This window comes from Marmota flaviventris, chromosome 3 (genome assembly GCF_047511675.1).
Source record: "Marmota flaviventris isolate mMarFla1 chromosome 3, mMarFla1.hap1, whole genome shotgun sequence".
Lineage (NCBI taxonomy): Eukaryota > Metazoa > Chordata > Mammalia > Rodentia > Sciuridae > Marmota > Marmota flaviventris.
Window position 1 is genome coordinate 178,038,599 of NC_092500.1, and position 1,153,433 is coordinate 179,192,031.

The following is a 1,153,433-nucleotide window of genomic DNA, read 5'->3' on the forward strand; positions in this document are numbered from 1 at the left end:
GGCGCCGCAGACCCCCACGCCCGCCGCCGCCCGCAGGGACACCGGCCGCCGCCCCCGCCCGCCCGCCCACCCGCTCTGCGCCCCAGCCCCTCCCGGGCTTTGCGCCGTCCTCGCCCGCGGGCGGCCGCAGCCCCGCCGGCCCTACCTCGCCGCTCCGCGCTCTCCCTCCACCCCGACGCCCACCCGAGCCGGGGGTCTGCACGCGCATGCGCACAGGCCTCTTCCCGCGCACCTGTGCGAGCGCGGCGGAGGCGGGGGTGGAGGGCCCTCGGGCACCTGTGCGAGCGCCGCGGTCCGCGAGTCCTTCCTGCCGCCTGAAGCGCGGCTCCCGGGCTCTGCCAGGCCGGCCTCCCGGGCCGGGCAGCGGGCCGCGCACCCCGCGTGCGCCGGGCGCTCGGAGAACCGCGCCGGGGAGCTGGGGCGGGGGCGGCAAGCGCGCGTGCGCCTCGGGCCGGGGTCCGCGGAGGCGCCCGGGCTGCGAGCCGCCTCCCGAGGGCCGCGCGCCGCGCCGGGGCCTCGCGGTTAACCCTTCCCGGGCTCGGCACCTGACAGCCCCGGCTCCCGCGGGGCCGCCCCGCCACCCCCGCGGGTCCCCAGCAGGTCTGCCCGCCACCCGGTCACCGCCACCGCGAGGCAGGGGTCGAGTGTGCCTTTCCAACACGGGCAGCGTGCGTCGCTGACGCGGTTGGAGGACGGCAGCCCACTGCCGACGACCCCGTGGGTTCCGGACTTTTGAGAAAGTTGGGAACATGGAGCAGGACGACTTTTTCTCGTGTCCCAAACCCGTCTTGGCCACCCAGGTCCCGGAGTCCCTGCTGCGCGCTGACACTGCCCAGGCCTCCAGACCTAGCCGGGCCTCGAGTTCCACCACGGCGGTCGGGTGGAATGCTGGTTCTGATGGTTTGTGCAATGATTGCACTCCCGTGAGCAGAGAGCGCGGGAGCCTTGATTTTCGCTGCTTCCTTTCTTTGGCTTTTGGCAGTCTCCGCCAGATGAATATGGATGACCTACCCTGCAGCTGCCAGCACCCAAGCGCACTCGGAGAATATCCTTAACCTTCCGTTCCGTTGCCACACAAAACCCCACCTTGCCTCAAGAGCTGGATTACACGAGGCAGAAACTGGCAAAGTGTTGGGGTTAAAATATTTTGTCAGTTAACTCCTGTTTGGGACATGTTGCCCAAATAAAATAAAAAGTGTTTCCATTCTCTCTCTCTCTCTCTCTCTCTCTCTCTCTCTCTCTATATATATATATATATATATATATATATATATATATTCAGTTAACTATAGCAGCAACAGTCCTTTGGGCTGGAAGAATTCCCAAAATCATGCTCCATTATTAGTTTTTTCAATTTACTCCAAAACACTTGAGTCTCCTGGTGTCTTTAGGTGCTTCTCTGCTTACCTTCTGGTGGAGAATACATTTAACTTCACACCCACTCTTCAAGAGAAGCTTGAGAAGGCTGACCTGACCTGGGGATGAGCCCCGTGCCCACCCGCCGGCCCACCCGCCGGCCCACCGTGGTGCTGACTTGTGCCGTCTTCTGCAGGCATGCAGAGCAGGGACCATGTGGGGCCTCCCTCAGGCCCACTGGGTTTACAATGCTTGGCCTACACGGGACTCTCCATGGATTCTTATTGAATGAAAAATAAAACATCAATTCAATCCCTGTACCCCCACACCCGTTTTCATACATTAAATGTTTTATTTAGAAAATGGGCTATAGCCCCAATGAAGTCAGGGAAGATTGCAGAGGAATGTTCGCTGCATTACCGGGAGTTTTGTGTCCACAGGGGTCTCTCTAGGGTCCTAAAACGGAACCTGGGGTATGATGACAGGAAGAAGGGGTGCATCTTAAATGATGAAGCTCTTTCAAGGGTCACGATATGTCATTACAGTCTTTATGGCTCAGGAAGGACCGAGAGTGGGCAGACTTAAGGAAGCATGCACCCTGATGCAGGGTCCCCAAACTCTCCAGGTGCAGCGCGGTTCATGGCCTCTGGATGCTGGCCCCAATCACATGTGAAGCTGCTCTGGCAGTGCAGAGAGCCAGCACCGGAATATGACAAGTGACAGCAGACACACTCGCCCCTCACAGGCCTCCTCATCTGGGCAAGGTTCTTGACCTCCCTCTGCTTGGGTTTCCTCCTCTGTAAAGGAGGAGTGAATGACCCTACCTGAGGATTAACACTGGGTGGGTGTGCTTCCCAGGGAGCAAACTCACTTAACCTTTCTTTTCTTTTTGTTGTCCTGGGGATTGAATCCAGGACCACTCTGCCACTGGTCCACACCCCAGCCCTTTTTACTTTAGACAGGATCTCACTGGGTTGCCCATGCTCACCCTGAACTTGCAATCCTTCTGCCTCAGCCACCCAAGTCACTGGGATTACAGGTGTGGCCACTGTGCCTGGCTCACACTTGTCACTTCTGATTCCACCATGACTCCGGGGTGATTCTCAGCAAATGGATTGAACCTCTTGGTTCTCATGTCCCCTGTGTAGATGTCCTCACATACACAGCACTGGTGATGCACAAGAGGCAGCTGGTCTGTGGGTCCCCTTGCTTATTCTGGGCTTCCTCACCCCCTTAGGAGGCTTGGATCCTGCTGGGACACAGTGTTGTTTTCCTACACGTACAGGGACCTCACCACAGACAACTTCCCCAGGGCTTTTAGCAGCTCTAAGACTCCATGCACTTCTCTTTCCCCACCCCCAAAGCAATTAAGTTCCAATAACTGTCAGGAATAGAGCCAATTGCTATAAGTGCTTCCAGCTTTTGGCACTAAAGAATAATTTGAAAATGTGTGTTGGTTTGAAACAGTGTTCATTGGTTTGTTTAAAATTGCATCCACATTGTGTAAAAGTCAAGCCATCTCCGTGGACTCCCCTATGTCAACCTCACCATGACCAGACCACTCCCTGCAGCTCTGACCAATTCTGCATCTACATCCTTGAGAAGCTGCTGAATGTTGTGACCTCTCTCTTCCTTGGGCCCTGGTTCCTCCGGCATGCCACAGCAAGCGCCTGAAGGCCTTGTTTGCAGGGAGCAATATGCTAAGCACCCAAGACACTGAAGACCACTGTGGCCGACACTCGAATGCTGGCACACTGGTTTGTCATTCCAGGGATTCAGCTCCAGAGAGCTCTGTTCTGAGATGAAGCTTCTGAGGTAATCGGAGAGTCTGTGTTTAGCTTTGCACCCCAGGGCCCAGCACTGTGCAGTCATGCTTGGTCGATGCTGGATAAAGGAAGAGGGATGCCATTATATGAATGTCTGACACTCTCTGTCCTTGCTCTTCTACTGTGATGGGTCACTGGCTTTGCTTCAGCACCGTGCAGGCTCCGCAGAGGCAATGAATCCTTGTTGAGCGAGTTTCACAATCACTAACTTAACCATTAAGGTGCTCGTGTTGATCTTGTTAAACCTTTTTTGGAAAATAAATTTAAAAGGAAATAAAATGTTAGTAGTTATTATCAAGTATTTTTAGGTGACATTAGAGCAAGTTATCTGAGCTGAACATGATTTCATGTAAATCTACGAGGCATATTTCTATATAGTATCTCTGCAGTTCTGCAAGATAACAGGAAGTGGGAATCATTTTGGTTTTGGAGTGGAGTTTGGAGAGTTTAATGTAAATCATCAAGGTCACATGCTTTACATGGGTAAGGCAGTGATTCTTATCCTGCAGAGCCCAAAGCCCTTGTTGACATTTATGATGTAAAGCTGCCTTTCCAAATGAACGAGTCGACTCACGACACGCACATGTCCTGACATCATGTACGGGAATCAGTGTGCTAACAATCAATTGGCATCTCTGGTACATCTCCCAGCTTAATTTCACCGATTGATTTCTTCCCAAACATGAAAAATATTTTGTTCTATGAGTTAATAATTAACTGTGGAGCTTAAATGTGGCAGTGAGCCATGTCTCTTCAGGCTGTTTGAGTTGCTGAAGATGGCAGGACCCCCTGAGTATGCGGTCCGAGGCTGGGGTGAGCTCCAGATGGACAGCCCAGAGTCCAGAAAAGGCACTCACCGACCACCATGCCAGCCCCTTGGCAGCCAAGATGCACAAATCTGTTCACGTAAATCTGTTCTAAATTTCATTGCTGTCACCAGAAGAGAAGAGCAGTAAAGGCTTTGATGCCATACAAAGTGTAGCAGGACAAAGATCCAGATAAAACTAAGCGACTGATCTCACTGGTGATGATAAAATGATGGCAAAACATCTAATTTTTCAAGTCATCTTTAATTAGTGTGTGGACTGAAGTAGTGAACCCTGACAAACAAACCCTTTGTCTGATAACATATTCCTGTGAACAACCCCAACTCAAAGATGGCGATGGGTTGAACTGTGTCCTATAAAACAGACGAGCCGAAGCCCCGAACCCTGTATCTCAAAACACAAGTGTATTTGGAAAAAGGGATTTTACGGAGGCGGTCAGGTTAAAGTGAGACCCTTAGGTAGGCCCTAGCCCAGCCCGACTGGCGTCCACACAGGAAGAGGAGACGCAGGCCCAGGCATAGTCCAGAGGACCCCAGGTGCACGGGGAGAAGGCAGCATGGAGGGAGGCAGAGCCAGGCTGGTGGGGTGCAGGCTGCTGGCGACACTGGCAGCTGGGCAAGGGAGGAAGGCTCCTCCCTGGGACCCCAGAGGGCAGCAGGGAGCTCCAGGCTGAAAGGGGAAGGACTGGCTCCAGAGAGGGGCAGAGTTTCCAGAAGCCTGGGCCTGTCTCCTGTGCAGCCCGGGTGCTCCAGCCTGGGTCTGTCTTCCTGGAGAGTGCCTGCCCTGGTCACCCTCACTCACGGGGCCTTTCTAGCTGGCCCCCACCCTGCTCAGGAAGCTGGTCAAGCGTTGGTGCAGAGGGCCTGGGTGGGCAGTGGCCAGCCCTGAGCTGTGCATCTGCTCTGCCCTCCTTGGTAGGTCAGGTGGGCATCCCTGTGCCTCCACCCCAAGAACACCTCCACCCGTCTTTGATCTTTCTCTACCTCTGCTGCAGTCCCCTCCCCCCACCCAGAGTCCTTAGTCCTCTGAAACGACAGATGAGACCCATTCCCAAGTGCCAACGGAGCTTTATGCCCCAGGAGGGTAGCTTGAACAGCTTTTGGTCAGCAACTCTGACACCCAGATGAGTGGAGTGACTTTCCCCGGGGGAAAATGAGGTGGTCCAAACATGGCGGCAGCAGATCCTGCTGGGAGTGAGTGGCCCCAACGAGCAGCCTGGACCGAGGGGCCTAGGTGGTCTGGGCCAGCAGCCTCAAGCTGTTGTTTGAAGGGCCCCACCACCACTGAAGTCCAAGTTTAACCCCTGTGAGACGTAGAGGGTGGAAGGTAATCCTAAGTAGTATTAGGAAGTAGGACAGTGGTCAGCACTGAGGGTAAATGAGGCCACAGTGTGGGGCCTGGTCTGAGGGACTGGCCCCAGAGGAGGAGGAGGTGCTCAGCCCCTCTCACCACATGATCCCCTGTACCTCCAGGACTCTGCAGAGCACCCAGCAAGAAGGCCCCAACTGATGTGGCTGCCTGATCTCAGAACCAAGAACCAAAGACACTTTCCCTATGAGCCTCTCAGTCCACGGTATTCAGCTGTAGTAACAGGAGCAGACTCCTTATCTAGAGAGACCTGACCTTCAGTAAGGAGCTCCTCTGCAATCCCCCGTGAAACTGACGAACCAACTTCAGATCACCATTTGTGTACATCTGAACGTGCCTACGTTGAATTTGCTTTAAATAAGGTATGCTAAATGTCTCCCGCAACTAGGAATCATGCTTCCTTTCTCTGCTGAATATGAATCCAAGTCCCCTTTATTCTGAGTATACCATAAAACCTTGCTTAGTGATAAGTGAGGGTATTCAAGGTGGGGGGACATACCACGTAGGTTTCAGCAATGTGCACATACACTGACATTGATATTTTATCTAAATTTTACAAAAATACAAAGACAATTTTACCTTTGATTTTACATTTGATGTTTTAGTAGATTAAGAAGTTATCTCCTTTATCTTTTTCTACCTTTTGTGGTATAACAGTCAATCAAAAAATACATAGTATATTCTTGACCCAATGGCATAACTTTTCTTTTGAAAAAAATTCTAAGAATATGATGAGTCTTCATTCAAATTCTGCCAGAAATTACAAGAGATTTTAAAATTCAAACTAGAGCACAGTGCTGCCTGAGGTAGGCACAGCAAGCCCTGAGGACGGGGAGAAGGAGCTGGTGTCCCCTGTGCTCACAACAAAAGCAAACCAAGGGGCTGGGATTGTGGCTCAGGGGTAGAGCACTTGCCTAGCCCAGGCGGGGCCAGGGTTCGATCCTCAGCACCACATAAAATAAAAATAGAGGTATTGTGTCCATCTACACCTAAAAATAAATACTAAAAAAAAAGCCAACCAAGGCTCACTGTGACAGGGCAGTGACAGGAGGGTGAACAGAGGGGACCCGCCTCAGCCTGTAGGCACTGTGGGCTACCGGGATGTCCCGGAAGTGCCTCCCTGCACTCACTGTCCTGACACCCGAAGGTGTCCCGAGGGCCTCCCGCACTGCCGCTTGTCCCCTGTGTTGGTGACTCGCGCCTGAGAGACCCACAGAACTAGACATAGAACAGGAATCCCCTATGATGATCCTGGAGGAGACAAAAGCAATCATTCTCTTCATAAATGGAAGAAAATAAAACAAACCCCCCTTATTACCTAAAGAGAAAAATACCCCTCATCCTCTGCTTCCCTTCCTGGGTCACCAGGGGTTCTCCTGGGCCAGCCTGTGAGGTCCCCTGCCCTGGCCAGGAAGAGCCCTTTCCAGGTGGCTCCTGAGGGTCTCCTCCATCCCCTCCCAGCCCTCCCGGTGCTGGGTCCACAGCCCGACTCTGGAGGCCTAAGGCAGGGCGGGCCGGGCCAATCCTGGCCACCCTGCATCCCACCGCCCCGGCCCCTGGTGGTCCTGGGGAAAGCCCCGCCCACACCCCACCCCCCCACACACCCCACCCCACCCCACCCCACCCCCCGCCTTGGCTTTGCCCAGGACCACCGGCGGGGTGCCACGCCCGCCGCTCTGCATTCCTTCTGGTCCGCTGAGGCAGTGGCTCTGTTAGCCCTGCAGAGCCCACTCGGCGGCAGAGTGGACACCCAGGGAGCCCCAGCTCTCAGTTCCACAAACACCGCTACAAAACTGGCAGAGGGGCATTCCAGAGCTGGAAGTCACCATCGGGAGCGTATGAAACCTGTCATTAGTGACAGTGATGATATCAATGAGCATCGCCACAACCGTTTCCTTATCACTTTTTTCAAACAGTAGAACTCTAAGAATATAAATAGTGGTCTCAAAGTGACCGTAAGGCGTGGATTTGTCGCTCTTGCTCAGCTGGAATTTCTAAACAGGACAGTGGGACAGGAGGTGTTAGATCACCAGGTTCCACCACGGCCTGGGCTTCCCTCTCACTGGCCACATGCCTAGGTGGCCTGAAGTCCTGATTTCTGTGGGCAGTTCCCTTTGGGGTTTGCTTCACTCCTGTAGTTTGCTTTGTTCCCTGGCTGGACACCAACCCGAGCAGGTGGACTTTAAGGGCCCAGCCCGAGCTTTGTCTGTGTCCTGACTCCCCTGATCCCTGTGACTCTGACCCTTCCCTCGTGACCACCTGAGTGCTGGTAAGAGAGCAGTGACCCGGTCCCTCTGCAGGCAATCTCAAGACCATCTCGGCACCCAGCGGCTGAGCTGGGCAGTGTCCAGTCCTGAGCCAGCAGAGGACACGGGAGAGCCAGGCGGGGAAACAGCTTCTCTGCTCCCTGGAGAGTTGTCTTTGGCAAGACCCCAAGCTCGCCGAGCCACGTGCTCCATCTACAGAACAGGAGGGCTCCAGGCTGTCACCTGCTCACGCTTGGAACCGGGCTGACAGGACCGGCCAGAGCTCCGGGTGGACAGAGCACCCTCGTGAGCCCTTCGAGTGCAACCCAATTCTCTGGTGGCTGGAATTCCCACCCTGTTTAGAGCTGAGGAAACTGAGGTGGCTGAGTTTCCAGTCCCCCGGGGCCAGGCTTGCTTCTCCCCGGGACCCAGGCCTTGGCGAATTCCTACCGGAAACTCGCAGAAGTGCCACCTGGCGCGGGCCCAGCAGAAGGACGTGCTGAGTATCTGGGGAGGACCCAGGGACCCTGAACTCCCAGGCGTCGTGCTGACAGAAGTCCTGGGGTGCCAAGCGGCGCTGACCTGCTTGTCGGGGGTTGACTCTCAGAGCCACAGGGGCCAGGGTAGCCGCCAGCTGTCTCCTTTCTGTTTCCACCAGAATAAACACTGTCCAAGCTGCTCCTCATCCCGTGGGGCTCGTCCTGTGGTCTCCCCACAGGCAGCACGGGCGCTGGCCCATCAGGACGCGACAGGAGGCGGCCAGGAGCTGGGGACAGACATCCACGAGGCAGTCACGAGGAGGCACCGTGTGGCTTCAGGGACCCCTTCCTCACCCGCTGGTCACCCCACATACACACACAGACACACAGAGACACACACACACTGCATTCCCCCATCTCGTGAGAGCGCTCAGGAACCAGGGGCTGCCCCTCAAGGCCTTGCCGACCTCAATAGCACTCAGTAACCTCAGAGTGTCCAACCGGTGCACTGCCCATCTCCTGACACTCCCAACTGGCCTGCCACCTCCCATGGCCTGTGCCCAAGCCAGTCCCCGTCCCTGAGGACCCTTCTCAGGAGCCGGCCTCACTCAACTCCAGGCTTCAGATGAACCTCACGCCCCCGCAGGCCTTGACATCCTGTGGCTCAGGGGTGTGGCCCTGCCGGCAGGCCTGGGGAAAGCCGGCAGCACTGGACGCAGGGCCCATCCTCTGTGGTGGCAGGTGATGGAGCAAAGTGGGGACAGGGAGGAGGGAGCAGGCGTCCTCATGGGCATACATCTGCAGCTGGACTGGACAGCCTGTCCTGTAGACCGGGCTGTGGAGGGAGGAACTGCCCGTGTCTGCCCCCTCCTCTACTCTGTCACTCCTGGTCAAGTCCCCTTGACCATCAGCTGCCCTGGGCCCTAAGTTGGGTCCCTCCTGGGTCACTCAGTGGGGTCGGACCTGCTCCTTACCCAGGAGAGGGCTGAGGCCTTGGGGCTCCCTGGAGCAGATGCTAAAAGCCTGAGGTGGGGGCAGGCAAGTCCGGAGTGGCATGTGCCCAGCTCTCAACAGCACACCACTGGGACACCGAGTACCGGTCCCCTCCAGCAGCTGACTCTCAGCATACACACTCCCTGATTCCAGGAAACCAGTCCTGCAGCTGCCCGCTCCCAGGCACTGGGGCAACACCTGCCGTGGGATGCTGGCTGTGCGCGTTTCTGGGACGGTCCTCAGCCCCCTGGGGTCGCTGCAGCCTCCTACAGCCTGTAGGGAGGGCGAGGCTGTCAGGCCAGACCCCGGCCTGCCCGAGTTCCTCACCCCATCGCAGCAGCCCCTCGGCCAGCACGTTGGCTGCATGAGAGGCCGTACACTCGAGGAGGCTGAGGCCTGAGGCTGAGGTGGCTGCGGCACATCATTGGCGTTTACTGATGACCATGGAGTCCCAGGACACGGTCCAGCAAGCCCTCTTGTTTCCTCCTGCCCCTTCCTGTAGGAGGGTCCTGGCCTCCCAAGGGGACCAGTGTCCATCACCCAGCAATTCAGGAACTCTCTCCTTTGCTGCCCACCACCAAAAGGTCAAAGGGCCCACTACTCTTGGTGGGACTCTTACTCTGTCCCCGGGGGACATTTCTGTCTTTGGAAATCCCAGCAGGACCTGAGGGTGCAGTCATGATAAGTTTGTTGGGGGAGAGACAGGGAGGGTGGGCGGGCCGTGCCTGCACTCGCCCCTCGGTCCCCAGGCCCGGGGTTCGCCAGGCTTTACGTCACCCACTGATAGCGCATCAGGTGCAGCGTCCAATCCTGAGACACGCGCCCCAGCTGCTGCAGTTCCTGGCCTCCAGCAGGTGCCCGGCTGGCTCCCTGGGCCGGCTGCCTGGGGGACCCAGCTCCCGGCCACGGGGTCTTGCTAGCTTCTTCCTGAGGAGGTGCCGGGCTGAGCGTGGACTGTGGGCTCCCCAGGAGGACTCCCTTTGGGGCTTCCTCAGGGCCTCCTTGCAGTGGACAGTGAATTGTCAGTCCTGTGGTCCCGTCCATTCCCAGCTGGCCCCCTGGGCCTGGGCTGTCTGGGGCCTGCACACAGACCAGTTCTGGAGGACAGTGGCAGTGAGATGGGTGTGTGGGGATCGGCTCTTGCACCTGCTCTGCTCCTGGGTCTGCTCTTGGGCTGCGGCTCGGGCTAGTGCCCTCTGGCAGTGGGTTGCTCACTGCCCACCTCGCCACAGCTCCCCGGGTATGAGGTCACTCACAACAGGCAGCTTAATTCACAGAGGACAGTGTCTGCTAGAGATGGCAGGTTGGCGTCTCCCCCAGATTTGTATGGCAAAGCCCTGACCCCACATGGCATCATTTGGAGTGGGACCTCTGGGAGGTAACTGGTGACGAGGGGGGGGTCCTTGAAAGGACACTGGCACCTTGATGAGGGGAGACACCGGACAGTGTGCTTCCTCTGCTCCATGGCAGGGCAGTGAGAAGCCAGGCCCCTGCCAGCCAGAACACGTCATGCTGGGACCCTCACCTTGGACCAGTGGCCTCCAGAGCTCTGAGAGGTGAGTTGCGGGTTCCTGGGTGATGTTTCAGCAGCCTGAGCCGGGACACTGTTCGGTGGCCAGGAGTCCAAGTGCTGCTGTTCCAACAGGTAATAACTCCTGCTGCAGAACTCAGTCATGCTCATAGCTCTAGTGGTCAGGGCTTGATAGGGCCCCCCGGCAGCCAGAGTTTTCTCTCTCCACCGAATCTGCCACAGATGGCCCAGTGCTGTCTGCTCTGCCCTGTCCCGAGGCCCTAGGGGAGGCACTTGCCCCACAGAACTCTGCAGATACCTCAAGAGGCTCCCCAGTGGGCTGGGGCAGTACCCGACGTGCAGTTGTGCTCCATCTGAAATCCAAAGAGGCCTGTAGTCATGTACCCATGGTGGGACAAGCCCTGTGACACAACCTAGCCTTATGAGTGCATCCAGAAGGCCTTGGGGACCAGGGCTCCACGGGGAAGGGCCTGCATCCCACCTCTATCCCGTGTGCACCTTCCTAGGGGACCTGGTTGGCAGGTCTCCGGGCAGCAGGACGCCATCGACACAGTGGCCAGTGGGCCTCTGAAGGCTGCCACCGTGGGCAGTGTCGCTGTGGACTATACTAGGGAGCAGGCTTCACAGCTGAGGCGAGACAACACGGAGTTTGGGGTGTAAAGGCAGACTCCCCTCACCTGCAGGTGGTGCTGAGGCACAGCCACACGCCCTGCCCCCCCAGACACTGGGCTTGATGATGTGGCTGTGACAGGGTCCTACCCACACCTCCCACAGTGCCTGGGCTTGCTGTGTCAGCCCCATGAATTGCACAGGGATGCGTGGGGACAAGGGCTGGCCATCCTGTCTTCCACGGGGGCTCTGATCTCTGCCAGCTGTCCAGGAGGGCAGGGTGGATGTGCCACTGTGGGAGGGGCAGTGCTCAGGGACTTCCCCCCAACTGGCTCTCCGACACGGCTACACAGGCCAGGGGGCAGAATGAGGTTTCTGCTAGCTGCCGAGTCCCACTGACACATTAGAAGGACCTGGGGACTCTGATGCACCCTCCCCAGCTCAGGGTGCGGCTCTGCTCACCTGCTCCGCCAGCCCGAGCTGTAGCCTGCCACGCTGCGGTCTCCTCCCCACTGCAGCCTGCCCAGCTCCGAGGACTAGGGACTGCAGCCACACACACCGGCTGTCCCATACGGTCCTCGCTCAAGCGGAACTCATGTCGCCTTCAGGTAAAGAGCTCCAGGTGGTGATAGTCAGGGGCGGGGCCTGGGAGGGGCTGGAGCTGGCCGTCTTCCAGGGTGGCTACAACAAAGTGCCACAGTGTGGGCGGCTCAGGAACAGAGATTCATTTCCTCAGCTCTGGAGGCTGAAAGTCCAAGGTCAAGGGGCAGCAGGGTGGGTCCAGGGAAGGCCTCTTCCTAGGGGCAGCTGACTGCCAGCAGAGTCCCCGTAGAAAAAGGGTGAGGGAGTTCTCTGAGGCTCCTTCCTTGCTCATGCGGGGATGGCCCTTCTGGCTCTGCCCTCACAACCTAATTGTGCCCACAGGCCTCACCTCTGGTGCTGTACTGGGGAATAGGATTTCAACCTCTGAATTATCAGCGGGGCACGGACACTCAGTGGTACTTCTGCTGGCCAATCCTTGCTTCTTCAAATGGAGAAGTTATTTGGTTGCCCATCTGATTCAACTCCAGGAAAATGAAGACCAGACTTCTCCACTGAATGCGTGGTGGTCTCCCTGCCATCTCTGGCGCCCACTGTGTGCAAGCCACCTGGGCTCAACTCTGTGGAGCTGAGAACCACCATGGAGTATCATCAAGGTCTTCTGAGCCCCCTCAGGAGCACGGTCACTAGATGAGTTCTGTCCTGCTTGGCAAGTTCAGTCTAACACTCCCAATTGCCCTCTCCTTTAGTAAGATGTGGAAGGGCTCTGGCTCTTAGTCGCACACTCAGGCCACCCTGCTATGCAGGACCCAGAAGCCGTCCCAGGAAACCACACAGCCACACGCGTCCTTAAGAACCTTGCCATCACCCTCTCCCTCCTGGTCCGTCTCAGGGAGTCCCCTGCCATCCCTCCTGGTCTGCCTCAGAACCCAGTGCCATCCACCCTCTCCCCTGGTTCCTAGGGGTTGCAGAGAGGTGAGCTGCTGCGCAGCCTCATTCTGGGCCCAGACCGCACCACGGGGTCCTCCCTGGCCTTGCAACCCATTCACATGGTGGACACCCGTACCAGGAGAGTGGTGAGGGCCTGAGTCTCTTGCAGGGTCCCCTGCGGTCCAGGGCAGTTTCTCCCACACTCGGTAAGTGTCTGGGGTTTACACAAAGTCTCCCGGCTGGCCAGTGGTGATGTCCGTGCTAAAGGACTGGCCAGACCACACCTCCCTTCCTGGGTGTAGTTACCCTTGTGTGTTTATGCGGGGGATCACCCTTCTGGCTCTGCCCTTACAACCTAATTGTGACATCATGCACCATCAGAGTAGTGAGGGCTGAGTCTCTTGCAGGGGGAGAAAGGCAACTTGTAATGCTGAATTTCTTTTTTAATAAGAAGACTTTATTTATGAAAGGAGATAGCAGCTAACAGTTTAAGAAAGCTTGGAAGTGTATATGCAACTCAGAAAATATTTGGCTAAGTCACAAAATTAGCATTTTTAGTCATCTGTAAAGTGCCAAGAAATGTTCCTGGGGAATGCCTGCAATAGGCTTTTTTCTTACTCTTTTGACCCAACTTCACCAGGTACTAGCACATGGTACAGAAACACAGGAGGAACAAACAGAGCTCAGTAGTGGCCGTGCACCCAACAGGCAGCGCGGGCTTGCAGCTGCAGAGGCAGACCCAGGGCAGAGTGGGGCTCTCCTCTGGGCTGCTCCCAGGCCAGCAGCAGTGTCCTGCAGGGACATTTCCATGGCAGAGTGGGGGCATTCCTCCTGGTGCTTCCAGGCCAGCAGCACACCTGTGCTGATGAACACCGTGAGTCCTCAGGATGAGATTGCAGACGTGCACAGCACTCCAGGTCTATGGGGCAAGAAATGTCTGGGACCAGAAACTCAGAGCTCTCTCCTGTACTCAGTACAGTACTGAAACCCACACATGTCTGATGAGGATGTCCAGAAGTATTTGATATGACAAGGGAAGAATGATTTGGTATTGATGCCTGAGTCTAAACGTTGACAGGTAATGAACATTTTGGTTCAAAGCAGATTATTTGTCAAACACCATAGATAATACATTGGCTTTAACTGTTAATTTTTAATAGAAAATGCAATATAAAAAATAATGCTTTGTTAAAATATATGGTACAAGCATCAGACCCCTTAGGAAAGCCCAGGTCCCTTCCAAAGGTAAACCATTCTGACTGGTCTAGTGTGTGTTGCCTGGCTTTTAAAAACTGTTGTAAATTCTACCCTGGAACTTGCAAATATAGAATATATAAATAAGGGTAGGGAATCTGAGCCAAGCAGAGTTAGGGCCGAGAGCTATTATTAGTAAGTCCCACATTACTGAACAGCTACGTGTCCCCAGGAATTCACTACAGGAGAAGGTGCAGGGGCACGTAGGACACAGACGGCCAGCCTGGGAGGACCAGGCTCTGTCCCCTGCACATGGAGGGGACAGGCGGGAGCCACTGGTGCACTGCACGTTCTTTTCCAACACACTTCAGTCGGCTCTGCCGGTATGAAGGTGGCCTCAGCCACAGGGGCCTGCAGCTGTTGAGAGGTGGCCCCAAGGCCACTCCCTTCCAGGAGGCTCTGTCCACCTATGCGCTCAGCAGTGGGATCTGCCAGACCATCACAGAGGACACGACCTCCTCCGGGGGCTGCTGCCGGGCTTTCCGGCACACCCGCCGGTGGCCCTGGCCCCCACACACCACCAGCACCGAGCTGGCCTTGGCCTTCCTGGGCCGACATGCCCTGCTTCTCGGGGGGGCAGTGGGGTCCTTCAAGAGGTCACAGGTGCTGCTGTCCTCAGACCTGTGCTCTAGTGAGCTGGAGCCCTGGGACAAGCTCAGAGACCCAGATGAAGAGGACAGGTCACTCTTGTGGCTCACTGGTCCCAAGGAGTCTGCCAACCAGATGGCTGTGTCCAGGTCACCTTGGCTTGGACTGGCACCAGTGCCCTCAGTGGGGAGCACGTCCCTCTGGTCTTCATCCTGGGGCTCGAGGCCAGGAGGTGGGCTGTCCCTGGCTTTGTCCTGGTCCTTCCTGTGTAAGGCTGTGGCCGTGATGATGAACTTGACAGGACCGTTGTGAGCATGGTAGGAGACCATGCCTCTTCCTGAAAAGGGAGCAGGTCAACGGCTGTCCATCAGTCAGAGAGCAGACAGCAGGGGGGACCGGGCCCCGCCCACCCCGGGCCTCTCTCCACCCAGCCGCAGCCTCCCAGCGCTGACCTGGGCGAGGGCTGCAAGGAGGACCCGTGCAGGTCCATCCAAGAGAACGCAGGACCAGGCTTTTACCTAAACAGTCTGTTTCCCGTTTTCCCTATTAAATACCTTCTCATTTGTTCTAACTTTCCTAAATCCTGACTTTTTTTTAAGGTCTTTGGATTTATTTTCCATATCCTTCAAATTTACATCAAAGGCAAACACCAGCCCTGAATGTTGACTTTTTAAGTTCAAGACTAAACTGTGTCAGTTTTAGAAACTAAGTGACTATATTCTCAGCAGCTTCTGTCAATGTTGTTTGTTTTTTTAATAATCTAACCTTTTTTTTTTTTATTTATTTGGGTTTGAGTGGTGCTGAGGATGGACCCAGGCCCACCCTGCCAGGCAAGCGCTCTACACTGAGCCACACCAGCCCCACTCTGTCCTGTTTCATTGCAGAAAGTTTCTGGGTCTTAGGAAAAATCAGTTAAAATCAGGACTTCTCAGTTTCCAGGAGCGAGGTTCAGATTTTAAAGCATCATGCTATCAGGGACCCCTGGGGCCTCCTGAGCACTGACCCCCCCCAGGCGGGCCGGGCTGCAGACTGGGCCTTCCTCACCAAGCGCGTTCAGGCGGACAGGCCCCGGCTTCACCGGGTTCCTACTCTGGCCAAAGCGGGCGGAGTGGTAAAACCCGCCACCACCACCACCGCGAGACCCCGGCACTCGGCAAGCGGAGTGGCAGAGTGAAGTCTGCCGTGGCCGGCGGGGGCTGGTCTGCAGCGGGCAGCAGGGCTCACCCACGGGGAGGGCCCAGAGCCACCGCTGTGGTGCCACCACTGTGGCAAAGTGGTGCCTGGGGGAGCAGGACAGGAGGGCAGAGGCCCCCTGCTAGACCAGGCCTGGGCGGGGGCCGTGGCCAAGGGCCTCAGGAGGGAAAGGCAGGGAAGCCACCGCTGAGCGTCCTGCAGATCCTCACCCGTTAACCAGCCCCCAGGCTGACCGCAGGACGCATGGACGTGAGGACGCTCACCGTTTCCCAGCCTCCCCTGCCAGCTCAGCCACTTTCTGAGCACTGTCCTGCCCTGCCCTGTGTCCTGCTACTGAGAACGAGATGCTGGGCGAGGGTCTCTGCCCACGCCTTGCTCCTGGCTGGGCGCTTCCCAAGACGGCCTCCTGGACTGGAAGCTGGTTCTGGACTCGGGTGTTTTAGGTCCCAAGAGCCACAGTGCCGAGCTGCTTCCCTGGAGGGCCGCACTGAAGGGAGGCCAGCCGAGGAGCAGAGAAGCCCAGCGAGCTCCTCCAGGGCCACCGCGCCCAACCGACAGAGCTTCCAGGGGGAGGTTCTCACGGGGCCCGCGACACAGGCAGCCAGACCTACCAGGCACCGCCAGCTGCCACAGCAGAGCTCACACCTGTGCGCCCCCACCCAGGTGAGAAGGCCCACGGGAGGCTCCTGGACCTGAGCTGGAACAAGGGCACCTGTTTCACTACACCCAGGAAGTAAAGCCAGACCAACGGGCACTGCAACCCGGAGTCTCTCCTGGGAGGGGCAGAGGGGTGGAGGCGTCCACTCACCGGTCACCTTGGGGATCCCCTGCAGCCGAGGGACCGGCAGGGCCACAACCACACCCAGGCTGGTGCCGACCATCAGCAAGCCGTGGCAGACGAGGAGGCTGGTCACAGAGAGCCGCTGGTGCCCTGGGCAACAGAGAGGGAAGTGGCTTTTGTGTCCTGCAGTTGGCTCACGCAGCGATGCCGGAGTAGGGCAGCGGGGAGCTGTGTGCTGCCTGGAAACACCCTGGACCGGGGGCCAGTCTCCCAAGCCGACACCAAGCCTGGTGGCAGGATGAGCCACAGCAGAGCTCACACCTGTGTGTGCCCCCGCCCAGGTGAGAAGGCACACGGGGAGGCTCCTGGACCTGCTGCAGCTGGAACAAGGGCACTGAGGCACCGGCACCTCCCCGCTGCACCTGGCCGGCTCCTCCGGAGGGAGCCAAGCCCCTGGGCGTCCGCTGAAACCATCTGCTTCAAGGAAGTGCAGCCACACGTGTCCATGACACACACGTGAAGAGCCGTCCGCTAACCACAAGGGCACACTCTGGCACACCACAGACAAGACGCTGCCTGAGAGAACCCAGAGTTTCCGTCCAGAGAACCTCACAGACATGGTGTCAGGACAGAGGCAGGCCGGGGAGTCACAGAGGCCCCTGAAGCCCCTTGTTCTGCGCAGCCAGGGCTCTGACCAGGCCAGACAGGGCAGTGCAGGGAGGGCCTCCCACGCACCTCTCCTCTCAAGGGCAATGCCAGAGCTGCCCCAACCCTGCCCGCTCTGCCACCACTGGGAGGGAGGCAGGTCCCACGCCCCCAGGCCAAGCCAGCGTCCAGAGGAGGGACCCGTCTTCTGTAGACCTGAGCTGTTTTCAGTGGCTCTGCCCTGACCCGTCCCAGCTCCAGGACCGAGGCAGACAGGCAGAAGTCACTCCATGAAATGTTTAGGCAACAGGAAAAATAAAGAAACAGACTCAAAACCAACGCACTTGGTTTTATCTGAAACAGACTCATGTTTGTTAAAAAGCTAGAGCACTCACGATCCCAGGAGGCCTGGAGTTGTGGCTGGGGGCTGGGGGCCGGGGACACAGCGCAGCTGTGGCTGACCTGGATTCGCCCTACGTGAGCAAGGTGGTTTTCTTCTCAAAGCTCCCGAGAAGATTCCTCAGAAGACTTGGAATGAACCACCACTGGACCCAGTTATCCACTCCGTGGTATACAGACAAAGGATTTAATACCAGCACCCTACAGGGACCCAGCCACATCAACGTTTACAGCAGCTCAACTCAGAATAGCTAAGCTGTGGAACCAACCTAGGTGTCCTTCAACAGATGAGTGGATAAAGAAAATGCGGCATCTATACAAAATGGAATATCATTAAGCCATAAAGAAGAATGAAATTATGGCATTTGCCAGCAAATGGATATAACTGGAGACTGTCATGCTAAGTGAAATAAGCCAATTCCAAAAAAAACCAAAGGCTGAATGTTCTCTGATTATGGATGCTAACCCAAAATAAGGGGGGAGAGGGGATAGAAGTTCATTGGATTAGACAAAGGGGAACGAAGGAAGGGAGGGGGTGGGAGCAGGAAAGACAGCAGAATGAACCAGACGTAACCCTCTCCTTCACATATGAAACATGACCAGGAAACTCCACACCACGTGCCCACAGAATGGGATCCTACTTGGGAGTACGTCTTATGCCATGTACGTGCAATATGTCAAAATGCACGGCAGCGTCAAGGGCATCTGAAAGGAGGAAAACAGACTCCAACAAAACACAATGAAGCTCCTGAGACAGGCGCTGAGGCGGCTGGGGTGGACGCTCGGCAGAGGCCACACCCCTGCTGCCCCACCGTCCTCAAGCCAGGCTCCGCGGGAGCGTGGAGGAACAGGAAGGTCTTCCTGGAGGCTCAGCCTGAGCTGTGGTGAGTGTTCTAAGCATTCAGTGCCATCATCTGAGGAGACAGGGACAGAGGGGCACAGGAGTCCAGTGAGACTCGGAGGCCACTCCCTCCGACCCCGGGACAGCGAGGAGGAAGAGTCCGGGCTGGTGGCAGAGGTGGCACTTGGGACTGATTCGCTGCCCTGTACTTCTGTTTGGGTTTCACAAACAGCGTTCTCCACAACCTGAGTGCAGGACGGAGAAGCTGCTCTCCACGGAGCCCCCAAGTTCACTGACCCGTCTCACCACCCGAGGGAACGGCTGCCCCAGGGGGGTGAGGCTGCACTCCCCGCGGCCTTCTGAGGCTGTGCCTCCTCAGCCAGGACGAGGAGGAGGGTGTGCTCAGGAAGGGTTTACTCCATTCCCGCGGTGCCCCACCTGCCTGTCCCAGGGGCCTGGACTTTGAGAGGGCCCAGACCCAATTAAAAACTATGCAAATGAATATAATAACTGTTTTACGGTCGTTTTAATCTGACATTCAAAAATATTTTGGTTTGAGAAACAACCTTTTAATTTTTTACAGAGGAATGTCTGAATTGAATTTTCCTCCACAGTGAATTATAAATTTGAAGTGTTGGCTTAGGGCTTTTTTTTAATATTTATTTTTTTTAGTTGTAGATGGACACAATTCCTTTACTTTACTTATTTTTTTTGTGGTGCTGGGCGAGCGCTCTGCCCTGAGCCCCAGCCCCTGGCTTAGGGCTCTGGAGAAACATCTGACATGTCTTTACAAACAACTTCAGAGACAACTAATGGGCTTTCAAAAGTCCCCTCTGAGAGTAACTAAGAACAGAGTAGGGACGAAGAGCATGAGAAGAAGATTAACATTAAACAGGGATGAGAGGTGGGAGGGAAAGGGAGAGAGAAGGGAAATTGCATGGAAATGGACGGAGACCCTCAGGGTTATACAAAAGTACATACAAGAGGAAGTGAGGGGAAAGGGAAAAATAATACAAGGGGGACAAATGAATGACAGTAGAGGGGGTAGAGAGAGAAGAGGGGAGGGGAGGGGAGGGGAGGGGGGATAGTAGAGGATAGGAAAGGCAGCAGAACACAACAGACACTAGTATGGCAATATGTAAATCAATGGATGTGTAACTGATGTGATGCTGCAATCTGTATATGGGGTAAAAATGGGAGTTCATAACCCACTTGAATCAAAGTGTGAAATATGATATATCAAGAACTATGTAATGTTTTGAACAACCAACAATAAAACAATTATAAAAAAAAAAAGTCAGATTTCCAACAAGTGCTTGTAACGTTGACAAAAAGCACATCAACCAGGAGGAGGAGCCTCCCTGCTCCTGCTGGCCGCGTGTCCTCCGGCTCCGCCCCTCTGTCGGGAGCAGCACGTTCAGGACGACTGTTTCCTGAGTCCTCAGCTTTGGCACGGGTCACGGTGGGAGCTCTCCTGGCCTCTGCCAAGGAGCCCTTTATTCAGAAGTGTCTCCTGAATAAACACACAGGCCCACGCAGCCTCTAGGGTGGAGGCCGGGTGGAGGAGGGCGGGAGGTGACCAGCAGCCGTGGGCCCCAGAGGCTCCGCAGAGCGCGGCTGGAGCTCGGGTTAGTGACCAGGTGGAAGCAGGTAGAACCTGGGTTCTCTTTCCTAACTGGTTTGAAAGCACTGAGGAACCAGGTCAGAGACCAGTCCCCGGGAACGGCTGCTGATTCGCTTTCCAAGGGGCCCAGGGCCAGGCATGACAGCACTGCTGCCCGTGTCCGGGGATGCCAGGCCCCGGGCACTGCCAAGTCGCTAGGAGGAAACCCAGCTGCTCTGCGTGTCCCTGGCACACCAATCACCTGGCACCCAGTTTAAGCTGCTCAATGTCCTTCAACATGCTCTGGGGTTTACTTTAAATGGAAATTTTGGTGCTTTTATTAGGTCACATCACTTCTGCGGGCTACATCTGCTCGGCAGGGACACGGAAGGGCTACATGTGACCCACACGTCCTGCTTTGTGTAGACTGGACAATGCAGGAAACATCTATGCCTGCTGCAAAGGACCCTGGCTGGCTAAGGCCTGGAGCAGGCACAGTGCCCTCAAGTCCACAGCTGTCCATTCTTCACCCTGTGCTGGACATCCTGTGACCAGCCCAACAAATGCACATCTCAGTCCTAAACTGTGTCCTCTCGCCTGTTGGACGGCACCACGTGGTGTGTGTGTGGTGGGGGTGCCACCGAAGCAGCCTGGCTAACTGGTTCCACAACTGATCCACACAGAAGCTCACGGGGCTGTATCCCCATGCTCCGCAGTCGGAGCCTGCTGTGATCTCAAGGAAGGACAGACTGGGCTGGGGTGTGGCTGTTTCTCTTTTTCTTCAGATTCTGTTCTTTGTTGGCCTGTCTTCATCTGCATGCCATCTTCAATTTTATATCCCTAGGACGCACAGAAAGGCACTTTCGCCTCACCCTCAGGTGTGTGTCGTGATTCCTCCTGGAGTCCAGACACCAAGCACTTAAGTGTAAACACAGTCATGCTCACAGTCAGACCCGGCAGAGCGGACCCTCTGCCTTTGTGTTCTCTGAACTGTTGAGGGCCACAGCCGAGTTGGGATGACGCATGGCATTATTGCCAGAAAGGCCCCTGAGATGATGGTGGTTATGTTAAGCTGTGTATTCAACTGTGTATCAGAGCCCTGCTGTCCGCCTGGCCCGCTACTTTTGGGGATTCCTGGGGAGTTCGTGTTGGTTGGGGATTTCCGGAGGAGGGATTTCCGGCTGGTGTGTGGCGGGAGTGCGGAGAATAAAGGAGTTCCTGTTTTGAACCCACAAGGCTGTGTGGCGGCTCGGTTATTTTGTGCCCAGCCAGGGTGCGGCACTGAACCACAAGACGGGAGGGGACAAGCTCACGCTGCACCCTGAGGACACCACCTGAGCCGGCTGCAGAGGCACAGCAGAGCACTGTGCATTTGCGGTGCTGCCGGCCTGCCCTCGACTGCCACCTTCCCAGCGGACAGGCAGCAGGGGAGCCCAGAGCTGGAAGGCAACCTGCCCCTCGCGACAGCAACCCAGAGCCCACAAGGCCTCGTGGGCACCTTGGCTGGGGTGGGGCAGGCCGGGACGGGGGAGGGCTAGAGGAGAGGGCAGCCTGGGCGGGCCTGCCTTGATTCTGGGACGCCACGCACACAGACGCTTCATACAGGTGGACTCCGCCCACACCGGCCGGGGCCTTCCTTTCCTCGGTTTCTTTCTGACTGTCTCAGCAGAGAGATGGACAGACACCAAGGCAGAGCAGGCCCAGCCTTTAGAGCAGGCCCTTTATCACCACGCCCCATCGCCAGGCGCCCTGGGCACGGCAGCCAGAGGAGTGGGTGTGTGGGCAATGGTAGATCCAACTCGTCTCCTCCCAACAGTAACAGGCCCACCAGCCAACACCTGTCCCCCGGCCTGTGCTTGAGAGAACGATCTTCAAGTCCCCACCGCGTCCACATGCCTCTGGCCAGGGCTGAGCCACTCCTCTAAACATGCACGTTACGTTACACAGGTCTTTGCTTTTCTCACTAAAAGTATCCTCTACACGTCCTGAAGACGATTTGCACAGCTGGCCCCAAGGAGAGAAGCGTCACCACGGCACCCCAGGCCGTCACCCCCACAGTCCCCAGGCCTCCACTGCCCCACTCCCTGCCCTGTCCCCATCCCTCCTGTGGAGCGAGACCCTGTGTGCCTTGAATCTCAATTACTGATCTCTTACATCATAAATGGCCACTGCTGCGGTCATGACGTGTGCACTGCCCAGCGCCTACGATGAGGGGACGCCTCAGGAGGTGAGGCCAGGAGGGGATGGGGCCTGGGGCACCAGTGGGGGTCCTGTGTGGGGTCAGACTCTACAGCCCACTTCCCTCCTGCCTGTGTGCACACATCCAGGAGCGAGGACTGGGCTCTCCCCAGGGCCTGACACGCACGCACTGTGACCAGACCTTCAGAGCCACAGCCCTGTCCTCATTAGCCGCCTGGGGTCGTCTGCATTTCCATCACAGCAGCTGGCAGCAGCGAAGAAGCTCCCCAGGCCCCTCCCTGCCCCCCGGAGCACTCCAGCCCAGGAACGCCCCACAACATGCCCAGCCCTCCCTCCCACCAGGCCCACCGAGCCTCCGCCCCACCCCACGCACACGCCCAGAGCACACTGCCAGTCATCTGGCCCAAGAGGGTCTGACCGCTTCGACTTGCCCTCCGTGGGCGAGGAACCAGGCCGACGTCCCGGAGCACACAGGAACGCCACCGAGCACAGGAGGCCGGTCGCCAGCCGCTGACGGAGGGGGTGCTCGTCCTCAGCAGCAGCTGTGCTTTTCCAAGGTGGAACCGACTCCAGTACCCACTGCCCAGTTCCGTCCCGCCACCCCCCACTCCCATTCTTGCTCCCGTCCTCCCTCACACTGTCCAGGGCAGGCAGCCTGGAAGGAGACGCCCTCCGTTCCTCCCGCTGCCTTTCTACACGCCTGCAGACAGTCTCCAAATCCCTCTGCAAGGGCTGCCTCCCATCCCGAGCCCTCAGTGACCCAGGTCAACAACATGGCCACTCACGGCCATGACAGCCCACGGTCCTGTTCTGGGGGCGCTGCAGTCCTTTCACGCTTACCCGCCCACACAGGCTGCACAGGCTACAGACGGGCCCCTCGCCCACACCAGCTTCACACTCGCTCACAACTGCTGCACACTCATACCACAGGGCACATGCTCACGTGTGCTAGTCACATGCTCACGCACAGAAACCTCATGCACACAGGCCACAAGCTCACACACACGGGTCCACACTCGCACAGCACGTGTGCTCACAACAGTAGCTACATGCCTGTGCACAGGAAGAACATGCACACCCAGGGGCTGTGAGCCTACACAGAGAGAACAATCCTCAAGTCCCCAGCAGCATCCACGGGCCTCTGGCCAGGGGCTAAAGAGTTCCACTTCACGCCCTCCCTGCCCTCTGCGACCCCTCTGCTCCATGCTCGACTCTCATGGGCACCTCTGCACCTTGGGCTTCCTTCCTTCCTGTGTTCCTGACCTCAGGGCCTTGCTCCCCAGGGTCTGCTGACATGCTGGGAAATCCCACAGCCGCCCACGCCACCCACTCTGCCCAGGGGTCTGACTGGCTCTGCTCGGGGCCATCGGTCAGGGTAGGCTGCCCCCTGCTGGCCCCGCCCGTACCTGGCAGCACGCTGTGCACAGGGGCAGTGATGTTGACGTCCTGCAGGTGCTTCAGGGTTTCTGTGTGGAAGAGACGAAGGGTGGACCCCGAGGTAAAGGCGATCCAGATCCCCACGCCGGCCACGGCCATGTGGGAGATGACCATTCCTTCCTCTTGGTGGGCCTCCAGCTGACTCTGCAGGGGGTGGTCAAAAGAAGGCCACGCGGAGGAGTCAGGTGGCTGGAGCCGAAGCTCCATGCAGTCTCCAAGGCCACCCCAGGAGACCAAGCTGATTCCTGTGGCTGCAGGGTCCAGCTGGAGCCCCTCAGCGACCTGGGACAAGGAGACCATGCTCTGGAACCACGGGTCTTCCTGCAGTGGGACACCACAGGTAAACTGCTCTTGACCCTCGGCAAAGTGCCCAAAGAACTCCCTGTGACACTCCGCTACCCTGGCCTCGTCAGGGGCTGGAAGAGCCCTAACTTGAAACAGAGCAGCCACAGAGCCCTGCCGGGCCTGGCCAGCACTGAGTGGCTGGCTTGGTTCAGCTGGATCTCATTGCCACAGGCGTTTCACTGGGAAACCTGCACAGCAGCAGAGCCCCAGGACCAGGGCAGTGTGGGGCGGCCTCCAGGCTGGGCACCCAGGGCTGGGATCACAAGCCTGGAGGTGTGCACTTCAGGGGGCTGGCCCCCATAGGGAGCAAACCGGGTCCTGCCAGTGTGCCCTGGACAGACTGCACATGTGTCCACCCCACAGCAGCCAACCACTGCCCACTGGGGTCCCCGGGCAGGGCAGGGGCGACTGTGATTAGGCCCTCTGCTCTGTCGTGGGAATGGAATGAGGGCGGTGGCCTCTGTGTGGCTCTCTTCCTGGACATGTCCTCAAGGCCCATCCGTGCTGCGCGGCAGGACCTCACCCTTCCTTGGGCAGAACACCTCCCGTCACTTTCAGAGACCAGGTGGTCTGTCCTTCATCTTGGATGGATCTGTGCTGTACTCACACCACCAATAAACACCGCGCTTGCTCACCGTGTACAGGGCTTCGAGGATGTGAATACGAAGTTCTCTTGGGGATGCACCGGCGACAGGAAATGCTGAGCAGGGGGCACCTGTGTCCCTTCCTCAGGAAGGAACCTGCTCCGGGGAGAGCATGACCCTGTGCCTTCTCCACATGCCCAGGGCCTGCAGCACTGGCTGGTTCCACTGGCCTTTCTCCAAGGACTTCTACCTGGGCAGCTTCTCTGCAGAGCTGTCTGTCCAGTTCCTTTGCCCACTGTTGGTTTGCTATGTGAACTGGACATCTGATCATATCACATGAGCTGTATTCATTTTATCTCATTCTTTCTACTTTCTTGTGTATCCTGAAGCCCAGTTTTAATTTGAGTGAAATCCAATTTATCTCTTTTCCCACTGACACAGTTGCTTGTGATTTAGGCGTCATATATATATATTTTTTTTTTCTGGTGGCTCTAGGGATTGAACCCCAGGGTGCTTTACCACTGAGCTATATCCCCAGCCCTACTGACCTTCCTTCCCTCCCCTCCCCATCCCTCCCTCCCTTTCGCCCACCCCTTCCTTTCTCCCAACCGTCTTTCTTCCTTTCTTTTCTTTCGGGTACTGGGGTTTGAACCCCGGGATGCTCTATCACTGAGGTACATCTGCATGGCTTTTCACTTTTTAGTCTGAGACAGGGTCTCACTAAGTTGCTGAGGCTGGCTTTGAACTCGCAATCCTCCTGCCTCAGCCTCCCCACCTGCTGGAATCATAGGCCGGGCCACGGCACCTGGCCAGGAGTCCTACCTAGAAGCTGTGGCTTGGTCCGAGGTCACCAGACTGGCCCTTCGGCTTCCTTTGAGAGTGCTCATGGTTGGAGCTCTTCTGCTGGGTCTGACCCACCCACATCAGCGTTTGCATGTGGCGTGGGCCCAGGGCGACAGCTGCAGACAGTCCCCGCCACTGGGTTGTTCACAGTCGGAACATGCTCTTGCTCCTGCACTGGCGCTCTGCTTCCCTGGTCTACACGCTGTCCTTGAGCCAGTGCCACACTGCCCTGGTCATGGTGGCTGTTCAGGGAGAGGCTGAGTTGGGCAGTGTGAGTCCTCCAATTCTGTTGCCTTCCCACATTACTCTGGCCATGCCGGACCCCTTCATTTCCCACTGAGTGCTAGGATCTGCTTGCCCAATCTGCAGGTGCTGCGGCCACCTGGGGACCCTCCCTTCCAATCTACACGGGGTCTCCCGCTAGTTTCCAGGGCACATGGCTGTACTCTTTGTCAGGTTTGTATCTAAGTACTCTCTCTTGGTGATGGCTGTTCTCAGCACTGCCAGTTATCTGCTGGACTCCTGGGCACTGGCCTTGGAACCTGTGGCCTTGCTGGCTTGTTCACTCTGTTCCAGGGTGGTAGTAATCTTCTGTGGACTTCTTAGGGTCTCCTGCTCCTCCTCCATTCAACCTCGACCCTCGGGCCATCCCTTTCCTCCTGCCCAGCTGCCTGGTCAGAGCCTCCAGCTGTGTGCTCTCCAGAGTGGTGCAGGCGGACATCGTGTCTGCTCCAGAGCCTGGCCATTCACCCTTCCCTCTGCCCTGAGGGGCCAGTGCCTCGTCCTCAGCCTCCTCTGCAAGCTCATCCCAAGAGCAGCTCACCCCTAGCACAGCTCCCAAGCTGCCTCCAGCACTGCTGTCCACTCTGGTGGACCGTCCTCCTGAAATCCCATACCCAGAGTGCCTGCTGGGAGCCCTGCTGCACACTCAGTGGCATCTCCTCCCTGGCTTATGTCAGCCAGAGGTCCCACCTCCTGTCCAGGCACAGGACGACATAGGCAGACCTGTCATGGACAGCAGGCTGTGGCCTGCGTCCCTCCACGGTGAGGAGCAGTGGTCTCCAGGCTGTGCCTGTCCCTGAGTCCCCTATTCTACACTGCAGCGGCTTGTCAGGAGCTGCTCTGCTTGGGCCCAAGCGCCATGGTAGGAAGAGCCAAGCACAAGTCCGCAGCCCTTCCTTCCTTGGCACACCCTGGCACATAACCTTCTCCTGCCCAACTGTCAATGGAATCAGGAGCACCTGGACCTGGAGGCATCCCAGATCATACCAGGAACACGACACAGGAGCTTAACAACCCCCCGAGGACCTGGTTATAAGAGGAGGAGCCCGAGGCGGGACACGGGGCACACTGGCCCTGCCACCAGGTCATATCACAGGCCTTGCCCAGGGAAATCCACACAACAATGAACCCAGATTCTGCACCCCTGGGCCTCAGCCTGGTGCAGTTCCTCTTGCACTCGATGACAACGCCCCGGGATGACGTGTCAGGCTGACACTCTGAATCTGCCAGAGCCTTGCCCTGAAGACGCTGCAGAGCCGTGTGCTAACTGGCATCCAGTCTGCTCTCGGGCTGTGCTCTGGGCGCTGCGTCCTTTAACCGCGCTGCCTTCCTTTGGCCTCTGACATCCCCGTAGGAAGGCCGCGTGGGGCTGGACTACAAGACTCTTGGGATGACACAGCTCAGGGGTTCCTGGTGGCCACGCTTCCCTGACTGGTCTTGGTACACTGAACAAGCCACAGCACCAAAAATACCAAGCAGAAAAACACAGGAAGGCTAGTGGTGGCCCAAGGGAAGAAATCAGGCCTGAGTCTGTCCAGGACCCCGACCAGGAACCTCGTGGCTCTAACCAGGCCCTGATCCCCTGCAGCGCTGGAGACGGCATCCACACCTGTTCTCAAGAACTTGACTATGCCAGCAACTCTCCAGCTTTGCATCACAACTCAGAGGATGCTCCGGGCTGGCGGTGTAGCTCGGCGACAGAGCACAGCTTAGCATGCACAAGGCCCTGGGTTTCATCACCAGCACACACACACAAAAAGAAGTTCTCCTTATTGGGAGCCGAAGTTCCACTTCCCTCTGTACTTAGAGAACATGCCACAAGAGCTCATCCTGAAATACCGGAGAGTGGCCTGGTCCCCACCCGGGGAGCTGATTCACCCCCTAGGAAACCTCTGGACAACATCCTGAGAGGTCGATAATGACCCAGATTTGTTTCTAAACTTGCAGCTATTTACACAGTCAATGGACCATGTCCTCAGACAGGTGCTGGACCCTCACCTATCTGGACAGATTTTCTATGACCTTGTATGTGAGCATTAAAGGAAGGTGTAATCATGACGAGATTCATTTTAATGGCTGAAAAAAACACCCGTGTGCCCTGTGTTTGCTTAGAGAAAGACGGGGTGAGAGATGGTCGTGGGTAAACAGGACAGCTGGGCACAGGCCTTGACAGTAAAGCCATGTAAGAGTGGAACTTTTTGGAGGGCCAGGCCACGAGGTGCCAGCTGCTGCTGTGCCCAGGGAACCACCACAGAGCGCTCGGTCACCGGCCCCGTCAGGCACTCCCCTCCTCTGGCACGCAGCCCCCAGGCTCTGCACAGCACACGGTGTCCCACCAGGAACCCTGCTCTGAAATGCCTTCCCCACGCCACGCAGCCACCTGAAAGGACTCACCTCCACAGCATGAGTCTCTGTGCTGATGAGGAACACCTGACCGCCAGATGCTGCCCACAAGGTGTCTTCCATCAGCAGGAGGCTTCTAACTGGCAGGACGCCCAGTTTGATCACTTTTTGAGGTTCTGAATTCCAGGATCCATCTTAAAAGAAAACACTTCTTTTAATTTCATTTGAGTTCAGGTAACCATGCACAGGGGCAAATAAACAGGATCATAGATCACTTTAAATAACAGACAACCAAAATATCCACAGCAATTTTGATGCTTATGCTTAATTCTGAGTGTGCCCATGGCCTCAAGAATCAATGCCATCAGGGAGTCTGTGTGAGGAAGACAGGCAAGGGCCCAGAGGGGGGTGTGGCAAACAAATGGCTCATTTGCCCTGAACCTCAGATGGCTTATCTGTAGAGTGGGGACGATGCCTCGAAGACTGGAGAATCATAAGCAAGATAAAGCATGTAAAAAGCTTAGCACAGCACCCAGGGGGCAAGAGGGGCAAGCAACATGATCGTGGCTGGAAGGAGCTGCATTCAAAATAACTGAGCAAACGTTTAGAGCTTCCCATCATCTGCTAGATATGCACGGCATCTGGAGGAGAAACTGCACCTTCAATGAACTTGAAAAACAATCCAAACGGAAATGAATGGCTTTCCTGTCTTCTTACACTGCTCCCTGTCCTGACACTCAGGGAATATGTTTTGGTTTGAAAATACTTTCAAAGATCTACAATGAGGTCTATCACACTTCACATGAAGTATGAGTCAGAAACTTATCAATAGAAATTACTTCAAGCAAGACTTACTACAGATTTTAAAGTGACTGATGTAATTACCCTGTAAATGATGAAAACTAATTCTTTGATTTTCGGTCTAGCCACTAATTAAGCCACCATGCTCAAAAACGTAACTGAAGTGTCACTGCCTCCCTGCCTTCGGCCTCACATCAATCAAGGCAGCACACGTCGTTCAGAGAACCAGGTCTTGGTTCTACCCTGTGCTCTGGTGCTGAGCACTGACGGCCTGCTCCACAGCTTACTGTGGGCACCTGTCTGAAGCTGAGCTGTGCAGTCTCTGCCAGCAAGCTGTGGCTCTGACTGCCGTGGGGACTCCACGCAGTGACGCAGCTGAATGTGTTCAGGGCACCCACAGCCTCCGAGGACACTGGCCTGCCTTTCACTCTGCACCTGCACCAGGTCCAGTGCAATTAGGCATCTGAACACAAACCCAGGCACACACACACACGTGCACACCCACTAACACACATGTATACACATTCCTTCTCATTCACACGTGCACACGTGCACTTGCACACACAGGAACAAGTACACACACGTATGCACACACACCAACACAACGCACACACCCTCCCACTCACATATACACACATGGAAGCACACATGCACACCCACAGTGCACATGGCTGCACACGCACATGCCCTTACACATGCATGCACAGGCCTTCCCATCCTGGAAAGCAATGCAGCCTCTCCTTATGATGGGACACGGAAGTTCAGATGGACAGGTTTTCTCTGACTTTCACATGCTCCTGAGGGCAAAGTGGCTTCTGCCCACTAGCCGTCCAGGATGGTACTGCACTGACCCACTGAGAGCAAGCCACCTTTGAAACAAGACCCCAAAGGTCAGAGGTGGGATACTCCAGACGTTTACCTTGGTTGAGGATCAGCTCCCACAATTGAACTCTGATTTCTGAGCCTCTTAGCTACTCTTTCTAGATACTGTAGGCTTGTCTCCATGGGGGGCCACGTGCAACGTGAATCTGGGCCGACAGGACCGCCTCTGGCAACAGCTCCCCCTGCATTTGTGCCTCAGGCCAGGCCTCTCAGTCCACCCACACCAGTCACAGTCCATGCACAAACTACTGACACTTTGAACCTGTGGCATCACTCCACCTGCTGCACCTAGGGTGGCATGAGGGGGCTCCACCCTCCAGGGAATTCCCACTGTGGGGGAAGGGCCCGATGCAGCCCCTGGTCATGGAAACGACTCAGGAAGGTCAGAGGCCAAGTGCAAGGTAGTCCTGTGCCTGGGCTCAGGCTGGTGCAGACCTCCAGGAGGGACAGACTCTGAGCAGGACCAGGGCTAACAAAGGGGGGTTTGCAGGGGAGCGGGGCTCACGGGCCAGGGCAGGAACCGGGACTGCATTCCCAGCACACGGGGAATCCCTGACTGCTTTATGCAGGAGAGGGCCAAGGTCTAATTGGCAGTTTTAAAAGCTCACTAGCGAACGCGGGGAGGGCAGACCGTAGGAGTGCAAGACGAAGACAGAGGTGACACAGGAACCCACGTGGGCGCAAGGCCTCCTGGAGCAGGTGGTGATGGTGGGGGCTGGCTGCAAGTCCAGGAGCAGGGACAAGAGGTGCTGGAGGGTGGGCCACAGGACAGGAGGGAAATCCCAAGGGGCACGGAGCCTGGCTGCAGGACGGTGCCCCTCCTGGTGGGAGCAGCCTTTGCTGGAGGAAAGCCCTCTGCTGCACTGAAATCCCTCAGGGCAGGGGAAGCACCAAAGGGCGCTGGGCACGTGAGCCCGGGTACAAGGCCAGCCCGTGGGCAGTGGTGTGGGTCTGGGGTGGCAGTGCAGTGGCGGGGCAGAGAAGGGTGGGCTCCTGGCTGCAGCACAGCAGGTCTGCACTTATCCCTGCATGAGAGGAGCCAGGGGGGGCCTGGCCAGCAGCCGTGCACAGGGCCGGGAAGCCCAGGAACAGGGTTCCCAGAGAAGGGACAGTGGAGGTCGTGAGAGAAGGGCTTAGGACAGTGGTGCTGTGCTGACGCTACAGGCTCTAGAAGGCCAACGGACAGGGAGAGCAGCTGGACTGCACACGCACCCCCACCAGCTCCCGCTGCTAGCAGGACAAGACGGGAGACAGGGAGCCCAGGCTGGGCAATGCGCAAGGCTGCGAGGGCCCCGAGGCCAGGCAGCGCTCCTCTCTGCTGCCCCAGAGCCACAGAACTGCCAGTTAAAGGTGGACAGGTGGCAAAGAGGGCTGGAGGTTGAGGGGCCCGGAGGAGGACCAAGAACCTCAGAGGCAGGAAGGACCCGGCTGGGGCAGGAGGAGGCTGGAAGCACCACATGGAGCTGCCAGGGGAGGCAGAGAGGCTGGGGCCTCGGTGCGGTGGGCAGGGTGGGCGGAGTGGACGGAGCCCTGGGTGGGCTCCAGGAGAGCACACTGCGCAGCATGGAGCCCACGTGTCCCACGGACGCCTTTTGAGAAGGAACACGTCACAGAAGCCTGGGACCAGAGGTGACAGGCGCCAAGGGAAGGTGGGATGGAAACGACCCCAGGAGTGGTCTGGAGGGAGCGCGGTACCTGCAGCCTTGGTGTAGCTGGCCACCGAGCCGTTGACCAGGCCAGCATACAAGCCCTGCGGCGAGCAGGCCAGGCTCAGGACCGTGGACTTCTCGGGAGTGAAAAAGTGCTGAAGCCTCACTTTCTTGGAGCCTTGGTTGCTTTTGTAAATGGAAATGCTTTAAAAGGAAAACACGAGTTAGTCTGCACACTGCCCCTCCACCCCCCCACCCCCACCACCCCCCCACCCCACCCCCGCCCAGAAGGCCCCGCGCCCTCGACAGCAGGGTGCCCATCTCCTTGTCCTGCTCCCTGTTGAGCCCACCTCCTGCTCCGAGACACACTGGCTGCATTTCCAACAGGTCTGCAGCACTCTGATTTCTTTTTTATATTAAAAATAGAAATTCTAGGTCTTAAAAATAATTAGATCTTCCTATGGCTTAGAACTTCACATCAGGAAAATCATTTTAACTTTCCACTAAAGGATGTCAACGTTCAAGGCGATCATAACACCGAAAAATAGCTGTTTTATTCCAAAATGCAGGAGTGGTGTGCTTTTAAAGCATAAGAATGAGTACCTTAGGGACCAACAGCAGGTGTGAAACTTCCATTGTTCTTTGGGGTCTCCTAGAATAATTCCCAGGGCCCAATCACTGGTGACTTCAGAGCGCAGAGACCTATCCCTCTCCCCAGATCTTGTCATTCCCGCCTGCTGCCCGACGCCCACGCCAACGCCTATTCCCAGGATGGGCCCTAGGTGTCTGGGCACAGCTGAGGCGACCTTGCCACACCCCACGTGACCTCTACCTTCCCTCCTCCGTGCCCACACAGATGGTGGGCACTTCAGATGCTCTGGTGGCCTGGGCCTCAGGGTCCACGATGCTGCTGGACTCCCGCTGCTGCTCCTCGGCAGGAATGTACCCCATACACAGGATGCGGGATTCCACGTTGAAGCACTCGATGACTTTGGGGGTGGAGTTGTGAAAGGAGACAATGGCAATCTGACCCATCTGGTCACTACAGCTTCCAATCTGATCAGGGAGTTAAGAAAAAGAGAGTGAGGGTGCATGGGAACCCCGGGACTCCCAGAAGAAAGGCAGCCTCCTGTGAGGATCGACCCCTCACAAAGCAGTCTGCCTCTGAACCAGCTGCTCCCAGGCCCCTGGCCCTTCAACAAAGTTGGGTCTTTAAATATGCAATAACAGGGGATAAGTTTGTTTTTAAAAAGACATGCATTAAAAACCACACACCCAGGGCTGCTGTGGCAGCTCAGTGGTAGAGTGCTGCTCAGCACTGGGTTCGATCCTCAGCTCCACATAAAAGTAAATAAAGGTATTGTGTTCACACACCCACTCGTCACTACACAAGGGCAAAGACCTATTCACACAGACCTGAAGGGCAAATCATATCCATCTTAAGTAAGTCAACGTTGGAGTTTCACAGCCCTCAGCTAAGAAAACAAGACTCAAAAATAAAAAAGAATATGTCCCAGGGTGGGCCATCCCTTCTCATGTCCCCCATGCGTGCAGCCCTCTGAAGACCTGCACCAGAAGGGCATCCGTGCACCTGCTACAGTGAGTCCCTGAGAATATGTGGCAGACTCGGTCTTCCAACTGCAGCTCCAGTCCAGCTTGTGTATGGGGCAAGGACGGGTCCCTACTAAGGGCCAATCCAAGAGAGCCAGGCTGACCTTGATGACGGACCCTTTCTTCCCCACCGATTTGAGCATGTTCTTAGACCTCCTATTCCACATTACAACGAAACCCTCCTTTGCCCTGTCGGGGAGGGAAGACCAACTGCAGCGTCCCTGTGCCAGCCCTGGGGAGTGGGGTGTCGCCAGAAGAGGAGAAAACCCCCAGCTAGCCCAGATCCCTGTGGGCGGGAAACCTGCATGCCCAAGGCGATGACGCCTCTGCTCTCCTTCACAGATGCTGTGAGATGCCAGCCAGCCCGGCCGCTGCGCTGACAGCACGGCTAGGAACACCACTCGGGCAGGAGCTCTGCCTGCAGCGAGCAAGGCCTTACCCTGGACCACAGTCCAGCTGGGAAGAGCCGGCTTCGGGCTGAGGGTGGACCTGAGACCCTGCGCCTGAGGACTGTCCTCCATTTGCACAAACTAGGAAGGGCCACTGCAAATGCAGGGTAATGTTAGACGCTGTGCTTCACTTGGAACAAATTAATTCCAAGGGCCAAGTCTCCAGGGTAAAAAGGCACCAATGTCTGGAAACAAGGAAAGTCCTTCTAACCCAACCACCAACAGGCAAGAAATAGTAAAATGGCTCTTACACGAGTCTGGATGAAATTAGATCTTGTAACAGTTCTACATGGAAAAGGGCAGAAATACACATTTTAATTCCTAGAACTTCGTATCTTTCCCCAGAGTCATCGGCTCCCATCAGAGAAAGGCTCTGTGTCTGTGGCCATCACCTGGGCATGCTGGGACTGACACCCTTCTGAGCTGCTCAAATCTGAACTTCACACGACTGTGGGCGCCGATTCTAGGTGAACTTGCAGTACAAATAAAGAACCTTACCCACAGGAAGCCACGCGCCGCGGGGGATGGACCGGGTTGACCTTCGTGATTGAGGTCAGGCTCGGGATTATAGGCAGCACACTCGATCTAAAAACACCAAATCACAGCAAGCACTCGTCAGGGGGACTCCAGCTGGTGATTACATTTTAACACCACCACAGACTCAGGGTCCTGCCTCTCAGAGTAGAACAGCAGGGCCAGGCGACTGAGGCCCAGCCCTCCCTCCTCACCCAGGGAGACTGGGTGCTCCAGCCTCTCCCCTGCAGACAGCCCAGCGCAGCCTCCACGCTTGACATCTGCTCAGGCACTTGTGATACTGACGCAACGTCACCACCACACGTCCTGGTCGACACATGAAGTGTCCCCCAAGGCTCACGTGAGACAGTGCAGGAACGTTCACAAGTGAAGGAGGGAAGCCTGACCCTACTGGGCACTAATCCCCTGACAGGGGACAGCTGGGTGGCAGCTGCAGGCAGGTGGGCAGTAGCAGGTGGGTCCTTGGGGACAGAGCTCTCTGCTCCCTGCGGCCGTGTCCGGAGCTGCTTTCGTTGGACACACCCTCCTGCCATGCGCTCTGCCTCAGCTGACCACAGCCTGGACCCATGAGACCTCCTCTAGGCCTCTGGGCATGGCGGTCAGGGGCTGACAGCACACCGCATGATGCTTTTTCTGTTCTACTCTTCAGGGAACAAAGACAAGGAGATAGATCTGTCCACAGGGTGCAGATGCAGCTTTGTTCCGAAACATATTCCAGGCTGGTCAGCAGGACCCCTGCTGAGGGAGCCCAGCAGACCCAGGCCACTGTCAGCCCTGTGCTCACATTTTAGAAGTGAACCCCTGAGCGCTCAGGCCAAGGGTGGCCGGGGACCAGCCAGGGGAAAGGGAACGGCAGGTCAGGAGTCCCCAGCGCTCAGGAACACGGCCTGCCCGAGCCAAGGAAGTGGAACCTGACGAGTGCTCGCGGGCTTCACTGGGCACCAGGCCGGCCTGGCACCAGCAGTGTGCAGTCCTGTGCCGTCCTGTGCCGTCCAGAGGCCCTCCCACTCCAGGGACCTGCAGGGCCACACTGGGGACAAGAGCCAAGACTCGACCTCGGCCTCAGGCCTGTGGTCTCAGACGTCTCTGACTCACCCTCGGGAGAAGCAGCAGCGGTGGCTGGCCCAGAGGACGGCCCCACCACACCCTCCCAGCCATCCCAGGTACGCCTGCAGGAGAGGCAGCCAACCCAGCGCGTGTACCTTGAACTCTGGCTGCCTGGCCACCGTCACTGGCATGTGTCCCACGAGGAGAGGGTGCGTCTCCTTCTTGGTGTGACTGCCCTCGTCGTCCATGCAGAACCAGCCCAGGTGGTTCTCCTCCTCTGCGTTACATTCAGAGAGTGGCGCTCAGTCCCAGGAGCTGCCACGCGACACCCCCGTTCTGCTGCTCAGGAGCCTGAGCCACCAGCATTGCTCGGGGTGGCAGCACCTCCTCTTCCTAAAGCGGGCACAGCACTCGGGGTCCCAGAGAGCGAGAGCCCTGGCCCCGCCTGCTGAATGCCCACGCTCTCTCCCTCAGGCTGCCTCCTTCACCCTTCATGTTCAAAGTCCCCTGGAGGGCCGCCGTCACACACCAGGGACGTGGTGGGGCTGACACTGCGGGTGAAGGAGGACGGTACCAGGAAGACACGTTTGCAGCTAAGGTCCGTCCTGGCTTTGAAGAACCATCTCAAAGATCTTCACGTCCACTCCCCCCCTCAGAGTGGCCGTCTCCCATGTGTGGTCACTCTGAGCCCAACCTGGCACACCGCCACCTCAGGAGAAAGGGAGCAGTGGGCCGTCTGCCCTGGGTACAGCCCCACCACAGCAGGAAGCCCCTGCCTCCTGCCCCCCAACTCCCCAGGGGATGAGTGTCCACCTGCAGACCCCAGGTGTCCCTTCTGTTTGGTTCCGTGGTGTCTCTGACAGTCTGATCTGGAGGAGCGTCTCACACACATCTACACCCCAGTGTCTGCACAGCAGGTCTGTGTGGTGAGCCACATGAGTGGCCAAGGGACAGAGGAACCAGAAAATAGTCATCAAGCCACGCAGATCCACGGCAGGCCCTCAGGATTCGTGTGTCGCCACAGGGGACAGCAGGCAGGCAGAAAGAAGAGCCCGGGCGGCGCCTGCTCCTGGGAGATGCCCACACCAGGCCGGCGCTCTGACCATGGCCTCAGACACTGGGCCACCTCATGCTCAAAAGCCGAGCGCCAGGAGTCCGGTTCCAAGGGCGGCCGAGCCTCCTTCCTGCAACCCCTAAATTACCACACACACTTCTTAAAGATCACACGTCTGAAAACACTCCTCCAGGCCAATGGGGGACTATCACCAAGTCTCTCTGTCTTTCTGATTTTACCCTCTGAGACTGGGAGTTCGGCAGAGAAAGGCCCACAGCGGACAACCAGCGGGGTGCGTGGCTTTCTCAGCACACCCAGGTCAGCTTCGGCGAGCCCCATCTTACCGAGGGCGAGCTTGGCCATCTGCAAGTTGTTGACCCAGGACTCTTTGATGGCAGGTGTGAATGTGTTGAACACAGCCGTGAAGAAAGTGGGCCGCCCAGACCTGCCAGGAGCAACAGACGCACACTCTACAGAAGGCACGCCACACGCCCGTCTCCACCAGGCACCAGCCAAGAGCACCCACCCGGGGACAGAGACCCACCCCGCCCAGGAGGGCTCTCTGACGTCACTGACTTGTCCTGCTTCCCCGGGAGCTGTAGCTGAATTCTGCAGCGGTCAGCAGCTCTGATTTCTTCTTCTTTCTTCAGAATCAGTCTTTGTAAACCTGATGTCCAATCATGGGCTACGGACTGGTTTAAGTTCTACAGAGGGAACATTTATTTTAAAAGAGTTTAAAAAACATGGAGGAGGCGGAGGAAAAGCCAAGTTGCAACACAGAACATTCGGGGAAGCCCAAAGCGCCCCACCTGAGCAGGACATTCAGAGTGGACCAGCGTGCACGGCGAGGCATCTCCAGCAGACCTGACCTTGGCGCACTGCTAGATGCACACGAGCTACAGCGGAGCCCGGCCACCCAACCAAGGGAAAGGCACAACAGGCCACGCGGTGAGTCAAGCGCGCAGTCGCCGTGGCAGACCTGCAGACACCCACACCCCCGACAGAGCTCCAGTGCGCCCCACCTACCTGATAGCTCCCTTTAAGGTTTCCTATCAGCTGAGCAATCTGGCCCACGACATTCAGGTCGTGCAGCAGGTGTTCCAGATCTTGACACAGCTGTCCTGGCCCCATGTAAACTTTGTCTACAAAGCAAGCAAGAAAAAGAGGGTCGGTCCCACAGCCCGTTACTGCAGTGCTGGAAAGAAACACGGGTAGATTCTATTTATTATTTTAAGTTGGAGGTTAACCTTGAATTTTTTAAAAGTGGGCATCGTCAAGAGTTTAGTATTTTTTAAATCTCTTTTAAATTCTTACTTTGAAATATTTTAGACTTATAGAAGAGAATGGCACGATGAGTCCCCCCAAGTGCCCCTCGCCCACCTTCCCTGGGGTGGAAACTAGGCACACACACCACTGCCAACGGATCCCCCTGTTCAAATGTCACTGGTTTCCCAAGAGCACCATCCCCTGCCTGGGAGCCACCTCAGGCTCCTGCACCACGAGGTTGTCACGATCAAGGAGCGTGACCTGCCGCTGTGGAGGACACTGTGGGTTATTTTACAGGATGTCTCACGCTTTGGTTCGACTGGTGTTTTGTCACTTCCAATATTTTAAATCTGAACCAAATTTCTAGTCTCTGGGGCCAACCCACCCCAGAGAATCCCCTGTGATCCTCCCTGAAGTGAGGGGGAGGAGGAAACAGAACATTCAGGGAGGCCGTGGGTCTTCTGCGCTGACTGGCAGTGGGCTGTGCGTGTCCACTCGGCCGTCCCACCACTTACTGAGGCTGGGTGGGCTGCAGTGCTACCCCGACTCTGTGGCACTGAGTCCCACAGCAGCCTGTGGGCAGAGCAGGCCCCGTTCCCCAGGCCAGCTGAAACTGCCCAAGGCCACAAATGTACAACAGGAAGGACTGGAACTCAGAACGACACTCAAGGCCCATGCGTAGACCAAGGGGTGGTGACATGAGTCTTCTCTACGTCCACGTAAATCGACTGTGTTAGCTCACACTGCTACCCAGGGAAGGAGCCAGACTCAAATCCAGGCAGAAGGGATTCGTGTGGCTGAGAGGGGAGCGGTGCCTTGGTGCCTGGGTCCCCAGGGTGCTGCCTGGACATAGTCCTATGCAAAAGGACACAGCTGGGTTGGAAGCTTTACCATGGACGCCTTGACATTTGTAATGGTTTCCAAAAAGGGTCCCGATGTGCAACCAGCCTGGGCGCCTGCACATGCTCCCCGTCCTACAGCACGTCAGATGCACAGTGTACGTGAGGGCCACGAGATCTACGGACGTCCACCATAAACATTCCGTAGGCCCCTGGACATGGCTCCCCGTCCTACAGCACGTCAATGCACACAGTGTGTACGTGAGGGCCAACGAGATGGGTTCATGTCCACCATACACACGTCATAGTCCCCTGTATCTAAGTGCATCACTGCTTACACGGGAGGAGGCTGCAGTCCTCACTTTGTGGGCACTTAGGTTAAGGGTGTGACTACAGGGGTTTATCCATAGGGCAGGCCTGGTTTTCAAGATGAAATCTCACGTTAGTTGCCTCTAAAGTATCATGAAGCTTCATAAAAAAGGGGACAAATGTATCCCTGTGACTTTATACAAGTACTGACTTTTTAACAATCTTCCCTTACAGAATGCTTATAAATATTTTATATTATCGCATATATTTCCTTTCATTTATGAACTTTTGATAAACTCTATAAACATATCAACATAAAGCTACATGAAGTTAATAAAGCTACATTAACTTTATTAACTTCCCAACATCTACTTTATGTTACCTTTACAATCATCGTTCAATAAAACTGACCTTTTACATGTGGTGTCCAGCTCTAGGAGCGTTAGCACATGTGCGGCTGTGTGTGGCACCCTGGGTCAGCCCAGGGAACAGCTCCACCAGGAGCCGCCGCCCACGGGCCCGTTCCAAGGCCACGTGTTGTTTGCCGTGTCCCCCCTCGTCTTCTGCCCCACCCAGTGCACTTACATTGGCACAGTATCTAGTTGGTGCGCCCTGGGTTCTGGAGGACAGCGTCTCCCACCCCCTGGGCAGGAAGGCACAGGCAGACCTCACCCTGCGCCCATCTGCACAGGGCTCCGTGCTGCATGGCTACCTGCTCTCACCCCTCCTGCTCCGCCTCCGAGCGTGAGGTCAGCTAGAAGGGAAGCGTCTTCTTGGCAACTGTGTCTGGGGGGCGGTCAGGAGTCCAGCATTTGTGCTTGATTTGCAGACGTTTCCTTCTCCCTCCAAACGTCTCTGTGAGAAGCCACATGTTGGAAGGGAACACATGTCGGAACCAGACTCGCTCAGCGCAGGCCAGGGGCCGGCCACTCTCTCCACAGCGAGGCTCAGGCATCCATGCTCAGAACTTGCTGGAACCAACCCTCTGGCCCTGGTCTGTTTCCTCTCTGTAAAGAGGGACGAAACCACTTTTCCTGTCTGCTTCCTAGCACTGCTCTGAGGATCAAATGGACAGTGACTGTGAATCATTGTTTAACTAACACATACATCATGAATATCGTGCAAACGAGTGCCACCATGGCAGCAGGTGGGCACCCTCCCAGCAGGGGCAGGACGGCAGGGCGGGACACGGTGCAGAGGCTGTCCAAATGTTACTTCAGTCCAGGAGAGAGCTGTTCTATTTTATGGTCAAAATTTACTGACCAATAAAAACCTGAAACTCAAGATTTTGTCAGAGCCGAAGTCCAGTACCTAGTAGTGGATTTCAAGTACTTTAAATTCTGTGAGGAGGTCTCTGGGCTTCCCTTTTCTCACGGGCACTGCCTGTTTCCATGGAAACCCCTGCAACAGCTGGGAAATTCTGGATGTGGGCTGAATGGACCCCTGTGTGAAAGGAAGCAGGGGCTGCCGGGCCGTGGCAGCGCCAACACCCGCGGGACCCTCTGCAGGCGGCTTCCTCGGCCTCCTGGAGGCTCGCCAGCCTGGGACCACAGGGCCCGCGGCCAGGCTGGAGCCAGTCCACTCCCATCGGAGGCAGAGTGCAGGACCAGGTGCACAGGGGAGCCGCTGCTGCAGCCACCCCTTCCAGGCACTGCCCAGCAGGACAGGCACTGCTTCCCAGACCCCCCAAGTACGTTGCCCCTTCCAGGACTTGGCCCCTCCTGAGTTCCACAGTCACCGTCCCTGGCACCACCAGCGTCCCCTCCCCAGCGCCCGCCCCTCCTGCCTGCTCCCAGGATGGCTTCCTCAGAGAGCAAGGACACGGTGCTCACCAAGGAAACACTGGCCAGGACCTGCCCTGTGGGAAGGAGCACCGCGAGGTACAAAGTGCACACCTGCTGGTGCCAGGTGTGGCTGTGAGACGCAGGGAGGGGCTGGCAGAACAGCACCGAGGGAGGAGACGGTGCTGTGAGGCCTGTCCTGTCCAGCCTCTCCTCCCAATGCCCTGGAGCAGGACAGGCAGGAGGCAGAACGGCGACTCCCAGCGGGGAACAGTCCCTGGAGACATCCTGTCTGGAAGCCACCCCTGCTCCCACAGGCAGGGCAGGAGAAGCGGTCCCAGAAGCCTGAGAGCAAAGCCAGGGGACATTCCGAGATGACTTTCCCACAGTGGCCGAGGCTCAGTCTTCTAACGTGAACATCCACTTTCTAGGTCATCCAGGCCAGCCAGATGCCTGCTGACAGGAGGACGTGCTTCCAGGGCCCAGGACCACCAGGAGTCCCTGCTGGGGCAGAGGTGCCCTGTGTGAGCAGGGGTGGAGCATAAGGGCCACCCAGGGAACTGCCCAAGTCACAGGAGCGTCATGGAGGTCACTCACACCATGGGACCTCCCTGAGGCTGTCATGGTTTGGATGTGAGGTGCCCCAAAAGCTCACAGGTGAGGCAATGCAAGACGGTTCACAGGAGAAAGCCCCGGGCTGTGAGAGCCCCACCCAGTCAGGGATTTGGTCCCTGGTGGGACTAGCTGGTGACGGAGGAGGTGTGGTGTGGCTGTGGGTGGAGAGTTCGTGCCCGTGAGTGGAGTCTGCTTCCTGACCATCATGGGAGCTGCCCTCCACCACACTCTTCCTCCACAGCCTTCAGCCTCTTTTGAGCCCCGTGGAATGGAGTCTGCTGTCTACGGATTGACACCTCTGAAACCGTGAATCCCTCAATAAACTTTTCCTCCCCTAAAACTGTTACGGCCGATCTTTTAGGCACACAGCGAAACAGCTGACTAAAACAGGGGAATGGTCGACAGTGAGGGATCCTCCCTCCAGCCACACACCCCGCTACGGAGGACGACCGCCCGCTGACACCGGCTTCCTGACCACACCCGCGTGAGGTCCAGTTGTTCACGGGACATGGAAAGCCCCCACTGAGGCTGGCCCCTCCTCACCGACGTCAGAGGTCAGGTCCCCTCCCTAAGACTCCCTCAAAGCACACGGCTCCTGGGAAGAGGAGCCGGGCTCAGGCCCCGTCTCTCCTCACAGGTGCAGCCCGCAGGGTGACTGGGCTGGGCGACTGCACGCCCCCGACACAGGGCCCGCAAGGCCTGCAGCGGCCTGCCCAGCTTTCCATCAAGTCCAGCCTCAGCCACCCGTCCCTGGTGAGGACAGTCACAGGTCTTTAGTGGCAGCAGAGCAAGGTACATTGCTGTGCGGGGCAGGGGCCGGGGTCAGACGCTGGAGTCTCTGCAGTCAGGCAAGGGGGGAAACCAAGGCCCCCCAGCCCTGGGCGGTCTAGGGAGAACGGCCAGGGCCGAGTTTCGTGATGAAGCCCCCCCAGCTGCGCCCTGCCTCCGCCCTGCTGGCGCATGTCCTGTCCAGGGCGTGTGCTCCTCTGGTGGGCTCTCGGGTTTATCCCCTCCACGCGCTGCGCCCCGACAGGTTTCCGTATCTCCTGGAAGTTTTCAGGGTCTCTCCGGTGGCACCTCCCAAGGCAGCACAAGTCCACCTCTTCCAGCCTGGGGTTAGTGACCCCAATCTCCCGGTCCCCCACAGATCCCATCACACTGCAGAAGTGTCCTGCACTTTAGAAGACTGGGAGTGAGGGTGGGCACTAGAGCTGACCCCTCTGCAAAGGGGGGCAGATGCTTCCTGGAACGCCATGCCTCTTCAGGCCCACGGCCAGGGAGCAAGACCCCTGGATGTGCTGCCCGCCGGGTCCTGCAGCTCTCAGGTCCGCACTACGGCCACAGCGGGAACAGTGCCCGGCCCAGGTGCACGTGCCCCCGTGCCGTCCTCACGTATGGCCACCTTTCCTCGGGCCCGTGCCTCTCTTTTCCTTCATACCCTTTACTGGAGCTTTATAACTGTACATGACGGTGTCATTTGTTGTCACATGTTGTGACAGTGTGATTTGGGCAATGCCATTCCCCAGTATTTCCCCCTCCCTCCCCATCTGCCATCCCCTACTGTTCTCCTTTGGTTTTCATGAGACCCCCACGCCCCCTGTTCCCTTTTTCCTCTCTAGCTTCTACATGTGACAGAAAACATAGGACCCTTGACCTGAGGTTGGGTGTTTCACTTAACGTAATGGTCTCAAGTTCCATCCATTTTCCTGCAAATGGTATAACTTCATTCTTCTTTATGGATACATAAAACTCCGTTGTGTATATATACACCACGTTTTCTTTAACCATCCATCCATCGACAGACACCTATGTTGACAGTCCCACAGTGTGGCCATTGTCAACTGGGCTGCCATAAACATGGACATGCCTGTATCACTGTAGTCAGATGGCTTTAATTCTTCAGGATAAATACCGAGAAGAGGTAGAGCTGGGTCACATGGTGGTTCCACGCCTAGTCTTTTAAGAAACCTCCATACGGATTTCCATACAATCTCAGCTGCTGAGAGCCATAGCCAAGTAGGAATGATGCATGGCATTTTGGTTTGAAAGGTGACCCTGCTCAGGGATTAGGGCGGCTCCAGGATTAGGGCGTATCCTGCGTCCCTCCTTTGGAGTTCCCGTGGAGTTCTCCCGGGGTTTTGAGGTGGAGGGAGTGGATTTTCCCCAGAACGTGCGTGTAGAGTGCCGGTGAGAGTTCGGGAATAAAGAGTTGCTGTTTGAATCTACAAGTTTTTGTGCCCAGCCAGACTGCGGCACTCAGCAATAGTGCAAAAGTGTTCCTTTTCATCCACGTCCTCTCCAGCCTTACTACTGTCTGTATCTAGATAACTCCGTTCTGACTGTGAGGGAGGAAATCTCTGGGTGGCTCTGATTTGCATTTCCCTAATTCCTAATGATGCTGAACATTTTTTCATGTATTTGTTGGCCTTTTGTATTTCTTCTTTTAAGAAGTGTCTGTTTAGTTCATTTGCCTGTTTACTAATTGAGTTATTTGGGTTTTCTGATGTTAGATTTTTGAGTTCTTTATATATTCTGGCTATTAATCTTCTGTTGGAAAAGTAGGTAGCAGAAATTCTCCCCCATTCTGTGGTTCTCTCTTCACATTCCTAATTGTTTCCTTGCTCTTCAGAAGCATTTTAATTTGATGGTTAGTTTAATTATTAACTCTTGGTATCATTACCTGAGCTTAGGGTCCTATTTGGAAAGTCAGTGCATTGTCCTCTAGGAGTCACACAGTTTCTGGTCTAATTCTGAGGTCTTTGGTCCGCTGTGACTGTGGTACAGGGTGAGAGGGACCTACTCCCTCTCCTACACATGGACGACAGTTGTCCCAGCACCGTTTGTTAGAGAGGCGTCTTTTCTCCAGGGTGTGTGTTTGGCTGCTTTGTCAAGGACCAGATGTGTGGGTCTGTCTGTCTTCTATTTTGTGCTGTTGGTCCAGGGGTCTGTTTTTACACCTTACCATGCAGTTTTGTGACTATGATTTTGTACTATAATCTAAGGTCAGAAACTGTGAGCCCTCCAGCATTCTTTTTTGGCTTAGAATTGCTTTGGCTATTCTGGGTCTTTTATTCCTCTAAATGAACTTGAGAGCTGTTTTTCCTAGTTCTGTGGAGAACTAGAAAATGTCACTGGTATGTGCATGGGTTTGCACTGAGTCTGCCTATGACTTGGTGGGAGGCCATTTTAACAATATTGACCCTGCCTGTCCAGGAACACGAATCCACTCTAGCCGTCTTGTGGTGGAGCTTTGGGATCTCTTAAGTGTATGACCTTATCTTCTCAAACAGTGATACGTCGCCTTCCTCCTCTCCCACTTTTTATCCCTTTTCCTCTCTTGCCTCCTCTCTGGTGGAATTTCTAGCACTGCACTAAACAGCCGTGGTGAGAGTGGACACCCTCGTCTTGTTCCAGGCTACAAAGGAAGTGCTCTCCGTTTTCCCATTCACTACGAGGCTGGCTTTGGGTCTTCACACATCACCTTCATGATGTTGAGGCAGGTTCCTCTGTCCTAGTCTCTTCAGTGTTGTTTGTTTTTTTTAATCGTGAATGTGTGCTGAATTTTGACAAAGGCCACATATATTGAAATGACTAAGTAATCTTCGCCCTTAATTCTATTATGCTGCACTCTCATTTTTAAGGCTTATATAACTAACCACAGAATGATAGGAAAGTTACAAAACAAAATGATCAATATTTGCACAGGCAAATGAGTGTTCCCTTTAAAATATGCTTAAAGTGCACTATTCTTCTTCTTCTTCTTCCACCATTTCAGGGCCATCTGGCTCGGAAGGTTTAAAGACTGGTGGACGGTCTCCACAGCCGTGCTCCAGGAACCTGGCTTGGTGGAGAGGCCCCAGAGGAGCAAGGTTAGCATTCCTCTTCCCGCACAGGACTCCCACTTAGCACCTGGTAAGCTGGGAGTGTTCTGTCACCTATTTATTGAAAATGAACCGGGCAGTGAAGATCCGCCTGAAGAGAACCCACCAGAGTCACGTTGCTCCTGGCAACAGGGAAAGCATCTCCTCAGAGCTCCGCCTCCCACATGGGAAGTGATGGGCACCTCCGTGGAACTGCACCCTGGTTGGCTCAGAGTCTTTCTCTCCCCCATCACAGCCGCAATCCAGGAAGCCAGTGAGACCTCGTGAATCACCCAGAAAAAAATGCACCACAGTTTACAAAATAACTTCTGGAATTCAGGAAACTTGAACCAATCCATGGGTTTCTGGAGGATCAGGGTGAGCAGCTTCAAGCCCGGGGCTAGGAGCAGAGTCCAAGGACTCGGGAGACCAGCCCTGCATGACAGAGGCCCACCCGAGGCAGTCTTCCTGGGGCTGGAGGGCTGGAGCAGCTCCCGGCTGGTTCTGGACTCCCACGGTCCTGCCCCCAGCACGGTTGCTAGGCAGGGAGACCTACGCTCTGTCTGCAACACCAAACAACCAAGGCCTTCCCAAGCAGAATGTCCCAGAACAGAGGCATTCAAACAGGAGGACTGTCACGTGAACGTGCAGTGAGAACAAGAACTCCTCACTGGCCTCTCTAGATGATTCAGAACGAGACAGTAAGGGACCAGAAGGGAGAACAGAGCGTGGACTGGAACTGCCACCCCCGAAGGAGCAAGACCCAGGAAAGGGCTGAAGTCCTTGTGCAGACAGAGGGGGCCGAGTCCAGGGCTGCAGCTGGGCACGATGCGTCCATGTTACAGCTCTGACACCCAGGACCCCTCGCCTCCTGACCAGCCGCACTCCCCCCCCATTCTGTGTGAATCTGGAGAGACCAGGATCCCAGCACCCGCTCTGCCGGCAAACGTGCTGGCCCCCGACCGCATCCCCAGACGTAGGGCGGCAGGACACTCTGAGGTCTGAAGAAGCCCACAGGGTCGTGAGCTGAGTCCCACCTCACAGGCCACACAGAAGCAACAAATCTCAACTGATTTGTTAAGACTTTTAAAATTTGGCCAAAAGGGACATGAAGAGTTCCTAACATCATTCCCACAGGGAAACTGGTTGCTAAGCAGTGGGACCTACGCAAGACCAAGACCACAGAGGCACGCACGCACCGTCAGGGTGCTGCCAGCAGGTGGGCAGGAAAGGCGGCCTGCGCCCCGCTGGAGGGAAGGTGGAGCCAGGGTCCCCCGCCAGACACACACCTGAGGAGAAGGAACGGCATCTTGAGGAGACGCCCAACTCCCGTGTCCACGGCACAGCATCACGACAGCCAGGACGTGGACGACCCAGGAGTCCACTGACAGGATAACAGGCAAAGGAAAAGTGCCATTTATGCGGCATGCTGCCAAGTCCCAAAGAAGAAGGGACATGCTGCCCATGAGGACATGGAGGGACTCGGAGGGACCCGTGTAAGTGAAGCACCACACGCAGCAAGAGGAACCCGGCCCTCTCCCACGTGAACGTCGGGAATCATCCAGCTCAGCCTCACCAGGAGGGCTTCCAGGGCTGAGGGACCTGGGAGGGACTTCTTCATGACGACATGGAGGGCTCCCGATGGCTCACGCCACATCCAGGGGGCACATTGAGGGCTCTACCATGTCCCGGGGGGACAGCGAGGGCTCCGCCACATCTCAGGGGGACAGCGAGGGCTCCGCCACGTCCCGGGGGGACAGGAGGGCTCCACCACATCCCAGGGGGACAGGAGGGCTCCACCACATCTCAGGGGGACAGCGAGGGCTCCACCACGTCCTGGGGGACAGGAGGGCTCCACCACATCCCAGGGGGACAGCGAGGGCTACCCCACACTCTACTCACACTGTGCGTGGTGGAAGGAAGGAAGACTCACAGCGACTCTGGGAATCAAATGCAAGACGGACACTTCCCAGGCCCTTCCTCCCCAGGGTTTAGAAAGACTGACTGACCAGCTGCTTTGTGCCCTTAACCCTGGTGACCTCCCCTGTTCCGAGGTCAGCTCAAGTCATAACACAAAGGTGAGGAAGGAAACGGAAGGTGGGGCCGGACTGCGCTGTCTCGGATCACAGGCAGCTTGAGCTATTCAAACACAATGAGGCAAGCTCAGTTACAAACACGGGTTTTTGTCGTTTATTTTTTGGTAACCAGGACTAAACCCAAGGGCACTTAACCACCGAGCCATATCCCCTGCCCTTTTCATTTTTATTTTGAGATAGGGTCTCACAAAGTTGCTTAGGGCCTCGCTTAGTTGCTGAAGCTGGCCTTGAACCTGTGATCCTCCTGCCTCAGCCTCCCAAGTCACTGGGATAACAGGCATGTGCCACTGTGCCAGGCACAAACGCATTCTAAAATGTTCACAAAACAGACATGAATAACTTCGATATTTCTAAATAATTTTAAATGATTTTAAAGACTGTTTTATGATATTTAATTTGCCCTTGAATAAATGTTAATGAGTCATGCCAATCTGAAAAAGGATCTCCCCCCCACTCTCTTCCTCCCTGGTCTTCCTTCCTCTGCTCACCACCCCTCTGTGTGCATGTCACCTGAGAGCCAGCACCTCAGGGGACTTGCAACTCTAGTAACACTCCCAGAGCAGCCTACTAGGCAGATGACCGGCAGACGACACGAGGGGACAGCCAACCAGGCCTGGAGCCATCACTCCCACTCCCATCAACGTGCGGCCTCTCAGTGGCTCTCGGGCTCTGGAACCTGTGCACAGGGACTGACCCTGAGAGGTTAAGGCTCAGCTGACATCTAAGGGGTCTTCGCAAAGTTCTCATGCTCGGTGTTCTAATGGTTCCTCAGTCCGGGGGCAGAGGCCAACAAGTGAATAAACCTAGCCTTGCTTTAACTTTTAAAAGGAGGAGGAGGAAAGAATGACTTTGGAACTCGGGTCAAAATCCACAGCATGAACGACGTTTAGTAAGAACAACCCGACTAGGCATGATGCCGGACGTTTCCACAGCCTCTAGTCATGGCGCCATAGTTCACCTGGACAAGTTCACAGACAAGCACTAACGTCACAGGGAAACCCAGGCAGAAGAATTAAGATGCTGGCCACAGCCGGAGTGTGCACAGCGGCCACAGGAGCAGGTCTGACCTGAGACTTCCTGCTGCCTGCAATTCGTGCCCATCAGGAGATGAAGCCCCCGTGCTCACGTGCTTCATGGAAGGGCGGCCTGAGTCCCAGCTGGGGTGGCCAAGTGCACCTCCAGGTGGCCATGGCCTGCACTGCAGGAGGCTGGACTACAGGTGAGACAAGCTCAGGGGCACGGCAGAAGCCTTCTGGACAGCTGTCCCACCAGACCCACCACTGAACCCTCCGGTGAGGCACGGCGGACCCCAACCTGCAAGAACAGCAATGGTGTCACTCACGTGGCTTCGCATTAGGGACCACGGCCAGGCTCTCGGGCGCGTGTGTGGTGGGGCACCTGCCTTGGTGCCCTGTGCTGGGGCCATACTCGATCACATCTGTGTGCCCTAGAGGCACACTCCACTTCAGCAGGTACCTCTGGCTGGCTGTGGGGCGGCTCTCATGGGAGGTGCTGGAAGACAAGAAGGCTTGTCTCAGGAGTGCTGTGCCCGGGGTTATCCTCAGACCTTTCACACCCGGGCCCAGAAAAGCAGAAAACCCCAGCACCCGCTTCCCAGGAAGCCTAAGGGGCAGAGCAGGAGGCCTGGAGATGAGGCGCTCAAGACCTCTAGAGAGAGATCCCTGGGAGAACAGTCAACCAGACCCGGCTCCTAGAGGTTCACAGTAACCACGTCCCTGCACTCCCCGACTCCAGCGGTTAGGCGCACAGGGAAACTTAGGGAGCAGGAGCAAGGGTGATGGTGGGGACCTAGGGAGCAGGAGTAAGGGTGATGGTGGGGAGCAGGAGTAAGGGTGACGGTGGGGACCCGGGGAGCAGGAGTAAGGGTGACGGTGGGGACCCGGGGAGCAGGAGTAAGGGTGACGGTGAGGACCCGGGGAGCAGGAGCAAGGGTGACGGTGGGGACCCGGGGAGCAGGAGCCAGGGTGACGGTGGGAGCAGGAGTAAGGGTGACGGTGAGGACCCGGGGAGCAGGAGCCAGGGTGACGGTGGGGACCCGGGGAGCAGGAGCCAGGGTGACGGTGGGGACCCGGGGAGCAGGAGCCAGGGTGACGGTGGGGACCCGGGGAGCAGGAGCCAGGGTGACGGTGGGGACCCGGGGAGCAGGAGCCAGGGTGACGGTGGGGACCCGGGGAGCAGGAGCCAGGGTGACGGTGGGGACCCGGGGAGCAGGAGCCAGGGTGACGGTGGGGACCCGGGGAGCAGGAGCCAGGGTGACGGTGGGGACCCGGGGAGCAGGAGCCAGGGTGACGGTGGGGACCCGGGGAGCAGGAGCCAGGGTGACGGTGGGGACCCTGGGGAGCAGGAGCCAGGGTGACGGTGGGGACCCGGGGAGCAGGAGCCAGGGTGACGGTGGGGACCCGGGGAGCAGGAGCCAGGGTGACGGTGGGGACCCGGGGAGCAGCATCAAGGACGGCAGTTCCTGGACACATAGGCACCAGCCACTTTTCCAGCCAGCTCACAGGCCTCCTGACCTTGCTCCCACAGACCCTGCCAGGCGTCCGTCCATGCCCTCATCCCCCTATGCTGACAAGGAGTCTGCGGCTTCTTAGAGAGGGTGCTTTTCAAAGTCCTTAGAAGGTCACTGGGTTGGTGTACTGAGGGCCTCCCTGACCTGTGAGGTCCTTGTGTCCACCAGGGGTCCCTGCTCTTCTGGTCATGCAGCAGAGAGGGGCGTCTGTGGGAGTGCTGGGGAGTGTCTCGCGAGGCTCTGGGAGGAGGGGTCCTGCACGTTGTGCTACCCGACTTCCATGGTGCCAGTGCCCCAGTGGGGCCTGTCGGGCTAGAGGTACAGCACTGGCCTCCCAAATGCTGCAAGTCTAACGCCAGCTCTGGCAAGCCGAAGAAGCTGGCTCCACTCTGCCACGTCTTGTTCTGGAAAGCCCCAGGGAGGTCTAGTTACTCTCAAACCAGGGCCTCCTGCTCTGCCTGTGTGCATCTTCTTGGATTTCCTCAACTTCTACGACAGGCCACACTGCTGAAGTGGAAGAGCCTGCCAGGCCCAGTGGTGCACACCTGTAACCCCAGCGACCCAGGAGGCTGAGGCAGGAGGATCGCGAGGTCAAAGTGAGCCTCAGCAACTTAGCGAGGCCCTAAGCAATTTAGTGAAATATAAAAAGGGCTGAGGACGTGGCTCCGTAGTTAAGCGCCCCTGAGTTCAATCCCTGGTCCAAAATAAAGAAATAAATAAAAATAAAGCGGAGAACTACCAAAGCACCCCTCCATTTCTTACACTCAGCCTGATGTGCCCAAATTGAAGGAGTCGGCCAAAATGTATTCACAGAGAAGCAGCAGAGAAAAGAAGCATCTGAGCAACAACAGAGAACTCCGAGTACAGTGGCGGCTCCGAGGGCCTGGGTCCAGGGCCTGCTCCCCAGCACTGTCTGAAGAGCGGTTCCCAGGGTGTCACCCTCGGCCAGCAGGGCCCCTGGACTTGCTCCTGGCCCCCTCCCTCACAGCTTAGCCTGGGCGGGCAGTGACCCCAGGGAGCAAAGCACCTGGTGTCAGGCAGGCGCGGCCCAGCGTGGTGGCCAGCAGCAGGCCTGTTCTTACCGGGGGCTGGCCGTGGCACACATCAGCACGTCGTTGAGCATGAACAGCCGGCGCTCCTTGGTCTTGACGACTTCACCCCTGTCGTTGTAAACCGTCTCGATCACATCGTCGGACCGGATGAGGTACCGACTTCCACTGCTGAGGAGCTGTATGTTGAAATGACACCGGTTACCACTGAGTCCACCCAGAAAATGAAAGAGGATGAGGAAAGGTCTTCCAAGGAGGGGGCTGCAGCATCAGTTCCACAGACTGCTGAGGAGCCCACGTGCTCCTGCTCACCCAGGTGTGGGGTGCGGGGCTCGAGGTGCGCCTCTCACAGACATCAGCTTCGCAGCTGCCCTCTATGGTGGGCCAAGGACGCAACCTCCCTTTACCTGTCACCGGACACGACCCCCTGAACCTGCTGCGCCCCTCACCCTCCACTCCGGAGCCTACACCCCTTGCTTGCAGCACCAACAACCTGCAGGAGCTCTTCAGCCGACTACTCTCCTGAGCGCCAGGGAGCACGCTGGTGAGCCTCTGAGCTCTCACAGGAGGCCATGTTCTAGTCCCCTGGGCCAGCCGATGAGTGACAGGCCCCAGGGAAGTCCACTTCCAATAGTTAGTCGACAGGGGCTCGGGTCCTCGGCCCAGGGGGTCTACCGCCCTCTTGAGCCTGAACCTAGGCCACTGCCTGGCTATACACAGGCGGCGCAGATGCCCGCCCCCCAGCTGGCCTCTCCTGAGAGCCCAGGAAGAGCCAGGCAGGTCTCACTGACGGGCCACTCCACGGTGCAGCGCCCATGTGCCTGGCTCACTCTGCCCACATGTGTTCACATGTGTGAGAGCTGCAGGGAAGTGTGACGTCAGCTGACCACGTCAAGAACACGGCTGGCGCCTTCTCTCCTTCCTTATGAATATCCCAACGTGAGGCGCTCGGAGAACTGAGGAAACTGCCGCTCAGACTGCATCCCTGCGAAGTTCTCAGGGTCGGACCACTGACTGTCCTCACCAAGCAGGAAGCCCCTCCCACTGAGGCAAAGTGGGCATCCTAGCAACCCTGACCACGACGTGTGATCACACAGCTCCCACCACACACCTCCCGGGGCCGGGGGCCAGGGCGGCTTAACAAAATAGGGGGAGGCACACTGCTGCAGGAAACCTGCTTGGCAGACATGAACCTGCATCTGCACAGGTCCTCACCACAGCCAGCTCGGACCTGCAGCGGGCACGAAGGCATCGCTGCCCAGAACAGAACTCAGTGAAGCCAGAGAGCTGCTCCGGCCTTCCCGGGCGCGGGCCCAGCGGGGGAGCTCCCGAGTCTAGGAACCCTTTCCCAAGAAGACTCGGAGACGGACAGACCACCAAGGTCTGCGTGAGGCCTCACCTCCGTCCCACCCAGAGACCTGAGCCCAGGGACGGACCCCCGCCCCGTGGTGGGAGGGCTGAGGTGAGGGCCCGTGGTGTGGAGCAGGAGCAGGCGCAGCGCAGGAGGAGCGAACGTCTCTACCTTGTCCAGGTACCTTTCGTTCACGGCTTTGGCTATCTGTCTGATCTCACAGCGCTGGTCCGCGTCCCTCTTTCTTTCGTTCAACTTCTCTGCTAAGGTTTCGAGCTCTGTCAGCGCCATCTGCAGGGGCAGCCTGTCAGGGTGTCCTTTGGGCGTGTTCTTCAGCATGTCCTGGGAGCAAGAGGTAAAAGGCAGGCGGTCAGCACACACATGCTTCCAGCTGCTGTGCTCGAAGGCACCACTCAGCGGGATGCGGGGCGACAGTGTGGCCTCGGCTGGGAGAGGGCTGCAAGCAGAGGGAGCCTCTGGGCAGCTCCTTTCACAACAGCAAATGGTGTGACCAGTGCAAAACACAGCGCTCTGCCGTCATCCCAGGGGCGTGGGAGACTGAGGCAGGAGGATCGCAAGTTTGAGGCCAGCATCAGCAACTCAGCAAGGCCCTAAGCAACTCAGCAAGGCCCTGTCTCTAAGTAAAATATAAAAAGGTTGTCTGAGAAACGGTCTCTAGAATGTGACCAAGCGGTTGGTGCCTTTCTCATCTAGAGCCTGGCACACACACCCATGCACAGATGCGTCCTCGACAACCCTTTCCCCTGGGTTTCCCAGCAGTGGTGAGTGTGCAGCGGTGCCGTGCGGTGCCCAGCAGGGCCAAGTGCCCAGCGCCTCCCAAACCTGCTCCGGGCAGCAGAGCTCTCCGGGCACGCACAGGCAGACCTGGCAGGCCTGCTGTGCCTCTCCCCCAACAGCACCACCTGCTCCCACCCGTGCCCCACCCTGGTCACTCCCACAATATCTCAAGTTCGCACTGCGGTCCCATCTGTCTGGGGTCAGTGATTTCAATGTCACTATTGTCATTGTTCTGGGGCGCCACGTACTGTGTCCACAGAAAATGGTGATCTAACAGCATCCATTCTGAGGGCTCCCAGCTCTCCCCGCTGTGTGGCCTCCCCACCTCCTGGCACAGACTCAATGAGACCCACAATGACCCTGCGGGGGCCAAGTGTTCGAGGGAAAGGAAGCACCCGCATCTCCCCTGTGACCAAAGGCACGACTGAGCCTAGAGAGGAAGGCAGGCGGAGCAGACGGCTGGTCTAAACCTCCTGCAGCACAGCCACACTGAGGACGTGACGGGGGTTCCCGCAGGGCGCAGAGGCGCGGCTCCCGTGAACACAGGGCGGTGAGGGGGCTGTCACCCTTGGGGCTACAGGTGACTGTGTCCTGCCATTCCCCATGAAAAGTGCCTGAGAGCACCATCAGGAGACACTTAGCCACCCTCCAGGTGAGGCCCATCCGCTGGCAGGTGCCAAGGCCCGGCGACTGCCTGCAGAGCACAGCAAGTCTCTTGCAGGGATCCCACCTGCCCTGCCCAACCTGCCACCAAATGGCACACAGAGGCTGCTTCAGTGCACGATGTGAGAGTGGGCTGGCCGGAGCCACAGGACGGAGGCCGTCTCCTTACCTGGAGCAGGAGGATGAACTGCGGGAACCTCTGGATGGGCTTCATCATCAGGCTGTAGAGTGTGACCCTGTCTGGACTGCTCTCCTGGCTCTGCTGTGGGGAGAGCACGGCTCACTCACTGAGGCCAGTCACCTGCTGGGCTGTGTGCCCATCACACAGACGGGGTGCCCTGACAGGTATCCAGACCTGCAGGTGGCCCTTACTCCAGGAGGAAAAACATCCATCAATCTGTGGGAAACACTCCATGCCCTCTTCTGGGGAGAGCCTGGGGCCACTGCTTTCCCAGAAGGGCCGTGTTTACCATCTTAGATGCCCTGGGTGCAGTCCTGGCCAGTCTGGCCCCAGGAGAGGACGGCCGCCTCTTCTGCTGCTTGGAGCAGAAGAAGGTCCTGGTGCCCAAGGGTCACCTTGGCCCACTTCTCTGTGCCTCGCAGGAGACATCAACTGGGTTGGACCACTGACCAGCTGAGGCTGTGGGCAGTCCTGACTTGGGGCTGCACCTGGTGTCGTCAGCTCTCCCAGCATGGGCAGCCACACACTGCCCTAGAGCACTGTTAGCTGTGCCACCCCAAGATGCAGGACAGCCAGCACACCCATCAGTGGTGCTGCGTGGCCTCCACACCACAGCCGACACCTCAGAGGCTGCAGCAACGTCCTCAGAGGAAGTGAGATGGCTACTCGTCACGCTTCTTTCCCCCAAGAGAAAGACACGGACAGCCTCAGGACTCGGCACTGCAGCCCGCCGCCTGGGCAACTGCGACAGGCCAGCAGCCGCAGGGTCCACTCTGGCGATAAGACAGGCAGGGACACTCGGCTTAGAGGTCAGTGCTGTGCACACACCCTGGCCGTAGCCTCCTGCGTGGCTACCTGACCTCACTCCAGTGCCTGCTGGGGAGCCACTGTCCACCATGCAAATCCAGAGTCAGCAGGGCCCTGCGCTTGCTCCAGCAGGCGCCAGGAGGCACAGGACCCCCACCCCGCCACGTGGGGTCTGCCTTCCCAGGGCTCTGCTTGCCACCCTGACTCAGAGGGGCATCTCCAACCCAGAATCTTGCCTAGGCTTCCGTCACCCCAGGAAGGTGGCCAAGGCAGCTGTGGGAGCTGACCTTCATTGTCTGTCCACCCGTATGCTTTCAAGGATGGACAGGAGTTACTTTCAAAAGCTACCTTTGAGGCCCAAAACCACACCTAAGGTTCTGTGGGTACAGCCACTTCTGTTACAACTCCAGGCCGCGAGGCGGGGTCTGCAAAGGGCACCGTGAGTGCTTCCATGTGAACTCGCCTTCCAAGGGCACCCAAACCCCGGGGCCACGTGCTCACCTTCAGGAATTCCAGGAAAGCAGGCTTCGCGGCACAGGTCTTCTTCAGCATGGCCATGGCTGTGCTGAAGTTGTTCACATACTCGCTGTAGGCATCCAGCACCATGGACTTGGAGAACTGCGGCAAGGGGGAGGGCGACACATGGCGTCCAAGCACTGCCCGCCAGCCCACAGTGGCCCTCCAGGCGTGCCAGGGTCCTGCGGCCTTCCCTCTGCCCACTGTGGAGCTCCCTGTGGCTGGCTGGCCTCACCTCCCCCACCCAAGGCCTCTCAGTGTCCTTATTCTAAACTGTGTTGATCTGGGTTTCAACTGTGACATCCCTCCCGCCCACAGACGGCCCTCTCTGCTTCCTGCCTAGCTGCCCTTGCTGGACTCAACCTGCACTAGAGAGCAAGGATCACTAGGTGGTGGTCCCAGCTCTCTGAGACACAGGTGTCCACCTTCCCCAGGAACACAGGGCAGGACAACAACGCTTCTCCAGCTCGGGTCCCTACCCTGTGCGTTCATTTTCCTAAAGACACACAGGTTTCAAGAAGCAGGTACAGTTGCCCCTGGCATCAATTCCAGAGACTTGAAAATCATTCCATGTTCTTCCCTGAGGATCTGTGTGTCCTCAGAAAGTCAGCACCCCAACCCCGGTAGGGACCAGGGTGACTGCTACTGAGAGAGGCAGGCTTCCACCTAAATGGCAGCTTACAAAAGGCCCCCACCTTAAAACAGGTTTCCAGGGTAAATCTGAAATAAATACAGAACCCAGGCAGAAAACGTAAAGTAAGCATCCAGTATTCTTCTGTCTGCCATAGGATCTGTGAAGGGCATTGCACGGATCTTTTGGTAAGAACTTGGTTTCCACATTATCTTCAAAACATCCTACCAAGAAAACCTGCCTTTCGCCATGAGAATAACATTCATTTAATAAGCACTTGAAAGCTCCAAGCTTACACCCACTGGTAGCATCATTTTCTTAAAGGATTACAGAAACCCCTTTGTTCTCTCCACAGCTTCTAGGGAGAGGCAGGAATCCAGCCGGCACGTGACAGGGAAGACCCCCCAGGGCCGGGATAAAATGGCCCAAGGCTGCCCAGGCAGGAACTCAGTGCAGGGGTTTCTGGCAGCTGCTTCTCCTGCCAGGAAACGGCATGAAGCTGTTGCAACATGACTTCCCTGGCTGTGCTGCGGGGCCCAGACCTGGACCTACACACATTGAGGACAACATCACGTGTCTTCCTACCACACGAATTCTACCTTCCCAGAAAGTGAGACGGAGGCAGGAGGGCCCAGCGAGAGGGCGCTTCCTGACCCTCTGCAATGCCACCAACAAGTGGGTCCTCCTTCCGCAACTCACCAGCAGAGCCAGCGATGCTGGTGCGTCCAAGACCGACACGGCACGACCTCAAGCAGGTCCAGGCACACCCTTTGCCTGACCCTCTCTGGCTCCCCCGGCCTCCCTGGAAGGCCCCTGGTTGTTCCCTTGCATGACTGGGTCAGGGCACTGCCACCTCTGAACCGGGTCCTGTGGCTCTCCAGTGCTCTGGGGGCGCAGCCCTGATCCTACATGACGATGCCATGCATCCGTGGCCAAACAGCCCGCGAGGGGAAGGGGACACGCACAAGCCCCGGGGCTTTGGGTAGAGGCTGGATTACCGAGGCCACAAAGACGTCGCCAATGGTCTCCACGGCATCCCACTCAGACACACGGCTGGCCAGTGCGATCTGGAACATGGAGTGGCACTGCAGGATCTCCCTGACCCGGTAGAACACCACCTTCCGCTTCCTGTCACTCAGGAGCCGCGGTTCTGTCTCCGACAGTGGCTTCTGGTATTGCTGAAGCCACAGCCAATGCAGCGCAGAGGGTCGAGGGAGGGAAAGAACACCTGAGAATAGCTCAGCCAGTGACCCTGACTTCAAGACAAACGGCAGGACACTGGACGCCAAAACATAGACAACACTTCCAGAGTTTTCAAACTTGAGTACTATGTGTTCATAAATATATAAAACTTACAGGCGCATGTAAAACATGTGTGATTAAAAGTACCTAAGTAAACAAGGATGATAAAAAACAAGCGGTACCTCCAGAATCCTCTTAAGAGCGTCAACATAGTTCTTTTCACTTTCAACAATGGAACCCAGAATATATCTTCTCACAACCTATTAGAAATTTGGAAACAGAATGGGAGAAAATTGCTTCAAATACATACAAATAAACTTTAATAGTAAGTTGAGGTTTGTTGCTGAAAGTAAGTTTTTTTTTGGTACCAGGGACTGAACTCAGGGGCACTTGACCACTGAGCCACATCCCCAGCCCTATTTTGTATTTTATTTAGAGGCAGGGTCTCACTGAGTTGCTTGGAGGCTTCACTACTGCTGAGGCTGGCTTTGAACTCGAGATCCTCCTGCCTCAGCTTCCTGAGCCGCTGGGGTTATAGGTGTGTGCTATCATGCCTGGTTCCTAAGTTTTGTTTTTTAAACAGTAGGTACAGAAAACCTCCAAAATCCTCTTAAATATTTTAAATGTTTTGTTCAGTAGCATTACAGGTATAAAACACTTCCTCTATTAATATAATTATATGACCTTTTAAATCTCAAATTATAAACCATAACTACAGCAGGAAAAATGAAACCATAGTTCTAAAAACAAATAAAGTCACTAATGTAACAATAGTAAGCTGAATTAAAAATTGTACTTCATGTGCTCAACACCGTTAGATGATATTTCATGTTTAATTAATTATAAAAAACCAGTTGCAGTTTTGATCAAAGAATGCTATTAGCAACACTCATTGAAATCGTTATTCCAAAGTCATGGGAACACAGAGAGCTTGTTGAATGTGGAGGAACTGGTTCTGTGGTTTTCTCTCTGCAAAGACCCTGTGACCATGCAAAGGTCCCCCTGTGAGGCCAGGTGTGCAGGGGAGGAGTCACTCCGGTCACAGAGGGTGCTTGCCTTCCCAAGGCTCACACATCTCCCTGCACTGCCTCTCGGCACTGAAGCCCAGGGAGTGCAAACCTGGGGCTTGAGGTGCCTGCAAGAGGCTGACGCCAACACCCAACACCTGGCATGTCACCTGAGCACTGTAGCAGGAGTCAGCCAATGTGTGGAAAACCAGGCAGGGTGTCACAGCAGAGCTGCACCAGGGCCTGCGTGTGCATGCACACATACACACATGCCACACCTCACACAATGCACATGTTGCACCCTACATGCATACATACATCACACTTCACAGTGTGCATGCCATCCCACATATGTGCACACGCTACACCTCACACACGCACATGCCACACATGTACAGCCACACCGTACGTGTGTACACACTTCATACATGCACACATGTGCATACATGTCATGCCACACGTCAAACGTGTATACATGCCACACCTCACATGTGTGTACACACCTCACACGTGCACACTCATGCAGACATCACGCCACACATGTAGATAGACACCACAGGCGGATACATGCTACACCTCACACACTAGCCAAGGTCCTACTGAGTGATAGTGGCTGAGGGTGCTGCAGTGCCACCTGGTGGACAAAGAGCATTTTCCACAGAGGAAACGCCTGCTGTTAAGATTGCAGAATAACCAAGATTCACGGAATCATCATTCTCTTTACAAAACAGACTACAGATTTAATTCATAAAAATAACAAAAACAAATCCTTCCAGAACACCTACGGAAACATATATGTTTCTTAAAATACAGGTGTGGCTGGGGTTGGAGACAAACAGGACTGAGCAACCTAGTAGCCACAGCATGACCTTGACCTTGGCTGGCTCACAGGCACGGGCTGAGCAGACTCTGCATTCTAAAATGATCCTCACATCTTCAAATCTCCCCCATTCTTCCTTCCAAAACTCAGACCCCACACACCATCTCAAGGGTCAGGCCCCCTGCATGCGTGTGCACGTGCATCCTGAGATGCTAGAAACACGTGAGGGCAAGGTGCTGAACTGGTATGAGATATTAAAATGCAAAACCAAAAGCAATCTCCCAGATTCCATGCCACTGCAGGTAACGTCCACCTTCGTGGGCAGCTAGAATTGACATATCAAGTAACATGCCCAGATTGGGTGGGGGGACAGGAGAGGGTCCAGTGTCTTCCCAACAATGAGCAATCCAAGGTCAAGATCAAGGTCGAGGAAGAGAATGTGCAAAACAGAAGGAACAAACAAGGGGAAGTGGACCACCAAGGAGGGCAACTGACTTGAAGGACACAGGTCTGGTGGAGGAGCCAGACCAGGGAGGTTCTGGACCAGTCCACAGCCACCCTGCTGGGCACAACATGCATGGGTCCAGGAGGGTGACAGGCAGGACGCGGTGTCCTCAGAAACCAGCGGTCTTTTTCAGGAAATGAACAAGGGCTTCCTCCATCCCCGGAAGCAAGGCACGTAAAGTATGCTCAGCACACAGCCTTCCCAGCTAGTCATGTTACCTTTTTCCCATTTTTCAAAGGCGAAAAGAAGGGGAATTCAAAAGCACCACCTCCAGTTTAACCTTTAAAGACAAAACTCCCACGGAGAATGCAGCTAACAATAGCAAAATCGAACCACGGGAAGGGAACCTGACTGTAAGAAGCAAGCTGAATGGAAAACACCGAGACCCAGCTCTGGCCTTTAGAGCTGCCGTGCTGTGAGGGAGCACCCGAAGCCCTTCCTCTGCATTATCTCTGTTGGGTGTGTGGGAGATTCCCCTTCTGAGAACATCATGGAATCCTTTACCCTTGCACCTCCTCTCCAGAGGGCACCAAGCCAAGAGCACCCAATTCAGGTTTCCTTGACCCATCCCCAGAGGACCCAGTGTCTGCTCACTGAGTCACCTGCCAATCAGCACCAGCCACATCCCCTATGCCACCCTTCTTAAGCCAAAGCTTGTGTAGACACAAGCTCTCTCCTCTGTCCCTTCTTTCTCTCCTCTCTACCCTTTCTCTCTCTCTCTCTCTCTTCCTGTGCTCTCTTTCTCTCTACCTCTCCCTTTCTTCCCCTTTGGGTTGAATTTCCGGCTCGCCTTCCAATCTCCCTAGTTCTTCCTGCATGGCCAGGAAGACCTCATTAGCTGTTAGCACTGCCACTTCACACAGAGCAGAGAATGGGCTCAAAGGCAGCATGAGGTCCTTGCTTAACATCTGGATGGCCATCTTTTTTAAAAAAATAATTATTTTTTAGTTGTAGTTGGACACAATACCTTTATTTCATTCATATATTTCTATGTGGTGCTGAGGATCGAACCCAGGGTCTCGCATGTGCAAGGCGAGTGCTCTATCGCTGAGCCACAACCCCAGCCCCTGGATGGTCATCTTTTTTTTTTTTTTTTTTAATATTTATTTAGTTAGTTAGTTTTTGGCGGACACAACATCTTTGTTGGTATGCGGTGCTGAGGATCGAACCCGGGCCGCACGCTTGCCAGGTGAGCGGGCTACCGCTTGAGCCACACCCCGAGCCCTGGATGGTCATCTTAAGGAAAAAGTTTCACTTTCCTGCCCAAGGGCGTTTCTGAGAAAGGCTCACCACTCCCTCATACCAACCCCATCCTTGACCTTCTCCACTGTTCCTCTCCGCTCCCCCGGGCTCCCCCGGGCTCCCCCGCCCCTCTCTGCTCCCCCCGGCCTCCCCTGTCCCTCTCCACCCTGCGCCCCCCCCCCCCCGGCCTCCCCCGGCCTCCCCATCCCTCTCCACTCCCCCGGCCACCCCGTTCCTCTCTGCTCCCCGGGCCTCCCCCTCAGTACTAGGGAAACGTCAACCTGCCTTTTGGGCAGAAAATTGACAGCTCCTAGGTATCCCTTTTAACTTAGCATCTTTATGTTGCCTTCCTTGCCTGTCACCGACACATCACCTGTCCATGTTGTTTAGTCACTCTCTCCGTCTATACACTGGCCCATCTCTCACTCACCCCTGATCCTAACTGTCCGTCTGTCATCCATCCATCTGTCCTTCACCTATCCAGCCATCATCCCTGGTTCTTGTATCCATCACCCACCCATCAACCATCTATCTGTCCATTCATCTCTCCATCTGTCCATGGTCTGCACCATGCTACGACGTAGCACAGAAAAGAACTCAAAAGAACTTGGAAAAGAACTCAAACCCCATCCAAAACTTCATGCCCTGCCTGTAAGTCCCCTCAAACTCTGTGGCATTATTCTTGCTTTTTAAGTTTTCTTTTCCCTTCACCCTAAGATGACCAGATAGAAACCACTAATTTTTTCTCCCTTTGCCATCTATGATCAATTTTAAGACATGAGGATTATTCCATTAGCTCCTGAAAACTGTTTTCATCTTAATTGGGGCCCCTGAGAACATACACTGACTTTACCACATCACACACTGGCTCTTTGTAAAAGTACCACAACAACACAAACTTGTAAGAATTGTTGCTACAAAGACTGCAATCACTACACATTCCTCAAAATTCCACAAGAGATGGCATTCAGAATACTTCAGGACAAAGTGACCTGACGGAGACTGCGGTAAGACCTGGGTCCCCCCGGGAGGGCCCTCCTGGGTGCAGCTGGGACCAAAGGCAGGCAGTGGTGACTGAGAGGACGGAGGGCAGGGTGCCAGGACAGCAGGCACCGACCGACCAGCGCGTGAACACTCGAGTGTCTTCCCACTGGCCCAGGGCGCCTGGGCCTTGCCAGCCCGACCCACCTGCTGCTGTGATAAACCCTCGGGCATCGGTGTCAGGACGGCCTCTGGGTGCTTGCAGTCCACGTCAATGAACAAACTCTGCTCCTCATCAAGACCAGACCTGTGATCTTGAGAAAAGGTGAAGATCCATGAATCTCACATTCAGATCATGCACTTAGACGCAGCTCAGAAAAGTCAGCTGGTGCATGAACCTCTCACACAGACATTTCCATCTCTACGTCTACTTTCCTCCCAGCTATTGTTGACTTGCAATTTTAACAACCCAAACAAAATACCCATGAGGAAACTACAGTGTCAATATTTGAAACTGAGCTCCACAAGGCAGAGGTGTCACTTGGATGGCTGGGAAGGTAGCGTGACGACAACTGTTCTGGTTTCTCAGCCTACCCTCGTGGTCTGAGACCAGGAAGCCAGCAGGTGCCGAGACAGCTCGGAACAAAGCATTTAGGTCAGTGGACACTCAGGTGGGACTTCCAGTGTTCCTGACTCTGTCTTCTCCTCAGACGAAAGTCTAGAAAAGGACAGTTTCCCCAAAACCAAGAAGTTCAAACTGAAACTACAATGATTTTTAAATGCCAGTCTCTACCAGATGGCTAGAAGACAGAGCGCAGGAATCTCTAAGTGAGAGCAGCCTGAGCTCTCCGACTCCGAGACCCCAAACCCTGGCTGCACAGAGACTAGCTGCGGGGCTTCCCACAGACCCCTGCCCAGACTCCTCCCTGGGAGGCTGCAGGGCCGGGGTGGGGGCTGGGCACGCGGCCTCTCTAAGCACTTTTGAAGTGATTCTGTATAAACCCCGAACTAAGTTCGCACTAGTTTAGTGAGCTGCTCAGGGAATGGAGCCAGAGGGCTCGGGCACCTGTCTGTTGAGTGCTGCAGCTCCCCGGCCGACCCCCAAGACCACCTGCTAAGCCAGAGGTGCACCACAGCTCCTCCCATGGCCTGCACCCGTCCCTCGGGGTACCCGGGACGTGGATCCTGCTGGGGCCTGGGTGGGGCCAGGCTGGACATTTCTGACCCACTCCGTCATCTAGGACCCAGACGGACAGAGGTTCTCCTGCGGGCGGCAGTCTCTGGGAGGCAGAGACCCACAGAATGTGTGCAGGTCCCAGCTGCTCCACCTGAGGACCCTGCAGGTGCTGCTGGAGACCAGGCAGAGGCCACCTCCATGGCAGCGCCCTCGCCTGGTGCCGGGATGCTGCTGGCGCTCTCCTGGAGAGCAGGATTTGCAGCACATTTCCTTAGAATGCTCGAGTCTACCTCCTTCACTGGTGAGGCCACAGGGGTCCTGACGGCCCTCTGTCTGGCTAACTCCAATTCCACACAGGGCTCCTCAGCTGTTCCCTGCAGAGACACCTGCTGCCGAGTGCTTGCTGAGCAGGTGCGTGGGGAGTGCCACGCACGCCAGCGCCCGCTGTGTGGATACAGCCATCCAGGAAACAGGTGTTCCAGACCCGTCAGAGCCACGGCGCTCGACGGCCCTCCCACAGCCCAACCTGGTGTCCGTGCAGGGAGGACTCCCTCGGACGTCAGTGACCCGGCCTGCAGCTCACTGCCAGCACGCAGTACTTGTGTCCAGGGCCCCAAGGCAAGACCTAGGAAAACGTGAAATCTGACCCAGTGAAGAGGTCCCAGAATCCCGCCGAAACGGCTGCCTCCTTGGCTTGGGACTGTCCCCACAGGACAATCGCCAGGAGCCTGTCCACACGCAACCACTGTGCAGGCTCAGGAAACTCACCGGGGCCCCTGGCGCTATCCTGTGTAGGAGAGGGCATGAGATGGGGGGGAGCACGGAGTCGGCTGCCCCGAGCCTTCCTGTACTGTTCTCTGCTTACTGTGCGTGCCCCTCTGGGGACTCTCAGCCTAGCAGTGAGGGACCCCTCCACTTGAGGGGGCAGGTTGGGGTAGCTGGGCTGACCCAAACCTTCTCCAGCAAGAAGGGCCAGCTCCAGGGCCACGGAGGCCGAGGAACCTGGGTCACGTGGCACGAGTTCGGGGCCCTGACCTTGAGATATGAGGGACTTGGTCCTGATGAAGGAGCGGCCCCTCTTCACCGCGGCTCTCGTCTTCTCCAGCCCGTCCTTGGTGCCCTCCCTGGCCGCCTTCATGAGCTTCTGCATCTGCAGGGAGAGCGAGGGGGTGAGGCGGCGCCCAGGACTTGGGCCGCTGGGCTGGGTGTTTTAAAAGAGTACTGTCAAGTAGGCTGGCTTGAGGCGGTGCCCGAGTCTGGGTTCCCTACACGGGGGCACTTCCCTGGTCGTTGTCAGTGTGTGTATGGCTCTGTGGCTTTTTCTCTCATTTATCTGTAAGAATGAAAGGTAAACAGGGACTTGGGACAGCGCCCGCCCTGCCGCGGCCTCTGAACGCCAGACCTCGCTCTACCACTCTCTCAGACAGAGCTCGGCAGAGCCCCTGGCACTGAAGCCACAGAGGCCAAGCTGGCCAAGGCACACCCGGCACCACGCGGCGGGACGGCCCACTGCACTCTCGCGGCTCCAACTGCCTGCGTTCTCCGCAGGACCCTTCCTAGATGCCCATGAGCAGGCATGGTCAGCTGCTTAGCGGTGCCTCTCTAATGGTCACCAGACCCCACCAGAGCATGGAGCCCCAAGGCAAGGCGGTCAGGCGGTGGTAGACACGTGGGGAAGAAGTGAGGGACAAGTAGACGCTCGACATCCCCTAAGGCAACTGCCACCAGCACTCAGGAGCTCTGGGCTCGTGCTGGGACTAACTTCCACCCTTAAGACCTGACACTTGAGGGACTGGCCAGTGCCTGCTCAACGTCCTTTCCGAGTACACCCAAGTGACCCTACAGGAGACCAGACAGCACCCTGCCCCACTGGCCCCATGCAGCCCACGGCCCCACCTCTGCCCCCTTCATGTGGCAGGGCATTGCGATGAGCTGGCCGCCCTGAAGGTTTCTCCCCAAGGCCCTGGGCTCCTTCCTATGGGCACCTCTGGCTGCCATTCAACATGTTCACCCCAGTCTGTGAGACGCCCCCACAGGCACCCCAACTCCAGCTTCCACCCTGAACTGGGCCATTCTCTCCAACTACCAAAACACGGAAGCCACTCTCGCCCGCTGCACGCCTGCACAACAGTGGACCATCCACGGCTGGCCAGCCTACGTGGCTTGGTGGCTTCTCGCACAGGCCTCTGCCCTTCACCCTGGGGGGCCTCACATCCCTGCACTGCAGTCCCTCTAGGTCCTGCTCCTTCCTCACCCCAGAGCTGGGCGGCTCCCTGCACCTGGTGCCCGGCCTGACCATGTGGGAAGCAGAGGACGGCTGCCGGACAGGACAGCCCCATGCTGGGTGGCAAAGCAGCTTGGCCTGGGGCTCATCCCTGGCCACATCCCTGCCCGGGCCTCCTGGCTCGGCAGGATTTTCTTCTTCCTGAATGAAAGGTGTCCACCGGGTCTTGTTTCACATGTCTTCTGATCCAAGCTCGGCTAAGTGGGCTGCACTGCACCGCACCCCTTCCACAGGGCCTGAGGTCCCTGGAGGCAACCCACCACCCTAGACCTGCCACCCTGGCTCTGCTCGGTCCTGTGGAGTCAACCAGAAGGGCCTCTTGCAGCTAGGGCTATTCAGGGTATGACACGTCACGCACAGCGCAGGGTCAAGATGCGGTTGAGGGGAATTACTTGACAGTGCTCTTTTAAAACACATCCAAAGAACTGACCTTTGCAATGTCCACACCCAGCAGTTCTGAAACGTCTTGGCCTGGGAGCTATTCTTTACTCCCTTAAAAACTGTCGTTACGAGTATTTTTTGTGGTGCTGCGGCCTCGTGGGTGCTAAGCATGTGCCCTACCACTGAACTACACCCCAGCCTTTCCAAGCTAAAGGAGACTCCCAGGGGCATGAGTTTATCTGGATTTTATTAACAGAAAGTGACAGCAGCAGAAATTAAAACTGAGAATCTTTGACTACTTTTATTAATTTTTATTTAAAAAGTAAACCCACGACACATCATCTTCAATGTCGTATTTATGGGAAACTCCTAAATTTTCCAAACCACACAGCAAGGGCCTGTCTTGCCCTTGGGGAGATCTGTGCCTCTGACCCGCTGCCCTGCACACAGGCTCAACACCACCCTCGCAGACCTCCTGCGGCTCCTGTTGCTTGCGAGGCAAGGAGTGTAGAAGGCACACAAAGGCCAGCATCGAAAGCCAGAGGTGCCGGGTGCACCCGAACACTGCTCCAGCCCAGTGGTACAGAGGCCGGGTGCCCGGCGGTCTGCGGGCAGCATCTCTGGCCATGGTTGGGAAGAGCCACACTACCTTGCGCTGGCGCCTGCGCTGCAGCTGCCGCCCCTCCACGGTGCCCACCGTGCTCGCCACCAAGCCTCTCACCTTCTCCTCACAGTGCGCCTTTAAACGGGTGAGGTCATGGGAAAGCTGTGGCATAAAGAGACACAGCTTCAAAACAGGCCCTGCCGGCACAGGGCACCTCAGGGCAAAGGACACTGGCCCCTCTCCTGGGCCCAGGAGTTGTGGCTGTGCGGGACCCACGGCAGCCCTGCTGATGGAGAGGTGAAGGTCTGTGGGCCGGAGACTCCACCAGAGGACACTGCCCTGGCCACCAAGGTGGCAAGTGCACCACACACCCATCAGCACCCGACGTCACTCAGGAGCACCTGGGAGGACAGCCGTGGCCTGGGCAGCACCACGCCTCTGCATCAGTACCCACATGGGAACGCTGCCTGTAGGACTGCCTCCACGCCGCTCCGGCCTCTCACTGACCGGCTGGGCTGGGCTCTTCTGCACTGAGCAGCATCTCAAATGCACACCCCCAAGCCCTCTGCTCCTCTGGGGGCGCTTCTCATGTCCACCAGAGAAACTGTTACCGTGTTTAAACTGAGATGTCCCCTGACTCCCCACAACTCATCGCTGTACTCTGGCACTTTTAAAAGATAAACTCTTAGGCGGGAAACCTGACCTTCCTGTGCACACCCCACCTGGTGCTCCTGGCAGGAAACCCAGTTTGGCTGCCTCGCAGGGCTCCACGTCCACAGGCCAGGCCCGTGCGGCCCTGCGGGCTCCTCCACGCAGGGAAGGGCTGCCCAGTCACTGCACCCTCTCCGACATCCTTGCTGGTGTGCTGGGGGCTCGAGTGGGAACACAGTCCCCTGGGAGGGCAGAGCAGTGGTGCGCTGCCCAACAGGCCCAGCTGCCACGTAAGCCACAGGACAGAACCACATGTTTCCCCCGTGTGCTCCAGGCCACCCTTGAATGCTACACCCGAGAACTGCTCTTGAAACCTCAGCTGCCATCAGGAAGGTCTGACCCAGCCCCGTGTTGCCCCAGTGTCCAGAAGGGGCCTGGTGACAAACCTGAGCAGCTGAGCTGACCACGCTCACCACTGGGTTCAGAGAGCACAACGGCTCCCAGCGACCCTGCAACCTGCCAGCCACAGAGACGGGAACCGCACCCGGAACGCGGCCTCTGGTTGTGGGGTCACTGGCCACGGCCACTAGTCACAGTACAAAGGTGTCCAGCCTCAGAGAAGGGCCGCATCTGGCCTGCCTGGTGACCACACCCTGGTATGTGGGACTGGACACGCCGGTACCCAGAGACCCTCCCACAACTGGCCAGAAGGCCCCCACCAACAAAAACTGGGCCCCCACCAATGGTAAAGGCTCACTGCAGAGGAGCCTCGGGGAGGAGGCTGCAGCCACGCACAGCCCCACCAGCTCTGGAGTTCACTCCTGGAGGGTTCCACGTTCCTCCCTGGACCCCACCTGTAGGATTTCCACAAAAACATTTAAAGTTCTCCCTAGGAAAAGGTCATCTCAGGCCGCCTGGGACTCCGGACTCATCCCTCCACACGTCCTGAGTCCTTCCGCCTGTGGGGAGACCCGGGCTCTCAGGACTCCACTGAGGAAGCAGAGTGGCACCCGTCAGGCCACCGGCTGCGGGCCTGGCACACACCGCAAGCAGGAGCCACAGGGCACCACCAGGACCCACACCACGCCTGGACAGTGAGCCTGCCTGGGGTCCTTTCAGCGATGGAGCCTATGAAGGTGTAACGTCCCAATTACCTATGATCATTCACCCCACGCAAAGATACCTCGTGTTCTCCCAAACTGGATGTCGAGGTCTTAAAAACAGTCCCATAAGTGCCCTGTGAGTAAAATCCACATCTCACAGCCCGTGCATGTGCCGAGGGGGGGGACAGCCACCCAAGCCTAGACCCACACCTACCTGCTTCTTGTGGCTGCTGCGCAGGAAGGGCCTGGGGACTCCATTCCTGCATTCTGAGTCACTCTGCTCTTCGTAGCTTTCAAATTCACTCGAACTCCACCCATACTCCAGAGAACTGTTTCCACCTTCATCTCCGTTCTCCACGTCGTCATAAATCATTTCATCTGAGTGCACAAACACCAAGACAACATTAAAATGGAGAGGCAGCACACCAGCCTGGCCGTGACTTTACCTCGCCATCTAGCCCGGGGGGGGACACATCCCAGTGCCTGACACGCTTCTTGGAAAGGCGCCACTTGGTGGCTCCTCCACTGGGCAGCTCCTCGGTGGTTCTCATAGGTCCCCAACCCCATCTGCTTCCCAGGGATGTTGCTCTGTGGGAGCCCCCCACAATGACACCAAGTAACTTGTGAGCAACAGCAAACTTTCCATGAAGGAAAGTCACAGGGAAGTGCAGACAGCATAGAAAGATGACAGCTCGATGATGGGCAGATGGCAGGTGGGCAGAGAGACGGCAGATGCTGGCTGGGTGGCTAGGAGGAGGGGTGACAAACAGCTGCTGACTTCCTCTACGCAGATGAAATACTGAAGCACCGACACAGTGCACTTGCTCCAAGCAACTGTACAGCTGGCTTTTATGCTAAAAATGGTGATAAAACTTATAATCTGCTAGTGTATTTAAATGCCTTTTTCACACAGGTCATTTCAGAACGAATGAAGACATGTCATGATTATGTCACCAAGTACGATGACAAGGAGCTCTCTGTTAAAACCCCGAGGGCCACCCGCGGCATGTGTCCTGTGGATGAAGCTGAGCGGTGCCTCCTACAGTGGGCCAAGGCCTGATGCCCACGAGAGCGAGCCTCCTCCCAGCGGGGGGCCAGGACGCCACGATTCCCACTAACAGGCGGCATCAGAACAGTGAGGGGCTCCCCCGCAGTGGTGGCCGCTGGCTCCAGGGCTCCTGGAGGACAGAGGACGTTCTCAGACCCCGAACACATGCCTTCCTGACCCCAACTGTGCGTCTCAGGGGCACACATGGCTCTGCATGAGGCTGAAGTTTACCGAGGACAAAGGACGGAAGGCAGCCTTCTGCTTAGAGGGTCACCTAAGGGCAGTCTACCTGGAAGATGGCATTTCCTGCATCAAGATAAATCCGTATCTCTACGACCTCTACCGCGCAACCTCAGTCCTTCACTGCGGTAAAACCTGGACTAAGAACCCTGAGCAGCGAGGAACACACTCCTCAGGGGGAAGGCGGCGTCTGCCTCTGCTGGAAATGGCCACATTAAATCCCTGGAAGTTCCAGATCCTCCCCCAGGGCTCCTTCGCCTCCCACAGGTCAGGGCTTGCTCCGCTGGATGGGCGGATGACGACGTAAACATCTACCCTCTGCAATTCCTGGGTTCAGACTCACGGTTTCCAAAACTGAGGACTGAATCCAGCCCCCACAGCGCCCGCCCGTCCCTCCAGCCGCAGCCCAGGGCCTGCTGGGCCACAAGTCCAGGAGGGATCTAGGTATACCCAGCAGCTGCACAGCTTGAGGAGCCGGCAGGGGGTGGCCTCTGTGGCTCCAAGATTCTGCTGAGCCCCTCAGTGCCCTCCCACATGCTGGCCAGGCCAACGCCACCAGGTAGACTCTAGGAGGAGCCTGGGCGCAAGGGCAGCTGTCCCAGAGCCATGAGGCGCCTGGCCCCTGGGACTCGGAGTCCAAGGAGGGAGTCTCCGAGCTCACTGCATCCGCTTCATTCAGAGACACGGGAGCGTGGAACTCTGAACGGGTGAAAAGGCACAGGGTGGCGGGCACACCTGCTGCCTACCCAGACACCTGCCCGGAGGCCTCACTGGTCTCACTAGAGACAGAAGTGACTGCTGCCCGTCTAGCTGACCAGCCTCGGTCCTCCAGGTCAGCACAGGTCACTCCTGCTGGTGCTGTCCCGAAGGACACGTGCACCACCAGCGCTGACCCGTGCCCGTGGCTGGACACTGCCGAGTCCACACTCAGCCTGTCTGGGCTCATCTGCTCTGTGCTTCCTGAGCTTCCCCACCTCTTGCCCTTTACCAGTCATGCTGGGCCCTGGGCCATGAGTTTCTGGAGGTCCACCTGCGGGGGCCACAGGTTCTCAAGCATGGCCTGACTGTTCATGCCAAGCCTCACGTGTGGGCACCGCATCCCCACTGCCATGGCGTCAGCAGGTGGTCCTGAGGGCAGAGTTCTCAGCGTGTGATCAGGGCCCTTCGTAGGGAGACCCAGGGAGCAGCCTGCCTCCTCCGCTGAGGACGCAGGGAGAAGGCAGAGTACAACCAGGGGGGGGCCCTGACACCAACCTGCACACAACCGTTGCCTCCTGTCTCTAAGACACCCAGGCTACTGCATTCTGTCACAGTGGCCCAAAGGGCTGAAACAGACGTGAGCCACTACCCAGGAAATACCGACGTGTTCTTCAAAACCTCGGGGCCAGCAAGACACTCGAGGCAAAGAGCATCAGCTCCAGTGGGCAGCACGATCCCGGCCAGGGAAGTGTCGTGCTGACCTCAGAGGACCATCTGGAACAAGATACTTTCAGACCTTGAAAAAGACACGAAGACACTTGGCTCCCACAGCCACAAGGTTTTGGGAATGTTTGTGAGCAGAATTTCCTTGCAAGGAGAACCAGGGGAGTTGGTCCCTGAGCATCAACTCTCTGCAGTGCTGTCCTCACAAAGGGGGCACAGGCCAACCAGGACCACAGCCATCCCTGGCAGCCACCTCCTGGCAGACCCAAGGCATATTAGCTCGAGTCCTGTGTAAGCACAGGCTACCTGGCAGGGCCAGTGACCCTACCAGGTAGATGAGCTGGCCTGTAGGCAGTGAGCTGGGGCCCCCCTTATTTGCACTTACATAAATCACCTGCTCCAGGCAATGGCCCTTATCAAGAGGCCCAGGTGGGACTGTTGGCCTGCAGGGGAATCCTGAGAGGGGCACAGCTCCTCCTGGGGTGGACAGGCCCCAGGCTCTCCAGAAATGGATGAACTAATGAGTATCCGACACTCCACCTCTGGAAGTCTGACGGATTTCAGGAACACATTCCTGGTCAGGCTGGGAAAGGCCCCTTCTCCTGTCGTCTTCCCAACGGCCACTGAAGTGCGTTTGCCCTCACCCTGTAGAAAGGACCCGACTCCCAGGACACACCCACCGGGCTAAGTGGGACTCTGCTTGTTTTCTGGGACACCACTGGACTCATCTCCGGTCTCATCTGGGGCACCCAGATTTCGAGGGAGGGGTTTGCCAGTTTACACTACGTCTTGAGTTTAGAGCCTCGCCCGTCTGCCATCACAGGAACAGGGTGCACTGGAGGGTCACTCGTTCCTGCAGTTCATGGGCCAGCCCTGTGCCTGGGGACTGTTCTGCACATGAGCCAAGCCAAGGATTCAGCATCCTCGATTATCGCAGATTAATGCTTTCAATTTCAGATACAGCTGACTCTACAGAAAAACGTAACTTAAGGGTTTTAATTTATCGAGGAAAAGCTATGGCTTCTTCAAATACGGGCTGCACCTACACTCTGGGTCTTCTACAGTCTTCCCCCTGCTCCCCTTCTCCCCCTGATGGCACCACCGGGGCGTGCCTGTCTCTACTTTTCCAAGGACTGCCTGGGCTCTGCTGAAACCCTGCTGCTGTGTCATTCTGTTTTATCACTTTCCGGTATCTTCTTTCCTCCCTCCCACCGTCCTTAGTGTACTCTGCTGTCTGTTCTCGTGACTGGACTGTACCCAGGCTCAGGACTTTGCGATCCATTTTTAACATATGCTATTATGTAGATAGCTTTATTATCTTAAATCTACCCTACACATTTCTAGATTATTCAAGTCAAATTACTTCTGATTTTCATTGTTTTCAAGCTGACCACAAGTAGCATAGCAGTGATTGATAATTCCCAAAATGTCTGTGGTTTTTACCGATCTTATTGGACTGTTACCTAGGGAGGAGACCTAAACAGCAATCCTCTGACACTCTTCTTCTTTGTGGCACATTGGGAACTCTCTCCATGGCTCCGTGTGTCCTTTCTGTCCCGCAGACTCACCTCCTACGCTCACTGGCCCTGCATCCCGGGTCCTTCCACAGGGGAGGGCTGCCCCTCCTACAGTGACGGAACCAGGTCAGAGTGGGCTCTAGGTATCCTGGGGCTATGCCGTCAGGAAACCCGGGCTCAGCACTGCAGACCCGCGACGATGCTCCACAGCGGCCCCAGTGGCCGCCTCACAGAGCCCGGGCGTTTCTTTTCCTACCAGTGACTTTCAGATCTTCTGCATCCCTCTCTCTCTCACGAGAGACACAGTTGCTCTCCACTTTATCCCTCTGAGGACTTCTCCCACTGGCGACTGGATCCGACTCCCGTTTTCCGTGAGAACCAACGTTTGGACTTCTGCAGACTTTCTCAGACCACTGCTACTCTTTCTTAACTTACATTTCTACCTTTAGCCAGATGGGTCTGCTCTACAGACGGTTTGTCATCTAACACTGCACTTCACTCTCTTAGCAGTCACCCATGAAAACTGGACCCTCACAGGCCACAAAGCGAAAGGAGGCAACACAGGAGCCCGGCCAGCTGCAAAGGTGTCCTCAGGGCTTGGTGGAGCAGCGCCCTCCCAGGCACAGGGCCACCCAGGGCTGAGCCCCACGGAGCTGCCACTGTTACGGGTGGCCCTGGGCTTGCAAGGCTACACATGCGCCTCGACCTCTGTTCACTCCTCTCTTCCTCCCTCACTTTCCTCTAGGCTCAGCACTGCGTCCTCAGAAGCCTGACATTAAGTATGTCCTCAGCATCCTCAAGGGAGCAAGCTCCCCAGTCTGTGGCCGGCAGATCTTCCTTCTTGAAGGAACCTGCAAGTCCAGGTTCAGAGAGAGGCTACTCCCTCACTCCCTGGTGCTGTCTCCCAGATGGAGAGGGCTGCCCCCCTAGTTCCTAACTACAGATCCGCCGTGGGCTGCCGGTCCCAGCCACCCTCCACGTTCCCACTGGATTTGGGACTCCGCTCTGCGGCATTAGCCTAATATAGACTGGTGTTTAACTAATCCTGGGTTGAGTCAGTATTTCTGAGAATTTATGTCTTTCTGTCATCCTAGAAAATTCTTAGCAATGCCCCCCAATCCTGATTCTCCACATTTTCCCACTGATGTCATCTTCAGACACAGGCTGGGGCTTCTTGGCCACCAAGGGTCTGATGTCTTTGTTCCTATCGTCCACATCTTTCACTCCTGCTTCACGTGCTGTCCACACATATGTGCATGCACACCAGTGTTCTACCACACCACAGCAGCGAGCCACGGACCACATGTGGAATGTGAACACAGAACACACATGCACCTGGCCCCGGGGTTGTGTGCACGCTCAGGAGCCCCTCCGCACCCAGAGGGAAAGACTGCTAAGCTCAGGTCCAGAAAGAGCAAACCTGGTTCCGAGTCTGAATTCTCCCTTGGCACATCATCGTAAATGGCTTCCTCTGGATCTGCAACAAAGGGAAGAAGCTGTAAAGGCCACCCTGAAGGAACCACAGGCACTTGGAGCTCCAAGGGCCACCGTCCCCTGAGAAGCCACACTGGCTTAAAAAGCCACTTTAGTGGGCTTCTTTGGCCCACCATGGGACAAGCACTGCTGTTGGGGAGGACTCTTTTGTTCGGAATGAGAGATGCCACTCTGTGGACAAGCTGTGGAAGGCCACAACAGGTGACCTGTCCTATGACCTGTGTTCAATTACTCATCTCTGCATGGCTCTCCTACACAAGACTGTGGCCGTAAAGCCTTCTGATGTACAAGTACAAAGGTGACCTCCAGAGTTTTAGAAATAAAGAGGGAACCACTTGTGCCATGTAAAACAGGAAAGCATTGACATGACCGACGGCCCCATGGTGCTTGCAAGGTACACGTGGGGGACGAATGTCTCAGCTGGCACCTCGTGCACCACTCCTGCTCCGTGAAGGTGAGTTTCCTCAGGAGCGGGCGGCACAGGCCACATGGCACATGCTGTATAAGACGGCAGTGACCGTGGCATTGACTGAAACGTGTCTGTTTCACAGAAGGACCTTGCTAGTCACTTTTCTTTTTAAGTGGGTGATGGCAGGCTGCAGGGTGGGTACCAGGGATTGAACTCAGGGGCACTCGACTACTGAGCCACATCCCCAGCCCTATTTTGTATTTTCTTTAGAGACAGGGTTCCACTGAGGTACTTAGTACCTCGCTTTTGCTGAGGCTGGCTTTGAACTTGTGATCTCCTGTTTCAGTCTCCTGAGCTGCTGGGATTACGGGCGTGTGCCACTGCACCCAGCCTGGGTCACTGTTCTAAAACACTCACTCACTCATCAGTGTTCCATGCTCTATAAAGAAGCACTCCAACTGCCAGGTCTTCCCATAGGGAAACCCAGGGTGAGGCTCCCTGTACAGGGCATGAGCTCCTCCTGCACCTGGCCACCGCTGCCAGAGCTGGGAACATGGCAGCTGCTGTCACTGACGAGCTCAGGGTCACGCGGGCATTACAACTGCAGCCCCAGCAAACACTGCCCCTGTCTGAGACGGGGTGAAGGACACTTGTTCACAGCACTACCTTTCAAGTACAACTCTTCTAATTAACTGGACTGTATAAGTGAGTAACAGGAGGAACTGGGGAAGGTTTTGCATTGGAAATAAAACCACTAGCAAAGAGCCAGATGATGATTTAATTCTGCGATGATCTTGATTCAGCAGCTCCTGGCAGAACCAGCTGGTTAAGCCAGGATCTGTGTTCTGCGAAGGTCAGGAGCAGAGCCAGTGTGAGGATTTGCAGGAGGCAATCCAATGCTCAGCAGCAGCTGCTGAGGTCTCCCCCAAGTCGACGTGCAAGCGTCAGAGGACCGGTGGGTCATAAAAGGCATACTCAAAAAGCAATCTTTACTTTTCATTAAAAATTAAAGAAATGAATCTAGCTAAAACGTGTGCTAGACGTGGCATGCTGGCAGGCATGCTGAACGCAGGGAAGGGCCTCATCCTGGGACATCAAACCACATGTGGAATTGCAATCTGTCCATGGCTGGCTGAACCACTGCCACCTCTAGTCAAAACCATCCAGGACAAAGTGGCTCCTAGGAATTGCAAGCAAGAATGCCTTGCCATCCCAGCAGAGTGGCCAACATGGGCTGCAAGTCAACATGTTAGTTTCCCAACCAAAGTCCGTACCAAGAGGTGCGACGGAGAGGTGGCAAGTGCCAGATGCGATCACCTGTAGAAACGACGGCCCGTCAGGGAACCTAGGGACATTCCCACCCATTCAGCCTCTGTGGCGCTTTAAATAAGTGAGAGATGTTAAAGCTTCTGATCTCACCAAAGAGAGGGCTCAGGATACTCACTCTCCATCCATGCTGTGTTGGCAGGGTCTGCTGCCCATTGGGCAAGGGCGCTGCCACCTCGGCTGTCTTGATCACCACTGAAAGAAAGCACCATGAAATCAGAACCCGCAGAAGCACCCCACCTCGGAGGAGTGGGCACCCGCCATGTGCCTGCGTGTGCACGGCTGGGCCTACTAACTGTGGTTTCCCTGGTATGACTCTACAGAAATCCCATGCCCAAATTCATCCCGACTTGTCAGCAAGTGCTCTCGACCACCTCTGCAAGCAGCAACGGGACTAGCACCACAGGACACAAGACAAATGCAGTCCCTGCCAGAAGGCCTGACTCGCCTCCAGGTCTGCACCATGCTGCACACGACACTGGGCGTTCAAGGCCTGAACCTTCACCCCAACTACAGGTCAGGGTCAGAGAGACACAAGGCCACCCTAGCCCATGGGTGAGTCACAGGGCCTGACAGGCACTTGTATCCTGTCCTGGGCCACGGGAAGCCACTGCAACAGTCCGATCAGACCCACTGGAGAACCTAAGGGGACAGCTTCAAGGGCACCGCTGCTGACAAAAGGAACACCAGGGTGCCAGGCCCAGGACACTTGCATTCTGCTGGCACTTCTAAGGGGAAACTGCAGAAGCCTAACAGGCCCAGAGGAAAGAGGGGACTGGGACAGGGCCAGCATCCAGACACAGAGGAGCAGAGCGCCAGGATCCAGGCCATGGAGAGGCGAGGTGCCTTGCCAGAGAGTGACACGGGCGGGGCCACAGCAGACACTGTTTTACTGAAAGCTCTAATGATAGCTGCAAGACTCTGAGGACAAGACTGAAGGTCTCCGTCACAACACCATACAGCTGTCAGCCACACGCCCCAGGACATCTCCAGGGCCCCAGTGGCCGCCTGACGCTGCAGGGGCCTGGGATCTTTGCACACAGCTTCTCCTGCGTGACTGCCGGCATGCTGAAGGAAGGGACCTCAATCATCTACTCGGAAGCGTGCCGTGTGACACGTACGACTGGCTCATTTCTAAGTTGTTCGCTTAGTACTTTAGCACTGTGTGTGGCTGAGGAGACCTGGAACTGCAGAAGGGAGACCGCGGGGGCTGCAGAGTCCCAGGGTGCTCTGCACAGCCCGCCTCAGGGCGGCGCAGGGACGCGAGCCAGGTCCTGGTGCTCCGGCGCAGCCCACACCGAGAAAGGAGGGTCACTGCACCTTTCAAGTGTGAGAATACACCTTTAAAAGGGTCCATTTAAAAAGTAAGCAAAATCCTGAAGGAAACAGGAAAGGTATTTTAAATCATTCTGAGCGTTTCTGCGTTTAAAGTCTTGTGCTCTGGAAACCCTCCCTTCTGTGGGCTCCGTTCTGGCTCCTCCCCTTCAGGAAGACCCCGCCTCCTGGCTCCTCCCCTTCGGGAAGACCCCGCCTCCTGGCTCCTCCCCTTCGGGAAGACCCCGCCTCCTGGCTCCTCCCCTTCGGGAAGACCCCGCCTCCTGGCTCCTCCCCTTCGGGAAGACCCCGCCTCCTGGCGAGCCGCAGGCTGCTGGGGCTGCGAGCCCCGCCCTCTCGCAGTGACTCATGGGTCACGGGTTCCAGGCAGGCTTCCTGAACCAGCCTGCACTGGCAGTGGGTGTGGGTCTTGACAGTGAGTCTTTCTCCCCAGAAGCCTGTCTGTGGGAGGCTCCAGGTCTGAGGTCCTTCAACCCTGAACCCTGAAAGGGAGAACAAGCCATGCTGAAGACAGCACAGCCCTGCCCAGGCCCACAGCCCATCGCCCTGGGGCAGCTGGGTGGCCCCACGTGGGTAAGGCACCTGGTGAGCACGCACTGGTCTGAGGGAGGCCTGCAGCACTTGGAGGGGCCTGAGGCAGGAAGGGGGCCGGGCCGTGGGCAGCAGGAGGCTGAGGGAAGGGCGGGCACCAGGCACGTGGGGTCAGTGCACGCGGCCCACCTGAGCAGGCAGGGCCTCAGGATAAAACAGCGACCTACCTGAGTGGAGGGTCTGCAGAACTTAGAGAAGCAGGCTGGTGGTCCTCAGCAACCTCCAGAGTTCCTGCTGGGAAAGAAGAACCCATGCTTTACATCCCAGAGTGTGTGAGCGGTCATCGCTCTCCTCTCATGATGAGTCCACAGCTCCCTTCTCACCACAGGCTTATGTCACCATAAAGATGACTGGAAGGCTTAAAAACCTCCAGTTCCTAGGCAAAATGTGCTCAGCATGGGGTCATGACACAATGTGAAACCCCAAGATCCACTGAACAAACAAAGCACACGGAGGTGCAGACAGATCAGGCTGCAGGTGGAAGCACACGGCCCTCTAGCTCCAGTGTCCGTGGGAATTTACAATCTGATTTATTTGCAGGGGCATCTATGGACCAATGCAGATGGCCCTCAGGGGAGAAAGCGTGACGTGGGTCCAACCTTTTGCACACACACTCACACTCTCACTCTCTGCACAGGGCCGACTCAGGCGCCTGGGCTCCAACAGGCATCCTCCTCTCAGCCCTGTGTGGGTGTTGAGAGCGGAAATCATGGCAAAGGCCATCCTAATGAGAAGACGGCTGACGAACAGCCAATCAGGTGCCAGCAAGAGAAATGAGTCTCCACTGTCCACACAGAGCCCTCAAAAGGGACTCATTGATGGGTAAGCCACCATTCCCAGTCAGCTGCTGGACGGCTGGCTCAAAGGCCAAGAGAGCTCAGCCGGCTTGGCGACTCCACGGATGAAGGCAGAGTCACACGGCACAGGCACAGGTGCAGGGCGAGGAAGTGCACACAGCAGGCGGGACTTCCAGGCCACAGAAGCAGGTCTCTGTGCCCAGTGCTGCGGGAGCTCAGGCGGGCCTCCCAGCCTGCTCCCACCCAGCTTCTTCTCACTGCAGGGGCTTCCACATGTCCCACCCCCAGAAGGTTGCAGTTCCTGGCTCGGATCCCCCCTTCAAGAAGGAAAGTGCAAGTTGGGTGTCCTCCAGAACACGAGAGCTCTGATGTGGGGCAGGGGCCAGGGGAGCATGCTCACCACACAGGGCACTGCGAGCGCTCTGCTGGCAGAAGACAACCAGGCAACCAAAGCAGCACCTGTCTCAGAGGCCTTCGGGACGGCCTTGGGCAGCAGGCCAGGGCTCGGTGTGGGAAGGGGCCAGGCTAGCACAGTGTCCCAAGATAATCCTAAGGGTCACAGCAGTCCCCATCTCCAGGGCAGAATCCTGGCACCAGAAGCTGAAAGGCAAGCAGGCTTTGGACCTGCCCGAGACCAACCCTCCTTGGAAAGAGGTCAGAGTGTTCATCTCTCTTCAAAAGGTAAACACAAACGGCCTTGTTCCTTGGCTCCAGGACTCACGGCAGAATTGACCACACCATGACTTTATTACAGGCTCTTGGTTGACAGTAAACATAATCAGCAGTTGTTTTAAGATTATGCTGAGTGATTTTTAAGCTACTTTAAATGATGCTCAATACTAAATAACCAAACAACTTAAAAACAGGCAGAGCACTTTAAAAGGAGCACATTCTCCTCAAGTGAAGGCCTCCACGACACACTCCCTGGTCTGCAGACGGGCCAGCTTCATGGTTACAGACCAAGGACAGACCATGGCTCGTGGCCCACTGCAGAACAAAGACAGGCGGAAGACACCTCTCCTACAAGCCCTCTGTGATTTCCAGAATCAAGAGCTTTCTTTAAGGAAGGTGTTTCTCTTAAATTGCTGCTAACTAGAAAGAAAAGGATCTCTGCTGAACTTCCCACAAGAGCACAACTGCGACTCACACCTGGGCCACTCTCATTCTGAGAGTGCCGCTCACGTTCTGAGAAGGCCATCTCTAGCTAACTCAGCCCAGCCACTCGAGACCCTCGCAGCTTCTGCGCTCTGGATAGAGACTGACTGCCCCCACCCCAGAACTGAGGACACAGGCTGGAGAGATGGGTGAACACCTGTCATCCCCAGTGCCTTGCTGCACACCCTGGCATGGCTGTGGGGTCTAGGCCTCTCCCCAGCCTCTCCCCAAGGTCTCTTCTTGCACCTCACTGGTGTGGCCAGCTCTGGAGCATCTCCGGGCCTCCACTGCAGGCCTGCTGCCGGGCAGAGGAGACACCTCCCAGGCAGAGTGTGCCCTTGTCTCTCCTTCCCTCCTCACCCCTCCTCACTGAAAATGAAACAGCTGGACAACAACTCAGAGGACGGGCTGGTTTGTGGGTCGACAGGTCTATCAGGACACACTGTTCCAGCCAGCAGCGGAACAGTGACGGTGAATGCCAGAGGAGGTGTGGGGCGTGGTGGCACTGCCAGAGGTCACCTATGGCTCCCTGGTCTTCAGAGGCCAGACTCGCAGGCTCAGCCTCGATTTCAAAGCCCTCCTTATCTGTGCCTTGTGGAAGAGAGCACTGATCCAACCCTATGAGCAGGAGGGTGACTAAGGTGGGGAAGGGAAGACTGAGCACGCCCTGCAGAGCCAGCGTGTCCCTGGCTGTGCCAGGGAGCAGGCGCAGTACCTTCCTCCTCTGCAGACTCCGTGCGGATGATGGCAGGGCTGCAGTAGGCTGGCTGCAGCAGGGGGAGGCTGCAGGGGACAGCGTAGCCGCAGGGCACAGGCACTGAGTACCCGCTGGGCACCTGCAGACCCACAGCTTCCTCCTCGGCGCTCAGGTCGGAGGGCGGCGGCTGGTCCTCCTGGAATGGTGTGATGTCGATGACGGAATAGGGGTTCACTCTGGCTGGGACCGCAAGGGGGGCAGGTTCTGCCACTGCCTCGGCGTCTGTGCTGGTCCCGTTTTCGCCTCCTGGAGGGCGGAAGGTCACCTGTCAGAGCACTCAAGGGCAGGCAGGTGCCCTCCGTGTGCGGGCCAGGAAGGCTGGACGCGCAACATATGCCTGGCGTGTCCCGATGGATATAGGAGACCACAGTCCATGCAGCACACGGCAGAACTGGGGTCCACACCCCTCTGGGACAGGTGAGATGGACACTGCCTGGTGGCTGACCCTGGACCACAGCTCGGGCTCAGCAGCCCCTGGTCCGTGAGCCAGCCCAGGCCTGGAGTCTGAACACGGAAAACCTGGGTGACTCCACAGGCTCCGGGAAGCCCCTCCCCGCAGGGCCACGCTGTGAAGAGAGGCACGGGGGACTCACCAGCAGGGGAGGAGGCTTCACCTGCCTCCCGGCCCTGGGGCCCAGCGTCTGCCGGGGCTTGTCGGTCTGCTTCCGGAACTTCATCTCCACTGTCAAAATCGAACTGCTCCCCCTCCTCCTCCTCGTTGTTATTAGCATCATATTTCACTTCGTTTTCTAAAATGTAACAAGTGTGGATTGCCAGGTTAACCGTTACTCCTGGCACAAGGCTTGCACCTTCCTGAACAAGGACAGAGACCACGGGGCGCTTCCCTCCTGGGAAGCAGGAGCAAGGCCAGCAGCCAGAGCATTCCCAAGAGGCAGACGGGCCACTCCATGCCCAGGAGGGCCTGGGCCCCAGCAAAGAGAGAAGGACAGAAGGGAAGCCCAGGCCGACCCTGCACTACTCAGGCGCTTCTGGAAGTAAAACGTAGAAAGGACCGTGGAGTACTCAATGGCCGAGGGAGGCTAGAGGAAGGGAGGGGAGGGTGGGGGAGGGGGAGGGGGAGGGGGAGGGAGGGGGGAAGGAGGGGAGGAAGAGAGCAAGGAGAGGGAGAGGAGGAAGGGGGAGGAGGGGAAAGAGGAGGGAGGAGGGAGGAGGGGAGGGGAGGAGGAGAGGAAGGAGAGAGGGAGAGGAGGAAGGGGGAGGAGGGGAAAGAGGAGGGAGGAGGAGAGGGGAGAGGAGGGAGGAGGGAGGAGGGGAGGGGAGGGGAAGAGGGGAGGAAGGAAGGGGAGGAGGAGAGGAAGGAGAGGGAGAGGAGGAAGGGGGAGGAGGGGAAAGAGGAGGGAGGAGGGGAGGGGAGGAGGAGAGGAAGGAGAGAGGGAGAGGAGGAAGGGGGAGGAGGGGAAAGAGGAGGGAGGAGGAGAGGGGAGAGGAGGGAGGAGGGAGGAGGGGAGGGGAGGGGAAGAGGGGAGGAAGGAAGGGGAGGAGGAGAGGAAGGAGAGGGAGAGGAGGAAGGGGGAGGAGGGGAAAGAGGAGGGAGGAGGGGAGGGGAAGAGGAGAGGAAGGAGAGAGGGAGAGGAGGAAGGGAGGGGAGGAGGAAGGGAGGGGAGGAGGAGAGGGGAGAGGAGGGAGGAGGGGAGGGGAGAGGAGGGAGGAGGGGAGGGGAGGGGAGAGGAAGAAGGAAGGAGGGGAGAAGAAGGGAGGAGAGGAAGGGAGGAAGGGAGGATGGAAGAGGGAGAGAAGGGAGGGGTAAGGAGGGAAGAGAGGAAGAGGAGGGGAGGGAGAAGGGAGAAAGGAAGGGGGAGACCAGAGGGAGAGGAGGAGGAAGGGAAGGGAGAGAGGAAGGAATAGAAGGAGGGAAGGGAATAGGGAGAGGGGGAGAGGGAGGGGGAGGGGAGGGAAGAAGGGAAAAAAGAAAAGCAACAATCTAAAGGCAGGGACCCCATGCTGAAGTCGCCGCACCCCAACTGGACACTGATAGGTGCTGCTCGGCCGGGTCTGGCCCCATTTGGCCCATGCTCTCCCTGCACTGGCTGAGGCCTCAGCCTTGTCCCAGCCAAGGCCTTCTGCTTGTCCCCAAGGACCCTGAGAGCAGCCCCAGTGCCCAGCGCTGTGGGCCATACCTGTCTCCGCGTAGCTCCAGCTCTCTCTGCCCCCCACCCGAGGCTGCTCGTACCCAAACTCAGGCAGGCTGGGCCTCACGGTAGTGTGCACAAGACTGGGTCTGCCATGCCCAGGGCATCCGAGGGAGCTCCTGGCCTGGGGCCCAGGGCTGGGTGACCAGGGCGAGAGCGCGGCAGCTGCTCTCGGGAGAGCTGAGCCCTCCCCTGGGCTTGCCACATCAAGAGGCATTCAGTCCCTGGCTCTTCACGAACTGAGGTTGATACAGCGATAGTATGATTTCTTTTTCTGAAACATAATCTGTGGCAGGATTTTAGTATTAATTAGGACAGCTCTTGCTGGTAGTGTGACTTTAAAATCAGGAACTGAGTTTTGCTTTCTGAAATACCCCAAAGCATCTTGCGAGACGATTTCTTTACGCGTCTCAGGTGGCTGTCTGAGCTGCTTGTGGGCCGCTGCCAGCCTGGACGCTGGGAACGCTGCCGACACTGCCTCCTTGCTCAGCCCTGTGGCAAGGCTGGAAGAGGTGCTGCTCCGTCTGTCCTTCCTGAAGCTGTCTTGTGTTTATAGTCTCCCCCAAAACTGTAAGTGTCTCCTTCATATCTCATACCAAAAGTACAAGCCTGGGCATCATGGCTGAAAGGCCAGGGCTCCCACAGCTGAGGCCCACACAGGTGAGACCCGCCCAGAGGCCAGCGCAGCCGCAGAACCGGCCTCTCGGCACCCATTCACACATCCCATGCCTCCTGGGTCCTCCAGCTCCAGATGACCCTCAGAGGTCAGTCCCCCACTCAGCAGGAGCTCCTGCAAACAGTGGCACCTGACAGTTCTCTGGGGGCCTCTCGTCCCACTGGACACTCTGGGCAGTTCACCACGCCACAGTTGGCTCTGGTGTCTCTGGGGCCCTGCTCACTTGGGGGCAGCTCTGCCTACAGAGCTTCTGGATGAGCATCACCAGGGCCAGAGGTCGGTGTGGCGGGCAGCGCAGGGTGGAAGAACCGAGTGCAAGGCCAGTCTCCTCCTGCCCACATGTGCTGGGTCCCAGAGGAGCTCCCAGACCTGTGCAGCCAGCTGCCCGCACAGCTTTGCCCCACCTGCCCCACCAGCCCAGGTTTCGCAAGAACAGGAAGTCCTGGGGATGCCTGCTACAGAAATGTTAGGGTCCACCATGGGCTGGGGCCAGCCTTCCCTGCCATGGGCATCTGGGCAGACTGAGCTCTGGCGAGGTGATAAGAAGGCTGTACCTGGTGTGGATGGACAGAAGAGATCCATGCTTGGCCCTGAGTTGCCCCAGAGAAAGGAAGCAGGAGAGGACTCCCTGGACCCCGTTCCAAGTGCCTGGAGAGGCTGTGTTCTAGTGGTGGAACGTTAGCCCTGGCCACTGGGCCTGCACGTGGACGTGGCCTCTGAACAGGAAGCCCTTTCCCTTCCACATCAGTCAGCCTGGGTGGGTGACGGAACACCTTGCAGGAAGCTGAGATGCCCAGGACAGGCAAGCCTGGTGCAAGAGGCTCACTGGTGCACCCCAAGTGCACTGGCCTAAGAGCTGGGACCCTCAGAGTTCATATCCCCTCTGAGCCCCAGCAAGCACCTCATCATTCTCCCTGAGACACTCTCACCCTCGTCTCCCCCACCACTCGCCCCCGTCAGGAGCAGCCTCGTAATTCCAGAAGCTCGGAGTGTTCAGGAAGAGCCCCTAGTGCCCCCGGGCTCCTGGACACCCCTGTGGGGGCCACGCACCTGTGGGAGCAGGAGGAGGGCCCTCTTGCTGGTCCATGCTCTGTGGCTTGGTCAGGGAACGGAAGCGGAGACACGGCCCGTCACATGCTGGCTAGGCAAACGTCACTTTCTCACCACGTGCAGGGCTTGTAGTGATGGCCTGATGGCCCTGTAAGGAGGAAACACAGCTGTCACTTGCAGCTGGGGTTAAAGAACTCATCCCCTACTGGCTGCAAACCAAACCAAAGAGAGAGTTCTCAGCCAGCGCGACTTCTCCTTGGGTCACCCGGAATCGCAGCCAGCAGGTAGCTCACAGCTGGACCACTGGGCAGGTCCCTGCCAGCCAACACCTCCGCAAGTCTTTGCTTAAGTTCATCCAGGGTTCTGAAGGGAAAAATCAGCACATAAGCCAAATGTGTCTTCCTCTTCCTTCAACTAACACCTTAGCAGTTCTGAGTAAAGAACTATCAGGATCAAGGTGCAGCTGACAGTTTTCTAAGCTTCCTCTGAGGGAACAAGTAACCAGTCTCTTGGCTAGGACAATCCCACATGCCTGGATCTAAAAAAGGGTGACACCCAGAGCTCATGAGAAGGCTGGCTCCTAGCTCCAGAGGAGGATATCCTGTCCACTGACTCACAGGAGACCTCCCCGCACCCACCTGGCTTCAGACGGGGACAGAGGGTTGGAGGAAAAGCCAACTGCTTCCGTTCCCACGTCAGGAACAACGCATGCGACGGACGGCGGCGCCTGCCCCCAGCGCCTCCTCCACTGCCAGCTGCCTACCCAAGGCCATCACTGGCTTCACATGCTCCTCACAGAAAACAGGCCTGGAAAAGCCCTGGGGTGCCAGCGGGCACGGCCTTGGACTTCGTCTGCAACCACCTAAGCCCAGCCAATTATTTTAGCCAAATTAATTAACAAAATGCGGTACTTTCCAGAGAAAGCCACTGTGTTCTCAAACTAAGATGAGCTGGCAGTGCCATGAAGGCTCTCATCCACTGAGACGCGGAGGGCGCCAGGGGCACCCATCAGGAACAGCCACCCCTCTGCCCCATGCTCCCCTTACCCAACTTTTCCCTGACATCCTCACGGGCATTTAGAAGCTGCCAGGACCTTGCCCAGAGCTGCACACCCTGTGTGAGCAGCTGGCCCTCCTCACTGGCATCCGGAGTCTCAGTTCCAAAGTCCCTACTTCAGCAACACTCGCAGCTCCACAGGTACCGGGAAGCTGCTGGGAGCAGTGGCCTCCCTTGGGAGGATCACAGTCACAGCATCGCCCCAACAAGGGGGTTCTGCCTCAAATGAAGACGCAACAGCTCAGAAAGTTCAAAGGACCTACCCAGGCCATACACGGGCAGGTGTACGACGGGGAGCCTCAGAGCCCAGAGGCTGGGGCAGAATCTGCCTGTCCACATGCCAGGTGAGACCTGGCAAGTTCTGAGATTGTGCAGCCAACTGCTACACCTGGAACTGGTGGGCGGCAACAGTGTCCACCTCCCAGCACGCTGCAGGTGAAACACGGCGCGGGGGATGAGAATAGGAGTCTCATCAGTGCTGGGCGCGCACGTGCCAGCTGTCACTGCTGCTCACAGTGGGGGACAGGAGTGGTCACTGCTGCAGTTCCTGCTACTCTGCTCCAGGCCCTCCAGCCACACCTGGAATCTACATGCTGGACACTGAGGACATCAACAGAAGTGGCAAAGGAGCTCATCCCCATGGTGGGAAATGGACTTGGTTTCCAATCTAAGGCAGGCGTGCTTAGGCTAAAGGCTGGGTCACAGTTGGGAGTGCCACAGAAGGAAGGGTCCTCAGAGAGAAGCTGAGCAACGCGGACACTGCCTGCCGCTGGACAGGGATGTAAGTGAGGGCAGGCAAAGGGCTGCTGTAGTGCCAGTCCAGCCAAGGACACACCTGCTGTGCTGCAGAAACCCGCGGTTCTGAGACAGAATCGACTCGCCCTGCACACACACATGCAGGTGCACACGAGAGCCCCCAACCACTCACAGCAGCGCACTGCATTCTGGGCAGACATGGCCACAGACTTCCTCCAGCTTCTCCCAGGGAGGGCGCAGGGCAGGGAAGCAGGGTGGACAGGACTGGACCATGGGAGGCAGTCCTGGTGACCCCGCGCCTCTGAGGCTGAGGGCAGTCTGCACAGCCAGGAGAAGGAGCAGGTGCTGGAAGGCCAGCTTGAGTCCCGCGTTTCATGGAACACCGCATCGGGCTGCTCGCATGACGCCCGTGCAGCTGCAGAACAGTCAGGGTGCGTAAGGAACGGAGCACGGAACGGCACGTGGCTCCCGCTGGGCCCAGGCCCCGTGCCCATCCTCCAGAGTGCCAAGGTCTCAGGAACAGGACAGAGAGGGCCATCAGTGAATGTCCCTGAACTCTAGTCCAGAGAAACGGGGAAAGAAAGACACAGGCATCTCCAGACACCTGCCACAGGAGAGGCGGCTGCCCCGCAGCCCTGCCCAGTGATGGCTGAGGCTGAATCACCCGCCTAGAGGGCATGGGACAGAGACCAGCTCAGCCTGCAGTGACCCGAGCTCTGCTGTGCGACTCTGTGGCAAGGGCCAGGGCTCGCCTCAGCAGACTGAGCACTGAGGTCCGCAGAGTCGCACAGCATGGGTTTGCTCTTCTCTAGAGGCCTTCCTGTCAGCAGAGAAAGCAAGCACACTCCACCTGCATCTGCTCAAGGTGGAACGCAGGCACGATGGCCCACTGTTGGCAGCCACGAGGCTCTCTGAGTCTCACAGGGGCCCAGTGTGCCCTCTCTTTGGCTAAACATTTCCTGACCATGCTGCGTGGGTCTGGCCTCACTGATGCTCTGTTTTTCTGCCCAGAACACCTGGAAAAAGGGTCAAGCCAACCCATCTCACCAGTGTGACCGGTATGAGCAGGATGAAAAAAGAATAAACACCTGAGTTTTGCAGCAACACCTGATCTCTGAAGTCACACTGGCTGGCACTCACACAGCACTTACACGTGTCAGCTGAACTGGGGCTTCACACATACCAGGCCACTTAACCACACAACTCTCTGCCATTCCCCTGAGGCCAGAGGGCCCGCAGCAGGCCTGTGGCTCCCTGGCTGTCAGCGGCTATCAGGACTGCTACCCAGTCCCTGCATCCCAGACAGTGTGTCAAACAGATGAGCCAGGGCTCCAGACCTTCTCCTGCATGTGAGTGCCCCTGGACACTGCACCCCGGAGCAGGGGGCTTCTGGGGCTGACCCCCAGGTGGAAGTGGTTCTCACTGGAGCACTGGGGCAGGAGCTGTGCCTGCTGCGGGCAGGCGAGACCGACTGATGCGAGGCAGAGCCGAGGGTCTGCTTTCAAAGCACCCTTGTCTGACCTGCGTGCAGCGTGAGCAATACCAGCCTCGGCTGCCCAGCTTTGTTTTCATTACTGCTGTCATCGTCCAATTTAAGCATCTTAATGAAAGATCTCATTGTGCATTTGGATTGTGGTTTTAAACAAAAGTAGAAACGGTCAGTTAAAGAGCCCAGACACTAACAGACTGCCCCAGCCTTTTGTGTTCAAATATTGTGCTCCCTTTCATACAACTGCGCCTGGCCAGTGTGGCCACGCACCCCAGAGTCACACGACTGTGCCTGGCCAGCATGGCCACCCACCCGAGTTGGTGAAGGCCCCTGATCACCACCCCAGTGGTGGTACTGGGCAAAAGCTGCTGAATTCAGGCAAACAGGAAAGACCGCAGCCAGAGACCTCAGGAAACTGGGCATGAGCCCATGTGCACAGCCCTGCTGGAATCCCCTGGCCGAGGCCCTCAGTGAGCAGAGGGCAAAGCGGCTGGAGGCTCTGTCTGGTCACTGTTCCTGGTCAGACAAGGATCTGACCCACCCAGCCTGTGTCCTCTGCTGCAGCTGGGCTGCTGACGTGGCCATCCCACTCTGGCAGGCTGGCAGGAGCACCGTATCTGGTAGCACAGGTGTCGTGCCTGCTTCAAAATGCTCTGCCAGGTTCATGCGACAAACACAGGACCTGCGTACCCTGGGCCTCCTGGCCCCTCAGACCTTCAAAGGTGAGAGCTCATGGAGCCGTCCTGAGTCGACACCACACGTCACACTGCAGTCCCACCAGAGGCAGCCCCTGGGCAGAGGGAGGCTCAGGTAAGGCGCAGGACCGGCCCTCTCCAGGTTTAAGAGGAGGCAGCTAGGGAGCAGAGAGCCCGGGAGCGGGTCAAGAGCAGCTGCAACACCCATGGGTTCTCGGTGGCTGAGCAAGACCTGGCTGCCTGCTGGGAAGGCTCTGTACCCATAAAGAATCCCTGAGGGGGTGCAGACGTGAGTACAGGGTGCTCAGCCCACCCCACTGCAGAGAGAGACAGTGGACATTCCTCTCACTGTCCCCGGGCACAAGCAGACAGGATGCTTACAAAACCTGAGAATCCAGACATGCTTTCCACAGTCACTCTTCCCCAGGACTAGGGAAGCCTAGCGCGTCAGAGCTACTGTGTGGCTGTGTAGACAGGTCACTTAGGGACTCCAGGTGGAGTCTGCATCAGAGCCTGCGCCCACTCCAGGAGGGCAGCAAGCAGCCACATCCCTCAAGGTGCAGCTTCAAAGGCTAGCCATGTGCTGGGGCAGCTGTCTTCCCAAGGGCTACCAGAGCCCAGGATCAGACCCCCTACAAACACTCCTGCAGGACCAGACCCCCTACAACCACTCCTGCAGGACCAGACCCTACAACCACTCCTGCAGGACCAGACCCTATAACCACTCCTACATGACCAGACCCTACAACCACTCCTGCAGGACCAGACCCCCTACAACCACTCCTGCAGGACCAGACCCTATAACCACTCCTACATGACCAGACCCTACAACCACTCCGGTAGGATCAGACCCCCTACAACCAGTCCTGCAGGACCAGACCCCCTACAACCACTCCTGCAGGACCAGACCCTATAACCACTCCTACATGACCAGACCCTACAACCACTCCGGTAGGATCAGACCCCCTACAACCAGTCCTGCAGGACCAGACCCCCTACAAACACTCCTGCAGGACCAGACCCCTACAACCACTCCTGCAGGACCAGACCCTATAACCACTCCTACATGACCAGACCCTACAACCACTCCTGCAGGACCAGACCCCCTACAACCACTCCTGCAGGACCAGACCCCCTACAACCACTCCTGCAGGACCAGACCCCCTACAACCACTCCTGCAGGACCAGACCCCCTACAACCACTCCTGCAGGACCAGACCCCCTACAACCACTCCTGCAGGACCAGACCCCCTACAACCACTCCTGCAGGACCAGACCCCCTACAACCACTCCTGCAGGACCAGACCCCCTACAACCACTCCTGCAGGACCAGACCCCCTACAACCACTCCTACATGACCAGACCCTACAACCACTCCTGCAGGACCAGACCCCCTACAACCACTCCTGCAGGACCAGACCCCCTACAACCACTCCTGCAGGACCAGACCCCCTACAACCACTCCTGCAGGACCAGACCCCCTACAACCACTCCTGCATGACCAGACCCTACAACCACTCCTGCAGGACCAGACCCCCTACAACCACTCCTGCAGGACCAGACCCCCTACAACCACTCCTGCAGGACCAGACCCCCTACAACCACTCCTGCAGGACCAGACCCTACAACCACTCCTACAGGACCAGACCCTACAACCACTCCGGTAGGATCAGACCCCCTACAACCAGTCCTGCAGGACCAAACCTCTACAACCACTCCTGCAGGATCAGACCCCCTACAACCACTCCTACATGACCAGACCCTACAACCAGTCCTGCAGGACCAAACCTCTACAACCACTCCTACAAGACCAGATGCCCCTACAACCACTCCTGCAGGACCAGACCCCCTACAATCACTCCTGCAGGACCAGACCCTACAACCACTCCTGCAGGACCAAACCCCCTACAATCACTCCTGCAGGACCAGACCCTATAACCACTCCTGCAGGACCAGACCCCCTACAACCACTCCTGCAGGACCAGACCGCCTACAGCTACTCCTGCAGGATCAGACCCTACAACCACTCCTACAGGACCAGACCCTACAACCACTCCTGCAGGACCAGACCCCCTACAGCTACTCCTGAAGGACCAGACCCTACAACCACTCCTGAAGGACCAGACCCTATAACCACTCCTGCAGGACCAGACCCTACAACTACTCCTGCAGGACCAGACCCTACAACCACTCCTACAGGACCAGACCCTACAACCACTCCTACAGGACCAGACCCCCTATAACCACTCCTACAGGACCAGACCCCCTACAACCAGTCAGGCAGGACCAGACCGCCTACAGCTACTCCTGCATGACCAGACCCCTACAACCACTCCTGCAGGACCAGACCCCCTACAACCACTCCTGCATGACCAGACCCTACAACCACTCCTGCAGGACCAGACCCTACAACCGCCCCTGAAGGGCCAGACCCTACAACCACTCCTACAGGACCAGACCCCCTACAACCACTCCTGCAGGACCAAAACCCTACAACCGCCCCTGAAGGGCCAGACCCTACAACCACTCCTACAGGACCAGACCCCCTACAACCACTCCTGCAGGACCAAAACCCTACAACCGCCCCTTAAGGGCCAGACCCTACAATCACTCCTGCATGACCAGACCCCCTACAACCACTCCTGCAGGACCAGACCCTACAATCGCCCCTGAAGGGCCAGACCCTACAACCACTACTCCTGCAGGCCAGACCCCCTACAACCGCCCCTGAAGGGCCAGACCCCTTAGAATTGCTCTGGCCGGGATGGGCAGCCGCCACCTGCATGGGCACTGTGGAACCTGGCCAGCAGTACCTGGGCTCTGCCCCCAGTGCCCGCTGTGCCTGTGTGTCTGCTGTGTGCTTCAGCACTGCCACCACATCCTCAGGAAGGCCCCCCCTGCGCATGCTGAGACATCTCAAGTGACCTCTGAGGATGAGCTCTCATTCGTGGACAGAAGAGAAAGAATCCAGGACTCTCCAGAGGACACAGGGATGAGGACGGGTGAAAGGCAGCGTGAGCAGCAGGGGCTGCCCGGGCTGGAGGAGCAGAGCTCTGGCTGGGGGTGCACCTGAGGGCATGGAGGGGCACCGCCCATCAGGACTTGCCCTGGCCTGGCTCCCACTGCCTGCCACAGGCACCAAGCTCCATGTCCCCGGTCTTCCACTCCCTGCTGTCCTCCCACACCCTGGCCCAGCCGCCAGGGTGGCCCCTGTGGACTTGGCCACGTCACCTCACCTGTGTGTGCCCTTCAAGCCCCCTAGGCCAGCAGAGATGGAGCCACTAGTACTGTCTCCATGTTCCCTGTTGTCCCCCACTAGAAGCCAGACTCCACCAGGAGACAAACAAGGGGGAGAACGACAGGACCCTGCGCACGCCCTCCCTGGCAGTAGGCGGATCAGCGTGCGGGCACTCACCTGCAGCCCCAGCACGCCAGACAGCAGCACGTCTGCAGGGGTAAGAGTGGGGAGAGCAGAGATGGGCTATGCGCTGGGCACCCAGCAGCACGCCCGCAGTGGTCAGCTCTCAAAACCAGGTGTGGAGGAAGAAGGCAGGCAGGAGCGCCGGGAGGGCATCCCCGGACGCACAACTGAGCTAGACCCCTGGCCAGTCTGCACTGGCCCTCAGCAAATCCAGCACCCGAGCTCCCTCACGCAGACCCCAGCAGCCAGCGGCTGAACTGGTGGGAGGCGGGTCTAATCCACTGCTTTCCTCCCCTCCTGCCCCCAGGCAGTTGTCCCACTGCACCTGAGATCATGGCACCCAGACAAGGGTGGCCACCGCATCACAGCCCTCCCAGGAGCCTCCGCGGGCAGACACACACCAGGTGTCACCACGCCAGCCCAGCAGGAGCGTCCTCTCTGGGAAAAGCCAGCCAGAAAGAACACCATCGCTCCCACTGCCAGCTGTCCCAGCACCTGAGTGGATGCCACCTTTACCTGGGGCGGCACGTCTTTGCAGCTCTTTCTCATGACATGAGAGGTATATTCACAAAACAGAGCAGAAAGCTCCCCGCCAGAGAGTCATCAGACCTGCCTTTGCTTGCCCACACTCGCTTGTGTTTCCAGGGCCAGTCCATCAAGAAGGAACAGAATGGAACAGAAAGTTTCTGACTAGACCAGAAGAGCAAACAGAGCTACGAGTCAAACCAACTGTTCTCAAAGGTCAGAAGGAAGAGTGGGGTAAAGAGAAGAGCACCTACCCTAGTCCCAACATTGTACCCAGGGATTTCATGCACACAAGTTCAAACTTCAAAGTCACTTTTATTTGGTACTGGGGATTGAACCCAGGGGCACTTAACCACTGAGTGACATCCCAGGTCCTTTTTATTTGTTAAGACAGGGTCTTGCTAAGTTGCCGAGGGTCTCATTAAATTGCTGAGGCTGGCCTCAAACTTATGATCCTCCTGCCTCAGCCTCCCCAGGTCACTGGGATTACTGGTATTTACCCACATGCGGGGTGAAAAGTCACTTTTATAATAAGATATTAAGGCTATGGGAGTTTAAGTAACTTGTGAAAATCCCCCCAGGGCTATAGTCCCTTCCTGCACTTAGATGCCTGCTGCTGAGAGTTCACATCCCAGTAGGGGGGCTGGAGGAGGAGTGGGATGCCACAGTTGTCACACTCCTAGCTGTGGGAGCCGAGACATGCAAGTCCAGCTAAAATCCCTACAAGGAAGGAAAAGAGTGGGGACAGGTCAGACATTCTGCCCAAGCCAGGAGGCAAGGATCTTCCTGGAAAGGCCCAGAGTCCGGCTCACAGAAAGGGAGTGCCGGGCTGGAAAGGGCCAGGAGAAATGCAGGGGCTGCCGTCTGGAACTTGGGAGAGGGGTGGCCTGGTCACTCGTGTCCATGGCATGGGCAGGCCTGAGAACAAAGGAAAGCCACACATGCAGTGTTGAACAGGGGCTGACTGGGGGAAGGGAGGCCAGGGCACGGTGGGTGTCTGCAGGAAGGCTCTGTGGTTGGGGACAGGATGAGCAGCAGAAGGTGTGGGGGCCAAGGCTGTAGCTGTCGGCCCTGGGCTGGACTTCTTCAGGGCAGTAGGTGACCCTCAGCATGTCCTGTGCAGCAGTGCTGCCCCCTCTCCCACCCACCTGCAGACTTAGTCCCACGGAGCCCTGGGGAAGATGTCCTAGGTGGCCACTTTGGTTCAAGGCCAGGGGCCAGCGGGATCCCTGCGCGAGGATGATTAAGACCGTCCTCAAACATCAGGGGGAAGCCCCAATCCAGCAGGCTCCAGGCACACACGTGCCCCTCGCCCCTGTGGCGTCCATCCCTCTGGTGGCCCTTTCCCAGATCCTGGACCCCTGTCCACGTGCAGGCACCACTGAGCCACGAGCTGGGGATGGTCCTGGCTCTACTCCTGCCCTGGCTGGAGGGGCGGCCTGGGTGATGAGCCTCAGTCCTGAGCACCAGATCCAAGGGCCAGGAGGCAGCAGCCACTCCACGGCAGTGAGGCTCACCCTGCGGCAGTGCTCCCAGAGCAGCACCTGGGGAGCAGCCTTCTGAGGCCTCAGGGTGGCTTGGCAGGAAAGGTGCCACCAGGCCATACCTGTGGTGGGTTCTGGGCAGAGCCCAGACTCGATTTCTCTCCACTCTGAACCGGCTGCTGGTCACCCCACCATCCCTGCACCCTCAGCAGCCTGCTCTTGTCCATGTCCAGTACTGGGCTCAACATATCAACAGGAACTGATATCCCGTTCTGCCAGCACCCCTCTGCTGGGCCCCAGGATGCCACGCTCTGCATTCCTCTCTCCACCAGTCCTGCTCTCTGCTCCCATGCGGGCCTGCCCCTTCCTTGGTGACCTCAGTCAGCCTGCAGCTTCACTGCCACCTGGACAGGGTGACCTCACCAGCACGGTGCTCCTCAATGCAGCTGCCTGTAGCACGTCCCCAGGGGGACCTGGAAAGTTCCCACCATGTGACCAAGGCCCAGCTCCGCCACCCACTGCCCACCAAACCAAGCAAGCCTGGGAGCCGTCCCCCATCCTTCCTTACTGTCAAGCCCAGGACCAAACCAGGAGCAGATACAGTCAGCAGCCTTCAACTCTGTCCATACACCACTGACCCCGGCTGCCTCCCAGTGTGCACCACCGCACCTGTGCCCAGAGCCACGTGAAGTCTCAGGTACACCTCCAGGCCTCCGTCTGGGCCTCTGCAGGGTCACTTCTCAGTAACCCAGAGGACAGTCCTACAAAACGTGAGCTGACTGGCTCGACACCCTCCAGGCATTCTGTCACAAATCCTCCGCTGCTCTGTTGCTCTGACCTTCCGTGGCTTCCGGTCACACTCTGAACCTTCACGGGCCTTCTTCATCTCTACTGCCCAGCTGGCCGCAAGCCCAGGCACGCTGCCCCGGATACCCTTCACTGGCCTTCCTGTTGACTTTGGGCCTGCCTGCACCCCCTCCCCTGGCCCTATACTCCTTCTGCAAGGAATGCCCTTGCCAGGGGTACCAGATGGACCTGGCCACTTCCCTCAGTGTTTCCACTGCCCCCACAGTTCTAGGTGGCCAACGTGTGGGACAGCAGGCATGCTTGGGAAAGGATGTCCACCTAGGTCCACCTAAACCCCCAAGGGAAATGAGCCATGTGCAGAAGCACTTGGCTATGAAACTAGCAATCTCCAGACAAGTGCACACGACTTCTGTCCCCCCCAAGTCCACAAGGTCACCAGGGCCCCCATCTTCTGCGTGCCTGCTCCTGTAGACACACCGGGGTTTGGAAGCAGCTCCTTACCACAGGAGCACAGGCCAACCCAGCTCTCCCTCGGCTGGCTGGACTACTGCACCTGCTCATGCTGGAAAACCTAGTCTCCACCAGCTTCCCAGGGACTCTGCTGTCGGCAGGCCGCACCTTCCATTCCCTCCTGTTAAGTCAGAGTGAGACGCAGGTCTCAGCTGTCCTCCAGGGGCAGAGGGCCCCCCTCCTCCCAGCAGGGCCCCCAGGCTGCACTGCACAGTCCCCGACTTCAGACCCTGGGGCCTGGGCCAGAAGCCGAGAACCGTGCCACTCTGGGTCCTCCCAACCCCACAGAAGAGCTGAGACTTGAGCTCCACTAAGAGCGGTCACACGGCGAGAGCTCCCAGAGCCAGCAATTCTCCTTGACTGCACTCTGCAGCGCCCCTGCTGGCTGAATTCAGAGCCCACACGTGACATTCGCGAAGCTCCTCTGAGGATCAGCGGCATGCTGGGCAGGGATCAACACTGCTGCTGGGTGTGGGCTGCTTCCTACTGGCCTGCTGAGCCCAGGGCTGGAGAACAGTCACGAATGGGCTTCCTCATCACCTCTTCAGCAAGAGGGCCGCCCTGCAGTGGGAAGGAAGCAAGCTGGCCTGGCCAGAGCAGAGGCCACCACACGGCCCTGGCAACATCCTGCCCACCTTGCCCCCTACAGGGCCAGGCTCAGGCTGCCCACACTGTGAGGAACAGACCTGCGACATCCCCATGCAGAAAGCCTGGACCTGAGGGCCATCATCACCAGCTCTGGGTCCCCTGGGTGGGCTGGGCTCGCCCAACAGGCTTCCCACCACCCTCCTGCACACGCCCTGCCTTCCCCAGCCACTTGGAGCCACCTCTACAGGGAAGAGGAGCACCGCCCAATTAGGTGGGACCAGACCACGGCCCAGATGTGCTGGAAAGCCAGTGGCCCAGCCTATCCAGAAACCAGAGCCTTCAGCCCCAGCTTGCAGCTTCTGCTCAAGTGGGCACGGGACACCACCCAGCGTACCAGTGCCCTGTCAGTTCACCTCCTCATGTTCCTAAAGGGAGCCAGAGAACAAACTGAAATCATCGCTGTTTTCCTTTCATAAAAAATTAAAACGTAAGACATAAGTGTGCACAGAACATTTTTATCAAAATATAATTCCAGGGTCATGGGAGTAGCTCAGTGGTAGAGAGTACTTGCCTATCACACACAAGGCCCTGGGTCAAATCACCAGCACCATACATGCAGAAGAAGCCTATTTAAGTGTGTCTGCATATACACACATACACGTACATACATACACACAGGTGTGTATATATATAATACGTATACACACACATAAGCATATGCAATCCTAAGGCCTTTCTTATATAGTTAGCTTTTAATTTCCACATTAGACAACACAGGTCAAAAACCAGCTATAAAGGTGATTCTTAAGTTTTCCTTTCAGTATTATATCTCAAAGGGAACATCTATAATCTTTCTTTAAAAATATTAAGCATACTTTTTTTTATACAAGCATGAAGGCCTGTTGACCAACCAGACAGTATGCCCCCGTCAGGACACAGCTGGTGCCTTCCTTGGGGACCTGGCCCCTTGCACTGACAGCTCTCAGCTGCTCCTTGTTTCCTTCATCCCATCTCCAGCTCCTCGAGACCCCGAGACAAGCACGAGCAGAAGAGGACCTTGCACCTGGGCTGCGCGCTGAGCCAGCAGGCCCAGGTCTGCACAGCAGTGCCACGAGGCTCCAAACAGCTAGTAGGTACCCTTCCCCACCACACAACGGTCTGATATTTCTCATATCAGAAGGTGATAGAAAACAAAAACCCTAACCTACGATTTTTAAAAAATATTTTGCATGTTTTCCCACTTTTAATAGAATATCAACAACCACTGAGAATATTTTCTATTAGCAGGTGTCAGTTCATAATGCAAAGAAAATCAAGAAACGCCAAAATGGAAAGAAAGAATGACACACAAAATGACTGCTCCAGGGCTAGGGTGGTGGCTCCCGGCAGAGCGCTTGCCTCACACCTGCGCGGCCCTGGGTTCTATCCTTGGCACCACGTAAGAAACATGAATAAATAAAAATAGATACTGTGTCCATCTGCAACTAAAAATATTTTTTTAAAATGACTGCTCCATTTTGTAGTCAAGATTTTTAAATTTTACACGAAGGAAGGAAGGAAGGGAGGGAGGGGGAAGGGAGGGAAGACAGGGAGGAGGGAGGAGAGAGGAGGGAGGAGGAAGGAAGGGAGGGAGGGAAGACAGAGAGGAGGGAGGGAGGAAGGGAGGGAGGGAAGACAGAGAGGAGGGAGGGAGGAAGGAAGGAAGGGAGGAAGGGAGGACAGGGAGGAGGGAAGAAGGGAAGAAGGGAGGAAGGAAGGGAAGACAGGGAAGAGGGAGGGAGGAAGGGAGGAGGGAGGAAGGGAGGAAGGGAAGACAGGAAGGAGGGAGGAAGGGAGGAAGGGAGAAGGGAAGACAGGGAGGAGGGAGTAGAGAGGAGGGAGGAGGAAGGAAGGGAGGGAGGAAGGGAAGACAGGGAGGAAAGGAGGAAGCAAGCAGGGAGGGAGAGGAGGAGGGAGGGGGAGCAAAGGGAACCTCCAGGCTGGGCAGCTCTGGAAGCGGCCAGGAGAGAGTGCAGGGGCTGGCCACAGGCCTCCCAGGTGCAAGGTGCCCTCGCAGGGGTGCTGGTCTCTTTGTGGGGCGCAGGCAGGACCTATCAAGGCCAGCACTTCAGGGTCACACTGGCCATGGCTTGCTGCCGGGCCTCGCCCTCCGTACAAGCACTCATGGCCCACCTGCCTTCCACTCTGGACTCACCTTAAACCAAGCCAAGCAGGTTTGGACCCGGAACACCTCTTCCCTGGGCAGAGTCTCCCATCCTTCCAACACTGCACCTCTGGAGGCTTAGTTAATGAGAGCTGAGATTCTATCAGTGACGAGAGCTCCGTTCCCCTCTGACTTCACACACTCACTATCTACCTGGGCGATCCACACACGGGTGTGAATGAACACTAACATGCTCTCAGTACCCAGACCCACACCTCTTGCTGCATCCTTTTTATCATATGTTGTGCAATGAAAGATGATGTACAGCCAGGCACAGTGGCACATGCCTGTGACCAGCAGCCTGGGAAGCTACGGCAGGAGGGCTGCAAGTTTGAGGCCAGCCTGGGTAACCAAGACCCTGCCTCAAAACTGAAAAATAAATAAATAAATAAATAAGTAAGTAAATAGATAGGGCGCAGGATGTAGTTCAGCAGTACAGCATCTCTGGGTTCAATACCCAGTACTGCACAAACACAGAAAGAAAAGAAAGAAAGAAAAAAAAGGAAAGGAAGGAAGGAGGGAAGGAGGGAGGGAGGGAGGGAGGGAGGGAGGGAGGGGAAGGAGGGGAAGGAAGGAGGGAAGGAAGGAGGGAAGGAGGGAGGGAGGGAGGGGAAGGAAGGAAGGAGGGAGGGAGGGAGGGAGGGAGGGAGGGAGGGGAAGGAGGGAGGGAGGGAGGGAAGGAGGGAGGGGAAGGAAGGAGGGAGGGAGGGAGGGAGGGGAAGGAAGGAGGGAGGGAGGGAGGGAGGGAGGGAGGGAGGGGAAGGAGGGAGGGAGGGAAGGAGGGAGGAGGGGAAGGAGGGAGGGAGGGAAGGAGGGGAAGGAGGGAGGGGAAGGAGGGAGGGGAAGGAGGGAGGGAAGGAGGGAGGGGAAGGAGGGAGGGAGGGAGGGAGGGAGGGAGGGAGGGAGGGAGGGAGGGGAAGGAGGGAGGGAGGGAGGGAGGGAGGGGAAGGAAGGAAGAAAGAAACAAAGGGAAAGACTGCTCTATCAGGCAAACATGGGTTCTCCTTTTTATGATGCTTCCCCCCTTTACCTATAGGCTAATGCGGTCGCAGGTGCCGTTCCCACTGCAGTAGCACCTGCAGAAAGTCTCCAGTTTAACTCCCAGCAATGTCCCAGGGTCCGCCCCTACCTCACCACAGAACGGCACAGGAGAGGCAGCAAAGTACCACGACAAACCGGAGGTCTAGAAAGTACACCTTCTGAACAATAAAAAGCTCTTTTGAGCTGGGGGTGTGGTCGGCAGTGCAGCCTTGGCAAGCGGAGGCCTTGGGTTCCAACCCAGCACTGGAAAAAAAAGTTCATGTTGAATAACTGAATCTTGCCTCATCCCTCACTGTCCGCAGCTCCTCTCACAACTGGTGTGTACAGAGAGACAGCGACTGTGAACAGCACCTCACACAGGGTCAGGAAGTCCTGCATGGCTGTGAACAGTGGCAGCACGCAATGTAACTGCAGACGCTGGCACCAAGGCCTATCAGATAAGCACTGGTAGTGCGCAGGGACAGGGCATCTTCTTCTTCTTTTTTTTTTTTTTTAAAGAGAGTGATAGAGGGAGAGAGAGAGAAAGAAAGAATTTTAATATTTATTTTTTAGTTATCGGCAGACACAACATCTTTGTATGTGGTGCTGAGGATGGAACCCGGGCCGCACGCATGCCAGGCGAGCTCGCTACTGCTTGAGCCACATCCTAGCCCTAGGGCATCTTCTTAAAACATATACAAAGTGTGAATCTCAGTTATCTTCTCTTCTAGTAGAAGGAACTTTCTAAAAAATGGGTTTCAAGATACAAAAAATGTTATCCCTCAGGGAAACTAAGGAACCCCTGTACCCAACGCAGCTTTAGGTGCCACCCAACCACAGGGCCCTCTGTTTGGAGTCAATGAGAACTTCCACCTCCAGCCAAAGCAAGGAAAGGAACACTGGGGTGGGTGGCACCAGGCACCTGTGTTGCTTTCAGGGAACCTGACATCCCATTAAAAGCCCAAACAGCTGGGCTAGGTGGCCCACACTTGTAGGAGGACTGCAAGTTCAAGGCCAGCCTCAGGCCAGCCTCAGAAAAGTAGGAAAACCCTGAAACCCTGACTCAAAAGAGGCTGGGTCTATCTCAGTGGATCCCTGGGTTCAATCCCCAGTACCCTACACCCACACATTCACCCACACTTTTACACTTTCACAGTCAAAACTTAAGGGCCCCACAGAGGGGAGAGTGGAACCAGGTGGAGTAACAAGGTACCTGCTGACCAAGCAAATCCACTTAAACCCTGCCTGCATTCTTGGGCAATGGGGGCTGTGGAATGCAGGAGAGAGACCTGCAGGCCCTCATTCCGCACCAATCATTATCCCCACACAAATACCTGCCTTTCCTCACATTCCGCCCCACTGCGTCCCGTGGGACGTGGGTTCACCCCAAGTCTCTGTGGGTGCCCTGGCACACTGGCCCCAGGACAGCTGTCCTGAAGGGACTGGACACTGCTGGAGTTGAGGGGCTGCCGTCTCTGGCTCCTGGGATACCTTCTGGAGTTGGGGGGGCTTCCCTGTCTGTGCCCAGGAACAGCCTCTGGAGTTAGGGATCCCCGTGTCTGGGGACACTAGCTGGAGTTGGAGGGTCACTGTCTGTGCCCAGGGACAGTCACTGGGGTTGGAGACTGCCCTGTGTGACCCCAGGGGAGCCATGGAGTTGGGGGGCTGCCAGCCGCACTCCGCGCATCCCGCAAACCTCGGGTGGGATTTAGCTACTTAGAGGAGCTGGAGAGACGCGCAACTTTGAAAGCAAACAAGAAAGCCCGCGAGAGGCCCAGGCCGGGCGCGCCCAGGACCCCCGCCCGCCGCGGGGGCCGCACTCACCGTGGGGCCGGAATAAGTCCGCCGCGTCCGCATCCGCGTCCGCCGATAGTCCCGCGCCCCCCCACCCCCGCTGTCCCCCTCCCGCCGTGCGCCCAGGCCCCGCCCACGCCGGAGGGAGGCCCCGCCCACCGCGATGGAATTGGCGCATCCCAACCGTTCCGAGCGCCCACTGGCCGGAGCTTCTGCCCATTTCCCGGCCGGGCCCCGCCCTCGCGCCCGCGCATTCCTGCGAGGCCACGTGGCCATCGCACCCCCACCCGCGACGTCCCAACGCCCCGCCCGGGCTGCGCACGTGTGGGAGGGGGCGCGGTGGGGCTGCGCGTCACACTAGGTGAAGGCAGGGCGCCGGCGAGCACACGCAGCCTGCGGGAGCGCCCCCAGCGCGCTCGCGTGGGACCTACACCCCTCCAGTGACATGCCAGCCTCACCTCCTTCCCGCGCCCACTTAGGTGGGGAGCAGGGCAGACTCTCCCCTCTCACCCCACCATTCGCCCTTCGCTGAGGACCATTCCCAGGGCACTCAGCCCCAGCAGTGATCCCCTCGCATTCCCTATCCAAGCTGTGCTCACTAGGGCAGGGATACCAGGAGGACACCATTCCACGTGCATCATCACCCTCCCTGGAGGGGGGGTGCACTCGATGTGTGCAGGGTTCCCTAGTCTTAAGACCCCGAACCCGCCCCTGTCCATCAGGAGAACCTTCCCTTCCTCGCTCCTGGTCCCCAGCTGTTATCACTGGGCTAGGGGCTTTTGTGTATTCCCACGGCCTCCCCCGACATTCACCTCTCCCTGTGGATCACTCCCCCAGCTGCCCTCAGGGGTACAGGGCTGTGTCCCAAGTCCCAAGCCACCGCAGCTTGCGCCCCTCCCCGCAGGGCCCTGCCCTCTGGCATCAGTGCAGGGCGTTTGGAGTAGCAGTTCAGGACTTCACCCACCTCTAGGGCGGCTTTTACAGGTCCCCGCCTGTCACTAGAAGCCCTCCTCTGACCTAGCCTGTCAGCCCTAGAACTGCAGCAACTACGTGCCAGAAAGTCCTGCTGCAGAGGGCTGCTTCCAGTCTTGCTGACCCTTTGAGGAGATGGTGCCTCTGAGCTGGGAAACACCACAAATTATTACCACATTAGTACTAAAGGAGGAAACTGAGACAACCCTTTTAACCCAATCGACTGAAAAATATTACCTACTGTCTGGTCAGTGCCTTCAGCAAATGTGTTCCATTGCCAGGTCCCCATGTTTCCTCCCAACCAAATCTCTCAAAGCATGGGAGTAAATTAAAACCAGAATTTTAGAACTGCCAAAATTCTTAGAGATCTCTAGTCCATTCGTTTGTTTATAAGAAATACAAAAAGTTATTTGGCATGCTAAAAGTCATAATATTAAACATTAAGAGCTTGTGTGCTCTGTAATAATTTATATCCCTGAAATTTCTATTGTAAAAACTCATAGCTGACAAATATAGGCTGGAGGTGGTTGGGAATCCGGAGGTACAGATAGGGTGATGCTTTAGCACTTACTGCTTTTGTAGGAGTGCTCTGAGTTACTCCTGAAGACTGTCAGACCTCCGACAGCACATTCCTCTCAGTGACCTTGAGATTATAACTCTTGTACAGCCTGGGTTCCTGGGGTTCTTCTGAGAACCTTCCTGGAGCGTCTCCTACACAAGTATTAAACACTCCTGGTCAACAGAGGTAAGAAGGTCAACTGCACTAGTGCTTGTTCACTAGTTGGCATTGATTTCTGCTCAAATAGACCAGAGACGGAAGACAGTACTGGGTGGAAGGAGCCACATGTGCCCCAGGCTGTGAGGGGCCCTAAACATAGCCAGGAGAAGCCACTGTGAAGGACCTGGGAAGGGCCTGGGAGAGGGGGCTGGGCAGGAAGGACTCTTTGATTTGGAACTTGAATCCAGTGTAGTCTGTCCTGGTTTTCTCTGGACACAGGACCCTCTCACTTACAAGTCCTGAGGTGGAAAAGTTGGGATTTTCCACTGTGATTCCCCCTTTGGCCCTCACTGATAGAATATTTAGAAATTTAGGATATATGTGTTATTGGGGATCAAACCCAGGGCCTCAGTGTTCTATACTGGACCCCTCTCCCAGCACTGTGGCTTTGGGGATGCAGTTTTCAACACATGAGCTTTGGGAGACACAAACCATAGCACTTGTAAATAAAGAACGCTTATAAATTAACAATACAGATGGTCCAAATAAAAATGGGCAAATACGTAAATGCTTCTTAAAAGATTTACTGATGGCCAATAAGAACAGGAAATGGTGCGCAGTGTTGTTATTTTCAGGAAAACCCAGATTAAACCCAATAGACGCCAGTGTACCCAGATGAGAATAGCGGACACTGAGGATTGAAGCAGCATGGGTTGGTGAAGAGCAGACCCCGCGAGCTGCTGTGTGTGGCAGGAGGGTGGTGCCCCCTTGGAGTGGTTGGCTGGCAGGTGCTTACCTAAGGCAAAGGAAAACTTAAGCCACCAAGAGACTTCTACAAGCATTCTTAACTCATCACAGTTCAAACTGGTTACAACAGTTCAAAATTAGAAGCCTGATAAAGGCATGAACTCGTGTGGTGACAGACACTGCCCCTGACAACCAGGCAGAGTGACAGTGCATTCAGCAGCAGATGTATCTCAAGAACATCACACTGCCTAAAAAGTCAGAGGAGAGGGCACGTGTGGCAGATGAAATGAACTAAATGTGTATGGGAGACCAGGAGGTCCTGCCTCTGGGGGAGAGGACATGAAAGAATTCCGGGCGGGGGGGCGGGGGGCGATGAAAGTGTTCTGAGATGCAGACACTTTGATGTCTTCACTTTGTGAAGTCTTAGCAAGCTGAGTGCAAGAGTAAGGGACTTCATGAGGTACATCCTGTTGCTGTGGTCTGAATTCGCCCCCCTCCGCCCCCCACCACAGTCCACATGCTGAAACTCAACCACCATTGTGATAGTTAGGAAGAGGAGAGGTCTTGGGGAGGTGATTACATCATGAGGGCTCCCTCCCCATGGACAGGATTAGCATCCTCCCCCCATTTGCCCTTCCCTCCCTCCCTCCCACCATCCCAGGACCATCATGGAAGTAAAGAGGGACCCTTACCAGCCCCTGTCCCTGCAGGCACTTCAGTCCTCCCTAACTGTGAGAAATGAACTACCCAGTGTAAGTCGTGGTAGCAGCAGGAATAGACTAAGACTGTTACCTATCACTAAAAAGAGATTTTAAAAGCTGGACTGACACTTTTTTAAATTAATGATTCTCTTTATCAATCAAACACAGATGTCCCTTTATTAAACCAACATGTAAGATCCACACAGTCAGGGGGCAACTCACACCTGCATCAGGAGGTGCAGAAAGCAAAGAAATGGCAGATGGCTCACTGGCTCTGGGTCTCCTTTCCTGCACAGTCGTCCTCATGCCCACACAGGGCCACAAGGTCATCTGTGGCCAGGTCAAGGCTTGGCTCTGTTATCAAATAGACCTGAAGTTACTTCTGCCTCTTCTGCCACTCACTGGGTGAACTTGGACTGTTATTTAATGTCCCATGCTCCAGTTTCCTCCTGAAAACAGAGTAATTGCTGTCTACAGAGGCAGTTTTGAAGACCAGGTGCACAGATCCTCAGGACCTTCAGAAGATGCCTAAAGTGCTATCAAGGTCAGAATCCTGTGTCCACACCTGCAGCCTCTTCCCAGGTCGGACCCTAGGCGCCTCCCTACCAGCTGCACCACCTACATGGCAGTGCCTGGGTTCCTCCTATGAAGAGATGGAAGACAGCAGTGTTTGCTGTGGTGGTCCAGCCCCTCTGTGTCCAAGGTCCCTCGTCAGGGGCCTTCCACTAAGGAGCTGATTCTGAACAGTCCAGGTGGCTTGACTCAGGCGTTAGACACAGCCCAGGCCCCAGCCCAGTTCATCCTCTGTTGCTGCAGCTCTTTGTGCCTGTCTCCTGCTGGTGGCTCTCCCGCTGACGCTGAAGGACCTGCATGAAGAACTTTGTCACTGCAGTGTTCCATGGTGCCTGAACTCAGCAGGTGTCCGCAGCAGGGTTCTTACAGCACTGGGCTCAGAAGACGTGGCTGGCACTGCCCAGAGCGCACCAAGCAAGCGGAGGACCTGGAGTCAGTGGCCAGCGGACTGCTCACGGTGAGTCCGGGGAGAATGGTCAACAAGGCTGATGGTCAAGGCACCCAGGTAAAGACTGGGGTGGACAGACCTCCCTCAGATACCCCAGAGCAGTATCACAGCTTCCATTGGTCTCACAAGCCCTTTGCAAGCCCAAATGATATGTCCATCCTGTGCCGCTCTGAATTGCCCTTAGAGGCCCCTGTGCCCAGGGGAATCTGCAGGACTGCCCTGCACACACCTCCGCTGGCCCTCAGGCCTCTCAGACCCTGCACACACCTCCGCTGGCCCTCAGGCCTCTCTGCTTGGCACAAGCTATTTAGGCACCAAACATAGCTGGGCAGGTGGGTCGCACTGGACAGGAAACCCCTCCTCACTGGGGCATGCACTGCTCACTGACCCTGAGGCCCAGTGTCCTCCTGCCCTCCACAGGTCCCTTCAGCAGTGCTTTCCCATGAGCCCTTGGCTGGACGTGCTCTCACCTCAGGCGCGTGCCTGCCCACACTCACCAAGCTGTCTCCTCACTGTGGCCGTCCAGCCCCTGTTTGATCCTGGCACCAGTGGGCCAGGCTTGCAGAGAGCAGGACCACCCAGTGAGACGTCGTGGGGAAACAGGAAGGCTGCACTGGACTGCGGTAGCCATGACTAGGAAAGCAGCCCTGAGCTGAGCACAGGGGGCCAGGACACCAGCTGGGCCCACTGCAGCTGCGGCACGGTCAGCCTGCATCACTCAGGGTGTGACCTTCTGGGCCACCGATCAGTGTTCCTCCATACAAAGTTCTAAAAACAATTGGCTACTTGGAACAAGAGGCCACTGCGGTGGCAGGTGTGTCCACACTCAGAGTCCCTGTGAGCACATCGACATCCTGGTGGGCACTTTACCTTTGTGTGGTTCATCCAACACCCATTACACTAAGGCAGTTGTTAAAAATACAGAAACAAAGATGATGAGGCCATGATACTGCAATTTTTTTCTGAAAAGGCCAGTGAACCGACCTCTCTGAGGTCCAGCAGGACCAAAAAATTATCTCGTGGATCCACTGTTGTGGTGTTTGTCACTGGGGTAAGAGGGAATTAGGTTGTGGAGTCAGATAGTGGCCAGTAGGCGACATCATGGGATACTAGCAAGCAGTGCAGATATGGGCAGTGCTGGATCCCTGGACCGCAGGACGTGAATGTCCCAGGCCTCTGCCTGCCAAGTGCCCCCAGCTCCATTTCTCTCCAAGCTGGGCATCGCTGTGGAGGAGACCCCTCTCCTTTGTTCACCAGGCTGCTCCCTGGGCTTGGCTGCTTTCCAGCTCTCTCTCAGAACATGGAACATGTGGGGAAGTTCAGTGGGAGAAAGCAGCAGGTGGATATTACAAGGAAGCAGGCTGCAAAGATGGGAAAGGGAGAGGCAGGTAGAGCAGGAACATCCAGCTGCCCAGCGGAGCACTCTGCTCACGTGTCTGAGCTGAGGGAGCAAGGGCCAGGCATGTGTTCAGCCCACCCTCCACAGAGCGCCAGCCCTTGCCTTGCAAGGAGGGCAGGTCTGAAGCAGCTTGCTTGTCCTCCTCTACAGAGCGTCTCTGTCTCTGGAGGTGTCTCTGGGTGTGTCCCTCAGCCCACGACTCCTGACAGTACACATGGCTGAGCTTGGAGAACGGCTGGAACACCCCCATGCCTGAGCTCAAACTGCAGATCTCCGGGACATACTCTTGAGATTGCTGGCCTTAGTCTCTCTAGTTCCCACCCGACCCCTACCGACTCCCTTTGATGGACAGGTCAAAGGGAAAGGGGGTGCATGTGTTTAAAAAAGAAAGAGAGGAGGCTTTGGGACCCAGCAAAGACAAGGCAGGACTCTCACTGATGGTCTGTCAAAGGGCCCCTGTAATCTGGTGGGAGAAGGATTCATTGTTCCAGAGGGCACAGTGGCTTTTTGTTTTCAGAGCTCTTGCAACAACTAAGCCTATTTTCTGGCTTTGCCCAATCTGAAATAGGAGGTGGGGGAGGCGGAGGTCAGAGAAGTCTGAGAAAGCAGCTCTCCCAGTGACCAGAGGTACACCTGTTGGGGGCAGGGAGGGATGGGCAAAGCTCTGATTTAAACAGCCCCCACCCATGGGTGGGCTTCCCTGGCCCCAGTGACCAGGAGACACTGCCTCCTGACACAGGAGTGCTGCACAAAGCCCCCCATCCCTCCACCCCTCCCCGCCTCCCTCTCCTGGGCTAGGCAGCGCCTCTGGGAACACACCAGGACTGGGCAGCTGGGGCAGAGAGGAATATGGCAAAGGACAGGGCCCCGCATTCGCATTCGCTGCCAGAGCAAGCTGGAGTGTGCAGGCTGCAGCGGGCAGAGGCAGAGCACAGCAGGCAGGCGGCCTGCACGGGCCGTGGCTCAAGGCACACCCAGGGAGCACGCCCTCACCCCAACCTGCGTGTGCAGAGGTGTCGCTGTTGCTCACAGTGGCGGCAATTAAAGCCCATGACATGGTAGGCATGTTTTGTGGAGTCACACAATTCTGGCCGGTTTACCTAAGAAGAATGGCCTTCAGCCATTACCTGATTCACGTTAGTCACGCAGAGCCTTCCGGGACAGCCAGAGCACAGGCAGGTTTCAGATGGGAAGGACGGGTCCAAATGGGGCTCCAGAAAGAAGGTAGGACGTGGCAGGTAGAGAAGGAGCCACGAGGACAGGCCCTGTGTTCTGACTTCCACTTCATCCAGAAGGGGGCCAGGGCCTTGCTCGTCTGCAGACCACGCTCGCCCAGGAGCAGCTTGGCCTGGCTCACAGCTACCCATCCTCACGGCACCCAGAGTGCAGCTGAACACCATCACAACTTCACTACACCAAAATGCACCGAGCCTCAGCGACTCACTCAGAACCCACGCTCCAGCTCCAGAAAGTGAGTCAGTCACTGCTGGTGACCCTCCATGATGTCACAGCATGCTCCACAAGTCTGTGCTTCCTCCTGCACCCGGGGCCTTCACGAGTCTAAGTTGTTGCTTATCAGGGGAGTCTACAGTAGCTAGCTGAGCACTTCTACTCCTTCCATGATCCAGCATGAGTTATCATGGAAGAAAACATAGTCACAATAAAAAAAACAACAACAATTTTCAGCCAGGCATGGTGGCACACACCTATAAACCAAGTGACTTGGGAGGCTGAAGCAGAAGGACAACTTACTGAGACCTTGTCCAAAATAAAATAAAAAGCTCTAGGGGTGTAGTCAGAGATAGAGCACTTGCCTATCACATGTGAAGTCCTGGTTTGATCCACAGCACCACAAAACAACAAAAATCAAACAATTTTTACTATTCTATTTAAAGAACTATCAAAGAATTTTCTTAAGAAAATTATATTGTATTTTTCTTAACTTTGCTTAGTTGTTTAAAAAACTTTACATTTTACTATGAAAAGAAGCACACAAAGAAATTCATAAACCATACATCTAATGAAGTATTATAAAGCCAGCAGTGTGTGGTCAGGTCACAGAGCACCAGGCCAATGCCCAGCGCCTGCTGGGCCTCTCCACCCACAGCCTGCCCCAGGGGGACTTGAGTTCTTTTTGCACTTTCACCTGCAACCTCACCTCGTGTTCCCAGAAAGCCCCAGAGCAAGAAGACACCAACCTGTCCCACCATGTAGGCAGCATTGTTTCAGGACACATCCAAACTTCCCCTGTCCAGGGGCCACCTGTAACTGACCCCAGCTACTTTTGGCCTCAGACAGGCAGGGACTCCTCATAAGCCTGCCCATCAGCTCCCAAGAAATTAGAGATTGGGGTCAAGCCAGTTAGGTAATTCATCAACCAACCAAGCCCAGTGATTCTCTGTGACAAGGACACAAGATGCTGGAGGTGAATGTCACTTTTATGAATAAAACAAAACAGAACCCTAGCAAGGGAGCAAAGACTCTGGTTAAGCAGGGCACAGCAGGCACCAGTTTCCTTCCTCCTGAAACCTGGCCTAATCACTTATGTTTCTAAAGTAGAGAGAGAGAGAAGGTCCTCAAGAACCAAGAGGGCAGGCCCAGTCAAGTCCAGGGCAGGAGGCTCCTGCACTATGGGGAGGTAGGAGGTGAAGCCCACTCAGGGCTTACTAGGGCCAGAGGAGCACTCGGTGCCTCTGTAGGGGCTGCAGGAGGGGCTGAGAACAAGTGGGCTACTGAAGAGTGTGCGGGATACTCCATGCCCAGGGCCTCTTCCACCCTAGGGAGGCCACTGAAGAAGGGAAGGCCTGGCCATCTGGACACAGACTTTGAGATGGAGCAGGTGCAGTGCGTGGACAGTGAGCCCTCGGCCACAGGGTCTGTGGCACTCCTTGCTGGGAGCACACAAACAAGCGGGAACCGCTGGCGTGCTGGAGTCAGCTGTGAGAAAGAGCTGGGAGCAAATCCAGAGGGCTGGCTCTCACACTTGTGCCCTGTGCCAACCAGCCTCTGCAACACAGAGGACTGAGCTCCGTTTGCATCCTGAGGGGTTTGATTTCATGATTACAACTGAGACACCTGCTTTCCTTTCTCCAGAAGCACAGGTGTACAGATGCCCCTGATTTAGTATTAAAATACACATACCCACAGTTGTCATCTATTTTCTGAGCTCTTGAGAAAAGGGACAGCCCCAACACTATGACAGACTTTGGGCGACCTGGAGAGGACTAAGTTCTCTGAAGACTTGCAGCACAAGGCCACAGGACGAGGACCCAGCAGAATGCAGTTAATGGAGCATAAGGCAGGTCAGAGACACAGGGGACCATGCTTGGGCTAGGCCAGGACTCATACCTTTGTCATGGCCAACGATGCACTGTACTCTGTGAAGGGAGAGAGAAAACGCTGCATGTGGCCCGAGTGGCCACCACACACCTAAGTCTTCAGAGTTCCCTTGGACAGGAGGCCCTCCAGGCCTCTGAGGGCCGGATGGCTTGGTGGGCCCTGAGCAGCAGCCTCGGGGGATTCAGCTCAGTGTGCCTATGAAGCAGAGAGGACACTCTGGCACTGACATCCCAGGTCTTAAAGGTGTGGCTGCCATAACATTTCCAGAACTCCAGTGTGCAGGAAGTCAGGCCTTTGAACCTGGAACAGGGGAAGTGTGGGAGGGACAGGTCAACCAGTCTTTGCTTAGACAGCTGCCTTGAGAGCTGAGCCAGAGGCGAGACCCCATGCAAGGTGGCCCAGGTCACCAGCAACCAGCTTGCACCTGGCTTTGCTTCAGGACAGAGAGGGGCTCACACAGCCTGAAACCTGCAAGTTGGCTGCATGCTGGGCAGGGAGAGGCAGGACTTACCTCACAAATCAGGCCAGTTAAGACTGAGCTTCTTTCAAAGAAAGCTGCTTCCTATCCAAAATCAAGCAGAAGGCAGGCTATGCCATGAACCCACAACCCCTCCCTGCATACTCTGCACCCATCAGGAGAAGAGCTGGGCTGGGGACCCACCTGACTAAACGCTGGCTGATCCACTGAGAGGATTAGGGGCTGAGGCCAAGTAGGACGACAGGGGGCTGTAGCTCTGGACAGTCAGTGCATCACAAATCAAAACCAAAACTCTTAAAAGCATTAGCTTGTTTAACAATAGTGATAGGGCTGGGGATGTGGCTCAAGCAGTAGCACGCTCCCCTGGCATGCGCGGGGCACTGGGTTCGATCCTCAGCACCACATAAAAATAAAATAAAGACATTGTGTCCACCGAAAACTAAAAAATAAATATTAAAAAAAATTCTCTCTCTTTAAAAAAAAATAGTGATAAACCTAGTACATGTTAACTTGTTTCCCAAAACAAATCAGTCTGGCAAGAAAGCAAACTGCATGTTTTTCATCTTCTTTGTCTTCTGCAGCTGAGCAGAAGGTGGGAGGTGCTGCAGTGGGAGGGGTGCCTTGTGGTGGCCCAGGCTCCAGGCTTGTGTGAGACATGCTGGACAAGACGTGTGGGTCTGTCACCGACACGTATGAAGGCCTGAACAAAATCCCCAGTGCTGAAAGAGAGGGAAAAGAAAAGAGATGCTCAGTTCTGAACGGAGCCAAGCTCCACAGCAGGGATCTGATGTGTGGCCACGGAACAGAGTGCTAGATGGGAAGATGTTAAAAGACAAAGGGACCCAGGAGGGGGATTGGGAGGGCCACAGCCCTCTGCAGGATTCCAGGAAAGACCATCCATGTAATATCCATGTAATATCAGTGCCATGCCAGGATGGGGTGGGCAGGTGAGGAAGCAGGGGCTGGACTAAGTACAGCCATCAATGCTCACATCTCGCCCTTCTACCTAGGTTTCCAAATGCTATTCCTCACCAGAGAAGCTTCCAGAGGGCAGAGGAAGGCTTCCTACTGTGTTAGAAAAGGAAAAAAGAGGGCCCTGAAGCGACTTGAGCAGGCCCCACTGCACATGTGGGCATTTGCACAGACAATAATGAACCTAATCTTGGACAAGATGAACCAAGTCAGGGTAGAGGAGGCGCAGAGAGTGGAGCTCTCCTTAGGCTAGAGAGCTGGCCATGGTGAGCACAGCGCAGGGGTGACAGGTGAGTGCCATCTTACTGAGCTCAGTGGAGACCAATCCAGGGCACCAGGGGTCTCCAGGAAACAAAACACGCAAAGCAGTCTCAGCAAGTTATCTGATACTGTGGGAAATAGTGACTGACCAGTGGGGGAGCCAGACAACATCCTAAGTGGGTGAGCAGCAGGGGGTAAGCAGACAAGTGCCCTGGGCATGATACCCCAGGGAGGACCATATTTACATAGTGCCCTAGACAAACGTATGTAACTTAAATCCATCCCGTCAAAAGGGATATTCTGTGACGTAACAGCTAGTATTCTTCAAAATACCAATGTCACTGAAGACAGGCTGTTCCTGGCCCTTAAGTCGGTCCCCGTGGCAATAAGAGCTGGTGCCTTTGCAGGCATGTGACTTCCTTTTAGCCAAAAGGAGGCTGGAGAGCAGGAAAGGCGGCTCGCGCTCAAGGCTCTTGGCATTGGCCAAGGAAACACAGCCTTCCAAGAACACCCCCATGCTCACTGGCCAGCCTAGGACATGAGGATAACCAGGGTGGCTAGGGAGACAGGAAGCCCCTGGGAAGGGGAAACTGAGCAGGTTTCACCATGACTAAGCCAAACTACTAGCTACAAATTAGAATGTAAAAGTCACTTTTGGCGAGTGAGCTTTTCCCTGAGCTGCACTTTTTCCACGACCACATACTTTGCATCTGAGACAGCTGTGAGCTAAGAGAACATGCACAGTGGAGTACTGCCAGGGCAGTCTTGCCCCACCCAAGCTTCAGCTCTCTGTACAAAACTTTGTGGGGCCTGAGGTCCTGTCCTCCCTGTGTGTGCAACAAACTCTCTGGGGTGGGCCAAGTTTGCTGAGAAATTCCTTATGACAAAAGAAATTGTAGCCGAGAAGGGCCAAGTTCCAGTTGGAATTTTATATGTCATGTATTATTTTTTATAAACAGCACAGTAAGTATTACAAAAATTACAAAAAGGATTAAAAGTTTTTTGTGCAAACTTTCATCGGGTACTTTTCAGACTAAAAGACCTGACATTTAATACCTTTCTGTAATAACTGAGGATTTTAACTAGGGGTGAATTTTTGGAGTCTTTGGGCTGGTCTGGGGTGGTGGTGTAAACAGTGAAGTAAGGTGAGTGGGGCTTCAGGCAGATTAGAGAGTAGCCGTGAGAGTGCCAAGTACAATCAGAAGGCCAATACATGCCTGAGGAAGGCGTCCACGTGGGGGGTCCAGAGGTGAGGTCAGGGCCCCCTAACCACCTGGGGAGTGCAGAAGGAAGGCCGTGGTCCTGCTTGTGGTACTGGCTTGTTCAGCACTGCAGGGAAGGAGACTGACTCATTAAAAAAAAGAAAATGGAGATTTCTGAATTTTTCACATATGGCACTAAAATATGACTAGGTAAGCATGTTTTTGCTATCAAAACAGTAATATGCAGAGTATGTATTAATTACTGAAAGAGGAAAGTTTACTTCAGAAGGAATGGTGACTGAATAAGCTCTCCTAACAAAGCAGACAGTGACTTAGAGACAGAGGCGACTCGAAAGCATTGGCGAGCATCAGCCAAAGCCAGGTTGTTTCTGTTGGTGTGCTCTTAGGTGGAGCCATGCACAGCCGGGCTGCTGGCTCCCTCTTCCTGCAGTACTGGGCCCCCAGGCAGGCCCATGAGGGCCTCAGGCTGTGCGCAGCCTCACAGGAAGGCCAGCGCACTGCACTCCCCATGCAGAGTGGGGTCTGAGGCAGACACGGGCGGCCTCATTTTGAGGGAACCCGAAGAAAAGTCAGCAGCCCAGTGCTCCCCTGTACTCTGACCCCAGAGGGGCAGCTTCTTCCCATCTAGCCTGTCCCAGGTGCCTCTGTCCAGCCCCCTGCTGCTGATCTCCTGGCACCTAAGGCACAGCAGGCAGCGCCAGGGAGACCCGGGCAAGCGGGAGCTGGACTCTGCCGTCCTCTGTGCCTGGGCACCACTCCCAACTCATATGGTGTATGTCCAGTCTGAGGCCAAGCAGAGAAAGGCATCCTATGCAGCAGGGCACTTCTGACTGGTACTTCTCCAAGCTCGTGCCACTGTTGCTGGGTGGGGCCCACGAAGGCAGCCCACAGCACTCCTGAGGCATGGTGGCGGCCCATGAGCCTGAGGTCCTGCTGTCAGCGTTACTAGGCAGCCCCAGTGTCTCTCCACTTCTTCAATCTGCACGACAGCATCGTGGTGGAGTAAACGCACCGTCTTCAGTAAAACACCTAGGACCTGTCTCACAGAAGAAAGGGTTAGCATGCCGTCAACTTATGGGCTCCCAGTGGGAGAGGCCAACCCCAGCAGACCTCACCCAACCTTGTGCCTGCCGCCGTTTCTCCCCAGTTCCCCCTGGCTGGGCCAGTCCTCAGTGACTACAGTTCTCTGCAGAGAATGTCACCTACAGCCACAGGCCATGGTGGGACACTGCGCGAGGTGAAGCTGGCCACCCTACCTTGGTCGATGTGCCCTTGCCAGATGTTCTGTTGCCCTCTGGGGTTTGCATCTGTTTTCTGACAGGTGCCTGCTGGGCAGACACGTGACAGTCGTTCCCTGCTCAGACACCCACCCAGTCACTGGGTGTCCTCCCAAGCTAGGCATGGCAGCTACTGGAGACGTGCCAGGAGGTCAGGCAGGCACCACCCTGTGAGCCTAGAGCCAGTGACATCTCCTGCGGCAGGGGCATGAGGGTGGCTCTGTTAATAGTACCTGCCACTGTGGGTGCCGAGTGTCAGGCTCTTGCCCTCACCAGAGAATCAGTGCCTGAGAAGGGCTGTGGACCAGCGCAGGCCCTCTGCTATCCTTCCATCCCTTCTGCCACCTGAGGATCTGGCCTGTTCCCTCCGGGGACGTAGCCACAGTGCGAAAGGAGGCTGGGTCCCTTTCTGACACTGAACCACAGCTTCTTGACCTTGGACTGCCAGCCTCCAGAACCAGGGCAATCAGTCTGGGATTGTGCTGTCACAGCAGCACAAGGACTGAGACCCACAGGAAGTGCCCACCAGGCTGGGCACCATACCCGAGTCGGCTGGTGCTGACGCACCCAGGAGCAGGCATGGCACGCAGGGGCCGTGTCACCATGCGTAACCACAGCGGCTCCCAGCCTGGAGCTCCGCGGCTGTGCAGTGGAGGCAACGGTACTTCCTGCAGGGCTGCCAGTCAGAGAAAGGGGGACATCACGAGACCCTTGGGTTGAGCTGAAGCATTGCCACCATGAGCAGAGCTACACCAGCTGGGCCACACTTTGGGGAGTGGTGGGACGCTGAGAGGAGCAGGCTTGGTGCTAGATGAGAAGGGGTGGTGGACAGGACAGTCCCCTCCCTCCTTGTCCCACGTTCTGAGTCATTCAGGCTTCCTGGCCCATTTGGTGATCCAACTTTGGAAAAAAAAAAACCAAAACATGGACACCAAGAAATATTTCCTACCCACCGAGAAAGCACAGTGCCAAGGTGCGGCACCATGGCTAGCCAAAGAGCCAGGCCGGCCCACGGAGTGCTTTCCTCCCACCGTCACCAGGGGAGATTGAAGGCCAACACTGCCCCATCGTGCAGTCTTTCAAGTGACTGCAGAACCCCTGACTGTTACCTGAAGCCTCCCAGGAAACGCCTGTTCCAACTCCACCAGAGGAAGCCTGAGGCATGAGGCATGGGTCTTGATGGTAGCCAGCGCAGCCACTGAGTGGGCTGGCAGGCTCACACCAGCAGGCTGCTCGCCAGCACTGCCAGTACCATGCCATGTGTCAGGTCCGCTCGTACGCTGGTGGGGGACAGGCACCGTGCGACCTGGAGGGTGCTACCATCCACGGGGCAACAAAGGCTACTGGGTCCCAACATTCCAAAGCCTTGTGCTCCTCACTGACAAGCCCCTACTCAGAAAGGAGCCACGCGTGCAGGACACCCCCTGAGTGGGTAGGCTGGCGGTCCCATCCACCAAGAAAGAGGGCGTCAAGTGTGGACCCCTGAGGAGGACAGACTCCCAGTGAAGTACAGACACCAGTTCAGCCCAGTGCTTGAAAGTGCTTCTCGAGCACATGAGGTTTGACCGTCACATTTGTTTCCAAGACAACATATCACCAGGTGTGCAAATACTACCTGGGTACAGCGTGGTAAAAGCCAGGTGCATTGGAGACCCCTTCTCAAGAGCTGGTTGCAGGTCCTGGTCAGTGAGGGAAGTTCACTTTAAGAGATGGGAACTGACATTCATTCGGGTTCTGTAAACATCAGTCACTTTATTAAACTTCTGCCCAGTGGAAAACCACCAGCTTATGCTGGTTCCATGGGACAGGGCAGAACGGAGCAGCCATCAGGAGCAACAGGGTTTTTAGTTAAGGATCTTAGCAGGGACATAGCTTAAATACTTTTAGGATGAGATAAATAGGCATATATCTTGATCTAAACACAATCAATAAAGTTAAAGCACCAGTCATCAAAATACACTATCCCAAGAGTTCCATGGTGCAAACAAGCAGGGTCACATGATTTTAAGAGCAATAAAAACATATTTTCTGCAAGCACTTATTCAAAGGTGCTTTGATAAAAATATACTTTCACTTTTAATTATGTACTTATGGGGAATAAAATGTTTGTAGGTCTGTCAACACTGCTAAGTTGGTGTGCAGATTCTACCTGGGTACAGCGTGGTAAAAGCCAGGTGCATTGGGGACCCCTTCTCAAGAGCTGGTTGCAGGTCTGCCCAGGGCCACTAGGGTCAACCACACATCTCAGGGAAGAAGTCCTCAATAACTTGCCTTAAAGTCCACAAATATCAATCAAGGATTCAGGGTCTGGCCTGGGTACCTACAGGCCACCATCAAGTAAAAACGGCTCTGAAATCCAGACACATCTGTTTGCTGAACACTTACCTTATTCTGTCAATTGGGAAATACAATGTCAATAAAAATCATTTAAAAATCTTTCTTGATTAAAAAAAAAAAGTGGAAGTTTTTATAACTTGCACTCCCGTCAGGGCAGGTGGCATCCTGGGTGGCAGTCTCCTACCCAGGGCCACCGCAACGGCTCCACTGCCACTAGGTGGTACCATTACACACCAGCTTTAAAAGGCCATACACTGGGACTTCCTTAGGCCAATCCTTTCCAACTAAAGGAAAATGTCTTTGGAATAATACACACAGAATGTGAGCCTGCGGCTAAGAGGAGTCAACGCAGCCCAGAGCACACCTGCTAGGAGCACTGCAACGAGCACTCCCCAGCCGGCAGTGTGCCTGCCACCAGGGCTCCTCCTCCGAGCTAACTGCCTGCAGGAACAAGCCAGAGGAGTCCAGGAAGTCACAGTGGCAAAGATCTGCTCCGGAAGGTGAAGGAGGCCTCGTAATACTCTGTGGCTACTTCAGAATTAATACTAGTGACTAGAAAGCCAGGGTTCCACTTAGCGCTACACAGATAGTCAAGACCTTATTTGTTACAAAAGTCACTGTTCTCGGAGCTGTGGAACCCATGTGCTGCATCCACAGACACAGTGGCCCACCTGGTCCCGACTACGGCCACTATGGCTTCTTCTTCTGCAGCACCTGACCATTGGTCCTCTCTGGCCGGCTGCTCTTGGTCTCAGGCTGTGCAAAGTTCCAATCCACTGGATTGAGAAGCTGCTGGGTCTTCTTGTGGGTCCAATATGGATTAATGATGAGTGTGAGCAGGGCCAGCCCAACAAGGAACAGTGCGAAATGAGGCAGGTACAGGCTGCTGACGAGGCGTCCCCAGTGCCAGAAGCACACCCACCACATGTGGTAGGTGAGGACCATGCGACAGTGAAACATGTGGATCATCAGCCACTGGTTGAGCTTCCAGAACAGCGTCTCGGACCAGCCGGCCTGCGGACCAACAAACGAGTGTCAGCATGCAGCCAGCCAGCCTGCTCACACCTAAGGAGGCCTCGTCCTCTGCCAGCAGCGGGCTTTCTGGCCAGGGCTCCGTGCTCCCTGCGTTTCACTCTCAGAGCACCTAGCTCTGAACCCGAGCGCCTGAGCCCTGGTGAGCCCTGCTGGCACCTCACCTGCCAGCCTTGTCACTCTTGATTTCTGCTCCCTGAAGCTTTGCTTTACCTTGAACTTGCACACATTGGGAAAATCAGCTCTGCTTATGTAGCAACAGCAGAAGATAGATGCCATCAAGCCCTGCACCTTGACTCAGGAAAAGAACCTTCTAGAACAGAGAAGCTCAGGGTAAAATGCAGGTCCTGGTTCACTTTTCTTTGTTTGTTTGTTTGGTACTGGGGATTGAACCCGGGGGGTAACTACTGAGCCACACCCCCAATCCCCAGCCATTTTTATATTTTATTTAGAGACAGGGTCTTGTTTAGTTGCTTAGGGCCTTGCTAAGTTGCTGAGGTTGGCTTTGAACTTGTGATCCTCCTGCCTCAGCCTCCTGAGATGCTGGGATTACAGGCATGCACCTCCGCACCTGGCTCTGGTTCAATTCTTAATATTTCAACGTCATGAGTCCTTGGACACAGGCCAAAATGGACTTGCCTTAACTATGCTGAGTGACCACTGAAGCTAGTTCCAGCGTAACTACTGGGCCTGACCCATGAGACCAGGAACACAAGGGGCAGGGCCCTGCCTGATGCAGACCAAGGTACTTCCTGGCACCAGCTCCTTCCCAGGACTGGGATACTGTCCTGCACTTGCAAAAGGACATCAGCAGCAGGAGCAGCCACACTGGATGCAGGGCAAGCGAGAGAGACAGGCAGGGCCAACCTCTGAGACACGTCACTTCAACCTCCGCAGTCACTGAATCAACAAGACAGGTATGCTGCTCTCACGCTGGCCTGAAAGTGTGCACACCACACTGGCAAAAACCAGGGGACGGGATCAAGACACAAGGAATTATCTTGGTGATACACAGGAAAAATAGACAAAGAACTTATGTTTTATTCCAAACATTGTGAATGTGCCCCTGAAATAACCTCCTGAGACGGCAGCAGATCAGACACACCTGCTCTTCCTCACACTAGACAATGCACAGGGAACCTGCATGTGGAGCAGCCTGGGCTTACATACCAGTGTGTGCACGTGGCCATAATCCTAGAGGTTCAGAGGCTGAGGCAGGGAGATCATGAGTTCAAAGCCACCCCTGGCAACATAGTGAGTACCTGTCTCAAAATAAAAAACTGAAAAAGGGCTGTGGCTCAGTGATTGGTTAAGTTTCTTGGGTTCAATTCACTTCTTTGGCATCTTGGGCTGTGGTGTGGAAGTTCGTGTCCCAAAGACCGAGTCCTGAGGCTCATTCATTACGGATTCTAACCACATCTAGACCCAGCCCTAGGCATGAGCCACCCTGTGAGCCTGGCAAGGCCACCTAAGTCAGGCTGGCCTCTTGTTTTGATTTATATCCTTTAGCCCTGTCAAGTCAGACTCAAAGATGGGAAATTCCAGGATCCGGACACCCCACTCTGCAACAATCCACGAGCTTTATTAGGAGCTCAAAAGAAGTTGGATGTTTTAAACACAGCCTTCATTTATAACACTTAGTATCTGAAACAGGACAGTAAAAAAGCAGAGCCCCGGGTCATACCGACCCTCAGCTGCATTAACTCAGGAGGCGCACTTCTGGGGTGGGTCTGCTGGCCATGTGCAGTCAACTGGAGGAGGGTAAGAAGTAAATGCTCGTCTCCGTCCTGCACAAACTGCACCCTCAACACCAACCCCAACAGTCTCTCACTAGTGGTCACTCCACCTGTGACAGTGTCCCCGAGGTGCTGAGGGCTCCCGGGCTGGCCCCACCACACCTGAGGAGCAAGCACCTGCAGAAGCCCCTCGCTGGGAGGCAGGCCCTCCAGGAGGTGCAGGCCACTCCCGTCTCGGCTGGAGGGACAGGATGTGGGGAGCCCAGCCAGCCCCAGCCCTGACTTCCTGAGGAATGCAGACAGGAAGACCTCCATGTCTGTCTGCCTTCCTCTCCTTTCCTTGCCATCCCCTTCCTTTCTCCTGTTTTTCCTCCCACATTTTTTTGGTGTGTTATTGTGAGATCTGCTGTGACACATCCGTCCATGCACACAACGTGACAATATAGTTGGCCAATATTACTCTCCAGCACGTCTCCTTCCCTCCTTGCCTCCCACTCCTTGCCCCTTTTCCTCTATGGACCTCTCTTTGACCTTTAGGGGACACTCCCACCTTTGTTTTCTCCATGTGTAAGAGGAAACACATGACCCTTCACCTTGAGTTTGACTTATTTCACTTAACGTGATGGTCTTTAGTTCCACATTTTTCCTGAAAATGCCATAATTTCATTTTTCCCATGGCTGAATAAAACACAGTTGTGTATATACACCATATTTTCTTTTTCCATTCTTCCCTTGATGGCCACCTGGGCTGGTTCCATAGTTTGGCTATTGTGAATTGTGCTGCTATAAACATGGGTATGCCTGTGTCACTAGAGTACAATGACTTTAATTCTTCAGGATAAATACCAAGAAGTAGGATAGCTGGATCATATGGTGGTTCCATGCCTACAGTTTTGAGAGGCCTCCATACCGATTTCCATATTGGTCATATTGATTTGCACTTCCCTAATTGCTAATGATGTTCAACATTTTTTCACGTATTTGTTGTTCTTTGTATTTCTTCTTTTGAGAAGTATCTATTTAGTTCATTTGCCCATTTATTACTTGAGTTATTTGATATGTTGGGTGTAAAGTTTTTTGAGCACTTTAGATATTCTAGATATTAATCCTCTCCCAGATGAGTAGGTAGCAAAAATTTTCTCCTATTCTGTGGGTTCTCTCTTCACATTCTTAATTGCTTCCTTTGTTATACAGAAGTTTTTTAATTGATGCTGTCCTATTTATTAACTCTGGGCATTATTTCCTGAGCTTAAGAGGTTTCTCTCTCTTTTTAAAAATTTTTCAATAAAAAAAAATTTAAAATGTAAGACATTTGTAAACTCGTTTTCAAAACACATGCATTATCACAAGCCCAGCATCGTGACCTTAGTTCAGTGACACTGTACATCTGTGAGCGAGCATTCCCAATTACACCATGCTCTGCATGGCAGGGCTGCTTTTGAGACCCTGCTTTTCAGTGCAAGAGGAATAGGCGGGCAGAGAGCTGGCCAAGGCCCCTCTTGCACATATTCCTTCATCCTCAGGATGCCTATGCTGGTACCCATGCCAAGTCAGGGGCAGGGAATTCACAGAGAAAACTAAATCTCCACATAACATGGGCAGGTGCTGATAGAGCCCCAGGTCCCAGAATTTCACCTAAGATGGTCCCACACTTACCAGCTGCTACATATCCACTCTCGAGGCTGGCACAGCACCCAGGGGTGGGTGGATGTGTAGTGACTTTTAGTGTGATCATGGCTCCCACCTTCCTCTCTGGTGAAGCCCACCCAATCGCTCTTGCCACAGACAAGCATGCAACCTCAAACCTTGCCCCTCAGGGATCCCTGCAGCTCCTCATTAGCCTTCTAATGGTGGGAACTGTTTGTCTCCAGTGGCTGCAGGGGACACTCGGTACTGTGGTCTGTGGTACCCACCTCATGCATCTTCACTGCACATGCCTCAGAAGGGGCCGTGACCCTGAACACTCCTGTCACCTAAAGACATAACCAGCTATCGCCCAAATGGGGTCATGGCAAATGCAGGTCCTAGCACAAGGCTGGGCACACAGCTGGGTCTCCAAAAGTGCGTGTTGTGCTGCTGGCTCTCCTATGACACAACAGGCCTACATCCAGTAGATCCTGAAGTACACAGCTAGTGCTGCACAAACGCTTGTCACACCAACTAGGTGACACACCATGCCATCACCCACTGGCTCTGAAGGCTGGAACAACATTTTTATACTCATTCATTTCCCTTCACAAAGCTTACCTACCACAGTGTTCTGATTGAGAAATGCTCCAAAATATGACCTATATGTCTGAATTATTAAACACTAGTGGTATTTCAAGTTCTGTATAAAATACTCTGTGAACAAGGTAATATATCATAAAAGATTGCAAGATTCTTACCAAAAAAATTGTCAAAAAGGATTTAACATGAAGATAATTTTGACACCAAAATGAGAATCCTCACCATGTACAGAAGACACACATTAAAAATATGCGTCTTCTAAACAAAAGGGAAAACCTGGGCAAGTCTCCACACTAGGGGCCAAGTCTGGCCACTTGTGAACACCCTGTGGGCACCACGTGGCCTGGGGTCAGCATGGCCATCTGAGCCAGGGCGAGTGAGAACTAAAAAGCAATAAGGATATATGTGTACACATAGGTATTACTTCAAAATTTTTTTTAAGCATTGAAAGAAAAAAAAGCATGTTTTCAAAAAGAAAGCAAAGTATCTTAAGGAGCAATAAGTATGAAAAGCTTAAAATCAAGAAATCAATAATAAAATTGAAGCTAATAAAATTCGACTACATGAGCTTCTTCCTGCATGGGTGGGCTGTGGTCCTGCTGCCGATGGGTCCACAGTGCTCAGCCAGAGGTTAAATGTTCAAGGCACCTTGTCCAGCATCCTCTGCAGTAACCACCTCCCATAGATATGCTTACCTTTAAGAGCATCCAGGAAATGCAGGTAAAGGGGGTGCTCATCTCCAGCAGCAATGTGGTCATCGCTAGGTAGTGGCCAGCTCTGAGATTGATCGCTGAGCCTAGAAATCCAAGAAAGGCAAAGAGGTGGTGCACAACCAGGAACAAGTCAAAGGTACGGAAGAACATGTTGGACAGGTGAACGGCCACATTTTCAAAGAAGAAGAACCCTGTGGCTGTGGTGATGTGGAACCAGCACCAGTTTTGCTGGCCAAGCGCTTTGTCAGCTTGAAGCACAGGGTCCCACAGCAGAGCCCACAGGCCCGCAGCTGAGCTCTGGACGCCAAAGACAGCCCGCGTGGCTGCCAGGTCCCAGAAGACCTTCTCTCTGGCCCCTAGAGAACGGTAAGTGGCGTTGAGGGAGGACGACAGCTGGTGGCAGGCCACAAAGACACCCAGGTAGAAGACAAAGCCTGCGACCACCAGTGTGGAGCGGATCTCCCAGGAAGCATAGTCCAGGTCAAAAACGCTGTTGGATGTGCCCCCTTCGCTCACAGGAGTCATTGTCCCAAACCGTACACCAGAGTAGTCCTGGGGCCAAGGACGTCTGGGGGCTGCTGGGCCCTGTGCTGTGACTTGTGGAAGGAGACAGTGCAGCTCGCGCTGGGATCTTCATGTATCCGCCTTTGATCTGAAGAAGAGAATGCACCGTATGTTGACTTTACCGAAGGATGCATCATTGCCCCAGCAACACACACTCAGAAATACTTCTTTAATTCTGTCTCCTACTCCTATGCACTTACAAAGACCACAACACTGCACGATCACTCCCATGGGCAGTACAGGAGAGTGAGCAAAAATGAACTCTGGATGGAGCGGCACACCCGTAAACGTGAACGGGCAGGAACACTGGAACCCAATCGCACTGGACTGCACACTTCCTGCGGATTCCACAGGCAAATAAAGGCAGCCTGTCCATCAGGTAGATGAGTCACAGTCCACAGGAAGAACATCTAGGTTACCCTGTAATAGTTTTAAAGACTTTACTTCCAGAACCTGAGAGAACATTGTCTTGGTGCTCCAGTTTGTTTTGTGAAGCTGTGTATGAAGCTACACATGTCCTATTTCAAAAATTCACTTTCTCCTATTAACAGTGGCTCAAGGCAGGAGATACTCTGAACCATATCAATGTATTTATCTACTCAAAAAACACATTCATCTGGGTATGGTGGTACATACCACTGATAACAACTACGGGGGTGGGGGGTGGGGGTGGGGCCAGAGGCAGGAGGACTGCAAGTTTGAAGCCAGTCTGGGCAATTTAGTGAAACCTTTTCTCCAAAGAAAATAAAAAGGGATGGTGTGTTGCTCAGCAGAGAGCACTTGCCAAGCATGTGAGGCCCTGGGTTCAACTCCCAGTACTGCAAACAAAAAACAAGTTAAAATAAAGCAATAACTGTCCTCTGCAGCAACGTAAAAGTATAAGTTCATTCGTTCCCTGTACTTTCTATATTTCTGCTTTTTTACTACCATTTCCTATTCTAACTTAAGTCTGATAAACTTGGACATCACACAGTACAGGCCCCACATTCCACTTCCAACAGACCCAAGAACTCCCTGCCTCCATGCTGGGAGGTAGCCATCTCATTTGTCCCACTGTCAACAGCAAGAGCTTGTTCTAGGAACCTGTGTTCCCATTCCTCATGTTATTTCCTTGGTTAAGGCACTGGTGGGGCTTCCCAAAGCCAGTGGGGTATGTCTGCCCAGGACCTACAGGAGTCTTCAGGAATAACCCACCTACCCCTCTGGACTCCATTCCCAACATCCCCTCATCTCACCCCATGCTAGAACCTTCCAGTTCTCCGAAACATCACATTCTCCTTGACTGGGCCTCTGAAGTGCTGAGACCCCCTGCTGCCTGCACTAAAGGCATTTGTTCCAGACATCTTCCAGGCTAGAGGAAGTGCCTCCACTGTAAGCTCCTGAAGCACCTTGTATTTTCTCCACTCCTACACCCCAAATGCACTCTAATGGCTCAATCCAACCTCCACCAGACAGGCTCTTTGAGGGCACAGCCCATACCTGCCTGTCCATTGTTTTATATTCTGCTGGCTGATGCAATGTCTGATACACAGCAGGTATTCCTGAAATATCTGCTGACTACACAGATTGTAAATTGTGCTCAAGTGGTCAAATTTACCTAAGATTGGACCTATTTTATGAAACTGGAAAAACCAGTCTCGGGTTTCTCAGAAGTGAAGAAACCACTCTGCTTCCTGACCATGATGTCCTGAGCTGCTTTCCTCTGCCATAATATTCAACCTCACCTTGGACCCAAATCTATGGAGTCAGCTGTCTGTGGACTGAAACCTCTGAAACTGTGTGAAATAATTTTTTTCTTTCTCTAAAAGTGTTCTTGTCAGGGCTTTTGGTCACAGCAATGAAAAAGCTGACTGAAACAGAAATCGGTACATAGAGTGGGGTCCCTGTTGGGACCAACCTGACCATCTGGTTCAGAAGAATTTGGAGCTGATTTGTGGGGGGAAAATTTTTGAAAAGTTCAGCAGTGAAAACTGGAGAAGCTTTAGAATGTTGTAACTGGAGCTTAATGAGCCACTCATGGGAGGTCAAAAAACCAGAATGCAAACAGGACTATGGACAGTAAAGACTAGGCTCATGAGGGTTCATAAGAGGACTCTATTGGAAATTGGACTAGCAGGCATTTGTGTTATGTTCTGGCTTGGAAGTCATTTACATTTTGCCCATGTCCTGAGATTTTCTGTGAGCCTAAATTTAAAGGTGATGGACTTCTTAATGGGACACAGGAAATTTTGAGGCAGCACAGCAGTCAGGTAGTGGCATGGAGAGTGCTGGTAGCTTTTAACCAAGTTTACTGTGATGACCAGGAGCAGAACAGAAAAATTTCAAAAACTTGAAGTTTGGCCAGAAAACTGCAAGTAAAACTGTGTCCAAGGAAGGTATGGTTGGTAAAGTGATTAGGGCTACTAAAGAAATGCTAAATGCTTTACCCAGAACCATAGGAAAGATGGCTTGATGGCATCTCGGGAGTTGGCAAGACCATACCTATCTCAGGCTCAAGAATGTAACAGAATTCCATTGAGAGGAGACCATGGGGGCACTCTGCTTGCACAGAGGAGCCTAACAAGTTGTTTCACCAAGTACAGCTGCCCAGGCATTTAGAGGTTGGTGCAACTGTGGTCCCAGGAGGCTTGGCTACTGCTTGAGATGGTGTCAGACCTTGGCATAAATCACACGGTACTGGTTCTACAGGAATGCAGGATGGGTTAGGGGGTCATGAAGGCTTCCACTGAGAGGCCAGGAAAAGTATAGTAGAGTTGGAGTCCCTGTGGGTTGCCCCTGAGAGAGCAATACATGGAGATGTGAAAAGGAAGCCAAAGCTGCAGTAGAGACACCTCCACCCCAAGAGAGGCCAGTAATGTGAGACATAAGCCAACAAAAGTTGTAGGAATTAAAAAGAAAGAAGCCAACAGAGAAACCACAACCAGCAAGGTCATAAGGTAGAGCTACACCAGCCCTTTAGAGAGAACATCATGAGGCCATGTGCCCCAGATGCGAGACATGGAGCTAGACTTGTTTGCCCAATTGGATTTCAGTCTTGCTTTGGTCCCATTTCTTCTTTCTAAACCCCTATTTCTCCCTTGTGGAATGGAAATGTTACTCTGTGCCATTATATATCCGATATAACAGGACTTTAACTTGGACTTTTGGGTAATGCTGGAACCAGGACGGAATGTCGGATTTACACTGGGTGTCCCCCAATGCTTGTGTGTAAGTCCATGCACACAAGAAAGCTTAGAGGCAAAATGATTGAATTATGAGAGTTTTTAACCGAATCAGTGCATTAACTGGGGTGACTGTAGGCAGGTGGGGAGAGGCTGGAGGTGGGTCACTAGGGTGTGTCTTTGTGGTTTATATTTTTCCCCTGGTGAGTGAAGTTCTGTCTGCTGTTTGCCATGTCTTGAGTGGCTTTCCTCTGCCATGATATTCACTTGAGGCCCAGAGCTATGGAGTTGGCAGTCTATGGACTGAGACCTCTGAAACCATGAAGACCAAATAAACTTTTTCTTCTCTTAACAAGGAAAAACAAAACAAAACTGAAGGACCTGTGAAGCTACCTACTCCAGCCCTTTGTTTATAAAACAGGCACATGAAATCGGCCACCCACAGGAGCCTCTGCAGCAAGGATGCAGTCTGACCTGGCACTTCCTCAGGGTCAGGAGTGAAGAGTAGGATCCCCCCCTGGGGCTGTTCCCCAGTGCTCTGGGAGGGCCTCCAGATGACAACCATGAGTAGGCAGGCTGGCGCCACCAGGAGCACTACACTAGCCGTCTACGGCAATTCCTGGAAAAACATCCTAGGCCACACCCCTGATGACACCAAAAGCCCCAGCTCACATGAGCCCATGCCCACTGCGAGTTCTGGGGTTTATTACAAATGCCAGAAGAAACCCCTGGAACTATTAACTCCTGGATTTGAAGGTGGTCATATAGTCAGAGGCAAGACCCCAGAGACGTGTGTTCTTTCAACTTTAATACAGGTCATGTTGTGTGAACAAAACTCTTTGAGTTGGAGGAGAAAAGACCACTAGCACTCACATCTCTTCTGGAATTCAGATGGCTCCATGTTGTTCCACCCCTAGTACCTTCTTGGGGTATGTGGACTCTGATGGATGATGGCCAGAAGGCTATTCTGTCCCAAACCAACACTTCATGGCTCATGCCTCTGATTGTGTTATGGTAAGAATCCAGTGGACTTACACATCTCCAAATTTAACAATGAACCAAGAGACTGACCAGAGACCTTGGCCCTGGTGTGGTCTGTACTTTCTGACCCATTGACATTACAGGTGCAGACCTGCTTCAAGCCAAATCCAGAGCTGTGGGAGGAGACAAACCTTAATCAGACCCTTAATCTCAACACGGAACTGCAGCCCACTAAGAGTTATACTGCACAAAACTGCTGAAACATACTTATCCTAAAATGACTGCTTGTGCTTTTCCCCGAGTCAGTCATGAGATCGGGGCTACAGTTCCCATTCTGCCATGATTGCATCAACATGCTCTGGGCCAATCTACCCAGCTTCATGGGGCCTCTGCTTGGCATGGGTGGGTCCCCAATCCAAAAAGTTCTGCCTGCATCCACCTTGTGATGTGATGGGTACCAGTGCTGTTTCAGGAAGGTTCTGAGTAGGTCAGATTGGAAGGGACCCCAGGACACCAGCACTAGATCAAGAACAGCCCAGTCTAGTGGGTTCTCATCTTGGTTTTGCTAACCAAAAGCTAAAAAATAAGCTGGGCTACGCACAAGCCATAATCCCAGCTGCTCAGAAAGCTAAGGCAGGAAGATATCAAGTTCAAAGCCAGCCTGGCAATTTAATGAGACTCTGTCTCAAGATTAAAAGTAGAGACAGAATGCTTGCCTAGCATACAGAAGGTCCTGAATTTGATCCCCAATATCACATACACACACAAAAAAAGAAGCTAATAAAATAAATTTCTCTCTTAACCACATTAAGCCCAAGTGTCTAAATATGAGAGGAAGAAATATACAGAAGTACAGAATAGAAAAGGGCTGAAGCATCTACCATGTGCCAGGCACATTTGGCTGGTTCATTTAATTTTTAATTGCAGAGACAAAATGGTTCCCAGGTATTCTGGGCACCTTTTTGGAAACAGGACCATATCTAAAGGAAGAACTGCATACAGATCAAGCAGGCAGGCCAGAGTTGAGACCCAGCAGGCCCTGAGGGAAGGCCCAGGCAAGGTGCCAGTTACATACGGAAACAGCAGATCATAAACACCAGAGCATCGCCAATTCCCTCACCTGATTCAGTGCTCAGACCTCCTCGTTATGCATGCCCCCACAGCAGTGTGCAGAGAGCCCCTGGGCAAGCCTGTGCATTGGTCTCCCAGTGCCATTCAGCATCCTCCAGCTGAGAAGGCAGAAACTGCCTGAGTTGTACTCAACTGCCTGAGCTGAGGGTAGAAGGCCAATGCCCCACCACCTCCGCCCCTGCACTGCAGGGTCCCAGGATTAGCTGGTCAGCCTTCCCAAGAGTCCTGCAGAGCCCTGAAAGCTGCTGTGAGGCATCTCAGCAGGACAGCTGCAACTCATCCTGAGTCACCAGGTGGGAGCCCAGAGAGGTTCTGTTGGGCCTTTGTCTGGTGGGCAGCACAGAGGGCTAGGTGACAAGCTCTAGTTCTCCTTCTGCATATATTTCTACTCCCTGGCCTGACCACTTCCCTCTCACCTGAGGCAAAAAAGGCTGCGGGGTCACCACTGTTCCCCCTGCACTCCTGCCTCCCATCAGCCCCGAGTGAGGCCTAAAGTGTGCTGCACAGCTGGCGTCACTGTGGCCTCTAGGGCTGCAACCAAGTCCTCCCGTTCTCTACTCAGCCCTTTGGCCTCACTGGTGGAGGCAGAGCTGAGAGAGAAGGGAGCCTGAAAGTGCTGCCACATCAGGACCAGCCTAAAGCCCCCTCTCTGAAGATCTCTGCTTTCTTTGGGAAAACGTTTCTCCAACCCTGTTCTTATTCTTTCTCTGATAAGGTTCAGTTGTTCTACTTCAGTGAATGTTGCATTTAAAAAAGTTTGAATACAAATTAATAAGAGTGCCAGTCCTAGGGGCTGGGGATGTGGCTCAAGCGGTAGTGCTCGCCTGGCATGTGTGCGGCCCGGGTTCGATCCTCAGCACCATGTACGAACAAAGATATTGTGTCTGCCGAAAACTAAAAAATAAATATTAAAAAAAAATTCTCTCTCACTCTCTCTTAAAAAAAAAAAGAGAGTGCCAGTCCTGTGCTGCCATGTAACCAGGTAGCCTTGTCACCAGGAGCTGGGATACAGCAGTCACAGGACCTTTCATCTCTGCCTGCCCCTAATCTGAAGACAGCTCCTGCTCCTGGAGGATGCCAGCATTTTGTGTTTAAGGTAGTTCATCCAAGCCAGTCGCAGTGGTGCACGCCTGTAATCCCAGCAGCTCGGGAGGCTGAGGCAGGAGGATAGTGAGTTCAAAGCCAGCCTCAGCAACCGTGAGGCACTAAGCAACTCAGCGAGACCCTGTCTCTAAATAAAAAACAAAATAGGACTGGGGATGTACCCCTGAGTTCAATCCCCAGTAACCGTCCCCACCCCCTGCCAAAAAAAGTCGTTTATCCAAAACTTGGAAATGAAGTCAAAGAGGGAAAACTTTTTTGCCAAGCCAAATCACGGTTTCAGAAAACCTTCAGGATCTCTTGACTTTTAGGAAAACTAAACACACTTATCAATCACTGATCATGACCAGACAGTCACAATCTGCAACATCGGGGTTAACCTACAGAACACTGATAAGGTTAGTTAAGTTTCCTTTCCACCCAGGATGAAGAATAATCCCAAAGGCTGGGTTTCATTATACAGTGATACCAATTCTGTAACCAACCCAGCAACCATTTTTTGGTATTCCTTTTATTCACTCACTACAAAAATCCTACTTCTGCATATTATCTGTGAACTAGCATCGTCATCCTTGTAGGTCCTTTATTAATGAGCTAAATAACAATGGCATGAGCTGTTTGCATGAGAATTATACTTCTAATATTTTGAGAATCACACATGGGCAGTGGATAAAATATTTTTCCCAAAATCAAAAGAAATACATGCTATTTTAAAAATATAAACAAGCATGAAAACACAGAAATAAAACCTTGTAATCCTCCTACTTGGCTCTAAGCACTATTGCAAGTTTTTGCTACCTGTTGGGTCAATCTTTTTTCTAGATACACATCCCCCCCCCCCACACCGGCTTTTCTTAAAAAAGGATAAAAGTATATAAGCTACCTGTTTCTTTTCTTTAGTGATGTGTTATCACATTTACCCTGCTAATCCTCTTCCAGGTACTTGTGTGTGGCTGCAGAGACCTATCTTAGGGATGTGCTCCCAATGCCCCAAGGTTTTACCAGTTTCTACCATAAAACATTCCCTAGTGAACCTCTCGGAGGCCACCCAGAGAACCTGCTGTTTTAGCTCTTTTCAAGGAGACTGAATGCTCAGGGAGCTCTTCATAACAGAAAGGGCTTAGAAGAAAAGAGTCAGTTCATCACTGTTTCCATAGCAACTAGGGTCTGGGGGCCAGGGACAGCAGGCTAGTGCTGTTCCTGGAAGGTTCAAACTTTTCACAATTCCTGAAAAGTTTAAGTAAAATACAAAATATGGAAAGGAGATAAGCAGTAAATGGATGGTGGCAGATCACACAGAAGGTGAAGTCAAACTGCTTCAGCAACTGCCACCTCTCCCCAGTCACTGGAGAGTCTACAAGGGCTCAGGTGGTCACCCCGAGGTGACTCAGCCAAGTCCCAACTCTGTCTCCTCCTCTCCTACTGGGACCTACCAGAGCCCTCCCACACGGTGGCGACCCAGCCCTCGGCGCCCCTCGCTGTCCCTTCGCACCCCGTGAAAACTGGCCCACAGCTCCCCTAGCTGTACCTCCTCGAATCCCATGAGGACACAGCCCACGGCGCCCCTCGCTGTCCCTCCCACCCCACGGCGACCCGGCCCTCGGCGCCCCTCGCTGCCCCCTCGCACCCCGTGAGGACACGGCCCACGGCGCCCCTCGCTGTCCCTCCCACCCCGTGAGGACACGGCCCTCGGCGCCCCTCGCTGCCCCCTCGCACCCCGTGAGGACACAGCCCACGGCGCCCCTAGCTGTCCCTCCCACCCCGTGAGGACACGGCCCTCGGCGCCCCTCGCTGCCCCCTCGCACCCCGTGAGGACACAGCCCACGGCGCCCCTCGCTGTCCCTCCCACCCCGTGAGGACACGGCCCTCGGCGCCCCTCGCTGCCCCCTCGCACCCCGTGAGGACACAGCCCACGGCGCCCCTCGCTGTCCCTCGCACCCCGTGAGGACACGGCCCTCGGCGCCCCTCGCTGCCCCCTCCCACCCCGTGAGGACACGGCCCTCGGCGCCCCTCGCTGTCCCTCCCACCCCGTGAGGACACGGCCCACGGCGCCCCTCGCTGTCCCTCCCACCCCGTGAGGACACGGCCCTCGGCGCCCCTCGCTGTCCCTCCCACCCCGTGAGGACACGGCCCACGGCGCCCCTCGCTGTCCCTCGCACCCCGTGAGGACACGGGCCTCGGCGCCCCTCGCTGTCCCTCCCACCCCACGGCGACCCGGCCCTCGGCGCCCCTCGCTGTCCCTCCCACCCCGTGGCCACCTGGTCCAGCGCGCCCCTCGCTGTCCCTCCCGCCGCGCCGACGCCGCCCGCCGACCCGGCCCAGGTCCCAGCCCCGCCGCGGCGCAGGCCCGTCCGCGCCCCTCCGCGCTGGGCAGCGGGTCGACCACGCAGCGGCGGCCTTCCCGAGCCCCGACGCCCCGCACGACGGGCAGCTCCCCGCGCGGCGGCACCCGACCCAGCCGGCGCTCACCTGGCCACGGCCCCTCCGGCGCGCCCCCCGCGCCCGCGCCACCGACGCCGCCGTCGCGCGCTCACGCCCGCTGCCGCAACGGCGCACGCGCACGCGCACCGCGAGGGGGCGTGGCGACGGCGGGCCCCGCCCCGGGCGTTCCGCGGTTCCCGCCCGCCGCCGCCTTTCGCGTCCTGGGCGGGTAGCCGGAGCCCGGGCGGCTCGCTGGAGGGGGTGGGTGGGGGAAGGTGTCCAGGGCGAGGTCTGCCTGTCTCCGTGCAGGGGCGTCTCCGGGGGCCGCGGGACCCACCCCCCACGGGACCCCCGGGGACCCCCTCACCCCGACCCACAAGATCCCGCCACGCAGACCCCTGCGGGGCCCTTGCCCACCCGGAAGCCCACGAGACCCCTTCACGGAGAGCCCACGCACGCAGACCCCGCGAGGCCCTGCCCCGGGGAGCGCCTGGCCTCCGAGGGTCCTGGAGGCTGACGGGCTTGTGCAGAGGTGTAGGGGGTGGAGGCACACCCACACGACATGTCCGACATGTCCGCTGGGAGAGAATAGCGTCCAGCCTGTCCCAGAAACTACCCAGAGTCAAGGACGTCCTGGGGCGACAGGTGACACCTGGGCCTGTGCAGCGTTTCCCTTAAGAAAAGGTGACATGAGAAGTGCGGAGCTGTTCTGTTAGTCCCAGTGAGGCTGGCCCTTGTGGCAGAAGTTCCTTAGAGGTGGCCAGGGCCTCTGCCTGCTGGCGTTCTGAAAAGAAGTGTGCCTGCACCACCCTCCTGTCCAGAGACTGGGCCTGGAGGCTGGCCTTGGGTGTCCTCCAATGGGGCCCTGTAGAGCAAAGACTGGCAGACTCTGGAGAACCCAGCCTACCACAGAGAAGGTGGCTCTGGAGTCAGACCTGCGGCAGCACAGCCTGCGGTGTGCACCTGCTTGCTTCTGCAGTGTGGATGCAAGACCGGCCAGGTGCTTTGGGATTTCTGGACCTATCCAGGGAGGGCAGGTGACCAGGAGCAGAGCCTTCCCTAAGGCCTTTTGTAGCTAGATGACTCTGTCACCGTCAGACACACTACAGTTCTGCTTGTCTTATTTATAAATAAAAATGCTGTGTGGTTGTTTTATTTATGTGTTATTTCAGTTATTTGATTTTCCTGTTTCTTCCTGCTAAAATGTGAAGCCTGAGAGTGGGACCCCAATTTTGCTCCCTCTGTCCCCAGGTCTAGAATACTACCTGGCACTTAACAGATGATCAATAAGTGTTGAAAGAACAAATGAAATTAGGTGCTTTTCTATAACAAGAAATCTCCACCCACCCTGCCTGCCCCCACCCAAAGCCTGTTAGACGAGAATCCTTCAAAAATGTCTCCTGAGGCGAATTAAAAACAGGATGGACGCTGAGACTTGCTTTGCCCCCTTTCCTGCAACATGTCAGACACCTGCCTTATCACCCTCAGGACTGTTCTGGGCATGAAATAAGTTTAAATCATGAGTGCAGCGTGAGCACGTCTCCAGCACCTGCTGAGAAAAGTTGGCATTCTCTTTCACCTCTGGTGGTTGCTCTGATATTTCTTCTAGGTTTACTGCTACCCTGCGTCTGTAGGTTTGTATGAAGACATAGTTGAGTGTGTGGGTGCTTGCTGCAGGCCTTCCCTACTCCTCGGTCCATCCTCAGGGCGCTCTAAGGAGTGATGTTGGGACTGCCCTGCACCAGACCTGTGGCTTAGAAAGATGAGCCCTGACCTGCAGGTTAGGTCCTCAGCCTGCAGTTAACGATTGTAGGTAAAACCCAGGACACTCCAGTCGGACTTGAGGACTTTGGATGAAGTCCAGTCTATTCCTTCTCTCATCACCTGAGAAGCCTATGTTTACCACCTGGTCACTGGCCTCCACCCACCCATCTTGGTCACCTGTCCCTCTGCTGCTCCCTCCTACACATGGAACAACAGTAAGGACATTCCTGATGAGCTTACTATGCAAGACATGTAAACACTGGCCTTGCTTTGTTTGGTCAGGTATCACGGGGTCTGCGCAGGCACCCCCAGTGTCCGCTGAGGTCCAGGTGAGTGCAGCTGAACTTGAGAGACACCCACAAGTGGCATGTGACCAGTCTGGACCTTGAGATACTATTGCACTGGTAGTGTGGAAACAATTCACATGACTTTTTAAAGGAGGTGGCAATGAATACTTCATCGTTCCTTTCCTGATCACATAGGCAAAACATGCTCATTGCAACGTTTGGTTGTTTCCTTAAGAAAGACAGACTTTTAAAAGACATTCGCAGACTGGTGGTGCGATTTCTCCTCTCCTGCCTATTTCTTTCTGCTGAACTCAGCAAATGAGTTTTCAGAGGAAGTACCTCAGGGTGAGAGAGGGAGAAGAGAATTCCCATGATTTTAGATCCAAGAGCAGGAGTTCATTCAGTGGGCCCCAGAGATGGTCCTGTTGCCCATCACAGGACTTCACACCAGTAGAACCCAGGCCAGCAGCAAGCCAGAGGCTGTGCAAAGCCAGTCCAACAGGTCAGCTTTCCACCTGCCTGTGGCAAAGACTCACCCTGGACTGACTCCAGGTGGGATTCCAGAGGCCCTCAAGGATACAGCTGTGGGCCAGTTTCAGCAGGAATCCTGCAGGATCCACTTAGTGAAAATCCGCCCCCCTTGATATCTGATTAAATTCCTCACCCGCCCTCAGTATCTTCATCACTTAAGCTTCCTCAGCAGGAATCCTGTTGAGTCCACCCTGCAGGGGTTAACCCCTAAACTGGATGTTCCCTGCTCCTTGGCTGACTCCACCTACCCTGCATTCCAGTTGAGCCCACTGTCTCCCCTATGGCAAGACCCCACTGCAGTTGCCCATCACCATCCTCCCTCAGTCTGAATAAGGATCTTGAGTAATTTCTCTTTAACTGTAGAAAATTAAAGATTCCTACAAAGTAAAATCTCATCAGAGAAATCTGTGTCTTCCTGAAATCATATCTACACATGCAAGCACACTTGTGTCCATTTTTTTTTCCTAAAAGCACATCTTTCTAAAAATGTTTGAGCCACCAAAAAAAAAAAAAAACAGTGCCTAGGGCTTGGATCCAAGAATACAGTAAAGGGCTCTGAGCTTTTTGACCTTGGAGGGTCTGCTTGGCCTTCCCGAGCTGCCCCTGTAACCAGAGTGGGCAGGTCTCTGGTGACATGATGGATGCTCTGTGATCCAAGTCTCTGCTGTTGGGGTGTCCACCACACCACTGTGGGCATGGCTGTTGCTGTGGAACATGATGTCCCTGAAGCTAAAGGTGGCACATGATAACCCTTCCACTTGGTGGGCCAGACTCGGCCATAACAGCCCGCTCTACAAAATGCCCTGAGAAGCCTGTGCTGACCCAGGGCCACAAAGTCAGGCTGTGCTATATGGCCACCTCCTCCAGTCAGTACCTGGGGTTTGTCCTTGCCTGGAGATGGTTTTGGCTTTCACAATTGGGGGGAGAGCTGGGGAAGTGGTCCTTTTCTCCAGAGGGGAGACAGCATCAGATCAGCTCATGGCAGGAAAGCTCCATCCCAGAATGTCAGCAGTGCCCAGGTTGGGAAGCCCTCCTCTGGGAAGAGGAAATGCCTCCAAGTCACTCCACTCCCCTCAGAGAGGGACACAAATGTTCTGGGTGGGACCCCGGTTCGAGGCAGGAACTCTAGGAGTGGGCACAGTGCTCCAGGTGGGAACCCCAGGACAGGGCACTGTGTGCTGGGTGGAGTAAACATCATCCGAGAAATCCTGACAATTACAACCCTTTGCATGATCCCAAGTGGGACTCGGGTGACCTAGAGGGTTTTACGAAAACTTTTTCTTGTTGCCTCTGTTTTGGGATAAAACCCAGTACCTCCCACAAGTACTCCTCTGCCGAGCCACATCCCCAACTATAAACAAAGTTCTTTTTTTCCCCCCAAAGTGGGGTCTTCCTATATTGCCCAGGCTAGCCTCAAACTCCTGGGCTCAAGTGATCCTCTTGCCTCAGCCTCCTGAGATCTTACTTAGGGCAACTTTAAGAAATGCTTATCTTCTTTCCTTAGATATAGATAACCACTTTGACATATTTTCCAACACAGTGACTAGTTTAGGAACAGATCTATAGGCTCAAAGACAGCTTGCCTTCCCCATCAACACAAAGGATAATGTGATGTGAATGGAATATACAGGCATATAAAAGAAATCTAGTGTTCAGAATGTCAGGGGAAGAGCTATAAAGTGGACAAATCCAGCAAATAACACACTGAATCAGTATATTTGTTAATTGACCAACAATGAAAACTTACCTAAGAGTTTTCTTTCCAGATTTTCCTCCTGGAGAATATTTGTAGACAATTACACTTGAAATGAAATGAAAAAGAAATTTGTAGACAAGGATGTGAAACTTGGGAACAGCTGCACAGGAACCACCAACAGGAAACAGGAAACACAACTGCCCAGATCTCATGAAGAGCGAGCCTCCAGATGTCCTCCCTGCCATCACATGGCCTGTCTTCTCACGGGGACCCAGGCAGGAGAGGTGGAGCAAACTGTGACCTAAATAATGACCCGGCAAGCACAGAGTTCATGAGCCATGAGGCTTGAGTCACTTGACATGAAGAGAGGAAGCAGTCCTCCCAAGAAGGAATGGGGTCACGATGCGTCCCACACGCTGGGCCACCTCTGGCTCCAGCCTCCAGCCTGTTGTTAGGCCTGTTACTGTGTGACTGGGTCCAGGTGAAGAGATGGACGGGGTGCACAGTGTGCAGAGGGCCCTGCCGTGGGCACGCAGCCCTCCCGGGGGTGTGACCCAGACGGAAGAGAGCCCAAGGCCATGTTCGACGGAGAGCTTCAGGTCCCCAGGAGAGTGCAGTGGGATGGCTTCATCCCAGCACAGAGGAGGCCTCTGGGCTTCATGCCTTTTATGCTGTCAGAGGACACAGTCACGGCTTTGTTTGCTATTCTAGACGTGGGCAACTCTTCATCCCATAAAACAGAAGGAGTGTTCCAGTGAGCGGGACTGGAAGTTCCCCTGGTGGACAGGGAAGAGCGGAAGGAAGCAGAAGGAGAGACGCAGGGAGGTTGATGATTTCAAAGTTCTTTCCTTGTCGTTAGGGAGGGGAGACAGCAATGGAAAACACCCACGTGGGGCCGGGGCGCGGCTCAGAGGCCGGGTGCCGGCCTGGCAAGCCGAGGCCCAGCAGAAAGAAAAGGGAAAAGGGCAGGAGCTGCCTGGGGCTCCGGGTGGCCTCCCCTGGTGAGGGGGAAGCAGAGGGGGCTTCACTGTCCAGCTCCCCCATCACACTCTGATCTGACAGGCCTGTGTGGAAACTGGCTGTGATCTCTCTTTGTCGCCATTTCTCTGAACACCGGATGACAGCCAGTTTACGGTGAGGGACTGGGACTTCAGCCCGAGGGACTGCTCACTGCTGGGGCCAGTGCAGGAGCCTAGTAGAAAGCAGCAGCTGGCCTCCTCTCGTTTTATTCAACCATCTTTTCCACCGATGAGTGTCAACCCTGGAAATCAATCAGCTGCTGACTTCTAGGAAAAGAGGAGCAAGATTCTTGTCCACACCCAGTTTATTTTTCTTTTCTTTTTTTTCCCAGAAATTTGTGCTGTGTTAAAATAACACCAAGAAACAGATACGGAATTTGCAGTAGTTAGTGTTTCACAGAAGACACCTAGGCGTGCTCATCATTGTTAGTTTTAGTGCATGTCTCATAGGAACAGCTCCCTTCACCTTTGCGCAGGCCACGCAGAGCCGGGGCCTTGTGACGGAGTTCTGCACTGGGAAGCCACTCTCGGTTGGAAGTGCTATGCTCTTTGTGCAGGACTGTGCTCTTCCTTGGTGCCCAGGCTGCTTCAGCATCAGGAGCCTGGCTACCCTCCCAGGGGGTGGCAAACTCCAGACATGGCAAGTGCACCCTGCCCTACCCAGAGCCCGGCTCGCCCTGACTAATCTGGTTCTTCCGGCTGTGAGATGGAGCTCCCACCTCCTGGGCCTGCTGCTGAAACTCACCAGTCCAGACCTGGTCAGCTGGTTTGCCTCGCCCACTTCTTCCCTCGGAAACCACAATAAAGCTCTCCTGGCTCCTGCCCCCAGGCTGACGGGGCCTTGCCTGTGTCCTGCGTGGCTTGATGTGCTTCCCCCGGGTCTGGCCATGCCTGCTCAAGTCAAACTCTGGGTGCACTGTTAAACAATCTGCTAAAACTTACAGACATTTTCAGAAGAACGAACAGTTCCATCAACCCTGTTAAAGATCAATGAAAAATAAAACAAAGACCAAAGAAACGTCCTGAAACAAAATCACCAACGCCTTCAACAACAGCAAGGGCTTGGCATGTACGAGGTGCTGGGTGACACTGTATGCACGTGGGAAACATCAGGAATGATATTTGTAGCCCCGCGCAGTGGCACATGCCTGTAATTCAAGCAGCTCAGGAGGCTGAGGCAGGAAGATGAGGAGTTCAAAGCCAGCCTCAGCAACTTAGCAAGGCTGTAAGCAACTCAGGAAGACCCTATCTCTAAACAAAAAATATAAAAAGGGCTGGGGATGTGGCCCAGTGGTTAAGTGCCTCTGGGTTCAGTCCCCAGTGAAAAGAAAAAAAGAAAGAATGACATTTGTGCTATTTGAAAAGTGTTAAGACTCATACCTCATTTTATGTGCATCCTATTCTAAGCCAAATCCCAAACCTGAGAACAGACATTTCCCCCCAAGAGTTCATCTCGTGGCAGCAGGACCATCAGCCACTTCTTCTGTGATGGCCCTGCGTGCTGGAGGAAGACTGGGGAGGAGGCCTGGGGCCTTGATGCCATCTGTCCCTGGTGAGGTGGTGAAATTGAGGAAGCCACCCACAAAGACAGCACCTGCAGCAAGGGGCAGCGGGCTCTGTTTCCCCCGAGCTGTCACCACCAAAGCAGACTGCACGAGGGGTTCTGAGGACCCACAGAGGTGGCCCCTAAGTGCACAGTGGGGCCTACTTCTATTCAAGATTCCTGAAATAGGGGACCCTCAGCAGCAGCCTGTGTCCCCAGATGCGAGGGGCATTGGTGGGCTTTGCCTGTGAAGAGGGTGATAACTGTATGAACCACACTGCTGCATGTCAAGGGGTGGCAGGGCCCCAGAGAGACCTGGCTCTCCATGTGAAGACTCCTGGAAATCCAGGCTGCTGTACCAAGACACAGAGGGTAGATTATAAGCACCAGACAGGCCCCGAAAGGAAGTCCTAGATCAAGGAGCAGCAGCCTTGGAGTCTGTGAAGGTCTGCTTCCTGGTGCACAGGCAGTGCCTTCTGGCTGCGTTCTCTCACGGTGGGTGGGCAGCTCCCTCCCGAGGCCTCTTTATAAGACCATTAATCCCACCACAAGGCTGCACCCTCAAGACCTCAGCACTCCCAGAGCCCCTACCTCCTGATGCCATCCCCAAGAGGATTTCAGTACGTGAGGTTTGGGGGACACGGTCAGTCGTGCTGTAGCCTGGACTTACAACTCATCTAAGGTGCACTCCAGGTCTAACTGTGTGGGTCACTGCACATGGGTGGGCCCTGCTGCTCCCCCTCTAAGTGTTCATGCCTGTGCCCCTTCCTACCCCGGCTAGACGCTGGCTTTGGCAAGCGGGACCTTATCAGGTGTGATGCAGGAGGGGTGTGGCAAAGGCTTGCACACTGGGGTGCCTCCCCACGGGACCCAGCAGCTATGCGGTGGGAGTCCAGGTGTCCTGTGAGATAACCTGGCTGTTCCAGCCCCCCAGTGGAGGCACCCATGTGCGGGTGAAGCCCACCTGCGGTGCCAGGCCCTGGAGCAGGGGCTGCAGAGCAGCCAGCCAGAAAGATGCTGAATCCTGAGCCAACGAGGATGGTGGCTTTAGGACGCTCTGCTAGGGTGTTGCCCTTGTGTCTAAGCAGATAACCGAAGCTGGCATGCGGCGTCTCCCCTGCCCCCTTTCCTTCCAGAGCTCACTGGACGGGGACCGCCAAAGTGGACCTGGACCCCATGGGCTTAGTAAGAAGGCCAGAGGCCCCCCCAACCGACAGTCACTGGCCTGTGGAGCCTGTGGCGACGGTTCTAGCTTTGCCCTCTTTGTCTCACACCTCCCGGGACTTCCAGGTAGTGTAGTCAACCGTGAAGCGCCCAGACCCCGGCCCACCCCCGTCAGCTCTCCTTGAGTGTGGCTGCCGCTAGCCAGTCCCTCCATTTTTGTAGAAGACTTGGACTCAGTCTTTGTGTGCTTTATGCTAAAAGGGTGCATAGGAGGTTGATAGGGATGTGATTAAGTTTTTAACTGAAATGCGTAATTAAAAATAATTGAAAAGAAGAACAGATGAGGTCTGTAAGAGCTCCGTGCCTTTCTGCCTCCTGCTGAGCTATTCCTTGTAAGTCCATGTCCAGCCACTTGAAAGCTCTGCTGTGGACCAAACCCTGTATGCAAGTGATTCAGAGGTTAATCAAGTGACTGGAACCGGGGCCACCGGCACTGTCACTTACCATTCCAAGTCCAGGCTTTTTATTTAGCTTCTCCACAAAAACTTTGGTGAGAGACTGGAATCATCATGGGCAAAATGCAGAAAACCGATAGAAGGTGGACGACTGGAATTGAGGCTGCCCTGGGAGAGGGGGGTTGGCTAGGCTGATTCACGCAGGTCAGGGCCACACGGGCTGGGGGGAACCAGAGAGGGCGTGGACTCACCACCAAGGCTGACCAGTCGGTCCCCAGTCAGCAAGTGCTGAATGTTAGGCCTTAAAGACAGCCTTCTGTAGATGGGCCAGCGCTGAGGGCAGAGAACCCCAGGGAGGGGGACGTCCCGAAAGCCACCACCATCTGGCTGTTCATCCCCAGGGGGCCCGTGGGGTGAGCTGCAGCAGGGGTCTCCTCTGCAGGTTGGAGCAGCACTGCGGGCCAGCTGTGCCAAGGCCCAGGGCCTCCCGAGTGCCTGGCAAGCACCCACTGATCAATCCTGAGCTGGAGTCCAGGCAGTGCCCTCACCACCCTCCAAGAGTTCCCAGAGAGAAACGAGGAAGCTCTTCAGCTGCGTGGCCCCAGGTGAGTGTGCCAGTGTCTGAATCTGTGTCTGTGTCTATGATTTGTGTATATCCATGGCCCTCTTCTGTGTCTGAGCTATGAACATGCCTGCATCTGCACTGTATGTTTGTGTGGATACACTTATATACACATGTATGCACACAATTATATACATGCTACATTTATATATTGATCTGTATTTGGGGAGGACAGGGAGATGGTTCTCACAGGCTCTTCTCAAACTCCTGGGCTCAGATGATTCTCCTGCCTCAAGTAGCTGACTGCAGGTGTGTGCTACCAAGCCCCGTGATATGCACATGAGTTGATTTTTCACTGCTGAGGATGGAACTTGGGGCCCAGAGCATACAAGGCGAGTGCTCTTCCACGGAGCCACACCCGGCCATACACATTTTTTTTTTAAAGAGAGAGAGAGAGAATTTTTTAATATTTATTTTTTACTTTTCTGTGGACACAACATCTTTATTTTATTTTTATGTGGTGCTGAGGATCGAACCCAGCGCTCCGCACATGCCAGGCGAGCACACTACCGCTTGAGCCACATCCCCAGCCCCCATATACATTTTTAAAATAAGGAAATATCCTCAAAGAAATGGCATGTCTGAGCTGCATGTCAGTCAGAACTGGCATGAGAACCTGGCTTCTCTGCTGAGGCCAGAGTCCTGTCCACCCCCACAACAGGCCTCTATAGGTAAGGAAGTACCCCGCGGCAGGTAGCTGGTGACAACCAAGTTCCTCTCCAGTTCTGGGGGCCACAAGTCCACCACCAAGCTATGGGCAGGCCACGCTTCCTCTGGAGGCTCTAGGGGTGGCTCACGTGGCGCTCTAGCTCTGCAAGCCTGTACCCAAACCCTCTGGAGAACCGTCACTGACCTTTTCTGGTGGAGGGGGTTACTGGGAACTGAACCAGGGGTTGCTCTACCACTGAGCCAGACCCCACCCTTTTTATTTTGTATTTTGTGTCAGGTCTAAGTTGCCCAGGCTGGCCTTGAACATTCGATCCTCCTGCCTCAGAGGCCTCAGCAGCTGGGATTGCAGGCACGGGCCACTGAGCCAGGCTTATTGACCTCATTTTAACTTGACCTCTCTGAGGGCCCTATTTGTAAATAAAGCACATTCTGAGGCACAGGAGTGGGGACTCTGAGTATCTTTCTTATGGAGGACATAATTCAACCTATAACAGGGAAATGCAGGCCTGAAATGCTAATAAGAACTTAAGTTACCCAGAAGGGAGAGAGACTTTCTGACCCTTTTATTACAGACCAGATCTCAGAACCCAAGGAGATAAGGATAATTCCTCCTAACCATAAAATCTGTAAGAATTAGAACTGGTCAGCATGGGCCACAGTGACTTAGAGTTGTCATGGCCATGGGGACTCTAAAGTCTGATCTCATCCTGCTGTCAATCAAAAGTCCAGAGGTGGACCTGGGCAGGACTCCCTGGAAACTTCCCTGGGACCCCCAATAATCACGGAGTTCAGGGATGGGGCTGGGGCTCAGAGGCAGAGCACTTGCCTGGCATGTGTGAGGCACTGGGTTCAATTCTCAGCACCACGTATCAATAAATAAAATAAAGGTCCACTGACAACTAAAAAAACATTTTTAAAAAAATGGAGTGCAGGAGGGGCATGCTACCCTCTCCTTCCTGAGAGGACCCACTCTCTCCCTTGATGGAGCCCCTTTCCCTTTTCCTTTCCTTCTAATAAACTCACGCCTGTTACTTTGAGTGACATGCCTGACATCTTTCAGGAATGACGGCCAGTGTCGGGTGGTGAGGGTCTCCACCTGCCTCGGGTCATCTGCTGACACCTCGTGAAACGATGCAGGCCGGGAGCCTTGCGCGAGGTGATGGCTGTTCATAGTGAGCTCAAGTTCAGAAGCGCCATTGTGTGTTTGAGCTAAAGATCGCACCTCCAGGTGTCTTAACCATGATTCGTGTCCTTGGAGTGCATATATTTTATAAACAGGAGCAACGGTCGTTGTGTGCATGGGGACCTACAATAAAGCAGTACTTGGTGGTCACGCAGCCCATCAGGGTCTCTGGGTGCTCCTTCACATGAGGACAGCAGCTCTGCCCACCTAGGGGCCAGGTCTGGGTGGGTGGGTCCCGGAGAGCCCCCAGGGCACCTCAGGCCCTCTTGACGCTGCCCCTGGGATTCGTGGCATGTGGGTTAACCGGTGGGTGGGAGACAGCTGGTTCCAGCAGAAGGAAGGCGCTTGGTCAGTGGTTCTGCTGAGGCCACAGGGGTGACGTGTCTCCACCTGGGGATGCAGTGCCGTCTGTACTGCGTCCTGTCTTCTGCTCGGCTCCAGCAGCCTTGTTTTCCTGGTTTCTCCTCATTTGGGATGGGAAAGGGCGAAGGTTGGGGTGGGTGGAAGCAAAACAGGAAGAGAAGGGGACAGGGTGGCCTGTCAGCCAGCAGCCAGGGTCCCACGCTTGGCGCAGGCCTGGGACCTGCTTTGGTGGGGCCACCTTCGAGAGCCTCCTGTCCTGCCTGCAGCGGTGATGCCTGTGGTGCCACAGGGAAGTGCGGACACAGGAGCAGAGGTCTCGCTGTCAAGTTCATGGCCTGAGGTGTGGGCCTGCTCCGGCCCAGCCTCCAGACTCTGGGCCCCTGGGTGGTGGCAAATCATGCACAGGCAGGAGGTCTTCTGCCAAGGCACCAAGCCCGAGCCAGCCTGAGGTGAGTGCATCAGGGGCTGGCTGGGGACGGCCATGGGCTCTGAGGACAGCTGGCACTCTGAGAGTCTTCACCGCAGAACAGGCCTGGTGAATTCCCTCGCCCACGCTGGGCCATTTGCCCCCGGCTTGCTCAGGGCTCACTGCCGGGCAGGCCAGAGGGAGCCGCTGGCTTTCCTTGAGGTTGTTTTTCCAGGTCAAGATGCACATCCTGGGAAGACGGTCCTCCGGCCACCCTTGCGCTCTGCCCATCTGTGCCAGGCCCTCCTAATGCCCAGCACCTCAGCGCGCCACTTGTCACTCGATGCTGTCTCAGTGCCTCCTGCCCACCTGCAGGACCCTGCAGCACGCCCAGGGCCCGACCTTCACCTTCTCCCCAGGAGGCTGCCCTTTGCAAACCTGTTCCCAGTCCTCACGCTTGACCTTCACCCTGGTGACTTTTGCCCAGACTGCTTTTCTGTGTAAAGTGAAAGTTTGGGGGGCTGTTGTGTTGGCCTCTGGGTCCCCACCAGCCAGGCTGAACCCCAACGGCATCACCCGTGTAGAAGTGCCTTCTCACCAAGCTGAAAGGTTTGCCTGATCTCCCAAGCGGAGCAGCGTCGACTGGCGAAGTGATAGAAAAGTCACCTTTTATGTCACTGTGATGGCTCAAGGGGGTCACACCCGGGTCTTCCTCCCTGTGATTTTTCCCTCCATGGTGACTTCTGTGATGACTTAGCTAATCTGAAATCTCCTGTCCCCAAGCTCCTCCCCAGATGGCTTCTGCTTTCTGTTGGAGGTAAAGAAACTCACAAGCTCTGGAAGGCAGAAGTGAAAGAGCAGCTGTTCTCTGCGGTCACGCTGGAACCACAGACCCCACACCCCACCAGGAGAGGCTCTCTGTGCCGGCCACCATGTGTGGGGCCTCACACATGAAAACTGGAAGAGCCCAAGAGGCCGGCAGCTGCCCCTGCATGCCCGAGGCTTCCGTTTCCCCGGATTTCAGAGGTCGGAGGACCTGGCCTCTGCCTGATGGCACCTGTGCCCGAGCTGCTCCAGGTGACCAGTGCCCTGGCTTCAGAGGCACTGTGGGTTTGAGAAACAGTCACACGCAGGCGGGCATGGTGGGGACCTTCAGCTCTGCATCCCCACCTCCACCTGGCAGCCGCCTCCCGGCCTGGACCACGAGTTGCCCCCACCAGAGGGAAGGGCCGAGCGTGGGGAGGGCGTGTCAGCTTGGCAGGCATCTTCTGGCCCGTGCTCCCGGTCAGGGCTTGTCCCACCCGCCTGCTCCCTCTGGCCCAGTGTTTCTGCTGCCTAAGCGCATTCTCCGCATTCTCGAATTCTCCCTGGCTGCCCTGAGATCTTTCTCTCTGTCCAGGTGTGAGCTCTGGACACTCCCCCATCTGAGTGTTCTCAGGCCTCCTGAAAGCCTGGCTTGACGTCTGCCATCAGCCTCTGGGAGGCCCTCGGTCTTGTCTTCTCCATGACCCCCCCTCCTCCTCTGGGCCCTGTTATGGTCGAATTCGGGACCCCCAAAAGACCACCAGAGACCAAGATCGATGTAAGCAGCAAAGAGGTGTTTATTGCGAGCTAGCTCAGTCCTCCACACGCACACACAGCAACTGGTGACGCTGAGAGGCCCCGAGCCCAGGGTTTGCAGCAGTTTTATACACTCTTTGGAGAAGGCAGGGACCCCCACATACATCATAGCATCTCTTAGCAAATCATCACACACTGCGGGAAAATCAAATAACAACTCTAAAACATGATTAGCACATTCCCTGGCAGGAACAAGTTGGGGAGGGGTGATTGGTTACTACAAGAGGGGGATTCGTCTGAACTGATTGGTTTAAGCCAAAAGAGGTGTACGTGCTGAACTACATGGTTTCCCAACACGTTATCAACCACCATAAACTACTGGGAGGGTCATCTGGCATCCCAGGTATTTCCCTGTCTCATGCTGATTGGTGGCTGCTAGGGGGTCACCTAGCCTGACTGAGTCAGGGACACCTGGCGCAGCAGATCTCTCCTGTTACTTGTAGATAAACAACTTAGCAGGTGGGAATGTGCCTAGGAGTGCTCTGTGGGTCTTTCCAAGGACAAAGGTGATGTCCCTTCCTTGGACAGGCTTTGCTCTGAGGTAGAGGCTGGTTTTTCAGCCCTAGAGCCACCCAGGCTGCACCTGCCCACCTGGCCCAGTGCCCCCTGCCCTGGTGCACCTGCCCACCTGGCCCAGGTGCCCTGTGCCCTGCTGTACTGCTGCTGTGCTCCACATGTCTCGGCTGAGTGCTCTTCTCATCTCCTGGCCCTTCCTCACCTTCTCTGTTGTGCTGAGTAGAGTTCTGTCTTCCACCCCTCCTTTTTCACTTCTAGATCTCATACTCGGTCCTCTTACTATCATTCTCTGTACAATTTGCCATCTGTTCACTGGGTACTTGAATGTAGTCCCACACCTTCTTAAAGAACTACCCCCCTGGCTTCCACCCCTGGAATTCCCGGGGTCTGTTTTTTTTTTTTTTTGGGGGGGGTACTGGGGATTGAACTCAGGGGCACTCGACCACTGATCCCTGTCCCCAGCCCTAATTTGCATTTTATTTAGAGACAGGGTCTCACTGAGTTGCTTAGCACCTCACAGTTGCTGAGGCTGGCTTTGAACTTGCCATCCTCCTGCCTCAGCCTCCTGAGCCACTGGGATTACAAGTGTGTGCCACCGTGCCCAGCCCCATCTTTGAAAAATGCCCAGGTGAAGAAAGAACTCTAGAGTGTCTCATGCATTGCAGAGGAGAAGGTGAGAAAGGGTCAGGGGATGAGAAGATCATACAGCTGGGACATCCAGAGAAAACCAGTGGTGAGGCAGGGCAGAGGGCACCTGGGCCAGGTGGGCAGGGGCAGCCTGGGGGAACTAGGGCCCACCCGGTCTTTTTCTAATGCAGGTGTTTTTCTCTTGGATTTGGTAAATTTTTCCTTTTAAAAATTTTTTTTCCAGATAATTTTCAATTGGATGTTAATGATTACATATGAAAAATCACAGTGAGGATCAAGGGCCTGGCTGTGCTACTCCAGCTACCCTCCTGGCAGGCGCGTGGGTGGAGCCAACACGGGAGCCCAGCTGGGGGAAACTGGGTAGGGGCTGTTTTTGTTTTGTTTTGTTTTAAACCTGCTACTAAATCGGGTAGTGAATGTGTTGGGTGCTTAGGATCATAAATTAGAGGCCACTCTGAATTGCTTAGCTCAACTGGATAGAGCACTGTAAGCCCAGACCTTAATGTTCTCCAACTGTGGAAACAGACAAGTCACCGAGACATCAGCCCTGCCTGGGGACAGGGGGTCCGGGTCCCGGGTGGAGAGTGGGGTGGAGAGTCGGCAGGCCTGCTTTCCACGGAAAGAGGTTTTGTAGGGGGTGTGGGAGCTTCAGGAGGAGCCAGCTGCCTTGAGGGAGGGGCAGGATGTGCTCTGAGCCAGATTTATTTTAGCCCCACACCATTGAGTCCCGCCCCAATTAAACCAGTCAAAAGCTGGGAACGTTCTTGCCTACTCTGACCTTGAGGCCAAGCATTGGCTAGAGTCGAAGGGAAAGCAGTGCCCTTCCCACGTTTTCTGATCTAGACGATGTGTCTCCTCCCTCCTCTGTGCCTTTGTCTGTCAATATGCAAATGGATCAAATAATCCAATTACCTGACGACTGAGCTCCAGAACTAGGCCTGTGTGGGGCAGAGCACTGGAGTGTCTGTGGACACCCTGCCAGGCCCTGGCAGCAGGCCACTGGTCCCCTCTGGTCCCCACACTCACCACATGGCCCTGCAGGAGGGACTTCTTGATGGGTGGTGGCAGAGGCCCAGAACCACAGGGAGCAGATGTCCCGGCACAGGGTGCTCCCCCTGGGAGGCTGACGCTCGCTCGGGGTTCAGTCATTTCCTCCTCTGAGCACCAGGCTGGCTCCCATTAATCCCCCTGGAGTTTGCTTTCCCGTCAAAGCCCCGCAGTTCAGAGGAGAATGCTCATTACAGGAAACAAGAGACTCCTCACATTCCACAGGACAGCTGAACTGGTGGCTTGTATCAAAATGCTCACATCCAGAAACAGCGTGTTGTTCTGCCAATCTCTGTTTAGTCAACATTCTTGAACAAGATCAAAGCATGGAAAAGATAATGGCTTGTCATTGTGATTGTTATCCTGGGAGCTGGTGCTGAGTCACGGCACTTCACAGCTCTGGCTTCCTGGGAGCAGAGAGGTGGGTCAGCACAGCGCCCTCTGCCGGGGAACTCAGGCTGCAGAGCTGTCAGGGTGCTCATCCAGGAGCCCCACTTTCTTCTGCCTGAGGCTGAAAATGCCTTTCTGCAGCTATGATCAGCTACACTCAACTTCGGAAGCAAGCTTGTTTCTGCAGTCTGTTAGCACAGATCCACACACAGATCTGCAGGTGCCACTACTTAATTCAAATGAAGAATCCCTGTACGACTTTTTCACAGTTATCACCGGGAGGCAGCCTAGCCCTTTAGAGTTAAGTATGTGTAGGGAATTAAATGCAAAAAGCCGACCCCTATCTCACCTCTGGAAGCTTCAATTAGTCATGCTTCAGAGAGAGATGGCAGGAGGATATCTCTCAGGGCCATGGCTAGATTGGATTAGGCTAGGTGGATGAGGGATGCAGAAGCCTCCAGAATGTGGGCTTATTGGAATAGCCTATGAAATCTGGTTCTTCTCTGATACAGTTAAAATAAGCTGTTATTATAGTTAAGCCTTTATGATCTATTTATTGTTTTATTTATTTATTTTTGCAAAAGTCCAGGTTAACAGTCCTTAGTGAGCACAGGCAGTCCCCCGAGGAAGCTGGAGAGAAGCCTCAAGACTCCTTGGGAGCTGGTGCTAGGTGCTAACGAGGGGCCTTGCCTGAAAACAGCTTGCTGGGTGAGGTGCCCTTTTCTCCCGGGTGGGGCGCTCAGGGTCTGACCAGCTGGCCTAGGCAGAGGTCTTGCCCTCCTGCTCTGTGGCCCTGACCAGCCTGCAGCTGCTGCTTCAAGCCTGCAGAGGGGCAGGGTGGTTTGCCTCAGGGGTGGAGTGGTTTGAGCCAGGACAAGGCCACATAGAGGGTAAGGAAATGTCACCAGTCTGTGGTCCCTCTCAGTGGGTCAGGGCACTGCCTGTCTCTGTTCAGAATGAAGGTTAGGGGCTGCAGTCCGTTTTCCTCCCTGTCTCAGGTGTACCAAGAATGCAGTGTCAGCCTGCTCTTCCCGGGATCATACCCCAGGTTGTGCATAGAGTGAGGTGGCCTTGAGGGACCAGGCCACGCTCCCTCTAGACAAGGTGCAGAACTCCTCACTGTAGAACAGTGGGTCCCCAGGCTCAGTGTCCCTTGGCTGTGACTCGTGCCTAGCACGTGTCCTGTGGTGTCTTGGCTACATCCCTGCCCTGGCTCTGGGGGGCAAAGGGGACCATGTGACCTGCTGATGAGTTCTGTTTCCTGGGCTGAGAGCAACAAATCTTTGTCTGCAGCCCCCTAAGCCTCCCACCTCCACCAGCGTGAACAGACAATGAGGGCTCACTCCGGAGCCCGTAAGTGGAGTAAAGGACGTCTGCATGCTCCACTACAGTGTCCATCTTCTACCGGGTACTGGGGATTGAACCCAGAAATGCTTAACCAGTCCTTACATCTCAGTCCTTTTCATTTTAATTTTGATATAGGGTCTAAGTTGCCCAGGCTGGCCTTGAACTTGAGATCCTCCTGTCTCAGCCTTCCAAGTTGCTGGGATCACAAGCATGCACTGCCATACCAAGTGGGTTCATGATTTAAAAAACAAAAACAAAACAAAGCAACTACAATATCTTGAGCATAGTGCCCAATACACAAACCTTGTCAAACAAATATTGATTGAATCCACAATAGATACACAGAAGGCATGGGTCTATGTCCATCCCATCTTTGTTCCAAAGGGTACAATGAGAATATCGCATGAATTCAGCAATACTCTGACTCTGTTGGAGTCAGAGATACAAAGAGGTATTAAATAATCTTGCCCTTAAAAGGTTCTCGACTGGATCATAAGCCAGTTAACAAAGGTCTGCTCAGTGTGAGTTTTTAGTAGTTTAAGGTTGCCATGTAGGAGAGGTTAGAAGCCGGTGTGGGCTGGCCTTGGGAAGGACAGAGACCCTCAGAGCAGGCAGCCAGGGAGCTGGAGGGACTGCAGCCGGCTGAGTCCCTGGGGAGGCAGGGCAAGGGCCTTTCCCTTGGAAGAACTGCAAGTGGCAGGGCAGGGCCCAAGACAGGATGAAGCACTTGGGGACTGCAGGAGTGCACCACAGCCGGATGCCAGGCGCCCAGGAGACCGTGGGGAGGAGAGTGGCCTGGGCGGGAGGTGGGCTCAGGTCAGGATGGGTCCTGTGAGCCTGGTGGGGGGGGCACTGAGATGTCTTCTCTGGGAGCAGCCATCGGGTGCTGGGGTTTCAGCAGTGCATTGGCGGCGATCTGGACGAACCTTGAAAGCTGGTGTCCGGCCCGGGGAGAGGAGCCTGGACCACAGGACTGACTATGGCCAGGAAGGCAAGCGCGGGAGCGGAGGATGATGCCTGGGCCACGTGCCCTCCAACAGCCCCATCGCCAGGGACCTGTGTGGGATGGGTGGGGCTGGTGACAGGGGCACGGTGGGAGCCCAGGGGACCCAGAGGGAGAGGCTCACTGGCTGCGCGGCCTCCTTCAAGGCTCTTTCCTGCTGGGAGCCTCTGTCCACGCAGAGGCTGGGAAATGAGGGGGAGCAGGAGCCGGGCTGACATCAGGAGGATGTGGGGGTCCGTGCTGCAGAGGAGTGTGCGTGCTGACCGGGGTGCGCATCTCTCCCGGATCCTGCCCACACAGAGTGTGTCCTTGGTGTGGGATCGGATTTCTCATACTCTGAGTTGTTAAAGACCGTAGCAGTGTAATGAGATGATTTGGAAGTGGATCTCCATCTGCACTGGACTGTAATTGTTCAGGCAAGATCCATTTAGTCAATTTAAAACTAGGGTAGAACCCAGGAGGAGTCCCCTACCACCTCAGGTGGCTACCCTGCCGGACAGCCAGGCTCTGCAGCCTTCCTCCCCCTCCTCATCTGTGCAGTGCTCCTCACCGACTAAGGAGCAGGTCAGCGTCTCAGAGCCCAGTGAGTGATGCCAACCTAAGGCTCACGAGGTGGAAACAACCAGTGACAAGGGGCCGGAACTTTGACTGAGGATTGAACTCAGGGGCACTGGACCCCCGAGCCACATCCCCAGCCCTATGTTGTAGAGTCAGGGTCTCACTGAGTTGCTGAGTGCCTCACTTTTGCTGAGGCTGGCTTTGAACTCACGATCCTCCTGCCCCAGCCTCCTGAGCCTGTGTTGATGCTCTGACTTTGAAAGGCGCCCATTTAAAGTCTCAGTAAACCAGCAAGATGACAGCTTCTAACTGTGCATGTGATGTTTCCCAAGCTCTGCCTCCTGTTTTGCTGCCTCTTTTAAGTAGTAGTTTTTTTCTTTTTTCTTTTTTGAGCAGTTTGAATTTATAAGATACATTGAGCAGAAAGTACAGTGTTCTCAAGACCCTTTGGCCCAGTGTCCGAGTGGTCAACCTCCTGCATTGGGGTGGTGTCACTCACAGTTGGTGGCCCCACAGAGGCTATATCATTGACCAAGGTTTGCATTTGCACGTGGGTGGGTCATTTTCTGAGCTGTACACAGTTTAGGTTTGATAGATGCCAGTGACCACGTACCCATCATATAGCATCACTGCCCGAAGTCCCTCATGCTGCACCTGTGAGTCCTCCCTCCCGCTGCCCACATGCCTTCTGACCACGGGGATTGTCACGGGCTCCTGGTTTGGCCTTTGGCAGACTGTCAAGAGGTTGGAATCAGAGGAGAGGCCTTCTCAGAGTGGCTCCTGTCCTTGGAGACGGGCTCTGCAGCTCCTTCCTTTCTAGCATGACACGTGCCACTCATTCACCGGCTTCGCCCACTTCGTTCCCCTCGGAACTCGGTCAGTTATGAAGAAAGCCGCCACGAACACCTGTGTGCACCCATTTACAGCCCATCTGGGGGACCCCAAGGAGCACCACTACTGGATCCAGGGGTCAGTGTGACTAGAGGGTTCTGGGCACTGGTGTGTGAGTGTGAGAGCTGCTCAGTTTCAAAGCCCGGGCAGGGTGTGCGGGCCTGATGCTGGGAGGGCCCATAGATGGAGTGCATCTTTGGACCAAGTGATCATGAACTGCTGCCTCCGTGGGTAAGACCACCCAGGCCGACTCCCAGTAGCCGAGGTCTGCTGCAGGAGTTCTGTAGGAGTCAAAGCTAGGCCCACCATCTGTGGATCATGACTTCGACGCCTTGCCTCTGCCTGTCAGCAGCCAGCCCACTCCCGAAGGCCCTGTCCCTCCACACTCCCGGCCGTGCGTGAGGGCTCAGGTGGCCCCCGGCCTGGCCAGCGGGTTGTTTCGGCACTAGCCCTTCCCATGCACAACCCTGGCACCACGCCGATCCATCCGCCTGCGCTCCCCGTGGCGCGTGGGACACATGCTTGTTTTCCACCCACGGAGTTTCCGTGGTGAGGGGTCTCTTCAGGTCTTTGCCACTTTCTTTTTAACTGCATTGTTTTCTTACTGTTAAGAGTTCTTTGCATTTTTTGGATAATAGTTTTATCAGGTAAGAGTTTTGTGAGGGTTTTGTCTGTAGCTTGTCATTTCATCCTGCACAGAGAAGGGTTTCAATTTTAATGAAATTAGACTTCTGTTTCTCATTTCCCTTTCCTGCCCTGCCGTGGCGGTGAGGGCACAGTGTGGGGATGAGCAGGGGGAACCTGGCCTGGCCCTGGCCTCTGTGGGAGCCCGGGTTCCTTGTCATCTGGTGTCAGCCTGGGCTTCTCCTAGATGCTCTTCCTCCGGTCCAGGGAGTCCCTCCTGGTTCCAGCTTGCTGTTTTCACGTGAATGTGTTGGATTCTGACAGATGCTTCTTCTGCTCTGTGGATACCGCCATGTGCTCTGTCTTCCTGGGCTGTTGAGATGGCGCAGGAACTGGTTTCCGAATGTCGAACCAGCCTTGCACACCTGGGTGAGCCACTGGCTCAGGGTGTCGATCACTCTTACACATTGCAGGGTGCGATGTGCTCAGACTTGGTGTGAAAAACCAGCCTCTACCTCAGAGCAAAGCCTGTCCAAGGAAGGGACATGGCCTTTGTCCTTGGAAAGACCCACAGAGCACTCCTAGGCACATTCCCACCTGCTAAGTTGTTTATCTACAAATGAGATCTGCTGCGCCAGGTGTCCCTGACTCAGTCAGGCTAGGTGGGGACCCATAGCAACCCCCTAGCAGCCACCCATCAGCATGAGACAGGGAAATACCTGGGATGCCAGATGACCCTCCCAGTAGTTTATGGTGGTTGATAACGTGTTGGGAAACCATGTAGTTCAGCAGGAACACCCCTTTTGGCTTAAACCAATCGGTTCAAATGAATACCCCTTTTGTACTGACCAATCACCCCTACCCAACTTGTTCCCACCAGGGAATGTGCTAATCATGTTTTAGAGTTGTTATTTGATTTTCCCGCGGTGTGTGATGATTTGCTAAGAGATGCTATGATGTATGTGGGGGTCCCTGCCTTCTCCAAAGAGTGTATAAAACTGCTGCAAACCCTGGGCTCGGGGCCTCTCAGCGTCACCAGTTGCTGTGTGTGCGTGTGGAGGACTGAGCTAGCTCACAATAAACACCTCTTTGCTGCTTACATCGATCTTGGTCTCTGGTGGTCTTTTGGGGGTCCCGAATTCGAGCATAACAGGTGAGGAGACACGGCCTTGTGGCTTCCTGTCCTGCAGTGCGGCTGGCCTTGGCAGAAGGGGAGCAGGCCCCACAGATGAGCTGGGCAGTGCCCTCTGCTTCCAGGTTTTGAAGGGGACTACAGAGAAACGACAGGACATCCTTGTATCCTGAAGCTTTCTGCTTTGGAAGTTCGTCGGGTGTTGGATCGATTTCTTTAGTAGGTCTAGGCCTATTTAGACGCCTGTTTCTCCTCTTGTGAGTTTTGCTGGCCCTTTTCATGGTGGCAGTCTGACTGTGGGCATCGGGTAGTGGTCAGTGATCCTGGAGCACCTTCAAGGTTTTCTTCTCCAGTTCTGATATTGGTCATTTCTCTCTCTCTCTGTCTCTGGGGATGGCGCCCAGGCGTGGTGCAGACCAGGAGAACCCTCAGCTGGGGCCACCCAGCCCCAGGCTTGTGCTTGGCAGAGTGCGTGGCAACATCGAAGTGCCACCATGCCTTGTGAGAAAGCGCAGGTTCCCACACACTGTCTGTGGCTTTCACTCAGAAGGCTTGATCAGTTCAAAGCTGTTTTGTGGTGACTTCCAATGAGTACCACATGAGTTTCTGAGCACTTTTACCGGCTTCCAGAAAATACTGTTAACCACGCGTGGCTGAGCAGTTCCAGATGACATTCAACTCACCCAGCCTTCCCAGATGGGCTGTGGAGTTAGAAATGTGAAGCATGCAAGCCGTGTTTGGTTTTTACACTCCCTAGCTGTACGTGTGTTACAGAAAGAAATGCCACCCGTGAGACTGGAGCACCGTAAGTGTCTTCTCAGTTTATTAGCTTTCTTGACTGAAATGTTTGTGAATTGTGAAGGTGACCCTGGGAGTAGGGCTGAAGGACTGCCTGGGGTTTGTTTTCCCCAGGTCCTGGTGTACCAGAATGCACGGTCCAACGTCTCCATTCTCTCCACCTCCTCCCTCTCATCCCCCTGGAACTTCATCCAGGCCAGACCTGGGCAGGGGAGAAGCAGCGGAACCAGTGGAGCCCTGCCCCAACTCCCTGGGGCCAGGAAGGCTTGGGTGGGAGTGGCCTGCTGCAGCCCTGGGGCTGGAAGGGTTCTGGGGGAGGGAGCCTCCTGCAGTGACAGCCTACTAAGAGGCAGAGGGGGGCGGGCCTGGAGAAAGCAGTTTCCTCAGGGTGGTGAGACAGCTGGCAGCGGGCAGAAGGAAGGAAAGCACGGTTCTGAGCCGCTGCAAGGCAGGGAGCCTGGCTAGCGAGGTCCCCCTGGAGGACATGGTTCACTCCTCACTGGGCGGCGCAGGGTGTCACCTGTCCCACTCAGCATCCACACTGGTGCTGTGAACTCGAGGGAGCATGAGCCTCTGTTAACTAAATCCTGCAGCATTTGTTAGTTTTGAATCCATTCTCATCTGTGTCCGTGTTTACCCCCACATTGAATGTAAGCCTTAAGAAGGTCCCCTTCTAGCAAATAGAGAAATTGAGGGTATTCCAACAACGGAACATACAATGGAAGAAGGTTTTTTTTTTTTTTTTTTTCTCCTTTATCAATCTCTTTGGTCAATATAATGTTTCTGAGTTTAAAATAACACGAGAATTTACTCCAATAAAAAGTGAACATGACTTTTCTCAAAAAATTTAATTGCAGAACTATTTACAGGAGATGAACATCAGCAATTCAGAAATCAAATGAAAGAGGCATTATCATGGCGGGATTTTGAAGCAAATGGTGAGCATGTGTTTCTTACAATTGGCTGAGAGTGAAAAAAGTCATGGGAAAAAAAACTAAAAAAAAAAAAAATCCTTAAATGCCTCAAACCCATGACCAACATCTGATAAGAAGGAAGAAGGTGTCTTGGCGAGGAAGGGCATCCAGCACGTCCGGGGGGGCGTCCTACATGCTGCTATAGAGAGTTTATCAAAAGAATCGTGAAAGCGTGAGAAGGAGTTCCATAAAAGAGGGTATCCAGAGGTGGGGGACCTGGCACTCTGTCCCCAGGCTTGGTGGTCTCATCTGTAAATTTATTTATTTATATATAAACATATATATGTACAAGCCTTTGTTTTAAGCTCTGCCTAAACAGCTAGCCCTGTGCTAGCTTTCCTTGGACTTCCACGGGAGGCGTTGGCTCCCCAGTCCACACTGGGTGTGCTAGCCTGCAGAGGGAGGGTGGGTGGCTGGCCCCACCGAGGCCCTGCGACTGCTCAGAAATAAGAGATCAAAGTAGCCCAGTCTGACGACCTGTTGGGGAAACCTTTTTGAATTTAGCAAACCAGCTAGAGAGAGGAGTGAGGGAGACACTCACGCTGAGCCCTTTGAAAGTGATGTGACCCAGTCATTAAAATGGTGGGGGCCGGGCCATGGTGGTGAAGTAGGGGTGGTCAGAGAACGGGGAGCGGGGTAAGTCACACAGCCAGCCTCAGAGCTTCCGTGGCTGTGCCCACAGATGCCAGCTGGCTCGCGCCCCGAGGAGGCCACGGCTGCCGCCCGGGATCAGCCCCTGCAGCAGCCGGGCACACGGCTCCCGCTCAGCCCTCCTGGCAGGTTTGGCCGCCAGGTCTCGGGGCTGGGAGCAGCACCAGTGATGAAGAGCCACCCGAGTCTGTGGAGGGGGAGGTGGGCCTGCCACCTTGGTTCACGTGAATACAAAATCCGCTAAAAGGGAGTTTTACAGCTGTAACCAACATCTCCTTGCAACAAAGTCACCGGCCGAGTTCAGATCGAAACTAGACCTGATTTCTTTTAATGCTGGGTGAAAACCCCAGGCCTAGGCCTCTTTCCAAGTGGCAAGGAGGGAAAAGCTTATTTCTGAGCATCCACAGGCCATGCCACGCCTCCGAGGTGCACAGAGAACAAGGATGAGAAGCTGGGTTCTCTTTCTGCTTCCAAGCAGGGTGCGCCTCTTCACCTGGAAGCCTGGTCCTCGTCATGCATGTCGCGAGGCAGCTGGGCTGTGTGGTGGTGAAGCGCTGCCCCGGGTGGGCTGGACACCAAAGCCAGCAGGAAAGCAGTCTGTCCTCCCCTCAGGCCACCACCTCCAGACCTCAGGAAGCCCCTCCCACCTCCTTCCACTCCCTCCTGTGGCCTGGTTGTCCCCTGGTTGTGCCCACGTTGACGTGTGCTGGCGCCTGACCCAGCGCTCTGGACCACATCGGGAGTGGTGCTGAGGGCGCATGACCCCAAGAACACCCTACCCTGCCCGGAGCTCAGGGGCTTCAGAGCCAGCGTGCCACCAACCCTCACGCTGTCTGCAGAGGAAAACACGGAGACTCAACCTGACCAGAGGCGGAGGGGAGGGCAGGAATAAAGCCAGGCAGCTTGACTGACTGCCTGCAGACTCCAAAACATTCTGCAGCCACCCTGAGCGAGGGGCATCTAGCCTGAAGTGTAAAAGGTGCCCTTCCCAGAGCACCTCATGGGCTGCCCACACCAGCTGCAGCTCTGCCCTGCAGGGCAGCGGGCAGGCCTTACGGTGAAGGCACAGGGATCTGCTATGAGCCGTTAATTAGGACAGACCGTGCAGGGGTGCAAGATGCGGCAGATACCATTGCTCCACCCTGTAGCTGAAGACACGTCTACCCAGACACTGGCCGCATTTCCGACTTCATAGGTTGGTGTGTGTCGATGTTATTTTCAAGGTTGGGAACCTATGTTTGACCCAAACCTACCAGGAGTGGGGAATACGTGTTCAGACAAGAACAGGAGAACCCTGGGAAGTTCAAGGGAAGTGGGGTCTGGAAACCATAACACTAGACCAGGGAGGCGGTGGATCTTAAGCGACCTTATTAGTATGCTAAATCTGCAGTTAAAAGAAAATACCAAGGCCAAAAAGCTTGTCAGAGGGCAGCTGGGAAATGAGCACACACAGGGGAGCAGACGTGGCCGTGGGCCGGGGAGAGTGTATCTCTGTGCTCTGGGGGCTCACGCAGGGGCCAGGTGCCTCCCACTCCCACTGTTCCTGTCTCTCCCTCCAAAATGCAGGGACCAGGGTCGTCTCTGTCCTGTCACTGACTGAGGTCAGCCTGAGCGCGGCAGATGTGCGTGAGTCGGCTTCTGTCCCTCTGGCTAACCTGGGGCACTGTCAGGGCTCCGTCAGGCCTGAGCGCCATTCCCCAAGGAAAGTGACCCCCACCCCCAGGTCTCCTTCAGGTCCAGGAGGGCAGCTGGAGTCTGAGGGCACCACTGCGCACAGATTCTCTCCGGCTCCCTGCTCACCATCAAAGTTTGGCCCCAACCAGCCAGCTGCTCCTGCGGAGAGCACACTGGAGTCACTGCGGAGGACAGGGCCTCTGCAATAGCTGGGGCTTAGCAGCGGCCTTCCATCCTGGGCTGGGGCGGGAGCCCGGCAAGTCCCAGGCTGCAGAGAGGGCGACGTCCTGTAGCAGCATCTGAGAGCTGAAGTGGGGCCTGCAGAAGGCAGAGACCAAGACGGACCCGGGAGCCCAGACCCCAGGAGCACACCCAGCCGCGTGTGCTCCACAAGTGTCACCTACCCCAGACATGGCCACTTCCCATGGGCCAGCCGGGAAAGACCCCTCTACTGTGAAGGCCACGGATCTTGTTTACATTTGTTTTAGTGTGAAAAAGAGGCCACCTGGCTGCGACTCACATTTTTCTGGAAGTATGCCTTCCTTTAATGTGTGAAATCTTCAGGACTGGATTGGAGTTGGGAACGTGGACCACACGTGCGGCCAGGTGCATCACCCACGTTCTTGGGACGGTGATCTAAGGAAGACTGGTTGGCCACTGTGCCGACGACGCCCGGGCCACACGGGGACTCACGGGCACTTACCCTCTGCTTGCTGGTCCTACTCCACCTGCGGAGTCTTGCCTCTGGGAGTTTCCGGCAGTCCCCGAGGCTCAGCGCAGCGCCACCAGCCTTGCTGTGGGCTCCTCGCCCTGCCTCCCAGCGGCTGCTGCCCTCCAGGAGCGAGGCGTGTGGCCCCTGAGAGCGTGAGCTTCCTGGAATGTGGCCCGGGCTGTCCTCAGCAGTGCTCTCCGTCCACCTTCAGTCTTTCCTTAGTATTGTCTTAAACGCGGAGGGAAGACACCATGGGACCCCTACGCTGTGAGCCTTCTGTTCCCGGGACACCAGCAGTCTCACTTCTTCATGTGGACAACACACAAATACAGCTTCTCTTCTGGGTCCATGATGGAAAGTCACCTGCATGAGTCCTGCACTCACCAGGGACTGTGAGCAGGCGACCCCGGGTCAGGCCCAGCGGTAGGTGTGTGCGCCGGGGCCTCATCTGTCTTTGGGGCCTCGTAGACCACACAGGGGCACCTTCTCCTCTTCCAGCCCCTGACCACTGTGGCAGCCCAACTGGCCCATGGGGGATGTTAGGCCAAGGCTTCTGGAGACTATCCAGTAGCAAGGAGTCGAGGGAACATGATATCAACCCAAGTCCAGGGCACACTTCACTCAGGCAGGAGTCATAGCAGCAGGGATCTCAGCCAGACCGTCACCCGCTAGTGCGAGGACCCACTTCTGTGTGTTTTGAGTGATAGAAGGCTGGTGGCCTCCAGGAGATGCTGGTGGGCGGGGCCTGCAGGTGGCATTCAGTGTCCTTCATCTGGAGTGCACATCGATTCTGCTTGTCTGTGGTTACTTCTAAATGGCACTTTCTCTGAGATGGCACATGGTTTTTAAAGTCTAAAAGGCTAATACTTACAAAGACACTTGCTTTTAACAGAGTTAGTGAATATAGGAAGAAGCATCATTATTGTACACTGTTCAGGATTTAGGTATTTATTTAGGTAGAAAACGCTTTGAACACTGGGGAAATAGGATTCAGTTATAGAAGAATATTTCAGGGAATTTTTTTTTTTTTGCATTTTTCAAGGATATACATTCGTACTGATTTTTGCTTCCAAATATATTTTAAGGCTGTTTGGTAAAATATATACCAGATCTGAGGCTCACCTTACAGGGTTTTGTTCTTACAGGGAATTCTTAACTACTCAGCTTTAAAAAAGCAAAACTCTGCAGCTCAACATGCTTTGATATCAGCTGCGCCCAGGGAACCCCATGCGTAGTGGAATGTGGACTACCAGGAAGAGGAAAGTGCAGTCTTCCAGAAGCCCCGCCCGTGTGGCCGCCTCACGCAGCGACACCAGGGTCAGGCTCTAAAGTGCGAGTCAGGGGAAAACAAAGTGCTAGGGGGCCTCCACAGCGCTCCCTCTATGGCTGAGCACGGTGCCCCCCACAGCAGCGAGCAGGAGACCGGGCGCTCGGGTGGAGACGTCTTAGGTGGCCATCCTGCCTGCAGCCCCGAGGAGTGCGAGAGCTCTGAGGTCGGGGTCCAGTGGGGACTCTGATGGGTCTTCACTTACAGCGCCCGAGTGGATTCAGAAGGCCATTAGCGACAGCGGCCACCACTGTATCTGCATTTAGCTGCACACGGAGGCCCACTGACCAGAGTTGCTGCTACACTCTGGTGCCCATCAGAGTCCTGCCAGCTAATTCCATCTCTTAAATTCCACAGCGGGACATCACCACACATGACCCTTTCCCTCTTCATGTCTACCACAGGCAAGAAGTATACTGCATAGGACAAGAGAGTTCTGGAAGGATACAAGTGTCAACTACATTTCTTCTTTACCAGTTAAACTGCGATATACTTACCACCCACATTCATACCCCTAGACTTTCCACAACATCACAACTGTCATTTTAAACAAGCAAACTTTGTTTTTGTTTTAAGGACACCCTGGAAAAGTCAACTGAGAGAGCAATCTGAGAATGATCTACACAGGTAAAAGAAATCACTTGTGGTGTCAGTGGTGACGTGAAGAGGGTGCTCTGAGTTTTGCGATACAAAGGAATGAAGATGCCATGACGTCTCCGGAAGCGGGCGCTTCTTCTTGCCTCCCTCGGGCCTTCTCTGAGCTCCGTCCCTGCCTGTACCTCACAGCCTCGGGGAGGGATGTTGGGCTTAGTTTTTAATGTGTAGGTGCTGAGCCGGGTGTTTCTAGAGTTCAGACTCGGAACCTCCTGGGCTTTGGAGAACACAGGATGGGGAGCTTGGGGGCTGGAGGGACCCCTGCCCATCACCAAGGACCCACACGGGGAACCTATGCTTCTGCCCGTGGCAGCAGGACGGGGTGGCAGTGAGGGCGAGGTCAGCTGGGCTCGGGGGAGTGACCTGAGGTCGGCGAGGGAAATGGGTCTCTTTCCTGCGCTTGGTGTTGTAGCACCTTCCACGGGTGTCTACAGCCTCTCGTGAGTGGTGAGATACCCATTTGTAGTCATTGTTGTCCTTACCTAGTCATCACACGATTTATAAAAATATAAGTAACAAAGTGTAAGCTGGGTTCCGTCTCGAGAGGCGTGTCCTCTGAGGGCCAGAGGGAGCCAGGCCTCGCCAGGCCGAGCATCAGAGCTGGGAGCCAGCCCATCAGGTGCCAAGGTCATTCTTGCCAGAGCTCAGCAAACCGAGGACAGGGGAAGCGTTCACCGTGTCTGTGGTACCAAGGACACAACAGCAAGGGGGTACTCGGTGGAGGGATGAGACAACTACCCGGTCGGTCGGCAGAGACTGTACAAGCATTTTGTCCAGGGGAGCAGCCGAGGGGGCTGCCCCTCCTCAGAGCCGGGTCTGGGCCTCGGGGATGTAGATCTCGATGCTGTCGGCGCGCTCCGTGGCGGAGTTCTGTCGGAAGGAGGCCGCTCTCTTGGCCGCCAGGAGCCGCCTCCGGGCTTCCTGGCGTTGTCTGTCGGGCAGGTCCAGGGACTTTTCTCTCGTGATGGGGAATTTCCCTTTGGGGGGCTTCTTTGGTATTGGAGGGGGGACTTTTCTTTCCTCCTGAAAAGCATCAAAAGTCAAAGCTGAGGTCAGAACCGAGCACTGCTGTCCGGGCCCCGGGTCACCGGCTCCTCTGGGGCCTGATTCACTTCCTCCTGAGTGTGCCCTGCTCCTGCCTCCTGGGTCCTGCCTCCTGGGTCTCCTTCCAGGAAGAGCACAGACAAGAGGGGCCCCAGCCCTCGGCTCCGCCTCACAGTCGCCCTGACGCTGGGGAGCACTGTGTCTTGCTCCTCTGGCCACGTCGGTGGACACGGGGAAAGGGTGGCACGGTTGTGCGCCTGACCCTCGGGGTGTGGTGGGAGAGAGCTGTTGTGCTGTCTGACTTGGTTCCTGTGTGTGCTACCTCATTAAGACCCTTCAGCTGTTTAAAACGTACCTCCTGCACCAGGACAGGACCCCACTCCTCCCTCTTCTCTGGGCAGCCTCTGAATGGCCCCGTGAGGAGCGCATTGCCTGTGTGGTCCCCCTTTCCAAGGCCTGCTATGGTGAGGAGGGGATCAGGAGGCCTTGCAGAGCCAGGCCCCGTTGCAAGAAGACTCAGAGGGGCAGGGCTTCTCTTTGGGGGGTACCTGCAGCTTACGTCTGCACAGGGGCGCTGTGTCCTCAGCAGGAGCTGGTTCTTACTGGGGAGCTGTTCTCTGAATACCCTGGAAAATGGGCTCATGCTAGCTCTCGATTACAGAGGAGTAAATACAAGAAAGGTTCTGTTTGGTCTCCATTAGAACAACCTCCCACCGGGGCTCAGCCCTTGGTACCTCCTTTACCTCAGCCCCAGGCCACGGCTCACTGGACTTGCTTACCCCACTGAGGCTTCCGAGACCCATGCCACCCCTGACCCTCTGTAATCTGACAAGAGAGCTCTGGTCTGTTGTCCTTGGTGGCATCTATGTCTGGCATCTGGCCTGGAACCCCACTACCTGGCCCTGGCACCTTTGGGGGGATTTAGATGGCAGTGAGGACCCCAATGCATTTGCTCTAATTGTTCAGCTGACTGTCCTCATCTGTGTGTTCCACCCCTCCCCAAGGCATGCTGCATTGGCTTTCTGGGTGGCTTTGTTTTAATTGACAACATCTATCTGGAAACAGCGACCTGAACCCTGCCTGAAGTGTGCCGGGACGTCTGTGTACGCGTCACCAGCTGATCGTCCCCGGGCTCTGCTGGAGCTGCTCCATCCTGAAGAAGTAGGCCCAGGTTCAAGTAACTTGAGTCACATCGCCAGCCCATCTGAAGGACTAAGGCTGACACAGCCATGGAGAATGCACCCTCCATCTGTCTGGTGAGGCCCAAGGTGCTGTCTTGCCTCCAACTAGACACACAGCCAAAGGCCTCACTGCAGAGGAGCCCACAGAGCCGGGCCTGCAGCCTCCCCTGCAGGGATCGTCACAGTACCACTGTCTAAGCAAGAAAAGCTTGGAGGATTAATCCCTGGAAGGAGTGAGACTGCTGACTTGCACGGGATCCGGCCGGGGCCTTGGAGCCGTCCACGTGCCAGGAGGAGCACCCTGTGACCTACATGCCTGAGCCACCAGTCCCACCCATGCACGCGTGTGCACATAGACCTATGGGACTGATTCCACCCTGTGCTGCTGCTAACCTAGACCTGGCTCCACACGGTGGTGGGAGTGGACGCTTCTATACTGGACTAGATGCCAGGAAGCCACCCTACAGCCTGCAGGGACAGCGCAGCACACGAACCTTTCTCTCTGGCGACTCTGCCACCTTCCAGTCGTTGAGCTTCAGCTGCTGGAGCTCATCGAACTTCATGCTGACGTCCTCGATGGACAGCTGCAGCATGTCCCAGTAGCCGGCCAGGTCCTGGGAGGTGGGCCTCGGCATGGCACTGGGGTCCTGTGGACACATGGGGAGTTTAGAGCCCGGGACGTGCTGGGCTGCTCCTCCCCTGTGCAACTCAAGGACTCAGCTAGGCGAGGCCCAGCTCTGGGGGTGCAGGTGTTGAGGAGGCTCCCCGCCTTTGGTGGAAGCCCCCTTAGCACCTGGGTGGGGTGGAGGTCCAGACACAGGTAGCTGATCCCTTCCCTGTTACACTTGGAAAACGCTGGGGCAGAGGCAGAGAGGAAACCTTTCGAATCCTCTGCAGCTCACACACAACAGGGCCCAAGTTCTGGTCTCCAGTGGACTACCAGAAGGGACGATGGGCTGGCTCATCTGCTGGGCTAGAGGTGGAGATGGTAGGTGGGAGGTGGGTGGCTGGAGCCAGGTCTGCTGGTGTTTGTTATGAAGGATCTTAGCTCAGATTCTGAGGGTCCGTGACATCTTACAGATGAAACATGTGTTTGACTTACTCCTAAGTAGAGGGAGCACAGGTGAGGAAGGCTCCTGAAGGGACAGGGGGACTCACTGGCACGGTCCCTCATCTGGAAGGCCAGGCCTGGGTGGTCCTGGGCTGTGTCCCTCTGCCCAGTGCCCCGTGGTGTCTGCCCGGGAAGCAGAGCAACTGTTCTGCATGGGCTCACCTGGTTTGGTGGGAGGCCAGCTCAGATTGGCGCCTTAAGCAACCAGACATTCATCTGAATTTGCTTAAAGGGTGCAGTTTTCAGCTTGCTCTTGGTAGTCTGCACTGATCACGACATACTCAGTTTGCAGTTCCTCTAAACTGGCTTGACGTCGTGTCAAAATGACCGTTTGAAGCACCATCCCTCCTGTCATGTGCAAGCAGATGGCAGCCTGTGCTACCAGCGAGGGGCAGAGGGTCAGAAGAGCTGCCCACTTCCCCTGGGATTTTCCCACCCGAGCAAGATCCAGAGCTGCTTTCTGCTGTGTGAGTGTTCTTCCTTTGAACCACTAGAGGGCGGCCACGGACCATGCCCCGCGCGCCTCTGTTCCTTACTGCGTGGCAGGCAGCTCAGCCTCGGGTCATCTACGCAGCCTCGCTGGAGGCGTGCCTGCTTTGTGGGGCCCCTCCTAAGGGTCTGGGAGGGTCCTGGCGTTCTCTGGGGTCCTGACTTCGGCGACCTGCCCAAAGCTGCCTGCCACGAGCACTGCTCCTGTAACCTGGGCCATGTGCTCCGATGGCACCTGCTTCTGCTCTCAGCGGGTCTCTCCTGCCAGGCCGCAAGAGGGCTCAGAGCTCTTTTGTGCTAATCCTGGATAGAAGCCCAAAGAGAAGGAGGGACTCAACCCGACATTTCTAATCTCAAAAGGCAGCAAAGATATTAGGGTGAATGGTTTTAAGGCTGGCATAAGCTGCTCTGGGGGAGAGGACTGTGCCCTTGACAGGCTGAGGGGATGCTGACCTACATGGGGTGGGTGAACCACGTGCTCCTGGGGGCTCTTGGGGCCTCCCCAACTCTGCACAGCACACAAAGTTCCTGGGTGGCTGAGCCACTGCCTTTAAAGATAGTGGGGAGTGGGGGGCCAAAGGGCAGGGGTGATGGACACACCTGGAGGCCAGCGTTTACCCAGCAGCCTGTATCTTTGAGGACTCTAAACCTCCCACTCTGCTTTTTAAGTGTCCACTAAACTTAATGCCACAGGTGACATGTTGGGAACTCTACATCTCATGATGAACTTTAATGGGCAACTCGGAGAACGTAGAGAAAACACACTGAAGGGTCCTGATTAAAAGATGGGGTGGGCAGCTTGGAGGTGCACTGCCTCTGACTGGTGGGAATGTCCTACTCAGTGTCTCCAGGCGAGCCGGCAATCAAGGCCCCGCAAGAGGAACACCGTGCCCTGCCAGGACCAGCTCACCTCCTGGAAGTCAGTGGGCAGAGCGCAAAGCTGCCTAGGAAGTCAGGGACACCATACAATAGGAGAACACTTCATTTAGTTAGAACTAAGTATGTAGGTGTGTGTGCAAACAGGAAGAGTACGTGAATATATTAGCATCTATGGATTGGCGTGCGTGGGTACATTGATAGCTGGGCACACTGGTAGCTCTGGAGAAGCGTGCACAGATGTGTATGTGTGTATGGAGCAGGTATCAATCTGTGCGTGTGCACTGTGTCACACGCGTGTGGCTTTTCCTTCCCTTGGTTGCCAAGAGAACCGGGTTTGGTGCTGCTGCAGGCACACATCTAGTTCCTGCAGACTGCTAGTGACTGCACAAGTGGGGGCTGACTTGTTCCTGCCACCTCGTCCTGATCTCTTCCAACACGGTGGGGCAGGCCTCTCCACTCCAGCCTCAGATTCGTCCTCCTTACTGAGGCCTTGGCCACAGAGGAGTTCACCTCTCCTCTCCTCCTCTAAGGGCTTCTGGGAGACACCCCAGGGGCAGAGGCACAGCCTCACACATACTCCCAAGACTCCAGCTTCCTGTCACATGCCCCTCAGGCCTCGACCCTGGCTGCCTGCTGACACCAGGGCAGAGGGGTGAGCCCTCGGGCTGAGTGTGTGAGCACCAGGAAGGGGTGTGAGTCCCTAGGAAGGAGTGTGAGTCCCCAGAGATGGGATGTGAGTCCTCAAAGAAGGAGTGTGAGTCCCAGAAATGGAGCCTGTGTCCCAGGGATGGAGTGTGACTCCCCAGGGATAGGGTGTGAGTCCCAGGGATAGGGTGTAAGTCTCTAGGGAGAGGGTATGAGTCCCAAGGATAGGGTGTGAGTCCCCAGGGATGGAGTGTGAGTCCCAGGGATAGGATGTGAGTCCCAGGGATGGGGTGTGTGTCCCAGGGATGGGGTGTGAGTCTCCAGGGATAGGGTATGAGTCCCAGGGATAGGGTGTGAGTCCCCAGGGATGGAGTGTGAGTCCCAGGGATAGGGTATGAGTCCCAAGGATAGGGTGTGAGTCCCCAGGGATGGAGTGTGAGTCCCAGGGATAGGATGTGAGTCCCAGGGATGGGGTGTGTGTCCCAGGGATGGGGTGTGAGTTCCCAGGGATGGGGTGTGAATCTCCAGGGATGGGGTGTGAGTCCTAGGGATAGGGTGTGTGTCCCAGGGATAGGGTGTGAGTTCCCAGGGATGGGGTGTGAGTTCCCAGGGATGGGGTGTGAGTCCCAGGGATGGGGTGTGAGTTCCCACTGATAGGGTGTGAGTCCCAGGGATGGGGTGTGAGTCCCAGGGATGGGGTGTGTGTCCCAGGGATGGGGTGTGAGTCCCAGGGATGAGGTGTGAGTCCCAGGGATGAGGTATGAGTCCCAGAGATGGAATGTGAGTCTCCAGGGATGAGGTGTGAGTCCCAGGGATGGAATGTGAGTCCCAGGAATGGAGTGTGAGTCCCAGGGATGGAGTGTGAGTCCAAGTGATGAGGTGTGAGTCCCAGGGATGAGGTGTGAGTCCCAGGAATTGAGTGTGAGTCCCAGGGATGGAATGTGAGTCCCAGGGATGAGGTGTGAGTCCCAGGGATGGAATGTGAGTCCCAGGAATGGAGTGTGAGTCCCAGGGATGGAGTGTGAGTCCAAGTGATGAGGTGTGAGTCCCAGTGATGAGGTGTGAGTCCCCAGGGATGAGGTGAGAGTCCCATGGATAGGGTGTGAGTCCCAGGGATGAGGTGTGAGTCCCAGGGGTGGAATGTGAGTCCCAGGGATGGAATGTGAGTCCCCAGGGATGAGGTGAGAGTCCCAGGGATAGGGTGTGAGTCCCAGGGATGAGGTGTGAGTCCCAGGGGTGGAATGTGAGTCCCAGGGATGGAATGTGAGTCCCCAGGGATGAGGTGAGAGTCCCAGGGATAGGGTGTGAGTCCCAGGGATGAGGTGTGAGTCCCAGGGGTGGAATGTGAGTCCCAGGGATGGAGTGTGATTCCCAGGGATGAGGTGTGAGTCCCAGGGATGGAATGTGAGTCCCAGGGGTGGAATGTGAGTCCCAGGGATGGGGTGTGAGTCCCAGGGATGGGGTGTGAGTCCCAGGGATGAGGTGTGAGTCCCAGGGGTGGAATGTGAGTCCCAGGGGTGGAATGTGAGTCCCAGGGATGGGGTGTGAGTCCCAGGGATGGGGTGTGAGTCCCAGGGATGGAGTGTGAGTCCCAGGGATGAGGTGTGTGTCTCAGGGATGGGGTGTGAATCCCAGGGATGGAGTGTGAGTCCCCAGGGATAGGGTTGTGTCCCAGGAGTGGAGTGTAGGTCACCAGGGCCAGCCAGCCCCATCTTCATGAACTCACCCAGTGTCCCCCTGCACACAGATGCTTTAGCAGATGAGGAGACCGTGAGTGTGTGTAGATGGACATGCGTCAGCTGTTAGGTGGACGGGCCACCTGAGGTCCACTCACCATGTTCTGCTGGCAGAGCCAATAGAACTGCTGGAACTTCTGCGACATGAGCAGCTGGGCACTCCCCACGGCACTCCTGATCTTCCCGAGAGCTGTGAGAGACAGGGCAGGTCAGGCCGGTCAGCCAGGGCACAGCCCTCGCGCCTGCCTGTGGGAGCTCCTGCCCCTGAGGAGACAGACTGACGGCCGGCTCCCTTCCAGCACAAGAGAAAGCTGGAGGACAGGCAGGGGCCAGCTCTGGAGCCTCTGCTCCTGGGCACTGGGGAAACGGAGTTCAGTAAGGGGGGCTGCCTGTGGGGACCCTGCTGTGGGCAGGAGAGTGTTCTAGTGCAGGTGCTGAGGTGAGCCGGAGAAGAGCGCGGGGCAGAACGCACTGTCAGCACTTCCTAGGTCATCTGGGCTCCAGGAGGTCCTGTGACCTCGAGGAGATGCCACTCCCTGGGCTTTGAGAAAAGTGCATGGAGACCTGTCATCTCACTGGCCTTGGTGCCCCGTTGGTCTTCTCTTTTGCCTGTCCTCTGATTCTCTGCCCAGCATGATGACGACCCTGCACCAAGTACCTGGAGAGGCTGTGGGAGAGGCATGTGGGGAGAGCAGCAGAGCAAGGCGGCTGGGGGTGGCGCCTGCAAGGGGAGGGCCTGTTGTTCTTCCTTGGCACCCTGGTATAGAACCGAGCTAGCCCTGGCGGCCTGACCTGGCTGGCGCCCAGCGGGGGCCATCGCTGCTCTTGAGAGGCTCAGCTTCTGGTTTGTAATTGGCGAAGGTTTAAGGGGCTTGCTGTAGTCAAGTTGTCCTGCCGAGTGTAGAAGCAGGGCATAGGGCACTTGTTTGACTGACCCTGCTTCTTCAGCCTGTAATTAAACAGTCAGTTGGGTTGATAAAATTCGAAGCATGACTTCCTCGTGTTCACATTTCTCTTACAGTGGAATTCTGCTGGAGCACTGATAGAAAGCACTTCAATTTATAGTCTTTAGCACAATGTGAATAGACGGCGATGTCTTGGCACTGATTTAACGTAGTGGAGAGGTGTTATAGAGGTATTAACTGGATGTGGCCAGGGGAGAGCAGGAGTGCTGGACAGAGCGGCTGACGGCCTGATCACTTGCGGCAGAACGCCACGGCTTGGGGTTCGGGAAGGACTCTGTTACCCATAGTGTAGACGGCTTCCTACTGCGGCAGGGAGTTTGAAGTGAAAATCCAACTTTTCCTTTTCCCCTGTCCTTCCCTAATTTTGCCACCAAGTAGCCATGGTTCCTCTCTGGAGCTGTGGGTAAGGACAAGTGCTCCCCGGAATAGAGATCTACAGAGACAGAGACAGCCCTGCCTTGGATCACGGAGACTTGATTGACGTACTGGCTCTTTTAGTTGATTTTTCTTCCAGTTGTGTTACTTTGCTATGAAGCACCAGGACAATATTTATACTACTCTCATGTTCCAAAGTTTGAAGTGGACTTTTATAGGATCTGCAGAGTTTGAAGTGGCCATTTGTGTTCACAAACTCTCTGCTCCCAGAAGCCCCTGCCCCTCAGGCCTCCCCATCTCCTGGTTTCCGGGCGGGCGTCTTCCCAGGGCTGCTTGGTCGTGGGGTGTCAGGGGGCATCTTCAGAGCTTGCTGTGTCACGGGATGGGCTTCGACAGCTGGATCCACAAGGTAGACGCAGGCTGCGCTCCGTGCCCCCTGGGAATCTGGAAGCACACTGTGCGCTTGGCCATCTTGGCTGTGCGCGTGGCCGTGTGTTCTGCTGGGGAGGACCGTCTGTGTGGGCCTGGAGCTGAGACGGCCTGGCTCCTCTTCAGTGCACCTGGCTAACCCTGCATTGAGTGCGTGCTTCCTCCCCTCTCAGGTCTGCCCTGTGTGCATGTCCACTACAGCTGGGCACTCCCTTCCAGAGACGGCTGCGCTTCACCACGTAAGATGGCCTGGAGACCCAGTGCCCTGTGTCTGACCCCCTCTGGTGTTGGGGTGGCTTGAGTTCCCGAGGCACCTGGTAGTCTCAGGAGCCTTGGGTAATGAGTGCCAGGGTCCTCTCAGCTCGTTCTTGGCTCTGGACATTCGGCTGGGCGGACATGTCGGGTATTAGCCCTCGCGGGAGCTGCTCAGGACGGGAGGCTCGGCAACACTGTTCAGAGGGCTGCGCTGCACCCTCCTGCGGACCCCTGCCAGTGGGGGATCCCAGCGCACGGGGCGAATGTGGACCTGGTGGCAACCCACCAGAGGGCACCTGGTCTCCACGTGCCCGTCTCCTCAGTACTTCTTGCCCTGGGTACTGACAACGAGGCCTGAGTCCAGGACTTGATGTAAACCCGTTTGCATTTGGTGTTTTATTAGGCACAGAGGATTAGACAAATCTAGATTCCTTCAATCAGTTCAGTGAACTGTGATCATAAAATTATAGTTGGGTGAGAATTATATCATGCAATGGAAATTTCAATATTCAGTGCTCAGACTTTTGGTTTAATAAGCCATTTAATTTAATCTTTATTTTTAAAAGTGCTGAGACCAATGACTCTATCTATTGCTAAAATTGGGACTAGAATTGGAGGTTGTCTTACCTTCTAAAAATTATTAGGGAGATATCTGAACTTGATTAATATTGTGCCAGCCTCACGTGCTAAGTATGCCGATGAGAGATGTGACGCGCTCCTGTCACCTCTGCCGGCCTGAAGTGGAAGACTGCAGACATGGAGGAGGTCCCAGAGTACCCAATCTCCCAGGCTCACAGCAGTGCAGTCATACTCCGCAGTTGGATAGCAGTGGCACAGAACCACAGAATCGAGGTCACTTACCTGACATCTGTAGAATGAGGTTGCACAGACACTGCAGCCCCATGCCCAAGGACAAGGGGTGACTCCTTGGGATCTGGGAAGATGTGGTTCCACCAGGTGTGACGAGTGTGTCTGTCTTGCTGGCCTGGACTGCTCCTGACCAGCAGGGTGCTGTGTGCCAGGCCACTGGAGTGACCATGCACCCCCCACTATCAGTGCCTTTCAGGGGCCAATGTCGCCCATCACAGAGGCCTGTCCAGTCCTTTGGGACTCCCTGGTCCAGGCGAATGGAGCCACATGGACTCTGAGGAGGCACCTAGCCAGCCTCTCTGTCGGTTGGTGGTGAAGGGCGATATTTGAAGAGCAGGTGACAGGTCCCAGCCCCAGGTCTGTGCCTCTGCCTGTCCCTGAATCTCTCTTTCTGTCCTGCCTTGCCCTGCTTGACCAGACCTTGCTGTCCTTCAGAGCCCTTCACAGAGCCACCTGCTCCAGGAAACCATGTGGACATTTCCCCCACCTAAGAACACCTCAGATCTCTGAGGCTTAGGCACCGGGTCTGCACTTCCTGATGACGCTGGTATCTTGCACTCCTGCGAACAGTTTCTCCTGGTCTCCTTTCTCCCGGGTTGAGGTTCTGGGCGGGGCCTTCCTCCAGGTCAGGTTCTGTGCTGCGTCCTGCTCGCTGCAGAGTGGCTTCCCACAAGGAGTCTTCCTTCAACACTTGTTGAGTGTGCACCTCCCCGAGAGCCCAGAAGACGTTAGCCCGTTAAAACCCGCCTGGGGAAACAAGTGCAGGCAGGGGCTCAGTCAGAGCCCGTCAGGCACCCGGTGAGCACCCGGGGAGCTTGCACACTTCCTCCGGGGATGATGGCTCCACTGCTGACCTGGGTCTGGTGGAGGCCAAGCTGGCCCAGCAGATGGAGCGGTCCTGGCATCACCCAGAGCCCCTCTTGCCGCCCCGTGCTGCAGTACTGAGGAAGCCTCCTGCAGTCCTTGGTCCTTACTGCGAGAAAGAACTGCTGTCCGACTTTCGCCTCCACATTTCCCATGGCCCAGGCTGAGGGACCCAAGTCTGTGGGACTTTCTGGAGCAGATGGGTGGATCACAGGAAGCTGTGGTTAGGGAGGGGGTCCTTGTCTTCTGAAGAAGAAGAGGAAGGTGCACCGAGAACCCTGGGAGGGAGGAGGCATCACAGGGGGAGGGGGAGGGGGAGGGGGGGAGGGGGAGTCTCGGCAACGGAGCATTTTGACTCAGTAGCTTTGAGGGCCAAGCAGCATGGCCCTGAGCCAGACGGCACCACTCAAGACTGAGCTCCGGCTCCAAGAATAGTGGTGCATTTGGGGCATGGCTTCAAGTGCCTGCCTTGCTGTGTTGGCAGTGACATCTGTCCGCCTCAGGGGCAGGAGCACCTGAGCGCCTGGGTGAGCACTCGCACACACCTGGTGTGCAGCAGTCTTCAGTAAGTTCTGCCGTAGTGGTGTCCTTTTTATAAAAGGATCTTTTAAAACAACCGTAATCCATGGCAAGGGATCAAAATTAGAGGATTCAGGAGGTGTGGGGAAGAATGGCCCAGCCAGTGCCTCTCTGTTGTCTTACGGATATAGCAATGGCCATGTTCAAAGCCTGGTATTTGCACATTCAAAGCCAGAGCAGAATGTATTGAACATTTCCCGAAAGGCGTAAGTTCCAATGATGTCAGAATAAAGCTTCATTGACATTTACGGGGCTATGGATGGGGCGGAGGCCTGGCGACCACTGTCTCCTTCTGAATGGGCCAGCCCACTCTCCTCCCCCTCCTGCCTCCTCTTGCTCCCAGCCACTCTCCGACCCTGCAGGTGGGGGGTGGGATGGTTTCTTTGACGGAGGCGAGGTGGCTGGGGCATGAGTTGAGAGTCAGGTGCTGTCTCTTTCCAAGGAAGCAGAGGCCTGGGTGAGCACAGGGTATTGGGGACAGGTCTGCACTGGAGACCCGTGGCTGGGGACATCAGAGTTCCAGCAACCCAATGGCAAGAGCCCCTCCTTGGAGCTGAGAGTTGACCCTTTGCCCCCCACTGCTTCCTTCGATGCGCAATGCCCAGGCAGGCTTTTATCAACGGGGTCAAGTCACAGCATTCTCCAAGTTCAACAGAATCGGTAAGCAGCAGGGAGAGAACCATCCTTCCAGAGAAGCACCGGCACCGACCATCTCAGGTTCAAGCTTCCAGCCCAACAGAGCAGCCCTGGCACACGCATGCGCACGTGCACACACACACACACACACACACACACACACGCGGCCCCTGCTGGGCCACTGCTTTCCCCGCCCCCCCCTTCCTGCTCCTCGGCCGGCGGCACTTACTGTCCTCGCTGAGGTCGTTCTCCTCCGCGTCCCCCTCCATCTCCTGGCACCAACCTTCCATCCTCTTTGTCTCCGTGTGCAGCAGTTTCAAAAACCAGGAGCCGTCCCTGCGGCACGGGGACACCCTTCCAGTGTCCGTGGCCTCTAGGGAGGGCTCCAGCCACGGGTCAGGCGGGGGCAGGCTGGAGGTGTCCACCTGGGTCCTGTGGTCCTCCCTGTAGCTGAAGAGGCCCTGCGTCCGCACAGTCCGCACCGCCCCGTACTGCGTCGGGGTGCTGGGCTCCGAGTGCCGCTGGAAGGACGAGCCGAACTGGAGGCCCTTGTCCTCCATGGTGATGTGTCCCGGGAAGCCCTCCAGCTCCAAGTCGGCCTGGACAGCAGCCGTGACGCTGTTAGAGCGCTTGAAGCGCCCGTGCCTGGAGGGGAGAAGGGGACAGATGGCAGCCTTCCCCGAGACAGCAGAGGACACACCCAGCCCAGCAGGGCCCCGGGGCACACATGGCGCCCGACTGTCCAACGCACTTCTGTCTCCCCTCTGCAGAGCCCCGAGAGCTGCAGGTGGCCGGCTCTAGCACCCCTCACCCCACCACGCCCAAGGAGTGCCCATGGAGATTTAAGGGTGTTGGGTGATAGAATGAGGGTCACACGTTCCATATCTGCCCTTGCTCCAGAAATAGGCCTGAGCCTGCTGGCTTCCACCTGCACCTCCACGCAGGAGGAGGCCCCAGGGCCTCCTGTGTGCCTCATTCTGCAGCATGCCTAGTGTCCATGACTTCCAGATCCCACTCCACGGCTTGAGTGGCCCCGCTGTTGGGACACCTCGATCTTGTCCCCATCAGCTCTCACATGCAAGATCACAAACCTAAGCCTTACTGACAGGTGTTTCAGGAGCACGTTCACTGTATCCCTGTGACACGGATCTCTACCTGGCCAGTTGTAGAAATGACTGGCAGGAGCCAGCGCATAATGAGAGACTAGATATGGCTGGGTGAGAACTATGTGTGTGTGTGAGTGTCTCTTTGTGGAGTGTGTGGTGTGCGTGGCAGGTGTGGTGCATGTGTATGTCTCTTCAGTGAGTATGGGATGTGAGATGTGTGTCTCTAGTATGTGTGGTGTGTGTGCTTATCTCTGTGGTGTGTGCATGTGACTCTGTGCTTTGTAGGTGTGTGTGTGTGTGTGTGTGTGTGTGTGTGTGTTATGTGACCATGTGGCTGTGTGCCTGTGACCCTGGTGACTACAGCTACTGGACTAGGGCTAGTGAAGGTGCCACTTAATTCATTGCCTGAGGCACAGGGAACAGGGAATGTTTGCAGATGCTCTTTGAGGTCTACCTAGAAACTGGGAGGTGCTAGCTTTGGTTCTGAAATTCCTGACCCAGGACCTACTAGGTGGAGGGCCACAGCACAGCACCCTGCCCACGAGCCCTGAAGTGTGAGTGTGGCTCTATCAACCTGTTCCTGTAGCTGACACAGCCCAGCACTGTGCCCACAGGCCCTGAAGTGTGAGTGTGAGCTCTATCAACCTGTTCCTGTAGCTGACACAGCCCAGCACTGTGCCCACAGGCCCTGAAGTGTGAGTGTGAGCTCTATCAACCTGTTCCTGTAGCTGACACAGCCCAGCACTGTGCCCACAGGCCCTGAAGTGTGAGTGTGGCTCTATCAACCTGTTCCTGTAGGTGACACAGCCCAGCACTGTGCCCACAGGCCCTGAAGTGTGAGTGTGGCTCTATCAACCTGTTCCTGTAGCTGACACAGCCCAGCACTGTGCCCACAGGCCCTGAAGTGTGAGTGTGGCTCTATCAACCTGTTCCTGTAGCTGACACAGCCCAGCACTGTGCCCACAGGCCCTGAAGTGTGAGTGTGAGCTCTATCAACCTGTTCCTGTAGGTGACACAGCCCAGCACTGTGCCCACAGGCCCTGAAGTGTGAGTGTGAGCTCTATCAACCTGTTCCTGTAGCTGACACAGCCCAGCACTGTGCCCACAGGCCCTGAAGTGTGAGTGTGAGCTCTATCAACCTGTTCCTGTAGCTGACACAGCCCAGCACTGTGCCCACAGGCCCTGAAGTGTGAGTGTGAGCTCTATCAACCTGTTCCTGTAGCTGACACAGCCCAGCACTGTGCCCACAGGCCCTGAAGTGTGAGTGTGAGCTCTATCAACCTGTTCCTGTAGCTGACACAGCCCAGCACTGTGCCCACAGGCCCTGAAGTGTGAGTGTGAGCTCTATCAACCTGTTCCTGTAGCTGACACAGCCCAGCACTGTGCCCACAGGCCCTGAAGTGTGAGTGTGAGCTCTATCAACCTGTTCCTGTAGGTGACACAGCCCAGCACTGTGCCCACAGGCCCTGAAGTGTGAGTGTGGCTCTATCAACCTGTTCCTGTAGCTGACACAGCCCAGCTCTGTGCCCACAGGCCCTGAAGTGTGAGTGTGGCTCTATCAACCTGTTCCTGTAGCTGACACAGCCCAGCACTGTGTCCACAGGCCCTGAAGTGTGAGTGTGGCTCTATCAACCTGTTCCTGTAGCTGACACAGCCCAGCTCTGTGCCCACAGGCCCTGAAGTGTGAGTGTGGCTCTATCAACCTGTTCCTGTATCTGACACAGCCCAGCACTGTGCCCACAGGCCCTGAAGTGTGAGTGTGAGTTCCTGTAGCTGACACAGCCCAGCACTGTGTCCACAGGCCCTGAAGTGTGAGTGTGGCTCTATCAACCTGTTCCTGTAGCTGACACAGCCCAGCACTGTGCCCACAGGCCCTGAAGTGTGAGTGTGAGTTCCTGTAGCTGACACAGCCCAGCACTGTGTCCACAGGCCCTGAAGTGTGAGTGTGGCTCTATCAACCTGTTCCTGTAGCTGACACAGCCCAGCACTGTGCCCACAGGCCCTGAAGTGTGAGTGTGGCTCTATCAACCTGTTCCTGTAGCTGACACAGCCCAGCACTGTGTCCACAGGCCCTGAAGTGTGAGTGTGGCTCTATCAACCTGTTCCTGTAGCTGACACAGCCCAGCACTGTGTCCACAGGCCCTGAAGTGTGAGTGTGGCTCTATCAACCTGTTCCTGTAGCTGACACAGCCCAGCACTGTGCCCACAGGCCCTGAAGTGTGAGTGTGACTCTATCAACCTGTTCCTGTAGGTGACACAGCCCAGCACTGTGCCCACAGGCCCTGAAGTGTGAGTGTGGCTCTATCAACCTGTTCCTGTAGCTGACACAGCCCAGCACTGTGCCCACAGGCCCTGAAGTGTGAGTGTGAGCTCTATCAACCTGTTCCTGTAGCTGACACAGCCCAGCACTGTGCCCACAGGCCCTGAAGTGTGAGTGTGGCTCTATCAACCTGTTCCTGTAGCTGACACAGCCCAGCACTGTGCCCACAGGCCCTGAAGTGTGAATGTGAGCTCTATCAACCTGTTCCTGTAGCTGACACAGCCCAGCACTGTGTCCACAGGCCCTGAAGTGTGAGTGTGGCTCTATCAACCTGTTCCTGTAGCTGACACAGCCCAGCACTGTGTCCACAGGCCCTGAAGTGTGAGTGTGGCTCTATCAACCTGTTCCTGTAGCTGACACAGCCCAGCACTGTGCCCACAGGCCCTGAAGTGTGAGATCTGGCTCTATCAACCTGTTCCTGTAGGTGACACAGCCCAGCACTGTGCCCACAGGCCCTGAAGTGTGAGTGTGGCTCTATCAACCTGTTCCTGTAGCTGACACAGCCCAGCTCTGTGCCCACAGGCCCTGAAGTGTGAGATCTGGCTCTATCAACCTGTTCCTGTAGGTGACACAGCCCAGCACTGTGTCCACAGGCCCTGAAGTGTGAGATCTGGCTCTATCAACCTGTTCCTGTAGGTGACACAGCCCAGCACTGTGTCCACAGGCCCTGAAGTGTGAGATCTGGCTCTATCAACCTGTTCCTGTAGGTGACACAGCCCAGCACTGTGCCCACAGGCCCTGAAGTGTGAGTGTGGCTCTATCAACCTGTTCCTGTAGCTGACACAGCCCAGCACTGTGCCCACAGGCCCTGAAGTGTGAGTGTGGCTCTATCAACCTGTTCCTGTAGCTGACACAGCCCAGCACTGTGTCCACAGGCCCTGAAGTGTGAGTGTGGCTCTATCAACCTGTTCCTGTAGCTGACACAGCCCAGCACTGTGCCCACAGGCCCTGAAGTGTGAGTGTGGCTCTATCAACCTGTTCCTGTAGGTGACACAGCCCAGCACTGTGCCCACAGGCCCTGAAGTGTGAGTGTGGCTCTATCAACCTGTTCCTGTAGGTGACACAGCCCAGCACTGTGCCCACAGGCCCTGAAGTGTGAGTGTGAGCTCTATCAACCTGTTCCTGTAGCTGACACAGCCCAGCACTGTGCCCACAGGCCCTGAAGTGTGAGTGTGGCTCTATCAACCTGTTCCTGTAGCTGACACAGCCCAGCACTGTGCCCACAGGCCCTGAAGTGTGAGTGTGGCTCTATCAACCTGTTCCTGTAGCTGACACAGCCCAGCACTGTGCCCACAGGCCCTGAAGTGTGAGTGTGAGCTCTATCAACCTGTTCCTGTAGCTGACACAGCCCAGCACTGTGTCCACAGGCCCTGAAGTGTGAGATCTGGCTCTATCAACCTGTTCCTGTAGGTGACACAGCCCAGCACTGTGTCCACAGGCCCTGAAGTGTGAGATCTGGCTCTATCAACCTGTTCCTGTAGCTGACACAGCCCAGCACTGTGCCCACAGGCCCTGAAGTGTGAGTGTGAGCTCTATCAACCTGTTCCCTTTGCTGACAGCGTTCACTCTTCTAGACATGTGCTAACACGGATGCTGGTTGCACAATGGCAGTAACTTCTTGGTGACAGACCACACAGCCTTCTGGGGTCTTCAGTGCCTGCTCTCACTCCGTGTGAAGAGGTGAGAAGCAGGTGCTGCACTCTCAGCCCCTTCTCTTCCTTCTAAAGGACTTTGCCCTTTTTTTGTGGCCAATCCCTGCCCCCGAGGAACAAGACACAGGGGCAGGACAACTCAGTGTTCAGCGAGGTAAAAGGCAAAGGGCTGCCGCAGGGCCCTGTCTCCAGAGCGGCAGGGGCTGCAGAGGGCAGTGGGCTGGGGCGGGCGGCCAGGCCCACGTGCAGTGCTTGGGGCACCCTCATCCTGAAGGGCCGAGTTACCGTTTTTCGTCTTCTACTTGCACTCCAACAGAGTGGTACTCCCGCAGGCCTCGGCTCTCTGTGTCCGAATCCGTAGCCGTTTCCACCTGATTCAACACAGAGCATCCGTGTTAGAGCTGAAACACGGGAACTGAGCCAGGGGGAATGTGTGCTGTTCTTTTCTGTAATTAATTGTGCACTGGTTTAATTAATGCAGAGATGCACTAGACCCAGTGAGACCCCGGAGGGGAAGTGCATTCACATTGGTGTGATCATGTTGCTACTGTGTCCCACCGACTTTTACGGAACTATTGAACTCAGGTCTTCTGTTCGATGTATGCCAACAAAATTGCTCCACTCAGCTTAGGAAGAAAACAGACTTTGTCGACTGCATGGTTACAGACTTGACGCTCTTCTCACCCCCTACACTGCAGGCAGTCAGTACAGCACGAGCCAGGCAGGGCTAACGACAACAGTAAGCATTTAATAGGATCATACTGATGGCTGCATCCACATACAGAGACACAGAGACCGAAGCGTCTGTCAGCAACACGAGGCGCGCTGTCACCGGCTCCTGCACACGGCTGTCATTCCTGCCTGCTAGGACCGCCAGAGCGACTCAGCTGAGGAAGCTTCTCCTGAGAGCCCTAGCCGTGGCCCTGCCCCAAGGACCCCCAACCCGCATGGACTTCAGTGACCTTCAGTCACGTCAAGGTTCCACAGGAGGATATCCTAGCAGACATTTTCCTAAAAAACGGCCACAGAATCTCGGTATGTGAAGTGCGTGAAGCCAAGACTGGCCGAGCCACAGGGCTCCTCCAGGCACCGAGGAGCAGCCTCACCTTCCTGTCCTCACACAGACACTCCCCAAGGACTTCTGACCCCGATCTGAAGTGGCCACAACTAAGTTTAAAAAGCATGTTTAAAACAACTGTACTCGTCGCTACGAGGAGAAGGTGGAAAGCGTCAGGCAAAGCTGACAGTAGCCGGCAGAGGAGAGCTGCTCTCTGAAATCCTGCCGTCACCGGGACTGTCCTCGGCTGAACCTGTGCCAACAGACTGAGGCTCTGTGGCAGGAGGCGGAGGGGGGTTCCACATTCGTGGGACACGCCTGTGCCCCAGGTGTGGCCCAGGGTCCTAAGCACTGCGGCAAGTCATCCACACAATGACCCTGGCGTTCCCGGGTGGGCCGGTTGGGGAACCCAGAAGGAAGGTGAGTGACTTGCTTGGGGTGCTCCTGGGGCTCTGCCCTGGGAACCCTGCTCTGAACCCACAGCTGCTGGTTCTCCTGAGCAGAGGGAACAGCAGGGACTCCTGCCTCTTACTGGCATATTTCCAGAATATATGCAGAAACTATACCTGATTTATGTGCTGACCACTGGAAGAGGAATTGCTTACTATCGGAAGAAAATTCTAGAAGAAAAATTCCAACCTTCCTGTTAGGACATGCCCTTCTCCTTCCGGTCCTACGTGGGTCATAGTTTCATTACGTCCTTTCTTTCTGGACATGGAGATTCTTGAGGCTTTGCACAATAAGATCGTGATAGAATTATTGTTTCAAGTTCCATGTCAGGATGTGGTATGGCTTTGAGCTCTAATTGCTCATTATTCCACCTTAGAAATGTAACCTGATTTATTTGATTAGTCTTCAGTGAAAGGCACTTGGCTATTTCTGGTGTTTTGTCACATTGATGCTGCTGTAAAGACTCGTTAGTGCTGGGGACACGGGCAAACCTTGGGGACATGGGAAGTGACCCAGGCTGTGGGGTCAGAGGAGATTGCCTTTAGTAGTTTTAGCAGATATTGCCAAATTTGACAGAGGAATGATGTGGTGAAATGAAGGCACAGATATGTACTTTTAGAGAGATTTTGGAATAAAAAGAGCCCATAATTGCATCATGAAAAGAGTTGAGGGTTTTTGCCTACATGAATCTACTCCTAGGGTTGTAGCCTAAGGAAATTGGTCTTGAATTCTGACCTAAGTGTGAGGTCTTCACCATGGGGTCATTTTAAGGGGCAATACCGGGAACACGGGCTGGGGCAGGAGCAAGGTACGGTGGGTCATGGCATGGAGCGCTCACGCCAGGCGCGGGCAGCACAGCCTAGTGGTGCCATGAGCAGCAGTGTCAGGACACATGGGGGCACACAGCACCACACCCACAGACACCACATCACACACTCGTGACTTCCCCCTTTCTTTGGGCTTTGAATTTCGTGGTTTATGGTGAGCTAGAGACAGGCAGCTCTTGGAACCGGCCAGGCTCTGCAGATGATGGCTGTGCCGGGGCAGGAAAGGCTCTTGAGTTTGCGTCTTTGCTTCTTGTCTGAAAACAAGGCAGATCCTGCACCTCATGGGACAGATGTGAAACACAGGGCGAAGCCCAGTCAGGGAGGTTTGCTGCACCCTGGTGTCCCTCGTCCTTTCACCTTGACTTTTAGGACTGTCAGGAGAGTCACGCGGACATTCAGTGACAGCCATGCACAGTTGACAGCTCAGAACCTTAAGATCTGGGAAGTCAAGGGCCGGGATGAGCAGGATGAAATCACGTGTGGCAGGAGCCGGACCCCTGTCAACCTCAGAGACCCCTGGAGAAAGGGGTCGTCCTGCCAGTAGAAAGCAAGTGCCGGAAGGGCAGAGAGGAAGAAAGCCTGTCTGCACGGTGCAAAGGGAGCCCCAGGTCTTCCCCAGGAAATGTGGCTGGACGAGTGGGTGGGTTCCGAGTCCTGGAAGACTCGTGGGTCTTCATCTCTACAAGACCCACCACTAGGAGAGCTGTTTAGGAAAGGTGGATCAGCAACACCACTCTTCCAGTGGACTCCATTGGAGAGAAGGCTCCCTGACTGGGAGGACGCAAGACAGGCTAACAAGCAATCGCTCAGTGCCTGGCAGGCGCCTTCACAAAGGGACCCCAGGACGGCCACCACAGCTCTCCCTTGGCTGAGCTGGAGCCACGAGGAGGGGCGGCAGGAGGGCGCTGGCACACGCCATCTGTGTAAGAACGAGGGGTTTGGTGGGGCTGCCACGTGCACATGAGCCCCTGCATGAGTGTGTGCATGTGTACGTTCTTCCACGCATACATGGGACATATGAGTAGACCAACACGTGTGCACATGAACTGTGTGTCCACATGGATGTGTGTGTGTGTGCATCTGTACATGTGCAGGTGTGCACCTATCCTTGGGTGCATCTATGTAAGTGCACAAGTGTGTATGTCAACAAGTGTGTACATGCATGGTGTGTCCACGAGGATGTGTGTGTGCATCTGTACATGGGTGCACCTATCCTCGGCTGCATCTGTGTAAGTGCACATGTATGTGTGTGAACAGGTGTGCACGTGCACTGTGTGTCCACATGGATGTGTGTGTGCATCTGTACATGTGCAGGTATGCACCTACCTTGAGTGCATCTGTGTAAGTGCACACATGTGTATGTGAACATGTGTGCACATGCATGGTGTGTCCATGTGGATGTGTGTGTCCATCCGTAAATGTGCATGCGTGCATCTATCCCTGGCTGCATCCCTGTGTAAGAGCACATGTGTATATGTGAATAGGTGTGCACATGCACTGTGTGTTTACGTGGATGTATGTGCATATTTACATGTGCACGTGTGCACCTATCCTTGAGTGCATCTGTGTAAGTGCACTCATGTGTATGTGAACACGTGTGCACATGTACTTGTGTGTGTGTGGATGTGTGTGCTGTGTACCTGTGTGCACACACATGGAGTGATTTTGATGGGGGACAAGCTGCCCTGTCACCTCTTGCATGTGGACCAGGCTTGCAGCCAAGTCACGGCTGGTCAGCTCAGTCGGATCCCCAGCTTTCTGCAGGGACCTGGGAGAGCAGACCTGGGTGGCGGCTGGAGCCATTCACCAGATCTGAGATCTGGAGTCGCTCCCCAACCAGCCCGTCCAGCTCCACCCTTGAAGTCTTCCACTCTGCCCGGCAGGTGTGTGGCTTTGATATGAACTCATGCCATCCCCTGTGAAGACTGATGAAGTCCAACGTTTAGTGTGGTTCTCCAGCTCTCTGCCCCAGGTGCCTGGGCACCGCACAAGTAGCTACTGATCAGGCTGCAGGATGGGGACATGGGACGCAGGGAGGACAGGGTGGTGGGGACCAGGGTCCTCCATCTCGTGGGACACTCAACCTGGCTGGTCACGTGGCTTCAGGGTGGCTCCTTCACTCTCACAGCCTGTGGGTGCGTGTGATGCCTTGCTGACATAGATTCACTTGGGCTTGTGTGACCCCAGGTTTCCTGTGCCTTAAACCAGTCTGCTTCTACCAGCTGGAAGTCTGGGCACAGCTTCACACACACCTCCACACACAGAAGTGCAAACCTCTGTCACAGACACACCTGGACTGACGAACAAGGCAGGGCAAAGGAAGGAAAGCAGGGCCACCCGAGTCTGGGTTCCAGGACTGACCAGGGCTCAATGTTCCTCACGGGGACTGATCTGTGCGCGGCAGAGCTCAGCTGACTTTTCCCAGGGGCGTCTGGCCTAACGGCCTTCGCACGTCCCTGGGGTGGACTTGTGCCTGGCGTCGGCTACCTGAGTGATGGGGGCTTTCAGCTCACGTCTGGTCTGAGCTGGGCAGGGAGGGGGACAGCGTGACAGGGGGTGGGCTGAGTGGGACCCAGCTGGACTTCACGCTGGTGGAGCCCAGAGGCACAGCTGAAGTCCTGAATTCATCAGCGCTGCTGAGTGTCATGTGGTGCCCTGAACCTGGGAAGCTGTCACTTTAGAGCCAGTGCCAGGCTGAGGGCACGAGCACTCAGTACCGTAGCATCTGAGGGATGCAGGTCGTGCGGCCAGTCCAGTTATGGGCCGGACAGAGTGCCAGCCCCCTTCTCTATAGGCTCAGGGTTCCAGAGCAGGGCGGGTGGCTTTGGGACCAAGGTGTGGGAGTGGCCCAGGGACATTGTGCAATCCGTGTCTCTGTGGGAAGCAGAGTGGCCACTTCCTGGGGGGGCACCTCAGCTAGTCACTCACCCTCCTGACCCTCGGTTTCCCCACCCTGGAACACAGGGTCACTGTGAGGATGGAGGAGCATGTGCCAGGGAGTGGGGATGCTCTGGGCCGTACCCACACTGTCTGTAGTCCCTCTGGTGCCCATCAGTCTCCGCGGATGACCCTTAGCCTGCTGATCGTGCCCGCGCTCCACGTCTGCACCCCTGACCCTGAGCGCTCCCTGGTCCTGCTTCTCTAACTCTCAGCTATTTTCTGTGTCCTGATGCTCCATGTCTCTGGCTACGCTTTCCTTTAACTTTCCATGGACTTCATTTTGGCAGTTGCCGGGTTAGGAGCTCACAGCTGTGGCTGTCTCACCACCACAGACAGTGGGGGGATTGGCCGTCCAGCATGTCCTTGCATTCACACCTCTCTCCGCACTTGCTGTCCAGCACTCGCCGTCCACACACCTGTCCAGCACTCGCTGTCCACACGCCCCTCCACTCACCTGTCCAGCATTCACTAAGAGGTCACTATGTGCCAGGCACTGTGCTGGGTGCGGGGGGTGGGCAAGAGGAGGAGCACGGGCCCAGCCTTCGTGGACCCTGGTCTGGGAGGGCCATGGTGAGAGGCTGCGGGCGGGGGCTGAGCTGTGGGAGGCGGAGCAGCTGCTGAGCTGGAGTGGCCATGGGCCCAGCTGACCCAGGAGGAGGCAGGCTGGTGTCAGGGCCACCTAACTTGATGGGCCCGTGAGGTCATGTCCTCATTTCCTGATGGGGCTGTTGAGCTGCATGTCAGGAGTGGGAACTAGCCCCTGGCCAGGGTGGTGGGTGCACTGGAGGACACTGTGTGAGAGAACCAGGGAGTGCCCGCAGGGCAGCATGCCGTCCCCTGGCTGATCTGGGGACCTCAAGTCCCTCTGATGAGGTGCCCAGAGCTGGGGAGGTGGGGAATGTGCATTGCTTCCACCCTCCTGGGCCAGCGCCAGGCCCGGGGCTCGGCCGAGCGCCTGCTCCTTCCCTTTACGTGGGCCGGCTCGTGTCCTTGAGGATCCATGTGGAGCACCCAGCGGAGAGCCTGGCACATAGGGCCAGGACGGAGTGACAAGAGCAGTCGTATGAAGACCCAGAGAGGGAGGTGAGAGAAGTCATGCGTGCCGGGCGTTGGAGATGTTTGGTACTTACATCTGACCTTGGGTATGGATGATGCTCTGGGAATTCAGAATCCTAAACAAAACAACGAAGCCACAGTGTGGAGACCCGGCTGGGGACCAAGGCCAGTGGGCCAGTGGCCCCTGCGCTCTGCCTGTCCCCACCAGGCCTCGCACACAGGCACCGTGCGGGGTGGGGCCTCACTCCCGGCTCCACACACCTCCTCCCCGGGAAAGGGCGCAGGGCCGTGCGCTCCTGGTCTCAAAGCCCCCGGGACACAGGCTGAACAGAGGAGCAGAAGGTGGCCTGGGCCACAGAGGACGTGGCCAGCCACCCTGCTTGACCATGTCCACGGGGCCCTGAGGGATGTCAGCAGGACAGTGAGAAGTCCATGTCCCCAACTCCTGGGACCAAGTGCCAGCACTGAGATGACCTAGACTTGCTGACTGGGCAAGGCCAGCAGTCCAGCTCGCTGGACTCAGGGGACACACATGGTGGGTTGGGATCTTGGGTAGGACCCCGGGGCCCAGATGCAGGTGAGTCGCCCGGGAGCGGGTGCATGGGCGCAGCGTCTGTGACCACAGCCAGAGGAGTGGCCGCCGGTGGGAGCACCCTGGTCACACCTGCCCTGCGTGGCACCCAGCACTGCGCCTGGGTGGCTCCCCACTGCCTCTTTCCAGCACCCTTTGGGAGATGCACAGCTTTTGAAAAACTGGACCTAAGCAGGAAACCCCCCTGGTTACGCACCACGATGGCCTCCTCTGCACACTGTCCACCCGTTCAGTGACCTCGCAATCGCACCCCTCGGGGCCCCGGGAGGGCGCAGTGTGGAGCCCGTCTCCTGGGTGGCCCTGGGGCTGGCTCTGCTGCCAGGCCGCCCATCCTCCACTCGCAGGCTCGCAGCCGGAGTGCAGCTGGGCCCTCCGTCCGCTGCCAGCTGCGGGTGGCGTGAGCGCGAGGACGCGCAGCAGCTCGCTCCTTCACCTGTTCTAGGCAAGGCGCCTGGGCTGGCAGGGAGCCTACCTGGACCCCGATGGAGGAGCAGCGGCTCTTGAGCAGCTCCTCAGCCTTGGACACCAGGATGGCCTTGTCGCTGGTCCGCACAGAGCTGCCCTGGCCGTCGGCCTGGCGCTGGGCCGCGGCCGTTTCTAGGGCTAGACTCATGGCCTTGTTGCTGTCCAAACTGTCCGTGGAGTTGTAGAGGCTGGGGCCATCCTGGGGCCACGGAGACATCCTCTGGGCACGGCTGTCCTGGTAGGCGTCTTGGGTGGACTCAGTGCTGCTCTGGGCTGTCACCGAGATCAGGGGCTTGGAGGTGGTCCGAGGAGGCACCGGAGGGGGTGTCTTCTTGTAATTTGTGTAGGAGACCGCTGTAAGAGAAAGAACCCCGGTCAGGGCACACACGGCCCGTCGGCATCTGCGGTGCACCTTCAACATGCGTCAGCCACAACCGAGCCAGCCTGTCTGGACCCCTGGCCTAAGGAAGCAAAGCATTCGGCTTCCACATTTACGGGCACAGCCCTCGATGCTGCAGAGAGTCTGCACCATGTATTTGTAAAGAGGAAAACTGCAGAAACACCTCGAGTCTAGCAGCAGAGACGGCACTAAGGTCAGAGTGCATGAGGAAAGGCCGGCACGGGTGGGATGTTGGGCGTGGCCGTTGTTCAGTGAGGTCCTGGTCCTGTCCTCTCTTCCGCTTGTCTTTCCTAAGAACCTCTGCATGAGCAGCTGCTGCTTTCGTAATGGAGAAAGCACTCAGAGCGGGCAGACCACTGACGTCCCCGCACACGCCCGTTCCTGGGCACGAGCTGTGAGGGCCACTGACAGGGCCCTGGGTGGACCCTGGGTGGAGGCCAGCCCCCAGGCCTCCTCGCCTCCTCAAGGCCTCACGTGCCACAGCCACGCTGCTGCCTACACAGCCTGCCAGGGGAAGAGACACGCCAGCCTCTGGAGATGGAAACCGCCTCAGGCCTCGGCTCCAGCCGCTCTCCAGGGCCGGGCGTGGCTGCATCCTCAAGCCAGCCACCAAATGGGCTCCTGAAGGCCAGGGCTCCTGGGAAGGGGCCCCTGGGACCACGGTGGCCTGCACACTGGTGACCATCTGGGTTCTGACTGGACTCGAGTTGGTGCCCGGGAGGGTGGCAGTGTTCTCCCTGTGCTCTGTGCCAGGGAGGCCTCCATGAGCTCACGAGGGTGTCCCTGAGCTGGCGAGAGAGGCCAGGCCAGGGAGGCGAGGCCAAGCTGACAACTATCCAGAGCTACAGGCACACATGAGTGCACTCAACACGTGCGTTAACCACAGCAGTTCTCAGGCTTCCATCCGTCTCTCTCCCGGGAACCCGAGTGGGTTTCAGGGGTAGCAGAGAGGTGCAGGAGGCTGGGCCGCAGCCCAGCACCTAGCTCGTCATGCATGCAGTGAGCCGCACCTCTTGCACCTGAGGAGCGGCAGGCGAGTTAGGGTCCTCTGCTCCGACACTTCTGCCGTGAGAACCAGTGCTGCTCAGCCGGGCCTTGTCCTCCTCCCCCAGGGGACACCTGGTAATGTCTGGAGAGGAGGCCAGGGCTGCTGCAGTCATAGGCCAGCCCTACCATGAGGACCAAGCTGCCCCAAACCTCAACAGGGCTGAGGCCGTGGAACAGGCAGGTCATGTCATTCAGGGTGCCACGGGGCTTCTGAGCAGGGGAAGGAGCACGGTGCTCAGCGGCTCTGCTCCTGTGACTCTCCTTCTGGAGACTCCTGCCCTCCTAATCGGGCCTCTTGGTGAGCACGCTTAACTCTCCCCACAAGGTGGGCCATTTAAACGCTGCCTTTTATTAAGTTTGTTTGTTTGTTCTGTGGTACTAGGTATTTAACCCAGGTGCTCTACCCCTGAGCCACATCCCCGGCCCTTTCTGTTTTTTATTTTGAGACAGGGTTTTGCTAAGTTGGTTAGGGCCTTGCTAAGTTGCTGAGGCTGGCCTTGAACTTGTGATCCTCCTGCCTCAGCCTTGAGCACTGCTGGATTATAGTGGTGTGTCCCTGCACCCAGCCTACGTTTTTCTGCACAGTGTTGCATAGTGTAGGTCCAGCAGGGCACCCAGAGCTGTGAGGACATGTGCAGAGGAGAGGTGAGCAGTGTGGACAGCTCCTGGACAGGGCCTCCCGCGCCAGCACTGGCAGCCGGGGCCGTTTCTCGCAGCGCCTCTGTCCTGGCTGTGGGTGGGAGGGAGTCTGCAGCCTCCCTCCACCCAACTGGCTTCACTGATCCACAGGACGTGCGCAGGACTGTGGGCAGTGCTCTCGGCCACACTCGGATCCCACCGTCCATATCCCTGATGCTCTCAAGCAGGAAAAGGGACTCAGAGAAGTCTCACATTCCCGCAGCAGCGACGGTGGCAGGGGACCGAGCCAGTTTGAGGAGCACAGTCCGTTGCAGCGTGGCTGTCTGTCTTCACAGGGCTGAGCTGCAGAAGGTGTGGCAGACATCAGGACCCAGGGCTCCCTTGGAGGGTGCCAAGGACCCCACGCTGCCAGGCGAGTCAGAGGAGGGGAAGGTCCTCGGCCAGGCCTTCCCGAGACATGGGCTTTGTCCTAGCTGTCCTCCGTGGCTCCCACGACACGTCTGGTCACGGGTGCGGTTGAGTTCCAGTAAAACAGGAAGAGCCTAAAACTGGAAAGACCACTCCAGCTTCCCTCCTGCGTGGAATAGTTGTGCACTGATGAAGGGTTCCCGGGTGTCCTGCGGAGCTCTGAGCTCCCAGGAAAGCCACACACGTGCCCGTGAGGTGCCACAAGTCACCACATTCACACCCACACGGGGAGGGAAGGTGCACGCCTTTCCATTGTGAGGAGAAAAACTGTCCTGAGCACATTCCTGAGTCGGCAGAAGATGGAGGCCGAGCTGCGAGGGAGGAGAGCAGGCCTGTGTGTGGAGAGACGGGCTGAGCCCCAGACCCGCCCGAGAGTGACGGCTGAGGACAGGCGCTCTCTGCAAAGTGCCTTTCCTCTTGGGCACCCTGAGGCCAGCGCGGTAGCTCTGTGTCATCCAGGAGAGGGTGACGGTGGGTGGAAGGAACCCTGCAGGAGATGTGGGTGGACAGGTTTCTGTGAAGTTCCATAAAAAGAGAAGCGTCCACACTGAGAGGAGGCCAGGTGGGCGAGCCCCCCCCTCAGCTGAGCAGGGCAGGCGGGAAAAGGTGTGGGAAAGCCGCGCCCTCCCCATGTGTCTGGGTCAAGTTGCTTTTTGGAAACTTTCTGAATAACTTGCGCCAAGCCCTGGAGCACTTGGATGTGAGGAGGAGCCTCAGCGGCCAGCAGGGTCTGCAGAGGACAGGGACGCACACATGGGTGCCGCCATTCCAGCTGAAAGGCTACGCCATGGACGGCTCTGTCCCACAGCCCAGTCCCTAGTGACACTGGAACCAGCTACGCGTCTCAAGCAGCTGAACGTCTGTGCACGACTGGTGTGGGGTGCCTCTGCCAGGCCGGCCGGGTGTCTCTGCTCAGGAGCCAGGTGGAGTGGAGGCTCTGGCTCCGGGAGCGTGGCTGCAGGCTGGTCACGGCAGGGCCACCCTGGACAGTCCTGACCGGCAGCAAGCTTGGCTGTGAAACGGCCACATGAGTACAGATCCAGCGGCTCGCTCTCGGCATGACGCACGGCAAGCAGAAGGGACTGTAGGACTCCTTTGGGTCTTCAGAGGGTGGGGTCAGCAAAGGCACTGAGGGAGAGGAGGGAGCAGCGTCTGGTGTGGGAGGAAGTGAATAGGAACAAAACATCACAGATGGCCCCCACCCAGGCTTTCACGTGACCTCGCATGCGCCCAAGTGTCGAGCACCACCGCTCTGGACATGTGCTGGCCCATCTGCACCTGGAGTCCCGGACACCGTGTCCGTATCCAATCCTTGAAAGTCATTTGCAAGCCAACAAGGAAACTTGAAAATCAGCATTCTGTGGTTCAAAGCACAGATACATCATCAAGAGAGAATGTGCTCCGAGTGGCCAGCCTCGCTCTTCTGTTGAATGAGAGAGCCACACTTGGGTGCACTGCACCCTCTTGATGAGCACCTCAAGGAGGGCAGTGTAAAAGTCATCAAGTCATCAAGTCGTGAATGTCTGATGAGAGAACCAGTCTGGAGAAACGACTCAACTAAAGAGTTTAAAGATGATTTGACGCTTTGATTAATGTTAGTCTCAAAACACAGTGTGAATCAAACGGGACTCAATGCACAGACACACTGCTCCCTAAAGTTACAAGCGATGACGCGGCCACGCTGGGGGCTGGCCACCGAGGTGTTTGTGGGAGCAGGTGAATCAGTGAGACCGTACAGGCTAACCGGCACTTGGCTTCTCCTGGACAGGGAGGTCCAGCCGTGAAAGTGTCCGATCCTTCCAGACACTCCTGTTTTCATTTCAAATATTCAAAAGTCACATAACACAGCCAGAACCTTGCTCACGTTTTTCTGAAGAAAAACTGGAAATAAACCAGCCTCTAACGTGACTTTGCCAGCTCTCCAGGCTCTGAAGTTCTGAGGGCCACATGGCCCAGGAGGGGCCCTTCCCAGTGACAGCACACACAGAACAAAGTCATGGCAGTGACGATGCAGAGACCAAGGCCCACGCCTTGGGGCACAGGGGCTCCCTCCCAGGCGCATTCAGGGACACGCTGCGCCTTGTGTCCTGGTCCTGGAGAGCGTGGAGTTGCACATTTGGATGAGAACTCCTTGATGAGAGTGGTCCCCGTGGGGACTGGGGGACCCGCAGCTGTGGCCCCGGGGTGTTGGTGGGTGGCATCGACCCCTCTGACCTGATAGGAGCTGTGACTGCCCCGTGGTGGCAGCCGCCGGTCTGCAGTCATGTGTTGCTGGGGTCTGCTTGGGACATGGGCTGCTAGTGACGTCTGCCTGAAGCTGACCTGCAGCTTTCCCCAGGGTGCCTGGGAAGCAGGGTGACTCGACACATCCTCTGCTCGAGGACAAGGCCTGACTTCCCTGGCAAATGACGCTAAGATCTCTAGACACTGCTGTCTCTTTATTTAAGGAAAAGAAGACCCCGTCAGTAGAAGTTCACAGACCATAGGTCGAGGCTTCTTCAGGCTGCAAGAGCAGTGCTCCGGCCCACTGAGGCTCAGAGTCAAGGTGACACGTGCTGAGCACTCTCCATTCTCCCCGTGGAGGCAGGCGGTCAGGTGAAGGGCTGGGCCCACAGTGTGGGCTGCACGGTCACAACCTCCAGGGCACGAGGATGGAGAGGCCCCCCTCACCCCTGACTGCAGGCTGCGAGGCTGGACTGCCTGTGCGCCTGCCCGTGGAGCTGGGCCCACAAGCCGGGCACCTGGAGCAGGCTCCTCTGGGCCAACGTCCAGAGCCCACGAGAAGCAGCAAACGCCACCCAGTGGCCAGAAGCCCGCAGCTGTGTGAGAAGGCCGTGCCTGGCCGAGGGGCTCTCCTCCAACCTCAGGGGCCATGGCTCTCTGCAGAAGGGGAGTGGGCTCTGGCTCCCTCGCCACACCCCGCACTCAGTGCCAACCACAGACGAGGTGCCAGCCTGAGGCGTCACGGACTGGTGTTCTCTGGTCATGCCTGCTGTGCCCCAGTAAGTGAAGCAGATGTTTCCGGTCCCATTTGTCACAGCCCCTGAACACAGTGCTCCTGACGGAACACAAAAGGCTTGCCACAGCACCCTGTGGCCTCTAGAAAATCGTGTCCCTCGCTGGCCACGGCGAAGGTCACCTGGACAGAAGAGGGCAGCATGGGAATTGCACAGTGACTCATCCCCAGCATCCCAGAGATGAGGACGAGGGACAGAGGGTGACAGGTCAAAGCAGTGATCTGCGGAGCCGCTGAGCAGCATGCCTGAGTAGCGTGCCAGCTGGTGCCAGGGCTGCCTCCCCCCACAGGTCATTCTGACAGGAAGACTCCGTGCCAGGCCTCAGGACCGGGGAGACGTGATGCAAGTGCTGGAGCAGCACTGAGGTCCCACTTCAGCCCCCCAAGGGGGGACCACTGGCTTGCCAGTCCCAGTGGACACGATGCCTGCCCCACACTGGCGTCACTGACCCGAGGGCAGTTGTTCTGTGACTCTCCGCCTGACCTCTACACTCAGAAAGCACCCGCAGAGCCAGCTGGTGACAGTGCCCGGCCTCGGGAGTCCACAGAGAGGCTGGGCGGCCCTTGGCATCCCTTCCTCCATCTTGCCTTGCGCATTGCGCTTTCTAAAGGAACCGGCGAAAGCTTCGGCCCGTCTTCGGTCTCCCACCAGGTTCCAGACACCACGGACTGGGCAGTGAGGGATCCTGCTCCAAGGTGCTCACGTTCCAGTGGGGGAGACTCACGAGGTCAGGCACTTACCTGCCCGTCCTGAGACACCTGGGAAGCCCTCCACGCTGTGTTAGCTTCAGGCCCGTGCAGTCTCTGCTCTGGAGCTCACCTGCATGCAGGTGAGGTGTGACCAGGAGAGGTCCCTGCTCTGGGGCTCACCTGCATGCAGGTGAGGTGTGACCAGGAGAGGTCCCTGCTCTGGGACTCACCTGCATGCAGGTGAGGTAGACCAGGAGAGGTTCCTGCTCTGGGGCTCACCTGCATGCAGGTGAGGTGTGACCAGGAGAGGTCCCTGCTCTGGGGCTCACCTGCATGCAGGTGAGGTGTGACCAGGAGAGGTCCCTGCTCTGGGGCTCACCTGCATGCAGGTGAGGTGTGACCAGGAGAGGTCCCTGCTCTGGGGCTCACCTGCATACAGGTGAGGTGTGACCAGGAGAGGTCCCTGCTCTGGGGCTCACCTGCATGCAGGTGAGGTGTGACCAGGAGAGGTCCCTGCTCTGGGGCTCACCTGCATGCAGGTGAGGTGTGACCAGGAGAGGTCCCTGCTCTGGGGCTCAGCTGCATACAGGTGAGGTGTGACCAGGAGAGGTCTCTGCTCTGGGGCTCACCTGCATGCAGGTGAGGTGTGACCAGGAGAGGTCTCTGCTCTGGGGCTCAGCTGCATGCAGGTGAGGTGTGACCAGGAGAGGTCCCTGCTCTGGGGCTCACCTGCATGCAGGTGAGGTGTGACCAGGAGAGGTCTCTGCTCTGGGGCTCAGCTGCATGCAGGTGAGGTGTGACCAGGAGAGGTCCCTGCTCTGGGGCTCACCTGCATGCAGGTGAGGTGTGACCAGGAGAGGTCCCTGCTCTGGGGCTCACCTGCATGCAGGTGAGGTGTGACCAGGAGAGGCCCCTGATGCTCGCGGGGAGGAAGAGGGCTGACGTGTTGCACTGAGCAGATGGCTGTGGGTCCCACTGGTGCTTCCTGGACGTGTCAAATGGTTCCGCTGCCCCCTGTCCCGTGGTGCCTGGCCTTGTTAGGCGAGATGGCGTGATATCCTTTCTTTCTTTTTAACTTACCAGTTTGCTTCTGATGGGCAGCCCTCTGGATGGAGAAGGAACACAGCCCTTCCTGTGGCCTGCGTACTCTGCACACCAGACCTCTTCCGCCTTATCTAACAACTGTGGCTGGTTCCCTGGATGGCTCTGTAGGTATGTCGTGGAGAAAGGACAGAGTGCAGTGTTCACACAGAAACCTGCCCCCGCGGGCATGGGCACAGCCCTGGCAGGCCGCTCTCCTGGAGGAGCAGCATCCCTGCCATCGGTGCGGTGACTGCCACCTCCACCATGGGCAGCAGCTCAGCTGGTGCCTCCTGGGTGCACTGTGTGCCAGGCACGTCAGTCCCTCGGAGGACGGCCACGGTCTGACTGATGGGTGCTGAGCAGGAGCACAGGCACTAAGAATGGCTCCAGGGACTCCAAGCACACAGGAATGTCACCGCAAATGTAAGAAGAGAAAGGCAGTTTGACCCATTTATGAACCACAGGGTAGTTTGTAACGATCCAAGAGCAATCAGGAGCAAGAGTTAAATATCAACTAGAGATTCTGCTTTCCTTTGTTTTACAAGACATCTCTCGGGTATCACTCCAGTATCACATAGACATCAGGTGCTAAACAAATGTTTGGGAATTTGATTCAATTGACTGTGTGATTGATCAAAACGGTCGAGAAGTCTATTGCCACCAATCCATAGACTGAAGAAGAAAATGTCAGTTTCCATTAGGAAAGAGACAAAGGCACACACTCACAGTCTGAAGAACTTGGAAAATACAGGTGCCCTTGTTCACAGCATGCGATGCTCCCCAGGAATCCAGGGATCTGCGGTGACCCTGTGGTGGCTGTGCTGGTGGACTTTCACTTCCTCTGTCTTAAACGGACTCATGGTAACGTTTGATATGATCAATCATTTTATTCCTCCTGGGTCTCCAAAATAAGTACATAGATAATCAGAGGTATAAAGATTCCCCAGGGTGGATCCATCCAGATTTCCAAAGCTCTCCCAGGTCTGGTCTAAATCGCACAGCATGGTCCCACACCTTAATGACTGTTAGCCTGAGACAAATTCAGTGCAATTAAACAGTCTAAGAAGGGAGACTACACATGCACACATCCTCTTTAAGCAACTGTTTTCTTACCATGTTTTATATAACCTGCATCATTTGAAAATACCAACAATGATGCAAAATTCACAACCAGGTCCCCAGAGCCCACACCGCACTCGCGGTGTACGTGCTCAGCATCTCACACTGCTGGTGTTTGAAAGGGCTTGAAAGACTAATTTCAGAGCAATCAGTCCCATTCAGTCTCTGGTGTCAATCTTGGGGACATTAAATTGGCTCCGCCGACTCTGCCTTGGCTGGTCCCCCTGCTGAAAACCAATCATAGATAGCGTGTGCTCCCTCGGCACGGTCTCAGCAGCTCTGGGGCTCTGAGGGGAGAGCGACATTAGATTTTCCTCACTTAAAAACATATTTTTCAGACGTATGCTGACATTGGGACATCTGAGGTTTAGAGAAGGGCAGTGGTTCAAGTCTGTTTATACTCCTAAGTCGCCTGTGCTTTCCAGAGCATTCGAGCCAGGCCTGGCAGGGTCAATGGGCTGGGATTTCCACCTGTGACCTCTGTGGAGCTGGTGTCAGCAGCTGCCCCCTGAGCAGGGTCAGCTGGACAGTCACTGCCGTTCTGGGAAGCTCGCCCTCGACCTCAGGCCCGTTGATTCTCTGAGTGTCATCTGTGTTTCCCCAAGGCTTGCTTCCATCTTCCAGGGGCTCAGGGGTCCTTCTTGGCGGAGGTTTTGCTGGGGAAAGTCAAGCCCAGGACAGCCTCTCTCTTGGCAAAGTTGCCTTGACTCCTGGGAGAGCCAGCTCAGCAGGGAGATTGATGGTGCTGGGCAGACAGAGAGAAGGAAGTCCGTGGGGCAGCGGCAGCAGGGCCCAGGGGTCTGTGGGGTGGGGCCTGGGACACCTGCCCCTCGGCAGACCCAGGAGGGGTCCCACACAGGGACATGGAGAGCCTAGGGCAGCCAGTTGGACAGTGCTGTATGGCCAGGGGCTTCCTGGGGCTCCTGGTGTGGGCCTGGCCCTGGGCATGTCCCAAGTGATGGAGGTTGAATTTCCTAGTACATTGGGCAGGAGGGGTTGGGACTTAGACTTGGAGTTAAGTTGGCTTAAAGGAAATAAGTACATGTATTATCTTGCACATCTCAGTCACAGGTGATCAGAGCTGGCCCACAGACCCCTGGGTATTCTGAGTCCGCCTGCACTCTCCTCCTCAAAACCGCACTTTAAATAGGAAAATGAAATGCACAGGATGGAAAAGCCAGTTGTGTGATACTCGCACCTGTCAACGTGGAAAACTCAGCAGGTAGCTACGTCTGAGCGTCTGGTCCCCCCCAAGGGCATGGGCTGGGGTCCTCACTCAGTGGGGGCTCTGGGCCTGCTGAGACCATGGGGTGCAGCCTCTTGGTGGCATCAGTGACTCCTGGAGAAGCCCTGGGAGCTGCCACCCGTCACCATGTGAGGAGACAGTACGAAGGTGGGGCTTGGTTCTTGCTGGTGACAGCTGAACATCCCTGAGCGTCCCTACTCTGATGGCCCACCCTCCGGGCGGGGAAGCCAGCACCCTCTCCCCACCGTGCAGGCCTCTCCCAGGTCCTCTGGTGGTGGGGCTTGTCCTTTGCTCCTCACGCTGCCTCTACTGTGCCTGTGGGCTCGCTCCATGGTGACAGTCCTGGTCATGGACAGCCCTGCAGCCAGGACTCTAGGCTGGGGTCTTGGGGACACATCTCAGCTGGCTTTATTTCAGGACCAAGCTCTGTTGGAAGCTCCTTGGGGTTCCTGGAACCTCAAGCAGGCCTGGCTTGAGAAGAGCTAGCAGTCGCCCCGGCGACCACTGTAGACTGACTCCACATGGAGCAGTGCTTGTAGTTTCTTTGAGTCACACACGGGTTTCTGGTGTGGCGCTGGCAGGAGACGTGGCTTGGCACTAGGTCTGGTAGTGGGATGGCAAAGAGAGCAGGTGGCATGGGCTGTGGCCTCTCCCGGCGACTGGCAGCCAGGACTGGGCGGTTCCACAGCCCCAGAGTGGACTTGGATCAGCTTGATTTGCCAAGAAGAAAATGGGTGTCCGTGGTTCCGTGTCTGAATGTTCACGCTTGGCCAGCGTCAGCGGAGACTCTCATTCACTTACGAGCGCCCACCCCATACACACCAGATGTGCGTTGTGTAGACAAAGTGAGGCCTGCACCCTGCATGTCGCTCTCTGCCCTCGCGGCCCGAGGTTATGACTTTAGATCACCTTCACTCCAGTAACCAAGACACTTTATGAACAGCCCATTTGATGTCCACATCTGGGTTTTTAATTTGTACTCTCTACTTTTTCAAATCCCAGTTTCAAAAACTGTCTGCTATCTTTGTGGGTAAACATGCACATTGGTTGCAGGGCAATCTGGCCAAACCGGCCAGGTCACTGAAGGAGCTTGGGTTCAGCTCCTGACGGACTCTCCCACCTCGGAAATGAGGCCTTGTGTGAGACCAACAAGGCCCCAGGGGGGGCTAGACGCAGCCACTTGTTCAAATGGAGAAGCAAAACTCAAAGACAGAAACAAACCCACGGTATTGAAATGTGCTCATCTCAAGGCACCCAACGACAGAGCAGCTTTCTCCTGTGCTAGCAAAAACCCACCTTGGAAACAGCCATTACAGACCCCAGAATCATTACGGGCTCCCCGCCACCTTTGCCCAGCTCCCCTCTGCCGTGATGCTGTCTAGAGGCAGCTGTGACTTATGTCGAGACGGTCTGAGGCCCAGAGAAAAGACCCTGTGATCTAATTTCAGGCCATTTTCCTGCACAGCATCAATAATATTCCTTCCCTAGGAAAATCAGGTGAGATGCAAAGTCAGACCAGAAAACCTGCCGGATAAATCATTTCGCAGATGAAAAAGAAACCAGGTGTGAAATGAGGGCCAGATGCTCTCGGATCTGCCCAGCAGAGGACACTCGCTCACACACAGGCGTTTCCTACGAGGGGCAGTGGGTGGGGTGTCCAGCACACGCTGCATCTCCACCAGCCTGGGTGCCCTTCGGCCGGGCCAAGCTCCTCCAAGGCCGGGAGCCGTCGGGCAGCACTGGAAGGACACGCCCGACACACCCTCCAGTCCCCGTGTTTCCATGGCGAGAACACCCTGATGTCTAGGTACTACAGGGGCCTTAAAACCACATCACCTGTTCACAAGGCGGGGCAAGCCAATAATCACGTATTATGTTTCAACCTGCATAAAGAATTTTGCCTAAATGAATCTTATTCCTCAAAACAATCCCTTTGGGGGCTGGGGATGTGGCTCAGCGGTAGAGCGCTCACCTAGCACGTGTGAGGCTCTGGGTTCAATCCTCAACACCACATAAACATAAAGAAAATAAAAGTATTGTGTCCAACTACAACTAAAAAACAAACAAACAAAAACCGATCACTTTGGGATGCTTCTGAAAATAACCCTTTTGGATTTGCTTTCAAGAGCAGGTTTTAGAACCATAAAAGAAAATCAATTTGCCAAAACAGTCTCTTTCTACACACCCACATACCCCAACAAAGGACAGCTATTAAGTGTCAGTGTTAGTGTAAATACTTACAAAAGTAAGAAGTATTTAAGTACAAAATAACGAAAACCCTCTTGCCCCCTGACAGGAAGCTCTGGATCAAATTGGAAGTTCAACTATCAGTAATCGCTTAGGCATTCGCATCCTGAGTGTTTTGATGATTTTCTCTACCCTTTTGTTTTTCCAGATGGGGCTTTTTGTTTCTTTGGGCTCTTGTGACCGTATTAAACGGATCGGGCTCACGAGGTCTGACTTGTATTTGGAGAGGCAGATGGCTAGCCGGAGGCAGGCAGGGCTGCTGGAGGCTGCTGCCCCACGGCGCCTCGATTCTGCCCGGCTTCTGTCTGCTCTGCTTGGTCAGCTCCAGGCCGTGCCCCAACTCTGACGCTCCGCCGCCGTCTAGAGGGGATTTGACTCGGAGCTAGGCCAAGATCTGGACAGAAGGATTTTAAAAATGTATTTGGTTTGTAGAGTTTTTAGAATATGTAATGTGTGTGGTAAAGACGAAATAGAGTGTATGTAAATCAGAATTCCAGCCTGAGTCGGGCGCTGTTCCTGGGTCACTCTGTGAAATCTGTCTTGTGGCTCTCTCTCCACAATGACGGCCCCCAGGAGTGAAGCCATTTTCTCCAGATCAGTGTTGTTCCCGGCACCTCTAGGCCACGGCCGTGCTGGGCGGTTGGGAAGGGTCAGGACCCAGGGCCGGGCAGGGCCATGGGAGGTGAGGTCTGTCCATCCACAGGCTCCACCCAAACCCCTCTCCAAGGTGAGGAAGGCCTGAGCGCTCAGCTTGGGTTTCTGCAGCTGCTGTCCCCAGGTCCCCGCTCGCCTGGCAGTGACGCAGCCCAGCTGCCATGAGTGTCATGACTCACCCTTCTCAGCCCCTGTTCCTCCCCCACTCCCATTTTTTCTCACTTTATTGTGACAGAATCTGTTCTCTCTCCTTGGAACTGTACTTCAAACCCCTCTGGTACGGCGGTGGCGTTCCAACCCCCCAACAGCAGGGGAGCTCGCTGGGGGCACCGCGGTGTTTGGTGCTCCTCCTCTCTGCCTTCTCAGGCAGAGCAGCCAGCTGCCGCCGCGGGCTGTGTTTTATGGCCTCCCCAGGCCATGCATATTCATCGTTACATAAATAATAATGGTGCAGTGAAACATCAGGCAGTGATACTTGGTTTTAGGTGGTAAATCTTCAAAGGGGTAGATATGGTTTTCCATTAGCACTGAAGGAAATCGTGACATTGAATCCTTCACGTCCTAAGACAATTAGGGAATTTACATTAACGATTGATTGGCTTTACAGCAATGAATCATGTTGATGGATCTGCTGCCCCGAGTGGCAGAGATTGAGTTGGACACTGCACCGCAGGGGCCCCGAGGCCTTGCATGTCTGCTGAATCTCACTGCAGTCTATTTAGCTTCTATATTTAAAATGCAACCACCTTCCAAATGTCAGCACTTAACCTCTTTCCCTTGTACAAAACTTTACAAAAATTATACTTAATTATTTTAAAGAACTTGCTCATTTATAGATTTCATTCTGAGAAAAAATAAAGGCTATCCATGAAAAAAATGCTTCAAAACTATTATTGCAAATGTGACTTTGTAACACATGCAATTTGGAAAAGTACCAAACGCCTGAAGAGTGAAGGGCGCCTGTGGGCAGATGCACCACTCCTGGGGACAGGCTGGGCACACCTGCAGGCTTCCTGCTGGGGAGTCAGGAAGGGTGCTCTTTACCTGTTGTTGACCTGATGGTGGATGTCATGTTGGAGGGCGTTGTCCCGGGGACACATTCATCATCCTGGGAGTAACCAGCTTGGATGGCTCGAAGGTAACTGTGACTCCTTGTTCGGAAACATCCGGGCAGGTCGAGGGCATCCATGGCCTGAGATTCAACTTCACTAAAGACGGATTCACACACCGACTCGAATTGCCCATTGATCTCTGCTTCACTCATCTAGAACAATCAACAGCACATTTGATACCTGAATCCAGCAGGGTTATCCCAACCACATTACACAAGAATCAGGAAGACAAGGATTCATCCCACGACATTCACCTACGGTCTTATATTTTCAGCACAGCTAATTTGAAATCAGCATTGGAAATCTGTTAAGCTTGGGAAACAATTTATTGAGTTATTTCTTACAAAAACATGAAGATGCATAGCCAGTTCCAGAAGATGATGAGATTCTGTGGACCCACAGTCAGGCTGGGCTGTGGGCTGTGGATTAGCAGGAAGACCCAGAGCAGGGCACCTGCAAATCTCACACGGTGCCTGGCACAAAGCTGGCATTCAAACTGCTCACCCCTCCTCGTTTCCAACAACCCGTCGCCCTTCCGAGCCACTCTGCCCAGGCAGCTCTGGGTCGGGGCTGTGCAGCCAGACCACACCCCAGTACAAGCTGCCTTAGTGCTTTCTCAGGGTAGAGGTTGCTCTCGTTGTCAGGGAAACGCGTCACCAGGGGCACAGCCCCTCCACCCGCCTCGTCGCCACTGTGTGAGCCAGTGCAGGTGAGCGGGACGCATCCTCCGGGGGTCTGCATGGAACAGGTCATCTCAACCGCACCCCCAGGCTTCCCCCCTTAGCTTGAGGTGCTACATGTTGACTTCCTTTGATGGTTTAAAGATAAGCGATAATTTTGCAGACTGCGATCTCTTTCTCTCTCTCTGATGCTAAGGATCAAACCCAGAGCCCTGAGCATGCCAGGCAAGTGCTCCATCCTGAGCCATGCTCCCTGTCCACATCAGTCTTCCCACTGTGCTCAGAGAAGCACTGTGCTGGCCCGAGAAGCTGGGGTGTGGGTTTGGGGGTTCATGGGCTGCACCCTCAGCTCAGTCCCGGGGCTCTGCTTTGGAGACAGCTGGGGAAGACACGCTCCTTCCGAGGTACCCTGATGGATGCTTGTCCATGTCCCTGGGTCAGATCTGGACGGTTAAGTGGAAGTCCAAAGCGCTGAGGGGATGGGGAGGTGCAGCGGGACTTTGAGGCCTGAGGAGCTGGAATGGGGCTGGGAGCTCAGGCCAGTGCTCTGCTAGGGCAAGGGGCTGATATCAGCATGAACAGGTCAGCTCTTCCACAGGGGCATCTCTCCACGGGATGGACCGCGACTTTGATAAATGGCCTGTCACCTCCACGTACTCATACACCCACTAACATGCGTGTGCACTTGGGGGTGCTTGCCAATGACACTGATGGGTGGGGCTGAGTCTCCCTGCGACACAGCAAGAAGACAGAGTCAGAGCTGGGAGGGGGGCAGCGCCCATGGGCACCTGCCAGCTGCTCTGGCCACCCCTCCTGCCCGTCTTCCTGCCCGCCTGTGCCACGGCATGTGGAGCAGAGCTCTGGGGCTCAGGCCCCTTGCTCTCAGCCACAGGCCTCCAGCTGCCCAGGACCCGTCTCAGTGCCGTGCCCAGGACTGTCATTGCACTCACAACTCCCCCAGGCCCGCATCAGAGCTGAGCGCAGATTCCTCCACCCTGCAGGGTGCCCAGTGGCCTCCTGCCCCCGCCACCGCTCCCAGCTCCCCCTGGCCTATCCCCTCACTCCCCTCCTTCTTGACCCACCAACTGATGCCTACATTGTCACCCCTCAAACCCGTCTACCCCTCTTGCTTCTCTGTCCCTCTGCCCTCGCTCCTGTATCTGTGCCTCAGTTTCTGTTCATCTGCTCCCCTCCTGCCTCTGTCCCCCGATCCCCTCCTGCTTCTGTCCCCCGATCCCCCTCCTGTCTCTGTCCCCTGCTCCTCCTCCTGCCTCTGTCCCCTGCTCCCCTCCTGCTTCTGTCCCCCGATCCCCCTCCTGTCTCTGTCCCCTGCTCCTCCTCCTGCCTCTGTCCCCTGCTCCCCTCCTGCTTCTGTCCCCTGCTCCCCTCCTGCTTCTGTCCCCTGCTCCCCTCCTGCCTCTGTCCCCTGCTCCCCTCCTGCCTCTGTCCCCTGCTCCCCTCCTGCCTCTGTCCCCTGCTCCCCTCCTGCCTCTGTCCCCTGCTCCCCTCCTGCCTCTGTCCCCTGCTCCCCTCCTGCCTCTGTCCCCTGCTCCCCTCCTGCCTCTGTCCCCTGCTCCCCTCCTGCCTCTGTCCCCTGCTCCCCTCCTGCCTCTGTCCCCTGCTCCCCTCCTGCCTCTGTCCCCTGCTCCCCTCCTGTCTCTGTCCCCTGCTCCCCTCCTGCCTCTGTCCCCTGCTCCTCCTCCTGTCTCTGTCCCTTCTTCTGTCTCTGCTGCCCAACACACACACACAGCTGAGGGGGGACATGGGCCTCTCCCTTGGTGGCCTCCTGCTGCACTGCTGTGGGGGCTGTGGGGGGTCCTGTTCACCCCAGCTTCTGGGACTGTTGGACTGTGCTGGCAGCTAGGTCAACGAAGCTCTTCAAACAGCATGTCAGTTCATGTCCCTAGGTGTCCACAGAGGAATGCCAGGGCCGAGGAGTCAGAGTCTACCTCTAAGACAGAAAGCGCGAGTGTTGCTGCTCTGTGCCCCTGTGTCACACTCCTCTGGCTTCACCCTGAGCTCACTGACAGGCCGCTGGACTCATGGAGGGTGCTGGGAGGGCGGGCTGGGGCCTGAGGCCAGGAAGGACAGTCTTGGGCCTGGGCTGGGGAGCCTGGGTTTGCCCGAAGGCCAGGGAGGGAGACCCAGCTGAGGGCAGACAAGCCTGGACATGCCAGCCAGACAGCCAGGCGCCCAGGTGGGTGTTCAGAAATGCTCCACTGTCTTAAAACTGTCTGGACCAAGGCTTCTCGCCAGTGCCTGTCACTCTGGAGCCCTGGCAGGGTCTGACACTGCATCTCCACTGCGGATGCACAGTTCAGCCCACACCTACCACGGCTCCTTCTGGCTGCACTGTACCTGGGTCCCCTGGAGCAGGGAGCCAGCGGGGAGGGAGGGGGCCCAGCGCAGAGTGGAGACTCCTGTCCCTGTGGCAGGTCCCAAAGCCATCAAGACGACCTCTGCCCTCCGCCCTGCCCTCTGCCAGGGTGTCTTCTTTCCTGCCCCATGAAGGACCTGGGTCCCCTTGAGAGGGCATGAGTCACAGCAATAGCAGCTGCAGAGTTGCGAGTGTTGCTGGGCCCTCTCCTGACCAGTCTGTCTCTCCGGCCAGCAGGGGCTTGTCCTCTCTCTCCTCTTATGAGCAAGGCAGTGCTGTGCCCCACACCTAGTTTTGCTCCATCTTGAAATGCCACCTAGCTTCCTGCAGCCTGAGGACGAGAGGTCCCCGAGGGTGAGGACCGCGGGATGAGCCCACGGGGTGCCATCTTTCTGATACACCTTGGCCTGCTCCCTATTGGAATGCCTTTCGCATCACCTCTGCAAATACAGGTGATCATTCTGTTCTGTCCTGCACCTGAGTCTCAGGTTCCTGTGACCTAGGGCACCTGCCTTGTCAGTTGAGGGGTGGGTTCTGTGATCCATGCTACCGTATTGAGCTTCAGAGTGGGTCACTTTAACTAGCTGTTTGACCAGGTGGGATGGGGTAGCTATGACCATCCACCCAGTGAAGGGCAGAATCATTCCATAGGCCGAGCACAACGTGCTGGCTCTGTCCCCTATGGGTGTCAGCCTCTGGGTGGCCTCGTCCACCTCTCCTGTGGCTCTGCCCAGCCAGTCTTCCTGAGAGCAGGGTCTTCATGCCTCCCAGATGACCCCCACAGGGGCAAACCTGCCCATTTCTTGGGGTTTCCAAGAAAGCATTATTGTTGTTTGTGTATACAGATTTCACAAAGTAGAACATTCTTTCTTGTCACTGGGGATTGTCACCTCAGGCCGCACTCGGGAATTCAGAATTCCATGAAAACCTGACAGAGGCTCCCCTGAATGTTCCTCATTGGCATGACACTGTGACGTTGCCTGGCCACTCAAAACAGCCGCACACACTCTCCCAGGTGCGCGGCTACCAGGGACCACTGAGTCCACACGCAGGAGTGGCGGAGGGACCAGCAACTGTCAGAAGGCACAGTTAGGATTCTAGTTCTTTCACAGCTAGGAGAACAGTGGGCATTGAGGAGACAGTGTCACTGGCTTCCCTTGCCTGCCCTCTCTGGAACGCTGTTGTCACCGGACCCAGGAGTGTCCTCCATCCCTTCTCACTAACCTCCCACCTTCCTGACAGCACCACTTCAGAAACAATCAACTTGGGCTGAACGTGAAGTCACGTCGTGGACCTTGACACGGAAAGACATGGTCTAAACCAGCGGGGGCCCAGGTGGCTGCTCCCCGTTTCCCACTGCGAGGCGTCTTGCTGGATGGAGAAGGGCTGAGTAGATGCTTGCTGCTGACTCAGGTCTGCAGGTCCCATCCTGGGTTCACCAAGAACAAGATATGGAGCCGCTAGTGCGTGCTGAGTTTTCTCAAAACAGAGCGGGTGGAGCACTGGTGCTACTGGGGTTGGTGGCAGCCTGTGCCGAGTGACAGGCACTTAATTGGAACCTGCTTGCTGAAGGCAAGTCAAGCCAGGGGGGAGGAGGAGGTGGCTGCCACCTGCCAAGAGCCACTCTGCCGTCTGCGTGTGCCGTTTTGGGTCTCCACAGATTTACAAGCTGAGTTTTGGTGAACTAGCTACTAACTGAAGGGAAGCCGTCAGCGTTAAGAGCAGGCAGCCTGGTTGGCCACCCTCCTCTCAGGCCGAGAGGAAGCTGCCATGCACCCTGGACTCCAGCCCGTGCAGGCTTCAGGACCTCCTGGACCCCTCTAGGCTGCAGAGAGTGTCCCCAGCTCACAGGGATCACAGTGGGCGGGGCCTATTTCCCTTACCGCTCAGGAGTGTGGGGGTTGCTGCATGTAGCAGCAGGTGACCTGACTGAAGAGTCCTGGCACCTGGGACCATGAGAGCCAGGTCGGAGAGTCCTAGTCAGCAGTTAGCAATGGGTCTTTCCTGTCATCAGGAGAAAGAGCCAGGAAATTCTCTCTGCCACAGATGGAAGCGTCACCTACTTCTAAGAGAAAACCTGGCATCTAGGGTAAGCTAAAGAGGTTGACAGTCCTTAAGTTATGGACCAGAGACCGCCAAGAGAGTGTGGAGAGGAAGCTCCAAGTGCAACTTTCTTTCCTTTTAAATATATTTTTAAGTTGCAGATGGACACAATACCTTTACTTTATTTATTTTTATGTGGTGCTGAGGCTTGAACCCAGTGCTCATACGTGTGAGGCAAGTGCTCTACCGCTGAGCCACAGCCCCAGATCCCAGAGTGCAACTTCCCTCTCCCTGAGAAAGAATTGTGAATACAAAGACCATCTTAGAAGGAATCAAAAGTCTGTGTCAAAGACTCTCTTAACCCTGGCCAGCTGCCCACAGTCCTGGCACAGAACCCAGAGGCCCTCTGCTCTGAGATACACACCGCTGCTACTGTTCACTATTGGCATTGCAGTAAAAGCAAAGGCTGTCATTATTGAGTGCTTGCTGTAAGCTGGGCTACTGCCTAAAAGCACCCAACACCCATCACACATGGCCTTTGTTGCCCTGCTAATCACACTGCAGGAGGCAACCCAGCCCAGGATCTGTCATTCCTGCAGAGGAAAAGAGCATGTGGGGAGCGCATGTGAACACCAGCTCTGTTTTAATGGAAGTTAAAATTAGAAAGCCACATGTTTAATAAATACCCAGGCATTCAATTCCGGTTGGATGCTTACCACAGGGCAAGTGGCATTAACAGTGCCCACTTGCTTTTTTTGGAGGTTTGGCCAGCTCACTGCAGGGTGGAAGCCCCAGAACTCCTCACTCTTAAACATGTGAGACCCTAATCAAACATCACAGTTCTTTTAGCAAAGCTGAATGCTGCTCAGGAACCCTCTACCAGGTAGAAATGGACACTGGGAGTGGGCCTGGATGCTGCTCTGGGACCGGAGTCCTAGGTAGAGATGGACCTTAAAGTGGCCTCGATGCTGCTCAGGGACCTGGGGCTTAGGTAGAGATGGACCCTGGGAGCTGGGCTGTCTCTGGTCTGGGAGCAGGTGTCTAGGTAGAGATGGACCCTGGGAGCTGGTGTGGCTGCTGGTCTGGGAACAGGTGTCTAGGTAGAGATGGACCCTGGGAGCTGGTGTGGCTGCTGGTCTGGGAACAGGTGTCTAGGTAGAGATGGACCCTGGGAGCTGGGCTGTCTCTGGTCTGGGAGCAGGTGTCTAGGTAGAGATGGACCCTGGGAGCTGGTGTGGCTGCTGGTCTGGGAACAGGTGTCTAGGTAGAGATGGACCCTGGGAGCTGGTGTGGCTGCTGGTCTGGGAACAGGTGTCTAGGTAGAGATGGACCCTGGGAGCTGGGCTGTCTCTGGTCTGGGAACAGGTGTCTAGGTAGAGATGGACCCTGGGAGCTGGGCTGTCTCTGGTCTGAGAACAGGTGTCTAGGTAGAGATGGACCCTGGGAGCTGGGCTGTCTCTGGTCTGGGAACAGGTGTCTAGGTAGAGATGGACCCTGGGAGCTGGTGTGGCTGCTGGTCTGGGAACAGGTGTCTAGGTAGAGATGGACCCTGGGAGCTGGTGTGGCTGCTGGTCTGGGAACAGGTGTCTAGGTAGAGATGGACCCTGGGAGCTGGTGTGGCTGCTGGTCTGGGAGCAGGTGTCTAGGTAGAGATGGACCCTGGGAGCTGGTGTGGCTGCTGGTCTGGGAACAGGTGTCTAGGTAGAGATGGACCCTGGGAGCTGGGCTGTCTCTGGTCTGGGAACAGGTGTCTAGGTAGAGATGGACCCTGGGAGCTGGGCTGTCTCTGGTCTGGGAGCAGGTGTCTAGGTAGAGATGGACCCTGGGAGCTGGGCTGTCTCTGGTCTGAGAACAGGTGTCTAGGTAGAGATGGACCCTGGGAGCTGGGCTGTCTCTGGTCTGGGAGCAGGTGTCTAGGTAGAGATGGACCCTGGGAGCTGGTGTGGCTGCTGGTCTGGGAACAGGTGTCTAGGTAGAGATGGACCCTGGGAGCTGGGCTGTCTCTGGTCTGGGAACAGGTGTCTAGGTAGAGATGGACCCTGGGAGCTGGGCTGTCTCTGGTCTGGGAGCAGGTGTCTAGGTAGAGATGGACCCTGGGAGCTGGGCTGTCTCTGGTCTGAGAACAGGTGTCTAGGTAGAGATGGACCCTGGGAGCTGGGCTGTCTCTGGTCTGGGAGCAGGTGTCTAGGTAGAGATGGACCCTGGGAGCTGGTGTGGCTGCTGGTCTGGGAACAGGTGTCTAGGTAGAGATGGACCCTGGGAGCTGGGCTGTCTCTGGTCTGGGAGCAGGTGTCTAGGTAGAGATGGACCCTGGGAGCTGGTGTGGCTGCTGGTCTGGGAACAGGTGTCTAGGTAGAGATGGACCCTGGGAGCTGGGCTGTCTCTGGTCTGGGAGCAGGTGTCTAGGAGAGATTCCTGCCTGGGTGTGGGCCTGACAGGGATCTCTGATGGCACCAAGCACCCCTCTGTGTTCCCTCCTCTTTTTCTTATGGTGTGTTCTCTTTCTGGTGTGGGAGGTGCTTTGCCTCTGGGAAGGCAGGCACTCTCCTGTGTGCCCATTCCTCATGCCTGTGGCTCTTCTTACTGTATCTCCCGGGTTCAACTTGAAGGAAGCCTATGGCAGAGCCAGTCTCTGTTCCCGTTTTTTTTTTTTTTTGGGAAGGGAAGACTTAGGCATTCGGTCATCAGGAGACCAGGGGTTGTCTACTGGTCATTGCTTATTCAGAGCTAATCAATGTAAAGGGGACAGAGTCCTAAATGTCAGAAAGATTGATCTTAAAGTTCATTCATTCAGTCAAAGCTAGTGCCAGGCAGCACCTACACAGTGTGCACGTGAGACGCTGACCAGGGGTGCCGGCCATCACCTCCGCGGCAGGAGGCAGGGACGCAGCAGGACACACAGAGTTCCCACCTGGCTCACGCAGCTGGCCTGGCTCAGGGTGCTCACGGCCCGCATGTAGCTCTGGTTCCTTGAGCGGAATTTCGGGGAGTTGTAGTTGGCAGAGGGGTCCAGGCTGTGACCGCCAGGCACCTCACTTGCAGCTTGCAGGTAGCTCTGGCTATAAGAAAAGAGAAAGGAGAGAGGGTGAGCAGTGAGGTGCAGGGAGGGCGGGCAGGGAGGGCGGGAGCTGTGTGCGTTCCCACCAGGGTGTTCGTCTTTTGATGGATACCATTGCCGCATGCAGGTATTCTGAGATCCACACCCAGAAACGCGAATCTCCTCAAAAGTGATAGGGGAGGCTATTCACGAAATTGCTTTGAAACCTGACTTTTTATGGCCAGGTGGTGAAATTAGGATCATTTTACATTAAAATAAAAAAAGTGATGAAGCACTTATTATTCGTGTAGCAAAACAGCAAACTCAGCTCCTGAAGTTAAGCCAAGAGTGCTGAGAGCCTCATAAAAATCACGTGGCGTTAGCTTTTTGGCAACTTTACATCACTTGAAAAAATAAAAAAATAATAACTTCGGTTAACACTTCAGTTTTAAGTTATGCTAAAGGTCAGCATATCATGCAATGTGTGCCAAAAGAGTAGACCGAAGAATCCATCCATTGTATTACCACAATGACCACTGCCTTCCAAGTTCCCTTAAACATAAATACATTCTGGTTGGGCACGGAGGTTCACACCTATAATCCCAGTGGCTCAGGAGGCTGAGGCAGGAGGATGGCAAGTTCAAAGCCAGCTTCAGCAACTTAGTGAGGTGCTAAGCAACTCTGTGAGCCCGTCTCTAAATAAAATACACAAAAGGGCTGGGGATGCGACTCAGTGGTTAAGTGCCCCTGAGTTCAATCCCCCATACTATAAATAAATAAATAAATAAATAAATAAATAAATAAATAAATACCCTTTGGTCCTCCTTCTGGACATTTTGTAAAACGTTAAAAGTGTGGGAAGATCTTGAGGACCTTTGGCAGATAGAAAGCCAAACCTCGTTCAAATTTTTGTCCAATTTGATCTCTTTCCTTTCAGGTTTTACCTACAATTTTTCCATAGTGCATACACTTCATTTTATTTTGTGAAACAGTGGAGGACTGTGGACAGAAATCTGTAATCATCCTCTAATCATCCCTGTTTGGGATCATGATGGAATATGCAGTGGCCTGTATATAAAAATGCACATAAATTCTAGGTGAGTGACTCTGACTTCATCAATGGGTGCTAAAGTGTGTCCTTCTCCCCCCCCCCCAAATTAAGTCTTAGTGTAATTTGTGTTCTCTTTAGTTTTTGGAACTGAGGATTCTAACCCAGGTGCTTTATTACTGAACCACATCCTTCTTATTTTTATTTTGAGACAGGGCCTTGCTATGTTGCTGAGTTTGTTCTTGAACTTGCAACCCTCCTGTCTCAGCCTCCCAAGTCACTGGATTACAGGCATGAGCCACTGTGCCCAGCTCTTTAATTTACTTTAAAAATAGGATATCAGAGAAAAAAAATCGAACTCTATAAATTCAAATTAAGTGAAGCCTATTAGTTATAAATTCATTCTTCCTAACAAAAATAATTTTTTGCTTTAAAATAATGTACATAGCATGCTCCACCTTCTACCCCCTGCCCCCGAGAACAGAGTGGGGAGCGTGTGCGGGAGGGCTGTGCAGGGGAGAGGCGAGCTGTGCGCTGCCTGGCCCTGGGCGTGGGAGCAGGTGCGGACTTCAGGGCGTCCCGCTGACACAGGCCCAGCACTGTGGGGACCGTGGCTCCACAGCAGGCCCGGGTGTCACCAGCAGGGCTGCCCCTGCCCTCCTCCTTGGATCCCCCAGGCCACCTGAGGACAGGTGAGCAGGGCTGGCCTCCACCATCAGGGTTCCCTGGAGCAGAGGAATGTCAGGGGCTCTGACGTGGACAGGCAGACTCCCGGTGGCCCTGCCCATGACCAGGCCTGCTTTCTTTGCACGTGTGCTCCCTGAACACGTGTCGGCAGGGCACCGCTTGAAGAGACTGCCTGAGCGGTGGGGCAGGGCTGCATGGACGCAGGAGAGCCGCAGGGCAGGGTGGTGTGGGTCAGGGGTGGCCTTGAGCCACGAAGGCTCCCCACCTGCTCGCTCTGTCTTTGCAGGCGTGCGAACCTGCCCCGGCGTTCCCTCGAGGTCTCTGATCCCATGCTTTCGTCTCTACTGGTGGCACAGGTTCCTTATTTTCTCCAGGTTGACCTCCCCTGCCCATTGGGCCACCACCTCACCACTCCAACGTTCTCAGTGCAGAGGACGTGTGTCACCTGCCACCGCCTCCAGCAGGCGGGATGGAGGAAACCCTGGACTCACATCCTGCTGGTCCCGATGTACTATTTTCAACTGGTGTCTGGCGCTGGAATTGGTGGCCTCAGCTCCGATGGCCACCCTGTTGGTGGCCAGTGGGTGGCATCAAGGGAGGATCCACATATCTTGTGATTCTGTGTTTCAAATACGAGTTCTAATGTTCAGTGATTCTGTTTCAAAGTTGGGTGTGCCCCTCAAAGGGTGCCATTGTAGGGACCTGATACCAGTTTCCTGTTAAACACGACTCACGTGGTCAACTTCTGCTGATACTGCAGTGAGCCATTTACCCCTCGGACCAACCCACCAAAGTGGGTCTACAGCCCTCGCGGTGAGGAGGCAGAACCCGAGGGCCACGGATGCAGCGCCCCATGCTCCAGAACTCCCGCCCTTCCCTCCAAGTCCACAGTTGCCAAGGCGTGACCAGGGAGCCCAGGCCTCTGGCCTCTGTTACCCAGCCCAGTCATCCCTGGTGCCGGACCCCAGGGTCCTGCAACCATGGTGTGTTCCTGCGGGGAAGCCAGGCACACCCTCCATGCTCTTTGTCACCTCTAGATCACGGACAGTCCCCAACATGACACTGCTGTCGTCGGAGGCGAGGCCCGCTCATGCTGCGGGAGTGGCAGAGGACATGTGTTACCTGCCACCGCATGTGCCTGGATCGAGCAGAGTGCTCAGTGTGAGGCCACTTCAAGGTTTGGTTTTTGAACTTTCTGGAATTTTCTTTTTGAATATTTTCTACCTGTGGTTTGTTGAATCTGTGGACATAGAACCCAGGTATATGGAGGGCTGGTGAATGTTTAAAATAGTTTTAAAACCTGCTTTAGTTTCATGAGGCTTAACAGGTTTTTATTAAAATCATTAGTGTTTTATAATGTGGTGTCGTAGAGGATCAGTACCCTGTCCATCACAGAGCTGGTGACTGGCCATCAGGAGCCAAGGTTGGAAGCCAGCCAAGGTCACAGCGGCCAAGTCAGGTTCCCTCGCCCCTCAGGAGTCCCGCACATCGGGAAGTTGCCTTCCAGCCACCGAGTGATTCCCTCAAGGTGGACCTCTTACTTTGCCATAGCAGTCGTCGGAGAGTAAAATAGCCTCCCACATAGATCTGTTGGTAGCTCAAGAAACTTTACAAGGAGACCAGAAAGCATTTCTAGAAAAACATGAAAACACTTTTTTTTTTTCCTAATCTTTGCCTTAGAAATGCTGCCTGTATTCGATGGTCGTCTGTACGTGAGACTGGAAGCTCATTTTGGAGAGCTCTGAGTGAAAAGGTGGAAAGAGAGCGGAGGTCTCCCAGCGTCCTGCTGTCCTCCACTTGCAGACTGCCCAGAGCTGTTTGCTGAGTCCTGGGCTCACAGATCTCACCTGTGACTTCAGAGCACCGTCAAGATGGACCCACCCCCAGTGCATGCCCAGGCACGTCTCCTGGGCAGGGGTTTAAATGACTTCGAGCACAGACACAGGCCCCCTCTGTGGTTCTGTGCAGGTCACCCAAGGAGAAAGTGACCTCAAGTTCTCCACACCAGTGTGCTCTTCCCGAACACAGAGGCCATTTCATCTTGTAGCCTGCACCCACATGGAAAGTCCAGCTTCCTCCAGGGCCTCAGGTGGAGAAGGGAACCCTCGAGGGCCCTCAGATGTGTGCCGTGCCTGCTCCGCCATAGAGAGGTCCTGCTGGGTCTTTCAAGTTCCCACTTTGGAGGGTGTGGTTCTTCTGCATGGCTTCTGTGTCCAGTCCAGCTGCCCTTTGGCCTCTAGGAGCCAAGGGTAGATTTTCCCCTATCGATCCCCCCCACCTGACTGTTAGTGCTCTGCAGCCCCCTCCCCACCAGGCCTCCCCCCAGGCTCAGGAAAGCCACACTGCACTGGCCCCTCTCCAGGTGACCTGCCATGTCCCTGTGGGCCTGCTTGGAGTTTCTGAGCAGCAGCCTCCCTTCCGGAAAGACCCCTGCTCCCATGACGACTGCCTTCTTTGAGGTCATGGTATTTGGTTGCATCCTGGGGTGAGGGTCTCAGCATTGGAATCTGCGGGTTCCACCTACCAGCCTTGACACGTATGTGCACATTTCCACCGCGTCCTCTGCTGCGCCCTGTGCAGCTGCACCTGGCTCCTGGGCCCGGGAGCTCAGGCCACCCACGTCTGAGAACACTGTCACAGGTCCCAAGCTTTCTCCGTGGTGTGAGGCCAGGTCCTGAAGGTCCCAGGAGGATGTGGCACAGCAGTGCTGAGGGATGACCCGCCGGCTGGGTGCTGGGTCTGCTCACCATCTCTGCAGACTTTGCAGGAGAAGCTCAGAACCGAGGAGAGATCTCGGAGAATCACCTCACTTCCTGCCTTTCAGATGAACCCCCAGAGGGGCCAGGCATATGAGCTGCCTGGGGACCAGCACCTGGGTCTCCGGCTCAGCTGCCCGGCCCCTCCTGCTCCCTGTCTGCTCCTTGGCACCTCCTCTGCTGCTCCAGGGCTTACTGGTTGGCTCTCAGCGACTCCTCCAGAGGAAGGCAAGAGCCCCGAGTCGCGCTGGGGCCAGGAGGCACATGGTGTGCAGAGAGGCAGGTGAAGGAGCACACCAGGCCGACGTGGACTTCAGACCAGGGGCAGCGTTTCTAGTATCAGCGATTCCCTGAGGAGGGGGAGGGGTGGGCAAAGCCCCAGACTGTCCAAGACACTGTGCAGAATGCGGGGAGCCTCTGGGGTCATCAGGCATTTCTGAGGGGACAGCAGCAGAAGCACAAGGACAGTTCTGGACAATGTGTCCACTCTCAGGAGACAGATGGGCCCTGAGAGCTGTGAGTGTCTGGGGACAAGTGGCAGTGGCAGCATGTGTCTGTAGAGAGTGGGGGCAGGGCAATGCCATTGGAAAGACACTCAGGAGGGGCGTGGTCTGTCCCTGGTGCCACGCATGGAGAGCAGGGTGTCAGCAGGAAACACGGTGGGACGGTGGCAGAGCATGGGTCTGAGGCTGGCGCCCCTGTTCCAGTTCTGGCCTAACTGCTCACAATGGTGTCACTCTGGACAAACCACCCCATTTCTCTGAGCGTCTACAAATGAGGATGGCAGTAATAGTTCCACAGGAGGTCTGTGGATGCCTGATGAGTGTCACCTGTGACACTGGCAGAGCGTGTATGTCCCAGTGGGTGTGCTGTGAACAGTGGCCAGCATCGTGCTTAGCTTGACCTTGGAGGCCCAGGGCTCTGGACGTGGGAGTCTGGTGGTTCTGTCCTGGGATACTCAGGGTAGTCCAGAGGACGAGGCCCACAGATGGACTATCTGTTTTTTCTGGGTCCAGCTCTTCACTTTTTTTGTAAAAGACCAAACCTGGGTGAAATCAGCAAGAAGAAAATAACTTTTTCTTTCTTGGAAGTCCAGGGACTCTGCTGGGTGTTCACCTGTCACCTCCGTCCCCAGGATCAATGCAGGATCTGTGGGCTCTGTGAGGTGACCATCTGTGTCCTTCATCCCAGGCTCAATGCAGGATCTGTGGGCTCTGGGAGGTGATCACCTGTGTCCTCCATCCCCAGGCTCAATACAGGATCTGTGGGCTCTGGGAGGTGATCACCTGTGTCCTCCATCCCAGGCTGAATGCAGGACTGTGGGCTCTGGGAGGTGACCATCTGTGTCCTCCATCCCAGGCTGAATGCAGGACTGTGGGCTCTGGGAGGTGATCACCTGTGTCCTCCATCCCCAGGCTCAATACAGGATCTGTGGGCTCTGGGAGGTGATCACCTGTGTCCTCCATCCCCAGGCTCAATACAGGATCTGTGGGCTCTGGGAGGTGATCACCTGTCCCCTCCATCCCAGGCTGAATGCAGGATCTGTGGGCTCTGGGAGGTGATCACTTGTCACCGCCTTCCTCAGGCTCAATGCAGGACTGTGGACTCTGGGAGGTGACCACCTGTGTCCTCCATCCCCAGGCTCATGTCAGGATCCATAGGCTCTCCTGGGTGCTCACCTCTCACCCTGTGGTCCAGTCTGCCTTTTGTGCTCCCTTCCTGATGTAGGCCTGCTTATGGAAGCCAGGTAGTGCCTGAGTTTGATCTTCACCTCCTGGTGGCTGAGGATGTACCTGTTGACCCTCTGCATGTCTGTAGTGAAGTGACATCTCTACTTTCATTGCTGTCTTGTGAGTTTCCCCTTCTCTTTGCTCTTTGTTGTAGGAACTCTCTCGTGTTTGTATCAAAATGCCATCTGATTAGCATTGGAACCTCCTCTCTGTGAGGCTGCCTTTCCCCTCCTGAGGAGCAGAAGCTAGATTTCCAAGGTCAGAGCCTCTGCTGATCCACGGGAGTGGTTCTTGACCAGGGCACTGTGCCCCCGAGAGACATGGGGCAATGTCTGGGACCTTGGGGCTGTCCCTGATGGGGGAGGGGACCGAGGAAAAGATGCTGCCGGGAAGCTCTGCAGTCACAAGGGACCCCAGAGAAGGACACAGCTGCCCAGATAGCAGTGCTGTGGGGAAGCCGGGCTGTCCTCATGGGTACTGCCCTGTGGCTGGTTCACAAGAGGCCCTGGAGTCCACGGGGTGCACCCTCAGCTCTGCTGGCCTTTGTCCACTGTGCTCTATCTCTTGTGGTCCTCTGCTCTGGCCCATATTTTGTTAGGACCTTCCTGACGGGATCTCTGGAAGCCGAGGTGGCTTTGAGTTGCCTTGGCACCTGATGCGAGGGAGGAGAATGGCCTGTGTTTCCCTGGCTGCCCCAGAACCGCCCCGCCCACTAGGGCACACAGCGGCCGCCCCGCGTGGATATGCAACTTTAAATTAAAAGTGAATTCTTGGTTTTTGTTTATTAGAGAAACTCTGTATTTTGCCCTTGTGTTTCTGCGAGGTGTTTGTGCCAAGCACAGCACTCTGCCCTTCCTGTGCTGGAGGACGTGCGCCACTGTGTCCTGGCCCGTGTGCCCTGCTCCTGCCCAGCTGCCATCTAGATGACCTCTGGGCTTCTAGAAGCTTGTCACGTGCACCTGGGTGTGCCACTTTCTGTCTGCTTCGAGTTCCCTGCGTGACTTTGGCCCACAGGTGTTTTAACATTTGGAGACATTTGCTCCTTGAAGAGCACCCGTTGTCCTCTGGCTTCCTGCAGCCCAAGTGTCCACCGCTGCACCTGTCAGAGGCTCCGTTCTGCTTCCCTCAACACTTGACCCGGCTGTTTTCAGACCTGGTGACACCTTTTGACCTGTTTTCAGATCACCAACCTTCTTTCTGTGACCTGGCTCTGTTCTGCAACCCACACAGTGATTTGTATTTTGGATATTGTATTTTTCTGCTCTTGAAAATGCAGTTGGTTCTTTATTTAGATTTCATTTCTCTGTTAAGTTTCCATGCAGAAGGTTGAAACTTGATCCCCGTTTCTCACCCAGTTCAAAAATCAATTCAAAATGGATCCAGAGCCTTAATGTGAGACCTGAAACTACAAAACTACCATAAGAAAACCAGGGGACTCGCTTCGCAGTACTGGTACAGGCAATGGCTTCTGAACATGGCCCCAAAGCACAGGAAACAAAAGCAAAATAGACAATGGATTGCGTCAAGCTCAGAGGCTCCAAGCAAAGAAGCCTCCAACAGCCCCGGGAGAGCCTACAGAGCGGGCGTCTGCCAACTCTCCACCCCCAAAGGACGGGGGCCCAGAGGGCACAGGGAACTCAAGGACCTGACAGTTAAAAACGAGGGATCCAATCAGTAATGGGAAAATGATCTAAACACACTCCTCCAGAGAACCGATCAAGCTGCCAGCAGATGTATGAAAAGACGCTCGGCCTAGCCACCAGGAGATGCCAATCAAGCTACGCAACTGACTCCAGTTAAAATGTCTATTTAAAAGCCAGAGTTGGCAAGGATGTGGAGCAAGAGGAGTCTCATCCACCCTTAATGGGAGTGTAAACTAGTGTCCACTGTGGAGGTCCCTCAAAAAAACAAAAATGGAAGCACCATCTGATAGTGTCCCACTCCTGGGAATGTTTCCTAAGGAAATGAAGTCAGCATACCCAAGAGACACCTGCAAGCCACGTTGCTGAACTCTTCCCAAGAGCCAAGATCAGGAGTCAGCCCAGGCACCCATCAGCAGATGGATGAATGAAGAAAACATGGCACATGTGCACAATGAAGTATTACTCAGCCAGGAAGAATGAAACCCTGTCATTCTCAACAACCTGGTGGAACTGGGGGTGCCCTGTGAAATGGAATGAGCCAGGCACAGAAGACAAACACATGCTCTCTCCTCTGCAGGAGCCAAATGCAGCTGACCTGAGCCTGCTCAGAGATTCATCAGAGGCCAGGGAGGACAGGGTGTGGTGGGTGGGGAGCTCCGACCTGATCAGCATGTGCTGAAAGGTCTCATCAAACCCCTGATACATACAGTTAACACACGTCAATCAAAATCACATAACCCACTTGAATCAAAGTGTGGAATATGATATGTCAAGAAATTTGTAATGTTTTGAACAACCCACAATAAAAAATTTAAAAAAATAAATAAATAAATAAATTTAAAAAAAAACAAAAAAACAAAATCACATGATTAAAGGACTGTTTTCCTTCAAGAGTTAGAACCTTACAAGCTGTTTTATACAATGAGCTAGGCTAGGAACCGCTCCGTTAGAGTGATCTTCAGCTAATTCTCACGTCCGGGTCGTCTCAGGCTGTTCTGATACAGGCTGGCTTCCTCCCTCCCCCTCCCTGCTTTTTGGTGTAAAGGACATGGTTAGAGGCCCTGGATTCTGCTGTTCCTCCCAGGAGAGCTCCTCTTGGTCTGGCCAACATCCTGAGCTCTCGGATGCCAGGGCTCATGCACTGTTAGGTGTTGGTGGGGGGTTCCCAGCACCGTCTGCTTAACTTGGTGGGTCTCAGCTGCCCAGTGCCACCTGCTTAACTTGGTGGGTCTCAGCTGTCCAGCGCCACCTGCTTAACTTGGTGGGTCTCAGCTGCCCAGTGCCACCAGCTTAACTTGGTGGGTCTCAGCTGCCCAGTGCCACCTGCTTAACATGGTGGGTCTCAGCTGTCCAGCGCCACCTGCTTAACTTGGTGGGTCTCAGCTGTCCAGCGCCACCTGCTTAACTTGGTGGGTCTCAGCTGTCCAGCGCCACCAGCTTAACTTGGTGGGTTTCAGCTGTCCAGCGCCACCTGCTTAACTTGGTGGGTCTCAGCTGTCCAGCACTGTCTGCTTAACTTGGTGGGTCTCAGCTGCCCAGTGCCACCTGCTTAATGGGTCTCAGCTGCCCAACGACACCTGCTTAACTTGGTGGGTCTCAGCTGCCCAGCGCCACCTGTTTAACTTGGTGGGTCTCAGCTGCCCAATGACACCTGCCTAACATGGTGGGTCTCAGCTGCCCAGCGCCACCTGCTTAACTTGGTGGGTTTCAGCTGCCCAGCGCCACCAGCTTAACTTGGTGGGTCTCAGCTGTCCAGCGCCACCTGCTTAACTTGGTGGGTCTCAGCTGCCCAATGACACCTGCTTAACATGGTGGGTCACAGCTGTCCAGCGCCACCTGCTTAACTTTGTGGGTCTCAGCTGTCCAGCGCCACCTGCTTAACTTGGTGGGTCTCAGCTGCCCAATGACACCTGCTTAACATGGTGGGTCACAGCTGTCCAGCGCCACCTGCTTAACTTGGTGGGTCTCAGCTGTCCAGTGCCACCTGCTTAACTTGGTGGGTCTCAGCTGCCCAGCGCCACCTGCTTAACTTGGTGGGTCTCAGCTGCCCAGTGCCACCTGCTTAACTTGGTGGGTCTCAGCTGCCCAGCGCCACCTGCTTAACTTGGCCACGTGCTTAACATGGTGGGTCTCAGCTGCCCAGCGCCACCTGCTTAACTTGGTGGGTCACAGCTGTCCAGTGCCACCTGCTTAACTTGGTGGGTCTCAGCTGCCAAAACGTTTCCATTTTCAGTGGGCAGCAGCTGAAAACGAAGCAGCTCGGGGCCCACCGTTTCTTACCTGGACTCTGCCTCTCTCCTCGGGCACCACCTCTGTTGCTCACCTCTGTCACCGTGGCAGCTCTGAATCCCGTCCTTTCACACAGGGACCCAGAGAACTCGGCTCTGCTAGAGTTCTTCTTTCCCATGCTGTGAGGGATGAAGAGCGTGCGCAGGGACTCCCAGCCGCGGGTGTCGCGGGCTCAGGGTGGGGCCTGCCTTAGACACCCTCCATTTTCTGCCTGCTTCTGTGGGAGCAGGTGTGTGCACACGCGTGTGCTGGAGCTTGGGCTGCCTTCGCTCTCACCTGGAGCCACCGTCCACTCCCCGTGGCCAGGGTGCTGTGCTGTGGTGGGCGCCTGCCGTGTGCCGGGGTGGCCGTGCGGCGAGCCTTGGTTTGGGAGACTGGCGCTGAGGGGCACAGGCCCTCCTGCTGCGGGCGTGTGCGGCACACCTCCTGGCTCCCCAGGTGCAGACAGGGGGTGCGGCCCAGGTGCCCCCCCTCAGGCGTGCTTTCCTGGATTAGGTGCAGGCTGGCGCTCAGGGCAGAAGCCGCATGGTCGCCGGCCACTGCTCGCAGGCTGCTTGGCCACTCAGACCACACGTCCAGCAGCACGGTGAAGCCTGGTGTGCTGGGGGTGGCTCCCGGGCGGGTGTAGGGCCTTGCACAGTGACAGAGTGGAGGCTCAGGCCTACGGCGCTCAGGGTGCTGTGGCCTCCCTTCTGTGGCTTCCTGTAGTCCCACCTGCAAAGTGCAGGTCCCCGGGGGACGGGAGGGGCATTGGCTTCCTGCGCTGCACCTGCTCAGACACGGCTAGCAGCTGTGCGAAGGCCTCCCTCAGGCCCTCCTGTGAAGCACCGATCACCGGCCACCAAACCCCACAGCACAGACTGGCCTTGCTTCACGCCCAGCTGGAGACTGGAGGACGGCGGGAAGAGGAGGCGGCGTTCAGTCCTGTGATGGTCACCGTTTCTGAGCTGTGTTTTTTGAAATACGACATCTTTCCCTATCATTTATTTTCCCAGAAAGACACAAAATAGAGACGGCCAGCATTAGCAAACTGTCAACAAAGTCGTCACCATCAGGGGAAGTCAGGAAAACAAGGACCAACATCAGAAAGGACCTAAGCAAACAGAACATTCTAAAGAAATGCAGAGACTGAGTCACCCGCCCAGCAAACGCCCACTGGGCGCCTCGGCACCACCTTGTGCTCAGATGGAAGTACTTGCTCAGTCGTGCCCAGTGGCTGACGGCACGGCACCGCAGACTGGGCACGCTATGAAGAACACAGGCTTGTTTTCTCTGGCCCAGGGTGGGTGGCCTCACCTGGTGGTGGCCTCTTGCTGGCAGAGTCCTGGGTGACGCAGGGCATCACAAAGCAAGAGTCGGGGACTATGTGAGGCCAGTCAAGGGGGCCTCTACGGCAGACCTCTGCTGTGACCCCCATCAACAGCCACAGTGGACGGCCCAGGGAGTGGAGCGCTGGAGTCCCCCTCAGGTAACGGACATGCCCCGCTCGGCCCCAGCAGCAGACACTTCCGTGCTGTCCTGTCACTTGGCTGAAGGGCGGGCTCCCTGTTGGCCACCAAGACTCTGCCTGAAACTCTGCGCAGAGCGGGAGCGCCAGACCTGCCTCAGCAGCCCTGGGCCACGGCTGCTGAGCAACAGCCACCAAGCCTGTCACCAGGAGCCCATTCGACCCTGTCATGTACGTCTCAGCCTCCTGTGGGCCGGGATTCTTTACCCCAGCGAATCCCACTCTCCATGAACTTTTCTGACAGTTTTCGGTGGTGTTTAAAGGCGTGTTTCAGAAACTAGAAAACATCCTTCTGATGGTTTTCAAATTCTAACTTGTACCCAAAGCTCCTGGGCCCACACTTCCAAGTAATGAGATCTCTGCATCCTGTCTCCAGAGACGGGATCTGGAGGGGGAGGTCAGCCCCAGCCCTTGTTTTGCATGAACATTTCAGGTGGTCTGCAGACCTGGCCGCACCACGAGGAGCCTGGGCCTACTTGGAGGGAGGGATGGTGCCCCAGGCACCGAGTGGAGGTCTTGGCCATCTATGACGTAGCCACAGCAGCGATGGCGCACCAGCCAGGCACCTCTGGTGTTGGGAGGTGGCTTACACCTGCCTTTTCAGAAAGCTGTGATGAACTTCAGCATGTTGCCCCTGACTCCAGAGCCACATTTCCTGGGAAGTGGTCAGTCTGAATCCATGCAGACCTGGCCAGCTGTGCAGCCTGCAGCGTCCGCACTGTCAAGAACAGCCCTCTTCTTGGCGCTGTTCACAGATGCTTCGGCGCACACTGACTCTGGACCCGTGTGGTCCAGGCACCAGTCATAGGAGTGTGGTGCTGGCAGGAGGAGGCAGGGACAGAGGTGGCCTCCTCCCTGACTCTAGTGATCACACAGACCTCATCCCATGTTAGATGGGCAGATATTGAACATCAGCCTCCTTGCCAGGGGGGCACTCAGGGAACAGGTGGTCTGGTCTAGAAGCATTGAACACTGCAGGCCTTTCCCTGGCATGGATATCTGTGGTACGGGGGGTGTTTCCTGTTCCTCGGGAGGATGGGTGTCCCCGCCCCACTGTTCCTGGAGGCAGTGTGGAGGGAGACCCAGGAGCAGCACACGGGGGACAGATGACGAAGGCATGCAAAGCTCCCGCACTGATGTCAGGGACTCACCACGGTGCTCGAGAACCTGCGTCCACAGACCCGCAGGGGAGTGGCACCCAGGGGCTCCGAAAGGGCCCAGCACTCCAGGGACCAGCCACTGTGTCCCACAGACTCACACACACACTGGCCAGCTGGCCAGCACCAAGCTCACTGTGGCTAGAGCTGGCCTGTGCTAGTCCGAGCCGGCTGCTGCTTCACGCTTCCTCTGCACCTTGATCTCCAAACCGAGCCACAGGGCGAGGGCCAGCTGTCACCCCACTTCCTGTCTCCACTCAATCTAATGCCAAACTCCATCCACAGGCTGATGAGCGGGAGCTATCTACCTGATCCCCACCTCTGTGAACCACAGACTCAGACCAACCACGGTAAAGACCTCGGAGGGGCTGGGACCCTCCTCCCACCCCACTGACCCTCCCCCAGGCTGGGCCCCTCCTCCCACCCCACTGACCCTCCCCCAGGCTGGGACCCTCCTCCCACCCCACTGACCCTCCCCCAGGCTGGGCCCCTCCTCCCACCCCACTGACCCTCCCCCAGGCTGGGACCCTCCTCCCACCCCACTGACCCTCCCCCAGGCTGGGACCCTCCTCCCACCCCACTGACCCTCCCCCAGGCTGGGACCCTCCTCCCACCCCACTGACCCTCCCCCAGGCTGGGACCCTCCTCCCACCCCACTGACTCCCTCCCCCAGGCTGGGACCCTCCTCCCACCCCACTGACCCTCCCCCAGGCTGGGACCCTCCTCCCACCCCACTGACCCTCCCCCAGGCTGGGCCCCTCCTCCCACCCCACTGACTCCCTCCCTGAGGCTGGGACCCTCCTCCCACCCCACTGACCCTCCCCCAGGCTGGGCCCCTCCTCCCACCCCACTGACCCTCCCCCAGGCTGGGACCCTCCTCCCACCCCACTGACCCTCCCCCAGGCTGGGACCCTCCTCCCACCCCACTGACCCTCCCCCAGGCTGGGACCCTCCTCCCACCCCACTGGGCCCCCCAGGCTGGGCCCCTCCTCCAACCCCACTGACCCTCCCCCAGGCTGGGACCCTCCTCCCACCCCACTGACCCTCCCCCAGGCTGGGCCCCTCCTCCCACCCCACTGACTCCCTCCCCCAGGCTGGGCCCCTCCCCCCCCCACTGGGCCCCCGGGTTAGGGGTTAGGGTTAGGGTTAGGGTTAGGGTTAGGGTTAGGGTTAGGAGCACACCGGGCGGCTGACTTTTAAAGAAAGTTCCCGTTCCAGTGGCATTTATCAACCACGGCATGTCATTGACTAGAAATCACAAGAGGTCTGACCCTTTCTAATAAAACTATGATCTGCTCCTGTGTCATGGTGACATAACACTGACGGAGCGCCTCTGCAAGGCACGCGGTGCACGCGCTTTCCCTCACACTAGCTTCTTCTACACAGGCTTTCTGTCAGCTTCAAGGTGGCCGCCCGGCTCCAGGGTTGTAGCCATCATGACTGACAGGGCTGGGGAGGGACAGAGGGGCCATCACCAAGACAGCAGCACGGGGTGATTGTTAGCAAGCAAGCAAACAGCGACCAACACAGAGCGCACCCTGGCCACCCTGCCCTCTCTGACTTCGGCTGGCAGGGAAGCCCTTCACTTTCCGCCCACGTGAGGGTCTCAGGCCCACCGTGTCCTCAGGCCCACCGTGTCCGAGTTTCTTGCTGACGGTGCGCGGTTGGACTTGCTCGGTATTTTTCTCCTTTTCAGGTGCTTTGTCCTTCAATGGGGAGTTTGATCGTCTGCATTCAGAGGACCCGGGGAGGGGCCTGCTGCCGCGTCCTGCTGCCGCGTCCTGCTGCCGCGTCCTGCTGCCGCGTCCTGCTGCCTTCTTAGCCCACAGTGCTCCTGTACCTTCCTGCTTGGGTCTCCCCTTGTGCTTCGCGGGCTTTCAGATGGGTTATGCTTTGATTCCATCCTCTTTCTCCCGTGTGCCTCATACAGGTATTTTGTTTGTGTGGATGCCGGGGGATCAGTTAATTATGTTATGGGCTGGGATGTAGCTTGGTGGTAGAGTGCTTGCCTCGCATGTGCAGGCCCCGGGTTCAGGGCTTGTGGTTCAGTCACCACAAAAAACAAACAAACAACAACAAAACAACCTCAAAGTTATTCAAGTGGAAAGCAACTTAATTCAAATGTGTACAAAACTCTGCCACCTGTCTCCCCCTCCCTTTGTTATCCTTGTCACAACCTACAAGTACCCACACTGTGCATTTCATTTTATAACACTGATTTATTTAATTTATTTTTATGGTGCTGGGAATCAAACCCAGGGCCTCAGGCATGCTAGGCATGTGCTTTACCACTGAGCCACATCCCCAGCCCTGCGTATTTTCATTAGTTTGGTTATACTTAATTTCAAGACTTATGTTTCCTAACTTTGATACTGGAGTTAAAAGTGATCTGCACACCGTGGTGCAGTACTGTGCTCTGTGCATGTTTGCACACTTACTTTTAGCTGCACACTACAGGCACTTAGGTCCTCTGTGCCTCTGCAGTCCTCATGGGCTGGGTCTGGGGGTGATGGGCTGCCCCCTGTGTTTGTCCACCTGGGAAAGTCTGACTCTCTCACATTTTTGAAGCATAGTTTTGCTGTGTATAGTATCTTTGTTGGTATTTTTCTTTCAGCACTTTGCAATATTATAATATTCCCTCTTGACCTGCAAGATTTCTGTCCAAAAACCCCACTTAGAATCTTACTAGGGTGAGAGGTTCCCTGGCACAAGACAGGTCCAGAAGGCTCTTCCTTGCAGCTGCCGGGATCCTCTTTGCTGCCGACAGTTCACCAGTTGTCTTGGTGCGTCCCTTGGGGTTTTGTCTTACTTGGCGTCCCTGAGCCTCTCTGCCTTGAAGGCTGTGGGAGTCTGCGGCATCGTCTCCTGAAGGTGCCTTCCAGTCCTTCCCTCTCCCCTGGGACCCGGTCACGCGCGGCTTGCTCGGCTGGAGCCTCAGAAGCGCTCAGGCTCTTCCCTAGTCTTCTTGGTTGGTTTTCTCCTCCTCTGGTTGAGTTATTCCCCGTGGACGCCCCTCCTGCCTGGCCTGGTCTGCTGCGGGCTCCTACTGTCTCTCAGTCCGCTCACCGGTGCTTTCCTATATGTTATATCGCTTTGCTGAGGTTCTTGGGTTGTTCACGCATGGCTCTCTTGACCCTGCTGAGCGCTAGTCTGGTTCTCTGTACCTCCTTTCATTGGAGCTGGCTTCTGGAGACTCGTCTTGTTTCTTGTCTGCAGCGTCTTTCTGGCTTCCCATCTCCTTGACCTGCTGGGAGACACCTCTCCCAGGTTCACAGCTGCCTCACGTGTGACATGACCCCCCCCCCCCCCAGCATCCTGCCAGGTATTCTGAGGGCCTCACCCATCCTGCCTTCTGAGAGAGAAGCAGCAGCCCTGGTCCGCTGGCTCTCCCTGAGCCCGGGGAGCCAAGGCATTTATCAGTCCAAACTATCACCTCTGTCCCCAGGTGGCCAGATGTGCTGGACCATCAGAGACCCACGGCTGGCAGACAGACCCGGTTCCTGGGCATTCCTGGAGGAGCCGGGGCACTGGGCAGGGATCACACCTTCCTTCCCCAGGGGAAATGAGAGTGGGGGTTCCTGCCTGCCTCCCTGCATCAGATTCCTATTGTCGTGTGTGATTGTTTTATGTGTTGGTGTGACTGGGACGTGACTTGGTCAAGCCCCAGGTGGACGTTGCCATGAAAGCATTTTTTAGAAGAGACTGAGATGTAAAAGGGTAGACTTTCATAGGGCGGATGGCCCTCTGCAGTGGGAGTGGGCCTTGTTGAAACAGTTGATGGCCTCAAGAGGAGAAGGCTGGGTGCCCGAGGAGGAGGGGACTGCTGAGTGTCAGCTCTTGGGGGTCTCCCCCTGCCCCCTGCCCCTCAGTGCCTGCACACACACCCCCTGTTCACCTGTGACCAGGAGAGCCCTGGGCAGCAGCACAGTTCTGTGGGTCCTGTCTGCCAGGGAGCACGGGGCCACCACCGTCTCACAGGTTGACCAAGGTGTCGGCACGCTGAGCTCCCCTCTGCACACCAGGGAAGGATCCGTGCAGGCTGGTCCAGGCCCCGGCTGGATGTCAGCCCTAGAGGCCCCGCTGCACACCACTGGGACCCTCTGTCTCAGGGCCAGTGGCCTGCCAGTCCTTGTCCTGTGTGGACTCGGGGTCCCCTCAGCCGTCAGCAGGGGCGCCCTCTGCTCTGACCTGGCTCTGGGACAGGGGTCGGCTCCCCAGGACAGTGCCCGAGGGCCACAGCACAGCGTATGGAGGTTTGTGTCTCCACCACATTCAGGAAGGCAGAGCCGCGGGTCCCTCTCTGCATCTCACCCGCAGCTTCCCCCTTGTGTTATGGATGCCCCGTGAGGGTGAGGCCTCGGTACAGAGACAGTTCTAAACACCACGGTCTTGTTGGAACACTGACGTCAGGCGCAGCATTTCCGACACTATGAGCATTTAGCCTCTCTGACCCTTTACTACAAAAGGTAGGGACTGAAATTCCCCTAGCACTTCCTGCTTGGCTCGAACGATTCATTCAGAACTCACCGTTCCCTCAGAACCTACAGGTAGGACGTGTTCTTAACATGTGTTGCCCAATTGCTCAATGAACAGAAATTTAAAAACACTTTCATTCAAATCAAATGGTTATTTTTTAAAAAGCAGATTGGTCATTAGAATCTTTCCAGTTTTAAAGCTGGGTGAGATGTCTTTTATAATTCAAATTAACTGTATTTAGGTTTAGGTTCCTAGCTGATATCCTGACAATCTGTACAGTTCTTTATGAGTTCATTTACATGATAATTTATATACTCAGTCTTCAATACATTCTTCTTTAGTGGATAAATTGAAAAATGAACTCATATAATTAGGCACAGTGCATTGAAGAGGAAAACGAATTCAGTGGAAGATGCTGTTTTTGCCATTTGAGAGAATGACATAGGACATGACCAATTTAGAAAAACTCACGGCTTCTTCCTCTGTTGGGTTTAATTTTACTTACTTGTGCCCTGCACATTACAGATTTCTCTCCTCTGAGCTATTCTTTTTACTCAGAGCTTTCTCTGAAGGTCAGTCTTCAACAGCTGTTAATGAGTCATTAGCAGAAAGCCTCGCATGGCTTTTTACAGAAGTATTTAACTGGTAAATCTTTCTGCTGCTATTATTGTATTTTATTTTTGTACCAGGATTGAACCCAGGGGTGCTTTACCACTAAGCTACATCCTCAGCCCTTTTTATTTATACTTTGAGATGGGGTCTTGCTAGGTTGCTGAGGCTGACCTTGAATTCACAATCCTCCTGCCTCAACCTCCCAGGGTGCTGACATCACAGGCCTGTGTAACAGCATTGGCTGCTGCTAAATATATTGAAGTCCATAAAATTAAAGAGTGACTACTGTTTAAGGAACAGTTGCTCGGAATGCTCTTCACTGTATACTATGATATCAGAGCCTTGTCAGGAGTCATAGGATGAGCAGACACAGGCCCCTGGTTCCTGCATAGTTAGGTGGGCTGCAGCAGCAGCCAACACAGCAGGCCCCCTGGTGGACAGGGTTGGTAGATGCATTTTGTAGGTAGGAGTGTCCTCATGAATGAAAAACTGAAACACTGGAAAATCAAGAGCTCACAGAATCAGAAATTAGAAAAAAAAAAAACTGAAAAAATGATATCTTACTTTTGACTCTAAACAAATTTTCTACCAAAATTAAGGCCTAAAAAGAAAAAGTGACCAATATTTAGAAGTTTTAAACATAAAAATTCATGAAAGTATTTAAAGAAAAATAAAACAATTAACAGCAACTATATTTTTCCTAGGAAACCTACCTCTTCCTCCTTTAATTCATTCAGGCCTTGAGTCAGAGTGGAAATCAAAATCAAAATTGCAGAATATCTGGAAAATGATTACAAAATCACACACCAATATGTGTGTGATGTAGCCAAAGATACACTCTTAGGAACATTCATAGTCTTAAACATTTTGATTACTAAGAAGGCTGAAGAATGAAGCAAAAAACAGATCTAAGGAACTCAAAAGCAGAAATGGGTAATCAGAAAACAGGAAAACAAGAGAAGGTTGTTAAGTCAACCCCAGCTGATTCTGCAGTGTGGTCCTCCTCATCCTCTATCCTCTCCCTTGACTGACATTTTCCTTCTCAAGACAATGCCCAAGATTGACAGACCACTGCAAAGTCATCTTCCCCGAGAGGCAGATCAGTAAGGACATTCCCAGGACACACTCCCATAGCAGATGTTCTACAGATGCATGACTTGGCCCTGCGTTTCTGCGAAGGGACCTTGATTCAGAACAAGGCTGAACTGTCTAGAACTGGGGGACCTGCAAGCTGTTCTTAAGGCACGGTTTTCTAAGAGAGTGTCCTGTTGGGTTTTCAGAGACAAGCAATGACCAGCCTCAGAGCAGTCCTCTCCTCTCCCTCAGGATAGGGAGGTCAACTATGCATGGATTAAGGGCCCTAATGAACTTAATTCAATTTAAATTAAACCTAGTTTCAAATTAAAACATTGGAAGTCACTCCCATTCTGGTCGGTTTTTCCTCACTGTGTTGAACATAGCAGATTCTGAGGCAGCCATGCCTTAGGAGAATTCTCCTACATGTTGCCAAAAGAGGAAACATTCTAGCAGAAAGCAGGTCCCTCTCTGCACATTCACAAAGAAATGCCTTCCTGCAACACCTGTCTGATAATGAAAACACAGATTGACAGATCATTGGTGACATCTCCCCGCTTACTGACACGGGTCAGGAGGGGCCAGGGAGGTCACCGTGATGGTTGTGCAAGGTGTGGCCCCTGACCTTTGAGCCCTGGTGTTTGCAATATCTAGGGTTACGTGGCAAGAGCCAATGAACTTTGCTGATGGAACTGGGGGTGATCATGGGCAGACCCTGAGGAAGAAGGAGCAGCCAGGGTGCCTACTGTGGGTGCAGTTGCCCCAGAAGCAGAAGAGGAAGGCGCGAGAGCCAGAGAAGCAGCACAAGATGACCAGCAGAGGTCTGCAGAGACAGAGGGACACGAGCCTCTCTAGCTGGCCTCCAAGATGAAATCAGGGACCATCAGCCAAGAGTGGCTTCTAGGAACCGAGAGCTGACCTCAGCTGACCATCTGCAAGGACACGAGGACCTTGATCCTACAACTGCTACAGACCAATTCCCTACCCAGAGCCCAGAAGTCACGTAGCCATGGACACCTGGATGTCAGCAAGACCCTGCCAGACTCAGCACCAGGACTTCCCGAGGAAAAGCCTTTTTCTCAGCTGCTGAGCGTGGGCTTTGTCAGAACAGTACGGGACAGTGGGGAGAAAGACAAACCGAGCGGCATGCACAGCCTGGTCCCGTCTTGCTGGAAATGCGTGTTTCCACGTGCATGGGAACATGCCAGGGCAGTGTGGGCCGTCGCTGTGGGTGCTCCTGGACAGGGGAGGCAAGAGGCAGGTGACGTTCTACTTCATGCCGTCACCTTGGTGTAAGGTTTACTATGAGGGTGACCAATCTCACCATTTAAATGACAAGTCTAATGACGCATCGGCTTCCTTGGCTGGTGGTCTGTGAAGCTGGCTACGCACTGCAGAGGCACCCCGGCTGGAGAGGGAACTGGGGTGCCAGGTTCCCAGGCACACATGGGGGGGATCTCACCATGGAGGAGCTCCCCAAGAGGCACCGCTAGTTGGCTCCTGCTTGGTTAAAACAAAGATGACCTGTTTTGCAGATCATGGGTCTTTGGTGTGCAGTTACATACAAGGGTTGGGCAGTCAGTGGTGGTACCTGCTGCTGTCCAGCTGTGGCCCTCACATTGTTCACTGGCCAGCAAAGACCCGGCTCTAGGAGCCTCCTATCACTGTGGTGCTCTGGAGAGAACCAGGGCTTCACATCCTCACAGTGCTGCACCACTGAGCCACACTGCCAGTCTCTACTTGTTTTCTGCTTCATTTTTGATTAGACCATAAGAAAGTCAAAACGAGAGGACAGCTACTAGAGTGGACTAGAGTTGGTGTGCATAGAAACAAACTAGGGAATCGGGAGAAACGCTGAGCTCCCTGGAGAAGCCACCAGAGTCCAGGCAGAGGGTGGGCCAGAGGCTTGGAGCACCGGAGACAGGAGCGCAGACAGGTCCTGTGGTGTGGCCTGTGGAGACGGCCTCCCGTGCAGGCCAGGCGCCGGCGGAGAGGCTGGGCCAGGCTGCAGCAGCCTCCCACAGAGCCTGGCACTGACAATCGCCCTGGTTTCCTCCGACTGGAACCACAGACTGGGAAGCCGTCCACCCACAGGGGGCCGGGAACCCAAAGAGGAAGCCTCCCCCGGGGAGCATATGGCTCCCCCTGAGCTGAAGCTGCACACGCAGGGGTGCCATGCTCCACAGGCCGACCCCTGCCTGGCTGGACCCCCCCCAGGCGGAGGGCGCTGTCCTCTGCTCTCCCCGACCTCTCTGGCTCAGAGTGATCCTTTCTGGGTGTCCTCAGGTTGATTGACAATGCCCCCCGATGCAGAGTCACCAGATGTGGGTCTCATTCATTACTCAGCGTGTGTGGAGCTCACGCGGGACGTGGTGCAGAGGGTACAGTGTGGGCACACAGAAGGGGAGCCGACCCCTGGGGCAGCAGAGCCTATGGCGGGGCAAGCAGGGAAACAGGGGACCCAGATCAGGGGAGGCTGGGGAGGGAGGTGGTGATCCCGGGCTGTCGCTGGGGGAAGAGCGAGGCCCACAGAGGCTGCATTCGGGTGCTGCGAGATGTTGGGGGAGGCTGGAGTGCAGGCTGGAGGCTGGGGGACATGAGGGACGAAATGCCCAGTTGTCAGAAGTCACACAGTGAAGAGCCTGCCTGGGCAGCAGGGCCCTCAGGCTGTGGCGGGGAGAGAGAGGGTGGAGGTGGAGACGTCCATGTTTGGAGGCAGGTGGCTGCAGGTGGCTGCAGGTGGCTGCAGGTGCGTGGCGAGGGGCTCAGTGGTCGGCAGGAAGCCTGCAGAGCCTGGGTGGAGATGGAGACCATGTCAGGAGAGGCGAGGGGCCTTCAGCTCCTCCTCAGGGCTGCCTTGGAGGCCCTCATGTGATGTCCACGTCGGCCACTCCCCAGGTCTCCAGGGCTCCCCTGCTGCAGGTGGCCTGGACCCTCTGGCAGGGCCCAGGACCAGCACTGGCAGCAGGCACCCAGTTCACGAAGACCTTCTGTCCTGCCTCTGGGGAAAGCCCTCCCGGTGCAGGGAATGGCGGGCGCACATGGGAAGGTCTGAGCTCCCGGTGCAGGGAATGGCGGGCGCACATGGGAAGGTCTGAGCTCCCGGTGCAGGGAATGGCGGGCGCACATGGGAAGGTCTGAGCTCCCGGTGCAGGGAATGGCGGGCGCACATGGGAAGGTCTGAGCTCCCGGTGCAGGGAATGGCGGGCGCACATGGGAAGGTCTGAGCTCCCGGTGCAGGGAATGGCGGGCGCACATGGGAAGGTCTGAGCTCCCAGGGGTGCTCACAGCAGCGTCACTTCTTACAGGCTGTGTCACCTCACCTGGCCCAAGGCCCAGGCAGGAGCAGCACTGGGAGTACCCGTGCCTTCCTGTGGCTCCTCCAACTGAGGGAGGAGTCCGAGGCTGGAGGCTCCCCATCCCTGGAGGGCGCCTGCCCAGGACTCCGATTACCCTGCTCTCTGTGCGGGTTGCCAGCTCTGTGCAGTTCCCAGCCCTGCCATCTCGCTTTCTGCAGAGCCCTGGGAATTCTGGGGAGTGGGAAAGGTCGAGTAGTTCCCAGCAAACCCAGGGCGGGTGCGCTTCCTTCCTGTGGGTCCAGGGCCTGCTGTGCTCCTCAGGCCCCTGCTCAGAGGGCTGCGGTGCTCCTCTGTCCCCTGCTCAGAGGGCTGCGGTGCTCCTCTGTCCCCTTCCCAGAGGGCTGCGGTGCTCCTCTGTCCCCTGCCCAGAGGGCTGCGGTGCTCCTCTGTCCCCTGCCCAGAGGGCTGCTGTGCTCCTCAGGCCCCTGCTCAGAGGGCTGCGGTGCTCCTCTGTCCCCTTCCCAGAGGGCTGCGGTGCTCCTCTGTCCCCTGCTCAGAGGGCTGCGGTGCTCCTCTGTCCCCTGCTCAGAGGGCTGCGGTGCTCCTCAGGCCCCTGCTCAGAGGGCTGCGGTGCTCCTCTGTCCCCTGCTCAGAGGGCTGCTGGAGCATTTCTGCAGCACAGCAGGAAATCTAGCTTCCTTCCTTCCTTCCTTCCTTCCTTCCTTCCTTCCTTCCTTCCTTCCTTCCATGTCTTACTCACATTCATTAATGAAGACACCTTCTCGAGGTCCACAATCTGACAATGTGTTTCTCTGATCCGCGTCCTGCCGTCTGGCTGGGGTGGTCTGTCCTGAAGAGCTGTCCAATTTTAGGTGCAACCCAATGTGTCTGCTATTCCCTTGAAGGTTTGCTCTGCCCTTCATTTCCGGTAGTTTGAACGTGATGTGTGTAAATGTGGGGTTTTAAATTCTGTGTTTTGCTCCTTGCATTCGTCTTTCTTGAGATTGTTTGTGATTGTAAGTTTTGTTGTTTCTGAAAATCGTGGCTGCCAGGTTTGGGGTATCTGTCTGTCCTCTCCTCTCTCTTCCCTGCTGGGACTCCAGTCGTATGAGTTGGACACTTGGTGCTCCCCACAGCTCTTGGGTCAGTATTTCTGCTTCTTGCCTCCCCATGGTTTCTCTTTGAGCCAGTTTGGTGATCCATGCACCCACCCTCAGGTGTGCCGACTCCTTCCTGGACCGCTGGGTGGCAAGGGCTGGTAGACCCAGCACAGCTTCGTTCCGACCTGTGGCTTCTCTTGTTTCTCTTCTCTTCCAGCTTTCGTCTCTGCCGTTCCCATCACTGTGCACTGTTTGAGAGCACCGCGAGGCAGACGAGGAGGTGTCTGTGTGGACCACAGGGGTGCGGGTCACAGCAGCAGGTGAGTCTGGTTCTGCACAGCCGAGGGTGGGCAGTTCTCAGTGGTCACTTGGCACAGTGCCCGGAGGCCAGCCTCTGAGAGTGGATCAGCCACAGAGGTGCCCCATGACGTGGTTCAGAGCTGGAAGGCAGCTAAAGGCCCAGGCTTCCCCATCCCTGCAACCTGGTGCCAGGGACAGAGCAGTGTGTGGACCATCCGAGGCCCCTCAAGCGAGAGGCGACCGGACAAGATGTGAGCTGGTCTCTCAGGGCAGCAAGGCGCCCTCCTGACCTCCAGCTGGCCTCTCCTCTGCCTCTGAACTGTGGCAGGTGCTGGGAATCACCTGGGCCACCAGAGGGGAACAAGGCCTCTTGGGGACAAGCGGACTCTCACTCCCGCTGTCACCATGGGGACGGCTCCGCCTGGGCAGACTGTGTGGATCGAGTCCTGCAGGGAAGTCCTCTGGCGTAGAAGCAGGGACAGCAATCAAGGTCTTGTTGGGCCCAGTTATTTCTAACTATATCTAAAATACGAGTTGAGAATTACCAATTTTGCTTCAAACAGTGTTTGACTATAAAATAAATTCTAGAATAAAGATGGCTTATGTAGTTTACAGGAGAGTGTAAGTGTAATCTGGTGATGGCTACACCTGGCCTTGCTGTGGGTGTGAGCACTCTTGTTTGCACTAATGGCTCCTCACAGGCCCTGTGCAGAGGCCCATGGGGACAGTGTGCCTGGGATCTGTCCTCCAAGACATGGGGATGCTCCTGTGGGAGTACCTGGGCTGCAGGGTATCTGCAGAAGAGGTTCAGAGACCCACCAAGAACTCATTTTTCGTTCTGCAAACTAACGTTCATGGGTTATTGGATTTACTGGAGCAAATCATTGCTGTGAGCTCCAGGCATGGAGTCAGGAGGAGGGGACATGCAGGGACACCTTAGTCTGGAATTCCCTGCCTCACTTGGAGGATTCTGTAAGCAACACTGTGAAGCCCTGACAAGGGGCTGTACCTGTTGCTTTCCAGTCATGTGGGAGAGGGGCAGCTGTGGAGGGGAGTCTGGAGACACCACCAGTCCTGAGTGCCTGCCTGTGAGCTGGGAGGTAGGCTGGGTGCCCTCAACATGGCCCACCCTCCTGGGAGTGACCGTCGTCTTTCACACTCCGTGTGAATGGAGGATTGCCCGAATAGCTGAATCTGTCAACCATGCATCTTTGGGCAGATGCACAAAGCACATGGCACTACGTGTTTAAAGTTAGGTCACCTCCTCTCTCCTAGGAACAATGCCACCCGGAAGTGCACTCTGAAGTCGCAGTGAGCACAGGCCTTCCTTCTGGGACCCGTCACAGCTCCACACACCACCCCAGACACACCATCCCTCCCCAGGGGATCAGCTGAAGGATCCGAAAGACACCCATGCATCCACTAGCTTTAAAGATCAGACACAGAAATCGCCCGAGCACGTTCCCCTGGTAACTGCATAACAAGCGATCACAGACCGGTCACTTCTAAACAGAGGACTGGGACACCAAAGGCTTGGCTGGAACATGTTCAACTCAAGTTTCAGCTGATGACGGCTAGCCCACACCTAAGGAGCTTTGAAGAGGAGCTCAGACACAGCGCACGTTCGGAGGAGGCATGGCCTTTCTTACGTTTGGTGGTCTCCAAGCGGTCTCTGTCCGAGGGACTTCAGCAGGGGCTCTGGTCGCAGGGCCACTGTCGGGGACGTTTTGGGGCTGGAGTCCGACTCTCCGCTGTCCTCATCTCCCATGGCTTTGATGTAGCTGCCGCTCCTCATCCTGCGGCAGGGGATCTCCTCCTCCTTGCCGCTGGACGGGTAGCCTCCCCACTCGTCCCGAGGCACCTAGGAGGAAGCAGAGGCGCGCACGTCAGGCGTGGCGTGTGCAGCGAGCTCGGCGCGGGGGCAGCACCTTCGCCGCAGCTCTGGCGGCCAGTTACCACGGGCGGGCGGGTAGAAGCTGCTCGGCACCGTCGCCCAGCCCCGGGAGGATATTAATAGGAAAGGACTGGTTTTCTTCCCATTATAAAACAGAGATAAACACGATGGGGAAAGCGAGAAAATGTTAGGAAAGCAGAAGCCACAAAAAAACCATGGCTAACATTTAGATCTATTTCCTTCTGCTGCCAAAGGAAATTGAAACTTGAGAAAACTGAAAATAGAAGAAGTGAAAGAGTGAAAGGAGGAGGAGAAAATCCTGTATTGTTGTCAATTTCCCCTTAGATGCAGCTACAGGGGGGAGGCTCAGCCAGGAGTCAAGTGACATCATCTATGCAAAATCCTCGCACCCACACACCCTCCCACTCACCTCCTCCAGCGGGGGCTCCGGGGCCGCACCATGGGCACAGCGGGCCCTTGGAGAAGCCCCAGCCAGGCCTCCCACTGCCTCTCTGGCTTGAGAGCAGGCCAGGGAGTGGCATCCACCCTCCGCACCGGGGACTTGGAAGAGGGTCTCCACGTAGACGGAAGGTCCTGGGTGAGCGGCTACTTCCAGTGTGACAGCCAGGTCCCAGCAGCTCAGGCCTGGCTCTGTCCAGGGGCTCAGGGGTTTGATGAGGACGCTGCAGCCAGGTCCACACTGACAGCCAAGACACAGATGCTGCAGCAGCTCTGCCTCCAGGGCCTGCCCAGCGCGTCCTCGGCTGGGGGAGAGCAGGAGGCCCCAGCCTGGACTTCAGAGCTGGGGGTTCTCCCTGTGAACGTGCGGATTCTGAGGTCCTGACCAGGGTCCTGGGCCTCGCAGCCCGCTGCAGCCCAGGTGCCGCTGGTCTGGTGCCCCCAGGAGGCGCGGTGGGGTGGCAGCCGAGGTAGTCCTCTCGGCCGGAGGTGCCTGGTGTTTGTCCCCTAGATAACATGCTGTGTGCTTCCAGCAGATGGTGTCCACCGGGGCATAGCTGGGAGAGGAGCCCAGGGACAGAGGGAAGAGGGCCCCTTGCCTTCCAATGCCTTCTGCACCTGCAGCCCCGCTGGGCGGGTACTCTGTTTGCCACTTGCTGTGGAAGGGCACAGCACAATGCCCCTCTGAAGAGTGGCACAGGTGGGTGGCTCCCATCTGTGGCTTTTGTTTCTCCAAACAGCATTCCCGAGTGGGCCCCGGGACACTGGGGCTCACAGCGACTCTGGAACCGCGTGTGGCACTGGCTGACCCCTACACAGCGCTGAGGAGGGGGCTAGGCAGAGTGGACACATGCAAACTCCTGCTCTGCCCCGACTGGCACAGGGCAAGCCACGATGGGCAGCTGGCTCAGTCCCCACCCAGCTGACCACTCTTCCTGACCTGGGCTTCCACAGAGGGGTGACGGGAACACAGACCACGCTGGAAGGGCATTGTGAAATGAGTGACCTGGCCTCAAAACAAATGGTGAGCAGGTCACACTGCAGAGCCACTGATGTCACAGGCAGAGTAACACCACAGCCTGTGACACCCAGGGCATCTGTCCAGCAAGAAGTCAGCAATGGAGAAAACGTGTGTCCATGTGCCCTGCAGAGCCCTGGTCTCCCGAGATGCTGCCTCTCGACAGCTGCGTGCCCTGCACTGGAAGAAGGATGAGTGGTGAGTGACCATTCGCCCGTCATGTCACTCCTGGGCATGGACGCTTACCAAAGTCAGCCTTCAGTCGTCACAGACGCAGAGCCAGTGGGGAGATGGAGGCAGGGGAACAGCCAGTCCGTACCTTCTCATGCCAGGGAGGGGACAGGGCAGTGCGAATTTTGTGGCATTTATCAGAGGACGCGACTGCTCACGGGGCACCCCAGGACAGGAAGGTTCAGGCAGCATCAGTCAGTCACTAGTTGGGGTAAAGGAGAAACAGTGGCAACACCGTGTTCTAGGGGATGGCCAGCAATATTTATTATAACCATTCAATGGAGACTATTCGATGTCCAGATGATATTACAGAAGAGTATTTGCTGTGGAAAGGTGCTTGTGATGAGGTGTCTTGGTCCAAGTGGCAGAGGCTACAGAGGCGAGGTAGTTTATAAAGAATAGAAGGCACTTGGTTCTTGGTTCTGGAGGCTGGCAAGAGCCCAGGGCCACCTCCGGATACCATCATGTGGCTCTGGGAGTCCATCTCCAGCACAGGGACTTCTGGGGACACATTTGGACCCTGGAAGGGATGCTCGGTGTTTAGAGTTCTCAAAGCAGACGGCCTGCGTGTGCTGGGCAGACAGGGGAGGGAGCAGGCAGGAGGTCTCTGGGGGAGGGGCTGGCACGTTTCAGTTACTTTTCTTTCTACTTATATTTTCTAAATTTTTAAATGAGTCATATATTACTATTGTGATTAAAAAAAAAAAAAAGAACAACCCTTATTCTCAATTTAAGAAAAGTCATGGTCCTCAGAGACGTCACATCTCGGTGGAGGAGATGCTCATAAAATAAGGGCGTCAGGTGTGCCGAGGGCCCAGGGGCCCGTGGGGGCACCAGGTCAGGGGGCCACTGTCAGGGGTGGCCGGGGAGGCCATGCCCTGCAGACCCCACACGAATGTCCGAGGAGACCGTGGCAGGAAGGGGACAGGCGGGAGACAGCAAGGAAGAGGTTCACTCGCAGGTTCATGGGGTTTCTTATGAATCAAGAATGTTCCATAAGCTTCCTCAGAAAACTGGGGATGGAACCCCCATTTGACCCAGCTGTCCCACTCCTTGGTCTATACCCACAGGAGTTAAAATCAGCCTACTACAGGGACGCGGCCCCATCAGTGTTTATAGCAGCCCAACTCACAATAGCTAAACTGTGGAGCCAACCTAGGTGCCCTTCAGCAGATGAGTGGATAAAGAAAATGTGGCATTTATACACAATGGAGTATTACTCAGCAATAAAAGAGGACAAAATTATGGCATTTGCAGGTAAATACATGGAATTAGAGAATATCATTCTAAGTGAACTTAGCCAATTCCCCAAAACAAAGGCCAAATATTTTCTCTGATAAGTGGATGCTGACCTACAATTTGGGGGGTGTGGGTGTGGGAAGAATGGAGGAACTCTGGATTGGGCAAAGGGGAGGGTGAGGAGGAGAGGGGATATGGGGGCAGGAAAGATGGTGGAATGAGATGGACATCATGGCCCAAGGGACATGTATGATTGCACAAATGGTGGGATGCTACATCGTGTACGACCAGAGAATTGAAACGTTGTGCTCTATTTGTGTATGATGAATTGAAATGCATCCTGCTGTCATGTATAACTATGTAGAACAAATAAAAAAAGGTTTCCATAAAAAACAAGGTAAAGATTCTCCAGCAGCCTGCAAATTAACTAACAAAATGAGGCCAGCTTGTGTGTCTCTGTGTCTGATTTAAGACGCCGACTTCACAGCCTTTGACAAAAAAACTTCAATACAGAAAAGTAACCAGAGTCAGTTTCTGGGTACAAATTCAAGAACAAAATACCAACCCCAAGGCACACGTCTCAGACTGTCAGAAGCCAGGAGACGGATCCGGAAAGCCACTGTGCTCAGTGAACGCCCTTCCCTGGAAATCGCCGGGTGAGAGCCTGCAGCCCGACGCATGGAGCGCCAGGGCTCTCCCAGCTCCCGTGAGCAAGGGGACGCTTCCTCCCCAGGCCCCTTCCAGCTCTGCAGGCCCAGCTGCGGACACTGGGTGCCACTCCCCAGGCACCCGAAGGGGGCATTTCTGAGGATCAACATCATGCACGTAGAGGGGTGTTTGTGCTTCTTCCTTTCGAGAGGCAAGGCCCAGGCCTATGGGCCGGATCTACGATGGCGTTCTGTTGCAGGAGTGAGACCAAGGAAGCTGCGTCCCCCTCCGGAGATGTCCTCAGTCCCCGACAGTTCATGTGTGTGTGTGTGTGTGTGTGTGTATGCACACGTGCACATGTCACAGCATTTCAAGGGCATCAGCCACTGGGACCTGACTGAGAGCCACGCAGCTGGGTTCCCACTCTCCAGATTTTCACAGCAAACGGCAACAGCCTGAGTCGCGCCCTCCGGAGCAGGCGTCCACTCCAGGGTCCATCGGGGTGGCTTCGTCCCCACAGTACTTGGGGAGATTTCTGGTCTGCAGGCGTCCAGCCGGGCTGGTTTTCGGGAAGCCTGGAAGTGTTTAGTGAGGGCGATCAGACGCACGTCCAGAGACTTCGGGTTAGTTTCCCATCTGCCGTTCCCTGAGCCTCAAGCCTGTTTTGTGTGAAAACTAAGGCTCTTTGTTTTGTGTTTTGCAGCCTAAATAAAAAATGATTTTTTTTTTCAGGAACATAACCACCATGTAAATCAAGAGAAGAGAGAACATGGCTTCGCTGGCGTTTCACCAGGAACCGTTCACTCTTTCCACAAACCCCACTGGCTTGGCAGGCCTCTGGTGTTTGGGTTGCCCTCACGATGCCCCTAGGTCTGATCTGCAGCTCTGCGGCTACGGAGGTTCCTCGCCCAGCAGCGGGCACCTGAACCCTGCATCTGTGCAGACTACATGGCCCTCTGACATTGTTATATGAAGATGGGTTTAGTTAGGAGTTACTTTCTGACCTGGGGATGTCCTTCCATGGCAGAGCACCTGCCTAATGTGCTTAAGGCCCCAGGTTCAATGCCCAGCATCAAAAATTAAATTACATGAAATTAAAAAGTTTCATTCCTCTATTTTTACATCACGTTGGAGCTCAGACCATATCCGTGCTTTTCCTAAACAGTGCGCGTGCCGGTTGGCTCCACGCGGCTGCAGTTCAGGACGGTCGGGGACGTGGTGCCTGTTTACTGTGAAGGCACGTCAGGCTGACAAGCGAGAGAGCCATTGTCAGTAGGGAAGCTGCGTGACCAGGACACGAGCCCTCACGGAGGCAGAGCCTGAGGAGCTGCAGCCAGGGACCCCGCTGGGCTGGAGGACCCCAGTGCTGGCCGTGGGAAGGTCTCCCAGCTAGGCCGGGCAGGCTCAGAGAAGGGGGGGCAGCTGCAGGCAGTGGGCAGAGTGCGGCTGGGCATCAGGAAAGCAGGGAGGGCCCCCTGAGGCGCCCAAAGAGCTGGAGGCCATCTCTGGGGCAGTCCCAGACTCGTCCCATTCACCTCCACCTGCAGTGCCCGAGCTCCGCCTGAGCTTCCTCAGGTACCTTGGGCCCAGGGGCGCCGAGTGTCCTGGGAGACGGCCACGGCGTCCTGCTAGGCACGGCCTGGGCTTCCGGACTCGTTCAGCTTCTCTTGGCTGAGTCCTGCCCTGGCTGCCCGGGCTCTGTCTCTCCTCTCCCTCTCCTGGGTCTCCTTCGCCCTCACGGTCTGACTCTACGTCTCTCTCAGTTCCTGCTTTTTATTTTTTGAGTCCCTCCTGGGGCACCACGGTGCTGACGTGAGCCGGCTGTCCCCAGAGCAGGGATTCAGAATGCTCTTCTGACTCGGAGGGGGAAACGCAGCTGAGCGCAGGGCCAGCGGCTCCAGGGAGAGGAAGACCTTTCAGTTCCTGGGGTCAGCCTGGTGCGAGGCAGAGCAGAGGGACTCTGTGGGAGGCCGAGGAGAGAGGGACGGCCGGGCTTCAGGCTGCTCTCCACCGAGCGGAGGGCTGGGACGCCCTGCCTGCCGGGGGACGCAGCGCCAAGGCTCTGTGTGCGTCCAGCTGGTTGCCAGGCTCACTGTGTGTTTGCTCTGAGTTCAGCCGACACGTCCACTGGAGAGCCCAGCTGCTTGCAGGGTACAGTGCTGTGTGCAGCCTGTCCTCCTCTGGGAGCCCCATGGGCCCTGTGTGCTAACCATGCTGGCCCTGGAAGGATGGCCCCTCGCAGGGCTGGTCAGTTCCCAGGCAAAGTGCACAACAGGGCTGCAATCTTGCCATCCACAGACACCCCCAACCACAGCAGGGTGACAGCCACCACCTCCCCGTGGGGTCCACACGGGATCCCTGACAGCAGCCCCAGTGGCCCAGGGACAGTGCCTGCGACCCAGAGCCTGCTGTTATTCAGGCAGCCAACCTGAGTCGGCCGGCCTCAACCTCCTTGCTGTGGAAACCGCAGTAAGGGCTCCTGCCCAGTACCCCTTGCTCCTCTCCTCCTGTGGCCCTGGTGCTACCCCGAGGGGCCCTTCATGGTGCCTCCTCTTACTGGGAGGCATCTCTGGGCCTGTTGGCCTCCACCCTGGAATCCCGTGGACCAGCCTTTCAGGACACCTGGGTTCCCAAGTGCCCTGCTCTCACGGTCCTTTCTGCTCACCTCACCCTGACGCTGTGCTAGGAAAGGGCTCCCTGCAGCTGGTAAATGAGGAGTGACCACACCTAAGTTCTGGGACAACCAACGGCCAGAGTTGTGGCCGGAGGCTCAGGAAGCAGAACCCTGCCCTCCCCAGTGCGGCACAGTGGGAGTGCACAGGCAGGCGGGAGGCTTTACACCCAGCGAAGCAGACGCACCCCCAAGGCCAGGACCATGACCGAAGGCTCATGCTTCTCACTCTTCTGCCTCCAAAAGCCCAGGGAGTGTTCGGATCTCTGGAGTCGAAAGTGGCTTACAGGCTGGCTCCGATCTTCCTGAACACGTGGCATCCTGGGGGGCCAGGGCCAGGCCTGCTCACCCTCCCCTGGTGCATGCAGAGGATCTTTATTGAGTCTGTTGGACCCTTGCCAGATGGAGAGGTGGACACAGTGACAAGGGTGTGATTTGTGCTTTCTATAAGCCATATCTGGTTTACTGAGCTAATCAACAAAGACCAAATCAGACATGCTCCCTGGAGTGACCCCACGCCCACTCAGCCCTATCCCCACTGCGGCATGAACATGCCGTTCACTGCCCCCCACGTGACCACGCGGCCCACAGGAATGGATTCCCCTCCCATCACCACAGGCCAGCGCCATTCGAGGCTGAGGAAGCTCTGCAGAGACCATCCTACTGTGTCCATTGGAGCAAAGCCCACGAGCACACTGGATTGACACCCTAGGACACATTCCAGGAGACACTACCTTCTGTGAAAGCCAACCTACGAAATAGCAGAGAACAGATCTGCCAGACAGCAAATACCAAGAAAGGGACCCGCGAGCATGGAAAAGTCAGGTAAGATGATGGCTCCAAAGGCCCACAGTGACCGTCCAAAGAGGACCACAGTGACCGTCCAAAGAGGACCACAGTGACCGTCCAAAAGAGGACTTAGGGAATGGAACAAATGGATTGCCTGAAAAAAAATTTTAAAAAATGATTCTAAGGAAATGCAGCAACATACAAAGGAATACAGACAGATAATTCAAAGAAGTTAAAGAACGATTCATGATCTAAATGAAGTATTATGCAAAGATTCATTGATAATTTTAAAAGAACCAAACAGGAATCTTGGAGCTAACAAACTCAATAAATGAAATACAAATGCAGTTGAGAGCCTTAACAACAGACCATATGAAGCAGAAATAAGAATTTCCGAAGAAGAAGAAAGGTGTTTTGAAATAATCCAGGCAGACAGAATAACTAACTAGATAAATAAATAAATAAACAGCTAAATAAATATAAATAAATAAATAAATAAAATAAAGAGAGTCCACAAGACGTTGAAATGTCATGAAGTAAATGAACATTTAAATTATAGGAGGAGATGAGGAAAAAGGCATTAAATACATATTTAGCAAGATAATAGCTAAAAATCTCCCAAATTTGGGACAAGACACGGACATTCAGATCCAGATGTCTGAAAGCACACAAGGAAATTTTGACCACTCCAACCTCCAAAAAAGTTTCTGATGAGTTGCAGAAAAAACTGCAAAATAAAAAGACAAAGAGACAGTTCTAAGAACACAAAGAAAAAAAACACCAAGTCTTTTGGTTAAGAAAACCATCATGACAAAACAAGAGATTTCTTCACAGGAACTTTAAAAAATAGGAGAGGATGGGGTGAAATATTAAACATACCGGAAAGAAAATAAATGCCAACCACAAACACTGCATTCAGCAGAGAGGGTCTTCACAAGTGAAAAAGAAAAAAGTCTTTCCAACTAAGGAAAACTGGGAAATCAACCCCTTATGGAAAATGCACAAAAGGACCCACTTCTACAAGTGCAAGGACAAGAAGGATCATCCTCACAGTGTGAAAGTGGAAATCCACTGAAAGAGCAGAAAAACAGAGGAGCAAAATCAACCACATCAAAAGAGAAACCACCAACCACATATGTACAAGAGCAAAGGGCAGGAACAAAGGATGGAGAAAACAGCAGGAGAGAAGAGGGTCTCACACACCAACCAGGAGACAGTAGGAAGGACCCACACTCCAATCAGGAGACAGGAGGAAGGCCTCCCACACCAACCAGGGGACAGGAGGAAGGCCCCACACTCCAACCAGGAGACAGGAGGAAGTCCACACACTCCAACCAAGAGACAGGAGGAAGGCCTCACACACCACCAAGAGACAGGAGGAAGGCCTCACACTCCAACCATGAAGAAAGGAAGAAGACTCTACACACCAACCAGGAGACAGGAGGAAGGCTTCACATACCAACCAGGAGACAGGAGGAAGGACTCAGACACCAACCAGGAGACAGGAGGAAGGCCCCACACACCAACCAGGAGACAGGAGGAAGGACTCAGACACCAACCAGGAGACAGGAGGAAGGCCCCACACACCAACCAGGAGACAGGAAGAAGGCCTCACACTCCAACCAGGAGACAGGAGGAAGGCCTCACACTCCAACCAGGAGACAGGAGGAAGGCCTCACACTCCAACCAGGAGACAGGAGGAAGGCCTCACACACCAACCAGGAGACAGGAGGAAGGCCTCACACTCCAACCAGGAGACAGGAGGAAGGCCTCACACACCAACCAGGAGACAGGAGAAAGACATCACACACCAACCAGGAGACAGGAGGAAGGCCTCACACACCAACCAGGAGACAGGAGGAAGGCACCACACACCAACCAGGAGACAGGAGGAAGGCCTCACACACCAACCAGGAGACAGGAGGAAGGTCCCACACACCAACCAGGAGACAGGAGGAAGGTCCCACACACCAACCAGGAGACAGGAAGAAGGCCCCACACTCCAACCAAGCAGACAGGAGGAAGGCCTCACACACCAACCAGGAGACAGGAGGAAGGCACCACACACCAACCAGGAGACAGGAGGAAGGTCCCACACACCAACCAGGAGACAGGAGGAAGGCCCCACACTCCCAACCAGGAGACAGGAGGAAGGCCCCACACTCCAACCAGGAGACAGGAAGAAGGCCTCACACACCAACCAGGAGACAGGAGGAAGGCCCCACACACCAACCAGGAGACAGGAAGAAGGCCCCACACTCCCAACCAGGAGACAGGAGGAAGGCCCCACACTCCAACCAGGAGACAGGAAGAAGGCCTCACACACCAACCAGGAGACAGGAGGAAGGCCCCACACACCAACCAGGAGACAGGAAGAAGGCCTCACACACCAACCAGGAGACAGGAAGAAGGCCCCACACTCCCAACCAGGAGACAGGAGGAAGGCCCCACACTCCAACCAGGAGACAGGAAGAAGGCCTCACACACCAACCAGGAGACAGGAGGAAGACCCCACAGACCAACCAGGAGACAGGAAGAAGGCCTCACACACCAACCAGGAGACAGGAGGAAGGCCTCACACACCAACCAGGAGACAGGAGGAAGGCCCCACACACCAACCAGGAGACAGGAGGAAGACCCCACAGACCAACCAGGAGACAGGAAGAAGGCCTCACACACCAACCAGGAGACAGGAGGAAGGCCTCAGACACCAACCAGGAGACAGGAGGAAGGCCTCACACACCAACCAGGAGACAGGAGGAAGGCCTCACACACCAACCAGGAGACAGGAGGAAGGCACCACACACCAACCAGGAGATAGGAGGTAGGACGCACACTCCAACCAGGAGACAGGAGGAAGGTCTCACACACCAACCAGGAGACAGGAAGAAGGCCCCACACTCCCAACCAGGAGACAGGAGGAAGGCCCCACACTCCAACCAGGAGACAGGAAGAAGGCCTCACACACCAACCAGGAGACAGGAGGAAGGCCCCACACACCAACCAGGAGACAGGAAGAAGGCCTCACACACCAACCAGGAGACAGGAGGAAGATCTCACACACCAACCAGGAGATAGGAAGAAGGCCTCACACACCAACCAGGAGATAGGAAGAAGGCCTCACACTCCAACCAGGAGACAGGAAGAAGGCCTCACACTCCAACCAGGAGACAGGAGGAAGGCCTCACACTCCAACCAGGAGACAGGAGGAAGGAACCACACTCTAACCAGGATATAGGAGGAAGGCCTCACACACCAACCAAGAGACAGGAGGAAGGCCTCAGACACCAACCAGGAGACAGGAGGAAGGCCCCACACACCAACCAGGAGATAGGAAGAAGGCCTCACACACCAACCAGGAGATAGGAAGAAGGCCTCACACACCAACCAGGAGATAGGAGGAAGGAACCACACTCCAACCAGGAGATAGGAGGAAGGCCTCACACACCAACCAAGAGACAGGAGGAAGGCCTCAGACACCAACCAGGAGACAGGAGGAAGGCCCCACACACCAACCAGGAGACAGGAAGAAGGCCCCACACACCAACCAGGAGACAGGAGGAAGGCCCCACACACCAACCAGGAGACAGGAGGAAGGCCTCACACACCAACCAGGAGAGAGGAGGAAGGTCCCACACACCAACCAGGAGACAGGAGGAAGGTCTCACACACCAACCAGGAGATAGGAGGAAGGAACCACACTCCAACCAGGAGACAGGAGGAAGGCCCCACACACCAACCAGGAGACAGGAGGAAGGCCTCATACACCAACCAAGAGACAGGAGGAAGGCCTCACACACCAACCAGGAGACAGGAGGAAGGCCCCACACACCAACCAGGAGACAGGAGGAAGGCCTCATACACCAACCAAGAGACAGGAGGAAGGCCTCACACACCAACCAGGAGACAGGAGGAAGGCCTCACACACCAACCAGGAGAGAGGAGGAAGGTCCCACACACCAACCAGGAGACAGGAGGAAGGTCTCACACACCAACCAGGAGACAGGAGGAAGGTCCCACACACCAACGATGGGGACAGGAGGAAGGCCCCACACATCAACCAGGAGACAGGAGGAAGGCCTCACACACCAACCAGGAAACACGAGGAAGACTCCACTCTCCAACCAGGAGACAGGAGGAAGACTCCACAAACACACAATGGAAACTCTAAATGCCCCAATTTAAGGGTTCTGACTGGTGAGATGGACAAAATCAAAACCCATGAATCAATGGTCCACTGCCTCCATAACCACTGTGGTGAAGCAGCACAGAGCCTGACACTGAAGGGAACAGAAACCAGCTGTGAGTGGGGCAGCCCTACACGTGCCCCATCAAGTCAGGTTGAAAGTGATTAAAGGAGATGAAGTCAGAGTGTCACAATCCAGGAGTCCACCAACAGGACACAGGCTGGTTCTTGATAGACCCGTGCCAATGCCAGAGCACCCACCTTCATAAAACCAATGTGGCCATTTCTAAAGGGAGAGCTGGTCTCCAGTGTGGGGTAGCTGAGGACCCAGAACCCCTCACACAGCCACGGAGAGACCATGCAGACAGAAAGTCACAGGGCACGTGGGGTTCCACCCCACTGTGCCCCAGGGTCCCGACAGACATTTGCACGACCTTTCAGCCAACAACTGTGGCAGGTACACTGCTCATCTCCCTGTGGCACGTCCCCTAGAGCAGAGCACATGCGAGGCCCCAAGTCTCCGCAAATACAAACAAGTCAGAGCCGTTCCCTTCCCTGACCACAGCAGAGTAAAAGCACAGACCAACAATTAAAAAGTGGGAAGACGTCAAGTGTAGAGCCTGATAACGCAGGCCCCCAGGAAAGCAAGGCTCCCCAATCTGCAGTGGTAGAGGAACAGAAATAAGGAAGAGCAGAGCTGAAATGAAGACCTGGAATACACAAAACGTTGATGACAGGAATACTGGTTTTTCCAAAAAAAATGAACAAAAAATAACAAATGCCTTTATTAGGCTGTTTTTTTTTTTTTTTTTTTTTTTTTTGAGAGAGAGAGAGAGAGAGAGAATTTCAATATTTATTTTTCAGTTTTTGACGGATACAACATCTTTGTATGTGGTGCAGAGGATTGAACCCGGGCCGCACGCATGCCAGGCGAGCACGCTACTGCTTGAGCCACATCCCCAGCCCCTAACTGGTTTTAATAAACGAAATACGAGGTGAAAAAGGAATCATCACAGCTGGTACCATGGAACACAAGAAAGAACTGGGGACACATCACAGCTGGTACCATGGAACACAAGGGGGCACTGGGGACACAAAACAGCTGGTAACACAGAACACAAGGGAGCACTGGGGACACATCATAGCTGGTACCAGAGAACACAAGGGAGAATGGGGGACACATCACAGCTGGTACCACAAAACAGAAGGGAACACGGGGAACACATCACAGCTGGTACCACAGAACACAGCGGAGCACAGGGGACAAATCACAGCTGGTACCAGAGAACACAAGGGAGCACTGTGGACACATCATAGCTGGTACCACGGAACACAAGGGAACACGGGGGACACATCACAGCTGGTACCACAAAACACAAGGGAGCACTGTGGACACATCACAGCTCTTACCAGAGAACACAAGGGAGCACTGTGGACACATCACAGCTGGTACCACAGAACACAAGGGAGCACAGGGGACACATCACAGCTGGTACCACAGAACACAAGGGAGCACGGGGGACACATCACATCTGGTACCACAGAACACAAGGGAGCACGGGGGACACATCACATCTGGTACCATGGAACACAAGGGAGCACGGGGGACACATCACAGCTGGTACCACAGAACACAAGGGAGAACCGGGGACAAATCACAGCTGGTACCACAGAACACAAGGGAGCACTGTGGACACATCACAGCTGGTACCAAGGAACACAAGGGATCATGGGGGACACATCACAGCTGGTACCACGGAACACAAGTGAGCATGTGGGACAGATGACAGCTGGTACCACGGAACACAAGGGAGCAGTGGGGACACATCACAGCTGGTACCACAGAACACAAGGGAGCATGGGGGACACATCACAGCTGGTACCACAGAACACAAGGGAGCACGGGGGACACATCACAGTTGGTACCACAGAACACTAGGGAGCACTGTGGACACATCACAGCTGGTACCACAGAACACAAGGGAGCACGGGGGACACATCACAGCTGGTACCACGGAACACAAGGGAGCACTGGGGACACATCACAGCTGGTACCACGGAACACAAGGGAACACAGTGGACACATCACAGCTGGTACCACGGAACACAAGGGAGCACTGGGGACGCATCACAGCTGGTACCACGGAACACAAGGGAGCACTGGGGACACATCACAGCTGGTACCACGGAACACAAGGGAGCACTGGGGACGCATCACAGCTGGTACCACGGAACACAAGGGAACACAGTGGACAAATCACAGCTGGTACCAGGGAACACAGTGGACAAATCACAGCTGGTACCAAGGAACACAAGGGATCACGGGGGACACATCACAGCTGGTACCACAGAACACAAGTGAGCATGTGGGACAGATCACAGCTGGTACCACGGAACACAAGGGAGCACTGGGGACACATCACAGCTGGTACCACGGAACACAAGGGAGGACTGTGGAGACATCCCAACTGGTACCACGGAACACAAGGGGGCACGGGGGACACATCCCAACTGTTACCACGGAACACAAGGGAGCACGGGGGACACATCACAGCTGGTACCACAGAACACAAGGGAGCACGGTGGACACATCACATCTGGTACCACAGAACACAAGGGAGCACTGTGGACACATCACAGCTGGTACCACGGAACACAAGGGAGCACTGTGGACACATCACAGCTGGTACCACGGAACACAAGGGAGCACGGGGGACACATCACACCTGGTACCACGGAACACAAAGGAGCACGGGGGACACATCACAGCTGGTACCACAGAACACAAGGGAACACTGGGGACACATCACAGCTGGTACCACAGAACACAAGGGAGCACGGGGGACACATCACAGTTGGTACCAGAGAACACAAGGGAGCACAGGGGACACATCACATATGGTACCACGGAACACAAGGGAACACGGGGGACACATCACAGCTGGTACCACAGAACACAAGGGAGCACGGGGGACACATCACAGCTGGTACCACAGAACACAAGGGAACACGGGGGACACATCACAGCTGGTACCACAGAACACAAGGGAGCACAGGGGACACATCACCTCTGGTACCATAGAACACAGCGGAGCACAGGGTACACATCACAGCTGGTACCACGGAACACAAGGGAGCATTTGGGACAGATAACAGCTGGTACGACAGAACACAAGGAGGCACTGGGGACACATCACATCTGGTACCACGGAACACAAGGGAGCACTGTGGACACATCACAGCTGGTACCACGGAACACAAGGGAGCATTTGGGACAGATAACAGCTGGTACGACAGAACACAAGGAGGCACTGGGGACACATCACATCTGGTACCACGGAACACAAGGGAGCACTGTGGACACATCACAGCTGGTACCACGGAACACAAGGGAGCATTTGGGACAGATAACAGCTGGTACCACGGAACACAAGGAGGCACTGGAGACACATCACAGCTGGTACCACGGAACACAAAGGAGCACAGGGTACACATCACAGCTGGTACCACGGAACACAAGGGAGCATTTGGGATAGATAACAGCTGGTACCACGGAACACAAGGGAGCAGTGGGGACACATCACAGCTGGTACCACGGAACACAAGGAGGCACTGGGGAGGTGGCAGGTGAGGAAGAAGGCCATCAGCCCCTCCCCACCACAGCTGCCTGTCCTGTGGGTCCCTGGCACTCTAGGGCCTGGGCACCAAGGCTCAGGACGGGGCCCATCCTGCCCCGTTCACATCACAGCTGGTACCAACTCAGAGGAGCACCAGGGACTTCTGTGAACAACTCTGTGCCAACAAATTGCAAAACCTGGAGGAAGTGGATGGGTCTGGCCACAAGATGAAATTCAGGAGAGAAAACCTGAATTAGTCCAGCGACAGGTGATACGGTTGAACCAGTCGTGACGTGTCCCAGCAGAGACCTTCACTCCTAAATTCCACCAAACTTTTAAAGAGCGAACGCCCAGACCCTTCCAAACAACTGAACCAAGGCATTTAATGAGGCCAGCGTGACCCTGAGGCCAGCACCAGACGGGGCATAGCCACAGAGAGAACTACACGCCAACAGGGAGGACCCAGCGTGGCCGCAGCCACCCCACAGCTACAGAAGAGCCACTGGGGGAGGGGGAGACAAAGGCATTCAGCCAGGGAAGGGCGCCAGACGATCCCTGCTTGCAGCTGACCGGGTCCTCAGCAGAGGGAGACCTGACCACCAAGAAGTGGTGGGGGCTGGTAAGTGAGCTCAGCAAGGTTGCATGCAAACCCACCAACATGGTCTTCACCAGGAGGAGCTCGCTGAGAGGGAAGTCACAGTGCTCAGGAACACGGGCCTCCACCAGCAAGATGATAAGACCCGCAGGAAGAAGCTGGAGAGGACACAGAAGTGGACCGCACTCCCGTGTTGAGGGCAGGAAACTGGTCATGAGCATCCTACCCAGAGCAACCTACTGACTAAACGTCATCGCCATCAACAACCGTGGCATTCTTCCAGGAAATGGGGGAATCACCAGACCCCCCAACAGTCAAAGTCCTTGAGATCAAACACCCAGGCCCCCGACCTCCAGGCACACCTACTGCAGGACTGGGGTAACCAAGACTGCAGGCGGCAGCCACAAACGCCTACAGACCAGTGGACAGAACCAGGGCCTGAGCATAACCCGGGATCTCTGGCAAACGTGCCAAAGGCAGACCCTGTGGGAAGACTGGCCTCCAGAGCAGGAGGACGGAAAGACCTTGTCTCTCCCCTGCACAGAAATCAGCTCCGAGTGAACCAAAGCCTGAATGTAAGACCCGGAACGCCAGGACGACTCAACAGGGACGGCACTTCCAAAATGGGTATAGCAACGGTTTTTCCTCTTTTAAAAGACCCCAATAGCACAGGTAACCAAAGCACTAACAGACAAACAGAAGCGAGGCGCTTCTGCTGACTAGGAGACACGCTAAGGAATGGGAGGGAATCTTTCCGGCTCACCGTCTGATGAGGGGTGAACAGCAGAACAAGTGAGGAACTGAGAAAAGTGATCCCGTGGAGGGAAGGCGTCCCTCAGGAAGACAGACAAGTGCCTGACAAAGTGCCCAGCACCGTCAGTCATCACGGACATGCCCATCAAAACCACCGAGAGACGTCGCTGCTGTCAAAACAGTGCAACCGCAGACGCCGGAGGCAGCAGAGCGGCTCTGCACCCGTGTGGGACCTGGACCAGGTGCACTGGACACCAGCCTGGAGGCCCCTCGGAGGCCCAGGAGTGCAGCCTCTTGGGTCCACTGTCCCACTCCTGGCAGTGGCCAGCAAGGGCAGGCACAGACCACAGCGGGGGGCGGTCAGGGGGCCACACTGCAGCGGACGTGGAGGCCAACTGGGGAGAAGAGAGGACAGGTGGGCCAGGGAACACGTCTCCCCGGCCATGGACCTCTCTCCACTGAAGCGGACGGAAGACGCAGGCTCAGGAGCACTGTGAAGGGGCAGCCAGGGCGACCCTTGCCCGTGGCCCTCTGCTCACCTGTTTGGTCCCATTGAGGTCAGGACTCTTCCTGGGGTGCAGCTGTGAGCGCTACACACCAAGGCAGGAGGCACGCGGGGCGTCTGCCAGCCCGAGCCTCAGCTTTCCTCGAGGCCCCAGCGGTGCTCACCACACCCGCGCACTAACACCCACTTCTCCCTTCTCCTCCCTCTGGCCCCACTCCCACAGGAGCCCCCGCAGGCCAGTCCCTCCAGCTCCCTGGTGTCCTGCGCGAGCCCAGAACCCTCTGTCTTCCACCAGGAAGCTGCCTGCAATCAGCAGGGACCAACGCCGGACGGGCGTCCTTGACAATCAGTTCCGCCGAGTGCTCGGACAAACACAGCCCGAGGAGACGGAGCGTGATCTGTGCTGCGCCCTCATCAGTGTTGCCCAGCGAGCCTGCGTGACCTCCAGAGGACAATGAGAAGGGACAGTCACTGGGCCGTCTCCAGAATGTGCCTGTTTTCCTTGAGAGGCGGAGAGGGGACAAGTCTGCTGCCGAGGGAGGCGGCAGAGCCGTCCTGGAAGCCGCGTGGCCTCCTGGGGTGCCCCCACCCTCCTTGCTGCTGCAATGTCCCCCTGGCTGTGGCCCGTGTCCTCCCAGCGGGGGTGGGAGGGAGGCACCAGAGTCTTCAGGAGAGGAGGGGGCGGGGGCCGTCCTCCCTGTCCTGTGCAGGGCCACTTGACACCAGGGGTCTGCCACAGAGGCGTGCGGGCTCCCCCGCGTGGTCTCTTCCCAGGGCCAGAGCAGTTTCCTGTTCTATAAAAGACATGATGTTTGAAGCCTGGAAAACGCATTTGTCTAAGACCACGGCTCCACCTGCGTGCCCTCCACCACAGGGGCTCACAGCCAGCTGCTCTCAGGTGCCAGGGGGCAGTGGAGAGACCCAGAAGGTGGGGGGAAGATCGACACTGTTCCTCCCCTTGAAGCTCGTAGAAGACAGCTGAAAAACATGACTGACCCCTGTGAGAGAGGGAGGGAGCATGGCAGAGGGAGCAGGAGGCCCACAGGCAGGCGGCCCAGCCAGGCCAGTGCAGAAATGCAGGGACTGCAGGCTCTGGGCAGGTTTCCACCAACCTACGAAACTGCACCTTGGACACCATGAACAGAGCCCAAGCAGCAGGGCCTAGGGGCCATGCTGCCTATGAAGTTTAAAAACCAAAAGCCCTCCAGGGTTGGGAAGAGAGAAAGAGAGGAGAAACCTGTGGACCGAGAGGTTCAAGAGGCCCCTCATCACGTCCCGCTCAAACAAACTGGGAAGGAGAGGCTGGAGCCTGGGGAAGGCGAACGTGACCTAATGCTGGGAGCCCTGCAGAACTACTGCTTTCAGTGTCTGCTCCTGGGTCATGGCTGCGATTCACAATCTGACCTTGTCGTTCAGCGTGGACCTTTCAGGGACAAACATGGGAACGTCTGCTGCGGCAGTCGTGTGAGATGTGGGGTCTGCTTCAACTGATGGTGGCCATAGGGCCTGGGACCTTATGCTACCTGTGCCCTGGACGTGTGTGTGGCACTTTCCTCAGCCACAGGATCACAAGGGCTGCCGGAGGGTGGAGGACAGTGTGGGCCATGGGGGCAGCCGCAGGTAGACTTGAGGGCACAGGACGCTGCCGAGCAGGTATGGCAGGGACGTGGACCCAGTGCAACGTCACTGTTGTGCCACCGACCTTTAGTGTCCAAGGAGCACCAATCTACAGGTGTCTCAGGTTCAAGTGGAAAAAAAATAAAACAAGAGCTTTGCTTCTGGACCCCATTCTAGTCACCACGGTCCTTTAGATAAGCAGACGAGTCTCTACCCTTGGATACTATCGAGGCTGGCCAAGTAAAATCAAAGCATAAGTCTCTCCCACTGCTATAAATAATGTTTTATGCAACAACCAATCTGTCTCTTTGCATAAATCTGCCATGCAAACAACTGGGTACCTCCCCTCTCAGAACAGAGCCCCTGAGCCTGGCATGGGGAGGGCTTGCCAACTCGGCACTCCTGGACAGAGGCAGGGCTGTCTTTCTGTCCCATTAGGTGGCTGCCTGGTGACTTCACTGCAGTGAGCAGGGTGACTCCGTGCTAGGAGCATTTCCCTGAAGCAGCGTTTGGCCGCTGCACCTGCTCTCAGGCAATAGAGGGGATCTGTGGTGACATGTATCAGCTTGATGCCAAGCCCGCAGCCTCTGAACCCTGCATCCTCAGTGGAGCAGGCACCTCCAGGGCGGATCTGGCTTTCTTGGTGACAGCAGGGTTAGGAGAGGGAGGCGTCACTGACGCACAGAGGTCTGCAGTGTGCAGCTCTCGCCAGCCGCTGTCTGCAGTTTGCTCTGCCTTTGTGAATTCATCTCATCAGCATCACAGAGACAGATTCCTTCCCACAGTCCGACCTCCTGCCTTGTGGCTCAGGGATGCCACTCCCAGGAGCAGGAGGTGGGCGTGGAGGTCAGGCTTCTGCCAGGGGCGGCTCCCGAACCCACAGCTCCTGTGAAGGCAGGTGTGCTTTTGCCGCTGTGTCCTAGGCCTCCAGCCCTGGGGGTCCCAAGGGAATGGCGATGGTGTTGAGTGGCTCCAGGGAGCAGCCGGGGGCCTCAGAGACCCCCAGAATGGCCTGAGGTCACCTCTCTGCCACCTGTCGAAACTGACGCCATCCCGGCAGCACCGTAACAGCAGCCAGGATGGCGAGGAGCAGAGTCCAGGGCTGGGTGGGCAGAGAAGGCGTGGTCCTATCGACACAGGGAAGAGCCTCAGCCCCAGCAGAGAGGCCCATCCTGCCGCCTGCAGCAATGGTGAACCAGGAGGGCACCAGCTAAGTGAAAAGGGCGAGGCCCAGGGCAAGACTTCCTGGTCTCACCATGCCGGCGCCGAGAGCCATGAAGGTTGGCTATCAGCAGTGGGGCTGGGCATGGGACCCAAGACTCCAGGTGGACAGGGGTTCAAGAGTGCTCTCATGGAGCACAGGTGCAGTGTGTGCTCAGCAGGTGACGGTCATCACCATAATCTACACTCTGCACAGGTAGGAAAGAGGAGCTGGCGGGTTCCCACAGAAACGGTGGATGTGGAGACACGGAGGAGCTTGCCCCCCATCTGATCATTACCTGTTGTGGACCCGCATGGAGCTGCCCACGGCCTCCCACATAGCACAAATAATGTGTCAAAATAAAAACAGGCCAAGAGTAGGACCCAAGCTCCTGGCTCAGCCCACAGCGTGTGGGTCCCGACAGTCTAACCGCACCTTCATGGACTCTGCCCACTGAGAGCCACCCGCGCCGCCCTGGGCCAGGCGCTGGCGCGGCCCTTACCTGGAGGTAGTGGCACTGCCGCGGGGGCGGCTTGATGTCCTGGTGCACCAGCGGCTTGTCCAGGTTCAGGGAGCTCTTGCGGTAGGCCTCCTTGGCCTGGCTCACGGTGAGCGTGGACCAGGAGCTCCGCTTCATGTACTTGGCGTCCGGCGTCAGGGCCAAGCCCTCGCAGGCCGAGCACTTGACGTCGTTGTTGCTCTTGGACGTCTTCAGCGAGAGGTCCCCGAAGGGGCTCTGCAGGGCCTCGGGGTAGCAGTGGGGGAAGGGGTCCAGGTGGTGCCTGCTCACCACGCTCGGCGCCCGGTGCGTGCTGTCGCTGTCCAGGTTGTCGTCCGAGCTCCACCAGCTGCTGGAGCCCGACTTGTGCTTGGCCTCGGGCTTCCGCTCCCTGCTGCGGCTCCGCTTGCCGTGCCTGGCGTGGTGGCCGTGGTGGTGCTCGTCCGCCCGGCCGTCGCCCTTGGTGCCGTCCGCGTTGTTCTTGGAGGAGCCCTCCAGGGAGTGCGACTTGGTGAAGAGCTTCTGCACCGAGTGCACCAGGTGCCGGATCCGGCCCGGGCTCTCGCTGCGCTGCTCCGCGGCCGTCGAGGCCCTCTGGTACTGCAGCGTGTGGAACCCGTCCCTGTGCAGGGGCAGCTGCTTCTCGAACTGGTCCAGGAGGTTGGCGGGGATGCGGTTGATCTTGGCGCCCATGTGGGGCATGGCGCAGTCGTCCCTGGTGTCGTAGTGGGAGCTGTAGTGCATCCTGGGGAAGGTGCTGCTGGACACGTGGTCGCCCAGCACCACGGGCATCATCATGCACTCGGAGTGCACGGAGCTCCGCGGAGAGCAGCGGTGGTGGTCCATGGGGCAGCTCTCCGCCGGGCTGAGCAGGTAGGGCTGCCGCGTGTCCGGCCCGTGGCGCAGGTGGTCCAGCGGGTGCTCGCAGTCGGCGGGGGGCGCCACGCCACAGGTGTGGCCTGCACATAGCGGCCGCGGGTTCCGGCTTCCAGACAACCCTTTCATGTTCCTGGGAGCCGGGGAGTACCGTTCCTCATTGAAGTGCTGCGTCGGGGACCATGAGTACTGCTGGTCTGTGGGCACAAGAGAGACGTCATTTAATGCTCGAAGGGAACCCCACAAGTCCCCTGGAGAAGCCCCCGCTCCCAGCACATGCCACTCTTCCCAACAGTCAGTGTCCTCCGAGCCCCAGCATTCCAGTGGACCAGCACCAGTTCCCACTGACCACTGCAAAGTGAGGGATACCGAAAGGGACCTTGCTGTTCCCGAGTGGTGGTCTGCAGTGACATGTTTAAGGTCTAGCAGGTTCACTGGTCTCTCAAACCACAGGTTTTGAGTTAATAAATAATAACAATGTGGGGAGAAGCTGTATTTCCATTTTGCATTGGGGGGTTTTCGTTCAGCTTGGAAAATAACACCTGGTGTAATTAGTAAGTGAATGTGTCACACACTGGTGTCTATTGTGAGGTTGTGGGCTCAGTGCCACGTGCCCACTGGGCAGGTAGCAGTGCAGGGGCTCTCTCAACCCCTCTGCTGTGTGGGGACTGGGTTGTGGAGAGAGACGGCCTGGCTGGGGACCAGCGTGCCTCCACCTGGACATCCGGCTCTCGTGGGAGACTGGTGGGGGATGCTGCTGCACCCCTTCAGGCCTGTCCTGGAGAGCAGCCGCCACCTGTCCTCCCGTTGGACAAGCGTCCTGGGTCCTCCTGGGTGGTTGACTGCCTGTGGAGGGAGGGAGGGGGCTCACCAGGGGTTTTTCTATTTCAGATGTGTTCTGAACTGAGAAGAACCCTCCGTGAAGTAAAGAGTGGTTTGATCCTGGGGCACCACCAATCCAGTGTGGGAGCCTCCTGGACAGTCCCTGGACAGCTCTGGCCATCCAGCCCACTTCCAAGGGTGAAGGGCCAGAGCCAGAGGGGCCTCTGTGATGGACTGCTCTCCAGTTGCAGGGTAGGACTGAGCCCCCGGATGGGGAGCTGCGTCCTGGGCATGGCCACAGTGCCCATCTGCCATTGCATATGATGGTAATCCTTGTTAATGTCACCCGCTGGACCCGTTGGAAAAGTTCAGGGTCTGTGACCCTAATGGGCCTGGATTCTGGACTCCTGCAGAAGGCTGACTCCCTCTGCCCTGCTGTCCACTGTCTCCTCTCAGTCCCAGGGTGGACCTTGCCTCCCTCTGGCAGCCAGTGGAAATACAGGAAGTGCAGGCTCCAAGCTCATTGCTGGGGGAGAACAGTGGAAAGAAGGCCCAGGGGCAGGTGCTAGCATGTGGCCCGGGGGATGAAGCCTGGGCAGGGTCCGCTGACCCCAACCCATCACCCATAAGAATGGGGTCTGTCCTTGGGGAGAGTGGAGGCAAGGTGGTACCCCTGACCCAGTGCCTTGTCTCTCTCCAGGACTCTGTGCCACCCTCCTGAGGGCAGAGGTGTGCCCCTTGTGCCCAGGCTCCCCAGCAGAGCCAGGTTCTCTGGCTGCTTCCCTGGCCTCTCAGTCCTCCTCCTACCCCACCCGGTTCTCACCTACCTGCCCACCTCCCTCATTAGGGGCCTTGTCCCAGGACCACTGTGCCTGCCTCCTGATGGCTCTTGCTGGACACGCTTCCCCGTCTGTCCTCAGACTCCAACCAGCACTCTGCTCTAGCAGCCCAGCTTTCCAGGGGGTCCTGCCCCCCGTCCCAGCTCAGGGGCTCTGGAAAGCCAGCTCCGCACAGGCCCAGCCCGTGGGCCACAACCAAGGGTGCCCAATGGCTGCCTGGCCTCTTCTGCTCCCACCCAGACCCCTGCAAGGCTGTGCCCCAGGCATGGAGCTGCTTGCCACTCCTCAAAGTCACTCTGTGAGTTCTTTCTCCTCTGTCCGCAGGCTGGAAGCTCTCTCTGTTAGTTCTCAAAGAAGGCTGAAGACAACCTTGCTGCATGCTGCCCTTGAGGCTGAGGCCCAGGCAGGGACGAGAAAGGGTCTTTGTCACATGAGAGACAGAAACTCCAGGGGTCCTCCTTCAGACCTGGGCTCCATCACCTAACTCACATCCCCTCACCTGCTCCTCTGCAAGGGCTCCATCCCGCCTGGGATAATCCCGCTGTCAGTCACACTAGAGCTGATGCCGTGCCAGCCCCACACACATGGACACGGGTTCTCCCTGATGCTCCGGGCAGCCTGTGCAGGGAAGCATCCTCACCTGAGAGAAACCTGTGCTGGGTGACCAGTCCCAGACCTGGCCTAAACATGTCCCTGCCTCAAGTCCCAGGACTGCACGTGTCCAGCCAGCTCAGAGCCGTAATGTGTGACAAGGAAGAGGATTGTGTCCCAGGCACAGGACGACCCAGCAGAGAAGCACCCAGCACTTCTGCAGGAATGCCGAGGGCCCTGCGCGCGTGTCAGCTGCCGCTCGTGTCCGCCCTTGGAGGCTGCACCTGTCACAGTAAATTCCCCGGGCTGGGGGGGCCTCACCTGTGACTCCAAAGGCTGCCTGTAATGTGGCTGAGGCGCCCTCTGGCTTCAGCGGTCAGCCTAACCACAGCACTTCTTCACATTACGAGGAATACTTAGGATGTATTATACTTAACATAATTAAGGGCAAGATCCAAAGGAAACTCAACATTCAACCAATAAATAGCAAAACTGTGTTCTGTGATCCAGACTTAACAGCAGCCCCAATTGTCTTCCTATTATGTTTTGCTTTATTTTTCCATTAACATGCAATTTAATACGATTCTAATCTTCCTTTGTATTAAAAAGCAAGCTCATTATGGCTGCACACACATATCCTGCCTCTGCCTAATGTTTAGCCTCGAAGCTATAATATGCATGTGGCTACGGAAAAGAAGAGTATGAAAGATAAGAATTTAACTGAAATGAATTAAATTGATTATGCAACATGTTGATAACCGTCTCATTTTTTCTATATAAAATTGAATTTCCTGATATATGTGTGGAAACTTCTATATTATCTGTCAAAAAAATCACAGTAACACAAACAAGATAATTAGGCACTGTAAATAACGGCAATACCAAAAAGTATAATGAGGATTTGTGCTGTAGGACATTTTATAAGTCTACACAACACATAATAAATACTTAGGGGCTAATAATTTCTCTTTTTTTGAAAACAAGGTAACATACAAAACGTGGAAAGTGTCTTAGTTCCCTAATTCCTAGCTATCCACACCATTTTTGTTATTAAGAGAAAACAGCAATTATAGTTGTTACTTATTAACACACAACTGTCTCCCCGAGTTCAAAATAGAAAATAAATACCCGCACTATGGCCGACCCATCCTAAAGAGCGTGCTGCTAGCGTGGGAGTGAGCCTCTAAACCAAGGCTAACGGCGTGGTGCCCACTGTGAGTGGGTGTGTGCCGCAGCCTTGCTGGCCGTGTGGACTGTCTACACGGCCCTCAAGTGCACACCCCCAACACACAGCAGCTGGGGAGCTGAGGCTGAAGGGGCAGTGGGGCGATCCCCCCCATCCCCCCATCCCTCCTCATCCCCCCATCCCCCCCCGCACCACGCTGGCTAAACTTACCACCAGGCCTTCACCTGGACTGTGGAGACTTATGAGGTGGCCCCGCTGGCACTGGAAACACACCGACCCTCTGTTTCTCTGCCATCCTGGTCCCCGCCCGTGCTGTTGTCCCCCAGATGACACCTGCTCAGTGGACTTCTCTTAGGACTCCTGGGGTGCTGCAGCCCCCGCCCCCGTGAGGCCAGGAAAGGTGGTGGCCACAGCTGCGCTGTACTGGCTTGCGTTTACCTGTGCAGGTGACCAATGCCACTCCACATGCCAGAACCCACCTGAAGCCCTGCTAATGAAGCTGCTTCCCAGAGGCTCTGGAGGCTGAGGAAGGAGGAACACAAGTTCAAAGCCAGCCTCAGCAACTTAGCCAGGCCCTAAGCAACTTAGTGAGTCCCCGTCTCTAAATAAACAAACATGAAAAGGGCTGAGGATGTGGCTCAGTGGTTAAGTGGCTCTGGGTTCAATCCCCAAGACCAAAACAAAACAAAAACTTCTGTAAATATTTAACACAAAAGTACAAAATCTGATTTCTGGTATAAACATTGCTGGAAGAAATTTGTAAGTCTAGATAAATGGGAGATACTGCAAATTCAAGGATGCCAGATTTCATGTTTAAGATGAGAAATTTCCCAGATTGATTCAGATTCTACACAGTCACTATCAAATCCCATCTGACTACTTTGTAGAAATTAAAAAGCTAATGTTAAAGTTCATAAGGGTAGAAAAAGAAAACCAAGCCTGAAGCTAGCAGAAGGAAAGAAATCATGAAGATCAGCAATTAAGGAACAGTGGAGGGAAACGGCAAAATGCAAACTAGATTCTCCAAAACAATCAACAGGACAGAAAGACCTTCAGCTTGACTAAAAAGACCCGAATTCTCAAAATCAGAAAGAAAAAAAACTTAATGACTTCAAACTAACAAAAGGAATTATAAGAGAATACTATGCACTGGTGTATGGCAACAAATCAGATAAACTAGGTAGAATGGACAAATTCACACAAACACACAGATTACTTCAAGTACAAATAGAAAATCTCAACAGAGCAAAAATCAAAGAAACTGAATCAACAATAAAGGTCACTCAGCAAAGAAAAGTCCAGGACGAGGTGGCCTTGTGGGTGAATTCTACCCACATCTATAGAGGATTAATATCAATCCTCACACCCTTCCAAAAACAGAAGAGGAGGGACCCTTTCAATCCTAATCCAAAGCAACCTACAGAATATTCAGTGCCATTCCTATAATTGTATCAGGGTCAAAATTAACTCTGATATCAAAGCCAGAGCACAAGCAAAGAGAACTACACACTCCTCCTTTATGAGCCTAGATGTAAAAATCCTCAAGGAAACACTAGCAAACCCAGTTGAGCGTCATATTAAAGTAATTATATGCTGTGGCTAATTGCAGGAGTGCACAGGTGGTTTAAAATAGGAAGATCAATCAATGCAATACATCCTACTAACAGAACATGTCACCATTTCAATTGGCACAGAAAAAGACATTTGACAAAATATGTCATCTTTGTGTGATAAAAACGGTGAAAACCAGGAACAGCAGGGTGCTTCCTCAGCACAGTAATGGGTATTTATGAAAACCTACAGCTAACACCATTCTCAATAGTGAAGGGCTGAAAACTCTCCCCTGAGAATGGGGGAGGTCAGGACATTGACTCTTACCCCTTCCACTCAACATGGTAGTAGAGTGTTTCTAGCCAGAGCAATTAGATAAGAAAAGAAAGCAACCTGTTAGGGAAAAGAAGAGCTGTCTCTGTTCACAGAAGATCTTATGTATAGAAATTCCCAAATAATCCCCAAGAAAGCTACCACTATATCTGATAAAAAAAATTCAGCAAAGTTCATGGTACAAGATCAAAAAATAAATATCAATTGTGCTTCTATACATTAGCAATGAATAATCCAAAAAGGAAATTAAGACAACAATTCTACTTATAATAACATCTAAATAAATAAGACACCTAGGATCACATTTACCCAAGGAGGTGGTATATTGCAAACTAAAAACATTATTGAAAGAAATTAATACCCCCCCCAAAAGGAAAGATGTCCCACGCACATGGATTGAAAGACTTAATAATGTCAAGATGAGAGCATTTTCCAAAGCAACCTACAGAATATTCAGTGCCATTCCTATAAAAATTCCATCTGGATTTTTCGTAGAAGTGGAAAAGCCAATCCTCAGTTCCTATGGAAATACAAGGGGCCCCAAGAAGGAGAGTTGAGGGCTCACTTCTGGATCCCCAGCTTACTGCACAGGTCACCGAGTGGGGCTCTGGCCGCAGGGTACACACCAGAGCGGAGGGAGGGCCCAGGGGCCGTCTGCAGTGAGGCGCCACAGAGAGAATGGTGTCCTTCTACTGATTCTGTCGGGAGCGCAGGATCTGCACGTGTGAAGGAACACATTTAAATGCCCTGTCTCTTGCTATCTGCAGGAATCAACTCAGAATGGACCCAGGACCCAGAGAGTAAGGGCTAAAAGTACAAAGCTGTTTGAATAAAGCACAGGGGTATTTCTTTCTGTTGACTAGGCAACGTCCGAGCCACGGGGCAGACCCCTGCTGGTCACTTCAGCTGCTGAGCACCAGGAAGAGCTCTGCTTGGATCCAGGCAGTGGTGGTCACAGCACCAGCTGTGCCCAGCTGAGGGACGGCGGTGAGTGGTCAGACCCTAGGGTGTCCAGCACATCCATACAGAATGTTCTCTGGGTTACACTGGACACTCTGTGACTGGACACTCAAGACACTCCTTTTGGGGACATCCTCCCTGTGACATTCCCCAAATAAGTAAATGAGCTCAGAGGTGAAGGACATGGCCAAGGTCAGCAGTCCCCAGCAACAGAGCAGGGCACCAGGACTGATCACAGGACCACTGTCCTCTCCACATGGGGGTCTCTGACAGTAACTTGAGCCTCTGTCACTCAGCTCTGTTGATGGGCCCATCAATCCCAAGTCCAGCTGTAGCAGGCGTGACGGCAGGAGTGACCGCAGGCTTCAGCACCCCCGCGTGCTCCTCCCAGTGCACTCCTGACGCGGTGCGGACATCCTCCTCAGCAGGTCCCTCCCAGGGTCTCTTCAGAGGAAAGCGGAGGCGCCCAGGAGGGAGGGGCCACATGGGAGGACCTCAGTGTCCAGTCCTGTCACGGGCATGCGTGTCCGTCCACCCTGTGTGAGGCGAGGCGAGGCTCTGTGTTCCAGCATAGTTGTTCATCCACCGCACCCTTCAGGGGAGCACCCGTGTCTCAGAGTGGGGGAAACCTGCCCCTGGGGAAGGGATGGCCTCCGCAGACACGCATGCGCGCACACACACACACACACAGACAGAGACACAGACACACAACCCTCATTCTAGCCGTTTATCTTGGTTCCTTGACCAGCAGGTTCAATACCATGACCAATAATTTGCAATATACACAAATTGCTTTTTTAAAAGAAATTCTGCACTGATTGCATGTACACCCAAACTGTAATTTAAAAGGAAAGTCGCACACAGACGCCTTTCAGCAGTACAGTAAAAATAGGACGTGCAGTGCGAGATTCTGAACTCAGGTGTTCGACTCTTCTGCTGTCTCAGAATTTTATTTTATTTTCAGTTAAGCAGTACTGTGAGTGCATTTGCAAATTAATTGCACTTAATTAACAAATGACATCTATTTATGGGCTCAATAAATAGCTTTTATGCGGATCTTTATTGCAACATTCACAAACAATGGCTTTGAAAGCACATGAAAATTGCTATTGGTTGTAAACCTAATCCCATTATTCTGAGGCCAAAAGGTCTTAACTTACCCTTTGCACTAGAAAATTGACTTTGTGAAATGCAACTTTGGCTTCACAAAAGTAATTATAATTGCTTTCCAAATACTTTTCTACTTGAATTCCCTTTGTTACAAATGGAGTCTCCTTAATTTAAACTAATCTCTCTTTATGTAGTTTGTGCCTTGACAAAAGTGCCGGCCATGATTCCCAGTGTGTTCACCAGAATCCAGCCAAGCGGGGACGCTGGCTGGAGGGAGTCCACTTTTGAGAATGGTTTCATAAGCAAATATGACTTGGAAATGGAACTCACAGGGGTGTTTAAGGAGGCGTTGATGGCTTTCTTTTTTCTTTGTGAACTTGAAAGCTCTAAGCAAGCTGAGCTGACTTTAGACACTCTCCTGCCGTCCCCTGAAAGCAGCCAGACAGTGTCCCTGACTGTCCACAGGTGCACAGTGCAACTCCAGCAGCAGTGGCTTCCCTCGCCAAAGCCAGAGACAAACCAGGCCCCGGTGTGGACTTGTGCACAGAGTTCAACTCTCTTCACCAGTGACTAGCAGAATGTTTTAACAGGGGACACGTCTTTCAGGGGAACATCTCACTGGGGAGCTGTAGGTCAGAATGACCTTCCTGGAGGTGACTGGGGTGGAGGGTGTGGAGAGGGCACCCGTCATGTGCCCTGGGCCATGTGAAGGCGCAGGGCTCCACCATAGAGGGCGGCCCCCCACGGTGCCCTGAGCCTCGCCCGTGATCGCTGTCCCCACTGGAGAGACCTACTTGGGAGTCAGACTCCTCGGACGTGTTCTAAGACATTCGAATGTGACTGCGCCTCCTCCACACCACCCAGTGGAGTCTGAGCCCAGGTATTTTCATCAACCAGCCATCTTTTCCACCCACCTAACCCAGGGTAAAAAATACCTCACACGTTTCTCTGAATCAACAGACATATTAAAAATTAGGCTGTGCCACAGGGTCATGCAGTAAATCACAAATCTCCTGTTACTTGAGGGTTTTGATAAACTAGGGGACCTTCTGGGAAATAGGTCAGGCAAAACCTCAGAAGTGGTAATAAGGTTTGCAGCTTTTGGCCGGGTCCAGCACCACAGAGGAGCTCTGGAGCAAGGGCTGCTCCAGGTGGGACTGGAGACTGATCTGAGGTTGCTGTGTGTCTCCACTGACATGCTCAGAAAGGGCTTCCTCAGGACTGCAAACCAGAACGCAGGGTACACTGTTCAAGATCATTTACGTGTTTCATAGAGCAAGAGAAAGAGGGTGGGCGTGCGTGGGGCAAGGCCCTGGAGGCTCAGTCCCTGCAGCCAGCGCAGCAGGGAAACATGAAGTCCAGGTAGCTGCCCAGCCAGGCTCAAGAGCTGGCCAGCATACTTTATGTATAAACCGAGAGAGGAAAAATTGTGGTATCTATGTGTTATAAGAATTGTAAGGCAAAAAAAAAAAAACGAAGTACATGTATAAAGGCATGAATTGGTGTGAGCATACTCTATATACAAAGATATGAAAAATTGTACTCTATATGTGTAATAAGAATTGTGATGCATTCCGCTGTCCTGTATTTAAAAAAGAATAAAATCAGTAAAACTAAAAAAAAAAAAAAAAAAGCTGGCCATAAAGTGCAACTTCACAGTCAAAGAGTGGTCTTCCTCTGAGAGGGTATCACACACAGAAAGGGAAAGGTGCACCCAGAGCAGGAAGGTCTTAGACACAAAGATTCATGGAAATGAGAAACTCAACTCCTTTGAAAAAACTGGCAGGTAGAACAGAAGTGATTTCTTGGACATAAAATAAAAATAGCAAATATGTGAAAAAACTTACCCTGTTAAACCATAAAAGCTACAGGAATAAGAGGAGTCATATCTTACAGAAGTCTAGATACGTCTACCAAAGCATTTCACCTGGAAATTTATCCTAGAAAATAATACAAGAAAAGCGCACGGTCTGTGGCTGTGGAACCCGCCCGCGGGAGCCTGAGCCCCCAGAGACAGTCACGCTTGGCCAGGGGCCCGTGTTTGGGGGATGGCGGACGTGGGTGTGTCAGCATCACAGGTGAGCAAGACCTAGACTTTAGCACACCAAGGGAAGAGGATAGAATGACCTGAGGGCTTTGTGGGTTTTCAACATTTATTAAACACAGAAATTTGGAATAAATGTTCTAGGTGAGCGTGCTAAGAATGGAGTTTTTAATCTGATGACGTACTTCATACAACTAGAAAGAGCAATCATGAAATTCATTTGGAAAAATAAGAGGCCAGAATGTCCAAAGCAATCCTCAGTGAGAAAAGGGAAGCAGGAGGCATCACAGTACCAGGTCTTAACCGTACTACAGAGCCATAGGGATAAAAATGGCGTGGTATAGGCACCAAAAGAGACATGAAAGGCAGTGTTACAGAGTAGAAGACACAGAGCAGGCCCACATAAACACAGTTAGCTCATACTAGAGAAAAGACAGCCTCTCCACAAATGGTGCTGGGAGAACTGGAAATCCACATGCAGCAGAATGAAACTAAACCCCTGTCTCTCACCCTGCACAAAACTCAACTCAAAGTGGATCAAGGACCCAGGAATTAGACCAGAGACCCTCCGCCTAACAGAAGAAACTATAGGCCCAATTCTTAGTCAAGTCAGTTTAGAACTAACTTCCTTAACAAGATCCCCTAAAGCACAAGAAGTAAAATCAAGAATCAATCAATGGGATGGAATCAAACTGAAAAGCTTCTTCTCAGCCCAGGAAACAAAGAACATGGAGAGAGAGCCCACAGAATGGGAGGAAATCCTTGTCAACTGCCCACCAGAGCACTAATCTCCAGGATATATCAAGAACTCAGAAAAACTTAACACACACAGAGAAACTTAATCACAAATAACCCAATCAACAATGGGCAAAGGAAAGGAACTGAACAGGTACTTCACAGAAGAAGAAATATGAATGATCAAAAAATATATGAAAAAATGTCAATCATCTCTAGCAATTAGAGAAATGCAAATTAAAACTACACTGAGATTTCATCTCACTCCAGTCAGAATAGCAATGATCGAGAATGCAAGTAACAATAAATATTGGTGAGGATGCGGGGGGGAAGCGTACATTCACATTGCTGGTGGGACTGCAAATTTGTACCACCACTCTGGAAAGCAGTATGGAGATTCCTCAGAAAACGTGGAATGGAACCACCATTTGACCCAGTTATTTCATTCCTTGGTTTATACCCAAAGGACTTAAAATCAGCACACTATAGTGACACAGCCATATCCATGTTTATAGCAGCTCAATTCACTATAGCTAAGCTTTGGAACCAACCTAGGTAACCTTAAACAGATAAACGAATAAAGAAAATGTGATACACACACACATACACACACACATACACACACTCACACACATGCAATGGAGTATTACTCAGCCATAAAGAAGAATGAAATTTTGGCATTTCTCTGGTAAATGGATGGAACTGGAGAACATCATACTAAGTGAAATAAGCCAGTCCCCCCAAATCAAAAGTCAAATGTTCTCTCTGATATGTGGATGCTGACTCACAATAAGTGGGGTGCAGGAGGGAAGAGTAGAAGTTCATTGGATTAGACAAGGGAAATGAAGGGAAGGGAGTGGACAGGAGTAGGAAAGACAGTGGAGTGAGTTGAATGTAGCTTCCTGTGCTCATCTGTGAATGAGCAGTGTAACTCCCCATCACGTCCAACCACAGGAATGGGATGCTAGTTGGAATAAGTCATACCCCACGTATGCATAATATGTCGAGATACGCTCTACTGTCACATCTAGAAAGAACTAATAGAAAGGAAAAAAGTTAAAATAAAACATTTAGGAAAAACAGAGTAGAGAGTTTTGCATCCGACGAATCCTGCCTGGAAACGGAACGCCCTGACCCTGCGACTTGGCCTGCTGGGCTCCTGAGCCCACTGTGCTGCTGCTGCTCTGGCCCCTGTCCCCTGTCCCCTCCTTGGCCCTGTCCCTCACACTGAGGCCCTCTGCCACCAGGCCCCCGGAGGATGCCCCTGTGCACCCTGATGGCGGAGTTGTCACAACCCTCCTGAGGGTCTTCGCTGAGCAGCGGGCATGGGAAGTTCACAGTGTCTGCTCAAGAGCAGATATTTGCCGGACGTTTCCCGTTGGACCAGCTCAACCGCTGCTATTTTTAATGCTTGCCACACGGGCACTGGCCAGAAGCATGAGCCCTCACGCCCCAGCTTGGATTCCGGAACCTTCCTGCAGTGGGACCATGTCACGCCAAACCCACCTCCCCCCGCGCCTGTGCCCCTGCCTCCCCCCACGCTCCACACTCTGGCGCTCTCCCCTGCCTCCTCACCCTGAGGGCGCAGAGCCCCATTACGCAGAGAGCATACAACCAATACGTGCTCCCCAGCTCTGTGCCTGGGAGGAGAACCTGGTGACAGCAGAGCTCCACAGGGCCCAGGGCAGGGCAGGGCAGGTGGCCAAGCCCCTGCTGCGGCTGGGGGCCCAGGGTCCAGAGAGTCAGCACCACCCTCATTCCCAGCTCAGAGCCCTGGCTGCAGGTGTGGGCGGGGCCCGGGCTCTGCCTCCCCCAGGGGCCTGCCTCTGGGTAGAACTGCGCTGGGGAGCCCTGGGCTGGGAGTCTAGCCAAGTGCTTCCACAGCCACCGTACGGTGTTAGCTTCACAGGGGTGGGGGGCGCCCTCCCTCCTGCCTGCTCCCGGCTTGGCACCCCACATGTGACTCCCAGGAGGAGCAGGTCTCCAGGTGGAAGAAGGTGCATGGACCCAGAGGTGGGGGGCTGCAGGTTTGAGAGGGCTGAGGGCTGCGGGGCCCCAGGGCCCAGGAGGCTGCACTCTGCAGACCAGAGGCCTTTTCTGTCAGCAGGAGGTGGCGGCTGGGAGGGGAGCGGACCTTCAGAGGGCAAGGCCCGTGCAGGAGGGTCCTTCCCCTCAGAGCGAGGCTGTGCCAGGCAGGGGCTCCCTGCTGGTGTGAGGCTCACACTGCCGACCTCCGAGGCTGCGCAGACGGCTCGGCAGGATGCTCCGAGCAGGGCTTCGCACTCCCCCTGCTCCAGGGTGTCGGGGCTAGGGTTTGAACTCCAGCACCAGGCCTGCTTGTGGATTCCCATTCTTTCCTCTCTCAGGAAATGTGAACGGCCCCGGTCAGTGCATCCTGTGGAGGTCCCTGGCACACAGCAGCCACCGGCCACAGCCCTGCTCCAGCCTGGACGAGGGGCAGGTGGCCTTCTGCAGGCACAGCTCCCTTGGCCCTGTCCCCTCCTTCCAGGCCCCGTCAAGCCTAGGCAGTGCTCTGAGGCTCCTAAGAGCAGGCAGGCTGGGCGGTGAGGCCAGGCGGGGTGGGTGCTGGAGAGACTGGGTAGCGCTGGTGAAGGAAGGAAAGGACACGTTGTGAAACTGCCCAGACCCTGACGCACTAGCAGGAGCCTCTCAGAGACGAAGAGAATGTGGCCCAAGAGCTCTGTGCCCGGCCTGGGGTCTCGGGGGCTCATGCGACTGTCTGAACAGACACTGGCTCAGTGGGATCTGAGTCCGGGAGCCCGGGGTCTTTCAGAGGCCACTTCTGCTCACCTGCAGCAGGTCCCCTCCTGGGGGCCGGGGGCTTTGGGCCCACCTGCCTGCCTGCCCTGTCAGCAGTGGGTTGCAGGACGCGCTGATTACTGACAACAGCTGCCGGTCCTGTTTGGAAACAGCGTGGAACGGCCTGAAGCTGCCCAGCCAGCAGCTGTTCACCTCAGCCATTCTGAAAGGTCCAACTGCAATCAAAAGCCGCCCACTGCAACCGACATCAAATAACAGCCCAGCGACCCGCCAGGACCCGGGTCTGGATTCCAGGCTCCCACCTTAGCTTTCGTTTGCTTTCACAGTCACAGAGCTGTGGCATGAAGGGGGCCGTCGAGCGCTGGAAGCAGAGGCGATCCCTCAGAACTGCGGGGGCTGCCCCAACAGGCTGTCCACCTCGTCACTGTGACAGCCTCTCTGCATGGAGGGGGAAGAGCGAGAGTGCTAGCCGAGCCACTCGCCGGGAGGCTCACCCCTGCTCACCCCAAGGAGAGAGCAGCCAGGACGGGAAGTGGCAAGGGGCCTGAAGGCTGGGTCCCTGGCAGGCCACGTTGGAACGTGGACGGAGACTTCTCAGAACACACGAGACATGGTCCAGCAGTCTGTCTGGTTCACCCCAGGGTGGAGCAGAGCTCGGGGCCCCCGCTGCCTGCACACAGCGATGGGTCAGGCACCCTCGGCAGAACGGCCTGGCAGGGCCTCGCCTGCTGCCTGGGTTTAGGTAACAGCCTCCGTGCAGAGTCTTGGGCCTGCCGGGCTGCTGCAAGCTGGGTGTCAGCTGCGCCGTGCAGCTGCAGGGCTCCCTGCATGCTCCCTGCGGGGCTCCCGGGCGGGGAGCACGGGGCCCAGGGAGTGGACCTGGCACTCCTGCTGCACCTCCGCCCCTCATCCTCGGTCACTGAGCCACAGTTCACCCAAACTTTGGTATTCACTGCTTATGAAATTGTGCTAAATAAACAGCTCCGGTTGAGTGTCAAGGGAGGTGTGACAAGTCCTCGGATTCTAGGTTCCAAGGACGTGCTCCTCCTGGAGATGAGCTGGAGAAGCCCCGATCTTCTGCTACTGGTTTGCTCGGAGCACCGTTTCCTACAGCTGCAGCAACTGTGTGGATCGGGGTCCGAGGGGACCTCAGCCTCTGCCTGTCCCTGGGGGCTGACACTAAGCCAGTCCAAGGGCACTGGCCCCTGGGGGATTCTGTAGACTGTTAAATACTTAACTCACTCTGATTATAGCCAGTGTTTGTCTTATCAAGTTTAGGATTTGGCAGAGTTAAAGTTTATATAAAATAGGAACGCTCTAGTCATGCTTTGATAAAACTTGGAACATATGTTTCTTCTCTCAACTCCTAAACAGATTTGGGGTTTGTCTTCCCTCATGTGACATGCTGACTGTCATGGACCACAGGCCCACATTCCCAGGAGGGCCAGCCACAGAGGAAAGTCCCATTTCAGCCTAGCTTCTGAGAAGTGGGTGTCTGTATTGATGGATGGTTGGGGAGATCAGCGCTGGCTGAGAACACGCGACATCCCATAGTCTCACGGAGAAGGCTGACTCCGCTCACCAGGGGAGCCCAATCGACCCAGCCAGTGAAGCAGGCATGTCTTCTGTGTTCCAAACTCAGCTCCTTGTCGTTGTACAACACCTAGCTGACATCAGATGTCACTGTGACATCTGCACAGTCTACAAGGCAGACGTGTCAGACCCAGAGAGGGAAGACTTGAGTTTCCTTGAGGGAGCAGAGCGTATGAAAGACCCTGCAAAGCCTGGCTTACCTCAGACCCGGAATGGCCTCTCCTATGTTAGTGACCTTGGGCAGATCCCTGAATCTCTCACTTAGTCCCTGGCCTCATGGCCTGAGGATGGAGACTTCTGTCCCACAGGCCTGTGGACGAAATGCAAGGATTCAAAGTGCTCAGAGGGGCCAGGACCCTGCTCTGCAGACACTGCCCACTACATCAGCCAGGACCCTCCACTAGAGGGACACCTACCAGTCTATCAATCAACCAGGACCTGTTCTCCAGGACACCTCCAGTCTATCAGCCAGGACCTGCCTCCCAGGACATCAGTCGGGACCTGCCCTCCTAGGACACCTCCCAGGACATCAGCCAGGACCCTCCACTAGAGGGACACCTACCAGTCTATCAACCAGGACCTGTTCTCCAGGACACCTCCAGTCTATCAGCCAGGACCTGCCTTCCAGTGCTACCTCCCAGGACATCAGCCAGGACCCTCCTCACCAGGGACACCACACCAGGCCCAGCACTCATCCTCGTACATTTCCAGGGACACAACACGTACTTTTCCAACTGGCCTGGTCGACATCTGAATCACACAGCTCGGCACACGAGTTCACATTCATTTTTGAACACCCATTTGCACAGAAGCCTGCTAATGACATGTGGTTGATGAAGCAAATCCCATCACAGAAAATCTTCAGAATCTAAAACTAATTTTGAGTTGGGCTGCCAGTCTTTGTAGTTTGAAGTGGACTCTGTCACCATGGAGACCATGCTTTGAGGTGGCAGTAAGTGACAATGTCCGTGGGGGCCTGCAGCCACCCTCCCTCGGCTGTGTTCTGTATCCTCCTGCACCTCTGAGAGGCACTTTTCATCGCACTGGACAGACCAGGTGGCTTGGCCAGAGCACAGTAGAAATGACAGGGTCAGCACTCAGCAGGCTCCTGTGAGCTATGTCTTGTCCTAATCTCGGGGACTCAGACTCATCACCTTCACCCTGAGACAGGAAGTGGTCTGCCTCTCCACAGCCTCCAGCTTTCTGAACAAAGACTGTGAGGAGCAGGGCGGGCAGGGGATCGAGTCCTGGCCCAGGGCAGTGCTCCTGCCCGGCTGCCTGCAGACGACTTCCCCAGGGCCTGGCTCTGCCTGTGGCTTGCAGACATTTAGATCTCGTCCTGCTCACCTCAGATCCCGGCACAGGACGCCCAGCAGCAGACGTCTCACTGGACACCCACTCTGGGGGTTTTCTGTACCTCGTTACTGCTGTTTCCGTTGTTGAAGTTGCTGGTAGTGACCCTGTAACTTGGACTCATTGTCCATTAATGAGTTTCAGCCCATGGTTCAAAAATGAGCATTCTAGGTCACATAGAAAAAAAATCTGAAAAAAGTGAAATTAAATAAAGGCCCCGAGTTAGGGAAGGCGAATGAATCAGCTGTGCCTCTTTACTGAAGGGAACTCTGTCACCTCCCTCTCTTCCTTCATCATTTCTGCCCTCGATCACGCGCCCAGTGCAGAAACCATTTACTGCAGAAGCTGTCGGTGTGAGTTGTGATTGCAGTAAAGGGTCATTTCAGGAGGGTCAGTTTGGAAATGTGAAGCCGCCTTTAACGCGGCATGTGACAAACCTGTGTGGCTCTCTTGCTCCTTCTGAGACGGACGCCTCTTCTGTGGCAGCAGATGTTGGGCATAGGGAGGGACTTGGACTCCTCAGCTCTGGGAGCTGAGTTGGCCCAAGGACACACTGCAGATGTCTGTGCCCCTTTCTGTCACCTGGCCAGGTGGGCCGCAGACGGTTGCAGACATGTGTGAGAGGTGGGGTGGTGCAGGCAGGACCTGGCTCTGCCTGGGGGTGCCCAGCATAGGCCCCTGGAGGGGCTCTGCTGGCCACAGGGACGCTGCTCACAGTGTCCGTGTCTTCTGCCCACTGGCAAGCGACACATCTGCTGACCTGGGTGCTGCCCAGCAAGGTGGCCCATCCCAACTGCACGTGGTGTCCCCCGTGTCCCCAGTCCAGCATGCCCTGAGCTCACAGGACGAGCTGGGCCCCCAACCATCCTGTTCCTGCTCCTTCCCCACAGCTACCTTTGGGGCAGCACTTTGATGATTTGTTTTTAGTATTTTTCCCAAATATCACAGTCGACGTGGACAGCTGTTTGACGTGGACAGCTGTTGGATGTGGACAGCTGTTGGATGTGCACAGCTGTTGGATGTGGACAGCTGTTGGATGTGGACTGCTGTTGGACGTGGACAGCTGTTTGATGTGTCCAGCTGTTGGACGTGGACTGCTGTTGGACATGGACAGCTGTTAGATGTGGACAGCTGTTGGACGTGGACTGCTGTTGGACGTGGACAGCTGTTAGATGTGGACAGCTGTTGGACGTGGACTGCTGTTGGACGTGGACAGCTGTTGGACGTGGACAGCTGTTGGATGTGGACAGCTATTGGATGTGGACAGCTGTTGGACGTGGACTGCTGTTTGATGTGGACAGCTGTTGGACGTGGACAGCTGTTGGATGTGGACAGCTGTTAGATGTGGACAGCTATTGGATGTGCAGAGCTGTTGGATGTGCAGAGCTGTTGGACGTGGACAGCTGTTGGACGTGGACTGCTGTTTGACGTGGACAGCTGTTGGACGTGGACTGCTGTTGGACGTGGACAGCTGTTTGACGTGGACTGCTGTTTGACGAGGACTGCTATTGGACGTGGACAGCTGTTTGACGTGGACAGCTGTTTGACGTGGACTGCTGTTTGACGTGGACAGCTGTTGGACGTGGACTGCTGTTGGATGTGGACAGCTGTTTGACGTGGACAGCTGTTTGACGAGGACTGCTGTTGGACGTGGACAGCTGTTTGACGTGGACAGCTGTTTGACGTGGACTGCTGTTTGACGTGGACAGCTGTTGGACGTGGACAGCTGTTGGACGTGGACTGCTGTTTGACGTGGACAGCTGTTGGACGTGGACTGCTGTTGGATGTGGACAGCTGTTTGACGTGGACTGCTGTTTGACGAGGACTGCTATTGGACGTGGACAGCTGTTTGACGTGGACAGCTGTTTGACGTGGACTGCTGTTTGACGTGGACAGCTGTTGGACGTGGACTGCTGTTGGATGTGGACAGCTGTTTGACGTGGACAGCTGTTTGACGAGGACTGCTGTTGGACGTGGACAGCTGTTTGACGTGGACAGCTGTTTGACGTGGACTGCTGTTTGACGTGGACAGCTGTTTGACGTGGACAGCTGTTTGACGTGGACTGCTGTTTGATGTGGACAGCTCTTGGATGTGGACTGCTGTTTGACGTGGACAGCTGTTTGATGTGGACAGCTGTTGGATGTGGACAGCTGTTTGACGTGGACAGCTGTTTGATGTGGACTGCTGTTTGATGTGGACAGCTGTTGGATGTGGACTGCTGTTTGACGTGGACAGCTGTTTGATGTGGACAGCTGTTTGACGTGGACAGCTTTTGGACATGGACAGCTGTTGGACATGGACAGCTATTGGACGTGGACAGCTGTTGGATGTGCAGAGCTGTTGGACGTGGACTGCTGTTGGATGTGGACAGCTGTTGGACGTGGACTGCTGTGAGTTGGCTCAGGCTCTTCTGCTGCCTTTCACAGCCAGGATTTTAGAGCAGTTCTGGGGCAGGAGAAGGGACGAGGACCCTCACCACCAGAGGGCAGTCTCAGCCCCCGAGGATGCTGGCCGTGTTTGGAGACATTTCTGGTCGTCACCACCTGTGTTGGGGAGGCTCTGTGTCCACCGTGTGGAGGCCGGTGCTGCTGGACACACAGAGCCTCCAAGTGCGGAGAGCCGGTTCCCAAGCTGAGCTGAGGTTGGAGGCTGATCCTGCCCAGGAAGCATCCTCCTCCTGCCCTTCCAGGTCCGGCCTCAACTCAGACAGCTGCAGGAATGCCCGATTCCCATGTCATGAGGTCCCTGTCCCACTGGGAGCTCTCTGCTCTCCTGTCCGGCAGCTTTTCCCAGTGGCTGAGGGATTCTGCTGTTTGCAGAGCCCCAGCGGGGAGCGGCGTCGGGCTGCGCTCCTGCAGGTGAAGCACAGCACCTGCCCGCAGGCAGTCTAAGGGCAAGAGGAGAGCTCAGGCGCCCTGCTCCTGGCCAAGTGCTATGCCACTGGGAGTGCCCCATGGCAGCTCATCATTTCTCTCCTTCGAGGGCTGCTGAGTGGACCAGTTTGGGGCTCCTAAACAGGCCTGTGTTTTCTCAAGTTCCCTCTTCGCTGTCCGAGGGCAACAGGGAGATCTTGTCCACACCACCCACTGCGACCTCGGCCTGCACTGGGTTGATCTCTGGCTATGATTTGAGAGACTGTGGTAGGCACCTCCAATTGCTCGTTTCCCTGTGGACTACACAGCTACGCATCTCTTTTCCCTCTAACCCCCAAGCCCCGCCTCTTGGGCCCACTAAGGCCAGGGGCTGCAGGCTGAGGGGAGAGCCCTCCACACCTGAGCCCTGAATCACCATGGGGAAGCCGTCCACGAAGGTACCAAGAGTCACTGGGCACAACTAGTCTTGGAGGTTGTGGAAGGTGAAAAGAAATATTTAGGAGCAACGTTACAGAATGCATTCCAGAAATCCACATGAAAAACTCTAATACCCTAATTTTCTCAAGTATCACCTATGCATAACTTTAAAACTGATTTTAATTTGTTTGCACAGAAATAAATTTTTATATCACTTTCATTGTATTAGGTTTATAAGTTACCTAGGGATGATTTAGGACAGACATAGGTCGTATGTGAATACTGTGCCCTTTTATATAAGGGACCTGAGCTTCCAAGGATTTGGGCATTGCAGGGACTCCTGGAGCCGGTCTCCCATGACATGGAGAGGTCACTGTAACTCAGAGTTGACCACAACAGCTGCTACAGAGCGTCTGTACCCTTGTTCTGGTAGAACCAGCCAGCTTTCACTTACAAACGGTTCCGGTGTTCCTAGCACCACGCTCAGGGACATGATTTGCATAGAAATAAGGTTTTGAAGTGGCATTGTTAAGTTCCCTTGGTCCCCAGGCATGGAGCATCTGTCCCTGCTCCTCAGTGCCTCGTCCTCTTCCACAGCATGGAATTGCGACGTGTTTCACATCATGCCAGGAGCAGGGGCCCCGCTGGCGGTGCAGGGAGGGCACCGGGCGAAGAAGCGGTTTTGAGGAAGGGAGGGTGAGGGGAGGAGGAGGACATGCAGAGTGCACAGTGGAGGAGCGCGGAGAGGTCAGCAGAAATTTGTCTTGAGGTAAGTCTGGATGCCCAGAAGTCACTAAGTCAATGTAAGTAAGCATAATGGCCAGGGCCATTTGCCAAAGACCATTGAATATCTAAAGGGGAATTCTTGCTAAATAAAGTAGGAGCCCCCATTGCTGTGGGCCTCTTCCCACTTGAAGGCCTCCGAGGAGTCTCAGGGTGCCCTCCAGAGACACTTCTGCAGCGTGTGCCACCTGGAGGAGGTGCTGGGGCTGCAGGTGCTGTGCCAACACTCTCCTGTTTTAAAATGACAGATCTCCTCTACCTGTCCATTTTCTTGGTGTTGGGTCTCACATCTAACATGGTTTAATATGCTTTGATTATTTAACCTGACAATTTTCTCCCATTTTACTTTGCAATTAACTTACCAATGTAAAATTTGGGTCAATATAAATGTTTTTATAAATGCAAATAAGCCACCGGCCCCTTGGAGCTGGAATCAACACTCTGGGGATGGGTTCCAGGACCCTGGGAATACAGAAACCCGCGACGCTCAGTCCCTGAGAGAAAGCACACAGCGTTTTCACATAGCGGTACCGTGCACTCCTGCACACTCCAGCAGTCTAGCTGGCCCAGACGCCTGCTACCACACGCTGGTACCAGTGGTTCCCCTGCTGTTTAGGGGTGACGAGGAGAAGCTTGGTACATGCTCAGCATAGTCAGGGCTTTTCTTTAGGTGTTTTCTGAGGTTGGCTGAATACCCAGATACCCAGGGCCAGCTGCAGGATGGTCTCCAGTGAGCCAGTCTAGCAGAGATCACTCACAGAGCAATGCCGTCTCAGCACATCTGAGGGTCTCCCCTGGAAGTGGCTTTTCTGGGTAGAGTTGGGTTTTCTACTCCATTGTGGTCTTTTTGAATGGTGTAGCATTAGTTTCTTTTATCCCTGACTTTAGATTAATTTTATAGAAAGCTTCTGTATTTCCCTAAATTTCAGGGCCATTTTCCTAATGATAAAATTATGTTCCTGCTCTACATTTCATGAGCTTCAGAGAATGCATGTGCTCTTAAAATGAAGTGATAGCAATATGGCGGGGGCGAGAGTCCTGCTTTCTGAAAAGATGGCTTTGCTAACGCAGCTGCCCTGGAGAGAACCCTGGGGCCTGCAGTCGCTGCCCCTCATCTGGCCCTGGAGCCTGCAAGGACCGTTGAGAGAAGGCCTGGTGCTTGTCATGGGCCCCCAAACAAGTGCCACCTATTGCTTTATGGCCCCAGCTTGGACGACGCTGACAGCGCCCTGCAGTGTTTTGGGAATGATGATCATTTGCTCTCACAGCACCAAGACCATATCTTTAATTTGGCCTAGTAGAATTATAGCCCCATGAGCATGAGACTTGGTTAACCCTCCCAACTTAGAGATGTGAAAAGTGGAAAATACCATTTGGAAAAAAACAGAATCATGCTTTTTACTCCTGATTAGTTACAACATCAGAAATAGGACTCTGACTTCTCTCTCTCCTCCCCTCTTCCTCCATCCTTCCCCTTTTTCATTCTTTCTTTTAAATTAATTTCCCTGTTGTACTTTGCAGATCAGGTTTCCACCCCTGGTGCCCATCAGAACCACAGAGTGGTGACCCAGCTGCCCCACGGCTGTGTTTGTGCTCAAAGGAAAGGAGACCAGGGTGTGAAGTAGGTGCTGCAGGCTCACAGAGCAGGGCTCAGCCAGAGGAGTGCACAAGGGACCCTGGGCGCACACAAGATGGAGCATTATTCAGCCACAATAAATGAAATCCTGGCATTTGTGGCAAGACCAGTAAACCTGGAGGGCATCGTACCAACGAGATAACCCAGGCGTGGAGAGAATTGTCCCTCCCAGGGGCTTACTTACATGTGAAACCTAAGAACATTGACCTCAGAAATTGAGAGCAGAAGGGTGGGGACAGGGCCAGGGATGCAGTGGGCAGATGTGGGTCAAAGTGTGGGTCACAACCTCGGTTGGAAGGGGAACGTTGAAGCCACCTCCTGTGAATTGGTGATTGCAGCTGATAACAATGCACTGTTCGCTGGAAAGCTGCTGGGAGCTGACCTTCAACTCTCACCCCAGAAAGGAAAACAAGCTCGTGAGCCGAGGGGTTCACGGGCTTGCCTGGACCACCCTGCCACGTGGACAGATATAAAAGCTTCTCCTTGTGCGCTGCAAGTGTGCACGACTTTTACTTATCAGCTGTGACTTACTAAAGCCAGAAAAACCACGAGCGAATGAAAAGCATTTCCCCACTAAAACAGGGGAGAAGAGTCAGGTAGGCAAGGTACAGAGGTGGCAAGGCCCCAGTGCCACCCACAGGTGCACAGCGGGGGTGTGGGTCTTGGTACTGCTGGCGCTCCCACGTGAGACCCGCTGAAGCAGGACAGGCTGGGTCTGACACTTAGTGAGCGGCCTCAAAGGCAGCTCCTGTCCGTGCCGGGCTCGCACCCCTCCTGTCCCCAGAGCGGACCCCTGGCCTTCTCCCTGGCCAGCCAGGATCCCCGCCTTCATTCCTGCTTCACCCAGGAAAACCAGGGTGGCTGGAGGCTCCTGAGGCCAGTGGTCACCAAACCCTCAGATCTCTTCCAGAGCTTCTGGAATCTGGCTGCTCCTTCTGCCACACCTGCAGCCAGACGCTGGGGACAGATGGCTGAATACCTTCTGTTCTGGTTTGGATGTGAGGTGTCCCCCAGAAGCTCACATGTGAGACAATGAAGAATGTCTGGAGGAGAAACGATTGGGTTACAGCCTTAACATAGTCATGAACCAGTCCTTCATGGGGATTAACTGGGTGGTAACTGGAGGCAGGAGGGTGTGGCTGGAGGAGGGGGCTCATTGGGGGTGGGGCTATGGGACGTATATTTGCATCGGGAAGTGGAGCCTCTCTCTGCTTCCTGATCCTCATGTGAGCTGCCTCCCTCTGCCACACTCTTCCACCATGATGTCCTGCCTCGCCCAGAGCCCCGAGGAAGGACCTGGCTGTCTACGGACCGAGACCTCTGACATTGTGAGCCTCTAAATGAACCTTTCCCCTAACATTGTTCAGATCTTTTAGTCATAGCAGCGAAAAAGCTGACTCAAACACCTTTGTTGCTCAACAGTGTGGATGTCCTCCAACAAGTGAGCACAGGTGTGCCATCAGTGCAGAATTCCACTCTGAATACACACCCACAGACAGCACGCAGACAGCGGAGAGGGCGGGCCAGGCGCACGGCAACTCTCCAAGAGGAGCTAATTTGTGGGAGCAATCTGAGCACCATGATGGACCTGGGGACGAGCGGAGTGTGGCCCATCCACACAACAGAGTGTACTACAGCCTGAAAGGAAGGGGGTTCCAACACACGCTACCACCTGAGGTAAACTTGGGGTACTGTGCTGAGTGATACAAGCCCGTCACCAAAGACGAGCTGTGACTCCACTCATATGAGGTTCCTGGAGTCCCCAAATGCAAAGCACAGAAGGTGGGATGGGGTGCTAGGGGCCGGGGACGAAGTGGTGTTCAGGGGGACATCTCAGTTCATAAAGGAGTTCTGAGGGTTGATGGGAATGACCACCGCACAGCGTGTGAGTGTCCTCAGTGCCACTGAACAGCATGCATAAACAGGTAGAAAAGCAAATTTCATGTTTCATACCTGGCCACTGTAACAAGCAGCTTTGCTCCTTACCTCTGGCCTGCACAACAAGCAGTGTGACATTCTGACTCCTTCAGCCTGGCCTCATCCCTCACTGTCACTTCATGTGACCACAGACACACTGAAGGATTCATCCAGGCCCCAGGTACGAGCTCAGCAAACCCCCTCTCCTGGGAGATCTACCAACTCATATGCACCTTCTATGCAAGACTTGGTCCTCCACACCCTCCCACTGCCCTTCCGCCAGAGCACAGCACGTGGCCTGAGAGGCCATTGCACCAAAAACAAACCTGCGGACCACCCTCTTCCCCAGGACGTGATCACCAAGCCTCCAAGTGGACTGGAGAATTAGAATCTAGGTGCACCCTGCCCACCACTCTCCATGCCCTCTGCTCTCCATGCCCCTCCTACCCTGCATGTCCCCTCCTGCACTCCATGCCCCTCCTACCCTGTATGTCCCCTCCTGCTCTCCATGTCCCCTCCTCCTCTCCATGTCCCCTCCTCCTCTGCATGTCCCCTCCTGCTCTGCATGTCCTCTCCTGCTCTCCATGTCCTCTCCTCCTCTGCATGTCCCCTCCTACCCTGCATGTCCCCTCCTGCTCTGCATGTCCCCTCCTGCCCTGCATGTCCCCTCCTGCTCTGCATGTCCCCTCCTGCTCTCTATGTCCCCTCCTGCTCTCCATGTCCCCTCCTCCTCTGCATGTCCCCTCCTGCTCTCCATGTCCCCTCCTGCTCTCCATGTCCCCTCCTCCTCTGCATGTCCCCTCCTGCTCTCTATGTCCCCTCCTCCTCTGCATGTCCCCTCCTGCTCTCTATGTCCCCTCCTCCTCTGCATGTCCCCTCCTGCTCTGCATGTCCCCTCCTACCCTGCATGTCCCCTCCTGCTCTGCATGTCCCCTCCTACCCTGCATGTCCCCTCCTACCCTGCATGTCCCCTCCTGCTCTGCATGCTCCTCTCCTACCCTGCATGTCCCCTCCTGCTCTGCATGTCCCCTCCTACCCTGCATGTCCCCTCCTGCTCTGCATGCTCCTCTCCTACCCTGCATGTCCCCTCCTGCTCTGCATGTCCCCTCCTACCCTGCATGTCCCCTCCTACCCTGCATGTCCCCTCCTGCTCTCCATGTCCCCTCCTGCTCTCCATGTCCCCTCCTCCTCTGCATGTCCCCTCCTGCTCTCCATGTCCCCTCCTCCTCTGCATGTCCCCTCCTGCTCTGCATGTCCCCTCCTACCCTGCATGTCCCCTCCTACCCTGCATGTCCCCTCCTGCTCTGCATGTCCCCTCCTACCCTGCATGTCCCCTCCTGCCCTGCATGTCCGCTCCTGCTCTGCATGTCCCCTCCTGCCCTGCATGTCCCCTCCTGCTCTGCATGTCCCCTCCTCCTCTGCATGTCCCCTCCTGCTCTCCATGTCCCCTCCTGCTCTGCATGCTCCTCTCCTGCTCTGCATGTCCCCTCCTGCTCTGCATGCTCCCCTCCTACCCTGCATGTCCCCTCCTGCTCTCCATGTCCCCTCCTACCCTGCATGTCCCCTCCTGCTCTGCATGTCCCCTCCTCCTCTGCATGTCCCCTCCTGCTCTCCATGTCCCCTCCTCCTCTGCATGCTCCCCTCCTGCTCTGCATGTCCCCTCCTCCTCTGCATGCTCCAGGGCTGCTCTGCATGTCCCCTCCTACCCTGCATGTCCCCTCCTACCCTGCATGTCCCCTCCTGCTCTGCATGCTCCCCTCCTCCTCTGCATGTCCCCTCCTGCTCTCCATGTCCCCTCCTCCTCTGCATGCTCCCCTCCTCCTCTGCATGTCCCCTCCTGCTCTGCATGTCCCCTCCTGCTCTGCAGCTCCCTCATCTAAACAGACACAGAGATGAGCAGCATCACCGCCTCTCCTGCACATAACTCTTTCCATCACCAAACACAATGACATAAGTGTACCCACACCTCAGTTAACAAAAGTCAAAGTGTCTCCATGCTCTCTTGGGAGTCTGAGGCCTGCCTGGAGCCACAGTCACTGTGGAGAGTAATGCTGAGGGACATAAAGAGGTACATGACCACTCAAATACAATGGCTGTCACTCTCTCTAACAGGAGGCCAAAGTACTTCTAGTTTTCCCAAGAGAAGAAAGCGCATGTCTACTGTAGCTCCCTCCATAGCAGCTGGTAAGTGGTGCAGCCCAAGTGTCCTGCAGGGGTGAGAGGTGGACAGCATGGTCCTTCAGCTCAATGGATGTAACTCAGCTCAGAAGGAAGGGAGACTCTGACACATTCATATTTCCAGGGAGAAAGGCCTGCTTGGGGTGTCAGGCCAGATATTTCATACTGGTTCTCCGGGGGAAGGTGCTGCTGTGTTTTCCAACACCACCTGTCCTCATACTTTAAATCGAGAAGAAAACGTTTTGGGGCTGTGGTTTTCTTTACAAAGCACCCTGGCTTTACAGAAAGAGAGCCTTCGGTTCTCACTGCAACTCGGCACCACTCAAACCAGCAGCAGATCCAGTGACTGGAGGTCTGAAACAAACCAGGAAGAGCTCAGATTCAAAGTTGAACTGAGCACCCCTGACCTGGCCCTTGGGCAGCAACAGCCTTGGCTATCAGGGGCCAGGAAAGGACACAGCGGACCTGCAGGCTTCTGAGCAGCTGCACTATGGAGGTCAAGAACCCAGAGCCACCATAGGGTTTCCTTTCTGGGTTGATCCACATTCCACGCCTCTAGCATAAGCCTTTGCCCCTTTTCACCTGTGCACAACTCCAAGTCAGGAGACTGATGGTCACCCGGCACCAGCCCCTGTGTGTCTGGGGCCCCAGAAGGGAATGCATGACCAGCCCTGGTGAAGCCTTCCTAGCCTCCTCTGGAGGCAGCCTGCAGACCAGTGTGTGTGTGGAGGCGAGGACAGGACTGCTGCCCCCAATAACAGAGCTGGGTGGGACAGTGCCGTGCTAGGGCCCTCTGACAGCAGGTGCCCATCACAGGAGGGGAGGAGAGCTGCTCCTGCGTGGAGGGCCACACTTCTCCTCCCACGACAGCTCCCTCTGCCTCCAGGGCCTGGGACGACCTTCTCTCTCCAAGAACTCCTGCAAGGTGTTCGAACAACTATTTTTGAAATAAAAAAAAACTTGGCACCATTAATTTAGCTCCTACTAGGACCATCTCTAAGGCAAACTCGCATAACACTTTCGGGGGGAAGGTCCCACTGACGGGTGTGCTGCAGCGTGCAGGCGCTGTGTGGTCCCAGTGTGAACAGCGCCGGCGTCTGTACTCTACCTAGGTCTTCCTCCGCTGGCCCTGGGAAGCTGAGGCCCGGCTGGACCAGGTCTCCTCCTTCTTCCTCTGCAAAGAGAGAAACAAAGTCACACTTTACTATGGCTCTGATGTGGCTTCATTGTGCACGCGCAGCTGCAAAGCTCTTCACCACCCACGTGGCTCACCCAAATGAGACACTTGTTTTCCTCCAGGGCCACTGTTCAGAGCCCAGCATCTTGTGCCAATAACCTTGGGACCCACCACCACTTTTTGTAAAAACCTGCTGATAAAGGACATGGCCCGCCCCCACAGGCAGGAGCTCAGGCGGCTGGTGAAGTGGCCCTCGGCTTCCCTGTGGCTGAGCCCTGGGCTCCGGGGCCTCATCAGCATCGGGACGGCTGCAGGGACTTGGCCCTGTCCCACCCTCCTGGCTCCTTCCAGCCAGGTGGGTCTGGTGGGAAATACCCCCACCGTCCACAAAGCTCTGTCTGCCTCCTGGTCCTCCACGGGCAGAGCCGAAGTCACTGCTGCGCGGCCTCACACTGGGCCACCCTGGTCAATGTGCCCAAAGCTGCACCTTCACTTTCCACTGGGAGCCCCTCGGGTCGTGCGCTTTCATTGTTCACAGCTTTGCCGTCCTGTGCCTGGGACAGCCTGGGCCACATGGCACTGTCCCCTGCACAGCTGGGGCTGCAGAGATGCAGGGAGCCGAGTGGCGCTTTATCCCGCTAGCCCCTGGGAAGCCGGGCTCAGGGTCAGCTGTGGCCTTGCCCTGGGCTCTGCCTGGATAACCAGGCACTGTCCTCCCAGGGCCATGGGCCATCTGGGCGGGGTGACACCGGGGCTTCCTGCCATGACAACAGTCAGGCACACAGTGCTCATCGGGAGCAGGGTTCTAGGAAGGGTGCCTTCCAGCAACATGACACACGTGACACTTGTATAAATGCACATGGGATGTGTCCAGATGAAAGCCTCTGCGCACACACAAGTACCTGTGCACACACACGTGCGCCCAGGTGTGGCCATCCTGTGGGCCTCCAGCTCTCACTGGTGGCTCTGAGGTGCCCCACACCTGTGGGCCTCAGGGTCAGAGTGTTGGCCACACACAGGTCTGTGCAGGACCATGGCAGTACACGGTGGCAAAGCCTGGTCAGTCTGCTGTCACCCTCTGAACCAGCCTGTCAGAATTTGCTGTCAGGAGGGGGGTATGTGGCGGACTGGCTGCAGAGGCACTGAGGAAGGTGCCCGGGCTCCCGGGGACATGGTGGGCTCCTGACCTCCCAGGCACTGACTTAAAGAGCTCAGGTCTGAGTTGTCACGGATCTTAGGACAGCCTGTTCTGCTTGTCTAGCCCACGGCTGGCCCACTCCAGCAGGGTCACAGCACTTGCTCGGTCTGCGTTTCCTGCTGATGAGCTGGCCGCTGCAAAGCTGTCATCCCAGTGACCACACCAAGCATATTAACCCAGCAGTGGCCTGTCTTCACTTGTTTCAAAACGCAACAGGCCTGTGGACTTCAGTAGTTCATGGAACCTAGTCACTGTGTCACCCTAGAAACAGGTGCAGGCTGACGGGTTAGGATAGGATTCAGGGGTGACCCAAGAAACAAGTCCCTAGCCTCAGTCTCTCTCACTCCCTGGAACACACTTAGACAAACAAGTGTGGGCTTGGACTCACAGGGTTTGAACCATGAGAACACGACCCATTGTTCAACCATGAGAGCACTCGACATGCAGAAGCTGGGCAGACGGTGGGCACAGCCAAGGCATGGGCCACAGGCCCACAGAGCTCGGTGTACAGGAGGAGCACACCAACATCCGGGAGCAGCACCCAGGGCTGACGGTGGGAGGGTATGGAAGTCACCCCTAAGTCTTTCTGGAAGAAAGCTGGCTGCACGGTTCACCTCGCTGCTCGTCAGATCGGGAACACAAGGCGAGGCGCAGCCTCACTCACACAGGACCTTCCAACTGTGGAGCTGTACCAGGCTCAGGTCTGGGCATCGATGGCGCCGGCCTTTGGTGCTGCTCGGGGTGCGCGTTGGTACCTTCCTGTCCAACAAGTCCTGTACTCCAGCCTGATTCTGTATGTGCACCACCCACCCACCCCTGCCCAGAATCGTGCCAGGCAGGCCCTGCTCAGCGGGCCCCCGCTATCCGGGTGCTCCTCGCACCTCGGCTTCCACTGCTGGGGATTCACCATGCGCCTGAGGAATGCGCTGAGCGGGCCACACCAAGGGACACGTGAGGCTCGCAGATTCCACGTCCTCTCTGCTGACGCCGGGGGCCCCAGTCGGCCCCCTGAGGTCAGAAGACATGAGGGCACTCGCTCATAGGGCACATCTCTCTTCTGCTGCCTGCTATCCCGGGAACCACTGGCTGATCATGTCACAAAAGAGAGTGCCATCTACATGAGACTGCTGTGTACAGGGACACAGGGTGCTCCTCACCCTCCTCCTCACCCCTCCTCCTCACCCTCCTCCTCACCCTCCTCCTCACCCTGCTCCTCACCCTCCTCCTCACCCTCCTCCTCACCCTGCTCCTCACCCTCCTCCTCCCCCTCCTCCTCCCCCTCCTCCTCACCCTGTTGCTCACCCTCCTCCTCACCGTCCTCCTCACCCCTCCTCCTCACCCTCCTCCTCACCCTCCTCCTCACCCTCCTCACCCTCCTCCTCACCCTGCTCCTCACCCTCCTCCTCACCCTGCTCCTCACCCTCCTCCTCCCCCTCCTCCTCCCCCTCCTCCCCCTCCTCCTCACCCTCCTCCTCACCCTCCTCCTCACACTCCTCACCCTCCTCCTCACCCTCCTCCTCACCCTCCTCCTCAGCCCTCCTCCTCACCCTCCTCACCCTCCTCCTCACCCTCCTCCTCACCCTGCTCCTCACCCTCCTCCTCACCCTGCTCCTCACCCTCCTCCTCACCCTCCTCCTCACCCTCCTCCTCACCCTCCTCCTCACCCTGTTCCTCACCCTCCTCCTCACCCCTCCTCCTCACCCGTCCTCCTCACCCTCCTCCTCACCCCTCCTCCTCACCCCTCCTCCTCACCCTGTTCCTCATCCTGTTCCTCACCCTCCTCCTCACCCTCCTCCTCACCCTGTTCCTCACCCTGTTCCTTACCCTCCTCCTCACCCTCCTCCTCACCCTCCTCCTCACCCCTCCTCCTCACCCTCCTCCTCACCCTCCTCCTCACCCTCCTCCTCACCCTCCTCCTCACCCTGCTCCTCACCCTCCTCCTCACCCTCCTCCTCACCCCTCCTCCTCACCCGTCCTCCTCACCCTCCTCCTCACCCTCCTCACCCTCCTCCTCACCCTCCTCCTCACCCCTCCTCCTCACCCTCCTCCTCACCCTCCTCCTCACCCTGCTCCTCACCCTCCTCCTCACCCTCCTCCTCACCCCTCCTCCTCACCCGTCCTCCTCACCCTCCTCCTCACCCTCCTCCTCACCCTCCTCACCCTCCTCCTCACCCTCCTCCTCACCCTCCTCCTCACCCTGCTCCTCACCCTCCTCCTCACCCTCCTCCTCACCCTCCTCACCCCAGCTCCTCACCCTCCTCCTCACCCTCCTCCTCACCCTCCTCCTCACCCTCCTCCTCACCCTCCTCCTCACCCTGCTCCTCACCCTCCTCCTCACCCTCCTCCTCACCCTCCTCACCCCAGCTCCTCACCCTCCTCCTCACCCTCCTCCTCACCCTCCTCCTCACCCCTCCTCCTCACCCTCCTCCTCACCCTGCTCCTCACCCTCCTCCTCACCCTCCTCCTCACCCTCCTCACCCCAGCTCCTCACCCTCCTCCTCACCTCTCCTCCTCACCCTCCTCCTCACCCTCCTCCTCACCCTCCTCCTCACCCTGCTCCTCACCCTCCTCCTCACCCTGCCCTCACCCTCCTCCTCACCCTCTTCCTCACCCTCCTCCTCACCCTCCTCCTCACCCCTCCTCCTCACCCTCCTCCTCACCCCTCCTCCTCACCCTCCTCCTCACCCTGCTCCTCACCCTCCTCCTCACCCTGCCCTCACCCTCCTCCTCACCCTCCTCCTCACCCTCTTCCTCACCCTCCTCCTCACCCTCCTCCTCACCCCTCCTCCTCACCCTCCTCACCCCTCCTCCTCACCCTCCTCCTCACCCTCCTCCTCACCCTGCTCCTCACCCTCCTCCTCACCCTGCTCCTCACCCTCCTCCTCACCCCTGCTCTCGATGCCCTCCCAGGCTGTCGCTGTGAGCCTGAGCCCAGCTCCTTTTCCCACCGTCCCACTGAGCGGCTCAGCCAGGAGGTGCTGGCGATGGCGACTGGGACATGAATCAGCTGCGGCATTAATGGGCCTCCAGGCAACACCCTGCTCAGACTCCCGTCACACTTGCTTAACAGAAATAGAAAAGTGCCTCAGACTGAACAGTCCTGGAAATGGTCCCTTACTCTTCCGAGCGCCTCTAAGGAGCTCCGGCTGCAGTGCAGAAGCCGTCTTTTACCGCCTCGGCTCCTGCCGGAGTCCTCTTCCTGACTCGCTCTCTCAGTGCTTTCTGGCTGAGTCCACTCCATGACGTATCTTCTTATATACAGAATTTGATGCTGTGCTCCCTCAAGCTCCACCCTGGGAGCCTGCTATGCACTTGTGGGTGGGCTGGAAGGAGGCCTCCTCCCACAGTCAGCACCCACCCTCCAGGTGCAGTGCCCTCACTGACACGGTGCCTGGGTGACTTGCGAGGAGGGGTGTTCAGTGTGGGACCTGCCCCCCAGGCAAGCCATCGCACCTGACCCCGGCCCGGGCTGCACTTCAGTTTCTCTGGAGTCCGCTGCCTGCCTCAGGTCAATGGCTCCCTGCTGGCCCGGACCCTGGGTTGCCAAGGCCGAGCTGACTGCTCTGCAGCTCTGAGCCCTGGGCAGGCACCATCTTGGCCCACAGGACTGCTTGTCCACAGGTCATGGGATGAGTTACTTCAGACTTAAAGCTACTCACTGCCCTGAAGGGGGAGAGCCTGTGCGTCCCAGAGGAGGAAGCATGGCACTTCCTCAAACCCACCTCCCAACCAGGGACCAGGTGGTGTTTCACCAACTATTGACAGTGAGGACCAGAGAAGCGGAGCTGTCCATCTGAGGGCACCCAGCCTCGGCTTCCCCGGCTGGCCCAGACCCCATGCTCTCCTCTGCTGTGTGAGCCAGTCCTGCAGTGCAGCCCAGCACTGGCCTTCCCCGATAGGCCTCTGGGCACTGATGGAGGTCAGAGAGAAAATCTCCCATAGAGAGGCAGAAGAGAGTGACAGCAGAGTGGCCAGTGGGCCACTTCCAGGAGAGTGAGACTTTCACGGAAGCCGGAGTTGCCTTGCCCTCTGTGGACAGAGCAGTGCCGTCTCCTGGGCTGCTCTGGGGGCAGGTGGGGGTCCTGAGCCACTGCCTAGGAGACTGTGGGCCGGGCAGCCCCCTCATTCTCTGCATCTCTGGAGGGCATCGGAGTGGATGGGGGTGCTCAGGGCTGTGGCTCCTCCTGGCCCCCACAGTCTGCTGCCCTTTCTCTCTGTCACTTTTTAAATCTGTGTCACTCGGGCTTGCTCGCATCTCCCTGTGGGAATGGTGGGGAAGGCACTGTGCCCTGGAAGAACAGGACACAGAGGTGTCAGGCACACAGGGCTGAGGGACCTGTCCCCCCAGGAGTGCACTCATGGAGCAGACAGCTTGGCTCCGGACACCACTGCAGGCGTGCCCCCGAACCCCGAGGTGAAGCTGGGTGGGATGCACACCCTGACTGGACAGGTGGACACGAGACCTGCTGTTTTTAACGTCCCTGGCCCATGCTCTTCCGGCCACCAACTCCCTCTACCCTTATCACTAACCCCTAGACAACAGCCCTTGGGACCCTCTTGCCGTGGGGGCTCCGCTTCTGTCTATCACTTTAATAAACCGGCTACTCGGCTGTGGCCCTTGGTGTCCGTGGATCTCAGTCTCTGAACGTGTGAGACCCAGCACCCACAGACCCTCGCATCTCACTGGGTAGCAGGCCCTCGGGGGACAGGACTTGCCCACAGTCCCACAGAGTGGTGCTTCCTGGCTGCGTCTCCTGTAGCACCTCCCTTTCCTCCAAGGACTTCTGAACAGAACCCTAAGCTGCTGGACAGAGACTAGAGGCTGCTCTGGAGGAGATGAGCAGAGCCCTCTGGGCTTCTCTGCAGAACCCCAGGAGGGGCCTGTCCCCAGCCTGGCCCTGGGTTCTGCAGCTGGCCACCTGCTCTCACTGCTGCAGGTGTTCTCTGGTGCCATGTCTGCGCCTCCCACTGGACAGGAGCCTGAGACTTTGCTCCAGAAAGAGGTGACAGACTCTGACCATCACCAAAGGCCATGGCCTCCCACCCGCCTTCCATTTCAGCCTCCAGGGGGATCTGGCCTGGCCCTCAGAGGCATCTCGCAAGGCCAGAGGGGAGGAGAGGCCGCCGTGACCTCCGGTGTGGCCTTGGCTCCAGCTTGGGCCTCTGACCTCTGGCTCCACGGCACCCCCTCCTGGTGCCCCTGCCTGCTCAGCTTTCCTGCCCTCTGTGGGCCCTGGTGGAGCCCACACAGCCCTCCTGGCTCCTGGCACGTCCCTGCAGGGCACGACAGTGCTCCAGTCCGTCCTGAGAGCCGCACCTTCCGCCCTCTCGGCTGAGGCTCAGCCAAGGCCTCCGTCCTACCTGCGAGTGTGCCTGAGCTCACCTTTGAGTCCTTCCTGCCTCGCTCCGACGCCTGCCACTGCCCCTGGCTATCTCAGGTGTTCTTCTCCTTGTCTATCTCCTGTGTGCTGCACCTGGGCTCATAGACAGTGACCCTGAGGGTGGGGAGAGCAGGTGGGCAGTGGACAGGCATCCCCGCCGCTCTGTCTACAGCCTAGGCTGCAGCCAGTGAGGTCCTTGCTGCAGCCCCTGGGGTGGGGCTGGCCCAGGACAGGCCCATGGGCCATGCTCCGGGGCACCCAGCCCAGGACCCTTGGGGGCTCCGTGTGCTGAGTCATCCGCCAGGTCCGGGAGGCCGTGTCCCAGGGCCTGGTTCTCTGCATTCTCGAGGGCACATGGCTGCTGCTCTGATGACAGGACTGAAGGTTCCTAGATTGAGGGCTCATCTGTGCTTGGCAAGACAATGGCACTGATGAGCCTCCAGCCTGGCTCCTCTCCCGTTCCGCCCAGCTGCACCGCCCCGCTGCCGGCTCTTCTAGGGAAATGCAGAGAGGCTCCTGATTCTAGTTGGGATGGAGCAGCGAATCTCAGCAGATGTGTCCCTGAAGTCCGCAAGACTCCCACAAATAGTTCAATGTCACACAGATCAGGCTAAGAGAGAGCTCAAAGTCCCCCATGCAGGGCCCCCACTCTGCCAAGGGTGACAGCAAACAGCTCCAGCAGCACCTGGCGCTGAAGTGGGTGTCTGCTTCCCAAGCCGGGAAGGAGGGCAGCACAGAGCTGGGCTGGCCCCCACCGCGCGTTTGAACGCTGGACACATCTCCCAAACGAATCCAGTGTGACCAAGAGCAGCACACCCTTAATTTTATTCAATAAAAAGAAAAAGATTAAAAAGTGCTGAACTACAAAGGCAGTTCATTATTTAAATACGTGAAACTTCACACTGAATGTATCTGTCTGCGGTTGAACTTGAACATTGACACTCATTATATTTTATATAATATGCTTTAAGTCCAAATTCCAAACGCAGGTGGGATTCAATTCTTTGAACTAGGAACAAGTACTTAGTAAGGTTTCAGACCACAGATTCCTTAAAGATGTGTCCACCTGGAAAACACCACTTTAAAGACAGAATAAGGAGCATTTCACGAAGCTTGGAAAATGTGGCCTTCCAAACCAAGTGACTGCTGCTCATATCACACCATCCAAGTCTCAGAGATGGCAGTGGCTGGTGTTTGTTGGGTCGGTTTGAGGTGACTAAGGGAACAAAGCACCAGGCAACCGTGAAAGAACAACCATCAGGCACCAACAGACAAGCAGTGATAACCACCTGTCAATCCGCAGGGTCTCCTGACCAGTCCTGGAAGGACATGGGTCTCAGCAAGATCCTCCCCAACCAACCCCAGGAGGACAAGGGACTCTAAAAACCTCCCTTTCCTGTCCCAAGCCCTCCCTTCCTGCCCTAAACCCAATAAAGTTCCAATCCAGCTGAGCCAGGGTGCGACTGCCCCGGACCCTCTGTGGGACTGGAGGGTCTCGTCCGGGAGTGAATCTCAATAAAGCCTGTTCAGCTGCTTTTAATCGGCCTCTTTTTGCTCACAGGTGCCTGCCCTTACAGTGTTGAAACTGAGCTGACTCCTGCTCTGAGGAACAGCTAGTGCTCATTTTAGTAGAAGGTCTGGGGAGGGCTCCGGAGGACCCGCCAGGCCTCCAGTTATATCACATTTCCGAAGAGCCATGAAGAATTATTAGGGTAAGTACGTCCCATGTAACATCAGTTGTTTCTGAAATTCAAGTGTAACCTTATTTCTGTTTGTTCGATCTTGCCTTGCCACCCCTGGGGAAGTTTTGGAAGATTCGGGTGCTCCTGCCTGCCCCCCAAGAGGCTGTGACTCAGGCTCTGGGGGGGGGGGCAGAGAGTCCAGTTAATGTGCCCACAGGTGAACCTAGTGTGCGGCCAGGCCTTGGCTCACCAGCTCTGAAAGAGCAAGGCAATTTATGAAAGCCTGCCCTTGGCCTCCCAGATACGCTCACCCCTGCCCAGGCTGTGGCCAGTGTCCTTGAGGGTACAGGGAAGCCAAGGGTGACCCCTTGTGCTGGCCTTGCTGGGATCTGACCTCACCTGGGGGACAGAATCTGTCAACAGTCTGTCTCATTTTGTTACACAACATGCTTTCCGGCCAGGAATTTTTCAGGCAATTTAATGTGCATTAGGTTTAAACACTCCTGAATTCTTTATTTGACATATTGTCTTAATCTTCTACTTGATGAACTTCTCACGTCTGGCTTTGCCTCTCCATGTCCACAGGGCTGACCAGACCCCCAGGCGAGGTCCTCGGATATGGCAGGAGTCAGGAAACCTCCAAGTACATTGCACCTTTTCCTGGATTGTGTGCAAATAGCTTTAGGGTAAGGCATCATGCTCCAGTTTTTCCTTAAATAAAATGACAAGCCTTGATTTTCAAGGGTCCAATTAAAGCAGAATGGTTAAATAAGTTCAGAACAGTTATGGAGAGCGATGGAGAGCCTGCAAGTGCTCGGAAAGTCCGAGCAGGGGGCCGAGTGAGAAGGCTCATGCTCCCCCTGTGCATGTCACCACTAGAAGAAGCCTGGCGCCGTCTACCAAGGCCCTCGGGCCTCTGTCTCTGATTGGAGGGATTTCAGCTGCATTTGATTCTCCCCTTTCCATTTTTTTGTGCTTTGCCAATGTTCTCGACCAGCTGCAAGCCTTTTGTAAGTGCACAGTCCTAAAATGCTTGGCCTTCAATGGTCTGCGGCAAAGCCACATCTGGACGTCCTTCTTCTCTGGAATTGGACGGCCTCGAATGAAAACGGATAGCGGTAAAATGGGGGGGGGGGGGTTCATCTCCCTGATAAGCATCTGTTTCTCTCTTTTCTCACCAGAACAGCCCTGAGGGGCCTCCCGCCCAACCTCCTTGAACTCCAGGCAGAGACTACAGAGGCTGGGGACCAATTCTGCCTGCCCAGTCCCACCAAGCCACCTCCTGAGCACGGTTCAGAAGGAAGGTGGGACATGGCAGCCATGACAACCATGCACCTTGCTCACCTTCCCCCCAACACCAGGACCTTGATGACCCCTCGGGTCGTGTGTTCGGGTTGACCTGTTGCTGGCATTTCCTGATTGCAACCACCTGACCTCAGAGCTGGAAATCACTTAATCTGAGTATTAAATGTCATGGTCTCCACCTGCAAATTAGAGGAGAGTGAGGGGTGGTCAGTGATTGACCCCAAGTCCTGTGGCTGCTCAGCAGAGGTCAGATTAGAACATGGGTCCTACACTGCCCTCGAGCTCCAAGGTCCACACTTTGCCCTGTGCTGCTCCTGGCTGTGCCAACCTGTGGGCCTGGGGGCTGCGGGACTGTGTGCACCAGGGTCTGCCCTGCCTGGCCTTCCCCTCTCCCACAGGTGTTCTGTTGGCCCTGCTCTTCCTCTCTAAACCACTCTTCTTCTGCACTGACACCTGGGCTCGGAGATGCCAAATTCACGGAGATGAATGGGAAAATGGATGCCAAAGAGCCTTCACAGAGCTTGTACGCTGTGCCTAGTTCTGTCTCCACTCTGCAGACTCCAGGCCCCTGCTACGCTCTGCGAGGGGATGCTCTGTGCAGCTGCTGGGATGTGTGGGGAAGGGGAGGGTCCTCCAGTTCCCCCTGTGGGCCTCCCCATGGCTCTGCTCCCAGTGGGTTTGTTGGGAACCCTGAAGAACGTCCCAAAGCCTGGAACTGTGGGAGGAACTGAGCCCCTTTGACCTTGTCATGGAACATTCTTAGCCGTTCCCAAAATTCCTTTGTCTAAATATCATGCAAATGGCAATATTTCCCCTGTGCTACTTCACCAAATCTAGGGTGTCCTGGGAAAGACTAGCAGCTCCCAGCATGCTCAGTGACCACTGACCTGGTCTTGCCCTGATGTGACTGGGTATACCTTCAGACAGCCTCTGCACAGAGCTTTGCTCTCCTGGCATCCACCCCATTGGGCTTGCCACCTGGGTGGGCAATGCCTCCTTGGGCAAGGCCTGTTTTCAGCATCACCTTTCAACTCCAGCAACACTGTTTAAAATGCGTGTTCTGTTGTTCTACAGAACTGAACAAACTCAATCTGTTGCATGCAGAATTGTATAAATCTCTATATCAAAATATTTCCTGGCTACAGTATTGCTGTCTGCTCAATTTCTAAAAGAAAGCAACTTCAGAGACATGATTTGTGGCTGGTTGTTTTGTGCCCTGAGTCTTTGTAAATGCCCAGTTTTGATACTACTTAGCCTTAAAACTGAATTTTGATCTATATCCCCAGGCCTGGCCATTATTCATCAATTTCATGTTGGATATTAATAAAAGTGAATAATATTTGTTAAAAATGACAGACGAAACTGGTTACCTATTAGTCATTGACAAATTGCACCCAAGGCTTCATTCTTCCTTTTTAAACACACTGCACAGCAAATTCCCTTGCAGGGACCCAACAAGGACAGGGTTTCACAGCAGCACCGAGACAGCAATTCATTTTCAAAGCCCTTGGATTCTGAATCGATGGGGGTTTAACAAGTTTTATAGTTCTCGCCCTGAAATTCATCCAAAATCACTAAGTAATGCTGTGGCCGCTAGGCCAGCCCAGTGTACCAGGCCCTTGTAGGCTCCCTGCGTGGACTGTGCTGTGACCCTGGGATGCAGATGGACACTGCACTGTGGGCTGCAGGCTTCCCATCTGCAGAATGTTGAGTCACAGCTGCAGGACGTGTGCATTTCAACACCACGGAAAGACACAGACACTGCCACTACAGAGACATCTCCTGCCATGCACACCACCCAGCAACTCCATTTCTGCAGGGAAAACCTGGGTGAGTTCAGGAGGAAACCGAGTGCCAGCGACTCCTCATCTTGAACATGCCAAGCAGACAAGATTCTGGGTCTCTCTCCGCCCAGTGAAGGCGGACGCTGTTCAGAACCATGTGGAACCAACAGGCTTCAAGCACAAAGCATGCAGCATCCAGAGGTGGAGCGTGGCTGCAGGAGGGGGCTGAGATTCTGTGTGTTCCACCGGCGACTCCTGGCTCCATGGCCTTTGCGGCCTCTCACAAACGCTGCCCCAGCACATGGCTGGCACAGCTTCCCTGCAGGCTAGCTAGCTCACGTCTAGGCTGAGGCCGGTTCCAGCTCGTCTGATCTGGGGCTAGTGACTCAAGCCTTGGTTGCCTGATCTGTAGAATGGAACAATGCCGTTCAGGTCAAAGGCCTGGATGAAGCGCGAGAACCCCAGGGACCTCGGCAGTCTGGGGCCTGTGACCCACACTTGGTTTCTGCCTCCCTCCTCGTCGTCCACACTTCCCTGAATTCAGACGGCCCCTGGAAGGTGCTACGCACCCATCGTATCCTGTCAGGGGGAGCTGGGCAGGACAGGAAGGCCTGGCCAGCGGTACGTGAGAAGCACGGAGGTCCTGACACCATGTACTGCTGACCCACTGACTTCTGTAGCCCAGAGCCCTCCACGGCCCCCTGCGCCTCCCACCCATGAAGAGGGCCCGTGCTTCAGACCCTCTGGTGTTCCCAGTCCAGTGTTCTGGAGAAGGAAGGTGCGGTGCCCACGACACGGAGCTGTCTCAGTGTCGCACCACGGGGCCACGGCCACATGCGCAGTGACGTCCTGACCACAGGGATTTCTCTTCATGGAATATGTTACTTAAATCTGTGCCCTCCCCACACAGAGTGCCCTGGCCGTTGTGGCTCTAGACTGGCCTTTCACCAGCATTGGACATGCATGACTGCTCCGAAAAACATTTCCTGCATTTGAATAACAGATCAGTCCTGCCTGTCCTCCAGGGTGGAAAGATGACAAGAAATCTGCAATTCATCACCTGCGTTTATGGCAGAGAGCAGGTCTGGCTGATCCACCTCATCTAAATTAGGCTAAAGAGCTTATCCTAGTTGTCTGGCAAGATGGGAGAAAGGAAGGCAAGAAGAATTATGGGAAAATGACAGGGCAGAGTGTTAGAGTCACACAGATTTCCAAGCTCACTTCTGTGACTTCCTTCAAGGCTGGTCATGAGCGTCCACCCTGTTCTCCACAGCTCTGCAGAGAAGATGGCGGCACCTGATGCTGAAGCGTAGCTCCCACCCAGGTGTCCACTCTCCCGAGAACTAGAGATCACATCTGCTCATCAGCATTGCAGCCCACAGCCCAGTGGGTCAGCCAGCACGGGGCCCGGCAGGGGGAGGGCAGAGCCACTTCTGTTCCAGGAGAGACCGACCTGGCCGGTGACTCTGTGGGAGGGTGCATGCGGGATCACAGAGACCCAGGGCAACCTGTTTCCACCCTCCTCGAACTCCCCGGGCAGTTAGGGATGGCCTGAGTTTTCACAGATCCTCCGTGAGAGTTTACAAATTAAAAAAAAAAAAAAAACATGAACATTTGTATACAGGCCACTCTGACCAGGAGTCCCCGTCCAGCTCCTACCTCAGGGTCTATCGGTCAGAGGCCCCAGACCCCTCTGAACACGCTTCAAGTTTCTATTCCCATTCTTAATGATTTTTTTTAAAAAAAGAAATACTCTAATTCCCAACAAATACTAGTCTGTCCTTCAAACAGCACAAAGGTATCCAGAAACCGAGCACACGAGATGGACAGCAAGGGTGCTGCTGGACAGCCTCCTCGCGGCTAGCGTGGCCTCGCCTGGCCTGCTCCCGGGGCTGGATGGCAGCCAGCCCTCCTGAAGTGCGCACAGCGACACTGCTCTGGATTCTAAGCCACCCGAAACACGTGGCCTCATGCACTTCCTCCCATGCTGTCCTGCAACCAGAGCCACAGAAGCCACTCGGCCCCTGGGATGTTTCTGGTGGCTGTGAGTGTGGCCAGTTGACCCCCTCCATGGGGTGTGGCCAGCTTCCTCCTGGGGGACATTGGCAGGGGCTGTAGGCGCAGGAGACGGTGGTGAGCCTTCTCCAGGTGCCCCTGATCCTGAGTCAAAGGAGTCAGCCTGACCGGACCACCATCGTCAGAGGTTTGGGTGTGACTCCTGAGGCCAGTGCCTTAGAAAACCACATCCAGTGAAATATCACCTCACTGGACTTTTCTTCCTAAGACTTCCAGAAAAGCCCTTGCGGTGGGAAAGGAAGAGCGACTCTCGCCAGCCGAGCCACTGTGCTGGTCGGTGGTCAGACCCCCATCTGTTTAAGGTCACTGCACATCGGCCACGTGGGCTGAATGAGGAGCCTTCACCCCTGGGCCTGCTGTTACCTTGGGCATCTCTTTGTTCTGTCAGCACGGGCTCTGTGTCTGGCAAGTCATTTACAAGTGACTTAACAGGGACAGAGGATCGCCGTCCCGTGTGCTTGCTCCAGTGGCATTCTTCTTGCTTGATTTAAGTAGTTTCTGAGCAGAGTGTGTGTGTGTGTGTGCAGGCTCCCTCCCTCCTCTGCACGCTCCTGAGCATCAAGCGTGCAGAGGGGCCAGCCTCCGTGTTTCCCATCCTGTTCTCTCCAACTTCCAAGGGAAAGCAGAGGCTCTGGGGAGACCGAAAATCAGGGCCCAGCCTCGGAGGCCCCAAAGCTCCTCTGGCCCTTCAGTCCTGGGCAGGAGGAGAGAGCCAGCTCAGTTGGATATGGTTGAAGCTTGGTCTGTAGCAGACCACAGGAACCAAATCTGCACACCTTCCTCTGTCCTTGGGGGGAATGGCCGTCCTCTCCCGACACCTGAGCGTCTTCCCTGTTTCTCAGGAGAACCACCAGTCACACCCACAGCCCAATTTAGATTTGCAACTGAGATGCTTTCACAATAAGCCCTACCAGGGTGAATGAGGACAGCGTCCACGTTCTCCACCCCAGTGATGGTTCCCATGTGCTATTCATCGCACCTTACTGCGAAGCCCCGTGGATTCCAGACACCACAAGATTAACCGCCAGCTGGGCCACAGGGGCTTCTGATGAGGTCCACAGAAGGATGACCTGGCAATCAGCTGTGTCCCCCAAACTGAGGATGGTCAGGCCCTCAGCATACCAGGAGGGGCAGGGGAGATGGAAGTCAATGACGGCAGGAATGAGCCAGCCGCGCCACTCACCCTCCTAGAGGGTCAGTGGGCCAAAGGAACTGCGATGGCCACCTACAGCTGGTCGACTCAGTCCTCCATCAGGCACAACACACTGCTGCCCACCCCTTTAGGGATGAGCCCGACTTTCATGTACCTGTTTACAATTACTCGGGGCCCAGTGTACTGTGTTCTCACTCCTTATAGGAAACCGACCTGGTTCTCATGACCAAGCTTCCCCAGGAGGATCACTGGGAGGTCACCCCCCAGGAACCCGGGGACAAGGGGACACATGCTCTGAGCAGAGGCCTGTCCTCACCCTGCTGGGCGCTTGACACTGCCTGCCCTTCCAGCTCCTCTCTGCTGGCCTGGTGACCAAGCACCGCGCAGCAAGCCTCTTCTCGTGTTGGGAATGGACGTCATCGTAACTGGGTGGTCTGTGAGACCTGTGGATCCTCTCCCTCCGTGACACTGGAGAGTGCCTGCCACCTGTGTGGCCCAGGGCTGGCCTCCACCTGGCTGTGCCCACCTCTATCCATCCTGCCCAGGTCCTCTGTGTCTGTAGCTCAGGCTGCGGGTTCTGAGAGCTGCCCTTCTGCTTGCTCCAGTGCTGCTGCAGAGCTGAGGACGTGCTCTGCCCTCTGGGCCTCTCAGACTCACATCTGGTGTCACGCTGGCCCCTCCTTCTCTTACACAGCCTGCTGGCTGTCACCCAGGAGGACGCTGGAGTAACAGCCCCCGCAATGAGAAGCGCCACTGGATTGCAACATGACGTGGCTCCCACGAAGAGCCGACTCACGCAGACACAGAGCAACGGAGAGAGAGACACAGGAGGGGCAGCCCTGAGCCCAGGAGAGGTCGAGAGCAGTGGGCGGCCAGTGATCAGGACGTAAGCAGTGGCCCTAATGTACCTGGGAGCTGACAGGCATTGGAGGGGACCCGGGGTGCACAGGCCACGTCTGCACCCCACCCTCATCATGTCATGTGAGCTGGGAGGTTCTGGGCCCCCTGAGGCCCGTGTGTGTTGTCCTGGGCAGGTTCTGGAGGACAGGGCTGGTGGCATGTGGATGGCTCCCAGTGGTCAGCCTGAAGGGGGAGACGACCAAGGTGGCCTGGCTCTTAGGGACAAATGCAAGAAGATGAATAGCTGAGTTCAACTGAGGAAGATGAGCAGAGGAGAGCCGCGGAGGACTGCCCCACCATGCAGAGGAGAGCCGCGGGGGACCGCCCCACCATGCAGAGGAGAGCCGCGGAGGCAGCTCCTGCATGCACGGACCCGCTTCGCTGCCCACCTCAGGCAGTCCGCCATGGTCACTGGGATCCTCAGGGGCTGTCTTCCCCAAGCCCATCCCCAACTGTGCCTATCCAACTGCCCTGGGGCGTAGTCTCATTTGGCATTGTATCTCCTGGGCCCCCTTCTGAATCATTCTGGGCCACATAATCTAATTTTCCGTGGGCTGCGAGTCTGCAAACCCATAATAATCCATATGTTTAAACATGGGAAATAAATGTCAGAAGAAAACCCACTGGCCACCTGGGAGCCACACTGCTCTGGGCAGACAGGCCCAGGAAGGCCGCTTATCATCGCCACAGACAGGCATGGAGCAGGGAGGTCTGCATCAGACCCTCGGCCAGCAGCTGCTGTGCCTCACGGACACACTGCCCAGCAGGACGCCTCAGGTGGACCCACAGAGGACTCCTGAGCTGGCTGTGAGGGGTGGGCAGGGAGAGGGCCGTGGAGATGGCCAGCAGCATGGGAATGTGGGCAGGGCACTCCCGCACACATCGCTAGCCGTGTCCTCTGTGTCCATCCTGGCACCACGGGATGGCCTGTCCCCTTCAGAGACCTGAACTCGGAACACAGGGGCTTCCTTCCCTGTGTCGGCCAGTCCAGCCTCCCACACGTCATCCCACCATGCTCACCCTGGGAAGAGCAAACCCTCTTGCAACCAAAGGTCCTGTCTAGAGAGAAGGAGAAGTGACCTGCGGTGGCAGAGGCCGTGTGCCCAGTCCCCGCAGGCTAAGCCTGTCTGCACACCCAGACCCCTGGAGGGCTGCACAGGGCCCGCAGACGACAGGGTCACGAGGTCAGCAAGTCCAGTGAGAACACTCAGTCGTCACCAGCAGGTCCAGGAAGCCACCAAGCCAGTGGGACTGACCCCTGGGGCTGACACGCGGGACAACCATCCTGAAGTTCCTGAATTTGCAACGGGGGAGGAACCCAGAGGAAGCACCGGGTGAAAATGCCCAGGAAACGGCTCGACTCAGCGGGACACGCACCGCTGCTCGTTAGTCCCAGTGTCACTGTAAGGACAGCAGCCTCCCAGCCCAGAGCCAGGTCGGCCCAGGTGAACAGACCTGTGTCCTAATGTGGCTTAAAACGAGAGCGCCGGGGCAACAAGAGGATGCGCTGCTTCTCTCAGACATCTGGGCGTGAGGACTTAGGGAGGATTCCAAAAGAGCTTTGAATTTCTCTTCAAAAAGTCTAAGACTGAAGCTGAGAGACAAGGGCCAGGCCACTCCCACAGCCCGTCTCCACCCTCGGGCGCGGGGTCCTTCCTCTGCCCTTTCCCAGAGGGAGGCCTGTGGCCTGGTGTGGTTCTTCAGTCACTCCCACCGCACCCGACAGAACAGGCCCTGCCTACATCCTCCTCCAAAGGAATGCTGGCCAGCTCTACCACTGCCAGATCAAACCCGGAGAGTGATCATACAGGATATTTCTCTTTTTAATAAAGAAAAGGCAGCTCTAAGGTCTCATAGAGGAAAACAAAACAAATCACCTGCAGAAACATCGAACCTGTCCTCTTGGCTGGAAGGAGAGTCCTGTACGTTGTACTCTCAAAAGAGCACAGAAGAGTGGACACTCATGCTGCCTGACCAGCCTTCCCTGGTCATCCAGAGCCATGGTGCCATTCCTGCCCTGCAGAGACCCGGGAGGGCTCTGGACAGGGCTCCTAGAGGACACGCGGCCCTGCAGGATGGGTGAGGAACAGACCGCACGGAAGCTGGTCAGTCCCAGCGTCGTCACTGATGCTCAGGATTGATGGGAGAAAGAGATGTCAGGCTTCTCCGTGGGCCTTCTTGACCAAGGCCGTTAGGGCCCCAGCAGCACCCGTCCTGGTTGAAGCCACTCAGCACCAGCCAGCAGCATGGCTCATGCTAAAGAGCAATCACGGGCCATGAGTCAGCCAGCCTCTACGTGACTGCAGGGTTCCGTGGAGGAGAAGGAAGGAGTCCCTGCAGCAATGGCTGATGCTCTGAGGGCCTTACAGAACACACCAGGAAGCAAGAGTCCCCTGGACGGTAGGTGGTCAGCATGGTAAGCCCACAGCACCAAGCCAACATCACTGACCTCTGTTAGGCCTTTGTGCACCTACTCTTAGACCCCAGCCGCTTTCGGCTTCTGGCAGCCGGCTCACACGAGGCCAGCCTCGGGCTCCGGGCCCAGCTCAGAGCTCGCTGACCTCCCCTTCCTGCAGTTGCACGGCCAGCTGTGAGCTCCATGCAGCAGAGCTCCTCTTTTAGCTGCAGGGCCCTTGGATCATGGGGATGCACGTGGGGTGTCAGCCCATGACATTGTCAGCATGCCGTCACCCGAGTCCCTGAAAGCCTCTGTGGTGCCCTCCAGCCCTGGGAACCCAAGGTGCCTCTGCTCCTTTGCCTCTGCCTTCCAGGGACGCAGGGCAGAGGACACTGCACGTCCGTCCGTCTGCTTCCCTGAGCACACCGCTGCCCTCAGGCTTCCCACCTGCCCAGCGCTGCGACCCCTGCCGTGGCCAGTGCCCCCTTGGCCTGCCACCTGGAGTGCTCCCTGGATGGATGCACTGTGTGGTCACCCGGGACACGCAGGGTCCACGCTGGTGGTCGGGAGGACTCAGGGCGCGCCTTTCCGTTCATCCTAGTGGGCTGAACGATGCTCCTGGAGCCACAGGCGGCCTCCTAAAGCCATGCTCACTGGCTGCAGGTTGCTGTGGTGCTGGGTGTGTCTGCTCTTCCCATTTCAGTCACCACAGGTCCGACTTCCTGCAGAGACCGCCGAGGCCGGCCTCCCCAGAGCAGCCCGTTGAGCCTCGGTTCTGGAACCTCAGGGGCTGCGCTGTCCAGGGCGCCGCCTGTCCGCCCGCACCTCTCTTGCTGGTGCTCTGGGTGTGGGCAGGGCAAAGGTGGGGAGAACAGTTCCTTCTTATTCCCCCTTGTCCGGCCTGGTGCCAGGGCCCCTGCTCCTGCCCTTATCCCTGTGAACTTTATTCTAAAATAACATGGGAGCCATTCTGGTAAACCACTCAGGCCAAGCCATTTGTCCTAAAATAAGACAAAATGCCACCAAATCCAGCTGACCTGCAGCCAGCACCCCTGCTCAGAATGACCTCCTGTGGGGTGACCGCTGCCGGCAGCCCTCACCCATGAAACCCTCTTCTAGTTGGGCTCCTCTGCCTGGGATGTACTTCCAAGGTCTCCAGGTGCACTGTCACGTTCTCTGCAGGCTCTGGCCACCTGGGGTCTTGTCCTTTCCTGCTCTGGCAGGCCACAGAAGCCTGAGGCGGCTCCCAGGGCCCGTGGTCTGACTGTCACATGCAGTGGCTGCTATGAGAATAGGCCTCTGTGCTGCACCCACCGCTCACCTTGAAGCCGCACCTAGCCTGGGCTCATGCCAGGACCCATGGGAGACCTGTGATGCTCCGCTGGACTCTAGGAGCCGTGGAGATGGAGACAGGGGTCATGTGTGCACGGCAGGGGTGTGGAACCTGTCCAACTGTCATGCAGAGCTCCATCTGAGTCCAGGGGCACACTGGAACGCAGGGACCCGAGGCTCACAGGGTCCCTGAAGCCCTTCCTGTCTTGATGAAGAGCCATTTCTCGGGGGACTCGAGCAGACGAATGGGAGGGTGGTGAGGACGGGGCAGGAGCCAGCCTGGGAGCTCACCCCACACTGCTGAGTGACAGGTGCCAGCGTGGCTTGAGCACGGCCAGCTCAGAGGCCAGTGGGATCCTTGATTGCACGTTGAGCTGGTGACAGGTGCAGGTGGCAAGGGCCAGGCTGAGCAGTCCCGGGAGGGGAAGTGGCTGTCAGGATGTGGCACCTTTATCAGATCCTCAGCTCCGGGGGAAGCCCGTGAGGTGGCTGCACGGGGCTGACCACTAGTCACTCCCACTTGCACTGTGCTGAAGAGTTCACCCAGTCACTTGGGGACTTAGCCCGCCTCGGGTACTTAAGAGAAAGCAACGTGGACCCAGTTCACGCTCCTGCTGTAGCCAGGCCACGGTTCAGCCATGTCTGAGCTCATTGGTAATCAGGAAGGGAGTAAATGGCAAAATCCTACATTTGCAGAGAAGATATTAAAAATATTTATCAACCCTATGTCACAGAAGCAGCCGGAACGAGTTCCCACACTGCTGGAGGGGCTGCTGGTCATGGGACCGCAGAGGCCCTCTCTGGACAGTGGCAGGGGACTTGCCATGTGGCCCAAGCAGCTACCTGCAGAGGCAGCAGGGCCCAGGGGCCAACCTTGGCGGGAATGTGACTCACGCTTTAGTTAAATTGAGTTCCAGGGACGCCGTCTCTGGGCGGCCCTAGAGAAGCGCCCTGGGGACATGCTGAGGAGGCCAGCAGAGCGTCTGCCCACAGTAGATGCCCTCAGACAGGAGGAGCTCCTGGGAGGCCTGTGGCCGGCTGACTCTCCTGGGGCCCAGCAGCAGCTTGGCAGGAGGACCCTGGCACTGCAGAGGAGGTGCTTCTGGCCCTGGGGTGACCCGGGGTGATGGCAGGGTGCCAGCACTGGAGAACCCTCAGCAAAGACAGGTTGCCACCTTCCGAGGAAGGCAGGTTCTGACAACACGGAGCAGGTGACGCCCCGCCATGCATTTGTCTCCACCTGCCTCCAGCAGCTTCCGGAGAACCCTCCCGAGTGGGCCAACAGGAAGACAGCCTCCTGTGCCAGGGGGCCAAGATCACACCCCCAGGAAAGCCGGGACGCACTGCAATCCCGTCTGCAGGGGCTGGAATGGCACTGCGTTCCTGGACTGCGTTCTCTCTGCGCCGGGCAGCTTGGACGCCAGCCCTGTGCATTCACAGGAGCCGGCAGTGGGCTCTTTGCGGGCAGCTGCCCACGGCTGTGATCCCGGAGCACCTGCCTGCACCTTGCTCCTGGCTGATGTGACCTGAGACCTCAGGCAGTGGGATGAGGAACAACATCTGAGTCATTTGCTGGGAGCCTGAACCAGTCCCTGTCAGAGAAATGGATCCCAGCATCACACATGGCCGCTGCGCAGTGGGACAGGGCTGGCGTGTTCTGCAGAGATAACGCCTCTTCAGGAAGTGGCCAGCACCAGACACCGTGCTGCACAGACAGCCCTTTCCTCCAAGGAACCTGTTGCCAAGCAACCCACGCTGTGTGGCCACGTCCCGCAGCCTAGGGACCACAGACCGACTGCACTGGAGGGGGATGGGTGGGCGGCCTCCGTGCCTCCCTGCCGCGGGCCTGTGACAGACCGTTTCCAGCCCCTGCTCAGCAGCGGTGCCAGTGCTGCATGGGGCCCTCTGCGACACTTGTTTTGGTTTGTGAGACGGGAAGCCAGACTCACTCTCCAGACTCAACGCCTTCCGCAGGTCCCCTGCTCTTTGTGTTCCACGGAGCGTGTGATGCTGCATCCCCTCCGACCCGAAGGCTTTGTGTGCGGACACTGGCCTGGAGACCACGCTGGCCACACAGCTCAGCAGGCCGGGCTCCGTGAGGACGGTGCAGGCTTCCCCCTCACAATGAAGTAAAAACCATCCTCTACACCCAGCCCCAGTTCTCCAAAGAGCCTGTGCACAGGTGGATGTGAGATTTCCCCTCCTGAAAGCCGAGGACATGGTGCCTGCTCTCATACGTGAGAATGCACAGGAAATGGTGTGCAGAGTCCATCTGCAGGAAGGACTCGGGCTTGGCAGTCCTGGAAATCAACCCCACGTGGAAGCCACCCGGATGGCTCCCAGGCACAGTGGCTTGGAGGGTCACGCTGTGACAGGGGAGTTGGTTAGTCCTGTCCTGACCCCAGTGTGCAGCCTTAGCATGATGCCCGTCCCCACTGTTTCCATCAGTGTGGCCATCGTGTCACCAAATGGTTCCTGCGAGGACCCGTGCAGTGAGGGTAAACCCAGCCAGCGTTTGACTCTGCCATGCTCCACGGGTATTCGTGAGAAGACTCGGAGTCAGGCTCATGGTTTCTCCCCAGGGAATCAAGACAATCCACAACAAGACCCCAGTGGACAGCAAGTGGGTGGACATGGGGAGGGGCCATGGGGGGTTGGGGCAGGCGGTCTTGAGTGGCCATGGGGGGTTGGGCAGGTGGTCATGAGTGGCCATGGGGGTTGGGGCAAGTGGTCTTCAATGCAGCACAATTCTGAAAAGGCAGATGCTGCTCTCTAGCCTGTAGCTCCCTGCTCAAAGGAGACACAGGGGACAGGACGGGGGCTCCGGAACCTCTCACTGGCATGAAGGGCATTCTTCTATGGCCATGCCTCTCCACCCCAGGTGGGTAGTCATCCTGCCTACACCATGAAACGAGCATTTGCTGACTTTATTCCACTAAATATGGACAGGTCTCAGGGTAGACGACCTGTCAGCCCTTCTGCTTCCCATTAAGGAGACAACAGAATCATAAAGTGCCGAGAGAGAGGCCCTAAGTAAAACTGGCAGGTCTTCTTGGTGCCATGGCCAGCTCATATTTCATGTGTACACACCATTAATCAGTTTTACCGGTGATGCGTGCTTGGTGTTGCAGACAATTTGAGGAAGAAATGACTCTGAGCCCCTTAACATGATCACCACGGTGACCAACCAGTGTGTGAGCAACAGCCCCTCCCTCAGCTGCACCACTGATGGAGGGTTAAGGGCGTCGTGACTTCCAACAGGGGCAAGACGCATTTGACAGACAACCATCTCTTAACCCAGTCCCTGCATCGAGATGTCTGGGACAAGGCAGCGACGCTGGGGCACACGTCTCTAAACTCTCAGCCACTTCTGCAGCCCAGGGTGCACCTTGGTCTGAGAAACCGAGGCCAAGGACGTGGGTGCCGGCCACTGTCAGGGGACATGCAGAGCACGGCCCTCCTGCCGGCCCGGGCTGCACCTCTGCACACTGAGAAGTCTCTGTGTTCTCTTGCTGACCTGAAGCATCACAGCTTGTCATGGTTGCCCACCGTGAATGTGAGGGCGGATTATGAGCGTTATTGGAAACCACCCCTCAGACTTAGGTCTTCTTTAAAAATGCAAATACACAAAACAAAATGAGGGGAAAGAATTCACCCCCAAATTCCCAATTTAACCTATTGGTTTAATCTACTCAGAAAAATGTTACCTTTAAAAATCTTGCAACTCTGATGAAACAGAAGTCTTGCATCAGCCTCAGGGACACTCAGAGGGCAGAGAGGACCTGCTGATATGCAGCCCTGGCCTGCCGTCCTGAGAAGGCTGAACACTCTGTGGAGGCCACCACAGGCCATATCCCAGTGCCCGTCCTGCTGACCCAGAAGCCTGGCTCCTTGGCACCACACAGGGCTCTTTTCAAAAGCTTCAGTGACACACAGACACAGGAGTCACCTGTGGAGACGCTCGATACGTGGCTTTTAGCAAGCAATGAGCACCCTGGACAATTCACCAGCATCTGTCTCACTTCTGCTTTTAATGGATGCCATTTATGTTTCTTTGGTGGCACTTTTTGTTTTATTGATTAAAAAGCTTAATTTGGCACAAAAAAGATCTGATAGCGATTTCTAAAGAACAGCTTCTACAGCAATTCTACAGCAATTTCTGAGGTCACCAATCTCAAGAGTCCTCCAGGTGCAAGTATCAAAAGACACACAGTCATCTGTGAATAGTCCTGTGATGGCCTGGAACCCACGTGGTGCCGCCACTTCGTGAGACCGACGGACTTCCGTCCTGTTTAAAGGGACGATGTGGTCTTGCGCCAGGGGAAGCTTGCACTGCAGGGCTTTAACCAGCCTGCAGTGTCCCTGGAGATTCAAAGACACATCTTTCAGGGACAGCAGAGCTCTGGGCACTTGGGTTCAGAGACTAGAAAGCTTCCTATTTGCAAAGCCCTGTAGTGTCCAGCTCTGGTAGGAAAGAGGTTATTCAAAAAGCCAGCAAGAAGGTCATCTCCAGAGTCAATACTAAGTGGTAGCAGAAATCTGTTCATCAAAAACCACTGGAGAGGGCTGGGGTTGTAGGTCAGTGGTGAAGCACTTGCTAAGCTTGTGTGCAGCCTGGGTGCGATCCTCACATCCCATATAAATAAATAAAATAAAGGTCCATTGATACTAAAATTTATATATCAAAACAAACGGCTGGAGAAAGCCTACACGGCAATCAACAGCAGATCCCTCACAATGACACTGACGAGTCCTCCCTGGCTCAGTGTTTGACACAGGAGTGGCTCTTCCTGGGAGTGGCATGACCTGCGCCAGGTCGGAACGTGGTCTGGAAGCCCCTGGCAGCACCTCGCAATCCCACGTGCTGCCCTGAGGCTGAGCTGAGGCTCTGGCTGTGAGGAGCAGGTGCACCCGCCTTCGCAGAGCTCCGGCTCCAACTGGGACGCCCACCTGAGGCGGAGGGTGGGTTTCTCTAAGGGGGATGTGAGTCTGGCCTGGGCTGGCGTCGGGAGTGGCCTCGCCAGGGACCTGCCATTGGATCCTGAGGGGATGTTCCTCCCGCCCTGGGGGAGCCCCGAGGAGGGGTGAAGGCTGAGCAGCTCCGTGTCTGTCAGGAAGGGCTCCAGCACCCAGCTCCCCTGCTCACTGCTGGGTCAGGCTCGAGCAGGCTGGACAGAAGCCGTCGGGGCTCCCTCTGCCCACGTGGCCCCAAGCCTGGCTCCTGACCTGGCCTCTTCCTGCTCTCCTCTTGCTGACCAAGGAGGCTGCTCGCCACTGCACCAGGAGGAAGGGAGAGTGCATCTGCGGTCTGACCGCCTGAGGGAAAGTGAGGGCGACGCTGCGCGTGGCGTCTTCGGAGATGTTCATCGATTTCCGTTTTAGCCCAGGAATGGAGCTCAGAAATGTGTAGGCATTTCATTTGAGACGAGTCTGTTTTCCTTGAAATAAATGCTCCCTTTGGTGAACGAACCCACCCACTAGCAGGCAATGCTCCAAGGCTGCTTCTGATGGGGGCTGGCTGCTGCATGCCCCAAGCCAGGCCCTGGGACTGCGAGACCCTCTTCCCACTTGTCCCTAGCCAGCACTGTCCTTCTTCAATCAGATCAGGGCATGACTTTTTAGAAGGCAAAAAACCCCTTTACTTTCAAGCACATTTAAGAAAATGAATAAAACCTGTGTAGAGCATTCGAAGCTCACTCAAGTCCAGCCCCAGCAGGTAGAGGGCGGGCCTCCCGCAGGCACCCCTGACCACAGCTGCCCCAAACATCCGCCTGAGCACCCGCCACCGCGCGGGTCACAGGGATGCACCCACACAAGCACCACCTGCAGTCAGTTCTCAGGAGGGTCCCAGGGTTTTGTCAACTTTCCAATCTGCCCCTGGACAGTGGACCTCTAGCTCCACTGGTGGGCTGGTTTCTCTGCCCAGCACTGGCTTCTCTGAGGCCTCGTGTGCCACATGCCGCATCTGGCGTTCTGTCTATGCATGTGCCCAAATTCCAAGACCGGCAAAAATTCCAGACAAAAATATCCCGCAGCATCTGAACATCCTGTTTCTATGGAGACTGGAATCAAGCAAACTGGCTGATGAGAGGCGTCCTTGCTTCCTCCACTTCCTGCCTGAAGCCTCACCACTGTGGAGCAGGAATGCCTGCTGCTTATCATTCCAGACACATTTTTCTAATGTGCAACTGCAAGTTCTAACGAGAGCACTTGATGAGCTCTGCTTTCCCTGCTATGCCCTCCGTGGCCCTCACAAACGCTCTGATCACACGGTAAGCCAGTGGCACTGGACCTTCTGTGACCCTGAGGAGGCCCCCTCCCCGGGCCTGGGTGGATCTTGGACGGCAGTGCCTGGGGCACGGATTGAACCTGGCCCTTCAGAGGGCCCCAGAGATGCTCTGTGAGGCATCACCACATTCAGTTAGCGAGTGACTACACTCAGGGTCATCTACTTGGTCTCCGGGCGCTTCATTCAGGGGCTCGATGACGTTCTCTGAACATCACCACACACCCACACACTGCATGGGCCCCACTGAGCCCCCGTGTGCAGGACTGGGACAGGCCTTGCCATCACCCTGTTAGAAGGTGGACTTCATTAGGGTCGGCGATGCTTTTGGAGACGTCTGGGGAGACGGACGCACAGGAAGACTGAGCCTCGCACTCTGGGATGACCGGCGGGTGTTCCTCTCCCCAGCTGGCGCTCACCTGTTCTCCCCATGGCTTCTCCTCGCCTCTGCAGCCTGGGTACCTGAGAGACCCTTCCCGTCACAGGGCTCCACCCTGCAGCCCTACATGACTGCCCTGAGGGCACCAGCTGGCCCAGCCCTACCCCACAAGGTTCTCACTCAAACCCCAGAGTCGCCTGCTGCGGGGAGACCTCCCTCCCAGCATTTGGCCCTGTGGTGCCCGGGCACTTCCCCTCCTCATTCACCACTGGAAGCATCTCTCTTCCTGAGTCGTGAATCTCCTGAGCTTTGTTCACATTTGGCACAAGTGTGCTGGCAGGACCCTGACAGACAGGGGCCCTGAGTGGGTGGCCTGGGCGGAGGCCTGCAGTGACAGACCCGCCACTCTTGCCCAGACAGAGGCTGGCACGTCAACGGCCCTCCCGTGGAGGCCCCGGGCAGTGTGTGGAGGTGCTGGCCAAGGCCTCTCTTAGAGGACCTGGGGCCAGCCTGCCTGGCCGGCTGCTGTCGGCCTCTGGGCCTGTTTTCCTCTCCCTTCTTGTCCCTGTTTCCTGCTCCATCTTTGGGGACTTGAGGCCTGCAGTCTGTCCTCCACCATCAGGGTCCACATCACCTGCTCCTCGGGCAGGGCTGTGGCATGGCCCTGGAAGCCAGGCCGTCCTTGGTGCCACATCCTACGCACAGCTTGCTCTCGAGGGTCAGGGAATCTAGGCTCTGGGCCTCTGCCGGGTGCCCACGCCCGTCCTGTGTCCGCTAGTGCCTCTGTTGGTGGAGGCACCTGCGTGGAGGACAGGTGGCGTCTCACATGCAGCCCTGGTGCCCAGGAGGCGCAGCGGGGGAGAAGGCTCCTGACGGACCGAGGGACGCGGTCCTGAGGTGCACATCTGCTACAGCGCGCCCAGCGGCAGACACAGCGAAGGGAGAGCCGGAAGCAGGGCTGGGAGTGGCTGAGGGCCCTTGTCGGGGGAGGTCTGCACTTCAGCAGGTGGGGCTCCAGGCCCTCATGTAGGTCAAGAGGGTGCAGGCCCAGGGGCTGTGGCCGCAGCCTGTGAGGCTGCTGCCAGGAGGATGGGGAGGAGCCTGGGCCACGGCACTGAGCTTCCCGGAGGGCTGGGCTGCCCAGGAAGAGCGGCACGGCTGGGACCACGCGCTGTGATGCCGTGGTGTGTCGGAGAGGGCCCTAAGGGTGGGGAGCCAAGGGTGAGGCCTTGTATTTTCAGGACAGAGTCCCCCACAGGTTTGTAAGTGATGTGAGGCATGACTCAGGGTCGCAGCTGTCACACAGGCCCTGAGCATTCTGCATTCATGCCCTGGGGGCAGGTGGCCGCACCCCACTGGAGAAGCGTCACCAAGGTGGGAGGTGGCAGGACACACCCTGCCAGGCAGCTGCAGGTCCTCTGTGCTGCTGTGGCTGTGCTGTGCTTCTGCCAGGCCCCTCCACTTAACAATCAAAGACACAGAGAGCAGGGGACAGGGTGGAGCCCAGCAGCAGGGCCCTTTCATGTTCCGTGTGACTGTGGTCCAGGCACAGGGACGGGGAGCTGCCCAAAGCCGTGGACCCTCCTGAGGGTCTGCTGTGTGCCAGATGGGATTCTAAATCTTGGCTCTGCATTGAAACAAAGAGATAAAAGCTGGACAGAACCTGCGACTCAGTTTCTCTGAAGTCTGAACTAGACTTTTGGATCCACTCTGAGGTGCAGAGGGCAGGCGTCTGGAGCCTGTTGGTGGCGCCCGCGCTGATTCTGGTGCCGGGAGAGGGGCTTGGTGGAGATCACGGGGCCTGAGGGTTCTGGGCCCAGCCACCTGGTGTGCTGGGAGGAAGCCCCTGGGGGCGAGAGGAAGCTGGAGAGGACGGTGAAGGCCGTGGATCCCAAGAGCCAGGACAGGGGATGAGGGGCTGCCGCCCTCCTGGGGGATGAGAGGGACGGAGTGGGTGAGGCTAGAAGGACGGGCGGGAGCAGAGTGGGGAGACGGCCTCACAGAAGTGGACGCAAAGCTTCAGGTCTGAGGTGGCACTCCACACACGTGGGCATGGACGCTGACATTGCTCAGGACATCAGCGTCCTCCTCGGGGTCTGGCACGTTGCACGGCGAGGCCGCAAGGCTCAGCAGAGGCTGCACAGCAAGCAAGCAAAGACCGTAAAAGAGGTTCTGCCCTGGAGCCTCCCACCCCAGCGCGGTGGCTTTAGGTCTGGGGGACAGACCCAGTCTCAAAAGCTGGTCTGTGGCCAGGGCCGTGGACCTGGGCTCTAGTGTGTTAGACGTGCACCACTGTGGCTGAGAGCCAGGATCCAGGTGCGGCAGGTTCCCTGGTGACTCACAGGCTCCTAGAGGCTGAGAGGCAGGAGCTGGGGCCAGGTGCAAAGGCCCACTCCTGGGCAGCAGGAGTCCCTGAGCGCATGCGTGTGCCCCAGTCTCCCCCGTGTGTGCCGTTGGGCTGCATCCCACACGCTGCCCGGCTGAGTCATGATGGTTCACAGAAATCAGGACTCCTGCTCGAGGAGGGCTCGCTCAGAGACACCCGGCCACCTCCTCTCCCCTGTCCACACAGAAAGCCTCTCTGGCCCACAGGGAAACCGGGGTGCGTCGGCCTGGAGCGTGCCGGGGAGGGGCCCAGGCTGAACACACTTGCCCCCCAGCTCACTCTTGCTGTCTGCGCGGGAGCCTGCTGGTGCTCCCGGCCGCGTGGAGGCTGCTGCAGCCGGCATGGGCATCCTCAAGGTCCTGGGGTCCAGGTGACAGGCATGGGGCCCCCTGGCTGCTCTAACTTTGGGAGGTAGACAGCTGGGTATGCAACTGGGTGTGCCGAGTGTGGAGTCCAGACCCGTCCAGCACCAGCACAGCGCGGAGATGGCAGCTGCCTGTCCTGCACGCGCCACCCAGGGAACAAGAAGGCCCAGGGGGGCCCGTGATGAGAGGGGTGTCCCACGCCTGCAAGGGGCTGAGAAGGCAGAGCACGTGCCACACGGGGTGGCTGAAGGGCCATTGCAGAGAGGCCTGGGTGTCTTAGTGATGGCCAGGAGTCCCTGGGGGCCAGTCCTGGGCAGGGCACACCCAAAGGCGGGTGCACTTCTAGCTAGTGCTGCAGTCTCGGTCTCCCCTAGTTGGACTGAGGAAGTTCTGACACCACTAACCCATGGTCTTGTCCACGGGCTCCGCTCCTACCAAGCTGGCTCTCCGCACCCTGGGCGCAGACGGCAAGATCTCACATGGAGTTGAGGACTCTCTGCTGAGCCCACTGTCTGCAGAAGCACCCACCGTTCATCTCATTTAACCCTCCAGGTAATTCTTCCTTTGAAGAAGGGGGTGGACGTCAGGAAGTCCCAGGTGGTCTCGGGAAGAGTGGACACGAGGAAACGCATTCTCACTTGGTCAGGTCATTCTCCAGTGGCCCTGAAGGCCTGGCTGTGTGTGCACTCTGCACAGCCTTCTTGATCCACCAGGCTGTGCTAACCTGCCTGCCCCGGCACTGCTCGCCCCCACACACTGTCACACTGCACCCCTGGTCGGGACCATCAAGGTGGGGGGTGAGGCTCTGCGTCAACTGAGGACTGCTCTAGGGGCAGAGAACTGTGTGAGCCACTGTCCCTACAGGGGACATCAAGAGGGAGGAGAGCCCGGGACTCAGGCACACCAGAACGGCCTTGGAAAGCCGGGACACGTTCCCTCACTGTGCTGAGACGCGAGGAGCTGTCTGCGGTCTGGGCTCTGCCTTCGTTCCAAACCCAGCTCTGACCTGTTCCCTGCACACCCACACCACCCATGTGCCATGTTTGGTGGACACTGGGGGGACATCGGGAAGCGCTGCAGTAGAGCAGGGGAGGTGGGGCTCGGCCTCCTGCTCCTAAGCTCTCTCCAGGGCCACCAGGCTGTGTGTGACACACCAGCACATGGAGGAGCAGAGCTGCTGGGCGACAGCTCGAGCCTCCACATGCACAAGATGGGCAGTCACGGCAGGCCCGGCCTACGGTCCTCAGCTCTGTCCCCGGAGCGTCCCGCTACCCAGGCACTCTCTTGGGCTGTGGGGGGTGAGTGCCAAGTGCCAACTGGCTGGGGGTGACTGAATCACAGTGCTCTGTGGTGGGGGTGCACTGGGAACCTGGTCAAGGTCAGGGACCACTAGACAAAAGCGGGGAGACCCTGTGGAGATGTGAGGGCGAGGGGCAGGGGCTCCCCTGAGTGGTGTTTCCCAGGCCCTCCCTGAGATGGCGTTCTCTTCCCAAGAGACACAGGAACTGCCACACGGGTGATACCACAGAGAGTCCCCAGGGAAGGCCTGAGGCGTGGAGACTGACCTTGAAAAGAGCCTCGGTTTCCCTTTCAAATAAGGTTGAGCATTCAGTTGTTGGCACTGGGGTTGAGCCTGGGAGGGTTTAGCCCTGAGCACACCCCCAGCTCTTTCTATCTCTGAGACAGGGTCTTGCTAAGTCGCTTAGGCCTTTGCTAAGTTGCTAAGGCTGGCCTTGAACTGGCATCCTCCTGCCTCAGCGCCCCGTCTCTGGGACCTCAGGTGTGTGCCACCACACCTGGAAATAGCTGGGAACTTCAATGCCAGGCTTTGGCCGCTTGTGTGGCCATTTGTTAATGGACCGTGTCTGTCACCCCGTGGAGACGCAGGGTGCAGAAATGGCACTGGGGCTCAGGGCAGAGGCAGGCGAGGAGACGGGCTTTCCTCTCAGACCGCAGATTCGGCGTGGGCAGGATGATCCCAACCCTGGCAGAGTGAGAAGAGTCACAGAGCACAATCGGGAGGCTGTCGTCCAGCCCCTGTGTTTTGTTCTGGAACTAAAACTGAGATTGATAAGAACCAAAACAAAAAAAACCCAAGTGCTTTTTATGGCTCATGTCCAAGTAACGTGACCCTGAGACACAGCAGTAAGAGGGTAGCCGGAGGAGAAGGAGGACGCAGCTGCAGCCTGCTGTCAGCACAGGAGGGAGGGGAGGGAGGGAGGGCGCACCCAGGTCCCCTTCCTCCACCGCCTTGCCTCCGGGGACGGACGGGTTCCATCCCAGAGCCTTTCTGTGATCATCAGCTTATCTACAGTTTTCTCAGCTTCTCTGCGACGATGACAGTTAGCTCCTGCAACAGGAAAACCCGAGTGAGCCACGCATCTGCAGCCCAAGCAGGGTGACATAACCAGGGCGTCTAGCAGTGTGCAGTGGAGGTCAAGTGCACGGTGAGGCAGTGACCTCCACTTCACAGCCATGGGAACCTCCTCCGGAAACCAGCAAGCGAACTCTGGCCCTCGCTCATGGGAAAGGACCCGAGCACACCCCGCGAGGCCCACAGCTCGGTGCAGGATCACCGCTGGACCAAGCCATCTCCGTCTTCCCTGAGGCTGGTCCCATGTCACCTCTTGCTCAGAGATTAAGAGTGGGCCAGATGCAAAATGGCCCCAATTTGGAAAACAAATCAAAACAGTGACCCTGAATTTGAGTTTTACTCTAACAGGGGCCTTAAGTTAACAAACCTCTGGAAGAGTGAACGTTTAACAGAAGTGGGGACCCAAAGACATTTCTGTTACTTAACAAGCACAGGCATAACTAATACAGTTTTATGCAAATTTTGAATACAATGATAAATAGTGCATACATAATTAAATCTTCCAGAATTTATGAGAACTCAGAATGCATTTTAATGAAGAGATTAACACTGAATAAACAGTGCGCATCGATTTTATTAACACATCTCTCAATGGTGTCCTCAGAGCCACATTTGTTCGAGCTTGCGTTTCCCCATTTCTAGCACAGACCTTCCTCGCAGTGGCTCTTACGTCTTTAAACCCCAACCCTGAACTTACTTCATCTAAGTAAGTCCCAGCTGGTGGCTGGAAGGACACGGTGCCAGCAGAGGCCAAGGCACATGTAGGTGTTCCACAAAACACAGTTCAGAAGGCAGCCCTCCCATGGGCACCAAAGTCATAGTTAAAAGTGAGAAAATGACTGACTATCAAAAAATCTCTGCCATACAATAGCCTCCAACAAACCCCTCAGTCATACAGTCATGAAGCAAGCATTTCCCAGCAGAGACTGATAGATTCCTAGTCCTGGTCCACTGCGCTGCCCATTGGCCACTGCACTGCCTGCCCCGAGGGTCAGTCCCTGCTCGCCTGCAGAGGTGGAGACAGGAGGAGCCTGCTGGCTTGGACATGGACTGTCCATGGAGGCCAAGTGCCATGAGCTTAGTCCCCAGCTTGGTGCTAGGAGGAGGCGGAGGTGTTTGAGAAGAGGCATCCCCCACGAAGCTCACGTCAAACCCCACAGGAGTGCTCCAGGGGCGATGGTCGGAGGGTGAGAGCTGGGATCTCATCAGAGGATTGATCCATTTGATGGGTTAATAATTGAATGAATTGCTGGGTGGCAGCTATAGCGGGGGATGTGGCTGGGGAAGGAGGGTCACTGGGCGCGTGTCCTCGGATGCATCTTGTCCCCGGCTAGCATGCACCCTCTCTCTCTGCTTCCCAGCTTCCGTGAGCTGAGAAGCTATCCTCCACCTTCCTGTCGGCCATGATTTTCTGCTTCCCTTGGGTCCAGAGCAATGAAATCTGCTGACCAAGGACCTAAATTCTGAGATCGTAAGCCCCAAATCAACTTTCCCTCCTCTGAGCTGGCCTTGCTGGGTATGTTGGTCACAGCATTGCAGAGCTGACTGACACAGATGTCTCGGGTCACTGGGGGAGTGTCCTCGAAGGAGCCTGTGGAACTCCAGCTTCGTCCTCACACTTCATGTCCCAGCGTGAGGGGCAGAGTCTTGCCTGCCTGTGCTCCCACCCCATGGCCCCGGAGCAGTGGGACCAACTGGCCAAGTCCTGACACCTCCCAAGCTGGGGGCGGGAAGGGCCTAAGCTGACTGTGCCAGACTAGCTGATGGACATGGCCTGGCAGCGATGAGGGCTGCCCCCCGCTGAGGAGCAGGAGGACGGGCAGCACGGCTAGGCTGGTCACTGGCTTCTTTCCAGGCTGGCCCACACATCTCTCCTCGTCCCTCCCTTCCCCTTGGGCTTAGCTGCCTCTCCCAACAAAGCTCATCGTGTGGCCTCCTGCAGCTAACAGGCTTCCTCAGAGCCTGACCCTCCCTGCTGCCGATGGTGGGCTCCTGAGTCCTCCACACTGGGCAGCTGGGCAGGCCTGCCCCTAGCTGTGAACCCCTGTGGGCTGGGCAGGCCCTTCCCTGCGCAGGTGCCTGTGAGCTGGCTTGGTGGGCTGTACATATATGTTGTATTTATTTTTGAAAAATTGGCTCTAGAGCAAAGTTCAATGTATAAAAAATGAAGTCCATTTCTCATGTCGGTCCATTTTAAAGTTACGTTTGACAAACCTTAAAACTCAGGTTTGAGGGTACAGTAGGCACCTAACTCAGGTCAGGCTTGGACCGGGCGTGCATGAAGTCCGGTGGGAGTGTGCCAGTCCCCCTGTGCTCTGTAACGAGAAATGGCATCCTGCACTCCTCCTCCTGCCGCAGCAGGGCTGGGGTCTTGGCTCAGAGGAGAACAGAGTGGTCAAGTCACATTGTTCCCTACGTCCCCCCTCGGTCACGGGTGGGTGTGTGGCTTTCCTGACATTCCCGTTCCTCATGCCTGAGTTTCCCCATCTGAATCAAGAGCTGCTCAGGAGGGTTTGCAGATGTGAATGTGTTACCATCTTCCAAGAACTTAGTGACTTGCACATTGACCTGTTTAAATTCCAGAATATTCCATCACCTGATAAAACCTGGATTCGAATTCATGGTCTGCTGATGGTAACAGGCACATGGCCTCAGATCTGGGCCCGTCTCCATCACAGCCTGGGGTCTCCTGAGGGTGCCAGCCGCTGCCTTTCGATAGCCTCGGCCTGCTGTGAGCCCACCCACTGAGCCCGCCGTCCTCCCGAGGTGGCCGCTGCTTCATGCCCTGCTCCTGCCTCCCGTGCTCCAGCCTCCGGCCTGCCCCATTCTTCATCTGTCAGGTAAAAGAGTCATGAAGTGGATTTCAAAGCCGGTTGGCTTTGGGCTTGAATGGCCTGCAGGGAATCCCGGCTCAGCCACATAACAATTGTGCAACTCTGAGAAGGCGGCTGCCTCGGTGAGGTGAGGTGCTGTGCCACCAGCCACCACCAGGGGTAAGCAGCAGGGACACAGGGCCACACACTGCACCGTCGGGTCCTCTGGAGCTCACCTGGGCAGCTCTGCGTGCCCTGCCCCCCCACGCATCACCAACAGTGGCTGGCGCAGGCAGCTGTGCGGCTGGGGTGCAGACGGGGCTGCTCTCCAGGGGGGCCTATGCCGGGGACAGGGTTCCCGTATTCCATGACATCCCATAATAGACCCTCGGCACCTGAGCACACTCCACCGGGGTCAGTAGATCATGAGGAGAGACGAGCTGCCGACTCAGGACGACGGCCTGACTCCCATTGCTCCAGGTGGTACTTGATGGCTCTAAACGGAGGCTGCGTTTCTTCATAAACAAAAGCTATCTTTAAATGGCCTGCGTATTTTAACAAACACTCCTATTTTCAGGCTCACGTTTGACAATTGTGGAAACGATGCTCTTCCTGCGAGAGGCCGCGGGTGTCAGCATGTCTATGGTGGCCCCATCCCCATCCCAGTGGTGTCTGAGCATGCAGCACCAGTGAGCGGGTTCCCATGGCAACCCGCACCTGTCCCTGGAGAAGCCTGCGCTCCCGTGCCAAGAGCCCACCGTGGTGGTCCGCAGAGCTGTTCTCTGAGGAAGCTCCCATTGGGGGGATCAAGGGCCCCCTGGAAAAGCACCCAGGACAGGACCACCCTAGTTTTGCTCCCTGTAGAAAGACCCCTCACTTCCTGCTTCATGGCAAGCTTCCCCAAACATTCTAGCCGTAACTGATTCTTTCAGAGATTCTAGCCAAAAGCTGGGGTGAGCCGCCGCAGGGCACGCACGAGGGTCCGTTAACCGCCCACAGCTCTTCGGGCCTTGCTGCTGCGAGCTAGACTGCTGACTGCACTGTGTGGGAGCTACTCAGCCACCCAGGAACCGGCCTCCTGATCTCAGCAGTGGATCAGTAAGACGAGAAAAAACGCAGCCCAGTGGGTCTCAGGGTCTCAGGGCCAGGGAAGGAGAGCCCAGGCCCCTTCCAGGCGGCCACGGAGGGGTGGGCCTAGGGGAGCAGATGAGGAGTCTAAACTTGTTACTGCTGCGTGCCTGATCCACGGGAGCCAGCCCTGGTGCTGGTCACTCTCAGAGGGCGCCCCTTCCTGACCCGCTCCGACCTGCTAGGTGGACACGGCCCCTGACTGGACAGTGCTCTGCTGGGCCAAGGGTGCTCCTTAGGTCTCCCGCAGCCCTCCAACAGTCCTGACCTTGATCTGTGGACTAGTGTGGCTCACCAAGTCGACAGGGGTGCAGTGAGCTCCTCAGGGTCAGGAGCTGCCCCAGGAGCCGAGCGCTGGGACCTGGGCCTGTGTGCGGGCCCTGTGCCCCCAGGGATTGGGGGAGGTTAGGTCTCTTCTAGAATCTGCTTGGGAATTGGGTGATGGTGCTTCCCTTACAACTGTTGTCCCGTGCTACGGAACAGTGGGGACTCCACCTCTCGCCGTTAGGAGCAGTGTCCTCAGAGCCCGTTTCAGAGGTACCTGCCGACTCCTGCCTCACCTAATCCACACACCACAGAGCAAGGGCCTCCTCACACGGCCCAGACCCACGCACCCTGCTTCAGCCACACAGCTCGTGTGCAGAGTGCACGCCTAGATATTCTGGCCCTGAGTGTTTCCTGTTCACAGCCTGCGAGAAGGCAGAAGCCCCCAGGCTTGCAGGGCCGGTGCTCCTCATCAGAAGCTCCCACAGCAGGCAGACGGGGGGCAACGTGGCCGCCCAAACGTTGGCCAGCCACAGCCTCAGAAGGAAGCAGGAGGATGGTTGTGTGTGGACATGTGGACACATCCAGAACCAGGTCAGGTGTCCCCGGGCTGCACGTTCCAGTGTAGGACTCCGTTCAGCCACGGCCGATGGCGTGGAGGAGGGGAGGGGAGGGAGGAGGGTGGATCGGAGGGGAGGGGAGGAGGGGAGGGAGGGGAGGAGTGGGAAGGAGGTAGAGGGAAGAGGGGGCAGGGGACAGACCCTGCAGACCCTGCCAGATGCCTCCCTCTCCCAGGCAGCTCCCCGAGGCCCCAGAGCAGAGACAGCTGGGCAGGGCTGGAGGTGTGAGGGTGAGTCTGTCCCTGCGGGTCTGCAGGGTTGGCCTGGGGTCATGTCACCCACTTTCCCTCAAGGACCTCGTCTCCACAGACCTGGATGACTGCTGGGGAGCCACCCAGATGTCCTCAGGGTCAGTCCAGCACTTCCAGCCTACCAAGGGGGACGCACCGGAGAGGAGAACACAGCCCAGCTGTCCCACCCTCCCCTGCTGAACCCCCTCCTGCGGGGCCCTGGCTTTGCCCAGGAACACTGGAGGAGGGGCAGGGCTTGGCCACGCTCCCACTTCCCTATTTGCAGGAAAGATCTTGCCCTGTGCTTTTCAGGGGCTGGAAACAAGACTGCAGTACGCTCGTGTGGTGGAGAAACGCAGCAAACAGGCTCCCGTAGGCTGCGACAGAAACCGGCTCGGGGAAGCTGGGCGGGCTCTGCTCACCACGCGAGCACACCATCCGGGCCCCGGCACAAGGGCCAGGTTCTCCTCCCCTGGGTGCCTCTTCAGTCCCCCACCTGACTGCGTCTGCTGGGTGCGTGCTGGTGGGCACGGGAAGAGCCCCAAATCACCTGGTCCACACCTCTGCCTTGTTGAGCAGGACGGAGCCTCAAGCGTGTGGTCCCACTGGAGACCCCAGGGGCAACTCCCGAGGCGGCCAGTCTCATCCGAAGCAGCCTTGTGAGTGGGTTAAGGAGCCCTCCGGCCAAGCTGCTGCTTATTTATTTATGTATCACTCAGTTATCTGTGGTGCTGGGGATCGGACCCAGGACCTGGCATGTGCAAGGCGAGCCTTCTACTGAACCTCGCCCCTGGCCCCCGCAAAGCAACTGCTAAGGACTGTTGTCCAGGCGCTGGGCCCTGGCCCTCAGTCCAGTGGATGCCGGGCTGACCAGGGCTTCACCCACTCTTGCTCCTCAGGGCCACGTGCCGCAGCGGTGGCTGGACGATCACTGGGTCCTCTCAGAACACTAGAAGGGGACCCCTTCCCGTGGCCCACCAGGCAGGACATGGGCTAAGGGGTTCGTCATCCGGACAGGCTTCCTGGAGGCCTGGGGACCTCTGGAGGGACGAAAGCCTGACATGCCACGTGGGCACCTGTGGGCGGTCCACCTCCCAGGACCCAGGGTCTGCCAGGTGGCTTTGCACATGTGCTCATCATTTGGCGCTCCTCGGTGGTCTTCCTGAAGACCCCCAGGCCCTGGATGGTCCAGGACCAGCCCTGGACTGGGCCAGCCTGCTCCTCTGAACCCAGTGTTTTCACTATCAGCAGGAAAATGGCCTTGAACTTCCAAAGTGAAGATACAGAATCGATTTCATGAGTTCAACACCCTTTGCTCCGTCCCATGGCCTCCAATCTGCCTCCCTGATCAGCAATCTCGGGGGCCGTTTGGGGAGCATGTACCGGCCTCCTGTGGACCCAGGAGCAGGTGCTCACAGGCCTCTGAGGGTCACTGGAGGCTCTGGCCTCTGAACCGAGCGGCTGCTTAGCCTCACTGCTTCCTCTGAAACCGCGCGGCAGCTCGTGAGTGTAAAGGTCGTGGCTCAGACTGAATTTGGCAGCTGCTTTTGTAGAGAAAGCAAAACAAATCAGTGGAGGGTTCTGAAGTGCTGCTGACCTCATCGCTCCACGGCCTCGCTGACTGTCCACGCCAGACGAGGCACTGCCTGCCAGAGCGCGTGCAGCTGGACCAGCCCCGGAAGAGCGCCTGGTTCAGCCTGACCATGGCTGTGGGTGACTGCCTGGCCACCACTGGAGGGCCTTTTGATCCACGATGCCTGTGGGCATCAGGACAGCCCGTGAGCTGGACGCTTGTGTTCCTCTGTGGGGGACACCAAGGCCAGGAAGGCTATGTAAGCCAGCCGGTGTCCTGGCCAGCGTCCCAGGGAGTGGCCGGGGGTGGAGGCTCCCTTGGCCACCCGACAGAGTCCACAGCACAACCTCCCTGACCTCCATGAGCAGGGGAACAGGGACAAGCGGGGGTCACTCAGAGCCTGTGCAGGAAGGGCCGGCGTGTTCACCGGACAGCAAGCGGCTCTTCCTTCCTGGTACTGCCAGGGTGGCTCTAGGCCTGAGCTGGCACAACTCACACCACAGGTAGTAGGCGTCCAGGGGCACGTGATCGCTGAACAGAAAGGGAAGAGAAACAGAACTCACTGCCACCAAAAAGTCACTTTGGTCTTTTTAAAAATTTCCTAAAATTTGAATCAGGGTTTAAACACAATGATTCTAGTGTGTTGGGCTCAAGAAGTGAGTTCTACAGACGGCCCAGGACAGGAAGGCGGTTCAGTTCTGAGGTTCACCTGGGGAACCCGCGGCCGCGGGTGGGAGAGCCAGGTGCCGGCCACAGCCTACAAGTGAACGGCCTGGGGAGGCAGAAGTGAGAGTCCCCAGCCCAGAGACCGTCCCTGTGCAGCTGGGAACTTGGTCCTGCCCACTCAGTCTCCGTTCCTCATGGATGAATCCTGGTCTGGTGTGTCCATCTTGCCTTTTAGTGTAGAGATGCCAAGGTCCTTCTACTAACCACCCCCCGCCCCGCCCAACCTCTCCTACAGTTGAGGGTGCTTCTGCACAGGAGCAAACGGACGTGGAAAACACTCCTGACCATGGACGTCATGTTTCCTTGGTAAAGTGAGGAGGCGGTCACGCCTCCCTTGATCCTGTAGAACAGGGACCCCCCACTGGCCTGTGCCTCGTCTTCACTGTCATCAGAGACGCTGGGCCCAAGCCCAGGGGCCTGCTAGAGGCTCTATGGCCCCACTGCTGGGCAGGTTCTCCCACGTCAGTCAGTCCCGCCTCCTTCCAGGGACGCCTGCCCACCTCTCATGGCCCCTGGCCTCATTCAGCTTCCTTCTGCTGTATTTAAGGCAGCACACACATGAGCAGGGCCAGGTAGTGCCTCTATTAGAGTAATGAGCCTCTTCATATTTAATCTGAGTGATTATTTTTTTCCCACTTTTAGCAAGGATGATTTCCAAAGCTGATTTAGCATCTAAATTAAAATCTACCAAAGGGATGGCAGAACACTGATGACACGCGGATTACGATCTGGCAGGAATGTGAGCGCTACCCAGAGTACTGATGCCCATCCAGGAGCCATGTTATCCTCTGCCGGGGTTATTCAGCTAGGCTGCCTGACTGTCTCACTAGACGTGCGCGGCACTGTGTGCCTGTGCACAGACCCCCTGTTTCCGTCCTGCAGCACCATGTGATCTGGGGTTCGTGAGAGCTAAGAAGGCCAGACAGGTCAGGTCCAAAGTGTGTTCAGAGCATGTGCTCTGACCCCATGGTGGGCCTCAGCACCCTGAGCAAAGCAGGGCAGGTCGGCCCTTGTTTCCTACTGACACACCACCATGCCTTTCTGCCTCAGGGAAGAGGGTGGGGGAGCCCAGCTGACCGCCCAGGTGTGGGTGAGGCACCAGCAGATGGGAACCCTGGAGCCTGCTCCAGGAAGGAGGTCCTCTGGACAGTGGCCACGTGTGCAGGAAGGAGGTCCTCTGGACAGTGGCCACCTGTGCAGGAAGGAGGTCCTCTGGACACAGGCCACCTGCTCCAGGAAGGAAGTACTCTGGACACTGGCCACCTGTCCAGGAAGGAGGTCCTCTGAATACTGGCCACCTGTTCAGGAAGGAAGCACTCTGGACACTGGCCACCTGTCCAGGAAGAAGGTTCTCTGGACACAGGCCACCTGCTCCAGGAAGGAAGTCCTCTGGACACTGGCCACCTGTGCAGGAAGGAGGTCCTCTGGACAGTGGCCACCTATCCAGGAAGGAAGTCCGCTGGACACAGACCACCTGCTCCAGGAAGGAAGTACTCTGGACACTGGCCACCTCTCCAGGAATGAAGTCCTCTGGATACTGGCCATCTGACCAGGAAGGAGGTCCTCCGGACACAGACCACCTGCTCCAGGAAGGAAGTCCTCTGGACACCAGCCACCTGTCCAGGAAGGAGGTCCTCTGGACAGTGGCCACCTGTCCAGGAAGGAGGTCCTCTGGACAGTGGCCACCTGTGCAGGAAGGAGGTCCTCTGGACAGTGGCCACCTGTGCAGGAAGGAGGTCCTCTGGACAGTGGCCACCTGTGCAGGAAGGAGGTCCTCTGGACAGTGGCCACCTGTGCAGGAAGGAGGTCCCTTGGGCACTGGTCAGTTCACATGCTCCAGGCTCCTCACTCAGTGCCTTCCTGTCCTGACACTTGGGCTGGCAGGGCAATCACAACTGCTGGTGTGACAGCCTGGGGCCATGATCTCTCAGTGGGTGACAGACCACATGGTGTGACAGATTCATGGAGACACCCCTGGCCTGGGTCAGCTCCAGGTCCTCTGAGTACACAAACCCATGTGAATAGTAAAAATGAACCTGTGCTGTGCCAACCCAAGCCCACCACCCGACCTCCCTGGGCCTCCCTCTCTACCCCGCCATGTTCTCCCCCTCTTGTCCGTGGGTTCCTGGGGGAAGAAGGCTGGTACTTTTTGGTGTGTGCTCACCGCAGCCCACCCGTCCCCAAGTCGTCCAACCAGCTGTAAGCTCACTGCTTCTACTTGTTCTGTGGGAGCTGCTGGTCTGAGAAACCCCGTCAAAATCCACAGCGGAACCCAAGCTCACTTCTTCTTCGTCAGGACTCGGCACTGGCAGTGGGAGGTGTGTTGGCTCGGGCCGAGGCACGCTCCTGGCTGGCGGGCTGCGTCCTGGGCTCCCGTCCCTCCCCACTGCAGGGAGAGGCTCCCCCAGCCTTGACCCCCTGCAGCCGTCGCATCTGGCTCTGAAAGCAACCTCCAGTTCTCAGCAGCTAGACTCAGAAGACGTGGCAATCTCTGCCCGCGGGTGGCCGTGTCCTGCTTCATTTGAACCAGCAGTCCTCCGAGGCTGTGGGAAGGTGGCCTGAGCAGGGCTGGTGTGGCTTCCTGCGGTAGCTGGTCTTCACTCGGGAGAGGTCACTGGGAGCCCGAGTTTCCCCAGGGCTTGGGAGTTGCGGTGGGTTCCTCCCCTGTGCCGTGGCTGAGGAGGAAGCTGGGGCCCTCTCCGGCCCCTGTCCCCCTGCCTCCCTACTCCAGGCCTGGGCGCGTCGGAGTTAGAATCATCTTCTGCTGAACTCTGCCTGTGGGTCACTCCTTCCAGGCAGGTCCTGTCCTCCCTGAGTAGCTTGGAGCTCTGTCCTGCTGCCTGCAGGGACACCCATGCTGCACTCAGGTTGGAGGCTGGCTTTCCCGCCAGTGGGCTGCTGTTGGCAGGTCCCCGGACATCCTTCCTCAGGCCCGGCTGCTTTGGCTCCTCCCTGGTCCTAGCTCAGGTGCTGAAGGTCCCTGCCTGCTTCTGGGCATGGGCCTGGCCCCCCATGGCCTCATCCCGCGGCTCTCACAGCGGCTCTGTGCTTGTCTGGATTCTCTGGCCCCTGAGGACCACACTCTGACACAGAGCAGCATCCCGGCTTGCTGGTTAGGCAGGTCAGGTGCTCAGGGACAGCTAGCTCTGGTGTCGGGAGGTATCTACATGGGCAGGGGCAAGACTGCTCCCCAGGAGGGCCGACATTTCCCTGTGCAGATCCAGAGGGCAGCTGCGGCCTCTGCAGTGGGCACCTGTGACCAGTCTGCTCTTAAGGAGACCCAAGCAGGCGTCCCCATCATACCCCTCTCTCAGTCCTGACAGAATTCCTCAATGGGATGCAGATACCCCTGACAATGCTGTCCAGCTGCCCAGCTAGTGTCCCTTCCTGTCCAGGGAAGAAGGTGGGAGTCAGTAAGGGGCAGGTCTCGTGGGCCTTCTGTTCTGGGCCAGGTGGTCCTTCCTAGCACACGCAGCGGGGGCTGGGTCAGTGCAGAGGCTGGACTCACTGTGTGAGCATGGCTGGGCGAGGGGTCGGTGTCATCTGTGAATTTAGAAAAGCTTATACCTTGTCTTGCCTCAAGTCACTTGTGGTGTGCTAGGAATGTCCCCTAACGACACCCACAGGTGACCGCTGGGACCCTGCCAGGCTTGGGAGCAAGGGGTGGCAGTGATTGGGGCCAGGAGGAAGGCTGAGCCCACTGTGCGACACCAGAAGGCCCTGCTCTGCTGGTGTCCTGGGCTTTCTCTCGGTGAGAGTGTGCTGGTTGGGTAGATGGTCCTGTCACCTGGGTCTCCTTTAGCCACACACTCCACCTGACAATAAGCCCTCTGCTCCTTGTAGCAAATCTGTGACATTCAGCTGATGCCATCAGGTGAGGCGTTCCTCAGAAGAGGCCTTGCCAATGCCAGAAGAGCAGAGACTTCAGATCAAGGCCTGGGAAATCAGGGTTCAAAGTCTTTGAGTCCATAAGCCCACGTGCTTCCTGAAGGCATTTCCCTGGTCTGTCTGCACTCTGGGAAGAGTGGTGGGAAAAGACTCATCGCCCAGAGACGCATGCCCTTCCACACACGGGATTGTGTTGGGAAGTCACATCCAGAGGCCATTATCCTCAGAAAGAGCAGCGGGCACCAAGGCTGTACCCTCTCCTGGCTCAACTCAATGCAAGGCTAAAGTGCTCAGGTGCTGACCGGGGCCTGCTGCTCTCCAGAGAGCAGGAAGCTGACAGTCCATTAGCAGCCCCGCGACTCCCGGCGGGTTCCCACACCGTGTAAGGTCACAGCCTGAGCAGAGCCAGCCTATTTGGGGCCATTCCAGACAGGTCTACCAGCTCTCAGCCGTCACATCCTCATATGGGGGACAAAGCACGGCTGGTGACAACACTGGAAAGCAGGACCAGCAGGTGCTGCAATCAGGGGCCTGGGCACGTCCTCCTGGGAGCACAGGTCAGGACGACCCCAGCCTGAGTCAGGAGGCTCCCTAGCCTCTGGCACTCAGTGTCCTGCTCTGGAGAAGGAGACAGATAAGGTGACTGACCGGCTCTTGGTCCCGAGGTCTGAAGGGTGTCAGTGCTGCAGTGCTGGTCAGCCCTTCTTCTCACAATACCCACATTCCTGTGACCCCTGCGCACCCTCCAAGGTGGGTGGCTGGCCAGGAGCGAGGGCCCAGCACACAGGCCTGCTGACCTGCAGGACAGCCTCCGTACCCCTAAGCGGCTGCTTCCAGAAGAGTGGGCTCCAGACAGAGGGTCTCATCCAGGACTAGGGAAAGACTGCTGGACGTGGCTCCTTAAATCCTGGCTTGAATACTCGGGGACGACGTCGGTGAGGGTGGGGAGGAAGGACGCCTGCACACTGGGCGGGGAGGGGCTGCTCTGGCCCTCTGAGAACAGAGACGCTAACAGGCCCCAGCTCCCTCACGCCCAGCGCCCGCCCTAGTGCTCACAGAAGCTGAGGTAAGGACCCCCAGACGCCCACCAGGGGACGAGGGGAGGGAAGGTAGCACGGCACACAAGGGAATGCTGCCCGGCCTTTAGAAAGGGAGAAGGCCTGCCCTTGGCCAGCACAGGGCGGACTGAGGCCACTGCCCGGAGTGAAGTAAGAGGCAGGAAGGGGGGCCCTGCCTGGCCTCCTGGATGCCCTGACACTCAGGGGTGACAACCAGGTGCAGGCGGGGGTCAGAGGACACATCGCGGCAGCTCCGCGGGGTGAGCAGGCCACGGCTGACTGCAGCGCCAGGTCAGTCTGTGGAGGAGCGCAGAAGGGCTCGCTAACCAGCAGGTTTAGCTGCTCCGCGAGACCCCAGATCTGTGAGCCTGCTTCTCCTTGGCGGCCACCTGGCTCTACCTGGGGTGAGTCGCACACCTCATGCTCACAATGAGTTTATTTTAATATGAGAGTAAAACCAAGCATGGAAGACATATCCCAGACCTCCCGTGAATTCCAGAATCTCCCCCAGCAGCTCCCCACCCCCCCCTTGGACTCCTGGGCAGGACCAGCTCTGCATGGTGCTCAGAGTGGACGGTGTGTGAGGCCCAGCCTCCACAGGCAGAGGCCATTCTGGGTCGGGTCAGCTGCCTCCCCACAGCCCACACACTGGCTCCATTCCTACTGGTCCCACAACAGCTTTCCCCTTAAGCCCAGCGCTCCGCCAGAGCCCTGCAAGCTCCATCCTGTGGAAGGTCTGCCTGCTGACCCTGTCCTGAGACATCTTGGACCAAGCCCATCTGGACATGCTCCCTGGCACAGGCCAGAAGTCTGCGGCCCTTGCTGTTGGTGAGCTAGTGAGAGTCCCCTGGCCTGTCTCAGGAGCTGGGCGAGCGGCCCCTTGGCAGTGCCAGCTCTCCTGGCTCTGAGCTCGGCCTGCTGTGCTCTGGGGCAGCTCTGCTCTTGCCCTCACGGGCACTGAACCCGGACCTTTGCCTGAGCTGCGGCTGCTGGTTCCCTTGCTGCCTGCTGTCATCAAGGAAAGATAAAGATGAAGACTGTCTTGGGGACAAGTAGTCCTGCCTTCAGAGCACCACGCTGCACACCTGAGGTTGGGATTAGTCATGCAGGGTGGACAACAAAGCCACAGACTGCACACGTGGTGCTGCCTCACCCTGTGCCCACACCCAGCACTGCTGCCCGTCCTCCATGTGTCCCTGCCACGCGCCCCTCCTCGGCTACTGGTGGTAGCTCCAAATGCTGGCCTTCTTCTTTGGACGTGCCTCTCTGTGGGGTCCATCTGAGTCCCCAAGACTTTGCAGCAACCCTCTCCCCCCCGTTGCCTCGCAAACCCACATGTTGCCTCTTCCTTCTCAGGGAGCCTGTAGCTCAGCATTACCTTTCCTCCCTCTCCGGTGGGCAAGCACCCCAGCCCTCTGCAGGCTTGACCTCGGATGCTGCAACAGGCCCCATATCTGTGTGCCTACCTGCAGTCTGGCTGTGCCGAGCTCGAGACCCCACGTGTGAACCACGCACAGAGCACCTTGGCTTGTCTGTGCTGTGGAGTCCCCCTGTCCTTCCACTGGAACTTCCCCACCACTCTGTTCCTCCTCCTGTCCCCACAGTAGAGGGAGCCAGCCCTCCACCCTGTTGCTGAAGAGAAACCCCAGCGAGGTGCTGACTGCACCCTCTCTGGACTCCCTGGCCACCGCCATCAGCCCCCAGCACTCACTGAATCCAGGAGCCCAGCTCCAGGGCCAGCTCAGCTCACCTTCATCCTCACTCTCAGGGCAACCAGGCACCCAACCGTGTGGGGCAGAGTGCACAGAGTCAGCATTTGGCCATTCTTAAGTGGACCATTCATGGCATGAGGGTCATTCAGTCTTGCAACCGTCACTGCCCACCATCTCCAGACATTCTGTTCTTCCCAAGCTGAGTCTCCCCCCCAGGAGCCTGACCTTCAGTCTATAATGTGCACCTTGCAGGTATTTCAACGCCACCCCTCTTGCTCTGTCCCCGCCTCTGCCCAAGCACACTGTGTCCACTCTTCAAACTCATTTCACCGTCTTTTCTGATTGACAGTTTCTTTATCCTGTGCACACGTACGCTTTCACAAAAATCCAGTGATACTGAGTAAATCGGCAACACCACCAGCGTGGGTCCCCACAACACTGCTTTGACCCCTTCCCCACGCTTCCTCGGCGGTCCTGGTACTCACCACGGTTGCAAGGGGACCACAATGCCCTTACAAGATCTCCCTCTTCTCCTTCCTACCACGCTGCAGCTCGTGTTGACACAGAGCGGGAACAGCACCCCAGGAAACGCCACTCACTGCAGACCTGCACAGAGAGCTCCCTGGAGCACCCTTCGTTGTCAGCGTGCACAATCTCTGGGTCCCCACTGCTGACACAGGCCGGCATTCGCAACAGTCACCCGTCCTTTCCCCTCAAGAAGGTCAGGTGCACCTGGGGGGTCACACACACTGTGTGGCCTCCCCTCGCCTCTGCCAAGCTCCTCATTTTCCAGAGTCCACAACTTTCTCTCTGTTCTCCTCGCTTAGCTCTGGACTAGCATACCCCGGGCGCCTGCTGAGAAAGTGTTTTGGAAAAGTGCCCAGCTGGCCCCTGGGTGGGTGGTCTGACTGTGCCCCAGTATGATTGTGCCCTCCAAGGGGCGCAGGGCTGTGCACCTTCCTCCTGCTGTGGCGGTGCTGTGGTAGAGCCCAGCGCCCGGTTTCTCCATCGGTGTCGTCTCTGAGAGCTCGGCGGCCATGCTGTCCACGCCCAGTGCTGTGGCCCATGTCCTACAGTGTGCCTTGTAATCCTGAGCTCCCCATCTCAGGATTGCGCTTTTTCTAGAATGTTTCGTGCTCTTTGACACTGAGGAAGATCCAGAATAATGAGGAAGTCAGGGCTGGCCCCGATGGTCTGAGCACTAAGAGGGACTTCCCTGCTGATGAAGGTGCTCATGGACATGAGGGGGGGACCCCATAATAGGACTAAGATAGGCAGGTGGACATGGAGGGGTGCCAACGAGTGATAATGAGGGAGCGTGGGGAGGGGAAGAGACCCAAAGTCCACAAAAAATAAGTCGGTGCTTCCCTGCTGGGCTTCTGCTCTCGTAACAAAACTGTCAGCTGCTCTCTCTGTGACCTGTTCCAAAATTCTTTGTTGAGCAGAGGCAACGAACCCGAGACTCCCAGACAACACTCCTTAGGCCCATTCCAGAGTTTCTGGAGAGTCGCTGTAAGCAAGCATCTTTTCACCTCATTTACCCTTACTTTCTTTGTATCCTACTTTCCATGACTTTTCCCCCCAACTTTGTCTTGCACATCTAAGTAGAATAGACCATGTTCACAATCACGTATCTAACATGTCCCACAAGTCCCTCCTGGAATTGTTCAAATTTTCCAGTCTCATGGGTCCAGTGTGAGAACCTCAGATAGCGCTGATGGCTCTTGCTGGCTCTGGAGGGCTCAGGAGCCTGTGCTCACGAGGGCCTCATGGGGTGGCCAGGGTGGGCAAGGTGGGCTCTGCCATTCCCTTTATGCAGCAAAGACAAAAGTAGCCTAGAGAAAGACGCCCAAGGCCACATCAGCTCCAGGCTTGGACGAGTCCTCTACTCACGGTGTCCACTGCTGGGCCTGCAGACTTGGAACCAAGATAGTGAATTCTGCTTTAGAGATGTGTTTTATTATTGGATATTGTATTAATTGATGCTTAATAAGAGTGTATTCTTGCCCCAAATGAGCTACTGCACAATGAAAGTCCCTCTGGACAGGCGGCCTGTAGTTTATCACTAAGCCCAGGCACAGAACCCACTGCACTGGAGATGCAGAAACAAAGGGCCTCTGTCCTGCAGGGGCTCCTGCCCAGGGCGTCTGCTCAGGGACTCCGCTGCGTAAAGAATACACAGATTGATTAGTTCACTCAGCTGGGAAATGCCTGCAGAGATCGGCCAGTGGTCATCTGACCAGGAATGTAACTTGGCCCTGTCCCTGTGAAGCTGATGGGGCCCCCATGTGCCTGGAACACCAGGACGTTTCTCCTGGCCTGAGCCACTGGGCGGAGCTGGCCCCTTCATGTCGCCTGGCCTCCCATGTGCAGGAGCCAGGCCACAGAACTGGTGTGGTGGCACTGGGTCCCTCTACGGAGCCTGAGGCTCTGTCCCTTGTCCTTGGTGCTGCGAGTCTCTCTGAGACTCAGCCTCTAGCAGGAGCAGGTGGGCACATTTACCTCTCCAAGGGTTTCCAGTACTTTATCCCCTAGGCCTCAGGACAGCTCAGAGAGCACTGCATTTATTTTCAAAACAAATTCATCTTCTTTTTTATTGTTTGAGAGTGAGTGACTATGCATCATAGGCTGGTGCTACCTGCTACACACGTGCAGGGGTTGCCCCGCCAGCTCCTAGCCCAGACAGGACAGGACTTGCCCTTGGTGAGGGCACTCAGTTCCTCTTTACACAACATGATGAAGCGTATTTGTCACCTTACATAGCAGGCCTCTGCCCCGCTGACGGGGCCTCTCTGCCCAGCCCACAGTACACATGCCCGGGGTTTTAGTGGTTAAGTTGATCTAACCATTCCTCTTCCATGGCATGTTCAGTATGGCTTCTAACTTCTTTGTGCTGTGAAGACAAGTCACACCTATGCTGCACACATATCTATGTATATTTGCTTGATTTCCCCTCAAACCCAATAAATGTGTAAAAAAATTCCTGTGTTCTAGGTGCTGGGCTCGGGGGCAAGCAGAAATTCATATCCCATGTCTCCTTAAGTCTGCAGCAGTGGGATTCCTCTGAACAGTTGTGCTCTTTTGGAAACATGGTGTTTCGACAGGCGTACCGCTCAGTCACTGAAGAAGGGAATCCTGCCACGTGTGGCTTCGTGGGTGGGCCTGGAGGACATTTGCTAGGCAGATCAGCCACACACAGGACAGTGCTACACATCTCACCCAAATGTGGGGTCTCAGCATGCCAAGTGTGCAGACGCAGAGCACCGAGGTCGCACCAGGGCCGGGGAGGGAGGTGTGGAGCCAGTTCCGTGCTCAGCTGGGTGGAGACGAAGGCGTTGAGCAGTTGGAGTGTGCTGGTCATCACCCAGGTGTCAGTCTGCCCAGTCATCTGCATTTTGAAAAGAGCCATGCTCACTTTAAATTGTCAGACGGAGCTGGAGACGAGTTCAGCACGTGAGCGTTCCAGGCGAGAGGCCTGTTTCCTGGGCTGCCTGGTGTTGGCTATGGGAGCTGGCCACTCTGACAGAACAGGGGAAGCTCGTTTGGATGTGTCCAGTCGCTGGGGCTGGAGCTGCACATCTGTCTGAAGCCTGGACTGCGTCCATTCTCTGTGGATCCTGCCAAGCCCCCGTTTTCTCCTCTTGTCCATCTTTATTCGGTGTCTGTTAAAGCTTTAGAACAGATTAACCTTTTTACAGATTGGGAAAGAGGATTAACTCTGCTTCAATACACTGGTGTCTCTATTTGAGATTTCTTCTGAGTCTGATTTTGGTGAAAAAGGATTTCCTTAGTGTTTTATCTCTCCTTGTCTTTGGATCATCTCTGGATGTCCCCAGGAGCAGAGAGGACACAGGTGCACAGCCTGTTCTGGGCTGCTATGGCTTTCCCTCCCTGACTGTAACCTTTGGTCCCCTGGGATTAAAGTTCAGGTGCTACACAGGAATCCAAGGTCACTTTTTCCTAGACAGCTGTGCCTGGTCCCATTTAATAGCCAGCCGCCACCCACTCAGAGGGACGGGCAGGGAGAATTTCTGGAGGGGCTCAGGAGCCGCCCCTGGCCCACAGACAGGCAGCAGGTGGTCGTCCTGGAGGCCGTGTGTTCAGGCTGGTCCTCCCCAGGCGCTTCCCTTGCCCTGGCTGGGCACCGGGCAGCCGGGCAGGGCTGGAGGCTGCCCGGCGGATTGTCACGGCTGTGTCTTTTGTCCAGGTTGTCCTTTACATCTGCAGGGCGAGTTTCTGCCCAAGTCGTGCTCTTCCAACAGCGAGGGCTCGGTTCAACTCAGTTACAGTCACTGAAATGTCTCTGCGGCACTTGAATTTTGTTTTGTGATTTCTGGGGAGGTGGCTGCTGCGGCTAACAGGTGCAGCTCACCTGCAGGGAAGCAGGCAGCGAGGCCAGGGGACAGGCGTGGCCAGGAGCCGTATTCGCAGTGCACACTGCACGTGGGTCTGCAGCACCCATGCTGACCCTCATTGGTGCCCAGTTGGCGCATATTCACTTGAAAGGATTTATTGAGATGCTCCTAGAACCCGCTGCTTGGCCAGGCCAGGGACATAAAGAAGAATGACAGAAAAAAGAGAAGGTTGCTTCTGCCTGCGGACCCCTGGCAGGTGGGTGAGAAGCTCTGCATTGTTGGTCATGAAGACAGGGAAACCAGAGGTCAGGGGTCATGCCTCGAGGCAGCATGGCAGGGTCACTTCAGGCAGCTGAGGCCGCGTCCCCCACACAGTGGCCAAGGCTCTTCTGACCCCACTCTCCAGCCAGGGCCCTCTCCAACTAAAAAGCAAACAGTTCCTGGACTGTTCCCGTCTCTACAGCACCAGGACCTGCAGGGACCTGGTCAGTGAAGGGCGTGTGGGCCTTAAGGAGAGGGTGGGGGCCAAGCCCACAGGAGAGGCTGGCTGGCTGAGGGCCGGGAGGCGTGAGCCGCAGGGGAGCGTCGTAGGAGGTGGGGGCCCACTGACAGCCTTGCTCTGAGTCCTGGCAGTGCTCAGCTCTCTGCGTCTCCATCTTTCAAATAAGGGATGATGGATGTGACTGCCCAGCCGGGTGGTTGTGCTGGGAGCAGCCGACGAAGACGAAGCTCTGGCTGGCGCCGGGCACAGCGTCCATGTCAGAATGCCAGCAAAGGCCACAGGAAGGAAGGCCCCAACTCGGGAGTCGGTGACTAGACCTGAGTCACCGGAGTTGGTGACTCGTGTCCTGAGGCTGGGGCAGCCCTGCTGGCAGGGGGCTGGGCGTGTGCCAGGCGGGGAGGCTGCCCGGGGCTTGCTCTTCTCTAGAGGAGCTGCGGTGCAAGAGAGCTGTCTGTGGAGTGGGAAGCAGCAGCACTGGGCCCTTGTACCCTGGGGGCAGAGCTGCTGGGTCTGCCAGGCCGGGGCCTCCAGCACCCTCTCAGGGCTCACGTGGGGCCCAGACTCCTCTTCTGTGATCCATGTCACCTGAGGAACACTGACCCTCAGCTGAGGAGGTCTGGGCTCAACCTGAGGAGCTTGGCTCATTTTCAGGAGGAAGGGCAGCCCTGAGGCCCTCCTTCCCGGTGCCCACTCACTGCGCAGAGACAGGTCTCGGGGCAGTGCACACGGGCAGCCAGGCCACACTGCAGGCAGGTGCCACACTGGCTCAGTGACCTCACCATCCACTATGGCATTCACGCTGGGTCTTGATAACACAAAGCAAAACTAACCAGCCTCGAAAAGACAAGTAACGGCAGGATTATAAAAGCCAGAGGTGAGTGTGGAGTTCAAACCTCTGACTCTTAATTGATGCCAATATCCTCTGTGCCGCATGGTTGTATCACAGAGAACTGCTGAGCTACAGCCAGCACAGCAACAGCAAATCCCTCCCAGATGCCCTCCGATCAGCAGAGGGCAGCCCGCAGAAGCACTTAGCATTACCACCCATCAGAACGACTCCAGGAGGCTTTCGACCTGCCCTTCCTAAGAAGTGGGCAGAACTGGCCTCCCAGAGGAAGGCGGCAGCACTGCCCTGTCATGGAACACCTGGACGCGAGGCGTGGTAGGGTCTGCAGGAAGGCAGGGCTCCGAGAAGGGTTGCACCCCACGTCGCATCCCAGGGCCCCTGTGACCCACTGGGCCGTAGTGCAGAGGAGTTGCTGATCTCCAGTCTGATGACTTCCCGGGAAGGGACGGCCCTTGGCACTTAGCCATGCGCACCCCCTTCACCCACTGGCTGAACATCCTCCAGCAGCTTTGGCACCCCGCAAGCACCGTGGGGGTTGGCGCCTGGCAAGTGACCTTCCTGCCAGGGCTTCTGGCTGTGTAGACCTGGCAAGCACGCGGGCAGGTGACAGGTGGCAGATGCTAGCGGCTGCACTGAGTTCCTAACCAGTGGATGCCCTGGCTGCGGAGGGCTTTCTGAACCACAGGCTGCAGCTCCACCCGCCAGAGGGGGCAGGATTGGGAGAAGACAGAGGGAAGGCCCGGCCTGGTGAAATGAGACACTAAATGCTGACCAAACCGGCCTCTCAGCTGAGGGAATGGCCTCTGCAACAGCCCTTGCTGCACTCAGCCTGGGTCTCTGCCTGCCTCCTCCTGGCCCTGGGCAGTGGTGCCCCTGTGTGCCCAGCAGGATCCCAGAGGCAGCTGGAGCTGAGGCGTGCGGAGGCCGCAGCGCTCTCCAGAGGAGCAAGAGCCAGGGAACTCCTCTGCGGCCTCATGCCTGCTGGGCACTCTGGGCGGCACGTGCCTGTCCCCGAGAGCCAAGGCTTCTCCTCAGCTCCAGTCCTGCTGCAGGCCGAAGCAAACACCCACCGAGCCCAGCCAAATGTGCCCCTAGGCCGGCCCTGCTCCCACTGCAGCCTGCCCCCAGGCCAACACCAGCCCGGTCCACACCCAGGTCCCGTCCCAGACCCCAGAAGGAACAGCAGGACCCATTGTTTGGTCTTGAGGTTCAACTGGATTAGAACTGAACTCAGTTTGCACCCATGCCACCTGAGTTAATGAACGACCTACGGTTCTCCAACCGAGATCCTCCCAGTACTTGGGGTGTCTTGCGTGGAGGTTTAAACTGAACACCTGTGGCTTCACACTAAAGCACAAAGCACGATTTAAGGCATTCTTGCACGATAAATCCTGACTCGGTTGCACTTAACGCTGTTTCACTCAGAGAAATGTGCCCCCTCGCTGCAGTACAGCAGGTAAGGATGCAGTGACAAAACATGAGAAATACAGCCTTACATCTCCCCCCTGCTCTGCCTCCAGCACACACCACCCTCTCACTCTCAGTTAAGTCTGGCCCACCACCAGCTGCCCACCGTCAGCCACAGTGCTCTGCGGGGTGGCTTGCATTCTCCGTCTTGTTTCACAACCCGCCTTGGCACCGGCAGGAGGGCCAGGCTTGCTCCTAAATGTCCCAGGACGCGCAGGACAGCACCCACAGAGTCACACACCTAATGTGCCCACAGGGCCTTGCCTGGAACCTCCTGTGGAGTGGGGCTCCTGGAGTCTCTTCCCCAGCACCAGGAGAGGCGGGGCCTGGGGACTGCTTCCACCCTGCTCACCTGGAGCAGGCAGGTGGTGAGCACCAGGAGAGGGAGGAGGCCTGTACCCAGAGCTTCCCCAGAGCTTCCACCCGCATCTCCAGAACAGGCTGTCCCCCCAGACGCAGAGCTGACCTGTCACGACGCTGCCCGGCACACAGGTGGGGGTGCTGGTCCCAAAGCGTGGGCCCTGGACCCACGGCATCAGGGTCCAGAGAGAGCCCTGGCCGGCCTGGTGGGCCCGGAGTCAGGGCTGAGAGGCCCAGGGGAGACGCAGTGCACAGAGGTCTGAGAACCACGTGTCCGTGACCTTACCGTGGGGTCATGGACACGTGGTTTCCCAGCAGAGTTAGAAAGACAGAGATGTAGACAGACACTAGACATGACAGACTCACAGAAGGACACCAGATATACACGTCCTTCCTGAGTCTTGTTCTCCAGGAAGGAATCAGAGAAGGCAGAGAAGGGGTGAGGAAGATTTCAATAAATGTCAGGTTTAATGGTGTGGCTTTTCCTGTTGAGAAACACATGTTCATTTGTATATATTTTGAACAAAAATTGCAAAACTGCTATTCATTTCAAGTATCTAGGAACTGGACAACAGACCAGGTCAGTGTGCTGGGTCCTGGTCAGCCAGGTTGACCTTGTGGCAGGCTGGGCCAGGGCCTCGCTGACCAGGAGTCCCTTCAGCTGAACTTGGGTCCTCTCCTACGTGCTCTGAAGGGAAGGTCTTCTGCTGGGGGGTGACTGGAGTCAAAGTTAGAGGTGAATAGTCACAACTGACATAAAGTCCTGGGCTCTGACCCCAAGAGGCCAGTCCTTCCTGGACAGGGACAGGGTGCATAGCTCTGTCACTGTCACTGCGAGGGGAGGTGGACACTGTGCATCTCCTGCCCAAGTGTCTGGGACCATCAGGAGGCCCACAAGAGCCTCATATCCTAATGGAAATAGCCTGAGAGCTATATCACAGCACAGAGTGGACATGCCTTCCAGTGCACACGCTGGAACCCTGGTCCAGGACTTCAGAGCATTTGGGGACAAGGTCTTCACAGAGGTAACTGAAGGTCCTTGGGTGTCCTGTATTCCAGTCTGACGGCAGTCCCTATAGAAGACGGGTCAGGACACACACACAGAGGATGACCACACAAGCACACAGGGAGAGAGGCCTCGGGGAAGCCACCCTGTCCACTCGTTGATCTTGGACACGCAGCCTGCAGGACTATGAGGAAATGGGCTTCAGGGTTTTGAGCTCCACAGTCCGAGGAACTCCACCAGGGCAGCCTGGTCTGGCCAACACAGCCTCCTGGAAACTGACCAAAAGCCACTGCGGTGGTTCCCACTGGACTGTGGAATTCTGAGGTTGCCGACTCACCTTCTGGGCTCCCTGGGCACTATGGCCTTGGGTGGGGCCTACGCAAAGAACCTGTGTCAGCCCTGTGCACCCAGAAGGCACTGGGCTTCCTGCTCAGGGTGACTGGAAGGAGGACTGCGGTTCGGCACCTGGTGGAAGAAGCATCTGTGCACACCATAAAGGAAGAGGCCTCGCGGGAGAGGCAGGTCAGACTTCACCACCCAGGCACAGGGACAGCTGTCCCAGGTAAAAGGTATCTAGAGGCTGAGAGAAGTGCCCCGGAACAGGGACAGATCTGCCCTAGGACTCACATACCTGCCCCTGCTCCAAGGTTGCAGACAGGTCCTACTCGAGTTTGTATGACTCACAGCTGGACATAAATGAGTAACCCACTGCTTCTGAATTCTGATACTCTGTGAGCTCTTGTACAACCAGTGATCTTCTAATCACAGAAAAGAATGTAGGTAGAGAATAGCAAACTCTGCTTTAAAAAGCTGTGTTTAGTGAGACGCGCACTGAATTCTTAGTTCCAGGAACAAGACAGCATTGCTTCCAAGCCCAGCGACTGAAATCACCTCCTAAGCTGTTTCTGCTTCACCAGATGACCTACGCCTGCATGAGGATTTGGAATAGTGGAAACAGTTTGCTCTGGAGGGTGACTTGAGCCCCATCCTGCATGGACCACTCCCCCCCACCCGGGGACACCTGCAGCCTGAGGATGCAGCCTCTCAAGCATGCTCTCCGCTTTGGGACTATGAGCGTATGCTAACTTGTGTGTCTGTGTTGGTCTGTAATTTTCCAGGAGCATGGTAAAACATGTTCCCCGGCTTCCTAAAGAACTCTGAGATCCAAAGGAGAACCCAGAAGAATAGGCTCTGGACTTAATTCCTAGAGAGGAATTCTCAAGTTACCACCCTGCTGTTGTGTTACCCGGTGTCCCCTGAATGGCTGCAGGGGCCACAGGCAAAATGCTCCTCCTTGTTCCAACAGCCATGCCCACTCCCCAGGGAAACGTGTCCTCAAACTGTTACTGGTGGTCAGTGAGCCCAGAGTGCTGGGGCTCCGAGGTCGACGCTCGCCTAGCTAAGGACTCCACATCCTCTGTCTCTCCATAACGCCCTTCACACTCCATCATGACTTTCTTTTTCCAGTCCATGTGCTGTGCAATCGAGGAAAGGTGGACCTGGAGCATGAGCCCTTCCTCCGCGTTCTGAAGGAAGGTGAGGCCTCACGGGCCTGCTCTTTCCTGGCGATCCCTGTCCTCCACACTCCAGCTGGGTCCAGTGAACACTAGCAACCCATGTACCACCCAGGCTTGAGCCCTGCGGCATCGCCTCCCCCGAGGGCCTCCGTCCTGCCCTCACCCCCCTCCCTCTGGTCACCACGTCCTCCCAGGAGAGCCTCTGTCTGGCATGGCCCCACTGGAACGGGACACCCTGGAGTCCGGGAAGTGTGCTTTCTCCCTCTGTCCCCAGCACTGGCCCTTGGAGTAATGGGTAACCGATGTCCTCCTCCTGAAGGAATAGACACACAGGTGTTGACAATTTAGGAAGCCGCACATTAGAATTCACTGGATGGGGGGAGGTGCAGAGGAACACAGGAAGTGCCTGTCCTGTGAGAACTCCCTGTGCCCCCAGCATGGAGTCTGACCCTCAGGACACAGTGATGTCAGTCATGCTGACCCCTGGAGGCCTCACTTGGTGGGCAGCTCCTCCGTGGCAGAGGCCGAGCTAGATGCATTGTGGGGCAGGGTCATGAGTCCACCCCGGCGGACCAGCTCTGTGAGGTGGGGGCAGCTGGAAGCCAGCTGCCCCTGGTTTCCCCCCTGGGAGGTGACGTGTGCACTGTGTCTGTGCCGTGCCCACTCCCACTCCTGGCTGCTGCTGAGCTGCTCCTGCCCTGGGTGCCTTTTCCTGGGTGTCTTCTTCCCACTCCTGGGAGCTCCTGGGGAAATTCAGCAGCATTTGCTGTGTGACTGTGTCTGCTGGGACCTGAGACTGATTTTGCTTGTCTCTGCACGCTTGGATGCTTGGTTTTGGGGACAGGTCAATGCCATGAATAGCCAGAGGACACCAGGTAAGAGCTCTTGGTTTAGCAAGCACTGTTTACCGCCCAGCAACATGCGGAAGCTATCCTTGCCCACATCCCAGGCACCAGCCCACCCACCGCCCCTAGCACCTACCAGTGCATCTTCTCCTCTTGGAGTCACAGGAGCTGCACTCGGCCCGACTGGCCCAGGGTGCAGGGAGAAGCTCTGCAGAGACGCAGGAGATCAGAGTCCATCTCCGCACCCTGCAAAGCTGCCTGCTTCCCAGCATCGGCCCCACGGCCCACACCCAGCCTCACACACCTGGTGTCCCATCAGCACAGCGCAGCCAGCGCCTGGACCACGTGTCCAGGGCTCCGTGCTCGAGCAAAAAGGGCCTGACATGGAGTGCCTGCGCAGCAATGGGCCGGTGGCCCCACTCGCGTCACTCCAGTGTTGCACGTCCCAGGAGTCTCTGGGGGACCAGGAGCCACCCTCTGGAGTCCAGCCTTGAGGGAGCTGGCACCTGCCTGGTCCCACGTGAAGCAGGGGTCACGTCCTTGCTCCCAGTGGTAAGACCGTCTCCTGTCGACACCCTGGGTCCCTGGGTCAGGCCGGCTCAGGCGGGACCTGCTCCCCACCTCTACCGTGGGCGGAGCTCACACTGAGCCTGGTCTCTCCTATCATCCATCATTCCAGCATCTGGAAAGGTCTCCTGGCCCCGCACCTCTGTCCAGTGGCACTCTCACTGACACCTGGGTACCTGTGAAAACCTGGGGTCTACTATGCCCTCGGGAAGGTGAGGAGCTCTGGTGCCTCCCACTCTCCGACCCTGGGTAGCCCCTTACTTCTTGCCCTCTCTAGGGTCACCGGCTGGTGCCTCTGACCACCAGATGGGGCAGGGCCCCCAGGCCTTGCTGTAGAGGCCTCTCCAGGCTCGGCTTGTTCAGCCCTTGGACACCTGGGGTGTTCAGAGTCAGTTCCACTAGGCGTCCCTGTCCTGGCCCCATTCCCAGGAGAGGCCCAGGACAGCCTGTGGTGCTGCCCTTCCTTCCAGCCGCCCCTGCAGAGCTGACCGCTGCAGCCTCTTCTCCCTGCAGGTGGGTCGCCTTCGCCCAAGTGGTATCTCCTAAAAATTACTTCCTAAAATCTGAAAATGAGATTTTGGACAGAAACCAGATTCTTGGCGTCCTTGAAAGCTCAGAGGGTCAGGTGACAGGGACAAGCCACGACAGGGCAGAGGCTGCAGATGGCAGCTTCCCTGTACCACTGGCCTGCCTGCAGGCCCGCAGCTCTGGAGGTGACCATCCAGACACAAGGGAAGGAGGCAGGAGCAGCTAGCCAGGCACCCCAAACGCACACCCGAGTAAGAGCAGCCCCCAGAAAGGAGAAGCTCTGCCCAAACCGAGGCTTGGCTCCTGGATGAAAACGCGCACCGTGTGAGCAGGTTCGACTCAGGGCTCAGCTCTGCCACAGTGAGACACTGTCCACAGAAGTCTGGCCGAGCTCGCACTAGGGGAGACCCCTCAGGCAGGTTTCCCAGGGCAACGCAGCCTGAGCAGATCTGGGACTGTCACCGTGTGGAGGACTTGGCTCTGGGGGTCATTCAGAAAGGTGGGGGACAAAGAGGTTGGCGTGCTCTGGGCAGCAACCTGGGCAGCCCCCTGCTTTTCCCAGAACCCTGGCCCCTGACGCTGGGAGGTGAGGCAGTGGGGCACAGAGAGTGGCACGATGCCCCAAGGTCACGAAACAGTGGTTCACGCTGGCTGCTCTGCTGTGACTTAAAACAGACTTCCTCTTCCTCTGCCTCTCTCCCTGCTCCTCCCTGATCTCTCCCCCTCCCCAATCTCAGGGGAAACAGGATCACCTTTCTCCCCATCCTAGGCAGAGTTATCTGTCCTGGGCACACACCCACCACAGGAGCCACGTAATCAGACTTTGGGGATGGCACCAGAAGACCTCAGAAACGACCATCTCCCAAGTAAACAGTGGATCACAACTCAACGGAGCCCACGTGGAATGTAGGCTTTGAGTCACCTCTTGAAAGCCCCCTGTTCCTGCCGATGGCAGAATCACAGCCTCTGGGCCTGGAGACCCCGTGTTTCTCCTTTGCTAGAAAAGCAATGGGCCTTCCTTTCCCTTTTCTCAGAACTGGTCCTCATTCCTGGATTGGCATTGGGACGAGGACCAAGCTTCAGCAGGAGTCTCAGGGTGACAGTGCAGGGTCACATCCTGAGGATCCAGGACTTGTTCTATCTGCCCTGGCCCAGAGCAGACCCCTGCAAGGCGGGCTCTTCCTCACGTTCTGCCCCAGTCCCCGACACCCTCAGACTGCTGCACACGGCAGAGAAGGTCCCGACGCCAAGTGGCTGCAGGTGGGGTTTAACGCCCGCATCTTGCCACTCCTTCCTCCAGGACGTCTTCGTCCTCCCAAACTCCAACCCTGGGTCACTTTAAGTGTCCATTTGGGCAGGGGTCCACCTGGGAGCAGAGGAAGGAGACATCTGTGGGAACCCAGGTGGATGCCTGGCTGCGAGTCCTGCTGCAGGAGACCCCTGAGAAGATGCGTGTTTCTCCCGCGGGGCTCCTTAGGAGCCACGTCTGAGCATGCTCGGTTTCCGGAGCAATGTGGCTGTCCTCTGGCTCCCAGCCTCGGTTTCCACCTGAGGCCTGGAGGAGAAGCTAAGCCCCAGCTCACAGCTCACAGGGGGCATGACCCTGCAGGGGTGTGACACAGGGGCTTCTTGACCCAGTTCTGCTTCCACCTGAACTATGCAGCCAGTTGGGAGCATATCACCCAAGTGGCAGAGTCCACTTAATGCCCTTTACCCCAAACAGATGTGACCAAGAGGACACTGGAGAAGATCTGCACGTCTTGCAGCGCCAAGAGTTGTCCACAGAGCCGGTGCTAAGGTGAATTCTGAGACGACGAAGGGGAGGAAACACAGATGCAGACAAGTGTGTAAAGGAAATGTGCAGATTTCCATTTGTCCTCGTTTAAAAAAAAATGCTAAGAAAGATAAAACCACATCTTATAAAAACCATCTGCAGTAGAGACCGCAGATGAATCGCTGCCAGGCTGCAATACTCTGAAGTCTGCAGGGAGAATCCGACCCATGAAATGTCAACTGAGAGAATGGGGCCATGGCCGTCCCTGAGAGCCACCTGGCTTCTGAGAATGCAGTCGGGCACTTACAAGAACCCTGTCGTTTCTTGGTTTGTGGCCCCCAGGCACAGGGTCAGCAGCAGTGGTCTCCTCCCCAGCTCTCCCCAGCCACAGAGCTTCCTGCTGCTCTGGGAACCTTCCTGAGACCTTTCCAGAAGCAGAACGATGTCCAGCAGAGAGCTGCTCGCACTGTCTGCCCTCATGCAGGCAGCCAGGACCTCAGCAGGACCAGAAGGGCCAGGCCAGTAGGGATAGAGGGGGAGCATTCAGGTTCTCGTCTCCCCCTCGGTCCTTCTGATGGCCAGTGGGCACGTAGCAGCTGCGGACAGCCCAGTCTCATCCTTCCCTTCTCATGCATCAAGTGACGGGTCTGCTCTCAGCTCCCTGAGCCAGGCTGGATGCAGCCATGGGCAGAGGCCCCTGTGAGGGCCACTGGCTTGAGGAGGGGAGCCTGAACCTGAGGTCAGCAGAGTGCCTCGTGGAGCTGGTTGGAGCAGCGTCATGGTACCAGCACCTGCAGGAGCAGAGACCCTTAGCTAGTGGCCTGAACCCAACACCACGTCCTCAGGTCGCCCAAGATGAAGCTGTTCAGCAGCCCTCTCTCCAAAGGATGAAGCCGCAAAGGGTTGGTGGGCTCCTGCCCCAGGCTGGCACCAGGACAGAGGGTGGCTTCCCAGGGAAGAAGCTTGGAACTCTGGAGGACGCCTTCCCACGCCCTGGACGTTCCCACAGTGGTCGCTGTCCAAAGACCAGTGCGGGGGCCAAGTATGGTGCACACCTCGGGTGGGTGTCACTCCTCGGTGGGAGAGAAACGTGCTGGACGAGACCAGCTTCCACATTCCTGGACCAAAGCCCCTCCGAACTCCCCAATCTTAAATAAGGGTGACAGGAGAGGTCCCAGGTCTTACTCCTGTGCAGCCCAGTCTTAAGTAAGTGGTGACAGTAGTGGTCCCAGCTCTTACTCCATGTGCAGCACAGTCTTCAGTAAGGGGTGAAAGGCAGGTCCCAGCTCTTACTCCATGTGCAGCACAGTCTTAAGTAAGGGGTGACAGGGCAGGTCCCAGCTCTTACTCCATGTGCAGCACAGTCTTAAGTAAGGGGTGACAGGGCAGGTCCCAGCTCTACTCCATGTGCACCACAGTCTTAAGTAAGGGGTGACAGGCAGGTCCCAGCTCTTACTCCATGTGCAGCACAGTCTTAAGTAAGGGGTGACAGGGCAGGTCCCAGCTCTTACTCCATGTGCAGCACAGTCTTAAGTAAGGGGTGACAGGGCAGGTCCCAGCTCTACTCCATGTGCAGCACAGTCTTAAGTAAGGGGTGAAGGGCAGGTCCCAGCTCTTACTCCATGTGCACCACAGTCTTCAGTAAGGGGTGACAGGGCAGGTGCCAGCTCTTACTCCATGTGCAGCACAGTCTTAAGTAAGAGGTGACAGGCAGGTCCCAGCTCTTACTCCATGTGCAGCACCGTCTTAAGTAAGGGGTGACAGGCAGGTCCCAGCTCTTACTCCGTGTGCAGCACAGTCTTAAGTAAGGGGTGACAGGCAGGTCCCAGCTCTACTCCATGTGCAGCACAGTCTTAAGTAAGGGGTGACAGGCAGGTCCCAGCTCTTACTCCGTGTGCACCACAGTCTTAAGTAAGGGGTGACAGGGCAAGTCCCAGCTCTTACTCCATGTGCAGCACAGTCTTAAGTAAGGGGTGACAGGGCAAGTCCCAGCTCTTACTCCATGTGCAGCACAGTCTTAAGTAAGGGGTGACAGGGCAGGTCCTAGCTCTTACTCCATGTGCAGCACAGTCTTAAGTAAGGGGTGACAGGGCAGGTGCCAGCTCTTACTCCTTGTGCACCACAGTCTTATGTAAGAGGTGACAGGGCAGGTCCCAGCTGTTACTCCATGTGCAGCACAGTCTTAAGTAAGGGTTGAAATGCAGGCCCAGCTCTTACTCCATGTGCAGCACAGTGAGGTACAGACACATCATGCTCGGGGTGCGTCTAGAATCACAGCAGGGAACCTCTGTGAACTCGGGGGTCTCACCTCACAGCACCTGCATTGCACTCACCACCGGCCCCTCCTGAGCCACAGGCAGGACAGACTTGTGGCCACCTCCGGTGTCTCCGTGTGGAGCAGGGAACCCATGGCTGTGAGCATCAGGCTCACAGGGAGCGAGCGCCTCGGCTGGGAGTGGGCTACTGTGTGTGCTGACCTGTCACCTCCCACGGTCACTTGCTGACCCTCTGCCCCCAGCACCTGCTTTTGGACAAAGGAGCCTACAGAGGTAAAGTGAAGCCCTGAGGACTCCCAGACCACAGACTGGTGTCATTAGGAGGACGGGGATGTGGACAGGGAAAGCCACGCGAGGGCACAGGGAGTAGGGGCACGCAGGCTGTGGCAGAAGGCCCGAGGGCCAGCCGGCTGCATCTGTCACACATGGCCTGCTCCAGAGCAAGGCAGTCCAGGCTGTGGGCCTCTGCCGCCTGGTCCTGGGTAGCCATGCCTCGGGCAGCCCCACAGGAGAGAGCAAGTGCTGTCTCGCCAACTCTGCACCGTTCTCCTGCAGCACGAAGGCCTGCATACCCTGCACTCAGCCCTGCACTGCCACTTCCCTGCCACTGGAGAGGGACCCTGCTTCCTTGGGCACGCTCCCACACACCTGGGAGACATCTAAACACGGCATGTTCCCCGGCCCGTTGCCAGGCAGGAGCCCAGCATGCCTCACCTGAGAGGGAACTGGTATGGGGACATGCAGGTGAGGGCATGGGATGAGCAGCCCCTCTGTGCTGGACCTGGACTCAGCGCCTGTCCCTGCTGGTGGGGGATGGAGTCCGGCAGTGTGCATGAAACAGAGAACTCCTGGCGCCCAGCTCCCTTGCTCAGCATGGTGCCTGGCAACCTTCCATGTGCAAATGGATCCAAAAATAGGTTGTGCTGAAACTGTCTCCTAATTTTCATCAAAGAAAAAGAACACTGGCACTGCATGGTGTGCAGGAAGTGCTAACTCAGCTGTCTGGATGTGCCAACCCTACACAATACAGTCAAAGAAAGGCCTGGCCGGGGCTCCCAGGGCCTCCTGAGAAGTCTGTTTCCCGAGGCCTGGGCCTGCCGGGTGGCTGGAGTGGGTTTGTAGTGAACATCTTTGCTTTCCTGGGGCCTGGAGCCTCGTATTGTCAGAGTGGCCTTGGCTGGAGGCCAGATATCAAGGCTGGGCCCTGAGGGAGAGCACCTCGTGCCTGTGCAGGGTACCCAGGCTCCACAAGCTGCGGTGGGGAGCACTCATGTCTTGTCCACACTGCTGCCAGGACCAAGCTGTCCGCCACCCCACAGGACAGAGGCTTGGTCTCCTGGACCCCGCCGGTCACTGTGACAAACTGTCACGTGAGCAGACTGCGCTGAGGCCCAGCACGTCCTGTGGAGCCTTGCAGGCAGGTGGTCTTGGGCACCCGGTAAGAACTGGCCCGTGTGGGCCTCAGGTCACGGAGGTGGTGGGAACACACATTCTCAAAGATGTGCAAGTCCCTGCTCACGACGGTGAGAAGGACGCAGCTGCAGGGCCCGGCTCCCGTCCTGCCCTTTGTGTTTCACAGACGAGGAGTCGGAAAGCACTTGAGGCTGAACATAAAGGGTCTTGAACGCACCGAGGCCCCAGTGAGAACTAGGGTGCACCCCTCAGTCGAGGAGAAGCGTCGCGCACAGCCCAGGCCACCCCGCATCCTGCAAACACGCCGCACGTCGCGCGCTCATTAATTTTCACTGTGAAGTTCTGTTTAGTCACTTTCAATTACGTTAAGGAGGGACATAAAGCTAGATGAGAATTCTCATCAGAAACCGGCATTCCTAAGTGACGGGGCTCTGGCTGGAGTCCAGCGCGGCCTGTAAGCCCAGCTCTTGGGCTTGTCAGGGGTTGCAACGCGGCGCTCACGCCCCAAACAGGCCAGGCCCGTCCCCAAACCAGGAGCGCCAAGCCAGGCCGTAGGCTGCAGGACCTGGTGCCCCCTGGCTCCTCCATACAGGTGCCCTGGCGCTCCGTCGCCCGCCACTCAACCAGCATGAGAGAGTCGGGGGCAAGCTGCCCTCGAGGGCCACACCTGAAGTCCTAGTGACCACTGGCAGCGCTATGCAGGCGGCCACGGGGGGGGATGGGTGAGAGCCTCCATGGCAGCCTCCACCACGCCTGGCCTCGATCCTGCCTCTCCTGCCATCCACTCCTGCTCCTCCGTGCACGCCAACCAGGCCTGTCACCTCCACTCCTGTCCCCCACTCCTGTCCCCACACCTGTCCTTCCATACCTGTCCCTCCTCAGCTGTCCCTCCACTTCTAGGCCTCTATTCTGTCTCCCACACCTGTCCCCCATACCTGTCCCTCACACCTGTCCTTCCACATCTAGGCCTCTATTCTGTCCTCCACACCTGTCCCCCACACCTGTCCCCCACAGCTGTCCCTCTATACCTGTCACCTCCACTCCTGTCCCCCACACCTGTCCTTCCATACCTGTCCCTCCTCAGCTGTCCCTCCACTTCTAGGCCTCTATTCTGTCCCCCACACCTGTGCCCCACACCTGTCCCCCACACCTGTCCCTCCACATCTAGGCCTCTATTCTGTCCCCCACACCTGTCCCCACACCTGTCCCCCACACCTGTCCCTCCACATCTGTCCCCCCACCTGTTCCCCCACCTGTCCCCCCACCTGCTCTCCCACACCTCCTCCCCACACCTGTCCCCCCACCTGCTCCTCTACAGTGTCCCCCCCACCTGCTTCTCCATCCCCCACTGTTGACTGAGCAGGGTCTCAGTCACCTGCCCCCACCCCCTGCAGCTAGCCCATCTCCGTCCCCTGGCTTGCCATTGCTCATTCTTCAGTGTCCCTGGCCTGCAGGGCAGCCCTCAGGTCTGACCTCAGCACTGCCCTTCGCAGGGTCCTTGCAGGTCTCCGTGGCTCCCCTGGGCACCCTCTTCTTATCAGGGAATTCTCCTCATGCGGCGAGTCAGTTGGTGCAGGGGGAACTCTGCCGCCAGCCCAGGGCAGGAGCTCCTGGCCCTGGGAGCAGAAAGGTGCTGCTAATGAAGAGCAGCAGGCTCATTCAGGCTCTCCTTCCTCCAGGGGAAGCCTTTGATGGAGCACATTTACATTTTAGAAAGATCATGCTCATTAACGAAGAGGAGTTTGCAAGAATACTTAAGGGGAAGAAATGCACCCTGGACTTCAGAGTCTGAGGAAACACGGGAGGCGGGCTGGCGAGTGGATGGGGACCTAACTGGAGAGACGCTGACAGCCACCCAGCAGAGGGAACCAGAGCGCATGGTCAGGCATTTTTAAGGAGCAGAGATGGTGGGTCCTTGCTGGGGAGGAGGAGCTCACTGGGTGCAGGTGGGGCTGCTGTGAAAGGGCAGCATCTCCATACGTGGGTCGGCCAGGTAGACCCTCAAACAGCGGCTGGACTTGCTGGCCCTCCCACATGAGGACGAGTTGAGCCTCGGTGCAGAGGGCTTGTAGCTCATGCAGTAGATACCCCTGGGCACTGCCATCTGCCAGGAACTGGCCAGGCCTCAGGCTGCAAGAAGAACATGCACCTCTTGGTGTCTGCCTCCGTCAGTGGTAGAAGCTGGGTGCTGATGGGAGCCAGGCTTAGGAGGGGCTAACTGGGAAGGCAGCATGCTGGGAAGGGGTGCCCGTGTGCATGGGGGCCTCCCACTGGGCCGACCGGCTCTCTCTGGTGCCACAGCAACCACCAATGAAGCCAGACTCTGCGGCCAGAGGCAAGGCTTGTCCCGCCCAGGCCCAGCTTCCAGCCTGGGTGGGCAGTGAGACCCAGTGTCTCTTTGCTGGATGCTGCTACTTGCTCTTCCTCGCTCTTCCATGTTTCACGGTCTCTATTACTGACCATCCACTGTCATTCTGTTCCTATGCCATCAGACTCACTCCCCCCAGAGTTCAGGGGGTAGAAGAGTGCTTGGTGCTCAGTGTCTTCAGAGCACATTACAGTCAACTTGTAAGCCCAACCCAAATCACTCAATAAATGTGACTGCCATTGCTGCTGCCACCATCATTATCACCATCTCACCACCACCATCATCACCATCACCACCATCATCACCATCACCATCACCACTATCATCATTAACACCACCATCATCATCACCATCACCACCATCATCACTTCACCACCACCACCACCATCACCATCACACCATCACCATCATCACCATCACTTCACCACCACCACCATCATCACCATCACTTCACCACCATCATCACCATCACCATCACCACCATCATCATCATCACTTCACCACCATCATCATCACCATCACCACTATCATCATTAACACCACCATCATCATCACCATCACCACCATCATCACTTCACCACCACCACCATCATCACCATCACACCATCATCACTTCACCACCATCACCATCATCACCACCATCACCATCACCATCACCACCACCACCATCACCATCACCATCACCACCATCATCACTTCACCACCATCACCATCATCACCACCACCATCATCACCATCACTTCACCAACATCATCATCATCACTTCACCAACATCATCATCATCACTTCACCACCATCATCATCATCACTTCACCACCATCATTATCACCATCACCACCATCATCACTTCACCACCACCACCATCATCACCATCACACCACCACCATCATCACCATCACTACCATCACCATCTCACCACCACCACCATCACCATCATCACCACCACCACCATCATTATCACCATCACCATCACCACTATCACCATTAACACCACCATCATCATCACCATCACCACCATCATCACTTCACCACCATCACCATCATCACCATCATCACCATCACCACCATCATCACTTCACCACCATCATCATCATCACTTCACCACCATCACCATCATCACCATCACCACAATCATCACCATCACCACCATCATCACCATCACCACCATCATCACTTCACCACCATCATCACCATCACTTCACCACCATCAGCATCATCACCATCACCACAATCATCACCATCACCACCATCATCACCATCACCACCATCATCACTTCACCACCATCATCACCATCACTTCACCACCATCATTATCATCACCACCACCACCGCCACCACCACCATCATCAGCACTTCACCATCACCTTCACCACCACCGTCACCACCTTCACCATCTTCACCGTCTTCACCATCATCACTTGTCATTACCATGTTCACCACCTTCACCACCTTCACCACCATCACCATTACCACCATCAATACCGTCACCATCGTCATCATCATTCTCACCATATCACTACAACCATCATCACAGTAACGCTTTGTGCGCCTTGACCTGATTTTTTTCTAATTTATTTGAAATCTGCTTCATTGAACCATAATAAATCCTTTCAGGATCAAAGGAGGACACAAATAAACATAGCAAGGACATAAATAAATCACCCTCAGGGCTTCCCGACATCCTGAGTGTCCTTTACAGAGGATAAGTCTCCTTCCCGCATTGCTCGCATGCTTTGTTCAGCTGTCGACATCCTACTCATCCAAGACCAGGACACGAGTTCCCTGCTCTGTGAAGCTGTTTCCCTCCAAGGATCAGCATGCTCCTGCTCTGGACCTTGCAGCCCTCGGCCTGACTCTGGGTGACCTCGTAGCTACGTGGCTCTGTGGTTACTGAGCACCATCTCCCCCTCCAGACAAGACACAGCGTCATGGATCTCCAGAACCCAGCAAGGACCCTGGGCCTGGGAAGGCCACACAGGCTGAGCACTGCACAGAGTCCAAGAGTGCAAGTGTGATCCTAACTTTGCTTCATTTCCTAAGCTCCTCATACAGCCGAGGTAGCCACAGGGCGCTTCTTCAGCAGGGTCTTCAGGTGGGCAGCCTCCCGGATTCCCAGTTCCTGGGCTCTGCCTCTTTGGTGCCTGTAAATGCCGCACATGTCTGGTCAAAGCTGGAACCAGGGCCATGCTACGTGGCCTTTTCATTCCTATGAAGTTCAGAACCCTCTGAGCAGCTGCTCAGCACCTCAGATGAGCCCCCTCTGCAGACACCACACCAAGGTCCCCAGAGTCAGCTGCTCCTGCAGATTTGCCCCGGGTTTGCAGGCTGCTTAGCACTGTCGCAGGTTTACTGGGACACTTGTCAAATGTCTGCCTTTTCATGAGAGGTTGGGGTCCTGGAGGCCTATCTGATGGGGAGGCAGACCAGCCCTGCACCTCAGGGTGGGGGTGGCAGGGGGAGCAGGGACTTCAAGCCCAAGGGGAACCAGCCCGTAGCGGGGTGGCTCAGAAGGCCTGTGCCGCCCTCCTTCACGCCGTGTAGCAGGCTTGCTGCTGTGTGCTTCTGCTCCTGGAGAGGAGGGAGGCAGCAGTGTGTGGCTGTGAGGTGAGGGCAGGGCTGCGAGACCCTCCCCCGGCCCCTCCACCAGGAGTGCAGCCTGCTCCTCCTTGCACTGGGAACCAGGCAGGATGTGTGCCTGCCTCACACGCAGCGTCTGCATGCTCTCAGTCCCTTCCTGGTGGGCTGCTCTGTGACTCACCCTGGAACTTAACGAGGATGTGCCGGAACAAGGTCGTAACGGAGTTTTATAGGGAGCTCCACGGCCTGCGTTCAGGGGTGCTCCCAGCCCTTCTGCATCCATTGGGCTGTGTGCCTGTGTGCGGTGTCAACTTTGAGAAGGTAGCAGGTGAAGGGCCACTCCAGGAAAGCCGGTGGCGCCCTGGCCCTAGGGAGCACCCGAGCTCCTGACCCACAGAGGCCGTGGACTCTCATCATGCTCAGACTCTTCCAGCCAGGTCAGAGCTTCCAGTGCCCATTGGCTGCCGTCACTTACGGGGCACAGCTGCATTGGGTCCTGTGCAGGTGTCTCAGGGGCATGTCAGAGGTCTGTGTCTTCTTCACACAGGGGGCTCCCTCTGCTGCTGCACCCACAGCTAGCAGAGCACGGCAGTTCCCAGACTCCCCTCATGGGTAAGTCCGCAGCCCAAGAGCCACACTCAGAGATGGAGGCGAGGATGTCCCTGCAGTGTGCGTTTCTGCTCTGCCTGTGCTGCTGGGGAGCCTAGGCGTGGTGAGCCTTGGCCTCCATGGCTCTGGGAGAGGATCCCCACTTAGAAGTGGCTGCTACTGGTGGGAACCACTGGAGGTGAGTCTGGACCGTGTTCCATGTGTGTAGCTGGTGCTGGACGGAGACCCAGGGCTAAAGGACCTCTGGCTGCCCAATGCCTGCAGATCACAACCCGTGACAGGGACTCCACAGCAGCTCAGGCAGGGCAGGCGTTTGGGCAGGGAAACCTGTACACAGGGCAGAGGCCACAGTGCTCAGAAAAGCTGAGTCTCCCTGGAACCCCTGAAACAGAGCGACCCAGACCTTCACTGAGCCTTCGCTGAATTCAGTTTCCCAAGTGCTCAAACGAGAATGTTCTCATTCTCTAACACACACACACACACACACACACACACACACCTTTAGGAAGAAGTGATGGAAATATGAAACTTGGTTTTGTGAGAGAGGTCAGAGGCACCCGATGGTGAGTCCTTCTCCCCCCGTGAGCCTCTTTCTGCCTTTTCTTTTGCTTGTTTGCTTTATAAAGTCAGAGCCTTTCTCATTCTCTATTGGATGGAGGTGGCCCAGCAACCTGCCAGCGTTTGCTCAACTGGGCCCCAGGGTCACAGGGAGCATCACATCTATTGGGAGAAGAAGGAAAACTTCCCCAGGCGATGTATCCATGCAGTATGTTCATTCCGGGATTCTTAAAAAGGCCTTGGGCCCTATGATGCTCCATAACTGAGACTGGGTCTGGTGAACGGGGTGGACACCTGTGGACACCTGTGGACACCTGCTGTCCTTCAGCAGCTCTTGGGGAAGATGAGCTGCTTGTCAGCACCGCCCACACAGGACACACACATGGAGCAATACAGGAGGGCCCCTCTGGCTCCCTAAGGTCCTGTCCGCTGCCCTCCCCCGCAGGCCACTCTTGCTGCCAGGTTTCTGGCCTGAGTTTCCATTTTCAGAGACATTCTGTCTCTGTACGCTGTGAATACAAATATCCCCCATGGAAATTTCCAGATACTTGTCCCCGTGAGCTCCCGTCAGGAAGCAGGTGGCCACAGGAGCTGCAGGACACGCGCTCCGTCCTGACCTCTGCCTGGTCTTGCCCACAGCGGCACAAGACTCTTGTGTGGCTCAGGAAGCAGAAGTTGGAAATCAGTCCATGGTGCGGCAGGCTTGGCCTCCTCTTCCTGTGAGCACCGCACAGCGCTCTGGACGATGCGCACAGCAGATGTTCTCTTACGGGTGGACGTTGACATTCATTTCCCGTTTTCTTCCTACAAAGTCTATGTAAGAAGGAGCTCTGCTCTGCACTTGTGAGTGAGCCTGTGTTTCTATGAAATAAATTCCAAGTTGATTAACCAGGTCAAAGGCATGTGAATTTTATCATTTTTGGTCAATATTTTTCACTGTGGTAAATAGAAATGACATAAAATGTGCCATTCCACCCAGTTAAGTGTGATCTGGTGGCCTAAATGCATGTATGTGTGTGGCACCTGGGTACTGTCAGTGCCCAGAACCGACCCTCTGCACCCTGAGCAGTAACGCCCCTCCCAGCCCCAGGGCCCTTCCTCTGCCTGTCTCGGCTCAGGTTCTCACTGTGGGTGTTAAGAGGCCTTTGCACCCACAGACACCTGTGCTGCACTTGTGACTTGTGGGATTCTGTGGAGCTGGTGGCTGTCATCTCAGCCTCTCAGCAGGGCCTTCTGCCAAGAGGGTGCTGGTTCTAATGAAGCCCTTGGTCAGCCTCCTGTCCCCCAGGCTGTCCTTGGGGCCCGGCACCTCCCCTGCACGGTGTGTCTGCGAGCTACTTGGATGGTTCTGGGCCGTGACCCAGTCTGATCCCAACTTCCGTGGCCTCCACAGCCCAGCTCTTCTGTAGTCACACGGTGCCTCTGTACACGCAGATGCCCCGAGACACGGGTTGGCGGTGGAACTTCACGCCTCTGTAGCAATGCAGGGGAGCGCCACCCCCACAGTCGGCAGCCTTGGCTTCCCCGCCACAGCCGCCTGCGGGGGACCCACAGGACCTGGAGTCATGAGGCCCCCGTGCTCTGCTTTCTGTCCCCTGCGTGTGCTGCTCTCTCCTCACTCTGAAGGGCAGTGGCCCCGGACGCAGGCCCTGCTCTCAGCCTGCAGCAGGTGAGCACTGGAGAGCCTTCCTCTGCGGCACGTGGAGGCCCTGCCCTGCTGCTCCCAGGTCCCCGCCTGTCAGCAGTTGGGTGACCATGTGTCCTTCTGTGACCCTCTCCTGGTCATGCCACCTGGATCCCAGTCAGCCTGTCAGATCTGCAGATCGACATGTTTCCTCGACTTCTGGTCGTCTGTGGCTTCCACTTCTCTGAATGTCCTCTCCGTCCCTGTCTTGGCCTTTCTCCTTCGGGACTCCTCCATCTGCCCTGGTGTCCAGGGCCAGGGCTCTGCTCAGGCCTCTCCATTCTCGGGTCTCGGCAGGCTCTGTACTTCCGGCTGCCCCATATTTAAGTTGGGGGACTGTCCCCTGCCTGCTGGAACCTGCGGTTGAGTCTCGGTGGCTTCTTCATTCAGAATCTCTGCTGTTTGGGTCTGTGACCTCACTGTTCATTTTGATCTCATGGCTGCACTGTCCTCTCCAATCTCTCTCAGACGGGGCCTGAGGTACTCAACCTCTGCTTCTCTCCCTGGGCGTGTGACCAGCGGAGGAACTGCCGGCACCCGCGGGCTCCCCCTGCACCCAGAGCGTTTACCTTCTGGCTCCTCATGCCACGCCCACGCTGGTGTTGGCTTCTGTTTTGCTTTTGCAAACCCCATCTGCTGGGCGAGAAGCGCTCTCTGGTGGTGCTCTTGGCCCTGATCTCAGTGGGGCTGAGCGCTCCACACGCCTGCTGGCCACCTACAGGTCTCCTCTGAGGGTCACACATGTCATGTAGATAGCAGGGGAGAGCGGGAATCCGCTTCACCAGAGTGCCATGGCCAGTGGCCAGCAGGGTCCTAGAGTGGTGGCCACATTTGGGGTGTATGCGGAAGGGAGCCGTTTAGACTGCTTTCCTCAAGCGCTTCCTGCTTGTTCGCCATCCCCCATATCCGCTGACCTCCCCCTCCAGAACCTTTCAAGGTGCGTCCACTCCCTGTGGGCAGAGGACTCTCCTCCTGCTCCAGACAGCACGCTGACGCCAGTTGCCACGCCAGGCGAGGGAGGGTCCCGTTCCACGGCATTTCCCTGGGTAAGGAGAGGGCAGGTGGGAGTCTCCTGGCCAGCAGGGAGGCCCACCTTCAGAACAGTGACCATGCCTGGTGGAAAACTGGACTCTGCCACTCAACTGCCAATGTCCACTGATGTCCCTGATGCCTCCTGCGAAGGCAAAGTACCTTGGTGTGTGCACACTGCTGCTGGCCTCCGGGCTAGGAGTCTGGATAAGAGCTTTGAAAACGCAGTTGTCTTGGAGAGTAGGTTGTGACCCTTTGCAAGGCAAGGTGTGAGGTCACTGATGTCCCAGTAAAGCAGCAGCTCTGACTCTACAACATGACTCTTGAGCTGGGAAGAAGACTGGATGCAGGTTTGATTTACTAACCGGTGGATAATGACCCAGCAAAGGCCTTCAGAACCCAGACCTTCTTAGTGAACCATGCTCCTACCTTGGTCAGGACCTGGGAAGAGCGCCAAGGAGGAACCTATGCCCTTCTAGGAGACAAAGCCCCCTGGAGGCGAGATGTGATGGGTGCCCACTGCCGGTGAGGCCTTGCCAGACTGCATGCCGGCCCCTCCAAAGCCCTGTGCTGCCCATTTTCTGAAGGTACGATTGAGGCTTGGAGAAGTCAGGTGCCCACAGACTAGTCCAGGACTGAGCCAGAGCTTCAGCCAGTTCTTCCCAAGGCCAAAGGTCAGTGTTTTAAATGGATTCCACAGCTAACAGACTCACACTGCCCAGAAATCAGGATTAACTTCTGAGCCAAAGGAGGAGCAAGGGCAAGTTTACCTAAAACCAAGAGCAGCTCTGAAGACCCTGGCTGGTGGCCCTGTGGCTATTGTGCCTCGAGACCCCGAGGACCAGGTGTGTAGCTGCTCCCGAGTCCACAGGTCCCAGAGCTACTGTCTTCATGCTCTCAAGGGGACTCACCTCAGAGGTTGGGGACACGGGGTGGAAGGATGCAAGTCCAGACCATTCTGAGGCTGCTGGCACGGAGGCTCCCTCCAGGTGAGGCACCTGCCTGGCTGAGGAGGTGGCACACGGTGTCTCCACAGACATGTGGGAGTGCTGTGCCAGGGTGAATGGGGACTGTCCCAGGGGCTTCAGGGCGCGGCTGCCGTCTCAGCTGTGCCAAGGGCGAGGGCCGGGTGACGGGACATGCGGTGTGCTGCAGGGCTGCCACGCTGTGCACGCGTGTCCGCAGTAGAAATGGTTCCACTGTCTTTCAGAACTCCCTCACTCACACAGTCAGCCCCCAGCAGCGCTCAGCCATCCCGGCCTGAACCTGAGCTCCGCACACAGCACACAGGTGTTTACCCAGGTGTTTTCTTGAATATTAAATATGTACACAGTCTAACATCCCAGGCAACAGGAGACTAAAGCTTGGCTCCCGTCCCAGGCTGTCTCCTCCACGTGGGCCGCCTAGAGAGGCTGCAGCCCAGAGGCCTGGCTCTCCCTCAGGGCTGAAGGGATCACCGGGCTTGCCACTGGACAGGGAGGGATCTGAGACAGGACCGGGCCCTCAAATCCACTGCTTCCCAGTCCTGGGCTCACTGGACACCTCCACCCTTCCTGCCCACATCTTCTCAACCCAGAACCCTCATTTCATCTCAGAGAGACTCACTGATGGTCAGGAGTATTGGGTCAGACAGAGCCACTTAAAAACCACCCACGTGTCTCAGGAGCGTCCCTCCATTCCATTAGCTGCTGCAGTCCCGCTCTGGGAGCACAAGTGGGTGCTCTTCCACCCACTCTGTGCCCGTGGAGCCGCCCTAACAGAGCAGCAGCAGCCTGCATGTCCCACGAGGCCTTGCCCACTGGGTCCCCCCGCCCTGTGCTCAGGTGGGTGCTTCTGCAGGGCCTCTGGGTGGTGGGGACCTGAGGTCCATCTCAAAGGAGCAGCACAGTGTGTTGGTGTGGGTCTGGACAGAGTGCAGGTGGGCAGGCTCCCCTAGGGCACTACAGTGACACCCCTCCTCCACACGGTCTTAACTGGGCTTCTCCAGAAATCCTCTCATGGCTGATGTTAGGACTGTCAGCAAAAGAGTCTCTGCAAAAGAGCTCAACGTAGGTAAACTTCCTGTTTTCACGTAGCCCTGATTTACTTGGCCACTGGCCGGGAAGAAGTCAGCGCTCTTGGTGCTGGACACCCCCTCACTAGTTTTTCACAAACATGTCCACTATAGTAGTTTGTACAAATGTGTAAACCAGGCCTCTGGCCCTGAGCTGGGCTTCACAGAGGTGTCTGCATTTCTGAGATCCTCTGACCCAGGGATGCCCGCAGTTTTCTGGGTGCTCAGCTTCATGTTGCACCGTGTGTGGTTTCTAGAAAGGAAGCCTGCCGCCCCCAGATCTACTAGAAGGTTTGGGAACACCTCACACAACGGGAGGGTTGCCATGTCGGGGAAGGAGAGGAAAAGAAGAGGTCTTCCTGCACGAACGGAGGGGAGCGTGAAGAACAGAGTCCTTGCCACGGAGGGCTGCAGCGGCCACGTTGGCCACTGCTGATGGCCCTTCCTGCTGCACCCCTGTCTCCCTCCCAGCGCTGGTGGACTAGCGAGGTGGTGACCTGATCACTCTCACATCTCCATTACGCTGAAAGGATCATTTCAACAGGTCCCTTGGAAGCGACTTAGAAAGTGTCCCCTGAAATATAAGCCTGCAGCGGCCTTGAGTGACCGCAGGCCCCAGGGAGCCCTGGGTCCTGAAACCAGGTTCTCAGCCACACAAGTGAGAGCCAGGGCTGGGAAGGCCCCTCGGGTCACTCCCCTGGTAGTCCACGGGCCGGCAATGGCAACCGTCCACACCTTTCCTGTGACCAGAAGTGTGTGTGCCTGTTGCAGAGGGTTAGGATCCACGAGAAGGAAAACCCGAAACCTCCAGGTTCCCAAAGACCTGGCCCCCCCAGATCACACCCACCCAGAGCGAGTCAGCGCTGCTTCCAAGCCGAGGTGTGTGGCCTGCCCCAGGCTCAGCACCACAGGCACCACCTGAAGACCACGCGTGCTCCCGGTCACGGGTCCACCCTCAGCAGCCACGGACGGCCCATCCGAGGGCTGCTGCCAGCAGCTGGCTTTTGCTGGCCGCGCTGGGATGCACGTGCTGGAACTGGAGGCTCTTCCTCAACGGGCACCTCTTTTCATGAACAGTGTCCCGAGATCAGCCCAGGGTATGAAGACCTCCAAAGCTCTCATGAGGTGACAGGGCTTTGATGAAGGGTGTGGGAGGTTCGGTGGCCGCTCGGCCCACACAGCACCACTATTGAAAATGCATGAAGCAGGAAGCTGGGAGTGAGACCCGCCTGAGCCTCAGCCCCCGCAGTGTCCCCTGCAGTGACGCGAAGGGGGTTCCTATGATTGTGAGACAGCTCAGGCCTGGCCAAGGACTGAAGGGCTGGGACCACAGGAATTTGACCTTTAGAGACGATTGACCTCAGGCCAAGAGGGAAGCCCACCAAGTCACAGTGACAGGACGAGCCACACCACAAGGGCCTTCACCCAACAACAGGGACAGAGGCCTCGGCCGCCACCTCCGTCACTCCCACAGCTAAAGAGGAGGCACTTAACAGGTACGTGCTGCCTGAGGTGGCAGGCCCCGACTAAGCCCACTGAACACTCCCGCGTGCCAGGCACTGTGTGCAGCACCCCCACCACTGTCTCACCAAGCCAGCCCTGACATCCCCTGAGCCAGCTGCTGCTGTCCCAGCTCTACAGAGAGGGCCTGCAAGGTCCCAGGCTCACCTTAGGACCCAGTCCAGGCCAGCTGGCTCCAAACCTGAGCTCCCCTGCCTCTGATGTGAGAGCGAAGCTCCTGTCCTGCAGGAGCCTGCCCGTGAACTTCCCCGGTCGCTCTAGGGCAGGCTTGAAACTGCCGGAGCCCCTCAAGGATCTGTGCACCACTGTGCCACCCACCAACCTGAGCCGTGCAGGGCGACCCGGCCCTGGGCTCCCTCCTGGCCTCAGGACACACACCCCTCTGCCCCTGCAGGACAGCACCAAATCCTCGTCCTCCCGACATGCACACCTCACCTGCTCAGGGCAGGCTCCCCATTCTCCAGGGACAGAATCCTCCTCCCTGTGATGGTCACAGCTTTTCATTGCTGTGACCAAAACCCCTGACGAGAGCAACTTAGAGGAGGAAAGATGTCCTTGGCCCTTGGTTTGCAGAGGTCTCAGCTGCGGTCACCTGCCTTCAGCTGAGGAGAGGCAGAGCATCACAGTGGACAGGTTCAGGGGAGGAGAGCTGTTCAGCCGTGGCAGCTCGCAGGCGGCAGAGGAAGAGAGGGGAAGGGTCTCCAGGGCCCATCCCAGCGACTTCCCTCCTCCCTGGGCCAGCTCCCCGCAGTCCAGCCAGCCCCTGATGAGGTCAGAGCCCCATCCACCCTCACTGCCCAAAGCAGCACCCCTGAACCTGGCCACACTGGGGACTCTGCCGTCAACACCAGCCCCTGGGGACACTGCAGAGCTACCCACCAGCCCTCAACACACGTCAACGGTCACTGCTAAGAATTCCCCTTTCAGCTGTGAGTCACAGGAATCCCCTCCCCGAGGTGCTACCTGTCCTGATTCCCTCTGTCAGTTCTTTCCTGGAGTGGCACTTGCTCTTCTCACACAGGGGAAATCAGCAGATGCTTACAACCAAACGGAGGTAGATGAATGCAGCGGCACAAGGGGCTTTGATCTTCCTCAGCCAACACTCCTGGGAACTCAGTCTGGGGGAAATAGGAAGGCGCTGGGCGTGTGCCAGCTGGCGGGCACCAGCAGCAGCTGCGCTGAGGTGCAGCAGTACACGCAGAGGACCCTGACCAAGCCATCGTGCGGCCACCACCCACTGCACCAGAGTGAGGAGGCCACAGGGGTCCCCAGCAGGAGAGCGCAGACCTGCCCGCCAGAGGTCACCACTGAACTCTGCGTCCTTGGAGTCCTGGGCTCCTGTCCATGCTGCTCCACCCCCAGGCAGGGTCGGGTGGGGGGCCCCGGGGCCTTGTTCCCCTGGGCTCCAGCAGGTGTGGAACCGCAGGACCTGCACTTGCTTCTGACCAGCAGATGGCTAGGTGAAGGGGCCCCTGGGTGAGGTGCTTATCCACGGGGGCTCACTCTGGGTTCTCCACCTCCGAGGCTCACACTGAAGAGGCAAGAGGCTGGCCCCCTACAGCCAGGAGGAATGAATCCTACCACCAGGGGCCTGGCTCTCACAGCCCCACCAGTCTGTGGTCAGCCTGGCCACACAGCAGCAGAGCCAGCAGGCTCCCAACAACAGAACTGTGGGGTAACGAATGTGTGTCGGTTTGACTGCCAAGTTCAGGGTGATCTGTTAGCAGCAATAGAAAGCCAACATGGCTGGACCTCGCTTCCTTGAAAGCACGCTGTTGGGCCACCTGGATGCTCAGTTCTGCCGTGAAGTGTGCTCTGGACACGCCTCACTCGCATCCTCTGGATACCACCAGGCAGGACAGGCTGCGTGTTTATGTCTCCTGTTAGCGTGGAGCACCCTGCACAGCGGGGAGCTGTCCAGCCCCGAGGAAGTGACAGTGAGGTGGAGAATGCTCCCGAGTGAGCTGACAAGCCTCGTGTGGGTACCAAGGGGCTAAGCTGTGCATATGAGGGCTGTGGGGGTGGCGAACTCCCAGCTGCGAGGTAACACTGGACCAAGGTCCACAGAGATCCACCATCTGCAATCTTGCCAAGTCTCAGACAAATGCTGTTTTGGTTTTGTTTTGCAAATGTTTGCAACTGAAATGGATTTCATGGGGTGGATACAGCTCATGTCTCTGGCTGTAAATTTTCTGTTTTTTCCTGGCCTGCACTGAAGAAGTCGTGGGAAGGCACTTGTGCACAGCCCTCTCCGGGTGTCAGACCTTGCCGGCTCCGCCATCCTCCCCTGGGGAGCCGGTGCTCCTGTCTCCATCGAGGGCCGTGGGGTGAGGACTCCCCAGGGTCTCCTCCTCCCACCCAGGGAGCTCACCAGTGTGCAGTGCACGAAGCCTCGAGACGGGCCTACCCTGACCCCGCCCGGTGCTGGGACCCCTGCTCTTCAACTAGTCCTAATATGTCACTTTTATTAAAACCTAAATTTTATTAAACATGAATCTTAAAGATTCATCGAGTCACTGACAAGGCCAGGAAGCAAGTTAAGCAGAATTGAGTTTTTGAGTTCAGCATAAGAATCTAGTAGTCTTGGAGTTCCTCTTTTCTTCCTGGGACTCACTGCTTCACCAATGGCAAGAAAATTAATTGAGTATTGACCTCAGTCAAGATTTGCTACTGACCGGACGCTGCAGCCTGAAGAGACAGCTCTGGGTTCAGTGCCAGGCCAGGTTCTGCTCTTAGTCAGAGGGGACCCAGACAGGAGGCAGACTCCCTCCTGGACACCCACATGTGGACAGGCTGAGAACGCAGAGGGGCCCTCTGACTCAGGCGTGGCAGAGGAAGAGCAGGTCAGAGCCCCACTCCACGTGTGCACGGCGGCTCCACGTGATCTGGTTCAGGCGTCTCTCTGCAAGAACCGAAAGCCCAAGGCCTCGTCTCCCAGGCGTTGGAAGAGACCACTGAGAAATTATTAGTGACAGAGGAAATGAAAATAGTCTGTTCCTCAAGAATTTCCACGAGCTGCCCTCCCGCCACCCCTTCCCACCACTCTGTCCTGCTTCCATCCAGAATGATGGTGCACGGCCTCAACTTCCTCATTCACACAACGGGGACTCAGCTGTCCTCATGGGTATTGGCCCAGCACCCCGGGGCTGGGGCCACGTTAAGTTGATTTGGGAGGAAGATGGGTTTGGGAGCAGACCCCTCGCCACAGATCTGCCTGTCTGGGAATGGGGCATGCTGCTTCCTGACCCCAGCTCCACGCAGGCACACCCAGCTGGAGCCCACCATGCGATGTGCCCGCCCGTGCACTGTGGGCACCAGGTGTGGTTCCAGAATCAGCCCTTGTATATTCATTCTTCTACTCCACTGCCTCCTGGCAAAACTGGTCATTCCCTTCTGACCCTACAAATCTGTCACAGCTCAGGCGTCCCTTGAATATCTGCAAATCTGTATCTATACATGTATGTCTATTTTGCTGGATTTACCAATTTCGGCTACCCTAGACAGTGTTCTGAACACTTGGAGTAACCACACACAGAGAGACCTGACCTTCTCTTCGGGACAGGTACAGGTACAAAGCAAAGTTACAGAGAACTCAGGTGTGCCGGAACTTCCCTAGTAGAGTAACGTGCCTTGAATCAACAGCTGCTTTTCTGAGCTCTCCAGAACTCAGCCCCAGGAAACAATCATGAATGAACAAGCAGATAAAACTATGAATATATTCATGAAGGTAAAACTTATAATGGTAAAAAGATTAGACAAGCTCATGGTTCCATAGAAGGGGACTCATCCAGTGAACCCCAGTAGACCAGGCAGTGGAATAACACAGCTCTGAAAACCATCTTCAGAAGCACATTCAGAGCTGCAGAGCAGAGTTCACATTCCAAGCCGCGCCATCAGCTTGGACAATCTGCAGCTGCCTCACGCGAAGCCATGCTGACCACACCACCCTCACCTACGACCTTCCTGGAAACTGCCTTGCCGGGAAAAGCCATGAAATGGAAACCTGACTACTTTTAATTTTCATCCTTTTTAATGTAAGAATAGATGATTCTCCTTCCAACTCCAGAGACAGTTGTCACCAGTAGGCAACTGTCGACTCAGCAGCCGACGAGCGATGTTTGTCACAAAGGCTCCATTGGAATCAAACCAGTGCTACTGCCTGTCACCCGCGCCAGCCTAGATGGGCGTGGAGGGGCGTGTGGCCGTTTGTCCCTGGGAGGTGGGTCCAAGCGCAGCCATCACTCATCCCCAAGGGGTTCCTCGTCTGGACCACAGCAGGGAAACACCTTGGGACAAGGAGTCCTCAGGCACTGGAGAGGGGCCAGCGAGGGACGGGCAGCCCTCCTGGGAGGGGCACCACCCAGCCCGCAGCCCCATGGACGCCAGGTGCTGGCCCCACTGCCCCCTGGCAGGTCTTGCCTTGCTCCACAGGAGCTCACGTGACCACCTGAAACTGACATTGACACACCACTGCCCATGGCGTCGTGGGTGACAGCAGTCTCCATGATGGCACCCTTTTACACAGAGATACGATATCTAGGAACCGCCGAGGCACCGTGCCCGGCAGGTGGCGGGGCAGCTCCTGTCTCTGTCTCACGTTATGGATCTGCTCCTGGTTAATGAGGTTGAGGAAAACTATGAGAAAGATTAAAAGTAGCACTTACGTGGGACATATGTCAATGAATTAATGTCTCCAAAAATGGAATATTGATTTTTACAAGAAGCTTATTTTACTTTAGTCCTTATAGAATTCTCCTAAATTCCTTATTTTGTGTGAGATGTTATATACTGTTTAATTTTGGGGTTGGGAGAAAAGTGTCAGAAGCCCTAAATTCACAAATATTGACTTTAATCCGTTCTCTATAAACAACTTAAAAGTAGAAGTCCTGCTTTATCTCTTTGCCTTTGTTTTACCTAGAGGTCTGGGAAGGAAAGTAATCTGGCTGTCCTGCCGTCACGGTGCAGATCTGAGGTGTTTCCCAAAGCTCAGTGTGAGGCGCTGTGAGGACGTGGGAGGTGAGGGACTAGGTGAGGAGGTGCACCTAATCACTGGTGCAGTAACTGGGTGGCAGCTGCAGGCAGGAGGGTACGACTGGAGGGGGCCGTCCCTGGGGCGAGCCTCTGGGGACTGTGTTCCATCTCTGGTGAGCAGAGCTCTCTCTGTGCCTCTTGTCCTGTCCTGAGCTCTGTCCTCCTCCAACCTTCCTCAGCGTGGGCCCAGAACCGTGCAGTCGGCTGACCACGGACTTCCAAGGTCTGATAAATGATCCCCAAGTAAGTGTTCCCTCCCGGATGCTCTTCTTGTCAGGTCTTTAGGTCACAGTGACACAGAGATGCCCACACACTTGGAACTGATGCGCCTGCTGTGACCACACTGAAGAGACAGCCCACAGCCTCACAGAGGCCTGGCTGGCATGTCCTGCCGCTCAGCCGGAGGCACAGCACGCCCCGTGGTGTTCCTGGTTCCACCTTCTCGGCCACAGCTGGGGCTGAGTGTTCTCCCTGAACTCGAGCCAGTGTGGCATCTGGGGAGCCATGCTGCCTTCCTGCCTCCTCGTACGTGGAGTGGGGGGATGTGCACAGCATCCGCACTGCCGTGTCCCCAGGGCACGCTGGGCCACGCGGCGAGTGAAGATAGAAATGAGACAACTTCCTTCCCGCTGCACGGTCAGGTTGGCGAAAGAGCTGGCCTGTTTTTATGCCCGTGTGTGTCTGTGTGTGCATCTGAGTGTGCGAGTACTTGTCTATGAGTGTGTGAGCAATTTCAGACACTCACACTGGGAACACAGGGGGTCACTATTTTAAATGATTTTATCTCCAAGTAAATTTAAGGTGTTTTAAGATAAAAGTAAATATAGAATTACACTAAATATAAATTTAAATTAAAATTTAATTAAATTTCTGGGTTTTTTGCATAAAATAAAAATACTGACTATTGTCAAATAAGCATGAGAGAGCTCGTCCACCCAGATGAGTTGGCATCATAAGCAATTTTACCACAAGGCTGTTATTTAAATCACTGAGATTTTCATATATAAAAAATGGGCATTGAGTGACTCAGGTCATTGATGGATATCAAAGGCACAAAAAGTATATTCCTGGTGGTGTCCAAGGCCGAAGGAACAGATTCCTGGTGGTGTCCAAGGCAGGAGGGTCAGAGGAGGAGCAGATTCCTGGTGGTGTCTAACCCAGGAGGGTCAGAAGAACTCACTTCAAGACCCATCTGGAGTGTCCCTCGAGGCCAGGACAGTCCCACTCTGAATTCCGCCTTCTTCTCTGGGGATTCTCCAGCCAGCTCATCTTAATGCAGCGAGAGTGCACAGTTGCAGCAGGCACACCAGGTGGAGAATGTGAATCAAATTCAAATCGATCCAACATGTGTCTGCAGTGAACGTCAAGAGGCTCTAATGCATCCGCAGTCTGCCTGTCAGAATGCTCTCGTGCTTCTCCCCACGGAGCCAGAGCACCCTTCCCTGTGCACACCACACTCACAGCTGGACACTGCTCACCACCTTCTGCACCTGGCCTCAGTCCAGAGACACCGACTGCTGCACGGGCACAGCACGGACCAGCAGGAGCCCTGTTGGCCCTGGCCACACATCATTGCAGCTGCTGGAGGGTAAGGTAGGGCTGACCTGTGCTCCCTGCTATGACTAATACATCAGGTGTCCACCAAAAGCTCATGTGTGAGCCACCAAGAACATTCAGAGGTGAGATGATTAGACTATGACAGCCTGAACCCAATCAGTGCAGGAAGTCCCCTTATAGAGCTCCACTGGGTGGTAACTGCAGAGAGGTGGGGAGTGGCTGGAGTGGGTGGGTCCCTGGGGTGTGCCTTGGGATTTCTATTTTGCCTCTGGTGAGAGGAGCTCTCTCGGCTTCCTGATCGCCATCTCCAGAGCTGCTTCCCTCTGCTGCGTACTTTGCCATGATGCTCTGCCTCACCTTGGGCTCAGAGCTATGGATTCAGCTGTCTATGGACTGAGACCCCTGAAACCAGGAGCCAAAATAAACTCTTCCTCCTCTAAGTTGTGCCACAGGTGGGTCTTCTGGTCACAGTGAGCAAGCAGGCTCAAATGCACACGCACACCAAGGCTTTGCGGCTGGAGTTGCCTGTGGGCCGTGGGCACTGCTGGGTGGGTGGAGGTGAGGGCTCCCTGGCTGCCTGCAGCTCCACATCACCCCAGGCCATCTGCAGTGGGTGAGGCCCGCCCTGAAAGCAACCGCAAAGCAACTCACAGGGAAGGCAGGGACTGGCCTTGGGCAGGAACTCAGGACCCTGGGTCAGTGGTGGCACTGAAGAATCAGAAACAGAACACTTGCTCCAGGTCCCCTGGTCTTCCTTTCATGGCCACAGATCTCCCTGAGTGTCTGATGACATCCCCATCTTTGTGTCCCCAGAGTCACGCAGGCCTGTGGAAGAGCTCCGGGTGTGGCTTAGGGAATCCACGTGAACTTCCTGCGGGAGCCCACGGAGGCCTCACGGCGACGCGAGACCCAGTCACACAGTGGATCACTCTGAGGGTTCCTCCTAAGCTACATCCCAGAGAATCCCGACTGATTGTTCCAGAGACCCAGGAAGAAGCTGGGTTCCCTCAGGGGTTAGCAGTGTGTGCTCCAGGGCCTCCTTTTCCTCCCCCGTCCTACCGACACCTCCCCAGCCCAAGTGTGGATAATGGCAAGACCTGGGGGAACAGCCACCATCCTGGTGACAAGGTGTGGGGGGATGGCCATGGCCCTGGTGACAAGGTCTGGGGAACAGCCATCATCCTGGTGGCAGGGTCTGGAGGACAGCCACGGCCCTGGTGGCCGGGGATGGCCACGGTCCTTCAGGGTCTTTGGCCACGTCCATGCCCAGAGGCTCAGCTCTGCTCCACCTCCCCTGAGCAGGTCTGCTGGGCCTGGCAGTCGGCTGCTGGACAGTGAGGCTGCTGGGGGGCTGCAAATGTCTGCTGTCTCCCACTGAGCCCAGTCCAACCGAGGCACAGCACGGGGCACTGTGTCCCTCACTGGGGTGCCTTCTGAGGTGTGACCATCAATGGAGACACTCAGGGGGGTAATATGACCTTCCACACACCTCTACTTTGTGAGTGACCACAACTCATTAGTGGCCTATGCATCACCTTGTCCAGGTCCCTCAGGTGTGAGGGGACACAGAAGGGCCACCCTTGCTGTCCATCAAGACCCTAGGGCTGACATGAGATGAGCATGAACCTCACACCAGCTTCCCCCAACCCTGGTGGCCTCCAGCCTCAGCTTCCATGAGGCCAGTGCTTTGGCCTGATGGGCGGGACACCGGGCTGCGCTTTGCAGGCCTGACTCCTGCACCCAGCTCCGGCTGCTGCTGCCATGGGGGATTCCAGCCTTCCCTGAGCTCCAGTGCAGGAGCGCATGCGAGGAGCAGCTCTCTTACCTGTGCCGAGGAAGGCGCTGCACTGGGACTCGGGGAAAGTCCCCCACTGCTTCCTGCAGGAGAACTGGAATGCGAGGGAGAGTGGCAAGAACCCAGCTCATTCTCCCAGCCCTGAGCGCTGCTCCCGGAACCCATTCAGACACCACAGTCCCTGTATTTGGAAACCATTTGTCTTAAAAACCCAGATGAATAATGACCACCATCACGGTACCGCCACTAGATTGTCTACCACCTGTTCAGCAACAGCTGGCCTGACTGTCTTCAAAGGAACTTCCTGAGCATCTCTGGGCTTCCCCAACACCTGGGACAAGTCCTGGCCAACAGACTTGGAATAAATCAGAGAGAGAATCCACAAATGGACAAGGAACTTCAGGCAAAGCAAGACACAGAACTCACTGATCCAGCAGTCTTGAGCACTTCGCTAAACACTGCAACGTTCAGCGTCCCTGGAACGCAGTGCCACCTTCCCGACTGATTCAGGACGGAGCAGAGTCTGCGCAAGGTCTGGAGGTCCTGGGGGGAAGCTGGCCTGGCCCCAGAGCTGCTTAGTTCACACCCTATAGTCCTCATCCACCCCCACATTTTCTCTTCTGCAGAGCATGATTTAGCTTATTTAATCAACAGCTTGTCATCCGGCTTGGTAATGGTTAACCTTACAAGATCTGCTACTGTCAATCTCACGGGGATGTGGCAGGTTCCATGAATCTAAACAACAAGGAACGGTCATCCCTCATGACAATTCTGGCATTTTGAATAATGACCTCCTGTTGGCCAGCGCTGCAACACGTCCAGTAACAGGGGTCAGTTTCTTGACAGAAAGTCGATGGTGCAGAGTCAGAGCCAGGACCTAGGCCAACGCACACGCCAGGGGCAGCACCGGCCTTGAGCAGGCCCCGGTGAGCACAGGAGCACGCCCCAAGGCCCAGACCCTGAGGACGAGCACGAGGCCCAGCAGGCAGCCTCAAGTTGGCTCCAGGCCGCTGGTCCAGCCCTTCCCCCTGGGCCAGAGCCTGCCACGTCCCAGGAAAGGAGATGACCCTGACGCAGGGCAGGGTCACAGGAGAAGACACACATTTGGAAACTGCTTTCAGAGCAACAGCAGGGTGCAGAGTCCTGCCCGTGAGCCAGGATGGGTGTGGCCACACCAGGGCCTCCCCAGGATGGCAGTGGTCATACCAGGGCCCTCCCCAGGACAGGTGTGGTCACACCAGGGCCTCCCTAGGATGGGCAGTGGTCACACCAGGGCCTCCCTAGGACAGGCAGTGGTCACACCAGGGCCCTCCCCAGGATGAGCAGTGGTCATACCAGGTCTCCCCAGGATGGCAGTGGTCACACCAGGGCCTCCCTAGGACAGGCAGTGGTCACACCAGGGCCCTCCCCAGGATGGGCAGTGGTCATACCAGGTCTCCCCAGGATGGCAGTGGTCACACCAGGGCCTCCCCAGGACAGGCAGTGGTCACACCAGGGTCCTCCCTAGGATGGGCAGTGGTCACACCAGGGCCTCCCCAGGACAGGCAGTGGTCACACCAGGGTCCTCCCTAGGATGGGCAGTGGTCACACCAGGTCTCCCCAGGATGGCAGTGGTCATACCAGGGCCTCTCCAGGACAGGCAGTGGCCACACCAGGGCCTCCCCAGGACAGGCAGTGGTCACACCAGGGTCCTCCCTAGGATGGGCAGTGGTTACACCAGGGCCTCCCCAGGACGGGCAGTGATCACATCAGGCTCTCCCCAGGATGGCAGTGGTCATACCAGGTCTCCCCAGGATGGCAGTGGTCACACCAGGTCTCCCCAGGACGGGCAGTGATCACATCAGGCTCTCCCCAGGATGGGCAGTGGTCACACCAGGTCTCCCCAGGACGGGCAGTGGTCACACCAGGTCTCCCTAGGATGGCAGTGGTCATACCAGGTCTCCCCAGGATGGGCAGTGGTCACACCAGGTCTCCCCAGGATGGCAGTGGTCACACCAGGGCCTTTCTTGCCCAGGTCCGGTGAGTCCTTACCCCTGTTTCTAAAGGCTGCCAGAAAAGCTTGCTCCTGCACAATGAGCCTGTTCTGCAGGGCCCTTAGGTCCCCAATCCCCTGGCTCAGGGCCCTGCACATGGAATCCCCTTTGCTGGGTGAGACACCCACTACCTTCAAATCTCACAACCATGGTCAGCAGGGACAGCTTTGGTCACGGCCAGGCTCTGAGAGGGAGGCAGGTGCACAGTGAGATGGGAAGAGCATGGTGCAGGGGAAGGAGAACCGGGAGGCACTCCCAGCAGCCGCAGCCAGAGCCCAAGGCCTTGGCCACCCGCCCCACCAGGAAGGGGGGGCTCTGAGATTCCCAGTCCCTCCATAGCAAACCGTGCCGCCTCTGCGCCTCTCAGAAACCAGGAGGAGCAAATGTCCAGCCTGTGCCTCCAGAGGGTGGCTCCTCCCTCCAGTGACTTCCTGTGACTGCCAGCCTGCTGGTCAATCCTGGCCCCCGCTTGGCTCTGCCCCAGGCCCACGGCTCGAGTTCTGGTCATTACCTCACAAGATTGGTTGGGAGGAAACAGTATTCTGTGTTGGCATTTCCTTCCAAGGTCATTCTGCAGAGAGGCGTGGCGTGAAGCCTCGGCCATTCATTACTCATAAGGCTGCTAATGAGAGGGAACCGCAGAGCTAGGAAGGCACATCCATGACAACAGGGGCTTGGGGGCTGCCCGGCAGTCACACAGAGAGGCACACAGAGAAAGGAAGGTCCCAGCCTCAGCAGGGTTCCACGTGGGCCAGCTTTCCCCAGGCGCCCTGTGCACCCTGCCTTTTGGGACACCCTCCCAAGTTTCTTCCCAGACCCCGTGGTGTCCTGGGACGGTGCACCTGGGATGCTGGTGGGAAAATCAAAAGGGCCAGGGGCCAGCAGCTAGCCAGGAGGAGGACAAGCACCAGTGGGCAGGAAGGCGCCCAGGAGCCTCAGGATAGTCTGTCAGCACCCCCTCAGTGCAGAGAAGGCTTCTCACTGGGCACTGCGGCACACACCTGTGATCACAGTGGCTCAGGAGGCTGAGGCAGGAGGACCGTGAGCACAAAGCCAGCCCCAACCACCTAGCCAGGCCCTCAGCAACTCAGCAACCCTGTCTCTAAATAAATGTAAAAAAGGGCAGGGGTTGGCTCAGTGGGTAGAAGCTCCAGTCTCCCTGCCGATGGTCTCAGACCCATGGCTGACGCAGCTGCTCTGCAGGCCCTGTGAAGGCAGCCTCGATGCGCAGCCTGGCACCCGAGGGGGTAGGCGGGCAGCTGTGAGCCCCAGGGCCATGCTGCACACAAGCCTCCTGTCTTCAGCAGTGTCTTGGCCCCTGCCCAGTGGGAGGGAGACCCCAAAATGGTTCCGACAACACTGGCCAGTGGAGAGCTGCAGGGGCCCGCTAGGGAAACCAGGGGGTGAGTGGAGATGAACTAACTTCTGCAGAGGTACTTCATTCTCAGGAAATGCGTGTGCGTGCGCGCACACAGACACACACACACACACACACTCCACACACAGCACTTCTCCTTCCCTGGTCCTCCCGGCCCTCAGAGCTGACCAAACCCAGGAGCCGCAGGTCACTGCCGGTGACCGATATATAGGGCACGTGCTTTGTGCAGCTCCTTGGTTGGAGGAGGTTGACGGGGAGGGTGGCCACCTGGCCAGAGCATAGACTTTGAAGGTGGAACTCGTCCTGTGGACAATGAGGAACCTGACAAAATTTGAGGAAGGAAATGGTAGAATCTGACCCATCCTTCGGAGGTAGGGGCACATCTGGCCATAGCATCAGGGTGACCAGGAACAATTTTCAGGGCTTCTGAGGACCCCAGGGAGGAGAAAGCAGAGGTGCTGCCTCCTGCTCCACCCTGCCCCACCCAGAGAATGTCAGCCAGGTGTACCCGAGTCCATCCGGAAACCAAGAGGGGCCTGAGTTTCTGCAGGTGTTTTCACTCAAAAGCAGGGCTGCTGGAGTGAGGACGTGCTGAACTTCCGCACGCCACAGGAGTAGCTGGCCCCAGGCCCAGCACCACCCTGAACTCGCACTCCTGGCGGGCGGACAGCGACCCACGGCGGTACCAGGCGAGAGCTCGTCTGCTCTGGCTGGTGTGACCAGCAGCCCCTGTGCCCATGGGCAAGGCACGTGTGTCACAGGGTTGGGTGTGGCTTCCTCCCTCTGGCCCTTCGTTTCCAGTGCAGACATGGAGCTGCAGCCCCGTGGAGCACTAGTGACCCGGCTCTGCCTCTCAGGACACTCGAGTCCTGCCACGGTGCATTCTGTGCTCTGCTTCCTGCCCCTGCCCGCTCCTGGCTGCACTGAGAGCCACACTGAACTGGGGCACCTTACTCCCCTGACCGCCTCGGCAACCTTGGACATCACCCCAGTGTCACCTGCATCCATCCTGGTGACGGGGACCCCCTGAAAGTCACCACACTGCAGGCAGTCTGTCCACGTGCTTTCTCTGGCTACATGCAACATTATCTGCATCATGTTATGAAGTTTTACTTTGTGAAACGTGAGTGTATTTTATGTGCTTTTGGTCTTGGGGGTCTTTAGAGAGGAAGGCCAGGTTAACACCCCCTTCTCTCCACTCTGACTTTGCGTCCGTGCTTCCAGGCCCACCTTTGAGGACCTCGGCTCTTCTTTCCTATTATCTTTATGTCTCTCATGCAAGGCTCTAGGTGATGTCCTCAAGCCTATTTTCTAGTTTGCTCCTTCTCTCTCCAGCTCCGTCTAGCCCACTTTACAGAGACCACAAGGAAGCCAATTCTAATCACCACATGGTTCTAGCTCTTCACTTTGATTTTAACCTCTTTTTCATACCAGCTTACGTTTGGAGTTCCTTTCCTTTTAAAAGGAAGTTCATTCAATAATCTTCAGCATGCCCCATGCCCATGCAGCCTGCTGTTCCCAGTGTGTGGCTAGCTCGTTCTTGAGTTGCCCTACCTTCTCGCCCCCTGAGGTTTTTACTTGGGCTGTGACCCTATATTCTAAGCTTATCTAGAGTAGGGTGCTCATCCATGGAGGAGATGGCCCCTGCCCTGGGCATCAGAGGCTCTGTCCCCCAGAGCCTTGGTTGCTGATGGGGTCCTGTTCACAGACCTTACCCCGCAGTTGCTCCCCAGTGCCCAGGTGGTGGGCACGCAGAGCTGGCCCCTGCACCTGTGGTGAGCGTTTCTGTGGGAGAGTCATGCTCCACCCATAGCTCAGGGCCAGGGATGAACTGCTGCTACACTTTCCTGGCCAGTGGTTTTCTTTTGTCTCCTCACACACGGGGAGGTTCGCTGACCACATCTAACTACGGGGCTCAGGCCGGGTGCCTCCCTCCACCGCCTGGGCTCACTGGGCCACCACATCCCTGGGGCTGCAGCGTGCTGCACCAGCCTGGTTCTTTCTGGACTGGGTTTCTCAGCCTGGCTCAGGTCCCTTCCTGGGGCTGGTTTCTTTCCTTCTCTCATTCAAGCTGAGCGATGCAGTGAGGTGAATGTCACTGTGCCACACTGCAGCACGTTCACGTGTGTTTAGTGGGAAGGACAGTTCCTGCATCCACTCATTCTTCCACCTCTCCACGGCCCGTCACCCTGGACTTTCAGGACACTAAAACAGGGACAATTCTGGGGCCCTGGGAGACCAGCTGCATGGCTTTGCAGCTCCCACGTGACACTGGTTTTTCTGGAAGGCCTGGCCATGCCGAGAACTTTGTGGTGAGGGTCAGCTTCCCCTCCCTGTTTAAGAGTGGCCTTCAAGAAGGCCATCCCTGTCCGAAGCACACGACTCAAAGGCACACATGTCTCATGTGGGGAGTGTGCAGCAGAGAGGGGGGAAGAGGGACGCTGTGGGGGCAGAAGGGCAGCCACGTCCACTGTTCCAAAGCAGCCTCGACACCGAATCTGGACGTGACTTATCAAGATGACTCTTACACAGGCACAAAAACAAAGAGGAGTCTCCCATTGTCCAGAGTCACTGTGGGGAGAACCTCCGGTTTCTCATGTTAAAAAGTCAAAAATGAGATTCTGCTTAGGGGGCTGGCGATGTGGCTCAAGTGGTAACGCACTCGTCTGGCATGTGCGGAGCGCTGGGTTTGATCCTCAGCACCACATAAAATAAAATAAAGATGTTGTGTGTCCCGAAAACTGAAAACTAAATATCAAAATCTCTCTCTCTTTCTGAAAAAAAAAAAAAGATTCTACTTAGCACAGAAACCCCCTGCTACTTCCTAACCATGCACAGTGAAGGGGAAAGAGGTACTTCTGTTTCTTTCTTTCCATGCTAAATATAAGATTTCGTCAAAAATTCCCAGAGCAGCATGTGATTTGTGTGTTTCTAGAGGATTGAAATAAATACAAAACAAAATAAAAATAGATTTAGATGGGTAGAGTTTACCTTAAGCTTTTAAAGATCGTTTTTAAAACCTGCATTTTGCTTTCCCGTGTGTGTGGATGCCACCACAAGTAGCCCACTCCTCCCTGGAGTCACAATCTCAGGCATCTACTTCTGAGGACCTGTAAGCTGAAATGCACCCCAGTGATCTTGCCACTACTCCTGCATGCCAAGTGGGCGTCCTAACAGCTCGTCTCTTAGTTTCACTTCGGCTAAGCAGCATGGGTCTGAGCCGCTGTCTGCACACTGGAGAGGACTGTGGTAAGTGCTAGCCTCCATCATCAATACCCATCTTCCACATTACAACATCTATTTGCTGGGAGGGAAAATTAACCATAAAACGTAGGCAAAGACAAGTCCACGAGCCGGCATCTGCGGCCCTGCCAAATACCTGTATTTTTGTCCCGTAGTCTTACTAATACGCAAATGGTAGCTATCATGCACCTGTCAATGAAGTTTGAAAATTATTTACACTCTTAAATAATTTCTCTGCATCAAATTGACAGATGGTACAGGAATTTTTGCTGTGTTGAGATAAACTAACAGTAGTTCTCTTGTTGTATGGCCAGTAAATTCACTGTTTAAAATGAACAGGAAATGCAAGGAAAATGATACGAATTGAGGCAGTCTCAGAATTAAACTGGCAAGTTATTACAACAACTGAAATTGTTCTTAGTAATCTTATGGCTATTTATCTGTTTTAAGATGGGTCTCTGCAGCAGTGGTGGGTCTGCACACAACTAAAAGACCCCCGCATTTCAGGTGGACCCACACCTCCAGGACTCACAGCTGGGTGACCTCTGTATTTTGAATCAAAAGAAAGACGCCCGTAAATAGCAGCAGATCCCAAAGCATCACCCCTCATAGAAACAGTCCTCCAGGTCTCAGGAGCTTGCAGTACAGACAGGCAATGGCTTGTTTGTGGAAGTTCCTGTCTACATTTTATAACACTTATAACTTGGGGTACCCTGAAAACCAGGACCTGCCACTCTAGGGGCTACAGCTGTAGAATTCTGAGGCCTCTGGGGTCCTATAAATGGCCCTGCTTGACTCATTTGCTCCACAGGTATTATTCTCTGAGACTGCCAATCATCGAATCTTCACCAAAGAACACTCTCTCCAACAGATGGTGTTCCACCCACCCTGGAAGAAAGGCACAGGGCTGCTAACAGCTTCAAACATGGGGGAGAAACGCTGGTGCTCAACTCGGGACCTCAGGAGAGGTGCGGCCAGCTCGGAGCTGCTCAGTGTCCAGGCCTGGCCCTGACCTCTCCTGCACAGAGCGTTTGTGAGCTAGCTAATAGGTGCTGCCGAAGCAATGACTGAACCAAAGCGGATTCCAGATTCCATCCCTGCACCCAGCCAGCTCTCAGACTGATTCCTTAAATGATTTAAAACGTATGAATATTCATCTGACAGTGCGTCTCAAAAGATAGGGCAGAGCCGAGGCAGCCCTTCCTGGCTATCTCTGATCTAGAGCAATCCTGCCCGCATATCTGAGCCCCAGGAGGCCCCAGGGCACCGTGTCACATCAGGGAGCAGGGGAGGCAGGGGCAGCCAGCCTCACTGCCCTCATCCCATGCCCCCCAGACCCCAACCTCAGCCGGACGGTCCTCCTTGCCCCACGGTCTCCTCTGGCCAGACAGCTGGGATCCTTCTCCGGGGAGTTGATCCATCCTCTAGGGCAGTGATGGACACACTGGGTCCCTCTCCTGTGATGCACAGCTCAACTGGCGCTGCTGAGGTTGGCGATGTGCAGATTAAACCAGGGAAGGAGACAGGCACCCCAGGCGACCAGGTGGGCATGCTGCTGGGATGACTCAGGTGTGGGGCTGGGAACCTGGAGCAGAGCGACCCACTTCTCTGAGTACAAGTACACTGCAGCATCTCAGGTCAGCCCAGGAGACCGGTGGACTTTGGCTCCACATGACTGCCCAGAACATTCACAGAAATGGCCCGACACCCACCGTGGTGAGTGCCCTGCGGCCTGAATCTGAATCAGCATGATTCACCACACCTCCCTGCCACCCAACAGCACTGAGCCACGTGCAGTGGGGGGACAATCCACGCAGCACACAGCCCTGGGCAGGACACAGGCGTGCGTTATCAGGAGCAGCAGATGGGAGCAGCCTGAGGACACATCTCAACTTCTCCAGCACAGGAGCACCCAGAGCCTCCCACAAGGGCACGGACAGCCAGACACGGACAGCCGGCACACGCTCCTGGGTGGGAAAGACAGGAGCAGCCATAGAGGCAGACACCGAAGGACACAGACAGGTGGGGGACCTCACAGCTCACATCTGCCTTGGCATCCCCAGGACCCATGTCCCCACCCACGGTCCCCATTCTGAGAAGCCCTGAGTCCAGCCACAGAGGCTTTGTGCAAAAGAGAAGCTCGCGACATTGAGATGTGGGCTACTGACTTCACCTTTGATGCTTCTAGGCAGGCACAAGCACTCAGCGGCACCAGGAACAGCAGAAGCCCTGGTCCAGTGCCCCAGTTACCTCCCAGTTGAGGAAACCACGTGTGGTAGAATTTCCAAGTTAGTGTGCCTTCTCTTGTTTTTCATTTTCGGGTAAGATCTAGGTGGGTCCAAGCTGCAGCACTGAGCAAACAGGTCTCCGGAGCATTCTGCGGGAGCTCTGGCACCCGCAGGCAGGCCGGGCCAGGCTGTCTCCCCAGGCCCTGGGACTGCCTGTTTCCAAACCCGTTGGCATCTTTCTGCTGAGAGCAGACTACAGAACAGAACCCAGCTTAACTGGAGTCCCCGCCCTGGGGGCGAGAGTCTGCATGCTCCTTCATGCCCCAATCCTGCATTGAAAACCCTGCACAGTCCGGCTTTTGCTATCTTGCAACATAGCTAGCAAATGGTCAGTTCAGAAGACCCACTTTCAAGTGTGCCCTAGACATCGAGACTCCGGGTGGAGTTCAAACTCCGCAGACTGTCAACGGCCAGTGACGGCCAGCAATGGCCCACATGCCACTCGGTTCCAAACACTCATCGTCCCTGGCACCTTCAGTAATATATTTAAAGCCAAAAATATGTTTTGATATCTATTATTTGGAGAAACATGGCTAAAATTTGCAAATCAAAAACAGAGAAAGAAAGAAAAGAAAGGACTGCAGTTGGCTGTGGCACTGGTGCTTCCCCCGCCCAGCGCTCAGGTGCCTTACCTGACTTTACTCAGTTTCCATCAACACCACAAAGAACACACTTCCAACGCCGCCTTCTCTAAGGAGCCCCAGCTTCCGTCAACACCAATGCAGCCTCACCCCCAGGCGTCCCCACCTGAGCAGGTGAACAGGGCAGGAGTACTCACCTTCCGGCTCCCCGCAGAGGGTGCACTGCGACTCTGCAACAGAACAGAGAGAAGGGTTACTCCCAGAGCGCAGCCCGCAGGGCCCATCACACGCACAGCCACACGCCGCAGCTCCACGGACGGGGAGCAGCTGGGCCACGCCACAATCTGGAGACCTCGGCAGACGCAGCCATCCGGACCTCGCACTTCAGCAGGCTTTCCCCAAAACCACCCCTGACAGATGTCTTCTGTGTTACATTGCATTAAAATAATGACCTCACTCTACCACAGGCACAGGCACCGTCAGATACTCTGTCGTCCCTGCGCCCGGCTCAGCACACTCAAGCTACTTAGACAGAAAAAGAATGGTCTATTTTGCCATTTAATTTCAATATTTAAATTTTACTTTGCCTAAAACTCTGTTGTATCTCCTTTCAGACACATGAATCATGAGCAAAGGTAAAACATATTTTGGTAGAAACACTAAAATCTACAAATATGGGTGGAACCCTGCACAAAGGCCCATGACTTCACATTCGGCTCCGTAGAACCAAGGAAGGTGCCGGCATCGTGACCTTGATCCCCAGGCTGTGAGACACAAGTGCACAGAGGTGCGAGGGGAGGCAGGATTTGGCCACCATCACTCTCCTGTAGGACTTTGGGGCAGGGGACCCCGCAGCCCTGACACAGGCACAGTGATGTCCACCGCAGGGCTGGGAGGAATCAAGGAGCCGGTGTGTCCACTGTGACAGCAGCTGGGTTTGGTCCTGGCCCTGCTGGCTGCTGGGCCCACACCACCAGGCAAGCACATACTCCCGTCCCACTGACAGCCCAGGGCCACAGGGGAGGCATGGCCACGGGGGTGAAACTGGGGACAAGCTGTAGACAGGAGAAGGGAACAGCCACACCCAGGAGGCCTGGGGAGGGTGGCCAAGCAGGGCTGCAGACTCGTCTGCAGGAGCCTCCTGACAGGGTTCGTGGCAGGGGCTGGGGACATCTGGAGGGCACTGGGGAGCTGCACATTGGGGTCTCTTCTGGATGAGAAGCAGGAGGGAGCCTCTTATTCACTGTCCATGTGCTGGCCTCTGTGGGCAGTGGGAGGGAAGGGGGCCCCTGGTGGAGGGGCTGGGAGACCATGTCCTGGGCCCACAGTGGGCAGTGGGAAGGGAGAGGGCCCCAGGCAGGGGGGCTGGGAGACCACAACCTGGGCCCACAGTGGACAGTGGGAAGGGAGAGGGCCCCAGGCAGGGGGGCTGGGAGACCACAACCTGGGCCCACAGTGGACAGTGGGAGGGAAGGGGGCCCAGGTAGCAGGGTTGGGAGACCACAGCCTGTGTCCTTGTGGGCAGTGGGAAGGGAGGGGGCCCCTGGTGGAGGGGATGGGAGACCATGTCCTGGGCCCACAGTGGGCAGTGGGAAGGGAGAGGGCCCCAGGCAGGGGGGCTGGGAGACCACAACCTGGGCCCACAGTGGACAGTGGGAGGGAAGGGGGCCCCAGGTAGCAGGGTTGTGAGACCACAGCCTGTGTCCTTGTGGGCAGTGGGAAGGGAGGGGGCCCCTGGTGGAGGGGATGGGAGACCATGTCCTGGGCCCACAGTGGGCAGTGGGAAGGGAGGGGACCCCTGGTGGAGGGGCTGGGAGACCACAGCCTGGGCCCACAGTGGACAGTGGGAGGGAAAGGGGCCCCTAGGGACTGGACATCCACAGTGTGCTGTGTTCCTGGAACGTGCTTCCAACCTGATTCTGGACCACACTCTGCCATTAAGGACGCAGCCCAGGGTTGGCCTCACACGCAGCCCAGGCCACATCTTCAGGAACTGTGACCTTCATGTGCTGAGCCTAGCCATGGGCTGGCCCAACCATGAGGGGGTACACCTCCCCGCCTCCTCTACAGAGGCCGACTGAGCCTCCCAGGGCAGCCCTGGGTTATCAGGCGAGGTGGCGAGGTCTGTGCTCTTTCCAGTGGATGCATTTGGGGAAGCGAATCTGCGTTGAAGCAGTTGACTCCAGAGAGCACCAAGGCTCAGTGTGCTGGGATCTGGGACAAATGCCAGCACACAGGAGCCACCAGCCTGCCACTGGTAGGCCCGTGGGGCATCCCGCTCCCCGTTCTACAGGTCAGTCTCCAGAAGCAGAACCACCTGCCGTGGGCTGGCTGACCTCACCAAGCACACTCCTGACGGTAATGACCCCACGCCACACTGAAGACCCCTGCTCCCCCGGGCAGCTCCTACCCTCATCAGGGTCCTGGAGAGCAGGGTCAGGCAGCCCAAAGGGTCAGCAGGGCACAGCAGTGAAACTCAGGAGGCACGGCACGCGCTGCAGTCACACCCTCCCTGCAGAGCTCACCTGGGAGCTGCCGGTTCGGCCAGTGACCTGGGGTTTCCCAGAGGTGGGAGAACGCACCAGGGGAAGGAGCCTGGGGCAGCTCACTATGCAGACCACCCCCAGCCGGGGGCGAGTCCTGCAGGGGCCTCAGGGCATGCACATCCTTTGCACAGAGGAACGCGGACCCTCCACACTCAGCCTGGCTGCACATTGGTTCACGTCCTTCCGTCGATCAGAGAATGTGAACGGCAGAGGGTCCTCGTAGAGAGCCAGGTCATGCCAATGGAAATACAGCATGTGTGCCTTCCCTGGCATTGAGACCCTTCAGTGAGGAGGAACGTGTGAGCCAGCCGGCGTAGACAACCCACCATGAGCCAGCCGGCGCAGACCTAGAATGAGGACCAAGTAGCCTGTGTTCTAGCAGGTGGAGACCTTCAGTGCTGTGAGCCAGTGGGAGGAGGCCCACCGAGAGGACCAGGGGGCCCGTCTGTAGCAGGTGCTGCAGGCTTGGTGTCCCGCTTGTGCTCCTGTAGCAGGCCGCGTGGCACCTGGGGGAGGTGTTCACTGGGGCAAGCCCTCCAGGAGTTCCTGGGCTCAGTCACTTCCTGTCTGCCTCCCAGCCACCCCGAGGTGACAGTCTCCTCTGTCACATCCTTCCCCCACGGGGCTGTGCCTCAGCACAGCACAAAACCACAGGCCACCCAACCCTGCCCTGAAACCTCTGAAACTGTCAGCCAGAATCAACCTCCCCTCCTTAGAAGCGATTATCTCAGCGTCTCAGTGACAGGCCAGCACGGCAGTCAGGTCCTCGCTGTAGGCGTAGGGAGGAGCGGGTCTCCTCAGAGGCGGGACCTGTGCGGGCGGCTCGGTACACGGGGTGAAGGCAGGGGTGGCTTGGGGTCCTTCTCTAGAAGTCACTTGGGGTCCTCACATGCTACAGCAGGGGGCTGCGTTCCTCACTGGCTGCCTGGGGAGCCTGCCTGGGCAGGAGGCGCCAGCCAGGCCGAGCAGCAGGCAGGTCAAACTGCAGGACGTCTGGACCCCAGGGTCGTCCTGCAGAAGGGGCGGGAGGGGACGGAGAGGCGGCGGTGTCCTGGGGAGGCACCGTCCAACAGGGATGGCAGCACCAGGGACAACGGCAGGCATTGCTGAGGCCACGTCTGTACCTCAAGGCCTACGCCGGGTCCTTTGTCATCTCCTTCTGTGACTCTGAGAATGAGTGGGGACACAGGGTACCTGACAGGGCCACAGTTTAATCACGACTCACCATAAAATACTGTTCCACACAGGAATGTGCGGCTCATCCCCACAGAGCACAGGACAGGAGGCCGGGCATCGAGGGCTCGGACCCAGCGTGCCGGTGATCGGGGGAGGCCTGGCTCTAGGCCACATGTCGGCCTCCGAGCCTTGACTTACCCTCTCACCCGCTTCCGAGGGTGGGCGGAGCCACTGCTGGCAGCAAAGGGAACAAGTTCCGCAGGACACGGGCCCAGTGGCAGGCGCCCTGCTGGGGCTAGTGCAGGCCAGGCCCTGCCTGCATCCCCTGCCTCGCGCGCTCCCCTGGGCACTCCCTGCCTTGGTGCTTGCTGTCCCCAGTCCCCAGGATCCAGCCCAGTGGAAGGCAATCTCCCCATGGAGTTCCAGGGCAGGACCTAGGTGTCACTTCCCTCCCCAGGGAGCACCCACTGACAGCACACCCGAGGCAGATGGCACTGGAGGGACAGACGCACCGCGGACGCCTGAGCACTGGTGCAGACCTGGGATCAGGAGAGCAGGGCCCAGTCATGCTGGTCACCACGGACGGGAGTCGGCCTGACCCAGCCTGTGATCTCCCCGTGCAGGGTCAGCCCTGGGAGAAGGGGCTCAGGCCCAAAGCTCCACAGCATGCACCCCAAGAGCACAGCCCACACTTTCTTGGCGTGGGTATGTCCTGTTTTGGATAGTCCTGTATACTTCTGGCAGTGCTAGAGATTGTGCCCAGGGCCTTGCGTGTGAGGGCTAGTGCTCTGCCCCTGAGTACACCCATCCTGTGTGCACCTTATTTGATTTCCCAGGAAAGGGCAGGGCGGGCCTCTGTGTAAGTTCCTAAAGCACCTGCCTGCGGAGGGAACTCAGTGCACACACATGCTTGAAAGGAGCAGCAGCTCTGAACATGGAGTAGCGTCCACACGGGCTCTCTTCCTGCCTCACAGTGGACAGCCGGCCCCCCTCCCCAGCTCCAGGGGCCGCAGGGGTCAGGGTGCAGGTGATGGGACACAACCTCCTGCATCCTGGTGCTCGGGTGCCCAGCAGGCAGTGGCCACAGCAGGGCTGAGCAGGTAAGGCCACTTGGCCAAGACTCCAGGCTAGGGGAGTCACAAGGTCACAGCAGGGGCACCAGTCTCCTGAAGCTTCTCCAAATCCAGCCACAAATGCCAAAGTATTGTGCAGAGTAGGCCTCCTGCCACCTGAGCAGAAGGCCCCAGGGCTCAGCCCCAAGAGGGGGACTGGCTGACAAGGGATACCAGAGAAGGCTTGGGGCCAGGAGGCCGTGGGCACTGGGCCAGGAGGGCCTGACAGCAGCTCCCTACAGCCTCCTGGCCGCCTCTAGCTGGGGCCAAGACTCAGAGGAGCAGACACCACTGCTACCTTCCTGTCCTCGGCCTCAGGGCACAGGTCTCATGGCTCCACCCTGCTCCACATGTCCTCTGGACAGAGCTGGAGAGGCCTGGCCACCTCAGAGTAGCCCCTGGGACTGTCAGTACCTCTGGAGCCACAGAGCCTTGACCCCCGTCAGGCAAACAGGCACTCACCTGTCCTAGCATAAGCCACAGGACACCACAATCACGTGGCCACACCACAGCCTGCCTGTTTGGCAATGTGGCCACATATGTGCAAGATACAGCATGACCACACAGGGCGCCTTGGGATGACAGGACAAGCTGACAAGGTGACTGCATGACGTGTGTCATGACTACAACACTGTCACATGACGGGACGTCACTGCCAAGAACCTGACTCCTGGTCACCCGAGACACACTTACGTTGATTGTGATCTGTGTGACGTGGGGTGTGGTGCTCACATGGTACAGTACCCCACATAGGACCCAGAGGAAAGCTGCCTGCACCTCACTTTGACATGGTCCTGTGTCTACGGCTCACTAGGTGTTTAGGGAGGACCTCTCGTGGGCCAGCGTGGAGCAGGGGCCACACATCATGGTGACCGGCAGTGTGTTTAGCAGCGGGTAGAGGCCCAGCAGGACGAGAGCAGGCTCACAGGATGGGAAGGTCCTGAGGTGCCCGCACTGGGCCGCGCTGTACACACCACCAGGACCGCTCCCTTGTGGGGGATCACCCCCATTGACACTATGATGACTACGATGACCGCTGCCCCGGAGGCGCCTGTCCCCTCAGGGACACCTCCACGCACTCATCCACTCAGCCCATCCTGGAGTGTCTGCCGTCGGGGGTGCTGCTGGGGACAAGCGGAAGACCCCTCTGCTCTTCAGCCCTCCTGCCGAGGCCAGGCAGTGCTAGGCGCACGCGCAGAGCTGCAGCCCCTCCCGAGCCACAGTGCTCTCCAGAGCCAGATCCTGAAGGTCATGCTTGCCTTTGGGACAAATTTGGGGGGCAGAACTGACCTTCAGAATCAGCTCAACCTAGAAGAGTTGAATGATTGATTGGAATCTCTGAGGAAAACAGCATCCTGTTATTACTCAACCCAAATATATTCTCTGGGCCCACAGAGTAAAAACAACCCAAAGGTGAAGGGCCGGCTCTCCCACAGACCACACTGACTATCCATTTGCATCTGTGACCATGGACACTGCTCATGACACTAATCTCGTCCCCCCACGACAGCTCTGTGAATAGCCAGCATTCTCACTCCCTCCTTCAGTTAGAGAGAGAGATGCCCATGAGAAGTGTGACCTGCCTGTGGCCAGTCACGGGCCACGGAGTAGGACAAGCAAGGTTCTGGCAACGTCCAACCTGTTCTGCCAGCAGACCATTCTGTACCCACTCCCACACGTCAGAAATGACCAAGGGCCACAGAGCAGGGTTCCAGGGCAGCCTCTGCAATGGCCCAGGCCCATGGGACTCACCCGAACGAGTGGTGCGCGCCCACAGACCCAGGGCAAGATGTACACTTGGGCACAGGCAAGGTGCCCGGGCAGGGCCAGCCACCCAGCTCCACGGCGGCCGGTCTGCTCTGAAGTGCATGCTCAACGCTAAGAACCCTCCCGTCCCCAGATCCACAAGGACAGGACTGTCCTTTCCCATCAACTCAGCCGCTCCCAGGCAGGGCAGCAGGGGACCATGTGCTAATGTGACTCCTGGTTTCTGAGTCTGTCCCAGTTCAGTCTCTTTGATGTCATAAGCCACCACAACAGCCCCTCTCCCAGGACCCCGAGGTGCCCTGGGGCCATGCTGGTGCCGCTGCTCATCTGTCTTCATGGCTGCGCGTGTCGGCCATCTGCCTTCATGCCTCTAACTACCACTCGTCTGTGCCCAGGAGGCCCCGAGCTTCGGGTTCCAAGGCCCGCCTGCTGCCAACGCTGTGCTCCTGGGCTGAAGCCCGGCATGCCGTCCTCTGAGACACCGGCTCCCAGGCCAGACCCGAAACCTCTTTTTTCTACAAGAAGCCAGCCCACCCAGCCTCACCCGGAGGCCTCCAGGTGCCTCTGCCCAGGTCCCCGAGGCCCAGGCACCACTGTTTCTGCCAGTCTCTGAGTCAGCACCCTGCATTGTCGCCAACGTGAGCCATCAAGAGCACAGAGCATTCTAGAACGAGCTTCAGGACACGCGAGTGGTTTCCCGCACCTAGCTCTGCCCACTCACTGCCCAGCTGGTCCAGCCCGAACCCTCTGTGGGTCCAACCTAAATCAGGGCATGTGAGGGCAGGTGCCCTGATTCCTGGTTGGTCTGGGCACTGGGGCCACTGTCTCGAGCCCTCACCCAGCAGCAGCCCTGTGCACACAGCGGATCAGGGCGGAAGCACCAAGACTGATTCTTCTCTGACACCTCTTAACCCCTAACTCCAGAATTTGCAGCACCTCTGCTTGCCAGCACCCACTGCAGCTGCCCAGCACCCCCTGCCCTGTGCCAGAGCCTCCAGCACCCACTGGGTGACTTGAAAGCACACACCTGGCCATGCCTGGCCCTCTTCTAGGCCCCCTGTGTTCCACCTCATGTTCAAAGAGAAGCTGCTGTCCCTCGGCACCTGCAAAGCCCCACGCTTCAGAGCTGCTCCCTGGCCAGAGTATGGGCCCCATGCAGAGCTGGGGCTCCATCCCAAGTGGGAGAGTGGCTGACCCACCTTTTCCCTCTGGAACGTCCTGAATCTCAACACCAGTGTCTCTCTATCCAGTGAAGACCGTGCTGCACAAACCCCTCATCTGGGGGTGTCCCTGCACCCTCTGGGAGCATTTTGCATTTTCTCACAGGTCCTGCTCACCTCCACCTCCTACGCAGTTGGCTGCAGGCACCCCAAAGCCGGAACCTGCTCTGATGAGGGGACGCATCAGACCCGAGACCCTCCAGAACAGGTTAACTAAGTGTGGAAGCTCGACTCCCACCATGAGGACATGAAGCCGCGGGATCACAAGCACCAGGACTTCACCCATGGCTCCGCCAGGCAGGGGCGGGTGGCTAGGACATTGGCTGAGATGGACTTAGAGACGGACAGGAGTAGCCTGGGCAGTGGAGTAGCCACCAGGTGCCTGCCTGCCCTGCATCGAATCAAGCAGACCAACACCCTTCCTCCCTGCAGGTCCTGAGGTCCTCTGAGTTGTGGTTGTGGCTCTGGGAGGTCTCCACCCTTCATTCAGGAGCCCTGAGGACATCGTGCCCAGCTGGCCATGCACTGGGGCATCACTGAACTTCCTGCTGCTGAGAAAGAGGATGTTTCCAAGAGTCATACCTCACGTTATTGGTTCCTGTCCATCAGTCTAAGAATGTCGACCTCCTGTTGCATTTGTGCTACCAACGACGCCCACCCTGAGCCATCCACCCACTACTCCCACAGGCTTCTGACTGTAGGCATACATGGAGTGCACATGTACACACACATGTATGTGCAGCTATGCACACAAATACACGTGCTCTGGGTCACCTATTACTACAGAACTGTGTGTATCTGCAACATGAATACATGCAGATACATCCTATGTACATGTAAATCATACATATGCGTCTCCTGCGTATACGCCTCACATGAGCAGACTGGCAGGTGTGGAGATGGGGTCATGGGGATGAGATGTGTGTGCTGTGAGTGTCCTAACAGAGGGGGGTCCTCCCCTGGCTCACGAATGCCTGTCAATGTTTCCTAGAGTAGGCGTTTTCTATTCCCTACACACTCTGACTGCCACACCCAGAACACAAACGGTGGCCTCAGGAGACCTGACCTACTTCTCCTGTTGCTGTCAGAATGAAGGACATGTACTGAGAGGCCCAGGTTGGTGTAGCCCAGGTAGGCTGGCCCAGGGCACGTGCCCTGTGGGGGCAGAGACAGGAGAAGGCCTGTCGGAGGCTGCTCCAGGGCTCTCCTGTTCCCTGAGCCTGAACACTTGCACTAGCACATGGGCATCAAATGCCCTTCCCTGACTTGGGGGTCCTTTCTTTGATCCAAGTGTCAGCAAAATGCCTCTCATTCCTGAGCCTGTCTTCTGCTCTTGGCTGGGACTCAGTGATGGTGGGAAGGCTCAGGGCTCGAGCCCTGGTGTGACTTAGCACCTGCAAGGAGGCCGTCATCCACAGTCAGGTTTGGGTCCACTGTTTGCTGCGCAGAGAAAGAACCCCACGCAGAAGTCCTGGCAACAGGCCCTAGGCATGGCTGTCATAGGCTGTTTTACTTGAATTTCTGTTTTCCGTTTTTTGACCTATCACAGAGACCTATTTTTCCCATTTTTCTCACTAGTAGGCAGAGCACAAGGTTGAAAGGCCGTTAAACCTTCTTGGAAATGTAAGGTCTTTAGGAACAATTTTTAATTTATCTTTCAATTTTCAAAGAGAATAAGTCTGCAATAGCTTTAGACTCTACAAAATATTCTAAATTAGCTAGAAACAGAGTAATGTTGGAAGCTTTGTCTCCAGTTCTGAAAAGGCTGGAATTAATTCAAAATGTGGGCTCCCAAGACCACACTGACCATGCAGCCTCTGGGGAGCAGGAAGGAGCCCCAGTTCAGGGCCCTGCCTGTTTCCCTGGTGGGCAGAGGGGAGGAGACAGGGGGAGCCTGCTGCACCCGGGCAGCCACCAGCAGCGCTACCAGCAGAAGGGCAGAGGGTGCCATGGTGGGCTTTGGAGCGGTCAGTGCACTCAAAGGCATGGTCACTTCCAATACATGCAGATACAACCTATGTACATGTACGTTGTGGACAGAACTGAATGTAGTGGAAGTATCTCTACACTTCCAGATCTGACTGTCTCCAGAACTCCACAACCATGGTTGGGGGCCGCTCCTGAATTGCTCAGTTTTATTTGAGCCAATTACCCACATCCTGAGCATTGAATTGATGAGAAGTTAGGGGATTTCAAAGCAAGAAGCAGATGCCTGCAGGATCCTCTCTGTGACACATTTAAGATACTTAGTAGCCAAGTACACTCACTGGAGTTGAAAGTTAGTTACTGATTGCTGGTAAAGTAACAGGAACAATTTTAACAGAAATTTTAACAGGCCTGTTTCCTGAGTGGATCTTATTAGGGACAAGGCCTGGTCCCCTCCTCCAAGTGAGGCACCTGGCCCCGCTGTGTCTGTGTGCACTAAGATCTGCGTGTCTTTTTGCCCGGTTCTGCCTGGGAGGCGACTAATGATTTTTTAAAAAAAAAAACAGCTTTTTTCAGATGTCACTCACTCACCATATAATTTCCTCATTAAAATGGGAGCTCCTAAGTCCCATGTTCGACAATATGCTGCAAAACAGCGCAACCACTGCCACATCAATTTAGAACACTTCCACCACCCCAACAACAAGCCTGTGCCTGGTGGGGTCAGGCACATCCCTCCTGCCTGGGACCCTGCAAGCCACTGCTTTCTGAGTAGGTTTCCTTGTGCTGAGCGTTTCCCAGGGTGGGTCCTGCAGCGGCTTCTGTGACTGGCTCCTGTTGCATGGCCGAGGGTCTCCAAGGCTCGACAAGTTTGTTGCACACACCAGGCTGCACCTCTTCTCGTGGCGAGGCTGCCCCGTCCAGGTGGGCAGAGCGAGAGAGCTCGTCATCCCCGAGGCGGTAGACACTACACCACTTCCACTCCTTGAAGAACGATGCCCGACCAACTTTCCTGCACAAGGTCCTGGGTGGTATGCTCCCTTCTGTTGGGGACACACCATGACATGGAGTTCCTGGTGACATGGTGACTCAGTATTTGACCCCAAAGGCTGCACCATTTCCAGTCCCAACAGTAGCACAGGAGGCTTCCAGCTTCTGCACTTTGGCCAGCACCTGCTGCTGCTGGTCTCTGGTTCCTGCCGTGAGAAGGGTGTGAAGTGGCGCCATGGTGCTTTCCGCTGCACCTCCTGCAGGCTGACCACCGCGAGCCGCCCTTCTCTCGAGAAATGCCTTTGGAAGCCCTTCGCCTGCCTCGCTTGCCTGTCTTCTGGAGACCGACAGTTACGGAGTCCTGGTGAGTTCTAGACACAGGCCTGTTTAGATGACGATTTACAAGGGTGTTCCCCGTAGTGGGGGTGTGCTTCACTGTATGACGCTGACCTCCCAGCTCCTTCGGGTGGAGCTCAGCCACTGCACCCTCCCTCACCCTGCTTTTGGTGTCACAGCTAAGAAAGTGTGACACCTCGAGGTCATGCAGACGTGGTGCCCGGGCTGCTTTAGGACACGCCCTCTTACACTCAGCTCTCGGTTTACTTTAGTGGATTGCACCTGTTTTCTGAAGTCCTACTCACTCTGATTTACTCTGAACGTGGGCCCTCCTGGGTATCAGCCCTAAGTGCGCCAGGACGGCTCCCCGCCCCTCCGGCACGTTTCCACCGCACCTTTCATAACACTTTACTCTCATTGTATCCTGATTTTCTTCTTCCTGCCTCAGGAGACTGTATCTCTGCATCCTTAAAGCTTTTAAGTCACATGCCCAGTCAATATTATCCAACTTGATTGAAAATGGCCTCTAGTGTACCATTCACTCCACAGTGATTCATGAAGCACCCCTACCGAGCGCTGTGTGCCGTGGCAGGCATCCGAGTGTAGACAAGTATGCAAGAGGGATGGGTGCACTCTGCAGCCATCGTGGGAACTCCAGCACTCCTGTGCACACCTGGAGCTCAGGTTCTTGTGGGACAGTGGGGCTGGTGCAAGGAAGGCCAGGTCCCGTGCAGGGATGTGACCTGTGTGCTTAGAAAAGAGCTCGTGTCCAGATGCGCAGCTCACTCCTGCAGGCTGGGAGCTGCTGGCGAGCTGCATAGTCAGCAGGGGTAAGGGAGACTTTGGTGGCAGGTGGGTGATGTGAGAGCAGGAATGGGAGAGGGGACGTGACGTCAGGTGCAGCAGGACCAGGGTGACCTGAGTGGTCAGGCTCCACGCCAGCAGCTGTGAGAAGTGGGAGGGGGCCTGGGTTGGCTTAGAACTTCTGTCTGGGGAAGTAGAGAGGCCACACAGGGGAGCCCAGTAGCTATTTAATTATTGAGCTTTTCAAAATAATAAGAGGAAAATAGAAAACACATGATTTCACAGTTTATCATGAGAGAAAAATAAAAGGAAGTGGGGGTGCTTTACCCAAATAACAACACGACAATTGCTAAGAAAAGATTAGAACTGCAGGCTAAATGCATAAACCCCACAACATCGAAGCTCAACACAGCTTCTCAGAGCAAACCAATGTCCAAATACCAAGGTCTGCAGGGAGCTGATCCTCCTTGGGAGAAGCCCAGAAGCCGCCCCGGGCCCTGTCCCCAGGTCCTGCCTGCCCTCCAGACAGAGCCAACTGGCTGTCATTGCTCTCTGAAGGAGGAAAACTCGAGGTACTTTCTCAAAGCCACGTGGCCAGCAAGTGTCACTGTCCGGGAACCGCAGTGTGCCTTGTCGAGAACTGGCTCAGGGCAACTTGGCAAGAGCAACGGCTCAGGGCCACCACTCCCACGGCTGCAGCTGCCCCTTCCCAGGATGAAGCATGGGGCAGTGAGACCCAGGAAATGACCAGGGCTACAGGGTGTGAGCCCGCGCAGACACCACAGTGGCAGCAGCACACACAGATGCCAGGTGCCTGGGGAAGAGCACGCAGCGGGCACCCACGGGAGCTGAGGGCTCAGGCTCCCACCCGGAGAGGCCGAACAGAGCAGAGGTGTTTGCCGCGAAGTGCTCTCCTCCTCCCCGCTCCCTGGAGATTGACTCCGCAGGAACGCTGGAGCAGCACCACCTCGCCCCACGCAGAGTGCTCAGAGCACCTCTCCATGGAGCCAACCAGTAAGCAACTTGGACACAGCAGGGCGAAACAGGAAGCAGCAGCCCTGGTTGCCTGGGCCCAGGATGGCTCCCCAGAGGAGCGTACTCAGGTGACGGTGGAGGCAGGGGAAGGGTGGCTCCCCGAGGGCCCCTTCTACCCACAGGTCAGACGGCTGTACGGCAATCCAGGGATCAATGACAATCTCACCCTGCAGCTGCAGACTGCCCCGTGGCAGAGCACAGACAACCAGGAGGAGGGCTGAGCTGGGGCCAGGACTGCATCCTCGCAGGGCTGGGCACAAGGGGCAGTGTCCAGAGAGGATGTTTCATAAGCACGTGGTGTCTACGTAAGACAGAGCGAACCCAGCCACATCCGTATTTCCCCACAACAGAAATGTGCCAGGGCAGCAAGGTCACTGGCCAGGGGACTGACAGGCGGGCCCCAAGCCCCGAGTCTGCCTGGCAGGCACTGTCTGTGGGCCCCTGCAGCCCCCCCACTCAGGTCTGCAGCTCCACCTCCCTCCACACAGTCGGCAGCTCCGCAAATTGGATAAACGAATTAGCACTTCCACATTAATTAATTTCCTGTTGCTTATATAAGCTGTGAGATTTCTGTTCTTGTGATGGTCCCTTTAGGTAAGTTTATCTACTAACAAATTAAATCCCATTACACCAAATTACACTGGAAGTCAACCTGGAGAGCTAGTCAAAGGCTTGCCTCCACCCTGGCCCTGGATAATCTCCTGCCATGAAGAAGCAGGGGAGGGAAGGCTGGTGACTGAGGTGCCCCATCACACTAAACTTCAAAGAGGGTGGACAAGAAGCCGCTCTGAGAGCCTGGCCCACAACCTCTTCTCCACGTCTCTCAGCTGTGGGGAAGCCCATCAGACAAATGAGCCGGAACAGCCGGGCTCCTCCCCCAACACAGGCAACACCAGGGTCACCTCTTGCTCTGAGACGTGACATCACACAGGTGGTCTGCGTCACCTCCTTTGGCACCGTGGGGCAACAGAGAAGAGCAAAGCCCACACAGCACGGAGAAGAGCCCGCCGTTGAGGGGTCCAGGGCAACTCTGCCCACCCCGCAGGGTGTAAAGCAAGTGGTTGCCATGAGCCACTCCATTTTGAGTCCATGTGCCAACGTGCAACGACTCCACATCTTGTTTAAACAAGTAAACAGCCACCACCTGCCCAGCACAACCGTAAGACACAGAGATGTGCCAACTCATCCAACTAAATCAGGCGCATCTGGACACACCATATCAGAAACATCAGATCATCCACCCCCAGGACAAGCATACGGAGGTGCCCCCAAGTTTGGACACCGTGAAACCTATCCCTGTCAACTGTTTACCTGTCAGGAGCCTCACCCAGGAAAGCTGCCACAGCAGGGAACCAGCAGACCAGGGTTTCTCCCGCCTGTGACAACCACCATGGCCCACTCCACGCTGACACCCAGCTGATGCTCTGAGACCGGAACTGCTCACATCCAGGTCCTCGGCCTCGACCCCTCTGGGAACCGTTCCTTGTCTGCCCACCCAGGCACTCCTCCACCCTGCCCTCCTGCCTCTGCCTGTGCCTGGCTCAGCATCCTGCAACCCTGCCGTGGCTGAGCCCTTCCTGAGTCTTTCTGTGACCTGTTTTCTATCACTGTATGAAGCAGGTGTGGCTTGTGTGTTTCAGAGTCTAGATAGTAAGGTTGGAACACAAGAACCTGCGACGGCCCAGCTTGGGACTGCCAGGTGACCCTCGCGTGCCCAGAGAACTGCCACGGATGAGAGTGGGGACCCACAGTTGAGTCTGTTCACGGCACAGCCTGCTCCTGAATGCCAAAGCCAGGAGACGGGCAGGGCCAGGCGCAGCCGTGGGACTCCGCGAGTCAGAGCTGCACCCCAGCATGGAGATGGCCCGTCTGTCCTGGCCCTCAGCACACACCTAGGGGTGCAGCAGCCCTGCCACTCACGTCTGCCACCCTGACCAGGACCCACAACAGCGCCTGGGGAGGAGTTTCCATGGCGACGGGGACAGCCTGCTCTCCTGACACTTCAGAGGAGCCTAGGGGCTGCCCTCACAGTCCCGCCAGATGGACAAAGGCACTGGATCAAAGGCACCTGGTTGCCAGCCCCAGCTGCGGCCTGTCCTAGTACGCCAAGGGCCTCCTCATGGTCACCATGTGCCACCCAGAACAGTGTCCCGTGCAGGGGATGGAGAGGTGCCTGTGGGTTCAACGTCACTTCCAAGTGTCCCAGGTCAGGGTGGCTTGTTCTTCCCGGGAGCACCCTGTGTGTTTGTTTCCTAGGGTGGCCCAGGCGGCTGCTCCATAGGCACTCCGTGGCCTCTTGTTGACCCAAACCATGCCTCTGTGCATGGTGCACAGGCAGAGCTGGTGGCCTCGGAGTTCTGGGGTCCAGGGTGGCTTCAGGGTCTTGGGAGCCTCTCCTAACCTTGCGGCCAGTTGTGCCTAAGACACTCCGCCAGCCATTACTCTGCTACCCACCCCGGGTCCCCAAGCAGCATGACGTGTGCGTGAGTCAGCACACAGCTCACACGTGTGTCCACGTGTCCTGTGGTGGCCCGTCAGCACTCAACCCAGCTGTGGCTGAGTAGTGTCCACGTGTGCTCTGGCGCTGTGTGTGTGGACAGGATCACCCTGCCCTGGGCCACCGTGAGGAGAGCTGCGGGAGCACGTGTCATGGGGCTGGCTTGGGCTCTGGCTTGTGCCCTTTCGTGCTGACACCTGGGAGCGACTGCCCTACAGCAGGGCCAGGCTATTTAAGTCTCTGCGGACGGCCAAAACCCGAGCGGCTTTCCACAGTGCAGACAGGTCCAGGTCCCACCAGCAGCCCATACGGGCTCAAGTTCCCCGTGCCCACACGCCTGCTGTCCTGGGAGGTGGAGGGGCATCTCACGGTGGCCTACACTGCTTTCTCCACGGCCCAGCCGCCTGGACCACCTTGCCCCACACTCGGTGGCCAGGCGTCAGTCCTTTTGGGGGAAATGTCAAGCAGGTCCTTTGCTCCATTTCAAACAGGGCAGTCCTGGGGTGCTCGGAGGCGAGGGTTCCGGGGGACGCTGCCTCGGGGCTCTCCCGCCCTCGTGAGGCGGTGGCCACGGCTCTGCTTTCCTAGAGGCTCCAGTAGGAAGTCTGACGGCTGTGGTCATCTTCTGAGAGAGCCACGCCTGCCTCCGCTGACCCTCTGGCTGCCCTTGCCTGTGTGTTGCTGACCTCTGCCCCACTCCTCCACAGGGTCCTTTGCAGAGGGAATGAAACCTGGGCGTAGCGCCCTGGGGAGTGAGCAGGTGGTAGAGGCTGTCGAATCAGCAACAGAAAGGTGCCGCAGCTGTCCCTCCTGCCATCCTCAGCTGGCCACAGGCCCGCGGTGAGGCTGAAGGGGTGAGGTGTCCACCATCCCCCATTTCCCTGTGGCTCTGTGAGGGCACAGACCCTTGTTCCCCTACAGTCCACTCTGCCACCAGATGCCTAGAGCACACGCGGCTCCCAGAGATGGTCATGGCCTCATTGAATCTGCCTCCTACTGGTATCAGGGAGCCAACCTGGAAAGGACATCCCGGTCACGAGAAGACCCCACTCCTGATCCCTCATACCCCCACAGGGCTGGTGAGGCTCAGCAGGGATATGCAAGACGCCAACACAGTACATTCACGTTGCAAATCCTGCCTCCTGTTCAACTAATCTTTCCCTAAATGACCACAGGCTAACCACCCTAGTGCACTCGGAAATGTGGGCTGTCTCATAAGACCCTCCCTCGTGGCCACAAGGGGTGATTTATAGTTGGGACTCAAGTGCAAACAACTTTTGTTCTTCCTTTTCAAAATTATTGGGTGAATCCAAATAAACCAGTGCTCCATTGTTGGTGCTTAAGCCACATATAATTTTTGATAAATCATGTTTTTTTTAAAAAATTTTGTTTTGGTACCAGGGATTGAAACCAGGGGCACTTAACCACTGAGCCGCACCCCCAGGCATTTGTTGTATTCCATTTAGAGGCAGGGTCTTGCTGAGTTGCTTAGGGCCTTGCTAAGTTGTCCAGGCTGGGTTTGAATTTGCCATCCTCCTGCCTCAGCCTCTCGAGCTGCTGGGATAACCGGTGCGCACCACTCTGCCCGGAATAAATCATGTTTTAAAAGCCCTTCTCCGCACGGACCCTTTCTTCGGCTTTGACCGTCTTCTGGTTCAGGAAGGAGAAGTGTCACCCACCCACTGACTGCTCCGGGTCTTCTCTTCTGGACCCTGAGTGGGGCTCTGGCTAGACCAGCGGAGCTGCGGTTTCCCCGCCACCCTGGGAAAGGCCACAGGCGTCCTCGTGCTTGGCCGAAGCCTGCCCTTTTCTCTCTCTCTTTCTCTCTTTCTTTCTTTTTTTACTACCCTCTATCAATTAGGACAGAATAGAATTTTCTCGGATGGTGCTGTTATTTCTCTTGCCAAGCTCAGGGAAGGCGAGCTCTGGTGGGGAGGGCCTGGCCATGCCCCGCAGTGAGGATGGATGGCTTGGCCACGTGGGATCATCCAGTGCAATTCGGGGAAAATCAAAGTAAAAATCAGAAGTTACAAGCCTATTTAGGCCAAGCCCAGAGCACGGGGTCGCAGCAGGCAGTGCGGGTGGCCAGCTCCTGTCGAGCCGGGAGGCAGTTTGTGGGGAACACTGTTCTGCAAGGTCACTGGACTTTCTCCCTGATGCTGGCCACCTGCTCACATGGCCAGGTGCAGTGCTGCCCCTGCAGACAGGCTGAATACCGGGGTGGAGGCTCTGCTTCCAGGCCAGACTCCTTCCACAGTGGTGGGAAACAGCACCTGCAGTGACCCCGGGCCCCTCAGGCCCACCCAGGCCTGGCCTGCAGGAGCCGCAGCCAAGCACACTGCCACTCACCTGCCTTTCCTCTCCTGTGGGCCACTCCTCCCTGTCCCCATTCGACTCTGTGGCTGGGGTCTGCAGCAGGGGTGCCCACACTGCTGCCTCACAGCACGCCTCTTAGTGCCAGGGCCACCCCAGGCCTTCGCACTGGCCTCCTGTACCCTCCACCCTGACCCCACGTCTCCCATTTCAGGAGAGACCTAGGAGGAAGTGGGCAGTGGGGTGGGGGCACCTGCCGAGGGGAAGGGGCCCACTCTGTGTCCTGCCGCTGTGCTGGGGGAGGCATACGCCCCTCGTCAGACTAAGGTCCTGGGTGTGACAGGCCAGCAGCCTGGTGGCCTTCAGTTCCCCAAGAATATGAGGTGCAGCTGGAGGCCAGCAGGCAACACCAGGTGGTGTAAGAATGGCCTTCGACACCTCCTGCATGGATGCGGAGCCACACAGAGAGCTGGGGAGACAGCCCTGAGCAGGGACCTTGCCCAACTGGACACACGGAGGGGACACAGGGAAATAGACAGCAATCCCCAGGAGAAACCAAAGCAAGGAAGACATTTTCTAGCACTGAGCTTCAAGGCCAAGTCTGGCCCTGCCACTGTGGACGGCCTCAGGTCCTTCCTGGTGCAGAAGGGACCCCGTGGGGTCTGACTGGTGATGGAGGTAGCCGCAGGGCCCTGTTTGCTGCTGAAAGCCCCAATAGCATGTTGCCCTTGTGTGACGACCAGCGTGCCTGTCCCTCCCAGGAGCACCTGGGGCAGGGAAGCAGGACACGCAGCCTCATCCCGTGGGACAGGTGCGCACCGAGTACAGGGGTCCCTTCGCTTCACCCAGGTGTGGTGGCCACGGTCCACTGCACCAACCTCCCACCAGGTCAGAAAGGGCCAGTCTCAGGCCGAAGTATCTAGGGTCAGACTGAGGAGTGGTAGGGGCTGGGCAGCCCCTGGGGAAGGCTCGGAAAGGAATGCAGTGGGCAGGGGGAGATCCAGTTCCAAGAAAGCCAAGGAGGTCGGGTAAAGGGCCCGAGGGATGCCTTGGTGCGGGGGAACCTAGCATTGCCAGCCACCTGCCTGAGGTGGGCGCTATCCAGGACCAGGGGCTATGACTCTTCTGGGGCCCCATCCAGGCCGGACCAAAATAGAGAGGGAAAAATCTCCCTATTAGTTCATGAACCAACTGATCCTGCTATTAAAAACTGAGAGGTGTTATGAAAAAATACATATCAAGGTTACCACTGAGATGAAGTAATGATTCAGCAACTTAACATCCATGATGCAAACACCACCGAGAGGCCATCTGGAGATGAGGGAGCTGGGGCATCTGGAGATGAGGGTGGTGGGGCATCTGGAGATGGAGGGAGCTGGGCATCTGCAGATGGAGGGAGCTGGGCATCTGGAGATGGAGGGAGCTGGGGCATCTGGAGATGGAGGGAGCTGGGGCATCTGGAGATGGAGGGAGCTGGGCATCTGGAGATGGAGGGAGCTGGGGCATCTGGAGATGGAGGGAGCTGCAGGTTTCTAGGACATCCGGAGATGGAAGGTGATAGGACATCTGGAGATGGAGAGTGCTGGGGCAGCCTGGAGATTGATGGTGCTGTGGCATCAGAAGACAGTTGCTGTCTTCACAAGGCAACAGGATCTACTGGATCTCAAAAATACACAGTGAGGAGGCCTTTGACAAAAGTCCACCTCAAACCTTTGGTGTTAGTGGACTGATTCAGGCTGCTGGCTCCTGTGAGTAGTCCACTGCAGCCATGTGGACACCCGGTGGGCCCCATGAGACAGCTAGTCAGCAGTCTTCCAGAATCAAAAGGAAGCCACTCCTTTACTTGCAGGTGTTGTGATTTTCCTTCTAGGAAAACCCAGAGACCTTTAGAAATAAACACACAGAATGTGAAGGTGCTGGACCCTCATTCACATTGTGGAACAAGAGAGCTCCATGAATACATCCCTCTCCCCAAAGCCACAATGGCTTCTAGTGGAGCTACCTTGCAAGAGGGACCCCTGAGCTCCCAGAGGAACGTGAGTCTCCCAGGGCATACACATGAAGGGCTGCATGGCGGAGAGAAGGTGTTCTTCCCAGGGAGGCCTCAGTGTGTGGCCGATTTCATCAAGCCACCTGAGTGCATGAACAATGGCCCAATCCAAGTGCTGATCAGGGAGGCAGCACAGTCCTGCCCTGTCCTCACTGTGCCCAGATCTCAGCGTGTCCACAGGCAGCCTCCCCAGTACCCCTCTTCCTTGGCTCCAGCCTGTCCATCTCCCAGCTGCACAGAGGCATGCGAGTGCAGAGTGGGGACTGGGGCACTCATCTGCTGGACAAGGGAGCTGGTAGGGGTGGCTAGAAAAGAGGGTCACCCAACACCTGGAGTCTGCCAGTGCTAGCAGGTCCCTCTCCAGAGGACAGGAGGGTGCCTCTCTGCCCACAGAGCAGCAGAGCTCCACACTGTCCTCCTCCTGTACTGCACCCTACAAGGTGGAGTCGTGCAGTACCTGCAGGCCGGGGCCCCAGGTCAGGCCTGGGCTCTCCCTGTTGCTTCTCACCTTCTCTCCAAAGCTGCCAGTCACTGTACACCCCGGGAGCCAATGCACTGTCACTCAGAGAGCACCTGCACGCCAGCTCTGGTGCTGCAGAGCTGCACCCAGGGCAGAACCAGAGTGGCATTCTCAAGAGCATTCAGCCTGTGCCAGGCAATGGGGCATCAAGAGGAAGAGGCTTAGCACCAAAAGTCACCCAAACCTATTGTCAATGAGCCCATGGGAGCAGACAGCAGCAGCCACATCACGTCGTCTTTGCATGTGATTAATTTAGTTCATGGTGAATACTCATCCTTAATGGATGTTGGATTTGATCGAAACCCAGCAGGTCCAGGCTATGAAGCAACGACTTTCTTTGTTAAACCCAAAGACACTCTGGTGCTGGTTTTTTGTTTTAGTCGGCTTTTCTGCTGCTGTGACCAAAAGACAAGTGCAGTTTTAGAGGGGGAAAAGTTTATTTGGGGTTCACAGTTTCAGAGGTCACATCCATGGTCAGCAGATGCCACTACTCTGGGCCTGAGGATGCAGAGCATCATGGCAGAGTGCGCGGTGGAGAGAAGCAGCTCAGGACGGGGCAACAAGGAAGCAGAGAGCTCTGCTCACCTGGGACAAGACGTGCATCCCAGAGGCATGCCCCCCAGGACCCACCTCTCCACCCTCCCCCACCTGCCTGCAGCTACCACCCAGGTGATCCCTTCCAGCAGGTGAACATGCTGATCAGGTCAAGGCGCTCACGGCCCAGCCATCTCCCCTCCTTACATTGTCTCTCACAGAAGCTTTGGGGACACCTCACCTCTAAACCATACATTTTCTGTGCATGTGTTTTATGCAGAAACAGGACAGTGCTGGGCACATAGTCATCCCAGGGACCCCCCCCCCACACACACTGATCAGCTCTTGCGCTTAACACCATATGGCACCTCTCCCCCACTCTGCCTCTCAGACCCTCCTGTGACTGGTGGCAGTTCCCCCTTGAACACCAGCCCATCTTCACCTGGGCCTCCATCCTGTCCCCAGCCTCGTCAGCAAACCCAGGCATACCACCTCCTGGGCTCTGGGCCTTCCTCTGGGGAAGGGGCCATGAGAGACCCTGGCCCAGGCACTAAGGATCGGGACTGCAGGAGGGGTCAAGAGGGTCTGGCTCAGCCCCTGCCTCATGTGGGATCAGGACCCCAGGGGGCACTGACTCACAGGAAGAGGAAGGTGCTGGCCACAGGGAACCCTGGGCATCACAAGGGGGGCTGAGGCTACTGGCAAGGAGGGTGGTGCTGGCCTCTAGCTGTCAAGCAGCTGGAAGTTCCTGGCAGAAACCGTCCAAGCAGCTGTCCAAGGTGCCCACCCAGACTTCATGGTGAAGAGGGACCCTGAGGGGCCATTATCTGGAAAAGAAACTGACCACTCCAGGGAGAGTCCTCTCAGGAGTTCTGTGACAACCTAGGACACAGGAAAGCAGACACTGCCAAAGCCGTGCAAAATGTCCACTTGATGGCTGTTCCTGGGAAAGTGTCTGCAAAAGGTTTATCCTTGATCATAAAATAATTGAGTGTAAAGATCCAGACTTTGCTGTAATGTCCAGCACGGGTCGCTCCGTCACCCCCACTGAGGTGGATTAGCAGGCCTGGGTCCCACCCTCCTGGAGCACGAAGAGTCCCCACTGGACACAGTCTGACCCAAGCCGCTCAGGTGAGAGGGTGTTTTTCTGTCTCAAAGGCCTGGTGAAGAGCCGCCCCTTCCCCCCACTCTGCCCAGCAACACACTCTGCTAACCCTGCCCTGGAGCGGGCAGCAAGATGGGTGGGTCCACGCCTCGGTGAGCAGCCTGGGGCCTCACAGGACCGTGGGCATAGGCTGGTCCTGGGAATAAAACTTGCCCTCCGTCGGGCCCCACTGGGCCCCTCAGGAGCCAGCCACACTGACCATTCCACCATGCTCAGTGAGCACCGCGGCCCATTGCAGAGTGACCCCACCTGCAGACAGGGAGGTAGCCCGTGCCCTGCGGCATGCCTCTGCTAAACTGTGACGTGTGGGGCGATTGGCTATCCAGAGAACACCGGAGAAGTTTCCAGCAATGAAAAGTCAGAGGGCCCAACAGAGTAGTGTGGAAACAATGTGGGGCACGCTGGGGTGAGGGGTGCTGGGGCGCAGCAGCCGAGACGGGAAGGGCCCAGGACAAAGGCGTTTGTGTGGTCTTGGCTCACCATGGTACCGGCCCTTCTCTGATGTCAGTGTGACTCTGCTCATGGGCAGGGGGTACTTTCAAACGAGGAAATGGGGGTTAAAGGAAGAGCGGGGAGGCCTCGGATGAAAGGGTCCCTTCAGCCTGCACAGCAGGGACGGTCTGGAGCAGGACCCCCGCGGGACACATAAAACACTCAAGGACTTTCCAAAAGCTTGAATCCTCAGGATTATGAATCTCGCGGGTCAGCACTGAGGTGCGGATGGGGGAATGCTGTAAGACACAAGGTGGAAGGCAGGCCCAGCCTCGGGACAGCGCCACCTCCCCCAGACAGCCATAGCACCCACACCCCCCTTGTCACTGCTGACCTGAACAGCCGGACAGCGGCAGGGGGTGCCAGGGAGCCTGCGTCCCCACCAGTTGTAGTCAGCCAGCTTGGTGGTGCGCCTGCCTCCCAGGGAGCTAGAGATGGGCCAGGGGCAGTGAAGAGGGCCGGGGCAGACCCAGACAGGAAGAGCCAGAGAGGGCCCCGCCACGTCAGCTTCCCAGCTGGGCAGGGCCAACCGGCAGGCTAAAGCAGACTGTGGACCAGGGTACCAGTGAGGAGGATGAGCAGACAGCTAGAGGAGGCACGCCCCACACTGTGAAAGAACCAGCAGCACTTTCCTACGGGCTCCGCCGGGGCTCTGCCCCTGCTCCTCAGACCAGTCTGCTCGGCTCTCGCTGTAAGGCCGCAGCTTGCCCCCGCCTTGCCCTGTTCTCCAATTCCTGGCTGAGCCGAGACCAGGAACCTGAGACCCCTGGGGGGTCACACGGGCTCCAGACACAGCGCCTGCCGTGGGGACCAGAGTGTGAGGGCAGAGAGCCCCGCCTGTGAGCTGCCCAGCCGCTCGGATGAGAGTCTGGGCCATGAGTCTGTGTGCTGTTCCTCATTTTGCCTCCAGTGGCAGAGGACACGGCCTCTGATGCTCGGCTCTGAGTTTTACACCAATGGGACCCGGTTCCACCTTTGCCAGAGTCCACACAGAGAATGAGCGCTGGAGGTGTGGGGGACAGTCTGTAGAGGGCCTCTGGGTTACAGATGTGGGGGCTCCTGGCTTGGGCGCCAGGCTCCCTGGGCACTAGGTGGGGTGGACTGCTGCCTTGCCCCAGGCTCCAGGTGGCCTACCCGGGAGGGGCCACAGGCTGCCCCTGGTGCGCCTGCTGGGACAGGGTCACCAATGTCTGTGGACAGAGTAAGAGACCTCAAACAAACAGGAAAATAGTGAGGCCCAGTGCACAAGCCCGTGGCCACTGTGGGAGTGGGCAAGGAGATCCAGAAGGGTCGGGGCTGAGCTGCTGGAGTCAAGGTAAAGCAAGACACAGTGAGCTTTCCAGAGTGCAGAGGCCAGAGTTCTGGGAAAGCACAGCACTTTGCGGAAGGGTAGCCATCTGTGGACAGCGCTAACAGTTCAGGCAGGTACGACTGCTTTCTCCTAAGATGGCGACGGGTCAGGCACATGCAGGGATCGGGTGATTCCTATTTGGGTGGAAATGGGTGGTGCCTGGGTCTCCCGGGGCTCACAGCTCCGAGCCCTGCTGCTGTCAGTCCTGGGGCGCAGCTGTGTGGTGCTCTCCATGAGACTGGCACAGGCCCTGGTGGCACGCTCCAGAGGCACGGTGTCCCGGCGTGCAAAGGCCTCCGGGTGTCCATCTCCCAGGGAACTTGGTTCAGTCAGTGGAGCACTTGGAGAAATTGTCCTAAAGCAGATCTGGATGTCTGACGTCCCCTTCTTCCTCTGACACAATGTAATGACTCCTGTTATCAAAAAAGCCCAGACCCAAGCATCAGCTCCAGTGTGGCCCCAGGGTCCCCACTCCAGGCCTCCGATGACAGTGCTGCCTACCCAGGGGCCCCAGCCTGCCCTCCTATCTCTCCCTGGCACCTGTCTGGAGCTGCTGGTCCTTCGTCAGGGACAGGTGGCAAGCCCCAGTGGCCTGGGGGAGCATCCCGCCTGCCCACCTTCCCCTGGGTGTCCCTAGGCCAGCTCTGAGGCAGGTGCTCTCAGAGCCAGGGCATCCCTCCCCGCAGCCTGCCCCCTGCTGCAGGGGCAGCTGAGCAGCAGCTCCTGTTCTCGGGGTCTGGGCCTTAGGACGTGGGGCCCAGGCTTCATTCTGCCTGACAGGTGGCACCCCATCCCTGGGCAGACCCTCGCGCTGATCCACTGGGGTCACCTGGCTCAGCTCCCTGCAAGAGTCATTCCTTCCCCCTGTCTGCTCCATCCCCTACGTGGCCTCAGGATTCTCCAGCTGCAGGCAGACTCCACTGGGCCCAGCGAGTCCCAGGAGCTGAGGCTGGCCACGGAGCAGGGTCAGCATAGAGAGCGGCAGGTGGTGGGGGCGGGCTGCAGGGAGGCTGCCTCTCCCTGGGCTAGGGACAGAGTCCTGTCCTGCCAGGGACCCAGCAGGTGCAGGACTCAAAGGAGGAAGCACAGACAAAGTCAGAGGACACTGGGCCTGGCTGGACAGTCAGAGACCACAGGGAAGAGTCCTGACTAGGGAACGGCCACCGCACAGTGGCCAGGGTGCGCAGCCCACTGATGCACCAGTGTGCTCTCTGCCATCTTGCCCCTCCTACCTGGCCAGCTGGAGCTGCAGAGCTACACTGCAGAGACCTAGGAGGCTCTCACACAGCTGGGCCTGGGTCTTCATGGGAGGACCCGCTCTAGACAGCAGATCTGGGGCCAGATCCATGTCCCAAAGGTGGGCCAGCTCAGCCTGCCTTCCCGCCACCATGTGGGGTCTGCGCTCAGCCTGCCTTCCCGCCGTGTGCCCTGTGGAGTCTGCACTCGGGCCGCCCTCTCATGTCCCACTCCCTTGCAGGTTCTGTATTAACAATTCACTACTTGCTAAAATTCATTTGTAACCCGAACCCACATCTGGGCATGTGTCGGCCACCATGACCTGCACAGGACAGTGACAGCCTGAGGAGCCCTGTGGATGTCCCATGCCCTGAGCAGTGGGTGCTCCCAGCGCTCCCATCCCACAGTGCAGGCGCCTCTTCTCCATGAGCCACAAGCACCCCGCATTTCCGGTTCTGTGCTCCATCTTGGAGACCAAGCACAAGAAGGCCCCAGGTGCCTCTGGAGAAGGTGTGTCCAGGAGCCTGGTTCAGCTGGGTTATTGGGCTGAGTTCAGGACTCACCAGTCTGCAGGACGTGTGAGATAAGAAGTCCTCGAACAGACCCACGTGAACCAGGTCACTGCTGACTACCAGTGGCCCATGGCAGAGCCTTGGGAACAACCCTGTGATCCCCACACTGGTGCCGTGTGGCTGACACATGGCGGCCTCATGGGGCAGCTTCATGGGGCCTGTGCACGGGAAAACAAGTGGCTACCCTTGGGCGCCCACCCTTCACCTCCCAGACCTCTCCCTCCTCTTACCCACACCCTGTCCACTCAGGCTCCCTTTCCAGCTGACAGTCCCGTGGGCTTGGCCACTCAGCAGCATCCCCAGGAGATGGGGGGCTGTGGGGCTGTGCTCAATGACAAAAGGACAGAGAATGCTGCAGGGAGAGGCCACGGGCAGAAGAAAGACCACAGTATACAGAGAGAAGGTGAAGCAAGGTGCTGTTGCAGAACTGATTAAACAGTCTCCCTGGGCAGCTGGAGGACCTCACAGTGGCACCACACACTGCCCACCTCCTGACTGCACCCTCCTATGGAGGTCTGAGTTTGCTTAACCACAATATTCTCTGCAGGGGTCATCTCTAACTTCTCCATACACTCCATGATGCAGAGCTAGTGCCTCCGGGGTGGTCTTTCAGACCATGTAGCTATCTATCATAAAGGACAGGATCTAGGGTCTGTTGGTGACCAGTCTGCTGGCTGGGTGGGTTGGAGCTGAGTACTCAGGTATCTCTAAGACTCATTTCTTTTCTTCATTCCTTTTAAAATGATAGTTTACAGTCCACTCATACATACTCTACTCATGCACAGAGTTCTGGTACCAAAGTGCCCCAAATAAAAGCCCTTCGGATGAGTAGGTCCATCACACACACAAGGGTAAGGCTCTCCACCAGAGTCCAGCCCTTAGCATAAGTAAGTCCATCAAACACACATAGGATGAGGTACTCCACCAAAGTACAGCCCTTAGCATGAGTAGGTCTATCACACACACAAACAGTGAGGTTCTCCACCAGAGTCCAGCCCTTAGGATGAGTAAGTCCATCATGCACACGCAGGAAGAGGTTCTCCATCAGAGTCCAGCCCTTAGTATGAGTAGGTCCATCACATGCACACATGGTGAGGTTCTCCACCAGAGACCAGCCCTTAGCATGAGTAGGTCCACCACACACACACAGGGTGAGGTTCTTCAACAGACTCCAGCCCTTAGCATGAGTAGGTCCATCACATGCACACAGGGTGAGGTTCTCCACCAGAGTCCAGCCCTTAGCATGAGTAGGTCCATCAGGTACACACATGGTGAGGTTCTTAACCAGAGTCCAGCTCTTAGCATGAGTAGGTCCATCACACACAAAGGGTGAAGTTCTCCACCAGAGTCCAGCCCTTAGCATTAGTAGGTCCATTAGGTGCACACAGGGAGAGGTTCTTCACCACAGTTCAGCCCCTACCATGAGTAGGTCCATCACAAACACAAAGGGTGAGGTTCTCCACTAGAGTCCAACTCTTAGCATGAATAGGTCCATCACACACACACAGGGTTAGGTTCTCCACTAGAGTCCCACTTAGCATGAGTAGGTCCATCAGGTGCACATAGGGTGAGATTCTCCACCAGAGTCCAGCCTTTAGCATGAGTAGGTCCATCACATGCACACATGGTGAGATTCTCCACCAGAGTCCAGCCCTTAGCATGAGAAGGTCCATCACGTGCACACATGGTGAGATTTTCCACCAGAGTCCAGCCCTTAGCATGACTAGATCCATCAGGCGCACACAGGGTGAGGTTCTCCACCAGAGTCCAGCCCTTAGCATGAGTAGGTTCATCAGGTGCACATAGGGTGAGGTTCTCCACCAGAGTCCAGCCCTTAGCATGAGTAGGTCCATCAGGTACACACATAGTGAGGTTCTCTACTAGAGTCCAGCCCTTAGCATGAGTAGGTCCATCAGGCATACACAGGGTGAGGTTCTCCACCAGAGTCCAGCCCTTAGCATGAGTAGGTCCATCACATGCACACATGGTGAGGTTCTATACCAGAGTCCAGCCCTTAGCATGAGTAGGTCAATCAGGCGCACACAGGGTGAGGTTCTCCACCAGAGTCCAGCCCTTAGCATGAGTAGGTCCATCAGGTACACACATAGTGAGGTTCTCTACTAGAGTCCAGCCCTTAGCATGAGTAGGTCCATCAGGCATACACAGGGTGAGGTTCTCCACCAGAGTCCAGCCCTTAGCATGAGTAGGTCCATCACATGCACACATGGTGAGGTTCTATACCAGAGTCCAGCCCTTAGCATGAGTAGGTCAATCAGGCGCACACAGGGTGAGGTTCTCCACCAGAGTCCAGCCCTTAGTATGAGTAGGTTCATCAGGTGCACACAGGGAAAGGTTCTCCACCAGAGTCCAGCCTTTAGCATGAGTAGGTCCATCCCGTGCACACATGGTGAGGTTCTCCACCAGAGTCCAGCCCTTAGTATGAGTAGGTCCATCCCGTGCACACATGGTGAGGTTCTCCACCAGAGTCCAGCCCTTAGTATGAGTAGGTTCATCAGGTGCACACAGGGTGAGGTTCTCCACCAGAGTCCAGCCCTTAGTATGAGTAGGTTCATCAGGTGCACACAGGGTGAGGTTCTCCACCAGAGACACTTTTACACACAATTATGGAAGTTCCCTTCTGGCATTGATTTCACAGTCATGAGTTTGAGCCATGAAGAGCATTATTCTAAGGTCTCAATGCTTTCCTGGAGTCCACCATCTGCCCACTGACCTCACTAGATCTAGCTACCCATCTAAGGACGGATCATCTCACAAGGTTCTGCCATGTGTATCTCTGCTGTGTTTTCTTTATTTTCATTCAAAAATTTGACGCACCTAGTAATTTGTAAAGTGTTCTCATGTCTTCAATCCTAGATGTTACTTTTGTACTAAATTGGTAAAAAGGAAATTGCTACATAAGTTGATTGCCAAAATATATAACAAGGGCAAAGCTCAACCTGCTGATGTATTGCAATATACTTACTTATTCATTAACAGGAGCTCATGAATGACAGCTCTTCTGTAGTGCTTTCAATTACTCCCACTTAAGATGAGGATATTATAACCTCGTTTCTATAAAATTATTCAATATGCCAGAATTATTCTCAGTGCTCTCTCTCTCTCTCTCTCTCTCTCTCTCTCTCTCTCTCTCTCTCTGAGTGTGTGTGTGTATGTGTGTGTATGTGTGTGTATGTGTGTGAATGCACACATGTGCACATATGCTTTCAAACTCTGAAATTATTTCAGGGAAAAGACTGACTACTTTAAATGATTTATAGCCTTTCTGAATTGACCCATCTGAAAATCTGGACCATCATCTTTGGTTTTTATGTGAGCTGTTGAAAGTTTCAAAGAGTGAACTTGAGAATAAGTCGAGAATCAGTACACACAGGGACTCACTTTTCATCAGATGGAGGGACAGAAGCTTTTGCACCCTCAATGGGCTAGCATCCCCACGAGCTCAAGAGTGGAATATTGCAAGTCGAGGATGCATTTGCCCTGCCTACTGAGTGCATTTACCTGCTAACTTCAGGCCTACTGAACACATTTGCCCTGCCTACTGCTGCCTACTGGACACATTTCCCCACTGTCTACTGCATGCATTTACCCTGCCTAGTGAACACATTTACCTGTCTACTGCATGCATTTGCGCTGCCTACTGCACACATCTACCCTGCCTACTGCATGCGTTTACCCTGCTGACTGCACACCACAACACAGCATCAATACCTTTGAGATTGTGTGGCTGACGGGGAGGAGGGGCCCGCTGTGTCTGCCCACATCACAGAGAGTCTTGCCCTGCATATTAGTCAGAGGGATTGAAACTCAAAATTCAACTGAATACCATCTGGTTTTGATCATTGCAAAACTGAAAAAGCCTAAGTCAAGCCACACTAGGCAGATAGCTGTTGAGAGTCAGTCTCCCTCTTCCTGCAGCCCGAGCTGCTGAGAACCACAACCTTCTGCTTCCCCTTCCAGGGGAGGTGGAGTGCATGCTCACGGGAAGCTCAGTCAACGACTGCTAGGCAACCCGCAGGTAAGGAGGAGGACCAGCGTCGCGGGTAGGTAAGGGCCACCCTCACTGAGTCAAGCACAGACCCACTCTGCTCCGTGCTGGCGAGGATGGACACCCGGGCGCCTGCTGTGACAGAGGCCTGGCTGAAGGCTGTGGAGAGGAAACCCCACACCACAGCCGTCTGGAGGTGGCCACACCTGCTCAGGGGCAGAGGCCCCGGTGCTGCTGTCCCCACTTCACTCCTGGGTGCACAGGGAGGTGCAGCCGCACACGTGACCTGCCCTGACCAGGCTGCTGGCTCCTGTCAATGCAGAGCTGTGTGGAAGTCCAGTGAGGCCACAGGGACCCCAGAGTAACTTTCCTGTAAAGTCTAATTGGTTTGTTGACATTAATCGATTGACTTCACCAGTTGGAGAAGGCAGGCCTCTAATTGAATTATTTTTGCCAAATTCCATAGTAAATAGGCTGAACTTTATGTCTGTGAAAATATTTCAGTTGGACTTGACTAAAAAGATGCTGCTCATAAATGTGGCTCATCTGAGGCTTCCCGGTGGGATCCAGGCAGCTGGGGGTCAGTGTGAGCGCTGAAGCTCTGCTGGTGGGGCACCAGATGACAAGGCTTCTGCCCCTCAGTGTGCCTGTCCCCTGTGCTGTTCTCAGGAAATGACCACCTGGCCGCTCCCAGGTAGGGCAGGGCCTGGCCCACCGTGAGGGGTCTGTGTAAGCTCCCCTCTTCCTCCCTGCACAGGCTCTGACCAAGGACAGAGCAGGTCTTCTGGGGGGGTGTCCTCTCTGAGCCTCCTGGGGCTCCTCTCCTGACCTGGACATGCTCCTGCCTGAAACCTCCTCCCGGTTCCCCTCCAAGCAGAAGAGCGCTGCAGCTCCTCACTGGGGTCCTCTCTCCGGGAGCGGCAAGCAGGCCCCCTGGAGGGGACATCACCAGGGCTCTGTCCACTCCTTTCTATGCTTGGATGACACAGCCCAGAGGACTGGCATGCCATTGTGTGAGGGGCCCCCGTGCCACCCTGGCTGCCCTACCATCCATCCTTCCCCAAGGGACATAGTGGCACCTCGCCTGCCTGGCCTAGGGTGTGCCTTCTGCTTATGCTCCCTCTGCCTCTCCCTGCAGGCCCTGTGCTCTCTGGGGTGGGGCGTGTCTGACCCAGGGCTGGGCATGTGTGGTGCAGCCCCTTTTCCCTGCCCTTTGGGGCTGGCTCTGTGCAGAGCACACTGGCACCCACAGGCCGGGGGCTCTGGGTTGATCTCCTTGCACACCTTCCTTGGAGCTGAGGGAGGAGGGAGCAGGGCCAGGCTTGGGGTGGGCAGCCACGGGGACAGGCCCAGGAAGCTCCACTCTGAGTGTGACAGGCCTGAGGGTTCCCCTTTGGGGTTTCAGAAACAGGAACTATGCCTGGGCTGATTTCTGGTCATCAAGAGAAACTGAGAGAAGGTCCTTTTCCTCCCCAGAGCTGCCTGAGCAGGGTACCACGAAGTCCCCTCGGGCTGCACCTTGCACACACCCACTCCCCCACTGCAGCATGTGCGTCTGCGTGTGTGCATACACACCTGTGTATCACATCAGTGTGCGTGCACGTCACATGGGGCCAACATGGGACAGCTCACCAAAACATCCATCCCTCTGGGGCTGGGCGCCTCCTGCCCCTGTAGCCCGCCTGGGTGGCTGGTGAGCTGCCTGGGCTTTTCCTGCCGGCAGCCAGGCCCAGGCCCATCATAGTCCAGCCCACCTCACAGAAGCAGAGGGGGGGGGCGGTGCACGGACTCCCTGGCCAGGACCCTCCTGACCACCCACCTCCTGCAGAAGGTGGTCTTCCTGCCCGCATGCCCAGGGCAGATGGGGACACGCAGGCAGCGCCACACAGGCAGACCACGGTGTTGTGCGGTGGGGGCCAGGGTGGCAAGAGGGGCCCAGCTGGGTACATACAGCCCTCTTCTGTGGGCTCCACTCAGAGCCAGTGCAGCACCCGGCAGGGACCCTGAAAGGAGATGTGGGGTGGGCAGCAAGGCTGGGCTGACTGGGGAGCAGGCAGGAGGGTGCCCAGCACAGTATGCGGGTGTCTGTGGGGTTTTCCCAGAGGCCAGCCTCTGAAGTGGGGCTGAGGGGAGGTGAGCAGCAGCAGCATCGTCCAGTCCCCAGGGCCCACAGAGCCAAGGGACCGAGGGAGGAGAGAGCAATCCCTTGCAGAGCCTGCACATCTGCCCTCTCCGACCGTGGCCTCAGCCCGGGTTACAGGGCTGCAGGTCAGCTCTCCTGGCCGCCAGCCTGCAGGCAGCCAGCTCCACAATAAGTCTCCTCTGTGGGCCTCCACAAGTGACCTGGCTGTGCTGCTGCTCTGGAGAACCCTGACTCATACAGGGGGAGGGAGTGTCAGGCACATAAAGGATGACCCCAGGTGCACCCCTGAGCTGGTGACATGTGCACGTCACTGCTGTGGCTGACCTGAGGTGGCTGGGTGGGCAGCACGGGCTCCGGCAACATCCACTGGAGCCCCACCAACAATGTCCGACCACTTGTGGAACAATGGGAAGACAGCACTGCGTTTTCCAAACACACTTCCTGAAACATGCCTTCGTCTCAGTTACTCCTCAAGATCCCCAAAGGGCTGTCGGGGATCGGCTACCGTCCCTGTCCTCACGACCCTCTCAGGTTATCCGCTGCCCACGTGTGACCCTCACTGAGAAGCTCCACTGCCCTCTGTTCTCATTTGTTTCTGAGATGCCGAAAGCCCTCACTGGGGGCATGGAACGGTCATCCTCAGGCCCCCTTCACTGCTCGCTCCCCGGGACTCAGCCATCAAACTCCCAGCACTTCCACGTCTCCACTGCATGGTCCTCGGTGCTGAGCACAGCGGGCAGAGGAGAGGACGTGCCTGGCCTGCCCTCGGGGTCTGCAGTGGAGGCCAGGGCTCAGGTGGGTGCTGCAGAAGGCAGCTCTCCATCAGCAGGGCAGGGTCCCAGCAGTTTTTTTTTTTTTTTTTTTTTTTAAGAGAGAATTTTTTTTGAGAGAGAAATTTTTTTAATATTTATTTTTTTAGTTTTCGGCGGACACAACATCTTTGTTTGTACATGGTGCTGAGGATGGAACCCGGGCCGCACGCAGGCCAGCCCCCCAGCAGATTTTGAGCTACCGGCCTTTGTGTTTTGCACCATTGGTCTACTGCACCACCAGCAGCCTGTCTAGAATTCTGGTAGCTGCTGTTTCCCCATCAGCTCCTCTCAGACTCCAGAGCAGGATCACCTGCAGGCTGAGCAGGCTGGGGGGGTGGCTCTTGAGTTTCTGCTTTGAAAAGCACTCAGGGGGCACGGCCGCAGCTGGCCTAGGAACCCCAGCCTAAGGTACCAGGCAGGACATTTCCTAAGAGCCAAAGAAAGTCGGAGGGGCCTCTGGGGCTGGGAGGGAGAGGAATTGCAGGGCCTCTGCAGACCCCCAGGGCACTCCCTGACTCGGCAGGAGGCGGCAGGGAAAGTGAGGAAGCCCATCCCGGCATTTCCCCTCAAGCTCCTCTCCTGAGCAGATCAGAGGATCCGCGGAGAGGAGCTCCTGCAGCAGCACACAGGACCCGCCAGTGTGACTCCCCGCCATGTGCAAACACCTGGAAGGGCCTGCTCAGACAGGCCGCGGCACAGTGAGGCTCCGCCCAGAAGCTCAGCGGACTCCAGACTGAAGGGCTAGCGGATCCAGAAGGGTTGCTTTCTGTTTCTTTTAAAATTCTCTGTGACTCAGTCAGTCCGCTGAGCCCTGCAAAGTCCCAGGGTGCCTCCCCAGTGGGATGTGGCAAGCCCAGCCACTGCTCCGTTCTGCACGGAGGATCCGCTGCCAGGCCCCCTAGAGGGGACTGTGCTCCCTCCTCAGAGGGTGCCAATGCCCAAAGACCCCTGGAACATGAGCCTTCTATCTGCACAGGCACACAGCCAAGAGAGCTTCCTAACGAAAGCAGAGAAAATGCAGATGGGAGGACAAAAGACAGAGGTGGCTGCCTCCCCTTGGCTCTGTCCCTCACAGGAGGTGACAGGAGGCCCCTCACACCCACTAGCTAGCCCTGTGGCATCATTCTGTGACCTTGGCCCAAGGGAGTCCCCAGGGAGACCTCTGCCTGCCTCCCGTCCCCTGCCCTGGACTGCACCCAGCTGCGGCAGTGACCATGGTCAGTGCCGCCTGCTCCCTCCTGGCTCCCCAGGTCACAGTGCCCATTCATTAGCCCCTCCAGGGACTCTCCAACGCAGTGGGGCGGTGGACTCACTGTGCTGGATGGATTTTACCCTGTTCCCCGTTCAGACATGAGGTCTCCATCTGAGTGAACTCTCAACACTGCTCTGGGGCTCAGGTGACCAGGACAATCTGGGCTCTGAGGATGAAGGGGCTTTCTGCTTCTTGCTGTGACCCACAAGGTATCGTGAGGCTGTCTCTGCCAAGCAAGCCACCCCCCTGCAAGGTGAGACTGCCCTGGAGGGTGACAGGCTGCTCCACATCCCTCACTACTGTGGGCAGAGGGCATCCCTGAGCTGGAGACTGAACAGGTCGCATCCTGGCCAGCGGGGTCCCAGACCTGGGGGAAAGATGGACTACAAGCTAGACCCAGGCTGGGCCGCGAACCTGGAACCTCAAGGTGCAGCTCCCAGGAGTCCACGGAAGCCCTAAGGCCAGCTCTCAGGACGTGACTGCAGGGAGGGGTGGCTATGACGACGGCTCTGAGCGGCACTACTCCAGTCTGGGTTCCTCGTAAGAGAGAGACAAGCACAGGCAGGCACATGGGGTTGACCACATGGGGACACGAAGATGGCATCTCCAGCCAAGAAGGGAGGCTCAGAGCACCTGCCCAGCACACCTGGACACAGGCTCAGCCTGAGGTGGAGCACACCCCATAGGGGGTCGACTCCAGCTGTGGTCCTCCCTTTGGACCTGTGGTGGGTGGTACCCAGGGCCACTCTACCACTGAGCTACATCCCAGTCCTTCCCTCCCTCCCTCCCTCCCTCCCTCCCTCCCTTCCTTCCTTCCTTCCTTCCTTCCTTCCTTCCTTCCTTCCTTCCTTCCTTCCTTCCATAAGGCTAGCCTTAAACCTGTGATCCTCCTACCTCAGCCTCTCCAGGGCCGGGACCGCGGGGGTACTTCCTTCTTCTTAGGGGCAGAATGGCTTTCCCTGTGTGCACAGACCACATTTCCTTCATCTGTTCGTCCACCGATGGACACCAGGGATCCACACCTTGGTACTCACTCCCACCTCCTCTATGTCAGCACCGTCCACCTCACTACAGCCGGAAGTGGCCTGCTGAGGTGGACCCAAGGTGCCTCCTCCAGAGCCCTCACAGTGCCCTGCTGTGGAGCCCGCTGGCCAGGAGGAGCCTCTGGACCTCAGCAGACTGCTGGAGCCTGGGGCCTCCTAACCCTGGAGAATCCCTCCATGCACCACTGTGGACAGAGGCGCGTCCATATAGACTGTGACTTCAAGGTAATGTGGCCAATGTGCCTGAAGATGCCCTGGGGGCCATGCAGGCCTCTGAAGCCACAGGAGGCAGACACAAGTGAATGAAACCCAACTGCTGCTGGGGGGCAGAGAGGGGACCTTTGTTCCTGCAAGCCCCGGGGGCACCTCCATCAGGGACTCTGGGTTAGACAGCAAGGCAGGACTGCCATGGCTAGAGAGCGCACCCACAGCGACGCTGCAGGAGCACAGGCTGGGGCTACAGGTCAGGAGGACGGGGTGAGAGGAGCTACGGACCAGGCCATCTTCCTAGACCTCCTGGAAATGCCGGAGCATGGCTCTCAGCTGGATCAGGAGACCCAGGGGTCAGAGCAGTGCCCAGCAGGGTGGAGGGAGGAGGACACAGGGGTCAGAGCAGTGCCCAGCAGGGTGCAGGGAGGAGGACCCAGGGGTCAGAGCAGTGCCCAGCAGGGTGCAGGGAGGAGGACCCAGGGGTCAGAGCAGTGCCCAGCAGGGTGCAGGGAGGAGGACCCAGGGGTCAGAGCAGTGCCCAGCAGGGTGCAGGGAGGAGGACCCAGGGGTCAGAGCAGTGCCCAGCAGGGTGCAGGGAGGAGACCCAGGGGTCAGAGCAGTGCCCAGCAGGGTGCAGAGAGGAGACCCAGGGGGTCAGAGCACTACACAGCAGGGTGCAGAGAGGAGACCCAGGGGGTCAGAGCACTACACAGCAGGGTGCAGAGAGGAGACCCAGGGGGTCAGAGCAGTGCCCAGCAGGGTGCAGAGAGGAGACCCAGGGGGTCAGAGCACTACACAGCAGGGTGCAGGGAGGAGACCCAGGGGGTCAGAGCAGTGCCCAGCAGGGTGCAGGGAGGAGACCCAGGGGTCAGAGCACTACATAGCAGGGTGCAGAGAGGAGACCCAGGGGGTCAGAGCAGTGCCCAGCAGGGTGCAGAGAGGAGACCCAGGGGGTCAGAGCAGTGCCCAGCAGGGTGCAGGGAGGAGGACCCAGGGGTCAGAGCAGTGCCCAGCAGGGTGCAGAGAGGAGACCCAGGGGGTCAGAGCACTACACAGCAGGGTGCAGAGAGGAGACCCAGGGGGTCAGAGCAGTGCCCAGCAGGGTGCAGGGAGGAGACCCAGGGGTCAGAGCAGTGCCCAGCAGGGTGCAGAGAGGAGACCCAGGGGGTCAGAGCACTACACAGCAGGGTGCAGAGAGGAGACCCAGGGGGTCAGAGCAGTGCCCAGCAGGGTGCAGGGAGGAGACCCAGGGGTCAGAGCACTACATAGCAGGGTGCAGAGAGGAGACCCAGGGGGTCAGAGCAGTGCCCAGCAGGGTGCAGAGAGGAGACCCAGGGGGTCAGAGCAGTGCCCAGCAGGGTGCAGGGAGGAGGACCCAGGGGTCAGAGCAGTGCCCAGCAGGGTGCAGAGAGGAGACCCAGGGGGTCAGAGCACTACACAGCAGGGTGCAGAGAGGAGACCCAGGGGGTCAGAGCAGTGCCCAGCAGGGTGCAGAGAGGAGACCCAGGGGGTCAGAGCAGTGCCCAGCAGGGTGCAGAGAGGAGACCCAGGGGGTCAGAGCAGTGCCCAGCAGGGTGCAGGGAGGAGGACCCAGGGGTCAGAGCAGTGCCCAGCAGGGTGCATGGAGGAGACCCAGGGGGTCAGATGTGTCAGAGCAGTGTCCTGCAGGGTGCCAGCAGGAAGACCCATGGGGAACAGAGAAAATCAAAGGAGAAGCAGAGGATGCTTTTGAGAATGCCCCTGGTCAGAGGAGTTCTTAGGACCTTGGGGACTGAGGCCGTGCTGGTTCATTCTAGAGGGCCTCCTTGCCCCACCTGTGCCTGGAGGTCCGCCCCTCAGGTGGCCCTTGCCTTCCCACCATCTGCTTCCAACAAGAGCTGAAGGGAGCTCCTGCCAGGCTTGATCCCCACGAAAGGTCACTCCCCAGGGTGGGAAACCTTCTAGAAACAGGAAGAAGGCCAGCCGATGACTAAGAGTGTGCTGCCATCTATATCTGGAGTTGTTTTTAACATTATGGAGTGGCAAGTTAGTGGGTCCTAAGAAAGCCACACCCAGGGGACGTGGCAGGCACCCACCCTGGAAGCACTTCTCCAGAGTGGCGGGAGACGGCTCCAGTTGCCTCTCAGAGGCTGTGCCCACAATTATGGCCCAAACAGCTGCCAGAGGGGAAGCGGCCTGTGCATGGGTCCCTGGAGAGGGCGCGCAGGTGAGTCGCCGTGTCGTGGGGCTGCTCTGAAGTCCCATGAGGAAGAGCCCGCGCTGTCCTGGCGCTGTTGTCACTGCACCCGTTTTCCTGTTACGGGCAGCACAGCTGGGGCTCTTCTGGCACACAGGGCCATCTGTGGAGGCGAGGGGAGCCCTCCCCACTGCTACCAGGAGCTTGGCACCAGCCCCTCCTGGAATTCCAGGCTCATGCCCTGGGAGCAGCCGCTGGGGTCCTGGCTCACCCTGGCTTGGGGGTCTCTGCCGCGGTGGGAAGGAGCCCGCTCCTGGTCTCTCCTCCGTTTCCCACACGCAGCAAATCCTGAAATCCAGGGCGAATCCTGGAAGTGCCTCCAGACCCAGGTGGTTTCTGCAGCGAGTTCATGGTTCTCTTCCACGAGCCTTGGGTTGGGCTGAGCCGGGTGCCATGCAGGGCCGCGCAGGGGGCGTGGGAGGAGGGGTGGAGACGGGTGAGGAGGAGGAGGAGGAGAGGCCGGCACAGCTGCGGAGACCCTGTGGAAGCCAGCTCTCTGGGGGTCAGGGCAAGGGGCCACGTGACACATCCCTCAGAATTTCACAAGCCACTTCCCGGGGGATTCAGAGGACCGTCCTTCCCCACTAGGAAAAAAGGAACGATAATTCCTCCCACTCGGGCAGCCTGAGGCCCAGGTGTGTGGCTCTGTGCACAGCTGGACCATCTGGCCATGTGTAGAGGGGAGACCTAGGGACTGTGCTCCCCACATCTCTATCCTGCCAAGGTTTTAGAAGGTTCTATAGGGCCTCATAATAAGAAGGAAACAAACCCAGAACTCACCTGTGTGGTGTGCACACTGGTTCTGCACCCCCTAAACACTAGTCCCCCATGTCTGTGCAGGAGCCTGCTGGACAACATGCTTCAGGTGCACACTGGTCCTGACACCAGGCTCAGGATCCTGCTGGGCAGATGGAGATGCAGAGGGCGTCAAGTGACCTTGCTAGGGTCACGGTTGGGAAGTGGCCCTGACAGTATTCAGGTTGGGAAGCCATCTCTAGAGCCCCAAGCAGGAGCCAGGTGCCTCCTGCCAGATTTGAGGCCGCTTACAAGACAGGAATGAGAGGCCATGGGCTCTGATTAATGCTGCTCTTGGAAGGAGACTAGGGGCTGGGTCTGGAGGAGGCCTCCACCCGGCCGTGGCCACCTAAGAGCACGAGACACGGCTCCCAGGTGGTTTCTACAGCCAGTTCATGATTCTCTTCCACGAGCCTTGGGTTCGGCTGAGCCGGGTGCTGTTCTCAGTCTTACATGTGCTCTAGCGGAGTGGAGTGGTCTGTGGCTCTGGACACTGGGTGCTTCCTGCAACCTGGTTCTTAGAAGGAGATCCTATCAGAAGCTTCCTGTGTATCTGGGCCCTTTGTGGAGCCCACCAGAGTCTTCCCAGCTGCTGAAGCCTGTTGTGGGTTCGACATGAGGTGTCCCCCAAAACCTCATGTGTGAGACAATGCAACAAAGTCCAGAGATGACAGGAGAGGGGTTATGAGAGCCGTAGCGTAATCCTGCATTGATCCCCTGCTGAGGGTTAACTAACTGGGAAGCAGCTGCAGGTGGGCAGGGTGTGGCTGGAGGAGGTGGGTCTTTGGGGCCTAACATTGGGGAGGGCATTTGGTCCCTGGGAAGTAGAGCTCTTTCTCTGCTTCCTGGTGGCCATGTCCTGAGCTGTGCTCCTCCTCCACACTCTTTCGCCTTGATGTTTTGACTCACCTCTGCCCAGAGCCATGGAGTCAGCAGACCATGGACTGAGACCTCTGAAACATGAGCCGCAGATAAACTTCTCCTCCTCTAAAGTCATTCTTGTCATGTTTTTGGTCACAGTGGTGAAAAGCTGACCAAAACAGGAGTCGGTATGGGGAAGCAGGGTCACCACCGTGACCACCTGACCATGTGCTTCAGAAGGGCTTACAGCTGATTGGTGGGGAAGGAGTCTTGAAAAGTTCAGGAGGCAAGCTGGAAACCACTGTAGAGTGTGGTTAGCAGAGATCAGTGGGCGATTCAGACGGAGCTCAGAGCCCCAGAACTCCAGCAGGAGGGAAGGAGCTCAGATTTCAGAGGGAAAGCACGACACTGGAGATTGGAATAAAGGCCATCAGTGTTACATTCTGGCGAAGAAGTCCTCTACATCTTGACTGTGCCTGAGGATTTCTGGGGCTGGATTTAAAGGCGATAGCTTTCTTAATCTGGCAGAAGAAATTCCGAGGCAGCACAGCGCTCAGATGGCGTCACGGATACTGCTGGCAGCTTTTAGCCAAGTTTAGTCTGATAATCAGGAGTAGAAAGCAAAGCAGAAAGGTTTGAAAAAATGGAGTTGGGCCAGAAAAGTGTGAGTAAAAGTGAGCTAAGGAAGGTGTGCTTGTTGAAGATTTCACAGTCAGGAAAGAGATGCTACATACTTATGTGGTAGTAGGAGCAAATGTGGCTCCATTTTGTTTTGTGACTCCATCCTGTAAAACAACCAGGCCAAGTAGAAGGGTCATGACTGGGGCAAGATGTTCTTCTCCTTTTGCTACAGAAACCTTTAAGAACACGGAACCACCTCATGGGGCATTGTTTCTGTAACGGGGCTCTGTTTCTGTAACTGGGGTGACTGGGCTAACTGGGATTGGTTAGGCTTCCCTCTGCTTGACTGCACTGTCCTGCTTCTGTAACCTGCTGGCTTGTTGGCTGGACCCCGGAACATCCCTTTTGCGGTTTTCAGGCTCATAAGGAGTGCCCTTGCAATTGTTCAGGGCTGATCAGGGGAACAGCTTTATGTTCTGGTCAGCCGCCACCAGTGTGCTCCAATAAAGGCGTGATTTGATGACACGTGAGTGGTCTGGAAGTCAGTTTATGAAACCCTGGGATGAAGCTTCAACTATCACTTTACCCAAAAGTTGTAGGAAAAATGACTTGAGGGCATCTTGGGAATTGGCAAGACCACACCCATCTCAGACTCGAGGCTGTAAAAGTTAAAAATTCCCTTGAATCTTCTTGCACAGGAGGGCCTTGGAGTGGTTTCACCAGGCTCAGCTACTCTGGCACTTAGAGGCTGTTGCACCGGGGTCCCAGGAGGCTGGGCTACTGCTCAAGACGGGGGCAGACCTTGGTGTCGACCACATGGTGCAGGTTCTCCAGGAGGCTGGAGTCAGGGGTCATGGAGGCTTCCACAAGATTTCAAAGGGAGGCCTAGGAGGCCAGGCAAGGGGCAGCAGAGTCAGAGTCCCTGCAGGCTGCCCCTGACACACACGTAGGCACAGACACGAGGAGGAAGCCGACGCTGCAGTGGAGACCCCCGAGATCAGGAGAGGCTTGTGATGTGGGGTATCTGCCGAGGAGAGCTGCAGGGACGAGCACCATCAAGCCAAGGGAGGCCGTGCGCGGGGCGGGGCTGCATCAGCTCCTGGAGAGGGCACCACACTGTGCGTGCCCAGAAGCTGGACGGAGAGCGTCAGGACTATGTGCACAGCTGGTCCATCCCTTCTTTCTGTGCTGCCATTCCTCCCTCATGGAGTGGAAGTGCTCACTTTGGGCCTTTACATACTGGATGTGTGTGATTTGCTTTTCATTTTTGCAGGGGCTCACACGGAGAGTTGGTCCTGGGTCTCAGAGGACAGGAGCCCACCAGCACTCCCTAACAATGACGGTGCCAGCACTGCAGGCCCTGCCAGGCCTCCCTTCCCACCCGCTCTGACCTGCAGTGGTGGCAGGGAACACGCCACCCAGGTCACTGCACACTCACGTTCTGTGACCTGAAAGACAGGTGCTCAGCCAGCCTGGGTCTGCTGAAGACCCGGTGTCTCCAAGGGTCTGGTCAGCCACCTGCTCTGTCAAACCCTGTCCAGCATCCAGGGGAACAGCGTGGGTCCCTGTGGCCCAGGTCCCCAGGAGCACGCCCTGGCCGGCTCACCCAGGGCCTCCCCATTGCACTTCTCCTCAGGACAGCACGCAGCGTCACCCGACACCTCCAGCACTTCCTGGCCTGGTCTGTCACACCCCCCTGCCCATTCTGTGGCTGTGCCTGTTTCAACCCGTTCTGCAACTTGCCATAGTCAGCCACAGCGGCTTCAGGCCCCCACGTGCATTTTACCTGTCGCACACCTTAAGTTTTAAAATCCCGAGCAGCAAGCTGTGGTGTGTCTTTAGGATGGGGAGCAGTGGACATCTCCTCAGGTAGGCCTACAAATGGCCAGGAGACACGGAGTGGATGGAGATGAACTGTGAAGGGGCTGGCTCCCAGAGGTCTGCCCTCCCAAGGGCCAGGGCCTGGCAGAAACTTCATGTTGAGGCAGTAAAGCTCCAGGGATCTTTCCACCGGTTCCCAGATACATCCTCTCAGTGAATCCAAAATGATGACAGTATCACTCCAATTCCATGAATAAATGGGGGGTGGGACCGCAGCAAAATCACACGGCAGCATGCGGGGTGCCCCGAGGGCAAGGCAGGACTGCTCAGGTCCACATCGCCTGGGCTAGGTTGCCGCTGGACAGAGCAGAGCTTCCCCCGCAGAGGTGGAGCAGCAAGTGTGACTGTGAGGACAACCACGGGTGGGGATTTGTACTGTGCAGTGTCCCGGGAGTCCCCAGGCCGCACTGCAAGCCTCCTGCTCTGGAAACACACTTCTCATGGCCTGTGGCCTCAGTTTCGCACCCAGTGTGGGGTCGGAGGTGTAGCCTCTGTCTCTAAGGTTGCTCTCCAGGCACGAGGAGCCACGGGGGAGATGGACAGGGCGGCCGGTGCAGGTGGTGTGCACACCAGGCACCACCCCTGTCACCTACTCTGCAAGTCTCAGTGACTCTGGAGCCCTCCTGACCCTCCGTGTCCTGCACACTCCTCACACATGGCGTCTCTGCCCCTCCATGCCCACCACCGCCCACCACAGGGTCTGGCTCAGCTACAGCACCCAGGGCCTCTCCTTGCGTTCCTGCAGACGCCCCGCACTCTCAGAGAACCAGACAGCTTTGGTAGCCTCAGCACTGATCAGGCGTGCTCCAGGGTGGTCCTATTTGATCAAACCTGTGCTCCCCGCATGGATCCACATACGGCCTGCACCAACCCCAACGTGCGCTAAGTTCAACAGCCACAGATAAATCCCATGGCACCCCTGAGTGGCCTGTCCTCGGCCACACCTGGACTTCCCCTGCTGCTCCCCCCAGGGCCTGTGAGGCTGAACCTGCCCAGGCCCCTGAAGCCCTCCTGCTCCCGACACCCTGCAGCTCCAGCCTGCTGTCTGAGGTCACCCACTGCCACTGCACCTGGCTCCTGACATCATTTGCTTTATGGTTCCCAAGTGTTTCAGGGTCCTTGAAGACAAGAGCTTTGCCACTTAAAATCTCTTAACTTTCTCGGAGAGGAGAGACCAACGCGTATTTATACACCAAGTGCCTCAGTTGTGTTTGGTTTCCCAGAACAGGGGGTACAGACAGCTCCCTGGGACTCTGTGCGGGATACACAGGGGTCCACTTCTGCCTGTGTATCCCACAGCTCTGTTCAGCACCCTGCAGAGAACGCTGTCCTGCAGACCCCTCTCCTACCCTGGCAGAAGGTGGACTCAGGGACACTCACAGAGGGCGGCCATCCCCCAGGGCTGTGGTGGGACCACGAACCCCTCCCAGGCCTCCTCCTGGTCACTGAATTCCATGCCTCGACCCCGCTGGGCCCCAGTGCTCATACTGTGGCCGCTGTGTTCTAGGTGTGTCCCTGGGGATGTTTCTGAAACCAGCATCAAATCATGGGCTGGACAAAGAAGACACACCTGGCCTGAGGAGGCCCCGCAGGGGACAGAGGGCGCACCACTCCTCTGCCTCAGGCCAGATGCTCCTGGCCTTCCCAATCCAATCTCTGGCCCTCCTGGGCCTCTGGCCTCCGAATACAGGGTGGGGGACTTCTCAGCTCCACGGTCACTGGCCAGTCCCAAGACAATCCCCTCACATCTGCAGGGACGGCTCGACTGGGAATCCTCCCGAACATCTGTGAGACCAGGAAGCACAGCATGGTTCTCCAAGTGAATGAGCACCCGCAGACTCCATGAGAGACTCCTTCCTGCATAGGAGCTCTAGGACCCACCCTCGAGCCCAGTGCTGCTCCCCTGGACCCTCACAGCAGTGTCCAGCACAGAGCCCAGCTCACAGCCCTGCACTGCTCCCCTGGGCCCTCACAGCAGTGTCCAGCACAGAGCCCAGCTCACAGCCCTGCACTGCTCCCCTGGGCCTACACCACAGTGTCCAGCACAGAGCCCAGCTCACGGCCCTGCACTGCTCCCCTGGGCCCTCACAGCAGTGTCCAGCGCAGAGCCCAGCTCATGGCTCTGCACTGCTCCTCCTGGGCCCTCACAGCAGTGTCCAGCACAGAGCCCAGCTCACAGCCCTGCACTGCTCCCCTGGGACCACACCACAGTGTCCAGCACAGAGCCCAGCTCACGGCCCTGCACTGCTCCCCTGGACCCTCACAGCAGTGTCCAGCGCAGAGCCCAGCTCACGGCTCTGCACTGCTCCTCCTGGGCCTACACCACAGTGTCCAGCACAGAGCCCAGCTCACGGCCCTGCACTGCTCCCCTGGACCCTCACAGCAGTGTCCAGCACAGAGCCCAGCTCACAGCCCTGCACTGCTCCCCTGGGCCCTCACAGCAGTGTCCAGCGCAGAGCCCAGCTCATGGCTCTGCACTGCTCCTCCTGGGCCCTCACAGCAGTGTCCAGCACAGAGCCCAGCTCACAGCCCTGCACTGCTCCCCTGGGACCACACCACAGTGTCCAGCACAGAGCCCAGCTCACAGCCCTGCACTGCTCCCCTGGGCGCTCACAGCTCTGTCCAGCACAGAGCCCAGCTCACAGCCCTGCACTGCTCCCCTGGGACCACACCACAGTGTCCAGCACAGAGCCCAGCTCACAGCCCTGCACTGCTCCTCCTGGGCCTACACCACAGTGTCCAGCACAGAGCCCAGCTCACAGCCCTGCACTGCTCCTCCTGGGTGCTCACAGCAGTGTCCAGCACAGAGCCCAGCTCACAGCCCTGCACTGCTCCTCCTGGGCCCTCACAGCAGTGTCCAGCGCAGAGCCCAGCTCACAGCCCTGCACTGCTCCCCTGGGCCCTCACAGCAGTGTCCAGCACAGAGCCCAGCTTTGTCTGAACTGTGCCCCGAGGTATGCTAGCACTTGGGAACTTGGCTGACGTACTCAGAACAAGGGCCAGGTGGCTCCGCAGAGCCACAGAGCACAGGTGACATGGATGTGGCTCTGGTGACCCGCTGCCACCTCCCTTCTCCTCCCTGGGGGGATGTGGGGCTTGCTCTGAGACGCAGGGCACATACCACAGCAGTGACCCCACAGGGGCCTGCCCTCAAGGTGGGAGAGGTGATGGAGCACACGGGAGTCTCACTGACCTCACGTCCCCACCTCCCTCTGGCCCCAGCAGCTCAGTGGCCCCACGCTGGCTTTGGCCACCTCCCCGTGGAGAGCCTGTTGGCCCTAAGGCCTCTGTGAGGCGGAGGCTGACTCCTCGCTGCCTCCTGTGCCTGAAACCCCAGGGCACCGTGCCTCCCACGTTCTGAAGTGGCACAGAACCACCAAGACCCCTACTTCCTCCAGAGCTGGGAGAGGAAGGACTTGGAGTCTACACAACCCTCTGGGCTCCTGGGTGTCCCCCGAGGCTGGAGAGCCCCCTTCTGCGTGTCTCCCAGCCGAGCCACCTCGTGGCAGCACTGCGTACAGCCCAGCTCCTGACACCATCCTCCTCCTGGGTGGTCGCTGGCCTCTGCCCCCACCAGTGTCCCACAAATGCAGCCGACACCCATGGTGTCACCCCAGCCCAGGGAGGGGCTCTCACCACCCCATCAGCTCCACCTGGCGGCCCTCATGGGGAGGGCCTGGCACGGACTCTGGGCTCGCCTGGGGTTGAATCGTGGGGCTGTGCGGAGACACAAGGCGGCAGTGGCTCGGAGGAACCCTGCAGGCTGCCCAGCTGGCCCAGTGTCATTCACACAGGACTGCAGGGAGGAGGTGGAGGAGGGCCTCCTGTGAGCAGGGGAGGACGTGGAGGCCCTCAGGGGCCTGGCCAGCTGCCATGGCCCCAGCGCTTCAGCAAGCCCAGTGCACTGACTCGGGCGCTCTGGTCCTGGGAGCCACCGGCAGAGCAGCAGCACACGTGCCGGCGGCCAGCCTCCCTTGGGAGCTCCCTCCAGGGACAGCCGGACTCTGGGGTGCTCAGTGAGAAGGTGGCCAGGGCAGCTCTGCACCCAGGCAGCTGTGCCTCTCCCCCTGGTTTCGCAGGATGCACCTTCCTGGGCAGCAGCCTTCCTGACCGCCGCCCCCGGGGTCCTGGGCTGCCTGAGCTCAGCTTTGTGATCGCAGTCTCTGCTCACAGGGCTCTGCCCCTGACGCACTCGTCCCCACAGCCCTGTGTCTGGAGTCTCGGTGAACTATGATCTCACTGGCATTCAACTCTGGCACTCACTGCTGGTCCACAGCCCAGCTCTGCCAGCATGGCTGGCCCGTGGCAGAGGTGGGAGGAACCCAATGCCTTGTAGGCTGGCTGGCATCTCCCCGGCCCACCCAGGACCAGAAGGCAGCATCAAATCCTGTGCTCTGAGTCACCCCCACATCCACTCATCACTGAACTGCAGTCTGCCCCTAAGGCCTGGTATGAGAAGCACACACACAGATCGGGGCAGACTCTCCAAGCCCTGCCAGGGACCTGAGTGTGCGCCCCCCTGGGACAACTCACAGAACGCCATTCGTGTCACTAGGCCATCTACAGCTCGTACTCTGACAGTTTTAAAACCCTCTTTTCTGTATTTGTGGCCTCTACTCCTAAGGATACACTTGGGTAAACTGCATACTATATGCCCTTAAACAAAAGGAAACAGAGTGTTATAATTGATTTGCTTTTTCTGTATTGAAAACCAAGTTTCCCCCTGTGTTTAAGTTCCTCTACCATCAGCGTGTGCTGTACCTCAGCCACTGCTCAATTTGAAACTGCTAGAAATGAACGTCTGGCGGATTCAGACTCACCTACGCAGGCACTGTACGCAGCAAACGCTGCACACATATTGCTGAAGGCGTTAATGAATTATGGGGCTCTTCATTCAAAATGGAAAGCACCACCTCCCCCTCATCTCGTGCCTTGGGCTGGAAATCCTCCCCCTCTCCTCCTGTGGAAATCCCTCCTCCCGTCTGAGACTGCCAGTGGACGGGAACCAGCCACGGTGTACTTCACACCCAGGCCCCTGGGCTTCTGCACAGGCTGCAGTCTCGTGGCCTGGGGAAGAGCAGGAACCTGCGCTCTGAAGTGCACCCCGAGGGTTGTGAGGCCCATTGGGTTGGATGCTGAAGCCCATCAGATGCTGGCTGATGTGCCCTGCCACACCCAGTGGAGCCTTCTGCAAACTCCAGACATCCCTTAAGAACCCAGGCGGCCTCTCCTATCCACTGTGGCCCCTCCTACCCACCGTGGCCTCCGTCGGGAGCCACTGACTGAGACTGAAGGCTGTCACCTGTGCAGACTGCTCCATCAAGTGGATTGTGTGTGCCCCAAAGCAGAGCGGGGATTCTCCCTGTGGCCCCCGGAGAGCGTCACATCCCATGCCCCAGAGTGCTGCCACGCTTGCCACGTGGCGTGGACTGTGCTCACAGAAGTGGGCAGATGCACCCAGTGCAGGTGGCTGGCAGCTTCCACGTGGGCTTTGCACTAGTGTGTCTACCTCCCACATGTCCCTCACCCTTAGGCCATTTGCAGGAGTGCGGCTGGGTGTGCAGGCCTGGGTTTCCCCATCTCCCCACCAGACAGAATCCTGGTCAGCAGGTTGGCAAGCCCAGTAAGATCTTATGGTTTGAATGCTAAAATGCCCCCCTCCTTCTACCTCCCGCCATACTTAGCCAATGCTGCTGGGGTCCAGGGGGAGTCCAGCCCCAGGCTAGTGACAATCAGTTCACACTCTTATAAAGCAGGCGATGGCTCTACCCCCAGAAGTTTTCCGCATGGTGAGGAATATAGACATATTCACAAACTGCCAAAACCCAAAATATTAATGAATGTAACACCTTTTTAGATATATCACCACTGATAATTAAGTAACAATGATCATAAAACTGAAATTACTATGATAGGTCAAGCATAACATCCTATCACTTTTTAAATAACTTTACAGGCAAATTAGATACAAATAAATGCATTTAAATACTATACAATCACACAGAATACATTCACCAAGGGGCTTGCCTGGCGATTTTTGCTATAGCTCTTGGGGAAAAAATAATTCATAAATGAAAAAACATTGCACCCCAAGGCAATGCCCATTTTCAGTTGTTTTACTTTCAGAGCGAGGTGGGAGTGGCAAGGCTAGTGCCTGTCCCTGGCTAAACTGCCCATCCTGGGCTGACGGGGCTGCAGCGCAGCACCAGGCGGGCTGAGCTGGTTCACAGAAATCAATCAGCATGCACAGGGCACATCTGCCTGGGCTCCTTCAACCAGAATTTCCTCACCAGAAAGGAAATGGAAATTCTTCACCAGAATTTCCATTTGTGGCCAGACTTGGGACACAAACCCCATGTGGGTGTGGACGACGTACAGAAGTGTCTGCCGGAGGACAGAGACTGGTCACTGCCTTCCGCTCAGATTTATCCAGGCTGCCAGGTTGTACTGCTGCAGCACACCCCACCAAAGCCTCTTGCAACCAACGCACGCATCTCACCTAGGCCAGGCTCTGATGCCTGCCGGTGACCTGCTGGTGGGCAGGCAGTCCAGCTGTGCTTCTGAGCCCAGAGCGGACCATCAGGCAGCAATCTCCTAGAAACCACGCTCGTCCCTCTCGGGACCTCTCCACATGGTGCTCAATTACCATTGAACAGTTTCTTTGAAGGATTAGGGACAGGAGTCGCCTGAGATATATAAAGTGGTAATCTGACTTCACAGATAGAATAAGAACCAAGAGTGCCCAGATTTACAATCGCATCAACTAAGTTTAGGTCCTCAAACTCTTCTTCTGTACATATTTATATTGGAGATCTTTTAGATCCTATGAATCCCTGATGGGTGTCGGCGGCAGGGCTGCTTTCTCCCCTTGCAGAGGTCAAAATGCCATTGCCTCTGAGGAAGAGATCGGTGTATCACATCAGCGTGTGTGTCTTCAGCTTCCCACAAACAAAGGAAGGTGGATCCTGTAGACTGGAGCCTTTGAACAGGGCCAGTCCTGCAGGCTTCCTCTGATATCAGCCAGTATGCGCTGCACAGGTCAGTCCAACCCCCCAAGTGGGGACGTAGGGATCCCGCAAAAGTGCTCCCTAAAGTGACTGAATCACAAGAAAATAGACTGTACAGATGTTGAGGTGGATGGATCTCGAACAGAGATGGTAACGGCTGCTAGGCTGAGCCTGGCAGGGGCTACGTGGCTGCTCACAGTGGCCAGGAAGGTAGAGAGAGCAGGTGGACGGTCTGCAGCTGTGAATGACTTGGAGGGAACAGGGAAGCCTGTGCACAAAGCCAACTCACCACTGCTCCTGTCCAGTCACCAAAGATTTCTATGTAGAAACGTCACTTTCAGAAAGTTGGCCCAGAAATGCATAATGCATTAAATTAACTATCCCAAATTAATCAAGATAGAGTGTTACCAATTGCAAGTCAGGTACGAAGTAGAGGTTAGCATGTGCAAATATAAGTAAATGAATCATCTGAACACCCACTGTATGTCGAGCAGAATGACAGGCTGCATGTGTGCCTACATAGAGATGAATGATAGGCTGCACATATGCACACAGAGATGCACCGTGGACTACCTGTGTGTGTACACACATGCACATGTGCACATGGAGATGCACAGTAGACTACCTGAGTGTGTGCACACATGCACACAAGCACACGGAGATGCAGAGTAGACTACACATGTAGACATATGCACATGTGTAGACATATGCACATGTGCAAACAGAGATGTGTGGTAGACTACACATGTGTGTACATGCATGCAGACATGCACACAGAGATGTGCAGCAGACTACACATGTACACATACATGCACACAGAGATGCATGAAATGAGGACAAGTCTGCTTGAAACAGCAAGATGGTGTCAATTTTTTTACACTCCTTCTTTTCTTTAATTCAAAAATCTGGCATTAGCCGCAAAATAATGACAGTTTATTTCAGCTGTGACTTGGACCAACTGGACATGGTGTAGTTGCATAAACAGCTGTAAAGGTGCAGCTGCACAGCCTACCAGGAAAGGGAAGAGCAGAATCGTGTGTCTTCCAGCTCTGTGCTGCAAGCTGGGCCGGGAATCTCATCTCTTTGGTACCTGAGGTCTTCATGTACAAAATAGATCTGCCCCTTACAACCCTTCAAACATCCTTGAAGCGGGTATCAACTTCTGCTGTGAGGGGGGCCCAGATGCCAAGCGAGATGCAGCACAGCCAGGACACAGCCTGCTCCATCATGGGTACCTCATCCTTCCTCTGACCAAGGTGATGGCAAAATGGAGAGCCGAACTGTGAGGTTCAGCCACAGGCCAGCGGCAACCCTGCTGTGCACCTTGCGTGTTCTTCAAGAAATCATTCTTACTTTTAGACATTTTTTATCATTCTTCTTCAGCGCATTTGCCAAGAAGGAAGAGCCCCTGGGAAGAGCGCAGCCATCTGCAGCCAGCAGGAGCACCCGGTGGGGCAACTCCGGAAGGGCCCAGGGAAGCCAAGCCACCCCAGTAGGCCCTGGGCAATGGTGGGATTGGAAACTTCAGATTGAAAGGGGGTCTGAGAGTGAGGTGGGGACTTAGTCCTGCCACTGCTGGAGGGGGCCCTGATAGGGGCGTCCAGTCTTCCCAGAGGAACCCGACCTCCTTGGGGGGAGCCCTGGGCCACTCCTCGAGAGCAGTGCTGCAGCCACAAAAAAGCACCACAGTGGCCAAACGCACCCCCAGCCTCCCCAGGTCTGTGAGACGGCTCCTCCCACTCACCTGCTGTGAGTGCTCCCCATGCAGCGCGACACAGTGCACTTGGGAACACGGCCCAGGCCATTCCCAAGGACACAGGACTCCTTCCTGCTGCAGCCTACGAATCCGAAGTCCCAGGAAGACCAAAGCACAGCAAACCCACCTGACGACCGCACACCCCCCACACCTGGAGGAACACTTACCGAGCACACCACAGAGACACACACTTCCTGCCACACTCGCAAGTGGCGGGGCTGACAGGTGGGAATGGGAGGTGCGGCCAGACCTCGGTCTGCCTGGTCTGGCCTCCCTGAGAGCCAGCCCTCCAGGCACCAAGTGAATGGGACACTTCTTCCTAAGGGCAGATGGAAGGGCATGCTGGGGACAGCCAGTGGAAGGGACACTGGTCAGTACTCATGAAGACCACTAGGTAGAACATGAGGACCCAAGATGTGGGGAAGTGGATGAAACTTTCCACTGAGATTCTATTAGAAGGTCTCAAATTCCACTCTGTTTTTCAAAGCTGCTTTGGAACGTGGTAGGCGTGTTTTCAACATGCCTCTCTCTGCCAGGTAGCTGCACAGGCCTGGGCCAGGTGCCTTGTGGAGCTCTGGTTCCATCACTCACAAACAAAGAGGACGTTGCCACCACAGCACTGAGCCAATCTGAAGATCAACGGGAGGTCAAAGTTCAAAACGCTGAGCAGGTCCCTGGCACAGGGTGAGGATTCAGGAGGAAGACTACGACCTGTGCCCCGGCCCTACCCACCCGGGCTGCTGCAGCACCTTCCGAAGAGCAGCCTGGCCCTCTCCTGGGCAAGGACGGCCAGGGCCGGTCAACCCACATTCCTCCAGGCTCTGGAGAAGCCGGGTTGGGGTCGCAGGCACAGGGGGCTGTGAAGGGAGGCAGGCGGCACCACCGCCAACAGGGCACGGGCCGTTCCCAAGGGCCCAGGCTGCCCATCCGCACAGCCATCTCCCTGGGGGCCCTGGGCTGGAGGAGGGCTGTGCTCTCTGGCGGAAGGCGCAGTGACTCAGGGTGCAGCCGAGAGGAGGCTTCCCAGGCACATGTGCTCCTGACCCTGAACCCAGGCTGCGCAGAGAAAGCTCTCCTGATGTCTCTCCGATCCAGACGTGGCCAAGGGGCATGGCGTAGCTCCAGGCCACGAGGTTGCTGTACCCGGGGGCCTGTCCCTGTCCCTCCTGCCCCTGCCTCCCCGCCCCTCTGCAGGGCCACAGCTGCCCCTCCTCCTCCCCATGCGTTCTGTCCATCTGCTCCTTGGGCCACTGCTGCATGAGCTCATCCAGCACACAGAGCACCTGGCACACAGAGCTGCGAGCCAGCCACAAGTCTGACATACAGCACCCTGAGACAGCAATGCAGCAGGTCTAGGCATCTGGGGGAGGGGCTGCGGCGGTGCTGGATCCTGCAGGTTTTCCAGACAGCGGGCAAGAGGCAGAGGCAGTGAGGAAGGGTGTTCAAGAGCACCCAGGAGAAAAGCCTGGGCAGAAGCCATGGCACACATCCTGGGCTGAGGAGGGAATCGAGAACCCAGAGAGGGAGCCTGGAAGCCCAGTAAGGAACCTGGGCTGGCAGCTGGGTCTGCACCTACCACTACTCATGGTGCACCACAGCTGTGGCTGTCCTCGGAAATCAGCGGAGGCACCGAACCATGGCCATGGGGGAGCTGCACACATGCAGAGATAAAGAACCCAGGACCGCTGGACAGGCAGCAGAGAGGAAAAAAAGAAAAAGCGGGAGAGTGGGGGACCACAAGGGAAATGCCAGAGAGTCTGTGAAAAGGAGTACGGGAAAAGGTGGGCAGACAAGCAGAGAGCCACAGCTCAACAGGAGATGGAGAAGGAGTGGAGGGGAGAAGGTAGGAGGCCCAGCAGAGAACCACAGCTCAACAGGAGATGGAGAAGCAGTGGAGGGGAGAAGGTAGGAGGCCCAGCAGAGAGCCACAGCTCAACAGGAGATGGAGAAGGAGTGGAGGGGAGAAGGTAGGAGGCCCAGCAGAGAACCACAGCTCAACAGGAGATGGAGAAGGAGTGGAGGGGAGAAGGTAGGAGGCCCAGCAGAGAGAGCCACAGCTCAACAGGAGATGGAAAAGGAGTGGCGGGGAGAAGGTAGGAGGCCCAGCAGAGAACCACAGCTCAACAGGAGATGGAGAAGGAGTGGAGGGGAGAAGGTAGGAGGCCCAGCAGAGAGCCACAGCTCAACAGGAGATGGAGAAGGAGTGGAGGGGAGAAGGTAGGAGGCCCAGCAGAGAGAGAACCACAGCTCAACAGGAGATGGAGAAGGAGTGGAGGGGAGAAGCAGGAGGCCCAGCAGAGAACCACAGCTCAACAGGAGATGGAGAAGGAGTGGAGGGGAGAAGGTAGGAGGCCCAGCAGAGAGAACCACAGCTCAACAGGAGATGGAGAAGGAGTGGAGGGGAGAAGGTAGGAGGCCCAGCAGAGAGAACCACAGCTCAACAGGAGATGGAGAAGGAGTGGAGGGGGAGAAGGTAGGAGGCCCAGCAGAGAGCCACAGCTCAACAGGAGATGGAGAAGGAGTGGAGGGGAGAAGCAGGAGGCCCAGCAGAGAACCACAGCTCAACAGGAGATGGAGAAGGAGTGGAGGGGAGAAGCAGGAGGCCCAGCAGAGAGAACCACAGCTCAACAGGAGATGGAGAAGGAGTGGAGGGGAGAAGGTAGGAGGCCCAGCAGAGAGAGAACCACAGCTCAACAGGAGATGGAGAAGGAGTGGAGGGGAGAAGGTAGGAGGCCCAGCAGAGAGAACCACAGCTCAACAGGAGATGGAGAAGGAGTGGAGGGGAGAAGCAGGAGGCCCAGCAGAGATAATGTACACCTTAACAGGCAGGAGCTGCTTTGGGTGGAGGCCCAGAATGTGGGGACATGTGGGCTAGAGCCGCAGAGAGACAGGAGGTCCCAGGAGGGCTGGAGAGGGAGCCAGCATGTGGCGGGAAGCGCTGTCCTGTCTCGGGAGCCCCTGTCCACACCTTTGCAGCTGCACATCTCTTCTCGTGGTGCACGAGCTCCTGCACTGTGTCCCCATGCCTGGTCTGCTGAGACCCCTTCCTCCCCAGGGCACCTCACTGAGTTCACCTGCCTGCACACCTGGCATGGACACACCGGCACCAGCCTTCTGCCCTGGGATGCAGAGACCCTGGGCTCAGTTTTGCCTCGCAGCTGTTTCAGCCCTTCCTTGGGAAGGGGCCACGGCCATAAGGAGAAGGGTATTGACCCAGTGCTTCAGGTGGCAGCAGCAGCACGGATTGGCTGAAGAATGGATCCTCACATTCTCAGCTCGACCAGCTGGGTGCTACACACGGACATCACTAAAAAGTAAATCTTGTAAACTTACAATGAGATGAATTTTATTAAAAATGAAAGCTACACAGCAGCAAATGCATGGTCCCCAGTGACGGCTCCATGATTTCTACCTCCTGGGCTCTGGGGCACCTGTCCTGCTTCTGCGCTCACGTGTCACTCAGTGTCACATCTCTGTCATGGGGTGGCTGGGAGCATTCACAGCAGGAAAACAGCAACCCCCATGAGCCAGGCTGTCCCTGCACAGAGCTGGCGGTGCCCCAGCTCACCCGCGAGTCCTGTGGGTCAGAGGCTGTGGGGCAGCTCTCCCAGACGACGTGGGCTCAATTCTCCAATTTAAAGACAGCTTGTAACACACAGGTGTCACAGCCCCCAATTAAAGCCTCGGGATTTTCCACTGTCCACATCGAGACACCTGCCTCCTGCAGCAGGGGCGAGGTGTGCCCGTGAGGCTTCCTCCTTGCCCAGGAGCACGGCAGTCGGCCACGCCCTCCTCACACAGCTGCCTGCAGATGCGTGGCTGGACCTGTGGACGCGGCGGTTGCCTAGCAACCTGCCCACACTGCATCACAAATCTGCTACCTGAAATACCCTTCAGCAAGGGAAGCTTTTTTGGAAAGTTCCGTTGAACATTTTTAGAAAGAATTTCCTAAGGTTGCCCGATGACTGCACAAGAAGCTGTGAGCTGGGTGAGAAGCCAACTCGGGCCGTCCATGCCACGTCCTGTGTTGTGTCCTGGGTGGGGAAGGGCCCAGCCCAGCTCCACCAGCAGGAGACATGTGGCTTTCACGGAGGCAAAGAATACGCTGAAACCACCCCTCTGGGGAGACACAGTGGGCCGTGTGACGGGAAGGGACGTGCTTGGGTGGGGTGAAGACCGCTCATTCACACTTCTGCTCACAGTTCTAAGAGACGTTTAGGAAGGGTTGGTGAGTGCTGGTGCTGTGCTGGACAGGGCAGCTCCTTGGGGACTGTGAGGACATGACCAGTCCCTGACCCAGGGAACCGGCAGTGAACACATACAAATGGCTCAGGAGCCCATGCAGGTGAGGGCTCTGAGGGCCGGTGCAGGGCTATGTGAGTGGCCATGCCCAGGGCCTCAGCCAGGGCAGGCCTGCACGGCCCCATGGAAGAAGCCAGGTTTACACTGGGGTGGAGCTGGGAGCAGGAGCAGGAGGCACGGGGGCCCTTTCACAGACAAACAGAAGTCCTGATAGTCAGAGGCAGAGGGAGATCTGTGCAGCTCAGGACCAGAGAGCTGAGTGAGGGTCGTGAGGGCCATGCCAGGGCCTCCTTCCCCCGAGCCATGGGCAGCCACTAGAGTCTGAAGCTCAGGGCTGGCTGGCCTAGGTGGGAAGGACCATTCTCTTGAAAAGACCATTGTGTGGAAACTCCACGGCTTTGTCTCCTTCCCTGTTGGTTTCAGGTCATTTGAACTATTTGGAGGGTTAACAAATTCACTCTAATTGTGATAAAAACGCCTTCTTTCCCTCCTCCCATCAGACACGCTGGGTAGGAATGAAACAAAACCAAGCCTCTGGGCCTGGTAGGGAAAGGGGACCCTTTGCGGGCCCCATCTTCACGGGAGGTGTGGCCCCCCTGGTCCTCCCCTCAGATCCTCTTCTTTACAGAGGTCTTCTGAGACCAGAAGAGGAGGAGGAGAAGGAGAGGAAGAAGGGGAGGAAAAAGAGAGAGAAACACGGGGGGAGATGGGAGGAAACGGACTAGAGAAGAGACGAAGGCCGAAGGCCTTCTGAAAAGCCTAGTGGCCAGGGCAGCAGGGGAGGCCACAGGAAGAATGCCCTAGTCCGCTGAGGGTCAGTATCGCTGCCTTCCAGCTACCACTCTTCTCCCAGGTGGGAACTGCCCACCCCCAGGCACCTTCACTCACACTGGGCCCTGTCGGTGACTGTCCACTGCATATCCCAGCCAGTCTGCGAGCTGGGGCCCTGCCTACAGCACAGTTCTCTATGGTCAGCCCATCCCAGAAGATGGCCCTTGCAGGGCCCCAGGGCATCTAGAATAAGAGCAGGAGAGTTCGCACCCTGAGGTCAGAGAGAGGTCAGAGAGGGAACCAGCTGTGCTCGGGGCTGGTTACTAGTTCAGATATTTTAAAGCAAAACTGATGGACTTGGTAATCCACTGGTGGAGGGGTCAAAGGAGAGGAAGGTATTGAGGATGATTATCTTTTGTGTCTTATCAAGTGCAGTGGACAATGCCATGGCATGAGAAACTGGAAGAGAACAGGTGGAGAGAGGGGAGGAGATGGAAGACAAAAGGTGGTGTTGGCATGGTACTGTCATCCCGGAGAGCGCACGGGAACACCAGGATGCTGAGTAAGGGAGAAAGGGGTGGAGCTCAGGGAAGAGCTGGTCTAGATATAGAACCTTGAAGTTATCCGCGGAAACCACAATCACGACTGTACAAGAGGGAGCACCAAGTCATTATAAAGGAATCACGTCAGAATAAAAACAGCTTTCCCAGGAGACACCCCGAAGGCCAGGAAGGCACGGGATGATAGACTTCAAGACCTGAAAGAAAATAACTACAAAGTCCTACTGTCTTCAGCAAAGTCATCCTTCAGAGGTAAGGCAGAAACAAAGAACTTGAGACGTAAGCACGGCCACTGAGCCAGCACCACAGAAGACACTTAGAGGAATCCTACACTCAGAAGAGGAAGCAAACTAAACACGATCATGAACGCAGAGGAAATCAGAATAAGTCTCCCTAGAGGGGTAAATAAGCAAATGATAACTAGGAAAGAATCAAGTTCAGGAAACAATAAACTCCCAAGATCATAAGGGAGAAGGAAGAGAGCCTCGTTTATCCAAAACAGCCAGAAGAAAAACAGAAAAATGACAGGAGCTAGTACATGACCTTCAGTAATAACCCTGGATGAGAGTGGTCTGACTGCAGACTGGCTGCGACTCGATGAAAAATACGACCCAACACTTTGCTGCTAGAAGAAACTCACCTCAAAGGCAAAGACATTGGGAGGCTACATGAGTGAAAGTGGGAGAAGGAGAGCGATATCCAGCAGATGGAATCCGGAAGCCAGCAGAAGTAGCTACACCCAGGTCCACCAGAGCTCACACCAACAAGAGCCAGAAGAGACAAAGGTCACTAGGTACGGACCTAGGGAACACTCCATCAGGAAGATGTGATAACTGTAAACGTGGATGCACTGAGGTTGGAGCACCCAATCTTATAAAACAAACACTAAAGGACAAAACAGGAAAGAGAGGTCCCAAACCATAACAGTGGGTGTCTCACAACCATAGATCATCTAGACCACAACATCAACCAAGAAACATCAGAGCTAAACTGCACTCTAGATCAGACCACTCCACCCAGCAGCTGAGACCACACGTTTTACATCAGCACCCGGAACATCTTCTGAAATAGATCATATTTTAGGCCACAGAGAAAGTGTCAACAAACACAAACAATTGGAATCATACCTTACATTTTTATCAGAGTAGAGTGAAATGAAACTAGAAATCGATAAGAGAAGCTAAAGCAATTACACCAAAACATGAGGATTGAACAGCACAATTTTGAATGAAGAATGAATCACTGAAAAAATCATTTACTCTAGGAATTAAATAAAAATAGAAACACAACAAACCAGAATTCATGGGAGACAGATAAAGCAACACTAGGGGAAGTTTATAGCTATGAATTCCTACATTAAAAACAGAGACACCTCAAACAACTACCTCATGATGCACCCAAGGTCATAGGAATACAAGTACAAACCAAACCCAAAGTCAGTAGAAACAAATAAATAACAAAGATCAGAGCAGAAGAAAATGAAAGAGTCTAAAAGAACAATACAGTCAATGAAACAAACATTGCATTCTTTGTAAAAATAAACAAAATTAACAAATGCTTAGCCAAACTAACAAAAAAGACCCAAATAAATAAAATTGGAGACTCTAAAGGGTATATTGCAAAAGATATTACTGAAATCCATAGGATAATCAAGTGTTTTGAAAAGTTACATGCCAACACATTGGAAAATCCACAAAACAGGGACACATTACCACTAACTTAGACCTCCTAAATTGGCCCAAGAAGATATTAAAAAATTAGATTGATGAATAACAAGCAACGAGATAGAGTAACAAAGTCTCCCAACAAAGAAAAGTCCATGAGCAGCAGACACACTGCTGGACTTCACTGGACCTTAAAGACAGAGCAGCACCGACACTTCCAAACTCTTCCACAGAGCATGGGAAGAGGTGCCCAACTCATTCCAGGAAGCCAGGGTACCCACCACGAACCCCAACAATGCACAAAAAAACTATGATCTCTACACTAATGTCCTCGAAGAACACATGAAAACCATCAACAGACCACTCGTAAGTCAGACTCAACAGCACCCTCGGGTCCCACAACATGATGGAGATGTGTGGTTCCAGGGAGGCAAGCGTGGTCCAAAGGGCATCCACACACACAAGACGGCACACAAGCAGAGTCGAGGAAGAAACCACCTGGTGACCTCAAGGGATTCAGAGAAGGCCCTTGATGAAATCCAACATTCCTCCATGATGAGATCCCTGAATAAACGGGGTACAGAGGATGGTACCTCAATCAGGAAGGCTACGTAGGACAAAACCAAAGTCAACATCACACTGAAGAAGGAAAATGAAGACAGTTCCTCTAAAACTAGGAACAGGACAAGGATGTCCACTCTCATCTCTCGGATTCAGTGTCGTACTTGACATTTTAGCCAGAGAAATTAACAAGATAAAGAAATAAAGGGGGTAAAAAAAGGAAAAGAAGAAGTCAAATGATTCCTTCTGTGCTTAGAAGACCCCACAGATTCAACCAAGAGACCAACTCAGCAAAGCTTTAGGATATCCACCTACACCAATAATTAATGTGCTCAAAAAGAAATCAGGAAACAATCCCAGTCACAATAACCTGGGAATAAAAAGAAGAAGAAATAACACTGAGTTTATGAAGTCAACCATTCTACAGTGAAAATGGCAGACAAGAAGAGAGAAAGACGACACGAGAAGACAGAAAACCTCGCCTTCCACGGCTGGAGAGGGGGTGTTGAAACACCACACTATGAATTGGCCTACGGATTCAACACAATCCCCACCAGAACAGCAAGGGTGCTCCTCACAGAACAGGAGAGACAGAGCGGAGGTTCACACGGAGGCACCAAAGACCCCAAGCAGCCAATCCTTCCTGAGCAAAAAGAGCCATGCTGGAGGACTCAGGAACCGGGTTTCAAAATGCCCTACACAGCAGAGAAAGAACACTGACAGAACTGCAGTAGGAACAGAGGTGTAGACCAAGGCAACAGGGCACAGGGTCCAGACACAGGGTCCCACACAGCCACAGCCACCTGAGTCCTGACCAAGGTGTAGACCAGGGAACAGAGCTTAGGGTCCACACAGACCCACACACCCACAGCCACCTGAGTCCTGACCAAGGTGTAGACCAGGGAACAGAGCTTAGGGTCCAGACAGACCACACACCCACATCCACCTGAGTCCTGACCAAGGTGTAGACCAAGGGAACAGAGTTTAGGGTCCACACAGACCCACACACCCACAGCCACCTGAGTCCTGACCAAGGTGTAGACCAGGGAACAGACCTTAGGGTCCACACAGACCCACACACCCACAGCCACCTGAGTCCTGACCAAGGTGTAGACCAAGGGAACAGAGTTTAGGGTCCAGACACAGATCCACACACCCACAGCCACCTGAGTCCTGACCAAGGTGTAGACCAGGGAACAGAGCTTAGGGTCCACACAGACCCACACACCCACAGCCACCTGAGTGCTGACCAAGGTGTAGACCAAGGGAACAGAACTTAGGGTCCGACACCGACCCGCACACCCACAGCCACCTGAGTCTCAACAGAGCCAGAATCATATGGCCAGAAAGACAGGCCCTTCCCTGAATGGTGCTGGACATCCCCTAGAGTAGTTTAGAAGCAGACCATCTCTCACCCTGAAGGAAGATCACTTCAGAATGGATCGAGACCTTCACAGGAGACTGAGACCTGGGAGCTACTGGCGGGCACAGAAGGCAGTTCAGGGTTGCACCGGCTCCCGTAGCTCCGCAGGGAAAGCAGGAGTTGACAGATACCAGTCTCCTGCACAGCCAGGATCATCCCCAGGTGGGAGACAGGCCTTATGGAGGGAGGAAGCTTGGCTAGCTGCTCTCTGCCAGGACTGAAGTCCAGAAAATGAAAGAACTCAAAACCTTACACAAAAGAAGGATAATCCCATCAATTCACCTGCAGATGATACAGACAGACACCTCTCCAAGGAAGCACAAATGGCCCACAAACATGGAAAAATGGTGAACGTCTGTAGCCATCAGGGAAATGCAAATCAAAATGCCACTGAGATTTCGTCTCGCCTCAGTCATAATGTCGTCATCAGCAAAACCAGCCATCACTGGCCAGGATGTGGATAAAGGACGCGGCTCGCTGTTGGAGGGACTGCCCATCAGTGCAGACACTGTGCAGGACAGGGTGGTGCTCCTCCACCACCCAGCGGGGGACCCCGGGGCCACACCTCCTGGGTGCAGAGGCGGGGCGTGAGGGCAGGCACACAAGCGGCACCGGCCACAGCGGCCGAGCCACAGACCCAGCGCAAGTGCCCATCCGCAGACGGTTGCACGGGGAGTATTAATCAGCCATAAAGAACAAAGCCATGTCACTGGCGAAGACATGGACGGCACTGGGGGTCACCACGCTAAGTGAAATGAGCCAGACACAAAGAAGAGAGCCACCCGTTTTCTCTTTGTTTCTTAAAGAAATACACACAGAGGCCCTGAGTGCAGAAGAGAGACCGCGGGCCAGACAGCAGGAGGGCAGCGGCAGGGCAAGCCTGTGTGGTGGCCGGTCAGGGACAGCAGGAGCAAGGGAAGGGAAATCGCCACAGGGCCCAGGGGCCTGCCTCCCCCCTGGAGGTGACGCTGCTGGGAGCCACCCTGTCCTGACTGTGGCCATGATGAAAGGAGAGGAGCAGAACAAGAGGAGGCGCAGGTTGGAAATGAGCACTGCACCCGTGAGCCCCTCAGTGCCAAGGGCTTGCTGGTGCAGGAAACGCACCCCGCAAATGACCCCCCCCAGAGTGGGGCCGCCTGGCACTCCTGACGGTGACACCCAGGCACACACCACCCCGCGGTGTTCTGGGACCGCTGGGCGCAGGCCGGCATGCCCCCCTGCTGGCCTGCGGGCTCACCAGGGGGACACTGGCCTGTGGACCCTGACGTCAAGGCCACCTACTCCACTGCGCATTTTCTGTTTTGCTTGAAAATCACCCTCACGTTTCCTAGATGCATTGGGTCTTTAAAACATCCAAATAAAGCTCCCTTCTGTTTGTTTCTTGCCTTCTTTTTTTCCTTTTTTATACTTTTTATTAAACTTTTTTTTAAATACATGCAAGAAGAAAACTACCAGGAGAAAAGACCTGGCAAACATGGGGCAGGCCTTGCAGAGGGCCGAGGAGAGCGTGGCGTCCGCCACCGTGGAGGCGCACACCTGTCGCGGAAGGTCTGCGAGGAAGACCTGAGAGGGGTCCGTCCAGACCCTGTAGGTGGGACTTCACCTGCGCCAGGGAGCCATGGACATCACATCTGGGTCCTCAGGGAGGGCCCTGCCAATCGCTGCCGCCATTTGAGCAAAGGAGGGAACATTGTGCGGGACCTCGCTTTGCAGGGAAGGTGGAGTGCCGGTGCTGACCAGGCTGTGGAGTTAGAGGAAGGGACGCTGGTGGCCCTGAGCTCGGGCCCTCACCCCTCAGTGGAGAGCAGCTGTGACTGAGGGCACAGCATGTTCTGAAGCCGCAGGACTGCTGTGTGGCTCTGGCCACCAGGGAACCACGCTGCCTTCCTGAAGCGCCTAGTGTCAGGTGCTGCGCGTACCCCAGGATCTGATGCCAGCATCCTGGGCACAGTCAGGTCACAGTGACAATGCTCGGCCACGGGCAGCCCCCTGCTCTGTGTGAGGTAAACCCAGGAGCCACCTCCCTGCAGAAACCAGGAGAGCTGCACTGCGCTGCAGAGGCCGGGAGGGACCTTGCTCCTGCTCCGTGCTCTTGAAATCCAATCTTTTTTCCTCTTAAAGCTGGGCGTGGTGGTGCACCTGTGATCAGGGGCTTGGGGCTGAGTAGGAGGGTCACAGGTAAAGGCCAGGGGAGGTGGGGCGCAGCTCAGTGGGAGAGCACCCCTGGGCTCCCCCCCAAGCGCCATAAAAGAAGAAGTCCGGGACCAGGGTCGGTAGATTTCGTCCTAACTTTCCTAGGAAGGCTTGAGTTGTCGCTCGGTGCTCAGTTCATCACAGGGAAGGTGTCTGGGCACGCGAGCCCCCTCCCAGGAGACCATGCTGATCCGCCTGCACTCTGGTCCACAGCAGCAGAGGCCAGAGACCACAGGCCGGCGGAACAGCGCAGCCCAACCCCTGGACAGAGCCACAGAGTCCACGGCCCCGGAGGCCACACCCCAGGGGCCCCACCTGTGTGGTTCCAAGCCCCTCTGCTGGCATCAGCATGGCGGAAGCCATCCCCAACAACCATGTTCAAGGTGGCAGAGACCAGAGGCGGAGGCCCGTGGCCCCTGGCCGTCCTGAGCACCTCACACAGCTCCACACCCGGGGTGCAGCCCAGTGGCAGAGAACTTGCTGGCACATGAAAGGCCCTGGTCCTACCCACAGCACCCAAACACCCTGGAAAACAAAACAAAGAACACGGGCAAGCCCTGCCCCCCCACAGAGCCCACCACTCAGCCCTCAGCGACCTCTGGAGGCACAGCGGCCTGGCTGTCACAGCTCAGATGGCAGGTGTCCATGGAAGCACATGTGAGTGCAGAGGGGAAGTGCCGGGCTCTAGAGCCTGAGTCAAACCAGGCATTAACCCTCTGCAATGGTCACCAGGGTAGCAACCGGCAGGTGGCTGTGGCTGGCCCAAGTGGCTCCCTTCCTGGATGCCGCCCTGAGCTGCACACGCGTCCACCTGGAGTTGGCCTTCTAGGGGGCGGAGCCATGGAGGCAGCAGGCCATGGACTGAGACCTCTGAAACCAGGAGCCCCACAGAGACCCCCCCTCCTCTAAGGTGTTCTTGTTGGTGTTTCAGTCACAGAAGCACAAAGCCGCCTAGAGCAGACTCGCCGCTCAGCACCGTCAAAGTCGTTCCGAGAATGACGCTCCCGGGAGACGACGGGACGAAACAGAGCTCCTCGGCCACTCACGGCTGGCGCCTCTTTCATCCCGGCTGAACCTTTAATGTCATATCACGGAGGCAAGACGTTCCTTCAACGCTGCGGCCTTCTATGTACTCAGCCAGCGAAGGGTGTGCTGGGGAGGGACCCCAAAAGGCCTCCACCCACACGTCAAGGTGCGCCGCAGGAGGGAGGCCAGAGTCAGCGGAGAGTCTCTCTCCAAAGGCACCAGGAGAGTGGGTGTCAACACCGCGCAGGGCGACCCAGGAAGCAACGAGAGCATGGCACCCCGAGACCCAGGGATGGGTGCTGCAGGTGGGACTCGCGGAAGCAGTGCCCATCTGGACGGGGCCGTGCCTTCCAGGAACGAGGAAGTGCCAACTAATAAGACAGGAGGCAAGTGCTGCCTTCGAGTTTGGAAACTTCAAGGAAGAACCCTGATTCAGTGCTAGTGAGGACAGGTGAGAAAATCACTCCGATTCTCGGGAGAATATAAATCTATTCCAACAGAAGAGTAACTGGCCTTCAGATATCAAGAGCCTTAGAAACCTTCCTCACATCTGACCCTATAACGTGACTTCTGGTGGCTTATTCTACGGAAATAACCAAAAGGAAGTCAAAGATGGATGTGCAAAGAGGTTTATAACAATGGGAAGCCGAGGCTTTCAGGAGCTGGACTCCCGCCTGCCTGCCCGTCGGGGGAAGAGGGTCAGAGCGCTCCCAGCACACACTGTGGCCCAAGGAAGCACGGCTGGAGTCGGCCAGGGTCAGCAGTGGAGAAGAGCTGGGCCCCCCCACCACAGAGGATGGCCCAGGCCACACCAGACCCGCGCAGGCTGAGAGGGGCTGGGGGGCATGGGAACGAGGCAGCAGAGGTCAGCAGAGGCACCTCCAGATCCCTCCGAGATGGACTCCACAGCAGGCCACAACCCTCTGTCCAGGCCCTCCTCAACCGCCGGGTTCCGGGCCTGGGGAACCTCTTTCCCCAAAGCCACTTTGCAGGTAGGACAGTCACAGGGCACAGAGCCCCGTCAGGCCCCGAGTGCCATCCTCCCTAGGTGCCCCGCAGGCCCAGCTAGGAAACGCAGGAAGGCGGGACTCGCTTTTCTGTCCTGCAGGGATGTGCCAGAGCGGCCAGGTCCTGCCCAGCTGGGGTATCAGTCACCAGACAGAAACGTAAACAGCAAGCGCTCAGCTGCTAGGTCGCAAGGCCTGCGCTTCCTGCCATGGGGCTGAGGAAGTAGGATGATCGCCACGGGGGCACGGTCCCTGTCTCTAGGTGAACGTCATTTTTAAAGTCAGAAAAGTTTTCTGACAGAAGAGTGATGTTTCAACAGTGAATTCAACATCTCGACACACAGCTTCTCCCGATTCTCAGACGTGACTCTCCACCCTGACGCGGTGACCCCTTCCTCTCCTCACAGAGCAACGCACACATCGGGTGGTCCTCCTGCCCCCAACCTGGGTGCCCAGGCTGAGCAGGTCACCCCTGCCGACACGGTGGGGGTGGACGGTCCCTGCAACAGCCGGGGCTGTCCCCTCCTGTGGCCAGGGGATCGTAGCCACACGCCCCCAGTCCTCGGGGGAGAGGTTCGCTTGGAGGCCGAGCGGGTCCTCACAGAAGACACTCACGGAGCCCAGGCCAGAGAGGATGAGAAAAACCGAAAACCCAAGGCCAAGGGCAAGTCGCACCCGAGGTCAGGGACGTGACAGCTAAGCTGAGACGCAGCACAGACTCCTAAAGGACGGAGGAAGGCCGAGGACAGTGGACGACACGGTGCAGTGTGGACCAGCAGTGTCGCTGAAGTCCCCGTGTGGAGGCCTGGCCACCAGCCCGTGGTCTCCCAGGGGCCGGACCTTCAGGAGCTGGGCCTGGGGGAGGAAGCCAGGGCCTGGGAGTGGCCCCGAGGGTGCTGGGCGCCCACTCTGCTGCGTCCCGCCGTGATGTACGTGGGCCGGGATCTCAGACTGCAGCCTCGGAGCCCTGGCCAGAGGAAGCCCTCCTTCAAACCACGGTCTCCGTTGCCTGGTACTGGACGGAGAGCTGACACAGTCACCTTTTAAAGGTGAAGTGACAACCTCGATTCTGTGGACGGAGGGGAGTCACAATAAGACAACTTTATACAAAGAGAGACAAGTTATGGCCAGGAGGTCCACAGGAGAGCAGATCCAGGAAGGCCTCCAGGAGGAGGAGAATGACCTCAGGCGCATACACAGAAAAAGACGGCGGACCCTGCCCCGTCCTGATGTCTGGAAGGTCTGCTCAGAATGGATGGCAGGACGGGAGCAGCCACAGCGGGGGAGCGCAGACCTGCAAGGACTTCCCCACGGAGCGCAGCCCAGCCTGGAGGTGGGCCTGGCTCAGACATCGGGACGGGTGCAGAGCCCCACTTCTAGTCGCCGAGGACCCAGGTAGGCCACTGGAGGAAAGGCGGGCGGGCCAGCAAGACCGGCACACACTCACCCCACGCACAGACGCAGAAGGAGAGCAGGAGAAGACGGAGTGCAAGTCGTGAGGGGCAGGGCAGGACCTCGGGAGCCACACGCAGTGTGCAGGGTCTGGGGAGAGGACAGGGAGAGAGCCTTGTGCAAAAGGAATGCACTGAAACAACCCAACCCAACAGGCAAAGACGCGGCATGCCAAGGCTGGCCAAGAGGGCAACACGGCATAAGACCAGGCAAGGCCGACTCCAGGGCAGGCGAGAGGGCACTGCACACGGCGAGGGCGACTCTGCCAGGTGGCACGGCAGCCTGACCGACCGCTCACATCCTGACTCCAAAACAAAACACGCAAAGTTTGGCGGATCTAAGAAAGAATCAACAAACCTAGATACCCGTGATAAATTCAGCAGCGTGGGAAATCAGGACGCTGCAGTAAAGATTCCTGAGGTCTAAAGAAGATTGCCAATACTGCCACGTGCAGACCACCGTGCCCGCGCTGTGCTTCAGCACCGGGAACAGCGGCCAGAGGGGCCCGTGCAGAGGCCGACTGGGCTCCGGGACAGCCACACACTGGGACAACCAGGGAACACAGTCAGCCTGCAGCAGCACAGAGCCCGAGCTCAGTGACGAGAGGCTGACCGTGAAGGGGGAACTGTCACAAAACCAAGCAACACGCTTCTAGAGTCCCCAGTCGAGAGAACTCAGAAGGGGATCACCAAGATCTGAACTGAAGGTCGTGAAGAAACTGCACAGGAGAGGCCAGGGGGCAGCTGACACAGGCAGGAGAACCCCAGCCCTTCAGGGCACCTTAGCCAGCACACTCCACCATCAGCCACAGCCCACAGCCACCAGCCCTGGGAACAAGAACAGGGAGCAGGCAGAACATGGAACCCAGAGGAAGAGAGAACAAAGACAAAGCAGAAGCTAGGAGCAAAGAGGAGGCCGGTGGGAAGATCAAAGCCAAATCAACCAAGAAAGCCAAGGCTTCAAGCAAGGCCTCAGGGAGCGGAGGGAGTCCAGGCAGAGCCCATGGACACATCCTCACCAACACCACACGGGTGGCCCTCGTCCTCACCAACACCAACACCACACGGGTGGCCCTCGTCCCCACGTCCTCACCAACACCAACACCACACGGGTGTCCCTCATCCAGCGTCCTCACCAACACCAACACCACATGGGTGGTCCACGTCCTCACCAACACCAACACCAACACCACATCGTTGGCCCTCACCAACACCAACACCACACGGGTGCCCCTCATCCAACGTCCTCACCAACACCAACACCACATGGTGCCCCTCGTCCCCACGTCCTCACCAACACCAACACCACATGGGTGCCCCTCGTCCCCACGTCCTCTCCACACAGCAGGGTGCCCCTCGTGCCCATCTCCTCAGCAGCTCGCATTATTATCTCTGTTCTTGGCTGCACATCTGGCTGGAGTGGGAGGAAATCTCGGGGTAGTTTGACCTCATTTCCCTGATAGCTGGAGATGCTGAGCATGAATGTGATGGCTCTGGGAGGCAGATGGAGACTCCTGAACCCCAGGAAGGCAGGGGCCTCTCACTCACCACCGGAGCCACATTCTGTGGCTGCTCTGCTAGTCCTGGGCCAGGTAACCAAGCAGGAGGCAGGAGTCTCACCTAAGAGACTTTGCAGTAAAACCACCAAGAAGAACATCAAGGTTAAAAAAGAAAAAGAAGAAGAAAGGTTCTATGGAGTTCAAGTCAATCATCATTGGCCGAGAACACTGCCTTCTACTTCTGCCACCTGCCTCTTTGAGTACCGCCCGAGCCTCCTGCCCTGAGACAGGGCTTTCCTGAGGCCAGCTGGCCGCCCTTCCCGTGTCAGTGACTGCTGACCACGACAGGCAACGTGACTCCAGGTGCAAGGTGGAGCACAGCACACCTCTGGCCCACAGGAGCTCACAGGACGGACACAGACGCTCTGGGCACTGCCCTGGCAGAGCACATGAGGCCGGAGCTAGGCGGACCTCGTGGCAGGCGGGTGCACGGGATGAAGGAGGTGGACAGGAGGTGCTGACGTCCAAAGTGAGCAGAAAACCACAACATGCTCATGGTGAAACAGTCCGGCGGCCCGCGGCTGCGGTGCAGCAGCCTCTCTGACCGCAGCCCAGCAAAGCCAGGCTCAGCGCCACAAGCCGGGACACTTGTCTAGGAAAGCCACCCTACAGTCAAGGGTCGTGTCCCCTGAAATGCACTCCTTGAGCCCGAAGGCCAGCAGGGGTCGGGACGGGAGGGGCTGGGGTCCGGCGAGGGCATGGAGTGGCTCCTGCAGAGAGGTCAGTCTCTCCCAGAGGAGGAAGAGACCAGAGTCCCCTGTCCCCAGGAGAGGGCAGAGTCGTGCCACAGGCAGAAGGCAGCCCTCACTGGCAGCGAGGCCTCCAGCCAGCAGTGCCCTGAGGAGCATGATGCCACCGATGCTCTGTGTAGGCTCTGCCACAGCTGGTGGCCCTCACCTCCTGTGAACTCAGACTTGTCAACGAGACCAGGCAGGGACACAGATCTGGGAACGCAGCTGCAGGACCCGGCTCCCGTCCTTTCAGACCATGGACCCAGTGTAGAGTCCAGATGTGATTAACAAGAGGTAGGGACTCTTTCTCAAATCAAGGAAAGCCGTGCACATCCTCTGTAGAGAGTCAAGTCGCGGGGGACAGGGTGGAGGGCAGTCTTCACCAGGCCTGGGTGTGCTGTGAGGGCCGCCTGTGGGCCGCACCCGTCAAGGAGCCTGTAGCAGCCGCACTAGGACAGAAGGCAGCCTGCCTGGTGTCCACCGTCCACCTTTTGACCAGCCTCTGGGCCCCACCAGGGGCTGGGTGCATGTCGGGTCCCCCTGGAGCTGGGTCCAGTAAGTGAGAGGCTGTGGCTGGATGGACGCCTGCCTGGGGGCAGAGCTGCTGGTCCGTCACCTTGGCTGCAGAGCCCCTGCTGTGCGGAGTCCACCTGCGCGCCTCAGGAGCAGCACCTGGCGGCTCAGCCCGTGCCAGGCTGTTTGCCTGTGTGGCACCCAGGCTGTGCTCCAGGGGCACGCTCAGGAAGCCCTGCAGGTAAGGCGGAAGCTGGCGCTTTCGCTGTGCGGGCTGTGCCCAGCTTCCTCAACACCACGGCCCCTCCCTGAAGAGCTCCAGGGAGCGCGTCTCGGGGGAAAGGTGTCTCTTCAGGAAAAGCAATTTTTTGGCAGCTGGGAGAGAACAGAGCCCGCACTTGGGCACAGCTGGTGAGCCGGCAGGGTCACAGTCTAGAGGTGCAAAGTGCCAAGGCAAGTTTCCCCGTGGGCTGCTTCCCAGAGCACGGTGGGGAGACGGGGAGAGGAGCTGGGGTGGCCAGGCACAGGTCTCCTGGGGCCTCTAGGATTGTGCCCTGCTGCTCCCAGACGCCCTGCACGCATCTCCACAGACAATCGGCGTCTCCTGCGCTGTGTGTCCCTGGAGCACGGTGAGGAGCCCGCCTTTCCAGGGAGCACCGCGGCCTGTCCCCAGGGCCTCCCCAGGTGAGCACCGTGTCTTAATCCATAAGTCCAGATCCTCCGTTTGGTGAGAACCAGTACACAATGCAGAGGAGCCCATGTGAGCTTCGTCCCAACGCTCGAGAGTAGGAAAGCCAGGGTGGGTCAGCGGATGAGGCTGCTTTAAAGGTGTCACCTGGGGTTGCTGTGGGGTTCTGATCCACGAGAGTCCCCACCACCACTCTGGCCGGCTCCCAAGCCAGCGCCTTCTGAACGGCAGAGTCCCGGCAGAGTGCGTTTCTGTGTGAATGCAGACGAACAGTAGACCCCACAGGCTCCCGGGGACATCCAGGGGGCTCCCAGGGAGCTGGGGCAGCAGCTGCACCTGCCCACCCCGAGGGCGACCTGCAGGAGACCCGAGAGCCACCTTCTCCACAGCTGCTGCTCTGCGCGTCCCTGGGCTGCTCCGCGCGTCCCTGGTCCCTGAGCTGCTCCGGGTCAGGTCAGCTGGGGGTCTGATGCGTCTCCCCCAGCAGACAGGGAAATCTGAGAAAGCCGTCTTCCAGATGGAGAGCTTTTCAAACGAGGAACAGAAGAAGAAACACAGGGGACAGAGGGAGGAGGGGCGGAGGGGCCTCTGGAGTCCATCTTTTAACTGAAATATTCCTGTGAAAACCATTTGGACTTTTGAGAAATTAAGTACAATCATATTACACAGGAAAATGATAAACATATTCACCACGGGGAAACATGTCTACTCCGATAAATCTGCTCAGGATGAGAGGAAAACGAGACTCTTCTAAACTGCAGTTAAATGAACAGTTCACTAGGGCGCACCCTCTGTCCTCTGGCGCACTCTGCCGGGTGGGCTCCTGACGGACACCCTGCGTGGGTTCCCTGCACAGCAGCCGGTGGAGCTGGCCCCTCCTGGGGAGGACGATTCAGAACCGCGCCTGTCACCCATGCTCCAGGGTCCTGGCAGCCCTGACCACAGACTTGGGTGCAGCAGCTGTGCCCATCATGGAGATCCATGCTCTTGAGGGGCAAGATGGTCCAGCTCTCCTCTCTCCATGAACAGTGCCCTCCCAGGAGCTGATGGCCCCAGCACCACACACGAGCCTCAGGCACTGGTCACCATGGACGAGGGCCACTCCATGTCCACCTCAGGCTGAGCCAGGCGCTGGCTGATGGGTTAGTGACCCACTGGAGAGCAGCACTCTGACAGGGGGCAAGCATCTCCTGCTGGACCTGACCCTGAGACTCTGCCAACACAGGATGGTGCCCACAGGCCCTGGAGGGGCTGGGCAGGGGGACTGGGAGGTGCCCGTGGGTCCTCGAGGAACTGGGCAGTGATGGTGGACTCGAGGGGGACTGGGAGGTGCCCACAGGTCCTGGAGGGGCTGAGGAGTGATAGTGGACCTGAGGGGGACTGGGAGGTACCCGTGGGCCCTGGAGGGGCTGAGGAGTGATAGTGGACCTGAGGGGGACTGGGAGGTGCCCACAGGTCCTGGAGGATCTGGGCAGTGATGGTGGGCCCCAGGGGGACTGGGAGGTGCCCGTGGGCCCTGGAGGGGCTGGGCAGTGATGGTGGGCCCCAGGGGGACTGGGAGGTGCCCCTGGAGACGCCCATGTCATTCTCTTGTTCAGAGCTGTCATGAAGGGAAGACGTCAATGAATCTGCTCCCTCCTGGACGCTCTGGGCTCTGGGCTTCACTAACTCCCCGTGAAGAGGCGACCCCTCAGGGGGTCTGTGCACACAGCAATGCCACGCATCGCTGACTGAGCAGCGGTTCACATCGCCAACCCGGCTGGAAGTCGCCAGGGGTCCCCTGTGCTGTTGGAGACTGGAGGTCCACCGCGGTCTCTCCACAGCCCACCTGTGTCCTGCACCCTCACCCTCATCTGGGCTGGTCCAGCAGCGTCCTTCCAGAAGGGATTTCCCAGACCCCAAGGAAACTGGAGAGGCAGATCCTTGAGTGAGGAAGCCGGAGGACCAGATGCGGAGCGCCCGCAGTGATGGTCCCAGCACCCCACATGTCCCCCCGACGGACTCATGATTTCATCCCCTTTTAGTTCACGTCATGGCGCCAAGCCCCGAGAGAGCCAAGGTGGTCCTACCTCAACTCCTACCAAGAGCACCAGCCCCAGGCGGAGCCCGCGGAGCCTCAAGGTGGAATCCTTGCACAGCGGGAGGTCTGGCCGAGGCTCACGTCATGTCACCTGTGAGGTGGCCGTGGCCTTTCACAGCTGAGGCCGCTTGACCCTCAAACCCCTACAGTCACAAGGACAGAGAGCAGGCAGCTGTGGGCCGTGACCGTGGCGCTGCTAGGGCTGACGTACGGGTCCTGCCAGTCGGGTCCAGGAGCCTGGGGCTGCCCTTCCTGGCCTGACCCCCAGTGCGCCCCTTTCAGGAGGGCTGGACTCCAGGCAGCAGTGGGCTTAGCGCTGGCTCCTGAACTGGGGGGACACACCCGTTAAAAAATCCCCCAAGCCACAGAACAAAACCAGCCCTGGCTCCTGCCTGGGGCTGTCACGCCAGCCCTGGTGTGCACAGGCAGATGAGCGGAGACCCCAGGGAGTGGGGACCCACACCACTCAGCAGGGGGTCTGGAACTACAGCCCGTCACGCTCCGCACAGGAGCCCCAAGCCGGTCCTGCTGGAAACTCAGCCCTCACACGAACAAGATCGCACGGGTTTCAAACAACGGAATCAGCTGTAAAGGCTAGGAAGCTGGTCAATGGCACAGCTGTCTGCCGGGCACTGATGTGACGCCATCGCGTGGTCAGAGGCCTGGTCCTCCTCGTGGGCCTGCAGGGTTGCTGCCCCAGGGATTCTCTCTGTAGATGTGACTCTTCCTTGTGAAACAAAACTCACCAGTCCTCGTAAGCCAACCTTCCCGCGGATGTTCCTGGGGTTTCCAGGAAGCTAACCCTTTGAAAGACGGTGACTCTGAAAGTACTCACAGGAGCATGGGTTCTCCTCCCCCAGCCCACCTGGGATTCACCCCGGGACCCACACAGATGGACGTCTTGCTACATGGCCTGTGCGCATTTTTCCTAGTTCTTTCCTCTTTCAGAGCACAACGCACTACTTTGACAGCCACTCCCAACGTGGACAGGTGGCCTTGTGCAGCTACTTGGAGATGGTGTGGGTGGCAGAATCCCATTCTGCAGACTGGAGTCAGAGCAGCACCAGCACTCCCCGACCCCAGTCCCTGTCCTTCTCAGGAGTCAGTCCTGGCACCTGGACCAGCTCTATCGGCCAGTGGTCCTGTGAGGAGCCCAAGGGAGACGAGGGCCAGAGGCTCGCACTCTGAGCTCACGGTGCAAACGCACCACCGCGGGGCTGCGGCAAGGTGGCTCCTGAGCATCTGCCCATCTGTCCTCAGGGCACACCACGACCTGCGGGGGCTGTGAGCAGTGCCTGTGGAGAGAGACAGAGATGCCCTCTGAACCTGAGTTCAGGCCCCTCTCCTCGGCCACTGCAGCAGCTGCTCTGGGAGCGCGGTGCAGCAGCCAGCTGTCCAGACAGAGGGGGCCACAGCACTCTCCCAGGACCCGAGTTAGGAGTCTGCCTTGTAATGTCCCTGGGTGTGTCCATTAGAAAAGGGTCTGCGTGCCGTGACCCTACGCTTCTGCTGTGGACACTGGCGTCTGAATTTCTTAAAAGGAAAAGGAGCCTTCAATCTGACCATGAACAAGTGCCTCTGCCTGGGGACCCGGGGCTCAGAACTCAAGGTGCACGTGGAACGTGGGGGGGCCTGCTCTGAGGGCCCCGGGGTCTTGCTGAAGGCCAGGTCCCCAAGCTTCCCGCTGCTCCAGCAGCCACAGCAGGAGGCAGGAGGGGTCCTCCCAGAGCACCCGCAGGACCCAGAACACCTCCTCCTCCTGCTCTGGCTCCCACCTGCCTTTCCCACACGCACTTGTGTCAGTGCTCCAGAATCCAAGGCTCCCGTGGTTGTCGGAGTCCCCACCTTGGAACTCCACCTCTGGGCCCGGAGGAGAAAGATCACCATCACCACGTCTCGGGCGTGCCCTCTCCACACCTCAGGTACCTCGTCTCGGGCGTGCCCTCTCCACACCTCAGGTACCCCGAGGCCTCTGCCCACAGCCAGGCGGGGCACACCAGGCCTGCCTGGAGCAGGGCAGGCAGCCTCCTGATGCTGGAGCTGGCACACTCACAGGCAGACAAGGCTTCTGGGCCCTGGAGAAGCACTCGGTTCATCCGAGGACACTGCACGGGTTCCTTCTCGGCTTCTCTTGGCAAGGAAGCTGGGATTCCCCCGCACACCACGCCAAGCTGCTGGTGCTGGCGCCTGGGCTTGGTGCGTCCTCCTGTCAGTGTTTCAGGCCCAGCCTCGCCCAGACTCTCCCCTGTCGCCTCCCGTCCCTGAGCTCCCCTGAGCGCAGCGGCTGATCTCAGCACAGGGTCTGCCCTCCTCGCTGAGCAGGCCCCAGAGCTGAGGAAGCAGGGATGCCTGAAGCCCTCCTTCCTGCGAGACCTCACCCCTGCCGCGTCCACCCTGGAAACACCGCCCGCCCTTCACGCCCGGACTCAGAACAGCAGTGGGAACCCAGCGTGCAGCCAGGGGGAACACGATCCTCTTCCAAACGTTCCCTGGATAAGCCGCGGCTTCAGGTGCCCTGAAGGAGGCGGAGCCGAGTCAGGCCGCCTGTGGCGGGTGAGCAGGGCACCCCTGCTCCCCCTCCAGGGCAGCCCTGTCCTCAGCGAAGCTGGGGGCATCATGCCAACGCCCCATGGGAAGGAAGGACCTGCCGCAGGCACTGTGACCTGCAGTGGTGGAGAACAGCATCCTCGCAGGACGGAAGCAGCTGTGTGATTCACAGGGACAGCCCTGCTGGGGAGAGCAGGGGACAGGAGGAGCCAGCGCCCAGGAGCGCCCCAGGCCCGGCACATGCCCACACCCGGTGTCTGCCTTAAAGGGACACGCACCTTTCCGTCACGGAGGCCCGGGCCCTCCCTCCCGAGAGCTGAGTTCCAGCTGAGTCTGACCCCCACATGTGACAGCCCTGCCAGAGCGCTGGACTCTGGGACCTCCACTGTGAGGAGGCCTGGAGGGGGTGGCCAGGAGGCAGGGTCTCAGTGACAGTCAGCAGGCCCCTCCCACGCCCGGCCTCCCAGCCCAGGCCTGAGACGGGTGTGTGAAGCAGCTCAGCTGTCCCGGCCTCTAGCACCTCCATTTCAAGAATGAGAAGAGCAGATCTCAGCCGAGGCCCCAGGAATGACTTCCACAGCTCTACACCCACTACCAGCATTCACGTGGACACACCTGCCCCTACCCAAACGCACTTCATCAGGCTGGGAAGCCATTCCCGGGGTAAGTGGTCCTACCACAGACCCCCCTCAGCCTGCTCCCCCAGGAGACTCCAGGAAGAACCCTCATGCAGGACGCATGTGCACAGCTGCTGCTAGGACCAAGTCCCACTCGCCAGGAGCCTAGGGGCTGCTGTCCCATCTCACCACAGACAGGCCCACACCCACCCAAATGCCTCCTACGGGGACAAGCTCACTGCAGATGACCTCGACCTCAGCCCCCAGTGCCTCACCACGACCCCACTTCAGAGCACAGAGGGCCTCTCTGGGACCTCTCGGCTGCTCGGAGTGTTCCCGGGGGTTCAGCCTCACTCCCCACCAGGGCACTGCAGAGCAGACCACAGTTGGGATCATGGTTGAGAAGACAGCGGGTGAGGGGTGCAGGAATGCGGGGTCCACCTCCACATGGCTGGTGGGATGCCAACCGGTGCCATGGAGACAGGAGCTCTCCAACAGCGAAACAGTCCCAGGGGAGGCTCCCCGTCACCGCAGCATCTCACCATGGCCAAGACATGGAATCCACCGGCATCCGCCAACCAGTGAGCGGACAAAGGAAACAGCTCAGCCCTGGGAGGGAAGGTGGGCAAGACAACGGATGTAAATAGGCAGGCAGGCGGACTGTGCCCCACCATGCTCGCCACAGGGCGCGGAGGGCTGCCCCGGGGAGCGCTGAGCAGGGATGAGCCTCAGCAGTGAGCCTGAGAGCTGCCGCCCGTGCGTGCAGTCAGGGACAGCTCCCGGGCTCCACGCCTCACTACACACACCTAAGAGGGCTTTGGTGGCCGCGGTGCCACATAGTGCTGCTGTGGTGGCATGACGGCACACGCGTCTGTACTTGTCAAGAGGGACACGTTAGCATTGAAATGCGTACACATCATGCACCCTGCAGTGAAACTTCAGAACATCGGTTTGCTCACGGAAAAGAATACTTTCCAAGCGCAGAATCATCTGAAAGCTCCAGAGCTGGTAAAGGAGGCCCCTGGGGCGTCTCACCCCACCCTTGGCATCATTGGGGGCCACCTACGGGCAGGTCCTCAGACCCACCTGCAGAAGCGCCAGTCCACTGACCGGCCGGCAGGCCTGCTTGAGCTCTGCTGCGTCTGCTGCTCAGCACTGGGGTGGCTGCCGCCACGAGGCTGTCTTAAAACACTCCTTCTCTGTCCAGGGAGAAGCTCTTGATCCCGTCACGAGCCGTCTTCCAGAACCAGCCAGGGAGGCTTCCTGCGCTGCCACTCTGCTGGAACCACGGTGCCCTCCTGTGCAGGAAAGCATCCCGAGTCCCAAGCCTTGTTTGTCACATGGACACGCTGGGCCCTCGGGACATCCCGCTCCTGGCTGTCCACAAGTCCCTGTTGTGCCTGTGCATGTAGAAGGCATGCTGCTGGGTCCCAGGGATTCCACCGTGGCTAGAAGCAGCACAGCCCCCACCTGCACCTGACCTTGCAGCGCTTGCTTCTGCATGAGACCGGGTGCCCGGGCTGTGGGTGGGCACACTCATGGCCCAGGGCCCAGGCAGCACCAGAGTGTCGGAGCTGATGCACCCTGAGCTGGCTGAGCATCCGGATGATCCTACCCTACATAATGAAATAGACTGACTTGGGGGAGAGGCACTGTTTAAAACCACTTCTGAGCGGGCCATTAGTGCCCGGGTGGCCCTGCACGCGCGCCGTCTGGTAGCCAAGGCTCTGTGTCACTCTGCAGGCTGAGAAGCTCACGGTTGGCTCCTGTTCCTATGGTCGTTGGGCTGCGAGTCTCCGCGGGGGCAGTGTGACCTTCCGCCGTGTTCCCCCTTGTTAGGCAGAGCTCCTCTTCCTTCAGGCCAAACCGGGCTCCGATCCTGCTGCACTGGAAGCTGCAGCTCCGCGTGGCTGAGCAGCGTGAACGGTGTCAGCCTCTGTGTCTCAGGGCTCTTCATTGCCTGGCAGTGTGGCTGTGACTTTCCCAGAGTGGACAGGTCACTGTAGAAAGGAAGGCCAAGCACCGGGCGCAAGCAGCATCCACGGCTTGCTGCATGACGGAGGATCCTGACACCCAACCTTCAGGCCTCGAAGTCGCTCTCCCACGGGGACTTTGGGTGGAACACCTCTGTGGCTGCCTGGCCTCTTCCTTCCCGCTCTGGGGCCTCCGAGCAGCCCAGGCAGGTGCAGCTGCAATCTGTCCTGCTGAGGAGGAGAGCTCCAGGGCCCAGAGGCTGTGGTCAGGGAGCCCTCTGTGTGGCTCTCTCTGTGCAGGCTCTACCCGTCCAGTAGTCAACCCAGCAGCCTGTGGCCCCTGAGGGCCCTCTTGCAGAGCCTTGTGCAGCCCAGCAGCAGGATGGGGGTGATGGAAGCTGTGGGCTCTGGGGCCAGCATCTGACCCCTCGTGCAGCCCATGGGTGCTGGGTCCCTGACTGCTTAGAGTCAGTCTCTTCATCTGTAAAGCCGGGCTCTTGATGAGGGTCTCCTGGCAGCCTTGGTGACTGAGGCAGAGTGCAGACAGCTAGCAGGTGGGAGACCCGGGGTCTGAGCTGCCAGTCTCCAGGACACTAGGTCCTGAAGGTGCTTGCTGCCGTGCGTGCTCAGCCTCAGCACCCCCGGCGTGTGCGCGGCAGACCCTTGCTGTGACTTCCCATAACGCATAGGTGGTCCGTGACTTGGCGTTGCCAGGTCTTTCCCTGAACAGCTCCTGGGGCTTGCCCTGCTTGGTCCGTGTTTCCTTCAGTAGCCATGCCCCTGCTCTCTGGCGACCATCCCTGAGGCTCCGTGGTGGACCTTGAGCCAGACGTCCCTTGAACCCCTCATCCGAGACCCGGAACCCCAAGACTTGTGGCCCCAGCACAAAGGAGATGCTCCCACAGGAAGGCAGTGTGACCACTCAGGACGAGACCAGCCAGCTGGAGTGGAGCACAGGAAGACAGCCGCCGCAGAGCAAGGCAGGAATCTGAAGCCCTCGCATCTCCGGCTGCAACCGAGGAGAGCCAAGAGGTTGGTATTGTTCACTTCCAGAGGAAATCCCACTCGGGAGCTGTAAGCAGTCGGCGTGCTGTGCTAAGAATTGACTTTCAAACACTGTCACCTATGAGAAACCTGAATCCATTTTTAAAGATTGGTCTGCTCTTGAGGAACACGTGATTTCTCATAGCAAGTCTTCTCCTATGAGAGAAGAGCCAGCCTCCTCCTTGGCCAGTCACACACGGCGAGGGGTGAGGTCCGAGGAGGGAGAACAGGGCACCTGGGCACTAGCTGCCAACCCTGGGTTGAGAAGTGTAGTGACGCTGCACCGGGGTTTTCCTAGACAAGCTTCACAGCAAGGGATAAGCAACGTGTTCCGGCTGCCGCAAGGGTGTTGAACGTAAGTTTATGCACGTTCACATCTAATTACCTGACTTTCAGTGAATTACCTTCAGAATCTCAAGGATTAGGTAAAAAATAGGTTTTACTGTCATGTATAGTGAAAAAGAACAAATAAAAATTAATAAAAGATTGGGTAAACGTGTTTTAGCTGTGTTTTCTAAGATGCACATCGGATCTGAGGTGCGCTTCAGGCTTGCTCACACTGTTAGCACCGTCTGAATACCAGGGTGCTCTGGTCAAGTGAGTCAGGGGGTCTCAAACAAGCCACCTGCTCACTCAACGTAGAAAGCCCAGGGACAGGACAGCAGAAGCAGCGTCCACCTCTGAGTCAGGGATGCTGGCCTGCCCTCTGACCCTTCCAGGACCTCTCTGGAGGGACCGGCCGCTTCCTGGGGGAGAGGCTGATGCAGGTGCATAGCTGAGTGGAACTTCAGAGAACAGAGACCAGCTCCAGGTCCTCATGCAGCCAGTGACCCCAGGGCCTGCAGGTCTCAGGCACTGACGATGGCTGAGTGGATGATAGTGCAGAGCAGCAGGAATGATCACATGCTGCACTCGGCACCCCAGGAGGGCCACCCACCCGGGGATGACAGCTGGCTCTCCTTCCACGGCTGCTAACAGGGGTCTCAGGCCCCAGAGGCGCTCTGCAGGAACCACAGCTGCCCAGGGGCTCCTACAGAGGCAGCCGGACTCCGGGGGCTGGAGTCAGGGGTGTCAAGGCAAGAGCTTGGGTCACATTTAGTGCTTCTGCCTTCAGAGGACCTCTTCAAGTGTCCCGAGAGCTGAGATTCCTAAAACTCACATCGGTCCCTGAGAAGAGTGCTCTGAGCACGGCCCTCTCCTGCCTGGACGGCTACTGGAGGGCACGGGCCACTGGGGGCTCCCACTCTCAACTCTGAGAACAGCACGTTACGATCAGCTTTACAACTGGTCAAATGTCCAAAGCCAGTGAGAAGAAAGGAGGCTGCCATCCAGAGGCTGGCCCAGGGTGCCGTCGGGGACCTGAGAGCACCTGCCAGGTTCCCAGCTATTCCTGGCCCTGGTGAATACCCTCAGGAGGCTGTCAAAGAGCACAAGCCGCAGGTGTGCTCTGACAGCAGGAGGGAGACGGCGCTGGCCCTCCCCTGGGGCTCCTCCATACTAGCCCCAACGTCCCCCTGATGTCCTGACAAAGCTGTGGCCTCCTTCCTGAGCTTTTGTGTCCGTTGCCTTAAGAACACCCAGAAAGGAAGGACCCAGGGTCCTTGTCTGTGGAAGATGAGAGTGGCCCAGGGCCTCACCGTGGGGAGGGTCCTCCAGGTGGCTGCCTGCAGACCCTGCACTGTCCCCTCTGAGGGACGGCGCTGTTCCCGAGTCTACTGCAGCCACACGCCCAGACACACACAGAGACCAGGCTTGGCTGGATGTGGTGCCAGACGAGGCCCCCCGGCCACAGCGCCACACGCTGCTGGACACTGAGCACACACATGTGCAGACAGCTTGGGAGCCTGGGATGTGCAGCAGTCCATCTGCATCTCCATGGAAACGGGACGTGTTGGAAGGGGCCACAGGCCGTCAAAGGATGAGGATTCAGCCTCAGCAGAAGACAGAGAGGCCCTTGGAGGTGGGTTTCTTCCTTTTTACCCAGAAATGACATTCACCGTCCAGACCAGAGGTTTGGTTCTGCCCGCACACTTGGCCCCAGGCCTGTGGCTAAACACGGTACCCCTTACAACCTGCACGCTCCGTTGGTGGCGCAGAAAGCAACAGTCTCTAAGAACACAGTTAAAATGCCAAGATTCCTCACCTGCAGCTGCTGAGAGCTTGGGTCACCCACCTGCCCCATGTGGCCCCCTCTGACTTTCTCCCCTGCGAGGCTCAGCAGCGGCAAACCTGTCCTGCGTCCTCCAGGGTTGCTGCCCTCAGTGAGCCAGTGAGGGGCAGACTCCTCCACACCACTGAGGCCCGTCCACAGGCCGGTGGAGGGGGCCTGGACCTCAGCCCGCCTTGCCCCCTCTGACAGGGCCTTTGGCTGATGCACTGGGACACCCTTCACCAGGGAGGCCCCTGGGCCATTCCTCACTTTAGACACAGACACCTGGGCAGCATGAGTGAGCGCCTGCTGGCACGGTCAAGGGCGTGTCCACTTGGCAGGGACACAGCTCCCAGGTATTTGATCAAACACGAGAGTGGATATTGCCGTGAAGGTATTTTTAAAGATGAGAATAGCATCAAACCCAATAGACATAGAGTACAGATGACCATCCACCCAGGGTGGACCTCATCCAATCAGCTGAAGGATCCAGGAGAAAAAGACTGAGGAACCCAGAGGGGGAAGGAAGTCTGCCTCTGAGACAGCCTCAGCTTTCCCCGGGTCCTCCCTGCGGCCCTCACCTGTGGGTTTCCCACTCGCCACTCCCCAAGGCATGTTGGACCCCCCCACCATAAGGTCTGTCCTCTGCCCCACCGTCAGTGGCTCATCCAGTACAAAGCTGGTCAGCAGGCTCCACACCCGCATGGCTGTCCCTCATGGGTCCCTCTTTCTGTACCTTGTGCCTGCCCTCAGCAGCAGGGACCCTCACAGCCTTGGGACACTGCCTGGTTCCACCCAGGACCTCGGATCCCACTGCATCTCCTCTTCAGGCTGCTGCAGGACCGACCTGAGATCTCAGGTGAGCCAGGAGGGGTCCCCAGCCTCCAAAGCCTTGGAGGGGCAGCAGGTACACCTGAGCTGGGGGACGGAGCTGGCCATGTGTCCCTTCCTCCTGCAGGGAGCCCCACCCGAGACTCAGGCTGGCCCTCAAAGGCTCCAGGGCCCCCAGAGCTGGGCAGGCACCCTCTCCCAATGCCACCGAGCACACGCATCACAGATGGGCCACAGGACATGTGGTGAGGAGGGCGTGATGCAGCCCTGGTGGAGAGGTGGCCAGGATCATGAGATGGTGGTGTCAAGGCTCACAGCATGCCCAGGACCTTGTGCCTGAGGGGCTCCCAGCCCTGGCTGTGGCCAGTCTGTGTGTGGGCTGGCCAGGCAGAGTAGCTGAGGAGAGCCCGTCCCCACATATGGCGGCTGGTCTCTGGTGGAGCTTCCAAAGGAGGAGAGAGGTGCAGGAGCATGCCGGACACTGGGTGGGACCACTGTCATACTCCACTGCCCCCACTGAGCAGCAGGGCAGAACTGGTGGACGAACAGATGCCCAGGGGCTGGGCAGGGCGTGGCCCATCAGAAGGGGCAGGGACAGGAAGGAGGGGCAAAACTAAGGCTAGGCAAGGAGGGCAGGCGGGGATGGAGGGGAGGCAGGGTGGGCTCTCTGGAGGAAGCCTGGCCTGACCACAGCTATCTGACAGTCCTCCCTAGAGCTGCTTGCACAGCCCTGCACATGGTGAGCACAGGCTCTCATCTGATACGGGGAGAAGAGACTGGGGAGCTCCCCCGGGAGCAGGGAGCAAGGCTGGGTGCTGCGTGGGCTCCCGAGGGCTGCGGGAGAAAGCCTGCCCTCCGGTTTCCTCTCTGTTGTGTTGTCACAGCATCAGGCTGTGGCTAGGGGAGATGACAGGGACAAGCCTGGGGTCTCCTGCCCTCGAGGCCTGTGAGTGTGGGCCTCCTCCTGCTCACTCCTCACCCGTGCAGGGAGAGCTTGCTCTGGAAGTTCACCGCCCCTGCACAACTTCAGAAACGATGTTTGCCAGACAGGAACACAGGGGCCGGCTTCCCAACGAGGAGGGCCACCGCTCGCCTGTTTTCAGGCCTGCGGTGACTCTGGACACCCCCCTCCGGTGGACTGTGCGAGCTGGCTTTGAGGTGCAGAGTCTGACAAACAGCAGGAACTTGGATCCGAGTCCAACGAATACAGTCTGAAATCCACAGGAGGAAAGCAGACTTCTAACGGGCCTGGCTCCCGGAAGAGCCCCTGTGGATGGACCTGATTTTAACTGAAATGCTAGAAGTTATGGAAGGTGATTTTCACACAGAATCTGCATTAACAAGACCCCTCAACAAGGTGAGAATTATTTCCCTACTTATAGCATCTGTACAAAAAAATAAAACCAGAACAAGGCCTAGGTTAAAAACTAGAAATCAAACAGCTTCCAGGGCCTTGGAGTCAGCAGACATTCACCTCCACACCCCGGGCCTGGCTGGCCATACCTGCTGGGCACGTTCTTGGCCCTGCAGAGGCTCAGTCAGCAAGCGGCCGAGCCCACCTGCCTCTCTGTGGACAGACACACCCAGAGGCCCACACTTCCCCTGCGCTCAGTTTCCACTCTGACACTCCATGGGCAGCGTGTTCCTGCCGGGCAGCTGGACAGATGGGCAGCTGACTGGCAAAGAGCCAAGGAGCCCAGACGGCCGGACCCTGCTGGCCAGGGGTCCTCAGAGGCGGCTGGAAGTGCACCTGCTGGTTCTGGGCATGAACCTGACGTCCTCCATCCTGAGCATCCTGCAGCGGCCAAGCCCTTACCACTATACAATAGACAGCAGCAAAGGGGCCAGGGCTGTCTCCAGGGGTGGACACTGTCGGTTCATCTTAGCCCCAGTCTTCCAAGCAGCCCAATCAAGGCCTGACTAACCCAGGTGTCAACACAGCAGTGTGCCCAGGCTGTAGGAACACTCTCGAATGCTCTCCAGGGCCCTAGTGCTATAGCCTTTCACCTGCGGGGATGAGTGATGACCTTCTGACACACGCCGCCCCCTCTCTTGCATCCTCTCCTCTTCCTCACAGGACAGAGTGGGCACCTGGCCTGGAAATCAGTGCAAACCTGCAGCTGCTCAGCACCCTTGTGAAACACCCACTTTCAGCCCAAATTCTGTGCAAAGGCCCTGGTGCTCCAGGCCACCCTGCAAGGAGGGAGATGCTTCAACTACAGAAAGGTCCTAAGGAACCTGAGATGAACAGGGGAGACTCCGTGGCAGGAGGAGATGGTGCACCTTGAGGCCCAAGCAGGCCCTCGGCACTGGGCACAGCGCCACCAAAGACAGCCTGCGCGCCTCTCTCCTAGGGAGACGATGCTGACGGACGCCCACAGGGAAAGAAGTGACTGTCCTGAGGTAAGGTGTGGGGGCAGGCTGGCACCCTGTGGCATAAAGGCAGGACAGGGCTTACAGTTCTGGTCCAGCCATGGTGGCCGTCCTAGAGCTGGTGCTGAGGGTGGAGGGGAGGGATGGAAGCCAAGGACACACTCTGCCCATCTGTCCTAGGGGCTCGCAAGGCTGAGATGCACCTAGGCCAGCTGTGGGATGATCTAGGGGGCGTCCCCACCACAGAGACGCCAAGAGCCGAGGCCACAGCGACTCTGTGGTCCTTCGCTGCCTGCGGCGTTGCTGCTCGACCTGCAGAAGGTGGAAGTGAACCAGCAGCCTGCAGAAGTGGGACTGGGCTGGACAGTCACTCAGGACAACGCTGCTGTGGCAGTGAAGGGCACCCAGCGCCAGGGAGCCTACAGGAGGAAGCCAGGGTGCAGGCAAGGATGACGCCGGTGGGTGAGCAGCCCCAGCGGGCAGAGTCCAGCTGCAGAGAGAGGCTCTGGCTGCACCTCGCACGCCCAGCTGTGGTCTGGGGAGGTGTCAGGGCGTGGGCAGCAGAGGGAAGGCACGCAGGAGAGACCAGTCCAGCCAGCGTCTGGCGACATGCAGACCAGGCAGAGGGAGTGGGAAGGAGCAGGGCGCTGGAGTGGAGCCCACGCGGAATGCCAGGGGGTGGGGGAAGTGGCCCCACTGGGGGTGGGTCGGCTCACGCGGGCTGCCACAGCGCAGCACCTAGGGTGGAGGAGACCCTGACCTGAGGACATGCTGGGCGGAGGCTGGCTTTGGCAGTCAATGTAACCAAGGTGACATTTGGAGAAGAGATGATGGAAAACAGGTGAGCAAACACGGAAACACCCACATTTAGGGACCAAAGAGGCAGCAGAGCCGCACTTGGTGACTAACAGCTAAAGGAAACGCCTGGGGTCAGCATCCAGGCCACGTCCCACAAGACCCACAGGGTGACAGCGGTGGCCTCTGAGACGCCTGCAGGAGAGGCCAGACAGAGGTTGGGCTGTGCCCACACAGGGCGGTCATTTAGTGAGGACAGCTGGAGAGCGGCCAAGGGCCACGGCCTCCGAGCACCTGGTGCAGCCTTGAGCAGCCCCGCCAGGCAGACAGAGACCCAGCAGTGACAGCCAGAGATGACGGGTGCCAGAGGGAAGCCAGGGGTGGGGTGCCCCAGGAGGAGGCAGGGCGCCCCAGAGAGCCTGGTCGCCATGGAGAACACTGGAAACCACCAATTTTCAGGAGACTTGAGTTCCTTCAGGTTGCAGCAGACCTCATGAAATACAACTGCTGCTTTATTTTAGACCACACAAGACAGCCCACCACGGGCGAGCTTCGCGGGGGAGGACGGGAGATCTCGCAGCCCCACAGTCCGGTATCCTGCTGGCCACGAGTGCAGCCTTGGCAGCCCCTGGGAGCACGAGGCACCTGGTGGGGAACAACTCACAGCTGCAGAGACCCCCCCCACCCCTCTCAGAGTCCGCCCTGTCTGGGCTCATGACTTCCTCTCAACCACGCACTCTCTGTGTGGCCCTCACCCAGCCACCAGCAGCCGCGGGTCCCAATGCCCACCTGTTGCTGGCAGCCAGGAGAAAGATCACCAATCAGTTGTCACTTACATCCATGCACACACACAGGCATCAGCAGACCTCAGGGCCTAGACTGTGAGTTTGGTCAGGGAAGTCAACACCCACTGGAATTTCATGAAAACTAAAATGACTTCAGCATTCCCCAGGACACCTGGCCTTTCCTAAATCAAGCAAGGAAGAATTAGAGAGAGAGAGTGACAACTATTCTCCCTGCCTCTCTAAAAAGGCTGGACTCCTATTGATGAATAACTCATTAGACAGATGGGAAGGCTACCCTTTACCCTGGTCAGCAGAAGACCCAGCCATGCGAAGGTGATCTCCACCCATGCTGGACGATGTCCTCACCCGGGTCCCCTGTGTGAGGTCCTGTGATGACCCCACCTGTGCTAGAGAACATCATCCCCCAGCATCCCCCTGTGAGGTCCTTCCTGTGGTGATCCCCACCTGTGCTGGAGAGTGCCCTCACCCAGCATCTCCTAGGTGAGGTCTCATGGTGACCCCCACCTGTGCTGGAGAACACCCTCACCCAGCATCTCCTAGGTGAGGTCTCATGGTGATCCCCACCTGTGCTGGAGAACACCCTCACCCAGCATCTCCTAGGTGAGGTCTCATGGTGATCCCCACCTGTGCTAGAGAACGTCATCACCCAGCATCTCCTAGGTGAGGTCCTGTGGTGATCCCCACCTGTGCTGGAGAACGCCCTCAACCAGCATCTCCTAGGTGAGGTCTCATGGTGATCCCCACCTGTGCTGGAGAGTGCCCTCACCCAGCATCTCCTAGGTGAGGTCTCATGGTGATCCCCACCTGTGCTAGAGAACGTCATCACCCAGCATCTCCTAGGTGAGGTCTCATGGTGACCCCCACCTGTGCTGGAGAACACCCTCACCCAGCATCTCCTAGGTGAGGTCTCATGGTGATCCCCACCTGTGCTGGAGAACACCCTCACCCAGCATCTCCTAGGTGAGGTCTCATGGTGATCCCCACCTGTTAGAGAATGTCTTCACCCAGCATCTCCTAGGTGAGGTCCTGTGGTGATCCCCACCTGCACTAGAGAGCATCATCAACCAGGGTCCCCTGTGTGAGGTCCCATATTGAAAATTCCTTTTAAAATTTATCTTACTACTCTCCAAAATTGACTTTTTTGAAGAAAAGGAACTTCTCCCTCATGCAGAGAGAACTAGTAACTGACCACATTTCTTCTTGGCTTAATCAACAGTGAACTCAGAGTCAAGAGTCAAATCTCACAGCTAAGTAGCTTGTTTGGGTCAATCCAGATCTTCCTTTATGATGAGTTCTGACATATTTTAACATTTCAGTATGACATTATAAATCTATCAGACTCTTTTTAAAAGAGGTTATATAAACCTGGTGGAAGCTAGGAAGAGGTACCTCCATCCATCCACCCCACCCCAGGCGGCTCAGTAGGCCTGTCTTGATCCCTCACTGTGCATGGGCTCCTGCAGGATGTTTCCAACGGTGACATTTGGGGGAGAGTGCAGGAGGGACACCCCTGGCTCTGGTCCTGGGCCACAGCAGTCCTCTCCAGGAAGCAGGCATCCGGCCACCCACCCCTGGGGCCTGGGGGTAGACAGACTGACACCATGGGGGGCCGTGGTGCCCAGCCTGCTCCTGCCAAAGCCTGGCTCTTTGGCGAGCTGCTCCCCGGCAGGTGCTGCCCCTCTGGAGGTGATTGCCCGTGACGGGGCCATTAATCGAGTGCCAGGGCTCTTGAGTGTGGGCACAACCTGCCCTCCTCGGGCACTGCAGATTCAGTGCCTCCTGTGGTGGGCTCAGACGACAGAGCCACCCCTCTAAAGCCACTTTTTAAAATAAACAAAATGCAGACATGTCAGGACCAAGAAGGATAAAAGAAGGAAGAGAAAAATAGTTTAAAATTTTTTCCTGTTTTTACAAAAAGTCTAAAATCACAGTTTTTAGATTAGGAACATAATTCCCAGACGGCTTTCAACCTACTCCCTGAGCGTGAGCTTCAAAGGCATCATCCTGGACAGAGGGCGGCGGCTGCACCCACATGTCTGGGCCCAGGGTGCCCGGAGTCTTGGGAAGAGCTGGCGCTTCCACTCCTTCCGGGCCTTGGTCCCCCCCCAGCCCAGCCTACAGGCCACGGGCCCTCGCTGCCTCCTGCGAAGGCTCAAATGACCAGAGAGGGGGCTCCACATGGCCTTGGCCTCCGCCCTCTGCCTGCAGAGAGGAGAGCTGCTGACCCTCTGCCTCTGGTGTGGCATGGCCTTGGTGTCCAGCCCTACCAAGTCCCTAGGTTAGTGATGCTCTGCTCACAGGAGAGACTCAGCCCATTATCAGCAAACAGAATGACTGAAAAGGAAGAACACACCGCTGACAATGTCCACTGAAATATTTAACTCCTTAAGGATCCGAAGTTCAGTGGCCAATGCGCAATGGTTACCGTTAAGCTGTTACTCTGTGTGAGGTTCTGTCATAGTTGGTGTAGCTGTAACCGATGGGTATGTGTTGGTGTGTTGTTATCATTATAATCATTATTTCAGAAAGTAGCAGACATTGAGAAATGCCACAGGTTCAAGCTGAATTATTTGAATTGTTAAAAAAAATGGAACAAGAAGTTAGTGTAAATTTAATTAGTTTTTGTAATCACCAGAATAGAACCTTATTCTAAGTTTCAATAAGGCCAACACAGCACCTGGGCCTGCTATGGTTCCACAGAACTCCACCTTGTACAAGTACCTTTTTTTAAAATGATTTTTTAGTTGTAGATGAGCACAGTGACTTTGATTTTATTTTGTTTTGTTTTTATGTGGTGCCAGGGATGGAACCCGGTGCCTCACATGTGCTAGGCAAACATTCCACCACTGAGCCACAACCCCGGGCCGACTGATGGCTTCTTATTCTCAAAAGTATTCTAGATCCAGGTATTCAGAATTCCAGCAATACATTCTTTCTTTAAAGTAGGTTTTTATGAAGCTAGTTTCTAGTACAAAAAATAAACAGGCTGGGTGCAGTGGCACACACCTGTAATCCCCACAGCTGGGGAGGCCGAGGTGGAAAGACTGCAAGTCCAAAGCCAGCCTCAGCAAAAGCAAGGCACTAAGCAACTCAACCCTGTCTCTAAATAAAATGCAAAATAGGGCTGGGGTGTGGCTCAGTGATCGAGTGCCCAAGTTCAATCTCCAGTACCACCCCCTCAAAAAAATTTAAATATATATATATATATATAAAATAAACAGGACAACTCCTCAGAGTGCTCTGAATGTTCGGCCTTGTGCAGTTGGCCACTTGGGGTTTTGAAGGCAACATGGAGATATTTTAGCATCTGTGGCTCATGAAAGGAGATAATGGACCCCTTTAGTCCAGATGCACTGAGCTGAGAGGGTATGCCAGCCTTTGGTGAGGAGCAGTGACATGCCCAGCACCAGGACAGATTTCTGTGGGCAAGCCAGGCTCCCGCCTGACCTGTGGGCATGAGGCTGGCCCATGTGGGCTCTGACGGCAAGCACAAAGTCCCAGAGCTGACGGCAGTCTCCTGAGCACACTGTGTGCCACTCCAGAGCGGCCCCAGAGCACTGACAGACATGTGAAAAGAGAGGACACCCACAGGAGAAAGGGTGCAGTGTCACTCGGGAACAGTGACTTCAGTGACCACTAGTTCAGCACCATGTGGAAAACAGAGATGCAAGGGGCTCTAATAGAAAACTCCACTCCTACCAACCAGGCTCCTGCCCAGCCACAGAGACCCAGCTGACCTCGCCTAGGCACCTGCAGACCAGTGCACCAGGGACTCTCAGTCACGCTCCCTTCAGAATGCACACCTAGACCACACTCCCAGCCTAGGTCCCCTACAGGGCACTGCACCAGGGGCTCTGAGTCACACTCCCTCCAGAATGCACACCTAGACCTCACTCCCAGCCTAGGTCCCCTACAGGGCACTGCACCAGGGGCTCTGAGTCACGCTCCCTTCAGAATGCACACCTAGACCACACTCCCAGCCTAGGTCCCCTACAGGGCACTGCACCAGGGGCTCTGAGTCACGCTCCCTTCAGAATGCACACCTAGACCACACTCCCAGCCTAGGTCCCCTACAGGGCACTGCACCAGGGACTCTCAGTCATGCTCCCTTCGGAATGCACACCTAGACCACACTCCCAGCCTAGGTCCCCTACAGGGCACTGCACCAGGGGCTCTGAGTCACGCTCCCTTCAGAATGCACACCTAGACCACACTCCCAGCCTAGGTCCCCTACAGGGCACTGCACCAGGGGCTCTGAGTCACACTCCCTTCAGAATGCACACCTAGACCACACTCCCAGCCTAGGGTCCCTACAGGGCACTGCACCAGGGACTCTCAGTCATGCTCCCTTCGGAATGCACACCTAGACCACACTCCCAGCCTAGGTCCCCTACAGGGCACTGCACCAGGGGCTCTGAGTCACGCTCCCTTCAGAATGCACACCTAGACCACACTCCCAGCCTAGGTCCCCTACAGGGCACTGCACCAGGGGCTCTGAGTCACGCTCCCTTCAGAATGCACACCTAGACCACACTCCCAGCCTAGGGTCCCTACAGGGCACTGCACCAGGGACTCTCAGTCATGCTCCCTTCGGAATGCACACCTAGACCACACTCCCAGCCTAGGTCCCCTACAGGGCACTGCACCAGGGGCTCTGAGTCACACTCCCTCCAGAATGCACACCTAGACCACACTCCCAGCCTAGGTCCCCTACAGGGCACTGCACCAGGGGCTCTGAGTCACACTCCCTCCAGAATGCACACCTAGACCACACTCCAGCCTAGGGTCCCTACAGGGCACTGCACCAGGGACTCTCAGTCATGCTCCCTTCAGAATGCACACCTAGACCACACTCCAGCCTAGGGTCCCTACAGGGCACTGCACCAGGGGCTCTGAGTCACACTCCCTCCAGAATGCACACCTAGACCACACTCCCAGCCTAGGTCCCCTACAGGGCACTGCACCAGGGGCTCTGAGTCACACTCCCTCCAGAATGCACACCTAGACCACACTCCCAGCCTAGGTCCCCTACAGGGCACTGCACCAGGGGCTCTGAGTCACACTCCCTCCAGAATGCACACCTAGACCACACTCCAGCCTAGGTCCCCTACAGGGCACTGCACCAGGGACACTCAGTCACGCTCCCTCCAGAATGCACACCTAGACCACACTCCAGCCTAGGTCCCCTACAGGGCACTGCACCAGGGACTCTGAGTCACACTCCCTCCAGAATGCACACCTAGACCACACTCCCAGCCTAGGTCCCTACAGGGCACTGCACCAGGGACTCTCAGTCATGCTCCCTTCGGAATGCACACCTAGACCACACTCCCAGCCTAGGGTCCCTACAGGGCACTGCACCAGGGACTCTCAGTCATGCTCCCTTCGGAATGCACACCTAGACCACACTCCCAGCCTAGGGTCCCTACAGGGCACTGCACCAGGGGCTCTGAGTCACGGTCCCTCCAGAATGCACACCTAGACCACACTCCCAGCCTAGGTCCCTACAGGGCACTGCACCAGGGGCTCTGAGTCACGCTCCCTTCAGAATGCACACCTAGAGCACATTCCCAGCCTAGGTCCCCTACAGGGCACTGCACCAGGGGCTCTGAGTCACGCTCCCTTCAGAATGCACACCTAGAGCACACTCCCAGCCTAGGGTCCCCCAGGGGCTCCCTCCAGAATGCACACCCTAGACCACACTCCCAGCTGAGGTTTCACTATTCATAGTGAAATCACAGAAGTGCCCCCCACTTATAGCCCTGTGAGAGACAATTTCTGTGGATTTGTTGTACTGTTGTAATGCTGCCTATTCTCCTATGCCATATGCACTATTGCCCTTAATCTCTAAACACCTTTGGTCTTTGGAGTAAAGATCCCAAACATACTTCAAAACCTCCCTGGTCATTCACATCTGAACTCAGCCAACCGCAAACCCTGGTCCCATGCTGTCCTTTCTTTTCACAGCTCTGCCCGTTGGCCTTTCAATTCTGCTCCCAATGTCTGAGGCTCGATGCCAAGTGGATGAGAACCTTGCTCCATGCATGAATCCTGTGTTAATCATCTGCACCTCCAGCGCCGGGCAGCTCCTGTGCACGGCTCACTGCCAAGGACATTCTGAGCACTGGTGCTCTGTGTCATTGGGGAGCCAGCTACATGAGGGACACCGCGAATCACAGAATGCGGCAGCTCACAAGACCACAGGATAGCTTGCCTACCATCTGTCTCCCAGTAGGTGGTTATTAAGTGCTGCTCACCTAATTTTAAACTGTTTTGGAAAATAGTTTCAGCATAATGATCCAGAAGTAATTAAAGCATCACTTCTTAAAAAAAAAAAAAAAAGCCACATACACACATAGTCAAATAGTGCTTAAAAGAATGAAAAATCATTGAGAAAAATATTTGCAAACCACACATATGATAAAGAACTGGTATCCAGAATATACAAAGAGCTTATAAAACTCAACAACACAATAAATCAAGCAACCAATTTAAAAATGGGCAACAGATTGAAGCAGACCTCTCACAAGAGAAGACATGCAGATAACAAGAGCATGTGAAACCTGCTGCACACCCTGTGCCATCAGGGAAATGCAGGTAAAATGCAGAATATCACTGCACACTCATCAGGAGTGCAGAATACAGACACCGACAGCCCCAGCTGCTAGTGAGGATGTGGGGCAGCAGGCGGTCTTGCTCACTGCAGTGGGACGCCCTCTGGCACAGCCTCTTCAGAGGTAGCAGAGTGAGTGGAAAGCCTTTCACCCAAGTGAGATGAAAACTCCTGTCCACGCAAAAACCTGTGTGCAGATGTTTACGGAGCTGTGCTCACAACTGCCAAGCTTGGAAGCCACAGGATGCCCTCAGCAGGTACGTGGACAAAGACACCGCAGCACCACCGGACACTGGGGCAGGTTCAGCATTAAGAAAATGAGCCACCCAGCCATGGAAAGTCAGGAAAGAACTTCAACGCCATTACCTAGTGAAAGAAGGCCACCTGGTGCCCTGTGATTGCACCCACATGACATTCTGGACAAGGTGAAGAGGGTGGTTGGCAGGGCTCAGGAGGGGAGGATGAGCAGGTGGAGCACAGAGGGTTCTAGGGCAGGGAAATCACTCCAGGAGGCACTGAAATGTGGGTACAAGTCAGCAGACATGCTCTAGATGTAAGAATGTAAGATGCTTCATTAATGACAGTGTGATTGTTATTACACTGTTATAATAATGGCTCAGCCGTGGTAACAAGTGTATCCATGTTGGTTCTCACACTGAAGCAAGATGCTCATGACCCAGAAAGCTGGGGGTGAGGAGAATGGCCACGTGGGAACTCTACTTCCTGCTCACTCTGTAGGACTAAATGGATCTGAAGTCTGTTGGTTTAAAAATAGTGATCGCTACCGTTCTTTTTAACAGTAATATTCAGAATGATTAAGTATTCTGAAATGTGGCAAATTCCTCTGGGGAGCCAGCATGTGGAGGGAGCTGGGCAGGTGGGAACTGATCACTCCCTTCTAAAGTCTGGGGGGAATGAGAGAGAAGACACCCACAAAGGTCCCTGGGCCCCTGTGGATCTGAGAACTGAGTCCAGGTCTAGCAGCTTTCAGCTGTCAGTGTCTCTGTGGCAATGGGAACCAAGAAGCCCCTGCGCTGGGCGGTGGCTCAGCAGAAGAGCGCTAGCCTCGCACATGTAGCGCACTGGGTCCGATCCTCAGCACCTTCTTCTCAAGGCCAGGGCTGCACCCCACCATTCTGTCTCTGCTCCTGAAAATCATGGGTATAGCAGAACACCAGCATCCTAGTATCAGGGGACAGGCAGATGATGTTGAGGGACACATGAGAATAATTCTATAAAATGGGTCCACTGGGCTTTCTTTGCCAAAAAGCAATCGGCCTGTAGCCCTGCCTGGTCTAAGTGGACGGGATAAGTCACATTCCTCAGCAAACTACCTGTTATCTGCCAGAAAATGCAGACAGGAAATGATGTAGTAAGAGGAACCCAAGTTCTTTGAAGGGAGAGACTCCTGTGACCCTTTTCACAGACAAGATTCTGTGAGATAAGGAAAACTGGTCCTGACCATTAAACCTGTAAAAATGTCCAAGAATCCAATTAGAACCAGTCAGTATGGGCCAAGGTGACCTAGAGTTGTCATGGCAATGGGGACTTCAAAGTGTGCTGTCACCCTGCTATCAGTCAAGAGATGGGCCTGGGTGGGACTCTCTGGAAATTTCTCCGGGATCAACAAGAAAACTGGATGCGGAGAGGCACATGTCCCTCTCCTCTGGAAGGACCGCTCTCTTGAGAGTGCCCCTTTCCTTTTTCCATCCCTTCAGTAAACTCATTCCTGTCACTCTGAGTGACATGTCTGAAGTCCTTCTGACCTGATCTCAAGAATGGGGGTTTGAAGAGGGAATCTCTTCATGCTGCCTCGGTTTCTCGGAAGGCCCAGCTCTGTAAGACCAAGACTAGATGTCACTTGCTGCCCTGGGCAGAGCAGTGTCCCTCAGGGGTCATGTCTCAAAGCCTAACCTGGGTCTAAGGCTAAGGCATTGGCTGTCTGGAAGTAGGGTCCCCGTGATGTGGCTGTGCTGTCCGGCACATGCCCTGCCCCAGCCTGCCCGTGTCCAGACGGAGAGCACAGTGTGACAGCCCAGGAGCCCAGGAGGCTGCAGCAGACCGTCCCTTGGCCCTCAGAGGGAGCCAGTGCCTGGTCTCGGCTGTCCCACTGCAGAACTGTGAGGACACACTTCCCCTGTGGAAAGCCTCAGGGTGGTGCTGTGTGTCACAGCCCCAGGGCAGGGGACGGAGAGGCAAAGGCGCCTGACGGGAGGAAGGACTGCTTTTCATTCCCAAGCCCACAGACAGCAACGTCTCTAGCGCACGTCACACGAGAAGGTTGCGGGTGGGTGGGCCTGTGTTCCGCAACCCACCCGTGGTTCCCAGGAGGGCCTCTCTGGTAAAAGTCCTTTCTCTTTCTTGCTCTTGGTATTAATCCCTCTTCCCTTTGAAAGAACCCTCCAGATTTGTCCTCAGGCTGCTGGCCCTGGTCCTGTGGAGAACGGATGCAGACCTGCCTGCGCCCCTCTCCACGTGGCTGTCTGCTGGTGACTCCGCCGCCCACGCCGGGGCCAGGCTCAGCTCCCTTCCCTAATTGCTGGGGCACTCTGCTGCCTGAAGGCGCTTGAAGAAGGACCTGCACGTAACAGACCTCATGTGACGAGGGTCACTCTGCTCCCTTGGCCTGCCTCTGTGCAGAGACTGTCCCACGCCACTGCGGGGTCATGATGAGAAGGGGGGCAGGAGGAAGAGCCAAGAGAAGAGCTACCCAACCCACAGGTCACGTGTGTGGCTGGGGAAATGGCCGGGGAGGTGGCTCTGAGGCTTCCAGAAGGCGTGTGGGCAGTGCTCCCTGTCAGCACCCTGCGGCCCGGGGGCCTCAGTCAGATCCCTGCCCTCCTGCTGACCACTGGCTGGATTCTTCCTCTCTCCGCACCTCGCAGGGTGCTGCTCTGGAGCCTGTGTGGGAGCCGGCAGAGAAGGCCCCTTGTTTGCCAGACTCCTGCTCCTCTGAAGAGGGGGAACCTTGGCTGGGCTGGTATTTGGTGGCTACAGGAACAAATTCCCGAGGGGGGGGATGGGCCATCACATTGGTTCCTAGAGCATTTCAAGATTCTGCAAGGACACGGCCTTGCGGTGTCTCATCCCACAGGACCAGCTCTGTGGTGCCAAGGCCACACCAACAGCACAGTGGCCGCTGGAGCTGAGAAGGCTGCTGTGCTGGTGTCAGGAAGGACGCAGGCCGTCCACCCCACACCAGGGAGAGGGGACGCAGGCCGTCCACCCCACACCAGGGAGAGGGGACGCAGGCCGTCCACCCCACACCAGGGAGAGGGGACGCAGGCCGTCCACCCCACACCAGGGAGAGGGGACGCAGGCCGTCCACCCCACACCAGGGAGAGGGGACGCAGGCCGTCCACCCCCGCACCAGGGAGAAGGGACGCAGGCCGTCCACCCCCGCACCAGGGAGAGGGGACGCAGGCCGTCCACCCCCGCACCAGGGAGAAGGGACGCAGGCCGTCCACCCCACACCAGGGAGAGGGGACGCAGGCCGTCCACCCCCGCACCAGGGAGAGGGGACGCAGGCCGTCCACCCCCGCACCAGGGAGAGGGGACGCAGGCCGTCCACCCCCGCACCAGGGAGAAGGCCAGTCCTGGCGAGGCGCAGGAGCTGGATTCCCCTTTACTAAGCTGTGGGCTTTTCTTGGGCAGAACCACACCAAACTCACAAGATCCCGAAGAGCCCGCCAGAGGATGTCCCCAACCAACCTGTGCCCTCACCATCTAATCACGGAAGGGACAGAGTGGGCCCTTCCCTGCCCCCAAGGTTCAACCCCTGCAGTCCACTTGCCACAGCACCAGGGGTCGCACCCTGCGAGGAGCCCGCAGGCCATCCCCACCACGTGGCACCTCACACACGGCGTGGCAGGCTCTTACAGCCCAGGAGCCGAAGCAGAGCAGAGCCCCACCGTGGCAAGGCCAGTGGCCACGTGCTGAACACATGAGAAGTGACCAGCGGCACAGTGGCTCACAGCAGGCTGCCACTAGCAGGTGAGAAGCACACTGCACTGTGACACCATGGCAGGTGACAGGAACCTCTGGCTCCATCATATCCCAGGGGCCACCACTGCCATGTGGTCCCAGCCAACAGAAACCTGCAGATGGTGTGTGACTGCTCCGGGGCTCTGTGCAGCGAGTCTTCAGCGCATGGCAGCGGGAGGTGGAGAGGGAGGGGCTGGTGTGCTTTGGATCAGGCGTGTCCCCAAGGTGCACATGTAGAAGGCCTGGTCCCCATGCAGCTGTGTCAGAGGTGGGCCCTTGGGAGTGATGGGTCACGAGGGCTCTGGCCTCATTAGTGACTGATCCTCGATGGGTTCATAGGAGGTGGACTTGGGAAGAGGTGGAAATCATCAGAGGTGGAGCCCAGCTGAAGCAAGGGGTCCTGGGGCGTGCCCTTGGGGACTCTGTCTTCCCCTGGCCCTTTTACTCTCCGCCATGAGCTAAGCAGCCTTCCTCCTCCACACCCTTCCACCGTGAAGCCCCATCAACCATGGACTGAAGCCTCTGCACGCATGATTCCTCCTAAGGTGGTTTTCTTAGGTATTTGGGGCACAATAGCAAGCTGACTGACACAGGGGCCGTGAGCCGGGTGGCTCCACTGGGGTGGTCCTCTCTGCCCCAGTACTGGCCCTTTCCCATCCCCCAGAAAGGGGCAAGGAGCAAAGGGAGCCAGATGGTGGAGGAGGAATGCTGAGCCCTGCCCTCCCTGGACAGGGAACCCTCAGCATGCAGCCAGAGGCCCAGCCTGGGCCGCAGGCAAATGTGTGCAGAAATCAGAACTCATCCCCCGAACTCAGCCACAGAACGGCGGGGACAGCAACACACAGGCAGGAAGGACAAGGAAAAGAGCAGTGGACTTGGGGTCACTAACTCCAAGCCAGAGCCCATCTGAACGTCCCAGAGCCCCTCAGTGGCACCTCCACGTGGCCAGCCCCCACACCGGCATTCGGCCTCATGACGAGGACACAGGGCAGTGCATCTGGGGGCACAGGCATCTTGGGGGGGCGGGGACACCTCTGTGCACTTTGGGTGGGCTCTGCTACCTCCTGATCTCACTAGCTGTGCATTTCCAAGACCTTGGTGGCACGGCTACATTGTAACACTGATGAAAAGTGCTATTGTAACAATTTCTGCAAAGGTCTCAGAGCCTGAGATTTTTACAGAAAAACACTCTTGACCGCTTCTTAATCAGGTCAGTCACAGAACTTCAGAGCTCACTGTAATTAAATTAAGCAAGTAACCTGGCTGCTTGCATTATATCCATTTAAAAATGTAGTCTTTAGGGTCTATTTAAAAAGGGAAATATAAGTTGATGCATTCTGTAGGCACAAGAGAAAAATGACCTCAAACACTTCCTAGGACGGCTCCTGCTGAAGAGTTGTTCTGGAAGGCTGCAACAGGCCCGGGCTGGAGGTCACCTCCATCAGGTACAGAACGAGCCTGACTTCCACTGAGGGTTTTCCTCTGTAGATAAGGACCTCCTAAAGGGCGGTGATCAGGGATAGAGACCCCTGTGCCCCACAGAGACTCCCTAATTAATTCCCAAGACGACGTGTTCCTTGGAAGCCACCTCAGTTGGGTCTGCAGGGGAACCTGTGGGGACTCCGTCTGCAGGCTTGCTCGCTGCGTGGCTGGACCTTCTCAGCCAGCACACTCCCCTGGCCAGCTCGCTGCTCCCTCCCTCTCAGGCACCTGCCTGAGCAGGACCGCTGTCTTAACTGTGCCAGCAGCAGAAACTGTGGCCCTCTGTTCTAAGAGGAACCTGCCAGGGCTCCTGGAGTGGGCACCAGGAGCACTCATAATAAGACATCCACCTTCTCAGGAGAGTGGGCTGGTGAGCGGAGCCCCTGGACTGGCAGACACAGGGAGGCTAAGCCAGACCACGCTGCACGTCATCCAATAGCATGGGGCTCCAGGAGCAAAGGCTCGCTCCTCCCAGGACCGCCCTGGACTAAGGAGACACTCACAGAGAGATGGACAAGTGTCGGGTACCCAAGACCATTCTGACCCTTGAGGACATCACAAAGACAGCAGGAAGTTAAGCCTGTTGAATTCTCATGGGATAATCACACAGGGACAGATGGAAGTTGACGGACTCTATGGAGTGGGAGGAACAGAAGGCCTTCTTCCCCCAACAGTCCTGTGGAGATGGACAGAGCGGGAGGAAGAAGAGATCTCAGCAGCACTCCACTGGAGACAGGGTAAGTGCTCGCACGCCCCAGGAGGATGCCTCTGTGCGCTGTGATGGGAATTTACGCACACTGCCTTCCTGTGAGCAGTGGTGGTGCTGGCCCCACAGAGGAACTCCAAGCCTGGCTTAAACGCTAAGGATAGTCTCAAGGAAGACTCCACGCCAGGTCTGTACCGCTCCCAGCAGCACCACCAGACCTAGTGTCGGCACAGCGGCGAGAATCACATGCAGCCAAGGACACACACAACTGTCCAACGGCAACCAGGTCCCTGCTGAGTCCAGCAAACTTACATGTCACACAGCCCTGCCTACTCCCAGGGTGTCTTGGAACAGCACCTCACTCAAGTAAAGACAAAGTAAAACTTAAGTAAAAACTTCTTTGACAAAGTTACTGGGTGATTAAGGATTTGCATTTCACTGAGATACACACTCACAGATACTCCATCACACACAGATATCGATTTCATCCATACCCACATGTACACACACACATACACATGTGGATTCACACATTAGGAAGACCTATTTGAACTGCACACATCCCTACCGCCAGCATGGCACAGGCTGCCCAAGTGAGTTGGACATGATCCACAAATTCTCAAAGAATGCTGAATTTGAAATATGGGGATTTCCGGACAAGGAGGCGGTGAGATGACAGAGGGAGTCAGAGACAGAGACAGGCAGCACCACGGAGCTGCTTTGTGAAAGGCAAGCAATGTCGAGGACACTGCCCACCCTGGACCCTGGAGTGCCAGCGCCCCAGGCAGAGACCTGAAGGGCCCTCAGCACAGCACCCTCCCCAGGGCTGTGCCTCCGCTGCATGGCAGTGAAGTCGTGCCACCACAGAGGCCACCTATGAAAGTCAAGAACTGGGAGGCAGCAGGGTGGCATTCAAATCAGGGGTGTGTGAGCTGGGGCTGCCCCTGTCCAGGGAAAGGCCACAGGTGGGTCAGCCTGGGTCTCCCACACGGCTGGAGATGGAGATGTGTGCCTGTGATCACCTCCCCCGCCTCCCGCTCTGCACAGGGCCAGGAGCTGCTGTAGACCACACAGCACGTGACCCGCGAGCACCTTGAGAAACAGGGCCCTCGCCCAGTAGCAGCCCTGGGGCTGACCTCCCCCTGCCCTCAGCCACGGCTAGGATGGCCACGGCCCAGCGCAGAACCTGCCTGAGGTCCCACCTAGTGAATGTGGACCCTCAGCACGCAGGTGCTGGTCCACACGCAGCACAGGATCCACGACTGTGGCACTGGTATTTGTCCCACGGAACTGAGTGTATGTCCACACAGAACCCTGCACACAGATGATCACAGCAGCTTTGCTCACAACTGCTGGGTTGGGAGCGAGCGAGACGCCCTAAATAGGAACGTGGACGGAAAGACTGTCAATGATGACATCCAGGCAAGAGGACATTTGTGGCATTCAAGGGAATGCGGCAGCCAGCCAGGAGGTGACATGGGGGAAATGAGAGGCACAGAGCCAAGTGAGAGAAGCCACTCTGAAGGGGCAGGTGCCCTGTGATCCTGACCATAGGACATTCTGGAAAAGGTGAAACTGTGGGCACATGAGAGCCCAGTGGTCAGCGGGGTCAGGAAGGAGAAGTGGGCGGGGCCCAGAGGCCTAGGGCAGAGAGGCTCTCTTGGTGCTGCAGGGGACACGAGTCAGCAAACATGTGCCCACACCCAGGGCGTCTCCAGCACCACGCGCCCCCACCTTGGCTGTGGGCCCTCCCACCTTCGTCACAGGTATCAGTGCACTGCTCTGAGGGGACACTGAGGGACAGGAGAATGTGGGAATTCTCTGCACACTTTTTGCTTTGATTTTCTGGTGAAAACTCTCAAAAATATTAAGTCTTAAAAAGAGAGAGACCATTAGGTCCGTCCCACAAATCTTGGGCCCTGTGGGTGTGAGCAGCCAGGGCAGGCACCTGTGCACTCCTTTGGTGGTGTCCTCCCAGCGCCACCTGCATCACCCATCTCCGCGGCTCGCCTGGCTCAAGGACCGGTTGCTCACTACAGGGCACCCTGGCTCTGCTGCCACTCATCAGCCTCTGCTAGCAGCACCTCAGGGTCAGTGACAGACCAGAAAAACACAGATGGGACCCCAGGGGTCCTGCCAGCACACTCAATGGCCCCTGGCTTGCTGGTCCACTCAGGTCCATCCCCCAGGGCACCTCAGGAGGCAGAGGAAGCCGGCCCTGCAATAGGAGGAACATGCTCCAGAGAGGATCTGAGGTCAGCCGTGGCCACAACCCTCATCCACCCTGCCTGAGGTCAGCCAGAACATTGGCAGGGAGGGAGGCACCCACCTCCCACCACATCCAGACCACGACACACACAGGCAGCCAGAGGCCCAGGGCATGGGAGCAGAACCTCAGGGCCATCCATGGAAGAGAGGGGACCTGGCGGCTGTTTAGCATGTGACAGACTGGGGCCAGCTGCCCTTTCTGGATTCAGAAGCTGAGGCCCAACCTCCCCAGGGGTGGTGACTGCGTCGTGACAGGTGGGAGGGGCCGTCCTCTCCACCCCACCCACCCGCTGACCTGTCAAGTACACAGGCCCTCGACAGTACTGCAGGGGGCACAGCCACACACTGGAGCCGGGCAGCCTTGGGCAAGGTCACCTCACTTCCCAGAGCACCTCAGGGTCCCATCAGTGCTCCCTGCAGTCACAAGTGACTGGAAAGACGCCCTGAGCTGCTGGGAATCGACCCACTCAGACGGACCAGGTGTCCTGCTGCTGGGGGCCGTAACAGGATCCTTCATCTGCACTGCCCCACAATGACCAAAGAAGGCGCCCAGCAGGAGAGCCAGCGGGGAGCATCCCGCAGGACGGAATGAGCCCAAGAGGACGAGTGTGGCTGTGAGCAGCGCCCGCAGGTCCTGATGGGAGCGCGTCCGTCAAACGTCCCAGGACAGCCGGCAGGTGTGCTTTCCACATCAGGCTCCCAGTCCACAAACCAGGAGCACACTGCCCCGGGGAGCAGGACAAACTGACTCCCACCGGCAGCTGCCTCTAGCCCCCTGAATAAGACACACTGCTAACCCACACGCCCAGGCAGGAGAGCAACTCCACAGTAACTGCTCTGTAAATAGAAACGTTAGGACGGCGTTTTCCTCAACACTAGTCACATGACAAATGCTAATTTTACTACTAGTTGTTATCTGGAAATAATCGTGAATAGGATAAGGACCCAATAATCAGATGCCTGGCATCTGCTGCCTCTGTAGCGCCTGAGTCAGAGCTGGAGCCAGCGTCAGGGAGGGCGGCGTGAGAAGGGCTGGGGACCAGCTCTGGTTGGGACTGAAGAGAGAGGGGGAAGTGCAGCCAGCGTGTCAGTGACCCAGAAGCACCCGCCAGCCTGGCCAGAAACACCGTGGGCAGCACTCTGGACACAGTCTGGTCCCCAAGACTCGCACAGCACCCTTCTGCCTGCCTCTGCCTGCCACGCTCAGTCTGCATGCCCGACGGCACCAGGTCAGGGTGTCACGGTCCTGCGTGGGGATCAGGCCCCTCTGTGCCACTGCAGCTGTGGCAGGCCAAACCGAGGGGACAAGCTTTCCAGGTGTGAGACCACTGCAGTGTCCACCCTCTGGCCCGCACTGGCTGAGGCTGTTAAAGAACCCAGTCCAACTGGCCAAGGCACAGGCTCCTGAAGGAAAGGAGAGCTAACGGATTAAAGGGCGATTCAATAAAAGCAGTCCTGTTTTAGAAAACAAGTGCACGTGTGCTTCTGCAGTTAGTGATACTGAGACTAGAGAGGAGAGCCAAAGTTTATCCTGCAAGCATCCTTCACCCCCAAATGTCTGGGTGTAAAGTTCTGTTACTCTCATGCCAGGGACTGAGTGTGAAACTGGGGTGGTTCTCCCAATGCACACTGCTGGTTCTCTGGATGTCCGTTTCTGTTTTAGGTCTGAATAAACCAAAGCGATCTGATATCTAAAAAGCAACACCCTTCACTCTCAGACACGGAGCACAGAGTCACTCCTGCAAGTTGAGGACCAGAGTCAAACTGGTGGAACAGCTGCCTGCTGCGCTGTCAGGCGTCTAACTGTGTCCTGACCTAAAACCTTCTCTCAAGTCCTCTGCCTTGGACCCAGATCCACTGTGGCTTGCATCTCCGCCCTGTTCTCGGGAAGCATGCACTGACTGGGTGTGAGATCTCACCCAGATGCGGGATACCAGCGACAGATGGTCCGGGTCAGGAAGTACTTGTTGCGAGAGAAGAGTGTGAGCCACAGGCTGGGGAAAGTCCCACTGACACGTCCTGTTTTGTGGATAGATTTAAAGCCGCAAAACACTCCATTTTAACCCAAATCCCTGTGGAGTAACGCACCTGATTCTGGGGACAAAATCATGAATGAAGTAGTCGATATCCCTGAAAACGCAGAAGCCAATGGCCGCTCCCTCTGGACATGCTCAGTCCTCCCAGAGCAGGAAGCTCCCTAAGAGACCTGGCCATTTGTAACAGAAACTCGCAAGACGTGCGACTCCCAGATGCCCCAGGAACCGGCAGCCCTCTGGCTGACATTCAGCTTCATCAGAGAGGGGCTGGACACACCATGCTCTTTACAGAGGACTGTTTTGTGGTTTTTCTTTTTTTTATGAAAAGAAGAGCAAAAAGCAAAATGGATCACGCATGTCAGCACAGCATGGCAAGAAGACCACCCTGAACCCACACCTTGGGGTGCCTGCAGGCTCTAGGCATCTGGCATGAAGTTCCCGGCTGCCGAGGCACCTCCAGGTTGGTGTGAGCCAGGGGCTGGGCTCCTGGGCTCCTGCCTCACCAGGAGCAGGCTCCATCCAGAGCCTTGGCCGTTCCCGTGACACACACACCACTCTCTCCTCCCTGGAGTGGAGGTCGGCTATGTGGTCAGCACTAAATCCGAAGCTTCTGCTTTGGGAGGGGCTCTGGTGTTGAAGACAAATGCAGGCAGCACCTCACAGCAGGCATCTCAGCCAGCGTCTTCTCCTTCCCTTTGATCCTATTAATGCAGCTGGCAAGAGGCACAAGCCTGCCACTGCACTGGGCACACAAAAGAAGCCTTCTCGGCAGGCTTTCCTCTCCATCGCTTGCATATAGAAACACAATTTTAATAACTGCAGGTCCCTAGATTCACTCATTCCCAAAGGAATACTGAAATCAGCAGCCCAGCAGCTGTGTCCTTGCTGTAAGGAAGCAAGAACCAGCCAGAATAGTTCTTGCATTACAAATTGTTCTGGTGTCTGTGATGATTGGAATGACAGTTAATTGGAGACTGAACTTATCTTCCTGGAATCACAGCACTGAAGTGAGCCTGCTCCCCTCACCCTCCACAGCACTTAGCAGGCTCCCTGGATGCAGTAACCCTAGTCCCCCACTGCCTCACTCTCCATCAAGAGATGAGTGTCTTACTTACAAAAGCAGAGCAACCCAGGCTGCGAGAGGGCAAGGAAAAAAAAAAAAAAAACCATGCTGCAAAGTACTGAGAGGAAAGCAGCTGTCAGATTAGCAGTCCAGCGCTAACCAGCTTGTTACTGTCCACCAGGCGCCAGGCACGAGTGGAAGTACACCAGGGTACAGAAAGTGAGAAATGAGTCATCCCGACTTACCAAGGCAAGACTCCTGCTGCACCGTCTGCAGCATCCAAATGCAAAGAGCCGGAGGCTTCTTAGCAGACAGAGCTGTGCCCTCAGAGGAAGCTCCCACCTCGCTGCAAGAGGAGGAGGCTGGGACGACCCGGTGTGTGTCCACGGCTCTGGTTAGTCACAGCGTTGGCCAGGCTGCACAGAGCTCTGCAAAACAAGCACACTGCAGCACCGTGGCGGGCACAGGAGAGCGGTGCATGTCCCATAGAGTCAAGCTTAACAGAAAACCTGGATCTGGAGCTGGCTCCATGTGGAAGAGGGGGCTGCCTGGCACGGAGCGGAAAAGGCAGGCTCTTGGCTCGTAGCAGAATTAGCCACGGAGATGGACGTCCTGATCCGTGTGCAGTGTGAGCCCCCGGGACATCAATCGCAGACAGCAGGTGCTCTGTCTCCTGCTTTTTCAGAGAAATGCCTATAATCTCATTTCACAAATGATCCTACTTAGATGGAGCCGCCTATTGTGATGATATCATTTGCTCTAGTAGCCATAAATGGGCAACTTCCTAGAAGCGTCACCATGCTGACGACAGCGCCTTTCATGAAAGCAAGTGGGCAGGGTGCTCACAGGGCTGTCCACAGCAGCAGTGCCTGCCGATGTCCGAAGAGTTGCAGAGGAGAGAAAAGCCCTCCATTCAAATGGCTCCACAGGCAGAAGGGAGCGAGAGCCAACTCTCCCTGGGGAAGTGAGACTGCGGGGGGCACACTGGGCTCTGCACACAGCCTTCCCTGCCACCGCTGGGCAGGCCCTGGGAGGACACAGCGTGGGAGCGCTCTGTCCACACGAGGGTCTGGACCTCATCACTACTGCTGTTCTCTGGTGTTCTCAGACTGCATCCTGAAACCTGCACGTGCCTGGCACTGCAAGAGGTAGGATTTGGCAGGGGTGCACGCTGAGTGGGGAGATGCATGGGGGCAAAGGGGTCCCGTGTCCCACTTGTCACTTCCAGCAGAGCAGCTATGTCCCAGGCACTCGCAGCACAGCAACAAGCGGGCGTGTATTTACACACACACTTCAGCTCTGGTCTGTACAACAAAACTGGCACTGAAAGCACGCGCAGAAGGAGGCCGCGGGGCCGGGCCGCCGTGTGCAGGAAGCACGGAGGAATCCAGACACCGTTTCAGGATCAAGTCTGAAACCCCCTCAACTGACCCAGGGATGCAAGTGGCTCAGGTGGAAAAGACATCAGACCCCAGAGCGGCTCACTGCGGTAAGGCTGGTGGCATCAGAGGACATCAGATTGCCAACCAAGTTAGACTCGCGTGCCACTGGGGAAGGGGTCTCGAGGGTCCGCGATGCTGTGAAGGTGTGGAGAACCTCTCCTGGCTGCATCAGATCTGCTCCCACCCCCCCTTCAAGGAACTGCAGAGGTTGCCCTGTGTAGAGGGGACCACAGCCCCAAATTCACACACAGTGTGCAAAAGCCGACATTGGTCATTCAACCTCAGAATGCCAGAACTCAGTGGAGCCCAGAATCTCCGCTCTCCCCAAATCTCCTTCCCCAACACTTCAGGCTGCCTCAAGGAATGACCTTGTGCTTCATCTCAGAGATGCTGGATGCCCTTCCCAGGAAAGCTATCCTCTGCCAGGACACACTGAAATGGGGGTATGACCTGGGTGAGGACGTGCCCATTGCCACCGGGCAGGTCAAATGCACAGTCTTGGCAGATGCAATTAATTAAGGATCTTGAGATCAGATCACGCTGGATTTAGAGCAAACCCTAAATCTAATGCCAGGAACCCTCGGAGGAGGAGGCCAGGAAACAGAGACTCTCGAGGGACGACCAGGTGGAGACAGCATGATGCATCCACAAGCCCAGGAGTGCCAAGGACTGCCAGTGGCCACCAAACCCTGGAGAGAGGTACAGAACTGACTCCAGGGCAGGAGAGGCCAGCCCACGGAAACCCGACTGCAGACTCAGGCCTCCAGGACAAGGGGAACTGTCTTAAGCCACCGAGTCTCCGGGGCTCTGTTACAGCAGCCCAGGAAACAGTGGCCCAGGCTGGCCCCAAGAATATTTTGTGACTGATGCCACAGAAGCTCTTCAAGCCAGGGACTTGAGCTCCTGAGATCCTGCCCCCAAGCCACCAAGCCATCACCACTGTCTGCCTGTTGTCTGGCATCTCTACTGTCTTCCTGGCCTCCAGAGTCCACAAGCACCTCCGAGTCTCAGCAGGGAACACATGTGCCTCACGCAGAAGTACCAAGAAGAACGGTGCATACTGGGAATGCAGAGTCCGCCTGCCGCCTCACCCTGGCTGCCCCAACAGCATCCCCTGTGTGCCAGCTCCTCTGATGCTGCTGCTTGCTACCCACACGCCACAGCCAAGGGACCCACTCACCACACCAGCCTACCCACAGGTGGGCAGGAGCCTTGGGGACAGAGCAGTGCCGTCCATCCACAGCATACACTGACTTGCGCTGGGGTACAGGGGAAAGCGAATCAGATGCACAACTTGGGAGTGTATCCTGCACTTGGGAGGCTCACAGTGCAACAGAGGGAAAGAACAGCCAGCCACAGTCATGGTTCACCTCCAACTGGTGAGGCCGGCCCTGTCTTCACAGCAGGAGAAACTGAGGCACAGCTGAGCCATAAACCCACCACTGGGTTCAAGAATGTAGCTTCAGATGCCGCACTCCCGACACACCCTGCCAAGCCTCACGAGGAGTGATCAGCAGCACACAGGCAGCCAGAACCCTGGTGACTGAGGCACGAGGGACCTTAGGGCTGAGCGGGCAGGGGCGAGATGATCAGCCTGAGCAGGATGGAGATGGCTGAGGGTCCTGCCTGGCGCATAGCGCCAGTGTCTGAGCTCACTGAGGGGTGTGTGCTGGCGGAACCCAGGAGCACTGGCCTGTACCGAAACAGGGATCCAGCCTATGTCTTCTCACGCAGATTCTGCCTGAGGCTTGCTGCCAGGCCGGTCAGGGCCGAGGCTCGTGGATCACGGTCCTCAGCTTCTAACACCTGCTCTTTCCTGGTCTTCAGCGGTAAGTGCAGGTGGGCGTTTTTGGCAGAGGGGTTAGGTGGCTTGCCTGAAGTCAGATGGGGGCACATTTCTTATTTTCCAATCGATGCTCAGAGATGCTGTCCTCAAATATCACCTGAGAATTGGCTCGTATTTTTAGCCTATCTGTACCAAACCAGTCTCTCTTAGAAGTAACAGAACAACTCTAATTTAGGTCCCAGCCCAGTGGAGAGTAACATGCCCACTCAGCTGGTGGCTGCAAACTTGGAGGTTGCTGCCCTGAAGGAGCCAGTCTGACCTCCAGATCGACTTCCCCTTATTGACATGACCCACACTGCTGAGCCACCTTCTGTGGCTTGAGCCACTCAGAATCTAACTGTGATCAGGTGCATCTCAGAACTTGATATGTACGCCTCTTAGCCTCGGACACAGACTGCTGTAGACACACTGCCCGCCTCAGATCCACGGCCAGGTGTGGGCTCCTCCGGGAATCAGCTTGTCCTCACAGCTCAAAGCCATGCTACCTTATGAAGCAGCCCCTAAGTCCCCAAAGGAGCAAAATAGCAAAAAATAAGAACTCCTGCTAGCAAATCAGACCAAACACCCAAAGAAATCAGGCTGTGAATGACACCAGGCCACTCTGCCAGGGGCGCAGGGCAAAGCTACTGGGCATTCGGCCCCCCACACCACTGGGCTCCCTGAAGCACTCTGGCCTCTTGGCACAGGTCTGTGAGAGCCATCATGAAGGAAACCTGTGCCTGTGTCCCGTGCTGCTCCTGCCCCTGGTTCCCAGTCCAGAGGAAGGACTTACAGGTCGGCAAACAGGAGAACTAGAATGTCAGCCCCTTTCTGTTTCTGCAGCCTCCAACATCAAAGCCTCAACAAGTGCTTTGTTTTGCTACATTAAATTAAAGATTATTCTCCTTTTGTTTTCCTGGCAACATGTTTTAACCCCTAGTGTTGGTATCAGCGAGCAGACACGATTCTCAAAGACAAAAGGCCATGATCTGCTTGTAAACAAATCCCACTCAGGGAAAATTGCCCCAGAGACTCCCTGGTCGCCTGGTCCTGTTGACATCCTGAAAGACGTGCCCATGTTCAGAACAGGGATTCTGATCCTTCAGAAGCAGACGTAAGCAATCAAGACAGTGCGACCAGCAAGTTACAGAGACAGTAAATAGCCCGAAGAATTCTTAGAGTAATGTGATTTATATCTGTACAAGAGAGGAATAATTAGGTAATTAAAGACTTATGCCCTTGTTTCACAAAATAATGATAATAATTGTTTAGTAAAACTGCATGCACCATTTGAATCTTTGGACTAACATGAACTGTATGTAACCCACATTTCCCTGAGTAGAGTAGAGAGCATTCTGATTTCTCTGTGTTTCCTAACAGCCTGCTGATACAAATGGCGAGCTCTGACTTATCATGACTTCCTGCACACACCATGCGAGCTCCGTGGAGCCTGGCGTCAGAACTCTTCTCTCATGGCCTGTTCCTTAGGTTGTAAAGAGAGAACTTGGCAGGAGGAAACCTACAGCTCAAAGACATTCCTTGTAGTACAGTGTGTGCAGGGTGGGGTTGCCACCTCGAGAGCATCGACGGATCCAGCAGGCCACGGGTTCTCTGGGTCAGGTCTTTGCTAACCCTGAGAACGAGTCTGTCTCTAGCTTCTCCCAAGGGGTCACTTTTATGATTCACTAGAAGATGAAGCTGGGAGGCTGAAGCAGGGATTTGTGCTGCTGAACTGGCCTCTGGTGCTCTATGTTCGGTGGACATGATCACATTTTCTCACTACAGCTGCTCTTACCTGTGGTGAGTTCCCGTTTCAGCTGAAAAACTGTCAATTCGGTCAAGTCTGAGTGATTAACTGGCAGAATTCACACCCAGCTCCATCAGGTCCCGAGTGGGCGCGGAGTGCAGCAGGCTCCACAGGTGCTCCCACCACTCTCTCTTGGAGCCTGGCAGTGCACCTCTTCTACTCAGCAGCTGGGGGCCATCGCCTTAGGGGACACAACCCTGCTTCAACAGTTGCCCAGCCACCCAGAGAACAGAGCACGGCTCCTCTGGAGTGCAGACGCGAACATGAGGAAGTCTTGCAGACCCAGAAACCAAGACATGACGCAGGAGAGCGGACGGAGGACCAGGGGGGTGTCCAGTGTGTGCACCCTGGTCCCCCACAAGGGAGCAGGCAAGGTGAGCAGAGGACCCGCAGAGCCACGCACAGCCCGCGCAGGGCAGTGAAGGAGTCAGAGGTGAGGGCACAAGAAAGGAGGCCCGTCCCTGGGGCAAGGGACATGACCCACCCTGCCGAGCCACCTTCTGTGGCCTGAGCCCTGGAGCCGACCTCAGAGCAACATGGATAGATGCTCTGAATCAGGAGCATGGCTTCCAGCACCTGCGGGGTCTCTCGGGACTGCCCTGGGGAGTTAGGTGAGGGGCTAGCTGGGAGCGTCCCCCTCCTCTCCCTCCCTCCCTCCTGGCTGCCACAGTGGAGTTCACGCAGAGGCCCTGGTTCCACCTTCCCCACCCCTGGCCCGCACAGCCCCAGGCACCACCCTCCTACCTCAGAAGACTAGGAAGTGCAGGCCCAAGGGCTTAGGGGCCAACTCTGGTGCTGCTGGGCAGTGCCCACCGAGGAAGGGCAGCCAGGGGCTGTCCAGTGTGTGCACACAGGCCGGGCACTGGGAAAGAGGCCTGTGCCTTGGATTTCTGATGGAAAATATCTGTCAACAGGACTTTCAAATACATGATCCATGTGCAGCTCTCCTAGAAGTAAGGAATTTAAGTACAAAAATATGCTGACCCAAAGAGTCAGCAGGTTCTGTCCTGCCCGTCCCTGGCGGGAAAACCTGGGTCACTCATCCCACTAAGATCCAGACCCAGCTGGGGGCCTGCAGGGGTGGAGCGTCCACTCACTGTCCTTCCGGCTTCAGTGACGAGCAGAGGCCCATCTGCTGTCAGCACATGGGGCAGAAGACTCCTGATGAACACATGTCTCTCGTCTTCCCTAAGATGCACCCACGGCCTCAGAACACAGGGTGAGAGCACCCGTTATCACCCGAATATCTACTCCAGAGATGTGATCCTGACAAAATGCTTTCAAAAAGTAGATTTTCATGAGACTCTGAAATGTACATGGTAACATGAGCAAGTTTTGCTGAGCATGTGACCTCAACATTTGTTGCTATAGGAGCAGACTATATTTAACTTTTTGTGTGTGATTACAATTGAGTGAAAACTATTTTTGTGTGCCATTGGCTAAGAAGGCTGTTATTATTTTGTTCTCATGCTTTTTATAAAAACAAGTAAAAGCCTTAATGAAAACAATTGATAATGAAAAATCTTTCTAGGTAAGTTATGGTTTTTCCTTACATTTGGATGATTTGGGAGTAGTTTATTCTCAGTACCCAAAAGAGTTTTTAAACCTTGACCAATACAGCAGCACAAAGCTCACATAATGCAAGACAGTAAATCCAGATGCTCCAGTAATTTTAGATTCTGCTGAGAAGAGCACTGTCCTGTTTTACTTAGATGGGGCAGTCATCACTGCTGTGGATACAGGAGGGATAACAAATGCTATGCACCCTTTATTTCCTACTGACAAAGAATTCCATGAAAAATACACGTGCAGAGATGCAGCATGTTCTATATGGAGTTAGACTACCTTGATGGTGTTTTTTACTCCAAAATCTTGTTTACATGCGAGGAAAACAGATCTAAACGTCTACTGGTAATAGCTGCCTGTAAAGCTGACATATTCAAGCCGAGAGTAAACAAATATCAAGTCCTGTAATATCGACACTCAAGTTCTGACACAGCACTGTAAAATACTGAGTGTGCACATGGCTCAAACACACACGTGCTTCAACCAGGAAAAGGAAGACACGAGTGAAGAAAGGCAGCTTCCCTGAACACGCGCCTCGCCTCGCGGCACACGCGCAGTGCCCTCTCAGCACCGGGCTGAGGGACAGCTCCCAGCGGGCCTTGGTGCCCTCGGGAGGCTGACAAGGGCAGCGGCACCTCTGCTGTACTCCCAGATTTCTTTGTGGAGAAAGCAGCTGCATGTAAGTTCCTCAAAAGGATCCTCTTGGTCTTCTGGAAAACAAGCCAATAGCAGTTGTTCTAAACTGCCTACAGAACTAGTTTCCACAAACGGGACAGGAATCTGTTCTGCGAGGAAGGGAGCTACAGTGTTGGCAACGAAAACAAATATCAAAGTTGGGTCCTTGAACATCAGAACGATTTTTTTGCAGCTTGCTAACCTGCTACGGCTGCATGCTTGGTTACTATGGCAATAGTCTGCCAGTGCCAACACGTCAGGAGGGAGACGGTGGCCGTTGACAGTCAGATCCAGGAGTCTTCCCGTTTCCCAGTGCCGCTCACGCTCCTGAGTTGCTCGCAGTCTTCGTGCTTCCAAGACGCCCGTCGGTGTTTTTGCTGTGAGCTGCGGCAGCACTTCCCCTGCCCAGGTTGGGACATAACTGGTCTGCAGGGCCAGCTAGCCAGGACAGGTTTGGTGGGACAATGCTTGTCCCTCTGTATTCTTCCTCTGGGGCAATGGGCCTTCACCCACCCTCTTTCCAAGTTGGTGAACTCATTAGTGTGGAACTGCAGGGCTCTGCGTGTCAGCCAACCCAAAGTTCCCAACAGTCTCACCAGGAAGACCCCTCAGATCGGGAACCCGAGGGGCCGAGATGACAAGTAATGTGTCCACTGGGACATCAGGGAGAGAGAAGGTTCCACACTCAATGCCTGTGGCTGCAAAGCATCTGCTCTTCTGTCCAGATGCTTGTCACGCAAAATCATGAACTCTAACATTACAAAAATGCAAACAGGGTCTGTATTCCCTTGTGTTTATAAATGCATACATAAATTATGAAGTGGAGGTGTGGCCATGATGTGACTATAATATAAAAAATGTCATCCCACAGAAAAATGTTACCTGGACAATGCAGTGGGTTGGAAGGAGAGAATAAAGTTGTGTTCTGATTACAAAAAAAAAAAAAAAAAACCAAGAAAAAAGAAATGTCAGCAAATTTATTAAGATCACAGTTGCATTTCTCTTGATAATTAGTCTCATCTATTTGCCTAACCTGGTTATTACTTGGTTTTCTATACAGACAGGCATTTGGGGACAGATAATGAGTTTGGATATTGCGATTATGATTTAATTACAACCAGTTCCAGTCTCCTCACAGATCCTGCTGGTGCTGGGTACTTTGGCAGTCAATGTCTCAGAAATGCTCACAACTCTGTGGAACTGGTCTTCCAGCAGCATAAACAAGTCCGATGCACATGAGCAAGCCTGGTGAAGTCCACTCTGTAGCTACCCGGTGGAATCATCCAAACTGTCGGGGCAGTCAGAAAAGGCTCAGCTAGGCCAGTGCCAGGCGGTCTGCTCCTGTGTGAGCCATCTTCTGCGCCCGATCTGCACGGCATCTACTCCCACGGGTCACGCTGTGGCCTGTTCTCTTCTGGGCCACAGCTAGACGTGCGCTGTCCGTGTTCAAGTTACCTGCTACCCCCCTGCTCCCCCCTCTGTCTCCCAGGTCAAGGGCACTTAGCTGTGAACACCCACAGCACCTGTCATAGTGTCTATGCAAAATGAGTCCCTGATGTTTGTGGAAGGAAGAAAAACAAGTGGATGAGGGACAGAGAGGTGGGGAAAGAAAAGGAGAAGCAGGACCTCAGGTGCTGCCCTGACATGGGAGAGGGTGGCAGGCCAGGAGGCCTGGGCTGGGGTCTCCCAGAGGGCTGTGGCGAGGAAGAACAGGGCCTATCAAAGCCAGTCAGACTGCTGTAACTCTGGGTAGAGCAGAGACTTCTTCCTGGAAGCAGCTGCCCCCATCCTCTGGAGATCCAGCACTCCAGCTTCTCTCCAGTACCGTAGATCCCACAGGCAGGGCACCAGAACCCTGTGCATCCCACCACAGGCCAACAGACAAGGTATGTGAGAACTGCTGATAGCACAGTAAGGTGGTGCAGCAAGAATATGCTCCAAGACACGGTACGCTCCATGAATAAACTGGAAGCAGTGTTGAATCTCAAGAGGGGACTGTGTTGGAAACACCCCACCTGGGCACCCGTGCTGCAGAGCCATAGCTTCACCTAGGGAGGAACATGTGACAGCCACATCTACATGTGGGAAATTTGGGCTGACCGTATGTAAGAGCTGGTTCAAACCCAAGCACACTAACTAATCTTGTTCTCTGAAAAACGCACAAACTCTGGACGTCTGCATCCACATTCTTTTGTGTATGTGCCAGCATCACACATGTGTGTGCTGTGTCCATGCACATGTGTGTCTGCATCCCTGTCCAGCCTGAAGATAAATCCAGCAAACCACCCGCAGCACCTCTTTTGGGTGGGATTTGGAGTAACAAAGTACCCTCTTTCTCTAAATGTCCCTTTATAAAGTAAACAGCAATTAAATACCCAGAAAGGAAAACAATAAATTTAGATTCACAGATATAACGTAAAAGGGCAAGTTGTAGCTCTGCAAGGTATCACACAAGGTGTTTAGATAGAGACATCTGAAGAGGTCTTTGACCAGATACTGCCCATGGGGTGGGAGGAACCTGCCTGTACTTCTGAGAACTCCTTCACGCACCGCACTTACATTTAAGTAATTTAATGTATGTGAAATGTAAAGTCCTATGGCATAAAAAGGGAGATAACCAATAGTCTAAAATATCATTGAGGGCATCCTCCGCAGACCTTCCCCCACAGTGGTTTCACGGGAATTTGCGCTCTGTGGGAGGGGGTCCCGGGGCAGGCGCGGCTGTGCAGTCTCACCTCAGGGCCTTTCCGTGGATTCCACAGCTTCCCCCACGTGCAGGAAGACTCAGCTCCAACTGTGACTCTGACAGTAAAATCATTGCTGTTTCCCTACCCTTTTGTCTATTCATGTAGTTTTAAATATAGTTGTGAAAACCACTTAGTCATATTTATAGGCACACTGAATTTTAAAGTTAGAGAGTCCCTCAGAGAATACCTAATGCAGACTACTCCTTTACAGAGAATAAAAGAGATGCAGGGGGGGGGGGGATTCACACCAGGACCCTTGGCCTCAGCAGCAGAACTGGGCACCTGGCCCAGGGCCTCCAGGCTCCTCTTCCCACCGAGGGCACTTTGGTACCTCAAGCTGACACCACAGCTTATGCCCAAGTTCAAATTCTGCAGCCCAGGTAAAGACACCAGCTGCTCCTAACTGTCCTGACAGACAGGTCACTTCCAGGAGGACAGAGGGTGTCATCAGAGCTGATGGAGCCACCTGGGGAAGCAGGTGCCTTTTGCTTCTGGAGATGAGTGAGCAGAGGCCTGGGCTGCATGGCCTGTTGGCACAGGGGCCAGGTTTTAAGGTCACCAGGTGCCCTCGGCAGGGAGGCCCTATGGGACACAGAAGCTCTACAGTCAGGCACAACTCGACCAAGTCCCCTCCGTCTTCCCTCACTGACCTACACAGGCCCAGAGCTCCTGAGGCTGAGCATCCTTCTGTGACCCTGCAGGAGGGAGGGCCAAACCAGAGCCCAGTAGCGCTGCTCAGAACTGGGCATGCACTCTGTGCCTCTCACCAACTCATGGCAGTCCTATCACAGATGTTCTGGTGCAGATTAAGGATCTGAGGCTTTGGGAACTAACAACCTGACCAAAGTCATTGTCCAGCAGAATGGCAGCCGGCTGGCCTCAGAACCTGGACCCCTTAACAGAGGAGTCTCACACGATCCACGCTTGCATGCCCCAGGGGCTCACATGCTCAAGCACAGAAGGAAGATGGACTGGGTCTCCTTACACAGCCACATGGCCACAGAGGAGAACTGAGAGCACAGAATGCACTGTCCACACCAGTTCTCAACAAGGACACTGCTACAGCGGATGCCGATTTACCCCAATTCATGTTGAGACCTGACTGCAAACACGGTGTCATGATGTGGGGTGTCTGAAGGTGTGAGGCTGTGAGGCAGAGCCCTACCAGTGGGACAGCCCAGATAGCTGCATGGTCCCCCACCGTCGTGCAGCACTGAGGAGCGCACAGCTGCAGCCCTGGCCATAAAACGCTGCTGGCTCTCAGCTCCAAGGGCCAGAGGCTCTCAGGCCCAGTTCCTGGGTGCTCCACAGCAGCCTGCATGAGCCACGGCAGGCCAAGGTGCTCCAAGCAGAAACAGCCCCTCTCAACAAAAGGTTCTGGGAAACGAAGCTGGGCCCCTCCTTCACGGCACACAGCCCTCAGAACGGCCTGCAGGCCTGGATGTAAGGCCACAGCCGCAGAACGCCCAGAGCAAGCCCCACAGGTAAGAGGTGGCTTCCTGGACCTGGCACCAAACCATGAGGACAGAAACAAAAGCAGCCAGCCCCCCTTCACCAGGGTTCAGAAGGCTGGGGCTGCCAAGGCAGCAGGGGACACAGCGCAAAGAAGAAGAAGAGCTAACACAGCGCAGAGAGCACCGGAAACAACCAGCTGTGAGAGACTCATGCAGACACTCACACAGCTCCTCACTTTCAGTGGATGAGGATACGCATGAGCCAACGTCTCTCCAGAGGGGACACACAAGCCAGGAAGCCCACAGGATGCTCAATCCAAGCAGCCATCACAAGACTCAGATCTGAGTGGTAACGAGACACCACCTCACCCTCCCGGGAGCCTTGATGAACAAGAAAGTGCAGCAAGAGGCACAGGTAGAGGGATGGGAGCCGTGTCCCACGGCTGGACTGGAAACACCCAGCGCAGAGCCATGAAACATGGTTCAGTGAGGTCTCAATGAGAGAGAGACGCTGTGTGACCCAGAAGAGCCCAGTTCTCACCACGTACCCTGCGGAGCTGGGGACGTGCACACTTGTCTACGCGTGCTAGCGTGCAGGTGCTCAGAGGCACTACCAATGACGGGTGAGAAGTTACGCACCAACGTCCAGCCACTGAGGAATGAACAGGTAGAACATGGCCACGCAGAGTGAATGTGTTTGGAAATAAGAAAGTACTAAGAGATCCCAAATCACAGGCCCTGAACACCTCCCTCAGTGAAAAAAGCCAGACCTGAAGGCACGATTGTTGTGTGATTCCTCTCACAGGAATGCTCCCGCAGGCTGACCTGCAACTCAGAAGGCAGATCCTGCCAGGGCCTGGGCCAGGGCGGAGGCAGCACCTGCTCCTGGGCTGCAGGGTTCTTTCTGGGGTAGAAGCAACGTCCTGGAGTTAGAAATCAAAGATGGCTGCTAACCACTGAATTTCACACTCAAGAGCACTCTCCTCTATGAAGCAGCTCTCAAAAGTCACGCTGCCACTTGACTAAAGCAGGACAGACAACGCACACCAATCTCAAAAACCCTGTGTAGATTCACTGAGTGCTTCATGTACACAAGGCACCAACTCAGAGGCTGAGAAGAAACAAGGGAGGACTTGAGGAAAACTCAGCATTTAACTTTATAAACCACGGATCCCTGTTCCCCAAGCACTGGTCGCAGGGATTGGAAGGGAGACAGCTGCATCTGTACTTGTGAAAACAGCGTTAGGCTGCTGTGCACATGGTGCCCCACAGTGGGGTGCGCTCACCCGCTGAGCACCAGGGCACTCTACACTCAGCAGTGTCTCTGGCTATGGGCAGGGGACCCAGGCATCCAGGACCACCCCGACCCAGCGCGGCTGCCCTCAACCCTCTCTAGCTACCTTTCCTGGCAGAGAAGGCTCAAGCCAGCCCACTGCCTGCAGGAGCACAGCCACATCTGTGCAATCACACCACAGCTGGGAAGGGGGCACATGACTGAGGTCACCTACTCAAGTCAGGAGATACCACTCAGGCACACAGCGTGCCTTTGACAGAGAGTCGCGAAGCGCACGCCTCTTATCGTACGGATTTCATTGTGCTGAACTAGAGAGCTTTCAGAGGAGCGCAAACCAAGGCAGCAGGGAATGAAGGTAATTAAACTCACATTACTCTTCCAAAGTAGCGTCCCCTTTAGTGACAGCCTGGCTGTACTCTGATGTGCTGGTAAATGGACAGCTCTTGCACTGACGGGCTGCTCTTTAGGATTTTTAAACAGAAAAATCTTCAGTGAAGTGGGATTGCACATTCCTGGCATTCCCTCACCACCCCTCCTGTGAGGCCCAGCTGTGGCTGCAGGTCGGGGAACAGATCTTCCGTCCTGCAGCCACACCAGCCGCATGGCCTCTCCCAAGAGTCCAGGCACCTCACTCCCTTCTGGCAAGTACTCACCGATGCTTGGTGCCAGCCACACTCCCAGGTGCCAAGGCATAAGGCAAAACCCCATCCCAAAGAAGGGCCTGGGCAGAAGGGACCAGTGTGCAGGGCAGGGATGGCTCTGGGTTTGGTGTCAGTCGAGGGCAGGAGTCCCTGGGAGTGGTCAAGAGACCCCTGTTCAGGCATCCCCCCAGGGCCGTGTGCTTGCATCTGAGCAGTCTGGCAGAGCAGACCTAATTCCTGCATGTGAGGCAGGGCATGTTGGCAGCCACAAGTCATTAGTGAACATGAATACCACCTAAATGTAAAGCAAATGAGGTTTGAAAAGAGAGCTCAGTGTACCCTGTGCAGAGCTAAGCCCTGGGAGCACACTGCTCATCAAACCCTCAGCAGCAGCCTGCAGGTTACAGACAACCGCGGTCCCCTCCACAAACTAGGAACCACTACACTGTCCCATCAAAGAGCTCATGAATGCCATTGGAAATGTGAGCCAGGGGCTGGTGTCTGGGGTCCCAGCTCTGACCAGCGTACCGCAGGGAATGGGCCAGCTGTGCTCTGGCCACCTCAGGAGAGAAGAGAGGGTGCACAGCCACCCTTCTGTCCTTCCCTGTGGTGTGTGCCTGCTGGGTGACAGCAGGGACCTCGAGACTGTACCCATGTGACTGATCCCTCTGCACCCCAGGGCTGCTCTGCCTGCCTGTGACTGAGATCTGGTCGAGCCCCTCATAGGCTGTGGGGACAGGCAATGACATGCCAGCCATACAGAAGCGCACACCTGCAAGGGCCCTATGATGCACACTACCCACATCTGTAGGGCTGACCTTCCACTCTACGGAAGACCTTCTACCTGGAAGTTCTCACGGGACCGACAAGTCCCAGACAGGAGTGACACTGCCTTTTAATTAAATTTGCAAATTCGAAAGGTGCACTAGATCCTCAAGTAGTTAGTTGTACTTTAAAACATGAACTCCTAGTGGTTTAATGAAGTTATGTACTATGGTTTTCATTTTGACAGCATAAAATGCAAAACATCTTACTGAACACCACTTATGCTGTGCAGTTAACTTTCACTAATGATTCTGCATTGGAAGGAGAAGGAAAGCCCTGCCCAAGGGAACCTAGGGATGTGGCCAGAAAGAGGAACAGTGGGCAATGCGGGCGAAGTGGTGGACGGGGTAGAACTGAGGGTGAGGAGGCCAGAGGCAGCACAGAGCCTGGCAGGACAGAAGCTGTGGACTGCATGGTGTCCTCACAGGGGGAGGCAGAATGGTCCCCTGGGCTCTGACGGGGGCCAGGGGGGCTGAGTCTTGGGAGCGAGACCCAGGGTCCAGGGGCTTAGCCTGCAGTAGGATGGGAAGCCAATGGGGAGTCTGGCCTGAGCAGCATGTGACTGTCATGCCTTGAAGGCCATCAGGACTGCTGGGTTAGAGCTGAGAAGGACAGCAGGGGAGCAGGATTCAGGCAGGAGGCACACTCAGAGCTGGGTGGACTGGGGAGGGTGCCCAGACTCGGGATAGGCCTCACGTTAGGCCCAGGGGATGGTGGATGGAAAGGCTTGTGATCTGCAGCTCCCAGCTAGCTGCAGCTCAATGGCCAAGACCAGCTGGGCAGGGGGTACCTAACAGGGCTTGGGCCTTTCAAAGGCATGGTAGAAACTCAAGAGGAGATGGACATGGGGTGTGGAGCTGGGGACTAGGCGGGCAGAGGGAAAATGCTGCAGCAGTTGTCCTGCACCCAGACTAAAAGCCCTGAAGTGGCATGTGTCTCACCAAGCAAGAAGCCGGAGAAATGCAAGGGCTGAGCTCAGGTGGGCCAGAGCCCTGGGGCTGACCGCAGAGGTGGCAGGGAAGAGGGGAGCCACAGAGCATCCTGGAGACTGGGGAGGAGTGTGGGGCTTGCACCCAATGGTGCCAGCAGGACACGGGGAGAACCGGCTCTGCCACTGGGCTGAGCCCTGTGCCGGTCCCCTTGATCCTGAGTGCAGTGTCCTGAAGTGGTGGGCAGGGCCTAAAGGGACCAGGGTGGAGAATGAGAGGCTGGGGTGAAGGAGGGCAGAAACCCCTTCAAGAAGCCTAGAAGGGATGGGAGAGGAGCAGATGAGGGTCACTGAGAGTCGTGGAGATGGAGGAGGGTCCCACCACACAGAGTGGTGAGGTGGAGGGAAGGACCAAGTCACCCAGCAAAGGGAGGAATCAGGGTGTGGCCCTGCAAGAGCCAGGTGGTGGCCAAGTACAGGGTGGCCAGGACAGCTGTCCTTTAGGCACAGCACAGAGAGGCTGGGGGACTTTGGTTTTCTATTAGGTCACACCAGGTTCTGTGATGGAGACCACAGGCTACTTGTAGGAGCGCCTGCCTGTCCCCAGCTAGCGGACAGTTCCAGTATGCAGACCTTCCCCAGCCTCCATCTCCAGGGAGCCAGCTGATGCAGACCCACAGCAGAGCCCTCTCCACCTTCCGGCTCCACTCACCGAGGTGCCTGCCTGGCTTTCCCCTGCACCGTTTCGCGTGCTCAGCTGGTGCAGAACATGACTCCCAGTCTACGACTGTTCTGTGAGAGCTCCCTTTATAAGACAGTAAGTGATCTGGCAGAGATTCCAGGCCAGAAATTAAATCCAATGCAGCCCCTAAGATGTGAAGCATGTGTCTGGAGCCTCTGAGGGACCCGCCCGAGATCTGCCTCAGTAGGAGTTGCAGTCCGAGCCCCTGCCCCACAAAAGGCAGCCCGTCACAGCCTGCAGCTTCCGTCTGCGCCCCCGTGCACAAGTGGTGAGCAGTATCCATGAGAAAGCCACGCTGCTGATGCACACCAGGGGACGCCGACTTCCCCATTCCAAAATGGCAGACTCGGGGCTGGTCTCCTGCCTCGCCTCGTCCTGCCCGCTGTGTGCCCTCCCAGCGTGCAGACCCGAGACCTCCCCGCACCTCTGCTTGGCAAGCAGGTCACGGCTCCATCTAGGGGACAGACACACCAACAGCTAGCTCTCAGGGCCTCTCAGGCTACCAGGAACCATCACAGGAGAGGCACTTTCTGGCCTGCAGAGACCCGCTACCAAGCTCTTCCCCAGAACAGCAAGACAGGCAGGGCCCCACAGCACACCAGAGCGCCGTCCAGGCCAGCACCCTGCAGCGTGGTTCTGATGGGCTCTCCCCTCCCGGATACCCCACAGGAGCGTCACAGAATGGGCTGCATCTGAGGCTCATGGTGTGGAAAAACACTGAGGTAGACTGAGGTCCTTCCCCCACTTCCCACAGTTCCACTCACTGGTCTGCCACGACTGATTACCGGTTTCACATCGTAATTGTCACTTCTTTCTGGTTTTCAAGTCCCTGGCAAAACAATGTAGCAAATATTTTAAAAGTGGAGGCTCTCAGTACCCTGACAGCCAGACATGAGGTGAAATGGAAGCAGAGCCAGAAGGTAAACAGGCCCGGGCCAGAGAGCCAGCAGGGGCTCTTGGGGCCTCTGCAGACCCAGAGCCTGGCACATCCCCCTCTCCCTACAGCCAGAGTCCTTGTTAAGCAAGGGAAGGGTGTGGCCAAGGAACAGGGGCCAGGGCACTCCAGGACGCTGTGCAATGCCCAACAGGTGTGCGCAGCCACGGCCGGCACACCGACATCCAGGGTCAGACTGTCCGGGCTCTACTGTCCTGGCCTCCAAACTGGGAAACTGCTGCCTCAAGCAGACCCTTGGATCCTGTGTAGAAATGCACACCTCCCGGCCCCACCTGGACCTGCATCAGAAACTCCAGCAGGGCTGCCTGGATGAGCTCACCTGGGGTCCAAAGCACAGTATCGCTGGAGAATCAGAGGCCCAGTGGGACAGGAGGACACCATGCCAGGACACTCCAAGGGCCCCAAGCGGCTGACAGGGCCAGGCTGAACTTAGGACATGCATCTCCTTGCTGAGCTCCCTGTGACCCTCCTGGCACCGGCAGCCAGTTAAAGCCCTCCTGCTCTGTGGAGAACCGTGCTCAGCGGGGTACACGCACTCCCGGGACGTTCCCGGTGTCCTGCCTCAGACAGGCTGTGGCCGGCTTGGCCTCTTTTGTTCACACAACCAGGCCTCTGGTGGGCTCTGGGAGAGAGAAAAGAAAGGCCCCAACAGGCAGCGAATCAGCCGGTACGGAAGGGTGCTGGCCCCAGAGGCAGGCGACCAGTCTGCCGAGGAGTGAGCTGCTCACTCCCATGTCCCCTCAGCTCACTGTCCTTCCTCAGGTTGATGATGGCCCACCCCCATGACCACCAGGGATTCAGAGTCACCCTCCATCTCAACTCAGGCACCTGGGTGGCCCAGGAGGAGCCGCGTCTTCTGCTCTGGGTCAGTGGTCCTCTGGGGATCAACAAGCTCTGTGGCCCACTCGTCTTCCCAAAGGTGACCTGCACACAGCAGGACTCACTGAGGAGTCTCCATCCCTGAGTGAGGAGCAGGACCCCCCAGGTACGAGCCTGAGCTGGTTCTGAGGCTCGACGACACCCTGATGTTCTTCTCCTCGTTTCCTCCTCCCATAAACAATCGAGATGCCCACTTGTGATCACTAAGAAGCCAGACGTGGGGGAGGGTTTTCAGACCTCAGGGCCATGGCCACTTGTCATTTCTGTTATGGGCAGCTGAGCCAGCCAGCAGAGACCTCAGCCCATGGCGTGACCAGCCACACCTGGTGTCTGTTGGCACCTGGGAGTGAGAATGACAGACAGAGGGTCAGAGAGAGAGGACAGAGTCAGAGATAGCCAGAGAGAAAGAAATGTCGGCGTCTGTCCATCAGCCCAGCCCTTGGCCCTCTGCTGGTGAAGGCTGCAGAACTGCACTGGGCCTTAGTGGCTCCACCTCCTACCATCAAGTGCTTGTCACCCAAGATCACCGTGCATGTCCACGCACAGGGCCACAGCCCTCAGAACAGGCAGCAGCAGAGGAAGGCCTGGTAATGCCACTTGTGACTTACAGCCCCCTGACCATGCTTTCCTCATCTGATGCCCAGGCTACCTGTCGCCAGTTCTCAGGGCTGGTGTTCCAGGGCCCAGGATGCTTCAGAAACACCCATGAGTGAGGTGAGCTCTCACTCTCAGAAGTGAGTTGGGAGTCCAGGAAAAGACCAGCACTTCTTGGGAAGCAGACAGACCGACCTGAATGTTCCCGAGGGTGCCTGGGCCCTCCAGGTCTGTCTGCCCTTTAGTCCATGACAGACCTGGAGGAAGCACCGAAGAAAGCCAGAGTCCACACAGCATGCAGAACCCAGGGTGCCCACTCTCTGAACCCGTCGAGGTCCATCCATCTGCTCTTGGTGCACAGATGCCCTTCTGTGCCCAAGATGGGCACATACAGCCCTTCAGGGAAGATACTCATGCAGACACCTGCTGACCTCATGACTGGCAAGGGGCAGCACCTCTGTAAGACAGAAGCAGACAGACTGTGGGGATGCTGCCTTGCCTGCCCCAAACACTCCAAGTGCAGGAAACCCACTTTCCTACTCGCTCATCTACAGACACAGGTGAGGGACACCAGGCTGGCCATCCAGCCCTTAGGTAACAGAGCTCACACAGGACCAGGAAAGACACAGTGGGCAGACTTAGAGGCTGGCAGGTGCAAAACTGACAAATTACCAAATGTGGGAATTTCCAGACACGAAAATTTCACCCTGTGTGGACTTGTACCATAGTGGGTAACCATCTTCTAGGGAAAGAGGCTTAGAACTGGATCCAAGAGAGAACACAAATCTCGATCTCCATGACTGTCACCACAGCAGGTCACCATACACCAGGGCATGGGGCCTGAGACCTGGATCCAAGAGACTCAACACAAACTTGACCTTCATGACCGTCTCCACAGCAGGTCACTGTGCACCAGGGCATGGAGACTGAGACCCTGGGCTCCAGGATCCATAACACAAACCCCACCTTACAATACATACAACGGGTGTGCTTAGAGCTGCCAATACCAGTGAGAAAGGAGCCCAAGGTGGATGATTGTGGCCGTCAGTGAATTTATTAATTATAAGAAACCCTTCAAACATGATTCTGCTCACATACTAGAGAAATCTAAGAATCATAATAATTTTTTTCTATAAAATTAGTCTTGATGAAACATACTAATTAAACATTTCCTTCTTCTGCTTTAATTTTCCCTTTGAAGAGGATCACAGATTTCTTTGCACGGGCTATGATCTCAGAGAGAATTCCCCTTCAGCCTTCCTCCCTAAGAGGGCAGAAGTCTCTCCCCGCCCCAAGCAGGCCTGGCAGTGCTTGCTGGGTGTCCCTGTGTGGGGCAGCCCCAGGCCTCCCTCAGCTGACGCGGGCTGCAGCACTGTGCCGCGAGGGTCATCTCCCTCCCGTGTCGGCGGCTTCAGAACAGGGAGCCTTCCTCGCACACCTGGGTCCCTCCACAAAGAACACTTCACATGCTCTCCATCCAGTGAGGTGCAGCCTGCAGTGAACCACGGGGACGTGGAGGGTGGAACTGCTCAGCACCACAGGTCCGCTGCCAGCTACCCTGGGTCCCTGGTGCCTGGAGGTCCTGAGGTCCAGCAGCAGGAGAAGCAGCCTTTTCCAGCACAGTTATTCTCGTGGAACTTCAGAGACAACGTGTGGTTTTCCTGGGAGGGTGGTGTGGGCTGCAGGGCCGTGCCTGGCCTTCTCTACAGCTGTCCTCAGGTGGAGCTGTGTTTTGACTCTTCCCTCCAGAAGGGAGGGAAAATCTGCATATGGCTCTGTGGGCTGTTTCTCGTGCCTTTAATTTAGGTTCATTAACAAAATGTTACCATTGTTCCTTCTAAAAAGGCAAAGCACATCAGAGGAGCTGAAGATTAGAAACTCCTCAGGATGTGGGTTCCTTCCACGAAGCTTTCAGGACTCCAGAGGCCCACTCTGCAGACCCTGGACTTGACCCGCCATTGCCCTGCCCTTCCTTCCTGCACGCCCCACTCCTGGATGGCTCTGTGGCCTCCCAATGTCTTCAGCCCCTGAACTCAGCTGCTGCCTGACACATCACCCCTGCACACCCACGGCAAACAGGCCTTCTGTGGACATGTGCAGAACCAACCATGTCTAATTCACAAACACGCTGAATTTCTAATGGGACATCTTCCCGTTTCCCATCCCTTGTTCATATCTTTCCTGCAAAATTATTTTCTTTAAAAATATTTAAAAACCTTAACTAAATTCTGAACACAGATACTTGGTAATTATCAATGTTAAAAAATAGTGGGGTGACTTCTAACTTTTTAAATATGATCCTCATTTGGATAATGTTTAAGCACATAATGCAGAGTGGTTTTAACAATTTGTAGAATGAGCATGCCTATAAAAACAGATGCCAGGATGTATTTGTTGGGAATCTGTTTAATATCACATGAAAGCATGTCATTACATTAGGGGTTATTTTCCCTAAACCATAGAATAAATAGCGATGACTATAACACTGAATGTTGTACTTTACTTGAATAAAAATGAGTCTGATATAGCATTTATGTACGTTTAATTTTAGTTTTCAATATTTCCCATTCAAAATGACAAAACAAGTATCTAAACAGTAATCAACTTTTCTTCTATGAATTTACAGAGATGGAGATGGAGATTCATGCAGTGACACATTAAAAAAATTATCTTAATCAACGATGACCTGCAAAGAAACAGAAAAGAAAATCACTGGGGAAATTCCTAGCTTGGCCAGTGGTCAAGAGGTCAGAAGGGGCAGGTCAGAGCGCACTTACCGCCCGCCGTGGTGACCGCCCTGTGGGCACGTCCAGCAAACGGGCATCAGATCTGCAAAGCCAAACAGAACATTAGCTGTCAGTCAGAGCTGTCACGTCGCACAGCTGAAGTCCCAGGGCCACGGAGCAGAGGCCAAGTGCAGCCTGGCAGGGATAAGGTGAGCCCCACACTCAGGACAGGGGAGTAGAGGGCAAGGCCAGCGTTCCCACAGGAAGAAGCCACACCCGGAGACACAGGGCACCAAGCCAGACTCTGGCCAGGGCTAGCTCTGTCCCAGCAAGTTCACACTATACGAGGGACAGCTTCCTTGCTGTCCTGCACCTGACTCAGGTGAGGTGAGATCCAGGTACACAGGGCCACCCCATACAGCCCTGACTGACCAAAGGCACCCTGGACTGACCCCACATAGCTCCAACTGACCCCACATAGCCTGCCTGATTCAAGCTGGCCCTGACTGATTGCACTTGGCCTGACTGACCCCACGCAGCCCTATTACCCCGAGGTGCCCTAATTAACCCCATGTAGCCCCAGGTGACCTGATGTGGCCTGACTGATCCAAGATAGCCTGACTGGCCTGTCTTGTGCCTCCTGCAAAGACACAACTGTCACCAAGGCATTTCCTGGGCCTTTATTCCTGGATGCCTCCACCATGAAGGGACAGTGTGCTGCCCTTTGGGGGCTCCCTGCTCTGTGGGACCCTACACGACTCTTTCCCCAGTGGCTACTTTGCACATATGGCTTTTCCCTGAGGCCAGGGCATGAGTCCAAAGCTGGAACCTGAGGGCTGACCCGTAAGAACTCAGGGCTTGGAGCTGCCCGCACCCTAACCTCAGGGCCCCTGCCCAGAGCACCCAACAGAGCCCCCTGCCCCCGCCCCGCGTGCTTTCCCTTCTAACAAGGTGAAAGAGGACAGATCTGCCCCAGGGCTAGCCTTCCACACACCTGCTCTCTGCCTTTCCCTGACTTATCAGCTATTTAAAAAGACCTCTCCTCATTAACTGTCACTGCACTCCCGCTGTCTAGGACACCTCTGCCCCTGGTAAAGTGCCTGCAGCAAGGATGCTGCTCTGCTGGCCTGTCTCACAGGGCCTGGTGAGGCGCATTCACAATGCAGACTGAGCAGCTGCGGAGCCCAGGCCTGTGTATCTGGAGCACACCGGCCACAGGGACCACCTGCCCTGCATCTGGGCAAGAGAGAGGGCTGGCAGCAGAGCGGGTGTCAGACGCCCCAACGGGGGACGGGATTATAGGGCTGCAGCTCCAAGTGGCTCAGGCTGCAACCTGTGACCATCCCAGGAGAACCCACGTGGACTGGACACACAAGACAGAGAGATGGGCCCCAGGTTCAACACAGAAGAACCAGCGCCTCATGCAGTGTGTCGACGGCGGCACTGGGCTAATACAAACCCTTCCCACTGCCTAGAGCGCCATTCCACGACTGTTCCCCACCTTCCCTCATACCAGGACCAAAGCCTCGGGCCTGGACACAGGGTCCAGTCTGGGCTCCTGACAGTGGGGGCAGAGGACCCCCTCCCCCTCAGGTGTGCAGTCACCATAGACTCCTCTCCTAGGGCAGCCACATCCTCCTCTGAAGGCCACAGGGTGACCTCTACCACCTGACGGGTGTCGGCGACTCCCTCCACTTTTGTTCAGAAGCTACGCCTTGCTGTATTGCCCAGGCTGGCCTTGAACCCCTGGGCTCAAGTGGTGCTGCTGTGTAGACTCCCTCCTGGGTGGCCAGCGGTGTTTGTGGTTCTTCAAAGCAGACCGACAAGCCTGCTGTGTGTCCTTCCTCCTGTCAGGGTTCAGGAGGGCTGGCTGGCTTCCTCTCCTCAGCTCAGCCTCCAACACTGCGTGAGACAGTGGGGATTTCAGAGCAAACGGGGGATTCCATGAGGCACCACATGCTGCAGAAAGAGGCAGAACCGGCTTCAGAGCTGCTGGGGTGTCCAGTCTCCCACAGGGAGAAGTGGAACCCAATCCAGAGGCACCTGCAGAAGAGGTTTGAGAACGCTCTCCTTGCTATGCCCGTGGCACCTTGATAGAGGCATGAAGAGAAGAGGTGGCCCAGGGACACCAGTGGTGGAGGGAGAAGGAGGGGAGATGGACAACAGCCCGTGGCCATACTGGTTTCTCATGAAACTCAGGCATCCAGAGCTTTCACAGTGTTGGAAAGCAGCTCCTCACAAAAGTCAAAGTTTGAGCAGCTGCAGACAGAAAGACCAGGAACTGTCTGAAAATAGCCAGAAGGCGACATTGAATGGCAGCATCACAGCTCACTGCAGAGTGACACGTGATGAGGCCTGTGCTGTGTGCACCAACCACACAGAGCTGGCTGATGCAAGACAAGTGCTGCCCAAAGAACGGGGACTGTGTGGCCTTTAGTCCACACAAGGTGGACAGCCACCACCAGGCCCCAAACACGATGGACGAGACTTGCCAGTGCCGTCACATAGTAACACGTGCATCCACATGCACACATATGCTTCCATTCACGCATGTACGTGGTCATATTAACACATAAAGCTTACCTGCAGGCACATACAGGCTTCCATGTGCACACGCTTACATACACAGACATATGCACACATGCACACATTCATAGGCTCATGGATACACGTGCTGACATGCACACACATGCACACTCACATTCACACATTTACAACACAAGCATGCCCACATATACCCATTCACATGCACTTACATTCACACATGCACAGTCACTTGTGCATGCTCACATTCACATGCAATTCACACAGTGCACCCTCAATATTCATACATTTATATTCACAAATGTGCTCACACACATTCACATGCTCATTCATATGCACACTTACATTCATACATACAGTCACGTTACACACTCACAATCACACATGTGCACACATTTACATTTAGAAGCACACCCACACACATTCCTATGCTCATTCATACTCATGCTTCCATTTACATTGCACACTCACATTCACATGCGCACACATCATACACATCCTCGTGCAGTCACACTCCTGTTCACACATGGAGACAATTCTCACTTTGGAGTGAGATCAGTTGCTGGCAGGAGCCTCCTCCGGGTCTAAAACAGACCGTTCTACATGTGTCTAAAGAAGGCACCAGACTAGACCCACAGCCTGTGCAGCGGGTGACGCTGCCCTGTACCACCCCGACAGGCCAGCTGCCTCACAGGGAGGAGGACACGGATCCTCCTGGAAGCAGACAAATTGGGTTTCTTGACAGAGTCACCTGGAATCTAGAAGGGCTCTCACCTGACATCTGCAGGGTGAGCTTTTCTGAGCAGCAGCTCCATGGCTGAGCTGTTCAGACACCCGACAGTACCCTGATCAGAGATTCTCTATACCCTCTGCCCCAGGCACCTAGACCAGCAGGCCTAGCTGGGTGGGTGGTCATTACCTGAGTATGTGTGATGGCAAAGGTGGATGTTATCTATGAACAGGTCTCTGTGTGCTGAGCAGAAAGCCATCAAGCCAAGGTGCTGGCCTGGTCACAGCGGTTGTGAAGGGACCTCTCCCCAGAATCTGCACAGTGCCCAAGTCCAATCTTCAGAGGACACAAACCTGCCAATGCAGCCTGCCCTCTGAGTGGTCACAGGCTCTGTCCACAACGCTCTCGGTGTCCATGTCAGTCACCCCGGTGGTGAAGCAGGTGCTATCACCAGGACAGAGCCACAAATGGGGCGTGGGGTGGGGAGGCCAGAGGAGCACCCAGGAAGCCATCACACCAGTGCCAGCCAGGCAAGAGAAAAAGCAGATGTGCCCCCTCCAGCATAGCGTGAGCCGCGGATCCCCGGGGCACCAGGCCTCCCGTAGCTGGTTGGGCAAGGGAAGGGTAGGGAGAAGGGGTCCCCACCACACTCCAGGGAAATGCGCTCTATAAAAATCCCATGAACCTCAGCTCTTAAACACGTTAGCCCATTTCTTGGCCTCCTCCCTCCTTATGTTACATCAGTAGAGACGGCCAGGCCTCCGATTGCCTGAGGTCAAGATGGCAGGGAGTTCTTGCCTGCCCATAGTTTCCTGATCAATAATTGGAAAGCAATTCCACAACTGGTCCAGACATGTCAGTGGACCCCAGCACAGCTTGTCCACCTGCCAACGATGGACACCACAGAAGGACAAGCGGGGTTGTTGGGGAGGCCGCCAGGGGCCTGTGCACTAGGAAGGCACCTTCGACTCTGCAAACGAACGGAGTCAGTTCAACTGTCCTCTCTGAACATTTCCAAAAAAATAAAAAATAAAGAGAGAGAGAGTTTTCTGTCTAGTTGTTTACAATCTTTAATTCCATTAAAAAATAGGAGATCCTGAACTAGGCTCTTTCCAAGCCTGAGATAAAGGCAGCCACACCTTCTCAAGACAGGAAGGACTGAGCTCAAGACACCTTGACCAGAACCACACTGAGCTCACTGCAAACAGTCTGAACACACGTGGCCCTGAGAGCAAGGGGCTAGAGGACAGCTTTGGTCTACACGTGGCCCTGAGGAGCACAGACCAGGGAGGACAGCCTTTGGTCTACACGTGGCCCTGAGGAGCACAGACCAGGGAGGACAGCCTTTGGTCTACACGTGGCCCTGAGGCGCACAGGTCAGGGAGACCAGCCTTTGGTCTACACATGGCCCTGAGGAGCACAGGTCAGGGAGGACAGCCTTTGGTCTACACGTGGCCCTGAGGAGCACAGACCAGGGAGACCAGCCTTTGGTCTACACGTGGCCCTGAGGAGCACAGGTCAGGGAGGACAGCCTTTGGTCTACACGTGGCCCTGAGGAGCACAGGTCAGGGAGGACAGCCTCTGGTCTACACGTGGCCCTGAGGAGCACAGGTCAGGGAGGACAGCCTTTGGTCTACACGTGGCCCTGAGGAGCACAGGTCAGGGAGGACAGCCTTTGGTCTACACGTGGCCCTGAGGAGCACAGACCAGGGAGGACAGCCTTTGGTCTACACGTGGCCCTGAGGAGCACAGACCAGGGAGGACAGCCTTTGGTCTACACGTGGCCCTGAGGAGCACAGACCGGGGAGGACAGCCTTTGGTCTACACGTGGCCCTGAGGAGCACAGACCGGGGAGGACAGCCTTTGGTCTACACGTGGCCCTGAGGAGCACAGACCGGGGAGGACAGCCTTTGGTCTACACGTGGCCCTGAGGAGCACAGACCGGGGAGGACAGCCTTTGGTCTACACGTGGCCCTGAGGAGCACAGGTCAGGGAGGACAGCCTTTGGTCTACACGTGGCCCTGAGGAGCACAGACCAGGGAGGACAGCCTTTGGTCTACACGTGGCCCTGAGGAGCACAGACCAGGGAGGACAGCCTTTGGTCTACACGTGGCCCTGAGGAGCACAGGTCAGGGAGGACAGCCTTTGGTCTACACGTGGCCCTGAGGAGCACAGGTCAAGGAGACCAGCCTTTGGTCTACACGTGGCCCTGAGGAGCACAGACCAGGGAGGACAGCCTTTGGTCTACACGTGGCCCTGAGGAGCACAGGTCAGGGAGGACAGCCTTTGGTCTACACGTGGCCCTGAGGAGCACAGGTCAGGGAGGACAGCCTTTGGTCTACACGTGGCCCTGAGGAGCACAGACCAGGGAGGACAGCCTTTGGTCTACACGTGGCCCTGAGGAGCACAGGTCAGGGAGGACAGCCTTTGGTCTACACGTGGCCCTGAGGAGCACAGACCAGGGAGGACAGCCTTTGGTCTATACGTGGCCCTGAGGAGCACAGACCAGGGAGGACAGCCTTGTTTTTCAGTTTGTTCTGATCTAGTGAAGGGGCTGAAGGCCTTGTTTAAAATCCCTTGCTTCTAGTGTCTTCCAGGGTGTCACGTTGAGCTGTGGCACTCCACTGCTGTGGGTCCTCCTCACTCTGTTCGCACACCTCTTGAAAACCACAGCTTGCACGATGCAGAAGGCAGTGGCACTGGTCCAGCTTAGCCTAACCTTCTCACTCTGGGGGCTTCAATCCACAGACCCACTCTCTGGAGACTGAGCCCTAGTCACCCAGATCCTGAGACGTCACGCCAGTGCCCCTCCCCTCAGCCCCGTGCATCCTGGCATCCAGATGATCCACCTCCTGGGGTCCTCACCCTTTGAAGTAAGGATCTGCAAATGCTGGGATCACATCCCCCAGCAGGGCTGGCAGAGTCTCCACAAACTCCTGCTGTCCCCTGACATTGGTGCGTCCCCTTCACTGCGACACCTTTTTGGTACATGACTTCACGGTCACTCCAGGGCCTCACCTCCAGTTCAGCGTGGAGTCAGGAGACCATGTGTGTGGGAGGTTTCTGAAAAGCCTTCACTGTGCTCCACAGCTCACGCCAGGCAGAGTCAGAGATCCTGGTGCAGCTGGTAAACCAACCAGTGCTGCTGGAGGAAGGGTCACCCTCAATCGGCAGGGGCCCCGGGGGCCTGCGAGGACAGCGAGGGGCAGCCCAGCTTCCTGCAGCTGCTGCAGAGTAAGAGCCACTCCCCACACACCTCCCTGCACAGGTCACACCGGAGCTCAGAAACCGCAGAACCAGCTTACTCCCTTATATTCTAAGACAAACACGTCAACTTCATTTGCAAGACCACCAACAGAAGTCGGCCCACCACAGAGGTACGGAGCGACTTCATGATTTAGTCTTACTTGTGAAGGATGCACCTGCTTTATAAATATCATCTTTACTAATCAGATTTTAATATAGGCATTTACTTCCTGGCGTAGTCTTTGAATGTTGACGATTAAGATATCAAGCAACCTGATTGTTGCCAACTGCTGAACTAAGTGCACAGAATGATTCCACTGCAGGGGAAACGGCATCAGCCCTCTCCTCCCTCTACTCACTCAGCCATCTTGAAAGGTGATGTTGAGTTTTGTCCTCCTGGCTTTGCTGCAGGAAATCCGTGACTGGCCCTGAGCCCAAGTGTTGCCTCAGTTTACCTCCCCCCGAGCCACCCCTCCCACATCTGTGCCCAGCTGGGTAGAAGCAGCAGAAGTGGGACATACCATTCACCTCTACCAGTGCACGTATACGGGGGCAAACACTGTGATCCATTAGACTCCAACATCAAACCAGCCACCACCCCAGACCCAGGGCTGCTAAGTTCTGGCATGAATAACTCACCTTCAAAACGCAGAAAAGTGATGCAGACATCTCTGATCTCGTCCACAGAGAGGAAGTGCTGCACTCCTTACAGGACTTTTGGTGAAGCCCGGTGTTGGGCGCGGTCTGGGCGAAGGTTCTGCAGGGGCACAGCTCTGGGCAGAGCCCTCCACCTGACCTCTGAACAAAGCCACGATGGGGACATCCAAAGGGCTAGAGGGAAGAGCAGGTCTGAGCCACCCACGTGCCCTCGTGGAACGGCAACATGTCACAGGGCACGTCCCCCAGGGACAAGCGCTGCCAGCTCACCATGCAAGAGTGCCGCATGGCAGTCAGTGAGGCCTGCTGCATGCTCTGAGGGTCGCAGCAGGAGAGAAGCAGACCAGGCACCCCACGCAAAAGACCCTGCCATAACCAAGCTTCTCCTCTGTCAGATCAGCAGGATGTCTGCAAAGGTTATTGAGGTTGGTATTTTCCTCTTTCTTGTAAATGCTAGGTTTGCACAAAAATGTATGACAGATTTAGAGTCTGTAAGCTTTTGTACAAGATATTATCTCTGTTTTCTTGGTAAAAACTTACAAGACCTGTGTATGGCCTAAAAGGAACTTTTCTTTCTTTTTTTTTTTTAAGGGGAAAAATATCTTATGTAGACTCCTTCTATATGTAAACTTCCAAGTCCCCACTGCCCCACATGGGTATAAAGTTCAAAGAATTTCAAAAATCTCCGTCCAGAGAATGTTTTAGGCTCTCCAACAGTTTCTCTGGACCATGAGTTCAATAAACCTGCTTCCTGAAAATCCCGCAGGTGTCCAGCCTCCTCTGTTCTATTTAAAGAGATCGGGCACCCTCTCAAGATGGAACCGCCCTTCTCACGAGCTGCCACAAGAAGACAGGTGACATCTCCTGCTATGTCTTGGGGTTCAAGACTGTCCCTTTAACTCAGCTACAGCAGCTGAGGACCCGATGCTCAAAGCACCCCTCAGGCTTCAGGGTGGGAAGTCAGTAACACAAAATGAGGCACCAACAGCCTTATCACAGACCAGAAGAGATACCTAGTAGCCATGGTGTTCTACAACAGTTAAAGTTCCGTTAAAATGTGTTTCCTCTGAACTAAGATGTTTCCAGTTGATAAGTCATGTGGGTAGAAGGTGGCCAATTGAAGGTGAAGATCGTGGACTTCATTGCCTACCCCAAGTTCCTTGGCTTGGGAGCTTTGCCTTCACTGTGAGGATGAATAACGTCAGCTTCTGCCCGGAGAAAGGCCCGCTCACGACCCAGGGGTGCAGTGCAGCTGGGAGCTGCTGCCACCCCCAGCACCAGACGCCAGGGCTGCTGACCGGCTCCAGGAGCGGCCCTGCCATCCCAGCTGCAGACCCAGCTCACAGGACTACCCAGAGCAGGTGCTGGCTTGCGAACACAGACGACACCTGCTGCTGGAGGGTGTCTGGCGTGATGCCACGGAAGCCAGAAGACGCCCGTGGTTGGCCACCTAGAGCTGCCTCTTGGCAGCCCAGCTGCTCACGACTGAACCTCAACCCAGGCCAGGGTTAGAAGACGGGCTTCTGTGACGGGGTGTGAGGTGACAGGCTTGCCCTTCCAAAGCTGGGTGGGAAGAGGGCAGGGGCATGAGGGCAGATGCTGGTGACCATCTCTCAGGAGGGCCAGACCGTGCAGCTTCTCATGCCCCCATCACAATTCCGTGGCAGCAGGAAATCTGCCATGGATGATCCAGATCCATGATGTCACTGTCCCCTTAAAACAGATTTACAAAACAGGCAGTAGGACAGGTCATGGCTCTCCAAGGCCCGGGGCAGCAAGAGCCTGCACCTGGACACATGCACCGGCACCAGCCAGGTGAGCACCTGCTGCCATTTCCACAGCCTCTGGGAATGGGCTCAGCGGCCCTGGTGAGTGGAGATAAGGAGCACAGTGGCTGTGAGGTGGCCACCTCACCACCGGGAAGATCCTGCCTGCCACTATGGCCACTGAACAGGCACATGCCAGGGGCAGCGTGCTGGAGGGCAGCCAGCAGGGGCTGGCAGCCGCATCCCTTGTGTCCCTCCTGGAAAGCAGGCGCTCCTCTGTCCGTGCCCATCCTTCTCCCCCAGACCCTGGACTCGTTCTCTCGGCCTAGACTGCACAATCCTGGTTGCAGCCACAACCAGCAGGAGTATCCACTGTCTTCTCTCTTTACTTTTTAATTTTTTTGAATTTATTTTTTTCCTTTTGATTGGTGCATCATAATCACACCGTCGAGGGCTTCATTGTGACAGATTTGTGCTGCACCTAATCTCATCAGTTTCATTCTCCAGTTTACCCGCCCTGGTCTCCTCCTCTACTGCTGTCTCTTCTATTTTCATGGAATTACCCCTTTTTATCAATTCCTTTCACTCTCCAGTTTCCACAGATGAGAGGAAACATGTGACTTGACCTTCGGAGTCTGACCTATTTCACTTTACATGATGGTCTCTAGTTTCACCCATTTTCCTACAAAAACAATTTCATTTTTCTTTATAGCTCAGCAAAACTCCCTTTGTGTATACACCAGGCTTTCTGTGTCCATTCCTCTGTTGATGGGCACCCAGGCTGGTTCCATAGTGTGGCTATTGGGAATTGTGCTGCTATAAACATGGGTGTGCAAGTATCCCTGGGGAATGCCTTTAGTTCTCTGGGGTAAATACCCAGGAGTGGTGTGGCTGGGTCGTGCAGTGGTTCCATGCCTAGTCTTTTGAGGAACCTCCACACCAACTTCCACAGGGGTGCACGACTTTATTCTCCCACCAATGGTGCATGAGAGTTCCTCTCTCCCTACTGCCTCTTCAGCATATATCGTTACTGTGTTCCTGATGACTGATCACCTGGCCTTTTCTCATCAACCTACAAGACCTTTGGCTCAACTTTCTATCACAGCTTGTGCAGGGGCCAGTACACAGCTGGAATGTCATAAATGCTTCCTAATTTTTCTCATACCGATGACTCAGGACAGAACTCCCACTTATCCTCAGGGGATGCATTCTAAGACCCCCCAGGGGAGTCCCAAAACCAAACATGGTACCAAATGTTACACAAGCTACACCTTTCCTACACACACACATATCCTAGTCACAAATTAGACTCACCAATAAATCAGCATCTTAAAACACAGAACAATTGTGACAATGTACTGTTGGTCAGCAGCCCTCCTCTTACACTGTGGGACATTGAATAAACCCAGGGTGACTTGACCACACGCCCTGTGATCTGCCAGTAACTGGCAGCTGAGCTGAGCACTCATGGTCAGCACGCGGGTAGACTACACAGCTACAGGGGGGATCTACATCCCAGGTGGGACAAAATGGACCCACAAGACCTCATCATGCTCTTCAAAATGTTGCATGATGTAAAACTGATGAATTATTTATTTATGGATTTTCTCATATTTAATATTTTCAGACTGCAGTTGATCACAAGTAACCAGATCCCAGGAAAGCCAACCCCAGGTCTGTGGATGACTCTTCTCTCCTCACTGGGAGGGGTCAAAGACATGGGACTTCCCATACCATGACCAAAACTGGGGCTGGGAAAGACATCCTGGTGCTCTAGAAAGAGCCCAGGTGCAGGACGGGGCAGGGCCCCAGCACTCAGGCCCTGCAGGAAGATGGAGAAGCCCAGCAAGCCCCGGGCCCAGACTCCACTGGAGGGGACTGGAGGGGCCTCCGGTGCTACCGGGTGGCTGCACAGGAGCAGGCCACTGAGTTGCCAGGCACGGTGAGCATGTGACACAGCTGTGGCTCCCGTGGACCCTATTGTTCCTTAATGAGAGCAGGCAGAGAAGGCTGGGCCCTGAGATGCTGGCCTGAGAGCGGTCACTGACCAGGGGGCTCCCTGAGGAAGCAGGGTGCAGACCAGGGCCTATCTTTCTCGAGAGCTCAGAGATGCTGGGTCTGCACCAGCCCAGAGCAGGGAGGCAGGACGTGTCCTCGGCATTGTGCAGGGCCCCCAGATACCTGGCCTCTGTGGGCCACTCACAGCCAAAAGGCTCTCCTCTCAAGACCACGTCTCTGGATTCCAGCCACTCCAGGCCGCCCTTCAGCTCAGGATGTGGACACGCCTGTCCACACACACCACTGGGGGCAGGGGCGGGGTCCCGGAAGATCACGCGGCCCAGCGCAGTACAGCCCAGACTTCTGAGTGCCGTTAGAGTTTACCTGGGGAAGTCAAAAAGCCTTCGAACTATCTGGAATTAATTCATGAAAAAGAAATCACAGGTATATGACCAGAACTGGCAGAACTTTTCCTGAGCACCTCAAGTCACTCACCGAGGGCTCCCTACAAGCCAAACCCTAGATAGCCTCTAATCCCATTAAACTCTACTTGACACCTGCATTAGTCAACCCTTGTTGCTACAGGAAACACCCTAGGCAGCCAGCGAAAAAGGTTTTAGCTCCTGGCTCTGCAGGCTCAGAGCCAAGGGCAGCTACCTGATCACATCACCTCGGGCACGGAGTGCATGCCGGAGTGAGTGCTCACATCTCGAGTCAGGAAGCAGTGAGGGGACCGGAGAGTCCTACCATCCCTTTCAGGGCATGACTCCAATGTCCTAGGCATTTCCTGACAGGCTCCTAAGGTTTCTCCACCCCTGAGAGCACCACTCTGCAGACCCAGCGTCCATCAGGAAGGACCCAGGGCCTCCAATAAACTCCCGCTACCCAGACCACTGCAACATGCTGCACGCAGGGCCATGGCTCACTGCAGCAGCTCCACCACAGATGTCCCAGCCAAGTGTGTGTGTTCAGCAGGCGTACACGTAGCTATTTAAACAGCATGCTGACAGTAAGCATATGGCAATGCTGTGCAGGTGAGCAGAGCCCCCAAGCCCAGAGAGGCAGCTGGAAAGTCCTGAGACAGCTGTGCTGCCTTTCCTCAGGCCCAGGCAAGCCAGTGTGACGAAATGCCAGCAGAACTGGCTGGGCAGCGCAAGCCTGCATCAGACATGTGCCTCTCAGGTGCAGGCAAAGATAAGCTGCTCCCCATTCTGATCACTCCTTCAGCTCAGATAATAATTTGCAAACGTACCAAGTCTCTCCTTTGCAGGTGCCAGAGTCATGAGTGTAGGTACAGGAGATTTTGAAAATAAGATTATTGATTCATTTTGTGCTCTGGAAAAGTTGCAATGGAGGGGGTTTCTCACTTTTCACAATGCAAACTCCTAGAAGAAAAGCCATCCTACACTGTGACTCCAGGTCAGGGCTCTGCTTCCCACTGCACAGTGTGTGATCACTGCACTCAGCCACTCCCACTGCGTGCTCTGTGACTCCAGGTCAGAGCTCTGCTTCCCACTTCCCAGTGTGTGATCACTGCACTCAGCCAGTCCCACTGCATGCTCTGTGACTCCAGGTCAGGGCTCTGCTTCCCACTGCACAGTGTGTGATCACTGCACTCAGCCACTCCCACTGCGTGCTCTGTGACTCCAGGTCAGAGCTCTGCTTCCCACTGCCCAGTGTGTGATCACTGCACTCAGCCACTCCCACTGTGTGCTCTGTGACTCCAGGTCAGGGCTCTGCTTCCCACTGCCCAGTGTGTGATCACTGCACTCAGCCACTCCCACTGCGTGCTCTGTGACTCCAGGTCAGGGCTCTGCTTCCCACTGCACAGTGTGTGATCACTGCACTCAGCCACTCCCACTGCATGCTCTGTGACTCCAGGTCAGAGCTCTGCTTCCCACTGCCCAGTGTGTGATCACTGCACTCAGCCACTCCCACTGTGTGCTCTGTGACTCCAGGTCAGGGCTCTGCTTCCCACTGCCCAGTGTCTGATCACTGCACTCAGCCAGTCCCACTGCATGCTCTGTGACTCCAGGTCAGGGCTCTGCTTCCCACTGCACAGTGTGTGATCACTGCACTCAGCCACTCCCACTGCGTGCTCTGTGACTCCAGGTCAGAGCTCTGCTTCCCACTGCCCAGTGTGTGATCACTGCACTCAGCCACTCCCACTGTGTGCTCTGTGACTCCAGGTCAGGGCTCTGCTTCCCTCTGCTCAGTGTGTGATCACTGCACTCAGCCACTCCCACTGCGTGCTCTGTGACTCCAGGTCAGGGCTCTGCTTCCCACTGCACAGTGTGTCATCACTAAAGTCACTCCTAATGTGTGCTCTGTCACTCCAGGTCAAGGCCCTGCTTCCACTGCACAGTGTGTCATCACTATATCCACTCCCACTGTGTGTGCTCTGTCACTCCAGCTCAAGACTCTGCTTCCCACTGCACAGTGTGTGATCACTGCACTCAGCCACTCCCACTGCGTGCTCTGTGACTCCAGGTCAGAGCTCTGCTTCCCACTGCCCAGTGTGTGATCACTGCACTCAGCCACTCCCACTGTGTGCTCTCTGACTCCAGGTCAGGGCTCTGCTTCCCTCTGCTCAGTGTATGATCACTGCACTCAGCCACCCCCACTGGGTGCTCTCTGACTCCAGGTTAGAGTCTTGCTTCCCACTGCACAGTGTGTGATCACTGCACTCAGCCACTCCCACTGCGTGCTCTGTGACTCCAGGTCAGGGCTCTGCTTCCCACTGTACAGTGTATGATCACTGCACTCAACCACTCCCACTGCATGCTCTGTGACTCCAGGTCAGGGCTCTGCTTCCCACTACACAGTGTCTGATCACTGCACTCAGCCACTCCCACTACGTGCTCTGTGACTCCAGGTCAGGGCTCTGCTTCCCACTGCACAGTGTGTGATCACTGCACTCAGCCACTCCCACTGCGTGCTCTGTGACTCCAGGTCAGGGCTCTGCTTCCCACTGCACAGTGTGTGATCACTGCACTCAGCCACTCCCACTGTGTGCTCTGTGACTCCAGGTCAGGGCTCTGCTTCCCATTAGCATGACACTGATCACTGCACTCAGCCATGTCCACTGCATGCTGTTTGACTTCAAAGCCCCAATGTGTAAGGCTATTGCCGTCACTTGAGTTTGGGCATCCCACTTCATAGTCACAGCCCAAAGCAAGCAGGAAGCTTTGGCAGCACCACTGATCCTCTCCAGGCACTCACCCAGGTGCCGTGTACTGTGTGATTCTTCCTAATCTCTCCCTAATCGTTACTTGTTCCTGAGGTGAGAAGAGCTGTGCTGTCAGTCTTTCTACAATCATGAGCCTGTGGCTTTGTAGTGATGGCAAGGGGGTGCTCGCCTCTGTCCAGTGGCTATGTCCAGCAGAAACAAGTCTGTCCCATGGAGTAGGATAGAACTGGAACGTGGGGAACAGAACAGTGGAGTTGTTCTTGGGTAGGGGCTGCGATGTGCTGTAGCCACAACAGCCGTGGTACAGGAGGTGGGCAGCTGTGCTGGGCCTCCAAGCCATTCACCAGGGTCCTTCAGCAGCATGGAGCCTGGGGCCAGAGACCTGCCCACTTTGAGGGCCTGCCCACTTTAAGGACCTCTGGGAGGCAGATGAGGCCAGGTCTGGGCCTCCAGAGAGCCTCTGTGTGCCACCGATCGCTGCTGTCCCCAGTCCCCACCTGAACATGTGAATGGGTCACACCAATGATCAGGGTGGCTCCCTGGCACACTCACAGGGGGCACTGTGGGAGGACAGCCTGGTTGCTCTCTGGGTCCTCGAGTAACCTGGCTCAGCAAAGCAACCTGGTGGCCACCTGACCTGAGGGCCCCAGTCTCACAGTGCAGTGGGCAGGCATGGAAGTGGCCCTGGCAGGGACCCTGACACACAGGTATCTCTCGAATGACCGATGCTGACTATCCTGCCTAAGGTTTTGACACTGTGACAAACGGCAAGACAGAACAGGGTCCTGCCTCACTGATCCATCTGTTAGAACAAAGCCAGCTGCAGCCCGTCAGAGCTGTCACATCCTGCTCCCAGACGCCACTGGTGCTTGAGCTGGGCCATCACCTGGGTGGGCGCTGTCCACCAGCACAAGGTGCCTCATCACCAGCCACGTAGGAAACAGTGTATTCCGTCCCCACTGCTGCACACGGACTCTAAAATGCCCTAGCCACAAAATCAGAGGAGCACAAATTCTTATGTTGTCGGGCTCAAATTTAACCAAAAACCTCACCTCTGTGATCACAAAGAACTTCAGTTACAAACCAGTCAGTTCCTCCCACGTGGAGAGGCTCTGTGACAGCTGGAAGACTTGACGGGCCACAGAGCCAGCCAGCTCTCAGAAGGCCTCCCCGCCCCTGTGGGCAGGATACTCTGAGGCATCTCAGTCTGGATGGGGCTTGCCCCTGCAACACTCACTCACGAGGGTCTCCAGGGGGCCAGCAGGTTTCGTCCCTTCAGCATGGAATGCAACTGAGGACACAGGTCTCCTCCTGGGATGTAACAAAGCAGGCCAGGATGCCTGTGACCAAGGCTGCTGGTAAACAGGCCCTGACCTGCAAGTCCCAACAGGCAGGAGTGAACGAGCCTGTCTCCCACCCCCCAAGGTACCAGAGAGCAAGCATGGCAGACCAGAGGTCATCTTCCTGCCTCCTGCAGAGGCAGCACCTGGGAGACAACACCTTATAGCTGCAAGGAGACGGCACACGCACAGCCCCGGGAGCTGAGTGGACACCACGGGCGACTTGTGGAGCCTGGTGTCATGGCTGGCAGCCTCCTACCATAGGTCTCCACTGGAAGCCGAGTTCTGATTCTGCTGGCTGCAAGAGAGCACAGCACGTTCCCAGGAATTCATGTCTAGATGACCACACTTCAGCCTGAGGAGAGGACCGTCCAGAGAAGCTGGACCTGTGCTGAGGCATATACCTGGGGTGTTCCACAGTAGGGGTGCCAAATACTTTCAGGACCTTGCTAAGGCGTGCATTCTGGGCATTCCTGAAGACAGCACTTGGGGCGGACTCCTCCAACTGTGTAGGGGACACTGGTGGGTGTGGAAGCCCGCCAGCTTCCACCTTGTGATGAGGTCAGCAGTCTAGACCACTATGCCACAAGCTCCTCTCAGATGTGCCACGAATGTTTGGTTCTGAAGTGGTCCAAGGTCACAGGAAGACAGGGCTGGTGCAGAAAGGTCCTCTGACCTCCCTGTCCTTACCTCCATGGGTGCATCCCAGTCAACTGCAGCACAGCACCAGGTGTACAGGGCACTGCCCACTGTGTCCTGTGTGCAACTCACAACCAGCACCCAGGCAGGGCACAGTCATCCAGAGATCCCCCTCCGTGCCCCTGCAGGCAGCCACAGCCCAGCTGGTGATCTTTGATCATGATGCCATATTCACTTTTCATTAAGGCTAAGTGCACAAACCCGTGACAGTGACTGGCATGACCCCTGAGCTATAAGGCTGCACCAGGGCAAGGAGCCTTGCCAGCACAATGTCCAACTGGCATCAGGGAAAGTTCCTGGGCATACTCAATATGCCTGAGACAGTGAAATGGGTCTACACCAAGTCTGACCCCAAAGCACAGCATGAGCTCTGCACACAGTCAGTCCCCCCCCTGGTGGTTCTAGATCTGCTGGTGGCCTTCTAATTCTACTCCACAGCAATGGACGCTCCAAGTCAACCAAATCACCCACACACTCGGAGAGCTGCAGCCTGCCTACGACTCTGCCAATAACAATAATCCCCAAATGCAAATTAAGTCCATAATGAAACATCGCTTTATCTTATCAGATTTTTGAAGATAAGAGACAAAATCAGAAGAGCAAAATGATGATTAAGCACCCAAGGATCCCTTGTGTCTGCCAGTGGCCGCGCAAGCCCGCAGACCTGGCCGTGGTGTGGAAGCCCCAGTCTGTTCTCACGCAGGGAGGGTTCCAGGGGATGTGGGCTCACGCAGAAAACTCTTTAGGAAATGGAGGCTTTGCTTTGGTAGCGTGGAAACCACAAACTGGACGCAGTCAGACATGTATCTCGTACCTAGTGCCAGGCGCCGTGGTGGGGATGAAGCAATGGTGTGAAGGAGGGGAGGTAGCACAAGACAAGAAGACCCAGGCAGGGACGTGTGACCAGGCAGCATGCAGAACAAAAGGCTTCACTTGACATGAGTGGACCAGGGGAGAGAGCTCCCGTACTGCTGCCGTGGCGACAGAACAACTACCCCCACCACCTCAGGTGACCCGTGTGCACCATTACACTGGAGCCCGCGGAGGAGGCCCCAGACACCCCTGGGAGCAGTGGCCCAGGACACTATGCAGGACAGAAGAGCCCCCCGGGCCCAGCTGACCCTGCACAGTGGAGGTGCTGGTGAAGAGGGTGGCTCCATATCAGATGTCAAGAAGGTCTGTCATGCAGCAGTGGGCAGGGCACTGCACAGACGCCAGGGAAGTGCTCCGCGAGGCGCTCCCACCTGCCACTCTGCACGAGGACACTGGAGCAAGAGCCCTGCACCCCACACGGAGGAGCCCTGAGAGAGGCCCCTGTAGGAACTGGGGCCACGAGGTGTCAGATAAGCCAGAGATGGCCCACTTCACACTGCCAGTAACCGTGGCTGCAAACGTGAGCTCTGGCAGGGCCTCGGCTGCAGGAGCCATAGAGGGCAGCGTTGTCCCTGCGACTGGATGTACTCACATGCAACATGTTGTGTGTTCTGATGATAGGCCCTCAGCCACCATCACGTGAGGGGTGGCTAGGAAGCCCTGAGACTGCCTTTGGGAAGTCCCTCCAGAGCCCTGGCCTGGAGGCGCGGCCCGGGGAGGGGACAGGGGAGTGTGAATGTGGGCTGGGCACCCATAGGAAACAGGTTGCCATTTGGATGAGGCCAGCGCAGATGGAAAGAGAAGCCCCCGCTGGTGGCTTGCAGCCATGTTCCATGCCAGAACACCACCCTGGGGCTCAGACATCAGTGAGATGCCCACATCACAGGCTAGCAAAGGGCCTTTGTCACAGTGGGGTACGGAAGGCCCGTCACTGAACATGGCTGACTTGATTGTCCGTCCTAGCTCTTCAGACACGGGGTGCACAGCCTCCACCTCACCAGGCCCTGCACATGGGAAAGGCCCATCCCCACCCAGGACCAGGTCCAGTCCACCTGGCTGCCAGTTCACCAGCCCTCAGGCCCTCCTGCCCATCAGCCAGGTGGCAGCTCCTCACGTCTCTCATCCCTTCTTTCCTGTCCCTTTCAGAGATGGGAACGGACTTAGGACTTCGGGCCATGTCCTGGTCACTGGGCCCAGGCTCCATGTCCCACGTCACAGTCAGCCATAGGCCTCGGCACCTAGCCCAGGAAGGGAGACCCACTGTGACTCTCAGTGCTGTGTGGGAGCATCCTGTGAGTCTGCTGAGGAAGGTCACACTGAACGTTTTCCTACTGGCATCCAGGCCCCTTTCAAAGCTGGCTCTCTGTTAATAGTGAATTGTTCATTTCTTGCACACCATTTTCTCAGCATGCGTCTAGTTAAGAGAGTTTAATAGGGCTATCTCAACAAGATCTCTCCCCCTTCAATCACCGACGAGGCCAAAGGACCACGATGAAACGTTCTTTGAATGCCAGCCGGAGAAATCCTGTCTGGATGGCAGGGTCTGAGATCATCACAGTGACAACTGAGGAGCCTGGGGCCTGACCAGCAAGGTGCCAGGGCTGGCCTCACCCTCCACCTGTGTGGAGGCTTGTTCACTGCTCTGACCAAAAGACCCGACAAGAACAACACAGAAGAGGGAACATTTATTTGGGGCTTGTGGTTTCAGAGGTCTCAGTCCATAGGTGGCTGCCAGCCCATGGCTCTGGGCTTCAGATGAGGCAGAACATCTGAGAGGATGTTCTTTCCCTTAGAGGAAAGGCATGGCAGAGGACAGCAGCGCAGGACATGGCACTAGGAAGCAGAGAGACAGTGCTGCTCGCCAGGACAAGATACAAACCCCAAGGCATGGCCCCAGAGACCTACCTCCTCCAGCCACACCCACCTGCCTCCAGTTACCACCAGGTAATCCTTATCAGTGAATGATCCACTGATTAGGTCACAATCTAATCATCTCACTTCTGAAAATTCTTGCATCATTTCACGTACAAGTTTTGGGGACACCTCTTATTAAACCGTAACAATACCCCTCAACCACAACCTCATCTACCATTCCTGGGGCTTGTATCTACAAGGGACAAGGGCATCGGCTGACTTAGATGGATGGGGCTTGAGGCTCAGGTGAGGGCTCAGCAGGGTCCCTGGAATGTGGCCCGAGCCTTGTAACTCAGTGCACAGGAACAGTACACCCACCAGGGCACGGGCACGGGGCTCACGCGTCCGCCTTCTAAGCACAAGGGACACTCACACACACTTGGCTTTGAGAACTCGAGGGGGTGCGTTTGTTCTTCAAGGTGTCTGTCTCTTGCATACGCAGTCTCAGCCCCTGGCCACACGCACATTAGAAAGCCCGCCCTGACCTCACTGCCACCGCGGGGGTGGATAGTGCCTTCAAGGAGGTCAAGCTCTCTGGCTACAGAGGGAAGCGCATGGTCCTCTTTTTCTACCCACTGGACTTCACTTTTGTGTGCCCCACAGAGATCGTCACTTCAGCGAACATGCTGAGGACTTGAGCAAGCTGGGCTGCGAGGTGCTGGGTGTCTCCGTCGACTCTCCGTTCACCCACTTGGCTTGGATCAACCCCCCGTGGAAGCAGGGAGGCTTGGGCCCCCTGAATATCCCCCGGCTTGCTGATGTGACCAGAAGCTTGTCCCATAATTATGGTGTGCTGAAAGGTGGTGAGGGCATTGCCTACAGGGGCCTCTCGGTCACTGATGGCAAGGGAGTCCTTCGCCAGGTCACTGTCAGTGATCTGCCCATGGGGCGCTCTGTGGATGAGGCTTTGTGGCCAGTCCAGGCCTCAGTGCCCAGATGAGCATGGGGAAAGTTTGTCCCACTGGCTGCAAGTCTGGCAGTGAACAATCAAGCCCCACGTGGATGACAGCCAGGGATATTTTTCCAAGCACAACTAGCCTGTGTCCTTGGATTCCATCTGTGCCCCTACCGGGGTGCTCTGTGCTGACCCAGGAAAGGCAGGACCTGCCCCTTCCAAACTCCAGAGTATGGGGGAGGGCTGGTAAACCAGGCCCAGGCTTTCCACGTCTCTCCCCTACCTGGGATCTGGTTAATAGTGACCCCTTTTCATCCAACTGGGTACAGGCACATAGGGGACCAATAAACATTAGGAACATAAAAAAAAAAAAAGACAGTGCCCATCTCGCACACAGCCCCTTCTGAGCCCAGGGGCATTGGCGTCACCTCCCACAGCCCTTAGGTCAGCTGTGAATTACAGGGTTTTGTAATTGCTTCTTCAGCTTGAAACAGGCCTGGGACCTTGGGGAGAATTCAGATTTGTGTTCACTCTGGAGCAAAGCAGTAAAAGGAAAGTTCAACTGTCACGCTCAGGAGTCTTGGGACCTGCAGGGCTTGGTGCTGCCCTGAACACTGCGGCTGAGGCAGGCGAGCACACACTCGGTTCTGGCTCTAGAACCAGTGACCTACTCAACATTTCATATGTAAAGAGTACTTTATAATCAAAGGCGGTTTCTGTGACCAATAAATGTTTTATTTCCAAAAATACCTTTCTGCAGGAAAAGTTTGAGAAAGTTCAACATTAAGATTTCATCAAAGGACTGGCTGGAAAAGGATAAATATTAGCAATCAGGAGATGGCATGAGACTTTTTGTTCAGAAAGTGCTCTCCAGGCTGCTGAAGGAAGTGCAGCCCTGTCACTGGGTTCCAGGGGGAACCAAGAGAGGCCCAGGTGGGGCACCCCTCTTGTGGTCACCACAAAATGAGGGGAACACTGAAACCACCCTCCCCAAAGTCCACAGTGGCAAGTAACCAGCAAAGGACATTTCCTCGTGAACAACCGTTGACCTGGGGGTGGAGACTGTGGTACCGCCAGCTCTGCTTGGCCACCCAGAAGTACCTGCAGAGAAGTGGACAGACAGGTGGACATCACAGTCACACACAGTACCTGGAGAGAAGTGGACAGACAGGTGGACATTATGGCCACACAGAACCCAGGGAGAAGGAATTCCACCCTGCAGCTCACAGAGAGACCAGAGAGCACAAACAAGAGGAGACGCAGCAGCAGGACATCTGGGTGACCAAAACACAGCAACAAGGTGGCAGAACATGCCTGCCGACACCCACTCAGGACCCCGAGTCACAGGACAGGGACGCCCATCCCCAGCTGTCTCCAGAGAGCCTGCTCAAGCGGAGCAGGGTCAAAGGCACGACGAGGGAGGCAGGAAGGAAACTGCAGAGGAGGATGTCCACAGCCGTCGCAGCAGCGCAGAAGACGTGCGGCCAGGCGCTGCCACACCACACCTGGGCGAAGACTTGACCAGCCACTGGAGGAGACCCCAGGGCGTTCAGAGGACGACGAGACCAGGAAAGCGGCACACAGGAGGGAGGCACCCTCTGCGCCTGCAGAGCAAAGCGCAGGAAGAGAACAATCGTAGGAGCACAGCAAGTGGAGGCAGGCAGCACCCTGGGTGGGACCAGAGGCACTGGCAAGGAGAGACTGAGGTCACCTCTGAGAGGACACACTGACTCTAACTCAGTTTGCAGAGACGACTGGCACCAAGAAGCCCTGAAGATGAGGCTGGCTCAAGCACATTCCGTCAAAAGCCACCCATCAGGGAGGCACCACCCACCCCAGGGGCCCTGGGGACCGAGCCCAGCCCCCATGCCCAGTCATTAAGCCCCAGGTCTCTGGAAATGCCACACCACGTGCCCTGCACCGTCCCCATCCAGGAGAATCACGGCAAAGACAAGGGAACCACATGCCCAGAGCCCCAAGGAAAGAATGAGTATGAACCCAGGATTCAAAAGAAGTCCCGTTTCCTTAAGCATAAAAGTTCCAAAAAAAATCCTTAAATGAACACCCCTGGCCATGTTGAAAAGAGCCACTTAATGATAAAATCAACCAACCCGGAGATCAAAATAAAGAAGTCACGATGGAAAAGCCACCATGAGAAGACAGGTCTGAGGAAACTGACTGGAAATAAACAACCAGCTTTTGCAGGGCTGGGCTCTCTGCTGCAGACCCAGCAACCCCTGGCCTGCACTCACATTCAAGCACGTGTGCACGTGTTTATGTGCACATCTGTATACATGCATGTGTGTACATGAGTGAACACGCACACAGGTACATGTGTGCATGTGTTAGAGTGTGTGTGCCTATACATGGTGTATATGTGTGTATACACTTGCATGTGTATACATGTGTTTCGGTGTATATTCATGTTTACACATGTGCATGTATATATAGATCTGTGTGCACACATGCATACACAAATGTGTGTGTCATGTGCCTGCACATGTGCATATGTATGTGTTTCCGTGTCTGTGTATGTGTGTGTTTGTGTGCATATGTGTATGCACACATATACTTAAATTTTTGAGGTAGAGGGTAAAACCCAGGAGAAATGTAAGAATGGAACTCTGAGTTTTAAATTTTCTCTCCTTTTATGCTTAGGCTTTTTAAGGCATTGTATCTACTGGGATGGAGACGCATTCATGTGAGGCACAGCACTGACTTTCATGTGTCATCAACTTATTCATCAAATGAAAACCCAATAAACCACATGCTCCCTTACACACGTGCACACCACAGCTGGCCAGCATTTTCCAGCGCACTTGTGACCACAGAGCTATGCACAGGGTGTCAGATGGTTCTTCCTGGGAGGAGCATGGGATGCTCCTGCAGACCTCTTTGCCAGTTTCTGTACTGGCTCAGTGTCTTATAATCTATATTGCTTTTCACTGAAAATCAGGTGATTTGATAATAAAAAGGGAAAACATCAAGTAAAACCATTCAAATGTTCTAAATATTTAAACAGCATTTGTAAGTTAAAAATTTTTTCTAATGAGTTATTTGAACATTTTGATTCATTTATCATGTAAATTGATAGGAAATGATTTTTCAGTCTAAGACATGAAGTCTAAAAGCATACTTCCAAGCAGAGCTGACTTGGACTCTGAGCCAGTCAGTAGCAAAGGACCTTTCACAAAACTGGGGTCTACAAATCCGCGTCCTGACGCGTGTTCCAAGTTAACCCGTCCACGAGGCATACACGTCCACTGGTCCATCATGTGCGTGGGTCTCTTCTGCTGTCCCCCTCTGCTGAGAATGCTGCAGCTGGTGATTGGATCATGATCCTGGTGCACAGGAAGCCCTGTTACCCTCAGGTAGATTCCAGGTCTGTGACAGTTCCACAGAGAAACTCTGGGAATGGTGTAAAACCAGCCGCATTAATGTCCAGGTAGACCTCTGCCAAGGGCACTTAACCCATCCTTGGGGTTTTCTTCATTTCACTGCAAATTGCTCTGACCATCAACAACCCAGGCTGGAAACTGAACACTACAACAGCAGGCACAGCCAACTGAGGGTTTCCTGGACTCACAGAGATCCGGATCCTCAGGATGCTTTTATTTTTGTGCAGTGCTGGGGAATGAACCAAGGCCCTTGAGCACACAAGGCAAGTGCCCTACCGCTGGGCTGCATCCCAGCCTTCCTTGGAGTACGCTAAAGTAGGTTCTTTTCAGAAGACTCTGAAGTACCTATACCTCCTGCAAAGACCCATCTTTGGGATCTCTATAGGTAACAAGGTTTAACCTTTCTCTCAGTTGGGAACTCACTGAGACTCTCTGCTCACGCAGAGAAGGCATCTCACTACCAGCCACCTTCAGCTTCGGGTGCAAGCCGTGCTCTGCACTCTCCACCCCAGCTACAGCCTTGGTGTGCAGCCACAGGCTCCAGACAGCAGTCTGGCAGCACTGCTCAGAGCACCGCTGCAGAAGCAGGGGCCCATCCGGCAGTCAGACCCTGTTTCCCCAAGTGACACCTGGACCCAAGACCTCTGGTCTCCAAACAAACGTCAGTGACCCCAAGGGCAAGCACAGGTGTTCTGGAGGAGGGCTCACAGCCTGCACCTGTACCCAGGGGATAACAGAAGCTGCTGGCCAGGAAGACTTGCATGCTGCCAGAGATGCTCTTGCCTCCTACGAGAGCTCCGCTGGCCTGGAGCAAGACCAGGGTTCCCTGGGGCCTGGAGACCTCAGGACACAGTTCAACAAACTGTCTTCAATGAATATGTGGCTGGTTTCCTCCTGAGTCTGGTGCCAGGTAACTAACAGTGGGCTTGCCCTCTTCTGTCCAAGGACAGTTCACAAAGGGAAGGGCAGGGGTTCCTGTGGGTCCCTGGATGACGGCCAGAGAAAGGAGATTTCCTCTCTTCCTTAGTAATCTGTATCGTCCACACTTGAAGCACTGACCCTCCAGGGTGACACATGCACAGCTTGCTAGGCATTTCTACTTGTGCTGATACTGAAGTGGCACCCCCTTTCTCCACAGAGAAGTCTTCACGGGCTTCTCCAGAAATCTTCACCATGGCTGATTTTAGGACTGTCAGCAAAAGAGTCTCTGCAAAAGAGTTCAATGTAGATAAACTTCCAATTTTCATGTTGCCCTGTTTTACTTGGCCACTGGCTGGAAAGAAAGCAGCACTCCAGGTGCAGGACACCCCTTACTAGTTTTTCACAAACATGTATCTACTATAGTAGTTTGTAGAAATGTGTAAACCAGGCCTCTGGCCTTGAGCTAGGGCTTCATAGAGGTGTCTACATTTCTAAAATAAGCAAACTTACCAATTGGGCTCCATGGTAATAGCTGTCAGGGGGAGGAAAGGAAGGAGAAGAAGCTCTCCCCTTCTCAGGTGTGGTCCTTGAAGGGTTAACTTGCCCAGAGCAGTGAAAGAAAAGCTGCTTTTATGTGAACTTCTGCAGACTGTGAACTCCTGAGCCCCTCCCTTACACACTGGGTATAAAACTCTGAAACTCCCTGAACTCGGGGTTCAGGGGACCGATTCATTTTAGCAAAAGCTGTGCCCTGAGCCTGGCTGCCGCCAAATAAACTTCATACATGTACTTCGGATTTCCTGCTGCCTTCGGTGCCTTGCCGCGTCTGTCCCTACAATAATACCACCCCAATAAAGGGTATCATGGGCCAGGGAGGCCTGAGTTCAGCAGAACCACCCTCTTGCCCTATGCGGATAGCCAGGTCTGAGTAGCCAGTGGGGCGCACCCAGGATGCAGAAGCCCCCGCCTTCCCGGCCTTCCACAGTGCCTCTACCTCTGGGGAGGAGCACTCCTGCATCTCGCACAGAGGAGGCCAGGCCTGGGCAGCAGTGCGGCTCAGACAGCTGGTATATCTGGTGGAAACAGTAAGATCCACCCATGCAAACTAACAAACAAACAGACAACTATTAAACTAAGACAACTATTAGACCAAGAAGGGGACTTGGTTTCAGTTATAGGGAATATGAATATTGTCAATTAGAAAGACCATCCACAAATAAAATATTCAGTAGCAAAACTGTAAGATCTCATTGATATCCAACAGGAAATGCTCCTATCAAATAACTACAGTTAGATTTTAACTTCTTAAAGTAAAAAAAAAAAACTCTACAAAAACCAGAGAACTTCATATAAGTGTGACCCACTTCTACCAAATGGTGTTTTATTTTCAGTTATTTTTCTATTGATTTAAAAAAAAATAAATGACAGCGGAATGCATTACAATTCTTATTACACATATGCAGCACAATTTTCCATATCTCTGGTTGTATATAAAGTATGTTGACACCAAGTCATGTCTTCATACATGTACTCTGGATGATGATGACTATCACATCACACCACCCTTGCTAACGCCCTGCCCTCTCCCTTCCCCTCCCACCCCTCTGCCCTATCTAGAGTGCATCTATTCCTCCCATGCTCCCCCTCCCTACCCCACTATGAATTAGCCTCCTTATGTCAGAGAAAACAATTGGCATTTGTTTTTTTTGGGGGGGGGGATTGGCTAACTTCACTTATCATTATCTTCTCCAACACCATCCATTTACCTGCAAATGCCATGATTTTATTCTCTTTTATTGCTGAATAAAATTCCATGTGTATATATGCCACATTTTTTTATCCATTCATCTACTAAAGGGCATCTAAGTTGGTTCCACAGTTTAGCTATTGTGAACTGTGCTGCTATAAACATTGATGTGGCTGTGTCCCTGTAGTATGCTGATTTTAAGTCCTTTGGGTTAGACTGAGGAGAGGGATAGCTGGGTCAAATGGTCACCCATAAAATAAAGGCATTTCTGTATATCAGTGAAAAATCCTCTGAGAAGGAAATGAGAAAAACTACCCCATTTACAATAACCTCAAAAAATAAAAATAAAATACATGGGAATCAACTTAAAAAAAAAAAAGAGGTGAAAGATCTATACAATGAAAACTACAGAACCCTAAAGAAAGAAATCAAAGAAGATCTTAGAAGATGGAAAGATCTACCTTCCTCTTGGATAGGCAGAATTAATATTATCAAAATGACCACACTACCAAAAGCACTATACAGGTTTAATGCAATTCCGATCAAAATCCCAATGGCATTCCTTATAGAAATAGAAAAAGCAATCATTAAATTCATCTGGAAAAATACGAGACCCAGAATAATAAGAGTGAAGCAGGTGGCCTCACTATATCAGACCTTAAATTATACTACAGAGCAATAGTAACAAACACAGCATGGTATTTGGCACCACAACAGACGACTGGTAGACCAATGGTATAGAATAAAGGACACAGAGACTAACCCACAAAATTAAAATTATCTTATATTAGACAAAGGCACCAAAAACATACACTGGAGAAAAGATGGCCTCTTCAACAAATGGTGCTGCGAAAACTGGAAATCCATATGCAACAAAATGAAATTAAACCCCTATCTCTCACCATGCATAAAACTTAACTCAAAATGGATCAAGGACCTAGGAATTAAACCAGAGACTCTGTGTCTAATAGAAGAAACAGTAGGCTTAATCTTCATCATGTGGGATTAGGCCCCAACTTCCTTAATAAGACTCCTATAGCACAAGAATTAAAACCAAGAATCAAACTAAAATGTTTCTTCTCAGCAAAAGAAACAATCTGTGAGGTGAACAGAAAACCTACATCCTGGGAGCAAATTTTTACCCCTCACACATCAGATAGAGCACTAGTCTCTAGGATATATAAAGAACTCAAAAAGCTAAACACTGAAAAAAACAAATAACCCAATCAATAAATGGGCCAAGGACCTTAACAGACACTTTACAGAAGAAGATATACAATCAATCAACAAATATATGAAAAAAATGCTCATCATCACTAGCAATTAGAGAAATGCAAATCAAAACAACTCTAAGATACCATCTCACTCCAGTCAGAATGGCAGCTATTAAGAAGACAAACAACAATAAGTGCTGGCGAGGATGTGGGGAAAAGGTACACTCATACATTGCTGGTGGGACTGCAAATTGGTGCAGCCAATATGGAAAGCAGTATGGAGATTCCTTGGAAATCTGGGAATGGAACCAAATGGTGTTTTAAATATTAGAATCTAATTTTTTTTTTTTTTTTTGGTACTGGGCGTTGAACCCAGAGCATTTTACCTCTGAGCTGTATCCCCACCCTTTTTATTTTTTATTTTGAGAGAGGGTCTCACTAAATTGCTGAGGCTGGCAAACTTGTGATCAAACTTGTGATCCTCCTGTCTTAGCCATCTGAATTGCTGGGATTAAAGGTGTGTGCTACCATGTCCACCTATTAAAATCTAATTTTTTCACATTGCCCAAATAAAAACATATCTAAGGTAATATGTACTCCTCCCCCATTTACTAAATCGCCTTCAGTCTTTGAGGTTGCTATACTGAACAGAATGGCAATAGAATTTACTTTAGGATCTGGGAGAGAAGGTTTCTAGATATCAATTCCAGGTACCAAGCAGGTGCCAGACCATGGGAAACCAGCTTCACTGACTCTCCTGATTTGGTTGAGACATTCTGTTTCCCAAATCATTAAAGCCAGACGCACTCAAATGTGGAACATACTGGTAGTCTACAAACGGAAACAGATGACTTCCTGAGTCGGCTGTCACATACAACTTGAATCACACGTTAGGAACTTGCTTTACCAAGTGTGGCTCCTCCAATACCCAGCAGTGCTGGGTGACAACTGTGTAGTCTTCCAGCACTGCAGCATCAAAGGTGATGATACACAGTCCCCCAGCACCCCAGCATCACCAGGTGACAATGCACAGTTCCCCAGCCTCAGCATCACCAGCTGATGACACACAGTCCCCAGTACCCCAGCATCATCATCAAGTGATGATGTATAGTCCCCCAGCACTACCAGGTGATCACTGTGCAGTCCCTAGCACCATGGCATCATCAGGTGATGACAGAGTTTCCTACCACTCCAGCATTCCAAGTGACAATGCAAAGTCCCTCAGCATCACCTGGTAATGATGCACAGCCCCTCAGCACCCTGCATCACCAGGTGATGACTGTGTATTCCTCCCAACACCCCAGCATCACTAAGTGATGAGGCACAGTGCCCCAGCACCCCAGCATCCCCAGGTGATGGCAGTCTCCCAGCACCCCAGCATCACTTGGTGATGACGCACAGTCCCCCAATACCCCAGCATCATCAGGTGATGATGCGCAGTTCCCTAGCTCCAGCATCACTGGGAGACAGACGTGAGTCTCCTAAGAAGTACACCATGCTGGCTGAGATGCATCCACATAAGATCCTTGGGTAGCGGAGGAGTAGACTTAGAGGAGCACAAGAGACTGCTATTCTTGGGGCTCTGGTTCTTGGAAATCTCTCCAAGACAACTATCAGTAGAGATTGCTAGAGGGAGACCTGGGTCAAAATAACTCCTGCTGACTTCCCACAACTCCCCCAAAACAATAACAAATGGCGCTGCAGGCAATGGTGATTGCTAGCACAAAGACACCAGTTCTGTCCTGAAACCGTGGCTGTGCAGCCGAGGCGACACCTGCAGAGCTCAAGTGCACTGCTAGAACTGGGACATAAAGGGCTAACAGACAGGCTTTGTTCTCCACTCCAACTGCACTCCACAGCCAGACGCCAAAAGAAAGTTCCTGGATCTCGAGCTGCCCAGAGCCTGCTCTCTGTGCAGTCAGGATGAAGAGCGACCGTACCGGGTCATCACAAACAGTACCATGGCCCTTCCCCAAAAGCCAAAGCCAAGAAAGGCTCACTGGCCTGGGTCTCCCAGGCTCAGATGTTGGCATTTAGAGTCGATCATAGTCAATACACCAATGTGCCTGAGAGCCAAGCATGTCCTGTACCTTCCTGGACAGGTTTCAGAGTCCTCCCAGGAGAAGCTAGCAAAGCAGAAGGGCTGCCTACGGCCATCAGCAATGGGAGAGGAGCACCTGAGCAGACAGCTCCCAAAACAGCAGGCGTGGGGATTCCTGCAGCAGGAGGCAGAGAGCAGGGGCTCAGCGTGAGGCTGGGGTCCAGTGACTTCACACAAAGGCCTGGGAAGACTGGCTCCCAGGGGCTGCAGCACAGGGGCACCCAGATGGCCAGTGTCAGATGCAGCAGGAAAATGGGGACAGCCCCCAACAATGAAAGGAGGAGCCACACCATTGGCCACAGGAGAGTGAGCCCAGGAGCTCGGTGGCCCAGGGTGCGGAAGTTCGGCGATAGACAGAATTCACCTGAAGAGATGAGCTGGGGTAATGCTCGCAGGCACCTGGGTCAGCAGGGGGCAGGAAGGGCCCACCGAGAGGGGCCTGCGGAGATTCTGGGAAACTTAAGCGCATCCTTAATGCTCATTACGCCACGCCTGAAAGCCTTAGTTCCTTGCGCGTAAATAGTGATTATCATTGTAAAAAGTGTGAGAATAGAAGGGCTACAGATAAAAACTTCACTTTTACATCACAAGAACAGCTCGCTGGCATGAGCTCTCCCCCAGCACTGCTCTGCCGTGGGTTAGCTGGGACCTGGCAAGCCTTTATTCCGAATCCCAGAATGCCAAGACACTTCATCCTTTTCTTATGATTAACCAAATTTGACTCACCCCTCAAACAGTTAAGCTCGTCTGGACACTTTGAGGGCGATCTCACATGCCATCTGTTGCTTCCCAATGTCCCTGGTAGGGGAAGCTCACCGGCTAGTCTGTGCTCCCTGCAAGGTCTTCACTCCACAAGACTGAGGCCGCTTCACAATGGGACGTCACAATGAGTAAGAAAGCCCCCACGGAGGGCCGGGCCCTCATGTAATTCCAGGAGCTCAGAGAGAAGCCCAGGGGTGGAGACAGGAAACCACTGGTGGGCATGTGGGGGCAGAAAAAAACGGGTGCAGAAACGCAGGGGCACTGGGTGTCGGAAATGAGTAGTGGCTCAGTGACAGCCATGGAGCTGGGAGAGCAGAGTTCAGCGGAGGGAGAGAAGACAGCAGTGAGCATCCATGGAGAGAGCCCAGACCAGGGAAAGAGGGTGCCCCCTGAGCCTGCCAGCAGGACCGCGTGTGCACAGCAGGTGGGCGGTGGCAAGGGTCCAGGCCTGGGCGGGGCGGGGCCCACGGCTGCCAGGGATGCACGAGTGGTGTCAGGCTGAGGCCAGTGTCCGCGTGCAGAATGAGGCTGCCTTCCACCTCGGAAAGCCAGAAAGAAGCTCTCAGGATCAGGAGCTGAGGCCACACATGAAGGACATCAATAGGGAGCTGCTTCAGAGGCGACAGCGAAGCCGATGGCCACAGGAACGAGGAACACAGGGCCACCCTGGGACCTGACCTGGGACCGTAGGGTGGGGTTCCCCCCACAGGGCCTGGAGGAGACAGGAGCACCAGCCCGGGAAGCAGCTGGAAAAGAGGCGCAGCATAGAAGCCACAGCACCTCAAACGTCTGCAGTCCCTGGTGGTGGGGTGGCAGGCAGGGAGTGAGCCCTGTGCGGCCTGGCACTCAGGGACTGGGACCCAGGAGAGCAGAGTCTGCAAGCCCTGGCATCCATGTGGCAGGTAAGGGGAGGCAGCTGCCCCAGGCCACGCCACACTGAAGCAGCAGAGGCACCAGCGGCCTTCGTCATGGGCAGCGGCTGCCAGAGAAAGGCGCAACCAAGAAGGAGAAATCACGTTTCCTGTCCTTCCTACGAAAGGCACAGCTAGTGAGCTGAGTTAGCCAGCTAATAAAATAGTTCAGGGAAAAAGAACTTAAGGCCAAGTATTAGCCAAAGCCCTGGAGAAAAGAATGAAAACTTCCACTTTGCCAAGAGACTCTCAGGGCTTCTGCTTACAGACACTGGTTCTTCCAGATTTGGGACCTGAAGCTAAAATCCATATGCACTTTAAATGTACATATTTGCAAAATTCTATTTTGCATCTGAGGGAGGCTGGGGACCTCTTCCCTGGTTTGAATACTGAATGGTGCTGGCAGATAGGGACGTTGGGGGGATGCCTTCCACGCGAAAGCCACGTGAGTCATGTGCCAGCGTGTGGGACTGTGAAGACCACGGAAAGTCACTCAGAGCTCTGAGTCACAGCCAGCGCATGTGGAGAGAGCCATGACTTGGAAGCCATGGCCAGGGCCACGCAAGTTCTTCCAGTGGAACCCCCAAACTACAGAGAAGCACCCATTCCTTTAAGATACCCTCAGTTCTCTGTAGACAGCACATGTGAAGCAAAGACTCCCACTGAAGAATTGAGAGTGAGACGACGATTCTCAGCATCTGCTTATTGCACTTGAAGGACACCAGGGTGGAGCAGAGCCCTGAGGGGCCGCCAGCCACAGCAGCAGCAGGTGTGCCCGTGGCTCACCACCCACCTGGACCGACTGCCCTGCACCTCACAGAGCACCGAGTCCAGAATTCAGGGCAACACACAATCCCACAAGCTGCGTGGGCCAGGATGAGTAACCATCCTGTTTGCTTCCTGCGTTTCCAGGGCAACCACAGAAGTGAGAGTTCAACCAGAAGCCCTGGAAAATGGACGCTGGGAGTCCAGGGTCTTCAGGGCTGCTCGGTTTGACTCCCCACCATGGAGGAATCGGACCTGCCACAGGAAGTCGGGCCGAGGGAGCCACCATACCCCTTAACTGGCCCCTGCAGACATGAAACCAGACCCAAGAGCCTGGCTCCTCACACACCTCCCCAGCCTCAGAAAACACTGGGATGGTGGACCACCCCATGGCCGCAGACCCCCAGCAGGAATGACCAGCTCATCCTGAGCCCTCTGCATCCTGGTGGTCCCTCCAGGGCAGGCACCTATCACAGACCAGCCTCCGACTGGAGCATCTAAGTAGGAGGAATGGCAGAGGCGCGTCTGGAACAAAAGGAAAGGTCACGGTCATGGCTTGGTTCCACAGAAAAAATCAGAACTTGAACTGACCTCACCCCTCCCTTGCTACATCACGGCAAGCTGCCTCCTGTGGATCCTGCAGGTTGCACAAGGCCACACTACTGACACCTGTCACCATCAGCAGGTGGTGGTGCCAGGTGTGCTCCCTGGGTCTCGTCCCCTCCTTCGGCCCTTCTCCAGACCAGCTTGGCAGCATGGCTGGCTGCACAGAGAGCTTGGAGACAGAGCCCTGACGCCTGGCACGTGGGGCTCGGTCTGCTTTAGTCTCACACTCTTTCTTTGTAAGAAATCAAGTTTATGCACAGTGTAGGACCAGGTAACAACTGGGAGCCACCTGGGTGGAGGCAGTCAGACGTCCGGGTGCCGCTGCAGACAACCCTCAGAGCCAGGCAGCTGAGGAGGCCCCTTGGCTACGCGCCCCTGTGCACGCGGGGCAGAGTGCTCTGGGCCCCGAGGTCCTTCCCTGACCCCCAGGCAGCCTGTGTCTCCCGAGAAGCCTCCTCTTTGGGGTTTTTCTCAGAGAGAAAAACACCAGAAGGCGTTTCTCCAGGAGTAGATGGGGTGCCTGTCATGGTCCTTGTCCATAAAGAACATATACCCCCCCCCCCAACAAGGGACACAGAGGAACAAGGGCATCAAAAGGCCAGAGACAAGATGACCTTTAACATTTTCTGTTGCCAAACACCATGTTTTAAGGTCATTAACAAAGGTAAAATATTCTGCCTTCATGGGTGCTCTGTTCTCAAAACGGGTTGGATTTTTTAGATTTCATTTGTCAAAACATAAGAAAGCTTATATCTATATATTTAACTGCTCTGCTCTCCTTCAAAACATGAGCATCTCTATCTCTAAAGTTCTTTCTCCACTTATCCCACTGGGTTGCAACCCCTGGGGAAGAGGGAGAGTATGTTCCACTGAGTCCTGACAGTCCTGACAGGCTGCTGTTTCCCAGTTACAGAATCAAAGGTTCTGGGAGATTAAGAAACTTGTCCACTGGTCTCAGGCAGAGCCTAGGCATGACGTCCAGACTCATTCATCCCTGAGCCAGCCATCAACCCTGCAAAGCATGAGAGGACACCGGCCAAGCAGCACAGAGTGAGGGTCGCAGCAGGCTCCGACCTTGAGCCCCTAAGAGATCTCTTCGGCGGTCACCTGTGACCCACACAGTGTGGCTCAGCCTGAGACCAGTGACACATGAGGCCAGCTCTGGCACACATGCCATCGAGACCCAAATATGTGGAAACACTTTCAAACTATAAAGTGCTTTGCAAATATTTGCTTTGCTTTCCTCTTAAGATTTATTTGGAAGTAGGTCTGAAACATTTAGCACCTGTTCTGCTTAAGCTCGCACACTTAGACAAACAGAAACAGGAAGCACTTGTGTTGAGGGACAGCCTACCAGCTGATCACGGGTGACCGTGCCTGGGAAGCAGCAGGCGCATTTGTGCAGGCTGCTCTCATTGACCAGCTTTAACGGTCACTTACAGGGAAGATACTCAGTGACCTAAGACACAAACCTGATGCAGTGGTGGCTCATTAGGCCCACGTACATGTCATCTCTCACACTTAGTCCCTGAGGCAGGCAGCATGTGCCAGGGGGTCATGTGCTTTGCTCCTAAGCCTGGGTGACAAGAAACTGCCCTCACTGATGGTCCCCTCCAAGGTCCTGCTGTGCAGTAACCCTTGCCAGTCCTGGGAAATGAGACTGTGGCAGCGCCCTGAGCAGGGCACATGCTTTGTGTTCTTTCAGGCTGCAGGACTGAAGGCATTTGTTGGATCCTGAGATGCAAATGAAGCCAGGGCACCCTGGGGTTCACAAGGGTCAGCATGGCAGGCTCCAGCGTCTGATCAGCCACCTCACTCCACCCTGAGGACTCAGCTCACCACAGCTGTCCTCTGCCCAAGGTCAGATGGTGGCAAAACTGGGCGAGCCTCAGGACTCCAGTCTCTGTTCACGGATGTTGCCACCGGGGGTTCTGAGATGCACACTTCTGGGAGCCCTACAGATGATTTTCTGCTGTGGGGTAGGAACAGGCACAAATGCTATGCCGCATCCCCAAAGGACCATCACAAACATCTGTTGGCCTGGCTCTCCTCTGCAGGGATTCTGGAACAGCAAGACACAGGAGGGGCAGGGCCCACACACCAGGCACCATACTGTGCAATTCTAATTTGCAATTCCCCAGCTAACCAGTGAGGATACCGAGTCTCAGGAATGTCAGGAGACATAACTGAGGATATGTGTGACACAAGGGGACTCTGAATGTAAAAACACCTCCACCGTCATACTAACCCTAAATGTCTGAACACCCACAATGTCTGAGCGCTGACCTTGTGCTCTGTGCACTCAGACTAACCAGTAGAAGACTCTGGCCACCAAACACCAGCCCTGGGTCACGCTGCAAATGGACAACACTATTTTCCAAAGAACTTCCCACTTAGAAGGGCAATTGTACCAGAAACAGAAAATTAGAGTGAGTATATTCACTTGGCAAATATTTCTTGAGTAGCTACTCTGAGCAAAACCCACGAAGGAATCAGAGACATAAGAGAAACAAATTCCCCCTCTTAGAGGTGCCACAGCGTGGGGCAGAACAGAAACAGACGTGGCACTAGCGGCCGGATGGCACAGACATGAGCAGCGGGCACTCAGGGGAAACTTGCCAGATGAGCCATGCCTTCCACATACTCGAGGTCACTCACATGTCTGGCCTGGAGCCACCCCTGCTCCAAGAGAGGGACCAGCTGCCCACTCTCCCCTCCTGAGCTGCAGGCCAACTCTGGTGTTCCTTCTCCCAGAAACGGAGGCCCAAACCTCCACCTGGGTTCCAGACATTATTTCCTTAAGTCTTTAGACACGGAAATCTTCGGATCTATGAATTCTGTTGGAACAATGTGTGTGTGTGTGTGTGCGCGTGTGTGTGTGCGCGCGTGCGTGCGCCACATGCATGGTACTGGGATTGAATCTGTGGGTGCTCCACCACTGAGTTCTACCCCCAGCCCTTTCTTATTATCTATTTTGAACCAGGCTCTCATTATGTTGCTGAGGTTTGCCTTGAACTCAGGATCCTCCTGCCTCAGCCTTCTGAGTCACTGCAGTTACAGGCTTGTGCCATTGTGCCAGGCTTGACCATTTCATTTTACACCAAAGAATCCTCATCTTAAACCTCCCCTCGTTCTCATCTGTCAGTAGTACAGTAGGTTTTCTTCATGAGGTTTTATTTATTTCTCCCAAAATAAACAATTTCTGTGACTTCATTAAAAACTCTTTATAAGCTCTTTCCTAAAAATTCCCCATGTGGTATGAGCGCACACAGGCATTCACGCCCTCGGCTGCCTGCTCAACAGCTCCTAGCAGCAGAAGTCAAGGAACTGGATAAGAAGTTTACCAAGACACACTTCAGCCAGTTGGCAATGAGACACGGTAGATGGGCAGCACGCGCTCAGTGCCTCCTGCATGCCAGGCGCAGTCCTGAGGGTGTGCACGCACTGATGCAGCCAGCTGTCCTGTCTGATGGCCCCGAGTCTGCCCCGCCGCTGCCCGTTCTTGGGTGAGGAAGCAGAGCACAGCAGAGCTCAGGAGCCGGTCCACACTCACACCACTAGCTGGCATCGGGGCCAGGGCCCACTCGACTTTGGAGCATGTTCTCCTCTGCTCCACACACACCAGGAGGAAGGCACACAGCATGTGGGCTCAGGCCCCAACCACACAAGAGGACCCTCACAGCCTGCAGAGGGCTCGGGAGTCAGGACACTGTGTCCAGTCTTTCTGCAGACAGCAAGGCAGGGAAGAAACACACATCAAGACTCACTGGATTTAAATCCAAGATCAACTAAAACTCCTCATGAGAAGACAGCCCAGAGTGGAAAGAAATATGTTCAAACCACAGACCTGAGGGGAGAATACTACTGATCATGTACAAAGAATTCCTGCAAGTCGCAACAGAAAAACCAACTGGAGGTGGGAAAGGACTTGAGTGGACATTCCTCAGAAGGTGCATAAATGGCCGGCCAGCAACTCTTCCAGGTGACCAGCTCCACAGCTCCTCCCTGCTGGTGGCATCTCTCCCTCCACCCTGCCCTGTGGACCTGCCTGCACAGCCCCGAAACCTGGCTGCAGCCACAGACTCCCTTCCAGCTCCAGGGCCACAGCTGTGTGGGATTCATCTGGGTCAGCAGCTCAGCACCCAGCACATGCTCAACATCATGGACCTAACCAACAGGGAGAGAACGTAAAGGAGCCCGCCACGTCACCATTCTCAAACTGTGCTCAAGGGCACCCTGGGGAACAAGCATGACACAAGACCATTTAAAGTGTCCCAGCAAGAGTTTATGGAAACAGCAAGACTCAAAATCCACCGAGCCACACAGCTACACCCTGTCCTGTCTTTGTGAAGCAATTACCAAGTTGGAGGTGTCCCCCAAAAGTTCACGTGAAAGACAATGCAAGAAAAGTTCAGAGGCAAAATGACTGGATTACGATAACCTTAACTCAATCAGTATGGTCATCCACTGATAGGATTAACTGCTGGTGCCTACGGGCAGGCAGGATGTGGCTGCAGAAGGTGGATCCCTTGGGGCAAATATTTGGTCCCTGGCAAGCAGAGCTAGCTCTCTCTCTCTCTCTCTCTCTCTCTCTCTCTCTCTCCCCCCTTCCTGTTGCCATGTGCCGAGCTGCTCTCCTCTGCTGCAATCGCCCATCTTGATGTTCTGCATTACCTTGGTCCTAAAGCTATGGAGTCAGCGGACCATGAACTGAGATCTCTGAAAGGAAGAGCCCCAAATAAACTTACCCTCTAAAAGAGTTTTTGTCAGGTCTTTTGATCACAGCAGCAGAAACACTGACTAAAACACCAGTGAAGATCAGTGCGGAAAAGGCAGTGAGGGTGGGCTGCCAGCTGGACCCCAAAGTCGGAGGAGCTGAGTGATGCCCACAGGGGCACAAATGCCAGTTGCAAGCAACTATGGCTATTAAGGTCAGAATGCAAATACTTCTCCTTCAGACACGTGTATTCTTAAAACAGCACAACCTTGTTAGCCCTAAACACTGACCAGGTTGACTGGAGGGCTTAGGTATTTATTCTGGAGAGACACTCAGTGGAAAAATCACTCACACACAAGGGTGCAGGAAATATTCCAAAAAGAAACTGAGAAATTGTGCCAGGGTGAACTCAATAGACTAGGTGAACGCAGCACTGTCCTGGATGGACAGAAGGACAGCACAGAGCCTTCACACACAAGCTGTGGACTGCACAGAGCAAGTGAGCACCTAGTGTCAGCGGCTCTGCAGGCACCAGTCGGAGGTAGAGTCACCCACGACATTCCTCAGAGATCTGAACATGCCACAGACTTCTCATGCGTGACAGTAATTCTTATTGTAAGCATTAATTTACAAGTACACGTGTTTTATTATAAAATAGGCTTGCCCCTGGTAGAATATTCCATGGCATGACAATCTTGTTACAAGGCTTGATTTACAGGGACATGTGTTTTATTATAAAACAGACTTGTCCTCCTGTAGAATACTCTGCAGCATGACAAGAATAGCAATGGCACAGCAACCTGAAGCCCAGCTCGTCGTGAGTGTCCCTGTTAGCATAACCCAGTGAGAAAACGGTGTGACCCATCCACACCCCTTCAGGATCTGCTTCCCGCACCGGTACGGACACATTGCCGTTCTTCCCAAAGACTGACTGAGCAAGGGCAAGGTTTGGCTGACCAGAGTTTGCTGTTCCCTGTCCCCAGCACACCTGAGGATGGACACGTGAATTTGTACTTTACAACAATAGGAAGACTTTAAAATGGTTTACCGCATCACAACCTGTTTGTCTCACTCTGCTTCTTCCTCGGTCACCTTGGATTTTCTATTTGGTCCCATTTTGTTCCTTAACTTTCTCTATCTTCAAAGCCCAGTTCAATGGGTCAAATTCTTAAAGTCCTGGGTCTATTTCCTCCCTAGAAGTAAGATCCACGCACCATGATCAATGATGGGAACTTCCACCCAGCCCTGCTGAATCTCTCATGTTCGGGTGTGATGTGCCGCAGTCTGGCTGGGCACAAAATCACGAGCCACTCCAGCAGGAACAGACTTCATTTCCAAAAACTCCCACGAACGCCACGCACGGGCCTTCTCCCGGGACACACCACACCAACAGGAAATCCCTCCTCCGGAAATCCCTCCTACCGCACTTTCCCAACCAATGGGAACTCTCCGGGAGCCCCCAGGAGAGCTCCAAAGTAGCAGGCCAAGGCGGACAGCAGGGTCTAATCTCCAATTGAATGCGCATCTTAACATAACCATTATCATCTCAATGGCTGGCTGGCAGTCACCTTTCAACCAAAAATGCCAAGTGTCATTCCTACTTGGCTATGGCTCTCAGCACCCAAAAATGCAGCCCAGAGGCTGAGGTCATAGCTCTGAGGTAGAGTACATGCCCAGCATGCTTGGGGCCATGGGTTCAATTCCCAGAACTACAATTATGCCAGGCATTGGGGATTTAGCTCAGTGGCACAGGCTTGCTTAGAAAACCCACAGGTCTCAAAGCGCAGGCCCTTTGGGTGGACTGGCAATGTTACACCTCAGATCAAGCTGCTGTCAACCCGAGTCCTTCTGTGAGGGGAGGGCAGGAGGGATTTTTCACTTCTAGAGGGATTATTTTATATCTGAGGATAAGAAAGGCCACAAGGTGAGGGGCAGGGGCAAGACCTGCCTTGCAGAAGCCAGCAGGGGCTCGTTCTTCAGAGTCTGTCAAATCGCCATAGCCCTCCACTCAAAGGTGCATGTGACAAGAGCTAGATCACCGGTCAGAAAAAGAATGAGACCACAGACTATTACTGTTGGGGAAGGAACACGCACTGTCCCCCGCAGGCACGAGGTGCCAGGTGCCCTTCAGCCTCAGTCTGTCCCCAGTTGCTGGGTGAGTGAATCCCCAGGGCAGTGAATGCTGACTCCTGTGGGCTTCATGTTCTCCTTGTTTCACCACTAGGATCCCATCAGAGGAGCGTCCCGCCTCCACCATGGCCCTTGGTGGAGCTCTGCTGGCTGGTCCAGAAGCTGCTGAGGGTCCTGAACTCATCTGGTCTGAGAGCAGCCATCGTCCAGGTCTAAGCCCCTCCCAGACACTGCTGAGGAACAGACATGTTTGCTGGCTCCGTGGAGCCCCTGGAAGAAGAGCTCACAAGTGTCTGTGTGTCCCAGCAAGAACCTTTATGGGTCAGTCTTTTCTATTTTTTTTTAAATTTGTTCTAATTAGTTATATATGACAGTAGGAAACATTTTGATTCATTGTACACAAATGGAGCACAACTCTGCACTTCTCTGGTTGTACACAATGTAGAATCACACCATAGGCTAAGTCATATATGACCTAGGATTATGATGTCTGTCTCATTCCACCATCTTTCCTGCCTCATGCCCCCTCCTCCTCCCTCCTTCTCCTTTGACCAAAGTTCCTTTATTCTTCCAACACACCACCCCCTATTATGGATCAGCATCCACTTATCAGAGAGAACATTTAGCCTTTGGTTTTTGGGAGATTGGCTTACTTCACTTAGCATGATATTCTCCAAGTCCATATAATTACCTGCAAATGCCATGATTTTATTCTCTTTTAATGCTCAGTAATACTCTATTGTGTATATATATACTACAGTTTCTTTATCCATTCATCTACTGAAGAGCATCTAGGTTGGTTCCACAGTTTAGCTATTGTGAATTGTGCTGCTATGAACATTGATATGGCTGATTCACTATAGTATGCTAATTTTAAGTTCTTTGGATATAAACCAAGGAGTGGGATAGCTGGGTCAAATGGGAGTTCCATTCCAAGTTTTTCAAGGAATTTCTGTACTTCTTTCCAGAGCAGTTGCACCAATTTGAAGCCCCACCAGCAATGTATGAGTGTACCTTTACCCCCACATCCTCGCCAACACTTATTATTGCTTATATTCTTGATAATTGCCATTCTGACTGGAGTGAAATGAAATCTTAGAGTAGTTTTTATTTGCATATCTCAAATTATTAGAGAAGCTGAATATTTGTTGATCAATTGTGTGTCGTCTTCTGAGAAGTTCAGTTCCTTAGCACATTTATTGATTGAGATATTTATTTTATTGATGTTAAGTTTTTTGAGTTCTTTATATATCCTGGAGATTAGTGCTTTATCTGATGTGCATGTGGTAAAAATCTTCTCCCACTTTGTAGGCTCTCTCTTCACATCATTGCTTCTTTTGCCGAGAAGAAAATTTTTAGTTTGAGTCCATCCCATTTATTGATTCTTGATTTTTTTTCTTGCACTTTAGGGATCTTGTTCAGGAAGTTGGAGCCTAATCCAACACGATGAAGACTTAGGCCTACTTTTTCTTCTATTAGGTGCAGGGTCTCTGGACTAATTCTTAGGTCCTTGATCCACTTTGAGTTTTGTGCATGGTGAGAGATAGGAGCTTAATTTCATTTTGCTGCATATGGATTTCCAGTTTTCCTAGCACCATTTGTTGAAGAGGCTATCTTTTATCCAGTGTAAGTTTTTGGCACCTTTGTCTAGTACGAGATAACTGTATTTATGTGGGTCTGTCTCTGCATCTTCTATTCTGTACCACTGGTCTAATGTCTATTTACCAAGCCGTTTTTTTGTTTGTTTCTTTGTTTGTTTTTTACTTTTACTTTGTACTGTACTTTAAGGTCTGGTATTTGTGATGCCTCCTGCTTCACTCTTCTTGCAAAGGATTGCTTTGGCTATTCTGAGTTTCATTTTTCCAAATGAATCTCATGATTGCTTTTTCTATTTCTATGAGCAATGTTGTTGGGATTTTAATTGTAATTGCATTAAATATGTATAATGCTTTTGCTAGTATGGCTATTTTGACAATATTAATTCTTCTTATCCAAGAACGTGGGAGATCTTTCCATCTTTTAAGATCTTCTTCAATGTCTTTCTTTAAATAATTTGTATATCTCAAATTATTAGAGAAGTTGAAATTTTTTTCATATATTTATTGATCAATTGTCCCTTAGCACATTTATTGATTGAAGTATTTATTTTATTGATGTTAAGTTTTTTTGAGTTCTTTATATATCCTGGAGATTAGAGCTTTATTTGTTGATCAACTGTGTATTTTCTGTTGTTTTCAATGTAAAGGTCTTTTTACCTCTTTTGTTAGATTGATTCCCAAGGGTTTTGTTTTGTTTTGTTTTGAGGTTATTATGAATGGTGGAGTTTTCCTAATTTCTCTTTCGGACGGTTCATCACTGATGCATAAAAATGCATTTGATTTATGGGGATGGATCAGTCTTTAGGAAACTGATGTCAGAAATTCAAATTGAGAAATTCGACCAGGGAGAGTGGGAGCTGCATTTTTTATTTTTGTAAAACAATGTCTTGCCACATTTTAGACTATTAGACTTGGGGACCAGCAGCTTTCATCTTGGAATGCATAAAGAAACCCAGTTCTGTCAAGTATATCAACAGGTAAGCTGTTTACAAAGGAAATTTTAACTTTAGGGGAAAAATTCCCAATTTTGAAACATCTTATTGATAGTATACAGGCTGAATTGTGACCAAACCAAGAATTCAGGTCCCTCCTGTTCCAGATAACCACCCCTACATCTTTAAGATCCAATGGACCATTTTAATAAGCACTCTACAAAAAAAAAATGGCAGATTACTGCTACAACTCCTAAAATAGTCCACCAGGATGCACCAGCTCAGAAGTAAGTGCACAAAATACCCACCTCAGTTCCCGGAGGCACCCAGGACCCCAGGGGAGAAGGACACTCCACTGTACTGGGAGGTGTTCCGACACAGGCACAGAAACTGCGTTTGACCTTCCTATTCCAGATAACCATCCCTACATCTTCAAGATCCAATGAACCATTTTAGTAAGCACTCTACAAAAAAAAAATGGACTGTCTTGTGCCCTCTGCTGAAGTGGGGCTTCCCACCCCTTGCACATAAAAGCCACTGCCTTAGAGAAGAGGTAGGTACCCTCTTGGTTGGCAGGTGCCCTTCAGGAGACCTCTCCCAGTGAGGAAGGGTGTCATTTCCCAGCTCCTGCAGATGGACAAGGGGCAAGGAGGAGGCAAGCACGGGGCCCCTGGCCACTTCTGCTCTATCAGAAGTGGGCATAGCTGCCAAGGTTCAGGAAGGGGCCAGAAGGAAGCAGAGATGCTGCTTGTCCCTAAGGAGGTCAAGGTCTTAGACAAATAATCATGATCAAGGCCACCAACCCACGTCATGAACCACGGACTTTTGATAATTTTATTGAGAGAGCATTAACTGGCTGTACACGTCACTCATTTGAAGTGCCGAATGGTTTTCAGTAGGTCTACAGAACTGTGTGACCATCACCGTCAACTCCAGAACATTTCACCACTGCAGAAAGGAGCCCCATTCCCATGGGCACCAGTCCTCACCTCCCATCCGCCACCTGAGACCACCATCATCTCCTGCTCTGGACGTCTCCTGGAGGGGGCCACCTGCACATGCAGCTCTTCCACAGCGCAAGGCCTCCTGGGCTGGTCCCCTCCCGCAGCCAGGTAACATTCCACTCACTGATAGGCCTCATGCGTCCCCGATTTCTCGGCTGATGAACATGGGGCTGCCCACACACCTCAGAGACTGTGAACAGCACAGCTGCATCTGCATTCAGGTGTTGGTGTGAACACAGGCGTCATCAGGAGTGACTGGTGGGTGACGTGCTGACTCTTTAAGGTATTCAGTAAATGCCACTTCACACTCCTACTAGTAATGTATAGGGTTTAAATTCATTCAAACTCCCCCAATGCTTGTTATTGTCAGTTTTTTAAAGATTACTGCAAGCACCCTAGTGGGTGAGAAGTGGTATCTCTGTGTGGTTTTGACTTTGGTTCTCTAACAGCTGCCGAGTTAGGCATGTTTTAAAAGCCTATTGGCCATCTGCATGTCTTCCTTGGAGAAATACTACTTAATCTTTGTCAGTTTTTTTAAAAAGCAGTTTTAGAATCAACGAAAGATGGAGCAGAAGATACAGTAAATTCCAGTATGCCCTAACATCCCCTGTTCCCTTCCTCCCTGATTGACATAATTAACAAGCCAACACTAACATATTAACTGCAGTCCCCGGTGACATTAAGGTTTGGTGCTGCACAGTTCGTGGTCTGACAGATGTGTGACAATGTGTGTCCACCACACAGTGTCATGCATGGCAGGTTCACTGCCTTAAATCCTCTGTTCCTATCATCCCCGCCCTGGTGACCACCCGTCCCTCTCCTGGCTCCTTTTCCTTTGCCAGGGTGCTGTGTAATGACCACACAGAGTGACTCCTCTCCACTGTGGGCATAGCAGAGTTTGCCACTTGCCCACAGGGGTTAGTTGCTCCAAGTTTTAATAACAGTGAATAACTATGCAGGTTTGCAGATGTGATCTGAAGTGCATGTGGGAGATACTCAGAGGACAGACGGCCTAGTTCAGAAGAGGCTGGAGAGGCTGTGCCACTGCACGGCCACCAGCGGCAGGGAGCCTGTTGCTCTGCTCTGTACCACCTCCTCATCAGGTGACTGGGGGCCCTCCATGTGCCTATGGGCACCGGGGAATGTCCTTCAGCAGGAGACTCCTGAGGGCTGGGCCCACTTTTCACTAGTTGTTTTTGCTACTGAGTGGATTAAGTTTCTGCCAGGTGATATGGAAGGACCTTCCCCCAGTTGGGCCTACAGCCTGTCAGTTCATTTCTGAACACTATTCCTCACCAAGCAGGAGTTTTCTTGTTGTTTTTGTTTGTTTGTCTTAATGAGGTCTGAGTTACCAAACTCATCCCATGGATAGTGCTTTGCTGCTGTATCTTGCCGCAGTCTGGCTGGGCACAAAATCACGAGCCACTCAAGCAGGAACAAACTTTATTTTTGAAACTGCCGCTAATGCCCCGTATGCTCCCGGGAAGATTGCCGATCGACCCACGCGGCCTTCTCCCTGACCCCAACAGGAAGTCCCTCCTCCGGAATTCCTTCCTACCGCACTTCCCCAACCAATGGAAACTCTCCAGGAGTCCCATAGCAGGCCGAGGTGGACAGCAGGAGTCCAATATCCATATGAATGCAGATCTTAACATAATCATATCATCTCAATGGCTAGCTGGCATCACCTTTCAACCCAAAATGCCATGCATCATATTACTTGGCTGTGGCTCTTAGCAGTATCTGAAATGCCACACCATGCCCAGGTCATCTGGTCACTCTTCTCTCTAAGCATCCAGAAGTTCCATGGTTTGCATTTTACGTTGAGGTCTATGCTCCATTTGGTTTAGTTTTGATGAAAGGCTTACTGTCTTTCTCTAGGCCATTTTTGTGAGTGTGGACATCCACTTATTCCAACAACACTTTTGAAAAGACCATCTTCTTGCCATGAATTGTACCTGCAGGGTGCCCCTGGGCTCGGCTCTGGTGACCCCCTTGTCCACTCACTAGCCACGCTGACTGGGTGGCTGCAGCATCTGGGCATGCTGTCCTCCAGCTCTGCACTTCTCCACACCGTGCTGCCTTCCCTTACAGACTGCATCCCTGTGTCAATACCACAAAATAACTCCCTGGGATTCTGAGTGCAGCTTCTTACCTTGTATGAGAGTGACATTTTAACAACGCTGAGTCTTCCTATACGTGAATGAGGAATATCCATCCACTAACTCTGATTCTGATCACTTTAATCAGAGCTTTGCAATTTCTGCTTATGGATCTTGTATACCTAAGAATTTCTTTTACTGATTGGAGTTGATTTTATGCTGTATCTTTAGTTTTAAACTTCAGAATTTTGTTGCTGGTGTACTGTGAATTTCCATATAGTAACCTGCAACTGGCAACCCTGCAGCATGTGCTGGCTGAGTGCAGGGGAACTGTCCTGGCCTTTGTGTCTCTACATAGACAATGATGTCATCTGACAAAGAGACAGGGTTCTTCCTTCCTCTGTAGTCCTTGAGCCTTGCCTTACCTGACCATGTTGGCCAGGACCAGGGTGATGAACACGGGTGCTCTGGCTCTGTTGTTGGACAGGATGCCCAGTGTCTGGACCCGAAGCGTCAGATTGGCTGTGCATTTTGTAGGCATTCCTCATCGATACCAGCAAGTTTCCCTCTAAGCCCAGTTTGCAGCGGATTTTTACCTGAATGATATCAGATTTTGTCGAATGTTTTTTTCATGCAGCTATCGATAGGATCACTTTCCTCTTCTGTAGCCTATTGATGTGATGACCTTAATGGATTTTCAGATTTTGAGCCAGCACTGAATACTCAGGATAGCTCAAGTTGGTCCTGCTATACAACTCTTTTTTTTTCCACATTGTTAGATTTGAGTCGCTCATAACTTGTTGAAAACTTCCATGCCTATGTTCATGAGATGTTAGTCTGCAGTGTCTCATTCTGGTAATGCCTCTGGTTTTGGTGTAAGGGTGCTGCTGGCCTCAGAATAAGTTTAGGCACTCTGCCCTCTGCTCCGCCTTCTGGAAGAGCCTGAAGAGCACAGGAGTCATTTCACTCCTCAAATGCCTGGCTCAGCTCACCAGTGAACCCATGTGGGCTGTGCTCACCGTGGGGAGTGTTGTTATTACCTCAGTTTACTTAACAGATGTGGGCCTGTGCAGATTGCTTCTTCTTCTGAGTGTTGACAGGTTCTCTTCCATGGAGTCCTCTGTTTCATCTGGGTCGTCAAGTCTGTGGTCACAGAGTCGGTCAAAGTATCTTCTGCTCTCTCTCCTGTCCGAGAGATCGATAACAGTGATCCTTCTTTCATTTCTGCTACTGGTGCCTGGTGTCTTCTCTCCTTCATTCTTGGATAGTGCAGCTGGAGGAATCTTTTTAAAAAATATTTTCAAAGAATAAGCTTTGGCTTCATTGATTTCCTATTTTGGGTTTCACTGATTTCTCTCATGATGCATATTATTTATTTTCTTCTGCTTATTTTGAATTTGATTTTTATCTTCTTTCTCTAATTACCTAAGGTGGAACTTTAGATTGTTTTAGATCTTTCTTCTTTTCTGATATATGCATTTACTGCAATATAAATTTCCTGTAATCAATGCTCTTTGGAAATCTCACAGATTTGGTAATTTGTACTGTGATTTTAATTTAGTTAAAATATTTTTGAATGTGTCTTAGGCTTTTTGTTTGACTCATGTACCATCTAGAAGTATGCTGCTTGACATGCATGCATTTGTGGGTTTTCTGGCTACCTTTCTGTTGCTGTTTCTAGGTTAATTCCCTCCTGGTCTGGGAGCAGTCACTGCAGGCTTCTGTTCTTTGGTTCATCAGACCGTGTGCCTGTTGTGCTGACACTCCTGAGCTTAAGACCGGTACTTGCCCCACTGGACTGAACAGACCTGTCAACACACACAAAACAGGCTGATGCTCTCTTGGCACTTCAAATATTTCAGCCCACTCTTCTCCTGCTTGCATGGTCTTAAAGAGTAGACTTTTCTAATTACCATCTTTACTCCTCTGTAGGAGGAGGTCCTTGTCTTCTTTCTCCCCTGCGTTCCCACTGCCTGTATCAAGCCTTGGCGATGATCCCACAGTTCTTGGCTCCTCGGTTCCACCTGCTTTCGCTCTTTCTTGTCTTTGATTTTCTGCTTGTGATGTTCAAGTTCCCTGACTGTTTCCTTGGCCCTAACCAGTGTGCTAATGAGGCCCCTGAAGACATTCTTTGTTTCTGGTGGAGGGAGGCTGGTTCTACTATATCCTTTGAATTTTTTCTTAGGCCTACTTTCTGCTTGTGTTCCCCATATGTTCTTGCACTTGTCCACTTTTCAGAGACCTTGACAGTTCTGAACTGATCATCCTAAAGTCTCGCCACATCTGTGCCTGCCTCTGACACTTGGTTTGTTACTCAGACCACCTTTCTGCCCCTCGGTGAGCCTCAGAGCTTTTCTCCACGTGCAGAGGCTGAAGAGTGGGTGGAGGGCCTGGGTGGAGTGGGTCTCAGCTGCAGGGCCTTGTGGGTCCAGGGAGTCAGACTGTGTTGAACGCTGCAGCTGCGGATTCCAGGGGCATCATCCCTCTCCACCCCTGCTGTTGTGTCTCCTGTTCCCTTCATTTTCCCTAGAGATTCCTCCCCTAAGCAGGTCTGAACCTTGCAGTGACCCCCTTCAGCTCTAATTCTTGTCACTGGACGAGGAGCCCCTCTGATGTGGTGGTCAGGCCTATGGGGAGGGGACCCCTCCCATAATGCTGTGATGGGGTCTCAGTCTGGTAATGAGCCCACACTCCTGGCCATGCCTCCCGGTGCGAGCCCAGCAGGGTGTAACCAGGTACACCTCGCCCCTTTGCTTGGTGCTTCTCAACCCAGGTCTCTCTCTGGTGGAACAGGCCTAGTTAGGAACAGAAGGCTCTGAGCACGTTCTGAAATGGTTACTTTCCCCACTCTCGGGAGAAACATGAAGGGAATTTTCTCTGATCTTCTTAAGAACCTGGTGGGGCTGCTAAAGGTGGAGAGAGCCCCCAGTTTTCTCTCACATTAGCCCATGCTCCAGGTCGGGCACCTTGTCAATCACAGTTCACGGCCCTGCCAGCTGCTGTCCCCCGTGGTTTGGGTGTCCACTCTTGCCCCTCCAGGGGAGAACAGCAACTTGCCCTGCCACTGCACGTCTCTGACAGAACTAAGAACTGCTGCCTTTCTCAGCTGGACTGGACTTCTCTTAGCAGGATGGTAGCCTGCCTCCAGCCCCTGCACCGGGCCGGACGCCCACTGGCCTCCTTTCCTTGGGATCAGGATCATCCTGGAGTCAGGGAGCTCTTGGCTTCCAGGTGCAGGCTCCCACCAGACACTTACTGGAAATGCTTCTCCGCTCTTTAGGCGACTTACTCCCTGATTGGGGCCTTGGAAGCATAGAAGTTGGTGATTTGATAAGGCCTGGTCGTCTAAATGTGTCACAGAGGGAGGACACAGGGCACGTGTCCTAGCTCACAAGGAGAAAGCTTTTTCTGATTAAACAGACAGTATGTGTTTTCGTGTAAGGCTTTCTGGTAATATCCTGACAAAGTCTAATCCCACATGTTTACTTGAGCCGTAAAGCCGCCACGTTCTCCTCTCCTCACAGAAGAAACAAGTCCAAGTTCAAACACAGTAGCACAGCCCTGGTTTTGAGTGGCGCAGCTGGAAAAGCACCCCCTCTGCAGGGAGCCGCTGTGCACAACTGAAAGGCCAGCACCCACTGACCTCAGCACAACTGACCTCGGGGCTTTCCTGATTCTATGTGTGACAGTGGTGTCACCCAAGGAGGCTATGCAGACTGGCTGTCGGCAGAGCTGCCGGCTCCTGGCAGCAAGCTCGGCTATGCGGGTCCTGGGGGTGTCCTTGCTTAGGTCAGTCAGCAGGACGAAGTGGAGAGAACGAAGGTGAACACAGGCTCTCACGCCAGCCAGCGCTCGCCCCACGTCCTGGCCGAGCCACGTGTGGCTCTGTGCCACCAGAACAGAGCCTTGGGTTTGTTATGTTCATGACTTGATGACCATGGGCTCCACACACCTGGAGTCTAAACAGTGCTGATGATCCACTCTCCGTCCCACAGCCCCAGAGTCAGCACAGAGATCAGGACTCCCTGGAGCACTCAGCCCCGGGACCTGGCTGTCTACCCACGGCTCTGCTGTAGCCACACTGTGGCCCTGGACGGGGAGGGAGCAGCATCACGCCCAGCATCACTTCCCCACAGACACACCGGAAATGAGGAGCCTTGGGAATACCAAGGAGACAGCCAGGACGTGATGAGCTTTGAAGATGTATCATGTTTGTTTGTAATACAATTAATTTTAAATTCATATCGTTTGATTTTTAAATTGGCATGGAAAATTCCTGAAGGCTTAACAACTGCTTCTCATAAGCCAGTGTGAACCTGCTCTCACACCCAATGGCTTGGTCTACTCTTCAAACCTGCAGGAGTGTGTTAGTCAAGGCTCTCCCGAGACACAGAGTCAATGAGATCAATACAATGTTATATACAGAGAGAAAAAAGGATAAGGAGTTGGTTCGTGCAACATGGAGGCCAACAGGCCCTGAGATCTTCAGGGCAAGTCGGCAGGTTGGAGACCTGGGGCTCCAGTCTCAGGCTGGGGACCTGGGAGAGCTGGGAAGTGGGTACCAATCTCGAGGTTGGGGACCCAGACAGCCAACGTCCTGGTTCCAAGGCTCTCAGGCAGCAGGGACTGCCTCTGCTGGGGACAGCTGCCTGCTGGTCTACTCAGGCCATCAGCCGAGTGGGCAACCCTAGGGAAGCTGGTCAGCTCTGCTCATTTGTAGGTTCTAACATGCATCTCATCTAGGAAGGCCCCTGAGGTACCCCAGAATGGAGCTTGACCACGCGTCTGGGCACCTGCCACCCAGCCGAGTTGGGGACTGCGGGCCCAGCACACTGGGCATCATGGTCACAGGACAAGAGCACCTCTCTGTTGGAAGTATTCCAGATCCCTCTGGACTCTCTAAGGCAGTAAATGACTTATTTCAGTGGTGACTGTGAAGTGAAGCTACTCAGGCATTTGAATTTGTAAAGTTTCCAAAATCTAGGACCTATTCACAATTAAGGAGAAAAAAACCCCTCAATTTAAGATGATTTTGCATTTGGATGTTAAAACAACACTGCACCATAGGATCTGAATCTTTCCTCTCATTTCAATTGAATCATAAGCTATCACATCCACATCTCTCCTACAACTAGCTGATTGACGCACAGGAGCCTGAACTTCGTGAGGCTGTATCAACCCTTACCTAACCGTATCTAACCCTTACCAAGCAGTTCCTCTTTCTCAGAGTCAAAAGAGTAAAAGCAGCCTACTTATTCTCAAAATCCCTCAGACCCACCTTTGCTCTGAAACTGGAGTAGGCCTCAGGCCAGGCTCATTCCCATGGCTGAGGAGAGCACACTGCACAGAGAGCTGAGGCTGGAGCACTCCTGCTGCCCACAGAGGTGGACACTGACCAGTGGCCATGAGGGACCCAGCCAGGCAGCAGCGGGGACACTACCTCCACCAGCAGCCTATTCCATTTCCGCATCTGTAGCACCGAGGTGGCAGACAACCCAAATTTGACTGGCCCTGTTCAGGAGAAACCGCCTGAGGGTCGCAGCCTCTGCAGCAGTGCACAGCCGATGAGGCGGGGGGAGCGCTGGCCACCTGCAGAGCCGTCCACCTGCAGCAGCAGCAGCAAGGGCCAGGCAGCAAGGACTCCATGGTGGCCTGCCTCTCTGGCGGAGACCTGTGCTCTGCAGGCAGACACTGAGAAAGGCAGCAAGACCTCACAGGGGCTCAGCACAGACAGTACCTTCCGGAACAGAGAGGCGGGAGCGAGAGTCCAGCCAGGTCTGAGGACTCTGTCAGAGCAGAAACAGAGGAATCAAAGTCACCTGGCTGGGGCTGTTATTGGGTAGATGTGGCATAGCAGGTGCTGAGCCAGCCCGCTGCTACCCAAGCTCCTATCATCCTGTTCAGCGCCCCCAGGGGAGCTGGCTGGATTTCAGCCGTGGGTCTCAACAGACCTCTCTGATCCACACTCCACAGTCCAGGAGACACGCTTGTTCCCGTGACCTTCGACGACTACAGGACGATTACACAAACACTTGCAGAAAGCATCCTTGCAGCCTGGATGGACTGAGAAGGTCAATTCAAGCACAAAATAGGATGAGCCGTTTACCCAGAAACTCACCTCAGGAGTTGTTCTAACATGGAAGTGTCCCGACACAAGTACTTAGAAGGTCACTGTAGTCATGATTTCCTGGAGAGCTGTTCACAGTGGCACCACGGTACCTGTGCTGTTCAGGTCCAGACGCAGCACTGGCTCCAGCAGCTCCCTCCCAGGAGGCTCCACTGGAGGTTCTACAGAGCTCAGTCCCACAGCCCCAGGACGGTCTCAGCCCAGCGCAAAGCCTGCTGCCACACCAACAGTGGCTACTGCGAGGCGGCACAAGGATGGTGGCCAGCTCCACTCTAAGTGTGTGATCAGATCAGCTTATTTGTGAAAATGTCATTGCAATGGCAGAGGTGGGCCAAGGCCTCCGGGGAGCTACGGTCTCCACTGAGATGGGCTGAGAGCAGGGAGTGGTGTCCCCACGTCTGAGGCGATGCAGCACCTACAGCTCAGGGCAGACCTGGTGGGGACAGTGCAGCAGATACACAGCCCGCTGCCCACACCCATCTCAGGACTGGGAAGAGAGAAGGGCCGGCAATGAGCCACTGCCTGAGGGCTATAGCCATCTGGGAGCTCAGAAGCCGTCCTCAGAGAAGGGTCTGTCCCAGTGCATAGCGGCCAGACTCCACCAAAGGAAACTCAGGCTCGTCGGCACCCGTCCACAGGAGGGGACACATGGTCCTCGGGAAGGAGGGGAAGAGGTGAGAGAGTACGTGGGAGCACAGTCAAAAAGCCTGGGCCCATGGGGCAGGGAGGGGCTGACCTCCTGAGGCAGAGGCCCGGGGACAGGCCAAGACCTGGCAAGCCTCCAGCTCGCATCGCATCTGGTTCAAAGGAACACCTGCACTTTGAGATGTTACCAGAATGTTAGAGGTGACCGTCTTTGATTCATCATGGGCTCCGAATAAAAGGTAGGGTCAAGGAGACCGTGTGCATGGGGACTCGGGAGGGCTCCTGGGCAGGGAGAGAGGCGGGAGGACCAGCACAGGAAGCAGGGCACTCAAGAGCACAGAGTCAGGCGGGGTTTCCACTGGGGCATGGACCAGTGTCAAGTGCATCTAGACCCAGGCCACACACTTCCACATTAAGTGAGTCCTGAGCACACCGGATGGGCCTGGACTGACCGCCATGATGTCCCCCACATCCTCCACAGCCTGGCTGTGGGGGAGTCCCCGCCTCCCTCAGGCAAGGCCAGTCTGCTTCCTGGGAACAGCCCAGACTTCCCACTGGTGCTGCAGACCCCCATCACGGCCTCCACTTGCTGCCTGAGGTCAGGAGAAGTACACTTCCCACTGAATAGGGAGACAGAGGGCTCTTATGAGAGATCTGCGGGGACGCTGGGCCGGGCTGTCACATGCACCGAGTGAGAGCGCCCTGTGGGCACTGAGCGGCTGATCCCTTATGTAACATGTCGTGAATTGCTAACGTTCTTAAATGACGTTAGGATCTTGAAATAATATTAAATTGTCTTAATAAGTGAGGAATTTCTGGTTGCCAAGGCAAGTTCTAAATGAATTAAAATTCACAAAATTTAAAACCTCAGATTTTACTGTCTGAATTTCCTTTTTTGTAAAGTTCTAATTAAGATGATAGCATTAGTGTGGTTATTCCTTGCTTACAGGATGTTAAGGATAATTATAGTTTAATGCTTACTTTACTATCATCTAACGACATGGGTATTTTGTAATGTGAAAATACACAAATAGCTACAACGAAACTAGGGAAGAAAAGGCGCACATAAGCACACACGTACGTGTGTGACACAGGTAGGGGATGATCCCAGTGCACAGCGCTGGGTGTGCTGCGTGCCAGGCGAGCGCCCTCGCTGGGTGGCTGACCCTTGCTTATCAAGTGTGCCTCACCTCAGAGGACCGCTGTGAAGCCTGCTCTCCAGCCCTGCGGCTGGAAGGCAGTGCGCTCAGGCTCCTGTTGTCCTCAGGTGCCATCCCTCTGAGATGGTCCCGTGGCCACTCCTCACCAGGATCAGGCCAGGGTGAGCGGGGAATGTCACCACACAGGTGCTGCCACAGGGGCACCTCTGGGGTGGAGACAGCACATGCAAGCACTGGCACCAGACTCCTTCAGGCACTGCCCACGCAGCTGGAGAGGTAGAGGGAGCCTGCTGCTGGCTGCCCGCCGGGTGACCATGGCTGCTCCATCCCCTCGGGGGCTGTTACTGACTGCACAGTAACTGGGGCTCTCTAGCTTGCTCCTCAGGGAGCGTGACAACAGCAGAAGGTGGCCCTTCCCCGGAAAGGAGGAGCAGCCAGCACAGGTGGGTGATCAGCAAGGCCAGGCTGCTCCAGGAAGGGCTGGTGCAGAGCCCGCACTCCCAGCAGGGTGACAGACGCCTTTCTTCTGAACAGGGCGCTGACCACAGCCTGCAGCAGTAAGAACACAAGCCTTGAAAGAGACCAAAGTGCAACAGTGGTCCAGTCTGTGCTTGAACACTGCCCTGGCTGCTCTGCCACTGGGACTTGTAAGATGGACACGTTTCTTCCTCTGCCTCTCTCCCTGCTCCTCCCTGATCTCTCCCCCTCCCCAATCTCAGGGGAAACAGGATCACTTTCTCCCCATCCTAGGCAGAGTTATCTGTCCTGGGCACACACCCACCACAGGAGCCAGGTAATCAGACTTTGGGGATGGCACCAGAAGACCTCAGAAACGACCATCTCCCAAGTAAACAGTGGATCACAACTCAACGGAGCCCACGTGGAATGTAGGCTTTGAGTCACCTCTTGAAAGCCCCCCGTTCCTGCCGATGGCAGAATCACAGCCTCTGGGCCTGGAGACCCCGTGTTTCTCCCTTGTTAGCGAAGACATAAACCTTTTTCCTTTTTCTCAAAATCCTGTCCTTGTTATTGGGTTGGCATCAGGAACAAGAACTGAGCTTTCAGCAACAAAATGTTCTACTCGGCATGTCAGGTGAGGGAGGACCCATGTGAGGACCCTCCCCTTCCATCTGTGTCTAACTTACCCCTTTGCCTCAACTTTGCAACTTACGATGAAATTCACAGGCATCTTGTTCCAAGTAATGCCTTGGAATTCAGCAAAAATATCCCCTGGAAAATTTGAATGTAGATGGTAAGATAATGAGTTATATAATTAGAATTTAAAGGAACACTTTTCAAACCCTAACCTTAGGGATGTCATTAGTGTCAGCATCTAGATCGTGCTCCTTTTAGCCGCTGTTCACCTCCCACCCACCAGCCTTGCCACGGAGGGTCGCGCTGTCCTGACTCCTGCGGGTCCTCCTTAGTCAAGCTGCCATAACCACGGCCATGTCCGCGTTGTGGCTCTTCTGTGTCCTCTGGCAGAGACAACAATCCCTGGCCCTGCAGGACACTGACCCGCTTCAGACCCTGGTGAGCTGTGGACAGACATCCAGTCTACACCGCAACCCCTCTGGGCAAGCCGCTTGCTCTGCTGCCTGCCTCCTTCAGGGAGTGAGGCGAAGCCATCATTCATGGAACTGGCGTTTCTAACAACTTGACAATCAGGTTTTTACAGTGAAAACAGATTCACACTTATTATTTAGTTTAAAATAAAACCAAACTGCATGTGGACAACCACTTGCCCTTCATCCTACCAGACCACACACCTTCCACAAAGAGCTTGCACCTGTGACCCCAGCTCATGCCCTGACACCGGGGGCTGGGACCAGCCCAGTTCCCCAGAGTATCACCCTGGAGTTCAACCCACTGAAAGGTCTGCAGGGTAGCAGCCGTCCCGCAGGGAGGCCCACATGTGGACACACTCAGTGCTCTCTGTTCCGCCAGCCTGTCCCTGTGCAGGCACAAAGCCCTACCTTCAGGTTCTCCAAAGTCATCCCACAACTCAGAACAAGGCTTCCAGCCAATTCTAAACCTCAGGCTGCAGACTCACCCTCTGGAAGCATTTCTAACAGGACAGAGCCGTCCGCCAGGCCTGGGCCCCGCCCTCACCAGCCAAGACATTAAGTGAAAAGCACCAGCCAAGCAAGAGCAACCAGGCATACACACAGTGCCACGCCAACACCACGCCAGCATCACGCCAACGCCACACCGAGGCTACGCCAAGGCCACGCCAACACCATGCAAACACCACGCCAACACCATGCCAACACCATGCCAACGCCACGCCAACTCCATGCCAATACCACGCCAACGCCAAGCCAACGCCACTCCAACGCCACGCCAACGCCAAGCCAACGCCACTCCAACGCCACGCCACGCCAACGCCACGCCAACGCCACTCTTCTCTCTGGGATACCTGGCTTCCTTTCCAACTAACTATTTAGAGATATATAAGCAAGTTCTCAGGAAATGAGGAAATGCCACCATTCAGTATATTCCCTATCAATCTCAGGTCATGTGCAATGTCCCCCGAACCTGTGATCTCAAAGTTGTGATGGCCAAGTCCTGCCCTTTTCACTGGGGGTGGATCACATCCATGGAGATACTGACTTGTTGCTGCATCACCTGCAGCACCAATATTTGAAGAGCCACACATCGAAGCACACACTCTTAAGCTTTATGTAGCCACAGGAAGTCACGTGGAGCCACCCGTGCTCCCTCTGCAGCTGGTCACAGCAAGACCTCGCAGAGGCCAGTGGAGGACGTGCTGCCTGGAGGCAGCCCCTGCAGCTGTGCTCAGCTCTCCCCTCACAGCCTCCTCCACCAGTGCTGCTCCTGCTCAAAGCTGCGCGAGGTCCCTCCAGTGCCCATGCCCTGCTGCAAGAGCTTAAGGCCTGCGGAAGCGCTGTAAGATTCCACATGTCAGAGCCAGAGTCAGGCCTGGAGACGGTGGAATGCAGAGGCCCCACTCAGCAGCCCTGCTTAGTCTTCGTCGTCACTGCCACCTGAGGATGTGCTCTCAAGTTTAATTCCAGTCACTGTGATAATTATGGCCAGGGCAATGCCTGTGAAACACCATTCCAAAAATAAGGCAAGTTAGCAGCTGCAGCTTCCCTCCCCTCGAGACAGGGAAACCAGACTCCCCATGTAAAGAACAACTTCACTCCTGGTCTCACCCAAGGGAGACACCAGAAGGGACTGGAGGCAGGGGCCACATGGTCCTCACGGCCAGCTCTCCTGTGTGGTTCACCATAGCCGAAGACAGAAGAGTCAACACCCATCAGCAGGTGAGAGGGCAAACCAGAGGGGCAGGTGCCTCAGGAACTCCTCAGTCCTGACGTGCACTCTCAGGTAGGGGAACCCTGGACACCCCACATCGAGCCAGCCAGACGCGACACACGACTCTTGTGATTCCGCTTGGCGAGCTGAGAGCATGCAGAGACAGCCGAGTGCAGCGGACGATGGGAGCACAGCAGGCTGCAGGTGGGCAGGTTCTGTGGGAGACGAGACAGGAACCCAGAGGTGACGCACTCACAACACAGCCCACCCACGTCACACCCCAAACTGCCACTTAGGAATGGCTAGGACGGCAAATTGTGTTACATATGTCTACTACAATGATCATTTTAAAAATTATGTGTATTTTGGGCTGGGGTTGCTGCTCAGTGGTAGAGTGCTCGCCTAGCATGTCCGAGGCCCTGCTTTTGATCCTCAGCACCACATATAAATAGAGGTACTGTGTGCAACTGCAACTAAAAAATAAATATTCAAAAAAATAATGTGTATTTTCATGTACATAGTTTCCTCCACTAACAATAAACCACACTAACTAGAGGTCACCAGCCTACGCCTTGTTGGAAGTCACTTCCATGCTGGGCTGGCTCAGCAGCAAAGAACCTGCCTCACATGCACGAGACCTGGGTTTCGACCCCAGCACCATGAAGAATGCATAAATGACTTGCTCACTTCTTCTAGAAGAAAGTACACATCTGAATGACAAAGGCTTCTGGAAGATGAACAGAGCTAGATAGGCAAGGGTGAGAGACTCGACATCTCCACTGCTGATGCTGACGATATAAAATGGTCGTTTGAGGATATCAGCATTTGAAAGTTAAGGATTTATCTTTCAGAAACAACTGTAAGCAGAGAGATGTTCCCTGCTGCCCTGCTTAAAACAGCACCACATGGAAATGATCCCAGTGCCCACCAACAGTGTGACCCAGCTAAACAAGGGAGGCTTAGGCGGATGACTGGAAACAAGGTCGTCCTGAGCATCATGGAGGGCTGAGGATGAAGTGCCGTTTTCCAACTCTAGAGTCCAAAAGCTCTTAACTGCTATGAGTCCAGAACAACAGCCTTTAGCCCGACCTCCACGGCCAACAGAAAACCTGGGTTTCTCCGGTTCCACTTTCAGAGTCTTCTGCCATGGAGAAGGTGGGGAGGCCCCTGGAGGCCCCTACTTACCCCTCAACACTGTCCTGGTTCCAAAGCCCTGAGGCTGGGGCATCCACTCAGTCTGGGGTCAGAACTCTTCCCCAGGTGGGCTGAGGGCACCATCCTCCTCACCGCATGGTCAGCACATCACACCCACATGCCTGGAATCTGGCCCCTATTCCCAAAGTCCCTTCCTGAGGCTAGACGAAAGCCTGTTTCCTCCTCTTCCAAGTGACTCTGATCCTTCAAGCAAGCCCTCTCTCTGCATCTTCGGCAAGCCATCTGAGCTCTCCCCAAGCTATAAGCTAGGACGTCTGAATGGCAGTGCAGCTTCTGCATCCACCTGAGCATCTCTAGAGCAACAGGTTGCAGAGAGGCTGCAGGGAACAGAAAAGAAGGTGGGACACATAGAAAGAGAAAACCCCAGTTCATACTTTCACTGCCTGCTCATTGTAAGGTGTAAGAAGTGGCAAAGAAGATTGCAGAACAACCATGTACACGATAACCCTGTTTCCATTTAAATAATGTTTAAATGCACTAAACATTATGAGGGCACTAAAACAGTGGGAAAGCAAAACCAACTCAGCAAAGACTCCCTCTTGGGCAGACCAAAAAGGACTTCTCTTGCCTGTGTCTCTGGTTTCTGAGGTGTTTGGATTTCTACAAGCACATTTGTTAGATCTGTAAACAATGTGTGCACACCACGTGCACACGGGGAGAGCAGTGTGCATGCTGCGAGCTCTACAGCTGCTGTGTGTGCACAGAGTCCTGTTCAGGTCTGCACAGCACAGGAAACACAGCTGGCTAGGAACGGGCCTGGCAAGACACACTGGCCCTGTGCCCTCTGCACAGCTCAATGTACTGTGTGCCCTGTGCTCAGCACTGGCTCAAGCATCCACCTGCAGCTGCATAACCTCAACCTCGCCCTTCAAGGAGCTCCCTACAGGGTGTACAGCTCCACTGTCATCTCAGTCTGTGAACAAGAGCGATGAGAAACAGAGTAGTAATGCAAACTTCCCAGGCCACAGAGCCATGATGGCTAAAGCCAAGATTCGCCGTCTGTGCTCTTACTCTAGGGCAGCTCACACTGCTCAACACCACCATCCACAGCCTTCTGGGAAACGGCAGAGGAGAAAGAAAGCTGTGAGGGCCGAGAACACCACGCCGTGGATGAAGACGTCAGAGGCTGTGCTGGTGTCACTCCACTCAAGCGAGGGTAGCACAGTCCCAGGTGGAGTCCAGGCGAGACTGCCTGAGGAAGAGAGGTGACGAGTGGAAAGTTCAATAAACAGGCTAAAAGACCTGAATGGTGCCTTGAGGGGCAGAGAAAAAGATGCTGAAACAGACCACAGAGCACACGGCAGATAGCTCTGACAAGGCACACCGGCCCCCAGTATGGTGCTGTTGGGGGCACCCCAGGCCCCAGCGCCTGCCTGGGGGTTGAGCCCTCGTGTGCAAGGGGCCGCATGGGAAGGAGGGAAGATGCATTATCAGAGTGTCATCGAGGACCAGGAGCCAGAGCAGACAGTGGAGGCCCGAGGCAGGGAAATCCCAGGAGGACACATATCTGCCCCTGGACTGATGCAGTCAGGTTCTTGGCACCAGAAAGCCAGGGGGGAAGAAATCAAGATCGGCACAACTGCAGCCTCGGGAAGACAGCGCACCTGTGGTGAAGACACACCCTGGATCCCAGAGCAGCGAGCCCCTGGGAGAGAAAAGGCAGCTCTGAGGCAAGCCTCTGGCGCAAGACCTGCCTGCCACAGTTCCCAAGGTCACCCCCAGCCCCTGGACTCGTGGCCTTCCTCGAAAGTTGGCATTGCTCAGGCACAGACTAACAGTGCAGGAGGCCCTGGCCGCCTCTGCACCAACACACATGCCTGGGGAACACTGTGTTGGTCTTCTCAGCAGCCCTCACTTCCCTAAAGGCCCTGAGGAGCTGACCACCCCTGAAATGTGGAGAACACAGGTGTGTTTCTGATTTATTCAGTTAAGTATCTGACACAACAAATCCCATCTGCATGTCTAAGGCATCAGGAACAACAAAATCCATGCTGGGCCCACCACACACACACACACACACACACACACACACCTCCAACTACCCGTGTGAACACGGAAGGCCATGCATACAGACACCACCCCCACACAACTCCAACTACATGTGTGCACGGGGAAGGCCACACTCACACCTGGACAGCCCTACATGCCCAGCTGGGTGCCTATGTGGCTGTCCCTTCTTGTCATTCATATCTCTGCCATATCACATCTTGGAGGCTTCCCAGTCCTCTGACAGCTATACCTCCGGACACCCAAATAAACTTCAGGAGATGTGAACTTAGATGGTGAAAAGGGTTGCAGTGTTACCATGCATGCACTTGCAGGATCAGACCTCGATTTGGTGCAAGGTTGGCATGCACAGGTGACCCTAGCCAGGCCATTGCCTGGATCTGGCCTGCAGACTAGCATGTTTGGACCATCCATCCCCAGTGCCCTTGTAGCTTGGAGGTGCGGCAGCTGTGTTAGTATATGTTAGTATGTCTCCCCCTCACCTGGGTACAAGGGCCATGTTGGCTCTGTGCTGGACGGCGGCCTCTGCGGATTTCATGTGCTTTCTCAGACTGCTGTCAGCAAGACCCACACTGGCTGGGGCCACCTGCAAGCAGTGTGCCTCCCACCACCTCTGGGCTGCACCTGGCACCCAGGCTCACCACCTCCAATCTCTGCCACATCCTGCATCAAGTGTGCAAGCCAGTGGACACCCACCTTGACAGCCCTGCGACAGCGTCCACCCCAGCCAGGACATGGCTTGGCAGCCCCACGCTGGTCCTTTTCCACAGAGGGTGTGGCAGAAAAGGCTGGCAGCTCCATCACCAAGAGCCCGTGGGCAGGATGTGAGAGGCCTGATGGGGCAGGTGGGTTGTGTTCCTACCCATGGACAATCAAGTGGAACCCAGAGATCGCCACGGCATAGACACAGGAGCACAGTGGGAAACCTGCAGCCATGTAGGAGGAAATACCAATATCTGGCCACTGTAGGTGCTTCTCTCAAGACCAAAAATCAGAAGGCCAAGAAGGGCTTCTGATGAGTTTGGTTCCAAATACGTAAGAACACAGGACACCTTGCGCGTGATGGGATCGAAGACTAGGGTGCTGGTACTTCACCCAGGGCTGAGCAGGCAAAGCTCAGCCAAGGGAGAGAACCCTCTCCAGCCCCCGATGTCCTCCATCACACTTGCTCATTCTTGGTGGGATCGCAGGACCTTAGATGTAGCTGTTTGCCTCCCAGCATCCCAGCTTCCAGCCACACCACCTCGAGTGTCTCCCTAGCAAGTGCACAGGTGATGGCTCTGGGGAATGTAGTGCAACCTCCTCCCTTACACTGTGGGTTCACTCATGAACATGGACACCTCTGTCCAGTCCCCATCATATAGCACCATCTCAGAGGCCACAATGCTGCCCCGTCACATGGCTCCGGGAGAATTCATCACCTTCTCTTTTCCAGCCAGCTCCCTTTGTGAGATCAAGAACATCTGAATTCACTGAGGTTCCAGAGCAGGCACTTCTCACTTCCCATATTAGTCTGTATCCTATTGCTGTAAGTAAATATCTGAGGCTAGGTAGTATATAAAGACAAGATGCTAATTCTGATCACAGTTTGGGATGTCATGGACACTGGTGAGGCCCATGATCATCCCAGGGCAGACAGCACCAGCTGGGAGTATATGCAAGAAGCAGCAATCACAGGGAGGACAGGAAACCAGAGACAGCAGGGAGCTAGATCATTCTTTTTGAACAGCCCTGTCTTGAGAACCAACCAGGATCCCATGAGAACCACACTGGCCCCTCTAGAACAGTGATCCTAACAGCCTAAGCACTTCTCCTGGACCTGCCTGCTCCCCGCTTCCCAAAAACCCAGTGCAGGGCACCAAGCTTCTAGCATGCAAACCCCTAGGGACACACTCAACTATATGCAAGGTACAGCACCATCCCCCACTAGTGTCCCTCTGGCCTGGAGGGGAGGACCCTCTCCAACATATGGCTGTCCACAGTGTCAAAATTGAGAGGGCACACACCTGTCCGTGGTGCCACCTCTGCAGAGGGCATGGGCCTGTCCACAGTGCCACTTATGCTGAAGAAAGCAGTCTCACCTGCAGATTTCCCACCCAGACTCACCACTGGGCTCTGGCAACCCTTCTGCCTCTGTCTAGAGGTAGGACTTGTGTGTTTACCAAAATTTCATCAAGTTGTGCCCTCTACTGTGAGCATGTTTTACTCCAATTATAGAAACAAAGGATGAAATCAAACATGGGCCCACAGTCACCTGACACCCAAGGATCCTGCCCTGCACTCATGCCCCACCCTGTACCACCAGGACAGAGGAAAATCCAGGGGGAGCTTTCCATGGGCCCCCATGGAGGCTGCACAAGACCCACTCCTCCAGGCCAGACCTGACCAGCGTGGAGCAGGCAGACTCCAGGTCACCTCGGGAGCCCCAGGGGGACACCAGTGGAGGACAGCATCCTGACTGGGAGTGTGGTTCAGTCCAGGCTGCTGGCCAGGAGAACAGTCTCTGCTCAGGGAACAACATGGGACAAAGGCCAGCGTGAATGGAGCAGTTGGTGCTACAAAAGTAGTGTCCCTCATGGTGACAGGAATGGAGACTTGGAGGGAAGATCTTTTTGGAACAGCAGTCAGGGGTGGGGTGCAAGGACAAGATGACCAGGTTCCTGGGTAGATGGTTCTCTGGCCAGAGGGAAGGGGGCTAGGGTACCTGGAAAGGCAGGCTGGCCAAGAGGGACATGGCCTGTAGTCAGGGTCAGCAGGCAGCAGCTCCATCTGCTCTCACAAATTCAGTTTTACCAGGACACAGCAAGTTCATGTGTCCTCACCATGCCTGTGGCTTCTTAGTGGCTCAAAAGCAGACCTGAGCATTGAGCCACAGGGCTGCAGTACATGTGGAGCCCAGCGTGAAATGGAAACCAGGGCTCCCCAGAACTCCTGTGGACTCTCAAGTCAGGGCAAGCAGAGCTCCAGCCCTGCGAGGGGCTGGTCCTGTGTGAGGACAAGGCTCTGTAACAGAGAATGCCTGCACCGCCAGGCAGAGCTGAGGGGTGTGGCTCTGCAGTGGCCACACCTCTCAGCAGCAGTGACATGCCTTGTCCTGGCAGACACACTCCTGAAGGCCACCAGGCCTTTCTAAAGGACAGTTCCAGGCAGCCCCCAACTCAAAGGTAGAAATCTCCAGTCAGATCTCGGGTGGATTCCACACAGCAAGGTCTCCTATGGGAGCTGCTTCCCCAGGCGCTGGATTCAGAGCCGCTGTGCTCTGCTGGCTCCCCCTCAGGCCCAGCTTCAGCACAGGCTGGGGCCCAGCAGGTGGCTTTCCTGGTGGCCTTAGAGTTCAGGGTCTCTGCTCAGGAGCAGAAGACCCATGACCCATAGCACCACAGCCTGTCAAAACAGGACTCAGGCAGATGCATATCTAAGACACTGGGAGTGGCCAGGCTTGCCCCATCTAAGACACCGGGAGTGGCCAGGCTTGTCCCACCTAAGACACTGGGAGTGGCCAGGCTTGTCCCTTCTAAGACACTGGGAATGGCTAACCTTGTCCCTTCTAAGACACTGGGAGTGGCCAGGCTTGTCCCATCTAAGGCACTGGGAGTGGCCAGGCTTGTCCCTTCTAAGACACTGGGAGTGGCAAGGTTTGTCCCTTCTAAGACACTGGGAGTGGCCAGGCTTGTCCCTTCTAAGACACTGGGAATGGCTAACCTTGTCCCTTCTAAGACACCGGGAGTGGCCAGGCTTGTCCCTTCTAAGACACCGGGAGTGGCCAGGTTTGTCCCTTCTAAGACACCGGGAGTGGCCAGGCTTGTCCCTTCTAAGACACCGGGAGTGGCCAGGCTTGTCCCTTCTAAGACACCGGGAGTGGCCAGGCTTGCCCCATCTAAGACACCGGGAGTGGCCAGGCTTGTCCCATCTAAGACACCGGGAGTGGCCAGGCTTGTCCCTTCTAAGACACCGGGAGTGGCCAGGCTTGTCCCATCTAAGACACCGGGAGTGGCCAGGCTTGTCCCATCTAAGACACCGGGAGTGGCCAGGCTTGTCCCTTCTAAGACACCGGGAGTGGCCAGGCTTGTCCCTTCTAAGACACCGGGAGTGGCCAGGCTTGTCCCTTCTAAGACACCGGGAGTGGCCAGGCTTGTCCCTTCTAAGACACCGGGAGTGGCCAGGCTTGTCCCATCTAAGACACTGGGAGTGGCCAGGCTTGTCCCACCTAAGACACTGGGAGTGGCTAACCTTGTCCCTTCTAAGACACTGGGAGTGGCCAGGCTTGTCCCACCTAAGACACTGGGAGTGGCCAGGCTTGTCCCACTATTTGCCTTTATTTGCTTCTGATGTATTCGGCTCCCAAATGCTATGGAGAGCAAAGCACACTGATAACTGAAGGGCACCCAGTGTCCCAGCCCCACCTGGGAGACCTGCAACTACGAGGGAACATTGTTTGTCTCCACAGAACCAGCCCCTGGCTCCAGCAGCTCACCAGATCTCCGCTGTGGTGCTAAGGGACCTACTGGGTGAGGCCCCACCTCCTGGTCTCCTTCCCTGTTGCTGTCCTGCAGGTCAGGGCTGCTCTACTGGCTGCCCCCTGTGGACCCACAGTGGTCCTTGGCACATGCCCACACACTTCTAGTTCTGGTTGCTGCAGCAGAGAGGGAGGCAATCCCGACATCTGTTAAATGCACAGGATGGCCCTGAGTACCTGGCCCCAGTATCCAGGTGCCAAGGCCGGAAAGCCCCGCTAGAGAATCACAAGTTCCTCGCTCCCTCTCACCTTGAGGCCTGAGTTAGATAGCACACATGAGCCATTTGGGAAACTGCACAGCACAAAGAGAACTCTCAACACGGGGCAGCTATGTCACATCTGACATGTCATCTGCACCTCTCTGTGTCTGACCAGGAAATGGGTCTGGGGTCCAGAGCTAACGGGACTCCCAGGCAACAAAGGGCTGAGATCACAGGGCTGGCAGGACAGTATGGCACACTGAGTCGCTGCTGCCTCTGGTTGATGTGCATCAGTGCTCAGCACGAAATCCAGCCCTTGCACACTGTCTCGCACACACAGAACAGCTGGGGGGAAGACACAGCGCCATCCCCAGCAAGCGTGAAACCGTTCCGGCAGACCCCGAGATGTGTTTCTGGAGCTCAGACACAGGGCCAGAGCATGCAGCAGCCGCCCGAAGGCTGGGCCACAGAGGCTCCCGCAGGCCTCCCCTGAGGATGCAGCTCAGTAGTGCATGCACTGTGCTGAGACAGCGTGTCCTCATGACACAGCCAGGAGTTGGCAAGAACAGCTCTGTCCACACTCCGTGAGCCAGAGCAAGCTGAGCCGTGCCCCATAACCACCCCACAGCACAGTGACAAGGCACATGCTGGGCCTGTGTGCGCCTAATGAGAGCGAGGAGGGAGGGATCCAGAGGGAGGAGAGAGAGAGAGAGAGAAAGAGACAGAGAGAGAGAGAGGAGAGGAGAGGAGAAAGGGGAGGAGAGAGAAGAAGACAGGGGGAGAGACAGGAAAGGAGAGAAAGAAAGGCTAGGAGAAGGGGTGGGGGAGACAGAGGGGAAGAGAGAAGAGACAGAGGAGACCAAGAGAGAAGAGGAGGAGGGGGTGGGAGAGAGAGAGAGGAGAGAGGGAGAGGAGAGAGGAGAGAGAAAGAGGAGGAGGAGGAGAGAGGGAAAGAGAGAGAGGAGAGGAGAGAGAGGAGACCAAGAAAGGAGAGGAGGAGGGGAGGAGAGAGAGGGAAAGAGAAAGAGGAGAGGAGAGACACAGAAAGGAGAAGGGGGAGGAGAGAGGAAGAGGGAGAGAGAGAGAAAGAGGAGGAGGAGGGAGGAGAAAGGGAGAGGAGAGAGGAGAGAGAAAGAGGAGGAGGAGGGGGAGAGAGGGAAAGAGAGAGAGGAGAGGAGAGAGAAAGGAGAGGAGAAGGGGGAGAGAGGGAGAGGGAAAGAGAGAGGAGAGACAGAAAGGAGAGGAGGATGGGGAGGAGAGAGGGAGAGAGGGAAAGAGATAGAGGAGAGACAGAGCAAGGAGAGAGGGAGAGGGAAAGACTCAGAGAGGAAAGGCGAGACACAAACAGAAAGGAGAGGAGGATGGGGAGGAGAGAGGGAGAGAGACAAAGGAGACAGAGAAACAGAAAAGGACAGACACAGGAAGGGGAGGAGGGGAGGGAGGAAAAGAGAAATAGATGAGCACAGACAGGAGAGCGGGAAGAGACAGAGAAGAGACGGCAGGGAGAAAAGGAGTGAAGACAGAGGCGGAGGGGCGACTGAATGACGGGGAGACGCAGCTCTATCTAAATGACAGAACCTGAAGAAAACCAGGAAATGTTCCTGCAAACTTCCCAACAAAGACGCGGCCAAAGAAAGAACTCCCACTCCCCACTCCTGGCATTTGTAACCACAGGGTGGGGAGAAATACCTCAGAGGGATCTGAGCATGCTTTAAGGACGGAGATTCTCCAGCTGCTGCAGAGCCTCCCCACACCCCACCAGAAGGGTCAGCCTCCACCTGGCTCCTCTTGTGCAGGGCTCAGAAACAGCCCAGATCAGAACAAGACATTTCCTCATCAGCAGTCAACATATTTCCTTCCTAAGGACAAATTTTAAAATGTACATAAAAGCAAAATGGTATACAAACCCAAACACATCACAACTCTGTAAAAACAAGGCTCATTTATATTTGTGATCTCAAAATTGATCATTTGCAGTGAAATATCAATGCTTTCACTATCAGCATTCAATACAGAATGTAGTCTTTCTGTGAGACTAAGGTTGACTTCTTCAAGTTTAAGATCAGACATTTAAACAGTTCAAATACCTCAAGATTTTTTACCGCTTCCAATATAGTCAAAAAAGTCTCAGTAAATAATGTCTTGATTAGATGCACCATGAGTTCTTTCACAAGCTCTTCACAAAGTGGTCCTCACTGTCCGAGTGACAGCCTTGCTACTGCGTACTCCAGAGCTCCCTTTTCCAGAAGTGGCTAACAGTCACATGTGCCTACTGCACACTCGAACGTGACTTATCCAAGCTGCAGTGTTCCAAGGTGAAAACACACATCGGATTTCAAGCATAAAAAAAAAAAAAAAAAACAACTATATAAAGTATGACCTTAAACTTTTCTCAGTTATGTGTTGCACAGGAAAAGCAACGTGAAGAGCCTCAGGCTGCTACTCTAGAAGGGCTGCTTGCAAAGTGTGCCTTTCCTGCATCTGAGAACTTTACTGGTAAACAGTTCCCCACCCTATAAACTGCATAAAACTTCTCCTAAATGATAGTTGTGGCTCACTGTGCCCAAATTCTTCATACCAACAATGTGGTATACGTGGGATGCCTGCTTTCCTCCTGGGAATCTGGTATTTAAGGGACTGTGCTTAATCACTGTGTGCCTACGTGGCCAACTCTAACAAAAGCCTGGAATCCTAGGCTCAGGGGAACATCCCTGATAGGTGTGTGGCCACAAGTTACGCTAAAGGAATTGAGCCCACCCTCTATGACCCCACCCCCTCTCCCAGGAGGGAGAGTACTCTTGGAAGCTGGCTTCTGGTCTCCTCTGAATTTCTCCTTGTGCACCTTTTGCCTTTGCTGCTTGTGCTTTCTATTCTTGCACGGTAATAAATCTCATCTGTGGGTGACAGAGGCTGAGTCTCGGGAGTCTTCCTAGCAAATCACCAAACTGTGGCTGGTCTTGGAGTCCCTGGCACAGTTGGTGTCAGAAGTGGGATTTGACAGTAAGACACTGGCTCACTGAAATACGGTAGAAGCAAAGTTTGGGGAAAGCAAAGATGGAAGAATGGGAATGTAAACCTTGATTTCTGGTTGGCTCTCAAATAACCTATGGTGAGAAATAGCAGCTAAACGGCCATCTGTTATGAGAGGTAAAAGTCATCTATGCAATTTAAAAATGACAGACTCAAGCTCAGGACAGTGTGTCCAGAGTCCTTGGACTGGTCTTGGCAATCTGGGCTGGTGTGAGCCCAGGTGACACTTTGGGGTTTTGTTCTCTCTTCTAGGTGAGAGGAGAAAGACCCCAAACATTCCTAATGAGAGTTTGGGTCTTCCTAGGGTACTAAAACTTTGTTACTCTTTCCTCCAAGTGGAAGGAATAAAGGTTAAATTAGATTGCAAAGCCTGAGTGAAAGCATCAGATAAACCAACAGGAAAAGAGGGAGAAAACCCTTCAGTTGGTGTTTGCTTCCAGACACATCTTCACATGGTAACAGCATCATCCCATAATGTCAAAGTCAACAACAGCAGTTTGGGTAAACTTGAGATGGGGACAAAGGAGGAGGAGAATTTTTGAAAAATATATTTTGTGGCTATTTGATCAAATTGTATAACAAAAAAATTATGCAACGGACTGTTCTTGCAATTCCATAGTGCTGGAGGGAGTAGAGAAAGAAGGTGGGGGGAAGGATAGGAAAAGGAGTAACCGGAAGAATTAAATTAAGCGAATCGTTAGGTACATCTATAAATAACCACAATGAATGCCACTTTTATGTCTATCTATAGAGCACCAATTAAAAACAAACAAACAAACAAATAAATGGAAGACCAGTATAGGAAGGGGAACAGGGGAGAGGAGAGGAAAAGTGGAAGCACTGGGATTGAATGGAGCAAATTATATTCCATGCATGTATGAGCATGTCAAAATGAACTCCACTATCATGTATAACTAGGAACAAATAACACATTTTTTAATACATAAAAGCTGCAAAAAGAAAAATGACATTAGTAGGATTCATCTCTTGCTCTTGCCATAGATGGCAAACTGAAATTTAAACTCTTTGGGTACTGGAACTAGAATAAGTCTCCAGACCGATGAGATTGGCTATTCTTTTTTTCCTGTTGAGCATGTGGAAAAAAGAGAAATAGCAGAAAAAGTGGCTGTTGCCAGATGAAGGTATGCTTTTGGAATTTTCAAAAGCAGTTCTTAGTTGCTAAAAAGCTCAGGTGAGACCAACATCTGATCCCTCAGAGTAGATGTATCTTGTGTGTGTCTGTGTATTGCATGTTTTTGGGTGGGCAACGCAGACCCACAAACTGGCAAAGCAGAAGAGCTCAGGGAAGCCCTGCCTGTCACCTAGATTCAGGAAGTGTCTGTACAGCATGGCTGCATCTCCCCTCTGATGCTGTGCAAAGAAAGCTGCCTGCGGTTTCTAAAACCCTGGATTCACAGGCTCTGATTGCCCAGACTTTACCTGTGCTGTGAGCCAGGCAGGATCCAGATGGCTGTGCCAAACTGATACCTGGAGAAGCAACTTCTCCCACACATGACTTGGGTGCAGGGCCGGCACAGCCTAGAAGGCTCAGCTCTGGGACATATGTGATGAGCAGCATGGATGCCAGCAGCATGGTTGAGTCTCATGCCACACCCATAGCACAGGGGGTTCTCTGATGGGGCCACTTGAAGTCACACTGCACCCAACCCAGCACTTGTGATCCAGGGACTGACTGCATTCCTAATGAGTGGTTTGTAAATCCTGTGTTGGTGGACCTACCTTACTGGGACTGCCACCCCCTCGCCCCTCCCGACAAAGGAGACCCTCCCAAATGCCAGGTCCTCTCGCAGCGGCTGCCACGTGGGCTCCGCTCACCACACTACTCCAGGAAGGCCATGATCATTTCCCCACTGCTCATTGGATGAAAGATAGGTCAAAAGGGGCCAAGGGCTTGCGGAAAGCTACTTGGAGGGTGTGGCAGAGGTCAGGATTCCTTCCCGACCAAGTCCAGAACGAAACGTGTGCTTCTATGGCATTCAGAAGTGTGGCTCTAACAAAACGCTCTTCCTCCTCCCTTTGCATCTCATCTTTCCTGGGGGAAGCTCTGAGTGAGAATAAAAAATGATCAGGAAAAAGCCAGACTCATGGTTGTTTTTTTCAGTAATTTTTTGAGAATGCAAGCCTGGGAGGGAGAGAGGGCGTGAGGACAGATTTCCAGCTCCCAAGGCTGTCCCCCACTACTTCTCCAGGCTGCACATGCTTAACATGCAGTGACCATGGACCTCCAGTTGCACCTATCCACAGACAGCAGAGGTGGCCCTCCTTACTGCCCATGCCACACACCTGCAGACACCACCCACTTGCCCGCAGCAGGTGAACCAGTGACATGGTGGTGAATCTGATTAAAAGTGTCCCCTCAGGCAACACAAGAACACCAGGATGGAACCAAAATATCAAGACTGAGAGAGGTGCTAGGGTGACCACATGGGAGGCCACATCAGGCAGCCCTTCCTGGGCACCCAACAGGGGAAAGGCCCTGTTTCCAGGGCAGCCAGGGTGCCTCTGGGGAAGCACCACAGGTATCCCAACTGTCAGGGTGTGTCATCAATTCTGGAAGCTAGGCTTGGCCTGAGTCGATGCCACAGGTCAGCCTTAAAGCAAGTTAGAATAGGACCACACAGAGAAAGGCACTGTGTCTTCCAGGATAGGCCTTCACAGAGAGTGGCTGACCCAGGACCCCAGAAGAGCAGGCACAATGCTGCTGGGAGGCCACAACAGGGCCACCATAAGTGCCCTCTGACATGGAGCTCTCCTTGAATGACGCAGCAACCTGCACTAGACTCTGCAAGAACAAGCTGGACATGCTCAATGGAGACTGTCCTGGGAGCCGGGAATGTGGTGTGCATCTTAAAACCCAGGGCCCCCATCAGAGAGCTACCCTGGAGACACGCCTCACATGTTGTCCCAGGTTGTGACCCAAGCAGGCAAGGCCAAACGACGTCACTCCATGGGGTCCTCCTTCCGTGGGTCCCCGTGGATTTGTCCACATGGCGGACCTTTCCTGTGGATTGTCTGTGTCCCCCCGATCATAAGTCATATAAACGATGAGTACCAGGCTGAGCCTGGGATTACTTCTAGCAAACCACCAAGATTCAGCACTCTAGGGGACCCAGTACTACTTCCTCTGTCAGACACCGCTCACACCACAGAAACCACGCCACCTCGCCACCCCACAGACTCCTCTCCACCTCACGGACTCCTCTCCACCCCACAGACACCTCTCCACCCCACGGACTCCTCTCCACCCCACGGACTCCTCTCCACCCCACGGACTCCTCTCCACCCCACGGACTCCTCTCCACCCCACGGACTCCTCTCCACCCCACGGACTCCTCTCCACCCCACGGACACCTCTCCACCCCACGGACACCTCTCCACCCCACGGACTCCTCTCCACCCCACGGACTCCTCTCCACCCCACGGACACCTCTCCACCCCACGGACTCCTCTCCACCCCACGGACTCCTCTCCACCCCACGGACTCCTCTCCACCCCACGGACTCCTCTCCACCCCACGGACTCCTCTCCACCTCACTGACTCCTCTCCACCCCACGGACTCCTCTCCACCCCACGGATACCTCTCCACCCCACGGACTCCTCTCCACCCCACGGACTCCTCTCCACCCCACGGATACCTCTCCACCCCACGGACTCCTCTCCACCCCACGGACTCCTCTCCACCCCACGGACTCCTCTCCACCCCACGGACACCTCTCCACCCCACGGACACCTCTCCACCCCACAGACTCCTCTCCACCCCACAGACTCCTCTCCATCTCATGGACACCTCTCCACCCCACGGATACCTCTCCACCCCACGGACTCCTCTCCACCCCACAGACACCTCTCCACCCCACAGACACCTCTCCACCCCACGGACTCCTCTCCACCCCACGGACTCCTCTCCACCCCACGGACTCCTCTCCACACCACAGACACCTCTCCACCCCACGGACTCCTCTCCACCCCACAGACTCCTCTCCACCCCACGGACACCTCTCCACCCCACGGACACCTCTCCACCCCACGGACTCCTCTCCACCCCACGGACTCCTCTCCACCCCACGGACTCCTCTCCACCTCACGGACACCTCTCCACACCACGGACACCTCTCCACACCACAGACACCTCTCCACCCCACGGACACCTCTCCACCTCACGGACACCTCTCCACACCACAGACACCTCTCCACCCCACGGACACCTCTCCACACCACAGACTCCTCTCCACCCCACAGACACCTCTCCACATGAGACATTTCTCTATCACACAGTCACAGTAGCCTTCTGAACAGTGCTATTTCGAGGGTGACAGCCATTGATTGTAGAATTGCCACTGGCCACTTGATGATAAAAAATTCTTCTTCCCTCATTCTGGAGTCTACTGAGACCAGTGCCACGTTTTTGTGGCACATTACATGTTCTCTGTGCCATGCTAAACAGTGCACACCACACACATGCACATGCTTTGTATGTACAATGTGGTACATGTCACACATACACACAAATGCACACAGTACATCTATGTGGCACCCATGTATGCATTTACACACTGGATAGTGTATAAATACATGGGCCACATATGTGCTAAACACTGCTTAGTGCATACATACATGGAGCATATATGAGGTATGCATGGGCCATTATATTAATATGCATGTTGTACATGTATGGACCACAAAGTGCACTGGCATTCATGGTATGTGTGTGTGGTGCACAGCACATAGAACATGTATGGTGCACTATACCGTGTATTATGTGCACTGTGTAAATGTGGCATGCATGGTGCAGTATCTAGAATTACACAGTGTGCAAATGTTGTATATATCACAAAGCATGTTGACATGCATGGCATGTATATGTGGCATGCACCACATTGCACATGCAGGTGCATGGTGTGTGTGTGGTGTAAATGTGGTACATACGTGTATGTGGTGCATGCATGTAGTGTGTATGGTGCCATGTGCTGCTGTACACACGGCACAGCTATAAATGTGCTTGGAGCACACGGGCATACCACAAACCACATGGGTGTGCATGGTGTGTTCGTGGGCATGTGTACAGTATAGTACAGATTCCACACAAATCACACAGCCACTGGTCAAATCTGTGGATGGGACGTGGAGTCCAAGCTCAGTGAGGTACATCTTCCGAGGAAGAAGTGCACAGTAAATGTGGATCTGACTCACATGTTCCTCTGCACATTCTGTTCACGCTCTCATTCCCCAACTGCCTATGAGCCACCAAACACCACCTCACAACACAGGGACTGCTTCACCTGCATTTCCCAATTCATGTCACTCACCATCTTGTCATGGTGCCACTTACAGGGAATCTTACACGGAATGTGGAAACTCAGAGAATTTAAGTAAATGTCATAAAAACCATAAAATAAATAGCAGACCTCAAACACTAAGCCGCGTCTCAGGCTCCAAGTCCCGTGGTCTTTTCTCAGCTCCTGCAGACTCTATCTAAATTCGACTCTGTTGCTGGAATACCAGTCAGTGGCATTTCTAATTTAAAGATGAGGAGGCCGACTTTCTGTATCCCTTCATTTCTTTTCATAGTTAAAGAGCCTGGTGTGTATGCTGCTCATAAAGCAGAGCGCAAACTCGCTCCCCTGATGGCCTCAGACGTTCCCCTTCATCAGGACTCAGACCAGGCTCCCAAGTGGGTAAACCCTGCATCTGATGCTGGTGTGTTCTTGCACTAGCAGGGCTGGGATTTTCTTCCCGCACTCTAACAGCAGCTGTTGCTTCTTCAGAGCCTTCAGAAGGTGCAGAAGGACGGACTCCCCCGGCCTTGATCCTGTACTCACTGCCCCTCAGAGTCCTTGGGAAAGGCCAGTGAGTTTCTGCTGTTTTCTGCCATTCATTTGGGCCCTCTCCTGGGCCTCCTGGACAGGATGAGAGGCAGGCCCAGGACTCCGTGTCCCCACTCACACAGGCCTGTGGTCAATGCAAAGGCTGTGCAGACCCAGGGCCAAGCAGGGCCTCTCCTGTTTGAGTTCTGCCCAGAGGTGGACACATGGGATGCAAGCCTGTCTCCTGCGCAGGAACAAGTGACACTTTGGCCGTAGCATCAGAAACCTGTTGGGGTCTGGGTCCAGCCCATGAGCCCTTCCCCATGCCCCAAAGATTCCTTCCCCGACCATGTGGCAGGGTTCAGCACCACACACCATGCCTTCTGCTCATGCTGGTCTCCTCCCATGAGGCAGGGTTCAGCACAACACGCCATGGCCTTCTGCTCATGCTGGTCTCCTCTCCCCTCTGTCTCCAAAGCCCACTCAAATTCACCCTCACAGCCTGCTGGACCTCCAAGGGAGGCTCCCTCCCTCTCCCCAGCAGAAAGGATTCAGGGCTGTGCGCTATGCCCTCAACCCATCACACACTAGCACCACACCTAGGAACGTCCTCCTCTGTGCCCAGTGGAGGCATCGTGTATGTTCTGCACCCCAAATCCTGGAGCGGGACAAGACGCAAAGTGGAAATGCAGTTGAATTTCCTGTTGCAAGTCAACCTCCACATGCAGCTGCTTCCCCCCACCCCGATCCTAGTAAAGGCTGCCTCCATTCCCCTCCCACTGCAGCCCTAGCAAGGACACACTTCTGCATGTATGACAAGTCAGCCAAAGCTATGACTCAAGGTTACCGAGCTCTCTGAGAAGAAATGCAGAGATGGGTTTGCCACACTTGGCTCAGGTCTGGCAGAGTACTTAGCAAACCTTCCCTGAGTTTCTTGGTGCACAGGCTTGTGCGGGGCTGAGAGCTGCACTGCAGTCTTGACACCCCAAGACAAGAGAAGGATGGCACTGCTCCAATCCATGGCACCCAGGCTTTCAACAGATACCAAGGAGGAACGGCGATCTCGCATGCACAGAGGATGTCAGGACACGAGAGCAATAAAAACTAGACAGTCCTCAATTTTACTACAAGTCACCATGGCGGAAAGCTGAGGCTGACCCCAGTCTCCAGTCACCTGATCAAGGAACAGGGGACACGCAGAACAGCAGTGGTGCAGGAGTCTCACAGGCTGGCTGCCCACTGTCACAAGAGAAATCTGAGGCCTGGTAAGGAGAAGTGGAAAGGTGTCCTTAAGTCAAAAGCACAAGAGCTGGAAAACATGGGTTCCCTCAAGTGTGGGCCTGCCCCAGCCTTGAGTCCCCAGCACCTGCCAAGTGCAAAACCACGCTCTTCAGGGAGACGGCTGTTGGCTCCTCCCTCCTGGAGTCCTGCACCCAGCGCCAGGCCATCAAGCAGAGCGAGAGTCCTCTGCAAGCATCCCTCTGCCGAGGACCCAACCCTCCTCCCACTGCGGCCCTTCTGGTGGAATCACTTGTGTGAAATTCTAAAACTTCTATCTACCATCTCTTGGAAGAAACTTCCCTCCCACAGCCACACAGAAAGGGGATCATTTTTAATTTAGTTAGACCAGACATTTAAAAAGCAGCATGATAGAAATACTTAAAATACCCCTTCTGTTTTGATCTTAACTGGCATTGGTCAAGAGTGTGCCCAGTTGATCAGTTATAAAGAATGAGCACATCTTTGTGACAATGCCAAGGGGCAGCTTGCCACGTCCACTGCCCACGGTGATGGGTTGCACACCCAGCACACTTGGCACAGGGATGCTGGGAACCCTCACCTTAGTGCACCCTGGCTGACAGGGGAACACCTGCTCCACATGACAAGCCAGAGAACCTGAAGTAGGAGCACTGTGTTGCCGGATATGAGGTGTCCCCCCAAAAGCTCACGTGAGACAACACAAGAAAGTTTAGAGGTCAGTCATTGGGTTATGAGAGGCTTAATCCACTGGTATGGATTACCTGGGTGGTCCTTGTAGGTAGGCAGGGTGTGGCTGGAGAAGGTGGGTCACTGGGGGCCTTTGGAGTGCCTGGTCTCTCCCTCTCTCTGCTTCCTGTTGGTCATGTCCTGAGCTGCTCTCCTCCACACCCTTCCACCTTGAGGTCCTGCCTCACCCTGGGCCCAGAGCAATGGCGTTGTTGGTCTTTGGACTGAAACCTCTGAGACTGTAAGCCATAGAATAAAGTCTTCCTTGTCTAAAATTATTCTTGTCAGGTTTTTGGTCGCAGCAGTGAAAAAGCTGACTAAAACAAGCATTTTCCCCAGAACCACAACCTCGCAGCAGCACAGCACCTCAGGTGGCCCTGACAGCCTGGAGAACATGGCTGGGAGGTGACCTTAAAACGAAGTGGGGGCAACCCATCTGCACACCTGTGGTGACACTTGGAAGCCTGTGCATCCAAAGCCATCGCAGGGAGCCCTGGCACACAGGAACAGAAGCCTGGCACCGGCTGCAGCCTGCAGAACATTCCAGTAGGTTCTGGCATCTAGAAAGGGTGGCACTGATGGCACTTGGGCATCACGCAGGGAGCCATGCAGAAATGCAGAGAGGGTGAGAGCCACTGATCAGAGCCCGCTCACACACTCAGAAAACACACGCTCAGTTGATTAAAGGTCCTCTCACCCTGTTCTCAGAAGTCAGCAAAACATTCATTTATGAGCTGGCTCCCCCACCCCACCACGCTGTTCCTTGAGTGCTTAGTATCTCAGAAACTCCGACAACAGAAGAGAGTGATACGGGCCCCTGATCCAGCCAGGTGTGGGCTGGTGGCTACCAGTGGCCGGGTGGCAGGCCTTCCTCCTTAGCCAGGGTCCTCGGGAAGCCAGCCCCACTCCTGCACAGGACAGCTCAGCAAGAGGCCCTCCGTCCACACACAAGCCCCTTCGACCTGCTGAAGGAAGCGGTCACTGCTGGCTCCCATGACCCTATCCTTTGCTGATAGGATCCTTGGGGTCCTGCACACGAGGCCTAACCCCAGGTGCACCTTTACACCTGCTGTCAATCCCACCAATGTGTGGCTCAGAGTTGCAGTTGCTCAGTCAGGACAAACTGGTGAGCTTCGCACACGTACCTTGGCCTTCAGCATGTTCTGCTGGCATGTCCACCAGGCTGGACACTGCTCGGTGGGACAGGTCTTCTTCATACGATTGATTCTTGTCATGTTGCCTGTTTCCTAAAACTATCATTGAAAAACACCCTACTCCTACACAGCCCTCCTGCTACACTAGGCAATGGGACCAAAGCCCCACAGGCAAGCTTTAAACACAGTAGGAAAGCACACAGATGCTCAGCTTCCTGAGTGGAAAGAACCCCAGCCCAGATGCAGCTTGCCCACCACTGGACCTGCAGGTAGGAATAACAGCTCTCCAAGCTGGGCACATGGAGGAAAGTGCTAGGAACAGGAGGGTGAACTAGCTCCCAGGTTTAGGGAGTAGGGCATTCTTCTGAAAGCCACTGCTCAGAAACCATGAATCACAGAACCCAGCAGCGCCACCCACACAATCCAGAGAAGATCTGTAACTGCTGCAAGTTGCACTGCCCAGAGCAACGTAAGGAGAGCTATGTGGGCCTTCGACATTTTTTTTTATTAACCATGTTTAAAAAGTAAAAAGCAGCAGATAAAATTAAGTCTAATATATTTTATTTAATTAACAAATTCAAAATATCACCAACATAAGATCAACATAAAAATATCAGTGAGGTACTTTTTGTTTTTTTTCAAACTAAGTAAGTCTTGAGAACCTGGTGTGGACTTGACACTGACAGCACCTCTGGATCTGGACTGGCCACACACGGACACTCAGGGGCTGGGACAGCAGTACTATGCTGTGAGGCAATCACTGACAGAGTCCGGGCCCAGAAGGAGCAGGGAGACCCCAGGCCTCAGGTCCTGGAGGGTCTCAGAGGGGAGGCACCAACGGGGCTGTCCACATTGCCCAGTGGACACTGCGGAGGTCATCACTAGCAAGTGTGTCAAGGTTCAGCAAGAAAACAGCCCATGTTCTAACCCCCTGGAGAAACCCCTTCCCCCCAGTCCAGCAGGAGCTAGTGAAGATCTGTCCTATAAATCACTCCAGAAGCAATCTGGGACTCTGGGACTCTCAAAGAGAAGCAAAGAAGACGGTGAAGGTGGGAGGGTCAGAAGCCCCTCAGACGTTGAAGAGGCGAGCTGGGGAAGTGCTCTCCTGGACAGAAGTCATCCTCCCTAGGCTCTTGGGTCGAGGGAGGTGCCTCAGTTCTTACTTGAACAGAATCAGCCTCACGCTGGGGAAAACAGGGACGTTCTCACTGCCCAAACGTCCACCGCTACCAGAGCACCAGGAAGGAGGGTAAAGCTACAGGCGTCCCTGTCTCGAAGCCTCCACCCCGGGCCCTGGCTGTGCCTCTCATTGCCTTTCCTGAGTTGCACATGGCCATGGCACCATGCACACCTCAACGCACTGGGAGCTGGGCCACGTGGCACCTTCTGGGGTGCAGACCTGAGTGGAAGGACGGAAATCAAGGTGAACCCAAAGAATGGAGGCCAGACAAGCAGCCCCACTCCAAGGAGCTCCGAACAGATGTGTCCAGCCAGGTGCCATCTGGCAAGTGTGACAACATGCAAGCAGTACGCTCTTCCTGACCCCAAGTGTGGGCGGGGTCCATGCACCCCACTAGGGTTGAAGAAGTGTCAGCCACAGGGACTTCAAGGTGCACAGTCCAGGAACCAAGGAAGCTGAAGACAACACTGAAGAGCCTGAGGCCGCAGAGACCGAGATTCAGTCCACAGTCCACTGAGGCCAGCTTGAGAGGTAGGCAGATGTCCCCAGGAGTCGGTTTACTTCTCTGCCACAGGGCAGTGTGGGGATCTTGCAAGAAGTAAGGTGGACCCTCTTACAGGTCCCTTATAAGCGAGTGCATACCAACTCTATGAAGTATAACTCCTTCCCATCCTCACAGGGAAGGGAAGGAGCCCTCACCACATATTCTTCACCTTTCCCCAAAACAGTCTAAGACTCTGAAGAAAAACTGAAAATCAAGCTGCTTTCAACAAAGACACACAATGCTAATCAGTCTTCAACCTATTTTTTACCAACATTCCTCATCTTAAAGTTTTTCAACTTTTAATTTTGAAACAATTCCAGGAACATATAAAAGTTGTAAGAATAGCACAGGAATTCCTACACTCTCCCTGGCTCCCCAGCCCTCTCCTCCTGCTCACTGGTCTGTCTTTCCTGAAGCCATTTTCTGGCCACTTGAGATTGCACTGCAGGCACACTAGCAAATCCTCATGTAACCCTATCTAAAAGTGTCTACATAATCACAGCAAATTTCCAAAGTGCTGGAAATAAGACCAGTGCAATACTGGCTTTTGGTCCACTATCCACAAGTGTTCTTAGTACAGGCTGCGCTGTCTGCCCCCCTGCAGCTCTCCTCGACCTGGAACCATCCCTCCAGCCTTTCTTCCTCTGTACTGAGAAATGTTCTCTTTACAAATCCTAAGAAAGGACCAAGTTAGAGATGTCCCTGCTGTAAATCATTTGGAGTCTGAAACCCCTCGGCTCACAGCCTAGCTGTCCCTTCCCATCCCAGAGCCACCTGCTGCCAGGCGAGGGCACGGTTGGCGCTTCGGGAGACAGCCTGAGAAATCAGGGGGAGGCAGAGGCCTGTTAAAGAAACCTCAGTCCCCATACACTTGAAGCAGGAATGTGAGGGCTGGGGGTGTGTGCCTTGGCTGCAGTGCTTCCTGGCGGGCATTTCTGATGAGAGGATGCCCCTCAAATAAAAGGGAGACTGCACATTCCAACAAAGAGTGTCTGAGGCACTGCCGCGGCCCCCCTCCCTCCTGGCACCAAAGGGCCCCACTTCCCTCTCTGAGAAGACCATCCAGGAGGACTCCAGGGAAGGAATCGATGGCTAACAACTGTGGGCAGGTACGCAGGAGACCTTGATATCTGCTTTCTCATTTAACTCGGATGCCTGAAAAGTAGAGAGCAAGGGTGCAACAGGACCATGGAGACTTGTGCTGAACAGCCAGGCGGGTGTTTTCTCCTGCACACACAGTGGGGGGCCGTCAGCCCAGCAAAGAGGACCGGAAGCTGCAGGGAGTGGGGCATCAGAAACCCAGTGTCAGGGCCACCAGAGGCTCCTGAGAAGCAGGAAGGCAGGTAGCTGGGGACACCTAAGTGGCGTTCGACACCAGCAGCACATGTCTCCAGGCTCATGGGGGAGGCGCCAGCAATTCCATACCTCGGGCAGCCAGGGGATTTTAGAGTACCACAACATGGCCTCTTTCTGCCTGCTCTTGATGTGTCTTCTAGAGCCAGGGGGGCAAGGGAGCCTCGTCCTCAGCCTCAGCCTCCCATGGAAGGCACCCCTTCTCTGCTCCCTGGGCCTGGCTGAGCCCAGCACCGAGCCTGGGCACCTGCACCACTCCTGCAGAAGCCCACCTGGCCTGGGCCAGCCATGCACACAGCCCCCACGCGCAGACGTCCCCTGCCCTGGGACCAGGTCCAGCAGCCCAGCCACCACCAAACTCACGAGCACGCGTCTCCATCTACCGTGTCTCCTGCACACACGCTGCAGTCGGGCTACAGAAATTTCCGTCTTTTCTCCCCACAAAATCCCATCACAAAGAGCCCTGTGAATGTCATCGTCACTGGAGGACATTCCACTGTCATTTCGGGATACAGGGAGGAAGGGCCAGAGCTCCCAGCCTCGGCCCTCCCCCAGCTCAGCCTGTGGGCTTCTTGCCGCAAGGCCCCCCGCACGAGCACAACTGCAAAACCAGCCTCCTTGGACAGGCTCAGGCGTCTCTGAGCGCCAGGCCTCCCCCACCACCCACAAACTGAGACGAACCTGGGCTCCCGTTGGCCTTAGCCTGAACCTCCCCGTGCTGGCTGGCAGGAGGAGAGCAGCCTCTGCACTCTCAGTGGCCACGAGCTCCTGCTCCTCCCCAGGAACAAGCAGCAACAGCACCTGCATTCTGTAAGCCCCTGCATCCCATTTCCACTGCTCCCCGCGGCCTCCGCACGGTTCCTCACCCAGAGCACCCTCCCCTGCCTGGAAGGCTACCTGCCTGTGACTCGGCATGGACTGACGTCTCCTTCTGGGACCCCTGTGCGGCACCCTCTCGCCCTGGGCCCTCAGCACTGCAGCCTCACCCTCCTCACGTGCCAGGCACCTGCACAGCCTACTTGGCACTGCTGCCGTTGGCTGAGGTAGCCACTGCCCTGGCATGGGACAGTCTCTCTGGGCACAAGAAAACAGTCATATGCCTCAAGTATCCAGGAGCTGGCAGAGTGAACAGATGTGTAAATGTGTGTGTTTATACACACAGAGAGAAGTGTGTGCAGGTGCACACTTACTTCTGTTTGTGTGCATGTGTGAATGTGTGTGTCTGAGCACAGAGAGAGTACCACCTGTGTGCACATATAAATAAGTATATACACACTCATACCTATGTATGTCCCATTGGTTCTGACCTCTGGAGACCCCTCCCCAGTACACCTGCAGACAAAGGCCAGGAGGGACTTTTCCACACATGGACATGCTAGGGGCTCATTTTATGGAGTCTACACCATCCATGAGGCTGCCCAGGCTACCTGGACCTCACAAAGTCACCTCTCACAGCATCCCACACAGAACAGAGTCGTGCTTCATTTATCAGGCCTCAGTCTAGAGAGACCCTCTCCCCCATCCCAAGTATGAAACACCAAACCCTGAGCCACCAGCACCCACACATGCCCACATCATCACCACCGTGAATAACCACCAATTCGCTGAAGAGCTGAGTGAGGTCCTCCAGGTGCCTGTGTGTGTGTGTGTGTGTGTGTAGGCAGCATACCTGATCTGGAGGTCCCCGCCACACACCTTGCAGGTCCACAGGTCAACCCTGACCTCACCCTGTTGGCTGTTGGCCTGGTGACTCAGCCTTGCCCCCACCAAGCCATCCTGATCACTCTCCCGGTGACCACCCAGGCCCTCAGAGCACACAGCACAACGTGTCTGTAGTGCCTGCTATTGGCAGTGACATGTCACCTATGGGGCCCCATCCTGAGGACAGAAATCTGCACCGTGTCTCTGTGCTCAGGCCTCATAGGCTCATTATCTCTGGTACTAACTGAATCATCACCACCCTCCTACAGAGCAGAAACCATCACCAGACAGCTGTGTACATGGTGGCTAATGTGGCCCCCAGGCAACACGCTATATCTAACCCAGACGGAAACCAGGGAGTCTCTGTGCAGCCCCTCCTAAAGGGGCAGGTTCTGTCTATGTTCTTACATCTGCAGGCATCAGCACGGGGTTTGTGCTCCCACGTGACATGCACAGAGGCTGGGGGACCCAAGGCAGCATTACAGCACCTGCATTTGGACGACTAAAGGACACTTAAGGACAATCGACTGTCCTCTCCCTGCAGGAGAGGTAGTCTGTTTACTCTGACCCGGAGCCACAGAGGCCACTTGGGCCTGCTCACAGCTGCTGCCTTACTCAGCTCTTGTCTGACAACTCCAGGCCCCTGGCTGACCCCCAGCACTTCACTTTTTAAAAGCTGGCCCTGGAGAGGCTCTCTTGGGCTTGCTTTCCTCCAGCCTCCCCACTCCCAGCAACACTCCCAGATATCCCAAAGCATCTGCGCTACCTGGGGCTGTTAAAACACTTCCATTGACATGGGGCGTCACCAGCATGGGGGTGCCACCCAAATTGAAGTCTTGGCCTTGGGGACCTTTAAAAAGTCCTGTCACCTTTAATAAGACACACTTCAATGTCACTGTGTTTGGTGTTCTGAGAGGGAGGTGCTAATCCCAGTGCAGGGCCGGCCTGCCCTGAGGATCTTTCTTAGCAAATGTCCTCAACATAAATGCCAGTAATCAGGACTCGATCTGGAAGCTCTCCTCTGAATGCAGGGTTGAGTGTACGATCCCCACAGTCCCTGGAAGAAAACAGGAGTGAAACATAGGTGTTTAGGCGATTCTGGTCACCCACACTCCATGTCACTAAGGAACCATGGCAGTTCTCCTAGGGTCTTTCCCAAAATTTGACTCCAGCAGTGTCTGCCCATTGGAGCCGACACAGAGACCCGGTTGACTCCAACACGGCTCAGCCCTTGCTCACAGTCACTGTGACACACGATGAAAGCTTCTGGTTTGCTTTACATCCCTGGTGCCGTAGAAGGATAGGCCTTCAGTTTGTTACCAGTATCTTGTCTCAGAATAATTCACAGCTCGCCTGGACACATACTAACGGGCTCCTCAGAAACACAGCCCCGAGAAGCCAGGGCTTCTGACTCCCAGCCCAGGGCATTTCTTCTACATGTCAAAATTCCTGGATTCGTTTGCCCACAAGAAACGTCTTCTTTTCTTTCATTATTTGTGCATCAGTCCTTAATCTCTGCAAATTAACCCCAACTCATACCTGACAAAATGGCTACTTGCTCTAGACCGAGTGTCCTCGGTGTGATTTATGTGCCACCTGAGATCCTCTGGAGCAACAGGACACACCAAGCAAATAAGCCCTGCCGTGAGGCCCACCGTGTCCACACTCCACCATTCACGCCTGCCAGGTGGCAACTCAGAGCCGTCTCCACAAGACGAAGTCCAGACCGCGGCTCAGGCGGTGCTTTGGAATGTCTTTCAATTAGTTTAAAACCCAACCCATAACTGATTTCACCAGAGACAAAATGAAGTAATAATTTTTACAAACCGTCTCTTTTAGAATAGAATTTTTACAATAAAATGCCTTTTGGCATTGTTGCAAAAATTTTTTAAAAAGTTACTAATCTCTGATCACAAAATTCAGCCCAACTCCAATGACCTATGGCCATTCCTACCAGTAGCTCGGGTCAGGCTGGCCCTGCACTGAGACTAGCACCTCCCTCTCAGAATACCAAACACAGACCTGCTGCAAGCCAGCGAGCCCCCATCTCTAGTCCAGAGCCACCTGGCTAGCGGATCTGACACAGCTATGCCAATGCCTGCTGAGGGACACGTGGAAACGCTGCACCCCTGAAAATGAGGCCAGTCACCTGTTGCAAGAGCAAAGTCATTTCCAGGGAACCTCATGTCTGCAGCAATGCAGGACCTGTCCAGCTGTGCCACACCCCAGATGGACCACACCCCAGCTGCACAAATAAGCCTGTCATCCCCCAGTGAACATCTTCCATGCAGAGGTTTGGCCAGCACCCCCATGTCACTCAGGCCACCAGCTCATGTAGCAAGCAACCCAGCTCTCCCCTAAACCTTCCACTGTCCTCATTCAGACTCACACTCCCAAAGAAGAGCAGACACCATAGGAGCTCCTTAGGGTGGAGACAAGACCAGAAGAGCCAGATCTCAGCCCCAACAGCTCAGGGCGTGGGGCAATCTGTCAGAACAGGCAGAAGCCCCCTAAAGGCAAAGCCCCTGCATGGGGGCTGGCAGACAATAAGACAGAGAAGCCACCAGGGACAGCTGTGCTGTAGGGAGGAATCCCCACCATCACACAGACACACAGTGAGACCGGATGTACCCCATGTGCCCCGTCTTCCAGGAACCACCAGGAGAGCTACATGAACAGAACACCAACAAAACAATGTGCTTCCTTATATACAGAGATGTGAAAAACTGTGGTATATATGTGTAATAAGAATTGTAATGCAAAAAAAGTACATGTAGAAAGACACAAATTGGCGCGAACATACTTTATATACAAAGATATGAAAAGTTATGCTCTATATATGTGATAAGGATTGTAATGCATTCCACTGTCACGTATTTAAAAAATAAAATCAATTAAAAAAAGAAAAAAAGCCAATGCGCTTCCCACAAGAGCATGTACATATGCACATGTATCTGACACATGGACACACAGTACACACACGAGCACCTAGCACAAAGGCCAAGAAAGGCTCCCACTTGGGACCTGGGCAGCATGTGTCATAGGGACTAGGAGAGAAATTTAGGGAGCTGCCTCACCTTAGAAAATGTGAAGACTGATGCTGGGAAGAGGGATGAGCAGAAAGGAGATGAGACATGACAGATGGAGGTGAGAATAGTGAGTGACAGAAAGAGCCCACGAGAGCCAGCCAGACGGCAGCCACTCAAACCTGCACCACATACAGAGAGCAGAGCTGCACCATGCAGGGGGCCTGTCATGAAGATGGCAGTCAGGTGACATCCCTGCACATAGACGCCTGACCAAACAGTGAGCACAGGACACGTGGGAGCTGTGCGGTGCTGGTCACCAAGGCGTGCAGCACAAGCACAGGCCAGAGGGCTCAGCCGTCAGCCCCAGGGCGCTTTCCCTGCGTACCTGGCAAAGCACTGACACACTTACTCATGGACTTGCTTTTGGTTTCCGGACACCTGTGAGCTAACACAGCAGAATGACCTGAGACTGTCATTCCGAGAGGCAAGCTTCTAAAGTCAGGCCTTGTCTGGCATCTGGAATACAGACTTTGGGGCCACCCTGACTGCTGTGGCTTCCAGTGCCCACGCCACCTGTGAGCAGGGCAGCCAAGGTGCCACCCGAGCCTGGAATCCGGGATCCTGAACATAGGGCTGTCTATGGGGACAGACCCCAGTGATAGCCCTGGGCTCCAGGACTTGGTGAGGTTGCCTGCTGGACTGTGATGCCCACATGTGGTCACAGCTACTGCTGGAGCAGCCCAGAGTGTGCTGACTCCACGGGAGGGGACACAGGACACTGCCCTGTCTCCCTGCACTTCACCTCCTCCACAGCTGCCTGTGCTCGCTGTGCCGGGACCCTTCACTGTGAGATCTCAGCATTGACCTGATTGTGCACGGTGCTGGGACCCTCCTGTCCATCACTGGACCCTGGTCCTGGGGACCCCCCATGGCGGTTTCAGACCAGGGCAGAAGGTGGTTATTAACACTGTGACCCATGGATAAAGCTACTTCCATGCTAACACCACTTCTGAGTGGAAGATCTCAGGACAGGAGAGAGTAAGTTAGCACTGCAGAAATGCCACACTGGAAGTCTGCCGTGTCCCTCAGCACAAGGACTGGATGTGGGACACTGAACTCCACCAGGCACACCCCTCCCAGTCCCCGGCCCTGTCTGACACCTTCTCTTCAGTCTTACCAGAGACCACACTGCCTGTCAGTGGGATGGCTGGGCGAATCCTATCCCCACCACTGGGTCCCTACATAGGACTCCAGGGCCCCACGTGCACACCTGCCTCAAGGTGGGGACACTGACCTGACATGTGGTGACAATGGAGGAAGGTTGCTGGGCAGGGCATGTTTGGTTTCCGTGCCCCTGGGCAAGTAGGCTCTGCTGCCCTCCTCCTCTCCCAACACCTGGGTGAAGAAGACCCACGCAAGAGCCACATGTCCCCAGTCAGGCAGCGGCAGCCAGCAGGTGATCTACCCCAGCAGCACATCTGGTCTGTTTCAGAATCTGTACCCTCCCGCTATGCTGCTTACTTGGATTATTCCCTGTTAATACATTCAATCAACCTAATATCAATTTCATATAAAATAATGTGTTTTCAGATACTAAGACTTTTTGTTCTCAAAATATAGTGTTTAAAGCTCACTCTATAGATGGACTTCAATAAAATGTTTTAATTAGTATGCTTTGATACTTTCAATAACTTACAAAATATATTCAGTTTATCTTCAAACTAGCTCATCTTAACCCAAATATCTATGTCTAAAATACATAAAGGAAAAGGAAACAAAGCCTGGAGTGATCGTCCCGCAGTTAAGGGCTGAGTGAATAGTCTAACACCCTGATTCTCTGAAACAGACCCGCCACAGCCAGCTCTTCACCCCCCTCGGCCCACACTTGCAGGGCGAGGACACAGGGTCAGAGTGAGCCCCAAGAACCTTCCAGGACGTGGGCAGGCACGATTCCCCATCGTTGATGAGGAATGACGTGCAACCTCATCTGCACAGTTGAGAAATGGTCAGGAATCCATGTGGGTGATCACAACTGCCGCAGGCTGGCACAGGTGGTCACAAACGCCCGCAGGCTGGCACAGGTGGTCACAAATGCCCGCAGGCTGGCACAGTTGTCAGACAAGTGGCAAATCTACTTTCTACTTCAGGCTTAAAAAGGCAACCAACGCCGGCTATTCCAAGGAGACTTACCTGGCCAGAACCAAGGAACACGGGCATGTCCTAGCAGAGGGGCCCAAACCTGAGACTGGTGGATTGCAAGTGGGTGACCACATGTCACAGCAGCCACAGTGAGGCTCCAGTCTAGCAAGCCAAGACGAGCAAGTGCCTCACACCTGAGCCTGGGGCTCCCAAGGGCACTCTCACACAGCCACCCTACTAGGTATTGGCCGGCACCCTACCGTCCAAGGCCAGCTGTCCCAGAACTTTGTTCATTCTGACCAGCTTCACCACACTAGATTGTGCCTGTTGTGGGTGTATCCATGACAAGGTGAGGAAAGGTCCCTGGGAAAACACATTTCCTTAGCACAAAACTGGCTCACACTGAGCCCCCAGAGAGGGCCTCAGGACTACTAGCACACAGGCGTGCACAGGTGGAATCCAGCCAAGGTCCCTGTCTTCCTCACTGGTCCCCGGGGCCTCATCCCGTATCTCTCTCTCTCTCTCTCTCTCACACACACACACACACTAGGCTTCTCCTAACAGTCTCCTGTGAAGCTGTCGACACATAACCAACCACCCGAGACTGGCAGTTAAGGGAACAGCCACTTATCTGCCATACCTCTGAGGGCTTCTTTGCCTGGGCTGCGGACTCCTGGTATAGTCGGGGCACACCTGGAGGGCCCAGGTGGCTCTACTCACATGTCCAGCCTTTGGCAGCTCCTCTCTCTACAGGATACTTCCAGATGGCTGGCCTAAGCATCCCTAAGTGGCCACGAGATGTGGCCACTGCCTTGAGCAGATCAAAACAGTACCATTTGTGCCCCTTTCTATACATCAAGGCACGTCCCAAGGCCAGGCCAGATTCAGGAGTTCAGGAATCAGACTTCTTTTCTTCATTAAAAGGGGTGCAAAGAACTCAGTTTCCAACCCCATACCCCACCATGAAGCTGAAGAGATTTGCAGAGAGATTCCAAAGTAAGGGGCCTAACAACCTTCTAGAAGCTCAAGTATCAGAATCAACTGTCATGAAGAATGTCTACCTGGCAAGGCTGGAGTGTGTCCTGGATTAGACCAGGGCTGTTAAGTCCTTCCATGAGGTGGTGCCATCCTGACCTGTCCACCCCCTGAGCTGGACCCAAACCCATGGCCCTGCCTCACCTTCTGTCTACTGCCTAGCCTCAGCAGCATCTTTGTAAATAACACCTGCATCTAAGCTCACCTAAGCATGTTTGGTGGGGAAAATGGCAAAGTGGATGATTTAAACCATTTGCCACCTTCAGCCCTTCACCTCTGAGACTGTATGGATACGGGTTTCATTACTTTTTTACCTAAAGTAGACAAGCTATGGAAGAGCCAGACGCCACAAGTTTGTGCATGTCTATCTCCTCTCGTCTATCACTTCTTGCACATGATGGCCGTCCTAGGCAGCATGACCCTTGTGCTCCAGAGGAGGACAAAGCCAGCTCTTCTCACCGGGAGGTGACCCTGGGCAGATGTCACCCATGATCAGCCCTCAATCTGACCTCAACACAGCTCCCTGGGGGCTCAACCCTGGCTTCCAGACCAAAACCAACCAAGAAGCAGGATCTTGTTACTAGGTTATCATTCCCATATCCACTGCCCTAGAGATTAGATGCTATTTGGAATAATAAAAGGTGACATAAGGCCCTCCACTCTGCTTTGGATAGGAGGATGTTCAGGCTCAGATTGGCCATCAGCCATATCACTGAAATGGACCTTCAGTCTTTGTTATTGATTTTATGTACAGATGAATGTATGCATGTCTTCTCACATGAGAAAGAATTTAAGGGCACTTACAAAATAAGTGGGTGAGAAAATTGGGGCAAAGAGGAAAATGAAAGGAGAGGTATAGAGTGAAGCAGAGCTGTGGTTAATAAGCACCCAAACTTAAGATGTGGGACAGGTGGATGGACAGGGGTTTGGCAGGTGGAAAGAGCGGTGGATAGATGCGAGATGTCACAAAGCGATCCCACGTTTTGCTGTTTGTTTTTTTTTTTTCCAGCAGCTGACGAATGCATCATCAGTCACATTCTTCTGGAATTCCAGGGGAGGGGTGGGCTGTGCAGCCCACCACAGATCCTCTGCAACACCCTAAGCCCGGCAGTGAGCTTCCTAGGATGATTGTTGTGATGCCACAGAAGCAGCACCAGTTGGGCACCGGGATGAGGTAGGCCAGGAACACAGCCACCATGGCACGGGCTCAGGCCAAGCTCTCGAGGGAGGAACAGGTCTCACAGCACTCAATGCAAGGACACCCTGGAGCAAGTCTGCTTCTGTTCTCTGCCCTAGAGCTTCTGAAACATGGAGTAACATGAACTTGGAGGTCCTGTCTGTACCACAAGCACATTCTGTATTGTCAGTTAAAGGCAGAATCCTAGATTAGCATCCAGCCACACACAGGAATCGACTCACCCTGACACCCCAGAGTATGAACCTGCAGGCCAAGCCAAATGCCCACAGCACACAGGCTGACCACCAACTCTTGCGGGCATGTCATGGGCTCCAGTCAAGCTCCAGGGTGGGTTGTGAAGCCACCACAGTGCCCAGCTAGAGCCAAGCCACCACAGTGCCCAGCTAGAGCCATGAAACTTCTTCACATCAAGTTGGCACAAGTGACAAACCTGAGTAAAATATGTGGTAGCCTGTGGTCAGGTGACAGGGCTGGCTGGAACTGCACCAGGGCACAGGTGACACAGCCTGCATTCTGGCAGCACTTCCCATGGGCTGCATGTCTTTCTACTTACACAAAGATGCCGTCTGCGCTAGAAGTGGGACCTGAGGGTGAAGAAGAATCCACACAGAAACGAACCATTCTGGTCCTAACATATTGATCCGTAACCTTTCATTCAGGTGGCAATTACATAACATGCCCAACTTTCTAATAATGTCATTTCAGTTTATGAAAAGTAAAGCCCTTTTGAGCATATGAGATGTTTGTTTTCTTTCCTCTGTTGGGGGCCAGAGAGAGAAAGCAAGATGAAGGGCATTCGGTTCACCGGCTTGAAGTGACACTGGCCCTCAGAGAGGGCATAGGGAAGGACCCTGTGGCTGGAGCACTTACTTGGATTCCCCCAACCCAGACACCCCTCATCTTTCTTGGCTGGTGAATCAGCACATGGCGCTCTACATGCACAACCTTGATTCTTTGTGGACAGAGAAAGGTCTATGAATAACTTCGGTATCTGGGTAAAAAGAAATTTACTTGAAATATGTAGTCTTTCAAAGAAGTGAAATCTGACTTCAGCCCAGAGTTGAAATGCCATCACCTGGCACATGGCCAACAGAGACCTTCCCAGTGGAGAAACTGTGTACACCATCACCTTCTCAGCATGCACCCTCTGTGCCTGCGACTCTGGGGTCCTGGGCCACAGAGGCCAGCCAACTGCCCCTCCATTCACACCAGCATCACTTCCTCATCCACATCACCTCACCCGGCACCATTTCGAGAGACAAGTTGCATGTGGATCATGAAGGACTTAGTAAGGGTCTTCACGGTGTCACAGGCCAGCAGAGTGAGAAACCCGCACTGAAGTCATAGGTGTGTACAGTGGGTGCCTTGGGTCTCTTCCTCATCGCCAGGTGGGCACCACCACAGTCGTGAGGTGCCTGTAGTCAGGAACCACCGCAGGAGTGCCACAGAACATGTGTTGCTAGAGCCGGAGCTCACACACGACCCAGGAGTGATGCCGACTCTGTGGATCACCTGCAGGCTGATGGAAATCAATGAAAGGGCGTTTCACTGCCCTTGGCCTCACTGCACGGTGCTTCCTGCCCAGTTGTGAGCCACCCTGTCAACAGGCTGGGGGAGACCAGCAAATTCACTAGCTGATCCTCCTGGACTTGTTTGCCAAGAAATTAAAAGCCTTGAAAATCTTCAGTTCATAAGAAATTCAGGGGCTTTAGAACTAGTAAATGCAACCCTTCCTACTACTTCAACAAAGACTGCCCTCTGCCTTTTTGAGCTAAATCTGTGAACCGCCCAAGCACTGCTCCCTGTCACCAGCCCTACTGCTTGCTGAGGTCTGATGAGGTTGATGGCTTCACAGAGCCTGTGGAATAGTGTGTGTGCACTTGACATCCAACAGGACCTACGAGGATGTTGCAAAATTCAGCACCCTGTTGCCAATGGTAACTTCCGTCACGGGTTTGTTTAGCTGGTCTACGAGAAGGCTTTGCGCAGTCCCCAGAGGGCCTTCAGGAACGTGCCATGGAAAGGCTGTACCTGGCAAACGTGAGGATGTGGCCTTAACATGCCGGCTCAAGAGAACTGACATGGTAAGGGCACCACCCACCCTATTCAGCATGGCGCAGCTTGAAACAGACCCTGGTGGGATCATTCAAACCCCAGAAACCAACAAACACAACAAATCAGGGTCCTGCCCTCCCTCCCTGACCTGGCCCCAGGGAGTTTTATTCAACATTGACCAACGTCAACCCAGCCAGACGCAATGCCTGGGATGGTGGTGCTCAATCTCAGGTAAGCTTACCAGGTGTTTGCAAATAAGCAACAAGCAGGCCCACAAACACATGGGAAACACTAACACCTTTCACCCACTTTTTAACACACAGTGCTTCATGGGCTCCTGGCATCCACTATCAAGTAGAAACCCAATGCACTCCAAAACTCAAGTGCCACCCCATGCTTAACCTATCTGAGGTCTCGTCATTTGGTTTCTGTCATCCGTCTGCAAGGAGAGAATGGCTGACCTGCTCACTATCAGCTCATTCCTAAAACTTCTCATTCTTGGCTGGGGGACAGGCACTCTCCCGATGAGCACAGGGTAAGGGCTCTGAGGCCACGACGCTCTCCTCAGAGCAGCCTGAATGCAAGGCAAAGCAACACAGGTTCCTATGAGCATGACTCCTCAACAACAGGCACTTCTGAAACAAACTGGCAACCGAGACAAGGAAGACAGAAACTCTCAGAACAAAATAATGCACACTGTTTCCCCTGTGAACCTCCTTGTCAGGAAACACATGCTCACAGTCTGCCACCGTCCTTCACGTGCAGTTCCATTGGTGTGTTCCTCACACCTAAGCTGCACACAGCCTCTCATGAAAGAGCCCATGCGGAGAGATCAATCAACGTGCTGTTGCACTCTGCACCAAGGAGCAGAGGTTTCTTCCCAGGAAGGTAGGGATGGAAAGCAAGGAAGCAACTGTAGGAGGCCACAGTGGCCTGCAGGGAAAACGGCCCTGCACAGTAGGGATGGGCACAGCCCAGGATACGCACGGGAGCCGCTGCCCACAGAGGCTTCCAGATCCACGAGGGACTGGCTATGTGCCTGGACTGCCTCGAGCCCACCAAGACCCGCCAGCCTTGCAGGATACAGGAGCGGCCCCACAGGGCCCCGGCCCCCTCCTGTCACAGCCTGCCCAGAGTGTCTGGAGACGGGCCAGCAGCACTTCTCATCAGCACCCAGTGCTAGTAAGGGCTGGCACTGGGTTCAGGCAGAGATAGTGACCAGGGGATCCCAAACTCCAGCAGAGCCCAGTTGCCAAGGAGCCACGCCTCCTGGACAGCCCTGCTTCAGAGCCCTGCCTGCCCCCCAGCCTCACGGTGGGGCTTTCATCCAGGCTCAAGACCCAAGGCACGATATGAGCCAATCAGACGTCACCAGAAGAAGAAAAGGCAGAATGTTGGCATGTAAAGGCTGGATCAAACCCAGGCCTCATGCTCGCTAGGCAAGTGCACCACCTTCAAGCACATCCAGGCCTCAGCCTTGTTCCCCGAGAGCCGCCTGCACCTAGGTCTGTGTTTCCAGGAAAGGGACAGCGTCTGTAGCCATGCTCCTCCTCATGAAAGAAGCATGACCCTGCCTGTCCTCAGTTCTCCTGAGAGCAGACTGTGTCTTTCAAAGGCAGCACTGTTAATTCAGGACACACACTATATATACAGCTAAGGGCTTAGACAGCACTTCTAAAATAAGGAAGAATCAAACAGAAGATAGAAGCAACGACTCATCTAGAAGTAGACCTTTTTTAAAATCGTAGTAAAATACACAGAACATAAAATTCATATTAACCACTTTGAAGGGCACAGTTTGGAGGCATCAGGCACAGTCATGTTGTCACGCAGCCGTCATCGCCATCCACCTGCAGAACTTTTAATCTCCTTAACCAACTGTGAAAGCTCATCTGTGAAATCAGGAGGGTCGAACACACTGCTCGTGTTCCTAAGGAGCTTGACATGCCACTGAGACGCAGAGCAGCCACAGGTTCCCAGCAGCATTCCTGTGACCACACAGCCCTGCACACCTCAGACCCCATCCGGTGGTTAAACGGAAGCTCTGGTACCTCTGTCCACTGAAGAGTGACAACTCACCCAGAACCTCTCCTTCCCATGGGAGGCAGTTCATTCCCTCTGCACACTGAACCTCAGGTTCCCACAACCTGATGCAGGCGAAGCACATCATGGTACAAGAGCATGTCCAGGAATGGCCTAGGCGGAGTCCTGGTCAAGCCCCAGTGGAGGTGGCCTGACAGCCTGAGGGCTAAGGACAACAGAGCACCTCAAGGTGGTAATACATTCCACACCATCATGAAGTGCTGCACAAAACACAGTGCGAGAACTCACTGCAGTGCTTAAAATCACCACCGTCCTCAAGGGACCTTGCTTAGCCACTGACGCGCTTCTTCATGGCTCACACGTGTCTCACGATCGGAGCAGTGACTGGAACATGGGATTGACCTGGAAGCAAATTCCTCCCTGTGAGACTCAGGTTGGTGGGGAGCAGGGTTTGCAGCCATCTTCGGTCCTTTGCATGTGGCGCGCTCGTGTTTTCACTGCTGATAAAGACTTCCAGAGAATAAACAGGCTCAAAAACACCCAAACACATTCTAAACCTGCTTCTGTAGAAGCAGGAAATAGGCTCAAATTCATAGCCAAGATATTTCAGTGGCTAAAAACCAAACATGAACAGTTCCATAAATATTTTGAAAAAGAATGTGATTGGTAGCATGATCCACCCAATTCCTAAGTAAAAGATAAAGCCCTGTTTCCCTGTTACACTTTTCACCAGGAGGCGTGACATTAACTGTGCCTTTCAGCCCCTCAGTCCGGCGCTTGCAAGCTGGCTGGGCAGGATGCCACTCGTGTCACAGTAGAGCAAATCCAACTGACCATCACCCAGCAGCGCATGGTGCTCAATTCTGTGTCCGTCAGAAAATAGTAAGGTAAGGTCAGCAGACCTGTTTCTTACCAACAGCAGCATCCTGCCGCACACACCAACCAGACAGAGCCAGGCTTCCCAAGGAGGAGGACGCACACTCCAACTTTCCTCAGACTGCAGTTTCTTTGATGAAAACAACTCACACTAGAAGCTCCAAGAAACGAGCAACCAAAACACTATCCACAGGATAACCTGCCCCAGGCCAACTCAATCTCCTCTTTCTTACTGAAACAACAGCCTTCCAAAGGGTTTACACCCTCTATGCCCATTGTGTTTCCTCAGGAGCAATTAGAGCACCCAGCTGACGTGCAGCCACACAGGTCTGTCCACAGTGAGGGACTGCACAGACACAGCGTGGAAGGTCCCACTCCAGGACACCTGCTGGTGGCTGCCAAGACCCCAGGAGATGACCTGCAGCCAGTCCTTAACGTGGCCAAGGAAGGGCCCCACGACGGTGGGCTTCAAACACACCCACACAAGCCAACAGTGGGTCTCTTAGTAAATAAGTACAATGAGCGAATGAAACAGCTTTAAACCAATGAATTCCACTTTATAAAACCACCAGCTTCCCTTAGAAGTCCAGGACATCAGTCTGCTAAGTCCTGCGTCAGCAAAGACAGACCTCTGCGCTCAGCTTGCAACCCATTGCACAAACAGAGATGTTGGTTTTGGCTTTCTTCAGTGAACATATCATCTTGCACTAAAAGCCCACAACACCCAGGTCAGGCATCACACCTCTCCATACTGCCGCAGACATGCAGCCTGTGGCCACAAATCAGAAGAATAATGGGTACCTGTGTTCCTGTCTGGTAGCACACAGCAATGCTTCTGCAGAATGCCGGGCAGAACCTGTTTCAAAACAAATAAATAAAATGCATTTGGTTATTATTCGGGCAGAGGGAGGCATCTCATTAACTGTTGCAAGCATTTTTCTAATAAGGTTGTTCAATGTTGAACCAGGTCCACATGCCCAGGACAGTCTGGCAAGTTAAGTGGCGCAGAAGTGCTGATAACATACACTTCTCATCAGTAAGGCTGATCAGGTAAGTGCGGCCTGCACACATGCTCCACAGTGAGGCTGCCATTCAGGGATGCGCTCCTGAGCGATGGCAAAATGGTGTTCGAGGGGCTGCTGACAGAAGGTAAGTGGGCCTGCCAATTTTTATGGTGGCTTTTAAAATATTAGATGCATCTAGAGCCTGAAAGTGGCACCTCGCTGGGACCTCATTTCAGGTCTTTGAGGATCTGAGCCAGGCACTTTCATCAGGGATGAGCTGGTATGAAGAGAAAGGCTGTGTCCGCACCCATAGCTGGGCAGTGGCAGGCAGGCATGGTAACAACAGGAGACGGTTTTCCAAGAAAGCCCCACAATGCAAAGCACCAGCTGCAACAATCTGCAGCACAAGAGGTCTCCGCGGGAATCTACCATCATGCTTCCTAAAGAACACCAGAGCAGGGCTGAACCTCCATGTCACGTGTTCCAGGCCATGAGGCAGCAGCGTCCCTCAGCCCCAGAGGAACCACAGCACGCCTCCAGGAGGCCCACAGGACCTACAGAACAGCCATGCCTGCCAGGCAGAGGGAGCCCGGGAACCCAAAGAAGCACCATCCTGACAGGAGCCCTCAACCAGCTCAGGCTGGCCCAGAGAAGGGAAGGCCTCACAGACGTGAAGGAAAACACAGGGTCTCCTCCTCCATCCCTCTCCAGCTCTCCCATGCTGAGAAAAGAACAACCCTCTCCTAATGCTACTGTCCAACGCGAGATGGCACTGCCCACTGTCAACGCTGACTAACCCTAACAGAAAGTAAAATAAAGCAATAATCAAATTAGTAACCAAAGTGCCGAGCAAAATACGAAGTTAACGTTCAGAAATCCTGGCTTGGTGGCATCAGAGTGAGCACCTGCAAGACCCTCAATCATCAGCCCCCGGAGCATGAGGAGAGTAGCAGAGTAGATATGCCATAGTGGCACCATGCCCTCCCCGGGCCTGTCACTCCTGATATCCTGCTCTCCCTGCCCTGCCAGGGTGTGTGTGCACACACCCTCTCTCCTCTCCCCTCCCCGACACACAACTGAAAACCAGTGGTCTCGGACCTCAGGGCCCTGCCCTCCCACTCCGCGGTGAGGGCTCTGCACATCCCATTCCCAGCACGTTCCGAAGGGCCTGCAAGCCAAGGCCAGGCCCAGTAGCTAGTCGCCCTCAGAAGACGTGAAACGCCCTGTAAGGTGGAAAGGCAGCGTGCTGATCCACCTGCATGCAGACTGGAAATGCACGTGTCCTTGGGAAGTTCTACTGAGTCCCATGGTCAAGCTTGCCTGTCCAGAGAACCCGCCTCGGGCAATACCCTGCCGGCTTCCAGAGGGGACAGTGCTGACCGGCCCACCACAGCCCACCCCAGCCGAATCACCAGGAGGCTGTGCTGGGTCCGGGTTTCTGAGGAAGGAACTCAGTGTCCCTCCCACACCCCAACGCTAGTCCTCAGTCCCAGCCTCACAGCGGACGTCCCTCAGAGCACACAGAGGATGCCGAGTAGTGGCCAGGCGCCAAACACCCTGCTCCACCCTGACGTGGGCACAGCGGTGTCCAGATGGAAATTAAGCGGGAGTGACACAGGTGACTGTGGAGTGGCCAGGGGTTATTGGGAGCAGGTGGGTGAGGGGGGTTCAGGAGTCCGTGCTGGTGGCCCACTTCAGTCTAGCTCTGCCACTTGCTCCCAGCCAACTCCCTCCTCCTCAGTGTGGCAGCCTGAGCGCTTGCCAGGACCCTCTGAACCAGGGCTCTACCAACCACAGACGCCGTGGCAGTAAGGACTCCCACCATGGTAGATGAGGGGACCCTGAAGGCAACAGACTCACTCAGAGGGCCCACTCAATGGTGGTCTGACAGGACACCACCTCTCCCCATCTGAAGGGAGTCCTCCTGCTGGGCTGTGTCCTGGGCCAGTGTGTAGGGAGGACAGCTGGAAAGCAGCCAGATCGCTGTCAACATGCCCTCGTTCCTGTAGGAGCAGCAGGAGGATGAGCAGAGGAGGCCTGATGGTGGGACCCTCCCATTGCAACTCCTGGCCACCCCCACCTGCCCCAGCTGCTACCAGCCAACGAAGCCCCACAGTCCCAGGCTCTCTCCACAGGGTCCCTCACTCCCTGCCATGATCACAAATCCCTTTCTGAACACACAGAAGCTTTTTATTCAACTCCACACAGCAAAACCAAAGGATCAAGGGAAATCACTAACAGCAATGGCAGAATTCACCTTGATGTTCCTAAAGGCCGACAATCTGTGTTCAAAGCAGTGCTTCCATCTAATCCTGACAACTCCCACTAGCCACGGGCGCAGGAAGACAAGTGTTCAGTCTCAGAGCTGAGCACACTCACTGCTCAGCCGGGCTGGAGGGAGCCAGGCAGGCCCACAGGGTGGCTTCTTCCTCTCTGAAGGGCTTCCAGGAGACAGCAAGGCAGAATGGAATCATCCTGCTGCCTAAGACTAGGAGAAGTTCGATTCCACGAAGCCCGCTCCTTCCGTAGGGCTACCTCCTGGGAGTAACTGGAAACACAGCACTCTACACGCCACTGGCTGGGGTTGCGTGGGGCCTGTGCTGCCCAAGCCCTCGCCCACATTCTCCACCTGCTCTGAGGAACTGCCCCTACCAACGTGGTTGTCACGGGACCCTCTGTCCTGAAAGTGCTGGCTCTAGTTCCCTTCCACTTTAAATCACCTTCTCTGACCAAAAGTAGACTCAGGAGCACTGAAATACAATCCCCAGGTTGGTGTGTGCTTGTGCAACACGGCAGTCACCACTGGGCACCCTGGGCACATTTAAATTCATGAGAATAACTAAAATTCAAAACTCAGATGCACAGTTGTGCTGGCCACACTTCACGCTCTCGCAAGCATGGCACCCAGGCTGCCTTATGGGATGGTGTGCAGCACCACCACCTTCCAGGGAGAAACAGGCCAGGGCAGGGGCAGGGCGCTCACCTCTCAGGCAGCACCAAGACAGAAAGCCAGACCACCCACAGCCAGGGGCAGGGGCAGGGCGCTCACCACTCAGGCAGCACTGAGACAGAAAGCCAGACCCCACAGCCAGCCAGGAAAACAGTCTCAGAGAAGGGAAGGAGAAAGAGAGGACTGGGAAATCTCACTTCTGACCGCAGCTGGTCGCAGCCACAAGTATGGTTCCGTAACAGCCTACAGACACGAACAACCACAGAGGCACTTCCCTGGGACCAGAGGACCCTCACCCCCACCCTCGTGCTGATTAAAGCTTAGAAATCACTTTTCTCCAGATCCACTGAAAATGACAAGACAGAGTTGATTGGCCCCCTTTCTAAACCCTATAACCCATCTGTGTGGACAAATCAAGTCCATAAAAATCCCTGGACAACAGACAGCTGTGTGTCCCCCCTCTTGGGACCCTTCCCTCTTCAGGAGACCTTCTTTCTATTGCTCTAATAAATCCTGTTACTTTGCTCTCGCCTTTGTGTCTGGAGATTTCATTCTTTAAATTCACAAGACAAAGAATGCAACCCCATGCTCTGTGCCGACCTTAGTCCTGTCCTCCCCCAAGTCCTAGGTGACTGTGCCTGTGGCCTGTCCACAGACCCCAGGACTGCCAGCTCTCCTCTACACCCCTCAGGACAGCTTCAGAGTCTGTCCCTGGGCCGTAGGCCCTCCCTCCTCTCCCCCACCTCTGGGACTGAGGGTCTGCAGTGAGAACGTGGCAGTTCACTGCAGTGAGGCTCACGTGAGCTGAGCACTCTGCCGTGGGACGGGTCCCCTGTGGATGTCATGACAAGGCACCTCACACAGGGCAATTCAGCAACAAAAATGTCCTGCCTGGCAGTCCAGGATATAGGCAGGGCTCCATGCCCACGGCAGGCTCTGGGGAAGGTCCCTCCTGCCCCTTTCAGTCCCTGGGGGCTCCAGGCACTCCCCGGCCCATGGCCATGTTACTCTGCTTGTTGACTCCACGTGACCTTGACCTGGTGCCTGTCCGAGGGGTCTTCCCTGATATGTGTGGGTGCCGAAGCTTCCTCTTCTCTGAGGACACTCCTGTTATATTGGAGCCCACCCCAGTGACCTTATCCCAGCTTGATTCAATCTGCCAGGACCCATCTCCAAATCAGTACACATCCCAGCACCCAAGTACCCATCCTGGGGAACATAATCCAACCCATAACCTGGCAAAGCCTGGCAATTAGGAGTCCAAGTCAGTCCTTGTCATTCCTAACTGCTGCTCATTAGCAAGTCTCTAGGATCTCTGAGCCTCAGCTGCCTTATCCATAAAATGGGCAAACACACCACATGGAGTTGGTGAGAACAGAAGCACCGAGGTCGCATAGTGACGGGGTGCGATCAGCAACCAGGGAGCGGTAGCTGCTGCATCTCACCATGCTGACAACCAACCCACTGCAGTGCACGGGCTCTGAACTGTCATCATGGCTCCTCCACAGCCACACCAGTGCACGCTGTGGGGCCCACCAGGGTCCATGATGCCTCCTGGGGCTCAGCCGCGGTCCTGACTATCTGTGTCTGCTCATGAACTGCTCCTGGTCCAGTCTGCACACCACTCACACATGGGGCACTCCATGGCAAAACCCTGCTACCATCAAACCGGCTCAGTAGCTTCATAAAACATCCTCATTTTCCTAATACTTGGCCCTGACCAGCCTGTGGCTATTTCCAGAAATGAAAGGACAAAAATGTCCTGGCACTAACAAGATTAAAGAGCACATGAGAGGCAACCACAGCCTGCTCATGCCCGGCTGCCTGCTGCTTCTTCAACACGCAGTTCAGAGTCCCCTCCACAGGTAGCCTTCTGGCCCACCGGGCCACTTCCCTACCCCCTGCATTTAGCTCTCAGGTCAGCCTCCATCATGTCCTACTTCAGCCTCCCTGCCTCCTTGCCTCTCCCCTGACCCCTGGGATGGCCTCTCTTGTTCCCACATGCAGGGAGTGCCCGCCAGGACAGATGTTGGGGTCCTCGGACTTGTGCCCTCCACCACTGCTTGCATTGCTGCCCCCTGCAATGTTTTCCTGAGTGCTCTGGTTTGCTTTCAGCTGCCCCTCAGCACCCAGGCACCCTCGCAGACTCACACGCTATCCCACAAGCAGAGGAGTAACAGGGACTCAGTGGTACTGTGCAGGAGCTAGCTACTGAGAGAGGACACAGGTGATGGCTGGAGGAGACACCACACCCAGTGGTCCATGGGGACCCATCTGGGTCACCACCAGGGCTCCCCGTCTGCCACGCCTCCCCCTCCCCTCTAGCCTGTGTCCTGCGGCCAGGCTGGTGATGGTCACCTGCAGTGAATCCTCCAGCTGAGCTAAAGGTCTCTCTCCCTCTCCCCCTTGCCAAGGCTGTCCTGCTCACTGGAGACATTCTAGAATTTAGCAGCCACTGCTCCAAACCAAGCAGCAGAGCCCTTAGCAAACTCCTTCATGCTAGGACTCCATTTCCTTCTCTGAGAAATGGAAACAGCGACCTGTCGCAGGGTGCTAGAGCAAGAAAGATGTGGGTACGATGCTGTGTGGCACACTGGCCTGGCACAAACAAAATTAAAGTGTCCCAGGCGTGACGGTCAGGATGTGCTTCCGCAGAAAAGGCTAGTCTTGCCAGTAGGCTTCCCCTCTACCCCTCAAATGGTTCCAAAAGTCAGTCCCAAGTTCCCTGAAAGCCTACGTGGAGCTCCTATGTGCTTCTCCCTGACACCCCAGGCTCTCCCCGAGTGCCCGCATGCACATCTAGATGATCCCTCACACCTGGGGCTCTTGCTCTCCTCTGGACCTACACACCCCTCCCACAGGCCTGAGAGTCTGTTTTGGACCAGTCAGCTCCTGCACTCTGTTTCTTAGAAGATAAACTCTCCACTTTTATTAATAAAAAACTTCACCATTCATTTCTTTTGTAAGGAATTCAAATGCAACAGACACACTGAGGTTGGATAAGCGATGAGTTACTTCAATTAGAGCTTTCAATCTAATGTACTTTTCAACTCTGCATGTACCTGATTTTGATAATAGAGAATTTTGTCCTTCAATTTTTATAAAGCAAGAACGATTTCCATCTCCTCTCTTCTTTTACTGACATGCTCTTCAGCACCCAGGCCATTAGCCATGTTCAGTGAGCTCCCCCAGCCACCTTCAGCAGGGCTAAAGAGGTGCCTCAGGCTCAATGGAGAGGAAAGACTGACAATCGTGCACCAGAGAGACCTGGGCCACTTTTGCACGGCCATGTCTCTGCTCTGCCTCTTCGCCTGTGCTGTGGACAATGGTCAAGAGGACACCTGCAGCTCTCACAGCTAGATTAGAACCGGCGTCTCTCCTGACTCCCAGCCCACAGGCTATCCCAGCATGAGCACACCTCCTCATGCTCAGCCTGGTCATGGACAAGGATCTGTGGCTTTGCTGGCTTAAGGAGTCCTATACCCTCCAGACCCTGGATGGCAGAGGCACGGAGATCGTCAGGCCTTTGAAGAAAGCTCCCACTGCGAGAGAAAAACAGAAACCAATGGACTTGGGCTGGGGGCAGCATCTGGTGAAGCTTCCTCCTGCTCACCTAGCTTGTTCTGTTCGCCACAGAGGAGAGAGCAGCAGTTCACAATCCGTCCCAGACTTAGGCAAGGGAAAGCCTTGCTGTGCAAACCTCTTACCGGGCACTTGCATTCTCTCAGCCTGAAGTGCCACCTATGAAGCACTCTTCAAAGCCAGCTCAACTGACAGAGGCACCCGTCCACCTTGGCCAGCAGGGCTGCAGTGAAGCACCGCCCACCAGGGCTCCCACAGCAGACACCTACTCCCCACAGCCCTGAGGCCACAAGGTGCCGGCAGCTTCCGCGTGTGGTGAGGGCGGCTTCTCACTGTGTCCCCTTGAGGACAGCGTGCTCTGCACTCTTCCTCTTCTCATGAGGACACTGATCCCATTGCAAGGGCCCTTGTCACCCTGTATGGAGGTTAGGGCCAACTGGTGGGATGACAGTGCACAGCCGCATTTGGAGAGTCTGCAGAGCACAACCCCAGTGGGCAACAGGAATACACAAGACTCGTATCCACCCCGAGGCTGAAACCCGGCTCACCAGACAGAACTAGCTGCTCCTCGACAACTCTATAGCATGAGAAACCCAACAGGAGACCCTCTGCTGGACGCTGCCTTCAACTTCAATGCACTGTCTTCGTCAGAGCAGGCCACGTGACCCAGAAAGGAGCAAAAGCTTGGGGGCCCCCACTGGGGACCAGAGAAGCCTTCCCCGTGGGACCCAGAAACACACGTGCTGGCGTCCGTCTTTGCAGACGGGGAAGCCGCTCAGGCTCTGTGCTCCAATCCTTTGTTCTGTGGTCCCTCCAGCAACAGGCCCTCAAGCACAGTGGCACAGAGAGAGCGCCCTGGACACCTGCAGCACGAGCGTGGGTCTATGTGTCGGCTCGCCTGCTCACACTGCTGCCTTGACACAATGGGACACTGGCAGCCATGTGAACATCACCAGCACGACGGCAGGACCTGTCTGCTGCCTCAGGGGGCAAGGACACCCAGATGCCCTGGAGTGCACTGGGCCACAGAGTAGCCCCACCAGTGACTGTGCTCCACAGGGACCACCCTCCTAGGAGACAGCCCCAGCAGCAGCTCCATCAGAGGACGGAGGGGCTCATATCTGAGCCACCTGAAGGAGGCTGAGCCAGGTGCCCCAGCCCCGCCCTCAGGAAGACTGATTTCCTGTGGGCCATGCACCATGAGAGCTGTGACACATTTCCATTCTGAGCCCTGCTCAGGAACAGAGTGACCTGGGTGGACAGGGTCTTGGTCACCTCCACCCCAAGCAGAGAGCCTGCTGCCTGCACATACATCAGCAGGTGGGGAGCTGAGTAAGGACGAGCAGTGGACCCAGAAGGAGCCATAAGCACCTGCCGGTGTCCGCCATGCTCCCAGACCCTCAGAGGCCTGGCTCCACGGCTTCTGAGGCAAGCGGATCACATGTGGCCCCAGTGTGATTTTATCTAGTCAAAACCACCCACCTGTTCCCCATCAGCTTTTCCCTGAGACGTCCACCATCTCCCGCCAAGGGCACACGAGTGGTTTCTAGCCCTTGGCCTGTTAGAATCTCCAGGGGCATCTGCCCACACCCCAGCAAGGCAGGAATGATGACCCTCAGAGGGAGGCCCCTGGGAGCCCAGCCAGGGAAACAGACTTGGAGGGCCAGGACACGCAACGTGGAGCAGCAGAAACCCGGCAGGGCCACCGCGGCCACCACGCATCGCAGCACTGCCACTCCCCTTGCCTGGCAGTGTGCAGATCTGGCACCTGCCTCTCCTTGCTGCCCTCTTAAAAGACCACCTGAGATGAAGGCAGGGCTGCTAGGAGCAAGGGGGTAAGGAAAGCCCTGCCGGGCTCACCAGCAGCTTGGTGTTCAGGAGAACTGGCCACTTATGAAATCAAGACCTGGACTCTCTCCAGCTGCCCTATGCTCCAGCAGCAGCGGGTAGCCACATACCAAGAACTTCGAACCACACAGGCTGGGTCTTCAGTCCCAGTGACTGCCCATTGCAAACCACATCATTTCACTCTACAGAACACTTATGTGAGTCTAAACATGACGGAAACCGGCCATGGTGAGTTCAGGGCCATGTGGGCCTTCCCCAAACTTGACCAGTCACAGAGCCCAAGTGAAAAGCCTGGGAGAGCTACTCTCCCAGAACCAGATCTGAAAAGAATAACTGTCCAAGTTACGAGAAAGATCGTTCCCACTGCGCAGTGCTCTGGAGGGGTGAGGCCACCTGGACACAGGCCACCTGGCCTGTGGGACAGCCCTCACCATGGCCTGCAGCTGCACAACACGGTCACTCCCCATCACGGGGGACACGCAGGCCACAGTCCAGGTACCCCAAGCAGCTCCTTGATTCTTGTTAAATAACAGTGACCGCCGTCTCAGAAAATCGAAGGGTTCCAGTTTCATGTTGTACATGAGTAACCTGCCCAGACCAGCCTGGCCACTGCCTCCCTGACCCTCTGCAGAACACTGGCCGCTCCTGCCAGGGACCCCTCACTCTCCCTCTGCCAGAGCCGTCTCCCCCCAAAACGCACACACAGACACAGGCACTCCTCTCCTCTGACTCCCGCCCGCATGCCCATCTCTCAGGCCGTCTCTTCCCCAAACTCGATTCTCAGGTGGCCCAGGACACAGCCCTGTGGCTCCCTCTGTCCACGCCATTTCTGAGCAGCTCAGCTAGGCCCTGCATTCACTCTGAAGACTGGGCTTCCTACGCTCAGCCCTGTGCTTTCTTTGTCTGGATTTCAGAGCTGCATACCCAGTATCCACCTCTGCAGCCTGGGATGTCTGACAGGCATCTCAGGACTAACATGCTCCCCCCCGCTTGCCCTCCCGCCTCATGCCACCGCCCTGAGCAACATACATGCAGCCCTTGGGGCCAGGATCCTCAGCCCACTTCCCTCCTCTTCCAGGCCTGTCCTCTACCTGATGCCATCAGGGAACCACGTCTCCACCTCTGCTGTCCAACGACTCCACAGGCTCCCGTGACCTAGTCTTCACGCAGCACCTGCAGGGCTCTTCAACAGTCAGGTTCTATCGTGTGCCCATGGCCACCACAGCTCCCCACAACACCTCATCCTTCTAGAGTCGGAGGGCCAATGCCGGGGGACTGGACCACTCACCCAGCCTGACCCAGACTTCTGCTACAGCAGCCCTTCACCGTCCCTTGTGTGCGCCAGGCACACAGCCCAGGGACATCTGCACCTGCTGCAATCTGCCTGGAAAGCCTTTCTCTGGGCATCCCCACAAACAGTTTGCTTTAGGCCTCACCAGAGACACCCCTTGATGGATCACCCTGTCACTGTCCCCTCAGGATGTACCTTGCCACATCTTGTGACCAGCTCTCCCTCTGTGCTGCTCAGACGGAAGCTCTGGGAAGCAGGACCTGTCTGTGAGGTTCTGCTGAAGCAATGGCAGGCTGATACCTGGATCAGAGACCCTCAGACACAGTCAGATCCCCATCAGGCAGGTAAGGACAGCCTGCGGCATGCAGTATCTGAGAGTTCCTGCTGGCTGAGCTGCAGAGCGTGGGGTGAAGGATGTCTACTGCAATGGCAAAGAACTTCCCCAGGCTGAGATATGGCTGTGGCACTCAGAGCCCCATACAGCCCCGACGCCCCACAGTCCTCATCAGGTTCAGCCTCCCCAGCAGTTCTGCGATGTCCGCCACTGCTGCTCCCACTAAGAGGCTGGAGAAGCCGAGGCACCTGGAGTGAGTGGTGGCCAAACATCACCAGCAAGAGCCCAGGCCTCTCTCCTGGAGATGGTGCCACGCCCTGCAGTCTGAGCAGCCTGGGCTCTGGGCCCCTCATCCCCTTAGGTCTTAGATTTCCCCTTAGATTTCCTCTGGGCTGGAAGCACAGAGATCCATCTCTTACTCAGGTGCCCATCTACAGCCAGGGCAGGACCTGAAAGAAAGAGCTGCACTGACCCCTCACTGGCACCCAAGACTCCAGGCAAGGACATGGCACAGGAGGCCACACGGTGAGGGGAAGAGCACCCACTACAAGCCATAGAGGAAGAAAAGGGGGAGCCACAGCAGGCCCCCAGCTGCTTCCCAGGGAGAGTGGCCTGAACCCTGGCTCAGAGGAATCACGAGGATCACCTCGTTCACAAAGCATCACACTCTCAAAGCAACAAGACTGGCCCTGCAGGCCTGGGGCCACTGACCAAAGTGGTCTTGTCCTGCGGAAGGTGAGAGTCAGAAGGGTCAGGCCTGGCCTCTAGCAGTGTTCCAGAGCCTAGAACAACCCCAGCATGGAGTGGGGGGAGTGGAGACATCATGCAAAAGAATGGACAGTTAACAGAGATGCACAGTCATTGGACTCAGCCACGAACCCACTGCCTCCCCTGACCGAGTTCCCTGACATTTTTCTTGTTTCCTGCTATAGACAAGAGCACATGCTTGCTCCATCTATTTAATTAAAACTAATTAAATTTATTTGCAGCATAAGAAAACTTGAGAGCACAGACTGCTTGTGACGGAGATGGATCACACGTGCATGCTTGCTGAACCCTTCATCTTGGCAAGGTTAAGAGGCACCACATGAGTCTCAGGGCTGTTCCCCGGTATTTGTTTGCTTGCCATTGAACTTGGGTGTGAAGCCATGAAGCCTGCAGGTACTTTTGCAAAATCTCATCAGGGTACTCCTGGCAAATGATGTAGGCCACTAGTGCCACCTGAGACTAAATGTGTTCAGCAGCTGGCCAGGGCTCTACGGGTCTGATCACGTACCCTACAGACTCTGTGCCTGCCGTCTAAGAACATCTCGCCTAAGGTCCTTGTCAGAGTGAGGGAGAATCTTCAGCTTCAGGTCTCCCTCTGGTGGAGACGCACTCTATGGTGTCAGAGCCCCGACTCTGGTAACTGCTGTTTTCTGGACCCTTGCCAAGATGGCAAGCAGGACCTGACTGGCACTTGTCCAGCCTGTGTGTCTCAAGGACCTCAGGTTCTGCACATCCGTGTCTGCACCAGGAGCAGGTCCAGGCTCCCGCCTGTGTCCAGACTCTGTAGCTGCAGGAGAAGATCCCTTCTTTGCCACCAGCCCAGAGGCCGTGTCCCTGCCCCACAGTGCTGCCTCTGCACCGGGGCCACGCACAGTCCAGAGACAGCTGAGCAAGCTAGCCAGAGGCCACGAGATTAATGCTTACTGTTTTTTGTAGGCTTATAATTGATTTCTCCATGTAGATATTTTCTTCTTCCCCTTCTGCTCCCCGGCACCTGATGCCCACCATTCTACTCTGTGTCTCTAAGCCTCGCAACTGCAGGACTCCACAGAAGAGGAATCGTGCAGGGTTCATCCTTTGTGTCTGGCTTGTTTCCTAAGTCCTCGAGGTTCACTCACACTGCAGCGTGTGTCAGAATTCCACCTTTAAGGCTGAGTGACATTCCATCATACACACCTGCCATCGGTGTTCATCCCTCCATCTACCCACGGACACTGCCTGGCTCCTCCTCCTGGCTGCTGTGCACAGTCTCCCTTCAAGACTCTGCCTTCAACTCTGCTTTTAGTTCCTGAGCCCTGGGTGCGGGGTTCCGCTGCAGCTTATCACCCTGCACGCCACTGTCTGGGTGCAGTGCTCCAGGCTCTGCATCCCTGCTGTGCCTGCTCGCTGCTTGTCCGCAGCAGCCATCCTCAGACAGGCAAAGTGGTGTTTGTCTGCAGCATACCACACAGGCCAGGGCAGGGCTCCAAGAGGCTACCACATCCTGTTCCCTCCAGAGCACCCAAGACACCTTCAGGGTCTTTTCTGAATTCCTAGGCTGACCTAGGCCACATGACAGTTTTCATGCCCGGGAGTGTTTCAGAACTTTCTTTGCAATGTGACTGCCTGCTTCAAGCATCCTTATTCATCATTTACACAGAGACCCCAGCCCTCACAACCCCCTCTCTGCTACCAGGGTCAACTGTCTTCTGCAGGCTCTGAGCCCCTGAGCCAATCTCCTCACCTGCTGGGTTAGAGGGCTGTCCAGCATGGCCTCAGGGGGTTCCCATGGACAGCGCAGCAGCCTGGATCTTCAGGCTGGGCAGAGGAGCCACCAGCAGCAGGCATTGGGCTGCCCCACAGCCCAGGGGAGTCCCAGACAGCACCCTGCTTTCCTGCCACTGTGCACCTGACCAGCGGTGCCTACTTGCACTTGGTGCAACTTGACCACTAGTCCTTCTCTCTTTCTCTAACCTGGCACAGCAACTTTCCTCCTGCATTTCTGCTGACTTATGCTCTGAGCCTTTTTCAAACTGAAGCTTAATGAAAGATCCTTTTGGTCTTCTCCTGCCACATTACTCCTGGTCCCTTCGATTTCTGAATGCTCTACCCACCTGCAGTGCCATGAACTGTGTATGCTAAGGAATGCAGCCTCCTTGGGGAGGGACCATGTCTTCTTTGCTCACAAGTTCCCCTCACAACCTAATCCCAGCCCTGGATAGCAGGAGTTGACCCTTCAAGCCCTGGACAGGAGAAACTGCCCATGCGCTCATGGAGCATCTAGACAGCAACCCTCACCTGGACTCCACCTCTGGAGTAGAGGGCGAGGGCAAGGAGGTAGAGCAGGGACATCAACATGCAAACCCAAGTTACACTGACCTCACAGGGGGAGAGAGGAGGAAAACGCCCCCAGGAAAGAGCAAGGGACTTTGGGGGCACTCAGGGTCACCTTGGGACCATGCAGAGTAACAGTTCCTAGTCAGATCGGCCAGGAAGAACATTTTGAGGAGAAAGAGCACCATGCACAGAGTCTAGGGCAAGGAGGGGACAGACACTAACATACAAGGGGTGGAGAAGTGGGTGGTGTGCACAGAGCAAGGAACGATGAGGACGGGAAACGCAGGGGCTGAGGGAGCTGGCATGAGGGTCCTGGTGTGGGCACGAGAAAGCAGCGCGCGTTTCCCGCTGAAACTCCGCATGGGGAACACGACGCCTGGTGGCTGTATGGGGGGAGAAACCGCAGATTTCTTACTGAGTAAACTGAGCCAGACTGGGGGTATTGGTATTTTCCCTGCCATACTTCACAGCTTATCACTGGGAGTGAGAGAGACAGATTGTGTGCTACTGATAAAGAGGAAGAGGCACGGCGGGTAGAGGACAGAAGCTGTTCATTCACATTTACTTCACTGATGCATTCAAGGGCTCCAACTGCAATTTTACTTCCAAAATATAATAATCTGAGAAAACATAACAGATTCTCAGTCAAATTATAAGGGACAGATGTCTTATATAAAACTGAGCAAGAGGCTGGGCACAGTGGCGCACACCTGTGATCCCAAAGGCTCAGGAGGCTGAGGCAGGAGAATCATGAGTTCAAATTCAGCCTCAGCAAAAGCAAGGTGCTAAGAACTCAGTGAGACCCTGTCTCTAAATAAAATATTAAAATAGGGCTGGGGATGTGGCTCAGTGTTCAAGTGCCCCTGAGTTTAATCCCTGCTACCACCTCCCAAAAAATCTAAGCAAGATTAGATTCACACCTGGCTGAGTTCATACAGAACCATTATTACTACTGTGAGAATTTTAGAGCTCAAAGAAAGGGTTTCCACTAATTTTCTCCAAAGTAAAAGACCCCATCCTAGGTTGCATGATTTTCCTGAGTTGCTTCAAGAAGAAATACTCTACTCTAAGACTTATGAGCTTAAACGGATTACCATTAGGCATTCTGTAGGTGATTTCTGCAACTCTGTGCATCACTTTAGCTCTGCAAAGAGAGATGGACCTCACTCACTGACTGTTGAGCACTTACGAGCACCCACCAAGTGGGAGCAACTGCAGCTCCTGGAGACAGTCAGCTGTGCCAGAGGGGACAGAGCGACAAGACCCATCACACATTAACACTTTCCGTGCCGCACCAGAGTGGAGTTCCAAGCATTAGGGTTGTGTGTGGAAGGGGCGCCTGTCCCAGCTGGAGAAGGCCTCTCTCAGCAGATTCTGAGTCCACTAGTGAGCAGAGCTATCCCCACCCGTGGGACACTCTCCTCAGCAGAGGGGAGACCCCCATCCACAGCCTACCAGCCTGATTGTGTCCTAGGTATGGAATGCAGAGGGGACACTGACCAGGTTGCCACAGAGAGCAGAGTCCTTAGTGTGCACATCAGACACCACCCTAGGGAACAGCTATGGGGTCGCATGTGAGGCACAAGCAGACTTGCACCCCAAGTGACCCTAGAGCCAAAGGCCTGAAGAGCTATAGGGGAAGAATATCAGGAGCATGGGATCTGGTTCAGAAGACGCAGTCACAACCAGCCAGAGCGGTGAATGAAGAACCAACCTGAAGGAAAGAGGTCTAATCAACAAGGGGCCACAAGCACAGGGGCCAGAAAGGTCACAGCAGGAAGGAGACTTGCTTCCTCCCCACAGTAAGACCAAGGAGGAAACAGGAAGAGGGTCCCATGAGGTCAGGGAGGGCAAGAAGGAGAGGAGGGACTCTCATGACAGGGTTCGCTGACGGCCAGACCCTCGTGAGGCAGGTTGGGCAGTTGAGAGGAGGCAGTCAGCACACACACGAACACACACACACACACACACACACACGCCCTCTAGCAGCACCAACCCTCTGGATGTAGAGCAGAGAAAGTCAATCGTGAATGTTGCCAAGAAACACAACGACAGATGGGGACACGGGTGCACAGGTGACCAGCCACAATCTACCTACACGCGTGGGCATGCAAGGTGGTAGGGGGTGCCCTCAGAGGAAAAGCAGGCCTGCAGTGTGCGGCCTGAGGCAGGTGATGCCTGGGGGCAGTGAAGGGGCTGGGAGCCAAACTTCTGCCTAGCAGCTAAGGGGGACACTGAGCATCAGGCCTGCACTTCAGAGAATAAACAGGCCAACCCAGACTCCTTTGTGATCCCTGGTACATTCTAGATCGCCCTGTCAAGGCAAAAAGTAATGATAATAAACATAAGCAAGTTCTTCCCCACACAACCCAGGCAGCTGTGGTCAGGAAAGCCCCGGGAGCCCCATGGACCCGTGGCCAGACCCTCCACTCAGGACTGCACAGGACAGCTGCGAAATGGGACCAAGAGCCGCGTCGGAATGGAAACCTGCACCCTCCTGGACACACTTGTCACCACCCCCAGAGCTAGGATGGCCCCCTTCACGAGGAAGAGGGGCCTGCACCAGGACGCCCCCTCTGGACCAGAAGCCTGCGGGCGCTCCTCCCCGTCGCCCACGGGTCTGAAACAAAGCCACCCAGCTGAGTCTGGAACCCCCAGCTCCTCAAGAAGGACTTGTGTCCACTGACTGCACCATCTCTGCAAACACAGCTGCCCCCACCACTGACATTTCCTCCTAAGCATGTAGATACTCTCAAATCCTTCCCGTGGTTAAAAGACAGGAAAAATGAATTCCACATGACAGGAAAACCCCAGATTAACTGCTCCCCACAAAAATGATGACCAAAAAACCCCCACTGCCACCCCTGGAAAGCACCCAAAGGGAAAACAGCAAATGAAGAAAAGTCTATTCAAGAAAATCTGCACAAAGGGAAAGGCAGGCAGGAGTGCAGACTGCTCCCGCTCCCCCACAGCTCAGCAAGGCGGCCTCCAGAGGGCAGGACCCATGGGCACAGAAGCAGGACAAAAGGCTCCTGCCAAAGGTCCTGTCACCCGCCACGGAGTGTGGAGCTGGAGCAGTCTACTCCTGCACGTGCTCACAGGGCAGCACAGAGTGCAGACTGCTCCCGCTCCCCCACAGCTCAGCAAGGCGGCCTCCAGAGGGCAGGACCCATGGGCACAGAAGCAGGACAAAAGGCTCCTGCCAAAGGTCCTGTCACCCGCCACGGAGTGTGGAGCTGGAGCAGTCTACTCCTGCACGTGCTCACAGGGCAGCACAGCCCTGGGGAAGGCCGGCTTCAGGTTCAGGTATGGCGTGAAGGGGAGGGTGGGGACAGGGAATGAACACTGGAGAGCAAATTCCAAACAGGGACCTCATTCGATGCCTTCAAAGCAGCCACAGTTTGAGTGGATTCATCAGTAGAGAAAGGTACGCTGGGGTGCTGTGGGAGACAACAGCAATCAGCTGTGATCAGTGGAGACTACCTGCTGGACATGGCCAGGGACAGAGGGAGAGCAGACCACCCACACACTCGTGCCAGGGGCTGGGGCATGTGCAAAGACACTTCTTCCTGAGGAGCAACATCAAATTTAGCAATGGGGGTGGCCGGTGGGGCATCTGCCCCCCAAAATAATCCAGTCAGTCACTAAACAAATAAAGATACAAATAACTACAGCAGAAATGGGAGAAGGACACCAGAACCAAGACTTGAGAAAGAAACCACTAATACGTCCAGTTTCCAACAACAAATTACGAGACATGAAAGAAGCAACGAAGTATGATCCCAGATTGGGAAGTCAGCAGTCAACACAGGCCACCTGGGAGACCAGAGCCACGGCAAACATGTCCGCAGAACCCAGGGACTCTAGGCTGCTTGAGGGGCCCAGGAAAGACAGACATCCTCCAAACAGCCAATGGCAACTCAGGTGCTGAAAAGAAAGATAACCAAGGCCGACCCACTGGAGGCTCAGCCACAGGACACAAGGATGGAAACACCTGAAAAGAGGTCATCAGAAGTTGGGTAAGCTGAAGAGAGAAAGAGAGAAGGAGAAGGAAGAAGGAAAGGAAGGAAGGAAAGGGAAGGAAGGAAGGAAGGGAAGGAAGGAAGGAAGGAAGGAGGAAGGAAGGAAGGAGGGAGGGAGGGAAGGAAGGAAGGAAGGAGGAAGGAAGGAAGGAGAGGAAGGAAAGGAAGGAAGGGAGGGGAAGGAGGGAGGGAGGAGGGAGGAGAGGCAAGGAAGGAGAAGGAAGGAAGGAAGGAAGGAAGGAAGGAGGGAGGGAGGAGGGAAGGAAGGAAGGAAAGGAGGGAGGGAAGGAAAGGAAGAAGGAAGGAAGGAGGAAGGAAGGAAGGAAGGAAGGAAGGAAGGAAGGAAGGAAGGAAGGAAGGAAGGAAGGAAGGAAGGAAGAGGAAGGAAGGAAGGAAGGAAGGAAGGAAGGAAGGAAGGAAGGAAGAAGGAAGAAGGAAGGAAGGAAGGAAGGGAAGGAAGGAAGGAAGAAGGAAGGAAAGGAAGGAGGAAGGAAGGAAGGAAGGAAGGAAGGAAGGAAGGAAAGAAGGAAGGAAGGAAGAGAAGAGAAGGAAGGAAGGAGGAAGGAAGGAAGGAAGGAAGGAAGGAAGGAAGAAAGGAAGGAAGGAAAGGAAGGAAGGAAGGAAGGAAAGGAAGGAAGGAAGGAAGGGAAGGAAGGAAGGAAGGAGAGGAAAGGAAGGAAGGAAGGAGAAGGAGGAAGGAGAGAAGGGAAGGAAGGAAAGGAAGGAAGGAAAGGAAGGAAGGAAGGAGGAGGGAAGGAAGGAAGGAAGGAAAGGAAGGAGGAGGAAGGAAGGAAGGAAGGAAGGAAGGAGGAAGGAAGGAAGGAAGGAAGGAAGGAAGGAAGGAAGGAAGGAGGAAGGAAGGAAGGAAGGAAGGAAGGAAGGAAGAAGGAAGGAAGGAAGGAAGAAAGGAAGGAAGGAGGAAGGAGGGAAGGAAGGAAAGGAAAGAAGGAAAGAAGGAAGGAGGGAAGGAGGGAAGGAAGGAAGGAAGGAAGGAAAGGGAAGGGAAGGAAAGGAAGGAAGGAAGGAAAGAGAGAAGGAAGGAGGGAAGGAAGGAAGGAGGAGGAAGAAAGGACAGAAACTGAAGAGAGCCATGGAGCCAGGGCACCACCCACAAACAAGCAGGGGTGACCACTAGAGACTGCGGAAGAAGGCCGAGTCTCCAACTTGAGGAACCACGACAACAGGAAGCTCAACCAAGCTCTAAGCAGGACGGCAGCAAAGAGTCACAGGAGCTGTCACAGGAGAGGGGCAGGAGGCTACTGGAGAAGCCTTGCACTCCCTCAGGCAACCTCTCAGGCTGAGGGTTGGCTGGCTGCTCGTCAGACCGACAGAAGCCAGCAAGGCCCACAGAACACCACATCCAAGTCCTCAAAACCAACAAAAGCAAAGCTGTCAAGCAGGGTCCCACATCCAGCAAAGCTGTCTTCAGACATGAAGGCAAGAGACAGACATTCCTGAGACAACAACATCGGGGACTTTGCTGCTAGCAGATCCATCTTTTCAGAAAATCCAGAGACGTTACATGTCCAGGCTGACAGCAAGTGCACCCTGGTGGTGATCCAGCCCACACAGGACGGGGTGGTGATGATCAAGTATAAAGACAGTGAATGCCCACACTGTCTCCTCTCTTCTCAGCGATGGAAATGAAATTGTGTAAGATGTGTGGACGAATCCTGGTCCTAAAACATAGAGGATCACGTGGCTGACATTCCTGCCAACGAGATGTGGTGGCAAAGTTGCATCGCCTCAGGAATGCTCACAGGTGACAGAGTACCACCGAGAACAAGACACCACTGGCTTAGCACATGCAGGGACAGAGAGGTTAGGGAAATGCTAAGAAAGTGGGTATGATGAAGCGTCCTGGAGCAGTACAAAAATGACCGGAATTAAGCTACGTGAACAGAAAGCTGATTCCAATAAGTTCAGGTACATGTGGTGACCCTGTGGTAAACACAAGACAGAGAACTCAAAAATCACAGAGAGCGTAATAATTCATTAGAAAATACTCAGTGCGAGAGACGAAGAGCAGTGGAAGGGAGAGAAGCATAAAAAAGAAGTGAGACACATGAGGAAAGAGGTGAATGGCCAGTGTATACCCAACCCTATCAGTGACATCAAAGGTGAGCAGATTACGCAATCCACTCAGGACACACCTGCTGTCTCCACAGCTGTGCACAGACACCTCCAGAGCAGAGCACAAGCCAAGCACGAAGCAAACCTCAACAAACCTAGGACACCAATGGCAAAAGGCCATTCTCTCATCACAGTGGAAGGAAATAAAAAATTATAACAGGAAAATTTTGAGAAAACTCAGAAGTTCATGGAAAATTAAACCCTGCACTCCTAAATGAGTAATGGATAAAGAATAAACCAATAAGAAAATGCTTTGAGATAATGAAAATGAACATTCAGCACATCAACACCAAGGGACACAGCTAAACCAGTGCTTAGAGGGAAAATACAGCTACAAGTGCATGCACTGAGAAAAAATGAAGATCTCAAATCAATAAGGCATTTGAAAAATAACAAACTAGAGCTAACGGAAAAGAAGGGAGGGAAAAAAGTAAACCCCAGACATAAATCAATGATATAGAGAAACAAGGGAGTAAACACACCAGAGCCAGCTTCTTGGAGAGACCGACAGGTGCACGTTTAGCCAGAGTAACACGAAGAGGAGGCGGTAGTTGGAGGAGTGGGAGGCAGACCTTGAGGGAGATGTGCAGGAATGCTGTGAGCAACTTTACACCAGCCACGGTGCCCCAGACAAGCCAAGAACACAGGAAGAGGTGTGAGAGGACTCGGGAAGACCCGAGCACAGCCCCAAGGAGAGCGAGGCAATGAACGTGTGACCCCAAAGGTCATCTCCACGGGTTTCTGCCAAGAGTTTAAGGAAGAATGCCAGTACTTCATCATTTATTAAAAACACCTTTTATGAGGCCAGTGTTATCCTAATGCCAGAACCCATCCATGGCATCACAAGGGAGGAAGGCTAAGGATCCGTATTTCTTATGACTATGGATGCAAAGTAAAGGGACTCCACCAACACATAAGAAGAATTATAAAGTGCTGATCAAAAACGAGCAACAAATTAAGGATAAAAGCGCTTCCTCCACCCAACCAAGGGCACCGACTGAACACACACAGCTAACAGCACACTAGTGGGACAAGAATGGACCCCGTTCTCCTAGATCAGGAACAAGAAGGAGTGCCAACTCACCCCTTCCTTTCAACACTGTGCTGGAGGCAATTAGAGAAAAGAACAAGAGTCTTCCCGATTGAAAAGCAGAAGTGAGACTATTTCTACTTACTGATGGAGTTTATCTTACATATGGAAGATCCTGGGGCTCAGTGGTAGAGCAGTTGCCTAGCAAGAGTGAGGCACTGGGTTCGATCCTCAGCACCACATAGAAATAAATAAATAAAGATGTTGTGTCCATCTACAACTAAAAAATATTTTTAAAACATAAAAATAAAAAAACCCTAAGAAATCCACTAAAACTATTAAAACTAAAACAAGCTCAGCAAGGTTGAAGAAACAAGTTATTTTAAAAGTCTGGTGTAATGCTCAGCTGAAGTGAACAATCTGAAAATAAAACTAAGAGAATGATTTTCCTTACAATCACATCAAAAAGGATAAAATACTAATAAATACATTTAACAGAAGAAGTGTAAAACTTAGAGTCTAAAAACTATAAAACACTGTGGAAAGGAATTAAAAACGTAAATGAAAGAATAGACCCCCCCCCATGCTCACAAAGAGACACCCCCCACCCCCCACAAACAGGCTTGAGGGGTAAATGCAATCACGTGCCCATCAGAGACAGGGCTTCTCTGTGGAAATAACAGGATTGTCCTGACCTTCAGGAGAATGGTGAGTACAGTGAGTGGCCCTGCAAGCAGACCTCCAAGTCCTGATCTCCTGGGGCACTGACCAGTCATTGCCTTCAGTCTGGCATGGTAGTGCAGGTTGAAATAACTTGGGCGTTACCCCAGCTTGGACAGCAGGGCCTGACTCCAGGTGTAGGCATCCCCTGCAGGGGTTGAGCTACATTCACCTGTTCCTTTGTAATCGTATCCCTTTGCCCTTTTTGTGATAGAATGTTCCATGGAACCTCCCCTGGTGTGTCCCCAGTATAAGAATAAAGAATTCCAGCCCCTCACTCTCTTTCCATGGAACCTTAAGGTCGCAGAGCCGTCTCCAGATTATTGAAAAGGTATTTCTATGTGGTGGAGTGCTTTCTTTGTCGTTTTCTTGAGTTATTGGAATAGTTAGATTTTGTGAACCCAGCATTAGATTGCCAACTAGGATAGATGGCAACAAGGGAGGGCCCAGAACACACAGACCACCCTTGAAAAGGAGCACAAAGAGCAGTCAACACCTGCCTCACCAGTGACCAAGAGCAAAGTGCTGGCACCTTGACAAGAGGTGGCAGATGAATCCAGTACAATCGAGAATCCAGAAGCAAGCCCACACTTCATGGTCAGCTGGTGATTACACAGGATGCAAGACCAGGGCAGTAAAGCTGGGAGATGACATGTGGACCCCCGTAAAGACAGAGCTGGATCCTGACTTCACAGCACATGAAAACTCAATGTGGGGGAAGACCTGTGTACCAGAGCTGAACGGCAAAGATCTTAGAAGAAAAGAGTAGGGACACCTGCAGGCACCAGGCCAGTGGGGGCGTGCCACTGAGGTGAGGGTGACGGGCCGTGACGAGAGCCGAAGATCAGGAGATGAACCCCTCTCTCAGGGTCGACTGGGGCGGCTGCACACCCAGCAGGGCCACCAGCAGCAACCTTCGCACTGCTCACTTGAAACAGAATGAGACACTGTCCATGTGTGTCTGTGAGTCACAACTCAATAAAACTATTTTTAAAACTGAAAGAAAATCTCAGTGAAAATGAATTTGGTTGTAGCTAAAATGTCAGTGTAATTTTTCTTCTGGATTTGAAATCAAATAATAAAAATTAAACAACTTAATTGTTGAAAACAAAATTTGAAAAAAGAAAAACTTCCTTCTAAATTTCAGGGGAACAAAGAGAAGGAAATATACTAAACAGACACATATAGCACAAAGCACAGTACATGAACTCTTCTAAGTCTTTATACAATGAAGACAATAGCATACAAATCTGAACAAGAACAGCACAAAATATGCGCAATATAATCTTATGCTAAAATAATAAAACCATGCAGAAAGAGAAAGACACACATCATGTCAAAACAGAGTCCACATGCAAGATCTCCAGGATAAACAAAGACAGGCAAGGTCAAGGTGCTCTTACAAACACCCCAGGCTCCAGGGCAAAGTGTTGAAAACAGAAGAGAAGGTCATAACAGACAAACCGCGAATGTCACGTCAGTCAGGCCCTAGCTGTACTGAAACAGAGAACGCTTTAGAAAAGAAATCAGCAAAACCACGAGCATCTGACTATAGAGAAGAGCACCTGCCTCCCACGCTGCATGACACCAGGAGGCAGCACAGGCAGGAAGACTGGGACAGGGGTCAGCAAGCTCCCCGGTACAGTTGCAGGTCAGGGCTCTCCATGTGACACACTGAAGAGGACTCAGTTCTTCCTAGTTTTATTTGTGAATTCAACATAATCCCAATCAAATTCCAAACATAATCCTTTATGAGTTGGAAAATGATTTGAAAGCTTATCTGGAAGAATGAATATGTGGAAAATGGAGAGGAGTGGAGTAATGAGAAAGATACTGTGTCCGACATTATAAAACTTACTCCTAAGCCAGCATGGCGTTGTTTCAGAAAGGGAAAGAAGGGAAGTCCAGAAATAAACCAGAGTACGAGCGCAAATTTAGTGCATGCACAGGTTGCATCCCAAACTCCGCGAACACTTTGTACAAAAGACAGCAGGATCGATGAATTCAGGATTGGGACCACCTGAGAGCTAGCTGAAGAAAAGACGCGTGTCCTGTGTTGTGAGGGGAGGGATCTGAGTGCAGGTGTCAGCACAGTCACTTGAGGGATGGCACATGGCCTTGATGCTGGTGCCTGGGACAGGATGTGGCAGGCCAGGTACTGCTGCCCTGGCAGCGTAGGCCAGGTCCGTGAGGTCCTACAGTCACCTCTATGCACACTGAGGGATCCACAGAAGGAGAACGGTACAGGGGCTCATTAGGTCCGCTGCTGTCCCGAAACCAAAAATACCCGCAGGAGGCTGCAGGGCCTGCTGGGCCACACAAGGCAGTCCTGAGACTCTCGGCGTCTGCATGGAGAGAGCCCTCTGACCTCAGCCCTTCCCCGCAGCCTAATGACACTATCCACCGGCACTCTGTGACCAGCAGGAACCCCTGGAGACCTGCATCTCAGGCTGGTGGTGATGGGACCATGTGGATGTTGGTCGAAGTCTTCCATCAAGGAGCAGTGGGCAGGGAGCTGGGTGGAAGCCCTGGTGCGATCAGTAAGTACCGAAGAACAATGAAAACAGAGCACAGGCCATGAATGTGGTGTGGAGACTGGGCAGCTGAGGACGCCGGGGCAGCGACCTTAACCAGGCTCAGAGGGGTGTGAGTGTACCTTAACCAGGCTCAGAGGGGTCTGAGTTTCCAGGCAGGGAGAGGGGACAGTGAGCCAACTTGAGGGCATCGCTGTGTTTGAAGGCAGCAGGTTAGAGGCGACCTCACAGGCATCGTCCATCCCCACGGTGGACACTGGAGGCTGCAGAGGAGAGGATGATGGGAGCCTTAAGAAGCAGACCACAACACTGACAATCTACACATTTTGGAGAAAAGAGGTAAATAAATAGTTACAGAAGGAGTAAAATTGGGGTTTGTGGCATAACAGAAGACAGAGAGGAAAGTTTAAGAAGTGGGTAGCTTCATAGATACAAACTGGCCAGATGAACAATAAGGAATGAAAATGGGCCCAGAAAGTGACTTTGAATATCCAATGCTCTTCTGTAAATTAGTCTCAACTAATTTCTCAGTGTGCTTTAAACTCTCCTGCTGTCCCCACTGCAGCAGAAGGCTGCAGGAACTTCCTCGTTCAGCACCAGAACCTGTGTCCAGAGGAGTGGAGCAGCCTTTTGGAGCCTTCTCTCCACCCTGCCTGGTCCCAAGCGTTCCCACTGGGACTCAAAACAGCCTGTGCATGCTCCCCTAGGACAAGATTTTCATCCTCTCTTGTTATTCTTAAGTGCCACTTCAGCCAGGGCTGGGAAGAGCCAGCAGTCCTGGGGGACCAGAGTCCCTGAGTTGAGATGCCTGTCTTCCTGGTTCAGTGACTGGTACCACTTTCCACAGAGCACAATCAAGAAACATCTGTCTTAACTACTGTACCTTCCAGCTCTCAGAATGCAAATCTACATGGGATTTTCCTTTGCTGAAGAAGAGAACATGCTGCAGAAAAAGAAGTGCATAGAAACCTGCCAGGGTACAAGACAGGATCAGGTGGCACCACTCCCACAGGGGAAGCAGCCCTGAGTGGGGCAGGGACAGTCCTGATTCAGCTGCTTCTGTGCAGTTTTTCTAGAGGCAAAACACCAGCAGATGACAGCAGGTGCCGTATGGGGTGGCTGACCAGCTTCCCGAGGGCAGCAAGCTGTGCATGCATGAGAGAGAAGAGGGCTGATGGGGGACCCCAAAGGGCAAGAGGCACCAATGCTCTTCCTAGTGGGGGGCCCAGGAGGACAGGAAGGGAGACCTGGGCAGCCACCATGCAGCCCACACGCACTGTGTCCATCCTGCTAGCTGACTCATCGCCTGGGAGGAGCCTGCCCACTCTTCCCTGTCAGTCAAACTAGATACATGAAGACCAAAGCCTTCCAAAACAGCAGTTTCCTCTGCTCAAATCCCCACACACTAAGGAGCAAGCACATTCTAGCAAAAAAATGTAAGTAGAAAAGGCTGGTTGTGTCCAGAAAGATGTAAAAACATGCAATGTTTCTCTCCTGCACAGCAAAGCCCCTTTAGACAAAGATGGATTCCACCTTTGAACTGAGCACTTGGCGGTCACTGTGCCTGAGGGGACCATAGGAAAAGAGCACACTGGAGCTGTAAGTGAAATGCTGGCGTGGAGCAAAAGGGAATGAAGAAACACAAACTCCATCGGGCACTGTGTTCTCTGAGAAGGATCAAGGCCAGCAGATTGGAAGGGAAACAAACAGCCCCAGCACAAAACCAATGAGAGCCAGCTCTATCCCCAGACCTGGGACTGGCCCTCAGCATAGGGAAGGCCCAGAGGACCATCTGTTCCGTTCCTCCCAGAGTCGTGAGGAGCAGGGGGAGGCTCAGAAGACGGAGGGTGGGCAAGTCCAGCCAGTTCAAGGAAAGGAAGAACAGTAGATTCTGGGCAAGGATGACATTCACTATTCTGATGCTCATAGTTTACAGTCTAGAGCTCAGAAGCTCCATCAGGACATGGGCATCAGTAGTGGCTGCCACTCGCAGAAGGCCCATCACAGCTGGCTGCCCATGCCCTCAGCAGAAGTCCATATTAGCAAAGCCCACACCCCAGAGCATAAAGACCACACACCTTCACACTGGGGTCTCATCCAGACACCTTTTCAGACTAAATGGGCGGACAGGCAGACCCAGGCCGGAGCTCAGGCCCTGGCCCAGGACTGCCTCCTCCAATCTGCGCCGAAGACCAGGCCCAGGGTAGGCCTGGTCCACCCAAGCCAGAGCTCAGGCCCCAGATTAAGACCACCCTGGGGGAACTGCATGGGAGCCCCTGGGAGCCCCCGGGTGCCCAGCCCTAATCCACATTCATCTCAGGACACTGCAGCCATCATGACAGCCCTCCCCACACAGTAGCCTTCACCTTGTGACAACAGACACTATCTAGAAGCAGCTGCATCTCGGTACAGGCACACCAAAGCCATTGTAAGGCCCACCCTTTCAGCCCCATCTCTGAAAGAGGTTGCGTCCATCTTTGGGCACCTTCACTGCTATCTCCAGTTCCCTCCGCTATTGACATCACCACCTACAGTTGCAGTAGCTTTCACTGCAGGTCACTGGCAGGGTCTGAAAGCCCAACACAAAGGTGAGGTACAGAGAATCTGCATGGACACTGTACGACTACTAGGATAGAAACTGTAACGCCTCAGGTCCACACTGCATAGACAACATGGAAAAAAACAGGAGAAAAAAAGTGCACCAAACAAACCAGGATACCACAATCACAGAACCCATGGACGCTGCAGTTGATGAATGTCAGAGAAGGAGTTCAGAAGGTACACAATTAAAATGTTCTGTGAATTAAAGAACGACCTAAAGGAGCAATAAAAAGGCAAGAAATGCCCACTTAGACAAAGAGATGAGAGAGGAAATACAGACAACTATTGATCACACCAACAAAGAGATAAAGGAGCAAACACAGATAGCAAAAGACTACTTCATGAAAGAGACAGAGATTCTGAAAAAAAAAAAAATCCCAAATTCTGGAAATGAAGGAAATAATAAACCAAATAAAAATCTCAATAGAAAGCATCACCAACAGACTAGTGACTTGGAAGACAGAACATCAGATCATGAAAGACAAAGTATACAATCTGGAAAATAAATTGACCACACAGTGAAGATGGTAAGAAACCACGAATAGAACATCCAAGAATTATGGAATAGCATCAAAAAAAAAAAAAAACAAATTCAAGAGTTATTGGGATAGAAGAAGGCACAGAGATTCAAACCAAAGGAATGCACAATCTCTTCAATGAGATAATTTCAGAAAATTTTCCAAACATGAAGAATAAAATGGAAAATCAAATACAAGAGGCTTACAGGACACCAAATGTACAAAACTACAACAGATCTACACCAAGGCACATTATAATGAAAATGCCTAGCATACAGAATAAGGATAGAATCTTAAAGGCTGCAAGAGAGAGGAATCAGATCACATACAGGGGGAGACCAATTCGTATCTCAGCAGATTTTTCAACCCAGACCCTCAAAGCCAGGAGATACTGGAACAATATACACCAAGCTCTGAAAGAAAATGGATGCCAACCTATCCAGAAAAATTAAGCTTCAGATTTGATGAGGAAATAAAAACCTTTCATGATAAACAAAGTTAAAAGAATTTACAACTAGAAAGCCTCACCACAGAACATCCTCAGCAAAATATTCCAGGAGGAGGAAATGAAAAACAACGACGAAAATCAGCAAAGGGAGGAATTGCCTTTTTGATTTGGAAAGACCAATCAAAGGAGAAGCAAAGCCAAGTTAAAAATCAAAAATAAACCAAATGTCCAGGAATACAAATCATAATAACCCTGAATGTGAATGGCCTAAACTCATCCATTAAAAGACACAGACTGACAGCCTGGATTTAAAAAAAAAAAAAAAAAGACCCAATTATATGTTGCCTTAAAGAGACTCATCTCACAGAAAAAGACATCCACAGAGTGAAGGTGAAAGGGTGGGAAAAAATGTACCACGTAAATTAGCAGGGGTTTCCATCCTCATATCAGATAAAGTAGACTTCAAACCAAAGCTAGTGAAAAGAGATAAAGAACATTTCATACTGCTTAAGGGATTCTTACATCAAAAGACCTAACAATCATAAATATCTATGCCCCAAACAATGGGGCATCTATGTATGTCAAACAAACCTTCTTAACTGCACAAACCAATAATACTCGCTGACTTTAATACACCTCTCTTACTACTGGATAGATCTTCCAAACAAAAACTAAACAAAGATACTATGGAACTCCATAATACAATCAATAATTTGGACTTAACAGACATATATAGAATATTCCAACCATCGATGAAAAAATACTTTCTTCTCAGCAGCACATGGATCCTTCTCCAACAGAGACCATATGTTGTACCACAAAGCAACTCTTAGCAAATACAAAAAAAAAAAAATAGTGACACTACCCTGCATTCTATCAGATCAAAATGGAATGAAATTACAAATCAATGATAAAATAAAAAATAGAAGTTACTCCAACACCTGGAGACTAAATAATACACTATTGAATGCCACATGGATAACAAAAGACATCAGGAAGGAGATAAAAAAATATTCTTAGAGGTTAATGAGGACTCTGATACAACATATCAAAATCTCTGGGACACTATGAAGGCAGTGCTAAGAGGAAAGTTCACGGCCTGCAGTTCATTCATTAGAAGAAGAAAAATTCAAATAAATGACCTGACATCACAGCACAAACCCCTAGAAAAAGAACAGATCAACACCAAAAGTAGTAGAAGACATGAAGTAATTAAAATCAGGGCAGATAAAAGAGCACCTATACAGCCATTTGACAATAGGGATCACCCGTAGCTGTGAAAGCTGTGGCTGAGGGCGCCCCTGACCATAGTAACCCTGGGAGTGCTGGCCACTTCCCAGGATCCACAGGTCATTTAGGTTGAGCAGAGACAGGGGTCTTATCTGGAACGTCTGGTGGTGGGTGCAGAGAGGGCGTTTAGCAGAATGGAGGGCCTGGCCACACGATGGAATTCAGACTGGGGACCAGGGACACTCAGTGACCCTAAAAGAGGGGAGCAGGCACACGTGGGAACCCAATCCCAGGTTTCCGCACCAGTGAAAGGAAAGTGAGGAACTAGGAGGCAGGAGAGCGAGAAATGAAAGACAGCCAGGCAGAGGTACCCAGGAGAGTTTGTCTGTCAGAGCCGACAGATAAAGGCCATCTCTCCATAGATGGAGAGGGCAAAACAGGCTGGGGTTAGGGACTTTTATGAGGCAGGCTCAGGAATTAGAGCTGGGTGGTCCTAATGTGGGTGGCTAAGGGTGGGGTTGGTGTGAGGGAGCGGGGAGCCTTTCTCAGAAACTCCCTTGGGCGGGAAAGAGAGATTTTTCCTAAAATGGTGGCTGTCACTGAGATTGCTGTCCAGATGCTAAGCAAGGGCCCTACATACACAATAGAATATTACTCAGCATTAAAAGAGAATAATATTATGGCATTTGCAGGTAAATGGATGGAGTTGGAGAATATCATGCTAAGCAAAGTAAGCCAATCCCAAAAAACCCAGGGCTGAATGTTCCCTCTGATAAGTGGATGCTGATCCATAATGGGAAGTGGGGAGGCCTGGGAAAAGTGGAGGAACTTTGATTGGTCAAAGGGGAGGGAGGGGAGGAGGGGCAGGAAAGATGGTGGAATAGGGTGGACATCATTACTCTGGTACACGTATAACAGCACATGTGATGCGACGCTACCTTGTACAACCATAGAAATGTAAAGTGGTGCTGCAATTGTGTACAATGAATCAAAATGCACTCTGCTGTCATATATACCTCATTAAAATAAACAAATTAACTTTTAAAAAAGGAATAAATGGGAAAAGGAGGCCTTTGAGAAGTGATGGGCCACGGCTGCATGTGGGCAGGTATGAAGAACTGAGACACAGGGGGGGACCAAGGAGATGTCACTGTGACCCCCTGTGACTGGTCCTGAGCTGGGGCCCTTCACAGCCCATATGCCCCCACAGTCCCCCAGCACCTGCCTCGGAGCAAGTGTTCCACAAGCGCTCCATGGAAGGAAGTGGCATTGGTTTGTCAGGCTGCAGGCAGCATGGGATCCTACATGGGACAGATCCAGGAACAGCACTGTAAGGGTAAAAGAAATTGAAGTTAAAGTGTAAAAGACCGGGTGTTGTAAAGTTTCTAAGCTGCAAAGCCTGAGTTAAAATGTAAAGGACCAGGTATTGTTAAGTTCCTATGCTACACCTAAAACCTGAAATTCCTGTAGCTGTTAGGACAATTCCCGGGACTGTCCAGTAGATAAATAACCTAGGACCCTGTGCAGCTTGGCACGTAGGCATCTCAGGCCCTAAACCAATCAGTTTGAATGTACCCCCCTTCTTAGGATTGACCTATCGCTCCCGCCCGACCTGTTCCCACCAATGAATGTACTAATCATTTTTAAGAATTGTTGTTTGATTTTCCCGCGCCTCATGATGATTTGCTCTGATGTATGCAAAGCCCCCGCCCTCCCCAAAAAGTGTACTTAAGCACTGCTCAACCCCTGCTCGGGGCTCTGGGCCGCTCTCCCTTGTTGAGTGAGCACGGAGCCCCAGCGCGCTGGATTGGATCCTCAATAAACCCCTTTTGCTGTTGCGTGAGCCGGTCTCTTGGTGGTCTCTTCCTCCGACGTTCGCCGGACCCTTACAGCACCACAGGCCTGGGGCAACCTGAGGCAGAGGCCTCCTGGCACCTGGCTTCAGCTGCTGAAAGTGAAGAGGCACTGAGTGCCGTGGGCTCAGCACACCAAGGAGGGCCAGGAGACAGAAGGCTGGGTCCACCACTGTCCTGCCCTAAGATAAGCCATCAAACACCAAGAACCCCAAACACCATCTCATCCTGCTATCAGTGTGTTCTTCTCTGTGAAAACTAAGGAGGGACTCCAAAGAGCAGCTGTATTAGAGCACTGTAGGGTGTGGTCTGCATGCACCCCCAAGGCCCTATGTTGGGGGCTGGTCCCAGCACCATTATTCTCTTTTATGCTGGTCAGTGTTGGGGTGGGATCTCTAAGGGGGCCTGTGGCAACTGCAGTGCTGCCCTCAGAGACTGAGACACCAGCCTCTCTAAATTCCTTGGGCCTGGGGTTGCCTCTCCCCAGGGCCTCCAGCATCCACGTGAGCTCCTCTTCGCATACAGCAGAGGCAGGCCTGGCACCCTGGAGCCTCCAGAACTGTGAGTCAACTAAACATCCTTACCACAGAGTTGGCTGCCTCAGGCCTTTCATTACCATAACAGAAACCAGGCACGTTAAATATTCCCCTAATCTATGTTAATAGAGATTAACAGGGAGGGCCAAAAGGAAAAGGAGGTCCTGATTCTAAGGGAGAGCGTGAACAGCTATGCCCTCCTGTGTGCATACAGACCAGTCCTCCCTGAGCAAGCCCAGGAACATACAAGCTGAGTAGATGAGAAAACATGCAGGAAGCCAGTCCTGCTGGGAGGAAAGGGGTAGAGGCAGATCTCCTAGTACCTCAGATACAGCAACTGTCTAGGCAGGTAAGCAGGTACCACAATCTTAGAGCCATATTTATCAAGAACTTTATCTCTCCCCAAACATACACCACACATAAGCTGGAGGAAGGGGAACAACTGGGAAAGTTGAAGATGGGAAACCAGACAGAGAGACCCACTGTGACCTCAAACAACACCATGGAAAGTGCGCCTGGTCTTGGGCACATCACAGAACACATCAGCACAGAGCAGCAAGATCTCATTAGGGGTCTGAAAGCAGAATTGATTCTGCAAATCAAGGCAAGTCCCAGAACGTCAGCCTACAAAGGCCATCTCAGAATCAGCCCTGATGGCCTGAAGCCAACATGAAGGCGTTAGCAATAATACTCCTGCGTCATTCTCTATTATCTGGCTCCTAAAGGGACAGCCAGAAGAGGCCTCACAGGAATTTCCATCTGCCACAGCCATCAGTTGAGGGCAGCAGCTGGGGTGCAGCAGGCCAACCATCAGCATCCAGAGTAGCACAGGACAAGGCACCCATAGCTCTCGCCTGGTAACTGGGTGAAAACCAGAGTGGAGAATGCAGACCAAAGACAGGTGCATCTGAGGTTGCTGAACCCACAGTCCACTTTTCCCATATCCAGAAAGACAAGACACTTGGTTTCAAAGATGAAAATGGATGTTTAAAGGGGTATTCATCTTATCATCATAAATGACAAGAACCCAGACATCTTAAATGATCCATTTTTAAAAAATAGACTACCAACACCCATGCAGGACCTGGCCAGCCACAGTAAGCCTCCAGTCAGTGGGCCACGACTCCCAGGCATAGATGGCACCTGGCATTGTATGACACTACCCCGAATCTTGCACAGGTAGCAGTGACTTCCATGGAGCGAGAATCCAGACATTCAGTGCAAACAAGGTTAAAATACCCGATTCCAGGGAAGCCACTGGATGAAAGGCTACATACTTCCTACAGCGACAAGTTCAGCCTCACAAATCTTTCTGCCAAATGATATTACAGAATCAGAAATGTTAGTTCAGAGAAAGGCACACCCCACCCAGGGCCAGTGAGCATCTGCATTGTGCATACAGGGCTGCTCATAATGAGCCCTGAAAGTAGCCCTGACCTGGGGACTGGATTCACATATGTGTGTGATGCCAGGAACCCCTCCAGTGATGCGGCAGTGTGGTGTGGAGCAGGAGTGTCCCCAAGGCCCCGGTGTGACAGCTCAGTCCCCTGCTGGTGGCACTACTGGGAGGTGAGGGAGACTTCAGGAGGTGGGCCTGGTGGGAGGGAGCCAGTCAGTGGGGCCACCTCGCCCCTTGCCTCATGGAAGGCCCAGAATCAACAGAGTCAGAACAAACATCCTCCTTTAAGTTGCCTCATCTCAGGTATTTGTCAGTGACAAAAAGCTGACACACACGGGTTAGTTCAATACCAGGCCACTGAAGCCAGAGAAAACCGCCCCAAGAATCAAAACGCATCCTGACACAGCCCTTGTCCAGACTCCGTGTCTGTCCTGACGCCGACTACTGCCCGCTTTGTGAAAAAGGGTGGTTGTTTCACAGCTGAGTGTCAGAGCCTGTGAGCAGTAGAAACGATGCACACCAGATATGCCCCCCACAATTCACATATGCAGAGAACAAATACACCCGAGAATCACAGTGCTAATGGACAGTGCCACATAAATGACGCACAAATAAGAAAATGCAGCAAGATGTCAACACACACCTAGGACCTGCTTTGTTGCCCTACTCTCATCAGTATTTCCGTAGGGATGCAGACACTGCTCCTGAATTCAAATGGCCCATGTTCCTGGTGGCAATGGATCTTGCCAATCAACTGTATACGCTAATGAGTAAAACATGATAATGTCATGGCTAGAGACCTCCTCGTCTCCTACCAGGGTGTGTGTTCTGATCAATGGCAGACTTTGAGGAAGCTGAAATATAACCACTACCACCTACACATGGAAGCTAAAACTGGTCCACAGAAGAGAGGAACAGTGGTTGCCACAGCCGAGGCCGGTGGGGAGGAGGATGGAGGAGAAAGGTAACAAGCTCAGGTGCTGCCCGACAGGAGGGTCACTACAGGATAACGATGCTTGACCATAACTAACTGAATATTTCCAAGCAGATAGCAGAGAGGATTTTGAAAGTTCCTAACTCAAAGAAATAGCATGTCTGAGGTGAGGGATACACCAATTACCCTGAGGTGATCATTGCACTGTACTCACTGAAGTGCCAAACTGTGTGCACTAAAGTTACTACATGTCAATGAAAAATAACTCATTTTTTAAAAGCTGGGGCTTCAGATAAAATTGCTGACATGTTTGATGCAAGAACATGGCTTCAGAAGTGACCTTGGCTGCAACCCTCTAACTTACGGGATGCAGAAACTGAGGCTGAGGCAGAACCCAGCGAACTCTCCAGAACCACTGGAACAAAGCCAAGTTTAGTGCTTGTGACTGCCCAGTACTGTCCAAGACAGCCAGGAAAGGGCCACAGCCATGCACTCTGGTTCCTGTTCCAGGAAGCTCCAACTTCCTGCTGCCCACAGCACAAGGCTCCAGTCCCCAGGCCGCACACACTTCCCTGGCTCACACAGTACTTATGTAGGCTCTGGTCTATGTCAGATTCAGTCACGCTTGTATCTACCAGCAGAACCACAATCATGAGACCAGGAAACAATTATTTATGCATCGACTTCAGAAGAATCACAAAATACCGTGTCAAAAACACTGATGTACAGATTGCAGCTTCTTTTGGAAGAAATCTAATCTACACAGTTGATGGGATCAGAATTTATACATAGCTGCTTTTTGAAGCAATTTCCTAATGATTTCAAAGAAGACAATTTGCATTTATTTGCATTGAGCCACACATCATTATCTGAAGAACAAAACAGCATGTGGATCAGCAGAAGAGCAGCCTCTCAGCAAAGCTGTGAGCTCCCCCTGGAGGTGAGGCGCGGCCTGGCTGAAACAGGATGGATGCTGCAGAGAGCCTCAGCAGGCTGTCCCCAACCCTTCAGAGAGGTTGCCATAGTCAGCGCCATCAAACATCTTTCTGGTCATTTTCCGAATAATTCTCCAGCTTGTCTGGAATTCTGTATTGATTTTATACTAAAAGGTACCAAGCAAAATTACAGTTTAAATAAAAGCTGATTAACTATTTTGAATCTATTAATCATATCCACTTATTAATCCATCTTGCATTTTATTCACATATCATTTATCTTTATACATTGCCTTGAATATGATTTGCCTGGATTATATTTATGACCTCTTGCTTCATTTAACAACGACCACAATGCCTACAATAATACCTACGATACCTCGGCAGGAACTGGACTAGGAGCTATGGATATAATGTGTGTTCCTTTTTTAAAAAAAATGACCAAAGCAGATTAATTGTTCAGGCTTTAAACTTCTTACGCAAGTACTTAGAAATTCTATGGCAAGTATGAGATAAGTATTTAAATTCAAAGCAAGTGCCAGTATTCAAACTCCTCTCATCTTCCCTTCTCAGTTCTTCAGCTACTTTGGGGAGCAAAGATTACTTTGGTTAAATGCAGCCATCCAGAACAGACAACAGAGATTTAAAATCCCATTCATGACAGGGGCTGAAACTCTAAGACAGTTTTCCAAATATAAGTTTAAACAAAACATATGCAAAACACAGTGGGGAAAACAGAACCCAGGGAGGGCCTGGCCATGTGGACATGCCTGGCCCACAGCAAATGACCACAAGAAGCTGGGTTTTCATTACATTAGTCGAGGTGGAACTTCAAAGCACTCCGTCCCAGCAGTGCCTTGGAACCTGGTGCAGGTCCCAGACTTGAATGTGGATCTGAACCCTGGACTGCTGGCTAAAACACAGCTTCTGGGTCTTGACACTGGCTCCTGGTCTGCAGGTCTTGGCAGGGCTGATCTAGGACGCACTCTGAGAGGCACGGTATCACTGAGAACTACCTGTGGCCAAGTGACTCTGGGAAGGTCACTGCAGTGGCTGGCACCCGGGCCGAGGGAGGGCAAGGAGACTGGGGCCAACAAGGCACCTTCCACAGTGCACTGACCACAAAGCAGACACTCATGTGGCCAGCTGCCAGGGGAGAAAATGCAGGTAACCTGTGACCGGGTGAACTGCCAGCATTCATCTTGTCCTCTGGCCCTAAACCCAGCCACCTCTGACTGTGCTTTCTCTCGCACCACCAGGCTGTTAGCTCTGCCTTCAAGACCATCCGCAACTCCCCTGAGCCCCAGCCTCTGCACTAGCAGCTGCCCCAAACTACACTGCCCTGTGAATCATGGCCAAGCCTCCCTGCCCCCCCCCCACCCCTCGTCCCTCTGCTCACTCCTCAGAATGGTGGAGAGATAGAGGAAAACAGAGTATGTACCCTGCCCAAAGCCACCATTGTGAGAACAAAACACATGTCGGCACCGGCGCGGAAGCCCTGTCCTGGAGTGGGCTCCCTCGCCATGTTGTGGGCTAGGGCCTTCTTCAGCAGCTTCCTTTGCAGGTTCTCACTCACCTGCAAAGCCCCTGAGGCACCTGCAGCTCACTCAGCCCTGAGAAGGCGCCGCCCAGGCACTCCTCTTTCCAAGCAGAAAGGCCAGGGTTGAGGCTGGCAAGGTTTGTCCACCCATCAGCCAGGTAGACAGACAAGCAGACAGCCGTCTGACCCCACTGGTGGGCAGGTGCAGAATTACTGGTAACAAACTCCATTCTAATCTAACCAGCAAATGTGGAAATCTGCACTTGAGATGCTGAGGCTAGTGCTATAGGAACTGGGGTATCTCCCAGAGCCACCAGTCTCTGGGAGTCCCAGAAATGTTCATCCTTTATGGTTCATTTCTTTAATTTGTAAATAACAATCCAACACCAAAACCAGATTCAGTATTTAGTATTTAGTATTTCTTTTAGTAAAGAAACTGTGTTGATAAAAAATGACTTTAATCTTTTCTTTATAATTACCACTGCAAAATTGCCACGAAAACAGCAAAACACCTCAATATTAGACATCGAAGCCAATTTAAGCCCTATCTTTTTATTTTTATAATAAAACATTGTCTTGCCTTCTTGATGGCTCCTCACTCTAGTCAGGAAGGGAGAGAATCTTGTAACCCTTTCTGCTTAAACCCTAGACCACAGAGAAGGCTGCTATGCCCATAGCCCCAGGTCCTAGAATTCTAAGATCCTATCATTCTTTTATAGGCCAGACCATGCCCTGGTGCCAAGAAAGCATTCAAGCCCAAGACCACAGCCAAAATGGCTATACCCAGACCACACCTAGGACCACACCCAAGGTGACCACACTCAAGACCATGCCCAAGATAGAACATACCCAAGACCATACCCAAAATGATAACATCCAGAGCCACACCCAAGGCCACTCCAAGATGGCCACACCCAAGGCAGAGCACATTCAAGACTATACCCAAGACCAAGTGGAGGAGGTAAAGTGCAGGTAGACAGGGCAGCATCCCATACCTGCTCCCATGGAGTCACCACACACCCTAGGCTCCTCCAGCAGTAGCTATGACCACACATGGGCAGCACAGTCCACAATGCAGCCCCATGCAGACCGGGGTCACTGCAGTCTGTCCCTTTAGGCAGTCCTGCACGCAGGAGCCCAGATTCCAGGCTGCCCGGAGACAGTGGGCAACAGCATGGCTGCCCTGTTCACAAGTGTTGGGGTCACCTCCTCCACACCTGCCTTTGCTTACTGTGCTATGTGTCCCTTCATTGCAAGGTCCCAGGCATGATGTGACTACACAGTGCTGGGACCCTCCTGGTGCATCACTGGACACCTGATCTTGGGACCAACCTAGAGCCACTTGAGTGTTGCATTCAAACTTCAACATCTAGCTGTCACAAAACTTCCAGGCGGGGGAGATCCAAGATGGTAGGCCAGAGCAAGGCTGCATTCTGTGTGGCTCCATGACCTGGGATTTGAGTAGTGAGAATACTGTTCTCTGCAAGTTGGTAGAGGACCACCGACAGCCACTGCCTATGCACAGGACCTCCAGCCACCACTCTCATGTGGACTCCCATCTACTAACATGGTGTTCCCTGGTTGCCTCCATCTTGGGACACTGCATCCACTGCCAAAGTCCCCTATACATGTAGTCTGCACCTGGGGACACTGGACAGGATCTGGAGACAGACACCAGCCACAACACTGCACGCCACAGAGCTGCATCTCTGAACCCACTGCCCAGCCCCTACCTACCCAACACCTCATCTCGGAAAGCAGCTGCCTTCACCTTGGGACACCTTTGTCACTATCTGTAGTTGGGACAACTCTCAGCTTGGGACACTGGCTGGGATCTAGAAGCAATATCAAGGTACCTATAGTCCCCAACTCCCCACTAACACAGTACAGTGCTTTCAGCTATGCGGCTGGTCCGTAGCTTGCAAAGCCTGGCCCTGAACTACCCAAGACAAAACAGCTCTCTGCAGCAGATGTGCAGGCCCCAGAGCACAGCCCACAGACCACCGGAGAGAGAGGTTCCTGATTGGGAAGCAGAAAGGGAGGGGGTGAGTGAGATATTGTTTAGAGACTAAACGAGAGACCAGGAACTGTGAGGTCTATAGGCAATATAAGGAGATAAAACCAGGTGCTCACATCACACGAGTGGGCCCCAGAGGAGATCCTTGGGGTGCTGTCTTCCATCAGGGAACCTGCAAGTGCTATATCACACCTCCAGGAACTCTGCCCCCAAGACCAACCCTGCTGCCTGGTAACCCTCACTATCCCAAGGGTGGAGATGCCAGTAAACAACATCCCCACCTATTGGATGAGAAGGGAAGCAGAAAAGACAAAGAACTCAATAAAAACAATCGTTGTTTCTTCCTTTGAGATTTTCTTTTCTCTCTCTCTCTCTTCTCTTCTCCCTCCCTCCCCAACATTTGTGAAACCAAATACTTTTGTGAATTAGGCTACTGAGGACTGGGATGTCTGAAAAGTATATTACAGTTGTGTTGTATATTCTTTTATCTCCTATTTTTACATTTTTTATTTTTCTTAATTTTTGTGTTTGTTTGTCAGTCATACTGTCTATTGTCTTCCCACTTACTTGTCGCCTAAAATCACTTTCTCTCTTTTCTCCTGCCAACTTCTTTAGATTCCTCTTTCACACTTCCTAAGATCTAATGTGTGTGTATGTATTTATATATATATATATATATATATATACATACACACACACACACACATATATATATACATATATGTGTATATAATCACCATCATCATCACCTAAATCACCTATATCATCACCTCTATATCCTCACCTCCTACCTCATTAACATCTCATCCTACACCCCACTCCCGGTTCTCTCCTTTTCCACCATCAGAAACTGTAGACCTTTTTGAAACCTGTTTATATTTTAGATAATAATTTAACTTACCATTTCTGTATATTGTGACAAAACCATAAACGTCTTAATAGCAGCCATTCGGTTAAAGGTTGTATATTGTTTATACTGGGATCTGTTTGCATTGTTCGCCCCCTTAAAGGAGAGGTATTGGAACCCTGCAGAGACACTATAAGCCTATGGGGTAAAAACTATAACACCTCAGATCCGCAGTGCTAGAAGGGAAGATACATGAACAACATGAAAAAACAAGGGAAGAAAGTGCCCCAAACAAATCAAGATGCTACATTATTAGAATCCATGGCCAGCACAGCAGAAGAAATGGCAGAGAAGAAGGTCAGGAGGTACATAATTAAAATGTTCTGTGAATTAAAGGATGAGGTAAGAGAGCAAATACCGGCAGCAAAAGATCATTTTGATAAAGAGCTACATAAGCAAATACAAAACGCAAAAGATTACTTCAATAAGGAGATAAAGATTCTAAAAAAAAAAAAAAACAGAAATCCTTGAATTGAAGGAAACAATAAACCAAATTAAAAACTTAATATAAAGCAACACCAATAGATTAGATCACTTCTAGGACAAAACCCCAGACAATGAAGACAAAATATATAATCTTGAAAATAAAGTTGACCACACAGTGAAGATGGTAGAAAATTATGAGCAGAACATTCAAGGATTATTAAATAACATAAAAAGACCAAATTTAGGAGTTGTTGGGTTAGAGGAAGGCATAGAGTTACAAACCAAAGGAATGAGCAATCTATTCAATAAAATAATATCAGAAAATTTTCCAAACATGAAGAATGAATTGGAAAATCAAATACAAGAGGCTTATAGGACACCAAATGTGCAAAATTACAATAGATCTACACCAAGGCACATCATAATGAAAATGCCTAACATACAGAATAAGGAGAGAATTTTAAAAGCCACAAGAGAAAGGAATCAGATTGCATATAGGGGGGAAACAATTAGAATCTGTGCAGATTTTTCAACCCAGACCATGAAAGCTAGAAGATACTGGAACAACATTTACCAAGCCCTGAAAGAAAATGGATGCCAACAGGGGCTGGGGTTGTGGCTCAGTGGTAGAGTGCTTGCCTACCATGTGTGAGGCACTGGGCTCGATCCTCAGCACCACATAAAAAATAAATAAATAAACAAAATAAAGGTATTATGTCCATCTACAACTTAGAAAAAAGAAAAAAAAATGGATACCAACCAAGAATCTTATATCCAGCAAAATGAAGCTTCAGATTTAAAGATGAAATAAAAACCTTTCATGATAAACAAAAGTTTAAAAAAATTTACAGCTAGAAAGCCTGCACAACACAACATCCTCAACAAAATCTTCCAGGAGGAGGAAATGAAAAACAATGAAAATCAATAAAGGGAGGTCTTACACTAAAGGAAAAACCAATCAAAGGATAAAGCAAGTCAACTTGAATACCAAAAATAAACAAAAATGACCAGTAATACAAATCATAGCTCATTAATAAGCCTGAATGCTAATGGCCTAAAATCACCAATCTAAAGACATAGACTGGCAGATTGGATTAAAAAAAGACCCAACAATATGCTGCCTTCAAGAGACTCATCTCATAGGAAAAGACATTCATAGACTGAAGGTTAAAGGTTGGGAAAAATCATACCAATCACATGGACCACAGAAGCAAGCAGGGGTTTCCATCCTCATATCAACTAAAGTAGACTTCAAGCCAAAGTTAATCAAAAGAGATAAAGAAGGACATTTCATACTGCTTAAGAGAACCATACATCAACAAGACATAACAATTATAAATATATATGCCCCAAACAGTGAAGCATCTACATTCATCAAACTCTTCTCAAGTTCAAGAATCAAATAGACCACAACACAATAATTCTGGGTAACTTTAACACACCTTTTTTCACCACTGGATAGACCTTTCAAACAAAAGATGAACAAAGAAACTGTGGAACTCAATAATATAATCAATAACTTAGACTTAACAGATATAGAGTATTTTATCCTTCAATGAGCAAATACACTTTCTTCTCAGCAGCACATGGATCCTTCTTGAAAATAGATCATATATTATGACCTATTATGCCACAAAGCAACTCTTAGAAAATGCAAAAAAAAAAAAAAAAGTAGAGATACTACCTGCATTCTATCAAATCCTAATGGAATGAAATTTGAAATCAATGATAAAATAAAACATAAAAGCTACTCCAATACCTGGAGACTAAATAATATGCTACTGAATGAACAATGGATTGCAAAAGATATCAAAGAGGAGATTTAAAAAATTCTTAGAGGTAAATGACAACACTGATACAACATGTCAAAATCTCTGGAACACTATAAAGGTGGTACTAAGAGGAAAGTTCATTACATGAAGTCCATTCCTTAAATGAAGAAAAAGTTAACAAATAAATGACCTAACATTAAATTTCAAAGCCCTAGAAAAAAGAGGAACAAATCAACACCAAAAACAGGAGAAGGCAGGAAATAATTAAAATCAGAGCTGAAATCAATGGAATTAAAATAAAAGAAACAATTTTAAAAATTTACAAAACAAAAAGTTGGTTCTTTGAAAAAATAAATAACATTGATAAACCCTTAGTCATGCTAAGGAAGAGAAGGAGAGACAAAACTCGAATTATTAACATCTGTGATGAAAAAGAAAATATCACGATGGACACTACAGAAATGCAGAACATAATTACTTTGAAAATTTGTACTCCAATATTCAATATTTTCTATCAAAGCCATCAACAAATTTCTAGTGTTATATGATTTGCCGAGTCTGAATCTGGATGATACACACAAGTTAAACAGACCAATTTCAAGCAATAAAATAGAAGACACCAACAGAAGGCTACCAACCAAGAAAAGCCAGGACCAGATGGACACACAGCTGAGTTCTACAAGACCTTCAATGAAGAACTAATACTAATACTCCTCAAATTATTCCCTGAAATAGAAAAAGAGGAAACACTTCCAAACTCATTCTATGAGGCCAATATCACCCTGATTCCAAAACCAGGCAAAGACACATCAAAGAGATATTTAGACCAATATCTCTAAAAAAATATAGATGCAAAAATTCTCAATAAAATTGTGGCAAATTCAATACAAAAACATATCAAAAAAGATAGTGCACCATGATCAAGTGGGGTTCATCCCAGGAATGCAAGGTTGGTTCAACGTATGGAAATCAATGAATGTAATTCATCACACCAATAGACTTAAAGATAAGAATCAATGATCCTCTTAATAGATGCAGAAAAAGCATTCAACAAAATACAGCACCCATTCATGTTCAAAACACTAGAAAAATTAGGGATAACAGGAACATACCTCAACATTGTAAAAGCTATCTATGCTAAGCCCCAGGCCAACATCATTCTAAATGGAGAAAAATTGAAGGCATTCCCTCTAAAAATTGTAACAAGACAGGGATGCCCTCTTTCATCATTTCTATTTAACATACTCTTGAAACTCTAGCCAGAGAAATTAAACAGATGAAAGAAATTAAAAGGATATGGATAGAAAAAGAAGTACTCAAACTATCACTATTTGCTGACAACAAAATTCTATACATTCAGGATCCAAAAAATTCTACCAGAAAACTTCTAGAACTAATAAATGAATTCAGCAAAGTAACAGTATATAAAATCAACACCCATAAATCAAAGGCATTTCTGTACATCAGTGACAAATCTTCTGAAAGAGAAACTAGGAAAACTACCCCATTAAAATAGTGTCAAAAAAAAAAAAAACCTTGGGAATCAAATTAACAAAAGAGGTGAAAGACCTCTATGATAAAAACTACAGAACATTAAAGATACAAATTAAAGAAGACCTTAGAAGATGGAAAGATCTCCCAGGTTCTTGGATACATAGAATTAATACTGTCAACCTGACCATACTATCAAAAGCACTACACAGATTTAATGAAATTATAATTAAAATCCCAATGACATTCCTCATAGAAATACAAAATGCAATCATGAAATTCATCTGGAAAAATAAAAGACCTAGAATGGCCAAAGCAATCCTTAGCAAGAAGAGTGAAGCAAATGGCATCACTATACCAAGACCCTGAACTATACTACAGAGCAATAGTAATAAAAATTCCATTTAGTAATAATATTCCATCTGCACATACATGGTATTGGCACTAAAACAGATTGGTAGACCAATGGTATAGAATAGAGGACCAGAGACTAACCCACATAAATACAGTTATCTCATACTAGACAAAGGTGCCAAAAATGTACTGGAGAAAAGATAGCCTCTTCAACAAATGGTGCTTGGAAAACTGGAAATCCATATAAAGCAAAATGAAATTAAGCCCCTATCTCTCACCATGCACAAAACTCAATTCAAAGTGGATCAAGGACCTAGGAATTAGACAAGATACCCTGCACCTAATAGAAAAAAAAAGTAGGTCCAGATCTTCATCAAGTCAGATTAGGCCCTGACTTCCTTAACAATACTCCTATAGAGCAAGAAATAAAATCAGGAATCAATAAATGGGATGGATTCAAACTGAAAAGCTTCTTCACGGCAAAACAATCAGTGAGGTAAAGAGAGAGCCTACATTTGGGGAGCAAATTTTTACCACACACACTTCAGATAGAGTACTAATCTCTAGGGTATATAAAGAATTCAAAAAACTTAACCCCAAAAAACAAATAACCAATCAATAAATGGGCCAAGGAACTGAACAGACACTTCTCGGAAGACGATATACAACCGAGCAACAAATATATGAAAAAATGTTCATCATCTCTAACAATTAGAGAAATGCAAATCAAAACTACTCTAAGATTTCATCTCACTCCAGTCAGAATGGCAGCTATTAAGAATAAAAGCAACAGTAAATGTTGGCGAGGATGTGGGGGGAAAGTCACCCTGGTTGGACTGCAAATTGGTGCAACTGCGGGGGGCCACCCTGCGCAGGAGCTAAGCACCCTGCCTCAGCCTTGAGCAATGCGAGTATCGGACTGGCATTGCATGCACACAAGGTGCGAAGCAAATGGCCCTTACATTCCCTCGGCAAAGAAGTGCTTCAGGTCTGGGCTTAAGCGTTAACCCCCCCCCCCTTTGAAACATTATCCCCTGCCTTATTTGGGTGGAATATTCTATTGAATGTCTTTTCCCTAATAATCAGAGGGGTTCTGGGCGTACTTGCTCTCTTGTTCTCTTGCCTTCCAGCGTGGAAGAGGATCCCTGAGGTCAGAGAGCTGCTCCTGACCCCGAATTTGTCAAAAAGCACTTCTGTATCCCTGTGGTCTTTTCCCTCAACAGTTCAAACCACGCAGAGTGATCCCAATCCCATCGCCCACATGGGACAAGGGTGATTTATGCAACCAATATGGGAAGCGCTATGGAGATTCCTTGGAACACTGGGAATGGAACCACCATCTGACCCAGCTATCCCACTCCTCAGTCTATACCCATAGACTATACCCATTCATACTACAGGGACACAACCACATCAATTCACAATAGCTAAACTGTGGAACCAACCTAGGTGCTCTTCAGTAGGTGAAAGGATAAAGAAACTGTGGTGTATGTGATATTACTCAGCATTAAAAGAGAATAAAATCATGGCATTTGCAGGTAAATGGATGGAGCTGGAGAATATCATGCTAAGTGAGCCAATACCAAAAAACCAAAGGCTGAATGTTTTCTCTGATATGTGGGTGCTGATCCATAATGCAGGGTTAGGGGAGGTGGGGCATGGAGGAATGTAGGAACCTTAGATAGGGCAAAGGGAAAGAAGGGGAAGGGCGGAGCATGCGGGTAGGAAAGATGGTGGAATGAGACGGACATCATTACACTAAGTACACATATGAAGACACAAACGGTATGACTCAGAGACACGAAAAATTGTGCTTTATTTGTGTAATATGAATTGAATTATATTCTGCTGTCATACATAACAAATTAGAATAAATAGATTTAATATAAAATATAAATAAATAAATAGCCACCCATAAAAATAAAACCCCTCTAAGCATCAAACTTCCTCTCGACAACACTTGAAGTATGTATGGTAACTGCCTGTGTCATGATCATGACATCTCTCCAGAGGTGTTCAGCACCAAGCCCAGCCTAACAGTGGAGTGGCCTAGCTGTGGAAGTGGGTGGACCAGCCAGCGTCTTGCAAAGACAGAGCGGTTACTAGGAACTCTTTCCTTTAGCAACAAGGAACATTTCCTAAGGAGGAAACACCACAGTGTTTGGATTCCGAGGAAGCTCTCACCCAGGAACAGAGTGAGCCACTGGGTTTTGTGGACATTTTATCCTTTCAAAACGTGAAAGTAGCCAAGACACTAGCATGACATTAGGCAATGCAATCAGCACAAACCCTGTTTGTTGGGAACATAATATTCCATCTGCACATACACTGAAGCCTGAAGGCTGAAAGCCCATGGTCGGCTTATTCACTGCAATCAGCTTGGATAATACTGGCAGAAGGAAACTATCCACAGAAACTCCAGCAGAACTGAGCTGACGACTGTTACAGCTTAGAGCTGACGGGAGATGAAGACAGAAACTGTTTTGGGGTTTGGCTGGATCTGTCACTGAATTTCTTTCTTCCTGCTGGAAAGCCAATGGGTGCTTTGGAGCCCACCCAGACCTTTGCAAGCCTGAAGGGTCCCACTAATGGCCCCTACCTGTCATTCTCAGACACTGGAGAGGCAGGTATGGGTCCAAGAGGACAGAGCAAGAAGTGCCCAGGAGACTGTACTTATCACCTCAGGCAAAGTCCTTAACTGTCCCTTGTCGCCTTCAAAGCAGAGATTCTGAGAACCTCAGCACACACTGGCAAGCGCTAAATGACAAGGCCCCAAAGCAGCCCCTGGGGAGGACAGGACTTCTGTTGGCCTCCTGAGCAGTCAAGAACATTGCCTTCTGAGCTCAGGTTTGGGGCTGAATCCAGCTCTCCTGCTCACCTGCTGAGACTTTAACAGATCACTAAGCTTCTGCTGCTCAGTGTCCTCATTTAATAAGAGGATGACAAGAGAGGCACCCCACTACTAGAAAACAGGGAGCATGGCTGTAGAGCCACACATGCCATCGGCACAAACAGAGGACACACTGTCATCAGCCCCAGGCACAGCGCCTTGTGCCTCGGAGGCCTGGTGCATTTGTGGGAAAAACTGCCGTCAGCAGCCAGGAACCCACGACGTCCAGGCAAGACCACAGATGGCCCACAGTGCCAGCACACGGTGAAGCTGTGTGGCTGAAGTCGGCAGCACATGATCACAGGCCACCGCCTAGATCCAAATCTGAACACCCTGGGAAGCTGAACACCCTGGGGAGCCAGAGCTCCTGCACAATGTTGTCAATGTTGATGAAACACAATGCAAAGATTTCAGAAAAAAGAGTGACCACATAGTCTGCACCACAGAATAGCAACACCCAGGCTCTATTAACATCCCACTAAGGGACCCAAAAGGAGGGAAGGTGCAATGATGAGGATTCCCCACTGACGTGGTCCCAGGTGACCAGGGCGGGAAGGTGCAGTGATGAGGAGCCCCTCACTGACGTGGCCCTAGGTGACCAGGGGAAGAAGGTGCAGTGATGAGGAGCCCCCTACTGACGTGGCCCCCACTGACACAGTCCCAGGTGACCAGGGCAGGAAGGTGCAGTAATAGCATGTCTCTGCACACACCCGCGGGACGAAACTTGACCATTTCAAGAATAAAACTGAAGAAAGAAAATGATATGACAAGATCATTATCAGGTCTGGAGCACTCCAGTGAAATGATCATTTTTAACTATCAGTCAGAATCACTGAAAAATCACAGTGAATACAACACTGTAGCCAGTTCCACAACATTTACATTTCATATCACCATAACAAAATTATGGAATACATGAATCCCAGTAACACATAGGGTGGCTCTGCTGGGACTACTTTTATATATAAATATATTTTATATCACAAACCTCCGAAGGGGAAGTAGGCAAGGTGCTGTAGTGAGAGCACCAAAGCGACTCCTGACGGTCCATCACTCGGGATGGATTGGATGGCTCCACAAACCTGCTACTCTCCTGCAGCAGGCTTCGCCTCCTAGTGCAATCAGGAAAGAGGGAAGGAGAAGGCTGCTACCAGAAAGCACAGCAAACCTCAGGTCAGATGCCGGAAGCACAGGGGCCCTTCAGGAAGACACATGGGAATGGCACCAGGACAGTGGCTTTCTGGCAATAGTGACAGGGGAAAATGCCATGATGAATTCAGAACACACAAACCTTTAAAAATACTCTCTTAGAAATAACACTGACTCCAAAAATTTGAAACAGTATGAAAACCAGGGACATATAAAGGGGTAGAGGGACTACCAAGTAGCAGTGACTGGATCTAAAGTGCCCAACCCACAGGAGCGGGCCCTCAGCTAACCAGACCCTGCCCGCCAACCCCGGACACCTGCCCCTGGGCTGGCAGGTGAGGACACTTCTCCTGGGTCTGGTGGGATCAGCACAACCGTACAAACGGACACTGTGAAAGCCAGATGAGCGGACATTCCAAAATCACAGCAAGGGATGAAACTGGCCCATGCAGACACTGAAGAGAACTGCTGACGCCTAGCCAAAGGGAAAGCACTTGATGTTTTAATCCAAGGGTTGGCCAAGACAGATTTGGGGCCCCAGATGAGTATAAAGGCTTTTCTAATCCCAAGACATCTCAGATTCAGGGACAGGAAAGAAGGCTTCTTGCAGCTTCTCTAACTGAAGCACGAACGCCTGAGAAATGCAGGCTGTCCCGAGCTCCCCTCCAGAAAGCTTCGACCTGGGGAGTCAGCAAGCATGAACCTACCCCGGAATCTCTCAGGGGGGCACTCTGGAAAGACAGGACAGCCCCCAGGCAGGTGCAGACTGACATCACCAGGAGTCTTCCTGACTCTAAGAGTCCTCGTCTTTCCTGAGGACTCCTTCTCCCAGGGAGCACCTCCCCTCTCCATCTCTCTGCCAGGTTAGTATGTGAGTCCAATCCTGCTCACCCACGTCACTCGTCACGGACACACACCGAGCAAGTGTGCCTCTCGAGCCACTATCTCCTGCCAGCACGACCGCTGGGCACGCAAGCTCAGCAGGCAAGAGAAGAGCTTCTTTTCCTCTTTTTATCAGCTTTAAAATCACTGTGTTATGATCATGGTCTGTGCTTGTGAATAAGGTCATAATACAGTGAAGAGAATCTACCATATAAGAACTATGAATTAAATTAAGTGTTCACAAGTGGCTAAGTAATTTAATTAGGATTTAAATGTTTGTGGAACATTTCCTTGTGAAATTCATAATGTTTTTATTAACCATGTCTATGATTGTGAGAAAAGATTGATTAAAATCAATTATCTCATAAATGCATAAAATAAGTTAATGCTAAATAAAAATTGAATATTTAGTCCTCTCCTCCAACAAATCCCTTGCAAATAAAAGATCCGTGAAGAATTAATAACTTACCAATAGTACAGAAGGCTACACACTCTAATTAAACATCATAGTGGAAACTAGTATTCATGATAAAAAAAATCTTAAATATTTTGCAATTATACTTAGGGGCTAAAAAACAGTCCTCCAAAGTTCTAAAAGCAAGTGAATTATCTAAATATAAATACTAAGAAAATAAAAATATAAGCAATGGATTGGGGAATATTACTTGCAAAAGGCACATCTGAAGTCACTCTGAGGAGACAGTGGGAACACACCATCTAGCCAGGAGGTGACATGGAGGAAATGAGAGGCACACAGCTAAGTGAGAGAAGCCACTGTGAGGAGACAGTGGGAACACTCCATCTAGCCAGGAGGTGACATGGGGGAAATGAGAGGCACACAGCTAAGTGAGAGAAGCCACTCTGAGGAGACAGTGGGAACACTCCATCTAGCCAGGAGGTGACATGGAGGAAATGAGAGGCACACCACTAAGTGAGAGAAGCCACTCTGAGGAGACAGTGGGAACACACCATCTAGCCAGGAGGTGACATGGAGGAAATGAGAGGCACACCACTAAGTGAGAGAAGCCACTCTGAGGAGACAGTGGGAACACACCATCTATCCAGGAGGTGACATGGGGGAAATGAGAGGCACACAGCTAAGTGAGAGAAGCCACTCTGAGGAGACAGTGGGAACACTCCATCTAGCCAGGAGGTGACATGGGGGAAATGAGAGGCACACAGCTAAGTGAGAGAAGCCACTCTGAGGAGACAGTGGGAACGCTCCATCTATCCAGGAGGTGACATGGAGGAAATGAGAGGCACACCACTAAGTCAGAGAAGCCACTCTGAGGAGACAGTGGGAACGCTCCATCTATCCAGGAGGTGACATGGAGGAAATGAGAGGCACACAGCTAAGTGAGAGAAGCCACTCTGAGGAGACAGTGGGAACGCTCCATCCATCCAGGAGGTGACATGGAGGAAATGAGAGGCACACCACTAAGTCAGAGAAGCCACTCTGAGGAGACAGTGGGAACACTCCATCTATCCAGGAGGTGACATGGAGGAAATGAGAGGCACACAGCTAAGTGAGAGAAGCCACTCTGAGGAGACAGTGGGAACACTCCATCTAGCCAGGAGGTGACATGGAGGAAATGAGAGGCACACAGCTAAGTGAGAGAAGCCACTCTGAGGAGACAGTGGGAACACTCCATCTAGCCAGGAGGTGACATGGGGGAAATGAGAGGCACACAGCTAAGTGAGAGAAGCCACTCTGAGAAGACAGTAGGAACGCTCCATCCATCCAGGAGGTGACATGGAGGAAATGAGAGGCACACAGCTAAGTGAGAGAAGCCACTCTGAGGAGACAGTGGGAACACTCCATCTAGCCAGGAGGTGACATGGAGGAAATGAGAGGCACACAGCTAAGTGAGAGAAGCCACTCTGAGGAGACAGTGGGAACACTCCATCTAGCCAGGAGGTGACATGGGGGAAATGAGAGGCACACAGCTAAGTGAGAGAAGCCACTCTGAGGAGACAGTGGGAACACTCCATCTATCCAGGAGGTGACATGGAGGAAATGAGAGGCACAAAACCAAATGAGAGAAGCCACTCTGAGGAGACAGTGGGAACTTTCCGCTCCATCTAGCCAGGAAGTGACATGGAGGAAATGAGAGGCACACAGCTAAGTGAGAGAAGCCACTCTGAGGAGACAGAGGGAACGCTCCATCTATCCAGGAGGTGACATGGAGGAAATGAGAGGCACACAGCTAAGTGAGAGAAGCCACTCTGAGGAGACAGTGGGAACACTCCATCTAGCCAGGAGGTGACATGGGGGAAATGAGAGGCACACAGCTAAGTGAGAGAAGCCACTCTGAAGGGCAGGTGCCCTGTGATTCTGACCACAGGACATTCTGGAAAAGGTGAAACTGTGGGCACATGAGAGCCCAGTGATCAGCAGGGCTCTGGGTAAGGCATGCACAGGTGGACACAGAGTGGTTTGGGGCAGTGAAACCACTCTCTGTGATACTGTATTTATGGAGAGACTTCAGTGTACATTGCCCAAATCACAGGATGTCACAGCAGTGAGAGTTAGCCTTCTTGTCAGCTGTGGACTTTGTGTGGTGACACATCTTGTGGGTTCTTCAACTAGAGCCAAGAGGTCCTATAGTGCAGGTGCTGAAGCAGGCTGTGCCATGGGAGTAGGACAGGATTGGGAGATCTCTGCACTTTTGCTCCATTTTGCTGCAAACCTAAAGTGGCTCTAAAAATTAAATCTTAAAAATGTAAGTGAACCATATACAATAGCAAAGAAACACAATCTATTCTTCACACCTTACATATAAGTTAGTTAAAAATCCATATCAAATTAAAATTTTTCCATGCAGCAAGATAAACAATTACAATTTGAAGACAGAGACTGCAAAATGGGAGAAAATCTTTGACAACTGCTCTTCTGACAGACGATTAATATCCAGAATATATAAAAATCTCAAAAACCTTACCACCAAAAAAAACCCAATTAATAAATGGATACCTGAACTGAACTGATACTTCTCAAAAGAAGAAATTCAAATGGCCAACAAATACATAAAAAAAATGTTTCTCATCTTTAGCACTTAGGGAAATGCAAGGTGAAACTACAATGAGAATTCATGTCTCTCAAGTCTGAAGGGCAGTTGTCCAAAACAGAAATAATGGGTGCAGGGGAGAACAGAAGTTCAGAGGATTAGTCAAAGGGGAAGGGAGGGGAAGGGAGGGGATGGGAAAGGAACGACAGTGGATGAATCTGACATGACTTATCACCGTGAATCTCACCATCATGTACATCCACAAGACTGGAGGTATATATAAACGATACATTCCATGGTTGCATAATTATATCAAAAAGAACTCTACTGTCATGTGTGACTAAAAAGAATCAATAAAAAAAAATAGAAATAACAATGAATGCTGGAGAGGATGTGGGGGAAAGGAACTCATACAATGTTGGTGAGACTGTGAATAAGTACAACCACCATGGACATCAGTATGGACATTCCTCAAAAGACAGGTATGGAACTACCGTGTGACCCTGCTATCCCACTCTTGGTATTTACCCAAAAGAACTAAAGTCACATACTCTAGTGATATATGCATACTTGTGTTTATAGCAGGACGATTTACAATGGCCAAGTTATGGAACCAGCTCAGGTGTCTATCAACAGATTAATAAATACAGAAAATGTGGTACATATACACAATGGAGTTTCACTGAGCCACAACAAAATAAATAATATCACTTTCAGGAAAATAGGTGGAATTGGAGAACATTAAGCTAAGTGAGAGTAACCAACCCAGAAAATCAAGGGTCATATATGGATGCTAGAAAAAAAAAAGAAAGAAAAGGAATATCATAAAAACAGAGGAGATCAATAGACTGAAGGATAGGGTCAGGAGAGGAGGGAGAGGAAGGGGTGCAAGAGAAGCAAACAGGCCAAATTATGCACTGTGCCAGCATGGATTGGACACCCACAATCCGTAAATCCTTTCAATATGAAACTTTTAAAAAATATAATAACCCATTATAAAATATTTCAATAAGCACCTTGAAAATTAGTCAAACAACTATCCATCTACCTATATACATGTATGTTTAACTTCATCAATAATTGGAGAATACATATTAAAAGCATAATGAAATACCATCACCTGCTTCTCCAGAATGTCTGAAACGAACAGCACAGAAAATACCAAGACTTGCTAAAATACGGACCAGCAGGAATTTCCAATACTACTGACACAAAGAGGCACAGCCACTTTGCAGACTCTTTTGGAAATACCTTTTCAATCTCAATACAGGCAAACCCATGAACTCTAAACTTCAAACCTAGATACCTGATACATATATTAGGAAGTACCAATAAAAATATAAATGTGTGTTCACAACGGAATGTGTTAGAGTCTGTAAACAAGTCAGGATGGCGCCTGGCAAATGTCAGAGTCTGTAAACAAGTCTGGATGACGCCTGGCATTTTGCCAGGGGGAGTGGTTTGTGAGGTGGCCCCAGTGAGCCATTAAGAGTGGAGATTCCTTATTGGTTGACTGCTGTATCGAGTTCATGTTAATTAAGATAAGCTGTGTGGAATGTAGATGTACCGCTCCGGTCCTACAATAAACGGCTCCCCCTCCTGCTGTATCAATGTACACAAGTTGCTCGTCACCCCCCCGGTTATTTTGTTGCAGCCGGACTGCGGCAGGAATGAACAGAGGAAAGCTCCAAGGACTAGTCAGGACAGCCCAAACTGTGAGCTGACCAAATGTCCTCCCCAGGAGGCAGAATCTCCATGATAAAGTCACACAACAGAATGCCACACCGCAATGACAGCAAACCGTCTAAAATCAGTCTTCGTAAAGAACGCGTCGTGGTCTGCATGGTAAACATCCCCCAAGCTCCTGTGCTGAAGGCTCGGTCCCCAGTGCAGCCATGTTCACTGCTGGCCCTTGGATGGACTACTCTGACCTCATGGATGGACTACTCCACTTCTGGGTTCATAACTTAACAGGTTGTGGGTGGCTGTGGAACTTGCAGAAGGTGGGACCTAGCTGGAGGAAGCAAGCACTGCGGGTGTGTCCTTGATGGGAGTTTTTGTTCCTGGCCCCTTTCACCCTCTGCTTCATGGGTGCCATGAGGTGAGAGGCCTCCTCTGCCACACAGTACTGCTGCCACGATGTTCTGCCTGGCCATAAGCCCAAAGGAGACTGGGTCAACTGTGAGCCAAAATAAACCTTTCTCCTTTAAGTTTATTTCTCTCAGGCATTTTGTTGCAGCAATGGAAAACCGACTAACATAATCCACAAACAAAGGTTGAGGGAGGAGAAACAGAGAGAGAATACATACTGTATTTATCCTAGGAATGAAGTTTGGTTCAATGCCCAGAATGACATTAAATCAACACGTGGATCATCTCAATGGAAGCACAAAAAGCATGTGAAAAACTTTAACACCCCTCATATTAAAAACACTCCACAGACTAGGAATAAAAAGCAAGTTCTCAATCAGACTTCCCGAGCAGGTTCAATTTTCCTGACTAAAAGGGCATTTATAAAAACTACATCTACGCTACTTCCTGGTGAAAGACTGAATGCTTCCCACAAGACAAGGTGTCCACACTCATCATTTTTACTGTACATTATACTGGAGGTTCCCAGCAGGGAAACTTAGCAAGAAAGAAGAAAAGAATACAAAGGTAGGAAATGAAGAAGTCAAACTACCTCTTTTTCCAGAGAATGTGATTTTTTTTTTTTTTTTTTTTTTTGGTAAGAAAAGCCTAAGGATCCTACTTTTTATTCTTATTTACATTTTTAAGGATTCTATTTTTTAAAATATTAGAATAAACAAATTTAGGAAGGTTGTAGGATACAAAACAAAAAATAAATTGTATATCTATATACTTGCAACAACCTAAATAAAGAAAAAATCAATTATGATAATATCTAAAAGAATAAAACACCCAGAAATAAAGTAAGTACAAAACTTATACTCTAAAAATTACAAATACCTGTCAAAAAAATAAAAACCTAAATAAATGGAAAGATGTCATGTTCATGGTTTGAAAGACCTAATATTTACAAAATTGCATTTATTCACATTTTAAATGCCATCTCCAATTGGGAACTCAGGTGACTTCTTTGCATAAATTGACAAGTTGTCCCAAAATTTATATGGAATCCCAACTGAAACTATTTTGAAAAGGTACAAAGTTGAAGGACACTCACCTGGCATTAAAACTTGCTCCCAAATTCTACAAAGTGCCTAAGTACATGAAACTAGTGCAAAGAAGGACAAATAAATGCATGGAATAAAACTGAGAGTCCAGCAATAAACTCACACATTGATGGCCAGCTGGTTTCCAAGACATCAATAATTCAGTGACAAAAGAACCCCATTTCCATAAACAGTGCTGGGACAACCACAGAGCCACCACAAAGAACGAAGCCAGAGCCCTGCCTCACACCAGGCACAAGGCTCACTCAAAACAGTCTGGACCTGAGGTGAGACCACAGCAGTGGTGTCTGGAACGTGACACCCAGAGCACAGGCAACAGAAGGGACAGCAGACAACCTGGACTCCATCCAAACCTAGAATGCTGGCGCATCAGAGTACATCACAAGGCACCCAAAGACCGTGCACAGGACGGGAGGCCCTGCAAGCCACCCGCTAGGTGGGAACTGGCGTCTGATTACGCACACTCAGGAATAGATGATCTGGTTTAGAAACAGGAAAGGATCTGAGTGGACAGTTCCCCAAAAAGCACAGGGAAAGCCACCAGGAAAAGAGAGATCATAACCACATTGAGATATTTCATGTCACCTGGGACAAACAGAATGGGAGGGTCAGAGGATAACAGACACTGGGGAGGATTGAAGGAATCGGAACCTTCACACGGTGCTGCAGGACGTAAAAGGGTCATCTGGAAACCGTCTGGAAGCTCCTCAACACGTGCAGCACAGCTGCCATGTGCTCCAGCATGGGCTCCCGGTACACACTCCTTTGAAAGGAAAACACGTCCACCGAGAAACATGTGCACCGACTCTTCACATCACTCACCCTGGCCAAAGCCCACAACCCCAAACTTGTCGATAGACAACCAGAAAAATCAAAAACAGCACACCTACACAATTAAGGGTTTCAGCATCAAAAAGAAAGGAAATACACCAGGCTTCAACATGGATGAGCCTAAAAGCACTCTGCTAAGGGAAAGAAGCCGATCACAAGTGCACATATTGCATGGAAATAGACAAGAGGGAAATCTAGAGGCAGAAAGTAGATCAGAGCTTCCTTGGGCCGCAAGAGGCTGGGAGGACTTAAGCTAAACTGCCTTAATGAAGACCTGAATAACGCACTTCCAATAGCCCAGCTACGTGTCATATGAGTGTCATATGAACCATCGCTGAATACAGTCATTGGTAAAAGACGACACTTGTAACTCCACTTATATTCAGTTCAGATATAAGCAAAACGGATTGTTGCTTGAAGTTACGATAATGGTAACTTAGGACGGAAAGAGAAGACGCGGTGTGGCAGAGGAACGCACGAGACTTGGGGAGTCCCAAAACACCCCGTGTGCCAACCTGGTTGCTTGTCAAAAGGGAGGGTTCCCTTCCTCAAACTTCAGTGAGCTTGAAACTCATGATTGGCATCCTTTTCTGTAGGCATATTTCAACAAAACATTGCTGAAAACAGAAGTAAACTGATTTACAAATGAACCATCTTATTATTTCAATTTAATTCCACTTCCAGATAGAAAAACTACAAGCCCGCCCCCAACACAATTCCCTCAATTTACTCATTTCAATGGCAAAGCTGAAGAACGCTAGTGTTTTCAGAGCATTTCAAAGAAGGCAGAAATATCTTAGACAACTGAGAAAATCAGTAGAGCTCTCAGTATCAAAAATCATCAAAATCATCTTTAAAATCATTTGTATCTAACACATTGAAAGATATTTCCTAGTCTTCAAAATATTCCCTCTTCTAAACCATTGATTAAAATGTTTCTAATAAAACCCAGCTATGTATCGGTGACTTAAACATAGCTTTTAAATACAGTCATACATGTCATATATAACTAAAAGAACAAATAAAATAAATTTCAAAGTACTTGTTTGTTTTTACAAGAATATTTGTAAAATAAAGGTAAAGATGTTGTGTTGCAAGGACATAGGGGAAAAGTCGTGAGAATTTCATCTGTCAAAAAAATCCCACATGAAAACAAATTAATACTTTTTTTACTACCTATGAGAGTTGCTTATTCTTCCCAATTCCCACATCCAAACACATAAGCAACAAGCCAGCAAAACTTGCAACCAAAACCCACTGACAACAAAACCAAGGGGCCAGATAGCCCCAGAGGCACAAAACACAGCCAAAGAGAAAGTCCCCAGGAACCGCTTCGTGGGTGTGTGTGGAGAGAGAAGGAGAGCACCCACAGACCAGAGGCGGAAAAGAGGCATCCCTGCAGGGTGTGCCAGGCCTCCCAAGAAGGAAGGAGCCAGCCCCTGCCCCGCTTCCCTCCCAGGCCAGCTGGACTCAGAACCAAACACGAGACAGCTAGTACTGGGCTCCACCAATCCAGTATCCAGTAACACCCACCGGAACACACACACAGCCAGTCACAAGTGCCACCTGAGCTCTAGGTCAGGAGGGAACATCAGCAAAGTCACACCTGACAGGAAGCCACCCAGTCAGAGTCACAACTCAGCACTCTTCAACAGTGAAGAAGGAAACCATATGATGCATCAACAGAGACAAAGTAAAAGCAGAAAGAAACTCGAAATAGAAAAAATGAAGTGGCTATCATTAACGACAAAAAGACACCAAAAAAAGTTAATCGGGATCTCATATGAAAATCCAAGTAGTGGACCAAACACATACTAAAAGCTATAATTCGAGAAAAATTTGCTTAAATTAAAAAAAAAGAATGCATTGATGGAAACACCACATGTCAGAGCCATTAATGCAGAACAAGGATCACCAAGCAAACATCTTGTGGACACACCACACTGCACTAGGAGCTGAGCACAGAAGTCAGCTGGCGTGGGGCAGCACCCACCCTCAAGGATCTCCTGGCTCTGCCCACAGTGACCAAGGTGCACAGGGAGCCTCCCTGAAGCACCGTGCATGAGCTAACAGGCACCTGGGACTGGAGACAGTGATGTGTGCTCCCTCAGAGGCCTTGAGGACTCGGGACTCACCTGAAGGCCAGAGACAGAGAAGTCTGAGTATCAGGACAGATAACAATGTGCTGAGCAGGAACACCACAGAGGCGTTCTATCCACAAGTTTATAATAATGTTTTTTAAATGAATTGATCATCTTTGGAGGGTGATAGGAACCAGTTTGTTATTTGGTAACTTTTAATACCAAGGAGAGCGTAAAGCCCTTCCCACATAAACCACTGCATTGAATAAATACATGATGGATGTCTCTTTATAGAAACAATTCCAATCTACAAATGAGGAGCAAAGGCAAAACCGAAATACTACCATTCTTCAGTCCCAGGCAGACAAAAGGTCTAGGCATTGGCCATCAACACCTCTAACGTCACAGAAAGAAGAAGGACCTCAGGGAAGTTCCTCCTGAGGACAGATCACAGCCATGCAGACCCTGCAGAAGGGATGACCCGCGAGCATGAACTGCCACCTGGGGAGCACTGTGAGGAGCGGGACGCTGGGTGAGGGGCAGAGCGCTGCAGACTGTCACAGCGAGGCTGTGAGTAAGCGTGAGGCTCCCAGAGAACACTCAGCCAGGGGCCCTGGGCCTACCCCGCGGGAAAGCAGGAGAGGCATGAAGAAGGGCAGGAGCGAGGGGCTCTCACTGAGGCCTGGACCCTGAGGTGCCGACTGCCAGAGTGACCCCCAGGGAAGGCGGGGACCCTGCTGTCTCCTGCGTCCCTGGGTTGCCCGCAGCAGGCTTACCACACAGTTGCGCCCCCACTTGGCACTGGTGTCACCAGCATGTTCTGGAGCTTCACCAATGCAAAGCTGCACCTGAACACCCTCCATCTCTTCTGGCCACACGGTCACGTGGGGAGTCTCCCGGAGAGCTCCCCGGGCCTTCCAGACATGGCGATGGGCAGGTGGCCAGGGGGCGGATGACAGGTTGTTTTGAAAATTTTCTAATTGGCCCTCCCGTCTTCCGGACACGTGGACAGTTCGTGCCCCATGAATCTTATGCAGGGTGGACGTGCGGGCGCGGTAGGTGATGACCTGACCTGTACCATGGCCCCGGGAGCTTCCGGGTTTAAGACAGCTGACTCTCACTTTCTACATGAGCTGGAACCAGCTGGCAGTGAAGTGCTGCATCTTTGTCACTGCTATCTGGGTGTGTGTTCATGCGACGACCAACCTTGGCCTTTCAATCACTGGGACTGGCCCCGCGAGCGGCAGGGAAGCCGCTCTCCTCTTCAGCCACGGCCACCACACTGCACTTCGGAGCTCCAGGACCTGCTCGCTCATGACTGGACCTTGTGTCCTGAAAGGCAGATCCCCACCCAGGCCTGGGACCAAGTCCACTCTGTGCTGAGGGCACAAGCTGGGTGGCTCCCTCCGTGAGTGAGGTCAGGTGGGTTCATCTCTCTGTGACAGGCCCAGGTCACCTAACAGGATGCCCCAGGCTAACAGGCACAGGGATGACAGGATTTCCTTCCCCAGTGGCAGGATGGCGTCCTGCTGCGCCATACACCGCTTTCTTCCTCATTCATCTGTGGGTGGACTCAGCGTGTTCCTCACGGGGGCTGCCATGAGCTTGGAGGGCAGTCTCCTCCACAGGCCGACTGCATCTCCTCCAGACATTCCCAGCAGTGGACTGCTGCTTCCCACGGCTCTGCCGTTCATGGCTTTCCGAGGAGTCTGCATCCTGTTTTCCTAACACAGTACCGACCCACACTCCCACCCGCAGTGCACACAGCTCCTCTTCTCCACAGCTCGCCAGCACTACTCGTCTTTTGGTTTTTAGTAACAGCCCTTCTAAGCATGAGGGCATATCTCCCTGTGGCAGATGCCACTTCTGTGATTTGACAAGATAATGTGTAAGCCATGGCTGAGTGTCCATGTGCCCTGACTGCTCGTGGACAGCTAACCCGACACCCTGCTGTCTAAGACATGCTGACCCAGCAGACCTGCTCCTCCTCCCAGGAAAGCTGCTGGCAGTCCTCAGCATCCACCTGAGTGGTCACCTTTGATTCCATCTCTTCTGGCCATCACATGCCAGCACAAGGCCTTCCTCACTAAGGAAAGTCTTTACTGCCTGTTCTGGTAAGCCTTTCGCAGCCCTGGTCTCATCCACAGACCAGCTGCATTGCCGTGACCGCACTTAGGGAGAAGCCAGCTGTGTCAGGAGCCTGCTCCTCTTCCTGTTTTAGAGGTTGCTCACCCAAGTGCAACACACTGCATCTGTGTCCCAGACACTACAGGCTGCAAGTTAAATTCCATTCCTAAGTATTCAATGCACAGCAGTGTCTCACCACCCTGGCCATATCCTAGAATATTTTAGGGAGTGTTTCAAATACCAGTGTGTGGACAGAACTCAGAACAAGTGAATCAGTTGTGTGTAAGAGGAGCACATGGAATTTTCCTTAGCCCTCACCCTCCTGAGATTCCTATGTAGAATGAGAATTAAGGATCATTGACACTGAAGAGGAAAAGATTCTGACCATTTTACATTGTTAAAAACATAAACAACTTAAATCAACTATAACTAGTAGCAAGTTTTAACTTTAGGATGTCTACACTTCAGTTAGGGACAAAAGGGAAGGGAGGGAGGAGCAGAAAGAGAAGAAACAAAGAAGGGGAGACAAAGTGTAATTCAGGAATAAAATGAAAACATTTGAGACTGTTAGGAGGCCACAGAGCTTCCTTCAATCCCATCATCGCCCACATCAGGGAGACTTAGTCAACATGCCTTCCACAAGCACCTCCTGAGTGTCCACTAGGACTCAGCACGGCAGCAGGGAGAGCTGCCTTCCAGGGTCCACATGATCAACAGCAGCCATGGGTCCAGCAGTCACATCAAACTCAACCCTACTCCATTAGTGCCAGAGTGGGAGTGGTGATAAAATGCCCCAAACAATTATGGAAAGTATGACTCTCAAACAAACTTTCTAAGCAGTATTGCATCCACCCACATTCCCACTGAGTTTGAGTTCATAGCGGTTGTCAAATAGGTAATACAAACAATTCCTTACACACCAGCATCACAGAGAATGCTGGAATAGAAAGGTTGACAAAAACTAACCGGCCTTCCAGGACCCTCCCTGGCAAAGTCCAACCAGTCTTCCAGGACCCTCCTGACAAAGTCCAACCAGTCTTCAAGGACCCTCCCTGACAAAGTCCAACCAGTCTTCAAGGACCCTCCTGACAAAGTCCAACCAGTCTTCAAGGACCCTCCTGACAAAGTCCAACCAGTCTTCAAGGACCCTCCTGACAAAGTCCAACCAGTCTTCAAGGACCCTCCCTGACAAAGTCCAACCAGTCTTCAAGGACCCTCCTGACAAAGTCCAACCAGTCTTCAAGGACCCTCCTGACAAAGTCCAACCAGTCTTCAAGGACCCTCCCTGGCAAAGTCCAACCAGTCTTCAAGGACCCTCCTGACAAAGTCCAACCAGTCTTCAAGGACCCTCCTGACAAAGTCCAACCAGTCTTCAAGGACCCTCCCTGAAAAAGTCCAACCAGTCTTCAAGGACCCTCCTGACAAAGTCCAACCAGTCTTCAAGGACCCTCCTGACAAAGTCCAACCAGTCTTCAAGGACCCTCCCTGGCAAAGTCCAACCAGTCTTCAAGGACCCTCCTGACAAAGTCCAACCAGTCTTCAAGGACCCTCCTGACAAAGTCCAACCAGTCTTCAAGGACCCTCCTGACAAAGTCCAACCAGTCTTCCAGGACCCTCCCTGGCAAAGTCCAACCAGTCTTCAAGGACCCTCCTGACAAAGTCCAACCAGTCTTCAAGGACCCTCCCTGACAAAGTCCAACCAGTCTTCAAGGACCCTCCTGACAAAGTCCAACCAGTCTTCAAGGACCCTCCTGACAAAGTCCAACCAGTCTTCAAGGACCCTCCCTGGCAAAGTCCAACCAGTCTTCAAGGACCCTCCCTGACAAAGTCCAACCAGTCTTCAAGGACCCTCCTGACAAAGTCCAACCAGTCTTCAAGGACCCTCCCTGGCAAAGTCCAACCAGTCTTCAAGGACCCTCCCTGGCAAAGTCCAACCAGTCTTCAAGGACCCTCCTGACAAAGTCCAACCAGTCTTCCAGGACCCTCCTGACAAAGTCCAACCAGTCTTCAAGGACCCTCCCTGGCAAAGTCCAACCAGTCTTCAAGGACCCTCCTGACAAAGTCCAACCAGTCTTCCAGGACCCTCCTGACAAAGTCCAACCAGTCTTCAAGGACCCTCCCTGACAAAGTCCAACCAGTCTTCAAGGACCCTCCCTGACAAAGTCCAACCAGTCTTCAAGGACCCTCCCTGACAAAGTCCAACCAGTCTTCAAGGACCCTCCTGACAAAGTCCAACAAGTCTTCAAGGACCCTCCCTGACAAAGTCCAACCAGTCTTCAAGGACCCTCCCTCGCAAAGTCCAACCAGTCTTCAAGGACCCTCCCTGACAAAGTACAACCAGTCTTCAAGTACCCTCCCTGACAAAGTACAACCAGTCTTCAAGGACCCTCCCTGGCAAAGTCCAACCAGTCTTCAAGGATACTCCTTGACAAAGTCCAACCAGTCTTCAAGGACACTCCTTGGCAAAGTCCAACCAGTCTTCAAGGACACTCCTTGGCAAAGTCCAAGCAGTCTTCAAGGACCTTCACTGGCAAAGTCTAACCAGTCTTCCAGGACCCTCCCTGGCAAAGTCCAACCAGTCTTTGTTAGGTCGGTGGCAGCGACTTGGTGGTGACTTAGTGGCAACTTAGAACAAAGAGTCCTCGCCGGAAAAGAACATCAATCAGATGCCAGCGGAAACGCCTGTCAATCAGCCAGATCTCCTGACTAACGCCTGTCAATCAACAGGACCCCCTAGCCAATCCTGGAGTTCAGCCAACTCCCCTGACCAACTCCAAGGGGGCAAGGGACTCTAAGAACACCTTTTCCTGTCCTGAGCCCTTCCCTTTCTGCTGTAAGCCCCATAAAAGTCTAATCCAGTCGAGCTTCCACGCGGTTTCTCCTCAGACCCTTCCCCTGTCCCCTTCTTTGGGTCTGATTGAGTTCCACCCGGGAGTGATATCTTAACAAAGCCTGTTCAGCAGCCCTTTTAAATCTGCCTCTTTGGTTGCTGCCTGCCCAGCCTGATCTGACATCTTGGTGCCAACACCCGGGAAGGGATCTTTGGGCTTCTCCCTCAGGAGATTGAGGCCCATCCCTTCCCCCTTGAAACAAACCAGGAAATTTCTAATCAGCTCCTTCCCTCTCCCTTTATCCAGGCGGACAGGAGTGGGGTAAGTTCCTCCTTTCCCCTGACCTTCCAAACCCTTCTGTCTGTCCGCGGGGTCTATCCATAAGTCACGCGCGTGCCATAGGCCCTGCCCGTTCTGTTCCGGGCTCCAGGGGACTGTGGAGACGTCCCAGTCCTCCTGAGAGCCCCCCCCAACCAGGTTGGCTAACTGCTGGGGCCCGCGGAGGCTGTAGGGATGCCTCAACCTCCGCCCTGGCCCGTATCTGTCCGTAGGTGAGTGCGGACAGAATTTGGGACGTCTTTTTCTGCTCCCACTCACCCCCCGAGGGTGCCGGAAGGTCATGGGAAACGCAGAGTCCTCTCCTTAGACCCCGAAGTCCTTTGGGTGTCTATATTCAAATTCTGCCAAGTTAGGGCTCATTCAAGAACCACCTGGTATTTTACTGCACTGAGACAATGGGTCACAATGGCCCCCGGAAGGAACTGTTGATTTTAAACCCTCACTGAATTGGACAATTTCTGTCACCGGACAGGGAAGTGGGAAACCACATTCAGGCTTTTTCAGATTCGCTCCCGTCCTGCCCCCTGCCCCCTGCTCTTCCCTCCTGTCCTTCCCGTCTGCTCTCCCTCCCAGCGGTACTGTGTCCCCTCGTCCTCCCTGCTGCAGCCACTGCTCGAGGCCCAGTCTGCACGCTTCCAGTCTGCCTGGCCACCAGACACGTGCGCCCTTGCTCCCTCCCTTGCTGGCTCTCCACGCGTGCCTCCCTCTGCTGCCCTGGTTCCAACAGGCAGGCAGAATGGGTCCCACCTGGCTGCAGTGGATGGGATCTGCGGATCTGCCCCTCCCCCTCCACAATCTTCTTCCTCTCCTGCTACCTTGATTTCCCCGCCCACCTCTTCCACTGATACCACCCTTCCCCTCCTTCTCCACCCCTCTCCTCTTCCTCCTCTCCTACAGCCATGATCACCTCCACCCACTCACCCCTCCCTTCTCCCTCTTATCAGACAACCCACAGCTCCTTCGTCCTCTCAGGGAAGTAGCTGGTGCTGAAGGGATGGTCGGAGTACACGTCCCATTTTCGCTTTCAATCTTTCAGTCTTTCCCAGATTGAAAAACCTCTTGGGGCCTTCTCTGCTGACTCTTCTGCTTGTATTAAGGAATTCCGACATCTCTCCCAGACCATGATCTTACCTGGCACACGACGTCTATGTTGTTCTGTCCTCTACTCTGACCCCAGATGAGCGAGCCCGCATTCAGCAGGCTGCTCAAGATCATGCTGACCAAATTCGTTTAACAGATATGACTCTCCCCACAGGTGAAGCAGCTGTTCCCCTAACCGAACCTAACTGGGACTATCAAGATGGCCAACAAGGTCGCTGTCACTGTGCTCGCGTGGTCCAATATCTTATAGCAGGCACGCCAGCAGTTCCTAATAAGGTAGTTAACCTTCGATAAACTGAGGGAAATTACCCAGAATCCTGATGAGAATCCAGCCTTATTTCTCAACTGACTTACAGAGGCCCTAACCAAATACACTAAGCTGGACCTTGAGTCTCCCACCAGGGCTACAGTGTTAGCAACCCATTTCATTACTCACTCGGCTCATGATATTAGAAAAAGCTCAAATGAGCTGAGGAGGGCCCTCAGACCCCTATCTGAGATCTGGTGAAAATGGCCTTTAAAGCAGGCTCCATTGCAGAAAAAGGTCACGCCCAAACCCCGGCCTTGGCAGCGGCCCTGAGGCCTACGTCTCCAGCAGAAGTTTCAGAGGGGACCCAGCATTCCTCTCCACCAGAGGCTTGCCTCAAATGTGGATGCGAAGGTCACTGGGCTCGCCAATGCCCAGACCCACGGCCTCCTTCCAGGCCATGCCCCACCTGTAAGCAGACAGGACATTGGAAGAGTGACTTCCCCATGGCTGGCCCTTCCTCGGCACCTCTACGCAGGGGTATGACCAGCCAGAAGGTCCCTTCTTCTGAACTTTTGGGGTTCGCAGAAGACTGAAGAAGCCCAGACTTGAAGATCCCCATCACCCTAGCCGAGCCCAGGGTAATGCTCCAGGCAGCGGGTAAGTCCATACGGGGGCTACCTATTCTGTCTTGCCTGCCTACTCTAGGCCTCTGTTTCCCTCCCAGGTCTCAGTTATGGGGATTGATGGCAAACCCTCCTCCCCAAACCAAACTGCTAAGCTGGCCTGTGCCCTGGAGGGACACCCATTCACTCCCTTTTTTTTAGTCATTCCATCTTGTCCAGTTCCTCTCCTAGGCAGAGATGTTCTCCAATTACTAGGAGCCACCCTCCAACCACACCCCAAAAATACTACCACCCATCTCCTTCTGCCTTTCTTACCCTCTCTAATGACCTGACAGTACCTACTATGCCATTGCCCCCGGATCTAGTTGATCCCCAGGTCTGGGACATCTCTACGCTAGTCATAGCCTCCCACCACAAGCCAGTCCGTTTCCAGCTGAAACCCCAAACTAAACTTCCTTGAGTCCCTAAGACTCCCCCTGCAACACTCCCATATTTCTGGTACGCAAACCCTCAGGGGCCTATCACTTAGTGCAGGACCTGCGCCTAATTAATGAGGCCGTTATTCCCATCCACCCGGTGGTTCCCGGCCCTCACACTTTTCTTACTCATATCCCCCTTTGACCACTCACTTTACTGTCCTGGATCTTAAAGCTGATTTCTTTACAGTGCCTCTGCATCCTGACACTTAATACCTCTTTGCCTTCACATGGGAAGACCCTACATTCTTTAGGTTTCAACAGCCGACATGGACAGGCCTACCCCAAGGCTTTAGGGACAGTCCCTACCTCTTTGGTCAGGCCTTGACACAGGATTTAACTGTTTGTGATTTGGGAATAGCACTCTCTTACAGTTGGACAGAAGCCTTCCCTACCTCCAGGGAAACCGCTGACACCGTCGCCTCCATCCTCATTGAGCAGATCATTTCCAGGTTTGGACTTCCCACCTCCATCCAGTCCGACAACGGTCCGGTCTTCACTTCTCAGGTTGCTCAACTAGTCTCCAAAGGCCTCAACATCACGTGGAGGCTCCCCATCGCCCACTGACCCCATACAGTCATACTTCCATGCTGGGGCCCACCGAACTGGAAGTTTCTCGCCAACCCTCTCCTTCTTCTACTAATCACTAATCTCTCTCAAGCTTCTATTCCAACCCACAGATGGGGCTTCTACATCCAAGTGACATGGCAACAGGATGGCACCACCCGCTCTCAGTTTATGGGCCAAGGCGACTGCCCTTTCACTGGCTGTCATCGGGCCGTCACCCTTAATGTTACTGGATTCAATAGGGCCGCCGTCCCACTTATGTTCAGCAATGCTGTGCTTCATAGCAGACCAAACTGAGGAATCTTGTTTGGATCGTACTCCATTGACTGCAGTTTCTCCTCAGACCCTTCCCCTGTCCCCTCTGTGGGTCTGATCGAGTTCCGCCCGGGAGTGACATCTCAATAAAGCCTCGCCCGCCTGATCTGACAGTCTTCAAGGACCCTCCTAACAAAGTCCAACCAGTCTTCCAGGACCCTCTTTGGCAAAGTCCAACCAGTCTTCAAGCACCCTCCTGACAAAGTCCAAACAGTCTTCCAGGACCCTCCCTGACAAAGTCCAAGTCACCTTCCAGGGCCCTCTCTCGCAAAGCCCAACCCATTTCCCAGGACCCTCTGTGCATACTCTTGCAGTTGCCAGTGTCAGCAATGAGTGAGCATCAAGAAGACCTCGTGAGCTTCCTCCCAGGAGTGCACCAGGGTCCTGAATCCCTGCCAGGGGCTGGCTTCAGGGCTAGAGAGGCAGTCTAATCTGATTCTCCTTGCTGGTTAGGCCTACAGGACCTCCCAGATCTGCCGTTCCACAGAATTCCTGTGGGACCCTTGCAGGGCCTTCATTCCCTAGCCAGGATGGAGCCAAAGGAAGCTCATGTCTCTCCACAGCAAGCGGAGTGCCTCACTCCACCAGCCCATGAGCAGCCACCACGGCAGCCAGAGGCCATTGCCAAGGAGAAACAGACTGTGCCCTCACACCTCCATGTCACAGCTGCACAGGAGGCTGGGTCTGCCCACCAGGATGTTGCACACTGTCTCCTCCGCACTCTCAAGACCTGTTCCTCTAGAACAGTGGGACTGTGTACATTACTGCTGATGCTCTTTCTATAAACTCACCTCAGAAAACTACATCATGACAGAGAGGATTTCTCAGGAACCAAGGAACTTGATTCCCATGACCTAGTCCACACTGGACATGAAACAGCCTCCCAAAACCTCATACATGCCGTGAGTGAATCCCACTCATCTTCATGACCAGGGCTAAGTAAGAGGCCCACTTCAGACTCTGACAGAGAATCTGAAAGACGAGGCCCTCATTTCAAGGAAACTCCTTTCCAGGTCTGCTGGATCCCTCCTGCTGTCCTGACCTGAACCAGTGCCAGCCACACAGGACCTGGAGTTGGAACCTGGCTGCTTGTAGTGCATTCCTCAAGGCCCCCCTGGACATCACCAAAGCCCCTGGGCAGGAGCCTCATCATCCCCTGGGGCAAGTACACTCTTCATAGAGCCAAAGAGTTAGGCTCTGACGCCTCCAGGGCACCTACCCAGCTCTGTCCTGAGAGCAGCCAGAGGCCATTGCCAAGGAAAAACGGACTGTGCCCTCAAACCTCTATGTCAAAGCTGCACAAGAGGCTGGGTCTGCCCATCAGCCAGTGTGGCCCTTCTTACCTCAGCAGCTTCCCCACCACCCAGAGCCCTGCCCCTGAACCTTGAACAACTCCCTTGCCCAAAATGCCTTCCGCTGTGCCCTGAGACTGCCTGGTCTCAGTCCCATCTCTCTACAGAGCTCGTGGAGACCCAGGGGCAGTCATCAGGAGGATCCTTCCAGGATGCAGGGAGAAGACACAGAGAGGCCTCAGAGATATCAGCTTGCCCACATTTGACCTTGGCCCTTCGGCCTCCAGGACTAGGAGAGTAAACGTGTCTTCTTAAAACTCAGGCTTCAACCCTGCAGCCTAAGAACACCAACACAGAAGGAATGCAGATCTGGGGGCTCACAGGAGCAGAACTGCCCCTCTGTCATGAACTACATACTCCTCCCAGTCTACTCAACCCTCACCACCAGCAAGGAGAGGGGCTTGCACCTGGTGCCCACCCTGAGGCTCCTGGCGAAGGGTCCTCCACAGGGCCCTGGGGATCCTCCCTTGTCCACACCACACCCAAGCTCACTCTGAGGAAGAGGCCTGGCTTTCTCCATTTTTGTGTCCAGCTTCATGAAGGCAAAACAGTGCCAACATCTGTCAGTGCAACTCCGTCCCCCCACCAGGTGTCACTTTAGGGTCTACGACCAGCCCAGCACACCCCATGCCCAGTACTTAGTCTCTGTAAACACTGAGCAGGGCTGACTAACTCACCATTACTATCTGCTATGGTTTAGATATTAGGTATCCCCGAAAGCTCATAGAGAGACAATGCAAGAAAGTTTAGAGGTGAAATGATTGGGTTGGGAGAGCCTAACATAATCTGTGCATTGATCCACTGATAGGGATTAACTGGGTGTAACTCTAGGCAGGTGAAGAGTGGCTGGAGGAGCTGGGTCCCTAGGGGTGTGCCTTTAGGTTTATATTTTGTCCCTGAAAAGGAACGTTCTCTCTATTTCCTAGTACCATGGCCCCTGCCACTTTACCCTACACACCCCTCCACCATGATGTTCTGCCTTGTCTCAGGCACAGAGCAGTGGAGTCAGCTGTCTATGAACAGAGACCTCTGAAACCATGAGACCCAAACAAACTCTTCCTCCTCTAAAATTGTCCATGTCTGATCTTTAGGTCACAGCAATGAAAAACTAACTAAAAAACCATCATTCCTAGGACATCAGCGCTGAGGAGCGCCACAGGGAACACCTGACAGGTTCTCTGAACCAGGGGACAGCAGGAACGGCTATGCAGATTGTCAGTTCCAGAGGAAGGAAAGCCCACAAGGAGCCACACTGCCTCAGCAGAGCACCGCTGAGTGCTGGGAAGAGGGACTGCTGCACGTGCATGGCTGCCCCTGGGACTCTCCCCAGTAAGATCTGTGGGGTGGGTATATCCAAATCAGGACCAGAGCTAAAGCCCTTTGGATAACACAGAGATGGAGCTGCTGCTTCTCTGCAGTACAGATGCTCCTTCACCTGGGCGCTCACTTTGTTGAGTAAGTAGAGATCAGTTCAAAGACCAAAGGCCTCCAAGGAAGGAAAATGCCTGGGACACAGGTCAGTCTCAAGCCTGGAGAACAGGTCCATGTTTGACAGATTCAAGTGATAAAAACAAACCCCAGGGAGCTGAGGCAGCCTGCAGGGAGCCAAAGAGACCTAGGAGCCTAGGGCAGAGGAGTGGCAGAGCAGAGGTGCGGAAGTTCAACTCAGCAGAAAGGTCCTGGCGGTTTCATTTTCCTCCAGGGCTCAGGAGTCCGGCCACCCAAGCTTGTATGGAGAAAGCTGTACTCACAGCTCAGGAGGCGAGGAGGCCGCTGGCTGGAGCCTAGGAGTCCCAGGCCAGCAGGCCGCACAGCAAGAGCCCTCTCCACAAGACCAAGAGCATCGGCACTGCAGCTCAGGAGAACGGAACGTACATCCATCTCAAAACCTTGGCACACAACTGTGAGCAGGACTGCTGCTCTGCCTCACCAGCTTGGCCAGAAAATGCCTGCCCAGCCTCAGGCTGGGGAGAAGTCCTTACTACAGAGCTGTTACAGAACATCAAAATGCCAACATGGGCACCTGCTCAACAGAGATGGTGCAAAGGGGGCAAGCTGGGAGTGGCTCACGGAAATGCAGACGGTGACACAAAGGCCTGGCCTGGTAGTGCCTACCTGGGTTTTGGTTTTCAGGGAGTATCTCTGAATGCAGAGGTTGGCTGACTGAAAAGCAGCACCACATGAATACAGCAGGTGATATTTCAAGTGTTCAATGGGTAGTTTAGACATTTATCAATGTTTCAAGCGGCAGGTAATGTTTCTGATACTCCTACCACTCAGTTGTTGGGTGAATTTAACTGAGTGGCTGTCTTTGTGGAAGCACACATAGGAACAACGTGTTCATGTGTGCAAGCTAATATGTGCACACACACAAATGTTCACAGAGACCCACACTTGAGTTCATGAAGCCTTATTCTTGAAGGATTAAAATGTTTACTAAACAATAAAGTAGCACAAAATTGGGAAGAAACTATAAACAAAAAGTCTTCTTTGGGATCATACTTTTCCCTTTTACTACTTTGAAAATGTCAAAGGAGCTAATCCTACCCACTGTTATGAAATACAGAAAAAAAAATTTACTGTGAAATTATTTGTCCAGAAAATGTATAGATTTTGTGCAAATTCGTGATGAAAATAAAATCTCCACAGATGAAAACTCAACATGGATTTAGATAAAAATCCTGTGGCAGCAGAATAATGACCCAAGGACATCTGCACCCTAATCCCCAGAGCTGTGGATTCGACTTCATGTGGAGGAGACTCTGCAGCCATGACTGAGGCTCCTGAGGTGGGCAATGGCCCTGGACAGCTGGTAGACCCAGTCTAGGGGGTCCTTAAAGGCAGATGAGTGACAGAAAGCCCTCCAGGCTGCTGGCTCTGCAGATGGGGAGAGGACATAGCCAGGATCTGGGGAAGAAGGAAAAGACACATGGCTGACCTGCCCAAAGGCTCCAGGATGAGCTGAGCCCTTTACACACCTTGATCTCAGCCCCAGGAGACCGGTGTCAACCTTGTGACCTGCACAACCACGAGGCATGCTCTTGGACCTCGGAGGATAAGACACTGTGGTCATGAGCTCTCCACTGCACAGGCACAGAGGAGCTCGCTTAGCTCTGCTCCGCCCCTCCCCAAGAAGTCTGGGAAGGGCTTGGCAACATCACGGCTTCCCGACCTGCTCCCCAAGCTCTTGTGCCTACAAACCCAGTAGACTTGCTGTCAGCACAGGAGGGTGCCACAATGCAGCCCTGTTGCTGGGATATGTGGCCTCTCCCAAGGTGCTGATTGGGCTCCCCACATGGCCACGTAGCTTAAAGTCCACACTACAAAGCAGCAACATGAATGTTTGCAAAGAAAAACAACAGAAGGAAGTACAATAAAAGTGCACTATGAACTGATGAATGTTCCCGGGCCCAGTGATGCCCATGTCAGGAACTTGACAGCAGCATCTCTCAGTGGAGGGTGTGACAACTAGACAACCAATCTGCAGCAGAAGTAAGGAGAGTCCTACATCTATTCAGAGTAAATACAGGACTGAAGACAGAAATGCAAAAATTGTATAAAAATGGGCGATTTGTGTTTGGGGCTCTTTTCCAGATATGACTACTCAGAATTAATTCTTATATATAAAACATGATAAAGCTGAACTCAAATGTCAATCTGAGAAACAAAAAAATCCCAGTAATACTGAAATGAGTAAATGACCCAACCATGCAATTCATGAACTGGAAAAGGAGGGAAAGAAGGAAGAGAACCTTCCGCACAGAAAACGAAGTGAAATAAACCAAAATCATCCATTAGTGGCAATCTCTGAACATTTTTTGTTCATTTTGTTTGTGTTCACTTTTCCATGAGACACAGTTTTTAAACAGAGAAAATAATAAATAATTTAAAAGAATCTATAATTATAGTTTTGATAATTCTATAATAATTAGCTTAAAAGAAGGTACTTATATAAATAATTTTTATGCTTTATTTTTAAATGCAAATTTACTTCCTAATTTGCTGAAGTACAGGAGCTGGAATTGACTACAAAAGTGAAGATCCTCATCTCCCAATAACTAGAAGTCCCTACGAACTAAAAGGACTCTGGAGTCACAAGCAAAGCCGCCTCTCACATTACAGGTAGTAGAAGAACAGGAGTGGGACACATCTGCCCCCACACTGAAGAACCTCAATCAAAACCCAGGTTTCCAACCAACACACAAATATTGGCTATTTTTACACGTTCTGCCCCTATCTTCTCATGAAACATCAGAGACCGGATTCTCTGCAGGTGTGACAGGTGACATCCTGCTCTTAAGGTCCTACCGGTAAGGGGGAGGGGGATAAGGCATTATGGACTCTTCCTATCTTAGACAAACAGAAACTAAAGCCAAATAGGACACTGGCTTAATAAAGACAAAAAGTTACATTTGTCAAAGTTAAGCACATTTGAAGAAATCAGACAGCATTCCAAAACCTAAGTAAAATCCAAAGATTCTTTACCACATGGAAAGGAACAATGCTGTTTTGATACACACCGTTCTTGGAATGTGAATCTATTCTATTTAGACATTTAAGATAATAAATGGTTCCTATTTAATTTTTATTCCTACTTACTCCTCATCTCTGAGCAACACAGGTCTATTCACGGTTGCCTTAAGAATGAGAATTTTCTTTTACAAAATTAATTAGATTTTTACATTCGGAATGATTGAGGCTGGACCTGGAACTAATGCTAAGAATTCTTTCTGTGAATTCACAATAGCCAAATTATGGAATCAGCTCAGATGTCCATCAATAGATAAATGGATTAAGAAAATGTGGTATATATACACAATGGGGTTTTACTCAGCCATAAAGAAAGTAGGGAGACAAAAGTCCTAAAACTAACAAGAACCCCAGTAAAGACAGTCAGAGAGAGAGCTCAGGCCCCACCCAAGTAAAGACAATTAGAGAGGGAACTCAGGCTCCACCTCGGGCATCTAAACAGACATCAACAACAGAGAAAAGTCCCAGAACAAATAAGTTAATTACACACAAAAGAACAAACACACACACACAAAAAAAAAAAGAGATGGAGGAATCCACCTCAATTGATGAGCAAGTCCAAGGGCTCTGAAAACATGAAAAAACAGGCAAACAAGTCTCCCCCAAAATCCACAATTCCACAACAAAGAATCCCACTGGTAGTGAAGTGATAAAAACCTAGAGAAAGATTATAAAGAACTGATTATTAAAATGTTCAATGAACTAAAAGAAGATCTAAGGAAGAAATTAAGAGAGCAATTACAGAAGATGAAAGACCACTTTAATAAAGAAATAGCAACAGTGACAAGAAACCAAGCAGAACTCCTAGAAATGAAAGGCACAATCAATCAAATTAAAAACTCACTTGAAGGCATCACTAACAGTTAGATGGTGTAGAAAACAGAACCTCACCCTTGAAAATAGAACTTCACACATTAAAGACGGGCTATAGGATCTTGAATGCAAAGAAGGCAATAAGGGGAAAAAATTTTAGAACACACACGACCAGAATCTATAAGAACTCTGGAGCAACTTTAAAAGACCAAACCTGAGAATTGTTGATATAAAAAAGAACACAGAGACACAAACAAAAGATACAAAGAACATTTTCAATGAGATAGTTATGGAAAACTGTTGCCATATCAGAAGTGAGATAGACATCCACGTACAGGATGCTTAAAGGACCCCAAATAGACTCACTCAAATGAGAAGCTCACTAAGACATCATAATCAAAATATCTGACACAGAAAATAAGGAAAGATTATTAAAAGCCATAAGAGAGAAACAGCAAGTCACAAATGTGAAGCAAACCAAAAAGGCTCATCTCAGACCCTAAAATCAAGGAGGTCCTTGAACGGGAAATTCAAAGCCCTAAAAGAAAACAACTATCAGCTGAGGATACTACACCCAGCAAAACACAATTTCAAATTTGAGAGGGAAATAAAACTTTTCAACAATAAGATTAAATTAAAATTTTCATGAATACCAAGCCAGCACTACAAAGAATATTCAAAGATAAACTGCACACACAGGAACTAAATAACAATTCCAAAAGCTCACAAACAGAGGAAGTTCAATAGAAGAATAATCCATTAAATAAGAATTAAAATAAGATAAAATATAGCAAAATATCAAAATGGCAGGAAACCACAAACACATATCCACATATATGCTGAATGTTAATGGTCTCAACTCCCCAATTAAAAACACAGATTAGCAGGGTGGATCAAAAAAACAAGATCCAATTATATGCTGGTTTCAAGAGATTCATCTTATAGGCAAAGACATCCACCAGCTGAAGGTAAAAAGATGGCAAAAAAATATTCTAAGCATATGGTCTATTAAAGCAAGCAGGAATTACTATCTCATATTTGACAAAGCAGAGTTCAAGCAAAAAGTAATCAGAAGAGACAAAGAAGGTCATTACATACTAGTAAAGGGAGCAATCCAACAAGAAGATGTAATAATAGTAAACACTTATGCCAACAACGTCAATGCATCCAATTACATGGAACAAATACTCCATGATATTAAATACCATGTAGACACCAACACAATAAACTGGATGATTTCAACAGTCTTATCACCAATAGAGAGGTCATCAAAACATAAAATCAATGAAAATAATTTCAACCTAAACAACACTACAAATTAAATGTACCTAATGAACATCTACAGAATATTGTGTCCCAAAAGAGCTAAATTTACAGTTGCACATGGAAGTTTTTCCAAAATAGATCATATTATAGGCCAAAAAGCAAATCTTAGATCATTTGCCAAAAATCAAATTTTAGCATATACAAAAAAAAAATTGATATAATCTCATATATCCTATCAGATCATAATAGACTAAAGCTAGAAATCAACAGTAGAAAAAATAATTTAAGCCATATAAACACATGGATATTGAACAAGGTTCTCATAAATGGAAGAATGGATCAAAGAATAAATGAAAATAGAAATAAAGAAATTCTTAGAAATTAACAAGAACAAAGATACAACATAAAAATCTCTGGGACATTATGAAAGCAATTCTAAGAGGAACTTTTATAGCACTGAGTGCCCAATTAAAAAATTAGAGAAATCCCAAATAAATAAGTTTATGTTCCACCTCAAGGCCTTAGAAAAAAAGACTGACAAACTAACTGCAAAACAAGTAGAAGACAGGAAATAATTAAGATCAGAGCTAAAATCAGTGAAATTGAGAATAAGAAACCAATATACAGGATCATTCCAGGAAAAATTGGTTCTTTGAAAAGATAAATAAGATTGACAAACCCTTAGTCAAACTAACCAAAAGAAAGGGTATGAAGACTAAACCAACAAGATCAGAGATGAAAAAGAAAAAGAAGACCCTTCTGAAATCCAGAGGATTATCAGAAACTATTATGAAAATTTATACTCAACTAAATTGGAAAGTCTGGAAGATATCAACAAATTTCTAGCTCATATGACTTGCCCCAGTTGAATCAGGAAGATATAGAAAAGCTAAATAGACCAATATCAAGTAATGAAATTGAAACAGCAATTAAAAGCCTTCTAAAAAAGACAATCCCAGAAACTGGATGGATTCTCAGCTAAGTTCTACCAGAACTTCACAGAAAAACTAACACCAGACTTTCCACAAAATTAAAAGGGAGGTAACACTCCCAAATACTTTTTTATGAATCCAGTATAACCCTGATACCAAGACCAGACAAAGATGCATCAAGGCTCTCTCTTCACCTCTTTGAGAATTAGCTTTTTAGTTTGAATCCATCCCATTTATTGATTCTTGATTTTATTTTTTGCACTTTAGGAGTCTTGTTAAGGAAGTCAGGGCCTAATCCAACATGATGGAGATTTGGGCCTACTTTTCATTCTGTTAGGTGCAGGGTCTCTGGTCAAATTCCTAGGTCCTTGATCCATTTTGAGTTGAGTTTTGTGCATGGTGAGAGATAGAGGTTTAATTTCATTTTGCTGCATATGGATTTCCAGTTTTCCCAGCACCATTTGTTGAAGAGGTCATCTTTTCTCCAATGTATTTTTTGGCACCTTTGTCTAGCATAAGATAACTGTATTTATGTGGGTTTGTCTCTGTGTCTTCTATTCTGTACCTTTGAGAGAACTTTCATTTTGGGAGCAAATTTTTGCCACATGCATATCAGATAGAGCACTAATCTCCAGGATATACAAAGAACTCAAAAAACTTAACACCAAAAAAACCCCCACAAACAACCCAATCAATAAATGGGCTAATAAACTGAAGAGACACTTCTCAGAAGGTGATACACAATCAATCAACAAATACATGGAAAAATGTTCAGCATCTCTAGCAATTAGAGAAATGCAAATCAAAACTACTCTAAGATTTCATCTCACTCCAGTCAGAATGGCAGCTATTAAGAAAACAAGCAACAATAAGTGCTGGCAAGGATGTGGGGGAAAAGACACACTCATACACTGCTGGTGGGACTGCAAATTGGTGCAACCAAAACAGAAAGCAGTATGGAGATTCCTTAGAAAACTTGGAATGGATCCCCCATTTGACCCAGCTATCTGATTCCTCAGTCTATACCCAAAGGACTTACAAATAGCATATGACAATGACGCAACCACATCAATGTTTGCAGCAGCACAATTCACAATAGCTAAACTGTGGATGCCCTTCAATAGACGAATGGATAAAGAAACTGTGGTACAATACACAATGGAATATTATTCAGAATTAAAAGAGAGTAATATTATGGCATTTGCAGATAAATGAATGGAGTTGGAGAATTTCATGCTAAGCAAAATAAGCCAATCCCCCCAAAAAACAGGAGCTGAATGTTTTCTCTGATAAGTAGATGCTAATCTATAATGGGGGAGGGGATGTGGGATGAGTGGAAGAACTTGGATGGGGCAAAGGAGCAGGGAAGGTGGCAAAGGGGTAGAAAAGATGGTGGAATAAGATGGACATCATTACCTTGGGTACTTGTATGATTACATGAATGGTATGACTCTAATTCATGTACAACCAGAAAAGTGAAGACTTCTGCTCCATTTGTGTACAATGAATTGAAGATCTTTCTATGGTCATGTATAACTGTTTAGAACTAATTTTAAAAAATGCAGCAAGGAAAAAAATTACAGAAAGAGCCCTGATGAACATGATGCAAAAATTCTTAATAAAATATTAGCAAATGGCATTAAAAACTTATTAAAAAGATAATACACCACAATCAAGATGGTTTCATTCTAGAGATGCAAGTGGGTTCAACATACACAAATCAATAAGTATAATGCACCACTTAAACAGAATTAAGGACAAAAATTACATGATCATCTCAACAGATCTGCATCTGTTGAGGTCTTTGATAAAAATCCAATACCTATTCATGTTAAAAACACTGGAGAAGCAAGGTATCAAAGGAACTTACCTCAACATCTTTAAGGCCATTAATGACAAACCCAAAGCTAATATTATACTAAATGGAGAAAAAAGAAGAGTATTTCCTCTAAGTTCAGGAATAAGACAAGGCTGTCCACTCTCATCCCTCCTATTCAATATATTTTTCAAAACATTAGTCAGAGTGACCAGGCTAGAAAAAGCAATAAAAGGGATACAAATAGGAAAAAAAGAAGTCAAACTATCTCTTTTGACAATATGGTCCTATATCTAGAAGACCCAAAAAACTCCACAAGAAGACTTTTAAAGCTTATAAATGAGTTTAGCAAAGTAGCAGGATACAAGAGCAACACCTACAAATCAATAGCTTTCCTATAATCCAACAGTGATTTAGCCTAAGAAGAAATCAGGAAAAACATCCCATTTACAATAACCACAAAAAAATTAAATTCTTAGGAAATAATCTATCCAAAAAAGAAAAAGAGCTCAACAATGAAAATTATAGAACAATGCAGATAGAAATAGAAAAAGATCTTAGAAATGGAAAGATATTCCATCTTCTTGGATAGGCAAAATCAGTATTGTCAAAATGGCCATACTAGAAAAAGAAACATATATATTCAATGCAATTTCCATCAAAATACCAATGACATGCTTCACAGAATTAGAAAAAAAAAAAAACACAATTCTTCTATTCATTTGGAAAAATTAGAGACCCAGAATAGCCAAAGCAATACTAAGAAAGAAAAGCAAACAGAAGGTATCATAATTCCTCATCTGAAATTATACTACAGAGCTATATAACAAAAACAGCATGGTATTGGCATCAAAATAGACAAGACAACCAATGGAACAGAATAGAAGACACAGACAAATCCACAAACCCATAGCCATCTGATATTTGACAAAGTTGCCAAAAACATGTCTTGGAGGAAAAAACAGCCTTTTCAACAAATGGTGCTGGGAAAATTGGACAGCTATACATATAAAAATTAAATTAGACCCTTACCTTTCACCCTGCACAAAACTCAAATTGAACTGGATCAAAGACTTAGGAATTAGAGTAGATACTTTATAACTGCTAGAAGAAAAGGTAGGGTAAACACTCCATCATATAGGTGCTGGGACAACTTCGTTAACAAGACCCCCAAAGTGCAATAAATAAAACCAAGAAACAATAAGTGGAATGCCATCAAACCAGAAAAGCTTCAGCACAGCAAAGGAAATGATTACGAGATTGAAGAGAGAGCCTACGGAATGGGAGAAAATCTTGGCTGGCTATTCCTCTGATAGAGGATTCATATCCAGAATACATAAAGAATTCAAAAAACTAAACACCAAAAAAATAATAATAATCCAATCAATAAATGGGCAAAAGAACTCAGCAAAAATTTCTCAAAAGAAGAAACACAAATGGCCAACAAATATTTGGGAAAAAATGTTCAACATCTGTAGCAACCAGGGAAATGCAAATCAAAACTATACTAAGATTGCCTCTCACTCCAGTCAAACGGCAATTATCAAGAAAATGAACAATAAATGCTGGTGAGGTTGTGGAGAAAGGTCTACTTAACCACTGGTGGTGGGACTGCAAATTACCATGACCTCCCTGGAAAGCAGTATGGATATTCCTCAGAAAACTAGGGATGGAACCACCACATGACCCAGCTATCCCGGTCCTTGGTATTTCACCAAAAGATCTAAAATTGGCATATTATAGTGATAGTTACCTCAATATTTATAGCAGAACAATTCACAAAAGCTAAATGATGAAATCAACCCAGGTGCCACTAGTAGATGAATGCATTAAAAAATTGTGAGATACACACACACACACACACACACATAAATGTATTCATAATATTTGTGTATTATAAATGTTTACAAATGTGTGTGTGTGTGTGTGTGTGTGTGTGTGGGTGTGTGTAAAATGGAGTTTTACTCAGTCACAAAAAATGAATGAAATTATGGTACTTGCCAGTAACTGGATGGAAATGGGGAATACCCTGCTAAGTAAAATTAGCCGAACTCAGAAACTCAAAGGTTGAATGTTTTCTCTCATATGCAGAAGCTGGAGTAAAACAAAGCAAAGGGAGAGGGAGGTAGGGAAACGAGGATATCCGTTATCTTCTCTCTCCCTTCTTAAATCCCCACACTAGAGAGATTTATTTAAAAAAAAAAAAAAAAAGTCAATCCCAAACATAGCTGGAAAGCAAGAACACACAATCCGTAAAACCAAGTCAGTAAGGTCACCAACAGCTGAAGAGGGTGGGGTCACAGCAGTCACAGGGTTCCTGAGCCCCAGAGCAGGCAGGGAGAAGGCCGGGTAGACTCCATCAACAAACCTCAGGACCGCATGGCTTCCAAGCAGCCTCACTACCTCCAAGAATGTTTATGGGCGTACACGAAGATCTGGCAGCAAGCAAGGCAGAAAATCCCAGGGAAATCTAAATGAATTCCTCATGCTGTACTGGAAAAGAACAGTCTGTTCAATGACTTTAGCTGTAACCTTCAAAAGAACAAAAATGAAGAGCAAATTAAAACCAAAATGAACAGAAGAAAGAAAATAACGAAGACCACAGGAGACATCAGTGAAGCACAGAATATAAAAACAACAATAAAAACTAGTGAAACCAGAATCTGGCTCATTGAGGGAAAAAAAATCAGTAAAACTAATAAACCTCAGACTGATGAAGAAAAGAAATTAGCAACATGCAGAACAAGAGAGGCGACATCATTACAGACCCCACAAACTAAAAACAGCTTCACACCAATTGAGTCCAAAGCTTATGGTTCTCTGTGGGGACGGATGAGCTCGCAGGGGACACTTGGCTCTGTATACAGGTGCATGTGGCCTTCACCCTGCAGGCATCCAGTTGTGGGGGCCAGGGACCCTGCTGCACAGCCTGCCAGGCCAGGAAGAGCCCCATGGCCTCCCGCGATGGGAATGGCAGCAGTGTTTGTGCATCCCCCAGAGTACCACCCTCCACAGCCACAGTCCAACAAAGTGCCTTGTTCCAACCAGGACAAAGCTGCAGGCTGTGGCAGTCTCAGTTCCAGGGCCCATTCAGCAGCACTGGAGCTGTGGAGGGATCCTCTGCAGGAGACCCTGTGGGGCCTTTGGGGTCAGGGACCGCAGCAGCAGCTCCTCCCTGCAGTGGGGGGCTGGGAGGTGTCCTAAAAGCCTGTTCCCACAGGATGGGGATATGCCCTGTACCAGGACTGGGCTGACACACGCTGCTACTCCTCTACATCAGGAGTACATGGCTCCAGGAAGCCTGAGGACCACAGGGTAGCATCTCTCAAGCTCCTGGTCCTTACATATCTACAGCTGCTGCCTCGGTGTCAGGGCACCCAAGGTGGAATTCCCAGAAGGGGCCAGTTGTCAGGGGAGCTGAGGGGACTCCAGTGAATCTAGCTGGGACCGAGTTGGATCCACAGGCCAACAGGAAGTGAGTGTGAGCCACCCACACTGTGGAGTGCTGGGACTTTCTGCTACTGAAGAGGGCGTGTCTAGAGCTACTTACCAACAGGACCACATCTGTGGGAAAGGCTGGTGGAAGACACAGCCACCAGCCCATCATCCACCTCCAGCATAAGGCAGAGACCCAAGCAGCAGGGCTGCAGCCCGGGGAGATGGGCAGGTGGTGCAGAGGCGAGGGTGGGCACCAAACACCAGAGCTCCATCAGCCACCCATGGTTCTCTTGGATATGTCACCTGTATCCTCACATAGGAAAAGTGAACCAGCATGTGGCAGACTTGCTAAGGCAGCACAGGCTGCATCTGCATCCCTGCTTAGTATATGGCTGCAGAGTGAAGTGGGCTGCAGGGGAGGAACAGAGTCCATGGTGCTAGATGGGTGCTAGCAGCCAGGGAACACTCATCTTGGCATAAAAACAAGTCACTGGACAACCTGAGGGCAAGAGAAGGGGGAGGGTGGATGAGCAGACAGCAGTGGACTCCGGCATGTCTCTGCTGTGGCCACCCCACACTTCTGAATCACCTCCCTACACGTGCGTGACAGCTCCCTGTGTAGCCAGTGACCCTACCCAGAACATAAAACAGTCTGAACAAGACAAAAGATTTTTCCAACACCCCTGACAGTTAGAGCAGGAACAGTCCCCTACTCTCCCCACCCCAACCCCACATCCTGCCACCCAATAGCCCTGTGTAGCAGCAAGCACGAAGGAGGGCCCTGCCACCATCACAGGCCTTCTGTCCTGTTGGGCCTGCCCTGCAGGGGGCTGAGGGGTGGGAATGCTTCACCCAGGCCTGTCAGAAGGCTACACAGTGCCCTCTATCCTTTTAACAGATGAGCTTAAATGACCCAGAGTTCCAATCAAGAATCCAAATTCCTTGAACAAATATGTAACTGCCCCATGCCAGATGCAGGGTATTTACTGAAGAGCTTGCTTGTCTCTGCTGAATCAAAGAGAAAACAGATAGTAAGAGGAGGAAAAAAAAAAAACTGTCTTAGATCCCCTCCCCTCCAAAACCCTTCACAAACTCCTGAGGTCCCAGCAAAAGTGCAGCAGTTCCTGCCCAAGTGACCTTGTGCAACAGCAGGAGATCAACACTATCTTCTGAGCCTATCAAATCATTAAGAAAGTGCTAGAACCCTGTACAAGAGCTTCAAGCTGCCATTGAGTGAGACAGAAGAAAAGAGACTGGAGGAAGACCACAGGCAGCCGTGGCTACAATTATCCCTGTGAAATTTGGACAATTTTTATCAGATCTTTTCTGAAGTAAGAAATAACAACATATTTTGCATAATACCCACTTCCTTTCCACAAGACAAATGAAACACCTCTTTCTAGGAAGCAAAAACAAAACACTGGCACCAGGAGGGGTAAATGCCATAACCTTGCTCTCAAACACTTGCTGCAGCTCTGTGCTCCCAGGAGCACCCAGGACTTGGGTACACTCAGATGAGCGGGCCCTGCTGGTACTGGAGCCCCTGTGTTCCCGGGAGGGCCTCAGGACTTGGATGCTTCCATTGTGGTATCAGGGAAGAGAACAGGGAAAGGTCTGCACAGTGAAGCTTGTATCCTACTCACCATATCTCACCAGGTCTCAGCTCCGAGGGTGCAGATTCTCCCCCTGCACCTAACAGTGGAGCCACAGCATCCGGATTCCACGAGACAGCTTTGAAATCACATAGGCAGCCAGCCCGCCATTAGGAAAGCTCAGCTGTGAGGCTGGGCACTTAGCTCAGTCACGTCCTCATGCCTGGGTGGGCTCCGCTGGGCACACTCAACAGCCAGCCAACACCTCAGGTGGACCTCGATCACCATGATGCTTCATTGCTTCTCAGCTACATACAGAAACAGACGCCACATTTCCAGGTTCACACGCGCCTCTATCTGACTGGAAAAGTGTCTGCCTACAGCCCTGGTTGGCCTTCAGGCATGCTTGGCCTCCTCGCATCAACGTTCAGCCCACTGAGCCCTCTCCAGCCACCCCTGGGCCCTCTGGCGGCTGAACTGTGGGCCTTGTCCCAGTACCCCCACCTGGGGCAGAGAGCCCCATCACATGAGGAAATGCTTAAGCATGAGCACCCCAAAGAACAAATACAGGGAGCAGGAGCAGCTGGATCACACAGTACCTGAGCCGTCCCCATGGTGCTGGGCTGGGTGCAGCAGAGGGAGTCACCGTTGGAATGGGATGCGCAGTGCTACGGCTGAGCCTCGGGCGGCAGGAAAGCCTATGATGAGGATGGATAGAAATGGGGAAAATGTGATAAAAAGGGTCAACAACCTCCCCCATGGAGAAAAAACATGGATTGTACAAAGAACTCATGAGACTAAGCAATAGTTAGATCACCTGAGAACAGCAATACGGCAAAAACTAGACAGGCACAGAGAGCCCCACATAACAGTGCCATCAGGTGTTCTCCAGCACAACCTCAGAATCGTGCACTGAGTGCTTATAATATGCATATTATGAAAAGCACTATCTCAGTTTTAAAGCGGGGTTGGACACAATGATAAACAGGGTTAGCAACTCCAAAATATTGAATCAGAGAGAAACAGTGAAACCACACTTTAAATCAGGAGCTATAATTCCTTACACAACCAGATGATAAGACAGTGTTTGTGTGTGTAGGCTGGCTCAGCAAAGAAACAGGCCAACTCTGAAAAAGAGGAGCCAAGGAATAATGACTGATTGTTTTCTTTCCAGGAAAAAGTTGTGGGGAATAGAGTTATAGACCTAGAGCACACTGAAGGTAGCACTGATTTCAAGAGGTGCTAATGCATATCTTTCAATAATTATCAAATTCTCTGCTTAGATTTTCATTTAAGGCTAATACATGAAATTATTATTACTCCAAAACCTGATTAGATAAAATAGGAACACTGGTTTCATGAGGAGATCAGCACGTTGACAACAGCATACTGGAGACACACTGCCCTGTTCCAAGTTCAGCTCCTATGATCACAAACACTCTCCCACACAGACTTCATGTGGCCCTGAAAAACCACTACCACCCTGTACCAATTTTTACAGAAGTTCATGAGTGCTGGGTAGTATACTGTAGCGTGTAATGTCTTATGAAAGTTGTGTTCTGTCACCAAATTCTTTGAACAAGCATCAGTTGGATGTCAGGTTGCTGAATGCTGAGGAGTTACTTTCAAATGTGCAACCACACTTGAAAGAATGCTAGCTTTTTATCTTAGCAAGCACATTTGTGAAGTAATCATCATAAAGTGATATACAAATTAAGAGTCCACCACTTGCTTCTTATAACCAGTCAGCCAGTCTGCTGTAGTCTCCCATCTAAATCACAGACTCGAATCCAATGCAGGTGCCCACAGATAAAGCCCCCTACCCTCCAGATCAGACACTCTGCCAAACCCACTTAGTTCACTTGTTACGTCCACATTTCTCCCATCAGTGTACACAGAACTACTTAAAGGCTTGTTGCCACCTCGAGGAATCACCATTGACCCTACCAGTCCTGCACTGTTGGGCCCTGGGATGTTTCCAGTTTCCCCAATTTACTTGGCACAGTGAGGACAGTTTTGCAAGCTCCTCAAGTCTGTAAAGAATATACTCCTAGAAGCAGAATTATTGAGTCAGAGAATATGCACATTATCAATCTGATCTGCTGCCCAGGTATCTGTCTCAATTTACGCTGTCACATACTACCAATCTGTGCTTTTGCCTCTGGTGGACAAAGGAAGCTCCCTATTGCTTTCACAGAGTCTGAGGATCTTTCCGTGCACTGGGCAACTGTATTTCTGAGTAAACGGTGCTTCTTAGTTTTTCTTTTAGGGGCCCATTTTTCATTACTTCCTGGGATCTCTTCACAGATGCCAGAGCTCTCACCTCCATCCGCTGCGAATGTCTCCAGTTCTCCCCTCCTCTGCCGAGTGCCTGAAGAGTCCCACAGCAATTTAGAAGGGTTTAATGTTTATGTTTAAACCTACCAATGACTTCATTAATGATTTTATAGGTTAAAAAGATCTTCCCAATTCCACAATTTAACAACAGTCACTAGTATGGCAATACGTGAAAATGTGGATGTGTAACCGATGCGACTCTGCAATCTGTACACGGGGTAAAAATGGGAGTTCATGACCCCCCTGAATCAAATGTATGAAATATGATAAGTCAAGAGCTTTGTGATGTTTTGAACAACCAATAATAAAAATAAATAAATAAATAAAATAAAAAGCACAGGAGCCTGTAGTATGTGTGAGGAAAGGCTAATGAAACACGCTGTGAAGATAAAGCTGAATGCAAAATGCAAAATGCATGGTGTTCAAAAGTATCTTGCAAGAGCTCTGAAAACGTTCATATACTTTGACTCAGTAAACCTACTTCAGAGACTCCATCCTGAGAAACTTTTAAGCTCAAAGCTATTCAGTAGTCAAATAGTATGAATAACCTAAATTGAAGATTAATGACTAAATTATGTTCCTTTAATAACTGACTATTATTTAACCATTAAAAATGTTTACCAAAAGTCTTTAATACCATTGGGAAAAGATGATGTCAACATATCTATGGAAAAAATTATTGTACAAAATTGCCCAAAGTTATCTTATAGATGCTTAAAAAATAAAGTGAATTACGTGAAAAAAGAAACTTGCACCAAAAGGTTGATAATGATTATTGAAGGTTGTGTATGAAACTGTGGATGCTCTGATTTCTTGTTTCCAATTTCCACATATTTGAAGCTTTCTACAACAAATAAACATAACTCTAATAAAGAATAAAAAAGAATATCATGCTAATTTTTTTAAACTTAATAATTTTAAAATGTTGAGTTATGAAATGGAAATTAATTTTATTTTTTTTCCAATGGGTAACCAATTATCCCAGATTTACTGGAATCCAGATTTTCCAAACTTGAAAATGCTTCCCATATAAAGCATTTGTGTACACAATGATGAACAGCCTGCAGCACTAGTGTTTCCCAGTATCCCAGCAACCTACAATTCAGAGACTCTTCAAAACTCTTCATGGGACAACAGTATGAATTTTATTCTTGCATGTTAACTTTATCACCCTTTAATCAACTCCCCTTCTTCTGCCTTTATGGTTGCTTCAAATAAGAAAGAATTTTTCTGGGAAGTATTCAGTCAACACACACACACACACATGTGAACACACATACAGAGACACACATGCACAAATACAGGCATTCATGTACAAAAACAGGCATGCACAAATACATACATGTAGACATACAGACACATGCACAAATACCTAAACACAAACACATAGATACACATGCATGAACACATGTACAGAGACACACAAAGACACAAATACATACACGCACACATATACATGTATGCACACACACACACACACACACACACATGGGCACACACATGCTCCCCTCAGTGGACTTCACATGCCTCACCAAACCAAGTGCTGTGTGCCCCTTTTCCAAGGATTCTCTCATGGCTTTGCTCCTACAAACCTTATGCATTCCAAGGTATTTTGTGGGGCTTGTCTCTGAGAATGGAACTCATTTCTACATGACTTTAGCACACAAAATACACGTAGTGATTTTGCTGATCTTGTGTTAGGAACGTTCTGGTTTATCAAGTAGATTTTGTATAGTCTCTTTCTCATCCACTGAAAATAAGTCTTTTGATTTCCAATACCCTACCTCACGTTTTCCCAAAATAATACATGACCTGGAATGATGTGGAGTGACGGTTGTTCTGGCATTTCCCAATTACTGCACGCTTGTTGCGGAGCTCCTCACTGTATGCTGGTCCATGTCAAAGGCGCTTCCCACAGAGGCTCTGTCCCCAGAATGATATCAGACGTGGCTGCTGTTCTGCTTCAAGGTCTGCAGTACCCACCGACATAACCGTGGGTGTCTGTTCCACCCTGACATGCTCCCTGCACACACTGCCGCAACAGGGACACTACTGTTGAAATGACATTGCACCAATGGAGCAAACCCACAAGCTCATATTTCGCATCTGCCTGGATTCAATTTGCTCATATTTCATATCTAAATTCTTAAAATGAGCCTTTTTCTGCTATTTTTACCAAGTCTGGGAATCAATCATTAAAAGAGAGTGATGTTCATCCATTCTGGGATGGTTTGGACTAACATAAAACTATCAGCTCCTGTCTTTGAAATATCTGGCCAGTGCCTTTTGTCAAGACAGATCTATGATAACTTTTATCCACAGTTACTGGTCCATTCAAGTTTTCCACCTTCAGTTTTAAATCAGCTTGTATTGTTTGTATTCATCAAGAAAACCCATCATTTCACCTTGATTTTCAAATATCTTGCAAAAACTCCAACAGATTATTTAAGGTTTTGATAAAATTCTTTTAATTCTTATTCCCTGGGGTTCCTGCAGTCTGAAGGCATTTGCCTGAATATTGGGCAATTGTGTACACCGAAGAACTGAGACAAGTGATTCTAGTTTCCCAGGAACCACATTAGAGGTCCTTGTTTCACAGGAGCACCTACATTTTGAGAAAAAGAGATTCCCTGATATAGGTGTAAGCACACAAACAGGCTTTTGGAAGCACTACTACCCTGCATCGACACATTCAGGATGGGAGCTGCCACAGCTGTATTAGTATGACTACTAGTGAGTGGACCTTCAATTCAGTTTTCCCTGAACTCCAAAACTGAACATCATAATTTTAATCTGATTTTTCAATGACTTTAAAAAACTTAGCTTCTTCAAACTTCTGATTGCTAATCTGTCACCCCCTCCTTATCAAAGCTCCTTAGCACACCAAGGCTAGGACCCATGGTGGATTTAATTCCCTGGTTTCTATCTGATTAGTTTCCAACATGCTACTCTATAATTATAGAGTTAATTGAAGTGTCACAGGCATCTCACTCTCAGCAACATAAATCATTCCACAAACCACCCTCTCTAATGACACAGCATCTTCTCTGCCATGAACTGTCACACCTGGTTTCTCCACACTGAGTGGGTCACTCTCCTCAGCCTCTGGCTCCCTGTGGGAAGAACCGCTGGCTGGATCGCTGACCCACCGGAGCAGCAGATGTGGAGCAGGATCCCAGAAGGCAGAGGCTTCCCGTGGACCACGGCCACCAAAGCCAGTCCTCTCCCCTCCTCCTGGGCATGTAAATGGCATATCCCGGAGGAGCACACACCTTCCGCTGGCGTGAGGCCACATGGAAGGCTGGGGTTTTCACCTACAAGTGGCTTTCAGACTCCAACATCAACTTTTCCCTGGGTCTCCTGGGGACCCACCCTGCAGATTTCAGACTTCTGGCATGTGGGATCACAGTAACCATTTCTTCATAAAAAATTTCTCAACAGAGATGCAGGAATAGATACGCATCCTGCTGGCCCCTGGTCCCCCTTCTCCAGAGAATCTTGACTGGTGCAGATTTTGGTAGACATCTGGAAGCCACCACCTTGTGACCCTCAGGAACCCCAGTGCAATTACATTATGCTAGCTGATAAGTAATGAAAAAATCAACTCTCCTGCTTAACATTAAGGCCATTTACAGGTTCACAGGACTACTAAGTCCAGAACCCCATGGTCAGTTTATTCCGTGACTCAGTGATCTGCTTGGTTTGTTTCCACCTCCCCCCCTCAGACTGAGGCTTCATCCAAATTTTTATTTCAACTCACAATGGCATAAGGTCTGGCTGGGACTCATATTCCTGAAGAGGAGACCTCTTTCCCAGAGGTACTTCCAGTTTCAAGGCATGGACTAGGTCACATGCCCCACCGCAGATCACGCAGACATCTTCCTCCACCTGCAGGGGACATGGTGGCACAGCTGTGGACCATCCATGGGAACTGAGAAGCTGCACCAAACCACGAAGCCTGGGAGGCCACCACAGGGTCTACCAGGTAGCGTCACGTCCACCTGCTCTGCAGAGCTCTTCTATTCCACAGATGTTTCAGCCGGAGACCTCACTCACGGCCGCCTCTGGATGTCAGCATTGGCAAAGGTGACCTCACCTGTTACTTCCAACACAGGGTCCTAGGGGCCCTAGGAAGCACAGCTACACCACGGATAGGGAAGCACCTAGATGGGAACTGGGCTCCACACACAACCTGGTGGGAAGAACACCACAATAACACAAAGGAATTAAGCCACAAATCACTAGGAGCTGCTGTTCTTCCTTTTTATAGTTGATGATCCTATTGAAAAATAGCAATAGAACTTGATAAAAGTTAGGAGAACTTGCACTGTGGCATAAGCAAGGATCATAAAAAAACAATTTTCAGGGCAATAAAGTTTCATTTACAGAATGTACTTCAAAAAGTGGTGATGGGCTATATGTGAAACCCAATTACCAGAGGATCAGGCATTTACAGCTTCCTATCTGCAATTGTTTCATAATCCTGGAATTGCCATTAGCACAGATGTGTAATGATGTGTACCAGATAAACTTCTCCATATTTTGCTTAATATTTTAACTAATGACTAAAAAGATAATAAATAGCATTTCCATATAAAACGTATTTGAGCAATATTAAATTGTCAAATGTTGTGAAGAATCAGTAAAACTGGAGGAATCAAAAGGCAGAGGAGGCCTGCAAAGATTGGAAACGCAGACAGTCACCGGCCTGCAAGTCCTGGGGTAAGGTGCACGTTCCCAAGAGAAGACTCCAAGGGGACCTGACACATGGAGCCCTCTTGCAGGTCACGAAAGGTCGATAAAAAGGGCCTGGAAGTAAATCAAGCTCAAGCCCCAGTTCAATGGCAGACTGACCCATGGGGAGGAAGTTTCCGCACAAATTGTCAGCAGCCGTCTCAGTCCCAGGTCCAAGGACCTCACGCAGACCTCATGAGCCACACACCTGGAAAGGCAGATGCACAAACAACCACACCCACAGAGAACGGCAGGCCCGGTGCCGCCGTTATACACAGCACTCCGGCCTCACCTGCAGAATCAGGGGAGAGTGAACAGCCAGTCCACACACTTCTCTCACTGAGGGAAAAGTTCACTCCATTGCTATTAATTCCAGCCAAGTTGACGCCTATCAACAGCTTTTCACTTATTAAAAAAAGACATTTCAGCTATAATTTTGTTTTTTCACCAATGCGACACTGTCAAGTAACTACTTGAAGCTAGGTAGCAGTGTATAAAAAGGCAAAGAGAGCACCTAAGATATCACAACTATAAGAAAGAGCATCCAAAAGCTGAGAGGGAGAGAGGGAGGGAGAGCAAGCCCTTAGTTCACGGGGAAAATGGCAAACAGCAAGTACACAGAGATGGGGACCGTGTCGGTAATCTACTGCTTGGGCCTCTAATGGGGTAGGGGTGAGGGTGGCAGAGATTTAAATGGAGACAAGAGTCTTCCTTAGCCCTGGCCAGAGAAGAGCAAAGCCCTTAGCAGAGAAGGACACTGCACAGCCCTGCTCCCCAGGAGCGCCCAGGTCACCAGAGATCCTCACCAGGGAAGAAAGCTCAAACAAGAAGCCTGTGGTGGCTCTGCCCTCTGAACAAGCTGGAAGTTCTTTGAGCCAGAACTCCTGAGTCTCCATCTACAGTAGGTGACCCGAGGTTCACAGTACACGCCCTGGGATTCGAGGCCGCCACTCCAGGGAAAAATCAGAGTTCACACATCTCAACCAATCAGCTGTGTTTCTGTCTTCTCTTCCAGTCCATTCATTCCTGTCTCTATGTCATCTTCAATGACAATAGTGTAATATTTATTCTTTATGTATTATTTTCTAACTTGTAGAACCTCTTAACTAAGAAGATTGAGCTATATTTTAAATAGTGACTGAGCAGGAAAGTCTGCTGTTTCTCTCCACATAGGTCATGGGAAATAAAGCTGTTCAATCAATCGTCCTAAAGAATCAAGCCAGGTACAATTCTATCATGGTGACTGCTACCTGGCACCTGAGAGTTCTAAGGCTCCACCATGCCCAATCATGATTTCTGTGAACTGTGTAAAAAGCAAGTGAGGGAAAGAAGGCAGAGGTCTGACTTGCAAAACATGTGCTCCAAAAATTGTAGCATGAACCTTAGTACACAACTATGCAGCTAAGGTAATATTACACAAGCCCATGCACCCCTGCCACAGAGCATGGAGGCCTCTTCCTCAGTCGCCTTTTGGGGAACTGCCTCCCTCTGCACCCTTGGGAAATGCAGAGATCCTCACTGGGCCTCAATGCAGGCTGCCCTCAGGCCCTGGAGACCAGTTCAGTGATGGGCTCACTCCTCCTCCAAGAACAGTGGTCAGCATGGCTCTTGCTAGAAGGACTAGAGTGACTGTGGGGGCAGCATGGGCGGCAGCTGCCACAGGTACCACCCTCACCCCCACCCCATTAGAAACCAAGCAGTAGATCACCAGAGAGGCAGCCTCAACATCCTGGAGCAGGAAACAAGATGGAGTCCGAGACCCCAACCACAGGACATCATTGGAGCCTCTGGCCCTGCTTCCAACTACAAGACCCTACAAGCCCCCTCTATGTTTGTAAACCACAATGAGCAGAGTGTCTGCCACCAGCAACCAAGTACGTCCTAAAGAATCAAGCCAGGTACAATTCTATCACGGTGACTGTTACCAGGCACCTGAGAGTTCTAAAAGCTCCACCATGCCCAACCTTCAGGGGGTTTCCAAATGGTCTTGGCACACAGAGGACTAGCAGGGAACACTAACCAACCAAGCTGAATTCCCTATTGGTCTCATCTTCCCTAGAAGCAAAATTGTAAGTGTTGGTTATGTTCCCAGCCTGACCCACATTCGAACAAACTTAGCCTGTGGTCCACAGAACATTAGGCCCTACAGCCATGTAGCACAGCACAGTTCTTCTATAGGCTTAGAAACCACAGGCCACTTGACGCTCAAAACAGCTAACACTAAGGACATTCCCAAACACAATCCATGGCAAGTGGGCACCACCTGTGCTAGTGTGCACTGGAGGTCCCCAGAGAGGTGAGAGTCTGGGAGACACACAGTGTAACAGCAACAGCTGTGAGCAGTTCCCGGAAGAGGCCACTTAGGAATGGCCTTCCAGGACAAAAATCTGCCCTGCCAGAAGAGAAGAAATGTAAGAGCTTGGGGAAGAGCAGGTAGGCCAGAGGAGTCGCCCTTTCTCAAATCCCCACTGCTTATGGGGATTTTTACTCTTCCTGGCATGATGAAAGGGAGAAAAGCAACTCCCCTTAGACACCAACAGCTTGCTTGGGGGAGCAAGCCAGGTACAATTCTATCATGGTGACTGTTACCAGGCACCTGAGAGTTCTAAGGCTCCACCATGCCCAACTGGGTCCATATCTGTAGCTCTTGAAAAAGGAGGATGAGCTGGTAGAACCAGGGCCCTTTTGGTGGCATAAGCAGAATTGGAATGAAAAAAAAAAGACCTAAGTAAGTTTCAAATATCTTGGGAGAAAAAGAACAATCAACTTTCTCCACATGTTCTCATGCTCCTAATGAAAACACAGGCAGTCAAGCCAGTGCTCATTTCCTCGAATGAGCACAATTTGGAAATGACAGCACGAACTGAGGTATGCTACTGTTTCTTCTGCCACCTGGCAAGACCTGGAGACAGAGCAGTGACATCGGGTCAGCTACTGCCACGAGCAGTTGGGCTTGCAAGGAGAGCCAGCTCACTGGTGACCACACTGGAGGCTGATCTCAACCCTAGTAAGATGAAGAGGCAGCACAGCCTTTAAAATCTCAGAACTGCTAAACTGAAAGAGGCTTCAGGAACTGCTCCCGACAGGCAGCCCCGGGGTATGATGATCCACGGCCAGATACATCTGGGACATCCCCTTTGGTGGCCACAGATCTGGGCAAGAACCCCTTGCACTCACAGGGGTAACACACAGGCATGTCGTCACCTAGCACACAGGACACTCAGTCTGGTCCTCTTGCTGTCATTTAAGTTGACGACACATGCCTCATCCTAACCTATAGGAACAAAGATGAAACTCACGCTGGGCTGAGGCCGAATATCCAGTCTGAAAGCCCTGAGTGCCAGCAATGCACGCCTACTGGTGTTAGTTACATGTTAATTTCTAATCAATAGTGCAGCACAAATTAAATGTGCTTATTCCTCATGCTTATAACTTCAGCATAAGTATCGTAAAATCAAGGACCATGTATTTCTCAAGCTCAGACAGAAAGCAGCCCCAGGGCCCAAGCATTTCTTCCAGGGAAGGCTGCATATTGAACAGCTCTTAACGCCAGTTGGGTCTCCTGGTTTCCGTTTTATGAAACACACAGTCCTCCAGAGCACCTTCCCCATGGAGCCCGCACCCAACTCCCCCGACCCCAGGGGCCGCTGAAATGGGGATGTCTGGGAGATCACTTCACTGTCAATTGGAAACACTGCACTGCATGAGAGACTTTTGTTAAATATGCAATTCTCAGCTGCACTTGTCACAAAAAAAGTAACCATGTGAGATGACGAATGTGTGCTTCTCTATAGTAACCATTTCCCTCTGTTCCCATAACATAATGTAAACGTCAATGTACAAAATCAAATGTGTTCAGAAAATTAAATACTGGATAAAAGACTACATATACAGCAGTTAACAGAAGTGAATCAGGGCTGGGGAGTAGTTTCATGGTAGAGCGTATACTGGGACTGAGTTCAATCTCCAGCTCCACACACACCACGAAAAATGAAATTATATTAAATTAATCAGACAAAGGATTTACATACAAGGGAAAAAACCATGAGTACAAACAGAATAAGAAAAATATAGTAATTCTAGGAAGAAAGGCAGAGGTCATATATGAGAGCTCCAGGCTGGGAGAAGAGAAATGGCAGGCTGACAAGGAAGAGGGGGCATCGAAACAGCTCTGGGATGACTACGCAGGGCACATTCCCAGTGTGAGCCCCCATCAGGAACAGCAAGTGCTGGGAAAAAGCCAGGAGGAGAAAAGAAGACCACTTTGGCTCAGGAAAACCCAGGACAGCAGACTGAGCTCAGTGCACTGGGACCCTGGAAGGCTTCTTGACACTGAGGTCAGACCAGAGCCACACAATGGAGGTCCCCTGAGGCCCTTGCACAGGACAGAACACGGTCACTGTCAGCAAGGCAGTGAATGAAAGCCTGATCCAGGTAGATCAATAAGGAAAATGGGCAGGTTTAGAAGAGAATGCACAGAGGGAGGGCTGGGCCAAGGAACCAAGCAGATCTGGGAGGTTGTGGTACATGTGACATCAGAGAGTGCAGATGCCATCACTTGCCATACTCCTTCCTGTTATCAAGATCATGATGGGGGACAAAGGCCAGGCCAAGCCCAACCCCCCCAGCCATTACAGGCAGAGCACCCGCACCCGACTTGTGCATAGTAACAGCTCAGAACACACACCTCCAACCTTGACAGGAAACAGGAGGGTGAATGCAAGCCATGCACTCATACTGTGAGCATGGAGCTAGAAACCAGAGATCCAAAGGTTAGGGGATGTCCACAGGCCACCAAAGCCATGCTTCACTCTGACTGCCCTGCCCAAAAGCCTCCTGGGAGCTCCTCTCACCTCCACATTCTCTCCAGCCTCCCCCTGCCTCCTCTCACCTTACTTGCACCCCATCAAATACTAAAAGCCCAATAATGCCCACCTTCTCTGTTATCACTCTAACTCCTCGGCCCCACACAGTTCTCTTTGTTCTGGACTACATGTGTTAAGTGACAGCACATCCAGACACAATACATCAGAAGGCTGCACACCCAGATGCAGCACACTGAGATGATGCAGCACACCTGGACAGTGCTGCCCATCTGAAAAACACAGCACACCTGGACAATGCATCACACCCAGATGCAGCACACCTGGACAACACAGCATACCAGACAATGCAACACATCTGAATAATGCAGCACACCTGGATAATGCAACACATGGGATAATGCAGCACACCCAGATGCAGCACATCCAGACAACACAGCACACCTGGGACAATTCAGCGCAGCTGGATAATGCAGCACACCCAGATGTAGCACACCTGGACAATGCAGCATACCTGGACAACACTGCACACCTGGACAATGCAGCATATCTGAACAACACTACACACCTGGACAATGCCACACATTTGGAAAACACAGAACACCTGGACAATGCCACACTTCTGGATAATGTGGCATACCTAGACAATTCATCACACTCAGGTGCAGCACACCTGGACAAGGCAACACACCCAGATGCAGCATACCCAGACAATGCGGCATACCTGGACAATGCATCACACCTGGATGATGGAGCACCCAGATGATGCTGCATAGCTGGACAACACTGCACACCTGGATAATGCATCATACCCAAATGCAGTGCATCTGGCTATAGCAACCTGGACAATGCAGCACACCTGGACAACACTACACACCTGAACAATGCAGCGCATCTAGACAATACAGCCACATCCAGATACAGTACACCCAAACAGTGCAGCACACCTGGACAACACAGCACACCCAGATACAGCACATCTGGACAACGCAGTACACCTGGAGAAACACAGTGCCTATTGCTGCCACAGCATCTCCTCTGCACTGCTGCAGGTGGCTCCCTGCTCGTGTGTCTCAGGGTGAAGGCTGGAAAGATCTTAGATGTCATGATGGTCTGTGCCCTTCCAAATGGCCAAAGACATAAAACAGACATCCTCCATCTCTGGTAGTAAAATACCATGGAAGGGACAGTGACTCTGGGAAATGTCCAAGGACTCTTGCCAGGCACATAACAGCAAGGTGGAAGGGAACCTTAGGAGCTAAGCTCTGAGAATGGCTGAGTTCCGTCCTTCCATAGTCTTCATCACAGAGTTGAACATGACATCAGTGCCAAAGAAACTGCACATGTGTCAATGCTGGCATCTGAGTCGCCACCACACAACCAAGCCGGGAAGGGGCATTAAAGAGGCCAGCTGTCTGGCTGACCTCAGTCTCCAAGGCTGCAGGGTGCAAGACACACCCAGCTGGGGGTGAAGGCCTCCATCTTCACAGGCAAGGTTGCCCCATGGCTTGGGTCTATGTCTGGGTCCCTGGACAGTGTCCACATGCCACCTGCCTGTATGATCATCTAAACACACACTATACTCACAGTCCATGCCCTAACGCCCCATGCAGGGAACACTGAATCCTCAGCTATGCAACGTACTGCCTTCTCATCGTTAAGAACACCACCATCTCTGGGTATCTTTAAAACATACTCAAGGCAGGTATATTTACTTATTTTAAAAAAATTTTTGGTACTGAGAATTGAACCAAGGGGCGCTTCACCACTGAGCTACATCCTCAGTCCTTTTTATTTTCTATTTGAGACAGGGTGTCACTAAGTTGCTGAAGGCCTTGCAAAGATGTGGCCTCAAACTTGGGATCCTCCTGCCTCAGTCTTCCAAGTCACTGGAAATACAGGTGTGCACCACCATGTCCAGCTCAATACAGGAAGTTGAAAAACTTTGCCATGAAAATGCTCATGGGTTTGGAAGCTCTGAGTTGTCTCCAACCTGAGCACACAGAACTGCATCTCCAAGACTTGGTTTGGCCATCGCGCAGATGTGACTAGAGCAGGGGACACAAGCAGCGGTTTACAGTAGTTTACTTTAGAATGTGTGCCTGTTTTAAAGGGTTAAGAATGACACCCAGAAGTGCAAGTTTTCAGTGTGCTTTGTCTGAGCCGAGTCATGGCGCATGTGAGGTGTCCCTCAACAGCTCACGTGTGAGACAATGCGAGAGGGTTCAGAGGAAAAATGACCGGGTTTTGAGGGTCTTAGCCTAATCAGTGAATTAATCTTCTGGCAGGGATTAATTGAGTGGTAGCTGAAGTGTAGGGTGCGGCTGGAGGAGGTGGGACTCAGGGCCTGGCTTTGAGGTATATATTGTATTTGGCAAGTGGAGACTCACTCTCTCTGCTTCCTGATCACCATGTAAGCCACTCTCCTCTGCCACCCTCTTCCGTTCTGTATCACTTGGAGCCCTGAAGAATGGAGCTGGCTGTCTATGGATAGAAACCTTTGAAAACTGTGAGCCTCAAATCACTCTTCCTCCTCTACAATATGCAGGTGGGGTTCTTCAGTCACAGAAGCAAGAAAGCTGAGTAGACACAGCAGCTTTAATCAAGGCGGTACACACTCACACAACTGCTCTAAGCAGCCAGTGCTCACCATACCCAGCCCCTTCCACGTGCACAGTGAGTCCCCAGTGAATGCTGACTGCTTGGTGTGCTTTACTGGCAAAGGAGAGCGCATTATTAGTTGCATGCTGCCAGTCCCCAAACAAACTGAAACAGGCTGAACTCGCCCACTCCCACTCCTTTTTTCAGCTCTTGGCTGACTCTTGTACCTGACTCTTCTTCACAGTCACCCCTAACGCCAGGATCATCTGTCCCCCTCCTCAGCCCCTGCAGGTCGAGCACACACGGTAAACACGTCAAACTTCATACACACACTCACTGGGTGGACTGACAGCAAGAACGCAAGATGCTTAGTAGGGCTGAGGCGGAGAGAGGGACAGAGGTTTCCCATACCCACACCCTTTTTTATTACTCCTTAATAAAACCCCAGAGGACTCTGGCATTCTTGGGAGGAAACCCTGTAGCTCAGAACAAGTTATGACTTAACCTTAGCACATGGGGGTGAGACACAGGGAGTGATGAGGTATAGCCTCCAGGAAGCTCTTCACCCCGGCTCACATCAATCTGCCTCCAGATACCTGAATTCCAAGGCATAACTCAAAATAACCCTCCAGGGAAACATCAATCAACGTTTGCTTTCAGGGTCCCAGGATACAGCATCTGTCACCTGTTCAGCATTCCCTGCACACTTGGTCAGTCCACTAACACAAGGGTAGTGATGGAGACCACAGAAAAGCAAGAATCAATCCTTATTTGTGAGGTCCAGGAACTAAGAACAAGAGGCCAACATATAAACAACCTTATAAAAACACAAAGTGCCCTCCAGAATGGTAAAATAGAAAAGACTGACATCCCTAAGTGTTGGTGAGCATTCAGAGCACCCGTTCTTCTCTACACCATTGGTGGGGTACAAAAGAGTACCCCCACACCATGGGGCCACTTGCCAATTTCTTAAAGAAGTGAAACTTTTTACATCCATTCCTAGGTATTTACCCAAGAGAAATAAAACACATGTCCACAGAAAGATTCACACTAGTCCTTTTCACAGTAGCCACAGAACATCCAGGAGTCCATCAAATGCAAGAGGGACAAACCATGGCACCTTCCAAATTCATTCAGTGGAACGCTAGTCACAATAAAAGTGATCACTGATACAGGCAACAATATGAATGAACTTCAAAAACATCATACTGCATGAAAGAAGCAATCAAAAACACATACTATATGAGTCCTGTGTGGTTTTTTTTTCAAGATAAATAAAACTCTTCTTGGGTGACAAAAGTCAGAAAGTCGAGGGTTCTGAGGTGTGGGTAGGGTTGCCAGAATGGTTCTGTGAAGCTCACTGGGAAGTAGGGTCTTCTTCACCTTGCTCTGGGTGCTGGTTACAAGGGCACATACTACTGTCAGAACCCACTGAGCTGACATCTAATACCTATTCATTTTAAAACTTACTCCTTAATAAAATCGGAGGAAAGGGGATGTTGGATGTTCCAGTTAGCATCTGCAGAGAGAACTGGGGTTTGGGAGTTGGGAGATTGACAGCCACAGTGATCCTCACTGGTGCCCTGAAAGACAGGCCAAGCAGGAGGTGGGTGAGGAGCAGCATGTTCACCATGAGCTCTGAGGGAGGGAGCAGCCACCCATCAAGGGCAGCGGCTGGTGCCCGGCTGCAGACCAGGCAGCGGGTCGAACCACGGAAAGCCTTCTGTGTCCAACAGGAGTCACACCGTCCTCCTGGAGGAGATGCTCAGCAGGGGAACACAGGACCAGGCTTGCAGTGCTGCAAGAGCTCTCTGGCCGACCTTCAGGGGCTCCGAGGCTGAGGAGAGGGCTCTCCTGGACTGAAGGGTCAACCTGATCGGGAGCACCCCACCCAGGTAGTGACAGGGTAGTGCCTTTAGCTCTGTTGCCCCAAATCTCAAAAATGTTTTAAAGAAAAGTACAAAAATCAAGAAAGAATCCAAGGTTCCTGGGAAGCAGAGACCAATAAGGACGCTGGAGGGCCACGACTGCCCTCTCCCAGGAAGGGCAGTGAGGAAGACGAGGTCAGCAGCAGCTGTGAACTTCCCAGAGGCTTGGGGACACAGCTTGTCCTCTACACCAGCCAGGTCCATGAACTCACTTCCTTGATAAAACTTGTCAGTAACCCAAAATCAGGGCTCATGCACAGAGCGACCATGGGTCCACTCCCACAGCTCACCTTCTCTTCTGGGACCCCGAAAGCTCCATCGCTGCAAACAGATGTCCTTTCAGCACCACTTCACATGCACCCCACACCTCCCTGGGGCTCGCTCGAGACAGCGTGCCGCTGCCCTGCCCTTCTCTCGGGTGACCTCCCCAGGCTCAACCCCAAGGTGTGCCTGGGATGCTTGGTGCCAGGCTGGATAAGCCCTGAGCAGCAGAGTGCGGAGGTGCTGCTGGCCATGGCTGATGAGCCTCCACAGGCCCTGGAGGCATCCCTGAACAAACAGAGCTACCTACTGACCACGGGCTCCCAGGCACCAGCCCTGTCCTTCTCCCAAGCACAGAGGTTCACCACCCACATAACTCCAGAATGAACCAACCGCAGTACCGCAACCTGACTGCAGTGGTGTGACCAAAACACCCGACAAGAACAATGCCGAGGGGGGAAAGTTTATTCAGGGCTCATGCTTTCAGAGGTTTGTTCAGTCCCTGGTTGGCTCACCCCATATCTCTGGGCCCAGATGAGGTAGCACATCATGGTGGAAGGGTGTGGAGCAGCAAAGCAGCTCAGGACATGACAATAGGACACAGAGAGAGAGCTCCCCTGACCCCAAAGACATGTGTCCAGGGACCCACCTCCGCCAGCCTACCTGCCTATGGTTACCGCCCAGGTGATCCATATCAGCAGATTAATCCACTGACTAGGTCACAATTCTCATGACTTAATCATTTAACCTCTGAACACTCTTGCATCGTCCCTGACATGTGGTTTTGGGGGACACCTCATATCTAAATCATAACACTCCATCACCAGATCAATAGGGCCACCCAGCAGATCCTTCAGCACCTGAGGGCACAGCACGGGGAGGGGCTCCAGTCCACAGCAGAACACAAGAGAGACACAAAAGGAACTCCAGGATAGCTGTGCCCTGCAGCCCTGGATTCACGGAGGAGCAAAGCAGAGCTGAGGGCACAGGTGGAGTCCCCCAGGGCACAGCAGCAAGCCCAGGGGAGGCCCAGCCAGGGATGCTTCCAGAACCCCACAGAGTGTGAAGCTCTGACAAGCAGAAGGGTTGAGAGACATGAAGAAGGGATCCTAGAAGTGCAGGCTCCACCCAGCAGGAGTCCAGAAGGAAAGCCAGAGAGAACAGAGGAGAGAAAAGGAAGGCAATCGAAGAAATGCTCTCAGGACCCAAGAGGCAGGGACAGGCTGAGGTTGAGGTGCCTCGGGACCCAGCAGCATGAGGAGCGCAGACAGCAGCCCACCAACCCTGGCCCAGGTGTAGCTCTGCAAAGTCAGGTCGGGCAGGGAAAGGAGGGGACAGGCACTCCCAGAGAAAGACCAAAGAAGTGGACTGGGCCCTTGGCCCGGCTGACTGCAGGTGGCCAAGGCTTCAAGGGAAATGGCCATGAATCGAGACTCGAGCACTCAGTGAAATCCGGTTTCATGTGGGAATAGCATATTTTTAGACATCCAAGGATTCTGAAAGCTTGCCCACCCACAGATGTTAACAAAAGATTCTCCAGAAGACAGACATCAGCCAAATGAAAAGCAGCGAAGAGAGTAACAAGGAAGTCACAGAAGAGCTGGTGGTGAGAATGAAAGGAAAAATAGCAACAGGGACCTCAGCCTGATCCACCCTTGGCACAGAACAAGTGAACCGGAATGACCATGGGGACCGCTCACGCTCAGCAAGGGCGGTGATGAGGCGTGCCGCACAGGAGGCAGCTCTCAAGGCCGGCAGCAGAACCAGGCTCCAGCAACAGGAAGGCCACACCTTCAGTAAGACACGGGCCAGCAGGAGCCGGCTCAGTCCACACTACAACAGGGAGCCCCCTAGGAGAGCGGCCGCTCCACTCAAAATCACAGGAGGAGGGGAGACCTGTGCAAACAGGTGCTGGACGAGCCACTGATGGATCCAACACTGTTCCTGATACTTCAAATGATTTGGAAACTAACCTGAAAGGGAAATTAATTTGAGAAAAGCATGTTCCCGTTAACACTATGGCAAACAATCAAGCTGTGATGAAATGTCAGAACGGTTTTCACGAGTCAAAGGAAAGGACACCAGGGTTAATTTTAGTACTCAACACTGTGCTGCATGTTCTAAACCAGGAAGTAAGATAAAAAATAGAACGTAAGTATTAGAAAGGAAAAATAAGATTGGCACACTGATTTAGCTACTAAGAAAATTCAAGGGTATCATTAATAGCCAAAGAGAGATCCTTCAGTAAGAAAAAATAAATATTAGCACAATAAAAATGGGAAAAGAACATTAAAAGGTGATTTATGAAATAATGCCTATTATGTACATAGCAATACCTGACAAAATCACACGGTGTGTTTGACCCCCAGAGATCCTGGAGTTGGAATCAGAACAACGGCGTGACCGTTTTCCAGCAGAATGGAAAACACACAAGGTGGGTGAATCCAAACGGGGAGGCGTGTGACCCACCGACAGCCTGCAGGCGCGCCCACCCACCAAGCCCGCCAAGCGCTGTGAAGAGGAGCTCTCCTACTCAAAGGCAAGGGTGTAAAGGGATCCGTCTCCACACCGCCTGCTTTAGGGGCACAAAGCAGAAACCAACTCAGGTCCGTCACAGGGGAATGGAGAAAAGTCCAGGCAGGGCCTCACAACAAAGTCTCACGCGAAGAGACACAGTGGCACCAGGGGCTGAGGACACAGGGAGCCAAACGCGAGGTCTGACCCCGAGCCGGCTTCCACACGAGGGAGAACATGCCCCAGACGACTCTGCTGGGCCAACTGGCTGATGGCTTCCAGGGGTGGACTGCAAGTCCCATCGACGGTGACAGTTATGAGCGTCCTGAGGCAGCGAGAGGTAAGGTCCAGTGACCACACAGCTCCCTCCCGGGGCTCAGAACAGAGGCAGTGTGTGCACAGCACCTGGGAGTCCACAGCACCGCCGGCCACGCAGCACCTGGGCTCAGGAGAGGGGAAAGGGAGTCCTGCTGCCGCTCTTCTCTTATCTCCTGCTGGAAACCGTCTTTGTTAAGTAGGTGTTTTATGTATATGTGTAACAACAAAAAGACCTGTTTGGCAGATCAAGGGCAAAAACAACTAGTTTCAGAGTACAATGCAAAGCAGGAGCTTACTGATGATCGAAATCTACATTCACTCATTTAAACACGTTCACATTTATTCAGCTACTCATACAGGTATGGGAAACACCAAAACCTTACCTACAGGTGTAGCTAAGGAGAAGAGGGATTTTGAGGTTAAAGAAATTTAGCATTTGGCTATAAATCATCTTTTTATTTTATTTAATTTTTAAATATGTCTATAAATTATCTGGAATATTTAAATATCCTTTTAAAAACATACTCCCTGTTTAATGTTTTTCCAGTTGTTCTTTCTAGATATACATGACAACTTATTTTGACATATATACATACAGAGAATAACTTATTCCAACATTGTTGTGGTTGTATATGATGTGGGTTACACTGGACATGAATTCATATATAAGGATAGAAAACTTGTGTCCAATTCATTCTACCGTCTTCCTACTTCCATCCTGCATCCCTTCCCTTCATTCCTTTGTCTAGTCCATTGAACATCTAATCTTCCCCTCCCTTGTAGTGGGTTAGCATCCACATATCAGAGAACATTCTGCCTTTGTTTTTTTGGAACTGGCTTATTTCACATAGCATGAAACATTCTCTTGCTCCATCCATTTACTAGAAAATGCCATCATTTAATTCTTCTTTATAGCTAAGTAATATTCCATTGTGTATATATACCATATTTTCTTTATCCATTTATCTGTTGTACGGCACCTAGGTTTGTTCCATAGCTTGGCTATTGTGAATTGAACTGCTATAAACATTGATGTGGCTGTGTCACTGTAGTATGCTGATCTTAAGTCTTTTGGGTATAAATGAGGAGTGAGATAACTGGGTTAAATGGTGGTTCCATTCCAAATTTTCTAAGGAATCTGCATACTGCTTTCCAGAGTGTTTGCACCAATTTGCAGGGAACCAATCCAGATCTCAGCTGATTTCTTAACCCAGATTCTTAAAGCTAGAAGCTCATGGAATACCACATACAAGCTCTGCAAGAAAATGGATGCCAACTAAGAATACTATGCTCTGCAAAATTAACCTTCAGATTTGATGATGAAATAAAAACCTTCCATGATAACAAAAGTTACAAGAATTTGAAACTAGAAAGCCTGTACTACAGAACATTCTCAGCAAATATTTCATGAAGAATAAATGAAAAATAAAAGAAAAAAAACAGCAAAGGGAGGAACTAACTAAAGGAACAGTCAAAGGAGAAACTAATTCAAATTAAAAACCAGAAACAAAACGACAGGGAATAAAAACCATTTCTCAGTAATATACTGAATGTAAATGACTGAACTCATCAATCAAAAGTCATAGATTGGCAGATTTGAATAAAAAACAAGACCCAACAATTTGCTGTCTCCAAGAGACTCACCCCATAGGCAAATACATCCACAGACCCAAAGTAAAAGGATGGGAAAAAACTAATTCTCACAGATCTCATAAACAAGCAGGGGTTTCTATCCTCATATCAGATAGACTTCAAGCCAAAATAATCAGAAGGGACAAAGAAGGACATCTCGTACTGCTGAAGAGAACTGCACATCAACAAGACAACAATCTTAAATATTTAAATTGTTTTTCAGTTGGAAACATGGGACAGTGGACAGTAACATGAAGACGAGGGCAGCTGGGCACGAGGAAAACTGTTAAGTAGTTAGTAGTCAAGCAAGTCACGGGGAGAGGAAGCAGAAGGCTATTCACTCGGGAAACAGCAACGGACCAGCAGTGGTATGTTTGTTTACCTGGTTGCACCAGGTAGAGTCCCAACTTCTTCCCTTTACCTTCCAATACTTCCAAATTGTCTACAACATGCTTAGAGTCTTTTGAAAATTGAAGAATAAGACAATTAGAAGTCCAATGTTATCAGTATCAAAAAATGGTTCAAGCTGGGTTTGGCGGCACACACCTGTAATCCCAGCGGCTCAGGAGGCTGAGGCAAGAGAATTGTGAGTTCAAAGCCCGCCTCAGCAACAGTGAGGTGCTAAACAACTCAGTGAGACCCTGTCTCTAAAGAAAATACAAAATAGGGGGCTGGGGATGTGGCTCAGTGGTTGAGTGTCCCTGAGTTCAATCCCTGGTACCAAAAAAAAAAAAAGTTCAAAATACCTGTCAAGTGAAGGTGAAAATGAGAACTAGCAGATGGAGTTTTATTTCCCCCAAAAGAGAGAGAAATCAGGAGATTTCTTCATGGAATACAAGCTCCTGTCAGTGTAGACACATACTACTTCTTTGCAATTCGAAGCCTATTCCACTTTAAACAGGGTGTCAGATAAGTCCACCACCAAAGCCAATTATTTTTACCTCTCTTCTGATTTCATGACTCATAAAGGTTTTCATGCATTTTGATCCTCATGCTTCAGCATTTGTGAAATATCTTCCATAAATTAGAAAGCATGAGAAATGTATTTCTACATACAAGGACTAGAGAAAGGAAACAATCTCAAAATACATAGACCTAACTAGTTTCTTTTCATCCTGGTTACATCATCCCAACCACTGCTGCCACCTACTCCGTCCCCACAGCCCAGGCTGACGTTCTACCCCTCCCCTACACCTGGCACTTCCAGCCCCAGTGTTCACTCCCCTCCTCCTCCTCTAAAAACCTCCTCATTCTCCAGGAAGTCCCAACTCCTCCAAGGGGTTGTCTCTCTCCATCCTGGGGGTGATCTTCTCTCCTTCAGATTCCTACTCTCTGCCGGCTCTGGGAAGGGAAGAGAGGAGGAAGCAGGCTTCACTTTATACCTGACGTATTAACCTGTTCTGCAGACCCCTTGACCTTCCTACTCACTTCCCACAGGAGAAAACAGAAAGCAAAGAAATGAAGACTGCGATTACACAGTGATGCTAGGACGCTGCCCTCGACTCCTGTCCCCACCCAGGGACCTGTGATCATACTTTGGTGCCCCAATACTGGGACATACTGGCTTTGGAGAGAGACTGCAGGTCTGTAGTCCGCACTGCCAAGCCTCCATGTAGCACTGCATGTGGTTCTGTTCCATGTGCCAATGGCACACTTTTCAAAGGACTGGAACATTCTAGAAGCATAATAAACATTTGCTGAGCAAAGTGATATTTTTCTACTTGGGGCGACATATGGAAGACTTGGATATTACCTAAAAGAGAATGAGAATTTCCTTACTGGAGATTTGGGCACCTGGGCTGGGGTTGTGGCTCAGTAGTAGAGTGCTTACCTAGCATGTGTGAAGCACTGGGTTCAATTCTCAGCCCCGCATATAAATAAATAAAATAAAGGTCCATTGACAACTAAAAAATATTCAAAAAAAAATGGGGGCATCCACAATCTAGAATCGCTCTCTGAGTGAAGGGAAGAAACAGCCACAAAACACATATCCAGGGACAGGTGTCTCCAGTGGGGAGGCACCTTCAAGGGGAAAGAGGAAAACAAGTGGCCAGTTTTCAAACATGGGCAAACTCGTGAACAATCACATCTCCAAAGAAGGGACAGGGATACAAAATACGGCCTCCTGCAGGTGCAGAGGGGAGGAATTGCTGGTGTTCTTACGCAAAGACATTCACAAGGAAGAGTCAGATACTAACTCCACAGAGAGGGCCCAATAAACACCGAGGGTGTGACGTCAGCTATTCGGGAGGCTGAAGGAGGAGAATCAAAGTACAAGGCTTCCCTGGGGAAATTAGTGAGACCACTCATCAAACCCAGAAAGGACTTGGGGGTATGGAAAGAGTGTGCCCCTTGGTGCAATTCCCAGTACTGTACATATGCACACAAGTACTGGGAAAAGAGGCACAGACGATCCAACACTACTCAGATAGAAAACTGCATTCACTTCTGAGAAGCTATGCCCAGGGACTTCCTTGGCTACCACTGCCCTCCAGAGCAGAAACCCACTCATCCATTCTGGATAAACTGTGAATGGGGATCCGCTGGACACCTCTGCCCTCCAGAGCAGAACCCTATAATCATCCACCTCTGATAAGATGTGCCAAGGACCTCTTGGACCACCTCTGTCCTCCAGAGCAGGAGCCTACACTCATCCCCCTCAGATGTGACAAGGATCTCTTGGACCATCTCCACCTTCCAGAACAGATCCCTTTACTCGTCCACTTGAGAAAGTTATGAACAAGGATCTCCTTTTCCATCCAACCACAGCAGTGACTTGTCTTGCATCTTTCACATGCATTATTGAGATGCCACACGTTTGCAGAATTGTTGGCAGGGCACATTCATTTTTGGATGAATGTTGCCCCATGGGGCAAGGGTGGCACTCACCTGCTATGGCCTTGCACTCACAATTACACGTGCAGAACCTCCACATGTGTGTACCGGATGCTGCTCTTTTCCCATGTATGTTGCATGAGGAGGAAAAGCTTTCACAAAGCATCCTGGTCCCTAAATCTAAGCTAGCTCTTTCTCAGGATCATTCCTTCAAGAGTGGAGGAGAACCACAGCTCTCCTGGAGAACGCAGGTCTGAGGGGAGGCAGTGGTGGGGAAGCAGGCGCTGCCAGGGCACCTGCTGCTGGCAGTACTCCACCTAAGCCAGCTCAGGCACCAAATGGAACCACCCCCAGAGCAGGAGGGACCAGGGGCACTCCTCCAGGCCAAGGATGAACAAAGAAGCTGGAGGAGCAGGGAGCTAAAAGAGGACTAGCAAGTGGGAGGACGTCCCTGGCCACCCCCCACCAGGCAACAAGGCTCAAGAGCAGGTTGGTCTCTCAGAACAGGAGCCAGCAAGCTCTGGCTAGGGCCATTTCTCTTGACACTCTCCTCAAAGGAGGATTACAGCAAGGTGTTCAGGGCCACCAGACACCCATCACCCCGTGCACTCACTGCTGGATTAGTGAGGCCTGCAGGGAGGAGGTGGGTACATGCAGGAGAGAGGGTTCTGAGGCTGCCGCAGAGGCAGGCTGCAGGGGAAGGACGTGGGATCCCTGCAAGGCAAGTGACCGACCCACACCAAGGACGCCAAGGTAATCAGGAGACCCACTTCAACTCCCCACTGATGCCAACAGGTCAAGTTTCCAAACCCCAGGATTACTGTTCCTTCCCCACATGGACCATCACCTCGTGTTTAGAAAAGGAGGTACACAGACAGAACTGGTCTTCAAAGACGATTTTCCATGGGTTTTTATAGGATTTAGGAAAACTACTACATGTGTCCTTGCATGATTTCAGTTGAAATCTAATATTCTCCATGAAATATCATAGGAGATTCATTTGACAGTTTGAGATAGAACCGTTATGCCATCCTTCTGAATATCCCAGCTGGAGTATAAACACCATATCAATTGGATACCAACCATCACCCATTTAAAAAACATGCATGTGTATATCTTAGATACCCCCAGAATGTCTCACTGTTCATTTTTGTCATGAAACTCTTATTTTCTTTCCATCTCTCCCTGTAGAGCAGTATTCTAAGGCTGAAGGGACCTCTCCCTCTTCTTATACACACACATGGCCATACAATAAAAGTAAAAATGTGGTGCTAGGGCTATAGTTCAACTGTGGAGTGCTTGCCTAGCACATGTGCAGCACTGGGTTTGATCCTCAGCACCATAGATAGATAGATAGATAGACAGACAGACAGACAGACAGATAGATAGAAAGAAAGAAAGATAGATAAAGGCAGTGTGTCCATCTACAATTTTAAAAAAAAGAACTATGGCCATTAGTGAGCCTAATTCTTATAAAAAATAAAAAGTAAAAATGTGTTTCTTGATTTTCTGTGACTAAGGTTCTAATACATAAAATTTCTCCTTGACTAAATCATGGTTAATCTTAGAGGTGACCCTAAAACTGAAATGTATTATAAATTTTGATGAATATTAACTATTACCATTAAAGGTAAATTAAAAAGACATGCCTTAGTGAGATGGACAAGGACTTCTCTGGATCATTTAGGCACTCATGGCTAAACACTGCAGTGGAAGGAAACGGGGCTGAGGGTCTGGGACTGCCTCTATTATCCTGCGAGACTTGGCTGTGTTAGCACATGGCTGGCAATACAAGGTTCTGTCTTGGTGATGACCCTCAACTCCTGGAACCCCTTCAGGAATCTCCCAGTAATTTCCACCAAGAACTACTTCTACTGGTTAGCTGATAACTCTATGATATTCTCTTTCAAGTAAATGGAAAACAAGAAATCTAAAGCCAAAAGTAAGCTTTGGCTTTTCATCATATAGACCCTGAAGAGCAAGGCCCACTTCAGACTGCCCTCCAGGGCTGTGCCCAGGCAGACCATGGAGGCGAGACAAGTGCAATCCCCCAGGGAGGGGCAGAGAGCAGGGCACAGAAGAAATGCAGTGCTCAGCCCCACTGAGTCACCAATGAACATACTTAGGAAGAAGCACATACGAAATTAAGATCTAGAGACCGAAGTCCTCATAACACCTGGTGTGGACTCTGCAAATCCCGTGACCACTGAAGTGTGAGCATCTCCACTCCAAGACTGCTGTATGAAGATAGACAGGGAATAAGTCCTTTGCATATCCACAACCACAGGAAAACTACAACTGCCCTTTTGCAAACTCAGAAACTTTGAAAATTTGAAAAACCGTCAATATTGACATTTTCCCCTGTATGTGATATTCTGGGATTACTTCTTAAAACGTGGAAAAAAACAGGCTAAACCAAGACAAGTGAAAGAAATATGAGCATGTTTTTAATTCTCCTAACCTAATTTAGTTTATCCTAACCTAAATTTCTCTTGCCTCAGGCCGGGTGTGTGCAATGATGTCTGGGTGGGCACCTAATTCCTTGTCACCTGACAGCACAGCAGACACTGTAGAAGACTGACAGAGACGGGGCCTCTGCCACCATCCTGTATCTTAAAGTGCTCTAAGGCAGGAATGGGATTGGCAGACAATAAATTCCTGTAAATTAGAACAATGCAAACAACACCACAAGGCAGAGTCGTCCACAGAGACTGACTCCAATGAAACTGGCTTTGGAGGATGGGAGGTGGGATCCTCCATCACCCTGACACACACACTGTACTTCAATGCCTTTGGCACATGCCGATCAGAATTTTCCCCCAGGCTGATTTAACCTACATTTGTTTCTCTATTCTTAATAACTTATCAAGAAATTTTAAAAATCAAATATTAAAATTAATTGGTACATTCAGATTGACAAATAATTGAGGGTGTTTAAAAATATTGGCTTTTATGAAATGACACAGTATCCTACTATTATAAAATTTAGGTGTTCAAGAATAATTGAGAGTTTAGTGCAGCCAAATACTTACCATCAACTCCACCCACAGTTTGAAGTACATGGCTTGAAAGGGAAATCTGAGCTAGAGCCCTATCAAGACACACCAGTTATTAGACCTGTGCGTCCCCAAAAGCAGGACCCAGACCTTCCTCTGTCCTTGAATGATATCATTTTGTCTACTAAAGGCATTCAATTTTCCCTTTTAACAAGAGAAGCAGAAATTATAGCAAAAATCTTAAGTTAAATCACTGTTGTTGCAGAAAATTCTAACAAACTTATGTCAAGAAATGCAATTGTGATCCCCATAGCAACAGTCCCGTGGGCCTTTAGACGGACTATGTATGTTTGTGTGCTTTCTTTTTTTGTACTGGGAATTGAATCCAGGGGTGCTCTACCCCTAGCCACATTGCCAGCCCTTTTTACCATTTGAGACAGGGTCTTTCTAAGTAGCTGAGGCTGGCCTAGAAATTGCACTCCTCCAGGCCTGGCTTCAGCTTCCGGAGCAGCTGGGGTCACAGGCGTGCACTGCACCAGGCCTGAGTGATCGTCTTGTGTGGCTCCAAGTGGGCTGAGCTCCTGTGCCAGGTGAGTGTCAGGCCATGACAGAGTCACATGATGACCCTTCCCTTTGTGCTCTCTCCAGAAGCTCTGCAATCTTCAGTCCCTGGTGACCTCTTGTTGCAGTTGGCAACAATTCCTAAGAAGGCTGGGAACACTAGACCCCCAGCAGAGGTCTCAATCACAGCTGCAATGCACCTGTGAATGCTTTTGCATTTTCATTCTTTGTTCTCATTGTTAAGCAATTAAAATATTTTTAAAACCCAAGGTGATATCAATTGTTTTCATTGAAGTTCTCTACCCTTCTAAGAGAATCATTAAGAATCAAGCCTTGTTATTAATCAACATTCAAGAAATACTTTAAAAAAAACATTAACAATACATCATAGAAAAAACATAAGCAAAAAAATGTGAACACATAATTTTAATATCTAATTCAATGTGCTTATAAACTTGGTGTTATCAGATCCACTGGATCAAGCAACATAGCACTTAATAATAACAACTGTGGAAAATTGAAATAGAACAGATGCAGGGTAAAGTACCCAAAGCTCTAGGCCAAAAGGGTCTGGGTCCACGGCATTTTCCTCAAGAACACTGACCCTGCAAAGCTGTGCACACTTCCCCAGCACATCCTGAACCCCAGTGGGCCCACACCCACCGCACCCTGCGGCTCACATGTGAGAGCTATGGTTTCTGCTCGAGAGGAACACCCAGGCCTACAGACAGTCCCTGGGCATCTGTCCCTGGATTCCTCTTTCCCCCAAGATCGCCTTGTACCTTCTTTCCTGAAGGACAGCTTGATACCCTGCCTGCTCTGCTCTAACTCCTGACAGCTGAAGCAATCCCCTCCCAGCTTGCGGTTTTGCCTGTGAGCTGGTCTGAGTCTGTAAACCCAAAGTAACTTCAACCTGCATGAAACTGTGACTCCAAGGTGCGGCTCTGATCATCCCAAACAAACTTTGGGTTGACAATATGAAGTATTAATACATAGAAATTCTTAATAGATACATGATTTATTCTTATGTATATAAAGACCATTCAGTGAAAGCAAATAAAATCATTATCTGTACATATTTTCATGCCTAGACTAAAAGAGAGCTATGAAACTTTTTTAAATCACAAAAAAATAAAAATAAAAAATCACAAAACACTCTACAACATCATAGAAATGTGATTTACCTTCAAATGCTCATTACCTTACACCAAACTGTAACACAGGTAAATGTATCTTGGCATGCTCTTTTGACATCTTCAGTCATTTCCATTCTGGTACAAGAGAGACTTCTTTGGCTCCTTGGAAGAGGAATAAGCAAAGGAGGGGATGGGAATGAGAGATGTTGCCAAGGAAGCAAAGTCTTGGGCTGAGAGGTGAGTGTTACAGATCTACTACACTAGGTGGCGACTGGTCAATAATGTGCTAAAAGAGCAAGTTCTTAACATTTTACCATAAAAACGTGGTAAGTAGCTGAGGTGATGGGTATCTTAACCACCTCAATTGACCCTTTCTGCAATTTACACAGAACTGAAGCATGGCACTGGGCCCTATAAGCACCTACAGTTACTACCTGTCAATCAGAAACACAACCAAATTGCTAAAAGACTAGATTTTAAATATTCTCACCATGGAGAAGTAAGTATGTGAGGTGATGGAAATGTTAATCAGCCTGATCTGATCATTCCACAGGTGATGAAACACTGCACCCATAAATGTGTACAATCATTATCAATTAAAAATAAAACATAAACAAGAAAAGCAGAGAGAACCAGAAGGTTGTGCAATGAACTTGCAAGAGACAAGAAGGAAAAAGCGGTCCTGGTTCAAATATGTCCCTTAGCAACCACGAATGACCCAGGGGGTGGGAGTACAGAGAGGGACAGGTGACACATGGGGTAGAAAGAAGGCTCCAGAAACTAGAGAACAGAGCCAGTCTCTTAGAAAATGATCCGATAGGTTTAGGGTCCCTGTAGGAGACCGCAGAGCGCTCCTACGCTTTCTCCACCAACTAGACCCCATGGGAGGCAGTATCTGCCAGCTGGAAAGAAAGCCCTCCTCAGAAAGCAAGCTGCCTCCAGGACAGTGAGAAACCCATCTGCACTATTCAACCCGCCCTGTCGATGTGACGGCAGCCAAACAGACGGAGGCAACAAACAGCAGACCCATCAAGATATCTTATGCTCCCTTTCAACCAGTGTATATGATGACACTCATGGCTGTGCTACTGCCATGGGGAACAGTCAGAAGCATCCTGACAACATGCACAGGGGGGCACAGACAACAGTTCAGTGCATTTGAGTTGCTCCAGCTCTTTGAAACCATTAAAGGGAATAAGGAAAATCTTCATGTACTTACATAGAAACCCTCCAATACATGTTGCGAGATAAAAGAAGTTATTCATACAATTCCACCCGTGCTACGAAAAGCCACTTTGTACCAAGGCTCAGATCTGTCACTATGCTGTTCGACACAGGATCTGCTCATCCGGTGTCTCTTGCATGCCTGGAACATGGTTGTCCAAATAAGAAGCACCATAAATGTAAAACACACATCACATTTTGAAGATTTAGGACAAAAAAATGATTTAATATTTTTATAATGATTACAAGATTAGAAGACATTTTAGATATGATGATTTAATCCACATCACTGGATGAAGAAAAACTGAAAGCATTTCCTTTAACATCAGGAAGAAGACAAGAAGGTCCACTTTCACCACTCCTTTTCAATATAGTACTTGAAACACTAGCCAGAGCAATTAGGCAAGAGAAAAAAAAGGGATACAAACAGGAAAGGCAAAATCCAAACTATCCCTTCTAGCAGATAATATGATTCTATACTAAGACAACCCTAAAGGTTCCGCCAGAAAACTTTCTTGGGCTGATAAACAAATTCAGCAGAGTAGCAGGATACAAAATCAACATACAAAATCACTTGCTTTTCCATTCACCAATAATGAGTCCACTGAGAAAAAAATGAGGAAAACGATTCCATGTACAATAGCTTAAAAAATAAGTAAATAAAATATCTAGGAACAAACCTAACCAAGGAGGTAAAAAACCTATAAAATGAAAACCACAGAATACTGAAGAAAGGAAGTAAGGAAGACCTTAGAAAATGGAAAGACCTCCCCTCCCATGTTCATGGAGAGACAGAATTAATATTGTCAAAATGGCTATACTACTAAAAGCATTATACAGATTCAATGCAATTCCCATCAAAATATCAATGATATTATTCAAAGAACTAGAAAAAAACAGTTCTAAAATTCATTTGGAAGAATAAGAGACCCAGAATAGCCAAAGCAATCCTGAGAAAAAAGAGTAATGCTGGAGGCATCACAATACTGGACCTCAACTTACACTATATAAAGCTATAGTAACAAAAACAATATGGTCCTGGCATAAAAGCAAACATGAAGACCAATGGAATAAAAGACACAGAGTCAAACCCACATAGCTACAGTTATTTGATTCTGAACAAAGGCTCCAAAAACATACATTGAGGAAAAGGTAGCCTTTTGAACAAATGGTGCTGGGGAAACAGGATATTCATATGTAGAAGAATGAAACTAGATCCCTCTCTCTCATTCTGCACAAAAGCCAATTCAAAGTGGATCAAAGGCTTAAATATAAGACCTGAAACTCAAGCTGAGATTGTAGCTCAGTGATAGAGCACTTGCCTAGCATGTATGAGGCAGTGGGTTTGATCCTCAGCACCACATAAAAAATAAATAAATAAAATAAAGTATGGTGTCCATCTACAACTAAAAATATTTTTTAAAAAAATCAATCAGAAACTTTACAATTTCCAGAAGAAAAATAGGGAAAACCTCTGATGTACAAGCATAGGCAAAGACTTCCTGAATAGGACCCCCATAGCTCAGGAAATAACAGCAAGAATCAATAAATGTGATGGCATCAAATTTAAAATTTCTGCATAAAGGAATAATTAACAGAATGAAGAGACAATCTACAGGAAAAAATCTTTGCAGCAACTCTTGTGACAGAGGAGTAACATCCACAACATATAAAGAACTCAAAAAATTCAACACCAAAAACACAAATAACCCAATCAATAAACGGGGAAAGGAAGACAAAAGTACAAATGGCCAATAATTATAAGAAAACACGTTTAATGTCTTTGGCAATAAAGGAGATGCAAATCAAAACTACCGTGAAATTCCATCTCTCCAGTCAGAATGGCAACCATCAAGAACACAAACAATGATAAAGGCAGGTAAGTATGGTAAAGAAAAGGAATTCTGGGCCTGGGGATGTGGCTCAAGTGGTAGCGCGCTCGCCTGGCGTGCGTGCGGCCCGGGTTCCATCCTCAGCACCACATACAAAGATGTTGTGTCTGCCAAAAACTAAAGAATATTTAAAAAATTCTCTCTCTCTCTCTCTCTCTCTCTCTCTCTCTCTCTTTAAAAAAAAAAAGAAAGAAAAGGAATTCTTACACACTGTCGGGAAAGTTCATTAGTACAGCCACCGCAGAAATCATCATGAAGACTCTCAAAAAATTAAAAACACAGCTACTCTATTACCTAGCCATACCACTCCTGGGTATCTGTCCAAAAGAACTAGAGTCGAAGTCAGCACACATTAGAGACACATGCATGCTCATGTTTACCAAAGTACGATTCACAGAAGCCAAGCTATGGAACCAGCCTAGGGGCCCATCAACAAAAGAATGGATAAGGAAAATGTGGTGTCCACATGATAGAGATTTATTCAACCATAAAAATGAAACCACATCATTTGCAGGAAAATGGATGGAACTGGAGACCACAATTTTTAGTGAAAAGAAGTCAGACTGAAAAACAGGGGGAAAAGTGGATGCCATGGAAGTAGAGGGGAGACCATCAGGGTCAAGGAAAAGGACTGAGGGGAGGGCATTAGGGAGTGAAATCAGTCACATGATGTTTCCATGCATTTACAAACGTGCCGCCACAATGAGACCCATCATTCTGCACAGTTAATATGCACCCATAAAAAATAAAAAGGGGTGGAAATGTACCTCAGTGGTAGCTCAATTCCCAATACCACAAAAATAAATAAATAGGATACATTGGTAAATGTAATTTCACCTATTTATTTTTACTTTTTGAAATTTTTCTTGGCAACTAGTAACCTTAATTACACATGTACCTCAAACCATTTCTGTTGGACCCATTGTCGAGGGTACTTGCCAAACTGCTATCAGCAGCCTCAACTGAGTGGACCTCAAATGGACAGGGAGGTGCTCGTTTTATTCTATGCATTTTGTGCTCTTTTTGCTTTTATACTAAGTGTGAATCACTTCCTTGGGAGGGGAGATGGGGATTTGAGCCCAAGCCTTTCACATAACAAGAGCTCACTCAACCACTGAGTTGAGCTTCCTGCTGGCCACACTTCCACCATTTTTAAGCCAAGTGATTTTCAAAAGGAAGGAGCTTCTCATAATTTTATCAGTTAACACTGGGCAGATGTGCACAGGAGCCGACACTGTGCTGCCTCTGGGTGACAGGGTCAGATGTCTTGTCATACATCAGGTATCTGAACCACCCAGGTCAGCTGCCTTGACAGCCTTTAGACTGACATCATCCCTGTCTCCCACAATCTGGGTATGAAGTAGCTCTCAAGCCTGGTGCAAACCCAACTCCTACAGGCTTTGGATAGTAAAAACTACAAGGGTTTCTGGAGGTGTTTTTCCTATTTCACAAGGGGATCCACCTAATTATTCTATATAATTTACACTAATTTAGGTGTTAACGGAGGTATCTGAAAGCCTTTTATAAAAAGCATCTACACAGCATGTTTGCATTAAAAGCCTAACCTTTGAGTTTTGAGCATTTGGTACAAAAATTTTAATGGCATTTTGCAAACAGATGAGGCCTGAAAATAGAAACATCCATGATGCGATGCTTAGAGTGTGTGAAAATCTAAGCAATCGCCCACTTAAATTAAGTGACTGTGCCACTTTTGAATCCTGACCCCTGCACAGGAGGACACAGGGACCAGTGCAAGTTCACCTGGAGAAGAGTAGCATCTACAGGTGACATGCTCCAGAGCAGCAATCACACTGGCCTCGCCTGCATGCTAGGTAGGGGTCACAGAGCATCCCATGTCACTGTCTACTTCATGCAGTCCCACAGCAAACCATCAACCATCAGCACTGTCCACAGTTTGGCCCAAAGAGCCAGAACAATGCACCTCACTGAAAAGTGAGGCATCTGTTCATACTTGGACCTGACATCCCTTCTACCTGTTAAAAAGGTACAATTTCTAAATCAAACAAAATTGTATGCCCCATCCTGGACAGGAGAAATAAGTCATCACATGGGCCTCTGACACCTGATTCCAGCCAGCGGCTATCTCAGAACTCACCCAACAAGTCACTGAAGCTCTCACCAATTCCTGCATTTGACACCACGCATAGCAACCAAGCCTCACGGCTGAGGAAAGGAGGTCCACAAAACAAGATGTCACCAAAGCTTCATAGCCAAATTGAAGTGGCACCCCCTTTCTCCACAGAAAGTCTTAACAGGATTCTCCAGAAATCTTCACCATGGCTGATTTAGGACTGTCAGCAAAAGAGTCTCTGCAAAAGAGTTCAATGTAGATAAACTTCCTATTTTCGTGTTGCCCTATGTTACTTGGCCACTGGCCGAGAAGATACCAGCACTCCAGGTGCTGGACACCCCCTTACTAGCTTTTCACAAACATATCTACTATAGTAGTTTGTAGAAATGTGCCAACAAGGCCTCTGGCCTTGAGCCTGGCTTCACAGAGATGTCTGCATTTTTAAAATAAGTTACCAATTAGGCTCCATGGTAACAGCTGTCAGGGGGAGGAGAGAGAGGGGAGAAGAAGCTCTCCCCTTCTCAGGTGTTGTCCTTGAAGGGTTAACTTGCCCAAAACAGTGAGAGAAAAGCTGCTTTTATGTGAACTTCTGCAGACTGTGAACTTCTGAGCCCCTCCCCTTACATGCTGAGTATAAAACTCTGAAACTCCCTAAACTCAGGGTTCAGGGGATTGATTGATTACAGCAAAAGCTGTGCCCTCTGAACCTGGCTGCAGCCAAATAAAACCATTTCCTGCTATCTTCGGTGCCTTGCCTCGTCTGTCCCAACAACAAAACAGGACAGAGGTCCCAAAATCTGCAGAGCTGCGCAGCAGACCCCAAGAGGAAGGTAGGTGCTGGCTGGGCAGCCCCAAGACCCTGAGGAGCATCTGGCTCTTGGCAGTGAACAACAGGAACGGTGCCTCTTCAGGCCCCAAATGCAATTCTGTGAGGAAAGAGCCCTTTGGTCTTCAGTCAAGAGCCTTAAGTCACAGAGCCTGTGATCAAAGGAATCAGAAATGGGACTCTCCTGAGACGGGGACACTTCGGGGAGGAGCCAGGGGCCTTGGCCCAGCTCTCGGGCCCTGAGCCAGGCCTCCCCTCACACCTTCCATGGCTCCAGGCAAGGTGTGACAGTTCTCCACAACCAGGCCCAGCTGGCTGGGTCTTCAAGAGGCAGAACTGTCCCCAGTCGGCTGTGTCTAGGGCATGCAGTGTCGATATTTGTGGAAACCTGAGAGAGTGGGTTGAACCCCACCTGGGAAGTCTGCTCTGGATGCTGGAATCTAACATGAACCTTCACCCGGAACACAGGGTGGCTTCTCCAGAGCCCCACTGCAGCCGCCGCCCAGTGGCATCCTCCCCTGCCCTGCAGGTTGGAAGCAGGAAACCCAAGCAGTTCCCGCAGGACCCCAGGGCGCTGTTCTCTAGTACATTTCCTCTTATCAGGGACAGGGTCACACTTGCTGTTTCATTTCTCAGGTCTTCTGCTGTCCGCCTCCCTAGTGAGCAGGGTGACTTCTGAATTCCCCTAGAAGGAGGCCTTCATGGGAATCCTCCTCTCCTGACCGGGGTCCAGAAACAATCACTGCCCTGGGCTTCCTTGGAACTCGCTCACTTCCAAACGTATTCACTGAGTTCGGTGCTGATTTCTCAAGGGAGCCCATGTCCCCAGAGCCTCCTGCAGCACACAGGGAGCCAGCTGCTCTGCAGATGCGCCTGGGGTGGTAGCACTGGGCTCTGCCAGGGGCTAGGACGACTCCCCTCCCGTTAAGGGATTACTCAGGGTGTTTGTTCCCTCAGATCTACTTCCGAAAAGCAATAACAGTTCCTTCCCATTCCCTCCTTACAGGGATCCAGCTGCCAGTTTTAATGAACCTCAAAACCCATATTCCCCCAGAGTCATGAGAGCCTCCTGCATATCCCATAACTAGTTTGGATCCTAAGACTAGCTGCTCTCCAGCTTGCCACACCCTGATTCAGGGACCCATGCCCCCCAGGTGGGCTTGGCTTCACAGCTAGGTGCCTGCAAATGTCGTGCACCGATTTCTGTGCATGAACGTGAGTGTGATAGCCAGTGCTGCTTGGACTTCCTAGAGACAGACTTGAGACCTGAATTAGCACCTGAGCAAACGTACTGCCTGAGAGGAAACAGAAAACCCAGAAGCAGACCCAAGTGTGGGACAGCTGCTGACCAACTGGGAGCCACCAGATTATCAGATCAGATGCCAGGTGGAGTGAAAGGGCAGTGGGGAGAGTCACACACAAGAGATGAAGCCTCAGCGAAGGGGAAGCAGCGTAACCTGAACCTGCTGCAGACTTGGAGGCAGGTGACTCAGAAAAGGGACGAAGTCCACAGTGAGCCACACCCTGGCCCTCACACGCGACTGCAGACAAAGAGTTTGTAATTTTTCTACAGTCAATTCTTAACACTGAGCCTTACTGAGAACTGGATGGTGTTGAGATCACCTTTGGGATCACGAATCCATTCTTATCAAGGACTGAATAAATAAACCTTCCTGATGGGGCTGCACAGTCATGATGCGAGGTTCTCTGTGTGGAACAGCATGTCCAGCCTGTCCATGCATGTGCCCTTGAGACGTTTTCTAGGAATCCTTAGCAGCACCCAGAGCAAACTATGTGATCACACCTGGTCTCCATGGAAACCAATGGCTGGCTAAGCCTCCCTTTAGCTGTGAACCCTGCAGCACCGTTTGCTCAATGCTCAGCACCAAGGTAGACAAAGCCACAAGGAAAATCAGAGGGGACACATCATAAGAGAGGCACATCCCAGGTGACAAGGACTCACCTTCAGCACAAACTTAGGATCTAAAATTGAGTATCACACCAACAAATTTTAAAACATACCCATGTTTAAATAATGTCACTGCTACAGTGTGATCTTGGACGAGAGAGAGCTCCTATACACACCGGGTTCCTCTTCTATAAAGAGGGGAAATGGCCCACTCCCAACACTCCTGTTCTGGAGGTGCTGTGACAAAGCCTCAGTGAGTCTTAGTGTTAAGAAGTGACTGTAGAATTGTCCACTGGGTGGTCTCTGCCTTACAAACATGGGGTTTGGATTTAGAACCAGAAACTGGGCTTGCGGTTCTGAAATGTTTCTTCATGGAAATGAACTGGCCCTTTTGCAACTGGACCGCTAACTTTTCAGTCATTTGCACCATCCTCCGAACAATGGGAATACCTCCTCTAGAGAACACCTACACCTGTGAGAAAATCTCAATGATGCCTCCACCTGTTTTTAACAAGAGTGTAGTTAATATGCCCTGGTGTTATGAATAATTCCACTAAAGCACCAGAATCTGCAAAGACAACCACGATGGATGCACCTGTTTCTCCACTGTTGAACTAATAACCATTCTGTTTGTGGAAAGAAGATTCTCATATTGTGTGTGTTTTAACCAGTGTTCTGGAATAAATTGTGTCCTCCAAAAATTCCCGTACTAAAGTCCTGACCCCTGAAGTGACTATTTGAACATGGAGCCTGAAGGGAGTTAATGAAGTGAAGTCATAAAGGGGTGTTCTGCCCCAACATGCCTCTGGTCCCTACAAGAAGAAATCAGGACACAGACACAGGGACACCCACCACACAGTGGACGACACCACAGGCAAGCCCAGGAGGGAGGCCTCCAAGAAGCCAGCCCCACACATCTTGGTCTTGAACCTCCAGCCTCCAGGGTCTGAGGCATCTAGTTATAGCAACCTGAGAGACAGACATATCCAGATAAAGAACCATAAACAGATGCTTGTCTTCATAGCATCGCTCTGTGGGCAAATCTGCCTGCTTCAACCAATGTGTACAAGTAAGAAGGATGAACTAACATTTTAATTTGGGGAAAAAATTATTTTGTCCTCATTTTCTAAATTACTAATTTTTCAAATGTTGTGCCCAAATTGCTAAACAAACAGAAAATATTGGAAAAGAAACCTACCTTCCCTTTGCCAACAAAAGGCAGCTCTACTTAAAGAATTAGGAACAGTATTTTTATATTCCAATGGAATTGCAAACCCCGTTGCTCAGTGCCAATGTCTGCACAACCCCTGCCCTGTGCCGGTGGCTCAGGGGAGAGGACACTTTCTTACGGCAGAGGGCGACAGCCAATGCACTGCTCACCCTGCCGCAGGGGTCTCCCTATCTCTGCCCCTGCACAGCTCTCTTCCTCAAAAACTCCCAGCAGCCTCAGTGGCAGCCTATGTCAGAATAACAACAAGACAGTCAGCAAAGTGAAAGTCCTCCTTTTTCTGTATCTGCAAGGTTACTACAGAGCACAAATTACTATGCACCAAACTTGAAAACACTTGATTTGTATGTAAACAAATTAATAGTGTATTAAAAACGAAAAGGCAGGGGCTGGGGTTGTGGCTCAGCGGTAAAGAACTCACCTAGCACATGTGAGGCGCTGGGTTTGATCCTCAGCACCACCTAACAATAAATAAAATAAAGGTATTGTGTCCAACTGCAAGTAAAAAAAATATCTTAAAAAACGAAAAGGCAAAATCAGCATCTGCAAAAGGTGGTTTTTAGGGCAAGTGGCATGCATGAATGCCTGTCTTGGTTTCACTGTGACAAAAACACAGGTGAGGACTCTCCTCCTCCATGGGCAGCAGGCCACACTGTGGACCACAGGTGCAGGGCCACAACCTGCACAGCTGGCCTGAATGAAACTTCATGCCTCTCTCCTCCCAGCTCTGGGGCACACCATTCCACTCTGATCTGTGTCTGTGGACAACTCCCGTGGATGGAATCACGCAATGCCAGCTCAGCTTGCTCTGCTGGGCACAGAGCCACTTCAGAGACCCCTTTATGGTCAGGCTTCCTTTATTCCAGCATCCTGTACTAGCTGGAACTGGCTCTCAACCAGCCACAGCAGGACCCCCAAAAGAGACCCTAGGAGGCACCTGAACTGCAGGGGTCCACGACATCACCTCGTCAAGCCAGCTTCTCAGGGCCTGGTGGGGCACAGAAACACTTTCCATGGGCTTTGCCAGTTCATACTCTGCTCCTGCAAGGGCTAAGAGCCCAGCACAGACACATGGAAAGCAAGTAGGGCAGAGGCAGCTGCCACAGCCTGGACTGAGGCACCTCCTTCCTCAGCTTTGCCTGGAGGGAACAGTGGAGGAGTACAGAAGAATCCCCTAATCAAACCTGTTTCCTATGGTTATGATCTGATAAACAGCAGCCACCAATTAAAGAGTTCAGAAAATGTGTCTTCATTTAGTTGGAATAAATGAGTTTTTTTCCAAAGTTCTTAGTACCATATGTCTAGAACAATGTACCAGGCTGTTTGTTAATATGATATAATAGTGATAGTGGACCTTTATATGACAGTGGTTCCATAGTTTATAATGGAACTGGAACAGGGGCACAGAGCTGAAGAAGAGAGAAAAGCACACTGCAGAAGAAAAAGAAAAAGCCCCAAGGAAAATTAAGGGGAAGAGTTCAGCAGGAGTTTTGCAGACCTCAGCAAGTCTTTAAAACGTTGGAAGATGTGGACCCCAACACCAAAGGTCCTCGTGAATTGAGAGGAATGCTCGTGGTGTACTATTGCTACCAGCAAGCCTGTGACAAGCACAACTCAGCTAGCCACTGAGTATATGCTGCTGGAGAGAGGACCCCTCCAGGGGAGCCTCGGGCAAGGCCCTCGGGAGCTTCCAGAAGAAGCACTGTCACTACAGGGGGTACAGCTCTGTGGCATCATTGTCCTGAAACCCTGCCAGCAGGATGAGAGGTGGCAGTGGAGGATGGCACTATCCAAGGTCCTGACCCAGAAGGCCCAGGCTAGTGTGTGTCTTTGTTTCTTTTAATAAAAAAGTTTAAAAAGTAAAAAACAAACAATTAAATAGAAAAAATTTTCAGAATAAGAATGTAAAGAAAAAAATATTTTTTACAGCTGTCCAATGTGTGTGTAAAGCTAAGTGTCATCTTGACTCAATCTTTTTCAATTAACAAGCTTATAAATTGAACACGTTACAGTAATCCAAGGTTGATTTATTATTAAAATAAAAACATTTCAGTAAATTTAGTGCAGCCTCCATGTACCACATTCATAAAGCCTGCAGCCGCACACAGTCACATCCAGGCTTCACATTCACTGCACGCTCGCCCACTGACTCACGGGAGCCACGTCTGTTCCACAGGCTCCGCTCACAGTGTGCCACTCTGATCTCTCGGGCTGCAGGCTTACCACACTTTCCACACGAGGATGTGCTTAGGTACACAGATGCCTACCCCTGTGGGACAGCTGGCCATGGCACCCAGCACAGGGGCAAGGGGCACAGTGGGCGGCCGCGGGCACAGCAGGCTGCACCATCCAGTGTGCGTGAGTAACTCTGAGGCTGGTGCACAGTGAAAACCATAGTGTCACGTTTCTCAGAGCATGTCCCCTGGTTATGAAATGCATGATCACAAGTTGAACTTAAGAAGCTTAAACTATGAGGAAACAAAACAGGAAACTTGGCCCAGAGCAGAGTCTTGTCAAGCACACTCAGAGTGTGGGTGTTCTCAGAGCAAAGGGCCAGGATTCACCTGGTTTTGTCCCAAACTGCAGTCAATGTGCCCGACTACTCAGGGCTCCTTCGGGAAGAGCTCCCTCTATCTGCCTTCCCTCCAGCCTCAGGAGACACAGTCCAGGCTATACTTGGACACACAGAACTTTCCGTCAGTCCACAAAATGTTTGAAAATCACACGAACAAGCTGTCCATGGTAAAAACTCCCCCCTGTGATCTCAGATGCCAGTTTTATCTCAGACACCAGAGATACTACTTTATAGCTTCTCTTTAAAAAGGGAAAGAAAGGGGCCCAGGCTTGCAGCTCCCGGCAGCACCAGCAGAGGCCAGAGCAGCTGCTGCAGCCTGTCCCTGGAGCCAGCAGATGGTACTCCTGCCCGTGACCACTGTCCCACTGGATATCCGGGAAGCCCCCTCTGCACCACCACCAGCAGCGTCCTTCTTCACCTCACGCCTCCTCTCCACAGCAAGTTCTAGAAACACGAAGGACATGGTCACATTTAGTGCTCTAGAGACATTTTAAGGGTGGAGAAAGGCAAGGAGCATGGCAAATACGCAGAGCTCCTAAGTTCAGCCTGGATGTCAGTTCCTGCCTGCCACACAGGCCTCAGCCAGGGGGCCCGGGGACCCTGACCTTCGTGTAGCCAAGAGAATGTCACCTGATGGTGGCTGCTGTGGCCACACCTACTGGAGCTGGCACATGATCAAGGGACATAGACTGGGCAAGGAGATGCAAAGGAGAAACACAGTAGCCCTCCCGCTGTGATCTCACTTTCCACAGTCTCCATTACCCACAGTCCACGCAGCCTGAAAATATTACATGGAAATCTCAGTACTGAATTCAAAAGTTTTAAATTGCTGTTCTGAGTAGCATGGGGAAATCTCACACTGTCCTGCTTCACCCACCCAGGACACAAATCACCCCTTTGTCAGAGAATCCACATGGACACCCAGTACCCGCCTTGGTCACCTAGCAGTCTTCTCCATTATCAAATGGAATGCCACAGCCTTGCTGTGATTGTTTGGTAACCCCTCCACAGTGTCCGAACACCATGTCACAATGCCTGTGTTCCTTCATCTCGTCACACACCATAGGAGGGAGGGTGAGTACAGAACAGTGGGATGTTTTGAGAGAGACAGGGACAGTGTCCACACAGCTCGTGCTCCAGCATAGTGTTATAGCAGTTGTCATCCATGGTTAGTTATGTTCATCTCTCACTGGGCCTGATTTACAAATTGAACGTAACAATAGGCATGTGTGAGGAAAAGTCATAGTAGATCCAGGGCTCTGTACTGCCCATGACTTCAGGCATCCCCTGGGGTCCTGGAAGGTATCCCCCTCAGTAAGTGGGGGATGACTTTACAACAACCCAGGACCAGCCACTGTCACTCAGTCTAAGGATGCTGGGGCTGTGGGGACAGAGCAAGCCTTTTCCTCCTACCTCTGTCCTGTGTAACACAGTGACCCCAAACCACCAGAAACAGTCCAGGCTGCCGAAGCACTGACTCTGTGCTCTGACCACAGATGAACTGCCTTTTCTTAGTCATCAGGAAAATAGGTCTTAGGAGGCCAGGAGAAGACATGCCTTGGGAGCGCATGAGCCTCCAGCCAACATGGCCAGGCTCCAGACAGCCCAGGCAAGGAAGGCCACTGCGTTCTCAGAGACAGGCAGCAGGGTCTTGCAGAAAAGCAGCAGAGGAAAGAAACTTGCAGAGGGGGTAGTGGTGAGGGGCATGAGAAGCTTCAGAGATCACACACGAGTGCTTGATTTCCACCCTCCAGCAACCGTGAGCCATGCGCAGTTGATAGGCGAGGACAGGGCAAAAACAAAACCGACCCAGGTCTTAAGTAAAGCACCTGGAAAAGGGGCCCAAAAAAATGAGTCACAGGGAATGGTCCTACAGCCACTCCTGCAGAATGGCCCTGCACTGCCACAACCCTCAACACTGCACCCACCTTGAAATCACAGTGCTGTCACCATCTTCTTGTCCCCACTGGGTACAGGGTGCATCCCCTAGGCAGGGCCTGTTGGAAGCCGCAGGGCTAGTGATGGGTGCCAGCAAGTGAGCAGTCCCCTGACATCAGAAAGTCTGAGTGACCAATACGACAAGAACCCACTGTCTGCCTGACCAACAGTATCACACAACAGCCTCACAGATGGCCACGGCTTTCCAGAAGAAAGAAGAGAGCTTAGGATCTCCCCGAGAAGCCAGTGCTCTGCGTTATCTGGCAAGGACACAGAGAAACGTCACAGCAAGGTGAAGATCACAGTGCTGCCTTGGAGAAAAACCAAAGAAGGAAAAAGCCATAGTTTGAACCAACAGAGTTACTCCTAATACCACTGCTGGTCCCACAATGTTCACAGCCACAGGAGCAATACATCAGTAACGGAAAGCACACACAGCCATCCGCGCATGACGTTTGGGTCACCAGCACAGCATGCTCCGGTAAGACCACTGTGCCTAGGGGCAGGGCAGGTGGACTGCTTTCTGTGAGCACACTCTACGGAACTCACACAGTGACACCTCTCAGGGCATACCCCACAGCCAAGCAGCACAGGCTGGTTTCATTGCATACGAGAATCCAAAGGCACTGTGTGCTCAGCAGGGGCCATGGTGTGCTGACCCACTTCTGCAGAAGCAGCTCCCACAGTGGTGACTGGAGCCCGAGGCAGGTCTAAGCAGCACCTGGTCACGCAGGAGGCATTCTTAGGTCAGCAGCCAACTGCCCATGGCCCATGTCACACACTGTCATCATCATGGTGGGCCACAACTATGTACTGGACCTCCAGGCAGGAAGGGTCTGTAAAGCCTTTTGTGACGACACAAACTTAATACATCTGATGGTGCACGATAATGTATTTTATACACAAAACCACTTAGAGTTGGGTACAAAGGGTAGACATGATTGTTTTTAATTAGAGATAGACTTGTGGTCCTCAAGATGGGTATGTGTGATCAAACTACAGAAACAGATAAGAAACCCTGCAGTAGGATGGCTAGTAAGTCAGCACTTTCATCATTTAACACTTATGGCATAAAAGTAGCCATGGAATGCTCCAATCCACACCCTCAACAACCCACACCTGCCCTCAGACGTTATCACCTGGCTACCACAATCACCAGGCACAAGTTGTGCCTGGAGAGGGGAATCCTCACTACATCAGCTCTCACAAAACTACATTTATTCACAAAATCCAGGACTCAAAACCTTCTTTTTCATAGAGGTAAAATGTATGACATAAAATTTGCCACTTTAACCACTTTTAAGTGCACAATTCTGTGGCTTTGAGCACACTCGAAAAGCAGTGAAGGATTAAGTAGAAGCTGGTGAAAACAGCACACAGAATGATTCAAAGACCCACTTTTAGGCCCCAGCCCTCCACCAAGTAACTGATGTGGCCGACTGCACCACTCAGCCTGGCTTTGCAGCCTCCCTCCTGCAGTGGTGTAGGAAGGCCACCACAGGAGCCAGCACAGAGGCACAGGCTGTTGTCAGAGTGGCTCCAGTGGGCACCCCCAGGGCCACAACAGGGCTGTGCCCACACCCACTTCCCCAGCACCTCTGCCTTTCTGTGCTGTGTGCTGGCACTCTTCAGCTGAACGGGAGGTCGTGCGGCTCTGACAGACACATCTGGAAACAAAGCTGCAGTTCACGCGCACTCCCTGGCTTTACGTTCCCACTCTCGCCGTCTGTTCTGGGACATTGATCTAGGCCATCTTGCTCAAAGACCTTATAAACATTTTCTCATCCCATAAAGTAATAAACTGCACCAACATAATGAGTGTTAACGTGTTAATAATAGGGGCCAGTGAGGAACAGTGTTACCTGGAGGGGCCCTACCTGTGGGCAAAGGAGCCCTGGGAACCAGAGTAACTGCAGGAAAAGAGAACACTATTGAGATGGATGAGTGGGTGGGTGGACACCAAAATGATAGATGACCAGATAACATTTAGATGACAGATGATGGGCAGGTGAATGATAGATGACGTACATAAAAATAAATAGATGATGTGGATGGATAGATAGATGATAGAAAAACAGATTATAGATGGAAAGAAAAATGAATAATAAATAGATGATGGGTAGATAAGTGGGTAGATTGATGAATAAATAGAAAAATAGATGATAGATGGATAGATGATAGGTAGATGAACATATGGGAGAGACAAGTGATAAATGATTGATAGGTGATTGATAAATGGATTATTGATGATGGATAGATTATTAATAGAGAAGTTGATAAATGAATGATAGATGATGGGGAGAGAAAAATAGGTGATAGATAAGACAAATGGATGACAGCTAGACAATAGAGATGGGGAGAGAAATAGGTGATAGATGATAATAGATAAATGACAGAGATAGTGGAGAGAGAAATAGGTTATAGATTGATAGATGTGATAGATGATTGATAGGTGATAGTGGTAGGCAAGAGAGAAATTGGTAATAGGATAGATGATAGAGATAGGTGACAGAGAATAGAGAAAGGTGACAGAGTTGAAAGAGGCCATAGATGAATATAGTCTTTTTTTTCAAGAATGCATATGGATGCCAATATATAGGGGGAACCTGATTCAAAAGCCCTGGCAGATTAATTATTTAGGTCTTCTTACTAACAAATACTGAAAGCATCCCTATTATTCGGCATCTAAGTTTTTAACATTAAACTAACAGCTTGTTATTTTCAAAGCTCCCACTCCTCTTTTTAGCCCAAACACTTGCAGGTGAGACATATCAATGGATCGCTGAGTTAAGGCAGCACAAGGAACTGAAACCTGTCCCGGAATCTACTCCCGACTGATCCTTAGTAATAGGAACTTTTTTGTGCTAGAGACAAACATAAATAGCAAATTTTGCCATTTAGCCACTTTCAACAGCACTAATAGGATTCACAATAGTGTGCAATCTCAATGATATCTATTTCTAAGACTGCCCAACACCCCAACAGTAACTCTGTACCCCAAAAGTGTTGACTCCCCATTTCTGCTTCCCCCCGCCCTGGCCACTTCTACCATGCTCTTTAATCTTCCTCTTCCGTGTCATCAGGGACATTCAGTGCTATCCTTTGGCATCTGGCTTATTACCTCCAGCATGCCATCTTCAAAGTTCATGCCTGTAGATCCGGGCACGGTGGTACACGCCTGTAATTCCAGCAGCTTGGGAGGCTGAGGATCATGAGTTCAAAGCCAGCCTCAGCAATTCAGCAAGACCCTGTCTCTAAATAAAATACAAAATAGGGCTAGGGATGTGGCTCAGTGGTCAAGTGCCCCTGAGTTCAATCCCCAGTACCCTCCACCTGCCAAAAAATAAATAAATAAAAGTTCATGCCTGTGGCAGCAGGTGTCAGAGCCTCATTCTCCTCATGGAAGATGCACACCACAGGGTGCTGTTCTGTCCATGCACTGATGGTCACAGGCTTGTTTCCACATTATGGACACAGTGAGCAGGACTCCTCTGGGCTTACACCAAGGTGGAACTGCTGGGTCACAGGAAGGAATGGAAATGTTTCTTCCATGAACTTTGTGAGAACTACTGAACCTTTTTACTCTCCATCAGCCATCTGTGAGGGCACTACTCTCTGCATCCCACCCAGGACTTGTGATCTCCCTTTGTCGCTGTGATTATTTTCCTTTGTTGTGTGGAGGAGCATCTTACTGTGGTTTTGATTGCATTTTTCCAGTAACTAACGGTGCTGAGCCTCTTTTCAGGCACATGTCAGCCACTTGCACATCACATTTGCAGAAATGTCGATCCATGTCTTTTGCCTGTTTTTAATTAGGCTGTTTGTCCTTTTGATGTTGAGTTGGAGGGGTGATTTAGTGGATATTCTTAGAATTAAATCTTATAACATATGATTTACAAATGGTTTCTTCTATGAATGAATTGTCTTACTCTCTTCATAGTGTCCTTTACATACAAGTTTTCCCCAACATGAAGTCCAATTTATCTTCTTTTTTTCCCTTTTGTTACCTGTGCTTCTGGTGTCATATTTTAAATAAAAAATGCCAAACTCAGGATCATGAAGATGTGCCCTGCTTAATTCTTCTAAGAACTTTACTGTTTAGCTCTTACCCTTAGGCTTTGCTTCTGACTACTTTTAATTTTTGTATATGTCATGAGGCAGGAGTCCGACTTCATTGTTTGCAGGTGGATGTCCAGTTCTCCCAGCACCTTTAAGAGGCTACTTTTTCCCCACTGGAGGGATTGGACACCTTTGTCAAAAACAAATTCCACTGTAATGGTGGATGCATGATATCACTGTCATTAGTGCTTATGATTGTCACACTAGTGCTGGCCTCACAAGAAATAGAAAGTTCTTTCCTCTCCATTTTTTGAAGCGCTTGAGAAAAACTGGATTATTCAAGTGTTTGGTAAGAACTCACCAGTGATGCCCTCTAGTCCTGGGCTTTTCTTTGCTGGGAGGTTTGGTTACTGCTTCAGTCCCTTTACTACTTACAGGTCTGTTCAGGGTTCACATTTGGTCTTTGTAGGTCGTATGTTCCTAGGAATCTATTCACTTCATTCAGGTGATGTAGTTCGTTGGTATACAGGTATGCACAATGTTCTCTTATAATCCTTTTTATTCCTATTGTCAATAAGCAATGCTGTCGTTTCTGATTTTAGTAATGTGAGTCTTCTCTTTTTAGTCCATCTTTGTAAAGGTTTGTCAATTTTGTTGATCTTTTCACAAAATAATTTTGTTTTACTGATTTTCTTTATCATTTTTCTAATCTATCTCCATTCTAATCTTTTTCTTTCCCTAGACTTGTTTGCAATGCCCTTTCTAATTCTTCAAGGTTTGGAATTAGCTTACTGATTTAAGATTGCTCCTTTTTTCTCACCTGGGACACTTCATGAATTGCATGTTATCCGTGGGCAGAGGCCATGCTAATCTTCTCTGTATTACTCCAATTTTGGTATGTGTGCTGCTGAAGCGAGCAATGACTCTTCTTTTTAATGTGGTGTAGACAGCTATGAATTTCCTCTGATGGAAGCTTTAGCTGCATCCCTTAGGGCTTGGTATTCTGTGCTTTTGCTTTCATTTTTCTCCACAGGTAGTTTATTTCCCTTGTGATTTTTTTTTTTCTTTAAGCCATTGGCTATTTAAGAGTACACTGTTTAATTTCTGGATATTTGTCATCTTTCCAGTTTTCCTTCTGTTATTGATTTCTACTTTCATTCCACTGATGTAAAAAAAAAAAGAGAGACTTTGCATTATTTAAATTTTGTATAAGTTTATTAAATGTTTGTTTTAGAGTTGAACATATTCCTAGGGAATGTTCCACAGGCCCATGAGAATAATGTGTAGTTGCTTTATTGGGCATTGTGTTATACATCTGTTAGGTCTAATTGGCTTATGCATTTACTCAATTCCTCTATTTCCTCATTGATCTTCTTTGTGGTGGTTCAGTTATTGAAAATGGGTTGTTAAAGTCTCCAACTATTATTGTAGAACTTTTCACTTCTCCCTTCAATTCTGTCAATTTTTTTTAAAGAGAGAGAGAGAGAGAGAATTTTTTAATGTTTATTTTTTAGTCTTCGGCGGACACAACATCTTTGTTAGTATGTGGTGCTGAGGATCGAACCTGGGCCGCACGCATGCCAGGCGAGTGTGCTACCGCTTGAGCCACATCCCCAGCCCAATTCTGTCAATTTTTGCTTCATATATTTTGGGGCCCTGTTATTAGATGCCTATGTGCTTACGATTGTCACTTTTTATGGACTGAACTTCTTATCAAGAGATGATGTCCTTTCTGAAATGCTTGAGCTTTAACCAGACTTAAGGCAGTACAGAACAGGAATTGGCAAATTCCCACCAGTAAACCAAATGTCACTGCCTGTTTTTATAAGGGCTACAAGCTAAAATTTTTTGCATTGTTAACTGACTTAAAATCAAAATAATAATATTCTATGGTGTGGAAATTACATGGAGCACAAATTTCAGTGTTCATAAAGTTTTACTGGGATATAATGATGTGTGCTCATATACCCTGCCTAGGGCTGCTTCCAAACCACGATGGCAGACATGAGTGGCTGCAATAGACACTATATGGCCCACAGACCTAGAATAGTTCCTACCTGACCCTCTACATAAAAGTTTTCATATTCCATTTCTAAGTTAAAGACCCTCTTCTTACTCTCTGTGAAGCTCATAATGGCCATGTGACCAAGTTCTAGACAGTAAGACATTAGCAGAAATGTGGTGTGCGACTCCTAAAACATAGGTTTGCAGCACGGAGTATGCCCTTCTCCATTGTCCTCCTTTGCTCCTGGATAGAAAGCAGAAGAGATGGTAGGCTCCCAGCATGCCTATTGGTCCACGAGATGGAAGATATGAGCTAAGAATGGGAGAATGCCAAGATGAAGGAGCCTGCATCCCTAGTGACACAAAGGTGTCATCCTTTGTGGATGACAAAGGAACATCCACAGCCTTGATGCCCTAATTTTGGCCCTTCTTTATGCTATAGAAAAGTTAATTTCTCTCTTTAAGTCACTGTTATTTCAGGGTTTGTTTTAAAATGTTGTATTCCATGCAATCCAGACTGATCTCTACCTGCCTCCGGAAATTGGGAGATATTAATGTCATTTCAGTTAAACCAAATGCCACATATTTAGCAAATAACTGCTTTGTTTCTAGCAATAAAAAATCAACAGAAACTGCTTATGCCAGCACGTGGCACCCACACTCTTGGTCTCACTCAGTGAGGGACTTCTGTTGCTCTTCCTTTCATGCTACTGTTGCCCAGTGAATGTTACCAATAAGCCATGTGCACATGTACAGCCAGAGGAATGAGAAGTTGTGCTCCATTTGTGTACAATATGTCAAAATGCATTCTATTGTGAAATTAATTTAAAAAAACATGAGCATACCAAAGGAAAATAAGTGTTTTCCAAGCACAGTATTTAATATTTACAGATTATGAAATCACTTTATTTATAGTAGGGCCCTAGAAAAACACATAGCTCCTGTTACCTTTTTCCCCCAATGGAATTATATTTCAAACAAACTCATAAGCTAAACCCCAACATGGAAGACAGATAAAAGCAGAGAAGCCCAGGCTGAGACCTAAATGAGAAGATGGTGCCCTGGTGGCAGCTCCTCCAATTTTCAAGCTTCTCCCTGCCACCCACAAACCCACTAAGCATCGTAAATTGTACCACCAGCCACTGTGAATCAGGGCAATGGTGGTTCAACCCCCACTGGACCAGCTTCGTTACTGAGGATGCTTCCCCCGAGCCTTCGCTTGCTGCACCTGGATTTCAGGTGAATTCCTACACTTTTTTTTTTTTTTTTTGAGTTCTGTGGTATTTGGGTCAGAACTGTTGCATCTTGTCCAGGACATACTGGGACTATGAGGGAATACAGGGACTGGCACAGCAGGCTAGAAACCTGGTCAGCAGCAGGTGGGCAGCTTTGCCTACTACCAGAGAAACCAAAGGACTCCAACTCAAGTGTGAGGTTGACACAGTTGCCTGCTAGCTGTTCCTCTGTCTGAAGACATACTAACCAGCTTCAGAAATAAAAATGATAGCTCTTTGAACACTGGAGGAGAAAAGTGTGCAATGGGTGTTTAGGTAAGTTTTGATCTCCTTCTCCTGGACGGATGGAATAATTCACAGGAAAATCACTAAGGGTTTAAAAAGATTTGTGATAGAAGTGATTTCCCTGCATTGCAAATAAAATTAAAATGTACTGCTCACTTCCTCGTATTTCTGCAGAAAGAAATGTTTTGACTCTGAAATCTAAATCCAACCTACGACCACTTGCTGTCACAAAGGTGCTTCATGTAGACCAGTGGCTGTTTTCAATAAGACACATGCATACTAAAGAAAAACAAGGCGATGAACCCTAGAGCCCCACATGGACACCGAGTCTGAGGAAGGAACAGTGACACAGTTCCTCTCCAGCCAGCACGTTTAAACCAAATAAATAAATAAACTTAGTTATAGATCAGGAGGCTAAAGACATAAATATACTACTGGAACAAACTGGGCTCCTAAATTGAAGCTGTGCAATTAAACTCCGGAAGCATGGCCACCATGGCAAAGTACCCAGCATTCCAAACACCACTGGAGTCACTTATGATATTATCATTTTTTTAATTCTAAATACTGTTTTAAATAAGAAAGTCACCAGCTAAGACTCAGGGCTGCAGTGGGAAGGGTTTTCTATTTCGCCGACTCCCAGATTCTTTTCAGTCTTATCTCTCCAACTAACAGATATGGGGTGCTCCCTGACAACATGCACCAAGGCGTTGCCCCTCGGAACTATCTGCACGAGCATCAGGTCCTTCTGAGAAGAGTGTGCGGACCCTCTGCACGCAAGCATGCCCTTCCTTAACAAGCACCTGACCTGCAGCCATCTGCTCATCTGCCCAAATCATCCTTGCCATTCACTTGTTTCTACAATTACAAACTGCAGCTCCACCCCTCTTATTCTTAAGAAATCTTTCCAGGCAAATTCTTTTACAGGTAGTCTTGGAAAAAGAAACAATATCAGGGACCCCCATCTGAGAGGCCACGTCCATGCCCCTCCTTCCCGGCATCCTCAGCTCCTTTATGGACAGGTGAACAGCCCATGCCAATGACAGCCAGAAGGTCATGTGGCTCCCCAACCTGAGCCCAAATCATCACTGGAAATAGGAATTCTGCTTATTGTGTGAATATAACTGACTCCTCAAAGATGGACATCCTCAGAAGCCTGAAAACACAGTGCCAGGTGCTGACCCCATCCATCCTGCTAATCTCACGCACTTCCATGACACTATTTCCCCTGGGAAAGGAAGTCTGGCAAGGGTTTCCAACATTCCCTTAAATGCTTCTCCCATGCTCCCAAAGTTCCCAGGTTTCTGGATTTCTGCTTCCCTAAACCAGTGGTCTTCACACTGTTTGTAGTCAAATACTCACCCCTTGGAAGAATTCTGAACAACCAGTAAACACTGCAGATGACTTAAGTCCCAATATGCCATACTTACTGACATTTCAAATAAAGCTGCTACTGTGTTCTTTCACATGCATCCAGTGAGCTCTAAATGACATCTCCACCTGATGGCTGTCCAGTGAAACTGCATGGAGTGTGCCCTACAAAGTGGACTGTGACCCTGAGACTTGGCAAAGTGGCAATTCTGATTACCTCTGCTTAAAACGCATGGACTAAGTGGGCATTCTGTGCTGTTCCCCGTCCTGCTTTACATCCACTCCAAAGACTGTCATCCCAAAATAAAACATGTTAAATGTTTAAAAGTTCTTACTGTTCCAGCGGAGCACAACAGACACTAGTATGGCAGTTTGTAAATCAATGGATGTGTAACTGATGTGATTCTGCAATCTGTGTATGGGGTGAAGGTGGAAGTTCATAACCCACTTGAATCAAAGTGTGGAATATGATATGTCAAGAAATTTGTAATGTTTTGAACAACCCACAATAAAAATTAAAAAAAAAAAAAAAAGTTCTTACTGTTCATGGTTTTATTCTTCTCTGTAATACAGATATACATGTTAAAGCATTCTGGGCCCATTCCTAGTGTCTTACACACACATTTGAAATTTGTGCTACTCTGCTACCTGAGAGGACAAGTTTGCTGACCATATGTCTTGTCTGATATCACTTCCTGTTGGACTGAAACACTACTCACAGGGCCACATGGTATTTTCTAGATGCAAGCATAAGAAACACTTTCACACAGTAGAGAGGAATAGAGTTCTGTTACAGTATCTGCTCAGGCCCTCAGCTCCCTATCAGTTGTGGGACAACTCACAGTGCTCAATCACTGTAGATATCACTAACAGTCCACCCAATGACAGTCTGACGAGTTCCTTCAGTTGAGAGAGTGTGCATCCAATCCCGGGGCCTCGGCTCTCCCACACAGAGCACCAACATTCAATTCCCAGTGGGCACCCCCTCTGGGGTGTTCACAGCCAAGCAGGTGGCACCATAAGACACAAGGCACGAGGAAGGCTGACCTCAGACACCTCCTCAAGCATGAACTTTATGGAAAAGAGGAAACCTGTGCATGATATGGGTTTCAGTCCGGCCTGCCCTCTATATGCCCTCGAACACCTGACACAGGAATAGTTCTCTCTCCACTTTGGCTACAGATATGTCTGCTCTCAAATGTCACTAACATAAGATGCTCTCAAAGGTAAGCAAACACACAACGTGCCTATTGCCCATGGAGGTGAAATCATTATACACTGATTTTTCAGGGTTTCTTTGTCCACTTGTGCAATATTAAAACCGATAGTTTTTTGAGGAGAGGGGTTAATGCCAGATAGAGACAGAAAAGACTATAATCTTACAAAATGCCTGGTGATTATCATCTGGATGGTGTTAGAAAATTATATTTCAAACCAAAAGCCACAATACAATACAACTGTACTTCAGACTCAAGGTGGCTGTGTCTTCTCTTCCTTCTCAGACCCCATTAAGTGAGAGTAGAAGAGCTTGAATCCATGAAGATGGAAGGATTAGTTGGGGACCAATAAGTTCAACCAATTCACAGGAAATGCAAAGTGGATGGGCAAGAGGCAACCAAAGGTCACAAGAAAGGAGTGACCACCATGCCAAGTGCCCAGGACACCTGGCCTGGACACCCCAGGTGGAGACACAGACTCAGGTCTCAGGTGGAAAGCAGGCACTAAAGGAAATAATGCACATGGTCAGATCAGGGGCTGGCCCAAACCACCACTCACTAGGCCTCAGCCAGTGCCTTATCAGCCCTCATGGCCTTCTCAGGAAGTGCCCAGCGAGGCAACACCACCCACCCAGAGCATTGCCTGGGAGGTCCCAGCATTCAGGTCCAGGCAGAGACCTGAAGTCTGGGGCTTATGGGTCTCCAGCAGCATAGCCACCATCTGACTATCCAACCACCTTACAAAGCCCACATAAGAACAATGGAGGCACAGCCTAAGTGACCAACAGGCCACCCAGGACAAAGGGATGTTGAAGGGAATAAGAAGAGTTCTTGATTTAAAAAACACAAATAGTTTGCACACAGATAATATTCCCTCTCCCTCTCCCCCTCCCTCCCTCTCTCTCTCCCTCTCCCTCTCCCCCCCCCTCTCTCTCTCCCCCCCCCCTCTCTCTCTCTCTCTCTCTCTCTCTCTCTCTCTCTCTATATATATATATATATATATATATATATATATCAAGGATAAAGGGAACACAGGGGGAAAAAGGGAACAGAGAACAAAAAAGAAGTATTGGGAATTAAAAATAAAACAGTTGAGACAAATTTTTAATAGAAGTATTGGAAGATAAAATATTGAGAAATTTTGCCAGAAGTATAATAAAATATAAAAAACTCAAAGTATAAAACAGAAAAGACACATGGCTAAGAATCAATGTAGGAGAAAGCCCTATAGCAGAATTAAAATTTGAGAAAGAAAAGAAACAAACAAAAACAGAAAAAAACAATAATAATGGTGAGAATTTGCCACAGAGGAAAACTGTGCACACAATTACAAATGGAAGCCCACACCCCGTGCTGTGAACGAGGGACTTCATGCCATGCCCAAGTTCCCGAGTGTTCATAACACAAGATAAAGAAAGGCCAGAAGCGCCCAGAAAGAAGAAATTAGCTACAGCAGAGGAAGAGCAGCCAGACTCCCCAGCAACAGCACTGAAGTAAAACGTTTCCTAGGAAAATCATTTCAATCTTAAAACTGTATATCCAGCCAAACTTTCTTACACAAGAGGGGAATTTTTGACAGGTAAGATTAGAAAACTTAGCCTTTCACTCTCAGTTCCCTAGGAACTACTGGAAAGCATCCATCAACAGGGTTAGGGGGAAATCGAGACAAAAAAAACTTGAGAAGCAGGGGCTCTGACCGGGAGAAAACCAAGGCACCAACAGAGCAGAGGTCCCAAGGAGACCTCGTGGGATCTGTCCACCTGGCAGTGAAGGAGAAAAGCCAAGGAGTCACATCTGAGAAATGAACACAATCCCTCGAGCCCATGAAGCAACAACAACAGGCAATGAAGAAATACAATAAAACGCCATTAGAAACTCCAAAAAGAATAAGAAGCTATTTAAGAAATAAAACAAAGTACACCAGTCCATGCTGTCAATAATATGAGCATAATGTAAACACATACATGTATTTCCAATTTCCAGCCTACAGCAAAAGCACCAAAATTAGCTATGATGGCTAAACAGAATCTAAATGCATCCACCTTGACAAATGCAGAAGTAAAATGAGAAATTGAGCAAGCAGAGAGGTGCAAACATCTCCACCAGAAAATAGGCCATAAAGGACACTGCCCAGAGTTGATGGAACAAGGAATTAAAAGGTGGAATTCATTATTTAAAGCCAATGAGTTAGCAAAGGCATGAACTAAATGCAACAGATCAGTTATACAGAAGGAAGGGAAGCCATGGTCAGTGACTAATGTCTAAGGTAGATCCACCAGGTGACCACAGCTGCCCTGTGAAGACCTGCACACAGAAACAGCTGCAAGTGAGCTGGGCTGTGGAGCCACCTGCACCAGCCTATAATAGTGGAAACTGGTCCCTCTGTCTGTGTCCAGACCCACTGACGCTCAGCCACCAGAACGAACCCTCGCGTGACTTGCAGAACCTGGATGTGATGGCCTGTCAGTGTGGCCCATCCACTGTGACCACAGACTCCCTGGGGGGATGTTGACACAGGGAAGGCTGTTTCAAGCAGGGGCCATATGCAAAATCTCCATAATTTCTGCTCAGTTTTGCTGAGAAACTAAAACTGCTTTTAAAGATAAAGTGTTTTAAAAAGTGGCACCAGCCCTCCTTGGGGTGGGAGAGGCAGAGCAAGATGCTATTGCTTTTCACTGAAATTCCTCTGCACCACTGGACTTTTTTAAAACTATGTGCAAATAGTTAAAACTCTATTACCATATATGTTAATAAACCATTTTAACTTTTTATATAAAACGATACTGCAAAGCAATAATAGGGAAATAAGAGCTGAGCCTTATCCTACACCTAGAGAAGAATGATGATTATTACTGTCTCAAAGTTTGTGCAGTAAGTACAAATGTGGCACAGCTGAGTGTTCTGGAAGGAAACATTAGGGCGGCACACCACAGGACTCCCGGTGCCAGCACCCTTCTTCATCACCCCTCCCAGCCCAAGCAGTTCCCAGCAGGGGAGCAGAGTGCCTGATCCCCATAACTCAGAACCCTTTGCCTGGGGTTTGGGGGCCTCATCTGTGAACCAGGTGGGTAACAGAGCATTTCTGACAGCTCAAGGAACAGGGAGATGACACCTAGGCAGCCTTGAGCAACATGCCCTGTACTCTTTGGTACATGACATGGCGTTTACAGGGAAGTCTGAAGGTAACTCCTCACAGGGTCAGTAAACCAGAGACAATCTTCCTGAACAACTAAGACCAAAGAAATACAGAAGAGAAGCTGATGTTCAGAACAGAATAACTGTAGACACCATCTAATCCAATTCTGCCCACTTATGGACTGGGAGCCAGAGCCCAGAAATGAGGCTGATTTTCACGAAAAACACAGCTCTTCAGGGGAAGAGGCCATCTTAAGAGGAAATGGGAATGCCAGTGTGTAAATCCAATCATCCATCTGCAAAGTAATTGATGGGTGTATGTTAGTAAAACAAGCTCTACTTGGAAAACACAAGGGAACATACCATCAGGAGAAAAGTTGATTGACTTTCAGCACTGGGGAGGCACATGGAGGGACATTCCTGAGGCCCAGAGAGACATCAACGGAACGGCCACAGTCATGTGCGATGGAGCACAGGGAGGAAGAGGGAGATCTGGCAGAGGATGCACTGGGAAAAGGAAAATGCCAGAACAACAGACACGTAGAGACCAGACCAGCCTGCAGCTACACTCAGGCAGAGAAGCTGAGCCACCCAATCTGCTGTGTCCCTGAACCTGGATGAAGTTCTGCAGTACACATGTACAGTGTTTGGGAGCCTTACAGAGGTATCAGGGCAAAAAACAAGAGAATCACACAAGCATACATTTTGTGAAAGTTCTGAAGAAAACCTGTGCATAGGTTGAACATCCATAATCTGAAAACACTCAATGTCAAGTGGAAAATCCACACTAAAAACACTGAATAAATCATCTGTGAGCCACATGAGGAATAAGTGAAGCATGAATGCATTTCATGTTTAGACATGGGTCCCATCCCCAAGGTACCTCTTCATGCATAGGCAAATATCCCAAAATCTTGGGCAAAATATCTGAAATTCAAGACCCTTTATCTCCAGCATGTCAGAAAAGGGCGCAGAGCTTGCAGTGATGTCTCTACGCATCAGACAGTAAGATTCTTGGCTATTTCTGATTTCTAATAACAGAAATACTTAAGAATCAACAAAATAAAAAACCTGTCTGTCATAGAGGTTGCTAAGAACAACTGGAAAGTGAATGATACTTGCTCTTTGATGCATAGGGGTCTGCAAGATTACCTTGTAAATAGTTCCTCTAGCTTGCAAAGCTTCCACAGTGTCTGTAAACCAGATGCACAAGGAAGCCAGTGCTGGGAAACAGGGGCCTTAGACAAGCACAGCCCCCTTCCGCAGGAGACTGTGTGCGTCCTGACCTCCGTGGCTCCCCGCTCGCCAGTCTCCCTAGGCCTCAAGAACCTGGGTTTCACGTTGATCTTCATAACAAACACATGAGAAGCTAGTGAAAGGATCACTGTCCCCATCTCACAGATAAAATAACTGAGGGCTAGAGGCTTCAATGGCATGGCAAGTCCACCTCCCTGCACTGTGTCAAGTGGCCATACGCAGAACTGAGGATAGCAAGGAAGACTCCCTCGAGGCAGCAGTACTCTCCAACCACATTCTGAACACACAAAGGGCAGTCGCAGCCTCTGATGGCTCAGCACCTTTACTGCAGAGCACCAGGATTTGGATCCGGCTTCTGAACAACTCCACCACCACCCAAATTCTGCTAGAATCATGAACTCAAAATAGGAAGATGAAAGACACAACCTTTAAATCAGAGCCATCTGAGCCTGGATGTGGCACTGCGCGGCTCTGAACCGCCTCTCTGCCTGCGGACCTCCTGGCAGTGACTCAGCTCCACTTCCCAACTGCCAGGATGGAACACGGCATGAAGGGGACCCTCAAGGAACCCAGCAAAGGATCCAGGGGAGACAAGGAGCCATTCCCAGGGACCCCCAGAGTGCCCTATAGCCACTCAGATAGGTGTGCAGCTCAGCCCCCAGAGCAGCACCCTCAAAACACAAGTGAAATAGGCCAAACCTCACATAACTGCCTTGACACCAATACATGATGGAAGCCATTGTCCAAAGAAACCTCAGTGACATGTACTCAGTATGTTTTCAGATGTCTAGTTAATCCTTATACAACAAGAGGGTCCTCATCTAAGATAGTTTATAGAAGCTTTTACACACTGTATAGATAATTGCTAAAGGGGACCAAAAGGTAAAGGGATGGTTAGAGTTGGAGGGAAGAAAGAATTTATAGAATAAGTTCAGGGAAGAAAGGGGCTCTGAGTTAGACAGGAAAGGGACATAGGTCAGCAACAAAAAAACAGCACATGACTTGGGTTGACACAGAATATCCCAAAGATGGCACAGCCCATGCAAAGGCCCAGTGGCATGAAATGGTAAAAACAGGGCCAGGGAACTCGAGAGAGCAACTCTTTATGGCAAACATCCCACAAAGGCTCTTAATGAACCCCAGGAAGGAGGACATTTGCAGAAAGCCTTGAGAACCAGAAATAAGAAATCTGGATGTGACAAAAGGCAACAGAAAACAGCATGCAGAGAAGTGACATGATAAAAATGGCTTCAGAAAGATGATCCCAGCAGCTGTGTGTAGGATGGTTTCAAGCCGAGAGAGACTGGAGGCGGGGAGATCTGCTAAAAGAATGTTCTCCTAATTCAAGCACCGTGTGGGGAGGCGAGGTTGCACAGGACCTGGGGGGAGGAACAAGGAATTCTGGAGCCCGTCCTCAGTTTCCCCATCTGTGAAATGTGAGGCTTGACCAGACAGCAGTTCAGCTCCAGAACCCTCTGACTTCACAGACTTCTTTCTTCTCTAAGATGCTGGTAAGCTGGAAGCAAATTCAAGTCAAGGAAAAAAAGAGCGAACCAGTCTTCCATTCCCAACACAAGCCCTGCTTTGGCAAATCAAGGTCCATGCACTCCTGTTACATCTTGAATCTCCTCAAATATGTAATATTGCAGTCACAGTCACTAAAAACAGATCAGAGAACATTCCCAAGTCATAGGCCAATCGTTCCCCACATCAGACAACCACATCCCTCCCATTGGCTTGAGCCAGAGTCATGGAGCAACCACTGCTCCTCCTCCCCATCTGAGTGTGGCCATGTCTGGTCCACTTCCCAAACAGCATGAGTGCATCACCATCCCCCACATCTTACCCACCAGCACTACCCACTGCAGATACTGGCTTCTGCAGGGGGACCTGGGTGCCCTCAACCACTATTTCTTTGCATACCCATGAGCAAGACTGTCCAAACACACCATCGGGGTTTTCATGGAAGGCATCAGTGCACATAAGGAAACAGATGACATCTGCAAAGACCAGGCTCCAGATCTGTGTTCCTGGGTCCATCCCCACTCACCCACCTGGTACCGCATTAAAAACATCATCAGCAGGACCTGAAGCCTCCCTAAGTCTGGTACCTGTCTACCCTAGCCAAATAATGACTAAAATATAGCAATGAACCTGATGTCCCTAGGCACTGTCCCCAAGCCCCCATCACAGTGGGAGCACATGTACATGAACCACAGCATGCTCCACCCACATGGGGCAGAAGCCATTGTCACCTCTCACTCCCCACCACCCCCTCGCTCCCCCCAGTCTGCAGTGGGTGCAAAGGGCAGTCCTGGGGACGTGGTTCCCACTACCATCCCCTCACAGGTCCAGAACCACAACTCCCCATGGAAAGCTCTCTAGCCAGGTAGTGGCACACACCTGCAATCCCAGCAGCTCAGGAGGCTGAGGCAGGAGGATCGTGAGTTCAAAGCCAGCCTCAGCAATGGTGAGGTGCTAAGCAACTCAGTGAGACCCTGTCTCTAAATAAAATACAAAATAGGGCTAGGGATGTGGCTCAGTGGTTGAATGCCCTTGAGTTCAATCCCTGGTACCCCCCCACACACAAAAAAAAAAGCTCTCCCAAAACCATCAAGATAAGATGTCTGAACAGACAGCCATCAAGCATCCTACCAGAGTTCCAACACACAGAGAATCTCACCACCTCCCATCACATGGCTGCCTGGGGGTTCCTCAGATTCCCCAAGTCTTGGCATCTGTGACCCAGGCTCGAATGTTTCCACTTTCCTCAGGCCTGAGATATTCCCCACCCCCTGATCCCAATTCCTGTGTATCTGTCAGATCCCACCTCAACATGTTTCTCCTGATGCTCCTGGCTACTTGCACAATCCTCCCTGTAGCCAAACTTTTCCTTCAAAGCTGTTTCAGAGCTGAGTCATTTTGCCTATAAAAAAGCATTTTTAGCAATTTAATTGTATACTTATTATTTATCTCCCTCTATAGACTTTCAACACAGGAAAAAAAAAAGTCTTTCCTTCTTACTAAAATATACCCAAAGCCAAGCACACTGTTCAGCACCGTGGAAAATCATAAATACATATTTTGAGGGAATGAATGACCCATCAGTCACAAATTGTAAATGAGCCTCCCCTTCTGCAGCCACTGAACACACACAAAAAAATGTCTTCTAAAGGACCATGTTATCAGCATGTTTCCAGAGATTCAGCCAAAGTTATCCATATTACTATCAATTGCTAGGATGATTTCCCAATTGCACTGAAAATATAAACACTGGACACAGCGGCCACACTTTTCACCCTCCTTTATAGCCTGAATACCTGATTAATAGCTACTGCTTTCTGAAGGGACAGAGAGATTAATATTGCAACCACTATTTCTAGCCAAAATTCAATCCACCCTATACAAAGGCATCAGTGCAGAGGGAGGCAGATGATACCTGCGAAGTCCAGGCTCTGAGCCTGTTCAGGGTGTGCCCCTACTCACCCTACGGTTTGCCAATCCGCTCCACAGCATCAACATCCTGGTGCAATACAAGGGCATGTCAGTGCAGTCACACGGGCCACAAGTCCCAGACAGGACCTCACCTGTGGCAGGCTGCAACATATGCCCTGCTGTCTATACAGTATATGTATGTATGTATGTATATATATATATATATATAGTGTGTGTGTGTGTGTTTAGTTGCCAATGGATCTTTATTTTTATTTATATTGTATGCAGTGCTGAGAATCAAACCCAGTGCCTCATACATGCTAGGCAAGCGCTTTACCACTGAGCCACAGTCCTAGCCCGTCTCTGTACAGTTTTTTTAATAAAACTTTGTCAAGCGAAATGATGCTTATTCATCTCACTTTATTACCCTGGCTTGTCTTAGTGATGGCCACATGGAGTGCTCGAGGACTAGATGGTGCTCGCCTGCTGCACTGGCATGCGTTCCGTACCTACAGCATCTGAACTGATGAACAGAAAGAACTCAGAGAAACTTCTAGCTGGTCCATGGTGTCCCCTGGTCTGTCCTCTACCTTTACCCCTTCTGTGGCCCCCCGTTCCCTCAGGCCCCATGCCTTCCGTCAGCTTCCTTACCTTCAACACCCTATTTCTCATGGGCGTCTCCGAAATTTCAAACCTGCAGTCCACCTCCTTACAGCCCACCTCCTTCTGTTCTTTTATAAAAGTGAATGTCCACCAGGAAGGGTACTTAAACAGCCTTTATTCATCCCAGTGATCAGAGGCCCCTGATCAAAAACTTAAGTACAGGAACCATGACCACATTGGCCAAAAATCACAGCAAAGGAATGGGACTTCCCGACTTCCCAACTTCCCCTGAACTTGACATTTCTCTAAAGATGGTTTTAAAGTTCATGTTCTAAGATACAGAGTTGCAAGTCTCAGAAAATACACACTGAACTCTCCCCTGCAGAAGTAACTATGTACACGACATTGTACACCTAAGGGAATCCTGAGGTTCATGTCCACCCAGTTAGGTGGCCTAACTTTTCAATGCTTCTGATTTCATGTTCGCAGAAGAGATAGCAATACTTGATCTAAATATGCCAAATTGAAAGACATTCTCTTTGCTTATAATTTCCCTGTTCTTCTAAAGAGGAAGTATAAGAGAACCATATTACAGTGACCATGATTTTTGCCATGTTTCTAAAAGTAACAAATGGGAATCTGGATAAAGATGAGTCCACTTAGCCAATGAAAGAATAATAAAATATTTGAAAAGAAAGCTGTACTGAGAAACTCAAGAGATGCATTCTCTTTCAGAAGCCATATAGCTCAGAGGACCACCCTGCCTTCTCCAGGCTCAGTGTCCAGCAGAAGACTCACCATTTACCTGACCATACAAATCCAGCTACAAGTAATCCTCTATGGGTACAAGCCTGAGCTTCAAGATTACCCTATTCCAACACTTCTTGGCTACCACTTGTACCTCCCCATCTATAAATCCAAGACAGTCCAGACCTCTTCCTAGGCAGCACTGCCTGTAGCCCCAGAGTACCAAGCCAGGAGGTCAGGGCTCCTCCGTGCTGCCCTCCCACACAGGAATACCCAGCCCAGCCCCACCTTCCTGCACACACCAGGAAGTGCTCCCACAGATGTCTCTGGGCTGTGGCTCCTGCCACCCTCCGCTTGGTGTGGACCACTATCATCACCCATTTGGTGCTTCCCACTCAGCAAGAAGCCTACAGGGTATAGACCAAGTCTGATCAGGTAATTTTTTTATATTTATATTTGTTAGTTGTAGATAGACATAATATGTTTATTTTATTTGCTTATTTTTTTAATGTGGTGCTGGGGATCAAACATAGTGCCTCATGCTCTGATCAGCTTTTTAAGCACTCACATGACCCAATCTAGACACATGGAGATGAGTGTAAAGTAAAGCCACACACTGCCCATCTTCCATGGACTACAATGAGGAGCCAGCAATGCTCAGCTCTTCCTCTTTTCTCTACAACAGAGCAACCATCAGACAGACCTGTCCACGCAGACCTCAGAGTTTCATGTGACAGACGTGGACAGTGATGGACGTCTGTGACACCAGTGGTGGGAGGACAGAATGGGCGTACTGTATGTACCACCCCAGCAGCAGGGAAGTAAAGAACGAGTGAGCAAGCACCTGGGATTTACCCCAGCTTCATGTGTGAGTACCTAGAAGTTATCCTTCTATGCCAAGAGTAGACGACTACTTCTTTAAAATAATAATAATAATAAGCCTTCAAAAAGTATCAGACAGAGCAGAAATATTAAAACTCACTGTAAAGACCAAGAAATAGATAGTAACTAGAAGGGGAGTCACCCTGTGTAACCTCCCAACACACCTTCTATAATGTCCCAAGAGAGGACCGTGCGCTGGGAAGAGAGCTGCAGAGAGCTGAGAAGTGGCCACAGCTAGCGTGACAACTACATGGGAACACGTTTTCAGCTGGCAGGGGCTGCAACAGATCACTGTGTCCAGTGACACCTGTGTGACAACACGGAAACCAGAAGAAACTTCCAGCCAGGGTCCCTTCCTGCTGCAAAGAGCCAGCCCTGGGCACAGATATTCCAGTGAGATCTATTTCTGGACTGGACATTTTTCAGACACTAAATTTAGCCAGCTTGAATTCTTTAAAAAAATGCTATTCCATTAAGCTTTTTGAAATAGGAAGCTCACATTGATTATGAGGAGGGAACGCAGTGTTCTCTGATCAGCTGGAAACACAGGAGGAGGTGGCCCCACTGGGTACCTACTCCCACTTGGCAGAGAGATTGGCTGGAGCCAGAATGAAGAGGACAGTTGCAGGCAAGAAAGGGGCCTTGAGCTCCAGTCCCCTTGAAAATCAAACACCAAAGTGTGTGGCCATTAATTATTTTAAAATAATAACCCCCTTACAAATAAAAAATAAAATAAATGATGCATGAAAGGAAAAAAATAAATAAAATAAAACAATAACCCCCTTGACAGTTTTAAACAGTAAAGTTTCAATGTGCCTCTTCATTACCATTTCTTATGGACAATACTTAAATGCTTATTGACCAAAATCCTGATTGTTTTATGACTTGTCTGTTTACATCTTTGCCTCTTCTTATGCACACATGAAAGAAACTTTATATTTTAAGGATCCTAACCCTTCTTTAAGGGTAGGAGTGGCTGCATTATGGTTTCATCGAAGCAGGCTCAGAAAATACTCTAAATCCCCATCCGCTCGGCCGCTCCCTTCTTTTGCTGCCCTTCACTTCAGTTTCCTTGCCACTTTTTCTTGTAGCACACCTATCTCTACCTTCCTTGTTACTGCTGCGGCTATAGCAAAACAGGCACTTACTAGATGCTGGTGGAAACCTCCAGCTTAAAGTACAGCTGAGTGGAGGTTTCAGATTCTTAAAAGTGTCCACTGGCACAGACACAGTGGTCCCAAGAGAAGCCCCCATCAATCCCTGGAACCTGTGAATGTGGTCTTATCTGGAAAGGGTTTTATGGACATGATACACTAAGGACCTTCAGATGAGGAGACGGTCCTGGAGTACCCAGGAGGGTCTTACATGAAACCACAAGTGTCCCTGGGAGGGAGTCTTAAATGGGTAGAAGAGGGGAGACACCATGAGAAGACAAGATAGAATTGGGACCACTGGTCCACAAGCCAGGGAATGCTCAAAGCACCAGGAATGGGAGAGGAGGAAGGCTCTTCCCAGGAGCCCCTGGGGAGAGCACAGCTCTGAGATATCTTGATTTTGAACATTCAGCTTCGAGATCTGTGAGAGAATGTGTTTCTGTCCTTTTAAGTTTCTTCACTGTGGTAATTCATTAGAGCAACCCTAATCAACTAAACATACCCATTAACTAATCATACTATTCCTAGGAATTTACTGGAGAAAAATAGTCCATATTTTCAGGAAATATCACAGAGTAAAAGCTCAAATTTTTTAAAGTAACTTAAATGTTGATCATTAGGGAAACAGTTGACTCATACTGCATATGAGAATATTAAATATCAATTTAAAAATTAAAATAATTTGGATGTATGAGAAAATTCTTAGCAAAGAATATAAAGGGGGAAAAAAACAGGATAGCTCCCAATTTGGGTTTTAAAAACAAGAAGGTCAGAGTGCAGTGGCCACACCTGTAATTCCAGGTATTCTGGAGGCTAAAGTAGGATAAATTGGTCATCCTGGGCAACTTACTGAGATTCTGTCTCAAAATGAAATTTTAAAAAGGACCTGGGATGCAATTCAGGAGTAGAGCACCCTGGTTCAACCCTCAGTCCTAAACAAATAAGCAAACAGAAAGGAAAAGGAGGCTGAAAAGAAATATACAAAAAAAAAAAAACAACAGATTTAAATTATTTCTGGATCATGGAATTAGTGATGACTGTAAATATCTTACTTTATGCTTCTCTATAATTTCTAAATATTTGACTGATTATATGGCAAAGGAGGAGGAATAAGAGGAAGAGATAATTTACAAAAGTAGTTCAACTAGTCTCCGATTTCACCCCCAGGTAAGGGAGAGGACAGAGTACATTGCAGAAAAAAAAAAAAGAGAGAGTTAAAAAAGATGAATAACACAAAGAAAGTTAATAGGAAGAAAAGATCTGGGAACCAAGGGAATGCATTACCACACTGTACAATAAAACACAGGCCTCTGGGTTTTGCCTAATTCTTGTTCCAAGAGAAAAGAATGAATGAATTTCAAAGAACCACCTATACATATTATAAAAGAAAAATTTAAAGAAACAGAGCAAAGACTCTCAGGCAGGACCAAAAGAATGAATTGTGCATGCTGCAGATAATTAATATTTTGAATAGTAATTAGTGATGCTGTTAATGAATTTGTAACACCAAGGATCTGGATTTTACCCACTACATATGCAAGTATTTTCTTTTTTAAAAATACTAGAATGCATTATAAGATGATACAAAGTAGGATATCTCTCACCTCTGTGACTTGGACTACATTGCTTTGCTAGGAGAAGAGAAGACAGGTAAGAGACTTCTGCACCCAGTACGCGACTCCATGTATTTGCACTGCCATTTTCTTGAGTGACTCACACCTTTCCCTCTTCCCAGGTATCTGGTACTTCTCAACTAAAACAAAGCAGCTGGCTGAGCTACGGAACTCCATGGAGTTGCATTGTGAATACAGCAAGGCAGAGACGGAGAGTGGCTGCAGCCCTTTTGCCCTGCTATTGAGCTGCCAGGGTTGCAACCTTCCTGCACCTGTTCTTCAGCTTTTCCCTTGGTTCTGTGCACTAGCCCAGGTCCTTCCAAAGTGTCAGTCTCACTTACATTAGCCAGAGACCCACAAGTGACATAGCTGCTGAATCCAATCAATAGTTAATGCACAAATGACTGACAAGTCATGAATGAAATTTCCAACAAGTTTAATGGATGTTCAGAGGAGATTTCTGCTTCAATGTTGACAATATTTTTGCAGTCCTTATATTGGATGAACATTAAAAGAAGTCTGTAAGGCTTCATTAAATTACAAAAGTACACATGTCATAGGCAATTCAGAACATAAGAACAGTTAGTTACAGGAGATGTTGCTTGTGAATGAGCAGCCAGCCACTCCTCCTCTCCTAACAGAGAGGTCATCTGTTCTCCAGTTCTAACTCTACTGCATGACCACAGGGGAACCAGGGACAGCTGAGTCCAGAAAGCATATTAAGATTAACCTAATCCCCAAATGTTGGTTACCCTACTCTGGTCAATAGTTGATGCAGATACGCCAAGATGTAAGGCAAAGTCTTCCAGAGGACTTCTAAAGTTCCTTCACCGCAGAGATCAGCTGATGGCCTGTGTGGGTCCACATCCCTGCAGGTAGGTATGTGTGACACTGACGGAGGCTGATACAGTGTGAGCAGAAGGCTAAGCCTAAAAACCTTCCTACACACCACCCGCCATGCTCTCTCCTGCTGGTTGAGGATGCATAGGGTGACCACAGAGCCTTCTCCTGACAATGACAGAGCCATCGATCACAAGGGCCTATGGACAGAATGACCGTGCTGGGCAAGGCCACCACAAGCCAAGGAAAACTATTTTGAACTTGAACAAGTCAGAAGCCCACTTGTATCATGTTCCACCTAGGCACATTATGGAGGCTGGCAAACCCTGCTGAGGGAACAAGTCTCTCCTCTGCTTACTGCTGCCACGCCTTCCAGAGGGAATGTCACAGTAGTGACAGCCATGGAGCAGAAGGGTGACCCCATCCTGCAGAGATCCTTTACTATAGGAGCTAACAGATATCCTTGTTTAAGTCCTATCTGTAGGACTCTGTATATGTGAGGCCCAAGACATTGACACAGACAGGAAAATCAAAATCATTATGGCTCAGCATTCATAGATTCAGGAAACACTGACCAGATGCCTCTTGCCCAGCATGTTTCAGATGCTTGAGATAAAGCAGTGACCAAATGGACAAACACCTGTCCTCATAAAGCTTCTATCTCCACCAGCAACATTCATGGTGGTGATTACAAATTCCAGCTCTAAAGCAGCACACCATGTTGAGGTCTGCAGCTCTGGCCAGACTGTGTCCCTGACTTCAGACTCTCTCCCTCAGTCTCCTCTGCAACATGCAGAACAGCAGTCCTAACCCCACAGAGCTATGAGAGAATAAGTCAACATGGGTGCCTTAATTAACCTGGCACACAAGAAGTGCCCAGTCAATGCTATTCATTAATAGACAAATATTAAGAATAAATAAGCAAATCACACAGCACATGAGAAAGCAGCAAGGGAAATGGCCCAGAGCATGAAGGTCAACTGAGAAGCACTATATGGGGAAAAAGTAGAGGGAGCTGAGGAAGGAGGAAACCATGGTGCACAGGAGCCCTCTAGGTTGTGGCAGCCTATGTAAAGGCCCTAACTCCAGACAGGAAACTGGAAGCTGAAGGGACAAAGTGGATCATCAAGGGGAGAGGAGTTGACAGCTGGCCCAGTCAGGACACGCAAGGCAGCACAGACTACCTTGTGCAGCTACCCTAACCATTGTGAAGACAGGCTGGGACTGGGCTGATGGGGACCCTTCAGTCTTCCCTCTGTCTCCAAGTTCAGGGGCTCCATGGGCATGTAGGATGCTGTGCATGCTATCTTGCAATCACTTCACAGGACAGAAACATCTTGTGGTATTAATATTTAACATTCGTCTTTTTAACGGGTGTGTTTCTTACAGTATGGCCCCTCATAATAACTTCATCCAGTCTCCTGCTGTTGCCATTTTCTAATATTATGCTATGAAACAAAGCTAGAGCAAACATCTGCTTAGATAACTTCCTACCAATTCACGATTATTTCCTTAGGATAAGTTCCCAGGCATGAACATGCTGGGACTAGTTATATGTAAAGAAAATTTTACTTATTTTTCACTTTATTATTTATTTATATTTGTTTTGCTGTAGTAGGGATCAAACTAAGTGCTATGACACTGAGTCATATCCCCATGCCCAAAAGACATTTATAATTCACAAACATCCTTTCATATTGTAGGAATAAAATTAAATTTCTGTATGTTATTTATGAGAAAAAATGTATGCCTTTATTTTTAGCTCCCAAATTCATGAGATTCACCAGAATAAGTAGAGCCCTGTTTCAGACTAGTGTGGATTCAAAGGCTAGGCCAGGGACTACAATCTTTATGAGACCAATCTAAATTTCAAGATTTTTTGAGGGTTTTTTTTGTGTGCATTATAATCATATATAATGTTGGGATTTGTTGTGATATAGTCATGTACAATGTGTACAATGCATAAGTTTTCTTTTGAGATCTCTGGTACTTAGGATAACATCATTTGAGAAGCAGGCAAGTAGATGAATAAGAAATACTGTCTAGCTACCTCAAAGAAATATATAGTTCCTTTTTCACAACAAAAATAAAACTTGGAATCTAATTCTATTGATAAACTAGAACACTTTGTTTTAAACTCAGAAATGTCATATACTAGAAGGGCCACCAACAAAAGTTCAAAATCACAACTCTCAACTGTGGATTCAAGTTTCCTTATTATCTACAATACAGTCTATACTAAACATTTGACAGTCAGAAAACAGTTCATAAATTTGTTCAGAAAGTATCATAAAAACTGAAATTATTTTTAAAGGACCAAAGGTTTTACATTAAGAGCGGAGAGAGAGAGAGAGAGAATAGAAAAACATACAAACCCATCAATATGCTTACAGTTTCCTGTCATGATCATACATAAACACAACTGAGACAGAATGGATGAGACGTGCAGATGAGGAACTGGGTACCGTAATAGGGTCTTCTATGGTTGTGGATTTACTTATTCACCCAGATGTTTTCTGAATAGTATGGTCTATAGCTCTACAGCAGATGTGGGGACAGGGGCCCCAGTCCTGTCCCCTTCCTTGCCATCTCTGCAGTGCCGAGCACAGTACCAGACACTGCCCTGCCTCAGGAACCCCACCATGACTTCCACAGACCATGCTCTCCAAGAGCACAAAGGGCGGGCTGAGAGGATGACCTCATCTGGCACCAAGCCTGGGAGACACACCACAAGGAAGTAGCCTTCAACAAGGTCTGGAAGAACAAATGTGAGGGAAAGACATAAAAGAAGAAATTGCTAAACTAGGGTGAAGGCACGGAGTCTAATGGCGTGAAGCTAGATAAGGACCCAAGGAACAGCGTGGAGGGAGGGGCAGGGTGATACCACCCAGACCTGGGGAAATGGAGACGGGTGCCCAGGAGACCACAGTTCTGCTCTGCTCATGCATTTGACCCACTCACGGTCAAACAGGACCTCCTAAGCCAGGAGCCAAGCACAGTGAGGACAAGAGACCCTTCCTCATGAAGCTGCCCTTCAAAGAGGGGAGCTGGGAAGACAGAGCAGACAAGGCAGCATGGGTGCCGTCCCCGGCAGCTGCAGAGAAACACCAATGCGATCTGGTCTGAGGAGATCTGCTGAAATGGCCTGAGTTCTCCTTGAGTGAAGGAAGACTTTTCCCAGTGTGTGGGACAGGAATGAAGAGAAGGAGTGGAAGTAGTATCAGGCCAGAGACGACACAGATCACCCCCATTACCGATGGTTTGAAAGCATACCCACACAACACTCCATTTCTCTCTTTCAGTACAGCATTCAATAAATTACATGAAATAGTCAGCCCTGTATTATAAAATCATGTTGTGTTAGATGATTCTAATGAGTGTTCTGAGCATGGACAAGGCAGCTGACTGGGGCTGGGGTGTTCGGCAGGCTGAATGTACGATGTTCTTATGGCACATTCACTTAATGATGAGTTTTCAGGAGGTCAGTCCAGCAGCGTTAGGAGTTATGGGGGACTCCCTCCTCATGCTGCCACTTTTAGGATGGCAAGGGCACTTGCCTTGAGCTAAAACAGGTTTAATGGGCATTTACGGACCAAGTCTTTAGGGATCATGAAGATACAGAAAACTCAAGAAACTTGACTGGTCTATAAGATTCGCAGCATGAATTCATGTGTCTTTAACAGTAACTACAACAGATTTGTGGGTGGTGCAAAGACATGAAGACTAGGCTCCTGTACCCATAGTTTACCACCTGGTCACAGAGGTAATGTGTAAATACTAGAAAAAGATTACCATGCCCTCCTGCGGGTTGTGTATGTGTTTGACTTTTGGTTTCCTTCAAAGTCTACTACAAGGTACAATCATGAAAAATACTTCTGTGTTACATGTTATATAAGTCTAACTCTTGTGTATCAGATCGACTATGAAAAAGTATTTTATGATTTAAGACTAGGGAAAACTTTTTTCCACTGGAAAATTAGTTTGAATGTCCACCCTGATAAGGAAATCAAGTGAGGGTTTGTGGGTTTTGTTGTTGTTGACTCCCAAGGAGCTGAGCTCAAAGTCAAATGTGATGCCTGGAGGATGCGTTCCCTTTCATGGTCGTCACACTGGCTGGCTCTTCCTATTTCTATTTTATTAACATTTCTGACCATGCTTTTTGTGGTTGAGCTCAGTCAAAAAACTTAAGAAAAGGAAATAGTCAAACAATATATAAATAAGTAAAAGATGACTAATCATAATAATCACTAAAGCTGTATGGGAACTCCAACGAAGGTGGCCCACACCGAAACCTGGCTTTACTGCTGCAGGGTTAAATAAGTTCAGTACTGAGCACTTACACAGTTCTCAAGGCTTCTGAGATCCCACAGCTACCTAGCAAGGTAACACTGCACCTCTCTGAGTGTGGAGGAAACTGAAGCATAGCAAGGCCAAAGGGATTCTCAGTGCCACTCAGCAGCCCAGGCAGGCCCACAGAAGACCTGCCTCACAGTCACTGCCTTGTGCAGACAGGACAGAAAGCTGCTCATCAGCATTGTAGAAATAGCAAGACAAATGTTCACTAAGCACAAAAGCATGTTGGTTGGTTGGTTGGTTGGTTGGTTGGTTTTTTAATGTTGATTGGCTTAACGTATGTACTTTATGGGCCTGAGGGGGTAATTCCCACTTTTTTCCTTTTAACTGTATTCTGGAACCTGTTATCTAGCTTCCCTCCTGTGTGCAAAGTATGGGGTATCTTTTGTTATTGAATTGAACCCAAGGGCACTTACCTCTGAGTTACATTCCTAGTCCTTTTTTAGATTTTATTTAGAGACAGGGTCTCATCAAGTTGCTTAAAGCCTTGCTAAGTTGGTAAGACTGGCCTTGAATTTCTGTCCTTTGGCCCCGACTCCTGAGCTGCTGTGATGATAGGCATAGGACACTGCACCTGACTTGGGATATAATTTTTAAAACAATGACCAATTATTTTCACAAGGTTACTTTTTAAAACTGCTGCTACAGCTTTAAGGATAAGCTGATTCAAAATGTCTATTCATTTCCAGAAATGATTGATTTAAATTTTGTTCCTTTTTTCCCTCATAAGAAGCATACTGGATAAATATATATATATATATCACCTGGTAATGAACAAATTTTACCCCACAATGAAAGCTTTGACATGGAAACTTTTGAAGAAACTAAACCCACCCCATTTGGATGTCAGGGAAGAAGACCCAATTCAAAGGGAGAATTTCCTGGTTCACATAACTTAAGATCAAGGGGTAGTGACGGTTCTGGTGTACTTTGGTTTGTACTTGGCCAAGACTGCCATCAGGGTCAGGTCACCATCTCCAGTTATGGGCATTGTCCTTTTCTCTTATAGACAGGTGCTGGCCCAGAGTTGGCTTTGTGTTCTGGCAAGTAAAGCTGTGTGCTGATCGCAGTATCTCCACGCCTTATTTCCTAACACTTTCCTCTCCTCAAAAGACACATAAAATTATAGGCTTGAGTGGAGTGTCTGTTCTCTGATGATTTAATGACTCAAGAGAGGGACAGACTCCTGTGACCACAAGAGGTTGGCCTGCCAGAGCCATACCCTGAGTTGGGGATCCTCCTTCCAAGGGTCTTGGAATAAATTCATACTGCACAAATACACCAGAACTCATTGTAATTGGCCAGTAAACCTAACCTAACTTTCCTGGAACATCAGGAAAGAAAGATACAATGTTCAAGAACTGGTATCCCATAAAAAATCACCAGTGGCACCCCGGTGGGAGTGCATCTTAGAAGCACCTATAGTGCCCTTTGTGGGGGATGGAGAACAGCCAAAAGAAGCTGCAGTTGCTCTTGGAGCTAGGAGGAAGGATAGTGAGAGGAAACCCAGAGCTGATGGTGGGAGAAGCCTTCTCATGGGTAGATGAAGTCAAAGCAAGGAACAATGGCAGGAAAAAAGAAAATCAGTGGTTCACATATGAATGCCAGCTGCCATTGTCAAGGAGATTAATGTGGAATCCAAATCTGCTGTCTGCCTCTGTTCTGAACACCTAGAAGGGGAGCTGACCAAGAGCAGCTGCAGATCTACACTGGAGTCTGCACAGCCTACAACCCATGACCAGTCGGCCCAGATGCTTGACCTCCTGAAAACCAGAGTGCTTTTGTCATGAGACATGCGAATTACTATACTCAGCTTTATACACACCGAGCACCTAGAAACAACATACCATTAAAATGGTAATGAGCCAGGAATTCTTCTATGATGAATAACAACTACTAGGTAAAACTGTGGTTAAGAATACTTCAACTGCATAGAATGTTTTTGCTCCCAACTTCCTGTGTGGTAGGCTGTAATTCTTTTATAGCAACCTACTGTGATGCTTTGAATATGACTCCCATCTGGCCAGACAATGAATCATGGTGATTTTATCATGGCCATTGAATGACCATGGAATATCCATTCCAAAGGTCCACAGATAATATACTTAATTAACTTCCTTATAAATCTATGATCAAAGTGAATTTCAAGCTATTTTTTGGGTATCTGAGAGGTTTTACTTCAAATATCATTATAAAAGAATTATGAAATTTCCTCAATTTCAACATTATGGGAGATAATGTGTTAAAGGGGAAAAAACAGCCAGGCATAGTGATGCATGCCTGTAATCCCAGCAGCTCAGGAGGCGGAAGCAGGAGGATCGTGAGTTCAAAGCCAGCCTTGGCAAAAAGTGAGGCACTAAGCAACTCAGTGAGACCCTGTCTCTAAATAAAATACAAAATAGATCTGGGGATGTGGCTCAGTGGTCAAGTGCTCCTGAGTTCAATCCCCAGTACAAAAAAAAAAAAAAAGATGAAAATAACAAATTCTCTGATACTTAAAAAATATTATCTTCCTCAAATTTCAGAATTGATCAGGTTTCAGGCACACAGAATTCAATATTATTTAGATTTTGTGAAGTATATATCTGCCTTTAATATTCAGTTTGGAATCTCCACCAATTTCAAAAATAAAGGGGATGAAAACTGGAAAAGCTATGAATTGCCATAGAAGGACATACATGTCATTGGGGAGAAAAAATGTAATGAGATCTGAAATCTATAAAAACATCATTATTATCCCATCCAGAACACAGGTAGCCTGAGGCATACAAAAACATAAGTAAATAAGTATGCTTCTTTTTGCCTCAAGGAGCACCACTTTGGATAACTGGATAGTAAATGCAAAGCTCTTTAAAAGGAAAGGGAACAATGCTTAGTAAGGTGAAGTCGACCTAGAGTGCTTCTCTGAGAGAAAAAAAAAAAATCCTTGTTCAGAGAAAATTTTAATTTCATCAATTTATATTATTTGACATGGTACTCTGCTTACTAAGTTTACCCTTTAACTTAAAATGCAGCATACAAATTCACATGATGCCTCAAGAACTGAAGTTACTGCCCCTCCACTGACCTCTTCACCAAGAACCCAGGAGGCAGGTGATGCAGGAGATGCAAAGGGGCAGGAAGAAGGCTCACAGACACAGTGCCAGTGCCCGGACAGCTTGTCTTTAAGAACAAATCCCACATTTCTCGGGAAAGACCTTGAGTAATAGGAAGTGGATAACAGGGTTAGGGCAGGACTCCTCCTACTTTCTCTCACCAGGTCCACCATCTTCCCAGCTCTGGGTGCTTGAGCCCAGCCATGCAGCCAGATGTGGGGTATAAAACATTCTAATTTGTTCTCGTCCAAATAATGAAAAGTCACACCATCTAAAAGGAAACAGTACATATACTCTACAATTACCATGGGAGCCAACTCTGTGAGTCACCCAGCTGCCTGCACAAGACGATTTGGCTACTGAAAAATCCTGATTAATGACATTTTTTAAAACACCAAAGTAACAATTTGACCTGCCAAAATTTACCATCTTTTTCATCATTTCACCTTTCTTTCCCCTTACGCTCTATTACCTTCCACAGAGAACGTGAAGGGAGTAAGAGCAGAATGGTGTTGAGGTGCACTTTAACCTCTGGCGCAGGGTTGTTACTTCCCAGGCGAGATGGACCTGGAGACCTAGGAGGAGCCCTCCTGAAAGGGTGCCCGACCTCCCCTGGGGCCATCCAAGACACTGGGTTGTCTTCTAATTACAAATGTGATTGATTCACCTTCTGCAGCGAGTCTTCGGTAAGTACGGACACATCACTGGGTTCGTGGCTCCACTCAGATAGGAAGTTAAGGGCCGTGAGCGGGTCACGGAGAGTGAGCCCGAGGCCCCGTGCCGTCGGAGCACCCTCCGGACACCAGGGGAGCGGCTGCGCGGTGTGCCTCGCCACCCACAGCCCGGGCCGGCAGATCAGCCAAGGCAGAGGATGGACTGGCTACCCATGGCTTTATTTTTAATCGATTCGAGACCGCCGCTGCTGATAAGTCACGCTTTTCGGATTCCAACCTTAGCCGAAATCGTCATTCGTTTAAGAGAAGCGACAAGCGGGTGGCTGGCACAATGTTCGCTAAGAAGTGGGGAAAAGCCACGCAGGAGACGTGGAGTTTCGGATGCAAAGCACCCCACAGCCGCCGCGCTCGGCTCTGCACCTGCGACCCCTCATCCCTAGCGGAGCGCTCTGCTTGCCGTCCCTCCCCACCTCTGTACTCTTTCCTGAGAGCCCCCGCCCGGGTCCTGGTCCCGCTCGCTCCAAGCGACAGACGCGCTAGGAGGACGCCGAGGAGCGAGAGCAGCCCCCACCCCGCCCGGCCCCACCTGGCCAGTGCCAGGCAGAAGAGCCGGTGCTCGCCGCCCCCCACCCCCTCGCCGCGCAGGCTGTAATAATTACATCCTCATTATTTCTGCTGCGATCGTTAGCGAAGAAGCCCGAGAACAGCAACAGCCGCTGCCGGGGGAGGCTTAGTTACAAAACCCTGCGCTGGGTAGCGCCTCGCTTAGCAACCACCCCTAAAAAAGCCCCCGTGCTCCTGCTCGCACTTGGAGAGCAGGCGGCGGCCACCCCCTCCCGTAGAGCAGCCTGTGGTCGCGCTCATCGCGACAGCCGCTGCGACCCAGCTCCAATGACCCCTCCCGGCCTCCACGACCACCCCGCACAGCCCAGCTGCCCAGCACCTTTCCTTCATTTCCAGCCTGGGCGGCGTTCCCACCTGGGCTGGGGGAGGGCGGATGCAAGTCGCTGGCTGCTGCCCCCGTTCCCCCACAGCTGCCTCCAGGAGCCGGGCGTGCAGACCCTCGCCAGCCGGCGCTCTCGGGTCGCGTTCCTCCCGGCGGGGTTACACCGGAAATTTCACACCTCCGCCTCTCCCAGCTCCTGGCAGGCTCCTGTACCCCAGGAACCCGGGGTCCGGCCGCAGCCCAGCGAGGAGCTCAGCGAAGAATCCCCTAACACAGGTTACCCCCGGTGTCCCCTAGCCGCCCCCGCCCCCATCTAGCCATTCTCAGAGGGTCCACGCAGGTTGATCACACCGCACCGCCCCCTACTTGCCCCTACGGGTCTGGAGGTCCAGCGCCCCGGAGTGTCGGTCCCCCTCCCCCGGCCCCAGGGGGTTCGCACCTTCCTCAGCGCGGACATCCTCAAGCACTCCTAGTTCAGCAGGTACTAGGTGACATGGCTAGGTGGCCACCCCTCAAGCCAGGCGGCACGTGCGGCACAGCCGCCGGCTCCTAAGCTCCTAGGTCTGTGGGTCCGCCGTCCGCCCGCGATCCTTCAGTCTTTCGCCGCCGCCGCCACCGCCACCGCCACCGTGCGCTCCCACCGCGCTCCAGCCCCGCGCACTGTCGGTCCTCGGGGCCGGCGCCTGCGCACTTGGAGCCCGGGGAGGCACCGGCGCACTGGGGGGCGGCCGGCGCGCAGCTCCATCTGGGGAAGGGCCCGGCGCCCGCGCGCCTCGGGGGAGCGCCCAGGCCGCGGCGCGGCGGCTACCCTGCAGCCTGGTCTCTAGGCGCGCATAGCCCGGGAGCGCGCGCACAGCTCGACCGCAAGGGCGGCTGCACCACCGGACCCAACTGTTGCGCCAGGAGCGGCGGGTTACCCGGGGACACCAAGGGCTCTGAGACCGCGGTGGCTTGGGACACAGGACAACCGTTCAACTTGCTTGAAAGTTAGCCTGGGAACCTACCTACACACATCACTCAACACCCGGGAAGGCTCAGCCAGTGCTTAACCGACATTAGGCACCCGCCGGCGCATTCATAAGAACTGATTTGCAGTGTGAGGTCTTCACCACCACCACCACAGGGCTTATTGGACATAGAGAGCCAGTACAGAACAGGATACGTCCTCTAGTGTCTTCAAGGCACTCAGCTGCTCTTAGAGCATGCCATGACTGTAGGCACTGTAAAACGGAACTTCCTACTATCCACCGGCTAGTCCTAGTGTTCTTAGGAAAGAGGGATCCACCCCTGGTGCCCTGGGACCCCACGGACAACATCTCTTTATTATTGAATTTGGTCCAGACGCTCTGACCCTGTTCTGCTTGATAAGGCTGAACATAGATGGCCCGAGCCAGGGGAAAAGAATTCATCTCCTGGAAGTTGTACTGACAACCCACAGCAATCTGGCAAATTCAGCAACAGAGGCCATGTCGGGATAGATCCTGGTTAGATTCATGAGATGCCCTTTACCATAGAACCAAAAAAGAGACACTAAACACATGGATCTTCCAGTCTAGGTATGAAGTCATGTTAAAAGTCACAGGAATGATGTGCAATCACAAATACAATTGATTCACTGAAGGAAAGATAAAGAGTGTTGCTGGTGAATGAAAAGTGCTGTTAATAGTGTGTGATGTCGGGGAAGAACTCTTTGAGCTGAGCAAGTAATAAGTTAAATCTTCCTCTAGGTTCTCCCCCAAGGAGAACCTAGGACAAGGACTTGAGTGCAGATACTATATTTGAGAGATGGATCCCCAGAAAAGAGAGGAAATAGAGACAGGGAAATAGAGGGGGAAAAAAAAGCTAGTGGAAGATGCATTAGCAGGCTGGTCATTCCTGAAGGCAACTGGCCTAAATCTCCCCAGGAATTCTCTAAGGCACAGCATGGAATGTACCTGAGAATGGGAAGGTGGGATGTGTTTTCAGATGACTTCCATCCCCCAAAGATCAAGGGTTACTCCCTCCACCTCCACATCCCCAGTCATACCCATAGCCCCACAGCGTCAAAGAGAACTACCAGCAAGGTTCTAGGTAAAAGTGAGTAGATGAGAAGAAGTCAGAAATTGGCATGTCAGAACTTTAAAGAAGAAAGGGATTTCGGCAGTGGTTGTAAAAGGGTTCCTGACAGAAGAGCAGGCCTGAAGACTTAGTGCTTTTTCTTCTAAATGACCAATTAGAATAAACAGAACTAAGTGAGTAAGGGAGAGAGTAGCATTTTTATAACATTTTAAGGACTTAGAATTGTGTCATACACACAGTGAAGATCCAATGTATGATTTTGAGCAGGGCAATTTTGCAGGAAAAAAAAGAGTTTTATTTCTCCCTTTCCAATCTATATACCTTTTATTTATTTTTCTTGTCTTATTATATTAGCTAGATTTTCTAGTATGGTGTTGAAAAGCAATGGTGAGAGGGAACATTCTAGTTCCTGATTCTAGTTCTTAGTGGAGAACCTGCTAGTCTTTTATTACTAGCTGTAGAGTTTTTATAGATGTTCTTTATCCAGTGGAAGAAGTCACCTTCTATTTGTTGTTAGCTGAGTTTCAGGGTTTTTTTTTTTTTGTTTGTTTGTTTGTTTGTTTGTTTTGCAATCATGAACAGACGTTACACTTTATCAAAAGTTTTCTCTATACCTGTTGTTAAGATTGTATGATTTTTCTTCTGTGCCTTGTTGCTGTGATGGATTACCATGGATTTTTAAATGGCAGTGGAATTTTTAAAAGATCTTTTTGGCTGCAGTGAGAAAAGAAGGTGATGGGGTGGGAATGAGAAAAGAAGAGTGGGACCTGGGAGATCAATTTTTAAATGCCTAAAGAAATCTCAGTGAGAGATGATGAAAACACAAATTTGGCAGGGGAAGTAAGGAATGTTACAAGGATGTTTGAGATTTTGCTGGATGGGTCATGTGGGGAGAGAGGAGGAAGTGAGGAAGCAATGATGTCTCCAGAAGCTGGTGTGGCAGCTGGGCTTATGGTGCTTCTGCGAACAGTGTTATAGGAGGACCGATAAGTTTGTGCTAGAGTTGGTGACATGTAAGTCCTTGGGGACTGTAGCTGAAGTAGGTACAGTGACTGACGGGATGGAGGGAAAAGATGGGTTGGGCCACGAAGTCAACTGAAGATGTCAAAATGGACACTGACTCTGTAGTCAAGTCTTTCAAGAATAGGGTATGGTTGAAGAAGCAGTGCTGGAGGAAAATACTTGGTTCCTGGGAAGATTTTGCTGAAACATAGGAAGGTCCAGAATAGGCCTGAATGCTGGTGAGAATGATTGAGATGAAGAACAAGAAGTTTGAGGGTAACCTAAGGAAGGGCATTATCCCAGCACTTATTCCCTCTCTCCTACAGGACTTACTTTCCAATATCAATTTGAGCAGGCCAAATTGGCACACAAACTTTGTGTTAAAAACCCCTCTAGCCACCAGCCACTTTCCTGGCCCTACTAGAGGGTAGCCTAGGTCCAGCTTCTTCAGGGTTTCCCCTACAATTCTCTTTGTGCATATCCATCAAGTTTTTGCCTCTACCATTCCAATAAATCACTGTGATCAAAGTCATCAATGGCTTGCCCTTGACAAATCCAACTGTACGTGGCCAGTCCTCATCTTGACCTATCAGCATCATTTGGGAAGAAGGATCTCTTTGACTTGGCTTAGTGATACTCCCTGTTCTTCCCTCTCTTCTGGCCACACCCCCTCTCTTGGGCTGCAGCTAGGACCTCCTCGTCTCCCCACTTTCCAAAGGTTTGAGGCCCTAAGGGCTGTCCTTGGAAGACATGTCGGCCTGGGGGTCTTCCTGGGGCATGTCCTTCCTGATCACTAGGGTGTATGCATCCTGTGAGCATCTGGAATGTCACCTGTCTGAAGCTGCACACCATCACCCAAAAAAGATCCCCCAAGGGTTTCACCTCATCTGGGCAACTCCAACTTTACAGCTTCCAGAAGAAAATCTCGGGTCCATTCTAGACTTCCCTTTTTCCAAAAGTCACAGCCCCTCGGATCAGCCAGTAAACTTCCTTTACTCTGCCTTCGCACACATCCACACTATACCTCTTGCCACAACCTCCAGGCACAACACAGATGCGAGCCGATGACATCTTTCTTACTGCCTTTGACTCAAAGTAGTCTCCCAATCCCCTCAGGGAAGTCGGCTTCCAGCCGGCGGCTAACCACCTCTGGAAGGCACCTCGGAACTCTCCACTGCGCCGCCGACCGACCGCCGCTGGCCTCCGCGGCCCGCAGAGCCCAAGGCGACCTCGCGCCCCAGGACCTTCCGCGGCTCCCGGACGGCGGGAGCCCGGAGCTCGGCGGCGCCTCTCCCGCGCGCGTGCTCTCGCCGTCCCGAACAGGGCGCCTCCCTGCCGGCCCTGCCTCCCCGGGGCGCTAGGGACGGGGCCGCCCCAGGTCCGCGCGCCCAGCACGCACCACGTGCGGACCGCACACTCGCGAATCCGCGGAGGCGCAGGTGGGCCGAGAGCCGGGGTCCCGCGCAGCCACCGGAGCGGGATGGGCCGGCGACGCACAGAGGCAGAGCGACCGGGACCCGGCTCCCCCAGGCCTCGGGATTCCGCCTCGCCAGCCAGGATCTCCTCCCCGGCGCTCGCTCCCGGACCTGCGCCCCAGCGCCAGCCTCCCGCGGGCGCGCCCCCTCCCAGGGCCGAGGCCGCCCCTTCGGCGCCCTCCGCGCAGACTCCGTGGCGAGGCGGTCGGGGGCGAGGCCCGAGGCTCGGACACGCCCTGAACCTTGGAACCAGCCGATCCGAGGAAGGAACGCGAATGACTGACGTACCCGGCAGGCATCCCGGGCCCGGATTGGACGGTCCGCCTGTGGGCGGGCCTAGCGGGCTCACTCCGGAAGCGCCGCCGCGCGTCGGGACCCCTGGCTGGGCCGCGGCGTAGCTGCCGGCTCAGCCATGTCGGTGAGCCGGAGGCACGGTAGGCGGGCCGAGGGGGACGGGTCGTGAGGGGAAGGGCCTCCGAGAGTGGAAGGGCTCCTGAGGGAAGGGCTCGCCAGGGGGAGGGGCTGTGAGGAGGGGCTGACGAGGGGGAGGGGACGTGGGGGAGAGCGTGCCAGGGCTGGGGAGCGTGGGAAAGGGGGCCGCGGAGCGGTGAAGACTTTGAGATGGAATCGTTTGTCACCCAGTGCGGGAGTGGGTGGGTGCTGCTCCTTCCCAGTGCCCGCCGAGTCTCAGTGTCCCGCCGCCTGGTGACGCGGATCTTCTCCAAGGCCCTGGGAAGAGAGATGGGTTGTGACGAACTTCTCCTTTTAGTTGAACCCCGGTTTTGCCTTTGAAATGAAAAGCCGGTGTAGTGAACAGGTATTTGCTTGCCAAGGGAGCAGACTAACTGGAACCCAGAATATGGAGAATCGTCCGTCCATCTGTGTTGCTGTTCTTGGAAACATGCTAGGGCTTCCCCTTCTCTTGGGTCCCAGTGAGTTCTGACTTTCACCTTCTCTGCTGGCTGCAGAAACCCAGAATATCTCACATATTAAAAACGACTTAACAGTCTCTGAACAATCAGATGTTTAGGCTCCAAAGGGGACATTAACATACTTTAATGAGCAAACTATTTTTATAACTCTCCACTGGAAGAGGTTGGACTGTTGTGCTCTGTTGGTTAAATGTTAAAGGTTTGCAGAACAGACCTGAAAGCTGTCTCCTGCCTTCTGGGTTGATTCCACACCCACTCTTCCTGCATTCCTGCTAAGGTTTGTGACATTCCAAATGTAAAATTAAATGCTCTTTCCTACACATGAAATTATTATATCATTTGTAGTATACTTAGTCAAACTTAAAAACCTTTCTCATATCCCTAAATTAAAATGAGTTAGATGGTTTAATCAGTTCTTAAATCTTTTCTCTTGAAATAGTCTTCTTTTGTAGTAAATAAGTGACACAGGTAAATCATGTTATTTAAGAGCACCATGATTTGGAAGGATGGATTAATAAATCCTGAAATTAGAAAACGAAAGTGAAAAACTTTAGTTTTCTGCATCTCAACAAGGTCACCTGAGGAGCCCATCTGCTGGGAAACACTTCTGGGAGTTCTGAGTTGGAGTAAAAATTCTATGCACTTATAATTTGTTGAAGCCTGAAACCAGAGCTGATCTCTCCAGCAATTTTCCCCTCTTGTGTGGCCTGTGATGAATATTAGGAGTAGCAAAGTGTATGACCGATGGAGGAAATTGGACTGGATGTGGATTTTCAGGACATCTCCTCTCACTGTCCAGCTGTTCCTCAAGAACCTTGGGTCCCAGAAGATGGGAGAGGTGACAGGGCTTTGTATGTTTATGGGGGAAATGAGCAAGGATACTGCGCAGCCCAAGTGGGCTTCCTTGAATAGGAGGTAGCACAACTGAGCGAGTGTTTATTCAGCCAGCCAGTGTCTGCTGAGTAAATCAGTTGCTCCAGACACAAGACTACAGAGGGACCAAACAAACAAATCCCATTCCTCTTCCTGCTGAGACTCCGGTGCAGTATAAAGCTGTGCCCTGATTTATGGTGGGGGTCTGAGGGAGCCAGACTGTTCTCTCACTGGGCCTTGGGATGGACCAGAAAGCTTGAAATGGGCGGCCTCTATCTCCAGCCAGGTGCCAGGTTGTCATGGTCTGACTAGGGGAACAGAGAGTCTGAAGCAATGATTCTAAGGTTTTGTTTGTTCGTGTGTTTTGTTTTCCCAAAAGTTGATTGCTTTGGCTAATGGAAAAATCTCTCCTGTTACAATTAGAGCAAAATTCTGCAGGATTAATGGGAAGGATGTTTGAAAAGGTTTTAGATGTAAGTCTGTTTTATGCTAGAAAATGTCTGAACAGTGATGAAGGGATGTTTCTTGAGGCTCTGAGAGTTGCCAGGCAGTTTTAACAATGAATGAACCTCCTTAATTGAGGAGAAAAGTACCATGTCTGAGGTGTGGTTGAAGTGACTACCATTCTTTTTGGGGAGATTGGGTGAGTGTTCAGTGTACAACTAAATGCTAACTCTGGAAAGTCCATGGCAGAATTTTAGAGTCACAGTGGAAGGGAAGCTTTGGTGACTGCAGCTCCCCCAAGGGCCATGTGCTCTTCAAGGAAGGGTCCCAGCTACAGTCATCTTTGGGTCCTGCCTCAACAGGAGTAAAGTAGGAATGAATGACTTGTGTGGATTGTCTGTCCAGTTGAGCATTCCTACCACTTCCTTACCAGGTGACTCCCCAGTGCCTCTCTGGGCACCTTTAGCTCCTGGGAGTGGAAGATGTCATGAAGTAACTTGTAGACAACCTACCTGTTTACTTCTTTGTCCTTGATGGCAGGGTGCAAGTGACACTGTTGAGGTACAGCTTTTGCTCTGTCAAGTCAGTGGCTTCTGTGTAGTTAGATACTCATTTACCTGCAGAAAAAGCTCAGCAGTGTTTGTTACTATGGTATTTTCTGCTTGGTATGATGTATTACCTTCACACTGGAACAGGAATTGTTTTCCCTTCCAGAGATCGTTAAGGATGGAAAACATGTTTGGGAAAGGTTGGAGGTAGGAAGGAACAGAGGGAAAGGTAAGGAAATAGGCCGAGGGAGAGGAAGGAGGAAAATGGCAGCTTTATGCAACCAGGGAGTTTAAAAAATGCTGGCAAAATGATATGCTGTGTTGGATCCTAGTTGTAGAGACAGTTTGGTCAGTAGTGATAGACAATGTGGTTCTGAGTGGAACAGGGCAAGTGCTGAGTCCCTGAAAGATAATCCTAAAAGTGGGAACGATAAATGTGGGAAGGGGCTTGGGCAGCTATGGGAAGGCCAGCTAGTGTATGGTGAGGTGTTCAAGTGGAAATGGTGACAATTGGAGGAAGGAATGGGAGAGATGGATGTAGAAATATTTCCCTGGAAAAGCTGGTCATGGTGATGAGCAAGCTGCTAAGACTTGCAGCAGATGCTCAGGGGCAGTGGCAGACAGCTTCTAGATAGAGCAAGAGTCAAAGCTGGGTGTGGGTAGAGACTATAGAAGGAGAAGAAGCCTGAGAAAAGTGGGGTGCAGTGCCATGGACTCCTTCTCTAGTGACCCATTGCTCAGGAACTCAAGGCCATGCTTATAATGGGAAATGGGCCCCGAGTTCAATCCCACTTGATCCAATACCTTGGAGCTAATTCCCTGTAATTATTGGGCACCTCATCTGTAAAACAGTCACAGTGGTGAGTTGTGAGGATTCAGTCAAGTAATGTACATTGGAGGCAGCCAGCTGGTTACTGTCACTGTTTCTGTTTCCTAAGGCCTGGGAGGAGACAAGAAAGCACTGGGGTCTACTTTGCCTATAAGGAAAGAGCAGTGCAGATAATGCATCAAGCAGGTGAAGCCTGTGTTACCTTGTTTAAGGTGAGAGAGATGCTTGTGTGTTTGAGAGACAAGAGAGTCAGTGCCCAGAAAATACAAGGTCCTGCGTCGAAGACCCAGGAGTGTGATTCCATAAAACATGATGGTTTGAGGCTGCACGTGGTAGGTGACTGCAGCTCTGTCTGCCTCTGGAAAAGATGGCAAGGCAGAGTAGGTACGGAAGTGACAGCTGTTTCTGAGTATTTGTCTTCTTCCACTATAGCTTTCCCGTCATTGAGCCACAGAACCTGTGAGAATGAGGTGGGTCTTGTTGGTATAGAACACCCTGTCTGTTACACGTTCTTTGTTTAGAAGTTAGGATCTGTGTAATAGAAAAGCCAATGTTAATGAAACTGGAATAAAAATTATAATTTACCCCTGTCTTTGGATTATAATAAAGACAACTTTCTAAATTACCTTCTGACTGGCATTTTTTAGCCTAACCGGTTATGGTGAGAAAACAGCCATTACAGCTAAGTGGTTTGCCTCAGGGTCCCATTTTGGTCTGTAGCAGTACCCACATCCACATAGTGCTGCTTGCTCCTCTGTCAGGGCATTTTACCAATCCATAATGAAAACAGTTGCAGCCTCACACAAATTTAAAATGATTATGAACAGTTGATAAGACAGTAAAAGTTACTGAAAAACTATAAGGAAAAGTTTGGGGCAAAATTTGCTTGGAATTGTTTTTTCTTTTATAAGTACTATGGTTTTAGTAGAAAACAAATACCTAGTGTATTTCTACTTGAGGATACCAGGTCAGATTGATAAGATAATCTATGGGAAGGCAGGCATGTATTTAATCAGCATTTAAATAGCATTTTTACTGCAAAGAGAGAATTCAAAGTATTAGATTTCCAAGAAATGCAATGACCCTAGGAAAATTTAAACTGGCTTCTTAAACAAGATACCTGTCAGGACAAAAAAGGGAATGACTCAACCTGGCATTTACTGAGATGAGATTTTTTTTCATAGTTTAAACTGATAAAAATAATTTTGTTTGTTTTTGTTTTATGGTTTTAGTAGTTATGTTTGGGGAGATTTCTTTAATACAACAGGGTAAGGTGAGGAGGGAATAACATCAAACTGGCCACATTGAAAATTCCTATTAATGGTCATTCTTGGTCTTATATTCAGTAGCAAGTTTTCATTTAAATATGATTTTTAAAAGCCTGTTCACTCTTGTTCCAAAATCTAATTAAAATCTATTAAGTGAAAACTCTTGAAAAGTTATGTCACAAACCTATTTGTTCTGTATGTTTTTCTTTCAAAATGAAATACAAAAAAAGGAACATTTTATTTATTTTTGGCAGTACTGGGGATTGAACCCAGGAGTACTCTACCTCTGAGCTACATCCCTAACCCTTTTTATTTTATTTTTTATTTTGACACAGTCTCTCTAAGTTGCCCAGGCTGGCCTCAAACCTACAGTCTTCCTCCCTCAGCCTCCCAAGTAAAAGTCACATTTTAAGTTAACAGGTTGTATTTATATATCTTTTATTTTAATGTGATTTTTGTAAGTATGTCCAATCAATTGTATAATTTCCCATGAACATTCACTTTTTTTTTTTTTTGGCACCGGGGATTGAACCCAGGGGCACTCAACCACTGAGCTATTTTGTATTATATTTAGAGACAGCATCTCAGTTGCTTAGCACATTACTTTTGCTGAGGCTGGCTTTGAACTGAGATCCTTCTGCTTCAGCCTTCTGAGCCACTGGGATTACAGGTGTGTGCCACTGTACCTGAAGAACATTCACTTTTTGAAAGTGTTTTTTTCTTTTAACTGATTTCTTTCCTCATATCCCCAAATTGGCTGTACGTGTTTCTTTTTTTTTTTTTTTCCCCATGAAAGTCTCACTTTTCCACTAGTTTATAGGAATAATAAATGTTTTGAAAGTTTTGGTTAGAGAAACACGAATGAACATCATTCCTAATGTCTTCCACCAAAGAATGTTCTAGATGTACAGTGTATATTCAGTAAAATGAAATGTGTAAACATTACTATTTTTAACTAAAGTGTATTATGTTCATAGATAACAAGGAGAAAATATGTTACTTTTCCAATCTAAAATTTCTTAAAAATATTTTTCAAATTTTATTATTTTTTTATGTGGTGCTGAGGACCGAACCCAGTGCTTCACATGTACTAGGCAAGTGCTCTTCCACTGATCCACAACCCCAACCCCTAAAATGTTTTTAAGAAAATAAAAATATTCATGACGTTAATGGGTGGTAGCATTGGTGGTCTCAAAGATCATGGTTGCTTTAAATATTTTTCATTTTACTTTCCTTTTTTCAGAAAGGAATATTATTAAAAAAAAAAGTTTCTGTTTCTGTTTTTTTTCCCATGAGAGCCTGTCAAATGGAATGTACACCCATTTTCCCATGATCAATGAAATTCTGTCGTTTGTACAACATGGAAATCAAGGACATTATGTGAAGTGAATAAGACATGTACAGAAAAGCAAATACTACATATTCTCACTCATTTGTGAAATCTCAAAGAATTGATCTCAGAGAAGAGTGGTCGTTGGAGACCAGGGAAAAGGAAATAGAAGGAGGCTGCATAATGGGTACCAAAATGTAATTAGGTTCTAGTGTTCTAACTGCAGCACAGTTGAATGACTGTAGTTAGCAACAGCTCTATACTTCACAAGAAACCAGAGGACCAGAGCTTGAAGGCTCCAAACACAGAGTAATGACATGAAGATGGAGACTTTAATTACCTGATTTCATCATTATATATTATGTACATGTATTAAATTATTACACTGTACCCCATAAATATACAAATATTATGTATCCGTTAAAAAGAAAAAATACCTGGAATAAGAAGAATTCCAGAACCAATGTGACACTTTATCATTGAATTTTTTGCCCTATGTCTTGGAAAAGCTTTTTAGACAAAATAGAAAAAAATAATTCATTGAAATGCTGCCATTAACACCTTTGTTAGAATGGAACAAAATTTTTTTGGTACCCAATTGTTAGATTTTAAACCAAGTATCTGCCTTGAAGAAGAGTGTAGAAATAAACAGTTTTACCACCAGCAACCAAACTTCCATTTCTTTCTGAGGCACATATATTCACAGTTTTTCCTAAGTGTCCAATTTCCAAAGAATGCTTTACTGTAAGATTTTTATTTGGCTTCTGTCTTTAAATTGAAATAGCAAGTGTAGGCAGCAGTCCTTTCTGAAAATTTTAATAAATTAACTCAGTTCCCCTTTGGAAAGAAAACTTAATTTCTCTGGTATTGCAACATATTAATTTTAACTTGGATGTTTTTCTTCACATCTACCTTTTATTGTGCCCATCATTTCTCAATTCTGATTGCCTGTTCTGCTTGGTAATTATATTTATTTTCCTTCAGGCTATTTTTTTTTTTTCCTATTGACATTAAATACCCATTCCCTGCTTTTTTGTCTTCTGGTGATTGCTTTTTGACAGACACTATAGAGTTTCAAGTTTAAACTTGCTTCCACTGCTGGAAGAAGAGCATATTGATGAGGTGTGAGAAAAAGGAGAAGGGGACTCAGGTTTCTGGCCTGGTAGAGGTGGTGGAGTGCTGGTTATGACCACTAGGCAGTTTTTATTTGGTCCGCATGATAGCATGTAGCTCAAATCCTTTGGGTCCTGCAGCAAAAGCTTGCCTCCCAGAACCTGATCTCCCAGCTCTGTTTTTAAGAAATTTTTTTGTTTAAAACACACACACACACACACACACACCACACACACACGAAAACAACAACAACAAAAAGAAACAATAACACATCAGGTCAAAAGGAACATTTCAAAAAGCCAAAAATGACAACTACTTTAACTAAAATACTACAGACTTGCATACAGTGTCCCAGTATCTGAAATAAAAAATGTTTTGCTTTTAATATTGATCAAAAAGTGAATTGGCCAGTTGAAGATCTTTTGTTTGCTAAAGAAGTTCATATTTATAGGAAACAGTTAAGCAGTTTTCAGGTTATTTATTCATAACTGGAGGTTGGAAGGACACAGTGAGAGTTAGTTGGCTATATAGTGTTTTTGGCTTAAAATAGCTGATTGTTTCTTTTAAATTAATGACATGAACACTGTTAGTGACAAAACAGCAATCCTTTTATTCTTATGATGCATAGATGTTGTTTTCCTGGATCAAGGTGCTGTGGTTGCATCCTCTCTTATGAATATACAGGGATTATGTACTCTCTACTGTTAACTATTACAGAAGGGAGAATTAAGGGTGGAGAATCAAATGCTTTTCCCCCAACCCAGAAGACAGGTTTTCAGATATTAGATTCAAGTGCTACTGTATCCCACAAAATCTTATTCCCAGTCTTAATATCTACGATGTTATCTCAGATGCTGAGATTAATGAAATTCATCAATGAATCTGCCAGCAATATTAGTAGAAAGTAATTCATGAGATTTTAATTTTAAACTTTGCTTTTCTAAGTAATTTAAAAAATTAAAATCATTATTTTCAGAAATACTTTTTGCTCTATAGCAAATGAAAGCATTTAGATGTATTTGTCAGCCAATTTATTTTTAGATTTTGTAATTAGGTTAAAATTTATAAAAATTCTCATTAAAGACAAAAGCCCCACATTAATAACAAGATATCCATTTGACATCTGCTTGAGATCACATTTGTTTGTGCTGTTTACAGTACATTTTAGGAGTGATGCATGGATCAGATGACATCTGCCAGTATTGAATCTGAAAGTCATGCCTTCACTCCTGCTGAAAAGGAATTGTTTATTAAATGCTCATTTTTTTGTAATAACATTTATAACAAATAGGATGAACAGGGATGAACTTCACAAATTCATTGCACTCATGGAACAGGTCTGTGCTACAGGGAAGTGGCTGGATGCCAGAGAGGTCCTCATGTGTGGCCTACAAGGAAAAGATGGTTTGTGCTTATGAGGTTGTAAAACACTGTGTAAGGTGGAAATCACTTCATCCACTTGTGTTTACAAGTCACTTAAACCCAATTTAGCATGGGATAAGGAAAGATTTTTTTAAAAATATTTATTCTTAAGTTTTAGGTAGACACATATCTTTATTTTACATTTATGTGGTGCTGAGGATCGAACCCAGTGCTCGCGCATGCTAGGCGAGCACTCTACCACTGAGCCACAACTCCAGCCCCAGGGAAAGATTTTTTTGACACTGCTCAATTTTAATTTAAAAAGGAAAATTGTCCTTCCTGTTTGATCAAATGTAAGCTATAGAGGACATCTTGATCCTTATGAATTAACACATTTGAAGTTATATGGCATTCTTCCCCACCCTCAACAAAAAGTGGAATTTAAACTTCAAAGGCTAAAACTTTCATGCTTAAACTGTGTTTATATTTATTTAAAAACTTTTAAGTTGCTACATACTCTTTATGATTACCTATTTCATTCTGTCAGTTTTGTTATATGTTTATAGAGGGATATTATGTGGATATGTGTCTTTTAGGCACTTCCGCATTTTTACTTTTGATTACACGTATGCTGTCTCTCTTTATTACTCAGATTTTTTTTTGAAAGAGAACTTTTTAATATTTATTTTTCAGTGGACACAACATCTTTATTTTTTACTTTTTTATGTGGTGCTGAGGATCGAACCCAGCACCCCGCGCATGTCAGGCGGGTGCGTTACCACTTGAGCCACATCCCCAGCCCCTATTACTCAGATTTTTTATTTGTCTTTAAGGATGGCCAAGACATTTCTCAGACTCCAGTGGCTTATTTATGCAAAATAATTGGTGATTTTCTTTTTTTTTTGAGACAGGGTCTAAGTTGCTGAGGCCGACTTTGATTTGTGATCCTTCTGCCTCAGCCTCCTAAGCCTTTGGGATTACTGGCATGTGCCACCATGCCCAGCTACTTGGTGATTTTTAAGCAAAGGCCAGGCATGATTAGATTTGTGATTAAAAGGATGGAAGTAATAGCAATCAGCATCTGAAAACCCCCAGGCCTGCTGGCTAAATACCCTGCTCCTTGTAGAAGGGGCTGGTTCCAGATGTGGAGTAGAGAAAATGTAGGATGAGCTGATGCATCTTGTGGGGCCAGAGAGTCTGTTTGCAGGAGAGCATGGGCCTGCCAGAGGGCACTGGATCCACACTGAAGAACTGGTAGTCAGCAGTGGGATGATTTGAGCAACAAAATATGCACTAATGATATAGGATTTTAACTCTCAGAATAACTGAAACATTCAAGCATCCAGAAGTGAATAAGTAATAAAAAGTAATAATCCAATAAACAAATGAAGAAGTGGGACAGCTTCCCTACAGGAGAGATCAATGTGATACAGAAGGAATAAGGGAAACAGAAAACCACCATTGAAATGCCACAGCCATGTGTGCTGCAGACAGGACCCACATGTGATGCTAATTTAGTGGATAAAATTAAGAAAAGGATGTTGCCTGTTTTAGTCAGCTTTTTTGCTGCTGTGACCAAAAGACCTGATAAGAACAATTTTAAGGAAGAAAAGTTTATTTGAGGGCTCACAGTTTCAGAAGTCTTAGTCCATAGATGGCTGACTCCCTTGCCTCAGGCTGGAGGTGAGGCAGAACATCATGGCGGAAGAGTTTGGTAGAGGAAAGCAGCTCAAGACATCACATGAGGAAATGGAAAGTTCTCACCATATTGAAATGTAAACCCCAAAGGCTCACCCCCAATGGTCCCTTCCTCTAGCTATACCCTACCTGCCTACACTTACCATTCAGTTAATCCCAGCAGTGGATTGACACTGATTAGGTTAAGGTTTATAACCCAGTCATTTCACTTCTAAGCTTTTAATATTGTCTCATAGATGAGTTTTGGGAAACACCTCACATCTGAACCATAGTATAGTCTCAAAGTATCTGCACCAAATGTTTGTTTATTATAAATGGAAAAAATAGTAACTTTGCAAGAAGAAATCTAACAGATATCCCTGCACCTGGTTTTGGTCAAGCTTAACGGAAGCAGAGATAGGACAGGGCAATATCTGAAACCATCCATTGAAAAAAACCCCCTGGGGCCTGGGGTTGTGTCTCAGTAGTAGAGTGCTTACTTAGCACATGTGAAGCACTGGGTTTGATTCTCAGCAACACATAAAAATAAAGGTATTGGGTCCATCTACAATTAAAAATTAGAGACGAACACTTTGTGATGATGTTGCCTAAATAACCTCAATCTAATCATGAGAAGACATCAGATAAACCCAGATTAGGAAGATCTTACAAAATAACTGATGGAATTCTTCATAAGTATTAAAGTCATGAAGAGCAGGGAGACTGGGGGGAACTAATGCCCTTGATGGAAGTAAGGAGACCTGAGGACTAGGTGAGGTGTGGGGTCCAGAACAGGCCAGACCTAATCTTGACCTTGAGGAATGAACCACCTGTCCTGAACCTCTGGACAGATACAGTCACCCACAGCAATCATGCAGGTGAAAACAGCAGACACTGTAAGGGTCCGGCGAACTTCGGAGGAAGAGACCACCAAGAGACCGGCTCATGCAACAGCAAAAGGGGTTTATTGAGGATCCAATCCAGTGTGCTGGGGCTCCCTGCTCACTCAACAAGGGAGAGCAGCTCAGAGCCCCGAGCAGGGCTTGAACAGTGTTTAAGTACACTTTTGGGGGAGGGCGGGGGCTTTGCATACATCACAGTCTCCTTTAACAAATCATCATACACCGCGGGAAAATCAAACAACAATTCTTAAACACAATTAGTACATTCATTGGTGGGATCAGGTTGGGCGGGAGTGATAGGTCACTCCTAAGGTTGGGGGGGGATACATTCAAACTGATTGGTTTGGGCCCTGAATGCCTACGTGCCAGGCTGCACAGGGTCCTAGGTTATTAAACAACCAGATGGTCAGGGGGAATATTTACTGGGCAGTCCCGGGTATTGTCCTAACAGCTACAGGAATTTCAGGTTTTGGGTGTAGCATAGGAACTTAACAATACCTGGTTCTTTACTTTTTAACTCAGGCCTTGCAGCTTAGAAACTTTATAATGCCCGGTCTTTTACACTTTAACTTCTACACTTTAACTTCAATTTCTTTTACCCTTACAACACCAAATAAGTTGAGATTCCAAAGGCCGTGGATTCCATGATCTTTATGCTTGACTTTTAGGTTCTGTAGGACATATAGTTGAGATTAGAACGCATCTGAGAGAATTGCCTGCATTACAGAAGGCAGTGATTGTGATTTCCCATAGTGACATTTCCTATTGATTATACTTGGCAAATTCCCACCAACTGTCAATCTGTGAATATAGACTGATTTTAAGATTATCATGACTTGTACTTTTCTTTTAAATTTTTTAAGAAATAAAATACTTGGGAATCAACAAAAGAGATGAAAGATCTATATAATGAAAATTACAGAACCATAAAGAAAGAAATCAAAGAAGACCTTAGAAGATGGAAAGATCTACCTTGCTCTTGGATGGGCAGAATTAATATTGTCAAAATGACCACACTACCAAAAGCACTATGCAGATTTAATGTAATTCCAATCAAAATTCCAATGACATTTCTCATATAAATAGAAAAAGCAGTCATGAAATTCATCTGGAAAAATAAGAGACCCAGAAGAGCTAAAGCAATCCTTAGCAGGAAGAGTGAAGCAGGTGGCCTCACTATATCAGACCTTAAACTATACTACAGAGCAATAGTAACAAACACAGCATGGTATTTGGCACCACAACAGACTGGTAGACCAATGGTATAGAGTAAAGGACACAGAGACTAACCCACAAAATTAAAATTATCTTATATTAGACAAAGGCGTCAAAAACATACACTGGAGAAAAGATGGCCTCTTCAACAAATGGTGCTGCGAAAACTGGAAATCCATATGCAACAAAATGAAATTAAACCTCTATCTCTCACCATGTACAAAACTCAACTCAAAATGGATCAAGGACCTAGGAATAAAACCAGAGAAGAAAAAGTAGGCCTAATCTTCATCATGTGGGATTAGGCCCCAACTTCCTTAATAAGACTCCTGTAGTGCAACAATCAAAACCAAGAATCAATAAATGGGATGGACTCAAACTAAAAAGTTTCTTCTCAGCAAAAGAAACAATCTGTGAGGTGAACAGAGAGCCTACATCTTGGGAGCAAATTTTTACCCCTCACACATCGGATAGAGCACTAATCTCTAGGGTATATAAAGATATATAATCTCTAGGGTATATATAGGTGACTCTATGACCAGTGTGATTCTGCAATCTGTACAATTAGAAAAATGAGAAATTATACCCCAATGATACAAATGTATGAATTGCCAAGATCATTGGAATGTTATGTGTAGATAATAATAATAATAATATAAAAAAGCTAAACACACACACACACACAAACCCACAAGTAACCCAATCAATAAATGAATCAAGGACCTGAACAGACACTTCTCAGAAGATGATATACAATTAGTCAACAAATATATGAAAAAATGCTCATCATCTCTAGCAGTTAGAGAAATGCAAATCAAAACTATTCTAAAATATCATCTCACTCCAGTCAGAATGGCAGCTATTAAGAATACAAGCAACAATAAGTGTTGGTGAGGATGTGGGGGAAAAAAGGCACACTCATACATTGCTGGTGGAGCTGCAAATTGGTGCAGCCAATATGGAAAGCAGTATGATTTCTTGGAAAATTGGGAATGGAACTACCATTTGACCCAGCTGTCCCTCTCCCCAGTCTATACCCAAAGGACTTAAAAACAGCATACTGCAGGGACACAGCCATATCAATGTTTATTGCAGCACAGTTCACAATAGCTAGACTGTGGAACCAACCTAGATACCCTTCAATAGATGAATGGATAAGAAAAATGAAATATTACTCAGCAATAAAAGAGAATAAATTCATGGCACTTGCAGGTAAATGGATGGAGTTAGAGAAGATAATGCTAAGGGAAGTTAGCCAATCCCAAAAAAACTAATGTTTTCTCTGACATAAGGAGGCTGATTCATAGTCGGGTAGGGATGGGGAGCATGGGAGGAATAGATGAACTCTAGATAGGGCAGAGGGGTGGGGGGGCAGAGGGTTAGAAATGATGGTGGAATGTGAGGGACATTATTATCCAAAGTACATGTATGAAGACACGAATTGGTAAGAATATACTTTATCTACAATCAGATATGAAAAATTGTGTTCTAAATGTGTAATAAGAATTGTAATGCATTCTGCTGTCATATATAAATAAAAAAATGATAAATTGAAAAAAATTTTTTGTAGTTGTAGATGGACAGAATGCCTTTGTTTTATTTGTCAATTTTTATGTGGTGCTGAGGATCAAACCTAGTGCCTCATCCATGCTAGGCAAGTGCTCTGCCACTAAGCCACAGCCTGAGCCCCATGACTTTTACTTTTAAAATTTTTATGATGTTGATACATCTTTATTAAATATTTTAATTTGGAGTATTTAGTAGTTTTATTGGAAAACTACCATTAATTAGGCTGTAAATATAATTTATTTGGGGTAATAAATTGAATTCAATGAAAATGCTCCTTAATCTTTGTTATATAGCATTTTCTTATGTTTTGTTTTTCAACCCAGAAATTGTGTCAAAAGCCTTGGTAGACAAATTGGGCCAGATGTTGCATGTTTTTGTCCTCATACTGTGTTTTACAGTTTTTTTAAGCATTGGCTTTCTTGTTTAAGCAAAATTTTGGTTCAGCGTTTCCCAGTGGTGATCTGTTTGCCCACAGAGACTGGAACTATGCTTTTTCTTTGGGATTGTTATAAGGCTTTGTATTGCATCCTTCTGCACTAGGCAGCTGGTTGGCCACAGGTGTTGCTTGGAATTGCTGGACCATTATATTTTCATAATTTCCTGCATGCACAGGCACATGAATTGTGCACATGGAGGAAGTGGTAACATAGATATGATTTCAGCTAGATGTCTTTTTTAACTGCTGCCATTCTGGCAAGTCTTTTAAGCTCTAAGCTTCTCTGCCCTCCTCCTTTGTAAAACCAATGCCTTTTTACGTTTTATCTTAGAATTTGTTCTAATTCATGAAAATTTTTATTCAGTGATAGTCTGTAAATAAAGTATACTTTATCTGCTTTTAATTTCCTCTAGAGATTGTCACTGTCATTTGAAATGAGACATTTTCTTATATTTTAATGTTTACTTTTTTAGTTATAGGTGGAAACAATATCTTTATTTTATTTTTATGTGGTGCTGAGGATTGAACCCAGTGCCTTATGCGTGCTAGGCAAGCACTCTACCTCTGAGCCACAATCCCTGCCCCTGGGACATTTTCTTCTTTGCCATTTAAAGGAAATATACATGACTTTTATTGTGTGGAATTTTGAACTTTCCTTTTGATATACTTTTGAGAACTATAGTACATTTTTTGAAATATTGCACAGACCACCTGTCTCTTCCCCATGACCAAGGTGTGCTCTCCAGCTTGGGTGATCACATTTCATGTGGGTTGTTCAACATGAAGCCTTTCTATCCTGGACTCTGCTCAACCTCCGTAGATTGTATGGGAAACCACACTTTGGCAAGGTTCTGTATGCTAATAATGATTTCATATAATATTTTTTTAATAGTATGTGGGCACTCTTTTGTTGCCAGGACCTCATCAGTTCTGAGTGCTTAAGTGATCGTTATCATTAAATTCACATTTTACACCTAACTAGAGGTTTTTTTGCTCCCAACTGAAAGGAACCCTCTTATTCATCAGGATCCACTGAGCTGTAGAGATTCAGATTATTAGCCATTCTGTATTCATGATGTTAGTGCTTACCTGTGTCCCTCACTGAGCAGTTTGTGTTTTAATAGATGATACAAGAAGCAACTGGAAGTTCTTGTTATCAGGGTGCAAAGAGCCCTTTTGTTTTTTAAACCCACATTGTATTCTTTACAGCTGAAACACATGTTGAAGGAATTACTTCTAACACATTCTCTGAGTAGATGATGAAATTAGGAAGACTGATGTGTTTAAGTAGAGTGTTCTTGTGTAGAACCCAGGAAATCCCCTCTACTTTCCCTGGAAGCCACTCTCATTTTCTCTCTTGGGACTTCATTTTGCTGATCATTACCTACCGCTCCGCTGTGCACATGGAGACACCTATATGAGGCCCTCTGACTTCTGCCACAGAATTTGTGGTGATTCCGAAGCTGCTTTTTTTTTTTTAAGTTTCTAAATTTAATGAGGTTAAAAAGGAACTCCTTTTATCAGCCTTCCTCTTTCACCTTTTCCAGTATACTGTTTTGAGGTCTTAGCTGTTTATAAACCACAATTTAGTTAATGTGTAAAGACGTATTCATTAGGATAGTCCCATCCCACCTCCAGTTAAAGCAGAATGTAAACTAAAATAAAGTGAAGAATTTCCACATACATGGTAGGACCATGTGACCTTTATAAAATTGTTCCTTGATTATGATTGCCAGGAGAAAAACATATGGTGGGAGAGGGTGGTGCCCATCAGAACCCTGTTGGTCTCCTCAGAGGTGGTCTGCCTTATGCCTGACTCTAGAAACTGTGTGGCCTTCATGCAGACTGACCAGCCTAGAAGGTACCTAGTTCCCAGAGCCAAACCCCACTTTGTGGTGGTTCAGGAGCTGCACTATAGGAGAAATTCAACAGAAGATGAAAGATCAGAGTCTATGCAGAGCAGGTGCACATCTTTGTGCGTTTAACCTGGGGTAGGCCTGGCCTCCCTGATGGCCTGTGAGGTGTGCCCTGTAGCGCACCAACAGGCAGCAAAGTGGATATCTTCTGAAGGGCAAGGAATGGAGGTGATTTCCAGAGTATGTCTCGGTGGTGGCTTGAGAGTCTGTGTTTAGGTGTTCCCTAGTGTCCAGTGACCAGTGTGGGGAGCCAGTTGCTTGACTCTCAAGTGGTGACGATTTCTTTTTATTTCAAATGAAAGCCCTGTTTGATTTAAATAAACATAGTAAAGCATTTATTTTATTATTTGCTTGCCTTTATAGTGTTTGTTGAAAAGGTGCTGAAGAGACTTTTTCCTAATGTTCCCAGTGACCAAGAAAAGGAAACACCCCAGCTTTTGCCCTTGGAAACACCATTCCGGAAGACAACCTCTGAGAAAGTGGAACACAGGCATATTCATCATTTGACAGGTGAGATTGTCTGTAAGTAAGGATGGTTTAGATACTCAGGTTTTCCTCAGTGATTTGTATTTACACAGGAAAATGTATCATCTTAGCCTCGGGCTTCTCTTTGGTGATTGAGTTTTGCAAAAGTCTTGACAGCAGTGGTCAATGGGACAGGTTTCATTCTACACACACTCTGGTGTGTTCAGAATCAACTTGTAAAGGAAAGCCAGTATTAGCACTCCCTAGCCACACACTAAGCTACAGTGTCTTGAGTTCATTTGCATGTTCTTTTCTGGATGAAGAGGTTAGACTGTAGGAGGTTTGGGCTCAACCAGAATGAGAAAGTAGCCTGGATCTCTGTCATCTGTCCTCAGTGGTTGTACTGACCCTGGATGACCTTGGTACCATTTGGGAACAATGCTTGATGTTCCTTGAATATTGGTCTTTAGCATATGTTTGTACCACTGACAGCCCTACCCAAGATCACTTGGTCAGTAGGAGTGTCTACAATGAGAGTACTACCAACTCTGGTTTCCTAGCAATGCAGCTATGTTAACTTAATGGGAAACTACTGTATGAGAGTCAAACGAATAGACCACATGAAATACAAACACATATGGGTAGAGCTGCTTTTTTTTCCCAATAAATACATGAATGTATAGGTGTTAGTCCAAACCAAACTGGGTTCCTGAATTTCCATTTTAAGGATCAGTTCCCTATCTCTTTAGTAATAGTTTCTCACTAGGTATTTGTCATTCACATGATTCTGTTGCTGAAAGCTGATTGATCTGTTAGTTCAGCTAAAGAACCTTGAGAAAAGAAATTTAATTCCCAGTGTTTATATCATATAACACTCCCTCAATTGAATCTCGACAGGCAGGCCCAGCAGTCCCACAGTCAGACTCCTGCGCCACAGGTCAGATCTCCAACTTCCTTGGAACACATTTTTCCAGGGAAATAACATTATGCATTGTGATTAGATTTCCAGGTAAGCTCAGTAAGCCTATTTAACTTACAATATAATGAATGCCTATGGTACCATTCTGGCTTGGGGAATGAGTTGATAGAAGACAGATGAGAAGGAAGACATTTTCTTCTTAGAGATATGAGACTGTACTGACATATTTGTCCTATAGAACCTATATATCCCCCATTCCCTTTCTGTATTTTTCTCATATGACTTGATGTTTTAAAAATCTTATGAACTCCTAAGGTTCTTTGAATTAAGGAGTAAATGACTGCCCTTGAATGTATTTTTTACTTTTCAATGAATATTCCTCTTATAGGCAGAATCACTTTCTCTGAAAACACATGTTTTGAAGTTCTTATCCACAGTACTTTAGAATGTGACTATATTTGGAGAGGGGGAAGTCTTTTTAAAAAGATAATTAAGGTCAAGTGACGTTATTAGGATGGACTAAATCAATATGACTGGTGTCCTTACAAGAAGAGGAGATTAGGAAATAGACACACATGGGGGAAGACTATGGAATGACCCAAGAAGATAACCACCTGGAAGCTAATGAGAGGCCAGGAACATATTTTCCTTCAGCCCCAAGAAGGAACCAACATAGAGCTTATTCTTGGACTTCTGGCTCCTTGAACTGTGAGATAATAAATTTCTGTCATTTAACTCACCCAGTCTATGGTACTTTGTAATGGCAGTCTTAGAAAACTAATGCATATCTATTTTACTAGTTTTTTAAAATCAGAATAATAACAGAGTGTAAAAAGGCAGGTAATGAAAATCTGAAAGAATCAACAAACTTTTGGAACTAATAAGTCACTAGAGAGGGCTGCAGGATATAAGAATAATATATAAAAATCACTTCCCTGTATACCAGCAGTGAACAAGTGGAATTTTAAATTAAAAACACAATACCATTTACAGTAGCACTCCCAAAAAATATTTAGGTGTAAAACTAACAAAATTTATATAACTTCTATATGAAGAAAACTACAGAATTCTGATGAAAGAAGTCAACAAAGAACTATATAAGTTAACTGATAGTCCAAGTTTATGCATAGAAAGATTCAATAGCATTGAAATGTCAATTATTCCTAATTTGATTTCTGAATTCAATGGAATCTCAGTCAGAATACCAGCATTTTGTGGATATTGATAAACTTTCTAAAAAATTATGGGGAAAAAAGCAAAACACTGAGAATAGTCAACACAGTATTGAAAGAGAAGAACAAAGTAAGAGGTCTGACACTACTGACTTCAAGACTTTCTGTAAAACTACATTAATCAAGGTAGTTTAATATTAGGGGAAAAATATAAATAGTTCAATGGAAAAGATTAGGTAGCAATAAGATATATGCACACAAATATAGTTGACCAATCTTGGACAAAGAAACAAAGGCAATTTGTTGGGTAAAGGACAGATTTTTCAATAATTGGTGCTGTAACAGCTGGACATCCACATGTAAAATATAGATAGACACAGACCTTACACGCCGGTATTGGCACAAAATAAGTTATATACCTAAGGGTGAAATGCAAGCCAATAAGAAGATAATATAGAAGAAAATCTTGGGAATCTTGGTATGGTGATGACATTTTTATTATGAGCATGATTGATGAAAAAGAATTGATAAGTTTGGATTTCATTAAAATTAAAAAGCTCTGATCTGTAAAATACACTATAAAGAGAATGAAAAAAACAAGTATCAGAGTTTGAATTTTGAACATCCCCCAAAGACTCATGTGTTGAAGCCTTGGTTACCAACGTAGCCGTATTCAGAGGTGGGGATTTGGGGAAATGGCTGAATCATGAGAGCTCTGGTCCACTGAGGGATTTGTATTTGATGGCGTTATTGAGAGGTAGTAGAAATAAAGAGTTGACTGGGCCTAGTTGTAGGAAGTAGGTCACTGAGAGCATGCCCTGAAAGGAGGGTACAACTGTCCCTGGCCCCTTCTTCACTTTTTCCTCCCTGCTTGATGGCTGCCACTTGGTGAGCAGCTTTCTCCTTCCATCCTTTCACCATGACGTTTGTGCCTTCAAGTCAACTGACCATGGATTGAAACCTCTGAAATAATGAACCAAAATGAATCTTTCCTTCTCTAAATCTTCCTCATGTGTTTGTCATAGCAACAAAAAACTATAAACACTGCAAGCTACAGGATTCCTAAGAAAGAGTTTTGGGGAGATAAATATTTTAGAGGTTTTGAATGTCAAATCTTCATTCTTACACTTCATTAGAAGTTTCACAGGTATAGAATTATGTGTTAGAAATCATTCTCTTATTTTCATAGACTTTACTTTGAATGTCCAGTATCACTGATGAGAAGTTAGTTGTCATTTGTCATTCTGATTCTGGATCCATGGATGGAATCATTCCCCAACCCCAAGATTGTTTTGGGTTTTTCTTTTTGGGCTTAATATAATGGAATTTGACACTGAGGTTTTAAGTGTAGGTCTATTTTTATCCATTGTTCAGATACTCAATGGCCCTTTTAGACTGGAAACAGATGCTGTTGGATTGTTTCCTTGATAATTTCCTCTCCTTCATTTTCTATCTTTTCTACTATAATATTCTAGAAAAATATGTATACTTGATATATACCTGATATTATGTGACTATTCACAGTCAAAATGCAGGCTCACTAAAAGAATTGTATAAAATTATCCTCAGACTATGTATATCAGGAATATATGAAACAAATGAATTTTGTGTTTAGACTTGGGTCTCCTCCCCAAGATGTCTAATTAAGACTATGCAAATATTTCACAATCAAAAATTAAAAAAAAACCTTAAATCCAAAACACTTCTGCTAACAAACAGCTCAGGTAAGAGAAACTCAATCTGTATACTTTTTTTGATGGTCATATTTTTTACCCTTGGATAAATGTTTAGGAGTAGAATTATGTGGTCATGAAGTAGACATATGCTTGAAAGTTTTATGAAATTGCCTAAGAGTTCTCTGAAGTGATTTTATTACTTGACATTCCCCCCAACAATGAATGAAAGACCCATCATCCTTGCCAGGATAAACCCAGGGTCTAACACATGCTGGGCACGTGTTCTGACGCTGAGCTACCTTCCCCGCTCTTGTGAATCTTATGTATTAAAACATTCTTACATATGGGAAGTGGAATCTTCCTGTTTTAATTTTCATTTTCCTATTGATTAATGCTTTGTTAACTTTTTATTTGTGCTATTAATTGTTTATATTTCTTTTATTAATATCTTTTCATCTTTAGCCCATTTAAAAATTGGATTGTCTTTTTAACTATCAATTTTGGTAGATCTTTACACATCTTGAGCACAGGTCCTTTGCAATACATAATTACTATGAATATTTTTTCCAGTGGTTGCTTATTCATTTTTAATCAATATTTGGAAGAGCAGAAAGTTAGTTTGATAAATTCCACTTACCAATTTTTTCTCATTTATCATCTGAGCTTTTTGCATCCCCTCTGAGAAATCTGAGGTCCACCTCCAGGCAGTGGAGATAGTCTTCTGTTTCCTTCCAAGAACATTTATCACTCAGGTTTCCCATTTATGTTTTTGTTTCATCTCAAATCAGTTCTGAAGTCTGCAATTATATAGGCTTGTGACTTTTTCTTTTTCCCCCATAGTGATATCCAGCTTTTCTAGTGCCTTTAAAATAACAGCTTCCTGGAAGAAATACATGAAATTATCTTTATGAAATTCAAGCACATGTCCCAAAATTGAAGGACATGAGTTCATATGTATATATTTTAAAATCAGATTAGTCGCATACAGAAATACTTAAAAATTAGCTGGGCATTGTGGTGTAAACCTGTAATCCCAGTGACTTAGAAGGCTGAGGCAGGAGGATCATAAGTTCAAAGATAGCCTTAGCAATTTAGACCCTATCTTAAAATTTAAAAAGGGGGAGAGGGGGCTGGAAATGCAGCTCAGTGGTAAACTGTCCCCAGGTTTAGTCCCCAGTACCCAAAAAGAAAAAAGGAAACTCTTAAAACTTTGTTTGCATTTGCATTGTCACAGATCACTTTGGAGAGAATCAGTTGTGTCCCTCATATTGCATTCAGTAATGTTGGCTCTTGCACTGAACTCTCAGGATCGGTGGCCTGGAGTTGCGCTGGTCTCAGGAGCATGACGGGGCATTGGAGGGACGTCTGCTGTATTTCACTGGGTGTTTCTCACTGTTAGGATGGAAAGGTTTTCATATTTTCTTATCTGCTGTCTCACCAGAAATGGAAACTTCTGATGTAGGAACATTTTTTTTTTTTTTAGTTTTTTTTTTTTTATTGGTTGTTCAAAACATTACACAGCTCATGACATATCATCTTCCATACATTTGATTCAAGTGGGTTATGAACTCCCATTTTTTACCCCAAATACAAGTTGCAGAATCATGATGTAGGAACATTTTACCCTGACTGATTAACTGGTTAACTGAGCAAATGATAGTCTGCAATAGGCTTGGTGGCAGCCAGTCCCATGATCTGCCTCACTCTCTCATTAACATTCAGTAGATATGAGGTGTCTCCCAAAAGCTCATGAGTGAGACAATGTCAAGAATTTTCAGAGATGAAATAATTAGATTGTAAGAGGTGTGACCTAATCAGTAGATTAATCCACTGATATGGATTAACTGGGTGGTAACTGTGGACAGGTAGAGTGTGGCTGGAGGAGGTGGGTCACTGGGGCAAGTGTTGGGGATTTATATTTTGTCCCTGGTGAATGGAGCTCTCTCTCTGCTTCCTCTCTGTCCTGTCCTGAGCTGCTTTCCTGCTTCACACCCGTCTGCCATGATGTTCTGCCTCACCTGGGGTCCAGAATTATGTAGTCAGCCATCTGTGGACTAAGATGTCTGGAACCATAAGCCAAAAAAACCTTTTTCTCCTCTAATTGTTCTTGTCAGGTCTTCGGGTCACAGTGACCAAAAAAAAAAAACTGATTTAAATCAAGCAGCTAATAAGTTTTGCATTTTGTCTTTAAGAATAGGCATCTTGGTGGCATTAGAGCAGATTATGCTAAGTGAAGTTAGCCAATCCCTAAAAAACAAATGCCGAATGTCTTCTCTGATATAAGGGGGGTGACTCAAAATGGGATAGGGAGGAAGAGCATGAGAAGAAGACTACCACTAAATAGGGAAGAGAGGTGGGAGGGGAAAAGAGGGAGAAGGGGAGTTGCACGGAAGATGGAAGGAGAACCTCATTATTATACAGAATACATATATGATGTTGTAATGAGAAAAAGAAAAAAAGTGTGTCACATTAGATTGGATAGAGAGAAAGGATGGGAGAGGAGGGGAGGAGTAAGGGGGGATAGGAAGGGCAGCAGAATAGAACTGACAATATGATTGATGTATGTACATTCCATATATGTATTATATGTCAGAATTCATTCTGCTGTCATGTATGACTAAAAATAAAGAAAGAATTTTTAAAAAAAAAAATATTAAAAAGAAATTGTGATACACACACAATGGAGTATTACTCAGCCATAAAGAAGAATGACTTTATGACATTTGTCAGCAAATGGATGGATCTGGAGACTATCATGCTAAGCGAAATAAGCCAGTCCCAAAAAACCAAAGGGTGAATGTTCTCTCTGATACCTGGATGCTAACACACAATAAAAATCAGGGAAGGGAGGTCAGGGAGGAATAGAAGTTCAGTGGATTAGACAAAGGGGAATAAAGAGGATAGAGGGGAGATAGGAAAAAAGAAAGACATACAATCTTATGACTACACCATAGTGAATCTCACCATTATGTACAGCCACAAAACTGGGGTCCTAATTAGAATAAGATATATTTCATGCTTGTATAATTATATCAAAATGAATTCTACTGTCATGTATAACAAAAAAGAATCAATAAAAATTTAAAAAATTAAAAAAAAAAAAAAAAGAATAGGCATCTTGGGCTGGGGATGTGGCTCAAGCGGTAGCGCACTCGCCTGGCATGCGTGTGGCCTGGGTTCGATCCTCAGCACCACATACAAACAAAGATGTTGTGTCCGCCGAAAACTAAAAAATAAATATTAAAATTCTCTCTCTCTCCTCTTTCTCTCTCTCTCTCTCTCTCTCTCTCTCTCTCTCTCTCTCTCTCTCTCTTTAAAAAAAAAGAATAGGCATCTTGAACTTTGAGTGTTTGGATATATGTGCTTTCTAGGAAATAATAGTATGAAGAGGGAAGTGTCTTTGAAGTGGTTTGGTTCTGCAGTTGTGTGTGCTGGCACTATGTGACAAAGCTGGTAGATACAGTTTGAAACTAAAACTAAAGTGGGAATGTTTTGTGAGATGATAAAATTCTGGATATGGCACTATTTGCCATATTAGTCATTCCACATTAATTGTTCACTGTTTCAGCAATAGTGGCTCAGAAATCCATATTATATGGCAGATATTATTCCAGGGCTAAGTACTTTCAATTAACAATTACAAGGCAGTGAAGCTTTAGTAAAAAGCTTTGTTTTGTCATAGATTACTTTGGAGCACATAAAATAGCTGTAATGAAATTGTAGTGTGGAAGCTGGGTAAGTGAAAATTAATCATGAGATTGTGGGTTGTGTATGTGCACATGTACACTTGCATGGATGTGTGCATTTGCATATGTGCATGTGTGTGCATGTGCTGAGAAGTTGGACACCAGCATTCATTAAATTAAATCTAATGAAAATCAGAAGGACAATGAAAGCAATTCTCTTCTCCACTGAAAGCCTATCTTGAGGAATTCCATGAAAAGGTGCAGAGGGTCACTGAGACATAGTGCACTCTGAAGCAAAGTGCCTGACTGTTGTGAGAGGCTCTTGTTCTTCTGGAGACATCCCATCGTGCATTCTTGGCACAGGCTTTGGGGGATTTGTACCTCAATTTTACCTCTGCAGAATAATCTGTGGTGTTCTGTGGCCACATATTTCTGTAGATCTAAGTACCTGAAATATAAGGAAACCAAGAAAGAAAAAGTGTTGCTAGGACATGTGGTTTGGGCCTACTTCTCTGGTGCCATTCATGGGACTGAATTTCCTACAGTAGCATCTCCACTTATCCCACACAGATAGGAAATACTGTTTGCCATTTTCCCTCAGAGAATAATTAACTTAAAATATTTCATATTAAGATAATTGTAGAGTGCAATTAAATGTGCAGTGTCTAATTTAAACTTTAGAACTAATACAGACATATTATGCTTGGAACTTGTGGCTCCCTCTATAGGATGACTCCTGACAGAACCTCTGCATAATTAAAAACATGTAGCTAATGAGCCCTCATGCTACTTTTGCCTCACAAATTGACAGAGTTTTTCATAAGTACATATATACACCTTGTCATTGAGAACTCAGAAAAAATGAGTATCTTAGAAATTAATGGTAGAAATGTCACTTAGTACAGCCTTGCTGGAGGGTAGTTTTATAGCATTATTAAAATATTAAAGTCTATATCTTTGACTCAGTAATTCCCCTCCACATGTTAAGATAACTTGTATCCACAACCTCCAAATGTTGGAGTACCCCACAACTCACTCCTCAAATTCTTCCCTCAACCATGCCATCTTACTAGGGAATTTAAAGTGTTTTATGCCTCCTATGTATGTGTATCTTATGGCTCCTAAACTAAACTCTCCAAGCTGTCTGCAAACTCAGGGATTTTTGTGCTGGAAAACTTTGTAAAGCAGGATACAGAGCCTGCTTTCCCACTTTCCCATCTCAGGGAAGTGGTGTCCTTTTCCACTTGCTCAAGCCCAAACCAGCAGTCAGCAGTCCCCTCCCCTCCCCCTCCCCCTCCCCCTCCCTCCCCTCCCCCCTCCCCCCCTCTCCCCTCCTCCCCTCTCCCCTCCTCCCCCCTCCCCCCCTCTGTCTCTCAGCATCTGCTGCCATGAGCATATCCCAAATCTGACCCCTTCTCACAGAAAACCCTGTGTTACTGACTGCCATATTTTACCTACCTCTCAGAGGTCTGACTGTTTGAATGGCTGGGGGCACATATCTTGGCAGACCCCAACTTCCATAGGGATGAGAGGAGATGCAGGAAGAGGGGTCAGGAGACCAAATGGCAAAGATGGGGCAGGATGCTATATGATTCCCTTCCCAACTCTCAAGTTTCCATTAAAATCACTCAACTCTCAGGTGTGGATGATGATGGTTTCCATCTGGCTTAGCAAGGAACATAGGAGACACAGCTGGCACCACAAGGAACCAGAATAGGGCAGATGCCAGAAAGTGTTGCCTCTGGGTGTGCAGATTAATGGAGGCTTTGGGCAATCACAGTCCTTGGATTCGAAGCATGTGCCAATTTTCTTAATTCTCCAGGAGGCAGAATTGTCTCTTGTTGTTGTTACTGGGGACCAAACCCAGGGGTACTCTACCACTGAGCTGTATCCCTAGCCCTTTTCATTTTTGAGAGGGGGCCTAAGTTGGTAATGCTGACTTCAAACTTGTGCTATTCCTGCCTGAACCTCCACCTTGTGCTATGTTACTTTTATTTGAGCTGAAAATTGGAAATCTACATACCTAATAGTTGAAGATGGTTGAATGAAATGTGCTGTATTCATAAGATGAAATGCTTTTCACCCATTAAAGTCAGATGTTAAAGATGTGTGTAGATATTGCCAGTGTCCTTAATGTGGGAAAAATGTATTACAGTCACGTGAACTTTAGTTTAAAATATTGAATATAGGAAAAAATTATGTAGATTTTTAATAGTTGCTAACTTATTGATGGAACTATGGGATACTTTTATTCTCTTCCTTGGTTGATTACCATGCTTACTGTAACATTTTTAATGTTTATTATTGTTATTGTGGTCTTTTAAGACACTAAAACTGGAAAACACCCAACTGCTTTTGTTAAAATGGGTTTGAAAAATCCCTGCTAATCCCTGTGACCATCACTAAAAAGTGGAGAAACAAAGTGTGGTATGTTCATTTAATAGAATGTTACAAGCTCCTTAAAGCCATGAATCAGTTCAATGAGCCTCAGTGTTAAGGAGAATTTGAGTGGAAAAGTAACTGCAGGGTATGTGGACTGTAAGAGCTTCGTTTTCCTACAGACACACATGCCCAAGAGCCTACGACTCAGCCTTTAGGGATTCTGACCAGAATCACTTCAGGAAACTCTGACGCCTTTGCACAATGAGTCTGTCCCCTAGGGTTGGTGTCCCTCTCCCACTGTTAGATCAGTTCAGATCACCTAGCTTTCTGTGACACAATATGTGCCCGTTTGTCTCTTCTCTGTCCCTTCAGGAAGTCACTTCTGTGGGATAGAGGTCTTGCCTATCAGAGTCTTCATGACATCCCTAGTACCCTCTTAGAGAGCTGTGCCTTCCTGAGTGTGTTCACTAGACTACACCTGAGCTTGTCTTAGGCCTGGGGAAAGCCTAGGGAACCGTAGCACTCATGTGTGGTACCCTCTGAACTGGCTGTAGCCCCACTAGCAGTCAGAGCCCCAGTGTCCCTCTCACCAGTGCTGCTGCTGCTCCTTACCAACACCCTCTGGTTGCTGTCCTTGATGCTGGGCCACATGCCAGGCATAGAACACATCATCCAATCTTACAGCTGTCATTTATGGGAGAGATGATTATTCCAGAAATGGAGAAGCTGAGTCTCACACTACCAGGCTAGTTGGGATTAAACCCTGCCCTAACCCAGCTGTGACATTATAGCTGGGACTCATCTTGTACCCAGGGAAGGTTTTTGCCTTGCCAAAATGCTGCTGCAGGTTATGGATTTATAAATTCTGATGAGTTGATTAGAGCAATGGATTCCTAGGGATCAGGGCACCTCAGATCCATCACAGTATTACAGAAGCAACACTGAGAATAACCAATCGGACAATGATTCATTTAGTAAGATATTGGATGATGATTGCTGATTGTAGAATAGCAATGGATGTATCCTGCCAAGATTAAACTCACATTCTACTGGGACTACATGATAAAATCTGTGAATAACTGCAAAATATGAAAAAGTACATTGAAGCCATGCACAGCACATGGTTGGCTGCAAATGTTTCCAGAGTATCTAATAGGAACTTATAAAGAGATGGCATAGTGCAGGAGGCGGTCACAGAGGCACATTTTGAATGAAACACACAATGAAGAACATCAAGGTGCAGAGCCCATGGAGACCTAGTCCTCAGGCTGTTCTTGATAGAGGCACTAGCTTGCACAGGCTTATTGTCAGAGTGTGGTGTACTGTATCAAATGAAGGAAGTGCAGTGTGGGAAGATGGAGCAAGAGGATGAGCAAGACTGACCACTCAAGCCAAGGGATAGTGAAACCCTTACCCACAGTGAGGTGACTTTATCGTCTGGGTCAGGAGACAGTGAGACTCTGACCGACAGTTAGGTGACAGACTACTAGGTCTTCCCTTTGCTCAGGATGGTTGATTATTGACAACAGCCTGTGCCCACATTTAGCTATTTAATTTGAAAATTGAAGATTAAAACTTATGTTTCCTGTTAAACTGACAGTGTTTCAAAAACTTCCTGGTCCTGGAGTAATTGGACACTCAGGTATAAAGCATTTCTATCAGGCTGGACATTTCTATGCTGCTGGACTCTCTAGTCTACAGAGCACAATGGGACTTGGGAATTAGTGGGTTGTGGATTACTTTACGATTTTGTTGGGGGCCCCTGCATAGCTATGTGAGAAAGAATGAATTGAACCTCACCATCTGAAACTCCTTCAGCAACACTCCACAAGGATCCAGAATCTTCAGTTTGAATAGGAAACCATAAAGGTGCTGGAAGAAACTATTAGAGGATTTTTTTCCCTGTAGAGTTTTCATGTACAACCTAAAGGCATAGAAGGAAAGATTGTTAATTATACTCTGTGGGGGGGGGGCGGTGCTGGGGCTTGCTCAGGGCTCTGTGCATACAAGGAAAGCACTCTACCAACTGAGCTATATCTCCAGCTCTAATTATACTATTTTAAATGCAAATTTTTGCATTGCCAAAAGGCCGTGAAGGCAGAAAACAGTGAACTAGGAAAATATTTGAATATTAGTACTGACAAAGAGTTCATTTCCTTAATGTATGAAAAGCTCACGTGTTAATAAGAAAATGACTACAAGTTCAGAAGAACTCTGGGCAAAGCAGCATCAGAGGCAATTCACAGACAGATATACAAATCTCTCAGCCCTGAAAAAAGATGCTCTACCTCTGATTATAATAGAAACAAATCAAGAGTGTGTTGGAATCCCATTTCTATCTGTCCCTGTTGTCATAGATCAAACATTCGTTCATGCCCTGGGTCAGGAGCAGGCAGGTGAGCAGACCTGACTGTCTGAAGCCTGAACATACACCATGGACATCGTTAGCTCCAAATGCACACACCTGGGATCTAGCAGTTTTACTTCCAGCCAGTTTTCCTGCAGAGTAACACATATGCAGAATTGCCATGCTCAAGGTTATTCATTATGGTGGTGTTCAGAATAAAGAGGGATTTGGAAAGTCTAAATTTCCAATGGTGAGAGGATGGTGAAATGCTTTTTGGCACGTTTGTCCTCTGGAAGCATATACAGTCAACAAAAGGGATCTGAGCCCCTTCATGACTTACAGAAATGAGTAGGAAGGTGTATGAGGCAGTGAGAGAGTTTAATCTCTGGGGGGGAAAAAGGAAGGAAAAAGGAATGTTATATGTTGATTTATTTGTTTGAATTAATTCTGATAGCTACAAGAATCCACAATACATAGTAGTATTTGATTCCTCCTGGGAGGGAGTCAGCCCGGAGCGGAGGTGGCAAGGAGACTTATCAGGCATGTGTGTAGTCTTGAGCTGTACTATTGTTCTGTCTATCAAGTAAATGTCAGGAATAAAGTCTTACATAGAGACCAAGGGAAAGATATTATCATATCTGCAAACCAGAGATTTTACCACCCACAGACCCTAACCAAGAAAACAATCCAGTGTGTTTTAGCAAAAACAAAGTGAACCTAGATTAGGAGGCAGGGATGATAGGGAAAAGAAGAGAGGTCAGAAACTGGTGAAAGTCCTGGTAATGTGACTGACTCTTGACCTTACTAAAGAAGTACTTATTTTTGTGTGTTTTGTAAAACTTGGAAACCACTGTGGCTAAGAAGAATTTGTGGCCTTATGGAATTTGGAGAAGAATGGCCAATTGGTGAGGAGTTACTAGAGTGCTCTCTGGGGAGATGAGATGACCTTGCCTAGGGCAAGTTGGAAGTCACTGTGTCTGATGAAAAGTTCTTGTGGCAGCTACTGTGGTGGGCAGACGTCTGTGTAACTCTCCTAATTTTATTTATTTATTTATCTATTTATTTGGTAGGCGGACACAATACCTTTATTTTATTTATTTATTTTTTATGTGGTGCTGAGCATCAAACCCATTGCCTCATATGTGCTAGGCAAGCACTGTACCACTGAGCTGCAACCCCAACCCTCTCATTTTATTAATTTTCACAGTGAGACAAGAGAAAGGGCCATTATAGAGAAGATAGCAAGATGGTTTTCATGTGGCACCAAGGACATAAAGATGCCTGGTCCTGAACTTAAGATGACAGTGTAAGCTCTCAGAAGTGAGAGGAAGTGAGGGTTCTATGGTATTCAGCACTGGTATTGGCCAGGTGGACAGAGAGAGAAAGGAACTCTGCTCTGTAGACACAAGCAGAGGAGGGTTTCTACCACATCACAGCTGGAAAGAGGGGTGGGGGTTGGGGATAGTGGAAGAAGTTGAATCAGTGGGTTGGGGTTCCAAGTGAGCTGTGGGATTAAATCAAGCCAAGTGGCAGTATCATAGAAAACCAATAGAGCTGCTCAAAGTGTGTCCCTTCTAACACTTAGGGACTTCCAACCTCTTGTGTATTTTCTTAGGGATATGCCACTGTTGACTTTCCTCAAGCAGAGAGTGTATCCCTCTTGCCCTCTCCATGTCTCTATCACTCCCCTGGAAGACTAGCAATCCCCAAAAGCTGAGCTCAGATGTTGAATGTTCCACATATCTGGTGAAGATGGTGGGTTGGAGACTCAAATGGCTGTTGGCTGTTACACAAAGTGTGACCCATCTCTTCCTTGTTTATAACTGAGTATGGAGTGTAATGGCTAACATTTGGAAGGGTAAATGTCATCACAACAAATCATTTTTACCTGGAAAGAATATAGACGTAGAAATAGTTGTTACTGTAGATTACCTGATCACATTTACTTACAGAAAAGCAGACCAAGACCTTGGGTAACAGTTGCCTACCTCTCCTAGACACCTCTGATGATGACAGTGTTGTCATTTGCAGCTCAAAAGCCTAGCTTGTAAAGTCAGCATGTGGCTTCCCAGAAGACTCTGTCTGCCTACCATGATGCATTTCAAAAACTTTTTCTTAGATTCATTGTAATTTTCCATTGCATGAATCATCTCATGCTTCACTTCCATGATACCTCCCATATTCATCCTAATAATTAAGTGAACAATGACATTTCTAAGTTCTATTTAACTTTCTTATTAAGAAAGATTTAGCTGATTAAAAGCTTCCAAAAATATTCTGTAAAAAATGATCAAATGTTGATGGTACCCGATAGAGATAGTATACTCAGAAGCATGTCTCCATCTGCCCTTGATTCTAGCAGAGAATGACATAGTAATTAATCAACTGTGGTGAATCAAATTAACTATATTTCTGGCATCTTAGCTTTAAGAGAATGAAATACATTGATAGCAGAGGTATTTGAAAATGTTTCAAAGTTTTTACTTTTAATATTTTATATTAAATATCTTGAAACCATATATTCTATTATATATCTCAGTGATTTTGCTTCATCTTTGTTATTGTTTGTTTTAAAATAAAATGTTCATCTGTGAAACACTAATTGGGATATTCATGCATGTTTGCCAAACATAAGAGAGTCACTTTGCCATATTTTTAAATGAAAATGTGAGCATTAAGAAGATTTATACTACCCAATATTAAAGAGTATGAAAGAAAGCAGCCCTCTTATAGTTAGTTTTCTTTCTAGATGGTACATATAGAAAGTCAGCAAAAGGCTAATACCCTTCAAATCAATAATTCCATCTGTAGGAATTTATATGAAGGAACTAAGTGGCCAGGTGTGCAGAAGAGTATGCAGTAGGGGTGGTCATAGCAACCATGCATGACAGGCCTAGTCTGCCTCCATGTGCAGAGTTTAAGAGAACAGTTAAACTATAATCTATAAAAATGTATAATACATGTGGCATGATCGCATGAAGGTATATATTATGTGCCTATGTGTCTGCATATGTTTCTATGTTTATATATTTATGCAAGTGTGTATATCTTTAGGGGGCATTGATGTGTCTGGATGTCTGTATATATCTGTATGCATCCGTGTGTGTCTGTGTCTGCATATATTCTGTGTGAGTGCACATACATGTCTGTGCATGCTTGTCTATGACTGTTTGTGGGTATGTACACCCAGTATATATGCATTATCAATACATATGGAGAAAAGGTTTGGAAAACCTGCACCAAAATGTTGAAAGTTTCATGACATGATAATAAATGGTATGTTTTGTGGACTATTATATTTTCTGTTTCATATTCATGAGATAGTTTTATTTTTTATCTTATGAAAACTCAGAAGTTTATAAGTAACTTAATGTGCATTTAAATAATCATAGAAGTTCCTTTCTCCTGGCTAGATATATAACTGACTCACTTTTCTGGTGAAATTCTTGGTTTATTAAAAGTGGTATTTATGTCAGTGGTTAGATTTTATTGAGCTATTTGTTATTTTATCTTCATTGAATTTTTTTGGAGAAACAATTCTCATGTAGTCAGGACAAATAAATGTGTGGTTACATTATGTAATATTTACCAGTGCACATCATTTCCCTTTTTTCTTTACAGATGGTGACATTAAGATCCAACCTGAACGACGGCTCTATACTGTTAGTTTGCCTCCTGAGGGGTATGTTCCCTGTTTGCCAGAGCCCAGCAGCCGCACAGATTCCGAGAGTGCCTCCAGTGGTACAGATGCAGAAGGTAAAATGTTGTGTGGGAAGAAAGGGGAAAATTTTTGCAGACAAATCTTTATTTTCTAGTATCACAAATTAATTATCTAAATTTATAATTAGAGGGATATGGGTAACCATATCATTGTGTAACAACCACATAATGTACAGATACATATTTTACAACTATTAAAATGATTATAGGCCAGGCAGGGTGGCACACACCTTTAATCCCAGTGGCTCAGGAGACTGAGGCAGGAGGATCACAATTTCAGAGCCAGCCTCAGCAACTTAGCGAGACCTTGTCTCAAAATAAAATATCATTAAAAAGGGCTGGGGATGGGCTCAGTGGTTAAGCATCCCTAGTATATACCTGGTAATATACCAATCCCTGGTATATTAAAAAAATGATTATAAAAGAACTTGTAATAATAGGAAAAAATACTTAGTGGGGGAACTTAGAAGTCTGGAATAAATACATCAAAATATGAATAGTACTTATCTTTATTAATAGAACTTTTTTCTTAATTTTCCAAGCTTTTGAAAATTTTATTATCAAGGAAAGAAATTATTTTGTATGTCTTTGGAAAAATATACATCTAATTTCCCTAGATGACTTTAGCAAGTATAAACTAAGAAAGTCTACACTATAAACCTTAATTAATTTGAATATTAAGAAAATGTAAGCTGTGGTAGTGCACATCTGGAATCCCAGCAGCTTGGGAGGCTGAGACAGGAGGCTCATGTGTTCAAACTCAGGGAGACCCTATCTCTAAATAAAATATAAAATAGGGCTGAGGATGTAGCTCAGTGGCTGAATGCCCGTGAGTTCAATCCCTGGTACCCAAAAGAAAGGAAGGAAGGTGGGAAGGAAGGAAATAAATCTAGTTTTCTAATATGGATCTTTCTGCCTTCCTAATTAAAGGGTCAGAGACCATAAAATCAAAAGTGGGATAACTAAGGCATTGTGTATTCATTTATTTCAAGCTTTGTTGAAAATCTTTGAAATACAATTATTAGATAAATTCTTTAACTAGAAAGTTTAACTGTGTTCTTATGGATATAAATTACTCTGGTGAGTAAATTCATTATGTACTTAATGTGTTGAACAAGAAAATATGTTTGGTTCATTCACATGCTATTATATACAGTTGGTTCTTATTCACACATTTTTGTTGGCAATTATTTCACTCATGTCTTTGTATTCAGTTAGTTCATTTACCTGGCAATATATGCAGTTGGCTCCTGTGCTGTTGAATATTGTTAGCTCTCATGTGCTATTGTACACAGTTGGCTCTCATCCTTGTGCCCTTGTAAACAGTTGGCTCTCTTTTTTTGTGCTGTGGTGTATATTTAGCTCTCACTTATTTGCTACCACATACATTTAACTCTCATTCAATCATTCATTCACCTGCTTTCATATATGCTTGGTTTTCATACACTGTAAATGCAATTGACTCTCAGCCTTGCCCTTGTTGTATGCAGTTGATTTACTCATATGCTGTTGTATATAGTTGGCCCTCACTTGTGCTCTGTAACAATGTAAGGTAGCTGTGCTGCTGATGTCCCTGCAGGCAGCCTGTTTTCGAGAGGCCCCAGGGATTCTGGTTGAGAAAGCCTCTCTTTGCTGTAAGCTAACAGCACCTCCCAAGCTGTTTGGTGGTACTAAGCTAGGACAAACGTCTGGAAAATGGAAAGGTGTTAGTGCTACGTAGACAGATATTTCTCTTACCTAAACTGTTTCATCGTGATCACGGGTCCTGGTCCCTCAAGTAATTACTTTCTTCCCATGGCCTATGTAGCCTGTTGCCACCTCCTCCAGACAGGTTTCTGGGAACAGTTATGGGCTGGGGAGAACAAACCTAATCGCTCTACAAAGAACAGAGGAGAGGAGCTGGGTCTGCAGCTCAGTGGTAGAGTGCTTGCCTAGCATGTGTGAGGCACTGGGCTTGATCCTCAGCACTACATAAAAATAAACTAATAAAATAAAGGCATTCTGTCTACAACTACAAAATTAAAAAAAAAACACAGAAGAATTGAGCAATTAGGATTCATTATATTTAAATAGCTGTGGCACCCAGGCACATTTAATGGTAACATTATTGAAACTTTGAATACATTGTTACAAGTAACATTTTTTAGAAGTTGTTGGGCAAAATAATTCTCTTACTTCATTTTCTCCTTTGCTTTCTGGCCCCTGGGAGCTGTAAATACAGGCTTTCTGTTTTTAGGAGGAAATGGTGAATAATGATCACTGCCGTGGAGTGGGTGGGCAAGGGCATGAGGGCTTGGCAGCAGGCCCACACCTGTCAGTTGTTTCCTCAGATGGGGCCTCTGAACCTCCCTGACCTGATCCCAACTTTGTGTTTGCCCTCACCATCTGGCACTGTCCTCAGAAGACCTTTTGGAGCATGGATGGTTGCCGTCTGCTCTATGGAATAGCTCCTACAAGAGGTCCTATTAGTTAATTTAATAACTTAGCATGAACTGAAACCATTAACCCAGTTTTTCAGAACAGTTTTAAACCACTTATTAATCAAAGTTGGGCTGGGAAGTTGATATTTTGAATGCTTATAGCTTATCTCCAAATATGTTTATTTCCCTTTTTTTTTACTGTCTATTTATTTTCATATATTTTTTTTTTTTACTGTAACCCCCATAAAGTGGACCATTTAAGAACACTGGACTAGATAAGGTTGGAGGAAAGGTATGAATCAGCAGTGCTGACTTACTTTACCTATGTCCTCCATAATGAAAGAATATTCAGAGTTCTGCACTGTGCTGCATCAGGCTGGTGGGGGTGATGCCAAGGTAGTCCTGCTGCCTTCCTGGAGCCTTGAGGGGGCTCGCTAGGAGCCTGCAGCAGGAAAAAGTCAGGGCCCAGGATATACACCTCTTTCTGACCACCTCCAAGGATCATACAGGAATAAGACATAGAGACATCAAAGAGGAGAGTAAGAAGAGGTTCTGAATTTCTTCAGTTGCAGTTTCAAGCAAAGAGAACATGAGGACTAAAGCTGGAAAAGAAAATGTCAGAGTGTCCCTACTTTTCAAAGAAGTACTTCCAGTCGTTGATTTTATTTTGAATTTCCAGAATCAACTAATCTCCTGGATGGTAACTTCTTAAAGACTGTGAAAGATAAGACCTGGCTCATGTTTGCCTTTGCTGCTACCATTTCTGGCCCCCGCCAGTTTCCTCCACATTTTACTGTGCTCAGGGCTTTGCTCAGACCTGTTCTGTTCTCAGACCAGTCCATGGGCAGCTCACACTGATTGCCCTTAGCACCCCTACCACCCATCTGGCCTTTACAGTCACATCTGAATTCCTCATGGCCCTCAGGGGCTACTCCTCTGTTGCTTCCAGGAAGCCTTCTTTGAACCCCTAGTCTGGGCCTCTCATTATAACATTTGCTCTAGGCCCATATTCGCATCTGTCAGTCCTGAGCTTCATGGGACTCTACTATGTCCTTTGTCTCATTTTCCCTGGTTCCTGGCCCAGGGCCTTGTGAAAAGTCAGAATCCAGTGCTTATTAACTCTATCAAACTTGTTCCAGGGCTTGTGTGTATCTGTGATGAAGACAGGACGGTGCTCAGAAGCCAGAACAAGACCCAGATTTCAGCAGTTCATTCCACTCTGCCTCCTGTCTTTCACAGACTCCGATTTCTTTCAAGTTTATCATTAGTTAGGAGCAGGTGGGCAGAATTGTAGGAAAGGGAAGTGGTGTTGTTAAACCTGAATTCCAGTCTTAAAATGCATAATTTTATGCAAATGGGGTTTGTTTGGAGAACTCTCCCCACCTGGGCTGTGGTTTACATTGCAGCAGAACCGTGGGTAAGTGGAGGCTCCTGCTCGTTCCTCTTCCACAGGCATCATTTCTCTTCACGTTTCATCTTCTCCAGAGCCTGTGAACCCTTGGCTACTAGTGACAGAACAATTCTCTCCACAGATTATACCAAAAGAAAGCCTTCCTTTTGGCATATTTTCTGTGGGAAATGCACACCAACCTTCTTTAGCATGTTAACTCATTTATTTGGCAGGAACACTGCTTTGCTCGCTGTCTTGGAACATTCATAGGATGCTGCCCTACATGAAGTTATATAATCTATTGCAGTTATATTAAAATTCCTCTGGGGTGGCTAGAATCATAAGCAATGTTTGTCCTCAGAATATACTGAATCACATTCATCTCTGGGTGAATCACATTACAGGATTTGGAGACTCTAGATGATGTCTAGTAGAGACACATGACAGGTAGGAGCTGCCGATTAGAAAGTGTCCCATCCTTACTACTGTCCAGAAGCATGTTCCTGAGCAGCTGAGTAAGATACAAGTCTAATCACTTAAGAAGAAAATATCTCTTATCCTTAGCATTCCTAAATGGTACACCACCAAGAAAAGTGCATATTGGTGAGCTGTCAAGTTTTCATCCAAAGTCCAACTCCAGTATTTGAGAGTTCAGTTCAAAGAAAACATGAATCATTAAGTTCATTAGGTTTTGGAAATGTGTTCTTTGTATCAAGTCAGACCATACGAAAGCCATATACCTGGTTTATGTTACTGTACCTGTCCATAAAAAAAAACAAAAAAAAACTGACTTGGAGTTTCATTTTTATATTCATCTTTTATTGCAGATCAGTTAAAGACATAGAATGTTTATTGTTTCTTTTTCTTTGCTTATTATAAAATGATCTGTTAAAGTTTTATTACTTAGCTTGGAGTGGTGGTGCACGCCTATAATCCCAGCATCTTGGGAGGCTGAGGCAAGAGGATCACAAGTTCAAAGTCAGCCTCAGCAATGGCAAGGCACTAACCAACTCAGTGAGACCCTGTCTCTAAATAAAATACAAAATAGGCCTGGGGATATGGCTCAGTGGTTGAGTGCTCCTGAGTTCAATCCCCAGTATGCCCCCCACAAAAAAATTATTACTGAGCATTGTGCAATCACTAACATTTACATAAAAATTCATAAAAATGTTTGGATTTTATGAACTGGTATACTGCTACTTATTGGATATGAGTGTGTTTCTTGTTGATGCCCTTTATTCTTCAGCTACTGGGAAGCTCAGCCTTTAGCCTTTCATTGTTTTCATTCATTTGCAGTTGTTTTTCCTTGACCTCTGTTTTCTGATAGTTGCCTTTGAATCATGTAACTCATTCCTTTTAGATTAATTCCTGAAGACATTAAGTTTTCTGAGCTACGTCTTTCCCTTTTTGGAAATACACATAATCATCAGTGTTCCATAACTAATTCTCTTTAAAGTGCCTTTTAGATGTTTATGTTAGACACTGATGATATGAAGATGGCAAACAGGAACCTTGCCTTCCAGGTGGTCATACTGGTTGGGGTGGTTCATATGCAAGCCATCATGGTAGTGGCTGGTGAGCTGTCAAAGAAGAGGTGGTCCTGAGGGAACAGGAGGAGGGAGCCTGGGAGCCCCGTCTGAAAAAGGCAGAGCAGAGCCTGGGATGCTGATCTCAAAGCACAAGTCAGCCAGTAGGTGGAAGCAGGACCACACAGAGGACTCACGAGCAGAGGTATCAAGAAAACTTTGTAGAAGAGTGACAAGCTATGTGTATTCCACATGGAGGAGGCATAGATTTGTCCTGTTGCTGTGTGAATCCATGCCCCGTTGTGAGTCCAGTGGGTAGCAGGACCATATTTGTAGTCCAGACCTTCTCATTCCAGGGGAAGTAAATGAGAAGCCCACCAAGTGATAGAGAAAATACAGAACTGTTTTGAAGGGTTTCCAAGGTGGGAGCTGTTAGTCCTAGTGACATTTTGCCAGCATAAGATGAGGGAAAGCTGGGCCTGATGGTGCACATCTATAATCCCCGCGTCTGGGAAGGCTAAGTCAGAAGGATCGTGAGTTCATAGCCAGCCTCAGCAACTTAGCCAGGCCCTGAGCAACTCAGCAAGACCCGGTCTCTAAATAAAATATAAAAAAGACTGGGGATGTGGCTCGGTGTTTAAGCACCCTGGGTTCAATCCCCAGTACCAATAAATAAATAAATAAGGGAAAGAGCTTGAATGGCACCAGGGTATCTAACTATTACACAGAGGAGACATGGCGGCAGTTGTTAGGGGTGTCTCCCGATGTGGGTGGTGAGCAAGTAGTTCTGACCTTGAGGTGAAAGTCCCTGTGGGAGGTGGTGGTGTTTGCTTTTGAATGAAGCCCCCTCCAGAGAACATCATATCTCTGTGTTTCCAAGTCTGTGCATGGTCCCACTTGCGTGGGTATCTGACACAAAGCATGACACAGAAGAAAGAAGATCTTTAAAAACTAGAGGAGAAGCTTTTGAAAGTCTTTTGTAAACTCTCTTGAGCTCCCGTCATTAAGCAATTCACATTTTACATGGAGAATGCTTCTTCTGTATTTAGTTATGGCAGGTTGGCCTCCTGGACTCTAACTAGACTTGAGCTCCCTCCTCAAGATCTCCATTGAGTTTGAAAACCTGTGTCTGGCCCCTCCAGCTTTATCCAGTGTCACACCATCTTTGCTCTCCTTACTCATTATTACTATGTCAAGCCTTGAGGTGCTCAAACCCAGTGTAGCTCTGAGCCATGGTGACTCCTGTCTCTGCATCTTCTTTCACTAGCAAGGGTTAGGCATGTACTTGTGTGTGAACATACATCGGAACGTCATCAGCGCAGGTGAGTATGTTTGTTCCCACACCCTAATCTTGACATGCCTCATCAAGACCATCAGAATGCATATCTTTTTGTACTTACACTATCACAGTGAGTCAAGTCAAGGAGAGCAGTCTTGAAAACAGAACTGGATACTGCATTTCCACTGCATGAGTTGTGTATTTCATAAAACTGTTTTTCTGTTGGTATGAAACTATTATGTATTGTTCCAATAACTGATGCATTTTATTTTGTGACTGAAATAACTTCACATTTCCTTTGTAGAATTCTTGTCTTCTCCAATCAAGTCTAATTTTAAGCTCTGTGGACCTTCATTATTTCATCTCTTCTCCCAGTATGAACATTCTGTGTTCAGTCAGCCTTGTGTCACATTCATTTTATGACAGATTTGCCTTTTACATTTATATCTTCATGTCTCATTCTGTGCTGCTTGCTCTGCCCCATGTTTGTTTAACACATATGAGTAGCTAGACTGAGAAGTCAGCTTTGCAACAGATAGCAACAAGCCTTGATCCCCTTCCGTCTCCTTAGAAACAGAGTCATGACTACGATCTTTAATTTCAACTCTAGCTCTCCAGTGGACCCTCAGGCAGTTGTGGAGCCTGATGTCTTGCATGTGCATTGTTGAAAACATTGGTGATCCTGAGCTGGCAGTACCTGAAGTGTGTTCACTTGGTTTGCAATGCATCTGTCAGGACCACCACTTTCATATCCTTTTTCCCCAATTAAAGTAAATACTTATATTAGCTATTTCTTTCGTTTCCCTTTACTGATTTCACACATCCTTCCTTTCTCTAATTGACAAACGTATGTCATTTGGAAGAAACTGAGCTGAGGCATATTTGTTGGGGCGGCTAGCTTGAGTGCCACCAGAGGTGAGCTTACTCACAGGACCTGTTCACAGCAGTGGCTGCAGAGGCTGGTCTCATAATGAAAAGGGCACAAGCCCTGCCTGCAGATGGTGCCAGAACAAGTCCTGGAACCCCTCCAGAATGTTTTGTTTTAAACTAAAAAACAAGCAAGTCTTTAGGAAGGAAGGCTCTTCCTTTTCTATATGCTCTGACCTTTGGGGGCCGGGGGTAGGGGTTGTTGTTTTCCCTACAATGGAGAATATTTTGTTTATCACAAAAATGCTAATCAAAGAAAAATCAAGCATTGCAGAGGTTATACATAAAGTGAGATATCACCTCAGGGCTTGAGACAGCATCTATTAAAGTCTCGCCCCATGCATATTACGTGTACATATGGAGGATTTTACTTTTCAGTATATAGAGATATATCGTTTTTTCAAGAAGGATTAAGTATATTTTAAGAATAACTTGGTTTATAACTAGTTTTCTCTTCTCTATTGATCAACCTTCATAAGGTTCTATAGTGCTACGCTAGCACCTTTGTATATAAACACCCTTGTACAGGCATGTATGCATCATTATATTTTACAGATATGTCTGATCACCTCCTGAAGAAAATTCTTAGAAATGGAAGTAGGTTCCCAGGTTTTAAGGTGTTAGAGTCTTTGGAACAGCAGTCCCAATTTATATTCCTAAAATGTGAATTCACATTTTAGCCAGAACATCCCCTCTATGTTCATGTGAGAAAATGGTCCCGGGGGGATTCTAGTTCTAACAACTATAAACTCACAGCTTTTCCATGAAGAAACTTAAATTTTTTTTATGGCCAAGGACACTATGAACAAAGTTGAAAAAGAAACAAAAACAGGAAATATTTGCATGTTACATGGTAGATAAGTTAATTTCCTTAAAATAGAACACATTATTAAAAACCAGTAAGAAAAATCATCACCCCTATAGAATGAACCAACTTGAAATGGCAGTGCCTGACATCCGCTAGAGGCCGAGCCGGCTGGCCGTCCGCCTTCCCTGCTGAGGCAGCACCCGGGATGCTCCATGTGGGCCATTTCTACCACAGGGAGGACTGCTGTGTGGGGCTGCAGTTGTGGCTCACTGGCAGAGCGCTTGCCTAGCATGTGTGAGGCCCGGGTTCAATCCTCAGCACCACATGAAAATAAACAAAATAAAGGTATTGTGTCCATCTACAAAAAATATTTTTTTAAAAAAGAACAATTGTGATAATAAACATATAAATCATCCTCATGTGGTGCCTTATTTTTATATATTTCACACAAAACATTTGATCCATTTGAAATATATATTGTTTAGGAGAGCATGTCATACATTCTCTTAAAAAAAAACGAGGAGGGGGAAGAAAAAAAATCATTTACCTAAATTCAGCACCTTCTATTGCATTATCTGTTGATTTTCTTCAGTGAACTTAGAAAACATCTTTACAGTAAATTAATTCCCCTTTTCCTTGCATCTTAGCATCTGGGGCTGGACAGTCTCCCCTGGCAGTGGTCTGCTCATGCAGTTGATGGCAGTATCACATCCCAGCTGGTGGCATTCAGGTGTCACAGAGCCATAGCTATGCCCAGATGAAGCATGTGCCCTATAGAAACCAGGGTGCCTCTTGCCCGCCTACTGAAATCTAGAATTCTCCAGCTGTCCCCTCATTCTCCTTATTTTCTTCATAAAAGCTTCATTATCTTTAGTAATTGCCATGTTACCAGTCTATAAATTGGTTAGTTATTACTATCTCAAATAACTACTTTTTTGTATGGCCAATATTAATTGCTATGTTTCATGATGGTGCCCACCTTTCTTCTTATAACAGATTTTATGAACCTTGTGAACTCTAAAGTATGGGGAGACAGAAGATCCTGAGTCACCTAGTCTCTATATCTTTAATTTCAGCAGCAGCAAAACAGTCCCTGAGCTACTTACCTAGTGCTTACCTCGAGGTCTGTAACCAAGGATGGCTTCCACTTCTTCTCCATCATAATGGACACAGCAGAATAAGCAAGGCTTTTTTACCCTCTTGCATGGCTGGTCTAGTTGCCGTAGTCCCTCCAATATCTACTCCCCGTGCCTGTGAGATGCATCTACCTGTTAGTACTTCCCATAAGCCCTACCCCAAAGAGTTGCCAGATGCCCACCGTCAGGACATAGAGCCAGGCTGGAACACACTCATCACTCTGGCATACCAGCCACCCCCTTTAGGCTGGTATACCTCTCTGGATAACCACACTTCTGTGGAGAATTGGGGAAGACGAGAATAAGCCATTCCTAAATTCTTTATTCTATTTCTGAAAATATTGCAAGGAACTTGGTCAGTTTCACTGGAAGCCCTGCATATCTTGTGTTCCCCTTGTGCCCATCAGCCTTTCCTCCCAGGGCAGCACATCCTTCCTTCCATTCTATTTCATGGTTTTGGGTGGCTTTTTTCTTTCAACAATATGTCTAATATCTAAATAATTTAATACTAGTGTATTCCCCAAACAACATTGTTTTAGCCAGCTTTTTTGCTGCTGTGACTAAAGGATCCAACTAGCACAACTATAGAGGAAGAAAAATTAATGTAAGGGCTTATGGTTTCAGAGGCTCCATTTCTCCGGGCTGCAGAGTGTGTGGCGAAGGGAAGCAGTTCACACCATGGGGATCAAGAAGCAGAGAGAGAGAGACTCCACTCTCCAGACACAAATATATACTCCAAAGCCACGCCCTAATTCCCACCTCCTCCAGCCACACCCTACCACTTCAGTTAACACTCAGTAAATCCCTATCAGGGGATTAAATCACTGATTGGGTTAAGACTCTTACAACCCCATCATTTCTTCTCTGAACCTTCTTGCATTGTCTCACATGTGAGTGTTGGGGGGACATCTCACGTCCAAACCCTAATAAACATACATTGCACTCTCAGGTTCTGGCTGTCTTGCCTACCAGCAGTTTTTACCAGCCATAGCAGGGAAGGCAGGATGGCCAGTCAGCTCAGCCTGTAGCAGAGCAAGTGTAGCAAGTCCAACTGAGACCAGGTAAGGGAAAGGATCAGGGTCCTACCCCTGTGGGTCTCAAGACACTGGGGAAGAATTGACTATGACCCCCTTGGCCTGTGGTGAGGCTCATCATCTCTGCTTCTATCACTTCAGATTTCTTTTACTATCATTCTTTGTATTTGTTACCTTGCCCCTGGGCACCTGATCAGCTCCCACCACCCTGTGCCTGCCTTGGGCTTCCAGGATTCCCCTGCCTCTCAGTTACTGCCAAGTTAGTGCACTGCTCAGTAAAGGCTTTGGGGTGTCCTCCACCATCATCTGATCTCAGCAGAGTCTAGTTTGTCTTTCTAGACTCACTGCCCCAGGCTGCAGCCTCTTTGACAACCCTCCCCCTCCAATATACACCTTAGCCAACCAACAGCATGTGACTGCTGCCCACCCTTTGCCTCCTTTGCTTCCAGGCTATGATCAGGTCCATCCTCCCTGGAGAAATCTCAGCCTTCTCAAACTCTTCTTACCCATCCTTCCCACAGACAAAGACATGTCTTCTCCCCTCTCTCTCTCCTAATTGTGTGGTCCTTCTTCAGGGCTTTTCCCTCTCTACCTTATGGAGTCAGTAATCCTGGCCTAACACACATGTGGTTGTTGTGCCAATCAAACGGATATACGCAAACTTGCACAGATGTGCGTGTGGCCAGCTTTTCCCTCCCTGAAGTGCCCTGGCCCAGTGCTTGCTAGAGCATGTCTAAGTCAGCATTTGGTGAACTAAGCTGAATAATGATTTATACAAATAGCATTTAAGGCAGGTGTCAGTACTCTTCTGATTCATAATCACAAGAGGGTTTCACTGCATGACATGGTCTTTGTGCTCGGATTAAGCCACAGAGTCATCGGATCCAAGTCATTTGTGTGAAAGCTATTGTGCTTATTATTCCAATAGCAAGCACCAGTTGAAATAGGTATTAATTTCCAAGCTGTTGAAAGCATGAACTAAATGCACAGTTCCCATGTGCATTCTTTAAGAGTTAGACACCCATCCTTTAAATGTGTTTTGACAGAATCAGGCCTTCGATCTAAGGCAGATAGTTTTCAGATCTTACTGATGCTGTCTTAGCTACTGTTCAGCTTTTATCTTTGCTGAAAAGAGCTTGAGACGTAGCTCTGAGCATTCTGGGGTGACTGCTACAATGGGTTGCTCAATTTCCAGCTCCTTTGAGTAATAGGGTACAGCCAGGTCCAGTAGAGCCCTGTGCTGGCTCAGGCGGTGCTTCTGTGTGTCACACTTGCTCAGGATATGGCAAAGCTGGAGATGGTAGTTTTTCATTCTTGTATTAATGTGTTAAAGTGAGACACAACATTTAACTCTGTGAAAGCCTGTCGTTCCTTGTTGTTAGGTGAGGTGGCTGTGAGGTAGACTGAAGATGGAGACATCTTCGTTTAGATCAGTGACCTCCACAGCCTCACACCTGTCAACAAGTTGAAATAAAAGTCTGGACCTGTTTCATAGGGTCTGGTGTCTTGTTGGCACTTGTATTCCATACCCAGATTCTTTCTTGTCTCCATTAAGCTAACTAGCACAGCATTAGGTATTTGTTTGATTAAAGGCTATGTGGGCTGCGGAAAGGAGTGTGGGGATCCTCGAAAAACTAGGAATGGAACCACCATATATCCAGGTATCCCATTCCTTAGTATTTATCCAAAATAACTAAAATCACTATAGTGATACAACCACTTCAATGTTTATAGCAGCACAATTCACAATAGCCAAATTATGGAATCAGCCAAGATGCCTGTCGACAGATGAGTAGATAAAGAAAATGTGTGTATGTACACAATGGAGTTTTACTTGGCCATAAAGAAGAATGAAATCAAGGCATTTGCTGGTAAATGGATAGAACTGGAGAACATCATGCTAAGTGAAATAAGCCAGATGAAGAAAATCAAGGGTCAGATGTTTTCTGGGGTGACTGCTTCTCATATTGGAAGCTAGAGCAAAATAAGGGAAACAGCAGGAAGAGTCATAGGATATCATAAAGATATAGGGAAGATCTTTGGAGTAGAAGAAGGATATTGAGAGGGAGGGAAGAGGGATGGGAAAGGGGAGAAAATGCAGAATGGACTTAACAAAATCTTATGTCCACATATAAATATACCACAGGGAATTTCACTTCTTTGTGTGTGGAAAGCAAGGAGAGGATCATTGGAGTGGAATAGAAGGATGAGGGAGAGAGGGGGAAGGGAAGAGGAACAAGGACTGAAATAGAGTGGGTTAGATTTCATGCGTGTATGATCTTGTCGGGATGAACCCAACTAGTATGTATAACTATAATGCTCTATTCAAAAAAGATTGGATATTAATACCAAGAATTAGCAAATGGAATTATATCCAATTAAAAAGCTTCTGCACAACAAAGAAAATAACGTGAAGAGAGAATCTACAGAATGGGAGAGAAATCTTTAGTAGCTACTCTTCTGACAGAGGATTAATATCTAGACTATATAAAGAGCTCAAAAAAGTTAACACCAAAAAAAAAAAAATCCCAGTTAATTAATGTGAAATGAACTAAACAGATACGTTGTGAAAGAAGAAATACAAATAGCCAACAAATATGTGAATAAATGTTCGACATCTTTAGCAATTAGGCAAATGCAAATCAAAACCACACTGAGATATCCTCTCACTCCAATTAGGATGGCAGCAATCAAGAATACAAACAATAAATTCACTGTTGGTGGGATTGGGAATTAGTCTAAACACATGGAAATCAGTATGGAGGTTCCTCAAAAAAGCAGAAATGGAACCACCATATGACCCAACTATACCACTTTTCTGTATTTATCCTAAAGAATTAAAATCAGCGTATGATAGTGACACATGCATGTGCATGTTTATAGCAACACAATTCACATAGCCAAACTATGGAACCAGCCTAGGTGTCTCTCAGTGGATAAATGATGTAAGAAAAGGTGATATATCTTTATTCAGCCATAAAGAAGAATGAAATTATTTCATTTACAGGAAAATGAATGGAACTTGAGAACATTATGTTAAGGGAAATAAGCTAGACTCAGAATGTCAAGAGCCATAAATTTTCTCTCAAATGTGGAAGCTAAAAAGGACAAAAGAAAATAAAGATGGGTAACTATCTCATGATAATAGAAGTGAGGTCAACAGAGGAGAGGAAAGGGACCAGGTAGAAGAGGACAGAAAGAGGGGAAATACTGGAGAACGACATTGGTGAAATCCATTGATCATGTGCATGTATAAATATGTAGCAACAGATCCCACCATTATGAACAATTATAGTGCACCAATAAAGAATGTCAACAAGTGTATAGTCATGTTGTATGCATGTGTAGAAATATCATGCTGAATTCTATTAATGGAATTATGTATAAAATTAATATACAGTTAATAAAAATGGTCATAATAAGTAAAGATTGTGTGGGTGCAGAAGGTCATATGTTAATTTTGAAATAGCTTATCAGTGGAATCTACACAATTTTTTTAAGCCTGCTGAGGGAGGGAGGAAGGAAGGAGAAAGGGATAGAATCAAAAAGGACAAGTTTGTTCTTATTGCCCCTTGTTTTCTTAAATCACACTTACCTATTCCAAAGCATTGTTGGCACATATTCACAAAAATATTTGGATTACACTAATATTTATATCTTAGCAAAGATCTATACTGTTTCTAGATCTCACTAGAGTGATTTATGAGTACTTTTATTAGATATCGGTTAATGTGTATTCAACTAATAGAGGTTCCACAATGAGACCGTATGAACATAAGACAGGAGATCATTTTTAAAATAGAATGCAAATTGCCTAAAGCTGAAGAGACACTCAAGTATGGAAAAATGATTATAGTAATAATCCTAATTGCGAAGAAAGATCTATAGGATGTCAGAAAATACAAACATAGTCCAAAGAAGAAAACAGAACTCTTGAGGAAAGAATGAGAATTAATCTGAGGTTCTCAGAGCCCATCACATTCTCCAGGGCACAACTTAACCTCTGAAAAAGTGAGCTTTAAGTTAGTCTTCAATTCAAAAGTCCAAGTCAAAAAGAGTACTCATCCGGCACTTCTCAGTGTCAGAGCCTTTCACGTGGCCTCATCTGGTTGTGTGGTCACCAAGCCTGCTCACCCACAGAACTGAACTGCTGGTGACCTGAGCCGTCAGAGTCCTTAGACAAAGAGACCGTCCTGTGGCTACTGACGATTCCGCAGAGCAAGGTGAGAGAACGTGCCAGAACGTAGATGTTTTCCCATCTCATTTACCTTTCAGCCATCTGGATCTCACTTTTCTAGTCTGTATAACGAGGGATTTGATGAGAAACAAGTAAAAGAGCCAGGAGAGAGAAAACAGAAGGTGAGGAACTGAACAGGCACAGAACAAATCAGCAGGCCAGTGAGTGACCTGACGAAGCTTTGAGCCTCACAGGGCAGGACCCGTCAAGGCTTCCTTCCTGATTGTATCTCGTCTCCTAGCAAGAACTAGGGGCAAGAGAATGCTCATGGAGGGATGGCTGCCTCCCCGCCATCACCCTCTGCAGACTCCAGGTAAGTGGCTCTGTGGCTGGCAGCACCCTCTGACCTGAGGGTAGTTCTCATTTTGTTAAATAGGACTTGTGTTGTTCCTACCTATTCTCACTTGTTGCAGCAATACAAATTTGTTTACTGGTTACATGTGATTTCCCACGGAATTTGTACAATATCTTTGTCGCTATCCGTTCCTTATTCTTAAAAGTTATTCATGAAATATGAAAGGAAAATTTTTCTGGTGTGGGAAAAATTCATACAGTTGTTATATTCAACATGGACACTGTACAGAAATGGGACTGTGCTGGGGGTCTTAACCCTCCCTCCATCATCAACAGTGGGGAGGTTGAAGGCACAGAAAAACCCGTCCAGAAATGGTTTTAGAGAACCAGTAGTAGTCTCCTGGTTCAGCATCTACTTTATTGTGCAGCAAGAATAGCTTTTATATGGGTACCTGTAACAGTCATGATAAGCCAGGGGTAATACATACATATTACCTTACAGAAGTTAAGACACCGAGAGTCCAGAAACTGCCTCGTAGCCCAGCCCCACACCAGCAGGGGAAAAACTTCTTGTCGAAGGAACAAGGACATTGCACTTACCAGTGTTCTGACAGCACTGTGTCCCAAAACATAGCATTCAATGTTAGGACTTCCCTGTTGCACAATGAGTAAGATAAGCATTCCTCCATGAGGGTCCAAGGTTAGACCCTGCAGCTGGACTGTGGTGGAAGGATTTACATAAGACTGCTGAATCTTGAAACAGGGAAGCTGTATGAGTCTGTGAGTTTTCAATGTAAATTTCATTGCATTTATATTTTCAGTCAGTCCTTAATCCCAGGGCAATCGCAGCCTACTCAGAAACACTAGTGTTCACAAAGGTTAGCAGTTAGGCAGTGAGTTAGACAAGTTGATAAATCTCTTCTACTTGGAGATGACTGACCATATTCTGATGGCTTTATACTCCATTTCCACCAGGTGGCTCTCTTGCACACTTTGGTCCGTGGCTTCTGGGTTCCTAGTAATCCTGAGACTCACTGCATTGTGTTAGGTTGTAGTAGCACTGGCTGTGTGACATAGATAACTCCTTCACTGTCAAGGACTCTCAGTAAAATCATGGGCACCCAGTATTCCTACCTAACTTAATCCTTATCAGTCTGATTGGGAGAGAGAAACCCAGAGTAAGAGAGTATCTTTTTGTAAATGGGGATATCAACAAGTAACTCGGCTCCTGTAAATTTAAATGGGTCACAGGTAGCTATTACTTTGAGCTCCAAAGACAATTGAGTCATTATTTGTGGAGAAGATAAACAGATTTTTTTAATTCATTTTTGAGCTGTCAGTGAACCTTTATCTTATTTATTTATATGCTGTACTAAGAATTGAACTCAGTGCCTCACACATTCTAGGCAAGTGCTCTGCCACTGAGCCACAACCCAAGCCCAACAAGCAACTTTTGCTTTTGACTTTCAGAGTGCAAGGATTGTCCTGTTATTGCTCCATGTCTACTTCTATGGCATCTAAATCTAAGCGGTTTGTGGGGAACCTTGTAGGTCAAAAGTCGGAGATATGGGCAGCCTCTGTCAGGTCTCCTCTCATCCTGTAGGAGCTCTGTCTCTTCTCACTTGAATAAATCCTACCCTTTCAAGAAAAATGAAGAAGAGGAAGTGTAGGGAGAAGAGAAGGAGAAGGAAAAAGAAGTTGTAAGATCCTTATTCATGGAGAGGTGGTAGGTCAGTATGTAGAAAAAACAGTTTCTACCAATAAGTAGCAACTGTTATCAGTACCTGGACCATGTGCTGTGGGAACACAAAGGATTGGGCAATTGGGAGAGTTTAGATAGGACATGAAATTTGAGCTGGTGCTTGATAGTTAACAAACTGTTACTAGTAAACAAAAGGATTGGTTGGTTTTAGACAGAATGATTATGAAAGGTCTGGTTTGTTTTGGATGAAAAATGTCAGCATCAAACTTGTTGTTGTCTTTTTTCATTACGAGTTGATTCTGCATGAGCTGTATTCTCCTTGTTTAAATGGCTCATGTGTGTGTACCATCGCCTGAGAGATGATCTAACATTAAAGGAGAAAATAAGTGGAACTTGACATTGACTTTATTGATTGCATGTCATATATTTTTATTAGCATACAATACTGTTTTTCTTTTTTTTAATATTTTTTAAAATTTGTTTTTAATATTTATTTTTTAGTTTTCGGCGGACACACTTGTTTGTATGTGGTGCTGAGGATCAAACCCGGGCCGCATGCATGCCAGGCGAGCGCGCTACCGCTTGAGCCACATTCCCAGCCCCTACAATACTGTTTTTCAAAAGAAATGTTGAATGATGTCTCTTGTCTAAATTAATGAGAAACTCTTCAAAATAGATAACATCAAAACTTATACTTGGGAAACGTTACAGGTATATGCTTTTTAGAGAAATAGTTTTTAAGCATTTGGCTACTGTTTTAGATACGAGAAGATAGTCAGCAACCATAAATTTAGGACAGTTAAATTTTCCTACAGTAAATAGTGTCTGACATCTATACGAAAATCAAGAGGTGGAACATGAGTGTCAAAGCATAAGCAAAAGTACTGAAACAGACTTTGGGTAGTGAGTATTCATTCAGATTAATTAGTCATGCCTTTTCCCCAGAACAAAACAAAAAAGGCAGTTTGTCAGTCTAGCATCTAATACCAGAAGCATTAGGGCACACTTTATGACTAATTATTGATGAACAGTATAAAAGTACCATAAAATCCAGTCACATTCTAATAGAAAAGGGTTTGAACAAAAAACCTCTTGGGATTGTTATAGAGAGTTGAAAACACAGTTCCTGAACAATTCTAATCCTGAGGGTGCTCACCTGTGAGCGCTCCGGGCCCTGGGACCACTGCCTCTGCGGCTGCAGGACTGGACAGAAACCCAGCATGGCGCCTAGTCAGCTTCACCATGAGGGCTTGTCCTGACAGGACTTCTGTGGCTGGGCTCCACAGTTCTGCATTTTCTGTCCCTTAGGTTGCCTCTCCCATCTCTCACCAGTGCCCTTTGCTCAGAGTATCTGTGCCTCAGTTTAGTTTCTGGGTGGTCTGTGGTCAGTGCAGAGTTGAGCATCACACGCTCTCCTTGACCAGGCTCTGGGGAGGAGAGGAGGCTGGCGGGTCCTGCTTTGCTCTGAAGCTTGGGAAAGGCTCTCCCACTGGGTCCCCTTGCAGAAGACTCCAGCCTGTCTGCTGAGTCCTGAGAGTCTGCACTTCACCCTTGTCTTTTCCTTCCTTTTTCAAGGCTATGTTTAATCTATTTAAGCCACTTATACCTTGATATTAAATAATTTGAACAAGTCTTTTCTTCATTTATACTATTTTACTTTCTTGACTTTCCTATTCTTCAAGTTTAAAAATAAATTAACTTCATCTAATTTTAATTTTTATTTAATGACTTGCTTCATGATTTTATTCTAATTCAGGTATTTAGCACTTTATTGCCCTCTTTTAAATCCTTTATTGTATAGCTTGTGAAATTCTTGTCACTTTGTTGGTCATTTTATGGAAAGTTAACATAGAAAATTAACAAATATAAATGTGAGTGTTTCATAGACTACACATCAGAGTGTTTTATCAGTGAGGCACTGCCTGCCCACTCTGCCATTATGTGTCTATTAGTTTTCAAGACTCAAATATACAAACAGGACAAATGAACACATTTCCTGAATACATGTAATTTCAGCCTATTAGAAACTAACATAGAAAAGGTAAAGATTATTTCAGTATCAAAATATTTTTTAGGAAAAAATGGAAGAACTAATTTTTTTAAGATTTTTTTAATAACTCTAATTAGGTATACGTGACAATAAAAGGCATTTTGATCCATCACACATAAATGGAGTATAATTTCTCATCCTTCTTGTACATGATATAAACTCACACCAGTTGTGCAATCATATATGTATATAGGATAATGATATCCAATTCATTGTTATCCTTTATACTCCCATACCCCCTCCCCTCCCTTCACTCCCCTCTAAATAATCCAAAGTATCTCTCTTCTTCCCTAGCCACCCTGCTTATTGTGAATTAGCATCTGCATATCAGAGAAACATTCAACCTTTGGTTTTGTGGGATTGGCTCATTTCTCTTAGCGTGATACTCTCCAGCTCCATTTATTTACCAGCAAATGCCATCATTTCATTCTTCTTTAAGGCTGAGTAATATTCCATTTTGTGTGTGTGTGTGTGTGTAAAACATTTTCTTTATCCATTCATTTGTTGAAGGACACCTAGATTGGTTCCATAGTTTAGCAATTGTGAGTTGAGCTGCTATAAACATTGATATGGCTGCGTCACTGTAGCGTGCTGATTTAAAGACATTTGGGTATCACTGAGGAGTGGGATAGCTGGGTCAAATGGTGGTTCCATTCCAAGTTTTCTGAGGAATCTCCATGCTGCTTTCTACAATGCTTGTACCAATTTGCAGTCCCACCAACAATGTATGAGTGTGCCTTTTCCCCACATCCTCGCCCACGTTTATTGTTGCTTGTATTCTTGATAGCTGCCATTCTACGGGAGTGAGATGGACTCTTAGAGTGGTTTTGGTTTGCATTTCTCTGATTGCTAAAGACGTCGAACACTTTTTCATGTATTTGCTGACGGCTTGTTTTCTTCTGTGTAGTGTCTGTTGAGGAGGAACTGTTGCCGAAAGCTCTGTTCTTGTCTCTGATGCCAACCCAATAATGAGGACATAGTCTTAAGGAAAAGGGGGGAAAAGGTTTATTTGCTAGCCAGGGGGAAACACAGAGGACCCCTGTCCCAAAGGCTGGGGTTCTGCCCATCAGCAGAAACTGGGGGCTTTTAAAGAGGTGATTCAGAGAAAATGAGAGACGAAAGGAAAGATGAGGGAAAAGAAGATCAGTGCTGGGAGAAGGTCAGAGAAGGTCAGAGACGAGAAGATCCGGGAGAAGACAGTTGGGAAAAAGAAGAAAAAGTGTAAGTTTCCAAGCCACAGCGGATGTAGTCAGAGCATCAGATGAACCCCTGTTACAGAACCGATCTTTATGAAATGATTCAGTAATATATATTTGACTCCATACATATCAAGTATTTATAAAGTGAATACCTAGCTCACAGCAGATATGTACACTTCACGTCTGATGACAGATCAATCTTTCCCATCATGGTTTCTAACTGCCACCAGGCATCCACATTTAAAATCATGAAAAAGTCAGTGTCTAGACTTGTGTTTTAACCCAACTTCTTTTTTATACTATTAAGATTCCTTGTATTTTTTCAATGTCATTGGGAACGAAAAGCTAAATCATCTCTGTAACTGGAGCCTGTTTTATTGTAACATGGTACAGCTTCTTACTCCAGCATTTCATCAGAATGTAGGTGATGATTAGTATCTCAGAGAATTTTGAGAAATTTAGATTATTTTTAAAATTAGCATGTCTGGGAGGTGTGTTTTGGGGAGTCTTCAAACTGTGTGCTTCTCAGATTGTAAGTAGTCAGACCTCTGTGTAAATCCCATCCTTGCTTTCCACGTGCCCATTTTCCTGTAGATTTCATTTTCTTGGTGTGAAGAATTGAGTCATATGCCTCCAAACACTGGAGCAAGTCACTTGAGAAGGGAGCTGGCAGATGCAGTGCAGAGTGTTAGGCTGCCTCACAAGATCACATGTGCCTTAGAGCTGGCCTCAGTAGGAAGGAAGAACCAGAGAGGGGCTTTCAGTTGTCTAAATAAAGCTTTAGGTGTCCTTTTTCCTTGACTCTGTGTCTGCAGGGACCTTCCTGGCATCTAAAAAGCTAAGCTTTCTTTACTTTTCTTTCCTTCTTCGCTGCTCGGGCCCATTGGCAGAACTTAGGAAGCTAGGATGGGGGTGGTTCAGTGGTAGAGTGCTTGCCTGGCGTGCGCCAGCCCCTGGGTTCAACCCCAGCATGGATGGGGTGGGAGTGGGCAGAGTTTCAAAAAGAAAAAAAGAAACAAACGCACACTTGGGAAGCTGCAAGGCAGTCATCAGTGTCGGCCCTAGGAAGTGGGTGAGGACAGGGACTCTCCCGGGCCAGAAGCTGGGCCTTTTGTGTTAACCTTTCTTTGGAGCTGCGTGACTCAACCTACTCAGGGTTCCACCAGGAGCTTGCAGCACAGTTGGGGCTGTGGTGTTCCCACTCCACAGCCCATGAGCTGAGGCCCTGGTCACTGCATCTCAGACTGGTGCTAGAATCTGGCTCACTGATCTACACTGGAGCCACACAACTCTGTTGTACCCCCGTATTCCGACATGCTATAAATAAAGCATGACTAAGTGCCCTATCTACCCATCTTTCATTCTCAAAAAGACTCTATACTGGTGTTGCCTTTGATGTTGTCCAGTGTGGATAGTAGGTTACCCAAGCACCCTGTGATCCTCCCTGTGGCCAGACAGGAGAACAAAGGAATCACATAGATCTTAACCTTGGAATGATGATAACTGGGCTTGGGGGAGGCACTGATCTGGTGCATAGAAAAGAGGGAGGCCAGGGAATGATGCCCATGTTGACTAGAAAGCTAATCAGGAGCTCGGCTGGGAAGAGAATGGCAGCCTATGAAGGGTTAGAAGGAATTCTAGACAAAGCTGGATGTGGCTGGGCTGAAAAGGGATAATGCTGAAGTCTTGGTAAGAGAGAGGAACTCACATTCATGTAAAAACAGCCTGAGTTTATCTCTAGGTCATTGAGCATCAAACCTTTTATTTCTTCTTTGCTTTTTTCCCCTCCTTCCACATGTCTATCCATCCATCCTCCAAAGCCCAACTGGGAAGTTATTGTGAATTGATGGAGAACAGTACTTTAAATGCCAATGGGAGTGTGTACCACACACCGGTAATCCAACAACTTGGGAGGGTGAGGAGGAGGATTTATATTCAAGGCCAACCTGGGTGACCTAGCCAGAACCTGTCTTAAAATAAACTTTTTTTTAAAAGGGCTGGGGGTGTGGCTTAGTGGTGGTATAACAGTAGTCCACGCTGTGCTTTGAATATAACCCTTACTGCTCTGCCCCTGCGACCTGTCTTTTTAAGATGCTTCTTTCTCTTCCTCTATCCATGCTCCTACCTAATCTCTACCCTTTCCTAATCTCAAGGGAAGCAGGGTTACTTCTCTTCCCCATTTTAGGCAGTGTTATCTGTCCTTGACTTTATACCTATCATAGGAACAAAGTAATCCAGACTTTGGGGATGGCACCAAAAGATCTCAGAAATGACTGTCTCCCAAATTAACAAGTGAATTACAACACCAACAGAGAACACGTGGAATGTAGCCTTTAAATCATCTCTTTAACCCCCCCCCCTTCTGGACTGGGGTTGTGGCTCAGTGGTAAAGTGCCCGCCTAGCATGTGCGAGGTCCTGGGTTCAATCCTCAGCACCACGTGACAATAAATAAATAAAATAAAGGTATTCTGCTGATGGCAGAATCACAGCCCTTGGTACAGAAGTCCTCTGTGCTTCTCCTTTGCTAGCAAAGCAATGAATCTTTTTCCTTTTTTCTCGAAACTGTGTCATCTTTATTGGATTGGCATCAGGGACAAGGCCCGAGCTTTTGGCAACACTAGGTGGAGTGGAGGGTCCCTGTTGCTGTGTGGGGTCATCTCCTCATCTGTGGTGATCAGGGAGGTAGCCTGTTGTGGCCTCCAAGTCAGTATTTACTCATCAAGAACTCGACAGCAGTATATCTTTGAGGTAAACATTTCTTTAAGAATGGATATTAAGTTGGCTTGGCAGCACACGCCTGTAATCCCAGCAGTTTGGGAGGCTGAGGCAGGAGAATCCTGAGTTCAAAGCTAGCCTCAGCAAGGGCGAGGCCCTAAGCAACTCAGTGCTACCCTGTCTCTAAATAAAATACAAAATAGGGCTGGGGATGTGGCTCAGTGGTCAAGTGCCCCTGAGTTCAATCCCTGATACCACCCCCCCACCCCACCCCACCCCCGCAAAAAAAAGTGGAAATTGAGTCCCATTATGTAAATGGAATTTATAAAATGAGGTCTTTGGTTTCTATTTATTTTCTCTTCTCCACTGCTCTGTTTTTGAACAGATTTTGGTTTTTGATTAATGTTGTTTTCTTTCCATGTTATTCACTTGATCATGCTTAATACAAAACAGATGTTTTTATCACTTTTTCATTGTAGAAAGAGAAATGCCGTTTATTAGCCTAGAAATAGAATCACTGGACTTCATCCTACACATTACAGTGGAGCCACCTGAGTATTTCTGAGATGTTACTTTTAAAGAGCAATGTGTGTAATTTGTCTTTGAGTGTGAGTTCTAAGTTCCTTGGTTTGAACTCTTTTTAAAGGTGTATTAAAATAATAGTAAAATAATAGAAATTTTTTTAAATAATTTTTTTAAAAATAGGGCTGGGGTTGTAGTTCAGTGGTAGAGCACTTGCCTAGCACATGTGAGGCACTGGGTTCCATCCGCAGCACCACATAAAAAATAAATAAAGATATTGTGTTCATCTACAACTAAAAAAAATTTAAAAATAAGTAAAATAATAAAAATAAATTAATATTAAGTGCCCACACAAATTTATATGAGAAAATTGATAAATATTGTTCCAGAGCATTTTTGCCCCGTCCACTTTTTGAGGTCTGATTTATAGTCTTTTTAAAATAGACTATTAGTATGATCATCCTCAATAGGCCAACCCTTTATATTACAGTCTGACCCCTTAAAAAGAGAAAAGGAGCCACACAGAATGAATCTGACGTGAGCTCCGTGGCTGGGGAGCTGTCCCAGCCAGGGAAAAGTGTGGAGAGCATCCCAGAGCTGCTTCCAACTGCTCTCCTTAGTGGGTGTCAGGGCGCTCCTTCTGACCCCCACTGGGCCTCCTTTGGGGTTATGAAACACTCGTGGAATCTCTCATCCAAATTAATGAAGTAAAGTATGTTTTTATTTAAAAAGACACCAACAAAAAGAAATTTTTGTCTTTTCAAAACTGAACCTAGGGAATAAAGTTTTTTTAATATTAGTATTTTTTAGACCATCTCAAGGGTCGACTATTTTTTCAGAGATATTTGCACCCAGGATTCGTTTGTCAGCTGCGCTTATTAGCAGGTCCCTGACACCAATACTCACACTTGCAGATGAAATGGGAAATACTGTATTCAAAAATCCATTGGTGATTGAAGGAAAGCAATGAAATACACTAATTATGTGCTGGACCATAATCCTGTATCATGATATTATGAGAAGGAGTTTTGGCTTCCTGCCGAGTTTGAGATAGCAGTAGGTTTCATAGATACGGTTGCTAAGTATATCAGGAGAAAACTGGGAACTCTCATTCAAAAATAGCAGTGGAATTAGTCATCATTCATTCCCGTCACACAGTGTCTGATCTGACAATGCCACAAAACACAAAGCTGGAGAGGGGCATCTGTGTCAGATGAGAGATGAGTTCAGTGGATATTAAAGTATGCATTGCATGTATGTAAGCATGATGTGCCTGCTTAGTCAGCTTGATGGGAGACAGGCTGCATACTGACTTGACATGTATAGGCAGGGGAAGAGCACTGTGTTCTGTGACCACAGCTTTGTCCCCTAGCACTTGGCCAGGCGGCTCCCTGTTGAGTTTATTGAGAAAACTTGGGTGATTGTGAGAGCTGCTTTGAAGAATTTAACATGGAAGACAAATTAGACATATTCTGATTTCAGAAGGGAAATTAGTATAAACTCAGTAGAAATCATAGGAAAACATGTTTTTGTCCAATCTAAAAATATCTGGCCTTCATACAGTATTTCAAAAATTTCATGTACATTACTTAATCTTGATTTCTCATAGGGATCTGTCATGGGGTAAGATGTGGCTTAGAAAATTGAACAAGAACTTCCTAGAAATGAGAGTTGTCTGAAAACCCAAGCACTGCAAAGTGCAGTGGCTAGCTTTGCAGAGGCTGACTTGCTCTGACAGGGCCTGAAGAAGGCATGAGTGTCCTTCACACTGCGGTAGGGATCAGCTCTGCGTGCTTGGCGACCTTCAAGGGGGCACACATGTGCAGGATTCTACATCACTCTTTCTTCCTTTCCAGATGCACCCTTGATTATTGGTGTCTCCATCTGTGAACTGTGCCTGATCCACTCATCTGAGACCCTCCTTCTGCTAACAGTGACTTATACATCCACATTTCTCCTTACTGGTGCTTCTGGCTGACACTGTGTGCCCTTCTGGATCGCTGTGCCCCATTCTTGACACTGTACCCCACCCCCATCGAGCGGTGTGTCCCTCCCTCCTTTATTTATTTTTTTTTATATTTATTTTTAGTTTTCGGTGGACACAACATCTTTATTTTTTTTATTTTTATGTGGTGCTGAGGATCGAACCCAGCACCCCGTGCATGTCAGGCGAGCGTGCTACCGCTTGAGCCCCAACCCAGCCCTCCCTCCCTCCTTTCTACTTCTGGCACCCTTCAAGTGAGGTGCTGCTCCCACCAGCACATGAGGTTCGGGTGTGAATCTCTTTTCCCATTCTGTGGTGTCACAGTGGCAGTTTGCAATCAGTCATACTGGAAATATTTATATCAGGAAAATTGGCAAATAATACATCTCAGGACTTTTCTACCCAAAGACTGCTTGTTTTCTAATTTTTGCAAGTAAAAAGTTGAATGATTTTTATTAAAATGTAAACAGTACAAAAATTCATGAAAATTTTCCTATGGCTATCAGAATGAAATTTTACACCTAATAAACATCAACTCTTATATCCTTAAAAACATTCTAGGTGTCATAATTGTAACAGCTGTGTGTATATGTCTATATGTGACTTTGTTTTGGGGGAGGGAATATGTAGACTGCTCAATCCCAGGATCTTGGTAGCATAATTATTGTGAGGAAAGGTTGAGGATCAGAAGCAAATAATTTAGATTCTTTTTCTACTAAAATTATAAAATCCCAATGAAAATTTATTTACCTAATACATGTTTTGTTTTGCTTTGTTTTGTTTTAATACTGGGCATTGAATACAGGGGCTCTCCACCACTGAGCAACATTCCAGCCCTTTTAATTTTTTTATTTTGAGGATCTCCCTAAATTGCCCAGGCAGGCCTTGAATTTGCAATCCTTCTGCCTCAGCCTCCAGAGTCGCTGGTATTATGGGCAGGTACCATCCTGCCGCGCTAACCTAATACTTTTGTTATGGTTCAAGTACATTGAAAACTCTTTATATGATTTTTTTTTTAAAACAGATCAGGATCCTCATGGTCAATCAAAAAGAAGAAGAATTAGAAAGCATAAATTAAAGAAAAAATTTAAGAATCCTAATAATGTTCATATAGAACTGGCAGAATTAGAGAAACAGCAGAATCTTTTACAACAAATACAGCCACAGCCGACAGATGGCCCCATAATGAGCAAAAATAAGAAAAGGAAGCTAAAAAAGAAGCGGCAAATTAGAAGGAAGAAAGCAGCTGGCGTCGTAACCAGGGCCACTGGTGTCAGCTTCCTGTACCAGCCTGAGGAGAGCGGCAGTGAACAGGACGACCTGAGGGGTGCTACACGAGGAGTCCAGGACAGCAAAGAGGCTGCCTCAGCAGAGGCCAGCCAAGAAGAAGATGCGGCCACCACCCAGGAAGACGTTGAGATTCACAGTCGAAAGGCAGAGGGCATCCTGAACTTTCTGAAATCAACACAAGAAATTTATTTCTATGATGGTATGTCTTTTCCTGCTTTCCTTTGAATAATACCATCCACTTTATATTTAGGAAAAAACAAACATAGTAAAATACTTAAACATTTGTAGTGTAAAATGCATTAGAAAATTCAAAGTAAACAATTAGTTTCAAAAGAAAAAATCAGAAAATTTGCATTCTTTCCACCAGAGAGCAGAACTAGCACATTACTGTGCTGTGTTGTTCCTCCTTGTGGCCTAAGGGGGATTGCCTAGAGCAGCAGCACTGCCAATGCAGGGGAGCAGCAGCTCCAAGCATGGATGGGCTTGCATTCTTCATTCCTCCAAAATCAGGTTTGGGAAGCATTCATGTTGTATAGTTATAAGGTCCTTCCTTAGCATCTGGATGGCCATCTTAAGTGACAGCCATTTTAAGGAAAATGTTTCGCTTTCCCGCCCAAGGGCATTTCTGAGAAAGGCTCACCACTCCCTCATACCAGCCCTAACCAACCCCCATTAGGACCGCCCACTCCTGAGCCTCCCCATAAAAGTCCCAGAACTCACGCCTGTTTAGCCTCTCTCTTCTACAGAGAGATGGCCTTTATTGTCAGCTCTGACAAATGAACCCTCTCGTGTGTATCTCTGCCTGTCTCAGTCTTTCATTTTTCACTTACCCATCTCTTGTTCCTCACTTTCCCTTCAGTAGTGTTTTTCTAAATAAAGTTAAATCCAGTTTGGAGATTTTGATTTTCTGTTTGTTCATAAGCTATTAGAGAAGTAAAAGAAGCACAACTCTCTCCTTAGGACACATGTGTTTTACTCTTTCACATGTAACTTACTGATTTGTTTTCAATAAACATTTTTTGAGTGAATATTTGTATTGATAGAGTATATGAAAAATAAAAATTGAGTTATTCCCAAGGACAACAATTGCTCACATTTGCATAAGGCTTTCTGAACAACAGAACTCAGGACTAGAAAGAAGCCAGTGCTAACCACACAAGAGTGTGGTCGGACCCAGAACACAGGCACTCCAAACCAGCCATTTTCCTATTTGGATGATACTGCTAGGAGATCTGGGGGAGTGTGGTGAGTTTAGTAGATCCAAATGCCAGCAAGACATTTGACAGTGTTCTTACAAATCAAGAAATATTGGCCATACAATAATGTGAGCAGTAAGTAACTGATTTAAAGAGTGATTAAAAAAAAATACCATTTAATAGATGTGTTTTAACCAGGAGGTGGTTGCAGGTGACATTCACCTTTTCTCTTCAGCATGTTTATTAGTAGTTTACTAGAAGGACACAAGTAGAGGTAGGATTCTGGAGATCTCAGTAGACATCTCATTCTGTATATTATAGAGGAGCTTGTAGCAGACTAGTAGTTGGACCAAAAATAAGTAGAAAAGACAGATTAAAAATTTAAAAATCTGGGCTGGGGATGTGGCTCAAGCGGTAGCGCGCTCGCCTGGCATGCGTGCGGCCCGGGTTCGATCCTCGGCACCACATACAAAGAAAGATGTTGTGTCCGCGGAAAACTAAAAAATAAATATTAAAATTCTCTCTCTTCTCTCTCTCTCTCTCTCTAAAAAAAAAAAAAAAATTAAATCTGTTGAAATAATACAAAAGCTTCAGAGGAAACCAGCTCCAAGAACACAAAATCCCAGACACCCCCTGGGGAGGTGAGCCAGCATCCATAGCCAACTTCCTTCAAGGTAGTTGCCATTTCTTGGGTGTGGGGCATTTGAGGGTTTAGGGAAAGGATCCAGTGGAGCCTGGTGGGTAGAGGGCAGACAAACCAGTAGAGTATTTATCAAAGTAGAGTGTTCAGAAACAAGTGAGAAAAGAGGCCAGAGAATAGAGCCCGACACTGATGGTTTCCCTGAAAACCTTTGCCAAATTCTGAGGCTGGAGGTGGAAGGTAACAGGACCTCTGGGTAATCTTGAGAATCTGAGCATGCAAGAGTTCACTCCACACTTGAGCATGGCTCCACAGGCTGTGTCCTCAGAGCCAGGCCGAGCAGAGGTGCATCCTTCCCTTGGTGGGTCCCATCCTTGATGGGTCATACTGACCCTCCCCTCTCTGCATAGCAGAGAAAAGGCTGAGCCCTCTCTGGAGGAAAATATTACCCAAGACCTTTGTGATTTTTTAAATGAGCATTTACCAACATGCCAAGAGACATAACCAAAAAACCCCAGAGTAGCAGAGAGCATGATAATAATGTTGTCAAGAGACTTAAAACAACTTTAATTAAGATGTTCAAGTGAAAAACATTAGATAACATTAAGACCATCAAATGGAAATTCTAGACCTGAGAAATATGACAACTGAAATTCATAACTAAAAGATGAGTTTAAAAGCAGATCAGATTCAACATAAAAGAGAATTAGCAGCTGGGGGGAAAGGTCAAAGAAAGTCCCCAGGATGAGGGTGTCAGGATGGGAAATATAAAGAAGCCTAACACACATGGACATAATGAGTTCTGACGTCCATGTAGCTGGAATCCAAGGTTGAGGAGGACGGACCGACCAGGAGCTGTATCTAGAGAGGATAGTGGGATTTTCCAAAATGATAAAAAGAGACGGTCACAGATTGCGCCAGTTATGTGGACTCAAGCAAGGTTAACGCCAACACCACACCTAAGCATACTGTAGTCCAACAGCTGAAAAGCAGTGATAAAAATTTCAGAAACAACCAGAAAAAAGCACACATTGTCTTCACAAGACCAACACCTAAACCACTTGCACGCCTTCAGCAGATAAAAGAGAAGGTAGGTCCCTGCACGAATGATTCTCCTTGATTAACCTAAATGGTCAGTGGTCTTGCTCTGGTTTTTAAAGACATATGACGTGGCTGGGGAGAACTTGGTTTTATTGCCTGGTTTTCATGATGGAGTTTTGTGTCATACTTGGAAGATGTTTTTAAAAATCAGACATAAAAACAGATCCAGGTTTTCATTGTCATTCAAATAGTGGACGCCTCTTATCTTTGTTCACTTGTCAGAGATCTCTGATTCTCTCTCCTGATAGCTTTCTATATTCCTGAGTCTCATTTTAGGTGGAATGTATGTTTGAGGCTTCTTTAAAAGGTAAGAATTTGTCTCCAGCTTACAGAAACAAAACTATGACTGTATTTCTCAGTAATGCTGACTTCTTCCAGGTGTTGCCCAAGACACAGATTCCGCTGTCTCAGCAGAGAGTGCTAAAGAGCTGCTCACCTGTCTTGAGTCTCGCAGCATGTCTCCCTCTGACGTGTCCATTCTGGATCACATGAGAACGCTGCTGCTTCTGCAAGACACTGAGAGACTGGAGCATGCTCTGGAGATGTTTCCAGAGCACTGCATGATGCCCCCCGGTAAGTACTGAGCCATTATTCATTGTGCTGCTCCAATACACTTGTCAAGGTTTTCCTCTGAAAACCCACCAAAACAGCAATGGACTAGAAAATACAGCAACTCACATATGGTTTGGAAGAATAGAATCCCATGGAGATACAGGCTTTTTGTACCTCTGCTTGATGTAAAAGTGTTTCTCATAGTATATGCAGAAATATATATGCCATCTAGTTTTCCAGACTTGTAAGCTATCAATTCTTAGAGCCAATTTTCCTAAGTTAAAAAAAAAAAAGTGGAAGAAGTCATTTCTTCCTCTTTTCCTTCTCTTCTGCTGCGTTTGCAGAAGGTAGATTTTCTTCTGCCCACCAAAGATCTTGGTGCATTATTGCACCCCTCCAGTGAGAAAGGGTGTTGGATGATTTGGTGACTTTTCTTTTGTGTACTTCTCCAATACCACTGCATACAAACTGCCACATGCTTGGACCAATTATGTTCGTGTCTCCCCAGTGCCATGTGTGGGGCCATGGGCCATGGTGGGTGTAATTAAGAAATCTCCAGATAGTGAGATCCAAGCACCCATCCAATGCTGAGGAGGCTCTGGGCGATTCACTCGAGTGAATGAGCAAGAGGAACTACAGGTTGCTGTGAGGAGTTACAGGACAGAATGACACAGGTTTCCGTGATCGGAGACAGCTGAAATCACAGCACACCTAAAATCAAGACCCACATCCCGTAAGCCAGATAGCAAGTCAAGGCAGGGAACAAAAGAACAGTCGCATTAGGGCATAAGCATGCAAGTAGCAGAACAATGCACGCTGATTCGTGGGTAGAAGAGGTCGCTCTAGTTTGGGATAGCAGTAGTGCCACCCCATGTGTATGAGTTCCCTCTTTATAGAGGAACAGTGTCTCTTTTACCCTCCTGTGTGTAGAGCTGCTCAGGTCCCAGGTTCAACAGTGAAGAAGGCAGATGAAGAGTCTGTTCTCAGGAGCTTGTATCCTAGTGGGAAAGACAAAATGAGTCAGAGAGTTAAGTAAAATACGTAGCAGTTCTCGTGGGTAAGAGGCTAATAGGGAGGAGGAAGACATAGAGGTAGGTGTTCTTGTAGCCAGTGTAGACTGAGACAGGAATGGCCCCCTGAGTTAGGAGCAAAAAGGAGCCACAGTAAGGAACAGTGAGGAGGCCAGTGTGGTGGCACAGAGGACAGAGGGTAGAACAGATGACAGGCTTGGGAGTTGACCAGCCTTGTGGTCATGACAGTGTGTTAGCCTTTATTCAGAGAGAAACAGGAAGTTTCTAGACGGCTTTGAGTGCCCAGGTCTCTGGGCTGCTAGACCAAGGGGGCAAGAGCAGAAACCAGGAGTTGGGGATGCTGTGATAATGGCCCTGGTGAGAGCTAACCACAGCATGGGCCAGGGTGAAGTGGCACGAAGGACAGGTGTGGCCAATGTCCAGACAGATCATGGAGAGAAAGCAGTGGAATCTGCTGGCTGACTGGGTGTGGGTGGGGTCGGGTGGGGGAGGGCAGATGGGTGCTTTGGCCTTAGCTCGTGGGAAAAACAAGTAGGCAAAGAAGAAGTACTCGGTTTGGTGTGAGTGGCCCTGTCAGGAGACCTGGGTAGGAACATCCAGGTGAGGAGTGGAGATCACCTGAACACAGCAGAGAGGGGCCAGTGACGAAGACGTCCTTGGTGAGGGGTGGAGAGGAAGTCAGGAGAGAGAGGGCACAAAGACGACCAGCCAGGAGGGTTGGCTAGGGGGAAGACAGGGATGAGACTAGAGGAGGCAGTCAGCTCAAGGGGCAGGTAGAAGAATAGCCGGCTCTTGACTGCCAGTAGACCCACCTGCACAGAGGGAAAGAGCATCCCCTCAGCTCCTTTGCTCTGGCCTGCCACCCACCCAAAGCTCGCGGCTGCTGGAGTGCCCAGTGCTGCCCAGTGCAGCCATCACTGCTCCATCACAGCCGCAGAGTTGACTGAGGGCCCGGCCCTCAGAAGGCCCAAGCTGTTCCTGAAACAGGTCGGCCACCAGGCTGGGTTGTGTCTGTTAGCACCTCCCAGCTGTGGCAATGCAGAAAACAAAAGGACAAGATCATAAAAGTCTCTGCATCAGAAAGATTCGGTTCATGACAGCCCACTCTGGAATGGCAACACTGAAGCAAACAGTAGGACAAGCCAGTTCCTTACAGGTTAGCAGTTACCTTGAAAGCAGAGTTTAAAACTGTATGCTTGGGGCATCCAAGATGGCGGCCCCAGGGAGGCAGCATTCTGTATCACTCTGTGACCTGGGATTCAAGTCGTGAGAATACTGCTTCTCTGCGAGCAATATTCCTGCCCCCAAGCAGGAAGCACCATGTTGTCCAGGGTTCCAAGCCTCAGCATCAGAGTAGGTCTCCAACTACTTCCCACACAGGACTACCAGGTACCTGAGCAAAACCATCAGCTGCAGCACCCTACACAGAACTTTCAGCCACCCACCCGAGCAGAAATCAAGAACGCCACTCCCACGCAGGACACCTGGCAGCTTTCCACCACCCCGTACGTACCCCCATCTAGTGGGGCTCTCCCAGTTGCCACCATCTTGGGACTCTGCGACGGCAGAGATAGTTCCCTATGCACGGTGGCCTGCCTGCACCGAGAACTTCACACAGGCTCTGAAGTCAGCCAGCAGCCACGTGCTGCATGCCACAGAGATCCCCTCTGAACTCATCGTCCGACGCCATTGCCCGGCTCCCCTACCTGATCCGACACCTCATGGTTGAAAGCAGCACCTCCGTCTTGGGCTACTTTCATCACCATCTTCAGTGGGGGCACCTTCTAGGTCGGAACTCTGGCTGGCCAGGTACCCAGTTTCTAACTCCCCCTCTCCCCAGCAGCCACTACCCCACAGTGACACCCCATTACCTTCACCATCCTGAGGGCAGAGATACGGCTGACCACAGATGACCCACCTATTGGATGAGAAGGGAAGCAGTAAAGACACTGATCTCCAGCCAAAACAATACCTGCTTCTTCCTGACAGATCTTTTTCCCTCTCCTCTCTAGTCTCCCCTACATACGCAAAACCAAGTACTTTGCATGAATTAGGATTTTGAGGACTGGGATAGCAGAATAGTGTATTACAGTTTTGTATATTCTTTTTTTCTTTTGTCCCACCAATTTCTACAATATTTTAACATTTATTATTTTTCTTAATATATATATGTGGTTTTGTTCTATATACTCTACTGTCTTCCCACTTACTTGTCTACCCAAAATTACTTCCTCTCCCTTTTCCTGCTGCTAATCTTCCTCTTTAGATTTCTCTTTCACACTTCCCAAGGTATAACAACTCTGTATCCTCACCTCCTACCTCCTCAGCATATCATCCTCTCCTCACCCCCAGTTCTTTGTCCACCGTCAGAAAATGTAAACTCTTTTGCAAACCTACAGATTGTAACTGTAGATAATAGTTGAATTCACCATTTCTGTACATTGTGACCAAACTGTAAACATCTTAATAGTAAACATTTGTTTTTAGGCTGTATGTTATTTATATTGGTATCTGTTAACATTCTCTTTCACCTCAAAGGAGAGGTCTTGGATCCCTACAGGGGCACTAGAAGCCTACAGGGTAAAAAAAAGTAACGCCTCGGATCCACAGTGCTGGAAGGGAAGACACACAAGCAATATGAGAAGACAAGGGAAGAAAGTGCCCCAAACAAATTAAGACACCACATTATTAGAATCCAAGGCCAGTACAGCAGAAGAAATTACAGAGAAGGAGTTCAGGAGGTACATGATTTAAATGTTCTGTGAATTAAAGGATGATATAAGAGAGCAAATACAGGAAGCAAAAGACCATTTTGACAGTGAGCTATATAAGCAAATACAGGAAACAAAAGATGACTTCAACAGGGAGATAGAAGTTTTAAAAAAAAAACAAACAAGCAAATTCTTGAAGAAAGAAATAATAAACAATAAACCAAATTAAAAGCTCAATTGAAAGCATCACCAACAGATTAGACCACCTGGAAGAGAGAACCTCAGACAATGAAGACAAAATGTATAATCTTGAAAAGAACAAAAGGACAAGTGAAAGTTCACACAGTGAAAGTTCATTGCATGGAGTTCATTCCTTAAAGAAAGAAAAAAATCAACAAATAAATGACTTAACACTACATCTCAAAGCTCTAAGAAACCATGAGCAGAACATTCAATAAATATGGGATAGCATGAAAAGACCAAATTTAGGAGTTGTTGGGATAGAGGAAGGCATAAAGTTCCAAACCAAAGGAATGAGCAATCTATTCAGTGAAATAATATCAGAAAATTTTCCAAACATGAAGAATGAATTGGGAAACCAAATTCAGGAGGCTTACAGGGCACCAAATGTACAAAATCACAACAGATCCACACCAAGGCACATCATAATGAAAATACCTAACATACAGAATAAGGAGAGAATCTTAAAAGTCAAGAGAGAAAGGAATCAGATTATATATAGGGGGAAACCAGTTAGATTATGTGCAGATTTTTCAACCCAGACCCTGAGAGCTAGAGATCCTGGAATAACATATATCTAGCCCTGAAAGAAGATGTATGCCAATCAAGAATCTCATATCTAGCAAAAGTAAGCGTTAGATTTGATGATGAAATAAAAACTTTTCATGATAAACAAAAATTAAAAGAATTTACAGCTCAAAAGCCTGCACTATAGAACATCCTTGGCAAAATATTTCCTAAAGAGGAATTGAAAAACAACAGTGAAAATCAGCAAAGGGAGGTATTCACTAAAGGAAAAGCTAATCAAAGGAGAAACCAAGTCAACTTAAAAACAAAAATGGCTGGGAATACAAATCATGTCTCGATAATAACTCTGACTGTTAACGGCCTAAACTCACCAATCTAAAGACGTAGACTGGCAGATTGGATTTTAAAAAAAGACCCAACAATATGCTGCCTCCAAGAGACTCATCTCATAAGAAAAGACATCCACAGACTAAAGGTGAAAGGTTGGGAAAAATCATACCTCTCATATGGATTGCGGAAGCAAGCAGGGGTTTCCATCTTCGTATCAAATAAAGTAGACTTCAAATCAAAGTTAATCAAAAGGGATAAAGAAGGACATTTTTTACTGCTTAAGGGATCCATTCATCAAGACATAACAATAATAAATTTATATTCCCCAAACAATGACACATCTATGTTCATCAAACAAACTCTTCTCAAGTTCAAGAGTTAAATAGACCACAACACAATAATTCTGGGTGACTTTGACACACCTCTTTCACCTTAGGATAGACTGTCCAAACAAAAACTAAATAAAGAAACCATAGAACTCAATAATACAATCAATAACTTAGGCTTAACTGACATGTATAGAATATTTCATTTTTCAGTAAACAAATATACTTTCTTCTCATCAGCACATGGCTCCTTCTCTAAAATAGATCATATATTATGCCACAAAGCAACTCTTAGTAAATATTAAAAAGTAGAGGTACTACCCTGCATTCTATCAGATTCTAATGGAATGAAATTAGAAATCAATGATAAAATAAAAAATAAAAGCTACTCCAAAAACTGGAGACTAAATAATATGCTACTGAATGAACAATGGGTTGCAAAGACATCAAGGAGGAGATTAAAAAAATTTCTAGAGGTGAATGAGAACACCCATACAATGTACCGAAATCTCTAGGACACCATGAAGGCAGTACCAAGAGGAAAGTTCATTGCATGGAGTTCATTCCTTAAAAGAAGAAAAATTCAACAAATAATTGACTTCACATTACATCTCAAAGCCCTTAAAAAGAAGAACAAATGAACAGCAAAAGCAGTAAAAGACAGGAAATAAATAAAATCAGAGCTGAAATCAGTGAAATTGAAACAAAAGAAACAATTTAAAAATTGACAAAACAAAAAGTAGGTTCTTTTGAAAAATAAATAAATTTTGCAAACCCTTAGCCATACTAACGAAGAGGAGAGAGAAAACTCAAATTACTAACATACGTGGTAAAAAAGGAAATATCACAACAGACACTACAGAATTACGAAGATAATTAGAAATTATTTTGAAAACTTGTACTCCAATAAAATAGAAAATATTGAAGGCATTGACAAATTTCTAGGGTCATGATTTGCCCAAATTGAATCAGGATGATATACACAATTTAAACAGATCAATTTCTTTTTTATTATTATTATTTTTTACATACATCACAATAGAGGAGTGCATTACATTCATGATTTTTTGCATTACAATTCTTAATACACCCTTATACCACAATTTATCAAATCTGTTTGTATAGAAGGTATGTTGATACCAAATTCCCATCTTCATACATGAATTTTTGTATAATGATGACCATCTCCTTCCACTATCCTTGCTATTCCCATTCTCCCTCCCTTTCCCTCCCACCCCTATTCCCTATCTAGAGGTAATTTTCTACCTATGCTCTCCCTACCTACCCCACTTTGAGTCACCCCCCTTATATCATAGAAAACATTCAGCATTTGTTTTTAGGGATTGACTAACTTCACTTAGCATAATCTTCTCTAATGCCATCATTTCCCTGCAAATGCCATGATCTTATTATTTTTTAGTGCTGAGTAATATTCCATTGTGTATAAATGCCACATTTTTTAATCCATTCATCCACTAAAGGGCATCTAGGTTGGATCCAAAGTTTAGCTATTGTGATTTGTGCTGCTATAAACATTGATGTGGCTGTGTCCCTGTAGTATGCTGTTTTTAGGTCCTTTGGGTATTGTCTTAGAAGAGGGATAGCTGGGTCAAATGGTGGTTCCATTCCCAGCTTTCCAAGGAATCTCAATACTGCTTTCCAAATTGGCTGCACTAATTTGCAGTCCCACCAGCAGTGTATGACTGTGCCTTCTTCCCCCACATCCTCACCAACACTTGTTGTTTGTCTTCATTATGGCTGCCATTTTTACTGGGGTGAGATGGTATCTTACAGTAGTTTTGATTTGCATTTCTCTGATAGCTAGAGATGATGAGCATTTTTTCGTATGTTTGTTGATTGATTGTATGTCCTCTTCTGAGAAGTGTCTGTTCAGGTCTTTGGCCCATTTATTGATTGGATTATTATTTTTTTTTTTGGTGCTTATCTTGTTGAGTTCTTTATATACCCTAGAGATTAGTGCTCTAGCTGATGTGTGAGGGGTAAAAATTTGCTCCCAGGATGTAGGCTCTCTATTCACTTCACAGATTATTTCTTTTGCTGAGAAGAAACTTTTTAGTTTGAATCCATCCCATTTGTTGATTCTTGGTTTTAATTCTTGCACTATAGGAGTCTTATTAAGGAAGTTGGGACCTAAACCCACATGATGACGATCAGGGTCTACTTTTTCTTCTATTAGACACAGAGTCTTTGGTCTAATTCCTAGGTCCTTGATCCATTTTGAGTTAACTTTTATGCATGATGAGAGATAGGAATTCAATTTCATTTTGTTGCATATGGATTTCCAATTTTCCCAGCACCATTTGTTGAAGATGCTATCCTTTCTCCAGTGCATGCTTTTAGCACCTTTGTCTAATATAAGGTAGTTGTAATTTTGTGGGTTAGTCTCTGTGTCCTCTGTTCTGTACCTTGGTCCACCTGCCTGTTTTGGTGCCAGTACCATGCTTAAACAGATCAATTTCGAGCAATGAAATAGAAGATGCCATCAGAAGCCTACCAACCAAGAAAAGCCCAGGACTGGATGGATACACAGCTGAGTTCTACAAGACCTTTAAAGAACTAATACCAATACTCTTCAATTTATTTCAGGAAATAGAAAAAGAGGCAGCACTTCCAAACTCATTCTGTGTCCTCATTCTATGAGGCCAATATCACCTGGTTCCAAAACCAGGCAAAGACACATCAAAGAAAGAAAACTTCAAACCAATATCTTTAATGAACATAGATGTAAAAATTCTCAATAAAATTCTGGCAAATTGAATACAAAAACATCAAAAAGATCGTGCACCATGATCAAGTGAGGTTCATCCTAGGGATGCAAGGTTGGTTCAAAATACAGAAATCCATAAATGTAAGTCATCACATCAATAGACTCAAAGATAAGAATCATATGGTCATCTCAATAGATACAGAAAAAGCATTCAACAAAATACAGCACCCCTTCATGTTCAAAACACTAGAAAAACTAGGGATAACAGGAACATGAGATCTCAACATTGTAAAAGCTATCTATGCTAAGCCCCAGGCCAACATCATTCTAAATGGAGAAAAATTGAAAGCATTCCCTCTAAAATCTGGAACCAGACAGGGATGTCTTCTTTCAACCAGTTCTATTTAACATAGTTCTTGAAACATGGGCCAGAGCAATTAGACGAAATAAATTAAAGAGATACAGATAGGAAAATAAGAACTTGAATTAGCATTATTTGCCGACAATATGACTCTATACCTAGAAGACCCAAAAAATTCTACCAGAAAACTTCTAGAACTAGTAGAAGTTTACTAGTAGTAAAGTAGCAGGATACAAAATCAACCCCCATAAATCAAAGGCATTTCTGTGTATCAGTGACAAATCCTCTGAAAGGGAAACAAGGAAAATTACTCCATTTATAACATCCTCAAAAAAAAACAAAAAACTTGAGAATCAACCTAACAAAAGAGGTGAAAGACCTCTACAATGAAAATTACAGAACACTAAAGAAAGAAATTAAAGAAGATCTTACAAGATGGAAAGATCTCCCTTGTTCTTGAATAGGCAGAATTAATATTATCAAAATGACCATACTACCAAATGCATTATTCAGATTTAATGCAATTCCAATCAAAAATCCCAATGGCATTTCTCATAGAAATAGAAAAAGCAATCTGAAATCCATCTGGAAAAATAGAGAGACCGAGAATAGCTAAAGCAATCCTTAGCAGGAAGAGTGAAGCAGGTGGCATCACTATACCAGACCTTGAACTATACTACAGAGCAATAGTAACAAACACAGCATGGTATTGGCACCAAACAGACTGGTAGACCAGTGGTACAGAACAGAGGACACAGAGACTAACCCACAAAATTATAATTATCTTATATTAGACAAAGGTGCCAAAAATGTACATTGGAGAAAAGATCACCTCTTCAACAAATGGTGCTTGGAAAACTGGAAATCCATATGCAACAAAATGAAATTGAACCCCTATCTCTCACCTTGCACAAAACTCAAAGTGAATCAAGGACCTAGAGACCCTGCATCTAATAGAAGAAAAGGTAGGCCCAAATCTCCATCATATCCAATTAGGCCCCTACTTCCTTAATTAGACTCCTATAGCACAGGAATTAAAGTCAAGAATTAATAAATGGGATGAAATCAAACTAAAAAGTTTTTTCTCAGCAAAAGAAACAATCTGTGAGGTGAACAGAGAGTCTACAACTTGAGAGCAAATTTTTACCCCTCACACATCAGATAGAGCACTAATCTCTAGGGTTTATAAAGAGCTCAAAAAGCTAAACACCAAATAACCCAATCAATAAATTGGCCAAGGAACTGAACAGACACTTCTCAGAAGGTGATATACAATCAATCAACAATTATATGAAAATGCTCAACATCTCTAACAATCAGAGAAATGCAAATCAAAACTACTCTAAGATTTCATCTCACTCCAGTCAGGATGGCAGCTATTAAGAATACAAACAAAAAAAAAAAGTGTTGGTGAGGGTGTGGGGAAAAGGCACACTCTGCTGGTGGGACTGCAAACTGGTGCAGCCAATATGGAAAGCAGTATGGAGATTCCTTCGAAAACTGGGAATGGAACCACCATTTGACCCAGCTGTCCCTCTCCTCAGTCTATACCCAAAGGACTTAAAAACAGCATACTACAGGGACACAGCCACATCAATGTTTATAGCAGCACAGTTCACAGTAGCTAAACTGTGGAGCCATGATCCAGTGAGGTTCATCCTAGGTGCCCTTCAGTAGATGAATGGATAAAGAAGCTGTGGTGTATATACACAATGGAATATTACTCAGCAATAAAATTATGGCACTTGCAGGTAAATGGATGGCGTTGGAAGTGAAGTTAGCCAATCCCCAAAACCCAAATGCTGAATGTGTTCTCTGATATCAGGAGGCTGACTCATAGTGGGGTTGGGAGGGGGGGCGTGGGAGGAAAAGATGAACTCTAGATAGGGCTGAGGGGTGGGAGGGGAAGGGAGGGAGCACGGGGGTAGGAAAGACAGTAGAATGAGCGGACATCATTACTTGAAAGTACATGTATGAAGACATGAATGGTGTGAATATACTTTGTGTACAACCCGAGATATGAAAAACTGTGCTCTATGTGTGTGATACGATCTGTAATGCATTCTGCTGTCATACATAACACATTAGATTTAAATTTTTTAAAAAATTTTTAAAAAATGTATGAATTGCCAAGATCATTGTAATGTCATGTGTAGCTAATTAAAAAAAAAAAAAAACCTGTGAGCTTGGTGCTGTCTTCGGTCCCAGCTGCAGTGTGTCGTCCTATGTGGGTTGAGTTGTGGCATCTTTACCTTCTTTGGAGTTCATTTTTGCCAGATGGGTCTGCATTTACTTATATTTTTTCTATGTATTATCCATATTGTAAAACTCACTAATAAAGAAGCATTTTTTTGTCAAAAAGAAGAAAGAAAGAGGAGTGTGCCTTTGGGAGTGGGCCCCTGGGTGGAAAGCAGCTGGTGCACAGGAGACGAAGGCCGTCACACACAGGCTGGCTCTTCACTTTGGTTGTTGTGAGACCTGCTATTAAGTATTTAATATATATAAGATTTGACACATTTAAATTCTATAGTAAAGTTGTATTATAAACCATAAATGGTCAGTTTTATTGAGCTAAACTAATATGAAATTTTTGTGGGATGAAAATAAACCACTTAAAATTTGAAATTTTAGTTCTTTAAATCTGCACAAGATTCTTTTGCAGTGTCCTGAAATGCATTGAGTCTGGGCAGCTGTCAGGGAGTCAGAGATCCCCAATATTAAAATCGCTGGGCAGGTTTTTGTCCATAATACATTTGCTTTAAGCAGTTGATAAAACTAATATCTCTGTTCAGTATATTCCCCTTGAGCAGGTGGTAGGAGGCACTTAGTTTTTTCTATATTGAGCTATTTTGTAAAATAAAATTTTATATGATCAAACTTTGTTTTCAAAGATCAAATTTGTCTGATGCTGATTTGGCCTCTATAACTATTTAGAATTAAGTTTACTTTCTCATGAAACTAGTTTATGAAATCTAATGAGTATCTCATCTCTAGCGATAGCATTTAACATCAGGTACAAAATGTTTCCTGCCTGCCGCATGTCCTAAATCCGACACTTGACTCAACTCGGGTACAGACATTTCCTAAGCCCAGTTCATGTGCTTTTGCAGCACTGGAATAGGTCAGTGCTCAGTGACAGAGTGGATCTAGTGTTTGCATGTTACACTGAGTCACAGACACACTTTAAAGTCAGAGCTGCCATTGGCTGAACTACTATCCCAGGCAGGCACTGAGACCTACTGCTAGAATTTCTGCATTCAATCCTCCTTTAGTTCTCAGTCTAAAGTGAGGTGAAGTTTTACCACCCTGCCTGTGAGAAAAGGAGGCTTGCAGAGGTCAGGCACCTTGCCCTTGGTCAGAAGAGCTTCAGCCTTGGGAGGGTCTCAGAGTGGCTTCAGAAGAGTGGTCAGGTCAGACCTCTCTCCTCAAAGCACCAGGTCTCAGGTTCCAATGTGGTTTGGAAGTAAAGCATCCACGTCAGCAGCAGTGGCAACCCAGGCCCTGACTAAACCTGGGGAGGTTCCTCCCTGTACCTATGCCCTCGGCTGATGACTTTAGAAGTGGTAGAACTGTCCTAAACTAGATTCTAGAGTCTTTGCACATTGGGAAGCCTAGCATTCAAAGAGAATCTTTATCGGAGTTACGTTCTCCCAGGAAGCAATACAAGGACTGGCAGGTGATTTCCAAGGCTTGCTTGGTCCCCTTGACCATTTGCTCTAGCTGTTCTGGTATAGTACTGGGCCTCATGAAAGTGAGTTCCCTAAAACCCATCTTGTCCCCCTTTCAGTTTTCTCCTGCTTGTTCACCTTTGACAGGAACTTCTGTCTCCTTATGATTTCAATCCGCATGTGAAGTGTGACCCTGTGATACTATGAGGGCATGAAGTCTGGGTACAGTAGAGCTTGAGAGCCCCAGTAGAACACAGACACTCAGAACCAACTCTGTGTCTGTTGCATAATGTGTGATCCACAGGTTGTGTTGTGGCCCTGTCTACATCATAATTAGACTATTTCAGGATCTACTTGGGGCCTAAAGGCTGATAACGACACAGTAATCATTTGTAATTTACCTTTTTGCTTCAGCTCCATTTTATTCATTGTTTTGTTTTTGTTTTCTTTCAGACCATGCCAGAGTAATCTCAGCCTTCTTTAATTACTGGATTACACACATCTTTCCTGAGAAAGACAGTGAGTGAAATCAGTGTACCACTTTAAGAAGAGCTAGTATTTAACCAGAAAATGTAAAAGACAAATACAGAATCGACTAAGAGTTAATTCTCAGGGTTGTGGCTCAGTGGTAGAGTGCTCGCTGGCATATGCAAGGCCCTGGGTTCCATTCTCAGCACCATATCAAAATAAGTGAATAAAATAAAGATATTGTGTCCAGCTATAACTACTCTTTTTTTAAAAAAAAAAAAGAGTTAATTCTTATATACAAAGAAGATTAAATTCTTGATATTTTCTTTGTAACTCAAGTCCTGGGAACATTAAAGACATTTTTGACATATTATTTATTTCTGTGCTTGTATATAATGGGTAAGGTGACATTTGAGACTTTAAATGAGAAATTGGGGAAAATTGAAATTTCTCCCTTATTTGCAGTTGTATATGTCTTGAATGACTACATAAAACTTGGTTGTTTTTCTAATTGCTGTAAAAAATGAAAATGAGCATTATTAAACAAACTATATAGTTTGAAGTTGTTATGTTTTTCTGAAGTTTCACATCATTTTGTATCTGAAAATCTTGGTTTTAGGACTGCCTTGTGAGTATTATAAAGCTCTGGTTTGAGTAATTTGATCATGGAGGATCATTCTAAGTTGAGAGTGTCAAGAGCCTATTCTTCTCTCTTTGTCATGGGAGGAGTAACAAGTTTTTAGTTGCTGAATTTTAAAAGCATCAGTGAATTGGTCTAACATTTTAGAAGGGCATTGTCTCTATCCATGAAAATGATGGTTTTATAGCTATCATCTAGTGGTAAAATGCACATGACATAGAAAGTATTGCCTTGATCATCCTTAGGTGGATGGTTCAGAAGCTTTAGTCCCTTCACCAGGTTGCACATTCATTGCACTCTCATCCTTTCTAAAGCTAAAGGGCATTCCACAGTCTGTGACCATAGACCATGTTTCATGTATCCATTTACCTATTGATGGACACGTGGGTTGTCTCCTCCTTTAGCCTATTATGGAAAATGCTGATAAGAACATTCATATACAAGATTCTCTATGGACATTTGTTTTCATTCTTTTCAAAGTAAAATTGTGGATCAGATGGTAACTCTGTGTTTAATGTCTTGAGGAATTGCCAGACTTTTCCACGTCAAATGCATTTCACATTCCTGCCGGCAGTATAAAGGGGCGTCAGGTTCTCTCTGTGCTCCCCAATGCTTGTGATTTTTCTTGTTCTTGATAATAACCATCCTAATGAATGTGAAGTAGTATCTCGTGGTGGTTTGATTTAATGTCCCTAATAACTAAGGATGTTGAACATCTTTTCCTGTGCTATTGGCCATCTGTATATCTTTTTTGGAGAAATGTCTGTCCATGCCATTGCCCATTTGTGATTTGGATTGTTTAGTTCTTACTGTTGCATTTTAGGAATTCTCTATGTATTCTGGATAGTAATCTATTATCAAATGTGTGTTTCAGAAATATTTTCTCCCATTTCTAAAGCTTGCTTTTTCACTCTGTTGGTAGTATCCTTTGATGTACTAAAGTTTTTAATTTCCATGAAGTCCAACTTAACTATTCTCCTTTTTCCCTGTACTTCTGGTGTCATATCTAAGAAATCACAACTAAATCCAGTGTCATAAAGATTTTAGGTTGTATTTTCTTTTTAAAGTTTTATCATTTTAATTCTTATATTTGATCTTTGATTCATTTTGTTAATTTTTGTATATGTAAGGTAAAGATACAACCTCCTTCTTTTGCATGTGGATATCCAGTTTCCCATTGTTGAAGTGACTATCCCCCAGTGAATGCTCTCAGTACCCTTGTAAAAATCAACCGATGGTATCTGTGAGGGTTTATTGCTGTGCTCTTTGCCCCAATCCATTGGTCTATATGTCTGCCTTTATGCCATTACTATACCATCTTGATTACTGTATATGTCTAGTAAGTTCTGAAATCACAAAGTTTAAATCCTCCAATTTGTCTTTTTCAAGGTTATGTTGCTATTCAGGATTCCCTAAGATTTCATATAGATTTAGGCCAGGTACTTTGGCTTCTGATAGAGACAACATCCATCTCTCCTCAAAAGTGAATCTAGGATGATGTCCTCTACCTTCCTCTGAGGGCATGGCGTCATCAGGACATCATTGTCATCTGCTCTTGGCACAATCAGAAAGTGTGGCCAGGACTCAGACCTGGCTCCATGATAAATCTGCCCTGTTCTGCTGGTGGTAATCTGTAGGTTCCATGTATCCCGCAAAAATAGCTTGAGATCTGAGTACTGTGTAAATTCAAGGAATATCCGTGGTTCTTTAGCAGCTGCTGAATGCACCACCACCACCAGACGGAGAAGAAAGGAAGCCTTAGGATCACCCTCCATCATCATCACCGTTGCCACCAAGTTCCCCCAAAGATGTCCCTTCCATTATGTGGAACCTTATAGAAGCAGATGGAAATGGAGTATCTTTTCTGGTTCTAGAGATTGGTCACCTTGCAACAAGTGGCCAACCTGCACCCCCAGCTGAGCAAAGATTGGCAAGTGGAGCCACACTTGGGTCATACCGGGACAGGTCCTCCAGAGTCACAGTGGCAGACTAGCTGTGTGTTGCCAGCGGGTTCACAGAGTGAAGACGGGGTGCAGTCCTCCACCCATGGAGTTCAGGTGAAGGCCCACCGAGCAGCAAGAACTAAGGGCATCTCCGCGTCACTGTTTCTTTTTTTGTGGGGTGTGGAGGGGGATACTAGGAATTGAACCCAGGGCAATTTGATTACTGAGCCACTTACCCAGACCTTTTTTTATTTTATTTTAAGGCAGGGTCTCACTAAGGGCCTATCCTGTTACTCTGCTTTTTTTTTTTTTTTTTTTTTTTTTTCCACTCAGGGGTCTCAGATCGATGAGAATGTTTCTGGCTGACAGCCAGAAAGTAAACAGAACCTTAGTCCTGCGATCCCTGGAATGGATTCTTGCAGCAGCCCCATGAGATCTCAGAAGACCACCCAACTAGCCATACCTAGACTATGACATAGGGATGCGCCGAGGTGGTAAATGGTATTGTCTTAAGCACTATGCTTTGGTAATTTGTTAAGCAGCAGCATAAAGTACACTGCTAAATCTGTTTGGGGAATGCATCACCTCTTCAAAGCACACAGGACTTCTGTGTGGCAGGGTGGTTATGTGTATACTTCTCACTTTGGAAAGGGTTGGACGCATTCATCAGGTTCTTAGAAGAATGCAGTGCCAGGAATGAGAAGACACTCTGCAGAGATGCTTTGGCCACATGTAAGAGTTGGACAGAAGGGAACCCAGAGTGGACCGAGCTGGGTGTGCACAAGCTCAGCACAGGCTGCTCTGGGACATCCAGGGACACACTTGTGCTTGCTCTTGCCACATCAAGTTGCACCAACTGCACTAAGATCACAGGATTCAATCTAACATTGACAGGGTTGGAAAATACTGAATCTTTTTTCTTTTTTGCCATGATTATAATTTATGATTAGCGATCTAATAAAAATTCCTCACATTCCTTGAGATCTTCCTTCCCTTTGTCTTAACTGATAAAATTTACAGAAAATAAACTACATGGTTGCATGCATATTTTGCATCACTATAGAGGATAAATTGATCTGATTACTATCTTATTTCAATCACAGTGGGATAAACAGATTATTATGTTTATGCTGACATATTAGAGACAAGATTTATTTGCTTTGTTTTCTAGAAGAAGCATTGCTCTTTTGGGAATTAGAATAGTATACAAAACTAATGAACCCTGATTGTCATTCCACTTATTTATTTTATGGTGTCAGTATTCCCCTGCATTTTTAGGGTCAGGAGAATGTACACAGTCATAAAGTGGTTTTATAGAAGAAAGGAGAGTCCACAGGAATTCTGTGAAATTAAATAAAGGGCAACAAATTAGAACTTCCCTCCCACCAACAGTGCAGTAAGTTGATGGGCATGGAAAATATGTAAATGTTTCACACTTAAAAGATACAAATTGGATGTTCAGAACAAATAGGAAGATTATGAGTTCGTCAGTATTTATTTTCATAGTAGCAAACACACATGATTAATGAATAGGCTCTTTAAATAGGGGGAGCACAGCCTGGTGACTGGGAAGCCAGGTCCACGAGGCCATTAGAAGGTCCTGGAGGAAGGAGAGCTGCATTAGTGCTGTAGATGAGCCACGGGCCAGGACCAGTACCCTGCAGCAGATTCCTCATCCAGATCCCTCACCTGTGTGAAGAGGGGACTCTAATCACAGTGACACCTTAGGTTGACTTCTCGGTGAAAGTAAGAGGAAAGAGAGGCAGCGGGTAGAGAGGACACAGCAGAAGACCACGATGACAAGGTCATCAAGAACACGAGAAAAAGCTAGGTGTGGTGGTGCACGCCTGTGATCCCAGCAGCTCAGGACGCTGAGTTAGGAGAATCACAGGGTTAGAGGCAGCCTCAGCAACTTAGCAAGGCTCTGAGCAACTTCGTGAGACCCTGCCTTAAAATAAAATAAAAAAAGGTCTGGATAAGTGGCTCAGTGGTCAAGTTGCCCTGGGTTCCATTCCCAGTACCCCCCCACACACCCCACAAAAGAAATGCAGGTACCTCCCATGTTTTAGGCTCTGGGCCTCTCTTGCATCCTCCATTTGGTGATTTGGGGCCATCCTGAAGTAAAATAAGGCTGACTGGTACGCAGGTACGTCTAGCCACATGGCCCCCACCAGTCTGGTAGCTGACCTCCAGGACACCATAAAGTAGGTAGTCTCAAGGTCTGTCTAAACCACTGTAAAGAGTTCACCTGAGGAGGCGAGGGAGCAGCTGTGAGACTGTGGCTCTCATCAGGTCCTTGGGCTCAGGCCGGCCTTGCAAGAACCCTGGAGGCCGTGTTGGCTGCCAAGGGTCACCCTGGAGTGAAGGTGTCATGCCCTACAGATTCTGGGAACTTTGAAAAGTCTAGTAAAGCAGAGTAACAGGATCGGCCCTAAGAGGAGGGACAGTTCCCTCAGAAACGGCAAGAATGACCAGGTACGGGGTGCCTGGGCATATCTTCCAGGTTCAGAGCTGTGGCGTTCATTCACGGTCACGTTTTAAAAACACCGAGCCTAAGATGAACACAAAAGGACAAAAGCAGCAGATTCTTGGAATTCTGGGTCCCCGTGGGTCTCTGCCCACCGTGAAGAGCTCCCAAAGGCAGCTGTGTCTGCACAGGCTTGTCTGAGTGTGGCCTAGGAATGACACCAGTATTGAATTTGGGGATGTGGCCAAATTCCATACTGGCTATCTTTTCTCCAGTGAATGTGTTGGCACCTTTGTCTATTATGAGACAATTGTATTTATGTGGGTTTGTCTCCGTGTCTTCTGTACCATTGGTCTTGTATCCGTTTTGGTGCCAACATCACGCCATTTTTGTTACTATTACTTTTTTATAAAGTATGCTTATATAAAACATTGTTTATTAGTCAATTTTCAGTTGCTATACCAAAACATCTGAGACTGGGAACTTTATGATGAATGGAGGTCTATTTATTTCCCAGTATTAGAGGCCAAAAATCCCGGATTAGACAACCGCACTGGTGCAACCTGTTGTGAGGATCCCCCTGGCTGTATCAGTTGTGGACGACAGTAATGGATGGAAGTAGTTCTCATGGGTGGAGTGTCTTTGCAATTTGGGGGACACAATGGTTGGGTGGCCAACTAGCATTTAGAGGCAGGGGAAGGATGGTTCAGCTTGACACCTCCCCCTGAGACACCTGACCTTCAAGTGCTCATGGACTGTTTAGTCAGGCGCCTCGTTGGGATGGGCTGGAGCTGAGCACCAGCTGCTTACACAGAGACAGGCGGCTCCCTTGTCGCTGTGGACACTGGTGATTCAGAGAAAGCTGCTGGCATCCCAGTGCCCCTGATCCAGGGGATCTACCCCAAGACCTGGTAGATCCCAAAGACAGTACTGAATCCTACAGATGCTCTTTCCCCTTCACGCCCTGCGGCATTTCCACACAGCACCAGACTCCATCTGTCCTCCCATGTCTTATGCCCTGGTGCCTCTCATGCCTCCTCCGTTGGGTGATCTGGGGCCATTCTGAAGTAAAACAAGGCTGACTGGAACGCAGGTACCTGGATAACGTGACTCTTCTGTGGGTAGTTCACGCGTTCGGATATGCTGGACAAGGAATTGTTTATATTCTGGGCAGAATGGTGCCGTGTGAGGGAGCAAGGAGGTAGGAGCGGCTAAATAACTGGAGAGGACGGGTGGCCTCACAAAGAAGTGAGTGCTGGATGGCACGGCCCGCACCCTGCCCCTGTGGCCCAGACTCATTCCTCCGCCCTGGAGGCAGAGAGTCCAGAGTCAAGGTGAGGGTGAGACTGTTTCCCTAGTCCTGTCTCCTCCTTCCCGGGTTCTCTGCTGGGCTCCTTCCTCCTGTAGGATACCAATCCGATGGATTAGGGTTCTCCCCTTTGCCTCGTTGAATCATCATTATCTCCTCAAAGGCCCTATCCAATAGTCCCATGGGAGGTCAGGGTATCAACACGTGGATCTGGGAGACATAATCCAGTCCAAAGCACTGGGAAAGAATGAAAAGGAAGAGACGAACATGAAAGAATGTGGCCCCAGAAGACAGATGGAGGGAATTCTGGGAAGAAAGTTCTGGTCAAGGAAAGAAACTGTGAAGAAGCCCCCCGCCAGGCCAGGCCTGCACAGTGGTGCCTCTGTCCACCCTGTGGGCTCACTGTACCATTCTGGGGACACTCCACCAATAGCATCGCCAGTTACCTCCTGGAGGTCGGGTGGAGGCTGGCAGGGTGGTCAGGGGATTGCTAACAACTGTCCACTCGCTGACAGGGACTCCACTTGCTGTTTGTTACATGACAGAATTTTGGCTTTGCCTTTGCCTTACAAAAAGGCCTCACTGAAATATTTCTTTGCCAAATAAAGCACTTTCTGCTCCCACATGAGCCCTTCACTGTACTTCCAGCCACGTCTCCTGGGGCCAGGCTCAGTGGAGGTGTTACTGAAAGCCTGGTCCATGTCCCTGATGCCATTCTAATAGCAAACACAAAGTTTTGAGAAAATGGAAAAAGAATTTTTATCACTTTACTAGCAAAGGAGAAAGAGATAGGGGACTCCTGCCCCAGAGGCTGTGATTCTGCCCATCCGGGGGAACAGGAGGTTTTTAAAGTCGCAATTCACAGGCTATGTTCCACATGTTCTCTGTCTGGAGTTGTAAATCACTTTTTAATTTGGGAGGTGGTCATTTCTGAGATCGTCGGTGCCATCCCCAAGTCTGCATTACTTCGTTCCTATGGTAGGTGTGTGCTCAGGACCCGTTACTTTGTCTAGGATGGGGAAGAAAGGTGATCCTGTTTCCCCAGGATTAGGAAAGAGGAGAAAGAGAGGAAGAGAAAGAAACATGTCCATTTAAAAAATAAGTCACAGTGGCAGAGCAACAAGGCTGTATTCAAAGCACAAAGTGGACCATTGTCAACAGAGCTCCCATGTCCAAGGACACATGGCTCCCTCACCCATGCCCACCTCCTCCCTCCAGCCCTCCTAAGTGCCCAACCCAGAAAGATACCTTTTAGAAAGAAAACCATCATGATTGTTTTGTTGTTTTTCCATATCAGTTCTGTGAGGTTGATCCCTCTTTGAAGGACACTCCTGTCTTGAAACACCAGCTTAATTATTCCCAGAGTGATCAAGACGGATGTCAAAGCACACCAGCACAGCCTCTGCCAGGGGCCAACAGGAGTGCAGAAGTGAAGAATTCGGATATTTAAGCAGGGAGAGTGGGCTACCAGCGATTGTTTTAGTAGCTTTTTGTCATTGTGACCAAAATATCTGACAAGAATAACTTAAAGAAGGAAAAGTCTACTTTGGCTGGTGATTTCAGAGACGGAGTCCATGGTCAGGCTTCGCCATGGGCCTGAGGTGGGGAGAGCATCATGGAGGAAGGGCATGGCAGAGGAAGTGCTCAGAACCTGAGAGTCAGGAAGCAGAGAGAGCGCTGCTCACCAGGGGCAAAACATGAGCCAGAGGCATACCCCCGGGACCACTCCTCCAGCTTCACCCCCTGCCTCCAGTTACCACCCAGTTAACCCATATCGTCGGATTAACCACTGATCATGCTGAGGCTCTTATGATCCAATCATCTCACCTCTGATGGTTCTTGCAGTGTCTCACACATCAGCTTTTGGGGGACACCTTCTATCTGACCATACCAGCCATTTACCTTTTTAAATACCAAAACCCAGTGAGGAGACGCTTTGACAGGCATCAGCTTGTGGTTCATGACAATAAGGACAGGAAACGAAGCCTCAGAGTTTGGAAGCCATGGCACTGAGCAGACCTGATAACAGACCGGACCACCCGGGAGGGTCAGGAGTCCACCAGGGCCTCAGAGTGGACAGAATGTGTGTGCTACAACACCCAGAAATTTCATGTTCTCTGTGAAGACATCATAGAGGTTCCTTGGAGGGCCCTTCCCCCAATTAGATGGTATTAGAAGGTGGGGTTTGGGGTGCTGTCAAGGTTTGGGTGAAGTGATGGAGGTAGGGTGGTGTGATGGGGTCAGTGTTCTCCAAAGAGACCAGAGAGCTGTCTTGCCCTTCCATCTTGTATCTGTAGTAGGATGGTACCATTTGCAACCCAGAAAGGCCCTCAACAGAAGCCAACTGTATCGCGAGGCGCTAGTGCCTCACAAGGGTAATTTTTCCTGGTCAGGAGGGGATAAGCCACCTGAGAAAATAAAGTCCAAAATAATTAGTGAACAAATAAGACAAAGTCAGAATTATAATTTTAAGGAGCATGGAGCACCTGATAGGTCCATCCTACGTAGGAGCTGGAGCTGAATAAAGAGTGTTCTAATAGTTTATTTAAGGGGGTACATCAAAGGTAGGGATAAGGTTTCAAGGGTGGAGTCTTGCTTCCTGATATCTTGCGGTCAGCAGGTCGATTGGCATTTTGGCAGGCTACACCCATCTCTGAGAGGCTGTGTGGCTCCAGCAGATCACCCGTCTCCTGTGCTGTGTGGGACCTGGCAGGGCTAAATAGGACTCACATGTATCTGGGTGATCTTATCAGCAGGACTGCCACAGGAAGTTCCCAAAATTCCAGATTTTCCTATTCAATGGGCGCCCATGCAGGTTTGGTCCACACGTAGTCCACGGATTGCTCTCCACACAAGTGTGTTGAAACCTGATCCTGGACTTCAGCCTCCAGACCGGTGGGGAATGAATGAGTGTGCAGTGTGTGAAGCCCAGTCTCAGGTATCTGTTGTGCAGCTCTAGAGGACTGAGACAATGAGAAGCTCAAACTCTCCACACCACATTCTCTAGAAGAAAGATGGACAGTGCAGCGGATGTCACAGTCTGGTGTTTGACCCTGCCTCAGCTCTGTGCAGCCCAGAAGTGTGCCTTCTTTCCCAGCAAAAGATGAAGCTTTGTTCTCTGCTGAAGACATCACAGAGGTTCCTTGGGAGGGCCCAGTGCTGCCAGGGGCACCATCAGGCACACTCTCCCCCTCCTCTTGCCTGGCCAAAGGCTTATCCCTGCCTGGTCCCCCGCCAGTCCCCAGCTTTGACAGCCTGGTCTCTTGAGCTGTCTCCTCACGACCTTAGGCTTTACTGCTTGACATTCCCTGTAGATCACCACACCCCAGGAAGTCAGGGAGCGTTCTGCCTGATGCTGTATCCTTTCCAGGATCCATACTGTCGCCCAGCATTTGACACAAAGCAGAATTTGGTATGTGTCAAATAAGTGAATAAGTGAGGGCCTGGGCTTTAGCACAGGTCATGTGGAGGGTGGCTTATATGGTATTGTAGACCAGAATGAAAAGGGAATTGAGAGCCAAAGCTAACAAACTAGGATAGGACTCAAAATAACTTTGGGGGTAAAAAAAGACGAGGAAAGTTTAGGAAGGTGTTGGTAGGGATGTTGGTATGTACACCTCTGAACCAAGTGCAGAAAATGCAGGCATCTGGGGGGATTTGAGAATGATTATACTCCACTTAAGTTCAGGTCCAGCCTGTGACTCCAATTTCACTTTTATGGGCAGGGCTCAGGGAAATTCTCGTGCGGGTCCACAAGTCTCATGTTAGCATCCTTTGTGTTTTCCTGTGTCTCTCCCAGGGAAAGAGGGTGAGCCAGTGGCTTAGCTTTGGGGACTGTGGGAAGTAGCACTCCAGACAGGCAAGTAGCACTGGACCTTTTCCTTTCCTAAAACAGCATCCTTGGAGGAAAGTAAGAAGATACGATGTATCACGTAGAACATTTTCATGAATTAAATTGTATACACACAAAACAATAATAGAACTTTTGCAAGAATATGTTTAAATAAAAAGATGTTCAGTTCACCGTGCATGACTATAGAAAAGGGGGAGAATGGAATGGGAGTGGGGAATAAATGATGAAGATCACTGGAGCAAGCTAGAGCCAAGGCTATTAACAGAACAAGGGTGATGATGATGAATGATAACAAAAACTGCACAATTAACTCAGCAAGAGGAGACCAAGCAGTAAGGGAAAACTGCCCACCTACCTACCCAACCTACAAGCCAGCCATCTCCCTACACATCCAACCAGTCACTACCCCTCACCCAACCAACCTTGCACCTACCTAGACATCCAACCAGCCACCCACCCAGACATGCAACCACCCACCCAGTCAAAGATCCACCAACAGACATCCATCCATGCATCCACCAGCCAACCAGCCATCCCAATACCCACCCACTCAGCCATCCAACCTCACATCAAGTCAACCCACCAGCCATCCACCCACCCAGTCAAACATCCACCCAACTCTGACAAAAACGAAGCAAGCGCCCCAATAGGTAGGTACACCAGAGGACTCACAATCTGAATGTGAAGTCTGTGCTTAGGTAAAAATTCAAGCTGTAGAAGAGAAGAACAAAAGAAAACTAATGAAAAAGAAAAACTTGGAAAATATGTGCAGTATACTTAGCATAATAAAAAATTACAAAGACAACAAAAAAGAAAACTAATGAAATTCATTAGATTAGATTTTTAAATGTCAAAAGATTCTGAGAGTCCTGGGTATGCTAACATTCAAAATTGCTCTTTATGGATGTAATCATTCTTTGCTACATGGGACTCAAAGCATGCCTGTGGTGTGGGGTGTGGTAAGCCATTCTTATAGACCGTGGCCGCCATTAGAAGATGGCGCCGGCTTCCACTGAGGCCTGAGGTAAACAACTCCTTTTATGGAGAGTTGGCACGCAATCCCTTACCACCCTATGAGAAAGATCCACGTGGCAGCTTAAGATTGGTATGTGGGAGGCTTTATTAGGCTATGCTTGGGCGCTCGGCGGGGGGGTCGCTAGAAGATGATACTTGAATCAAGGCCTGAATAAACTGCTGAAAGAAGAATCCTGTGTCGTGTTTTCCCTTGCCGGCGAGGGGTCGCGACAGTGGGGTGTCTGAGCTTAAGTAATTTAGAATTCAAGAATATGAGTTGTATGGCTGTCTCCTATCTAGAGACCACTAAGGCCGTTATCTAGGAGAAGGTGAGGCCAAGATGAAAAACAACACATGCTGGTACATTCCATGAAACCTAGACTGCATCCCTGGAGACCCCCTGTCCCTGCAGAGACCACCTAGGGTTGGGTTTCTAGTTGTTCATTATGAGAATTAGTGGCAAGTGATAAAGTAGCCAAGTGAGCACCAGGATGCAACTCTTGGCATCCAGCCTGAGGTGACATTTGTCTCCATGAACAGATTCACTCTGTCACCTGTGGTCTCATGTTCAGACAGATGTTCCTGCCCTAATCCTGAGTTAGAGGGGACAGCAGCAGCAAGCTTGGATCCCTTCCCTAGGGCCAAGCCCACTGCACTGTGACATCTGCGTGCCTTTTCAGAGACTGAGGCCACTACCTACAACCTCTACAGGCACAGGCATGTGGCTCCCAGGACGTCACCACGAGCCATCCTTGGTGGAATGAGATCTGTTTCCTTCCCATCTTCTCCCTTCAACACCTTTACATATTTTAAATAAAGAATGCGTAATTTCTGATCTTGTAACTCAGGGGTAGAGTACTTGGCTAGCATGTGCGAGTCCCTGTGTTCATACCTCAGTATCATAAATAAGTAAATAAATAAGCAAATAAATAGTTGAAAGCTTATTTTAAAAGTCTAGGAAATGTGGAACTCTTCCTGGATGCTCTTATTAGAACGTGTGGAGAGGCCTGGAACAGGAAGGTCCTAGCAAGCATGGGCTACCAGATCAGAACTGCCAGAAACTAGTGCCCACCTCATCAGGACTCTGAATCTCCTGGCCTCAGCTACCTCCTGGAAAGCAAGACCACAAGTCCCTGACTCAGAAGGGAAAAATAGGCTTCATGCCCATCTTGCAGAGAAACATTTAACTGGGCAATTTCAACTTTACGTGTCCCAACAAAAAGAGCGAGTATCTGAAGATGCTGCCGCCTCCTGCACCCTAGCTCATCTGCTCTCCAGGGCACATACTTGCTCACAAGAGAGCAGGCATTTGCCTTCCCCATTCTGGATCAGTCCTCAGGTGCCACAGCCCTGATGGCCCAATGTCATGGTCACTGCAGGTGTCCCCACACCCACACCCATGCTCTTCCCAGGCCCTTACACAATACCTGGAATATCTTCCTGACCAGCCCAGAGTGTTGAGGTTACTTTAAATCCAGCTTCTGTTGTACCTCATTGCTCTATGGACCATGTTTGATAGATTGTCCCCTTATCCCCTGACATCCCAGAACATGCCAGGCCCCACAGCTGTAGGCGTGGGATCCCACATGGGGTCAGGATGCCTGGGATTTATGGCTTCTTTCAGGATGGAGTGCCAGAAATCTGAACCCCTCCTCTTGTGGAAAGGATTCGGGTTCAGCCAGCTCCCAGGGAGCAGAGAAGCACACCTTGGCCTTCCGAAGCACCCCCACACATGCTTCTCTCTCCAGGCTTGCTGTCTCTGAGCATCTGTGGATGCCCACAAACACCCGACTGGAACTCTGGTGTTGGCACTGAGGAGGGGCAAAGAACAGACCGTTCATGGTCGAGAGGGCAGTTTACCACATTGTGAACATAAAAACAATTTTGAGTTGTTAACTTTTCCACCAGCCACTATTAGCTCCATTCTCATCATTTTCAGGGTGAAATCAAAGGTAGCATGTTATGCTTGTTATTTTGACTGCATACTTAGTTATTCTAGAGAAAACTCCAAAAGCACTAGTACACTGTCTTCTGACCTTCCCAAATCTTGGTAGAAGAGGAAAGATGATTTGAGTTTTTGGTCCCTGTGTCATTCTTATGGCCTTAAAGTGCAGGTTGCAGATGAGCACCACTCAGGCTGTGCACAGTCCACAGAAAAGCCTGTGTTCAGTGGGACCGTGGACTGGTTCACAAACCATCCTGCTGGTCTCTGATCTACTAAGCAGAGATCTCTGGACACCCCCACTGGACAAATCCACTAAAAAATGTAGATTGTAGGGAGAAGATGTTCTTTGTGTAAATGCACGGGAGAATAATAAAACCAGTCTCCACTTTTGCCCTTTCGAAAATTAGATTCCCACTGTTGTATTCTGTGTTTGAATTTATTATCATTATTCAGCTGTTAAATTTCCTCTTTCATTTTCATTGCAGAAATGCAGTTTCTCCCAGTCATCCAAATATAAAATGACTGTTTTCAGTCAACTGCAGAGGAGCTTCTTCTGTCCAGTGTTCTCAATTTGGGAAACACAGAAGCATGGTCTCCTGCTGTTCTCTTTCGAGTACACTGTGGTGGCAGCAGTGCCAGGCTGGTGACTGGGTCCCAGCAGCTCAGATGGCTTTGTGGACAGAGACAGGAAAGCACGTGGATAACTTTCCACCTCCATCTTGGAAGTAATCAGAAGCTCCTGTGGCCCCAGATGTCTACTCCTACCAGCCCTTTGTGTGCCCCCCAGGTCCTCCACCACAGTCCGGGAGCACATAGGTGGGTAGCAGCTTGTGTGTAGGCTTGGCTGTGGGTGCTCGCTCCAAGTTCTGCAGCCTTGTGTGGTGTGCCTCCTGCTGTGTGCTGTCCTGCGGCCTTTCTCCCGTCTCTGTGTGCGTCGCTCTCTGCCATCCCACGGTGGTCCTCACGCTGCCTAACAGCAGCCACCATTTGCTTATCCTGTGGCAGAGCCAACCGTCCCCCACATCTACTCTCCTGCCTCCTCTTAGCATTCCAGGCAATGCGTTTTAACTTGAACCTGGCCACGGCCAGCTATCCACAATCTGGCAAATGAGGTTCTCGGAGAGAGTGTAGTTTGTGACTTCCAGGCCAGTCCCTTCCGAGGAGCCCTTATCCCAGGGGCTGAAGCATAGTGCTGTGGTTACTGGAAACCAACTTCAGATTGTGAAAGAGACCATTGTTAGGTGGTTGGTGGCAGAAGAGAATGAGGACTGGCATCTCATGGGCCCAGCCCCCCAACCTTTCACCTTTATCCAACAAATACAGCTCCCTGGTGATGACACTGTTATGCTCGAATTCGGAACCCCCAAAGGCCACCAGAGACCAAGATCAATGTAAGCAGCAAAGAGGTGTTTATTGCGAGCTAGCTCAGTCCTCCGCGCGCTCACAGCAACTGGTGATGCTGAGAGGCCCCGAGCCCAGGGTTTGCAGCAATTTTATACACTCTCTGGGGAAGGCAGGGACCCCCACATACATCATAGCATCTCTTAGCAAATCATCACACTCGCCAAGGTGAGTACCTGAGCTATGCCAAGGTGAGTACCTGAGCTATGCCAAGGTGAGTACCCGAGCTATGCCAAGGTGAGCTATGCCAAGGTGAGTACCCGTGCTATGCCAAGGTGAGCAATGCCAAGGTGAGTACCCGTGCTATGCCAAGGCGGGTACCCGAGCTATGCCAAGACGAGTACCTGAGCTATGCCAAGGCGAGCTATGCCAAGGTGAGTACCTGAGCTATGCCAAGGTGAGTACCCGTGCTATGCCAAGGTGAGTACCCGTGCTATGCCAAGGCGAGTACCCGAGCTATGCCAAGGTGAGTACCTGAGCTATGCCAAGGTGAGTACCTGAGCTATGCCAAGGCGAGCTATGCGAAGGCGATTACCCGAGCTATGCCAAGGCGAGTACCTGAGCTATGCCAAGGCGAGTACCCGAGCTATGCCAAGGTGAGTACCTGAGCTATGCCAAGGTGAGTACATGAGCTATGCCAAGGTGAGCTATGCCAAGGTGAGTACCCGTGCTATGCCAAGGCGGGTACCCGAGCTATGCCAAGGCGAGTACCTGAGCTATGCCAAGGTGAGCTATGCCAAGGCGAGCTATGCCAAGGTGAGTACCTGAGCTATGCCAAGGTGAGTACCCGTGCTATGCCAAGGCGGGTACCCGAGCTATGCCAAGGCGAGTACCTGAGCTATGCCAAGGCGAGCTATGCCAAGGCGGGTACCTGAGCTATGCCAAGGCGAGCTATGCCAAGGTGAGTACCTGAGCTATGCCAAGGTGAGTACCCGTGCTATGCCAAGGCGGGTACCCGAGCTATGCCAAGGCGAGTACCTGAGCTATGCCAAGGCGAGCTATGCCAAGGTGAGTACCTGAGCTATGCCAAGGTGAGTACCCGAGGTATGCCAAGGCGAGTACCCGAGCTATGCCAAGGCGAGTACCCGAGCTATGCAAAGGCGATTACCCGAGCTATGCCAAGGCGAGTACCTGAGCTATGCCAAGGCGAGTACCCGAGCTATGCCAAGGCGAGTACCTGAGCTATGCCAAGGTGAGTACCTGAGCTATGCCAAGGTGAGCTATGCCAAGGTGAGTACCCGTGCTATGCCAAGGCGGGTACCCGAGCTATGCCAAGGCGAGTACCTGAGCTATGCCAAGGTGAGCTATGCCAAGGCGAGCTATGCCAAGGTGAGTACCTGAGCTATGCCAAGGTGAGTACCCGTGCTATGCCAAGGCGGGTACCCGAGCTATGCCAAGGCGAGTACCCGAGGTATGCCAAGGCGAGTACCCGAGCTATGCCAAGGCGAGTACCCGAGCTATGCCAAGGCGAGTACCCGAGGTATGCCAAGGCGAGTACCCGAGCTATGCCAAGGCGAGTACCCGAGCTATGCCAAGGCGAGTACCTGAGCTATGCCAAGGTGAGCTATGCCAAGGTGAGTACCCGAGGTATGCCAAGGCGAGTACCCGAGCTATGCCAAGGCGAGTACCCGAGCTATGCCAAGGCGAGTACCCGAGGTATGCCAAGGCGAGTACCCGAGCTATGCCAAGGCGAGTACCCGAGCTATGCCAAGGCGAGTACCCGAGGTATGCAAAGGCGAGTACCCGAGCTATGCCAAGGCGAGTACCCGAGGTATGCCAAGGCGAGTACCCGAGCTATGCCAAGGTGAGTACCCGAGCTATGCCAAGGCGAGTACCTGAGCTATGCCAAGGTGAGCTATGCCAAGGCGAGTACCCGAGGTATGCCAAGGTGAGTACCCGAGCTATGCCAAGGTGAGTACCCGAGGTATGCCAAGGTGAGTACCCGAGCTATGCCAAGGTGAGTACCTGAGCTATGCCAAGGCGAGTACCTGAGCTATGCCAAGGTGAGCTGTGCCAAGGCGAATACCTGAGCTATGCCAAGGTGAGTACCCGAGCTATGCCAAGGTGAGTACCCGAGGTATGCCAAGGTTAGTACCCGAGGTATGCCAAGGTGAGTACCCGAGCTATGCCAAGGTGAGTACCCGAGGTATGCCAAGGTTAGTACCCGAGGTGTGCCAAGGTGAGTACCCGAGCTATGCCAAGGTGAGTACCTGAGCTATGCCAAGGTGAGCTATGCCAAGGTGAGTACCCGAGGTATGCCAAGGCGAGTACCCGAGCTATGCCAAGGCGAGTACCCGAGCTATGCCAAGGCGAGTACCCGAGGTATGCCAAGGCGAGTACCCGAGCTATGCCAAGGCGAGTACCCGAGCTATGCCAAGGTGAGTACCTGAGCTATGCCAAGGTGAGCTATGCCAAGGTGAGTACCCGAGGTATGCCAAGGCGAGTACCCGAGCTATGCCAAGGCGAGTACCCGAGCTATGCCAAGGCGAGTACCCGAGGTATGCCAAGGCGAGTACCCGAGCTATGCCAAGGCGAGTACCCGAGCTATGCCAAGGCGAGTACCCGAGCTATGCCAAGGCGAGTACCCGAGGTATGCCAAGGCGAGTACCCGAGCTATGCCAAGGTGAGTACCCGAGCTATGCCAAGGCGAGTACCTGAGCTATGCCAAGGTGAGCTATGCCAAGGCGAGTACCCGAGGTATGCCAAGGTGAGTACCCGAGCTATGCCAAGGTGAGTACCCGAGGTATGCCAAGGTGAGTACCCGAGCTATGCCAAGGTGAGTACCTGAGCTATGCCAAGGCGAGTACCTGAGCTATGCCAAGGTGAGCTGTGCCAAGGCGAATACCTGAGCTATGCCAAGGTGAGTACCCGAGCTATGCCAAGGTGAGTACCCGAGGTATGCCAAGGTTAGTACCCGAGGTATGCCAAGGTGAGTACCCGAGCTATGCCAAGGTGAGTACCCGAGGTATGCCAAGGTTAGTACCCGAGGTGTGCCAAGGTGAGTACCCGAGCTATGCCAAGGTGAGTACCTGAGCTATGCCAAGGCGAGTACCTGAGCTATGCCAAGGTGAGCTATGCCAAGGCGAATACCTGAGCTATGCCAAGGTGAGTACCCGAGCTATGCCAAGGTGAGCTATGCCAAGGTGAGTACTGAGCTTACTAGGAGGGGGAGCCTGCGCATTCACTGCAGGTCTGGCCAGGAAACCCAGGAGAAATAAGGCATTCTCCCTTGAAGAGGAAGGTAGGAAACGCTTCTCCCATATCACAAAATGTGTAGAGACAGAGGACTCATCAGAGATTGGCAGTGTAAATCGATATTTAAAATCACAGAGCATTTCATAGAGCCAGTAGACATTTTTTGAAATCCTAATAAAATATTTTAAGATGTGGATTTTTAATATGTGGAGTTCATCATGGGCATTCATCACACCTGGGTTCATTTTGACATGATCATGTGAGCATGAAAGGTGGATTGCTCCACTTCCGTTTCCAGCACTTTCCATTCCCTTCTCTCTTCCTTGCTCCCATCCCCCTTCTCCTACTCTGGCTCTCCCTCCAGGTACAGTTTATTAAGTTAGTGATACATAGTGTACATAAAGGTGGAATCGCAGGTACACAGTGGAATTTCACTCAGCTACCAGTAAGAACGAAATGGAATTTTATTTACCAGCAAATAGATGAACCTGGAGAACATCATGCTAAGTCCAAGAAGCCAGACTCAGAAAGTCAAGAGTTGGCTGTTTTCCTCATATGTGGAAGTTAGCCCAAAATAAGAAAAAAGGAGGCGGGGATCCCATGAAAACAGGAGATCCCTAGGGCAGGGGAAGGTGATGGGGGGAGGGGGAAAAGGAAGGAACTGTGGCGCTGGGGCTCTTTGGAGGAAACCTTCAGGGGGTTGAGATGTGCAACATCCATGCTGGGGGTTGAAGAACAGTGAGGAGGACACTACTCTCCAGGTACACGACTCAGGGTGTCTGTTTTTTCAAGCAAATTATAAAGGCAATCAGTGTCATTGTAAAGTGATTAAGGCATTTTTCACATTAAAAATATTGGCTCAAGGGCTGGGGATGTGGCTCAAGCAGTATCGCGCTCACCTGGCATGCACAGGGCGCTGGGTTCGATCCTCAGCACCACGTAAAAATAAAATAAAGATATTATGTCCATCTAAAAACTATATATATATATATATTAAAAAATGGATCAAAGTCCTAAATGTATGATCTGAAACCACTAGGAAAAAACATAGGAAAAACACTTCAAGACTTCAGTGTAGGTAATGCTGTTTTGGCTCTGACCCCAAAAGGACAGGACACAAAACCAAATACAAGCAAATATGGTCATATCAAATTAAGACACTTCTGCACAGCACAGGAAACAATCAACAAATTGAAGAGACAAATGGGATATACCAATTATTCATCTAACAAGGAATTAATATCCAGAATAAATAAGGAACTCAAAAATCTTAACAAAAACCAGTAATCCATCCAATTTAAAAATGGGGGCAAATGATCTGAATACAAACTTATTAAAATATATACAAACAGTCGACAAATAAATTTAAAACACTCTGGGGCTGGGATTGTGGATCAGTGGTAGAGCACTCACCTAGCATGTGTGGGGCTCTGGGTTCGATCCTCAGCACCACATAAACATAAATAAAATGAAGATATTGTGTCCAGTTACAACTAAAAAATAAATGTTAAAAAAATATTCACTATCATTAGCCATCAGGGAAATTCAAATTAAAACTCCAACAAGACTATCTCACCAGAGTTAGCTTCCCTGGTGCCTGAGCATGTTGAACAAACTTCCTGGGCCCCCTTGTGCAAGAAGGGTGCCCCCTGGTCTCTTAAGGGAATTTGTGCTTTTACTTCCCAGAGTCTGAGATGAGTGTGGTCTTGCCAATTCCTGAGATACCCTCAAATCATCTTTCTTATTGTCTCTGGGCAAAGTCTTTGGCTTTTCTTTAGTGGCAGTAATGTCTTTCACAATGGCAACTTCCTCAGTCCCAGTTTTACTCTTACTTTTCAAGTCCAAGTTTTTCAAATCTTTCTGCTCCTGATTATCACAATAAGTTTTGCTAAAAGCTGCCAGCAATATCCATGCCACCACCTGAATGCTATGCTGTCTATACATTTCTTCTGCCAGATTAAAAAGTCCATTGCTTTTATTATTTATTTATTTGGGAGGAGGGTGCTGGGGATTGAACTCTGGGGCACTTGACCACTGAGCCACATCCCCAGTCCTATTTTGTATTTTATTTAGAGACAGGGTCTCATTGAGTTGCTTAACAGCTCACTTTTGCTGAGGCTGACTTTGAACTCATGATCCTCCTGCCTCAGCCTCTGGAGCTGCTGGATTACAGGCGTAATTCCTCATACCCTACAGCCCATTGCTTTTAAAATCAGCCTCATAGAAAGTCTCAGGACACAGGAAAAACACAGACAACTTCTCAGCCAGCACATAACACAGATGGCCTCTAGTCCACTTACCACAGTCCTCCTTTTCCTCTGAAACCTGTCTTCACTGTTTGCAGGCCCATTGGCATTCTGGTCCTCTGAGCTCCTACCAGAACTGGCCATTAAGTTCTGCTTACTGTTAGGTAGCTGGCTCAGACATCCATGAAAGACACATCTCTGAGTCAAGCAGAGGTTTACTGGCAGAGAATATCTGCCCGGCTGCCCTTCTGCAAGGCACGACGCAGCCTGCTGGGAAAACTTCTTAACTATATACTCAGGTACAATGGAGTAGTGAACAATAACCCTTCTGGTCCTGTGATGGCTACTTGATGTCTTTGTTGTGGTTTGGTAGTTAGGGACTCTTTGAGGGTGGGCCTAACAGGAAGGTCATGCCTGGGTGGGCAGGTGTTAATTTTCAAAATGGAATTATTTTGGCCTAACGACCTAATACTTACCACAGTCTAAAGAATTTCCAGCTTGCATTGCTACAAATCTTAAAATTCCTCCAACAAATCCCAAGAATCTCCAAAGTCTTCTGAACCACATGGTCAGGTTAGTCAGAGCAATGACCCTACACTGGGTACCAATTTATGTCTTAGCTTTTTCTCTGCTTTGGCTGAAAGACTTGACCAGTGCAATTGTAGGGAAGGAAAAGTTTATTTGAAGGGCTCACCGTTTCAGAGGTCTCAGTCCATAGAAGGCTGGCTCCATTCCTGGGGGCTCCAGTTGACGCAGAGCATCATGGCAGAAGAGTGTGGCAAAGGATAGTAGCTCATCTGATGATCAGAAAGCAGAAAGAAACTACACTATCCAAATACAAAATACATACCCCAAAGCACTGCCCCCAATGACCCACCTCCTCCAGCCACACCCCACCCACCCACCTTCAGTGCCACTCACTTAATCCCTATCAGGGGATGAATCCACTTATTGAGTTAAGGCTCTCATAACCCTCTCCTTTATCCTCTAAACTTTCTTGCTTTATCTCACACATGAGCTTTTGGGGGACACCTCACATCCAAACTATAATAGAATGGCTATTGTTTTGCTTTGTTTTTTTTTTTAGAAAAACACAAAAATAACAAATGTTGGTGAGGATGTGAATAAAAAGGAACCCTGTGCACTGCTGATGAGAATGTAAATTAGCTTTAAGGAGAGCAGATGGAGGTCCCTTGAACTGAGTATCATTCTACCATATAATCCGGCAATCCCACTCCTGAGAATATATCCACAGGAAGTTAAGTCAACATACTGAAGTGACGCCTGTATACCCATGTGTATGGCAGCAATATTCTCAATAGCTAAAATATGAAATGCATTTAGTTTCCTCAATGGATGAATGATAAAGAAAATGCAGCACATGTACATAGTGAAATATAATTTGGCCACAAAGAATGAAAGCCTGTCATGTTCAGCAACATGGTTGAAACAGGAGGGCATTATGTGAAGAGAAATTAGCCAGACACAGAAAGACAAATATCACATTTTTGTTTCTCATATGTGGAACCTACATTGGACCTGGAGGTAGAATAATGATTACTAGACGCTAGGAAGGGAAAGGCATAATGCATATATTGAAAAATCATATTACATCACATTACATCAATATATATATAATTAAAACATGTTAGTCAAAATAAAATAAGGCGTATAATATTATTGGCATAATTCCTGCTTGTGTTATGTTATTCCAGGCAGAACGTTGGATTAAAAAAAATTTTCAACAATGGGAAAAGTTGTTTCTGAGAAAATTCCAACCTGGTGATAGCAATCATGGTGTTTTCTGCTGACTGGAAAAAATAGTGCATTCTGAGACAATAGCAGTTTATGTGTCCATAGGAACACGTTTCCACTTGGTCTTCCAGCAACACTGGTTTGAAAGACATGTGGAGTCCTTTTTTAAGTATCCGGTGCACAGGTGTCCAGCTAAAGGGAGTTCAGGGTCAAGATGGCTAGAACTTCTGAGTAGACTGTCTTCTTTATGCCTTCTTGTGAAATTAAGTAAGAACAAAAAATTCAGCATCGCTTGTAATCGTGTGTCTTTGTTTTCAGTGCCACGGACATGGCTAGTGTCTGTGAGATAGTTGCAGGTCCAACATGATAATGTCCCTAAACTATCCACTTGCCAACGTGGGAAATGTGAGACTCAGAGATGGCTGTACTAATCCCACACTCTGTGGGAGCAGCACATGTAACCACTGCCCAGACACACAGCCGGACGGGCATGCAGAGACAGGCTGCCAGAGCATGGTGAGCCTCAGTGCCATCCTGAAAATGGGCTAGTCCCAGCCCTGACAGGACTCTGCTGAGGACTCCATGAGGACCTTGCATGAACTTCTGAGGCTCGTGTTAGATGAAGTGAGTCTGAGAGGAACTTTGACATAGCGATGCCCGGTTTTCCCAGCAAGGCAGAGTGTCTAGAACTTGGTGACTGCTTTCTATGACCTCTAAAGGACCCGGGCAATTGATGCTGACAGCAAGGACTAAGGAGGTGACATGCTAAGGAAGTAATGCATCACCTACGTTACTTACTGCTAACCGCAGGCACCACATACCTTCCCTTCTCACTGTTTCCTTTATAAACAGGCACAGATGAAATGGAAAAGCTTAGGGACCCTGATTGTTCCTGGCAGAGTTAGTCCTTGGTGAAGATTGGAATTGCAACCTGCCTGCTGTGGCCTGAACCTCTGGATCTGCATCAGACCCAGCCTCAGAGCTGGCCGAGCACAGGACAGCTGAACAGGTTGTACCTCTAAAAGGTGTGTCTGTCTAGGAATGTACATCAGACTCTTCCCATGCCATTTTTCATACCTTGGAATGAAAAGCACTATCCACAACCAATTTCTCTTCTGTATTTCATTAAACATCAATTTAGGCGAATTTCTGAATTTTAATCTTTGTGAGACATGAAGAGTTTTTCAAGGCCTTTCTTTTTATTCTTAGTAAGAAGTTTTCTTTAATCGTTGGAGAATTGCCCTGAATACATAAGGTTGCTGCATTAGGGGAAAATATTCTTTTTTTTTTTCTCCTTTTATTAAAACATCTAAATGTTATATCAATTTTGTTCAAAGTCATTCTAGCTTGTAATATGGTAAAACACTCCTGTGAACACAGACATCTCCTGGTTAAGTTTCATAATAGTTAATGAAAGTCTTAGTTAAGCATCTACTAAAAAGTAAATGAATCATGATATTTTTTTACAATGGCTAACATTTTGGAACAGCTAATTGCCAAACACTTGGAGGAATAATTCTAATAGTTTCTGGTTTAATTAAACTATAGACATTTTCCCATTAAACTCCATACTGGAGTGACTTTGTGCTGGACAGTGGGGAAATGTAAAGTGGGGGTGGCCTGGTGCCAAGAAGTTTGGGTCCATGTATCTCACCCACGTGAACTCACCTTGTAGGAGTGGGAGCCAACTGGGGCATGTGGTGATTCAAATAAGCACAAAGTTACATTTCACAGGAAAAAAAACAGTGCAAGCCAAGCTTGATATAAATAGTGGCGTAATTATAATAAAACCACTGTGATCTGACCATTCTAAATATTTAGATCCACCAACTCTCAGGCTCTGCCTTGTTCCATGGCTTCCCTGCCCCAAGGCAGTCCATAGAATCGGGACCTGAGGACAAAGGGTCAGAGAAAAATGTGCCCTGAGGGTTGTGGGAAGCCTTCTGTGACACCCACAGGAAGACACAGGTCTCAAGTTCTAGCAGAAACCAGAGACGGGAATTGGAGCTCTTGTCTGGGGGTGTCCTGAGACCAGGGTGCCACCCTGTTCTTGTCCCAGCACCGGATAGACTTCCTGCCTGAGAGCCAGGCCTGCCTCTGTCCTCTGAGGGTGATGGTGAGTGAAACTTGGGCTCTTCTGCTTTGGTGGGTACGGCACTTGCTGCTGACTGAGGCCTTTGGCAAAGACGTGTTTCTCAGATCACAGAGGAGAGACTGAGGGGGAGACTGGCCAGCAAAAGACTAAGTCCAGGTTCCAGCAACTGCTTCAGTCCTGCCTCAGGGAAAGCCAGCCACGTGCTGCCCTTGCTCAGATGTGGGAATCGGGTGCTGGAGAGCAGTCTCTCATGGAGACGGTGCTCACACTGTGTCCGCACAGATGGGCTTCCCCTCTCCCACCTTGCCCCCCAAGCTGAGCTCCCAGGAGCCCCGAAGAATGGAAGCCCAGACCCACAAGATAATCCCTGCTGTCATCACACCCCGGGGACATTCAGAGAGCACCAATATTCATGACCAGCAGCCATGTCTAGTCCAATTACCCGATAGATGCAGTTCTTTGACATTCCTTCTAGAAATCCCTTCCCAAACATGACCATATTGTGCCCACTCTCAGATGGTGCCAGAAGGGGAGGCATGGAAGGCAGGTTCGATCTCTGATACTGCAAAATAAATAAATATGAAGAATAGAGGGAGGTACGTGTGTGGATGGCACATCTTTCCTGTGCACATCTGAGTCACCATCATGAGAGAGGATGCACCGATAGGCACCCATCTGCACCTGACTGACCACAGTAGCAGCAGCCCAAGGGGGAACGGCTCAAGATTTTCTGAAATGACCAACACTCTTGTTAAAGTTCCAACGACATTCTACCAGTCGATCCTGATTTGTGAGATTAGACAGGTTGTGGAGGGTAATGGGAACGCTGCTTTCAAAGATCGGGGTAGGATGGAATTCCTAGGCGTGGGACCACAGGGCAAGGGGATGACAGAGGCTGTGACCAGGGTTACCTTACTGCACCTATCACTGCCAATCACCATGAAGGACTACACCCCAATGTCCAGATTTCCCACATCTGGTAACATCCCACCCCCTGGCTCATCACTAGTCACAGCCAGTGAGGACACCCTGTGCCAATCTGCCAACTTCCTACCTGTGGAGGAGCTTCCTATCATACCACCCATTGTTCTTCACACAGGATCATGCTCGGGAATGATATCCAGAGTGCCCAGTGATAGGGTGAAGCCGAGCAGTCAAACCGACACTGGCTTCCCAACTGGGCGGCAGGGGCCCTTCTCTCCAGGTCTTTAAGGGTCTAGGGTTCCTGGGATCTTGGGTTAGTGATTATTTAAGCATCCTAAAGGACTTTGCCCACTAACAGCAGGTATGGCTCAGCAAGATTGCATCGTTCACTTGAAGCCATTACCCAGCAAATGCACCTGTGTCTGGAAGCGGCGTGTGTACCAATGTCTTCCATCACGCTGAGCTGCCTGGAGCCTAACCCATCCTTTAGACACCTGGATCCTGGACACATTCTAGGTGTGCAAGAGATGTCAGAGAATAGACCCTCTGAGAAGGTTAGAACTCGAATGGCAGGCGCTGGTGCTTCTTAAAGATTAATGTAGAATACTTTTTTGAGAAAGCCAGAGCAGGACCTCATCACAGCAGAGCAAATGTATGATTACTATGATATACTCACTGTGGCTTTGTATCTGTAACTGAGGAGACTCAATTCTAGACCATGATGTCCTTTTTAGGAAGTTCTCATCCACTGAGACTAGTTAGAACAAACTAATGGATGGACTGGATCATGAAGCATCATGTGCCCGCGCTAGGGACCTGTACTCCATGACCTCTTGCGACGGGGACCAGCAGCATGAGAGCATTTGATGTCACACATCTCCAAGAGCCCGTGTTTTAAAGCCCACACAGACGTCCAACCTTATACACACTCACCAAACGTAAGGCCATCTCTGTGGGTTTTTCTCAGTCCTCCTTCACTTAGGAGTCGGCAAGGACAAACTCAGTGCCCGGCAGGCCACTTTCACGTATTGCTTTCCTCTTGCTCTGGGTAGCATGTGGATGTGTCTAGCTCCTGAGCTAGACCAGTGGAGAATGGAGGAGTGAGAGTTCCCAGCCTCTGGGGTAAGGAGGCAACACATGAGACTAGGGGCACAGAGCAAAGAGGCGCTCACTCTGATGGGACTTGAGAAGGCCACAGCAAGGTGGAGGTGTCTGGGACGAGCCTGGGAAAACAGAGCAGTGTCAAAGGTAGTGTAATGGGAGGCAGGAAATCTGCAAGAGCAGGGCATTCAGACCAAAGCAAAGAGGACCCAAGCCACAGCTCCCTGGACAGGACTGAAACAAGTCGGAGGTGACACCTTCCTTCTTGTAGAACTAATTTAACATCATTGAGCACCAGTTGACTAATCTTTGGAAAAACGTCTTGTAGATGTGGAGCAAGAGGGAACTTTAAAGAAAAACTTCAGGGTACAAGCTATTGACCTTCACCAAGCTAACAAAAGCCATCGGAGTTGTGATGGTGTGCAATGTAACTTCTTCACATCAGTTTTCTCAAGATGGCTCCTTCGGGGACTGTCAGATTTCTTCATTTTCGTTTTTAATTTTGATAAAGATGCTCTGCCGGTGTTGTTTATAGTTAGCCACTCAGGGGCCTCCCAGACAGCTGACTTTATTTTAGGGTAGGAACACTGTTCCTCAGAGCAGTAATTAGAGGCAGGTCCATGCCAAGCTGAAGATTTTTCCTTCACAAGAATTAATTAAAGGAAATGTCAAAAAGGAACCTATGGTCAGGTTCCAAGAAATCACCCCCCGTTTTCCACCAATGTGTCTACCTGAATGTGGAATCATGGAGAATAGTAAATGCTCAGTCTTCTGCTCTAACTTGTCAGGAAATGAGAGGATGTGCTGGCATATTCCGAAATAGGTCTCAGAGTACTGGAAATGATGATCTGGGTTCGTTCTCTTCAAGGCAGAACCCAGGCAAACCCCTGCGAGCTGAAAAAGTCAACTGAGCTGTTCTGGAGTGATTTGTCACATTCTTCATCTCCTTTCGAACTCATTGACCCTGGAAGCACTTGTTTTGAAGTCTCGGTCGAAACAAAACTGTAATTTTTTTAAAGAAAAATAACAATTTCTGGTATTTTAAAATATGGATGGTTTCAAGCTTTTATTGGCATCTGTCAAAATTAGATTGGAACAGTTTCAATCCCACTGCACCAAAAGTGGGAAAAAGCAACCAATGTGAGGTGGTGCTGGAGAGCGCCATCTGTCGGTGAGCTCGGTCAGCAGCACTGGCCAGAGGCTTCTCGCACACATGCCCAGGACCTAGACAGCAATATCCGTGCCACCACCTGAATGCCATGCTGTCTATACACGTCTTCTGCCAAATCAAAAATTCCATTGCTTTTATTATTTATTTATTGGGAGGAGGGTACCGGGGATTGAACTCAGGGACACTTGACCTCTGAATCACATCCCCAGTCCTATTTTGTATTTTATTAGAGGCAGGGTCTCACTGAGTTGCTTATCACCTCACTACTGGTGGAGCCCGCCCCTGCGTTCAGCGTAGCCTTCATCATGCTGCACCTTCACTATAACAAGATGCAAGTGGGTGCGAATAATATGTCCCGGCACCGAGTGAAGACTGGAAGTCAGCAGCTCGGTGTAGCTGAGAATGGTTGTATTGTCTTACACATCTGAAATGAGGATGAATGCCCCTTTATAGCAAAATCTCATTAAAGCATTTTCCTTGGCTTTGGTAGTTTTTCCAGACGGCAAGCTAGAAAACATGAATAGAAAGAGACACCACTAGGACATCTAGGACATCTTTGTGTGTCGCTCTGCAGGAGGTGGACTGGAGGGAGGGGAAAGGCATCTGGCGCCCCAGCCTTTTATGCTTTCCTGGGTGCTTTTATGAAAGCAGACTGTGGGGAAGTTAATGGCTGTTCACCTGGGCTGAGGAGTCTGCAGCTGGCCCCCTGGAGCTTGCCTGTCACTGGCTCCAGAGAAGTCAGGAAGAGAAAGTCTCAGACAAAATGTAGACAATCATATCTTTAGTTCTTGAAGCAGTGCACTGCCCAAGATTCTCGTGTTTAGCCCACAGTTCTGCCATGTACTGTGTATGTCTCAGGCAGGTTATTTGATATCTCTCAGCTACTTCCTCTGTGGGATGGAAGTGACAGAGCTCTGTCTCATAGGATGATGCCTCTCATCAGCGTAGGACTCGTGCTTGGCCAACCTCAGTGGAGCTTTTTCTATAATCCATGAGAGCCCTAATGAGAAACATCAGCTCAGTGATTCAGGAATTCAACTAGGGTCAGACAGCTGGGAACCAGCAGAGTGGGATGCAAAGGTGGGGTTATTTCTAGCCTCAGTGCTCTTGATCACCATTGCTGGACATCTAACTGGTCTGTGGTGCCATTCCTAATGACAGACTGGCCATTTGGTAACTTGTGGTGCAGCCAGAGGCTCTGAACCAAGTTCTCAGAGCAAAATGCTTTTCAAGTTATCACTCATTTGCTTCTCTATCAGTCTGTCGAGGAACATATTTTCTCTCTTACAGATGGAATTTTGCAGGCTGAAAGGAGTGATCACCCTATTCAGGGTCACAGAGGCACCACACCATGGGAGTGAGCAGGGCAGGCCCAGCTTTGGGCTGTGTGGGAGTGCTCCTGTAACCAGGGTGACCAAGGTTTCCAGCCTGGTGCAGCTGCACTCTCCGTTGCCTGGGGAGAACAAGCAAAAAGACCCGGAGCCAGGACTTTGGAGACATTCTCTACATCCTGGTCTCAGATGGACAAACCCAGTACCATGAGGTGGCTCACGTTGGAGCATGTCCACAGTCTCGGAGGGCAGATGGGTGTGTGTTCTTCAGTTAGAATGGCTGAGGCACCGCCATCTCTGAATCTGGCAGGGGGTACAAATAGAGCCTGGAACGATGGCGATTACTGAAATGCAGATAGGAAAATAGGACACCGCTGGTTAAAACTGCCCTTCCAGGAGCAGGCTGCAGGTCAGTGAGGACAGCTGACTTCCGAGAGGTGTCGACCTGACGGTGACAGGAGCAGAGGAGAGCAGACTTGACTGCTCTGGTGGCTTCTGTGGAGGAACAAGCTCACAGAGGAGCAGGGCTTCTCTGGTTGGTGGCTGGCACATCAAGAAGGACGAGGTTGCTGCGGGCGTGGCCAGGTTAGGTAAGCAGGCTGACATGCTCCCTAAGGAAACTGCGATTGACAGAAGGCAGATTTGACAAGAATCCAGTTACGTGTGGTCAATGTTATTAACTGTCTGCAAAAAGGTGTCCTTGGAAACTTCCGTCCTAGACAGTTTCATTGTGTTTAAACAAGGTTTTAGGATCCTTAGTTCTGAAATGATGATACAAGCTAAGCACCAGAAGTACAAAGAAAGGACTGTCTACACCCAGGGCTGGGGACGACCTGTGCCCACTGCCTCCTGAGTGATGTGCCCCAGCCTGACCACTGTCACAGTCACAGAACAGCCCACTTCAAGGCTTCCCAAAAAAGGCTCTGGGTTGATCTGTGCTCTTTCTTTGATGTGCCAGCTCCCTCACCAAATCCGACTATTCCAGAACCCTGTTACTAGAATGTTGTAGGTCCCCACACACCTGCTGAATCACAGCTTCACCAGTAAGATGTGCCTTGCAGGCACATGGCACCAGGCAGTCGAGTCTGCATATTGAAGACGCTGCCCCCCATGCCCAGCCTTCCGTACGACCTCATGCCTGAGGACGGGGTTCAAACTGCACTCCTCCACTGCTGAGTGACCTCCAGCAGGTTTCCATGGATAACTGCTGGCTACTCACCAAACCTCACTCTTCCTCCCCACACAGCAAGGTGCTCCCAGCCTCCCGGGCTGTCCTGACCAATGAGACAGGACCCACTCACAGCTTCTCTGCACACTGCCTTGGATGCAGCTGTCTGCAGATGGTAGAGAGCAGATCCATAGAGAAAGAGCTGGACCCCTGAATCCCCATGTCGGCTCACTCCCTGCCAGTGGCGTCAGAGCAGAACACCTTCCTTCAGCCGCTATGAGGGAGAAATCATTCTCATTATTTCTTCAGATAATAATGTCACATTGTGACCTGCTTATTAAAATGGCTGGTGGAGCTGAGGACCCAGGAACTCTGTACAAAGAAGTGGTGAGCTGCTTCAACAAAACTTGAAACACCTGTTGGCAGCATCACACAATGTGAGCAGGGAGGGGCGGCCAGCTGGGAAGATCCCCTAGTTCAGGAGGCCCAGGACATTTGATAAAGCTGTCTCCTGTTGCCACTTAGAAGGCAGGTGAGACCCCAATCTGTGGCTCCACACAAGAAGCAGCGAAAGGCCGAGATGGAGGCTGTTGCTGTCAGTGCTTTCCAGGTCACTCCATAAAGTGGGGGCTCAGCAAGGACTGGCTGCTCCTCGGCAGAGGAGCTCTGCAGGGTCGGAGAAGCCAGCCACTTCTGCAGTAGGATCAAGACTGAGAGATCTGGGCTGGGGACGTGGCCCTGCGGTAGAGCGCTCGCCACACCCACGTGAGACCCTGGGTTCGGTCCTCAGCACCACATACAGAAATAAACAAGTGGAATAAAGGTGCTGTGTCCAGCTACAACTAAAAATAAATAAACAAACAGACAAATAAATAAAAAGACTGAAAGATTTGACTGACACCGGCTTTGAGACCTGTCAGAGCGCCAGGGATTCGTGCTCCGGGGTGAAGATCAGGTTAAGGATGTGGCCTTCCCATCCAGCCTAGTGTTTCACCCAAGTCCAGGTCTTCAACTGACAGAGGAGGTCAGGAAGGATAACAGGGAGCAGAGAAGGAAGTGATCCACAAAGGCAGGAAAAGGGACTCTGGTGTGGTCTCCGGCAGCAGCAGCCCACTGGAAGGGATCTCCAAAGCCCAGGATGCTTTTGGAGTCTGAATTAGACCCTAACTAGAAAGTGGACTGTGATGGCTACAGACCCCGATGGGGGTGTTTCCTGGTGCTCAGTCCAGACGTCAGGGAGGTGCTGGACACGTCCCCTTTGGGACAGACCTGCAGTACTCGGGAATGACCCAGTGCTTCCTGTTACTGTCAGGAGACTGTGTTGCCACTTCAGGTTGTGCCCCTCTATTTGGACTGGGAAAATCCTGTTGCTGCCCCATGATTTACCTTTGGTGGGATGGGCGCGGAGGGAATGTAATCAGCATTTGTTTAGTCATGGGTCTTAGTCCAAGAAAAAAACATCTCTCGGCTTGGCGCGGCCCAGAAAATATCATGCCCATGTCCTGAATTGTGAACTGAATGCAGTAACATGAAGGAACTTCAGTCTCTTCCTTGGAGAGGGCTTTTTTGGTTTCTTCTATGGAGAAACATAGCTGAGGTATTCAGTGACCAGGAGAGTGCTCACTGTTCCCCACGTCAGGGTTCCCAGCTTCCTGTGACACCCAGATGAACTCTGTTCTCCAACCTCCTTTGTAACCCTAATAGTCACGTGACCCAGGTCCTCGAGGAGGCCACAGGCGGACCTGGGGCCGTGGCGGGGGATCTGTGGAGTCTGGAGTGCAGGTCTGCCTGTGTTCACCTGGGTGGTGCCTTGTGCGTAGAGACTGCTGTAGACGCCCCTCAGGGCTCCTGCAGGCTCTGGCTTTCCGTGTGGGATGCAGGTGGTGCCTGCACCTGAGGGAGGGTGAGGGGGTGCTCTGACCAGAGTGCCGACCTCAGACTGTCACCAGAGAAAGCTGCAGCGGAGAACTGGGAGTAGCGTAAGAGGAGCCCCTGTGTGGTAAGAGGTCGAGCAGCTGAAGTGCTGGAAAGGAGGCCCAGCGTGTGCGCGGTGGCTACTGACACCACTCCTCGGTGCTCAGGAGAGCTTGGCACGCCCTGTGTTCAGTACGTGTGTCACTTTATCAGGGCAGCCCCCACGCAGGGCAGTCACAAACTATGGCAGACAGGACTCTGTTCCTCACAGGTCTGGAAGCTGAAAGGTGCAGACAGCGGTGACGGTGGGGATGGTCTCTCTGAGGTTGCCCTCCTCGGCTTGTGGATGCCATCTTCTCCCTGTGTCCCCACATGGCCTTTTCCTGATGTCTCTTCATCTGCTTGGAAGGACACTGGTCTTGTTGGATCAGATGTCACCCTGTGGCCTTGCTTTACCTTGATGACCTCTCTACAGACCCCATCTCCTCCTAAGGCTACACCCTGGAGTCCTGGGTCAGCACTGTAACGTGTCTCTTGAGGGTGGAACACAGTTCAACACCTAAGAGTAAGAAAAGACGTTTGAGCCTGGGGCTGGGGACCGGATGAAGAGGCAGAGCACAGGGCTGTCGGGTGCTGGCTCACGTCCTGCTGCACTTCTCCTTTCTCAGGTTGCTCACCATCCCTCGCAGGCAGGGCCTGCATCCCCTCCTTTTAGTCTCAGAACTCAGGAGCCACGATGCCGAGGTGGAAGCTCAGAGCAGCTGAGTCAGAACCATGACCCCTGGATGATGGCCTGGGGCAAGAGTGTTGCCTTCAGGTGAACTGAAGGTGTCTGTTCAGTGGTGTCTCTAGTTTTCCTCCAGCCGTAGCACCTAAGAGACCATGATGTATTATTCTGACCTTGAAAATACTGGCAGTCTCTCAAGAGTTTCGTCTGAGGAGAGTGCTAAGCCTGGGCCAAGAGCCAATGTTTCGAGGCTAAAGTAACATAGCTAATATTTCAGAAATCATTCTCGTAGAAACATCACATTTATTTGGGCACATTCTTTGTTAGTTTGAAGATTGTCCTTCTAGAAATTGCATGTGCTTCTCATTGATGTGAGTAGGGCAATGAGTTTGTACCTACTGGGTTTTCAAAATTCAGCCACGTTCAGTTTTGGATCTGTCCTGTGATACTTATTTCAAGAGGCTTTACAATTATAATATCCTGTGTTTTCTAACTCTTCAAGTCAGGATTGGATAGGTGAATCTCCCTTTTTTGTGCACTAAACTCAGGGACAAAGAAAGTCTGCTAATGAGCTTTCTTAATCCGGCAAGTCGTTTTTAAAAGCCATCCCGAGTCCTGTGCAAATTCTGGAAGGTGGCTGACCATAAGGTGAAAGGTGAGCCTGACGGGTTTGTTTGCTGTTTTTCCTGCATGCGGGGAGGTGAGGGTGGGTGGAGACTGCCATTCATTCCCAGGTTCTACCCTGGCTGGCATCAGTGTGCCTCTGTCCTGTCCTGGGAGACCCCTGGGTCTTCAGTCTGTACCATGGCCTCCGATCGACAGGAGGCCGTTGCCAAAACCTCGGTCCTTGTCCCTGATGCTGATCCAATACGAGGACACAGTTTTGAAGAACAGGGGAAAAAGTTTGTAGCTTTGCTAGCAAAGAAGAAACAGGGGACTCCGTCCCAAAGGTCATGATTCTGCCCCTTCACAGGAACAGGAGCTTTTATAGAGGTGATTCACAGAAGAAGACATCAGCGAGGAGAGATCAGGAAGGGGAAGTTCAGGGTGAAGAAGATGCGGGGGAGGGGGAAGGTCAGGGAGAAGAAGATGCGGGGGAGGGGGGAGGTCAGGGAGAAGAAGATGCGGGGGAGGGGGGAGGTCAGGGAGAAGAAGATGCGGGGGAGGGGGGAGGTCAGGGAGAAGAAGATGCGGGGGAGGGGGGAAGGTCAGGGAGAAGAAGATGCGGGGGAGGGGGAAGTTCAGGGAGAAGAAGATGCGGGGGAGGGGGAAGTTCAGGGTGAGGAAGATGCGGGGGAGGGGGAAGTTCAGGGTGAATAAGATGCGGGGGAGGGGGAAGGTCAGGGAGAAGAAGATGCGGGGGAGGGGGGAGGTCAGGGAGAAGAAGATGCGGGGGAGGGGGGAGGTCAGGGAGAAGAAGATGCGGGGGAGGGGGGAGGTCAGGGAGAAGAAGATGCGGGGGAGGGGGGAAGGTCAGGGAGAAGAAGTTTGGGAAAAAGCCAAGAGGGGTACAGTCGAAGCACCAAGTGAACCCGACGGCAAGGCTAGCTCATGGCTTCTCCCTGGCCTCAGGTCATTCTTCCCAGTCACAGCTGGCTGTCCAGTGACAAAAGTTCCCCAGAGAGGGCCCCTGCCTCTGACCCCAGTTCCAGCTGGGGACACATGTGGGGTAGGTGCCAGTACCTACTATCGAGTGCAGCATACATGTTCCTGTGCATCTGCATATCTTGTGTGATTGCCGACCCTCCAAGTAGTGACCTGGAGAAGCTGGACACTTACTGTAAGGGGGTGTGGTGGCCAGGACTGGCAGGGACCCTGGCTTATTAAGCACCCAGAGCCATGTCCAACTATCCCTGCAGGAACCACCTCAGGACAGATGAGGTGTGTGTGGAGCCGCTGGGCAGCTGCACCACCTGCCCGCTGGGCTCCTGGACACAGCCAGGATTGCAGGAGGAGGAACCAGTATCACAGGAAAAGTGGCGGTTGTCTGGGGTCAAGCCTCAGTCGCTGTTGCTGATGTGAAGCTGGGGAGCAGCATCTGGAGCAAAGCCCCAACCCGCCAGTCCTGGTGCACTGGTGCACTTTGCTCAGCCTGCCTGCTTACACCTTGACAAATGCCCCCGTGTGGCCAGAATAAGTCACTGGCATGGGACAAGTGCTTCTGTAAGATTTTATTACGGAAAGCTCTGTCCTTGTCCCCGATGCCAATCCAATAATGAGGTCACAGTTTTGAGAAAAAAAAATAAAAAGAAGGTTTATGGCTTCGCTAGCAAAGGAGAAACACGGGGTCTCCAGGCCCAGAGGCTGTGATTCTGCCATCGGCAGGAACAGGGGGCTTTCAAGAGGTGACTCAAAGCTTACATTCCACGTGGGCTCCGTTGAGTTGTGATCCACTGTTTACTTGGGAGATGGTCGTTTCTGAGGTCTTCTGGTGCCATCCCCAAAGTCTGATTACCTGGCTCCTGTGGTGGGTGTGTGCCCAGGACAGATAACTCTGCCTAGGATGGGGAGAAAGGTGATCCTGTTTCCCCTGAGATTGGGGAGGGGGAGAGATCAGGGAGGAGCAGGGCGGACCAGCCAGGGCCGTCTGCACAGTGAACCAGCCTCACAATCTAAGGCTGGGTACTTCTGTTGTCTCCTCTCTTCTCCCTTCTCTTCTGTCATCTTCACCTCTGAGACAGGGCGGTCCTTGGAACCTTGGAGGTCCCACACCCTGGCCCTTCCCTGCTAGCTTTGCTGTTATGCACCAAAGGACAAATGTGTCCTGATTTAGTCACAGCAAGCACTCGGTAGCTCCCCTACCCAGAATGGAGTGATAGACTGACGTTTAATCCCAGGGAGTGGCCGAGGGGAGACCTTATCACTGCAGACTTCCTGTCATCCTTCATGTCCCTACTCCTCGGCTGAGCCCTTGTCAGGTTCCTGATACCTGAAGGGCTGCGATTTTACGAGCCACATCTGTCCTGGTGCATTTGGAGGCACTTGTAAAAGTGACGTTTGCAAACAGACTGTGTAAGTTACTGTACCTTGCTTACTGGGGAGGCAGTGCTGACAAGTCCCTCCCAGATATCCGCTCGGTGACTGAGGACACCTCAGTCCTCACCTACACCACTCTGCACTGTAAACACTTTCTACCTTTTGTGCCTCAAAGTGGATGTCAGCTGCACACCAAGCCGCATTCAGCACATCACCAGCCTTATCCTCCCCAACATTCTGCCTCATGAAAGGTCTTGAATGACTCCATCTCTTGGACTCACTGGGCTCCTGGGCACCTTGGGTGGCAGTGTGCACTGGACTGTGGCTTCACAAGACCTGGCTTCTCTGAAGCCCTTGAGCCTTTTCTTCTGACTCCTTTGCCAACGTGTCTTGCTCTGAACATCCCTACAAATATCGGCATTTCTTGGAGTTCTGTGTTTTTTTTTCTTTACAAAAATGTGATGAGAGAGTCTGGTTTCTATGGCCTTCCTGTCTTAGAGAGAGGGAGCCACAGGTAAGAGGGAAGGTAAGAGCCGCAATCAGGGACCCTTTGCTTTCTGAGGCTGCTTCTAGTCCTAACACTCTCGACGTTATAGCAGTATCACATCATTTTAACAGATTGCCTTTCACCTGTATGATTTTGAAGCTGTTCTTAAGTTGCTCCAGGAAACAAGACCAAAAAATCAAATACTTTAACAAAAGATATGCTCATTGTCACAGTTATTTAGCAAAGAAGGGCTGAGGAGCTACCAAACTACGTGCAGCACAGTGTCATAAATGGCACATTATATTTTTCCATTTTGCTAGTGAAGTGTCCTCCCAATATTTGCATGTTGAACCCCAACTCTCATCGTGAGGGTCTCAGGAGGTGAGGGCTTTGGGAGGAGGTGAGGCCTTGAGAATGGAGCCTCATAACGGGATTTCTGCCTTTATAAGAGGAATCCAGGACAGCTTCATCGCCCTCAGACCACGTGAGCACAGAGAGAGAAGTCGCCATCAGTGGACCTGACACCCTCCCACAAGCCACACACACACAGCTATGGGTAACGCATGCTGGTAGTTTGTAAGCCACCCAGTCTGTAGTGTTTTGATATCACAGTCCAAATAGACTAAGGCATATATCTCACCACAATAAAAATAAATGAATAAAATGTAAGTAAAACAACACAGAAAGTGTAACGTGCTGACGCCATTCAAAAGAAAGCTGGCGCCTGTGCTTAATTTCAGATGAGAACTAAGACATTCTTTAAAGGTGGCCATTGATGCCTCCGCCAAGAGCTGATCAAAGCTGAGCTCACTGCCCAGTTCCTCTGATGCTCCGGCGCATGTAGAAGCAGCTGACCAAGCTTGGTCCCTCCTCATCATAGACTCAGGAGGCTGCCACTTCGTCCACAGAAGACAGGGCACCCACAGGGCCTAGTCGCATTGACCCTGCGCTTCCTCTCTGCTTCTGTGTGCCTCGTGGTCAGCGCCAGCAGGGTTCACCCTGCCTGAAACCAAATCAGATCAGTCACCACCCACAGTTCCCCCTCTTAGCTGGAGGCTGGCAGTGGCTGCTCCCAACCAGTCTGTACTGTGATAGCTACAAAGGACCACGGCTGAAACTGGTGGGACCAAACAGGATGGCTTCAGGGCCCCTGCAGTGTCCAGAACTGAGGGGCTAAAGGCAGACTCTAGCAAGGTCTTCAGAGCCACAGCTCAGGGCTGCTTCTGCCTTCTGAAGAGGAAGTTCAGGGCTCTGCTGCCTCTCCAGAACTGGACTGCCTTGGACACCTCAGTTCTGCCCCTAACCCCAGCTACGTGACTCCCTCTGATGCACAGAGCTTTATTCCATCTAAGAGGCCTCTGGGAAGGGCTTCCAGATACCCTGGGTTATGCAGTGGGGAAGTGAAGGTGGCTGGGCCCCTGCAGAGAGACTCCTCAGGGAGCGGGACACATCTGTCTTTTCTTAAGTATGAATGTGACCCCGTCACTAGCATGTTATGTCATCATAGGATTTTCTGCAGCAGGAGTTTAATGAGTACACATCTGTGTGCGTTTGCAGTGCATTTATGTGTTTTTCAGATATTTGGATACTACCTTTTCTTATTACTCATAGAATCCAGCCTGAAATCCTAATTGAAAAAAGGGGTTAGAAGGGGCTCTCCCAGGTTACATTCTCAGAGGAAAGGAGGGCTGGGTGGGGCTCTCCTTGGTCACACTCTCAGACTTGGAACATTGGTGTGGGGTCATCAAGGAATGGTGTGCAGCATTCACAACACTCTTACTTGGGACTCTGTTTGAGTGGAAGAAATAGGGCCCCTGGGATGACAGGGCACGTCACATTTGGGCCTTTTACACTTGTCGTGCCTGCCTTTGGCAGCATGATCTGGTAGCAAGCTCCGTTTTAGAAGGAAGGACACAGGGTGACTCCTGCCATGGTACCTCATCTCCACATGGTCATTCTCATTCTCAGGCCAAGTTACACAAAAAGAAGTTCAAATAAAATGAATAGCAGTGGAAGCATTCTTTCTCTTGGCCCACAGAAAATAAACTAGTGAAATATTGTCTCCTACATGTATCTAAGTCTGTAAATGTGACTCCTTACACGTCTATTTTATCAAAATTCACTTTGTGATACTGTCTATATCCCCACATAATATTGATTTCCTTGAATCTGAATGTGTTCAGAGATCCTACAGATTAGGAAAAAATCTTCATCTCAGGTAAGGCATTAATTTCCAGGATATACAAAGAACTCAAAAAACTTAACACCAGAAAAATAAATAACTCAAATCAATAAATGGGCAAAGGAACTGAACAAACACTTCACAGAAGAAAAACACAAATGATCAAAAAATACATGAAGGACTGAGGATATAGCTCAGTTGGTAGAGTGCTTGCCTCAAATACATAAGGCCCTCTGTTCAATCCCCAGCAACACACACACACACACACACACACATACATATTCACACTAGCAAAATACAAAGCATAATGTGCCATCTATGACACTATGATGCCCATAGTTTGGTAGCGAGATATATATATATATATATTCCCCATCTCCAGCAATTAGAAAATGCAAATTGAAACTACATTGAGATTCCAGCTCACTGCAATCAGAATGGCAATTATAAAGAATACAAGTAACAACAGATGTTGGCGAGAATGTGGAGAGAAAGGTACTTTCATACATTATTGGTGGGACTGCAGATTGGTGCAACCACCATGGAAAGCAGTATGGAGATTCCTTAGAACACTGGGAATGGAACCACCATTTGACTCAGCTATACCTCTCCTCAGTCTATACCCAAAGGACTCAAAAAGAGCCCACTACGGGGACACAGCCACCTCCATGTTTACATGTTTATAGCTGCTCAACTCACAATATCCAAGCTGTGGAAACAACTAGGTGTCCTTCAATGGATAAACGGATAAAGATAACATACCAGTGGGATATTACTCAGCATTAAAAGAGAACAAAATATGACATTTGCAGGTAAATGGATGGAGTTGGAGAATATCATGCTAAGTGAAATAAGCCAATCCCAAAAAACCAAAGGCCAAATATTCTCTCTGATTTATGATGCTAACCCACAACAAGGGAGGGTGGGGAGGGGGAGATTAGAAGTCTATTGGATTAGACAAAGGGGAACAAAGGGAAGGGAGGGGGGAATTAGACGGACAGTAGAATTAACTGGACGTAACTTTCCTACCCTTGTATCTGTATACATGACCAGGTAACTCCACATCATGTACGACCACAAGGGTGGGAAGCTAAACAGACTAAGTTATACTCTGTGTATGTGTATTCTACCAAATACACTCTACCATCACGTGTAACTAAAAATAAAGATTAAAGAAAAGACAGACTGAAATCAGCAAAGGAAAAAGGAGCAAAGTGAAGTTCAGAAAAAACTAGGTACAAGCTTCCAGCGGCTCTCTCCTGGTGGAGTCTCAAGGGATTGCCTCATTCTTCCAGAAAATGATGTATGACAACACGTGTGACGGCGTCTACACACAGAAGTTCCCTGAGCCCTGGCCCGCAGAGTTTTACGGGGGACGGCGAAAGCAGGCATACAGTGCTTATGACTGACAGCTATGCTGTCTCCATACCTCACCCCAAACCCACCTGAGCAAAACCAGGCGTTCATCATAGATCCCATTATTAGGACAAACTTACCTTATCAAACCTGAACAGCGGGGTGCAAAGCTTCAGGCATACACGACCCTGTTAGCAGACCAACCGTTCCAAGGGACGACCCTGAAGACCTTCCTTTGGAATGTTCGGGAACAGCCCAGCAGAGCCATCCCTGTCGGCACAGTCACTGTGATCTCACTGTGCTTACTTAACACCTGTCAATGTTTAGCAAACTTTTACACCTCATTTATCAGTGGTACATTTTCTCTGATTAAGTGTCCACATCTTTGGACACTTTTAAAGATTTGCTTTTTTGTGTTTTCTTTTTATTGTGTTGTAAGAGTCCTTTGTATATTCTGAATACAAGTTGCTTATTTTGAAAATACTTTTTCCTAGTGTGTGGCTTTTCCTTTCTGTTATTTGCTTTCAAAGATAAGAAGTTTTTTTGATAAAGTCCAATTTATTCACTTTTCCTTTAATTTTTTTTTCCTTGAATCTTTCTGAACCAAATCAAAATGTCTTTTGGAACTTTTGTGGGCAATTTGCAAATTCTTACAAATAAAAAAGTAAACTTAGAAGCATCTCCAAGTCAGAGGAGATGATACCAGTGGCTTCCCAATGTAAGGTACTCTAAAGGTGAGAAAAGTAACAACAGGGCCTAAAGTCTAAAGGTGAGAAAAGTAACAGGGCCTAAACTCTGGAATACAGTGATGCTTATTGTTCATTGTTAATTAGCATGTTAAGTTCCTTTTGAAAGTTCACTCGAAGCTAAAATAAGAGGAATTGATCTTTGCAACAGCCAGTCTACTTCAATCTATTTGATTCTGGGCTGTCAACATGAAAATCCAATTATGGGAGTTGAACATTTACTTAATTGTGGAACGTTTCAGTTGGGGGAGCAAAAACTATGCTTAGCATTTGTTCTACTGGGAGAAAAGACAGGTTATGGTATTTTGGCAACTGGGTAATCTTGGAGAAATATTATGCATTACTTTAAAAGCATTCGTCAAACAGGTGCTCATTCTACATGAACACAGTTGCCCAGGAATTTGGATTGACTAACTTTTGTTCTGACCTACTCATTTACTGTCCTCAGACAAATGCAGCACTAAATATTGACTGCACTGAATTAGATACAAATCATTAGTTAAACTGAAGAGGCACAAATGAATTCTAACAGGAGTCCGCCTACACCCCCAGGACACCAGGCACTCACCAGCCACCATCTCATGAGTGGCCCCAGGGACTCGCACTAGGCCCAGGTGGGACAGGCAGAGGCAGCATGGCTGGGGAGGTGGCCTGCAGCAGTCCTCACAGCCCGGGGTACACAGTGTTGTCCCACCTAGCAGACAGCACTCAGCTGCAAGGCTTGAGAAGCGAGACAGTGGGCGTGGTGTCAGGGAATGCCACAGATAGCTTAGGGCCTCGTCAAACCAAACCAGGAGCCAGGGGATCAGTCAGTCTCTCCCCTGAGGGTTGACCTAAGGCACTAACTGCCACATCTTTAAGGGAAGGAGAAGGAGAGTCACCTTCACCCACACCCACCAGACATCCTCCACCTTAGGTCTGCACCAACATTTTTTTCTTTGGCAAGTCGAGCCTAATATTTTATGATTTTTTTAAAAAAACTTGCCTTTCAGGCACAGTTTCAATAAACCAGCCACAGAAACTAACCCAGGCTTACCCAAAAAGAAGGTCAGGAGGGGACCGTGGGAGGACAACTTAGAGGCAAAGGAGGCCAGAGAGCTGCTCTGAAAGAGTCCAACTGCTGCTAACGGCCAGGGGAGGCCCCTGGGGACGCTCAGGGGGCAGCTCACTGCAGGAGTGAGACACTATGCCAGTACCTCCCACCCAAAGGAGGGCACTGCCATGTCCTGGGGTACCAGGTGAGGTCCCCCACACCCACGGAGGAGCTTCCCAGCCTGGGAAGTGGCCCCACCTCCTGCTGGGACCTGCAAGGGGGGGTCCTCTTCTTCACCCAGGTGCATCACCATAACTAAATGGCGCCAGAGAAGTGCTTCTCCAACCCTGATCTTACTTTCCTAAGACAACGGTTTGTGTTTAATCTATATATATATATATATTATATGATATTGAGACACTAAAAAAGAAAAAGTAAAGGTGCGTGACGAATGAGCACTTCTGCTCACCTGAGAGCAGCCAGGCCCCGCAGTTGGGCCTCAGTGGGTTCTCTCTGTACTGTTAGGGGAGTCTGCACTCCTGTCTCTAAATAAAATACAAGATAGGGCTGGGGATGTGGCTCAGTGGTTAAGTGCCCCGAGTTCGATCCACAGTACAAAAAAAAACAAAAACAAACAAACAAACAAACAAAAAAACCTACCAAACTCCTGAAACTGATAAATAGAAGAGTTGCAGGAGCAAAGTAAATGCACACATGTCAACTGCTTTCCTATGTGACAGCAACGGACAGCGGAATTTGAAATTAAAAAACACAAAGCCAGGGGCTGGAGATGTAGCTCAGTTGGTAGAGTGCTTGCTTTGCATGCACAAAGCCATGGATTCGATCCCCAGCACCAAAAAACACAAAACTATTTACTTACATTAGTACTTCAAATTGGAACTATTAAGTTTAAATCTAGCAAAATATGTACGACATTCATAAGAAGAAAACTTCTGAGATGAAAGAAATCAAGGGGGTATGTTTTCAAAAAGGCTGCAGCAATGGATGTAGATACCTGGAGTGGTGTGGGCAAGAAGTACTTTGAAGTGAAAAAGTGGCATGCAGTAGGCCTCTGGGCCTGGGATACTGTGGTTGACAACTGTGCCATCTGCAGGAACCGCATTGTGGATCTTTGCATAGTGTCACTAACCAGGCATCTGCTACTTCTGAACGGTGACCGTGGGGAGTCTGTGACATGCTTCTCCCTTCCACAGCATCTCTCGCTGGCTCCAAACAAGCAGGTGTGCCCTGGACATCAGAGAGGGGGATCCAAAACTATAGACACTAGAAACAGAGAATTCTTCTATCAAGCTTCACTGTTTTGTGTTCATTTAGTGACCTGCCCTCCTGTTACCTGAGTATAAAATAGATAGAACTGTGTTTTTTCTCCTTTGTCTTTTCCGTTTGCTTCCTGCAGCCATATTGTATTGTGTGTTTGATAAAGTCCAGTTGAATTCTAGAATGGATGCTGTCTCTGTGTATGTGAAAAAATGGACGTAAGCGAAAGCTCCCCTCCACCCTAACTGGACAGCTTTTGACCGTGAAGTATTTGTTCATTGGTGCTAGAGCAGAGACACCCCAGAGTCACCGCTTGATCACAGGAATCTGGCCTAGCAAAGGGCAGTGTGGATCCCTGGCACCCGAAGACTGGTCAACTCTGTGTCCCTCCTGTGTGACAACAGTGGTCCCTGAATGAGGGAAGAGCATGGGACTTGCAGTCATCGAACTCAACTGGGTCTGGCAACCTCGGGCGAGTGGATTCTGCTCTGATTTTTCTCTAATGTGGGCTTCTAAGGACTGAATGACATCATGTGGGCACAGTTAGAGGCCTTGCATGACGCAAAACTCCTATACAAATGTTAACGCTGATGGTATATGACGTTACTTTCTCTTACCTTGGAAAAGTAAGCTTTAAAATTGTAATATATAAACTTTACTGACAGTGATTTTATTTTTTTTAGTTGTAATCGGACACAGTACCTTTATTTTATCTATTTTTATAAGGTGCTAAGGATCAAACTCAGTGCCTTGCATGTGCTAGGTGAGTGCTCTACCACTGAGCCACAACCCAACCCACTGACAGTAATTTTGAACTCAAAAACTTGTCAGACTTGGGTTGAGGCTCAGTGGTAAGGTGCTTGCTTAGCATGAGTAAGGCCCTAAGTTCAATCTTCAGCTAAAAATGTTTGTTTGGTCGGACACAGTGTCATGCACCTGTAATGCCAGCTTCTTGGGGAGCGTGTAGCTCAGTGATGTGGAGGAGGCCAAGCACTATAAAAAAGAAAGACTGATATCTCTTTAGATTGAATCAACCAGGGTTCAGGTTTCCTTCATCACCACCCCTTTGCAATGTGTTCAAATATCTTTGCCATGGAAGGATTTGCCTTTTGTGATATTAATTAAATAGCTATATAGACTCTTCAAGTGAGAAGCAGTGGACTTTATTGCAGTGGTTTTTGTGTGGTCTGAGGGTCCCTGGTGGTTTCTGAATCCCTTTCAGGGGGTTCATGCAGTTCTCCCCGCATCTGCAAGTTCATATGAAACCACTTTTTCTTTATTTACTTCAACCAACGCAATGCATCAAATGACCAAGCAGACTTGAGTATCCAATTGTCTTCTATTCAGACATCAAGGAGATCGGTAAAAATGTGAAGCAGCGCAACTCACTTCTCTTTTTGTTTGTTTGTTTTTAAAAAAATGGTTTTAAGAGAATTTTTTATGTTTTAAAAAAAGGGCAATGTTTTAAAGAATAGAATAAAAAGCAGAAGACTCAATACTGGTAGGAGGCCATTCCTAATGACTTGATCTGGAGATGAATACTGTCCAGCCACATTCCAGCAACTCTTTGTGTAGACATTAATGCACTGATTCCAGAGTTTATATGAAGAAGAAAAAGCTCAGAGTGCTCAATCCAACCTGGATAGAGACAGTGTTAGAAGACTGACGCTCCTTGGCTTCAAGACCTGCTATGAAGCTACAGCAACCGAGCCAGGGTGGTCACCTGATCCTGGGAGAAGGGTCAGAGACAAGTCAGGAGAGAATGATGGCATTTCTAGCAAGTGGTGCAGAAACTGAAGCCAGATTTAAAGTTAGGTAGTCAGTGTAGTTAGGTAAATCGGGTCTAATATCCAGTAAGATCTAAGATGGAGGCCATGCGCATGTTAATGAAGTCCCAAGAAAAGCCCTAGGCCCAAAGTCCATCCCAAAGGAATGTTAATGAACAGCCCCAGCAGATTTGGAGATAGCCCATCCCAAAGAAGTGTTAATGAAGTCCTTCCTGCTCAGATTACTTCTTTGGTCCACCTGTGTCCCAACCCTCGGGCCTTCCCACCTACATTCCATCACTGAAAGAACTATAAAAAGGGGAGACAACCGCCCTTCCACGGATTCCACCTCTTGGGTCCCCTTCTTCCTCCGGGAGAAGTCTTTTCTGCTGTCCTTTAATAAACGTCTAATTTCTACTCTGACCTTGCCTCGGCGTGTGCTTTTCTGGTGTTATTCTTCAACATCAGGGAAGCAAGGACTTGTCACCGGCCAACAGCGGTAACAAAACAACTTGACTTCCACATGCAAGGAGAGGGAGAGAGAGAAGCATAGACTTTACACCCTTCACAAGTTAGCTAAAAATGGGTGATGGACTTAGGCATGAAATAGAAAACTATGAAGCCCCTAGGAAGTTGCATGGAGAAGGTGCAGGTGACCTGGGGCATGATGATCAGGTTTTCTAGATGCAAGTCACGGTCCACCAAAAGAACACTTGCTAAGCAGGGCCTCCTTAAAATAAACAACTTCTTCTCTGTGAAAGACACTGTTAGGAGAATGAAAGGTAAGCCACCTTTGAAAAACGTCTGTCTGTTAATAGATTTGTAGGCAAAATATACAAAGAACTCTCTTAGAAGTCAGCAATAGGAATGGACAAACACCTCACCAAAGAAAACCTACAGGTGGTAAATAAGCATGTGAAAGATGCTTTACATCATGCCATCAGGGAATTGCAGATTGAAACAGAAATAAAGCACCACCACACCAAAATGGCCGCAATCCAGAACCCTTACAGCACCAAATGCCGACGAGGATGCCGAGCAGCAGGGACACTCGGTCACTGCTGGTGGATGAAACGGCACAGCCACCTTGAAGACAACCCGGTGTTTTATAGAAAGCTAACCACACCTTACCAAACTATCCAAATGAATTAAAAACTGTGTTCGTGCAACATCTGTATGTGTGTATTTATAGAAGCTTTACTCATAATCGCCAGAACTCCAGAACAACCCAGATGTCCTTCAGTGGGTGAATGGATAAACTGTTACATCCACAGGGTGCTAAAAAGAAATGAACTGTTGAGCATGAAAATACATGGAGGAAACTTAAGTGCACATTACTATGTGGAAGAAGCCAATCTGAAGAGGCTACTGCATGTCATTTTGGCAAAGGCAGAACTCAGGAGACAGTAAAGAGATCAGTGATTTCCAGGGTTTGTAGGTGGAGAGGGGTGAGTAGGCAGAGCCCGGAGGGCGTGAAACTACTCTGATATGGTTCTGGTGGGTTCATGTTATTTACCTTTGTCCAAACCCACAGAATGCACACTAGCAAGAGGGCACCCTCAACTAAACCAGGACTTTAGTAATCAGGAGGTATCAATATTGGCTCACAGATTGCAACAAAAGGACCACACCTAGGAGACATTAACAACAGGAGACCAAGAGTGGGGAAGACATGGGGCCACTCTGACCTCTGCTCACTTATTCTATAAACCCAAACCGCTCTAAACAATAGAGTCTATTGTTTCGTGAAATATTCAAAACCATTGCATACATAGTCTCATCTCACTTATGTGTATAAATATTGGAAAATATACGTTAATAATGGTTACTTTTGATAATGGATTATTCTGATTTTCTCCTTTATATCTTACTGAATTTTCTTATTTTTCTGAAATAAAATTATTATTCTTTAATCATTAAAAAAACATAAAAGTGATTTGTTTTGTCTTATTTAATAAGATACAGTCTCTCAAGTGTAATTATACTCCAAGGACACTAGAAGAGAGTTTCAAAGTTGCCACAGTCTTGGAATGTCCAAAGGCCACGTCTTCTGTTATGACAGGGAACCCCAGGACACATTCCCTGAGAGATGATGCTGGAACAAGAACAGATGTTGGACAAAGTCACGAGTCTCTGCTGGTTAAAAGCAGAAGTCATCTCACGGGATGATGGAAAGTGTGTTGTGCTTGTCCAGGCTCTGGCACAGACTAAGACCCAGGCGGGGTCTGCAGGGAGGCTCCCCTTTGGCCCCTACATTCCGGGAACAGGGGGGTGGGGGTGGAGACCTGTCATTCTGCCTGCGTGTGGGTCCCCTGCAGAGCAGCGTTCCCTGCATTCCTGAGGAGTCGGGACTCTGTGGGTTAAATGGTTTGTGGTTTTTAATTTGGGGGTGGGATGGGAGGGTGTTAGTCAAGTGTTGTCTTGGGGGTTTGGTTTTGGGGTTTATCACTCTTTTGGCTTCCCTAAGCGACTGCATCTTCTCCAGGAGGCTGGACATGCAGGCAGAGCGGCTGCCTCTCAGCCCTCCAAAGGCTCTGTCAGGTTGGAGCCTTGGAAGCTGGTGGCCATGCTGAGGGGGCGTCAGACAGGAAGAGGGCTTGAGGCCTCTGGGGTGGTCGGGGTGGCCTGGCAGTGTAGGTGAAGTTGGTCTCCAGCAGCCCCATTTCCCAACAGCCTCAGGCTGACACAGACTGCTGGGTGGAGTGGGGGTCACAGCTAGAGGAGGCTCCTGTGCACAATCCACGTGGCCTGCCTGGCTCCTTGGGGCTGGAAACAACTGGGGCCCATCCAGGAAGGGGCCTGGCTCCACCAAACCACTTGCTCCGTGGCTTCCTTTTTGGGAGCCTCAAGTAATGAGGAGGTTGACTGGTTCTGTGGTTTCAGAGGATCTGAGAACCTAGGTTCAAGTGAAACCACAGAACCTTTTTTAAGCTAGCCACTTAAACTTGTGTCTAAGCGAGACTTAATTGTATAGAGAACCGACCGAGAGGAGAGGCCAAAGGTCGCCGCTACTCCAGGTGGGGAGATCCCTGGAGTCCTGGCGCCCTGCGCAAACCGCCCGAATCCCCTTCAGCTGTGGGCCTGGGGAAGGAGCGCTGACAGCCACTCAGCCTTAGCACGTCAGGAGCAGCTGGAATGGGGTCACGTGGAAATGTGGGGTCTTTAGGGGAGAGAAAACTGCTTCCTGGCCGTCCTAGGTTCTTGGCTGGCCCCTTAATCCAATTGACAGGACAGATCAACAGGAGGAAGCCTGTTGGGCAAATGTGAATGGGAGCCCATTCAGAGAGCCAGATGATAGGGCTTCCCTTCCATCGGGAGCTAGACAGGAGGAGAGCTTGGGGGTTCTAGGGTGATTCTGGGGAGGCATAGTCAGTGAAGGGAGGTGGCCTCATTGTGCGGGTGGTCTTCCAACTGATGAAGGTGTCTGGGACCAACTCTCTTCCCAATGAAACATCCTTTCGACATATGAATGCTCTTTACCAAAGGGGAAACTTGGGGGCCAGGGTATCGCAGTGGAACATCGCGTGTCTGGCTTGCGTGAGCCCTAGGTTCCACCCTCCAGCCCTAGAACAAGAGGGGGTGGGGTGGGGAATCACATACTTATTTAAGGTAGTCGAAAGCAGGTAAAGAGCTTGTTTTATGTTGATTAATTCTCAATTCATTTCAGCTCAAAGTAGTTAATATGCCAAAGTGAGAAGTTTTGAGATAACAAATTCTGAACTCCTTCATGTCAAAACAAAAGGGGTTAGTCTTAGCACAGCCTCAGGGTTCGGATGTTGGACCCAGACTTCAGCCAGCTTGCTAGACATCACCCCCGTGAACAGGATGAAATATCAAGGATCTAACTTGATGAACTGATAGAAGTGAGGAGAGGCTTAAGTGAAATAGATTTGAATTGGCCAGCCATATCTAGTGTCCAATAAAAGGAGACATTTGCTGGACGTGCAGTGGAGCTCAGGGATCATTTGTGAGGCTTTGGATCTGACTTGACCTCCATGGTATTGCCTGGTGTCAGGACCATTCTTATTTGCCAATCAGGATGTTTATGCCAGCAAATTCTTCATCTCATGAGTTTAAACTGAAAAGTTAGAGAACACTGAAGAAAAGACAGAAATGTTCATTAAGTTTTCTCCTAGGGAAGATTCAATCTGAGAACAAGATTACAATACATAAATAAACAAAAATGAAATGTTTGTAGTTCCTGAACAATCATTGTCATTCACAGCATTATTTTTTTATTTTAAGGCCCCTTTACTGAAGAAGAACTGAGAAACTAATGTGACTCCATTTTTAAAAATAAATAAATAACAGCAGCTTCTACCTCAAGGCCTGTCCTAAGGAAGGGGGCGTGACCCTTGTCCTTGGAAAAACCCACAGAGCACTCCTAGGCACATACCCACCCTGCTGAGTTGTTTGTCTGTAAATAACAGGAGAGATCACCTGCGTCAGGTGTCCCTGAGTCTGTCAGGCTAGGTGGGGACCCATAGCATCCCCCTAGCAACCTCCAATCAGCATGAGACAGGGAAATACCTGGAATATCAGATGACCCCCAGTAGTTTATGGTGGTTGATAACATGTTGGGAAACCATGTAGTTTGGCACGTACACCCCTCGTGCCTAAACCAATCAGTTCAAAGGAATTCCCTTCTTGTACTAACCAATCACTCCTACCCAACTTGCTCCCGCCAGTGAATGTGCTGATCAAGGTTAAGAGTTGTTGTTTGACTTTCCCGCGGTATGGAATGATTTGCTGTGTGATGATGTGATGCATAGAGTATCCCCCCAAAACCTATAAAATCTCACTGAACAAAGGAGCAGGACTCACTCCCTGGGACCGCTGCATCGGGAACGGTTGTGAGTCCAGGCTTGAGCCTGCAATAAAGACTGTGTGTGGTTGCATCGGATTCGGCTCCTGGAGGTCTATAGGGTCCCACGAATCTGGCATCACAGAACCAGCTCTGATTCTGTCCCCAAAAGAGATTTCCTAGGACTTCCACTCATGGGACGATAACCAGATACTTTCCAAATCCCTCAGACTAAGTTCAGTTAAAACCCTACTCATTGTATGTAAAGGAGACAAAAGGAGGGTGATGCGTAGAGAAGAAGGTAGAATGGTGAGGCGCTCAGAGCCCTCCTATGGCCCTTGGAACTGAAGAAGCCAGGACTGCCACACAGAGGTGTGGCCGTGACAGCCCCTAAAGCCTGCCCCTTTCAGCCGCTTGCCTCAGAAGGGCAGCCTGGAAAGAGGTGACTTACAGACAACAGCCAAACCTCAGGAAAACTGCAGCCACCACCTACAGGCACCAGCCGCAGCCACGGGACGCTCTCACGTCTGCAGGAGGTGAAGGGACCACAAGGGGACAGAGGGAAGACAGGCCACAGCACCAGAGGTGAGACTAAGGACATCATCCGACCCTGCAGACCTCAGAAAGACAAGTGCTCTCCAGCGACTTCGCACAGAAATCCGCCTTCGATGAAGTGGATCAGCTCTCTGACAGCAGACTTCCACGACCCTCCACATCTGAAATGAGCCATCCAAACAGCCCCACCTCAGGTAAGCACATTGAAATCATAATGTGAAATCTCCAGGCTCAGAGGGTCTCACTGGAGAATGCTACCAAGTTTTTGTAGAATTTTTTTTTTTTAGTTGTAATTGGACATAACACCTTTATTTTATGTTCTTACGTGGTGCTGAGGATCGAACCCAGCATCTCGCACATGCTAGGCAACCGCTGTACCGCTGAGCCACAACCCCAGCCCTGAGTTTTTGTAGAATTAACACCAATTCAATGCAGTCTCTTTCAGGAAATACAAAAGAGAATACTTCATAATTCATTTTTTGAACTTTATTTTATTTTTATGTGGTGCTAAGGATCGAACCCAGGGTTTTGGACGTGTGAGGTGAGTGCTCTACCACGGAGCCACAACCCCAGTCCCTCATAATTCGTTTTATAAAGTTAGTATTACCCTGATACAAAGAGACAGTATACAAAAAGAAAACTCTGGGCTTATATCCCTCATGAAAATGGATGCAAAAATTCTTAACAGAATATTAGCAATAGAAGTCAGTAATATGAAAGCAATTACACTTCAATAACCACCATAAACACAAAAATTCATTGCATTTCTATACACCAGTTATGAACACAGACACCAAAACTAAAAGTAGAATACCATTTATGATCACTAAAAAAGTGAGTTTGAGAGTAACGTGTCACCTAAGGTCCCAGGGTGCTGAGACAGCTGCACTGATGGAAGGTCCCATGGAGAGAGAGGCCTGAGTGATGGTGTGCAAGACTCACCAAGGTGCGAGGGTCTCAAACTGAGACACAGTCGAGCAAAATCCCTATCAAAATCCCAGCCGTTTTTTGAGACATAGACCAAATTATTCTAAAATTTATATGGAAAGTAAAGGAACTGGAAAAGCTAAAGACAATTTTGAAAACCGCGAGGTGGAAGGAAACGCTCCGTCCACTCTGCAGACTCATCCTGTATCCTACAGAGTCAGGACGTGGTTTTGGTGGAGGATCAGAACAGAGCCAGAAAGAAACCCTGGTGAACGTGCCCGACCAACTTCGGAAAGGAGGCCGTTCAGTCCAGGGAGGAAGGACCGCCTTTCCACGGGTGACCTTGGGACACCGCCCCAGTCCTTGGCAGAGGAATCAGACTGCAGCCACCCCCAGGCCGCGTGAGGATCCCGGGGGCTCAGCAGCGGAGCTGGCGTCTTTCCTCCGTCTTGGCGTTAGCAAGTGCTGCGGCTGGCGAGGGCTGGGGGCCCTGCTCCTTGTGACCCTGACTTCCCTGACCGGGGCCTTGTGTGTGAGGAGGTCTGACCGGGTGTGTCCAGGGGACACTGCAGGCTCCCGGCATTGTCCCAGCTGTGGTCTGTCTGTGCGGACCCTGCCCCTGGAGGCCGTGCCACACAGGGCGCTGCTCTCCTGTTACTTTAATTTTTAAGTTATTTTAATTAGTTATCTTGGCAGTAGAATGCATTTCTGCACTTGGAGACACCATTCAGAGATGGGACGTAATTCCTCATTTTTCTGAGTGCACACGTTGCGAATCACGTTGTCGTGAAGCCACCTGTCTGCATACATGATGATGTCTGCTCCCTTCTACTGTCTTTCCTGTCCCCACACCCCCGCCCCTCCTTCGCTGCCCTCTACCTGATCTAAGGTGACCTGTTCTTTCCTAGTGCCCCGCCCCATTGTGAAGGAGCATCCGCATATTAGAGAGGACATTTGGCCTTTGGTTTTCTGGGATTCCGCCCACACTTTTGTTGTTACTTTCCTTATGGAGCATTGTTTTAGATTGTTGATCCCTTAACGGAGCCTTCCTCAGCCTTATTTTGTATTTTATTTAGAGACAGGGTCTCACTGAGTTGCTTAGTGCCTCAGTTTTGCTGGGACTGGCCTCCAACTTGCAATCCTCCTGCCTCAGCCTCCCAAGCCCCTGGATTATAGGAGTGTGCCATCTGGCCCAGCTCCTCTGAGATTTTTTGGTTGTTGTTATAGTTTTTGTTTTAGCTGTAGATGGACACAATACCTTTATTTTATTTACTTATTTCTAAATAAATAAAGTACTGAGGGTCAAACCCCTGCCTCACACAGGCTGTCAAGCGCTCAACCACTGAGCTCCAACCCCAACCCCATCCTCTGAGGTTTTGAGACACTTCAGGAAGGAAGCCTTGGTGTTGTGACGCTCTTGGCCCTTCTCTGTGCCTGTTTGTTTCTGCTCTGAGCTTTCTTCTCTGGTAAATTGTAGACCCCTAGGGCTTTCACATTTCATCTCAGGGTCTGACTCCAATGGCTTCTGCTCATTCCACCTTCTCCCTGAAACCTATGACCTCCACATGTCTGGCTGACCGCAGAAACACAGGCTCTCACACTCCCAAGAACACATCGACTCACATAACCGTGAGTTCCAGGGGCCTGGGCACGATTCAGTCCCACACGGAGAGCAGAGAAGCAGACTCGTGAAAGTCGTGCTGGGCTCCCCAGTTCGCAGTGAGCATGTGCAGAGGCCAGGCCTTGTCTGGTATTCAGAGCAGACGTGCATCGCCCGGGAAGCGTGGCTCCTCCTAGAGAAAACCTCGTGGTTCATTTTCTCTCCACTTGGTAACATCATAGATTATGCTTTGGGAATGGACTGGCAGGAAGTTTGGAGGAGGCTTACTCTTCCAGCATCATTCACGGGACTTTGGCCAGATGAGAGGAAGGTCTGTGGCAGGGAAGTGGTCAGGGGTCCTTCCAGCAGGTGCAGGTTCTCTGTGGGTGCCTGGCACCTGGGGGTGTTGGTCGAGCTCAGTCTCGGCAGCAGAACTGACGTCCCCGTTCCTCACCAACTGTCCCATGGGGCTTCTCTCCCTGTGTGGCTCTCCACGGCCCCCATCTCTAAAGCAGCAGCAAGAGCTGAGTCCTTTGCAAGCTTTGACTCTGATTTCCCTTTCTCCACCCCGCAAAAGCTCTCTGCTTCATCTAACCATCCGATGAAGCCCACTTGCCATACAACTTAACATGTCACAAGGCCAGGACCGGGCAAATGTCATGGGGCCCTCCTCCAATGCCGCTTCGGGCTGGGGGCGGCCTGGTGTGGACAGGCCCTAGGTTCCCTCCATGAACTACAGAAATAAGGAAAGGAAACTCTACTTATTGTGGAAGCTGTTTCCAGAACCTCTGGGCAGACCCCACAGAACCTGCAGCCGCCTCCCACTGGGTGGCCGCCGGGGGACAGGGGCAGGGAGGCGAGAGAAGGAGGAGAGCTACAGCTCATCCAGAGGCTGTAGCTTTTGTAAATCTGACTCTCCCTCCGCCTCTTGTGTCTCCTTACCTGAACATGCCCCGCTTGTCTTGGTTTTGCAGCACACCGCCTCACCAGACTCTCCCCGTGCTGGAGGCCGCTTTTCTACCAGATCTCCTTTTATCAGCTCCCTGATTCTGTCAGTGCCTTTGTGTGTGTGTGAAATTCCCATAGCATCTGTCCATTCACAATGTCTCATGGCAGTGGTGACTCCGGAACACTCCATCTCCCCAAAAGACAGCCCTGTCCCCACCCCCAGTCACACCTGTGCCCTCCCCCGGCTCCTGGCAGCCAGCTCTCTGTGGCTCTTCCCCGTAGGTGTCCCGCACAAGTGGCGCTGCGCGTCCATGGCCTCTCTCACCCAGCACGACGCGTCCAAGGCCAGCCCCTGTTGTCCTGTGTCCACATCGTCTCCTCCTTTTTGTGTCTGAGTGACGATGTCCCTTGATTCTCTGGATAGACCATATTTTGTTTCTTCTTTTGTCAGTTGATGGACATTAGGTCGTTTCCAACATTTGGTGCTGAAAATGATGCTGCTATTGACAGGAACAGACAGATGTTAGCAGTTGGTTAAGGGAATGATTCACAAACTGGGCCCACTCACTGTGCTGATTCTCACAAGTGCTGATTCTTTCTTTTAAGAAAGAAAGAAAAAAAAAAAGCAATTTACATGCAGCTATGTCTGGCTTAGGACATGCAAGACTGAAATGCCAAAATGTTGGGGAAAAAACACACAGTGGGGGACTTTTGTGACCCTTAAACAGACCAGATGCCAGAACTCAAAGAGATGAGGATACTTCCCTGTAAGTGTGACATCTGTAAGCATCGGTTCCAATTAGGACAAGCCAGCATGGGCCAAAGTGACCCAGAGTTTTCATGGCAGTGGTGACCTGGAAGTCTGATGGCAACCTCCTGTCAGTCAAAAGTCAAGAGGTGACCTGAGTGGGACTGCCTGGAAACCTCCCTGGGAGAGGGCAGGAGGGGCCCTTCCGTCTCCTCTCTGAGAGGACCCCTCTCCCCCTGATGGTGACATGAGGGCAGGCCACCCCTGCCTGAGTCACTCTCTGATCTATTAGACAGCGGCCTTCAGGCTGGGCCCAGGCATCACTCTGCGTCATAGCGGTTGTTGGCTGTGGGTTGCTCCATTCTGGGTACAGTGCCAAGGTAGAGTGACTCCATCCCTTGTTTGTACCGTAGACCACCACCATCTGCCCAGTACCTGGACTCAAAATGGAGTAACTCGGGTTAGGCCCAGCCAAAAAACTGCTGTTCCTACACCAAAGAGTGATTCGGGTGATTCAGATCAGGGCCTGCCTGCTCTCCCACCCACTTCCCCCTGTGCCGACCCTTCCCATAGACTCATGCCTGCTGCCTGGGTGAAGGAGAGAAAGGGTTCCAGGCTGCCCCAGCTCCGGGCAGGTCTAGGCCCAGAACACTGCATTCATGTAGTTTTTCTTGGAACCTGTGTTTCCAGTTTTCTGGGGCATGTGCTCCAAAGTAGACTGACAGGGTTCAGTGTCGATCTTAGCTTCAACTTACGGGTGACCCCTACTCTTTTCCACAGCAGGCCCTCAGTTCACACTCCACTAGCAATGTCGGCAGGCCCCAGTTCTCCACAGCAAGCGCCAACACTTGCTGTCCCCTTTTAAAAAAGCACATCGGGGGTGGGGGGGGGCATAACTGTCCTATGGATGTAAAGGGGTCTCCCATTGTGGTTTTGCATCTTCTGATATCTAATGATGTTGAGCATCTTTTCATGTGCTTGTAGGCCATTTGTAGATCTTTGGGAAAATGTACCTCAATACTTTGCCCCCTTTTTAACTGGGTTGCTGTTGTTGCTGGTTTGTATGAGTTTTTATGGTTTCCAGGTACGAGACCCTTATCAGATGTGGAATATGTGAATGTCATCTCCCACTCTGAGGTTGTCTTTCACTTTCCTCTTTGTACCCTTTGATGCACAATGTATTAGTTTGATGAAGATCAGTTGCCCATCTTTTTTTTTTTTTAATATTTATTGTTTTTAGTTTTCGGCGGACACAGCATCTTTATTTATTTGCATGTGGTGCTGAGGATGGAACCCAGGGCCACGCGCATGCCAGGCGAGCGCGCTACCGCTTGAGCCACATCCCCAACCCCTCTTTTTGGTTTTTGCTTGTGTTTTTGGTGTCATATCTAAGAAACCATCGACAAACAAGACTGTGAACATCTACTCCTGTTTTTGTCTGAGAGTTTTGTAGGTTTTGCTCTTCTCTTTGGTTGATTTTTATGTATGGCAGGAGGGAATGGCCGAAGCTCCTTCATCTCCAGGTGGATTTCTAGTTGTCCCAGAAGCATTTGTTGAAAAGCTCTTCTTTCCACAGTGAATAGTCCTACACTTCTTCAGAAGTTTAGATACACAATTTTAGCACTTGTAGATGATTTAATCTCCCCTTCTCTAATTTTTATATCTTATTTTGTTTCTTTTAGCTACATGCACCATTGCTAGTATGATATCATCCAATAAATAGTGCTGGCATTGGCCATGTATAATACCTAGCAGACACGAGAATGTGCTTCATACTAGAAACAATGGCAAGAAAATACTCTTCTATCTCATTTTAAAGAAGGTTTAAAAATATGCTTACAGTAACTCTGGCATAATTTTTTAAAACTACTGAGATGCACTATCCCCACAGACACTCTTACAGAACCACCCTAAATTCTTGATCACTCCGCATTAGTCTCAGATCTTTGTTCCTGATCTTTGTTTTTGTGTTTTATTTACATCTTAATTGATAATCGCAGGTGAGATGGGCTGTGCTGGAGGTCCCTGGGGGCCTGGAAGGAGCAGATGGGGAGTGGGCCGGACCCAGAGCTCGGCCTGGTCCCCAGGAAAGGACTTCTGGTGGTCCTGTCCTGCTCCGGTCAGGCTTGCTCTCTGCACTGAGCTGTTTCCCAGAGGAGAACCTCTTCCTGTCAGGCATCCCGTGTTTGGAAATGTAAATAATAAAATTTACGGTAAACTAGGGTGTGCGCAAGGCCGTCTGGACCCTCTGTTGCACAGAGCCCCTGTCCACCCACCGTGCTGCTCCAACATGAGCTTCCACTCGCATCACGGCGAGGCCCGCTCAGCCACAATGGGGACAGCTGGGCCCACATCCTGCCTCCACGCACAGCGGTGCATACACATATGTGCACACATGGTCACACGTGTACACAGGTGCACACCGACACTCACGTACTGATTACAGAGCAACACAGCACACTGACAGACGTGTACTTGCTGACACACTGACACACACTGATGTGTGGGAAGGCAGGTACAGAAACACACATGAACCATGGGAGGAAAGATTTTCTCTTCTTTCATCGGTTTCTTGCTTGCTTGCTTTTTTTGGGGGGGGATTGAATGAAGGGGTGCTTAACCACTGAAACACATTCCCAGCCCTCTTTTATATTTTATTTAGAGACAAGGTCTTACTGAGTTGCTCAGGGCCTTTCCAAGTTGGCCTCAAACTTGCAATTCTCCTGCCTCAGCCTCCCAAGTCTCTGAGATTACAGCCATGTGTCACCATGCCTGGCCCTTTTGTAGTTCTTCACTGGGACTCCCTGAAAACAACAGAAGTAGATCGATATGCTCACAAAGAAGGAAACCCAGAGAACATCTCACATCTACAAAATCATCTTTGGCTGAAGCACAGAAGAGGAGGGGAGCCCAGGTGAGGGAAGAGCCAAGGACCGCGAGATGCCTTGCAGATGGACGTGGCCCTCCCACAAGGGCGACTTCCCGGAGCCTCTTACACTGACCCTTCCCTGGGACCATCAGTGCACCAGAAAGGAGCACTCTGAGGTGTGTGTTCTGTTGCCTGCACTCACGTTTCAGGGTGTTCTGTTCTGAGTCCCAGCAGCACCCACACAGAGGCACAACGTGCTGCCAAGTGCTGGTCATCCAAGCCTGGGGAGTGCCTTGGGTCCAAGACAGCTGACACAATCACAGGTCACTGTCCCCGAGGCTGACCTGTCACCATGCTACCTCCCTGCAGCTCCTTGGCCATGAACCTTGCTCTGGGGACACCTGTGGGGTATTGGGAAGAATAATCATCAATAAAGCAAGGAGAGACTCTGGGGGAGATGTGCCTTTAACATACAGACAGGAGATGTGGAAGCCACAGGATATTATTTTTAAGCCGAAAAAGTAGTTTCAGTCTCTTCTGGATGTTTAGACAATTGTACTTGAATGATGACGGTCTCTGATTATTCGGTCCATTTTATCACCCCCAAGGATGTTAAAAATTAATTGATGTAGTGGAAGTAGCACAGAGGAAGAGGAATGGTACAGAGAAGAAGGCTTTCCTTGCTCACCTTTGCAGCAAAAGACAGACCAACAAGAGAAGCAGACAGCTTTATGATCTTTATGTGACAGAGAGACTTCATCAGGGAGCAAGGAACTGGTGGCACGACCACACCTGTGTGTTTTATGCTCAGGTTTGTGGAAAACTGGAGAACCGTGCAGAGGAGAGTGGGGTGGATCTCTTGTCAGGGGCTGGGGATGGACCAGGCTCTGGGTCCATGTCCTTCTCTGTGCCCCTGTGTCTAAGAGTTGAGGCAGGAGGAGGTGAGACACCTGCTCCCTGGGAGCCCAACCAGCCAGCGTCCTGGACTGGATCCTCTGTTACCTGCAGGAATCAGGGCTCTGCAGCCGCGAGCAGGAGTCCCATGAGAACCTGAGCTAGGATCAAGCCCCCTAACCTCTGTCCCTGCTTCCAACTTAGAACCAACCAGAGAAAGCCAAACCCACTCTGCCAAGTCACACCGAGGTTCCTCCAGCGACTTCACAGCCTCCGGCCACAACCTCCACCAGAGCCATCTGCCCCTTCCCACTGCGAAGCCCCTACTAGGGCCTGCATGGGTCTCTGCAGTTCATCCGGGTGGCGGCTCTCTTGAATGACAGCCTCTGGACCTTCCCATCTGTGTGGGTCTTGCTCATTCCACCCTCAGGAATACATGACTAAGTGCAGAAACCTCGGCCACCTGGGGCCCGGGACACTCTAAATGATACTTGTTGATGGATGCATCAAGAACTCCACTGTACGGCATGGCTGTATGTGACAATGCTGCCGCCTCCTGATGCACCTTCTTTCAGGATGGGCCACTTCTAATCCCTTGTGCATGGGGTCTAACTTGGAGAAGGTTTTTTCCAAAATAATGCAGCCGGATTCCGAGGTCTATCTGTAGCCAGCACTTTTTAGTAATAGGTTAAAATGGGGATATGAAATCGTCTCTTCTTCTTACAGAGATGTCAGCTGGCCGCAGGAGGGTTCCATTCTGCAAAGAATTTTCACAGGTGGCCCATGTTCCCTCGATATAAACAGCATTAGGGAGTCTCATTAGTGTCCTGGAAGAAAATGAGTCAATGGGTTTAGGAATACTGCCCGCCCCCATCCATGCCTGTAAGCCCAGCAACTTGTGAGGCTGAGTTAAGAGGATTGCAAGTTTGTGACCAGTCTAGGCAACTTAGTGAGACCCTGCCTCAAAATAAAAAAGGGCCAGGGCGTAGCTCAGTGGTAGAGCACTTGCTGCCAGATCCCCAGGTTCCACCAGTACCACAAAAATAAAATAAAATTTTAAAAAAACCTTGACACTGGCTTCAGGAAAACAGCACAGAACATAGCGCCCACTTGGCTAGTTGTAAGCCACTTCCGAGAAACCAGCTGCTCCCTCCGTTCCTCACCGTCTAAATGGTTCCAAGGGCCATTTAGACTCCTGTCCACGGGCGGGAAGGCAAGTGCTGAAAGGGCAGCAGCCGACGGCAGGACAGCCGCATGGACCTGCTGGGGCTCTCGCCTGGCCACCTGATGGAAAAAGGGGCTTAGCCACTAGCCCTGACTTCAAACTGACACCCAAGGACCTCAAGAGGCAGGGTTCCCCTCTGCGGCAAGGGACTTGCCCAGGGTGAAGAGGAGAGCAAACGTATTGATCACACTTTGTGCCAGGTATGGCCAGAGGAGGATGAGATGACCACAGAGTGAAGTAGTGCTTCGTAACACAGACACGCCAAGGAGGAGGTCTCCCATCTCACCTTAGGAGTGACGCACATCAGGATTGATGCTTTACAGGCAAAATCTCCCCACTGAGATACAAGTTTCCAAACGGAGAATGAAGGCAGTGGCTCACGCAGGGCCCAGGCGGGCAGTGGATGGTGCAGGCCCAGGCGGGCAGTGGATGGTGCAGGCCCAGGCGGGCAGTGGCTCACGCAGGGCCCAGGCGGGCAGTGGCTCACGCAGGGCCCAGGCGGGCAGTGGCTCACGCAGGGCCCAGGCGGGCAGTGGATGGTGCAGGCCCAGGCGGGCAGTGGATCACGCAGGGCCCAGGTGGGCAGTGGATGGTGCAGGCCCAGGCGGGCAGTGGCTCACGCAGGGCCCAGGCGGGCAGTGGAGTACAGGCATCGCATGCTCACTATGCCAAATCTCTTCTTTTTTTTTTTTTTATTTTAGCATATTCCTAATGATTTTATTTTAATGTTTCTATCTATATACATTCATCTTTGACCCAATTAATTTGTGTCCTGCCAGGAATCATAAACAACAGGTATATGTGAAATAGAAGGAATTTTTTTTCCTGTGTAACTTGCATTTTATTTATTTATTTTTTACATACATGACAATAGTGGAATGCATTTCATTCATTATACCCATTTACAGCACAAGTGTTCGTAACTCTGTATATAAAGTATGTTCACGCCAAATTATGTCATTATACACATACTCTTTTTTTTGCATTACAATTCTTTTTTTTCTTTACCATACGATTTATTTTTATTTTTTTTTTTAGTCATACATGACAGCAGAATGAATTCTGACATATAATACATACATGGAAGGTACATACATCAATCATATTGTCATTTCTATTCTGCTGCCCTTCCTATCCCCCCTACTCCTCCCCTCCTCTCCCATCCTTTCTCTCTATCCAATCTAATTGTATTACAATTCTTTTTTTTTTTTTTTTAATTTTTTTTTAATATTTATTTTTAGTTTTTGGCAGACACAACATCTTTGTATGTGGTGCTGAGGATCGAACCCGGCCGCACGCATGCCAGGCAAGCGCGCTACCGCTTAAGCCACATCCCCAGCCCTGTATTACAATTCTTAATACACCTATATACCACGATTTTTCATATCTCTGTTTGTATATGAGGTATGTTAACACCAAATTCAAATCTTCATACATATAGGCATACATTAAGGGCATCTGAGTGGCAGGCCACTCCCCTTGTGCTAGGCATGTGAGCGGCAGGATTGCTTGCCCTGTAGGCACAGCGCCCTGAGCATGAGGCCACAAGTTGGGGTCCCAGCACTTGCTCCATGGCCTGCTCCTTGATTGGTTGCCACAAGGACAGTTGGCCAGCAATGGTATTGGTGGCTGCCTAGAATCTGCTTAGCTTCTACCGAGTATATATACATGGTAACTATGCAATAAAATCAGACCTGCTTCCAGCTTGGTCTCCCGAGGTCTTGGTATGTGACTCTGCAGCCACACTCTCGTCTACCTGTTCCGTGGACCTCCTCACTGCACAAGAGAGAGCCCACGCAGAGCACCTCCTGCTGTCTTCTAGGGCAGAACTTGTTTTCCTGTGTAGACTTTCTTGCCTTTCCTCCCCACCCAGTACTAGGGATCGAGCAGGGTGTCTCTCAATGCTAGGCAAGCACTATCCCTCTGAGCTATATCTCCCACCCTGTTTCCCAGTCTGGCCCGGTGCTCCTGACCCTCCTGCCTGGTGTGTGCACCTGTTTCACTTTTAGTGATCAACTTAAAATGATTCTCTAACTTTCCAAAGACCAAACAGACAGCCCTGCAATCAGGAGGTTCCTCAGGGTGGGAATAAAAAGGGCTGACTCTGTGAATTAAAAAATCTAAGTTGCTGTCTGTGTGAAAATATTACTGTGATTTTTGTTTGTTTGTTTTCATTTTCATTCAGAAGAGGATTAGTTTACAAGTAAATAAGGTGTATCTCCAGGACAAGGACACAAACTGCGACATCAGAAGGGAAGGAAAGCCACCCAGTCCCCCAGCTGAGGAAGGTCCTTCCTCACCTGCCCCTCCCTACCCCTCTGCTAAGAATCCCTGGAATGTGTCCCTTTAGGCTGGGGGAAGGGAGGCCCTTTGGAAGTCAGACCAGATTGGGCTGTTTTATAAATCTGTGGGTAGATATTTGTACTCACAAAGGGAATATTTAGAACAATGGCATAAACTGCAAAAAAACTCGATTCTACACCTTTCCTCCGGTGCTGCGATCGTGTTAGAGCTGGCTGCTATTTACCATCAAGGAGTGTGCCCAGGCCTGGGAGTCCCTGGGGTCAGTTTCCTGAGGATGCCCCTCACTTGGCACGTGGAAGATTGGAGTCCAGCCTTTCCTCAGGAGGCTCAGTAGGTGTGAATTCCTGTCAACCAGTTCTTGGGGGAGGGTGCAGACAGCAAGAGATCTGCAGGGTGCTCTCCAGGCTGATGGCTCTTCCTGTCCCCTCACTGTGTGGCTTCAAGATGGTGCTGAGCTGTGGGGAAGGTGTGGGGGCATTTCCGACCATTCCTGCCTTCCTGTAGGGCCCCTCCCACCAGCTTCATCCTGGGTGGGTCTGGTGAGTCCTAGACCACATTCTTACTGGGAGGAATAACTGGCCTGCATCCAATCCTGAGCAGTGACCCCACGACCCCCAGGCCACATCATCCACCAGGACCAACTGTCTTAGTCACTGCAAAGCCCTGACCCTTGCCTGTGTGAGTTTCTGCAGCACAGCCATACAGCAGTTGTAAGGTCGGGCACCAGGGATCCCAAGGAGGCAGAGTAAGAGCAGCTGAACAGGCTTTATTGAGATTCACTCCCGGTGAGAGCCTCCAGTCCATCAGAGAGGGTCCAGGGGAGTCACACCCTGGCTCAGCCAGATTGGAACTTTATTGGGTTTAGGGCAGGAAGGGAGGGCTTGGGACAGGAAAGGGTGGTTTGTAGAGTCCCTTGTCCTCCTGGGGTTGGTTGTGGGAGCATCTTGCTGAGACCCATGTCCTTCCACGACTGTCAGGAGACCCTGCTGATTGACAGGTGGCTAAGAGGCACCATCACTGCTTGTCTGTTGGCGCCTGCTTGGTTGTTCTTTCGTGCACGCGGGTTACCTGGTGCTTTGTTCCTTTAGCCACAGACTGACCCAACAGTAGCTCCCTTGAATGATGGCCTCTGTACCTTCCCACTTGGGCTTTTTTTTTTTTTTTAATATGTTATATATATATATTTTTTATTGGTTGTTCAAAACATTACAAAGCTCTTGACATATCATATTTCATACATTTGATTCAGGTGGGTTTTGAACTCCCAATTTTACCCCAAATACAGATTGCAGAATCACGTCGGTTACACATCTACATTTTTACATAATGCCCTATTAGTAACTGTTGTATTCTGTTTGCAGCAGGAAGCAAATCCCCACTCTGCTGCTGTCTGCATGCTGGATGTCCTTAGGCACTCGGTGCTGATGCATCGTTAGTTATTCTTCCAAAATACAGATTCTTGGTGTCTCTGAACCACGATTTCTAGGGATAGATTGATGTGACTGGTGTCTACTTTCCTAAGCACTCATTACTTTCCTAATGCAGCTCTGAGAAAAAGTACCACACTGGCCCAGCAGAACACGGCCAACCAGCAAAATCCTCCTTATTTTGAACTGCTCTGTTAAGCAATGCACAACTTGCTATCAAATTACTCAGCTCCTGCCAGCTGAGAGGCAGTCCTGTCCCTGAACCTGCCTTACCTTTGTTTGATATATCTTTTTTTTTTTTTAGAAAGAGAGAATTTTTTTTTAATTTATTTTTTTAGTTTTTTGGTGGACACAACATCTTTATTTGTATGTGGTGCTGAGGATCGAACCCAGGCCGCACTCATGCCAGGCGAGCGCGCTACCGCTTGAGCCACATCCCCAGCCCCTGTTTGATATATCTTATCTTGGGCGTGACACATTTTCCTCTGCTCCTACAATTACAGGGCTGGGAACTTCCAAGACACTGAGGCAGCATGAAGGACCCCTCAAACCCTGATTCTTGTGATCAAGTCAAAGATTTCAAACACGTCAACATAGGTAAAGAGAAAGGGGACACTCTCAAGGGAGAAAGTGGGAAGTGTCCAGTGAGTCCCATTCAGGTCCCCTTTGACTTCTGACTGACAACAGGATGACATCAGACTGTCAAGTCCCCACTGCCATGACAACTCTAGGTCACTTTGGCCCATACTGACCAGTTCTAACTGGGTGTGTACGTGTGTGTGTGTGTGGGGGGGGGGCACCAAGGATTGAACTCAGGTGCACTGACCACTGAGCCACATCCCCAGCCCTATTTTGTATTTTATTTAGAGACAGGGTCTCACTGAGGTGCTTAGTGCCTTGCTTTTGCTGAGGCTGCTTTGAACTCGTGATCCTCCTGCCTCAGTCTCCTGAGCCACTGGGATTACAAGTGTGCACCACTGCACCCAGCTCTAAGTGGATTCTTAAGCATAAATTATTACAGATTTTATGGTTAGGAGGAATTATTCTTATTTCCCTGGGTTTTGGAAACTGCTCTATGGAAAGTCCCCTTGGGTTCCTCTTATTGACATTATTTTGGGCCTGCACTTCTCCTGCAGATAACAGGTGGTTTGCCCCACTGAAGCCAGGTGGGGCAGCAGGTGAATTTCTTCTTGGAAGAGAGCATGTGGGGGTCAGCACAATGGGCCCATTTCCTGCCACTCTGATCTCTGTGTCCCTTATCACTTGAGTGGCTCATGTTGACCCAGGGGCCATGTTCATTCCATGGAGATATAATTTCAGAAGACCTGTCTTACCTAAGGAGCTTCCTATCAGTAACAGCAAGGCATGGTCATCACTGCCACATTCTTGTGGTCAGGAACACATAGGCATCCAGCCCAGGCACAGGCCACTTATATATATGTCAGCTCCAGGCCCTGAACTTCCCAAGAGAACCTCATTGTCAGTAGACAGGGGGGACCCTTCAAGAGACCTAGGGACATGGTAAGATGAGTCACTTTGGGAATGATCTATCTGAATCGATTCATCACCACCTCTCCCATGACAGGTGTGGAGCAAGAGTCTAAGCACAGGCATAAGACAGGTGGAGCTCTGCTCAAGGAACTTCCAGCCAGCTGGGCAAGATGTTCAGACCATGGTGTGGTAGGGAAGAGTCTAGAGACTGTTACGGAGTCCAGAAAGTGATTGGGAACATTCCTACAAAGACACACGGACTTATTGAGAACTTTTACTGTCATTGGGAAACTTTTATTATATGGACTTACGTGAAGAAAGGCTGGATAAAAGACTTGAATTGAGAGCATAATTTTCTTTAGGGGCAAGACAGAGTTGACAGCAAGTTCTCATGCACTGACATGGAAACTCTGTGGGATGTCTGTGCTGATGTCCCTCCTGGTTACCTGAGTCCCTGGGTCAGAGGTCTCACAGGTCTCAGAGCCAGGGTGTGGGCAGTCAGCTCCTTCTGGAAGCTCCAGGGAGAATTCCATCCTTTCCAGCTCTGGGGCCTGCATGTCTCTGGTTCTCTCTTCAGCCCCTGAACTTTCAACTCTCTCTTTTTTTTCTTCTGTACTAAGGATTGAATATAGGAATGCACTTACCACAGAAATACAGCCCCTGCCCTTTTTAAAATTTCTAAAATTTTGATACGGGTTTCACTCAGTTGCCAAGGCTGGCCATGAACAAACTTGCGATCCTCCTGCCTCAGCCTCCTGAGAAGCGGGAATCAAGAGTTGTGTACCACCATACCCAGCTCCCTTTCCACTGATTGCAGTGATGCTCCTACCCCAATAATCTAGGATAATCGCAACAGGGGTTCACTTGATGCTTTAACTATATCCCTTGTGGCTTTGAAACTTACATTTTTTTTTTCTTTTTTCTAACCCTCTTCTCCATGATCCTCTCCCTAACTCATTTTCACCTAATCACCTCTAAAAAAGCCCCCTGTTCCTGTGGATGAGCGGAATCACAGTCCCGTCCGTACAGGAGTCCTCTCTGTTTCTCCTTTGCTAGCAAAGCAATAAACCTTCTTTTTCCTTTTTCTCAAACCATGTTCTCATTATTGGATCGGCCTCAGAGACAAGCACCAAGCTTCAGCAACGTGCCCACTCCCTTCAGGCCCCCTTGGTTGGGTCAGTCTCCTGTGCCAGGCCTCCCTTCATGTCCACAGTCCTGGGGTCAGGGTGGGGTCACTGCAGGGAGCCTGCTGTTCCCCACCTGCTGAGAGGCGGGAGATAATACTAATTTCACTTTATTTCAGTGTTTTCCCCCCCAGATTTTTAAAAAAATGAGCACATGTGACTTTTTTAATATATGTAAAATGTTAGTTTTCTTTTCCTTTAAATTTTGGGAAAATTCTTCTCATAAACAGAATTTAGATGACTCAATTGTGTTTTCTCATGTGGATATACACACCTGGATTCTCTGATAAGGCTCAGGAGGGAGGCCTGGCATCCAGATCCTACCCAGGGTGGCTGCCTGGCCACATGGGGACAGCATGGCACTGTTAACACCAACGTACTTCCCCTGTCTTTCCAGGGCTGGGCACTCAGCCCTGACCTCAGGCCCTAGAGCCCCACCAGGGGACTCCTGCTCTCACCTGCAGCCCTCTAGAGACTCACTCACCAGGACAAGTGAAGGGGTGTCGTCCACTCTACAAGTACCCCTTTTTCTTCTGGAGTGCAGAGCAACAGTGACTATTTCACTGTGTGGACTGGGTGGTGGCTGTGATGATGGCCCCTGCACTGAGTCAGACTGACGTGATGCATGACATCTGAACTGGGTATCTGAGCTCCTACCCACGATGATTTCTTATGCATGAATTTTGTGGCCATGAATCCCACCCACGATTGTGTTTGGAGCCATGAACTATTTGCTGAGGGTGTGATGGAGGACCTTTTTAGCATTTCCTTTCTGCTTTTCTTGTTGAAGTATCCAGTTTCCCAGCCGGATTACTAAATTATTCTAAGTTGGTTAATGTGTAATCACTTTGTGCTTTTCATTAGGTACAAAGTTGCCTGTTATCATGGCATCTCTTTTGTAAACAGAAAAGCACAATAAATATATTTTAAAATATTTGGGGGGGAGGGTACCAGGGATGGAACTCCGGGGCCCTTGACCGCTGAGCCACATCCCCGCCCTTATTTTGTATTTTATTTAGAGACAGGGTCTCACTGAGCTGCTCAGTGCCTCGCTTTTGCTGAGGCTGGCTGTGAGCTTGTGATCCTTCTGTGTCTGCCTCTCAGGTGTGCACCACCACAAAGAGAACTTTAATACCAAGATTGCGTATGTTGCTGTTAAATAGAATGAAATGGTGCAAGAAATATGTGTCAGGGAAAAATCCTGTAACTATGTAATCCATTTAAAAAAGGAAAATACAGACAAACTTAACTTCAAAGTGCTGTCTGCAAACGAGTGTGGAGAACCATAAATGACTGTTTGCTACCATTATAACCCACACCTGAACTTCCCTAATTGTTCAACAGTTTTTTTCTGGAGAATTGGATCACATCTGACTTCCTTCCCTGGTCACTGGCTTTGCTGCAGAGAAAGAGGAAGGTTGGGCTTCCTCTACCAAAGACTGTGATCCTGTATCCTGCTGTTGTTCTTTAAAAAAAGAAATGTACTCTTGACATCTTAAAAAAAAAAAAGACAAATTCCATGGTGAAATGTATTTCTCCTGGGTCAGGGAAATCTCATTCTTCTCCAAATCCCACGTGTGCTGAAAGTCAGGTCTATGCGTTCCCCACATGCACCTATGACTGACAGGGAGAGTGGGGTAGTGAGCGCTATCACTGGCACGTGTTGTGTGTGTGGCTGGGTGTATGGGGGTGTTTATATAGGTGTGTGTGTAGGTCTGTGTGAGATGTGTGTTGTATGTGGTGTGTCTACAGTGAGGGGTATGTGTGGCGTGAAACCCAGTGAACAGAAGACCTGGGTGCACAGGGCTTTGCACACTGTCTGTGACCAGATGCTCAGGTTGGGGCATGATTCACACCTGTTTCGGGTGAGTTCTTATATAGACAATCTGCCCAGGAATGCCCTCCCTCCAGGTGAGTAGGAATCGGGCTGTAGAACCCTCTCAGCTCAGGCGGCCCTTGGTTTCCAGGTCCGTGGACAGCTCCCAGCAGGGCCTGTTTTGCAGACTTCTGGCCTGATTTCCTGTCTGGGCACTGACAGTCAAGTGGAGAAGCACAGGTTCTGTGCTAGCCAAGCTGTGCCCCCCGGGGGCCTCCTTGCTGGAAAGGAAGGGACTGCCCTCATGCAGCCTCTTTGGCCTGGCCCCTTTTGAATGAAGGAATGCAGAACTGCCCTGGTGTGCAGTGGTGGTGAGGGTCCCAGTGGGTGGAGAAGAAGAGGTGCACCTATAATAAGGACCCCGCCATGTCACCTGCTCGCTTGGATGCCAGCGGTCTCACCTGCTTTGTGCAGACCAGGTGTCTCACTGCTCTGAGTGCACCCAGTTATCTCCCACTCTGTGCAGCCTGGCTGTCACACCTGCCCTGCAGGACCTACCTCAGCTCTATCCTCCCCCCTGTGGCTCAGAACTGGTCTTCCCATGTGGGTGTGGCTGTTGCCTCTCAGGTGACTGCAAGTCCTTTAGGTCAGCAATCACAGCTCAGGTGCACTGAGCACCACGCTGCATAAGGACCACTTGGAGATCCTCGCAGCTTTCTGTGAGGCAGAGTTTCCCCAAGTCTCAGTGCTACCGATGACGAAGCCCGTGACCTGTCTGCTGGCACGGGAGCAGGTCCTACCTCTGCTGCTCTGTCTGCGGCTGCAGATCACAGCCTTTAAAAATGCTCGGTTTATGGGTCTGCATTTACACACGTTAAAAGCGTGTAAATAAGATTATTTAAATAAAGACTGGTGACACAGATTTTCTCCTCAACACAACCTGTCAGACCCCCCTGGGCTCTTTCCACTGGGCCTTGCCCATGGGCATGTTGTCTCCACCCACTTACACTTCACCAGGTTAGCCAGGACCCTCCCCTCCACACCTGACAGACCCCCCAACCCCCGCCCGCCATGGAATACCTGGTCACCCAGGCCTGCCTTCAGCTCCCAATAGGTCAGTGTGCCTGAATCCCCCGCTCCTGGATTCTTTGCTGAGTGAATTTCCACCCACCAACTCCACCTGCTCCCAGGCATACATTCTCACTTGCCCACCCTGCATTTAGAGTTGAGTCTACTCTTTCCCCCATTGTTAGACCCCAATGCAGTGGTCTCTGTACCTATTCAGATCTTATCACTCCAACAGTCTGCCTTATAGTCTTTACTGATGGTCACTGAATAGATTTTTTAACAGTGATGGCGCCAGGTTGGGTAGCCATCCTGGGCTCCCAAGCCCCTCACCAAGGACCTAAGCATGCACCTTTGAACCTCCTTGTTCAGTCCTTGGGGTTCTGTTGGTGAGTCTGACTCCTGGGCCAGATGTTCTGGACCAACGTCCCTTGAAGCTGGTAGGGGTAGATTTTGGTTCTAGCTACACTCTGGAGGTTGGGACAGGGTCCCTCTGAAGGGTACCTCCTGGGCATAGGCCTCCCTGGCTCTTTTCTGAGTGGGATTATTCTCCAGGGCTGGAAGTCTCCTCCTGGCTCTCTGTATCTCTGTTGGACCCTGACACCTCCTTGTCGGTGTGGTTTTGCTGAGGTCAAAGCCTCCTTAGAGGGCTGGGGTTGTGGCTCCGTGGCAGAGCACTTGCCTACACATGCGAGGCCCTGGGTTCAAACCTCAGCACCACTTAAAAATAAATAAATAAAAAATATTGTGTCCAACTAAAAAGTAAACGTTAAAAAAAAAAAAAGCCTCCTTAGAGGACTAAGATCTTCCCACCCGGGCTCCTTTCCTCCCTTGGCATGTCCCATCCTTCCCCTCCCATTCCAGCCTTCTGTCCTGTGGGCTTTAGGCCCCTGCCCCCACTGGGAGTCTCAAAGGACTCAGGGACCCCAAAAGCAACCTTCTGAGGCTGAACAGAAAAACGGGGTTCACTGAACAATGGACATCGTATCTCCTCCGATCATGTCCTCCGTAAGCTCACGTATCAGGGCAAAGAGAATCCCCACAGACGCCTCCCTTGGCGTGGAAACAGCCCCCTGTTCCATCTGTCAGAAAACAAGCTAAATGAAAACATGAAGTGGAGCAACCACAAGAAAGAACATCGTCTGCCGAGACACTGCCAAGACTTGAGAACCACACCCTGAGATCCACTTCTGTGTGTCTTACCTTCATACCTGTCTAATAACGTACATTGCACATCTGTGCTATTTTCTTGCCTCTGGTGGTATTACCAAATTAATTTCTGAAATTCCTTAAGGTTTTATTAAGTTTGACTTAGACATAAATGAGCACTTAAGTTAATTAAAAATTCCAAATCCCCAGAAATACTAACAACCCAAGTACTTTTTGAGTTCACATGACTTGTCACTCTTTGGTAAGATTAGTTCAATTTTGTCGGCTTAATAAAGAAAGGTGTGCCTTTTGAGTTATTATAATTAAGTACAGTGCTTAAGTTTTTTTTGCAAATAAGATTAAAATATCCGATAGAGAAATATCTTGAGCTAATGGCTATCTTGTCAAATTTATATACTTCTGGCTTGTAACATTTATACGTATAGAGAACCTTACTATGTATGGGTCTGTTAATAAGCATGCCCTTTTAGCCATGTTGAGAATTTGTACTATGAAACATCATGTATCTCAAAAGAGTATGAGATGGCCTGAATAAAGTTTCCTAGCTGGGGTTATAGCTCAGTGGTAGAGTGCTTGCCTTGCATATGTGAGGCCCTGGGTTACATCCTCAGCACCACATGAAAATAGACAAATAAAAATAAAGATATTGTGTCCATCTACAACTAAAAAAAAAAATTAAAAAGAAAATTTGCTAGTCTACTTACGGAATGCTGACATATATCAGCCAGCCCTCAACCATCTAAATAGCTGAAAATGAGAAAATTCTGCATTTTCTCTGCAAAAAAAGAGATTCCTTATGGGTGAAAATTATAATCAATGTATGTAAATAAAACAACTAAAAACAGCAAAAGAAGGGGGTCTGAATGAACAGTTTGCAAGAAAAGCAAGGTATTTTTTTTTAAATTTCTTTTTTATAGTACTAGAAATTGAATCCAGATGCACTCCTCCTCCTGAGTTGTACTCCCAACCCATCTTTATTTTGAGACAGGGTGTTGGTAAGCTGCCCAGGCCGTCTCTGAACTTGGCATCCTCCTGCCTCAGCCTCCTGTGTAGCTGGGGTGACAGGTGTGTGTCGCTATGCCCAGCAAGGTACGTTCTTGATACGGGAAGGTGTGAGATATGAAGGGCATATACTTTGTTAAAGGAAGAAGAGTGATTTTTGTCCTACCCTTCTAGCTGGGATGACAGGTATGTGTCATTTGTCCTAATGACTGGTCATTTTAGGATAAAAAAAAAGAAAAATACTGGATGGTACCTGAATGGATATAGAAAGCAGCCAAAGGCTTTTGTGTGTTGTCTTGCTGGCAAGATTGAATAGATTTATAAGGTTTTAAAAAATGAACTTTCATATCAAAAGTACACTGGTGGAAAACTATAATTTGGTCTTTTTCCCATTAAAACTTTTCTTGGATTATTGATCATCTGGCTCTTGACCAGAGGTTGTAACAGGCCTGGAGAGAGGTATGGAGCTTTTGAATTCCAATCTTGTTTCCTTGGTGTTCTTTTGTGTCTTCTTTCCACTTATTTTTAAATATTTCCTCTACCCTTCCTTAGTAAGACTGTCTTTCTTCCATACTGCCTGGGATCTGCAGGGTTACAATTTAACTTCCAGTGACATCGGCCTGACAGCAACCTAGAACAGATGTGCCTGGCCATGTTGTCCTGGGCAGAGGGATCCTTCTGTTCCTCTATGTCCTCCGTCAAGTTCCCACCTTGGACTGAAAGTATCTTTGAGTAAGCTATATTTGGACCCTGCTGTGTTTCTTTTTTGTTTGTTTGTTTGTTTCTTTCTTTTTTAAACTTTAATCTGTGTTTGTGCTTACAGTGTTTCTGACAGCACCCTGAAGCAATATGTTCATTGTGTGCTTCTCTAATCCTTAAGTTTTACCAGCCCAGGGCATGCCCATTTGATCTTGCTTGAAAAGGCACACAAGCTATATATATTCCCAATGTTCTTAAATATCTGTGCAGAAAGGAATTCCTAAATCTTCCTATATGGGCTGCTTGATCTTCAGCAGGTGCTTGTGCTTTCTCAGATCTTGTGCTCTTTGGCCTGGTGGGTTCAGAGGTCTTTGGGGAGAGGCATGTGAAGCTGAGAACTGGGTTGGGAGAGGTGGTGTTATTGCCACTGTCTTGGTGCCCAGGTAGCAGCTGATGTTTATGTATGTTTATGTCATGACTCTGTGCCTGAGTTCCTGGGCACCTTCCTATCTGAGTCCTGGACCAAGTTGCCACCCAGTTCCAACTTTAAAAGTTTTGTGGCCAGTCACTTTTGGAAAACCCACAAGTATACTTGATTATTTTTTAGAGCAATCAAGTTACAAGGTTTAGAAAAGCCTTGTAGAAAATTCTGTAGTTTTGGATCCTAAATGATAAATTTGGTGTGAAAATATAAGCAACATAGAAACATAGCAGGTAAAAATTTCTCCGTAGAAGCTAGTTTGCTGGGCAGGAGGGTATGCACATTAAAACTTTAACAGATATTAACAAACTGACTTCCAAAAGTTTGCACTGTTTGGCTGCCAAAAGTGAGTAAAGGTGTGCAGCAGGCCTCCCAAAGCTGCACCAGTGTCTGTAAATATTCACCCTCCTGATAGAAGGAATGTTAATTTGCATTGCTCCTTTTGGATGAATTGTCATCTTTTTGCATCTTGTTGCTTGGCTTTTCTGCAAAAGGAAGTAAGAGTAGTTTGTCCTTCGAAGTGTGTGGGACTTAAGTGTTGGTGACTCTGGCCTGCTCATGACCATCCTGGAAATGCCTCAGGGCAACCTGGAGCCCCCCCCCCCCCTCCCCCTCAAAGGCAGCCACAGCAGTCAAGATGGCTCTGCCTGGTCTTCCCAGTGCAGTATAGCTGACTGCCTTGTCCACAGCTGGAGAAGCAAGGAAATGACACAAAACTGACTGGTTGCTGCCACCACGGCATGGCAGGGTCGGCCCTGCCTCTGCTCCTCTGGACCACAGATCCTGCGCGGGACACTTGACAGTCCTCCCTTGGTTCACGGAACCTGCTCTGGAAGCTCGGTCTTCACTTCTCCTGCTTGGTCTGGAGTCCAACCATTGGGCCCACTGCAGGCTCAGAGCAGAAGCAAGCGCCGGCTGCCCATCAGGGACTAGTTCTTTTTCCCTGGGGCCTCCGTCCCCTTCCCAGCCAGCGCCTGCCCCCTACCAGTGTCCCACTCCTCTTTCAACGTACAGACAGACCCCTGTGCTAAGAGCCCGGGCCCCTCCGCCCGAGCCCAGCAACGGCCCCGCCCCTCTGCCCTGCCCCGAGCCCTGGAGGCGCCGCAGGCTGAGCATGCGCGCTGCGCGGCTCCCGACCTCCGAGTTGCCTGGGTGACCTGGGACGGGCCACGCCCCCAGGCTGGGGCTCGGGGGCTAAGGGGCTGGGGAACTGGGGGTCGCTGGGGTCAGGGTCCGGCCCGGGGTTGGTTCTCTGGGTTGGCGGGGGTCCGGCTTGTGGGTTGCAAGCGTTGGTCGGCGGCTCGGTGGGATGGTCCTGCTTGAGGCCGAGCACCTTGGGGCGGGGGAGTCTGGCACGACGGGGACTGGGGTCGGCCTGGCCCGTGGGGGCGGTGAGGGGAGAGTCACCGGGGAGCAGGAAGGCCCTGGAGAGCGGGCGGGCTCGGTGGACCTGGGGGCCAGGTGGGGCGGGGGCTGGCCGGGAGGGCGGGGGGGGGGGTTGGCCGGGGCAGGTAGGGCCCCGGGGGGGTGGGCCGGGAGGGCGGGGGGGGTGTGGGGGGGTGGCCGGGGGGGGGGGCCGTGGGGGGCCGGGGGGGGGGTTTGGCCGGGCGGGGGGGTGGCCGGGGCAGGTAGGGCCCCGGGGGGGTGGCCCGGGCAGGTAGGGCCCCGGGGGGGTGGCCCGGGGGGGGCGGGGGGCCGGGGGGGGGTTGGCAGGGCGGGGGGTGGCCGGGGCAGGTAGGGCCCCGGGGGGGTGGCGGGGGGTGCCGGGGGTGTGGGCCGGGAGGGCCGGGCGGGGGTGTGTGGGGGTGTGGGGCGGGGGGGCCGGGGCGGGGGTGTGTGCGGGGGTGGGCCTCCCGCCCGCCCGGCCCCGCCCGGCCCCCGGCCGGCGTCGCAGGAGCCGCCGGGAGCGCGTCAGCCGGGCTCGGGGAGGGGCGGTGGCGCGGACGGAGCAGGTCGGAGCCGCCCGCGATGTGGAGGCTGAGCCGGAGCCGGGTGCTTCTGGATGAGCCCGCGGAAGAGGAGGACTGCCTGGGGGCGGCGCCGCGGTCGGGGACAGCCGCGGCCCCGGGGCAGGTGAGGCGCGCAGGTGGGGTGCGGGTGGGGTGCGGCTGGGCTGGGGCGCGCAGGTGGGGTGCGGGTGGGGTGCGGCTGGGCTGGGGCGCGCAGGTGGGGTGCGGCTGGGCTGGGGCGCGCAGGTGGGGTGCGGCTGGGCTGGGGCGCGCGGGTGGGGTGCGGGTGGGCTGGGGCGCGCAGGTGGGGTGCGGGTGGGGTGCGGGTGGGCTGGGGCGCGCAGGTGGGGTGCGGGTGGGGTGCGGCTGGGCTGGGGCGCGCAGGTGGGGTGCGGGTGGGGTGCGGCTGGGCTGGGGCGCGCAGGTGGGGTGCGGGTGGGGTGCGGGTGGGCTGGGGCGCGCAGGTGGGGTGCGGCTGGGCTGGGGCGCGCAGGTGGGGTGCGGGTGGGGTGCGGCTGGGCTGGGGCGCGCAGGTGGGGTGCGGGTGGGGTGCGGCTGGGCTGGGGCGCGCAGGTGGGGTGCGGCTGGGCTGGGGCGCGCCGGCGGGGTGCGGGTGGGGTGCGGCTGGGCTGGGGGCGCCGGCGAGGCCGCGGCGCCCAGGGAGCGGGTGGAGCTGCGGGCCCACAGGTGAGGAGGGCGCGGGAGCGGGAGGGTCCGCCGTGAGGGGCGGGTGGGGGACGGGGGTCGCGCTCGTGGGGGGCTGCGGCTGGTTAGGATCCCGAGCGTGAGGGGAACTTGCCGCGAAGCTCGTCCCTGGCCGCGGGGTGCGTCTCGCCGTGTGGGCCCCGCGTGTGGTCAGCAGACGGCGTGGCCAGGGCCCCGCGGGTGGCCGGGGCTCCCGAGAGCCCCCAGCGTGTCTGCCAACTCCCGGAGCCGGCGGCGGCAGGGCGCACGGCAGAGCTCTGTCCGGGCTGGCCGTCGGCGCTGCCCTGCACCTTCCCGCGAAGGTGGACGTCTCCCGGCCGGGTGCTGCCCGCTCCTGGTGGAGAGCGGAGAAACCCTGACCCACGGCGCCGGGGGCCTCTGGTGGTGGCGCTAGAGGGTCCGAGGGCTAAGTGTTTGCATAACGCGTGTTTCCTTTGAACCTTGGATTTTCTGAAGTTTGAAAGGCACTTGCTTGACAGATGTAGAGAGATGTTTGGAATGTCTGGAATTTTTTAATTAAAAAGACTCACAGGTGCATCCTGTATCATTCATGATCCTCCCCCACCTTTTTTTCGTGTGCCATGAAATTTAGGTCGGAAACCCAGCTTGCCTCCCTCCCTCCCTTTTCTTCCTTCTTTTCCTTACAATTTCTTCCTTCCTTCTTCCCTCCGCCCCGTTTTTATTCTCTCTCTGTGGTACTAGGGATTGTATCCAGGGCTGCCCTCTGCCACTAAGCCACATCTCCAGCTTTTTTTTTGTACTTACCGACGTGCAGCATGCCTTTATCCTGTTTATTTTCATGTGGAGCAAACCCAGTGTCGCACGTGCTAGGCGCGCAGTCTGCCCTGGAGCTATGGCTCGCCCCTCTCCAGCTCTTTTTGTTTTATATTTTTGCACCAGGGTTTCCCTAAATCGTCCAGGCTTGGCCTGGAACTTGTGATTCTGGTGCATCGGCCTCAGGGAGTAGCCACCATGCCCTGCTACCTAAATTTCTTTTTGTCTTAGATTTTGAGCAGCTTTTATGAAAGCCGATGATGATTTACAGATCTTTTCTTTCACAATTGGAGTAGAAGAACTCTGAGACAAATCGTTTCATCTTATGCTTTTTTTTTACAGGAGTTCATTACCATTCCCAGCTCACAGAAATTGGAGTTGATTTCTTTCTCTTTCTGGTACTGGGGATTGAATGAAGGGTTGGAGGTGTTGGTCAGTGGTGTGTTACCAGTGACCAACACCTCCAGCCCTCATAAGTTTTTTTGAGACTGGTTTCACTGAGTTGCCGAGGCTGCCTCAGCCTCCAGGGTCACTGGGATTATAGGTGGCATTGCTGAGCACAGCTGATTCTCTCTCTCTCTCTCTCTTTTTTAGAGAGAGAGAGAGAGAGAGAATTTTTTAATATTTTTTTTTGTTTTCTGTGGACACAACATCTTTATTTTATTTTTATGTGGTGTTGAGGATCGAACCCAGCGCTCTGCGCACGCCAGGCGAACGTGCTACCGCTTGAGCCATATCCCCAGCCCACAGCTGATTCTCTTAAAACATTAAGATATGGTTACTATCAGAATTTCTCTTTGAAAAGTCACCTTTTGATAGTATTAGTGCTTATGTATGTTTTACTTATTTTGTTATTTCATTACAGTGCTGGAGGTAAGCCCAGGGAGGGCCTGTAGCATTGCTAGGCAAGTGCTCTACCCAGAGAGAGATACACTTCCAGCTCTACCTTTAGTTTTTTAAGGCTTAAAATTTTTCAGTTGGTCTAAACAGCATCTATTTTCTTAAGTACTATGACGAGGACTTATATGTGGTTACAGAAGTAACTGAAGAAGCTGTGAGTACCTAATGATGCTCCAAGATGAGCAGGGCTGTTTCCACATGGAGTCGGAACCGTTTCAGCGGAACCTTCCTATGTTCTGCCTCCAGATCTCTTAATGAACACTAAAACCATTGTTTTTCCTCTTATGCTTTCATTTTGAACAGTTTCTAACATACAGAAAAGGTAGAAAAAAATAGGAGATCGAACACCCACAGAGCCTCTACTTAGATTCAATCATAGGCAACACATTTGTTAAAAGCTCTTTCTGATCTTTAGTTTACAGAATTGTCATCTGTACTCTCTGTGTGGGTTTCAAAAAAATTTTATTTTAATATACTTTATTTTTTAGGTATGCAATTTGAGATACTAAGCAAATTCATGTGGGAAGCACAGAAACTTCCCATGTCCCTGTCCCCCCCCCCCCCCCCCCCCCCCCGCCACCTCCCTCCAGACTCCTGGCTCCTGGCACCAGAGCAACCACATGTCCTCTGTACCTGAAGTCAACCCAGCGCTGAAGTGCATGCTTGGTGTGCCTTCCTGTGGGTTTGGACCGATGTCTGCGTATGACATGGAACCACCTCTGTAGTATCCTACAGAGTAGGTGCACTCTCCCACAAGCCCTCTGGGCTCTGCCTACTCCTTCCTCCTGCCCCCCTATCCCCTGGGACCCCTGACCACCCACTGTCTTCAGCATTTTACCTTTCCCAGCATGTCTGCCATTAGCAGGTTTATGTCATTCCCACCTTACAGGAGTTGGAGTTGACTGTTGCATTTGAATATGGTCACTATCAGAACGTGTATTAGAGAAATTACTTTTTGAGAGTATGTGGCCTTTTTACATTGACTTGTTTCACTCAATAATATGCATTCAAGATTCCTTCGTGTCTTTTTATGGATCAATAGCTCATTTCTTTTTAGTGCTGGATAATACTCCATTTTGTGGATGTACCAGTTTTGATCATTTTTCTTTATTATGGCATTGGGAATTGAGCACAGGGCACTCTACTTCTGAGCTACATCCTCAGTCCTTTAAAAAATTTTTTTTTAATGTGAGAAAAGATCTCAGTTGCCCAGGCTGGCCTGAAACTTGCAGTCTTCCTGCCTCAGTTTCCCTCTGAGAAGCTGGGATTACAGGTGTGTGTCACTGTGCCTGACTACCACAGTTTATTCATTCATGCACCTACTTGCTTGCTTTCAAGTTTTGGCTATTATGAGTAAGAGTGCTGTAAACATCCGTGTGAGTATTTTGTGTGTGTGTGTGTGTGTTAGAACATGAGTTTTCAGTTGGTTTGGGTAAATGCCAAGGATGCGCTTTCTTGGTATGAGTGTGGGTAGTTTTGTGAGACTGCTCTACCCCTACCAAAGCAGCTCACCATTTGGCATTCCTAGCAGCAGTGAGTGAGAGAGAGTTCCTGCTGCTCCACATCCTCTCCAGCATTTGGTGTTGCCAGTGTTTGGATTTGGGGCCATTTTTATTGGTGTGCAGTGGTGTCTCATTGTTTTTTTAATCTGCATTTCCCCTGTGAAATAAAATATGCAGCCTCTTTTCACATGCTTACTTACCATCAGCATATCTTCTTTGGGGAGGTGTTTTTTAATGTCTTGGCCTCATTTTTAGAGTTTTAAGAGTTCTTTGTATGTTTTGTATAACAATCTGTTATCAGATGTGTCTGCAAGTATTCCAGTCTCTGGCTTTTATTCTAATTCTCTTGACAGTGCCTTTTGTAGAGCAGAAGTTTTTAATTTAAATGAGGTTCAACTTTTCAGTTCTTTCATGGATTGCACCTTGGTGTTGCATCTAAAAACTTGTGCCATACCATAGTCTTCTAGGTTTTCTCCTGTTGTCTTCTAGTAGTGAGTGTAGACTGTGCTTTTTTGATACTTTATTAAGGATGGTCAGTATGTTGGAAAAACATTCAGTACTATCCAAAGTACAGGTATGAAGACACGAATTGGTATGTAAATACTGTGTATACAACCAGAGATATGAAAAATTGTGCTCTACGTGTGTAATAATTGTAATGCATTCTGCTGTCATAGTAAAAAAAAGAACAGTAGAGAAAATATTTGTTAATTGTGGCAGGTCCTTCATACTTTTATTTCTTCAGGAGGATTGGTCTTTATCCAAAGCTAACTTCTCTTAGAATTAAATTTTAAAAGTCATGACAAGTCTATCATAAAACTGCTGCCTACAAATTTATTTAAATTTGAGAGAAGCAGAAACTAATATGTGAATAGTATTGATAGTACTGCAATTGATCACTTGTTTCATCAATAAAAGGTTTTAGAGTAGCAAAAAAAAAATGCATGTAGTATTGAAGGAGTCTGCTAAATTTGTTGTCTCAGTAGAAAGATGTTCTCAGTCCTTTTGTGCTTTCAACATGCAGGTCGAGAGTACACTGATATTAGAAAGGTATTAGTTTACATTCATGCCTGTTCTGTCAGCTTCCTTGAAAATCAGGTCCACAAAGCTATAATCTGTATGTGTGCATTAAAGAAAAAAAATAGCTAAATGTTGGGTTCTAATAAGTTCAAATATGAGGTGCTCAAACTTACTACTTGGATCAAGGGACACTTTACTAAAGTAGTTTTAACATGGTGAAGAGTAAATTACCCTGTGATTCTCTTTAGGCCATTGACCTGTTTGGTCATAAGCACACAAATATTTTGATTAAAATAAGCAGGTTGATAAGGAGAATCACTCGTTGTTGTCATTCAACAAGAAGGAATGTGTTTTAATGAGTTTCATCTTTACTTAAGTAGGTCCCTAAAACACGTGGCAAAACCCCTTTGGATACTAGTTGTTACGGAACTTCTTCCCCCAGTCCTCAGGGGTGCATTGTTAATGTTTTTGTGTATCATGGAATCTTTATGCAGCTTTACAGATGCATATGTAAGGACACACATTTGCCTTCCCGTCACAGGCACCTCTCTGTCCTCAGATCGTCCCCTTAACAGTACGTGTCTCATGGAGGACTCCATTTTAGCATCGCCAGCTGAAAAGAGGTGAATTTTCAAGACTGTGTGGTGGTAGATGTTTTTGGATGGATATGCCAAAATGTATTTGATTGGGCATATTGAGGGGCTGGGCCTTGTTTTGATCCTCCCCCTGAGAGTGTTAGCAGAGAGTGGAGAAGACCCAGCACTGGGGGTCTCCATGGGTTCATGCAGCTGAGCTGACTGCAGGCGGACTTGGTCAGCTGTAAGTTGGGGCCTTCACAAACAAACCGTGGGGAATTTTTGACATATTTTCATGTTAAAAATACTTAAAGGGTTAGACATATTCTATAGGCATTGCCAGAAGGGATGGGGGAAGAAAAGAGAAAGAAAGGAGTCAAAGACTGTTTCAGAATCAGGTTTGAAGATGAAGAGAATGAGGGAGTCTGAGTTGATCCCCCAGCACCCTCCTCTGCTCTTCTGGAGCTCGCTCAGCTGATGGTCTTTGGGAAGGAAGGAATGCCATCACCTAGGCCCAGCCAGCCACCACTGGCATCTTTCCAAGGGATGGCACAGTGGAAAGAGGCCCTGAAGCTCAGATGTGCCTGTCCAGCCTCCTGGCCTCTGCTTCTGTAGCTGACTAACATAGTTCCAGCAAATGTGCGCCCTCTCCTGTCAGAAGGCCACATGTTGTGTAGACGTCACCCCTGGCTTTCCCACTCAGCAGCGAGTGGCGATCTTTCCTAACCAGTGCAGAAAGAGGGTCCTTGTTCTTCCAGGTGCATTTTCTGTGTTTAGATGTTGTGTGCTTGTCTCAGTCCATTTCCTCTGCTGTAGCAAGTGGGATACACCGGAGGTTAAGTGGCACTCTCCATAGTTCTGGAGGCTGCAAGTTTGAGATCAAAGTGCTGGCATATCTGCTCCTTCCCGTTGGCCTTCATGTGGAGGAGAGCAGGCTCTGGCCTCTTTGTGAGGACACTTATCTCATGACCTCTTTGACACTGATGACTGTCCTCAGGCTATCCCCACACACCATCCTCTGGGAATAGGGCTTCAAAAGGTGAGTTTTGGAAGGACACTAACATTTAGTCTTCAACAGTAGTGTTTCCTTGTATGGATATACAGATTTCTTTTTTTTAATAGTCCTCTTTTGAGGACCTTTAGGAGCACATTCTAGTCTTGTCCTTTCACTTATCTGAGGGACATTTCTTCAAGTAGATCAATCACGAAATCCTTGAACAGTGAAGATCAACTGCACCTACCTTGCAGGGCCACCTCAAGACTCTGCCGTAACAGACGACAGCAGACAGTGCAGGCCCTCCATGGGGCAGCACCAGCACCCTCAGTCCAGTCACTAACAGACCTCTGCTGAGCCATGCTCACAGCACACACGGCACAGGGGTCACAGAGCACCAGACTCTCTCTCAGATGTTAGAACTGGTTAACATCTTCCAGTTTTGAACAGAATACTGTATTCCCAGGGAGAAGATTCTAGAGCTAAAGCTTCATTTTCTTTCTTTAATAGACACTTATTCATTAAAGAGCTCACACAAGGAATCCTGGAATCACGGGGCCCTTTCCCCTAGAGCCCTGGGCCCTCCTTACGTTACATGTGATGCCCTTCCTGCTTCTGGTGTTTGGAAGTAACTGCTCCCTCCCTGCACCTGCAGAGAGCCACAGGGGGAGCGGGCACTGCAGGGTAGGCGCCTGCTCCAGCCGCCTGTGGGATCCACCAGCTGACAGAATGAGCATGGAGAGTTCCGTCTGCCTGCAGCCCACAGAGGACAGCTGTGTTCATGGTCTGTGCTCTCTGTCTGGATGTTGATTCACCTGAAATCACAGGAGAAAATCCTCTCGGGCTTCCGCCTTTCAGTGTCCACCCCTGAGGCTGTTGCCCTGAGCCCCACTCCTCAGCCACAGCAGAGCTGGCCGTCCTCCCGAGTGGTCCCTGAGGGCAGAGGACAGCTGTGGACAGAGCGCTCCGGGAGGCCTGCCAGGGCACGGTGAGCCCATAGGGTGTGAGGCAGTGCCCGCAGGCACCGAGAAGGCCCTCCTCCAGGCCACGGAGTCCAGGGAAGACCAGCAGTGACCTGGGTTTTAAGCTCCAACTCCCAAGTTTAAAACTGGCTTTCACAGGTGCTCACTGCACAGGGCACCACAAGGCCTCCGAGGCGCCACGGCCTCCCTGAAGAGCAGACCTGCACCTACAGGAAGATTCTAGAGCTGTGCTTTCCGGTTCCGTTGCCTTTAGCTAAAACTAGCTATTAAGAACCTGAAACGGGGCTGTGGCTCAGTGGTGGAGCACTCGCCTAGCACAGGCGAGGCCCTAGGTTCTATCCTCAGCACCACTTATAAATAAGTAAATAAATAAAATACAGGTATGGTGTCGACTACAACTGAGAAGCATTTTAAGAAAAGAAAAAAAGAATCTGAAACAGGACTCGTGGAGCTGAGTTTTTAATTATTTAAATTTCAATTTAAAAGCAGATATTTAATTTCAGTTATTGGAAAACTTTTCAGGATTTTTGTAACAACTCAGATAAAACAATCTACTTTTACAGCTGTGAATTTTATAACCCTTAAATACTGATCAAGTATTTCTGATGGAAATTTAGCACTGAAATTAAATGTAAAATGCGCCGATAAATGTAAAATACCACATATCTAAGACCAAGCATGAAAAAAGTACAATGCATATCTCATGAACAGATTTTTATAGTTTACATATTTATGTAATTATACTTTGAAAAAACTGATCTGAAATTTTGCATCAGAACTTTTAACATTTTGATGAGGCGACTAGAAAACACTATACTATGCATCTAAGGGACAGCAGCACTGCTCTGCCCCTGACGGGAGTGACCTCAAGTCTCCTCTTTCTTCTCTTTACTCCTCTTCCCTCCTCTGAATAACTCATCCATGGGAAATGGACTAGGGCTCTTCTGCTGAGCTGTACCAGGTGTCCAATAAACAACCCCATCAGCAGGTGTTGTCCGCTCACCCAGGAGAGGAGTCTGAGCAGGCGACCGTCCTCCCCTCTTCCCCAGGTCTGGTGCCTCCGCTCGACCAGCACGAAAGAGGCCAGCTCTGCCCTAGGGCAGGATGTCCTTGTCCACTCATCTCACAGGTGCCTGGCACCAGCATGTGCCTGGCTCTGCTCTTGGCATCGGGGCACAGCCTGCTTCATGGTCTTTTCTGTCGTGAAGTTTCCAGTCCAGAATGTAGATGACTTGGGAGAAGACAAGTGAAACACGCAGCTGCTGCAGTCCAGCTGTTCCCCTTGCTGGCCACAGCTCTGTGGGCAGCAAGCACCCACAGGAGTGCCAGCAAGGACTGAAACATGAAGGTAGAACATCACCCTTGTTTAACCCCGGCCAGGAAGGAGCCCATTGGATAACTCAGATTTTTTTGCTATTCTGCACGTTTGCAAATAATTGCATGAGCACTTATTGATCAGCATTGGTGTTGGATGTGACAGGAAGAAATAGGTATGTGAAACCATGTCAAAACAAGCAGCAGGGCACAGAGGCAGCCTTCTGAATGGGATCAGTATTTCTCAACCATATGTCTGATAAACGGTTAATATTTAATGTGCAAAGAACTTGTGCAACAATGAAAAAACAAATGGATTAAAAATGGGAAAGATACATTTAAAGAAGATATGCAAGTGCCCTATAAGCACATAAGATATTCATGACCAGTTCTCAGGGAAATGCAAGTCAAAGCCATGAGAGATTACTTCACACTTGTTGGTGTGGCCACTGGAAAGAAAGAAAGACAGCCAGAAAAATGACCAGTATAGGAGGATATGGGGAAATAGGACACTCGTACACTATTGATGACTATATAACAGGAGGTAGCTACTTTGGAAAATGGTGGCAGTTCCTCTAAAATTTAAAATTGAATTACTATATGATCTCGCCATCCTTCTTTGGGGTGTATATCCTAAAGAAATGAGAACCAGATCACAATGAGATATTTGCTTGCCCACATTCATTGCAGCACTATTCACAATAGCCAGGAGGTGAAAACAATCTAAATGTCTATGGATGGTGCCATGGGTAAAGCAAATGTGAGCTCTATGTATGGTGGAATATTATTCCGTGTTAAAAAAAGAAGGAAATCTTGTCTTATGCTATTACATGGATTCACCTTGGGACGTTGTGCTTGGCGAATTAAGCCAATAATAGAAGATAGATAAAGCATGACTCTACTAGTGTGGTATTGAAAGTAATCAAACTCTTAGAAACAGAGGTTGGTTGACAACCTCTGTGGTGGGTGGGGCCCTTTTTACTGGAGGTCTCCTGTCCTACCATTATTGATGACAACTGGGGCCGTTGGTGGTGGAGCTTGTCTCCAGCCCCTCTCCCCCTGCAGTTCAGGGCCAGTGGTGGGTGTTTGGGGGCAAGTTCCAGCCTCTGAGGGTGGGGTGCGTTTTCCAGGTGACCAGTCTTCTTGCCGAAGCCATCTAGGTCCTGTTCCGTGAGTCACCATATTAGCAGACAGTAAGTTCCAGTGGTTTGGGGAACTTGGCCGAGCCAAGGATAAATACTAAATTTTGTTTTCATTTTACCACATGCTGAATTTTGATCTATTTGTATGGATTTCAAATTAGACTTTATTAAGATAATTATGTGGATGACTTAAAACTTTTAAAAAGTGATGAAATACCCCAGTCTCCCCCTGACCCTTGCTTTAGGGCTTGGATAAGTATTCCCTCCCAGTCTTCCAGTTTCTTGTGGCTTCATTTAAAAGAAATAAGTTTAATCTGTATGGAATTATTTTGTCACAATGAAATGGATCTGTGTTTTCTCTCAGAATAACCAGTTATCTTAAATCCATTTTGAAATGAGCCTTTTCCCTTTGTCTGTGCCACTTTTCGTTGTGAATCGTGTCTGTGTTTGGGGCTTATCGGGTTTTCCACCTGTATAGTGTTTCTGTATGTTTTCATTTTACTTCCACAACTTTACTTAGTAAAGTTTTATAATCCATGAATTACTGGGTAATGTAAATTGATTTTTATTTTAGACTTGAGAAAATACATCTGCCTTAGCATGTTTATTATTAATTTTTTTGGTATTATTAAGCAATTCTATTGTCTTCTCCTTTTTCAGTAGATTACTTTTTAGAGCACTTTTGGGTTTACAGCAAGATTAAGTGAAAGGTACAGAGATTTCCTGTACATCCCCGGTTCTCACACCATCTCCTGTACCAATATCTGCACAGAGAGGTGCATTTCTGAGTCAATGAACCTGTGGAATTCATCATCACCCGGAGTACACAGTTGACATGAGGGACCTCTTCTGTGTTCTGCAGTCTGTGTGTGGGGCAGATGTGCGACGGCAGTGTCCACCATCGTGGTATCACAGAGACAGATTCCCTGCTGAATACCGTGTTCATCCCTGGCAACCACTGACCTTTGCACTGGCTCTGGGTTTCACCTTTGAGGGGTGTGATGTACTTGGCAGCACAGTGAGCGGCCTTTTGGAATGGCTTCTTGGACTTAGCAGTGTTTCTTACGTGGCCTCTTTTTATGGTTGATGGTTCATTTTTTTTTTTTTAATCACTGAGCACTACCTGTTATCTGGATGTACCACAGTTTACGTACCCCCTCACCCACTGAAGGGCATCTTGGTTGCTCTGGAGTTTTGGCAGTGATGAGAAAAGCCTATATACATGTCTGTGTGCTGGTTTTAGTGTGGACACATGTCAGCTTTTCTGGGCTTTTGAGTAAGTAGCAGGGAACATGCCTGCTGGGTTGTAAGGAATGGACAGACTGTCTGCCAGGGTACATGTGTCATTTTGCATTCCCGCCGCAGTGGATGAGAGCGCCTGCTGCCCTGTTTTCTCGTCAGCACGTGGTGCTGTTTGTGTCTGGAGTCTGGCCGTGACGGGTGTGCAGTGCACCTTACCTGTCTGTGTTCCACACCACATGTGCTGACTTGCATCTGTGTCTCTCTTCCATGGAGATAGCTGGCCAGGCTGTTCTAGAAGAGTTCTTTGTGTATTTTTGATAGCAGTTCTCAGTAAGATATCTCTTGCAAATATCTTTTCCAAGTCTGGGTTTCTCCGCATCCTCTGCAGTGTTTTATTTGCCTCATACAGTCCTGAGGGACATGCTTTATCACAAGAAGTGACAACAGCTTACTGTCTGGTTTTACTTAAGTAGAAAGGAACAGACGAAGATCTTGTTTCTGCTTTATGTTCTGCCTTCCTCCCGAGCACCATGCTGTGACACGTAGCCCACTCCTTGGCTCTCAGACCTCTGGATGAGCAGGCAGCCCTGATGCCTCCGTGTGCTCGCAAGGTTTAATCCGAGAGAGATTTCACAGTGTCTCAGCTGAGAGGTTGGTAAATGTGTGCCGCAGAGGATTTGGGCCAGAGGGGAGAGAGTGGGAGGAGGGCCATCCTGTGCGTGTCCTTCATCAGGGGTCCACACAGCAACTGTCAGTGTGTGTGTGTGTGTGTGTGTGTGACATTTGGGCTGGGGAGGTGCTCTGTGATTTCTAGGAGGTCACAGAGTGGGTGAGCAGGACCAACCACCCGATGTTCAGACGGCCTGTGGCACATGGGGGGATGTGGGGACCTCCGGGAGAGAGCCTGGAGCAGGCTGACTGCGCACCCCTCCACTCAGTGGTGTGCAGCGTGCTGTGCCCGGGGAGCTGAGGCCCTGGACTAAGCGGCCTGGTGCTTCTGTCCACAGCGAGGGGCAGTAGGAGTCCAGGGAGCTGCTCACAGGGGCTTGCAGTGCTTCCTTTCCCTGGATGCCGCTGTCTGTCAGGTCCCCGGGCTGCAGCCCTGTGGTGCTGCCACTGCTCTCCCACGGCCTCGGGCTCTGGCCGCGCCTTCCCCTGACCTCCTCCGCCCCCAGCAGTTCCAGCTTATGATCTCCCCCTCAGGAAGCGTGGAGCCTGGTCCTGCCCAGGGTCGTCTTCACGAGACCGGCCAGGCCTACTTCTGTGACGCTTTGTTTGTGGTACTTGTCATCTGTCACTAGAAGTCCCTGAGTGCTGCCTGGCCCTGCGTGGGGGTGTGGCCGGGTCTCTTGCTGGCCCTTTTCCATCCAGCCTCAGAGCTGGCAGCCCTCCCTCCCTCCAGGGTCTTGCTGGCTCCACGTGGTGGCCGGGTGGCGACAGGCATCTCTGGCTCATGGCACACCGCAGCAAGTACCGCATCTGTGGTGGCAGTGGTGGCAGTGGGTCCGCTCTGTCACTGTGTCTCTAAGTGCTGGTCCAGGCAGTCTGGGGGAGAGCAGGTGTCTTGGCACCCTGGCCTGAGGGGACTCCAGCTGTGAGGAGGCTGGGTGTGGCTCCAGGGGCCACCATGAGCCCGGGCCCTGGGTCCTCTGTGTGTCCTCCTCCTTGGCCTTGTCCCACTTGCTGGCTAGATGTGTCTACCTCTCTGTGGCTCTGATCTTCACCTCCCTCCCCCACCAGTAACAGGGGACGTCTGGAGTGTCCTTTTTTGAACAGGCGTCTGAACCTGCTCAGTCTGCCTCCTGGGAGGGGGAAGGGCATTGGACTGGCTGTTTATGTTGAAAGGGGGCAAAACGGGGGTCAAGGGCCTGAGGGCAGGGCTCCCTGGTCAGGAGCACAGCTCTCTTCCCAGACAGCCCGCGGAGCCTGTGGCAGGCGCCAAGAGACTGCGGACCTGGCTGGCCCCTCACGCCTGCCCCTGCTCTGCCTGAGGTGGCTGTGGTCTCTGGCAAACCCTCCAGTGCAGTTGTACCCTGCACCAGTTGCCCTTGGGTGACCCCTGGACACTGGGCTGTTGATCAGAGCTGTTCCCCCCGTGGTTTGAGGTTTCTGTGCTGTTAAGGCATGGGCCGGGCTTCCTGCTTTCAGTGAGGTACTGATTGCCCGATGGTGCTGGTTTTGTTACCTTTTACACCCCCTTGCTGTGGCCAAGGAGGATGTCGAGACACTGTAGGAAGAGGTGGGAGCAGGTGGAGTTAATGCCAGCTCTGGCCACAGGTTTGGGTCTCGTGCCACTCCTTAGGATTTTGATTGGCAGAAGTAATGGATTTAATGGATTATGTTTCTTCATTGGGATTGCCTTTTCCAGTTTCTTAAAAAAAAAAAAAGGGAGAGATATTTTAAGCATTTTCAATATTGTGAAAACTAATATTTATCCCTCTCAACTCAAAGTGGATCAAGGACCTAGGAATTAAACCAGGGACCCTGCATCTACTAGAAGAAAAAGTAGGCCCAAATCTCCGTCATGTCGTATCAGGCCCCAACTTCCTTAATAAGACTCCTGTAGCACAAGAGTTAATATCAAGAATCAGTAAATGGGATGGATTCAAACTAAAAAGCTTCTTCTCAGAAAAAGAAACAATCTGTGAGGCGAATAGAGAGCCTACTAATTGGGAACAAATTTTTATTATACGCACATCTGATAGAGCACTAATCTCTAGATTATATAAAGAACTAAAAAAAATCCAAAACAAAAACAAAACAAAAAAACCAACCCAATCAATAAATGGGCCAAGGAACTGAATAGACACTTCTCAGAAGGTGATATACAATCAATCAACAAATATATGAAAAAATGTTCAACATCTCTAGCAGTTAGAGAAATGCAAATCAAAACTACTCTTAAGATTTTATCTCGGGCTGGGGATGGTGGTATGTGATGCTGGCACGTGCTGGGCGCTGGGTTCGATGCTCAGCACCACATAACATAAGGATGTTGTGTCCACCGAAAACTAAAAAATAAATATTAAAAACAATTCCCTCCCCCCCATCTCTTTTTTTAAAAAAAAGATTTTATCTCACTCCAGTCAGAATGGCAGCTATCAGGAAAACAAACAATAAGTGTTGGTGAGGATGTGGGGAAAAGGCACACTCATACATTGCTGGTGGGACTGCAAATTGGTGCAGCCAATATGGAAAGCAGTATGGAGATTCCTTGGAAAACTGGGAATGGAACCACCATTTGGCCCAGCTATCCCTGTCCTTGGTCTATACCCAAAGGACTTAAAAACAGCATACTACAGGGACACAGCCACATCAATGTTTATAGCAGCACAATTCACAATATCTAAACTGTGAACCAACCTAGATGCTCATCAGTTGATGAATAGATAAAGAAAATATGGTATATATACATAATGGAATATTACTCAGCATTAAAAGAGATGAAATCATGGCATTTGCAGGTAAATGGATGGAGCTGGAGAATATAATGGTAAGTAAAATTAGCCAATCCTCAAAAACCACATGATTTCTCTGATTTAAGGATGCTGATCCCTAATATGCTGCCTGGGGTTGGGGGTGGGGTGGGAGTGGGAGGATTAAATGAACTCTAGCTAGGGCAAAGGGGAAAAGGGGAGGGAGAGGAGGGGGCATAGGGGTAGGAAAGATGGTGGAATGCGACAGTCATCATTACCCTAAGTACATATATGAAGACATGAAGGATGTGACTCTACTTTGTGTAAACCAGAGATATAAAAAATTGTGCTCTGTATGTGTAATATGGATTGTAATGCATTCCATTGTCTTGTATAACAAATTAACACTAAAAAAATCAAAAGACCCCTCTCATTCCTGAGTTTCACAGGAGGGCCAACCTGGCGAGCCGGTTGTAAAACAGTTAGCATTTAATGATGAGGTGTGCATGGTTGTATAATGCGCCGATGGAGTATTCTACAGTCTTGCTGAACAAAAGCACATTTGTACAAGGAAGGCCATGCACTGCTGTTTTAGGGTCGTAGATCCATCTGCTAACTGGGCAATCTCATGGTTTTTCATTTTAGATTGCATAAACAATTTCAAATGTATTAACTAACATGTTTTTATTAGGCACATGAGATTGGGTGAAGGTTAGAATGTGTATTGGTTACATAAATTGAATTTCAAAGCACTATTTATGAAAGACTAATTTTTATTTCAGCAAAATACTTTATTTAAAAATTTAGTGTGGGAATTAAATTTTCCTCACTACTCCAAATAAATAATTACCATTACTAGGAGTAATTAGCTGTTTAGTTTTCAAATATGTTTATTTGAAAAGGACACAAGGTGGAGATGCTCAGAATGGGGATGTCTGGCAAGGCAGCCCACAGCCACAGACCGTGGAGTTGGCTGAGGTCTGTTGAAGAAGCAGATCTGCCTTTCCTGATGACCGTTTTAACATGACCTTTGGGCGTGGACTTTGTTGGTTAGAATTTAAATGGCATCTCCTCTTCTGTTGATGGCCCTTGCATCGGCTGCAGAGATGAGGGAAGGCAGTTGGCTTGGGCAGTGGCTGGCCCTGCAGGGAGGGCAGCCCAGGCACATCTGCAGCTGGTGGACGCAAGCTCCACCTGCTGTGAGGCACTGGGCCCCAGGACCGTGGCAGAGCCCGCAGTCTGCTCTGCACATGATGGGCACTGGAGGGCGGCTCAGCCTCTCCCCACAGGGAGAAGTTGTTAGGACCCTTGCCTTCATTGTGCCTGTCTCTGCTCTCCACCTTTGCTTTAGGACCCCTCACAAAGGGCTCATGAGACGGTGCCTGGTGAAGAGGGAAGTATCACACAGGACCCGTCCTTGAGCACACCACAGGATACACAGCTGCCTGCTGGCAAAGTGTAAAGGTGCGTCTACGGAAGTGCCTGCTAGAGGTCCTGTGGCATGACAGGGAGGGTCTGTGCCCAGGACCAGGGCAGCTGCTCTGCTGTGAGGAAGCCTCCTGAGCAACAGAGATGGGGGTCAGCGAGTCCTGGCTGAGGTGTCCTCCGCCTATTTGTCAAGATCCATTGGCAGGAGGCCTCCAGAGTGGTGGTGTTGTGTGTGTGTTAGGAGGGCTGAGGCTGAGAAGTCAGAGGATAGCTCCAGATGTGTCTGTCTTTCTACAGTGAGGGAGCTCATGGTTTGGGCTTGAAATGTGTCCCTTCCAGGCACTAGGCTCCCTCTGCAGTGAGCAGGATCTTGCTCCCGTCCAGAGATTGCACTGGAGAGGGCACACGCACCTGCTTGTGTTCCAGCCACTAGGAATGGGGACAGGCCTCAGGCACCAGCTCTACTGATTTGTGAGCACAGCTTGAGGTCCTCACATTGGCTGTGTGTGGTCCTGAACAGAGTGTAGGCTGTGTGTGTGTGTGTGTGTAAGAGAGAGACCTGGGGCAAAGTATGTGCATGTGTGGTGTATGTGTGAGAAAGAGAGAGAGATACTGGGAAAATTTCTGTGTGTGTGTGTGTGTGTGTGTGTGTGTGTGAGAGAGAGAGAGAGAGAGAGAGAGAGAGAGAGAGAAAGAGAGAGATCGTGAGCAAAGTGTGCAGTGTGTGTGCGCCTGTGATCCTGGACATGTACATCTGGTGTGTCTGGCTATGTATGCTGCATCCGAGGGCACCTGGGTGTTGTCATTGTGCTGTGCTGTTAACAGACAAAACTGCTCTGTGTTTCCACAGTGCCAGAACTTCTCGAATAACAATGTATCCACAGGCTACTGAACTCTCATCAGTGGCAGTTCTCTGGGCACGCGAGGGTCACCTGGCAGTCCCAAGCTGGGCAGTCGCAGGTTCTTGTGTTCCAACCTTACTATCTAGACTCTGAAACACACAAGCCACACCTACTTCACACAGTGATAGAAAACAGGTCACAGAAAGACCCAGGAAGGGCTCAGCCACGGCAGGGTTGCAGGATGCTGAGCCAGGCACAGGCAGAGGCAGGAGGGCAGGGTGGAGGAGTGCCTGGGTGGGCAGACAAGGAACGGATCCCAGAGGGGTCGAGGCCGAGGACCTGGATGTGAGCAGTTCCGGTCTCAGAGCATCAGCTGGGTGTCAGCGTGGAGTGGGCCATGGTGGTTGTCACAGGCGGGAGAAACCCTGCTCTGCTGGTTCCCTGCTGTGGCAGCTTTCCTGGGTGAGGCTGTGATGAGTGACCAGGAGATGGGGTCAAGATGCTGCCATGTCCTGTCTTGGGGTGCTCCTCTTATGGTCGTCCTTGAGGTTGTTAAGTTCTTGTGCTTGGTGTTCCTGATATGATTTGGGACATCCAAGTGTCCAGGTTTTCCTTGATTTAGTTGGATAAGTTGGCAGGTGTAAGTTATTTACCAGTTTGTGCCTGTGGCCCTTGTGGTGTTAGGCTGGTGGTGGTTGCTTACATGTACAATCAAGGTGCGGAATCATTACACCTTGGCACATGGACTCAAAATGGAATGGGTTATGGCAAACTACTGCTTTATAAGATGGACTCACCAGGGCAGGCACAGCCTGAGGACTGCTGTTCTACACACCATGGAGTCACTAGGGCAGGCGCAGCCTGAGGACTGCTGTCCTACACACCATGGAGTCACTAGGGCAGACACAGCCTGAGGACTGCTGTCCTACACACCATGGAGTCACTAGGGCAGGCACAGCCTGAGGACTGCTGTTCTACACACCATGGAGTCACTAGGGCAGGCACAGCCTGAGGACTGCTGTTCTACACACCATGGAGTCACCAGGGCAGGGCGTGTCTTGAGGTCTACATCTGGTTTCAGTGGTCCTCTGGCAATAGTAGCAGGCCTGGGGGCTCAGCCCTTCTGCCTGGGGCAAGTGGCCCCTGGGGTCTGTTGAGTGACCATGTTCTCTGAGCCTTTCAGCTCAGGGCTTGTGAGTTGGCCACAGCCTCATCCTCAGTTCCCCTGTCACCAGATCCTCCAGGCTGATAAAAGGCCTGGCTTTGGTTTCACAGTTGACCTAGATGCTGAATTTCTCCAGAATTACCAGTTTTTCAATACCTTGAGTGTTTAAGATTATCTGAGTTCCAGAGTTCAGAAGGCTAGAGGCAGACCAGGTCTCTGCCTCTCTCCTGATTAACCCAGCCTGGTGCCCGTGATGGCGCTGCCTGTCTGTGGCTGACACACTGTCTTGTGGTGATTGTCATTCCCATGAGCAATGTAGGAAGAACAGCACTGTGGTGGCTCAGGGTGCTGCCAAGGGGAGTGGCCATGGGTGGCTGGCTTCACTCCCTCAGCAGAGCACACAGCACAGACGGTGCCACTGCTGTCCTCCTGATGAACAAGCTTCAGGGCACATCCCAGTCCCAGTCCCTCCCTTTAGCCAGAATGCCAGCCCTGTTCAGGAATGTTCTGGAGGTGTGGCAGGTTCCTGCAGGACGTGGGCCGTGGGCTGTGTGTCCTGCTGTCTGCATGCTGCTCTTGTTCCCACCCAGAGGCAGGCTGTGTGCCTGTGACCCCTGGGGCCAGCATCCTTCAGTAGGTGCTCATCCTCGCTGAGACCTCCTGATGTCCAGCAGAGGCCCAGATGGTGTCAACTGCCTGTTTCTGTCCATGCCTCTGAGGAGGCTCAGTGTTCAAGTTAGGCACAGTAAGAGGTTGACAGCTTCACTTGTGACACCGTCCAGTAGGTGTAACGAGGAGCTGTCGTGAAACGGGCAGTGTTAGTGTTGTTGCACTGTGGCTCACTGTTGACTAAATAAGGATGGCGTGAACACAGGGCCGTCCAGCTGATGATCCCTGGTGCTCAATGACCGGCCTGCAGGTAGAGTGCACAGAGCAGAGGAAGGTTCACGCCCAGGTGGGCCAGCGCGGGTGTGGGACTCCACTGCTGCTCAGAGTGGAGCATAGTTCAAAACATGGATCGCTGCTGGGTGTCTCCATTTAGTGTTTCCGGACTCCATCATCGTGTACCTGAACCTGGAAAGAGAGCTCTGGGAGGGCTGCCCTGCACCCTCTGCACGGGCCTCCCACCAGCCTGGCTCCCAGGCCCTGGGAGCCGCGGTTCCTAGGAGAAAAGTGGCATGCGTGACTAAGTTTTCTCCCAGCCTGGGCTGTCAAGGGCTGTGTCCCCAGGTCAGCCTTTGCCAGGTGACTGAATCCCGAGGACTCTGATCTCCTCTTGAGGAATCCGTTGATGGTTCTTCATCTGTGGGGCTAGGGAGGTGAGGAAGTTTAGGAGGTAGGCTCAGTTGGAGGGAGGGTTGTGAGGACGTGTCCTTGAAGGGGACAACCTGTCCCCAGCCCTTCCTCTCTCTTTGCTCCATCAAGTGCTCCCCACCATGACATTCTGCCTCAGAAAGGCCCAGAAACAACAGATAACTGGACTGAAATCCCTGAAACTGTGAGCCAAAATAAACCTTTCCTTCTTTTAAACTGTTGTCAGGGATTTTGTCACAGTATTGGAAAGCTAAGTGACAGTGAATTTTAAAAAGTGGATATATAAAATTACTATTACTGAAACATTGAAATTCTGGGCACCTGGACAGAGCAGGCATGCAGGCTGACCAGAGGGTGATTGTCCTGATTTCCTGCTCACTCGTTTGTGTGTCAGAGGCACTTGGTATTCTGTTTCCTTTGTCTGCCTCATTGAAATGGTATTTTCCTCTGTCACATGCAGTCTTTCCCTTTTCTAGCCTGGTGAAACTGTGCTCGATGGCCTGTGAGAACAGGGGCTGTACTGCGCAGCCTGGGGTCTCACCGGTCTTCACTTGGACTAGTAGTTTAAGCTAGTTTTGTATCTCAGGAAAATAGGAGAAAGTGTAGATGATACCTTATCGTGGTGTTTAAGTGACATGGGGACATGTTGACGTTCTGTGCTGAACTGACAGTGAAGGATGGCACATGACCATCTGGCTGGGAGGCCCAGGGTGGCAGAGTTGGTTTAAAACCTTCTGGGATGCCCCCAGGGTAGGCGCCCTGGGTGCCGGCTGGGCAGCTGGGCTCTGCACACTGTGCAGACACCCCCCCCACAGGGAGGTTCAGGTGAACTGGATGACGAGTCTTTCCCCATGGACCCGGGCCCACTGGGGTGGTGCTCGGAGCTGGAAGGTATCTCCTCGTTTCTGTGGCTCCCTTCTTGGGTTCCACACCCCGGCTACTTCTGTTTTCAGCTGTCACTTTTTCTCTAGTTTTGAAGAAGTTTTTTGCCCTGTTCCCCAGAGGTGTTTTGGTTTGTGACCTTCCCAAGAGTGGCTCTTGAGGGACAGAGCTCTTGGGAGAGCAGAGTTCCACGCCATACCCTAAACAGTGCCCGTCCCCAGTGCCCAAGGTCCTGCGCACGCAAGGACCGATTGCGTCCTCTGGACCTTCAGCCCTGGCACCAGCGGGACGTGCCCTCCCTGTGGAGGAATGCCATGTGGGCTGGCAGCCTGCCCCTACTGCAGCACAAGGGGAGGACAGGCCCCTGCGCGCTCCCCGCTTTGCCTGTTGTGTGCTCACTGGGACCTCGGTGCTGCCTCGTGGGTGGGGCCTCAGCTCTGGGGCTCTCTCAGGGGACGCCCGGCCAGGCACACAACCAAAGGGTACTGCAGGGCTGCAGGACGCCAGGCCCAGGCTGCGTGTCCCTAGGTGAGACGGGCGTGGTGGCTCCTGCCAGAGCCCAGGAATGGACCTGTAGGGGCGCTCTGGTCATGCGAAGTCGCGGTGCTCAAGGACCCTCGGCCTGGATCTACGCTGCCCATGGGAAGGCCAGCCAGCAGCAGCCTGATGCTCGTGTGGTGTCCTGTATGTCTGAGCAGTCACATGTGGGTAAGCGTGCGGGTCTCGGGGGGCGGCGGGGTGCTGGCTGCCTGCCCGTCCTCTCTAGGACGTGCTGCCAGGGCCTGCTCAGCTGCCCAAGGCCTGCTCAGTGGCTCAGGTCATGCGGACTCCGAGCATCTGAGGGGATGGTGACTGTCTTCCTTACATTCGGGCATCTGCGCCTGTGCTGCCCTGCAGCATCCTCTCCGTGTCCAGCCTCCTGGCCATTGTGGTCTGCTCCTGCTGCAGATGTGAGTCCCAGTAGGGTACTGACACCAGCTCCCAGGGACAGGAATAGAAAGCGGCTCTCAGAACAGGCCTCAGCCCCAGGTCTTGAGCCGGTGCCTCTTACCACCCAGGTCTAGTTGAAATGTATAAATTTAATGAACGTTGACAAATGCTTAAGTCTGGAAGGATTTGACGGCACAGGGCTGCTGCCAACTCTGCCTGTTTTGGTGGAAACAGCTTCAGTTCATTGGAGAGGATCCCCATAAGGAGGGGCCAGGGGATGCAAGGTTCCCAAAGTCCCAGGACTTGTGGAAGGTTTGTGTGAGAGACTGAAACGCTACAAATGAGGGTTTTGTTAACCCTCCAGGAGTATATGTGCAAGGATAAGGAAGCCAGCAGGATGCAGGAGATGGAGGTGGAAGTCTGGTCTTGGGGGTGGCTTGGTCCAGTGGTTGCTGATGCGCTCTGTCGCATCTGAAAGTGCGGTGGCCCGCTTTGCATGTGTAGAACCCAGGGTTTTGGGGAAGCCTGTTCATGGAGAGTCTCCAGCCTGGTGACCTCGGCAGGTGGACAGGAGCAGTGCCCTGGCCACCCTCAGGCACTGAGTCAACGTGGATTCTATAGCCAGGTCAGAGCCTACCCCCACCCCCAGGATTGTGCTTCTGGGTTTCTTTTTATGGGGGGTGGGGGTGGCGACAAGGGATTGAACTCAGTCTCTGAGCCAAATCCCCAGCACTATATTGTATTTTATTTAGAGACAGGGTCTCACTGAGTTGCTTAGCTCCTTGCCATTGCTGAGGCTGGCTTTGGACTTGCGACCCTCCTGCCTCAGCCTCCTGAGCCACTGGGATTACAGGTGTGTGTCACTGCTCCTGGCCCATGTTTCTGGATTTGCCATATTCAAGGCAGTAATTTAAATTCCAGCTGGGCATGGTGGTGCACACTTATGATCCCAGTGTCTCGACAGGCTGGGGAGGAGGAGGATCGTGAGTTCAAAGCCAGCCTCAGCAACTTAGCAAGACTCTGTCCTAAATAAAATATATAAAAGGGCTCGGTATATCATTCAGTGGTTGAGTACCCCTGGTTCAATCCCCGGTCCCCAAAAGAAAAATAAATTCCAGTTCCTCTCCTTTCCTGTTGATTTTTGTGGAGGTGCCAGGAGAGGTTGCAGGGGAGGGCCCATTAGGATGCTTGGGTGGGGAGTGAGATCTGTGTGCAGCAGGGAGCCGCGGGAGCCACTGTCCATGTGCTGGTAGGTGTGTGCCCTGTGGCATTTGGACGGGACACTGAGGTGGCGATGAACAACCTCCCCAAATCTTGCATTCAGCCAGCCTCGTCTGTAGCTGCTGCTTTGGTCACATGACGAGGGCCTCACAGTGCTCACAGGAACAGTGTCACTCTCTGGGTCACAACTCCAGGGCAGAGATGCTTCTTCACATGGAGCTGGGCGTGTGGTGGCTGCAGACCATCCTCCTCCTGGTTGGGACGGCGCACTGTCTAGCGCTCTGTCTTCTTCCTGGTCTGGATGGCGCACAGTCTAGCGTTCTGTCTTCCTCTTGGTCTAGATGGCACACAGTCTATTACTCTGTCTTCCTCTTGGTCTGGATGGCACACAGTCTAGTGCTCTGTCTTCTTCCTGGTCTGGATGGCGCACAATCTAGTGCTCTGTCTTCCTCTTGGTCTGGATGGCACACAATCTAGCGCTCTGTCTTCTTCCTGGTCTGGATGGTGCACAGTCTAGTGCTCTGTCTTCCTCTTGGTCTGGATGGCGCACAGTCTAGCGCTCTGTCTTCTTCCTGGTCTGCATGGCGCATAGTCTAGAGCTCTGTCTTCCTCTTGGTCTGGATGGCACACAGTCTAGTGCTCTGTCTTCCTCTTGGTCTGGATGGCGCACAGTCTAGTGCTCCAACTTCCGCTTGGTCTGGATGGCGCACAGTCTAGCGCTCTGTCTTTCTCTTGGTCTGGATGGCGCACAGTCTAGTGCTCTGTCTTCCTCTTGGTCTGGATGGCGCACAGTCTAGTGCTCTGTCTTCTTCCTGGTCTGGGTGGCGCACAGTCTAGCGCTCTGTCTTCTTCCTGGTCTGGATGGCGCACAGTCTAGTGCTCTGTCTTCTTCCTGGTCTGGATGGCACACAGTCTAGTGCTCTGTCTTCTTCCTGGTCTGGATGGCGCACAGTCTAGCGCTCTGTCTTTCTCTTGGTCTGGATGGCGCACAGTCTAGTGCTCTGTCTTCTTCCTGGTCTGGATGGAGCACAGTCTAGTGCTCTGTCTTCCTCCTGGTCTGAATGGCACACAGTCTAGTGCTCTGTCTTCCTCTTGGTCTGGATGGCGCACAGTCTAGAGCTCTGTCTTCCTCTTGGTCTGGATGGCACACAGTCTAGTGCTCTGTCTTCCTCTTGGTCTGGGTGGCACACATTGAAGTGCTCTGTCTTCCTCTTGGTCTGGATGGCGCACAGTCTAGAGCTCTGTCTTCCTCTTGGTCTGGATGGCACACAGTCTAGTGCTCTGTCTTCCTCTTGGTCTGGATGGCGCACAGTCTAGTGCACCAACTTCCGCTTGGTCTGGATGGCGCACAGTCTAGCGCTCTGTCTTTCTCTTGGTCTGGATGGCACACAGTCTAGTGCTCTGTCTTCCTCTTGGTCTGGATGGCGCACAGTCTAGTGCTCTGTCTTCTTCCTGGTCTGGGTGGCGCACAGTCTAGCGCTCTGTCTTCTTCCTGGTCTGGATGGCGCACAGTCTAGTGCTCTGTCTTCTTCCTGGTCTGGATGGCACACAGTCTAGTGCTCTGTCTTCTTCCTGGTCTGGATGGCGCACAGTCTAGCGCTCTGTCTTTCTCTTGGTCTGGATGGCGCACAGTCTAGTGCTCTGTCTTCTTCCTGGTCTGGATGGAGCACAGTCTAGTGCTCTGTCTTCCTCCTGGTCTGAATGGCACACAGTCTAGTGCTCTGTCTTCCTCTTGGTCTGGATGGCGCACAGTCTAGAGCTCTGTCTTCCTCTTGGTCTGGATGGCACACAGTCTAGTGCTCTGTCTTCCTCTTGGTCTGGGTGGCACACATTCTAGTGCTCTGTCTTCCTCTTGGTCTGGATGGCACACAGTCTAGAGCTCTGTCTTCCTCTTGGTCTGGATGGCACACAGTCTAGAGCTCTGTCTTCCTCTTGGTCTGGATGGCACACAGTCTAGTGCTCTGTCTTCCTCTTGGTCTGGATGGCACACAGTCTAGTGCTCTGTCTTCCTCTTGGTCTAGATGGCACACAGTCTAGTGCTCTGTCTTCCTCTTGGTCTGGATGGTGCACAGTCTATTTCTTTGTCTTTCTCTTGGTCTGGATGGCACACAGTCTAGAGCTCTGTCTTCTTCCTGGTCTGGATGGCGCATAGTCTAGAGCTCTGTCTTCTTCCTGGTCTGGATGGCGCATAGTCTAGAGCTCTGTCTTCTTCCTGGTCTGGATGGCGCATAGTCTAGAGCTCTGTCTTCCTCTTGGTCTGGATGGCACACAGTCTAGTGCTCTGTCTTCCTCTTGGTCTGGATGGCACACAGTCTAGTGCTCTGTCTTCCTCTTGGTCTGGATGGTGCACAGTCTAGTGCTCTGTCTTCCTCTTGGTCTGGATGGCACACAGTCTAGTGCTCTGTCTTCCTCTTGGTCTGGATGGCACACAGTCTAGTGCTCTGTCTTCCTCTTGGTCTGGATGGCGCACAGTCTAGCGCTCTGTCTTTCTCTTGGTCTGGATGGCACACAGTCTAGTGCTCTGTCTTCCTCTTGGTCTGGATGGCGCACAGTCTAGTGCTCTGTCTTCTTCCTGGTCTGGGTGGCACACAGTCTAGTGCTCTGTCTTCTTCCTGGTCTGGATGGCGCACAGTCTAGTGCTCTGTCTTCTTCCTGGTCTGGATGGCACACAGTCTAGTGCTCTGTCTTCTTCCTGGTCTGGATGGCGCACAGTCTAGCGCTGTGTCTTTCTCTTGGTCTGGATGGCGCACAGTCTAGTGCTCTGTCTTCTTCCTGGTCTGGATGGAGCACAGTCTAGTGCTCTGTCTTCCTCCTGGTCTGAATGGCACACAGTCTAGTGCTCTGTCTTCCTCTTGGTCTGGATGGCGCACAGTCTAGAGCTCTGTCTTCCTCTTGGTCTGGATGGCACACAGTCTAGTGCTCTGTCTTCCTCTTGGTCTGGGTGGCACACATTCTAGTGCTCTGTCTTCCTCTTGGTCTGGATGGCACACAGTCTAGAGCTCTGTCTTCCTCTTGGTCTGGATGGCACACAGTCTAGAGCTCTGTCTTCCTCTTGGTCTGGATGGCACACAGTCTAGTGCTCTGTCTTCCTCTTGGTCTGGATGGCACACAGTCTAGTGCTCTGTCTTCCTCTTGGTCTAGATGGCACACAGTCTAGTGCTCTGTCTTCCTCTTGGTCTGGATGGTGCACAGTCTATTTCTTTGTCTTTCTCTTGGTCTGGATGGCACACAGTCTAGAGCTCTGTCTTCTTCCTGGTCTGGATGGCGCATAGTCTAGAGCTCTGTCTTCTTCCTGGTCTGGATGGCGCATAGTCTAGAGCTCTGTCTTCTTCCTGGTCTGGATGGCGCATAGTCTAGAGCTCTGTCTTCCTCTTGGTCTGGATGGCACACAGTCTAGTGCTCTGTCTTCCTCTTGGTCTGGATGGCACACAGTCTAGTGCTCTGTCTTCCTCTTGGTCTGGATGGTGCACAGTCTAGTGCTCTGTCTTCCTCTTGGTCTGGATGGCACACAGTCTAGTGCTCTGTCTTCCTCTTGGTCTGGATGGTGCACAGTCTATTTCTTTGTCTTTCTCTTGGTCTGGATGGCACACAGTCTAGAGCTCTGTCTTCTTCCTGGTCTGGATGGCGCACAGTCTAGTGCTCTGTCTTCCTCTTGGTCTGGATGGCACACAGTCTAGTGCTCTGTCTTCCTCTTGGTCTGGATGGCGCACAGTCTAGTGCTCTGTCTTCCTCTTGGTCTGGATGGCACACAGTCTAGTGCTCTGTCTTCCTCTTGGTCTGGATGGCACACAGTCTAGTGCTCTGTCTTCCTCTTGGTCTGGATGGTGCACAGTCTATTTCTTTGTCTTTCTCTTGGTCTGGATGGCACACAGTCTAGAGCTCTGTCTTCTTCCTGGTCTGGATGGCGCACAGTCTAGAGCTCTGTCTTCCTCTTGGTCTGGATGGCACACAGTCTAGTGCTCTGTCTTCCTCTTGGTCTGGATGGCACACAGTCTAGTGCTCTGTCTTCCTCTTGGTCTGGATGGCACACAGTCTAGTGCTCTGTCTTCCTCTTGGTCTGGATGGTGCACAGTCTATTTCTTTGTCTTTCTCTTGGTCTGGATGGCACACAGTCTAGAGCTCTGTCTTCTTCCTGGTCTGGATGGCGCACAGTCTAGCGCTCTGTCTTCTTCCTGGTCTGGATGGCGCACAGTCTAGTGCTCTGTCTTCTTCCTGGTCTGGATGGCGCACAGTCTAGCGCTCTGTCTTTCTCTTGGTCTGGATGTCGCATAGTCTATCACTCTGTTGTTGAGAATTCAGACTCCATGGGGTCCTGCCTGCAGCTACACCATGCCCTGAGCCCTGCGCAGGGGGACCAGCTGCTGCCAGGGCCCTGCCAATGTGTGATAGGCAGTCCATCTCTCCTTGGCTTGTGACGTCTGGGTTTTCTGGGAGGAGGCAGCAGTGTGCTCGTGAGCAGCTTCAACAACAGTGGGTTGTTGGAGGCCTGCCTGAGTCTGCCCTGCTGGGGAGAAGTGGCATCCCAGTTCTCCATCCCATGGTGCCTAGTTGGTCTCCCTATGTCTCACACCCACGCTGGGTTGCGTGCTGGACCCTGAATCCCAGCCTGCCTCAAGGGTCAAGAGTGGACTTTGTAGTGAACCAACTTTTTCCACTGCCTCCACATTCAGTTTTCAGGGCAGCTTGATATCTGTTTCATTTTTAACATTTCAAAGTATTTGAAGCAAGGCTGCCCCATGACACACCCTGCTCCCCAAGCCAGTCCTTTAGCTGGAGTGATGGGCACAGGGAAGTATTAAGCCATGGGAGAAAGCCACATTTTCAGGAAACGCTGGTCTCTCTGCATACCATTCTTTGTTCTTTTAGTATTTTATGGAGCCAAGGTGCCATTGATTGTAAGATATTCTGACTTCAGAAATGAAAACTTCATGAAGTCCTTTGTTCAGAACCAATACATATTATTTTTTCTCCAAAGCCTGCACTTGAGGTTGGGGTGAGGGCCACTGTCCCTCACAGGTGCTGACGCCCAAAAGTGGGGCAGACGTGCTGGGGCCAGGAGCATCCTGCTCGCCATCTCGGACAGGGCTCTTCTCCAGGTTCTGGCTGCCAGGGTTAAAGAGACCCAGTTCTTCCTGCAGTGAAAGCCGTGTCTAAACACATGCCTCGTCATCAAACCTATAAATGTGACTGGAGGAGAATGCATGCGGGACACAGGTGATGGACAGGTAGGCAGGACGCCGACACCGTAGTCACCACTGGCAGAAACCTGGTGTGTGTCAAGGTGGAAGAGCAGGTCGCAGGCCCCACAGTGCAGCCTCATGCTGTGGTGGATGCTTCCATCCATGCAGGCTGCAGTGTCCAGTGAGATGATAGCAGGGCTGATGATAGATGGCTGAAGCATCTCCTAACCTAGTGACATTGTCACCATCTAAAGCCCCAGGGCAGTGCATTACACGCTGTGATGCTGGTGTGAGCACACCCACAGCATCCATCAGGTGTGTCAAAGTGCAGCAGGTGGGCTGTGTCCATGACCTTGACGAGCAGCCACGTCACCGCTGAAGTGGCCGCTGTACGTGCCTTCTCATTGTTTCAGGGTTCATCATGCACTGGGGCAGCATCTATACCACATGTGTGGGTAAGCCCCAGGCTGGCCCACCTGTGTCGGCACACTGTGATGTCCCTGCATCTCCCAAACCCTGCCTGTCATTAAGGAAAACTCAGATGATGAGTGTCGACATCAGCAGCAATCTGATGTTTCCCTTAACCTTTCTTCAGGTGCAGGGAGCAAGTTTCCGAGGTTGGAAAGAAGTGACTTCTCTGTTTAATAAAGACGATGAACAACATCTGCTTGAAAGATGTAAATCTCCAAAGTCTAAAGGGTAAGTCACCTGTGTGTGGAGGCGGTCACGTCTTGGGCAGCAGTCACTGGGCAGTGGAGCAGCTGGGTGACCACTGTGTGACCGCAGGCCCCGAGCAGCCATCCTGACTGTGCTTGTGGAGCCTGGGGGGTCTGCCTGGAGCACAGAGGAGTTGCATTCTGCAATGGTACGGAAAGGTGAAAAGATCTCCAGTTCAGGTGTGTGTTGGCTTTAAGGCTGTCCAGCCATGCTTGAGGTTCTTGGTACTTTCAGAAAATAAGGAAAGCTCTATTGAAAACGCAAAGGCTGAATTGTAAACTAAAAGGTCTGAGAGAAACTGAGACTCATGTATCACTGCCACTTTACTATAAATATTTCACAACGTTAAAAAGTGCATTTAAAGTTGAAAATCAAGGCCACAGGCTGCCTGATGGACCTGCCACTGGCACAGCTGTCAGGGAAGCCCTGGGATGGAGGGCACATGCTGGTGGGCCTCAGTGGCCGCCTGCCATCAGGACTGTGAGTGCTGGTGCTCTTGAGCCGGAGCCCTGACTGTGCCCATGAACTGCACTCTCGCTGCGGGCGGCCTGCTGACCCGCGTCTGCAATGAGGCCTGTGGCGTTCTTTCCTTTTGTAGGATGTGTTCTTAACTCCCAGGTGCTCAGGTAGCTTGCTACTTGAGGAGCCTTGTTGGAAACCTGTTTGACAGGCCTGGCATCCTAGTTTGGACCCTGGATTTTCCTGCGACTCTGCCTGGTCTGGATGGTTCAAATCTTGTCTGGACTAAACTTTGCCTCTGCAGGTGGTACCCTAAATGGCTTTTACAAGCTTCCTTACAGCGAGAGAAACTGCTTTTCAAAATTTCCTTATGAATTTCGATACAGATTCAAACCTGCACACATAGGGTAGGTTTCTAGGCAATTTAAAACTTCTAGGCAACAGCTTCATGGATGAGTGCATTTATGGGATGACGGGATCACCAACACGTAACTCTTTTTCTCTCCTGCAGATCTAACTTACGTTTAAAGGAAGAATCGAAGACAGAGAAGAAAGCTGGATTTTGGGACAATTTGGTTTTAAAGCAGAATATGCAGTCCAGAAAACCGGATGAGATTGAAGGCTGGGAACCTCCACAGTTTGCTCTGGAGGATGCAGCAGCTGGCTCAGGGGACTCCGTGCGCAGCCGGCAGCTCTGGACGGGCTGGGAGGGTGAGGACAAGGGCTCCAGCAGGTACAGCAGCCTGACCAGCTCAGCCAGCAGTGCCAGGTGGAGCCTCCGGTCAGCGGGGAGGTTGGTCAGCCTCAGACGGCAGAGCAAGGGTCACCTGGCAGATGCCCAGGAGGAGGTGGAGTGAGTAGTAGTGCCCAGTGCACAGCCTTGTGCTGCCGTGCGAGCCAGGTTTTGCTGGCCTGCGTGGCCTGGTGGCACACCATCCAGCTGTCGAGCCTTCCCACACGAAGCCAGGAAGCTGCTGGGTACCTGCACTTCCCATGTGGAGACCCTGTGCTCGCGCCCTTGGGGAACCCGGCAGGGCCTGTGCTTGGTTGCCTTATGTAGAAATGCCCACCCGCCACAGCCCATGCTCTGGGAACTGGATGTTTGACCCCAGTAATGACACACAGTCTGTCCTCAGTCATCTGTCCAAGGACCCTGCCCCTTTTCCTTGCATGTGACATGTGTTTGGGCTGTGACTGACCCGTGGTGGCCTGCTACCCTCTTTTCACCAAAAGGTGAGATGAGTCTCCCAAAGGTCACGTCAACCTCTGACATGCAAGTTGTACCTTTCCCTTATCAAATTTAAAAGAGGTGTAAACAAATGCTGGAAAAGCAGAGGACACATGTGATGTGAAACGGTAGCACCTTGAATGCACACTGGTCTGACAGTGGGTTTTCCTTTGAGATCTTATTTTTACTTCTGATTTCTTTCTTTTTTTTAATCCTGGGGATGGAATCGAGACCTTGCACATGCTGAGCTGCATCCCCAGCCCACTCTTGAACTTTTATATATTGCTTTTTATTGTCTTCAAACCTTCTGTTCTCTTAGTATACAGATTTAGGAAATTCTATAAAATGAGGCTAATTTTAGCTACTTAATAATTTTGTTTGGAAAACATTACCTTGCTCATTATAGAGCAAGGTGAAAAAACTATACTTAAAGGTAAAAAACTGTACTTAAGACACTGAAGTGCCTATTTTCTATTATTCCCAGGTGTTTAGTTTTTCAACACAAGATACTGTGATTGATGTTAGGTCTGTAAGTTTTGTTTCCCTCACAAGAGTAACTTTGGCTAACTCGATAGCATCTCACTCTGTCTGTCTCTGGACATGCTAACCGTCCTCAACAGTGTGATCCTGTATCAGGTGTCTTTGTCAGGATGACCTTAGTGTCGGGTGGGACAAATATCTACCTTAGGTGAAACTGATAGGCTAGGAATAATTTTCTTTGTTTTGATTAAAAACAAAAGCTTCTAGTTACACTGTGCATTCCTTTCCTTGAAAAACAAAGCCAAAAAAAAAAAAAAAAAAAAAAATCCTGCCCTTGAGTTTTTTAGTGTGTGTTTCTGTGCTGTTCCGTGTACCTGGATGTTCCATTTAGTGTGTCCATGGAGAACCAGCTTTGCCTCACGGCTGAGCACACTGTGGTGTGTCAGAGCATCTAACTGCACTCTTGATAGAACAAGTTTACTTGATCCATTCATCTGTTGGTCCTTTATCATCCATGGCCATCCACCCCTCCATACTTCTATCCATCCCTGCACCCACCCATCTGCCCATTTCTCTCTCCATCTGTCCATCTCTCCCTGCATCCATCTGCCTACCTATTAATCTCTTTCCATCAGTCCATCCATCCATCCATCCATCCAACTTTTAGAAAAAGAACAAGTTTACTTACTGAGCCTTGAGAAGAGGAAATACTTTAAGTGCTATTCAAATAAAAATTGATCTGTTAGAGACTGTTTCATAAGGCAGAGGAGAATTAGAATTTTTGTGCTGTAGCTGGATAGACAGGTGCAGGCACCCTCAGGTCAAAGTCTTAGAGTAGGGGCTGTGCAGGTGGAGTTCAGTGGATACCTGAACTTCCTGGGACACCGCCTGCTAGGATGGCAAGAGAGGACCCAGGCAAACAGGACGCCAGGAGCTGGTCCAGCTTGTCTTTGGCCAGTCCTCTGTGTGGTGCACAAGTGTACCCTTGTGTTTGTGTCTCTGGAGCGTGTCGGGGCATCGCAGTCCTGGGAGTCCAGGTGGCGGTGGCTGCTGTGCCTGTGTTGAGATGCCAAGTGCCTGTTGTGTACCTTGCTGACACTGCTGTGATTGGAATATGCACTGTCAATCCAACTTTTCTTACCCACAAAGATTAATGTAAAAATGGCTTTTTTTCTCTGTTGTATCTGATTAAAAAATTGTTTATGGTTTTTGGTGTAAATATTTATTGGTGTGCCTTGGGGGGAGATGTGTCTCTGGAAAGGGCCACTTGGCAGCATGCTGTGCTGTGCTCACCCACGCGGGCAGCTGTGAGACGTGTGGTCTCTGCAGGTCCCCGTGGTTCTGACAGGAATGCAAGTGGCTTTGGGGAGGGAGTGGTCCTCCTCAACGCTTCTGTCTCCTTTCCTTGTGAGTTTGCCTGATTGTCAGCATCAGCTTCTGATGACGGGACCTGACCGCAGAGCTAATGGCACTTTCCTGACCCTGTGGATCTCACACACGTTTTCATAAATAAATGAGTTCCAACTGAAGCCACTAATGTGTCTTTTGCATACCTGAACTGCTTTCTGGGTGTCCCGAGTGACCAGGTGCTCAGCACAGCGTCCGTCTGCACTTGCTGGGTGCCGGTGTTTCTGGTCCTTGCGCAGGTTTTTACCTTCTTGACAACTTAACAGTGGCGCAACGTTTTACCTCCTCATTTTAATTTGTATTTTGAAAGGGGTGTCCATCCTTGGAAGTACATCTTCTGTGGAAGACAGTGGCCTCTTGTAGACGTGTTCAACTCCCGTGAGTGCTGGACGCCCAGATGAGGCCCAGTGTTGTGTTTCCAGGGGCGTGCACTTTGGGCAAGAGGCACAGGACCACACTGGCACCCTCACCAGATCTGATTCCGGCAGCTGGCCCTTCCCCCTGGCACTGCCCACCGTCCTAAATGCTCACTGTGCCTGGCCATGCTGTTTCCTGCCACCAGGTGAGGGAGTGTCCTGGACCCCCTCCTGTTTGCCCAGCCCCAGCCCACTCTACCTGGGCAGCCAGACGAGAGCAGTAGGCCAGGATGGGCTTTCTAGCTCTAACAGCTCTTGAAACGATGCTCGTGACTGTCCCTAGGCTGTTTAAACAGGCGCATCTCCACCCTGGCTTATTGTGGGGCCGGAGAGTTGAAGCACTCGACCTGGTCGGTCTAGCATTGGCCAGAGCAGCGCCCTGGGGATCCGTATGGCAGCCTGATCCTGAGACTGTTTATGATCCATGGAGCCAACACTGCAGAGTACTGATTGGATGGGATGTTCAGTTCGTTTCAGGTAAGCGATTCAGCCATCACGGTTAGCTCCTCAGAGCCCAACCAGGCTGCACAGCTTCCCATCAGGCACTCCTCCAGGGACCAGCCCTCTCCTCGCTGTTGGGGTCTATTGGCATGTTGCCCAAGCCCCTGGGGATGGGCTTTCTCCCCTGGCGCTGGCCATAGGACTCATTAATCACCCAGGGCAGCTGGGGTACAGGTATCTGAGAAAAAACCACCTCTGGCACCTGAGTGCCTCCTGCAGAGGAAGAATCCCACAGGGGCAGACACTTATAATTTCAGCTAGTGGGAAAGTGATGAAGTGGTTTTCTAGCTGCTGAAAAGTATGAAATTGCTACTGAAAGGTCCATTTGAGCTTTATTATTACCTGGAGCAGAGAGAAGGCCTGATGGTGCTCAGGCCATCATCTTGGTCCTTTGAATGAGGCCCTGGACATGAGCCCAGTCTCCAAGGGTCTGCAGCATCTCTGGGGTTTCGTGAGTGTGAAGCAGGACCTGCTCAGGACTGAGAGGAGACAGCAGTGTCCTCGAGTGGGTGAGGCCGTGCCATCCCGGGTGCTCTGTGGTGTTCCTTGCCTTGAGTCGGTCTTGAATAGCTACAACCAACAGCTCTGTGAGTTAAGACCTCTCAAGGCTAGTAGCTGAAGGCAGATGTGCTGGATCCCTGTGGAGGGCTGGCGCCGCAGCTTTGCACCAGCCTCGAGGGCCGTTGTGTGGGTTGTTCGGCTGGGACGGCAGATTGCGGACTTCTGGGGAGCTGCGCAGGAGGCTGGGGGTGTTCACAAGGCGATCCTTTGACAGTGTCCTGGGGTCTTGTGGCTGTTCTCAGTCTCCACATCCAGAGCCCTGTCTTTCCCACCAGGAGTTGCCCCCGCTAGTGGGGCTCAGCAGATGTGTTACTTTTTATTATACCTGTCCATTTTCAAGAGGGGGAATATCAACTTCCTGGCTGGACCCGCAGCCCCATGAAGCCAGGTGGCCACCTTGGGCTTGTGAGGGTGAGTAGCTGGGAGAGTGGACTTGGCACTGCAGATGCACATACCCTGAGGGCCTCTCAAAGCCATGAGCCTCAGGCCCAGCTGCTGTGGGCTCTGTGTGCAAAGTCCCCATCCTGCCCTTAGACCATACCTTTTGCAGTTTCACCCACGGCCCTGACCCCATACACGGGAGGAAGGTGGTGCCACCTGTCCCCAGTGACTGCTGAGAGTGCCCACCCCAGACCTGGGGCCCAGGATAGCTCACGAGCCACCCGTGACTGGTTACGTGATGGCAGGGACACCTTCTGTACCACTGGGGCTGCCGGGGTTTCTGCTCATAACTCTGGGTGCTCTATCTCTTTGCATGGTCATGGGCTGCTGTCCGACCCCACGAGCATGCAGAATAGATGGTGAGGGGGACACAGCCCACCCCAGGCCAGGGCTGGACAGAACTGTATTCCCTGTAGACCTGGCTTAACAGCAGGGGCTTTTCCTCTCAGGGGCTGGTTCTGATTTCATTCTTCCTGCCAGGGAGGAAGGGGCCTGGGGAGAAGCCCTGGCGGAGAACGTGGGTGGCACATGGGTGAACTGGACGGGGATGCCTTCTTCCCCTGCTGCCCTAGGCTGCTCCACCTGGGGGTGGGATGAGAGGCTCACACGAGCTCTGGCAGGAAACTGGCCACGTGGATGGGTGATGCTCACAGGAGGCCGCAGACCGAAGGCCACGCTCTGGGTCAGCGGTTCCACGGCCAGGTGTTCCAGCCTCTTTTAAGGGTCAGCTGTCAGTTTCTTTAGGGTCACTGGGAAGCTGTTTGGTGTCCCTGGGTCCACTTCTCAGCTTCATGAATGTCTTCAAGCCTCTCTTCCAGTACTAGAGAAGAGGCAGAGGCACAGATCGCATCAAAGACAAAGACAGGACGTGCTAGAGCGGCAGCGTCCCTGAGTGGTCAGCGTTCACACTGAGTCTGGGCTGGTTACTCCTGCTCTGCTCTGCAGACAGTGTCCCTGGCAGCCTGGGATTCTGGAAAGCTCCTCCCCACAGCTGAGATGACCATGGCTGGTCCCGTGCTGTCTCTGTAGATTCACATTCATGGCACTAGCAGCCCCGGCCAGCTGTAGACCAGGGGGCCTGGGGGTGGGGGGCCTAGGAGGCGGGAGCCTCCAGGAGGGGGAATGGTCTCAGGGACCAGGGTCCTGGGGTGGGGGTGGGGTCTTTCTCTCTAAAGGGTCAAGTTTCCAGGGGGTAGGGCCTCAGGAGGCTGGAGTGTTCAGGGCACCAGAGTCTGGGGGGGGGGCAAGGACCAGAGGGGTGGGGGATGCTGTCAGGGGTCTGGGGCCTCTGGGTTGAAATGGTGGACAGGGGGGAGTTTCTGTATCGCCATCAGTACCCTGCACTCTTCTCTGCCGTGTTGATTTCTGAGCATGCGACTGAGTGGTGCTCATGATAACAGCCTGTATCTTCCTGGCATCTGTGGCTGGTCTGGCCTAGCCTTGAGGGGAGGGTTCCATCTCTGTTGGCTGAGGGCCCCCACTTCTCTCAGACCCACGGAGGATGAAGTGACACAGCAGACCCAGACCACATGGTCAGTGCATGTTTTAACTATGTTAAGACAAAGGGAGAAGGGGATGACTTCAATCTCCCTGGGATACATTAAAAATAAGAACACAGACAATTATTAAGCACTACGTGTTCGTGACTTGAGGTGTTTTCTAAATGTGGCATTAAGAAGTTCCACAGGCCACACCTAAGGACATGAGACGTTTTCTAGAGGTAGAGGTCAGCTGGACCAGCCCCAGTGCCACACTAGGGACGTGGCCCCAGCCTATCCAATCTGTGTGTCCTGATGGCTTAGGTGGCCCCCACAGAGCTCCAGTCCAGCCACGAAGCACCAGCTCAGGAAGCCTCAGCAACCAGGCATCTCTCTGGGCAGCCCCAGGTCCCCTCTGCACAGGTTTTGGGAGCCGGTGCAGCTCGGGGTGGTGCAGCGACTGGGCTTCTCACATGGTGGACAGCAGTATGCCACCTGGGCTCCGCTCTTCCCCTCTCACCTTTGCAGGTGGTACTTACAACCATCACCTAGATGACCCTGAGTAAGGCTGGGGCCTCGCAGAACTGATGATCATGTCTGAATTTAGACCACCAGGCAGGGACCACTGCAGGAGTCGGGGGATAACACCAGTCCACTGTGTCAGAGTGAGCCCACTCACTTCACTTCCCTGAGGTGGAGCACTCCGGCCCACACCTCCAGCTCTGTCGATGAGCCCACTAGACTTTCTCTAGAGCATTCCAGCTGGAAACCCAAACAGGAAATGAGCAAAGCACACCAGACACTAAGTACTGAAGTCGGCTGACGAAGACCATTTAAAAATAACCTGCCTCTTAGACAAGACAGCAGTGGCAGTGGCCAGCACTCTGCCCTCCCCAGGGGGGGCTGTCTCTTGGTCTCCTCTCCACACCTGCCCCTGCTGGGCCCTGGGGGGCCCTGGGCCCCTGGGACTTGGTGCTTTCCCACGGGGCTGGGCATGCTGTGCCACTTTCGTGACACTGAGGCAGGAGCACTGGCTTGCAGCAGCTGGAGCAGGTTTGTCGGTGTCTGGGAAGAGTCAGGATCTGCACCTCCAGGCCTTGGCGGGGCAATGCCAAGTGCTCTAAAGTCTCTTGTTCAGGCTGGCAGCTGCCAGTGTGGGAGCTGGGACACCAGAAGGTGCTGAGGGCCGGCATCCTGGCTCCTGGGTGAGCCCTGGTGAGCAGTGCCAGCAGCATGGGGCAGCTCCCAGGGGCCAGGGCCAGGGTCAGGCTGCAGGCTTCATGTTCTCACAATGCAGATCAGTGCTGTCGTGCCCTTTGTGTGGGGCTGAGCCTCTGGGCCCGGTGGAGGGAGTTCTGGCCTCAGGCCCCAGGCCTCACAACATGACAGGAGCAGAAAACATACAAGGGCACGTTAATCAAGTGATGCCCTAACTTGGCCAGCTCCATGCAGAGGTTTTAAAAGGAACTTTAGAATCCCCCTGCTGTCCTGGGCATTCGTCTAGGTCCATTTTGTCCTGCAGCCTGGGTGCCGGGGGAGGTTCTCAGTCCCTGTCCTCAAGAGGAAGCCACAGGGTTCCCTCCACCTCCCTTGCAACTCCAGTCTGCTCAGCCTCTGTGGGGCCTGGAAAGGGAGCCGCCCTGAACAGTCACCCAGTGTTGACCCAGACCACTAACCTCAGGGGAGGAGGGCCCCACCTGGCAAGGACAGCAGTGTCGCCTTGACCTCTGCTTCCTAGGCTCTGGGCTGGAGGGTGGAAGGTTGGTTTTGCGTTTCTCCTGTAAAGTGCATTCCATTCCTGACCCTCGAGGGACTGGCAAGGTATTAGGACAAGAGGAACACATTAGATCTCAACCTCTAAGTGACGGTTAGTTGTCATAGTTACCCTGGCATATTTTAATTCGGCTCATTTTGGTTTTGGCAGAGAATGTTTATTTCATTTTTAAACTTTACAATAAAAGTATGCAAAAGCAGACTAGTGTCCTGGATACCCACATGCAGCTGTGGGTTGCGTGCATGTGGTGCTAATCTGTGTTGCACCTTCTGCGCGGTGCACGGCTGTCCACTCCTGGGCATGTGTGTTTTCTAGCTGTCAGACCAGAAGCTGATCAAGAATCATGCCCGGTACAAGGCTGTTTTGTATCTGCAAGTTGAAAACGGGAACCACTGACAAACCTCTCCTTCCCAGTTCTTTCTGAACATGGCTTCATTCTTTGTGACATCTGGCTTATTCATCCAGGTAAGGCATGGTTGAATTCAGGCTGAATCTTTGGCATGGACACTCCTGGGGCCTGCTCCCTGCTGCCTGGTGGTGTGTGGGCTCACAGCTGGGTCACAGCCTAACCAGCTGCTGGGCATGAATCAAGAGAAACCTGCCATGGAAATCAGCAGCAGCCTCACCATCTTGAGCCCAGAAGGCCCAGGAGAGCTGGGCTCCACTGGCTCCTAGACGCCAGCTTTCTGTGTGCCATGGCCAGCACCTTCTCTCCACCACTCCTGTGCACAGAGGAGGAGGGAGGCAGGGAGAGCCTGGGAAAGAAGAGCATCCACCACTGTGGCTGAGAGCGCAGCCCCAAGGCCACCAAACCCTGCCTTTCTCCACCAGTGAGAGGTCACAGAAGACGGGGAAGGTTGCATGTCGTGACCATGCAAATAGGTCCTGGCACTGAGAATGGCTTTGGGATGTTATCAGTGGCTCGGTGGACGCTGGTGCTGAGTCGTGGCTGTGGAGACCTCAGGGAGGCCTGTCTGGCTGGCACAGGAGGGCAGCCAGTGTGGTAGTGGGAATGTGGCTCTCTGGGGAATGGCTCCCTCAAGACCTCAGCAGGATCCGATTTGGAAGAGGGTGACTGACATGGCACACAAAGTGCTGGGCCTGACCCAGGGGCTCAGGAAAGACTCTTCACGTCACACGTGCAGCGTGGGGCTGTGGGGCGTGCGGGCTCCTGCATTCCTGTCCAAAGGCCTCCGGCTGCCGGGTGGTCTCTCTTCTCTTCCCAAGGTCTTTGTGTAGTCCCACCCCGTGCCACACTCTGGGACTCAGCCCACGCCCTAGTGCTGGTCCTTTGTCTCGGAGTCGGGTGGTCTTGTCTCTTTCAGGTGCGTCTCTCCCTGTTCGTTCACAATAGTGGCTGCTTGTGCAAGAGGCCATACATTTGGAAGTTAAGTTTGTGTGTTTAGAAACTGATGTCTTAGCGTGGCTTTTGGGAGTTGTGCGTGAGATGTCTGCAATTTAACCATGAAGGCTAGGGGGAGCTTTAGCTTTCAAAATGAGTGATATCAATTCCTTTGGAATTACTCATTAAGTCAAAATTAGTGTTGGGAGTTTTAGGGAAATATTTTTAAGAAGTTTATATAACCAAACTGTACTGTCCAAGAAAACTGAACAAATTGGGGTGGGATCGAGGTGATGTGAAGTGCTATTTGCTTTATCTGAGTTTTCTCTTGGAGAAGTGATCTTTTTCTTTCTTTCCCCTTTAGAAACTAGAGTTTCAGAAGTCTTCTCCCTGGAGACTTTACAGCTGGCGTCCTAGTGAGGGCACAGCAGCAGCTGGCATTCTGTAAGGGGTTTCCACAGCTCAGCACCCAGTTCTGGGGGAGCCCAGCTGGGATCTGTGCTGGGCTACTTCTTCCTAGGAGCCCAGGTATTTGGTTCTGAGCAGCAGGGAGAATGGTGCAGCCTCCCATGTACCTGTTTTCACTTTTCACAGGGAACAAGTTATGAATCTTCAAAAGCAACATCAGAGAAAATATTGGAAAGCTACATCAAACTGTTAATAACTACTCTGAAGTAGAATTATGGGTAACATTTTAAATACTTTTGTGTTTTGACTTTCTAAAAGAATTTTCTACAGTGAACATATTTTTGCCATCAAAAAACAGACTTTTTAAATGAAAAATGTCAAACATACACAAAGAAGAGATCATACAAGGTCGAGGCCTGCAAACCACAGCCTGCTGGCCAAATCTGGTTTTGCACAGCCCATGAGAGAAGTTCTTACATTTTGAAATAGTGAGGAAAACAGCATGACATTCACGAGTCAGTGTCTGTGACGTGTGTGGACTGGCTGGCTGTTCCACCAAGCAGTCCAGCAGCCATGGAGGGACCACACGGCTGCCAAGTATCTACTGTCTGCCTCTCTGCAGAAAGTGTTCAGACCCCTGGTGTGAACTGTGAGTGCCCACCCTCGGGCCCGGGTGACAGTTCCTGACCAGTTTTGTTAGAATCACGTTGAAGTGACACCCCGACATCTTAGGGACAGTCTTATCTTCATGTTGTGGGAAAACTCACTAAGACCATGAACAAACTAATGCACCAAGCACCAAACTCCAAATGCACGAGCAAACGCAGCACGACCAAAGGACCAAAAAGGGCGCTCCTGGGCGAGGGAGACCCTCAGCACCCGCCCTTGTGGGACACACCAGAGGCAGCAAGCGGCATGTGACGCCATGCCCCGGGGCCTGACACAGGCACATGGGACAGTCTCCAGGACATACAATACGTGAGCCCATAAAAGACTGAAATGATAAAAAGTATTCTGGTCACAGTGGGATGAACCTAGGCATCCACAGCAGAAAGAAAAGTGAGAAGTTCACAAATGTGTAGAAATTAAACGACATGCTCGTAAACAGACAACCAGAGAAGAAGCCACAGTGGAGATTGGACAACACATGAGAACTAACACACAGCATGCAAACAGTTAAGTATGCAGTGACAGCAGTGGCAGGAGGGAAATTTATGGCTGGAAACATGCCTAAAAAGATGCTTTCAAATCAGCAACCTACATTTACACCCTAAAGAAGCAGGAAGAAACCCAAAGCCAACAGAGCGCAGGAAACGATGAAGATGAGGCCTGAGTGCCATGCAGAGTGAGTAGACAAGTAGCAGAACAGAGGCAGTCGGGGGCAGTCTGCAGACCTGGGAGGAGAAGCAGGGTCCAAGGCACTCAGAGCGCCTGGGCCACCCGGCGCTTCCCCCGCCCACTCACGTGACTCAACCATGAGCACACAAGAGCCCCAGTGGCCCACAGCCCTGGGTGGGCAGTCACACAGCAGCTGACCAGCAAGACACGCCCAGGCCCGGTGGCTGCAGTGCAGAATCTGCCCGTCCTTCTCAGATGTCCAAACACGCACAGAGAACACCTCCAAATGCCTGCTGAGGCTAGCATTGCTCTGATACTCATACCAGACAAAGACACTCCAAGAAAGTGGACAGTAGCCGTGGTAAACATTTTTATGTCAATATTTGATGGAATACAAGCCAACAGAATTCCACAGCACATGGAAAGGATGGCACATCACCGCCAGGTGAGCTTTGCCCTGGGGCGCATGGACAGGTGAGCTGTGCACCCCTCCCTCCACCCCGCAACATCTGCTCCACACGAGCAGAAAAGCATCAGCGGCCATCTCGGTAGAGTCCCCACACCCTTTCATGTGAGAACGCCCAGATGAGGAGCAGAAGAAAATGAGCACACCCGACAGGGTCACAGGCAAAGCCACACGTCACCTGCCACGGGAGGAGTGAGGCAAGGTGCCACTCTCACTGGCTCCACTCCACACAGCACTGAAGCCCCAGCCAGAGAAACGAGGGCAGCAAAAGGAAGACGCTTCTGTCTACAGAGAACATGATCTGTAGACATCTAGGAGGAAAACCTCAAAGACTCCATACACATAAAAAATGAATAAACGAATTCAGTAAAGTTAAAGGATTAAAAAAATCAACATGCAAAAATTCAATAAGAAATCCAAAAGGAAATTACGAAAATTCCATTTATACTAGTAACAAAAAGAATGAAATACTTGGTAATAAACTTAAACCAAGGAGGTGAAAGATTTGTCAAACTACAAAAATATAGGCTAGGTTTGTGGCTCAGTGGTAGAGCGCTTGTCTGGCAGATGTGAGGCACTGGGTGCGATTCTCAGCACCACATATAAACAAACTAGTAAAGTAAGGTCTATCAACAATTAAAAACTACAAAACACTGATGAGAGGAATTAAATAAGACACACACACATACACACACACACAAAATGGAAACACGTCCTGTTCATGGATTGCGAGAACACTGTTAAGAAGTCCATACTCTCCACATGATCTTCAGGTTTAAAGCCTTCCTGACCACAGGCCATGGTACGTTTTGCAAAAATAGAAAAACCCGTAGTGAGGTTCACATGGGACTTCACTTTAAAGAAGGCCTGAGGGTGCAGCCCAGAGGTGCAGCCCTGCTGGGATCGATGGCCACTGCTGCACAAAGAATCGCCATGTGTCCTGGCTTGGATGTGAGGTGTCCCCCAAAGCTCCTGTTGGTGCAGGGATATGAGGGGTGGAATGGTTGATGGTGATGATGCTGAGGCTGCGACCCCTCAGTCCATCCTCGTTTGAATGTGGTGGGCGTGGCTAGGAGAGGTGTCCCTGCCTGTGTCTTCCTTGCAGCTTCTCCCTGCTGCCTCTCCCGGCTTCCAGGCTGCCGGGAGCCGAGTGGCCCTTCCTCACCTAGGGCCCAGAGCAAGGGAGTTGTCACTGCAAGCCCTCTGAAACTGCAAGCCCCAAAGAATCCCTCCTCCTCTAGTCTGTTCTTGGCAGGTATTTTGGTCTCAGTGACTAAAACAGCAGGTGAGGTGGCCACCTCACTTAGAGTATGTGCCCACAAGAAGCCAAAGCAGAGTCTTGAAGAGAGACCTATACGCCATGTTCTCAGAAGCCAAGAGATGGAAGCAGCCCGAGTGTCCACTTTGAATGAAAGAATGGACAGGACATGGGACGGCCACACAGTGGAATTTAACTCGACCTTAAAAATGAAAGGAAGCTGCGTGTGGTGGTGCACACCTGTAATCTCATTAGCTCAGGAGGCTGAGGCAGGAGGATGGCGAGTTCAAAGCCAGCCTCAGCAATTTAGTGAGACTCGCTTGTTTCTAAATAAAATGGAAAATAAAGAGAGCTGGGGATGTGGCTTAGTGGTTGAGCACCCCTGAGTTCAATCCCTGGCGGTACCAAAAAAAGGGGGGGGGGGAAGGCCTGATTCGCCAAAGCATGGATGGGCCTGGAGAACACAAGCTGGTCCCACGGTCCCACACACAGGGGGTACTAGAGTCGTCACATTCACAGTAGAGGCCTGTCAGGGGCTGGCGGAGTGAGCAGGGAGTTACTGTTTAACGGGGATAGTCTTCACTGAGAAGATGAAGGTCTGGTTAAGTTCCATGAATCTTTTACTGCACTCTACGGTTGGTGACTGACATCAGAGTCGCCTACAGAGTGAACCCTGAGGAGCGGCTTGCCACCACCTGCAAGCTTCCCGATGCCTGTGACCTGGGGGTTCTACGCATATGCCAGGGCGGCCTCTCCTGACCCAGGATGAGCTGGGTACACTTTTCTCTGAGAGAAACTGCTCAATTCATGCAAGTTAAATGCAGATGTATGTGGTTCCTCAGCACAGCTGAACAGCACTGTAACGATTAACCTTTCAAGAAAAAACAATACGAACAAGACAACACCCAAGAGAGAACACACAGCGAACACAGTGCCAACCTCAGCCCAGCATGTCTCCGCTGCTCACCTTGGTCCTGCTGTGGATTGCCCCATGCAGAGCCCCACGCAGGGTCAGAGGCTACCCACTGCTGACCTTCACAGCAGCCAGGGCTTCGAATGACACAGGAGGAGGCTTCTGGTCACAGCAGACAGGGTGTTTATGATTCCATGAAAAGCTCTCCTCTGGGTCTACACACAGGGGCTGAGGGTCTGCATCCATCTGGAGGGAACCTGTCATCTGACGTCAGGAAACTGTTCTTGAGCTTTTATGTCAGCTCAGCACAGAATGAAGGACCGAAGATCCAAAATATGTTATGCCTATTCACAAATTTTAACATGCTTCGTCTTTTGTTTATTTTATTTATTTACTTTTGGTTGTTTTTGAGGTGCTGGGGATCGAATGCAGGGCCTCATGCATGCTAGGCAAGTGCTGTACCACTGAGCTATTTCCCTAATATTTTGAGGTGGGCTCTTGCTGAGTTGCCCAGGCTGGCCTTGAACTTACGATCCTCCTACTCAGGCTCCTGAGTAGCTGGGATTGCAGGTGTGTGCAACTGTGTCCAGGGGAAAGGACATTTTAAAGAAATGATTTGCCAAGGTCTCTCACCCCATACAGAGATGAGTGAACAGTGGTGCAGTTCCACACAGCAGCTGCGGAGGGTCACTTACTTGTATTTGCATTATGGAATCAGGGGTGACATTTATTTGTTTTTTTACATACCTTCATTTTCAAAATTTCCTAAAATGGACATACTTTATTTTAAAATAAAACTCTTTAGACTGATATGAATGACATCAATTGACATCGTCTTCAGTAGGATGCACACTGGCAAAGCCACCTCAGCACACACGAGGGCCACTCTGCTGCCTGTGGCAGCCGTCTTCACATTGTGCTGGCTGCCCTTCTCGGCAGAGGCCTTCTCCTGGGCTTGGGTCCCCCAGCAAGGCTAGGGACAGTCTGCACAATCACCGCCCGGCTGATGGAACATGCTCAGTGCTTCCCTGGGTCCCTCTGATATTGGAGGCCTTACCTGACATTGCCAATGCTTTTGTGAAAGTAACTGTGTGTGATTATTTATTTTTCTTATAATGTATTTACAAGGATCAGTGTTCTCCCCTCTTCCCCTGTGGGGTGGAAGATGTCCATGGAGAACTGTCACCTGACACCCCAGAAGCATATCCTTGGTCATTCGTATCTATTTAGCACAGAATGTAGAGTTTAAAACCAAAAATCTTTTTTGATCTGATTTATAAATATACAAAATTGCAAATTTTAAGATGCTTAGAAGAAAAGAAGTTTAAAAGGAAGAACAGAAATGATTTTCTTGGGTCTCCTGACTCCTTCAAAGACAGAAATGTACAACAATCATTCCTGCCGCACAGCCCAGAGTGGCAGTTTTTCATGTTCTTTCCAGTTCTTTCCAGAAGTGTGGGCCTCCAGATACTGCCAGTAGCAGAACCATCATGGCTTTTGGTCACGAGAACACTTTCCACCAAGTAAGCACAGAATGCGCGGTGTTCACATCTGACGGCCACAGCAGGGTGAGGGCTGCCTTTAGAATTTGAAGAGATCGATGAAGTGCTGTGGGGACACGGGCGTGAAGCAGCTGTCGGGGTCAGCCGCAGTGCAGGGGTGACCTGAGTCCTGTGGGGAGGGGAGCTGGGTTAGGAACTTGCCACTACCACCGTCAGTCACAGCTGCAGAGAAGACACCAGCACTTGGCAAAGGGGACCCCGACCTCACCCAATGGTGCCATGGTACCTCCTTGGTGGATTCCTGAGGCCTGCAGTGGAGCAGGACACCAGTGCTGTCCTGAGTGTGAGGAGCTGCCAGTGCAGGGGCTGCTGGTCTCCCTGCCCACTCCCTCCCACCTCCTCCTGGCCCATGCAGACCTTGCTGTTGGGATCCCTCTACTGGGCACAGGCCAGGGGAGTGGCTGGCCTCTGCCCACCTGGAGCCCTTGTTCAGGAAGGATGGGGAGAACCCAGGGTGTGCTGCCCGGTGCTGCCCACGGCCAAGGAGACAGAACTGTAGTTCAGAAGTGAGAGAAGAAAAGCGAGCCTGTGAAGAAGCAGACGCCCTCTTGGCAAGGCTGCGTGGGGCAGCACTGGGCTCTCCGGCCCCGGAACTGAGTGTGTTTTTATGGATGGTCTCCAGTTTTCCTGAGAGCCGGAACCTGAGCCAGGCTGCTGCCAGGCAGGGCGAGGAGCAGGCACGAGCAGCACAGGGCAGACAGGCAGTACCTTCAGGAGCCAAGCGAGGTGGTAGTCCTTAGCACGCAGAAAAGCCCGCGGGAGGCAGCAGAGGGGAGAAGGAAAGATGGGTTAGGAAGAGCTGCGCATGGTCATTCAGGACTATGCAGATTACTCATGAAAATAAAGAACGGTAACTAGGGCAATGCAAAGTACGAAAAGACAGGAACCGCCAGACACCCCGAATCCCATACAACTGAAGATAGTCTTGGGACAAAGATACTCCATTTCCTTTTAATTCTCTCAAACTGAGAACTCACAAGGCCCCTGTGCTAAATCTTCACAACTGTTCACTGAGAAACATAAAGCAAGGCTCGTGTTTCAATGTGCAAGGGACACTTGGAGAACGTCCTTCATTCCTCCTTTTCCCCGAGGGTCTACTCCTCCATGCTAAATAATGGGTGTGTGGATCTGGACCTTCAAGTGTCTCGCAGCTGTGCGTTCAGCCTCTACCAGGAGGACCAGCAAGCCTGCTGCTCCCCACAGGCCCCAGCCCTGCGCTCCTAGCCCATCTGGAGGGTTCCCACATTCTCCCTGCTCATGAGTAGGGGCGGCTGGTCAGAGTGCTCATAGGAGATGCTCCCCAGACCTGGGTGCTGGACAGGTCAAGCCTGCCTCACCTCAGGCTCTGGCCACAGCTCTGTTCCTGGAGCCCACAGGCACCTTGCCGAGTGTTCTGTCTCAGGAAACCTAAGCAGCACCTCTTTCACTGACATAACCACAGAAACTCACGAGAAAGTGTGTGTTTCTTTATTAACTACTTAGCAGATAGGGCGAGCTCCAATATTCTTACATATTCTTGTAAGAATGTTGACGTCTTCACCAAACTGAAAGGTTTCTATACCACGAAGAGTTATTTCCACGTATGTAATTATCATTACTTTCATCGTTTCTATAAAATCGGGAGAAAAGAGATAAGCGACCCTTATCAGCATCAGTTCAACCTAGACGTACCGTCTTTCACCAGCTCTGACTGGGTGGGAGCTGCGTTCTCAGCAGTGTGAGCGATTCAGAGCATCCCCTGGGCCTGGCCTGGGTCCCACCAAGTAAGGAGTCAAAGCAGGTGAGAGCTGCTTCACGTGTCCTCTCCTTTCAGGCCAGGGCACCGGCATGTGCCTCTGTGCCCGAGAAGGGGGGAGGGATCAGAGCAACGTGCGCTCCTGGGACCACCCAGGACATCAGGACACAGGACGTTCCCTGCTCTTTACAGCATTACGGAGCAAAGCTGTGCTGTGGCTCCTGATTCTGAGGAAGAGGGAAGGCCCTCTCCAACACAGGACAGTAAACCTGAAGGGGCAGAACCTCCTATGCTATGCCGTCCTGTGCATGGCCTGCTTACCTCTGATGGAATAGGTAAAGCCTGTGAAACAACATGAGAGAAACAGGCCACTTACAGCGTCCACTCAGCTGTGGATCACCATAACAAGCCAGAGCATCATCAGTGGAGTCTGAAATGAAAGCAGCTCTCTCTCTCCAAACACTCTAGAGCCTGCCTATGACCCATCTGATAACATATGTAGATAAATGCAAAACAGAAGGTCAGTCAGAACAGGATCTGTAGCTGCCCTCGATTCAGGGAGATTGGGAGCCAGACACCTGTTTCCAGGAGAGGCCAACCCTGGCCCAGCCTGGAAACAGTTGGGAGGGGCCCCTGGGCAGTGGGTGGGCCGCGGGGTCAGGACTGGCACTGCCATCAGCATCAGGCCTCCGTAGTTTGAACACCTTTTCCCCACTGAAGCCTCAACATCAAACACCATCAAATGCCAGGTTCACCACCAAGTCTAAGGCAACAGTAGGCAACAGGTGAAGGGGTCCAGCTCTGCTCTTCTGACACAGTGGATGCTGTAGATGAGCAGATGATGTGTCTAAGTTTCTCACCAAAGCCTTGCTGATAAGTAACAATGCTCAGGAGCCACCTCTGCTCTCTCTCCTGTCACTGACATCCGTGGGGAGAGGACACGGCACCTGTTTTCAACAGGCCGACTCAACAGGGCTGATGAAACATGCCACAGACAGCATTCTCCATTTTATCCTTACCTTTCCACTTAAAATACAGGTGAATGATTTGTTTTGCTGCATTACAGCCCTCACATTCCAGGAGACACTTAAATGATTACCTTCCAGAAGAGGATGCTGCAGTGCCGGCAAAAATGCAAGGTGTCTCCATACTGCTCCTTGGTTGGGTAATACTTCTGAAGTGTGAAATACATCAACTTCCATTCTACATGTCCTTTTTCTGAAAGAATCAAATGTCTACAAAACTAAACAAACAAAATTCTGTTCAGAATTGGCAAATGATTTCCAAAACAATATAAAGTGTAAAGCTATTTTTAAAAGGCAGCAGAGTTCACGAAACAATTATTTGAAATTAAACTTACTTGGATTACACCAATAAGGGACAAGTCAATGGTGGGATACCTGTATACTGATACCACTGCAGCTGTGCGACGGGTTTGATGACCCAGCACTGGCATGATGTCCATGATGCATAAAATAAGCAACTCATGTCATTTGTCTGATAAGGGACTTGTATGCAGAACACATAAGGAACACAACTCAATACAAAGACAGCCCCATGTAAGAATAGGCAATAGAATGAAAAAATAAAGAGGTGCCCAACCAGCCAGGGACATAGGGCACAACACCCCTCACACCCCACGACAGCAGCAAGTGTGGGACCCTAACGCTGCTGCCGGGAGTCAAGTACGGAGACAACTCGCCGGTCCCCCAGGCCAAACACAGCCACAGCTGGCCAGCAGCTCCACTCCTGGTAACACCTTAGAGAAGGGGAGCATGTCCACAAACCTGGAGGTGAGCAACTGTAACAGCACAGGGTGGGCACAAAGCCAGCGTCCCCCAGTGAGGAGTGGACAAAAACACCCGGGGTGTCCACAGAGTGGAATGTTATTTAGCCTGGAAGGACAGAAGCTCTGGTTTGTAGGACCGCATGAGCTGAGGGTAGAAGCTAGATGTCCAGAACAGGGATGTCCAGGGACAGAAAGCAGACATGGGGTGATGATGCTTGTCCCCACACTCGTGGCAGGGACAGCCACACGAAGCAACAGCATCATAAAGGAACGCTCCACTCTTCTGGTTGTGGGAAAAGAGACAAGCTCTTCCATGGTGCCCACAGAAGCCCAAGGTGCACCCACGGCCACGGCTGGCAGAGCCTGCCCTCCTTGCTCACCACAATGCCCTCACTCTGTGCCTGGCGTCTAAGAGCAATGCTTTATGCCATACTCGAGCTGGGTCCCTGTTTCTGGGGACTCTGCAAATTATGATGGAGTCTGTGAGGAAATCTGCTTCTCATTGAGATGGAACCAGGGCAGCTCGAAAAGTAAAGGGGGGTCCTTACCTACCCGGCTGTAAACACCAGTCTCCTGGAATAAGAGCAGGCTCAGCGGCCCCCTCTTCTACCAGCACGGTGCCCACCCACGCACAAGGGGAGCAGCCCACTCGCCCATGTTTTCTGACTCTGAATCCCTCGCCCACATCAGAAGCTCAAGTCAAGCCTGTTGGTCACTTGAGACGACCGGTCCAAGCTCACTTCTGTTGGTTTCGCCATGAGGATGCTTCCCACCTGCGCCCTGTTCACACATTTCTAATATGCCTGCATGTTTTTCAGGGTCTGTTACTAAGCTACGCCTGGCCCTGAGAGCGCATGTTCCGTCCCACACCTGCACACCCCCAGTGCTCATAGTACTTAATCGGAGTGATGTCTGATGAGCTGCACAGGGTGTCCTCTGCCCTCCCTTGGTGCAGAGTCAGCTCTGCAGAGGCTCTGAAGCAGTCCAGCAGGACTTGGCCAAGGACGGGGAAGGCCCTAGGCAGGCTGCCCTGAACACACGTGTGTGCCTGGGGACTCTCCGGAGAGAGCTGTGAGTGGGGACGGGAAGCCAGGCCTCCCAGAGCTGTGAGGCTTTTCCAGGACACACAGCTTGGTAAAAGGCAGAGCTGGAGGTCAGCTCGTTAGATGAAGGGGACCCTGGGGAACTTGTCACCAACAAGTGGGACAGAGAACATGCTGCGGCTGTGCTAGTTGTTTCTGGGTGGTTTTCAGAATCACGGTTCTTTTTAAATGTGGAAAATACAGCCTGATCATCCTGATGCTCAGAGCTGGAGCCTCAGCCCTCTCTCTAGTGGCCAGGACAGACCTGGCAGGGCACACGGGCCTCTGCAGCCAAGTGTGTCATGCACACACCCACCTGCTTTTCAGCAAAATGGTACTGACACAGCTTCTTCCACAGTTGCCTGTCCTCGCTGAGCACGTACAGGGTGGGCGTCACCTGGCCCAGGGTGACGACATCCCACCCGTCTGAGAAGCGATGGAGGATGTTGCTCAGCGTGTGTAATGGCAGGTCGCTGAGGGTGAGGCCATCATTCACCTGCTGGAAGGAAACATGCACAGCATCTCGTTGAGGCAGCAGCAGCTGTGGTCACACAAAAGCCCAGATGCACCCCAGTGATGCCTGAGAAGGTGGAGGCACCAGCCCTCCCAGGACGGTGGGCTGCACCACACAGCTCCCACACAGCGACCTGGGGCAGGACTGGTGCCTGAGGGACTCGCCCTGCCAGAAGGCCACACACTCCACACACCGGCTCCATGCTCATGTTCAGAGCTGAGAGTTTCACCGGCTGTTTCAGGGCACGCCCAGGAGAAGCGGGCTCCAAACAGGGGAAGCGTCAGTGTGACCAGAACGTGTTTCAGAGACAGTGTCTTCAGAGGCCCCTTCAGCATTATTTTAGCTATTGTTTAAAAGTTCTGCTTTTCCATATTAAGATATGACTAGAAGCAGAACTTGTCTGTGTGTGGGTGCAGCCTGATGTCTGAGGCATAGGTGTTTGGTGATATGGCTGCGTGTGACACCACACAGCAAGGTCCACTCAGTGCGTCTGCAGTGGACACTGCCGTTACCTACAGCCATCTGCCTCCATATGCTCCACTTCTGTGCTCACCCCACAAGCCCAAGGTGCCCCCTCTGGCTGCCAGCCTATGTGAGTACACACACACTCACACACACACACACGCGCGAAGCCATGTCCTCCCTTCATGCAACTTGAGCACAAGCACGCTGTGCCTGCACTTGAGGGGATGCAGAAAGGCAGAGGCCGGGGGGAACGTGAAGCCCGGTGCTGGGCCAGCTCAGCTCCACTGAGGCTGGCAGTGGGGTCTGGGCTCACCCCCTGGGCTCTTGGGGCCTTGGTCCAGCTGTGTCGGTGTTCCCACACCCTCCCTGGAAGCACTTCTTCCTAGTGTCCTGAGACGGTGCCTGGGTCTGTGGCAGATCGGCAGCTTCTGGTTGTGCTTCCTGACTCTCTCATCCCCCTGGTCACTGCACTCTACTGCGCATACTCCTGCACAAGTGCACACTGACCATCTGGTTTTGCAGGATGAACTGACTTTGGGGTTTGGTTCAGGAAATCACTAGATTTCTGGGAGTGCAGTGTTCCTGCCACCATCCTCTGCAGGAGGACACTGTGCCCTGGCATTCTGGACAGGATCCCGTGGTCTGTTTCTGTCTTCTCAGCTGATGGGACCAGGGGTGGCGGCAGCAGCCCCACCCTGGCTGTAGTCCAAGAATGGCGAGCATCCCTTGCTACTGATGAGCCAAGTGCTTGTGGCTCAAGTGGAAGCCATTCGCGTCCCTGCTGTCCAGCGCAGGGCAGAGTCCCACAGGAGGCAGTGCGCGTCTAAGCAGATCCACACAGTGGCACTTTCTGAGTATGTCCTACTGCCGATGCCATGAAGAGTAGGCACAAAGCCACAGAGCCACTCCCGGGGCAGCGAGGTTCAGGGCCAAGGGCAGCGTAGCACCTGTTCCCAGGCCCAGCTTAAGGGCCCCACTGTACCTGTAAATACGCAGGCCATTGGCAGTGAGGCAGGGAGGCCTCCTGGACACTGCTGTGGCAGGCCTTTGGGCTGAGGGATGGGCTTGGGCTGCAGTGAATGTCACCAAGCCCACCTCGGGAAGCCCTACAGTCACAGTCCCCTTTATGTAATGGAGGACTGGCACCAACATCAGTTGGCCTGGACAGTGCCTGCCACCTCAGGGTCCTGGCCTGCTCCCACCCCACCCACAGGCAAGGCCCGGGCACCAGCGTACTGTTCTCTCCCCTCTTGCCTGCTTCAGAGCCAATAAGGCCCATTCCCTAGTACCCCATGCACCTGCAATATCAGGTCCTCAACAGCCCCTAGTGCAGTGCTGCCGGCCCCTGGGCTTGGAGACCTCTGCTGGGAAAGCCTGCAGTCCGACAACACCCGGAGCCAGTTCTGCCACATGGAGGAGTTCTACGAACCAGCTGACCTCTGGGTGGCCTGAAGCCAGCACAGTGAGAAGCCATCGAATGCTCCAGATCAGTGCCGCCCGGAGACCCCACCCAGCCCAGCCAGCACACACCGCTGGTGCTTCTATCACTGTCGCGCTCCAGACGCACCTTGCTCGTGAGACAGTGTGCTTGCTGCTAGCTCCAAAAGCACAGGCAACAAAAGCAGAAACTGGCAAATCAGAGCTGATCAGGCTAAAAAGCCTCTACGCAGCAAGGGAGACCACAACACGGGAGCGACCCATCCCGTGAAGTAAGACATGCAGAATGGGAGAAGTGCTTGAGCTTGCGCATCCCGCAAGGAGTTAATTTCTGGAACACACAGGAAACTCCAAAAATCCAGTTAAAAATGGGCAACTAACTGAAACAGCATGTCTCAAGAGAGGACACAGAAGTGGCACAGTTGCATGAAAGCATGCAGCATCACTGATCCTCAGGAAATACCCCTCACCACAGTCCTGATGGCTGTTATTATCCAGGGAGGATGTGGAGCAAGGAGGACTCGAGACCTGGTTGACAGAGTGCCAGTTAGTACAGCCACATGGAGAACAGTGTGTGGTCCCTCAAGCCTCAGACAGGTCTTCAGTGTGATCCAGTCACTCCACCACGGGCTACACCAGCAAAGGTACCCAAGCCCATGGGGTAGGGAAACACCTGCCCGGCACATCCTCTGCAGCACCATTTGCAATAGCTGTGATATGTATCAACCCTGGTGCCCACTGACGGATGAATAAAGAAAATGTATATACACAGTGGGACACTATTCAGCCCCAAAGATAACAGAATCCTGTCATTTGCAGCAAAATGGATGGAACTAGAACATACTATGTTAAGTGAAATAAGTCAGGCCCAGAAGGATGGAATAGGAGGTAACAGGTCCAGGTGTTGCTGAATGGGAGGGTCATGGCTCATGTTCTGTGGCACTGGAGGATAATGATGATTGACAATAACTAATTGAATATTTCAAAGCAGATAACAGAGAATTTTGACTGTTCCCAACTCAAAGAAATGGCACTGTCTGAGGTGACAGATATGCCAATCACCCTGACATGATTGTGATCATTGCACTGTACACACTAAGTGCCACTCTGTACATAAGTGCATATAGTTACTACGTGTCAATTAAACAATATTTAAAAGAAGAAAGACACTCATACCTTCGTCATCTGAAGGTTCTGTAGTTGTTGTTGCCAGTTAAGGACAGTTTCTAAACGGCAAATCCAAATGTTGATGTTGCCCACCAACACTGACTTCCCTACCCCTCTAATAAGGGTGCAGAGGGTGGAGCTCAGGTCCTGCAGGAGGTTCTTGATTAGGCGAGGGTTCTGGTGGTCACAGAGCACTGGAAAAGGAAAACAAAGTTACGGGCTGATGTAATGAACCACACTTTACACTGGTCTAGCCTCACACTCAGGTGTCTATTGACCCATCCTCATGATGGAGTATTAGCCTTAAGCAGAAGACTGAGGTGCCGCCACACGCACGAACCCAGAAGACCCTGCGTGGAGTGAATGCAAGCCTCGCAAGGACAAAGATGGTGCACTGTCGTGGGCAGGTGACAAGTCATTGCTTTGAACTATGTGAGACCCTGGACAGTGAAACACGCACTGCTCTTGGGAAATTCGGAGTGCAAGGGTGCCCGGGAGAATGCCCATTTGCAAGTTGATTCCTGTTGACAGGGGAAATTCTATGTTTGTCATGGAACTCACTAGTTCAGAAAGGCTTAATTTCAAATCACAGCTGCCCAGAGGTAGAGGAGATGGGCGTAACCTGCCAAGCCCCAAACAACTTATTTTTCCCATCTTCATCCTCTTTTCCTCAAGAAGCTGGTCACACTGACACACTTTGATGTTCCTACCTATGAAAATAAAATGCAGACTCTTGTTCTTTGTTAGATCCAGTCTCATCAGAGCTGGTCCCCATCGGATCCTGCTGTTTCACTTATTTCTGTCTTGTCTTTGTTTCTTAAATTTCTCATATCTTTAGTTTTTCTAATCTGACTCACTGCCCTACTTTGGGGAAACGGAGTAAACATCATGCAGGTTGTGACAGTGCACTTCTACTTCCATGAAGTATCAACAATCAGAATCACATCAGAACACAGGGCGTGGATGCCAGGGGCCAGAACTGGTGTTCCATGGGGGCAGAATTCAACTGGGCAGCGAAGATGTTCTTGAGATGGATGGTGCTGATGCACGCAATGCTGCCGAGCTGTACACTTAACAATGGTCAGAGTGGTAAACGTCAGGTGTATTTTACCACAATAAAAAAACAAGTGTGTAATTTTATTACAGCCTAAACTGGCTTCATTTTTGAGATATCTCAAGTATAATGAGATTTTTAAAAATTTTACATTTTATCAGCAAATCTTCAGCTGGAGCTACAATTTTGCCTTTAAAATGGTCAGTATACACTTTTTTTGTACTTGTCATAAAGAGAATATTTAAGTTTTATACGTGCACTAAACTAATGGTATAAAATTTAAACTTCCCTCTACTGACTGCTGCTACAATAACAAAAGCAAGCTCATTAAATTTAAAAGAATATTATTATAGAATTATTGGCTTGTGTGATTATTGGCCAGAGTGAATGAACCACCATCTCGCTGTTTGTGGAGCCACTCAGCCAAGTAAAGTGTAGCTGGCTGACCACGAGAAGGCACAGTGGCTCTGTAGAACTGGGAGACTGGTTCTCTGGTGTGCCAAGAGAGATTTCAGAAAGAAAACCGGCACCCAAAGAACTCTGGGACTTCAGGGACAGCCCGCCTTCCTGTCTGACGTTGTCATGTGTCTGTATTATTGTTTTTCACTACATAAATACTGGGGAAAGATAAAAGAAAAATCCTTTCTTGCCCTAAATTTCTAATGAGGATTCAGATTATTGGAAACATCAGTGATTGTCTTACCCTTCTGAACAATTTTATCCAGAATGTTGAAGTAATTCTTCTGTGCAACACCACTCAACGAAGTTAACTGGGATTTTGCAATCAGCTGCAATAGCTAAGGAGAGAGGGAAAAGAAAGCTAAGCATCTTCAAATCCGTGTGACATGGAACACAAGCCTGGTGGCAAGGCACAGTGCAGAAGGAAGACACCTGGACCGAGGCTCCTGGCCAGCCCTGGGCAGTCTGCATCCATATAGGAAATGGCGATCACTTGTCTCACCCTGGGGACACTCCGGGAAGGCCATTGTGCAGGATGCCTCCTGCCCTCCAGGCCTGTGCGGGTGCTCAACAGGAGGCTACAGGATGGGGATGTGGGTGTGCCTGTCCATTTCACACCCAGACTCACGGTTGTTTGCTGACCACACAATCAGAAAGTCAACAGGCCCTTCCCTTTGGAAGCTGAGAGGCAGAAGCCATGCCATGCTGCAGCTCTTTCAGCAACACTGGCAGAACATCGAGGGCCCCACAGTAAGGACCACTTGGGATCTGCAAGGTGCAAGCCTCACTCTAGGCATGAAGAGGGCACACATCCACCTCTGCCTGCCCTCTGGCCTCACAAAGCTGATGTGCTTTTCTTCCATACCTCTCCTCCTGGTTGGAGCCCACCGCCCTCCCCCAAGAGTCTGCATTTTGGTGTGCTGCTCTGGCACAGCCTGGAGTCGCTCTGCTTTCTGGTTCCATCTGGAAACCTCTGGCCTAATCAGCCTATCTTTACTGATTCAACGTGGGTTTGGCCTTATTTGTATGACACATTTTTGTTTGGTAACTTTTAAAGAAAGTCCTCATTTCCCTTTAGAACTTAAGGAAGTTTGTGTATTCATCCCAGAGGCTACTTTTGTGATCTAAGCCAGCACTGTCCTCTCACCCTCCTGAACCTCGACAGCACGTCTCAGTTCAGTGGTTTCCAAAACCTCAGGGTGAAGCTGACATTCTCTTGCCCCCCCCCCCCCCCCTTGCCCTGTGGCCCTCTCCCCACCTTGTGTTGCAAGCTACACCACCTCTTCACTGCCAGGGTCTAGGACATTCACTTCCGTCCTGCACCCTGGTCCGTGCATGTCACCTCCAGGCCACAGTTAGTGCACTGGGCCACTGCTGATGTCCACTTCTGTTGCCACTGCTTTCCTAGCCATCTCTTGATTGGTTAAAGTTAGTTTCCTCAAAAATGCTCTTGATTGCCAAGGTCTGGACTAAAAACAGGAGCTGTGACCATTTCAGACAGATCCTTCTTCACTACCTTCTAGAGGAAACTCCTGAAGCACACAACTTACGAAGACTGAATCACCAGGAAACAGAAAACCTGTACAGATCAACGGTGAGTAACAAGCCTGAGCAAGGAGTAAAATCCCTGTCCCAGAAAAGTCCAGGACTACCCAGCTCCACTGCTGAGTTCTGCCAAGCACTTGAAGAACTAATTCCACTTCTTCTCAGATTACACCAAGGAGGGGAGGAATTATTCTAATGCATTCTAGGAGGCCAGCATGGCCTGGTGCCAAAATCAGACTAGAACACAACAGAACACCACCAGCCAGCATCCTGGGGGACAAAGGCCCACAGAACTCTAGCAACCGGGGCCAGCAGCATGACAAGACGACTCGCCATGACAGTCAGGGAAGCAGTCAGGAAACATGCACACCACTCATCAAGGGCAAAATCCACAGGGTTGCTTGGACAGAGCATCTGATGGAAGCCAACATCCTTCAGGACAAAAACCATTGACACAAGAGGGACGGAAGGCACACAGCACACGCCCCCAGCCTCCAGCATCCTGGAGGGGCAGCTGAGAACTCTCTAGTCTGGATGGGACCAGATGCCCACTGTGCACTGTCAGTCGATACAATCCTGGAAATCCTAGCCAGGGCATCCCAATCGGAGCAGAGGAAGTCAAACTGTCACCGTTGGCAGATGACAAGATCTCACTGCCAAAAAACTACTAGAACTAATAATCAAATTCAGGAAGGTGCAGGATAAAAATCAGTGTACAAATGCAGCCTTTGGAGACAACACCGAAAGAAATGGAAACAACTGTGTTATGTGAAATAAGCCAGACGCAGTCTCTCTCATGTGGAATCTTCAACAGCTATTCTGACAGAAGACAGTACCACAGTGTTAGCAGGAGCTTGGGAGGGTTAGCAGAGGCTTGGCTGACCTGTGCCACACTACAGCTGGACAGGAGGAGCACTGGTGTTGACAAGCATAGTAGGGTGAATGTCCTTAACAACAACACCATGGATCTCAAAACAAGCTGAGTGATCTTGAATGTACTTGCCACAAAGAAATAATGAATGTGTGAGGAAATGGACAAGCTAGTTATAAGCTATGTGGCCAGAACACTGTACCTCACAAATTTGTTCAATTATCACGTGACAATTACAGTTTTCTAAATATACGCGGAAACAATATTATCTGTGTTTCTATGTGGTCAGTGCTGCCTGTCTGCAGCCTCCAAACAAAATGCTGTTCAGACACACAGTCCCGAGGATCCAGCAAGGACTTCTCCGTTGCCTAATGAAGAAGGAGCAGTCTGAGGGCCCATTCTTCCCACTCTGTGAGGACTCTGGTCTGGTTCCCTGCAGCAAGTCCCTCACTTTGCCTCAGGGCCCAGCACCTGGGTGGAGCAGCAGCCACTCACACACCTGCCAGCTGCCTGGGTCTGCTCTGCCATGGGGAAGAGGCCAAGCCTTCCCTCCAGTGCTGCTCTCTGAGGATCTGTGAGGGTACCAACCACCCCTCGTGTCCTCTGCAGCTGTGCTGAGCCTCTTAGTCCTGAGACCACCATGTTGCTCCGTTCTGAGCGTCTGCGGAGCTTCCACCTCTACCCCCGGGCTTCTCCAGCCCCCCAGTGCCTCTGACCCTTTTCTGCAGGCTCACCTGCCTCTCCCCTCACCTCCTTGGTTGTGCTAACATCTTTCTTCAGCTTCTGTCCTGAGCCTGCCTTTGCAGAACTGCCTCACTGCTCGGTTTCTGGTCCTCCAGCATGTTGAGATGTGGTTATGGCATCCACCCGGCTTCATGGATATATTTTTCTGGTGTTCATTTAGCTGCTCTTTCCATGTTTTCTTCAGAGAATGATCATGTGGTAAAAGCTATCTTCTCTTTGATGTCTGCTTCTGGGTAGGCAGAACTTCCTGGGCCCTGTTCTGCAGGGGACTCCAGGAGGAGAACTAGGGCAGCTGCCAAGCGCATCTATGTGAGGCTCTCTCCTGCGTGGCTGCACAGGTGGACAACCCTGGAGCCATCTCTGATGTGACTGGTTGGAGAAGCCCTTCGCAGCTAGCCTCACACTAGCCTCTGCTCTTAATGTGGCAGGGTCCAGTCCCCAGGGCTCCTCATGCAGGGGGTGCTGAGTCTCTGCCACCCAAGCACATTTGCTCAGTCTGCCTATGGTATTTCTACCAGTACTGGCCGTGTGGGAGGCCTTGCGCATCTCACAAAGGCCACGAACTGCATCTGTCTATTTCTTGGAAAATGGAATTTGTCATCCCTTCCTTCTTCTTCGGAGATTTGATTTCCAGAGAGAGAGAAGAAAATACTAACTCACACAGCCCACAAATAACATTATAAATACGGCAGTCCCGGGGTGATCTTCTGAACGAACATTCTGCAGCTTCCATGTGTTTCTATGGGAGAGCTCTGTGCTGAAATGACACAGACGCAGAGCAGGGCTTCGACCAGAGGTCAGGTCAGCATGAGGCCAGTGAAGCTGAGAAGCCAGCGCTGAGATCCAGTCCTGTGCCTGAGCTTTCAGTGTGTGCATGCTTCTGTGCACTGGCTGTGGTGTGCTGAGGATGGAGCCCAGGGCCACACATCCTAGGCACGCACGACACCACTGAAACACACGCCAGCCTCCTCTCTTCTCCGTTCAGAATCACACTGCAAACTAGGTCCTTGTCTATCCCTTGGCATAATCGGCACTGTAAGACCCGGCCTCAGTTCAGAGCCAATTCAGAGACAGGATTCAGTTCTATAGGTGATTAGCTTTGCTGCTAATAAAGCAGGGTTGACAGAAGGAACTTAAGATCTGCACGACAATGGACTTCCTGTCCATTCTGAATTCTGGACTGCAGTGGAGCCTCCAACACCCAAAAGCCATCCCACACAGATTCAATCTGAGGACATGCAGGAAACAGATCAGAACACAAACTAAGGAAAGAGAAAAGAAAGTCATCATACCCTGTTTCTCACCCATAAGAACAGTGAGGGCCGCAGAAGGGAGGTCCTGCAGTATGTGGGGGTCTAAGGTCAAGATCACTTCCATCTCCTGCCTAGGATGCCTGCCTCCTTTCCAGCCAGCTCCAGGCCACCTGGCATGTGGCAGCAAGGAGGAGGATGTGCAGAGCAGCACGCCCAACACCGCAACAGGGAGAATCACACTCAAACCTTCCTAACACCAAATGCCAAATATCAACAGATCAACTCCATGAGCCACCCCTTGGTGTCCTCAGTCCCCCGGGCACAGAGGGAGTTACAACTGAGCTCCAGGGGAGGAACCTGCAGGGACAGTAGCAGGAATCCCAGGAGACGATGACCCCCACCTCCAACACAAATGACACTTTCCAGTACCAGGCCTGAAACATGCTTCAGAAAGATGCCAAAGTCACTCGCACAAGGCTTAGACTGGTCACCACGGAGGACTCACTCATAGACCCACCTGGGCCAACACCAGCATCTGCAAACTAAGATGATTCTGGGCAAAGTGATAATTAAGATAAAAGGGCAAAAGACACAATTTACAAGGAAAATATAACAACCCTAAGTTTCGATATAGCTCTAAAGCAAAATCTTTTTGCATTTTGAAAATCTGTTTAAAACAAAAATATTGTGGAAGATTTTTATTTATCTCTTAAAATTTGACAATTTTAAACAAGGACACAGAAAAACTAAGTAATATGATCACCAAAAATTGTTTCTTAAATAGTAAAAGTTATATCCTTCAAATAGAGAATTTGTATGACTTGATATGTCAGAATATTCATGAGAACCATCTATGAAAATGGCCACAGAGGAAAATGTGATCATATCAAAGAGGCTAGTCTCTGTTGATCATGCAGCTCAAATTCAGTAAGGCCAAACAGAACCATGGCTTCTGACCCCTTGGGCCTGAGAGGCTGGAGGAGGGCAGCCAGCCTCAGCTCGGCCTTATTTCTAAGTTCGTCTCACAGCACAGTGTGCACTGGGCGGGGCAAAGCAGCTGTGCTCCCGTTTGACTTCTGGACTCACCAGATTCCCACGTGAGCATGAACTGAGTTGCGATCTCAGAGGCATCGCTTGAGGTCCTTGACTGATGGCCTTTGATTCTCAGGATGCCTGTGAGGCAGTGGTCACCATCATCCCTGATGCATGGATAACAGAAAAGATGCAGAGAGAAAGAACGGCCCGGAGTCAAGCTGCGGTGGGTGGAGCCAGTGTAGCAGGTCGGCTTCAGGGCTCCCCACCTCCTGGCCGGCTGCCCTGGAGCTCTCCATGACCTCGCATGGCATGAAGTTTGCTCATTTGATTTTGGGGTCATTTTCACTGTCTTTAGCTCAAAAGGAACCTGTGGTCCTTGGGGCTGCTGGCTCTCTGAACCTGTGTGCAGTCTGTGGTTTCCAGGGTTGCTGGCCAGAGCCTCAGCAGCTACCTGCAGACCCCCACAGGCGCCCGCCTCCGACACAGCCCTCAGGTGCTCCAGCAGAGCTCCCTCCTGGACCACCCCTCATTCACTTACAATCCAGACGGGACTCGCCTTGTCCACAGACTTATGGCACTGCCAGAAAGACAGACTGCTTCTTCCCCCCAAGCCAACTACCTTCTACTTGTGTTCTGATTTTGTAAAAGCACCCTTAGTTGCTGCATTAGGCGTGCTCCACAAGTCACCTTGCTGAGAGGATAAAGTTGCTGAGTTAAACACAAGCCAGAGGGTACAGGCACTTGCAAACGGTCTCCAGGCTATTCCAATCTCAAATGGAGCTTGGGATCCACTGGAAGACAAGCTCTTGTCAGCCCTCACTTGATGAACCAAGCCCAGCCTACCCTCCTCATTGTCAATTATGCCCAGATTTTCTTGAAAGCACCAGATTCACTTCACTTGAGGTCAGACGCCCATGTCAGAAGAAAGATGCTCCTTCAAGTGAAGCTGACTTCCACAGGAGGCCCCAAGGCTGGTCTCTCACTGTCCTTCCTCCTTGACAAAACTTGTCCTTAGGAGCATTAACACATTTTGCTCATGTACTTTCATCCAGCATGTTTTGTTTTTTAATTTTTATTTTACTTTTTAGTTGTTGATGTACCTTTATTTTTTATTTACTTATATGTGATGCTGAGGATGGAACCCAGTGCCTCACACATGCTAGGCAAGCACTCTGCCACTGAGCTACAACCCTAGCCCCTAGCATGTTTGTTAAGGGGAAAAATTATATAATACCCGGAGTTAATCAAATAGGCTACTTTCAAGTCACAAATCAACACTTAATAAAGGTTTTCAAAATATGTAAATGCATCCTTTCCTGCATAAGAAATTCTGCTAACTTGGAAGATGGGAGGACATCCTTTTATGAAGAATTTTCTTAAAAGGAGAAATAATATGCTCCATGTTTTCTAAGAAACAAGTATTCTTGAAAAGAGAAGGTACTTGTACTTGGCAAAAAATTTTGATGATTTTAGAACGTCCTACTAGCCAGTTCATACTTTAAGCCAAACTTCAGAGAATCCTTAACAGTGGCAAAAGTCAGTGGAGTACCTTACCACAAGCCATGTGGAAGGTGACTGGTCTGCTCTTCTCCCACTCAGGAATAAGAAATGCCTGCTGTGTTTGAGGACTCTGTGATATAGCAGGGCTCCGAATGCAGCATGACAACAACACATCAGCCCTTGACTTGTCCCTGTGGCGGCCCGCTGAGCAATGTCCACACAAGCGTTAAGGACGGCACCTTTCAAAGACTTATGTTGACAGACACTGTTTTCAGATGTCCTTTGATGACTGAGAAGCCACTTGCTTTCTATCACAGTTTACAGAATCATGGGAAATGAAGTGTCAACAACGTCTCCTGGTGCCAGGACAGTGAGATTTGGCTTCCGTCCTTGTCTTCTCACCCTGCGTCCTGACGGTGAAGGACCTATTACGTGCAGCCTAGTCCTTGCCCACCGCCACCTCAAGAGAAGACAGAAGACGAGGGAATAGCAGCAGCCCTTAAGGTGGGTCCCAAACTCCCACACACCATGCACGAGGAGGCTCAATCACTGTGAGTCCCTTAGCAGAGGAGTGGAGCCGCTTCCCTGAGCGGTCCTCCACAGGTGCTCGGCCTCTGCATCCTCACCATGCACAGCCAAGGAGGCTGAGGCCACTAAGCCATCCTCCGTAGAGAGGCGAAATGTCTTTAAAACCTCACAATACCAGATGTCTTGGCCCACGGTGTCTTTCTAGGTTTCCAGCCTCATTACTGAACAGAGAAACTGGGAGACAGGGACGAGATCTCAGGGCTAAAAAGACTGGGGAGTGATTCCCAGGGTTGTAAAAGTCTGAATGAAGACAAGAGGGACCAACTCTACCTACAGTAAGACCAAAGGGGGAAAATACAATCATGCATAGCAAAGAAGGGTTAGAGGCTTGACCAAAACACACCGTCTCTGATGTCCTGCCTCATGACCCATCTGCAGGCATAGCAGGATGTGCTGGAGAAAGCCTACTTTCCCAGTAACTAAAGCTAAGGTATGGCCCCTGGGAACTCAGAGCCCAGGGTGGCAGGGATAGCCTGCGGGAGGGAGGTCCCTGACTCCTGTGTTCCTTCCTGAATATGCCTTTTTCTTCCTACAGCCAGTGGGAAGACCTTGCTGCAGTTGCAAGAAGCATCTTGGGTACTTCATATTCATCATCTTCAAAACAGGTGTGAAAGAATCATCAAAGCATTTTTTTTTTCTCTTTCTATAATACTGAGATTGAACCCAGGGCCTAGTGTACGCTAGGCAAGTGCTCTCCCACTGAGCCGCGTCCCAGACTTATCAAAGCTATTTTTGAAGTAGAAAACTTACTTTGACCACGTATGTAAACCTCCGGATATCCTGGATGGCACTGGAGAAGTCCAGGCGGTTGAACGCCTCCCCTAGAGTGCAGTAGCCGTGCCTCTGAAAAGCAGGGGAGTGAGATTAGTCAGTGGTCAGCACAGTCAACAATCAATGGCTGCCAGGCCATGTGGACATGTTTTAAAGTTGATGCATAGTACATCTGCTTTCATACAGAAGATTTCTTCCATATGTATTTACAGAATCCCTCAGTGGCTTCTTTTTTAAATTTTTAAAAAATGTTATTCATTTATATGCAGTAATGAGAATCGAACCCAGTGCCTCACACTGTTAGGCAAGCGCTCTACCACTGAGCCACAGTCCCAGCCCCTTGCTGTCTTCTTTTGCTATGGACAGGTAGGGCAGATACAAATAGACCCAAGGGTGCTGGCATTGCACATGCTAGAGAAGGATTTCCCTGCAGGGAGGTCTGTACTGCCCAGGGCTGGGAGTGTGCTATGGTTAAGGTGGGTCCCAAACTCCTACATCATGCACAAGGAGGCTCAATCACAAGGTGCAAGGCTCAGAGGGCCCCCTGGCTGTGGGTGAGAGGTCTGAAGGCACGTGATGGATCTGAGGATGGCAAGTTTCCAAGATAGGGGTATTGGTGCCCAGCACCCAAAACAAAAAAGCTGGTAATGAGATCAAAGGTCTAACTGAAGCTGAAGAGTACTATCCTACCCTGCAGACCTCCCTTAATGGAGCACCTTGTACTCCCCAGTCTGCAGAACTCACTTGAGGCTCAGCAGTGCTTCTGAACTCCACCTTTATGTTTCAAATACCTAATGTCTATAAGTAGGGTTTTAATTTAGAGTTGTGGGGACATGTAAACCGGAGGACAATGACAGGAACTATAAGAAGTGACAGATGACTCCCCAGATTCCAAACAGGCCAGTGGGGCTGGACTGGGGGAAGCTGGGGTAGCAGAATGTCTGTTGGTCTCAGATATGGCCTTGGAGGCACTCCTGGTTTTGTGTCCAAGCCAAGGATAGTCCTAATGTGTGCAGAAACCAACCCCACGCTTATCTGAAACAGTCAACATACATGTCCACTGAGCATCTCTTGTGCAGAATGCTTTCCTAGTGCATTTCCATTTTATGGTGAAGCAAAGAATAAACAGATACAGACTGCAACCTAATACATCAGATACATCCCAGCTTAGTCTTAATTTCTTCTTTTTTGAATGAATGCAATTCTAAATGTTGGTGCAGACACCTCTTCCAGACAGCTATCATCTCACAACAGGAATGGGTCTGGTTCAGAGTGAACCACACAAGTGTGCTTGCCTTTGCAGGCCATGTGGGTGTATACCAGGTATAAGCAGGAAGGTGTGTGTGTGTGGGGTGAGGACCCATTAGTTCCCAGTGCCAGTCCTGGGCAGTCCCAAGCTCATTAGACACTAACCAAGGACTCCTGGACATCCCTGTTGCCTGAAGACAAATTCCAGTTGCGATCTGTGCAGTAACGCAGAGAAGGTGAAATACTGAATAGTCTTTTACAAGCTCCATACCTTGTTTTGTACAAAGTAGGTTAGATTCTGTCAATCTTCCCATGGCGTCCCAGAGTACGTGTTAAGAACTAGAGTCATGTTATACCCATTTAACAATACTCACCACCACCAAATAGGTCAATAGTTTTCTTTCTCAGAATCTAATCCCCAAGTTTCTAGGCTGCTGGGCTAGTTTAAAGATATCCACTGTTAACACTTCCAGGACACTTAACTTATCCTAACTTTTACTATGTAGTAAATAATTCCTCCCTGAATTACTTTCCCCAACTGCTGTGAATGGAAGCAAATGCAAAGTTTTGAGAGGGGTAAATAAGGGCCAGGCTTCCTTGGCACTAAGGAGAGAGAAAGGAAACAGAGCTGGAAGCTAATGAGGGCTTGATGGCTCTTAAGGAAGCTTTGCTGACCTGGAAATCAAAGGCTGGCAAGCATTCCAACTGCTCTGCTGCTCCAACCGAGAGCAATTCCATAGGAGTCCGTCTCCACACAAAATGAGGGGCTCAGTGGTCACCCTCACTCCAACACACACACACATCAGAGCAAGGAGCATCCTCACCTGTAGCCATGGCTCCCACCAACAGAATATACCTCACAACCTGGTCTGAAATAACCACTGTGGGTTCAGAGATGTACAGGGGATCATGCAGTGTGTGCGTAGACACACACACACCACACATGCACACGTAACAAATATGCAGAGCAAATACCACAAATACCATACATATGCACACACCACACATATGCACACACCATACATCACATATACACACACACACACACCCCACATCCCATACATCAGATGCATGACAAAACACACACAACACACAATGCATATATGCACACACGAACACACACATTCAGGTAGAATATGCACTACAAACACATCCACACATGTGCACATGCACACATTCACAACCCACAGTCATACCTATGCATACGCACACAACTGTGAATCATCGCTTCAAACGCTACTCACATATACACACCTATCAGAATGTGAATCACAAACCTGATATTCAAAAACAATAACTTCTTTAAGGTGACATTACATATTCAACAGAGGCTATGCGGGATAGGCTCCTATTTATAATAAAAAATACTTACTTCTTTTGTGCTTTCTTTATGGACATAGATCCATTTTTCACGATAAAAACCTGAAATAAAAATTAACTTTGTTTTTAAAATATGGCAAGTTATTTCAAGATGAAGATCTCAAAGGAACCTCAACAGTGGACATGCTAACTAAGTTACTGGATGCATTATATGAACAAAGATGCTTTACGTGGGGCAAGGGAAACTGAAATGCCTTGTTCCCTGATGGGCTGAGGATGCTGAGATACCGCAGTGGAAATGACATCAGATGACCCTCATCTTAGCAGCTGAAGAGAAAACTAGTGCTAGTGATGGCTGCAGTGACATCAAAACGTAAATAACTAGGAACTACACATTCAAACACCCTTCTGCACCTGGATGCCTCTCCCCTGACCGCCTTCTTCACACCTGGAAGGTGTCAGAGACTACTCTGGATGCTGTCAGGAGAGCTTCTGCCCCACCTTCCTGTGCCCTTCTACCTGTGCAGCATCCCATGTCCCAAACTCCAGCTCCTCCCACTTCTAGTCCTGCCCTTCTCTGTCGGCTTCCCTGCTCAGGAATGAACTGAACTGTGACCACCCTCAGCATGTGGGGCAGCGTTGTGGGTTTTGCCATCTTCTGTTTGTATGAATCTTAAAATTCAAACGATTGAAATATAAAACGTCTGATCACTAACTCAGCAGGCAACACTGGACAGAGTGCTTGCTGACATACCCATAGCACTGCTTATTTTTTAAAAGGTAGCACAGCCACAGCAATCAGGCATATCAACATACTCAACAAGTAGAACATCGTAGTATTGAGGAAAATGATCTTACTTTGAGTATTTGTGTCATTTCTGAAATGGTCCTTTTTCCTTTTTTTGGACGCATATTCACATTCTTCATTATTGAATATCTCTTCATCTTCACTATTTAACATACTGAAATAAAGATACGTTTTTTTAAAAGAGAGAGAAAATTTTTTAATATTTATTTTTTAGTTTTCGGGGAACACAACATCGTTATTTTTTAAATTTTTATGTGGTGCTAAGGATCGAACCCAGTGCCCCGCGCATGCCAGGCGAGCGCGTTACCGCTTGAGCCACATCCCCAGCCCCTAAAGATACATTTTATTAAAATATTTTCCCAGAGAGACCTCTACTTGGCTTTTTTTATAAAGCACATAATAAATATCTGATTTGCAATTCAGAGACCAAAATAAAAATCATGTTAAATCAGAGATAAATCATGAGCTTCAATGTACAAGGGTAAGGTCTAATATTCTGTTTTCACTTTGAGAAATCAGGGATGTGCCCGGGTTCTTTCGAGAATGTTACATGCATTAGAATCTCCCAAGGGTTCTGAGACGTTCAGTCAAGGCAGTTTGAGACATCAAAATGCTCTATCAAAACAGAGACCAGACACAAAACCATGACTTTTGTGGCCATGTAGTGCCTGATCTGCTGACCACAGATGTGTCAGCTGCACCCTGACACATCTAGCAATGTCAGCATCCCTGCCGTCCCTCATCTTAAAGACATAACTGAGGCTAATCAGCCTGTGGAACATTTGCTTGATAAGCACCAACCAAACCAGAAGAAACAGACATTTTAACCACTAAAATATTCTGAAATTTTCTAATACTTCTCCTTTTTTATGAAATAAGGAAATAAAACCACAAGGCAATAAATAACTAAGCAATGCGAACACCTTTTCTTTAGAAAGTTTCTCCACTGTAGTGAGAAAAAAACACAAACTGCAATCCACATCATCAGCACTAAGGATGCTTGAGATTTTTATTTTCAACACACTGAGCACCGAGGCTATTCTTGGCCTGGAAGTGTAGAGGATGCACTGTGGGGACGAGCTGGCAGGTGGAGGCTAGGGAAGCACTCAGAGCCAACCCAACATTGCCTACTTGCCCTCTGGTGTTCCCCGAGGAGAGAACTGTGAAGTCCCTTTCACTCACCAGTGTTGGCTTTAGATGCAAATAGCCTAGCCGGCCACCTGAATCTGCTCACCACTGTCAGCACAGGCAGCCCTGGGCAGAGTGCGCTCAGTGCGCCTGCCCGCTGCCTCCCCTGCACCTCATCCTACGCTAGCTTGTGTCACTGATTCAAACACTGAATGGAGACAATTTTGAACCACAAAAGGTTTTCCAGCTAAAGTCACAAACACACCAGAGGAAAAGCAGAAATTCACTGCTCTCCAGAAATAGTGCCATAAAAACAGGCAGGAGGCAGCAAAGGGTGGCTGACCAGGCCTCCCGCCAGGGGAGGCACACCTCGTACCCCCAGCACAGGGCAGCACAAATCCTACAGCCAGATTTAACCTGCCCACAGGTGGGAGGCCACTTCCCCAGAGGAAAAAAATCCATCTTGCTCCTGGCTGCCTGCAGTGATCTGCCTTCCATCAGCCTGGGGCTACACCTGCTGGTCCCCGCTGCCACACTAGTGGACCCTGCAGGGGCACTTCCTTGGCACTGTGGGCATGGCAGGGCTCAGAGGACTTTGGGGTTAGGCCCAGAGCCCCACAGTAATATCCAAGAGAAGTAGCTAGTCTGGAGAAAGTACTCTTAGTTTCTATATTTATAAAGTATTGAAAACAAGGGGTAAAAGGCCATGATTTTGGGGAGTGGGTGTTGTACTGTCAGGTAAACTAAAATGTAAAAGTGGGAAAGAAATATGATGCCTCTAAAATTAACCTACAATTGTATAAATACTAGTAGGGCAGTATTTAATGTTGCACAGGTCGTTCACTTTGCATGCACATAGCAAACACTTCCTCTTCTTATGGCCTTTAGCTTTATGAGCAATAAATATCACCTACCCTGGCTTAAAAAACCAAGGAAGCTTCAACAAACAAAACCCAACAACTCAATTAAAAAATAGGAAAAGGACTTCAATAGATATTTTTCTAAAGAAGAAATATGAATGGCCAATAAACACATGAAAAAATGTTCAGCATCACAATTAGATATTACCTTACATCCATCAGAAGGGCTACTGTCCAAAAACAGAAAGTAATTGTTGGCAAGAATGTGGAGAGACTGAAATTCTTGTGCACTGTTGGCAGGAATGTTAAATGGTGCAGCCGCCATGGAAAACAGAACAGATTTACCACGAGGCCCAGCAAGTCCCTTCATGGTGGGTGACATTTCATCTGCACGAATCTGCACTCCTTCACTTACAGCAGCAGGATCACAACATCCAAGCCTGGGAGCAATCCACATGCCCACTGACAGACACTGAATAAACAAAAGATGGCAAGTCCACACAGTGGACTGTGACTCAGCCTTAAAAAGTGACAGAGGCCTGGGGATGTGGCTCAGTGGTTAAGTACCAAAAAAAGGGGATGCTGACATGCTACAACTATGCTGGGCTGACAAGCCAGTACAGGACAGACGCTGTTTCCACCTCAAGAGGCAGAGGGTAGGATGCGGCACTGAGAGCTGAAGGAGGGACAGGAGTTGGTGTTTAGTGGGCACAGAGTATCAGTTTGGGGAGATGAAGGGCTCTAGAGGTGGAGGTGTGACAGGAGCGCAGCAGCGGGCTGTCCTTGTGCCATGCCCCTGAACTGAATGCCTAGACGTGGCTGAGGGGTAAACGATAGGTAGTGTGTACCTTGCCACATCGGAGGGCGCAGCATGCTTGACTTGTCCTGTCCAGATCGTCCAGGGTGTGTGCTGGCCAGGAGGAAGGGCTGATCCATGGGACCTCACACAATATCATGAGCGGACAACACAGGTTCACACACTTGCAAGAACCCCAGGACAGTTGCACGTTCATCTGCATGCCTGAGCTGGCAGCTTCCCCTCCTGCACCCACAGGCCCTCACCTTCTCCTTAGGAGCACACTCAAGAGCAACAATACTTCAGGGTTGTTCTATAAACCATGGGGCACACCTTTCCCCAGTGCAGATGAATCAACAGACGGCTCCCAAGGGAAGCACAGAGCTCAGCACTCAGCAGCTCGTTCCTGTAGCCCACTTCCAGGAGTGAGCAGTGCTTCACTGCACCCCATGTGACCTGACATTTCCCTCGGCTACAGTGTTCCAACGGTGACATTTCAGGAAGCATGCGTTTTCTCAGATGACATTTCCTGAAAAGGTGGTAACAGGTCTTTGGCTTCAAGGCCATTCTGTGACATGCGGCTTGGGCCATCTCTCCAAACTGCCTTCACTCTCTACCTGAGTAGAAGATGACAGGAGGGGGAACCTCCGATTTGTACAGCGCCCAGTTAAGTGCAGCAGTTCTCAACTCCTTGTGGTAAGTAAGATACATTACAAACACCTGAGATCTCAGCAGCTCAGGAGGCTAAGGCAGGAGGACCGCAAGTACGAGCCCAACCTCAGCTATTCAGCAAGGCCCTAAGCAAATCAGCAAGACCCTATCTCAAAATAAAAAATAAAAAGGGCTGAGGATGTGGCTCAGTGTATGCCTCCAGGTTCAATCTTCAATACCAAATTAAAAATATATATATATATATATATATGTAAAAAATAAAAAAATATATATAAAAAATAAAACTTTTGCTGCTATTAAAAACATTACCAAGATTAACATTCTTGCAAACAATGCAAGAGTATGAAATGAAAAGAATCCCTGGCTAAACTCACCTCTGAATTAGCTGAACTTTTAAATTTCTCTTTTTTCTTGAGCTGTCTATAGAAGATAGCTTGATGTGGGTGGGCAGTTCACCCTCCACAGAAGCCAGCTCTCTCCCTCTGCTCCTCTGCCCACCTGCTCTGAACATCCCATTGTGCCCCAGACGGGACAGGGTCTGTGTGAGTCTGGTGGCACTAACAGTCCTGTGGTGACTACTACTGGATCCGGGTGCTGCTGACCTCGTGCCTCCTACACTGTGAACACCCCCACTCCTGGGGCCTGGCCTGACCCTGCCCACGGGGCCTACTGCTTCCTGTGTCTCAGACCCTTTCAGGGAGAGTAGCCCCCATTTCTCAAGAACAGTAGATACTTCCTACCAGAAACAGAGCCTGGGGCCCCGATGAGGGTGTCAGAGGGCTGATTCCCTGTGTCCTCCCCCCAGTTTTCAGGCACGCCGTCTCCCGTGTCCCCACAGTGCTCTTCCTCTTCTGTTTCCTACAAGGACAGTCCCACAGGATCAGGATGCACACTCACAGACTCACCTCCTCGACGGCCCCTAAATATAGCTGGGGGTTGGGGGTGCTGTGACATTTGGAACATGTTCTGTCCACAGTGCACAAGAAAGTCATCTTTTTACCCTCCTAGGGTTTGACACAGAGGGGAGACTTCTTGAAGTCAGAATCTTATAAACTGATTGTAATAGTTTGGATGATGACTCCTCCAAAGACATCTAAGTCCTAACCTGTGTGACTCTATTTAGAAAATAGATCTTTTCAGGGAAGGACATTGAGACGAGGCTATCTTGGACTGGCCAAGCACTGGTATGTTCTTGAGCAGAGAAGAGCTGCACAGGGAGAGGCATGTGTCAGCCAAGGTGGGGAATGGGGTGGTGTTTCCACCAGCCAAGACAAAGGAGGTGTGGGTGGTGCTCTCCAGAGCCTAAGAGGACCAGCTCTGCCTGGCCCCTGATTTTGGACTTCGGGCTCTGAACCTGTGAGCACATGTAATCTCTGTTATTTCAAGCCACTGGGCTGAAGTCACAGGCCCTGGAAAACTCTCAGGTTGACTCTGATCTTGAAAGTGTGCCTGTGCCAGACACCTGCCACCCACAGGGGGAGACCAAGCAATAAGCAGCCGCCTATGATATTTTCTTTGAAGGCAAAGACTCACATTATTCATTTTCCTAATATAATGCTATTTTCTTGCCATCGTATCCGTAAAAAGATATTCTAAAGGCTGGGGCGGTGGCTCAGCAGTAGTGCACTTGTCTGGCATGTGTGAGGCACTGGGTTCGATTCTCAGCACCACATATAAATAAATAAAATGAAGGTCTATCAACAAGTAAAAAAATATTAAAAAAAGATATTCCAAAAGAAAAAGTCCAATTTTCTATAAGTTCAAAAGAAAGAGCGAAGCGAAACCTATTTTTTAGATTCATACTTCTTTTCTCACATGCAGTCTTAGGAATCCAATGGTACTTGTTATGTGGCAGGAAGGCGAAACAGCCAGGGTGCAGGGAATAGAGGTAAGGGGCCAGGAGCAGATTCAGGACCCGACACGCTCACTGTACTGCACACCAGACCATCAGCCGGAGGAGAACACTGTGAGCTTCCAAGGGGACTCTGTGCCTTGACATCAGAGGAGGAAGCCATTAAAGCATCACATATGTACAGGGCAGGCAGTGCGGCCCTCGCTCCCGACTTCCCATGAGGTGCCTGACCTTGCTCCCTGGACCATCTCACCTGCATGGACAGAAGCTCCCCAGATCACAGCGGCGTGTCACCATTGCTGCGGGGTCTATAAACTTCTCCCCACCCGAGCATGTATGCCCATGGAAACGGGGATGAGCAAACTGAACTAGTTGGCAGTTTTGTAGGTTCACAGGCCTTGGACCGAGCAGGCTCAGTAATGTAGATAAGATATCCAAGGGAAACACGGGAGCCAAAGATTTAAAATCTGAATCAAAAACTGTCCAGGGTACAGGCCAGGCTTTCCTGAACATGCAAACAAGCAGTACTGTGACAGGAGCAAGGGGACTACTGAAGACAGGCTCGGAGGCCAAGCTGATAGGCAGAGGCTGTGGCTTAGCTGCAGACAACAGAACCTGGTGGTGACAAAGGTGTAACAGGCAGTGGCTCTGCTCAGATAAGCAACAGACAGACAAACAACCCAGTGGTGTGGGGGGATGTGTCAGATGCCAACCAGGCACAAAGGGGACAAGGCCACTTTGGAAAAGATGTGGGGAGAGGGGGCTACCAGATGACTGCAATACCATGGTCTGTCAGCAGCCAAGAGGAGGTTCCAAAACCAAGGAACTAAGGGCATGACATATGGACATCAGCACAAACATTAGAAGAACAGCCACCCTAACTGCCAAAACAGCAAAAGCAAATACTTAGAACACAGTGTGATAGGCAGCCTCCAGTTACTTGTGATGTTAAAAAATATACATACAAAGAGAGATGCAGATGTAGATGCATGCTGCACACTGAGATGTAGACACAGGTATGCAGACACACGAACATGTTACGTACACATATACAGATATACATACACATTATGCACAGAGATACAGGCATAGATACATGTTACAGGTGGAAAGATGCAGACAGATAAACCCAGAGATGCAGGGGTGGGCACATTTCATGCAGAGATATGCAGGCTTGGGCAACATTATGTGCAGAAAGATGCAGACATAGGCACATGTTATGTGCAGAGAGAGACATGCAGATGTAGGCATGTGTAACACACAAAAAGCATTAACCTGAGAGACCAGAGGCCAAACAGAGCAGGGTGTTCAACAGCTCCTCCCACCTGTCATAAGGAAAAGAGCTTAAGACTGGCTCACAAAGCAAACTCAAACATCACACCTGAAAGTAAAATTCAGCTACAACAGATTGGGGAAGGCTAGGGCTGCAGCTCAGTTGGTAAAGCACTTACCCTGCCTGTGTGAGGCACTGGGTTCGATCCTCAGCACCACATAAAGCAATAAAATAAAGATATTATATCCATCTATTATAAAAAAAAATTTAAAAAAAACGTTTGGGGAAATGCATATGGACCTAAGAAAAACAGCGAGCACAGAAAACTTTATAGCACCAAATGTCTATATAAAATTTAAATAATGAGAATAAATTATTGAAACATAATTTAAAAACTCATGAATGTTAATGAAAAGAAGGGAAAGAATTATTAAAGATAAAAGCAGATTTAAAATAAGACTAGGGGCTGGGGTTGTGGCTCAGAGGTAGAGCGCTTGCCTAGCACAAACGAGGCACTAGATTCGATCCTCAACACCATGTAAGTGTAAAATAAAGATATTGTGTCCACCTAAAAACTAAAAAAAGTAAATTAAAAAAAAAGAAAAAAGTTTTTTTAAAAAAGACTAGAAATAAAAAAGTAATCTAAAAACTATTTCTCTGCAGAAAACAGTCAAGAAGAACAAAAACTAGATATGTTAGGGAAAAAAATAAAGTACAGATACATGAAAGCATCAACGATGAGAGGAAAATCACAAATGCTGACTGATAGACTTACTAAGTAAATAAGCTAGAAGTAGATGAAGCATTATTTAAGAAAACATATGTGTATAAATTTAATGCTATTCCAATAAGATGGCTATTTTTTCTTAGAGTTAGACAAATTGACCGTGGAGCTCATTCCCAGAGCACTCTGGCCACCCCAGGCCTAAACTGCCAGGAGTTTCTCCAGGGTTCCCGCAATGTAGAGAAGCGATGGAGGGGCAGTCTGTCAGAACAGAGACCAGGCAGTTCCAGCCACACAGGGAAATTTGACAGAGGACAATGGAGACCTTCCACACTGCAGAAAAGAGACGGGAGCCAGTAGGTATAACAGCTGGATGCTACCTGTTCCTCCTCACACCAGGACAAAGCCCAAAGGGAGTAGAAGCACAATTCACACACAGCGGGATGAGAGAGTTTTTAGTAGGGCTCAGGGAATCTACCCTATCATGAACCTCATGTTTCTGCCTCCTACTCCTAAACAGCCCCTCCCCAGATTCTGAGGGTACTCAGGCCCCTGGGTACCTACTGTCACACAGCCATGGAGCCAGGACCAAAGCCAGGAAATGCCACCAACTCAGCTGTGGCATTACCCGCTGGTCTCCCATCAGTCCCTGGGCTGGAGTCCCCAGGACCTACACTGCCTCTGGATGACCCAACCCTGTGCCCATGACAATTTCAGTATGGTCAGCTACTCTGCGGAGTTTATCAGCCTGGCTGGTGTTCTTTCCTGGGAAGGCTTAGAGCTTCCATCTCTGGGAAGAATGGCACAGGGGATTGGTGGTTCCCAGCCACATGTGTGCTGCCAGCCCTGGAAGTTGGCGAGATGGCACTGCCATATAGAGCTGTCGACTGCTCCTTGGGATGAAAGGTGCCCTGGGGGACTGCTGACAGATGTGTTGCTCTAGCCTTTCACCTACCTGCTGGGCACCTGGGAAGGCTGGGTGGCAACAGCCATGCTTTCCTCATGGTCACTTTTACATCCTTCTTCCTCTGAAGTCTTCTACAAGAGAATTCTCCCTCATCCCTCATTTATTCATGTATTCAGTTATCAACACAAACTCAGGAATATTCACTTTCTCTTATGGCTATAATTCAGTACTATAAGGTCTATTTTACTTATTTTTATTTTTTAAAGAATGAATATTCTTATTTCCTTTATGGATGTCCTGGATTTTATGCAATTTACCAAACGATTTGCTTTTGGGGCTCCACTTTTAATTGATTTTAAAAAATAAATGACAGCAGAATGCATTACAATTCTTATTACACATATATGGCACAATTTTTCATACCTCTGGTTGTATGTGAGGTATGTTCACACCAATTCATGTCTTCATAACATGTACTTTGAATAATGATGTCCATCATATTCCACCATCATTGCTAACCCCTTGCCCCCTCCCTTCCCCCCTCTGCCCTATCTAGAGTTTTGTCTATTCCTCCCATGCTCCCCCTCCTCACCCCACTATGAATCAGCCTCCTTATATCAGAGAAAACATTTGGCATTTTTTTTTTTTTTGAGATTGGCTAACTTTACTTAGTATTATCTTCTCCAGTGCCATCCATTTACCTGCAAATGCCATGATTTTATTCTCTTTTATCGCTGAGTAAAATTCCATGTGTATATATGCCACATTTTTTTTTTTATCCATTCATCTACTGAGGAGCATCTAGGTCGATTCCACAGTTTAGCTATTGTGAACTGTGCTGCTATAAACATTGATATGGCTGTGTCCCTGTAGTATGCTGTTTTTAAGTCCTTTGGGTATAGACTGAGGAGAGGGACAGCTGGGTCAAATGGTGGTTCCATTCCCAGTTTTCCAAGGAATCTCCATACTGCTTTCCATATTGGCTGCACCAGTTTGCAGTCCCACCAGCAATGTATGAGTGTGCCTTTTCCCCACATCCTCACCAACACTTATTGTTGTTTGTCTTCAATAATAGCTGCCATTCTGACTGGAGTGAGATGGTATCTTAGGGTGGTTTTGATTTGCATTTCTCTAATTTCTAGAGATGATGAACTTTTTTTTCATATAATTGTTGATTGATTGTAGATGATCTTCTGAGGAGTGTCTGTTCAGGCCTTTGGCCCATTTATTGATTGGGTTGTTTTTTTGGTGCTTAGCTTTTCAAGTTCTTTGTATAACCTAGAGATTAGTGCTCTATCTGATGTGTGAGGGGTAAAAATTTGCTCCCAGGTTGCAGGCTCTTTGTTCACCTCACAGATTGTTTCTTGTGCTGAAAAGAAACTTTTTAGATTGAATCCATCCCATTTATTGATTCTTGGTTTTGATTCTTGCACTACAGGAGTCTTATTAAGGAAGTTGGGGCCTAATCCCACATGATGAATATTAGGGCCTACTTTTTCTTCTATTAGACAGAGTCTCTGGTTTAATTCCTAGGTCCTTGATCCATTTTGAGTTGAGTTTTGCACATGGTGAGAGATAGAGGTTTAATTTCATTTTGTTGTATATGGATCTCCAATTTTCCTAGCACTATTTGTTGAAGAGGCTATCTTTTCTCCAGTGCATGTTTTTGGCACCTTTGTCTAATATAAGATAAATGTTTAAGACAATATGAGATAATATATTTATCTTATATTTAAAGTAATATAAGATAAATGTTTAGTCTCTGTGTCCTCTGTTCTGTACCATTGGTCTACCAGTCTGTTGTGGTGTCAAATACTATGCTGTGTTTGTTACTATTGCTCTGTAGTATAGTTTAAGGTCTGGTATAGCGATACCACCTGCTTCACTCTTCCTGCTAAGGATTGCTTTAGCTAATCTTATTTTTCCAGATGAATTTCATGATGCCATTGGGATTTTGATCAGAATTGCATTAAATCAGTATAGTGCTTTTGGTTATATGGTCATTTTTATTTATTTATTTATTTTAGTTGTAGTTGTACAAAGTACCTTTATTTTATTTATTTATTTTTATGTGGTGCTGAGGCTTGAACCCAGTGCCTTGCATATGCTAGGCGAACACTCTACTGCTGAGCCTCAACCCCAGCCCCGAGTATGGTCATTTTGATAATATTAATTCTGCCCATCCAAGAGCAAGGTAGATCTTTCCATCTTTTAAGGTCTTCTCTGATTTTTCTCTTTAGGGTCCTGTAGTTTTCATTGAATAGATCTTTCACCTCTTTTATTAAGTTGAGTCCCAAGTATTTAATTTTTGTTTGAGGTTACTGTAAATGGGGTAGTTTCCTCATTTCCCCCTCAGAGGATTTGTCACTGATACACAGAAATGGCTTTGATTTATGGGGGCTGATTTTATATCCTTCAACTTTGCTGAATTCATTTACTGGTTCTAGAAGTTTTCTGGTGGAGGTTTTTGGGTCTTATAGGTATAGAATCATATTGTCAGCAAATAGTGCTAATTTAAGTTCTTTTTTTCCTCCTTTAATTTCTTTCATCTAATTGCTCTGGCCAGTGTTTCAAGAACTATGGAAGTGGTGAAAATAAATAGAAGTGGTGGGAAAGAGAGCATCCCTGTCTTATTCCAATTTTTAGAGGGAATGCCTTCAGTTTTTCTCCATTTAGAATGATGTTGGCCTGAGGCTTAGTGTAGATAGCCTTTTACGTTCCTGCTATCCCTAGTTTTTCTAGTGTTTTGAACATGAAGGGGTGCTGAATTTTGTCAAATGCTTTTTCTGTATCTATTGAGATGACCATATGATTCTTATCTTTGAGTCTATTGATGTGATGAATTACATTTATTGATTTCCGTATGTTGAACCAACCTTGCATCCCTGGGATGAATCCCACTTGATCATGGTGCACGATCTTTTTGATGTGTTTTTGTATTCGATTTGCCAGAATTTTAGCATCTATGTTCATTAAAGATATTGGTCTGAAGTTTTCTTTCTTTGATGTGTCTTTGCCTGGTTTTGGAATCAGAGTGATATTGGCCTCATAGAATGAGTTTGGAAGTGGTGCCACATAAAAATAAATTGAAGAGTATTGGTATTAGTTCTTCTTTAAAGATCTTGTAGAACTCGGCTGTGTATCCATCCAGTCCTGGGCTTTTCTTGGTTGGTAGGCTTCTGATGGCATCTTCTATTTCATCACTTGATATTGGTCTTTTTAAATTGGGTATGTCTTCCTAGTTCAATCTGGACAAATCGTATGACTTAAGAAATTTGTCAATGCCTTCAGTGTTTTCTATTTTACTGGAATGTAAATTTTCAAAATAATTCCTAATTATCCTCTGTATTTCTGTAGTGTCTGTTGTGATATTACCTTTTTCATCACGTATGCTGGTAATTTGAGTTTTCTCTCTTCTTCTCTTCATTAGCATGGCTAAGGGTCTGTCAATTTTATTTATTTTTTCAAAGAACCAACTTTTTGTTTTGTCAGTTTTTTTCAATTGTTTCTTCTGTTTTGGTTTCATTGATTTCAGCTCTAATTTTAATTATATCTTGCCTTCTACTGCTTTTATTGTTGATTTGTTCTTTTTCTAGGGCTTTGAGATGTAATGTAAGGTCATTTATTTGTTGACTTTTTGTTCTTTTAAGGAATTAACTCCATGCAATGAACTTTCCTCTTTGTACTGCTTTCATAGTGTCCCAGAGATTTTGATATCTTGTGTCTATGTTCTCATTTATATCCCATAGTTCTTGAATGTTCTGCCTGTGGTTTCTTACCATTATCACTGTGAAGTCTATGTTCTTTTCAAGATTATATATTTTATCTTCATTGTCTGATGTCCTGTCTGTCAAGTGGTCTACTCTGTTGGTGATGCTTTCATTTGAGCTTTTAATGTGGATTATTGTTTCTTTCATTTCAAGAATTTGTTTGTTTGTTTGTTTTAGCACCTCTGTCTCCCTGTTGAGGTGATCTTTCACTGCCTGTTTTTGTTCTCTTATATCTTCCTTGAGTTCACAGAACATTTTAACCACATACATCCTGAACTTTTTCTCTGTCATTTCTCCTGCTGTGGCTGCCAATGACCCTACTGATATGGTGTCTTGATCTGTTTGGGGCACTTTCTTCCCTTGTCTATTCATGTTGCTCGTGTGTCTTCCTTTCCAGCTCTGTGGGCCTGGGGTGTTAATTGTTTTTACCATATAGGTAAATTCTCTTATTGTTGAATTTTAAGTGCTTTTTTTTTTGGTAATGCTCTTGTAGGGTCCCAAGATCCCTCCTTTGTGGGGAAGGACAATGTTAACAGATCCCAGTATCAACGATATACCATCTATGAACAATCTGTTGTTGTTAAGACATTTACAGTTTAGTCTCAATGTTCAGAAATGTTGGATTCAATTATTATCTAAAATATAATCAGTAGTTTTGTAAAAGGGTTTAGAATTTCTCACGGTGGACAATGAACTGGGGGTGGGGCATAGGACGATATGCCGAGGATGTAGGACATGAGGATCCAGAGTTAATACATCTTAGGAAGTGTAAAAGAGAAATCTAATGAAGAGGGTTAGTAGCAAGAAAATAGATAGGAAGTAATTTAGGGTAGACAAGCACGTGGGAAGACAGTAGAGTACATAAATAGTAAAATTTGGAGGGGAAAGAAAAATGAAAGAAAAAAAAGTCATATACAACACCTCTATACAATATTATTCAGATGACTCAGTCCTCAAAAACCTATTTCTTGCAAAGTTCTTGGTTTCACATATGTTGGGGTTGTGAGGGCTGGAGGATAGACAGGTAGAAGAGAAAGAAAAAAAATATTCGAAGGAAGAAACGAAGGTTGTTGCTAGTTTTAGAGATCCGTATCTTTTCTGCTTCTCTTCTCACCAATAGGTGGGGTTGTCTGTTGTAAGCTGGTGTCTCTGCCCTCAGGATGGTGGAGGTAACCAGGGCGGGAAGACTGGTCCTGGTGTAGGGCGCCTGGAAGCGGGGAGTGCCACCTGCCAGTCCCTGCAGGAAGATTATACCTCACAGGTCTCTTTTGGGGACTGCTCATATGACTTGAGTGCCCGGCACTATTTCCCTCTCTTGTTTGGAGATTTCCCAGTCCCTGGTCTCTCTGTTAGGATCCAATCTTTAGCCCCATCTCCCTCTCCCTTAGCAGTTCCCACCTGCGGGGCCTCTCACACCAAGGCTCACATGAGGTGGGCAGCACCCTGGGTGCACTGCACACCTACCCAACTCAGAACTGTTTCTGTGTTGGGTGGTTACTGTGTTATCACCACTGGGATGGGGTCAGGGGGAAGTCACATACTGGGTTGGTGTCTGCCCTCGTAAGTTGGAACCCCTCATTAGATTTCTCAACTCTCGGCAATGAGGGCTGCTCCGGGCCTGTCTCTTCCCCACTCCAGCCCTGGAGTCAGTGTCCTCTCAGAGAAGGCCGGGATGCTCACCAGGGCTGCTCGGTGCCACCAGGCCTTCACGGACACAACTGTAGAAGGGGTGCACTCCACTCTCTGTGCCCACAGATCCATCTCTCTCTAAAACACAAGCAAGCTGTCTCCCACTGAGACCCCAACCCTGTCGAAAACCACAGGGTTCTGCCACAGCGCTTCCTGGCTTCACTTCTTCCTCTAAAGTGAGAAGCTGGCTCTCATCGTCCCACTCGCTCATGGCCGTAGGCTCCAGCACATCTCTAAAGGGGTTCCAGGTGCTCAGCCCACACCGTGAGAAGCAATGTGCCAACCAGCCTCCTGTCTCCAGCTGCATGGCGTCCTGTCACAGGGCCCAGTCCCTCACAGGCCAGCTCCTTCACAGGCACCTCTAGTGTGGCCATCAGACTCTGCCAAATGAGACCCGTCGTCACAGCCTGCATCATATGGAGTCTTCGCTGCCCCCACAGAAACTCCCTGCTGATTCTGGTCAGCGCTACAGCTTGTAACAGTCCCAAATATAAGCACAGTTCGGGTACCCTAGAGCAGTCCTTTGCCTTTGGTAATCAGCCCCAGACCCCAGGATGATGTCACAACTTAGAGGTGAGGTGTCTCTCACAGCTCATAGGAGAAGAGATGCAAGAAGGGTTAGAGGGAAAGTGAGAGCCTTAATCTAGTCAGCACGTCACCCTCGACAGGGTGGCCACTACAGGTAGTTAGGGAGTGGCTGGAAAAAGTGGGTTGCTGGGGGTGTGCCCTGGAGTTTATATTTTACCCAAGGTGAGAACTCTCTCTGCTTCCTGATGCAATGTCCCCAGCTGTTTTCCTCCTCCATACACTTCATGGCGATGTTCTGCCTCACCCAGTCCCTGAGGAATGGAGCTGGCCATCTATGGCCTGAGACCTCTGAAACTGTGAGCCCCAAATGTACTTTTGCTCCTTAAAATTGTTTGTTAGGTCTTTTGGTCACAGCAGGAAAACGGCTGACTAAAACACATGTGTAGGCCTCTGGGTTAAGTTTCCCAAGACTCATCCACACTACTTTGTTGCTCAACAAGCACTCCTTGCTACTTCTGGGTAGTCTGCATTATAGAGGTGTTTCCTGTTTGTCATCCATTCATTAGGTGAAGGACAGAGGGTTCTGTCCAACCTCCAGCAATTACCGAATAAAACTGCCATTACTGTTCATATACATATTTTGTGTAAACAGTTTTCATTCGCCTTGGGTAAATGCAGAGGAGTGAGGTTGCTGGGCCATACTGCAGTTAAACTTAATAGCAAACTTCCCAACTGTCCTTCAAAGTGGCTGTGCCATTCACAGTCCACTGTCCTCATAGGAGTCTACCCTGGTCAGCCCTTGTATACTTTGCCGTTGCTGTTCTCCAACTTAGCCCCTTTGATAGGCAGGTGTGTGGTGGTGACTGTGTGGAAGGTGACGCCTTCCATATCACCAGGAATGAGCAAAGGCCCGCCTGGGCCTGCAACAGTCCTACTACTCTCCACACTTCCTGCCAAACCTCCAGGGGGTCACCGGCAGCCACAGCTAGCGTGGGGACTCCCATAAGCGCCCTGCTTCTCCCCCAATCCCCCTGCCCCCGTACTCTCCAAGGACAAGCAAGTTGAGAGTTGAGCGTGTGATTATTTTTCTCTGCTTGTTTTCCGGGCTTCTTTGCAATTTGCGAATCTCCTTTGGTGAAGCACAGGTTTAGTTCTTTTATCCCATTTTCTCCTGGGTTCTGCTTGTTCTCTTATTGTTGAATTTTAAGTGCTTTTTGTGTATTCTGAATAACAGTCCTTTGTCAGATATGTGGTTTACAAATATATTCTCTCAGAGAAAACATTCTTGATGAAATGTAAATCACTGATGTTCTTCTTTTCTGGGTTGTGCTTCTGGTGTCATATCTAAATGATCATGCAGACTTTCCCCTGCGCTTCTTACACAAGTTTTATTGCTTTACAATTTACAACTGGCTCTATAACCCATTAATTCTTAGATAAAGTGGGAGCTGTAGGTCAATGTCCATCTTTTATGCACGTAGATGTCCAGTTTTCCATCACAATTTATTGACAAGGTTATATTTTCTCCATTGAATTGCCTTTGTGCCTCTGTCAAACTCAGCTGACTGCATGCGCATGGCCTTACTTGGGCCCTCTGTGCAGATGCACTGACTGACAGCCTCACACTCAGCAGTGCATCTTAAAATCATGCTCTGTTTTCAGAATTGTTCTGCATTCCAGTCCTCCTTCTTTCTAGTGATGACTCTAGACAAGGGATCTTTAATACTGGATCATGGTTCTCTGTTCCCCAGGTTATGACAATAGCCTCCATGTTTTCCCCCTTGAAGCCTGAGTTTCGACTTTCACGGAGCATGCTGTGACCCGCCCATGTCAATGCTGTGGCTGAAGGGGGGTCAGCAGTGAGGGATACCTGAGAGTCTGCCTTTCTCAACTGGACTGCACTAGTCAAAAACACTTCTTCCTTTGCTGATGAATTTGGACACCTGGGTCGAAAATACCCGACCTTACGCTGGAAGACCCTTGTTTTGAACACTGAACTGTCTGTACTCACAGCATTACCATGCTATCTCCATTATTTCCAAAAAGGAAAAAGAAAAATAGACCGATGCTGGAGTGCAACAGCAGACCTTAAGTCTAATGAAAGAGTAGCTAACACACTCTGAAAATAGTTTGGCATAACTTAATGGTGCCTGGGCACTCATTCAAGGCCCCACTGTCATAGAAGAAGGGATATTTTCAGCCAAGAAAGAACTCACACATAAACCTGAAGACTTATACAAGAATGTTCACAGCAGCACTATCTGTAAAATCCCACTGAAAGCAAGCAGGTGCCCATCCCTAATAGAATGAGCATGGCAGCAAGTTCCCTCGGCTGTAGGATAAATCTTGCCAACAACCACCATCCAACAGAGGCGAGACACTGCAGAATCCATCAGATGAAACCACACTACAGTGTTTAGACATACATCACTAGATGCTCAACTGTAAAAAAAGCAAGAATGGGGTGGCTTTTGGGACAGTGGGCACATCTTTGATTATGCTAGTTACTCTGACACATTCTCTATGACATATCACTGAATTAGAACTCTTGCTTTGTACACGTTCTCTGTATGCTACATTTCACTAAAATAAAAGGTGAATGAGGAAAGGGGAGGAGAGAAAATCTAGAAATTTGGGTATTGGAAATTCTAAGGCCTTTTTAATGCCATACCTCAAATAAGAGATGAGCGTTTTGAACTAAAATATGGATACACGAAACAGAAAACAAAATGAGAAAGAATGCCTTAGAGTAGATGCTGATAAAATCATGGGAGCTGATGAACATGCCAAGCTTCAAGAATGAACTAAGGCCTGAGCCTGTCTGGGCAACCCAGCTTCAGATCAGGGGACTAAGCCAGGCCCTGTCTCCATGACCAGGGTCCGCTGATTGCTCACACAAACAACCTGCATAAAGCAAGTGGGCAGCTTTCATCTGCCGATACCACCCCGCAGATGCAATTCAGGCCTCAATGCACAGCCTGGTGATCTGCACTGGAGGAGGATGCTTGCTCTCGGGCCCCATAGGCCCAGCATGACCATGCTACCTGTGGCCAGCAGGACACCAGTGATAATTCAATTCAACATAAAAATAGTAACTCGGCCCTCTATTTTTGGAAGATAAATCAGTCAGCAACCAAAACAAAACCAATTTTGATGGCTAGTCTTGGTTTCTGCTGGACTCGGTCACCTCCATGTATATTTAAAGTTCTATGACATGTCTCCACACTTATCTAGACTCTAGAACCCTGATTTTATCAGCATCTATTGCAGCTCAAGTTGTGATGGGAATGCTGTGCTCAGATAAAAAAAAAAAATCAAAACATGTAAACAAAGTATATTCACACCAATTTGTGTCTTTATACATATACTTTGGATAATAATGATCATCACATTCCACCATCATTTATAACCCCATGCCCCCTTCCTTCCCCCCCCAACACCTCTGCCCTATCTAGAGTTTGTCTATTCTTCCCATGCTCCCTCTATCTGAATATACTTTGTATACAACCAGAGATATGAAAAATTGTGTTCTATATGTGTCATAAGAATTGTAATGCATTCTGCTGTCATATATAAATTAAAACAACAACAACAAAACAACACGTAGACACACATCAGAAGTATGCATAGCCTACTTAGAGAACCAACAGAGTGCTGCTCAGTCCTTCAAGTAAGGAAAGGAGAGCCAGCAACGTGGACACCCTATATGTGCCAGTGAAGCAGCAGCCCCAGGAGCAAAGGTGCAAAGGCTGCTCACCCTGCAGATGAAGGAAAACGAGCCAGCCAGGGGCGGGATGGGTTTCCATCACTCCTCTACAATCCGCCCCTTGTGCAGAGGGGCAACTACTCTAATAGACAAAAAATCTTGCTGTAAGTAGGTTCTCCTTTTGTATACATCAGTTTGGATTAGGTTTTTCTCACTTAAAGGTAAGAACCTAGGTCATCTGCCAAGTCTTCAAGCTCTGACCTATCTATACATGCTCGGTCACCTCCATGTATACTTCAAGTTCTAGTATTGCCACATTACCTGCAAAATTTTGTATAGTACTATTGAAAGTATAAACTGGTATAATTCTATTAGGAACTTACACTTTGTAAATATCATACAAGTATGCAAAAGGATACACACAGGTAACTGAAGCTACCAGTCAGAAATAATGACAAACAGAAATAACTAAAATGTGATTAGCAGAAGCTTGGGTAAACAAGACATGCTATATCTAAACAATGAAATGTGGTCATTATAAAGAATGAGGCAAACCAACATGTGCTGATGTGGCACAACTTCCAAGAAGTGAAAAGTGGGGGAAAGGACAATGGCTTATGGAGCCACTCAGTGAAGGCCATGTGACGTGTGGCCCATCCAAGCTGCTCAGGCAGACCCTGGGCCTGTACCAGAAGTTCCTCAAGTCAGTGGGACTCATCCTTCCAGCTATGCAGCCAAAGGCCATCCTCCTCACTCCTTTAGACTACACTCTACGCATCCTACCTGCCTGTGAGTCCTACAAAATCCCAACAGGATCTGAACACTTCATAATCCCACCTCTTCCTCTCCAAGCCATCATCTGGCTACCTGCGGGCAGGCAGAGCAGGAGCTGAGGGAGAATGGGGAGGACTCTGTGCCTCCTCTTCTATGTTTTTGAGATTACATAATTTTTCTGTTTTGTTCATTTACAATGAGCAGATATTGCTTTATAAATGAAAAAACCCACAAATCTGGGGATAAAATAGTAAAATGAAGTTGGAGAAGAGAATGTGCAATCCAAAGAAAATCACTTACTAAAAGAAATGACCTCCTTATGTAACATGTGCAAAACCCTGGGTTCAATTCTTAGGACCACACCCACACACAACCTGTCCCCTGTATGTACACACACACACACACACACACACACACACGGCAGCAATACTGCCTAGAATGCTATTTGCTGAGTGTGATATACAAACAAATATTTTACATCATTTACTTACATTTTGCTTTCTAGTCACCAAAGAAAACATGTAAGAAAGGTCAGGTGGGTTTTACAAACCTGTAACAACAGTGTAAAGATCCCTGGGGGACTGTGCTTGACAGCAGGGGCATTTATGCATGAGGACATAGGATGGCTGGGGGTCCAGTTCCTACTGCCCATGAACTCCCACAGATGCTTTTATGGTGTTGAGCTATCTCCAGAACTATGGCTGAAGGCAATTTTGGTGGAGCTCTAAATTCACAATAACCCCCATGACTACGCCTACAGAGAACAAAGTAACCATGATAAACCTTAAACATTTGAGTTTGAATAAGATAAAATAGAATGTTTAACAAGTTTTAAACAAACAAAAAAAAATGTGCTAAGAGTTAACATGTTGAGGCAAAGGGCAAGTCCCAGAGTACTAGGTGGAGCCCGGGTGGGATGCATCAGTCCACAGGGCAGCAAGGCCTCTGCACGTCCCCAGCAGTGCCCTTAGTGAGGAGATCCTGGAGATCTGCTGAGTGGGGAGAAGTTCTGAGACACACCCCTGCAGTGCTTCCTCCACACAGATCATGCCATACCTACCAGCAATGGCAATCATGCGATGAGGAGCAGGAGCTAACACCTTAATATGCTTCATCCCATTGGCCTGCAACCCTCGTGCTTTGCTGACTCTGCCAGTGGCATACACAGTCCCTGCCTGGTGAGAGCCCACCAGTTCCAACTGGGCTGGGCCACTGGATCAGGCTGCCTGTCCCCCCCACCTGTATACCACCTGCTGCCTTATCCTGCATCTGTGGCTTAAAGGGTGCAAGGTGAGCCCCTGTGCTCCAAGCTGCGCTCTGTAGAAAGACGTTTCCTAAGTTCTAATGAACAACATCTACTCAATGAAGAACCAAGCATTCAGAAGAGGGCTTAACTCTGTCTATCATCAATGACCTTGGCAGTATCACAAATGTCGCCTGAAAGAGCACCTTAAGCAAAGGTCTGGAGCAGGAGCTGAATCAATGATCCTTTTTCATCCATTTTTCTCAGAATTTTCCATCTTAAAATGAGATGAGAGTAAACAGGGGACAGTTAAAGGTCTATTTTTAATGCCCATTACAAACAAAAAAATACTAACAAAGTTAGCATCTTAATCACTTAGGCCATTTTTTACTATAACGGTTCCAGCTTTAGAATGCTCACTCCACACCAAAGAATTAAAAGGGCTGTTTCCCAAACACACATGGAGGGAGAGGAGCTGTTTTATGGAGCCACTCACACTGGGGTTGTTTAGAGCTGCATCTTAGTTACAACTGAGGTTGAAAGTTAGCAGCTTTTTCCTTCCAGGGAAGCAGGAAGCACTAGAATCCTTCTGCTGTCCTGGTCACACCCAGAGCCCCACAAGTCTGGCTGTGAGTTCTGGTGGACAGACAGGGAAGAAAGGCAGAGTGGGAAGGAGAAGGTCTGAGGCTTCTGAGGCAACTGGAGTGGTAGGGGAGAGAGAGCACAGCCCTTCCACGCTGTCCACGGCAGCAGCCGGGCTGCTGTGGAAGCCCTCTCTCCCACTGCAGACACATGGCCTCTTTGCCCGAAGCAGAGGCACATCTTCAGTGCGCCAAGGAATTAAACACATCTGCAAGTAAGTTTGAGAGGGTGGGAGAGTGGTTAGCGTGCTGGGAAGCAAGGGAAGGGAAGGGGCCCAGAGAGCTACCAACACGTTTGGATTGAATTCTCCAATCCTATGTGTACGTAAGAAAGTCAATTGGGGCTGAGCACTTGCCTACCCTCATGTGTGAGGCACTGAGTTTGACCCCTAACGCTGCATAAAAATCAACAAATAAAATAAAGGCATGCTGTCCATACACAACTACAAAAACACATTAAGAAAAGTCAATTCTCAGACACTAAAAACATGTTTGGGATGATAGGGAAAAGAATACATAGGAAAAAAAACAAGAATTGGGCAAATCCTTTAATACAGAACTTGCGGAACATGGGTTTTCAGTGATGGCTTTTTAAAAAAAAATGTATATTTTTTCGTTGTAGATAAACACACAGTATCTTTATTTATTTTTATGTGGTGCTGAGAATTGAACCCAGTGCCTCATGCATGTGAGCCAAACACTTTACCACTGAGCTATAGCCCTGGTATTCAGTGATAGCTTTTTTAAAACTGAATTTTGTGACCTGTTTCCCTATCCTAGAACTGTGAGTTGAGGAATCTCTATGCTTAACAGTGACCATCTGGAAGAAATGAGACACCCAACATTTCTAGATATATTTAACCAACTTTAAACTTAAATAACTCGCTATAAAAACTGTAAGACAGGGCTGGAGTTGTGGCTCAGAGGTAGAGCGCTCATCTACCATGCATAAGGCACTGGGTTTGATCCTCAGCACCACATAAAAATAAAATAAAGATATTGTGTCCACCTATAACTAAAAAATAAATAATAAAAAACCGTAAGACAATAAAAAAACCACCCAAGAAATTTGCAATTGTCTAAAATTAATCATCTAATACCAATAGCACAGATAATTGCCAAGTTAAATAGATTTTCCAACCTTTAGTATTAATAAAACACAGAATGGCAGAGAAATGCCACAACATAAACTCATAAATGAGCATTATGTATTACCTTCACTATAACTGAAGTATAAGATTAATTCCTGCTTCAAATATGCAAAAACCAGTCTCTGGCCTAAAACTACTAAACTTAAACAGAGGGACCATCACACACACAAATAATAGAATGCAAATGCCAAATAAGAACGTACACTAAAATCAAAGCCTAGACCCAGGCGCTCCAGAGGACAAGGGCTCATGACTTTCCCAAGCCTCCACATTCTCAACAGCTTGGATCAGGGACTGCTAGGGATGACTCCAGGGCCATCTACCTGTTCCCGTACCCATGTCATCTAACAATTCTACCAGGACAAATGGCCTCACAGCAGACCAACTGCAACCCCAGCGTCCCCGCAACTCATGCTCTAGTCAGTGAGGTGCAGGCAGCGGCGATCCAGGTAATCAAGGGCTATGTATGCCATAATGTGCAGGAGTGTGTCCCATCCACCACCAGCTGGAAGCAGATGTAGCAGGCAGTACTGCCCCTGGCACTGAGCAGGTCAGACACAGTGGGTAACACACCCTCTGGATCCCTGCAGATGGGCCTGAACTCCAGGATAGGAAAGCAAAAGAGACAATGCCACTCAGCCCCTGGTGATGTCATGAGCAAAGTCACTGCATCATCTCAAGTTGCCAGACAGAAAAAAGACTTCTTTCTTGTGCAAGCCACTATTGCCACATCCTCAACACTGGCTGCAACCTGTGCCTTTACTTTCCTCAGATCCTCAGCTATACTGTAAGGTTAAAATGATTTCTTTCTCTCAGACTATCATGAGGATTAAATGTTATAAATAGTAAGAAAAAGGAGCATCCATGTGTGGAAATCAGGCTAACTGCCAAGCTCATTCTTTAGCTAAATAAGTCATTTCCTCACATCAGCCTCCAAGAGTGGACAAGTCTCAGCAAGATGACAAGTTACAGAGCTCTGTGGTGACCTGAAAAGCAGGTACAGCCATAAAGGTAAAGAGGCAGCAGCCTGACTCTGCCGGCCGTGACTCACACGTCATGGCTGAGACTACACTGGCTGCTTTCTCTTCCCAGCTCCGGATTGCAGGACTCGCATCTCTTCCAGCCATCTTCAGTTTTAATCCAACTCCACCCAGGGGATCTCCAGTCCTGACCCAGAAATGGCATAGTTCTCCTGTAAAACAAAAAATCAATTTGCATTAAAAGTATAAATATATATGAATAAGTAATTAAAGTTTCATTTAGAAAATTTGTTCACTGATTTTAAAGAACAAAATACTTATCACCTAAATGTTGGCAGGTCATCGGGGATGAGACAACGAGGACAGCACAGCACCTTGGGGGCTCTACAATGATAACGGTGGAGCATAACAGGTGGGTTTTCCAGCTCCGAGGTAACAGAGGCTTACACCCGAAGCAGCAGCAAGAGTCAAGGATGTCATTTCAAACCATGCACTCACTGCAATCAGAGGCAACACAGCCCGAAAGTCCTCACGTCCATCTCCTCCAGGTGGATCAGTTTGGGTGAGCTTGGCATAGAAGGTGGGAGTGGGGAGTTGCCAGAGTGAGAACAAAGGGTCGGGATGGCCAGATGAGGCCAAGGAGCAGGGCTTCACTCTGAGAGCAAGGAGGAACAAGACAGGGACTGACACATACGTGGTTCAAGTAATTCGATGGATCCTGAGCTGAAGAGGGCTCCGGTGTGTGCTATGACAGCAGTGGGAGGTGGAGAGGAGACCTCGGAGTGCTGGCCTTCAGAGGAAGGAAAGAAAGAGACTACAGCAACACTGAGGGGGCAGAGTCAGCAGCACCCGAGGATGGGTGGCCACGTGGGGAAAGAGCCAAAGATGACGTCCAGATTCTGACTGCTGAATGAGGTCACAAGAGACAGCAGGCTGGGGAGGGGAGGATGGAGCTAAGACACTGACCTCAGTTTCAGACATGCTGTTAACTAGAATCTAGAAATAAAAATTATAACTTAAAAAGTGGAACAACAGATATTACTACTTCTAAGAAGCTTACAATTTGATGAGCGTGAGATCTGGAATACCGGCTATGTCACTGACTGGAATTCCCTTTCTGGTAATCAGTGGTTTTCAAATACTGCTATGCATTAACTTCAGTTTGTGAAGTGCTTGGTCCCTCTCAGACCAATTAAGTATGAGTACCTAGGGGGGAAGGCTAGGAGTGAGTAGCTTTTAAAGGTACAGGGGTGATTCTCTGCACAGACAGGGCTAGGAACTGGGGATTTGAAATGTTACCTCCCCACAAAGGCTTCCCCGACCACTCGGGAAAACTTCTCCCCACCTCACAGGTCTCAGCATTGCCTGGTGTCTACATCCCAACAAGGGCTGTCTAAAATTATTCATGTATTTATTTTCCTAAAAGCGAATGAGGTCTTTTTCAGTTCTGTATCCCAATTACCCTGAACAATGCCAGGCACATGGCAAGAGTTCAAATATCTATTTACTGAATTAATTAATTAATAGATCAGAAAAAAAAAAGTTAGGTTAGAGAGAAATATAGGGAAATTACCAGCATTCAGAGCAATTGAAGTCATGGAAATAACATCGTAGAGTAGGCAGTGTAGAAATCAAGACCACCAAGGAGAGAACTCAAGAAACACCAACAGGTGAGGGACAGTGGCTTGAGATGAGTCAAGAGAGAAACTCAAGGAAGAGTCGGGGGATTGGGAAAGGCGGAAAGCTAAGAGAAGCATGCATTTTAAGAAAGACATGTTTGACGGAGAGGAAAAACACTGTAAAGAAGCCAACACAGTAGATGTTCAAAAGCAGACATATTTTAGTTTAGCTACACCAGGAAGCCAAAGACTTACACAAAATTCATTTCAGCTGAGCAGCATCTATGAATCTTGTATCCAAAGTAGATTGGCAAGGGCTGGGGTGAAGCATTTGACTAGTACTCATGAGGCCCTGTGTTTGATTCCCCAACACTGGAAAACACATACACATACACACACACACATACACACACACACACAACCAAAAATCAAAGTAGGCTTGGAGCATTTCACGACATAGCATATTATATCAGAGAGAGTTCTTGAAAGACTGAGTCCAAACTACATGTAGTGTAACTAACAATCCAGGCTATCAAATGGGCATTTATGCTAACTTAGAAGACACAAAAGAATTAGTAAGGAAATTACATAAACATCACCATTATCCCTGGGTCAACTCCAAGCACCCAATTCCTGTACTGGTATAAAATATGCATTGAAATAATTCTTCCTTACGAGAGGATCATGAAACCTTGCTAAGATAATTTATAGCCTGGACACACCCTTTTCAGGCATATATTGATTGAATTCTTGCTTTAGAAGATCATTTTAAAACATTCTTTAAATCTCAGCACCACTGTGGTAAGCCTTGTCTTACAGATCTGCTTCATAGCTATGGATCATTCCAAATGTGAAGGCCACCATTCATGTCCAATCAATCCAGAGTTATCTTATGATCCACAATATATCTATATTGAGATATGGGCCAGAGGACACCCCCCAAGAGATGGAAGGGCCCTGAAGAAGCAATGTCTACTTTACATGACAACTTCAGTATCATCAAATGTACACTACAAAAACAAAGCTGTTTGACCATCTCTGAAAACTCCCAAAGTACCTCTCAATATCACAATGGAACCATGGATTCAAAAGAAAATCCAGTGGTGACCCTGAAATAACCATAAAAAGGGTCACTTCATGACAAACACTTGTCACTCACTAAATATTATAGTAATGGGTGTCCATGCCCTTAAGGTGTACCATGCAACTGAGGAACTAAAAAAACAAAAACAAAAACTATATTCACACAAAACAACAACAAAAACCCAAAGCATACATATGTAACATCAAGCATGTGTTTACCTGTATATCCAGGAGATCTTATAACATGGAAAACAAAGAAATGGTAAAGAGGGAACAACTAAAAGAAATTTAACCATGCAAAATAGTAGTGACTACGGAAGGAAGGTCAGCCAGGAAGGTTCCAGGGAGGACATGGGCTCAGCCTTCAAGCCTGGTCAATTTCACATGAATGGAGAGGCAAGGAAAGAAGTATCAGTCACAGGGATGGTGAGGGGAAACTTAAGATCAGGATACATGTGACACAACTGAGACAAATTCAGAGGGTCAAAAGACTCTGGGTAACTATGTTTTTGAGCAATGTGTCAAGGTGAACAGTGTTGTTAAAAGAATGATACCCCCCTAGGGCTTAGATCTAAATAGATCTAAGGATAGATCTATATGGAGAAGGAAGACAGGTAAAAGATAGATAGTATAGATCTAAATGGAGAAAGCAGACAGGCAAAAGAGCTCCACAGGCAACAGACTCTTATCAGTGTCCTGTGCAGACCTGTGTCCTCAGCTAACAAATTTCCTTAAAGTTAACCTGTGTAGGCTATGCCTATTCCCCAATGAGCACACTTATTTTCTGGCTTCAAAAAATGACTATAACATTTATGTAAACAGCCAGTGTTGGCTGGGGATGTGGCACAGTGTTAGAGCTTTGACTGGCACGTGTGAGGCCCTGGGTGCTAACTCTAGCAAAACACACAAACAGCCAGTGTGGTGTGTCCAATAAAATAACCTTTTTAAAAACACCTCTACCCATATTACAATTTTGACTATAACAACTTGGGAAGAAATTAATATGATTTGGAGTGAATATTTCAGCAGTTAAGTGATTCTTTCCTTCCTTCCTGTTTTGGATTGGCCAGTAGTGCAATGCAGCTAATGGACCATGGGAAATAAACAAGCCCATGCCCCAGATTTTTCAACAGAGAAAAAAATTAACTCTTCAGCAGGTGTATGTATTTCATAAATTTGTAATGGTAAAATCTCTGGATTATCCTGAGCTTTATTTTAAATTTATATAGTTTAAGGACTAAACAGATTTTTTTTTTTTTAAAAAAGTAACAAATAAGTAAGTCACTGGGAAATGCAAAAAAGAGAAGTTGCAATTTAAGAGGCCCACATCTCAAGTTTTCAAAAATACTCCCAATCTGAGCAACTGATTTTACAAATCAGAAAACAAGCTACTTAATTTTTAGAATGATACCCTACAACTTTGTTCAGGAATTTATCTGTACAGCTAAAAAATGTGAATTGCTAGAGCTTCACAAGTTTATTTTAATTAAAATTACCTTTGAGAATTTGCAAATACAAAAATTAAAACTGGAAATTATTTCTGAAAATTAATACAAAATAAAAGAGTGACTATTCAGAGTCTACTCAGTTGTATACAAGTCTACAAAGCTTGTATAACATGCAATCTTTAAGCACATCTTATGCTAACTATGTCAGAGAGCATATGGGGCTGAACTATTTTAAACCTCCTGTTTAATATGGCAGGACATGAGAGTGGAGTACTGCAGAACAGGACTTTATGAAATACATTTCTCAGTGGAAATTCCTGGCATGAAAGAATCTGAACCAAGAAATGTCTTTTCTTCTATAAGCATAGGTTTTCCTAACTGGTAAGACTAGTGATGATAACATTTACCAGAGATTAGTATGGGGTAGACATCAATCTAAACAATTTACAGGCATTAGCTCATTTAGTTGTCATACTACCCAACAAGATAGGAAATGTCATTCTCACTCTACAGGTTTAGTTCTCTTCTGTATATGAGAACACCAAGGCAAAGAGTTTGGGGGAACAGGATTCAAAATTAGGGGCTCTAGCTCTAGAATGCATGCTCTCAGCCACTATGTTTATAAAAGCAGTTCCTGAAAACCTTAGTAAAAGATGCCATATATTTACAAGAATTTTTTTTTTTTAACTTATGTGACGCGTCACCAACATAATCTAAAGTAATGATTCATTTAAATGTAACAGTACTAAGACAAGGAAAACAAAACCCTAATACATTTTAACAAGCCACATGTGTTTCCTTATTTAAGCTAGATGAAAATAGTACTTAATGCAACTATTAAGTGGGGCTTTAAAAACAATAAGAACTGTTAAGCAAGAGCTATAATAGTATACACAATAAACAAAATAGCAAGGCAGTTGCTATTCAAATTCAGACAAAGAAGTTAGTATAGGAACTTACTTTCCCCCTTCTTATTTTTCATTGTTCTGAAATAAGAAGGAATAACTGGTCTTCAATTTGATAAGCATTCTATTTTTCTTCATTGCGTTTTCTTATGATGTTTCCAAATAAGATCAAACAATTTTGGGTCAAACGTTGGTTTGTAAGTGTGAACAAATTTGATTCGGAGAGTACATCAAAACATTGCAGATTAGAGGCTGAGAGTCAAAAGTGGGATTCACTCCAACAAGGTCTGAAAGATAATTACTGATGCTTCACGGAAAAGGAAAACAATGCAAGGAGGGGAAAAGCGGTATGAAAGAGAAATCAGGTCTTTTCTGATTAGATAGTAAAAGAACTGGGAACAGGCAAAAAGAGAGAACTTCATTGAAGACAGTTCTTCAGACTCCTAGTTCAAGGTGAGTCTGAATAGGCCCTGGGATAGAGATGGAATCCAAGTGAAGAAAGGCCAAAATGAGCTGTGAAGGGAAGGATACACAATTCTCAAGTACCACCTGCAAGAAAAAAAGTAGGTAGGTACACAGTGGCGTGAAGGAGAACGGGGTCATTCCCAGGCATATGTCACAGAGAAGGTGCACAGGAACTCAAGAGATCAGGGAGAGGCCTAGGTTTGCAGAGCAGCTCTCTCTGGGTCCAGGGGGAGGCAGACAAAGCAAGGACCGGCAGAGGACGCCTTGGAGCTAGGTGGGGACTAGGTGAGCACCTATGGCAGGTCAACCGAGGGCAGGCCCAGCAGTGCACCGCCCTACCGGTGGCCAAGGGCCTGGTCCCACCTGGCGATCCCTCCCCACCTGAAGGTCCCCTTGTCACTGGCGGACCCCACGACTTCTCCCCACCTGGCGATGCCCTCCCCACTGATGGGCCCCACAGCTCCGGTCCCACCTGGCGATCCCCTCCCCACTGGCGATCCCCAAGGTTCCGGTCCCACCTGGCGGTCCCCTCCCCACTGCGGGCCCCAGGCTCAGTCCCACCTGGCGGTCCTCTCCCTCCTAGCGGTCCTCTGCCGACTGGCGGGCCCATGGCCCCTGCCTACCCGGCGATCCCCTCCCCACTGGCGGGCCCACGACTTCTCCATACCTGGCCACCCCCTCCCCGCTGGCAGACCCCGGCCCCTAGCCCACCTGTGGTCCTCTCCCCACTTGCCTGGCCTCACCCGACGCGACAGCCTCAGTGCGCACCGACTGCGTCGCACCCGAGAATATTGCCGGAAGTCGCCCGCCGTCACCGCCTCTACGGGAAGCCCCGCCCCCGGCCGCGCTGATTGGCCGTCGCGGCTCCGGTCGGTGTTGCTAGGAGCTTGTGGCCAGCGGCGCGCGTGCGCAGTGAGCGCCGCCTCGCCCGCTCCGGCGGGGGCTCCAGGAAAGGTGCCCTTTGACCCGGCCCTAGAGGCGTGGGCGGGTCCGGGCGGCGCGGAGACGCGGGCTCGGCCGCTGAATTGAGCACGGGGGCTGGCCGGCAGCCAGCAGCCGGGGAATTGCCGAGCTTCAGCGCGTCGCCGGGCGTACGTGGGCGTGTGGGCGTGTGAGCGCGGCCCTCCCGGCGGCCGGACTGGCCTTGCGGAGCCCGCAGGGCGGGGAGAGAAGGCCTGCTGCTCGGGGATTGCTTTGTGCGTGTGCAAGCGCCGTGCAAAACACCTGAAAAGTGTCTCGTGTGTAGTAAGCAAATATGCACGTTCAATTTTAGTGTCTTCCCTTTCAGAATGAGTTTTTGTATGTGGAACGCATTGCAGGAAGGTAAGTATTCATATTTGAAAATGATTCTGTAAGTCATTTCTGATCAGTATCTAATACTGATTTTTGGCTACTTTAAAAGTAATGTAAAACCGATCATGGGCGAAGTGGGCAGTATTGCTTACACCGCCCTTCCCCTTCTTCCTTTCCTTCACACAGTGCCCATCGACTGTATTTTTTCTTGTTTGTAGTGGAAGTGTATTTGCAAGTAAACCTCTGTAGTTGGGACTATTGGATCAAGGTTAACTGCTTGTCGAGTTGATTAGATATTGGCAAGCCAAGATTCTGCTACCACAATGGGGCCAAAAAACACAGGTAGTCCTTAGCTTGCGTGGCGTTTTATCCCCATAAACCCATATAAGTTTAGAATATTGTGACTCAGAAATGCATTTAATACACGCAACCCGCCAAATGTCGTGCCTTAGCCCAGCCCACCTTAAACGTGCTCAGAACATTTACAACAGCTTACAGTCAGGCACAGTCATCTCTCACAAATCTTACTTTAAAAGTGTTAAATATCTCATGTGACTTATCAAATAGTGTACTGGAAGTGAGGAACAGAAGCATGGCTGTACTTTCACATCATTCTAAAGTCAAATGCCATGTAAGTGCCATCTTGTAAGTTGGGGACCATCTGTATATATGTTAATCTAATTTGCTAGCATCCACACAATTCCGTATGAAGGAAATCTGTTGGCTGTGTTGAGGAGCGAAAATAATTTCAGAAACTCACAAAATAACAATAGTTTATAAAATAACACCAGAAGTACAAGAAAGCCACGATTTAACAACAGAACCCACAAAGCACAATAGCCTGCAAAGAAATAGTGTGAGCCCACAGAGCAAGAGTAGACACCTGCAGAGTAACCACAGGAACTCAGAGGTGGTTCAGGCAGGTTCAGATGGACTCACATCCAGTGAGTCTTTTGCTACAGTACTTGGGTGCCCTGGTAAAGATTAATATGTTTGGTGACCCCTGGACTGTCACCAAAGGATGGAGAGGAAAGCACTCATAGAGGAAAGAAAAAGGCTAGACTTGTGGTGCCACTGGGGTGTTGGAGAAGTGGCTCAGGGACATGATGAGCAGAAAAGAGATGCCCACATACCACATATTTGGGGCATTTGACTCATTTAACACATTTACATATTTGGGAAAAACGTTTTGTTTTGTTTTGTTTTTTTCTTTAAGGCAGTCTACTCTTGACAGTATCCAAGGAGTTGGGGATATTTGAACTAGTGGTTGCTGCCACAGTGAGGTCTCATGGCAGTGAGCAGGTAGTTGCTGGGTACAAGCACCTAGTGGTTCATGCCTCCCTGAACTCAGCATGCTGGCCTTCCCTGTGCACCCTTGCCCTTGGGACTCTCTGGACTTCATCCCCTACAGGCTCACTCATCCTGCACTTCCCCTTTGGAACACGGAGCGTAGTATATCTGGTGGGGTCTTCGCGCAATGCGTGAAGACCACTTTATTCTATGCAGCAATAATACTGCAATAGTAAGTGAGTCACCGGATTCAATGTTTAATTCCCAGGTCTGGCCATCCCCTGCCAAAAAAAAAAAAGGAAGAAAAGGAAAAAGAACCAAATCACCACCTGTGCCACTCCAAAGGAAGAATCCCTGATCTTTGGGAATTCCACCCTCTGCAACATGGATGGCAATAGTAGGTGAGAAAGCAGGCAGTGAGCACTGTGAGTGCACACATGTGCAGGGGGCGATGCAGTGACAGCTGCTCCTGGAAGGGCAGCAAGTAGTACAGTCTGTGGGCTCAGACACCAGTGGGCAGCCAGGGTGAGGTCAAAGACAGGAGAAGGCTAGGTTCAGCATGCCATTTGCTTATGTCTTTCATCTCTTGGTTAGAATAGGATTTCAGGGCTGTACACCCAGGTGCCTAGCAATTGTCAACATGGAATGTGTGCGGTTGGAACAGGAAGGCCAATGTGAAGACCCCATGGCCACCCAACTGCAGCTCATCCCCACTCTGATGCCTAGACCTGAGTATGACTCCACTTTCAGCTCCCTGTCCCGTGCACAACATGCGCAAGGAGCAACAGGTGAAACTAGCATCTGCATTCCAGCGGATGCCTCTTGGGCCCATAACCTTCCTAAACCTGTTTCCTACCTCTGGGAGGCACATGGAGCAGCCAGGGGTGGGTCCAGGTGGGACCAGGCTTTGTGCTCCAGGCCTGCTGGTCTGTCCTTCCTGCAAAACACCTATTGACCAGCTATGTCAAGTGCCCCCTCTGCTCCCACCCTCCTGGGGTGTATTGTCCTTATTGCTCGCTAGACCATCATGGCATCTTGTGATTTCTTTCAGTTATTTAAATCTCAGCTCAGCCCCCCTCTGCTTAAAAAAAAAAAAAAAATCCCAGTTCCCCATAGAAACTAAAAGCTCTCTGAAGGAAGAAGAAAGTTTTTCAGGAGCCATGAAAGCCTGTCTCAACTATAGGAAAGGTAGGGAGAGACATGCAGCAGACAGGCTGCTAATCCCAGATGGAAATGCTGGATCCAAATAGCTCAAGTCCTCCTGACATGCTGGGATCAAGTTCAGACTTTGAAGTCACATCAGATATGATGGCATCAATGTTAGTTCATCAAAATTATATTATTTCCAGTGTGACATGCTTATCCTGCTTTAATATTGCTTTAGGTGAGATCCAAGCAATGAAATAAATGAGCAGTAGATTGTTAGGACCAAAAGGGACCTTTGTCTGCCTAAGCCTCGTGGCAGACAAAGCCTGCACATTCACAGTATCAGACAGTGAGCACGCGGCCAGCAGGGCCCCACCCTGAGCCAGGTCCTGACTCCCTACCTGGCTTTCTCCCCCCAAAGAGGATGGTGTCTAACTCAGATACCATGGACCCTGGAATCCTCGAGCCCTCTCCCAGGTCCTCAGATCTCAGGGACAGGGTACTGAAAGTGGGACTTGAGGTGTAGGTGTCCTCCTCAGTCATCTGACACAGCAGGACTTCCAGAGGCTGGGTTGGCCCTGAGACTGCTTCTGGCTCCCTGGTCTCTTACCTGTCATGATTGTCCACTGCTTCATGGGGTTGACTGACCTCATTCTACTGGGAAAAGCATGAAGTTCCAGGCTCTGGAGTCAAATGAGCAAACTTTGAAGGGAACTTGGGGATGTAGATGTGGGGGGAAGCAGGTAGCAGAAGGGCTCTGGCAGGAGACCAACCACCCACAGGAAGAGGCCATAAGTTGCTGACCACATGAACAGAGGGTCAGCTTGTACATTCAGATGAAGCTTCAGCTCCATCTAAGGCTATGGTAGCATCACAAAAAAGGGAGATTTAAGCCAGGAGCCATGTGCTGCAGGGAGTAAGGAGAGAAAGTCAACACATGATCTGGTCACCCATTTGTGGATGAATGGCAGGGATGGGCCAGAGGTGAATTGGGGTGTCGAGAGCTAAGGCCACGAGGCACTGTGGAGTTCTGGAAAGGCAGTCTTCTACCATGAACAGTGTGGATGCGTCTCTCCATGCCTCTGGCCTGCATGGTTTTTGATAAGAAACACACTGGCAACCTTATTGAGCTCCCACCGATAGCCTCTCTTATAGCCATTCTCGTTGTTTTCAGATTCTTTGTTTTGGCTTTCAGCAGTTTGGTTATGATATGTCTAGGTGTGAATTTCTGAGTTTATCCCACTGAAGGATACAATGTCGAGGTGTTGAGATTCTTAGATATGTAGATCATTGTTTTCCTTCACATTTTAGAAGTTTAGAGCACTGTTTCTTCACTCCTTCTGACCTTTCCTCTCTCCCCTCCTCTTGGACTCACTGTGCATCTGTTGGTACAACTTCACTCTCTTTTTGCATTTAGGTGTGACACTTCCAGAAATTCTACTTAAGAGGGATGGAGTTGTGGCTCAGTGGTAGAGCGCTTGCCTGGTGTGAGGCCCTGGGTTTGATCCTCAGCACTGTATATAATAAATAAAAATAAATTTTAAAAAAGATCCATTTACAACTAAAAAATATTTTTAGAAAAAGAAATTCTACTTAAGCGGAGAGATGCCCTTCCTCCTGGAATGTGGCTATAAGATCTGGCTCTCCACCAACTGTCTTGGGCCTGAGCTGACCTTAAGGATGGAGACCACAAGTCCGAGATCTGGGGGCCTGATGAGTTTCTGGACCCATCATGCTTTGGGCCTGCCAACGTCCAGACTACATTTTCTGAATTTCTTTTGTGTGAAAGAGAAATAAACATATATCTGGATTAGCTATTATTATTTTAGATTTTTAAGACATATGTCATGTAAGCAATGGAATTATCTAGTGTAAATTTGCCATGAAACATAAGATACCACCAGTTATGAGGAGTCAAGAGTTCTTTTTTTTTTTTTTTTAAGAGAGAGAGAGAGAACTATTTATTATTTATTTTTTGGCAGACACAACATCTTCGTTTGTTATGTGGTGCTGAGGATCGAACCCAGGCCGCACGCATACCAGGCGAGCGCGCTACCGCTTGAGCCACATCCCCAGCCCCGAGTCAAGAGTTCTTTACAAGGACTTTATGATGGTAAAAATTGTAGGCACAGTCTCGGGCAGACTCATTTTCCAGACTCATTTTTCCACTGCTTCCAGTGGGTCTCAAAGACACTGAGTAGGTATTTATACAGTGTGGAAATGACCATTCAGGTAGGTTCGACATCAGGAAACAGTGGAGCTTTGGGATCTCCTATCAGGAAACCATGATTTGCCTTGCTCTTCAAGGTTTTCCTATAGGCCCCTCCCCCCCAAATTTGTGGTAATTTCAGGCCATTTCTCGAATTGTTCCTCCTATAAAACAAAAGTTCCTCATACTTGTTAACTTCCTAAATCCTCTACCTTGCTACCATAGCCTTTAATGGAGCTGAGGTTTCATCTGAATGTAGAAGCTAAGCTAAGTTTCTGTGTTCTGACTTTATCTTAGGCATCTGCATCTCCAAGAAACAGAGTGTGTGCACCAGTGGGCACAGCACTCTTGTTGAAGCTGCAGCTGAAAGTCATGTCTCCTTAGTGGCTACTCAGCTGAGCTGCTAGTTAACTTCTCTGGTCTCAGCAATGAGTCAGCCTCCTCTGCCTCTTCCTTGGGTTGGTTTGCCTCAAAGTTCTTCCAAGATGTTTATAAAACATGCAGTTAGTTGGCTTTCGTTTCCTAACCTGAAGATGTTCCTTACTCTGGCTTTTGCCATTTTTCATTCCATCTCACTAGAGCATAGTAGAGAAGTCCTTCAAGGAAGAATGATTTCAACAGAGCAGCTGCCAGCTGCTGTACATCTTCTTTACCTAGTCCTAAATATGAGACCTTCAGCAACACCCTGCTCACTGCTGGCTCATGTCATTTATATTGCCCTAGGTTTTATGTTGGAGAAAAGACAAGAAAATATGTAGAAACAAGAGGCAAACGTGTTGACTTTTTGACATTCTTGCTTACACACACATGGAGGTGGACCTCAACGCCTGAGAGTGAGCTGAAGACAGGGAAAGGAAGAGGCAGTTACTAGGCTGGGAACTGCTTCTCACCACTGAAAGTCAGGAGCTCTGAGCTTGGCTGCCTCTGGTTCCTTCACGCACTGAAATAAATTCTGGTCTCATGCAGACTCATTCTCCAGGACACTGTGGGCGTCAACCAGCCTGGTTCTCAGATGACTTCAGGCTCCTGGCTAAAATCTCCCCTTTCTGTCATGCTACCATAGCCTTAGACGGAGCTGAAGCTTCATCTGAAATCATCAGCTGTTTTTGTGTTCTGACTTTACCTTTTCCACCTATACCTTATACATCATTATAAGGTTATACCATAGTATATTATACTTCCAAGAGCCCTGAATCATTTGTTTTGACAACTTTCCCCAGTTTCTCATGTCATGAGGACCCCTGCTAATTGAATTTACTTTAACTTCTTCTTTTCCAAAATTTATTGGAAGGATGTTTAGTGTGGACATTAACCATGTTATCATTTTTATGCTCATAACCAAACCAGAATTAAATTTTACAATATCATGTAGTACTTTTATCACAACAGCTTGCTACAACTCAGATACATTAAAAATGCTGCCTTCCTATTGAGTCTGGCTTTTTAAATTCCATCAAAAAAGCAATAAATTTCTGCTGACAGAATTGCCTGGGAAGTGCCATGTGGCTTGACCCATGGTCCTGCCATCTGTGATTTATTAGGCTCCCAGCTGCAGCCCTTGGGAGAGGCTCTGTGGCAGGTGGCCATCATTTGTATAGCTTGGAAAATCCCACTATTCGACACTCTGGCATTTGGGAACACTCCTGTCAAGACTGGTAGGATGAAGTCTCATGAAGAAACACCAATAGCTGCAGGAGGCCAGTGTTGTGGGCTGCTCAAAGTGGTTCCAAGTCCTCAGCTGGGCCACTGGAAATTGGCCATGGCTGGAGAATACACAATACAGAAGTTAGAAACACTACAAATACAAACTATGCACACTCTGACCCTCTTCTACAGAGCTGGCTCACCAGCACCACTGGACACACCCCAGTCAGGTACCTAGCCATCACCACGGACTGAACGTTGTGTCCCATGCACTGTCAGTGACTGTAGGTTCCTCTGGCCATGCAGAAGCAGATTTTTCTGTCCAGCTGTGGTGAGTTTGGCTATGGCCAAACTTTTCCTTTTACTCCTCCTCCCCACCTTTTTTTTTTTTTTGTGGCAAATCAGACCATTTAACTCTCATTTAGGGCCTGCTTAAGGAAAAGAGGCACACAAAATTGGCTCTGCCCAGAGTGCTAATGTTGCAGTCCACTTTGCGTAACTTTGTTTTCCAGCCTTCTAGCAGAGAGCCATGCAGAGCAATAAGGAAATAACTCGGGGTCTCCTAAAGGCCACCTTAAAATGGATGTATAGCAACTAAAAATCTTAAAATCATCAGCAAATAATGATGTTTACTTGTGATGATGGTAAAAGAGAAATGGGACCAAATAAGGTTTTCCTTCAATTAAACTCCAGATGGGCATTTCCTGGTGTCTGAATCTTCTGACTCACCCAAGCACTAGGCATAGATTCCCCTCTGAATCACCAGGTTGCCAATGCTGTGGCCTTTCTTCTGGGAGGGGACTTGATGATAGCAAGTCCAAAGCTCACAGATACGAGAGAACAATTAATCGACTACGTGGCAGGAGGGACCCAGCCGAGGTGCTCCAGCAACAGGGCAAAGTCCACAGACACTGGCCAAGTGTCTGGGCATGGGTCCCTCTGCCTCCCGAAACTCGTTGCTGTTGGAGAGACAGAAGGAGTAGAGTGTCTGCCCTTGCTTCTGGGTTTCCTTCCCTCTCCATGGCAGTCTAGTCCCCACTTATGTGTCCTGTGGATAGTGGAGTTCTTTAGTGTTGAGTTTTCAGGAGACATATGAAATGCTGCCAGTTATGAATGCTCAGGGTGCTTGTCAGGGTGTGGATGCTGGCACTGACCAAGTACAAAATCACGTGGAAGAAAGCAGAGAAAAGAAAAGCAAGATCAGTGTCTCGAGATCCTATCTTGTGGTGGAGAGGGGGGCGTGGCTGGGGTTGTGGCTCAGTGGTAGAGCGCTTGCCTAAGTGTGTGTGATGCCCTGGGTTCGATCCTCAGCACCACATAAAAATAAGTAAATAAAACAAAGGTATTGTGTCCATCTACAACTAAAAAATAAATATTTAGACAACGATCCTATCTTGCCCTATTAAGAGAAAACTGCAGGGATAGAAAATACTCTGATAGTGTGACCACTCAAACAGCCTTGGAGGTCCACAGGAAATAGCATGTATTAAAGAAAAATACTGATAAAAAAATGACATACTTTCTGCAGCTATTTCTCTGAATGAAAGACAGTTGTGCCCTCCACAGTTCCTATGAGAGCTATTGAACGTTAAAAGGGCATTTATAAGCAGGAAACAGATTTGCTGTGGCTCCTGCTCTTGCCAGTGGAGGGCCCTCTGGCTTTTCCTTTTATGATCCCAGGTTGAAAGGAAATTGCCTCTGGAGTGAGTGGAACCTTTGTATGAGAACAACCCTCTCTGGTTTCTGTTTCCTGTTTGTGTAAGCCACAACCCTGCTCCAGTGACTGGGTTTTCAGTGAATACGTAAAGCCAGTGCAAGCCCAGTTGCTCTGCTGGAACCTGACCTCCAGAAGGACTGACCTGCAGCAAAGGTGACCAAGCATCTGCAGAATGAGCTTCAGACAGGCAAAGCCCTGTTTGCTCCAGTGCTCATCCGGGTCTGGAGCCTGCCCCAGGGTGGGTGCCAAGATTCGCACAAGAACAAAGTTAAACTGTTCTGACTCCACTGTGAAGACACTCTGCACTCATAAACCACATGTGCTTGACTCCTATCTACAGCATTTCTTCCCAAGAACATGCAAGGGCAGTCCAGCAGATGCCGGAGGAACAGTGACCACACTCTGAGGCAAGCCAGATACCACCTGTCCTGGGCCTGATCCTAGTAGGCCTCCAAGGAGCGTTCTCATGGTTACCAAGTGCTTTAGGCAGGGAGAGGGAGGCAGGGAAGGAGGAAGGAAGGGCGGGCACCACTCTGCTGTTGAGCCCTCCCTCCCTCCCTCCCTCCCTTCCTCCCTCCCTTCCTTCAAACCGAGCAGGTTTCCTCCAGGAATGCGTGGTAGCTGGTGTGTATCTGTTTTTATAGCATTTGTCAAGGTCTACTGATAGCATCATGCAAAAATACAGAGAGATCATTTTTCTGAGCTGGGCTTGAATAAAAGCTCAGAAACATGCAGTTAGGTGTGCTGTTCTCCGATAAGAGTCTACATGGTGTGCTGTGAAAAGAACCACGACAAAAGGACCCCGATGCTGGCTAGGCTACCTCAGTGATGGCCCAGCTTTCACACGGGACCCTGCGGAGTGGAGAGGGACTCCAGCTGGCTGCTCTCTGCATGCAAACTGTGGGGAGCTGGGAACACTGACTTCTGCTTGTGCCTGATACCATCAGGTGACAATGGGGAATCCAGAGGTGTCATGTGGACACTGACCTAGTGTGGAAGATGCTGTGAGGGCACAGGGGCCATGTCTGGTGGCCAGTATCCAAGCCTTCATCGTGGATGGGGTCCTGGACTGCAAGAGGGTGTGGAGGGTCCAGATTTTCACTGTGGGTGGGGACAGACACACTAGGAGGAGACCTGTGCCCAGCTTGTTCACTCAGGGATGACTACACATCAGTCAGTTGCTGGACACCAGCCCCTCTTGACCTTGTCGGTGTCCTGAGCTTGGGGTGGACTTCTGCCTGCACTGGTGGACACTCTTGAGTGAGCAGAACTGAACATCACAGTGTCCGACCAGGGTCCCTGCTGGTATGAGTGATGAGCACTGGGGGCAGGGACACCTGTCCATTTGTCTGTCAGTGTTCGCCCTTCCCCTTTGTAACACATCACTGCAGATTCCCTGGGAAGAAAAAACACATTGGAAAAGAGGTTGCACAGAGGGCATGGTCAGCAGCTCCTTATCTGTGCTCATTTCGACTTCAGAGGAGCTTTTCTGGGTTTGATTAATTCACTGTTGTCCGGGAGATGAGGCTGATAGTGTATGATAGGGCAGAGAGGAGGGGAAGCAGTTCTTCCACTGCTAACTCTTACTGATCTTCTTCCCAGTCTGCAGTGGAGCCTCCTCACTCCTAAGGTCAACTGTGAGTAAGTTACCAGAGTTTCCAAGGAGGACTCTCACCACCTCATATGGGGATGCTCAGGACACATAGCAGACAGGTTCAATCTGCTCAGACACAGCTGTACATCGTGGGTGGAGAGGCCACATGCAGATGTCAGGCAGCAGTGAGGCACTGGAGCACCACCTCGCAGGGTCTGTGCAGATGGCCCCTCCCCACTCAAGGTGGCCTGCTTGAGCACGGGATCATTCTACACCCAGCTCCTGTGGGATTGCCGGGGGGCTGGGGCCTTGCAGGCCAGGCAGAAGCTGTGGCACCATCTCAGTCCCCAGTGAAGCCTCAGGGCCCTAAGCGCCCTTCCTACAGTGTGGTCTGAAACTGAAATGTGCTTCATGTGTGGCTTTTGGTTTACATTGTGTTTAGATGTGTTTGTGGTGAATAAAATAAAAATATTAAAACGTTCCTGAACAAGTAGTTTCTTTGGTCTGTATGAACACAGTGATGCTGAGCATGCATTCACAAGGAATTTTCAAGTAAAATGGGGTTTCCATCCCAACAAATTGGAGCCTTCACAGCCGCAGGAAAGTGCCTCAGGTCTTCCTGAGTGAAGCCTGCATAAGCGGGAGCCTCGTTCCAGTTGGTGAGCAGCTATCCAGGAGAAGGCACGAGGTGGGTGGAAGCACCCTTTGGGCCTTGCAAAGCTTGTCTGATGAAATTCTGTCTTCTTGTTCAGTCATGGACACCTGTGCTCAGGGGAAGCCACTGTCCTGGGCACCACCCTGCGGTGGTCAGCTCCTTGTCCTTGCTGAAGAGGGCTGCATTCCAAGAAGTCTGAGCAGGGTTAGCAACCATGTGTTCTCACCACAGCCCTCATCGGTGACTCCCTGGAAACCAGGCTCTCGGGGACAGCACAGAGTGACAGCACAAGCTGTTGCTCCTAGGTGACAGAACCTGGTGTGTCTGCTGTCCGCATCCCATGGTGGAGCCAGACCAAGGCTGACGGTCTAGCATCAGGACACGGGGCTGGTCAGGCTGAAGCAGGACAGATGAGGAACTAGCAGGAAGCGGGCTTGTTAGCTGCAGCAGTCCAGAATGGCTGTTGTCTAAAAACCTCTGGACCCAAGTCTGGGAATTCTCTAAACTTTATACTCAGTGGGGTGGATCATGTCAGTCAGTGGGTGCATAACAGTTACACTTTGTCCCATATTGTTTTTACCATAGAAAGCAGAAGTTGGGTTTGAGGCTCAGTTACAGCACTTGCCTTACACGCGTGAGGCCCCGGGTCCAATCCTCAGCACCACATTATAAAACAAATAAATAAAAAATAAAGATATTGTTTTCAGGTACAACTGAAAAAAATTAAAAAAAAAAAAGCAGAAGTGCTAAATTTTTTTGTTCATCACTGAGTTTGCTGGTATATTTAGCTTTTGCATGAAAGAGCAACTTCGTCCTTACCGAAAATAGAAAGTTTCAAACCACATTGAGTTCTTTGCAGAAATTTTTGCTAATATCTTATTAATAAGAACAATGATGGTGAGGATCTCTAGAAAAGCCCACCACAAGACAGTTTTTGCTGCTCCCAGTAGTAAGGCCACTCAGGCGGCCCAGCAGAGCCCAGGTTTACACAGCCAGCCTGGGACCTGGGCCACAGTTTTCTCCCTGCTGAGACAGGGATCAGGTGGTGCCTCCCTCACAGTGATGCTTAGATGAATAGGGGTGCCAGCACTCCTCCTGAGTTTGGTGTGGCAGTCACATGGCCCTTCTTGTCACCTGTTACAGGTGAATCTACCCTGCCTGGTGGCACAAATGCCACCCCCTGTTCTCAGCCAGGCTGGAACTCACTTGGAGAGGGTGGATTTTGAGTTTGAAAAGGTATGCAATGTTTGTGGGATGCCATTTAAACTTTAAAAAATGAAAATAGGTACAAAGTGAAGAGAGAGAGTGGAATGGATGGTGGAAGCTGAGATCTCTGAACCTCTTACCACCCAGGCCAGGTGTGCAGAAGAGTCAGGACAGTGCCGCCACTCTGCTCACTAGTGACCAATGCATTTCAAGGTGGACATTCTTAAAAGAAAATAATAATGATTATACATGTATATTTAGTTGTAAATGAACAATACCTTTATTTTATTTATTTTTTTATGTGGTGCTGAGGATCGAACCTGGTGTCTCACACATGCCAGGCAGGCACTCTACATCTGAGCTACAACCCCAGCTCAAGTTAGACATTCTTGACCCTAATTTAAGGCCTACTTCAGTGGTATAACAGGGTGTCTAGAGAGAACACTCCATTATTTAAGAGAAGCATTGGTAACTATGCTCAGTGGAACTGAAGTCAGAAGAAATGAACTGGCCAGAGAGCCGGGGAACGTTGTGGGGAGGGGCTAGGCAGCCTGGAACAACATCTCCATTTTGTTGAAAAGGCATGGAAAAATACTTCTGATTAGCAGAGAGCTCGACATTGAAGGGCAAACGCATAAAAATACTGCAAGTGTTGCTAACTGATGCCTTACAGAGCCTGGATGCAGTAGATAGTGACTGCTAACTCCATGATAATAATCTCTGGCTGTAATTGGAGAGCTACCCTTTGGAAGCAGAGCTCAGGGAAATACCTGCAGAAAACAGTATGAGAGAGCTGCTCCTGTCTCGCCTTTGAGAATGTTAGCCCGCTGTTACAGCTGCTCTCCTGACAGGCCTTTCCTGCTTCTTTCTGACTCACAGGCTCTCTGCTGCTTGTTTGCTAACGGGGAATGTACTGCAGTCTCCTCCCTGAGGCTGAGGCATTGATTACTTAAATGTCCCCAGGTGGGGTTTCTCAAGGAACAGGGAGACGGGGAGAATAACCCGAGTGCTGTGTCCCTGGGGTCTCAGGTGCCGGCTCAGGAGAGAGTCGGGCTTCAGCCCAGCAGGTTCCCAGCAGCCCCAGGCACTGCCCCAGCCTCCTGCCCCCACACCTCCCCACCTAAGGGCAAGAGCGGGGCAGGATTCAGAGAAGAGGGGAGTCAGGGGAATGGATTCTGCTGCTCCCTGGGCGCCCAGCACAGGGCTGAGTGTTGGAGGAATCCATGCACCACTCTGCCTGGAATGTCCAGCACCAGGTGACCCACTCAGTGGAGGACGCATCCCTGCCCTGAGCCTGGACCGGGTCATTGAGAAGGAGGAATCGAGATGCTCGGAAGACAGCAGGGTCCGAACGAAGCTGTGGCTTGGCACCAGTTTCACCATCTGTGGTTCAGCTCTGAGCAGCCATGGGAAGCTCGGGAAGGCAGCCTGGGCGCTATCTCTGAGGCCAACCAGGACTGGGTCCTGGAGCACGCTGCTCTCTGGCCTCCCTCCCTGCCCTCCTCCCGCCAGGCTAAGGGTGTCACTGGCTCAGCGGAGCTGCCTCCTGTGAGTATGAACCCTGGCGGCGTAGGAAGTGGGCTGAAGTTGGCCAAGGCCATGTGAGGTGAAAAGCAGTGGACAGACGGAAAAAAGGCACTAGGCAGATGGCGATCAGGAGAAAGACGATGCTGCGGAGTCTATCTGCTCCTCTGTTTAGCATTTCCTTTCTTAATGTCAGCATTAAGAAGGTTTGACAAGGGCTGGGGATGTGGCTCCAGCGGTAACGCGCTCGCCTGGTAGGCGCGGGGTACTGGGTTCCATCCTCAGCACCACATAAAAATAAAATAAAGATGTCACATCCACCAAAAACTGAAAAATAAATATTAAAAAATTCTCTCTCTTTTCTCTCTCTCTCTCTCTTAAAAAAAAAAAGGAGGTTTGACAAGGAAAACAGTTAAAACTTTTCTGGGGGGCTGTGGGAGCCAGATTGGGAGAATGTATGAGAAAGCAAACTTTTTGTGAAGGTATAGTGTTCTCTACTCCATGGTGTGCAGAACAGCAGTCCTCAGGCTGCACCTGCCCCGAGTGTTCCCATGGTGTGCAGAACAGCAGTACAGGCTCTGCTTGTCCTGAGTGATTCCATGGTGTGTGGAATTGCAGCTCTGAGGTTGTGCCCAAATCTTTGTTACTCTATCTTATAAAGCAGTACTCTATCTTATAAAGCAGTAGTTTGCCAAGAGCTATTCCATTTTGAGTTTTAGTGCTGAGGTAGAATTTTTCAATATGCTTTTTGTACAAGTAAACAATGACATCTGCCTGGCACAACCATGAGGCAAAACTGATAAATCAGTGTGCTGATAAGAATGATCACCTGCCGAGGGGCCTGCCCTTCCAGCAACGACTATGGGGAGATTGAGGGCACGGAGAAACGCCTCCGGAGATGGTTTCAGAGAAGAGCGTCTGCTTTATTGTGCAGCAAAAATAGCTTTTATAGTGGGTATGTGCCAAAGGTCTCTAATTCCTCATGTTTTACTTTTATACCCTGGGCTTTTAAGAGCTGACATAAAATTTGTAGTTGAGCCTGTTTATGTGAACTAGGTAAATTACCCATTGCCCTGACTGCTTGCCTGTTTTGAGCTTTGAGTTTCCCCATGGCCAGGGATCCCTCAAGCGAAAGCCACCTGTTTGCCCCACGTTAGGCGCCACAATGCTGAGGGGTCTTCCCTTCCAGCATTGACTGTGAGGAGCTTGAGAGCATGGAGAAACCCCTCTGAGACGGTTTCAGAAAACAGCCTCTGCTTTATTGTGCAGCAAAAATAGCTTTTATAGTGGGTTTGTGCCAATTTACATGAAACGGTCATGATAGGCCAGAAGTGATACACAACATACCATCTTATGGGAGTCCAGACACCAAGAGTTCAGAAACTGCCACGTAGGCTGTCCTTGCACCAACAGGGGAATAATTCCTTGTCAAAGGAGCAAGGAGATTGTGCTTGCCAGTGTTCTGACAGCACTCTGTCCCACAACATAATGTTCTATATTAGGACTTCTCTGCTGCACAATGAGCGAGATAAGCATTTCTCCATGTAGGTCCACGGTCAGGCCCTGCAATAATCACGTAGGCATTTATCAAGTTAATCAGAAGCACATGGATACATGGGTGTATCAAACTCATGTCAGAAAAACCAGACCCATGAGCTCATTGAACAAACACATTAGATCTCCAAATGACGCAACCTCTTTACTCAAGACCCATAAAAGGGCGGGCACCCCCAGACTGGACATGACAGTACCCTGACATGCTCACCTGGTCACTCGTCATAACCCTTGCCCAGGAAAATCACCACAGCAATAAACTTCCAAATCTCTGTTTTGGGGCTTTAGTGGAGTGCAGCTTCTCCTGCCTGTGATGGCCATGCACAGCCCGCTCCAAGCTGACATCTCAAGCTAAAGCTGTGGACCTGCGCCTAGGTTAAGTTCCTGCTCTCTGATAGCTCTGTGCCCTAAACAGTTTCTTTGGCTGCTTCCTAATCTTATCTGACTACCTACCTTAATCTTTCTCTAGCCTTTTTGTAACACACACACACACACACACACACATGTACATATATATAAATGTGTGACACAAGTGTTACAGTCACTAGAAATTAACTCAGAATAAAAGAACTTTTGATGGCCCAGTTTATGACTACCAGGTACCCACCAGTATTCAGTGAAATGCCACTGATAAGAGTGGTGTGGTCTGTGAACTTATTGCTATTCAGTAAATTCTGGCACTGTGGAAAGACACATGTTTGGTCCAAGCTAATGAAATAGCACATTCATGTCATTTAGCAATGGCAGAGATGTGACATCAGTACAGGGAAAGAGAATAGTGGGGCAGAATTGGGAGAAAGCGGAACAGACACCACTTGCAGGAAGCTGGGGGTGCACACCTGGGGGCCAAGGTCCTTGTGGAGCCTCCTGTGCTCCAGCTCAGAGCGGACTTTAGATAAATAAAAGCCTAAATGTGAACAAACTAACTGGAAGGATAAAATATAAATGACGGGTTTGGTGCTAGTTTCACACACTGTGAAAAGAAGATGCAGAATACCAGATATAGCTGGTGCCACTTATGTAGAAATTCACATAAAAGATAAATGTAAATAGTGATCTATGCAAAAGTTTAAAAAGGACTATAAAAATGCAATCAAACTGCTGGCTGCTGGTGAGGAGCTGTAGGTGTTCAAAGGCCTGCAGCTGCCTCTGTCATGTCTTCTTTGTTTTCCAAGGACTGAGAACAAACAGGACAGAAAACGTTTGCTAATTTGGGTCATGAAATTCTTCATGCTTTTTCTGTCTTTTCAACTTTCCAAAACTGAAAGGGACAAAGAAGAAATCATCCAAAGAAACAAACTCCCTGAAAAAGATCAGTCAAACTTTGAGCAGACAGAACTATTGGGAAAGCAGAGGTCTCACCACACCAACTGCCCCTAGGGGTAAGGCATGTGAGTGGCCACAGGGGACATGACCTCGGTGGAGCCAGCTGCACCACTGATGCTATTGGGGAGGAAATCAAGGTGCAAGAGCACCAAGGGTCTCGGATGATCTCATGTTCCAAGAGAGAAACGATCCCTGAAGGCCGACATCTCCATGTCTGAACTGGAGGGATGAGGCCGGGCAGAACTCTCCAGCCAGCACGGAGCTCTCACAGGGCCCAGCGCTCACCTTGGCTGGGATGCCACCTGTGCCCTTTTTGGCTCTGGGTGGATTTCAGTCATGCCTGTGCTCCACCTTGGATTCTCACCCCCAGGTCTTTAATATGATCATTTTATGTTGCTAGTGGGGCCAGCAGCATAAGAAGAGGGAGGTGGCCACTCTGGAGCTGGGCAGGGCTTTGCGTGCTTGTTTTGGTATGCTGCCTCTAGATGCACACTCAGTGCAGCCACAAGTCTGTGAGCAGGGCTTGTGGCAAGAGCCTGGGCCCTGGTTCCACCTGTGTTCTGCAGTCATAGGCAGACAGGTGGGAGAAAGGAGATATCAGCTGACCCTGTACTCTGACCTCAACATCTTTGTGAGGGAGCCTGGATGCAGAGCGGCTGACCCGCATATTGCAGTGTGGACAAAGGGTGATTCATGTCCCCGGTGGGACATTGTGAGGGGTTGCCGACTTTCATCACAGTACTCAGAACTTTGTGCAACTTAGAACTTGCCACTGTTTATTGCTGGAATTTTTCATTTAATATTTTCAGACTGTGGTTAACTGAGGGTGACTTAAAATGCAGAAAGATATGCGAATACCACACTACTTATGCGAGAGAGACTTTTGGATTTCTCCTGCTCAGACACACTGAATCCCAAGACAGAATCCTCCTGTTTTGTCCACTTCTGTCTCTGGGTTCCAGGCCCTGGTGAGTGTCCAACAGACAACTCCCAGGGAGTGCTCATGTGCTCAGGCCTGATATGCCCCTGGGTTTCCTCAGCAGGTTGTCAGTGCCCTCTTACATGAGCGTGTTCTCGGTTCTTCTGTGGGCTTTGGGCATGTGCAGCCTGGCAGCCTCCCAAGCTCCTGATCCACATGGAGCACTGCTGTCTCCCCTCACTAGAGTCCAAATGGGAGAGGGACAGGGTGTGGGGCTGTAGTGCCTGACGCCATGTGAAGCAGAGCCGCAGAACAGGATGCCCTGTGACTGGGAAGAAAATGTCCCAGTCTCCATGGTCCATGAAGCAGCATGCCTTCCAGGAAGCCAGCTCCTCCAGATCCCTGGGAAACTGGGTCCCCAAGCCCTTCCCTGGGGAATGGGCTTATCTTTCACTGATGGGCCCCAGAAGGCCTCCCATCATCCCTGCAGTTATCCCAAGTTGATCTTTAAGAGGGTTCATTGGTCCAAGCTCATAACATCTGCTTTGCTGTGAAAGCTGCTGCCTCCCTGGGAGTGGCACTTGTCTGTGGCCTCACTGGGCATAGCTGCATCCTCAGGCAGAGGGCCGTGTGCAGCACTGCCTAGTGCTGAGCTCAGGTCAGGATGTGGAGGCACTGATGGGGGTTCTGGCCTCCTGACCTTGAGAGCAGGGATGGCCAGGATCCTCATGTACAGAATAGGCTTATAGAACATTCACTGGCCCAAAGAAACAGCCTTTCCAGGCTTGATCTACTGTGAAGCCATTTGAAAATGTAATTTGCAGTGTGAAGGAGCATCACTATTTGCCCTAAGGGTCTCTTTTCAAAGCCATCTTCCTGCCAGGAAGCACAGCTGCACCGGGTTATCCCAGGGCCTTTGAATGAGTTACAAGTTTGGGGAAGCCTCAAATCTGGTAGGAAGTGCATTGTACCTGTATTTAACCAGGTGAGCTTCCTCTTGGGGCCCCCAACTGACAGATAAGAAGCACCTTGCTCTGGAGAGCAGCAGAACACATCCTGATTTTCTAGCCACTGAGTTAACCCAATCCTCTGCCTGATTAGCTTGGTGACCCTTTTGAGCAGCCTTCCTCCTCTGACCACATCCTTTCCTGGAGCAATTTCAGGCTGAACCGGAGGAGCCCAGGGGAGGGGACAGTAGGGCTCAAGGAATGCCCTCAGGGCCAGGATCCCACAGCTTCCTGAACCCCATCTTCATCCCCTCCAAAGGCACTGACCACCCAGGTGCACCCACCTGACTCCCCCTCCATGTCCCGCCTCTCAGCTCCCTAGCTCTGTGCCCTTTCTCCCAGCTGACTTTGTCAATCCTTGATATAAGCTGGAGAGTGCGCTGCTGGCACCTGGTGGCAGAGGCTGCTGCTGCTGCTGAGTGTCTCAGGGTGTACAAGATGCCCTGCAGAGGACAACCTGCCCCAAACGACAATAGTGGGGAGGTTCCGATGCACCCAGATCAGGAAGAGCACTGGAGGCAGATGCAGTTACAAACTCTCTAGTAACCACAGTAAAACAGAAAGAAACAGAGGAGTTATTTTTCAAAACCTATTTTACTTAATCCAGAACATTATTCTTTTCATATGTATGCGATATAAACGTTATTAGTGAGATATTTACTTTTCTTTACTGAGTCTGAAACCTAGCCTCTGTTTTACTTTCTTGGGTTCAGACTGGCCCCAGGCCCAGTCAGTGGCTTCTGTGTCTGCTGGACAGTGCTGGTCTGGACAGTGTGGTGCCCTCTTTTCTGGGTAGTGCAAACTGAGATTGCTCTCTACCTGCCTCAAAGATCTCCTACCATCAGGTTTCCCATGTTCTTTGTAATCTAGAGCCCCAAGAGCAAGAAGGTATAGGAGATACTACACAGATACATTGAGCTCAGTCTTCATCTGGTCAGAGCCCCTCCAGGTGCCTAGTCAGAGTCCCTCAGGGTACACAGATGTCTCCAGGTACCTGGCTTTGGCCTCGGCACTGAGCAGCAGTGCTGAGAACAGTTCTCAGAGAGCCTGGAAGCACACATGTGCCTTATGTCCTCCACCCCTGTGTGGTACTGCCTCTGGGCCCCAGCTATGAGGACTTGGCACCCTGGGCAAGTAAGGGCCCTTGCTGCTCATGTGGTGCTGCAGTCGGCGATAGTTTGTCCTGACCTGTCCTGAGTATAGAGAGGGGTTACTGCAGGTGGACAGGAGACCATGCCTGGCCTGAAGACTCCCCAAGGAGTGTTACACATGGGGCTGGGTGGCTCTCTGATGACCAGCGCTCAGTGCCAGGTGCTGTCTACTCCACTGTAGCTACAAGGAAAGGAGCTGAGGCCTGCCTCCCGGCACAGCCTCACCTATAGGCACACAGAAGATCCCGCTGGACGAGGGATTTGGGAGTTTGAAGCTTCTGGGGTGCTGAAGTCACAGACCCCGGTAGTGAACCCACCAGAGGTAGTGGGCAGGAGGTGAAGGCCTCCTTAACCTGCACTAACCTGCCACGACACTTGAAACCCTGCAGTCTTCATGTGCAGAAGCTAAGAGGAGAGCATGTGCGTAAGAATCCCTCTGCCTCACTGCCTCCTTACCACATGGGACTTGGGTTGCATTCTCCAAGACAGAAGGAAGCTGCCTGAATTATAACTATGATGAAAGAAAAAGGTTAGTAGCAATTAGACAAGCAAGGCAGGGGACCTACGCTGGAGACTGGAGGCTGGGATGCACGAGAGCTGCAGACTCGGGCCCAGGCTTCCTGGAAGTTGCTGGCAAAAGGGGATCATCAGGAGCCACCTTCCTACAGCATCACGGGGAACTTGCTGCTCTTCCTGGTAACAAAGGTGGCAGGAAGGGATTTCTCTTGGGAAGTCATATGGAGGCCACTGCTGTTGTGTGGAAAAGCATGCACAGTGACATGCTGAGGACAGTCTACACCAGCTCCACTGACCAGGGAGCTGGCCACCATGCTGCAGCACCAGTGCACCTGGTCAGAGGAGTCACCCAGGACCCTTGAGAGGTGCAGTGGAGTCTGTCTGTCATCCTAAATCTGCTAGACTGTGCTTGGTCACCACTTGTGAGGGCCCTTGACAGTTTTCACATATAGAACTAGTTAATTGCATATCAAACCAGCACTTGCTATGTGACCATGAGCTAGACACTATCCTCAGTGATGAGTCTGAAAATATATGTCTGAATTGTTCATTTGAAAGCAGTGAAGATGGGAAATTGTATGTTGTGTATATTTTGCCATAACAAAAAAGTAAAAATGAACAGGAAACCCTCTCCCCATACTAAGGGGTTCACAGTCTGATGGGGGGTATCAAGACAGAGAGAGAGTGGCTCGTCTATGACAGATTCCACAATGGGAGCAGGATGCAGACAGAAAAGCCTGTTTCCAGGGAGGCTTGTGGTCAGGAGGCCTCTAAGAGCTCAGACGGCCTCCGGATCCTGGACTCCGTCGTTCTGGTCTGCGTGGGAGCTGGTCCACTTCTCTTCCTGGTAACTTGAAGGCCAGCATTCAACAGTCAACCTGCTCGCCGTGGCACTTCAAGGAGCGGCCCATGCTCGGAGGAACACCGTACATGGCAACGACATTTTCTCTGTCCTTGCTCTAAGTGATGTGATCGATTGAAACTAATATAATAATTGCCCTGTGACCATTTATATTAATAAGATATTCATAATATGATATCTGAATCAAATAGAAAGGATATTCTGTGTCTTTTAATATTACAGGGATAACCTAATAGCATCTGATACTAATATATTAACTGGCCTTTAATGTTAAAGTAATATCCATTTAATATTAATATAATAGCTGTCCTGTGGCCTTTAATATTAATATGATATCTATACTATAGCATCTAAAATTAATAAAATATGTGACCTAGTGACTTCTATACTAACATGACATCCATACTATACCATCTAAATATAACAAAATAGCTCTCCTGTGCTCTTTAATAATAATGCACTATCCATACTATAACATCTAAAACAGAAGAGCTGTTCTGTGGCTTTTAATACTAATATAATATACATTCTAAAACTTATAAAATGACTGCCTTGTAGCATATCATATCCAATTGATATCCATACCATAGCCTCTAAAACTAGTAGTATAATAGCTGCCCTATATCATATGCATATTAAACTAATACAGTAGCTACCCTGATGCATTATTATTAATGATATTCATAGTGTAGCATCTAATGGTAATATAATGACCGAGATTTGTGAACTTTAATATTGATAAAATATCCATACTATAGCACCTAAAATAAATGTAATACCTGCCTTGTGGCCTTTAATATTATTTTAATATTTATACTATAGTATTCTATACTAATATATTAGTTTTTTGTTTTCTTTCATGCTAATATATTCATAATATAATACCTAAAACTAATAGCTGCCCTGTGGTTTACAAAAAGTTATAATATCTATAGTATAGCATCTAAAATTGATATAATAGCTACTGTGTGGCCTTGGTATTAGTATGACATTCATACTATAGCATCAAATACTAAAATAATAGCTGCTCTGTATTTTTTTATAGTAATATGATATTCATACTATTGCATCTCAGTTGAACATAATAGCTACCCTGAGACCTTAATACTAATGTAATATACATACTGTCTCAACTAATCTAATAATAATCTAATATAAATTCCCTGTATCCTTTAATATTAAGGTAATATCCAAATATAGCATCTTAAACTAATATATATCTCTGTACCTATAATAATAATATGATGTTCATATTATAGTACCTAATACTGATATAATAGCTAACCTGTGCTCTTTAATACTGTGGTATACATACTATAGCCTCTAAAACTGATATAATAGCTGCCCAGTTACCTTTAATATTGATGTAATATCTATACTATAGAATTTAATACTAATATATTAGGTGCCTTATGGCCTTTTATACTAATATATCCATACTACTACATCACAAGCTAACAATGGATGCTCTGTTTCCCTTAATATTAATGTAAAAGTCATACGATATCTTCTCTAATATAGTAGATACCCTGTTACCATAAATATTAATATAATATTTATAATACAGCACTTAAATAAATACATGTACTGTGCCCTTAGTAATAATATTATATTCATACTATAGGATCTAAAACTAGTGTAATAAATGACTTGTGGCCTTTAATCCTAATACACATTTAACTTAATATAATAGCAGTCTTTAATATTTATTTAATATTTAATAGTAATGTGGAATCTTTAATATTAATGTGATAAACATATTGTGCCCTTTTAGTTTTTAATATGTGATATAATATCTGTCCTGTGTCCTTTAATACTAAAATAATATCTTTATTATAGCATCTAAAAGAACAGCTACCCTGTGACCTTCATATTAATATAATATCCATAATATAGAACCTAAAACTAATGTAATGGCTTTCTTATGGCCTTTAATAGCTATATGATAGCCATACAATAGCATCTAAAAGTAATGCAATAGCTGCCTATGGACTCTAATACTAAATATGAGATACATATTATGGCATGTAAAAATCATCTAAAAGCTTCCCTGTAGCCTTCAGTAGTAATATGATATGTAGAGTATAGCATCTAAAACTAATATAATAGTTGATCTGTTGCCTTTAACATTAATATGATATCCCTACTGTGTTCTCTAAAACAAGTATGTAAAACTCATGTAATAGCTTCCCTGTGTCCTTTATCACTAATATAATATCAAACTAAAAGAATCTCAAAGAACAGTCACAATATGGTGTTTTATATTAATACAATATCTAAAATATATCAACTAAAACTGATATAATATCTGCCCTCCGACCTTAAATACTAATGTCACATAAAAAGTATAGATCCTGAAACTTATAACAGCTGCCTCATGGCTTTTAATGCCAAATTACATTCATACTATAGTATCTATAACTAATATAATGTCTTCCATGTGTCTTTTAATACTATGGAAATGTCCATGCTTTACCATTCTGAAATAATGTACTAACTTCCCTGTGGCTTTGAACACTAGTATAATATCCATACTATAGGAACTAAAGCTATATTAATATAATATTAATATTATAGCCATTCTGTGGCTTTTAACATCAATGTAATATCAATACTACAGCATGTCAAACTGACAGAATAGCTTGCCCTGTGGCATTTTATACTAATATGATATCCATACTATAGCATCGAAAACTAGTATAATGTCCTATGGCCTTTAATACTAATATAATAGACGCACATTAGCACCTAAAACATTTAAAATACCTTCCCTTTGACCTGTAATATCAATGTAATATCCATACTTTGATATCTCAAACAAATATAATAGCTGACATGTGACCTTTTATATTTATATTGTATCCATAGAATAGCATCAAAAACTAAAATAATGGCTGATCTCTGGCTTTGAGTTAATATAATATTTATACAATAACATCCTAAGCTAATTAGGTAAAGTTTTATCTTTAATACTAATATGATATGTATTCCACAGCACCTGATACTAATATATTAGCATCTCTGTGGCCTTTAATATTAATGTAATATCCATAGTATATCACTTGAAACTAATATGGTAACTGTCTTATGGGCTTCAATTTTCATGTAATATTTGTGTTATGGCATCATAATCTAATAACAATAGCTGCACTGTGACATTTAATATTAATGTAATATCCAGTAGTATGGATACTAGTATAATAGCTGTATAATAACTGTATAATAGCTGCCTAGTATAAGTAGTATAATAGCTGCCCTGTAGTCTTTAACATGGATATAATAGCCAAACTATAGTGTCCAAAACTAATATAGCATCTGTGCTGTGGCCTTTCATACTAATGTGTTATCTATACTAGAGTATCTGAAACTAATATAACAGCTGCCCTGTAGTGCTTAATATAAATATGATATGTATATTATAGCTTCTAAAACCAATGTAGTATATGTCCTGTGGCCTTTAATGTTAATTTACCAGACTTTCTAGGTTTGTGAAATCAGTACAACTTCCTACTATTGAATATATAAAATAGTATAATAGCTGCTCCTACTATTGAATATATGAAGTAGTATAATATAATATTATAATATACTATAATAGTATAGTATATGAATTTTAATATTTACTCTAAGGTACATACTTTAGTATCTAAAGCTGATAAATATGGGTTCTGGGCTTTACTCTTAATGTGGTATTAAAATTATAAAAATAAAACAAATATAATATCTGCATTATAGCCATTAATAAATGATATTTCTAGAGTTGTATCTAAAATTAATAACTGTCCTCTTGATTTTAATGCTAACATGATATCCATAGTAAAGCAACTAAAATTGGATAATTGTTGACCTGGGGATGTAATACCAATATGATATTTATACTAGAACACTTAAAACTGATGAAATAGCTGCCTTTTGGTCTTTTATATTAATATGATATCTATACTATAGTAACCAATACTAACATTGTGGCTTCCATGTGACATTTATAATTAATATATTGGTATTATGCATTTTAAAATGAACATAATAGGCAAATATAACCCTTAATTTTAATATAATATCCATAAAATAGCATTTAAAACTAATATAATAGTTACCCTATGACCTTTATTACTAACATTATGTTTATACAATGGAATATAAAACTGATATATTAATGTCCTTTATCTTTTAATATTAATATAACATCTTTACTACAGTATCTAATACAGATGTATAGCTGTGCTGTGGCCTTAAATGTTAATGTGATATAGATATTATAGCACCTAAAATTAATATAATTACTATATTCCCTTTATTATTAATAATATCCATAATATGGCCTGGAAAACTAATACGTGTCCTGTAACCTTTAGCATTAATATAATATCCATAGTGTGCTCTCCAAAACTAATGTAAAAATTTCAATATTGCCTTTCATGCTAAAATGATGTCCATATACAGAATCTAAAACTAATCCAATAGCTGCACTATGTTCTTTAACACTAATATAATAATCATAATGTGGCATCAAAAATTAAATAGCTATGTGTGGGGGCACATTTGTAATCTCAGTGACTTGAGATGCTGAGGCAGAAAGATTATGAGTTCAAAGCCAACCTCAGCAACTTAGCAGAGCCCTAAGCAACTTATCAATACCTGTTTCAAAATAAAAAACAAAAAGTCTGGGGATGTGCCTCAGTGGTTAAACACCCCTGGTTCAATCTCTGCTACAATGAAAAATAGGTGCTCTGTTTCCTTTAATACTAATGAGATCTCAATTCTATAGAACCTGAAACTAATATAATATTACCCCTATGGCAATTAATACTAATATGATATCCATAAAATAATATCTAAAGGTAAAAATAGCTCTCCTGTGGTCTTAATATTATATGATATCCATGTTGTAGAATCTAAAACTAATATAATAGCTCCCCTGTGACCTTTAATACTAACATGATATCCATACTATACCATCTAAATATAACAAAATAGCTTCTCCAGTGTCTAATAATAACGTGACATTCATAATATAGCACCTAAAACAAATAGAATAGCTGCCATGTGTCCTTTAATATTAATGTAATATCTATACTATAGCCATCTGAAACTAATATAAAATGTGTCCTGTGGTCTTTAATATTAATATAATATTCATACTATGAAGTAATTTGATACCTGAACTGTGGCCTTTGATATTAATATAATATCCATACTCAAGAATCTAAAATAGCAGAATAGCTCTACTGTGGCCTTTAATATTGACATAATATCCATTCTATAGCATCTAATACTAATATAATACCTCCTCTAAGGTCTTTACTACATATATATATATATATATATAGTATAGCCTCTAAAAGTAGTACAATAATTGCCCTTTGATACTAATATAGTATCCAAAATATGGTATCTAAAATAAATATGATAACTGTGATGTTGACTTTAATATTAATGTAATATTTGTGCTAAGCATCTAAGACTAATATAATTATTGCCCCAAGTTTTTAATTCTATTGTGATATCCATATGGTAGCATCTAATTTTAACATAGTAGTTGCCCTATAACTGTTAATATTAATATAATATCCATGTATATTATCCCAAAATAACATAATAACTGACCTGTAGCCTTTTGTAGTAAAAGTATGCTATAAAATCTCAAGCTAATATAATAACTGCACTGTGGACTAACATTATATCCATATTATAGCCCCTAAATATATAAGACATGCCCTGTGACCTTTAATAATAATCCATCCTACAACATCAGAAACTAATATAAAGGGGCTGAGGTTGTGGCTCAGTGGTAGAGTGCTCGCCTAGCATAGGTGAGGTTCTGGGTTTGATCTTCAGCACCACATAATAAATAAATAAATAAATAAATAAATAAATAAATAAATAAATAAATAAAAATAAAGGCATTGTGTCCACCTATAATTAAAAATTTTTTAAAGAAAAAACTAATATAAAATGTGCCCTCTACTCTTTAATATAATGTAATATTATTACACACTAAAGCATCTTAAAATAATGTGGCCTTTATTGCTAATATGAGGTCAATATTTTATCCTCTAATAGTAATAAAATGGTTGCCTTTAACACTAATATAATATCCATGCTGTAGCTTAAAGCTAATTTTATAGCTGCTCTGTGGCATCTAACATTAATGTAATATTAATACTATATAGCATGTTAAACTAATGTAATAGCTGTCTTGTGGCATATAGTACTAATAAGATGTCCATAATATAGAATCTAAAACTAATACTATAGGTACCTTGGAATTTTAAACTAATATTCTCTCCATACTGCCACATATAATTCTAATATAGATATGTACTATGGTCTTTAATTGTAATATTATAGCCATATAAGAGCATCTAAAATCAAAATAACAACTGCTCAGTCACCTTTAATACTGATATAATATGCACACTATAGCATCTTATATTATTAGCTGCCCATGGCCTTTCATACATAGATGATATTCATAATATAGCATCTAAAACTAATATTGTAGCTACCTTTTGGTTTTATAACTATTATTATATGTATAATATAGCATCTAAAATTGATATAATACCTACCTTGTGGCCTTTAATATTGACATAATTTCTGTCCATTATATGCTTTCTAAAACTAAAATAAGAGCTGCCCTGTGGCCTTTGAGTTAATGTAATATTGATATTATAACATCTTAAACTATTACAATAGTAGAAACTTGGCCTTAATACTAGTATATCATGCATACCATATTTTCTTACACTAATAAAATAGCTTTCATCTGGCCTGTGTAATATTCATACTATAGCATTTAAAACTAATATAATAGTTACCTTATGGCCTCTAATACTAATAAGATATCAAAATTGTATGTTCAAAATTTGATGCAATAGCTTCCATGTAGGTTTTTTCCCATGGCTTTTTTATTAACTTTTATTGCTGTATTTATTACATTTTATGAATGGCTCAGAGTCACTCCAGTAGTGTAATCATACATGTATATAGAATCCATGTGGCTTTTAATACTGATGGAGTATTCATGCTGTTTCATCTAAAACTAATAAAATATCTGAACTGTGGTCTTAATTCTGATATAATATTCATATAACATCATCTAAAACCAATATAACAGCTGTTCTAATGGCCTGTAATAGTGATATTGTATCCATACTATAGCATCTAACTGTGACTTAATAGTTGCCCTGTGGTCTTTAATGCTAATGTGAAATCCATACCAGAGCATCCAAAACTGATGTAATATCTGCCATGTGACCTATAATATTAATATGATATCTATACCTTGGCATCTAAATCTAATATAATAACTACCCTGTGACCTTTAACACTAACATTATATTCATACTATAATATGTACAACTAAGGGAATCACTGCCCTGTGTCCTTTAATTAATCTAATATAAATACTATGACATCTAAAATGGAAATAACAACTGCCTTGTGGCCTTTAATATTTATATAATATTCAAACTCTATCTTCTAAAACTAATGTAATAGCTGCTTTGTGGCCTTTTATATTAATATAATCTCCATAATATTACATCTAAAACTGACAAAATAGCTGTCTCTGGTCTTTCATATTATTATGATATCCATATAAAACACCTAAACTGACATAATATCTGCTCTGTGGACTTTCATAGTCATAAAATATCTATAGTATACCATCTAAAATTAATTTAATAGGTATAATGTGGCCTTTAATACTAATATATCAATAATGTAACTTCTGAAACTAATATAATACCTGCCTGTGGCAATGAATACTAATATGATATCTATACAATAGTATCTAAACCTAATATAATAGCTTCCCTGTGGCCTTTCATATTAATATCATACTATAGTGTCTAACATTAATATAATAGAATCTCTGTGAATACTAAATACTAATATGATGTCAATACTATAGCATCCAAAACTACTATAATACTTGCAGTGTGTCCTTTAATAATACTATAATATCCATACTGTAGAAACTAAAACTAATATAATTGTTGCCCCGTATATTAATATTAATATTATATCAATAACGTGGCCTCAAAAACTGAAATAACAGCTGCCTTAGGGCCTTATATTACTAATGTGATATCCATCTATAACTTGTAAAACTGATATAATAGCCAGTGGCCTTTATAACTAATATGATACCCATATTATAGCATCTAAAACTGATATAATTGCTGAAATGTGGAATTTAATATTAGTATTATAAACACATTGACCAATAAGACTAATAACATGTTCATCTGTGGCCTTTTGTATTATTCCAATATCCATATTATACCATCTAAAAGTAATATAATATCTGCCTTTTCACTTTTGATACTAACATAATATCCATATTATATCATCTAAAATTAATATAATGTCCTGTGGCTTTTTATAAAATAAGATATCCGTACTATAGCCTCTAATTGTGATATAACTGATGACTTCTGGTCTTTAACACTAATGATATCCATAGTATAGCATGTAAAACTAATAAAATAGTTGCTAATATAGCATCCATAATATATCATATAAAACTAATATATTAGTCATAAATATTAATATGATATCTATACTGTGGCCTCTAAACTAATATAATAACTGCCCTGAGACAGTTAATAATAGTCTGATATCTTCATCATAGCACATTGACACATTAGCTGCCCTGTCAGATTTAATACCAAATAGCATCCATACAGTAGCAACTGAAAATAATTAAAGAACTTCTCTCTGATTTTTTTTGAAAAGAGAGAGAGAGAGAGAGAGAGAGAGAGAGAGAGAGAGAGAGAGAATCTTTTTTTTGTAGATGGACACAACACAATGCCTTTATTTTTATGTGGTGCTGAGAATCATACCTGGGTCCCACCCATGCTAAGCGAGCGCTCTACCGCTGAGCCACAACCCCAGCCCCTGATTTTTAATACTAATATAATATCCATAGTATTTAATGCTAAAATAATAATACTATAGCATCTGAAACTAATACTTGCCCTGTAGTAATTGATACTGATATCCATAGTACAGCATCTAAAACTAATACGTTACCTGTGACCTTTAATACTAATATGATATCAATGCAATAGCATCTAAAACTTATATAATGGCTGGATGATGGCCTTAATACGGACATGATATCCATATTATAGCATCTAAATGTGTCATAATGTTTTCACTGTAGGCTTTAATACTAACGTGAAATCCATATGATAGCATACAAACTGTTACCATAGCTACCATAAGGACTTTAATATGATATCCATAGTGTATCATCTAAAACTGATATAATAGCTGCACTGCAGTCCTTAATATCCACACTATGGTATCTAAAACTAATACAATAACTGTCCTGTTGAAACTGGAGTTTCTTTGCTTTTGCTGGCAGAGTGGTCTTCACAACGTGCAGGCCTCAACAGCCAAGATATGTTGTAGTTCTTAATGGCAGGCCATGCCCTCCAGTGCTGCAGCAGACCCCAGCAGCTCACTGTCAGTTTCTTCTTCTTTGTGGGTTCTATCTTGTGAATTTGAATAATGAACTCCACAGACTCAGGAAGAGTGTGTGTAAGAATAGGATTTATTTGCATGTGCATAGAAACAACTCCCACATTGTGATAGGAGTACCTATAAATGTTGCCATCTGAAAATGCTAGTCTATGGCTTTATATAGCACTTGGGTCAACACTCTTGGTCCAAACGTATACTCATCAGGGTTTGAAAAAAGTAATAATGCTATTGATCCAAATTTATGCTAATTAGAGATTGAAAAAGTACCTCTGCTTTTGGTTAGCTCTAATTCCATTCAGGTTTTCTTTACTTCCGTTTATGCCCACTTCTCAGGAAATGGGAGGTTGAGATCATTGAATTGTGGATGCAGGTGGGGGTAGTCTGGAATTGCAGCACTGCATGGACCAGGCAGAGCTGTGGTGGGATCACAGTCAGTGTGCCATAGCTTGCCTGTGTGTTGGTCCATCCTGCCCAGGTCATGGCTCCACTGCTTTGTCCCCCTTCTCAGCTGCCACTTCTTGGCAGAGACCAGTGGGCTGGGCTGCACAGCCACATCACTATGGCCTTTAATGCTAATAAAATGTTCATATTGTAACATGCATAACTACTATAATAATTGCCCTGTGGCTTTTAATGTTAAAACAATATCAATACTTGTAGCTTCCCAAACTGAAATAACTGTGATGCTGTGGCCTTTTAATTCTAATATGGCTTACAAAATATAGCATCTAAAACTAAAATGATATCTGCCTTGGGGTCTCTAATACTAATAAGAGATCCATTACTATCCAGCTACTATATTAATTGTACAATCTACAATTAGAATGTACAATTAATATAGTAGCTGCCCTGTGGCCTTTAATACTAATATGATATCTATACTATACCATCTTAAACTAATATAATCTTTCCCTGTGGCCTTTACTATTAATATATCTCTACTATGTCCTCTAAAACTAGTGTAATAACTTCCCTGTGTCCTTTATTACTAATATAATATTCATCCTATGGCATCTAAAACTAAATGAACAACTGCACTGTGTGTCCATTTATACTTTTATAATATCCAAAATATAGCATCTCAAACTAATGTAATAGCTGCCCTGTGGCCTTTAATAGTAATATGATATCCAGACTTTGGACTCTAAAATTATTTTTATAGCTGGCCTATGGCCTTTAATATTAATATTATATTCATATAGCATATAAAACTGATGTAATAGCAGTTCTGTTGCCTTAAATTTAATAAAGTTTTCAACCTCTAGCATCTAAAACACAATGTGCCCATTGCCTTTAATATTAAGATGATATCCATAATATAGTATTTAAAATAATATAATAGATGTCCTGAGGTCTTATATTAGTATTTCCATACTATAGAACCTAATAAAAATAAAACTACTTCAACTAATAATAACTAAAACTAATAAAATAGCTGCCTTGTGCCTTCCAATATTAATATAATATCAGTATTAGAGCATATAAAGTTAATATAATAGCTTTTCCATGGTCTTTATTGCAAACACAATATACATACTATAGCATCAAAACCTGATATATTAACTGCCCTCTGTCATTAAATATTTTTAAAAATATCCTTACTATAGCATATGAAACTGACATACTATCTGTCCTCTGGAATTTAATATTAATATTATATCCATAGTTTTAAACTAAAAGCAATAAAATAACTGCTCTGTTTTCTTTATTATTAGTATAATATCCATACTCTGGCCTCTAATTAATAAATACCTGGCTTGTGGCCTTTAATTGTGATATAATATTCAAAGTACATTATGATAATTTCTCCTTTAAACCTCACATTGTCTTACATGTGAGATTTGGGGGACACCACATCTAAACCATAACATATACCATCTAAAACTAATATAGTTGCTGTTCTGTATCCTTTAATGCTAATCTGATAACCATAATATAGTGTCTAACACTATTATAAAGTTTCTCTTTAACACAATTGTAATTCCATATTATATGTAAAACTAATACAATAGCTGTATTCTGGCCTTTAATACTCATATAATATTTATAGTACAATATCTAAAATTAATATAATAATTTCTCTATGGTCTTTAATACTAACATATTCATAGTGAAGCATTGAATACTAATACAACATCTACCCTCTGTCCCTTAATACTAATATTCATATTAGTATTAATATATAATATAATTGCTCCCAGGTGATCATTAATACTATAGAATCTAATACTAACAAAACACCTGCCCTTTTGCCTTGAATCTTAATATAGTATCCTTAATATAGTATCTAAAATAATATAATTGCTCCCAGGTGACCATTAATACTCATTGCACCTGAAACTTATACAATAGCTGCCTTCTGGACTCTGTTGCTATATAATAGCCATATTATAGCATCTTAAACTAATAAAATATTGCATCTAAGACTAATATAATAGGCACTCTATGACCTTTAACACAAATATGATATCCATACCAGATCATCTGAGACTTATATAAAAGCTGCTCTGTGGCCTTTAGTATTAATATCAATACTAAAGCCTCTAAAACTGAAAAAAATAGCTTCCTAACTATTATGATATACATATTATAACATCTAAGACTAATATAATAGCTGATCTGTGTGTGGCTTTTTTATTAATATAAAATTGTATGTTCATATTGTGGCCTCTGAAACTAATATCATTATTCCATGTGGACTTTAATATTAATATAATATCTATACTATAGTATGTAAAACTAATATAATAGCTACCTTAGGGCCTTTAATAGTAATATGATAACCTTGTGATATTTAAAACTAAAACAATTGCATCTCTGCAGCCTATAATACAATATTATATCCATAGTATACCATATAAAATTAATACTGAAGTTTTCCTGTAGCCCTTGATACTGGTATGATATTCCTACTCTTGCATCAATTACTAAGATAAGACCCACCCTTTGTCCTTTAATCTTAATGTAATATGCATACTATAGCATCTAAAACCAATATAAAATTTGCTCTCTGGTCTTTAGTATTAATGTAAAATTCATAATATAGCATATTGAACTAATATATGTCCTGTGGCTTTTAATACTAATATGATATCCATGTTGTAACATGTAATGATAATATTATATCACTGTGTGACTTTTATAACTAATAAAATATTTAACTATTTATTATATTCATACTCTAGCCTCTAAAACTAGTATAGTAGCTGTTTTTTGGTCTTTAATATTAATTTGTTATCATACTATAGAGCCTAAAACTAATAAGATAGCAGCCCTGTGATCCTGAATACAAATATGATATCCATACTGTAAAAGCTAATATAATACCTGCCTTCTGGTCATTACTCAAGATATGATATCCATGCTATAACATCTTATACTAATATAATACCTGCTCTCTTTCCTTCCTACTATTATGATATCTATAATATATTATCTAAAATTAATGTAATTGTTGCCCTTTCCCTTTAATATTAACATGATTACCATATTGTGTCCTCAAAAACTAATGCTCTGTGTCCTTTACTACTAAAACGATATCCATACTATAGAATCTAATACTAACAAAGCAGCTGCCCTGTGGCCTTGAATATTAATATAGTATCCTTAATATACTATCTAAAATAATATAATTGCTCCCAGGTGACCATTAGCACTTACATGATATTCACAATATAGCATCTAAAATTAATGAAATAGCAGTTCTGTGGTCTTTAACACAAATGTAATATTTATACTCTATCATCTTAAATAATATAACAGCTGCCCAGTTGTCTTTAATACTAATGTAATATCCATGGTACAACCTCTAAAAATAATACTATAACTGCACTATGGCCTTTAGTACTAATATAATATCCATATTATAGCATCTAAGGGAAATACATAACTTTTAATATTGATATAATATCTATAATATGGCATATAAGCTAATATAATAACTACCATTTGGTTTTGATACTCATTATTATGTCCATAGTGCAGCATGTAAAATTAATATAATAGCTTTCTTTTGGCCTTTAATGTTAATATAATACCCCTGCCATATTATCCAAAACTAATATAATTGCTGCCCTGTAAGTTTTTTGATAATATAATGATATCTATACTGTAGCATTTCAAGCTAATATAATAATCATCCAGTGGCCTTTAATACTAATGTTTTATTAATATTATATCCTCATAAACTGATATAAGCTGTACTGTGGCATTTAATATAATATACTATCCATATATATCACCAAAACTGATGTACTAACTGCCCTGTGGACTGAATATTTATCCTTATTATATCAAAAATTGATATTATGGGTTGGGGTTGTAGCTCAGTGATAGAGTGCTTGCCTGGCACCATATTTTTATGTGGTGCTGGGTTCAATCCTCAGCAACACATAAAAATAAATAGGTGAAATAAAGGTATTATGTCCAACTACAGCTAAAAAATAAACATTAAAAAATTGATATTATAATATCAAAAAACCCTATAGCTATTTTTAAAATTTATTTATTTATTCTAATTTATTATACATGACAGCAGAATGCATTTCAATTCATAGCACACATGTAGAGCACAATTTTTCATTACTCTACATTTGTGTCTTCATACATGTAATTATATCCATCTCATTCCATCATCTTTCCTATCCCCATGCCCCTTCCCTTCTCCTCTCTCCCCTTTGCCCTATCTAAAGTTCCTCTTTTCCACCCATGCTCCCCCCCAACCCCCATTATGGATCAGCATCCACATATCAGAGAAAACATTTGGCCTTTGGTTTTTTGAGATTAACATACTTCACTTTGCATTATATTCTCCAACTTCATCATCATGCAAATGCCATGATTTTATTCTCTTTTAATGCAGAGTAATATTCCATTGTGTATCCTATGGCTTTTCATAGTAGTAAATTACTTATACTTTAGCATCTGAACTGATAATGATGCTGTCTTGTAACCTTTAATGCAAATATAATGTTAATACTGTGGTGCCTAAAATTAAATTGTCCTGTGGCATTTTAATAATGTAGCATCTAAAACTAATATAATACCTGCCTTGTGGCCTTTAGTACTAATATGATATCCATATTACAGCATATAATTCTAATATAACAGCAGTTCTCTCACCTTAGTACTATGATGGTGTCCATAATATAGCATCTAAACTAATATGATAGCTCCCTTATAAACTTTAATATATGTGATATCCATAGTAAACATCTAAAACTCATAAAATAGCAGCCCTGTGGCCTATACTACTTTGTCATCTTAAATAATATCAAATCTTCCATGTTGTCTTTAATACTTATATCATATCCATAGTATAAATTTTTAAATTAATACCATATCTTCCCCATGAACTTTAATACTAATATTATATCTATAATGTTTCATCTAATACTAAAATAATAGGTGCCCTCTGCTCTTTAATACTAATATGACATCCATACAAAAGCATCTAAAACTGTAATAATAGCTGCCAAGTGGCCTTTACTATTAATAGAATAGGCCTATAAATAGATATAATGGCTTCCCTCTAGCCTTTAATACTAATATGATATCCATACTATGGCATCTAAAACTAATATAATAGCTTCCTTCTTGTGGTTATAATTAATATGTTACCCATATTATAGATTCTAAAACTAATACAATTTGTGCCCTGAGGTCTTGAACAGGTACTACGATATCCATACTATATAATTAAAAGCCAATATAATAATGCTCTGTGGCCTTTAATTTTAATGTAGTATTCATATTATAGCATCAAAACAAATGTAATAACTGCCTTATGGCATTTAATACTAATGTGATATCCATATAATAGCATTAAAATGATATATTAATGCCCTTTGGCTTTTATAATAATACAACAGCTTTAGTAGAGCATCTAATACTGAGGTAATATCTGACCTGTGGTCTTTAATGTTAATATGATATAAACTAAAATAAATATAACTGCCCCATTTCTTTTATTCTTAAAATAATATCTATACTGTCTGAAAAACTAAACCTGTTCTGTGGCCTTTAACATAAATACAATATCCATGCTGTGGCCTCCAAAACTAATGTAATTTCTTCATTGTTGCCTTCATTGTAATATGGTGTCTATAGTATAGCATCTAAAACTAATACAACAGCTGCATTGTGGCCTTTAAATCTATTATAATATCAATAGCATGCCATCTAAAATTAAATAAATCGGTGCCCTGTGGCTTTTAATACTAATGAGATTTCAATACTATAGAATCTGCAACTAATATAACACTTGCTCTGTGGCAATTAACACTATTATGGTATTCATAAAATATCATCTAAATAAAATGGAATAGCTGTCCAGTAGACTTTAATATTACTGTGATATCCATACTATAGCACCTAGAACTAATAAAAATCATAACCTGTGGTCTTAAATATTAATGTAATATTCATACTGTAGCATAGTAAACTGATATATGTTCTGTGGTCTTTAATACTAACATGATATCTACCTTCTACCATCTAATATTAATATATTAGCTGCCACATGTCTTCTAATACTGATAGGATATCCATGTTATAGCATCTAAAACTAATCCATACATGCCCTGTGACCATTGATATTAAAGTAATATCATACTACTGCACATAGAACTAATACAATATTTTTTCTGTTACCTTTAATACTAATATAATGTCCATAATATAATATTTAAACTTATGTAACACTTATCCTTTGGCGATAATAGTAACAAAATGTCCATAGTATAGCATCTACAAGTAATACTTTAGTTGCTCTGTAGTCTTTGATATTGATATCCATACAAGAATATCTAGAGTAAACATAGTAATTGCTCTGTGGCCTTTAATATTTATGTAATACCCATGATATAGCATCTAAAACTAATATAATAGCTGGCCTACTGCATTTAAGATCAATATAATATCCAAGTAATATCATCCAAAACTAATATAATAGCTGCCTTGTAGCTTTTTTACTGAAATGATATCCATACTATACTATCTCAAGTTAACATAAAAACCGCATTGTGGCCTTGAAAGCTAATGCAATATAGTATCCATAATATAGCACCTTAAACTCATAAAATATGGTCTTTAACATTAATGTAATATCCATACTTCAACATCTAAAAATACTAAAAGTGTTCCCTGGGTCTTTAACTTAATGTAATATTCACACGGTTACATCTTAAAGTAATGTAATATATGTCATGTGGCCTTTAATACTATTATGACATCCATAATATACCATCTAAAACTAATATAAAAATTGACCTGTGGCCCTTCATACTACTATATCCATAGTGCACCATCTGAAACTAACATAAGAGCTGCCCTGTAGCCTTTACTACTTATGTAATATTCATACTAGAGCATCTAAAATTAGTGTAATATGTTTCCAGTGTCCTTTATTATTAATGTAAAATCATACTGTAACATCTTAATCTAATCTAATATAATAGCTGCCCTGTGGCCTTAAAATAATGTAATATCTATACTATAACATCTAAAACTCATAAAATAGCTTCTTTGTGGCCTTTAATATTAATATAATATCCATACTATGCCCTATGATACTAATATAATAACTAATGGCCTTCAATATTAATAGAACATCCATAGTATCATATCTAAAACCAATATAATTTCTCCTTGTAGCCTTTGAAAATAATATGATATTCATGCAATAGCATCTAAAATTAATATAATATCTGCACTGTGGGGAGAGGTAATTTTTGTTACATACTGGCTAAGAAGTTATGTACATTCTGCCTATGTGTGAGACTACCTGTGGAGCTGAATTTAAAGGTGATGGAGAATTAATCTGATGAAGAAAATTTCAAGGCAACACCGCATTCAGGCATGAATATTACTTGACTTTTAGCCAAGTTTACTGTGATAAGCAGGATAAGGAAGCAGAGCAGAAAGATTTGAATATCTTTCAGTTTGGCCAGAAAAGTATGAGTAAAACTGGGGCTAAGGAAGTTGTGGTTGCTAAAGACATTATAACCACTAAATAGATGCTAAATACTAGAAGGGACATAGGAAAGACGGCTTGAGGGCACCTCAGAAATTTGCAAGAACATCCCCATCTCAGGATCAAGGTTATAAAATGAAAAATTCCCTTGAAAGGAGACCAGTGAAGCCTCCTGCTTGCACAGAGGTGCCTAGGAGGTGATTTCACTATGCTAGGCTGTCCAGGCACTCAGAGGCTGTTGCAGCCTTTGCCTCAGGAGGCTTGGATGACTGTGGTCTTTAAACTGATTTAATATCTGTACTATAGCATCTAAACCTAATATAACAGTTCACTGTTGCCTTGAACACTAATATGATATCCATATTATCTCATCTAAAATTGATATAATATTTGCCTGTGGCCTTTAATACTAATATAATATCTATTGTAAAGCATCAAAAACTGACATAATAATAGTTGCATTGTGATCTTTGGCATTAATATGATATCCATATTATAGCACCTAAAACTAATGTAGTAGTTGCTCTGTGGCCTTCAATATTCATGTATTATGTGTAGTATAGCATCCTAATGTAGCATTATAGCTGCACTGTGGCCTTCTATACTAATATGATATCCATACTATAACATCTAAAACTAATATAACAGAAGAACTGTGGCCATTAACACTAATATTAGATCCAAATCATAGCTTCTAAAACTGATATGAGTTGCCCTATGACCTTTAGTATTAATGTAACATTCTTACTATAGCATTTAAAACTAATATAATACCTTCTCTGTGGCCTTAACATTAATTAATTTAGTATAAACATAATATCATGTTAAACTAATATAATACCTACACTGTGGTATTTAATACTAATATATTATCCACAGTATAGCATATTAAACTAGTACAATATTTGCCTTGTGTTCTTTAATAGTAATATAATGTTCATACTATAACATCTAAAACTGACTTGTGTCCTTTAATACTAATATAATATGGGTACTATAACATCTTAAAGTAATATAATAACTGCATTTGTCCTTCACTACTAATGTAATACCCATACCATAACATCAAAAAATTATATAATAGTTGACATATGGCATTTAATCATAATGTTATATGTATTCAATAGCAACCAAAACTATTAAATTGACATACTACATGACTTTTAGTATTAACCTAATATCAATACTATGCCATCCTAAGGCAATATAATAGCTGGTCTGTGGCCTTTTATATTAATGAATATTGACACTATAGCATCTAAAACTAATATAATAGCTGTGGCCTTTAATAGTAATTTTTTTATACATACTATTATCTTATAATAATAAAATTAATGACTTGTGGTTCTTAATACTAGTGTAATATTGATACTATACCATTTCAAAGTAATACAATAGCTGTCCTGTGGGATTTATTATTAATATCCATACTATGGCACCTGAAACTAATATATTAGTGTCTGTGTGGCCTTTAGTGTTAACTCATATCCATAGTGTGGCCTCCAAAAAAAACATATTTGTTCTTTTTTTCTTTTGTACCAGGGATTGAACTCACAGGCACTTAACCACTGAGCCAAATCCCTAGCCCATAATTTTAGTTTTAATATTAATGTGATATTCATAATTAGGCAAGTAAAACTAACATAATAGCTCCATTGTGGCCTCATTACTATTAATATATTAATATGACAGTATCTGAATCTGACATAAAGCTCACCTGTGGCCTTTAATACTAATATAATATCCACACTATAGTATCTGAAACTAATACATTACCATTACTGTGGTCTTTAATACCAATATGACATTCATACAATAGTATATGAAATTAATATAATTGCTGCCTGAGGACTTTAATACTAATATAATATCCATACCATAGCATCAAAAACTATACTATACCATTGAAAACTAATGTAATAGATACCCTATGGCTTTTATACTAATATGATATACATGCTATAGCATGTAAAACTTATACAATAGCTGCCCTCTGTCCTTTAATATTAACATAAAATTCATAATCTAGCATCTAAAACTTATATAATAGGTGTTCTGTGATCTTCAGTATCAATATGATATTCATACTTCAGCATCTAACAATGAGAGAATGTCTAGGAATGATTGGAATGTGGGATAGCTGACTGAAATGAGGACCTTTCCTAAGCATGGTCAGCGCTGACCAATAGAATGAGGGCTTGGATGGAATAAAAGTTGGAAGCAACAGCAGATGCAAGCTCAATTCTTTCTGAACAGTTTTTGATTGCTGCTGTGATCATCTGAGGATATTGGACTCTTGCTACTTCACTCTTACAAAGCAGATGCTGCCAGTGATTCTCCAGAAGCCTTCAGTCTCAGGCTAGGGTAGCACCATTGATCCCTCTTTTTCTGGGGCTTCAGCCTCTTGGTTGTGCAGCTGCTGGTTCTTCCAGCTCTCTAGCCTGCAGATGGCCATTGTGAACTATCCAGCTTCTGATCATGTAATCCAACCTAAGTTCCTCTGCTATAGTTATACTTCCTGTGATTCTGTTCCTCTAGAGAACCCTGACTAATACAAATACTAACTGTTGCCCCCAAACTATTATGTCTGTAGAGTGGATGTGATTATATATTTACTTACCATGACCACTTTCTACTATAATAATAACATCTAGACAGTGTACTTCATTTCTTACATAATACCCACACTCTGTTCTCTCATATTAACATAATATTCACTCAGGGGTCTCCTATTGCTAATAACACTAAAGTGGTGTCCACACAATGGCTTCTCCTGACATAATTTCTTACAAATGCCATGGTTTCACAGCTTTGCCTGAACTGAGTTTTTGAGGGTCAGCCTTGCTAATGACACTGTATGTGTCTATTTTCTGTCCAGGCATGGACCTGGTTATTTTAAAAGCAATTGGCTTCTGACATGCTATAAGCTTGTAGGATCCCCGCGGTAGTGTTGCACAGTGCTCTGCATTCTTCCACTCACATTCCCCAGTGGTCATTGCTCTTCCAGATTTGCACCTCTGTGTGAAACACTGCAGTGTACTTTAATGAATGCAGGGCTACTCCCAGGTGACCTTCACGTAACCTGCAGAACAGGACACCAACAAGTTTCTCCATGGAAGTCAGTCCTCATTCTCACCACCTTCCCCAACTGAGAGAAACACTCCTTTTCCACTCAGATCCAGGGTTCTTTCTCTGGAACTCTCTAAGCCTGTCCCTCATTTTTGTGACTCCAACAAATGGAAAGAGCAAATGCATACATTTTTTGAACACCTCCTTTCAGTTCTTTGTGGGTAAATACCTAGGAACAGCGTTGTTGAGTAGTACGGTAATATTGTTTTTAACCCTTTGAGGAAACAGCAAACTATTCCACGCACAGGCTGCACATTTTGTATTGTTGCAGTATATACACAGATTTATATATAGCAATTATTTTTCTTCCATTTTGTTGGTTGTTATGCCATAATGGAAAATACTTATTTGGTCTATGGCCATTTCATGGCACTTAGGTCCTGACCATTGAATCTATGAAGCAGTGTATCTGTTTGATGCCAATGAAGTGAATGATGGTCTAGGGATCCTGGGGGGCCCAGGATGGGTGGGTGCAGTGAAACCTACCCTGTGATTAGAGGGTTTAAACTTGAGACCTCCCATGCATTTGGGAAGAATTGAGGAGCTGAAGGTTCAGCTGATCAAAACTGAGCAGTAGGGCTGGGTATATATAGCTTAGTTGGTTGAGTACTTGCATGCACAAAGCCCTGGGATCAATTTCCAGCACACACACACACACACATTTGGGCAATGAATTAATGAATCATGGGTACTTGATAAAACATTAATACAAAGCAAAAGAACATGATTTAGGGGCACTCAGTTGCTGAAGGTTCTCGGAGGGTGCTGTCTGGAGAGGGCATGAATGTTATATGCACTTTACCATCTACCTTTTTCTGTGGGTGTTGTTATCTGCCTGTTCAAGCATTTTATTTAATATATGTTTGAAAGATATACTTTATGGTGAGTTGGCAGTACTAAATACACTGCTTTCCTGGCTACTGGGAGCCATTTCAGCAAATGATTCAAACAGAGAAGGGGTCATTTAAACTCTTCATTTGTGTCCAACCCCAGCACCCCAGCCTCTTTTATGTTTTATTTTGAGAACAAACAAAGCTGGAACCATGAGGAGAAAAGTAGGGCTGAGAGAAATGAAAAATCATTGAAGAAACGTTAAGTGTTTCTCTTTTTTGCTTCTTTAGTACAAAAGAAACAAGACAAGAGAGGGTGGAAGAGGAATAAAAGAGAACAAATTGATTTTTTTAATATCTGAGGATTGAATATCAGTGCACAATACTTTGCAGCACCAGCCATTTGTTTTTCTTTAATAGCTTTTTGTTCTATTTATTCAAGTATTTACTGACTTTTATGTGGTGCTAAGGATTGAACCTAGTGCCTCACATGTGCTAGGCAAGTGCTCCACCACTGAGCCCAAACCCCAGCACCCCAGCCTCTTTTATGTTTTATTTTGAGAAAGGTTCTGGCATCACAGCCCAGGATCACTGCCATCCTCATACTTTCCAGCCTCAGCCTCCCTAGTCACTGGGGAATTTCTTTAAATACAAACATGGGTATCAAAGAAATCTGGGTTTCATCTTTAAGTGAAATAAACAAATTCAGTGTGCCTCTGGTTGTATATATTATGAGCTTTGCATTGTCAGGTAATACTGGGTCCTGTGTACCTTAAAGTGCTAGCCTCCTGGGGATTGGGAGAGGACTCAGGGGTAGAAACTGTCTTTGGAATGTGTGATACCTGGGATTAGATTCCCAGGATGCAATATAAATGAGTGAATGAATGAGAACCCCCCCCCCCCAAAAAAAAAACCTCAGCAAAATAAGGCATAAAAAATGTTTATTTGATGCTCATAACCTGCATTTTTTTTTAGCAGAGAGGTTAACTGTGGTTGATGTCATAGTATCAAAGTGTGTTCAAGAGAACACAAGTCAAATATGTGTGGAGAATTTTTGTGCATGATCAGGATGAATAAGTTAGAAGATAATTTGGACTTTCCATAATTAGAATCAGGTATGTGTGGTAGTCTATGGTACCAGCAATTACAGAAGGTGGGACTAGGAAGTGCATTAATGCAGGTGTAGATGCCTAGCTTGGGGAACACAGCCAGGAATCTGAGGAGAAAAGGAAAGACTGAGAAGAATGGAAATTCAGGGAAGAAACCATGAAGGAAAAGTAGAGTGTCTCTCTTTTGTGCTACCTTTCTTCCTGGAAGCTTTAGGTTGTTGAGGAACATGAAGACTCTTCTACCTTGAGGTGGTAAACATCCACTGGGGCTGAAGCTCAGTGGTAGAGCCATTCCTTGGAATGTACAATGCCTGGGAATTGTACAGAACTACAGTATAAATTCTCAGGGCTGCAGTATAAATTAGTGAATGGATGAATGATGACCAGAAAATAATATGTGCTGCACCCCCAAAAAACCCCCCCAATTTATGGGATGCTCATAATCTACAAAAAAGTTTTTTGCTTGCTAATCAGTAATTGAGAATTGTTACTGGAAGAAAGGTCTGTGTGACAGCAACAGATGTGGCAGCCTGTGGTACCAGTAGAAGGAGTGGTAGCCTGGTGTTTTAGTCAGGTTTTTCGCTGTTGTGACTAAAAGGGCCCAATCAGAACGACTATAGAGGAGGAAAAGTTTATTTGGGGGCTCACACTGTCAGAGGTCTCAATCCATAGACAGCAGGCTCCATTCCTAAGGGCTTAAGGTGAGTGGAGGCAGAACAACATGGCAGAAGAGTGTGGCAGACTTAGTTAATCCCATCAGGGATTAATTCATTGATTAGGTGAAGGCTGTAACCCAATCATTTCTCCTGTAAATCTTCTTACATTGTCTCACATGTGAGCTTTTGGGGGACACCTCACATCCAAATCATAACACCTTGGGTGCCCACAGGGGTGGTATCCTGTGGTCTAGAAGCAGAGTCTGGGGAGTCATGTGAGTGCAGGAGTACAACCTATGATCAGCCAACTGAATGTAGAAACCTAGGAGGAAAAAAGGAGAGAGAGTTAAATTTCTCTCTTTCATGCTGCCATTCAAGAAAGCTAAATAAGGAAAGAGCAGAAGATATAAGGACAAAGAGCAGAAGATAATTTTTTTGTGGATAAGAGGATGGAAACAAGGGTCATGCTACATCACAGCTCCAGCCTCTTTTTGCTTTTTTTTAAGTTAAATGTTTTGTTTTCTATTTTGCTGCAAATCTGTTGCTTCAGTGTATAAAAATAACACTGGAAAATGCAGCATATTATAAAATTAAGACAGTTTTTTTTCTGACATTATGCAACAAATACTTTCCTCCATTCCCAGTTTTTTTCCAATGGGAAGATCGTTCAGTGTATTGACACAAATCCAAGGATTATAACAAGACTTTCCTTGAATTATACAACTTTATAAGTAGTTTTTATCATAGATAATGTCATGAACTCTGAATATCAGAGCCTAAAGCCTACTCTAAAAATCATAAGGAATTGTAAAAGGTCCATATTGTGTTTATCTGCAGTTGTTAGGAAGTTAAAGAGTAGATGATGTAGCCCTAGTTATCCTCAATTTCAGATGCTGAGGCTGGGATTTTTTTTTTTTAATTTTTTATTGTTGGTTGTTCAAAACATTACAAATTTCTTGATATATCATATTTCACACTTTGATTCAAGTGGGTTATGAGCTCCCATTTTTACCCCATATACAGATTGCAGAATTACATCAGTTACACATCCATTGATTTACATATTGCCATACTAGTGTCTGTTGTGTTCTGCTGCCTTTCCTATCCTCTACTATCCCCCCTCCCCTCCCCTCCCCTCCCCTCTTCTCTCTCTGCCCCCTCTACTGACATTCATTTGTCCCCCTTGTATTATTTTTCCCTTTCCCCTCACTTCCTCTTGTATGTACTTTTGTATAACCCTGAGGGTCTCCTTCCATTTCCATGCAATTTCCCCTTCTCTCTCCCTTTCCCTCCCACCTCTCATCCCTGTTTAATGTTAATCTTCTTCTCCTGCTCTTCGTCCCTACTGTGTTCTTAGTTACTCTCCTTATATCAAAGAAGACATTTGGCATTTGTTTTTTAGGTATTGGCTAGCTTCACTTAGCATAATCTGCTCTAATGCCATCCATTTCCCTGCAAATTCTATGATTTTGTCATTTTTTAATGCAGAGTAATACTCCATTGTGTATAAATGCCACATTTTTTTTATCCATTCATCTATTGAAGGGCATCTAGGTTGGTTCCACAGTCTAGCTATTGTGAATTGTGCTGCTATGAACATCTATGTAGCAGTGTCCCTGTAGCATGCTCTTTTTAGGTCTTTAGGGAATAGACCGAGAAGGGGAATAGCTGGGTCAAATGGTGGCTCCATTCCCAGCTTTCCAAGAAATCTCCATACTGCTTTCCAAATTGGCTGCACCAATTTGCAGTCCCACCAGCAATGTACAAGTGTACCCTTTTCCCCACATCCTCGCCAGCACTTGTTGTTGTTTGACTTCATAATGGCTGCCAATCTTACTGGAGTGAGATGGTATCTTAGGGTGGTTTTGATTTGCATTTCTCTGACAGCTAGAGATGGTGAGCATTTTTTCATGTACTTGTTGATTGACTGTATGTCCTCCTCTGAGAAGTGTCTGTTCAGGTCCTTGGCCCATTTATTGATTGGGTTGTTTGTTTTCTTATTGTCTAATTTTTTGAGTTCTTTGTATACTCTGGATATTAGGGCTCTATCTGAAGTGTGAGGAGTAAAGATTTGTTCCCAGGGTGTAGGCTCCCTATTTACCTCTCTTATTGTTTCTTTTGCTGAGAAAAAACTTTTTAGTTTGAGTAAGTCCCATTTGTTGATTCTAGTTATTAACTTTTGTGCTATGGGTGTCCTATTGAGGAATTTGGAGCCCGACCCCACAGTATGTAGATCGTAGCCAACTTTTTCTTCTATCAGACGGCATGTCTCTTATTTGATATCAAGCTCCTTGATCCATTTTGAGTTACCTTTTGTGCATGGTGAGAGAAAGGGATTCAGTTTCATTTTGTTGCATATGGATTTCCAGTTTTCCCAGCACCATTTGTTGAAGATGCTATCCTTCCTCCATTGCATGCTTTTAGCCCCTTTATCAAATATAAGATAGTTGTAGTTTTGTGGATTGGTTTCTGTGTCCTCTATTCTGTACCATTGGTCCACCCGCCTGTTTTGGTACCAGTACCATGTTGTTTTTGTTACTATTGCTCTGTAGTATAGTTTGAAGTCTGGTATCGCTATACCGCCTGATTCACACTTCGTGCTTAGCATTGTTTTTTCTATTCTGGGTCTTTTATTTTTCCATATGAATTTCATGATTGCTTTCTCTATTTCTACAAGAAATGCCATTGGGATTTTGATTGGCATCGCATTAAACCTATAGAGAACTTTTGGTAATATCGCTGAGGCTGGGATTTGACTAATGCAGATGTTTGGGCCCAGCCTCTGGAAGCACAGCTGGGACACCGTGGAAACAAAGAGGGTTTGTGAGAAATGGAAAGTCATGGAAGAAACAGAAGGAAAAGTTAAGTTTTTCTTTTTCATGCTGCCTTTATTCATCATGAGAGAGATAGGTAAGGAAAGAAAGAGTGAAGGAGAGAAGACAGGAGAAGTGAGTGAATGATAACCAAAGAAACAATATCAGAAAAAACAGGCATTTATGGGATGCAAATTATGTATAAAATGTGTCTTCAGACTAAAAAGTTAATAACTGTTGTTGGCAGAAGACATGTCAAATTGTTCTCAAGAAGCCACAAGTCAGACCTGTGAAGAGAGATTTCATGTAGTATCAGGGTGAACAAATTAGAAGATAATTCAGACCTTACAAAATTAGAAGTAGGCAGGTGTGGGGAGGTCTATGGTACTAGTGATTCCAGATGCTGAGGCTGTTGGGTCACATGAGCAAGTGTTCTGGCCTACTCTGGTTGAATACAGTTGGGATCCCAAAGAGAAAAAGAAGGCTGAGAGGAATGGAAAGTCATGGAAGAAATGAAGCAGGAAAAGCTGTGTCTTCTTCCTTGCAGCCATGAATAAACCAGTATAAATGGAGAAATAAGGAAAAGAGTGAAGACTGACTTCCAGCTGCATACTTAAATCTCCATGTGTCCTGAGTCTCTGGACCTGGCAAAACACCCACCATATTCAGAGTCCTATACCAAGTTCTGGTTTCACTTTTGTGCTCTGTGCAGCTTTGGGCCAGGTCTGCTGGTACAAGGAGCCTTGCTGAAAGAGCACCATGTTTGCCCATTTGTCTAACTGGTGCCATAGTACCTCTGGGGGCCCAGTAGATCCAGCCTTCATCTTTCTTCCTGGGATATTGGTATGAGTGATTCCAACAGCCACCCCCTTGCCTGGTCTGGAAAGAGCAACCCTGTTTGGGGATCTATGGATAAATGGTCATATTGGACAGTGATCTCTCTGGGTAGAGAAGAAGCTATGTTTTGAGCCTGGGATGAGTCAGAACATACCTTGAGGGTCTGTTGAAGGTCACTTCTGGCTCACAGGAGGCTGGAAAATGAGTTTGAAGTTATAAAATGCTCTTGGGTAAGAACCCAGACTCCATTGTATGCAGCTTGGCTTCAAACTCATTCCAGACTAGGATTCTTGTGGTCATAGATGTTGAGATGTGTATGGGGTCCAGGCTAAAAGTGAGGATTGGGTCCAGCTGACTGAACACCCCCTAATGCTACTTAGTTACCCTTCAGCTGGGACAATATCCTACTCCCAGAAGTAATATTTGTCTGTTAGAACACTGTCCCTGTAAAGGACTGAAGTCCCTCCTTTCTTGTCTTGAAGATGGTGAAGATGGTGGGGGATCTGAGAGTGGGGTATGGGGTTGTTCCCATTTACCAGCATGTGCCTTAGGGCAGCTATCCCTGTTGAGAGCCACAGCGAAGTGGCCCCAGCAAACTTCCAGCTGATTGGCTCACTGCGGCCCCAGCAAACTTCCAGCTGATTGGCTCACCCCGGCCCCAGCAAACTTCCAGCTGATTGGCTCCTCTGCAGTGATGCTCACTGGGCTGTTTCCCCACCCTTTCAGACCAGGGAGCTGCTCATTGGGGGACTCTTTTGCCTCTGCCCTCCCGACCCAGCCAATCTGCCTCAAGAGCGGTTGAGGTGCTTGCCAGAAGAGCGGTGGTGGCAGTTGGGCTCTTGGGGAATTCCTGGAGAGCTCAGGTGGTGCAGCGTGCATCCAAAAAAATAAAGTTCATTCCTGTTTGACAAGTGGCTCATATGGGGATCGAACACGCGACCTTGGCGTTATCAGCTCCCAATGCTCAGAGCCTGTTTTAATACCATTAACAGGATATAAAAATGTTCCAGTTCAAGACTGGTGGGACACTCAGGTGTGGTATTCACAATGACTGTGGGAAAAGTGGTTTGATTATTTCAGGTCAAATCCACATTCATGCAAAATTTGCCTTGAATCTCTCCAACCTGGTCTGGAAGAATGTACAGGGAACAAGACCTGCCTTCTATGTTATCCACACTGAGGCCATCCCCTTCTCAAGGTCAGCTATACTGAAGCCCAGCCACCCCCAAGGTCAACAGCAGGAAACCAAATTATATCGTTAACATTAGAGTTAGGGTGGAAATTATGGTTGGGGTTGGGCCTGAGCAAATCTCTGGTCTGGATTTGTGGTCAGATGTTGGGCAGAGAATAGGTGAGGATGGTTTATAGATTAGATATTAAACAGAAGCACATGGTTTGTGGTCTTAGATTTAGGGTTTCTAGGGTAGGTAAGAGCTAGTAGAGGGGAAATAGGGTTAGTGTTTTAGAATTATGGATAGGCAAGACAGGTCAGGATCAGGGTCAAATGAAGACTTCCTTAGAATGCAGCATCCCTGAGATATCATCCTCCATACTGTGTTGTCCTTGACTAGCACCTCCTGTGACCTGCTCTGTGGTCCTACTCCACTTATCTCACAGCTTCCCCTGTAGCCCTCCACCTTCTTTTCTCATCTCCCCCTTTAGCCCTCCACCACTTCTTTTTATCCCCTCCTGTGTACTCTCCTGTCACCTCAGTAACGGTCCATGAGTAGCCCGTGATCTATCATGGCCTCTTTTTTGGCACTCCACCAATTCTTCTCATCTCATTCTCTATATCCCTTCAACAACACCTCTCAATTTCTGTGTTTTTCTTCACCAACTGCTCTCATCTCCTTTATATCCCTCTATCACCTCCTTTCTCAGCCCCCTGTGTAAACCTTGACCACAATCTATTATAAGCTAATGTTTAGTCCTCCACTACTTCCTCTAAAAACTTGTATGACTGTGAACCACTGCCTCTCATGGACTTCTGTGTATCCTCCACTTTCTCCTCTTATCTTCTCCCATCCAGCTGCTCTTATCTCCTCTTGTGCTACCCTGTTCTACCTAGTCTCCTGCCTCTTACGTTTATTTTCACAACATTCTCTTCCCCTACTCTGTGTAATTATCTACTCCATCTTCTCATCTCCTATGTATCCCTTCACTACCTCCTCTCCTGGTCTTAATCACCAGCTATTCACACATCTGGTATAACCCTATACTTTCTCCTTTCAAGGCCCTAGATTAGCCCTCTACCCCCTCTTCTCATATTGTCCTGCACAGCTCTCCATGTCTTCCTCTCACATCCTATGTAGCCCTCCACCACCTCCTCTATTTCTTCCTGGTCAGCCTTCTACCACCTCCTCTCATGGCCGCTATACAGCCTCTCCCTCTGTAGCTATCCACCAACTCCTGTTATCTCCTCTGTATTCTCCCACCACCTTCTCTCTTGGCATAGAGATTCTGTCTATACCACCTTCTCTTGCAGCCCTTGCAAATTCCTCTGCCACTCCTTTATCTTCCTGGTTAGCTCCCGGCATGTCCTCTTACAGCCCCTGTGTATCCCTCCATTATACCACCTGCTCTCATGGCCTCCAGTGTAGTCATCCACCATCTCCTCACATTCTCCATAGCTCTCCCCCACCTCTTATCATTTTCTGTGTTTCCTTCTATCACCTCATCCCATGGCCCCATGGGTAGCCCCCCTTTTATTTCCTCCTGTGTCACCCTCCGCCACCTCCTCTCATCTCCCCCTGGGTAGCCCTCCACTACCTCCTCTCATCTCCTGAGATGGCCTCTACCACCTTCTTCCTGTGTTTCCCTCACCACCTCCTATCTCCTCCTTTGTCACTATCTATCACCTCATCCTCTATGGCCTCATGTGTAGCCCTTCATTACTTTCTGTCATGACAAAACTTTGCATCCTATGGAAGCTTAGCCGGCCTCAACTCAACTGTGTTCCTGAGATTTTTACCTACTCCAGAAGTTGTTTAAGATTCTTCATATCTTCTAATGACTTGTCCATGTAATTGTTTTTTTAGGTTTTCTTTAAATGTAATTATTTAAAACACATTACCCAGATTTTTCATCAACCTTTGATTTTCTTTATTTGTGTTCTGAGTACCTTCAAAAGGCCAAGGTGCTTACTTCTTCGGTGCTGATTCTCAGTATTTCCCCCAGATAATGTTAATACTACTTTTGTAAGTCTATGCTTTTCTTCAAGTATTCAAAAATGTCACCTACTTACTATATTATTGTGATGCCTTTGCCAACTCTGTGTTCACTTGGTTTTGCTTTTTGTGGACTCACTTTCCCTCTTTCTCTCTCTTTCCTCCTCTGCATCTTCTGTGAAGAGAATTGTATCGGAGGGATTGGATCCCATATGGCATGGTACAGAATAGCCATCACTGTTAGGCAAAGGTCCTGGAGCCCTTGTGCCTCCCACACCAAGTAATTCTGTGTCTGACAAGGACTTAAGCATGTTGGGCCTCTACTGATCTTTGGTCACTGATGATGAGCCCTGGTGAAGAATCAGCTTCTTCCCTGACCTTATCCTATCCAAGATACATTGCATCCTATGTTGGGACCTGGGATTTCTTCTGGATGAAGGTTGGGACCAGTAGAGAACAGGAGCATGAGGAGTAAGTTTGCCTTCCCATCCCTGAACATCTCATCTCCTGTTCCCTGGCTCCAGATGGGTTACATTGAATTCTCTGGAACTTCAATCCCAATGACTTCACCCTTGGGGGACCAAACAAACTACCCTTTCTGATCCCCTTACCCAGGGGATCTGTCAATGGCTTTTTATTTTCCTCCAGTCCCTGTATCTTTTTCCATTTCTGAAACATTTTGCATTTGGAAGATTCAGGTGTGGGGTAGAAACCTTCCCATGAGCACACCCAGATTATCTGTGGGACAGCCTCAGGACTGGCCCCCAGGACCCTCTCTCCTTGGGACCTGGCACAAAAGAACCAGAGCTGGGGAAGTCTTCCTAATACAGGGTTCAGCTTCATCTCCAAACATGCCCCAACCCTCAAAACATGCCCCACTCTGGGATTTGCATAGTGACTGCAAATGCCCTTGGGTCCTGGGAACATTTCCTCTCTGATGCCCCAACTGATGACCTGGACCCATATAGAATGGGGACCAAGTCCTAGGTAGGGACCTGTTTTAGTCAGCTTTTGCCTAGTGTGACCAAAAGTGAGGTCACAGTGCAACTTATTTTGGCTCACAGTTCCAGAGGTTTAGTCCATGGTAGCACACTCTATAGCTCTGAGCCTGAGGTGAGGCAGAATATCATGTTGGAAAGGCATAGTGAGGAAAGCATCACAGGACATGGCAACAGGAATAAGAGAGAGTTCAGCTCACCAGGGACAAAATATAAACCCCAAATACACATACCAGTAACTATCTCCTCCAGCCTGCCTACAGTTAGCACCCGATTAATCCATCAGTAGATTAGTTCATAGATTAGGTAAAAACTCAAAATCTAATTATTTCACCCATGAAATGTCTTGCATTGCTTCAAAAGTGAGCTTTTGGGGAACACCTCATATCTAAACCATAACATACCAAAGATAAATTTTTAAATAACAAGTCAAAAACCAATGGCTCAGGGTACTTTTTGTGTCCATGACTTTGCAAGCAAGGTGCACAGGAAGGTGGATCCCTAATATAGGAGAGCATGATTCCCTGAGCTGGAGGGACTGGCCTATGAATAAGAAGTTCATTAATAGAAGATCCTAGTTCTCAATGGGTTGGTGGCTGGATAGTAACTTGTCATCTCAAGGCTCACTACATCCTTTTTTTTCCATAAGAGATTAGCAATGTGTTGGAAGTAGCCATACTTCCATCTAAGATCATGGCTCTGGTGTGGTCACACAATAAACTTTAAGTAAAGGGCTGTGGGACTTCTATGGAGGAGACTAGAAGGGATGCCACAGTCTCTTACAGCTGTCTGTATTTCCTGGTGCAGGTGTGGAAAATACAAGTGATAGCTTGAGCCCTAGTCATTATGGGCCTTGAGGAACTCCAGAAGAGAAGCTGCAGAGGTTAGCAAAGCTGAGATGCTTAGGGGGACCCTGTGTGGGGTCCACTTTGTCCAGTATCAACCTGCTGTTGCTCCTGTCTCTGTCCTATTTGATCTCTCCTATTACATTTTAACAGACCCCACATGCTGTACTCAGGAGTGTGAATTGCGTTGCAAACCTCAAAACCTCTAAGTAAAATGACTTTTCTCTTGTTTTTCTATCAGAGTGCATTCCTGCAAACTTTTGTGGATTCAAGAGAAAAATGAGAGCTTGGCCTCCAGCCTTCCTTCTTGTCCTGTCTTAATTCAATCCAGTCACATGCCCCCCCACATCTATCAGCTGACAGCTGGAGCACAGGAGGTGCACATCACACCTGCAGAAAGAAGGCATTACTTGTCCTTGCAGAGGGTGTATCCTTCCACTGGCTTCTCCAGGACACTTGTGCTCTCCAGGCTGGGGCCCCACAGAACCACCGCTGAATCCTGAGGCTGGCCACAGCATGGCCACTGCAGGCACAGGTAGGTAATGGCCTGAGGTCTGAAATTCAGGTTCAGAAGGATAACAGGCCAGGAGGGTGGCAGGAGGACAATAGTCACTGCCCAGGATGCTGCTTCCAGAGGTCTCTGAGGCACAACTTCACTCTGTTTACCTTCAGGAAGGTGTCCTCATCTCACTGAGTTGGAGGGCAGTGCTGCTGTGAGCATGGACCAACTTATACTAAACAGTGATCACTTCAGGCCTGTGGGTCCAGGAACCTCACTGGACCCAGGCCTGTGTCCTGGACTGTCAGCCAGAGTGGATGATCTCCACTTAGGACTGGGTATAGGAATCCGTGATAGTGGACAATGTCCTCTTGATTCTGTGTCCAGGACTCCGTCACAGTGGACATTGTGCACCCACCTCTGTATGTACAGGATTCTCAGTCATAGTGGACTGGGTGTACCTGGTCCAGTGCTCATGATTCTCAATCACAGTGCACTGTATGCACCATCCCTGTGTGTCCAGGATTCTCAGTCACAGTGGACAGTGAGCATTCAGTCCTCTCTAGCCAGGACTCTCCGTTGCAATGGACTATGTGTACCTAGTCCTTTATGCCCAGTACTCTCAGTCACAGTGGATAGTGTGCATCCTGTCCTGAGTGTAAGGACTCATAGTCACAGTAGACTGTGTGTACCTGGTCAGGTGTTCAGGACTGTCAGACATAGTGAACAGTGTTCACCCAGCCTTGTGTGTCCAGGACTATCAGTCAAAGTATTGTGTGCACCCAGACCCATGTATCCAGGAATCTCAGTCAAGGTGGACAGTGTGCACCCTGCCCTGTGCATCTGGACTCTTAGACACAGTGGACTGTGTGTACTCTGTCCTTTGTGCCCAGGATTTTTAGTCACAGTGGACAGTATGCACCTAGTCTTGTATGTCCTGGACTATCAGTCACAAGACTGTGTGCACCCAGACCTGTGAGTCCAGGACTCTCAGTCAAAGTGGACAATGTGCACTCTGCCCTGTGTGTCCAATATTTTCAATCACAGTGGACAGTATGTACCCATTCCTGTGTGTCCTGGACTTTCACTCACAGTGGAAGGCTCTACCCACCCCTATGTCCAGGACTTTGCTACAGTGGACAACATTATTCCAGTCCTGAGTCCAGGACCTAGCAGACAGTGTGTACCCAGCTAAGTATCTACCAGATTCTCAAAGTGGAAAAACTCTACCTTGTTCTGTGTCCAGGATGCTGTCTATTGGTCCTGTCCAGGACTTTAAGTCACAGTGGACAGTGTGCACCTGGTCTTGTATGTCCAGTACTCTCAATCATAGTGTGCCATGTTCTTCCGGTCCTGAAATTCCAGATGTGTTCTTCTGGCACTATTTCTCCCTCATCATATGCACAGGATGTCCCTATTGAGTGGACAGAAAAGCCCACCTCCTCTGGAAAAACTGTTGAGTGGCTTAATATGGAGACAGATGTGGCTGCCTAGAATCCAGGGCTGGAAGTGATGACATTGTCCACATTCTGCTTAAAGTCACCTCAACTGCCTGGAATCAGGGAAGTAGGAGGGCAGCAGGCAGATAAAGGCAGAGCATTAGGGAAGCCAGGAGATGAGATTCATATTGGGACAGGGTTGAGTTTGGATAGAGACTTGGTTTAGGATAAAGTTAGTGTTTAGAGCTCACCCAGCAAAAATGAGGCCTCCACTGTCCCCTCTTTGATAAATCTGTTGCATCCAGCCTGAATCCACATCTATTTTTCTGCACCAGAGCCCTGATGCTTCCAGTGTAGACAGGAGTCCTGAGTAAGTGAGTCCTGAGTCAGCTGAGTATAGACATAAGAAAACCTAGTCCAATTAGTGTAGATAGTAGGAAACCAAATCCTGTCAGATGAGTGTAGAAAGGAGGAAAATGTGTTTCGAGTCACCTGAGTGTGTACTGGAAGAGGGAGTGACACTTAGTACTGACCCTAACCCCAAATCTAACCTAACCCTTACCCTGTTCACTATGAGTTTCCTGAGTCAGATGAGTACAGATAAGAGGAAGCCATGTCCTGGGTCACCTCAGTGTAGACAGTAGGAAACACAGTCCTGATTGTGGTGAGTATAGACAGTAGGAAACTGTGTCCTTATTGCAGTGAGTGCAGATGGTAGAAAACTGTGTCCTTATTGCAGTGAGTGCAGATGGTAGGAAACTCTTTTGAGTCAGCCAAACATAGATAGGAGGAAACCATTCCTTGAGTCTCCTCAGTGTAGGAAAAAGAAAACTGCATGTTTAGCTGAGTACAGACAGAGGAGAAAGGCCTATCTTGAAGTAGCTGAGTGTAGATAGTAGGACACTATGTTCTACTGCTGAATGTAAATAGGAGGAGGGCACTGTGTCCTGAATGTGCTGAGTGTAGACAGGAGGGCACCATGTCCTGAGTCTACTAAGTGTAGACAGGAGTAAGCCATGTGCTGATTAAGCTGAGTGTAGTTAGTAGGAAGCTGTGTCCTGAGAATGTACACAGGCAGGGGACACTATTCTGGGTACATCCAGGACTTTGGCCCTCAGGACTCTTTAGGCTCTGTTCCCTTGAGCGCCATCAGGCTGCCTGTGAAGGGTGTTGGGCTGGGTACTTCTACAGGAGGCTCCCTGTGGGATCATAGAGGCTCTAAAATCTGTCCTCTTTCTGCACTACACAGCTAACCATAGGAGTGAAAACAACACTTTGTTGTGGCTGTTTTTATGTCACATCTGAGCTGGACCAACTCTAACGAGGCACTCTTAAGGACTGCCCTCAACGTCATGAAGTGCAGAACACTGGGCCTCCTCATACATAAAGATCTGCAAATACCCTTAGCCCATTCACACAGGCAGTCATAGGGTCTCTTTATGGGAAAGCACTTTGAAATTTCTGAAGTGTTTAAAGGGCTAGCAGGCAACTCAGGAAAAAGTATTTTAAAAATCTGAGAAAAAATGTCATTCCTCTGATAATCCTCACAGATACCTGAGTGAAGCAGCAAGTCAGTCAAGTCCTGTAGGTGTTCCTACCAGCTCTCCTCCACACTTACCTCCAGGGAAGGAGACCAGAATCTTTTTTTTTTTTAATTTTTATTGTTGGTTGTTCAAAACATTACATAGTTCTTGATATATCATATTTCACACTTTGATTCAAGTGGGTTATGAACTCTCATTTTTACCCCATATACAGATTGCAGAATCACATCAGTTACACATCCATTGATTTACATATTGCCATACTAGTGTCTGTTGTATTCTGCTGCCTTTCCTATCCTCTACTATCCCCCCTCCCCTCCCCTCCCCTCCCCTCTTGTCTATCTACCCCCCTCTACTGTAATTCATTTCTCCCCCTTGTATTATTTTTCCCTTTCCCCTCACTTCCTCTTGAATGTAATTTTGTATAACCCTGAGGGTCTCCTTCCATTCCCATGCAATTTCCCTTCTATCTCCCTTTCCCTCCCACCTCTCATCCCTGTTTAATGTTAATCTTCTTCTCATGCTCTTCGTCCCTACTCTGTTCTTAGTTACTCTCCTTATATCAAAGAAGACATTTGGCATTTGTTTTTTAGGGATTGGCTAGCTTCACTTAGCATAATCTGCTCTAATGCCATCCATTTCCCTGCAAACTCTATGATTTTGTCATTTTTTAATGCAGAGTAATATTCCATTGTGTATAAATGCCACATTTTTTTAATCCATTCATCTATTGAAGGGCATCTAGGTTGGTTCCACAGTCTTGCTACTGTGAATTGTGCTGCTATGAACATCTATGTAGCAGTGTCCCTGTAGCATGCTCTTTTTAGGTCTTTAGGGAATAGATCGAGAAGGGGAATAGCTGGGTCAAATGGTGGTTCCATTCCCAGCTTTCCAAGAAATCTCCATACTGCTTTCCATATTGGCTGCACCAATTTGCAGTCCCACCAGCAATGTACAAGTGTACCCTTTTCCCCACATCCTCGCCAGCACTTGTTGTTATTTGACTTCATAATGGCTGCCAATCTTACTGGAGTGAGATGGTATCTTAGGGTGATTTTGATTTGCATTTCTCTGACAGCTAGAGATGGTGAGCATTTTTTCATGTACTTGTTGATTGATTGTATGTCCTCCTCTGAGAAGTGTCTGTTCAGGTCCTTGGCCCATTTGTTGATTGGGTTATTTGTTTTCTTATTGTTTAATTTTTTGTGTTCTTTGTATACTCTGGATATTAGGGCTCTATCTGAAGTGTGAGGAGTAAAGATTTGTTCCCAGGTTGTAGGCTCCCTATTTACCTCTCTTATTGTTTCTTTTGCTGAGAAAAAACTTTTTAGTTTGAGTAAGTCCCATTTGTTGATTCTAGTTATTAACTTTTGTGCTATGGGTGTCCTATTGAGGAATTTGGAGCCCGACCCCACAGTATGTAGATCATAGCCAACTTTTTCTTCTATCAGACGGCGTGTCTCTGATTTGATATCAAGCTCCTTGATCCATTTTGAGTTAACTTTTGTGCATGGCGAGAGAAAGGGATTCAGTTTCATTTTGTTGCATATGGATTTCCAGTTTTCCCAGCACCATTTGTTGAAGATGCTATCCTTCCTCCATTGCATGCTTTTAGCCCCTTTATCAAATATAAGATATTTGTAGTTTTGTGGATTGGTTTTTGTGTCCTCTATTCTGTACCATTGGTCCACCCACCTGTTTTGGTACCAGTACCATGTTGTTTTTGTTACTATTGCTCTGTAATATAGTTTGAAGTCTGGTATCGCTATACCGCCTGATTCACACTTCCTGCTTAGCATTGTTTTTTCTATTCTGGGTCTTTTATTTTTCCATATGAATTTCATGATTGCTTTCTCTATTTCTACAAGAAATGCTGTTGGGATTTTGATTGGCATTGCATTAAACCTATAGAGAACTTTTGGTAATATCGCCATTTTGATGATGTTAGTTCTGCCTATTCATGAACAGGGTATATTTTTCCATCTTCTAAGATCTTCTTCTATTTCTCTCTTTAGGGTTCTGTATTTTTCATTGTATAAGTCTTTCACCTCTTTTGTTAGGTTGATTCCCAAGTATTTTATTTTATTTTTTTGAGGATATTGTGAATGGAGTGGTTATCCTCATTTCCATTTCAGAGGCTTTGTCGCTGATATACAGGAATGCCTTTGATTTATGCGTGTTGATTTTATATCCTGCCACTTTGCTGAATTCATTTATTAGCTCTAATAGTTTCTTTGTAGACCCTTTTGGGTCTGCTAGGTATAGAATCATGTCACCTGCAAATAGTGATAATTTAAGTTCTTCTTTTCCTATTTTTATGCCTTTAATTTCTTTCGTCTGTCTAATTGCTCTGGCCAGTGTTTCAAGAACTATGTTGAACAGAAGTGGTGAGAGAGGGCATCCCTGTCTTTTTCCAGATTTTAGAGGGAATGCCTTCCATTTTTCTCCATTCAGAATGATGGTAGCCTGAGGCTTAGCATAGATAGCTTTTACAATATTGAGGTATGTTCCTGTTATCCCTAGATTTTCTAGAGTTTTGAACATAAAGGGATGCTGTACTTTGGTGAATGTTTTTTCCGCATCTATCAAGATGATCATATGGTTCTTATTTTTAAGTCTATTGATGTGGTGAATAACATTTATTGATTTCCATATATTGAACCAGGCTTGCATCCCAGGGATGAATCCTACTTGATCATGGTGCACAATTTTTTTGATATGTTTTTGTATCCAATTCACCAGAATTTTATTGAGGATTTTTGCATCTAGGTTCATTAGAGATATTGGTCTGTAGTTTTCTTTCTTTGAAGTGTCTTTGTCTGGTTTAGGAATCAGGGTTTTGTTGGCCTCGTAGAATGAATTTGGAAGTTCTCCCTCTTTTTCTATTTCCTGAAATAGCTTGAAAAGTATTGGTATTAGTTCCTCTTTAAAGGTTTTGTAAAACTCTGCTGTATACCCATCCGGTCCTGGGCTTTTCTTAGTTGGTAGTCTTTAGATGGTTTCTTCTATTTCCTCAATTGATATTGGTCTGTTTAGGTTGTCTATATCCTCCTGACTCAATCTGGGCAGATCATATGACTTAAGAAATTTATCGATGCCTTCACTATCTTCTATTTTATTGGAGTATAAGGATTCAAAATAATTTCTGATTATCTTCTGTATTTCTGAAGTGTCTGTTGTGATATTGCCTTTTTCATCCCGTATGCTAGTAATTTGAGTTCTCTCTCTTCTTCTCTTCGCTAGCATGGCTAAGGGTCTGCCAATTTTATTTATTTTTTTAAAGAACCAACTTTCAGTTTTGTCAATTTTTTCAATTGTTTCTTTTGTTTCGATTTCATTAATTTCAGCTCTGATTCTAATTATTTCTTGCCTTCTACTTCTTTTGCTGTTGTTTTGCTCTTCTTTTTCTAGGATTTTGCGATGAAGTATGAGATCATTTATTTGTTGGTTTTTTCTTTTTTTAAGGAATGAACTCCAAGCAATGAATTTTCCTCTTAGAACTGCTTTCAATGTGTCCCATAGATTCTGATATGTTGTGTCTGTGTTTTCATTTATCTCTAAGAATTTTTTAATTTTCTCCTTGATGTCTTCTATAACCCATTGATCATTCAGTAACCTATTGTTCATTCTCCAAGTGATGCATGATTTTTCCTTCCTTCTTTTATCGTTGATTTTCAGTTTCATTCCATTATGATCAGATAAGATGCATGGTATTATCTCTACTCCTTTATATTGTCTAAGAGTTGCCCTGTGACATAATATATGATCTATTTTTGAGAAGGATCCATATGCTGCTGAGAAAAAAGTGTAACTGCTTGATGTTGGGTGGTATATTCTATATATGTCAATTAAGTCTAGGTTATTAATTGTGTTATTGAGTTCTATAGTTTCCTTATTCAACTTTTGTTTGGAAGATCTGTCCAGTGGTGAGAGAGGTGTGTTGAAGTCTCCCATGATTATTGTATGGTGGTCTATTATACTCTTGAACTTGAGAAGAGTTTTTTTGATGAACATAGCTGCACCATTGTTTGGGGCATATATATTTATGATTGTTATGTCTTGTTGGTGTATGTTTCCCTTGAGCAGTATGTAGTGTCCCTCTTTATCCCTTTTGATTAACTTTGGCTTGAAATCTATTTTATTTGATATGAGTATGGACACTCCTGCTTGTTTCCGAAGTCCATATGAGTGATATGATTTTTCCCAACCTTTCACCTTCAGTCTATGTATGTCTTTTCCTATCAAATGCGTCTCCTGTAGGCAGCATATTGTTGGGTCTTGTTTTGTGATCCATTATACTAGCCTGTGTCTCTTAATTGGTGAGTTTAAGCCATTAACATTTAGGGTTATTATTGAGATATGAGTTGTTCTTCCAGCCATATTTGTTTATTTATGTTACTAAACATGGTTTGTTTTCCTCTTTGATTATTTTCCCCCTTTACTGTCCTACCTCCCACTGTTGGTTTTCATTGTTATTTTCCATTTCCTCTTCCTGTAATGTTTTGCCGAGGATGTTTTGAAGAGATGGTTTTCTAGCTGCAAATTCTTTTAACTTTTGTTTATCGTGGAAGGTTTTAATTTCCTCTTCCATCCTGAAGCTTAATTTCGCTGGATACACGATTCTTGGTTGGAACCCATTTTCTTTCAGTGTTTGAAATATGTTATTCCAGGATCTTCTAGCTTTCAGAGTCTGTGTTGAAAGATCAGCTGTTATCCTGATTGGTTTAACCCCTAAATGTAATCTGCTTCCTTTCTCTTGTAGCTTTTAAAATTATCTCCTTATTCTGTATTTTGGGCATCTTCATTATAATGTGTGTAGGTGTGGATCTCTTATGATTTTGCACATTCGGCGTCCTGTAGGCTTCTAGGATTTGGGATTCTGTCTCATTCTTCAAGTCTGGGAAGTTTTCTCATATTATTTCATTGAATAGATTGCTCATTCCTTTGGTTTGGAGCTCTATACCTTCCTGTATCCCAATGACTCTTAAGTTTGGTCTCTTTATGTTATCCCATATTTCTTGGATGTTCTGCTCATGGTTTCTTAACAGTCTTGCTGAGCTGTCTATGTTCTTTTCAAGTTGAAATACTTTGTCTTCATTGTCTGATGTTCTATCTTCTAAGTGTTCTACTCTGCTGGTCGTATTCTCAATTGAGTTTTTAAGTTGGTTTATTGCTTCCTGCATTTCTAGGATTTCTGTTTGTTTTTTATAACCTCTATCTCCCTGTATAGTTGATCTTTTGCTTCTTGTATCTGTTTATGTAATTCATTGTTGAAGTGATCTTTCATTGTCTGATTTTGGTGTCTAATGTCTTCCTTGAGATTCCAGATCATCTGAAGCATGTATATCCTGAATTCTTTATCTGACATTCCATCTGCTGCAGCTATTACCTCTTCTAAAGTTGAGTTGACCTGCATTGCTTGTGGTCCTTTCTTTCCTTGTCTTTTCATACTGCTCGCGTTTCTTTCTGCTTGGTGAAACTGTTGTGTTTTTGAAATTTTCCCCCTATATATTTATATTGCTCTTATATAGTTGAAAAGTCTCCCTTGCAGGGGTGGGCGGCAGCTGTGCTCCTCCTCCAATTGGGGTGATCTGTCTACCACGCTGACGGGCCGCTGGGCCTGTTCTGCTGGTCGGTCGCAGGTCTGCCTAACTTGCAGGTGCAGGCGGCGGCTCTGCTCTGACCCTTCTCCAATTGGTGTGACGTGTCTACCATGCCCGCAGACCCCTGGGCCTGTTCTGCCAGTCGGTCGCAGGTCTGCCTACCTTGCAGGCGCTGGTGGCGGCTCTGCTCGGCCCCTACTCCAATTGGGGTGACGTGACTGCCACGCCGGCGGGTCGCTGGGCCTGTTCCGGGCGCGGGTGGCAGCTCTGCTCTGCCCCTACTCCAATTGGGGTGTCGTGACTGCCACGCCGGTATGCCGCTGGGCCTGTTCCGGGCGCGGGCGGCGGCTCTGCTCTGCCCCTCTGGCTTGATGACAAAGTGAGAGAGACTCGGGTGTATGTGACTCACTTTCTTTACCAGGAGACAAACTCTCTATTGGTTTTTATTATTTTTTTATTCTCAATTTCATTTCAGTCCGTGATGTTCTGAGGATTATGTATTTTATTTATTTATTTTTGTATTTGCTAAGACTTAGATTGTGACCTACAACATAGTCTATTTCAGAAAAGGTTCTACTTCTGAGAAGAAGGTAAATTCAGATGTTTGGGGTGAAATATTCTATAGATGTTTTTTAGGTTCATTTGATTTATAGTATAATTTAGGTTTGAAGTATCTATTGATTTTATGGCTGAATGACTTGCCTACTGGTAAGAGGTATGTTGAATTTATGCAATATTTTGTTATTGTATTGGATTCTGAGATTTAATATCAAGAAGTTTTTTTTTTGTTTGTTTTTGTTTTATTGTAATTAGATACACCAGCTTGAGGGGCATAAATATTTGTCATCATTATATGTTGGATTGTTCCTTTTTCCAGTATGTTGTGACTTTCTTTGTCTCTTCTGATCAAGTTTTGCTCAAAATCTGCTTTTTCAAATATGACAAAAGCTACTCCTTGTTTTTTGATTCGATTTGATGGAATTGTTTTTTTCAGCCTTTTACTTTCAGCCTGTAGATGTCTGTGTCAATAAGATGAATCTCTTGCAAATAGAATATACTTAGATTTTGTTGTTGTTTTTTAATCCATTCTACTAAGGTATGTCTTTTAATTCAGGAGTTGAGATAATTTACATTCAGTTATATATATATGTGTATATATATATATATACATATATATATATATATATACATATATATATATATATATATGTATATATATATATGTGTGTGTGTGTGTGTGTGTGTATCTCCTTCTATTTTGATTTGATATACTCAATTCTATCTTAATTTGCATATAATCAATTGCTCTTTCAGGCAGCATCATCCATTTGGTAGCTTTAGGGTATGTTTCTGATTTTTTCTGTGTGTGATATATGTTTAACTCTTTTTATAGTGCTGACTTTTTAATTAATGAAAGTTTTTATTTACCCTTTGATTTTGAAAGAGATCTTTGCTGGATATAGCAATTTTGTATGGAAATTGCTTTCTTTCAGAATATGGAATATCTCATTTCAGGCCCTCTTTGATTTTAAGGTTTGAGTGGATAAGTCAGAAGTGAGTCTTATTGCTCTATTTCTAAATATAACCTGATGTTTTTCTCTTGCAGCTTTTAATATTTTTTGCTCATTTACTACATTAGGTACTTCCATTATGATGTATCTTGGGGAGGTTCTTTTTTGGTCTTGTCTATTTGGGGTTCTATATGCATTCTGTATGTGGTTGTTCATCCATTTCTAAGCTTAGGATTATGGGTAATGCAGTACAAAGGTTTCCCCACTCACCACAGAAGATTCTGGGAGCTGCAGTCCCTGAGGGTTCTAGATAATGCCATCTAGGGGTTTTTACCTGCCCAGTCCTGCTGATGATCACAGGATCTGAAGACCCCATGCTTTCCCTGGTACCACATCTAGGTAGTGTGCTCTACCAATACAACTGCCAATACAACAGAAACCTCTGGGACTTACAGGGTTACAGGGCATGTAGGCAGAACGAAGGCAAGGCAGGATTCTCCACAGCCATGCCTTGGCTGCTTTCCTGGTCCTGGGCTACTTATTTTTAGTATTTTTATTATATATATAAAATAACTCATATTTTTGTAACACTTTTTAAATCATTGGTTGTTGTTGCCTGTGACTGGATGAAACACAACCATAATATATAGTCTTATTAGTAAAATTGTGAAAAAAAATTGTTTGACTACTCTATGCTTCAGATTTTCTATCTGCTTCTCATTTTAATAATAATGATGATGGTTAAAATAGGTAATCAATATAAAGCTTTGTCTCAGTTTTTTGTGAAGTAAGCAAGTAATTGGAAGTATTATTTTTATTTCCTATTAAGTCTATACATAATTTTAAATTACTTTGAGTCTATGTCTACATGGGCATATATTCACCAAATCAAGTACGTTTATTTAGAAATGTTCTGACAAAAAAAATTTATTTCAGTTGCAAACAAACATATTTTCACTGTAGATGTAGTTAATTTGACCATCTGTGGGTAAATAAATGTTTTTTATTTGAGTTGAGCTACAAATATGTTTGCTGAATGTTTTCAGAAACATACACATCTGTTTTTTAAAATATTGTCTCAAGGAAGTATCCAATGTCATTTATGCTAATTGGCAATGTTTACAGTTTATAACAGAAAACAATATGAAAAACTTTTCTGTTTAAAAAATAAATGATAATAATAATAAAAATATTGATGAATACTAATTTGGGAAGGATCTGTGATCTAAACATAACATTATTTCAAATATCCATTCTGTGGTACTTAATCCATAAAAATTATTAATGGCAATGCCATGTAACTATGGCTATTTCAAAGTACAAAATTCAAGAGATGTTTTCCTTTGAATTCCTTTGATAAAGAATTCATAATTACTGCTTTTGAGTGGAAGGACTTCAATACAAAAGTAGCCATATATTTTTCCTGAGTTGTCTTACATCAGGGATTTGAAAAAATTTATAATTATTTTAATACAAGTATATCTAAAGTGTTAGCTGTAAAGGAATTCTTTCACAATATTTGAATTATCTGTTTATAGCCAACCCCAACTATGAATACAGATATTTAAATAATTTATTGCTGCATTAAACCACATCACCTCATGCAGACATGAGGTGTCCACTAAGATGACTTAGTTTTCTAACCAAGTCACCTATCTGGGATTCCAGATTAGCCAATAAACTTTAATTATAATGTCATATTTAAAGCAGGTTATCTCAAGTCTTATAAAAGTCAGAAAACAGAGATAGGTACGTGGGTTCTTGGAAATATGATTTAGATATTATTTTCCCCCAGAAACTCATGTATGAGACAATGCAAGAGGGTTTAGATGTGAAATGATAAGTTTATGATAGTCTTACCTATTCAGTGAATTAATCTTCTGATAGGGATTAAGTGGTAACTAGAGGCAAATGCGGTATAGCAAAAGGAGAAGTATCCATGGGGTCAGGCCTTTGGGGTTTGTATTTTCTCTCTAATGAGCAAAGCGCTCTCTGTTTCCTGACAACATCTTTTCAGCTTCTTTTTTCCCCCACAGTCTCCTGCCATGGTGTTTTTTCTCATTCCAGACCCTGAGGAATGAAGTTAGCCATGTCTGCACTGAGACCTCTGAAACTTTGAGCCCCCAAATAAACTCTTCCTCCTCTAAATTTTTTTTGTACTTAATTTTGTTCACAGCCATAAAAAAGCTAAATAAAACAGTAAGATGCTTCCATATTTGGGTACCTAATTTTAGACTAATAGGTAAACTATGTGAGGCCTTACAGAGTTCAAATCAAATGTTGACTCTGCACCAGAATTTCAAGATGCCTTTGAAAAGTTAAAACAGCCTCATGACAGGACCTCCCATAGGCTTGTCTGACACATATAAAGTGTTAAGGGTATATACAAATGAGAAACAATGTATAGTCCTTGGAGATCTCTTAAAAACATTAAAGACATAGTATGATCAGTAACCTATGAGTCAGAAGACCTTGACCATATAGTGAAGAAGGGTCTTCCTTCATTTGAGGCATTATTGTCATTTTTTTAATACCACAAAATATTGAGAAACCCAATCTCAATTACTTCTTTTGGGGAAGATATATTTCAACATAGTACAGCAGAAATGATAAATGTTTTAAAAATCACATAGGAGGAAACATTCAAATGACACATAAATTTATGAACATGAGTACAAAGCAATACTATTTGAGGAGCTAAAATTTAAGTCAACAGAAACTATTGTACACTTACCAGGAAGAAAAAAAAGAAGAAGAAAACACACAGAAGAGACTAATGGTAACAGACATGTTAAATGATTGGAATTGCCCAGCCTGCTCTGGCAAGGTAAAAGGTAATGACATGTTGGAAAATGGGGTGGTACTATCTACTAAGGCATATACTATGAACCATTAATTCTAAACCACACAGAACTGAAGTGGAAAAGTATTCTATGGAAATGCTCTAACTGGCCCCCACCACTGCTGCCTTCACCACTGGGAACTATTCCTTCAGCATCCACCACACTCTTCTGTCCAGGATTCTTCAACCTGGACACTGAGACCCAGTTTTCAAACAAGTCTAAACACCACTTTACCACAGAGAAAATCACGAGGTAGTGCTCTTTTAATGCCAAGGAACTGAAGAATAAGAAGAAAATGAAGAATGATGCAAGCTTGAAAGACCAAAATAGAGAATGAGAAGGGGGATTGGGAGAAAAAATTATCTGATGAGGATGTAGAGGGGAATAAATAGGATACAGAAGATAAGGAAGAGGATAAAGTGAAGCCTAATTGGCAGAAATCAGAAACTGTGGTGACAGCAGTAGAACCCTTCCAGTGGGTTTGGGAAGGGCTTCCCCTTGGGAATTGAGAGTGGAAAAAAACTACTGAAGTGAACGTTTTATCTGCTTGTAGCTTGGAGAGCTGCCCCAGAGATGCCACTTTTTAAAATTCAGGCTTTGTATTCCCACCTATCTAGATGCTGACCTGCTTACTCTACCATTGTTACACCAGCTGGCCTGTTTCATTTGAGCTTTACCCTGGTTTCCAATTTCCCTTCTCCTCTTCCTTGCTCTTTTTCTGCATCCTACTATTTATTCTCTGGTAGCCTCTCTTAGCAGGCCCCAGCATTATGTCCTGCCTCAGCCCCCTCCTTCCACATATCAGGATTTACCTCAATCCTCTTCTATCAGAGAACAGTGGGCTGAGGTGGGGTCAGGGTTTAAAAGAACCAAACAGATTCCCCCTTTTTGTATTGACTAAAGAGAGTAACACTTCTTTTTTTTTTATTTTTTGCTTTTTTTTTTTTTTTGGAAAGAAATAAATAGCACTATATAGAAAACAAAAAAAGAGTAATTACCATTGGGGATTATGGAGGTATATTAAGAGGAAGAGAGCATGAAGTGATTTTCAGGACACCTTTAATGTTCAATTTCTTGATGTATGAAATAATACATGGTTAGTTTACTTTGTGGGAATTCAAAGATCTCATATCATTTTGATGTTTACCTGTTCTTACTGTGCTCAAGAAGATCAGATTTATTATGTAAAATGTTGTAGGGGAGAGTAAAAGGAGGGATTTAAAGTAACACTAGGAGACATAGTAATGGATATGATAATTTTGTTGATTTTGGGGTTGGTTTCATGGATTTGTACATATACAAAAAGATAAAAATATACATCTAAGATAAATACAGGTAAATATCTGCCAATTCAACCTCCATAAGGCTGTAAAAAAAGTGGAATGCATCTAAATTCAAGGGTAAAAAAAAAATACATAACTTTGTAAGCCATAAAATGACTAAGAATTTGTTAGAAAATTATCTATCTCAATAGTTGGAAAAGTACATTTTGTAAAAATAAGAGGAAAGAAAATCTAAGCAAAAGAGCAAAATTAGAAGCTATTGAAAATTAACATATCACAGAAGAAATTATCAACGTGAATGTTGGTGCTTCTAAAAAGCAAATAATCAGGGCTGGGGCTGGGTCTCCGTAGAAGCACACTTGCCTGGCATGTGTGAGGTACTGGGTTCGATTCTCAGCACCACATAATAATAAATACAATAAAGCTCTGTCAACAACTAAAAAAATATTTTTAAAAAGCAAATAAGCCACAGAAGTGGTGAAAACTTTTAAACTCATGATGTTAAAGCCAGTCTCAGAAACTTAGTAAGGCACTTAGCAACTCAGCAAGATCCCTTCTCTAAATTAAATACAAAGAAGTGCTGAGAATGTGACTCAATGTTTAATTGTAGACCTCATAATGAAATAAATAAGTGGAGAACTCCAGACAAAACTCTTTCTTGCTATTTAGGCAGTGGTACCTCATACATGTTATGTGTACGGAAGAAGAAAAATAGCATTCATTCCAAAGAACGATGTTAGGGTATTGAGACATCTGTGTGATAATAAAATGCTGTTGTACCCTTCACTCATACACATGACAGGTTATTTTCATACACTAAATATTGAATATAAGAATTAATAATAGATAATACTTAAATAGAAAAGAAAACATAAAGAATTCATAAGTTAACATAAATAAGAGGGACATACAATGTATATTTTGTGTACACCTGAAATATCCTGTACTCTGAAATAAATGGCAAGAGCACCACAATTCTAAAGTAAAATCACACAACTGAGCAAAATCCCATCTCAAAACAAAAATTTAAAAATAGTTGAGAATATAGCTCATTAATAGGACACCTGGATTTAATCCCCAATATAAAAAAATAAATAAAAAATAAAATCACATCATATACACAAATATTATTTGTGGAATAAATGCATTCTCAAAAAAAGAATATAGAGTTTAATCTGTTAGTATTCATTTTTAAATTTTTATTTTTATTTTTTTGGCTATTAAACATACACGATACAAGGTGCAAACAGGGACAGGGCCTGGGGGTTGTCATGGTGGGCGCTGGTTTGGGCACCAGAAGACCCCAGATTCCAACGGGGGCTCTTGCCACTTTGTAGCTGTGTGACTCAGAGCCCATTGTTTAACCTTGCCAAGCCAATTTTTCCTAGGTGGAATAGGGAGGATGGTAATACCCTCTTCTTAGGGAAGTTGTGAGGACCCAAGGGGAGTCATTAAAGTTCTAGGCCACTATGATCACTACTTTCACTGTGGTCCAAGCCTGGGCTGAGGCTCCTGGGTCCAGGGCCAGGGCTGGCACGTGCACACAAACACCTGGCCGGCCAGGTGAGACCAGGTGACCGCCTAGCACCTGGATTTTAATCCTTCAGGGTCAGGGGGGTTGGTAGAGAGGTTTTCAGGGCGGGGATATGGATAGAAAGTTGTGAGAATGGCTAATCCTGACCCCTGGCCCAGTGGGCCATGTAAAAGGGAGCGTGCTGAGCTGGTTCCAGACCCGGTCTGGGGGCGCCACCATGAGGGCAGGGGAGTGAGGAGAGGAGTGAAGTCTCCCGAGATCTGCCTGCCGGCAGTGGCAGCGTCCCTTTTGGGCTGAGGAGGTTGAGAGTGGCAGAGACCTAGGCCTGGGCAAGGGGAGCGGGTAGGCGGTGGCCTGCATCTTTGGAGACAGCCCAGCACGCCCCACAGCTGCAGCAGCGCCGCCGAGTCCCTGCCATTCGGGGACCCAGAGAGGGGCCAGGTGCCGAGGGCCATGGGCCAATGCCCCTGGCCAGTCAGTCCTCCCGCTTGGGTGCAACCCAGGGGCCTGCCTCAGTTTCCCAGGGCGGTGGGGTTGGCGCTTCTAGCCAAGGCAGCACCACTTTGCTGTGTGCCAGGCACTTAACTTGTGCGCTTCCATGCTCAGGCTGCACAGAGAGATGCCATGCCCTGCCCAAAGTCACACTGCTGGGCCTGGTGGGATGGCCTTCCAACACCCACGGAGATCTATGCCCCTTCCTTGCCTAAGGTCCTTCTCCCAGAGGTGCTCGCAGCTGGTTCCCTGGGGTCCTGGTGGGGCTGCGAGGGTGTGTCTGGGACTCACTCTGAAATTGGATGCAGCAGGGTGTGTGAGTTCCTTGGGACAGGCTTTTTCCATGCCTTTTGTCCAATTCCCAGGTCTTCCACCCCTAAACTATCATTTGGCCCTGTGTGAGAGAGCAGAGGTGGGCTAAGAGTGACCTTTGTATGGGGGCTGGTGGTGTCACTAGCCAAAGTCTTGCCTCAGGCAAAGGAAAGTTTGATTCCCCTTGAAGCATGTGATTCCAGTCTGGAACTGTTGGTTGCCAACCACAGAACCAAGACTCCTCTCCTTGGTGTTGAACATTTGTCAAGCCCACTTTGCTACTGAGCAGTGAAGTTCAAAAATAACAGAACCTACCTACACACATAAGTGAAAGTGGGTGTGATACTTTCACTTACATGTAGAAGAGAGATAAAGGGAGGACAATATATGACATGCGTTGCTGTCTCACTTATATATAACCAGAACTTTGAGCTGTGGTGAAAGACAGCATGTGTTCGAGTGCTTGCACCTGCTGCTAATGAAGAAGTTTGAGTTGATTTAAAAAAAAAGTATTAGGATCTAGTTCAAACAAGAAAATCAAACAGGGAGATGAAGATGGAAACTAGGGAGAAAACACTTAGTGTTGGGATAACCTTATTTATGCTAATAAAAAGGAGAGACTAGATTGAACTAGGGATAACATGCCAAGGTCAATTACAGGCTGCCTCAGTCTACCACAGGTCATACTATGACCCTTTCATGGATCCCCTTTTTTTTTTCCACCATGTCGGAGCACATTCTTTGTGTCTTGTGCTTTGAGGTACTGCTACTTGAAGGAACAGTAATGAATTCCTTCAGTTGCTAGTAATAACAAGTAAAATATTAACAAGATTAAATTTTTGGATTCATTAGGGTGAGATTTATGTGCCATCTCATACTGTTTGCATATATATTAGTCTATGTATACTCACTATAATTTTAAATTTATGTTGAGTTAATGTGTAGTGTGAAGAAATGAGCACTAATTTTCAGACAATTTCCTTATTCTCCTGAAGAATTCCTTACTACTTTGTCTTACATAATTAGAGGCAAGGGGTGGGATTTTAAATATTGTGTCTTAAAGTAATGCTCATTTAAAGTGGGCTTGATTAAACCATTTTAAGATCAAAATTCTTGTGACCAGGATGAATCTTGATGATACAGATCCATCCCACCCAAGCATTGTGTGAAGCCTAGATCCTGGCCCCCAAACACTAAATGCCCCCAAACACTAAATTGGTGTCCCTCAATTTCTTTGATAACTAAAAATTTTTCTTAAGGATAGTTCTGCCTCTTTGAGAATACTATTAAGAACATATCCATTATCTACTTAATTTTAACAAGAAAGGGGTGCCAAACAACTTCTTTCTGGGAAAATTATTTTTTTCTGAAGTGTCTGACATATAAAAAAGGACATGATCTTGGTTAGTGACACTTTTGTCAATTATTCTAGAATCTTGGGAGGCAAGGTTGATTTCTGTCAGAAAATTTTGTCTGTGTTTAATGGCAATTCATATTAGAAATGTTGACAACTAAACACTAGAATTATTTTAGCAGTTTGATGTGAGAACAGAGTTGTGAAGTGACGGCAGTGTGTACGATAGCACATCTGAGTTGAGTAGAATATACATTCATGGCATCACTTTGGGGGGTGGGTTACTTACTAGGGATTGAACCCAGAGGGGCTCTACCACTGAGTTCCAGCTCTTTCTCCCCTTCTTGAACCGGGATCTTGTGAAGCTGTTGAAGCAGTCTCAAACTTGGGATCCTCCTGTTTCAGCCTCCCTAATTATTGGGATTACAAGCAAGCAGCAACATGCCCAGTTGTAAGCACTTTTAAAATAACCCTTTCTACTTACTGATGTTCATATTAGCAAATTTTGAAAATGTAGATAGATGTACATATACCAGTCCTCATGGTATGGCTCATTACAAATTATCTTTTCACTTGAAACACTGCTAGTCATGATAGAGAAGAATTAAAATAAAGTTTAGCTCAAGCTAGCTACAGTGTAACAAAAATTCCTTCAACTTGTTTAACTCTAAAAAGGATGTTTATTTTGATTTTTAAAAAATCTTGTAAGGTGTTTGTTACTTATTACTATTGAAAGGTGCTATGGAAACAAACATGTAAATAAAGACTTCTCGGAAAAGAATATATTTTCAATTGTTTAGAGATATATTGAATCTCTTTGACCTGAGAAGTCAGCCAAATTGAAAATAATTAATTTTTATTATTTTGAGCAAGTAAAATGTTCCAGTTTCTAAGCATGGAGGATATGTTGTCAAATAGAAAAAACTTGTATGCCTTTATGGAGTTTTACATTTGAGATACATAAGAGTTAACTAGAAGGAAAACAATTTACCATACAATTCTGTGGTTTATAATTAAGGCATTTCATTGATTTTTAAGATGCACATCTGAGATGGATGGAATCTTAAAATTGGCATGTTGAAACCATATGGCATTTTTTCTTCTGAGTGGTACATAGGATAAGAATGTTCTAACTGTCTTAAAGGTGATGGCATGTCAGAGGCAATAAAATAGGAAATATATAAAAAATGTCAGCACATTGGTTAATTTTTAGCACCCAAAGCTAGTCAAAGGTGACTTGCAAAAAGAAGTTCCAGATTTCTATATCCTTTATTTTTGCGGGAGGGTGAGTACCAGGGATTGAAATCAGGGGCACTCACCCACAGACCTACATACCTAGCCCTATTTTATATTTTATTTAGAGACAGGGTCTCACTGAGTTGCTTAGCGCCTCACCATCACTGAGGCTGGCTCGTGTCTCAGCCTCCAGAGCTTCTGAGATTAATGGCCATGTGACACCACATTTGACTACTAAATCCTTCTGTCTAAACTAGTTCTTTTTTTTTTTTTTTTTTGCAAAAGTCAACAATCTTTTATTGTGGCTGCCTGGAGGCCCACAGCTGGGAGGGGAGCGCCATGCTGCCCCGGGGCCTGGAGCAATTGTTGCGAGCCCAGAGCAGCAAGAGGGAGGGGGCCAGGCCACTGGAAGCTAGTCAACCAGCCCACCCCATTGGCACCCCGTGGGAGGCGGTGACCATGGCGACAGCCATTGCCAAGCAGGATTGAAATTCAGGGCGTCACCCAGGCTGTTTCAAAAATCTTCCCACACAGCGTGGAGCAGGGGAGGGGAGGCCGCAGCAGCCTGGGGGAGGGGAGGGGAGCCCGCAGCCCAGCCCGCCTTGACGTAGGAGGCTCTGCGCAAGTGCACACTTGCGCGCTTGGGCCCCTTGGGGGCGCTGGGCTTGGCCACCTTCTTCACTGTCTCGCTCCCCGCCAACGCTGCTGCTGCCTTTGTCCTTGGCAGCACTGCCTTCGGGTCACGCTTGTCGGCTGCGGAGCCTTTGGCAGGCCCAGGGGGCGGCGCCTCTGGCTTCTTGGGCTTGTCTGCGGCTTGTGGGGGGGGGGGAGGGGCGCACCCTCACAGGCCTCCAGCTTCTTGAGGTTGAACTTGAAGGAGTCTTTTGCACCCTTGCCATTGACCTGCAGCAGCCATCGTCCTGCACCAGCACTTGCATGGAGTACTTGAGGTAGGTGCGCCCTTTGTGGTGGTCGAACCACTGCCACCTTCCTGGCCTCCACTTAGATGGCGCCACGCTTGCCCAGACTGCAGATGGGATAGTCTGTACCACCAGCTGAGTGTGTACTTGCCCAGCTGGTTCTTCCTGCCGCTGCCCCCGCTGCTGCCGCCACCCGCCACGCACTGTTTTCTTGGCCTTCTGGGCGCCCATGGGCGGCAGGGCCTCCTCCAGCTCCACCTACGTGGTGCCAGTGGGTTGGTGGCGGTGGTGCTCAGAAGCCGGGGAAGAGGAAGGTGAGGGGGGGAGAGGAAGGGGAGGGGGGGAAGAGGAAGGTGAGGGGCCGCTGCGGGCTCAGGGCGCAGGGTGGCTCCACGCGGGAGCGACCACCACCGGGCCTGGGGTTGGGTGGCAGGGCTGGGGCTGAGCGGGCCTAGCGCCTGATGGGGGGGGGGGGGCGGGTCTGGGCAGCTCGGGGGCTCGGGGAGGGCTGGGGGAGCTCCGGTGACGCAGGCGCTGCTCCGAGGCCTTGGCAACCTGGGGTGTGCGCGCAGAGCTCAGCTAAACCAGAATTCTTTATTCAGAAGTTTCCTATAGAGATCTTTCTCTTCATGTAAAACAAATGGAAGACTGGTGTTCATAAACATGACTACAATTTTTTTGAAAAGGGTTTGAGGGGAACAAACTTCTTGGTGCTTTTCCATGGAGAGCACATGGTGGGCAGTTAATGCATTTGAGGTTAAGTTGTTCAGACAACACATGCAGAATTTATGGACTATAGATTACTTTTGTTTTTTTCCCCCATTTCTGAAAGTTTGTAGGTCCCCTTATACTTTTTTTTTTTTTTTTCAAGTAAGACGTCCTTAAGTCGAATTTCGATGATTCATAGTTGTTATAGTTTTTATAAGAATGTATTTGAAAACAATTATTCTCTGTGTGCACAGTTTACGTGGGAATCTAGCTCCATGATCTCTCCTGGCTAGGAAGCCTGTATAAGCACTTTTTCCTTCTGATACTGAGGACTGGTTTCATAGGAAACTCAACCATATGAAGGTTACATACCTTTTTTCCCCAGGAGGACTTCAGCTTTGCTTATCCAAGTGTGAGTGTGGTCCTACAGCAGCATATCTGAAGCATCCTGGATCTTGTTTGAAATGCAGACTGGTGGTGTACATGAACCTGTGGGAAGCACCAGACAAGATATGTGACTCTCAGACTTGAGGATACTACCAGGATTGCTGGACTAGTACAAAGTTTCTGATTCAGTAGTCTGGGTGGGAGCCTGAGAATTTTAATTTTAACAAGTTATCACATGATGCTGATGCTGCTGGTATAGGGACCATACTTGGAGAACCATTATACTAGAGTGTCCTCATTGTACATTTTTCTCCTCTTTCCTAATTTCTTACTCCTTCAAATAGCTTTTTAAAAACAAATTATCATATCCTTTAACTTGATTGAAGGGGGAAAAAGCATATATATATATATATATATATAATTTTTTTTTGCGATGACCACACAAAGATTGCTTTTCAGCATCTAATTTCAGAGCAAAAAATCTCTTTAAAGCTTGGTTTTAAGTCTTATCTATAGGTGTCTCTTTCTCTTCTTTCTGTAAGTATTTTTTTTTTTTTAATGTTTAAAAATTCTTTTAATGTAGATAACATGTTCTTATGGTTCAAAAGTTAAAATGACACAGGCATGCTTGGGAAAATCTGATTTCTAACTGCTTTGCCCCCCGAACCTTTACCCTTCTTTATTAGATAACCTCCTTTAATTTATTTCCCATAGATGTCAATTGTTTCCTTTTAGAGTAGGAGAAATGCCAGTGTACTATATTCTTTTTATATAAAATTAGAATACAATGTAAGTAATTCTGTCCCATGGCTTTTTCTTTATATGCTCTTGAGATATTTTCCTATTAGTATTTATTTAGAAAGAATATAATATTTGTTTATAGAAAACACTTTTTAAATAAAAACAGCTATATTTAAACAGTGTCTATTAATGCCTTGTTTACTTAACCATCCCCCCTGGTGGGTATTTGGGTTGTCTCTAGGTTTATCACAGACCATACTGTCATGAAACATCTTGTATACATATCATTTTATACATGTGCAGGTACATCTCCTAGAAGTGGAATCGCTGCACCTGTGGGCAGTGCATTTATAATTTTGTTAAATACTTCCTTTCTTAAGTGTTGCACCATTTTTAACTCCCACAAGTACAGTTTCTCTTCATTATTCATGAAGGATTGGTTTGAGGACCCCTTTGTGGATACTGAAATTCAAGGATGCTTGAGTCTCTTATATAAAAAGGCATAGTGTTTGCATATAACCTATGAACATCCTGCACATACTTTTAAATCAGATTGCTTAGAAAATCTAATACAATGTTTTCGGCAGACACAACATCTTTGTTTGTATGTGGTGCTGAGGATCGAACCCAGGCCGCACGCATGCCAGGCGAGCATGCTACTGCTTGAGCCACATCCCCGATCCCTTGTTAGCAGCATTTGTTAAAAGTTTTATACTACATTTAAATAGATATTAAGACTTTATTACAGGGCTGGATTATGGCTCAGTGGTAGGGTGTCTGCCTGGCATGTGTGAAGCACTGGGTTCTATCCTCAGCACCACAACAAACAAAGAAACAAATAAATAATTACAGCTATTATGGCCATCTACAACTACCAAAAAAATGAAAAAAAGACTTTATTACATATTAAATGAGTTGGATTTTGTGCATTTGAAACAGTGTTTTCCTGTGTTAGGCATAAAGTTTAGTTTAGACTGGGAGAGTACATGATCATTTGATTGGAACGTTGGGTAGACAGAGAAGTTCGGTATTCCTGAGCAGAATTTGAGGCTGTGGACTCTGAGATGAAACAGCTTTGCAATCAGGGTGGTAGTACTGAGCTGCAGTAGGAGGAAAGATGCTAAGTGCTCCTGTACAGTGTAGATGAAAACCCTCAGGGCTTCCTTTTATAGACTCTGCAACTGACCAGGTCTCCCCCAGGGACACTGTTAACTCAAAGTCTTATGGGTGAAGTTTTAGAAAGTGGAGGGAAGAACAGTAGCTCTGGGGCACAAGGTCCATAATGAGCTCAGAGGCTAGTGAAACTCCTTAGGGATATCCCAAAGTTCTGCATGTCCCATTCCCCTGAGAAATTTCCTCCCTTGTAACCCTGAAAGTTTTGTCCAGTGTGTGGCATGATGCAAATTTGTGTGGAGCTAGGCAGAGCAAGTCTATTACTACAGAATCTAGATGCTGTCTTTAAATAGACATCAGCATGGGAATATGGCTGAAAACCACTATCCCCCTCCGTACACCTTATGTGTAGCAGTGCAACTGGAATTTAACACAGTCTTTTCCTTCTTTGGTTTGTTTAGAGAGGACACCTACTTGAAGATTGTGTATGTGTATGTTAAACCCCATGTGTTTTGTTTTAGATATATTTCAGTCTGTTCTAATATAACAAAGTTTTTCAGTCTGAACATTCTAGCAGCCATCACTCAAACACTAATTGCTGTCAATGGGAAAAGATATCTTCCCACATCTTTTTTTGGTCCTTGAAACCATCCCACTTTTTTTTTTTCTTTTACCTTAAGGACCAATTACTGACACTTGGGAATTATAATCAGATTGCGTCAATTTTTATGAAAAGGTTACCAATTATTGCACTGCAAAATGTGCATTTCTTTCTAATAGAGAGTGTTTTTCTCCATGTCTCTCTTTCTCTCAGTTCAGTGCTTTTATATACCTCTCAGGTGAATGAATGCTTTGTGTCATGCCCTGAGTTAATACATTTAAAGAGACTTTATTGATAGTTTTTTAAAAAACCTATATGGGAGGGGAATGAAGGAGGAATATTCTTCAATCAATGTGAAATCTTAATAGATCTTTAGATGTTCACAAGGTAGAAGGATCACCATTGTTAATTACACCTTTTCTGGTATAAGTTCTGAAATCAGTATTTGATGTAAAGAGTTGTGAACAGTGAGGATTTTTGTGGTGGCATGTGGATTGAGCATTGCACTGTGGTCTTTGTGTGTATTACTTTATTTTGTTCTCACAATAACAAGGGCTCAGTAAAATTGTGAAATTTGTCCTTGAGCATGTAGCTAGCAGGTTTAAAAAAACAAAACAAACAAACAAAAAAACTTGAGGCTGGGGATGTGGCTCAAGCTTGCTTGGCATGCATGGGGTGCTGAGTTCCATCCTCAGCACCACATAAAAATAAAACAATAAAGATGTTGTGTCCACCGAAAACTAAAAATTGAATATTTAAAAGCTCTCTCTCTCTCTCTGAAAAAAAAAATCACTTGAATTCAGATCTTTCTATCTCTAAGTTCCAGTGCTTTCTTATGCATACAGAGAAGGGTGTTGGTAGAATCTTAGAAAGTTGTATGTTACTTCAGAGGCTGTGACAGGAAGATTGATAGTATAATGCCAGCCTCAGCAACTTAGTGAGACCCTGTATTAAAATAAAAAGGTCTGGGGATGTAGTCCACTGGTAGTGCACTCCTGTGTGGTTCAATCTCCAGTTCCACAAAAGAAAAAAAAAAAAGAAAGTTGTTAGAATGTTTCCATTGTTGTATTCTAGATGATGAAAAGACTGACAGTAATGCTATTCTGTCACCACCACTGCCGTCATTCATACTATCCTCCTTATTTCTAATGTTCTTCAGCATCATCTAATGAAGTCTAGGAGCATGCGAGGGTTTCCTGCTCATTGTGTTCAATACAACATAGGCTTGTTTAATTTAGCAGCACTCTGAAAGGAAATGTTCATGCTGCCAAGTACAAACAGTTCTGTGGGATGTTAATTTTGTTAGAGGAGAGAATGCTTGTTGTTCCTTGCTATGTGCTAATAAAGATGCTGGAAGATTTTCTTATGAGTATAATGTATTTTGACTTGTTTAAATCCATGTAATCAAAAAGAAGTGGGCAGTCCTAATAAACATTTTTCTTTCTGTAGGCTTTGGTTAGTTTCATTCTGTAACCTGCCAGCCAATTGTGAGTTGCATGCTCTTTTGTTCTTTGCTCTTTTTACTTTGGATCTGGTTTTGTGGATGGTTGCAATAGGGATTTATTGGTAGGAACATAGATTATTTCCCCATTTGAACAGATTGCATGTTTTTATGACACATTATCCTGTCACAGGCAGAGTGATTCAACCAGACCCTTGTGCAGAGATGTTACTATATGACTTTGTGCAGCCATTTTAAAAAATAACAGCTTTGTTGATAGATAACTCACATTACCATCAAAGTCACTCCTTAAAAGTGCAATTCACTGAGTTTTAGTGTTTTCACACAGTTGTATGCTTACCCTGCTGTCTAATACTGAAATACTTTCATCATCTCCAAAGAAGACCCATATCCTTTAGCAGTCACTCTCCACTCACTCTTGCTCCATGTAGCTATGAATCTCCTTTCTCTGTTTGTGGATTTATTTGTTCTGGACATATTATATAAATGTAATCATTCAATATATGGCCCTTTGTATCTGGCTTCTTAGCCTGTTTTTGAGGTAGCACAGATCAGAACTTTTATTTATTTTTTTTATTGCTGAATAGTGTTCTGTTATATGGACACACTGCAGTTTGTTTATCCATTTATCAGTTGATGGATATTTGGCCTCTTTGTGGTTCTTATAATCATGCTGCTGTGAATATTTGTGTACAAGTTTTTGAGTTGACATATTTTATTTTGGGTAGATACTTAGGAGTAAAATGTATGGGCCATAAGATACTCTGCCAGACAGTTTTATAAAGTGACTCTACCATTTTACATTCCCATCAGCATTGTTTGAAGATTCCATTTCTCCATAACCTTTCCAATACTTTGCCATGATATTTTTCCATAGTTGTCATCCTAATAGGTATTAAGTGACATCACATTGTGGTTTTGATTTGCATTTTTCTGATAACTAATGATATTTAACATCTTTGTGGACTTGTTAGCCATTGTTTATATTTGTTAGACAAATGCCTATTCAGATTTTTTGCCCATTTTATAATTGAGCTGTCCTTTTCTTGTTCAGTTTTAATAATTTTTATGTTTTCTGGATATACACAAATGTACTCTTATCAGATATGTGAAGTATAAATTTTTTCTTATTCTATAAATTGTCTTTGTATTTCTGAAGAAGCGAATAGGTTTTTTGTTGAAGTCCAATTTACCAGTTTTTTGACTGCTTATGCAGTTTTCTCTGAAATTTTTTATAAGTTAAAAAAAAAACATCTTATTTCTCAATATCTCCCATTAATTTTTTTTTACAGAAAAAAAATGATCATTTGGTTAACTACACAATGGGTTAGAGATACTAATAAATATTTTGTATTTTGTATTTTAAAATATTTTCATCAAATTTAATGGTAGAAGTCCAAGTTTTCTATCCTGAATCCAGAAAAAAATCAGAAAATGTCTGAGTGTTCTGCTTAGCTCAGAATGTACACATTATTCTGTAAACATTTATAGGTGTCTAATGTATTCTGAGGACTTGCCTGGGATTGGAGATCCAGGAATGCTTGGAATATGGTCCTGTCCTTAAGGAACAAGAGGTCATGTGCCAGGCTACAGATTTCTTCAGAGGGTAGTGGAGGGTACCACTGGAGGAGGAGGAGCACTGCCTGGGTAAGAAAGCCTCACAGGGAGTCAGTGCTGGTGCTCTGTCTGCAGAGATGCATGGGTGACCAGAACCTATTGTTATAGTCTTATAGAACCTATTGTTATATTCTTTCAGACACTTGCTGCTGTGTGTGCAGTGTACATTGGCACTGGTTATTTGTAACAGCAATATTTAGGGATATCGATGTAATGAAATGTAGACATTAATGTGATAACTTTGAACCTAGAAGCAAGCCTGAAGAAAGCTATTTTTTTTTTTTTCAGGTTTTCAAAGTTTTCAAGAATGGAAACATCCTACTTACTAATTAATTAATTAATTAATTAAGTGGTGTGTGTGTGTGTGTGTGTGTGTGTGTGTGTGTGTGTGTATCTGAGCCCCAGCCCAAACCCAAGCAGTTCTGGGTAGTCAGAGCTAAAATGTGAGTCAAAGAGGAACAGCTGTTTGGCCGGAGAGAAGACTGTCTATAGAGAGTTGGGTGAGTCCTGTTAAGGAATTTAGATCTTTCTTTAATAATGGAGAGCCATTGACGAGTTTGGGTGTGTGTGGGGAACATGATCCTTCCTGTTACTGTACCACAGATGCTGGTTGTGAGGAATAGAGAAAGGAGATTTATGGGCCTGTTGGATTAGTCCAGATGAGAGCCGATGAGGACCTGAGCTAGGGCACTGATAATAGAGGTGGACACACAGACTGAAAATGTTTAGAAGATGCATATTAGGATGCTTGTCTGCAATCAACCATCATAAGTTAAAAGGTGAATTACTGAAGAAGGAATATTTCTGAAGAAGGTTTCAAAGAAATGAAATGCCATAGAAGCCAGCATAATTTTAGGCCCTTGTGGGTTAAAAGTGACAGAGCAGGGGCCATTCTCAGGCTCTCCCACAAGAAGGAGGAAAGAGGGTCTCCTCCCTGCTGTGCTTTTTAAAATCCCAAGAGCACTTTTTTATAAAAATTATATTATTTTTTAAGTTTTTGATGAACTTTATTTTGTTTATTTTTATGTGGTGTTGAGAAGCTAGACAAGAGCTCTACCACTGAGCCACAACCCCAGCCCCCAAGAACACTCTTAGCCTTGGGTTTTGTTCCCCCTGCTCAGGCAGAAGCTTTGCTGGGAGCTTGCTGCCATCATCACTAGCGTTCCTAGAAGTGGGGAAGGATTGTGGAGCAGAGCCATCTGTTCCTCTTTGGTAATTCAAGCTGGCTTGGGCAATTGTTAAGATCTGAAGTGGAAGGTTGAGAATGCCCCAGAAGCTTGTGGCCTGGGTAGCCTGTGATGACAGCATTTCTGTGCAAGAACAAGGTTCACAAATGAGTAGACTAGAATTCAGGAAGTAAACAGAGTTCACTTTTAGACCAGCTTAGTTTGGGTTGTGACTGTCCAGATGTTATGTTTCTGTGACTATTCACTTGACTTCCTTCACTAATAGAAGTCCCTCTAGGGACTGGTTATTTTCTTTGTATGACTTTCCATAGCCTAGCATTACTGTACTTGGCACATCTGTGAATGAATGCATACAGGTGACCATGCATAGCAGGCACTGGATGGATCATTTCATTAGGAAATATAGATTTAGGAGCCCCATATAGAGCTAGGTGGTTGATAAGTCTTGAGATTTATTCTTATTGGCTAAAAGACATTTATGAAAGTTCAGCTGTTGTGTGGACCTGTAATTTTCATGTCTAATAAACAAAATTGGGCCTGTTTTCTTTTTTTTTCCTTTTTGCCCTGCCTAGAATTTAATGCCAGTAATTATTGTTGACAATCCTGCCAGTGATTGTGTGTGTGTGTGTGTGTGTGTGTGTGTGTGTGTGAGAGAGAGAGAGAGAGAGAGAGAGATTAGAATCAGACTTGTGATAGGGAAATGAAAGTGACAATGGCAGAGAAACTCTATTTCCTTTTAAGAATAACTGACTCAGGATGAAATCTGGAAGTGATTTCAGATCACTCCTGTAAACTCTTACAAAAAAATGTTTATAAAACACTTGGAACAATACATATTGTACTGAGAAAATGTGCTTTGATCAACTCTAGAGATACAAAGCAGGGAACTTAAATCAGGGCTTATTTGTGAATGGAAGGGACTGAACATTGACCTTAAAAGTAAGAATTCAGTAGATATCAAGATTGTGTATTCTGAGTAGCAGAAGTTAACATAGTTCCATTTTTTATTTAAAAATAAAATGATTATAGATTTCAGATCTTGGCATCTTGAAATCTGACTCCTGATTCCTATCTCTTAATAGCTATTGGAATACCAGTCAAGAATGGAATTCAGCTTTGATATTTTTACTCTTTAATTTTGAGATGACTGTGCTTCCAAGTGTATCTTCACTCCATATTCAGTAAAGCCAAAGTATTATTGCCTTGGGTATGCCATAATTTTTATTATTTAAATTTCAGAAAAACATAATTGTGTTTATATAAAGTAGTAATATTACTCTCCTACTTGGGAGAGGCTGTTTGTTTCTTTTAAAAATTTAACCCCCTGTGGACACCAAAATCTGCAGATTCTAAACTATCTTATATAAAGTGATGCAATATTTGCATATGAATTATGACCATTGTTCCAAATACTCTCCATCATCTCTAGATTACTTATAATATCTAATATAGTATAAATATGTTGTAGATAATTGTGAGATTGTATTACTTAGGGAATAATGACAGTCCAAAAAGTCTGTACATGTTCAGAACAAAAGCATGTTTTTTCCAAATATTTTCTATCTATAGTTGGTCAAATCCATGCATGTAGAACCCTGGAACATTGAAGACCAATTTTTAAAATATTTATTTATTTTAGTTGTAGTTTAACACAATACCTTTATTTATTTTCATGTGGTGCTAAGGATTGAAACCAGGGCTTCCCATGTGCTATGTGAGTGCTCTACTGCTGAGCCACAACCCCAGCCCACCAATGTGTTTTTAACATTTATGTTTATTGTCTCAAATCTTCCTATTCCACACAGTAGATGTGAGCCTTTTAAAATTTTTTTCTTATTTTTTTTTTTTGTTTTGCCAAAGAACTTTCAGATGCAGCAGTTGAAAAACCAGCCTCTACCTCAGAGCAAAGCCTGTCCAAGAAAGGGGGCCTGACCTTTGTCCTTGGAAAGACCCAGAGAGCACTCCTAGGCACCTACCCACCCTGCTGAGTTGTTTATCTACAAATAACTGGAGAGATCTGCTGCTGCCTGGTGTCCCTGACTCAGTCAGGCTAGGTGGGGACCCAGAGCAACCCTCTAGCAGCTACCAATCAGCATAAGACAGGGAAATGCCTGGGATGCCAGATGACCCTCCCAGTAGTTTATGTTGGGAAACCATGTAGTTCAGCATGAACACCCCTCTTGGCTTAAACCAATCACTTCAAATGAATCCCCCTCTTGTAGTAACCAATCACCCCTACCCAACTTGTTCCCACCAGTGAATGTGCTAATCATGTTTTAGAGTTGTTTTGTTACCGCTGTTGACTGGTGACGAGTCCTTGCTTCCCCAATGTTGAAGAATAACACCAAAGAAGCACGCCGAGGCAAGGTCAGAGTAGAAATTAGAAGTTTATTAAAGGACAGCAGAAAAGACTTCTCCCAGAGGAAGAAGGGGACCCAAGAGGTGGAATCCCTGGAAGTGCGGTTGTTTCCCCTTTTTATAGTTTTGGTGGTGGAATGTAGGTTGGAAGGCCGGAGGGGTGGGACACAGGTGGGCCAAAGAAGTAATCTGGTCAGGAAGGACTTCTGAGTCAGCACCTTTTTGCTGGGGGCTGTACATTAACATTTCTTTGAGGTGGACTTTGGCCTAGGGCCTTTTTGGGACTTCATTAACATTCCATGAGTTGTCCTGAGTTTCCTGGAATCATTGCCAGCATGGCATCCATTTTAGATTTCACTCGGTATTAGACCCGATTTATCTAACAACACTGACTACCTAACTTTAAATCTGGCTTCAGTTTTATGATTTTCCCGTGGTGTGTGATGATTTGCTAAGAGAGGCTATGATGTATGTGAAGTCCCTGCCTTCCCCAAAGAGTGTATTAAACTGTTGTAAACCCTGGGCTCAGGGCCTCTCAGCGTCACCAGTTGCTGGGTAAGCATGGAGGACCCAGCTAGCTCACAATAAACACCTCTTTGCTGCTTACATTGATCTTGGTCTCTGGTGGCCTTTTGGGGGTCCTGAATTTGAGCATAAAACAGTGTCTTAAAGCAAGTTGTAATTTCAGGTAAGAGACACTTTTACTTTTTTTCTAGTGTCTGAGACCAGTCTCCTAGTGAGCTTCTATTTGCATTTCAATGTAAGTCCTGGCAGAGGTCCTGAATGAGCTAGGGAAAACTGTCTTTCTGAGCAGAAACATCAGGCCTAAGGAATTTGAAGCATTTTTTTTTTCTGAGTTGGTAATTGGACAGGTTTGAATTTCTAAAATTATGGTACCTTTTTTTCTTTTACCTTTGAGAACAAGTCTACAATGTTAAGCTTCTTACTGTGATAAGCCAGTTGCTGTTGAGCAGATCCACTTTTTTATGTGACCCTTCTTAGGTTTAGTCTTTCTCTCTCAGTGACAAACAGGTTAAATCTCTCTCCAAAACCTATTTGTAACTGAGGGAGAGTAAACCTTTTGGTAATAGGCTGTTTAGATATTTTTAAGAGGTCTATGGTAAGAGGTGAGAACAGAAAACCTGGCATTGTATTAAAGAGAAAATTGACTTCTGTCTCCCTACAGAGAAGAAAGAAAAATACCTGGGGCATTTGAGGCTAAAATTTGGCTAAGTAATAGCATAACATCTTATCAGGTGATGTCAAGCATTTGGCACAAGTTCTAAAATATCTCACTATAAAGAATACATTGATTACATCTGAGCACAAGGACAGTAATGGGAGATTTTAAACTGTCTTGTGAAGGCTAACTATGTGAACAGAGGGAACTTGGGTATTTCTTACAAATTATCTCATGTCTTTTTTTTTAGTCCTATAATCTAAATTGCTAGTGTTTCTAATAATTATTTTACTTCTGACAAACCAATTCCCAAATGCAAGATTGTACAATATTTCAGAAAACCATTCAAAGACCAGATTGTTACAGTAAAATATATTTTTTTAGACATGTTTACATCTATAGGTGACCATTTCAGCCAAGACTGTTGTCAAAAAACAATCTATAAGATAAACACATTATGACCCATGTCTTAAGTGCCAGAAACAGACACAAACAAAAACACAATGACAGACAAACCAGACAGACCAGGTAGTGAAAAATATCTTCAAGTTGCCAACTCCTATTTAACCATGACTCCTACATTAGTGGCACCAAAAATTTCCCAAATAGTGTATCAGATGCTCTTACAATTGGAAACCGGAAGTGTAAAATCGAGGGTTTCTGTGTGGCAACTCTGCTATATTCTTCCTTCCTTCCTTCCTTCCTTCCTTCCTTCCTTCCTTCCTTCTTTCTTTCTTTCTTTCTTTCTTTTTCTTTCTTTCTAAGAGTCCCTCACTCTCTCTCTTTACTAAAAGTCATAACTCATCTTGTTCTGTCTAACCCCAGACACAATTTTCCTGTCTCCCACCTTTCCAGGAGTCATCTCTCAACATCTTACATCCTTGGAATGAAAGTACAGTTGCTAGGAGTGCTAAGCTGTCCCTAGTAAGAGAAGTGTGGGCTGATCTGGAGTCCCACCTGGTGTGGCAGGATTTCTAAACAAAAAGCTTGATCCCTAATCAAAGCCAATTAATTCCAATTTAATATTGAGGTTTGAGAAAAAGAAAATAGAGGGTTTATTGCTTTACTAGCAAAGAAGAACCACAGGAGACTCCTGTTTCAAAGGCTCTGACTCTCTTGATCAGGAGGGACTAGAGGTTTCCAAAGAATTTTTCAAGAGTTATATTTCAGTAAGTGTTCCCAGCATGCCCTAATGGCATGTTAGAATTTACTTGTTAATTTGGGAGACATTAATTTCCTACATTCCCATAAGTCATCTCCTTCCTGCAGTGGGTGTACTCAAGGGCAGCCCACTAGAGAAATAAAAGGAGACATTGTTTCCATAATCCTGCTTAACAAAAAGAGGGGTAAAGCTTATCAAATTTCCCTAAAACACAGCTCAAAGGAATATCAGGCTTACTTGTCTTATTACCCATTTTTTTTTTGTTTGTTTGTTCAATTTTCTTAAGTTTCTACTAGAGAAGACACACAATGAAAAGGCAGAAAAAAAAATATGTAGAACACAGAATAAAACACAAGAGAACAAGAAGCAGACTCCAAAACCCAGGGAGCAATGCAATGTCTTGCTAATGCTTTAGACAGAAGCGCCAATGTGCCTCATCAGACACCTCTCTGTCTCCACCAAACCAATAAAGACAGTGTGATATCTTGCTACTGTCCTGGACAGGAGTGTGTTGTGTCTCATCAGACAACTCTCTGTCTTCCCTTCCACCCCCCAAAAAAAGAATCTTACCAACCAATATCAGAAAACAGTGCAACATTTCACTACTGTCTTGAATAGGAGTGTGTATGTGCCTCGCCAGGCATCTCACTGTCCCCAGAAGAGATCTCTCTTAACCCAATACCAGATGTTATAAGAGTGTCACTTACCCATGAAGGCCTCCTTCACCAAATGCTTGCTAATCGTTTTAGTGTGGAAGTTTACTCCATCAATCTGATGCACTAAAGGCTCACCCCAGGGCCTTGGAATTTCTCAAGATGCACACTCCCTGGGGCAGCACTCCAGTCCTGGAAGCCCAGAGTGAAGATTCAGTTTCATAATTTTGGGTGGTCTTGTCTCACTGGAGTCGCCAGATATTTAACCTTGATGCAAAGAAAAGACCACCAACTCCAATTTTAAATCAAATTAAAGCAAGCTTGTATTTTTGTACACAAAAGCTGGCCAGCAACTGTGTCTCCTGAATACCTGTGACTACATATCAGCCTCCCAGCTCTCCAAGAACAAGGATTTTTAATATAAAAATATGCAAATGGAGGTGTCTTAACAACTACAGATAACAGGATTTTGACAAGCATAATACAAAGGCATATAGCAGGTTAATGATCTACATAACATTATAGTTCAAGGCAGGGAGTAAATTCAAAACTTAAAACCAGAATTAATGAGGCACTGCTGAGGTTTCGGAGAGTGTTTTTATCTGGTCAAAGGGAGCCAGGATTTATGAGGTGACACTAAGTTTTTTGAGAGTTTTGTTATCTTGTTAGGGAAAGCCAGGCATGGGTGAGTTCAAGGCATGAGCAGGAAATCCAAACAAGTATAGAAATCACAGTAATTTATAGTAAAAGAGGAATTAGCTTTTCATGACTTTGTGATGAGATGACTCTCAATCTTAAAATGGAATTAGGCTGGGTTCATTACCCTTCCATATGAAAATGGCTAACAGGCACATGCACATTGGCCTTTCTTACCTCCTCAACCAAAATCCCCCAAAGAAGAGGATTTTTCTTCAAAATTATAAATGGACAAGATTAGAAACATAGTAGAAGAGGCATCATACAACAGGAATTTGGAAACCTGAGGAAAGTTGGATTGAATTATATGGAGCTAGCTTAATCTTGCATCAGTTGCAGGACAAGCTGGGAACCAGCCTAATTTTCATTATCTGAATCCCCAAACTTTTGGGAATAGTGGCATTTGGAAGCCATAAAAACCAAAGAGATGTGTGAGGAGAAATATATAAGAATAAATCTCAGAGCCCTTCTGTACACTGAACAAATAGTGGCACATGACTTTCAGTATTTTCAAAATATGTTTACCAACAAAATTTTTTCCTGCCTTTTTTTTTTTTTTTTTTAAAACCAGGGATTGAACTCAGGGACACTTGACCACTGAGCCACATCCTCAGCTCTATTATTATTATTATTATTATTATTATTATTATTATTATTATTATTATTATATTTAAAGACAGGGTCTCTCTCACTGAGTTGCTTAGTGCCTCACTTTTGCTGAGGCTGATTTTGAACTCATGATCCTCCTGCCTGAGCCTCCCAAGCCCCTGAAATTACAGGCATGCACCAGAGCACCAGGTTTTTTTCTACCTTTTAGCATCTTAAGGAACATAGCTTGGTCAATACCATTAAAATTTGTCTGGAAAAGGGAGTTGGAGTATGTATCAGAGGTCTTTACTCAGGTCATATAAACCTAATAACACATCAAGTCATTATTTATTCATTAATATTGGGTTTGTTAAACACAATGTACACTAGGCAAGGGGCTGCCTGCAGGATCTGGGCTGGATCCCCTGTACCTTCTGGGGTAGTACTAAGGGCCTCCTCTGTCATCATGCTGAGCTAGCTTCATCAAAAGTTTTCTTTAGTTTTTAAATTACCTAAAGGTTAAAGTCCAGAATAAATCTCCCATATGAAAATATTTTAGCACACTTACTTCTCAGAGATGTGAGAGGTAAATTTAACCTGTGGGGTGCTTGGACAGCATCGAAAATTAATAGTGAGCATACATTTTAAAACTGATAAGAAAATTATTTGATCAGGGAATTACCACATTCTGTATCTGGCATGCTTTAAAAACAAGAGTATCTATGGGGGTGATGAAGGAGCATCCCAGTGTGGGGATGCCCTGGAGGGGATAAGGAACAGGTTCTGTGGTCCCTGAGTGGCATGGCTGAGGTGGCACTCTGAATGTAGATTAGAAGCAGGTTGCAGACTGTTGAATAGACACCCTAGGACATCAGTACCTCACATTTATCCTTTGAATCTATTATGACTTTATTTTTCCTGGATTAAAATAGCACTTACTTGACTACTGCACATAGGCTGAAGGATTCTGGAAGGTTTTCTGTTTGCTACCATGAGTCACAGATTGAGGCAGGAAAGTCCACCAGCCACAGTTATGTCTTAGGGCTCAGTTATTTTACCATTCATCTACTATCCTAGTCACAGTGGATTCCCCTGAGAGTGGTAGAGTTGAAGTCCATCTCACAAAGGCTTGAATTCCAGAAGATGCCAACGGTACCCCATCTAGGACACTCAAGATGCTTATCTGGCTTTACCCTGAGTCAGAAAAATCCAGAAAGCTAAGTAGGCTCCAGGACTAAGATATTAAAAGTAATCTCAGGAACATCTTCTTTAAATACCCAAGTCCCCTCGACCTCACTTCCCCTGGCATGAATGCCAACCCCTCATCTTATGCTCAGATTCCCCCAAGATCATCAGAATTAACTAATTCTTTGACAGATTCTCATAAACTTGCCACTTCCATGTTTTTTGCTTTCTCTTTAATAAGTCCTTAGGAAAATCACTTATTAAACAATGTAGTGGGTTCAGAGCTTTCCTGCATTGAGGTAAGCTGTGTGCTTATAGAAATAGATTTCTGGTTTCACAGCCTATTTTGCTGAGGTTTTCCTACACTGAACAGAGACAGAGGGCCCCAGGGCCTGTGTGGTAAACACGGTGGTTCCTCTGCAGGTCGAAGGGGAGGGTGGGCCCATGCTTTTCCGAACTTATGCTGCTGTTTTTCATATCACAGAAATGCTGTGTTCTGGAGGCCTTCCCTAATGTTCCCACACGGAGAATTTCACCTTCCCCACATGGCACTGTCCAGGTCCTCTTCTTACCTGCCTGCCCACCCAGGTGACCTGGCTCTCTCCTGAGAGGGGCCAGGGGTTGCACCTCTGTCCCCTCCAGCAGAGTGGATGCAAGGCCATCACAGAACTCCAATTTCCTGCCCTCTGGGGTGATATAACATGTAGGGCACTGCCAGGGAGAGGGTCTAAAATTAGTTCTCTGGATCTTGCCCTTGGCAAGCTGGGCAATCAGTGTCATTAAGGAAGTGGGTTATAGTCAGCCCAGAATCAGGAAAATCAGTAGGAGACCAAAATGAGATTTTTAGAAAACAATTCATGATAAGCAGAAAGAGAAAGCAGCACTCACTCCTTACTACGGTCTCTGTGGGTCATATGTGAAGCCAGTGCTGTTCACCTTGTGGGCAAGTCCTTCAGCACATGTACACTCCAGCCACCCCAGGTGCTCTTTTCCAGAGATTTGTGACCCCTCCTGGCTCTATCTACACTGTGACTGCACATCAGAGAGAAAGCAAGAGGAAAAACCCTCTCGCTGAGTGCATAGTGACTTAAAACACAGGCCAAGGGCTGGAGGCCATGAAGGAAACCTGAGGAAGCTGGTAGCATCTGCTACCTCCCAGCCACCTTGACAGAACACTTCTCTGTGCATCTTCCTTATCTCTGATGCAAGAGTGTGCAGGCCTGCAGCTTGTAGTGTCCATCCTCATGCTTTCCTTGTGGTTTTTGCAGAGTGCTGGAATTAACACTGTCTCCACCCCTCCACGAGGCTGCTGCAGGCTGGGCTTTTCAAAAGCATGGCCAGGGAAACTGCATGGGCATCCATACCATCATCTCCTGGTGGGTTCTGGGCAGGATGGTTTCAAGGAGGGGCATACATCCCAACCATATGTGTCTTCTGCTCCTACACTGGTGCCAGTGATTGGTGACATGCTCTGGGCAAACATTGTTTTGTTCTTTTACCATGTGCTGGATATAAGCCCATGGACTGTTTCAAATTCTGAGAAAATTTGCAAAGAGGAAGGCAGTGGGGACAGGAGTCACCTTCTACATTGCTATGAACTCATATAGTGAAGCCACATCTGGGAAACACTCTCTGGGGATCTTGCTATGAATGTAGTCAACTAATGAGTTTGTAAAGGATAATTATTCCTAGCTAGTACCTATCTCTGATAAGAGCACTGTGCCTTCATTTCTCAAAAATTATTCAGAGATCACTGTGTCATGTGATCACTGGTCATCCTAAGATAGCAGTGTGGTAATTCTTGCCAATGCTGCTTACAAATAAAATTTAATTAACAAACAAATTTATTAATTAATGACAACAGGTGACTAGACTTGACCAAATGTCCATGAGGACTTGACCAAAGGCCATGCTAGTAGGCGACCACCTGGTGCTGGGCGCAGCCTGTGTTCTCCTGTCCTGCTGGACGCCAGGAGCCACAGCCATGTGGAAGAACAGCTTTAATACTCAAAGGGAACCTGCTCTGTTTGCCAGGTACTCTCTGGCTTCCAGGCCCAGGTTTTCCTTCAAAGAAGGGAAGCTGCTGTCCAGAAGTCATACTTTCTGCTACTTTTTATCCAAACCCTCAGATGGCCATCCCACATGGAGGGAAACAGCAGGCGAGCAAAGCTGCAAAGAAAAAAATATAATTTAAAAAAACTCACTCTGTTGGAAGGATGAAGACTGGAAAAAAAAAGAAAGTGTTTGGGTCTCCACAGAATCTGCCCTGGCCAGGTCCAAAGCCCCTCCCAAAAGCAGATTTCCAGTCTGGGCACATGGTATCAGCCCAGGGAACATGTCACAGGGAAGATTCTGGCCCTGCCTGGAGACTCTGGTTCAGCAGTCCTCAGTTGCCTGACAACTGTGCATTGAGGCACTTGAGGGATCTGAGGGCATATGCCCCTGGACACTCTTTAGGGGACACTTCCTTGGACCATGCACCCAGATGCTGAATGTTTTCTGAGGCACTGTTCTCTTCCAAGTAGGTGATATGTTTGTGTCCACCTGTGACTTTCTCACTTTAGGACTCCCAGACAAGGTTGATTTCTGCTATGAGGTGTCCTCAAAAAGGCCATGGCAGGAGGCAGGTATGGCCACACGCATGAAGATGATGCCTCTCCAATGAGGCTCTGAGCTGCCCCAGCCCTGCTCACTCCATGTTCATCCCAGCCCCTCGCCCTCCTTCCAGCCCTGGTATCCCTATCACCTCTACATCTCTGACCATGCAGCAATGGGACCCTGAGCCTCCCCTGCCTTTCCCAGACCACCATCCAGGAGGAGGTGTGGCTGCATCAGGTGCCACCTCTACAAAAGTCCTTCCACTGCCCTCCATCTCTATGCTGTGTCTTCCAAGTGGGCTCCTGCCCTTTATGCTACACACCCTCCATCTCTTCTGCCCTGTAGGAAAACCAACTCCTATGGCTCTCAGGATGATCTGTCTGAGCAGAAGGTGGGAACACCACTGGAACATATGTATGACCAGATGCCTCTGAGAAACCCCCAGTGATTCCTGTTGAAGGAAACCCCTCAGTCGGTCCACACAAGGCCCAGACAACCCTGTGGCTGTGGTTTTCTTGACCCAGACATCAGCCTCCAATGAAAACACAGGATGCCAAAGCCCTCAGTCTGGCAGCTTGCCCTGGTTCCCTGGGTGACAGGGCAGTTGCACAATGAAATAACTTAACACAGAGCTGCATTAGGAAGACTGGTGGCCCAGAATGACATGAATAAACACTTCTCAGAAGAGGATATTCAACTAATCAACAAATATATAAAAATGTTCATCATCTGTAGCAATCAGAGAAATGCAATTCAAAACTACTCTAAGATGTAATCTCACTCCAGTCAGAATGGCAGCTATTATGAAGACAAACAACAAGTGTTGGCGAGGATGTGGGGAAAAGGCACACTTATACATTGCTGGTGGGATTGCAAATTGGTGCAGCCAATATGGAAAGCACTATGGAGATTCCTTGGGAAAACTTGGAATGGAACCATCATTTGACTGAGCTATCCCTCTCCTCAGTCTATACACAAAGTACTTAAAAACAGCATACTACAGGGACACAGCCACATAAATGTTTATAGCAGCACAATTTACAATAGCCAAACTGTGGAACCAACCTAGATGCCCTTCAGTAGATGAATGGATTAAAAAAATGTTGCATATATACACAATGGAATATTACTCAGTAATAAAAGAGAATAAAATCATGGCATTTGCAGGTAAATGGATGGAGTTAGAGAAAATAATTCTAAGTGAACTTAGCCAATCCACAAAAAAACAAATGGCAAATGTTTTCTCTGATATAACGTGACTTACTCATATTTGGTAGGGAGGGGGAGATTGGGAGAAATAGATGAAGTCTAGATAGGGCAGAGGGGTTGGAAGGGTAGGGAGGGGGCAGGGGGTTAGCAAGGATAGTGAAATGTGATAGACATCATTATTTATAACACATGTATGAAGACATGAATTGGTGTGAACATACTTTATATACAAACAGAGATATGAAAAATTGTTTTCTATATGTGTAATAAGAATTGTGATGCATTATGCTCTCATGTATTTAAAAAATAAAAGCAAATAATAAAAAAAAAATGAAAAGTGGGGGCGTGGCTACCCTCCCAGCTCAGTCTCACTTACACCCTACTTAGGCTCTCTCACTCAGGCAAGGTCAGTGCTACAGCTCTTTTCTCGGCCTTTTACTGGCTCATAGGGAAAACAATCCTGTTGATGGGCTTTGTTTTTCAAAGTGGGGTCAATTAATGTCTCCTTGAGGTACTGGACATGAAGTCTCAGCAGACCATGTGGCCTGTGCTGTGTGACTGGGCTATAGAAGCAGCACAGAGTATCCCTGGTGAGCACAGCCATGTTCTGGTAAAACCATTCACAAAATAATTACTGTGATTCTCTTGGCCATCAGGAAGACTATCTGAGATATTAGAATCATGCTTCCTGCAATCTAGGGAAGGCCACACATATGCAGCCAGAACATTTCATGTCACTGCAGTTGATGGCTGGCTGTATTCCCTGCACCACAAGAGGACCAAGATCATTCCTCTGCTGATTATAATGGTGGTTCTAATCGTGGTAATTCATATGGTGGTTTGTTTCCTCTCCTATTCTCTTTCCAATCTTTAGGTGGAAAGAAGTAATATAATACAATAAATGACATTTGCAAACACATGTCAGTGACATATAATAATGACATATAATAAATGCCACATAAATGTCAAATGAGCAAACATTAACAGACATGGTAATAAGGATAGTGTGCTGGTGAACAGCCACCTGCAGCTGAAAGATGAAGCAAGCCCCCAATGCCACTCAGCTCATCAAATTAAAAAAAGCTTTGCCATATTTCCAGATACTTCATTTGGACAAACAGAGTTCTCAAAGTGACTAGTCCAGTCTGTCATTTTCATGTTAGGATACATGATTATAAGTCATTAGGAGGTGGTGCCACAGTAAGCTGTAGAAACACCCACAATTTGCAGATATTCAGACAAGTTGTATACTGCTGATCTAACTGTGTGCATGTAACTTGGTTTGGAAAAGTCTAGCATTTTACAATCTAATTATTGTAGGTAAGATTTGCTTCTGATATGCAGGGCCTTGACTTTGGAGTCTGACCTGAAGTCATCCCAGGTCCACTCCTTTCTACAGCACAGATGTTCTTGCAAAGAATCTATTCATTATTTCTTTCATGCATTTACTTATTTACCATTAGAGGTTCTTTATGGAGGGCCTGTTTGGTGTCAAGCTTCTCAGCAGACACAGGATAAACAAGGACTCAAGTTGCTCCCAGCCCAGTGAGGAGACCAGTGTACAAACTCAAACTTGTTAGCAAAATTAAAAAAAAAAAATACTGTAGCATTCATTTCTTGAAATGTATACTCATAATTATATGAGATGCAGTTTGTAGATATACATATATATACTACCGTTATATATAATTAAAAAATGATTACTACTATCTCACATTAACCACATTTTATTTCAAATTAATTTGTCTTTTGAAAACACCAATATATGACACTCTTTGGATATATACATTTGGTGTGTCTTCAAATTTGTCACTTTTTGTATTATGTTCTTTTCTTTATTCTCCTTTTTATAGGATCTCTTTTTCCAAATTATTGAGATTAATGAATTTTAGACACTTCAATTAAACAGTGTATTCTGTAGATTTTTTTAACCTCAGATAAAATACATCCCACTTTTTATAAGCTTATTGTTATGTAAATGACTTCTAAAAACCTGCATGTATAACATCCTAAGCTGACTTTACTCTGGACTATTGATATCTGAGTGGAGGGGATCTCAAAGTAATCCATGGAAAAGGCAGAACTGGGATGGGTCAGGATGTGAGATTGGTGGATGTATTTGTGAAATTAAGGTAGAGAAAAAAAGTGCTGTGAAGGAAAGAGGGAAAGAATGACCAACTCAAGGGTTCAGATTTAAAAAGTCTAATGGTGGATCAATGGTAGCATGAGGGCAAGGGGTAGTTTCTCTGGAGGCAGAAATAAGGTAGAAAAAAAACAGAAGGTAACTCTGGCACAGTCCCCAAGAGAAAGAGTCAGATGAATGGGTTATGTGTTTATTTCTTCCCTCCTTAGAGTGGAATTGATAATTCATAGTGTATGTTTCAGTAGGTAGTATAAAACCATTTCCAATTAGCTTTACCAATTTGTGTGGCCACAATCAACCTTTGACAATTCCAATCACATAAAATCTTTGTACTTTTTCATATTTTATTTATTTATTTATTTATTTATTCATTCATTCATTCCATTTTTTCTTCATTCAGTTTTGCTTTACTGTTATTGTGTATACACTCCTGGTGAGTATACAATGGTACATATATATAACTTCTATAACATTAGATTAAAGTCAGCCAGCCTCAGCAACTTAGTGAGGCTCTAAAAAAATAAGCAAAACCCTTTTGCTTTATAGAATATTTTATTAAAGGCTGAGAGTGTTTCATAGCAAAAAAAAAAAAAAAATCATATCTGATTTCAATTTGTAATATGAGAGAGAGAGAGATCTTGCAAAAATAAAAAAGTAATCAGTGACACTCTTAGTGTCAAGGATGTAAATAATTCAAAAGTAATAGTGAGCTAGTTGGAAAACTCATCTAGGTTATTAACTGCTTCTTGGGGAAGTTAGTCTGCTCTCCAATATATAAAAGTGAGAGAGGAATTCTTTATTAAGTTTTGTATAAGAAAAAAGAGGAGTTTTGACACAGCTGTAAGTTGACCTAGACTGGGTCAACTTTAGTGGGTGATTAGGGTTCTGCTAAGATGAGAGATCCTTGAATTATTTGGAATAATGTGATTTTATCTAGTCTAAATAAACAAAGATAAAGGTCTAATATAAATCATGCTTGGCCAAGGAAAAAACATTTAAATGAAAAGTAAATGTACGAATAAACACATAAAACAACATTTAAGAAAAAGTTAACATTCAGAATATTTATGCAATTATATAATCACCAGTAATGTAAAAACAATGACAACTAAAGAAAAAGTGAATTAATAAAGGAACAAATAAATAATGGAATAAATTAATTAATAAATGAATAACTAACAAGTGCAAAGATGTAATGTGACTGGAATTGTCAAAGTCAGCTTGTAGCCATGACAAAGTGTAAAGGTACATGGAAATGCTGTTTTACTACTTACTGAGACATACCCTGTGAACTATAAATTCCACTCCTAGGTGGGAAGAGTTGAACTCAGAGCCCATTCACCTGGCTCTCTTACTTGGGAACTGTGCAAAAAATTAACTTTTTCTTTCCCCCAAGATTTTATTGCTGCTTCCAAGAACACTACCCCTCTACATTCATACCATCATTGTAGACTTGTAGCATATGAACCCCTCTACTGCTCAAGTTTTTTTTTTTTATTGCTCTTTTTCTCCCTCCTCACATATAATCCACCAATACTTATTTTGTAATGCAAAATCTACATACTCAGCAATCTCCAGCCTTACATCTTACTATATCCATTTCCTGCCTTGTGCATGACAATTTTGAGATCCCCTCCATCAAGACATCAATAGTCCAAAGTGATCAGTATTGGGGGTAAAATATGCAGAATATTAGAAGTCAGTCACACAATAAGAAAGCTATAAAAAGTGGGCTTCATTTTAAGGGTGAAAATAAAAAGAAAATCTATAGACTTCACTAGTTAAAATAAAGGATCCAAAATTTATGAGTCTCAATAATTTGAATTATATCTGTGAGTCACTTTTTTGGGGGGGAAGGATATGGGGACATTGCTAATGAGTTTAAAGCTCAAACTGTTTTTTATGAGACAAAAAACAGAAAAGTTAAAAAAATATTAAAACTGATATCATTTTCATAAATAAAAATATAGACATATTTATTCAAAAATTGCTTTAACCTTATAAACAGTTATAAGTGTCAATGCACTTCCCTCTGGGATATGTCCTAGTATTGGAAGAAAACTTTGCCTTAAAATAACCGCATTCGCTGACCCTAATTATAATAATATAATAATAATAAGTGATGTGGGGAGGATTTCAGGTTTGTGAAGCATACCTGTAATATAAGTTACTTGAAAAGCCAACATGGGAGAATTTTATTCACTGTCTGAAGACATATATGTATAAATTATATATAAAAATGTTTATGGGTTCTGTAGTGAAGGGGCACAAGTCCAATACACAGTCTTTATTTTTAAAAAAATTTTTTTTTTTGTTGTAGATGGACACAATACCATTTGTAGTTTGTTGGTTAGTTTTTTAATGTGGTGCTGGCTGTTCAACCCAGTACCTCACCCATGCTAGGGAAGGGCTCTACCCAAAAGTCCTTTACTTAATTAATTTTTTTTTTTTTGGCGGGAGTGTATGTGTGTAGTTCAGGGGATTGAATCCATGGCCTTATATAAGCAAAACAAGCACTCTACTGACTAAGCTATATCCTCAGCCCTGATCTGTAGTCTTTTAACAATGACAGTGGAGCAGCCTGTCATTCAGCCTTTGATTCTGCACCCACTTGGCTCAGGTTGGAGGCAGTGCCTGAAGCCTTGACCAATCAGTCTCTTAGGTGAGAAGTGTCCAATCCTCACACAGCCGGTGATGAGGGGGAGGGCTTCCATAATCTTCTGTTCCCTTCCTGTCTGGAGCCCGCCATTTTTTCAATCTTTTTGTAGGCTTTCTATGCTGGATCCGGAGCCCAGGTGTCTATGCTATGCAGAAACTGAAAACAAATCACAGGGAGAATGCTGAGAACCCTGAAAGCCAGGAAATGGTAACTGTGCCTTATTATCTTGAGACTGGGTAGGAAGGTGGCTTAAACTGACAGGAGTGGCAATGGTGGAAACTGGCAGTCATGGCTAGGGACTCCTCATGGTCCTCTCCAGAGTCTTGTGGCCAGAGGGTCTCTCTGTGGTAGCTTAGCCTTCACCTGCCACTGACTAGTATAGTGAGGCTTATATCGGCAGTTGAAAACCTGGGCATTTTGTTCCATCATTGTAAGGTGTTTTCAGCTTCTTTCTAAAGCCCTTTGTGAGCTTCCATGTGCCATAAGTCCAGCATGTCTCCAGATTGTGTAATAAAGACTGAGATAATTATCAGGAGAGAACCCCAAATCCATTTGTTGTAATCATGCATGAGATAGGCTGTTGATTTTAGGGCTTGTTACTCATGTGGGTTTGTTTGTTTGTTTGTTCGTTTATTTATTTAATTTTTTTTTTGTGTGTGAGTGTGTGTGTGTGTGTAATCTTATATATTACCTAATTTTTTTGGTAATGGCTGTTTGAGAATAAAATGCCTATTCAATGCAGATGACCAATTTTGAGTATTTAACTTTATGTTGTATACTGAGCACATTAACTGTAAATAAAACAATATTTAATGCATATTAATATGAGAGAGGCTAGATCTTTGTTTGTTTCTGTTTTAAAAGGCAAGTATTAGGATACAATTTTCTCACTCAACAAATCTTGTCCAAAAGGATTATGAGAAATTTCATGATTTAAAACTGTATCTTATTGATTAAAAATTGTGTAAAAAGATGATATATAAAGGAAGGGGAATTATCCATCTTTAAACCAATAGGGCCTCTAGGAGCAGATCATGCCTGGTTTCTTTCCATGCTCTCTGCTGGAACTGACTTGGCAGTTTCTTTTTTTAGATTCAATCTTGTTAGTAATTTTTTTCTTTTGTTTTGTGTTGTGCAATAATGCATTGATAATAGTAAATATTTTGAAGTGAAAAATTCATTATACTTCTACTTTGTAAGTTGTTTTCTATATTTCTTATTTTGTATTTTGATTAATGATTTAATTTCTGGATCATTGCTTTTTATTGTGGCATGCTTGGATTCTTTTCATATATATATATATATATATATATATATATATATATATATATATGAAATATATATATATATATATATATATATATATATATATATATATATCCCACTTCTCTTTATATATCCTTTAGGTTTTTAATTTTTACAGTATTTCACAAGTTGCTTAGACTTGTCTTAAACTTTGTCCTGCTTGATAAGTCTCTCCCATATTGGTAGAGTTTCAGCTTTGCACACTAGGAATGCTCCTCTCATTTTTTCCTAAAGAATTATTCACATACTCAATTTGTGATTATTTATATTAATATTTTTGTCTCAATTTCACCCTCTAAACTTTCTATAAATAGTTATTTAGTGTTCTTTGAGTAACTCATAACTGCCAGTATCCTAATTTTCAGTTCTTAATTTTGTTTTTCTTTTTTGTCACTTGGATTAAGCCATACTTCTCTTTGTTTATATTTGCTGTATTATTTTTATTTGTTCATTAAAGGAGCCAACAGTAGATTATATAGTCCATTTTGGGAAAAAAGTAAAAAACTTTTAAATAAATAAAAATAGGCAAGAAAAGTGCTGCATCCTTGTAATATTTGCTAATTGGGAGGCCATGAAAAGTATTTCATGTTTGAGGTAAGTCATAGAAATTTAGAAACAGCATGACTCAAACAATGTTTAAAAGACTTGTGTTGTAGTTCAGTGATATAGTATTTGGGGAGTTAATCTCAAGCACCACACAAAAAAAATTAAAAGTTGGATGACATAAAGATCCAGAAATGCCAGTGCTAAATATGTATCCATGAAAAATTAAATCAGAAAATTGAAGAGATACCTCTGCTTTTGTGTTTAAGGCACACATTGTTCTCAGTATTAAAGCTAGGGACCCAATGTATGTGCCCATCAATGATCAAATGAGTAAAAATATTGTACTTATATACTATTATTATTTAGTTGTAAAAATATTTTGTCTCTTAAAGTGTTATAAGAAATATATATGCACGACTTTGCATTAAGTGAAATGTAGCAGGCAGAGATTAAGTTGCACGAGCATTTGATTCTCATGTGGAAGTCAGAAATTTAGTGAGTAAAATTTTGCTCACCAGGTACTGTGTTTTTTGTAGGATTGACATTATAGTCAAATTCACATATTTGTATTTTATTGAGCATAAGAGGGTCAAGAGTTTTGTTTTACCACATGGTGAGTGTATTATGTTCTTCATAAATGCTAATAGAAGGAATACAATACCTTGTAAGAACAAAACTGATAATTATATAAAATAATGATTGTGTTAATTTATCCTTTTTTGTGTTAATTCATTATATTTAGTCATTTTACCTTGTATATATAGTATAAAATACCATGATATATTTAGGAAATAAACAAACGTGTATTTGTCGATGAAAGAAATCGTCATATCACACGAATTTAAAAATATAAAAATCAATTTATTATACTTGATTGTTATGCATTGATTGGTATTGTTTTTTTTTTTTTAATATTTTTGTTTATTTCAGCCATGACTCCTCATGATACCCAAGATTATTCACCAGAGAAGAGCATAAAACATATATTTCACAAAGTGATAAGTCGGAAATATAGAAGTTGTGATCCTGACTATTTACAAAACTACAAGTGAGAGTGAACACCAGAAATCATAAAAAATCAGGCCTTGTTCACCACCAGAGAATTTATACTGGATAGAAGCCCTACAAATATAAACAATTTGGCAAAGCTTTTAGTAAAAAAAAAAAAAGATCTTATTTACCACAGAAGAAACCACACTGGAGAGATGCCTTACCAAAGGGCAGAATGTGATAAAGTTTTTAAAGAAAAATCAATCTTTATTAAACAAAGCAGAATTCACACTGAAGAGAAGCCTTACAAATGTGAAAAATATGGTAAAGATTTTAGTCAAAAATTAAACCTTATTTACCAAAGAAGAATTCACGCTGGAGAAAAGCCCTACAAATGTAGAGAATGTGGCAAAGCTTTTAGTCAAAAAACTGACCTTATTAGCCACAGGAGAACTCACACTGGAGAGAAACCCTACAAATGTAAAGATTGTGGCAAAGCTTTCAGTCAAAAAGTAGGACTTACTTACCACAGCAGAACTCACACTGGAGAGAAGCCCTTCAAATGTAGAGAATGTGGCAAAGCTTTTATTCAAAAAACAGACCTTATTTGCCACAGCAGAACTCACACTGGAGAGAAGCCCTACAAATGTAAAGAATGTGGCAGAGCTTTCAGTCAAAAAGTAGGCCTTATTTTCCACAGCAGAACTCACACTGGAGAGAAGCCCTACAAATGTAAAGAATGTGGCAAAGCTTTCAGTCAAAAACCAGACCTTGTTCGCCACAGCAGAACTCATACTGGAGAGAAGCCCTACAAATGTAAAGAATGTGGCAAATCTTTCAGTCGAAAATCACACCTTATTCGCCACAGCAGAACTCACACTGGGGAGAAGCCCTACAAATGTAAAGAATGTGGCAAAGCTTTCAGTCAAAAAACAGACCTTATTCTCCACAGCAGAACTCACACTGGAGACAAGCCCTACAAATGTAAAGAATGTGGCAGATCTTTCAGTCGAAAATCATACCTTATTTGCCACAGCAGAACTCACACTGGAAAGAAGCCCTACATCTGTAAAGAATGTGCCAAAGCTTTCAGTCAAAAAATAAGCCTTATTCACCACAGCAGAACACACACTGGAGAGAAGCCCTACATCTGTAAAGATTGTGGCAAAGCTTTCAGTCAAAAATCACACCTTATTTGCCACAGCAGAACTCACACTGGAGAGAAGCCCTACAAATGTAAAGAATGTGGCAAAGCTTACAGTCAAAACTCATCCCTTATCTGCCACAGAAGAACTCACACTGGAGAGAAGCCCTACAAGTGTAAAGAATGTGGCAAAGCTTTCAGTCGAAAATCATACCTTATTTGCCACAGAAGAACTCACACTGGAGAGTAGCCCTACAAATGTAAATAATGTGGCAAAGCTTTTGGTCAAAAACCAGACCTTTTTAGGCACAGCAGAACTCACATTTTCTTCTGGTGGAACTCTACTTTCTTCTGGTTGAATATCTTGAGCCCAAAGATATGTAACCTGGGAGCTAAAAGAAGTATGACATAAATGAAGAGGTCCTTTTTGCATAAGGCAAATTGCACTTTTTGTATTTGATTTTTCTGCTTGTGAAGATGTACACTTCTCTACCTACAATGGTATTATGATTGATGGTGACTTGTGTGAATACACGAGGCTTAAAATGCAGCTACATGATTTTGAGTCCTTTCCCTGGTAAAAAATACTATAATTTGTACTCTAATAGGAGACTCAAAATGGTGCAAGACAAACCTATTTTTTTTTAATCTGCCTCTTTATTCATGGTATTCTAATGGTTTTGATCTAGTCAGTTCAGACCATTTCTGATTAATGGGTATCATCAAGATGTAGCCATGTATTCAAATTCCCTCTGTGATCAGTAGCAATTCTTCCCATTAAAAATCAAAACATTCTCATAAAGTCTTTGCTATATTTTAAGGATCCACTCTTGCTTTTGCTTTACTAAACAGAATTAATTCCACATAGTTGAGTCCCAAAGTAAATGGCAATACATTAATCTAAGCACTGTGAGGAATATAAGAAATACAAGATATCACCTTTGAAGTATATATTAAAAAAAATAAGAATCATAAATACTAAGCCATTACCATCTAAACTACACCAGGGCTTTTAAAATGTAATCTTAGATGTTCTACTCACTCTCATAGTAAGAGGCCTTAGACTCAAAGTCATTTTATCTTGTTGTTTTATAATGCTATAGAAAAATACCAGAAATAGGCCAATGTATAAAAAGAGATATAAATGCATAAATTTATATAATCTGTACAATATGGTAAGTGGTTTTTCATGTTTTTAGCTACAACTTATTGAATATTATAACAATCTTACTATGTGGATAAGATGTGGGTATGATGAACCAATAATAAATAAAAATTGCATGCTGCATTGTTAGTAATTCACCAAACAATTTTTTTCAAAAACAGACACTCTGATGTGTGGTTTTTATCAACTATTTTATTATGAATGAATGAAGTTAAGTAAATGAATAATTGGAACTACATACTTGCTTAGGGTGCCTATAATTCATTGTTAAAAAACCTTTAGCTATATAAGATTTTAATACTGTATCTCACATTGTGACTTAATGGAATTTTGATTAATAATGCTGAAATCTTTCATTGAATCTTATATCAGTTTATGAAATAAACATGCTATATGTGATTTCCTCAATTCTAAGTGTCTTATGTTTTAAGAAACTGTAAGGACAATTCAAATTAAGGTTAACATACTTATACCAATAGCAGAAGCACCACAGGAAAATGAAAACAAAGAATTGGGAGGTTCCACCATTATAGATGTAATTTTCTCAACATCTTTTCAATGTACCTAACCCAGTATTAATACCAAAATTAATGAGAAACCTCTTTTCATGATGAGTGTGCATGATGCTATTATATAAAATGAAAACAATTGCAAATTTTTCAGAGATGCATTTTACAACATTAGTTGAAAATACAATTGATTGATCAGTATCTCACTGTGTTTGACCACAGCAAATACCTTCTCAGTGTTCAAGATAAATGGGTAAATATATAAAAAAAAAAAATTCAAGTAAAATCCATGTTAAACAATAACAACTATTTTTTTCATAAGGAAACTATCAGTGTTTTTTTTTGAAACAACATGACAATAAACTGTGCCTTATCACATGAAGGAAAGCAAAAATTCTTCATTCTATTATTTGAATATGCAAAGTATTCTTTGGCAAACTGCCACATATATTGTTTTAATTTCACAGGTGTGAATTATATCTGATTTTCTCTAAATTGCTACTTATTTAATATAAATTTGTTGAGAAATTATTTCTGCATGTGCTGATTAGTGAAATATAGTGAGGAATGGAAATCATTTAAAGCTCTATGAATTGCAATCCTAGAATGGTAGGAGGGAGCTGTATATAATCATAAGAAACATATTGAGTAATATTAATTTGTTCCAGATATTTATTTCCCTTAGCATCCACTTTTCACTATACTAGTGCTTTTAAATTGAGCTGACTATTAAATATCATAGGAAAAGCCATCAGAACAATCAGAATAAGAAATTTAAAAGAGAAACAATAAAATCATAAACATCTGGTTGAAACAACTAGCCAACTGTTGGATCTTAGCTTTTGACTTTTTCCTCCTATTTTCTTTTGATGATGACTAAGAGGAAGGTACTTATATTAAGAGCATGACCAGAACAATTTATGGCAATTTGTTTTTCTAAACATATGTAAAATTGACTTGCTAACTCAGAATACAATCTATTGAGTATATCTTTTTATGGTCAAAAAAATGTATAACTACACAACATAAAGATTGGCCTTTTGAAAAAAAGAATGTGATGGTGAAAACCAATTTGGAAAGGTAGTATTGAATATTTTATTTCAAAGAAAAGGCAGGAATATTTAAAATAGTTTTGATTATTAGATTCATGTAAAAAAATAAATTGTAGTATTCAGGCCTGATGTGGTGGTACATACCTGTAATCTCAAAAATTATAGAGTCTGAGGCAGAAGGATCACAACTTCAAGACCAGCCTTGGTAACTGAGACCAGGTCTCAAAGTAAAATATCAAAGAGTTGTGAATATATATGAATGACAAAGCACCCCTGGGTTCAATCCCCAGGACTATATAAAACTATAGTTTCCAAAATTTACACCCATCAACAGCCTCTGCTCTATCTGCAACTATGTAAAGTTCTAAAAGGAAACTAAATTTAGCCATACCTACTACTAGTTGTAAGATATTGACCATAATTTTGAAATATATACATAGAAGACCCTTTACAATGTATTAGGTGTTCCCATTATTTTTTGCAATTGCAATGAGAGAGGGAGGAAAACCAATTTAGCTTATGGGGCCACTTCTTTCTCTTCAGCACTAATGAGTTCAATATTAAAAGGCTTTTGTGTTTAATTGATTATCATTTATGTAATCATAATGATATATGTTCTGTGATTTCCTGCTTAATCTACATTGGACACTTTATTATTTCTGAGTATCAGCATCTGTACAGACCACTACACCCGACTCTATTATTTAATAGTTACAAGTCCCTGTGTTCATGCTTCATCAGTTAGTTATTCTCTTTTAAAAATAATTATGTGTTGCATTCTTTGTCTACAGAAAATTTATGAAGGTTAAAAACCAGTAAGCATTTTCACAAATTTGACTTTAAAATAGTTTTCATCACAAAACACACACCAGAAGTAAGAATGATTTCTTTGTCTAATTTATTAGCCTTTCTAACATCCAATATCAGAACATGAAATCTGCTCATGGAGGGATGTTCTTCCCATCAAGAACAATCAATACTATTTTCTTCTATCCCATCAAATGTTACAAAAAGTGCACATTTTACTGTGTTTCATATGCAGAACTTGACTTTCCATTATTTTTGTTTAGTGGGTTTTTACTTTCTTTTTCATCACTTTGTTTTTTCTGTATTTTCTAATCTAATATTCATTTTTTGTGTGTGTGGTGAGAAAAATAGATCACTGGAATCTTCTAACTTTTCCTACATTCAATCACTGACTACTCACTAGCTAATATTTCTATTAAACCATCATTTTAAATGTAGGACTGAGGTATGCTAACAAAACAATTTTCAAGATCTACTGCAGAACCAGCATAACTTTCTTGAGCTCTGTAGTTAGAGCCACTGTTTCTGTCCACAAACTCTGCTCCCTTTGTTTTATTTTTCTTTATATTGAGTAACTCTCTTTGAAATGAGGCACAGAAAACAGCTTTTTAGAATTTTATCATTTATGAAAATATTTTTATTCATCATTAAAGGACAATATGCTTCAGTTTAGAGTACCAGGTTGAATACTAGTTTTCCTTTAAATCATGAGGTTATTCTGTATTTATCATCTATAATCCATCATTAGTGATAAATACTTGGGTTCTATTCTTGCTTTCTTGAAGCTGACCATGTTTTTTCTTTTCAGGAAATTCTCTTTGTTTTAAGCATATCTACTTGAAAAATTCTGGAGATATATTTAGCATATTTAAATTTTATTTTCTTGATTATAGCATTCAATCAAAATGGAATATTGCCAGACCTGATCTTCTTTCCAGTATATACATGTAGGAAACTGGGTAAAATATGGATAATAATATGTCTGTTTTTTAGACACCAAAAACAGGCATAGCAGGTGAGTGAAACCATAAGCAATAAGTACAGACTGGTGAAGTAAACTATAACTTTATTTTTAAAATTGTTCTTAATAAGTGCAGTTTGATAAAATGCTGTTAAAACTTATGGGTAAAGGGAAGTAAGAATAATCAAAGTATACCACTGTAAGAAAAACATGAAATCTGGCACCTGAGAGCAAAGTGTGGGGGAAACTTCATTATGATAGGAAAGAATCCCTCACTTTCCCTTCACCCTCTCACCCACTTAACCTCACCAGAAATCACCAAGACACTTAGAATAAAAGGTTTTAAGTTCAATAGTCACACTCTCTTCAAATACAAAAAGAAGTTAAAATTCAACTGAACACAGAATCTTGTGTGCAAAGTTACAGGGATCTGAAACATCATATAAAAGATAATTCTGTGTTGTTTTTTATTTTTATTTATTTATTTATTTATTTATTTTTGTGTGTGTGTGTGTGTGTGTGTTTTGTTTTGTTCCAAGGGTGTGGCTATTCCTTGGTCACCTGAAATCAGCAAAGAAACTATTATTTTGATGAAGTATCAGTGGCTGACCCACATTAAATACAGACAAATGTTAAAAAAAAAAAATTAAAAAGCCTAATTATGAAAAAATATGTTGCTGCTTTCTCCCTCCACATTTTTCTTTTTAAAGTTTTTTTTTTTTTTTTTTTTGTCTTGAAAAATAGTAAAAAATTCTGGAAGACTTTACAACCAACTGCATGAGGGTCTGGGAAGCTGAGAGGCTGGAGCAGGGCTGGGAGGAGCAGACAGGAAGGGGTCTTTCCCTTAGTTACTGGAGGCCAAGTATAATTAAAAAGAGACAAATCAATAAGTGTTTGTAAACCAGGAAATGATACAGATTATCAAGTTATTATCAGTTATAAAAAAATTATATATCAAGAAAATAGAGAAATCATGAACAGGATTAGAAAAAATAGGTGTAAATTTTATTTTTAGAAATTTATTGGTGATACATAAAAATAAAGATGAATTTTATATTTTGATTTTAAATGGAAGGCAGAGAGATATACAAGTCATATAGTACTTCAAAAACCTTACTTAAGTTACAAAAATATAATCAATTGATAGCTTCTACTTATTTTACTCTCTCTCTTCCTTGGCATTTCCACTTGTAGAGTGTGACCAATAACTAAGCAAATAACTAACCAAGAAGATAGTCACTGATGTTATACTCATTCTCAGAAAACACAAATCAATTTCAGAGCAAAGAAGTGATACAACACCTATTCATTTTTTTCTTTGGAAAAAGGTCCCTTTTTTGAATCAGATAGAAGAGGAAATTTGTCAACCTTTATCAAAATGTTACTAGAAATGAGTACGGGTTAGCTTCATTTAGAAGTAAACTGAAATAAAATAACACTATTGCACGGTGTCTTTCAGGGTTAGCCGTGGGGGGGGAAAAAAAACTTTTTCCAAAGAGCAGAATACTTGGCAGCACACTTCATCCTTAATTTCACGTGGAAAAAGAAGATAACTCAGGTAAGAAGGTACATAACTAATAGGAAGAAATCAAGACTTGGTCAAGGGTCTAGAAGAAACTTTTGAAGACTATAAAATTTGAGGGGTACAGTCACCAGGATGGATCTCTGAGAGAGACAATGCAGTGTAAATATCACGGAATTTTATGCTATCACATACCAAAACACATACATCATGGACATTCTAGAAGACAACCAAGTTGACAACTTGACTTGGCTCATTGTTTTATCCAGCCTCGGATGATGCCCAGGATGAATGAGGACTGAGTACCACAGTAGTTTCCAGTCACTGCATTTTATCTATCAAATGCTTCTTCCAAATATCCAGCCAGCCAGGAGGAGGAGTCTATCTCTAGGTTCTTGTTACAGCATCATCTTTTCATCATTCTCTCATAATAAATTAACAAGTGGACCTCTTTTAACACAGAAATAATTTTAACCAGAAAAACTCAAACATTTTTTTTTACATTTTGCTTTTACAGACAATAAATGCTAAGCAAACAGCACTAATAAAGTGCCAATAGATCATGCCTAAAATTGAATCAGACCACACTTAACAAAAATAAACATATTACTATTGGTCTATGACCATGGTATCCACTGTATTATCATCTACAAAAGAAACAGAAAGCTGCTGGTCTGGTAGAATTCTAGAACATGTGATGGTGTGCCGCAGCCCGGCTGGCTGGGCAAAATAACCGGGGGGTGACGAACAACTTGTGTACCTTGATACAGCAGGAGTGGGAGCCGTTTATTGCAGGACAGGAGCAGTATTTATACATTCCACACAACTTATCTAATTAGCATAAACTAGATACATCAGTCAACCAATAAGGAATCTCCACACTTAATGGCTCGCTTTTGTTACTTCTCAAACCACTCCCTCTGGCATTTTGCCAGGCACCATCCAGACTTGTTTACGAACGCTAACATTCCCCTGGCAAAATGCCAGGTGTTATTTTGACTTGTTTACAGACTCTAACAATGGTGTTGGTAATACTTCTTAAATTTCACATCATTATATCAGGTTGTGCTACCAAGGGATAAGACTACATAGATCCAGGAACTAGAGTGTCAAAGTTGAAGAGTCTTCACTCATGATCACTCCCATTAACCCACTTGGCAATTATATTTTCTTAAATCATGCCTCTGCACCCTCCAGTTTTAGAAATCCTAATTATTTAAGCAGACACTTTGCCAACAGGATGCCTAACAAGATTCCATTAAAATTTAAACTACACCTGAGGACTTTAAATTCTATGTACTAAGAAAACAGAAAGGAAGAGGAGAAATTACAATCCTAGATAGGTCAATTCACTCTCATTACCAGAAGGACATTGATTCCATGTTTCAATGGAGATAAAAATCAGATGATTCAATTTGAAGACACATGATCCAATTCTCTACTTTTTAGTACTCACTTGCCCTAAAGGAATTGTAAATGGAACAGTACAGTAGTTGTTTCTTGAGAAAATTATGGTGAGGAGGCTCAACTGATTTGGGGATGAGTATGAGTTTCACTCACTCAGCTAAGTTATAGAGACTAAAAGAAGTACATTTAGGGGATCTAAAATGAACAGCAGAAGAGACACAGGATGACCATTAATTTGACATTCAGTCTACACAGCTGACAAAACTGTAATTAATTGCACTGTTTTCCCTTATAAGTTTTCTTCAGGAATAGAGTCTCACCAGTACCATAAACTAAGTACAGAACTTATACTGAAAAGTAAATTTTTGTGGTGTCACTATAGGGAACTGTGCTTTATGGCACCCTTAGGACTGAATGATTCATTTCCCAGACAATTGCTGAAAGTGGTCTTTTCAAAATATTTTCATCAATAGAAGAAAGTTTTTCTGGCTATGACCATTCAAGGCTTCCTACACTCAAGACTGTGTGAGACTCATGTTAATCACACTCCATGTCTCAAGTAGGAACAAATATGAGAGTTCAAGACAGCTCCAAAATTTCACTTTGAGTAAGTAGAAGCCTCTTTTGAGATTAGACTGCAACCTCAGATTCTGTGTGCCCCAAAGTGCTTCCTTCCCTTTATTTCCATTGAGCTTATCTGAAGCACCCTAACTTATAGACTTCCAAGATGCCTAGTCATGGTCTTAATCTACCTCCTGGGGAGCCGTAATTAGAACTCAAATGCATCCTTCATTTACTTTCAGACTTTCTGTTTTCCAGAAGTTCTTGGAAGTCTTTTGCCACTGGAGATAACCTCCTCTTTTCATGTGGATGTTTATCTCATTTTATGTTTCTCTTTGACTGTTACTTTAATTCATAGTGGGTAAAATAGACTTGCATATTTGAAGATCCAGATCTCTAAGTAAAATAGTTAGCTTAGTTTATGGGCTTATAATACACAATCAAAAATGTTTAATACATTTTAATATGAATTTAGATCCATGATTAAAATTGGAAGAAATAAAATATGCTTTATAAGGATGCAATTCTGCACTACAAAATTATCATTGTTTTTCAAAAAGGATAAGAATTTTGGAAGATAACATGGCACCAAGAAAAAGAATCACTATTTTTTTAATATTGTTGTGCTTGAAAGAGAATAATAATGTCACCATAAATTTACTATATAATATGAAACAAAAAGCTTTATGACCAAGTTCTGTTTATTTTTGACAAAATATATTTGAAGCAAAAATACCAAATCCATGAACCTCCTCAAAATAATATAAAGATACAGGGAATAGCATTTCTACACAAATCATGTAATTTTTATGATATTATGTAAATTTTCTAGACATAGATGTAGAAGCTAAATACACTAATATTCTTTCTCAATGTACATTTATTTTGAAGCAAAGTTCCATAAATCGGCAAATACAATTAAATTTTACTTATTATACACAGATCCGTACCTCAAAAGTGACCAAATACCTGGAAATAATTCATTTGGCATATTTCTATTTCCCAGACTATAATATATCTTCTACCTTTTCAGTGACACAGAATTTTAAATTTTAAGTAAACTTCTCCTGTAGGCTGAAAACTCACCATGTAACTATGGTACTAATACAATTAATAATGGATGTTACAAGAAAAATTCTTAGTACTTTTAAGAGAGTTGTTTGAAATGAAACACTAGATCAACACATGATCCTTCAAACAAATTATAATAATGCATGCACAGCAATAAATTTGGAATAAAGAAGGTATAGACATTTATTAGCTACAGGACTTTGAAAACACATGCTTTGGACCTAAAAGACAATTATTTTGCTTTGTAATTACAGCATTTTTCATAGCTGTGTGAGGAGTTTTAGGTCCATGTTTTTGTTTTGTGATCTCGCGTGCTTCATTTATTCAGATGTATTAATGTAATATATGCTTATATGAGTAATTTGCAATTATGCCTGTTTCTAATTATATAATTTTTTTTTTTAGAAATTCTTGGTAATCACACAGTTTCTCTATTAGAGAGCAATTACCATGCAAGCTAGAAAATGCACAGTGTCTTAAAGAACTCCTCATTCCAGAGTCTAGCCTTAGAGTTTTCACATAGTTGATGGTCAATAAATTTTTATGGTTCATAAATTTAAGATCTTTTGAATCTTATCTTGACACTCAAGATGGTCAATATGAAAGCACAACATTTAAGACTGTATGTTCCTTGAATATTATATGAAATACCTAAGGAAAGAAGATAAAGTGACCAGAAAAGAATTCAGCATTTATAGATTTATACTTAAAAAAAATCTTCTAGGAAGTATTCTCAATTGAAAACTGATGTTTGAAGCCTATGTTCTATACTGCATGTTTTCACTTAAGTTTTGTCTGGTAAAACATCAAAATAGTCATATGAAAAGTAGGCACTTTGCCTATTACTTACCATTTAGCCACAACTCACATTTTGGGATTGTACATATTAATTGAATGGACAGGTGTATGACAATGTCATATTTCAGGGAAAATGCCTTGTATGGTGTATAATTATTAATAATACTCCTGTCTTATCCAGGACAGTAATCTGGTAGGTAATATCTCCTACTAAGAATATAATGTTGTCCATAAGATTAATTTTCTAGCATATTTCAAATGTAGTCTCCAAGGCAAATTTTTATCTAATATGACCAATTCTTACATTAAAAAAAGTTACATAAATAAAAATGAAACTTCTGAGATCTTGACTATGTCAATTTGCCTCTGTCTGTTTTCCTCCTGGTATCATAGTGTTTTGATGACTGTTTTTGGAGAAGATTTTGAAGCAAATAAGTGTGACACCTTCTGTTTTCTTCATTTTATTCAAGATTGTTTTGCTTTTTTAGGGTCTTCTGTGAATTTTTGGATGTTTTTCTCAACTTATTAGTTTTTATATGGATTTCATAGAATGTATGAATCATTTTAAACTGTGTGGACTTTTTTTAAATTAATTTTTTCATTCCATGATTGCAAGATATCTTTCATTTATGTGTTTCTTCTTCAATTTTATTCATCAATAATTTTTAAGTTTCAGCATTCAGATATTTCAATTGTTTAGTTAAGTTTTATCCCTTTGTAGTTTTTTGTAACTATTATAATGAGGTTGTTTTCTTTAATTCAAATATTTTATGAAATTTATTTTACAACATTATTACTGTGGTTAACATTAATATATCACATACTCAAATATCACAAAGAGAGCAAGTTCTACATACTCTTATTACAAAAGAAATGATCAGGAAATGAGATTAGGAGTATTTTGATTAGCTGAATCTAGCAATTCTAACAATGAGTCCATTTTTAGATAAATCATATTATAAACTACAATTATATAAAATTTTTATTTACAATTAGAATGTGTTTTATAAAGAAAAACCATTAGTCAACTAGACACCTAGACAATGAGACTTAATACATTTTGGCCTTCTGTCATGTTCCTAGCAAGTTGTTTTCACTTACAGTCTGTGTAAGTTTGCTAGGGCTGTCATAACACAATACCACTGACTACATGAATTAAATGAGATAAATTCATTGTTACACAGTTCCAGAGGCTGGAAGTTCAAGATCTAGTATTAGAAAATTTTATTTCATCCGAGGTCTCTCTCTTTGAGTTTAAAACAGTTGCCTGATCATTGTTCCTCACATGGATTTTTCTCTCTATGTTCATATATCTGAGTCCTAATCACGTCTTATAGTGACACTTGCCATATTGAATTAGGGCTTACACAGAAGACCTTCAAAGGCCCTTCTTCCAAACAACGTAGCATTCTAGGTACTGTAAGTTAGGATATTAAAATACAATTCTGAGGAGACACAGGCTATCTTCAACAGTAACTCTAATTATGGTTCAGACAAGTTCTATTTCCCACCGTCTACATGTGGTTCCATGTTGTCCTTGTCTACATCCTCTGTTCTACTCTATAATGTTCACTCTTTTTTTATATTAAATTAAAATTGTCAGGGGTCTTGACCTTTCTTTATGTGAAATGTAGTGATACTGATGTGGCTTTTATATTTTCTTGATTGCACAGTGACATTTTGCCTACCTTTCCTGAAGTTGCTAAATCCCCACATTAACATGAGTATTTTCTCTAGCCTGAAGTAATAAGAGTAATTTCAAGTTATTTCCCACTGTGGGTCCATCCAAGTCTAAACTGAAAACTGGATCCTGACTATCCATCTAATTGGGTCAAAGCCATCCTTCACCAGCCCCAGCTTAGCACAACTACTGAGTGATACATAAAGGTCCCATACATTGTGAATTGTGTAAGGCCACAGAGGCAGGAGAGGAATAGAGTATAATGTGAAAACTTTACCTGGAAAATAAATGACTACTTATAATTTTTATATCTAGATAATTAAATAATACTTCTTTTAAAATATTTTTTTCCTGTTAATAAATTCACCATGGTCTTATGTGTTAGTAGGGAATAAAGACGTTTAAAAGTCACTGTTGAAACAAATTAAATTTCATTATTAAGGGACTATCAATCCACAAAATTAATCATAAAAATCACTAGTGTTTAACATCCAAAAGTATTGGCCCAATTTTGTGACTGGTAATTGTATGTTGTTGAAGAACATTGAAATAAAATATTAATGAATTTTTATTATATATGACTTTTATTATCATTTATTGTTGTTAATTATGTTACAATTTACCTATTGAATGAATAGTTGACAATTTTATGTTTGTATTAAATATTTTCAGTGACATGGGAAACTATATGCTTTTCTATTACAAATTTAATAATACAGCATTGTAATTCTTGAATATTATAATAATTTATTATGCTTAGTTACTTTTAACTTATTTGATTAAGTACTACATAGAAGTTAATACTTCAGTTTATTCTTGCAGATTTTGAGTCTCTCTGCAACAAAATGAATCCACTGTTGTTGAACCTCTTTAGAAATAATACCAATTTAGTTACTATATTAGTTAATATTAAGTGTCATTTTTCCATTGTTCCTAGATACCTAGTAAAATATTTTTTCTTCATGTTGTATTGTCTTTAGTGTGTCTTTAAAAATTATGACTTTCACTGATGCACACTGAGAAAAGGAAAAAGCCCTCCACAGTCTGGATTGTCATCATCCAATTAGTTGAAGGCCCAAATTGAACACAAGTCTGAACTATACCAGTGAAGAGAGAATTCTACCCATTATTTAACAGACATTTTGGTAATATACAGTCAAGATGAACAGATACTTGACCATCAGTTGGGAATCCAGCATTATTTGTATGTTGCTGTGTCATACTTTAAACATCAAGTGCAAAAAGTGAATTTAGAGTGAATAAAAATATGTGAGTACTTGTTGTTCTTTCTAAGTTTTAAAAGTTTGAGAACTAACAATTACTTAGAAATAATAAACACAAAAGCTCTATATTTTACCCTTGAAAGCTACCTATTATATAATTCTTCATAATTCTTTTCCAAAGGAGACTTGTAATCTCTGAGATGAAAAGTGCCTTACTTGTAGTCATAAGCTGTACATAAAAAGTAAATGCAAGCATTGACAGAAAGTCATAATTATTCATATTAGTTATAGGTTTTCAAAGTCATATTGATTTATAGCCATCAGCAGTGCTGCACTTACCCGCCATCCAGCTGCCTCCACCCATGCTGCCCTGGCCCTTCTTCATGCCTCTAGTCTGCAAGACCATGTTGGAGGGCAAGACCATCTCATGCTTCATGGTGATTATGGGAAGCACCTGTGCCTGCCTCAGGTCCTCATCTCAGTGCTGTGCAACTTCTTGCTGTAGCAGATCAACTTGGTATGCCAAGAACCTGCTTCTCAGGTTGCAACTGCCCACCAGCAGGAGATCTCCAACATCATGGAAATCCTCCTGCAGGTCTACCAGGAACACTGATGCCCAGCATCTGTCAACAGGCTGCTCTAAGGCAGCGCCTATCCACTGCCCTGAAAGAACCTGGTGGCTGGCACTGGTCCTGGGCCTGGAGCTCGGTGAGCACAGCGTCCACCTGTACCCTGTGTGCTTTGGCAAGTGCAAGAGGCTTCTGGTGGCCAAGCTCTACAGCAGCTGTGCATAGCCTGCATCCAGTGCCTCAACTGCCACCTCATGTACCCTCCACAAAAGTTCATGGCACACTCACGCAAGGCTGTGGAGAACAGCACCTGCCATTGGGGCTTGGAATCAGACAAGTGGATGCCAAATCTTGGTGAGCCAGGACTACACAAACAAGGAGTAGCAGGTGTGCCTGGGCCGCTGTGTGGATGACATAAAGGAGAAGTTCAATTGGCAATAGGGTGCCCTGGGTCTCCTCCAAGTCCTCCAGCCTTTGTAACATCCAAAACACATGCTGCCTCCTTCCAGTACTCCTGCATCTTCTGAGAAGGGAAAACAATCCAGTTGGTTGTGGATCTGGGCTTCATTCATGCTCCCCAGTGCCTGTCTGCTTTCAGACTCTGGTTACTTGTAGTTTCAAAAAGTGAAAAAGAGTGCTCCCCACATATGCTGGCCCTGATCTAATGCAGCTTTAACTGCTACAAGAGCTCCTAGATTCCTGTGGCCTCTATCATTATTGTGGCCCTTGCACCATAGTCCTTGCACCATCATTCCTACATAATGTGGTCAGCAGCCCACTCATTACCATTGTTGTCTTTGGTCCCCAGCCTCTCACTGTTTGCATCCAGCCATGGAAGCAAAAGTGGAAGCTAACCACAGACACCCCATGTATCCTAGAGACTCCTGCACCTGTATCTGCTCCTGAAGAGGACAAGGACTCCAAGGACAAAGTTGAAGTCAAAGTAGAAAGGAATTCATCTCCTGCTTGTCTTCACTGTCTTTTACCTTGCCAAGCTCTGCCAAGGAGCTCAGTTGCCCAGGAGTTCAGCCCTGCCTGCAGCTGCCCCAGATGCTACAGCCAAAATGGTCATGCTAAGCAGGCTGGAGGCAGAGCTGGAGCACTTCTGAACAGCCCAGAAGGGTGGGCTGGACAACAGGAAGCCAAAGAAAAGTTCGTGCACAAGGTGGTCAAGATGCATGTGAAGAAGAAGAAGCTGAGGGTGGTCCTGGAGGCCAAAAGAAGCCTGGACAAGGAGGTGGACTTCCTGCATTTGGCCAAAAAAGAGAAGCTTCCCATTATCCCAATAATTGCTCTATGACAAATTTTAAGGGATGGACTACACTGGTGTGTCACTCAGCTGCAGAACTTTAATTAATTCATTTGAACTGATGCACAGCATTTGTAACATGGGTATATGAAACTGTATCAGTTAGTAATGTGTTAAAATGTATCCAGCCACTCAAGAAATGATGAAAATTTAGTTTGTTTACATTCTCCACTAAAATACTAAAGTACATTTGAGGTGTTTCCATTTTTTCCTCTCTGTATTTTGATGATGCCCTAAGAATCATTTATTTTCTCAGTCCCATGATAAAACAACATCCTCACTCAAGTCTTTCATGCATCACTGGTTTTACTTGTGTAGGATAGATTCTCCATTGTGTGGTAGCTTGATGAGTGACATGCATTTCAAATTGTAATAGTCATTTTAAGGTTAATTTGTGTAAAGTTTTTTGCAACTCACTGTTGTAAACTAGGTATGTGAGTGTCTGACTTCATATAGTCATGCCAGCACCAGAGGTCATTTTGCTCTTATTCATATACTAATCTACTTGATGAAAAATGGTCTCAAAGATTAATTTAATTTGCAATTCCTTGATTTCATTCTCTTTTTTGAACTGTTTCTATTTATTTGGATCATTTTTCCTTATAGTCTCAGTTTTTTTCACCTATAACATGGGGAAAATGAGAGTATGCATCCTCGCTCCCCTAAGAGTTTTATAGAAAGGCTTCATGTGCACTTTGTAACAGAGAAGTCAAAATCCTCATTACCCACTGTTTGCCAAATGCAGAATAACTGTGATATATATATTTCATACAAAGTTTGTTTTGGAGCGAGAAAAGCTCAGGTTAAGGTAAGAGAAGACAAAATTTTGAGTAACTTGAAGTCAGGATCCAGCAGATGCAGGACCTAGAATAGGCAGTGGAAACTTTCAGGAGTTAAATCTATAGAACTGAATTGAGGAGCAACATTGCAAGAGTTGTAGAGTCAATAAGCATGGGTTTGATCCTGAGCATTAACTGTAGGAGTAGTATAAATAGATATTCCCCGTATTCTAAAGATTTTACTTAGACAATGTTTCCATGAAATAGAACAAATCATTTTTTTTCCATCTCAAGGTTCAGATGGGTTACACAAACTGCCCAAGGTCACACAACATATGAGTCACAGAATAGAAAGGTGAATTCATGATTATGTGTCCACAACTTCTGAGTGTTCAACTATTCTATTTCAGGTATTGAACTACCTGGTTTCTGAGTGATCCTGTTTTAGATTGAGAAAACTCCGACCATTGGGTCATGTGTGAGGTCCAATTATTGCCATTTCTAGGTTTCTTTTCTGAAATTTTAGGATAAAAATGTGAAGTTACTGAAGTCACAACACAGCTATTTGCATTTTTAGACAAAGCAGGAGATTCATTTGTTGCCACATAAATTAGAGCAGAAAGTTACTGAAATGCTTAATTGTAGGATTGAAATATTTGGTGGCAGAGAGTAGTAATTTAGTGAAAAAATTAGTCATTTGATGTTTGTAGACACATAGCCTTCTCAACTTTATACTGAAGAGTAAAATTCATGCATGTATTGTTATGAATTGTTCCTGCTAATGCATGTGTCTAACTTAATGTTTAATTCAGCAAAAATATTTTAAATAAATCAATAACATTTCCTCAGTGCTAGTACAAAATTAACATTTTCCATTTAAAAGTGAAATGAGACTAAAATATTTATAATGAGATTAGAAGTGAACTGAAAAAAAAGCCATACAAATATTATTGCTTTCTTCTTCTTTCTTTCTCTCTCCTTTTAGTTTTATGGGGTACAAATAATTCACCTTCAATATCTTGTTGTAAGCCAGAAAAATGCACATAATACAGGTAAACATTTGCAAGCTTTGGAGATGGCCTAAGAATTCTCTCTTAAATCAGACATCTACATTTTACTTAAGAATTTCACTGCTCAGCTCCAGCCAGTGTGAATCCTAAGATCAGAGTGGTAAAACATTGAACATACATAAAGGTAGAGGATTCTGTGACTTAAGAAGAATCTAACCAGATAAGTTGGCCAATTATGAAGGACAAAATTATCTGTGAGCTCAGCAGGTGGGAACAGGAGCCCTGGAATAAGTTTTCTCAATAACAGCAGTTGGGTGCATGTACTAGTGTGTGTGTGTGTGTGTGTGTGTGTGTGTGTGTGTGTGTGTGTGCATGCACATGCAAGCACACACATTTTGAGGCTTAAAGCCAGTGTCTATTTAAACTTTAGCCCTACCAGATACGGTTCCACTATGGGAAAGTTAATCCCAGTGTCTCCCTTGTAAACTAAGATGTTTCTGGTTCTTTCCACCACCTACCTGGGTTCTAGAATGTTTTGCCTTCCTGTTTGAGTCTTGAACCTACTCACACATGGATCTTAGATGGTCCAAAAGGAAGCTGTAGTCAACTTTCCAATGGGGTGGGCAAAACACAGTCACCCTATCTGCCCCTAGGTAGGCTGACTGCTCTTGTGCTCAGAAGGTGGATGTTTAAGGGTGCTGAGAGAGTTGGTACATAATATTTCTTTCAACAATTCAAACTGATTAAAAAATAACTAGCATAATGTATTGGATCTTGTCACCTAGGTATAAATTTATGAATTCATGATATTTTTTTAAACAGAAAATCCTCTGGCTAACTTAGGAAGATACTGAACTACCAGTTCATTATTTTGAAAGTTGGCAATAGAGTAGAAAAATTTAAACATGTATCTTACCTGTTTTTATAACAATGGGGAGAATGGCAGAAGGACAGGGAGATCTTGCTTCTATCATTTTCTTAAGAGCCAAGGGGCCACATTTTGGGATAGTGGCCCTGAACTCTGCCACTATCTTGTATACTTGTTTACAATTTGCCATTCAGCAGAATTTTGAAGTGATCTCTAATTCCTATTTTCATTTCTAAACTCACAGCATTATGTTTGGTGGTGGTGATGGATTTCTGGTGCCCCAGTGGCAGGGAGAATAAGTGAAAAGTCCACTTTGGAAGAACTGGGTCATTCCAGAGGTGAGAATTAAAAGTAAACTGAATTAATTTGTTTTCATATTGAACCCTGCTTTTTGAGTGTGCTAAATGTAGGATTCAACAAACAACCAAAAAGATAGACTCACTTTGCTATCATTTTTCCATAGTAAGAGAAAAGAGAATTTTTTTTTAAAATTTAATGTACAGTCTGGAGCTGAGATTGGAGACACCTGGTGAGGGTTCCTGGTTTCTGGCGAGAAGGTCACAGGAGTACTGCTGCCTGGGGATCAAGCTGAAGTTTCTGGAATGATGGAAAAAACCTCACCTGATTCTTTTCCTCAGCAAACGCTTAACTGATAACAGGAGCCAGCTGAAAGAACACAGAGGTGCTTTGACCATAGCAGATCCCAACCTCCTCAGAAATTTCCAGGCCTCTTGTTCTCTGTAAGATTCCAGACAGATAAAATTGTCCTGGCCCTGAACCATTCCTGGCATCATCTTCCCTGTGACTCACCATAAATCAGGGCTGGGGGTGAGCAGAGGAATTTTATTTTATTTTTTTTTTGATTGACAAGCTGCTTCCCTGGTGAAATTTGTCTTTGCTTACTTGGTTAAAAATAGTTGGAGGTGAGAAGGAGGTCTTGCCTGAGTCCTCCACATCACTAGTATCTGCTTTGTATTTTAAATATTCCTATGTATTATTATTATTTCATCCAGAAGTTTCCATGCATATGCTGATGTGGGCCTCTGGGGGCCACAGTGATCATAAGTTACACCATTGTTTGACCGATCACACTGGCGGGGGGAGGGTGGTGAATTTCTCAAAACCTCCATTACCCACTGCACTCCCAATTAATTTTAATACAAATACTGGGTTTGACCTCTTCTGCACACTTTTAGCTATAAGACATGAGGCCGTACTGCTTTGGTTAACCAACCTCAGGAGTTGCAGGGGCATGGAAGCTTCCAGGTCTCTGGGAGGCTGGGGTAGCTTTCTTGCCTGGCTCAGGCAGGACTATTTACTGCAGGGGAATCTGAACCTGCACTTTCTACCTTCCTACCACAGAAATCCTGAAAACATTGATTCTTTTTTTTCCCCAGTCCCTCTTCTCTCTCAAACAACTCTCTGGCCAGTGTGTCACCCAACCACCTCTATAGTTCTTTGAAATTTTCTCTCTCTGTGTGTTCTTGCAAACACATCTTTATCCCCATGAACCTGATGTTACCTCTTTATCTGCCTCTTTGTTCACTGAGGGGTTTTCTCCTCTAGGAAACCTTCTAGAAGAGACTGGCTGATTGCATAGCTCAGTTCAGGGGAGGAGGGAAGTTGCTGTCTCCCAGAGCAGAGTTGCTGGGCAGGAGGGCTTATTGAGAGTCATGTTGAAACTAGAGTATTGATTTGAGACTAGATTTCCCAGTTTCCTCTGTGTTTCTGTCTTTCAAACATTGAAGAATAAATTTCACAGTCATTCATGGAAGGGAAGACTAAATAGAGCAGGATTTATTTAAGTGAAAAGAGATAGAACTCCTATCATGTGTGAAAATACCTGACAGCAAAATACCCATTTTGGTGTGCCAACTTAGAAGTTTAGGTATGGTTCTGGGTAGAGCATAGAGCAAAATATATATTTATTAGGCATGAAGAAGTACCAAAACTATTGTAGGTTTACCCTGATCTTTCTTCCTATAACTTTATCTGGGTTCACCCTCCCATTCTGTTTTCCACCTCTAGGATAAAGGATTTGGCTGGAGGTGTTCCCACAGGTGAGCCTCAAGTTTTTTTTAAAATATTTTCTTTTAGGTTTAGATGGACACAATACATTTATTGATTGACTGATTTAAATGTGATGCTGAGGATTGCACCCAGAGCCTCACACATGCTAGGCAGGTCCTTTAAAACTGAGCCTTAACCCCACCTCAGCCCAAGGCTCAAGGTCATTTATATTTGAAATAGACCTTTACTTTGGAAGAAGTGCTCATTAATATTTTACCCTTTAGCCTCCAGGTTTGGTTCCTTTGTTTATGACTGACCATTGATATTCTTCAAATTGTGGGGATCACCCTACACAAGGTGAATGAGAGTAAATCCTGCTCTCAACAGTTGTCCCTAAAAGCTACTGATTCAGTTGCAAGCCAGTGGAAGGTAGAGGAACTCAGTTGTTCAGACTTATTTTCTCCTGAAAAATACTGGGTGAGGAAAGAAACTGGAGACCCAGCCCTTTCCTTGAATTAGTCAGCATCCAAGCCCATTTTCATGACATGTTATGCTCTAAACACACAGTTGGGTGAGATCTTACCCTCTGTTCCAACTGTGAACTCCTTGAGGTTACATCTTTTAAACAATAATTTATGCAAGGCTATTAGGTTACTGTTTGGACTGAGCTCCTGCACTAGGTTCCAACAGACTAGAGCAAACCAAAAATGGAGTGATTTATGCTAACTAAAGCTTTAATAAAGGAGACACTTCAAAACAGATAAGTTTTGCTGAAAACATGAGATTATATCTGAGTAAATGTAATAAGGAAGTCCCTCTGCTTTAACCATAACAACAACAACAACAACAAAAAACTAAAATTAACCAATGTTAGTCCTTTTAAATTGTTGTCTTTCGTCGTTTCCACCTTTCCAAACACATTGTTTTCCAGTAGGAGCTCTCCATTTTGTAGGATGGAGTTGGATCCTATTAATGAATCATAAATAAAAGCCAATTAGATTTATTACTAGATTTGTTGTAATCTTGTCATTTGACCTCACATCTTTATCACTTTTGCAGCCACCCATTCCATACTTAGAGCTATTTCCTACAGTATCTCCAGTACTCCATGTCTTTTATGCTTCCACACCTCTGCTCAAACTGACTCCCTATTTTGCACTCTCTTTGTTCCTTTTCTACTGGTCCAACTCATCCATTTAAAATCAAGTCCACCTGTGGCCACCTCTGTGCTGGTCGTAGAAGCTTGCCTGCTTCTCAGGGCTCTCACATGGAAGCAACTTTACTACCGTGGGTTGGTTTCCTGCACCAGATGTGACATGTTGTTTAATTCTTTCTACAGCCTCTAGTGCGAGGCTCAGCAAGGGCATTTTCAATTAGATGACACATGTCCATGTTTTGGAGACTATGTTGGTGAGGGGGATCAGGTTGGGGCTTTGCTTACTCTTTAACTGCCAGGGCTTCTGGCTGAGCTGAGTGAAGAGTCTTTGAGCAAGAATGTTGCTGTCTAGCCACAAGCTCAGGGAGAGTAGCCAGCCACAGGTCAGACAGCAGGGATTCCAGAGTCCAGGCATAAAGGGTTCAAAGTCCAAATCCCTTTTTGCAACCTGTATCAACTTATGCAAGTTATTTTTTGTCATTGAACCTTAGTTTCTTCTTTTGCAAAGGGGGGAAAGTAACCTTCACTTCTAAGGCTGTGGCAAGAAAGAAAAAGGATAGCATATGCCAGGCTTCAAGCACATGGCTGGGCATGGGCTGCCTGCTTCTCTAACTAGCACTTCAGAATCTGGACTTCATGCTTTTTCTCTGCAGTTTCCAGGAGGGTTCTACTCTCCACAGGACCCCTCCTAATTTTCTAACAAAAACAGAGGACAGCAGTCTGTGAGGGGAGTCCATTGGAGATGGAAGCATGCATTTCACCTAGGCTGGTTTAAGCTAAAAACCAAGACCTCAGACAGAAGGGAGGAAAAAAAAAAACATTAAAGAATTAAATCCAGAATAAACCTGTAAGCTCCAGGAGGATCACAAAGCAATAAGCCATGGACTTAAAATCTGATCTTTCAAGTCATGGAAGTGGAATGAGCATCCAAACCTAAATATAAGGAGTGGGTTTCCACTGTGCAGTGTGGTCAGATATTTTCTAAAATATGGCCTCATTTTTACCACTTGGAAAGCATTTTTTCTGCATCTTGTCATGGTTTTTAATAACAAGGAGCAATGTGTAGGAGTGGGCAAATTTTTGCTAAGATTCTACACACAAAATATTTTAATTAAAATACACAAGTCATGAAATTCCATCCTTGTAAAGTGAGACATCTTGGTACTCTGCCCCAAGCAGATCTTACTTTCTGGCATCCCAGGATCATTCTGCCTCTTCTCTGGGCCCTGGTGGAGGAGATGCAGCATGATTTGCTGTGTGTTGCTGGTTGAGTAAGGAGGCATCTTCTGGCTCTTCCTATGAACTGTGTCTGGGGTGAAACATATCCCTAGTGTACTGTTCAGAAAGGTCAGGAGGGTCTTGGAGATAGAGTGGGGGCTATGAAACTGCAGACAGGTTTATGCATGTGGGTTGCAGGAGAGACTGGGTGTCCTGGAATGAGGGGGATGAAAATACAGTTTTCTCATTTTTTCTAGTAAAGGGGCAGGAATGGAGAGAGAAACACCAGACATTTAGAGACAGGGGTTCTTACATTCTGGTCCCCAAGGTGTTGCAAGTACCTGGACCACATGAACAATTCGTTCCTCTGTGGATCTTCCTTTTTTACTGGTTTCCCCATCTGTAAAACAAATTGAGGAGGCTAGATCAGGGATTTTTCAAGCACACATTAAGAAGTCTTAAGAATCTCATAAAACCTCCACAGTTCTTCCCAGGGTTCTCTGAGAGTGAAGGTTTCCCTCCTGTGACCATTTTTCTTGCTTCCTTTTTCTGTTTCACAGGTTGGGTTTTGCTTGAACAATGGGTCCAAAACAAAAAAACTTGAATTCTTTGAGGACCTTTCTGGCCTGAACAATCTGTCTGCCCTTTTGCATCTGGCCCCAGCTTCCATATAGCAGTGCTTGGCTTGCAAGTCCTGTTTGTCCCATTTCTTCCTGAGCCTGACCTGGGTTGGAATGAGGCTGATGGAATCCTTCAGTTAGCTCAATTTCTGAGGACATTTATTCATTTTCCTAGGGACCTAGAACTCAATTTTATCAGAAGGAAATGTCCAAGGTGCCTCTGTAGGGTGTGGAAAATATAATGACTATGGACCCAATATCTCTTCACAGTTCCATACAATTTATTTATAATAAAGAGCCAAATCCTCTGCTGTACTGATTACAGATGCTAAGACCTTCCAAATGACAATAGACTGTATATGAGTGTGGGTAGCAGGTACATAGGCCACAATGAGTCATAGGCTTCCAAAATCCAGAGAAGGTCCCATAACTAGGAATGTTATACAACCATTCAACACCTGTTTTCATAGTACCCTAGATTCTTTCCATGATCTTTTCTCCCTGGGGAGAGAGAGATCAATAACTCTTTTTATTTCAACCATGTCCTTGAGCCTGAGTAGAATATCCTCTCTAAAAAAGTAACTGAGTTTAATAATACTGGGAAAATAACCTTGAACTCATTTTTTTTTCCCTTCAAAGCCATCTTTCTCAAGTGGATTATTTCCCTTTAGGGACTCTCTTTTCTGGGTACCTGCCTTTGTTGTTGTTGTTATTATTTAGTAACATATGACATTAAAATATATTTTGGCAAATTAAACATTATTAAAGTATAAATTATCCTATTTAGGATCCCACTCTTCTTGTATATAATTTGAATTTGCCCTGTTTATGTATTCAAATACAAGGCTAATAATGTTAGGTCCAGTTAATTCTACTCTCTTTCCTAGTCCTCTTTCCCCTCCCATCCCTTTATTTTTCTTTGTCAAATCCAGTGAATTTCTTTTATTCCTTTCCTCAACTTCCCTTGTTTCAGGTTAGCATCTACAATTCAAAATATATAGCCTTTGGTGTTTGGGGATTGCCTTATATCACTTAGCATGATATCTCCAGTTCCATTCATTTACTGATAAATGCCATCACTTTATTTTTCTTTATGTCTGAATAATATTTCATTTTCTTTATCCATTCATCTGTTGATGGTGTCAAATGGTGGTTCCATTCCAAGTTTTCTAAGGAATCTCCATACTGCTTTCCATAGTGGCTGCTCTATTTTACAGTCCTACCTGAAATGTATGAGAGTACCTTTCTCACCTCATCCCCACCAACATTTATTGTTACTTGTATTCTTTATAATTGCCATTCTGATTCCAGCAAGATGGAATCTCTGTGTGTTTTAATTTGCATTTCTCTAATTGCTAGAGATATAAAGCTGTTGTTCATATATCTTTTGACCATTTCTATTTTGTTGTCTGTGAAATGCTTGTTCAGTCCTTTCCCCATTTATTTATTGGGTTATTTGGGTTTTCTTTGGGGGGGGGGGTATTTAGCTTTTTCAGTTATTAATACATCCCAGAGATTAAATGCTCTTGTCTGAGGTGTGTGTGGTAAAAATCTTTTCCCATTGTGTAGGTTATCTCTTCATGTTATTGATTGTTTCCTTTACTATGAGTAAGCTTTTCAATTTGCTATCTCATTCATTGATATTGGCCTTCTTAGTGTCCCAGGCACAGAAACCAAAAGTGACATATCCAACACACTAATGATCTCTGTCACTGTACCTGAGTCACTAGATGGTTTCCCCAGTAGGCAGGGACATAATAAATGGGCATTATGGGGGTAATAAACAAAGAGAGAACTGGGATAGTTACTGAATCCTCTTCTCCTTTTAGGTGTCATTGAGAAGTCCTGCCTCCAAGGGCCTTTGAGTGGACATGTGAGCCCCAATGTGTCAGAGATGCAAGCTTCAGATGCTCACCTGGATTTAAATGCCCAAATGAGCAGTTGTCAGGGGACAATGTTGGGTTACCAGTTCAACTGTGGTGATGGTGGACCCAGCCTGAGCATTTCCTCTGCTATCAATAGCTATGTAGCCAACACTGATTCTGAAAAACAGTGGATGCTCTTCCCAGTTAGGGAAGGAAAGGGAATTTATAATCTCTGATCCACATGTTGGTTGTCAGAATGTTTTGGGTGGTAGTAATGATGGGCCTCTCCATGTTCTCTCAGGGTCAGACTGAAAGCTAAGATTCTGATATGGTGAGGTGAACTGGAGCCTGAGGTCTAGGGTTAGATGCACTCTCAGGTGCTGGGCTGGCCTTGACCCAGTGGAAATATTATGTGTTTACATCTTTTTCATGGTTTCATTAGTTAAAGTAATATTCATAGTGCCAAATCAATAAAAAAAAATCAATGAAATCTTTGTGTAATCTCATACCTTAGATAACTTCTGGTGTTTTGATAAATATGATTTCAAAAAGATGTTTTCATTTTAAATAGGGAAAATTTTCAGTAATAATATAAATCATGGGCCCACAATTTTGTGTCCTGACATATCCAGCTCAATTTTCTTATTTCCTCTCTCTTTGAAATAAAGTGACACCTTCACACACAAAGTGCACAAATTGTCTCCTCGATGATTCTGCAATGAGTCCATCCTCTCCAATCATCTATCTCCATAGCCATATTGTCAGTGTCCTTATCACAAGGATCCAATTCTGCTCAAATGTGAAGACTGAGCTTTCAGTCCCTCTTGCCCCCTTAATCTGGGTTGTGTTCATCTTTATTTTCTGTCTCTCTCAAAATCAGCTTCTGGAGGCTCTGGTTCTCATGTCAGGTGTGATACTCATCTGACAGATGTGTGTACTGTGTAGCCATTACAAACCTCTGAGGTCATGTAAGAGAAGAAACCCTGTGCCTCATGTGGAGCACTCCCTGGAATGGGCTCAGTGTGCATTAGTAGTGTGTAGTTCTTGAAGCACTTGTGATAACTTGAGTAGTTTCACCAACTTTTTTTTCCTGATAAACTCTCTTGGATGCTCCCACAATCCCAGTCAAGACTCATTCCACAAGCTCAGTTGCATTATTGTGTATTTGTATCTAACATGGCATTTTTGAGCATCTGCTTTTCAAACATCTCTTTTTTCCTCATGTTTCTAAATAATTTATGAATTCTAGTGGCCAGAATATTAATATTATACAATCCCTCATGTAAACATTCATAATTATATGTTCCCCAGATATATCCATCATATATTAGGTGTATACAGCACTTCTATTAGTAATAATGTCTGTATATAAAATAAGTCAGTCGTATGTAAGATTTAAAATTTTCTAGGGATGATTCTTTCCCAGTTCTTTACTTTCATATAGTTTTTCTTCTAATTTGATTTTGCATAACTTTGATAACCTCTTCTGACTAAAATCTCTGCCTATATCCCTAATGGTATTATTGCCTTATATACCAGGGAGCTACAGGTGTCTATAACTTCCATATTTCTTGAATATTTTTGTGAATTTGAAGCACACTTGCCTCCTGTCAATTTAGCATTACTGGATATGTAAGAATCATCAACAAAATTAAAGTATCAGTCTCTATAAGCTGCACATCAATCCTTAGGCTTTATTGTGCAAGACTGCTTTCTTGATTTGGTGAACTTTTGGGTCAATAAGTGTGTCACAGGATAATAGTTCCTGTTTTATTTTAAGTATCTAAATTTGGATACTTACAATGAAGTGAAGAACCCTCCCAAGCTTAAGGGTGATGCCCTTGGAGGCTTGGCTGTCAAAACATCTGGATGTGAACTGCATGTCCTCATTGATACCATGAGTGTCCTGACACAGGAGATCAAGAAAAGAAAACAACTCTTTTGCAAGTGGAGAATGGCATGCAGATTTCCTGGACTTTAAGCTTCAGGTAGAGTGGTGACTGCTTCTGTTGCTCTGGGATACACTTACCCATTTTATCTCTCGCTGTAAGGATGTAGCTCCTTCTGCTATGGTTTCTCTTCACCATTGGTACATTCCAACAGCACATAGAGACTATCTGGTCTTACCTCTTTTTTTCATGATCTCCCACCCTGACAGGTCCTTCCATCTCCATCTCCTGTTTGCATTCTGAAGTCTCCTCTGTTCCTACATCTGCTGTCCTGATATTTCCTGTAACTGCCAGAGGAAAGCACAGCCCAATTTAGAGTCCTAATACCATGAAGAACATCTTTTAGACACATGCCATCTTTCCTGGAATCACACGCTAGGCTTTTTTTCTTCTCTTTCCAGCTTCCTTTACTACACTGCCTCTATCTTCTGGAAACATGGCCTTCACAAGTCACTGGCACATGGCCCCTTCTTGGACCCTTCTTGGCAAACAGGACTAAGTCAATGCTGGATTCTTATTTTGGACGTACAAAGGAGAATTTTGAAAACTGATGAGAAAGATTATGACAACTAAACTTCATCTGGGTTATAGGGGGCAGACCCAAATAGGTCTAGAATCATTTTTGTCTTCACCTCTTAGCCCACTCCATTTTCCGTGACTCATTTTTCTTCTCATTTCTGACTTACATTGCAATAACTTCCAAGCTATCCTGCAGATTCTTATTCTGGGTGAAATAGCACTATTTAATGACTCCTGGATGTTTTTGAATTTTTTTGCAGAAAACCATGAAAATAAGGATGATAAATACCAAGATACACTGAATAATCTAACAGTGTAACAGCAAATAATCTGGGGATTGTAAGAAAGGGTAAAATAAGGGGTTAAGGAAAATCTGAAAGGATAAACCATGAGGTCAAAAGAAGCCTCATTTGATGACCAAATGTAAAGAAAGACTACAGTTGGCAGTGGTGATGTTGACCAAGCCCAGTGTGATGGAGCCCTTTAGCAAGGTTATGTTTTATATTCCTAGTGCTAGTAGAGTGAATCTGACTAAGAAGAGCTGTACAGTCAGTCTTGGGCATTTCTTGTTTGAAAGAAATCACTTGTTAATTTTGTAAGTTGCAGAATCAGGATTAGAGGCATATCATCTTTCTACACTAATGGTCTGGGATCATGGACAGGCATGCCATAGAAAGAAAAGAAGAAATATGCCCCCACAAGTATTATGTAAAAAAAGGGGATAAAAAAGTTCTAGAAGGCACAAGTTCTCTGGCACTCTATCATGTACCAGTCTTTATTTGCTGGCCATGTATATATAAGTGTAAATATCAGTCATGACCTAGGTTTAACCACAGCTTTGCTTCTCATTGTGTGCTCCTCCTGTGACTGTTACCTTATAGATGGAGTCAAGCCTCCTTTCTCATCAGCTTGTTATCTGGCTAGTATATTAGTCACTGGTGACTCCCTCCCCCCCTCATACTGTGGCACCTAAAATATGTCTATCAGATGAAAATGGTTTCCTGGATCACATTTGAAGGAAAGGACCTGTTTGGGGACTCCAGACTTCAGCTTTAAATCAGAACTAACTGGGAGGCTGTAGCTTCTAAACCCCCTTGATTTCATCTATTATTCTTCCTTGTCTCACAGTCTTAATGGTAAACTGCAGGAGGATAAAGAGAGTGATCTCTTGCTAGATGAAAAAATTTTCAATCCTCTGGTTATCCTGACTCATTTGACTCACAAGAACTTGTCAGAAACTTTGTATTCCATCAGATGAGCCTAAAGTCATTTCTGCTGTGAATGGTGCCAGTGAATATTCCCATCATAATTGAGATGAATCCACATTGTCTCCCTGGGAAAGCACAAATTCTCTGCACTCAACTCTACCATGTAGGCTGAGACATATGCATGCAGATCCAGGAGACCCATTTGTTTCAGAGTAAGTAGAGAGGTCAGGCGAATCTTAAGCTTTGCTATTTTCCTATGACGTGGTCAGATTTCTTTCATTGTGGCCTTTGCTATGCCAGCCATATATTTGCATGTAGGTTGCAGTTAAGATGGAAGGTATCATGAGCACTTCACAGACTCTGACTGATTCTACACTTAAAGTGTGTCCACTGTGCTGGACATGGTGGTTCAGGCCTACAATCCCAGTGACTCATGAATTCAAATCCAGCCTCAAAAGAAACAACAGTGAGGTGCTAAGCAACTCAGTGAATCCCTAATTTTAAATGAAACACAAAATAGGACTGGGGATGTGGCTCAGTGGTTGAGTGCTTCTGAGTTCATTCTCTGCTATCTCCCCAAAAAATTATGTCCACCATTTGTTTCCATGATATTTTCTGCCTATGGATCAAGATCAACAAATCCCTTTTATTTTGTCTCATGTCCTGGTGTCTCTGTAAAATGTTCTCTCCAAAATAAGTGACTAGGAATCATCACTTTGGGATAATAAACATGAACTCATTGTTACTTCAAAGCCTTCTTTGTTAACTGGTTGACTTTATTTATTTATTTATTTATTTATTAAAAGGTTGTTTTTAAAAAAAAATATTCATTTTTTTAGGTGTAGATGGGTATAACACAATGCCTTTATTTTTATGTTGTGCTGAGAATCAAACCTGGGTCCCACCCATGCTAGGCGAGTGCTCTACCACTGAGCCACAATCCCAGCCCTGGATGACTTTATTTTAGGGACTCTAGTCTGGGCACTGCCCATCCAAGAATATCTAGGCACATGTACAAATGATGACATGTCCATTGGACACATGATTTCTTTCACTGTGCCTTGGTCACTAGATGGGTCAATAAGCAGGGACATAAGAAATGGATTTTTTCAGGAGTGATTAGGAAAGGTAGAACTGGGATTTTTACTGAACCCGCTTCTCCTTTCAACTTCCTCATAGAAGGTCCAAGGGCCTTTGAGTGAACATATGAGTCCATACATATCATAGATTCAAGTTTCCCATGCACAGGTGGAGTCAAGAGCTCAAAGGAGCAGTTGTCCATCAGATAGAGACTCACCATGTGTGTATTACACATTGTTCATATATGGAGGTTATATTGTATATAATGGGTATACATGGATTATATCATTATTATGCATATTTTTTTAATTCCTTACGATGAATTTTCTTTTCCTTAATAATGTGTTTGTTTCTAATTTGGTTTTGCTTGAATTTTATTATACCTTCCTTCCCAAAAGCACAACATACATTCTGTGTGATTTCCTAGTTTTGGGCAAATATATCTGGGCACTACTGGGTTTTACAAATTCTCTTGCTTGCACATTTTTTTTAGCATTTTGAGTACCTTTATCTCCTGGAAAAATTATCATTAAATGTGGAAGAAGCCTAAAAGTAAAAGAAAGGGAAAAGAAGATATTAGATTCACTATAAGCTGCATATCAACTCATGGACTTCCTTGTCCAAAGCTGCTTTCTTCATTTGGTGACCCTCTTGGTGGAAGAGTATGTCAGAGTAAGATCATAGGTGATAATTGATCCTGATGCTCTTTTTTTTTTAGTTTTATTGATTTTTTTTAAATACACGACAACAGAATGCATTACAGTTCTTATTACACATATAGAGTATAATTTTTCATATCTTTGTATATAGAGTATATTAATGCCAATTAATGCCTTTTACATGTACTTTTTTGCATTACAATTCTTACTACACATATATACCACAATTTTTTCATATCTGTTTATATATAAAGTATGTTGACATCCAATTTGAGTTTTCATACATGTACTTTGAATAATGATGTCCATCACATTCCACCACCCTTGCTAATCCTCCTTTTTCCTCCCACCACTCTTCCCTATCTAGAATTTATCTAATCCTCATGCTCCTTTTCCCTACCTCACTATGAGTTAGCTTCCTTATATCAGAGAAAACATTTGGCATTTGTTTTTTGGAGGATTGGCTAACTTAGCTTAGCATTATCTTCTCCAACATCATCTATTTACCTGCAAATGACATAATTTTATTATTTTTTAATGCTGAGTAAAATTCCATTGTGTACATAAGCCACAAGGGTCACCTGACAACACACGTGGTTTTCCAGAGCATGCCATTAACGATACTACAGGTTTCTGCAAACAGAAGAAAATCAGAAGAAAAATTCTGTTTAGCAAGTGGAAAATTGTATGCAGATTCTCTGGCCTTCAAGGATCAGGTATGGTGGCTCTGGAATGCACTTGACTCCTTTTATTTCTATATAAGATTGTAGCTCCTACTTCTGCAGTGATTTGCCTTCATCTTTGCTTGTCTCCAACAGCAGATGGAGCCTGTGTTTGGTCTTATCTGTATTTCCATGGCCTTGTAGCCCTGGCCTGCCCTTCTATCTACATTTTCTTTTTACATTCTGAACTCTGCTTTGTTCTCATACCTGCTCTCCTGATATTCCCTATAACTGCCACAGGAAAGCCCAGCCAGATTAGGGTCTTAACCCTATGATGAGCATCTTTCAGACACATGCTACCTTCCATTAAATTCCATACTTTCTAGACATTTTTACCTTCTGTACCTGACTTCCTTGACATCATTACCTCTTTCTGCTGGGAATGTGGCCTTCTTAAGTTACTTCTTAAGTCACTAGCACATGGATCTTTCTCTGGAGATTTTCATGGGGAACAAGTCTAACTCAAACCTGGATTGTTAACTTAGACATGAAAATGAAAAGTATCATTTTTTATTATATTTGTTTTATTAGTTCTTTTTAGTTATACATGAGTAGAACCCATTTTTATATCATATACAAACATGAAATATATCTTATTCTAATTAGGATCCCAGGCTTGTGGATGTACACAATGGTGACATTCTCTGTGTTGTGTTCTTATATGTACATAGAAAAATTATATCAGGTTCATTCATTTTTTTACTATTTCCTTTTCTTACCAGTTTCTCTTTTGACTTCATTTCTTTTTGTCTAATATTTGGAACTTCTATTCTTCCCCCTCTTCCCTCCTTAGTGTAGGTTAGCTTCCAAATGTCAGAGAAAACATTTGATCTTTGTGTTTTGGGGGATTGAGTTATTTCACTTAGCATGGTAATCTCCAGATCCATCTGTTTACTGGCAAATGTTCTAAAGTCATTCTACATTATTGATTATATATATATTATATTATATATAATATACACACACACACACACACAAACAAACATACACAAACACACCTAGGATGACTCCATAGCTTAGACATTGTGAATTGTGCTGCTGAAGACATTGATGTAACTGCATCACTATAATATGCTGAGGATAGCCTCTTCAACAAATGGTACTGGAAAAACTGGAAATTCTTATATGGTCAAATGAAATTTAATCCCTGTCAAAACTGAACTCAAAGCATATCAAAAGCCTTGGAAGTAGACTGGAAACCCTGCATCTAGTAGAATGAAATGTAGGCCCAAGACTCTAACATCTAGACTCAGGAACTGAATTTCTTAAGTACACTCATAAAGTGCAAGAATTAAAATCAAACATCCACAAATGGGATGCCATCAACCTGAAAAGTGTTAAAACTGATGAGAAGTCATCCTGAATAGAAAACTTTGTTGCAAGACCAGAAGATTTTGAGATAATGGAAAGCTCCATTCCACATAAGGCCTTGTCTCATTAGCACAGCAGCAGGAATATAGCCACTTATTGAGGTTTATGAAAATGGAATTTAACAAAGACTATCAAAAGTGTTAGCTTTGAGGGTTATGGCTAGATGAAGAAATCCTTTTCTTAGTCAGGCATGATGGCACACTCCTGTAATTCTATCAGCTGTTGAAACTGAGAAAGAAGGACCCCAAATTCAAAGCCAGTCTCAGTTATGGCAAGGCACTAAGCAATTCAGTGAGAACCCTGTCTCTAAATAAAATACAAAATAGGGCTGGGAATGTGGGTCAGTGTTTGAGTGCCCCTGAGTTCAATTTCTGGTCCAAAAAAAAAAGAAAGAAAAGAAAAAGAAATTTTTTTACCATATGAGGATAATCTGCTTACAGCCAACCCCAACTATTTACTCATATTTTCAAATAATATATTGCTGCATTAAACCACCTCACCTCATGTGGAAATGAGGTGTCCACTGAGATGGCTCCATTTTGTAAATAAGCCACCTATCTGGGATTCCAGATTAGCAATGAGCATAATTTTAATATCAGATTTAAGGCTGGCTATCTTGAGTCTTATTGAAGTCAGGAACCAAAAACTGGTACATAGGTTTCTAGAAATGTCAGTGTTATAATTTAGATATTAGTTTTCCTTCAAAAGCTCATGCACAAAACAATGAAAGAAGGTTTAGATGTTAAATGATTTGTTTATGAGAGTCTTCCCTATTCAGTGCATTAATACTCTAATAGGGATCAAGTGGTAACTTGAGGCATGTAGGGAATGGTAGGAGGAAGAAAGTCCCTGGGCTCAGGCTTTTTTAGGTTTACATTGTGTTCTTGTTAAGCACAGCATTTCCTGCTTATGGGCACAATTCTCCCAACTACTTTCCTTCATCACTCTTCAGTCATGATGTTCTGCATCATCTCAAGCCCTGAGAAATATAGTTAGGTATCTCTGGACTGAGACTTCTGAAATTGTCAGCCCCTGAAAAAAGCTTTTCTCTCAAAAACTTTTCTGGTACAGAATTTTGGTCACAGCCATAAAAAAGGTAAATAAAACAGTCAAATTCTTCCATATTTGAGGTTAACTCCTGTGAGGTCTTCAAAGGAACACACAAAATATTTGACTCATACACCAGAATTCCAAGCTTTCATTGACAAGTTAAAATAGCTAGTCTTATGGCAGCCCCTGGTCTAAGATGTCTGACACAGAAAAGGTATTAATACTATATGTATAAATGAGAACCAAGGTATATCCTTGAAGTTCTTGTACACACATTGAAGACATACTGTGATCAGTAACCTATTTGTCAGAACAGCTTGACCATACAGTGAAGAGTGGGTTCTCCTTCCTTTGGGGTATGATTGCTACTTGTTACATATGATAAGAGGTTGAGAAACCCACTATGAAGCATTTACTTTGGGGAAAAAGATTTCAACAGTGTACAGCAGAGATGAGAAATTTCAGAAGATTTCACAAAGTAGGAAATATTCAAATGACACATAAACCTATGTGTCACATAAACCTATTAATATGAATGTACATAGAAATATTTAAGGAGTCAAAATTCAAGCCAATGTAGACTATTTTACACTCACCAGGAAGAAAATAAATCACACACACACACACACACACACACACACACAAACACACAAATACATGACTAATGTCACAGACTTGTTAAATTATTGGAATTGTCAAATATACTGTGGCAAATTAAATGGCAAAACCACTTTGAAAAATGAGTGGTTCTATCTACTCAGACATACATTATGAACCATTAATTCTAACCTTAGTCAGAACTGAAGTAGAAAAATAAATCTATGAGAATGCTCTAACTGGCCCATACCACTGCTGCCTTTACTACTGGGAAATGTTTCTCCAGCTGCCACCATACTCAACAATTCAGGACTCTTCTACATGGACAGTGAAACAGTTTTCACTCAAGTTCAAACACAGCCTTAGCAACATGTCAGAGAAAAGCATGAGGTAGTGGTCTATTTAATGCCAAGGACCTGAAGGATAAGACAAACTAGAAGGAGCAAAATAAAGAGGTGGTAGTGAAGGGGAGGCTGAGGGAAGAAAAAAAAACCTGCTGAGGTTGTAGAGGGGAATAAACAGGATGTAGAAAATGTGGAAAAAAGATAATGCAAAGCCCAGTTGGCAGAAATCAGAAATTGAGGTGACAGCAGGAGAACCCTTCCATGGATTTTGGGATGCAAATTCCCTTGGGGAAAAAAAAACTAGGATGTGAACATTTTACCTGCTTGTAGCTTGAAGAATAGCACCAGAAATGCTAGGCTACAGCATTACATCCCACCGCAGCCCTCCATTATCTCTAGATTTACTTCAAATCCTCTTCTATCGGACAGCTACAAGCTGGGAAAGGATCAGGTTTGAAAAGAATCAGACAGTTTCCCCCCTTTTTTCCTCTTTCTGTATTAATGAGTAGAGAGGAAGTAACACTTCTGTTTTATTACTTGCTTGTTTTGTTTAAAAAAAATGCACAGGAGCCAGGTTTGTTGCTCATTGGTAGAACAATTGCCTCATACTGGTTTATATACTCAGCACCACCAGAAATTAATAAATACATAAAATAAAGATATTATCTTTTTCTACAACAAATAAAAAATAATAAAAAAATTAGCACTAGATAGAAAAGAAAAATAATACTTACCACTGGGCTCTATAGAAGGGTATTAAGAGAAAAAGGACATGAAGTGGTTTTCTGGGCATGATTAATGCTATATCTTTTGATATAGGAAATAGAACATGATATGTTTGTTTGTGGTAATTCAAGGATCTCTATCATTTTGATGTTTATCTGTTCTTCTTATGCACAGTAAGATCAAATTTGCTACATAAAATTTTGTGGGAGAGAGTAAATGAGGAATTTAAAATGACATTCAGAAACACATTATAGAAGGAGTAATTTAAAATGACATTCAGAAACACATTATAGAAATTGATATAAGAAATTTGTTGATTGTGATACTTGTATTGTGCATTTTTACATATATCATAATATAAAAGTATATACCTAAGATATATACAGGTTAATATTTTCAAATTAAACTTCCATAAGAGTGTCAAAAGTAGGATGCATCTAAAGCTGAAGCTAAAAAGAAAATATACAAATAGAAATTAGTAAGCCATGAAATGACTAAAAATGTATTAGCAAATCATCTATCTCAATAGCTTAAAATAGTAAATTTTATAAAAAATAATGGTAAAAAATTTTTAAGCAAAAGAGCAAAATTAGAAAATATTGTAAATGATCACACCACAGAAAGAATTACCAATGTCAATGTGATGCTTTTAAAAAGTGAAAAAGTCACATGCAATGGTGAACCCCTGTAATTCCTGTGACTCAGGAGGTTGAGGCAGGAGAATTACGCATTCAAAACTGGCTTCAGCAAGACACTGTCTCTAAATAAAATACAAAAAATTGCTGAGTGTGTGGCTCAATGGTTAAGTGCCTCTGAGTTCAATCCCAGGTACAAAAGAAAAAAAAAAGAAGCAAATAAGATTGAAAGAGCTCTGGTAAATTTGAAAATTCAACAAGTAAAGATTATGTCAATCATTTACCATATATTTTTACATATATGCATAATAATGATGTCTTGCTTTGTAAAAATACATCCTAAGATTATTTTTCCATTTTCCAAATATCTGCGTATAATGACAAGAATTGTGATAGTAAAACAAAAGTGACTCCATTTGGTTTTATGACTTCATTTTGTAAAACAATCATGCCAAGTAGAAGGGTCATGATCAGGGCAAGATGTTCTTTTTGTTGTTGTTGTTATAGAAACCTTTAAGAACACAGAACTACCTAATGGGGCATTGTTTCTGTAACTAGGGTAATGGGGCTCTGTTTCTGTAACTGAGGTGACTGGGCTAATTGTTACTGGCTAAGTGCCTCACCACCTGACTGCACTTTCCCGCTTCAGTAACTTGGCTTGCTTGCATTGGCTAGACCCCCCAAATGTCCCTTTTGCAATTTTCAGGCTTATAAAGAGCGCCCTTCAGGGCTGATCAGGGTAACAGCTTTATGCTCTGGTCAGTCATCACTTGTGTGCTTCAAAAAATGTTTGATTCAATTAAATATGAGTGATCTGGAAGTCAATTTATGAAACCCAAGGATGATGCTTTAACTGTAACATCTTTAACTATAGCATATATTAACTGAAAATATTTTTATATTTAGAACATTTTAATAATTTTTAATCCATTGATTTTTTTCTATTTATACCTTAAATAACCCTTATAAATTTCTGAATTTATATAAATTAATCAATTTTAATAAGATGAAATATTTTGTTACTTATACTAGTTTAATTGAAATGCAGTTGAAACCTCTTTACTTCTAGTATGTAGAATTATACCTGTTGAAACTTTTAATTTATACTAGCCTTGTTTATCTGACAACACAAAATAATTTCAAATTTCTTTTTATTTTACCAATTTATGAAAACACCAACATTTTTTAAGTATTTTACCTTATTGAATTTAAGGAGTTAAGAGTACTTGATATTATATGTAACAGTTGGCATTTTCAATTTGCAAACCAATTAGATGTTTTAACAAACATATCTATGATTAATTTCATAAATATCAGATCTAATTTACATATTTTTAAATAAAGTATCAGACAATTGTATTAAATAGCATTAGTAATTTTTTTCTTGCTAATGAAAAATCCTACAGACAATGGATATTAGACACTTTGTAGACAACATTTTAACAACTGTTTAATCACCTAGAAACAAAACAGTTCATTAGTAACTTTAAAGATATTTTTAATTTTATTTTTTTCTCAATTTAAATTGAACCTTTTAAATCATACTAACCAAAGGCATTTGGATCCATTTTCTTTTTAAATTTATGAGCTCATATGTCATTTCTTTTTTTTTGGGCACCAAATATATGTAGACGTGGCAATGCATGGAGATGGAAACTATACCGGTGCACCTACACAAAGCAAACAGACAAACAAAAGCCTTGTAGCTTATTTTTAAAAATCTATTAGATTGAGAGTTAACCCTTGTAAATTGGCCTTAGAATAAAGCAGAGTGTAATCAAAAAACATATTAAAAACATATTAAACTATGAATGTCAGATCAAAATCATGAATTTAACAAATACAGAATTTTAAAAGCCTTTCTGGTCTTTTTCCTGAGGTGGTCCTGGTCATCAAAGCTGAAAAGAGTTAAAGGAACATAGACAGATGAAGGGGTCTTATTTTTTCCTGAAGAAACTTCCCAAAGATGCAGCTGCATTGGTCTCCTTGAGAGAGTCCCCCAGGTTTGGGTTGCATTTTAAACTGGTTTTTCCTAATAGTGACCACCAAATTTTAGCCAGACATTGAAAAATATTTGGACAATTTTTAATAGTTTGGAGTTATTCATGCTTGTAAATACTGAGAAACAAAAGCAAAATTTTCCAGAAAAAATATGCTTTTTGTTATATAATTTAGAATTAATAATTTTATAAAACACTTTATTTCTAATCTGTCCTCTATAAGAAATGACATGATATACCCTGTTGACGACCTAGTCCAGTTGCTAAATGAAGGCAATCTCTAGAATTATTTATTGATTTATTTATTTACCTTTAGCTTTTACTAATGTCATTTTTTAGTCCTGTTGGAAGCTCTTAACATTTTAATGCAAGCTTTGGTGAACACAGTTAAAACCTTTTTAACCATTTTTTAACATCAGAAACAAACTGAGGTAGAAATAGCCACTGACAAAGACAAAAACCAGAGCCAGATGTGACTTAGGGAGGCCAGTTCTCTGTAGAATTTTCTTGTCCCATGATGTTGGTGGAGTGAAGGAGTCCTGATGAAAGAAGAGCAGTTATGAAAACAAAAAGGGCTACGCACAACACACAGCTAGACAAACAGAACAAATGACCAGCAAGATAGACACATGACAAATGACAAACAGCAAGATAGACATTGGACAAACAACAACCAGTGAGGTCACACAGGGAGACCTCTAGTGGGGCAGAGACCATGTCTTGTCCTGCCCCCAGAAATAGATGAGACCCCACTGGGAGGCCTGTCTTGTCCTGCCCCTGGCATAGAACAGATGAGGTCACAAAGGGAGACCTTCAGTGGGACAGAGACAATTACTCGTCCTGCTCCCAGGCACAGATGAGGCCCCATAGGGAAGCTTTGAGGGAGACAGTGATGACTTGTCTCGTCCTGTCCCAAGACTCTGTGTAAATGACTGCATCCAATCTGTCCTTGTCGCCAGGTCTGACAGGTCAGCAGAAGGCTTCTCAGAGTGTCATAAAATGTATTGGAATAGTACCCAGAGTGGGGGTGAGAAATGTCTCTCAGGAGCTCCCCTCTACTCTGGGGCCTGAAGTCAAAGGCCCAACATCGAAGACAAATTTGGCATAAGGGTAGGGAAGAAATGTATCCTGGACGAGCTCCCAGATGTTATAGTTAAAGCCATCATCTGTAGGCAGATCATGTTAGACCAGGACACAAGAAAAGACCACTGACTCCAATTAAAATCAAATTAAAGCAAGCTTATTATTTCGACCAGCCAGGCTGCCTCTCCCACCCAAAACCGCGGGAATAAGACAGCACCCACAGCTTTCCTGTAGCCCAGCTTTATAGCCCAGAAAGTTACACAAAGGGGGGTTACAGTTAACAGAACTCTGACGAGCATAGCACTAATGGTAGTTTACATTTTTGTTGGCCCTGACATCAGAATTTATGAAGGTCATTAGAGCCTCAGAGAGGATTGTTATCTGGCCAGGGAAGGCCAAGATTTGTGAGGCATCACTAAAGTTTCAGAGAGGGCTGCTATCTGGTCAGAGAGCCAGGCATGGGTGAGTTCAAGGCACAGGCAGGCATTCCAAGCAGGTTCAGAATTTGTAGTAATTTATAGTAAAGCCAAAATTATCTTTTCATTGCTTTGTGGTGAGATGGCTCCCAATTTTAAGAGAAAATCAGGTTGGGTCTATCAATCATAATTAAAAGGTATTAAATTAACTGTAAAGGGGCTAAAGTTATGGCTCAGCAGTAGAGTACTTGCCTTGCATGTGTGAGGCACTGGGTTCAATACTCAGCATTGCATAAATTAATAAATAAAATAAAGATATTGTATTTTGTAAAAAAAAAAAAATAACTGTAAAGTTGTAAACATTAAAGTTAAAGCCCAGTACTCTTAGTTTAAGACTGATACTACTGACTTGCTGGATGTTTAAGGCCAAGGCTTAAACATTTAGCCTAAAATAAAGGGGCTAAGAAAACCAAGATGTTCTTGGTCACTATACTGGGCTAAATCATATCTCCCCAGATTTTCTGACCAACTAGATCTTCATAAGGTGATATTATTTGGAAACATTGCCATTAAGTTGAGATAAGGTCACATTGGATTAGGATGGGACCCTAAATCCAATTACCTATGTCTTTATAATAAGAGAGAGATCCAGGGAAACAGACACATGGGGAAAGATACTGTCTGAAGGCAGAGAAGGACTTCAGCTACCTGGCCCAAAACCAAGGAATGCTAAAGATTCCCAGCAACCACAAGAAGCTGAGGAAAGACCCAACAGAATCTCTTCTTAGAATCTCTAGAGAGAGCAGGACACTCTGGACAACTTGATTTTATTTCATCCAGCCTCCAGGATTGTGAAAAAATGTATTGGTTGAGTTGAAGCCACACCGGTTGTGGTATCTTGCTAGGGCAGCCCAAGACATCCTGCCTCTTGGTCTTCCAGAAGCAGTCAGGTCACCCTTGACCTTCACCCGGTTTTCCTTCTCCTGTCCCAGCAAATGTCCGTGAACAAAACACCTGCCTCCTTCAATTCCTCTTCTCACATTGAGGACACCTCCCTATCACTAGCCCTGTTTGCAAACTCCTAAAGACAAAATCCCCTGTGGCACTGTTTCCTCTATAGGACCATCTTGGTTCCTCTCTCCCTTCCACCAAGCCTCTTTAAAAACTAACCTTACCTGCTTCCTCTCCATCAGACCCATTCCTAAATCCTCCAAACCACTTCTGTAGATGTTTCTCACCCTCCTTGAAATCTCTGTGGGCTTGGGTTCTACCTAGCCTCCTACTTTTCCTAGAATCTGAAAGGTGAGTGACTCACCCGAGATGGAGATTCAACCAAGATATTTTATTGGGGGGCTGCCTGAAGAGGAAGAAAAGGAGAGGCAGACAGCAGAGAGAGGAGAGAAGGAGGGCAGAGAGAAAGAGGGAGAGAGTAGAGAGAGGAGAAAAAGAAGAGGAAGAGGTCAGAGAGTGTGAGCTTTTAATCTTTGGCTTAAGTAGGGTTGTGTAAGTGATGTGGCAGGTGCGGATTGGCAGGATGACTCAGGAACAACTAGTGGACACTGTGTCCTGTGGAGATTGGTCAAGAAAACTTTTGAATTTGGTGTCCTTTGGAGAGAAAGGGTAGGGGTGAGGGATTATGTGATGTTCTTGCGAGATGGCAACTTAACTTTGGCAGGGAGTCTCCCACACACCTAACAGAATCTCTCTAATATCTGGTTCTGGGACTCATTTTCCAATTCCCCTCCCACTACTCCTTTTCCTGTTTCTCATCTTTCTTCCCCTGTCCCTGATTTTAGGCATTCAGGTGAGTTTAGGTCCTCAAACTCCTCACTCACCACCTTCTTAGCTGATTTCCTTGATTATCACATCTATGTTCACAAATTCTTCTGTCCTATGATTTATTTATCACATACTTTGGAGAGTCCCCAGTACATGCCTGAATGAATTCACCACTGAAGCTCAAATGTACATCAGTGGGATTCATGCATTTCTCAATGTGTCCAGAGCTGTGTTTAATTTATTATCTAATGCCTAGCATAGATGTGTGTTTTTCACATACTAAATGAATGAGTGAATGAATTGATAGCTGTTTTTACACAAATAGCCCATTTGCTGAGAAGCTCAATAAATCCAGCACTAAATTTGTTTCTCAACCTGAACCTGAAGAATGGCTCCTCTTCTCGGTTTACCCAGGTTTTCCCTAACAATAGTGAGTTTGCAACCTTGGGTCATTTTCATTTCCTCTCTTTCTCTTGTTCTATATCAGTCTTTTGAACTCCATATCTTTAAAGCATTTCAAATCTCTCTGATACTTTTTTCCCTATCCCAATTCTTAGATTCTAGATTGGCCACTTGTTTCTGAAATATTTTCTGTATACAATTCCATCTATTCTATTCTTCATAATGATAACTCAAATCCTCATATATTTATCCCTTTCTCTCAGCCCTCATGGTGGTGGGGTTGTTGAGAATTTCAGTCCTGGTGTAGGCTGGACTCAGATTGAACCCCATCTCTTCTAGTTAATTGCTGGAGATTATCTCAGCTGATAACATCATTTTTCTGGGCCTCTTTTGTAAAATGTGAAGATAATGGCACTGATCTCACAGGGCACAGTGCTTGGCACATAAAGAATGTCAGTAAATATAGAGGTCATGAGGATAAGTGTGGTGGCCATGGTGGTGATAGTGACAGGGATCAGAAGTCCAGTCCCCTTCCTTTCTTGCTCAAGCTGTAATTTTTCAAAAGCTACTGAAAATGTTAATCACATGACCATCCATTCATGGGCAGCCTCTCATATCCCAGGAAGAAGAACCAAGTATTGGTCAGTCAGGAGGATGCTAAAAGCATCAAAAAAATCATTGATGCACAGATTGAATGCAATAATCTTTGGAGATATTTTAGAGAGGTATGAATTATGGCACTAAAATTAGAATGGATTCTTAGGTTATCACCTGAAGATAGTGCAGCAGACTTGAAAAGCTGGTATTTCTCTATCCCCTTGAAATTATTCCTGTCCAAGTTACCTGCTCTAGGTGACAAACTGTGAGCCAAGATGATCTCTGTTACTTCCAAATAGAAATATTTAACTGCCAACCCATGTTTCTCCAAATTTTCTCTGCTAAGCAGAGACTGTCCTTTCACCTTTGGTGACACTTAGTGTGAGCAAGAAATCATTTTCTGATTTTCTAAGCCACTTCAACTGGGGTTACTCATTACTGCAGCACAACCCAGTCTATACTGACTTTCTGGGGTCAGCAACCCAAGCCAGGGAGGGATGTTATGGCCTCAGAGAATCTCTTAGGCACCCTTTCCACCTTGAGTTATATGCTTAATAAAGTGGACTGCAGATGTTTAGAGATGATGAAGTGATGAGAGCTTTGTGGTTTTCTCTTGAAGGGGCAGTGGTGCTGACATTAATAATAGGAAGGCCACACAGTATAGGAAGATCACCTCTGCTCTGAGGCTTCCTTACCTACACCACTCCTGCACTGAGCATGGAGTAGGGTTTCCTGCCAACTCACATCTGCTCCCCTCATGTCCACCCTTCCTGCCACATGTCCTCCAGTTACCTACCAGGACTCTCTCCATAATGATTCCATGTTTCCTTTCTTCACACACCACGTTCATGGCTCTGTCTGCATGGAAGCCTTTTTCTCTTCATCTTCATGCCTTGGTCTGCAAATGACAAAAATCCCATCTCACAGAGGTATTCCTTTCCTGGGTAGGATGTTGGAGCCCCTTTTCCTACATCCCCATCACAAGTTATGACAGCTTTTCTTGTTCATTATTTTCAGAGGATGGAATTTGCATATTTGTTTATTTATTGAATTCAATTACTTCTTAACTGTCTTATTTGCTTTTCCACTGCTGTAACCAAAAGAACTGACAAGAACAATTTTAGAGGAAGAAAATATATTTGGGCTCCTGGTTTCAGAGGTCTCAGTCCATAGATGGCCCAATTCCTTGCTCTGGGCCCAAGAGGAGGCAGAACATCTTGGAAGAAGACCATAGGAAACAGAGAGAACTTCATTAATCATGAACAAAATATATTATCCCAGGTACCCATCTCCTTAAGCTACCTCCCACCTGCCTACAGTTACCATACAGTTAATTATGAATGCATATCAGTATATTAAGCCATTAATTAGGTTACAACTCTCTGAATGTTCTTGCATTGTGTCACACATGAGATTTTGGGGGACACTTCATATCTAAACCATAATATTAAATGATATGTAAAAACATAAAAAAATACATGTTAATGGAGTTCTCTATGTATTTTGATATCTATATACATTGTGTAAAGTTTAATTCAAGTTAAAACATCATTTCTTCTTAAACATCATTTTTTATGATGAAACTTTCAAGATCCTTCCTTCTAGCTTGTGACATATGTAGCATGTTACCATCATCTGTAGCCAGACTGTACCATAGAACACCACAGTTGTTTCTACCCCTGTCACTACTTAGTACCCACAGATCAACCTCTCCCTATTCTCCCTCCCCGCCACCTCCCCAGCCTCTAGTAACAACTGTTCTAATCTCAACTCCTATAAAATCAACTCTTTCAGATTTCACACATGATCTCACTCATGCAGTCCTCGTATTTCTGTGCCTGGCTTGTTTCACTTAGCAGAATGACCTCCAGGCCCATCCGTGTTCTTGCTAATGACAAAATTTCATGCTTTTATGGCTAAATAGTAGTCCATTGTGCTGGCATAACACATTTTCATTGTCTGTTTCATTAGTTGATGGACATTTAGGTGGTTTCCAACTCTTAGGTATTTTCAACAGGGCTGCAATGAACATGGTTGTATAGATCTTTTTTTTTTTTTTTTTTTAATACTGACTTAATTTCCTTTGGATGTATACCCAAAAGTGGGATTGGTGGATTATATGGTAGTTCTATTTTAATTTTTAAGGAATATATCTAGGTTTTCCATAATGGATATACACATTTATAACCATGCCCACAGGGTTCAGTGGTTCCTATTTCTTTGCATCCTTTTAATCTTTTTTGATAATAGCCATGCTCTCCAGGGTGAGGTGAGATCCCATTGTTGTTTTAATTTGTATTTCCTTGATGATTAGTAATATTTATCATTTTCATGCATCTTTTGGCCATTTGTATGTCTTCATTTGAGAAATGCCTATTTAGATGTAGTGCACCAATTTAATCAGCCTATTGGTTTTGTCATTGACTTTTTGAAGTTCTTGTAAATCCTGGATATCAACCAGATGTATACATTTCCAATATTTTCTCCTATTTCTTAGGTTGTCTCTTCACTCTACTAATTGTTTCCTATGATGCATAAAAGATTTTTAGTTTGATTTTTCATATCATTTACAAAATTATAATTTTGCTTCCTGAACTCTTGTAATCTTGTCCAAAAAGTTACTGCCCAATTCAATATGTGGAAGCATTTATTCTATATTTTTGTTCTAGTAACTTTATAGTTTCAGTTCTTATGCTTAAGTCTGTAATATATTTTTAGTTATTGATTGTAACTGCTGAGAGACAGATATCTATTTTCATTCTTGTACCTGTAGATATCCAAATTTCTAGCACCATTTATTGAAAAGACTACCCTGTCTCTAATAAATGTTTTTGGTGGATTTGTCAAAAATCATTTGGATGCAAGTGTGTGGGTTTACTTCTAGTCTATGCTGTTTCAGTGGTATGTGCCTGTGGTTACCATTGCTGTGCTGTGTTGATCACTACACCTTTGTAGGATAGTTTAAAAATCAAGTAGCAGAATGCCCCCTCATACTTTTTTCTTCTGCTCAAGATTGTTTCAGCTATTTGGAGGTTGTTTTTTTTTTTTTTTTTTTTTTGTGTGTGTGTGTATGTGTGTGTTTGCACATACATTTTAGATTTGTTTGGTTCTATTTCTACAAAGAATGGTCTTAGTGTTTTGATATAAATGGTATCCAATATGTATGTTAAGTTGGGCACTAAGGACATTTTAACAATATCGACTCTTCCAATCCATGAACATGGATGTCTTTCCAGTTTTTTTTTTTTTTTGTGTGTGTGTGTCCTCTTCAATTTCTGTCACCAATATTTTATAATCTCATTGCAGAACTCTTTCACTTCTTTGTTATATTTATTCCGCATGGTGTGTGTGGGTGTGTGTGTGTGTGGTGTGTGTGTTTGTAGTGATTATATATAGAATTGCATTCTGGATTTTCATTTCAGATAATTCACTATGGGCATATTGCAATGCTAGTAGTATTTGTATTCATTGTGCATCTTACAAGTTTGGTGAATTCATTTATTAGTTCTAAAAGCTATTTAGTGGAGTCTTAGGGATTTACTATATAGAAGATTATGTCATCTGTAAGCAGTGACAGTTCAACTTCCTTTTTTCCAATTTGGATGCCCTTTTTTTCTTTCTCTTGCCTAATTGCTCTGGCTGGCATTTCCAGAACTCTGTTGAGTGACAATGAAGAAGATGGGCATCTTTGTCTTGCTCCAGATCTTGAGAATGCTTTCAGCTAATTTCCATTAGGTATGGTGCTCACCATTGGTTTACTAAAATGGCCATAGTATGTTAAATTATGTCCCTACTAGACCCAATGTTTTCATCATGAAGACTTGATGGATTTTATTAAAGGCACCAACTGCATCTATTAAGATGGTGATATGTATTTGTCTTTCCTTCTGTTGATGTGGTATGTCCCAGTTATTGAGTTCCTGTGTTGAACTTTTTGCATCCCTGGGATGAATTTCTCTTGATTATGAGGGATAATCTTCTTAATTATTCTTTACTGCAAATGTATGTTGTCACTGTCTTTGTCCATCATCCATAGGTAGGGCTGGAAAAGCTACATGCAAAATGTGGCAGGGGGGTTTCCTTCATGCCAGTCCCTCAGCAGAAGACTTTCCAGATGGAGGCATCAACCTTTTCACCAAAGTTTCCTCCTCAGCATTTAGTTAAATGTTGCTCTTAGACACAGTTGGAAAGAGGGGAGAGGAATAAACACACTGTGTTCTCCAAATCTCACGAGGTTATGGTGGAACAGCAACACCCAAATCTTAGTGACTCCAGAAAATACACTTGATTCTCACATCTTGTGACCATGGCCATGGTCATGGGCTCCCCACCACATTGTCTCACTTGTGATCTGTGATCTGAGGCAATCCCTGTCTCAAGGCAAATAGGAAAGAGTGATTGTATATGAGGTGATGACTCTTGATGTTGTAGGGATAAAAGAGGCATGGCATTGAAGACAGTGGAAACAGTTGTATTTGGCTGCAGCCAGGTTCATAGGGTGCAGCTTTCTGTAATCAAATAATCCCCTGAACCCCGAGTTAAGGTAGTTTCAGAACTTTATACCCAGCATGTAAGGAGAGGGGCTCAGAAGTTCAGTCTGCAGAAGTTCACATAAAAAAAGAAAAACACTTTTTCTTTCATTGTTTTGGGCAAGTTAACCCTTCAAGAACAACACCTGAGAAGGGGGGACTTCTCCTCCCCTTTCTTTCCCCCTGCCAGCTATTACCATGGAAGCCAGCTGGTAAATTCTCTTATCTTAGAAATGTAGACATTTATATGAAGCTCCAGCTAAAGATCAGAGGCCTTGTTAAGGTACCTTTTATTTTTAAATCACATTTTGCTTTTGCAAACACCCTTCTACAAACTACTATACTGGATACAAGTTTGTGAAAAACTGGTTAAGGGGGCGTCCAACACCAGGAGTGTTGATTCCTTCCAGGCCAGTGGCCAAGTAAAATAGAACAACAGGAAAATAGAAAATTTACCTACTTTTAAACTCTTTTGTAGAGACTCTTTTGCTGTTAGTTTTAAAATCAATTATGATGAAGATTTATGGAGAAGCCCAGTTAAGATTTTCTGTGGAGAAGAGTTTGCCACTAAAATGAAGCTTCAGCTCCAAAACAGCACAGATCACTTCTAATGGTTTCATTGGTCAAAGCAAAGTCCAAGGCCCAGGCCGATATTGACAGGAATATTAGCATTCTCTAGAGGAACAGAATCAACAGGAAGTATGATTATAAAAAGGGGATTTATTAGACTGGCTTATGCAACCAGAAGTTGGAGAATCCACAATGGCCATCTGCAGGCTGGAGAGCTGGAGGAACCAGCAGCTGCTCAGTCCAAGAAGCTGAAGCCCCAGAACAAAAGAGATCAATGGTGCTACCCTAGTTCAAGACCAAATGCTTCAGGGGAATCACTGACAGAGTCCACTTTGGAAGAGTGAAGAAGTAAGAGTCCTATGTCCTCAGAGGATCCCAACAGCAATCAAGAACCCCTCCAAGAAGAATCAAGCTTCCATCTGCTGCTGCTTCCTTGTTCTTCCAACTTTTATTCCATCTAACCCATCATCCTATTGGATAGTGCTTCCACGCTTAGGGAAAATCTCCAATTCAGTTGACTATCTCATGTGCCAATCATTCCTAGACACACTCTCATTGACACATTCATAAGCCTTGTAATCATGGGCTTCTCTGAATCCAATCAAGTTGACAATTCAGATTAACCATTACAAGAGAGTCTCAGTTATCACCTTCGGCAGGGACAGGTCATAGAAGTGGGTAGCCTGAGGACAGTGAAGTGTAAGCTGGGGCAGTAATTACTTTGAAAAAATTTTTGACATACATATGATGTTTCCTGGCCATCATATTTTGGTTATACCATCTTGCAGCCTTTGCTTGGAAATTATCTTCCTTCAGTTCATATGGTCTCTCCTGATCAAACTTTCTCTTCTCTTAGAGGTGGTACTGTTTCCTATTGTCTTTCCCTTTAGACTTCAATCTGTATATGCTTTGGACCTAAAAGACAATTATTTTGCTTTGTAATTATAGCACTTTTCATAGCTGTGTGAGGAGTTTTAGGTCCATGTTTTTTTGTGTGTGTGATATCACATGCTTCATTTATTCAGATGTATTAATGTAATATATGCTTATATGAGTAATTTGCAATTATATGGCTCTTTCTAATTATAGAATATGTTTTTTTTTTTTAGAAATTCTTGGTAATCCCACAGTTTCTAAATTAGAGAGAAATTACCATGCAAGCTAGAAAATGCATAGTGGCTTAAAGAACTCCTCATCCCAGTGTCTAGCCTTAGAGTTTTCACAGAGTTGATGGTCAATAAATTTATATGGTTCATTAAGTTAAGATCTGTTTAATCTTATCTTGACATTCAAGATGGTCAATGTGAAAGCACAATGTTTAAGACTGTATGTTCCTTGAATATTATATGAAATATCCAAGGAAAGATGAAGTGACCAGGTAAGAGTTTAGCATTTATAGATTTATATTTTAAAAAAAATCTTCTAGGATGTATTCTCAATTGAAAACTGATGTTTGAAGCCTATGTTCTATACTGCATGCTTTCATTTAAGTCTTGTCTGTGATGTTTGGTAAAACATCAAAATAGTCATATGAAAAGTAGGCACTTTGCCTATTACTTACCGTTTAATCACAACTCACACTTTGGGACTGTCCATACTAATTGAATGGACAAGTGTATGACGATGTCATATTTCAGAGAAAATGCCTTGTATGGTGTAATAATTGTTAACTCTCCTGTCTTACCAGGACAGTAATCTGGTAGGTAATATCTCCTACTAAGAATATAATGTTGTCCATAAGATTAATTTTCCAGCATATTTTAAATGTAGTCTCCAAGGCAAATTTTTATTTAATGGGAACAATCCTTACATTGAAAAAGAGAGAGAGAGAGAGAGCTATGTTAGGGCAGTTATGTAATCCTAAACACTCAAAGTAAAAAAAAAAGTTGAATTTCTAAAGGGTTTCCTTGTTCCCTGGAGAGAGTTTATGTCCTTCTCCTTCCTTCCTTTCTTCCCTTCTTCCTTCCTACCTTCCTTTATTCCTTCCATCCTTCCTTCCTTCCTTCCTTCCTTCCTTCCTTCCTTCCTTCCTTCCTTCCTTCCTTCCCTCCTTCCTTCCCTCCTTCCTTCCTTCCTTACAGATCTGCCTCACACAAACACAAAGTGTCTGTCTGTGTCTCACTCCTCCCTGCCAAAACTCCCCAGCCTTTCCTGGCTTCCTTCCTTAGAGTCTCCTGCATTGAATGGGGTAGACACGTCCCATGTTGGTGCTTCTGACACTCTTCATGTTCTTAACTCATTATGAGAGAGACAATAAAATTGTGTAATTAATAAGATACAGATGTATGTTTGGTACTATTCACAGAGAGCTGTAGCCTGGGTTGAACATACAAACATAGACACACACCTGTAGGTATTTCTGGGTGGTTTTTAACTATTGTAAGGTCTAATCTTTTAGCAAGACTAGCTCTGCACAGAACCCCATGTAGAAATGCCAGGAAAAAGCTTGTTTTGCTTCAGAGACTGTTATTTCTTGGAGCACCACCATGGAGTGGAGGAAAGAGTGGTGTGTAATCACACACCACTGACTACACAGTGCTGACTTTGTAAGATGTCACCCTTAGCAGCAGACAGGTTCAAGGACATGTATTTATCATGTGGTCATGGCTGCCCACAACCCCAAAAAGAGCAAGCATGGTGGCCCCTTCTATCCGGATCTGGCTGGAACCAGGATGCTGACCTTCAGTTCTGCCTCTTGGCGCCCCCTATTGTCTCTTTCTTCTTGCACAACTGGGTCCCCTTGAGGAGCAACATCTCTGTGTGGAATGGTGCTCTTTTGTTCTCAGTGGAAAACTGTAATCCTTTTTCCTATTTCTCTCACTTCCCAAGCTCAATTTATTAGGATGTGGGATTCAGAAAAATACACCTCTATCATTTTCCCAAGAAATGCTGGAAAGAAATCCCCAGGTGGAAAGTAGTATCATAATAAATAGCTATTGCTTTGGCCTAGCCAGGAATTATCTTTCCTACTTTCAGAAGACAAACCACAGATTTTTCTTGTGGAACTTTCCCTGTCCTGCTCTTCCAGCGTCGGCCATGGTGCCTGCTTCTCCATGTTTTTTCCTGTCCTACTCCTGGCTGCATCCTGATTTAGGGGTGTGTGCACAGTGCCACAGCTGACCAGTCAGAGCCACTGTCCTCTCACTAACTGAGGGCACAGAACCCCAGCTAAGGTGCCCAAAAAGGTGTCAGAGACTTGAGTCTTTTCATCAGTACCATTAAGGTTCCAGAGCCTTTCTTCCTTTGTCTCCAGTCTTCCCACAACCCAATGTTGTAACATTCCAGCAAGTTATTAGTTTTACTTATTTTATTTATTTATGTTTCCTTGGAACCAAGAAAAACTTGATCTAATGACCACATATATGTGTGTATGTAGTAGGCATATGTGTGCATGTGCATGTATGTATATGCATGTGTGTATATAGACCTATATAATAAATACATATCTATTTATATATTTTATATTTATGCTAATTATATCATTTCATTTACATATTTATACATAAAATATATCTTAATATATTTAATATCTATTTTCTATATTTATATGCATAAAGTGTATCTTTTCATCAGTGGCCCATATCGTGCTGCTTCAGATGTTGGGCCAGCTGTCTCTTGCTTTGGGGCTTGCATCTTCTTCCTCCCTATCTATTTACATGTGTCCTGGAACTGACTTATCTTACCAACAAAATCATTACATTATATGGCCTGTGTTTTAGTATGGGACTTCACAGGGACTCAAAAACATCTATCAAACCATAGAGCTTTGGCATAAATTAAGTTTCATTCCAAGAGACAGCAAATATTCCTGAGCCTTTAGGGCCTTATCATGCAGATTTTGTGTATGTGTACCTGTGTGGTGGTGGTGCACACATGAGTCAGAATTCCCCAAAGAATCAGAATCAATGTGAGGGTGAGGGAGAAAGAGGAGGACGAAGGAGGAGAAGGACTAGGGGAGGTGAGAAGGGAGGAGAGACAGCATGAAGCACTGGTTCACATAAATATGCAGTCTGAGAAGAGCCATGGTCAAGCTGGAGCCTGATGGCAGGTGGTGTGGGTCAGAGGCCTGAGAGCTGCAGAGCCAGAAGTGAAGACCCCAGTCCAGACCTTCAGCCTGTGCACTCAAGAAGGCACAGAGGGATGCAAAACTGCAGCATTCTGGGCCCAAGTTGAACTTCAGTGTCTTATCAACCCAACAGGTTATGATCAGGGTAGAAAATAAATTGCTAGGGCTGGCAATGTGGCTCAAGCGGTAATGCACTCGCCTGGCATGCGTGGGGTGTTTGGTTTGATCCTCAGCACTACATAAAAATAAAATAAAGATGTTGTGTCCACCAAAAACTGAAAAATAAATATTAAAAAATTCTCTCTCTCTCTAATGAATAAATAAATAAATAAATAGCTGAACAAAGAAAGTAGGAACACAATAACAACAAGAGAAGTAGCTGAAGAAGACCAGAATTAGGCCTCTCTTTCTGGAATATTCCAGAGGTGGGCACAGTTTTCCAGGGTGTCACTAGCTGCCCTCCAAGAAAAGTGCCAAGCCCCCAGATTCCTCCTGCTGCTCCCTGCTGCTCTCTGGCCCTCTACAAAGGTTCCTGCCAGCACATGCAGGTGGCTCACACTGCTCACCCACATCACCACTCCCAGGAGGAAAAGGAGGGGAGGTACAGAGGCCACTGAGAAGCACATTATTGCCAGTACTTGCCCCACAGTGATGGCTTGTCCCATGGCCTCAGTGGGCTGTGTGAAGCAATTCTAACTGGCAACCATGTGACCCCCCCCCCCCAAAGTAGGAAACTATCATCACCAAAATGAGGAAAATGCCAATATTCACTGGAGATCAGTGACTGTTCACTGCTCCCTGGGCCAGTAAGAGAGGGCTGGGAGACTCCATGGTATTTTTCTTTGGGGACCACATATGCACACCTGAGCACCACCTGAGCTATGGCAGAGATGCCTGAAAACCTAGATATGCCCTAGACACCCTTTTAAACAGAGACCACCAGTGAAAACAAGGGGAAATTATCTGTCTCTCAGCTGTGGGTTAGACACCAAACTCTGGCTTTTAGCATCTCTTTAAGGTTCTTCCTTTTCCTTATCCACTTGATCAATAAGACTTCTTGTTTTGTTAGTGTAGAAATTATATGCTTTCTGAAGTGTACAGAGTAGAAGAAATCCTTCCTCACCCAATTTTGATTTTAAAGCACTAAACCTTGAAAAAAGAACTAAACTTCATGTCATGAATAAAAACCTCTGTGTGAGTGTGTGTGTGTGTGTGTGTGTGTGTGTGTGCATGTGTATACCTTCATGGATTTGCTGTGCCATACCCAGTGTTTTAGTGGGCTTTTGCATCACTGTGACCAAAATACCCAATGAGAACAACTTAAAGGAGGGGGCTCATGGTTTCAGAGGTCCCAGTTGATACATGGCAGACTTTATTTCTCCAGGCCTGAGGTGAGACTGGAGGATATCATGGGGGAAGGATCCAGGAGAAGAAATCTTCTCAGTTTATGGTGGGGTCAGGAAACACAGAGACAGAGAGGGAGAGGTAGAGGCTGCAGGAAGGCCCAGCTCCTTCAGCCATGCCCCGCCTGCCAACAGCTACCACCCAGCCTGTCCATTCCAACTGGGATGGACTGATTAGGTTCCAGCTCTCACAGTCCAATCACTTCACCTCTGAATATTTCTGCATTAACCCATGAGCTTTGGGGAGACACCTCACATCCAAACCATAACACCCATCATAATATCTATCAGGGCAGAGGGGAGAGAGAGAAAAGGGTGTGGTTGCCTGGTGATCTTGCCTCCTTGGCCCCTCCAAACCTTGAATCAGAGTTGCCTAGAGTGCCTGGAACAGAGGCATCCTCATCCTGAAGAATGCTGTGCCCATCATCTAGCTTTAAAGCTGCCTCTGGAGGCTTTAATTTCCATGGGAACTTTTTCAGAAACTTTACATTTAAAGCCACTTTCTAAGTTTTATTTTTTTATTATTATTTTTTATCAATTTGTATAGTGGTGCTAGGGACAGAAGCCAGGGCCTTGGGAATACTGGACCAGTGTCCTACCTGAGCTAAGTCCCTGCCCTCAAATGTTTCTGTTTACTCTTCACAGGGAGAGCCTTCACTTTCACTCTTGGTGAAACATGGTGCCAATCCCAGAAATCTCATTTACAAAGTCCTTGTGGGAAGACACAGATTCTGGTGCTCTGGAAAGCAGCCTGGAGCTCCAGTCACTGAACTCCCTGTCACCTGTGGCAAAAGTCCCTATGTCTTTTTGTAGAGTCCCTCATCACTTTTTGAGTACTGTCTGAAATTCACACTCCAGTGTCTCTTTGGCCTGAGGCTCTGGTGTAAATAAGGAGAAAAAAACAGAAGAAAATTGTGCAGGTCCTCTCTGTCCTGTCAGTGTGTCTGGCTCTTACTCCATTGGCCCCAGATAGCAGAAGAGCTCAGCCACCCTGGGAAGTCTCCAGGCAAGGTACTGGCATTAAGAGACTGGCCTAATGTGTGGGGTTGCAAGCAGAGCTGCTGGCCCCATGTGGTCCCATCTGTCCCTCACCCACATCTCTTTGGTCTGGGAAGCAGATGCCATGTTGGGATGTAGTGGGATCATCACCTCTTATTAAACAAGAGACTCTGGAGCTGCTGGGTATCCCTCCATAGAAGGGGCCATCTGCTGCTCTCTCTGCCTGGACCTAGGACTCAGTCTCTTGCTCTTTGCCCTCACCAGAGGTCTCTCTGAATACCCTATAGTGCCCACCTTTCCTTCTGCCATTATCACTTCCCTGGCCTGCTTGGTTTCTACCCACAGGCCTCATAAACACCTGACATCATGTATATGCATCTATTATCTCTCTCCTTTACTAGGATGCAACCCCATGACAGCAGAGACTTGGATTGATTTTACTTGTTGCTGTCTGCCTGGAGCCCAGGAGAGTTCCTGACATGCAGTAGGTGGGCAATAAAAATAAATGAGCTGCTTAATGAATTATGAGATTATTGTGAAAAAGAGAGGGAGATGTGTCTGTCAAGGATTTCACAGGGTACCAGGCCTGTGGCAGGTCCTCCATACAAATTAGCTATTTTGACTCCCAGGGAAAGACTGAGCTGGTGACTCCACTCAAATCTTAGCTCTGTAGGATGCCTCCCAGGTTATAGCAGAGATGCACACACCACCCAAGGCATTTGCCGTGGGTGTAGTCTCAGTATTTCTAAGATCAGCACATGAAGTGGAAAACCAAACAGTTTGAATTACAAATTGCTGTGGTTCCAATGTGTCCCCCAAGTTTCATGTATAGGGAACTTGGTGACCATTTTCACAGTGTTCAGAGGCATGGCCTTTGAGAAACAGAGCCCTCATGTATGGATTAATCCATTCCTGAATTAGTGGATGAAACCATTTTTGAATTAATGGTTTAATGGGTTAGCCTTGGAGTGATCTCTCTCTAGCACCTGTCTTGCCTGGGAAACCATCTGCCATGTTGTGTTGCAGCCAGAGATGCACCAGATACCACAACTTGGAATTTCTGGCCCCTGGAACTCTGAGGTAAATCAACTACTGTTCTCTACAAAGTTCTCAGTCTGTGGTATTCAGTTACAGCCACAGAAAACCAAATCAGTCATGCTTGAAGAGTCTTTAGGAAGAACTTACTGTGAAGACTTACCTGCTAGTTTTCTCTAATACCTGCCCAGGTGTTCCTCCATATTAAGAGACTGGTTGTTCTTCTGTTGAGTAACAGATGGAGAAGTGGGCCTGTGTTAGGGACACGGATGTACCAAAAGTGGTGACAATAGTTGAAGCCATTATCATGGTTATTGTGGTCTGTTTAAGTATCAGAATTGTTCTCAGTTGGGCAAAATGTGGTCTTGGACCCAACGTGGGAGATGAGCAGTCTGTGTCTTCTAAGGCACCTTGGTTGATGTGCTCTCATAGATGTCAGGCCCAGTGGCCATGGTGGCTTAACTTGTGCTCATTCTGCCTGGTGTGTCCCTCTCCACCTTCCCTACCCTTTCTATTTTCTGCCACACAGGTTTTTAAAGTGCTTGTGTTTGTGGAGTCATAGAAGTGACATGAGACTGTCCTGCTCAGATTGTTCCCCAGCTGGAAGAATGTTTAATGCCTTCCTATCCAACCTTCCTGTTTTGCACCGGGTCTGTAAGGAAAGCACAGGTGGCCTGTCTCTAGCACGCAGTTAAAAAGCTCTGGAACTAAAACCCAGCAGCGTGGCCCCTTGGTCCAGTGACCTTTCTGACCCTTACTCAGCTGCCTTCCAAGTCTCCAAAGTCACACTGCCATTCTCCTGTCTTCTTTTCCTGCTCCTAAAGCCAGAGAAGAGGACTGTGTCCTTCAGTCCCCCTAATCTGAGTGTAGGATCCATGCATCCTCTGAGGAAGGCAGTGCTGTCCTCCACTCTGGCCATGCCCCAGTCTCCACCCCAGTGCTTTCCCAGGAGTGGCTACATTTCCTCATGGCCTGCAGGAACTGCCCCACTGCTCTTTCAAGGAACCAGTGTCTCCCTTTCCCATCCTGCAGCAGCCACCATCATGCTTGGTAGGGAACATCACCCTGGAAGCCCCTGTCATGTAAATGAGGACAACACAGGCCATGGAGTCTTCTATTTTCTTTTGGAGTGGGGTTGAGCAGGGGCAGCTTCCTCAGAAACCAGGAAACACATCCAGACAGACAGCACAAGTGGGTAAGGAGGAGGACTCCGAGACTCCAGCCGTGTAAACACAAGTGCATTTTTTAAATAATAAGCATTCACATGGTAGATGGTAGATGATTGCAGTAGATTAGATTGTGGTAGATTAGATTGTGGCTATAAATGGACTCATGTCACACAGTTGCCCAGAGGAGGCTTCTCACAAGACATAATACAGAGCAACAATGTGTTGCTGGAGAGCCAGCAAATTCTAGAAAATGTCTGACCATTGTTGAATTGGATTCTGCTTTTGGGTTTAGACTGGGGCCATTTGACCACTTTCCCAGTCCTTCAAGCACAAATCCACCAAGGCCACCACCATCCACCTCACTCACCCTATTCACAACTGCCACATGCCACCCACACATGTATGCATGTCTTTGCAAACACACACGCAACAAACACAAGCACTTTCTTTCCTTCTCCTTTGGTTTTGGCCTCTTCAGTCTTCTCAAGGGTTATGACCATGTAGGAAATGACACTGACTAAGAAGGAGACACCGAGAAGTGAGAGCCAGTTGGAACAGGGCTGCCCATGGATTTCTCCCAAGTCCTTTTATGGTGCTAGGTGTTAGTTACCCAGCAAACTCTGTCCCCCCACCCTCCGAGTTCTCTTTCCTGGGGATCTTTTTGGAGACAAGACCTCCACATTTCACTTACAGCTTCCCTGGTTCACCATGAGAGTCATTCAAGTAGGGAAGCAGGGAGAAGGACAAGGGAACCTTACAAGGTTTGTATCTGTCTGAGTCTTTGCCGTCTAAGGCCTGAGGTAGCTGTTCTCACCACCTTAAGGTTGAAAGTAAAGTCAGTGTGTTTCAGCAGGTCCCTCTCCAGGGTGACTGACAATGACATTTTGTGTTTTGGATGAATTTGGCTCCAGGGGTTACTTCTCCAGCCATAATATTGGGAAATCTTGATGATAAAGAACAGGGACACAGATGGCTGTAGGAATCCCCTGTTCATGGTTCTGTAAGAGCATCATGATACAGTTTGTCTTAGGAGCATTTCCAAGTGTGAGGAGCTGAGGCTCTGCCATGATTTACAGACACCACAGGGGACAAGTGTGACTTTCTAGTTTTCAAAATGACATGATGTAGGCACCCTTGATTATTTCCTCCCTTTTTAGTTTCTTACTGGATTACTGCACCAAACCAAAAGTCCACCATATATTCTCCCTGGTACCCTGCTGTCTCTGATCCAAGGCTTGGAGCCTGAGGTGTACGTGATCTATGCACCAAGGTGCTGTTCTAACAGAGATAAATTAGGTCCCAACATCTGAAAGTCATCATGTCTATGAATATGTGGCCATTTTGAAGAAAATCTAAAAGAGGGTTAAAATCTAAAAGAGGTTCAAAAGCAAGAATAAACCACATCTGTTTGGGTTTAAATGACATTCTCTGTGTAGTTCAAAGTGGCTTCTGTGTGTGTGTGTGTGTGTGTGTGTGTGTGTGTGTGTAGAAACCTGCCCAGCTGTTTTTTATCTTAAATCTTTAGTTTTTATCAAAGAAGTGTTTCCATTGGCTAGCCAGTGTTATTTCTAAAAGTTAAAGTATTTAGGAAAAGGGGCTAAGGAAAAAAATACTGTTTTCCTCTAAATTCTATCCCAGGAATCCTTTCTGGCCTCACAGAAAACCAATACAGAAGTTTCATTGAATTCTAAACAGAAAGGATTTTCTCAACTTTGTGTCATCAGAGATAAATTAGGTCCTCCCACCTTTTTCTACAAGTGACTGCTTACAGTTGTTGTTGATAAGAAACTCAAAGCAAAAAAAAAAAAAATCCCAAAAGACACACATGATATAATAAACAAACATTTACATGAACATGTGTGCCATTACATGGGAATGGGTTGGTTTTGAAAACTGCCATTTATCATTAAATAATCTCATTTAATTGGGGTAGGGGTATGACTACCCCACATAGTGTTCCTTTTGGACATCTGACACCTCCATCTATTAAGAAATCACATCTGATTACAAAATCCTCTGATTTTTTTTTTTGAGGAATACATCACCTGCTCTCTGGAGCTGTACTAATTGGTTCATTAGACTGACACTCAAAAGCAAAAAGAAAAGAATGAATCAAAAAATGTGACACAACAACCAGACCCTTCTAAGCCCTTGCTCAGATGCTTCCTTGGAGATGTCATTTAGTGCAGTTTCTAGCTACGTTTGGCAAAGCCACCAAAAGGTTTACATGCATGCATGCCCGCTCGCCTACATGCACCCATGCCCACCCGCATGCACGTACATGCACAACTCACACAAACACAGGCATCCACTGTTGTTCTTACCACTTGTCAACCAGCAGCAGGCAACAGGAAAGTGGATGTTGTCATCAAATAAATAAGTGTTCATTGTGGCGCCTGCAATCGGTTCTCTGTTGGACATAAGCAGGGGCTTCACTTTCTTTTTCAGACTACGATGTCCTAGAGCTCTTGGTGCTTGGTTCATGTGCTGCCCCCTGCTAGAAGGCCAAAAGAAGTGGTTCCACTCCTCCTCAATTTTGATGGCCATAAAACTCTGTGTTTGAAAATAAGTGACTATTAAGCCCTGGGTTTCAATGCAAAGTCCATTGCATTTTTAATTCACGGGGTGATTATGTGCTAATTATGTCTTTCATGTGTTCAGAAGACTCTGTGTGGGCAGTGCTGGGCTAGGCCATCCTACCTGCCTCACATCCATGACAGAGGAACACGGCTGCCTTTGGCTCATTCTCCTGTTCACAGGCTGGGGTTGTGCTGTGACTAAAATCACAATAGTGCAGTCAGGATTAAATGAGAAAGGTCATTGATGTGGCTCACAGTGTGACTGCCACAGAAGAAGGGTTCAAGAAATATTTGTAATTGCTGTGTTTGGATCTTGAGTATATCTCCAAGGCCCATGTGTTGACAGCTTCATCCTAGTGTAGGGGGATCTGAGAGGGGGGGTAGAGCTTGTTAAAGCTGGGGCCTGATGAGAGGCTTTAGGTCAATGGGGTATGCCCCCAAAGAAGACTATGGGACCCTGCTGTCTTTCTCCCTTGCGATTAACTAGGAGGTAAAAAGATCTTCTCTGCCATGCTCCTGCCATGATGTGCTTCCCCCTGCTAGGGGGCTAAAAGCAAGAGGTCCAACCAATAGCTAACTAAAACCTCCAAAACTCTATGCTAAACTAAACCTTTCCTCTTTGTAAGTTGATTATCTCAGGTATTTTGTTACAGGAATGGACCATTGGCTAACACAGTTAACATGACTCTTTGGAGAATGGCCTAAATCTGTCTGCTCCTCATCTGATATTGCTCCATTCTATCCTGTGTGCTCAGGTCAGAGAATAGGTTTCTTTTCTGAACAGGGAATTGAGAGTATCTGGTCTTTCCATCTTGAGATTTCTCACTCCATTCCCTCTCTTTCTCTTTTTTATCTCACACTCCTGGAAAAGCCATGGTCTTTTCTTCTGGAACCTATCTCCTCTAGAGAGAGCACATGGGTGGTGACAAGTGTCAGTCAAAGGCAGTGACCCTTACAGTGCTCACTCAGTGGAAAAGACTGCAATGACTTGGTCATGCTGTCCTCCTTGACCCAGGGTAAAGCACTGAGCAGAGTGGGCAGTGGATATAGAACAACAAGTCCTGTGTTCTTGGTCCTGGTCATCCTGGCCTTGCCTGAGTCTGAATTCCATTACTGTGATCTCTCAGTGGCCCTTTACATGCCTGCCCTTGGGGGTGATTAAAATACTGCCTTTCCTGAGCCTCCTAGCCATGACCTCCCCTCCTTGTCTTTCTTTCCCAGGTTCATCTTGCAGTCACTCCTGTTCAGGAACCTCCATAGCTCCTGTTACAGCTGGGTTAGGGATGGTCAGGGTGAGTCCACTCTTCTAAAAGCAGAAAGAGAAGATATCAGGATGTTACTGTCTATGGAGGAAGAAAAATTTTAAATTGTCTTCTAAAACACAGATAAAATTTACAGAGCTTACTGTGTGCCAGACACGGGGCTCGATGCTTTGTTCACACACATCTCTCAGTCTTCCTGAAAATTCCATGAGGTAGGTCCTATTCTTCCCATTTATTAATAAGGAATCAGTGTAAAGAAGTTAACCTTGCTAAGCACGTGTGGTCTGGGTGCACACCATGGCCTAATCATTTTTCTTGCCCTTTTGTCTTTCTATGAGTTCATTGGCACCAAAACAAGCATGCTAAATGCATAGTAGGGTTCCTGCTAAATTCCACCAGAAGCCAATCAGGCCATACATTGCAACTAACGTCTCTCAGGCCCAAAGTGCAGCCCCATGGCTCCCGGGCGTACCTTGGTTTTACAAGGCTTCCTGTTATGTGGGGTCTCCCACTCATCCCCACAGCCTGTTCTTTGATCCTCAAAACCACCATAGGATCCAAAGCTACATAAGTCCCACTTTGCAGATGTCGAATGAGCAGGGGGTTTTGCTGGAGCAATTAGCTAAGGCTGTGGGGTGCATATGCGGCTGGACTGAAAAACAGACCCATGTTCTCCCAGTTTCTGAAAGCCTGCAAGAGTCACTCACAGGCTACAAAACACTGGAAAGTCACATTATTTTTTCAGCACAAATAGCCACTGAAGATCTAAATCCTGAGCTTATAATGGAGCAGTGAGAACTCCATCTTTTGTTTTTCTGCCCACATCTTGCCCAGGAGGTGACTTGAGGACAGAGTCCCGCTTTTAACAAACACAGAATGATGGAAGTTGGCATTGCAATGCCTATGTATATATAATTAGAGGAATCACCCTCATTCTTGTATTTTAGTCAATATTTAGATTCAATATATCTCAGAGAATTTGGGAGCCTTACAGTATCTATGAGAATCAACTGGGACAATGTAACAGAATTAGTCCATTGGGACTTGCATGAAAGACAAATTTATAAATGTCTCAACCCTATCATATCACTTGATTTTGATTATATTTTAATTT

General features: G+C 50.1%; 8 protein-coding genes, 3 long non-coding RNA genes, 1 other non-coding gene and 2 pseudogenes across 23 annotated transcripts in view; 8 read left to right on the plus strand and 6 right to left on the minus strand.

Annotated features, from left to right (window-relative positions):
- The window catches only part of LOC139705127 (basic proline-rich protein-like), a 3,476-nt gene extending 2,796 nt beyond the window's left edge, over positions 1-680 (plus strand). Inside the window, exon 2 of the mRNA XM_071609341.1 lies at positions 1-680. This exon is cut by the window's left edge and continues 347 nt beyond it. Coding sequence (XP_071465442.1) covers positions 1-680 — 680 coding nt within the window.
- Positions 681-13,147: 12,467 nt separating this feature from the next.
- Arhgef10 (Rho guanine nucleotide exchange factor 10) lies at positions 13,148-99,763 on the minus strand. Of its 5 annotated transcripts, none has more exons than XM_071610641.1 (29): positions 99,705-99,763; positions 83,327-83,474; positions 80,044-80,199; positions 79,409-79,696; positions 76,909-76,972; positions 74,934-75,010; positions 73,007-73,063; positions 67,574-67,737; positions 65,723-65,767; positions 63,372-63,486; positions 61,367-61,473; positions 56,787-56,864; positions 56,361-56,540; positions 54,717-54,833; positions 53,397-53,489; positions 51,938-52,108; positions 50,449-50,594; positions 48,179-48,348; positions 37,097-37,212; positions 36,647-36,774; positions 36,415-36,515; positions 35,172-35,293; positions 33,934-34,020; positions 32,208-32,431; positions 31,422-31,579; positions 28,095-28,237; positions 23,616-23,790; positions 16,550-16,672; positions 13,148-14,884 (listed from the first exon to the last, which is right to left on the minus strand). In XM_071610641.1, exons 2-29 carry the CDS (start codon positions 83,361-83,363, stop codon positions 14,367-14,369), a joined length of 3,960 nt encoding a protein of 1,319 aa, XP_071466742.1. In that variant the 5' UTR covers positions 83,364-83,474; positions 99,705-99,763; the 3' UTR covers positions 13,148-14,366. The 5 variants fall into 5 exon arrangements, with proteins under 5 accessions (XP_071466742.1, XP_071466741.1, XP_071466738.1 ...); XM_071610640.1 differs by having other exon boundaries at positions 53,397-53,486; positions 65,651-65,767; XM_071610637.1 differs by having other exon boundaries at positions 65,651-65,767.
- Positions 99,764-114,508: 14,745 nt separating this feature from the next.
- Cln8 (CLN8 transmembrane ER and ERGIC protein) lies at positions 114,509-134,675 on the minus strand. Of its 4 annotated transcripts, none has more exons than XM_071610644.1 (3): positions 134,518-134,675; positions 120,812-121,481; positions 114,509-116,133 (listed from the first exon to the last, which is right to left on the minus strand). In XM_071610644.1, exons 2-3 carry the CDS (start codon positions 121,352-121,354, stop codon positions 115,810-115,812), a joined length of 867 nt encoding a protein of 288 aa, XP_071466745.1. In that variant the 5' UTR covers positions 121,355-121,481; positions 134,518-134,675; the 3' UTR covers positions 114,509-115,809. The 4 variants fall into 4 exon arrangements, with proteins under 4 accessions (XP_071466745.1, XP_071466744.1, XP_027807915.2 ...); XM_071610643.1 differs by lacking the exon at positions 134,518-134,675 and adding an exon at positions 130,237-130,309; XM_027952114.2 differs by lacking the exon at positions 134,518-134,675 and adding an exon at positions 125,590-125,701.
- Positions 134,676-137,939: 3,264 nt separating this feature from the next.
- LOC114082803 (uncharacterized) lies at positions 137,940-146,002 on the plus strand. Its single transcript, XR_011706953.1, has 7 exons — positions 137,940-138,318; positions 139,090-139,252; positions 142,674-142,967; positions 143,290-143,472; positions 144,588-144,699; positions 144,898-145,034; positions 145,919-146,002. It is a non-coding gene; the product is annotated as an uncharacterized lncRNA (long non-coding RNA).
- A 13,258-nt stretch (positions 146,003-159,260) lies between these two features.
- On the minus strand, positions 159,261-748,916 carry Dlgap2 (DLG associated protein 2). Its single transcript, XM_071610646.1, has 16 exons — positions 748,832-748,916; positions 669,707-669,805; positions 588,010-588,064; positions 371,164-371,196; positions 278,125-278,190; positions 250,441-251,510; positions 230,165-230,376; positions 204,712-204,859; positions 196,633-196,852; positions 182,987-183,333; positions 181,997-182,038; positions 175,878-175,963; positions 170,744-171,159; positions 165,640-165,731; positions 161,176-161,328; positions 159,261-159,479 (listed from the first exon to the last, which is right to left on the minus strand). The coding sequence occupies exons 2-16, from the start codon at positions 669,719-669,721 to the stop codon at positions 159,261-159,263; spliced, it is 3,174 nt and encodes a 1,057-aa protein (XP_071466747.1). The 5' UTR covers positions 669,722-669,805; positions 748,832-748,916.
- Positions 493,947-501,906, minus strand: LOC139705279 (uncharacterized). Its single transcript, XR_011707198.1, has 4 exons — positions 501,595-501,906; positions 501,307-501,498; positions 494,199-496,106; positions 493,947-494,107 (listed from the first exon to the last, which is right to left on the minus strand). It is a non-coding gene; the product is annotated as an uncharacterized lncRNA (long non-coding RNA).
- Positions 511,501-514,141, plus strand: LOC114105587 (peroxiredoxin-2 pseudogene; annotated as a pseudogene).
- On the minus strand, positions 716,341-716,446 carry LOC114105591 (U6 spliceosomal RNA). Its single transcript, XR_003585044.1, has one exon. It is a non-coding gene; the product is annotated as a U6 spliceosomal RNA (small nuclear RNA).
- A 333-nt stretch (positions 748,917-749,249) lies between the features above and the next one.
- Positions 749,250-827,646, plus strand: Erich1 (glutamate rich 1). Its single transcript, XM_027952119.2, has 6 exons — positions 749,250-749,341; positions 765,685-765,831; positions 781,590-781,724; positions 807,937-808,401; positions 811,518-811,712; positions 824,068-827,646. Exons 1-6 carry the CDS (start codon positions 749,320-749,322, stop codon positions 824,139-824,141), a joined length of 1,038 nt encoding a protein of 345 aa, XP_027807920.2. The 5' UTR covers positions 749,250-749,319; the 3' UTR covers positions 824,142-827,646.
- A 69,548-nt stretch (positions 827,647-897,194) lies between these two features.
- On the plus strand, positions 897,195-928,837 carry Tdrp (testis development related protein). The gene is made up of 3 exons (XM_071609262.1): positions 897,195-897,387; positions 925,388-925,491; positions 926,480-928,837. Exons 1-3 carry the CDS (start codon positions 897,283-897,285, stop codon positions 926,823-926,825), a joined length of 555 nt encoding a protein of 184 aa, XP_071465363.1. The 5' UTR covers positions 897,195-897,282; the 3' UTR covers positions 926,826-928,837.
- Positions 928,838-941,218: 12,381 nt separating this feature from the next.
- Positions 941,219-991,948, minus strand: Fbxo25 (F-box protein 25). 4 transcript variants are annotated; one of them, XM_027952108.3, is made up of 10 exons: positions 991,874-991,948; positions 985,692-985,832; positions 962,977-963,080; positions 962,171-962,220; positions 959,530-959,622; positions 951,488-951,581; positions 949,740-949,924; positions 946,464-946,643; positions 944,376-944,519; positions 941,219-941,650 (listed from the first exon to the last, which is right to left on the minus strand). In XM_027952108.3, exons 2-10 carry the CDS (start codon positions 985,823-985,825, stop codon positions 941,561-941,563), a joined length of 1,074 nt encoding a protein of 357 aa, XP_027807909.1. In that variant the 5' UTR covers positions 985,826-985,832; positions 991,874-991,948; the 3' UTR covers positions 941,219-941,560. The 4 variants fall into 4 exon arrangements, with proteins under 4 accessions (XP_027807909.1, XP_027807906.1, XP_027807908.1 ...); XM_027952105.3 differs by having other exon boundaries at positions 946,464-946,646; XM_027952107.3 differs by having other exon boundaries at positions 946,464-946,646; positions 991,852-991,938.
- A 303-nt stretch (positions 991,949-992,251) lies between these two features.
- LOC139705063 (uncharacterized) lies at positions 992,252-998,547 on the plus strand. Of its 2 annotated transcripts, none has more exons than XR_011706955.1 (3): positions 992,252-992,463; positions 993,992-994,124; positions 997,658-998,547. It is a non-coding gene; the product is annotated as an uncharacterized lncRNA (long non-coding RNA). The 2 variants fall into 2 exon arrangements; XR_011706954.1 differs by having other exon boundaries at positions 997,802-998,547.
- A 66,343-nt stretch (positions 998,548-1,064,890) lies between these two features.
- Positions 1,064,891-1,094,982, plus strand: LOC114105584 (zinc finger protein 84-like). The gene is made up of 2 exons (XM_071610649.1): positions 1,064,891-1,065,207; positions 1,092,206-1,094,982. Exon 2 carries the CDS (start codon positions 1,092,481-1,092,483, stop codon positions 1,093,657-1,093,659), a length of 1,179 nt encoding a protein of 392 aa, XP_071466750.1. The 5' UTR covers positions 1,064,891-1,065,207; positions 1,092,206-1,092,480; the 3' UTR covers positions 1,093,660-1,094,982.
- A 5,462-nt stretch (positions 1,094,983-1,100,444) lies between these two features.
- LOC114105590 (ski oncogene pseudogene) lies at positions 1,100,445-1,108,120 on the plus strand (annotated as a pseudogene).
- Positions 1,108,121-1,153,433: the final 45,313 nt, after the last annotated feature.

Coding starts and splice junctions, on each gene's coding strand:
- Arhgef10 (XM_071610637.1), bottom strand. CDS start 83,363: ATGGACCAGCAAGAGGGCCCTCCTCCTGCTCCCACAG. Junction 73,064..74,933: donor CAACACAGCATGGATGGAGA/GTGAGTATCCTG, acceptor CCTTTGTTGCAG/ATCCAGAGGAAGCCATTTAC. Junction 56,865..61,366: donor AGGGTTTATCACAGCAGCAG/GTGGGTCGGGCT, acceptor AATTTCTAATAG/GTTGTGAGAAGATATATTCT.
- Cln8 (XM_071610644.1), bottom strand. CDS start 121,354: ATGACTCCTGTGAGCGAAGGGGGCACATCCAACAGCGTTTTTGACCTG. Junction 116,134..120,811: donor TTTCCTGGATGCTCTTAAAG/GTAAGCATATCT, acceptor GTTGGTCCGCAG/GCCGGCTGGTCCGAGACGCT.
- Dlgap2 (XM_071610646.1), bottom strand. Junction 251,511..278,124: donor GCCAGCGGAGGAAGACCTAG/GTAGAGTACAGA, acceptor TTGTGCCCACAG/ACCAGCAGTACTCATGGTCC. Junction 183,334..196,632: donor CACCATCAGGTCAACAACAG/GTAAAGAGCACC, acceptor TTTCTCTTACAG/CGGTCTCCTACACAAATTAC.
- Erich1 (XM_027952119.2), top strand. CDS start 749,320: ATGTCGGTGAGCCGGAGGCACG. Junction 749,342..765,684: donor GTCGGTGAGCCGGAGGCACG/GTAGGCGGGCCG, acceptor TTGCCTTTATAG/TGTTTGTTGAAAAGGTGCTG. Junction 781,725..807,936: donor CAGTGGTACAGATGCAGAAG/GTAAAATGTTGT, acceptor TTTTTAAAACAG/ATCAGGATCCTCATGGTCAA.
- Tdrp (XM_071609262.1), top strand. CDS start 897,283: ATGTGGAGGCTGAGCCGGAGCCGGGTGCTTCTGGATGAGCCCGCGGAA. Junction 897,388..925,387: donor CAGCCGCGGCCCCGGGGCAG/GTGAGGCGCGCA, acceptor ACCTTTCTTCAG/GTGCAGGGAGCAAGTTTCCG. Junction 925,492..926,479: donor AAATCTCCAAAGTCTAAAGG/GTAAGTCACCTG, acceptor TCTCTCCTGCAG/ATCTAACTTACGTTTAAAGG.
- Fbxo25 (XM_027952105.3), bottom strand. CDS start 985,825: ATGCCATTTCTGGGTCAGGACTGGAGATCCCCTGGGTGGAGTTGGATT. Junction 951,582..959,529: donor GGTTTACATACGTGGTCAAA/GTAAGTTTTCTA, acceptor CTCTCTCCTTAG/CTATTGCAGCTGATTGCAAA. Junction 944,520..946,463: donor ACCATTTTGCTGAAAAGCAG/GTGGGTGTGTGC, acceptor TTGTTTGTTTAG/TTTTGTAGACATTTGATTCT.
- LOC114105584 (XM_071610649.1), top strand. CDS start 1,092,481: ATGCCTTACCAAAGGGCAGAATGTGATAAAGTTTTTAAAGAAAAATCA.